Source organism: Podarcis tiliguerta (assembly GCF_965153285.1).
Source record: "Podarcis tiliguerta genome assembly, chromosome: 8".
Classification (NCBI taxonomy): domain Eukaryota; kingdom Metazoa; phylum Chordata; class Lepidosauria; order Squamata; family Lacertidae; genus Podarcis; species Podarcis tiliguerta.
Window position 1 is genome coordinate 33,904,446 of NC_139541.1, and position 1,060,389 is coordinate 34,964,834.

At 43.0% G+C, this 1,060,389-nt stretch overlaps 4 protein-coding genes and 8 long non-coding RNA genes across 17 annotated transcripts; 8 read left to right on the forward strand and 4 right to left on the reverse strand.

Annotated features, from left to right (window-relative positions):
* Nucleotides 1-22,432: 22,432 nt before the first annotated feature.
* On the reverse strand, nucleotides 22,433-26,281 carry LOC310684048. Its single transcript, XR_014514674.1, has 2 exons — nucleotides 26,141-26,281; nucleotides 22,433-22,565 (listed from the first exon to the last, which is right to left on the reverse strand). It is a non-coding gene; the product is annotated as an uncharacterized lncRNA (long non-coding RNA).
* Nucleotides 22,579-39,131, forward strand: KCNG4 (potassium voltage-gated channel modifier subfamily G member 4). Of its 2 annotated transcripts, none has more exons than XM_083454466.1 (3): nucleotides 22,579-22,965; nucleotides 25,879-26,677; nucleotides 36,352-39,131. In XM_083454466.1, exons 2-3 carry the CDS (start codon nucleotides 25,934-25,936, stop codon nucleotides 37,132-37,134), a joined length of 1,527 nt encoding a protein of 508 aa, XP_083310592.1. In that variant the 5' UTR covers nucleotides 22,579-22,965; nucleotides 25,879-25,933; the 3' UTR covers nucleotides 37,135-39,131. The 2 variants fall into 2 exon arrangements, with proteins under 2 accessions (XP_083310592.1, XP_083310593.1); XM_083454467.1 differs by having other exon boundaries at nucleotides 25,883-26,677.
* Nucleotides 39,132-65,834: 26,703 nt separating this feature from the next.
* On the forward strand, nucleotides 65,835-70,848 carry HSBP1 (heat shock factor binding protein 1). Its single transcript, XM_083451996.1, has 4 exons — nucleotides 65,835-66,010; nucleotides 67,284-67,350; nucleotides 68,429-68,545; nucleotides 70,340-70,848. The coding sequence occupies exons 1-4, from the start codon at nucleotides 65,966-65,968 to the stop codon at nucleotides 70,348-70,350; spliced, it is 240 nt and encodes a 79-aa protein (XP_083308122.1). The 5' UTR covers nucleotides 65,835-65,965; the 3' UTR covers nucleotides 70,351-70,848.
* Nucleotides 70,849-76,977: 6,129 nt separating this feature from the next.
* Nucleotides 76,978-78,203, reverse strand: LOC310682786. Its single transcript, XR_014514155.1, has 2 exons — nucleotides 77,840-78,203; nucleotides 76,978-77,377 (listed from the first exon to the last, which is right to left on the reverse strand). It is a non-coding gene; the product is annotated as an uncharacterized lncRNA (long non-coding RNA).
* A 40-nt stretch (nucleotides 78,204-78,243) lies between these two features.
* LOC310682780 lies at nucleotides 78,244-96,968 on the forward strand. 4 transcript variants are annotated; one of them, XR_014514141.1, is made up of 3 exons: nucleotides 78,244-78,423; nucleotides 85,575-86,303; nucleotides 96,656-96,968. It is a non-coding gene; the product is annotated as an uncharacterized lncRNA (long non-coding RNA). The 4 variants fall into 4 exon arrangements; XR_014514142.1 differs by lacking the exon at nucleotides 96,656-96,968 and adding an exon at nucleotides 93,851-93,872; XR_014514143.1 differs by lacking the exon at nucleotides 96,656-96,968 and adding an exon at nucleotides 87,318-87,465.
* Nucleotides 96,969-125,786: 28,818 nt separating this feature from the next.
* Nucleotides 125,787-142,187, forward strand: MLYCD (malonyl-CoA decarboxylase). The gene is made up of 5 exons (XM_083451910.1): nucleotides 125,787-126,543; nucleotides 134,585-134,697; nucleotides 134,861-135,017; nucleotides 136,251-136,400; nucleotides 140,763-142,187. The coding sequence occupies exons 1-5, from the start codon at nucleotides 125,953-125,955 to the stop codon at nucleotides 141,294-141,296; spliced, it is 1,545 nt and encodes a 514-aa protein (XP_083308036.1). The 5' UTR covers nucleotides 125,787-125,952; the 3' UTR covers nucleotides 141,297-142,187.
* A 25,674-nt stretch (nucleotides 142,188-167,861) lies between these two features.
* LOC310683427 lies at nucleotides 167,862-170,014 on the reverse strand. Its single transcript, XR_014514415.1, has 2 exons — nucleotides 169,916-170,014; nucleotides 167,862-168,154 (listed from the first exon to the last, which is right to left on the reverse strand). It is a non-coding gene; the product is annotated as an uncharacterized lncRNA (long non-coding RNA).
* Nucleotides 170,015-171,826: 1,812 nt separating this feature from the next.
* Nucleotides 171,827-180,541, forward strand: LOC310682798. The gene is made up of 2 exons (XR_014514171.1): nucleotides 171,827-171,983; nucleotides 180,251-180,541. It is a non-coding gene; the product is annotated as an uncharacterized lncRNA (long non-coding RNA).
* Nucleotides 180,542-292,210: 111,669 nt separating this feature from the next.
* Nucleotides 292,211-964,083, reverse strand: CDH13 (cadherin 13). Of its 2 annotated transcripts, none has more exons than XM_083451872.1 (14): nucleotides 963,853-964,083; nucleotides 765,667-765,778; nucleotides 675,775-675,983; nucleotides 643,910-644,026; nucleotides 599,637-599,789; nucleotides 547,217-547,361; nucleotides 472,030-472,208; nucleotides 393,062-393,202; nucleotides 361,867-362,049; nucleotides 359,877-360,130; nucleotides 329,199-329,341; nucleotides 309,119-309,349; nucleotides 306,803-307,018; nucleotides 292,211-294,903 (listed from the first exon to the last, which is right to left on the reverse strand). In XM_083451872.1, the coding sequence occupies exons 1-14, from the start codon at nucleotides 963,952-963,954 to the stop codon at nucleotides 294,896-294,898; spliced, it is 2,193 nt and encodes a 730-aa protein (XP_083307998.1). In that variant the 5' UTR covers nucleotides 963,955-964,083; the 3' UTR covers nucleotides 292,211-294,895. The 2 variants fall into 2 exon arrangements, with proteins under 2 accessions (XP_083307998.1, XP_083307999.1); XM_083451873.1 differs by lacking the exon at nucleotides 963,853-964,083 and adding an exon at nucleotides 894,307-894,742.
* On the forward strand, nucleotides 462,338-470,381 carry LOC310682805. The gene is made up of 3 exons (XR_014514180.1): nucleotides 462,338-462,464; nucleotides 467,394-467,482; nucleotides 470,245-470,381. It is a non-coding gene; the product is annotated as an uncharacterized lncRNA (long non-coding RNA).
* LOC310682808 lies at nucleotides 653,912-656,421 on the forward strand. The gene is made up of 3 exons (XR_014514183.1): nucleotides 653,912-653,973; nucleotides 654,951-655,013; nucleotides 656,303-656,421. It is a non-coding gene; the product is annotated as an uncharacterized lncRNA (long non-coding RNA).
* Nucleotides 835,542-851,967, forward strand: LOC310682813. Its single transcript, XR_014514188.1, has 2 exons — nucleotides 835,542-850,439; nucleotides 851,041-851,967. It is a non-coding gene; the product is annotated as an uncharacterized lncRNA (long non-coding RNA).
* Nucleotides 964,084-1,060,389: the final 96,306 nt, after the last annotated feature.

Sequence of the window (1,060,389 nt, forward strand, 5' to 3'; positions counted from 1 at the left end):
TCTCCTAGGGACACGGCACGTGCGGCACCCATTACAGCTCAGACCGTCTGCTGTAGAGTGGCTGAGGTGTCATGGCGCGCCGTATCCCTATGGGCGTCCCTATTGGCATGGCGGCAATCCACTCAGGGGAGGTTTTGTCATCCCCCCCTCAGGGATGACACCCAGGGCGGACCACCACACACCCCTTTCTCCACCACTGTACAGGACACACACTGACTGGCAGCAGCTCTCCAGGGTTTCAGACACAAGTATCCACCAGCCAGGGATTGAACCCAGGTCCTTCTGAATGCAAAACTGAGCTACACTTAATTTAAAATGAACACAAGAAGCTGGAATGAAGCTCCAATGATGTAGAAAGCTATCTTGTAGACCATAGGTCTATCTAGCCACCAGTGGTGTCTACTCATCAGCTGTCCAACTTCTTTAGCAAGAATAGCAGGGATTGAGCCATGCATATTCCAGCTGTGGGACTCTTTTACTCTGATTTCACAGCTTGGCTCACAGGCAGTCTTGACCAGGTGATCCTATGTGCAGGAAGCTGCAGAGTGGCCAGATCTGGAGATGGTACAGCCACTTGAAGGAGAAGGGTGTGTTGTGATTCATAATATATACATTCCCCTTGGAGTGATGGTGGGGATTTAAGAAGGGATGAATATGTCTATTTTGGTTTCTCAATTTTTCTCATTTTTTCTCACAGAGAAATGGTTTCCCCTCCTCTCTCATAACAAAAGAATTCATGGGCATCCAGTGAAGCTGAATTTTGGAAAATTCAGGACAGATAAACGAAAGGACTTCTTCACGCAGTGCATAGTTAAACTGCTGAACTCACTTCCACAGGAGGAGCGATGGCCACCAACATGGATGGCTTTAAAAGAGAACTGGACAAACTCATGGAGGAGAGGGCAATCAATGACTACTAGCCATGATGGCTTTGTTCTGTCTCCACAGTCAGAGGCAGGAATGCTTCTGCAAACAAACCACTGGAGACCACATTAGGGGAGAGTGCTCTTGTTCTTTAATCCTGCTTGCTGCTTTCCCACAGGCATCTTGTGAGAACAGGATGCTAGACAAGACCTTGGCCTGATCCAGAAAAGGCTCTTCTTACATTCCCCTATTATTTACATTTTGCATATGCAGCTTTCCTAACATACAATTTTGCAAGCGATCTGCCCATTTTCATTATTTTTGCACATTATTTTTGTCAGTATATACACACTTTCCTTTAATACATGCATTTGTATACCCTTTTTCTTTTTGGAAAGGGCACCGCAAAATCTTGGAGAACAGAGAATTTTGAAGGCTATTACTTTTTCAGGGTTAGATGTTGCACCCACACCCCTAGCTGGGGGTCATTTGAGGAACTGGCCTTGCTGTTGTCAAAGCATTTGCCTCTGAGCATATGGGAATTAAGGATATTCATTATTAAACAGCTCTGCGTCGTTCTAAGTGCATTAGATCCCAGCACAAAAAGACAAAGCATGATCATTGGTGACAAACAGTTACCTTCTGGGGAAAGTTCAAATTTTAAAATACAGAGTACCTGGTGGTTTTGGGGAGCCCACCTTTTGCAAAGGAGTCTCCATCTCAGCACAATTGGATTGACACTTCCTGTTTCCAGTGGAATGAAGCTGATGATCAACAATGACAGCTAGAAGGTGCTTGCTCTATAGAAAGTAGACCTCCTCCCTTCAATATGTATTATAGCCTTGCCATAAACACTGCCACTTTCAAATGGGAAGTGGGGCTGTGGGTGAGTCTATTATCTTTAATCAATTTGTTAGACTTTTAGTAAAGGTAAAGGGACCCCTGACCATTAGGTCCAGTCGTGTCCGACTCTGGGGTTGTGGCACTCATCTCGCTTTATTGGCCAAGGGAGTCGGTGTTCAGCTTCCGGGTCATGTGGCCAGCATGACTTTGGTGAACCAGAGGAGCGCACGGAAACACCATTTACCTTTCCGCTGGAGCGGTACCTATTTATCTACTTGCACGTTGATGTGCTTTTGAACTGCTAGGTTGGCAGGAGCAGGGACCGAGCAACGGGAGCTCACCCCGTCACAGGGATTCAAACCGCCAACCTTCTGATCGGCAAGTCCTAGGCTCTGTGTGGGACACAGGTGGCTCTGTGGGTTAAACCACAGGCTTTTAGACCACCCTTCAGTTCCCAGACTTCATAGGGAAGAGGCACTGGTTGTTGAGCCACACTGGGAATTGTAGCCTTATGACATGAACAGTGGTCTCCTAACAACTGATCATCCTTAAATTGCACTTCCCAGAATTCTACAAGGGAAGCCAAGGCAGTTCAAAGTGGTATGATCATGCTTTAAATGTAAAGTGCAGATAGGGTCTCTGAGGCATACTGCTCCAGGATGCCCTATCTTTGATCAAAGAGTTTCATATCAGGAATACAAATGTTATTAGAGCAATAGAGGAGAAAGCCCGAGGCCGCAAAGCAAAGCCTGGCTTACAAATCATGTTATGTAACAAAAGAAATTCCTCTAGACTACAAGCTCCCTAAATGAAGATTGCCCCAGATTTACACCAGTGACGTTGCTGCCTTCAGATCTATGACTGGTATCTTCTTATTGGCAGGAGAGGGGATTGCCAACTGACCAGAAAACGATAGGCCAGGCCTGCTCTACCTTTCACAGCAGTTGGCCCTGCAGAAATGAGCAAGCAAAGTTTTCCATGGCAAAGAGAAAGAAGCATTCACCACCTGTTAACTTCTACAGATGAAGGTGATTTCAGAGACGTAGGAGCGGGGAAAAGTAAAATAGTAAAAATGTTGGCAACTGTTAGGAGACGTTCTCAGTGAGATTGTTTCTGAACAAGCAGGTGTGATGTAGCAGAACTGCCATCTCAAATGGCGACACCTAGTTAATTTGGGGGCATTCAGTGGACCAGAATGTGGTCTAAACCCCCCTTTAAATCCATATCAATGAAAAGGAAAGAACTCACTTGGAAACTCACCTACAGGTAATACCTAACACGAAGGAAATTAGCGCTAATATGCCTGTAACCTCACCAAAATGCTGGAGAGGGTGCACCTCCACAGGCACATACCTCCACATGTGGTGAGAATGCCCCCAAATTCAACTGTTCTGGACAACTGCCATATGAGAAATATGTAAAATAACTAAGCAAATATTAGAAATAACCCAGAATTGGCCCTACTAAACATCTTCCAAGACAATAATGCCCACTCACATCACAAAGAACTCATAACCCACCTACTCTCAGCAACCAGAAACATCATAACCAGACACTGAAGAGACCTGTCAGGAGTAAGCTTGGACCAATGGTACCAAATAGTATGGGAAACAGCACTACTAGAAAAATTAACCAATAAACTGAAACTGTTGTTGTTGTTTAGTCGTTTAGTCATGTCCGACTCTTCCTGACCCCCATGGACCAGAGCACGCCAAGCACTCCTGTCTTCCACTACCTCCTGCAGTTTGGTCAAACTCATGGGGACAAATAGAAGAAGATGCCTTCACCCTGGTATGGCTCCCCTTTATCACATACGCAGTCCAACAAGCCAGTGACAAGAATCTACCAACAGCATACAAATCAATATGGCTAACCTGATCAAAAAACACCCACCCACCCCACTCACACACGAAAACAAAGTTCGCCACAGCACAGCCAATCACAAACAAGCAACCACTCCCTAGGCCAACCCTAACTTCTCTCACCACCAAAGGAACACAAGTGAATAGTAAAGAGAACCCGCACAAGTGAGGCTAACACAAAACCCCACACATACATTAAGTAAAATAGAAGCATCGCTTCCCGACCCCACCCCCACCCACCATGGCTCCCTCCATCTCTTCCCCCTCTTTTCTTCCTAATGTAATCCTAATGTCTCAAGAAGTGAAACTGACCTATGGAAAATGTAAATTGAAAAAAGAGACATTGCGCATACCTTTGTAAACCAAGAAAACTTAAATAAGAAAGGAAGGAAGACAGACAGACAGACAGACTAGCAATAATTAAGGGGTCAGCCAAGGCAGGATTGGCAGTCCTGTGGAAGGGAATATATGCCTAGCGCAAAACGACAGAGATTTTCTTCTTCGTCTGTGTGGGTGGGAACTTGTGACATCACTCCAGACAGATGGGTGTGTGGGCTGCTGCCCTCCATCCTGGTGGGTGTGTAGTAATTTGGAAAAGCCACCCCAGCTGGTGCTGCAACAGCTGTTTGCAACCTTTTCCCTAATCTCCCCTCTCTGAAAGAAAAAAGCAGATTACCTAGCAATGGAATGAACTGGTCCATTAGGGATGGATGCTCTTGCCAAGAATCTCATGTTCAGACCGCACCACCACAACAACAGGTGTTGTAGCGTCTGCTGTCCACACTTCCCAAGCCAGCTTCAGTAAGCCAGGGCTGTAATCTCTCACTGCGTTTCATAATTGTTTATTCTGACAGTTATTCACGTGGGATTAATACAATCCAGAACAGGCATCAACCCAACATGGGAAAGCATGGAGTTCTGTACCTTTGACAAAAAAATTCAACAAAAAGGTTTTTTAAAAAAATAAAAATAAAAAGTCATTCAGATTAATGAGTAGATGGGGTGGGGTTTATTAGCTGTCCTTTTTGTGAACCTGCTGTGATTGTACTATTTATTATTATTATTTTAGACTATCCTTTCAAATCAGGGGTGGGGAACATGTAGCCCTCCAGATGCTGCTAGACTCCAGCTCATCTTGGTCCCAATTTGCATGGCTGGTCATCTGAGAATAGGGGAGCTGTAGTCCAACAATTTTTGCCCAGAAAAATATTTTTTCCCACCCCATTAATATATATAAAATAAAATCTCTCTTTCATACTAGTGGGTTCTAAGCAACCTTGGAGTACATTCCTGGGCATGTCTCCTCAGAGGTAAGTCCCATTAAGTGGAGTGTGGATTATTATTCCCAGATAAGCATAGGATTCCAACCTTTACCTATAAATAGCAGAAATCGTGTGGTCTCAGTTGAAACAATAAATCTCACGGTTCATTTCAAAGGTATGGAAGAAAATCCCAATAAGGTTTGAGAATATATCTCTCAGAGAATATATCTCCAAAACAGCTCAAAGCACTGATCTTTAGCTGCCTTGATTTCAACAGTATATTTACTGAGGTTAGGAATCATCTCACAACTGAGCTATTCATCTAATGTGAAATAAAGATGAGAATAACTCTGAGCATGCGGAGAGTGTGTTTGCTGCCACTGGGTAACCACAGCAGGATGCCAACCCACTAAGCAGTTCTGATGCAAGGCTCACAGCTCAAGACAGAGGTGCTTTTCTGACAAGATTCAGCCCTGCAAATCTTTTAGAAAGTTTGAATAAATGTTGATGATTGGGAAAACAGCGGTTTTCTTTGCCGGATGTGGTGCCAAGTGACCAAAGGAGGTTGCTCCCATCTCATTTATGTAATAATGAGAGGGAACTATATCATGCCTAGATCTGGATTATAAAACCTTCCTGGAAGTGCTGTATTAGCCAATAGCTTCACATCTGGAGTCAGAGATCAGGTGGCTGGGGCAGCTGGGAGGAGTGGGGGCTCATTTAAAATAGATCTGCTGAACAGCTAAGAAGATTATTGGGTTTGATTTGCAAGATTAGAGGCTAGAACATTTTGCTTGCCCTGTTTTTCTTCCCCTGGAGACTTTTTAAGGTTGTCACCTTTCCCTCTCTCCCCGCTCCCCTCCCCCAACCTGTTAGGCTTCATGCTTTTAATTACTGTGATGGAGATTTGTTTACCTTGCACTGTCTGTGTGACCATACATACCTGTTGAATTTATGGGAGTTGTTGAGCAGGATTTTAATGATTTACGGACTCTCCGGGCTGCTGAGGTTTTTTGTGGGGAGGGGTGTATATTCCGCAACATGCCATTGATGCAATAATAAAGCATCAGTGGTAGAGCTATACTGGACAATCAATACATCATTCCACTTTATTAGTAGTTCTGCAATGCTTCCCCAACATTATAGCATTTTTGCTGCCTGGAAGGGCCCTCGTGCCACATGGCACAACCAAAACAGAACACACACAAACACACCAGAACATTTGGGGAATGAAAAGTGACATAACTTCTGCAAGAAGCTATGGCATGAGGACTGATCAGAAACGAAGCAGTATGGTCGCCACAAAACCTTTGCAGGCACAAACAGTACTGAACGCAGGATCACAAATAAATGCCCTAATATCACCACGAGCCCAAATCCACAGGAACACGCAATTACAAGGACATCTGGAGAGGCTGTTTGCGAAGAGTGTTATAAGCCACCAGCCATAAGGGCCCTGTTGTGTCTGAAAGGGAATGGGTATGAACTGAGAGAACACACCAGCAAATAAATAATGTTTCACAGATGCATTTTGCAGTACTGCGAGTCTGTTCCAGAGGATTGGTCAAGATTTCTCAGCACTTCTTAGCCTCAAGAACACCCAAGAGCCTTAAAGTGCCAAAGCTGTAAGGCTGAAAATCTTTTCCTTTACTGCAGAAGCATATTGGGTGTATGTGTGTATGTACACACACACACACACACACACACACAGCAAAAAACACACAGACAGACAAACGAAACAAAAAACGTGGAATTTCCCCATTGGGGTCTCTCTCTCTCTCTCTCTCTCTCTCTCTCTCACACACACACACACACACACAAACACAAACAGAGTGTAAGAGGATTACAGCAAAGCATAGCAACAGCTTCACATTTCATCAAGACAAATGAAAGCAGAGTTGGGGCGGTGGGGCGGGAGCAGAAAAATTAATGGCAATGTGGCGGCTCTGCTAAGAGCCATCTAAAAAAGCAAAGTGTTGACCATAAATGTTTTATGCTGCTGCTAATATGTGGATGCAAAGCATTGCCAGGGGCAGCCATGTGTCCCCATAACAGATGCTCTGCTCACCACTAAGAAAAAGTTACATAAAAGAGAGAGAGAGAGAGAGAGAGAGAGAGAGAGAGAGAGAGAGAGAGAGCCCTGAGCACAGGACAGCAGCAAAAACTTCTTGTGTGTATCAAGCATACAGACATTGGAGCTTTGGCATGGATGGTGGTGCCTGTTAATTGCACTTTTGACCTGCACCAAAAGAACCACATGCCTTATACCAAGTTAGACCCCTTGATCCACCAGGCTCAGCACTGTGGCTCTCCAGGGCTTCACAGGGGAGATTCCAAGCCCTACCTGGAGATGCCAAGAATTGAACCCAAGACCTTCTGCATGCCAAGCAGATGCTCTGCCACTGAGCACTTCCCTTCACTCTAGAAGCAGGCGGATGTATTTCTCAAGTAAGAGCCTTGGGAAATTCCATCAGAACACATGTATCACTTTGGGTATGCCTTAAATGGCTCTTTGGATCTCAGAGTTAACTGGTTGGGATCCCACTCACGGTGACTCCACTCCAGGGAGCAAAGCCCACTGTGGCAGTTTTTAAGGGCTGGGAGCAGACTACAGCAAAGTCCCAGTCCACTCCCAGGCCCCGCCCCCTAGGACTGCCTGGATTGGCCAGAATTGCTGACCAGCGGGAACTTCCAATGCGCCATGCGGCTGGCCCAGGGATTTCCCCAACCACCAGCTGCCTGAATAAACGTTGCTCCCAGAGTCTTGGAGCCTGTTGTGATGGACCACAACTGCTGCCCACCCCTGATTGGGTCAGTGGACATTGTCATGTCATGTGGGGAGCCTGTGGCCCTCCAAATGTTGTTGAACTCCAAATCCCATCATCCCCATCCAACTTAACCAATGGTCAGAAATGATGGGAGTTGTAGTTCAAGTGATCTGGAAGGCACCAGGTTCCCCATTGCTGTTTTATAGCTAATAGCAGAGGGTGGCAAACCTGTGGCACTCCAGACATTTTTGGACTTCAGCTCCCATGAGCCTCAGCCAGCATGGCAATTGGTCAAGGGTGATGGAAGTTGTATTCTTGTCTGCCAAACGTTTGACGGCTTAAGAACAGTGTTCCTGGCAACCCTGAGATCACGGGATGAGAGAATGTTTTTCACTGTTTTCAGAATGTTTTAACTAAAATTGCTTTTAGAATGCTTTGAAAAGGATTGTATTGTTCTTAATGAGTTTGTCACCTTGGACTCGTTTGGGAGGGCAGGGTATTCATTCAATACAACAACAACAACAACTCTGTTTTTTCCCCAAATATAATAATAATAATAATAATAATAATAATAATAATAATGGTGCTAGTAGCAGCAGTAATAGCAACAAAGCAATCATAGTAAGCAGCAGTAATCATCAACATTGTCAGAGAGCAATAAAAGAGAGCAACAATATGTTACATCAGTGTATCACAAACCACCTGAGTGATTCAAGCATCCTACCTACTCCCTTCTCTTTACACAGCCCCATCTCTTATTGATGAGCTACTTGTTCCATGTCTTCCTTAAGCGAAGTTGGCTTAGGTTCCAAATCACCACCGCTGTGTACAGGGAACAGATGGCTGTTCCTAATGCTCCTGCTATATATCTCCTTTAGGTCTACAATAGAAAGTGCCAGTGGTAGGACCCCTGGGGCCTATCAGCCTGATCGGGCAACTGGCATTTCATTGGAAAGGAGGTCAGGCTATTCCAGTGCTGCTGTTTGTCACCTCTATTGAAAGGGAGAAAATGGCCAAGAAATAAAAGTCACCGCCAGCCAGGACAGCAGGAAGGTCTCTGAACTGAAGTTTCAAGTGGGACTTGGGAAAGTTGGGGGAAATTATGCCACCCATGATCTGTGACTTTGATCAGAGGAGAGGAAGTGCTATTGCAAAGGCCAAAGGTGCAATTTGCTTTGCTCCTCTCTCCTATAAAACAGACAGGTAACACCAAGTATTTTGCAATGAGCAACCATTAGCAGACCATACTCTAAGGAAGTGTATGAAAAAGCAGGTTGGCAGATGAAATCAGGCACCATATTGGATTTACCTGTGATTCTTAGATACTGTCTGTCTGTCTGTCTATCTGTATCATCTATCTATCTATCTATCTATCTATCTATCTATCTATCTATCATCTATCATCTATGCCACCCCATAACATAGTTTTCCAGGTGGCTTACAATAAGAAAAACAAAAAGAAAATAAGTCATATAACCATGAGACCAAAAACTATGTAAAGTCAACAGCAACACAACACATAACACTCCACAAAGTATCCTTCCTTCCTTCTATTTGATTATTGATTACCTTTTTAATTACCTAACACATATCAGTCTCCCAAGTCCTTGTCCTACACTCTAACCACTACAATACACCACACTGGCTTTCTTTAAAACCAGTGCTGTAAATTGGGCCCAGTAACAGCCAAGAAACCAATGCTGTCTATTCAAGACTTTGGACTGATTACATTACAGGCAGATACAAAGGCATTCTGTGTCTCTTTCCTACCTATTAATGAAAGGAAGGCTATTGCATTTTAATTATGGATGGCAGAGAATCGTGAGATGCCTGTACTGGAAATGAAGATGAGTTAGGAAGGGTTAGTTTCCTTCATTTTATCAAATGGAACAGTGATCTGTCCAGCGTAGTATGTCTAGAAAGCCAACTTCAATAAATAATGGAGGTTATAATTCAGAGTACTAGAAGTCTGCAGGGGGAGGAAGTACTGTTTTATATTTGTATTTTCATATATTTATATCCTACCTTTCTTGTGTCGTGGAATCTGAGACATGGTTTATTTTATGATCATTTCTTAATTTACATACCACCTAATGCCAATATAGGCTTCTAAGTGGTTTACAAAGTATAGAAACCAATTATGAAGCATTACAAGATACAAACATACGTGATTAAACTATACAGTAAAACAATCCCATTAGGGCAGCACAGCAGCTAAAACAGGAGACTCAGGTTGAGGAAGGGCCAATGAAAACAGGTGAATCATTGAAAGCCAACGGCATGCCAACATAGATGAAGCTTCTCATATTTCAGCAGGGAGCGTATTCCATAACACTGGTGTCACCAGTGGAAAAAACCACCTCTACATCACCACAAGCTGATCATTGGGCTGTGGTAAGACTAACCAGATTCCATTTGTTGATTTCAGTGCCCTTACCAGGAAATGGAGGGGGAAATGGTCTTTCAGGTAACCTGGTTGAGAGTTCTTTCCATGCCATTTCCTGTCCAGGCTTGACCAGATGAACCAGTGATCCCTCTCAGTATAAGGCTACTTTCTATGGCAGTGTTGAGCAATCTGTCTTTCAGGGGAATTTGTTTGCCGTTCTGAATTTCTTATGCTGGAACTCCTGATGAAACTACAAGGAATTTCAGGATCTAGAGTTCTAAAACCACTGGTCTTAAGTGTCAACTGAAACATGTATTAAAAACAAAGTTCTTTTAATTTCACTATTAAAAAACACACCCTCCATCAACACAAATGATTTTCTCAAGTAATCTTTTATCATGGAATCCTGATGCCTCCACAGTTTAAGGGGTGGCAGCAAAAAAACAGATGACTTCTTTTTTTAGGCATCTTAAATTCAGGGGTAATCTTCCAAGTATTAAATATTCATGGTATAAAATATTTAGATGTCCTGCACCGCTCTGCTCTGGAGAGCTTTACTCTTGTTAGTGAAGAAAGAGATCTTCCTTACATGTAGGACCAATTGCATTTTTTATAAACAACAACCCATAGCTGCAACCTCACTTCAGTCTTTGCCACATACAAAGCTGCAATGGGCAGCGTTTCGAATTGGGCTCCTAGAATGAATGAAGGGTTCTCCCTTCTGAAAGCTCATTTTCAGATTAACAAACTGTAGTTTGCTAAGGGTGCTGGGAGTTGTTATGAGGCCCCTCCTCCCCTGCCAGAGCTATAAATCTCTGAGTTTCCTGTAAAAAGGGATTGTTTTTTAAACCACTCTGCAAATTGTAGGGAAATAGGCCTCCTAACAACTCTCAGCACAACACAAACTACAGCTCCCAGAATTCTTTGGGGGGAAGCAATGACTGTTTAAAGTGGTGTGCTACTGTTTTAAATGTATGATGTGAATGTGGCCCTAGTGCTTCTATCTCATTTCGAGCCAGTGTGGTGTAGTGGTTAAGAGCGGTAGACTCGTAATCTGGGGAACCGGGTTCGATTCCCTGCTCCTCCACCTGCAGCTGCTGGGTGACCTTGGGCTAGACACACCTCTCTGAAGTCTCTCAGCCCCACTCACCTCACAGAGTGTTTGTTGTGGGGGAGGAAGGGAAAGGAGAATGTTAGCGCTTTGAGACTCCTTAGGGTAGTGATAAAGTGGGATATCAAATCCAAATCCAAACTCTTATGTTCCTTCCACACTGCACTACCTGCTGTGTTATGCAGCTGTGGGTTATTTACCAATATATTGGCATGTCATGTGCAATTTCATTTACAACAGTGGGCGTGGTGTGACACAACAAATGTCATTGGCCAATTACCCTACCCTTTCTTTACATGTGTGCCTCTGTTTTCCCCTAAAAACAACATGAAGGACTGTATGCTGGTATATCACCCCAATTTTCTTCACTTCAATCCTCCAATTTTCCAGGTTAAGAGGGCTGCAAAAAGATTTTTTTTTCTGGAATCAAATGACATGGAAATGAGCACTAAACATGAACTATGTTTCATTAGTTATCCAGAAGTGGCCTTTACATCATGTGAAAGCCCAGATGTACTGTGGAAATTAATAGTTAGAGAAATGTCAGGGAAATTGAATAAATTGCCATGTTAATGCAGCCTAACTTGTAATTCGCTATAACTTTCTATCAATAGATATAATTATAGCAGAATTGGTTTTGATTTCCCCCTCCTCTTAAGCGGATATTTCCCCCCTTGGTTCTCCTGGTTTTTTATTTGATTCTCCATATTTCTTTTGTTCTGTTTGTTTTGATCCTTTGGCATTTTAACCCCCGAGTTTCTTTTATTGCTTTGCTTTCCTGCCCCCTCCCCAACTAGTCATCTGTTCTTCTTTTCCAGTTCATTTAATTTTCAATTATCGTTTCCATTTTTTTCCTCATTTGAGCTGATGTGCATCTTTCCCCTTCTCATTCATCTTCAAAGTTTACAGAACTGTGAACTCGGTAGAATTACAGTGATCCGAAAAACATTTCAAGGTCATACACCATATCTGTTGTGGTGAGGCATTTGAGGCTTAGCTTTCTTCAGATCTCTAACACATGGATTTCTTGTTGGTTAATGGCAGTAGTGTAGTGGCAAATTCAGAAGTGCAGGGTGCCTTCATGGTAAGCACAGCTATGCCCCCTCATAGCCGTCCCCTCGCAGCCACACCCCCTTCAAAGAGCATATAATAATCCTATAATTATACAATAATAATAATTAGGGATGCCTTGCAATGATCAGTGCCGATCTCCGTGTTCTGCCTTCCAACCAGATCTTCTGCTTTCTGTTCACATACATGGGCAAATGATTTGGAGTGCTCCAATATATTCCTTTTGGAGTGACTTAATTTGTGTTTTCCTTGAAGCTGCATTGTACATAACAGAACTTGCGCACCATTCTCTTGAAACTGAAGCACCAAGTGTTTCTGGTGCTCCTAAAGGTTTAGCTTTGGAGCACAGAGAACAACTCCTTCTCATTGTTGCTCTCATGCACCTTCTCCAGAGTGACGCTAGGAGTCAATCCTCAGTGGTTGACTCACCTCCTTTCACCCTGACTAATTCCAATCAGCACAAAGGGTGAGAATGGCTGAAAAGCTCCCCTTTCATGCTGCTTGGAAAGCTCTGGGCCATGCTGTAGGAGTAATGAGTCTTCAGTTCCCTCACAAACCTGGCCCACTACACCTCTGATTTACAGTGCAATCTTTTGTGTGACTGTGCTTTCTGCTCTCTTGGGACTTCCTGCCAGATAAGTGTATATCCAAGCAGGAACCTGCTGTTGGACTTCAACTCCCATCATCCCCAGCCGGCCGGTAGTCAGGGGTGGTGCGAACTGGAGGCCAGTAACATTTGGAAGGCCACAGGTTCCTCATCCCTAGTATACAGGATCGCAGCCTATGTAACTCACACCTTGAAGTGGATGGTGTTTGCAGGAAGTCTTAAGAACATGCAAACACAAGGAGAACCTGCTATATCAGGCCAATGGCCCATCTGGTCTTGCAGACTATTCCCACATCAGCCAACCAGATGCCTGTGGGAACCCTGCAAGCAGGAACCTGAGTACAACAGTAATCTCCCCTCTTGTAGTTTCCAGTAAATTCAGAAATAATTGTTATAAATTTAAATGCAATACATCTCACTACATTAGGGAACCTCTAAGCAAGTGGCTTGTCTGCCTGCACAATCTGCTGTGCAGGTGCCAATTGTGGATGGGCAGCTTTGAGGTTCTCCTTAGGGGTCTTTGCCTTTAAACTGGACTTGGACCAGTCAACCCTTTAGACAGAGGATACATTGAAAAAGAGGACTGCACTGTGCAAAGCAGGAGATATGGCCACATTAATAATAATACCTTGCCCACCTGGCTGGGTTTCCCCAGCCACTCTGGGCGGCTTTCAACAGAACATTAAAAACAGAATTAAACTTCAAACCTTAAAAACTTCCCTAAATAGGGCTGCCTTCACATGTCTTCTAAAAGTCCACATTTATTCAACAAGGCTCCCAATTCCGAATTTTGCCCATGCTGCTTTCTGATTTGCATTGCTCAGTATCTCATGCACCTGGGCACAAAGGCTGGGGGCAATGAGAGGCAAGCAGGAAAGCCAGCTTTTGTCAAAGGGCAGATTTATGTTTGAAAAAGCTGACAAAGATTAGCTCAAATACCCGTTCTTCAAACCTTGGCATGCCACCTTGTTTTCAACTCTCTGAACTTGATTAAAACATCAACAGCAGCGCTCCAGAGCAAGTGAGGTGAAGAACACTTTTTTTTTTTTGCTCCAAAGCCTCAGAGCTATTAGAAAGATCTTAATTATTAGCCCTGCAGATTTTGACTTTCTCCCTGAAGAAAAACAAATTGGAGTTTTACATTCTTTGTGTGCTTTACCCATTTTGTTGCATATATACCTAATCTCTTAGCAAAAGTGCAGACGACAACAAATTCCTTGTACATCAACTTTCAGAGTCAGCTTATCAAAACTCACCACATTCAAGGTCCACGTATCAGGAGGTTGGGAATGAAAGACAGCAACTGGGAAGATAAGATGGGGAAGCTGGCTTTTCCTTTCCTATGGATGGCTTTATAGCAGTGTGTACAATGGACTCAGGCACCATGAGGACTAGAACCAAGAAACCTTAAGAATGATAAAAGAGAAGTTAGGTACACCACTAGGACAGCTGTTCAGAAAGAAATACATAATCTTCTGGTCAAAAGTTATATTTGGCAAAACTGAGGACATTTTTAACAACAACAACAACAACAACAACAATAATAATAATCACCAACTGATGTGGGGATGTTACCTGAAGAGTTAAAAAATGAGAAATTGAGAAGAATTGACAGATTTGCCTGTTCTGAAGTCTGTGGCAATGAAAAGGAGTTACCTCTCCCCTTTATACCTGCTGTAATCTTGATAATTCTCTTTCTCTCTTTCACTCACACACACATACACACACAGAGATGCTGTATACATTTTTTTAAAGCAACAATACCTCTGGACTAAATGCCAAGCCTGAGTCTCTTACTTCTCTTTCTGTAAAATGGGTCACATGTCTTGGCCTATTTTTCCAACCTTGGGTATATATTTTATTTTGCTTTATTGTACTCCGCACAACTTGCTCTGTGCTCTGTTGTCAAATCATGAAACTAGGGAGGTTCCCCCTCCCCCCTACGGATAGCTCTCTGCAAGAGTCCAATATGTTTGCCTCACTGAGGACAACAAGCGACTGCATCTGTGCATCCATATGATTGTTTAAGCTTCTAGTTTTGTAAGATAATTATGGGACAGAAAAATGAATATCCACATGTAAATTCAAACCCTGAGCATCTGGGGTGAGTGCCCAGTAAGCTGGTGATTGAGGGAGAACTCTGCTCTTCTCAGCTGTGAGATGGCCTGAGATGTAACAATCCCATCAGGGGTATCTGTGTTAATCCATTGCACCAAAAACAACAACAGAGTCTTATTGCTCTTTACAGATAAACACGTTTATTGTGACCATAGCTTTCATGGACTGCAGCGCACTTAATCAGATTCACAAAGTTTTATCCTGAGTTGAAGGTCTATCTACACATGGAGCAAGTGGGGGGGGGGGGGGTGTTGCAAATAGTGAGGCCCCATCTGCCCTATACATTCAAAGCAGCAAAGCAGCTTTCAGCAGGAACTGCAGGCCATTGTGAACTCCTGAGGATTGATAACAGAATAAGGTGGAGGAGATGAACCACTTAATGGGTGCTAGAACTACAGACAACTTGGCTGCAGGTATCATTAAGGTGGGTTCAGAGTAAGAGAAGTGAATTGGATGTAACTAGAGCCCCTACCAGGCAGATAGAGCCAAGCAGATCGATTTTCAAAACAAACATGATATCCTTGAGGAGAGGGGTTCTTTGAAGACAGGCTTCTAAGGCTCTGCTGTTGGTCTAGCTGCCTTCACAAGCTGCTTGCTACTCATAATGAACTCCTAAAAAACAGGCTTCTCAGAAGGGGGCAAAGGGGGAATGCTTTTCAACTGAGCAGGAATGACTGAATCATGAAAGGAGAACCCCCTGAGGATGCCTTCAGATCAAGTCATTTTCTAGGTCAGTTGTGAACTGCATGGGTAACTCTGCCCTAGAGAGTCAGATGGCTTTGGGGTTGAAGCTCAGCCCTGAAGCTCACAGGGCAGCCTTGGGCATAGCTTGGAGACTTAAGAAACTGATTCTCTTTCATAGCTAGAAGGAGAAGTTAAGGATCCAGAGTTTAGAGATCTTTGCTGATGGTGCGAGAGGTTGCGAGAGACTTACCTAGGCTGCAACTTACTGATCTCAGATACAAATCAGGGAACTTGTGGACTGTGAAATCAATGGAGGGACCAGAAAGGTCGATTTGGCTGGCCGTAGTCCATCCTTGCAGGTGCAATGTTTCCTAAATGTGGAATGAATTGTTTTGATTTCTCAGTTGGGAGGAAAGGGAATTAGCCACATCTGTCACCCCAAAGCAAGCAGCTGTAACAGGAGAGTTATTTTCTATGTTAATAGTGCTTCCCTGAGGATTTTTTGGCCAAGAAGAATCAATGGAGATGTGCCTTTTACTTCCTGTACATTCAGGCTCTAGTTTCCAAAGCTTCTGCTGATCTCAGGAACCTTCAGGTCAGTGGCATCACACATGCTTTGCATGCAGAAGGTTCAAAGTTCAGTCCCTGGCATCTCTAGTTTTAAGGAGGAGATAGTAGATAATGATTCATTGGTCTTATGAAACCCCCTCCCTTTAGAGGATAATGTGTATTGCATCACTCCACAATCAAGTGAGCTACCTCTACTGCATTTGGAGGCTGTCCTGCTCATTCTACTGAGTGGGCCCTAGGCATCGCCCCCAAATTCCTTCCCTAATAGCACCACAATGGCCGTTAAAATTGTCAAAATATGATGAGATGTACCGATGTGAAACACAAACCATGCACACTTTCTCAACCTTGAAATCACAGAACCATAAACCCATGTTCTCAGGAACGAGCTCAGGACAACTCAGCTGACCAAAAGCAACAGAATCATTTATCAGCAGCAGCATCACTGTTCTTAGGGCTTATCCAGACTTGTCATTGCCCTGCTACTTTCCCCCAGGAAAACCCAATCTTTAGCATGGAATATTGAAGCAAACATCAATCAGCTTTTCTCCAGACTGACGTTTGCTCCAATTTATCACTAAAGAGTGGATTTTCCAGGGGAAAGCAGTGGAGCAAAACTGCTTGGATACATGTCTAGGTAGCAAGTGGAAGTGTGGGCAGCCCTTATTCTTAAGACCTGGGAATCAGCATCATCACTTGATTTGTTCTGCAGTGGGGCGAAGCAAGGTGGTGAGAGGGTTGGTGCTGGTACCCCTTGTGACTGATGGGGGCAAAAGGCAGAAAGGATCACAGAAGGAGGAAGCAGAGCCAACAAATTCTAGTTTTGTCCCCACCCTCCTCCCTGATGAGTTCTACAAGGGGCAATAATGAGACTAAGGAGAAGGAATTAATTTTTTCAGTGCTCTTTTTTCTAGAAAAATAGGTGCTGGTACTCACAATGAAGTTGTTACAGTAAGTGCCACACTTTTTAACAAAGCAACAACACCAAAAACAAAAGAGGTGCCGGTACTGCGTAGCCTTGAGTACCCCCTAGAAAAAAGGCACTGATTCTTTTTATTTATTAAATTTGTATACTGCCCTATGTCTACAGGTCTCAGAGTGGTTAATCACTGTCACCCCTGGACTTGTTGTAAGGAAGAAGGAAGGAAGGAAAAGGGTTGACTGAAGGCAGCCTGAGTTTGGTGGGGCAGTTCCCCATTCACTTAATGGACCACTAAGGTGAATCCACTTCCCTAAACAAAAACTTTTAAAGGAATACCTTTAGAATTCACACTTCCCTGAATTTTGTGATGCACTTCTTGTTAACCAGGCCTCTCTTTTATTCGTGCTCCTTTCAAACAGATCACCTCTGAATTCTCTAAGGATTAGAATAACTCTTTGCCTGACATTTAATGCATCATAAACACAGAGCTGAATTTGTATAGTAATTGAATTTTACAGTCCAGTATTAGGAGCAAGTAGACAAAAGCAATCTATTTTCCTCCAATAAAAACTCTATGAATGTATTCCCCAGGTAGTGTTTCAGAAGAGTTCATGATATCAGAAATGTGGGAGGAAATAGATGTATAGATCACCCATGTGGGGTGCTTAATAAAAGACTTGGCTGGATCCCTAAATCAGAAGTGCATGGCTAAAGCACACTCTGCAGCAGAGTTTGAAAGTCATAAAAGCAAGCAGCAGTATAGCATGGGAATATAGACTGTTAAACCTTTTAAATATTCCATGTAGTCTGCTAGCAGAGCACCCCATTTTAAAAAAAGAGAGATAGAAATAAAGCCCCAGTCAAAAAAGGGAAAATCCATAAAGTGTTGACTGAGATCTGAGCATCCTCAGTAGCTAGGAAATGCTGATGGAATGTTTGGGAAGGGTTAAGAATTGGGGAGAAGGGGAGTTTGAATGGAGTAGCTGGAATCCTGACCAGGGAAAGCTCCACACTGCAACATTTAGTTGCAAATTCTACAAGTTAATCCCTGCAATCACAGGCTGTGCACACACCGTAAATTTGAAGCACGTCAAAAGCATATTTTCCCTACAAAAGAGAATCCTGGAAACTATAGTTTAGCCCACATGAGTTACGATTCCCAGCACCCTTATAACAAGCTACAGTTCCCAGTATTCTCTCTCTCTCTCTCTCTCTCTCTCTCTCTCTCTCTCTGTGTGTGTGTGTGTAGAGGGAAAATGTGCTTTAAATGTATGGCATGTTGGCAGCCGCAGTGTGCTTTACACTTGGTTTGAAAAGAAGGGGGGGGGGGACCTGTGTCCACGCTAAAGATTTATAGCTCGGAAACATCTCCTGCATCAATGAGCAGGTCAAAGCATATAGAGTGCAAAATCTATACTAATGCTATTAAGAGTAAATGAAAGTTTGGATGTGCATGCTGAGAAGAAGAAAAAGCAGGCAGGCAATGTATACTTGCTATCAACCCTCTTGATGTTTTTCTTATTGACTATGAACAAAACTACTTGGTATTCAAATAGGTGGAGAGGGGAACTTCAAGTGAATGACCTTGGTGATTGTGGTGGCAGTGGGAGGACTATAGAAATTTAGACACCATCTGCACCATACATTTTTTAAAAAATGTATTTTTATTAAAGATTTTCTTGGTTTACAAAAGTATGTGCAATGTCTCTCCCCCCCCCCCATAACATTTTCACAGATCAGTTTAATCTGTTGAGACATTAGGAAGAAGAGGGGGAAAGGGGGGGGGAAGGTGAGTGGGGGTGGGGTCGGGTGGCGATGTTTCTATTATACTTAATATATGTGGGGTTTTATGTCAGCATCGCTTGTGCAGGTTCTCTGCTATTCACTTGTGTTCCTTTGGTGGTGAGAGAGGTTGGGGTTGGCCTATGATGTGGTTGTTCGTTTGTGATTGGCTGTGGTGATCTTTGTTTTCATGTGTGAGTGAGGTGGGTGAGTGTTTTGTATCAGGATAGCCATATTGATTTGTATGCTGTTGGTGGATTTTTGTCATTATCTTGTTGGGCTGTGTATGTGATTAAGGGGAGCCATACCAGGGTAAAGGCGTCTTCTTCTGTTTGTCCCCATGTCAGTTTCAGGTTATTGGTTAATTTTTCTAGTAAAGCTGTTTCCCATACTATTTGGTACCATTGGATTTAAAGCAGTATCATACCATTTTCAATAATCATCACTTTCCCCTGAGAATCCGGGGAACTGTAGCTTGTTAATGGTGCTGAGAGCTGTTAGGAGACCCCATTCTCCTCACAAAGCTACAATTCCCAGAGCTCCCTGGGAAGGGGGACTGTTAAACTGTTCTGGGAATTAAGAAGATAAGAAGAGCCAATGACCCATCTAGCCCAGCATCTGGTTCTCCCAGTGGCCAACCAGATGCCTGTGGGAAACTTGCAAGCAGAATTTGAGCACTTTCCTCTCCTGTGGTTCCTAGTAATGGTATTCAGAAACATTGCTCTTTCCAACTGTGGGGGCAGAATATAGCCATTGTCACTTGCAGCCATTGATAGACTTCTCCTTCATGAATTTTTCTATTCTTCCATCTAGGTTGATCACCATCACTGCCTCCTATGGGAGCAAGTTTCATAGTTTAGCTATGTAGTGCACGAAGAATTGCTTTCTTTTATCTCCCAACATTTCATTGTTTCATTGGATTTCCATGAGTTCTTGTACTATGAGAGAGGGAGAAAAACTTTTTTTCTATTCACTTTTTCCATGCTATGCATAATTTTATAAAGTTCTATCATGCCATCTCTGACTTACATTTTCTCTAAAGTAAAAAGTCCCAAACACTGTTCTGGTATGTGCTTGAAGAATCTCTTCTGCAAAACACTGATGGCCTGGAGGTGACCAAAGAGAAGATTGGATTTGTAACCAAGTCGGGTTTTCTGTCTTGCCTGAGACCATGCCTGCCCCTTAGCCTTCCCAAAATTAATTTCATTCACACTTAGCCTTCTCTGTGATGACACAAGGTTGAAAAATGTCTCTGCTTGCAACCGAGAGCGGGGAAACCAATTACACATGCATTATTGTTAAATCATTTACAAATGTAACTGGTGAGGATGTTGGTTAGGTGCTGGGCATGAGAGAGAGTGTTGTGTTTGATAAATAATGTCTCTTTATGAAATTATGCAACTGTTTTTGCCTAAGGGGCACAAGCCCAAAGGAATGTTAAGTGTGCAGATTGCACAACATCCCTTTCAGGAGGATTCCTGTTTCAAAGGAAATCAAATTACTATTGAGCCATATCACATAATCAGACAGGCAAATGTAGATATGATACAGCCTATGTGCTGGCTATTTTGAAACATGGTATAATGTAGTGTCTAGAGTCTGGGGATTGCCAACAGGCTGAACTCAAACACACAAATATATATTTTGCTGGAAGCCATCCAGAGTGACTGGGGCAACCCAGTCAGATTGGCATCATCATCATCATCATCATCATCATCATTAATGTCTCCTTTTCTAATTACAATCAAATTGTATCTCTCCAGCCCTCACCAAATTAGAGTCCTTGTGTGTGTGTTCAATAGTTTGTAGCCACCAGTCATCATTGCTCATAAACCTAACCATCTTCTAGGTGTTACTGGCTATTATTGAAAAGAAGGGACAATCTTGCACAATTTAGTCATCTCGGCTGTACACTGATGATGTGAACAACTGCTTGTGTGAGCAGTTTTTCCTCTCTAGTTGATTCTGACTAACCATTAGGAAAAAAACTTTCTGATGATAAGAGCTGTTTGATAGTGGAATTGACTACCTCAGAAGCTGGTGGGTTCTCCATCACTGGAGGTTTTTAAACAGAAGTTGGATGTCAGGAATTATTTAGCTGTGATTCCTCAATTGTAGGGCTTTGGATCAGATGACCTTTGAGGGTCCCTTCCCATTCTATGATTCTATGTATGCTAGCTTGAATTCCATGGTGAAAGAAAGACAGGATATAAATGTAACTAAATAACTCAAAAGTCCCAGTATGCAAGGAACCTGGATCATACTAGACCAAGGATAGGGAACCATGATCAGCCCAAGGGCCTCAAACTCTTCCAGGCAACCTTCCAGGGGCCACATGCCAGTGTTGGGCGAGGCCAGAGACAAAAGTAGGTGGCACAATGGATGAAAAAGTGACCTTTATACAGTAGGCTAGTTTCTGCGTGCGCACACACACGGACCCTCCATTCATGCAAACAAGAAACACTATCACAGTTCAAGAACAGTCCAGTCGGGCAAAAACTCTTGAGGTTGAAAGCAGATGCAGTGAGGGAGTGTAGTCTGGGAAGAGTCCTGAGGGCCAGATGGAGCACCCCGGAGGGCCACATGTAATCTCTGAGCCTGAGATTCCCTACCAATGCACTGGAATGTGACAGAAAGCTGGGAGAGTGGGAAGGATTGTTGGCAGCTAGTGCGTGTGTATACACAAAATACACTGTAAGGCTATGCCCGGTTGCCATAGGCGACAAGGAATTCCTTAAAGGCAATTGGGCCGACTGTTGCAGGAAGGATGGAGCATTCTGTCCCTCTTCTGCACCTGGCATGGAAACAAAGAAGGCAGCCAGATGGGGGAAGTCCTCTCCACCATATCCAGAACACCAAGCTGTTGCAGAAGCAGCAGATAACACCATCATTCCTCTGCCAGACTCCAGCAGGCTAGTAATTTTTGTGGGAGGTCAAATATATATACAGTATGATCGTGTCTTCCACAGGGGTTCTGTTCTGGGGGTGGTGCGAATACGCAAAAATGTGTTTCTGCACCAGGAAAACCCAACACATTAGAGCTACCCACCTTGCGTACAGTTAATTTGTGAGATTTCAACCAGCCAGCTTTCAACCAAACAAGTTTGGAATTACACAAGTTCATTGCATACATACTATGTGCGATTCATATTAATATTCTAAATCATCCATTGGCTCTGTGTGTATACAAGAGTCTTGATGTAAATGCAGAGTCAGGAACAGCTGTTCTGCAACCCCCTACAAGCTCCATCACTCATGGAGATGTCCCAAACCTTTTGTCAGCAGGTTATTACATAAGGGGAAGGAGCCTTCTTCCCCATAGTGAGATGACTGGCTGGATCCATCACCCTGGCACACACCCACACACCCCAAACCACTATCACAACAGCAAACTTACCCTGTGCACATGCCCTATTAAATCTTATGTGGAATAGTAAAGTGCTTTTTTAGAAGCCTGGAACTTTCAGAACTCAACACCTGAAAGGAAGCTGCTTCTGGGGTTTGTGGGGAAACACCCTGAAACAATTCAATTGCTGCCTCCAAAGTCAAAAAACAGGGAGAGAATAAAAACACTGGCAAGTGTTATGGAGAACTGTCTTTGTCAGCATCAATTTATTATTGAGCATTTGTTGGGTCTCTCTGCTTCCACTCCAGCCTGCTGCTGAATTGCTGGTATGCCCTGCAGTCTGCTCTAAGGATGAAGGGCTGGAGGATGCTGGAAAGAGAGAACAAGGGAGAGATTATGTCTAAGCCCTTCCCTCTTCCCTCCCTCCTCCTTCTGTCAGGAGGACCACACTGACAGCCCTCCAGGGAGGAAAAGCGGAGAGAGGGAGAATACAGACTTTGTCTCTCTTTTCAGTTGCCCAAGAAGATTCAGGGATGCCTTCCAAGTCTTTGAAAGGGTCTTTGAGTGAGGGAGTCAGTCTATAAAGGAGAGAGATAATATCAAGAAGCAGATGCTGGCCAAGAGCAATTTTATTACATCCATGGAACCAGGGCAACAAATGTGCTTTGATGCTTCTCCATCACCCAGGAATGGCAACAATTCCTCGCAATGTGTTCTGCTCTTGCTGCTGGGGAGACAGTTGACCCGGACACAGCCCGTGTTTAGCGCAGTAAGTAACTTTGCGAAACTTCGTTCTGGAATGCTGTCAGCTTGCGCCGGGATGGATGGCAAGCCGGAGGCAGAGAGGAATAAGACTGGAGGGGTTTTGTGCTTACTCCCCATCAGCTCCAAACCTCTACAAAGGGGTTTGCTTCTCAGCATTGTATGTGTAATTGGTTTCGTGCGATGTCTCCTTGAAGGGGAGGGGGGACGTGTGTGTATTTAGCAATAATGAGACGGAATTCCAGCGGCAGGCGGTGTCTGTGAAAAGGAGAGGATGAACACCAACGCCAGCCCCACAGTCTGCAACATGGGGATATTGATATTTAGTCTACCTTACAGGGCTGTTGTAAAGGTTATAAGATAATTTGTGTGAAGAAATCTAATGCATACATCGTTGCTGTTTCAGCTTATGGTGGGGGGGACATATGCTAACTTTCAGCTTCCTCCTATGCTTTTCATGATTCACAGCAGCTCACCAACTGTAAAACTTCAGGCTTCTCTGATTTTCTATTTGCTTTTGTTGCATCCATGGTAAAATGTGGAAAGGGCATGTTGTAGCTCAGTGACAGAGCATCTGCTTTGCATGCAGAAGGTCCCATGTTCAATCTTTGGCATCTCCAAGTAGAGCTGCAGTGGGGACCTTCTGGACTGAAATCCTGGAAAGCAGCTGCCAGTCAGTGTCAACAGTACTGAGCTAGATGGACAAATGGTCTGACCCAGTATAGAGGAAGCTTCTGGACTCCCTGTGAATGTGAAATGGAACCAGTCTGTGGATGCTCAAGAGAATCCTGTTAGACACTTGTCAAACCCTTGAGAAGTTATTCACTTATATGTTATTGCCGTTTCTGCTTCTCTCTCTTTTGGGGGTGTGCAGATGTGTATAACTTTAAAACATCATCAACAGAAGAGCAACATTTAGAACTTCCAGCTAAGATGGACAGCCTTTGTAAGCACTGCCGCCTGTTCTCTTAGGACAGACAAACTGCCATCATGTTAATTAATCCCTGAGAGTATCCTAGGTACCGCTGTACTACCTAGAAGGATTTCTTGCTGAAATGCCATCATTCAATGAAGTTGATTTGCAGCAGATTCAGGGCAGGCAAAAATAAATCCTGCCCATATAAACATGATTAACTTATGGAATAGGGATCTAGTGAGGTGGGGGAGGGGAAGTGCTTAGATTTATTTTATTTTATTAGGATTAGACAAACTCAGGATGAGTTGGTCAGCCAAAAGCTTTTGGGCTTGATAGTTAAATAGAACTTTCACATCCAGAGGCACCGTGTCTCTGAATGCGAAAGGATGAGGACAAGCCAAAGAAGAAGACATCACCTGCATGTCCTGCTGGAGGCATCTGACTGGTCTCTGCTGGAAAGTACAGGATTGTAAAGTTGGAAGGGACCTCAGGGGTCATTTATTCCAACCCCTTGCAATACAGGAATCACAACTAAAGAATTCCTGGCAGATGGCCTTCCAGGCAGATGGAAGGAGAGTCCACCACCTTCTAAGGTAGTCTGTTCCATTGTCAAATAGCTCATACCATCAAAAAGGTCGTCCTAATGTTTAATCAGACTCTCCTTTCTTGTAATTTGAACCCTTTGGTTCGGGTCCTTCCCTCTAGAGCAGCAGAAGACAAGCTTGCTCCATCTTCCATGGGACAACCCTTCAGATGTTTGAAGATGGCTATCATATCACCTGTCAGCCTTCTCTCCTCCAGGTTAAACATCCCCAGCTTCCTCAGACATTCCTCATAAGCCTCGGTTTCCAGACCCTTTGCCATCTTGGTTCTCCTCCACTGCACACATTCCAGCTTGTCTATATCCTGGACCCAGGCAAGACTTTGGGCTTGATCCCAGCAGGGCACTGCAACACTTCTGTTCGCACTACAGGAGTGGCTTCTCCACCAGGGTGTTATTGAGGAGGACTTCAATATATAAGCAGATTTGAAGGTTATACATCAAGTTTTCCCAGGAATGAGCTTTGATTGAATCCAGTGGCTACCCCTCTTTTTTATAAAAAAAAATTAGAATGTGTCAGCAGAAACAGCTAAGGTGTGCCATAAACAAAGGGTGTGGGACCTTTTTCAGCCTGAGGGATGCATTCCCTGCATTCTGAAGGTAGCTTCTGGGCAACCTCCCAAGGGCTACATGCCAGTGGTGGGTGGAGCCAAAGGCAAAAGTGGGTGGAGCAATGGATGTGAAATTTACCTCAGTGCAGAAGGCTAGTTTCTGGACACACCCACATATCCCTCTCTATCCTCCGTCCAGGCAAGTAAGAAGAATTGCCAGAGGACACACTCTAGCCAGACAAAAGCACTTGAAGCTGTAAAGCCAGGCTAGTGAGAGGGTATGGCTCATGTGTGGTCTGTGGAGAGTCCCGAGGGCCTGATAGAGAGGCCCAGCAGGGCCTGAGATCCCCAATCCCTCCTTGTAAATAAAGGGGTATTTTGTTGTTGGATTTTATTTGTTTGCAAACTGTCCTGGCATTTCTTGTTGAAAAGAAAGCTGGTATTAACATTCCAACAACAACAACTGGTTAGGAGAGACAGATGCTTTTGCTCATGAAGCACTTAGCCAAACTGTGGAACTGACTTCAACAGGAGGAAAAGATGGCCACCAGCTAGGGTAGTTTTAACAGAAGATTGGACAAATTGGGGCTGCTAGTACAATAGCTATGTTGTGCTTCTGTTGTCGGAGGCAGTATGCCTCTGAATATACGTTGCTGGAAATCATAGGAGTGGATAGTGATCTTGTGCTTGGGTCCTGTTTATAAGTTGTTCACAGAAACCTGGGTGAACAGGATGCTGGACTAGATGGGCTATTAGCCTGATCCAGCAGGGCTCTTCTTATGTTATTGTGTTCCTCATCTCACAATGGTCATGATCATGTCTCTGTTTTCCCTCCCATTTCCACCTCCCTAGCCAGCTTGGCTCTGATGCTGCTTCTGTGCTGGAGCTCCAGTGACAACCCTCAGAGATGCCTATTCTCTCTGGAGGCAGTGACCACGACTACAGCTACAATTCCTGCACTTCCTTGAACCACCTGTTTCCCATCTCAGTGGTCGAGACTCCCCCCGCCAAAGGGGTCCACTACCAACGGGCCCAGAGGATATACCACCCAGATCGGCTCGGGACAGTCGATCTGAAGAGGGAGATCATGGTCAACGTTGGCGGCATCAAGTACCTGTTGCCCTGGAGCACCTTGGACGAGTTTCCCGCATCCCGGCTGAGCAAGCTGAAGTTCTGCAGCAGCTACGAAGAGATAATCCAGCTGTGTGATGACTACGATGAAGACACGCAAGAGTTTTTCTTCGACCGGAACCCCAACGTTTTTGGGGTGATTGTCAGCTTCCTCGCGGCAGGGAAACTGATGCTCCTCAGCGACACCTGTGCCTTGTCCTTCCAGGAGGAGCTGAAGTATTGGGGGATTGAGGAGTCCAACTTGGAGAACTGCTGCTTCCGGAAGCTCTTCCAGAAGGCTGAGGAGCTGGCCGAGATGCGCAGAGAGGAGGAGATGCAGATGAGCAAAGTGACGGCCTGCGTCCTGGAAGAGGAGACCAAATATGGCCAGTTTATGAGCAAGCTGAGGGACATGGTGGAAAACCCCCGGTCGGGCCTCCCGGGGAAAATCTTTGCTTGCCTCTCCATCCTCTTTGTGGCCACCACAGCGATAAGCCTTTGTGTCAGCACCATGCCAGACTTAAGGGAAGAAGAAGACAGGGTGAGTAAGCCCCTGTTTTGTATGTATGCTCTCCTTCCACTGTCACAGGCAGATGCTGGGAGTTCTTAAGTTTCCTAAGTGGGGAAAGTGTCGTTCCATGCAGAAGGATCATAGCTCAGTGGTAGAGTATCGGCTTTGCGCGCAGTTTCAATTCTTTCCATTTCCAGGTATGGCAGGGAGAGGGCCCTTCTTGGAACCACAAGAGCTGCTTCTGGCCAGTGTAGGCAGTACTGAGCTATATGGACCAAAGACGGTTGCTGTGTTCCTACCACCCTGCTTGTGGGCAATGCATAGAACTCCCTCCCACAGAAGGGAATGATGCCCACCAAGTCAGATGGCTTTTAAAGAGGACTGGATAAATTAATGGAGGAATGAAGCTACCAATGGCCACTAGCCTCTATTATGTCTCCATGGTCAGAGGGAGTAATGCTTCTGAGTGCCGGTTGCTGGAAACCACAAGATGAGAGTGTGCTCTTGTGTTCAGGTCCTGCTTGCGGGTTTCCTGCAGGTATCTGTCTGGCCACAGTGAGAGCAGGATGCTGGACTAGAAGGGCCTTTGGCCTGATCTAGCAGGGCCCTTCTTCTGTTCCTATTACCATAAACATCACCAGTTATATTACATCTGCAGACCTATGTTACATCATGATATTCTGCAGCCAACACTGCATGCCTGCGTTTGGACTAATTCACTCATGCATTTTCCTCTCTTTTGCTTTTGAGTATTGTACCCTTATTGCCTATGCACACAGGTTCAACTGTCCCCATGTATGTATAATGCTATGTCTAATGAATATGCATATGGATGGGGAGGGGCATTGTGATAGCATGCTCCACTTGCATATAGCTACATATAAGGGGGTAGGGGATTTCTCTAGGTGATTGGGTTCCCTGCTTCTTTTTTCACTGAGTCACCTTGGGCCACTCACAAACTCTCACTCTAACCTGCCTTAAAGGGTTGTGAGAAGGTGCGATATAAATACAAAACCAAGAAAATGAACAAACACAGGTCTCTTGGTCCTGGGTCAACACGCTAGCCACTGCACCAGGCTGGTTCTCTGCTAATTTTATGGGTTTGTTGTGGTAAAGTACTTCTTGGGAAAGTGTCCTATCTGTCAAGAGTGGTTCCTAAGTGTGGAAGTGTGTGTGTGTAGGCAGAATTATGCCCAGCATGAAGACAAATCTAGTTTTTCTAGGGGGTGGGGGAATGAAAATGTGAAACGAGAGAGTAACACTTTTGCATATTCTAACTGGCTGGTTGGGAAGGAAATCATTCCTGCCTCTGCTAAACACCTTTTCACAGACACCATTTGAATTGTACAGGAACACAGAATAGAACTACCAAACCTATAAACCACTCCTTGGAGAACAAATCTATTTGCACACAACAGTGCCTCTGAGTATGTATAGGGTGCCCTTTCATCACCAATGAATCCGTCAAGCCACTGAGATTGGGCAAGATTCCTTAGACAGGGCTTGTGGATGCCTTAAGCAATTATTGGTTTTGCATTTGATTGTTTGTTTGCAAATAAATGTTAAATGGAAAGGAAGCCAGTCCATTCACTACTGGCTATATTGCCAATTTTTTTTTTTTTTAGAAAACAATCTCGAAAAAATGTATGTTCTTTGTATTAAAAGGAAAGAAAAAGGCTACAGTTGACCGCCGTTCCCTCCAACTGTATTTATTGTTACATTGATTCTTTTAAAGCCACTAGTATTCACTAATATTTTCTGCAAAAAAGTATTTTTAAAATAAAAAAACCCCTAAGAAAAGCCAATTAAAGTTTTGGCAAAATCTTTCTTTCTTTCTTTCTTTCTTTCTTTCTTTCTTTCTTTCTTTCTTTCTTTCTTACAGAGCAGCACATGTTTACTCAGACGTAAGTCCCTTTCTGTTCAGTTAGGGTTGCCAGGCCCAGACATAGCCAGCAATTGGCTGTTGGAAACAACTTTGGGCAAAACTAAAAAAAAAAAAGCTCAACAACAACTTTGCCCCCCTCCCCCAAAACAAAAGCTCAACAACTTTGCCCACAATATGGCAACCCTAGTTCAATGCACCTACTCCCAAGAAAGCATATTTAGGAATGCAACCTTTGCCTTTTAAAGTGCCAGAATATTCTTTGTAGTTCAATCAGTGTTGTTTTTCAGTTTGATCCAAAGCACATTTGCTGAGAAGTTAGTATTATGGAGGCTTTTTGGGAGGCTGAGCAAGGAATGCCCACAAGGTTCTCTAAACATACCTATGTGGTGCAGTGGTTTCGTTTTGGCACACAAACCTCCACCATGGAGAATCTGTGAAAATCCAGCAGTTGTTGGGCTCCAGCTCCTATCAGCTGGCAACCAGCATGTCCAAGGGGCAGGGATGATGAGAGTTGTAGTCCAACAACAACTGGAAGGCCATTAGTTTGCTATCCTCACTGTTTCCTAACAGAGAATCTGGTCTCTCTCTTTATCACTTGAGTATTTTGAAATAGACTTTAGTGGTAGTAACAGCAGCAGAGGAGTAGAAGTAATAATAATAAGAATTCTGACCCTCACCATCTGCCTTTAAGGTACCTGGAGAGAGCAATCTTATGAGATACACTGAAGTCATCATTGATGCATGAATACATTGGTTCAATGTGTATCAAAATAACCACATTGACACCACCACCACTACCACCAAAACAGTGTTTATACAGATGTGCACATAAAGATATCTACACCTTCTTCCTACAAGGCATGCAAAATAATATCTGTGTCAAATGCACACAAAATTGGTGATAAAGAGAGAGAAGAAAATGAGCTGCCACCTATGCGTGATCACAGTATTGCTGCATCATGTGAATTAATGCAGAATAGTTAATATCCCACTCCCATTGCGCCAACCTGTACTTAAAACCACAGACAAGCAAATCAGAATCACCTTCCTTAAGGTAGCCAGCTGATCACAAACACTCCCCAACCCCACAAAAGCACAAGACCAGGGCTGTTTAAGAGCAGCCTAAGATGCAACTTTTGGGAAATTTCATGACGCAGAGAAAAGCAACATCACTTCCTAATGTCCTCAGAACAAATAATGGTTGAAGGCAGAGCTGTAGCAGCTGGTTCATAAGCACCTTGGAAGCTGCCTTACACCACTGTTCCCTCTAGCACAGAAGGCCCACACTGACTGGCAGTGACTCTCTAGGGTTTACAGATAGGGAACTCTCCTAGCTCTAGCGGGAGATGCTGCTGGGGATTGAACCCGGAACCTCCTGCATGCAAAGCAGATGCTCAACCACTGAGCTAAGGTTCAAAAGCTAGAAACTGTACTTCACAAAGAACTCTAGGAAGCTGGCTTAAAAACATCCTGCTTCCTTTTGCCAGCTTTCTGTCGCTTTGTGTGTTTGAATTGGAGAATCATAAAAGAACCTCAAGGTCATCGTCTCTCCCTTACTGATGCAGGGAATCTCTTGCTACAACAATCCTGCTGGATGGCCTTCCAGCCTCTGATTAAAAAACCGCAAATGAAGGAGAGTCCATCACCTTTTGAGACAGTTTATTCCACTGTCAAATAGCTCATACTGTCAGGAAGTCCTCCCCCTCTAAAGCTGGAGTGGGGAACATTTTTCAGCACTGCAGTTGCATTTCTTTGTGGGCAACCTTTGAGGAGAGCCTCTGCAACCTGCAGAGGAGAGCCAAGGCAAAAAGTGGGTAGCCCCACTCCTGGCATGTGGCCCCTGGCAGGCTGCTCAGAAGGAAATGCGGCCCTTAGGATGTAAAATGCTGAGCTTCGGTGAACCGGAGGTCTGACTCAGTAAAGCAACTAATCGTGAACTCAATGAGGCTGAAATCTGTGCACTGCTCTAAAGATGAATTATAACACCAAAGAGGCACAGAAATCCTTTGCAAAGCTTTTTCCTAGCATATGATTCAGATCAGCTAGATGCCTAGCTAGCTTGTGACATCCTAAGGACAAATGAGGCATGTCAGTTTATGGCCAATGTATGCTGTTTTGTAACCCATGTCGGAACAGCCCAAAAGGTGGAAAGCCTCGTGGAACTCAGGCAGACTACTCGTCCGAAGTAAACATGTGTAGGATATCTGCCCATTGTGGTGGGGCTTAGGGATGACTGTGTAAGCAAAAACGAAATAAAGGAGAACACAGCTTCACTGTATATGTCATTAATTTACTTCTCCCCGTTTTTACTATGCATCATGCGGTACAACCAGTACAACTGTTTCCACATTTTAGCGCACTGTGGGAGGCGTGAAACAGAAAAAGGCTGCTTGATTGCCTGACAAGTCATTCAAAGGGATGCTGGATGCAACTGCACCAATGGCCTGCAATGGAGTTTGGCATCTCTCAGTGAAAACTGTGGACCAGAGGCAGGGAAGGCTGGTTTTCAAAGAACTGGGTGACAATTCTCTGTCTGTTACTTGCAATGGTATATCTCTGAATAGCAGAGGCTGGGAAACAACCTAGTGAAGTGGTTTTCAACCAGTGTGATGTGGCACCCTGGGGTGCTTTGAATGGTGGTCAGGGGTGCCATGGGCAACATTGGTCTCTGTCCCTCTTTCCTTTCCTCCCTCCTCTGATGCCCTCTTGCATCTCTGCTTACTAAAAGCTTGCATAGCTGTTCATTGCAGCAGCCTTGGCTACAAGCTCCCCAGGCATTGGGTGTCTCTGGGGCTAGCCAGGGGGTGCTTTCCAGGCCCTTGTGCAGCAGCATGAGGCAGCGTGTCTTTGGGTTGGGGGGGGCAGCTCAGAGACCTGGGATGGCAGCAGCAGCTGCCCAGAGGACACCCAAGGAGAGGGACAAGGAGAGGAGGCTGAGGAAATACTCCACAAGGGAGGGTGTTCGAAAAGGGATGAGAGGCTGCCAGCTCTGCAGGCAAGGGGTGACATAACCACAGGGGTTCTGCAGAATGACTGTAGCTGGTCAAGGGAGCCGGGGACCCAAAAGGTTGAAAACCTCTGACCTAGGGAGTGGCTTTTGCCTTCATGTTCTGCTGATGGGCTTATGCAAATTATGTGGTTGCCAGCTGCAGGAAGGACAGTGCTGGACTAGATGGGCTTCTGCTCTGATCTAGCAGGGCTCTTCTTATATTCTTACATGAATTAAGTTCAGTGGTAAGAGCTAAGAAAATGGCTTCACTTGTGCCAGACCTCCGTAGAGCATCAAGATGGAACTTATTTCAAATGTCAGGCCTTAAACCCAGAATGTGTCAAATGAGATGTTAATACACTTCACTTTAGGGCTGTGAACTGATTGTTTGTGTGATTCTGTGATTATTTTTTTTTTAAAAAAGCTGGTTAATCATATGGTGACTAAGCAATCAAATTTCCATGCTGCATAACAACTTGCACCATCAGATTAAGTTTGCACAGAAGCACAAGTTTCATTGGGTGTGCAGCTTTTCTTTTCAGACTGAGGGAGGGAAGACCCAGAGCTCCTGAACCTAAATCCCCACCACCCACTATTCAGTCTTTTAATTCTCTCCTCACAAAAAAAATAGGTTGTAATAAGGCTGTTTTTCAATGCAAACACATATGTCTTGGGTCTGATTTTTTTCTGGGGTGGTGGTGGGAGGCTTTAAAACTGAGCAAGCCGTCTACAACCCGTCTTCTGCTGTGGAAGTTGCAAATAACTTTCTTTTACAAAAGGGAAAAGTGCAAACAAGCACCCAGGATATTTGTGCAGTGCTATGGGTCAATTTGTTGAGCAGGTCAGAATCTCTTTAATCCAGGGGCTTTAGCACTGTGCTTTGCCTCTCCCCCAGCATTCCCACCCACGCATAATATTTCTGGGTTGTTATCCCAAATGCACAGGGTAATTTAAAAATGAGAGAGAAGAGGAATGATTCTTCATCATCATCACCATCACCACCGTAGCAAAATCATCAGAAACAGCACATTACTTTTAAGATCGAAACACTTATCTTTGATTGTTTGCATTGAGACCATAGTTGGATTAACCATAGTACACATAAGTTTCCCTTAATGGGGCAACTAACAAACAAGGGAGAGGGGGAAATAGCACAGAGGAAATGGTTTAGCACCATCCCTTTGGAGTACATCCCAAATGAAACAACCAAAGACCCCATTTCACTGCTTATTGGGAGTTGAAATTTGCCATAGCAAGGTTTTAAGAACATAAGAAGAGTCCCACAGGATCAGACCAAAGACCCATCTAGTCCAGCATCATAGTCTCACAGTGGCCAACCAGATGCCTTAATGGGAAGGACCTGTTATTATGTTCCTAAACTGCTTTATCGCAAGTCAGTCCATCTAGATCACTATTATCTACATTGACTGACAGTGGCTCTCCAGCATGCCTTTACTTTGGTGCATTTAAATGTTCTTCCATCAGTAGTGCTGGAGGGGAGGTTCCAAAAAATATCCTCTTGTCAATGTAAATGCCTCTGTGAATCTGGAGAGGTAGAATCAATATATCTGGTTCTTATGTACTGTTCCTTTTATTGCCACGTACGTAAGATTTTTCTGAATCCCTTTTGCGGGAGTCCCAGGATGATTGGATGCATTTTATGCCTTTTGGCTCCTTTCAGTTCAGAAAGCTTCCTCTCTTCCAGGGTGACTAAATATTGTGATGCTGCAATGGGGACTAATTTAAGCAAACTTTTAATTGTGCTTTCTATGTCTGGCATTTTATACCATGACAGAGTTACTAATGGTTTTATTGTTATGGTTTCTCTATTTTATTCTGTTTGAGGAATGGTTGAGGGAATTGGATCTTTAGGTGGGATTGGTGTAGGTCTCAGCCTCTGGAGCAGGAGAAAATAAGTTTTCTCCATCCTCCATGTGATAGCCCCTTAGATATTTGAAGATGGCTATCAAATCTCCTCTCAGTCTCCTCTTTAACAGGCTAAACATACCCAATGCTTTCAACCGTTCCTCATAAGGCTTGATTTCCATACCCTTGATCATTTTGGTTGCCCTTCTCTGCACACATTCCAGCTTGTACATGAGGATGAGACCATAAAATGAATGGAAGGTCTATTTTGCCTCTCTACTATCTTTGGTCACAGATGGTTAAACCATCCAGTCTCATCCTGCTCCTGTAATCACCATTTAGTAACATATTGGCTGGTACCATGCCAATTCTCCATCAGCCATTATTTTTTTTGGATCTTAGCATGTGCTGCTATTACAAAACCTGTGAAATTCTGGAAGAGCCTTCCAAAACAGTCTTGGTGACGGGGGTTGGGGAGGAAGATACTTGTTAAGTTTCAAAACCAAACCCTTTCTTCCCTGCTGACAAATGGCATTTGTTTTATGTTCAGAGGGTAGTTATCAAGGTCAGGAACACATCTGCATTGAGACTGCTGAGCTGACTACTGTATTGCTCAGGGATTGCATTCCAGGTGAGCATCATTGGGTGCTTGCTGTCAGTGATGTGTAGCACTGCTGACCGTCTCATTGCAGAACCTTGAGCTGAAGTTTCATCCTACTGTTTCTCCAAGGATCTCAGGACAGTGCACACAGTCCTTTGGACTTTAGCCAACAGTCCTGTAAGGTGGACTTGTTACTAGTCTTAGAGAGACATTGACTGGTCCATGATCATCTAGCAGGTGTCCTGGTAACGTGGGGATTTGAAGCCAAGTCTATCTGGTCATAGTCAAGCATGCTAGTTGCTGCACAACATGTATCTTTGAAATATCTGCCCTTCTGGCCTTACCTATTTACTCATATCTCTATCACTGAAGAGTGCTCAGAATATTGTTTTTCCTTAAGTGCATCATATATATATATATATATATATATATATATATATATATATAGGCTAGTACCACTTCAAATTCATAGCCACATATTCTTTGGAGGAGGCAGTTGTATAATAGTGCTATGCTGAAATCTGTAACACCCCTTTCTCAGAGGTTTTCATCTATAAAAGAGGCTTCCATTTGTCTGCCTCATTCTCTTAAGTTTCTTTAGAACCTCAAGATGGGCAAGGGTGGTATGTGTGAGTGTGTTTTCTTTTATCCCATTTCTACCCATTTCCCCAGTGCTCTGCACCCTCCCCAGCTTCCCACACGTCCTGATCTGAAAAATCCCTGTGAAAGGAGCTCCTTTACGATGCCTTCTTGTGGGCTTTGATTGAAAGTGAAGGAACCAGGGAAGGTTGCAGAGCAAAAAACCCTGGTGCAATGATTTGTAGAACAAGAGAGAGAGGACGCTCACAGGCACCACCTGACCACCTCAAAAGTAAGGTCAGTGCACATATACACAAACATGAATGCACACACACACACAAAGAGAACCCCTCCCTATCCTTGAGAATTTCACCAAAATGTTCTCTCCCCATTGATAATTTCCAAATGCAATTTCTTTTCTCATTAACTTGATGGAGACCAGTGCGGGGGGGGGGGGGCTGCAGGAGACATTTTTGGCACAGCGCTGTTGAATAACCTTTGCTGTTAAATGGTATGACTGAACAATACCTTCTCAGTGATCCATAAGGAAATGTTAGAATTCTCTCTGAGCATATCCAGATTCATTATTCAATGAAGAGGAGGGATTCAGGGTTGCCCACAAAAGCCTTTGTGGTTAAATGATATTGGCTTACGACCACATATTCAAAGGCCAAAGTGACCTATTGGAGGTACTTAATTTTTTCCATTTCTGTTCTCAAGTTCTCACCTTGGACAGTTTGATTTAACTAGAGCCTGGGCTTAAATATTCAAACAAAAGCAGCAATGCAGGAAAAGTGACTCAGCAATCCTCATGGCAGCAATGCAGTCAGGGGATTTGAACAGCTCTCGCTTGTAAGAGGGTTGAGGACAAGGCAGATACAAAATGCCTAAATGGTAGAAGGTTCCTCCCCCGCCCACCTTTCTTCTAGGCAAGGAATTTTCACAAGCCACCTCTTGTTAAAAGCTGGATTCAATGGGTTTGCAACTTCACCCAATTAGCTGGTCAGTTACAAACATTGGTTAGTCACAAAGTGCCTTCCATAAATCATTCAGCCACTTGCACCTTTTGAAAATTATTTCTGTATTACGTGCATGCATCACAACTTCATTGCCTTAAAGACAAGGGCCACATCAGCATCCACAACTAATAGAAAGAAAACATCCAATATATATCAACAAAAAGGGCTGTCAGATTGTGGGTTGTATGAGCAATGGTGGCTACTGAGACTCATAGGAAGTGGCAGGGATCACAGCACATGGGAAGCTGCTGAACTGGTGGCCTAATAAATCTATAATAAATAATAACAAGGTAAAATAGGTTGTTCCTATATCCCTTTTATATGCAGGCATTTTCCCAGAAGGAGAGTCATGTAAAGATCCAAATGTAGCAGATGGCTGGTAGGAGGGTGAGTCATGAGATCAAGAGATGTTTATTATCTACTCTGAGTCTTGGGAGCCCTGGGAATTGGGGAGCCCTAGGAACTGACATTATATACACATTCCCCTCTAATATAATGTATTTTTGCACACATTGTTGTGTTGAAGAACTGTGCCATAAAATTCAGAGAAGTGTGAATTTCAAAGGATATCTATGTTTTCTGGGTTGCACATTGGTTCAAGAAATGTGAATGAGATAGCTTCTCATTAAAATGCAAACAAAACTTCTCCCTCATCACTAGGACTGGGTACATTACAGCCTTTGTTGTATTTTTCTGATTTTTTTTTTTTAACGGAGAGAGACGTCCATTCATTCTGACCTCTTTCTTGTCCCCTTCCGTATGCAGGGCGAATGTTCCCAAAAGTGCTATTACATCTTCATCATTGAGACCATCTGCGTGGCTTGGTTCTCCCTGGAGTTCTGCCTCCGATTCATCCAGGCCAAGAGCAAATGTCAGTTTTTCAAAGGTCCTCTGAACATCATCGACTTCTTGGCCATCTCCCCATATTATGCATCCCTCATTGTGCTGGATGACGAGCCCACTCAGAAAGACAGCAGGCCGAGCGGGAGCTCGTACCTCGAGAAGGTGGGCTTGGTGCTACGGGTCTTACGTGCCTTGAGGATACTGTATGTCATGCGCCTTGCTAGGCACTCTTTGGGATTGCAGACTTTGGGCCTCACCGTCCGGAGGAGCGCAAGAGAGTTTGGCCTGCTCTTGCTCTTCCTGTGTGTAGCCGTCACCCTATTTTCTCCCCTGGTCTACCTTGCAGAGAATGAATCTGGGAAGATCCTGGAGTTTACCAGCATCCCTGCCTCTTACTGGTGGGCTATCATCTCCATGACAACAGTGGGCTATGGGGACATGGTACCCAGGAGCGTCCCGGGCCAGATGGTTGCCCTAAGCAGCATCCTGAGTGGGATACTCATTATGGCTTTCCCAGCCACCTCCATATTCCACACATTCTCCCACTCCTACTCCGAGCTGAGGAGGGAGCATGAGCGGCTACAGTCCCGAATCATGAGGCTAAAGAACGCCAACACTTCTGGTGAGAGTGACACACTGAACGAGAGTGAAAGCTTCACTACGGATGCAACTGGCTCACCCATCAAGTACATCTACAAAGGATAATGAACATCCTGCTGCAAAATAATAATAATAATCTGTGTACTGTAATGCACAAAGCAAAGCAGTTAGCCCAAGGCTTGCAATTCGCCATTTTCAAATGCAATTGCTTCTGCAAAAGTCTGCCCGGGTGAAGCTTAAAGCACATTGCTGAGAACAGTAACAAACAATGCTCAGGCAGTGCCAGCAATAGCAGGGAGGGTCTGGGGTACTAAAAGTGCTGATCATGTTAGGAGCCCCACGTAGGAGTCTGGCTTACAGGCTGAGCGAGACATACACCAAGCTGTGGCCCTAGACTAGATCAGAGGTGGGAAACCCTTTTTCAGCCCAAGGGCCATGTTGCTTCATAGGAGACCTCTTGGAGGCCACATGCCAGGGGTTGGCGGGGCCAGGGCAAAAAGTGGGTGGAGACAGAGACAAAGGTGAACAGGGCCAGGTGCAATAGTGGACGGAACAACAGTTGTGTGACTTTTTGCCTCTGTACAATAGGCTGTGTTCCAATCATGCAAAAGCCAAAGGTTTCTACATGTGCACATCTATACCAGGAGAAACTAGAGGCTTTATCAAAGTTAAAGGGCATAATTTGGCCAGGTAAAAGCACTTCAGGGGTGTGTGGAGCAGGGTTGGTGTGGAGTGTGTGAGGGACAGAGAGGGGAGCATTTTGAGAGCCAGATAGAGAAGTATCCCCTACCCCTAGGATAGGTGGTGATGCATCTTTTCACCAGGTATAAACATGAGACAACTAACCCATCATGAAGGCTAGCTGAGCAAGACGGCACTCTTCATGAAAGGCTTCCTTACATTAAGGGAGAACGATAATGAGCAAACCAAATGAACAAGACCCTGGAATGCCTTGAAAGACTTTTTGGATATTGACTTTTGACCTTTCCCTGCAAACCAGAGATTGTGTTTCATGTTTAAAATGAGTGCACAGCATCACACAGATCTCACCTTCCCAAAAATAAGTTTGCACATTATCAGAGTTTCCAGTCTCAAGAGTTGCAAAGTCCAGTAATCAAGGCAAGTGGAAACATCATGCCAACCAAATAGACATGGAGGAAAAGACACTCCATTGCTAGGTTAGCACACGAGGTACCATTTGCATCGCAGGATAGGCAGCCCACAGAGCAATAAAGGTAAGCTATCCTGACCCACTTTGCTGGGAGTAAGCCCCATTTAACGGAATGGGACTTACTCCTGAGTGGACACATGCAGGTTAGCACTGTAAAGAGACTGAACACATGCAGTTAGAACTGGAGTGGTGAACATAGCCCAGAAGCCACATTCTCTGGTGGGCAGCCATCTGGGGGCCACATGCCATAGGTGGGTGGGGCCAGGTGCAAAAGAAAGCATAAGCATAAATGGAAATTTTGACTTGGTATAGCAGGCTAGTTTTTACACACACATGTGCACCCCTCCGTCCAGGCAATTGGGAAGCATGTTCAGAATTCAAGGATACATTCTGGCTAGGCAAACACACTCAAGGAGAGTGCAAAACAGGGGCTGTAGGGAGTTGTTGTTAGGGAGGAGTGTTTGACCTGGGAAGAATACCAAGGGCTAGACAGAGTGGGGTGGTGCAATTGACTCCCAGGCCTGAGATTTCCCATCCATGAGTCCGAGAGAGGTTACATAAGAATGCAAGACAGATCCTGTTGGATCATACCAAAGGCCTATCCAGTCTTGCATTCTGTTACTCAGTGTGGACCACCAGAGAAGCCCAGAAGCCATCTCCTTTTCCTGCTCTCACACCCCAATTGTTCTTTGGTGGCATACTAACTGGAGAGTCTATCACAGCTAACACCCCCTGATTGATAGCTTAGTCTCCAATAATTTGTCCAATTGCCCATAAATTAATGGCATACCATGTGAAGAAGTCCTTTCTTGATCCTGTCCTGAACCTGCTGCCAATCAACATCATTGGCTGAACCAAATTCCATTTTTTATGAAAGGCCAGTGCTTCCATTAGGCAGAATGAGGCGGCCACCTGAAGCAGCTGATTTTGGCTGTCATGGAAGGGCAGCAAATGATTAGTTGTTTCATTTGTTTTATTAGTGCCAGGAAAGGGAGAGGAGCTTGTAGGATTTCCTGCCTCAAATGCCAAAATAACTTGGCTAGCCTTGGGTATTATGCGCCTTGACTTAATGTCTTGATCCAGTCCTGGGGAGAGGGAGAAAAATTTACACTGCACCAGGCACCAATTTGTTAATTTTACCAGCAGTCACTTTGGTTAAGAGGGCTTTACACAGAACTTATATCCAAGAGCAAGATCAGGCACCAATCATACGATGATGCCTGCCTTACTGCAAGTCAAATCATTGTTCCATCTAGTCCAGTCATGTCTTCATTGATAGAGGCATCCCTACCATTAGGCTGAAGGGGGTAGCTGCTCAGGTGGCATAAATGTTGAAGGATAGAGTTGTGTGCTACATGTCTTGCACTGCAGTTCACAGCAAGCCTACTGCTGTGGTGGGTGCTGTCCAATCCTCAGTGCTGAAATAGGATTCAGCTACCAGTCTAGTTGGCTTTGTAACATTGACTTCAGCCTTGGAGGACTGCTTTCTTGCCATTCATCTCAGATGGCAAAATGTATTGGGTCAGCCCTGGCTCTGACTGGCAGAGGATTTCCAAGGTCAGCCCAGCTTCCTACAATCCTTTAACTAAGCGGTAGTCAACCTTTTTATACCAACCGCCCACTAATGCGTCTTTCTTGATGGTAAAATTTCTTTACCACCCACCAGTGCTCGATGGAAGGAGGATTCAGCTTGTGCCATAGAACCCCCTACGGCCCACCTAGAATCCTGAAACACCCACTAGTGGGTAGTAGGGACCAGGTTGACAACCCCTGCTTTAACTAATGATACTAGAGACTGAAGCTGAATGCAAAGCTTGTGTTCTACAGCTCTTGTGTCATCTACAAAGCCCCAGAAAGCCCAGGAGGAGAAGGCAGGAAATCTTTACAGCAGGTATAGGGATACCCGTGGCCCTGGGAAAGTGGTCACAGTTCAAGGGCAAATATCTTGACTTATATACAGAAGGTCCCAGGTTTAGTCCCTGGCATCTTCAAGTAGGGCTAGGGGAGACCTCTAAGCCTGAAATCCTCTGCCACTCAGTGTAGACAAAACTGAGCTAAGATGGGCCATTGGACTGACTTGGGATATGGCAACTTCCTAGGTATATTTTTGTAGGCAGATATTGTTGAACGCCAACTCTCACTCACCCCAGCCAGCATGGCCAATGGGCATGCATGTTGTTGCCCAACAGCCCCTGGAGGACCACAGGCTCCCATTTCTGGCTTTACAGTTCCTCAGCTCTTGACTCTGATAGTTGGCAGTTGACATCTCAGTTGATTCCAGTTCCATTGTTGATGGCGCAAGAGTCCTGCCCAAGCCCAATGAAGGGCATGCGTGCAGCAGGAGCATTTGGCGGATGGCACCCTAAGCCCTCCGCCAACTTTCACATCATGTTGATTAAATGAGTGACAAACTACAAAAAGGCCCCCATTTTGGGAGAGACAGAAAGGGGCAGCCGTGGGACACTTTTGCTTATTCCAGCTGTACAGGCTCTTTGTAGTTGCCTCTGACTTTCCAATGCCCTTTACAGCCATCCGTGACATCAAAGCACTGGAACAGGTTCACATAGAACTTATATATCTTGGCCATTTATAAAATGCTGAGCACTGAACATATCAAAGAGCTCTCGGTGATGCATTTCTGCATCCTTGAAGCCAAAGGCACAAAACACCCATATGCGGAAGCTTTTAAACCTCCTGCAGTCAACTGATCTGTATCTGTACAAGGACTGCACCACAAATGACTTGCTTAGCACTCGGGTTTAAGGAAGAAAATAATAGAGAGCGCTTTGACATGCAGCCTGCCCTCCGTAAACTTTTCACACTAGCAAACAATTTTTCTTACATATAATTTGTTGAGATAATGAAGAAAGAATTTTAAAAAGAAATGTCTTGTTTATCTGAACTGTGATAACATCTTGCATTGTAAAGGAAGTATTTTGTAAAGGAAATAAATGTCCCAGATGAAGGCTTTTCAATAATATTAACATTTCGTACCATGCTTTCAATTGTTTGAAGTGTTCCACCTGCATTTTCTTCTTAGAATCTTTGCAGCAACTCCATAACAGAGGTTTGGGGAAACTGATGCCCTCCAGATGTTACTGGACTCCAACTCCCATCAGCCTCTGCCAGTATGGCTAATGGCCAGAGATGATGGGAGTTCTAGTACAACGATTTCTGGAGAGGCACAGGTTTCCCAGCTCTGCTGTAAAAGTAAGTGTCGCCATACTGCAGACGGGGGGAATAAGGCAGAGAGTGACTTATCTAAGACCTCTTCCCTGGGAAATGATGCATCTTGTCTCCAAAGCACACTCATGTACAGTGCGTGAACATCAAGGTGGTAGGCAGCACACAGCCTGCCATTTCACATGTTGTTTGAATCTCTTCTTTCTTTTCTTTTTTGATAACAGATTGTTGAGCCATTTTGTTTTTCTGGCATATCTTTAATCAAAAGAACAAACAGCCTCTTGGCTTTTAAGCTAGCAAAGAGAGCAGGCTACCGCAGAGGAAATGAACACAGCGGCTTCAGCAATGAGTAAGGGTGTGGGGGTTTCAGCCAGTCTCCTTGGCATGGAAACAGGAGTGTTACACAAGTGGGTCTCTATTTTCATCTGTGATGTGTTGGAGGCTGTTGACTCGCTCATAGTAATGCAGTCCCATCTCATGATGAAGAAGATACTCACTCTCCAAATGCTTTCCCCCCTGCAATCCAGCCTTCTTCTTCTGTCAGCTGAGAAGCACTGGGGGAAATAATGGTGAGTGGATCGTAGGAGGCTGTGAAGGCCACCAACTTGGATAGCTTTGAAAAAGGATTAGATGAATTAATGGAGAAGAAGGCTATCAATGGCTACTAGCCATAATGACTATGCTCTGCCTTTCACAGTTGGGAGGCAGTAATGCTTCTGAATACTACTTGCTGGAAATCACAGGAGGGGAGAGTGCTCTTGTGCTCAAGTCCTGCTTGTGAGTTTCCCACAGGCATCCTGTTGGCCACTTTAAGAACAGGATGCTGGAGGAGATGGGACACTGCCCTGATCCAGCTGGGCTCTTCTTAGGTTCTTATCACTTACTGAAAATGTGCAGCAGTTACGTAAATTAAAGAAAATGTGCAAGTTAATTGCACACATCCAATCAATATGGCATTTAGTTTGCCCCTATTTATCATGACCAACAAGAAATAAGCATGAATGGTGTCAGAAGGAAAATATCTCAATGGGGCTAAAGCATTGTATTAGAGTTTCTGGCTTCTTTTCAATATGTTGATTCCATCAGCCTCCATTTGGTGAGTTCAGACTGTGCTCTGGTGCTTCTTTTCTTAGATTCCCTCTTTCATGCTGTTTCCCCTTTCTTCTTCCAGAAAGAAGCAATATGTTGAAAGGAACATTTAGTTCTTCTTGTGTAATTTAATTCTGCCTGGTACAGGCAGTTATCGTTGGCAGATATTGGATCGGCCAAGTACCACTGCTCACATAATTTCATGACCATATTTAATTAAAAGAGCAGTTTAGGTGCCTGGCAAGCAGCCTCACTTAGCTTAAAGGCACTTTTTGTTGCATCAACTTCAGGGATGCTTTCCCCATATTTTTTAAGCCAATGAAGTTCTCCCAAAAGTCTCTACAACATCTTAAATTGGAGAGTGGGAACAGAGTTGACTTAAACAACTTTGATCCTGCATGCCTCAAAGTCTACCTTATCTCCTGGGCTTGGCCTGAAAGCACTGACAAAATGCCAATGCAATGTAGCGGTTGGAAACCTCTGGCCTGAGGGTGTAAATAGACCTAATCTGGCCCATAATGTCATTTCCTCCAAATCACACCCACCTGCTGCGCATTTGATGTAATATATGATGCCAAGTGCAATGCAGGTAAAGACGCAACTCCCTGTCCAAAAGTAGGGTTTTCAGGTGCTGTTGACCAGTTGATTGGCAGTGTCTGGTTTTTGCCTGTGCAGTTTGATTTTAACTGTATGGGTAATGGTAACAGGACTGATTGGTGGTGGCAGGGCTGATCGGTAGCAGGGCTGATCAGCTGTTCAGTGACACTTGCAAACCCTGCTTTTGGAAGGGAGCCATCATTTGCTGATTGCACCTGCACATTCCTTAGCCTTTGCCTGCCACTCCTGCACCATCTCAGTCTGAGGGAGTGGCTCTTAGATCATCCTCAGTCTCTGTGGATGAGTCCCCTGTGGCTTCTCCTGCTCTACAACCACAGAGGAACACACATATGCAGAACTGGCTACAGGCTCTTTAAAGGCAGCAGTCCCAGGGTGTACAGCCAATAGGTATGGTCAATATCTCAGGCAGCAGGAACCACTGGGAGCTGACCATGGTTTTGATTTGCCTATTCTTGCCTTAAGAGACTCTTGTAACTGCTACCACTTCCCCAGCGAAGTCCCAGGACAACATGATACTCAATTCAATAAAGCTTTGCTTTAGCCCTGTGCAGTTGCTATATTCAATGTGTGTGGTGGGGGGGCATCATCTGACTGTGCTCCCCACCCCTTTGTAATGTCCAGTATCTGCAAATTGGTTGTCCAGTAGCACCTTAAAGGTAAATGGACCCCTGACCATTAGGTCCAGTCGCAGACGACTCTGGGGTTGCGGCGCTCATCTCGCTTTATTGGCCGAGGGAGCCAGCGTACAGCTTCCGGGTCATGTGGCCAGCATGACTAAGCCGCTTCTGGTGAACCAGAGCAGCGCACGGAAACGCCGTTTACCTTCCCGCTTGAGCGGTACCTATTTATCTACTTGCACTTTGACGTGCTTTCGAACTGCTAGGTTGGCAGGAGCAGGGACTGAGCAATGGGAGCTCACCCTGTCGTGGGGATTCGAACCACCAACCTTCTGATCGGCAAGCCCTAGGCTCTGTGGTTTAACCCACGTCCCTTAGCACCTTAGAGACCAACTAAGTTGGTTCTGGGTATAAGCTTTTGTGTGCATGCACATTTCTTCAGATACACCCAGAACAAACTTAGTTGGTCTCTATGGTGCTACTGGACAATTTTTTCATTTATTTTGACTGCGTCAGACCAACACCGCTACCTACCTGAATGCAAATTGATTATAATATCAATATAGGAGTGGAACCTAATGGTGTCCGTTCCAATAAATGAAGAGTGGAATTGCATAATCTATTTACCACAGATCTTGCGGTGCACAAATCTTACAATTTCTACCTACACATGTTAGAAGCAGTGTAGACATCTTTCGTGCTTGAACATTGAGGACACTGAAGAGCTCTCATTGATTATTTTATAACATCTGCTCAGACCTTGGAACTAATTATTTGACCCAACTCTCTACAAAGATTCTTTAATAGTAGGCAAATCTATGGCCAACTGAATACAATCGATGCAGAGACTCTAGTATGGATAAATTATGATACCTACTTCACAAGTATAAGTATTGAAATTAAAAGGATGACAGCTAATTTCAGAGCTAGATAAGGTGCAGTTGATAGGAAATTACTGCAGACTAGAGGAGATTGAGTGAAGAGGAGGAGGTGCGAGACTGAATGAAACGTCCTTGATGACAGAGTAAAAAACTTTTGACTGCATTTCTGAACAGGATTGTTATCCCGTGACTAATGTAGCAAAATCCAGCCTCTTGAAAGGCGCAGCGAAGCATTGCCAAGTTGTAAAACTGGCCAATATATAGTGCTGGATTGAGCTACCTCATTTAAAGTTGGGGAAGAAAGAACGAAAGGTAAATCAGCTTTAAATTGTCTCCCAAAGGAACCAGAGCATCACCCGGGCTTGCTATTAAGCGTACCTGCCTTGAATCATGGAGGTTTCAGAGCAATAGCATTTTTACAGTAGCAGCTATCAGGCTGGTAATGTGCTACTAGTGCTGTATACCCTATGGTATCTATTTTATTCTGTATCCCCCCCCCAAAAAAAAATCTAGAGCCCTGTGGCTGCATTTGCATATAATTTGTTGCATTCTCCCCAACCTGCCTCTCCTCATTATATTTTGCTCTTCCCTAGTGCAAACAGCATAGAGGAACCAGTATCTAGATCACAAATTGTAGCTTGTTCCTCCCTAACAAGCCACAGTCAATGAGAAATTACTAGCCACAATGACTATGTTTTACCTCCTCTGTTGGAGGCAGAAAGCCAGCTGCTGGGAAAAACAAGCAACTTACACTCAGGTCCTTTGTTCCTACATAAGCCTCAAAATGCAAAGTCTATCTTCAGGTGGTTAGTTTACTGTTTACTATGATAGTTTACTAGACCTGCCAAGATAGGTTGCTTAGCAGAATGTGGGGGAAGCCTGTGGCTTGGTGGCAGAGCATCTGCTTTGCATGCAGAAGGTCCCAGGTTTAATCTCCAGCATCTCCAGGTAGGGCTAGGAAAGACTCCCTCTCTGAAACCATGGAGAACAGCTGCCAGTAAGTGTAGGCAACACTGAGCTAGATGGATCAGCAATCTGACTCAGAATAGGGCAGCTCCTTATGTTCATAAATGCAGTATTAAATTTTTATTTATTTATTTTTATTCATATTGAATTTGCATATCACCCTTCATCTGAAGATCACAGAGCAGTTTGCAACATAAAAATACAAAATGAGAACACAAAATACACAACTATGTCCTGTACAATAGATGAGATACTGTGTTTTTTTTCAGTAGGGGGAAATATCTCTTTGAAAGCAGGAAAATTAAACAAAACCATATCCTGCAACACTCCTAGCGAAGTGGGTCAGGAGGAAATTCATGCACGCTGCTGCCAATCTAAGCCTCAGGAGAAGGAAAGGGGAAGGTCAGAATTTAATCCCCCAAATTCCTGAGTTTTAAAGTAGCCTGAAATCCAAGATAATGAAATCAACTGAGCTTTTGATTTTTATCTCGGTATTTTATATTTCCCTGATGGTAAACTGTTTGCCTTTGTTCTGACTCAAAAGTTCAGTTAGTGCAGCCTGGCAGAACCTGACTGGGATGAAATTATTGTGTAGGAATTCCCATGGCCTGATCCAGCTTTCCCCAACCTGGCGCCCTCCAGATACAAATCTCAAAAGGAAATCCCCCCTGCCTTAAAGGATAGGTGTAATATCTTACTGCCACAAAAGTGCTGTGTACACACAAGAATGCTTTGAATTAATACCATGAAAATATTGCTACATGCTGCCCCAAACTCTGAGCAGCGAGGGACTCCAGAGGTTCCACCTGCTTGCTCAGAGTTTGATTTTCTTGGAATGGAGGTCAGCAGAGACTGTGCTCTCTTTAGGATATGTGGTTTTTATTTATACCGATATATAATCTGAACACAGAATGGAGGGGCTCACAGCATTAACAGGCTGAAAGATCATGCTTCTCCGTGAGCCACAACCTTGGACCCAGCACAGAGCAATGCATGTCTGTGTCCTGCTCCACATAAGAACATAATAGGAGCCTACTGGATAAGGCCAATGGCCCATCGACTCCAGCATTCTGTTCTTGAAGTAGCCAAGGAGACGCATGTGGGAACCTCATAAGCAGGACCTGAGCACAAGAGCCCTCTCCCCTCTTGTGGTTTCAGACAACTGGCATTCAGAAGCATTTCTTCCTCCAACTGTGGAGGCAGAGCATGTCGGTCATTGCTGGTAGCCACTGATAGTCCTCTCCTCCATGAAGTTGTCTAATTCTCTCTTTAAGCCAACCCAGTTGGTGGCCATCATTGCCTCCTGTGGGAGAGAGTTCCATAGTTTTAACTATGCACTGCATGAAGAAGTATCTGTCCTGAATCTTCCAACATTGGATGTCCACGAGTTCTCAGCTTGTTTTCTACTCAGCTCACAACAACTAAGTTCCTATTGTTCTCACCATGTGGCTGTTAGGTGAGGGAGGAAGGCCCATCCATTTGTCCGGAGGGCAACATCAGTTAGTTGTAGGCTCTTGCAGCCTGGCCCGTTCTTTTAGGATACTGATGAAGGCACTTAAGAATTCCCCATCAGCTTTCAATCCCTATTGGGTATAGGATCTCAAGAATTGGAAGGGACTCAGGGAATCATCCAGAGTGACCTCCCCCCACCCCCCAACCAAGGAGCTTGACACTGGCTGCGCTGTTGAAAACTGACTTGCCTTCTGAATATATCTTACCCTATGCCTATCCTCCCCATTCAACATCTATAAAAACATGGATGAAATCTGCCCTTCCAATGGTACATCTGCAATATGAAAATGATATTTACTTAGTGGGGGGCACCTGAGCAGGACTGTGAAATTGAGGATCTTTCCCATTTAGCTAGATTGCAAAACCAAGACTTTACTGATTTTTTTTTTTCCTTTTTCCTTTTACTATTTCTCTCTTAATGAGAAGCAAAGAACAGTGTCCTACTTTTTTGTGCAGATTATGCCGATTTTAATCTTCCAATCATCTGAAAAACTGAATCAGTGCATTCCTAATAACAGCACATAAGCTAATCTCTATGGAAAGCATAGTCATTCAGCCAGGAACAAAACAAACAAACAAAAAACATTTTCCAGGTTGTATAGCAAGGGTTTAAAACCAATATTAAATTCTTGCTGCTGTTCTCTTCTCCAATCTATTGGTGTGCAATCAACTTTTTGATGTACATTTCTATATTGTGGCTGTACCATTGCAAGGGCCTCCATTCACCTAACCACAAGACAGCTACTATTCTTATGCCACAATGACAAATTTAGATTTTTCAAGGTTTTCCATTACTGGGTTTATGAAATCCTGGCAGAGTTTAGGTAGTTTTATCCAAATACAAGCTGGGCCCATGGGTAAATCCCAAATGGAGAAGTAGGAGCTAATTTGTTTTTCTAGATAAAATGAGATACTCTGTACATTTCTGAGAAGTTTTTTCAGTCTTGATTTTTCAGAACATAGGTGGGAGATTTAATACTCTAAGACTGCTTGGTATATGGCATGCATTCCAGCTGCTTCCTGCAGCTGTTAATCTAACATTTACTAGCATTCTTCACTGGTAGTTATCCATGTAACAACACCCCTGGTGATTGTAAATAGTGATTTTTTTTTTTTATGGAGGAAGGTGGAAATGCAAACTACTTTTGTTGTTCTTCCAAGGAACAATAGTTTGCCTCCAACTGGCAGTGTGAGCCAACAATCATGACTCTTCAGTAAGGCTCTTAATGGATATGGTTGCTTTGGGCCTGGGCCTTGCAGGCAACCCTAGCTCAGGAGTAGCATCTGCATCTAAATCAGACATTGTATGTGAGCGAAGGACAAAAGCAGTGCCCTTGTAAATGCAGACTAGGAAGATTGGGCAGAGCCAGTTTCTATAACATGTGGGACTCGGACCTGGGAGACCAGGCTTGAAATCCACACTCAGCCATGGAACTCACTGGGTGGCCTTAGGCCAGTCACTGCCTCTCAGCCTAACCTACCCACAGGGTTGTTGGGAGGACAAATAGGGGAGGAGGAAAACTATGTACGCTGCCTTGAGTTCATTGGAGGAAAGGTGGGGTATAAATGCAGTTAAATAAATGAGGGTAAGGCCAGCAAAGATTCTCTCTCCCCCCCCCCCCCCAGTTGATGATGTTTTTGGTCTCAAAATGTTCAGGATATGGGCCATCCCAGCAGTTTAAGCTCCATGGCATAGCATCCTCACTTCCTTCTGCAAGCACATTCAGCTGCCACCTATACTCAACATCTGTACGATATGTCGTTCCGAAGCGCCATACTTTCCCACTGAGACCAAAAGGCCTTCACAGTGGTGTTGAGTGGGGATGCAATTCCCCAGGGAGGATAGGTTTGTGAGTTAATTTTTGACTTACACGCAATCTTGATCTTCCCTCCGTAAATTGTTCCTGCAATGTCAGAACCCCTACAGTAGGGGTAGTTTCACTTCTGTAGGGCAGGGCAGGGTCTTCCCAATGTCTTTGCCCTCCCTCTTCCTGTGCAGCCGCCTCCATGCCTTTGTGGGTTTTGGACAACTTGCCTGTCAGGGATGGGGCTCAATTTACATTTTAACATTAATCTAAATTACGGTTCCTGAAGCAATACACAAAAGGAAGCACGGCTATCCTTGGAAATTTCTCACTTCTCCAAACTTAGCAATGCAGTTCTCCAACCAAAAAATGAAGAAGGAGAAGGAGAAGGAGAAGACGACTTTATTAGGGGAGACTAGGAACAAAAACACACATATAAGTGAAATTAATATAGCAAAGATGAATTATGGGGGAGGGGGGAAACGCTTGCAAAAATGCACATATTAAGAGAAATGCACAAGTTCACCTTTTCTCTAAACTAAATGTCCCAAATACTGTAATCTTTTCTCATAGGGGAGTTGCTCCACCCCCTTGATAATTTTGGCCACTATTTTCTGAATCTAAGCTGGTTATGGTTTGTTGGTTTGTTGGTTCGTTGCAGCACAGCTTTACCATTTGGCTTTTATTATTTTTAAATACAACAAATACATATTTTGAATGCCACAAATAAATACCTTTTTATTTGCAAGTTCTTTCAAGGAAACATTATTGAAGAGGGCCCACATTGACAACAGTAGCAAGGGGGAGGGGCAGAATTAGCTATTCGCCTCCACACACAAAGACAAATTATTTCTTATAATTAAATGCATTCAGCTTTGTCTGTCAGGAGCAACGGAAATGCCAACGAATCCTTTCAGAGCTCTTCAAGGAAGGGGAAAAAACCCGCTGCTCCTGTGAATTTAAAGTACTGGAATGATTCATGTATTCTATTTTTATCACTCATATCAGATGAAATACTTACCCCAGATTCTTCCAGTGGGCACCTGCAATTAGCAAATGAGCAAGAAAAGTTTAGGACTTTTTCTGTTATTGAAAAGCAGGATTATTTCAAGCAAAATGACCGTGACATTCTGTATTCTCAAGGACTGGACGAGAATAGCATTTTTTAAAATAAAAAGATTAAGAGTTTATGTAAGGATAGGAAGACGGGTAATTGCATCATAACTCGGTGCAATAATTTATTTCTACTGGTAAGGGTTGTGGGTGATGTGTAAGAATATTTTCGTAGTAAAGATCCGTGTCTGCCATAAAAACACCTTCAGGAAATGGCCTACACTAGAGTATCACTCAGATCAGTGTTAGTACGAGTTTGGCAATTTCATTTTTGCCTTTCATTGATGATCAAAATAATGTTAGAAAGATCCATAGAAACAGAATGAGTGAAATGACTGAGATTCTAAAGAAAGGGCTAGTTTACTACAGACTACCTTTAAAGTGATGTCCTTCACCTTGTAATTCTTCTTACTTTGACATATTATTTTCTCACTTTGTCCCCAGAACCTCCTGGAGTTGTTTTGGTCACTACGGAACAGCATTTAGAATTGCAACTTGGGTGCTTAATTAATATGCAGCAGAGTATGGAACTCACAACTCCCAGCAACAGAAAGAAAAAATCCGCAAAGGAGAACAAGATTATGTTATACAGAGCTATATATTCTTACTCATATCTCTATTTCAATAATGTTTAAATGCAGGTGTGGGTCTACTCCTGAACAATTCCAGGAAAACATGAGCAACGTCAGTTCCTGGAAATCTGAAGCAACATGGAAATCAAGGGCATTCAGCATCTCTCAGGATTGAGGCCCTTACATGTGCCAAATGTGGAGGCTAAGGGCACTCAGCTAATTAATGAGATAAGGTTGAATCTTCTTAGCTTTATCAGTCAGGGCTTAATAACATCATTGTATCCTCCACATTGTGGGATATGGGTCTTTTCTCATGGTGTGACTTATTAACCCCAAATGCAAGGACTGCAAAAAAAGAGGGGGAGAGAGGGAGACCGGGGGTGTTTAGTCCACATACTCATCAATCACCACAGCTTATCATCTGTTTAATCATCTAATTAACACAGAACTGCAGGTTTCAATAGTATATAGTATATACTTCCCACAAACATTGCTGGGAAGGTTAGTGCCAATTTTAAAAGACTTCATTGCACCTTAGAAAGAATACATGTGTTCATCTGAAACAGAGATGGGGAAACTGTGGCCCTCCAGATGTCACAGAACTACAACCCATCATCTCCAATCATTGTCTGTGCTGGCTGGAGCTGATAACTTTAGTAACACCTGGAAGGCACCTGTTTGGAGAAGGCTGCTTTGTGCCATTGTTTCCTACAATCCATTTCCTGACATAGTGGTAGCCAATGAAGTGCCCTCTAGACATTGGGCTCATCCAGACTGCCACTTGTCCTGCCACTTTCCACCAGGAAAACCCAATATTTACAGTTGGATTGGAGCAAATGTCAATTGGCTTTTCCACAGATGGATGTTTGAGCCAATTCAGCACTTTCCTGGGGAAAGCGGTGGGGCAAACAGAAAACCACGTGGACCTGTGCCAAGAAAGCACAGGATAAGTGCAAAACTGTTCAGACCCATGCATTCTAGGCCTGGGACAAGTGGAACTGTGGATGAGCCCATTGTTGGACTACAAATACCATCAGCCCTGATCATTGGCTGGGGCTGATAGAAGCTGGAGTTTGATGACATCTGGAGAGACGAAGGTTCCCCATTGCTTACCTAAAATATAAAGCAAAACCATAGTAGGAGCTTCTTTCACCTGCCCTCCATGTATTCACCCAATGTAGTCCTGTCTTTTCACTTGCAACACACCCACCCCATATGTCCTCCCAACAGCCTTGTGATCTTGAACTGTGGATGATTCAGAGTCAGAATTCTAGGCTTACACATTGCCCAGGAATCCTGATCATTGTCTGCTTTAAGCTTGCAGGATAAAATTTCCACTCATTACTCTAGTTGGGGAGGTGGAGAGAGAGAAAGAGAGGGGAGGGGGGAGAGGGAGAGCAGAAGCTTTTAATTAAACCTGCCAAATTGTGACTTTCTTGCAACTTCAATGAGATGCCCTCTGGAAAGGAAATAATTAATCAGGAAAGGCTCTCAGCTTTAAAAAGTTATGCCCTGCTATCACACTGGTCTGTATCATATAACAGATTTATGTAGTGACTTATTTGTATGGTATTGTAGCAAAGTCTTTCCTCTCTCCCTGCCCCCTTTCTTAGATTTCCTAGCTGGGAAATGGGGGGCCAAGGTACATTTCTGCCACATTATTGTTACTCAAAACAACAGCAGGATATGGGGCAGCATATTGGCTGAGTTATGAATCACGAAGAACCAGAGACTGCTCAAATTTCATCTCTGCCATGCATTCCCTTCCACAAGCCCCTTGCTCTCAGCCTCAGTTGTGTCCACCTCCCATCTGAAATATGGGAGTAATAGCACACTTATAAAATTGTAAGGATTACAACCAGATAATGCAGAGGAAGTGCTTTGTATACTAGAAATAGCCATACAAATGCTAATAATTATTATGATGATTTAGAGGAAAAATATTAGATCAGAGAATGTAAGCTCCCTGGGGCCAGAAGCAAAAGTGGTGAAGCAATGAATGCAAATTTTATTTTTGTACAGAGGCCTAGTTTCAACACACACTAATCTCTATCCACCATCCAGGGAAGATGAGCAATGGCACATCCATCACATTGAAAATTCATATTGATTTTTAATTGTATTTATTTTGCTCCTTTTATTTCTTGTTTTACATTTTATTGCATTACTACTATGCAATTAGAACTACTGCAACAGGTGGTAAAATCATTAAGTGCTCCACCAAGACCCTCAGCAATGTTCAAGTGGGAGGTGAGGGGTGGGGGGAAGGTTTGGGAACCAATGGTCTCGAGGGCACCAGGTTAGGGAAGGCTGCTTTGAGGGATCAGCAATTGATAGCTCCATTAGTTCCTCCTTACTCTTTCCAACACCCACCCCAACACACTACCTAGCAGTAATCTGTCTTTGGCAATTTTGGATTGCCACTGAAGACTAAACCGCAAGCCCAGAAAATTCTTTTCCTTGAGTTTGTAAGGAACTTTTTGGTAATTTGCCCTTTCCTGTTAATGAAGTTTGAAAAGCAATTATCGCATCAAACAGAATGCTAGCAAATGAGCTTTGTGCCTGATGCTCCTATAGCATTTGATCAATGCCTCCTGATCCTTTGCATAGCACGGCACAGATGGCACCTAGAAAATCTCCCTGCAGGCTGAATATCCAATGGAAATAACAGCAAAACTTTTTCAGCTGTCTCTAAGTTTCCCCTTTGGACCAAACTGAAGCTTTGTGACTTTAACAGTAATGATTCCATGGAGATTTATGCTTGAACAAATTCATAGTTCATAGAATACTCTGAAATTCTGGGGTTCAAAAACTTATCAGTACCTCCATATGGAGATCAGTAAAGGTGAGATCATTTTCCTAATGTCAGATGAACACAAAGCTGCTCAGAATAGAATCATAGAGAAATGTAGAGTTGGGAGGACCAAGAGTCATCTAGTCCAACCCCTGCAATGCAAGAATAGGCCCACTGAATTAATTAGGCCCTGCTAGGTTGGCAGGAGCAGGGACCAAGCAACAGGAACTCACCCCGTTGCGGGGATTCGAATCACCGACCAAGTCCTAGGCACTGTGGTTTAACCCACAGTGCCACCCACGTCCTCACCTAAGCTTCTCTTAAAAACACCCCGCATGACATATAATTCTTATTATTCAAAAAGTGAACTCCTATTCACATGGAGGAAGCCTAAAAGGCCATTCATTGTTAATAACTCGTTCTCGAATTGCCCACCTTAAAAATCAAATTGCCCCCCTGTGGGGATGTGCCCCACATTGGGAATCATGGGTTTAAAGCAAGGAAGAGCAAGAGATGGACTGGGAATCTGGAGGTCCCAAACCCTATTGTTTTAACCCATGCAAACCCCTCTTCTAAAAGCAGAGTTGCATTCAAACTTCCAACACTGGTCCACCTGACCGCCAGGTGGTGGGAGGGGACAGACAGGTGACAGTGGCAGTGGCATTTGGGCCTTCAAATTTCAGCGGCACCCTGTGTGATGCCAACATTTGCCCCCCACCTCTCGTCTTCTGTTCTAAGTCATTGTTGCGGTGCCTCCTGCAGCACCTTTTCCATTCAGCGCCCAGTGCAGGCGAACTGGTCTCGCTCCCCTAAATCTGCCTCTATTCTAGTTTTGCCTCCGCTGTCCTCCTTGCTGAGCTCTACAAGGGCAAGACTGAGACTGAGGAGGAGGAGGTGAAAACTGATAGGCAGGGCTACCCTCTGGACAGGCTGTAAGCAAGAAGGCAAGGCAAATGAGTGCTGGCAAAATGCAGACTCAGGTTGGAGGGGCAGTGCCCCATTTGCCCTAATGTTCCAGTCTCCATGTTTTATCCTGTTCGCTCCCTCCCCCATCATTGCTGAAATCCAAACCTCCCCAATTTTTGCAGCCTCTGTCAATAGAGTAGAGTGGACATTTTGCCTCAGCACAGCAATTCTAGGCTCGGCTGACCTTGAGAGTCTTCAGAATGGCTGAGGGAAGAACTCGCAGTAGGTCTCACAGCAGGAACGCAAGAATTAAATCCCCTTACAAATTCTGAGCACATGTGAGAGATTTTACAAGAGCTAATTGCTGTCGGGAGAGAAAGGGGACAACATGTTCGGGCCTCAGAATTACTTCGACACATTCAGGAAGCCAAAGTTGCATTATTTTATACCCTGCGGGTTTCAGAGCAAGAAAAAACTGAGGTCCTATGTTTAAAAAAGAAAACAAAAAGTGTGATGCAATCTGTAGGATCCACTCATTTGCACCTTTTTTGTTATCAGAAATCTAATTTTCAAAACAGCTGCTATTTTCAAAACCACCATCAGCACCATAAAATCTCTTAACCCCAGAGTGGGACATTCATTTACACAAAGCTGACAAATATGTCAAAGACCAGGCTCCTGTGAGGAAGTTTAGCATTGTGAGTCCTGTCTTTGCAGGCTGATTCCTCCTGTTACATAAGACAACCTTGGCCCATCTAGTCCAACCTCCTGTTTCCACAGGGTGGAATTTAACTAGATTTTACTCAAAGTAGGCCCACTTAAATTAATGAACACAACTAAGTTAGGCCCATTAGTTTCAGTAGCTCTACTCTGAGTAAAACGTGGTTGAATGCCACCCATGGTGGCTAACCAGATGCCTATGGGAAGCCCTAAAGCTGGAGCACAATAGCCCTCTCTCCACCTGCGATTCCCAGTAACTAGTATTCAGAAACATATTGCCTCTGACAGTGGAGGTAGAACCTAGTCACTGTGGCTAGTAGTCACTGATAGCCTCATCCTGTGTTGATTTGTCTAATCATCTTTTAAAGCCATTCAAGCTAGAGGCCATCAATATGCCTTGTGCAAGAGAATTCCATAGTTTAAACATGTGCCATGTGGAGACGTCCTTCCTTTAGTCTGTCCTGAATCTCTTCAAATGCTTTGGATTATCCCATGGATTCTATATTATGAGAGCGGCAGGACACCTTCTGTCTATCCACTTTCTCCATATATTTCACCTGCTTCAAGAAGATTGACAAAAGATGTTGTGACACCTCCAGGACTAGATGATGACTGTCAGTTGAATGAAGGTCAATGTTATTAAACAGTTTAAAAATAAAAAAGAAAGAAATATCAAAGGGGGACTGCAGCGTGAAATTGCAGCACTAGAATTTATTGATAACTTTCTCCTGTTCATTTAGGAATAATTGGGACCATGGTTTTTATCATGTCCTCCTACCGTGTTAAATTATCAGAGCAAAGCCAGGAAGATTTTGTTATCCCTCATTGCCAATGTAGCAAACGGTCATTGTGCTCATCACTGCGCTCATACCAAGGATGGGAGGCTCCAAGTCCCATCAGCCCCAGATGGCATGGCGAATGGTCAGGAATGATGTGAGTTGTTAAAAAAAATAAGAATCTGAAGGCTATATATGTTTAGGCTTTGCATCTCATGCCATTTCCCCCAATGGCTGCACTTTCCCCCATCTAGGATGCAACTACAGCACCCCTTAAAGATGGCTTCTAGTGAATGACAGAACAGCCTTCCAGAGGCAGCCTGTTCCACTGGTAAACAGCTCTGGCTGTTGGAAAGTTCCCCAATGGTTTACTGAAATCAGGATCCCTATCATTTCCAGTCCTATTAGTTCCACTCCTCCTCTCCGGAGCAAGAGAGAACAAGCTTGCTCCATATTCTGTGTGGCAGACTTTCAGTGATCCCTTAATCTTCTATTTTCCATAATCTGCCCCTGTATGCTGCCATTTTGGACATCAGAGCCCTGACACTGGTAGGGCCAGGAGAACAGAGACTGTGGCAGCAACAGAGAAGGAGACGCTGTCATCACATCTCCCTTTCTAAGACCAGGAATCTCTCTTTGCCAGGGGCCACAGCAGGGATGATGAACCTCTCCTTCTGTAGGTAGCCTTGCAGGGACCAAAGGTCAGTGGTAGGAGCAATGGGTGTGACTCTTACCTTTGTATGGTAGGCTACCTTCCAGCCATGTACAAGTCAATGGTCAAACACACACATTTATCTAGCCAGGCAGTCAAGAAGCATTATCACAGCTCAAGGACACATTCTGGCCAGGTAAAAGCCCTTACGCAGGGATAGTAAGGTCTGGGGAGAGTCCTGAGAGCCACAAAGAAAAGTCTGGATGGCCACCTTTAGCCCCCAGGTATGAGGTTACCCATCCCTGAGCCTAGAATTGCTGGCCTGTGATTCACAGTCAAATACCTTTCCTGCCTTTAATTAGTCTGCATTTATATCTGAAATCCCCCTTGATATTATTACGCATGCTGAAAGCTTGCATCGCTCCCATCACTTTTAATGACACATTGTAAGTAACCTTCCCATGGATATCACAATGCATGGATGTAGAGAGGAGACGATAATAAATCGAGTATAATTTCATCGTTCATTAGCATTGTTATGCTAACAAGCCCTATCGGAAAAATAGATCAGCTTCAGTTTCCAAGAACATAACTTGAAAATTAATGATGGGGAAGAAGTTCACGTTCATTTGCATCATCCTTCTTGTCATCCATCTGTCTCAAGAGACAATGGAGTGTGCCTCTGGGGGTGAGTCAAACTGTTGGAGAATTACAGTGCCTGCTGTGGCTGCAGAGACTCATAACTCATAACTGCTGCCTTCTGTGTTGTTTTTGCTGCATTTAGCAGCACCAAGGTGACCTCTCAGGGCACAAGCCAGGGCAATGTGTATGGAGGTCCTGGGCCTTGCTGAGAGGGACCCCCCCCAAAGGAAAGCCGAGCAATGCATTTGGCACCAGCTTAGCTGCAAAAGTTGCCGGAAGGAGGCGCACAAGGAGCCATCCAACCATCTTAGGGACTGCACTCCAGATTTGTGGAGGCTTTACTCCTTAGCCTTTCCTTCTCCCAAAGTTGTCCTGCAAGGCAGTGGAAGTTTAGGATCAGAGATTTCCTCCTTCTAGATGTTCCCAGGTTGATGAGCCCCATCTGCCCCTCATTTCCCTCTGCAGCATGTGCATTAACTGCCTTCTTGACCGTTTGACCTACTATTGATTACTGCTGGAGGCTGTCTTCGCATGTAGGGGACTTTAGAGAGTGCAGTTGACTGCTGAATGGGACACAGTTGTGGGCAGACTGAGAAACCGCCACCCACTCTAGCAAACCTAGACTGGGAGACAAGGGTGACACCAGCAGTATCCAGGATCCTTCCTCTTTGCAAGACTTTTGTGAGTCAGCTAAGAGTTTGATTACTCCTTGGGTGAGAGCCAAGTTGGGTGGGTGGAGTCCTGAGTGAGAGCCAGGAGGCTGAGAGGGGAGGATGCGTCAGAATGTAAATGAATGTAAATGATATTGGCTTATATTTATTACTACCTTTGTATGAATATAGCAGTTTTATATCTGTGTACATTGGTAGTTGTTTACGTTGTCGGTTGTTGCAATGGTTTTCTATATACTGCTTAGATATGTATTTTTAAAATATACTAAGTGGTATAGAAATTGTGTTCGTAAATAAATAAATAAGATGGGGAAAATGAGAGACATAGAGAAACTGAAATTGACAGATTCACCCATCCCTACTGAAAAGCAACTGGAAAGCTTGAAGTATTTGTAGGATTTGAAGAAAAAACAGGAGTAGTGTTTCTTCCCCCCCCCCCCGACATCACCATTATTTTGGCCTTAGTCTTGTATCTCATCTCCTACTCCTGAGCTTTTCATTTCAGTGCTATGTGATTCATGAAAAGGCTGAGTTCAGCTTGTTGTTTCCCCTTCTCCTCTGTGCCTGTTGATTTCTAATTATATTCTTTCCGTTAATGTTATTCCGACAACTTCATTTATATTTGAAAGCCCTCAAGGAACATCCCTCCTCCCTTCTAGGCTTATGGATGGGTTCTACTTGCTTTCTCCTTAATACTTTCCACCCTTGACTACCCACATCGTAATTGATGTATTAAAAATTCATTTTCATGCTTCCAAGAAGTTTTGGATTCCTTTGATTTGAGTTGCCGAGACGAAACAAAGAAAATGGTGAGTGTCATCTTCAAATGCCTTCCCAGGGTTTGATGGCACGTCCTGCAAATATTTCAGAACCTGAAATATTTGCAAGTGCCACTTCCAAATATCTCCACTGCCACAAGCTTTGTGCACCTTCAGACACCTTGACCATTCTCAGCTTTTTCATGATAGAATAGGAGATCACTTCAGGTGGTGAGTATCAACAGAAATGGAGCTAAAATGTGGCCACTGGGATATGGAGAGGCACTGGGACAACCTGAAGTGGCAAAAACCTGAAGTGGCAAAAACCAAAACCAAAACAAACCACCACCAAGACAGAGGAAGCTGGCTTACTCTGAGTCAGACCATTAGTTCATGTAGCTCAGTATTGTCCACATTGACTAGAAGCAGGTCTTCAGGGTTTCAGATGAGGGACATTCCCAGCCCTAACTAGAGATGTTGTGATTTGAGCTGGGGAACTTCTGCACACAAAACAGATGCCCCACAACAGCTTAATGAGGACTGAACAAACCATGGAATTCTGGGAGAGGAGAATGGAATGAGCTGTTGGATAAGAGCATGAACAGACACTGGAATTGTTTCTTGCAGGGCCCACTGTATATCTTATTTTTAAACAACTTTTAGCCTGCTCTTTGGCCAAAAAGGGTTCTTAAAGTGGCTTACAGATCAATAAACAAAGGACAGTACCTGCCCTCAGGTTTACAATCTAAAGACATGGCACAAAAGGGAAATGGATTTGGAGGGAGGAGGACAAATTTGGGGACAAGTTCTTAGTTACAGGTTCTTCTTTTAACCAGCCAGGATGGAAAATTTCAAGGACAGGTGCAAAAAAACTGGTAGTCTCTCAACTGAGCCCCTCGTCTTCTGCAGCTTGCATGTGACATGAAATACAGGGAAGAACAAAATCATTCCATACACTTATGAACAAAATCTTCACCTCTTGGATGAAGAATCAAAGTAGGAAGTTGAGACAGAGCATGGAAGAGAAATCAGCCAGCAGTCAAGGGGGTGACCAACCTTTTCAGCCCTACAGGCAAATTTGGATATCTAAGTGAGTATTGTGTGTGCCACCCCCTCTGGTCACTTATCTCCCACTACCTCAGATCAGCCGCCATAACATGAGACACTAAGAGAGAAAACGTGTGTGCGCACACACACACAGCCCCAGCCCCATTCAGCTTTCCCAAGAGATCTGGGCAAAAGTCAGATCCAGCTGAATTTATCTGAGTCATGAAAAGCACATAGAGCTGAAAGTGGGAAAGAAAGAGCACCACTCTTCCAACATTCTCCTTCAATTCTATGTACTATTCAAGGAAGAAAAACATAACCACATTTACCACCTCATGACCAAGGGGGAAGGGAGTGGAAGAGGTTAGAGTCTTTTAAGGCTCCCAGGGATGACTTCTAAGGCACCACTGAACCCACCGGCACAATGTTGGGAATCAGGGCTTCTAGGGAAGGAATGACCTTGCAGAACTTTTTCCTCCGGTTCCAATCTCCTTGCGCACCAATGCGCCTCCCTGGAGAGTTTCTTATGTAAAACACAGTTTCACAGCAGGATTCTTGTTTTAAAGAAACCTTCTGAATTGCTAGATCTTACTCTTATGCGGGAATCATAAACGGCAGCTTACAGACTCTGCAGTTTAGTTGCTACACAAGACACGCAGCACCAACTACACAAAGCACAGATAAATTACGTGCCAGTGGCATCTAGCAGATCTAAAAGTAATCACCAAAATGCTGCTTCTCTTGCACAAAATGCAGTAATGTAATTTCCCTTTTGAGATGCTAGTATTGAACAAACTGTCCGGCTTTAGAGCTGTGCAGCATGACACTTAATAGAAATATTTCTCTGGCAATAAGAGCATTCCAATTAGCATCCCTTAAAACAGGCTTCCTCAACCTCGGCCCTCCAGATGTTTTGAGACTACAATTCCCATCATCCCTGACCACTGGTCCTGCTAGCTAGGGATCATGGGAGTTGTAGGCCAAAAACATCTGGAGGGCCGAGGTTGAGGAAGCCTGCCTTAGAACAAGAGAGCTGATGGGTGGTGACTTGCAACACTGCAGGTTGCAGGTTTTTATGGTTTGGGGAAAATGGATCTGTGGGCCAAACACAAATCTGTGCTAGGCCCAATTTGGCTTGTGGGCCAAAGATTCCCCAACCTTGCGGTCCATGGGAAGCGCTGAAGTGGGAAATCGTTCTGTGGTGGTGGTGGGGAAGAAAAAGTGTGGTAGGTAGGGAGAGAGATAGACGCAGAGTGAACCATGCAATCCTGCAAACTCAACCCACTAACATCTCTGCCCGCCTCCCACATGCAGTGCTTGCCAGATTACCCTCAAGATAACTGCATTTTGAAAGAATGTGCACTTTGTGGTGGTGTGCAAATCCATTTTCTGTTTAGAGTGATTAAAGCAGTCCTCTAGACACAGAATGAATCCTGTTGGGTCACAATAACATAAGAAGAGCCCTGCTGGATCATGGTCAAGAGCCCATCTAGTCCAGCGTTCTGTTCTCATAGTGGTCAGTCAGATAGCCCAATAGGAAGCCTGAAAACAGGTCCACAGATCAACAGCGCTCTCCCCACTTGTGATTCCCAGCAGCTGGTATTCAGACACATATGACAGGGAAGGCAAAACATAGCCATTGAGGATAGTAGTCCTTGCCCCCACCCCTACCTCCCGCATATGATCACTGGTGGAAATGATATTGACGGTACAAAATAAATATATGCATATATGCTGCTGCTGCTTTTTATCTCTCTCTGTTTTTCCTTCAGGGTGCCTTTGGGCATCAGGAGATGGCAAACTCCCAGGTGCCCATCTGAGGACAGCTGCTACTGCAGCAGCAGCAGCAAAAACGTATAGAAAACTAACTGAAGTGATAAAGCAGAGAATGCGGCATTGCTCAAATGTCATGTCAACCCAGGTTAATTCCATCTGGGACAGGGTTTTAAGAGCTCAGGAACAGGGTAACATTCAGCTGATGATCCCCCCCCCCCAAGCTCAACACTATCCTAAATTACATCAACGGATGCTCTGCTTTTCTCAGAGACCTTCTTAGATGAATACAGAGCAAACCTGGACAGCATTTAGGTTTGTGAATGTCAGTATTAGCCAAGGTTCTTGTATATCCTTTTGCCCACCTTCAGCATAATGGTGATAATGATGATGCTTACAATCTACATTGCATTTTCAGGTGTTCCAAGCACACACCTCATCTGCTTATAAGCCTTATACATGGGAGTAAAGTGGTACCTCGGGTTAGGAACTTAATTTGTTCCGGAGGTCCGTTCTTAACCTGAAACTGTTCTTAACCTGAAGCACCACTTTAGCTAATGGGGCCTCCCGCTGCCGCAGCACGATTTCTGTTCTCATCCTGAAGCAAAGTTCTTAACCTGAGGTACTATTTCCAGGTTAGTGGAGTCTGTAACCTGAAGTTTATGTAACCTGAAGCGTATGTAACCCAAGGTACCACTGTAATCAACATTGTGCCCTCCAGATGTTGGACTCCTTAGTACCTGTAGTACCTCGGGTTAAGAACTTTGCTTCAGGGTGAGAACAGAAATCGTGCTCTTGCGGTGCGGCAGCAGCAGGAGGCCCCATTAGCTAAAGTGGTGCTTCAGGTTAAGAACAGTTTCAGGTTAAGAACGGACCTCTGGAACGAATTAAGTACTTAACCTGAGGTGCCACTGTAATATATGGCAGATGGGGGGCTGAGAGAGAAGCTTGCTTAAGCCTACTTACAGCGGATATGAGATCTGAACCAGGAGTTACCTTATTTGTCGCTCATCCTTTTGGTTTGGACTGTGCTGCACCAGCAACCCTGTCCTCATTGACGAGTACTTTGGTGAAGTATTATATACAGTATGCTGTAACTGGTCCCTTGGGGGCATCCCCTGGAGTATGACACCTCCTCAAAAATATTCATCTGGCTTCTGCACATTTCTTCTTCAGCACACATCAAGTCAAAATTTGCCTTATTTCTAGAGCATTCTAGGGATGTTATTTTTTCCCCTGTTTCCCTTTTGTGGATTGTGCCAGCTCTCTGGGTTTCAGTATGACTTTGGGGATTTGATTGTTAATGGTTTATAAGTGGGGCCTGCAACAAAAAGCTGCAATGTGCAGTGCTCCACTTCAGTGTGCCAGCCTGTCTGCTGGCCAGCCAGCCCCCCTGCCAAGATACTCCATTCCATTTCCCCTCTCCTGTGATTTCCACTGCCAGTCAGCATTCTGTGCCTAACGAGCATGTTTTCAGATCCCCTCTGCAAAGTTTTTTCTCCAATTTCTTTTTTAACCTGTGCTATACTAGGGGTTCCCACAAACACACTGATAACTTTCTTTTGTGCAAGGAGAGTGGGCTGTTTTGGCTACAAAAGGGTCCACACTCACAGAATGAGTTAGCCATATAGGAATCTGGATTTGTAGGCCACATTGAATTGTGTCCTGTGCACACTTAAGCAGATAAGGCACATTATAAGAAAGATGACAAAGGTGGTGATGTTTCTAGAATAGATAGTAGCCAAATTGAGTTCTGACTACTATTTTGCTACTCCTCCACATGCAAGAAATATAACTCCACTGACAGACCCTCCAAGTGTCCCTATTTTCCAGGGACATCCCTGATTTAGAAAAGCTGTCACAGTTTCTGATTTGATCCTGGAATGTCCCACTTTTCCTTAGGATGTCCCTATTTTCATTGGAGAAATATTGGACGGTATGCATTGATTATAGTGGGTGTAAATCTAGACTACTCGCATCTCTGTAGTGAATGCTAACTTTGGACAGTTGTTTCTCCAGCCCGTTATTGCAGGGATGCAATTAAGTGAAGACAAAAGATTATAGGTTAATGTGAAGAATAGGTTTGTTGAGCACAACAGCATCCCCAAAGCAGCAAACTGTATTAAGAAAGATCAATAGAATGCAAGTGGCAATTAAGTTTTAACTAAAAGGATATAAAGTAGGAGAGACAAAGGGGCTTAGTAAGCAAACCAATGAAAGAGGCTGCTTTGATGAGCTATGGAAAAACGTGCACAGCCTCCAACAAATGTGTGGTAGTCTTAGTTGGCAATTGACTACATGATATCAGCGGATGAGTTCAAAGGAATCAATGGCCTCAGCAGATTGCCTTCCAAAGCAATTGCAACACAACTTTTTTTTTAATGCAGGTAGAAGTTCTTCTATTAAAAACAGAAACTCTTTAATCAGCTGGCGTCTTTGAATTAGAAATAATAAAACATAACACTGAAGGAAAGTTCCTACTGCACATTAATCACATATATTGTTTTCAGTGCCCAACCTCTGCATAACCTTACTCAGATAATCTTTCACCGCAGAATCTACTGTTTGTACAGATGGCTTCCCCTTTTGATTCCAGATTACCTGCACAGCATGGAAGTCTATGCTCAAAGCATCAAAATAAGCAGCAGGATTATGTTTCCAAACTTTCATGTGCTGCGGTCAAATAAAAATGGACTGACAATGCTTCTTTGACTAACCAAGCGTGGAAAAGATTCCCCAAGGAAAATAAATCTAAAACAGATTCATTGTCAGAGATGTTTAAACAGAGGCTGGGTGGCTACCACTGAGGGATGTCATAGCAGCTGATTAACATTATCAGCATGGGATTGGACTAGATGATCTCAGATGTACCTCCCATATCTATAATTCTAGTTTCAATCAAATTAATTGATTGCTCTGCATATCCATCTAGGACAGTGCTTGCTTGCTTTTAGATGGTCACATACTTCTGCCACCTGGTGCCATCTGTGTAAGGATGAAGGGGGAGCACCCATTCTAAGCAGCACCAGGATGGCATCAAGGCAATCTCCTGCAACAATGGCATACACCAAGGACAGGGATCCCGTAGCCCTCCAAATGCTGTTGCACTGCTCGCATCATCCTCTGACCTTTGGCCATGCTGGCTGGAGCTGATGGGAGTTGCAGTCCGACAACATCTGGAGGGTCACAGGTTCTGCATCTGTGACATACAATCTAATAGAGAAGGCAAAAAATAAAATGATGGTGGAAACGATAAAAGAAAAACAATCTCAATCGACTGGAAAGTTATACCCAGCATTTGAGTTATGGGTGGAAATCTACAGGAGCTGGCTGAAAATTATAGCACAGGTACTCCAAGGGTGGGGGTGAGGTGGGGGTCTGCTCTCCTCTGTTCCCATCTCTCAATTAACCTCCATCTCCAGATACCACTCCATGACTTCATGAGGAGGTACCCTTAGGTCTCAGGTTTGGGTCCTGAAATCTCGCAGTCTGGGGTGGAATCTACACACATTAAAAACATTGTGAAAATGCTGTTGTTGTTTTTTTAAAAAAATCGTTTTGAAAAATGCATCGGATTTGCTATAGCTCACATTCACCATCTAGTGTCACAATTGTATATTGCACTTTACAACACATTCAAAATGTTTTATTTGCAGCTGGGATACTTCTAATTTGGCAACCCTGCTTTACAGACATTTCTCTGTCTGATGGTGTCCACTATTTCAAGGGCTTTCTGGTCCAAATCTAGCTTAAAGTTAGATGATTGCATTTCTATTTAAAATATATTTTATTTCTCTAGCAATTGTAGAACTTATTTTAAAATCTGCATCTATAAATATAAATTAGTATGTGCAAATGTTATGCAAATCAATGTCCTTTTGGGTGGCAGGTGATGTGCAAGTGGCTACCCTATCACTTCTGAGTTTACACCTGCCTGCTCCTGATACCTTCAATACACCCATGACTCCATTTCCCACAGTGCTCATCTCCTAGCTCTTGGTCCCACAGAGATAGCGAAAAGAGTAGAGTCACACATTGCTGGAGTCCCTTTGATCGTTTCTGATCTCAAATCTAAAGACTTCTAAAGATTCCTAATGCAAAGGATACAGAAGGTAGGTCAACAAAGAAACGAAAGGTCTAGAGCGGTGCGACCTTTCGCGTGTTTCTTATTTTGAATTTAGACTGTGAGTGCCCTAAATGTTCCTTCCTCTGTAAACCAGAGAGACTACATTCCCCACAATCCTATTCGCCCCCTATGAGGCCACTCCGCTGGATTGTTAAAAACACTCCATTTCCCATAAGGCTCTGCCCCTTTCCCCGCTCCTATTTATGAAAGGTTTTCTTTTTAATCCAGCTTCTTGACCAGAACGGGTTCCAAAACGCAATTTTAAAATAATAATTAAGCACAACCACATACAAGAAAATAATTTATATTAACAAAACACACGCACACAAAACTGTCAGGGCGTCCAACGGGGCGAACTACGAGTCCCACAATGCATTGCAATCTCTCGACCTCGTCCTGTCCGTTTTATCTCGCGAGGCCTGGGGCAGGGAATCCGGATTCGGAGCAGCGAGAGAGGGCGGAGAAATCTCGTAGGCGAGGCCGGAAGCGCCTTCTGGAGTCGGGCCTGGAGAGGGGAAAGAGGCTGGACACGGAGAGGACCGACATGGCCGAGACGGACCCCAAGACTGTGCAAGACCTCACCGCCGTGGTGAGGTGGCAAGAAAAGCAGCCGCGGGGAATGCCGGGGCGGGCGGGAAAGGATTTCGGTTGCTATGGAGACCGAATGGGGCCACTCAAGTGGGGGAGTGTGTTGCCATGGAGAAGAGAGAAGCGGGGCCTAGCTAGCAGTGGGGGTTGCCATGGAGACGAGGGCAGGAGTGGTCAGGGCGGGTCTGATTGCCATGGAAACCGAGGGGGCTCTGCTTGTTACAGAGATTGGGGGTCGGGTGGGGCCTCTATGGATATTGGGGGCGGGGGCTACTCTGTGCGGTTTATTTTAATGACTACTCCAGAGAGAGAAATGTATATGTGATGGATATTATATAATGTATATATTGTGTATTTTTGTAATCTGCCCCAAGACACACACACATTCTGCCTCCCCCCTTTTCTTATATGTACACTATGTACATAACAAATTTATTTACATCCTGCCTTTCAGAACACAGATCCTCCCCAGGCAGTTTGAAAATAACAAAGATTCACTAATACTAATATTTAGAATACAACAATCCATTAGGGTACTTCCTACAGTGTAGTTGGTAGGGGCAGATGCTGAGGGACAGGGAGCCAATGTAGGATTCTGGAGGGCAGGGCTGTGTGTGTGCTGCATGCCCTACCCCTTGGCTTGCTAAGTTGGTGCTCTGCCCTCATACCAGTGTTGGCAATTCTATCCTGTCACCAGTGTTAAAGTTGGATTCAGCTGCAGTCCAGTCACCTTTTGTATGTGGTGTGGCGGGGAGTCACTGTCTTGGCCACCTCAGGCTACAAAATGTTGAATTGGGCCCGGAGCAGTATGGAAACATATTTCAGGGTGCATTTTGTATCCTTATTCATTGGGATCCCACCCTAGCAAGAGAAATTGAAACATCCATATATCATATTTTATCAGTGGTGATGCTCCTATGCAATTTTATATTTGTTGGATTGACAAGCCCCCCCCCCCCCCCCCCCGCTGCCGCCACGCTTAATAATTTGCTATTTACCAGCCTGGCAGTTTCCACGAGAAGAGATATTTTCACATAACTAAGCCTTCAGAACTTCATTTAATGCTTCATAGCTCAAGTATGCTTGGGACCTTTGTCAGAACCCAGAGTTCACTTTCAGAAGTTGTGATGAAAACATTTCACATGCAGAGCTTAGTATTGGCTAAAACGCCTCCTTTGGGTTAAATACTGCACCTGGGGGCCAAGAAATTAAAATCCTGTGGCCCCAGATAATTCCTGTTTAAAGCAAAACTCTACTTTTTTCTCTCTCCTCAGGTGCAGACACTGCTGCAGCAAATGCAGGACAAGTTTCAAACCATGTCTGACCAGATTATTGGCCGGAATATCCTTTGGGTTTTCCATCTTTTAAACAGAGCTCTTTGTGTGATGTAATAATAATAAAATAATTTATTATTTATACCCCGCCCATCTGGCTGAGTTTCCCCAGCCACTCTGTGATGTACAGAATGGATGAATTCTATAAATCCCCCAAATGACTTGGTTCCTCCAAAGGCTGTATATTTAAAGCGGTATCATACCACTTTCAACAGTCATGGCTTCTCCCAATTAATCCTAGGAACTGTTGCTTGTTAAAAGTGCTGAGAAATATTCGGAGACACCATCTCTCCTCAACAGAGCTATATTTTCCCGAGTTCCCTGGGAAGAGTGAGTGATGGTTAAAACATTATGTGATGGAGCCTAACTTTTGAGGACAAAGGAAGGGAAGGTAGAGGGCTGTTATATACCAGATATTATATTATTTCTCCCGCAGCACAGGATTGTCTTTTCTGGCAGGATTGCAGGAAGTGAATGATGATTTCTTAGCATATAGCTACTAGCCATAACAACTTGATGAGTACTGGTCATCTGGGAGCAACTGTAGAGAGGCCTCATGTCCTGCTTGTGTTACCGTGTTCTAAAGCTGTTAGCACTTCAGTAGGTGCTGAGCAGTTCTTACTTTTATATACTGCTTGATTGTAAAAAAGCAGTTTACAAAGAGAATAAAACAATAAAATCTATTTAAAACATTCACGAATTTTTTTTTTTAAAAAAAAATACCAAGCAATAAACTAAAAATGCACCACATTTTAAATATCTGGGCAGGCATATCTAAACAAAGACATTTTTAGCAGGGACCAAAAAGAGTACTGTGAAGGCGTCTGCCTGATCTCAATAAGCAAGACTTCCAAGCATAGGTGCTGCCACACTAAAATACCAATTTCTTACAAGTGTAGGATGTGTTATATGTGGGCTTTGTAACAGTGCCAGTTCCACCTAACATTGAAATCTTCATTATTGATTTTTATAATGAGGCCCAATTTACTTAGTTATAAAAACATCAGGGTCTAGGCTTTCTGAGGGTCAGGTGGTGTCTCTTCACTTTTGCATTTCTCTAGTCTGTTTTCTTTAACTCTGTTCACTTGATGACATGAGCTGCCGTATTGACGACCTGGAGAAGAACATCGCAGATCTCATGACACAAGCTGGAGTGGAGGAGCTGGAAGGCGAGAACAAGGCACCTGCTACCAAAACATCAAGTGAGAATCATGTTCAAATGAGTTCAGAACATGTTAAGCAGGGCTACATATTGGGAACTGAAACTATCTTTTTGGACTGTGGGAGCGGGCAGGCGAAGCAGAGTGGCTTTCAGCTGGTGGATTGGGAACCCAGATGAAGGGGATAAGATGGGTTGCACCATTACCACAATCTTACATTGCTTTGCTTTGTTCTTCTGGTAAGAGAGAGGGGAAATACCTGCTAAAATGGGTAGGGAACCCATGAACCTCCAGATGTTGCTGGACTCCCAACTCTCATTGTCCCTGATAATTGGCCATGATGCTGGGGTTGAGTTGGCACCCAACAGCATCTGGTGAGTTACTAATTCGCCACCCCTTTACCAGAAAGAACTAAAAGTAGTCCTGTATTTGAATTGGGTCTGAAATTATCAAAGAGTGCTAGGCTTGGACTGTGTTTTCAAAGGTTGGAACATTTTGCCCCTCTGTTTAGAACAGGAGCTGATTCACACACCAGATGCATACAGTGCTAGAGCTAAATAGGCCTTGGCTTGCTAAACATCTGGATGGGTGCCATGCCCCAGTTTTCTAGAGTGTCTTAAGTTTAATAGAATAATACTTCCTGGAGTATTATTGGCAGTAGGTTGTAAATAGAAGAAATAAATGGATGGCACTTCTTGCCACCAGGTGTAGCTGTGGCTGCGTGGAGAAGAGTCTTGTTGATAGAAACAGCTGATAGTAACAGTAGTCACTTGTGCGCAATACAGCCTATAGAACTATATCTCTTTGAATACCAGCTGGCAGGATACAGCTGTCCCCTCATGCCCTGCTTGCAAGCTACAGAGAAATCACACTGGCCAGTGTTGGGCCTGGCTTAGTGGTCCAGCAAGCTAGTTAATAAGGTTCTTAAACAAGTGGAACCTACCACAAACTGTTGCAGTGTGGAGGGCTCCTGTTCAGTGTGACAGACACCCATGGCCACCTCCAGGATATTCCATTACATTTCTCTCCCTGATTTTCTCCCCTCACCACCTACAAAATCAGCTGACATTCCATGACCACTGAGTATACTTAGTCCTTTTTGGGCTGTTTTGGAAGCCTCTCCTTCCTTCCATATTTCCCCCCTCCCCCAAGGTTTTCTTGAGAATTCCCCCCCCCCCCCCCCCCGCCTCTGGATTATTTTGGCTGGCTCTGTTTTGGCTACACAAGAATAATCCACATTCAGAAAATGTGTTCACTGCTAGCATCTAACCACACTTCCTTTCAGATTTAACACTGCCTGCCTCCCTCCCATGTTAAGGGCTGCATGTTCAGAACATTTGCTTGCTTGCTTGTTTATAGTGTTTATATCCTGCTTTTTATATCCCAGTTGCTGGGAATTGCAGGCAGGGAGAGTTGTCTTGCTCTCAGGTGCTGTTTGCGGGTTTCCCATTGGGGCATCTGGTTGGCCACTGGGAGAACAGAATGTAGGAGCACATGGGATTTGGGCTTGCTTCAGTAGACAGACTCTCCTTGTGTTCTTTCCTTCAATAACCCCAAGGTCACATATGTAGTTCTGCCTCTTGTTTGTTTTCATAACAGCCCTAAGAGATAGGATGGGTTGGGAGGAAGTGACTGGGACAAGGTCAAGGACTAGCAACTTCATAGCTGAGTAGTGTTTTTGAACCTTGGTCCTAATCTTGGACTCTACTTGCTACATTATTTTTTCAGTTAAAAGTATTTTTAGATGCAGACTTTGTTAACACTGCTTATGAACATTGGTAGTTTTCTCTGCTAGCATTCTTGTTAATAAATGTGTCTTTTTAATCCCCTCAACAGCTTGCCAGTAATCTACGATGGGTGCTGGAAGGAAGCGGTTTTTACAAGCCTACAGGGATTTGAAGACAGCCTTTTTGTTTTCTTTCCTTTTTTTCAACTGCTAATATGTAAACGCATTTTTCTACTGCTGTAGAACTTGCATTCTTAATGTACCTTGTATAGCTAGATTTGGAACAATTTCTATTCTGGTTTCTTGTGTATTTGTGGGTTTCACACAGTTTTTCAAAGTAACATGTTCTATAAACTTCAGTTGTTTAAGCAGAATTTGATGGCATTGCAGAATTTGATAAGAATTGAATTGAAAATACTAACATTATGAGTGGGCTTTTGTGAGGTCGCACTTTTAAAAAGAAAAAGAAAACATTTTTACTTGTGGCCTTTTTGTAATTATTTTCAATGATGTGGCTAAAGACTAGTCCTTTCCATCAGCCTGCACAACAAATTTGTCATGTGTTTGTAAGGTACTTTTGTGGACTAGAGTACAAGAATGAAAACATTGTGTTCTAAAATCTGTCATTGTGCCAGTATGTTGCCCTGTTAGTAATGGATTTAATACAACAAGCAATCTGCTCTGGGGGATTTAGGCTGCATGAACCATAACTCTTCTTTTTAGTTTTCTTATTATCAGTCAGTGTTCTTCATGATACCAGCTTGTGGTTTTGGGCAAATGATATATTAAGGTCATATTTCAGTAAGCTGCAGGCAGTGCTGTCCTGGGAATGGGCTTCTGCATTTGGGAGATATCCCTTTAGAAAGCTAGTTTATTCCCAGGTATGGAGATTACCTGTTTAAACCTATTATTAACTTGGGGGTGGATGGTTCTGCATTCCTCATAAAATAAAAGGGAAGTATTACTGGGACATCCCAGCAGCTCATCCTGGGCTCCCTTCTTTTTTAAGTGGGATGCTGGATGTGAAGATCATCCCAAAACCAATGTGAATCAGTGAAGGTCCTGTGCTTCATGGGCCTACCTGGGTCTTGGCTTGGTGACTGAAAAATAACCCCGCCTGCTTCAGGATCATATCCTTTCCTGCACCTTCAATCACTACCCCCTCTTTTCCATGTGTCTTGTGCCCTCCAAGGGATTTCCACCAGTCAGTTTTAATAATCACTGGTCAAGGATCTTGCTATTGATTGATCTTATATCCCAGCAGAGTGCAGCAAAGGAGACAGGGCCTATTACTGCAGGTAGGTGCTCTAGCACAAGATAGCCGCAACCCCAATCCAGCACGCTACAAAGCAAATGTCATTTGCACCAGGATAAACGTAAATTCAAATATAACATTTGCTTATGCTAGAGATTGGGAAGCTCTGGCCTTACCACATACTTGCATTGTTCCTGACCATTGGTCATGCTGGCTGGAGTTCCCAACAACAGCTGGAAGACTAGAACTCTTAAACAGTGTAATCCTATACATATTTATTCAGAAGAAAATCCCACTGTTCAGTGGGGCTTGCTACTAAACAAGTGTATTAGGAATGCAGCCTAAGAATCCACTACACTTTGCGTCAACATACTTATACAGTATAGCCTCAGAGTTCCCTGGGAAGAGATTGATTGATAAATCATGCTGGGAATTGTAGCTCTGGGAGGGGAAAAGGGATCTCATAACAACTGGAACACCATGATCCCCAGGATTCTTTGGGGGGATTCCTGACTGTTTAAAGTGGCATGATACTGCTTTAAACATACCATGCAGATGGGGCATATGATAAGCTCCCATGCATGTTTGCTTTGAATCTTAGCTGCTGATAGCACAGAGAGGACCTGTCCCATGACAGGCCAGGTTATATGTCAATTGCTCTTGCTGGTTAGCCCCTCCATTTAACTGGCCTGCTTGTGAAAAGACTCAGCAAGCCTGATGTGAACCAGGTGAGATTCCATCTACGTAGTTGTAACTGAAAGAGCCACATATTGGTCCGTAAGAGGTCTTTATCCTCTCAATGTAATAGCTATAGGGGGCTCTAGAAGACATTGGGAACCTTCTCATTTATATATTTTCCCAGCAGTAGAACCACTCTAGGAGTTTAACATTTCCTTAGGAGTTGAACATTTGTTAATAATAATAATAATATATAATAAAAATTTATTATTTATACCCCACCCATCTGGCTGGGCTCCAAGAAATAAAGAGAGGAAGATAGGATTTTGGGGGCTGACTAGCTGGGGATTTTGGGGGGTGACTAGTTGTAATAACTCCCCACCTTGTCGAAAACATGCAAGATACTTCTCCACCCCTCAGCATCTGTCATTCACCATCTGTTTGTGCCACTCGTAAAACATCTCATGTCTGTTGTGGTGATAACGTGGACACTGTTAATACTCAAGGTGCCAAGGAAGTCCTCTTAAGCTGTATTAAGAAAGCAAAGGGAGATAGGAGAAAATGCATTGTGTACCACCAGCCTTAGACTTTCCAGTCCTGTTAGAACTGTCTAATAAAATGCTGAAATTGCTCTAAAATAAGGCTAGATTTGTGTGTAGGACATGCACTCTGCGGATCTTGTGTCTTTAGTGATGACATTTGGTTGGAAGTCTCCACAGTGAATAATTATTCTGCCATGGGGTCTGGGGTGGCCAGGGGGGATCTGGTCATCCAGTGTGGGCTGCAGGATCCTGGACAAGATAGGCCCTTTGTCTGATCCAGCTAGGCTCCTGCATTATATTATTAGCTATAATAGCTAAATGGAAACTCCATGCTTAGAGGCCCTATACCTCTTAACCTGTTGCTGGCGGGCAAACAGTGGGGAAAGGCTGTTGCTTTGTCATTCTGATTCTGAGCACTCCAGGAGCATCTTGCTGGCCATTGTTGACCAGAATGCTGAGCCAGATAAGCCTTTGGTCTGAGAAAAGGGATTGATTACTCTTACATGCTTATGTGAGGCAGGTATGCTGTGACAGTGCCCCAGTTCACAAATAGCATTAAACCAGCTTTATGTGAGCACACTGATTTCTGGAGAGGAGATTGTGGCCACATTGCTCCTCCAGTGGTACTGTGAGCTAAATCAGGGTTTGGCTTAGTGTGCTGTCCAAAGTTAGGCCCATGGTTTGTATCACTGGAGAAAAACCATAAACTGTAACCCTTGTTTGCTCTTGGTTTGCCTGAAGGATTCCATACCCATTAGCAGATGGCATGGTGGGGCAACTGTGTTCACCTAACCTCCTGACAGTTGAGCCTCTGATGGTTACCAGGAACTAGAGAAGGAACGGTGAGGAAGTATGGAATTTCATGCAGTGCAAACACATCAGCAGGAGTGCCAGATTGATTCTTTCAATGTGTTTGCACTTCGATGACCTCCCTCCACCTCCCCAGGAAGCAGATGTGACTGTCGGGTTAGGTGAACACCACTATCACTACACTGCCTGCTACTGACGACATCTCACATCACCCCAAATCTTTTAACATGCTGGCTGGGAATGATGGGACTTTGAGTCCAACAGCATCTGTAGGGGCACAGGTTCCTCATTCCTTAGCTAAAGCAGGGCAGAGTGGGGTGGAAAAAGCTAGAATGGGAATTCTGATCACAGATCTCTTGTATTAAGTGCCATTTGCCCCTGAGATTACAAGTAATAATAATAATATTATAATAATATATTATTTACACCCCGCCAATCTGGCTGGGTTTCCCCAGCCTCTCTGGGCGGTTTCCAGCAGAATATTAAAATACAATTGTTCAACAAATGTTAAAAGCTTCCCTAAACAGAGCTGCCTTCAGATGTCTTCTAAAAGTCTGATAGTTTTTTATTTCTTTGACATCTGATGGGAGGGCGTTCCACAAGGCGGGTGCCACTACTGAGAAGGCCCTCTGCCTGGTTCCCTGTAACTTTGTTTCTCGCAGTGAGGGAACCGCCAGAAGGCCCTCGGCGCTGGACTTCAGTGTCCGGGCAGAACGATGGGGGTGGAGACGCTCCTTCAGGTATACTGGGCCAAGGCCGTTTAGGGCTTTAAAGGTCAGCACCAACACTTTGAATTGTGCCTGGAAACATCAAGTTTGCAATTGATGTTTCTTTTGCAGTTCATCAGTTGAAGTAAAAAAAGCAATAGCACAGAGCTGATGGTAATCAGCCTACACCAAAAACAATGTACTCCACGATTACAGTCAGCCCTGATTCACACACACAAACACACCACTTGATCTCTGATTACTCAGCGCTCCATGGCACCTAGCTGGGTGCACCAGCTCTTTGCAATGAAAACCCACTGAGCTACAACTGAATCTGAGTAATTTGGACTTCTCAAGTGGAGTTGTTTTTGTTTTATTTATATCCCACTTTTCTTTCAAGGAGCTCGAGTTAGTGTGCTTTGCTTTCTCCCTCCCTGTTTTATGCTCACAAGAACCATGGGAGGTTAAGCTTAAGAATCTGGCTCACCAAATGAGCTGCATGGTTGAGTGAGAATTTGAACCCTGGCATCCCTGGTCTTAGTCCAAGACTCTAGCCACTACACCACACTGGCAGCTTTTATTTTAACATTCCTATGTTGAAAAGCAACCACAACTGGGGAGGAGAGGGTCATCTAAACCCTCAATTTGGAAAGCATTGATTGATTTAAATTTGTTTGCTTTTTAATTGCACTCAAATTCCCTTGGCATTGTTCTTCCATGACTGGTTGCCATCCTTTCTTATTAGCAAATTTGTATGCTACACTAAGAGTAGGACCTTTAGTGTGGCAGCACCAGTTCCTGGAATGTGTTTCTAATGTATAGGCGGAAGCCTTTATGACTGACATTTAGGCACCTGCTTAAAACTCACCTGCTCACCCAAGTAATCCCTGATGGGTGATCCAGCTCTGTTGACATATTAACCTGATCTACCCTTTGTGATCTCCAAGTAGGGCTTGGAGAGATCCTTGCCTGAAATCCTGGAGGACCACTGTGAGTCAGTATAGACAATACCAAGCCAGGTGTTTCAGTAGTCTGACTTGGGCTGAGGCTGTTTCCTATCTTCCTATGACAGTTCTGGTTCCTGGCACAAAGGGACATCTGTTTTCCTCTCCTTGGAGTTTGGCCATAGCTGATTTTATGTTTCTCATCCTCTAGAAGCATAAATCCAGATTGCAGTTTCATGGCAGATACTGCCCTCTAGTGCACAATGTCCCTGTTTCTTGTTTTTAATAAAAAAAACAGAGTCTGTTCCAATTATTTATCTTGTTGCCTTCTTACACTGAAGCTTTGATGTTACCACTTTAATGGGCCACATGTGGATTTGAAATGTGATCATTAAACTAGGCAGTGTGTTTACCATTAAGGAAGTGAACAGGGCTCAACAAATCCTTCTGTACGCCACCGTTTGAACCTCTGCTTTGCTCCGAAGGGGCTCGAGGCTTGCTGTGATCTCTCTCTCTCTGTGGCTCTTTTGAAATTAAATCATGTGAAAGATGAAGGACAGGGGAAGAAGAGTACTGAAAAGGAAGCAGCTGCCATATCTGGGCTGTGATTCAAACGAGGCAACAGCAGACATCCAGGACGAGATTATAACCCTACCTCTTAGATGTTTCCTGCAGCAACCATGAGTGGGCCTTGCACGGTTGTGATGAAACCCTCCCTCCAGGCAAAATGAGAAAGGCCTCTGTGCAAAGCTTCTCAAGGAGCAGCGGAGGGGCTACTAGCCTCTGAACTTGAAACAATTTGCCTGAACTCTGAGCAGAGCCAACCCAACCATTAGGCAGAGCGAGGCAGCTGCCAAAGGCAGCAGATACTGGGGATGGGCAGCAGGGTAAGGCGTAGGAGAACAGCGCTGTGTGTGCTACATAGCCTACCCTGTGTCCTTTAAGCTAGTCCACTGATTTCAGCAAATGAATTGAGGTGATAACAAGGCTTTTGAGTTTCTTGTGACAGGTTAACATAACAAGCAAGTCAAAGAGTGAGGGGAGAAATCAAACATAGGTTGGTTGCTTCTTTCCTCTTTTTTTTAATGAGGTCCCTGCTTTCACCCTAACAATGTAAATGGTAACGTGTTTACAAGAGAGGTTATACTGGACCTCGGCAAGCCACAGATCTCGTTAAAACTATGACTTATCAGACATAAGCATCACTGAGTTCAGTTGAGCTGGCTCACAGTAGGCATAGGATAGCAGTTACACAGATCTTAATACCTTTCATATAATTACACACACAAACACACACACAAACACTGCTGCTGCTCTTTGTGGGGGTGATAATGGGTCATGGATCATTTGTCACAAGAAAAGGGGCCCATCAATTATCCCGGAGCTCTAGCAGATGAAAAAGGCTCAGAGCTGCATTGTCTCCTACCTCCCCTCTCCACTAAGCCATGCATACAATAGGAGGCGGAAGAGGAGCACACAGCCATTGCCTTTAAATTGGCCCTTTTTCTTCAGTGCCAATGCTCCAGGTCAGATTTCTTCCATATGATGTTGGGCTACACCTCCCATAATATCTTGCCATTAGCTATGCTGCCTGGGGCTGATGGGTGTTGTAGTTTCACAAAACATGGAGAGCCACGAGTAGAGTGAGGTTGCTTTTGTTTAGGCTATAAACAATTGCCTGGATTTCAGCACTGGACAGCTCCTCCTTGGCCAAAATACCTTTGCTTCCAGAGCAAAACTCCCTTAACATTTTATCGCTAGTTATCCATAAATCATATATGCGGCCTGGTTGATAAAAGGCACTGGAGACTCTTTAGTTGTTATCTGTTTATCTGGCATCCCATCCTGAATTCTGATATGTACATTTCTGCTTCCCCATGAGTCAAGCGTGAACATATTTCTTGCTCTAAATGATTTGGGAATTTGGACATTAAGCTCTACTCCCAGTGGTGGCTTCTTTTCAGGCTGGCGAAGAGAACTACAAAGTACTTAACAGACCCCCCTGGGGAACTAAAGGCACCATGAGGAAGTATGCTTCTCTGCATTATGCTCCATGGGGTTCATTTAGTGCTCAGTAATGATAGTGCGCAATTATGTCTCTTCCACTCTCTTCCTTTCCAGTTTGTGGTCTGTGTTGTCATAAAAAAGCTAGTCCAAGGATACTCAGATTATAATGGCATGGAGAGGTGGATTCTGTTGTCTGCATAAAATTCTGTGGAGGAAACAAATTTGCACTCAAACTCTTTGTTGTTGTTGTTTTGCTTTGCTTTGGGGCTGTTGTTGTTTTGCATAAATTGTTATAGCAGCTTATAGAAGCAGAATGAACTCTGCAAAGTGGCAAAACAATAATAATGGGATGTGAACCTCCTTTTAGTAGGAAAAGTCAGGAAGGTGTACATCAACTTAGCTTATGCTTTCAGCTTCTAATAAGCCCACCAAAGGACAGAAAATACTGTTGTGGCAGCCAATTTTCCAGCGGTAACTTAATTTTTTGGGTGTCATTAGTCCCATGGAAACAACTTCATAGGGCTGAGCAGAACAATGAGGCCATGGAAGTGGATCTTGAAGTGGGGCCCAATGGTTTGAGAGATATCGATCTGTACACCAGGGAGGGACTGAGCCAGTTGTCAAATAAAGGTACCATCAGACATCCTGAGAACTGAGGAGCAGCTACCTGACTTGTCTTTGGCACTGCCTCTCATCATAGAAGTGCACCACACCTCTGAGGAGGTTCTGAGGTTGGATCAGACAGTGAACCAAATTTATCAACTTTGCCTTCATCTCCAAGGATGCAGTGCTTGGCTGCGCCAGCATGAGCAAGTCCAGCCTACTTGCAGGAGCACTTGTTTGCTTGCACTCTTTCAAGGCTCCCCACTCTTCAAAGGGGGAACTCATGGGGCATGTCAAATGCTGAGACAATGTCTTACACTAATGTCTTACACTAGCCATGTATCCTAGAGCTCTGCTATGAACTTCTGAATTGTGTACCCTGTAGTCTGATCTACATCTGGGCATTGTAATGGATTCTGGAATAAACACCTTGGCAACAATTACGCTGTAAGTCAATGATCTTCAAATAGGAGCCAGGACACAGGATACCCTGAGGGAAGGCAGAACAGGCCATAGAGCTCTAGGATAAAGATAGGGAGCCTCCAGACAGTGGGCCAATCTGGCCTGGCACGGATCCTGATCCGTAGCTGTTTTCCCACAATCACATCTACCCACCCCATATCTGACATCATATGTGACATGGGGCAGGTAAGGATGTGGTGATACAGGAATGATCAGGAGCTTAAAAAGAACTTGTGATTGTTCCATTGTGAGAGGGAATCACTAGAGTAGGCTGCATCAGTATCTAAAACTGGGATAACCAATGCTGTGCCCTCCAGACATTGTTGAACCCCTAGCTCTCATCATTCCTGATCATTGGCCATGGTAGCTGAAGCTGATAGGAGTTGGAGTCCCACAACATCTAGATCTAAAGAGGCCACCAATCTACTCTTTAAAAATTGTGTTTGCTTTAGTAACCATGAATGCCATTGGATGAAGGTGAAATATATATGTAGCAAATGAAACCTCATCTAATTTGTCATCTTCTAGTTTATGTGACACCCTCCAGATGTTGGACTACAGCTCCCATCTGCCCCAGCCAACATGAGAACTGTAGTTCAACAGCATCTGGAAGGCACAACATTGGTAACCCCCATTCCAACTCCCATCAGTCCCAGTTAGCTAAGATGAGCTGTCCAGGGCTGATGAGAGTGCTACTCTGAAATATCTGGAGTGCACCAGGTTGAGGAAGACTGTAGTAAATATGTATCCAGCCAGTTTAAAAGCAGGCAGGATAAAATCAGAAGTGAGATTATTAACAAAGATGTAGTCGAGAGAGTCCAGTGCTGAAAATTCCGAAAACCTTTTATAAGAAGAGGACAAAAGGGAATCTGAGAGAAAGCTAACATTAGTCCTAACTTCCCATAAATTTGTACCAGTCAGTTGGACATGGGGGAGTGTGTTTGTGTTTAAAACAGTTGTTAGACTGACAATTGACAATGAGAGCAGAAGTGGGGGAAGAATGGATGTTTTTGTGATGTTCTCTAGAGCTTGCTGCAACTGAGAGAATTGAATCAAGGAAACTGAAACAGTCGGAGTCTTAGATTAGGAGGCATGAGCAGCACATATCTCCCAGAATTACAGGCAAAATCTGCTGCTGTTAGAATGCAGCTTTCATTGGTGCAGAAACTGGATTAACTTGGCATTCTGATGGGGAGGATAGAGGAGGACAAACTCAAGGTGGTGTATGTACATGGTTCTCCTTATCCTCATTTTGTCAGTGTCAGATCCATACAGAAAAACGCAGTTTCTGTGACACTTCCCACCACTTTTCTACATTGCCGCTTTCCTAATAGTGGGGAAGGCCTCATCCATAAAATAACTTTAAACAAGGCAGCTCGCTGGTAATTAAAGTGGTAACAGATATGATGGAGAACACTGGGGAGAGCCGGCTGGACGGTCTCTTTGGGGTATTTCATACGCTTTTTTCCAGAACAACATTTCCCTCTCATTTCGGAGAGCTAATTATACATGTGCTGCACACTAAGTGGAAGGCAAAATTAATTGGAAGAACAAAGGCAATTTGTTGCGGATTGGACCACGGCCACCAGCGTTCTTTTCCCTGGCAGGAGAATACGACTCCACTCAAAATGATCTGTACTGAATGGGTATTCAGAGTCTGGTTTCTGCAGACAGTCCAGGGTGGGGGGGCAACCTCCTGGACTGCTGCTGCCACCCAGTGTAGACAATACTGAGCTAGATGGGCCAATGGGTCTTCCTCCTCTTTCTGGTCCATTTGGGGCTGCCAAATCATGCTGGATCCTGAAGGGGCTGAGGAGTTCATAGCAATTCCCTTTTGTTTCCTCTCTGTTCTATGTTGTTGTTTAGTCGTTCAGTCGTGTCCGACTCATAGAAACATAGAATAGAATCATAGAATCATAGAGTTGGAAGAGACCACAAGGGCCATCGAGTCCAACCCCCTGCCAAGCAGGAAACACCATCAGAGCACTCCTGACATATGGTTGTCAAGCCTCTGCTTAAAGACCTCCAAAGAAGGAGACTCCACCACACTCCTTGGCAGCAAATTCCACTGTCTCTTTGTGACCCCATGGACCAGAGCACGCCAGGCACTCCTGTCTTCCACTGCCTCCCGCAGTTTGGTCAAACTCATGCTGGTAGCTTCGAGAACACTGTCTAACCATCTCGTCCTCTGTCGTCCCCTTCTCCTTGTGCTCTCCATCTTTCCCAACATCAGGGTCTTTTCCAGGGAGTCCTCTCTTCTCATGAGGTGGCCAAAGTATTGGAGCCTCAGCTTCACGATCTGTCCTTCCAGTGAGCACTCAGGGCTTTGGATAGGTTTGTTCTTCTTGCAGTCCATGGGACTCTCAAGAGTCTCCTTCAGCACCAGAACTCAAAAGCATCAATTCTTCGGCGATCAGCCTTCTTTATGGTCCAGCTCTCACTTCCATACATCACTACTGGGAAAACCATAGCTTTTACTATACGGACCTTTGTTGGCAAGGTGATGTCTCTACTTTTTAAGATGTTGTCTAGGTTTGTCATTGCTTTTCTCCCAAGAAGCAGGCGTCTTTTAATTTCGTGGCTGCTGTCACCCTCTGTTCTCTAGCTTCATCCAAACAAGATTCTCTTGCTCTTGTACTCCCATTCCCTTTTTCAGTCCTTAGATCCAAAATCCTGTCTCAATCTGGGACAACCATTGTGGCCTTCTGCCCTTTTTGCAACTATGATATGGGCCATAATGTTTCCCTTGCCTAGTCTTCACCTCAGCATTCACCCTCTGGCACACCCATGCTTATGATTTGTTCAGGTGCAAGAAGGATACCATCTTACTTATTTAATGTATTTATAGCCCACTTTTTTCTCCAAGGAGCTCCAAGTGGCAGACATGGTTCTACCCCTCCTCATTTAATCCCCACAAGACACCTGTGAGGTAGGTTAGGCTGAAAGGCACAGTGACTGGCCTAAGGTCACCCAGTGAGCTTCATGGATGAGTGGGGATTTGAACCCTGATCTCCTGGGCACTGGGACGCGGGTGGCGCTGTGGGTAAAAGCCTCAGCGTCTAGGGCTTGCCGATCGAAAGGTCGGCGGTTCGAATCCCCGCGGCGGGGTGCGCTCCCATTGTTCGGTCCCAGCGCCTGCCAACCTAGCAGTTCGAAAGCACCCCCGGGTGCAAGTAGATAAATAGGGACCGCTTACCAGCGGGAAGGTAAATGGCATTCCGTGTGCTGTGCTGGCTCGCCAGAGCAGCTTTGTCACGCTGGCCACGTGACCCGGAAGTGTCTTCGGACAGCGCTGGCCCCCGGCCTTTTGAGTGAGATGGGCGCACAACCCTAGAGTCTGTCAAGACTGGCCCATACGGGCAGGGGTACCTTTACCTTTACTTTACCTCCTGGGCACTAGTTCAACGCTTTACCCACTAGAGCATGCTGGCTCTGAAACAAGAGATCATATGACAATCATGAGTAGCTGCTTCCTGCCCTCACAGAAGGCAAACAAATGCCTCTCAGAAGGAGGAATGAGTTAGAGAGAAAAGGATAAGATGGGAAAGCATGAGAAGAAAAGGGAGTTAAACAATTGACCTAGGAATAGGACAAAACTGAAGTCCAAGAGGCTGTTGATAGGGAAAAGCAGCAGAGTCTTTAATAATTTCTGAAGTAAGATGAAAAAGAATGGCTGGATCAATAGCTACTAACCTGTGGAAGGGAGTTAGATCCAGAGGGCAAGAGGAGGGCTAAGCTTCACTGAGGAAAGAATGGAGGGAGAAATGAGCATCAAAGGAAATCAAAAGAAAGTGGGAGGGATGCTACAATTATAAGGAGAGGGACGCAATCATGAAAGAAATGATTATTAGGGAAATGTAGTCAAGGAAAGGATTGAAAATAATTTAAATGTTAATTTAAAACCTTTTTTTAAAAAGAGGGGGAGACTGTGAATAGCATCTGCAATGGGAGAATTGGGAAGGTACCATGGGCACTGACAGGTTTTACTTTACACTGGCAGTGGCGGTATTTCCCCCAAACTGCATGGTGGTAGGTAAAAAATATATATGATGCAGCAAAGGTGTTTGTGCCTGCCTGCCTCTCTTCACCTGGGAAGTTTCCTCCTGAGAATCCTCGTTTTTAATGGGACTGTATCCTACAGCTGATGGCAACTGGCTCTTTCAGTCTTTATAACGGGAGAAGAACCTGCAGTCCTTGTTTTCGTTCTTGGACTTGGGGAGTTATTCCTGCCTGCTTGGCTGAATTCTCATCCCTACTAGAAACTGAAAGGTCTCTGTCCCATCCTCCACTGAATCCACCAGTCCTTCCTCTCTCCCACAGCAAATTGCATAGCTTTGAGATGCCAGAGTTGATACATCTCCATTCATCTCCAGCACCATGATCAAACCTCAGGAGGCCAATTCTCAGATTCCAGCTCCCCAACAGATTATATCCTCTTTTGCATTTTGCCACAAAGGAGAAGGAGATTTAAAGGATGGTGTCTGTGCATGTGAGAGGGATCCTCCTATGAATGCCATGACCTGTGAAGTTTTTGTTTTTAACCCTCTATCTGCAAAACTTAATGATGTGACAGTGGGGGACGGGACGGACAACAGCAAGAGCAAGAGTCAACATGGTTAGGTCGTGGGTATATTGTTAATAAACAGAGCTGAGCTAAATGCCCTGCAAAGAAAATTTTAGCATACAGCAAAGGTGAAGGTGACATTTGTTGATTTTAAGCAAACTTGCATGCCTCCATTCAGCAGAGGGCAGGGCTGAAACCAACGGATAGGGATAAATACACTTTGTGGTTCCTTGCAAAACACACACATACTCTCTCCTTCTCTCTCTCTCATCTATCTATCATCTATCTATCTATCTATCTATCTATCATCTATCTATCTCTATCTCTTCTGAATGAGGCATCCATGGAACTAGCTCTCACCACGTGAGTTTAGAATCCAAAGCCATTCTTGTAAATATGAAGAAGATGCAGGTAAAGAACATTTTCTCCCTTTTATCAGTGGGACCTTTGTGTGTTTTATTAACCTTTTTAAAGCAATGTTGCTGTCACGAGAATGAGACAGAATAGCTGGTGGTGGCACTGGATAGTTCCAGCTTCCAAGCTTTAAACTCTGCTATAACTTCAATTAAAGCAAAGGAACCCAAGAGCACTTTGGTACATCGGGAGAGGGGCTGTGAAAGGGTGTAAGGCTGGTAGCAAACTTAACACCAGTGGCAACAGAACTCCTACAAGTTGCCACAGCTTGTGCCAACATCATACATTTTTCTTCATTGGAAGCCTTGCCCTGGAACCAATCAGAGTGAAGGCAGTGGTGCCCACTCTTCCTCTGGAGTAGAGATGGAGAACCTGTGGTCTTCCAGATGATGTTGGATTCCAGATCCTATCAGCCCTGGTTGTCATGACTACTAGTCAGGGATGATGGTAGCTGTAGTCCAGCAACATCTGAAAGGTGAGAAGTTAGCCACACCACTGCATTGTGGTAGTGGTTTTTTGCTGCAACAGCTGTCTGAAAACCAAGCCTTATGAGGAACGCTTGAAGGCATTGAGTGTGCTTAGCCTGTTAAAGAGGAGACTGAGAGGAGATTTGATAGTCATCTTTAAATATCTCAAGGGCTGTCACATGGAAGATGGAGCAAGCTTGTTTTCTCCTGCTCTGGAAGGTAGGACTCGAACCATGGCTTCAAGTTACAAGAAAGGAGATTCCCACTAAACATCAGGAATAACTTCCTGATGGTAAGAGCTGTTCAACAGTGGAAGAGACTCCCTCAGGAGATTGTGGACTCTCCTTCATTAGAGATTTTCAAGCAGAGATATCCTTCCAAATCTACAGTTCTATTATTCTATCTGCACTGGGACCATCCCACTTTCTGTTATTATCAAGTCTATTCTGCTGTGCGCTAAGGCTTTTGATGACTTTGGAATCTGCCCTAGATACAGAAGATTCCTTTTTAAGAGTCGGGGGTTGCCTGCAAGCATTTGGAGTCCCATTGAGGTGTGGCTTATTTTTGCTTCTTCTAATAAACGATATAAGACAGTGGGAACCTTTCAGAGCTGTTGCTAAATCTCCTTGAGCTCACTCCAAAATATACAGCACCCTCCATTTTCTGCTTCCTAAAAAGAACAAGCCTTAAATATGCACAAACAAGATCCATTTTAAAACATGGGGAACCTTTGCCATAAGAGACTGGCGATAACAGGATGTAGGAAAAAATGCCCACATGCTTTCCCACTAGGTGGAGCTGTAGTCATTCCTGAGACACAGCAAAGGGTCTTGCAAAAAGCACCTGCGCTGCCTTAAACAGCGAAAGGAGGCAGCGGGGGTGGGGGGGACTTTTCTCTGTCGTAAATAATACATTTGCAGTACTCACATCAACAAAACTTACACACAGGGACATGCTCTTCAAGTAAAGGCTCAAATCTCTGCCATAATCAAAAGGATATTGAATAGTACATTATGCAGCTTAAAATAGATCCAGAGACCACTTTGCAGTGGTTAGGGTAACAATTGCTCATCTGCAAAGGAACATTTTACTGAGGACGTAAATACCATCTTCCAGCAAGGACTGATGGGGATCCTGTTGGGAAAATGTTGTGATTTAGCTCCTGTCTGATTCTAGTAATTCGCTTAGACGTTGCTGAATGTTACCTGCCTATCTCCAAAAATGTAGCAGGGAGTAGAGCATGATCCAGGACCCCAGGAAGGGTGTGAGGTGGGTGGACTTTACAATGGGGCTATAAAAAGGCCCATTTGCATGGCAAGTAAAGGAGGAATCAATCCTTTAGAGCAGGGTTTCCCCAAACCTGGGTCTCCAGCTGTTTTCGGACTACAATTCCCATCATTCTTCACCACTGATCCTGCTAGCTAGGGATGATGGGAGGTGTAGTCCGAAGAAACAGCTGGAGACCCAAGTTTGGGAAGCCCTTATTCAGAGGCAGGACTGCAGGCCATTGGAAGGTTATGCTCAGAGATAGAGACTGGGCCAAAGGACACCTAGTGAGTGTCATAGCTTGGCATGGGTTTGAACCCAGGTCTTTCCACTCCAAGTGCCTAATATTCAACAGCCAAACACCATCCTTGCCTCAAGCTTGGCCTGGATTTATACTGAATACATTTCTCACCATGACTGCATACAGCACCCTCAGTCTCCATGGCTCTGAGTGGGATATAAAAGGGAGAGAGAGAAAGATGGAGGTTACAGGTGATTGTATTTTAGTGTTTTGTTGGAAGCCGCCCAGAGTGGCTGGGGAAACCCAGCCAGATGGGCAGGGTATAAATAATAAATTATTATTATTATTATTATTATTATTATTATTATTATTATTATTATTACAGCATTGGCCCATCACCAGGAAGAACCAGGTACAGATCTCGCTGCTGTGTATCTCACTGGACCAGTTACCACCTGAGCCTATCCTACCTCACAGGGGTGTTTTAGGGAGGTTGCAATAAAGAGACGCGAGGAGAACCATCGCAGGAGATGCAAGAGGAGCAAGATGCAAGTGGGACTGCTTGTCTCACAGGGCCAGTTTGAGGAGGGAGAGGGTGGTCCAAGGGCTTTCTGTCGCGGGAAAGAGTTCCTGGTGGCAGAGAGCAGAAACCGAAGAATTGAAGGAGCCTTTTGAAAAAGCAATAAACGATGCTGCGATGGGCAGCAAGGTGGCACTGGAGGGCAACACAAAAGCTTCACTCTAGACAGAAACTCATCCACACCAGAAAGGGCTTTTTTTGTTTTGAAAACGAAAGTGGGGAAAATTTTCCCATCTTCAGCACCATAGGTGGGAGAGCGCATACTGTTCTCGTAATCCGCAATAGCAAAAAATGCAGGCTTACTTGGAAGCCCGTCTGCAATAGAATAGAAGGATAAGCCCCCAAAACTGGGCAAGTTCAAGTCCTGCCCCACCTCTTCCTTCTTGTGGTTCCTTAACTTTAAACCGGACATGGACAGGACAACTCTTCAAGTAAAGGATTCCTTCAAACAGAGGACTGTCTTCTATAAAGTAGGATCCTTGGCCACTCTACTTTTGAGCACCTTTTTTGAGAAGAGAGGTCTGCCCAGTTCAGGTAGCGGCATGGTGAGTCTCTTGCATTCCTTCTTGTGTCTTGTTCAGTATAGCTCTTCTTGATCCAAGCATAAGAAGATAAGGGCAGCTTGCTGTATCAGGCCGATGTCCCATCTAGTCTAGCATTCTGTGGCCAACCACATGTCTGTAGGAAGCACTCAAGCAGGAGATGAACTCAGCAGCACTCGGCCCACCTGTGATTCCCACCAACTGGTATTCAGAGGCATTTGTCTAAATGTTGTCTCTGTTTAGACCCAAATGAATGGAGTTCAGTCTCCTGCTGAGCTGCAGTTCCTTTGACTCTGGAACTTCCCTATATAGGGACACGTTCTTACACAAAAGGGGCTCATAGCAGCAGATAGTACTCAAAGTGAAAGAGAGGAGTACCTGAGAAGCAAAATAGGGAGCTCACAAGTAAGTTAATAACCTTCACTGTAATATTACCTTTTTTAAAAAAAAGAAAAGAAAAGAGGTTTTAATTTCCAGACCTCCACCTGAGATGCTACTTAGGAAGGCGGAAAAATTAAAAACCCAGCAGGCTCTGATGGCACTTTTCCCCAAAGTGGGAGCCAATTAGTTATCATCAATTAAATAAAATTAAAGAAAAGAGATCTGCTCGAGAAGGAGAATGAAAAATGAAATGACCTTCTGGAAACAAGGGAATTGGGGGGGGGAGGGGAGAGCGCCACCAAGGAAGAAAGAGAAAAATAAAAGGCATTTTTAAAACTGAGTCAAAATTTACACCTGGTAGAACAAATCAACTGTTGACCATGGAGCCATTATAAACTGATTTGAACCCCCACGCCCCCGTTTTTCACCAACACTTTGGTGTCTTACCCTCCTGGTTTGGATACTGTCACAATCTCTGCTCCTGGGTGTGATGGTAGTGGGATGGTGAGATAGTGAGAACAGCCACTGATATCGGGGAGGAAAGAGGATCGTAACTGCAGTCAAGTCAGCTGCTCGAAGGAAGAACTGTGTGGCAGGAGCCACCCTGTCTTTGTGTCTTTTTTAGATTGTGAGCCTCAAGGCAGGAACCATATTAGAGCATTTTTTTGGCTAAAGGGTGAAGCCTACATGCCCTTAATAAAGATGGTGGTGATGATAACAACCTGAATAATGGCACTGAACAAGCACAGAGAAGAAACGTTTGTGGTCATTCTGTATTAAAAGTCATCCACTCTTGACACTTCTTGCAGTGTGTAAAAGTGGAGCATTTTGAGATGAGCAGAGGTAAATTCTTCATCAGCAAAGAACAGAGTCACTTGAGGCTTTGTAGGGGGGGCATATCTGACGTGGTGGAGGGGTAGAGGTTTTCCGACATCTTAGTTTAATTTGAGGAGGAGTAAAATTTGCCCCATTATTCCACACCAGCAGAGAGCAATGGCATGTTCCTAGGACGTGCTGTTATATAGGAGCGAACTCCTAGGGGCCAAGGGGTCTTTGTCCCCCCCCCCAATAAAATATTTAAGGGGGCCACCCCTTCCCAAGTTGATGGGCATTGCCATTCAAATGGTGTGTGTGCACTGCGTCAGGTGATCGATATTGCGGGGCGGGGCTTACCTGCCCACCCGCCCCAATATTTTACTCAAGTTGGTAGCCCGTGCTGTTAAATATATGTTTTAAACATGGGCTGCCTGTCTGACTCACCAGTGGGACATCAGTGGCTGATGCAGCATTTGACCCTGTGCTATGTACGTTGGAAGTTCCAAGGCCACAGTTAAGTTGGCTTCACACTGCAGTCAAAGATCTCACCGTGAATAATGCTCTTTCAAATAATACATCTATATTGATTAAAAAAAAACCCTTTAAAATTCTTTAGAAAGGTGGGAAGCAGATAAATTTGTTTTTGCAAATCTTATACACGTGAGCTGGTTAATGTCACAACTGTGTCACCTGCAGCATCCTCCAGGCTAATTGCCTGATGTTTTTCTTCTGTAATGAAGATATTCCCCCCCCCCCCCGAATATTTAGGATGGATCCATTCAAATTTATTTGTTAATGGGGAAAAATAATAATATGCAGCAATTCTGGCATTTCATTAGAAGGGCTGGGAAATAAACAGTAGGACTCACTGAAGTGAAGAGTGTATGCAAAGAGCCATCACCAGCTTCGCTGATCTTTGGGTTTAATTAATAATAAGCTGCTTCGTTCCGATTCATCATAGCCAGACAGCTTTACAAAATATGCACTTCTGCGGGATCCGAATTCTTTCAGAATGCATTCATTAAACAGATAGCTGGGTTCGTTACACTCTGTTTGATAGATGAAGCATAATGCACAGTAACAGATTAAATATTATACTTCCTAACCTGTTTTGCATCTAGCTGCTGCTCCTGCAAGATCTTGGCAATGTAACAAAGAAAACCATAGGAAGGATTTATTTAATATATTGCATGGTCTGCTAGGAACTGTCAGGGAAGGGACCATCATCACCCTGTGATACAGCGCAGCCTTTGCAAGCTGACGGGTTGAATCCAGGCAGCAACGGGAATAACCAATACTGGGTCAGTTGGGCAGATCATCTCACCTGGTATTAAGGCACCTTCCTATATCCTTATGGGAAAACCCCACAGATGGAAGGTTTCTTATTAGGTGTGTACTCTCACATTCAGTGGCGTAGCGTGGGGGGTGCAGGGGGGGCCGGCCGCACCGGGCGCAACATCGGGGGGGGGGCGTGCTCGCACTCGCAGCTCTCTGCCCCTACCTGGCTCACTTACTCTCTCTCACTGCAGTGCTGGCTGTGCGAATCCGATCCGAGCTGCCGGGTCACCGCCCACTGTGGAGGGGAGGGTGCCAGGTGTGCGGTGCAGTGCGGAGAGAGAGCAAGCGACTATCTGGGGGAGGGACAGTGCAGCGGGGGAGGGTGCAAATTACTTGCCTTGCCCCGGGTTAGGGGGCGCAAATTACTTGCCTTGCCCCGGGTGCTGACAACCCACGCTACGCCACTGCTCACATTTCCTCCAAGAGGCTCGATGGCTACATCTGCACCCTCCCCATTTTATCCTCACAACACCTCTGTTATGCTGAAAGATGGCCAAGTGTCCTAAGTCACCCAGGGAACTTCATAACTGAGGGGAGATCAGAACCCAACACGCTAACCGCTATCCTACCCTGCACAGGGGTCATTCATTTCAGTTGTGGTACTTAGCCTGTGAAACAGTGTAGGGCTAGAACAATATGTGCATATTCGCACAATACATAGTAATGAAATTTTGATTAACTATAGGGAAAAAGAGGTAAACTAAGGCTTAGCAGAGAACTACAGCCTTCCTGGTCAAATGAAAGTTACGGACTCTGGAAATAGACTGAGTTCTTAAGGAATTCTCTCTTAAGGTGAGCCTCTGAGGTAGCCACTTTAGATAGGCAGTCACGCTAAATGACTGAGCAATCCAGTTTGGATGGTTTCTTAATTTGTGCCAAGACTAGATTGTGAAAAGGGTTGTGCTTTTGAGTCTGGCACTGGAGGACTCCCAGATTCCAACCCCCCCCCCCCTGCTGGGATTCTTGGAAAAGCAGAAAGCTAGGAAGAATTGATATTGCATACGATGACTGCAATCTAAATTAGAAATGTAGCAATAGAAATGCAAAGACAAAAGATTAAGAAGAAATCTTCTTGCAAGTGTGTGTATGTGTGTCTGTTCCAGCAATAAAATAAAATAAAATATGTCAGAAACCACTGCTAACTGATCCAATTTCCATCATATACAAAATGTTAAGCAAATCTGGCATTTCAAGGTAGGGCTGGGAAAGACGTCTTTCTCTTTGAAGCTCTGGAGAAACATTGCTAGATGGACTGATGGGCTGACTTGGTGCAGGCTGCTTCCTATTTTCCCCTCCATTAAGCAATGTTTTCGTGCAAGTCATATGGGTCTTGGAATTACCAAGTTAATTTCCCACAATTCCTTAGATTGAGGTCATGTGTCAAGGGCATTGTGGGAAATTAACATGGCAGCTTCCTGGAAGCGCTGCTGACCTGGCCCACGTACGCTGTGAGGGGCAAGCACATCACAGGTGCATGAACGGGTCGGGGGTGGAGGTCTACTGATGTGGGGCAGAAACCTCAAACCTGGAGCTTCACTGTCATGACACAGAGAAGCAGCTTTCAAGGGATGCAACCCACTTGTTGCTGTGTAAACCTTTTGTAGTCATCCGGAAGCTTTTTCCATCTGCTCCCCTTCCTTGGACAAAGCAAAGCCGCCTGACCTATGACAGGAAGGGAGATTGGTTTTTGCAGCTTTGACAAAAACATAATCAGCCGTGTGAAATCCGATGTGTTAGCTTGGCCAAAAGCAGGTTGTTGCATGTCAGGCAACTGACTACCTTTGGCTGAATTGCCAAGGGGGAAGATCCTATAAAAAATATGGTCACACAAGCGGGAATGGGAAGTGTACATCTTGAGAATATTTGTTGCTTAAGAGCAGAGATCTGTGATACAGGAGTTTTAAAAGGAGAGAAAACCCCCCCCATAGATATATTAAGCATTGGCTAGAATCTTTGGTCACACATTAATTGAATATGAATGTATTTGGGAAGTGGCATTGCAGGCACCCACCTTGGTGTGTTCAGTATAATGTCTGGTTCATACTGAATATACCACTTCGCAGAGGCTGCACATTTCAAATAGCTCTGCTGACCAGGTTCTGGGCTGGCTTTGGGTGAATTCAAGCAAAGGGAACATCTTGTTAGTTTCCCTATTATAAAGCTAGTCTTGCTGTCCCATTTTCTAATCTTCCTTTCACACCACAGTACCTGTTGTATCATGGAACTGTGGCTTTTTGACCAACATAGCTGCATGCTGCACACCTGTGGGTGTGGTGTGACAGAGCAACAAATTTCATCGGACCATATCGCTACTCCTTGCCCTTTCCACACATGTGTGCTTCTTTTCTACCCATGATAACTGCAGGAAAGAACTCTATGCCACCCCCAAATTTGTCTCTTTATGCTCACAGTTTTCCAGGCCAAGTGGGCTACAAACAGATTCCCCCCCCCCCAGCAGTAATCCAACTGCCATCAGTCCCAGCCAGCATGGCCAATGGGCAGGGCTGATGGGAGTTGCCAGCCAACATCTGGAAGGGCTGCAGGTTCCCTCTGGTAGCAGCCAGCGCTTGGAAAGACATGCAGGGTCAAATAGCATGTGATGCAAATCTTACTGTTTGTCAGTGAGTGCATGGTTTTTATTTTGGAAATAGTGCATTGGGGAGCAGTTGCAGAGTGGACCCAGCATGGGAAGCAGGGAAGGCAATTTAACCCTTTGCCCCCTGCTCTGGTGCCAGTCCAGAACACTTCCTCCTCCATGCCCGATGTTTGCATGGAGAGGAAAGCTCCCATGTGCTCCAGTCACAACTGTGGCTTTGCAGCAGAGGCCTGTGATTCAGACCTCTTATAATGCGGAGAAAAGCTGACGATAAACTTTCAACCTTTGCTGAAGGAGGAGCAGTGTTTGTGTGTTATCTAGCCAAAGGGAAACACTTGTAAGCTCATCCCAAGAAGTTACAAGAAAGGAATTTAAGACTGAAACAGCCAGAGAGGGGAAGGAACTCCATAATTTATTGATAAGAATTAAGCCTCTCAGGAAAAACAACAACAAAGCAATTACTGTCCCCCTGAGTTCAGGAAAGGGGAGGAGGAATCAGAAATTCAGGAGGAGAGATCCTTTTAACATTTCTGTAAGAAGGAAAGCCCTGAGCATGCACGAGTGTGCACTTGTGTGTGTTCAGCCAACCCTCTTTGGAAGCCTTAAGCCTCTCCTGTTAATCACAGGACTTTTCCTCTCTGCTTCTTAACCGGCATTTTCAGGATGGAACATCTTACCGAACAGCTTGAAGCCTGGCTTGGGAGGAAAGCTGGGCGGCATTTCCGCCAGAGGGAGAAATCAACAGATTTGCTGGATGCTCATCGCTGGCACCAACATGAACTCGGCACTGGCTCCATAGCCAGCAGAGGAGTCACGCTTATGTTTTGTCTTGTTGCAAAATATGCTCTGATGCCCAGAAGCCAAAACAGGAGGCAGCGGGGCTAGAAGCACCAGAGCAGGGGTGGAGAACATTTCTCAGCCTGGGGCCCATATCCCCGTCTGGGGCACAAGCCAGTGGTGGGTGGGGCCACAGGGAAAAGTGGACGGAGCATCAAGTGCAAATGTTACCTTTGTATGGTAGGATCATTTCAATACACACTCACACACCCTTCTGTATCCTGCAGCCAGAAAACTCACTGAGTGACGTTGGGCCAGTCAGTGTGCCGTTCAGCCTAATCTACCTTACAAGGTTGCTGTGGGGATGAAATGCAGAGGTAGAAAGATGGGAAAAGATAAAGTCCCTACCAGAGAAGAATGGCAAATTAAACTGTTGGACTATGCTGAAAGGGCAAAATTGACTGGAAAGACGAAAACTTCAAAAAAGAATGGGGGAATGGGGGGAAAATATAATTTATCTTGGAGACCACTGTAAGCAGATGAAAACCTTAGCAGGATTGCAATAACACTTGAAATGTAACAAGTACTATGGAGATAACGGGGTTATTAAAAAAATGGATTACTGAAAAAGATGCCGTAGAAAAAGGTTTATCAACAGAACCCATGGAGGAGAAGGTGGGAAGTCCAGAGATCCGGAGGAATCTTTTAATTGTGGATGTGTGTTCTGGGATTATTATAATTTTATATTTGTAAAACCAAATAAAAATTATGAAAAAAAGAAAGAAAATAAATGCAGAGATAGGAAACCATGTATGCCACCTCGAGCTCCTTGGAGGAAAAGGTGGGGCATGAATGTAATAAATATGTAAATAAACACAGCTGGAACTGCATATGCAATAGGGGGAGGTGGAAATATGGTAGAAATTGTAGGGAGAATGGGGAAGAGCCGTAGCTTAACTGGGAGAGAATTTGTTTTGCATGTAAGATGCTCCCATGTTCAATCCCTGGGATCTCCAGGTAGGATGAGCAGAGACTCCTTTCTGAAAGCCTGGAAGGCCACTACCAGTTAGTTTAGGCAAGACAGAGCTAGATGGACAAACAGTTTGACTTGCTTGAGCAGCTCCCTAGACTCCTCGACTGCAGCTGGGTGACACCATGCACCCTCACCAATCAAGTTTCTGATGGACATGTGTCTGATGAACATGTGAGTAGCCCAATGGATGGGCTGGGTGGGTGTTTGAATAAGTGGCTGCTTTCAGTTTCACCAGATCCCAGAGATCATGATTAGGCAGGTTGGTGGCTGAGGGAAGCAGTAACTGCACAGTTAATTCATCTCCCCAAGATAATGAATATATATATATATATATATATATATATATATATATGCACACCTTAAGAAAGAGACTCTGAATTGAGAGATGGCTGGCATTTTACTTCACCCACCTCTTCACACAATGGTCTATGATGTGAGCTGGGCTTCTAAAATGCACTTTACACATTGGCAAGATGTCCTAGTGCCATGTGCAATGGGATGCTAACATTTTTTTGTTTTCTAAAGGACTAGAAGGGAGGTGAGCCCTTAGGGAGACTGACTATTTTGAGGCTTTGCTTTGTCTCCCCAGATTATCCAGATTATCCAGTGAGAACAAATACGGAAGCTCTGTTCAAGCAGGCAAGCATCAGGCTTATTCCTAAGTGCCACTCTGAGAAATACTTCCAGAGGGCTGTTCATCCCATGGGACAAGAATTTCTCTCTCCCCCCCCCCCCCGAATCTAATTCGTAAGCGGGGTACACATCATACATTTGAAGCACATTTAATGTACATGACTTCCCCTCCCCACAAAGAATCCAGGAATTGTAGTTTCTTAAGTATGCTGGGAATCGTAGCACTGTGAGTGATGAACTATAGTTCCCAGGACCATCTGGGGGAAGTCGTCCGCTTTAAATATATGTGCACAGAGCCTAGTTATAGTCTGTCACCAGGACATGTAAATGTAAAGGCTGGAGTTCACTCTTGAGAAAGTCAGATGTGCCATCGGTGTGAAATCAGTAGGAATGTTTAACTGCGCGAAGAATTTCCTTTGGCTCTAATGGGGTAGAAGGGTGCTTAGCTTTCTTCAGACTGCCTCCAAAAAGATTAAGAAGAGGGAGAGTGAATCAGAGGAGTCATATACACTGAGGTGGCTAAAAGGTCATTTTAAACAGGGACCTAGTCTGGCAAAAGGTTTGCCATACTTAGGACTGCAGTCAGATGTACATTTTCCTGGAGGCAAGCACCACTGAACATGGTGGAAATGACTTTTGAGTAAATGTGTATTGGGAGTGGGCAACCTCTTTGTGTGCAGTGTCAGGAGAATCTGTCAATTTCAGCTTCTCTCAGTTTCTGATTCCTCCAGCCATAAGTTCAGTTCTAAACATTTACACACCAGTTCCTTATTATTTTTCTTTTTTATATATAAAAAAATGGCCTTATGAAAATCCATCAGCATTTTAGTGCAAATTTCTCCTAATACACATTTTTTTGTATATCCAAATTAACCTACTATGCACATTTTTTGCAAAGGAATTTTCTCTCATAGAATGCATTTTTGTATGTCAGTTTCAGTATTACAGTACATGCATTTTCAGGCAGATTTCACTCTGATATTTGCATTTGCTTGGCTGGAGAACAGCATTTTAAAATGGGAGGAAGTGTAAATTTCAAAGGATCACTTTGCCTCAATTCACATGTTGTTTCAGAATTCTTAGGTTTGCCTTTAAATGCTGCTGAATTAAATTTCTCCCCATCCATAGTAGCTCATAAAAGCTACTCCCAGTTTTAAAGCTCCTCTCCCCAGTTATAAAGATTTGTTTATATTCTTTTCCTCAAGGAGCTCAAGGTGACATACATGTCTGTCTGTCTGTCTGTCTGTCTGTCTGTCTGTCTCCCTCTCCCTTCCTCCCTCTCTCATGCACACATACACACAAAATACACACTCATTTTCTCTCCCATGTGACACTTTTTAAAAGAAAGAAAACTGGATCATCCTTGTTCATAAAAATATAGAACACACAAATGATCCGGTAATGATAAAGTGCTACAGTACCAAATTAATACTATGAACTTTAAGCCTATAATAACATTGTATCCATGTATTAATGAAATATGACTATAAATTGTTGAGCAGGGGGAAATTGCATTTTAAACTCATACAACATTCCTGTGAGGCAGGTTAGGCAAGGAGAGACTGGTGTGTTGAGATTTACTGAGATTATTCAGCACAGTTTTTAATGTACATATTTCCACATCATCATCTCTCTTTCTCCTTCTCCTCCCCCCCCCATCCAAAAAAAACATGATTTTCAAGGTCTTGGCAATCTCCTCAAAGATTAAATAATAATAATAAAAGAGATGTATTTTGTAAGATCAGATTAATGTTGCATTAGATCCAACTGTGCCAAGTGTAATATTTTCCTCACTTTTTCTTTTCATGGGAAATTACGAAATACATGGATTTCATTTATTTACTTATCTCGGCACTCATTTAATTTTGTAATTCAAATGGAAAAATATATCCCTGGGCCCAGAGGCTCAGATGAGTTAACAGGAAAAGGTGACCTGCAGATGTCAACAATGTAAATTGCAGCGCAGGGCTTGGATGTGACTCCCTGTAATCCATATAAATTACTGCTTGTGAAATGTAAAGAAGTTAATATGCCAAAATTGGCAGAGAGGAATAGACTTGTTTTCAGCAGTATGCGGTGAAAATAATAAAGTAACAAGTTTCTACCATCTCTTCACAATAGCACCTGAAGCTGATACAGTGGTACTTCGGTTTACAAACCTAATCCATTCCGGAAGTCCGTTCTTAAACTGAAACTGTTCTTAAACCGAGGTGCACTTTCCCTAATGAGGCCTCCCACCACTGGTGGCCTTCCACCATTCGGATTCTGTTCTTAGACTGAGGTAAAGTTCTCAAACCGGGACAGAGTTTGTAAACTGAATCATTCTAAAACCAGACTGTTCTTAAACCGAGGTACCACTGTATAAGCGTTGATGGCCTTATGCTTTGAAGCTGTCCATAAACGTGGTCAATAAAACAAAACAAGGCCACTACCACTCCATTTTATCCTCACAACAACTCTGTGACGTAGCTTAGTCTGAGTGAGAGAAAGTGACAGGCCCAAGTGAGTTTTATGGCACAGTGGGGATTTGAACCTGGGTTTCCCATGTCCTAGTCCAACACACTGACTATCAACTACAACATTGAGCCTGTGACAAATTGCAATTCTTTGTTTCAGTCTCCTTTTGCAATCCCTTGTTCAAGGAAGGCCACTTAAAGATTAGTTACAGAGCCTCTTGGAAGGCTGAAATGTCCCTCTCCCTACTCCTCAGATTCTGGATACTGGCCATTTCTGGTGACAGATTTGTGACCACTTATTCTTTCCCTTGCAGATACTGGTCTGTTTGCCCTACACAGTGTGCAAAAGGGTATTGCAGGCAGATGACAGCATGTATCCCATTGGAAGATGAGCAGATCAGCAAACCTCTGATGTTGTGGATGGCATTCCTGATGGAGGAAAGATGCTACCAGAGGGAAATGTCAAGCGCTGTGATTCCTAAACTTTTGGGGGGCCACAACCCCTTGGTTCCATAAACTCATCCCCAGTTCCCTCCCCACAATCCTATACATAACATTATTCAGAATATCGGTTTGCACAACCCACTAAGGAAGATTATAACGCAATAAAATTCAAAACACTAACAATGAATTGCACATTTATTAAAAATCCATTTAAAACTATGTAATTTAATTAATTCAACAGAACTGATGAACTGGATCCAGTGATGCCAGCTTTGCAAAATCTGGTGATTGTTTACATCTCCAGTGCCCCCTGCCTCCTCCCTTGCTTCTTAGTGCCCCCCAGGTAATCCTACTGCTTCCCAGGGGGCAGAACCACCCACTTAGGAAACCACAGCTGTACAGAGTACTTCTGCACCATATGCAGCCATACACCAATAACTCAGTCCAACAACCCTAGAACGAAAAGTGATATTTCTGCTTTATCAGTTTTCACCCTGTTTTTAAGTACGACGTGGTGACTTGTCGTCTAGCATTATACATTCAATTACCATATTTGTTATACCTATGGCCTTAATAACTCCAGGAAGCGAAGGGAAAAGATCCATATTGAAACAATTAAAGCATGCAAGCTCATTACGCGGGACCTTAAGCCACCGCCGATCAATACTTTTGACAGGTGAGCGATTGCCGTCATGATTGAAACACCTCAACATCAGGGGAATTGGCGACCAGGGCAGAGAGCAGGCCTCAGTGTCCTGGAACCTTCTTTGGCCTGTGTTATCTTCATATTTCGTTCACTCTTGCTTGCAAATCATAATAAGGGTGGTAAACTTTTTGCAGGTGCCCGTGGGGAATAATTCACAAGACAAATACGTTCCTAGAGGCTGAGTGAACAGCATTTTGTTCGCCTTATTACAGTCTCTAGCAGAGGCCTGACATATTTTAAATCCCCACCTAGGCAATTCCTCAACACTGGAACAGCGAGTTACATTTCATTTTCTGCTGAGTGTCCCTTATTATTTAGCATGGGAAGGAATGTAACAATGCATTAATTTGCACGGCTCCCTCCCCAACCCCCCGCTGTGCAGAAAAGCCAAAGATGTTCAAGTAAATACTTTTCACCCTTTCATTCCTTTTGCTGATGAAGCTAGCTTTAAAAAAATAATCCATTTGCACAAAATGTTCCAAGTTTACCCACCATGGTGCATCTGTGCTGTGAAAACTACACCTGCTGAGTTTCTGCCTATCACATGGTTTATTAAACTCTTCATCCCTGGATTGATATGGCCAGTGCTTTTTTCCTGGGGTTACACAGGGGTATGCATACCCCTAAACATTTTGTGAATCTAAGTTTGGCCTCATTGAGGGGTAGTATTTCAATATGATTAGGGAAATGAGAGTACCCCTAAACATTTTTTTAAAGAAAAAAAGCACTGGGTATGACCAGTTCTGGATACTGCAGTTTGAGAAGGTTATCAACAAGCTTCAATTACTCCCAAACAGAGTGACAATGATGGCGAGGACCCTGGAGACCAAATCTTATGAGAAGATGTTGAAGAAATTGAATATGCTTAGCCTGGGCAATGGATTATTAAGAATTCTGCTACATAAATGACAGAATAACATTTGTGCCCTGCTGTTCCAAAGCAGGGGCGGCCAACGTGGTGCCCTCCAGATTGTTGGTCTGCAGCCTCCCATCAGCTTGGAGCCATTGGCCATTGCAACTGGGGCTGATGGGAGTTGGGAGTCCAACAATCTGGTGGGCATAACATTGACTTTCCCAGCTCCAATAGGCCAGGGAAGGAGTGTGGCTTAGGGAGAGTCCCGAGGATCAGAGAGAGGAAAGGGAGCAAAAATAAGGTGACATGCCAAATTTTGACATCCCAACCCCACTGCTTCCAAACCCACCTTCTGATGGAATGTGTCCTCCACAAAGATTACTCCTGAAGACGTGTGGCTCTCAATAGAAGAAAAAGGTCCATCCTCTCATGAGCTATACAATTTCAATGAGATTCAGAACAGAAGAATGAAAGCAGAAAGCATCTTGTGGAGGTGGACCCATTTATTTTTTAATCCAAAACTATTCCCCCCTCTCCCAAAAGGATTGACAGCTTGCCATCACCTTTCTCCTTGGTCACATCCTGATATTGATCCCCTTGGTTCTGAGGAGCCTACAGAGGTCCACAAGGAAAGTATTTGATGGAATTGTACATGTTCGTTTCAGCTCAAGACAAGACCAGGGAAATGATGTGACAGAAAGCTTGAGATGAAAGCGGAGAGGAGAGGAAATGTAAGAGGAATTCAGACTTCTGAAGGCTCCAAAGAGATATGGATTTCAATTTGATGTTCAGCTGATGGTTTAGCTCTGCTCCTAATTTTAGACTCAACAATCGCTCCCATCGCTCCTTCACTCTATCTTATCTTCTTTAATCAAGAATTTCTATGTATGTATCACTCTAGAGAGTTGAGCAGTGGTGGGGGAATTCACCACATTTCCCCACAGCTCCTGGCTTTATGGTAATGCAAGCATATGTCTCTATAATTTATTCACTAAGCATGGGATTGGAGTGAGTGGGAGGGCAGGAAAAGGAAGATAAGAAGGTCAAGGCAATTCAAGGTGATGGTTGTAGGTAACATGTGATTTGGATAGTCTGGTGAGAGAAGGAAAAATCGAAAGGCAACATGTTGTAGTGGATAGAGTGTCAGACACTAGGGGTTGGGAAGTGAAGGTTAAAATCCCCACACAGTCATAAACCTCAGCAGATGATCTTTGGCTATTCAGTGCATCTTCAGTATATGAGGAAAGCTGTATAAGGAAGTTGTCAGATGCAGCTCTGTGGGGAGGGAATTACACAACTTAGGGCCCTCTCCTGGGCCATTGCCACCTAAGCTTTTGAGGGACGAGGGACTACCAAGAGGTTCCCCCCTGCTAACCTTAACACCCACAAATGTCAGTAGACAAGAAGGAAGCCTTTCAGATATTTGGGCCCTATTTTGATTAGGGCAGGCATGGGCAAACTTGGCCCTCCAGATGTTTTGGGACTACAATTTCCATCATCCTTGACTACTGGTCCTGCTAGCTAGGGATGATGGGAGTTGTAGTTCCAAAACATCTGGAGGGCTGAGTTTGGCCATGCCTGGATTAGGGCTTTAAACCTGAGCATGACAACTTTGAATTGCGCCCATGAATGAACAGGCAATCAATGTAGCTGTTTTAAAACAGAGGTTACATGAGATCTAAATGAAACCCTAGTCAATAACCTGACCTCTGCATTTTGGATCAGCTGAAGATTCCAAGTTGTCTTTGAAGGCATCCCCATGTGGAATGCAATGCAATAAGCCCATCTGGAAGTTACCAAAGCATGAACTACCATGGCCAAGTCATGGGTATTGTGAGGGTAAAAGTGAGAGCTGGGGTAGAGGAGAAAGCTTTGTATGCCACCTTGCTTTCTGCGGAAGAAGTTGGCATATAAATGTAATAAATAACTTGAAATGTCTCAGTGGGTGCCTGGCCTATGAGCTTCAGTGACTGTTCTGCTTGCAAGCCTGCCATCAGTTTTGCTTCATTTAATCACAGATGTGTGGGGTGGGTTTTTTTTTATATGGGTCATTGTGCGTGGAGGGGTTTAAGCCTCTCTTGCTGCAATCACCCCACCAACAATAACTATGATACACACATTTATAAAGCAATCAGAGAAAGGAAACCCAAAGATGTGATTGCAAGTGCTACATATACTTGGAACCTTCAGCACCTTTAATTCTGCACTGGATTTATGCATTAATGTTTACCGTTGTGCTGCATTTATAGACAGCCGCTTTTAGTTTGAGATGTGATTTTCATGTGGTTCTGTTATTCACCTATTTATTTATTGGCTGTCTGGTTTTCCTTCTATCTTTTTGATTGTATTGTTTTTCCCCTTCACAAGCTGCTTTGACGGCTTCTAACAGAAAAGCGAGATAAACAACAGCAACAATAAAGAACAACTTAGCCTGGGATGCAAACTAATATGTCAACTAACCATTCAGAAAATGCCATGTATTTATTTCTGCTTATAGGATGCTTGTCATTAACTTAGCATCTAGCAGTGACCGGGACACTAACTCAGACACTACAGTCAGGGAAGAGATGTGGCTCACTGGTAGAGCACTTGCTTTGCATGCAAAAGATCCCAGGTTTAATCTGCATACAACTGGGATAGAGACTCCTGTCTGAAACCTTCTGCCAGACTGTATGGATCAGGGGTAGCAAAACCTTTTCAGCTCAAGGGTTACATTTCCATCTGACTAACCTTCTGGTGCCACATGGCAGTGTTGGGTGGGGCAAGAGGCAAGCATATTTGGTGCAATTTTCCATTTGTACAGTAAGCTAATTTCCACACACACACACGTTTCTCCATCCAGACAAGCAAGAGCTATTATCAAGGGCACATTCCAAGTAGGCAAAAAAAGTCTGGGTGCACAGCAGGGCCAGTAAGGGATGTGGGCTTCGGAGAGTCCCAAAGGCCAGATAGAAAGTCCCGGAGGGCCACATTCAGTCCCTTGGGGGTGAAGTCACCCACCCCTTGTTTTGACAGGAGTAAACAAGATGGATCTGTGGTTTGACATCAGTGTTCCAGTACCACTGTCATCAGTTCACTTCCAACCCTGGGAGCAAGTGCCTTGCTAGGAGCTGTCCTTGGTGCTGAAACCTGCCTAGCTGTTCCATGCCCCTTCATCCTTTCCTTGCGGGCTTACTGGAGGCACTATGGGAACTTGAATACAGTGGTACCTCGGGTTAAGTACTTAATTCGTCTGGAGGTCCGTTCTTAACCTGAAACTGTTCTTAACCTGAAGAACCACTTTAGCTAACGGGGCCTCCCGCTGCTGCTGCGCCGCCGGAGCACGATTTTTGTTCTCATCCTGAAGCAAAGTTCTTAACCTGAGGTCTTATTTCTGGGTTAGCGGAGTCTGTAACCTGAAACGTATGTAACCTGAAGTGTCTGTAACCCGAGGTACCACTGTACCAAACTGGATGGTGCTTTAAGTTGACCAGCAGAGGTCTTCTTAAATTTACACACACACACACACACACACTCTGCCTGATTCTCAAAATGACAGATGGTCCTCCAGTACCAACAGTAGGGTTTCCTTAAGCTATTGCTCATAAATACTGTTTGTGTGAACTAGGAGGCTGAGACCAGCCCAACACCTTTGCTGCAATCAGCAAGTGTGTGCAATGGGGGATGACTCCCTGAGGAATAATGGCAGGGCCAGCATCTGCCACCTGAGCCCACTGACGCGCTTTACCTAATGATAGGGCTAGCCCTGCAATGAGGCATCTCAAGATTGTGTGTTGCGCGCATGTGTGTGTGTGCGTGCGAGCATGCTAGGCTGTGAAATATTAGCTTACTCACCATCCTCCAAACACTGCCTGCCCCAAGCAGCAGTTATTGCACATGACCACAAAGTGAATCAAGGAGCAAAGCGGCTCAGGTTACCAGCCCTGGCCTTATTACATCTCCCAGATGAAAAGGACTCTGCTGAAGTAAAACCAGTGTCATCTGTATTGAATTTTCCTGAACCAATCTGCCTCAGGTCTGTAAGATTTGTTATTGATTTGGTAGAAGGGCCTTTATCTCTCTCTCCCAATTTATTTATTATTATTATTATTTAAAATAGCAAAACCATTTCTTTTGCTACTCTGAAAGAATGCATAAAGGAAATCCTTTTGACCCCCACTGTGTGGAATTATCCTCCTCAGATACTATAATAGCAACTGCATGCCAGCTCACTCCAGGGGAGATCAAATGGAACCACGTATTGGATAGGTATATAGAAAATTGCCCTTTAAGGCCAGGGGGAAATAGGAAAATATAGGCTGAGCATGTAGTTCTAGCTCTTACAAAAAGCAGAGGGTAAGACAATAACCCTATTTCTGGACTGGACCATGGTAGGAGATGGGGGGGGGTCATATGAATGCATATTATTTTAGGCTGAAAAGTCAGCAATCAACCACATTCAATGGACATAGAAAACTTGATGCCATAGGTAAGGATTCTTGCCTGACAGTGGGCTCCCTTTGAAGTAGGGATGGATGAAACCCTCAAGTTCAGTTTCCCATTTCCCCAGTCTTAAATTCAGTTCTCTATGTTTCCATGCTTGTGATTTTTTAAAAAGTCCTCATTAAAACTCATCAGCATTTTAGTGCTAATTTTTGGGTCACGCTCACTAATATATGTATTTTTATGCATACTTTACCCTAGCATATGTATTTTTGGACATATTACTTCACAGGATAACTACACTCAGAGAAGGGGGCATTTTGAAGGCTGTGTTCTGTTTTGTGTATTGTTTTAGAAGGTGTGAATTAGCTAGACTTGCCTTCAAATGCACACTGAGTCAAACTTCTCCTCCATTCTTAGGCGGTAGCAATGAGGAGGAAGTGTTGACAGAGTTACTTAAATGATGCAGACAGAGTCCAGAAAGAAAAGTCTGATAACACTTTACTGAGCAAACTGAACGAAACCAGTGTATAATTTGAGAAAAAAGGAACAGAGAGGTTTTGTCTTTCAGTTCAGACTTTATACAAAGCAGAATGATAGCCAACTAAAACATACAAAGTAAAAACTCCCTCAGAACTACACAACCAATCAGACCATGTTCTCCCTCACTAAGGATCATGCTACACTGCCTGGTTGCTAAGCAACACCACCACCACACCCTCTTCATTACTTGAAGTACTGATAACAGAATTAACTCTTAAGCTACACACTGAATGATCTTTGCTGCTACATTTCAAGCTGGAAGAGGGGTGACAGTATGGAGGGTGGGTTGCCCAAGGTTTCTCTAAAACCTGGAGCTAATGCTGAGCACAAGCCTCAGGCCCGAGTTGATTGCCTGAGGGGCAAGGCAGCATGGGAAAAAGGGGACTGAATGGCCTTAAACCCCTCTACAAGGTTTAGCTTAGACGAATGTCATAACCTTCGTAAAATGCCAAATAAAGCTGTGATATTATACCCCACGAACGGTGCCTGCCTCATCCTTGCCAATCGCGACCTCTGAGTATAATCTGTGCTTTTGAAAGCAGGTTTGCAGCAAAGGAGTAATTTTAGCTTTTAGGAATGGTCATTTTCTTTTCAGGCAATAAAAAAGGCTTTTTGTGTTGCCCATTAGCATTCCCAGGGAGTTCCTCTCTCCAAAGTCTCTGGCTTAGAGAAGTTAAGGGAACAGCAGCTTATCTCCCCCAATTCTACTGACACTTGGGTTTTTCATAAAGCTGTGTAAACGTCACTTCAGTTCTTTCCCCCTTAAAAAAAAAGGAAAGAAATGAAAAGTCTAGATGTTGAAGAGAGAAGTCTGCAGTCGCTTCGTTTAAACACACATCTCTTCTTATCTATAAAAGCAAAGGACAATTGCCCTTTGCCAGTAAGCAAACATACGCTCCTTTGCTTTCAGAAATAAGATTCCAGAATCTGGACGTTCTCTTGGGGCACAGGGAACAGATGATAAGAAAATTGCAATTCTGAAGACAGCCTCCCCCCTATTTCTGTTCATGCATGGATGTTCTTGTGAACCCCACATGCATAATTTTGAATACAGGTAGCTCACAACTTAAACAGGGGTTATGTTCCTGGTCATCACACATATAAGTAAAATGACGTAAAGCCAGAACACTCCCCATAAAAAGGAAAAAAACAACAACCCAAAACCTAGAAAACTAGGGGGGAAACCTAGAAAACTAGGGGAAAAAAATCTGTAGTCTGAAGCTCTGCCAACTACCTCCTCCACACAACAAACCCCTGTTGTCTCTCCAAACCCTCCACAAATCTTTCTGGCCTCCTCCGATCACCTTTTCTTCCACAACCAAACACTGTCATGAAGGAGTTACCTGTATGCATACATGCAAGGGCCACATTCCCTTCCAGGGGCCACATACCAGTGGTATGCAGGGCCAGACTCAAAAGTGGGTGGAGCAGGGATTGTGAATTTTCCCTTTGTACAGCAAGCTAGTGTCTATGCAAGCTAGTGTGTCACTGAAGGACTAGGGGAAAGCATGGATCCAAAGGATGCAACCAGAGGCACCACCTTGCGAGGGAGATGGGGGCGGGGCAGATAATGACATGCACATGACATCAGGACTTTGGGAGGAGCCAGGCAGCAGAGGCCGAACATAGCAGCAGCATGGCTTCACTGGCCAGCAGCTCCTCCTCTTTGTCACTCGGCTTCTTCTTCCTCCTGCTGCTGCTGTTACTGGCTGGGGGCTCCTTTCCTTACGCGGCAGGAGGAGGAGGAGGCACCAGTCATTGAAGCCATGCTGCACTCAGCTCCACAATCAGCCTCCTGTTCCTCCTTCTGCCACAGCCACTGGCCAGGAGCTGCTTCCCCCTCCATGGCAGCAGCAGGAGAAAGAGCCCAAAGCTGTGCTACACTTGGCTTCATGCTTGGCCCCTGATGCGGGGGCTCCCCCAAATTATTGGGGCCCCCTAAAGAGCTGGGCCCCTAGGAGTTGGCACTTATGAATGCAATGCATTCACATTCCTTCGATATCCCCATACTGGAGATTAAGCTACACCAAGGAGTTGGGTGGCATCTTACTGTTATAGACTAGTGTCCATTTCATCAGATGCATCATGGAGTGTAATCCTAATTTGGCATATGTATAGATGTGTGTAGGGGAGGTGTACACACACACACACACACACACACACACAAGGTTTGCATGTGAACTGTAGAGTGTGACAACAGTTTTACATGTTTGTAAATGAAATGCAAACAGCATTGTCCATGACAATTCAATTAGCGCTTAAAATGTTTGCAAAGTAAACAGTCACCCTTCTTCACAACAGTGGTGATAACTTAATAATTAGTATTGCTGAATAGTTTATCTGCTGTGGTGTGACAGGAAACCTTTTGTGGTGGCACCCAGCTGTGGTGGGACAAATTACTTTGCTCATCTTAAGGTGAACAACAACATCCTGTTAGGCTGAAATGTTTTCCTACTGGCTTCTGGATATTGCCATTTCTGAGGTCAGATTTGTGATACCATTCACTGAGACTGGCCTGTTCATCCTGTGTAGAATGTAGAGAGGCATAGTGAAAACCCCTCTTGAAATTACATCAACACAACTTGCTGTCCATAGATGCTGGGTATGCATGCTTGCTTTGCAAATGGACAACACATTGGGGCACCAGGCGGATTTGAGTGAAACATACAGGAGACCACCCAAGAAAGAGGTCACAGCTCACTCTTGCAATACAGCACAGTTCAGCTAGTGATATGTACACAGTGCAAAAGCAAAACACACAGCTGCATGGGGTTTTGAAGTTGACTCTAATTAATGCACACCAGCAACATTTACAGGGGGGAATCGGTAATTTTGTAGTGCAAGTACAATAACTACTAACCCAGCCAACAACCCTGGTATTTATACACGAGCAATTGATTCATGCAATCAAAGCACCCTTTGATGGATTTCAGTGCCCCGTGAAGAAGGGTAATCATTTTCAAGTGGTAACTGCAGCAATTAATTGGGAAGATGAAGATCTCAGTCCATTTCACTGGAAACAGATGAATGAGGGCAACCATCAGAAGAGAGCAGTGATGGCTTTTGAGTGCACTTTAATCCTTAATATCATGAGATCATGGGGGGTCTGTGTGTGTGTGTGTGTGTGTATGTGTAACCTGTCTGCAAATATCTACATACCACTTTCCGTCTGGAAGTCACTTGGTTTGTGCATTTCTTAGTGCTCTGTTTCAAGTAATTGGTTATGCAGCTAAAAGAAAATAAGAATTCTTCTTAGGTTAATAATAATAATAAGAAGAAGAAGAAGAAGAAGAAGAAGTCCAGAATAAGAACATTTTTGGGTCTAGAATGGGAACTTCCTTGGGTTCAGAGTAGGAACCTTCTTGGGTCTAGAGTCAGAACATTCTTATGTCTAGAGTATGATAATAAGAAGTTATGTTGTTATCTGTTCTTAGTTGTGCTGGATCAGACCAAAGGTCCATTTAGACCAACATCCTCTTTTCTACAGTGATCAGCCAATTGCTCCCAAGAGGCCAACAAACAGAGCTTGAAGTCAACCATTCTAACCTGCTGATGCTGATTAACTCAATGGAGCTTCCTTCTTGGTAGACAGGTATAGGACTGAGTTCAACTAGTACCATCATGGAGAACTTTCATTTTGATGTTCTGCAGACTCCAGAGTGCTTGACTCTGCAACATTATTTTAACAGTGTTAAAAGACAATTTAGGACTGGGAAGAGAAAATAAAAAACTTCAGGAACACAGGGGACAGTTCATCAGTCAAATCAAATCTGATTCTTCAGAGCTGCTTCTTCAAAAAATTATTAGGCCACATGAAGCAAGTCCAAAAGAGTGACGTGCAATGGGAAATCATTAAGAAAATAGAATGAGAAATGGGTAATATCCTAAGAGACATCAGTAGATGAGAAGTCAGAGAAAAGTTGCATTCATTCAGCAGCACTGAGGTTTAACATTCACACAAACGCATCATTCTTGACCCCCATCCAAAAACTGGAATTGTTTTATTAATCTGCTTTACTTTTAGAAACAGATAAGCAAGCAATGATTCTGGATCTTACTTCATCTTACTCATGTGTCCCAATTACATCAAGGTATGTACTTTGAATCTACTGGGGAATTATCTATTCTTTGACATCCCGCTGTGGCCATTACTGTCAAGGTTTGCAGGAAGTATGTACAAATGATGCTACTGTACAATTGATTTAAGCTTTGGCGGCAAAGACAAATGGAGCGACAGCAAATTAATTTTAAGCACAGTTCAGAAGTAGTTTTTTTGCTACTGTTGTCGGGCAGGGGGAATAAAATTGAATTGTCAAGGCAGTGTCCATATAACCAGATCCCTCCTTTTCTAGTGAGGATTTGTTAAAGGTGACCTTCAGCATGTGGTCTTGTTTATGTTTGTGGCTTAGCTGGTGGCGTCATGGTAAGGCTTCTTCCATAATAGGATACTACTTTTCAAAAAATGTACTGACACAATGACATGGGACATATTCAGCAGCAATCCTGCTCTTGACACAGCACAGCCGTTCATTCCACCATATAGCCACTCAACCTTCATTCTCAAGATTGCTAGTTTCGCCATGTGAGATGTCATTAAAAATAATAACCGGAAGCAGGTGGTGGTGCTCACCTGACCTCCCGACAGCTGTTGCTACTGTTTACTGGAGAGGAGAGGGGGAGGTGGTGGGGAGGTCAGTGTGGTGCAAACACACAGGCAGGAGCACTAAGTTGACGTCAGTGGTGCACTTGCACCACACTGACTCCCCCATTGCTTTATTTCTCCTTGTCGTGAACACGCCAGCCCAAAGCCAAGACATACTGCCTGAAACAGAAAGCAGTCAGATGCAGAGAGAGCAGAGAGGCTAGTATACTTCTCAGACAGTTGAAACAGGGGGGTTGTCAACCCCTCCTCTTTTGGCAGCTGGCAGGAATGCAGCTTATCTACTTCGGCAGAGTGGGCTGCAGAGCAGCCAGCTCCCGCAAGAAGCACAGTCATGCCCGGCACAAAGGAGAGTAAGCAGTTCCTCAAAGGAAGAGGAGGCAACTAACACCATTAGTCCCAAAACTAGGTGAATAGGGAAAGCCCTAGAAAGAAAACAAGCCCTAAAACATAAGGGTCAGAAGTTCAGGATATTCTGCAGCAAACGGAAGCACTCTTCAGAAGGGTCAGCTTGACTGTGATGAATGGATGTTCCAATAGAGTGGTCAGAGACTAATTGCTACTTGCAATAAATCTACCAGTTAATTACGTCTTGTGTGCTGTTATCAAGCCGGCTGATGGCCCATGCCTGACACTCCCCCTCTTCTTCCTAGTAATCAGCAGTGATAGGAGGTCATGTGCACATTGCTGCTCCACCATACTGTCCACTACTGCTAATAGACATGTTATCAGTGAACATAGCATCTTGTAGAGTGACATAGCTCAGTGGCAGCACATGCACACTGTCTAGTCACTCTGTTGGGTTAAGATGAGCCAGCTGAAACAGGTCAATGGCCCATCTAGTGCATCACCTTGTTCTCACGGTGGCTGATCAGATGCCTGTGGGAAGCCTGCAAGAGCACTCTGCCCATCTGCAATTCCCAGCAATTGGTGTTGCTAATAGCAAGGGACCCTTGTCTGGTAGTTGAGTACATACTTTGCGTGCAGAAGGTCCCAGGTCCTTGGCACCTCCTGTTAAAAGGTTCCAGCAGTAACTGAAGGGAAAGACCTAAGGGATGGACCTATGTGTGCAACAGAAGGGACTCATATTTCTCTGGATTCTATGATGCAAGTCTCCAACAAAAAACTGTACAAAAATGTGCACATAAGGGGAAAGGGTACATAAAAGGGTAAATATTTGCAAAAACAAGATATACAAATGTACTATATTAGGGGAAACTGTTTGCCAAAATGTACTATACTAGGCAAAATCACAAACAAAAATAGGCATACTGTACTAGGAGAAATTGCACACTAAAAAAACTGATGAACCTTCATAATGACTCCAAATAAAATTCTCAAACATGGGCAAACTATCCCTTGCTCTTTGCCTCATAAAGTCAAGGAGGGAATTGCCCACTTCATGAACCAGAGTCCAAGGAGACAGAAGGAATGGCTGGAGTTATACCTCATAGGCTTTTTTTAATACACAAATTTGCTTTCCAACAACATCTGGAGGACACCACATTGGGTATCCCTGCGCTAAACATTGCATAACACCAGCCCAAATCCAGCAGCATGAAAAGCAGAAATAGAAATCTAATTTCTATTAGTGCATCACCAATGTTGGTGAAAGCAGCAAGGTACGTCTTCTGAACTGTATCTTCGATGCCTTCCTGTCTTTATTTCTCCGCTCTCCTTGTTGACTGGCGATAGCAAGGCACCTCCATCTTTGGAGCCTTTTTCAAGACACTGGCATGAAGCCTCCCTTTCTTCAGCTATCCATGTTCTCTGCCATCTCTTGACCTTGCTTCAATTATCAGCTCCTGTCTCCAGAGAGATCCATAACCGCAAATCGATCAGCAGGAAACAGAGGTTAACGAGAAGGTTTTTTTGCTACCAGACTCCACTGTTACTTCTCTTATCATTTGAGTTCAGGACAAAGGGCTGCTTGCTCTTGGCTTGTGTGATGAGACACACTGCTTTCATCTGAAGCAGTTGTAGGCTTAGGCACAGCTCACCTGCTTATCTTATAATTTGCATCTTATCTTCCTTCATGGATCTCTAGGGTGGCCCTTGCAGCTCAACCACCCAATGGTTATTTAATGCTATTTTGGGGGGAGAGGGATTTGTTTATATTCCAATTTCTCCTCCAAAAATGTCTTCAATGTGACTTCTTTTGGAGTGGCAATACCTGCTCAGAGTGCATTTACGTAAATTGTCAGGAGTTTGATGTGGGGTAGGCCGTATGCCAAGACTTTTCTAATTCCTGGATACAGGAAGTGTTGAAATCTAAGCAAGGATTCAAATTCCTGGGATAGCCAGGCTAGCTTCTTGGTGAGGTGATGGTCTGAGTATGGGTCATTAAGATAACAAAAGAAGTGGCTCTGTGCCAGAGGAGAGATAGGTTGGTCCACCTCCCCTCCCTCAGTTCACTGGTAGTTAGAAAGACAAAGGCCAGTGCTGAGAGTTGTGTGTGTGTAAGGTGTAAGGTAGAAGGTAGAAGCAAGGCACACTTACATCACAGCAGCCCTCTTACCCCACCCCGGGCTCCAGCATCCCATGCTATGCTACTGATGCTTTTGAATATCAGTTGCTGGAAACCATGGGATGGGAGGGGGCTCTTGTGCTTGGGCTCTGCTTGTGGGTTCTTCACAGGCATCTGTTTGACTATTGTGAAAGCAGGATGCTGGACTAGATGGCCAATGGACTGATCCAGCAGGCTCGTTTTAGGTTTTTAGGAACAGAATTTTCAAGAAAACAAAGGAGTCAAAAGACAAAGGGCTTAATAAAATGGGGTCTCCTGCTTTAGACCCAGCAGTTATTGACTACCAGTTTTGTAACCAAGCATTTTCTCCTTTCTGTGCACCAAAAAGGACAGAAAACTCTCTCTCTCTCTCTCTCTGCCGCATAATTGCAAATTGTTTTCTTTATACTTGTAGATCTATTTAGGGCAAAAAATAGATGGTGCTCACGAGTGTTTTTACAATCTTTCTTTTCACAGCCCGTCGACAAAACATCCAAGGAAAACAACTTTGAGCCCTTCTATAGTTCTCAGATATTTTAAAATTAATTCTGTTGGGAAAGGGATGTAGGACAATGAAAGAGGAGGATGTAACTTGGCAAGTTTTCTTTAAATATTTCCCCCCCTCTTCCTTTCTGGCAGGTTATTTGCCGTTTTATTACCCAAACCAAATGTAATCATGGATTTTGTATTCACTTCCCCACCTTAATGTTTCCATTCATTATGCCTCCTTTTTGTAGCTAGTACGTTATCTTCTGGAGAAAATTATAACCCTCTTGGTCTGAGATGAACACATTTTGCTTTAAATTGAGTTCAGAGTGGTTTTAGCACCAGATATGGCATTTACTGCAAATTTACAGCAATCCAGAGGGGGAAAGCTTTTAACTCACTTGATTTCCACTTCTCCATCCCAATGGAGGAAATTTTTTAAAAAACACAAAAACCCCCATTTGGTATCTAATTTCCCTTACAATGAAAGCAAAGTCTCTGAACCATTGCTTCAGAATGAGAAAATTCTTTCCCCAACAAAGGAAAAACCCTTTTGCAGATCATGGGTGTGTTGGACTGCCCCTTAAAAACATTATACATTCATTTCCACAGAGAACAGGAATGTTTCCACACTGGTCACTTATGGTGGAATAGTCACATTCTGTTTACATGCTTTTTACAGGGCATCTGCATGATGTCATTAAGAAAGCACCCCCTTAATTTTTCTTTCTTCAGTTTTTGGGTTTTCTTATTTCATACCTCAACAAAACCCTAAAACTTAATATAATAGCTGTACATTTTCACCAGCTGCAGATGATCCATCCCTTTGCTGTTCTGATGGGTTATATCCATTATAGACGGCTCAGCCATATTCTGGGTTTGTATCAGTTATTTCCTTCTCTATGGTCTCCCTCTCTCTCACCTCTCTAGGAATATGAGTTTGTCTTTTTCATCTTCTCTCCCTCCAAGTCCTCTTCCTTTTTAAAAAAAATATTTTAGAAGGTAGTAACTGATTATTTCTAAACTACTCCTTGAACATTTTTTTGCAGGGTTGAGTAGAGTGGGATACACTGACTAGAGCTAATGGGAGTTGAATTTCCACCAGTTTTTATTGATAAACTACTGGTGTTTTACTGAAGTTTTGGTAGTGTTATGTTTTTATGCCAACCGTTATTATATATTTTGTGAAAGTGTGGTTTATAAAATTTGAAAAATAAAATTACATCTAGAAGACACCGTGTTGCCTATTGCTGCTCCATATAATAGTAGGGTTGTCTAAACCACAGAGCCTAGGGCTTGCCGATCGGAAGGTCAGCAGTTCGAATCCCTGTGAGGGGGTGAGCTGCCGTTGTTCGGTCCCAGCTCCTGCCCACCTAGCAGTTCAAAAGCACATCAAGTGCAAGTAGATAAATAGGTACCGCTCCAGCAGGAAGGTAAACAGTGTTCCGTGTGCTGCTCTGGTTTGCCAGAAGCGGTTTAGTCATGCTGGCCACATGACCTGGAAGCTGTCTGAGGACAAACGCCAGCTCCCTCAGCCTATAGAGCGAGATGAGCGTGCAACGCCAGAGTCATCTGCAACTGGACCTAATGGCACTGGCGGAGGAAGAGGTGTGCGGGGGGAGCGCACTGCCCCCGGTAGCACAATCCCGGCGGGGTGGCATTTTGGCTGCCCCCCCGCCCACGCTGGGCACCATGCCCCTATGGGCGGCGTGCCACGCCCCAGGACGCATGCCACACCCTACGGGCAATGCATCTCGCCCCGGGATGTGCACCAGCCCCCCCTGCTCTCCGACCCCCCCTGTGCCGGAGCATGAAGCTCCACCACTACCTAATGGTCAGGGGTACCTTTACCTTTACCTATCCATAATTTAGCATAATCAGAGTAGTCCCACTGGAATTAATACACATTACTAACTTATGTTTATTAACTTCAGTCAAACTTAGTTGGACACACACTCATACGTATACCTGTATATATGCATACATATATCTATTCTTATGACTGTGGACGAGAGAAGAGAGCCCAGCGGGGAACAGAATGAACATCTTTGTCACTCACCTTACAGATTCATTTCCATTCTATGTTGTACTAGATCTTGCTTTGTTCTGTTCCTTAAGCACAAGTGACAGACGATATTAAATTCGTAAATTACATGGATTTCATCCCTGTCATGGGCAAATTAGCTGATGGGCTTTGCTACCTTGAGGCTTCTTGATGGTTTTCAGTGCTGCGTGTTCCAAAGAGTTCACATTCCGTTGCTTCACTGCCCCGGTGTTGTCCTTTCACTTCTTGTAGACAGGCTGAAAGGTCTATCTGTTAGCTTTTGCCATGTTGCTGGAACAAGAACACAAAGAAGTAAGGAACTTGTTTCCAGTGTACAACCTGACAGGCATCCCAGAGGCTCAGTCGCAGTGAGATGAAGGTTCTCAGTGACATGGTAAACCAGCGCCTGAGCTGAGCCCCTCTAGGCTGTAGGTAAAGACCCATGCTACTGAATGTTGTCACATGAAAAAACAAAAACCTGCGTCTACATAGAAAGCTACTATGGATGAAGCTAAGCTTTCTCCCAGAGACCTTGTTGAACAGGAAAAGAGATTTTCATTTTGATTTTCATTTTTTTGTATATAGAAGCATTCACTCATGTGTAAGAGCTGTTTGACAGTGGAGCAGACTACCTTGGAAGGTGATGGACTCTCCTTCACTGGCAATTTTTATACAGAGGTTGGATGGCCATCAGTCATGGATTCTTCAGCTGTGATTTCTGCATTTCAGGGGGTTGGACTCAATGACCCTCTGGGCCCCTTACAATTCTACAATTCTGGAATGATCCTGCCAGTAGAGGTGTGTTTGTGAATAGTGGACTTCAGCTAACAGGGCTACTCCAGACCAAGACATGTATCCTCAGCATACATTTAAAGCACCATGATGCCTCTTTAAGTAGCCATGGCCCCACACAGGAAATTCTGGGAGCAGTTCTTTGTTGAGGGCGCTGAGAGTTGTTAGGAGACCCCCATTCCCCTCACAGAGCTACAATTCTCAGAGTTCCCTGGGAAGAGGGATTGCCTGTTAAATCCCTTTGGGAACTGTAATTCTGTGAGAGGAATACTTTGGCCACATCATGAGAAGAGAAGACTCTCTGGAAAAGACCCTAATGTTGGGAAAGACTGAGGGCGCAAGGAGAAGGGGACGACAGTGGATGAGATGGTTGGACAGTGTTCTCGAACCTACTAACGTGAGTTTGACCAAACTGTGGGAGGCAGTGGAAGACAGGAGTGCCTGGCGTGCTCTGGTCCATGGGGTCACGAAGAGTCGGACACGACTAAACAACTAAACAACAACAACGATTCTCAGCATCATAAACTACAGTTCCCAGTATTATTTGAGTGAAGCCATGATTGTTTAAAGTAGTATCATAACACTTTAAATGTATGCTGTAAATGTGGCCTTGTTCTGAAGCAAATCAGCCATCTGTCCCATTAGCTGAAATCCACTATTCATAAATACACACACTCCACAACTCAGTTGCTTTTTCTTCAGCTGCAGATCTCTGATACACACTCCTAAAGAACCTGAAAGCTTCTACTCTATACAAAGCAATCTAGTCATTCCCAATAGTGTACACTGTTTGCAAACCATCTCCCCTCTTTCACACTGCTATGGTTTTCTCCAGATCCACAGATCTCTTCCCCTTTAATTGAATTGTTGCAGCAGAATCCCTAGGAAGTCATTGGCATCATCATGCTTCACTGATCCAATTACACTTGCAAGCTAATAGGGTTTACCCCCCATCCCCAAGCACCCACACAATTATAACTCTAACCAGCGGTGGAAAGAGACCAGGAGTTTCTCCTGGGGTTCGTGCTACAGATAGCCCAAAGTACCCCCAGTGTGGGGTAATTTAGATAATTGCTGAAAGAAAGATGATGGGGCAGTCTGGAGCATATTTCAGTTCGGAGGGCAGGGATTTACAAATGACAGAGGGTCTGACAAATTTATACACTAGTGTGTCACATATTGAGCAAAATTAGAGTTTTGCAGAAATCCAGGCAATAAGCTGTTACCATCACACTAGGAAGATGCCTTCTGTTTCATGCACAATCTTGGTGTTATGGATTCCTTTCTTAGGTATGTTGCAGGTTAATAGCCCATAATGCAACACACTCCATGCAAGGCTGCCCTTGGGTCTGGTCTGAAACTGTTAGCTACTGCAAAATGCTGCAGCTAGGCTCATGATGGGAACAGGCCAATGCCAGCACATGACACCGGAGTTTAAAGACCCAAACTGGGTTCCCATCTGCTACTGGGTCAGGTTCAAGGCTATTGTACTAGTGTACAAAGCTACGAACAACCTAGGCTCAAGGAATTTTAGAGGCTGCTTTATGCCACAAGTGCTCTCTGGGAGAGCATCATTAGCAGCTTGCTGTGGACCAGAAGCACAACTAATGTCAGTGAGGAGTCTTGTCACCAGTGGAGCAGACCCAATTTTATGGAACTCACACCCAATTGAAATCAGGCAGGTGCCTATGAAAAGCATGCAAGCAGGACCTGAGCACAACAGCATTCTCCCCTCCTGTGGTTTCCAGCAACCAGAATTCAGAAGCATCACTGCCTCTGGCAGTGGATATACAGCATTGCCCTTGTGGCAAGAAGCCGCTGACAGCCTTGTCCCCCGTGCATTTGTCTAACCTGAAGCTATCCATGGTAGCATGGCCAATGGTCAGAGAAGATGGGAGCTGTGGCATTGGGAGAGTCATAGGTTCCCATTGTTAATCTGTCACAAACAGCAGTAAAACTTGAAAGCCTCGTTATCACCTCATTCACTGGCCAGAGAAAGGAGAATACACCGGTTGTGCTCTGGCAGATGGCAGAGGAAGGAGAGTGAGTCAATGGTTGAAAGCACTTTGGGGTTGTGGAGCCTCTTTCCAAGGAATCTGACATCAGGTGTTGGTTCTGCTGCTGTATCCAAGTGCCTGGCATTTGCCTCCAGTTATGTCCTACTTGCGTGCTTGAATCTATTTATTTATAGGGACTAATACGTGTCCTTCTACAAGTTTGCATCACAGCTTACAAAGAACAGAAATTGCAATAAAAACTGCTTAAAACCAGATTAAAACATTAAGACATTACAACTTTAAAGAACTGGGGAAGGGGAGGCAATTAGCATAGATAAAGCAGATACAAAGCAGCATAAAAACCATCAGCAAATCTGATTTAAAAGCCTGGGAAAATAAAAGGGCCTTTGCCTGGTGCAGAAATGCCATCTGAGCCTTATTGTAAAAGCTGATGTTGCAAAAACATCAGCAGAGGACTGTTAGGATGCCATGCTGAACCATGGGCTATCATTGCATGCAGTACTGTTTCCATTCTGCTGTACATCGTCTTCTGCTAAGACCAACATTATCATCATCATCACCACCACCACCAGTGTTATTATATTTACTACCTGCCCTTCACCCTGAGGTCTTACTATCTGCAGTGGTGAAATGTTGTGATTTATGTAATTCACCACGCAACTTGCGTAAGCTATGTGAGTTACGTTGTCACTACATTATTCCACCCCGTTGTGTTTCATTGCAAAGGAAACACAATACAAAGTGGCAGGGGGTTGAAACATAACCAATTTCATAGCGCTTGCATTCCTTGAAGAGTATATTTTTAGGAGCCATCTTGTTTTAAACTGTTTTTAAGATTGGGCTTTAATGTTGTAACCTGCCCTGGGACCTTGCATTGAAGGGCGGGTAATTATTATTAACAACAACAACAACAATACTGAAAGCAACAGCAGCAGTGAGGACCAATTTTATTTGCTGAATTGATTTCCATTCTGCACATGGGATGAATGGGCAAACCGGCAATTTCTGCTCCTGTTTCTTTTCATCAGAATTCTCTGACACCCCAATATCCCTAGTAAAAAGGTACTAGTAAAGTAAAAAGGTACTAGTACTATAAAAAGGTACTAGTACCTAGTAAAAAGGTACATTAGGTCCAGTCGCGGACGACTCTGGGGTTGCGCGGTCATCTCGCTCTATAAGCCGAGGGAGCCAGTGTTTGTCCGCAGACAGCTTCTGGATCATGTGGCCAGCATGACTAAGCCGCTTCTGGCAAACCAGAGCAGCACATGGAAATGCCGTTTACCTTCCTGCCGGAGCCGTACCTATTTATCTACTTGCACTTTGATGTGCTTTCAAACTGCTAGGTGGACAGGAGCTGGGACCGAACAATGGGAGCTCACACTGTCGCAGGGATTTGAACCGCCGACCTTCTGATTGGCAAGCCCTAGGCTCTGTGGTTTAGACCACAGCACCACCCGAGTCCCTAATATCCCTAGTAGTTAGATGTAAAACAAAACAGGGGTTAAGAAAACTCAAATGCAAATGTTTCCAATATGCTCCTTACAAATATACCAGGGGTAGAGGGGAGGGTAGAAACAACAGCCTCAGGTTTGCTGTTACTCACCCGTCACAATAATAAACCAAGGGTTGCCAAAACACCCAAACCAATTCTATAGGTCTCCTATGAGGAAACTGAACTGCCCAAAGTCGGCAAGGAAAGCTATTCCCACCTGTCACCTGTACTTGTCTGCAAAGGAAGATGATGTTAAAGGCAATGGAGCTAGTCAACGGATGGCAGTCCAGCTTCCAGATGTTGAGGGATTAACAACCAGAGGGATAAACTGTGCCCTTTTGCAGCTCCCACAACACCTGGCTGACTAGCAAAGCCAGAAGGTAAAGTTCAAAGGCCTGGCATCTTGTACCTTTTAAGTAACTTTAATCCAGGTCTTTTGTACCTTTGAAGTACGCATATTTTGGTATGCATCCATTCCTCCCCAGAAGCTAACATATGTCATCTTATATTCCCAACGAGGACTTTAATTAAGCTGTCATCTTTTCCGGAGCCACCGTTAACAGTTATTCGTCCAGCTCTTCATTAGATCTGGATTCCGTTTTCATTAGCTCGCGCCGGCTGTTGACTTTATTCTCTGACCCATCACGGTACAAAGAAGGGCAGAGATATGACAACTCACTCAGAAACCCCAACACAACTAACAGTTTTCTCGTGACAGATGCCAAAACGGACTTGTCAGAAACTAACTTCGTGGCTTCAGCTGTATTAAATGCTGCATTCATTTGCTTGGATGATGAACGTTTGCTTCCACTCTGGGCTTTCAAACAAAGCACGGTTTATGCTATGGTTTTACTTTGTAAACTCGACAGCTTTGGAAAATCCAACACGGGTACACACACAAGCAGACAGTATATAATATAAAACAGTTGCATATATTCCTTACCCCTGTTGTAAAGAGGTGGGAAGAGCTGGAAGCTTTATACAAGAGTAGAGTTACTCAAGAATCACCAGAACAGCTGTGGCTTGGTGGGGCCCGCTCTACCATGAGGCAGCAGCCTCAGGTGGCAGGTGCTATAGGGCAGGGAGTGGCATTGCTGTGTGTACTTTGTGGGGTTCCTCATACTCCATGAAATAGATTTTAGTGTTGAGGAGAGAAGAGGCAGGCAAAAAGCTCAGGTGGCATTGAGCAGTGTGCTCCTTGGGGGCCAGGTCTGCTGCCCCTCCTTGCTGTTCCCTGCCTGCCGCCTGAGGCAACTACCTCACTGAGTCTCATGAGTGGGCCTACCCAGGCCAGATGCTTGCTGAAGCAACATTGGAGCCCTGCCCTGCTGCCAACCTTGCATTCAGCCGGTGCTCCTGTGCCTAGTGCTCGCTTCATATGTTTTAGACTTTATTAGCACATATTTCCACCCTTTGGCACATCTTCCTGTCTCAGGCACAGCTCACCTCCAGGGCAATATCTCTGGCAAGTTGTTAAGTGTCAGGGAAAATTAGCTCTCATTGTCTTGAAGCCTTCCAAGTGAAAGATCTACTACTTCAAACTTCAGCTCCCACGATGTAGCCGGGATGAACATCGACACTAATCAAATATTTAAAAACCTAAATTGACGTTGGCTGGCGAGAGGGGAACAACAAAGCAGGCTGACTTGATTAAAACATTTTGCTTCAAATGGGAAATGCGGGCTTTGCATTTTTAAAAAGTTTCTTCTAAGACCAGATTTGCATAATTAAGCGAAGGCTCTCCAGACGGCCTCCGAAGCATCCCCTCCCCCTCTGGGATGACAAGGCTGTTGTTCTGGGGGGGAAAAGAAAAAGAAAGAAATGCTCCGTTCTGTTCCAAAGTACACAGAAGTTGCCATTCCCTCAGTACCTGCTGTTTCTGAGATGAGTGGTAGCCGTTTGAATATTCAGGTGACCAAAAGGAGAGAAAGAATTGGATGCCATTTCTACTTCCCGCTATGCTTCCAGGAAGCTTTAATTACAGGAGTAATTGAAAGAAAAGCTGGAAACAAAACCAGCTTAATTTGAGGCATGAATGTGAGCCCATTTAAAACATCTTAATTGATGGAACAATTAAAAGGCAAGCAAACAGAATAAGCTTTAAAAAGGATGAGGCGGGAGGTGAAAAAGGCAAACCCACAGGAATGGGAAACAGACGGCTGACACAGAGCGGACGTAAATCGAATGCAAAGTGCTTCCAAGAGTTCTCGCATTTCCAGGGAAAACAGTAGAAGATGCATACGGTTATTTCAGATCCCCAATTCTACAAAAAGTGGGAAGCTCCAGGTATAGGGATCAGAGCTGGTCCCACCATTATATCCTACACAATATCATAGCAGCCACCCACCTGGACAGCTTTGAGAGAGGATTAGATATATTCATGGAGGAGAAAGCTACCAATGGCTACAAGCTCTGAATGCCAGTTTCTGAGAACCACAGCTAGGGAGAAGGCCGTCATGCTATGGGAAGCCCTGATTGCAGGCTTCCCAGAGGGGCAACTGGCTGGCCACTGTGAGAACAGGATTCAGGACTGGGTGACCCTTTGGTCTGACCCTGAAGGGCTCTTTTTATGTCCTTGTTAGGAAGAGTAAGGTGGAAACTTCAGGTGGCCATGGTTGTGGGTGGAGACAACAGTGAGATGGCTGGAGTGCAAAGCTGTGGGTCCACCCTAGTCTGTTCTGCACCACTCTAAACTTGACTGCAGGGTGTCAAGATACTGGGCTTATGCATTTGGTTCAGTAAGACACTTAGGCTTCTGGGTAACAGTTGAGATTAAAAGAAAGCAGACCCCCCCTCCTTTCTAGTTGCAAGCACTCATAATTACTTGTATCTGGTAATCTTGTACCGGGCCTTCAAGGTCCAGATGGCCAGTCCATTAATTGGGGAAACATTATTCAGCTCCAGTCACAAGAAAACCGTAGACTCTCAGTTCTGGAATTACAGCTTCAACATCTTCTGATTGGCTGAGAAGAGTTGAGCTGGTTGCTATGCAAAAGGCCATAAGTCATCTACCGCACACCGCAGACCTGGCTAGCAGGTGGGTGTTCCCTTCTCATTCCTCCATGTGCATCTCTCTTGAAGTGGCATGCTCGGTGGAAGATGACCATCCCAGATAAGACCGTGCCACTCTTAAGTCAAGAGCATATGATGGCAACGCTCCCCTGCCAGAACCCCCCCCCCCCCAAACTACAACACTGTAGTTTGTTAAGCTACAACAGTAGTGGAAGCTCCCAATCTCCTCATAGCCATCCTAGAAAAGGGGGCAGGGAAGGGTAGCCTGAGGTATATAGCAGCTCATCCCTACAATACTAAACTATGGTTTAATCTTTTATGTGCTGTGTATGCAGTAACTAACATAAGCAAAAAATAAAAAAAATTGTCCAGCAGCATCTTAGAGACCAACTAAGTTTGTTCTGGGTATAAGCTTTCGTGTGCATGCACACTTCTTCAGATACACACACGAAAGCTTATACCCAGAACAAACTTAGTTGGTCTCTAAGGTGCAACTGGACAATTTTTTAATTTTATTTTGAACCAACATGACTACCTACCTGAATCTAGTAACATAAGCAAAACGACACGTAAAGGTCTTGATGAATGTACAGTCTCCTCTATTCTATTGCACGGAGCAAGTTTTTGCTGACTGCTGCCACCCCAGGAAACATCTAGGAGTTTTAGGAGGTTGGGGTGAATTTTCACAAGGAAATGACTGCTATTAAGGTTTATTTTCCTCAAGCATGGGCTGTAAAATAAGGGAAAGCTACAGATCACTTGCTAAATAAGTAAGAGTGGTGACTTTGTTTTAAGAAAGGCAAGGAGGGGAAATGGTCTGATATGTTATTACCATACAATTCTGCTATTGGGTGTGTGTGTGTGCAAGTTTAGCTGAGGATTCCATAAGAGTTGTTTGTCTTTTAATAGTGAATAGAATCTGTATTAAGACAGACTGGGGAAGTCCTGGATCTCTTTACATTTTGCAGCATCTTAGCTGGATTGTAATAATAATAATAATAAAATTAATAATAATAATAATAATAATAATAATAATAATAATAATAATCGTTAGAATATAAAATAACTATCAGAATACTAGAAAACATCCAGCCATATTATTTCTTCTATATGCAACATACATAACAAGTATGCTTTTTTCTGTATGTACTATTTTTTTCCAGTATTAAAAACAAGCAGATGGGCAGATAGGATGACAGGAAAAGGGGGAGAACCATGTATGCCATCTTGAATCCCTTGAAGAAAAAGGTGGGATATAAAAATGCAATAAATAGATGCAATACAGTATATAAGCCTTGATAAGTGCTTGGAACCCCAGAGTCTCTCACTGCTTGGAGATTGGGGTGGATTGTATCAATACTTAGCACCTAACTGGCTTCCTTGGTTCAGAAAAGGTCCCCGCTGTCACAATTCCCAGTGGCAGATTTCTGTGTCACTCAGAAGCAAGCCCAGCTGAATTCCATTGGGAACTGTGGACCCTTGAATTCTGTGATTTGGCTCAGCATGTTGCCAATAGTTTCTGAAAGAGCAACTGCAACCTCCTCTCCCTTGATATCCATCTGCAAAACAGGCAGCTGTTTGAGAAGCACATCAAATGAGCCTATTAGTATTAATTGTGGCGCTTACCTAGCTCACAAGCATTTCTGCATATTTAAATCATCTTTATAAAACACTTTGCCATCCCGGATGAAAGGGAGGAGCAGAGAGCAGTACGTCTGCCCGACAATTCCATTTGTTTGACTCGCTCAGAGATGTCTTCATGAATCCACGCGCAGAAACAAAGGAGAAATGGTGTCGGAGAACAAAAGCCTTTGATTATTGAGAATGAAGCAGAAGAGCAATTAGGTGTTTTTTTGAAAGAAAAAAAAAGATTCTTTAATTGCTTGAGCCTCTAACACAGCCTCCGTTTGTCTTCCTTTGTAATAATAATGTTGTCTTATTTTTGAATACCCATGGGCACAGAGGAGGGGAAAAACCCAAACTAGTTTCAGTTTAGAAATGTACAGTTGCTTGAAGACAATAGATGCCTGGGTTGCATTTAGCCCCAGGCGAATCCATCAATTTCAGTTTCTCAGTTTCTCCCAGTTTCAAGTTCAGTTCTCCACATTCCCACATCAGTTGATAATGATGACAATCATTCAATTTATCACCCACCCTTCAGCCTAAAGACCCAGGGCGGATCACAACACTGAAACGCAATATTAAAAACAGTTTAAAGACAACTTACAATTATATAATTCTCATGAAAATACATCAGCATTGCAGTGCAGATTTATCCTAAGACTTACTTTTTCCCAATATAAAAGCAGCTTCCATTAATATCACACATTTTTGCATATTATTTTCATTGATACATATGAATTTTCATGCAAGCTTTATGCACATATGACTTGGCTGGAGAACTGCACTTGTTAAAATTCTCAGAAGGGAATGTTTCTAAGGATGGTGCATCCCTGTTTGTATACTGTTTCTGAAAATGCAAGTTAGGTAGGCTCACCTTCAAAGTGCTTTTGTGTGGCTAGAAATGTGTCCTTCAACTGTGATAATACCTCTTGCTTGCTGGGAAGGATGGAGAGATAGTTGGAGTGTGTGCTTAGAAACCTGTGGCTTTTGCACAACAGGAATGCAGCCTGTCATACAAAGGTATGAGTCACATCCATTGCTCTGTCCACTTTTGCATCTGGCTTCACCCAACATGGGCATGTGGTCCCCAAAATGTTGACAATGAAAGGACGTGGCCCTCAAAAGGCTCTCCCTTCTTGTTCTAATTCATAGCTCAATCTCTCAGCTTTTACACTACACCTATACCTGTCCCTTCTCCAACAGACCAAATCTCAGTGGTTTAAGAACTCCTGGTCTACAACCGTAAGTTTCTCCCAAATGCCAGCATCTGATCAAATTGCTCTCCAAAACAAAACAAACAAACAAACAAACCCATCTGTGTTGGGATGCTTTCGTTGTGTGCCTTACAGAACTCTTCCAAGTGGCCTAATTTAGTTATAGCCATTCAATTTCAAGGAGTCAAGAGGAAGGAAAGATTGCTCCCAAAAGGTTGAAATTAAGGTCATTGGTAGACAATGTAACAGCCTCCGTCCTGAAACCGATTACTTCTTGTCAGGTGTTTTGTAATAAAGGACTTTGATTTCCAAGGGGCTCCAGGTCATTTATCCTCTGAGAAGGCTAACGTTCAGGCAGAACTTCACCCGCATTGTATCGAGCTGTTAATTTAACCGCTCTGCTGTTATGTTCAGAGGCAGGGAAATTGCAGATGACTGTGCCAAATTACAGAAGTATTCTGAAATCTGACTCCTGTGACCTGTGTTCCAGTGGAAATTAATTTGGTCCAGAATCTGCAAACAGAACTTTAACCTTTGGAAAGTTGGAGAACCTTTGGAAGGGGAAGTGGGAAAGAGAGAGGGAAATGTCATCCAGCAATCAAACACTGAATGCCATCAAGCTTTCCACCCATCCACCTCAGACCTTTCAAGATTGTAATTCTGCAGCTGGGTAGACCCAGGTTCAAATGCTTGACCAGCAACTGCAATAGCCCTGGAATGTGCAGCCCCTTTCATGCATCCAGACCAGCTATGCTTGCTTTCGTTGAGCACATTTTCAAGTCACAAAATTAGCCCCGTGTATACTTTTGGCAGACTGCTTCCAGGGTGACGGTGAGTTTTGTTCTGTGTCAAAGTTTCCTAATACAGGGCTGTCAACAAAGTTGCCAACTGACCTGGAACAAAAACCAGCCTGAAATGCTCCTGTGCTCAGAAGCTATCTGGGGAACAATTATGTGGCAGAAGCTGGGCAGTATCACTAGTTCTGCTTCTGGATTTGGTCTCAGGGGATGAGTGCTTCAGAGGAGGGGCTGTTCTTTATTTAGGGCCATGATCATTATGTTCTACCTCCACAGTCAGAGGTGGTGAATGCCAATTGCTGGGAATCACAGGTGGGTAGAGTTGTTGTGTTCAGGTCCTGCTTTGGGTTTCCCATAGACATCTCGTTGGCCACTGTGGGGATGCTGAACTCAATGGGCCAATGTCCTGATCCAGCGTGCCTCTTCTTATATTCTTAAGGGCAGGACCGCCAGACTCACCACTGACATTGGCTACAGATTTAAGAACATGTGCTTGAGATTGCTTTCCCCTCCTACCTCTCATTCCTTGCCTCTTATCTTCTTAGATTGTGAACCTAAGGGCAGGAAGTGTCTAGGAGCTTATATCTTTCTGCAAGCTGCCCATTACCATCTGATAATAGCCCTCCTCAAGTGTTTGCTGTAAACCTGTCATGGCCCATAAATCCAGCACCAATTCAAAGAGGCAGGCCAAGTTCAGGGTCCTGAGCTGATTGCTGGAGATCAGGAGAACACAGTGCCTAAGTCTGCCAGATGGAAGCCCCCAGAAGAACATCCCAGACCACCATTGCTTGTTCTCACAGTGGCCAAGGTTATAAACTAAAGGAAGAAGAAAAAGCAGCCAATTGGCTTAGCCTTCCGAGGCCAAGTGTGCCCAGATGTCCCCTCCCCTCTGCACGAACCTGTCCGTCGGAAACCTGCAAGCAGGACCTGAGGATTCTTGCTTCCTGCATTTTCTAGGAACTGATATTCAGGAACATTACTGCACCTGACTTTGGAGGCCCTGGCACAGCCATCATGGCTAGTAGCCACTGATAGCCTTATCTTCCATGAAGGTAGTATTATTTTAATGCCATACAAGGTGGTGACCATCACAATCTCTTGATGGCAGCAAATTCCATAGTTTACTTACATGCTGCATGAAGAAGTGTTTTATTTGGATCCCCTGGTGTTAAGTGAAAGGGAGAAAAAATGTTCTCTAGCCACTTTCTCCATGCCATGCATAGTTTTACAAACTTCTGTCACGACACTTCTAACTCTCCTTTTCTGCAAACGAAAAAGTCTTTGATAAATTTCAAAGCTAGTTCAATGCAACCCTATTGAGGAAGCATTGCCCTCGCTCAGAATCAGGTTTGTTCATTCTTAGTGATGTTGCTCCACAGCCAGATCCAGGTCTGTGTGATGACATCCTCTTTGCAGTTTTATTTTCAGTTCCTTACCTAATGTCCTCTTGGAATGGACTTCATCTTTATTTCCACAGTTGCTGCACAAGGTCTTCTTGCACAGAGATGCTGATCTTTCTTTTATATAACAGCTTCCTAGGAAGGCACTTGATTGGGAAAGTCTGTTCTGTAGTTTCGGAATATAGGAGCTGCTTTCCAAATTTCCTAGGGAGGCACTAAATTGGGAAAGCCTCTTTTGTAGTTTCAGAATATTGTCTTGTATTTTCTAGATCTATATTCTTTTTGAAGTTGAGGGCTAGGGATAGAATTAGGCGGTTCCACGCCCCCGCCCCACCTTTGCCACTCTCAACATGGCAGAGATCTCCTTGCTGAGGCAAGTTCCGCCACACTCAGGACGAATTACATGTTTCCCCCGCCCCTAGTCTGTTGCTATTGGCCGCGACAAGACATGGCGACCTCAGTAGTCCAATCCCCTTCTTTGTTTTTCTTCCGCCCCCTGAGAGTGCTTAGAGGAAGGCCTCCCGCCCCATTGACTCGCCCGAGTGTATACCGAATTTGGGATTCCGACAAACGAGGGAAAAGGTTCGCTGGGCTTTATAATGCGCCGCGCGGGGCCGTGCGTGGCATCGGCGCAGCACCAGCTGTTCCGCCACCTCGTTCTCCGCTCTTCCGGCGGGCCGCGGCCTAGCGCCGTCGCCATGGCAACCGCAGCCTTCCCAGGCCCGACGGCCATGGAAGAAGCTCTGAGCCGCGCGGTCCCGCCGCTGCCGCCTTACGAGACCCGGGAGAAAGTGGCGGCGCCAGCCGGGGCTGCCCTGGAGCAGCGCAGCGCGGAGTTCATGCGCTACTACCGCGCCCTGGAGAGCGGCAGGCCGAGGGCCGAGCTGCTGAGCCGCCTGGCCCGCGACTTCGGCGTCGAGCACGGCCGGGTGGCCGAAGTGAGCGGGAAAGTGGCCCGGCTGCTCCAGCAGCAACAGCAGCAACAGGAGGCGGCTGGGGAGAAAGGGGAGCACGAACCCGGCGCCCTCCTGCAGGCCGAGGACCGGCTCCGCCACTACCTCACGCCGCGCTACCGGGGCCTCTTCCAGCACCTCGGCAGGCAGGAGGGCGGCCTCCGCTTCCTGGTGGAGCTCCGCAGGGACCTGCTCGAAGCCCTGGCTGCCAGGGAGGCCGAAGGGCCGCATGTCAGGGTGAGCCCCGGGAGGGTTTCTCTTTCCTTACATTCAGATATGTGTGTGTAACTCAGAGGAGACCAGTGGAAAACTCAGGGACGCAATTTCGCCGTATCTATTAATTTCAGTGTGTCTACTCTTGAATAAGGCTTAGTTGGTTGAAGCCCATATTTCGTACCGCCTACTGTTACAAATCTCGTAAGCGGCTTACAATGTATTCATTAATTGCTTTATTTACATCCCGCCTTTCTCCCAGTGCAAGACCCAAGGCGCCTCCCAGTATTAATTTTAAACGGATTAAGTTAAAGCTATTTTTATTTAAAACAACAGCAACACGCATATATCAGTAATATGTGGTCTGAAGTGAGGTTTGTTTGCATGTACGGTAATGGGAAAGGTAAACATCCTCCACAGCTCCAACTCTTCTCCTTTAAAAACAGCCTTGCAGGCAGAAATTCATTGACGTTTATCGTAATTATTATTATTAAAATGGCATATATCACTTTTATATTCTTGCACCCATAGTTCTTCAGTGTTTTAACTTTGGGGGTTGTATTATTTTTGAATATGTGTCTTATTTTTATTTAAATTGCTTCATAAACTTGTTTATTATAAGCCAAAGAACTTTAAGCTATTGGGGTGGCGAATGTATACAACAGCCCTGTGAGGCTGATAAGGCTGTCTTAATTTTTTAAAGTCATCTCAACCAGAAGCCATCAACATAATCTTGTGTCAAAGCCATAAGTTAGTGATAAATTGTGTGAAGGACTGTGTCTCATCTGTGCTACTTTAAGTCAGTCTTTTTGGGCAACCCCAAATTTTAGTGCTGTAGAGGTAAAAACAGTATTCAGTTGAACAGCATAACTTTGAGGTAGGAGGTGAAGAAATCAATGGTGCAAAGGGAGACGTTCTTGACAGCTTACATCTCCAGTCAGTTTTTCCTCTGACTGAAGACTCAGTGTAGTCCAAATCTGCAAATCTTTCTAGATTGCACATTCCCCAGTTTTTTATAGCTCTCTTTCTGTGCTGCTGCAATCTGATACACTGAAATTAAGCAGGTGATGACCTTCCTGGAACTTCATGCCAAGAACATCGCCTGGTTTGCTTTTGTGGCAGGCTGCTGTTAAAAGTATGGAAGTGAGGCCTGCAGGAAGAGTGAACAGCCTGACAAGCTTTGGAAATGTCATGAAGCCTACCAGTTTGATCTGACCCACTCTTTACTTCATTGCCCTGGGAGTGTTTGCTCTCCATTTGAGTGAAGTTTAGAATCCATGATGTGATTGCATTTTATTCTGCTTGGGTGTTGTTGCTTTTAACTAGATCTGATGGGGCATTCTATAGATGCAGATAAATGCTGGTAGTGAAGAGAAGGCTCCCCGTGACAGAAGTTCCCTTCCCAAAATGTTAAAGTTGATGAAGCCAGCATCAGGGTCAAAAGGCTCATCCCCACTGTCCCCTTCATCCCATAAGGCTTCAGCACCTGAAGAGGACTATTACTACAACTTATCCTACCACAAAATATAAACTATGTTCTATTTCACACTTCTCAAACTCTTCAGTCCTACCTCAATGCCTACTCCTGCACTGAAACCTTGTGGGGAGACTACATGAGTACATCAGCCTGCCACAGAAGTTCCCTTCCCAACATATAGGGGAAATTTTTTTAAAAATTCAGGAGGGTGAAAATTTGACACATATTTGTTTCTTATATGTATGGGATGTTAGACCAGGGTGAGATGGGGTAAATGGGGGCAGGCTCATTCATGCAATACGTGGGAGGGGGTGTGTGGAATGGTCACACAGCTATGTGTGTACAATGTCTGATACTCGTATACAGCAGTGGCAGACACGCTTACTAGGGCAAAGTTTGTGTGTCAGTGCCAAAGTTCTGTTTTCAGCTGCTTCAGATCAGCACATGATGTGCTAATAATATTCTTGGCTTTGGCAGCGAATGCTGAACGAAACGCAAGAGGTGCAATCCAACTATTTCTGCAATAGCCTTGATGTTAGGCAAGATACATGACATATACTCTAGATTTTAAGAAGTTTGACCAGAGAGTCTGTTGAGAAAAAATGTTTTCATAATACCTGCTGCATATTGTACAGCTCATACTTGTAAGAAACAAGCTGTTTATAATTACAAGTATTATATATCTAGTTCAGAGTGTAGGAATAATGGTTAGAACCCAATCCTTCTTCCTTCTTCACTGGTTTGTTCCAGCAGTGTCCTTTGGCAGTGGTAGGCTGGCAGCGAATCCTGATCCCCAGCCCCCTGGACAGAGACATTGAATAACACTACTGTTTAGTTCTATTATTGTACAGATGCTGCTGCTTTCTAAAAGCTTTCTGCTTCTACCCAGAAATTGGTACCCTTTTCCTGGACCTATATTTTTTGGTTGCAGCTCCTCTCAGCTAACTAGTAGCCTTTCTAAAAGATGGCAGCATCAAGGGTTAAATATTTTCCCCCATCCACATAGATACAGTTTAGCAGGGACAAACAGAATGTTCCCAAAACGTCATTTTAAAATGACACACTGTGCTCTAGTTATATGTGGTTTTATATCTGGTTAATTCAGCACTACAAATTGGAAGCTCCAGAAGCCTTATCCTATAAACCTGCTTTAGTAACTTCAGTCTAAATAGCTTCCTGTAGAGTAGCAGTTCTGCCACATGTGTCAGGAGAACAGTTAATCCTTGTTGAAGATCCTGCTTTTGAGCCATCAAATGGCGTTTTAACATATCTTGTTGAGCTTCTTACACGCCCAAGCACTGATCAAGTGAGTCCTCTTGTGCTGCATTAGTATGCTGCAGCCAGGACAGGCAAAAAATACTAGTGTAGTAGAGTCAGTGACTGCTGAGGTGGCCTATTGTGAGTTCTGGAATTTTCATACATAATCCCAGGAGCTGCTACAGCATCTTGTAGGATGAGGCCATCACCAGCAATAGTTTCCACACGTTCACAGCATTTATTTATTCTCTCCCTTAATGGCACTACTTCTATCCAATGCATGACTGAGTATATTGCAGTCATAAATAAGATTGTTTGGTCATCAAGATACAAGTGCTGTTGGAATATGACTGAATTATATGTTTTTAGACGTGATTTGTAGTCCTCATCTTGCTGGTCTTGCTAGTGTGACCGAGGCTGAGGTCATTGGAGCCCTACTACTCATGATGAACAAATTGTCCTCGGCAGCAGTAGAACTGTAGCCTGTTCCTATAGCTCGGAGCATATAAGTAAAAATGTTGAATGTTGCATTATGTGAACAATGAATAGTGGAGTTTATATCGAGAGAGAATGCACATCCCTCAAAATATGGATAGATTTGTATTCAAGGATAGTATTCTAAGGTTAAACAGTCACCAGGATCAAGAGCAATGGCCCAGAGAAAATGACTCTACTCCTTAGTGACTAGTTGCTAAGAAACAGTAAATGTCTTCCTGCTGAATTTGTGGAAGATGATAGATTCTTGTGACCTAGGTACAGCGCTTCTATTCAGGCATATCTACCAGCAAAAGTTCAACTGTACATTTTATGGTAAAAAGAATTTCCCTGAGAGTATAAAAAATGTCCTTTGGTAGCATGGAAGACCATCTATTTTTAAGCGCCAAGGAGATTTTGCTTTTCTTTCAAGGCATGATGTGCCCCAGAGCTCCTCTTTAAGTCTCATCGCCTATAAAGTTTTACACATCTCCGTAGTCAAAACAATAGTAAACCATGTGGACAGCGCAATAATATTGTTTCTAAAAATGGTCTTGACACCAGTATCTGACTAAGCAGTCAGACCTTTGCAAGTGAAACAAGGATTGTAGAAATTCTAGCTCAATATTTAAATAAGGCAAACAGTCAAGAGGAGATTTTGCTGTTATATATATTTCAATGAGGACAATAACTTTCAAAGTGTCCTTTGCAAGGAGCTAACAGCTTGAGATTCTGATTTTATAAATTGCTCGTTTAGGTTTACATGCATCATGGCAACCCTTGTGTGCTATTACATATCCATTATAGAAGCGGACAATTATTTATTTATTTAGATGATTTATATACTGCTCGATATTTCAAAGACATCTCAGAGTGGTTTACATAATAACAACATCAGAAACAAACACAGAAACTACAATAAAAATCAACATTTTAAAGCAGCACAAAACATATGGAGACCATATTGCCACTAGTAGATCCAAAATACAGAAATATAACAGAAGCAAGCAGCCCTGTACCAAATATAGAAGTTTGCATGTACTCTCAGTTCTTCTGCTGTTATCTGCCTATACTACAGGAACATCCAGATCCACAGCTGCAACTTCACTAGTAATCTTCAAACGTTAATTTAGAGAAAAGGTAGTTAACTCCAAGTAACTCAAATTAATGACAACCTGCATTACAATATTCTGAGTTTTTCTTAATGGAAGTTAGAACTGCTTTAATTTTTATGCATTAAGTCAATGGTTCACAACTGATTGTTTCTCCATTACCCCATCATCCCCAACCTAAATTGGGAAGGAGGGCTACCCTTTTGTTCTAATGAAGCTTCCTTGTGCATGGTTTTAGGAGTTGGCAAATGATATTATATTGTCGCACATTAAAAACATGACCCTCATATGCAGAAGGCTGTCTTCATATGACTGCGCAAGAATCACTTGCGTTGGTCCAGGATTAGGTAACCCAGAAAATATTAAATTGTGTATTAGGAAGTAGAAGCAGCATAATTTTCTGCCTCATATGTGATGCTGTAGAAATTCTATCTGGATTAATGTCTTGCCATCTGAGCTAGACTTCTTGCGAAGGACAAGAATGTTAATTCTGGAGGCATTAGGTTTTCAGTTTCTCTTACTGATTTGGAGTTAGTAGACTCAGAACAGTAACAGGTTCTTCCTGATCATTATGAGTTTGTTTTGTCTACAGCAGACACGCTGCTGAAGCTTTTCTGCTTTCTGTGGAATATTTTGGGGATTGTTGCCTTGACTTGGCAAAGAGAACACTTCTGTTGCATACATGGACTCTCTTGCTCCTAGATGCTCTTCCTTTCCCCCTTTAGCTATCTGCCTTGCACTAAGGCACAGCTGCTACATTGTACTTCTTCTCTTTGGCACCAACGTGTCATATTTCTGGTAGCTTACGATTGGAACTGTTCTCTTTGCTGATGGCATCCAATTAGGAGAAAGAACAGTTCTAACTGACTACCCCCAACAGATATAACTATTATCTCTCCTCTTTTTCAAGTCTTCTGGCCAATCAGAATGGTAGGAGGGCAAAGCAAACAATTTGGGGGAGGGGGAGGGAAATGAAGCAGAAATTTGACTGTTGCCATTATAATTTGTAATTTGGCCTGGATGTAATTAAAAAGCTTGGTGGATGCTCTGATAGGATTCTGAGGGCACCACCATTGGGACTGTGATGTTAAATTTATTTGATATTTATGACACTCAGAACATAATTTGCATACAGAAAGGAAAGCACCAAACTTGATATTGCCAATTCTGAAAAGAGAGAGTTAATAGACATAATTAAAGGAAGTACAGTGGTACCTCGGGTTACAAACGCTTCAGGTTACAGACTCCGCTAACCCGGAAGTAGCACCTCGGGTTAAGAACTTTGCTTCAGGATGAGAACAGAAATCGCATGGCGACGGCACGGCTGCAGCGGGAGGCCCCATTAGCTGAGTGGTACCTCAGGTTAAGAACAGTTTCAGGTTAAGAACGGACCTCCAGAACGAATTAACTTCTTAACCCGAGGTCCCACTGTATCTGTCTTAATGTGGAACAGAGTAGTTAATTTAAGTTTAAACAAAATGTGTGTATCTGTGAATGAAGCGTTTAGAGCTAGGATATAAGATTGACTTTTGTTGCTCTGGTGTCTTTCGGGAGACAATAATTAATTTAACTTAATGCCATCGATGGATTACTGTAGAATGAAGTATGTCTATGGTGTATACTACTCAGAGCTAGTATACTAATCCAGTAGCGAATATAGTGTATAAAAGGATAATCTGTTGTTTTTGATAGAAAAGCTTTCATTTTGGGGTTTTGGAAGTAATTACCTTGGTCAAGTGAAAACTCTCTGATGTATTCCTTTAAGTACTTCATTTTTTATTCTTGTAAGAGCATTATGGCAGATGTCTGTGCTTTGCTGAGATTGTTCTGAGATCTCAGTTCATGAAACTGTGCTGTGCATTTTTCAATAAATCATCAGGTAGGTGAGGATGTCCTGAGTATTTTGTAGCGGCAAACTACCTCATCACCCTAATGTCTCCTGCTGGTTGAATTGTTATTTTCTGTAAAATGTCCCTCTATATTTATTTGCTTAAACTGAGGTCTGTGGCAGAGGAATCTAAACAGTATTTTTATGGATCACCCCCTTCAACAATTTGCAGACACTTAACAAATACACCCTCATACATGGTTTCAGAGAATGTTAAACATTTGCTCTGTATTATAGCAATATTACCATTCAAAAAAGAAGGAATTGCTAGCTGTAAAATATTTCAAGAATGATTGTTAGCTGTTCTCTATTCATTACAAGCCTCAGGTCAGTCTCCACTATTTTGTGTTTATTTTAAAATTACTTAGTCTGTTCCCCAACCCCATCCCCAGTAAACTTGTTTTTAAGCATATACTTCATACAACAATGCAGTGTTGGGAATGAAACTCTAGGGGATTATTTGGAAAGCCAGTAACTGACTGCACTAGAAAATGCTCCCAAGGTCATTCTGAGTCTAGCCATAAATTGCAGCAAATTCAACTACTAAGACAGGCAGGAGAGCTTTTTTTACTATTCTTCCCAAGAGGTTGAGTTGCCTTGATGCTAAACCCTCAGCAGCTGATGTCCCTTTGGAGCAATGATGCTCCAGCTGACATTGCAAGGGGTGATAACTTGTGGCAGCTGTCACTTACTACACTGTTCATTGGTGGGTGCCTTTATTTCTATAAACAGACACTTTTGTATGGGTTTTTAAATGTTTTATTCAGTTTACATTCTGCACACCAGTTGAAAAACATCTTACTATGCCAGAGGACTTGCAAGGATGTCTGCCAAGGTCCCTCATGGTTTGACATGATTTCATCAGTGTGAACAGGGCCACAGCTGCAGGGTATCTTCATCTCCTTTCCAACAACCTCCTAGTCCACAAATGTGTGGCAGTAGGAGGCATAGTTTTGCCTGATCCTCCATGCATTGGCCTTAAACAGTACAGCAGAGCTCATAATCGGCCATTGGCTAGGATGGGCTAGCAGACAGGTTACTTAAGCTGCACTTGATAAATACTACTGCAGGGATCAAGCATAGCTTCTTGCTTTATTTATACATACATAAATAATTTTTTTAAAAAAACAAATATAACTCCTTGCCTCTTTTTTCTGTTTTTGGAAAGGCTGTTATCTAAAGTTAACACATAAGCTGGTGATTGCATCACATTTAATTATATTTCTTCTATCATGTCCTTCTGCCAGAATTCTCCAGGAAGTATATATAGAGTAGGCTGTGAAAGACCATTAAATTTAATTCAGTTGGGAAAAAGTGATTGCCAAAACATGCAAGCAGTGTTCCTGTCATCTGAAGTGAGGTGGGTAGTGACCAGAGAAAGGACCTGCTCAATTATAACACTCAATTTAGGGAACCGCCCTCCAGCTTCCAGCAAAGCTTGCATGGCACCCCCAATTTCAGGCACCAGGCAAAGACCTCTCTGTTCTTAAATCTTGAGCTTTGGCCCCCTTTAATCTGTTACTTTAAAAATCTGTTGGTTATTGTTGTTGGATTTTTAAAATATTGACGTGTGGCTTTACTGAACTCTTTTCTGCATAGAAATGCTTCAGCATAATAATGAAATACTTATTTGAGTGAAGACTAGTCATTATAATTTATATTGAATATAATAGAAGACTAAGACTCTAGTCCTGTAGGCATTTACCTGGGAGCAAATCTCATTGAACTCAGTGGGGGTTTCATTTTGAATAGATGCCAATAGTTTAGTGCTGAAAGCAATCCTCTTACATGAAACTATGTTGTTATGCTGCTTCTACTGCTGAATTGATCAAATGGTTTCCCCCCTCTTATTTTTAGGAAATGAATGGAGTGTTAAAGAACATGCTGTCAGAATGGTTTTCCACAGGATTCCTAAATTTAGAACGAGTTACATGGCAGTCGCCTTGTGAGATTCTTCAAAAGATTAGCGAGTAAGTGCCAAGAATTGCTGGTGGCTTCTTTTTTAAAAGTTCAGGAAGTCATGTACACATGCAGATTCAAGGTTGCATGACAAAATAAATCTAGGGGAGAGAGCAGACCTTTGTGAATGTCTTCTCTCTGTGTTAAAATGTAATTGTTATTTTTTTTCCCCAGTAGTGAAGCTGTACATCCTGTTAGAAACTGGATGGACATGAAACGCCGTGTTGGATCTTACAGAAGGTGCTATTACTTTGCCCACTGTGCAATACCTGGTGAGCCGTTGGTTGTTCTGCATGTTGCACTTACAGATGAGATATCTAGCAGCATCCAGGTATAGTTGCTTGACTTAATTTGTGAAAAAATTTGTTGCACGTTAATCATCAGGCCTTGAGCATGTGACCATGGAACCCTTCCAAGCAGATTCTTGGAAATAAAGTACCTGAAGCAGTATTTTCTAAGTGAAAACTTATGATTGAAACAAATGTCTTAATATAAAATTTCAAGTAATTCCATGAAAAATTTGCTTTTGTGAGCATGTTAAGTAGCTCATTTGTCTATACTAATCTCTGTTAATCATTTGTGGTCAAGAAGAAGAAAAATATATAATTAATAATAATTGTTCATGAAGCTTCCATGCTTAGTCGTCTAGAGGGAATTGTTGCTCTCTATTGATGACTAAGGAAGTGATTAGCCTGTCTTAATACTATTTCTTAGATGTCTCTTATTCCTTTGTTTACAAATATTTTTGAAAGTCGTCAAACAGAGCAGCAAGTGCTTTTATGCATGTTATCTTTAGAAGTAAGATTTTCTTGTGAAATTTCTTGGAACTGTCCATAGAGATAATAACTAGAATTAAGGAAGATTCATAGTTACATGTGGTGTCCAGATCATCTGAACCAGAATTACAAAAGCAAGCTTAATGTAGATTTGCAAACTGATTTGAATTAAGGTTTATTTGTTAAAGCATTTTATATACTTCTCTTTGTCCTGTTGGGTTTCAGAACAGTGTATGAAGTCTGAATTGACAAACCATAGTTGAGGCTGTTGCTCTGCCTTCTGGAAGCCGCTTGAACACAAGGTTGAGAGGGCTGAGTAGTAGCAAAACACAAACAAACAAGCAGCTCTGAACTATGGTTAGTGCAAGCAGTGGTTTGGTGGGATGTTCAAATTCAGCCAGTGTAGCAGAGAATTAAATAGTTGTCATTTTAGCCCTGTAAAGTGTTAGGCATTAGGCTATGCTCATACTTTACAGCAATATTACACTCTGTTGATGAAAATAGGAGACTTAAGCAAACTTTGGCCACTGTCCTGAGACTTTCTTTAGGCAAACAGAAGGGCTTGCACATGCCCAGTTGAGCACTGACATTTTCCTATTATCAAGCCCTAATGCTGCACCATGAGCTGCTTGTTAAACTCTCAACATGACAGCTGAGTATGCAAAGCAAGTCTTCTGGGTCACAGGATTTTGGCTTATGTAGGATTCAGTGGGTTATAGAATGTGAAATTGTTGAATTTTGATGGTGATTGCAGTTACTAATGTTACTTATGGTTAATTTTTCTCTAGGCCATAGTGAAGGAGATTCCCCCCTTAGAAGTTGAGGATCTGAACAAAATCACTACTGCAATTTTCTATTCAATCAGCTTGACTCAGCAGGGCCTGCAGGGTGTGGAGCTGGGGACGTACCTCATCAAGCGAGTTGTTAAGGAACTGCAGGTATGTGTGAAAAATTGCCATCTGGTTATAGCACTAGAATCTAATTTGTATTTGCAGTGGTACCTCTGGTCGCAAATGGGATCCATTCTGGATACCCACTCGCAACATGAAAAGAGCGCAACCTGAAGCACTGTATCTGCGCAGGTGCACGGTGCGATTTGGTGCTTGTGCACATGCGCGAGCAGGGAAACCTGGAAGTAACCCTTTCCAGTATTTCCGGGTCGCCATAGGACGTAACCTGAAATAACATAACATGAAACAAACGTAACATGAGGTATGACTGTATCTTCATTTCTTCTGGTGCACTTGTACTTGAAATGCAGTGTATAGGAACACAGGAAACTTCCTTATGCAGAGTCAAATCATTGATCCACCTTGCTCAGTATTATCTGCATAGAATGGCAGCAAACTTCCAAGGTTCCAGGAATAAATCCTTTGCAGCCTCACCTAGAAATACCAGGGATTGAACCTTGCATGCAAATTATGTGCTCGACCACTGACCACCCTTCACCAAAGGTAGTGGTGGGGACACTCTGGAATGCAAGCCAGGGACCACAAGCCACTGGACCTCAAAAGTTTGGCCCACCAGGTTGTTTGGGAGTAAACCATGCCCACCTCTTCAAAGAGCCCTGTTGGAAATTCGCAAGGAAACTTTAAAGTATGCCCCAAATTAGCAGTGTGTAGTGTTCACCCTACTTTTCCAGACTTCCTGATAATGAGATTCCTGTGTTCAGAAACTGCTTAGGTCAAATTCACATATTGGAAGAGCCAGAGTGTGATTTTCCCTTCATCAAGTGTGTGAAATGAGGCATTCTGAAAGAGCCCCAACATGGTAGGATTGTGAAGATCATCTCCTGGAAAACATTTTTATTATGATAAAGTAACATTTGTTAACTTGCTACCAAGGTGTCCTGTCACAAAGAATCATTTATGCCATATCTAATGAATGTGAAAATCTTACTATAATACTTCCACCTCACCTGTTAACTTAGGTTTCTGGAAATTACCACTCCTACTGGGTTTGGGATTGTTCACTTGGGTTAAAGTCCACGGTTTTTTTTGTGTGAGCACTGTATGTTTTAAACTTAGTTTAAGGCAGATGCTTTGGAATTTGTCTTAAGAGTGCAGCCTACTCATTTAAATACCAAACTAAATTACTTGGTACTGCTCCATTTGCTGGGGTTCATTCCCATAGATACTAATGTGTTGTAATACATTTCTCATGGCTGGATGTGAAATATCCTTTGGGGAATAAACAATGCAGGGAAAATAAGATATATCATTATTTGCTTTGTTTTCTCTCATCTATTTGATTAATTCCAAATCACTTAATTTCAAGCTTCTGTAACTTTTAATTTCCCAAGAAAAAGAGCATGTTAAATTATTGCCATCATGGCTGTGTCGGAATGTGAAGTGACATACTTTGAAGTTTGAACTGGAGTGGTGGAAATTTTAACCATTTGAACCCTGAGATGTTTGTGAACTTCAGTAACTGTGGGTTAGTTTAAGAGGAGAAACAATAATAGCTGGGGCAGTTCCGTCACTAAAAGGACATGAGTGCAAATAGAATTGTGTGTAAAACAAATCAAAGCAAAACACTTTTCTAAATTAATTTTTGTATTTGGGCAGGGACTCTGACAAAGTAGTGTAAAACTGTGTAGAGCTCTCTTACCATCAGCAAACAGACTGATATTACAGTACTTTAGCTCAGTAAGAGTTAAGCAAGGGACAAGTGTCTTACCAAGGAATGGGGACTTTTGACCTTCTTCAGTTACTATTGTTTCTTAAGGCAGCTCATCCCTTTATTTGATATCTGCATATGTGGGTACATGGCAGGAAACCCACACCAAGCTGTCTTAGACAGCAGAAAATAATGTAACTTGAAAGTTTAACACTTTACACAAAATCACAGCCTAAGTATTTTTAAAATGTAATGTTAGAAAAAAGAAAACTCGCTAGTCAAGTTATTTTGTAGAAAGCTGGAGGAAAGTAAGTACAGAAAAAGGAAACATGTTTCTTTGCTTGTGGTTAATTTGCAGCACGTAAACAGTCCCTAGAGATATGATCAATATGAAATATTTAATCATTTTCCTGCAGCCTTTGATGTGCCCCAGGTTAACCACAATGGGCATCTATCTAAGTTGCAAAAGGAACAGGGTTACCTAAGATGCTGCACTTTTTTAAAAACTAGGCCATTCTCCAGTAAAAATTATTCAGTCCTTTATCCATGTTTGCCTTCACTTTAACCCAGTGTGACACTTCTGTCTGTAAATGCCACTGTAGCCTCAGAAACTGCATCTCAGCTGCCACTCTTCATAAAGGTAGCTGCAAACATCACCTATTAACATGTCATGCTACTAGATCACAAACAGTGCCCAGGATTGGGAGCGTGCAGTCATTCTAGTAAATATTTTTGTGTGTGACAGCAGGCCACAGATTTTGATTTCTGTTTCCTTTCCCAGGTATCAGTAGGAATTAGCTTTAAAACTTTGCAATGCATCTGATAAAGTGGGTTCTATCGGATAAAAGCTTATGCTGCAATAAACTTTAGGCTGTAAGCGTGTCATAAGACTATATGCGTTAAATCTTTGCAAAGTGCAAGATAGGACCAACAAACCAAGCTTATTTTAAGGAGGAGTTATTCTGTCTGGTGAGGCTGTTGGCAAGGACTGCTTTAATCTGTTATAGTCAGGATAAAGATGGTGGCATTGCTTTCTTTTTCCCCTTGCCTTGGCTAATGCAGTTCATTGTTGTTTTAGATGAGTCACTGATAATAGAAAGGAATCTGCAACCTTCTACAGAAGCAGCAACAAAATAAACCCAGCATCTACTTCTTAATGGAGTGTGGGTTTCTGACAAGGAAATAAACATTAACGGATCTCTACTAGCAACCCTGGAAAGTAGCACATCAATTTAGCAGCAGCATAAATGGCCATGCTTTACTGCATCTATTTATTATTTTCTTCAGGAACTGGCCACATAAGATAAGCTTCTAAACTCAGCCATTCATCAGATATGAGATACTACAAAAACTAGGTCGTTTTGCCAATTTGTCTTGTTATTTTTTAAAATAAAAGAAGCACATGATTGCTTTTCTTATCCCTCCCCCCATTCCAAATAGACTCTGCCTTAATAAATTATGCTGAGGTTTACTCTTTTTTGTTTGTAAACAAAAGAAATGCTATTAAAAAACACATCAAGTTCTACATACAGGAGAGTGCTGTTGCACTTACATCCTGCTTGTGGGCTTCCTATAGCCACTGTGGAGGCAAAATGCTGAACTGGTCTGACCCAACAGTGCTCTTGCAGTCCTAGAATCATAGAATTGTACAGTTGATCCAGAGCTTTCCCATTTCACCCGTGTGGACTATGCTCAAATAAATACTCTGTTCAGGTTAGGGGCACCTGAATTTTTAGCTACAAGCTTTGTTGTTATGGAAATAAGAATGCCTTACTTCCTTGTCCAGGCTCTTTATTCTAAAAGAGTCTCTTAACTCCTATCTCTAATTCAAGTCTCTTAACTCCTACCTCTAACTACCAGTCACATGGTATATGTTAAACTCAGAGTTTGTTTATTTAACTCTTATTTTGTGTGAGATAGACAGAGGGGAGGGGGGCATATTGCTGCTGTGCCCTCAAATTGAAGATTCCTTTTCAGGGTGACTGCTACTCTGAATTCCCCACAGTTAATCTTAGTCTGATGAATGGATACATTCTTTCTCTGCAGAGGATGGTGTGTTTGGGGGTATACTGTTGTAGCTGTCCTGTTGCTAAACAGATTTAAATTGTGGATAAGATAAATATTTTTGTTCACCAAGCAATTTGGCATCATCTGAGTTTTTCAAGAGCCTAAGAAGTGGTTGCTTATCTCACATACTTGGAGCGGCATCTAACAGTTGTTAGAGAATGGCTGATCAAACCTTTATAGTATGGAAACTACCCTGCTGGGAGCTTAATTTACTACCTCAGTCTTGGGATCTTGAGAACTTAATATGTTGGGCAGAGGATATTTATTTCATTAGACAGAAATGAGAGATGAGGGATTTGTATCTTAAATGTTTTCCCACCTCGGTAGGTATGTTTTCCAACTGTGTTCTGAAATGGTTCTAAAAGGATATTAAACTCACATAACCAGCATGCTCTTGACTTAAGGTCCCATTCTGCTCATTTATGAAGGTGATCTGGTCTGTTTCCTTTGCTGATTCTAAGAATTGATTTGGCCAGTTTCTGGGAAAACATAGTATGTGTTCTTGCTATTAGACTCCTTATCCTACTGAGATAATAATAATAATAATAATAATAATAATAATAATAATAATAATAATAATAGATTGCTTTTCATTATAAACTGAAAAACTGCAGGTGGAATTTCCTCAGATCAAAGCCTTCTCTACTCTGTCTCCCATTCCGGGATTCACCAAGTGGTTCCTGGGCCTTCTTTCTTCACAGTCCAAGGAGACGGGCAGATGCGATCCTTTCACAGATCCTGAATATCAAGAAATATCTGAGATCACAGGAGACCCTGCTGTTGAAATTCTAAAGCGCCTCTTAGCAAACAATGAATGGGTGAGGTCGGAAAGACTGGTCCGAGCTTTACAGCAGCCACTTATGAGACTGTGTGCCTGGTATCTGTATGGAGAGAAGCACCGTGGCTATGCCCTTAATCCTGTGGCAAACTTCCATCTTCAGAACGGTGCAGTGTTATGGCGTTTGAACTGGATGGCCGACACAAGCCCCCGTGGCATCACTGCCTCTTGCGGAATGATGGTCAACTATCACTATTTTTTGGAGGACACTATGAGTAACAGTGCTGCATATCTTGGAACTAAACAGATTAAAGCCTCAGAGCAGGTTCTATCCTTAGTAACTCAGTTTCAGCAGAACAGCAAACTTTAAATAAATGAGGCAGCTTAAAAACAACAAATGCCTGTTTAATTAAATGAGAGTCATGTGGTGTTTGTATATAAAAAGAGGGAATGTTGCTGATAAAACAAGCAGACACTGTCCCTAATCTCATCAAGGATTCAGTATTGAACTGCCAGGCCATTCTTGTTGCATTGACATGCTTTGCCAGAGAGGAAGAGCACATTTATGTTCTGGATGATGCTTCCTGCAAACTGAAAGAGCTGGGTAAACTATACTTAGTGAAATGGCAAGCCAGTGGTGACTCCTATGAACTGTGTGTTGTCCCTCGCCTTGCTCACCAAATCAATAGCCTTGTTTAATCCACATCTTCAAAAGAGTCGCTGAACACCTGAGTGCTCTGACACATTAAAGGGAGAGGGAGATCAATACCAGAGTTACTAGATAAAAGGGACAAGTAAGGAAAGACTTTTTGTCCAAGTGCACAAACAAAACAGCATCTCATAGCACTACTCCAATAAGATGTTTGTTTTACACACCCTTCCCTTCTGTTCTATGCTAAACTCTTTGATCAGGCCATCCATGTTGGCATGGCACAGAATGCCACCACTTGAGTTATAGCTTTGCTAGGTCGGAGCGTGGAAACACCTTGGTGTGGGTTTGTTTGTTTGTGTATTTTGGCTCATCTACTCAAGTGCTCTCCAGATAACAAGTATATGGAATGAAGTGTCTGCAGCTTTGCAGTAACTAGTTATGATTTCAGAAGTGAAATCAAGAGTTCGAATATCGAAGAGAGAAAAGTAAGTTGTAATGTGTTTTATGATGTTTACAGACTTGTTTTGAATATAAATGATATTTTTTAACTTGCAGAATTATTTATTTATCTGAAATGTTCTACATTAAAATAAGATTTTGCCATGAAAACAGGCCCTCTCTGTTTTTCATGTGGTGCAACTACTTTAGCTAAGTCTTTAACATAAGTTGATTCTGTTGTATGGATCCTTGCTACCCTGCAGTTTAGAAGACGTGAAGGTGATGGAGAAAGGGAGAGCCTGGAATCTGCGTCTCAGAACATGAAGCTTTCATTTTAAAATGGGCATGTTATATTTGGAAATGTGTGGCCTTTGATTTAGCTGACATACAAACCAGCTTCTGAAATTCTGCCTCAGCTGAACGATTTTTCAGGTCATGCTGGGCCTCCATATTTCCCATGACATCTAGGCCTCAGACACCCTTTCTTTACTGCAGTCTTTTTAATGGTGCACACATGCCTTGTGCTTAGGTGTGCGCTTTCCCCAGTTCTGGGCAGTCACCTTACCTTCACTTTTCAAGCCACTGCCTTCTCACTCACTTTAGACACACAAAGGCCTGGGTTACACATAATGCTGAGCTTACTGTGTATTGAACTATGGTTTTTTAAACCATGTTTTGTTTGATCATCTGAAGCCATGGTTTATTGTTGGCTCACAAACATTGGTTTGCTTTAACCCAAGCTTGGTGCTGTGAATGAAAACAACACCCTTAACCATGGTTTGCTAGCCACACCAAACACTTGCCAGGCTATGAAAGGATGAGGCAAGAATAGCTATGAAGCAAACCAGACTTTGGAGAAAAAAACTATAGTTTGATTTGGAGGTGGGGGGATACGCAACTCATAGTTTATTAAACGGTAGTTGCCATGGCTTAACTTAATGTATATATATGCACAGATCCTTCTCTTTGCCAAGTGTGCTTTCTCGCTTTCTTGACTGCACTTTTTGCTCATTGTTCTCTTGCTGAAATTCACTTTGAGTAGTTAGTATGTTCTTAGTGACACAAAGCTGTTCAGACTGATTTTCCCCACTTGTGAGTTCTAGGTCCAAACCACAGGACACACATGTTCATAAAGCTGGTGGTGATCCCCAGGGCTCATCTAGTTGCAACACCTTGGGCAAACTCCCCCCCCCCCCAGTTGTTTTCGGCAATCACGCCAGTACTTCAACTTGGGCCAGTTGCTGCTTGTCGCTGATAATAGTTTCAACCCCTTTATGCCCCTTTGCTTTATTTGGGGAGAAGGCCAATGAGGTCTTCTAGTCTCTGAGCAGTTTGACCTTAACTTCCATTATCATTGACATGCCACAATAGATAAATGCCTGCCGAATGAATCTCCAAGGCAAGTGGCTAACCTGTGGCCCTTCAGATGGCAACTCCCACCATCCCAGATCACTGACCATGTTGATTGGGAATGTTTTAGCCCCCTGCTCTAAGAGAATGCAAATACAACCTGGGAGGAAAAAGTCTCCTTGTGGAGTGCTGCTCTTCGGGGCTCTGCTCTTTTCTATTCTGCTTGTCTCCCTGCTCTTTCTATTCACCACTTCAATTAAGTCACCATGACATGCCTACTGAGAATGCTCAGGATTAACAGATGTATTTTGTAGGCTCCCCCCCTAAAATCTTTTTTGTTCCTCTTGGAACCTTGCGCTTCCCCAAGTCTTCTGACACCTACCTCATATGCATGGATAATGGCATTTTGGTTGCATAACAATCCACACTTGGAGAATTGAGTTGGATATTGGTATATATTCTAGGTCAGTTGCCTCATTCTTTTGTGTGTTGATAAAAACAGCTGCTCTTAAGAACCTTCCAGTGAGCATCTCAATGGAATGATAAGAAGAGGAGGAGTTCGGACTTGATATCCCGCCTTTCACTCCCCTTAAGGACTCTAAAAGCATCTAATAATTTCCTTTCCCTTCCTCCCCCACAATAAACACTCTGTGAGGTGAGTGGGGCTGAGAGACTTCAGAGAAGTGTGACTAGCCCAAGGTCACCCAGCAGCTGCATGTGGAGGAGCAGGGAAGTGAACCCGGTTCACCAGATTACGAGTCCACCACTCTTAACCACTACACCATGCTGGCTCCCTCAAAGAGTTTGCATTCTGTATATATCACCCATAGCACAAAGTCAGTTTTACCCAGCATCAGGCCTGACAGTGGCAGGGAACCTTTGCTATAAACCGTCTTTCTTTTTCTCCAAAAGTATATAATTGCAATCCAGAGCTATGTCACATAGCTAGCAGGCATGCAGCATTCCATCAACAAATCAAAAGAAACTATCCAGATACCAGTTAAAAACCTTACCAGCAGCTCCTGATGGAGAATGAAAGTGTATCTGGGGAGAATTGTTAAAGGGAAATTAAGTGAGTCCCTTTGCTCAACTTGGAGAGTAATTTTGAAGGCTATGCCAGAAGACAGTATTTTAAGTGCCAACATAGCACTTTGTCAGCACCTGAAAGTCTTGTCTCTCAACCACTGGATAAAAAGAAAATAATGCAAAGTTTTGGAACAGAACTGTAGCTCTCCCTCCCCCATCCTTGTTTTTAAACTCAATTTTTTGAGTATTCAAAGATCTTTATTGAAACTTAACATATATACATAATAACCAAAATTCCTAATGATTCCCTCACATAAAATATAATATGTAAATTACAACAGCTACATAATTTTACACTTAATTATAAAACCCACCACCCACCCTCTACTTCCCTTCACAGCAATTCAACTTCTTTATATTTCTTTATACCTTTTCCCCTTGAATTCTATAATAAATTATTTTTTTGTTAAATTCTGATTTTTCCTTCTTTATTGGTTTTGTTATTGCTTACATTTTTTATTCTAAGCCTATTAGCATGTCGTTTTTAGAACAATATTTTGACATGTAATCTTTGAAATACTTCCACTCCATTCTTAACTTTTGATTTGATTGGTATCTTATAATTTAGGTTAATTTTGCCAATTCTATATACTCACTTAATATGCAAATCTCAGGACACACCAACAAAGGAAGAGTGGACTTGTTTTTAAACTCCTTGATCAGAAGTGTTGGAAGCAATGGAAGACCTGAAGCTTTTAATACATAGGGCTGTTGACCAGTTAAAGAACTTAGTTGTCTGAATGCCTGCCTCTTGACTTGAATAAAATTGTAGAGCCTCAATATAATTGCCTTTTTGACAAAAGGAAATAAGTGGTAAACATTACTACAGTACGAATCATTTGAAGGAAGGGGGCCGCAGATAACTTTCTTTTCATTTTTCTGTCACAAACTATTATCAAGAGAGCACAACAGTGTAATTCCTTCATGCTGGCATCAATGGACAGGGGTAGGAATAGCTACTTAGCCAGCATGTGTATCTGTTTCCTTCGATATCATGATTCTTTTGGTTAAAATATTTGCAGTGGGTAACAGCTACCGTAAATGACCCCTGCCGAGCCTTTAGATCTTGCTTCCTACTGTCCTTGTAATCACCAATGGAGCTGCTTCATTGCACTTCACTGTTGTAGAATAGTTACTTGACAAAATCAACATACTCTCTCTGGGCCCTATTAAATATGTCTTTGCAGTGGATGGTTGCTGAATTTAATTCCTCGCAAACTTTGTAAAATGCAGGTTGCTGTGTTTCTGCTGGGTTGTCTACATGTGTAGAGATTGTCTGGTGGTTGAATTTATTCATTTAAAATGTTTATAACCCACCCTTCGTTGTAAGTGAAACCAAAGTGGAAAAACTAGTGCAGCAACATCTGGAGGGCAGAATTTTCTGACCATTGGTCTTACTGGCTGAGGCTGATGGGACTTGGAAGTCCAGCAACATCTTGAGGGGCACAGCTTCCCCCACCCTGGCGTAGAATATTTGCTTCCAGTGTTACGTATGCTATATAATTGCCATGGAGGTAAATTCCTTGTCTTTAAAGCTCAGTTTAACAGTTGCTTTACAGCTTTTTGATTCGTTACAAAGTGCTCAGGCTGCAAATAGATGGATTTTTACAAGATCAATACTTGTATTTGAAAAGGTTTTTTAAAAATCTATTGAGCTTCAAATGAAATTATAGGCTTTACAAGCCAAAGTTCTCAGCTACGTTTTCTCCAACATGAATGCAAACTAAATCTGTAATTGTTTGACTGACGTAGTCTTCTATCCAAGAACTGACCTATCTGAAACCTGCTTAGTTTTAATAATGTAAGTCCATTCTCTGGACCCACTTATAGAATTCTGCAACACCAAATTCCTTACCTATCATTGTTTCAATTCTCATATTCTAAGGCAATTGGGGGGGGGGGGATGAGCCATGTATCAAATTAACCTCTCACTGTGTGTGTACTTATGTGGAGAACCAGGTGTTGATGAAGTACAACTTACATCTGCCCCAGCAACCCTGGCCAATAGCCAGGGATGTTGGGAGTTGTAGTTCAGCAACATCTGGAGGACCAGAAGTTCCCCACACCTAAGATTCTTCAAAATCGCAGAGAACAGCCTTCTCTACACTGGATACCTGATATCCTTCATAAAATTTGGAGATACCAGGATCAAAGTTTGAGCTTTCTACAGACAAAGCATTTACTTTACCACTGAGATATCCATTGCTTGTTAACTAACTAAAAGTAGTTAAAGAAGGGATTTTACAAACTGGTGATGACAAACTAAACATTGAATGAAGCATTCACTGTGTTTGGGTGCTCTAATCCCCCAGGTGAATAGAGTGCAGGAGCTCTGCCCGCCCTCATTTCCCTCCCCAACCTTAGGGCAATAGTCTTCAGCTTGGAGAGTATTGTACTTACATAGGTTCCCCAACTGATTTCAAACCTTGGAAGAGCAGAATTCTAAATTTGGTAGAGAGCCTCTATGAGTAAAATGGGCTCCCTGCTTCAGAAGTTATTCCTCTAATTTATGGAGGGGGATAAAGATGGTGACAGTGGATGGGTGAAACTGGTACACTCATCCCTGCTCTCCCTCATCCCATGAGAGATAGGATTGCCTCAACAGGCCTATTGTCTCTGAACCCCCTACTGCACCTTTACAAGAGAATCCTATAAGAAGGGTACTGCTGGATCATGCCAAAGGGCCCTCTAGTCCAGCTTTCTTTCTCACAGTGGACAACCAGAAGACAGTGGGAAGCCCACAAACAGAATTTGAGTGAATCACTACTCTCCACCTCCCAGTTTCCAGCAACTGGTTGTTTATCCATGTTAAATCACTGTAAGAGTCATGCTGGATCATGTCAAACACTTCTTCATTGAGCATTCTGTTATCGCAGTGGCCAACTGGTTGCCTGTGGGATGTCCATCAACAGGATATGAGCAGATCAGTCCACTCACATTTCCTTAGCAACTGGTATTCAGAAGCATGACTAGTAACCATTGATAGCCTTAGCCTCCAATGGTTAAAAAAAATTCCTCTTAAAGTCTCATGGTTGCAAAATTCTGTAGTTTATGAGCTGTGTAAAATAGGAGGTGTTCCCCCGCCTCCGTCCACAAATAGTCTGTCCCGATTCATTATCTGCACCTCCCAAGGTTGCATATGGCTGTAACATTTACATGCTGGCCTTGTAACTGTCGCTGTCAAAATAATGTTTTTAGATGGGTGTCCCTAAAATGCTGCTGCTCATCCAGGAGTAAAATTACATCGGACGTGGCTGTAGGACATGACACATCTGTCTGTAAATGTGCACCTTTCTTTGTTCGCTCTCTTTTTTTCTTCCCCACGCTGGTCCCATGGCCTTCCTGCCAAGGTATAACAACGCTCTTTAGCTTTCAAGGTGAATTGTAGCACTGTTTGCAAAGAGCTGTGAACAAAGAGCTTTTATTCGTGGTGCAAAAATTTCTCAGGTTTGAGAGGTTGTTCTGCTTGAAGTAAAACACTCCTCCCCACCTTGAAAGCCAGGGTATACTCTATTTTTTAAAGTCGCATTATGGGCTTATAAAGTATTCCTTCTGATGCCTGGGCTAAGCTTGAGTTTGTGAAAGGTGAGCTTCCAGTGTAAAGAAAATGGAAAAGCAGCTTGTAAATTGAATATTTGTCAATCACGACCCCAAACCAGCATAAAAGTGAGGTTTAGCTCAACTGGGTAGAAATGAATAGTGCACCTGTATCTTACAGGAATCTTCTGCCCTTCTTCTGCCAGCTTTGCCCTCCAATCCTTCTCTTCCCCCCTCCCCCTGACTTTTTTTTTTTTTTGCCAGCCTTCTGTTGTTTTGTGCTTTGGAAAGAATTCCCACTCTAGGTTAGCTCAGCTCTCTAGGTTAGCAGCAGTTCTCTTCTTTGTACTAGAAAGGTACACGTAAATAAATTCCAGCAAAGCAAAAGATGAGGAGCTGGCTTTACAAGAGAATTATAGGCTAGGAACATAGGCAGCTGCTTTGTACAGAGTCAAACAATTTGCCCATCTAGCTCAGCATTGCTATAAAGACCGGCAGCAGCTCTCATGAGTTTCAGACAGAAGTATCTCCCTGTCCAGCCTGGAGATGCTGCGTCTTGAACCTGGTACCTTCTGAATGTGTAGCAGATGCTCTGTCACTGAGCATCCCTCATGCAAACCACTTTTCAATCTTGCATAAAGTGTTAAACACACCACTGGTTTACAGAAGCCTGGCCTGTTCCCCACCATACATGGCCTTCCAACTGGGTCACAAAGTATATTGACTCGAGTTAGCACAAATGGTGTGTGTCTTGCCACTGTATCTCCACTATAAGCTATGGACTTGTATAGGCTACACACTTTGCTGTCTGTTCTCCAACCCCAATGCACCTACAGACTTCTTCCTTCGACCAGTAGTCAGCTAGATTGCTCACCTCATCTGTTTTTCTGATAATTGGTGCCAGGTGTTTCCAACAGAAAATTATTTGTCAGAGGATATGATGCTGTATTAATATTTCTCCCCTGGCTAAGCCAAATGCTTTATGCAATCTTTATCTCTTATCCTCCCGTCAGTCCTGTGTGTGTACTCAAGATCACATAAGCAGCAAATCTTTGCTCCTTAGCACTCTCCTCTATCATGTATTGCATTGAGATTTGTGTAAAGCAGCCTTTCCCAATGTCTGAACCTATAGCGTGAATAAAATGTGTGTGCGCTATGTATTGGTGCAGAAACATGGAGCAATTTTACTTTTAACTGCTGCCAAGGTATGACTTGGGACCTTCATATGCCCCTGACTTACTTTGGTTCTACAGATGCCTGCCAACTTTTCACAATGCATTTTGAACCTGGGCTTAACCTAGTAATCTTCCCACTGTCAATGTTCAGAGCTGGAGCTTAGAGAGAAAAATAGAGAAATATGCAGTTGAGCTGGCAGGGAGGGAGGGAGGGAGAGAGTGCCCTTTTATGCCTTATTGAGCATCCATAACCATCTGCCACTCACTGAGCATTAGGTGGGAGATCCTACAGAAGATTCTGCTTTAGCATCCCTCACTCCACTGTCCACACCCAAGAAACGGAGACAGGATCTTCAACACCAGCAGTGGGCAGAATTCATGCTTGTGGAAGCTACTTGACCAGCCAGAGTTAGGGTACAGGGGAGCGATGTGGGTGGGGCCATATATGCAAAGATGGCTCAGGGGGTGGACTTAACAGGGATGGGAAGGGCACCTGTGGCCCTCCAGATGTTGGACCACAACTTCAAGCATCCTCAGTCATTGGCTATAATGAGTAGAACTGATGGGAGCTGGGAGTCCAAAAACAGCTGGAGGATCAAGATTCCCCATTCCAGGACGCCTTTGGTCTGATCCAGCAGAGCTCTGCTTATGTTCTTATCAAGCTGGCTAGGTATTGCATCTGTGCAACCCAGGCTGATAGTCCTACTCACAGAAATGAGAACTGCTGTTCTGCTTGTGTTCACTTATGTGGTGGAACTCCTCTCTTTTCTCCAGACCTGGGCACACCCTCGAAATCTGCTTCAGAAGGTTGGTAGAGCAGATTTTAGGAGTGCACAGGGAAAGGAGGATGAAATCTCATTGGTCTTGCACAGTGTTGGATACAAACCCATCATCTATGCATGCAGTAGCAAAATAGCTTTGGGACTGTTCCCCCTGAAGTTGGTGCCAGTCCTTTTTTCCTAAAAAAAATGTTTAGGGGCATACTCATTTCCCTACTCATATTGAAACACTGCCCCTCAATGAGGCCAAACTTAGATTCACAAAATGTTTAGGGGTATGCGTACCCCTGCATCCCCTCAGAAAAAAAGCACTGGTTCATCTTTATTGCCTTTCTGAAAGTTTGAGTTGTCAAGATTACTGGACATGTTTGAACTGTCAAGTCTAGCACAAAAGATACTCAGTCCTCTGGGAGCATATGAAGAATTTAGCACAGATTAATTCTCTGCTAAGGAATCCACCCCCTTGTGGTTTAATCCTGGTAAGTAGCAATCTCCTGATTATTGGGGATTAGTCTGGAAAAGCTAAATGAACCTTTTACAGCAAGTTGCTTTTGGAGAGAGAAAATTAAACAGAACCATCTTTCTCTCACCACCCCATTGCCTAATTACCCAAAAGGGAAATGTGGTGGAAATTTTTTAAAGAGTGGGAAAACTCATTACCTTCCTGCAATCAGCATCTAAAAATATACTTAAGTGGACATGATGAACTAATGTGATCTTTAAAACACAAGGAAAAGGGGTTTTGTATCTTTTAACAGGAAAATGAACTTTTCTCCTGCTGTTTCCACAGAGGCTATGGGTGCTGTTCTACTCAAAGCAGACCCATTGAAATTCATAGGCACGATTCACTTAGGCTCATTAATTTCAGTGGGTCTACTCGTGAATAGAACTTGTTTGCAGACAGCCCAATGGGATGCATCCAGAGATGTATCCATTAAATTGGACCCACTAGAATTAACAGACATGATGGGCCCATTCATTTCAGTAGCTCTGCTCTGAGTATGCTCCCCAGCAAATACAATTTGGATACCTGGAGTGGATTAAGGCCCACACTGATCCATTGGGGTGGTGCATATCAATTGGGTGTTGCCAAAGTGTAAAATGGATGGGATGTCAAAAGCTTTTGACACCACAGGATCACAGCACACGACAAAATTCCCCATGAAAAGGCTGGGCGGGCACCCACAAATTTTGGTGCCAGGGCCATGTGGACTGCATGGCACCCATGGCCCTGGGCACCCACAGACACAGGGCCAAGCTGGTTGGCACTCCTGCGTACATCTGAGTAGACATGTATAGGACTGCTATGAGGTTGCAGTCAGAAGCATGTGTATTGAGGCGTAAACCTCATTGCACTAAGGTTGTGTAAACATTAAAAACACATCACTTTCCCCCAAAGAATCCAGGGGAGCGTAGGTTATTAAAGACAACGGGAACTAGAGCTCCAAGAGGGGTCAACTACAGTTCCCATGATTCTTCTGGGAGATGCCACATGCTTTAAATGTATGGTGTGGACCTCAGTGGTGGTCCCTCTCTGTGTAAGTCTTCCTTGGCTTGCAAGTCACTGTGTTTCAAAAACAATTTCAGGGATATTTCCTGGTCTACTGGGGGGGGGGGGGAGCTATTTATTCCACTGTTGAAGGGGGGGCAGGATTTCCCCAAATTGTGTTACTCATAGAACCTAAGATGTTTTTTTTCATGCAAACCTTATAAATGGAAGTCTGCTGGCACTTCAGAAACCTGGTCATTTTATTGCAGATTTACATAGCGATTTATATGTAAATCTGCTTTGCCAAAAGCTGCTCTGTTTAGGGCACAGACAAAGAAGAGGACGCAAACCGAGGCCATTTGCATTTTGCTCAGGGTCGGCCCAACTGGAGCATTTCTGCAGAACTTATTTGCTAGGCTGCTGCAAAACATTATCTCTCCTCGGCTGAAAGTTTCACTTCAGCGTCCCCGAAAATTAGCGGAAAACATTTCCATTCTCTTCTATAAAGGCCGGTAATTCCCTTTTCCTCTCCCTACCCACAAAACAACAATCCTGAAAAACACACACACACACAAATTCCCGCTGGGAAGGCTGAGCTGGGAAATAGCTTGGCATCTTATTATTTATTACGACTTAAGTTTCCACCCCATTTACTAACCTAACCAAGGTTTCTGAATTCTAATAAGACAATAATAAGATTCAATTTAAAGTTTCATAGGATGAGAACAGATGTAGTTTAGTGACTACTGCCAAGGCCACTAGCTTAGATACCTTTAAAAAGAGAATCAGATGAGTTGGTGGAGCATAGATCCACATGGACTCACAGAGAGAAGCTTGCTATTCCCTGGGTCTTTTTGCTCTCATAGACCAGTTGGGAAGCATTTATCTCTGGACATTAATGCAGGTAAAGAACTGGATCAGAGGGGAACAAACCCCATGGAATACTGATTAAAAGCAGGTTGGATTGCAAAATGCTACTGAAATACAAGAAAACTGAGCATATGAAAACTCAGTGTCAGGAACTGAGCCTTGCAGTAACAGAAAAGAAGTTAAAATCTAGGAAATTGTTGCCCGGGGTTTAAACTAAGTGAGATCAACACCGGAAGCCTCAATTCCTGCCACCAGATGGGTTAATTACTTCTCAAGCGTACTTGGAGAGTAACATGGCCCTACACTGGAAATGGTGGAGTGTAAGGATGTTTTAATGTGTCCCAGTCTCAATGGCTCCCCGTCTCTGGCAGTGCAGTAAAGACCCTTATCTCCAATATGAAAATAAATAAGGTTCCTGGAGAAGATATAAAGAACATAGATTGGTGGACACCCATCCTGGCAGCCTTATTTACTGCCATAAATAGTACAGGAAAATTGCATCCTTGTTGAAAAATGAGCATCATATTTCCGATTTTTAAGAAGAGGGACAGGAACAACCCTCATAGCCATCAACCAATTAGTGTGCTAGATATTTCCTCCAAGCTTTATCTCGGCCTCTTCTACAAAAACTATTAGACTGGTTGCAAACTAACCACATCATTTATGAAGAACAAGCAGGGTTCAGAGGAGGATATGACACTATTGATCAATGCTTTACTCTGAGCCACACTGTAAGGAAATACACTAAGAATTGCAAGAATAATCTATATGTAGCCTTTCATGATCTTTCCGCTGCTTTTGATTCTATAAATTGAAGCAGACTGTGGGAGAAATGATCAAGATCCAACACAGACCGCAAACTTTTGCTATTGATTCAAGGACTATATAGCAATACGGAAATGAGGGTCAGAGTTGGTCTAAATGGAGGTATGATTGAAGCCTTTAAAACATCAAGAGGAGTGAAACAAGGATGTAAAATTGGCTCCCTCCCCTTTTAACTTTTATATTAAGGACTTGGTGCTCCAATTGGCTTCAGCAAACTCTTCTTTCCCAGTAATCAGGGATAGAAAGATATTTATTTTGATGTATGAAGATGATCTGGCCAGCATGACCAATGATCAGGGATGATGGGGTTTGTAATTCAGCAACATCTGAAGGGCCACAAATCCCCCAGTCCTGATCTAGTGCGTATTATTCCCTCCCCCCCCCCCAGGTAGCTTTTGTCACTTAGAAAATTCCTTACCATGGCTGAAAATAACTCAGCTCCTTAGATCCTTTTCAGGGTTACCAGAGACAGTAGAATTCCATCAGGAGTGTTTAAGCACGGGAGAATATCAATAAAGCACATTGTTATCACAAAACTATTAGTAATTTAACTCAGAGCTACGAATGAATGATTCACATTGCTAAGTGCCGAGAGACACCCTGTGCCACGTGATTGCTGATAAACAAGGTGGAAGTGTGCAAGAAAAAGAAAGCCCAAGCCATTTCTTAGCTCTCATCAGGCAGTTTCACATATAAAAAAGAGACAGAATTGGCTAGATTTTTCTCAGATTATCAGCTTTTAGGTCAACTTTGTATAATGCAGTTGCTTCTCAGCTGCTTCACTAAAACAAGATCTTTCACACTTGTTTCACAGCCCATTGTGTGGGTGACATTTACATTCCTATTCTATCTATGACTGAATGCCCTTCACATGCCATTTGACTACAGATTTCCAGGGACCTGCCTACAAAACCTAGCCACAGTTAACCTGCTCTTGGTAGGCTTTTTCTTCATAGTACAACCAAATATCGGCAATTCGGGGCTGAAAACTTCTCTCCACAATGTCACAGTGCAACACAGGAGGTTTTCGTACACCAAGTAAGACCATTGATCCAGAGAGTTTAGTGTGGTTGGCACTGACTGGCAGCATCTCTCCAGGGTTTCAGGTAGGAGTCCTTCCCAGACCTACTAGGAGATGCTAGACATTGAACCCGGGACTGTTTGCATGAAATCCAGGTCCACTGTCACTGAGCTATAGCCCTTCCCTGGTGAGGACACATTGGAAGGCACTATAGGTGGCAGGAGTCAGAAATTAAGTTACCAGCAAGCACTTGAAATAAGGATTCAGGCTGGGAGCCAAAGAGCTGCTTGGAAAACGCTTCTTGAGCTGCCTTTAACATAAGGAGAGCCCTGCTGGACCAGGCCAATGGCACATCTAGTCTAGCATCCTGTTCTTGCAGTAGCCAAACAAATGCCTATGGCAAATGAGAAAGCAGGACCTGAGCACAAGAGCCCTCTCCCCTCCTGTGCTTTCCAGCAACTGGCATTCAGAAACATGACTGTCTCCAACCAGAGAGATAGAGCACAGCCATCATGCCTGGTAGCCAGGGGTATAGCCAGGGGGGAGCAGGGAGGGGCAGCTGCCCCCCATCAATAAAAATACATAGCAAACTGAGGTTCTTAACAGGATGATCCCCTTGCCAGAGTCCCATAGTAAACATTGACACACATCCAGAAGACATGTGCACGCTATCAGCAGACTAGCAGAGTCAGCAGAAGCAAGATTGTGCAGGAATTGTGGCATCAAGCATTTATTATTTACAGAAAAGAAAACAAAAGAAACAAGGTGTGCTGCATGAGCGCGTTCTCACACATCCTCTCTGTCTGGAGAGGGAGAGAACAAAGAGCGAAAGTTCATCAGCCTGACTTCCACTTACACACAAAACAGTGATAAGGAATGGAAACATCTGATCACGTGACTCTCTGCAATACAGTGGTACCTCTGGTTGCGAACCGGATCCATTCCGGAGGCCCGTTTGCAACATGAAAAGAGTGCAACCTGCAGCTGCGTGTCTGTGCACGCGTGGGTTGCAATTCACCACTTCTGCGCATGCGCGCCACATCATTTTGCATGCATGCGCGAGTGGCGAAACCCGGAAGTAACCCTTTCTGGTACTTCCGGGGTGCCGTGGGACGTAACCTGAAAGAATGTAACATGAAGCGGACGTAACATGAGGTATGACTGTAGTGGCAGTGAAAATACCGACAGTTCTGCCCTCCCCCAACAAAAGGCTCTCCCCCCCACAAAAAATTCTGGCTACGCTCAAGCTGGTAGCCACTGATAGCATTCCCCCCCCCCCCATGAATTTGCCCTGTCCTCTTTTAAAGGCATCCAGGTTGGTGGCCCATAGAAGTCCTTCCTTTTATTCATCCTGAATTTTCCAACATGCAGCTTCGTTGGATGTCCATGAGTTCCAGTGTTATGAGAGAGGGAGGAAAACCTGTCTCTATCCACTCTCTCCATGCCACGCATAATCTTATAAATGTCTGTTATGCTGCTTCTTGCTCACCTTTTCTCTAAATGAAGGGGTCCCACACGCTGCACATCTTCAAAGAGGGCATTTGTTTGCTCCGACCCAAACCATCATTCTCGGTCCGGAACTCAAAATTATTTGGCTAGAAAACATTCTGAAAAGTAATGAACATTTACTGAGTCACAGGGTTTCCTTTTGTCAAATAAAAGGGTAGAGGGAATACTGCCAAATACACACGCTTATAGAAAAGTCTTGGCAGGTTCCTGGCTAGGAACCAAGGCAGGTGCAAAGGGAAGAGTTTCAACGAATAATGCAATTCTAGATCCCTTTGGTGCTTCGGGGTTTCTTTATTATTATTTTTTAAAATCAAATCCTATTAATAGGCAGGTCAGATTTACTTATTAAGGAATCACTATACAATTTTTTCTTTCAAAGTGAGATTTTCTTGCTGAAGACTTGTAGTTGTTTGACAAAAATGCAGGTTTGTCTTGACATTGCAGATGTATTCGAAACACTTTAGCAGGTGTTGACCACACTGCAATATGCTGTTGAGGCGTTATTATGGCAGCTTTTAGTCTCTTATAATACCTGTAATTTTCTGCTGTGGACACTAAAGTATTAAATTGCCCCTGAATCTGCTTCACTTTAGATAATTATTTTATATAGCACTTTACATATTCAATTATTCCAACATAATGCTTTGAAGTGCCATTCCCCTCCTCAGGAAATTAGCTGCTGCAGGTTATGATTCCTAGGAGACTTCTCCTAAGCAAGTTAGGTATTTGTGGTTATTTTTTGCCCCTTTTGTGTTGATTCCTGACACAGCCATTATTTGATCGAGGTGTTTTGGCCTTGATACGTTCTTCCTCCCTCCTGATGAAACTATTCCGATGCCATTCCATACCTCAGAGAGCACCGTAGGGTTTGTGTTGTTAGCCACATTTTCATCTCTCTCTTTTAAAATGGCACAATCAGTTCATCTATTATATCTGACAGTCATTTTATACAAAACCAGCTCCATGCAATTCAGTAATATAAAATTGAATAAATAAAAGCAGTTTAAATCCGGAAAAATAATAATCAGCCAACAGCACAAAACGGCATAAAATCCTCTTCCAGTACGATGAGACCAAGTTCTGCCCACTCTACTAAAAGAGGTGCTCTGTCGTAGGAGACAACTTAACTACCCAAGGCCTGAGTGAACTAAAAGGTCTTAGCTTTGCATGTAAAAATTAACAATGTTGGGTGTACCTCCCTGGGAAGAGCATCCCACAGACAGGGGGCCACCACTGAAAAGGTCTTTTTCTTCTGTGGACACCTCCCTCAGGTAGGACACAAGAAAAAGACCCTCTGATGAAGACCACAGGTTCATATGGGGAATCCTTGAGGTAGTGCAGTGTGGAGCCATATGGGGGTATTGTATACTGGCTAAAATGATGACAATTTTTTCCAGTTCTTGGAAAAGACAAAAGTGCCTGAAAATAAAAAGGATTTCCACCTTTGAAATCCCAGTAATGTCAGGGAAAATCTGGATGTATGGCAGCCCTACACTAGCATCCTCTTTACACCATGGCTAACCAGATACCTTTGGGAAGCTTCCAAACAGGACCTGAGTGCAAGAGCGCTCACCGCACATGTGATTCCAAGCAACGGATATTGAGAGGCATGCAACCTCTGACAGCATGGTAGAACCAAGCCACCATGTCTAGTAGCCACTGAAAGCCTCGTTGTCTATCAATTTCTCTAATCCTCCTTTAGAGCCATCCAAGTTGTGGCCACCATTACATCTTGTGGGAGCAGGATTCCATAGCTATATGAAGAAGTCCTTTCCTTCCCAAAGCCTCTTCCGAGTATACCCAGAAGCTTGAGAGTTGCATTTTCATTTAGTTAATAAAAGTTAACTAAAAGAACACCTGAAATGTACAGAATGCAGCAGAAGTGTGGATGCAAAACATAAATAACGAAGGGGAATTTGCAAAGTCCTTATTTCCCTCTTATCGCTGATTTTGTTTTCATACTTTCACACCGATCAGCATATGTTTGCGGTTTCTCTCCCCCCGTCCCCAACATCCTTCCTAGATTCCTTTCGTTTGTGTTTTAATTTGTACCTGCATGTAGAAAACTGGTTTCCACCACCTGTTCCTGTTTTGTTTTCTCAGTGGGGGGACATAATTCTTCTTAATCTACTTAAAGGATTTAAATGGTGCATTAACATTATCCCTTCAGGCTCATGACGCTATGCCATCGTGGAATGTATAAAATATAAGGCAATTTAATGCAGCCATCTTTGGCTCTCTGGCCACCAACAAACTCTTAAGGCAGGAGAGTAAATGAAGGTCATCAACTTGCACTACCTAAATCTGGTTTTCATAGTCTCTTATTTCTTGTTCAAGTCTCATCTTTTGGGGGGGGGGGAGTTTACTATAGAAACATAGGAAATTGCCTTAAGCCGAGTCTGCCCATTGGTCGATCTAGCTGACTGGCATCAACTCTGCAGCATTTCAGACAGCAGAACCCTACCTGGGAATGATGCAGATTGAACCTTCTGTATACAAAGCAGATGCTTTATCACTGAGCTACGACCCTCTCATTATTCATCTTTGGTACAATTTACCTTTAGCAAGGTTGCTTTCATTCCCTAGGGCAGCACCTCTGGCCCATGAACCGGATTAGGTCTGCCAAGCCTTGCTTTAACTGTTTTAATGGACCAAGACCCTGCAATGACCATCTGTGGGTCTTTTTTGTGAGAGATCCAGAAGGAGGCAAAACAAGGGTGGACCTTTTCTGAGGTGGCTCCCCACTTATAGAATGCTCTCCCCAGGGAGGCTCGCCTGGTGCCAAAAACTCTTCTCCCAGGCCTTTGGCTAATTAAAGGCCTGTTTCACCTTTTTGGCCTAGCCATTGTACGCCCACCTGCCCTGCACCTGAGGTAATATATGATGGATCCAGCTCCTCTCCCCTGCCATAGGGCTTACAAGAATCTCAAGGTTATGCTTCAAAGAGAGTCTATACTAAGTTCCTCCCATCAACTCTTGACCTCACTAGCATAGGTCTGTGGGAACAAAAGTGGTAAGAAATTCGGACAGGGGGATGGAAGACAAGTTATATGATGAGAAGTTGAAGGAACTGTGTATGTTTAGCCTGGAGACTGATAAGATGGGGAGCATGATGGCACTTTTCAAGGATGAGCAGAGGGCAAAATTTTGTTTTCTGCTGCTTCAGAAGGGGAGGAATCAGACTAGTGCTGCATTCACAAAACAGCTTATTCCGTTTCTCCCAAGTTTCTTTAATTGTTAGTTTCTTCATTATAATCAAGCTTTCACATGACATGAAAGCCACTTTCGGAGAACTAATAGAACATAGTGCATGCTTGTGTTATTTCATTCCCCACAAAATACCTTTTGCAGCCCCCTTAAGTGAGAGAATTGCAAGACAAAATTTGGGGCAGTATCCCAACATAGTTTCCCCCTGCTGTTTTCATGGAGTAATCACAGGGGAACAGTAGCATGCATGTGTGTAGGGGCACAGTCTAATGATGTGCATTGTTGTGTCACACCAGAGCCAGTGTTGTGAATGAAATTTAGTGTAAGATGCCAGTGCATTGGTTAAAAAGCCACAGTTCCATAGCCCAACAGGTGCTGCAGTGTGAAAAGAACATTAGAAAATGGCACAGAAGTGCTAGCATTATAATCAGGAAAACTAATGAAATATTGTCTATGTCTGAATGCAAATGGGCTTAAGTGACTGGTGGGCAAATTTTGGCTGAACATTAAGGGAAGCATCTTGACAATATGAGTAGTTTGAAAATGGAACCAATTACCTGGAAGGGTAGTAAAAATGGAGAGCCAGCATTTGGGGATGTTGCCACTGGGGATTTCTGGCATCAAGCCAGGGCGGTGAACAAGGTAGTCATTTGGCCCCGGCATTCTGTTCCTCACTTGTGGTTATCTTGCATGTGTATTGGAACAGTTGCTTTGAGATATTACTGGACCATGTTTTGGAACCAGCTGTGTAACATTACCAAACCAAATATTTCGAGCAGTGTTCTAGTACCAAGCGAGGTTTCCATTTCTTGTGGGTTGTATCCAGTACTAGTCATACGCAGGCTCATTGAAATTAATGGACATGATTAACTTAGGTCCATCAATTTCAGTGGGTCTGTTCTGAGTCAAACCTAGCTGGCAACAAATTGCAGAATATCCAGAGCTTGATGGAAGCTCACGGACCTCACCAACCGCAAGATTCCAACCAAAGGCATTTTGGCTACAAAGCTATTCTTATTATTACAATTAATCTATTAATCATATTCAAAACCACCATCTGTTTGTCCCCACAAGGACACTAGCTGACATGTTCTGCACCAGCTGCAGCCTCCAGACCAACTCCAACTCTTTCATCCTCAATGTAGTGAATGCATAGCCCAATAAAGAATGTTTCCCACCTGTTTTTGCATCCAGTAATGGACACTGCAGTGTCATAGAGTTCACCTTGACCTCAAGAACTCCAGAAGGCCTTTTTTTGCTGGCTTTTTCACCACCTCTGGCTTCTGCCCATATTTGTGGTGTGTTTCTGAAACCCACAACAGCAGTTAGGAAATTGAGGGTGGGAGTCACAGCAGTGTTCACTTAACATAACATCTCTTTACTCTGCAGAGCAAAGAGACTCATGGAGACTTAATCTGAATCAGGTGTATTGGAAAGTGTTAAATAAATGACTCATCATAAATTAGTGCCCAACTTAAAAAACAAGAGTGCCATCTCATTGTTTTCAACAGCTGCACTCATAAGCTCAGAGTACTTTGCTGATCCTTTCTAATTGGATTACAGGGGATTAGTCTCCCCTAAATTTGGAGGGCAGAGAAGAGGAAGTTGGTAAATGCCTGGCAAGAGTGGCTGTCTGTCTCTCTCCATTCAGCGAAGTTGTCTGTTTCTCTCTAGAGATTGACCAAGGCCCTGTGGCTCAGGAAACTTGTTCCACATAAATTGCCATTCTGGACAACCATTTAATCACTGGGATGTAGTCTAAAGGAATCAGGATGAACTCTCAAGCATCCTTGCTGGTCCTGGAGACAACCCAGAGCACAGAATTTACCACACAATGATCCACGGGGCTACTGCTCTCCAGTCTCAAGTTTAGTGCCACTCCACATCCACACACCCACTCCCTGGTCACCAGCATCAGACACAGAGCCAGGAACCCAGCTTGATGCTACAGCCTCTGACTCAGTGCCTTGCTTGCTGCTAGACTCTGAGTTCACAATACCATTTGGGCTTCCTTCCTCTTTCATCCTCCATGTAGTGAATGCATACCCCCAATCTGTCCTTATTTCAGATTTTTCCCATTTCCACTGACCTTTCCATTACTTATTTACCTTCTCAATTTCCAGCAGGCTTCACAGTGTGGCTCCGTGATTATTAAATGCATTCCTTAATCTAGTTCTCTCTCTGAATAAATAACTTGGTTCCACCTAAGCTTTATTGTTTCTCGCCCCTTTTAACTTCATGACATTTCTTCATCACTTAAAAGTTGCCTTTAAAAAAACACAAAATGAAAACTGTAACCTTTTCTTCCTGGACCGTTGCTAATAATGCTCTGCCTTCTTAATCATTACATGACTCCTTTCCATTCTTTCATATGCATTGCTCCGCCATTTAAAAGCTCAAAGCCGCATTCTGCATCTTGGCCATTTCCTCCTCATCACATTGCTATATGGGCACATACCAATGCAGACATAGCTCTTCTCTCTTGCCTAAGCAGCAGTTTCTATGTATTTCACTTGGTGATTATAATTTTCATTGGATAGCCCTTGTAGTGAGCATGTGGTTGGGCAGAGCTAGGGATGGAAGAAGGCAGCGTTTTCTGTCCTCCAAAGTCACCGTGAAGAGTCAGCAGAAGAATGCAGTGGGATAAGGAATTGAATACTCCATATAGGGCTTGCAAATATCTGCACATATAAATGAATTAAATTATGCACCAATCAGGGCAAGGGTAACCACTTTCAAGATCCATTGACTCATGAAAGCAGCAAACACATGTCTCTGATTCAAATAAAATAGAGCTTCATACTGTTCCAGTTTTGCCTAGATCATGGCCAAAAGAAGGCAGAAGATTTCTTTGGAAATGTCATAAGGCATTGTTTTCTGTTCCGCCCTGTATTTGTCACATGCAGCACTGTTTCCATTCCACTGCCATTCATTTTCCACCCAAAGGAATGCTTTTTGTCTCACTTTCTGTTGTGGCAAAATTATGAAATCCATGCAATTAACTCTGCAAACTACATGGTTATGTTATTTCATCCCGTTCATTTTAATGCAAAGGAAACACAATACAAAGTTTAACCCATTACATATTGTTCTGCAGACTGAAAATAAATACTCTCTGTCTTTTTCACTGCATCCATTTAATAATAATATTAACAATTTTATGATTTATACCCTGCCCATTGTTCCAGACACGGAACAAAGAAGCAAAGCTTTCCATTTGCATGGAAGCTCACTGCGCAACAGATTGTCCAATCAGTTGTGCAACAAAATTGCACTGAGGCAAAACGTTTTGCCAGCGGAACATGCTGCTAACTGACTTTAACATACTGCTACCTCTGATGCAGCCCATTGAAACGAATGGACCTAAGTTATTCTTGTCCATTTCGATGGGTCTGCTCTGAGTCAAACTTAGTGAGAGTAAAGCACAACCCTCAGGATCCAAACATGCCATACACTTAGCTTAACAACTGTGTGCTTTCAATGCTCCTTTTTTCATAAGCTTTCCTCCCCCCCCCCCCTCTCTCTCTGTGTGTGTCTGTGTGTGTGTGTTATCTTTCAACAGATAAAATTAGACAATTCTTGCTTTCCACCTCCCTTTTTGCAGGCTACATTTCTTCCTTTATAACTCATCCCTGGAGAAAGGTTCATGACTGAAAAATCATTGCTAACTTCATTTTCCGTCTTCAGCGCACATTTCTTTCCCAGGGCAATAATAAGGAGTAATGGCCAACACATCTTGCAGGGCCTGCAGAAGGCAGCAAAATGCCTTTTGGTGTTTTCTTATTTGTTGCCATATTTAACTTATTTTAAGGATGCTAATTTGTCTTCCCGGCTTAGCTGTTTGTCTTCCATTTAGTGATCCTTTCCAGGCTCTCTGTGATGTGTTCAGAATGAAGTTGGCTTCTCCCCCAACCCGCCCCCCGCCCACACACAACAGAGAAATTAAAAGTGGAAAGCTGTGACTCCAGCTCTTCTCTTTGAAATGGCTTGTTCAGCCAAACTGCATCTATATTTTTACTTCTGCAAAAACCCCACTGACTTAGGCTGCAGTTCTATACCCACTTCCTTGAGAGTCATAGGACTTTGAGTAAAGATGTAGAAGATGGTGCTATCAGAGAAACAGAAAGCTGCCTTATATTGAGCCAGACCACTGGCACATCTAACCAAGTATTGTCTATTCCAATAGCCTTCCTCAGTCCAGTGCCTTCCTCGTGTTTCTGGAGTACAATGTCCATCACCTCCAGCCAGCATTGGCAATGTTTAGGGATGATGGGAATTGTAGCCCAAGACATTGGGAAATGCTGCAGCTCAGTGATACAGCATCGGTTTTGCATGCAGAAGGCCCCAGGTTCAATTTCCTAGTCTCTCCAAGTGGGGGTAAGAACTTTCACTTCCCAAACCCTGGAGATCTGCTGCCAGTCAGTGTAAGCAATACTGAGCTAGGTGGACCAATGATCTGACTTGGTACAAGGAAGCTTCCTATTAGCATCTTATTCCATCTGGAGGGTAGAAGGTTAGGGGGAGGCTGGTCTACATTGTGTGGCAGCACCTCTCCTGTGCTGCCTTTGCCACTTCTATATTGAGATGCCTGGTTTTGCATGTCAGCCTGTGTTCCTCTACAGAGCTAGGGCCCTGGTGATGGGCCCTGCTGCTCTGGTTCCTGTGCACTGACCTCACCATTCTCTGTCACCCCGTGAGTACTTCCTACACCAACCTCTCCAAATCCCCAGCTTGAACCTGTGTATCCCAGTCCTAGCTACATCCTTCACTGGGACCCGCTTCCTCTTCCCCGTTGTCCTGCCAGTTCATGACAACAACATCGTGTAGGAACTCTTTAACAAGGCAACCTTTAGCCAAAAGAACAAAACAGTCTCCTGGCTTTTAAATCAGTGGAGTGGAGAATGACTCATTACGGAGCAATTTGGGGGGCAGGAATGGCATACTGTAAGCAGAGAAGAGTTTTCCACCATGTGCTATGGTAGAGGGGGTGAATTGCCACTTGGTGTATGAATGAGAACTTTATAATAATGCTCTATGTCTTTATTTAGAGCATTTGTACCCTGCTCCTCAGCTCAAAAGGCTCCCAGAGTGGCTTACATAAAATCAAAACAGGACAGTCTTTAATAGCAAGCTTACAATCTAAAACAAAATCAAAAACCAAACAAAAAACCCACAAGGTAAAAGGAACAGGGAGGGAAGAGGAAAATAAAACACAAACTCAGCCATCAGTTTCTAAACAGTTGTCCCTATATTAATTAGCTGGCACAATTCAGGGGCAGGAGGTGCCTGATGGAGCTGGGCCTCCAGCAAAGCTGACAAAACAAGACTTCTGCTTCCCATCTCTCCCACAGAGGCAATCTGATGGAATGGCTGCCCTCAGGTGAGAGAGGAGGGAGAGGAGGCCTGAGGGAGCTGGCCTGCCACAGCTGAGCTGATAAGAGTCCTATGATGCCTCCTGCATCCAGCAGTGATCTGGGCATAGAGGTGGAGGCTGTAGGGGCACCCGATGGAGAGCCAGGTCAGGGCTCAGAACTGACTGAAGAAGATGGAGAGACCTTTGCACCTGAGGCAGGAGGACAAGTGTTGGGAATTCCATTCCTCCTGTGCTGCAGATGTGTGGGATTGTTACATGTCACATGTCTGTGTTTACATTCCTGATTGTTGGAGTCTTGTGAGAGGAAATTGAGATATGCTGTTCCGTTCTGTATAGCTATTGCTTTTGCAGTTCTCTCTCCGAGGAAGAAGGACAGAGAGAGAAGCCATGTTATGATACATTTGATTTTGTGCGCAATAAATTAGGCTTAGATGTTACACCTCAAGGCTTAGCTTCTGTTTGAACTCAGCTTGTCGTGTGCTCATGTCCTTGGATATGAGTCACATCAGCGTGTTAGGACACCGGAGTGATGACTCCCAGGTGATGCTACATTGGGGGGGAGGCACCGGCCTCAGTGTTTTCACCCAGCAACAAGAAATCCCAGAGGATTCACCCAGACCACAAGGGCATCTTTCCATGAGCCAAAGCCAGACTCCTGAGGTAATGGGAAGTGGAGTTCAAACCACCTAGGGAGCAGCAGGTTGGGGAAGGCTGCTCCTAACCTTAAATTGCACTGTGTCTAGGAAGGTTAGCCTTGGAACTGTCTAGAAAAGTTCTCTCCATCATGCTTGACGCGTGATGGTCTATTCCCAAATGGACACGACCACTTCGCGACACACTCTTTTCAAGATAAGAGTATTGGCAAGGGAGAATGCTGCCCATCTTTACACAGCCTGCCAGCGGGGGCAGGGGATATTTCATTCTCCAAGTGAAAAGGAAACAGAATTGGCAGGGAGATAAAAGCTACTCAGTGTTCTTCAGAGTCTGTTTTGGAAACCCTGGAGAGTCAATAACAAGCGGGCATTAAAATATTTGTTTAAAATAATTTTGTTGGTGTCCCTTTAGATTTAAACAGGAAGCATCACCTGTCACTCTGTGGAGTTTCTGCGCCCTCTCTGTCAGGTGGTGGAGAATATACAGCTGCCTGCTTGACAGAGGTAATGAATTCTGAGACAGGTGGTGTTTCTTGATTATGCGGCATTATAATTGTAGACCTTTTCTTGCGACGTCCTTGACAGTTCACTTTTATATCGGGAATGGCATGCAGATTAACTGATGTTGGGCTAGGGGGGAGGTTGCACCTCTTCTAACAAAAAGTTGAATAAAATTGCTAACTGGAAAGCAAGAGAGCTGAGGAAATGGTGGCTAGAGTGGGAAAATGCAAGGAATCTTTTTACAGACATCTGGTAGTGTGCCAAATGCCAGCCATAAGAGGGCTTCTACTTGTGCAAAGTCACAACTGGTGGCACCCACTGTCTGCACTGACTTTCAGCAGCAAGAGTAGCTCCATGGGTTGAATCTCTAGAAGATGTTGAACTAAAGCTCCTACCATCCCTTATCATTGACCCAACTGACTAGGGTTTATGGGAGTTGGAGTTCGCAGCATTATACTGTGTTGCCTTCCCCTGTCCTGCAGCATCCCAGGGAGCAAAATCATGGGAGGATTATTTCCAGCTACCCCACCCCTAGTCCTTGGAAGCCCTATAAGAAGTTGCTGCAGAAGAGGGACTATTTCTAGAGCCAAGATGAAACTGTAAAGCTCCCTTGTTTTTGCCGTTGGCCACTGGATGTTCCCTATGTAACCTTGTTATATTTATATTACTGATTATTTTTTTTTTGTATTTGCTATTGTGTTGTTTTGCTATGTTATTATGAAATTGTTTTTGCACTGTTTCCTTTTTTTATGCTTTATTGTGCTTAAACATCAATAAAAGAAAACCATACATTTACGTCACCTGTTATACGAAATACAAAGCTAAAAAAATAAATAAATTCCTATGTTCTGACTGTACATTTTCTTTAAGCACATCTAACTTCCCATCATCTCCATATTTCATTTGATATTTACAAACTTATTGCATAAACCTATCCATTCAATTTATAATAAAATATTATTTCTCCTGAGTCACTGTTTTTTACTTAGTACAGCTACAGAAGTTATTCAAAGGCAGCGACCGAGTTCATACTGCAAGAGTTATTCTTAAGATATATTTTGAAAACTTCCCATTTTACAATGAATGTTTGTTTTGATTTATCTTTCATTTTTTCGGATAATTGGGCTAGTTGTGCATATTCAATCAATTTTTGTAACCATTCTGATCCAGAAGGGATTTTATCACTTTTCCAATTAGACGCTATTAGGATTCTTGCTGTGAAAGTGGCATACAGAAAAATTTCTCTTACATTCCTCAGAATGTCTGGTCCTGTAATTCTGAGTAGGAAAGCTTCTGGTTGTTGTTGTTGTTTTTTAAGAAAGACACCCTGAACATTTTTTAAAGTTCTGAATAAATACAATCCCAGAAAATCCTATTTTTTTTACATAGCCACCACATATGAAACATTGTACCTATTTGTTCTCCACATCTCCAACAAGTACTAGATATATTTTTATACATTTTTGAAAGCTTCCATGGGGTCAAATACCAAAGGTATTGCATTTTTTGAAAGTTTTTCCTCAGAGTCTATCATGCCGTAAATTTCCAGTTTACTTCCCGTAATTTCCCCCACTCTTTCAGTTCTATATTATAGCCCAAATCCTGGGCCTGCACTGTTTCCTTTTGAAATGGCTTTGTTTTCTTTCTTGTAAGCTGCTTTGAGCATGATTTCTTTTTTTGGTGGAAAAGCGGCATACAAATAAAATGAATGAATGAATGAAATGCCAAGGTTTTGACTCACATTCAGAGGCTGAAGACATGTGATTTGTGCAGAATGGTCTCATGTTCAGTCTCCAGGTTCAGGTTGGAGGGAGCCCTGGGCAGGCTGCCCACCTCCACCTGCAATCAATCTGCTGAGCATCAGGTTGAGCTTTGCATCATACCCACCCACCATAAGCTTATCAGACAACACTGGAATAGGAAGTGGTGCTCAGCTCAGCAGCAAGAGGTGCAGAAGTGAAGTGCCTGCCGTCCCCTGCTCCATCTCTAGATGAACTCTGAATGCCTTTAGGCTGGGAACCAGAGGCATTCTGCAGTAATAAGGATGCTGGCTGCCAAGCAAACAAACAAAACTAATATTTTGCTCTAATAAAATGCTTTTACGTGATGGCAGCCGTGCATCAGGCCTTCCCAGTGTTTTCTGTTTAGGACATTTTAATGCATGCAATGGCTTTAGGGGGTAGGGGTGGAGAGGCAGTTCTTCAAGAAGCTCAGATTTTATTTAAAAGTTAAATGCTTTTGATAAAGAGCACCACGTCTCCTGAATGAACACCACTGACATCCCATGGGGGTTGTGCAGGACAATTTCTCCATAGATTGTTTGCAAAGGCAACTTGCATGCTGAATAATTCACAAAGTGCAAACACATTAAAAAAAAACAACCCCAAAAAACCACCCCCGCCCCTAATTTTGGATTCTCTTCCATGCAATAGTTTTGCTGAGTTCTTTCTATTTATACATTGACAGCTGTACTCTGCAAAGTGAATACTGTTTATAATTAATAATGTATGATCATTATGATGCTCTGTACGTCTTTTATTGCTTAAATGCGTCTCCATGCAGCTTTCGATCATCTATTTCTTCCTTCCTTCCTCCTCTTATTCTTTGGGAAGAATTCAGCATATGTTTTCCTGTATTGATGTGGAGATCCGCTTGCTGGGTTTAAAATTGTAAACAACGAATAGCGGCTTTTTTTGGAGGGCAAAGCATATTTTGTTTTCTCTTAAGTTCTCTTAAGTTCTGATGAACTTTCTTTCCAATCACTGGTGGAAGAGGGAAAAAAGCAAATCTTAAGACTGTAATCCTAAATACTATAGTCCAGGGCTGTCCAGTTATCAAGAGACTGGGATCTACTCCCACTATAAAAAAAACTGGCAGTGATCTACCCATTGCATTAGATTGACCAAACTTGTTGAGCTTTTTTTAGGGAGCCAAAGTTTTGTGTGGGTTTTTTTTTGGGGGGGGGGATAGCTGAGGGTTCAAAGTTTGACCAGGATCGGCCACGGACATCCCACGATCGACCAGTAGATCACAATTGACCTGCTGGACAGCCCTGCTATAGTCAAATGAAATCGCAGGCAGGATTTGAGATAAAAGCAGCGGAAGAAAAATCATAAAATAATGGTGATGGAGACACTTTTTGTAATAACTAAAGATATAATACAGTAGAAAAGGTTCGAGTAAAAACACTGTGGAGGTGGGGGTGAGAAGTCAATTTATGAAACAACATAATTTTTTGATATGGAGATCATTGTGAAATGGTTTGTCAAATTTAATAAAAAATATATATATTGAAAAAAGAAAAAGACTGCAATCCTAGGCATACCGTACTTCCTGGAGAGTAACATCATGGAACTGAGTGCAATTTATTTCTAAGTAAAGTAATGCATATGTTCAGCTTATGCAACTCATATCTTCTTTTTTTAAAAGAAGCATGGCTCCATCTTTGAGTAGGTTTACCTCTCATGGTCCACCTCCCTGGGCTTTTTTCCTTTGCACAGTACTGTATGCTAGTTTCTGCACACAGTCCTCTCTCTCCTCCTTTCAGGCAAGCAAGATTCACTCTCAGGGTTCAAGGACACAAACACTTAATGAGGCTTCCAAGTTGGAACCACAGGAAGTTGACTTATTGATCCATCTAACTCAGACCATCCAACTAGCTCAGGGACTGGCAATGGTTCTCCAGGATTTTGGGTGCAGAGTCTCTCCCATCTCTACATGGAGATGCTGGGGATTGAACTTCAGACCTTCTCCGTGCGAAGCAGGTGTTCTACCACAGAGCTACAGCCCTTCCTCGCTGAGGGATGCAGCCTGGGGAGAAGGTGTGCAGCTGAGGTGAATTTGGGGCCTGGTGAAAGCCTTGAGCATCAGATGCAGAGGACCTCATTGGGCCAGTGCACCTGACGTTCTCCATCCCTACTGTATGGTGTCGATTTCCCACTGGGAAGCATCTGATAGCAGCATGCAGCACCCTTAAGCAGCTGCACAGCACCTTGGAATTGACACCCATAGCCATGCTGACATCTGACATGTAGCCTCCATCTCAGGATGCAGGAAGTGACAAGCTGACATTTAAAAATGTCCCGCAATGCATTTTAGCAACAGGAATTCAGAAGCATGCCACCTCCAATGATGCAGGGCATGGCACAAGTGACATGGGAGACATTTCCCCCCCTCTCATGATACTGGAACTCAGGATCATCCAGTGAAGCTGGAAATTGGAAGATTTGAGATCTGTGGAACTCACTTCCACAAGATGTGGTGAAGGTCACCAACTTGGGTGGCTTTTGAAGAGGATTAGACAAATTCATGGAGGATAAGGCTATGAATAGCTACTAGGCTTCTGAATACTAGTTGCTGGAATTATAAGTGGCGAGAGCACTGTTGTACTCAGGTTCTGTTCACAGGCTTCCCATTGGGGCAACTAGTTGGCCACCATGAGAACAGGACATAGGACTAGATGGGCCTTTGCTTGGTTTTGGCAGGGCTCCTCTTGAATTTCTCACTTCTCCAGATTGTGATACCTGTTATGTATTCAGTGGTCTCTGTTTGCCTGAGCTTGAGTCTGGACTAAGGATTCTGAGCCCCTGTGTTCTGATTCGATACATCACAGAACAATTCAGGATTTGGGCCTCTGCCATTGGCCCTTAAATTCTGAGTTATGATTCGCAGCTTGGGAGTTTAGATAGCCAATCACGTTGGGAGTGGGAGTGGCCCAGGCCTTCAGAAATGTATATAAGCAGTTGCTTTTCCCCTGTTGTCTAGTTCTGTAAGTTCAATAAAGGTTCTTGCTGTTATCATTGCGTCTTGCCTCATGGGAACCCACCTATACTTCAATACCTTTCATATTTTCCTGTAATTTCTGTCTTTCTCACTAAGATGGAGTGAAGAACAGCTACCATTAACATTTCATCAACCCTCCCAAGTGGACATGCTAAGGACATTTAAAAAATCCTCAGGCACCAATTGCATCTTGGAACCGGCATAATATTCTGACAGATGTGAATTGTTGTGAGCAGATTGCTCTTTGAAACAACAGTTCCAAGAAACAAACTCTCTAATACTGTAAAACTGTCTGGGAAAACACGCCAAGCTTTTCCGAACAGTGTTACCAAGTTTAACACATCCTGAAGTGGCTTATTAGTGGCCCCATTCAACCTTTTATATTTCCCAATAACAAGCCAACGTCTTCATCTTATCACATGGTGCGACAATTGACTGAGTCTAGGTAATGGAGCTGCCTGCGGGCTGCACAGTCTTATAGATTTTAATGACTCGTTAGGTACTTATTCACTTTTAACTTAAACAACTTGGCCATTTTGTAGAGAACGAACCTTTAAAACAGAATTAATGCTTTAAAAAAAAATGTAATTGAACCGCATAAGAGGCATTCCGCCAGTGGAATTCCATGTCTAAACCAGCAACTTTAATCTGGTTACCCCATTATTTGTTCTTTCCTCACTTTGCCCTGCCTACACCTCTTGCAACTTTATCTACAGCTTAATGACCTTCTCAGGCTTCAAGGTTTATGTCAGTGGAATCTCTCTCTCTCTTTCTCTCTTTCTTTCTCTCCCCCCCCCCCCAGAAAACAACAACAACATATTTTGCTTTTTAATAAACATCCATGGACCTCAGTTTGATCATAGAAACTGACAGCTGCTTCTCTCCCTCTCTCCATCCACTTTTGGGCTGTACAGTGGTACCTCGGGTTAAGAACTTAATTTGTTCTGGAGGCCCATTCTTAACCTGAAACTGTTCTTAACCTGAGGTACCACTTTAGCTAATGGGGCCGTCTGCTGCCACTGCGCTGCCGCTGTGCAATTTCTGTTCTCATCCTGAAGCAAAGTTCTTAACCCAAGGTACTATTTCTGGGTTAGCAGAGTCTGTAAGCTGAAGTGTCTGTAACCCGAGGTAGCACTGCAAATATTTTCCTTCTTGTTATCTGACCCGTGAGACCCAGAAGAATGCTCAAAACAAATTCATTTGAATTTCAGCTAGGTTGTGCCACCAATCAATCGCATTTTTAAAAAATTTTTATGGCTAAGGTAGTACAAAATGTGGGGTTGTGGTGGCGGCAAAAAACTACAAAGTACGGTATGTCACTCCTCCCTTCCCCCCCCCCTTTCCCATGGCACCCAACTTGTGCTGGCACCCATGACATTTTATAAAGGTATGAGTACAGGCACTTGATATTCTTATTAACCCCCCCCCCCATGTATAATATATCTTGTGCTTTGATTCACAGGACCCCTAATGTAAAACTAATAGTTGTTTTTTAAAAAGCAAAATAGAGCATCAAAACCACCAACAATCACAAAGCCCATAAAGCTCAGGCCAGAAATCAATCAATGTTTCTTTTGTTGCCCAGGCAACAAAAAGAACTCAATTGACAGCATAACAAGGCAGGGCTGGCGCTAGTGGAATGCATCACTGGGCACTTGCTGAGGCCAAAGCTCTGCAAAGGGCCTACTGCTGGCCTTGCCTTGGAATGAACCCCGTTGTGAGACTTGGGCTGTACGCCCTGCCTCCAATTAAATATCTTTCTCTGTTCCGTAAAATGCCAAATGATTACGAGGAGTGGCTGATGCAATGGTGAGCTCCGAAATTAAATTTAGACACCATCAAAGCGGCTCGGAGAAGATTTGCTCATTTGTTGCCTATCCGAGTGATGTTTGCAGTACGTGAAAGGCAAAAAAACACACACAAAAACCCAATTTCATTTTGGGAGCATCGTCTCCACTTAGCAAACACTTTATTAAGGAGACACATGCAAATAAGGGATCTTATACCATCTCTTTAACATAGCAACGACCAGCCTCTATTTTAATCTAACATCTGACTGTCAATTCTAATTACTAAGACGCGTTAAGGGTTGGCAAAGAGATTGAGAGCAACTCCCATGAGTAACTTGACTCGAGTTAACCCAGAACGGATGATAATCATTGTCTATCTCTATGTGGTCTTGACGCCACATTACAGGATGAGAACCGTAGAAACAAGAGAAAGAGACTTTATTAAACCAAACTGTTATGGACGTCTTCTAATGTATAGTAAACATCTTTACAAGGACGTTCCCCTTCCCTGTAGAAATTAATGCTTTATTATGGCAGTTTAGCAAATTTTCTCTTTATTGGCCAGGCTGTTCTTAGGAACATCTCAGTTTCTTTATTCCTACCCGTTTATGAGAGAGCTGCAGCTATAAACATCACCGGCTGAATACAAAGCTGGAAATTTCTTGATATTTCCAAGTTATTTTTTTATGATTCATGTACTGCTGTAATTTGGATGCTAATTTACCATTTACTGTTCAATTTGGCTTTGATTGAGTACAACCTTTCTCTTCCTGCTTCCAAGGGATCAGTGAGATCAGAGTATTGCTAGAGATGTAGGTATATGTTGCAATTCATTTTTTATATTTTAAGGGGAACAACGTGTTATATTTTTGGCTTTGGGGTATGTGTGAGAGAGAGAGCAAGAGAGATCCAGAGTGTGGCGGGGGAAATTATATGGTGGGAGTATGAAAAGCACAATCTTTATATAACACAATTCTTTGTATCATACATCTTTGGAATGAATACGTGTGCATCTCTATCAATTTTTGTTTATGCTGAATTAAGAATATCAAATCCATTATGGAGTGCAACTGAGTGAAGAACATCTGTGTGCAAACACAAAACATCTGCATTATAACCTTTCCTTCCTGGGGATGTATTTCATTGGAGACCAATGGTTGTGGGTATTGGGTACGTTTTGCCCCATCATAGTAGATGGGAGAGTGCTGTTCTGCTCTGGTCCTGATTGTGGGCCTCCCATGGGCATTTGGTTGGCCACTGTGAGATCAGGATGTTGCACCAGACGTATCACTGACCTGATCCAGCAGGACTATTCTTATGTATACTATTACTGTCTCTATGAATGAATGACTCCTCCCCTCGCAAAGTTATTTGCTGGGGAACCTCCCCCCCCCCCCAGATATTCCAATATCTTCAACAAGGAACATACTTTGCTCACTCCATATTGCATCTCAGATTGTAACCCCTTTACTTTTTCCCACGGTACTTAATGAGAGCCATTGAGAACTAAGATGGCTCATTTATGTCAGGGATGAGGAACCTTCAGCCCACCCAGATGTTAGTGGGCTCCAACACCCATCAGCCCCAATCAGCATGGCCAATGTTAGGGGATTATGGGAGTGGTAGTCCAATACTATCTGGAGGGCCACATTCCATGTCCTTGCTGTAAGCCCTTGATGGGGATTGAGGTTGAATTCACACCACACATTTAAAGCACACGAGTTCCCCCAAAGAATCATGGGAACTGTAGTTTGTTATGGGTGCTGGGAAGTGTAGCTCTGGGGAGTAAACTACAGTTCCCATGATTCCTGGGGGGGGGGGGAGTTGTGCTTTATATGTATGGTGTATACTCAGCCTAAGTCTCATTGAAGCAAGTCTTCTCGGTGGGGCTTATGACTGAGGAGATGTGCTTAGGAATACACTACAATAAGTCTTCATTTTATGTGTGGGTTTGATTCCAAGGGTTACACATATATGTGAAATGCCTTCATAGTCAAACCTTTGGAGATGCCCCACAGGTAGCAGGTGGCGGGGATAGTGAGGTGGAATCTACACACATATTTAAAAAACACTGTGAAAATGCTTTTTTAAAAAACGTTTTGAAAAATACATTGAATTTTGAATAGCTCACCATCGCCATCAAGTGTCACATTTGTATATTGCACTCTACAGCACATTTAAAATGTTTTATTTGCAGCTGTGTAGTTGAGTCCCTTCCTGCCAACCTAGCAGTTCGAAAACACGTCAAAGTGCAAGTAGATAAATAGGTACCGTTCCGGCGGGAAGGTAAATGTCATTTCCGTGCACTGCTCTGGTTCGCCATAAGCGGCTTAGTCATGCTGGCCACATGACCTGGAAGCTGTACGCCGGCTCCCTCGACCAATAAAGCGAGATGATCGCCGCAACCCCAGAGTCGTCCGCGACTGGACCTAATGGTCAGGGGTCCCTTTACCTTTACCTAGCTGAGTCCCTAGAGCAGGGGTCAGCAAACTTTTTCCACTGTACCTCAGACTATATTTTGAAAAAAATACCCCCCGACCCTTCTCCACAGCACCAGATGAGCCCTGGTGGCTGCTTACCTGTGCTTTGCTAGTGGCAGTGGCTGGCGGTGGCTGGCTGGCTGGCTGGCAGCGGGACAATGAGCGGTGTGATAGGGCTGGCTCCGGAGAGGGGCTGCTTAAAATGGTGCTCAGCCAACCGCGGCTCAACAAAGCCCAGCCCCCTTCCTCCTCTAGGCAGGGTGGGGAGAAGCCAGGAGGAGGGAGGGAGGAGGTGCTGCTGCCGTGGTGTGTGTGTGTGGGGGGGGGGAATGGTGCAACCCAAACAATCAGAATCCCCACACCGATCCACGCAGCAATTCCTGGACCATCCGTGGGCCGGATCCCGAAGGCAATTGGGCCAGATCCAGTCCCCAGCCCGTAGTTTGTCGACCCATGCCCTATAGCATCCTCAGCACTCCTCAAACTGGTGCACCAAGTGGGCCTTGTCCAGTAAGCAAGGCAGAGAGTTTAAAAGCTCTTTTTGTGTTGAGTAGCCCAAGTGGAACTGGAATGAAAAGAGGTTTTAAGCTGTCCGTCTTGCTTGGGACTTGAATTGTGCAATGTCAACCAGCCTGCCTTCGACTGCATGTGGTTGAAATCGCACGAGTTAGAATGAGGGATTACTGTATAAATGTATATATATCGCTCCATGATGGACTCTGCTTCTGGGACATGCTACAGCAGGGGTAGCCAATGCAGTGGCCTACAGAGGTTGCTGGAGGTTGCTCCTACCACATTAAGGCATAATTTCACCACATACCACCTCATGATTTGGGGTTTGTACAGAACAGATGCACAACCCCTTGCAAATGCACAGGAGCTGGTAGCCGACTGAACGTGGTGCCTTCCTGTTACGGCAAACTCTTTTCCAGCCTGAGAGAATGAAATGTTGGGGCCATTTTGGAACTGACCAGCAGATGTCTCTGTTTGATACAGAGACACATAATCCAGTCTTATGTCCTTCCCCCAGCTGCATTCTGTCCCCGACTGAAGTTTTCGCAAGGATGTTTTATATTTCATTTTGGACTTTACTGCCAATGCTAGACAAGGCTTCCCCCACCTGCAACCCTCAACCATGAAACGTCATTAGGAAATTATTGTGATGAGGAAGGCATTCATTCATATAGGAATGAGTGTTTTTCTGTGTAACGGGAGGAGGACATGGCCTGAGATAAAATTAACAGACTATTCCCAGGCATAATGACGAGCTATTTGTTGTGCTGTTTGCAGAGAGACATTAGGAGCCCAACTGGAACACTGTTTTGAAAATGAATTTGTTAACAAACAAGGTTTTATTGTTGTAATTATTAACATTATAATCCCATCCGTCCTCCAAAGTGTTTGGGGTGACATAGACTGCCCTCCCACCTTTTATTCACAGCACACAAAATCCAGCCCAAGAATGTTTTCAGTTCTAGAGCTGAAATGTGTATAGAAATAATAAAAAGACCTCTACACACATGCAGTGTTTCTAGTAACCATGACCACTGAACAATGGCATTCGAGAACAGGGATCACCAAAGCTTTTTGGAGTTTTGAGAAAGTGTCATAGGCTGCAGCCCTAGAATGGCTGATGTGGGGCTGTGGCATAACACAAAATGGCTGCCAGGCAAGCCAAGCCAGTAGAAACAGGAACTGAGCACGAATAACATGTGTTGTGGGTTTGTTTGTTTTTTAAGGGAGGGATAGCCCCCTCCTCATATCTTGCCATCATGCCTAAATAAATTCCAAGTAGCTGTGGCAAGTGGATAGGAACCTTATACAACCACATTAGCCCAAGATTCCGCCTTGGTAGGTTGGGTAATGAATGCTTATAGTTCCCAGCACTGCTGTTTTGTCAAGCCTTTCTCAAGTTTTCACACAAAGAGCACCTTCCAAATTGGATTTGACACAGCAGAATAAACATCATCAACTTCAAACTAGGCCCTTGTTGCAACATGGTAAAATGTTGATGGAGATGGGAATTTGTGTGAGCATCTTTGTATCTTTTGCCTTCTCAGAAAAATAGTTGAAATCATTTTAGCACTACAGTGGTACCTCGGGTTACAGTCGCTTCAGGTTACAGACTCTGCTACCCCAGAAATAGTACCTCAGGTTAAGAACTTTGCTTCAGGATGAGAACAGAAATCGTGCAGTGGCGGGATGGTGGCAGTGGGAGGCCCCATTGGCTAAAGTGGTGCTTCCGGTTAAGAACATTTTCAGGTTAATAACGGACCTCCAGAATGAAGTAAGTTCTTAACCCGAGGTACCACTGTACTTCTCTTTATGATCCCAGTCCAGAGTACAGTGGACGCTCGGGTTGCAAATGTGATCCATGCGGGAAGCTCATTTGCAACCCACAGCGCTGCATGTGTGCACGTGCAGGTTGCGATTCAGTGTTTCCGTGCATGTGCAAAGCGTGACTTAGCACCTCTGCGCATACGCAAGCGCTGAAACCCAGAAGTAACCCGTTCCGGTACTTCCAGGTTCGGCACAGTGTGCAACCTGAAATCATGCAACCCGAAGCGTCTGTAACCCGTAGTATGACTGTACTTTCTTATCTGTAATTTTTACCTCTGCAGGGAATTATTATTATTATTATTATTATTTAAATTTGCATATTACCCTTCATCCAAATATCACAGGGCAGTTCACAACAGAAAAATACAAAATGGGACACAAAATACATAATAAAACAAAAACAACCCACAAATGCATTTAAAAGGCCATAGAATGTTAATCAGCCAAAGGCCTGGTTATAGAGAAACATTTTCCCTGGTGCCTAAAGATATGTAATGACGGCACCAGTCAAGCTTCTCTGGGGAGGGCATATAATAAAAGGGGAGCCACCACAGAAAAAGCCCATTAACTTACCACTCTCCGGACCTCTTGTGAAGGAGGAACACAAGAAGGGCCTCAGATAATGATTGCAGGGTCTGGGTCAGTTCGTATGGGGAGAGACAGTACTTGAGATATTGTGGTCCTGAGCTGTTTAAGGCTTTATAGGTCAAAACCAGCATTCCTGGAAATTAATTGACAGCCAGTACAGTTGGGCCAGGATCATAGCTGTCAACTTTTCCCTTTTCTTCAGAGGAATCCTATTTGGAATAAGGGAATTTCCCTTTTAAAAAAGGAAAACATTGACAGCTATGGCCAGGTGTAATATGCTCAAACCGTCTTGCCCCAGTAAGCAACCTGGCTGCCAAATTCTGCACCTTCTGAAGGTTCTGAACCTCTACAGAGGCAGCCCTACGTGTAATGCAGTGTAGTCATCTAACCTAGAGGTTACCAGAGCATAGACAACAAAAGTTCAACTATCCCTGTCCAGATAGGGGCATAGATGGGACACCTGCTGAAGCTGATGGAAGGCATTCTATGCCACTGGGGCCACCTGAACCTCAAGTGACAGCATATGATCCAAAGGCGCCCCCAAACTATGTACCCACTCACATCAAGAGCAGGCCACCTCCTATCCATCTGTGTAGTCTAGGGAACCACCCACTAACCGTGCCTCAGTCGTAACTGGATTGAGCTTCAGCTTGTTGGCTTTCATCCAGTCCATTACCAAAGCAAGACAGCAGTTCAGCACTTCCACTGTCTCACCTGCAGATGGAAAGGAGAAGTAGAACTCTGTGTCCTCAGCATATTGCTGGCAACATCTTCCAAATGGAAGATATTGGCTGCATCTTTTCAAAGTGTTGCAGTAATGCTTTTATATAAGGATTTGGGGGTCCCCCCCTACCCTGAAGCCCCCAGCTATAAATACTTTAGCTTCTTATTTTTGATAATGGGCACCTCACACCCACCCTCATTCCAACACATTTTTTGATAGATTTCTGATCCTGACTCAGTAGTTTGGGGGAAAATGTTTACCTTTGACAGTGAAGTTTTAAATGAGAGTTAATCACACTAAAGAGCTTCTTTCGTCAGACAAATTATATATTTACATACAATTCTCTAATTGCTTACAGTATGTTGCTTTCCAAATATAGCACCTGCTAGCAAGAGATGCTGTTAATTTAGATATAACTAGATAAGCAACAGAGTTTTGCATTGTAAAACCTCCCCCCCCCACATACACACTCAAGTATTTTATAAGGAAAATTCATTAATTTTACTGTAAGGCAGAGAGGGATTAAAAGAACAAGTTATTTGATTTGACAGGAATATATTTAAAGGAGGGAAATGTCTCTTAAGACATTTTATTGACTTGTAGATTGGGGATAGTAGGGTGCTCACAACAATGCTACCTGAGGTGCAAGCCTTTAGAAAAAGCTGAGCTGAAAAGCTTCCTGCAACTTCACTACCATATTTTCAGCCTATGGGATTGGAAGAGGCACTCTGCCATTATTTGGGGTGGGAGGACAATGCAGTTGGGTTATTCCCTTTCCCTGCTGATGCTGGGCACTATTTTGTGAGCCTCATATTTTTAAACTAAGTTTAACTAAGTTCCTTCCAAAACATTGCTTCCCTTTACTGCCTCCATCCTGAAATGTCTCTGAAGCCAATCCCTCCTGGTCGGGAAAGGATCAGAAAGAACTATAAGGATGGCACACAAGGGCAAGAGGCGGAGTAACTGTTGACAGCATCAAAAACACACAAACAGCCACTGGCAGCTATAAATGTGTTGTTGGTGTTGGTGGTCTTGGTGCAGTTTCAGGGAATTCTTCCCTGCCTCCCAAACTTAAAGTGAACTCAGCGGGTCTTACTTCTGAGTAAACACGTATAGCAAGTGTGGGGAACCTTTTTCAGAAAGGGGGCCACATTGCCTTCTGAGGGCCACATGATGGTGGTGGGCAGGTCCAAATGGAAAAGTAGGCAGAGCAACAAATGTGAATTTTACCTTTACAGTAGGATAGTTCTATGCACACTCGCAGACTCTTCTCTGTCCTCCATTCAGACACTCAGGGAGTGCTATCAGAGTTAAAGAACACATTCCAGCCAAGCCAAAACACCAAGAAGGGTGCAAGGCAGGGCCATTGAGGGATGTTGCTCTGATAAGAGTCCTGAGGGCCAGATGGAAAGGCCACATCCATCCCCGCAAGACCCAACGTTCCCCATTGCACAGAAATGCACAGAAATGCACTGTGAAAACCTAAGACGTGGGCTTTGCTGATACCCAGAGGAGGATGACATTGGCACCAGGTGGGCATGTTTGAGGAAATCACTATCCATGGGCTTGGGAAGTGATCAAGGGGAATATAATTGCACTAGGGATGAGGCAAGAGGTGGAAGGTGGGGACAGGGATCACGATGCCTCTCCTTGCACCCTAGAGCTGAATAAGGACAGAAGAGGAGTCTGCTGCATCCAGCCAGTGGTCCATCTAGTCCAGCATCCTGTACTCACAGTGAGCACACAAGTGCCTGTGTTAAACCCACAAGCAGGACCCAAGCACAAGAGCCCTCTCCCTCTCCTGCAGTTTCCAGCAACTGGTATTCAGAAGCCTTACAGCAGAGCAGAGCCATCATGGCTAGTAGCCACCGATAGCCTTATCCTCCATGAATTTGTCTATTCCTCTTTTAAAGCCATCCAAGTTGGTGGCCATCACTGCCTCATGTAAAGGGTGAGTTCCATAGTTTAACTAAGCACTGCACAAAGAAGTCCTTTCTTTCATCTTCCAACATTCAGTTTCATTAGACGCCCACAAGTTTTAGTGTTTATGAGAGAGGTCCATGCAATGGAATCGAGTCCCACCAGCACAACCTTCCTTCCACCAATTTTTACAAACTATGGCTCCAATTCTTACCCACTTCTTTCCATTTTTAGCAGTACCCAGCCATTGCCCATTGGAGCTGAAGTTTGAAGAGCAAGTAGAGGTTGAAATAACAGGAGAAAAAGCATCTCTGCATTCATTTATTTCTTTTTCTAAAAAATAAAAAAAAATCCAGTTTGGGCAAGCCGCCTTAAGAGGATTGGAAAACACAGATGTAGCCAACACCAAAGGCTACCCAGCAAAGGATGGGAAGAAAGCAAAGCAGACCAAAGGCAAATGACTTAAATGCTGCTGAGATGAATTGCTGAAGCGAAAAAAATACATGTCAAGGCAATTATGGTTAACAGGGACTCAGAATGATCATGTTATGGTTGGGAACTCCACCAGATTGCTTGGCAAGGGGGGTGTTGGTTTTGAAGTATATAATTTGAGAGGTGTTCTCCAAAGGCTCTGATAAACTCGCCAGTGCCTTACATTATCTACGAGCAGACAGGTGCCCCTTGAAGTCTACTGAGCTGCCAGACGGACATCTCTGCCAGGTTGTCACAGTCCTTCTGGGGAAACAATGATTCTCAGATGGTCCTTGGAACATGCTTTTCTTAGCTGTTCTTTTGTGACTGAGAAGCAAAAACATCTGTCTGGCCATTGTGTGAAATGATTGCTTATAATCTGCCCCTGGCTTCTAGTTTGGACTAAAGGGAATGGCCTCTAATGCTTTCCCTGGCATGGTTCCATCTGCAACCACATACAACCATGAGCACAGATCACCTTATTCACCTAATTCATGCCATGGAGATATAGATATAGGCAGATATAGGCAGTGTTTTTTTTCTGGGGGTATGCAGGGGGTATTCATACCCCTAAACTTTTGTGAATCTTTGTACTTTTGTCCATTTACTGTATTTATTTTTCCTGATTTGAACTATAAAATGGTGATTTTTCTGAGTCAAAATGAGAGTACCCCTAAACATGGATATAAAAAGCACTGTATAGATATAGATATAGATATAGATGATATAGATATATATTCCACATGTAGTTGTGAAAAATAAAATGAAAGTGTCCTACCATATTATATGTCGTGGCATATCATCCAGCCTTGTTGTTTCAAAGCGTGTTTTGGATTCACTTTTCAACATATAGGATTGCTGATTAAATTCCTATTCCACCTTTCATTCCAAAAGAGCCCAGGGCAGAATACACCAAAATGGGTAAAACTATGGTTTGTAGCCAGTGTTCATCCTATTCAGAGTAGACCTACTGAAATTAATGGACATAACCTTTCAATTTCAGTGGGTCTGTTCTCCGCTGGAGACAGCTGAATGCATTTAAGAAAATCTAAAAGCAATGCTTTCTAGCTACTGAGAGTGGCTGTAAAAAGTAAAAAGAGAAAGAAAACAGCTCTCAAATCATTTCATAAAATGTGTTGTTGTGCAATTCCAAAGGGGAGCTGTGTTTCTGTCTACAAAAATAGTGCAAGGAAGATGCGTTCAAAAATTGGCTTCACAAAGTCGACATAGTTACAGCAGAATGCACTTTATGCTACCGAGGGTATTTGGTTAAACAGGAGAGGAGAGAAGCCGCAAGAAGCCATGCAGAAAGCAGAAAGCATAACAAATGAGAAACCAACAACAAAAGGATGCAACAAATCTCATCTTTTCTTTTTTAACTGAAAAAGATTTGTCCCCAGAAATTCCAGTGATAATAGCTGAAGTTCTGTAGGTTTACCACGGCATTTCTCACCATTAAATGGTGCAAGTCAAGGGTGGACAAACAAAATGCTTCCAAGAAATTGCAAGCAAGAAAAGAAATAAAATTCCTATGGATGAACAAAAGCAACTAGCATAGCAGAAAACATTTTGGGACCAAAATAACCAGAACATGTGAGTAAGGACTCGGATGGTATGCAGATGTGGTTCCCCTATCCCAGTTGGATCTGTTGCCACCAACAAGGGACACAGGGAAATTGTCCCAATAACTGTGTGACTGTTATGAGTGACAGAGAGGGAATTAAGCATGGCTTGCTTCATTTTCACAATGACAATGACAAGACAAGTGAGGCAATTGCGACACAGATTTCCAACATTCTACAGGAGAATGCTATCAACATTAACACCGTGTCATCTTATGTGCTGACAATGCCTCTGTAAATGTTGCAAAACACAGGTCAGTGTATCTTATATTGAAGCAGCTGAATAACCATCAGGATGCAAATGCCATGTAATTTACAGTTGCCTCAAACATGGGATGCAGGGCTGGTCCAAGACATATGGCCACTTAGGCAAAACAAAAAATGGTGTCCCCTTGCTATGGACACCTCCTCCTCGCTGCCATTGCCTGAAGTGACTGGAGGCAGCCCAGCGAAGCCCCGGTGTGCTGGAGGTGGCAGGGGAGAAAAAAGGAGAAGAGTAAGTAGCGGCAGTGACAGCCCCACTCTTCTGAGGTGGCAACAGAGGTGGATTTAGGGGAGCACCATTGGCATAGGGCACCAGGCCAAGAGGGCGCCTTCTTGCCTGCTTCCCAATGCCTAGTTAGCACTTGCCCAGCTTGGGGAAGGAGACAGGAGGGATCTAGGACTATGCCAGAGCCTCACACCTCCTCCCCAAAGCCCAGCACCTCACTTAGCCGGCTTCAGAAAGGCATCACAAGGCTGGTGGTGTGTGTCAAATTTTGGTCCCACACAGGACGTCATATTACCAAGGTGTGCCACTGGTGGCGATTGCAGGCAACAAGAGACCCTCTCAGCTGTTCTCAGCCTGCTGCCTGAAGCAACTGCTCCACAGAGGCTAATGGATGGGTCAGACATGGTGGGATGAAGACTTTGAATTTTGATGTAGAAGCACTTGCCCTCAGAGTATACAGTGATTTTCCCCTCTTCTGCCAAGAAGATAGAATCTTTTACGTCCTTTTTGCTTTCTCAATTTATAGAAATGGAATGCCCTCAGAGTATACAGTGATTTTCCCCTCTTCTGGCAAGAAGATAGAATCTTTAAGTCCTTTTTGCTTTCTCAGTTTGTAGAAATGGAATACAAACATGTGATTTGGCACGTACCAACAAGGTATTTGTCACTTCTACCCACTGTTGAATGCCTATCACACTTTTGGCCAGCATGGATGGCATCCTTCTTTTCAGTGATGGAAGAAGAATGTGCAAAGAAGAATGTGTGGGGAGCATTCAGTGAGGGAAAACACAAATCTCTCCCTCCTTGTTGAGTTTGCTTTCAGCACAATCTGAGAGACGTTCAGGATGCTGTGAAGAAACTGGATTGTAACAAATGTCAGCTGCACAGAATGTGATGATGCCACAGAAGGTGAGAAGACAAATTCTATGGAAGATCATTTGGGGCAATTGCTTCCTATCTGACAGCAAAAAAATCTGGGAGACAGGAAGCAAGATATTGACAGGTTGCTTTGAATACCTGGAGAAATAATATGATGCTGAGACATCCCTTAAAAAAACCAAAACAAATATTAGTGCTCTGAAATGGGTTGATTTAGAGACTCTTGCTAGAGGGATAGACGTTGACAAGCACTGTATGGCCAGATGGGTACATGAAGGGGCTGAGGCTCACAGAGCTTTCCTGTAAAATTTTCTAGCGAATTCCATGAGTTTACTTCCTTTGTCTGCCTTGGCAGGAGGAAGCTGTAACACCACATAATTCCTTCCTGCCTGGGCAGCCTCCTCTTTCTTCATCATGCCTCCAAGGTGACCACATGTGCTTGTCTGAGCTGTGCAGCTTTGTACTTTTGTACTTTTGTAATTTAGATAGTAGCTACAAACCTGCCTTCATTTTGCTGCTGTAATTGCTACTTCAAGACCTAGATTATGTAAGTAAATACTACTATTACTTCTTCACAAAACAGAATGTGTGTGGTGTTTTTGAGGAGGAGAAAAGGGAAAATCCAGTCTGCCTTAAAGCATCCTGGATTATTGTTTCTAGAAGGTTCAATCAACCTTGTCCTAGCTTCCAAGTTTAAGCTGGATGATACTCTGCTGATCTCACTAGCGTGAGCAAGGAAAGATAATAACTAAATTACATATTCTCTCCTAGTGTCTAAATCCATTCCTACAAAAGGAAGATATTTTCTCAAAGGAGCCAAATATAGATCAGAGATGGGTGGAGATTTTCAGACAAATGTCAAAGGGTAGTGGCAACCAAGTGAAGAAAATGGTGTCTTTCACATTTTCTATTCTGTATCTAATGCCTACCATAAGAGAGTTTTCAGTTTGATGGCAGTACTATGGACCAAGGACATAAAGCAGCTGAGTGATAGGAGTTGTGAAGGCCAAACCGTAGGTGCAAGTAAACATTAACATGACTGGTGCAGAATTTCTTGAAAATAAAATAAAATAATAATAATAATAATAATAATAATTTTGGCTTCTTAAAAAAGAACCTGGATCTGCTGAAAATGGAAAGAGGCCAGCTCAAATAATATGTTAAAAGAAGGGAAAGACAGCACAGCTTTAAGGTGAAAATAATATGTTAAATTTAAAGCATTTCAGTACGCAAGTGTCATGCCCATCAGTCCTAGCTGCAGTGAGGGAGAATACAACGAGCCGAGAAGGCTGACAGAAATGGCCTCAGAGAGTGAGGCCACATTTACACCACATTTTAAAGCATGATGATACAACTTTAAATAGCCATGGCTTCCCCATAGCTGTCAAGTGTCCCTTATTTGAAGGGACAGTCCCTTATTCCAGTGCCATGTCCCGCTGCTGTCCCTTATTGATGGATGTCCCTTAAATGATGTCCCTTAAATTTCAAAGGAAGCAGTTCCTCTCCCTCCCTCCCTGCCGGCCAGGGAGGAGGGAGGCTCCAACTGTGTTGCTTGGCTGTGTTGCTCACCCAATAAGAAGCCTAAGAACGACTGGGGGGGTGGAGCTTGCATGCCATGTGTGTGGCTAGTTAATGCAAGCTGAGGGGTTTTTTGAATGCTGGACGCCATTTTGTTGCACGTGCTGCTGCAAACTTTGCAGTGCAAAGCCAGGCCGGGGAGCCATCTTAAGTTGAGGCTGCATAGGCCTTGTGGTGCATGTGATTTAGATTCTATTCAGTTGAACCTCTGGTTACAAAGTTGGTTGGACAGTGTTCTCGAAGGTACCAGCATGAGTTTGACCAGACTACAGGAGGACAAGAAGACTGGAGTGCCTGGAACAGGTGAGGCTGCAGGTCCCTTATTTTGGCTGCTGGCCCCTTATTTTCAAGGCTGCTGGCCCCTTATTTTCAAATCTGTAAGTTGACAGCTATGGGCTTCCCACAAAGAATCATGGGAGCTGTAGATTGTAAAGGGTGCAGGCAGTTGTTAGGAGACTCCCTGTTTCCATCCTAGAGCTACAATTAGCAGAGTAGTTTAATCAACCCATCTTCATGGGGAACTCTAGAACTGTAGCTCTGTGAAGGGAATGGGAGTCTCCTAAAGACTCTCTGCACGCTTAACAAACTAGGGCTCACAGAATTATTGGAGGGAAGAAGCCATGGCTGTTTAAAGTAGTTTCACAGTGTTTTAAATGTATGGTGTAAATATGGCCTGAGTGGTTTTCTGAGGAAATCTGCCACTCTCCCTGGGATTTATTGTTTAAAGATAAATCGAAGGGGTCAGACTCACTCTGTGAATTGTAAGCAGCATTTTCAGGAGTAAAGCAACATGCAGAAATTCATTCTCGGTTGGGGAAAAAATATCCAGGCATTTCCTCAGCCGGAGTTGGCATCCGTGGCTGTAAGTAGGAAGGAAACCAGGTGGGATGTTGGTGGGGCCCATTGACTCGAATAGACTACCCTCCACAGCTTTCTGTGCGTTGCCAACAGGCAGCATACCTCTGCCATTGTATAATTCAGAGTTTCTATAATTCAATAAATGCAGGCTGCATCTGCCATTTCCACAAGTGGTAGTTACCACGAGGAGCAATCAGCATGCCCCTTTCAACATCTCCATAAACAGCATAAGGACTTCGGATGCAAACTGATTCAAAGGTACACCCACACCCCCCTCACTTTTCAGATTAAGTTCCCTTATTATTACTGTTCCACCTCTCCCCCTGCCCACAAAGAGCTGAAATGGAAAAGGTCTAGACACGGCAACAGGAAAAATCAGAAGAATGTAGGACAAGGTGCATTTGCACGTCAGAAGAGATTTAAGGAGTTGCGGTTATTATTCTCTTAGAAAAGAAGGTAGTCACAAGAGGGCTGGATAAAATAGTTAAATAAATAAATATATGCATGCCCTGTGAGAAGTCTTATTAATTCTGATCAATAATATGAGGATCAGAGGCTTTAAATCGCTAGCTGTCGGGTGTGTTTCTGTGTGTGCTGAAGAAATTCAAATTAAAGCTGAGCTGCAGTAGGGAAGAGGTCTTTTTTATTAACAGTCTTGTGCACCTAGAAAGTGTCCCGTTTCTCTTTCGAGTGCTTGTTAAAGGAGGGAGGTTACTTCAAGGGTGTGTGTGTGTGTGTGTGTGTGCGCGCGCATATGTATTCACAAGGGTATCCCCAGTGCCAGGGCAACCGAGTTTTTGTTTTTTGTTTTTTTGGCTGCACAGCAACAACCAATCTGCCACAATAAACTTGCAGAGAACAAGGAGTATCAGGCTGCGTGTTTCAGCTTTGTTGGCTCTCCGTGATGATGTCATTATTATCACATGGCGAAAAATAGTTGGATATGTACCTCCATGATAGGATTTTAAAAGCATTGTTGGTATCCGTCTGTCTTGGGAGACAATGGAGGAGTGTGCCTTTGCGGGTCAAGTCAAATCATTGGAAGGTTACAATGCCTACTTTGGCTATAGAGACCAATATGGGAGAGAGATGTTTTGTTGCAGCTGGGGCAGATGAAAGTTGTGCTACTGCAGGTGCACCAAGGTGTTTCTTCTCTCTGCACTCTTCCCAGTGGTCATTCATCCTCTGGGCACTGCTGTGAATACACAACCTGACTGTCTCCAAGCACTGTAGTCATCTGCACGGGATTCCAACATGGCTGGGTTGATGTTGCCAGCCTTCATGTCTTGTTTGCATGCATGAAAAAACAGATGCCTTTGGACGTGGCTCAAGTTTACTCTCCCCATGCGTGACTCTTAACAACTACTTTTCCAAGGCATACTGCCTCCGACAGTGGAGAAAGTACATAGCCGTTATAGTTAGTAGCCACTGATAGCCAAATTCATGTAGGGTAAGGCTAGTAGATAGCTATGAGTTCAGCTTCACGCTCAAAATAGCCTTGTGGAATGACTCCATTGTGATTGCACCACTTCAAAGTTCGCTTGCATATTACAGGTATAAGCCCTTCTTTTTTTCAATAGAGCACAGTAAGAGCCTCTCCAACCAGGGAACTAATTACCTAAAGGAGTTGTCACAGGTGTAGTGGTCTGAGGTTACAGGGTGTTGAAAACATGGGTTCCTGTCTCTAGCATCCTAGAGCCACCCAATCGGCATGAAATTGGAGCTTTTTAGCCACTTAGGTCTTCTCACCCTTTGTGTTGCTTGGAGCCAATCAGAGTGGAGGGAGGTGAGTCAGCCACTGAAGAGCGGCTCCTGAGGTCACTCTGCAGAAGGTGTGTGGAAGAATACCCAGGAAGAGCTGTTCTGTATGCTCCAAAGTTAAGAATTTAGCAACACTGAAAGGACAAGATGCTTCACTTTCAAGAACATGGTGTGCAAGTTTTATTTTATGTAGAATGGAACAATTTAAGTGCAGAGAAAATAGTAGATTTAGCTGAAGGTAGCACAAACCGATCTGCAATTATTGTTGCAATGCATCTTATTATTATTAAATTGTATAATCTTAGAAGGATGTGTGTATGTGACTAAAATGAAGGGATTTGTCATTGCCCTACTGAGAGTGATGGTCTCATTGCGGCTGAAAGTCTTCAAGGTGAGGCTATTAGTTGGAGATGCTCTAGATCACCAAAGACTCCCTCCAATTCTCTGATTCTACTTGGAAAGTAGCGCGAACTCTGATGAGCTAGTTCTAACCCAGTGCGAACTCTGATGAGCTAGTTTTCCATATGTAGGGAGTCCTATTTATTTCAGGGGGTCCTATTTACCATATGTATTTATAAGAGAGCATTTTAGCGTGCAATCCCACGAGAGGTGGAGGCTGGCTTATTAGGACAAATGGGGTTTTGCCCCATCAAACTCAGTGTGCCCTCAGTCAGCTTCCACCAGCCTTCCTTCTTACGTATAACCAGTTCAGTGGCAGCACTGCCTGTCAGCTTCCTCCTCTTCTTTATTCTCAGTGTTCCCTTGCAGGACTCAGAAGATAGGAGGAGGCCTAAACTAGAATTTGATGGCTGCACGTGCCATTGGCTCTTGGGTTCCACCTACAGTTGGTCTCCCTGCTTTCTGTTTATATGGTCAGCAGCTGCTGCCACCCAACAGCTATATGAAAGGGTGCAATCCCGAGAGGGTTGCATCCCATGGTTATTTTAAAATTTGTTGATTGGCTATGTGAACATAAAAGGGTACTTCCTTGACTGAGAGTTGCTTGTTTATCTCATCCTTGGTTTCTCCTTATGTTCCCTAAGGGACTGCTTGTCTTATTCTGACAAATGCCTGGTCTCTGAAGTTACACCCTTTCCCGATAGTAGACACAAAGGGCAGGCTGCAATTACTGAAGCTGGAAATGCTTTCTGCACGTAATTGGAAGCAATCTTTAAAAATTATGCTTTGACGTATTTCAGGACAGATCTAATATTGAAAGGAGATGTCAGTGTCAGGTCTACTGGTCTGGGCCTCAGCCCTGGCTCAAATGAAAGCCCTTGTATTCTCCGTTGCATGGCGAAAAACTACCTTTTCTCTCCTCACCGCTCCCTCCTGATTAGCCCATGTTGCAGCTGGTCTTTTCTGAGCTTCCGCCGGCTCCCCGAGCTAGCTCAGAGCTTAGCTACCTAAGGAGCTTGGCAGCCAATTAAGTGCTTAAAGCGGAGCAAAGCCAGTCCCGGGACTTGCCGAGAAGGACAGAATCCTGCCGTGCCAAGGGTCTAGCTGTTGAGCCTCCATTTTATCTTAAGAGAGCCAACTTTCAGTCTTGGAAAAGGAGGTAATGAGGGGCTGCAGCTATTACCCTTTCTCACCTGGAGCTGTGTGCAGCATAGAGGAAACTGGAGAGAAACCTCTCATCTGTGATGATAAAGGGCTGCCCAACACCTGACATTGCAAGTTCGAAACCGAAATATGTTTTTTGCTCTTGCTTTTTTACTGGTCAGGCTTATCATGGTGGACTGACCCACCAACATCCCACCTGCACACAATAGTTTCCACAGTCCATTCTATCATTTTGGCATCCCTAAAGTCTGCTGGGATTTCCTTTCTCTCCCAGATTTTTTTAGATGAGCTTGTGAAGTTGTTGTGTAAGTTCAGTTCCGCCCACTTTGAAGACTTTGGCAGGTTTCCCATCAGGTCCAGTGGCTTTGTTGTCTTTCATTTGGTTAACAGCTATACACAACTCTCCCGTATTTGGAGATACCACAAGCTCATCTCTAATTTGTTTTTTGCGGAATTTGTGAGAGGACCTCAGCAGCTACGGGGGAGTTGCAGTTAAGGAGATCCTGGTAATGTTCTTTCCAGCACAATGCAATAGCTTCTTTATCTTTTAGAAGTGTGGTACCATCTGTGTAGAGGGCATATGCCATGATTTATTGGTCCATAGATGGTCTTTGTGGCTTTAAAGAAACTCTGTGCATTATGAGTGTCGGCTAAGTGCTGGATCTCTTGAGCTTTTTTTAATCCACCAGGTGTTCTTTAGTTCTTTGGTTCTTCTTTGAACCTCAGCCTTAGCCTGAGTTTTTTTCTTAGTGCTGCAGTTTCTATCTCTTTGCCAGATCTGAAAGGCCGGGAGCTGTAGTATGTTAATGGTTCCGAGATTTGTTAGAAGTACTCTAGGAAGAGAAATGGATTGATGAACGACACTGGGATTTGTAGCTCAGGGAAGGGGATTGTTGAAATACTGTATATAAGCAAAGCTTTGGGGCCTTCCATAGTCATCTGGTCAACCACTGTGGGAACAGAATGCTGGGCAAGATGTCCATTGGCCTGATCCAGCAGGGCTCGTCTTATTCTTGTAATAAATGTAACCTGCCACTAAAATTAGGAGTGGCAAGATAGACTTAGGAAATGGCTGATAATCAGCGTGATGTGTCAGGCAGTGGTATAGCATTGGGGGGCATGGGGGCAGTTGCTCTAGGCACAGAATTGTTAGCGGCACAAAATTTCAACAACCTGTGCTGCCTCACTACAGCTGCGTGCTTCCATCGCTGGGCTCCATTGAAAATGGCTTCTCCATGTGAACCAGGAAGTGACCTCTCCAGACAATGGAATGACTCCCCCCCCCCCCCGCTCTCTGCGGCTGTGATCTTCTGGGTGATGTGGACACCATTAGGCAGTTGAATGCACATGCATACTTTGTCTGGTTCCCTCCCTCTCAGTGCAGCCCCGGGAGCTGGCAACCCATGCTATGCCATTGTTGTCAGGGCAGAGCTGTGTATGATTTGGATTCTTCTCTGGACTGTTATCTGACCTTCCCACAAAAGGCTGCCAGTGGTCATTCCTTCGTTACCTTCCAGCTCTTAATTGAACAAAGACTTGTTTGTTCTCTGGGGTGGATTTGACTATCTCCAAGGTTAATGGCTGTAACGGATATTACATCCTTCGAGGGCTGTATATCTGATGGATAATGCTAATAACACACAGCTTCATTTGTTTTTGATAATAATGCTGGTATTTTGCACTTTGCAAATGCAAAGAACTCGTCACCTGCATGCTAGCTCAGCAAGTTTTCAAGGGCGACAGCTTCCCACTTTGCTCACTTCAACTCTTACCCTTTTGTGTGCTTGTGTATGTGTGTGTGTGTCCTTGGGATGTTTCCCCCACCCACCCACCTCTCAGCATCCTGGGCAGGAAGAGCCACTGAGGCAGCATCGGCAGTTAAGGCACGCCACCCGTTTGGAGTTTCCGCATGAATTTGTATTTCTTCATTTGCCTATTGCTTTTCCAACTCACTGAATTGGCAACAGGCATTTCACTCTCTTGTCGTTGGCAATTCAAGGGACAGCCAGGCAGAATGTTTCTCTTTCCCAGTAACAGCCCAGGCAGTAGTAATAAACCTCATTGCTTAGATGAAAAGGGAGCTCGCATACTTTATTTGTTCTCTGTCAATCTGATACCGGGATTTCCCTTGGGGAATTAAGGAGGCAGTCAAATTTGCATCACAAGGTGCTTGTCTAGAAACACAGTTCCGTTTACTCAATTCTTCTGGTAGATCAGGAATGCATTAAGCGACCCTGTTATAATAATGATAGGTCTCCCTCAGAGGAAGTCTTTCAGCCAGACGGTCTCAAACTGTGTTATATAGTGTATATGCATCTATAGAATTATTTGCAAGAAAAGAGGAGGGTTACATCTCTCCATGTTTAACTGAGGACCAGAGACATGTGAGCCCCATCCTCTTTCCCCACAATGAAATTGTGCTTGAACACTTGAAAATTGTCTAGAGGATTTTTGAGTGTTCGATATGAACACTCGGAAAACACAATTTGGCCACAGATTTCCTTTCCCCGTTCCAAAAAATAGTCCTAACTTTGGAGAAGCAGGGTGTCTATCTATCATCTATCTATCATCTGTCTATCTATCTATCTATCTATCTATCTATCTATCTATCTATATCTATCTATCATCTGTCATCTATCTCATTATTATGGTCGATGACAGATAATCACAAAGAAACCTTATACAAATAAATGAAACAATACTAAACAAAATCAGAGAACTATAGCAATGAAATTACTAATTGCTGCATTGTATTATAGAACACAAAGCATCGAAAACAAAATTGTAACTTTGTTGACATTAATCCATGGTGAGTTTTACATGCAGCAGCACAAGATTTAGCCCCCCAGAGAGTTATGGGAAGGGGCGAGTAATAAGTGGTGGAGGGGTCTCATCACTTGCTTGTACATGTTTCTGTAGCACCATATGTGTGCATGGACTTTGTAAAATTATGAAAGGAAATGTTCCAGTTATACTCCTATCTTTCCAATATATCTGAACTTCCCCACAGCTCCACTTCATTCACATATCATTACCATTAGCTTACAAAGAACGCTGACATATATTTGCTGGTACACCTCAATTACACTTATTCACTCTAACTGCCATGAGATACCACTTTAAGGAAACTTTAAAGTGGTTTTCTCTTAAACTAATAGAAACTGAATATCTCTTTTCTTTACCGAAAAATACTTTGCCATTTATCTTCTCCTAGCTCCTCAACAGTCATTTTCTCAGTTACATATTGGCAAACGGTTCTTCACAAATTGAGCTGTAGTTCTGATAAAGGTGTCCAAACCTATGACATCCGCCTAATGCCTTGCTTCCTAACCCCTTGGTGCATCTGTATTAATTATGGATGGCCGCAGTGGTGACCAGTGGTGAGAGAGTGCCACTTCATTTGAATTGAGAAATAGGGGCTCGATGCCAGTAACTGCCTGATCTGCATGCATCTGTCCCCGTAGCGAATCAGGGAACTGCAACTGGTATCTTCTTACTTGAAGAAGAATCCAGACTGACTCTACCCATCCATATTGGCCAGTGGAGCCTTCTGGGCAGGAAGACTCCCTGTTTCAGCTGAGCCATGTTTGAGTAACAAGGTATGTCTGAACTCTAGTGTGATCTGGCTTGCTTGTCAGTCCTGACTGCTGGCTTGTTCTTTGACCCTGCTTCCTAGTTTGCCTCTGGTCCTGATGTGCTTTTTGGTTCTAACTTCTCACTTGTTCTTTGATCCTGCCTTCTGCCTTGTCCTGTGGTCCTGCCTTGCTCATTAGTTTGACTGGCTTGATTCATGGTTTATTTCAGACCGCCTCCCCAAAAGGTTGCAAGCCTTTGTATGCTTGTGCACAACTTTGGAAGTAAGAATCAACAGTGAGGACCCCCTAGAAACAGCAAGTAAAGAGGGCCTGTGCAGCTCCACTGTGACATGTGGGTGGAGAAAAGGGTGGGGATAATGAGAAAAGTAGAGCAACTGGATGGATAGGATACCTCACGTTTCCAGGATCACCCCCTTGAAAGATCTGAGTAAAGTGTGGCTATGAGGACCCAGAATTCTGGACTGAACTTGTGGCGGTAGTATACTTTACCAGATGTACAGTGGACTGGAATTCTGGAAGTATCCAAGGTCTGGCAATTCCAGCTTGACCCTCTCTGCCTAACTAAATCACTCTTAGGCAGGCATAGGCAAACTTGGCCCTCCAGAAGTTTTGGGACTACAATTCCCATCATCCCTGACCACTGGTCCTTTTAGCTAGGGATGATGGGAGTTGTAGTCCCAAAACATCTGGAGGGCTGAGTTTGCCTATGCCTGCTCTTAGGCATCTGTTATACCCTTAGGGGCTCTCACATGTGGTCAGGAGAGGACAGAGTGGAAGTTGCTGGAGCTCTGCTTGGATTGTGGCTGTCACCTTTCCCTCAAAATGCCCTGTTTTTGGAAGTGCTCTAGGGGAATAATTGGTAGCCATTACAAAAAAAGAAAAGAAAAAAAGATGGCCCCACTGGTTGGACCCTGGTATTAAATATAGGTGCCGATTCCTGGTTAAATAGTAAGCTGCTTTTTAAGCTGGAGCAATTAATCACCACATTTTAAGAACAACTGCTTTCTTGAAACATAATGAATGAAGATACAAGAAAGACAGTGTGTACATGCACACATGCTTCTTTTGAGAATCAAGCCCTCTGGGGAGTTTGGATAAATGTCTAGTTTCCCAGGGAATATAAACGAGCCTGGTTTTAGAAAGCTAGCCAAAGGGGATCCAAGCCTAGAGACACAGGAATTGAGCTTGAATCTGTCTTACTATTGCAACAAGGTTATGATACATTTTGCTTCCGGGCAACCACAGGTGAATAAACCTGAAAAATGGCTTAGTCTTTGACTGTAGGTGGTGAGAGAGGGAAATGCTGTTCATGAAGAATAATGATCCGGGTCAAAGTTGCCTTTATGTCTCTAATTTGCTCCGAGTCGTGGCCTTCTGTGCCCCCAACCACCACCACAAAAAGAGAAAGAAAGAAAGATCTACACTGGTAATATTTCTTACATGTCAGCTCTGCCCCCCCTGGGTTAATGCATTCCACAGTCTTGTTGTTTACTTCTCATTAAGCTAAATGTTTTATGCAAATCAGCTGACATAAAGCCAGACGACCAATCTAGAAAGGCTGTAATTCCATCTGATGAGTTCATTCAAATGAAATCTGTACTTAATTTCCATAATTATGCTCCCCTATTCTCATAATGTGAACTGATTGCTACAAAAACACAAAATAACTCAAATGCATTTAGATTTAAAATATGAAAATGATAAGTCCCTTTGGGCACGAGAGTTATGTTTTACAAACAGTTTCTCGGTTTTCTTGCTCCTTCTTTCATCCCCCGCCCCTTGCCTAATAATATTTCTTCATTGAAGGCTGTTTTAGATTTGAATAAAATGGACTTTTGATACACTTTTGTCTTGGCTGAATAAGTAATGTGTGTGTGTTGCAGAACCATGTAGGAACATGTGCAATTATATTAATGGGTTATGTTGCGTCGTTTGGAGATTACTATCTGTGTAGCCATAAGCTTAAACCAAGAACAAACTGAGTGGGCTACAACTGACAAGTCCTAAGTAGTTTCTTAATTAGAAAATCAACCCAATTAAGCCACCACTGTATCGGTCAAAGCACATAAGAGAATTAATGCAGCTGCTTCTGGCTGGACTCTAAAAAACCCAGCAAAGATTACGGTTTCTATGGCTGTTTCTAGGAACCTTCAGTGATGTTTTGCTCAGCTTGCCACAGCTTTCCCTAATGTGCTCTGAGAAGAAGGATATTAAAGCCTGGTTCTTCCTTCCCTTAATGAGTTGGTAGCTCTTGTACACTAAGAAGGAAGTTATTTCTTAATCCTTTCAATATTCTCAAAATAGTACCCAGGTGTTAGTTTGTGTGTGAAACTTGTGATGTTTCTAAGGATTCACCCCACCCCACTCCCAGAATTGCATACTTCAAAAGTAAGCACATGAGAAGAGCCTGCAGTAGTATCATGTTCTTGCCAGTGGCCAAAGGGGGCCATGGAAGCTCAATTCTTGGAAAAAATTTTTGGGCAGGCAAAGGTGTACAACTCATACCTGCTAAACACTTGACCAGCATTGTTCTGTGCTAGCTGTAGTTTAAGGACAGTCTTCAAGAGTCGTCTTACACTGCAATAAACTAGCATGAATGACAATGGCTAGGCCTTTCATTGTCCAATAGTAGAACTGAAGCTGATAGAAGGCACTTGAGGCCACATCTTCTACATAGGATTGCAGGAGTGGTGCTGGGTACCAAATTGATCCCAATTCATTGCTGATTTTGCCATGATCCAGCAGGCTCCAGGATCCAACTATGGAGCCACAGCACAGCCATTACAGCTGGTAGCCACTGAGATGCTCCCTTCCATGAATTTGTCTATCATCTTTTAAAGCCATCCAAGTTGGGGCTATCAGTGCCTCTGTGGGAACAAGTTTGATTGTTGAACTATGTGCTGCATGAAGAAGTACATTCTTTCCTGTCTTGAATCTTCCAACATTTAGTTTCCTCAGATGTCTACAAGTTTTATTGTTATGAGAGGAGAAAATCTTTATTCACTTTCTCCATGCCATGCAAAATGTTATGAACTTCCATCATGTCATCTCTTAAAGAGCTCATCCATACTTCCTTTTGTGCTGTGTTTCTAGGGACAGCTCTGGGCTTTAAGGCTCACTATCCAAGTTAGTTACCGGTAGTTAGTTTGTTGCCCCAGCAAACAAACAGTTTTACTACTGAATCAGAGCAAATGCCAATCAAGTTTTCTGCAGATTGCTGTTTGCTCCGATTCAGCTGTAAAATGTGTTTCCCTGGGGAAAGCTCTTGGGCAGGCATGGCCAAACTTGGCCCTCCAGCTGTTTGGAGACTACATTTCCCATCACCCCAGACCACTGTTCCTGTTAGCTAGGGATGATGGGAGTTGTAGTCCCAAAACAGCTGGAGGGCCACGTTTGGCCATTCCTGCTCTAGGACAAACAACAACAACAACAGCAACAACAACAACAACTTGATCCTTGGAAAACATGGTGCAAAAGGAAGGCAGCCCTTACCTGCCTATTCTCTAAACTGAAAAATCTCACAAAGTCTCAAATAGGTGGAATCAGAGCCAATGACAGTTAGGACCACCTTCTGACCACCTTTTGTCCTAATGGGCCAGCCTCCACTGCTTAGAAGGTCCATAGGAACAACAACTACAACATAAGGCTTAATGTGACACCCCAAGAGGGTATAAATGTGGATGCTGGGCAAGAATCCTTATGCAGAACATTTCATAGCCATGGGCCACCACCTCCCATGTTACTTCAGAACACTGATGCGTACAAGATCATTGGCCCTGCTGCTTTCATAGTGACTAGTTATTCTAGATGAACGGATTCTCTCTAATTCAATTAGATTAATTCACCGAAAGTGCCTAAGCTCAAATGTTCACTTCCGAGCTCACTGAAAGGCAGAGATTTGTAAGGTTGCTCATGGCCATACGGATTATTAACTTTGCATGCTCCAATCAGAGCTTAACAGAAAATATTGTCCTGTAACCCATATCCTGTTAATTTTTACAGCTGAGAGAAGCTCCTTTAAGAAAGCGAATCGCTCTTGAACGCAACTTAGAAACAATCAAGCTCCGTTGGAGTTATGTCTCGCAGCGGTAGGGGAGAGAGCTAATGAAACCAATTGGCAAGTGATGTCATTTGTTCTGAAAAGTGAGGGTCATTGCAGATTTCTTCATCTGTTGGAGTGAATGACCCGATTTTAGAAAAGACGAGACCTCTCTTAGAAACAGCATCCTATATTTGCATAACGGGCTTTTTCCCCCACTCTGCTTACGTTGTTTTAAAGTAGTTCAGATGTGAGTTAGTTATTCTAATCCATCTCCTTTTCTAAAGTGGCAAAACACAACAATTACTGAATGGGAAAGAAAAGGGCTAATTCTCAGCAGCTCGAATGTTTATAAATGCCAAGCCTCTCTGGCCTCACCATTGGATTGGGATCAGAAACAAATGGAGTAATTTCCCCACAAATAGGGAAATAAACCATAGGGGGTTGTATCCAATGCTAGTCCTACTCAGAGTAGGAACAATGAAAATAATAGTTATGGCTAACATAGGTCCATCTGTTTCCATGGGTCTCTTCTGAGAAGAATTTAGTTGAAAAAAGTCATATGGGTTTTAGCCAACTAAGTCCTACTCAGAGTAAAATGAATCTAAGTTGGCCAGTGGATCTACTCTGAGTAGGACCAGCATTGGATACCACCCTCTGCTTGTCTCTGGCCCTTTATTGAATTTGGTCAGAAACCTTTACTTTCACATTGTAGTAGCCCTAGGGAAAACTACTTCTTCTAGGGGGTTACTGGGGCCTTGAAGTCTAGTGCTGGAGAGGAGAAAGTGGCCCTTGATGCGTAGAACGGGTAAGCGATCTGTGGCCCAATGTAGCCTTCAGGAGCAGAATGTTAAAATGGCACCCTGCGAAAAGCCAAATTTTGACATCCCCCAAATGGATCTTCTCAGTTATGAATCTTCTCAATTTTGCACCTCCTTGGCTCAGAACTCTGTGAGGGGCAACCACCTGCACTGCCCTAAATTCAGCACTGTAGGTCTCCACCTAACTTTATGTAGCCCTCTAAGCCTGCAAGCAAGCAGTCTTTGAGTCATGTCAGGCCCTAAACAACCTCAGACCCTGTATCCTCCACTGAGGACCTAGACCTCTCAATGATGGAAGATGTAGAGGAGCTTATCACTCTTATGAAACATCTCTTATCACACAACTGAAGTCTCACATTTGCCAAGACTGAACTCTCCCTCCCTATCGCTCTGGCCTGTTCAAAAAGGGGTGGTGGTGGGGTGAATGTTAGACGAGCTTTAATAATAATAATAAAAACAGAAGGAAAGCACATGTTAGGGCTACAGGACCTGACCTCAGTTTGACTTTGGCTTTGCTTTCCGGTCTCCTCTTGCTACCATTTGGCAGTAGTGGGTATGGACCTAAGCCTGCAGTTGACTCCATTGGGAAATCAGCCTATCCTAAGCTTACAGACTAATGGCTAACACAACACTCTGGCAAGCATGGTCTGTTTCTGCCAGGAAACCCATTTGGTAGAGAGAGGGAGGGAAGGGCAGAAAGAGTGAAAAGGCATGGCTCTGCCCACTGCTGGCTTTGACCCTGTGCACAGCTAACATGCAACTTCTGAGACATTATCCCCCAAAGGGAAGGTAAAAAAAGGTAAAGGAACCCCAGACGGTTAAGCCCAGTCAAAGGTGACTATGGGGTCATCTCGCTTTCAGGCCGAGGGAGCTGCTGTTTGTCCGCAGACAGCTTTCTGGGTCATGTGGCCAGCATGACTAAACTGCTTCTGGTGCAACGGGACACCACGACGAGTGCCAGAGTACACAGAAACCGTTTATCCTCCCACCACGGAAGTACCTATTTATCTGCTTGCACTGGCATGCTTTCAAACTGCTAGGTTGGCAGGAACTGGGACAGAGCAATGATACTCACCCTGTTGTGGGGATTCAAACCGCCGACCTTCTGATCTACAAGCCCAAGAGGCTCAGTGCTTTAGACCACAGCGCCACCTAAGGGAATGCAGCCTTCCACAGAAAAATGGTTGCCAACACTGCAACAATTACATTCTCCTGCCTTATATTATGCAAGCAAATATTTACAACAGACAACAGGCAGTGCTTACTCACAGAGTGCATAAAATTTGCTCCTGCCATTCGTTACTTACCTTGGTGGCTGTGTCCTACCTCTGCTGTCAGAGAGGTGGTCAGTGGCATTTGCTAGGGACTGTAAGTGGGGAGAGAGGGCTCTTGAGCTCAGGTCCTGTTTGTAAGCTTCCTATGTGCATCTGATTAGCCACTATGGGAACAAGGTGCTAGACTAGATGGGTCATTGGCCTGATCCAGCAGGCTTGCCTTACATCCTCCTGTTCTTGGCTTTGAATTCTGTGCAGAATAAATGAATACTAAACATACCTAGGTGATAAAGAGCCTGTGATAGTAGAAAGGACAGGGTTCGCACAGTGATCTTTTGGTATAAGAATAGCGTTGTTACAAGCCGTGTCCACATTTTCATCTGTTAAATGGTGATGGGTCAGCCTGCCAGCCCTGCTCTTTCAAGATGCAGCTGCTTTCTCCGCTAGCCTGTTTTAGTGAAACCAAAGGACAATCCTTTGCTGAGATTACCAAGAGCAGTTTTATTTTTAAAAAGCAAGTATCTTCCTTTCATCTTCAGAAATGTGACAAGGCCAACACCATAAGCTGGAATGGCTTGAGCAGCTGACCTGAAAAGCTGCTTATTTTCCAGTTTAAGACACCTAAAGTCCATTCAGTAGCTTTGCTGTCATTTGTCTCCAAGCGCGCTTTCACTCCCCCGGATTCTGAGATTACACTTTCTCTGGCTACGGTAAGTGCCTTAAATACAACATCACACGTGCACTATCAAACATACAAATTGCAAATCTCCTCTCCTCCTCAACCTATTAATTTTCTGTCATTAATTTTCTATCATTCCCTCCGCCCTTGCCGCTGCCACCACACACCCATTTGTATCAAATGCCATGTCTGTAGAGAATTCATAAAATATAGATCAAAAGATTGAGAGTACAGCTTTGTTTTTTTACGTTTTCAAATGCATTATTTTATCATGAATAAATAAACAAAGAGGAAACATATATCAGAAAGTTTGCTTTCATTCCATAATGCTTGGAAAGGGAAATAAAATAGAATTTCCATATTGCCACATTTGCACCATACATTTAAAGCTCTATTATGCTACTTTAAATAGGCATGGCTTCCCCAAAATAATTTGGAGCTTTAGATTGCTAGAGGTGACAGAACTAAAATTCCCAGAGTTCTCTTTGAGAAGGATTGATAGCTAAACTGTTCTGAAGACTGTAAGAGGAATAGGGGTCTCCTAACAATTCTCAGCACCCTTAGCAAACTACAGCTCCCAGAATTCTTTGTGGGAAGCCGTGGCTGTTTAAAATGGTGTCATAGTGCTTTAAATATATGGTGGGATGGTGGCCCTGTGTGAAATGGCAGAGTGTTTTGTCAGTTCTGAACTTCCAGTGAATAGCACAAGGTGCTGTATCATCTCCCAAGTGCGGGGGGGTGGGGGGGGGAGCAAGCTCCTCTTAGATTATTTCTTCTTCCAGCTCTGAGAAGAATCATTGGATGTATTAAAACTCCAGGTCATTATTTCATCTGTCCTGATCAGTAGCCAGAAATATTCTACTTTTATTATTATTATTTGAATGGGTGTCAAGTTTCACACAGTGCAACATCCTGAGCGGATATTAACATATGAATGTTTTGCCACTGTGTCTGGAATGGGACTTGGTGCATAATGAGGCAGAAAAGGTTGTTCCTTCCTAATAAAGACATTTTAGCCTGTTAGGGAGAATTCATTACATAGAGGAATGCTGTAATATTGAGAGAAGAATTGCCTTTATTGTACACGTTTCCAGATGAGGAGACAAGGCTGCATTTAAAGGACATTCTCAGTCTTTGGTGGTACAAGAGTCATTTTCTTTTAAAGGTCAGGGTTCAGCCCTGCTCAAACCCGGTAAAAGGGATTCCTTGGAGGAGGATCAGCATCCTCCAGCAAAATTCTTGCACTGCCAGTGACCCTGAGGAATTCACTGTTGCTGCAAACCTCCAGCAGTCCAGCTGCTGGACCAGTGGTCTTCACACCAGTTGCCTCCTGTCCTCTACCTTCATCTCCAGAGGAGACAGCAACTGACACTGGAGCTCCAGGGCTGGTGACAATGTCTAGTTGCATAAATCTACTTTTTGTCAGGAGTGCGTGCAGGAGCCAGGCCCTGTGACCAGTAGGGCTTCGCAGGACTGGGGCCTTCCTAAGTTTGTTCTGGAGAGGCAAGGCACAGGTGAGGCCACTTGGTAACTCACTGCACCTGGTGGCAAGAGCCAGGAAGGGATATAAGGTCAGCATTTCCCTTCGGCTCTTTGCCACAGCAACACGTTTCCTGCCTTGCTGTGTTTGGCTTCTTGCTTCTCGACCCTCATAACCTTGACTTTGTGACTCCCTGCTTCCCGACCCTCGAACCCCTGGTTTCTGGACTCTCGTTCCTGCTCCCATCCCGCCATCTTGCCCCCGGTCCCGACGTTCTCAGCTGGGACTTTGATTGCCCATACACCGGACTGTGACACTTTTCCTGCAGGACTACTCAGAAATATTCACATGCAGGCATCTGCCTGGGACGGAACCTGGCTGAGAACCAGGAAGGGGTTGAGCCTCCAGCTCCCAACACCTCATCTTGAGCCAGACCACTGCTGAAGCAACAGCTCCACTGGGGCTTCCTGAGAGACTCCTGTACATATACATATACATATCTGTATATGCAGGTAAAGGTAAAAAAAGACCACTGGACATTTAAGTCCAGTCAAAGGCGACTGTGGGGTGCGGTGATCATCTGGCTTTCAGGCTGAAGGAGCTGGTGATGTTCTGCATACAGCTTTCCGAGCCATGTGGCCAGCATGAATAAACCGCTTCTGGCGTAACGGAACACTGTGACAGAAACCAGAGAGCACAGAAATGCCATTTACCTTCCCACCGCAGAGGTACCTATTTATCTACTTCCACTGGCATGCTTTCGAACTGCTAGGTTGGCAGGAATCCCTGTTGCGGGGGTTCGAACTGCTGACCTTCTGATCAGCAAGTCCAAGAGGCTCAGCAGTTTAGACCACAGCACCACCCACGTTCCATGTATATGTAATTTCCCTCCAGAACTGGGAAAATGGGCACCCCTCCACCCGAACAATTGCATGTGCCTGGTCAGGATTTTGATGGTAATGCTCAAGCTGAAGGAATACTTAACAGAAAGCATAAGCTTTGGGGAAACTACATATCATCCAGGCCTGGAGTCAGCATGTGGCAACAGCAGGCAATGCTTGGGGACCCTGCATGCTGTCAGGTCCCATCATACTGCTCCATGCCCTAGCACTGAGCTGTCATTGGTACCATCCTCACGCAACCCGCCAATGGCCAGCATCAAAGCATGACATTTGCCACTCCTTATAGTAAAATAGGGAAAAAGAAAGACAGCCCACGTGTCTGCTGTGCTACAACGCAAGCTTCCCTGGGGGCTTAAGGAAGGCCCACTCACTTAAGAGAGAGTCCACCGTGGGCCCTATGTAATGAGTTGGCTCTGATATAATCCATCTATATTACAGACTTGAAAATGCAAGTTAATTCGGCCTGTACCGGAATCAAAAGCTTGGGGTTCTGTAGAAGCTGTTGGACTCTTAATTCCCAGCTAGCATGATTAGTAGTCAAGGACAATAGCACCTGGGGTCCAACAACATCTGGTGGGCTACAGATTCTCCATCCCTGGCCTATGCATTTGTTTTATCTTGGGTTGCTAAACCTCCAAGCCTGATTTGAAGTCCCCAGGTTTACCTGCCCCCATCCAGGTGGCACCGTGGCAGATGGAGGGCTTGAATCTCCAGGTGAGTGAGAGTGCCTTTAATAATAATAAAATAACTGAGGTGACATAACAAGCATCGACTGTCTCTGTTTATTTTCTGAGCTATTACTCAAGGATTGTAGGCCTGCCTGGTTTATTACCCTCCTTCGGTGGTCCTCAATCTAGAGCTGAACCACCCCCATCTGTGAGTCATCTGTTCTACAATGCCCTTAATCCTAACACACTGTGTTACCCATTTTCAGAAATGGACATGCACAATAGCTCTGCTAATGGGGGTGGATAGGAACGAATGAATTTCCGAAGTGGCCTAAAACAGCGCAGAAATGAAAAATGTATTTTCCTCTCTGTAATACTTCTCAGTGTGATGACAGACTTGGCCTCCACACTATTGTGCTGGGATTTCACACATGCCGATCATACTCATCTCTCCACATGAGCTCATTACTGGAATGGCAGAAGAACTATAGAATTTAATCTCCAGCCTCACAGAGATAAACCCCACTCTTTGTCTGCATCTGCCTCCAGGTGAATGGTTATTTAATTTTTTAAAATATGGTGGGGAGGGCAGAGGTGAGGTGGGTGGCATGAAAGGGTGTCAGAAATGACTGCTGCAGCTGGTTCACATTGGTGTGTTTAGGGGTGCCTCCTCATTGTTCCGCCCCCCCCCCCCATCGCTTTGATGGGTCCTCTATGGGAGAAGCATTATGAGTTTGACATTGTGGAGTCTGAGTCTCGAAAGCTGATGCCTCTGCAAGAGAGGGGTAATAAAGGGGGATAATAATCACAGGCCAAAAGGCTGCATGATGACAGATAGAGCGCACACATGCTGCGCTGTGGCACATCTCTCCACAGGCAGGTTCTCTCAGACCCCAAGAACTTTGCTATGCTGCGACTGAGATTTGAAAGACACTTTGCATGGTGACATGCTAATAATTTTAAAAAGAGAATGCAATGCAATGCAATATTGCATCTGACATGAAAATGTCTGTTCCTTGTCCTTGGGACGATAGATGCCAATTAGATCTGAACAAGGTAAAAAGCTTGGAGTCACCTATATCATTATGAGGTTTGTTCACATGTTTCGCTGAACTCAGAGGTCCAAGTCGTCTCAACACACCTACAGTTGTTTACGTGAAAGAGTGTTCACTTGCTAATCTGTTCAGTTCAGCTGTTGTGCACACAGGTAAACAGGCTGTACACTTATTGAACATTACATGTAAATAACTATGCATGCAAAGCTCAGCTATATGTGTACACAAGTACCCAAATTGTACACTCATGGAATGTAATAATGTGCTCCCCTAGGTGCTCCTAGTTTCTCTGGTGGTGACAAGTTACTAGGGTAACCTTTGCGTAATTTAGAAATGTAGAAAAAGATAAGCAGCATTCCTGTAAGGATTTTTTCTTTCATAGCACCAGAACTCATGGACATGAAATGAAGGTCAGGTCAGAGAAAGGAATGTACTTATGCACATGGCACATAGTTTAACTATGGAACTCGCTCCCACAGGAGGTAGTAACGGCCACCAACTTGGGTGGTTTTAAAAGATTATTAGGCAAATCCATGGATGATAAGACTATCAATGGCTAATAGTCCTGATGGCCATGCACTGCGTACATAGAGGCAGTAATGCTTTTGAATACCAGTTGCTGGAAACCATATGAGGGGAGAGGGCTCTGGTGCTTGGATCCTGCTTGGATGTTTCCCACAGACATCTGGTTGACCACTATGAGAACAGAATGCTGGGCTAGATGGGCCATTGGCCTGATCCAGCAGAACTGCTATAGGTTCCTATGGCAGCTCACCCCCTACCCCTAGTTACTGGCTAACTCCAGATAGAAACTCTTGTCTTTCTCTCTTCGAAATCTCAGCTGAAGTGGTGCCACCTTCTTCAAACTCTGACAGGTATCTCACTCCAAAACATCTCCAAAGCAGAGAGAGATTGAGAGAAATAGAGAGATAGAGAGAGGGTAGATGGATGGATGTGTGGAAGCCTGATAAATTGTTTTTTTATATATAACAGAAGAAGTGAAAGCCTGGTCTATTGTTCTCACTGAGGAACACTGTTTAAGGAAACCCTGTCTTTTCAGAGACAAGGAAGCTCTGTTCCAGCCTCACATCACCCTGTAAGAAAACCAGAAGAAGAATTTGACACAGTGGGGTTCAGAGAGCATGGCACCTTTCACATCCCATATCTGCTTCAGGCTTTGATTTGCAAGCAACAGAATTTCAAAAGAGTTTTTGTCAACTTCCAATTTCCAGCCATTTCTTTGCGTTTGAATGTGAGGCCCAAGAGACAAATGGATATTTATAGTATGAATACTTTTGTTGAAAAAATTAGTTTGCATTGCTTCTCTCTCTCTCTCTCTCTCTCTCTCTCTCTCTCTCTCTCTCACACACACACACACACACACACCCCCACACCCACACCCCCACACCCACACACCCACACCCATTCTATTTTGCTGCCTGAGGAAAAATGGAAAGGTGCCATCCTGTTAAGGTAAAGGTAAAAGTACCCCTGCCCGTACGGGCCAGTCTTGACAGACTCTAGGGTTGTGCGCCCATCTCACTCAAAGAGGCCAGGGGCCAGCGCTGTCCGAAGACACTTCCGGGTCACGTGGCCAGCGTGACATCGCTGCTCTGGCGAGCCAGAGCCGCACACGGAAACGCTGTTTACCTTCCCGCTAGTAAGCGGTCCCTATTTATCTACTTGCACCCGAGAGTGCTTTCGAACTGCTAGGTTGGCAGGCGCTGGGACCGAACAATGGGAGCGCACCCTGCCGCGGGGATTCGAACCGCCGACCTTTCGATAGGCAAGCCCTAGGCGCTGAGGCTTTAACCCACAGCGCCACCCGCGTCCCTGCCACCCTGTTACCCCACCACTAAACCAAACCCCACCTCCCTTACCTGGGCTGTACAGTGGTGTCCATGAAGCACCAGTTGTGGGTTCTGGCCAATCTTGTGAAATTTCAGTGAGAGGGAAGCCATCGCCACTGTCACCCAAGGCGGATGGAGTGCCCATGTACTCCATCTGCACTGCCTCTTTGGGTTCTGCCACCCGAGGTGGCTGCCTCAGCCCACTTTATGGGTGGGCCGGCCCTGTACACACAGAGAGCAAAATGAACTCAGCCCCCATCTGCACTATACAATTCAAGCAGTATCAGCCATGGCTTCCCCCAAAGAATTCTGGGAACTATGGTTTGTTAAGGGTGCTAAGAGTTGCTAGGAGAGCCCTGTTCCCCTCAGAGCTACAGTCAGAATGGCTTAACAATCAACCCCTCTTACAGCGAACTCTGGAAATGGTTCAGAGTAGTATGATGCTACTTTAAATATGGGGCATCAGATGATGATGATGATGATGATGATAATAATAATAATAATAATAATAATAATACCCTGCCTACCTATCTGGCTGGGTTGCCCCAGCCAATCTGGGTGGTTTCCAACACACACAAAAACATAATAAAATGCCAAACATTAAGAATTTCTGGATACAGGGCTTACTTCTTAGAGACATAAGGCTAAAATCCTATGCACAGGTGCTAGATAGGGACCTCCATTAAGGCAAGTTTAGCTCTCACTTCCACATAACTTGATGATAGCATGGAAATGAGCACCAAACTTGTGCTGTAATCTGTTTCCAGAAATAGCTGAAATATAGTGTAGAAATCACTGAAGAGGGAAACATTAGGAAAACAGAAGAAATTGCCACATGAATGCTGCCTATGTGACCTTTTCTGTCTTTTCATTTCTATGGCTAGCTAGTTCTTCAAAGAAGAAAACGGGAAAGACCAAAAAGATCTTATATGCATATGGTGTGGGACACCTGCAAATTCAGTGGTAGTCTTGAACATAGCATATCTCTGTGTTCATCTCAGAGTCATTTTATAGATTGCACTGTGCTTTTCCTACATCAAAGGTGGGATACCTCTCTTCCCCCAGGTGAGATGACGTTGGACTCTAACACCCATCAGTCCCATCCAGCATGACTTATGGTCAGGAATCATAGGAGTTGTAGTCCATCTTGAGGGCCACAGGTCTCCCACCCTTGTCCTACATTGGAAAAGAGAAGAGCTGTAACTATGTAAGTGGTAGAATAGCAGGCCTAGCATGTGGAAGGTTCAATCCCCAGTATCTCCAGGTGTGTCTGGGGGGAGACTTTTCATCTGAAATCCAGTGAAATTGCAACCAGCTCACAATGGGCTCATTCCCTATAAAGGCAATTTCCTATCTCCCTAGGAAAGAATCATTAGGTTGAATAATGTATTGCACTGGGTGGATGCACTTCAGGGATCAAGATACCAGAGGAAGCCACATCTCCCTAGCAAAACCGTCAAGCAAATACAAACAGTTCTCAGAGATGTGAGGGTAAAATATTCTTTTTTCTGCTGAAATAATTTTAATTGTCAGCCTCATCTGTCATGTGAGACACCATGTAAAATTTGCCTGTTGCTTTAATAAGGGAGAGAGCTAAATGTGATCGCTCTTTCCCTCTTTTGCTTCCTATAATTGCCCCTGTTTGTTTTTTAGCTGCACTTTGCTTTTGATATTTATTACAAAACAAAGCAAAACCCAAAGCTTGATGAAAACGAAATCCATCAAAGTGGTTGTTCCAAAAAGCAGCACAACAGCTCGTAAGCATCACTTGGGTGCATCTGCCTGACACCACTCAGGGCCAAACCAGCTCATGATGGAGGCTTGATTTAAATGGCCATCTGCCCCAGTCAAGTGGAACAAGGTGTTTGTGTGTGTATGGTTCATTTGTAGAACAGTAAAAAGACCCTGGACCGGCCTCCAGTTGACCCAGAAACCAATCAAAGCTGGGCGGAGCGTCATCCAATCAGGAGAGAGCAGGATGTTAGAAGTTAGAACCTGACATTTAAGATAGGAGTTGACTGCCTGTGAGAGCTCAGATAGGGCTTGTCTGTCAGTAAGAGTTAGTGCTTGGAATGTGGCTAGATAGGGATGAACTCAGAGCCTAGGAAGAGCTGAAATATGGGTTACCTAAGCAGGGCAATTCTGTTTCCCTGGGGGGAAAGCAGGCAATCTAGAAGGGGCTGGGAGTATTTTTGTAGTTTAATGCCAATAGCCATTCTAGGAGGAATTGGTTTAATTAGGAACATGCTAAAGTGTGAATTTTGAGAACATTCTTAATTATCTTTGTAAAGAGTGCTTCTCTGAAACCAAGTGTGGTGCCTTTTCAGAGTAACCAGTAAGATATAAACTTCATCAAGTGTATATATATATATAAATCTAGTTTTATTTTAAAGGTTCCTCATTTGAATTGGCTGGATATTATCAACCGTGAATCTATTGAAAGTGATTGGGCATTAAAACAAATATTTGTCGTTCATGTTGAATTGACTCTTTAGAATGGTGACCATTCAGAAATGGAACATTTATCACTTGCATGCAAAATTTAAGGCTATTACATTACTAGTCTCTTTTGCTTGGCTCACCATAATTAGTTAATTACAAGAATTGACCATGGCGTCAAAACTAATTTCATAATTAGCATCTGCTGAATTGGCGACCCTCAGTATATTGCAGAGCTGCAGCTTACACTGGGGGTTTAAGGTGATGCCCTGCAGAGAGTGATAGGCCTTAATACCCAGTAATGCTCACCATTGGACATGTTGCCTAAGACTTATATCTCACAACATCTGAAGGGCACCACATTGACCACTTCTGGTTTATACCATTAAACTATCATAAGAATCCTAGCATGTGATACATTATTTTTTTTTGCTCTAAGATCAGGCTTATAGAACAGAAACAAATAATAGCATTAATATTCCATCGTATGAATGGATATGTGTGCACCACATCATAAATAAGGAAAATCTGAAGCCCTTTGAGCTATTTGTAGATAATTGTTATGTTATAAAGCCATAGCTTGGTTCAAGATGGATTTCTTCAATATCATCTTGCACATGTCAATACCGTTAATTTTGGGAATATCAAGGAGACTCATATTTTCATTACTGAAAACAGTCTTGGCCTATTCTTTCCCCAATCCGGTTTTATGTTACCATCTCCAAAAGCATTGATTTCACATGATATATGTTAACCGTGATATTTTCGCTCAACAGCTTCCCACTGTTAATCGATAGCTAAAATCAAGGTCATAGCTTCCCAGGTACCCTCCAAGTTCACCTAGAAGTCAAGGAATTTGTATTTTGTGCATGCATAACATATTCATTTTTGATGTGTGCTTTTAGCCATGATTTGAGGAAGGGGGTGTCATTGCCTTCCCCCACCAATTCTTCTTCTTTTTTTTAAATGTAAAGCCCATAAATGATTTATGCTTAGACCAAGTCATTTCCTATCAAGGTCAAAACTCATCTTGCAGGGGAAGCTGAAATGCAGAGGCCCTTGTAGGAAAGCAACACTGGGTATGGCAATGTCAGGAATTCAAAAAACAAAACAAAATTTTGTTATTGCGAAAGATTGCAAGAGAGAGAGATTGAAATTTTGGTTAAGGGTGCTGAGATCCCCTGGGCAGAGGGATAAACCACTCTTGAAACTGTAGCTCAGGCATGGGAAATAGGGGTCTCCAAGCAACTATCAGCATCTTTAATAAACAACAACAGCTTCTAAAATTATTCAGGGGAAGCTATGACTGTTAAAGTAGTATAATAGTACTTAAAATGCATGGTGTGAAGGTGGCCTAAGTCCTAACCAGTGTAGACCCACTGAAATTAATGGGTCTACATTAGGTATGTGCATGCATTTCCATGGGTCCACTTCGAGTAGAACTAACATCAGAGACAACCCATTATTATCCTCAAGAGTTGACTCCTTGAAAATGATGGGTCATACACCTTGAAAATGATGGGTCATACCAACTGGTTTCAATAGGTCAGCTCTGAGTGTGACACTTAGTCTGCCATAGTGTGAGCAAAACAGGCTTCTGCTTGTGCAAGGGGAATTCCTCTCTCCCCCCCCCCCCAAACCCTCAAAACCTGATCCAGAAGGTTGAGGAACCATCTGGGGCAGACATAGGGGGCTGCCGGGGGGTGGGTGGGAATGGAAAGCTCCATTGTAGGAAAGAAGTCTGCTCATGCAGTGTTGACTATGACCTGTTATATTTATTAATGCCACACAATGCTTGTACGTGGACCCTTGAAGTGTTTCATAGGCAACACAGACCACCCACAGCCATATGAGCCTACTTGGCAGCTGAGATAGCAGTTGGAGACTATTCTCAGGTGTCCTCACCTGTGAAGTTTAGGTGGGTAACTACTGGGGAGAATATAACCTGTCCTTAGACCTTGATGTTCTATTTACCTGAAGAATGAATGAATGCAGACCCGATGAACTTTCTGCTCACTGAAAAGCTTGGCTTGCAGATGGTAGTAAAGCTACCATCCAGGACAGACTTTCCCCATATGAACATGCAATCATAATATCAGGCCCTTCTTTATGCACCTCTTCCATGAGAGGTGCAGAGGGCAGCAACACAAGAAAGGGTGTTTTCTGTGGTGGCACCCCATTTGTGGAACGCTGTTCCCAGGGAGGCCCACCTGGTGCCTTCATTACATATCTTTAGGCACAAGGCAAAAACATTCCTCTTCTCCCAGGTCTTTGGCTAATTAGAAAATCTATGGCCTTTTAAACTGTGTAGTGTGTGTTACTGTTTTTGTTATTATGGTATGTGTTTTTGTGTTTTTATATTGTAAACTGCCCTGTGATATTTGAATGAAGAGTGGTATGAAAATTTAATTTGATGATGATGATATCACGAACAGTTCCACATGAAACAGAAGCAGATCTGAAGGAGCTGAATTAATCTGCTAAATGTCTCTGTTTGGCCTGGTCCCCTTGTGGCAATTGTGCTTCCAACAAGGAAGAGTTCAGAAGTTTTGAGCATAATTGACAGATGCCAGAACCCAGAGAACAAGCTCACCTTCAGCTTGTGGGTGGGCTGCAAGCAAATGTCAGTGGTGGAAAAAATGTTTCTATAATGCTCCAGGAGAGGAGAAGTTCCCTGACTCCTGAGAAGATGCTGCTTATCCTTAGCAGATAAAAATTATTTGCTGAGATCTTGTGTGCAAAATTATATCTCTTACAAAGAAGTGTGACTAAAGCACTGATCAAGGTAGATATAGGAAGATATACTGAATCAGACTATTGGTCCATCTAGCTCAGTATTGTCTACACTGATTGACAGCAGCTCTCCAGAGGTTCAAACAGGAGTCTCTCCCAGCCCTTCCTGGAGATTCCAGGAATTGAATTTAGGACCTTTTGCATGCAAAGCAGATGCTTTACCACTGAGCTAAGGGCCTTTTCTGGAATGCATTTGACAGTTCTGTTACCACCAGGCCTTACCTTTCTGGATCAAACAGTTGTCAGCGTGTGTCAGATTTTCATCAGCACAAGATGATCTCCACCCCAAGCCAACAATGGTGGATCAATCTAAACTCTACTTTCTGTCAATTGTAGAGAGTTTGTAGAAAAGGATTATCTGTGGTGCTGTATAATAGAGTTAATGTTCAAGGCTCAAACTAGACAAGATAGCAACAGTTCCATGTGTTTGATAGTGTAATCACTAGCTGTGTATATATACCTGCTCAGAAATAAGACACACTGCATTTAGTGGGACCTACCTCCTGAGAAGCGTTATAGGATTATATTAATTTACAAGAACTTGGGAGCAGAATACCTTAAGGTTTGCCTGACCCCTTACATCCCTGAGGTCTTTGGTGGAGTCACTGTTAGTGGTCCCCCATGGTTCAGACACGGAGCTCACATCTACAAAGGGTTCAGTATTATGGACATAATTCTGTGGAATTCATTTCCAGCTGAGATCAGACATTGAACTTCCATCTTCTGCTGAAGACCTTTTTATTTCAGCAGGCATTTTTAGGAAGCTCTCTGATTTTACAGCTCATGTTAACTGGTTTTCTCTTTATTATACCTTTTGCAATCTTACTGTAGACTGCTTCAAAACCAAGGTGTTAAGTAGCATATAAATAGTTGAAATAAATAAATAACTAGGGCTCAACCATGTAGAAAGATAGGGGTCTGTTTAAAATTTAAGTGGGTGGGTGGGTGGGTACCTCCATCTTATTAATGGTTTCAGAACATCTTAATTATAACACAACAATTGGAAATATGAACACTTGGGTGGTCAGCTCCTTGTGTGGCCATTTTGGCACAGTGATTAGAGGTTAAATGAGGATACTCTTATATAATCCATCAAAGTGATCTTTTAAGAAAATGAAGTGTAGGATCCTTTCAGAAAGAGATCTTGGCATTTCTGCGTGGCAGAAATATAAGACAAATAAGCATTTTTCTGTCAGGAAATCATTGAAAATGATACCCAATGTAAGTTCCTCTATAAATGGTATAAGGTAAGGTGAAGGACCCCTGGACAGTTAAGTCGACTATGGGGTGTGGCGCTCATCGCTCTTCAGGCCAAGGGAGCCGTTTGTCGACAGACAGATTTTTGGGTCATGTGGCCAGCATTACTTAACTGCTTCTGGCACAACAGAACACTGTGATGGAAGCCAGAGCACATGGAAACACCGTTTACCTTCCTGCCGCAGCAGTACCTATTTATCTACTTGCACTGACATGCTTTCGAACAGCTAGGTTGGCAGAAGCTGGGACAGAGCAATGGAAGCCCAGCCTGTTGTGCTGATTCGAACCGCCAACCTTCTGATCAGCAAGCCCAAGAGGCTCAGTGGTTTAGACCACAGCACCACCTGTGTCCCATAAATGGTATATGATACCCTGAAAAATGAATAGACTATATAGTATAAATAAGTGGATATGATGGGTGCAGATGCATACCATGTGCCATGAAGTTGCCACAAAGTTCAAAGTTGCTGGGGTCTGTGATAGCAAATGTTTGCTATCACTATGTCAGGTTTGACCCACAGAACCCGCAGTTGTGATGGCAGGGTGGCAGAGGGGTCAAAGACCCATTACTACTTCTGCAGCAGGCTCCTTGCAAGTTCCCTACCTCCAGCATCCTATAACTGCCCAATCAACATGAAAAAAGGAGCTTTTTAAGCACTGGGTGGGGGTCCTAGTTCAGTTGCTCAGCACTCCCTAGTTGATACTTGACCTGAGTCCTCACAGAGGTCCTCACAACCAAAGTGGGTTGTTCAGAGCAATGGTTTGACTCTGTTTGTGGCAGTTTCATTTGTTCATAATAAGAAAATAATGAAAGTGTGAAAAATTTGTACTTGGAAGAATGTACTTGCAGCATTGCTTCTTTTTCTTAAGATTTCCTCGCTCAGCAGATATTGAACAAAAACATAGTAATTGGGAAATAGATCTAAAGAGAACAGTGCAATTTGAAGGATTTAAAATGAGATTTTTTATTTTTATTTTTTTAAACGATATTTTCCTGCACTGTGTTACAAAGCATCAGAGTGGGTTAAATAATAAAAGGGTGGAGTTTTTCCTTCTCTTCTTCTTGCTTCTCATGTCTGCCAAAAGTCAGAAACAGCTTGGGGACTCAGTTCTCCTGACCCACCATTAAGGGGTCTATTATGATTGCATCTTTTGCAAAGTATGGAAAAATAATGGACATTATTCTGCCTTAGCACCACTTAAAAAGATATAAACCACTAGGGGGTTAATAGCATTGGAGAAAATCTTGCCTAGTGCAAGCTTTATTTTCTCTGCCTGTCTCTTATTGTGTGGTTTGGGATAGAGCAATGGCAATATCTAGTTAAAAGAAATTTTCAAGAATTTAATGAGCTTTGGCTGCACTTCCTAGTTTGTGTCAGGAAGTGTCCTTGACAAACTTGCTGGTGCAAGCAGGTAGTGCCTGGGGTGTGTGCAGGTGGGAAAACACTACAGAAAACTGTAATATAAATGACCGCACCTGAGAGTAGGTGAGAAAGTGTAATCTAACTGTGGGATAGAACAGCTTCTCTATCAAATTCATATTGCTTTCAAGCCAACATAAAGCCTGACCAATTTGGGTGTTGGGATGTACAAATCTATCAATTTCTCATTTCTTCCAGCCTTAAGTTTAGTTCATCACATTTCTACATCAATTTGTCTGTTGAAGGTGCTGAGAGTTGTTAGGAGACCCATATTCCCATCACAGAGCTACAATTCCCAGAATCCCTGGGAATAGAGTTTGATGGTTAAGTCACTTTGGGAACTGAATCTCCATGTGGAGAACAGAAGCAGAAGAAGAAGAGGAGGAGGAGTTTGGATTTGATATCCCGCTTTATCACTACCCAAAGGAGTCTCAAAGTGGCCAACAATCTCCTTTTTCTTCCTCCCCCACAACAAACACTCTGGGAGGTGAGTGAGGCTGAGAGACTTCAGAGAAGTGTGACTAGCCCAAGGTCACCCAGCAGCTGCATGTGGAGGAGCGGGGAATCGAACCCTGTTCACCAGATTACAAGTGTACCGCTCTTAACCATTACACCACACTGGCTCACAGGGGTTTCCTAACAACTCTTGGCACCCTCAACAAAGCTCAGGATTTGCAGGATTCTATTGCGGGGTTTGGGGGTGGGAGCCATGAAAATTAAAGTGGTGTAGTTGGGTTTTAAATATATGATGCAGCTATGGTTGGAACTTTCTGCTCTGAGGCTACATCACCAAACTTTAAATGTATGATGCAGATGTAGCCTCAGAGTGGAAATTTTCAGGTACATCACCAGGCAAAGCCTGACTCTTGAAGGGAGCCTGAGCAGATCTACCGAGGGAAGCAGCAACATGTTGCCTCCAACTTTTACAGGAATGAATTATGAGGACAAGCTGGAGGAGGGGAAAACTTTAACCTTAGCGGGAAAAAAGGAATAAGCAGATCTAATTAAAGGGCTCAAACTCTATAATGGTAGAGCGAATGTCAGCATTATTCATAACTCTTTGCAGGGAAAAAATTGACAAAAGAGCACAAATGGAATTCAAATTAAAATAAAGACACAAGGGAGCATCCTCCTCTGTCTAAAAGTAATAAGTGTTTTGGAACGAACTACCTGGCAGGGTTTTGGAGGTGAAGACACCAAGGGCATATCCAAGAAGCTCCTAGTTTCAGCACTGTTGAAACACGCTATTAATATGGATGAGCTCTTAGTACGCAGAGGAGCTCAACCTGCACTGCAAATGCCGACAGATGCTTGGTTCCTTACAGCAAAAGGACACAACCTGGAAAGCCGGATTGAGAAGGGACCAAAGTCCTTCAACTGGGCTAAGGCCTCTTTTGCCTGACTTTGGCACTTCTGTTGTGATCTCCATGACGGCATCACTGATTGCGGTTCTCCAACACGCCATGGTCTGGCCGGAGGAGGAAGAGGGCTTCTCTGTTTCTGCATTTGGAAACATCTTCCAAGCCCTTCTGCAGGGTTCCTGAAAAATTTAGCAGCCTAGCAAAAGAAACGTTAGCTCCCCATGCTCACAAAATAGCTGAAAATAAATAATTCACTACAATTTGTTCATAAAACATATTTGGTGGAGGGGGTGTGTGGAGAGAAGGGAATGACTTTTTTTTTTGGATGCTGAATGATGGTTTCAGCTAATCAGCTTCTGCCTTCTGCTGGCTTCCCATGACACTCCATCACACACATCCTGGTGGATCATCAGTCCCCATGGAAGCGTAGGTGGCACTTGGACTGTCACTTCTGATGAATGCCTCTTGCATCTTTACATTGTTCTCCTGCTAGCCCTGACCCAAGACATTTTGCTCTGGCTACTAGGCTCCAAGATGCAGCTGAACTTCACAGAATGTCAACTGGTCTGTTTGTTTATTCATTTAACTTATTAGTTGCTTATCACCCAAGGGGACTCCACATAACTGGTACATTGTAAAAAATACATATGCATAAATTCCTGCATTGCCGGGGGATGGACTAGATGACTCTCATGGTCATTTCCAATTCTACAATTCTTTGTTTTATGAATCCTTTACCATAGAAAAAAAAGGGGATCATATACCACATTTACATTCCATGCAATATACTGGGAAAACATTCCTAGTACGCAGAGAATAAAACAATACTTCCACCCACTAACTAGCAGATAGAAATAAAATCCCACATTGACCCCCTTCCTAGCCCAAAATCTATAAGTTCCCCTGTAAAAAAAGTTGAACAGCAGCTACTGTAAATCAGTGGTGGGTGAGAAGGATTTCCATGTATAGTCCTGGGGGTGTGGCTGGCATGCACAGCCCTATGGGTCGTTCTGATGCTATAATATTTCCTCTTCAGGCACAACTTCTGAACAGGGCTTTAATAATACTCTTTTCTGGAAAACTCTGGATTCCGAGCATCCTGCTGGAGGAGGAAATGGCTATTTATAAGGAACATGAAATGCTGAGAAATGGACTAGGTCTCGTTCTCTGTTATATACAATCCCTCATATTTTATTCCTGGGTGGTACCCTACAGAAATCATAGCTAAAGAGCCAATTTATCTTCAAGCCTCTCACATTACTTCACTCAGAACGGATTATAAATCTCAAATCAAGCCCAGCTGGTTGTACAAATGATATATTTCTTTCATTACTGACCTTTTATTGCCTCTCTCTGGCATGGACACACAACTTTTTTATTATTAGTAGTATGAGAGAGAAGGTTTTCCACAGCATTGCATTAATGTGCACTGTGGACTTCTGCTTACTCTACAGAATAGGCAAGGGTGCTTTTGGATGGCATCCTGTCTTCCACAAAGAATTGCAGGTCCTGAAGCTGTCACACAGAACAGATAGCCAGTACTCTAGGCAGAGGAGTGCACAAGTTCATGCCCTATGTTCTAGTAAGACTGTCTCAAGTTTCAAGGTGCTATGAGCAAAGTGCCTTTGGGAGGGGCTGTAGCTCAGTGGTACAGCATTGGCTTTGCATGCAGAAGGTCCCAGGTTCGATCCCTGGCATCTCCAAGTAAGTGCTTGGGGAAAAAAAACCCTGCTTGAAATGCCGGAGGGCCTCTGCTAGTCGGTGAAGATAATACTGAGCTAGATGGACCTATGGGCTGATGCAGTATTTTCTTGCTAAATCATTCTGGGAGTAGATAGCCCTAAGAGTGGCAACAGAAAAAGAATTCTTCCATTTATGCCCTGTTATTTTCTATAATGGAACTTAATGTGGTGTGCATATTATTTCTAGGCGATTACCCATCTAGGCACCAACCAAGCCCAGAACTGATGAGAAGTGCCAGCAAATCCATGTGCCTTTGCAAGTTCCAACAAACAGCTGATTGACAATATGTTTGCAAAGTACAGTTTGATTTTCAAACCGTGTGGACAAAGAGAAGCACTTCTGCTGACACTATGGTGACATCAGATGATTGACAGCTAGTTAGGGATCCGGGATCATGTTTGATTGAGCTCATGTTTAAAGGTGAACTTATTCAATTAGCACTTTCTAAAACAATGTATGAATTGAAATGTAGCCACCATTCTACAATTTGCGATGCTCCGAATTTTGAAAAGCGGTATCGCCAGCCAATTAACTTGTACAAAACTGCATATACTGGAGTTAAGCATGCATAAGAATGCATACGTTTAAGAAAATAGCAAAAATCATTCCATTAGGGGAAATTGCTTTGCAAAAATGAGTACGTTAGGCAAAATTGCACAGGTATATAAGGAGAAATCTGCTGATGAATTTTCATGAGGACTGGTTTTTTATTATTGCAAACCAATGTAGAAATATGGAGAACTGAACTTAAGAATTGGGGGTGGGGATGAGAAACTGAGAGAAGCTGAAATTGGCAGATTCACCCACCCCTACAGCTGGCCAGAAGCACTCACCTGTCAAAATAGCCCATGGGGTTTGAAGGGATCAAATCATCCAACCCACCAGTTGGGAACTGATCCTTATCCCTGGATTATTTTTTTTAAAAAAGTTAAAATATAACTCCTCTTTTAATATTTTAATGTTCCATTATTTTAATGTTGTATTTTACTTTTGCTTTTAAGCTGTAATCATTCATCTTGTTTTTATTATTGCTTGTAAGCCGCTCTGAGCCTGGCCTTGGCTGGGGAGGGCGGGGTATAAATAAAAAATTATTATTATTATTATTATTATTATTATTATTATTATTATTATAGCACATAAAGCCAAATGCAAACTCAAATGCAAGTTAAAATAGCAGCAGCAGCAGCAGCAGCACATAGCTGTTAAAGTGGCAGGACCCTCCCAGGGAAATCAACCACTATCTTCCACCAGAGAATAGATTAAATTCCCAAATGAGGGTGGGCGGAGAGAGAGAACTTCAAGGGTCATTGGATTTTGCTCAGTCTCATTATACCACCTGGAGAGTCCTCAGACTTTTCCTGGTGGCTATGGGAGAAATATTGAGAGATGCCAACTTGATCCTCTCTCTGCTTCTATGTTTGTCCTGGAAAAAAATTCCTCAAAACAAACACGCGGAACCCACTATGTTGGAGAGTGACAAATCTCTCGCCTTCACCCGCAGGGACCAAATGCGACTTACAACTGCTGAGTGAATAATTAGTTGTAATTAGCACTAGAAATTGATGCCTTTGGAGATAGTCTGCCAACTTTTTAAGCACTTTAATACTAATGGCTTTCCCCCCCTAGGAATAAATCTTTACAGGCGGAAGCAAGCACAAATTGATTTTTAAAGAGCCTGTCCAATGTGGAATTTATCTTTCAAAAACGTTAGGTATTTTTTTTTTTGAAAAAAAACAATTACCTTCTTTACCTTTACAGCGTGGTAATGCATTTTCAATCGGCTCGTTTTTCTTCAAAATATATTTTTCTGTCAATGTGGGTCCATTTCTTTTGGAAAAATATGTCTACAGGTGGCACATACATCTGTAGAAGGTGTTGGGATAAAATATGACATGTAATAAAGTCTTTTTAGTTCCTAAGTCATTTGTTGCATGTGAGAAAATGTCCTATGTTGGTGATAATGGGATCTTAATGCCATTTTGAAGCTCTTGTACAAAGGCGGCATCTGTTTTCATACGATGCTAAAATTTATTGGCAAAACCCAGTCTGCAAACCTAGTTTAGGTGAATGGAAGCCCAGTGTGTGAATGAAATATATGCATTACACACTTAAACACATGGACAGAATCTGAGTGCAATTGTAGGGGGGAATCAGTTTGGTTCAACTTTGGCAATCTCTTGCAGGGAACTTGACCATGATTTCTATCTTCCAAAGGCCTACTAAAATTGCAGTGCTTTTTAAAACTATGACTCCATCGAAGCAATATTTTCAGATCCTGTGCTGAATAAAGATCTTTTGGGAATGAATGGATTTCATTCTCTTTGAAATAATCTCCCCCAAAAGAGAGAGATGTGGTTCTCTTCCTTTTGTGTTCCAGTGATGAGTTGTATTTTCCATCTCCTGTTTCCATCAAACTAACAGCTGTTTGTCAATTACACACGGTTAATAATGCTGCATTTGCTGGTGTTTCTTAAATAACTACAATGCAGACTTCCTAATTAGCTGGAGTAATTAGACTGTCATTAATACTATGCTGCATTTTTCCTCTTCGGCTTTTTGAAAAGCTGAGGCAGCCTTTCGTTTAGGGAATCAAAATGGGAGCAAGCAGCTGCATTTCCAATGAGCAGTATTCTGCCTCCATTTTGTGTCTCCCCTCATGGACACCTTGACTCAGAGCCATTGTGGCGCAGTGGTTAGAGTGTTGGACTCTAACCACTAGGACCTAGGAAGACCAGGGTTCAAATCCTAACTTGGCTATGAAGTTCACTGTATGACCTTGGACCAGTCATTGCCTCTCAGCCTAACCAACCTCACAGGATTGTTAGAGAGATTAAATAAGGAGTGATGAACCTTGTATGCCACCTTGAACTCCTTGGAGAAAAAGATGGGATATACAGAAATAAGTAAATACATGCATACATACACGCATACTCTGCAATCTGGGCTCTCTCTGACCAAGGAAAGCTGCTTATAAGTGTCAGTTACTGTATGTGATACCCCTTGATAGTAGAGTGAAGCTATTTAATGTATTGTTTTGCCTTTTTTTCAAATGGGTCATCAATCTGTTCATACCCTCCAACATTCCTCAGATGAAAAGAGGTACATTTCCCACTGTCCCCAAACTGACCCTCCTCAACCCCCCCATTTTTGCCCCTGTCCCCCCACAGAGCATTCCTATCAGAAGAAGGGCAAGTGCCACTACCACTTCACCAAGGGGATACAGCACAAACCCCCTCCACCATCCTGAGAAAATCCCCTAATCCCTATTCTAGTCTATTCTGTTCTTTGGTATACAGTTGTACCTTGGAAGTTGGACGGAATCCGTTCTGGAAGTCTGCTTGACTTCCAAAACGTTTGGAAACCAAAGTGCGGCTTCTGTTTGGCTGCAGTAAGCTCCTGCAGCCAATCAGAAGCTGCAGAAGCCCTGTTTGGCTTCCAAAAATAGTTCGCAAACTGGAACAGTCACTTCCAGGTTTGCGGCGTTTGGGAGCCAAAACATTTGACTTGCAGGGCATTTGGGATTCAAGGTAGGGCTATATTTACAAAAAGAAAAACATACACCAATAAATAAATTTTAGAATTTTAGACACGGATGCACAAAACATCTTTTTAATTGAAAAAGCATGACTCTGTGCACTCTGCTCCTGATTTATTCCACCCAGGGTGGCCCTGGCTTTTGCCTGCCCCTCAGACACAGCACATCACACAAGGCTGGGCCTCAGTGGCAGCAGCCTGTCCTCCTCCTTGTCCGCCCTCCAGCAGCCGCTATGAGCTGCCCAAGGAAGGAAGCCAGCAGCAACGACCCTAGAGAGGCCCTGGAGAAGCAACAGAGATGCTCCCTCACTACTGCTGCTTGGGACAATTGCTGGCTCATCTTCCTCTCTCAGCTCAGCATGATAGCAGTGGCGTCAGCTCAAGATCCTATGGACTCCAGGGAGGTTGAAGCTGAAGCCCTCCTTTTCTCTGGAGAGTGCTTGTCCAGGAAGCACACCCATCAGACGGGCAGAAGGGGAACTCCATGCCTGCTTTGCTTCTCAGTAGCATTGCCAGCTCAGGAGCACCCCAGACACTGTGATTTCAGGGCCCAAACCTGAGACCTAGGGGCAGTCCCTGGTGATGTCATAGGGGAAGGACACGGTGATGTCACAGGGGCAGCCCCCAGCAATGTCATTAAGCATGATGCATTGAGAATCAACCACAGTTGCTGAGAGCGTGTCATTCAAATAAAAAGTCTCAGGGTCTAATAAATGAGCATATATGCCACTGGTTGGAAATTAAGATAGGAACCTTAGCTAAAGGTGGCGTTCCCAGGTCCAGCTGAAGCAAGAGGGTCATTCCGTCTCACCTGCATAGTGAGGGAAGGCCATCTCAACCAGCTGGAGAGGAAAGCCCTCCCCTTGCCACCTAGTGATAGGAAGGCAAACCTGGGTACTTTAGGTTGGCCCAGAGGAGTCTGGAAACCCCACTTTGCAGGGGGCAGCTCATGGGAGACCAATGGAGGCTGTCAGGGCTGGGCAAAGGAATATCTCCATGAAATCCAATCCTTCCTACCATCCTGGCAAATAGTGGGGATGGTTTGCTTATGATGACATCAGTTTCTGTGGACTCCAACCCATTTTTTACACCGGCTCTGGCTTATGTTGTCTTCCCCTTCTGCTATGCATCTCCTGTCTCTCGATGCTGCTCAGCACACCTCAGCCATGTTTTGTGGGATTTAATATTTCCCTACATATTTGATGCATCCAAGTTGTTTATCAGACAAACAGACAAATTAAACTTTATCAGGCTCTGAAATGCCAAGACCTTTTGTGTTCTCCCGGCATGCGTAGAGAGGATAAAAATTGCGGCAGCTAGGAGAGCAAGGAGCCTTGCAAAATATATAGCTTTGATTAATACTTTCAATCCAGTCCCAGATTAAATATATTGAAAACATTTAATAATAACCTTTCCACCTCCCTTGGTGAGATGTGCTTAGCATTTGATTCGTCTCTGCGTCTGGAGGTTAAGACGCCTAGCTTTCTGAAGGTTATGCATTGTGCCTGGCTGGGCCTCTCTAGGCTCTTGCAGGCAGCAGTCTTTATTTCCGCTGATGAGGGGTTGAGAAATGTGCTTGCGGGTCTTGGTAGCAAAGCATTTTTAGCAGCAAAGCCAGTTATTACTCAGCGGGCCAGAAAGTGAATTGGTAAACATGGCTACAGGTTTCAGCAAAGCAATCCTTTTAGTTGGTCAAGGGAATATGACTTAAGAACATCGACTGGGAGCTTGCTCTGACAGCATGCAACATTTTTTTTTGGCACAGTTAAGCCACAGCGAAGAAGCTGCCTTAAGAAACTGGCCCATCTAACTCAATGTCGTCTCCACTGGCTGGCAGCAGCTCTCCAGGATTGCAGGCAGTGGTCTCTCCAATACTTACTTAGAGATGACAGGGATCAAACCTGGGACGATCTTCAGGCAAGGCAAGATGCTTTGCTGCCAATCCTCTTCACTCCTTCCAAGTCACATCCTCCCGTGTCACTTATGAGAGGACTGTTGTGTCCTCAGAACGATGGAGCAGCCACGGTGCTCACTGTACACAACCACTGCTTTTGCCGCTCTTCACAAACACAACAAGTCTCACTAGAATGAAGCTCATGGACTACTTCTGGCCTGTGGACCACAGTTTTGGAGCTGCTGCACTAGAGACATTCTCTGTAAAATGGGAGAAAGGACACTCACAACACTCCTTTGAAAAGCAAAGTGAGCACAAAGAAGCTTGCACCCCATCCCTTGAGAGTTTCATCTACATTTCTCTGTCCTTTTCCATAATTCTCCAACAAAATTTCTTCTCATTAGTTGTGGGGGAATGGTTGGGAAAAAATGCGGAAGCAGCTTTCAGTACAGGCCCCGTACGACACAGAGAGAACTAAACCCTCCGGGTACTCCAGAGGGTTCTGTGTTTGGTCAAGTCTGATCACACAAAGTTTCTGAAAGATATTTCTTTGAGACTGTTCCTCTCCTTGATTTCCTCCAGAGGGAAAGTGCACAATATACCTAGATAAATAAGTAAAACTGTAATAGCAGTTATGTGGGGAGGGAAGGTGGGGAGTGACACGCATTGACTTCTCTTTGCTGTCATCTGTCAGGGATTGGGTTTAGGGAGAATTTAAAATGCTTGAAGTCGCAGCGGTTGAATGTCTCTGCGAGAGAGAACTCCTTACAGTGACTGGCTCATATGTCAGTTTATAAGTCAGAGCATGAATCCTTTTTTTAAAATCCCATGTAATATTTTTTTTCAGCTGCAAAGGATTTGGGGATCTTATCAATGGAGAAAGAATATGGTGAAGGTTTCTTTTGCCTCAGTTTAAATATAAAAGCGTCCTGCTTTAGTTAGACTTATCTGGTACTTTAAATAAAATTTAAGGCACAGGAATTAAAGAATCACTGAGCTGTGGAGCCAGACTGATCCGTAAAAGGAATCGGCCTGCTGTTCAATACTAAATACTCTTAGATGCTCTGTATTTAGATGTGGACTTATAGAGTCCAAATCATGCTCTTAAGATTTGTTTGAGAAAGGAAAAGCTTGTTGGCATGGATGTTATTCTAAAGTCACAGCTGAATGCTATATGGCATAGGTCCAGGCTATCTGAAGGACTGTGTTCTCCTATATAAACCTGCCCAGGCTCTGAGATCTTCAGACATCAATTAACTGTTGTGGAAAGATGTATTCTTAATTGCCTGCAATGGTCTGGTGGAATAGAAAAGTTTTCAGTGGGTGTTTAAAATGTTGAGACAGACAGCACCTGCTGAACCTCTATTGGCAGAGTATCCCACCATACTAGGCTGATGACACTATACACTTTATTTCTTGTTAGCAAATGAGCCTCACCAACAGCAGACCCTCCAAGTGACCCAATTTACAGGGACAGTCCTGGATTTACAGAAGTCATCCCAGTTTCTGATTTCATTCCAGAATTTCCAGCTTTTCCTCAGGACGTCTCCATTTTCGATGGCAAAACGTTGGATGGTATGGCGTTATAAGACCCCCTGAGCCAAGGAGATAAGTAACTATACAACCTTTAGAAGACATCTGAAGGCAGCCCTGTATAGGGAAGTTTTTAATGTTTTATTATGTTTTTATATATGTTGGAAGCCACTCAGAGTGGCTGGAGCAACCCAGTCAGATGGGCAGGGTATTGTTGTTGCTGCTGCCATTGCCATTGCCGTTGTTGTTTTTGTTGTTATTGAATAGGATGTCCCTATTTTCATTGGAGAAATGTTGGAGGGTATGCAACAGATGATCTTGGTGAGCTGCCTGGGATATGAGGTTCAGGTGATACTTACGGTACCCTGGCCCTAAGCTGTTCGCTGTTCCAGTGAGGGAGAAAGAGTGTGTGTGTGTGTGTGTGTCTGTATATATATATAATATCACTCTGCCTAATAATCTTCAGGACACCCTGGTTGATTCTTTGAATGGGAAGCCACTTGCTTTGATCTCATCTGATCGTTTCTTGTCCATCTGCTTTTTAAAAATCTACCGTATATTGTACTTTTCAAGTTAAATCAGTAACTGCCTTGGATATCCATTATTGATAATATTGTACTAGTAGTAATACTGCTGCTGCTGCTACTACTACTACTACTGCTACAGAAAGTGAAAGTGGTTGTGTTGATCTACAAGAAAAATGAAATCCCAAATCCATATTATGGCAATACCTTTATTTTGTGACACTTTGGTTGGTCTAAGAAGTTTAATAAAGACTTTAAAATTATACAGCATGTTTCTGATTTCTGGGGCAAAAGTCAGAAGGTCCCATGGAATCCAGGGGATTACGCTGGGTGATGCTGTAACTGCAACTCCAGACTGTTTCGTGTTTGTTTTTTTAAGGAAGAAAATCTTCTCCTGGACTCCAGTCTTTACTTACAAATTGCTTGCTGTGTTCTGCAGAAGCGCAGAGGAGTTTATTATGTGTTCTGAAGCAAAGTCCCTTGGGCAGAACAACCTCTTCAAGCAAAATTGTCAAGGGAGTGGAATCTACACTTCGGTAGCCTGGAGGCTGTTATTAACATACTTCAATAAAGCTTCATTTAAGGATGTAAAACTGCTGAGTTTTGCATTCATGAAAATGAGGGTCTGGAACAGCATCACTCCTAAGCAGAAGTAAGTCGCACTGCCTTCAGCTGAGATTACTCTGAAGTAAGTGTGCCTTGGTTGCACTATTAGGCTGCAACCCCAAACATACTGTCTAGGGAGTAAGTTCCTTTCAGGGGTGCCAACTTGAATTAAATATGGGATGGGTAAGCCCTGCCCCACATAATCAATCACAAGATGCAGCACACACATATAATTTGAATGGCAATGCCCATCAACTGGGGGGGGGGGGCTGACCCCTTCAAATAGTTTACTGGGAGAGGGCAAAGGGACCTTGGCCCCTAGGAGTTGGCTCCTACGGCTCTGTTTAACTGAGTTGGACTTCCTCCTGAGTAAACATGCATGGGATTGCACAGCTATTTATCCAGGCACTTCATCAAGAAATTAAATTACCGTTCCATGCTTTCCAGTCTTCTTTTTCTAGTGAGGAAGATAGATAGTTAGAAAATCATGATTAATTCATAAATGAATGCTAACTACAGAATGTGCAGGTTAAAGGTGCAGATTTTGCTAATGATTTAACGAACTTAAGACACAGGTTTGCTTTTCTTCTTCTTCCCACTTGCCTTATATGCATGCTTTAAACCACTTTCTGGCTGGGTATCAACTATAGGCGTAGGGACTTCAGCAGATACTCCTGTAGGGCCATAACTCTCTAGAGTTGTGTCTGTGTCATACTTGGGGGTCCTTAGGGAGTTCTGACCCCTGGCACCACCTGCAGCAGGGTTGGGGAACCTCCAGCCACCAGGGGGTCCAATTTGACCAGTGAGGCCATTTCCCCCCAGCCATGCCCAACTCATCATCATCATCTTCATCATCATGTGCCACCCATCTGACTGTGTTGCCTCAGCCACTCTGAGTGGCTTCCAGCAAAATATAAAAACACCAAAAACCTCTAACTTCAGGGCTGCTTTCAAATGTCTTCTAAAAGTCACATAGTTGTTTATCTGTTTGACATCGGATGGGAGGATTACCCAGAAGGCCCTCAGAGCTGGACTTCAGCATCAAGGCTGAATGATGGGGATGGAGACGCTCCTTCAGGTAGGATGCCAGGCGATGGGTTGAGTCGGGTAGGGCTCCACCCATTTCCTGTGGGGGGCTGCTGGGCAGGCAGATTCCTGCAGAGAGCAGGAAAAAGCCCTTGCCTTCAAGGAACACATAGGTGAAACAGACTCCTCCTCTTTGTGGCTCAACTAGTGCCTGACCTGGATGACGACTGGTGCTGGGTTTGTATTAGACATAATACAAATGGGGAAAGTGTTAGGGAAAGAACAAGAGAATTCAGGCATCTATTCATCACAACTGCACAAATGCTTCAGGACTGGTGAGATGGCCACTGAATAAGACAGTTCAGGAAGGGGAAAATGACAGGTTAGTTACAGCCAAGCTCATGGTGTGGGCCTTACAGTCTCACTTCTCCCTCTCATGCAGCCAGATTTTAGGTCCCTGTCACAGATCTATAGCAGTGAAATCTCTTCATTGTGAGTGGTGATGAATGTAGCCCACATGCACATATCTTAGGGAATCATGTGAAACACTGCTTGCCGTTTTGATGCTGATGAAGCTGAGATTTCCTGATGTTGATACTTGCTGGTATGACAGTTGGGTATTCCCAGTAGGGATGGGCAAAACACTCTGTTTCAGTTTATCTCACTTTTTCATTTCTCCAATCTTTAGCTCAGTTCTCTACATTTCCACATCGGTTTGTGTTTCTTTTTTTAAAATAAAAGCCCTCATGAAAATTCATCAGCATTTTAGTGCAAATTTCTCCTAATATGAACCTCGCCGTGTGTAATTTTGCCCAATCTACACATTTTGGAAAAGCAATCTTCCTTAATGCATGATGCATTATTTTATGCCATTTTTCACTAATGTATGTATTTATATGCATACATTTATATGCATTTTTGCACTGGGCTGCAGTGTGAATTTCAAAGGAGAGTTGCGTTTCAGTTTGCATAGTGTGATTAGGTAGGTTCACCTTTAAATCTAAACTGAATCAAAAGTTCTCCCCATCCCTAATTTCTTCAGCCAAAACAAACACATTTTTTTTTTTATTCTGAAAAGAGCACAGAAGAGGCCATGACAGTAAATGAACAAAGCAGGCAGATTTGAACTTTCAGCAGCATGTTCTTGGGGCTAGGATGGTTTGGGCAGTGATCCTTGGCATGGGAACGTTACAAGCATGTCCCTCTTTTCTTCTCTGCAATTTTGGAATGTCTGCTGTCTCGCTCCACCTTCTCCAGCTGTGCTTTCAAATGACCACTGTGGATTCTCTGGGAGCTTATTTTTATCCCTCCATTTGCTGAAGGTCCTGGAAAAGCTGCAACAAAAGAAAACACATAGAGGGATAATTCTACCTTTACCTCCTGTGGAAGGAAGGCGAACTAATTAATGACTTCCCTTCAACTGGCAGTGCACAGAATAGTAATTTGGGTCCTAGCGAGCCACGGATGTGGGGGATTTATTGTCGATTCACAGGATTGTGAATGCCAGCACTGCAATTCTCTACGTCTTAACTTACAACTGGGATCAATACTGCACTCACAGTTTCCCCTTGTATATTTTATTTATGGAACACATATATTGAAACTTTGAAGAAGAAGAAAAAGAGAGAGGAGAGGATTTATTGTCACCCCCACGTTTGATTTAAACCCTCTAGTTTGTTGTTTACTGAAACAAAAACCAATATTGTGGGTAAGAATAGATTCCAGGTGTGCGTTTGTGCAAAGAAGGCTCTGTTTTCATTTTGGAGGAAGAATGATAGGCCCAGTCATTGGGGATGGGAGACCATTGTCCTGAGCAGTGGTCCTGGAGGAATGGTGTTGATAGTTGGCATGTTTAGTTGGGTCACGTAGAATTGGGTCACTAAGAGTGAACTCAGGTGGTTGAGTGCCTCTGCATTTGCACTTTGGAAATGAAATGGGCCTAATGAAAACTAAAGGAATGGTTTCTACATGTGTATATGTCTACAGTGCTCTAGAACTACATGTGTTTTTGAGTTTAAAAGGATATTTTTAAAAAAATCAAAATTGATAAGAACTTGCAAGCTTTCAGAATGCAGAAGAGAAGGGGTATCTTGGCTATGTTTCTCCTTTTCCAAAATGTATGCTAGCCACACTAACTTGTGATCAGCTAAACGTGCACACTAGCCTGTGCAGAAACCTCCATCTTTTCTGTCTCTCATTGCCCTACCTCTTGACTGACCATTTTCCCTCTCCATGTCAATTAAACTAAATTAGGCCAAGAGCTACAGATTAACACTCCTTGGTCCTGCTTACACTAGGGGCTTGCCTAAGGCAAGCAAGTGAACCCGTGACATTGTTCAGCTAACACTCTAGGCTCCAATCCACACTATGTATTTAAAGTAGTCTTTAACAGCCTTGACATCCCCCAAAGAATCCTGGGAACTGTAGTTAGCCACTCTAGTTTCTTAAGAGTGCTGAGAGTTGTTTGGAGACCTTATTCCCCTTGCAAAGCTATGATTTCCAAAGGTCCCTGGTAAGCCATCTTGGGAACTGTAGCCCGGTGAGGGATCTTCTAACAACACTCAGCACTCTTCAGAAACTAGAGTCCCCAGGATTCTTTGGGGGAAACCAGGAATGTTTGAAGTGGCATTAAAGGGCTTTAAATGTATAGTGCAGATGGGGACATTGGTCACTAAAGCACACAATTGCTTCCAGGGGTGGTGGTCTTGCTCTAGTGTAGTAAAAGCATGCAACAGCAATAGGCCCATATGCTAGCTGCTCTGGACGAGATGACAGGTTTTGGAGCTTCTTAAAAAGGTAAAAAAAGGCAAGAAAAACCCGGTGATCCTGTTACCTGGAAAGATACAGTTATCTATCGATCTGTCTATCTATCTATCTATCTATCTATCTATCTATCTATCTATCTATCATCTATCTATCTATCTATCATCTATCTATCTATCATCTATCTATATCTATCTATCTATCTATCTATATCTATCTATCTATCTATCTATCTATCTATCTATCTATCTATCATCTATCTATCTATATCTATCTATCATCTATCTATCTAGCTATCTATCTATCTAGCTATCTATCATCTATCTATCGTCTATCTATATCTATCTATCTATCTATCTATCTATCTATCTATCTATCTATCTATCATCTATCTATCTATCTATATCTATCTATCATCTATCATCTATCTATCTAATCTATCATCTATCTATCATCTATCTATATCTATCTATCTATCATCTATCTATCTATCTATCTATCTATCTATCTATCTATCTATCATCTCTATCATCTATCTATCTATCTATCATCTATCTATCTATCTATCATCTATCTATCTATCTATCTATCTATAATCTATCTATCTATCTATCTATCATCTATCTATCTGTATCTATCTATTGCTTCCTTCCTCGCAAAGGAGACCAGGGCAACAAATACATCAGACTTAAAATGATGCACTAAAAATAAAATAACAATACAGCTAACAACTTGTGAAAACAATTGCATTGTCTCTCCAGTAATAATTTCAATGTTGCCGGAAATAGAGACTTTCTGCCTGGGCAAACAGTTTTGTTGTTTGTCTGTTTTTTAAATAATCCTTCCTGAAAATTAATATAGAGGGAGACAAGCAGACCTCACCAGGGAGTGCATTCCACAGATGGGAAATCACCATTTAAAAGGCTCTGTCACTGGTCATTGCCAAGTGGGCAGCCCCCAGGGGCAGCCCCACCACCAGAGCCTCCCCTGCCAATTGTGGGGCCAGGGAGGGTTGAATGTTGTGTTCCTTTCTGCATGGATTTTTAAGGATCCCCTGCTTTCGGAATCTGCCTGGAAATGGGATAGGATGGACTAAATCCCATTCCATGTAGAACTGGGGTGGACTGGACTTTTATGGATCTGTCTGTACATAGTTCCAAGGCAGCAGTGTTTTTATATCAGTGTTGCCCCAGAATGATATGAGTTTTCGGCAGTGGGTTCCTTCCCTGGATAAGTGCTTTCCCCCTATGATTGACCCCGTTTTGTCACTTTGATAAACTGTGTAGCCTCCGACTCCCAACATAAATTTATATATTTGTGCATTCGGTGGGATGCAAGTACTAGACTGTGTATTTTATTTTATTTATTTATTTGCAAATATCCTCACATGGTGAAATGATAACTGTGCTTATTTTAACAGGTGAGTAAACCAGATAAAGCACACTTATTTTAAATTGTAACATTCTGAACCTGACCAATTTGAACAGAAAAATGGGGGTGGGTGTGCTTAGTTTGGAGAATTAACTGTAGGAATATGAATGTTCCCTTATCCCTGCCCCTGATCTGCTACCTGATGTGCATAAATTTAGAAGGTGACACTTATCACTTCATTTCCTTGACAAGAAAACATCCATGTTCATAGAAGGAACCCTTCTATGGAAAAAAAAAGGAAAGAGCCAGCAGTCCTAGGATCTCATTGAGAAGACAACCCAGACATGGAAGGTCATTTGTCCATGCCACACCCCCTATTTCCTTGAAAGTATGGGTTGTATCCGATATCACATCTCCATTTGCACTATACATTTAAACAGTACCATGCCCCTTTAAATTGTCATGGATTTCCCCCAAAGAATCCCAGGAACTGTAGTTTGGAAAGGTGCTGAGAGCTGTTGGGGAACCCCTGTTCCTCACTCAGAGATAACAGTCCTCAGACTGGGTAGAGGGACTGAGTACAGTTAAACTGTACTGAGAGGTATAGGTGTGGTTGGGGAGTTAAGCAATGCGAGCAGGGGCATTGATGTTTTTGAATTATGGTGCTGAAGGAGACTTTTGAGAGTCCCATGGACTGCAAGAAGATCACAGCTCTCCATTCTTAAGGAAATCAGCCCTGAGTGCTCACTGGAAGGACAGATCCTGAAGCTGAGGCTCCAATACTTTGGCCACCTCGTGAGAAAAGAAGACTCCCTGGAAAAGACCCTGATGTTGGAAAAGATTGAGGGCACAAGGAGAAGGGGACGACAGAGGATGAGATGGTTGGTCAGTGTTCTCAAAGCTACCAACAGGAGTTTGACCAAACTGCAGGAGGCAGTGGAAGACAGGAGTGCCTGGCGTGCTCTGGTCCATGGGGTCACAAAGAGTCGGACACGACTAAACGACTAAACAACAACAAAGCAGGGGCACAGCCCCTAGTATACATGGGTATTATTTTGAGGCAGTGCTGAAAATCTGTTTCTTTGGATGTCACACCATTCTCAAGGTAGGATTTTACACAGTCAGTTAGCTAGGTGGATTGTAACAGTTTTCCACTTGATAAAACTGTACCCATCACCTCCCCCCCTGCTCAGTGTTATCTAAGATAGGCCATTTTCAGTCTCTGAAGTTAGGTGATGAACTGACACAATCTGTGATTGTCAGACTGTGATAAGATTCAAAGAAATTGCCATGTGATTATTGCAGTTTATCCCATGGAAAACCAAGTTTGATCGCATTGGCTGATCATGTGAATTTTGTTCTCTAAGCGTCTCTCTGCCTTTGCCCCTTCTTTTCATCCACAACGCTGTCTTTTCACCAGTTGTTAGAAATGTAGAGTTGTTGAGCTGCATGGCCATCTACTCTGGACCCTGACTCAGTGTGTGATATTTGTAATGGCAGCTAGGGGTGGAGGAGGAATTAAAGTCAGTTCACATTTAAAAGCAAACCTACCTAATCTGCACTTTCTGAAACAATTTGCAAAGCAACCCTCAGCTATTGTTTGAAATTTGCCCTTTCCCAAACTTTGCAGTATGACAGCCTTTTGAGTATTTGAAGATGACTAAATCTTCCCTTCTCCAGGACAGGATCTGTTGATTGCAGATACCAATTAAGGAGTATACCAATTAATGGATGACATTTCCATTAATTGTATGGGGTGTTAGGGGAGGGGTAGTACCTCTGGTAGGGGACACATCCTGCTCCTTCTGGGGTAGTTTGACCATCTTTTTGTCCCCACTCTACACTCAGCTCTCAGGAGTCAAGAAGGTGGGTTCTGTAGGTGCTGTAGAGGGAAGTGAGAGGCAGTTGGGGCTCGTCAACCTGGGAAGGTAGCCCATGTTGAAGGAAAACTCTAATCCTAAACCTCTGCTGCTTTGTGGGATATCTTTGGAAGAACGTAAGGCTAAGGAGTAAACCCTACACAAATCCAGAGTGGTGTGCCGAATATGGTTGGGTGACGCCTTATATGCCACCTTCTGGCAACCCCTGCACCAAGATGGCGTCGAACATATTTCTCTGCTTTTTTTTTTTTTTTGGACCAAGAGGAGGGCCTTGTCATCTGGGCAGCCCAGGACCTCCATACATGGCCCATGTTTGTGCCTTGAAGAGGTCACTTGGTTGCTGATAATGCAGTGGTTTGACTTCACCCCTAGAGACACACTCCATATTTTCCCAAGACTCAGATGCCAGTAACAACAACAACCATATAAACAGCCATTACCTATCATGGAAATGGAACCTCCAATTCCAGAAGGAGTATATTTCTGAATTTGCAGAAAAAGAGGATAAAATAAAGAATCTGGATGGCTAATATTGGGTTTATCATGGCTGTGCTGGCTGGAGCTCATGAGAGTTGCATTGCAAACAAACTGAAGTCTCCTTCTTTGGAGGTCTTTAAGCAGAGGCTTGACAACCATATGTCAGGAGTGCTCTGATGGTGTTTCCTGCTTGGCAGGGGGTTGGACTCGATGGCCCTTGTGGTCTCTTCCAACTCTATGATTCTATGATTCTATGAAGGGCACCAGGTTGGATAAGACTGGACTGGATGGAATTTGCTCCGATGTGATAGGCTCTCCTTATTTTTTTATGATGGTTTTACATATTTTTCCCTACTGACTTGATAGACACAGAGATCATGGCATTTGTGTATTGACTTTTACTAAATGCCTGTGAAACCTTGGCGCACTGAAAAAATAATCAGCTATGGCATATGCTGTTATACTCAGTTCCCTCTCCCCACCAAGCTATATAATTAATATCCACTTTTACTTTCCAGAACACTTGCTTTAACAGTGATAAACACTTAATCAGTGTCAACTTTTCAATTTCCTTAATCCTTGAATATCCTTATATCTCATCCATACCCCCCACAGGAAACTAAAGAATCTTCCACTCCCCTTAACACACAACACACCAGTTTATCGGGTTTTTCAGAGTATCAGTTTAATGGTTACCTTAGAAAAGGAAATATAATGATGGAAGCCTGGCTGTACGGTTGATATATTGCAAGGAGGTTTCGCCCGTGAATTCCAAATAGGAGTAACATTTTTTCAAATATGTATTGTCAAAGCCATTTTCTCTCCAATAACACTGCACATAAAATTTTTACAAGTGTAATGGCTATTTTACTTGCAGTTAAAAAGTGCATACAATTGCAATATATCAGCTGTTGTTAAAATGACACCAGGGAATATATATGGTGTATTTTTACTCATCATATTTCAGATTTCTTTACTGTCAGTGTTTCCCGGTTAAAAAACAGACTATTAGTAAGGGATGATGGCAGAGGGAGGGAGGGAGTGCCAATAATATATTCTGGGGATTTTTGTTTTCCAGCTGATGAATGCCGGCCTGTAGATAGATGTTTTGCATACAGAGCATCTGGAAGCTACATCTGGGCTTTATATACCCATGAAGCCATGAAGTTTACTGGGTGACCTTGGGACAGTTACTGCCTCTCAGCTGAACCTACCTCACGGGGTTGTTGTGGGGATTAAATGAGGTAGGGAGAGCCATATACTCCACCTTGAGCTCAAGGTGGGTTATAAATGCAGTAAATAAATAAGTAAACCTTAATATGTTTGCCAGAACAATCCAATGGAGGTCATAAGAGGAACCTGCTGCATCAAGCCAGTGGACTGTGTTCATAGTGGTCAACCAAATGCCTCAGTTGGAAGCCCACCAACAGGACCTGAGAAGAACCACACTCTCTCCTCCTGCAGTTTCCATCAACAGTGGAGGTAGAACATAGCTATCAGGTCAGGTAGGAGAGTAAGTTAGTTGCACAGGAACAGCCACCTTTCCTAAGGTGAGGATGGCTAACTCTTGGTCCAAGGGCCTGCTGTGGTTCTCCCAAAAAGCTTTTGGGGACAGATAGTGCATTGTTAAACTATGGAACGCTCTCCCACAGGAGGCAGTGATGGCCACCACCTTCAATGGCTTTAAAAGAGGATTGGACAAATTCATGGAGAAGGCTTTTGATGGCTGTTAACCACAATGGCTATGCTCTGCCTCTACAGCTAAAGCCAATAATTCTTCCGATTACCAATTGAGGGAAATGTTGGTAGGGGAATGCATTGTTAATCTCAGGTCATGGACAGGTTTCCCACTGGCATCTAATTGGCCACTTGGCCAGTGTAGGAATAGGATGGATGACTAAGTGGGTCATTGGCCTGGTCCAGCAGTTTCTTCTGATGTTCTGGTGATTTTTCTGAATGCACTGATCTTGGTGGTGGTGACAAAAAGGGAGGCTGGAATTAAAATGACACTGCACTGGGATGAGTAGAGATATTTAAACTACTTCTGCCCAGCCCAGTGCCCTGGAAGAGTTGCAATTTACCCCATACTCCTGCTTCTCAGATCAGTCATTTGATAAATGGGGATGGGGGGATATCATCTCCACCTCAGCAGATGAGGAGCAGGTGATGCTTGTGGACTGTCCCCCCACTAAGTCCCACTTAGAGTAGATCCACTGACATGAATGAACCCAAGTTAGCCATGTCCTTGAGCAGAAGTTAATTCCAATGGGTCTACTCTGAAAACAAGATGGCTCAGTTGGTTAGAGTGTGGTGCTGATAATGCCAAGGTTGTAGGTTCGATCCCTGTGTGGGACATCTGCATATTCCTGCATTGCAGGGGGTTGGACTAGATGATCCTCAGGGTCCCTTCCAATTCTATGATCCTATGACTGGTATTCAACTAAGTCCTACACAGAGAAAAAACATTGAAATGAATAAACCTGTTAGCCATCTCCATTAACTTCAATGGGTCTACTTTGAGTAGGACTTTAGTTGGTTGCAGCACCATGTGTGCATGCAGAGGTGTGGACCAGCAGCTTTGTCATGGAAATATGCATTTTGTAGCCCGAGGAGAGTCAATAGTAGAGAATGGAAGTCAATACACCAATAAGGATTTTAAAATTTATTTTTAAAATGTCATTAAATAGGAATGAGTCTCCGTCTCCTTTGAGCAGCCTTTATGTTAAGGGGAATGTTGTTGGCAGTCATTATCTAATGTCTTAATACTAATTTCTCTTTCTGAAGAGTGAATAGCATGATTTGTGATCTGCATAAATGATGCATATCAAGCAATATATGTATTTTTTATTATAGCATATTTGGTCTACTGGGCAGGTAAGAGTGGGGATAGCAATAGGCAGTAGACTCTGCTTTTAGTCTTATTATGGTATGGTTGACTATGATATACTGAACTGTTTCATACAGTTTAAATTGTTTTAAATGCTTCTTTGTGGGAAATTATATTTTGAATGGCAGCTAATAAATATTGTTATTTACAACCCCTAACTCCGAGTGTTGAGAGACTCTGGGGTACCAAGCACTTCTCCAGGGTTCAGCATCCTTGGAATGAAGGTCAGTGGAGACTGTGGTGTCATTAGTATATATGGGTTTGGGGTTTTTTATACCTACAACCTGAGCAGAGAATGCACCCACATACATCTTGCTTCCCCTTTAAGTTTCTGGGGGAGCACCAAAGTCCAGCATGGAACAAACATGTCCCTCTGTTGATATCTTTTGACAGATCACCCTAGTGGATGTAGGTAGCAATGGGCTAAGAGAGGAGGATTGGAAGGAGTTGCAAGCAAACCCATGGCTTCCATTACCGAGATATAAAAATACCATTATCTCCATGCATCCCACGTCCAAGCAGTGAGATGTTTCAAAGATGCAATGCAAGGTTCAATTTCCTTTGAAAGGAGGTCACTGGAGGCATATGACGATTGATTGATTCATTCATTATAGTAGGTTTATCTACATATATATACCGACTGAGCATAAGCAAATGTTGCTGGACTCCCAGCTCCCTTCCACCCTACGCATCAGGGGCACCTATAACATTGGCGCGCACCGTGCGACACTGTAATTACATCGCAGTGTGAGGTCATTATGTCATGTCACACCGTAATTAGGTTGTGGTGCAGGTACTCTGGCACAGCTGCAGCAACTGAATTGAGGACTGTGCCTCCACTCTGGGGCCTTGTGGAGGAGGCGCAGGATCCAGTCTACTCACCACAGCTGTAACTGGAGCGCTCTGTCCGCTGCCTCTGTGTGCTGCCTGCTGTAGCCTCCAGGTGCTACCCTCCACCTCCATGACTGGGGTCTGCATCTCCGCAGAGGCGAAGAAGCATGGAGGTGATGTGTGGCAGGTGGCAGTGTGCAGAGGTGACTGCGGAGGCTGCAGTGGTGGGTGGGGGCAGAGGCAGGAGGCTGGGCACCCACAGAAAAAATTATGTGGGTGGCTGGGTACCCACGACCCCCTGGGGTTGGCATGCCTGCTACCCAGGTTGGCCAATAACTAAGGATGATGTATAATCTGTCCAACATCATCTAGAAGGTGAAATGCTCCCCATCCCTAGTTCACAGCATTAAAACTCCATTAGGCTTCCCCATTAGGCTTCCTGGAAGGGAAACTTTGGCACTTTCACACTTTTTGAAAGTTTTTCACAAAACTAAAACTTGCATCAGACTAAAACTCGAAAGAGCTGAAATTTTTCTGAAGAGAAATGACGCCACTTTCACCTGTTGAAGAATTTCACACCCTCCACCCAGAGAATATATTTTGCAAAATGTCCCCTACCAACTGGTTAAGCATTTCAATGTAGAAGACACAAAATTCCCAAGGTACAATGATGCTAATTTTGAAATCCTTAAGATGGAAGGTTCAGAATTATCAGCACCCAAGCAAAACTTCACTCTCTGGCTCTTGGGAGTTGGGTACAGAGAAAACAACAGCCAGTTTAGTTTTTGTGAGAACCTTCAGGCGACATAGAAAATTGGAAAGGGGGTGGGGAAGCATGTTAAAGTCAGGAAGGGATTTAATATTATGTTATCTATCACTGGAAGCCAAAGCTGGGGATGAGCAGGACATTTGCGCAAGGGAATCTGTGCAGCAGAAATGTTGTATCGCAAGCAGAAAATAGCCAGATCAAATCCAGGAGCAGATTCCGGCTGGGATGAAGTAAACACATACTTTTGATTGAATACATGTCCATCGGGAGAGTGGGGCTGGGGATGCTTTGGGACAGGAGGCAGAGCTGTGCAAAGAGCGTGGATAAATTAGAATGGTCATCTGGTCTGAACAGAAGATACTATGAGCCAGAACTCAAAGAAAGGTGCAACTTCACTTTTGCAGCCCCCCCCATTGGTGGATTGGGTCCATCGGAACTGGTGGAGCAGGAGGTAGGAGGACGGATAGTCACAAGCTTTTTTACTGCTTCATAGAGTGGTTTAATAATCCCTCTTCACAGGGAACTCTGGGAATTATAGTTCTGGGTCCCCCTAACAACTCTCAGCACCCTTAACAGACTTCAGCTCCCATAATTATTTGGAAGAAGTCATGACTGTTTAAAGTGGCATCATAGTGCTTTAAATGTATGGTGTGAATGTGGCCTAAAATGTAGACTTGGGATGCTTAAGGCTGTAATGTTGATACACCAATACAGTAGGCAGCAGTTGGCACTGCATAACTTTCATGGCTATCTTTTAACACCCTTGGGGTGGTATGAGGATGGAAATAGGGGCACCAAACAGATGCTCAGTCGATAAGTTTTGTCTGTTTGTCTGTGCCAGGCTGTATTCGCCTTCCCCTTCTACCTTTGATGTCTGCAAGCATCCCGGTCTCTTGCCAACATCTGGAGTCGAAAGTCTAAGATTCTGCCTTAATCTTGTTCTGCATCGCTCTTGACAAGCAGCATCTGATTGATTGCCAGGGAGTTGGCCCAGAGAGACTTGGATTGATAGTCCAGCTGCTATAATGTTATATTGCTGTCTAGCGGGCTGGGTGACTGCTTGGCACATCTTTCTGACTCTCTGTGCCACCTGAAATATATAGATTGGAACTCTGAAACTTGCAAGGGAAGGCTAATTTTCCATTTCACCTTGACCAGGTCCCTTTTGAGCACTAAAATATGCATTTTGAGAGAAGCATTTCGGCGACTTAAGAGCCAGCCCTGCACAAGAGACTGTGCTCTAGCTTACCTCACTTAAAATGTGTGCTGCTTTTTCAGGGGAAGGGGATTCTGATATGTCTCCAGCATATGGTGGCCATTTAATGCATCCCCCAAAAATATAGGACAAAAAGACTGCATAGATTTGCATGTGCTAATTTATATATACAGATGCAAATTAGGAAATAGTTGCTATAATTTAAATAAAAAATAAAATAGTGGGGAAGACTGTGGCCAAGTAATCTCAATCTACTGCTCATGGTTGATGGACAAGGTCCCTCTTAAATTCTTTATCTTTCAACTAGACTTGGACTTAGACTGGAGAGAGGACACCTTCAAATAGAGGAGCTTCCTCTGTAAAGCAGAACATAGGATCACACTGTTCCAGCAGCCATCTTCATCAGCGATGATTGTTTTGCTAAGCCAGGGATGGGGAAACTGGAGTTTTCCAGATGTGCCTGGACTACAACTCCCCATCACCCTAAACCATTCCCATGCAGGTTGAGCTGATGGCGTTGGATTTCCACAAGTCCCCCATTCCTATGTTAGCTTTTCTCTCCCTTATATGCTCCTATTATCCAAAAGCATTGCACTCCACGCTGGCATGAAGTTATTTGTTATTCAGCACCATTATCCTGTATGGTCACCCTCAATTTCTGTACTTTACAGGAAATGTCTGCACCTTTTAAAGAATAATAGCCCCCTTTGGAATGCTGATTTAGAGAGTAGAACATAATAAAAACACCACTGGATCAGTACCAAGGTCTACCTTGCTCAGCATTCTGTCCCCACAGTGGCCAAACAATGCCTATGAGAGGACAGGCATGGATGCAGGATGAGAGCTTTACAGTTCTCTGCTGCAGCTGGAATTCAGTGACATACCTCCTCTGATACTGGAATTAATATATTGCCACCACCACTAGTAGTCATTGACAGCCTTAACCTCCATCTCCTGTAAAGCCATTCAGGTTGATTGTCCTCAATACATCTTCCAGTAGCAAATTCCACAAGAATTATGCACTGTGTCAATCAGCTCTTCCTTTTTTCTAGCCTGAATCTTGCACCATTCAGTTTCATTGAATGACTCCAGGTCTGAGTATTATGAGAGAGGAAAAATGTCTTCCTATTCCTTGCCTAATAAGGAATGGTTGAGGGAGTTGAGTATGTTTAGCTGAAAGAAGAGAAGACTGAGATACAACAGCCATCTTCAGATACCATAAAGGGCTGTCACATGGAAGGTGGAGCAAGCTTGTTTTTCTGCTGCTGCTGCTGCAGCAACAGCAGCATCAGGTAGAACTCAAATTAATGGATTCAAATGACAAGATAGGAGAATCTGACCAAGCAGTAAAAGCTGTTCTAGTCCAATCCCCTGCAATGCAGTAATCACAGCTAAAAAAAAACCCTGACAGATGACCATCCTATATCTGGTAAAGCACTTCCAAGGAAGGAGACCTTCTAAGGTAGTCCATTCCACTGTTGAACAGTTCTTACTGTTCATAGTTTTTGGGTATCATCTCCTTCCTTGTCTTTTGAATCCATTGATTGGATGGAACTGAACACACGTGATGCAGAAAACTTACACACAGGGGAGTTGGAGTGAGTGTGGATGGAGCATTGAGTGCAATACTGGTGAGTACAACCCAATGTTTCCTGCTCATATTGGCATTCCCTGGCATTGCATCTGGGCTTCCATTTCTCCACAAAATCTCTCTATCACCGTCAGCTTTTTGACTGTATGCTTCTTGCCTCACCAGAGGAACATGAAGGGCCAGCCCAACATATTTAGCTGCTCGAGGCACCACACATACCTTTCAATATTATTTGTTGCATGCATACCATCCAACATTCCACATGAAAATAGGGACATTCTATTCTACTCCAGCTGAATCTTACATCAGGACTGTGGGCACACAAAGCTCTGTTCTTCTGCACTTCACTACTGCTGCTACCCACACCCCAGTTTGTGACACCTGAGGCAGCTACCTCATTCTGCCCAATGGTAGGACTGGCTCTGGGAACATGGGCATCGTGTGACCAAAGGAAAGAGGTCCCTTATCTTTATGCCCCCTTTCAGGTAAAGATGGGGAATATTTTTTCAACCTGCTGACCAGATTGTCTTCCGATACAACTTTTCAAGGACCACATGATACTTGTGGGTGGAGTCAAGGGCAAGAGTGGGCGAAGCAAAAAATGCACATGTCAGCGTTTCAGTAGTGGAGTCTAATTTCTACGCACAAAAGCTCCTCTACCAAGGCCAACAAGAGGGCACATTCCAGCCACACAAAAACCCTCAAGCAGTGTATGAAGTGGGGCTGGTGAGAGGAGCTTCCTGGAGAGAGTGCATGTGGCGGAGGAGGTGTGTGGTTTTTGGAAGACGCCAAGGACCAGATGGAGAAGCCTGGAGGGCTCCCCCAAGCCTGACCTTCCCACCTCTGCTTTTGGACCTTGAGCATCATTGAGTATCTCCTTACATGAGCTAAATATCGAGGCAAAACTGGCCTTGCATTTCTGTCTTCAACTTTGCAAAAAGAAAGAAAGAAAAAAACATATGCAGGCAAAGAAAGACTTTTTAAAACATCCTGCTGAGCAACTAATGGCAATAATGACAGAGTGAATATCCAGAGCAGCTTCTTTTCTTTCTGCTCGCAGCCGATTTCTCCAAGCGTCTCCGCGATTACTTTCTCACCCCTTCGAGAACGGCGGCTACAGCACATTACCATCCTCCTATGATTAGCCAGTGCAGAAAGGAAAGGAGATGAAGAAGGCCTAATTCCCTTGGAGGACAGCGTTTAGTGGCTGTCTGGTCGGAGATATCATGTAATTGCTGCATTGCGAGGAGATTAGCAGGGGGGGAAATTGATTCGAGTGAGGTGAAGTTTCACTCAGCTATCAGTCACCAGATGGGTTCCAGTTTCTTTTATTATTTTTAAAAATTTTAAATGCTAGTCACAGAAGGCAAGGGCTAGAAGAAACTCAGGCTGAGCTCCATCCACAGTCTTTTACAGTGCAACCTGGGGTTGCAATACGAACAGGAAGAACATGAAGATGTATACCAGGTCTGACTCCTCATCCATTTGGTACACTGTTATGATTGATAGACAGTCCTCCAGGGGTTGCAGAAGATGTCTTCCCCATTAAATGCTATCTGATTCTAAGATGTTCTGCATGGAAGGTGTGTTCTCTGCCTTTGAGCTGTGGGTGCAAACAGACCTGGGAGCTGCTTTATATCTGGTGAGATGATCTGTCCATTTCCCCCAGGATTAAGAATATCAGGATAAGACCCAGCTAGGTCAGCATCTTGTTTTCACCATGGCCAACTATGAGAAGCCCACAAGCAGAATCTGAGCCCTGCTTTTGACACCTTTATATTTTTTGCCAGGCATTGTAAAACTGAATGAACACAAGTGAACTGTGCATAAATTGCAAGTTCCCTGTATAGAAAATGCATTTCTGCTCCCCAAATCAAAGAAATGCACCACAAAGAAGAATGTACTGATGTCTCCCTAGGGAGATCACCACAGGAGATCATCTGTAGGCCAGTGAAGCTTCTGAGAAGATTCCCAAGTGACAGAAACTAGCTAAACCTAAAATATGATGGAAGGGTTTAGAAGGTGCTCAGTAACCAAAAATAAGAACAAGGAAGAGGAAGTTGGAGAAAGGTTGGATGCCTTTAATCATTAGAAAGCTGCTATGGAAGAATTAGATTGATTGACTGATGCTTTTTAAATATAATTTGACCATTTACCACTTGGGTGGAATACAAAGTTCATTTAAAACAACCATTGTATAAGGTAACAAACCTAAAATAATAAATAACCCACACTAATCTTAAAACAATAATGAGACTTGTTCACATGTTCCATTGTGTCCAGGTACAAGCTGCCTCTACACATGTGCAAGTGTTTGTGTGAAGGAGTGTGCACTTATTGATTTGTGCAACTGTTGTGAACATGGATACTCAGACTCTAACCTGTGTTTCACCAGTACAGTGGTACCTCGGGTTACATATGCTTCAGGTTACATATGCTTCAAATTACAGCCTCCGCTAACCCAGAAATAGTACCTCGGGTTAAGAACTTTGCTTCAGGATGAGAACAGAAATCGTGCTCCAGCAGCGCGGCAGCAGCGGGAGGCCCCATTAGCTAAAGTGGTGCTTCAGGTTAAGAACAGTTTCAGGTTAATAACGGACCTCCAGAACGAATTAAGTTCTTAACCCGAGGTACCACTGTATTCAGCATACCCAGTGCCGAATTTATGTATAAGCTAAACAAGCTATAGCTTAGGGCCCCAATCTCTTGCCCCCCCAAAAAAAAATAAAAGGAAAAAACTGGATGTACATTTCCAGAATATAAGATGAAATAAAATAAAACCTACATATAGCAACAGTGTTTTGTGTTGCGTAGGCTCGTATGATGTAAGTAATGGGCCCTGCCTGCTAGCCTGCTCCCTAAAATATCACTGGTTTGCCCTTTTCTATACATAGGGTGCCTACATTCTGCATGGACTTGGCATTTTGCATTACTGTGATAAAATACATATTTTGTTATGTGCAAATGGCTTGAGATACTTATTAGGTCCATAAATTACCATAAAGCATATATTAAAGAACAACAAAACAACAACAACAACCAGCGAGAATTTGTTGTTGACAAAGGACAGCTGGACATATAAAGGGCCCCATTACCTTCAGTAGCTTAGGGCCTCATCAAACCTAAATCCGGCCCTGAGCATAGCACATGAAGAAGTCTACATTGCTGTTCTTTTAGACACCTTATTCTGAAGCTGTTAACAGCTATTTATGTCACCACTAACAGCTTGAACTTGGACCTGAAATGTACTAGAAAACACAGAGCAGAAGGTGCCATTTTAGGCTCATAACAGCTTTGTGAGGCAGGATAGGTTGAAATGTGGTGGTTGACAAGCAATAATTTGAACCCGAGTCTAAGTTCCTCTCATTTCCATTATACCTTGTTCTCTTTCAGCCACTATGGTTTTCCCAAACCCTTGTCTCTCACAGAGTGAGATGTGACTGGAAAAGGTGGACATTAAGTGCAATGCAACCCTTTTAGAACCTCACCTGCCAATTTAGTGCCATAGCGACAAAGTTAAGTTTTGGGCGGTTAAAATTACACAGTGTGAACTTTTAATTTAACTGATCTCAGCTGCTGCTGAGTGGCCTCGACTAAATAGGCAGTTTTGCTTGGCATATTTGAGTATTTTTAGAAACTTGAGCGGTGAAAAGTATATGGTAGCAAGACACTTCCCCTGTTGGAAAGAGAGAAAGAAGAGCACATATAGGGTTGATGGGGGATTGAACTCAAATGTACTCTATGTCAAGGGCTGTAGCCTGAGACAGGAGTAGAAATAGTTGATCGTCTAATCTTCTGCCTATGACTGCTGTGGACAGTGCAGGAGCTCATAACGACAGCCCCCGGAACCATACCACAAAGGAGAGTAAAAAATGCAGGCAGCCATGGAATCTCCCCCAGAAGAAAATTATGAAATAATTTCTATTACAGAGAAAGGGACAGGGAGAGATTGAGATTTTTCAGTTTAGGGATAACAGACTTGCATGCTCAGAAGCACAACACAGCAATAATGATAATTCGGCACTGGGTATGCTGAATACAGTGGTACCTCGGGTTAAGAACTTAATTCGTTCTGGAGGTCCGTTATTAACCTGAAACTGTTCTTAACCTGAAGTACCACTTTAGCTAATGGGGCCTCCCGCTGCTGCCGCGCTGCTGGAGCACGATTTCTGTTCTCATCCTGAAGCAAAGTTCTTAACCCGAGGTACTATTTCTGGGTTAGCGGAGGCTGTAATTTGAAGCATATGTAACCCGAAGCATATGTAACCCGAGGTACCACTGTACTGGTAGAAACAGGGGGTGCTCTTGTGCTTGAGGGTTTCGTACAGCCATCTGTGAAAGGAACAAACTTCCAAATGTGAATGCCAAACTTGAAAGTTAAAAGTTCTGTTCAGCCAATAGTTTTGATCCACCTGGAAAATCAGCTCTGCTGAAGATGCCACCTTTTCTTAGGAAAACAGACAAGAAAGGCAGTTGTGGGGACTGGGAAGTAAACTTTGGTTGTTTCCAGGGCTGCGGTGCATGTAATGAGGAGGGTTCCATTGGTGTGGAATGGCTTGGCTCAGATAATGTTTTGGCAGGTGGGGGACCCACTGAAGCATGCAGGAACTGTGTCAGCTTTGATAAAGCTAGCCAATCATTATGCGCCAGCCTGAAATATCAGTGCTGTCAGAGTCATTCCGGAATCACCAGCGAGCCCCTCGTTTATGAATAGGGAACTATATTTTATGTTGCATGCGGTAATTGCAAGATGGACTGAGCTAAAACAGGTGGGGAGAGGGGAGAGGCTACTCTGTAGTGTGATTAATGCAGTCTTTATCACCTTGCAATGTAGAAGAATTGTTTAGAGGCACAAACAGACTGCATGGCTGCTTCCCAGCAAGTAGTGTTACATTTAGGGCTAGCAAAACTTGGGGATACAATATATCCTATATACCAACATTGGGGAATCTCTAGCCTGAAGGTCTGATTAGGTCCATCAAGCCTCCACAATTGGCCCATGGCATGATTTGGCTTAAGCCATGCCAACCTGCACATCACCTGATGCCATGTTGTTGGGGGGGGTATTATTGTTTTATGTTTTGGTTTAACTATTTACTTGTGTTTTATCTTGTATTTTATTTTGTGAATCACTCAGAGATCTTTCGATGAAGGTTGGTATAGAACTTAAATAAATAAATAATAATTGGGGGTGGGGCAGGTAATGCAGCAATGCTGGATTTGGCTATATCTGTTTCCCTACCTCTGATGTATACCTATATTAAACTCATTATCTGAGTCTGTATCCTTATGTAGGTGAAACAGCACCAACCATACAAAAGATGGAGGCATCAGCAGGTTGGGAGGAATTGCAAGCTCTGTAGACAAACATCTGAAGGAAAAACCCTGAAGGGAGCAGGGGAAGAAGGTGGTCAAAAGAGACCCCTGAGGGTTGAACATTCTCAGTGGAATGGAATGGAGTATTCTCGAGGAGGACATAGCTGGCTGGTTGGCACCCTGAATAGGTTACAAACTCCCCCCCCCCCCCAAAGAACAATGCCACACCAGTAAACAGTAGCAGACAGCTGCTCTGGTGTTTGTTGCAGGGAAGCCTGGCTATGAAAATACTAATGCATTGCTCATGCAAGGTTGGCACCATGGCCTATTTTTTACCCTTTAAACTTGGGCACTTGCTGTACAAGTAGGAATCTGATTTCTTTTCCCTGGGAGTTCTGCAAGCAGGATGAGAAAAGGAGGGGAAGGGTGGAAGGCCTTGCTAGGATGCCGATCACTAGCAGGAACAGCCAGGACAGGACACTGAAGGCCAGTCAAATTCACCAGCATGCACCCTCCACTTATGACAATTGTGTCTGTTGCCCTAATGGTGCAGCTAGTCCTGGCCATCAGAAACTTTTTGCACAAGCCAAATCCCATTTCTGCCAGTGCTGCTTGAAATAAAAAGCAAAGCTGACTCTGTCTGCTGAGATTAAGCCGGCTGTGACAAAAGCGAGGAAGAGGCATCACTTCAGAGGTGCTGTTATTTAGCTCCTGAAACCATTCTCAGGCAGCCTGCAAAGATGGGTGACTTTGGTTACACTCCATTGCATTTTCTAATGCTTCTTATGTGTCTAACCATGTCTGATGGACTGCTGGCATTTGGAAAGGTCAGTGGGGGCAATAAACAAAGTGAGCAACAGTTTGGAGTCTGAAAGCAACTCAAGTCTCTGGAAATAACCTCCCCTCTCTACACTTTCCCCAACCAATACCCTTTGGCACTAAGGGCATGACCACCAGATCTGCAATGAGGGCTGGGGACTCCCAACTGTGTAAGCTGGCCCCTTCCAATCAAAGCCAATCTCGCCACCTTGTTGTGATAAAAACCCAGCAACTTGTTTTGTATGCAGTTGTTCTTTTCTTCTCAGTACTAACGATTGGGGTGGGGTGGGGGAGAGAGTGTGTGTGTGTCAGATCAGTCCTGATTTTAATGCAACACTATCTAAGGCTGCAATCCTAGCCCCACTCACCTGGAAGTTGTTGTCATCAGTCTGTCTCAAGAGACAATAGAGGGCACCTTGCGATGTGAAGTCAAACCACTGGAGAATCACAGTGCCTCCTGTGGCTGCAGAGGCTGGTAACATCATAACAGCCGCTTCCCGTGTTTTTGCTGAACTACCAGCACTGAAATTATCTCTCTGGGGTGCAAGCCTGGGCAGTGTGCAGTGGCGTAGCGTAGGGGGTGCAGGGGGGGCCGGCCGCACCGGGCGCAACATCGGGGGGGGGGGTGCTCGCAATCGCAGCTCTCTGCCCCTACCTGGCTCACTCACCCTCTCTCACTGCAGTGCTGGCTGTGCAAATCCGATCGGAGCCGCCGGGTCGCCGCCTACTGTGGAGGGGAGGGTGCCAGGCATGCGGTGCGGTGCGGAGAGAGAGCGAGGGACTATCTGGGGGAGGGACAGTGCAGCGGGGGGCGCAAATTACTTGCCTTGCCCCGGGTTAGGGGGCGCAAATTACTTGCCTTGCCCCGGGTGCTGACAACCCACTCAACGCCACTGGCAGTGTGTATGGTGCTCCTCAGCTGTCCAGACATACCTCCGTCTCAGCCTCACCGATGTGGTCCAAAGGAAAGCAGAGCAAGACATTTGGAACCAGCTTGGCTGCAGGAGTTGCCGGAAGGAGGCATATAATATGCCACCAAACCTCAGAGAATCAAGTTGGGATTTGTGTAGGGTTTACTCCTTGACCTTTCTTCTTCTGAAGAGGTCCTGCAAGGCAGTGGGTACAGATTTTTCCTCAAGGTTTACTCCCAAAGCTTTGATCATGAATGAGTATAGCCGCTAATCAGCGGAGGTTTAGGATCAGAGTTTTCCCTCTCCTAGTTGGCTTACCATCTCAGGTTGATGAGCCCCATCAGATGCTGAGATGTGGTTAACTGAACTTGACACTGGAAAAAAGAAAAAAGAAAAATGGAGATAAATTGAAATTGATAGATTTGTCCATCCTTACTCATTGCATTGCATGTATGCATTAATACCCATTAATAATTAGTTACATAATGATGGAGGAATTGTTGGCATTTTCCTGCCACAGTTGTTTGTACAAGATTACTCTCATTGTTTTTCATGTGCACCATTTTTAACAACCATTATGTCAATGCATACTCTTCTTTTTAAACCCAGGCACAAAATGTATATAAGTATAAATGGCAAAACACATACACAGTGAAGACAGGTGTGAATGGTGGTTACCTGCAGGTGGTTAAATGCCTGGAGTTCCCTGAATTAAACATGGAAGCAGTGATGAGGAAAGAATTACTCTACCGCTCTGGTGTTTGTTGCAGGGAGACCTAGCTATGAGAAGGCAAATGCCTTGTTCACCCCGGTTGACACCATGGCATATCCGTTTATACCTGGGCACTTGCTGTACAAGTTGGAATCTGATTTCTTTTTCAACAGACTGATTCCGTTTAGACAACAGGTTATCCTTAGGGTCTGTAAAACTCGAGTCTTTCTACATAAAGATGCTTTAGTGTCATTTGATGAGAACATAAGAAGAGCCTGGCTGTTGGCTCATCTAGTCCAGCATGTTTTCACAGTGGCCAACCAGGTGTCTTTGGGAAGTCCACAAGCAGGACCTCAATGCACACCAACACTTGTGATTCCCAGCAACCAGTATTCAAAGGCATAAAGGTAAAGGGACCCCTGACCATTAGGTCCAGTCGTGACCGACTCTGGGGTTGCGGCGCTCATCTTGCTTTATTGGCCAAGGGAGCCGGCGTACAGCTTCTGGGTCATGTGGCCAGCATGACTAAGCTGCTTCTGGCGAACCAGAGCAGCGCACGGAAACGCCGTTTACCTTCCCACCGGAGGGGTTCCTATTTATCTACTTGCACTTTGACGTGCTTTTGAACTACTAGGTTGGCAGGAGCTGGGACCGAGCAATGGGAGCTCACCCCGTCACAGGGATTCGAACCGCCGACCTTCTGATTGGCAAGTCCTAGGCTCTGTGGTTTAACCCACAGCACCACCTGTGTCCCAGGCATACTGCGTCAAAGGCATACTGCTTCTAATTGTGGAGGTACAGCATAGCCATCATTGCTGGTAGCTACGAATTTGTCCAGTCCTCTTTTAAAGCCACCCAAGTTGGGGGCCATCACTGCCTCCTGTGGGAGTGAGTTTCACTGTTTAAATGCACAGTGTGTGGAGAATCAGTTCCTTTTTGTCTGTCCAGAATCTTCCAGTGCTCAGCTTGCTGTGGGCTTAAAGACACCCTTGAGGTGCCCATGTCCACAGTGGCCGACGAGTGGGCTTCTTCTTCTTCTTTTCATTTCGTGAAAACTTGTTTTACACAAAACCACCTTGTATATGACATGAACAATTTGAGTTTGAGCATCAAAAAGCTTGTCCCCAAAGAGGACACATACAGAATCATTCTCCCTTCTTCCCAGGCAAAGGCACATGGTCTGGCTCCATGTCATGGATTTTCTTTCACTGGGGTGATCATTAGTGAGTGCATGAGCGGTTGTTTCTTCTGCTGTGCAGTCATTGAATGTCTACTAACCTGCATTTTGGGGGGTTATGTGTATGTCTTCTCTTATTCTGCCATCAGGGTAAGTTTGAATGGGGAGCCAACCCACATTTTATATGCAGAATGGGGTGGCACATCAAAGGGAAACAATTCTGGATTCTGCCATTTCAGATTTTAGGTGGGGAATTGTAACAACGTGTCCATGGCCCAGGAATCAGCTTTGCCTGCTAAACAGCAGCCTGAGGAGGGAGAAGGTAAAGTCACACCACCTGCAGCTAATCAGCCTTCAAGGACACAGAGCAGAAGCCACTGATGAGAACCAGCTGGCTTCAGCCTTCTTCAGCAGAGCTTCCAGCAGCTGTGAAGATTCTGGTAGCAATGTTTGTAGTTCCTGGCCCTACCTTGTTGCTTCCTGCTCTTCTTGGCCCTTGGCCCCATGATCATTGGATTCCCTGACTCCTGGACTGTCTGAGCACATAGATTGCAGTTCGCCCAACCCTAGGACTGGACCTTACTTCAGATGCTCACTCTGCCTCCAGGTAAGTACACCTCAGAGACTCTTCTGGTTGACTGGCATCCCACTCTTTACTGAGCTCTGCACATTGTTGCTCAGCCATGAGACTACGATGCAATGTAGGGAGAGAGGCTGCTCTCTTAATTTATCTCTAAAATATATTCCCTGCCCTTCAATGCCCAATTCCCGGGGCAGCTTTTACACCATGTAAAATGTAATGCATGTATTACCCCAGAGTAGCCAAACTGAGGGACTCGGAGTGGATCTCTGCAACTGAGTTATAGATCCCACTGCTAATCAATCAGAAGACCTAATTTCAGCCAAATGGATTGGTTAAACTATACAGTGGTACCTCAGGTTACATACACTTCAGGTTACAGACTCTGTTAACCCAGAAATAGTGCTTCAGGTTAATAACTTTGCTTCAGGATGAGAACAGAAATCGTGCTCCGGCGGTGCGGCAGCAGTGGGAGGCCCCATTAGCTAAAGTGGTGCTTCAGGTTAAGAACGGTTTCAGGTTAAGTACGGACCTCCAGAAAGAATTAAGTACTTAACCTGAGGAACCACTGTGCTAAACACAGCTAAGCTTTGGAACTTGCTTCCTCAGGTGGCAGTGATGGCCACTGATTAAGAGAGAACTAGGCCTCTCAGGCTTTGGAACATCTTGTGAGGAAAGTGTCCTAAGAGTGATTGCTTTCAATTATTCCACTTAGCAAGTCCTCTATTGCCCCTCCATCCCTCACCCTGAGATTGCTATGCAGACATAGATCTCTTATTTATAATTATAGCTACCAGCAATTACTTTGATAACTATGGATTAATTAAGGGAAAAACACAACCCTATACTATTAAGCGTTAACAGATAAAGCAGCTGCAATTCCTTCCACTTCCTTGTTTGCCTTGTCAAATTGGCCCATTAAATCTTTGTATGCTGCACCTATAATTGCGAAGCTCCAATTATCATACCTTTAGCTAAAAGAGGCGATAAGGGGTTTTTTTGCTGAACGCAATAAGAGATAAAAGGAGAAGGTTGCCTTAGAATAACTTTTCCAAAAAGTGATCAACACCAAATGTATAATTCTGATAAGAGCCCCAAGCAGATGACTTTAAAATTTCTCTGATTATCTCCAAGTGAACAGCGCTTAAGGATGGAAAGGGGGGGAAATAGTTTCTTGGCGGAGATGTCAAAATGGGATGAGGCCCTCATCCTTTTTCCTGTGCCTCCCCCCAGCCTACCCCAGCAAGCTCGTAGGAACCTGTGTCGATAGGCCACCTATCCAAGGCCAGAGATGAGAAGGAAATAGCCTTCCTGAACTACAATTTTCTTGAAGGTTATCTAGAAAAGTGTGATCATTTTTAGAACTACTTAAGCCTACCCATTGGCGCTGACCTTAAAAATTCTCATTTTCTATTTGGAACTGCCTTTCAGAGAGCAATTAACTAGGGGAAAGAGCCTTTCAGTATCCAACAGCTGAGGCAATTACATACATTCAAAAATACTATCATCTGTGAAATACCTAAAAGAAATTTACTTCAGACATACATGCACACACATTGATAGGCAACAGAGCTAAGACAAGGCTGTTCCTGCTCTGTAGGGAGGGTGAGTTTGCCAAACACATCCATTTCCTGGAGGAGCCTCTGGCTAGTGTCTCTCAAGGGGTGGGGGCTTGGGGGATCATGAGGAGTCAAGACCCCAATGTAAAGGGGCATCTGGCAAGCTAGCTCCACCCCAATTTGTCCTTTGTTCATCCTTGCAGTGTCATCCATCTCTCCTTTTAAAAAGTAGACTTTTCTAGTTGCACTTTTGGGACTGAGTAGGTATTTCTTTTGGCCTCTGGGACTACTCTTTTTGTCTTACTCCACACTGTTGGGTGATCTTCATTGACCTTTATATGGTTTTGGGGTGGGGTTTTTTTGTATAACTATCTGGTTTGTTTGGCATTTTGTGTGTGGACAGGTAAAAGGTATTTTAAGCCCTAAATGGCTTGTGTCCCAAGCATCTGAAAGACTGCCTGCTTCTGTACAGACTCTCTCTGGTGCCAAGATTGGTAGAGGGGGTCCTCTTGGTAGTTCCTCCATCCTCGGAGAATCATGTGAATGTATTTTTGGATGAACTGAGTCATGGGGTGGGCAGAGAGCTTGTGTGAATTCAGCAGAGCTTAGTTTGTTTTTGGTTGTTAGTTTGTTAATATTTTGTGGATTATGAATGCTGTAATGCTTTGTGAATTTTATAATGACTTTTCTTGTGGTTGTGCTGTTTAAAGTTGTCTTATAATAGTGTTTTATAGAAGGTGGTTGTTTTATTGATAATATGTTAATTATTTTATATAATTTATGTTGCAAGTGTTATATTTTACTATATTGCTACGTATTGTATGTCAGCAACTTTATGACTTGTGAGTGAGAAGCAGCAGAGAAATATAATAAATGAAATGGAATAAATCAGGTAGTGATTCCGGCCTGGGAGAGGGCATTCTCAGTGGCAGCCCTTAAATTTTGGGACTCCCGCTGCACTGAGGTTCATCTGGCACCTTCCTTATACAGCTTTGGGTGAATGCTGAAGCCACACTGCCTTTTCCCCCAACATGTTGAGGCCAAAAACTGGGATGCACATCTTCCCATCCATGCTCCCATCTTGTAGCACCCTGCTTGTGGTTAACGCTTAGCTGGAATGAAATATTCAACGCAGCAATAGAGAAATTAAAATAATAATTTATTTGTCAGACAAATAAATGATTGGCACAGTGGTATATTTACCAAAAGCTCTGCACCCCCCAGCCCTGGTGACCAGCACTTATATTCCCTCAGCCCAGCCTCCTTACTCCTCCTTTGGCTGCCTCTGTCCAATCAGCCTGGTTGAAATTCCTATTGGCTGTCTGATAGAACCAATCATAAAAGATACACCCATTTCCTATTACCTTTTATGGGAGACAAAGAGCTATATTTCCTTCTATCATATATCTTACATTTGCCTCGACAAGGCATCTTAATTACCAGATTACCCTTTGCTCTTTGCTCTTCTGGCAACAGGGGCAAATGGCTAAAACAGATGGCTCATGGTTTTAAATTTTGTCATATAAACAGAGGTCTTGGGTTCACCTTCTCACACACCATCAATGAAATAAGAATCTAACATAAGAATCTAACATTTCTTACTTTCTAGATCTTTTGCATAATTACACTAACGTCAACACATTTCATATATAACACAGATAGATTTTTAGAAGAAACGAATTTCGTAAAAAACAGTTTCCAAAGGTAAAAAACAGTTTCCAAAGCAACCTAAAAGCAACCTCAGAGCAGTCTCTTTTCCCAACCAGCTGCTGTTTTTAGCTCTTTGCCCTTTAACCTTCTCAGGATACCTTAAACCTTGGGAAGATGCCTGATGGAAGGCACTATTTACCAACTCTAATTAGTGTTTTTGCAGCTTGGATTGTATTCTGTAATTTGTATGACCTTTGCTCCCAGCTTTTGCTCCTTTTTACAACTTTGAGGTACATAAGTCAATGAGGGGCCCTGTTCAGGAAAATAAAACAAAAAGTTCTCAGCCAGCTGGTTTCTGCCTGGCCTGGAGCAAGCATCTGGAGCAAGCATCTACAAATATATTTTTAAGCTTATTTTAAAATACAAATCTTGATCAGATGCCTCAATCTGAGTCACCTGCCTTTGCAAGAGGTTACAATTTTACACATTTTGGGGCTCCACAATCTCACATGTTTTGCGCCCCCCCCCCCGGATGCCCTGATTTAGTTGAGGCAGTTGAGTGATATGCAACTCTTTACCTTGACTTTTGACACTTGAGGTGAATGTTTTTAGGATCCACCTTACTTTTGTGATTGGAAGTTGTTTTAAAGTGTTTTTAATATGTGTTTTAAAGTTGTAACCTGCCTTGGGATCTTAATGGATAAGCACCCTGAGGCATTAAGGGTTAAGTTATCTTCCACAGCTTTTGGCTTTTCTTGGTTCTTGTGGGTGCCCTTTAGGCCAGTCATGTGCACCTTCATGAATGCTGAACAGGTGGCCATGTTGGGTTTGCATGCCCAAGGCTCAATTTGCTAGGAGGGAAAGTGTGGGAGTCACAGAATGCAGATTGTGGAACCCCCTGCTCTAGGTGTTTTGAACTACAACTCCCATTATCTCTGACTATTGGCCACGCTGGTTGAGAGTTGATGGACGTTGGAGTCCAGCACCCTCTGGGTTGAATCCCTTTAGGGGAGACTATGCCTAAATTGTCCTTGGCACAGGAATCTACTCTCACTCTTGTTAAGCACCATCTATATGTATGACACTACACCATTAATAATACAACATATATGGGAAACTCACAACTTATGTGGGGGTTCTGGGGATCGTGTCTAAAGCCGAAGTTGTGTATAGTCAAAACGCATTAGGTTTAATGGTTGGTGGGATTGTCTTTTTTCCTGGATGTCTGCCCCCTGTCTGTCTATTTCTATCTGTCTGTCTGTCTGTCTGTCTAATGCCAAGCATGTAAAGCTGAATGTGCAGAAGTTAAATGTGTGTAATTTGCAGGCTTACTGTATAACCCCAGCACATCATGTAACTTCATGAGGGAGATTGGATAGGAGCAGTGGAAATAATATTGTCTTTGCATTTTGTTGGTATTGGAGGCAGGGAGTTTTGTGCTACCCTTTGGTCTTGATTGGTTCACCAGCAATGGGAAGAGTGATGTAATGTGGAGCCCTTGGAATCCTCATTGAATTCCAGCTTGTTGTGGCTTCATCAGATAGTACAAATGAATGAGCTAAAACCAAATCTAAGTTTGCTTTGCAACATGTCAGGTATTTGAAATATCAAACTTTTGATTTTTAAGGGATTCTTTATTTTTAAAATTAAAAATCCATAAATTTTGTTGTGTCTGTGTGAGGCTATCCAATTTCATATCTTTTTGAACACTGGACAGCCTTTGTTTTTAATTAACATATGCTTGTTAATTCTCACCCCCCCACCACCACTTTACAAAAATCCACATTTCAACTGAAACATGAAGTGGCCATAATGTGATTTGGCCAAACAAGTGTGTCATATACAAAGAAAGAAGTGTTGCCACACACATACATACCACTTCTCAAATCCTGTAGTGCAAAACACTGCCAAGGCTTTTGAAACTGTGGAATTCAATTTGTGGAGGGGTATAAAGGTGACATATTGTGTGCAGGGCCAGTAATTTTGAGAAATACATAAAAAGAGGGAAAGGGCACTGTTAAGAACAGGAGAGATAAAAGCCTGGCTGTTCTGAAGCAGAACTTGCTGCCCTTAGTGAAAGGGGCTGGGTTGGTGGGAGGGTGAATTAAAAACTCTATCAACCTGCCCTCTAAGCAAGGAAGCAGGAAGAAACATCAAAGCAACAATTGTTCCCTGAGAACCCAAGAGGGTTTTGTCCATCTCTGGAGCTGTTCCTGGGCAAAAGAATAAAAAGAAATAAAGGCAAGCAAGCATTTGTGGTATAATTGATACATCAACCGCTCCCCTGCCCCCTGCAAAGGTCATTAGTGTTCAGATTGGAGCCTTTGTCTCTCTGTATTCTTAGCATCCCTGCGTTGCCCACACTGCATCTGGGTTTCTAATTGCTTTTAGAGCTAGCTGGAAGGGATGCTGCATGCAAAGTGAGAGAAGACAGGCAAATGTGGCTAGTTTGGCAGACCTCAAGAAAGGATGGGATCAGTCTTACTGTACTGTACACACTGCAAGTCAGTTTCACCAGAGAAAGAGGGAATAAAAAGCAGTCAAAAGAAAGTGGAGAGAGGGGTGGGGTGGGGCTTCTTGTAGGGATACACGCTTGTGTTGCAGAACAGCTGACTGGTTTATTAAAGCTGAGGCAGTTTGCAGTATGGGAGGAATAGAGTGTCCTGCTTGCCACACCAATTGTTCCAGGTTGATTAGGGCAGCCATGATTTTGAGAGTCCTGAGTGGCAAGAAGGCCCATGTTAAGGGACATGACTAAGTTAGGCTCGTTAATTTGAGTGGGTCTATGCTGAGGAGGAAAACCCCACTCTGCAGTCATTCAAGTTTTTGAAAAGAAGCTCCCTTCCTGCCCTGTTTCCTTCAGAAGCTGCTGTTGGGTCATCATACCATCTAGCACAGCATCCTCTACACTGCAGCTTTCCAGGGTTTCAGGAAGGAGTATTTCCCAGCCCTGCCTGGGCACTAAAACAGGGCACAATTGAACTCGTGAGATGTTCCCTGGTGTCCACAAGGCATCTTAGCTCCCCCACCTTCTCACTGCCCATTGGTCATTAGGGAGTCAGGGTTGCTGGCTTTTCACCTATGGAAAGTACATAGAGCTGAAGAACAAAGTTGGAAAGGTGACAGTCTTGCCCACTTGCTCTTCCATCTGCTTTTTGAAGACTTGGATGAATTATTTCACTTGGATCCTTTGGGGAAACAAAGGGTATGTGTGGGCACACTTATTTTCTCTTTTTTCTGTCTCTTGAAGGTGGGAGAGAGAAGAGACCAGTGGTGTTAGGCCCATGGCACTTTAGAAAGATGCTCATATCCTCTACATTATAGCTGAATCTACGGTTGAATCTATGAAGCTTTAGCTGAAGGGTGAGATGTTAAGGAAGACTTCTTCACACAACAACTGTTCACAGTCATCACTTCAAGTGAACTCCTATGATCACAAAGCATTCTAACTTTGGGCAGGATGGGAAGGGTCAGTCATAGAATACTGAAAGCCAGTGCAGCTGTCCACTATCTGATACTGAAGATCATTTGTAGCTGGAATGCCCAGAGATAGGAGGATCTGTGAATTTCCAGGGAGCTAAGGAGATGGGGAGCTTCAGAAACGGGGGTGGAAGCTTGAAGAGACAAATGGATGAAGGTGACAGGAAAGGAACAGGGAGGTGCTTAAATATAAATACTTAGACATAAATAGAACAAATATTCATTTTAATTGGGGCCTAGGATTTGGAGGGGGCTGTGCATTTGGAAGGAATGAGTTCATATGCACAGTTCTAAGTTCCAAATACTTACCAGTGAAACATTTCACTGCACGTTCCTGGTAGATAACAGGGGGGGGGAAATCCACTCCTGGTCCCATCCCCACTGCTGGAGCTGTCATTTGGCCTTCCTCATGTGAGTAGCTTGGCATATGATAATGAGGGTTAATGAGGACAAATCTTCTTTTCAGCAAGAAAGCAGTTGCATAGTCTACTTTAATAAATCAGAAAATAATAATAAAAAAACCACACCAGTAGTCTTCCTTCTTCATGACAGCCACAGCAAAAAAAAGAAGGGGGAAAAGAGCTGTCATACCAACTACCCCTTGCTCCCTTAGCATACATGAATCTGCCTACTTTAACTTTTATGTGCACATAACTTGCTGGCCATGTGTTTATAGAATTATAGTGCTGGAAGGGACCCCAAGTGCCATGTGCACAAAGGTTGGTTCACTCATAGTTGCATTGCATCATGGGATTTGTGAGTACAGTTCCCAGTTCTGCTTCTACATGCTGCCTCATCAAGGCTGCGATGCTATGCACAGCTTACTTGAGAGCTACTTGGAAGCAAGCTCCATGAATCTCAAGTTGGGACTCACTTCTGAGTAAACTATATTGGATCAGATTGCATGTGCCCTATAGCCAAGGCCACATCCAATTCAATACAAGACATGTCCATAGAAAAGTAAGCAAAGAAACTTTCTCTCAACCTTAAGAAACCTTAAGAACTTTGAGTCCACCATTAAATGGCACCCACTTTGATCTTTAATATGGGTCACAGCTTTCCAAAACAAGATCCTCACCTTTGCAACTTTTTGTTAAAATGGACAATTCCGTGACACTGACATGGCCAAGATGAGGCAAAACAAACCACTGTTGTTGTTTTTTTATGAAGTTACTTTAGACTGGTATCTGAAGCGCAAATAAAAACCCACAGAAGGAATTCAGTCCTCTAACACTGAAGCATTTTAAATGCTTTTTTAAAAAAGGTATGCAAGATCCCAAGATAAAGGTATAAATACTATTAACTTGTATCTCATAACAGTTCATTGCATATTTAATCTGCTGCTCAGTGATGCATCTCACCACATTTTACAGTTCTCTGGTTTTGGAAAGGAGAAGTAGAAGTCTGCTTTTCCATACAAGCAGCTTTCCCACATTTCTTTTGAATACACAATGCCTTATTATTTGCCCACATACTCTCAGGCACCCCTAAAAATGATGAGCACTCTTTAGAACAAAAGTAAATTGTTTCCAGACTGAAATGTAACTCCTTTAGTTGGGGCTGCTGCTGGAGTGGAAAGGAGGACCATTCCAGGTCCTGAGAGTGGAGATCCATCTACCACATAGGGGCAGAACTCCAAAGAACCCATCAACCCCATGCCTGGGTCTGGACTCTGCCTAGGCCACTCTGCAGCATTTATTTAACAAATAGGCACTGCCATTATTTGACACATTATTTATGGTGAAAGTATTGTTGGTTTGTTCATTTAAATGTTGTATTTACAGTTGTGGATTGAATCATAAAGGTTTTTTTATCATTACACACACACACACACAAACACACACACAAACACACACACACACACACACACACACACACACACACACACACGTGTGTGTCAATTGGCTTACCCTTGCCAGGATGTCTGTGCTATCAGCAGGTGGTTGTTGCTTTTGAATAGCAACTGTGATCATCACGGCTTGGACTTTCCTGCATTTCCTTTCTTTCTCACTTCAATGTTTATAACTCTCTGCCCTCCAAATTATGTCTAGATATACTTGCAATTTGGGTTAGCACTTCATGCATCTAATGAAGTGGGTTGTAGTCCCCGAGAGCTCATTTGTTAATCTCGAAGGGGTCACAAAACTCTCTACTATATTGTGACAGATTAGCTCATCTATACTTCTGGGATACATTTACAAAGTCATTTTAATTTTATTTGGCCATGTTAATTCCCGCAAACCACACCATCAACTGCATGGATGGTATAAATCTATAGAGGAAGGGCCATCACTCAGTGGTACAAGGTTACAGGGTCAGTCCCTGGTATCGCCAGGTAGTGCTGGGAAGGTCTCAGTTTCCCAAACCCTGGAGAACCACTGGCAGTCCATGCAGACAATACTGAGCTGATTGGACCAGTGGACTGACTTGGTATAAGACAGCTTCCCATGTCCCTGTTCATCCCCAGTATTCTCACCCAGTTAGAAATGGCGAAGTGGATGGATGGTGGGGCTCGCTCTCTCCAGAACAACTGACGAATGACAGCTAATTTCCTGCCTTTCCAAAACTTCAACTCACCCAACATATTCCAGATAATTGTGATATGATTCTGACTCATGCATATAACTTAACATGGGAAGGGATGGTAGATCATCCTTTCAATCTCTTCCCACTGCAAATGAGGTCTAATGACAAGGGCACCTGGTAGATTCAGAATCATTTAGAAAGCCTGTTTATTTTCTTGGTAGCCCTAGTTGGCTTCCTCTCCTTGACAGAAACAGTGCTGGCACATCCAAGGGGAAGGAGATGTAGCTGTGTGCATGTGGGAGAGGAAAGGTTTGCAGGATAAATAAATGGCTAGTCTCTGCTTGTGCAAGCTGACTGGCAGAAGGTATGCTTGTATCTTGCTCATCCTTGACAGCAACTTCATCCTTGGCTCCTGCGAAGAAGCTGCTCTCTTGATGTATTAAATTTTGATGACCCTTTAATCATTTCAAATTAATGAGAAATGGGTTCAGGAGGAAGGAAGATCCATCATGTCAGCATGGGTACCCTGCTCTCTCCTGCAACGTGAATTCAACATGACTCCCTTGTGGTGAAAGGAGGGATTTGGAATGCTTGCAGAAAGCTTTGATTTCCCTGCAGAACCCTTGCAAGTTAGGCTCTTTCATAAGGGAACAGTCACCCTTCACTACCCACAAAATATACAGGTGGGCTTTGGGTTGTTTTCCTTTTTCTAAAGGAGCAGATTTAATGCAAGGCACGATTCTGCGGATTGCAGAGGTTCAGTTCTGTTGTTGCAGAGGGAATGTGTTAAGCACACCACTGTGCTTCGCTGTTTCAACTTGGGTGTCCCTCTTTCTAAAGGGGATAAAATTCCAGTGAGGGTGGGTGTGCATTGTATCACAAAGTGCGATTCTCCCAAGTGCATAGATTAACCTTTATTTCAGGGCTGGCCCAATACATTGTACTGCAAGAGGGAGACAAGAAGATACCTAACCACCTTTATTCTGTGTTCTGAAGCCAACAGGACTTACTGTTGAATCTTGTATCATCATCTACCACACCTGAGGGCCGAAGACAAGCTGAGAGTTGCAGAACAGGCTGTGTAATACACATGGCTCTGCTCTTCAATGCTTCACTGCTGTGTCTATTCACATAATCTTCTCCCTGAGGAAGCAGGGTAGGACTGGTTCTGCTTTTGGGGTTGTTATTATGGCATAGGGCACATAATAATAATAATAATAATAATAATAATAATAATAATAATAATTTATTATTTATACCCCGCCCATCTGGCTGAGTTTCCCCAGCCACTCTGGGTGGCTCCCAATCAAATGTTAAAAACAGTACAGCATTAAATATTAAAACCTTCCCTAAACAGGCTATTAATGCCATAATAACTGGCGATCAAGCTGTTGGACGTGCTCCAGCCACTCCACATAGGAATGTACAGGGCCTGTCAAACACATTTTGCTGAGGTAAACCAGAAAAAACACTCAGGAATTCTGGGAACGGTTGTTTGTTAAAGGTGTTGGGTTACAGCATGGATCGGGAATATCCAGCCGCCTTGAGTCCCATCAGGAAAAATGGTGGGATATAAATAAGTAAGTAAAAATAAGGCTCAAGGACCAAATGCAGCCCTCTAGGCCTCTCTGGCTGGGCTCACGCCACACCCACTCTCCAGTCCTTCTTTGCATCCTCCTTTGGATGCAGAGAAGGTACTGTGGTGGCGGGAGAGTGTTTATTATGCCCTCTTCCTTGTACCCCCCCCCCCCAAAAAACACACCACCTCTTTCCATTGCACTGACACCCCCCCTCCCCATGCTTTTGCACTATGGCTACCTAGTTGGAGACTAGTTGGAGTTGCTCTCTTGCAAATCTGGGAGCGTGCCCATCAGGAGACAGCTGCACACACACACTGCAGTACTTGAGTGGGACTCTGTAGGTTAGCACTTTCACAAAGGTACAGAAAGGAAGGGAAAGTAAGACACTGAAATGTGGCAAAGCAGCAGGGATGAAATGGAGAAGGAAAATGTCCCTGTCTCAATCCCTGGCATCTCCAGGTAGGGCTGGGGAAGATTCCCTGCCTGACACCTTGGAGAGCCACTGCCAGTCAGTGTAGACAATACTGAGCTAGATGGAGCAATGGACTGACTCCGTATAAGGCAGCATCCTACTTTCCTCTGCCAGCTGGCAGTTGGTCTCTCATTGCAGCTGCATCCTGCACTGGCATTATTTCCTTTTCTTCCTCTATACTTTTCTTCTTGGCTTATTTCACATGAAAGCCAAGATCTACCTCCATCACCATGAGATCTAGAAACTTGCTAAAAAAGGAATGCTGGTTGGCTTTGGATTTGAACATGAGGCCCAGAGATGCACTAGATTTTTTAGGGTGTGTTTTCATTTCGGTAACTTCACCTTCCTCTGTGCTGCAGCTCAGACTAAATTAGAACTACAAGAAGCAGCTAATCTTTTGCATTATTTATTGCAGCCTTCAGCACAGGAGAGCCAGGAGGTTCAGGTGTTTGCATTAAGTTGCCATTTATAGCTCTCCCAAGTTGTTCTGCTGCCATCAGATAACAAGGTAACCATTTTTCATATATATATATTTTTAAGTTTTTGCTCCGACTGAATAACAAGACTTCTCTGTTGATTAAGGCAGTGGCCCCTGATGGTGCTCACATCCACCGCTGGTGAATGCAGGCAAGCTTCATGCCTTTTTAGTTCAACACAGAGATCTACAGAAACAGGCAGAATAATGACACTATGAATATGCAAATCCTTGTTGCCGACTTCATTGCCACAGATGTTGTTGCTATGCATCTGGGGTCCGTCCACGATTCATTCATCTTGCACATGTTTCCACTCAAGCAGCTACTTAGAGTATTTTTTGCCTGACAGCGAATGGCTGATTGTTCAGTCTTAATCATATTTTCTGAAGTTTACTCCACAAACATCTGTGTACAGTCATTACAGAGCTGGCACCAGCTCTGAGTCACACTAATTTCCTCTCCTTCTCTCCCTCTCTCTCTCTCTTTCTCTCTCTCTAACATGGAACACTGTCTTGGCTTCCGTTGATGAGAATGCAAAAAAAGAAGGGTGGGGCAGAAAAAACCAAACTGTGTTGACAAGCTCAAAGGGCTTCACATGACCAAGTTTTGACAAGGATTTTGTGGCCAAACCCATTTATAAAACACGTACAGCTGGGAGGGAAGGTAGGGGTAGGTGTTTGAATTCCATGCAAAACAAAAACAAAAACCCCACAGTTTCATAACATTGGAAGCTATACTAAGAATGCAAAATGAGCCCTGCTGGATCAGGGCAATAGCCTATCTAGTCCAGCATCCAGTGGCCAACCAGATGCATAATTGGGCTTCAAGCGCAAGAGCCCTCGCCCCTCCTGTGGTTTCCAGCAACTGGTGTTCAGAAGCATTGCTGGTTCCAACTGTGGAAGCAGAGCGTAGCCATCAAAGCTAGTAGCCCTTGATAGCTTTCTCCTCTATGAATTTGTCCAATTGTTTTTTAAAGTCACCCAAGTTGGTGGCCTCCTGTGGGAGTAAGTCCCATAGTTTAACTACGCACTGCATGAAGTCCTGAGTTTTCCAACGTTCAACTTCATTCGTTGTCTACAACTTCTAGTGTCGGGAGAGAGGGAGAAAAGCTTTTCTCTATCAACTCTCTCCTTTACTCTGAACTAAAAAAATCCCAAATGCTGCATCCTTTCTACATAGGGAAGCCACTCCATCCCCTTGATCATTTGGGTTGCCCTTTTCTGAACCCTTTGCAACTCTACAATATGCGTTTTGAGATGAGGTGGCCAGAAATATACATAATATTCCAAATTGTGTTGCACTATATATTGTGATAGCAGAAGTTTTATTTTCAGTTTCTTTCCTATTGAGTCAAATCACTTGTCCATCTAGTACAGCACTTTCTACACTGATAGGTAGTGGCTTTCCAAGGTTTCAGGCAGGGGGCATTCCCAGGCCTACCTGAAGATTGAGCCTGGGACCTTCTGAATGCAAATCAGATTGGAAGTTTTCTTGTTGAACATGGGAAGCTGGCTTATACCAACTCAGAACATCATTCCATTGCGCCCACCCTTGCTCTTAAGCACTGTATAAATCTGAAATATTAAGTAGCAAGAGAGGGATGGGGACAGATGAGAGTCAGACAAAGAGAGTTGGAAAGATTTACGATAAGGACTAGGGGTTTGAAGAGAGCGCAAAAGCCAGTAGGGGTGAGTGCAGAGACTTGGAGAGGTGAAATGATTTGCGGGGATGAGGGCATAAATTATTTCAGCTGTCTAATAGCTTTCCTAATAATGCCAATGCAGTTTCACTGGGATTACTTATGGGAGCAAGTGCTTTTTAGTGAAAATAATGGAGTCGCTCACAAATGACTTTGCAGCCAGCCCCTGAATATTAGCTTGGATTTGATGCGGCCTGACTTTGACATTGTTTTATGGAAATGACCTTCTCCAGCAGTTCATATACTGACTTGTTATTGTTTTAATGTGCTTGCAAATGGCATCAACAGCCTTTCAAAGAGTTTTCTGTAGTCACCTACCTGTATGATGGGAGGTGTTGACATGTGTGCTGGTATACAGAAGATCCTATACTCAGGCACCATAGAACCAGACTGGGGTAACCAACGTGGTGAGCTGGGGAAGAGCTGCAGCTCAGCTTTGTATGCAGAAGGTTCCAGGTTCAATCCCCAGCATCTCCAAGGAAGGCCCCTTCTTTGAAACCCTGCCACTCAGTGCAGACAATGGTGAGCTGGATGGACCAATGGTTTGAGTATCATGTAGCTCCTTAAGTTCAGATGCTAGACTCTAGATGTTGTTAGACTACAACTGCTGTCATATCAGAGCATTGGCTGTGCTGGCTGGGCCTGATGGGAGTTGAAGCCCAAGAGCATCTAAAAGTACACCACATAGAGTAAGCATTGACGCTGGCTGCCAATTGGTGATTGGACTGAGTTCCTTTGGGAGGGAAGGTAGGTTATAATCAACAATCCATTTTTGCAGGGAACTCTGGGAATTGTCACTCTGTGAGGGGAATAGGGGCCTCCTAACAAATCTCAGCACCCTTAGCAAACTACAGCTCCCATAATTTTTTGGGGGGAAACTATGATTACTTGAAGCAGTATGGTGTGGATGTGGCCAAAGTGAAATAAGTGATTTACAACAAAAACAAATGGAATAATAAAATGAACAACAATTCTTGCACACCCCCCGTTAACTATCTGTGCAGTGTTAGCACTCAAGTCAAGAGCGACCTGGGTTACAGTTCCCTATTGTGCTGTCAATACAGAGGCAGGGTGACCTAGTTTAAATGGGAAATTGGGTGTATTGAACACCACAAGAACAGGTTTTTGCTTGCTGGCCCAACATAATCCTCTGCAGTTCTACAGTTCTCTGCTTTGTGACAATCTGCTTTTTTATGTTCTGCTTCCTGTGTTTTTAATGTGTTGCTAACCCACAGAGGGGAAAAAGGACTTTCCTCTTATCCTGCGACTAGCATTTTGAGCGACCTCATCAAAAGCTTCTTGAAAACCTCACAGTTGCTCTATTGACTGGTTTGTCCTTGTCCGTTTTGGTACACTCTGTTCTGCAAAGCCCTCAGAGTGGACCGGGGTGGGTCTTTTTCTTCTTCTTTTCCTTTACAGCTATAAAATAGGTGGGATGCCATCACTCATTAAATTTGGGCTTTGTGAATGACACTTGCCATTTTCTGAAGAAGATGGAGGAAATGGCGCTTTTCAGCTTCCACAAAGCTGCTCACATTTAAACTTCTGCAGTTTTGAGCTTCAGAATGAATATTCCTGCTTCCAACGAGATCTGTGCCTTTGTAAATGCCTTGGTAGGATTTGAAAAAAAGAAAGATAAAGGTTCTCTTGGAGCCTCTTCTTGAAAATCAAATCTACCCCAAATCCAGGGCTTTCAGTATTTTTCTTCCTGAACTGAGAAATGTTGAGCATGCAGATAAAGAAAACTTATTTTTCTTACTGTCACCCATGTGATGTCTTCTGCATTGAAATCTTCAGTGGAATGACAAGCAAATGCCTGCCTTCCTTCATCAATTGATGGAATGTAGAGTTGGGAAATTGCTGTAATGAGGTACTTCATGGCAGGCTGTTTCCGGACAAGCTAACAAGAATGTTGAACTCCACAGACGACTTTTTCAAAACAGATTCCAAGAGTTCATATCCATGGCCTACTGGAACATAGCCTCCTGGAACATGTGCTGTTTTTGCACATTGGAAGGATGGAGAAAGCATTCAATCAGGTTCAAATTCAATAAAATTTGGTAGACAAAAAAATCCTAGATGGCCATCACTGCCACCAGTTATTTAAGCAAGTATCCCCCTTGTTGAAATCCCAGAAAGATGATTTGGATGCAAAAATACAAAATTACAAAGATTTCAGTGAAGATATATGTGCAATGCCCTGGAAAGGTTCAAAGCAATCTCAACAGTTTGACTTTGATAAAGAAAAAAACTGATTCATTTAACCTTACTTAGTCCCCTGACTTCTATAAGGGTGACTGTACTCAGATTATTGTTTTGTATTCTCCCCCCCCCCACAGCAAATGTTCCCCAAATTTTGGCCAAAACCCTCCCCTCCCCAAGCCAATCTATTCTCCATCTTTGATTAAGCAGTCCGGCCTTTGCTCCAGTGAATTGTCATAACAGGCTTCCTTCTACCATAGTTCCTTTTAGATGCCAGTTAATCTGATGGAATGGTGGGCTGTAAATTTAAGAAAGAAAACAAAAGGAACACATTGGGGGGGTAGGAGTAGTATTGCAGCAGAAGCAGGCTTCCTCACCCCTAACTTAAGCACATTCACTAGAACATGTAAAAAGTGTGTTTCCTGGTATATGTCTGGAAAGCATTCTGTGCAAGTGAAGAACATAAAATAAGGTTGGATCAGTCCCATCTTAGTCCAGCATCCTGTTCTCACAACCAACCAGATTCTAATGGAAAGCCTACAAGCAGGACCTGAGTGCAACAGTGCTCCCTGTTCCTGCTTGTTACTCCAGCAACTGGTATTCAGAGGCATTCTACCTCTGTCAGTGGAAATAGAACATCTTAACCAATATGCCTGGTAAGGGCATTATGATCAGCTAATGGAACCCAGTTAGTTTTGCCACAGCATGATGATTATGGGACTGTGGTAACCCAGAGGTGGGCTTTTTAAGTGGTAGAGTCCATATTGTGGAATGCTTTCCCTGCTGTAATGTGAGAGTCCCTGACAGTGTTGACATTATCCTGGCTCCTGAAGACCAACCTCTTGAGGCAAACATTCCTCTTTAGTGGTGATTTTATTATTTTGATTGTTATGCCTTTTGTTTCCTTGCTTTATTGTATATTATAATTAAGGGTGCTTTGTTGGCCTAATGGAATTGCTATTGTATATTTTAATTATGTATTGATTTCATCATTGTAAACTGCTTGTAAGCCATGGTGGCATATAACCAGTATGTAAATTATATAAGGTTGTTCACTGGGTCAAGATAGTTTGAGCAAATAACACCAATCCTGGCTCAACTGCACTAGCTTCTAATCAGTTTCTGGGACCAGTTCAGTGTGTTGGTTGACCTACAAAGCTTTAAATGGCTCAGGACCGTAATATCTCAAGAACAGCCTCTCCCCCTTGAATCAGCCTGGGCCCTGTGACCATAATCTGAGACCCTTCTTTGTGTCTGCCCCCTCCATGAGAGGATCAGTGTGCATCCCTAATTTGAACCTCCTGAAACTTGTGAACCAAAACACATCATCCCTTTAATAAAATACAATTGTGAACTGATGTGGAGATGTAGGGAACTGAATGCAAGACTGGCAAACTGAGAAACTCAGACATACCAAAGATGACAGATTTGCCCACCCTTAGCTGCAACCTAAAGCCACAGAGCCTAGTGCAATTCGCTAAGGAAGCAGAGTGATGGCAGCACAGGAGAAAAGCCACTGGTGGCCCCAGTTGAGTTGAGCCCTCCCCCTCAGTGCCTGACACACAAGGTAACTCATTTCCATGCATTTTGTTTTACCCATAGGAGAATCTGACAAGGGTCATTGGGTCATGCAAATCTAAACGTTCCCCTTGATGCACTCTGCACCCTTATTTGGGGGCACATGCTTTGTTTTTTCTTGTTTTCCACCATCCATTCAAACATAAGGGATGCCTTTTATACTGTTCTCTTTATCGTTTGACTCGGCTCCAAGAGAAACAGAGCTGATTGAGATATTCTGCTCAGAGCATCTGGTCTTTATGACTAGTTTGGGATTTCTGAGTAGCATGCTGAGAGCTACTTTGCAGCTACCAAGCACTAGAACAGCATTTGGCCGTTCTGCTTTCAGTCCTGTCCCACCACGGGCTTTGAATGGGACTCTGTATGTGGCAGTGGATACGGGGTGCAAAGGTGCCCTTTATGCCATGTTGCTGCTCAAATCACTGCCACCGCTGCTCTGAAGCCAGCTGTGATTCTCTGCACCAGCTGCTGAGTCCTGGAAGGCACTTTAGCATGCTCTGTCAGCCCTTGCCTTCTGCAATGAAATGTCCCTTGAGCTGTAAGCATTCCTTCTAGTTACAAGAGATTCCCGAGACTTTGGTGAGTCCATCGCCTGGTGTAATCCAAAGAAAAAAGACTGGCAGGAGGGTACAGACCAAAGGAATGCCTTCTTCACTAGGATGGCCACTTAATGCATCACCAAAGAAAGAGAAAATGCATCACTGCCCCATAAATGGACATAAATGGACACAGATGTGCAAAACATCAAAACAAATTAGAAATGTATAAGGTGGGGGGTTATGCCTAGCTGCAGTTGTGGAAATGGCTGTTTTAATTTAACTAGAAATACAATACACCTCCCCGTCATAGTGAATACTGTGTCCAGATGGCCTGTGTAGATAGGGAGGCACATTTCTCTCCTTCTCTCATAATATGAAAATTCGGGGTCATCCAATGAAAGATTCAGGACAAAGAGAAGGAAGTACTTCTTCATAGAGCATAGTTCAGCTATTGAACTTGTTCTCACAAGGTGTACTGATGAGCAATAACTTGAGTGGCTTTAAAAGAGGATTAGACAAATTCACAGAGGATAAGGCTTTCAATGGCTACTAGCCCTGATGGCTATGTTCTAGTCTGGCTGTCGGAGGTGGTATATCTGTTTATATTTTAATGGAACATTTGTATACCTAACACCCTGCAGTTTTGGAACACTTGTTGCGTAAGATGCCTCTTGTTATTGACTTAGTTTTCTACGTTATTGCACTGCTTTCCTATATTATAAATTAAGCAGTACATAAATGGTCTAAATAAAGAAAATAAGAGGTCTAGCCTGGAAATTCCAATGCTGAAAACAGAAAAGACCCTGAAACATCTGGTGAGGAAAATGGGCCAGTGCCAGAAGGTGGCAAACGCTTTGTTTTCTCAGAGAGTACCTCTGCAGTGCCCTTTCAATTCTGCATGCTCTTGCAAATGCACACAAAGAGGAAACATGTTCCCCGTGGAACAGAAGAGCTCGCTGTGTGTTAATCAATCAGTCACAGATACAAAATCCACTTTGCTGGGGCTGAGAATCAGCCAGCCAATTTGGTATAATAAGAACTAATCCAAGTCTCTCCCACACCTGAGCCCTCATTGCAGTGTGGTTTGGGAGAGCTGGGTTAATGGTTTTTGATAAGTAGGATGTTAGAAGGCCCCCATTGTCCGTTGTTGGTGTTGACTTAAGTAGGCTTTAATTGGTTTTGGGAGGATGGGGGGGGGGGAGGCGTAGTAACAGAAATATGGGGTAAATAGAAATGATTGTTTATCAAGGAGTTGGAGTATTCCAAAAATCAAACCTTGTTTAAGGAATTTCTAGCAGTTCTAATGACAACATTCAAAGACCTAAAGTGCCAGGGAGATAGCCCATTTCAGTGCTGGAAGTTGGGGCTGCCAAGGAGATATGTTTGCATGTGACTTTATTGTCAGAGAGAAGGCAGGGCAGAGTATGGAGGGGCTTTCACCTATGGGTTATGTGTGGTTCTTCCTACTGCCGTCAAAAGTTCCTCCAGATTGTATTATGTGTGGTGCTCCATAGCAACTACTAATTCCAGCTATTGACCTTTGGAGCCACAATAGCTAGTGACCTATGCCAGAGGCAGTATGCCTCTGAATACCAGTTGCTAGGAATCACTGGTGGGGAGAGTACTATTGCACTCAGGTTCTGTCTGCAGATTCCCCATGTGCATCTTGTTGGCCACTGTGAGAATAGGATGTTGAACTATATGGGCCTTTGGTCTATTCCAAGAGGGCTCCTTTTAGTGTCAGATATCAACATACCTTCTTAAGTGAGTTGTACTCACTATTTCTCCAGACTCAATGTATTCATTCTATCATGCATTCATTGGGCATAATAGAAGGTGCAGAAACTTATACATGTGGATAGAGAGAAGTCTTTCTCCCTCTCTCAAAATATTGAAACCCAATGGGGTCATTCAGTGAAGTTGGAAGTTTCAGGACCTCCAGATGTTGCTGCACAACAGCTGCCATTGGCCATCAGTCTGGGGCTGATGGGAGATGAGTCAAGCAACATTTGTGAGGCATATTGGTTATCCCTGGGCTACAATAAGTAGCAGTGGCTCTCCAGAATCTCAGACAGGGAGCCTTTCCTAGCCATAGCTGGAGATGTGAGGAATTGAACATAGGACCATCTCCAGATGCTCTGTCACTGAGCAATCGTCATTTCACTTGAGCTGTGGTCATTACATATTCCCACCCATGCCCACTGCAATATAGCCCATACTTCTCTGCTGCTTATGCCAGCAGCTCTTGTCTAGCCTCTTGGATAACCGATCCTAATTTTAACTGCCCATTAGTATTCTGCTAATAAAATTGACTTTTCCTTCAAAGGCAGGATGATGTTAATTTGCTAATGGTGGTGTTGCCAATCTCCTCCAATTTGCATTCATGGGCTGCCATTCAAAATCTGGGCTGTTTGCAAAGTTCGGCTCACTTTTAAAGAAAATCCTTTAAAACCGGACTGATCAGTCCTGAAATATGTTAATTCTGTGCTTTTAAGGAGGAAGGAAAGTGCAGTGAATGTGAGTGGTATTTATTTTATTTTCATTGAATAATAAAGAATGATGTTTCAGACATTATTATTCTGGAAGCCCTGTCGTTTGCCACATCAAGTGAAACATCAGTTTCCAGGGCTCCAGCTGAGTTTCTGAGTAGCTCTGCCAGCTCCTTTCCCCAACCCAGTCCTTCACAGGGCTAACAGATGTGTCGCCTGCAGGGCTGAGCCATTGGGTCCAAGGTTGGATCTGCTTCCAGGAAATTAACATTACTTAGCCTTTCTCAGTGAAATCCCATCACTTATGTTCTTGCAGTAATATGTCTTGTGGACTCCATTCTCTCTGACCACATTCCCTGGTGTCGCATCTCGCATATGATGTTGGTTGCAGGATCTGTTGCATGAGATTACAAAAAGGGAGGGAGGTAGGAAATAGGAACATTATGAGCTCAGTTAATACTGCAAAGGAGCCCAATCCTCTTACTCTGTTGGTCAATGTCACATGGATAAGAAGGCGAAATCAGAATGTGATGCAGAAGCGGCTGATATCGAGGCCATTCAAATCACATCTCAAAACAGCTGAAGGTTCTGCTGGGTCCAGATAAGCTTCAGAAAGCATCCTAGCTTTGAGGCATTTGTTTGAACAACCTGGCTGAGCTAGATTCCCATGAACGTCTTGGGAGAGGGATTTCCTTGCAAGATCCCCAGTTTGACTCAATCCAGTCTCAAAACACCAACAGAAAGTGTTTGGCAGTTGTGTTACCAGTTAGAGCCTTTAAAAAAGTAACTGCAAAAAAATATTCTCTTCATCCATTAATTTTCCTTTTTAATGAAAATAATAATTGTATTTTCAAATATTTTTTCACATTAAAATATTTTAGAGTAAATGTACATAGCATAACAGATGTGGTCAGTTGGAAAAAATGAATGGAATAAAATAAATAGGGAACAAAATCTACAACGCAGATCATAAAATCAGTCTCATACACCTTCACTGCTTAGTTTAGTGATGAATATAGGAAATAGCTGTATCATATAAAACCTAAAATGGAGTTGGATTACAGGATTCAGAAGATCAGAGGTGAGGCAGTGCTGCTTCCACTGTCAAGGGTTAATGCTGATGTCTTTTCCATCCCTATCTGGAGATGTTGAAGACCAAACTTAGGACCTTCTACATGCGAAGCAGGTGCTCTACCAATGATATATAGATTCTCCCATTTTATCATGCAAGTTCCCTGGGGCAGGATCATGGCTACATAGGAAGCTGCTGTATTGATTATTGAACCATCTAGAACACTTGGAGTATCTAGAACAATCTGCTCTGTCCAACTGCAGGTAGAGGGAGCCAGATCTCCCCAAGTCCGGCTACCCTGTTACCCTTTAAATGAAAATGTCAGGCACAAAGTTTGGATATTTGACATGCAAAGCAGGTGCATTATGATGGGCCCTCCACATGCATTGAGAAGAAACGCCTGCCTCTTTGGTGCCACCTGCACATGAAATATACATGACATTTCCATTCATTCATAATTTCATTTGCAAAGCATTTCTCTCCTTAGCAGGTGCTCTTAGAAGTAAATGCTTCCATTAGTTGCAGAGAAATATCAGCCAGTGTGTGTACCCTCCTTGAATTGACAATGTCATGATAATGGAATGAAAAAGGAAAGGGTTATTGATGGAGCCTGTGTTTTGTTTAATAATAAGCAATTATTTATTAGCAACCCCAACCCTCCTTTAAATACACAAAGGGTGGTGGCTAGGGATGGATGAATTTATCAATTTCATTGTCTGATCTGCCCCCCCCCCCCGCCCCAGTCCTGAATTCATTTCTCCACATTTGCACTTTGGTTTGTGATTCATTTTTAAAGTCCTCATGAAAATTCATCAGCATTTTTGTGTGAATTGCTCCTAATATACATGATTTTGTATGCCATGTTGCCTAATAAGCAGATGTTTTCAAAGCGTTGTTTCCCCTAATATTTATATTCTCCCTAATAGAATGCCTTTCTGTTTGTTATTTTTAACAAATATATTCACTTTTGTGCACACTTCACATTAGTGCATTGCTTTTTTGTACACATCACTTTGCAACTGCATTGCCAGATTTGGAGAAGTACCACATTTGAACGATGGCTATGCTTTGGTTTACATAATGTTTTTGAGAGTGCAAATTTGTTGCATTTGCCTTTCAGTGTGAACTGAATTGAATCCCCCCCCCCAACCCCTAGTTCGATCGCAGAACAATCTCCCTCTCTCTCTCTCTCTCTCTCTCTCTCTCTCGTGGATTTAAGTGCTCAAATTCAAAAGCAGACATTCATGTTTAAGAAGTAGACACTCAAAATGTATCTGGCACATGCCACTGTGGTTGCTGTTTTGCTAGTTTTCACCAAATGGCTACTAAAACCATGTTGCAAAACTGTTGCTCATCCCCCTTCGCCTTTTCCATACTTTACTCATTTTCTTCCATTCCCCTAAGCTGTGAACACACTGCTTTTCAAGCAAAGTTCCTCTGATGCTTTAAAAGTGACTCTTTAATTAATTGATTGATTAATTAAATAAAATAAACTCAGTAGTACAGAATCAATATGCCCAGAGGGGAGCTCCTCACATAGATTATACACTCCAGGAATTTACTTCTGTAGGAAAGGGCCATAGCTCAGTGGAGGAGAATCTGCTTTGCATGTAGAAGTTCTGAGATTCAATCCACAGCATCTCCAGGTAGCACTGGGAATGTCCTGGATCTGAATCTCTGGAAAGCCTCTGCCAATGAGTGTAAACAACACTGAGCTAGATCAACCAACGGTCCGATTCCACTTCCTACGGTCACCCCATCCTACTATGAGAATATGCTACCATAGTCACAGGACAGAAACCCCATAGCAGAGATGGGGGGACCTGTGGCTCTCCAGATGTTGTTGTACATCTATTGGCCCCAATCAGCACAGCCAATGATAAGGTATGATGGGAGATAACTTCCAATAACACCTGAAGGGACCCATTCCTTCCCTATATCTTGGGTTGAGTGGTGGTGGTGTTGTTTCTGTTTTATTGCTTTCCCTTCACCATAAGGTTCCAGGGTAGGTTACAACAATGCAAAAACACACTATTAAAACCTGTTATAACTATTTATAACCTGAATGATAGGGTGGGTTAGAGGGTTAGCCAAATGCATGGAAAATAAAGCTATCAAAAGCTGCTAACCATAATGACTGCGTTCTTTCATCCACCATGGGAGGCAGCTTTTGTCCTCAGGTTCTGCTTGCGAGTTTCCTTCAGGCATCTGGTTGGCCACTGAGAGCAGGATGCTAGACAAGATGGACTTTGGGCCTGATCCAACAGGACCTTTCTTATATTTTTATGCTTTTGATATGCAGCAACAAGAGCTGCTTTAAATGGGGCTGCACAACAGATCTGTATAAAAGGAATTACCATATTGGCAGTTTTCTTTTTGATCCCTTTCCTACCACGGTTTGCAACAAATTGGCAACAAGGTCTCCAGTTCAGTATGGATGAATATTCAACAGGGGAAAGTTAAGGGCATCATCAATATGCAAAGTCAAATCTCTGTAGGCTTCGGTACGGACACTCTTGGGCTTTATAGAAATTCACTGGAACCATTAACCTTTAGGGAATCTATGCCAAAGCGAAAACATTTTGATTAAAAATAAATTAATCAGCTATTAACTGAATTACATTTCTGGTGGTAAAAGTCCAAGGGAGATCATGTGTCAAGCGAAGAGTTTAATTGTATTCAGATGCTCTTGACGGTGTATTGCCGATGAGCACATCCTGGGACTTCTCCGTTGAGAAGTGACTACGCTGATGCCAGAGTTGGTGGCCTTTTGCCTTTTTCTGTGTGCCACAAATTTGACAGTATTTATTAATGACTGCAAGGTTTTCTTCGCACCCTTCAGCCAACAAGGCTCACAGGGTAACTTATGGATAGCCAATAAAAGCAGTAGCAAATCATTCAAAGGGTAATGAGTGAAGGTGATCTTTATATAGGCTGTTTAAAGAGATGGCAAGGATGACATTTCACCCCAGTCATGTCTTCTCCTCCTCACAAACTACTGATTTTTTTGGGGGGGGGCAGGGAGGGGTGGGTAGACTAAGTTGCAGCTGGCAAAACAGCATCAGGGAGGTGGTGATTAGTGCTGGCTGGTGCTCATTAGGACTCACAGGGCAGAAGACAGGGAGCCCAAAGAGTAAGTGGAGCCAGAGCCAATGGCAGGCAGAGCTAATTCTTGCTCTTAACCTCCTCCTTTCTGAGTTCTACAAGGGCAGCACTGAGATGGAGGAAGGAGGAGGAAGCTGACAGTCAGTGCAACTGCTGGACTGGTTGAAAGGAAGATGGCAGACAAGTGGGGGCTGTATGAAGGCTGGCAGAGGAGCAGTGCCCCATTCACCCTAGTGGACTAGCTTTCAGTAGCTATGGTCCTTTAACTTTCATCCTCCGCATCCTTTGGCTATGCTGGGGCTGATGAAACACCTGGAGGACCACAGGCTAACTCTCCCTACGCTAGACAATAACAGGGTGAGGAAGCACATCAGATAATATCTGGCATGCCAAGATTGTAGCTTCAGTGCCACCATTCTTCCAGCCACTTCCTCACTTTGGGGGAAGGGGCTGTATCTCAGTGGTAGAGCATCTGCTTTGCATGCAGAAGAATCCATGTTCAATCTCCAACGACTCCAGGTAGGGCTGGGAGAGAATGATGGTTCCCAAATATTTTTGGGCCACTTCCTGCTTGGTTCCATAAACTCATCCCCTGTGCCCCCTACCCTAGAAAAAGCATTATTCAGAATAGTAGTTTTCATGACCCACCAGGGAAGATAATAACACAACAAAATTCAAAATGGTAGCAATTAATTGAACATTTATTCGAAATCCAATTAGAACTTGTTAGTTTAATTAATTCAACAAAACTGATGAACTTGATCCAGTGGTATCAGCTTTGCAAAGTCTGATTGTCATTTACATGTCTAATGCCCCCTGCCACCCTCTTGCCACTTAATGCCCCCCCCCCAGGTAACCCCACTGCCCCCAGGGGGTGGTACAACCCACTTTGAGAAACACTACAGCAGGTAATACTAAGCTAGATGGACCAATGGTCTAACTCGGTGTAAGGCAGTGTCGTACATTTCTATGCCATAAAAAACAGCAGGAGAATGAATACCATGCGTGCAAATCATATTATAGGGCTATCCAGCCACTGTGCTATTTTAAAACTGGATATGTTGTAGTGAAAGTAGATGGAGGTGAGCAGGAAAGCATTAGGTTCTTCCCAACCAATCATGTTAAAATTACTTAGTTTAAACTTTCCTTGAGTGTGTGCTCCTTGCCAAAGATCACACCCATGGCATGTTCTCTGTCATTTTGAAGCGGAATAGACTGCCAGATATAAAATTCTAATTTAGACTCTTAATTATCTGCCCTCAGGTAGGCTCACAGTTCATCGCAGGCCAAGAAACATCTGCAGGGATTGCATGATTCCCTCCTCCCCTTCCACACTGATATTTCATTAAACAAATTTATTCAATTGGAGAGTTTAAACTGCAGGCACTGCTTTGTGAGCAAATCCAGCACTGGGTTTCTGGCCTGTTTTCATAAAGATGGTCGCTGTAGCAAACCAGCTGGAGCAGGAAGTAGGTGCTTCTTCCTATCAAGGAAACTAGAGTCTCCATTGTTGGATCCAAGAGCATCCCTAAGTTAAAGACCTGCTCCTTCCAGGCGAGTTCAACGCCACGCAGAACAGGCTATCTTCCAACCTCTTGGGTCTGTGAATTTCAAACACATCATATTTGGATTGGCTAAGACATGGCCTAAGCTCAGGTGAAGGCTTCTGCCTGGCTGGAATCTCACACCCTAGTGAGACTCTGGATGCTTGGTTTGCACCACAACAGAGTTCAACACTGGGTGCCCCCCAAAGAGAGGGGTTGGGTGCTTCCAGACCCTGTCAGAGCGACATTCCATCAGCAAGGGCTGAGTGGAATCAACAACTGATCTTTGCCCTGCTGTCATGACAACCCTGCTTATTTGCTGAAGTCAATAAAAAAATGACCTGATTTTCTCCCAACTCTGGTATTCTGTTCAGTCGTTTCACCTCTTTCATGGGCCATATAATGTGCCTGCCTAGGCAATAACCATCCAGTGAGACAATAAGCAAAACATTAAAACAACCTGTGGGCTGTTACAGTGCTTCAAAGAAAAGACATAGTGGCCCATGCTGAAACCCTAAACTGTGGTTAATCTTAACTATTTGTTTAAACATGTCAGCTTCACAACTCATGATTTGAATCAGTAACGTTGGATATGGTCTCATGCACTAGATAGGGTCTGATGATAGGGTCTTCACTTTCAACCAGCCATTTAACAAAAACAGTTTTAAGGTTTGCTATTGTGTGTGTTTGTGTGTGTGTGTGTGTGTGTAAACACACACACACACACACACACACACCCTCCTGGCAACATTTGTCATGGTCTGACTCCATTTATAAAATTTCTATTTTGCAGGCTTCAGTTCATTACATTTTGCGAATAACTATTGTTCACCTCAGCCATCCAGAAAAAAACAATTAAAGCAGCAGGTTGTCAGGCTCCACAATTGCAAACTAGCCAGCTATTGCACATCTTTGAGTGGGGCAGGGGTTTGTATCTCAGGCTTTGTCACTGCAATTACAGTTTGAGTTATGGAGGCAGCAGCTGGCCAAACATTTTATTTCTTCTTCATCTTTCTGAAACCCATCATATTTTCCCCCAGATTCCAATCAGAGTTGAGATGACAATAGATTTTTTAAAGGGGGTGTGGTGGTGGGGGGTTGTAATATGTCTTGCCAGTGTCAGTCAAAAAACTTTTTTTCAATCAAGATTTGCTGGGGAAGAAGTTGGCTCACAATGAGGTGGGCTCCTATTCTGAGACATGCCTTTGTAGATCAGCAGTTGGAATTGATTGTGTGAATAGATATAGATATATGATATAGATATATGATATGATATACAAGAGAGAGGTTTACGCAGCTAAATCATATTATGCAGAAGAAGTAATTGAAAGAATGTGGTGAGAGATTTTCTATTTTGAGCTAAGTGATAGTGGTGGACCATGTTAGATTATTTGTGTTTTAATACTTGGCCTGGATCTCCTCAGAAAATCCTTGGGTGCCAGCTTAGAAAACAGACCTAGAACCAGAATTTTGTGGAGAAGGGGCTTGTCCAAGCAGGTAGCCAAACCAAGAACTACTGCCCAGTCACCCTGAAACGCTTCCTTTATAGGGTGCCGGTGAGAGGCTGGAGATAATGAAAACTGGGAAGCTCTGAGTGAACTCCAAGGTAGAACTGGGAAAGAGTGATTCCTGATAAAGCTGGATGACTGCAAGTTCCCAAACTTCCCTTGTGGTCAGCACTGTGTGGAGACAGAGGTTCATGTTTGGACATCAAGCTAAACCAGGGACACCCCCCAGGTGTTGCTGGATTGCACCTGCCATCATCCCTGACTACTGACAATTCCAGCTGGGGATATTGGGAAGTGGAGTCCAGCAACATCTGTAGGGCCACAGGTTCCTATCGCTGTGCTAAACCATATTTTAGTGTGTTGAGAGCAAACTACAGAGAGCCTTCAGCTCACAAATTTCCCATCACCCCTCTATTGGTGTGGTCTCAATGAAATCAGAAGATTTCACTACTTAGCTCAACCCTGAAATGTGGCTAATATTTAGGGACCATCTGCACTGTACAATTAAAGCAGTATCATACCACTTCAAACAATAATGGGTTTCCCCAAAGAATCCTGGGAAATGTTGTTTGTTAAGTGTGCTGAGAGTAGTTAGGAGATCCCCTTTTCTCATCACAGAGCTACAATACCCAGAACAGCTTAACACTCAGTCTCTCTTGTCAGAGAATCTTTGTGAAGTAAAACTTTTACCTTAGATTTTGGCGGGAGACCTTCTTTTCAGACCACCCCATAGGCATTCCCTTGTAGATCTTAAGGCGGTGCTGAGAATTTCCAAACAACTTCTCTCGAATTTTTGTTATTTATTGGAACATACTATATTTTCTACGGCATTAATGCTTTCCCACCTGCTTCATCAAAATGTCACTGCTGATTAAGCTCCCCTCCACAAATCAGAAATTGATGTGAATTACATGTTCTGTGCCTGTCCTTACAATAACAAGCAAGTTCATCCCTTGCTGGGAAGAAGATCTTGCAGCATCAAGGAATGCATAGATGTCTCTCCTTTTTAATTCTGTTATTACCAGGAGAGGAAATGCTTTTCATGCTGAATTTAGCAATCAAAGCATTATCAAGCCGGAATCATTTATTGCGATTTTTGTGTGTGTCAACCTTAATGCCCAGACATGCCAATTTTGCATGGGATTATCCTTGACAGTTTGACCTAAAATGTATTACAGAGGTCTGTTGTTGCTTTCGTTCTTTTGAAAGCCAATTCTGTAGCCTGTGGAGGCAGGGTGGGGAGCGGAGGATAGTATCTGCTCTCTGATTTTGTAAACAGAAGAGAATGTGACCCTCAGACTGAAGAAAGTCTTCCCCGCTCTAGGCCTACGTGAAAACTCTGGACATGTAGTTGCCCCAGTGAACCAGTGTCGTCCCCCCCCCCCCAGCCATAGCGAACACCTCACTGATGTGGTAGTAACAATTCTAAGCATCCACTCAAACACACCAACCTGCCAGTAATCATGCAGCAACGCACCAATTAATTACCATCCCTTTGCTAAGTGATTTGTCAATGGTGTTTTAATAAAGTGTGATCTCATGGTAGCTGTTGTCTCCTTGAAGACACTGGTGTTGATTGCAACTTCAAGGCTCTCTCACTGAACAAAGTTGTTCCACAAAGTAATTTTAGTCTGGGTTGGTTTTACGTTAGTCAAAAAGCAGGCCAGCAGCTGGCTTTGATCTTTCTCAAGTGGTGACAAACTGTGGCGGCTTAAGGTAGAAAACCAAGATGCTTTATGGTATTAAATTACGGATTTAGAAGAGTTGGGGCAAGAATCTGTGTTTAGCTTGTGGGAAATAATGGGACCTTTTTGTGTGTGCAGAAGTGCTTCTGCAGCTGTTGAACTGACAGAACGATTTCTGCCCTGATCCAGCAAGGCGGATTGATGTGTGGAAAAGTCTTCTTTGTGGTACTAAGAGCCCACTGAATGGCTGCGCAGGGAGAACCTATGGACATTTAGACCACACTCACACCATACATTCGAAGCACTGTAAAACCACTTTAAACAGTCACAGTTTCCTTCAAAGAATTCTCTGTGCTGTAGTTTGTTAAGGGTGAAAAGAGTTCCCTGGGAAGAGGGCTTGACTGTTAAAGTACTCTGGAATTGTGAGGAAAAGATGGGTCTCTTAACAACTCCCTTTTGTTGTGCAAGTCCTCCCAATCAAGTGTAATAGTGAAACTTGAATTTGCTGGTATGGGATTGAGTACCACTCAAAAATAGTAAATAGAAACAATCTGGAAGCTCTCTTACCAACACAGAGAGGGTGGGGGCGGGGGCGGGGGCGGAGAGAGAGGTGGTGCTGTGATTAAAGGGTTGGACCAGGAAACTGACGACTAAGGTTCAAATCCCTACTCAGCTATGATGCTCACCTTGGACCAGTCACCATCTCTCTCCCTAGCCGACTCAAAGGATGTGAGGCTAAATAGGTGGGTTATTTATTTATTTGGACCTTTAAACCTCAGTTAAACATATGGCCGGGAGCGGGGAAGCAGAAAACATATTCAGACTGCCTGAGCAGCTGCTTCTCCTTGCTAGCAGACCTTTCCCCACAACCTTTGGCAGCCCTGGGTCACTATGGGTGAACCCAATCTATCCCAGGGTGATCCGGGACTGCCTCAACCCAAAGTGTCCAAATTCCAGGTCAACCCAAATCAGCTTGTTTTGGTGCAGGATGTGGGATTTGGCCAGATCTGGTAGTCAGCATTAGCACACACAAGCACATCGCGCGAGGGAGAGAGGAATGCATCATATTTATAGCAAACCTCATTGGAAGTCTTTGTAAAAATGGACTGAACTAAGGATGCTACCAGTCTCTAGACTGAATAGCTCGTCCAGAAGTCAAGGGTTTGGCACAAAGCACCTAGAGTTCTTTTCCCCACCCACCTCTTCTTTTGTTCCAGGACACACATATGGAAGGTTTGTGAAAACAAGTGGCTTGAAGGCAAAGCATTACCTTAATGATGAACAGCTTATTTAGGAACCAAGACATTATCTGGATCCACATTCATGTTGTTCGTGTTGGGCTTTGCCGTTTCTAACGCGCTGGAATCGTACTCCATTACCCATTCTGTTGGTTAATTTATGAAGTGTGAGGAATAAAAGCTGGTTAAAAAATAAATTTACTTTGGAGATACTTAATCTTCTCCCTCTACCACCACACGCACACACAATGCTTGCTGTAATTAACATATTAATCTGCAACAAACGCTGAAAGTTTCCTCCTAATCATCCTTCCATATATTATGTTTGACATATCTGTTATATTTCACTGCCTCGTCCCTCTGCTCGTGGAAGGATGAAAACATGCAATGAAATCTGACACATTAATAATACAAAGTGTACGACTTTTTAAAAAAGAGAGAGCTGGCAGCTTTATTAAAAGGTTCCCTCTCTCTTTGGGAAGAATGTGATTTGCATGTACTAAAAGACCCTTTTGCTAAATGCTTGGGGAAACACAAGGAAACCAAATTAAAAATGGGAAATTATGCCACACTTTGGGCTATTTTAGCCCAAGTTAGGCAAAACAAGTTCTTCTGCACGTTGAATCGACTCTTTGTGGGATAGAAAGAGCCCTGTAATCATTAAGCTACTTATACTTTGAATATAAATTAATAAAATCAAGTCTTTGCATGCTTAAATTGTCCTCACTGGAATACTAGCCAAACCCATAAACAACTGTTTTGCAGCAGTCTCAGTGACTGGAATGCAACTGAGCCAATTTACTTGGAAGCTGAATTCTGGACAAACTGGACTTTACCATGATGAATGTTATTGTTAAGAGCACATGCCTGCTTAGCTGAAGCAAGCTTAGATTCGAAAGCTTATTTTGGTGGGAAGCAGGTTCTGTTTAACATCTGGACATCTGAAAATACCTCTTTCTTGCCTGCATCCTGGATGGAGAGAAGTCTTTGTGTGGGTGTTGGGACCTGTGCCTGGAATCTCATCTCTCTCTCCACCCCTGTTTGCTTCTGGCTCCACCCCCTTTTTTCTTTTGCCTGACCCACCACTTGCATGGAGCTTCTGCTGCTGTCAGCCTTTCATGCATTTCATGAATTTGTGAGGATGTGTGTGTGTGTGTGTGTTTCAAATCCATCTGTATTGTTTGATCAAGGTCAATGCTGCTGTATTCTAGCAGTGGGTTCAGCACTCTTCTGTGAGCACTGGAGCCTGTGAAGAACAAATAACTCCCCCCCTCCCCTACCCAGACTCATTTCCACAGTTAGTATTCAAGTAGAGAGTTGGCTAGGGCGAGCAGATGATGTCCAGGCTTAGAGGGATTATAATTAAAAGAGAACAAAGGGAGAGAGAACAAAGGTGGAGTAAGACCTGATGTGTCAAGGAGCTGGAGGAAGTTGGATCAGTTGTCTTAAATCATCAGCGATGGTGTTAGATCATGCCAGGCTTGAACTGCCTCACTTTTTCCTCTTTCGTTTTGAAGAAAAGTTTGCCAGAGGGATTTTTCCTTTCTCTGTCTCTCTCTGCTAAAGGCAAATGCTTATAAAGATGGTATCCTCTGTTCTCCCACTCCTTCCATTTGGAGCCCATCTGACTCATGGACAGAGTAACATGAGGGGAGAGAGTCTGTAGTGGTGGAGCCACCAGTTCAAAAGCCCTGCTGAGCTGGCCAGGGTGGAGATTTTTGTGAATTTTTCTAGAAGCAATCAGGAGTGTTAGAGTCAACAAGCCACATTTGTTGTGGCTTGTGAGTTGCTGGTCAAAACACACAGAGAGCGAATGTACAGTTAAACTTGTAGTCTGAGAAGCATAGAGACTTGTGCTTTCATATGCGACATGCCCTCTCAACAGCTACCAGTCTCAGAGTTCCTTGTGCACAGGGAAGAAAGATGGTGAGAGGACCAAAGCCTCATTAACATCAGAATCATTGATCCCAGGAATAGTGCGAGGCAGTGCTACTACTAGGAATTATAGGTCCAAAATATATGAGAGCAAATCTCCCTCTCTCTCTCTCTCTCTCTCTCTCTCTCTCACGCGCACACGCACACACACGTTTGGGTGCATCATTTCAGCAAATCTTGGTAGTGAGGGGGAAATGATAGCAGGTAAAGTACCATGGACAGCACCTTTGTTGGAGAATGGAGGACACGTTTATGGATGCAACCGGCAAACAGTTTGTTGGCTAACCTAACTATGCTTTCAGCTGGTCAGGCAGATGGACCTTAAGCTATTATTGCCTGCCTACCCAAACCGACAGTTCAGAAGTTAGACTTCAAAGCAAGCCTCTGAGAACTTGGGACCGTTAACCATACTCTTTCCACTTCAGCAAGATTGTTTAATTTAGAGGTATGGTTTATTTTTAAACAAGTGGAATGGGGTAGAAAGAAGCGTGTTCCCCCAACTGTGTTGTATTTCAATTTATTCCCTGGAAGCTTTCTCTTTGAAGGTTTAATCTAGCTATTTTCAAAAGGATTGCATCAAACCTGTTTGCTTACAGATCCCGGTACGTTTACACCAACAGTTCTTCCTCACCCCCTAGAACACCCTCATTTATTTTGTTCTCCCTTTCTTACCCGAGGAGCGCCAACTAATTAGGTTTTTTTTTTTTAGGCAAATTAATCTTGAAGTAACACTAGGAGGTGAGAAGTTAATTTTCTCTCATTCCCTGTTTCTTTATGACTATCGAATTATTCATGAGCATTTTATGAGGGCCTTTTTTCCAGCACTTCATCTCAGCAGTTTGGAAGGAGGGGTGGTTCTGGAAGGGGGGAGTAAAAGAGGTCAAAGGCTTTGCAAACTTGATAGATTCTGGGCTGAATTATGATACTCACACTTTTATTTGAAGTGATAAGTTGTGAGAAGGTGGCCACATTTGCCTGGATAATCTTTTCTCTGAATGCCTTCAGAGAAAGAGGTTTCTGAAATGTGATAAATCTTACAATATGTTAAGTATCAGAACTGGGTAAATTTTAATGGGCTTAGCTTTCGTCTTCATTCAGATCCAGCCACAAGCCACCAGTCACCAATGCTGGCGTATTGTTATGATTATGTAGCAATTATTTCTACGGTTCCTTCAGAGTTCTTAGAACTTTGCAATTCCTAGGGTAAGGGTGTGAAATTGGATTAGGCCACTGTGCTTGATGCCAGGCATAGGATGGGAGGGCATGGCTTGGCCAAAACAGTGTCATGGGCCAAATGGGGAGGCCTAATGAGGGTCAAAGATCCCCCACCTCTGTCTTACAGTATTCCCCTCTTCTTTTGCATTTGCAATTGCAGAAAAATAGATCCATCAACTCCTTGTCAAATCTTACCTTGACTTCCAAGTTTATAAAAGTTACTGCTGAGTCTGTGGCTCAGGACAAAATTGTTCTTTTGTCGTGCCGTTAGTTTTCGTCGCTTATAGCACATTTGGATCTTGTTTAATTTTCTTTATTCACATGCCCCTATAATAAGGCATAATCTCATGTCCTCATGTCCAGAGCCCCATATCTGCACACAACCTCATATGAAGCACTCCCAGCAGAGAGGAGCAGGGCAGGTGCAAATCTACAGGGAGGGCGTTCTATGACTAGAGTGCCACCATGTCACCACGAAACAGGTCACATCCACTGGTGAGACTGTGGATTGGGCCTCCCCCTTCAGATCTTATGGCATAAGTCAGCAGGTATTGGAAGGAAGCTTCTTTAAGAGATTGGGCCTCAAACCAAAATGAAACCACCTGATTCTTATCTTCCCAACTACTGTGCAGATTGGAACTCAATTATTCCATTGGCAGTACCCAAACATCATGCAGTTCTTGGCTGCAAAAAAGTAACATGGTGTGCTTAAAATATGTATTTGGAGAGAAAATACAGTTTTAAATATGCTTTGAAATGTATTTTTCCCCCTGTGGATTTTCTTTTAATTGCAGATCTATGCAATGGGACTTATGGGGAACCGACACAAACCAGAAATACACTGAATGTGTCCATTTCTGCTTTTAAGTCCCTGCTGGGAACTTTGTAATTGGGGGTGATAATTTCATCTCTGTGAAGACTAGCTTTCTTTCTTGTTACTTCATCCTGGAGCTGATTCAGTGATTTCTCCCTTTCCCCATTTCATTTCTGAATTGAAGATTCATGGAGAATACCTAAGAGGAGTTATGCGCATCTAATTAGCCATTTGTCAAAGTTCTAGAAGCCGGTTTGTTTGAACGCACCTCATGGAAAAGAAATAGACATGAATACATCCTTCTTAAGTGATGTTTCATGTCTCTTCAGAGGAGTTTGCAGGAAAAGGAGCACTGGAAGCCATCCCAATCTAGGATGTTCTAAACCAAGTGTTTAGAAATGCTAAATCAAACTTGACAGTTGGGAGGCCGCCTGTCACAGCTTCAAAGAAATATGTGTCTATCAAACTGACTGAGGGAGGCCTAAATGCATCCATTTCCCTTCCATTTCCCCTCCAATGACTGACAGGATCGCATCCAAGACCTGTGAAGTTAGCAGGTCATCATGATGAATATACTTGTTAAGAGCGCATGTCTGTTTAGCTAAAGCAAGCTGAGAAGGCTTATTTAGGAAGGAAGTGGGTTCTTTTTAATATCTGAACATCTCAGCATTCTCTCTGTTGTCTGATCTTTACAGGCTGCGTTTTCATCTCAGTTGTTGTTTGCTTGCTGTCTGGCTAGACCTTAGTTTTGTATCACATCCCAATGATTTCTTAGGAACAAACTCTGCATGCTGTTAAGTGTGCCTCTTTAACTTAGGGGCCCTATAGGATTTCCAGTTTGGCCCTTGAAACCACATCCAGTCACAGGATCCTTTCTAAAGGCTTCCCTGTGCATGCCAAAGAATCCTACAAAAACACACTCTTAGGCTGTAAACTCTTTGCTTCATCAGCCTTTTTTCCTATCAGGGTGGAGCTGTGATCCCAGCCCCTAAGTGTACTTCATTGCACAGGAAATTCCCAAAGGTTAACATGGTTCAGAATTCTGGCAGGGCACCAAAACAACAACAAAGGGATTGAGAAATGGGCAGATTCTTTTAACTCAGAGCAACATAACTTACCATAGAGACTTTTGCATGGAAGTCAACTGAAAAGATGGACTAAAAAGCAAGTTTAAAAACTCAGGGTGTCTGTCAGAAGGAAAGAATGGCCATCACAGAGGGAGAGTGACATGTCCACTTTGCAGACTTTGCTTGGCCTCTTTCCATTTACAGGGAACCTTCTGATAAACAGGCGATTAGATCCTTAATCAGAATAGCTGATCAATTGGGCTAGAAGTGTTTGTGGGAAAAGAAAACATCAGGGAAAAGACAGTAAGAGCTGTGTCATCGCAACAAGGCTTATCTGCTCTGCATTCCCCCCACCAAATGATGTGCATTCAACCAGTTTTATTACCACTGCCGCCTCATGTCAAAATCAAAGCTACATTGCTTTTTTCTCTTCTTTTTTTCAGAAAAAAAGGGACAGCAGTTGTTGTGGTGAAGTGTAATTTCCTGATGGTTTCTTAAGAGATTTTGCCTTGAATTTATAGGTATTTTAGAAGAGAGAATTGGTGTATCTTCTCTCTTTGCGTGTTCTTGAAACCACAAGCTGTGCACAGCATGCTATCAATTAATTTAAACTAACTTTCCATCTGCTCTGACAAGTGCAAGGTTTTGACTGAAAGACAGTATGATGGAGTGACATGAAATACGCTAATAGCAAACACTAATGTAATGCGCAAGGCACTCTTCTGTGGAAAATGGAATAATCACAGTGCGGCTTCTTCTCCACCCCCCACCCTCCAGTTTTTATTCCATGTTAAAGGCTCACTTTGGTGAAAAATGCTTATTGTTCTCAAATATTTTCCCCATCAACCCAGGAGTCTTCAAGGCTTCTGCAACAGAGATAAAGATTTAAATTTTACATAGTCTTGTAATTTTAAGAATCGGATGCGTCAGATCAATTCCTTTTTAATTACCGCTTTAATCAAGCTTTATGTTATGGAATTATTCCATTAGTTTTCTGCCATTAAAGTAAAACCAAGTGAGCGCTGGCTGTGCTTAGAAACTTGAAAGCTTGCATTTTCATTGTCGGTTTGATAGCGGCGCAAGTTGGGTTTCTTTCTTTCTTTTTTTTCTTTCCCCGATCGTGTGACAAAAGTAGCAACAGCCATAGTGAAATTAAAACAAGCAAGGCTTCTCTGGAACATGCACTGGAAATGACAGCAGCTATATGATAGCTGCATTCATTTTAGAAAGGCTTTGTCACTGAAGGTGTATTCCACTTTCAAGACATTATTTTGGTTCTCTCTCTCTCTCTTTCTCTCTCTCTCTCACTCTCTCTCTCTCTCACACACACACCTGCCACTGAAGAAGTGTGCATGCACACGAAAGCTCATACCAATAACAAACTTAGTTGGTCTCTAAGGTGCTACTGGAATGAATTTTTTTATTTTGTTTCGACTACGGCAGACCAACATGGCTACCTACCTGTAACCTGCCACTGTATTAGTCTGCACTCATATGCACTTAAGAATAAGCCCCATTGAACTCTGTGTGATTTAGAATGACAGAATTATAGAGTTGGGAGGGACCTCGAGGGTCATCTAGTCCAAACTCCTGCAATGCAGGTATCTTTTTGCCCAACATGGGGCTCAAACCCATGACCTTGAGATTAAAAGTCTCATACTCAAGGTAAGCATGCATAGCATTGAGCTGTACATCACTGCAGCTATTATATTTCAATATTCATTTATAAAATAGAGTGGTTTACAATGGTGGTAGATAAACCATACAATAAAAAAAATAAAATTTTAAAATCGGAGATCAGCTATTATAGAATTGTCACAATTTCTAATTTGTCTAGGGAAACAAAGGAAGTGGGTTGGTACCTTAACTCACTGATGATGATGATGATGATAATGATAATGATAATGATAATGATAATGATAATTTATACCCCGCCCTCCCCAGCCAAGGCCAGGCTCAGGGCGGCTAACAAGCAATAATGAAAACAAGCTGAATGAATACAAAGCCAAAGGCCAGAGTTGAGAGTTGGAGATACGATAGCTAGAAGCTAGAAGCTGGGAACAACAGAGAGTCAGAGTAATGTTTTATTTCTGTTTGAATCCAAGGCTGGGGCTATTGGGGGTGGGGAGCGGGGAGCGGGAAGCAAGGCCCCCTTGAGGTGTTAATGCTGCTCAGGTTGTATATATGTGTAAGTAAACCATATGTCCTAAAGACACTACAGTCTCCACTGTGCCCCATCCCAAAGGAAACATGAATGCTGGGTAAGCACCCAGAACCCCTCACTGCTCTCTCACTGCTTTGAGATTGTGGTGGGGTACAACAGTTGTTAAATTCCTTTATAGCTATTATCTTTTATATGCCTTTAGCTTTCTGCATTTTAACTATGTTTGTTTTACTTTTTGTGAGCCATTTTGAGCCTCTGTTTCAGGGAAAAGATGAGATATATAATTAAACAAAATAATAGTAGCAGCAGCAGCAGCAGGAGCAGCAACAGTAACAGTGGCCCTCCATCCCTGGAGATTTTTTATTTCCCCAGTATTAGAATTCTTGTTCTTTCTGCTTTGTTTTCGTGACTTTTCAGTTTATGACTTCTGGTTTATTATCCTGTATGTATTTGGTCCTTTTTATTGCAAGCAACTTTGGAGGTTTTTCTCAGCCGCATAGCGGGGCATAAATTTTAAAGAGTCATAATAATAATGAGGATGATCATTCTTACTATTGTAGCAGCTTGTCAGTTGCCTCTGCCACATTTATGGCGCACCTATTTATCCACTTTGGCAGACAGCAAGAAATTACACCCACCCACGACCACCAGCATTGCTGCACAGGATACGTTATTAAATGCTGAGCTTTGATTCATCAGGGTGCTTGTTCTCTCTGATTTTTTTTTTAAATATAATCTTTCTTTTATGGCCCAAAGGAAAGCAAGAGAATCTCTTCTAGTCTCTGAGATGCCAGGATAGATTGGGTGTGCTCCCTACTGCAATTCAAAATTCATGCCCTGAAAAGCAAACCTTCCTACTGTGATAACAGGCGCATTACAAAAGCCTGCAGCAGCTGTGATAGTCTTGCAAACCGCTAAATAATAAAACACTGCTTTAGTGTAATGTGAAGTCCTTTGGGCCATGGAGACTCCTTCCTTGCTATAATTAGAGGGCCCCTCTGTAAGTTACAGAGCAGAGGCAACAAGCTGGAGGAGAGATTTTGAGTTTTCATCCAGCTCCCGGCAGTGAAGGAAAGCACATCATCTTAGCACAGCAGCAAGAGCAATGGCCCTTGTCTCCTGTCCCTAGAAGAGGCATCTTTTAAAAAACCAAAAGCTCTGAACTGTCTTGGCAGAGGATAGGTAACACCCCCCCCCAAAAAAAAAAATCAAAACCACAATTGCAAGCAAAAACTGAGGGAGAGACTATATAACCTAATCCCATCCCATTTCACCATCATTTTCCTGCAGATTTTCTTTTTTAAGAGTACAGTCATACCTCGGTTTTCAAACAGCCTCATTCTGGAATGTTTTGGCTCCCGAATGATCGAAACCCGGAAGTGACTGTTCTGGTTTTTAAACATTCTTTTGGAAGCCAAACATCTGATGGGGCTTCTGCTGCTTCCAATTAGAAGCCACACTTTGGCTTTGGAAGTTGAACCGACTTCCAGAATGGATTCCGTTTGACTTCCAAGGTATGACTGTACATGAAAAGTCTGCACTCCAATTGCATACCTTTCAGTGCATTCATTTGCAAAATGTGAAAATGCATCACTCCCCCCAAAAGAACAAATTCCAGAGAAGTGCATAATTCAAATGGGAGTTGTGTTCTAACTCTAAGTAAGTCCAGGAGTGTTGAATCAGGCCAGTCTTCTGTGAGAAATATAACAAATTGCTTCCTCATCCCTGTGAAGAAGGCACATTGGTGAATTTACACAGGAATATGAAAAGATCCCTTGTATTAAGTGAGAGCTTTGTTCACAGTGACTGACAATGGCTCTCCGGTCCTCCAGCCCTAACCTGGAGATGTTGGGGATAGAAATTGAGACCTTCTGCATGCAAAGATGATGTTCTATCACTGAGCTACGGTCCTTCTCCGAAGCATCCTTCCACCCAACAAACACACACTCTTTCCAAGAAAGGATACTTATAGGAACATAGGGAGTCACCTTATACAAAGTTAGGCTATTGGTCCATCTTGCTCAGTATTGTCTACATAGATTGGTAGTGGCTCCTCATGTTTTCAGGCAGGGGGATTCCCCTTCCTACTGGGGAATATGGGGATTGCACCAGTGGCCTCCTGCTTTATCATTGAGCCCTTCCCCAAGGCGGGAAGCCATTGGGGAAGCCATTCTACTGTTTGTTAAGAGACCTTTCCTGAAGTATGTTCCTTCTGGGTTGCAAATCCATGCTTGCTTTCTGAGCTAATCTGCTGCTGCTTGTTTTTTTGACCCTGTTTTGAAAGGTTGAAACTGGTGGGAAAGCAACTATCACGTACAGGGAACCTTCGTGCCACAATAGCCCACTGCTGGGTATTGGCTTTTGGTCTTTATGGTCATTTGTTTTTTCTGGGTGCGACCTCTGTAAGCAACTTTGTGTACAGAAATGCAACCTTCTGATCTATGGTTGCATGCTGCTCTTGGCCTAATGTCATGTGATCCGTGGATCAATGCATTGGCTCAACACAGCTGCCTGCATTTTTGTACTCTCCATCACAATGAACTTTGGGAGTGAAAAGGCAGTGACTCAGTAGAACAGGCATAGGCAAACTCGGCTCTCCATATGTTTTGGGACTACAATTCTCACCGTCCCTGGGTCCTGCTAGCTAGGCATCATGGGAGTTGTAGGCCAAAAACATCTGGAGGGCCGAATTTGCCTATGTGTGCAGTAGAACATCTGCAAAAAGTTTCAATCCCTGGATCTCCAAGGTAGGTCTGAGAAAGATTCCCTGCCTCATTCCATTATCTATGCCTGCAGAGCATGCTGTCACATTGGACACAATGGGAATGCCATTCCTGCCTTTCATGGGGGTAGGTTTGCCTCACTCCCCTCTGAAAGGAAATGTGAAGTTGCCTCCTCCTCTAGGGGTGGCCTTGAGGCCATGTGTCTCTTAGAGTCAACCAGACGGTTGGACCAGCCTACTATTTAATGATACTCCATCCCCTCTTCTCCCTCTGTTTCACTTTGCAGCAGTCAGTCTCTCTCCCTCTATAGTGTGAGTTTCAGCTAAGCACCTTTATTGGGGGGGGGCATTGTGGGAGTGAAAGGTGCTCTTTCCAGATTTTGATACCAGAAATTGATATTTGAGAGGGTTCCCTTTGGGCCTGGCATGCACATCATGGTGAATGTTGGTCAATTGGGCCAGAATGCACACAGTTTGGGCTTCCATTAACCAAGTCTTACTTAGCAAGGAGGGAGACTTTCTTCCCCATCCTTGGCTGTGGAACATAGAATCTGCTAGCCCTGGGGAGAGGAAGCATTCCATTACACATAAGTATTGATTTCCCCTGTTTGCACCTAGTTCTTTAGTTAGTCTGGTAGTCTTCTTTTGGGATGTGGGTGTAACATGTCCTATCACTTAAGCATTGCAGCTTCTAGAGACTTTGGGTCATAACTTTGCTGTTCAGCTCAGAACATTCATGAGAGAGAGATGCATACAAATGGCGTAGGTGAATATTGGGTTGAATAACAAAAGAAAGAATGGCATAGAAATGACAAGCCAAAATGTCTTCCATTCAGCATTAGTCTAAATCTATAAGAAAAACAGTCATTTGAATTACTCATCAGTGTCAAGTGGGAATCTGGCTGAGTAGCTATGTGCTTTCTCCAATCTAGAATTTTGCTTTGGCACCCACAGGAAGTTCCGTTGGCATTGTTTTGCTTTGATCTTTCAGCTTTGCAAATGCTGAACAAAAATGTACATTAATATATGCACACGAGCAAGATATGAACAGGCTCCCAAGGCACTCCGGCAATTTCTCCATTTGTGACTGCTATTGAAAATGGCATTTGCCCTGCTAATCAGCACAATTTTTTGATTAGCTTAATAACGGTTATATTAAAGTTGTGCTTTTAACAAAAATTCTGTTTAAAGAACAAAATTATTTAATGCCAGGGCTGTTTCTACATGTGCCTTCCTCTCAATGCAGATGATTTTGCACATGATGTGCCTTAACTCTTAATAAATATTGCACTTAATTCAGTGTAAATAAGACAAAAAAATCAAATGTTGTCTTTTTCATGCAACAGCAAAGTTTTTAAAGGTTCTCAATATCTGGGTGAAATAAAAACAATAGTGAGCTAAATGAAATATTTGCATGCTTTTGCTGTTCCATTGGCTTCAGAGAATCCCATTTTTTATATGCTCAATCTAGCAAATTAAGGGCTAAATGGGATTTGCTGAGTGGTGGGTCAACATGTTGTTGCAATCAGATTCATTAGTGCCAAGAAAAACAGTTTCCTCTTCCAACCTTATTCCATAGGCTTACAACTGAATCTTCATTCAACTTCATTTACCTGAGCTTGCATCTGTTTAAGGTCAACGTCTGTACCACATTGAAAAATGGCACTGTTTGATTAGAAGCTTCATGGATCTGTGTGGGCTAGCTTGCTTTAACAAGCCTTCTTACATTCCTGAATGAATACCTAATCACAACCTTTTTCCAAAACTAAGAAATGACATTAATGGGATTGGTGCCTGTTTTTGTAAAATTGAGTTGCCAATGAGGCAAAAAAAGACACAGATTCATCCATAACCCATGTTTCATTCCACATTCCCTATGGTTTCAAAACATCTTGATCACATGCAACATTTGGGGAATAAGGGCCTTCCACCTTCTGAGTGATGCAACATTGGCCAGAGATGGACCATGTTGATAGGTTTACATCGGCTATAGATAGAACTGTGTTTACCCTTATGCTAAATATGCAGCAAGAGAGAGACAAAAAGAAAAAATTCTTAGATTGCTGCACTATAATAGGATCTCCAACTCCCTGTTTTCTGGCACCGTTCAATCCCCCCAGTCTCTCAAAAGTTGGGATACTCAGGTTTGCATCTAAATGCTACTTAGAGTAGATCTATATCCAATATTTTCAGTGTGCCAGCTCTGGGTATGACTGACACTGAATACATGCTTCTGTAGACAATGTGCAATGACTTTTTCAGGATTGCAGTCTGTCCCTTATGTGTTGTCAAAGCATTTTCCCCACACAATGTATAAAACCCAACTTATGCTGACCTGCATTGGTCCAAGTCATGGTTTTTTAATGCACTCTGGTGCACGACTGGAGCTCCTATGAACATGGCTCAGGTGTCTTAATAGAGAGGCCACCTTCCCAACTCAAAGGGCTAAGAAGGCTGAACTGTACCCCTCCCCACTGGACTGAACAGGGAAATCATTGCAGATGGTGTAGCAACATCTGTGTATTGTTTGGCCATTGTAAATATTTGGAGTGGGGGAGCGTGTTTCTTTTAAAAAGGGCCAACATCTGGTCTTAAAGTGAATGTACAATCATGGTTGGTACAACAAAGAAGCTTGAGAGAGTGGTTTCCTTTCAAGGCACACTTGCTAGTTGGTGTAAGAGTATGAAAAACTAAATGTGCGGTTGGATTTCTTTAATGATTCATAAAAAGCTACCGTAGGAACAGAGGTATGACATAGAAGGTAACGCTTAAACATACAGCATGGTGTGTAAGTTTTTGTTCAAATCCAACCCAAAATATACAGCTGCGACATTCTCTTGCATAAGAAAGCTCTGCAATTCAAACTTTAAATAAGCAACTTTATTAAAAGAGTCTAAGACACTTACCTTACCCCTAGTTACTGTCAAATTCTATTAAAAGCCACAGTCTGTCAATTTAATATACTTCTTTCTCTTTTTTGCTGATATTTCCTTTGTTATAAAAAAAATTTGGTGTGAGCTTTGTGGATCATTTACAATTTATTAACAAGATGGACGTCTTGGTACAATTAGAACTTTGCCATTTCCTTACATGCTCACCAAATAATACTCCCCCCCCCTTAAAAAAAGGATTCATATTCATACATAATGAACACCCTTTATTCCTACAGTTTGCAAACAAGTGTGGTTATTTTGCACGGACCAAAAGAAAGAGGGGGAAAAGAGGGAGTTTTCATTGTTAGTTTTCATTTAAACTGTGTGTGTACCTGTGTATGTATGTATATATACTATATTCAAAACAAATTTTATATATATGTATATATTTATATAACAACTTTCCCCCCACCCCACTAGGTGTGCTCAAGTGTCACTTTAATGAGAGCTAGCTTCCAAAGGCATTGAGAGAACTGGTTATTAATAGGCTGTTGAGGAACTTTTTTTAAAAAAGGGCCACCAATGGGAGATCTTGATAGGTGTTCTCATATGCATGAGTTTGAATGACACTACAGACTCCCCCACCCCTAAAGCTCATGACCGCCTGGTGTCCAACCACTGAATTCTCAAGTGTTTTCATTGTAAATTATCTGAAGGAGAAAATGCTAGATGATGGCATCAGTTTTTTGCCTATAGCAAAGTCAAAGGGCACACCTTCCGATCTCTTATTTATAATTGACACACAGGCTGTGTTCAGTTGTAATGATAAGCCAGCATCGAGATTGAACATTCCTGCATTGCTGAGAGGAAGAAGCAAATCCATAAGCCTTGGCAGCCCATTACTTCTGAACCTGGGATTGTGGACCCCCCCCCCAACAGCCATGATCACTAGCTAACATTTAAGCCATGGTTTGCTGTTGGTTGATGGATTGTAGATTGTTAGGGAGCAACAAACTATAATCCCTTGTTTGGATGGTGTGAGAAATCAAGCCTTCCTGATTTGTTCATCCTGCTTGCTCCAGGGGCAATTGGGCAATGTGTGCCAGTATGTTGCTTGTTCCAAATAAGCAGGGTGTGGGTGTGTGGCCTCTTGTCATGTACAAACATGGAGATTTCATTCTCATTGAGATGGAGAACCTGTGTGTGGGCAATACTACTTCACACTGGTTGTTTTTTTTTTTTGGGGGGGGGGTGTTTCACATGATGGAATGGTACTCAATGCAGGGAATATTCTCACATCCAAAAACAATCCATGGCAAGGAGGAAAGGCTGGGCTAGAACTCTTTCTCCCTGTTGTGTTATTATTCTATATGGAATATATTATTCCATCATGTGAACCTACCATCTGAAATGGGACAGTTACAAGAGCTTGGCTACCTCACTAAAGGAGTTTTCAGTGTTGGCACTCTGCCTGTGGAACTCCCTTCCAGCTGAAATTGGGTCATCCCCACTCTACCTATGTTCAGGCACAAATTTAAAACCCATCTGTTTGTTCAGGCCTTTGAGGAGGTGTTAAGGAGATATCATTTGATTCTCTATCAAAATGTCATTGATGTTTTATTATTTGTTTTTTAAACAGGTGCTTTCTTTTAATAATTTTTTGCCCCGTGCTCTCTTTGGGAAGGAGCCGGATATAAAATAGATTTTTATAAAACCAGAAATATCTAAATAGATGATCCATCAGCAAGAGCTACTTTCTTTTCCCTAGAACACGGTTAAGTGTTACTTTTCCCTCACCTTCCACAGCAAGCTGAAAGAGTAAAATATTCTTGGATGTGAACAGGAAGGATGAATTAACAAAAGGTATCTTACCTTTTGGAGAATGGTACCAGACTTCTTTTCTTAAGGAAGTGCCACCAAAGTGGTCATTTCTCATGGTACCACCACAATTTGTTCTCTTTTGGTCGTGCTTCAGAGTAGACCCACTGTGACCAGTGGAACTCAAGTAACTCAGGTGCTTTGATTCAACATGTCTACTCTGAGTATGACTAATATTGGATCTCCCCTTCTATAAGCAGCTTACACAGCGTGTTGAGCTATTATCGGTATGTTGATCTGTTACCGAGCCTTTGTGCTGCTCTGCTCCATTGACCGTGAGCCTAAGGCGAATGCCATACAAAAGCTAACCCTATTGTATATCTCTTCTCTCTATATAAATATATATACATATACATACACTCATACATATACAAATACTAACCCACAGACAATTTTTTTTTTAAAACAGTTGAATAGCAACAAGTCAACAGAGAGAGGGGGGAGGTGGAGTCCTTCTGTAATTCTGCTCCCAGAAGATCAGATTTATGTGGTGTTTTTATTTTTATTTTGTAACTGTTCGGCGAGCAACTACATCAACCGTCCGTCTTCTTGGGCGAGGAACCCATTGGTAAAGTCAGACCGAGGCAGGAGGTTTTTTGTCAGAAACTTATCGTGCAGCTGGGAGGACAGACAGAGTGAAGTTGCAAAGTGCCACATCTGGCACGACTGAGGCTTAGGAGTGAAGGAATTGTAAGAGTCAAAGGTGATCTTCTGACTGGGATGGCATATCCTTTGCTTGCTTGTCACCATGGCAACTCAATAATGTCAGCTTCAGGTGTCAGCCAGGAGTTCTTACAGACCTAAGCGATGGGCAAATAATGTGTGGTTATTAGCAAGCAGGTGACAATTATATATATATATATATATATATATATATATATATATATCCCTTTTAATCTGAAGGTTTTGCTGACTTGATTGCTTGCACATGATTAAGCAAGGCACATTAAATTACCCATGTTCAGAAGCAATTATTTATGACAATTTGCAGCTGGAGGATAAAAGTTCAAAATGTTACATTGGTCAATTGCAGCCCTTGAGTAATATATCTTCAGAAATCCAGTCTAGGAAGCTGAGATGCAAAATGAGAAACAAAGCGGAGGGAGGGGGAGACATTCAGGAAATTGCAAGAGGATCCATAATGCATCAATGGATTTCTGTGTGCTATTAATGTTTACAAGGCATCAAGAACAGAAAGGGAAGGTGCTATTAATGGTCTTTGAGAGAGCGTTCTTGAGCCCAGATGCTACCACCTAGAAGAGTCTACCCCTACCAGCTTTAATTAAAACAGTGGTGGGACATGGAGAAATGCCTTCCAAAATGTTTAACGTCCGTTCAGAGTAATATAGGAACAAGTCTTCCTTGACTACAGTCATTTAATACTATCATAATACCAGAATTTGGGATCATCCATTGAAACAGAATGTTGGAAGATTTAGGATAGATAAAGGAAAGCATCTCTCCACATATCACATGCTTAAACTATGAAATTCACTCCTGCAGGTGATCAGCTTTAAAAATGGATTAGACAAATTCCTGGAAGAGGAGGCTGCCAGTGGTTCTATCCATAATGGAGATGTTCTACCATGAACACCAGCTTCTGGGCATCACACGTGGGGAGAGTTCCTGTTGCGCTTGGGTCCTGCTTGCAGGCTTCCCACAGAGGCATCTGTTTTGGTCAGATCCAGCGGGGCTTTTCTTCTTTTATTAAGACTGGTAAGTTCCTTATGTTCTTATATAAACTCACCCTTGAGTACATATTCAAGATCATTTAATATAGAGTTAACACAGCTTTAACTATCTGGGCATACTCATAATCACAGTAATAACTGCATGGATTTGTTTCATATGCTTAATGCATTTTTATGAGTGAAATGGAGATTTTAATCTGAGCTAGTTACTCCAAGAGTGAGCGGTTGAGCCCTCCCGCCCTTTTGGCTCTCGGAGGGGGAGTGATCATAAGACCATTATGTAGTAGGTCCACATTTCAATTTAGCAAGCTGCCATGCTTATGGGGCTACAGCTCTGTGCCTGAGCAAAGGGTTGCAAGGCAGAAAGAGAGATGATACCAATCACAGTGAGCTAGAAAGGGAAATGATCTGATTTGATATAAGGTAGGGGTGGGGGAAACCTGCAGCCCTCCAGAAGATGCAGGACTCACCATCCCTGAATGTTGGCCATGCAGGCTGATGGGAATTGGAGTTCAAGAACACCTGAAGGCTCAAAACCTTCTCATCTCTTATGCAATGCATGTCTATCTTGTTTTGTGGGACATTGTCTCTAAGACCATGACCAAGCACACAACCACTTTGGGAACAAATAGACTGCCAGTAGAAAGAAATTGTATCGGGTAACCCCAAGAAATGGTGGCTAATTTTCCAGATTAATGGAGATTGTGAGAATATACCGTATTTTTCCGTGTATAAGACAATATTTTTTCCTTAGAAATAAAAGGCAAAAATTGTGGGTCCTCTTATACATGGATAGTGGGCAGGAGGGATTGGTGGCAGCAGTGGCCAACTAGATGCCTTAATGTGAAGTCTAAAGACAGAACCTGAGCAGAAGAGCACTCTCCTCACCTGTGGCTTCCAGCAGCTGGCATTGATAAGCAATACTGCCAATGACTGTGGAGGCAGAGCACAGCCATGAAATCAGCCATCCATGAATTCGTTTAATTCTCTTTTAAAGCCATTCAGGTTGGCTCTAGTAATATACAGTCATTTGGCTGATAAGAATAGATGTTTAAGTTTGCTAGCTGATCACTCAGTTTCTTCAGGGGGGAGAAGCCCAATTACCCTCTCTCCAGATATTTATTGAATTAATCTTCAGATGATTAAAAACATGCACTTTCAGCATAAGGTTCAATAAAACCTGACTGCTACTGAACAGGGAGATGGGAAGCTGATCAGAATCAAAGCGCTAACAAGACAGTCAACAGTGTTCAGGTTGCTGATTTACCCACATTCCCTCCCACATTTCCAGTCAGGAAATTCATGACTGCTTTTTTAAATGCCAGAGTGCTTTCTTCTATACCAGCAATGGAGAACCTCAGGCCCAATCTGGCCTTTGGGACTCTCCTCAGGACACTCCCCCTCCCAAACCCTGCCTGTGTGTCTTTTGGCTAATTGGAATGTGCCCTTGAACTGTGATAATTTTTCTTTACCTGGGAAAGGGATGTTTGAATATGTGTAGCAACAAGCCTCCTGTGCAAATATAATTGAGAATTCCAGTTGCTGGAAACTGCAGGAGGGGAGAAGGCTCTTGTGCTCATGTCCTGCTTGTAAGTTTCCCACAGGTCTCAGGTTGGCCACTGTGAGAAGAGGATGTGGCACTCGATGGGCCACTTGCCTGATGCAGCAGGCTCTTACTATGTTCTTGTGAAGGAAAAGGCAGCGATTTGGGGGCTAGCCACCTCAGTGGCGAGTCAAGGAGGGAAAGGGTTAGCTGAAGAAAAGGAGAGGCTATACACTTGGTGATATAGTGATTAATGGGGGAAGGAAGACTGCTTAAACAAGTAGATCTTAGAAGGACTATGAGGATATGAAAGGCGCTAAACTCCTCTGAGTGAAGAGCTCCCTAGGTATTTTCTGACAGCAAGAGAATCCTTAGGACTTTGAAGATCCTTGAGATCCATAGTCGGAGCTCTCACATATATCTAGAGTTGGCAATGTCACCAGTGGCTAATCATGAAAATGCTACTCTGTAGAAACAATATTACACAATCAGGGAATGTAACTGAAGGTGGGAAGTTGAAAGAAAAGAAAGCACCACGTGGCCTTGGCAGCAAATAAAAAATCAGCTGGTGTAGCTTTAATTTGGAATGCTTAAAGTCTTCCAACACTGCTGCAGTTTGGAATATCACACACTGAATACTGAATCCCATGGAAGACAAGGAGATAAATTGGGTTAGATAAAAAATTGATAAACTTGAGCAGACTGAAATTGTGATTTTCTGTGGCCTCCCTGCCAGCAGAGCAGCAGCCAAAATTTGTCAAGTAAATTATCTTCTGTGAATTATTGGCTGGTTTTAGCTATAGACTGTTTTAAAACAATTCAGAAAATGACTCGGCAGTCATCCGCCTGACATTAATAAACCGCCCAGAAAAGAAACACAGTCTATTACAAACCAGTAATTTAGCTCTGTCAAAACCAGGGAATATTAAACATTTCCCCCCTCTCCTCCTCAAGATACACCACATAAGGCATCAAGGTTTAATCTTCTCAAGTGCTGCTTTCACTTCTGAGGAAAAGCTGATAAAAAACAACAACTGGATCACATAGTAGGAATATTTCCGAATGATCAAGTATTTATGCCTTATGGATACACTTATCTTTCACATTTATTCATCATCTCTTTTCCTCTTTATGTGGATATGTATGCATAGAATACATATTTCCTATACGTATTTATTTCTTGTGTGAAATCATCCACAAGTTCCTGGCTTCATCCATTCATTTCAATGGAGTGTAAATATATAGGATCAGCAAGCTGAACGTGGCTGCTAAGAAACTTCTTGTGCAGGGGTACCAATGCAGTGCCCTCCAGAAGCTATTAGGCTCCAAGTCCCATCAGCCCTAGTCAGTGTGTGACCCATGTGGCGATGCCATTTGCAATCTGACACCTGGAGACTGTCAGGTTGGGGGAGGCTGCTTTGCTCCATTAACTGTTCCCCCAAATTCTGCTCACTTGAGACTCAAATAGATTTAAATCATCCAATTAATGAAATGTTTAATGGTTTATGTCTTCTGGATTTGTAGACTGGAGGGGGAAATGAGACTATATTGCATCTTAGGTCTTCTGGTTCATTGCTGAAATGGGAAAGAGTGGCATCATCATAAGTAGGGGGCGGGTGGATGCAGAGGACTCACAAGGGGGTGAAGTCTTACCAGGAATTGTCACTTCAACTGGAAGGCTTGAGGAAATTAATAGGTAGTTAAATACAAGGATATCTTTGAGGTTTATTTGCAATCAGAGTCCTGGCATCTGTGTGATGCGCCATTTCCCAGCACACCTGAGGCCTTTCACACTTAGTTTGACAAATTAATTTCAATGCAGACTCCACAAAACTCATTTAGTCTCTTCACATCGAGTTCAGTCTTTGCCTCCTCACTTTCCGGCAGGGTAATGGAGTGTTTTACTTATCGCTGCCAAAGTCAAACTTTGCAGTTTGCAGACCTGGCTAGACCCCAAGGCAACTTGGAAAAGGGAGAGCACTAAAGGTTGCTTAGACTGACTTCAAAATGACTGAACAATTCTTTGCTCCTATAGCTCATTTCAAAGTGCTCGTATCTATTCAAAAATGGACAGGAAATGTGGGGCACCAACTTTTGCTTATGGTAGAACTATGTGCAAATGGGCTCTTGAAATCCTCTGCTCTATTTCTAGAGTCTGGAAGGAACATTTCACCCAATTTCTCTAGGGGGCAAGATAGATTTCTAAAGGTATTCACTATTATCTGTGGCTTATCTTTTTCCATGCTGGCTGGGGCTTGCAGAAGTTGTGTTTCCAAAAATCTGAATGGCACCAGGTTGAGGAAGAATAGCTAACATGTGACCCATAAGCTGCTGCTGGACCCCATTATCCCTGACTGTTGGCCATGCCAGCAGAAGCTGATGGGTGTTGGTGTTCAACAGGGCTGGCATTTTGCCACTTGAGGCAAAATGCCACCTCGCTGTGACCTGTCACCACCACCAGTGGAGAAGTGGCACCGTTACTGGCATTGATTTCCAGTGAAATCTCACCAAAGTCTCATGAAATCTGGCACACTCCATGAGATCTCATGGAACTCCAGTGAAATCTCCTGAGATGTCACCAGAAAGCAGCACCGACCCCAGCACCTCTTCTCCATCAGAGGTGGTGGGGCAGGCAGGGTGCCCATGAGGTGGTTGCTTCACCCTGCCCCAATGGGCGGACTGGGCCTGATGGTCAATGAGATATTGGGGGGGGGGGCACAGCTTAGCTGTCCCATGCACCTGTAATGGCTGTGTGAACTCTGGGTACACCCTTTCTGTGGGTGTCCTGATTGCACATAATCCCAGCATGTGAGCTGGAGTTCACAAACTGGGAACTCTTTACAGTCAATGATGAATGACATTCTTGCAATTAATTGCTTGCAATTAATTGCTGTACCCATGAGTAATGTGCAGCATACTGCGCAGAGGAACCACCAATGCAGTTTGAAGCCACTCTTGTACAGCAACTGGTCTATGTTAAAAGTCCAGTGAAGCTCACCATACAAATCTTCTTCCTAGAGAAGTCCTCCCAGCACCAACATAACATTGCCCTTGTTTTAATGCCAGTAAAAGATTTTGTTTTTGTTTTTGTTTCTCTGGGAATTTGAAAGTGTTAATAATGTGATATTCCACTGCTAAAATAAGTTGTTTTAAATAATGTTTATGTATTTTTTAACATTTACTTTGGTCATTAATTGCTTTTGGGCTTTTTTTGTAGGAACTGATAAACACACTGAACAAGCCTAGATGACCTGCAGAGACCTAGGTTTGCCTACCCAGAAATTCCAGAGCACATTTTGATCCTGAGGGCCAGTGTGGTGTAGTGGTGAGTGTTTTACTTGGACCTGGGATACCAGGGTTCAAATGCCCATTTGGCCATGAAGCTCACTGGGTGGCCTTGGGCCAGTCACTATCTCTTAGCCTAAGTTACTTCACAGGGTTGTTATGAGAATAAAATGGGGAGGAGGAGGACTATGCCTTAAGCTCTTGGGGGGAAGGAGGGAGGATATAAATGCAATAAAACAAACAAACAAAAATAGGCTCTGTATCCAATGTTAGATCTACTCAGGGTAGACCCACTGAAATTAATGGACATGACTAAGGGCAGATCCACACCATACATTTAAAGCACACCCAACTCACATTTAAAGCACACAACTTCCCCTTAAGAATACTGGGAACAGCAGTTTCTTCCTCACAGAACTACATCTCCCAGGATTCTTTGGGGAAAAGTTAGCTTGAAATCTGTGTTTACCTACAAGAGAACCTTACCCCATATATGCCCATTCAACCATTGCAATCGGCAGAACCGGAACTGCTACGGGTGGCATACAAAATTGTACCTGTTCCACATTTATACACACTCTTTTAATATGGCAGCAGCTATACTTTGAAACTTCCTGCCTATTGAGATCAGTCAGGCGCTTTCACTGTACTCTTTTTTTGGAGCCTGCTAAAACTCTTCTTTTTTTTTTTTAGACAAGCCTACCCAGGTGCTTAGAAAGTTGATGTGAGTTTCCATCTGTTTCTAGTCTATTGTTATTTAACTCTTCAAAAGACTTCAATTATTACTGTCAATTCTTTTCATTGATAATTTATTTATGAAATAAATAAATATGCAGTGGATGTGCTTTAAATGTATGGTGCAGCTCTGGCTTAACTTAAGTCCATTAAGTTTGATGGATCTATTCTGAGTAGAACTCAGTTGTGGAATACTAGCTTTCTCCCTTCACATAGTTGATGCAGCTGGAATCCATCCCATCTACTGCTAGGGGCAGTCACTGCATATGCTGTTCCGAGATTATTTGCCATCCTGCAGTTTTTCAGAGCAGTTAAACTCATTCAATGCCCCCCAACCCAAATAAAATAAAAACCTCAACCACATATCATTCCACTGACTTCCTGAACATATCCGAAGCTTAGATAATAATTGCTTCATTTAAATGATAATACCAAGATGTTTTGTTCTGGCAAGAGATTCACAGAGGGCTCATAGTCGTACTGAATGGCTCACACATTGTGCTATCTATCCTCCATTCCAGATTGTCAAACGTATGCACGAAGGCACAAAATTTGGCGTGGGAAGCAAAATCCTCACTTGACAGAGGGATTTACCTCCCAGGCAGAAGTGGCTCATAAAGTATAAGCACCAAGAGCGAAGCCAAGCAAGTAAGCAGGTTTTTTCCCTCTTCCTCTTTCTGGATGTGCGAGCAAAAATTAAGCCCATAATTTTGCCACCAGTGATGGGGATATTTCATCTGCTCAATACACATTAAGGGTCTCTCATGTTTTTCTTTTCTTTTTTACAGCACCGTAATCTTTGATTATTCTGATAAATATTTGGACTATGGGAGAGCTTGTGGCAGTTCTAAAATGAGCCACCTCCATGTGTGGAATCGGGGAGAAAGAAAGAAAGAAATGTTTGGCAATGTAGCAAAGTGGTGAAATGTGGGTAAGAAATCCAAAAGCAATAACATAAAATAATCCTTGGGCTGCAATTCTAACCTCACCTACCTTAGAGTAAGCACCATTCAATTCAATGGGACTTATTTCTGAGTAGATGTGGTTAGATGGCTCTTTGACCTGATTTCTCTGTTACTTTCTGCAGAGACTAACAGTGGCATCGAATGACCAACTTAAGTCCATTAATTTCAAAGGGTCTATTCTGAGTAGAATTTAGTTGGATATACAGTGGTACCTCAGGTTAAGTACTTACCGTATTTTTCACACCATAGGGCGCACCGGACCATAGGGCGCACCCAGTTTTTAGGGGGGGAAATCAAGAAAAAAAATATATTCCCCCCCCAGCCCCAAAGAGCAGCGTACAGGCTGCGCACAACCTCTCCCTGCTGGAGGGGTTGCGCGCGACTATGGAGGAAGCCAAGGCAGAGAGCGGGATGGATCCCGCTCACTGTTTTGGCTTCCCCTTTAGCCCCGTGCAGCCTCTCCTTGCCGGGAGACGCTGCGCAGGGCTTTCCTGGCTTTACTGGGAGGTGGGGGGATTCCCTCACCTCTCCCAAAAGCCCGCAGAAGCCGTGCAACCCCTTTAAAGAGATTGTGGCTTCTCCTGGCTTTCCTGGGAGGTGGAGGAATTCCCTCACCTCTCGCAAAAGCCCATTTTAGCCCCGCCCGCGCTCTCCCGACTGGAGAGGTGACGCGCAGCTATAGAGGCTCCTGCCATAGCCGCATGTCACCTCTCCAGCCGGGAGAGGGTCGCGGGGCTATAGCGTCTTCGCTCCATAGGACGCACACACATTTCCCCTTCATTTTTGAAGGCGAAAAAGTGCGTCCTATAGAGCGAAAAATACGGTAATTCGTTCTGGAGGTCCGTTCTTAACCTGAAACTGTTCTTAACCTGAAGCACCACTTTAGCTAATGGGGCCTCCCACTGCCACTGCACAATTTCTGTTCTCATCTTGAAGCAAAGTTCTTAACCCGAGGTACTATTTCTGGGTTAGCAGAGTCTGTAACCTGAAGTGTACATAACCCGAGGTACCACTGTAATCCTAAATTGTTAAACCTGTGGAAATACTGCAGAAAGCTGCTTTCATCTGTAGCCATTATTGTTGTACAGTGGTACATCGGGTTACATACACTTCAGGTTACATATGCTTCAGGTTACACACTCTGCTAACCCAGAAATAGTGCTTCAGGATAAGAACAGAAATTGGGCTCCGGCGGCCCCATTACCTAAAGTGGTGCTTCAGGTTAAGAACGGACTTCCAGAATGAATTAAGTACTTAACCCAAGGTACCACTATATCAGGTTGACAAGAGATTAACTGGCATCAAACTGTGTTCATGTGAACACACAACATTTCAAGGCAGGGTGGGTCAGGGGTGCACACACAAGACCTGCCCCCAGTTCCTGTACACCCATGCCCCCATGCATGCAGGCCTTATCCTATGTTGTTAACAGAAGGCCTGCAGTTGTTGTTGTACTTATGTTCAATTGTACACGAGTAGAAATCTCCGCATGACCAGCAGAGTCCCCCACTGAACAGAGAGTTCTGCTCACATTCAAGCAGATCAACTTCAGTAGGTCAGGGGTGAGAAGGCATGGCTAATGCACACTTGGAATATTGCAGCTTTAATGCACTGTCCGTTGTGTGTCTAGATTAAGGTTACCAGATTTTTTTCAATGAATCCGGGGACACTTTTCAACTTCAATGGATTTTGTATGGGGACTGATCTGATAACCTTAGTCTAGATCTGTGGTTCCCAAAGTGGGTGTTCTGCCTCTTGGGGTGCAGTGGGGGTACTAAGAAGTAAGAGGGGAGCAGTGAAGGTGTAAAGACTATCAGACTCATATCACTGGATCAAGTTCATCAATTTTGTTGAATTCATTGCTTTACTTGGATTTTGAATAATTGTGAAATAAATTGTTACTATTTTGACTTTGTGGGTGTTCTTATCTTCCCTAGTGGGTTGTGCAAACTGCTATTATGACTGATGCTTTTTATAGGGTAGGGTGAGAGGAGGGCACTTGGAACCGAGAGGGTCGTAGCCTGAAAAAAAATTATGTAAGTCTGGGAATGGGGGTGGGGAGAGAAATCTATGCCTTCTGGTTGTTGTGGAACTTAATAACTCTCATTATTCTCAAGACTTGCTCATGCTGGATAGGGCTGATAGGAGTTCAGGGCCACAGGCTCCCCACCACTGCTTTATATACACTGTAGTCTAAAACTGTTATTTTTCTATTTTTCGCCCTATAAGACGCACTTTTCCCCCTCCAAAAATGAAGGGGAAATGTGTGTGCGTCTTATGGGGCGAATGCAGGCTCCTTGGGTTCAGCGATAGCAACGCAAAGCCTCCGGAGGCTTCGCGTTGCTTCCGCTGGAGCCAGGAGAGTCTGCTCTTTGAGGCTGGCGGTGGGGAAAGCAGCGCTTCCCCCTTCGCCAGCCCCAGAGGATGGGGGGCAGCAGGATGGCGCGCGACGCCTTCCCGCTACTCCCCAACCCGGCTTCGAGGCTGGCGGGGGGGGGGAAGCAGCGCTTCCCCCTTCGCCAGCCCCAGAGGATGGGGGGCAGCAGGATGGCGCGCGACACCATCCCGCTACTCCCCAACCCGGCTTCGAGGCTGGCGGGGGGGAAAGCAGCGCTTCCTCCTTCGCCAGCCCCAATGGATGGGGGGCAGCAGGATGGCGCGCGACGCCTTCCCGCTACTCCCCAACCCGGCTTCGAGGCTGGCGGGGGGGGAAAGCAGCGCTTCCCCCTTCGCCAGCCCCAGAGGATGGGGGGCAGCAGGATGGCGCGCGACGCCTTCCCGCTACTCCCCAACCCGGCTTCGAGGCTGGCGGGGGGGAAAGCAGCGCTTCCTCCTTCGCCAGCCCCAGAGGATGGGGGGCAGCGGGGAGACGCGCAACGCCTTCCTGCTACTCTCTGACCCCGCTTTGAGGCTGGCGGGGGGGAAAGCAGCGCTTCCCCCTTCGCCAGCCCCAGAGGATGGGGGGCAGCAGGATGGCGCACGACACCATCCCGCTACTCTCCAACCCTCCTGTGGGCTTTTGCGGGAGATGGGGGAATTCCCCCACCTCCCGCAAAAGCAGGCAAAAGCCGTGCGCTCTTTAAAGGGGCTCCGCGGCTTCTGCTGGCTTTTCTAGGAGGTGGGGGAATTCCCCCACCTCTTAGAAAAGCCCGCAGGAGCCGCGCACCCTTTGAAGAGTGCATCCCTCTTGGGGGCTTTTCCCCGAGGAGGGAGAAGGGACTGACTGGCCGTTTCAGTCCCTTTTCCCTCCTGGTCGAAAAGCCCGTAGGAGTCGCGCACGGCTCCTGTGGGCTTTTGCGGGAGGTGGGGGAATTCCGCCACCTCCCCCAAAAGCAGGGAGGAGGTCTTGGAGTAGCGCACAGGCTGCGTGCAGCCTGTCCGCTGCTCCCAGAGCTGCGGGGGGGGGGGGAATCATATTTTTTTCCTTGATTTCCCCCCCTGAAAACTAGGTGCGTCCTATGGGCCGGTGCGTCCAATAGGGCGAAAAATACGGTAATCTGCTTTATGCCTTCTCTGAATGAGCATCATTCATTTCCCTGTTGCTTGACTTAGAGCCGAGTCGGCATCTCTGAAATTAAGAGCTGTCATCCATCAGAGGCAGGCCTAGAGTCAACACACAGCACCCTTTGAAGCCACTGCATCCTAGCAAGGCTCCTCAGAACTGTTGCCTCTGCTGAGCATAAGGCAGCTAGAAGCTAACTTCCCAGAGAGTGACACTGTGGCAGGTGTAGGATGTGAAACACATAGCACAAGTACAACATGCTTTGTACCAGCCAGGAGAAAACTTCCTGTTGCCTCCTGAGCTGGGACAAACTTCATTTGCATGTGACTAGATGTGGGCATGGCCTAATCTGGGCAAGAGGGGCATACCTCCTTCTTTTGCTCCTCTTCTCCATTTTGCTTTTCTACATGTGAGCAGAATTAACTGCCTGTTCGCAGTCACTTGGGACTAACTCCCTTATGGGATAGTTCCACATAGTAACCTAAGTCTGCCTTCAGGGATCCAGTTGTGAACTGATGATACCGTGCGTAAACTACTTTTATAGTGACTTTAATAAGATTGACCTGTCTACTCTTTTTAAGAGGGATAAGAAGGGATCTTATCAGGAATATTATATAGTGAAGCTCAGACGACCTGCAACAAGCTAACCACTGTGCAAATTTAAAAAGGGGGAATGTATGGAACTCTGCTAAGATATAGAATATAACATATCCTCTCCTGCCTCTCTAAACATCCCCACAGCAGGTGCCCTGCAGTATTCTGGGAAAATGGCAACCCATGGCTGGCTGCTACTTCAGCTAGATAGGATCATGGCTGGATGACGAGGGTGGGGCGGGGTGGGATACTGATGAAAGAGGTCCCACTCCGAATGAACTTCCCCCTGCTTCTTCATCCCCATCAGTGGCATGAACACATCAATCAATAGAACCAGGTTAAGTGTGAACTAACTCTACTGTTAGACATTGTCGGGAAACTTACAATATAAACTGAAGAGTGAAATGAAGAAGAGGACCATGCTGAGGTGAAGGGTCGAAGACGCGCTGCAGTCCATTTTGTATTTTGTGCAGGAACACACTTGGATTTTCAGTTCTGTATTGTTAATAAGAGGCGGTTTCCCCGAGTCGGTCACCAAGATGGGGATGTTGTAGTTCGCCTTCTTCAAGTTTTGTGGCAGGATGAGCTGGGCATGGGTGTCTGAAATGAAAGAGGAAACAACAATTAGGGAACATTAAAAGAAGCTTAGACGTCTTGTAAATATGTCTTTCTCTGCCCAGGTTCTTCCTGGTTTAAAAGATGATTGAATTCCTACCATAATCTGCATGTATAGCATTGTTTTACTGCTTTTTATAAATGTTGTATCTGTTTTCATACTGCCTTATTGTTTCTATGAATGTTGCATATACCGTTTTGATCTTTTAAAGCATTAAGAAGTTTAACGAATTTGTCTATCTATTTGAAAGAATTTCTAGAGAAATCCACAAATATCAAATTCCTGAAGCATTACCTCCATCACCCATTCTTAGGTAAAGAAAGGAAGAAAAATAAGTTTTGAAACCAGTGTAGCAAAGGCAGTTCCTGAACTGCTGCAAATAATGTAACTCAAAACATAAATAAAATTCTGAACATAATTTAAATTGTGAATAAAACTCGGTTCCAGAGACTAATAGGCACATCAAAAATCACACAAGAATTACTCTCTATGAAACATAGTAGAAAGATAACAGATGCTGCTATTATTATTAATGCTACTACAGCAAATATAAACAGCTAGGATTCCACCAAGCCGCGTAAAGAGATGGCAGAATTACATCATTAATTTTCTTATTCACACGCAAAATCAAACCATTCTGATCCAAAATTATTCCTCTTTTGACTTCACTTAGCCAGTGTGATTTTATGTGTCAACATTTCAACTAAAGCCATATCCCAACCCTTTTTATATTAACGTTTTTTCATAGCTCCTACCATGGGTAACCATTAATTCTGCTTCCATGATGACCTAATGTAGCAACACTTCTCAAGTTTGTATTGCTATCTGAGAAAATGTTTAACAAAGCTAAACAACATTCTGGCTCTGTATGTTGATAGATCTCAAACCATTACTAAAGCTCAGTGAAGGCCAGAATGTGTCTATTTGCAATCATAATTGAGCAGGTAGAAAGGCATTTGCTGCATCACACTTCTCCCCACACCTCCAATTTCATGAGAATAGAAGCCCACCAGGTGTGCTAGTCATTGCATTGCATGGGGTGGCTGTAATGCACTGAGCTGGTTAGGACTCCCTGAGTGTTCATTTTCTACTAAGGAAGTGGCAAAATTTCCCACACACTGTAACAGAAGATAATTCAACGCACTTCAGAGGCGCAGCAAAACTTAAGGACTCCCTCAGCAGAAATCTGTCAGCCTCTTGACTTCCTTTGTGTCACTGAATTTTTGGACAGTTTTATAACAGTCTGAGTCAACCTCAGAGCCTATCAGGGAGACTTTGGCCAGGATTTGTGTATTGTGGCCAAAGGCAATGCTTTCTACAATAGCATCAGAAAATTCTTACTGCTTGGCCATTTCCCACTACCAAGATTGGACAGTTGGACTGTCTTCAGGTTGTATTTCAGCACATTGGTCCCACTTTCAAATGAGCTTCAGGTGCTTTGTTGCTTTTCAAACAAAACAGAGGCACTTGAATGAAGCGGGAAGCTGCACATCTGCCACACCATACAAATAACACAAATTGCTCCCCACAAAAAATCCTGGGAAATGTAGATTTAATGGTACTGGGAAATGTAGCTCTGGCGGAAATGGTATGCTTCAACCATGCAAAAATTGTGCTTTACATATATGGGGTGTATGTGTGATCAAAGCTTTTTTGTGAGGTGGAGGCAGACTTGGAAGCAAAACACAAATCCCAGAAGGAAGAAGAGGAAAATATGAAGAAAATGCTTAGTAGCAAAGTTTAATGCTGTTTGGTACTACTGGTATTGCTAGCTAGGGATGATGGGGGAGGTAGTCCAAAAACAGCTGGAGATCCAAGTTTGGGAAACTTGGTATAATATATTGAATTGGAATCTCAGACATAAATACTGAGAAATTTTTAAGGATGACCAGTTTTATATATAACAGTTGATTACAGATAAGAAAGTAACCTTAGATATAATGGAAATATCGGACAGAATGGTTGAGAAATTTAACAAAGATCCATTTTGTGGATAACAGTTGGGGATGGATAAAAGGTGTGGGGAGAAGAGAGAACTTAAAAGATTGAATAATGGAAGGGAGTACTATTTCTAATATACTTACTGTTGATTCTTGTGATTTTCCATACTTTATCTTGTCCAGACTGCTTGCTCAACTCAAATTTAAATGGTTCAGCATTAGGATGAATATCCTTGTCTAAGGCTCCAAAGATGACCTTCACATCTTTCGCATCTTCACAGACAGATGAAACCGCTTGATAAAGAGAGGGGGCGTTGTCGTTAACATCTTCCAAAGTAATCTGCAGTGTCCCTGTCCCTGTTGCAGGAGGGCTACCTATGGAAAAAGTAGCAGAGTTTTGTGAATTGGACATTTATGTACACTGTACAGTGGTATCTTAGTTTACGAACTTAATCCGTTCCGGAAGTCCGTTCTTAAACCAAAGCATTCTTAAACCAAGGTGTGCTTCCCATAGCAGCGGGGGACTCAATTTACAAATGGAACATACTCAACAGGAAGTGAAACATGTTCGTATTCCAAAGACAAGTTCACAAACCAAAACACCTACTTCCGGGTTTGCACCATTCTTAATCCAAGTTATTCATAAACTACGCTGTCCTTAAACCAAGGTACCACTGTATTGCATTATCAAGACATCCATCAGCCAATGCTATACATTTTAATGCTGTGTTTCCTTCTGGTGAGCATTGGCCCTTCTAAATGCAGGCACTATTTTCATCCCCACTGCATTCTATCATTGGCAACAACAACAGCAACAACAACAACAACAACAACAACAACAATAATAATAATAATAATATTCCATCAATAAATCAGTAAATATAAGAGAAATGAAAAAAGCCATATTGTGGGTAAGCATTACACAGAGCATTAATAGTGCAATCTTACGCATGTTTGCTCAAACTGTGAAGTCAATGGGGTTTAATCACAGGTAAGCATGCAGTTAAGGGCAATTTCAAACTAAAAGTAATTCCATAATTCCTGGAACTGACCTTAGATTAGCCTTGCTTGGAGGCTGGGTTTGTGGTTAGGTACCTTACCAACAGCTTTTTGAAAACCAAAGTACACTGTGTCACCTGGATCATCTCTAACTATATGCGTGTTGACATTCTCAAAGAATGCTGATAGCTTAGTGAGGCAGGACTTGCCCTTGCAGAAGCCATGCTGACTCAGCTTCAATACGGCTTATTCTTCTATATGCTTGGTTATTTTATCGTTAACAGTATTTCCCACTAGTTTTCCAGGGACAGACATTTCTGGGACAGAAATGCCCTTGCTGCTGACATCTTGCTCTCTCCCAGTCTTTTTCTTCACTCTCCCTCCCAGGGAACCTGCATCAGACACACCAACAGGTGCCTTAAAAAAAATGCTGGTGATAGTACATTCCTGTTTTCTCCAGTGCGAGGCTATCTGCCCCACCCAGCTCTTTATTGGAGTGGAACTTGAATCTTTCAGAGGGCCTAGGATGCGACTGTCTTGGTAGCTGTTGACATCCACCTACACCCACAGCAAGATTGTTTCTTCTCAGTTTTGTTTAGAGAGGCAAGGACAGCAGCAAAACAGTGGAGAAATAGCTCCTTCTATTGAAGTGTGTGTGTGTGGGGGGGGGGGGGGGAGAGAGAGAGAGAGAGAGAGAGAGAGAGAGAGAACAGGTTTCATGCAACTGACAGCCAATGCACTTTACACCTATGCTGGAAGTAAGCAGACACAGAGGTTGAGAGGGTAGTTTATACACCATGTGGCCAGTGCAATCTGTCACTCAGTGTCTGAAACAGATCCCCTGGAGGTACTGTGAGAACCATATAGACACTTGTCTTCTGGGAGCAGAAGTAAGACCAGCACCTCATTCTACTTAGGCCAACAAAGGGCTGACAGGTGTTAATAACTTTCCATCAGTTTCCAAAGTTGATCCAAGGGCCTTATATAAAGGTGAAAAGTGTGATTTCTCATTACTACTCACTTTTGCCACACACACGCTCTTTCAAAACAACTGTTTTCAGAAGTAAACACATGCACTTGCATGTATCTTCTGTGTGCTCTTGGAATATTTCCTCCACTTCAATAAAAATAATACAAATTGCAAAGCATTCACACAGTATTGGGGGTGGGGAGCAAGTGCGACGGGCTGTGGGCTCCTTTGTGCAGCAGACTGGAAGTGTAGATGGGGAGGGCAAGCACAGGCAGTCCTTTCAGTTTCATCTTATAACTGTCTCCATGCAGTCCATGGTTCACATAATTCTTTCCCCATGTGATACATAGGTACATATGTCAATGGAGAATGAAATGACTTCTCTGTGCCACCACCAAGACAAAACATTCTCAGACAGTAAGGGATCCTCACATCTCTCAGCTACAAATTACCATAAAATCCAGAAGGCACAGACACAGTTCTGGGGTACTATTAGTGCACTGTTTGTGCATTGAATCCATCAAACATGCTGCTGGCTTGCTCTGCTCTGAGAGCCAGTGTGGTGTAGTGGTTAAGAGTGGTGGACTCATAATCTGGGGAACTGGGTTCGCCCCTCCGCTCCTCCACATGCAGCTGCTGGGTGACCTTGGGCTAGACACACTTCTCTGAAGTCTCTCAGCCTCATTCACCTCACAGAGTGTTTGTTGTGGGGGAGGAAGGGAAAGCAGAATGTTAGCCGCTTTGAGACTCCTTTGGGTAGTGATAAAGCAGGATATCAGATCCAAACTGCTGTTCTTCTTCTCTTAAACAGTGGTTACTGTTGTTCTTTGGGACTGGGAGGGTCAAAGTACAGAGACCAACAGTAGTTTGGTCCAGTGCTAATAGTGGACAGAGCCACCTGCTGATTGGTTGTAAGTATGAAGGCAGGCAGGTGGGGTCTGGATGAGGGAGCTGGATGAGGAGAACAACACAATGTCCGCCGCATCTGAATGCCCCCTAAGTCACAAAGTCCCAAGAACCCTGCTGGAGAAACAGACATGCCTACGAAATGGCTCCTGACAAGTTTGGCAGGAAAGGGGGGAAATAATGCTTGCTTTCTTTAGATCTCAAGAAATCACTAACTGTAATAAAATATTAGTTGTTAGGATGATAAATTATCCCAAGGATGACACCTCATCTGTTACAGATACATACATGCATAACAAAGGCAGAATTGTCAGAATTCAAGACTCTCTTTTTCTCTCTCATCACAAGGAGTAAAGGGTTGAATTCCTTTTAATGAAAAAGAAATTATTTCTCCCCCTTAGTGCTGGACTAATTGAATTTTCAAAAAGGCTCCTATACACCCCCCCTTTTTGTTCTTGATATATTATTAAGCCACGTCAGAGGAGAATGGATGAAAAAACAGGCATTTGAATATTTGAAATATGATCATAAAAGACAGTCTTTCATGCACTTAATTAAAACACTATCTTTAATTCAGTGTATATTATTTCCACTGGGCTGATACTATTTTCTGCTATGCCCTCTTTTTTATCTTATATTAACAAAATGTTGCATTCTTTTTTAAAAAATTAGAACCCAATAGCATTACAAATCTGGCCCTGTTTCTCCATCTGCAGATACCATTTTCATTTGCTCTATCTTGTTTACATGTCATCTTCACCCCCTAAATGTTTTAAGGATCCCTCGGCTAATATGTACAATACAAGGAGCAGAAAATTGCCTCTTGTGTGCTCTGGTGACTTATCATCCATGTGTATTATTTATAACCAATTACATGAAATACACCAGAATTCCAAAAGGAAAACAAGCAAATGTCAAGGTCATAAACTGTAACTGGTTAGCAACTTTGCAGCAAGAAATACATCAAAAGACAAGCTAGAGATAAATAGACACATCCAGGGCTGAATTAACTACTAAGTTAACTATACTATAGTCTCATTATTCGTTCTATTGCAGTTATAAAAGTGTATTTAGGAACTACCTAAATAGCTTTTCTATAGCTATTCGCCTGGCCTTCAATTTGAATTAGCCTGAACTTCTATTCCCTTTCCCTTTTCTTTTCTATGAAGAAACCCTTCTGGGACCTCACATTTAAACTCTTCCCTGGTCTCCTTGCTGGCCCTAGTAGGACCAACCTGGCCAGTTAGCCCTGGTGATCATTTGATGTTTACGGATTGGGGTTTCCCCCCCAAAAAAATGACCCCTGAATTTTTGAATTTTATTGACATTGATGCTGCATTTATGTTGCATTTTATGCTGTTTTTATGCTGTTTTTAAGTCACATTTTAATCAATGTTTTATATTTGATGTTAGCTGCCCTGAGCCCAGTTTTTGAACCGGGAAGGGTGGAGTATAAATAAAAAAAATTTAATAATAATAATAATACTAATAAAGATATGTTAAATATATAATGTACAGTATATGAGACAGTTGGAACAAGTCAACAAAGAGAAGGAATTATCAAGAGTAAGTTTGACATTTTCGTAAGGATGACAGAATGTTTTTGTAATAACAGTACTTAGGACTATCAGCCAATTAAAAAAAAGTCTTAATCAACTAACCAATTAAATCTGCATAAATTGGCATCTTTAAAGAAAAGTTGTTTGAAATGTGTGGGGCATGCTTACTCCACTGGGGCTGGATTAACAGTGCAATCCTATACATAACTACTCAGAAGTAAGGATGCAGATGCATTTGCCATCTAACTTGCAGTTCCTGAAACAGGATGTGAACTGAAATGCAGATATCCTTTGAAATGCAGACTTCTTGGAATTTTTCACTGCAGTTTGCCAACCAAAAGAGGCTGCATTAAAGTTTATGTGTTTGAAACAGGGATGGTGCAAGGTTTCAAAATATGTGTGTGTGTTGGGGGGGGGGCGGGAAGTGTGCAGAAAAAATTATACATGAGCAATATATTTGGCGAAATGGCTTGCAAAAATGCATATATTAGGGAATGTGGGTACAAAATTGTGCATATGAGGACACATGTGCATTTTCATGCATATGAATTTTCAATATCTTTTTCGTGCAAACTGATACAGAAATGCACTTTAGATTGCAAAAACGAGCAATTACTCAGAAGTAAGTCATACTGAGTTCATGGCACTTGCTTCCAACTAAGTGTGTACAGGATTGCAGCCTAAGCTGTTTGCATTTAGGTCCTCTGAAATCAATATTTACACCGATTAACTTAAGTCCCATTGATTTCAGTGGCACTTGGAGTGCAGTTAAGTTAGTCCGACTCCAGCCCATTTTATTTTTATATGGTGAACACATGTCACAGAAAACAGAATCTAAAAAAAAATGCTTTCCCCATGTGAAAGGGAACACCTCTTTTAAGATGTCATCTGCAGTATTTTAAGTACTTAAATTAAAAATATATTGTTATTTAATCAGCTCCTTGAATTATTAGGGTCACCTTTTTAATTAATCAAAATGTTTCTTAGCACTTAAATGCTGCACCCCACCACCAATATGTATATATGTGTGTATTTTGTACAATGCTACAATGTTGTTGAATGCTATAAATGTTCCACGTAAATAATAAACAAATTTCCAGTCATTTATATCCCACTTTCAATCCGGGGGGGGGGGGGAATCTAGCAAAAGTTAGCAGGATGCTAACAAAAGTAAAGTAAATTTTTGACACCAACAAACAGGAAATATAACACTTCAATAAAATACCAACCTTCTTGAGTGTTTTTGCCTGCCTGGAATGTGCCCCTGAACTCTTAACAATGCCTCTTGCTTGCTTGGATACAGGATAGATACAGGATGAGAGTGTATGTAGAAACTAGCCTACCATACAAAGCTAAAGTGTCGCATCCATTCCTTTGCCCACTTTTGCCTCTTGCTCCACCCACCACTGGTCTCTGGCCCTCAGAAGGTCAATTGTGGCTCACCAACTTGGAGAATGACCAGAGATGCTTCTACAGATGATCTTGGGGTCCTTATCCTAGACAGCTATTTTGAGAAATTCTGCTCAACACAGTAGCAAACTAGCTTCACAATAGGTCCATTTACATGTTAAACTGAACACAAGTACAAGTGGTCTTGACACAGGTACAAGTGTTCTTGTGAAAGGATGCGCACTTGCCGATTTGTGCAGTTCACCTGCTGTGCGCTAGTACAGTGGATTTACGTTCATTGGAAGTCACATGAATAAGTGTACAAACATACAGCTCACAGACTGTATACTCACTGAATGGAATGTGTGACACACACACGTACCCCCGGTGTGAAATGGTGTGTAGTGACTGATTTCTCCAGCTTATCTACTGTGTACACAGACTGTACACACTGAATGTTGCATTTGAATTACTGTATGAGCGTACAGCTCAACTATTTAGGCTCATTCACATGTTATGATAATCACAGGTATAAGCAGTCTCTAAAGAGGTACAGGTGTTTGCGTGAAAGAGAGTGCAACTATTGTGTACATGGGTACACAGACTACACTTGTTGAACGATACATTTGACTGACTTTACTCAACAGCTCAACTGTTCGTGTTCATGGTTACACAGGCTGAACACTCATTGAATGCAATGTGCAGACACCCCTTTTGTGTACACAGGTTGTACATGTGTAGAATGTAATCTGTGGTCATAGGACAACCAAGAAACAAAATGCTAAAATGACAGTAAAAATGTGTGCAATTAATAAGAACACAGTAGAGTCAAAAGCAGCCATTTGTGAATACGGAGAGACAGTATTATTAATGAGATTGAATATTTTTGATTAGATCAGGGGGTAGCTTCAAACCGCTAGTTCTTTGTGTCTGGCAATACCATAGAACATTTATCTAAATCCCTTTTCTATGAGAATTTCTTATCAGTGGCAATTAGGAGAAAGGAACTTTAAAGGAACTTTAATCAGAATTTCTAAATTATTCTGGAAGCCCTTCTTAGAGACAAACTTATTGTCATCTCACAGAAGGGGGAAAAGAAAGAAAGAACCATGCTAATGAATTGTATTAACAGAACACTTCTTAAAGCTGTGGTATAGCTGGAAGTGAACATAATCTTAAGAAGTATAAGCGGCTGATCTCACTCTCACAAAATTGCTAGTAATGCGGGGGGGGGGGTGTGTGTGGAGGGAACAGTAAGCAAGTCTAAGGTGACAATTATCTTCTCTGGAAAGCTTGCAGACATTTTGCAAAGGACAGGGTAGATGGAGTGCACAGATGGGAGGTTATTTTTTTCTGGAAACTATCCAGGGCCCACATGCCAGTGATGGTTGGGGCCAGTGGCTAAAGTGGGTAGACATCAGAGGTGGATTTAGGGCAGGGAGACTGGTTCCCCAACACTGGGCACTGAGCTGAGGAGGGTGGCATGCCACAGGGTGTCATAATTATGGCATTGTGCACATACAGAACAGAAGGTGAGAAGTGGGGGGTGGGGACTGAATTTTGGGCTCACACAGAGTGCCGCTGAAATTTGAAAGACCAGAGTCTACGCTTGCTGACATTTAGACAAACAAAAAGCATTTTCAGAGTTCAAGGACTTTGCAGGCCAGGCAGGAACACTTAAGAATGATCTGAAACAAGGGTGGTGATGAGTGCAGCTCCAGTGGATGCGTGGCCTGGAGAGAGCCCAGAGGGCCAGATAGAGACACATGGAGGTCCATGTTCGGCCTTCAGGTCTGAGGTTCCCAAGATGCCTTGTCAGTACTAGTGCCAAGCTATTTTGCACCCTAGGCAATGCTAACTATTTGAATCCCCAATGTTTTTCTAACTTCAGTTTTCAAAAACAGATGTCTCATAGAAATGATAAAGTTCTTCAAATGTAACATATTATCAGGAATTTATAATATGTAACAAAAATTAATCTGTATAAAGCTGTACCCCTCAAAGGTCAGTACTGCACCCCTCTGAGGTTTCCGCCCAAGGCGGCTGCCTAGCCAGCCTAATGAGAGCAACGTCCCTGTGTAGGGTCACAGGGTTTGGCCTGAAGGTACACAAGGCCACCACATTGTTAAAGCTAAGCATGTCTTCTTATGGCCTGGATAGGTGACTTCCTGGAGACCACATCTATGTCACTTTCTTTTCCAAGATGGAACAAAGACATGCTATAATTATAAGATAATGAAGAAGTATAATAACATCACTCACAACTTTATTTGGGGGTGGTTTTGTTCCAACCCAATGAAGGAGGAAGTCTCATGTTGCTTTCTTCCAACAGTGGGAGGGCATTTGCTCTTCACCATGTGGCCTGTTTTGGCTATCTGGCTTGGGGTAGAAGGTTAGACCCTCTTCTGACTCATCCTCCTTCTTTGTAGTGGCATCTTGCTCTCCTACCCTTGTGTAGTGGGGGTCATCCAGATGCCATTCACAGTTAAGTAGGAATTTGTGGGTTGGCTTTTGATAAATTCTATTGGCTTTTGATAAATTCTATTTTCATCCCACCCATATTCAAAAACTGTTGTGCTTCAGTGCAGTTCCAGATTACTTTCACATTGTGAACTGCTCTGCCCCCATTCTGAAACCTCACACTATCCCTGATTCAAACCCATCAGCTTTAATGAAGTCCCCAGAAGTCAGCTATTGGCTTGACAAGTCATTCCATCCTCTTCCCTCTGAAACAATTGCATTGGAAAAATCACATGCAACACCCATTGTACAGAACTCCAATTAAAATTCTCAGATTCAGGAAGCACTTTTGTGCATGTTGGTTGGGGGGACAAAAGTTGCCCAAAATCTATACACTTTTCTTCGTCTTTCTTTCCAATGCTTTCAATGCTTTATATTTCAACCCAGTTCATGTAGGCAGCTCTTTCATAGGAGACAGTGGAATTTATTCCGAATTCACTGCTATGTATCAAAGAGCACAATTTAGGCCTGTGATGACCTTAGTGACCTTGAGCTTAGACTTGGATTTTCCTACCCCGGTGCTCTCATTTCAGCCTTTTCCTTGCCTTTGCTTTTAAGGGATGTGGTGACTGCTACACTCTGTGGGCTGCTTTGTGTATGTATTTAATATCGTTGTGAAAAGAAAGAGAAAGAAGTGCTTCAGAAAATACCCAAAGATGGTTCCGAACTTGATATGTGGCCATCCAACCAAATCCCTAGGTGGATCGAAAAGATGGCACTCCTCTTTTTTAAAAAAATGCTTTTATTAAAAACAACATGCTGTATAGTTGGGGCAGGGAGGAATCTAAATGCTTGCATAAAAGGACTAGAAAGTTGAAATGGTGGGGAAGGGAGTTGCAAACTATCTATATGCAGAAATGTGTCCCTTTGCAAGGTCACACTCGTTTATCAGGTTTATTAACCTAGAATAAAGAAAAGCAATGACAAACTTAAACAGCATCTTAAAAAGCAGAGACATCACCTTGCCGACAAAGGTCCGTATAAGTTAAAGCTATGGTTTTCCCAGTAGTGATGTATGGAAGTGAGAGCTGGACCATAAAGAAGGCTGATTGCTGAAGAATTGATGCTTTTGAATTATGGTGCTGGAAGAGACTCTTGAGAGTCCCATGGACTGCAAGAAGGAAATCAGCCCTGAGTGCTCACTAAAAGGACACATCCTGAAGCTGAGGCTCCAATACTTTGGTCACCTCATGAGAAGAGAAGACTTCCTGGAAAAGCCCCTGATGTTGTGAAAGATTGAGGGCATAAGAAGAAGGGGACGACAGAGGACGTGATGGTTGGACAGTATTCTCGAAGCTACCAACATGAGTTTGACAAAACTGCAGGAGGCAGTGGAAGACAAGAGTGCCTGCCGTGCTCTGGTCCATGGGGTCACGAAGAGTCAGACATGACTAAATGACTAAACAACAACAAAACCTAGAATAAATATATGCCCACAATTCTGGATTAAAAGAATAGAGTTGTGTGCAAAATGTTAGATCTTTACCATCTTCTGCTTTGTATGTCAGCTGTCTATTGTTGGTGAACATTTCTCTAGATCAACATTTCTGGTGAACCTGATGTGGCGAACCTGTGGCCCTCCAGACTAAAAGTCCCTTCATCCCTGAGCCTTGACTGGAGCTGATGAAAGTTGGAGTTCAACAACATCTGCAGGGCCACAGTTCTCCACCTCTGCTATAGACACTTGAGGGTATTTCTTGGTTCAAATCCAGGGGTGGTTCACCTGTGGATTTGTTGGATCTAGTTGTTGTTGGACTCTGGCTCTCTTCATCTCTGACCATTGGCCATGCTGGCTGGGGCCTATAGGAGTTGGAGTCTACTAACATATGGAGGGCTACAGCTTCCCATCACCTGAACCAGGCACTGAAGCCAGCCAAAGCATGGGTAGACAAACTAAGGCCTGGGGGCTGGATCTGGCCCAACTGCTTTCTAAACCTGGCCCGCAGACAGTCTGGGAATCAGCGTGTTTTTACATGAGTAGAATGTGTCCTTTTATTTAAAATGCATCTCTGGGTTATTTGTGGGGCATAGGAATTCGTTCTTTTTCTCTCTCCAAAATATAGTCCGGCCTCCCACAAGGTCTGAGGGACAGTGGACGGCCCCTCTGCTGAAAAATTTTGCTGACCCCTGATACAAAGGAACTGATCGGCTATGAGTACAAGACAAACAAATAGGGAGCTCTGTTGTTCAACACAGAAGAATGAACTCATGTGACTCATGGCCACAGCATGTGGTGAAATAATTAGACCAATCATGGAGGACAGGTCTGCCAATAGTTATTATGCACACACCAGCTAAGAGTGGCCTTGCAGACACTGCTGGGCTACAACTTCCCTAATACCAGATGACTGATCATGCTAACTAAGGCTGAGGTGAGATAGAGTTCAGCAACATCAAGAGCACACCAGGTTATACACCCCTGATTTAATTAGTGGTCTTATTGTATTGTTATGCAGTATTCTTTCCCCCCTGTTGCCTATATTTTTAAAGTAAAATGAAGAGGAAAGAGGAGAGGGAAGAAATTGGTGGTACTGCTGCTCTGGAAGATCTTAACAACCACAGGCATGAACATCACCACAAGACAATGAGCCAACTTTTAACAGACGCGCAAGTGTTAATCAGTCCTCGGTCTTCCAATCTTCTTGACTTGTCCGCCTTACTAGTTGATTTCACTTCATGTGATCCTGTTAATATCTCTGCACTTGACTTAAAATCAATCATTTCTGTGCATCTTCAGCTGATACAAAATGCTCCAATTTAAATGCATTCCTCTCACTTTTGGAAAGAAGCAGATCCATAATGCAGAGCTGAATCTCAGTGTCTCCCCAGCCCACTCCATCCTCCCTAACATATATTTCACTCAACAATTCATAAAAAAACAAACTGCCCTTTAAAACTACAATCACTCATATATTTCAATAATGTGTTCAGTTTCTACATTTGAGTAATTGTACTTCAAAAAGCAAAGCTCTTATCAAATAGCTACTAACGTGCGCCATCCATCTTAAGACCAGTTTGCTGCAAATTAATTTTTCTCTTTCCCCAAACCTGCAGTTCATAGTGACTAATTTCAATGATATTTTCTCTGCAATTCATATTTTGCTAAAACTTAAAATGACAAGTAAAGGCTGAGCATTCCATTTATTTTCCCTCTTCAATTAATAGAGCAATTAAAATAAAGGGTGTAAATGCAGCTTAATTGGGTTGCCATGGCCACTAATTGCCTGATTTCTTTCCAAATAGTGTGTTTTAGGTGGAATCAATCTGCAGTAATTTAATTTCAGGCATCATGATGTATATAAACAGGTTACGGCAGATGGAAAGACAACTCCTAACTGAATTATTAGGCAGCACTTTTTAGTTATTTTGCTTGCATCTTCCTCATATCACCTGTCATTTTCTCTGCATCAAACATGGAGACTGGAAATGAAGATTCACAGAGCTCCAGGAGGGTAATTAAGCTCACCTCTATTTGTTTATCTGCGGCATAGATAGATAGATAGATAGATAGATTAGATAGCATTATCTTCTTAGCTGATCTCTGATCATCCAGAAGGTAAGTTGAAGAAGCCAATTCATGTTCTCCTTTGTAGGCATGAGAGAGTGGGCTTCCATGTCAGTTTAAATAGCCCCCCCCCCCACGCAAGTCCACGGCATACACCAATGTGAGGAACTTTTTCAGTCTGAGGGCCATATTCTCTTCTGAACAACATTCTGGGGGCCACATGCCACTAGTGGGTGGGCCAGAGGTAGAAGTGACAGAGCAAAATTGTACAGAAGGCTGATTTCTACGCACACTCACATAGCCCTCTATGCCCCTCCATCCCGACAAGCAAGGGGCAGTATCAGAATTCAAGGGAACATTTCAGCCTGGCAAATGCATGTGAGAAGGGTGTAAGGTGGGGCTGGTGAGAGGTGTGGCCTAGGGAGAGTTCTGAGAGCCAGATGTGGAGTCCTGGATGGCCACATTTGGCCTCCAAGCCTGAGGCTCTCTAACCCTGTCATAAACCAAATAGCCCCCAATACTGTGGTCAATGGGAAAGTGTGTGCCTGTGTATTCTCTACTAATGGAGATTTAGACAAGCCCACAAATGTTATTAGCCTGCTGGCAGGGCAGGGACAGAAAGCAATGCCCTTCCAACAGTAGCCCTCTGTACTTTTCTAATGCATGTTTTCTTCACACCCACCTGCACAGAATTCCTAGTCGCCTATGGCTACCATAGGCACTTAAATGCAAACCTGCTTTAGTTTGCAGCCACACTCTGCACCTATGTAATCCTAAAAGAGAAGGGTTGTAGCTCAGTGGTGCAGCATGTGCTTTGCATGCAGAAGGTCCCTGGTCTCAGGCATCCCCAGGTAGGACTGGGAGAGTCCCTTATAATAATAATAATAATTTATTATTTGTACCCTGCCCATCTGGCTGGGTTTCCCCAGCCACTCTCGGCGGCTTCCAACAAAGATGAAAAATACACTAAAATGTCACATATTAAAAACTTCCCTGAACAGTGCTGCCTTCAGATGTCTTTTGAATGTCAGGTAGTTGTTAATGCTTTGACATCTGATGGGAGGGCATTCCACAGGGCGGGCGCCACTACCAAGAAGGCCCTCTACCTGGTTCCCTGTAACTTGGCCTCTCGCAGTGAGGGAACCACCAGAAGGCCCTCGGAGCTGGACCTCAGTGTCCGGGCAGAACGATGGGGGTGAGCCCCTGGAGAGATGTTGCTGTGGATGATAACAGAGCTGGATAGACCAGTAGTCCAACGCTCGGTACAAGGCAGATTCCCATGTTCCTATTCTCCCAGCCCACGTTGGTAAATTGGGAAATTTGAGCAACTTTTCTCTTCTTTAAACAAGCCTTCAGTTGATTTATCATATGAGTTCTAGTCAATTCGTCTTATCAGTGACATTTGCATATATTTGCAAATGGGTAAGCATACTTCTGGAATAAGATGCATAGCATCTTTGTTTGCGGATGATGCATGCGTGTGTCACAGCAAGCATCATCTTGGAAGAGGCATTCCATCCTGTGTGACAGAAAGTGGGGGTGGATGGGGAGAGAATACCTGCAGTGTGACAAATAACTTGCAAAAAAGAAATAAATATAAATCTGCTGCCTGGTAACTTCAAACACATTTTAAGTAAATTAAAAGCCTTTAACTGATAAAAAGCTCCAGCAGTGTGAAATTTGAAATCTTATTTAAGTTCAAAGCAGTATCTTAAAAAAATAAATACAAAAAAGTAACAAGGGTCATAGCTCAGTGGTAGAACATCTGCTCTGCATGCATAAGGTCCTTAGAACCCCCAGGTAGGGCTGGAAAACTAACCCCTACCTGAAATTGTGGAGGGCTGTTCCCAGTCAGTGTGCAGACAACACTAGATGAATCAATGACTTAACTCAATATTAGGCAGAATCCTATATTCCTCTGATATTTTGCTTATCTATCATCTATCTATCTATCTATCTATCTATCATCTATCTATCTATTATCTATCTATCTATCTATCTATCTATCTATCTATCTATCTATCATCTATCTATGTATCATCTATCACCTGCAGTTGTGCTCAGGCTGCAATCTTATGGTTCCCCGGAGGACATGCCTGGGTCAATAGGATCTTGTCCTTCATAGATGGAGTAGTTTGTCCCCCTTGCATCTGTGGTGTCCCTGCTCCACTTTCAGTGCACTGATGATGGAGAGGACAAAATGAGGCATGTCTGGGGCACACCAAGGCAGATCAGTGGAGGTTTTTGATTTGCTAGTTCCAAACATGCCACCAGAATTGGGGGGGGGGGGAGAGAAGTATGGCAATTTTGGAGGGAGGGGGAAATCATAAAATCATCTTGGGGACTGAAAAAAGAAAGAAAGACCACCACTGCCTTCACCTTGGTGATGGCCACTAACTTGGATGACTTTAACAGAAGATTAGACAAATTCATGAGGGATAAGGCCATCAGTGGCTATGAGCCACGATGACTAGGGACTCAGCTACACTTGTTGATTATATCATTATAAGTGTGTTATAAACATGTGACACCAGATGGCGCTATAGAGAAGTGATATGTCATGCATAGAAATTTTCATTAAGAGCTTTTATTGCTTTTTTCTATAGCATTTTTAAAAATCTGTATAGATCCAGCTTAGGTTCTACTTCCTCTGTTGGCAGCCGTATGCCTCTGAATACCAGTTGCCGGAAGCCATAGGAGAGGAAAGTGCTCTTGTGCTCAGATCCTGCTTGCAAGTTTCGCACAGGCATCTGGTTGGACACTGTGAAAACAGGATGCTGGACTAGATGGGCCAATGGCCCCATCCAACTAGGCTCTTTTTTTTGTTCAATACCTCCCCATCTTTGTATTTCTCTACCTGTCTAAACCGTATTGGCCTGAATATAAGCCACACTTTTTCTCCAAATTCCAACCATGAAAAGTGAAAGTGTGGCTTAAATTCACGACCTTACAAAAATTGGCTTTTACGATATCGCTGCTGAAACAGACGTATGGTAAAACGGAATGGGTGTGAGTGCCTGCAGAATTTTAAGGGAGCAGCTTATATTTGGGTATTGCCTTTTTCTCTCTCCCCTCCTTGAATTTTAAAGGTGTGGTTTATATTCGGGCTAATATAGTAATCTCCAAAGCACAATATATGTAAGTATATCTAAGGCTGTCCATAGCAACCATGGATTTCCTTTGATGTTTTCTGCTGCTACAGCTCCCACCAACAAGGAAGCAAATCACTTTTAAGCACACTTGAATATGTATTCAAATTTGTTTTCTCTCAGTAGCCAGAAACGTCTAATGCTTTCTGAGTGTTGCCTTTGGCTGTTCCATTTTCAATCCACTCCCAGATTAAACATGGTTTGATCCACTTTAATGTGCTAACTCTGCTTCGTGGAAGTTCCTTCAGAATTTAATTTCTCCCTTAATAGATTAGAGCTTCTGTGTCCACATAAGCCTTTAATAAAAAAAGGGGGAGATAAGAGTACATACACTACAGATAGTGCCTTGACCTTTACAGAAAGCAAGAGACTACAAAGCAAATTAGGACATTCATTGAGGAGAGGGTTATAAAAGGGAGATCCCATCCACAGAAAAGGTCACATTTTATTATCTATGAAATTAAATACTGTGCTCCATCAACTATTCAATAGCAAAGATTTTTCCAATAAGAGTTTAAGGAAGCAAGTCTGTGCACACTTACCCAGGAGTAAGTCCCAATAGACTCAGTGGAGCTCAGTTCTGGCAACATAAGAAGAGCCTGCCGCACAAGGACCAACAAGATACTTCTGGGAAGTCCACAAGCAGGATATGAAGATAACAGCCCTCTTCCACTCACATTCCGCAACAACTAGCTTAGTGTACACTTAGTCTACACTTGCTTACATAACATTGTGTTTGCCCCTTTACTTTACTTAGTTTGAAGCAATCGTTTTGGAGCACCACATAATCTGTCTTTGTTTTCATCACCCAGAACTGATTGGTATCCCCAGCAAACTTAGCCATCTCCCTGCTCATCTCTTGATTCCAAATGTTCTATGAGTGAGCTGAAAGTTCCTCCCAGTTGACTTATTTCCAGGATTTTTTGCATTTCATGATTAATAAGGTTGCATTTCAGCTGACTGAAGATATTTAGTTAATACAAATAATAATGCTCTCTCTCTCTCTCTCGTCACTATCCAAGTAGATAGTTCCACCAGCACAAGACATTTTACCTGCACAATGAACTTCTCTACCCTCTCTTCTCATGCTCCATATATCTTCTCTGGAGGGTTGGAGGAACCACTGGTACAGGTTGACATGTCACACGGTCAGAGGTTAGAGTGGGAAAGTTCCATTGTGCAGCTAAAACTTTTTGCACTAGGGAAATTATTTAGCTGCATACAGCCTGATAATAATAATGATGATGACGATTATGATGAAACAACACAACTAACTGCAATTTTAGACTCTCCTTGAGGCGACACCTATGGGACTGATTTTGGGAGAGTGGCTGTGGAGGTTGTCATTATGACCTCTTGCCCTTCAAATTTTACCACTATACCACTGCCTAGCAGGACTCACAGTCAGGGAGCTTTCTTAGTTCCACTATCTGAAACTCTTTCTTCGCTGAATTTGAACTCAGGGCATTCCGCATGCTGAAAATGGGCTCTGCCATTAAGTCAGGGGTCCTCCCCAGAGGGGATGGGTCTATCTGTTAGTTTCAGTTTCTCTCAGTTTCTCACTGCTCCTAGCTTAAGTTCAGTTCTCGAAATTTCCACATTGATTTAGAAAAAGAAAGCTCTTCTTGAAAATTCAGCAGCTTCCTGCTAAATACACAAGTTTGTATGTCATGTTGACTAACACAATGCATTTCTATGCACACATTACCCTAGTATGTGCATTTTTGCACACAATACTTTGCTGGAGAACTGCACTGAAAAATTTGGAGAAGCAAGGATTTCAAAGGGTGGCTGTGTTTTAGTTTGCATGTTGTTTCAGAAAGTCTGAATTAGGTAGGTTCATGCTTAAATGTGACCTGGATCTAATCTCCCTCCCATCCCAACTTCCTAGTAATATTAAAGGGACAAAAAAACCCCAAAACAACACCGGTATGTTAGCACTGACATTTATAGATGTCACTGCTCTCCCAGAGAGAGCAAAGTATTTCCATTTGATACTCTTTCAGTTAATTTAACCTTCTCTGAAAGATCTAGGAATCATTTCATACTTGCTTTGGATTATCCAAGCGCCAGCCTACATGCATTACGTAGCTCATTGGGAACATAATAATCTTGAGAAAATTAAGCATTAGTGTTGGTTGGCTAGGGAAATTATAGAGGAATAATTTCATTGCATTTGTGCCTTAAGTTTGGTCACAGAATGACAGAGATCAACAATATTCCTTCAAGGAACCAAACCCAGTGGAGGGAATTGACCTAAGCTGATGCTAAAGCGCACCATCACAAATCTTGAGCTAGTCACTTAGTGAACCCTGAACATAACCATCAGCTTGCAGCTGGTTTCCGTGAACTGTAGGTTAAGCTACCCTGCTATTAATAGTCAATATGGCACTAGCTGCAGCTTGAGCTCAAGCAGCTGAACATTGGATCATCCATTCATCACAGTGTTTAAGTTACTGACTTGCACACAGTCAGTAAAACTGTGGAAATGTGTGGTCCTTCAAGTTCTCTGTGAAGGAGAACAGTGAAGGCACTGATGTGCAATTCTCAGAAGCCAAAAGGGCTCTGGATGGAATTGTGGATTTAATTGTACACATAACAGGAGGCCTGCTAGATGGGACCAAAGACCTACTTTGGTTTGGCTCCCCCCCCCCCAAAAAAAGAAAAAAAAACCCACATGGCACTACATGTACTTACTTAGATGTATCAAAGTGAGGCATTATAAAAGCAGATTAACAGTATACACTCAGCGGCAAGGAAAGAGTCAGATGTAGCCCAGGAGCCCTTACAAGGTGAAGGATGGGCAGCTATAACGCTGGTCCAGGGGCAAGGTCTACAAGTCCCAGATTAGTAACCTGAGTTTCAGGGCTGCACAGAATCTCTGCAGTTGTTCCAGCAAGTTCCCCAGCCTACCTGACAAGCTTTTAAGCAGTGGCAGAGAATGTCCACCTACTCATGAGAATTCATTGGAACTCCTGGACTAAAGTTGAGCGCTATGTCTAGAGGGATGCATCTCCTTTGAAGGCTGCCTTTCTGCTGTAGTTGAGAGGTGGGGAACATTAGACCTGTGGCCAAATGCAGCTCACCACATCTGTCCGGCTCCCAGAACCCAACCCAGGACTCTAGCACTGCTCTACATACTCCTTGAGTATCTTTGCCCAGCTATGATTGAGTCCTTGAACTCTGATAATGCCTCTTGCTAGTCAGCAAGGAGGACAGAGACAGGTGTGTGGGCTAGAGCATGGGCAGAAATTAGTAAAGGTAAAGGTACCCCTGCCCGTACGGGCCAGTCGTGTCTGACTCTGGGGTTGTGCGCCCATCTCACTTAAGAGGCCGGGGGCCAGCGCTGTCTGGAGACACTTCCGGGTCACGTGGCCAGCGTGATGAAGTTGCTCTGGCGAGCCAGCACCAGTGCAGCAAACGGAAACGCCATTTACCTTCCCGCTATAAAGCGGTACCTATTTATCTACTTGCACTTAGGGGTGCTTTCGAACTGCTAGGTGGGCAGGAGCTGGGATGGGAAGACGGGAGCTCACCCCGCCACGGGGATTCGAACCACCGACCATGCGATCGGCAAGTCCTAGGCACTGAGGTTTTACCCACAGCGCCACCCGCGTCCCTTCCAAACTAGCCCACTCTAAAAGGTTAACACTGGCATTTCCAACACCATCCACTTTTGCTCCGTGCCCTACCCACAGGTGGCATGTGGCTGCTGGCAGGTCATCCAGAAGTGAAAGCAGCCTTGGGTCTGAACAGGGTTCCCCCTCCCTGCTGCAGTCATTGCTCCAAGTGTATGAACATTCATCTCCTCCTAATACCAGCTTCCTACACATTGCTTTGCAAACAGCAACTTATGGTTCTAATCACATTACAGCTAACACAAACACTCGACAAAAGATGCATTATCCAAAACCAACAAATGTGGAATGCGGAATAATTTCAATAGCATTTTTTTTTTTTTTAAATGTCTCCCACAGAAATGGCTCTGCGAGAGACGTACATTTATGAATATCCGAGTAAATCACCATGGCAAAGGGGACCTTCTTCCTGCTCTCCGTTTTGCATTTTAAAGCCATATTCTTGTCAAAACCTTGCAAATGTTCCCTTGTACTGACTCGTGCAATATGAAAAAGATGGTAAAATTACCCTCTTAAAAAGAGCATTTCACAATTCATCGCTGCAGCTAAAAAACCAGCTGCATCCCCGAGAAGTGTTAAGCATATTAGCTTTTCTAACATTACACACAAAGCCCTTATTTATTTTGTGCCTTTCAGCTGTTCAGGAAAAGGCAGCATCTCTCCCTCCCATCTCAGGCTTTAATGTGCGACAAAAGTAACTTGCAATGAGTTTTCATAAAATCCTTCCAATTTAGATTATGTGCGACAGAAGGAACCTTAATCCACAAAATATGTTTAAAATATTGCATTTTAACAAGGGGTTTTTAATTGTCTTTTCAATGCAATTGCTATTATACGTTAAATGGGATAGTCTCTGGTGTGTCAAGCTAGTTATTGGAACTGTGGTGCTAGGGGCTTGAAATCATTTCTTTTTTTTTGGGGGGGGGGCAAAATTAAATCTGTTAATGCTAATATATCCAACCTCCTGAGGACTGGTCTGTAGACCTTTATTTTCTTCAAGAAATACATCCTCACAATGGGGATGCTCCTTTCTAACAGAGTCAAAGCTGAAAAGCAATCTCTCAAATGACAATCTTTTTGAGAACATTTCTGAGATTTTTCTTTTGCTGGATCCACTGGAAAAAGAAGACGGCCACTTTGCAAATGTATAATAGATGGATGAATGAAGGCAAGAGGCATTGGCTGCTTGTTTGTGAATGGATGTGCATGAATGGATATGGAAACATGGGAAACTATCTCATACCAAATCAGACTGTTAGTCCATCTAGCTCAGTATTGTTCACAGCAGGGGTGGGGGGCCTTGGACCTCCTAGATGTTGCTGAACTACAACTCCCATCAGCCCCAGCAAGCGTAGTCAATGACCACCAATGATGCTTTTGTTGAGCTGCTGCAGTCATCTAGTTTGAAAGCTTCCCAGTGGGACATCTAGTTGGCCACTGTGAGAACAGGATGCTAGACTAGATGGGCCACTGGCCTGATTCAACAGAGCTGTTCTTAATGATTCTTCAGGAAACTGTGACATACAATGAATGGGATGAAAAGCATGTCAACCAACCACTTTCTTCTTTCATCAATTGCCATTACTCACCATTATCTATTGCCAGTAAGTGTGCAGTGTACACATTGTTGATAACAAATGGCGATTCACGATCAAGGACACCCCTGGTGCGAATTGTACCATTCGTAGGGTCAATTTCCAACCATTCAGCTGGATCTTTGTTAATGGAGTACCTAGGGGGGAGGAAAAAAACCCAATAATCAGCTGTGAATTGAGTTCAATTAATACAAAACTTACCTTGAGCACAGGCACCATGGGGCTCAATTTAGAGGCTTCACACTTTGAATTGCAGTTCCCAGTTTCACAAAGCAAGGAGGAAAAAAATGCATACCATTCCAGCTGTTTATCAGATACCTTTCTGAAATGTGCAATCACCACTGGCCATATAAGAATTTGAGTTTACAAGAAAATGACACAGGCAACCCCCATAACCTAGCCATTAAGCAAGGCAGAAATTAAAGATCAGTCAATGGACACTTAATGAGGGATGTGATGTGGCAAACAAGTCACAAGAATGAAGTCAAGTAAGGGTCAGTTCAGACACAAATTGTGATCTTGTATGACATGTGGACAATCCATCTATCCATCAAACAGACATCTATTGTCTAGAATGGGGAAGTTATACATATCAAGGGCTGGGAGCATTAATGATGGACGTGTGCCACATGACACTTGTACTGTTTGCATTAAAGGGCATCTGTGCCCCTTGTTACCTGCCATTTTTGACATTGTTTTGTATAATTTCACACACTTGTCTGTCTCTCATTGTCATCATAACTTGCTGATTTCCATAATGTGGAAGACTAACTGCTGAGAGGTCTGTGTTGATTTGGTAACTGGTTGGGATGGAAAGATGGTCTGTAGCAAGAAAATACTTCTTTTAGGCTCTGCTTGAGTACAGTGGGGTCACTGGAAGCTGCATTACACTGTGTCAGACCATTGGTCCATCTACACCAGGGTTTCCCAAACTTGGGTCTCCAGGTGTTTTTGGACTACAACTCCCATCGTTTCTAGCTAGCAGGACCAGTGATCAAGGATGATGGGAATTGTAGTCCAAAGACAGATGGAGACCCAAGTTTAGGAAACCCTGATCTACACTGAATGGCAACAGCTCTCCAAGGTTCTAGGCTAGGGTTTCTCTACTTGAAGATGCTGGGAAGTGATGTGGGACTTTCTGGATGCAAAGTAGATGCTCTCCCACTGAGCTATGGCCATTCCTGGAGCCTTTGGTCCACGAAGAAAATTCCAACCAGTTACTAAATTGATGCAAACGTGAAGCAGCTATTGACTGAATGAAAGTTGGGTGGTTTGTAATATGCATGTAGTCAACAGGTGGAATTGTTAATCCTTTCCTCAGAGATTCCTCCTCCACTACACAACCACAGCCATACACTTTGCATTCACTGTGTTCCTAACATCAGCCTTAAATGTCCAAATTTTGATCTTTCTGTATTAAACTAAAGAAATCAAACCACTGGCTCAATATGACAGATACAATCTGGAGTCCCTACTTGTCATCCCAGGAGAAAGTTTATCTTTCTGGAATAAGTTGGCATCTTCCAGATATTTTTTTTTTATATACATATATAAAAAGTAATACCAAAATGATTATGTGTGTGTTAGTGTGTGCACATAGACACATAAACACAAGACATAAAAATACCATGTTAAGTTGCATACGCACCATGAATTAGGGGTAGGGGGCTGGATCCTGATGCCTGCCTCTCCCCATGGGACACATTGACAGGTTGCCAGGGCCATCCAATTGTCAGTCACATGACATCAATCAGGTGAAGCATTTCCCTTTACAGACCAGCTGGATTTCAAACCTTATGGGCAAAGGCAGCCAGGCTCTGTAGGAAAGAAGTCCCTTTGCCTACATAATTTGATTTCTTCAAGCTATGCAGGCAAAGGAAGCTTTGTCCTTCGCAGCTGTTTCCCTTTGCAGGGAAATCAAGCTGAATTCAAGGGGAAATGTTCCTCTGCAGACCAGCTTGAACTCAAGCTGAAAGAGCCCTGCAGCTAATCTAAGGCTAAAATAAATGCGTTGCAATTTGTTTATTTACAAACATTCACAAACTGTATATACATTCACAAACTGTACTCTCATTTTTAAAAACAAAACAAAACAAAACAAAAACAATGTGGTGTATAAGACACCCACTCTGGGAACTGTGGCTGTGTGGGGGAATAGGGATCACCTAACAAGAGCAGTGTGGTGTAGTAGTTAGAGTGCCTGAAAGTGAACTGGCAGACTTGGGTTTGTATCCCCATACACTTATGAAACTCATTGGGACAGTCATTGCCCCCAGCCTAACCTACTTTGCAGGGCTGTTGTGGGAATGAACTGAGATGGGGACAACCATGTATGCCACCTTGAGCTCTTTGGAAGAAAGGCAGGATATATTCATTTATTTTGTAAAATTCATACACTGCTTGATTTTTTTAAAAAAAACACACAAAATGGTGAACCTTACTCACAGATGGCATAAGCAAATAAATACACTTTTCAGCACCTGTATTTCAAGTAATCTTTGGAAGAAATCATGATTGTTCAAAGCAGAGTAACAGCGTTTTTAATGTAGGGTGCAGACCGGGTCTAACCTGGGCCTCAACATCAATGCAATTGGAACATTATAGGCACAATATTTATGTTTGATTGGAACATTATAGGCACAATATTTATGTTTGAACAAAGGCACAGTAGCAACCCTAACCTCTATAGCAACCCTACCCAGTCTGTTAACATCTCATTGCTACAAATGAGGCTGTCGTTATTGGCATCCCAGGAACAAGTTGGCCCCATTGGGAAAGGGCAAAGAACACGACAGATGCAACCGCTAATGAATAGTGAATGATGCAGTCCATCAACTCTGCCTATACTTCTGGGTTAATAACCATTTAAAGAGTTTATCTCCCATGAAAATGAGTTATTAGAATAATAACAATGCTCTTAATTAATGCATACTATTCCTTTGTTCCTTATAAAAATAAAACAAGAGATAGAGCTGAAATGAGAAAGAAAGAAATCAAAACAGAAAAAGGCTAGGTGAATCAAGTCCCAGGCAGAAAAGGCTCAATTAACCCTAAAACAATTTGATTAAAAAAAATAAAAATCAGCACCTCAAGTTTATGACATTTGAGGAACAAGAGGTTCTAACAGATCACAATACATTTCCCAACTGTTCCGCAAAGGATTGCACTTCAAAGCTGAAGCACGTAAGGCACAATTTGACAGAGCATATTGTTGTTATTATATTTAAAAAATAAATAAATACCAGAAATATTACCTATTGTAAGTGAATAATGCGGCTTAACTAAGACAATTGTTCTTTGTTGGTTTATTTTTTATAAATGTAAATCAGAGTTCCGCTAGTGAAACAATGCGGAGAGAAGGGCTCATGGTAGAGAAAATCACATAAAATAATGAAACTGGGACTAAAACAACAATTCCCACCCCCCAGACATGCAGATGCCCCAGTTCACATTCCTGTGTTTCATAATGTACATATTCAGCTTCCACGGACAGCAACAGAATACCCTGCAGGGCTTACATGTAACAGGCAGCAACTTGGGGGGCAAGAACTACATGAAACTCTTGCTCAGCATAGCAGGAGACAAACAACACAAGGCCACTTTTGGGGGGGGAGGGGAGTCAGGATGCCCTTTGGGGGGTTTCCAGGAGTGGGTCCTCAAATAGGGGTGGTTGGGTGATTAAACCTGTCAACTTCTTAGTTTCTTTCTGAGTTTCTCATTACCAACCATAGGTTCAGTTCTTGACATTTCCACAAGTTTGGGACTCCCTTTTTAAACAACAAAAAAGGCCTCATGAGAATTCATCAGTGTGATTTTCCCCCTACTTAGCACATTTTGCATGCAATTTTGCCCAATATACTCATTTTTTGCAAAGCGCTTCTACCTAATCCAATCCATTTTTGCATGTTGCTTTCATTAATATATGCATCTTTATATAAGATTTGTGCTAGCCTACAAATCTTTTTTTACACATATTTTGTCTGGAGAATGGCATTGCAAAATTCAGGGAAGTATGAATTTTAAAGGGTGGCTGTATTTTGGTTCTCATAAAATTCAAGCTGAGCTGAATTGCCCCTTCCTCTGGGCAAGTTATGCTGCTTTCAGGACCGCCTCTTGTGACTTATTTTGTACAGAGATCCAGATGCCTGCCTACAAAATTCACACTTAATATGTGAAGCGGAAAAAATGAACATGCATGTACAGCGTGGCTTTCCACTCACGAAGTATAGCTTTAAAAAGAGCCCTGCTGTATCAGACCAATGTCTCATGATCCAGCATCCCGGATGTCTCTTGGAAGCATAAAAGCAGGACCTGGGTGCCTTCACACTCTCTCCACTTGTGATTCCCAGCACTGGTACTCAGAGGCATATTGCCTCTGACAGTGGATGTAGAACATAAACAAGCTTGCTGGATCAGGCCAATGCCCCATCTAGTCCAGCATCTTGTTTGCACAGTGTCAGCCAGATTCCTGTGGGAAGCCTGCAAACCAAGCAAGAGCACAACAGCCCTCTGCCCAACTTTGATTCCCAACAACTGGTATCTGAGTCACAATGCATCTAACAGTGAAGGTAGAACCTATAGCCATCATGGCTAGTAGCTCCTACTCTGGCTGGTACATTTGCACTGCACTGACCTCCCTTTCCTCCTCACCTGTAGAGCTGCCTGCCTGCCAGGAAACTAGGGTAGTGGCCTTGCCCCATCAAGCAAGCTGCTTCTGATGTATACTTTGCAATGTGCTTTCCGCTCTCAGATATAGAACGTATAATGAGAAACAGCCCTTGACCTCAGTCCCTTGTCCATAAAACACCAATAACATGTTTCCACCCGAGGGGGTTTCTGCAAATGCTAGCAAAAAGCCCTGTGAACAGTAAACGTGTTGCATTAATGCTGCATAATAATTTCAGTACCCCAGGAAAAGGGGGAGAGCAGTGTACATATTCCCCTCTTCCTTGCTGTTGATGGAAAGGTACCTCTTTTATTGTAATATAGTTGCTCACACTATCACCACCGACTTCTGTACCACCTGTCACTGCTATCTTGTTTAATCTTCTTTGTGTGATTGAACAGGGGCTCTGTCAATCTCTTGCGGTTTCTTATTAAACTTTAAGACACCTTTATGCAACAACAAAGAATAAAAGTTCTTAATCAAGAGTAGGCAGGATGCATTTCAGGTGGTTATTTACAACTGGTGTCTCAGAGTAGAATTATTGCTTTTTGAAGAAAATAGCCTTAAAAATATGAACAGTTTTTATTTAAATTCTATTGACAGGAATATTTATAGACCTCAAACTCATATCTAGATCTAGAAAGGTGGTGTACAATGAAATAATTAAAATATCATAACATTCGGGAGGAAAACATAAAGTGCACAACAAATGACTGGCATTGAATAAAAAAAACAATTCTCTAAAAATGCTAGGCTAAAGAGATAAATTTTCTGCAGGTGATGAACTACCAGGATGGTCGGGACCTGCTTGATTTCAATAGGAACAGTCATCCAAATGAGTGGTCCCACCATGCTATAAGCCCTGGCTCACCAAATGAGCATGAAATATTTGTGGGGCAATAAAGAGGGCTTCTCCAGATGATCACAGTGATCTGCTTATTAAGTTTGTTAAGTTTCTATATTCCTTGCACTGCAAGAAAACCTGGTAAAAGAAATCGCAACCAGAGTGAAAGTACAATAATAAAAAATCACAGAAAAATATTAAAAACGTAAGCCAGAATACAGTATCTTAAAAGGGATCATCCTCATCAGAACCACTAGTGCCAACTTATGATGAACATAAATACAGGGCAAACAGCCAATCATTGGTGCTGCCCAGATGGATGGACGTAATATATATTATCATCCAAATGAAGTCCTGGCTCAAAATTTCATAGCTGCACTATTCTTGGTATGAGCATGTTTGTGAAGGTTTAAGATACAGTTCTGGGTATGTCTTGTGTTTCATCAGATGCTGCTTGCGCCCCAATAATAACAACTAGCTTTGCTCATTACAAGTCAGAAATAAATCATCATGGCAACCAAAGCAATTTCTGCTTGCTGGCAGAGGATGCAAACTGTTTAAAAGGCCATATCCACAAGGCTGTTTGCCATCTACACCTCATGGCAGTTGCTGAGACCTTGGTCATATGGGCAGATGATGCTTTGCTCCAAGCAGGAACAATAAGAACACCGAAATCTAATCAGTACCATCACATGTGCCAGCGACATAGACTAGGAATGTTCAGAGCCAGCAGCAGTGTAGTCATAAAGAGGTTTGTGGGAAGGAGGATAGGTGTCTTGGCTCATGCTCCTATGACATGCTGGCCGAAGACAGCAGATCTGGGAAGCTGCCAATAAATGGGAAGGAGTGGTCTTAGCGCTTGGAGTCAACATAGAACGATAGCAAAAATGAAGCTTAAATGAGTTCCACCAGCAACACAACAGGGCAGGTGCCAAATCAGTGCTGATAAACCATGGGGCATGGCCACAACTTCCTGCTGAGAACATTATTTGATTCCTATAGTCAGTCAGTCAGGAAAACCTTCCAGTAATATATTTGGAAGTGTTTGCTTATAGAATGTGACAATTTTCAAAAAATCAACAATAACTTTGCTGGACCAAAGGTTCATTAGTGGCCAGTCAGATTTTCCTATCCTTTCTTCACATGACTCCATCAGAATGTAAGAGTCCTTCTGGATCAGGCCAATGACCAGCATCCTGTCCTCACAGTGGCCAAACTGTGGGAAACCAAGAAGCAGGACTTGAGCATAAGAGCATGCTCCCCTCCTGTGGTTTCCAGAGACTGGTATCTGGAAACTTTACTGCTTCTGACTGTGGAGACAGAGCACTGCCATCATGGCTAGTCACCATCAATAGCTTTCAAAGCTATCCAAGTTGGTGGCCCTCATTGCCTTTTGTGGGAGCAAGTTCCATAGTTAAACTATGCAGTGCATGATTTTTTAAAAAAGCACACGATCCATGGAGTAATCATGTCTCCCAATATTTTGAAATCACTTAGAAGTTGCTTCTTCACAATTCCTTCTGAGTTTTTCCACTTCATTTACTGATATAATTCAGCATCAACAGTAGTAGCAGTAACATTAGCTTCTTGAGCAGGGTGGGTAGATTATTGACTGCAAGATAGCAACACTCAAATCTATAAAGACAGTGTTTAATCCAATTCTGCCTTGCGGTTTCTTGAACAGATCCAATGACTTACATGTGATCTTCTACCATGTGTTCCTTATTCATTATGTTTACTGCTAGACAGAGGATGTGTTGAGTCAATAAAGGTGACACAATACAAAATTTTTAGTTTCGGTAGACAAAACATGGGAGCTGCTGATAAGGCATGCATTATAACTTTGTTATCTTGAAGCCCACTGCTACTAAACAATTCCATGTAAAAGCAGTAAAATATAAGGAGGGGCCTTTGCAAATGTTGCCTTTCAGAAGTGTTGCCTGCAATGTCATCCTGTTGCTATTTTTAGAAAGACACATCAAATCAAGGAAATAAAGGGACTACACAGCTACTTTCCCTTGCGCCCCTCCCCTTCCTGCTTTATATCAAAGCCAGATATTTGTAGTCTTTTCTTTTTGTGTGTATCCAATTCAACAAGCTCAGCATAACAGGCCATCATTCAAATGTGAGTGTTTGGACAGACATTAGTAGCTGAGCACTGTGCTGCCTTTAGAGTCTGCCATGCGCCTGTTTTGATGATCAAAGACCCCATGGGCAGAAAAAAGAATTAAAGGTGGTGGCCACAGAACATGCTGAGGTTTAGTGCAACTTGTTTAGTCCTGCACAAATGTTCCATATTTCCTTTGTCCCATTCTGTGAATGAACACACAGAGAAAGAGCTGTGGTGTTGTCAGAACTATCCAATTGCACATTATGCACTCTGGCCGCATACTGCAAACATATTGGGGGGTGGTCAGGGAAGGATAATTTATACTCATCTGCTGCTTGAAAAATTTCACTAAACACTTAACCTCCACCCCCCCCATTGTTGTAAAGGGGGGGGCTGCTACTGATTTTGCCCTGGGGGGCTTGGATCGGGCAGTGATGACAGTCAGGTGCCAAGAGGTGGCTTCTTGTCCCTCGGCCCCCCTCCCTCCTACTCTTTTCCTCTCTCCCTCTCCTACACTTTCACTCTCACATGCACACACACAAACAGCACACAAACTCACAGGCTGGCATGCACAGGGCACCCCCTTGACTGGAACCCTCACATCCAGGGGATCTGCTTGGCTGGGAACTGAGGGGCACAGGGAAAATTCACAAGTTTCCAGCCAGACCAAAGCTCCCTCTCACACATACCCTCTTGCCTTGTGCCTTGGCGTTCAATACGGCTCGGCTTAGCACTGCTTCCAGGTTAGGGAGAGAGGGAGATAAATCAATCAACGGTTCTTTGGGAAAAGGCCACTGAGATGAAGGCACGCTGGCTGCTTTCCCTCAAAACCAACCAACCAACCAAAATTAGCAAAAAAAACAAACACCCACTTTCAACAGGGGTTACCATATGTTTCGGTTTCCCTGGACATTTACAACGGGAATTGAAAATTCTACCCAGACACCATTTCCGGGTGACAAATCCCAGTGATGTCCAGGATTTTCCAGACATATGGCAGCTCTCGCTTACAACATATCTAAAAACATAAAAGCATCAATCCTTAAAAACCTCCCTAAACAGGGCCAACTTCGGATGTCTTCTAAAGGTCAAATAGTTCTTTCCTTGACAACTGGAGGGAGGGTGTTCTATCAAGAAGGCCCTCTGCCTGGTTCCCTGCAACCCCACTTCTTGCAAGGAGGGAACCAGAAGGCCCTCGGAGCTAGACCTCAGTGTCTGGGCAGAACGATGGGGGTGGGGACGCCCATTTAGGTATACTGGGCCAAGGCCGTTTAGGGCTTTAAATGTCAGCACCAATGCTTTGAATTGTGCTCGGAAATGTACTGGGAGCCAGTGAAGATCCTTTAGGACCAGTGTTAAATGGTCTCGGTGGCCGCTCCCAGTCACCAGTCTAGCTGCCGCATTCTGGATTAGTTGTAGTTTCTGAGCCACCTTCAAAGGTAGTCTCATGTAGAGCACATTGCAGTAGTCCAAGCAGGAGATAACCAGGGCATGCACCACTCTGGCGAGATAGTCTGCGGTAGGGTCTCAGCCTGTGTACCAGATGGAGCTGGTAAATAGCTGCCCTGGACACAGAATTGACCTGTGCCTCCATGGACAGCTGTGAATCCAAAATGACTTCCAGGCTGCGCACCTGGTCCTTTAGGGGCACAGTTACCCCATTCAGGACCAAGGAGTTCCCCCACACCCACCCACACCCTGTCCCCCAAGAACAGTACTTCTGTCTTGTCAACATTCAACCTCAATCTGTTAGTTACCATTCAGTATGAGTAGATGAATGAATATCTTAATATTTTGTGGGGCAGCTTCAGCCACAGTCTGATCACCTTCTTCCTCACCATTTGATTTCCAACCACCGTTAATGTCTGATTTATCATCTTTAGATTTTGCCACATTGGGAATATCCCTTTGATTTATGTACCCCAAACAGCTGGACAGCAAAGTTCAGAATCCAAAGTGCTAGTGACCTCCAAAACCTTTTGCTTGTTTTCTTTTTCTTTTAACGAGAATATAATAAATAATGAAAACCAGTTCTTTAAATCAGGGCCAAGTGCACCAATAAATGAAACTACACATTCGTGCTTCAGAAAGAAAAATGAAGGGTCCCTGAATTCTTAGCTTTGCTCTGTTTGCCCTCCACCTAATCTTCTGCCCGCATTTGGCTGTTCAAATGGGAAACCATAACCAGCTGGCTAGTTTTTTCCATTAAATATTTGATGATACAAAATGCAGAAGTCTGCATGTGTTAGCAAAGCCATGATAATATGCGAAATGTGCAGCGGGCCATAAAAACACTTCCTGGAGTGCAGAGAGATTTCAAAAGATACCAAATGAGTTTTTTTCCTTCCATCTCTCTCTCTCCCTCTGGATTTTGTGCTAAAACCTGGTATATAATAAAGAAGAATAAAGAATAGGATTTAAATTCCCCTTTCGGGCAACAATTTGGGCTGCTAACCTTTGAACCAGACACTGTAGCTCTGCCTGCAACACAAGTGTGCTGTGAACATTCAACTGGAGGGGCTCAGCTAGGCCAATTGCACAGTTTAAGAACATAATAAGAGCAAATAAGGGCAAAAAGTTCAATCTAGTCTATCATCCTGTTCTCACTGTGGCCAACCAGATGCTTATGGGAAGTTCACAAACAGGACCTGAATACAATAGCACTCTCTCCAGTTGCAATCCCCAGAATCTGGCCTTGAGAAATGTACTGCCTCTGATAGTGGAGGGAGAAACATAGTCATCATGGCTTGTGGCCATTGATAGCTTTATCTTCTATGAAATTGTCTAATCCAAAGTTGATGGCCATTATGATAGTGAATCAGCACTGCATGAAGAAGTACTGTCCTTAGCCTGACCTGAATCTTCCAATATTGGGTGGCCCCATAAAACATCTTATTTGTGTTTTCTCCTCACCATGCATAATATTACGCACCTTGGAATTTTAAAGTTGAAATCCAATTGAATTGTGCATAACGCCCTCCCCCATAAAAATCCAACTGGCTCATCCTTACTCACACATTTACTCTTTTCTGATTAGCTATAGTGAACAGCATGCCATTTTGTCCAACGAATATTTTTTTCCATTTCCCCCAATTTTTGGCTTTTGAATAAAAGGATAATAGGCAATTGAAGAGTAAACCGATACAGCAGGTGGTGTGGAACTGTCTGTAATGTGTAATAGGGAGTGTGGGATGTGTGTCTGGCAGTGATACTTGGTATTAAAACTGGAGTGGTGTCCCCATTTTAATCAGTAAAATACTGGAGGGCCAGGAATATATTATTCTGATTCCTCCTCCTCCTCAAGTTTTCACTTATTCCCGGTCTCGACTTTCTTCTGCCACTCTCCATCCCTCCCAGCTCTGCCCTGTTGCACTTTGGATGTTATGTGAATTCAAACAAAGAATGAGCAATCATCAGCCAACTTTCACTGAATCACAGAATCCTCTGGAGCAGGAGAAAACAAGCTTGCTCCATCCTCCATGTGACAGTCAATTAGATGTTTGAAGATGGCTATCATAGCTCCTCTCAGTCTCCTCTTTACCAGGCAAAACATAAGGCTTCCACATAAGGCTTGGTTTCCAGACCCTTTATCATCTTGATCGCTCTCATCCAAAGCACACCCCTAACCTGCAAGCACACACAAAAGCAGCCTGTTTCTCCTCTGCTAACTGCAACCCCTTCCTGCTGAACCAAGCCCATTAAATAGTTAATGATAACTGATTAAGTAAGTTGCAGACTTCTCTGTGGCACAATGGATCAGTGCATCTGGCTGTTTACCATAAGCTTGCAGGTTCAAGCCCACACAGAGACAGGTGTGAGCAGGACTGCAGAGGGTTGGACGAGGTGACCTCAGGATCCTTTCCAATTCTACAGTTCTATGATTCCTCTGCACACATTCCAGGTTGCCAATACCCTTCTTAAATTGTGGTGCCCAGAACCGGACGCAGGACTCTAAGTGTGGACTGACCAAGGCAGAACAGAGTGCTACTATTACTTCCCTTGAGTGGGACACTAGAGTTCTTTAGACACAGCCTACAATAAAACTAGCTTTTTTTGCTCCTCATCACACTGTTGACTCATGTTAAGCTTGTGGTCTACTAAGATCCTCAGACCCTTTTCACATATACTAAAGCAATCCAGGTGACCCTCATTTATACTTGTGCAGCTCGTTTTCCCTGCCCAAGTGTAGAACCTGACATTTGTCCCTGTTGAAATTCATTTTTAATTTCAATTGCAGAATCAGATTTTGTGTTGACAAGTTGCAGGATTTTGCTCTCCGCCCCCTCTCCTTTTTCTTACTCCATTTTTATCACAATCATCACCACCACCATCCATAGGAGTTAACGCCTAGGGGCCGATGTCCTTTCATCCCCCCAATAAAATACTTGAGGGAGGGGATTGCCATTCAAATGTGTGTGTCACATCCTGTGATTGATTATGCAGGGCAGGACTTGCCTGACCCCCCCCCCATTTTTTTATATTCAACTTGGCACCCCTGTCATCATCACCATCATAAAGTCTCAACCAAGGTGGGCTACATTTTAAAAAAGATAAAAAATATAGTCGCATGACCCCGCTCTAATATAGCATACTGTATAAGACCTACATTTCAACAAGTCAGATGGTATATAGCGGGACACTCAACAATAGCAGCTCAACACTCAAAGGAGAAGTGGTGCATCTTCAGTGACCAACTAAAACTGCAAAGAAAAAGGGCTTGCTACATCTCTAGAGCAGGGGTAGGCAACCTAAGGCCCGTGGGCCGGATGCAGCCCAATCGCCTTCTAAATCCAGCCCCCGGACAGTCCGGGAATCAGCGTGTTTTTACATGAGTAGAATGTGTCCTTTTATTTAAAATGCATCTCTGGGTTATTTGTGGGGCACAGGAATTCGTTCATTTATTTTTTCCAAAATATAGTCTGGCCCACCATATGGTCTGAGGGACAGTGGAGCGGCCTATGGCTGAAAAAGGTTGCTGACCCCTGCTCTAGAGAGTCCCATTGGTTTGGTGTCCATTACAGACAGGGTCCCATCACCAGAAGCCTGCCTTCACCCTGTCTGCATGCATTATATAAATGAGGAATATGCTCCAAGAGGCCACTCGTATTTTTATTGTAGGAAAGAGTGTTATCATTAGACAGACCTCAGACAAACACAGTTTTGACCTTTGAGGGCTACAGTTTTATTTGTGCTTTGAACTTATAGCAATAGAATGAAGACTTCCGAAGTCCATGCTGCCACAAGGAGAACCTCTCTTCATACTACAACAAAAACTCCTGGATAACGTGTCCAACTGTTGCCATAAGAATCCTGATAACTGTTGCCATAAGAATCCTCCTCACACTTCCAGCATCAGTGGCAAGTGGTGAGCACAGTTTCTCGAAGCTTAAACTTATAAAGACTTGCATATGCTCAACAATGTTGCAAAAGAGACTAGTTGGCTTGGCAACTACATCAGTGGAACGTGTCAAAGCATCAGCTCTTGAGCTGAAGGAGCTGGTGACAGAATTTGCAAAGGAAAAGGCATGCAAAGTGAGATTTTGATGTGCCTGAAACTGAAACTTTTGAGAAATGTCGACAACACAATTCACAAGGTTATTCAAAATGATTTGTGTGCTAAAACATTTTCTTTTGTATTTGAGAAAGAGAATCAAAGATGGATGTATTACTTGTTCTTTCAATTTAAAATAAATTTGGTAGTTTCAAGTTTTGTGCTTTTCATTTTTCCCACAAGACATTTGTTTTTTAAAATTTAAGTTAGCTTTTTTTTGGGGGGGGGGTTGCAAGTAGTTATCCTGGCAGCAACAATGATTTTAGGTCTATGAGTTTCGGAGTGGGGCAATCCTTCCAGAGTTTGAAAAGCTTGCCTGTTTTTAAAATTCAGAAGTACTACTTCATTCCAGTCTGAACAACTCAAGCACCAGGTTGAAAACGTAGTAGAGGAAAATTTTATTCTCTCCAAATTTATGTTGAACCTCTGTATGAGTTCAGTGCAGAATATGCAATGTACAAGAAAACTACATCATGGTTAATAGATGGGTTCCTAGACTCTGCTCAAATACTTCCCGTGAAGGGGAATACCCCACCTGGAGAAGCAATCTGTTCTACTGCTCAGCAGCTTGTACCGTTAGAAAGTTTATCCTAAAGTTTAGATGTAATCTGCTTACCTGCATTTTCCACCCATCTGTTCTAGGCATCTTGAGCAACAGAGGGTAAATCTGATCCATCTTCTACATTACAGCCTTTGAAGACAGCTTATTGCAACTCCTAAAGCCTTCTCAACAGGAATGTCGGTTCTGTGAAGCTTAGCTTCTTTAACAATAATTCCAGTTATTAACTAACTTTTACTAACTGCTTATAAGAAACCAAACTCTGATTTTGCACACTATGAAGAAAAGGAAGAATGAGCAGGAAAACCTAGTTATTTTACTTTTTCATAATACTCAGTGGGAGTTACAGAGTTATTCCCTCTTGCTGTGTCACTCCCAAACGATTCCTCTAAAACAGTGGTTCCCAATTAGCTAAGTAATGCAGACCCCCTGTTTTTCAAACACCGAGCCATGGACCTCCTACTTTTGAAATTTTGGATATTTCTATGGTAGTTTTTGTTTTGCAAATGGTGCTACTGGGTGGATTATGCAGACCCCCTAAGGTCTGTGGACCACTAATTGGGAAACACTGCCCTGAAAGGAACCAAACACAGTTTCGACACAACTACCACATGTCCTCTTAATGTTGTCTTCTCCAGGCTAAACACTGAGCTCTTTCTACTGTTCCTCACTAGTTGCATATAAAGATATTAGAGCAGGCCACGTAGCTTTTTGTAGTCAGTTGGCAATCCTGGGTAAGGTTGAGGATTATTTCTGCAAATACATCCTATTATTTCTGACACCACTCCTCATCTCTGGAAAGCCATACCTGAAATTCACTTCTGATTTATCATATATGTAAGCCTGGAGATTTAGCAAACTAACCTTAATAATCATTTTCTGGAATGATTTTAAACAGAGGGAATTTAAAAAAGATCAGGCAATTGGCAAGTTCTTTGCCACTGGATGATAGAATCTGGAAAAATGTCCAAGTAATTAATTACATTTGGAAAAAATTGAAAGGGATGAGGCGGGAAAATGAATCTAAAACCTGCAGAATTGTTGCAACGAGAGCTTTAAAATGGAATGTAAATATTCCCTCATCAAATTAAAGCCATAAAGTGGTGATCATAGGGCTGTTAAATACAATTTGAAATTAAATGAAAAGATTTTCTTCATCTGTCTACTCCTGAAACCCCTTCCAAATACTTCTAGCTATCAAGTTGTATTATTATTATTATTATTATTATTATTATTATTATTATTATTATCCCTATGGATGAAAATGTGTGGCTGTGAAGAATCATAAAGAATCATAGAAGTTGGAATATTTTGAAAAACATATCTATATACAGTGATCACACTTGGGAATGTAATTCAGAAAAATGAGGGGCTGTTTTATGAAGCAGTCTGTGCCCATGTGCATTAAAAGATATGCTTATTCCATCCTAGAAACCAAGAATCCCATTATCCCACAACTCATGGAGAAGAGGGAACATACAGAATCATACCCCTCAACCATCTACTCCAACATTATATGTGTGTCTACCAAGGGTCAGTCCCAAGATCCCTTGAACTGTGGATCAAACCTATGACCTTCTGCACGCAAACAGTGGCTCCATTATTAGGCCACAGATTCTCCAAAAGACGGTATGAAATTGCCTTGGACTGTAAGATCATTTGTCTGTGTGGCCTGCTTGTGATGCAGCATCTTTTCCTTCCACCCACAATAGCCTATTTCATGCAAATAAAATCTTCTCCCATTGAATGATGGTCCCACCACAAAATAATACTAATTCCTAGCCTGGGATCCCGTGGTGGGCAAGGAGGACTCCTGTGGGAGATTTTAAAGCTCCACCTGGATTGTATTGCTGATTTTAATTATTGCCATGCCTGCCAAAGTTACCAAAATCTACTTCTGGTATTGCTGAAAACTGCAAATGGGGAGAGCACTCCTGTTTGTGGGCTTCCCCTAAGCATCTGGTTGGGCTGCACTTGGGCTGCATTCAGACAGCCATTTATTCCATTCCCCTAACATTCCCTTAACTGTTAATTTCCACATTACATTTGAGCTTTCACATGTCATGAAGGTCACTTTTGGGAATGTTATCACAATGGAAAAAAAAGTTTGCAACCCACTTAACCTGAAAATCATGAGAGATAAAATGATGAAAACTGGGGCAGTGTATCAACATATAGTTATTTCTTGCTGTTTCATGGGGGGATGGGGGGGGGGGGAGCAGAGATGTAGCCCAGTGGTGTTCATTGTTGTGTCACACCATGCCCACTGTTGTGAATTAAATTTAGCTGGAACATGTTGGAATATCAGTCAAAAAGCCACAGTTTCAAAACACCACAGGCGCCGCAGTGTGAAAGCAACATTAGAAAATGAGATATAAGTGCTTGATTATGATCAAGAAAACTAATTCAGTATTCCCCACATCTGAATGCACCCTTAAAGAACAGCACTACATTCACACACCACTTTTAAAGCACCATGACACCATTTCAAACAGTCATGGCTTCCCCAAAAGAATTCAGGGGACTGTAGTTTTGGATGTTGAGAGTTGTTTGGGGGGGTAGTGCTGAATTAAACCATGTGGAAACCCTCAGGCAGTTGAAATCTCAGGGAGGCCCCAGTGTGTGGACTCTAGTGGGATAACATTGATCTGAGAAAGCTTGATTGATTCAAGATCAAATCAATATTATTTTGATCCATTGTCGTGGGGCCCCCAAAGGCATGGGGCCCATAGGCTGGTGCCTACTCTGTCTATTTGATAATCTGGCACTGCTGGGAGGGGGTTATTCTCCTCCCAGATCTACAATTCCCATAGTTCCCTGTGAAGAGAGATTGATTATTAAATCACTCTAAGAACTGTAACTTGGTGGGGGAAAACAGGAGTCTCCCAATGAGTGTCACCACCCTTAACTAACCACAGTTTCCATAATTTTGAAGTGACACCATAGTACTTTAATTGCATGGTGTGAATGTGGTGCAGGATGCTGTTCAGGCCCTTGGCCTGACCCAGCAAGGCTCCTCTCATGTTTTTAAATGTACTCCCACCATGGAGATTTTGCTTGCTAACAGACAAGGGGGACTTTCAGCCCACTGTTCTTATACACGCTTAGCTTGTTCCTGTTCCCAGTATAATCAGCATTACTAGTGCTACAGTAATCCACAGCATCTCCCTGCCTTGTTAGTTGCCACGCAGTCTTCAAAGACGGAGAGGCCGGCAGATGAAACGTCTGAAGTGCCTGGACAAAATAAGCCTATTAACTGGCACAGTTCTCAGAGAGAGTGGCTTTTTTCCACCTCAGGAGGCAGCACGGGGGCGAGTAAGGGGAAGGCATCAAAAAGTAGCTCACTCCTGTGAAGCGAAATTCCCATTTAGATCAACAATGTTGCAAGAGGTCAGCAGTTCTTGCTGCCAGAGATCAGATTAGGACTGGTGTGAAAATACTTTCATAGCCATTGAGCTCTCTGGCTGAAATTCAGTTTAAAACACAGGAACATAGGAATCTGCCTTCTACTGAATTGGACCATCACTCTATCTTTCTCAGTATTGTCTACACTGATGCTCCACAGGGTTTCACACATTACCTGGAGATGCTAGGAGCTGAAGCTGGGACCTTCTGCATGCAAAGCAAATGCTCTACCAGTGAGCTGTGGCCCTTCTCCATAAAGATAAAAAACTGAGTGAGGGAGTTGAAGAGCCCATGAACTGTTCACACCTGGACAGAAGGCTGAGCAACGGAAAGATGCAGAGTATCATTATTTAAATTACAGTAGTATGTATGTGTGGAAACACAATAAACACACATCAGCATATGCAATTTTTATGCAAAACTAGTCGCTCTGCCACCCTTTTTAAAGAGATACATCTCTGGCTTTAGGTGATAAGTAAGTAGCTACCCTAAAGGGATTTGCAATCTAGAAAACAACATAAGGGAGGCAACAGAAAAGGAAAAAAATATGGAGGCAAGGGTAAACGAAGAGAATGTGTGATTATTGGAGCTACATCTTCTTTGGATTCATTACAGTACAATGTAAGGGTTGCAGTCAACCCTTAGCTGTCATAAGCTGTCAACTTTCCCCCTTTCTTGCAAGGAATCTTATTCAGAATAAGGGAATGTCCCTTTAAAAAGGGGAAACGTTGACAGCTATGCACAAGACTGTGCCAAAGGCTTTGCAGAAAGCCATCCAATATCCTGCCTCCCCTCTTCCATCAAATAAAAACACATGCAAGAAAAGGAGAAGGGAGGTGGTGGTTCCCCTTGCCAAGGACGGCCCCAGAAGGGAGAGTTTTCATGTTCACTTTGACAAGTTGCAGTTTCATGCAGAAGAGCAATGGGTAGCTGAGAGCTAAACATGATTAACTTGGATAAGGCAGAAAGCACATCTACTGTTTGAAGATAAAGGATGCCTGAAGTATCAGCAGTGATTGGTGCTTGATTACAAACAGGTGCAAGGGGGGCCTGGTATTTTAGTAGACTGAAGTGGGCAGAACAACCATCAAAGCCCCAGATACTATAAGCTGATTGCTGGATGAGTTAAGTGAGGTGTAGCTAACTGGAGTGTTTGAGTGTTCTAACTAACAGGTGCCTTCGCAGATGTGTCCCCTACTGCCGTGGGGTTTGGGCTCGCCATGCAGTCATTCAGTGTTAAATGAACACTGGAAGATCCAGCAGTAAGAGATTCCCCCTACTGCACATGCATGGGCATTTACATTTGTGGAGACTGCTAACCCATGTTTCTTCCATTTAACAGATACTGTGAAAATCAGACAATTTGTGCACTCAATGACAAAGGTTGGGGGGGGGGGGAGAATTAATTGACTTCACATTTTCATGCAATCCTGCCCAATTTGCAAACTGAAACACAACTGTGCTTCAGAACTTGGACCTTACTGAATTTTGTGATGCAGTTCTTTGACTGAAAAGCAGTCTCAGAAAACACATATATGAGTAAATAGAATGTACAAAACAACATTATATTAGAAGAAAGTGCTTTGGGAAATGTGTACATTAGGAGAAATTTGCATGCAAATGAATCTTAGATATTTTCTGCAGACTTTTTTAAAAGTAAAGAAAAACAACAAATCGATGTGGAAATGTGAGGCAAACTGAACTTAAGGTTGTGGTGGGAAGATGAATGGAGAAAAACTAAGTTTGACAGAGTCATTCATCCCTAAGCCTGCATACAGTGTTAAAAGCATTATATCGAGAGCAGGGCTTACTCACAATGAGGCAAACAGGAGCGTTATGTTGCACACTAGCAATAAGAGAAAGCTGGGTTTGGTTTTGTGTATGCTTATATTTAAAAGGCCCTTTAAAAAAACAAAAAACCCTCTTTCCAAATTTGCTGAAGGCAGTGTCAGGCTCTTAACAGCCTGCAAAGACATGCTTGAGAGAGTACCTTGTCTCTCTAATTTGCTCTTCTTAAAAGAAGCAGGAATGGAGGGGGGAGGGGTGGTGATGGGGAAACATTGCCATGATTCATCTGGCCTGGAGGAATGAATTAAAACCTCATACGTGACAAAGAACTGAGAAGGAACAGATAACTGAGTTATCCCACAGGACATGTGACACTCCAATGATGCTATGAGACTGAGAAACTGATCAGCATGCTTTATTGTGAGTTATCTATACATATAAGCCGGTTCCCTGCATTCTAACACACTCTAGAGCAGCTTGGGGGCCGCTTTCCCTTCCGGGGGGGGGGGGGCACATGGCAGTGGTGGGTGGGGCAACAGATGCTACTTGTATCCTTGACAATCCAGCCCAGTGAAAGAAAGAGGTTGCTACACCCACTTACCATCCATGGAAGCAAACAGTGGAGGTTGGCACATCAGGGCAAATGGGGGACTGCTCCACCAATCTCATTCTGAGCCAGCGCTCCCTATTCCTCTCCCAGAGCTACAATTCTGAGTGGCTTATCAATCAATCCCTCTTCCTAGGAAACTCTGGGCAGTGTAGCTCTCTGGGGAAAATAGAGGCCTCCTAACAACTCTCAGCACCCTTAACCTATTACATCTCCCAGAACTCTTTTTTGTGGAGAAGCCAAGTGGTATAGTAGCACTTTAAATGTGCACTACAATTGTAGCCAAAGGCTTGCAGGAAAAATGCAGTGTCATTTGGTTGTCTGAATTCCACGGAGAGATCTGCTTGCATCTTGCCTTAGCGGGGAGAGGAGGAGACTTGCTTATTTTCATTTTCATTTCATTTCGCTTTATTCTTTTGCTCTCAAGAGAACACCGGATTATGTTTTAGGCATTTCATGTATCACACATCAAGTTGAGTTTCTTACACTTGTTATTACACACTGTGCGAAAACACTTTGGGTACTTTATTTATTTATTTATTCTCTCTCACTGCCAAGGGAAGATGAAATGCTGCTGCTGTTTGGGAGCTAAGCTGAAGAAAAAGAAGGCAACCGGAAAGGAAAAACAACGATGAAGACGTACAATGCCACTGACAGTTCTGCTGGTGGAGATTATGCCCCTTCCCTTCTGCCTGCTGTGCTGAAGCCCCACTGGGACTTTGACTGGCAAGCTACATGGAAGGGAATATGGCTGAGCGATGGAGCATCTACTTCACTTGCCAAAGGTCCCAGGTTCAATCCCTGGCATCTCCAGGTAAGGCTGATGCCTTGGAGGTGATTGTAGGCAATGGTGAGCTAGATGGCTCCATGGCCTGACTCTTCTTCACACAATACATGGATTAAGGGTGGTGGCCATTGTCTAATCCTCTTTCAAAGCCATTCAAGTCAAAGTCATGGCGGAGAGGGCTTTCGACATCTAGTAGCTACAAGGACTATGCTGTGCTTCCACGCTTGGAGGCAGTAATGTTTATGAATACCAGTTGCTAGAAACTGCAGGAGGGGAGAGAGCTCTTGTGTTTGGGTCATAGCTGCTGGTTTCCCAGGGCGGCCCAGGTGAGAACAGGATGGTGAACTAGCAGCATCATTCCCATCATGGCTTTCTGTGGTCCAGGGGTAGGGAAACTGTTGTCCTCCAGATGTTGTTGAACTCCAAACCCCATTGGCTCCAACCAGAATGCATTTGCATAATCAGCCTCTGTTGCAGTGTGATTCCCTCTGGATCTATTTGTAGGACAGCACTGCAGTGCCATCAGCCTGCTGCCTGCAGCTCCGACTGAAGGAGTGGCAAAGCTTTTCAGCTAAATGCAAGCAAATGGAGCCCCCTCACCTTCTTCCATAGTGACGATGATTCACTTCTCTCCCCAAATTGACAGATTTTGTCTTACCCCAGAAAATAACACAGATATTCTATAGGCCATATACTTCAGACTAACTATTTCTTTTTTGCCAGTCTGTTATGTGTCATTTTAATGGCCACCCAAGACATGTATGTGCCATATTACAGAGTGGTGTAGTGGTTAGAGTGCTGGGATGGGACTCAGCCGTCAGTCTCACCTGGAGCCATTCACTGTCACTGAGTATAACCTACATAACATTGGGGTGGGGATGAGAACAGGAGGTTTACCCATTGAAATAATTGAACCAAGTTGCACATGTTCATTGGAGCAGGAACCGGCAAGCCACTCCAGTATCCCTGCCAAGAAAACTCCATGGGACAAGAGTGCCTGGTGTGCTCTGGTCCATGGGGTCATGAAGAGTCGGACACGACTAAACGACTAAACAACAACACTCATGTTCATTAACTCTGAGTATGACTAGCATTGACTACTAACCAATGTCTGCCTCTTTGAAATCACTGGAGGAAATGAAATCAAATAAATAAATATTATGCCTATGTCATATTTTTTAATTATTTTAAACACCAAATTATTTGATGGGTGAATTGTTTCATTGATTGTTCTGTAAAACTGCTTTGTGACCTTCTGTGGTAAAAGTGGTCTGTGAATACTGGAAATATTAAATAAATACATAAATGGTCTCCGCTGGCAAACAATTAGCTTGGCTACATGATTAAGATTGGGTTTATCATTTCTCCAAAGTTATGGCTTCTCTCAAGAGATGAAACCTGCGTTCTGCTCCTTACACTGGATTTCCATATGTAATGATCAAGCTTTACATTATGGGCACACGACCTACTGCTGGTTATAAGCTCTGAAGAACTTCAGTTCATGGGTGACTTATGGTCTCTCTGCTGCCTAACAAAGTGCATAATTTCACTTACACTCAGAAGCTATTTTACAGAAATTGGACCTCTTATTACAAAGTTAATAGAAAAAACACTAGTTGAACTCCATGAGGTATTTTTCCTATTACTGTAATATTACAGAAAGCTATTGGGTGAAAAATGAGTGCTCATATGTTCCAACCATTTCCTAAACGAACCTAAGTGCAATTCTAATAGCAAATGCTGCATGAGGTTATTGAAAGAAAAATGGTAGGGAGGAGGGTGGGTATTTTTGTGGTTTTTTGAAAGGGTGTCTCATTTTACTGGAGGCAGTCTTGTCATAAAATGCCATCTCATTGGGCAATTATAGAGGCAGGGCTCTGGGAAAAATTGCTAGTGCTACTGAAAGGCTCTGGGCTTTCTTAAGGATTTTTCGTGTGTTTGCCTGAACCATAAGAGCAGCAGGGACAAAGGTGTTCTGAGAGTGGATGAACAGAGGGAGGTTGTTTTGCAGGACACTCAGGGACAACAGCCACTTCAACGTGTGGCAAGAGCTGCACAGTCTTAGCTAATATACGTTTAGTCCAGTCTTTTAACTTCCTTTTGCATAATTTTGTAGAATCTGCAGCAACAGGAGCCCTCACACAGGACCCAAGCACAACAGCACTCTCCCCTCCTGTAGTTTCTACCAACAGGTATTCAGAAGCAATCACTGCCTCTGACCATGGAGGCACAACATAGCCATTGTGGCCAGAAGTTGTTGATTGCCTTCTTCTCCCTGAATTTGTCTGATTCTCTTGTAAAGCCATCCAAGTTGGTGGCCATCACTGCCTCCTGTGAGCGAGGGCAGACTCTGGTCTTTCAGATTTCAGTGGTGCCCTGCTCAGTTCAGGACATCATAGCTGTGATGCCCTGAAGCGCCCCCTGGGCTAGGTGCCCAGCTCAGCGGAACCAGTTGCAGTGCCCTAAATCCAACTCCGCTGTGAGAGCAAGTTCATTAAGGTAACTATGTGCTGTGTGAATAAGTACTTCCTTTTATCTGTTCCGAGTCTTCCAACATTCAGCTAAAAAGATGAAAATTCTCAGACTACTGAGGAGGTGGAAGCGAGGCTATTAATTTAGGCCTATAGATTTATTATATTTTCTGTCTACACAAGGAAAGAAATTGTCTGACTTAAGAGCCTGGAGGCAAGCTTTTCAAACTCTGGAAGGCATTTTTAGCAATGAATGAGTGCCTAGCTGCATACATGCAGACACTTTTGGCTCAAGACTCTCTAGGTGTAGGTGTGTGTGTGTGTGTGTGTGTGTGGTGCTTTTTGAAACGAGATTGCTGAGTAATCCAACAGCAAGCTTATTGGTCCATGCCTACAATAAAGAGAGTGAAAAATTAATCCCCACGCCATTACAGCAAGGAATGATAGTTCTCAGCTCCCATCACGTTTTGACAGAGAGTGCTCAGCTCTGCTTGATGAAGCCAGCAGCAGAGTATGAAATACATTTCTAGAATTAGTTTCATGACTCATAGCTTATGCTTTCATTGCTCACAGAGGGCTGGTGATTGGCAGCATAAGTAGGGACAACAGAAGTAAGTTACTTCTTGCTCTGCTTAGTTTCTGCAATGCTTGGGAGTTGGGTTGAAGAGCCACTTCGCAAACAGAACTTCAGCAGATCAGTGTCCCCTGTAAATGGTTTTAGGCAGACTCCATCTCTTTACATACATAAATTAAATATCCAGATCTGATTTGTTTTCACTTTTCCAAGAAGCTTTCCCTTGGCATTTCTCGCATCTTGCAGCTGATAATTGCCGGCTGTGCTACATCAAATCATAGATGTGAAATGATCAAGTTATGCTGAGTTATTGTTAGTGCTGATTTTAGTAGGGTTTTCCTCTCTCCCCACCCACTCTCTAAATGAAAATGGTTTTAAAATGATGGTATAAATGCTGTTCCTCTTTTGGTGTATATTTTGAAAACTGAATCAGTAAAAAATTGCTCTGGAACATTGATCCAGGAATTTGTTCAATGAACGTAGAATAAATTTGGAAGGGTTCCTCAATGTGAGCATCTCCTCACACAACTATACCAAAGAGACCACCTCAAGCAGCTTCATGGCTTTTCTCCAGCTCACCAGCCATGAAATAGCATTACTTTTCTCCAGTGGATGAAGTAGACTTTTGCCAAATAAAACTCAAGTCATAGAAGGATTTTTAGTTTCCACATAACTTTCTCCTTTTTGCTACCATGGATAAATGTAGCTACTCATTTCTCACCTGGAATCTCTTTAAGAAGTTATCTAGAATCATATCTAGGTGGAGATCCTCAGGCATGGGACCAAATCTAGCCCTCAGAATACTACAGAGGCCATATCTTGCAATGCTCCTGCTTTACATCCTGTAAGTTTTTGCTGAGTCCCTGAACTATGGCAATGCTTTTTGCATGTCTGGATGAAGAAAAGAGAGGTATGTGTAGAAACCATCTAGAAATTGGCTCAGGGCCAGGGATGTGGGGGTTCAGGAGAATGCCAAGAACAGTGAATGGGAGAGGGGGGGCTGATCTGTCTGGCAAGCTGATATGTTTGTGCAGATGGAACATTTGTAACAGTATGATGTGTTATATATATATATATATATATATATATATATATATATATATAATCACATACCCATATTTTCAGATAATATGTGTGCCAATTAAATATAGCTATTTAATCAATTAGACATGCTGCAAAACCATAATCAACCATGCTCCCGCCTTTGCAAGAGAAAGATCAACTCACATCATTTCCCGAGAATGAAAGTTGCAGTAATATATTTACATAAATAATTAAAACTCCAGAAGCACAGTAGGTAATAAAAATATATTGCCACAATAAAATATGAAAGCAGAGAGCATTGCTTTAATTAAAAATTACCACTACAGTGCAGTAAACAACTTATTTATACTTAGTGTGAAGCCTTAACTCTTGGAAGGCTCTGGACTTGTTGAGCCCATGGTGGAAAGAAATACCTTGAAGGATCTTTCCATAAAGACATATTTCTGAAGCTGGTAAATATGTTTAATTAAGATCTACTGTTAATAATGGATTTCTGAGAATGAGGTTCTTCTTTTAATTTCCCATGGTAGGGAACATTATTAAATTTGGCCTTTAACATGTCTTTCACACATACACACACACACACATGTTCTGATTAACAATTCTGAGATGGGGAAGAGGCACTCAAAATTAAACTCTTAAATCTGTTATAAAACTGACAGGAATCCCTGATTAAGAAATCAAAGTTCGGAATTGTGATTTGGAATCTATTAATCATTAGCTTGGCTTAACTGTTGCATAATAAATGGTTTGGGGTCCTACTTCCCCAGACTTCTAAGAAAAATGACACAATAAATAGAAAACTTAACTTGTGGTTAACTTAACAGTAGAGATGGGGCTGCGTCTAATGACCAACATTCAGCTATACCATATAAAGATTTGTCATCAATGCTACCAGCTGCAGCTAAGACAGGTAACAGCAAGAAAATAGAAAATTTAGGATGGAAAAGCATTCAAAGAATGGGAAACTTTAATATGGCAATATCCTGTAACTGAAAGATGGACAAAGCAAGGACTAGCAAAATTAAAAACGTAAAAAGAAACCCAGTAGGGATGGTGATGTCCTCTGCCCAGCGATATTTCTTCCTCCAAACTAGGGAGAGTTTAATTTTAATTTCACCCAAGCCAATGTTCCCGAGTGTTTGAGTACACTATTTTTCTTGCATTCTGAACATTGCACATATCAGGCTAGCTTATGTTGCTCATTACCAGGAGTCTGGAGAATCTCCTGGTTATTCACCAAGCAACCTGAAGATGCTCACTTTGCATTAAATAGCTGTGCAGCTCAGGAATAATGCTTTCCAGGAACATTTTCACCCACAACAGCTAAATAAGTATACAAGCACAAGTTTCCATTAGGCCTCTGTTAATAACAGGGAATATTATACAGACAACTGCTGGTTTTCAGATTTCAGCCGTCAGTTGTGAAAAGCTAATCCAGTGATAGCAGTCAGAGGACTGGACCAAATCAGTCCATGTGATCCACACACCCCCGGGTCTCATTTTCCAAGTGTTCAGTTTGCACCATTTTCCAAGTCTTGCGCAATTAGGCTGTGTGTGTGTGACTCTATCAACTTCAGTTTCCCCCAGTGACTCATTGTTCTTGCTTTAAGTTCAGTTTGCACCATTTTTCATATCAGTTCACAAATTCATCCCCTCAAAAAAAGGGGGGGGGGAATCACATTTACCAGTGTGATGTGATGCTTCGAATGCTGGATTTTGACCTGAGAGAAGGTTTGAATCCCCACTCTGCCATGAAGCTTCATGAGGTCGTTGTGAGGATAAAACGGGGAGGGGGAAACCATGTACACCTACTTGAGCTCCTTGCAGGAAAAGGTAGTATCAAAATGAAATAAATAAATAAATAAATAAATAAATAAATCTTTTAATATTCAATTTACATAATGCATTTCCATGCATTATTTCCACCAATGTGTGCATTCTTGTGCACATTTCCCCCTAATGCATGCTGTTTGGGACACAGTTTTGGTGGTGGGTTGGGTTTGGAGAAGTGCATTGCAAAATTTTAAATAATGCAAATTTAGAAGGGCAGCTATGTTTGGTTTCACATATTGGTCTGGGAACTGTTAGTTAGATTTTCATTTTCATTTACTTAACAAAAATTATATACCACTTCATTGTAAGAAAATCTCTAAGCGGCTTACACGATTATATAATAAAACATTTTAAAAAATCCCAATAAAAACAGATATTTAAAAGCATTCAAAAGGTGATTAAAATCAACATTAGCTGAAATATCCCTCAGTACAATGTTGTACTGACATTAGCTGAAATATCCCTCAGTACAATGTTGGGACGCGGGTGGCGCTGTGGGTAAAAGCCTCAGCGCCTAGGGCTTGCCGATCGAAAGGTTGGCGGTTCAAATCCCCGCGGCGGGGTGCACTCCCGTTGTTCGGTCCCAGCGCCTGCCAACCTAGCAGTTCGAAAGCACTCCCGGGTGCAAGTAGATAAATAGGGACCGCTTACTAGCGGGAAGGTAAACGGTGTTTCCGTGTGCAGCGATGTCACGCTGGCCACGTGACCCGGAAGTGTCTCCGGACAGCGCTGGCCCCCGGCCTCTTGAGTGAGATGAGCGCACAACCCTAGAGTCTGTCAAGACTGGCCCGTACAGGCAGGGGTACCTTTACCTTTACCTTTTTACAATGTTATGATCTTGTGAAGCCACGCAGTTTTCTCAGCCTCTTCCATATTTCTGCTGGTTCCCCCACCTTCCAAACCCTCCTCTGTTAACATCCTTGTTCATGTGGAATCTTTGCCTTGCCCCCAACCCCATGGCTTTGCTTTTCATATTGTTATTGCTGCTCTTTTTGAGATGTTCAGCCTGAGGAAAGCAAAGCTTTCCTAGGGGGAACAGAGAGAAAGATCCTGCGGCTTGGCAGTGCAAGCGACAGTCTAAGCGATGTCATGAGCTCTGGGAGCCTCTTCCGTTTAGGATTGTGACTGGTGGTAAATGGCCAAGGGGATGTCTGCCCTTCTGTCTGGCTAGGTTATGCTATTTGCAAAGCAAACGAGCGCCCCGATGAGCCATTAATACCAGCTGTGATTTGCATTTGCAACATAATCATTATAGGAATTGCCAAAATATCGCTGGGCCTGGTTGAGGGGGGAGGGGAGGGGAGCAGTGGAGGGATCTGGTATTCAAGGCAGATTGAGGATAATAGCAGCCCACAGTCTGTCTCACACCTTTGGCCTCTGGAGAGAGCATCCCTTCCACTGTGAAAGATCAAACACTGCAAATAATTAATGAGCCTGTTCTTGTCAAAATAGCTCCCTTGGAAATAGTTACACCTGTCAATAACTTGAGCGCCATATTTGTAATAAAAAAGGCCAACCCACATCAGGGAATACAGGACTTCTTCAATACAAGCTAGGTTTTAAGTGATGCACCTGGGAGGTAGCTGGCGGTGGTGATGATAGTCATATATTGATGCTCTGACACATAATAGAAATTCCTCAGCACTTGTCCATCCATCAGCAGCCACCCCTGAGAACAGCAAATGACACCAGGAATCCCTGGAGCAAAGACTAAAACAAAATGAAGTGGGTAAACCTGAATTTAATAAATAAATTTCCCCCAAATAATAAACAGGGGAGATGACACCTGTTAAGGGCAGAGCTCATAGTAATTTCTGACACTGGTGCATGAAATATTCATACTCTGCTTTAACTAGGTGTTTTAACGACATGGGGAATTGAACCCTCTAATTATCTACCCTAACTTTTCTCACCTAACATTGCAATTTGCAACGCTCGTATCTGCTTAAATTCTCCTTTGCATTGTTTCCACTTCTGCTTCACTCAAGCCACATGCACCCAAATGACTCCACTGCTTGTTTGTATACACCACGAGTGCACTGATCAGCAGAAATGTTTTCTTAGCAGAATGAGTTATGTGCTTCTGGGCTGAGCCAACTCTCTGCTCTCTGAGCCAGCCCCTTTCAGAGCTTGACTGCTCTTGGGGTAACAGGCCATCTAAGACTCAAATGCCTACAAGATGAGAATGCAGAACTCCATCTTCCATCCTGTGCCCTCTGGAGTGAACCTACCTAATATGCACTTCATAAAGTGATACATGAAGTGAAGTTCAGCCATCCTTCAAAATTTGCACTTCTCGGGATTTTGGAATGCACTTCTCCAACCAAAACATGTATACAAAAATATGTATATTAGGAGAAAGTGTGCATAAAGTTACACATATCTGTTAATATAGCATACAAAATTAGGAACAATAGCTCTGTGAAGAGTGTTGCTAGATTTGGGTACAGAATGTGTGCACTCAGGACAATGTGCAATAATTAGAAACAGAAAGAAACCAAAATGGGCAGCTTTATCCATCCATCCCTAGCTTGAGATTTTGCTAAGCACAGGAGTTAGTACTGATTCCTCCAGAACAGAAACAGATGGGCAGAAAGAATGTAGCAGCTGTGCATGCTGCCAACTGGAGCCACCCTCATGACATGCACCAATGCTGGAGGAATGCAACAGCTATGGTCTCCTGTTACAAATATAAACTCTATAAAATGTGAGAGAGTAAGTCCCCACTTCACATATGACTGCTCCTATATCACTCCCAGGGACATGTAAGAGGTTCCACCCAGGATTGGTCTTCTTGTCATGTATGCATAGCAAATAAGTGCTGTTGACCCTGTTAAGGAGTTCTGTGGCTTGTGTGTCATGCAAACAATCAAGGAATACCAGGCATGCAGAAGGACATCTCTGGTCTATTTTCAAGAATAATAGAGAGGTGGGTGGAAACAGATATGTGGAAGGGCTGAGAAAAGGTAGGGCCCAACAGATATGCCCAAGGCTGAGAGAAGGTAGGGATTTTGCAGTGTCAAAGATATAGTTCTGCAGGATTGCTCTAAAGTGGGTCCAGAAATGTTAAGGCAGAGACAGGATTTCAGAGATGGAAGAATGCTCAAAGAAAAGGAAGCACCAGTCAGGAAGAAAGAAGAGCCCCCAAACAGGTAAGTTAGGCAAAAGTCCAAGCTCCTTGCTTCTGGGGCTTCTGGAAAGCATAAGCCACCCCAATTTGCAATTTGCACTTGCTGCAAAAGATAATTCTAGCTGATATCGGTGAAAGACACAACCCCTTTGAGGAAACTTTGCAGGCTGTTTCCTCTTGCACTAAAAGCAATGGTGAAGGCCACACCTGTGCAAGCAGAGACTCCAAAAGTACACTGGCAAATGCATGGGGCTGTGGATTGGAGTGGCAATCATCTTCAAAGGTCCACACATACATCCATGCATTACATGTCATTAACAATGATGCCAGTTGCAGACAGTTTGGATGTCAGCTGGCTATCACAGGATTTGCTGTTTCTATATTCCCAAGCCATCCCTACTCCAAACAGTCAGTCAATTTTAGAGTGAAAAACCTATAGTTTCTCTCTCCACAGGGATGTGCAAAAGTGCCGGTAGATGAGAATAATCTGATATATTTGCACATACTGTGGCCGCAGGAGGTTCAGAACAGGAAACCACATTCATATGTCACAAAATAGTATTGTAATTGATTCTCTATCCTTTAAACATGAGACAATGGCAGCATTTAATAGTCCACACACTTCCTTGGAGACAGGGACTACGTGTGTGATATTATCAGAGACATCATTCTGTAAAATTGATCCTGGGTGGTCTTTCCCCCTTCTAAAAGTAGGTGCTTTGTTTAATGTCAATGCTTCAACTGAAGGACATTTATTTCCCAGTAGCACTGGGAAATTGGGGCAAATAGCTATCATTTTACCAGTGAGTGTGAGAACTAAATATGAATATCATTCGGCCTATTAAATAAAGGAGGCATTCCCCCACCCCACCCTGTTACCTGCCTTAACTATTTTGTCCAACATTATTTTACAGAATAAATTACACATTCACATAATTTAAAGCAAGAGAACTTGAACAGGTTTCCCAACTTTTATATGTTTCTTTGTGACCCTGAAGCATAGGAGCATCAAGGTCCCAGTACACTTTCTGAAAATCAAGATCCAGATTTTCAAATTGGTCTTTTCAACGTGAACTTTATCCAATTTTCAGTCTTTGTTTCTAAATTATTTGACAGTGCTCAAATCAGGACATGTGTTAGGACAGGCATCCCAGCAATCAATCAATCAATCAATCAATCAAATATAAAAGCCATATGGTTGTTAATCTGAAATATTTGCAAACCTCAATATTAGCATTTCATTTTTTAAAAAATATCAAGTTCATGAGAAATTACTGGGATTCAGAAATATTCTACTCACCTTATAGTCTGATGTTGCAAGGTGTCTGGATCTGTGGCATTGACCGTTAACACAACACTGCCAGTGGGGATGTTTTCTTGTTTGGTGATAGTCATTGGGTCTGGGTGGAAAACAGGGGCTTCATTGACATCCAGAACCGTGATCTGAACAGTTGCTGTGGAACTGGTGTCATACGCTATGTCTGGAACTAATGGATCTTCATTTTCTACTTTGATCAGGAGTGTGTGGAAAGCTGAAATCTCACAGTCCAAAGGCTGAAAAGCAAGAACATAAGAACATAAAAAGAGCCCTGATGGATCAGGCCAAATGCCATCCTAGTCCAACACCCTGTTCTCACAGTGCCCAGCCAAATAGAATGTATCAACCAGGTTTAATAGTCACTGATAGCTTTATAGTCCATAAATTTGCCTAATCTTATCCATATTGGTGGCCTTTGCTACCTCTTGTGGGAGCGAATTCCATACCTTTACTGTACACTGTCGTATATTGGGTTAAACCATTGCTGGTCTCTCATCAGTGGTAAACAGGAAATGTTGCCTCTTTTTCAAACAGATTTCTCCCTCTCTGTGCAACCATGAGGTCTAGAAACTTGCAGGCACTTCTTTCAATGTTTCCTGTTCTGGATTGATCCTATGTATGAATGCAGAAAGAGTCCTGGTGGATGTGGCCTATCTAGTTTGGCATTCTAGTCTCACAGTGGCCAGCTAGATGCTTATGGGAAGCACACAAGCAGTACCTGAGCACAACAGCTCTCTACCCTCCTGCAGTCCACAACAAGTGGTATTCAGAAGTACACTGCATCCAACAGTCAGGGTACAATATAGCCACCAGCGCTGGTAGCCATGCTGCACATACCACAGCCTGTGTTGACTTATGTTGATGCTCACAACACAAGGTCCTTCAGACCAACAAGTTACTTGCGGCTCCTGAATCCTCCTCTGGTAAGTCAAAGAAGGCCCAGAAGAAATCCAGGTTTGCTTCTCATAGGTAAAGGTAAAGGGACCCTGACCATTAGGTCCAGTCATGACTGACTCTGGGGTTGCGGCGCTCATCTTGCTTTATTGGCCGAGGGAGCCGGCGTACAGCTTCCAGGTCATGTGGCCAGTATGACTAAGCCACTTCTGGCGAACCAGAGCAGCGCACGGAAACGCCGTTTACCTTCCCGCTGGAGTGGTACTCATTTATCTATTTGCACTTTGACGTGCTTTTGAACTGCTAGGTTGGCAGGAGCAGAGACTGAGCAACAGGAACTCACCCCATCACAGGGATTCGAACCGCCGACCTGATCGGCAAGTCCTAGGCTCTGTGGTTTAACCCAAAGTGCCACCCACGTCCCTTTTGCTTCTCATAGTTAAAGATAAATTTAAAGGAAAGGTAGGCAGCTTGCAGACTACGAGCCAATTGTGGCCCGTAGCCAATCACTAGTTCTGTCTTCCTTCTATGTGATTCTGTACTTTTGTTTTTTTTAAAAAAATATCCAGCCAAATTGCTCAAATCCCTCTTCAAGAGGGAGACACAACTGTCTGAAACACACAGTCTAAACTTCCCACACAATCTAAACTTCCCACATTTCTCACAGCAATCAATCACTCCCCTCAGAAAATTCCTGCTGGGTACTTCATGGCTAGCTTAGCAAGCAGCATCGTATCATTAGAAATGAACAATGGCAGAGGTGGTGAACCTTTTTCAGCCCCAGTCTGAACAGCAGACTAGTTTCTACACTCACCCTCTATTCTCCAAACAAGGGTCAGGGGCAAATTCCAGCCAAGCAAAAACATTCAGGGTGTGAAACATGACCACTGAGGGATGTGGCCTGCGGAGATTTCTGATAGGGAGCTCTGGAGGGCCACAGCTGATTCATACGCCTAAGCTTCCCCACCTCTGACAACAGAAACCTCTGAAAATTTAAAGCATTTCCGAAAAGGGGCAACATAAGACATTATGGCCATTCTTTAGATGTCTAAGAGGCACAGCTAATCCTTCTGCTCACCTTGACAACTGACAGCATCCCTTCATTGTTCTTGGGGTTCGTATGGATTTCAAAGCTCTGTCCTGGGTTGCCATTGATGATGGTATAAACCGCTCTCCATGCTCCTGTTGCCGGGTCATCCCGATCCTCCACAGTCAGATTGACAATCACGCCCGTGCTGCCTTCCTTCACCGTAGCTTGGAACTCAAAATTAATAAAGAAAGCCATAAATGTTACTACCATCAAACAAATGACCACAGTCGGCACAACAAATTTGTTTAAGGTGTTATTAATTATTCACCACAACCAAAGGGAAAATGTAATCCTTGAGTGAAACTGAAATTTTACAGGCCATAAATAATGCAGTCAGAGAGCGTGCAGTATAAGAAACGGTATTACAATTTCTCTGCTCTGATTCTTGAAAGATTAAAGATAAAGAACCACATGATTGTTGAGACAGGCTTTGAAAACTCTCCAGAATAATAAAAAAGATGAAATCTTTTGTTAACTCCTCTTAATATAAAGAGATTCAATATACAATACATAAAGGTGCTTTGGAATACAATGCTTAGAGGAGGAAATGCATTAAGAATGCTTTTAAGAGCAGAGTGCTTTAAAGGTGATTTTTACCCATCTTGATTATTTTCCCTCTCTACTTGAACCATAATATTTCATTGTCCTTTCCAGTCTGTATGGACGACGGTGTTCTTTGTAATAAAATAACTGGAGGATCTCCCAAAGCTTATTCCCCAAGCTATCCAGTTCCCCTTTAAGTGTTCTTTCCATTTAAAATTTTCCGCAGAGCTGGAGGAAACCTTGATGGTGACAGCATTATAACCATTTACAGCCTAGGTGGAAAGACTTTTACATGGTCCAAGTCAACTTTGAAGTAGCCCAGCATGGAGTCAACTTGACCTGGTTTTGTTCAATGCCTGTTGCTTATGGACAAAGAGCAAAGGTGCAAAGAGAATCCAAAGTGGTGATGAGCAGGTGGCAACATCCTAATTTTAATGAAGCTTCCTCGACTACTACCCAGGATGGCTAGGTTCCACCTGCACTGTTGGAGCCAGTGTGCCTCTAAGTACCAGTTGCTGGGAATCACAAGAGAAGAGAGTGCTGTTGCACTCGGGACCTGCTTGTTGGCTTTCCATAGCCGTCTGTCTGGCCACTGAGAAAGCAGGAAAGCAGGATAGTGAACTAGATGGGCCTATGGGCTGAACCAGCAGGATTCTTCTTATGTTCTTCTACCTGTTGCTAGGAACCACAAGTTGGAAGAGTGTTGTTCCACTCAGATCCTGCTTATGGGCTTCCCATAGGTTGGCTGCTGTGAGAACAGGATACTGAGCTAGAAGGGTGTTTGGTCTGATCCAGCTGGGCACTTCTTATGTTCTAATTAGCCAGTGCCAACTACCCAAACATTTTGCTGCATTCCTTTTTGGGTAGGTAACAACACTGCTCAAAGAAGCCATGCTATTTTCTCTCTTATCCATCTCTTTGCGCTCATGCATGTGTCTCTGGAGCTCAAACCCATAGAGAGCAGCCCCTTCAAATTATTGGCAAAGGGATTTCAGCCCCTAGGAGATGGCTCCTGTGGGTGGCAGTATTGCTTCTGAATACCACTTCTTGGAGAGTGTGCTCTTGTTCTCAGGTCCCTACTTGCAGGTTTCCCACAGGCATCTGGTTGGCCACTGTGAGAACAGGAGGCCGGACAAGGTGGGCCATTGATCCAATTGATCAGGCACATCTTATATTCTTTTAGTGCAGTGCAAAAAAATTATGTTGCATTTTCCCATCAATTAATGGGAAAAGAAACAGCACCTAAATTTATCAAAGTGTGTAGAGGGAACTCACTGAAATTCCCATGAATAGGGTGCAGGTTTTTTTTTTTTTTTAATGTGCTTAGCTTTTAAGAAGGCCAAGTGGTGTTTGCGAGTGTCCTTCCTTTCTTCAAATCATTTTACCAGTGGTTTGAACTTTGCAGCTTCCACAGATTTCTGCACTTTAGTTTAAGCCCAGGGTAAGGTGTCAGGAGGTAGCTCCTCCCATCAGGTTTTTTTTTTAAGATCAGGAATAGCAGATAAACAGGAGAAATTTCAGGGTGTTGGGGAAATGTTTACTGGGCAAGAAAACACATACACTACCCTTGGACACCTCACAAAAATAACAGAAGCTCAAAATGCTGCATCCCCACAATAAAGGAATTCTCAAATACCCTGAGAATGAGCCCCCCCCCCCCAAATGCAAGCTGATTTTATAGGGGGGGGGGACCAAAGTTTTGAAAAACTAGAGGACAGATTTCAGCACACAGAGTAAGAGAAATACCCACATGGGAGCATTAGATCATACATCACTAACACTGAAAATAACATGAACATAGCAACCCCCATTAAAGTTGGAAAAAATAGTTAGACTGGGAGAAGTTGTGCTGGTAGCCAAACCTCCAGTGACTGTTAGATATGATTAGATTATGCATTAATTGATTTTCTTCGTCTTTAATATCTACACATCCCTGAAGCACCACAGTCAATTGAGAACAAAATAGATGAGTCCAGATGTGTATTTAAGCTGTTGCCATCAGCATCCATCTAAAAACCATCACTTAGTAATGGCATACCTTGGGCCAAATCCCCAATTGGTTTAAACTGGGTCAGCAGATTTATACTTGTTCACATGCCAGCTGAGACATTCTCCCTGGCAAGTTTCACCTCCTAAAAAGATTTATTCATCTCATTGCAAGCAACTGGCCGCAAGCAGAAACTTCAAATCCTCAAGTGCAACTTAGCATTGATTTACATGTCCAGATCTACACCTTGAGAACATGGATGAAAAAGACCTCTACTGAGATAGACATGTGCTGAAATTGCCACATGGCTTATCTGTTTACCACCATTTGCATCCCACTTTTCTCCATGTAATGGGAGCCAAGGAATATTGTGTCACACAAATGACACACCTCAGCCTGCAGAGCCCTGTTGGATCAGGCCAAAGCCCATGTAAGTTTAGCATCCTGCTCTCACAGTGGCTAACCAGGTGTCTGAAAGGGAAGCCCACAAGCCCGACCTGAACTCAGCAGCATTCTCCCCACTCGTGATCCCAAGCAACTGGTATATGGAGGCTTACTGCCTTTGACACTGCAGGTAGAACATAGCCAGCATGGCTAGTAGTCTTGTCCTCCACTAATTTGTCTAACTCCCCCTTTTGAAGCCATTCAGCTTGGAGGCCATCACTACAGTATGTGGTAGCAAACTCTATAGTATCACCCCACTCACTCTCAATTGATAGTTTCTGTGTGTGTTTATAAAGGGAGATCTGATCACAGATCTCCTACCATCACAGCTTATTTGCTCCTAAATTTAATATGCCACTGCTCATTTCAGTCACTACAGAATTCAGCAGGAAATAGGCAGGTGAGGTTGTTCCACACAGCTCCAGGTGGGACCTCTCAGTCAGCTGAAAAGCCAAACTGTTTGAAAATGACCTACTCAATCACCCATGCACATAAAGACTTCTTGTAATGGTATAGTCGCTTTGTATCCCATACAAATGTTGGGCAAAGTGCTCAGTAGGAGAATCAGTAACTAGACTCTGTGGCTTTGCCAAAGGTACAGATTTCTGTCACAGACTGTGGTGCCAACGCGGTTTGAATTAAAGAGCCTTGGAGAGCAGCAAATGTAACGAAAGAGAAAACATGGTCTGGATTGATGAGCATCAAACCCAATGAGTCATTAGGATTCCACCCGTTGGGAGCACCAGTTGAGAATAACCAAATTAAAAGTGCAAGTCGCTTTGCATTAATCTGGGAATCGTTCCTTGGCTGAAGGTGCTTGGTGCATCCTATCTCTGTGTTTGTTTTCCCTCGTAGAGCTCACAAATGATGAAAAATGACAGGAGATGCATCAGCTCCAGAAGAGAATGGCTAGAGAGCCAAGAAATGTCATTCCCTCCTCTGAGATTTGCCTCCAAGAAAAGAAACATTTGTTTGAAACTGGATCAGAGGATGTACTCTGGGAACACAGGAAGTTGCCTTTTACAGAGTCAGGCCATTGGTCCATCTAGCTGAGTATTGCCTACACTGACTGGCAGCAGCTCTACAGGGTTTCAGGCAGGAGTCTCTCCCAGCCGTCGCTGGAAGTACTGGGGACTGAAACTGGGACTTTCTTGCACACAAAGCAGATGCTCTACCACTGAGCTACTGTATAATGCAGTGTCAAGCAGCTTCAAGCATGTTTTACTGTTACTATGTGCTACAGCTTATTGCTTGTTTTGCTCAGTTTAATGTGCTCCCAACATGTCAACAATATATATATTATTAAAGCAACGTGGACACAGCTTGGACTGTTTGTGCCACAGCCTGTTTGTTGTTCAGGCATTATAGAAGAAATGTACAGATCCCCCCCCCTTCATTGCCACCCAAATATCATGGGTTCACTTAAGCCACATTCACACCATTGTGATAGCACTTTAAACCATCATGCCTTCCCTCAGATAATTCTGGAAGCTGTAGTTTGTTAAGGGTACTGAGAGTTGTTAGATTACTCCTGTTCCCCTCACAGAACTACAATTCCCAGAGTTCTCTGTGAAGAAGGATTGACCGTTAAACCACTCTGAGAACAGTAGCTCTATGAGGGGAATAGGGGCATTTAAGAGACTCTCAGCATCCTTAACAAACTACAGCTCACAGGATTCCTTAGAACAAGCCTTGACAGTGGTTTCATTGTGCTTTAAATGGACGGTGTGAATGTGACCTTCGTCTCTTAAATGGCGTAAATGTTTCAGAGAAACCACACAGGCCAAGGGCAGCTGATGCATCAAGAACTGTGAGTAAAGCGCTTTCTGATGGATGCTGCCATTTTATTCCTTCACAATGACTTGGAGCACCATTACAGGGATTGGGGAGAAGTTAAAATGGCTGCTGGTCCCAACCAGTGCCAGAGACAGGGGGACCAGTCATCAACCAATGACAGCTCCAGCCTCTATGAATGCAGCAAAATGAGATGGCAGGTGGGGCCAGCCTATAGCATTTTGCTGCCTGAGGCAAAGTAGAGCTCTCCTATTCCTCCTATAGAAATGAACTGGAATGTCAGTTGTATTGTACTGAAACACTGGCAATGGAACAGAACATAATGGGAGCTGTAGTTCCAAAAACACATCCTGAGGGCACCAGGTTAGCAAAGGCTGCTGTAGAGATAGACCCTCGAGTCTCTTTTCCCTTTCCATTCTGCCCCGTGAAGATTCCTGTGAAACTTGAAGATGGCCTGGTTGACCCAAACCCATGACAGGGTCTTTTCGGCGGTAGTTCCTCAGTTGCAGAATGCCCTCCCTTGTGAGTTGTGCCTGTTTTCATCATTTTTAACTATCAGCAGGAATTAAAAAAAACATTTCTGTTTGCCCAGACATTTATTGGCTGAAGAATACTGTTCCTGAAAGCACCAAGATCACTGGATAGAAGAATATTTTAATTCCAAGTGCTTTTAGAATGTTTTTAAACTGAAAATGCATTTAGATGTTTTTAATTGCATTTGTTGTTAGAATGTCCTTGTTTTTGTTTTTAAATTGTGTATCTGTTTGCTGCTCAGAGCTTCTTGGGGAGGAAGTACAGGGTATAAATTCAATAAATAAATGCTACCGTGATCTCTCTCTCTCTCTCTCTCTCTCTCTCGTGTGTGTGTGTGTGTGTGTGTGTACACTTTTGGTCTGCTTTGTATTCCTCAGGGCAGATTTATACTGCTCAAAATGTACTGCTGTCTTTCACTGCTCAAGAACACCTGAGCCTTCCATTGCTCTCCCTGGGCCTTGGAGAACCTGAGTGCTTTCCTTCAAATGAGGGGGTGGGTGCCACTAAAGTGGAGGCTTCAATTTTGTTGCTATTTTCAACAATATTTATTATTCCATGCTCCCAGGCACAAGCAAGCGCAGCTCTTTGACATTAATGGAAGCTGCTCTTATGCAAGGGAAAGCAAATGCCCCTCCCCTCCAGCTTTTAAATGTTTGCAGTTCTTTCTAGTGCTCGGCATTTATGGACAGAGTGTTTCTTTAATCTTTTGAGCTGTTGCAAAGTTGACATACTTGGCTGAGCTATTGATGCTTACTTGCTAATATAAATAAGGGCATGGAAAAACATGCGGCTTTCCATTAGGGGGGATTTAAGGTGAGTCACGGTATGCATAACCAGGTTCCCTCTCCAGCACCTGCTTTGGTCTCAGGCCACTTTGGGGATGCAGAGGAAAGTCCCAAGCCAGCTTGAATGCCTCTGCATCACCAAACAAATGTCAAGGCTCATGAGCAACAGAGGCTCAGAATCATACAGAATTTTGCTGTTGCACATATGCAGAAGTTTAGTCATGAATCCAGAAGTGCAAGGTCCTTCCAAGATAGTCACAGCCCTTTAGGATTATGCAACCTTCTAAAATTATACAATCATCTTATATTTATCCAGTAAAAATGCCTTGCAATGATCAAGGCAGGTGTCCATGTGCTGCCTTTCAGCTAGATCTCTCCCCCCCTTCCTGTGCACGTACACGGGCAAATGTTTGGGAGTGCTTCAATATCTTTTTTGAGAATGACTTAAGTTGTGTTTTTTCTTAAAGTTCCATTGTACATAATACAACTTGGACTCCATTCTCTTGAAACTCAAGCACTGAAGTCTTTTCAGTGTTCCTAAATGCTTAGTTTGGGATCATACAGCACAACTTCTTCTTCCCACACACTGTCTCCAGAGTGACCCAAGGATCCAATCCTTAGTGGTTGGCTCACCTCATTTCACTTATCTCAGAGACCATAAAGCTCAAATTTCAAGCATATTGGGTGGTTCTACTAGGAACAATGGATTCTGGGACTTTGCTGCAGAAATGGTAATGGGTCTTTGATACTCCACCAACCCCGGACCACTACACCTCTGCACATATGAGGGCACAACTAACTAACAGAAACATTGATGCATTATAGAGAAGGGGGAGGTATTCAGTACCTTTCACATTTAAAGGTGAACCTAGCTAATATGCACTTTCAAAAAAAGGGAGAGATGAAGTAGGAGTTATTGGTGTCTGAATGGTATTGAATGGCTTTTTAAAGAGTTGTCTCTTGCGGGGGGGGCATTTGGGCTCCAGTTCCTGTAACAAAATGACGGGCCAGCACAGTCCAAAACCCCAAAATATAATTCCCCAGCCCAAAGATCTAAGGAACGGCTAGGGCCATACTATTGAGAGCTCTCATTGTGGGGTTTGGCTGGACCTAGACACATAAAAGAAGTGTTTCAGTTTAAAGCATTGTAAATTTTTACATGGAAAACAGGTAGAGAAAAATAGGACTCTACTTCGCCATCTGGTGGCACAATGTTATATCGCACACACAATGCATGTAAGTCGCTTTTTCTTTACCAATCTAGCTGAGTCCTTTGTTTCTAGGCCAGCACAAGGCACCTCCACCAATGGGTGGGGCTTGTGTAAAAAGTCTCCAGGTGATTTAGGTAATGTGTTGTCTAGGTTTTAGATGGTTCATGGCCACCACAGAGAAGCTTAAGTTCTTTGGGGCACTCTTCATGCAATGGGTATTAGCATATTGGCTTTGAAATTGCTACCTGTGGCTGTCTAGTTGTTGCTAGACTACAACTCCCATCATCCTTGACCACTCAGCTGCCTGGGGCTGATGGGAGTTGGAGTCCAACAACATCTGGAAAGCCACACGTTAGCAACTAGAGTACCTGTCTAAGAATATCCATCTTGCACATTGCATTCACGTGAACTGGGGGAAGGAGAATGGATGCATATTGTCTCCAATATGTATGTATGCAAATGCAGTTGTCAAGCTTTCCCCTTGTGAGGTAGCACCGCTGAGAAGTGGCCATCTTGAGATGACTTCTTTCCATCTCAGATTGAAAACAGACTTAGAGAAGAACTTCTAGCCACAGCTATTAACCACGATGGCTATATGCTCTGTCTCCACAGTCAGAAGCAGTAATGATTCTGAATACCAGTGGCTGGAAACCATAGGAAGGGAGAGTGCTGTTTTGCTTAGGTCCTGCTTGCTGGTTTCCCACAGGCTCCTGGTTGGCCACAGTGAGAACAGGATGCTGAACTAGATGGGCCATTGGCCTGATCCAGCAAGATCTTATATTTTTATGTTTTCGAACAATAAGGCTTAGATCATATTTGAAGTGAGCATATTGAGCCACTGAGTTTCATATTTTCAGGTAACATCACTTGTGATGGGGAAAGGTCACTAGTTGGATTTATGCCTGTCATTCAGCTGCTAAGCGTGTTGTAAAGGTAAATGGACCCCTGACCATTAGGTCCAGTCGTGACCGACTCTAGAGTTGCGGCGCTCATCTCACTTTATTGGCCAAGGGAGCTAGCGTACAGCTTCCGGTCATGTGGCCAGCGTGACTAAGCCACTTCTGGCAAACCACGGAAACACCGTTTTCCTTCCCAGCAGAGCAGTACCTATTTATCTACTTGCACTTTGATGTGCTTTCGAACTGCTAGGTTGGCAGGAGCTGGGACCGAACAACGGGAGCTCACCCCATCGCGGGGATTTGAACCACCGATCTTCTGATCGGCAAGTCCTAGGCTCTGCAGTTTAACCCACAGTGCCACCCATGTCGTACCACTGCTTTAAAAACAGTGACAGCCCGACCTGTTTTGCATGCTGGAAGGTGTATAACACTGTTCCCGCTGTTGAACAAAAACATTCCCACCTCTTTCCGTGAAAATGGATAACCCACAATTAAACAGATCACTGTCTTCATGCAAACAAGCCTCGTCTACCTCCCCATTGGAATCACAGTCACAACATCTCACAAACAAAACTCCACCATCATGGTCCTGCGACACTTTGGGTTTCTCAGCGAACCTCAGTCATGACATCCTGATTAATACTAGTGTAGGTTCTCTGAACTCAGCCGTGCCCCTGATTCTTCAAAGCTCAGCTCCTGCCAGGATAATTAGCCTCCTGATTATTCTGAGTAACTGGAGGGGTCAAAGGTTAGCGAGCATCACGAAGCATGTTTAATTCAATCAATTTAGCTAGCAATGCAGTTCAAGAAATATATGCAGGCACTGCTGCCATCAAATTTAAGGCGATCTGCTCAAAATTCCCGAGCTGCGGTGGATGAGCATTTTAGCTTAATTTCTAATTTAATATTCAACCGGGGTATTCTGCTTAATTACTTGTGATGCTTTCACTCAGGAGCTCAAGGACTTGGGCGGGTGGGGGTGGGGGAGAGAAGGAGGAGAGTTGTTTCATGCTGGGAGACAGAAATAAAAATAAAATAAAAATTAATCTGCTTAATGGCAAAGTTGTATTCCATGCCCCTTAGCGATACGTCCTGGAAACATCTCTTTTGAGCAATGAAACCACACAAACACACACACACACACACCACCTAATGCCTCCCTTCTTCCACTGGTTTGAAAAAGGCTCTACGTCAGTGGAGTCAGAGGACCTACCCACTCCTTTTATCCCTGGTGGCCTCCCTGCCTGGCCTCTTGACACACAGTGGGTTGAAGATGAAAGGGAGCACAGAGACCTGGCATTCTATTTTCAACACAGCCTCCAACCTTAACACACACACACATCCCAGGCACAGGCACACAATCCTTTCTAAGCCTGCAGTCACAGGGCAGTTTATTCCATTTCCCTTACATTTCCATAACTTTTAATTTCCACATTATATTTGAGGTTTCTCACAATGAAACAAACCATATCTGGAAAACTAATGGAACCACTCATTTTGTGTTACTTGATTCAAAATAAATAAAACAATTTGCAGCCCCCTTAACCTGGAAAATTGTGGGAGTAAAGTGAAGAAATTTGGGGTTGGACATCAGCACGCACTTATTTCCTGCAATCTCCAGGAAAGGGGGGGCGGGTCACAAGGGAACAGAAGCATCCATTTGTGGAGAGGGTAGGGAAGCAGTAACAATGTCTAATGATATTCATTGTTGTGCCGCACAACACTCACTGGTGTGAATGAAATCAAGTATGATTGATGCCACAGTTCCATAACACAATGGGTACTGCAGTGCGAAAAAAATGTTAGCAAATGGGACAGAAGTGTTAGCATTATAGTCAGAAAGGCTAAATAATATATTCCCCATGTCTGAATGCATCATTGGGGGTGCATGTTTCAACCGCAAGCTTATTTATTTGAAACATTTCTATCACACCTTTCTGTCCTTAAATGTGTACTATACCCCAAGATGGCTGACAACTTTCTCTTATAAAAGAAGTGATGAGGAAACACACACAGGAAGCTGTCTTATAGTAACTCAGTATTGTCTACACTGTTAAGGGTGCTGAGAGTTGTTAGGAGACAAAACTACAGTTTCCAAAGTTCCCTGGGGAGAGGCATTGATAGTTAAACCACTCTGGGAACTGTAGCTCTGGGAGGGAAATGGGGATATCCTAACAACTTCTGTCTTGCTACAGGAGACTATATTCTAGTCATGCAAAAGTCAGGGGTGTCTATATGAAACCCATGCCTCTCCCATAGCACTAGAAATTATGGGAACAGAAGTTTGGGAAGTCCAGGGCAGATGGAAGAAAATACTGTAGAAATTCATGTAGTATGGAGTTAAACTCTGGAATTCTCTCTGGCACGTGACGGGCAGGAGTCAGATATAGTCGGGTCAATTCCCATGCCTAAGCCAATACCACTCACATTCTGTAACCAGTAAAGTTGTGGCCTAAATTTGCCCAATAACCATTAACCTAATATCCATGTCATTGTGTCTTATCCATCAATGTGTCAGGTGGCTATGGGGTCTTGACATGCAATTCTCCCTGGATGACTTTAAAAGTGGATTGGACAAATTCATGGAGCAAAAGGGTATCTATGGCTACTAACCAAGATTGGTGCAAGTCTTTTTTTGTGGGAAATTGCAGTTAAACCTAATTGTGTTTGAATGCTAGTTAGTACATAAAGTTGTTAAGACCAGAGAGTTCTGATCCTAGACTCAGCTACATCATGCTCCCTCAACTCCATGAGGGAGGATGTGAATCCGTGTCTGAATGCAACCTTGGAGAACACTGCCACATTCACACCATACTTTTAAAGTGCTAAGATACCACTTTAGACTATCACATTGCTATTCAAATGGTGTGCGTGCACCGTCTTGTGATTGATTATGGGAGGTGGGGCTTACCTACCCCACCAATATTTTATTCAAGTTGACACCCTTGGTCCGTATTCCCTTCACAGAATTCCAATTTGTGGAGTAGATTAACAATCAATCCCTCTTCACGGGAAAGGATTATAACCGTAGTTCTGTGGGGTTTTCTAACAACTCTCAGCACCCTTAACAAACTATAGATCCCCAAATTCTTTGGGAAAAGCCATGATTATAATGGAATTATACTGCTTTAAATGTATGGTGTGAATGTGGCCTCATTATCATGATTGATTGCTGATGTGGGGCCAGTTTCAATTGTCTCTACAACTTGCAGCAGACAGTCCCTTGTATGATGCCCACACCACCTCGTTGTGGAAGCATGAGCTGGCTCTTAGGTATTATGGAATTCGGTTTGTTGAATAATATTGCATAGTTCCAGCACTGGTGCACACTAAGACCAACAGATTGATTTGACAGAAGGTATCACTCTATCTTCTAATCCAATTCTCTTGCTCAGCACAGCAACAACTGTCTCTATTAAAAGGCCGATGTTACGGGATGAGATTGATTGATTCTGTACATTTTCATAGTATGAGCTGCATTACAGGTGCTAATGATGCTATTATATAATCATTTTTTTAAACACACACACACAAAACCCCACTGTGTTCTCTAAAAGCTGGCACTACACACCATTTTTCTTTGCCATATTAAAATGAATGAGCCAATGTACAATTTTTTTTCCGTGTCAAAGCATAATCTAAATTCATAAGCTATTTCTCATGTATCTTAAATCCATGCGTCTATCCCAATTTCTTTCTTCCTCTTGCATCTTTTTTTTTTTATTTAAAGAAACTAATGGGGGAAATACTGTCTTCCATTTATCATTTTTGGGATATAACCAAGAAGGATGCAGTAGTTCGTTCACTTTAAATTAATAACCTCAGCACCATTTACACTCCCATCACTTCAATCCTGTTCAGCAAAAACAAAGCACTGGAATAGGTTCCCTACCCCCTGTTGCTGTTGATCCAACTGGAAAACCCTCCTCCCATCTCAGAATTGACAAGGTGAACAGAAACCCTTGGGATTCCAGTTTATACATTTTCATTCAGATCTCTTCCTAAAAGGAAAGGGAGTTCATGATGGCTGGTAGTTTGTTAAGAGGGAGCTAGTAAAAACACAACTTCAGGCAATACCAATGAGACGGAAACATGGAAGGTGCCTAAAGAAGCCAGGGTGGCTATCTAAAGAACTTTTAACTGAGTTAAGACTTAAAAAGGATGTGTACAAAAAATGGAAAAGGGGGGAAACCACCAAAGAGGAATTCAAACAAATAGCCAGCACATGTAGACACAAAGTCAGAAAAGCGAAAGCACAGAATGAACTCAGGCTTGCTAGAGAGGTTAAAAGCAACAAAAAAGGCTTTTATGGGTATGTTCGTAGCAAAAGGAAGAACAAAGAAACAGTGGGGTCACTCAGAGGAGAAGATGGTGAAATGCAAACAGGGAACACAGAAAGGGCTGAACTCCTCAAAGCCTTCTTTGCCTCAGTCTTCTCTGATAAAGAAAACAATGACCGACCTGAAAAATTTGGAGCAAATGATTCAGCAGAGGAAACACAGCCCAGAATAACTAAGGAGATAGTACAAGAATACTTGGCTAGTTTAGATGTATTTAAGTCTCCAGGGCCAGATGAACTGCATCCAAGAGTATTAAAAGAACTGGCAGATGTGATCTCAGAACCACTGGCGGTCATCTTTGAGAATTCCTGGAGAACAGGCGAAGTCCCGGCAGACTGGAGGAGGGCAAATGTTGTCCCTATTTTCAAAAAGGGGAAAAGAGAGGACCCAAATAATTACCACCCAGTCAGTCTGACATCAATACCAGGGAAGATTCTGAAGCAGATCATTAAGCAAACAGTCTGTGAGCACCTAGAAAGGAATGCTGTGATCACCAATAGTCAGCATGGATTTCTGAAAATAAGTCATGTCAGACTAACCTGATCTCGTTTTTTGACAGAATTACAAGCCTGGTAGATGAAGGGAACGCAGTGGATGTAGCCTACCTTGATTTCAGCAAGGCATTTGACAAGGTGCCCCATGATATTCTTGAAAAGAAGCTGGTAAAATGCAGTCTTGACTATGCTACCACTCAGTGGATTTGTAACTGGCTGACTGACCGAACCCAAAGGGTGCTCATCAATGGTTCCTCTTCATCCTGGAGAAGAGTGACTAGTGGGGTGCCACAGGGTTCTGTCTTGGGCCCGGTCTTATTCAACATCTTTATCAACGACTTGGATGATGGACTCAAGGGCATCCTGATCAAATTTGCAGATGACACCAAACTGGGAGGGGTGGCTAAGACCCCAGAGGACAGGATCACACTTCAAAACGACCTTGACAGATTAGAGAACTGGGCAAAAACAAACAAGATGAATTTTAACAGGGAGAAATGTAAAGTATTGCACTTGGGCAAAAAAAAATGAGAGGCACAAATACAAGATGGGTGACACCTGGCTTGAGAGCAGTACATGTGAAAAGGATCTAGGAGTCTTGGTTGACCACAAACTTGACATGAGCCAACTGTGTGATGCGGCAGCTAAAAAAGCCAATGCAATTCTGGGCTGCATCAATAGGAGTATAGCATCTAGATCAAGGGAAGTAATAGTGCCACTGTATTCTGCTCTGGTCAGACCTCACCTGGAGTACTGTGTCCAGTTCTGGGCACCACAGTTCAAGAAGGACACTGACAAACTGGAACGTGTCCAGAGGAGGGCAACCAAAATGGTCAAAGGCCTGGAAACGATGCCTTATGAGGAACGGCTAAGGGAGCTGGGCATGTTTAGCCTGGAGAAGAGGAGGTTAAGGGGTGATATGATAGCCATGTTCAAATATATAAAAGGATGTCACATAGAGGAGGGAGAAAGGTTGTTTTCTGCTGCTCCAGAGAAGCGGACACGGAGCAATGGATCCAAACTACAAGAAAGAAGATTCCACCGAAACATTAAGAAGAACTTCCTGACAGTAAGAGCTGTTTGACAGTGGAATTTGCTGCCAAGGAGTGTGGTGGAGTCTCCTTCTTTGGAGGTCTTTAAGCAGAGGCTTGACAACCATATGTCAGGAGTGCTCTGATGGTGTTTCCTGCTTGGCAGGGGGTTGGACTCGATGGCCCTTGTGGTCTCTTCCAACTATGATTCTATGATTCTTTCAGACAAGCACTGTTGATGCTTGGGATACACTGTTGAATCTTGAGATGCTTTGCACATTGCTCTTTTCCATTAGGAACATTTTATGTGTTTTTAAAAATAATTGTAATGTTTTATCTGCTTCATAATTTTATTTTCTATTGTTGCTATAGGTTCTGGCACCTTACAGTGAAGGACGGATAAGAAGCAAACACATAAGCTTTTGTTTCACAGCCTATTGGCCAAGCTGCTACCAATGCTGCCCCCCCTTTTTTAAAAAAAGGCTGTGTCTGTCATAATGCTTGGCTTAATCATTGCAGATGTGTCACAGTAAACAAGCAGTGCATACAAGAAGGTGGGAAGGAACAAAGCAATGCATTGGCTCCATGCTGCCTCTGCAGACAGGGCGGAGTAGTGCCCCCCAGATCTTGAAAGTCCATTGGGAGCTACCCTTGGGGATCTTACGTTTTCACACTGAACATTTTTGACCTGTATTTATCTGCAGAAGGGGTGTATGTGGATATGAAATGCTGGAATCTGCTTAGGGCAAAATTAGACTTGACCTGTTCTTTTGCCTCTTCCTCCTGCTCAGTGGCTAAGACTTTCACCCTGGGTGGCCTGAATAATTTCTTTTCCTTCTGCCAGACAACCCTGCTGCAAGATGCACCAGGTGGCAGCACTGGGGAAAAGACCACCCTGATAATGAATAACTTAAAATGTGCACGTGGGAGGCTGGCCTCCAATTACATAGGTCAGATGACCCTGCCTGTTTTTTTATGTTTGATTATTGTGCTTTTCTGTTGGATGTGAACAGGCATTGTTGAAGAAGAGAACAACACAGGCTAGATGGATACACTTGAAGGAGGCATGTTGACATGTCTTTCATACAGCGCTGCTAATGCACTGAATGTCTCGTCTTCAATTAGCCACTTGATCCTGTGCTGAACAGGAGAAAGGAAATGAAACACTCACTTACTAGCACATGCTGAACTCTTGGCCAACTCCTTGTTTGACAGATATTTTTGTGCTTTTTAATGGTCAGCTGGAGGAGAGAGGTTGTGCCCATGCTGCTTTTCCTGGTATGGTTCTCCAACGATAGGAAAAGTGGAATTTCTCCTGCATGTCAAGGGCACGGGAGTTTCTTCCCAAAAGAGTGTTGAGAAGTGCATTTTGAATAAGAATTTTCATGCTGTGCTAATAAGCCGTCCATAGTTGTTCAAAGACAGTATCAGATACTTTCTGGAATGTAGTATTGGAATCTACGTATTTAATATCTATTCAAAGCATCCACACAAATCATATTCCAGCTCTCCCACTTCATGTGGTGTATGTCTGTTGCCTGGATCCATACTTAGGCCCCACATCTGCACTAGACATTTAAAGCAATATTATACCACTTTCAATAGTCAAGGCTTCCCGCAAAGAATCACAGGAACTCTTGTTTGCTAAGGATGCTGAGAGTTGTCAGGAGATCCCCTATTCCTTTCACAGAGCTACAATTCTCAGAGTGGTTTAATGGTCAATCTTTCTTCACGGGGAACTCTGAGAATTGTAGCTCTGTGAGGGGAGAACGTGTTCTCATTTGGCCTGAGTCTGTCACTAAATGTTTCATCTCCACAACAGAGTACAATTCCAGCTGGTATTCTGAGAAACGTTGGCAGGCAGCCTGTGTAAACAAGACATAAAGGAATTTGTTTCCCAAGTGGATACAAGGTGGGGAAAAATATCTTCCAGGGCAAAGAAGCCCCCTAGGTGAATGTTTACCGTTGATAGGAACTCTATGGATGCACTGGCCACATCTATGGTTTTAATCATAAGACTAAAAGAGGATATAGTCCCTAGGGGCTGTCATATATTACACTAGAGGAGGTGACGGAGCTCTGTGACAGCATATCTTGTTTCTTTCACTGTTTGCAAAAATGGAACGGAAGAATTGTGTATGTGGCAAAGAGAGAGAATGGAATTTGGAGCACATAAAGGGAAGTTAACTCACACTTTTCTTTTCTCCTTCCCAAAGCAGTGGTGGGGGAATGAAGGTGAAAAAGAAGCTTCTGTCTCCCTTTTATTCGGGGGGGGGGGCGGGGGGACGGACTCAAAGCAGCAGCAGGGTGAGCATGGGAAAGCTTGCAAAGCCCACACCATGCTGATCCATGTGGGGTAGCTTCAAAGAGCAGTGTTGAGAGGGAGAAGCAGTTTCCATTGAATGGAAACCATGTCCACCTCCTAGAGGAAGGTATCAATTAAGTAAGTAAGTAAGTAAGTAAGTAAGTAAGTAAGTAAGTAAGTAAGTAAATTCATACACTGCCCTTTAGCCAAAGATTAAAGGGAAGTTCACAACACAAAGGAGATGCTAAATAAACAAAATACATACGAAAACAAAAAATAAGCAATAGTCCCCCTCCCACAAACAGATTTAAAAGGCCACAGAATATTTACTCAGCCAAAGGTCTCGTTATAGAGAAACAATTTCACATGGCACTTAAAGTTATGTAACTGCTGGGTAGACCATTCCATAAATGGGGAGAAAAGACACATCCTCGTGTCTCCGTCCTCTGGGCCTCTCATGGAGAAGCACACAAAGGGCATCAGATGATGATTGCTGCGTCTGGGTTGGTTCATATGGGGAGAGTTGGTCCTTAGGGCATAATCCTACTATGTATTAGCTGATGGTAGGATTTCTAGATCCTGAGTTTTCAGGGCCCAAACATGAGATCTAGGGGTAGTTCCCAGTAATTCTGCCGGGGCACATCCTCCTATGGCATCATCTAAGTTCTTCCTCTGTGTTCCCTCCCACCACTAAGCCCCAGATCGTAGGTTCCTCACTGCTGCTGTACACCATGAATTGAATCTCCATGTGCAGGGACTGTTTTCCCATAGCAATGCCAGTCGCTATGGAGCAACAGTAGGGAGGAAAACTTGAGGAACAGGGATGCTTCTTCTGAGGGCTCTTCTTAAGTTGTGTGTTTGTTGCAAAGATACAGGCATTTTGTTGACTTATTTTGCTATTTTATTCAGGAACAATGATTGAGCATTGATCCGTAGCACCTGCTTGACTTGCAGAAGTAGCAAAGCAGGTTCTTTTTGTGCTTTACAGGTAAAGAGGCCCCGGGATCCTTTTTAATTGGAGGTTAAACTGTGTGCTGCACCCCAGATATTTCTAAGCAGTCCTGGTGGTAGTCTGACAGAGGGGCTTATAGGAGGCAGAGAGGCCATTAAACAAGAAGGCAATGAGAGTTCAAGGTGCCCAAAGGATCCTGAGCCTTACTTACTTACAATTTCAGTTATTATTTAAGGCAGGGACCTTGAGAAGGTCAAAACTGCTAAGTGAGGAAAATATGTCCTTTCCTATGTGTTCTAATACATATTTTCCCCTCCAGCTGTGAGCTTTAATATTGAATCAATTAGTCAGATGCTTCAAGGTTTGTGGCTTCAAGGTTTGTGGCTACATAGAAACCAGCAAGAAAAACCCAGCAGAAAACAACATAATTCAACTGGCACATTAATGGTTGTATGTATCCAACCAACTCCTACTTGGTGTAGACCCGTTGGAATTAATAGAATTAAGTTAGCCATGTCCTTTAATTTCAGGGGTTCTCCTTATGGGTATTACTAACTTTAGACACAATTCATTGGGCTGTACCCAAAGCTCTCTGTCACCTGGCACCAGGCTCTTAGTGGATGGGTGAGTTTTAAAGTTGTGCAATGAAGGAACCCAATGCAATAGCTGTACAAGCAGTAACTCATTGTGCAACAGACTGAGCAAGCTATTGGACAACAAAGATACCAGCAACCTGCTTATGCATTCTCTTGAGCAACAATGTCCTAGTGGTGCAAAACACTTCAGACAAGTCTGCTGCTAAGTTACTTGGTCCTGCATTGAATATGACCCTAAAGTTGCATTCCTATACTCTTTACTTGGGAGTAGTGATAAACACATCCAACAATTCTGGCTCCTTTCAGTTTCTCATTTCTCCAGTCACTTCACCCCGTTTTCAAATAGCCTGAAAATCACAGACATTTTCATTTTGCCTAATACATGCATTCTTGTACAGAATTTTGCGTAATATATGAACTTTTGCAGGCAATTTCCTCCTGAAAGTGTGTGTTTTAGATGTTACAAGCAGCCTTGTGCCCACCTTTGCTCAGAAATTCTAAGCAACAAACAAACACACAAATCAGTAGCTCAGTCAGCAGAGTTGTTTTTGTTGTTGTTTAGTCGTGTCCGACTCTTTGTGACCCCATGGACCAGAGCACGCCAGGCACTCCTGTCTTCCACTGCCTCCCGTAGTTTGGTCAAACTCATGCTGGTAGCTTCGAGAACACTGTCCAACCATCTCATCCTCTGTCATCCTTTTCTCCTTGTGCCCTCAATCTTTCCCAGCATCAGGGTCTTTCCCGGGGAGTCTTCTCTTCTCATGAGGTAGCCAAAGTATTGGAGCCTCAGCTTCAGGATCTGTCCTTCCAGTGAGCACTCAGGGCGGATTTCCTTAAGAATGGATAGGTTTGATCTTCTTGCAGTCCATGGGACTCTCAAGAGTCTCCTGAATAGCTCAAAGAAGCTATGAGCTATGCAGTGCAGGGCCACCCAAGATGGAAATGTCATAGTGGAGAGTTTTGACCAAATGTGATCCACCTGGAGCAGGAACCGGCAAGCCACTCCAGTATCCCTGCCACGAAAACTCCATGGACAAAGACAACAGGCATATAAAAGTTGGCAGAGTACGATACTCTTAATATCAGGGTCATAGGTTTGAGCCCCATATTGGGAACTTTCCTGCACTGCAGGGGGTTGGCCTAGATGACTCTCATGGTCCCTTCCAGCTCTACAATTCTATGAAAATCAGTGAAGTTTTGAAAGTTTCATTATGTCATCTTCCCTCAAAAGGGTGTCCACTTGTATCCAAACAAACAGGAAAATCTATTCTGTGATCTCAGGAACCATCATGCAAAAATATGGTTATACTCATTGCAGCTTTAAAAGGTTCAGCCCATCATCTTTATTCAAAATGGCATCCAATTTTATCCCAACAGAAACAAAAACCTGCTCCTTGATCTCAGAAACCACCATGCAAAATACTGGTTATGATCTCTTAAGAGGTGTTCAAACACATAGAACAAAGACAATTTCCAGAATATATCGTAGATTTTCTCCAATACACACATTTTTCAATGCATTCTTTGGTTGAAGAATTGCATTGCGAAACCAGAGAAGTGCAAATTTCAAAGGAGAGAAGTATTTTAGCTGGCATATTGATTGAGGAGGTGCAGTAGGTTTCTGTTAAAATGAGAGCTGAATGTCTTTCTTCCTCACCTATGGTTACCACATGGAAATTTACTTACTAGATCACTTTGGAGATTTCTTATGGGGATTGTCAGGCTTCCCCAATTACTTATTTTTAACAGAGGAGGTGGTGGCAAAGTTTTTTTGGGGGGAGTTTCAAACATCTCATAATGCTCGCAGTGACTTAAGACTCACATTCCAGAGAGGCATGCGAGTTTTCATAACAAACTCAGTATTTTTCTAACGTATCTCATGCTTTTATTTTTGTGAGTTTGTTACCAACTGTGAAAAGCAGAGGGGCTCTGAGGAAGCACAGATGGATTCATTGATCGATGAAGCCAGTCTGCAGATTGATGATGTGTGAGTTTTGGGCTTCAAACAGGAGTATCCAACATGCACCTAGCAAAAGGAGGAGAGGTGGCTTGTGAACAAATCCATCTTGTTTGATCACATCCATGGCTACGCTGAAAGAAGCGGCACCTTCTGTGGAAAGGCAAGTGTTGATGTGAAAGGGAAGAGCGCAGCAGTGAAATTTAAGTTGGTGAAAGCAATCAAGTTGTTCCTGGGAGCAAATTTAAGGTGATAACACCGGACAGCAATAGAAGAAGAGAAAGATCAAAGGTATCTCTGGGCCAGCAAGGCAGCAGGTTGTAATTATTATATTTTTGGGGTGAGGCCAGTTGCAAGTAACGGAGAGAAAGAAGTAGGAGAGAGTGAGTCAAAAGTAAGCTGCAGGCAGCTTAGGTAATAGGACTAAATTGCACATTTCAGAGGGGTTCTGAAAAATTAGAGACTTACAACATATGGAAAGATTCAGGGAGCTATCAGGAGCTCAGAGAATTTTACAATTTTCCCAGGGACACTAGTTTATGGAATGGCAAGTGAAAGAAAACTTTAATCCCAGGAAGATCTCATTGCATTCAGATGGATTCATGATAACACCAGTTTGCTCCCCTCACTACAAAAAGCAAGTTATATTTTTAACGGTTGTAGAAGGTGAAAACACTCAGCACAAAAACGGTTTTCAGGCTAGAGAGGATCTACATGGCCTTTCTAGTGGATAAGGAAGAATCTTGTTATTCTTCAATCTGCACCTCGAAGCGCAGAGTTCAGTTTGCTGTCAAAACAGAGCACTGGTGGAGAGGAAGTGAAGATTGCCAGAGGCTGACAGCAAGAAATCCTTGTTGGAGATATCTCCCATATGTAACATCCAAATTATCTTCCACTGGCAGTAGGGATGGACAGTTCAGCCTACTACCAGTCTGTAACCATATATATATATATATATATATATATATTCTATGCATATATATATATATATATATATATATGCATAGAAATCTGTATTTAATATGTATCTGCATACAATTAATTATAACAAAACAGTAGCCACCGAAAGGCTTAGATTAAAACAAAAGAAGGAAAAGAGGATGGGTAGGGAAGAGAAGAAAGCAAACCAAAGCAGCACCTCTGAATGTTAAATAGTACTTCTTCTCATCACAAAATGTGTATTTAAATATATATTTTATATCTCAATGTGCACATTTCAAAACCTATTTTATCCTAAAATAGGCAAGTTTTGCCACCCCTCCTCAAAATTTGACGAAGTGTGAAATTTAGGGATGGAGGAACCTGTAATTTTTTCCCCTCTCTCATTTTGTTCTGTTCTTAAGTTCCATTCTTCATGTTTCTGCATTTGTTTATGTTATGTTATTTATCTTTTTATCCACATGAAAATTTATCAACATTTTATTGTGCATATGTCCTGTGCATCTTATTTTATTTCCCCTAATATATGCATTTGATGCCCACTTTCTCACACATTTTTTTTAATGCATTGTTTGCTTGGAGAACTGCATCACCACATTTGAAAATGTGTGAATTTCAAAGGTTAGCTGCACTTCAGTTTGCACATTGTTTTGAAAAAAATGTGAATTACTTAGGTTGGCATTGGGAGGTGAATTGAATTTCTTCCCTCTCCCTCTCCCAAAAATCTAAATAAGAATTGTGTTCCAGCTCACAAATTAGGCTGGGAGATGGTGTTCAAGCCAGTTCACAGAAATCAAATTACTCAACAATAGTGGTTATCAGGTAGTGCAGACCTTCCCTTGAGAATCATGGGTGACACTGAACTGATGTAAGCTGTGAACAGAAATCCCAGCCACGGCCTCATTAGATGGTCACATCCCCCCCCCAAATATGTGGGGTGATAATACTGGCCTACCCTACAGGACTGTTCTAAAATGACTGTGGTTATTTATGCAAGGTGCTTTAAGCATGATGTCCCTAGGTAAAGGTAAAGGGACCCCTGACCATCAGGTCCAGTCGTGACCGACTCTGGGATTGCGGCGCTCATCTCGCTTTAATAGCCAAGGGAGCCGGCGTACAGCTTCCGGGTCATGTGGCCAGCATGACCACGCCTCTTCTGGCGAACCAGAGTAGCGCACGGAAACGCCGTTTACCTTCCCACCGGAGCGGTACCTATTCATTTACTTGCACTTTGATGTGCTTTCGAACTGCTAGATTGGCAGGAGCAGAGACTGAGCAACGGGAGCTCACCCCATCGTGGGATTCGAACCACCGACCTTCTGATCGGCAAGTCCTAGGCTCTGTGGTTTAACCCACAGTGCCACCCGCATCCCTAAACACATGCAAAAGCCTGTTGCTGTTAATATATAAACTATCACTTCATTATATATTTAGTGCTATGCACTGTACAAAGCTGTTCCTCCTTGCCTCCCAGTAGCATATGGCTGGGTACTGTGGAAAAAGCATTTGTGCCAACAAATAAATATTAAGTGGTTGTCAGACAGTGAGCTTGAGATACAGCTACCCTTTAAGCAAGTGAGCCAGTGAGCATCTGGGCTGGAAAGCAAAACAAGGCAGGGAAGCAAGCCAAAAGTGGAACAGACGAGACTCCAGATAACTCACTTGGCCTGGACTATTTTGCTCGAAAGGAACTTCGGTTGCCAAGAACGTTGCATGATGCAAATCTAGACATCTGCTTCCCTGCGACTTCCTCACTAGGTCGGGGAGAAGGCAAGCTCTCAAGATTTCCCCTTGTGCTCTAAGTCAGTAGAGCTACATATGAAGCTGCCCTCAACTGAGTCAGACCATGAGTTCATCTAGCCAGACATCATCTACTTCGATTGACAGCAGCTCTCCAAGGTCTTGACGAGCAGAAGTCTGTCCTAGTAACTAAGATCCCTTAAGAAGGGTCAGGGATGGCATCTGAGACCTTCTGCATGAAAAGCACGTGCTTTACCCATAAGCAGCAGACTCTCCTAGTTTTTATGGAAATATTCCTGGAATGGATACATGGCTGCTGACTGGGCTTTTTGGAAAAGAGCAACCAAAATGATCAAGGGGATGGAACAACTAAGTAAGAGATGACATGGTAGAAGGGCATAAAACTATGCATGACATGGGAAAAATGGGTAGAAAAGTTTCTCTTCTTCTTTCATAATACTAGGACTTCATGCAATAAAGCAGAATTTTGAAAAACTGAGGAGAAACAAAACCATCTCATCCAGTTACAACCTGAAAGGAAGTAGTTCTTCGCACAGTACATAGTTAAACTATTTAACTCATTCCCACAAGAGGCAGTGGTGGCCACCAGCTTGGATAGCTTTAAAAGAGGATTAAATATGTTCATGGAGGACAGGGAAACATCCCAAGGGCCAGATGCCAATGGGAATGGCCAGAGGAGTAAGTGGGTGAAGTAGGTTAGTTTCTACACAAATCCTTTCTTTCTTCCATCCAGGCAGGCAAGATACATAATCAGACTTCAAGTATACATTGCAGCCATGCAAAAACACTCAAGGGGGAGTTAGGCAGCACTGATGAAGCGTGTGGTCTGGGGAGTGTCCCGAGGGTTGTATAAAGAGAACTAGAGGGTCACCTTCAACCCCGAGGCTTGTTCCCTATTCACAAGGGAGGGGAAAGGTTATATTATTCAAGTAATTATGGGACAGTGAAATGTTCACCAAACCAGTTGAACTGATTAAATCAGCTCTGAACACCACTGAAAGAAGCCCTTCTAAATGCTACATTAGATGATAGATAAATATAGACACTGTGCGTGTGTATTTCAGAAGCATAATGGTATGTCTTGTGTGTACAGGGAATAGTTAATCCTGGACCCTCCCTCAATTCCCATGCACTCATCCAGAGGTCTGACCAGAGCCTGCACATGTAGAACTTGTACCTATTTGTTGATCTCCAGAACAAAGTGGCCCAAGGGATGGAATTGTGTTTCTCCACTATGAACTCATCCTCGGCACATAATTTTCCCACCTGCCTCTTTTGAGATCAGAAATGTTGGGAGGCAAATGCTATTTGGGAGTTGTATTTTGTGTTTTAGATGTTGCACAGATTAGAGTGCTGGGGTGGGGGGAGCTTTCTGAGAGTAGTTGGGATTGCAACAGGCTTAGAGGGAAGGATGTTAACAGTAGTAGCAAGCATGCTTTTATCGCCATGGGTTAGATGCTGACCTGAGCACAGCCAAAGGTCTTGGAAAAGCCACAGGCTCAGGTGGAGGTTCATACATTATTTTTTTTTAAAAAAAGAACCTGTTTTTGTTCACCACCTTGATCAAAGGGGAGCGAGGCAGGTGGTGGGTCAGAACATGAATCAAGTATCTGAATCATGCTAAGCTGATTATTTGAGATGATTAAACAAGGGGGAAAATTTGAAGGTTATGAAAGCAAACCTTTTGAAGGAATGTATGGAAATAGTTGGAGGTAATTGTGTGAAAATTGAGAAAACACAATTCACAAAGAAGAATCAGTTTTCTTGTGGGGGCGGTGGATAGGGCCAGAGAACTCCAAAGGACCTTTTGAGTGCTGTGGCCAATTTTGCACTCTTTGAATGCTCCTTCCTGATCATTACAACTTCTTCATGTTTTTACAAGGGTTTGCTGCTTTCTATTGTAAAAGGCAGGTGCCCTGTCACTGAAATGTGTTTATCGGGAGATTACAGAGACAACGGCATTCATTTGGTGACCTTGGCAGAGAGTGGAACAAAAGCATTGCAGCCAACCCTTGCCAGGGAAAGAGATAAACGCAAAACACTGTTATGCTGCATATCCAGGTCTAATTATGTGATAAGTGGAAGGATGTGGTGGCAAACGGACGCTACTCCCCCTTTTGCAATAAGGTGTTCTTGAGAAAGGCATAAGAGGATATCTGAGGAAATCAAATTAATATGCAGGCAGTGTATATCTGAAGATGTTAAAGTGGGCTAGGAGAGCCCTTTTCATATCCTATTGTTAACATTCATTTTCTTTCTTCTTCTGAAGAGAATGTATTGGCACTCTATTTTGTTATTTTAAAATGAGTAGTAATCTTGTTTCTCTCCTTTGAGGACAAGTTTCTCCTCCTCTAAAGGTGACTGTCAATCATTCAACTGGATACTTTAGATGCTAAGGATTCACCCTCCCCATACATATTCAGGATTGAGTTCATAGGTGGAGCCAGAGGTGGGATGATGGGGGGGGGGGGAGCACTCACCAAACAAGTAGCTTGCCCCACCCCCACTCCTGGATTCCCGCGGCTGCTTGAAAGAAAGGCACTTTTCTTTCCGTGTAAACATTAAGTGAATCATAAGGTGGAAATGAAAGCAAGTTTGCATTGCTAACATGAAATCAATAGGAAATGTCAGCTCTGGTTTTGAGAGGACTCTGGGCAAGGGGCCATGGGCAAGGGGCTCACTGATGATCCCCTCTCCTCCACCAGTGAATCTTGGCAGCATTCCATGGCAGTAGCAGTGCCAGCAGTGGCAGGGTTCTTAGCATCACCACATGGATCGTTTAAACCTCCAGCCGCATCCTGGAGTGATACTAATTTGGGGGCATTGTGGAGAAATTAAATTTGTGCATGGCAGAAGGAAATTGCTTGAAGGAGGCCCCAGAAAATACATCAACGGTGAGGCCCTGGGCTCCTGGAAGCTTCTCAAGGAGGTAAGGTGCTGGCTCCAGACTTCTCAATAGGAATTGGCTTGAATAAATGTGTAGGAGGGGTTAATGGAAAATCATAGAATAGGAGAGTTGGAAGGTAATCCAGTTGATTTCTTTAGCAGGAATCACAGCTAAAGAATCTCTGACAGATGGCAATCCAACTTCTGCATTAAAAAAAACACCCTCCATTGAGGGGGAGTTCATCGCCTTTTGAGGTAGTCCATTCCAATGTCAAACAGCTCTTACCATCAGAAAGTCAGTTTAGTTGGAATCTCCTTTCTTGTCATTTGAATCCAATGGTTCAGGACCAAGTTTGCTCTATCTTCCATGCAACAGGCCATTAGAAATTTGAATGTGACTATCATAAGTCCCCTTTCAGCTATCCATAGATGGTGGAAAAACTTGTTTGGTCCACTTTTCTCAGCAGACCAACCCACTCTGACATTCCAGAACTTGCTTGTGGATTGGAAAGCAGCCTTCAATCAGACCACACAATTCTCCAGGGTTTGCAATGCAGTTTTGGAGTACAAAAAATGTGCACAAAAATGCAGGTTGTACAGGGCATGCATGGAAAAATATGTATTTTAAAATTTTGGTTTAGAATGTGAAGCACATTTATACAAAATGTGTACAATTTAAATGCAGATTTTTTGTTACACCCCTTCAAAAAAAAATCCACACAAAACAGGATAGGAGAGATCTATGACTGAGCACCAGTGAGACGTTTTGTTCATTCTGTGCACTATTCCCCTTCTCCCTGCTTTTCCTCTTGCTGCCACAACTAAGGTATGTGCAAATAATCCTCAACTTCCATAATGCCTCTTGTCCCCACAAGAACTACACAGGTGAAAACAGCAGTAAGAATCCCAGCCATTTCCCATTCTTCCCATATTTATTTGCACAACAGCAGCCTACATACAGCACTATTTCACAAGCAGCTTCTTTGACTTTAATTCTGCTCATTCAAAAGGTGGCCTGGCAATCAACAGATTAAGCTGCTCATATTTTGGGCAGTTTTTCTACCACAGTTTGCTAACTGCAAAGGTTAGGACTCATCTACAATTCTGCTTGTCCCACACCTAGACAGCATAGGTCTGAGCAGTTTTGCCATTGCCCCACTGCTTCCCCCCTGAAAACCCACTCTTTAGTGCTAAATTGGAACTAAAGGCAATTCACAGAAAACCTGATTGCTTTTTCTTCTCATTCAGCTCTAAAGTTCTGGTTTCCCTTGGGGAAAGTGGAGGGGCAAACAGAGGTCTAGATAAGCCCTAAGTGTCCTCTTCTCATGTGTGAAGAAGAGAAGGAAGTGCCAAGGCCAAGGTTTACCAGTGTTTGCACATTATGGCAAACCATCATTTGGACCAAGCCTGTGAGTACAACAAAATATAGCATGAGCAAGAGTGAAATATTTTGCCGCTCCCCCCAGAAAATAAATCAATTTTACTAAACATCACATTATTAAATGAACAGAATGTGACTATTGATCACTGCCTTTTCAATTGCAATTCAAGCTATTATGCAAATGAGCAGGTCCACTAAATATTTAGGCGTTCATATTTAACCAAATAGATGTGGATGATAATTAAGCCTGAGGGGATGGTGGTGGAAGCTTCTGTTTCAAATAATATACATTAAGTCAGCTTGTTTGTTTGTTTTTAAAACATCCCGTCCTCTGAGAAATGCATGCATACTTATGGAGGGGGGCATTGTTAATTCCACTTCGGATGCGAACTTCCTTATGGCATCCTGTCATTAATAGCTGTCAATGTGAGTAATAGACATTTTGTATGTGCAGCTAATTAGGCACTTTGTAAATGGATTCTGGCTACAGCACATGTGCCTCTGCAGTTATGACCCAGGCTTCCGGGTGAAAGGAAACCAATTAATTACGGGACCGTATGTGGGTGCATTTGTCACATGAGGCAGCGTGAACAATTTTGAAGTGCATATCAAACTAGCAGAAAGGTTGCAGTCCAGAGTAGAAGTAGTTCTGCTTGTCCTGTGAAGTTGGAGGCGATGGCCACCAACTTGAATCGCTTTAAAGGAGGACAAAGCTGTGAAAGATAAGGCTAACCCTCATGGCCATGCTTTGCCTCTACAATTGGAGCCAGCAATGCTAAACTGGCAAGTCCCTCGTGTAGTGTTTCAATATGTGCTATAAAGACAGGAAAAACACAGTAATCTGCCTCATACTGAGTCAGACCATTGGTGCATGTAACTCATACACTGATTGGCAGCAGCTCTCCTGTGTTTCAGATAGGAGTCTCTCCAATCCCAACCTCGAGATTTGGGGAATTGAACCTAGAACCTTTTGCATGCATACCACTCAATGACACTTTCCCCAGATATCATTCCCTCTGCTGGAGATAACAATTAAAACTTCAAGACCAGGGCAAAACTGAACAGTGTCTGGGTCATATATATGAGCTATATGTATAGATCAGTATGGCAACTGGAGAAATTGCTGGAAATCCTCATTCATGTTACATCTGTCTTCACATATAGACTGACAGTCTTCTTTCATTGTTGATAAAGGGCACAGAAGGTGCTGACATAAGAAACAGGGGAAATCAGAAGAAGCTGTGCAGGTTTTACAAATATCTTTAGACAAAAGACACAGGGAAGTTCTCCTATTCATGCTTCATTTAGATGGATGAGAGTGCACAAATCAGTGCCGCCACGAGAGACTTGAGAGTACTTCAAAATTCCTTTGCTCACATTCAGAAGAAAGTGCAAGCCTGGAATAATGTATTGCCCAGAGTTTTCTGAGCTAGCTGCATCCCTGGTGTAGCTTAATTGACTTTCATTGGGACAATCTTGGTCTCCATTCATTCAGAATTGACAAATGGACCTTGAGAACAGATATACTCTAAGCTACCCAAAGCAACTCCCAGAATGAATGAAAAATAGAAGCCAAAGCTACTTTCAGCCAGAAATTATTCTGTCAGTCGATAACATAGGCCATTTAAAAAAGAAAGAAAGAACCGTTGAAATATATATTGGGAGAAAAGTAAAGAAAGGTGTTTGTGTGTGTGTGTATGCCTGCATTCACATGACAGTTTATTCCATGGGTAGGCAAACTAAGGCCTGGGGGCCAATTCTGGGCCAATCGCCTTCTAAATCCAACCCACGGATGGTCCAGGAATGAGCATGTTTTTACATGAGTAGAATGTGTGCTTTTATTTAAAATGCATCTCTGGGTTATTTGTGGGGCATAGGAATTTGTTCATTCCCCCTCCCCCAAATATAGTCCAGCCCCACACAAGGTCTGAGGGACAGCGGACCGGCCCACGGCTGAAAAAGTTTGCTGACCCCTGGTTTATTCCATTTCCCTGATATTTCCCTGTTAATTCCCACATTATAATTGAGCCTTCACATGATGCAAATACCACCTTTGGAAAATGAATGGACCATAACACATGTTTAACACACATTTCTGTGCTATTTGGTTCCAGGAAAAAAACAACAACACAGTAAAGTGTCAAAACTTGGAGCATCATGTCAGCATGCAGGCCTTTCCTTTTGTTTTCATGGAGGAACAGAAACATGCATGTGCATAAAGTTTGGGGAGTAGCCATGTTGTCCAGTGACTATGCACACTGGTGTGAAGGAAACTTTGTGTGACATGCCAGTAGATCAGTGAAAAAGCCAAAGTTCCATAACTGTTCCACTGATACACATAAGTACAACTGTCATACACTTCAGGGGACTTCCACCTGATCAGGAACTCAGAAGTTGTTTTACTGGGAAACATTTCCGCATTTAATGATCTCCCAACCACTGAAACCCTCCTGCATTTCCCCATGTTGTCCAGGAACACTGTTTGCAAACAGTTGTTATAGTTTAATGGGAATTTTATCCAGTTGGTGTTTTTGTGGGGAGGCCATTTTAAGTGTAGCCACACTGCTTAAATTCTTGGTTTTGATTCAATATTTGGGGGCTGCATCCAGCTAAATTTGACTCTTTGAGTAGAGCCACTGAAATTAATGGATTTAAGTTTATGGGCCCATTAATTTCAATGGGTCTGCTCTGATTAGGACTTAGTTGGCTGCAATTTTAAGATCACTAATAAATGAGGGGGTTGGGAAATATGTATGCTGCATCCCAGTGCATATTGCAAAGAAAATGTAAGGAGAGGAAGAAGCCCCACATGTAGCTGTAAAATGCGCTAAAATTCAAGGGTCTTATTTCATAGCAGCTGTAATTACAATCTAAAAGGTTATGCCTCTGTTTCTTTAGTTAATGAGTCTAATTTTCTTTTAAAGGCTATTTTGAGTCTTTCATTCTTTTCTCACTCCTCCTACTCCAGCTGAAGAGAGTAGCCACACCTGCAGGCGGATTCAATTAATAGTCGAAACTGCATACACTTTACCAGTATAATTTACATTTCTTTTTGCTAATTAATTCATTGACTAACGCTAAATGTAGTGCCACACTAATCGGCACTGTGTGTTAAGTACTACCTGGTTATAATAGTCAACGTACCTGGAGGCGACATAGGCTTATTCATGTGTATATTGAGGTCTAGATCCAAAGAGTCTCACAACCAGTCTCACAACTGGTTCAAAAGTGGTTTGGGACTTCTGTTTCTGGGACAACAGGTCCATTTGCCTTCTATCCAACTGTTTTTGAAATGGAGAGGAATTTTGGTAGGGCAATAGAGGTGCCTGCTGTGGATGACCTTGGGCTCTGAAATTTCAGTGGCACCCCCTGTACGATGCCAAAATTCAGCACCCCCTGCCTTTCATGCTCTATTCTAAATCATTGTGATGTCCCCTGTAGTGCCCACGAGGCTCCACACAGTTTGAATGGAACCACTGCTGGTCTCCTAAATCTGCTTGAGGTGTCTGCATTCTAATGAAGCTCAAAAATCCCTTTGGACACTAGCAATTGTAAGATCATAAGAACATAAGAAAAGCCGCACAACTGGATCAGACAAAAGACAATGATTCATATAAAAGTTCCATGTCACAGCTTTTGGTTCAAATGGTAGTAAACTCCAGGTGAAAAGGGATATACTCATGTGAAATAATCCCAGTCAGCCCCAGGAAGATGAGAAACTGGAGACAGAATCTGGCATTGATTTGCATCATTGCCAATTAATGGGATGGTTTTTCTTTTCTTTTTTGGAGAGTATTATTTAAAATGACCATACACCAGCACAAACCTTTTGCTTCCTACTATTTCAATCCTTTCTCTACACCACACACAATTCAACACAAACAATGTACCATGTTTGGATTTCAGTAGGGTGAAACGGCAAATATACTTTATTTGAGAAAGACTCTCTGCAAAGTTTTAAAGGCCTGTTCTTGGAAATACTCAACGTTAAACTGACACACTCTTAAACAAACACAACCTCCCCAAGCATATTTTAAAAGCATTTGCTGTGTGCCATGGTGAAACCATCCACAACCTCCCTGCAGAAACCTCCACACAGGCCTGAAGCACAGAGGGTGCACATCAACTTCTATTAGATCCAATCAGGTTGAGAAGAGCCCTGCTGGATCAGGCCAATGGCCCATCCACTCCAACATCCTGTTCTCACAGTGGCCAGCCAGATGCCTGTAGGAAACCCACAAGCAGGATGCAAGCGCAAGAACACTCTCTTCTCCTGCGTTTCCAGGAACTTGTGTGATTGAACAAGCAACGCTCAACTTTTTGCATCTTAAAGTAAATGTTTACCTCTTTCCTGGTGAATTCCGGTGCATGGTCATTTTTGTCATCAACAACAATGGTTGCTGTGGCAGTGCCAGTTAGCCCAACATCCATGCCCCCCATGTCTTTTGCTTCTATGATGAGCTCATATTTCGGATTCTCCATTGTCTGCAGAGGTGAAAAAAGAATAATACATTACCCAGTGTGCAATGCATTGATTTCATTTTAGAAATATCCATTATGGCATCAGAGGCACCCTTAGGTAAAACTGATCTGCAGGATGTTTTTCTACTAAAAGAAAGAAGGCAACAGGCTTATTACAAAAGCCAGGGGAACCTGACAAATACATGTGCTGAGAATTTTACCTAACTATCTATGCCAGTCTTCACTAACCTTGTAACTTTCAGATATGTTGAAGTGCCCCAACCTGGTGCTTGCCATCCTTGACTATTGGTCACCCTAGCTGGGGCTGATGGGAGCCATAGCCCAAAACATCTCTTCCAGCCTTCTCCAACCTTGTGCCCTCCAGATGTTTTGGACTACAATTCTGACAGACTCTGATCAGCTGTAATCCAAAGCATTTGGAGGGCATCAGTACTCAGACTAGCAAGCATGTCAACTCTTATTTTTGTCTGAAAAGCATGTAAAATGGTGGAAAATAAGAACAGTATGTTCCTAGCAGCTCTAATTCCGGAGTTGTTCTGCCTCCTGCCATAACTGTTCCAGTTCACTCATTCACTCATTCTCTTTAACAGTGTCTTTTGAAGAGAAGTCTCTTGTTCCTTTGCTTCCTCTTATTTCAATCCTACCTCCACACGAGGAGAGGGGCATAGCCACGCCCAGTGTATTTCAAGTGACCTGCTCTATTTCAGGCTCTACCAGGAACAGAGATTAACTGTATGGAAATGGTATTAAAACTTATTAAAGGTGACATTTCCTTGATTTGTGTGGCTGTCTTGCATGGGCCCATCTGCTGGGAAACCTCAAGGGCCACATCGCTGATGGGGAATGCAGATGGGAAGGAGCAGGTGGTGGTCATCTTCTTTTAAAGTCATGAGCTACTTCACTCATGCATTCTCAAAACCTATTATTCTGTGATTCACAACAGTGATATAGGAGAAAGACTTTAAAAGGACAGGAAGACATTTAGCCTTTGAAAAAGAGAGACAAATGACTCCACTTTAGAACAAATTTCCAACTGAACACATTTGGGAAAAGGCTGGGAAAGAGTGCTTTAACAATCAATCCTTCTTCACAGGGAACTCTGGGAATTGTAGCTCTGGGAGAGGAATAAGGGTTTCCTAACAACTCTCAGCACCCTTGACCAACTACAGCTCCCAGAATTCTTTGGGAGAAGCTACAGCTGTTGCTTTAAATCTATGGAGTGAGTGTGGCCACAGAAAGAATCATTATAAAGTTAATTCACTTCTTTCCCTCTGCTTTTCGGAGACACAGAGCACTGCGCTATATCCACTGAGCATATGTGTATGTGAACCACTGGGAACTGTGTGTGCTTCCTGTTTAGGAGCTGAGTCTGGTATTCAACTAAGCTTCCCTGACAGCAGACCTATTGAAATGAACAAACATGAGTAAGCTAGATATTTTTTATTTCAATGGGTTTATTCTGAGTAGAATTTAGTTAAGTACCAATCTGAGTTCTGAAACTGTCTCCTGCTTCATCCAAATGCCATTTTAATTGCACCCACAGCAACTAATTATCAGCTGTGTAGATGCTCTACTCCATTCACTCAAACAACAACCTGAGCTTTCATCATTTGCTTGTTTGCCTATTATTCTTATATAGCTTTGTAGTGGGTGAAAATCTTATGGGATGGGATAACGAAACTCTTCCCTTTATTATTCCAAAAGGTAATGTGGATCCATCACAGCTTTATCCATATTTGCCGAAAATGTGCTTTTTCAGCATCAGTAAGGCATGAGGGGACCAGTCAGCTAAGAATGGTGATAGTTGACTGCTCTTCAAAAGCAACAGAGATGGAGTTGGACGGGAGAGGGGACCACATGTTGGTAAGAGGAATGCAAGAGGGAAATACAGAGAGAATGCTGATGAAAAGTTGCGTATGACACACACAGGGTGGGGAAGAGGAGAGAGAGACTGAGCAACTTGTTCTTTGGAGAGAAGCTGGTGACAATTATTGAGTGGCAATGATGAGCTCCTGTAGAGTCCCACCACGTCCAATAATCAAAAGACGAGCTGACATGATGTAGCATCCTCAGAGATGAGTGCCTATCAAATTCTAGGACCCAATTATACATTCTTTCTGCAGTCCAAACTCCTATAGCCATCGCACACACCACAAAGCAAGAAAGTGTTCAGAAAACGCTGAATATTCCAATTAAGGTGGTTTTTATCTCCTCCAACAGATCCGTTACAAATCTAACAAGGCTTATAGTGCAATCTTACTCATGCTTACTCAGAAGTAAATAGCACTTTGTCATTGCTTCCTAGTAAGTGTGCATAGGACTGGAGACTTTGATTGCATTGCTAGACGCTCCCCATTTCCCTGAAAAGTGAAAAGTCCAGGGGCAGCCATATAGGTCTTAAGCTGCGTACACAATAAACACTGAAAGCACAGTGAAAACACAGGACTTCCCCCGAAGGATCCTGGTTGCTGGGCAAGGGTTTATGTCTTTTCATGGTCATTATTTTAATTACCCCTGGTTTTAAACAGAATTGCTTTTGTCATCACTTTGAGGTTGATTATTGTAAAAAGCAGCTGATGATATGTCATCTGATAATGTTTTATGTTTAATGCCATCACCGGGATCTGCCCTTTATGTCATCACTGGGGGCTGCCCCAGGTCTCAGGTTTGGGCCCTGAAATCTCAGGGTCTGGGATGCTCCAGACCTTGCAACCCTAGTGATATACAAACAATACATGTTTATTAGAAGTTGTAGAAGCAGCCATTGCCAGTTCATTTAAGTCCCAACTCAAAGCGCTCATGTTAGTGTCTAAAGCCATAAATGACTCAGGCCCCAAATTCCTGAAAGACCACCTCCATCCCTACAGACCCCTCGGGCATTAGGACTAGTGGAGGGAACCCTATGGTTGTTCCACTGCCCTCATAGCTGGGTGGGATGACCCAGGGGAGGAAATTCTCTGTGGCAGCTCCTAAGTTGTAGAACTCCCCGCCCACAGAGGTGTGTCTGCATACCCCTTAACCATGCCATTTTAAAGGAGACATCCTGGAATTACAGAAGCCATCCCAGCTTCTGATAGCATCTCCGAATGTCCCATTTTTGGGTCCAGCACTCCAGCTGGTTCATGCCAGAGTGCTGGACCAAAAGACACTCAGGTTTGTGTTTCATACTCTGGTATGAATGGGCTGGCTCCCATGAGAGCTCGCAACCAAAAAATGAATGTCCTGATTTTGATCAGCAGGATGTTGGAGGATATGTTTCTGGCATCTTCATTATACAGCTTTTGGCAGATGCTGAAGATGTATCTCTTACCCTGGCTTTTGCCACCTGAGATGTAGAATGTGAGGACCCACCTTATTTCCATGATTGCAAGTTGCTTTAAACTGCTTTTGACATTGTGCTTTAATTGTTATAACCAGCCCTGGGACTTTATGGTGAAGGGTGGGATGATAACAATGATGTCCTGCCGAGCAACTGATTGCTGGTGTCTGCAAGCCCTACATTCTTTGCCCCACATGGTTTAAAATCAAGAAAATGAGCAGTTTGCAAAGGGACAGGTGCCTGCAAATGCTGCTTATGACAATGAGCCATGTCTTGGGATGCCCTATATGGCATCAGATGCAAAGCAGGTAAGTATGGCATGGGGGAAATGACCTCAAGGGCCAAATTTTAACACCACCTGGGCCTGATTAAGTCCATGGGCTGGAGGTACCCCACCAGTGTTTTCAATAATTACTCACATATTCTACTATGCATGAGGTTCTGTCCCTGAAGTCAATTTACTGTATTTTCCGCCCTATAGGATGCACTTTTTCCCCACCAAAAATGAAGGGGAAAGCTGTGTGCGTCCTATGGGGCGAATGCAGGCTTCAGGAAGCTATCAGCAAGCCTGGGGAGCCCATGGGAGTTCCCGCAGGGCTCCCTAGGTTGCGGATAGCAGCCTGCTGCCCGGAGTGCTGGGCGAGCGCCCCGCACTTCGGGCACATATCCGCAGCCTGCCTCCCGGAGCACTGGGCGCTCTGAAGCAGAACGCCCTGTGCTTTGGGCAGATATCCGCAGCCTAGGGAGCCCTGCAGGAGTTCGGGCAGATATCCTTTTCTCCTCTAAAAACTACGGTAGGTGCGTTTTTAAAAGCTCAGGCTTCCCCCGCGGCTGGGGGGGGGGGATAATTTTTTCCCCTTTATTCCCCCCCCCCAAAAAAATTAGGTGTGTCCTATGGGCCGGTGCGTCCTATAGGGAGAAAAATACAGTAATTCCTTTGCAATGATTAATTATCTCCCCCCCCCCCCCCCGTTCTCTGTCTTTCACGGTCTGTTCCGAATATTGGGAGTTTAGGGCTGCTGGTATTCCATATAATATCTGGCTGTATTCAGTGCTAATCTCAGGGTTGTGAGTTTGAGCCCCACATTGGGCAAAAGATTTAGGCATTGCATAGTCCAGGGTTGGACTAGATGGTATCTTCAACTCTACAGTTCCAAAATACTATGATTCTATTTGCACATGCCGAAACACTGCCACCTTTTGAAATTTACACTCCACAGGTTTTTGGTAATGCAGTTCTCTAGCCAAGTACTCCGTACAAAAATGCATATATTTGAGTGAAGTGTGGAAATATTAATAAAAACAAACGAAGATGTATAGTGGGGAGTGTATATTATGTGTATATTATAGAAACCTGAATACAAATTGCATATAGTAGGAGAAATCAACGGTAAAATGCTGGTGAATTTTCAAGAGATTTCCCACACCCCCAATATTTTTTAAAAAAACAAATGTGCAAACTGATATTGAAATGTAGTGAACTAAATGTTTAAGACTGGGAAGAATGAGAAACCAAAATTGACCAATTCTGACATTCTTAACCCACCATAACTTATAGCCATCCATGTCCTCCATTAATTTTGGTTAACTTACAAGGAGGTAGCATAGATAGCACCAGAAGGCGTACTGCACACTCCGCAGAGTAGCTTTCCAACCATTCAAATGCAGCCACAGAGACTCCAAAATTGCCAGAGTCAGAACTTTTGTAGAGCAAGAGAAAAAATCAACGAGAAATGGTGTAATTCACCTCTTTTTTAACTTCATTCTCTTTGGCAGACCACAAATTTTGCAAACCTTAGTCATTTTGCAGCAGGCTAAATGACTAAAGTGCAAATTTATGGGATAATGAAGGGGTTCCCTGCTGTAATTATATCAATTCTCCCAACATCTAGCTACAGTTGATAAATGAGACACCATAGGAACAATGATTTAATGCCCACCCATTAAGATCATTATACCTCTTTTTAGCTTTGACTAGGCTCTGTTTAAAGTGGGCACTTTTCCATGAAGCAAGAGACGTTGTTACAGATCCAATCAGGTTTGATTATGTGATGACATCACTGGTGGCAAAAATAAGTCAATCCTGTGTAAGAATAATGCCCATTCAGTAAATATTGCCCTCTGAATTGGCTTAATTATCCCTCATCAAAGTCATAATACAGTATGGCCAAATCTCTTTGCCTTTGGGAATAAGATCTTCTTTAGCTGCTGCTTCAGTGCCTATTTGTCTTTCAATTGGGGTTGCGGAGAATCCCTATACTGACACAGAAAAGTTAATTGGGTGGCATGATAGACTTTCAGGCCTCCACCCCCCCCCCCAAAGAATTTGGTTGGGGAAATGTTCACTTCAAGAACGTTTTGAAAGCCTGCTCTCCAAAATGACCTAGGTTGCTCACAGATGGAATCTGATGTCCTGGTACACCAATAGCTTAATGAATACCTGAGAGGTATAGCAAGGGAGACAACATAGCTGATTGTACTATCCTGATTCTATAGGAATATGCATTAATGATTCAGATACAGTCAGCTACAATAAGCAGAATCTATAGGGACCAGAGAATCCACTATATTCAGAATTTCCAAATGCAAGAGGTAGAAATGAAAGGGTGTGGAAAAAAATATTTGAAAAGCATTTCAAAAAGTTCCTTTCAGAAATCAATCACAGCTGTCATATCTCTGAAACCATTTACAGCAGCAAGGGGGGGGACCACCCACAGTGTTAATAATAATCTTGTCCACCTCCACACAACTGTATTATTGCCCTTACTGAATATTAAGAAGTCTTTCATCTAGTCCATCTATGAATATCACCAACAATGAGAATTAAAACTCCCCCCTAAACCAAGCAATCCGTCATTCTTTCCCTTGCCCCCACCACACCAAGCACCAAGCTGAAATCTAGAGAGTTTTCTCTGTGGGTGAAGCTATGCAATCTCTAAGAATGCTGTGGTTTCATGACATTTCTGAGGCTTTAAAAGCAAAAGAAATTTGTTTCAGCCAAGGAAAGATGAATAGCCCTAAACTCCCAATATTCGGAACAGACCATGAAAGACAGAGCAGAGGGGAAAAAAATTAATTAATCATTGCAAAGGAAGTAAATTGGCTTCTAGGACAGAACCTCATGCATACTACAATATGTGAGTTATTATTGAAAACACTGGTGGGGTACCTTCAGCCCATGGACTTAATCAGGCCCAGCAGGTGTTAAAATTTGGCCCTTGAGGCCATTTCCCCCACACCATACCTACCTGCTCTGCATCTGATGCAGCAAAATCAACAATTAGCAAAAACAGTAGTAGTATCCAAGGCCAAGGCCCAGCTCCATAACAAGGGATCATGCAAGAGGCAAGATCAGGGCAGTCTGAGGTTATGTTCAAGTTGATCACTGGGCAGACAAGGGTACAGACAAGAGACAGCCCCAGGGGAGTCCATTATCAGATTCACAATAACCAAGAGGCCAAACTCATCAAAACACAGTGCTGGTACAAATGCATTGCTCCAGCAATTCTTCCAGCCTAGTACTGGGTTGGAGCTGCTGAAAGCACACCTTAAATGAAGCTGACTCCTATCAGTTGTCTTCACCCAGAGGTCTCCTCAAGAGGAGGATCTTACTCCCCAATTTTGGCTCCTGGTGAGTCCTTGCCTGTAGACAGGCACATTTCCTGATGGGGCAGGTTTCTGTCTGGCATTCAAGATGACTCAATACTCATTCAGTTCCAATATGAGAGGCCGAATTCACCCGTGTTGTTGATGGCCATTCCTCAGCTTCATCTAAGGATCCTGGCTCCTAACACCAGTATTGAGCCAGATACAGGACTTGGCAGAATGCTAGGGCTTCCAGGTGGTGCTGGCTAAGATATGACAGACAGCCACCTCACAATGTTACAAGTTCTACCCAGCACCTACTAAATTTATAAATAAGTTATAGAGTGCCCTAAGAAGTGGTGGTGGTGGTGAAATGCTCTCTCATAGAGGAAAACAAGCTTTGAGAAACTGGATGGGAGTTTTTGGTGTAGTAGTAGTTCAAACATAATGCAGGGATGCTCATTGTGGTGCCTTCCAGATGTCATTGCACTACAACTCCCTTCTACACCAGCCAGCATTGCCAAAGGCTGAAGATAATGAGCACTCACACTTTACATTGTGGGTGCCCTTTGCGGGATTGCACATGGTGCTTCAGTTCCCAGGGAGCTTACTGGCAAACAGGGTCTGGCTTGCCTCTCAATGTTAATTTCTGAAGGTTCACGCCCAGCCTCAGTAATCAAGTTTCTGGCTGGGAGGTGGGGCCAGCCCCATTTATAAATAGAGGTGGAGCCGACAATAGCCAGGCAGTCGGCTCTGGAGATTCACCCTCCCTTAGTTTAATGTTTTCTTGTTTGCAGGTTAACTTTTTCTTCCTGTTTAGCGGGTGCTGTTATGGTCTTTGACTGGTTGCTGTTGAAGGACCGGGAAGATATTTTCTTGCATTGGCAGGTTTTGTCTTCCCCATAGCAATTCATCACAACTTTAGCGGTTATGGCCTTGGGTGGAATCCTTTAGTTTTTTCTTCCCTATGGTGTGTGTGTGTGTGTGTGTGTGTGTGTGAAGTGGTGACTCAGCCCCCCCCCCCCGCCGGTGGCAATTCCAGAGTCCCCCTCTTTAAGGGGTTATATATATGGGGGTCACTGGCCATACACTGAAAGGTCATTAGTGAACTGAAAGGTCATGCGTGCAGGGATATGTACTTGTCTGCCTGCTACATTTACGTCTCGCAGAGCACCCCCATATCCCATTTACCCTGATGAGCCCCAGTTTCCCCTGGCTGGGGGGCTGGGAGGCTGGGGACCAAGGCCTAAGCCAAGGTCTTCCTACATTTGGAAGTTTAATAAAGTTGTGGCATAATATTAATTCCATATAACGTTGTCAGAGTCTTTATTCCTTCCTTATGATCCCTGGGGGCTTGGGCTGTTGCCGCCTGGTCACGCAATGGGACTTACACTGCACAACATATGAATGGCACAATGTTGGTTATCCCACATCTAATGATTAGACTTGTTGCAGTTCTTCTTTCACATAAACTATGCAAATATGCAAGATAATGTACACTTGCAGGAAATAACAGCTGATGTTTATTTAAAACAACGGGATCATCCATCACTCCCCACCACCCCAAATCCACCTGCTATTAGTACCTATTCAATTTACCTGAAATAAAATAATCATATAGAGCAGCCAATGCAAACAAGTGTTATAACCCTGACAAATGAGGAATTGGAATTGAAGGAATGCAGCTATTCAGATTATCATAATATTAACATTTACTCTAAAGTGCCCATTGTGTTTGCAGGGCAAAGAGGAAATACAAGACCAGCTGCGCTTTCAGAGCGTGAATTATGGTTTGTCACAAACAAAACCTCACAATAACATTATTGTAACTCTCTTTTTAATTCCCCATTTTCCAATTATGATGCTTCAAAGGAAGTTCTACCATTTAATCAAAGCAATGTGGTATTTCTACTATGATGAAAACCAGTGTCTATTTACTGTCTGCAGGAGAAGCGTAATTTGAATGTAAGAATTGGATAGAATGGGAAAGACAAAAATTGTCCTTCTGAGTACATTTGCCTGCCTACCGCCAATTCACTTGATTCACTTGCTTGTACATCATGCCCCATAAAGGATGCTTAAAATAATCCCAGCTATCTTGTGCAAGCATGCAGAGGCTCTGGAGCCAAACTCCGGTGCACCTCATTGATTTCAGTGGGGAGGAGAAGATCCAGATGTGTGGAAGCACCTATAGAAGTATATGTGGGGAGGGACCATTTTTCACTCAGAAAGCATGTTTTTTATGCAGGTCTCAGGCTCATTCCTGCCTAGTTGTTCTCAAATCATTTATGTTCACAGTTTGTCACCTGACCCTATTCCAGAGCCCAGATCACCTCTGTCTGGCTTGAATTTGGCCCTGAATCAATTGGGGAGGGGCAGGGAGTAATGATTAATTAGGGTTTCTTAAACCTAAATTAAGCATAACATTGGGAAGGAATGGCAGAAGGAGATACTATGTCTCTCGCCTCCCCTGACCACACAGCAGAGAGCAAAAGGGTGAATCCTCTTGAGACCTGTTTCTCCAGTACATTTCTGATGGGGAACATGCTGGCACAGTAAACCCCAGCATTTGATCCCCTGCTCACCAGCTTGTCAGTGGAGGGTTCAACCCTGCTCCAATTATGTGTTCCCTAGTAGCCAAAGCACCTTCTTCCTGCCCGGCGCTGGCACCATCCCCAGATTGCTCTTGGATGCCCAACCTGACTTGGGGTGATCCAAGGCTTTCTTTACCCAACTTGTCCAAAGTCTGCATCCCTCCCAAACTGGCCTAGTTCAGTTTGGGATTCAGGCTTTTGCCAAATCCACTGCACAGGCCCACTTGCTGGGGGTAGTATAGAGGAGAAGGGCGATTGCTTTCAACTTCTGTTCTTGGGTCTCCCTAGAAGCATCTGGTTGGCTGCTGCAGGGAAGAGGATGCTAGACTAGATAGGCCATTAGTCTAATGCTACGAAGTCTCTACCTATAGGAGCTCCACACATACAGGTTCTTCAGATGAGGACACATTTGTACAACGCTTTGAACTTTGGTCATGACAGCCACTGTCATGACCAAAGCACCAGACAAGGTGGGATAGTTTGTAAATCCTCCTCAAACATACTTTTCAAACTGGTGTCCTTTGGAGCAAATTCAATATTTGACCCAGATACAGCTTTACTCCATAATGAGTTTTTCTCTCTCCCTTTGCCCCTCCCCAAGTCTAACATTGCAAATAATGTGCGTTTATCACTGCGATCAGCAATGCCTGGATATTGGCTGCTCTCCATACCATTTAGGCAGGTGATTTGTCTCCTATAATCTGCAAAGAATTCTGATCAGCTGCCGCTATGTGTGGAAATAAACCTCAAAGCGCTGCAATTCAGCTCTATGAGCTCAGGTAGATTTTATTTTTATTTAGAAAGGGGGGGAAAATACACCTCAATATGCCTTCAGTTCAAAATGAAATCTGTGGGTCTGGATTTGAGAATGTGACATTAAACCACACATACAACTTCCCTGCATAAAGGTGCAAATTAAAGTTTTCCTTAAGTGTGTCATTTATGATTCGCTAGAAAAATATCTTCCACCAGGGTAATAAAAGATAACATGTTTTATGACAGCTCCCTTACGCCAAATTGAACATAATCTCTTATTAAGAGAATCAAAATGAACCTTACTCGGTTAACATTGGTGGGGAGGGGGAAGCGGGAACTGCAGAGACACCACATTGCTACAAATTAGGTGCACCAAAGGCCACATCCCCCTCAATACACCTCCTTATTCCCCCACAAGAAAGTAATGTGATAAAGGTCAAGGTGGAAAATGTATTCCTCTGTCTAATCTGCTTTGCAAATTAGTGCCGATGGTCAGAATGTCCAAGAGAACTCAATTACTGGAGTTTCCTGTCAAGCCTACCTCAACTGGTTGAAATCATAGAGGTTAGTTTGGAAATTAGTGCTGCGAGGTACAAAACATCTCACAATTCCAATTTTACATCTTTGGCATGATGTTAATGTTCTTAAATATTAAAGGGAAAGTGGTGTGCTATTTCACATCTCTCACTTTCCCCACCCATACTGGCACAAAGCAGGTGTTAGATGCAGTGAAAAACAGGGCAAGTTTCAATAGCTGGTCAACCCCTGCCTTATTAATGCAGCTGCATTCAGTCTAAATATGGGGGGGGGGGGGAGAGAGAGAGAGTGGAACCTTCCCACAATGTCTTGACAGAAGGTCTGCAAAAGGGAACCTTCATGTTAAGCAGCTTCACATACATAGACTCAGAATATAAAAGAGCCTGCTGGATCAGGCCAGTGACAATCTAGTCTAGCATTCTGTTCTCACAGTGGCCACCCCAATGCCTGTGGAAAACCCGGAAACAGGACCCAAGCACAAGAGCAGTGGGAATTCAGAAGCATATAATTCAGAAGAGTATAACCATTATGGTTAGTAGCCATCAATAGCCTTCTCCTCCATGAATCTGTCCAATCCTCTTTTAAAGCCATCAAAGTCAGTGGCCATCATTGCCTCCTGCTGGAGTGATTTCCAACTGTGCACCATGTGAAGAAGTGTCTCCTTTTATCTGCCCTGAATTCTCCAAAACTCAGCATCTTTGGAAGTCCACAAGTTCCAGTATTATGAGAAAAGGAGGAAAACTATTCTCTATCCACTTTCTCCATGCTTTGCATATTTGTACACACTTCTATCATGAAACCTTTCTTCATAGGAGAGTCTCTCCATCCCCTTGACCATGTTGGTTGCTCTTTTTGAACTTTTCAAACTGTACAATTTGCTTTTTGGGGTGAAGTGGCCAGAAATGTATTGTGTGTGCATTAGAGGAGATCATCAGAACTTCCTTAGATCTGGGTCTGCTCAGTACTTGGATGGGTTACCTGCTTGGCAACCCCACCTGTGCCATTCATAATTGCATCACACCTTAACTCGCACCAGTGAAAACTGGCAAGGATCTAAACGAAAGTAATGAGAAATCATAAATAACGCATACACAACCCAGCAGATCCTTCCGCATAGCTAAGGCCTATTTGAAACATCAGTGATTTACAGTTTGGTGTCTGATAATTTAATCAAAGCAGGGTATCTAATATTAGTTGTAATCAGTATTTTTATTATCCCTTTATGTGTGGCCCCACCTTGCCTCCTTTTCCTCCTCCTCTTCCTCTGCTTCCTTTTTTTTAACAAAATGGAAAGCTTATCTTAGTTTAGTGTTCTATTGCCAGCAGTAATTCCAGGTAGCTTTCAAAAACTAAGCACCCTGCAGAGAGTGTAATGAATCAACACATGAGATCAGCCTTGCCTAGTGCCTGCATTGTTGTGCCTGTAGGGTAGTTCCTGAGGAATATAAATTCATCTGATTCTAAATGATCAGAGGAAAGATCACATAAATTGGATTTCAATTATATCATTGATGTTTTACCCCCGATATAAAAGAAGATGCCTACCTTGCAATGGGCAGGTAAAATTATCATCTCTATAGGAATATGTCTCCCACACACACTGATGAGAACATCAGTTTAATTTTCCATATCTATCTTTACTGGGGGGGGGGGGTGCACCCCTGTTTGCTCATCTCGACAACCCACCTCATTTCCCCCATGTCAATCAGAGCTTCCCTTTCCTGACCCATGCAACTAAGTTTACTTTTTCATCTTTCCAAACCTACTTCTGAAGCCACTTCTTGCTCCTCTGCAGCCCTGCTTTTCACCCATTTTCACCTTCCACACAGTTATGAAACCAGCATCCCTTCCTATTCTGCAGACCCTTCCATGCCCACATTTCGAGCCTCATGCTACCTGCTTTTTTGCAACCCATTTTTCACATTTTCACCTTCAGCCTGCTTTCCCAACCCCACTTTCTGTTGCATACAGATCATGCCCATTTCTGTCCCTTCTCTTCTCCTATTCTACAGCCTCCTTTGCACACACTTTGCTCTCACCTTCAACTTATTTTACCCACTTTCTCCTTTTTTTCAGCTCTCCTTTGCACATAGACAATTCACATTTTCATGCCTCCTCTTCTCTCCTGTACTTCAGCCCCCTTTGCACACACACCCGGTGATTATGTGTGATACTGTATCTTTAGGATGAATATAATCTTATGAGGAAGCCTTAAGTTGCCTTGTTCAGTTAAGGAAGGTTAAGTTCAGTTGACAGATGTGCATATATGGGTGTTTGCTTGTTAATAAAAATCTGTTCTAACTCACTACATTTAATCTAAAACTTAATGTTGAAGACAATGATAGCAAGAGTGAAATACATTGTGTGAAGGTACTATGGGATATCTGAAGGCTCCACAAACATTAACTATTTCACATAAGGAAGCTAAGGAATAGAAGAGGAAGAATTTTGAGTACAGCAAGAATGAAATGCTCTATCACTGAGCTACAGCCCTTCCATAGAAAACAGAGGAACATAGCAAGGTGCCTTATAAAGAGTCAGCCTGTGAGTTGTATCCAATAGTCAGAATAATCCCTTTGAAATTACAGGTGATGATGAACACAGGTCCATTAATTTCAATGTGTCTGCTATGAGTAACAGTTAGTTCAATACCACCCAATTGCTCCATCTAACTCAGTATTGTCTACACTGTCTGGCAGGGGCTCTCCAGGATTCCAGATGGGTGAAAATGGACCAAATATATTCCTCCCCTATTCCTAACTCACACACCCCTAACACACCAGATATTAATTTTTGGTGCCTTTTTTTTTTTTTTTTACAGTGCACACACTGATTTGATATCTTCCTTGAAGGCCAAAAGCATTTCATGTGGATATACCTTCTTATAAGGTGCAGATGAAAGGATGGAGCTAAAGACACAAGTTGAAGACTTCAAAAACTGTGAGAGCCATGGAAGGAGCAAGATGAGAACTATGGGCAGGCAAAGGAACACAAGCAAGAAGAAAGACTCCCTAAAGGGAAATGGAATAGAGGGATGCCAGTTCACTGAAGGAAGGAGAGCAAGTTGGTAGATAAGTAGGTCTGTGACGAGGCAGGATATCTTGCAGGGTCTGTAAGAACTTCATTTACTGACAACTCTTTGTAGATTAAAAGAAAGTCAATTGACAAGGAAGTTGCAAGGAGTTAGAAAAACATGGCCGACTGCTAAATAGGGAAATCCCTGGAAGATTAGAGGGAATAAACTTTTATTTTTTCTGAGCCTTCACATGCAAAGACTGGACTTAACAATGGTTATCTCATAAAATGGCACCAGGAAGCACCTGAAATATGCTGCCTTAGTCTACAAAGCTGCAATTGGCTTCTTTTTAAATGTACATGAAGTAGAACATGCTGGGAATCTGTGTCCCTGGCAGACACAGTATGTAGCCCATGAGAGTGGTGAAATAGCTGGAACAGGGCACCAGGTGTTGGGCAAAAGTCAGGTCAAATCTTTATTGACTGCAGCAGACAGGCAGAGTTGGAATGGCAGTAGGGCAAGGATCAATATCTTCAAATATAGCTTTGTATGCTATGAGATCTGTGGTGGACACATTCATGTCATGCTACCCAGCCATTGATCATATTTTATATGTAAAAAGGTAAAGGTACCCCTGCCCGTACGGGCCAGTCTTGACAGACTCTAGGGTTGTGCGCCCATCTCACTCAAGAGGCCGGGGGCCAGCGCTGTCCGGAGACACTTCCGGGTCACGTGGCCAGCGTGACATCACTGCTCTGGCGAGCCAGAGCCGCACACGGAAACGCCGTTTACCTTCCCGCTAGTAAGCGGTCCCTATTTATCTACTTGCACCCGGGAGTGCTTTCAAACTGCTAGGTTGGCAGGCGCTGGGACCGAACGACGGGAGCGCACCCTGCCACGGGGATTCAAACCGCCGACCTTTCGATCGGCAAGCCCTAGGCGCTGAGGCTTTTACCCACAGCGCCACCCGCGTCCCTTATTTTATATGTAGCTTGTCCCTAAAATCAGCCTCCATACCTGGAATGCTGAAAATAAAATTCAGCTGCCAATGTGGTTGGATAAATATATAGATGAGGGGCACCATTTTGCCTTTTCCTGTGGACAGCAAGATATTTTAGATTGGCCCCGAACTTGGTTGGAACTACTTAAAGCATACTGGCAGGAGAAGTTATAATTCCTTAAGAACTTTTTTTTGCTCCCTAATGAGATTTGAATGCAATTAATATTGAGCACCAAAAACTAGGATATTAAATTATCATGACAATTCAAGATTATCTTTTCTTTTAATGGCACAAAAACTAATGTGGGAAACACAAAGCAAGCTGCGTCATTTCTCTACCCAGCCCTTCCACAACAGAGCTGTGCGGGTGTGTCCTTTAGCTGCAAATTTCATCTTTTCAATGGGGATTAAAAGCAGGACCTATTAGACAAAATGTTAATTTTATTTGCTCAAACTGTATCAAGAGACAAAGAAGAAAGGGGAGGGGAAGAAAGATAAACTCGCTTAAACTTAAAATGGCATTCCATATTGAAGCAGCTTGAAGGCCCCGCTATCTAGGTCACTTCAAGAAAAGCAAGCTTCTGGAGCAAAACATAATTGCTGAGTTTACATGCTAAACTTTAGCTCAAAGAAAAGAGGCACTGGGAGGCATTTGGTGAAACAATTAGTTTAATCAATACACCGAGAGCACTGCAGAAAATGAGTGCCTTTCATGGAATGTTCACCACACCATTCAGTCCTGCTTATCAATGTCAGAATATAATTATTGGTGAGAATACGTATGTATTGAAACAAAACTATGGGGCACAAATCAAAGTGAAGCCAAGGGGTTCAGTGATGGGGAGTCAGCTTTGAAGGCCTTTGAGAGTTCTTTTTACTGTACCTTCTTTCTTTGTGCACACAGATATTTTCTGCACCAAACTCACAGGAAAAGAGGAATCAGCCTTATATCTAGTCAGACCATTAGTCTATGCAACTTGGTACCATCTACACAGTGGCTTTCCATGGTTTTAGACAGGGTGTCTTTCTCAGTTCTGCCAAGAGATGCTGGGGGCTGAATCTGGGGCCTTCTGCATCCAAACAAATGCTGTATACCCGTGAGCTATGGTCCTTCCCTGTCACTCCATTAGTCAAACTAACTTAAGGTTTGGGTTCAAAACGTAATGCCGGCAATGACTATAAGAGCCATAGCCAGACAGAACTATGTGTAACACGCAGGTAAAAAGGTAAAGGGACCCATGACAATTAGGTCCAGTCATGACCGACTCTGGGATTGCAGCGCTCATCTCGCTTTATTGGCTGAGGGAGCCGGTGTACAGCTTCCGGGTCATGTGGCCAGCATGACTAAGCTGCTTCTGGCGAACCAGAGCAGCGCACAGAAACGCCGCTTTCCTCCCCGCCAGAGCGGTACCTATTTATCTACTTGCACTTGACGTGCTTTCGAACTACTAGGTTGGCAGGAGCTGGGACCGAGCAACAGGAGCTCACCCCGTCGCGGGGATTCGAACTGCCGACCTTCTGATGGGCAAGTCCTAGGCTCTGTGGTTTAACCCACAGTGCCACCCGTGTCTAGGGATGAACAAATGTATATGTCGGTTTCTCTCAGATTCTCATTTTTCCAATCTTCAGTTCAGTTGCTCCACTTTTCCACACCAGCTGTCTCTCTCTTTCAAAGTACTCATTAAAATCCTTCAGTATTTTAGGGCAAATTTCTTTTTTATATGCAATTTTATCTACTATACACATTTTTGCAAACAACTTCTCCTGATGCAATGTATTATTTTATGTTGTTTTCACTAATATATGCATGCATGTGCATACGTCACTCCCAGTATGTGCATCTTTGTACACATTACATGAGTGGAGAACTGCACTGCAAAATTCAGAGAAGTATGAATTTTGTGTTTTGGTTTACATATTGTTTTGGGAAGTGCAAACCAGCTTAGTTCCTCTTTAAATGTGAATTTCTCCCCAACTGCTACATACAGGTTGCCCTTGGCATCCTAAGCTAGCCTGCTGCCTTCACTGTGGAGGACAATGTCTCATCTTCAGTAGAAGCTGGACGAGGTTGGCTTCTGCTTATGTCTAGAAAGGGTGCCGTGTTGTGGGCTGGCCCTGTTTCCTGGGCTTCCTTCTTTCTTTCAAGTTCATTCTTCAATGGTCAAGAAACCACTTTGGAGCCTACAAGTTTGAATCTCCCCGGTTATAGACTTTTCCCTAGTAAGCCGCCATAAAGGCTCCTGCTGTACCATCTGCTCAAGGATACGAGTGCAATTAGAAGCTGAAAATATGATGCTTTGATGTGGCTCTCTGGGCTATTAATATTATTATTTCTTTATTTTTGTTATCCAGTGGCTTTCATCTTCTGATCTCCAAGCCTGTTGAGAAAATTAATTAATTGAACTGGGCAGCATCCTGCAGCACAGATCAATGTGATTATACCCATTTAATAGATTAATTGAGGAGTTAGTTAGTTGGAGTCTAGATGAGATATACCATCTGCTTAGGGTGGCATGGGAAATTGTTTGGAGAGAGTGAAATCTGCCCAAAAATCTGGGATCCAGAATGCCCAGTGTTTGCATTCCATCAGTGCCTATTGAATTAGCCAAAGCTCCTCTCAATTTTCTGCACGTGATCACTAAATTTCTTTGGGTATCACACTCCTGTCTGTTTTGCTTTCATATAAGGCCCATGTTTAGCAAAGATGCTGCAAGTTATATGGGTATTAAAACATAATTTCCTGAGCAAATTCTGCACATATTTCAGGGGGGAAAGGACCAATATGCTACCCTCTCTCTTGAGCTGGTAGAAGCTCCCAACTGCTGTCAGCCACGTGGGTTAAGTAGATAATTCTCCATGAGCAAGGATCCATTTAATTTCTTTGCTCAGTCACAGGAGTGTGGAAGCAGAGCTACAGCCCTGCAGGGAGCTAGTCAGTTTGCATATACGGAAATGCTACAAGATGAAGCTGGAAGGAGAAAGCTAGTTGTATATACTCAGTCTGTTGATCTGGCTAAGGACTACCATCCCTTTTGGGTTCAGAATGTCTGCAATGCTCTCTTCTGCACCATTTAATTGTTGTGCCTATCATTTATTTCCAAACTGTAAATCTGACAAAAAAAATTGTTACTGCAAGACACCATGGGGGGAAGCAGACTTTTGGCTGGTGAGATCTATTTAAAGTTTTATTTGGAACTGTGAGTACAAGATACAAAATAAGCCCTCTTCAGACATTCTTCTTTCAACCTCCATCCCCTCTGACATGACCCATGGCCTGGGGACTGAGAATTGTGTGGTGGAGAACACAGACTAAGATCAGGTTTTGCCTTCATCCTTGGAGAAAGAACCACTATGATGTTCTTCAGGACCTTCCCAGCCAGAGGGTACAGTCCTGTCATTCTCCTCTGATTCAAATGAGTGTCTTACTGCCCTTGTCTCCCCATCCATATATATGCAGGAGACTGCAAAGACTGCAAAATATGGTGAAGGTCCTTTAATAGCTAGCCTGCTCCTCTGGAGAGGTCAAGATTACTATAATACAAATCCAGTCACCACATCTTAAGCTTCAATTGGATCTAAGATCATGGAGACACAATCAGGCAAATAAAAGCATAGAACAGCCCAGCTGGATCAGGCCAAGGGCTCATTCAGTTCAGCATCCCTGTTCTCAGAGTGGCCAACCAGGTGCCTAGGTGAAACCTGCAACCAGGACCTGATTGTGATAGTAATATCCCCACTTAGGATTCCTAGCAACTAGCATACAGAGTTCTTCTGGCAGTGGCGGTGGCAACTAGTCACTTATCCTAGTGATTTAGATCTAGCAACAGTAGGGAAAATGATGGCTCTGGTTAGCTAATACAAATGGAGAACTAAACAGCTCTTTTCACAGTTTTGCATGCAAGTCAATGGTTTAAGTCAGTCACCGAGTGATGCATGATGGTTTGTGAAAGCAGCCATAAAACTTGTAACAATGACAAGCATATTGAGTGCAGAGGGCCACCATGCATTCTTGAAAGAAGGAGAAATAAATGTGTGTCAAGCCTTCCAAGGCCTAAGAAAAGAACTCTATTATTCATGGCCTTGTAAGTAACGTATACATTTCAATTCTTCATAAAGAAAACTTAATGGCCGTGGATTATTTGCCTCATTGGTCATGGTACTAGAAAATAATACAATGGAAAGCATTGGTTATAAAACATTCCTGTATTTAAATTTGCAAGTCAGTGATGCATTTACATCAATGTCAGAGGAATCCTCACTGAAAATGTAAAGGGCAGTGGATCTATATATGATGAGCATTGCCGGCAAATGGCAGATTCCGTGTTGCTGTCTCAGTTTTAGCCTGCCTAGCTTATCATTCCATTGCACCTCTGATATCTGTTGGTGACAATGAACAAGCCACAGTGTCAATGTACTTGATTGTGGGAGGGCGATGGAGTACAGAGGGCATGCTGAGAAGCTTCCAAGAAGCCTTTTAGATACAGATTTTCCCCTAGTCTGCATCTATACTTGGACCTTATTTAGATTTTTTTTAAAAAAGATGTTTTGTTTGATTGTTAGTGACTTTGCCACCTTGGGCTCCTTTGGAATACAGGGTGGGATAATAAATAAATAAATAACCCAGGTCTTTATGTTTTTCCAGGTGGTGGTGGTGGTTGAGAACAGTAATGTGAGTAAATTCTATTCATAAAAGTTTATTTAAAAATATGCACGGAATAGAGAAAGTAGCTAGAGGAATGTTTTTCTCCCTCTCTCATAACACTAGAACTTGTGGGCATTCAATGAAGCTGAATGTTGGAAGATTAAGGACAGATAAAAGAGAGGACTTATTCATGCAGTGACCAGTGAAACTATGAAGGTAAAGGTAAAGGTACCCCTGCCTGTATGGGCCAGTCGTGTCCGACTCTGTGGTTGCACACCCATCTCGCTTAAGAGGCTGGGGGCCAGCGCTGTCCGAAGACACTTCTGGGTCACGTGGCCAGCGTGACAAGCTGCATCTGGCGAGCCAGCGCACCACACGGAAATGCTGTTTACCTTCCCGCTAGTAAGCGGTCCCTATTTATCTACTTGCACCCAAGGGTGCTTTCGAACTGCTAGGTTGGCTGGCGCTGGGACCGAGCAGCGGGAGCGCACCCCGCCGCGGGGATTCGAACCGCTGACCTGATGATCGGCAAGTCCTAGGCACTGAGGTTTTACCTACAGCGCCACCCGCGTCCCCCAGTCAAACTATAGAGGCAGTGATATCCACCAATTTGGAGGGCTTTAAAAGAGGGTTAGGGATGCGGGTGGCACTGTGGGTTAAACCACAGTGCTAGGACTTGCCAATCAGAAGGTTGGAGGTTCGAATCCCCACGACGCGGTGAGCTCCCGTTGCTCGGTCCCTGCTCCTGCCAACCTAGCAGTTTGAAAGCACATCAAAGTGCAAGTAGATAAATAGGTACTGCACCGGCGGGAAGGTAAACAGATTCAAACCAAGTTTAAGAGGTTTACAAGAATAAAAGATCAGGGAGAAGGTGATGTGAAATGACTTTTTTTCCGCCTGAACCCAAGAAAGCTGCTGACAATCAGGGTAGACAATATTGGGTTCGATAGGGTCAATCATATAATAATGCAGAAAATAAATGGAAGTCTGTCTGTTCTGTTTCATTCAAATGCAAAGGTATGCTGATTTAATTGACGAATTGATTGGTTGGTGGAATCTCATAGAATTAATCAAACAAGGTTTCTTTAATTGGGTGACAGAACCAGTGTGGCACAAGGGTCCAAGCTTGATTTCCTTGCTGTTCAGTATTCTGGACATCAGTGTGGGTGACAAAGAGAATCAGAATTTGATTTACAGGATCCCCAGTCAAACGCATGACTACTCAGAAGCAGGGTTGGGTGGATCAGTTGATTCCCAGTCTATGTTAGTTTCACATATGCTCATTAATAAGAATGTCCTGTCATTTCCACATTAAAATGTGATACATCACATGCAACTCTGTTTTTATTCTGCTGCACTCCATTTTCAGCCCCCAAACCACTTTGTCTCACTTTCTGTTGTGGTGAAATTATGTAACTTTATGTCACTTATTATTTAAGTTGAGTAAATTACATTGTAATTACATTGCCCTACTCCGTTCATTTCAATGCAAAGGAAAGCTTAACCAATTACATATCATCTGGAAACTGAAAGCAACAAACAGTGAATACCAAGCATATGCACTGGACTGAATGCTATTCTGGACATGGAATGTATATACAGTGGTACCTCAGGTTAAGTACTTAATTCGTTCCGGAGGTCCGTTCTTAACCTGAAACTGTTCTTAACCTGAAGCACCACTTTAGCTAATGGGGCCTCCTGCTGCCGCTGCGCCGCCAAAGCGCAATTTCTGTTCTCATACTGAAGCAAAGTTCTTATCCTGAAGCACTATTTCTGGGTTAGCGGAGTCTTTAACCAGAAGCGTATGTAACCTGAGGTACCACTGTACACAAACACTTTCAGTTTCCACTCCCATTTCCATTTTTGTCAAAATTCTCTGATAACCTGTAAGAACATAATAAGAACCTTCTGGATCAGGCCAGTGGCCCATCTAGTCAACCATCTTGTTCTCACAATGACCAACCAGCAAGCAGGACCTAAGCACAAGAGCTTCCCATGGTTTTCCCTTCCCATGGTTTTCAGCAACATTACTGCTTCCAGCTGTGGACACAGCATAGGCATCACGGCTGGTAGTTACCTCCCCACCAGGAGGTGCAGATCAGGTTTGCACTGGAAATTCCCAGAAATAAGAGATGAATAGCATCTCTACATAGAAGCACATCCCACTGAGTTCACTGGGACTACCCTCCAAGTAAGTGTGCAAAGCATGTGAATCTTTGGACAGTACTGATATGCTTGTTCCCCTCTCCCCTGGCTCTATCAACCAGATCTAGATCCAAACTCCAAACATTTTCTGAATGTGCTTGCAATTGATACATTGGCATCTGAATTACACAGCTGTAGTCAGGTACTGTATTCCAGCTATTGGGTGCAATTCAGCATCTACCAGGAGTGGGCATGCTTCTGCAAGCCCAATTCTTGACAGTGGCCCTGGAAGATTTCCTGCCTTTCTGCCATAGCATGGCACTTAACTGACTTCCTTGGGATACACGCATCTTTCTTGTGGGCTCTATGGCTTTCTGATTTACCTAAAAAGGGAGCAAAGGGATAGTTTGAATGGTCAATTCATTCCACTATGTCATCAACTGAAAAACTCCATCAAAATGCAACCACTTCCTGTTTGTCTTTGCCATTAGGTGGCAATATAGTAACAAGTTTTGACTTGTAATGGACACCCCTGGCGGGCTTTACTTGCTCAGCACACTCTGCTAACGGAATCATTAAAACGTTTTCTTTAATTTCCAGGATACAAGAGAATGATGTTGAGCAGTAGATTTTCTACATATAATCTCACAGCACTAAATCATACAACTGCTATGTTTTACTGCTCAAAATCACTTTTCTGATTAGTTTAACTTCAGCCCAACTGGCAGTGTTGGCAAATTTCGGATCATTAATAATTTGTAAGTTCAATATACACTGTCTAAAGAGCTAATCTCCAAGAAATAAAAGGAACAAAGGCAGAGGCTTATTATGCTGATACGATGACTTTAAATTCTATTGGAGTTAGTACAGAAGAGCACCCGCAACACGAAGGCAAATGAAAATGACAACTGGAGAGATTTGTTATGCTGCTAAAGAATATAATTTTTCTCCCTCCCCCATCCTAAGCCAGCTCTTCCAACTTAGTCTGATTAAAAGAAAAGAGTATAGTGGCTGTTGGTGTGAGGAAAACACCTAATATTTTTGTTCAGAAGGGCACGATGAAAACATGTATCTTTAGCACTGCAACTCCCATCAGCCCCACACAGCATGGCCAAAGGTCATGGAAGATGGGAGCAGTAATCCAGCAACATACAGTGGTACCTCGGGTTAAGAACTTAATGCCTAGGTCTGCTCTTAACCTGAAACTGTTCTTAACCTGAGGTACCACTTTAGCTAATGGGGCCTCCTGCTGCTGCCACGCCGCCGGAGCACAATTTCTGTTGTCATCCTGAAGCAAAGTTCTTAACCCGAGATAAAATTTCTGGGTTAGCGGAGTCTGTAACCTGAAGCGTCTGTAACCTGAAGCGTCTGTAACCTGAGGTACTACTGTACATTTAACCTGCCAATAACTGTGTCCTTGCAAATTAGAGATGAGCAAGACGTGGATGATCACTAGCTTATTACAATGCAATACTAACAGAAGTCATCAGTCCTTTTGAATTAGGGTTGCCATATTTCAAAATGTAAAAACCAGAGCACCCCGAAAGTTGTTGAGATATTTTTAGGAAGACTGCAAAAACGTCAAAGAGCCCACAATTTTCCGATTGACGCTGCCTTTCAGAAATTCTTTAATTCAATAGAGTTTACTCCAGGTAAGCAAGGAACCTGCTGAACCAGACCAGTGTCCCATCTAGTCCAGCATCCTATTCTCACAGTGGCCAACCAGAAACCCACAAGCGGGATGCAAGCAGAAGAGTACTCTCCCCTCTTATTGTTTACATCCACTGGTTTTAAGAAGCATTACTGCATCCAACTGTAAAGGTAAAGCATAGCCATCATGGTAAGCTTAATTCGTAAGAAAGCCATTGACTGCTTTCTCCTCTATAGTTTCAGGATCAAATCATTTCATAGAGAGACAAAAGAAACATGACATTCTCCTAGTAATATTTGGTAAGAGAACTGAAGCGTTCTTACAAGCACAGTCTTGTTTTTGCTTATGAAATGTTGGAGGGAGTGGAAGCCAAATTTTGATACTGAAAGGGCCATCAGCCAAATTTTCACTATTAAAATTTGTTTCCAACTGATGGCTATTCTGGCATACCCATCACCAAAGCTTGGTCAGTCTAGCCAAGCCACTCAGAAATGCTGCCCAGGGTCAAAAAAGGATGGTAGAAGCAGCTTTGTTCAGCAAAAATGACAAACAACATCTCTGGAGAATATAACACCATAAAACCCTGGTTAATATATTTTCACTAATAACCAAGTGACCCTGCCTCATGGATTTATGCCATTTAAGAAAATGACAAGCACATATTTGCTGTTCTTTCAAGATTTAAGGGCATCGTAGAAGTGACATTCAAGATCTGGATAAAGCAATAAGGGTTTAGCCTTCCACGCTCATTCTTGAAGATAAGTCGACTCTCCTTTTCCACAACGTGTGTGTTTGTGTGCATGCAGTTCTTTAAAATGAATTAATATTTTCAAAGGCCAAAATTGCAGCATAATTTTTCATTTTGACAGCTCCTGAAATGCAGATAGATTTTGCATCAGATACTGGGCTTATTTATTTATTTCCTGCCCACACACCCCCATCTCCCACTCTCTTCGTCCTGCTTTGTTCTGCTTTTGCACTATTGTATGATCTGAGCTCTTCTACCCCCAAATGACCCTGTAATAAGATAAGAATTGGGGGGGGGGGGGGAGAGAGAAAGAAAAGAAAAGAAAAGAAAAGAGATGAAACAGATTTCAACAAAGCTCTTTGGTTTGGACATTCTGACAGATATGCTAATAGCCAAAAGTAGACAGGGATTTGCTATGTAGATATATGGCTGTGTTGGTGGTGGGGAGATTCATCAAGACTCATCCTGAATGCCAAAGGCCTCACTTTTTCAGGCATGAGTTGCAATTGCACTGCAACTATAAATAGCAAATGAATTTTGAAAATCTTCTCTAGAACCCTGCTCCCAAAAATGTTTACTTCAAAATTAATTACACTTAGAATGTGGGCAGAAAATAACCCTCCTACTGCTAACTAAATTATTTTAAACATGGCTTTTTCAGTCAGAACTCATCAGAATTCAGTTCCTGCACCTCTCAAGTGGGCACCATTGCCAATCTAAGAGCATGAGGGAGGTACTAATGGTGAATTCTGGCACCTCTTTTTCTAGAAAAATAGCACTGAATGTGATTTAAACAGGGTAGGGCTGCCCTGAAATCTATAGGTTTGCATGACCACCAGGTGGCAAGGGGAGGTCTTGAATCTCCAGGTGGACAAAAGTGCTGAAGAAGAAGAAGAAGAAGAAGAAGAAGAAGAAGAAGAAGAAGAAGACGACGACTGTGCATGCATCTTGCAAAATTCAGCCTGGACAGAGCAGATTGCAAATTATTGCATAGACTGGGGCATCTGCCATACAACTGTCTTGGGTACTCCACTCCGGATTTCTGTAGGGTTTACTCCTTAGCCTTTTCTTCTCCCAAAGATATCCCGCAAGGCAGGAAAGGTTTAGGATCAGTTTTTCTTCTCCTTAGATGGGGTACCTTCCCATAGGCAGTATTGCTGGGAATCACAGGTAGCCAGAGTGCCATTGTGCTCATGTCCAGCTTGCAGACTCCCCACCAGGAGCTGGCTGGCCACTGTGAGAACTCAGGCTTTTAAAGCAATCTGTTCTCTTCACAGCACTAGAAGCATATTTTACATTTCTTGGTACTAGCATGAAAGCTTTGGAAGGCAATCACAGAAGGCAATCTCCAGATCTTGTTGGACTCCAGTTCATATCAGCCACGTACAGCATGACCAGAGGTTAGGGTGGTTGAGAGATGTAGTTCAGCAACAACTGGAGAGCACCACATTGGCCACCTGTGATATTGATGTCCAAGCAATCAGGCAACTGGGGAAAAAACCCCTGCCTCTTGTTCCTTCATTGTCAAGCCCTGAAGGATGCCAAGTCCTCTCTCATCTTCAGTGTCACTATATCAGGTCATTCATCTGACCGCTGGATGCGAAACCGGCTGATCCTCAAATAAAGAACTGTCAGGAGGAGGAGAATCCAACCAAATACATACTTTTCAATTTTCAATTTTATGTTTCCCCCCAACTTCTGCTTAGAAGAATGACAGAAGGGGGGAAGAGGTTAGATCGGCTTGGGATTATTTTTATGTTCTGTGGGCCTGCTGGAGCAAAGGCATCCCAGGTTTCTGGTTAAAAGTGCAGCCAGAGACAAAGTAAAAGCACATTTCAAAACCCTTCCGTGAGAGCAGCAATTTCTAACAGAAATTCAGGCACAAGAAAAAAAAGGCTTTTGCAATGTTTTTCTTTATAAGAAACAGGCAGGCCAGTTCCAGGGTTGAGGGGGCCCTGGAAAAGCTGCCCTCAACAGATCCCCACTTTGTCTAGTGACCTCCTTGCTTATTTGGGAATGCCTAGTAACAAAGGAGAACCCAACAAAGATTCAACAAACAAAAGCAAGAAAATAAGAGTGCCACTCCCTATGTTGTTCTGGACACCACAGCACCTTAATTTCTCCCTTCCTTTCCTTTCTTCCTACATGGAAGGGCAGCACTATGGGGAAGAGGGAGTAGCTGCAGTCCGCATAGGAGGTCCCAGATTCAATCCTGAGCACATCCAGGAATACATAGAAAGCCCCAGTCTCAAAGCCTGAAGAGCCACTGCCAGTCAGTGTGATGGCAATGCTGAGCTAGATGGACCAATGCCAGCTTCCTATGCTCCTATTCAATGCAGCACCAGGAAGAAAAAGAAGCAAAAGGTGTTGAGGAAACAATGCAGGTGACACTTCTTCTCTGTTGCTGACTTGCACTGCAGCCTCTGCTCTCTCTCCACATCTAAGTTGCAATGGTGGTGGTCAGTGGCGTAGCGTGGGTTGTCAGCACCCGGGGCAAGGCAAGTAATTTGCGCCCCCCCCCTGCTGCACTGTCCCTCCCCCAGATAGTCCCTTGCTCTCTTTCCGCACCGCACCGCACGCCTGGCACCCTCCCCTCCACAGTGGGTGGCGACCCGGCGGCTCGGATCGGATTCGCACAGCAAGCACTGCAGTGAGAGAGAGTGAGTGAGCCAGGTAGGGGCAGAGAGCTGCGAGTGCGAGCGCGCCCCCCCAGATGTTGCGCCCGGCCCCCCTGAACCCCCCACGCTACACCACTGCATAGAGCCAGCCAGTGCATTGCCATCCTGGCTAGTAGTTGTCAATAGCCCTCTCCTCCATGGATTTGCCCAGCCTTTCTCAACCTGTGGGTTCCCAGATGTTGTTGAACTACAACTCCCATCACCCCTAGCTAGCGAGGCCAGTGCTCAGGGATGATGGGAGTTGTAGTCCAACAACATCCGGGGGGAGGGCCCACAGGTTGAGAACCGCTGGATTTGTCTAATCATGGGCGCGGCTTCCCCTAAATCAAGTCAACCAATAAAAGTACTTAACTAAAACTGTAGAAAGATTTTGGCAGATATTTCCGAGTGCTTGGGGTCAAAGGAAAATAATACAAAAGAACCGTTGTTGAGACATTGCTTTCTGAATCTGCTAGAGGACAGTGGCAGGTAAATGTCCTGCCCCACCCTCCAAAATAACCACAAATCCTGGCTGCACCCATGATTCTAATCCTCTTCTAAAGCCATCCGGGCTTAAACATAAGGAAGAACTTTCTGACTATAAGAGACGATAAACAGCAGGAGGAACTTCTCCAGGAGGTAGCTGTGGACTCTCTCCTCCGTTGGAGATTGTTAAGCAGAGGTTAGATGGCCACCTGCCACGGGTGCTTTAGTTGCATTTCCTGCATTGCAGGGGGTTGGACTGGATGACCCTCGGGTCCCTTCCGACTCTACAATTCAATGATTCCATGTAGGAGCACAGGACAGAATTTTGTGGCCCCGAAGGTGATGTCCAGGGTGACAAGGAGGTCTCGCCCTGGGGAGGTGAAGGGCTCCTGGAAAAACCCTTGGCTGGAGCCAGGGGTGCCAACTTGAATAAAATATTGGGGGGGGGGGGACACAGGTAAGCCTCACCTCAGTTAATTGATCACATGATGGGACACACCAACACCATTTGAATGACAAGGGCCATCAACTTTGGGGGAACCCAGCCCACCCCAAAAAGTATTTGGCTCCTCTGGGTGAAGCAGGGGAGAGTTTGAAGTCACAACAAGTGCCAAGGCAAGCCCCATCTCAGAAGGAGAAACCACTGTCTCTCTTTCTCTGGCCTGACTGAGCTGTGATGCAAAGACCCAGAAATGCCAAGAGCCCAGGCAAAAGGAAGGGTGTGTGTGTTTGTGTGTGTGTGTGTGTGTGTACACAGAGGCTTGGAAAAGAGAGTCCCAGAGACAGAAGACCCCCTTCCCGCCCCTCCATCGCCCTCCAGCCCTCCAGAGGAGGGGGACGGGACTGCGTGAGAGTCAGAGCTAAGCCAGTGTGGAAAACTTCCAGGATTTTCCGAATGCAGTGGAGGCTGCCTGTTGCGCTCTGGCTACTGTAGAATTGGGTCTGGTCTATTAAAACAGTTTATGAAAGGTCCCTTGCAGGCAAGCTTGCAGCAGGAGCTCCCGTCTAAGCCAAGGGGAGAGATGGGTGTGTTTGAGTGTGTGTGTGTGTGTGTGTGTGTGTGTGTTGCCCTTAAAGGGAAAACGCGCAGTTTCATTCCCCCTCCTGAATCCAACCCGCAAATATCAGCATGCATCAGGCTGCTTCTCCCGATTCCCCGTTTACTGAGCCGCCTTCCTGACCCGTCGAGCAAAGTTTGCTTGGAGGCGAGACGACGTCCGCCTTGCTGGCGGGGAGGTGAGACGACGTTGCGTTGAAGCAAGCACTTCGCCCGCCTTCCCCCTTCTCACTTTCCTTCTCGCAAAAACAAGCTTGGTTTTTGAACGGGGAAACGTCCCGAATAAACTTCAGTTGCCCGACCTGGGATCGCTCAGTCAGTAGAGCTATCCCAGGCAACGGCGCCTCCTCCTTTCCCCGGTCCCGGGGCGGCCCCAGCGCAGCGCCCGCTGCATCCCTAACCAGCGTCTCTGGTCTGCCTGCTTAAAGTCTGCCCTGGGTTGCGGGAGGCCCTCCACCCTCCTAGCCACCCTCCCCGCCCCGCGCCCCTTCATAGGCACGGCTCGTTCGGCCGCGCCGCCCCACACGCGTCCCGCCCTGCCCGCCCCGTCGAGGCGCACGCTCTCGCCCGCCGCCGGCTCCATGGACGGCGGCGGCGCTTACCGCTGCCGCGCCAACCGGCACCTGGAGGGCGGCCAGTCGGCGCTGCCGGGCTCGCTGCTCTTCGCAGCCGGCCTGCTGGGCAACGTGTTGGCGCTGGGAATCCTGTGGCAGCACCAACTCCGCGCGCGGCTGCAGCGCGCCCGCGGCTGGGGGCGCCCAAGGGCGTCCGCCTTCTACCTCCTTCCCTCTGGACTTGCGCCCCCCCAAATGTTGCGCCCGGTGCGGCTCGCACCCCTGGCACCCCCCACGCTACGCCACTGGTGGTGGTTTGGTACTCTGGACAGGAGGGAGAGCAATGGAGGAGCTTTGTGGTCTGTACTGTGCTGGATGCAAGAAATGGATGCATCTGTCCAGTTCTGATTTCTCTCACCTTTCTAGTCTCAAGTCAAAATCATGGAGTGAAATGCTTGGATATATTTACAGTGAAATAACCTAATATGCCCATAATCAGATCCACAGCAGAATAGAACAGTGTGTGAATGCTGACATCAATTTCACAAGTGCTTCCCAGACTCAACTGTCAATGAAATACTTTTGTGCAATTTTGTAAATGTATATTAACTCATTTTTTTTTATTTGCAAGCATTGAGTGTTTTGTCTTTTCAACATAGCTCAGCCAAATGGTGCAGGCTTCCATATATCCAGCATACAAAACATTTAGTGTCTGACTTGCCCTACACATTTCTCTGGGCACATACAAACACATACATGCATACCCATGTATAGCTACTACTTCGGGCAGCAATAGGACAGCACTTAGTAAAAAAACACACAAGCAATTTGCACAGGAAGCATTGGCATAGAATCACTCCATATGTCAGCCCACAAAAAAGGTAAAGAAAACAGTAGCAAATCATATAGAAAGCAAGCACATACAAGTGTGGGGGCATATGCTGGAAGATGTAAACATACAAATATTTATATGTATTTTATTAAGCTTAGAAGAGATGTGCAATGTGTCTGCAAAAATCCAAACATTTCTCCCAAAGCTTTCCATATGCAGAAAACATCAGGGTGGGGAGAGAGAAAAGGGAGACCTTTGTTGTTGTTGTTGTTCTATAACATGAGTAGGCAAAGCAAGGCTCATGGGCCTGATGAAGCCCAATTGCCTTCTGGATCCGGCCCGTGGATGGTCTGGGTAAGGCCGCAAGGATCGCCAGCATGCACACGTTCTTTCCCTCTCCCTCACATGGCGGTGGCGCCGGCACTTCCTCCCTCCCTCCTCCTGGCTTCTCCTTGCCCTGCCTAGAGGAGGAAGGGGGTTGGGCTTTGTTGGTGCCAGCAGCAGCAGCAGCAGCAGCACACAAGCAGCCGCCATTTTAAGCAGCCCCTCTCCGGAGCCCTTTCGTGTGCCGCTCATCATCCCTCTGCCACCACCGCCGCCAGTCCCTGCCGCTTGCAAGACACAGGTAAGCAGCCACCGGGGCTCATGCTGCTCTTGCATCATTCCCCCCCCCCCCCAAATATAGTCCAGCCCACCACAAGTTCTGAGGGACAGTGGACCGGCCCCCTGCTGAAAAAGTTTGCTGACCCCTGTTCTATAATAATAATAATAATAATAATAATAATAATAATAATAATAATAATAATTTATTTCTACACCGTCCTTCCCGGTTCAGAAAACTGGGCTCAGGGCGGCTAACAACCAATTTAAAACACTTAATTGGAATACAACATAGAAGCTGCATAAAATACAGTATAAAAACATGAATAACAATAGAATTCAAAGTTCAAAAATCAATTTGAGGAAAATCCATCCAATAAACATTAGATAGTCACCAGGGCTAGCTGGCTGAATTAGTCCTACTTGGGCCAGCGAGGAGGCCAGGGGAGAATTAGCTGTGGGGTCCCAGAGTGGGTAATCTTCATAAAAGGGAAGGGGGAGGGAAGAGAAGGGGAATAATAGATCAGACTGAATTCAAATTAAAGGCCAGGCGGAATACAAGTTAGATCCTGTAGGGCCCTAGTCTCATGGGACAGAGCATTCCACCAGGTCGGAGCCATCACTGAAAAGGCCCTGACCCTGGTGGAGGATAGTCTGACTTCCTTAGGGCCCAGGACCTCTAAACTATTGTCATTCATGGACCTCAAGGTCCTTTGGGCAGCATACCAGGAGAGGCGGTCCCATAAATACGAGGGCCCTAAGCCACAAAGGGCTTTAAAGGTCAAAATCAGCACCTTGAACCTGAACCGGGAGCCAGTGCAACTGGTAAAGCACTGGGTGAATATGCTCCCACGGCAGGGACCCTGTGAGGAGCCTCGCTGCAGCATTCTGCACCCGCTGGAGTTTCTGGGACAGTTTCAAGGGCAGCCCAGCATAGAGTGAATTACAGTAGTCAAGCCTGGAGGTGACCGTCACATGGATCACTGTGCCCAGATCATGGCGGGATAGGTAAGGGACCAACTGCTTAATGCGGCAAAGATGGAAAAATGTCACCTTAGCTGTTGCTGTAACCTGCGCCTCCATGGAAAGGGAGGCATCAAGGATTACACCCAAACTCTTAGCGGAAGGCACTGGCACTAATTGGGCCCCTGCAAGAGAAGGGAGTTGGTCCCTCATCCCCATGCCATCCCGACCCAGCCAGAGGACCTCTTTCTTCGAACCAAATTAGACAGACTGCACAGTACTTCAAATTCAATGTTGCTATTTTCCAAAGCACCAAAGTGAAGTCTGAACGGAATATTTCAGCCTGTGCACACTTCTAATGAATAGTACTTGGAGAAACCTTACAAAGAGCTAAAGCACACAGCACAAGCAGCTGCAGAAGGAGGGTCTGTTGCCCTATAGGTCCAGTCTTATGCAGCTTATCACAAGTCAAACTCTGCTGTCATTCCCAATTCTCCAAAACCAGTAATAAAATATCTGCATGCATGGATCATACATATTGGGGAGGACATTAGTGCAGTGACAACTTTTGCTCTGGACATGTTTATTTTTCTCTCTCTCCTGTCTGCCAGATCCTGAGCTATGCTTGCAAAATATATTTGCTTGTCAATGGAAACTATCTAGCTCTGCAATAGTTGCACTTAATTAAAATCATTTTGGATTCAAATTAGCCACCAAATCACACAACATGCGGCTGCTAAATGGCAATTACAATTTAATTTTATTAATTTTGTTGATCCTCATCCACCACAATCTCATTTGTTTCATCTAATTCCAATAAAGTATACAAAGACCGCTGACCTGAAATTGCAGTAGGGTTGGATTTTTTTAAATATATGTATATATACACACACACACACACACACATACAATACTTTCTTCTATGGAGGAACAGGAACGGGGGTCCTCTATGCATCCAGTCATTCTCAGCATGACTTATTTATGAGAAAACTAACACCATATGGGCTCTAAGTGTGTATTCCATAATGGGATTGGACACTGGCCTATTTGTCTGTGCTGTGGCGGTAGACATGGGGGACATGAGAGGAATGCAAACACCTGGCTGCAGGTACCAAAATAATGGAGCTTCGCCTGGGAAAGTGGAATATTTTTCATCAAACAGATCATTACAGAAAGATGCATTTCTCTACAGAGGCTTAAAGGTACTACAGTGAAAATATAATAATAGAATATATCATTTTGTACCAGGGTTGGCTCATCAAGAAACATCATGATGCAAATATAAGTGCTGGATTGCTCCCTGCCTGAAATAAAAGGGAGATTTCCCCATGAGCATAAACATAAAGGGAAAGGCATGGAGATCTCTCTCACTTGAGGTACTTCCAGATGACCAGCTTATTGAGCATTTAACCTGAATTGTTTTGCAGAAAGATTAGCTGACATTAGCTATTTAATGGGCATTTGTTCTGATTTGTTTGCAGGGAGGCTAGGTGACACTGTGTCAAAGCAAATGTTATTCTACAATTTCTGGTGCATTTCCCTGTCACTTATTGCAAAAGATCTGGTCTTTGGGGAGAAGTATTGGACAAGATCTCCCAAACAACTGTGAATCTGCAAAGTTAATTTGATTGTACCCCACCTCAAAACTGAGACAGTATGGAAGTGCTATCACTTGTGTACACACACCCTGCCTAGAAGGATCTGGGATTAATATTCATTTGCTTTGCTGAATTTTAAGTTATGCTCCTCAATCTTGCCTTTCACAACAAAGTGTGTGTGTGAGAGAGAGAGATGAATAACAAAACGGGATAGGGAAGAGACCAGAAATGCTTTCTAGGTCCATAAATGAGATCACACATGGACACACATGCACACACATATGTTAGGCAAAAGCCATTCAACCATTAAGCTGAGTTGCAAGAGAGGAGGGCTACTGAAACCTCCATATATATACATATATTACACTCCTTATCCAAAATGACAATAAAAAGGAACCAGCAAATTCATGCCTAAACTGAAAAGCCTTGCAAAACACAGTGGGTTGTATTCCTCTAAACTTCTACTCTGACCCATTGAAATTAATGACCAAGACCAACTTAGGACCATTAAGTTTGATGTGTCTACTCTAAGTAAACATTAGTTGAATGCAACCCATCTGAGATCTGCCCCTGGACAGTGGAATAGCATTTATGTTGTTGTGGGACAGGTGGCCACTGTCTGCCTTTTCCAGAAACCATTTGTTCCAACAGGCTTTCCCAAATGGATAAACAGGTCTTTATCATAAGTGTTCATTTGTTAGTGTTTTAGTTTTGTTTTAAATGTATTTGTTGATTTTGTTTAACTGTTTTTAATTATCTCATATATAATGGCAGTTTAGAAGGCAACGAATAAATCATTGTTGTTAATAATAATATTTTTTAAAAGCTATTAGCTAAATGAAAGCCTTAAAAAAAAAAAATTATCCCTTTATCCGATAGCCATAACAGTAGAAATTATGTGCTGATCACATAGAAATCACACAAAAAGCTTCCCTTGTGTCTGGAGAAATGGTCAATATTTTGGCCATTAAATTTTAAAAGTACGCAGCTGTGTGCAGAGAAGGTGCAAAGTTTAAGGTCCAGCACAGTTGGGAATGAGACCCCTTGCTGCAGGAGCTTGTTAGATTACAAAGAAAGTCACCAATTAAGACCCAAAGCAGAGTGTCAACAACATGATCTTAAGAGTCTTCCTCCATTCAAAATGCCTGGGGCCTCCAAAGTTGCAACCCTGAGTGACCTGATGAAGTATCTCCTGTTTTCTCTCTCAGGAAGATTAGTAGAGCACTGCAAGAGTGGTGGTGGGGATTCCTCCTCTCCCCTACCTGGTCAGTGAAATAGGTCAAGATTTGAATAGAAACACTGCAGAAATAATTTTAAAAGAAATAGGTGGAAAGGAGAATCTGCTTTAATTTTCGTCTATTTATTACTGTATTTGCATACCACACAATTTTTCCTCTGAGGTTTTCAAAATGGTACACATGGCTCTTTCCCTTTCCATATTATTCTCACAACAACCCTGTGAGGAAGGTTAGCCTGAAAGCTGGTGAGCAGCTGAAGGCCACCCTAGTCAGGGTCACTCAGTCAACTTCTTGGCCAAGTGGGGAATTGGACATTGCTCTCTGAGGTCGTAATCAACACTCTAACCACTACACCACACTGGCTCTGCTTCTGACTACTACAAATGTACATTTCCTGCAACCTGAAATTTAGAAGATTTTTCCCCAGGCCAGACTCCCACCATTTTGTATTTTCTTAACATCTGATAAGATTGGTTCAGTGGACAAGATTGGATTTTCGCAAGGCACAGCTGTAGAACTACAAGAAAAGCTATCGGACCCAGGAGAATTAATCGGTACTCAACGCAATCAAATTACAGGTCAATGTGGATGAGCCCTTACTTTCCTTCCCACAAAAGGTGTGGTGGGATGGAGAGGGTTTTGTTGTGCAAGAGCTCAAAATCCCCTTTAATTGTGCATCCAGAATTTGCCAATATATGATTTAATCATGCCCACAAAATAGCAGCAGCAGTCTGGAAATGGCTCAGAACTGTGCACATTTTATGTTGCTGTATCCTTAGAATCTCTGAATGACTAGCCAGCTGAGCTGAACAGCCATATCTTCTTCTTTTTCCTTATTAAAAAATAAACAAATGATCCTGACCAAAGCTGTATTTACAGTGCAGACATACTTGTAAAGTCAAGATGGTCCCTTGGCATATGCTGCACTCAGTTGTCCTCTCTGTTAATGTAAGGCATACTCAAGAGTACACACTTTGGCTTATTTACTGCTTCACAAGTACCTCTAAATTGCCCAGAGTGACTGGCCACTTGTTTGTTTGCTCCGATCATGTGAATGGAAGGGAAATACAAAACACTGGAGACCAAACCTAGTGGTGAAATGAATGGGTTTTTTTAAAGTGTTTCTTTTAAACAAATAAGGGACTGCATTTTTTGTAATGTCTGCAGGTGTGTTATAAATAATTGTAGAGGTTTTACATGGATTCATTTGAAAGCATAATAGGTTGTATCCAAGTAATTTCTACTCAGAGAAAACCAATTGAAAATAATAGATCAAGACAGGAGTGCCTGGCATGCTCTGGTCCATGGGGTCGCGAAGAGTTGGACACGACTAAACAACAGACCAAGAATCATCATGTCCATTAATTTCAATGGATAGCATTAGCATTGGAAATATCATCCATTGTACTTATGTTTCCATATGTGTTGCAAGTCTTTTGGAGACTTAAGGAAACAAGTTCTAAGTGGCAAGTCTAGTAAATCATCAGTCTGGCACAGCAATCCTAACCTTGCCCCAGGGGATGACTGGAAGGGTAAAGCCACAGCTGGAGCCCTGATTGGCAGAGAGTGGGTGTGGTTTTTCCTGGTCCCACCCCCTTGGCACTAGATCCAGGCATAATGGGGCCCCACACTGAGATCTAGATGTGCTTTGTTACCTCTTTGGTTTTGTTGCCACAGTTGCCACTACGCCGTTTTAAGGGGTCATCCACTGGCAACTGCCAATGTTAACCTTATTTTAGTATATCCCCCCCCCTTCCATTCAGGGTGGTGTTGCATAGCTCTCCCTCACCTTGTTCAATCCCCACAGCAACCCTGTGAGGTAAGTTAGGCTGAGAGAGTATGACTGGCACAAAGTCACTTTCCACTCCAGCGAAGGCTCGCCATTTCCACAACAAAGATCTCCCCCTATCAACACTACTGCTCTCCATCAATGGAGGCTGGTGCAGAGGGGCCCAGAAATTATCCCGCTCCCCACAACTAGCAATATCAAAGTGTGGGTAGGATCACAGTCTAACATATACACAAAAGTGGGGAAGCAAATACAGATGTAAAGGGAAAGGAGTTCAGTGTGAAAACTGGTTTTTAACAGTTTTGGTGAAATTGACAGCCTATCGAAAATTGGAACCTGAGAAGAATAAAACTTTGGAAGTATAATGGCTGGTAAAAGGCTTTAGACATAGATAATCTCTGAAGATCTACTAATGAACATGATTTTTCTAATTAAATTTGAAATATTATGATCTTTACATTAATGCCTGGAATTAAGGGCTTAAATGCTCTCATTCATTTTGCGTTATGAATTACTTATGGTTGGCGTTGATATTTAGCATTTTTTTTAAAGTAGAAGACACAAATGGCTACATCACATGCAACGCTATGTTAAAGTCACTTGGTAGGATACTGCTCTGATGGGGAAACGTTTGGCACCAGCAGGAGATTCTGCAAGAGAATGCATAGTAAAGTGCTGGTAACTTTGTGACACAATAGATCACGCCATGTGTTGCCCTACTATTTTCCTCCAGCACAACGACAGCACTAGATCACTCTCTTGTACAACGTTAATACTTACCCTTACGCTATCAGGCAAAGAATGTCAGGTACAGACCAAGAGATGTATTTATTAAATCCAGCACATGTCGGATAAGTGACTATTCCTTAGATGCATGGATAGTAAACTCCAAGTCCCAAGCCCGCCATGCTGGGGTTTATACAGGGTGGAGTTCTCCCTCCATGCAGCTCCAGTGGAGCCTGGGGCTTATTAGGAAGGCCACCAGTGGGTGGTGCCAGAGCCAATGTCTAGCAGAGCCAAAACCAAAAATAGGGGGAGCCAACAAATTCTGCTTTTCTTGCTATCCTTCTCGCTGTTGAGTTCTATGAAAGCAACACTAAGACAGAGGAGGAGGTGGCTGACAGACAGTGCCACTCTTTGGACTGATTGCAAGTAAGGGGGTAGGCAGATGAGGGCTGGCTTAAGGCAGAATGAGGTTGGTGGGGCTCTGCCCCACTTGCCCTAATGAACCAGCCTCCATAGCCCAGCTCAGAACAGCTCTACCAGCCTCCGCCCAGAGTGATGCTAATTTCATTCCACCAGCACAGAGATCCCCCATTCCACCTGCTCAAAGTGCAAGCAGGTAAGGCTAGTGCCGTTTAGGATCACGGTCTCAGGACATAGGAACAACATTCCTGCAGGATGAAAAAGTAAAGAAAGGCAACTATCCTTTCTGCATGATGATTGTAAAACAAAACAACAAAATCACATGTGTACAATCAAGTCAAGTATATATATATATCCATGTATGCATGAAAGAGCAGTTCTGGGTGGTCATTTATCTGTCAGAAAGTAAACCCTTCTGACCTAAGAGTGTCCATCAGTCCATGTTGTTGTTGTTGTTGTTTAGTCATTTAGTCATGCCCGACTCTTCGTGACCCCATGGACCAGAGCACGCCAGGCACTCCTGTCTTCCACTGCCTCCCGTAGTTTGGTCAAACTCATGCTGGTAGCTTCGAGAACACTGTCCAACCATCTCATCCTCTGTCGTCCCCTTCTCCTTGTGCCCTCAATCTTTCCCAACATCAGGGTCTTTTCCAGTGAGTCTTCTCTTCTCATGAGGTGGCCAAAGTATTGGAGCCTCAGCTTCACAATCTGTCCTTCCAGTGAGCACTCAGGGCTGATTTCCTTAAGAATGGATAGGTTTGATCTTCTTGCAGTCCATGGGACTCTCAAGAGTCTCCTCCAGCACCATAATTCAAAAGCATCAATTCTTTGGTGATCAGCCTTCTTTATGGTCCAGCTCTCACTTCCATACATCACTACTGGGAAAACCATAGCTTTAACTATACGGACCTTTGTTGGCAAGGTGATGTCTCTGCTTTTTAAGATGCTGTCTAGTCCATATGTTATGCTAAACATGGGTGCTAATCATTGTGCGCTCATATTATCATCATATATCCCTGTGAGGATTTTGTCATGTCCAAAGTGACCCTTGGCATATTAAAAAAAAAACAACCCACAAAAAATGTACTCTCTAAACTTCACGCACTTATCTTTTCCTCCATTTGGAAGACATGCCGCTGTGTATTTCAGTCGCAAATCTCTATTATGGTCCTCTGAATATGTATAGGCACAGCGGGCAGCTTTCCGCGGGCTGCAGCTATCTCTGAGAAATAGGTGGAAAGCATAATGCGCTGTTTTTTGGTGGTTTTTTTCAGGGAGAATTTCAATGCCACCACAAGCAATTTACTTATTTATTTATTTCTGCCACCTAGGAAATATTCAGAATGAAACTGCCTTGTTTAGAAGAATTGGGGTGTGGAGGGAGGGGAGGAAAAGAGGGGGGAAATGAAAGCAAGAAAGCAAAGAAAGAAAGAAAAAAGATACTAATTTGTAAAACAGGTTTTAATTCCTGTCAAGGAGCTGTTCAATTAAGTTGGCTACATCAGAGAATAGCATTTGCTGATAGAAGTAGCAAGAAAAATCAGTACCAAGCAATATTCACATTTTACAAAAGTAGATTACATGTTTTCACCAGTGGAAAACAAATGACTTTGTTTGCTGACCTAAAAGAAAATCCATTGCATGTCAGGTCACTTTTCAGACAAATAGTTTTTTTTTTGTTGTTCTCATAATTTTTGGGTGACGATTGGGGAGGAGCCCCAGTTCAATGTCAGAGCACCCATGTCATCATTCTGCCCTGTTTAGGGAAGTTTTTAATGTGTGACATTTTAATGTATTTCAATCTTTGTTGGAAGCTGCCAAGAGTGGCCGGGGGAACCCAGCCAGATGGGTGAGGTACAAATAATAAATTATTATTATTATTATTATTATTATTATTATTATTATGCTTTTGATCTTTGTTTTTCCAGGCATTTGGGCAGCATCAATGATTGAAATGTTTTACTCTGGCTATGTATATAATATGCTGATATATTTTCTACTGTATTATTGAATTTTATAGTTGTAAATCAGGACTGCCTGTTGTGGGGAGCAATTCAGAATTGCAATCAACTAACTAATTAAACTATGCATGTATGTTGACATTTTAAAAAAAGGGGGGGCTTATCATCACAGGATGACATCCATATTCCCTATCAATGCACACATTCATCTTCTCTGTTGGATTTCTGTCCACAGTTCACTTGGGTACACTTGGAGCAGATACACTGTAAAAGTCTTACATCTATGATTTTCAAAGTCATTGCAATGAGAGCATATTATGTCATTTCTGCAATATACTTGAGTGCTGGAGATGCCACTCATTACATTGTCCAGTGGATGACTCATGCTGACCAAATGTTTTCAATTATGGACAGCTTTGGGACTGTCTCCACCATCCTCGGGACATAGGAAACTGCCAGGTCAGAGCATTGAACCATTCGTTATTGAACTATCTCTATTGTCTACACTGGCTAGAAGTGGCTTCCCAGCTTTCAGACAGAAGACTTACCTGGCCCTACCTGGAGATGCCAAGAACAGAACTTCAGACCTTTTGCACACTGATATTGCCTAGCTACATTTATTTAATTTTCTTACATTTAGATGCCACCTTTCTTCTCTCATGAAAGACAAGGTACATCTGGTTCCCAGATAGTCACCCATTCATTCAAGCACTGACCAGAAATGTCATTAAAGGTGGTGCCATCTCTCTGGGGCTTGAGAAGAAATTCATTTGGTTCGCATTGTCATATGAATTTATTAATTTATAAAATTCACACCTTGTGAATCTATTCAAGAGCCCTGCTTTGAAAAGCACACTTCTCCAAATGTTGTGGTGCCGTTTTTCCACCACATAGAAAAAAAATGGTGAAAAAGGCATGTGAAAAGGTATGTATTCATAAAAACAATGTACAAAAAGGGCATTGCACTAGGGGGAAATGTTTGGAAAAATGCAGGTGACTAGGCAAAACGATGCAGGAAAAAATGCATGTTTTAAGAGACATGGAGGATGAGTTTGAATTTTCATGTAGACTTTTTAAAAACACAAATGCATGTGGAAATTGAAAAATTGAAAACTGAAGAAGTAAAATAGGGAATTGGTCAACATGCTCCTGCAAGCGCATCCCCACCAATGCCCCTGGGCACACTGTCCCTGTACTGAGCAAGGAACATCTGTGGGGGACAGCTTCTACTCAGCTACTCAGATGAAGTATAAGGCTGTAAATAGCTACTAACCCTAATCTATATGCTTCACCTCCACAATTGGAGGTGCTATAAGTCTGGATACCAGTTGCTGGAAACAACAGGAGGGGAGAGGGATGCTGTACTCAGGTCTTACTTGCAGGTTTCCCATTGGAGCATCTGGTTGGTCGCTGTGAGAACAGGATGCTGGAGTAGAGGGGCCTTTGGACTGACCTGGCAGGACTGATCTCATGTTCACACAATCAGGGATCCTGATCACATGTGGTGTTCTACTCATGTTCAAACTGAAAGGGACATGATCCATCAATGACACTGGGGTTAGGGCTTGCATTTGTGTCCCTGCCCACACTTCAATCACTCATGTGTTGAGATGAACACCTGAGGAAACAGAGAGACACTGAAACAAACAGATTCATCCAGCTCTAAGTCAGATGCTGCTAAAACTGCCTGGGTGGGGCAGTGCTCTCACTCTCCATTGCTTTGAACCACCAGCTTTTTTCACTACCTTCGATCACCATCATCATCATCCAGAAGCTCTTCAAATCACACTGTGTTTCCCCCTCGCTGTGCAGAGAAGGTACAGTAGGTGGGTCAAATTTAGTTTAATGACAGGTCTTGAAAAAGGGACTCCAGACAGGTAATTTATGTTTTCCAATGGTGATGCTTTAAAAGGGCTTACTGGTAGTAGCTAAAAAGACAACCTAGTATGGTTTTCCCAGTAGTGATGTATGGAAGTGAGAGCTGGACCATAAAGAGGGTTTATCGCCGAAGAATTGATGCTTTTGAATTATGGTCTGGAGGAGACTCTTGAGAGTCCCATGGACTGCAAGAAGATCAAACCTCTCCATTCTGAAGGAAATCAGCCCTGAGTGCTCACTGGAAAGACAGATTGTGAAGCTGCGGCTCCAATACTTTGGCCACCTCATGAGAAGAGAAGAAGACTCCCTGGAAAAGACCCTGATGTTGGGAAAGATGGAGGGCACAAGGAGAAGGGGACGGCAGAGGACGAGATGGTTGGATAGTGTTCTCGAAGCTACCAGCATGAGTTTGACCAAATTGCGGGAGGCAGTGGAAGACAGAAGTGCCTAGGGTGCTCTGGTCCATGGGGTCACCAAGAGTCGGAAACAACTAAATGACTAAACAACAACAACAGTATGGTACAAAACGACAAACTTTATTTATTTAATAATCAAGGCATCTGGGCACCTAATGATGCTTCTAACGCCATTAGGTAAGCCATGTTTTTGGTGCCATGGTGAAGCAAGGAATTTCACAAAATGCCTTGGGACACTAAGCAGATGTGGGATGGAAAACAGCTGCATTCTCCACTGAATGTCCCCTTAAACGAGGCAAAGTTATATGTTAATGGAGAAATAGCAATATGTAGAAGAAGCTACTGAGATAAAGAAACCCATGAAGAAGCAATTTATCCATGCAAAAGGTTATCAGACAGAAGCATTAGTTTTACATTGTTTATAGTTGTCACAGAGTGCACTTCCAATATAGAAGGAACTTCAAAAAGAGTTTCAGAATAAGTTCTCAAGACATGGGCAAACTTTTATGCCTGCTTCTTCAGGCATTTGATTTCAAACCACTTAGGAGCTTAAAATTGCTTCATATAAGATCACAAGATCCTGCTGGACTAAGCCACTTATCCATCTAGTCTAGCATCCTGTTCTCATATTGGCTGACCAGTTGCCTATGGTAAAACCGAGCACAAGAGCACTCTTCCCTCCTGTAGTTTCCAGCAACTGGTATTCAGAAGCAACTGTAGAAGCAGAGCAGAGCCACTGAGACTAGCACTTGTTGATAGCCTTGCTGTCCATGAATTTGTCCGATCTTCTTTTAAAGCCATTCACATAGGTGAATATAGACCAGAGTCACTGATCTGGTGCTTCCCAGATACTTTGGATTACAGCTCCCATCTTCTCCAGCAGGAATGGCTACTGGCCACTGATGATGGGAGTTGATGTTCACAACAAATGGAGGGCACTGCGTTGGCTTCCCCTGCTATAGACTATAGTTCTGGCCTACCACCAATCACCAGCTCATATTGCTGGTAACACAGGAATACTGTCTCCGATATGCTGTCTGCTCGAAAGCAGGATCCCTGCATTGTGTTTGTGCGCAGTGTAATCTTGCAGTCCTTTGGGAGGCACGCAACCTCTGATTTCAATCACACCGTGTGGGCAGATGGAACCTATTCATATGGTGCCCAGAAGACAAGGTCCTCCTGTTTGATAGCACATTGCATCTGATTCATTACATGGGTCACTCCATTGCAAGATGTTTTCCCGTGTATAACCCAGACCAGTGATGACAATGCCCTTCTCTGTAAGAAAAGCATTAGAAACCCCCCTCGCTCCCTGCCATCACCACCCTGAGTGGCAAGAGCAGTTTAAACAGATCTTGATTAATATGCAGTTCAATCCGTTCTGATTTGTGAACACGGGGCTTGGCCTCATTTGGAGTTTGGAGAGTCGGAGGCTGAATCTCTTGCACGCCTCCCGCTTCAAAAAAGTGGCACAAAAGCGTGGAGCGCTCCTGAAGGAACCAAAGCAGAAATACACTATTCCCTTTGATGTGCCAGCTTATGTCTGTTTCCCCCCCCCCCCTTTTACTGCATTTAAAAATTCCATTTCATTACGTTCATAAAAGCCGAATCTATCACGCTCCCAAGTCTAACAGCTGTGTTGCATGGAGATATTGATACCCAGAGGCAAAACTCTTTCATGGGGTGTCTCGTGGGATCAGAGAAAGAGAGAAAAAGAAAAGGGGGTGTGGGGAGAGACTTCCAAATGTTTAAACTAAACAGCAGCGGGGACGACAAATAAATATTTGAAGCATGCAGGCACACATTCCAACATTTCACTTTCTATTTCTAAATGAAGTGGTGCATTAAATACAAAAAAGATATATGTGCATGTATATAGGCTTTGCTGAAATCCAGAAGTCCACAGTACTCAAAGTAAAACTCATTATATTTAACAGGAACATAATGAACTGTTAAAGCAAGCAACTCAAATCCAGCAACACTTGCATAAGAGTGAGGCATGGTTCGATTTAATATTTATTGCATTTTCTGCCTTTAAGCTAAAAATAATAGCGCCTGCTGATCCCCTGTGTGTTGCGAACTGCCAGATGTCATTTAGCTGTGGTCGCTCCCAATTTGGTTTCTGAAACAGGTCATCAAGTTTTCATTAGGCCAGCATCTCTGCATATTTCTTGAATGGATGGTTTAGCTTTTCTTTTATGGACTCATTGGACCAGTCCATGATCTCCAAGGTCCTCAAGCTGAACCTCTGCTGCACCAGTGAAGGATTTATGAGTGACAAACACTCCCTGGCTGCTCTTTGAGCCAGCCTTTCAATTTGCCAAATGTGCAGATTGTCAGATTCTACAACAGCTTCCCTGGGAAGCTATTCTCCAGTGACTCCTATAAATATTAGTTCAGCTTTGATTACTGCAATGTATTTTGCATGGGGCTGCCCTTGAAAACAAGAATAATCCTGATCTGGTTTAGCATATGGCAAAACAAGACCCTTAGCAGCAGCTGACTAGCAGGGTACACCTATCTTGCCTGTGCTGGAAAAAATGGGTTCCAAGTTACTTCCAGGCACAATTCAACAAGCTGGCTTGGGTTTATGAAGCCCTGTGGAGCTTAGAACCTGGCTAACGACAGGTCTACCTGTTTCCATTTGAAAATGTCTGATTGCCCTTGGTTCCTGTTCTAAAACAGGACGGCATATGCTATTACTTGTAAGCAATGAAATGTTCCTTATTAAGGCAGAATAATACAAAATTTAAGTATGGCCTCAGCAGGAGGGAATGAGTTATCCCAGCCTCAGAGCTCTCACAAGGCAATGAGTTTGCTAGGATGGGCTTGGTCTAGGAACAAAGGCAAAGATTCATGAGTCCAGGGGCAGTTGAAAGAAGTTCAAGACTGCGCAGGACCTGAAAAGTTGTTCTAACAAGAATTCCACACCCACCTATCCAGCTTTAAAGCAGAGATGGATACACTCATTAGAACCTCATTCACGAGTGAGCACCTAATCTTTAAACGTGCATTGAATATAGGCAGGGGCAACTTGTCTCTTCTCCTGGGATAGAAACTAATCCTGGGAGAGAATGATGGAGATGCTTATCCGCCCCGAATTCTGCTCAGGCTGTGGCTCAGAGCTCTCCTCAGATTCCAGCCACTCTCTCTCTCCCTTGGGAGGGGGCTGGATGTTCTATCTCTGGCTTTAATATGAAAGTGGGAAGAGGAAAGGGCTTCTATCTGTTCCAGTCTCCTTCCTGCAGCTTCTGCCATCTCTGAGCTAAGTCCCAACAGCACCAAGGGAGCCGTAAAACTGAGAGGGAGTTTTCATAAATGGCTACAGGTGTGTCTTTTTTCCTTAGCACAACCAGGCAGGTTCATAGATGTTTCTTTAAACTATTGCATTGCCATTACTACAGTTTGCTTACATAGCCTGGGATCAATTAAAGAAGAGCAAGATGTCAGAAGGTTGGTATACCAGTCAGAAGGTTGAAAGTGTACCAATTTATTTGTTTGTTAATTGAACCATTAAGCATCTGTAGCCCTCCTTCAAGAGGTAAATTAAACATCAGCAGATATCCCCACAGAGGGAAAATGTGGAGATCTAACTCAAAGCATATGCACTTAGATGTCTTAGATGAAGATTTTATTGGTTTTCTCTTCATTGATGCACATTCAGACCAATTTCCAATACTTCCATGAACCGAAGCTAAGTATGTTGCATATAAATTGGTATCCCTTGTTTTTATAAGGTATGGAAAGGGAGGCAGGAGAATAACAATATTCATTTACCTAGAAAATGGCAACCAGAGAGAAGGGGGCCTTCTTGGTAGTGGTCCTCCTGGCACGGAATGCACTCCCCAAAGAGGTTTTCCCGGGGCCTATTTCAATGTATTTTTAGTACCAGGAGAAGACCTATTTGTGCCCTCCAGGCTTTTGATTCTGATTTTAGTCTCCGGACATTTCCAGGCTGCCACTATTTTCCAATGGGATTCATTCACACACCAGCAAATTTGGAGCTCTTGCATAATATACCTGCTTCCCCAGTCACACTTTTTGCAATAAGCTATGTGACAGGGAAATGCACTGCAAAGTGTGGGACAATGTTTGATGCCATGTCATCTAACTTCCTGTAAAGAAAACAGAACCCATGCACAATAAATGGCTTACATTATCTAACCTCCCTGCAAACAAATCATGACGAATGGTAAATAAGTAGGTTATCTGGAAGTGTCTCTGTTTAATTTGATGGAGATTTGTTTATTTGGGGCTTAAGTTTTTGTAAGATTGAGCCAGTGCTTTTTCTCCCATGTTATTGGCTGCATTACTTTGAACTGCATGTTCAGCATTGTCTAGAGTTCAGGTGGGGAACCTTTTTCACCCCAAAGACCAAGCTCCTTTCCTGACAAATCTTCCAGGGGCTGTATGTCAGTGGGGGATAGTGGCAGAAGCAGAAGTGGGCAAACCAAGGAATGTTAAATATATCTCTGTGACTACTCTAATACTTGCTCCCTACCTTGCTAGGCTCTCTCCACCTTGCTGGGGAAAGCAGAGTCCTGGCTCCAGCCACAAAGCTGAGGTTGCGGAAGAAGCCAGAAGAGAACATATTCACTGTGAGCCCTTCAAGACCTGCTTCTCAAGATGTCTCCAGACTCTTGTCATAGGGTATTCTTTAGGGTTTTTTGTTGGTGGTCAAGATTTAATTTGGGAGATGTTAATTTTGCTATTATTGATATTGATCTTTTGTATCTTTATTTTTAGATCTTATTAGGACTTATGTGGGGATGGTTTATTGTTGTGTACTTTTTGATATGTTTTTATTTATTGCTTATGACTATTTTGGTTATATTTTTGCAGTTATGTAGATCTTTCCATGTTGCATGCAAAGCCTTGAGTATGGTTTTAACTATGGGAATGTGGCATACAAATTAAGAATGGTGATGACAGACACATTCACATACCCCTCTCCATCCAGGCTAGTGAGAAGCATCATCAGATTTCAGTGGCACATCCCAGCCATGCAAAAACACTCAGTGAGTGTACAAAGCAAGGCCATGATCTGGGAGGAGTGTGTGTGGTGTAGGGAGAATTTCAAGAACCAGAAAGATAGACTTGGGAGGTTCCCCCCACCCCCATCTAGAAGCTCATCACATGAGGTCACCAACTGATAAAAGCAACATAGTAATAACTGCAGGTTAGTATTAAGACACATTTTCCCCTTCTTTTATCCATGTACTCCTTTGAAATCCCTCCTTGAACTACCTGTTCTTGATACTGCGCCAATCCCATTCACATTTTAGCAGGCACACTCAAGTTTGTTGCAAGAAAAGATAGGAAAGGAGCGTGTGGAGGTCGGCCAACCCCCCCAGCTAAATTCAAAGGAAGGTTAAAGGACGCCACAAAGGCAGCAAGTGACCAAGCGGTTCAAAGCGAGGACGGTAGTGAAGTTCCAAGTCACAGACGGGGCAATGGAAAATGAGAACAACGTCCCTGCCCACTGAGTCCCAGGAAGAAAGCAAAGAGGAGGTCAACGCCAGAGATGAGAAGATGTAGAAGGGGGAAGGAGGGAGAGAGAGAGATGAGAGGTAAGACATTTTCGGAGAAGTCCCTCGGGGAGTCTCTGAAGCCTAATGCCCCATTCCAAATCAGATTCAGTCAAACCGCTTAGAGGAATTGTTGAACAGAATGGAAGGGTTGTGACTACTTGATCCTCAGAAACTGTGGTTATTTTAAAGGCAGCTGCAAATATGTGGTTATCCAGCAAATAGGAGGATAATGGCGTATGTGCAAGTCAGAATTCATTTTTAGCTTTCTAACATCCCCAGTATGAATTTTGTCTGTACATCCTCTGCTTTCCCCAAATTCTGAACGTAGTCTTCCAAACCAAACCTTGTGGGAGGTAGGACATTCTTTCATTGGTGTGGAATCTAGGCTGGAAAAGTATGACGTTCTCGGTCGCCAGCTGAGTGCAAGACCACAGATGTTTGACATGAGGTGCATATCAAGCTGGAGTTAAACTTTAGCCTAAATCACACATTACTCATTTTGGTGTTGAAGTAGGAGTGGTGTGCACTTTTAATCTTGCCCTTGATGTGACATCTCCTTCATCATCCGTGTGTTGAATCTGGCTGTCTCCTAAGGAACCCTAGCTAGCAATGGGTAAATCTGTCAGTTTCAGTTTATCTCAGATTGTGATTTCCCCTAGTCTTAAATTCAGTTTTCCACTTTAATGAATGAAGAGTGAATATGTATTTCAGTGCATATTTCCCCCCCAAAATATAGCCATTTTTGAATTTTTCCCTATTGTGATGCATTGTTGTATGCTGTTTTTCATGAACGTATTCCCTTAATTTGTAGTGAACATAACCCCCGTGGTTAGAAGATCTAGTGGGAAGGACTGTAGCTCAGCGAAAGAGCAACTGCTTTGCATGCAGATGAGGTTCAATCTCTGGCTTCTCCTGGTAGGGCTGAGAGGGACTTTCTTCCTGAAACCCTTGGTCTGACTCCATATGAGAGCGCTTCATATGTTCCTGTGACTAAGGCAAAACTGTTCACACTCCCTTTGGTGTTTGTGTTTGTTTGGCCTCTGCCCGGAGATTTTATGTTACATTTATAGCACTGAAATATTTTTGTGGGGTATGCTGTTACATATATGCCCTTTCCATACTGCTGTCATTATAACATTGTTCTTGCAATTGTTGTTTTTTTATATATATATTGCCATTCTCATAATTGTAAGCCACATTATTATTTTTATAATTTAATGGAAAGACAGCATACAAATCAAGCAACAATGAGAAGTTTATGCTGAAGGACAGTGGAGAACATTCTGTGAACCAGCCATAGGACCTCTTCACTCTCTAATAAAGCAAGCATTTAATGGAAAGAAGAACATATTTTTGGTGTGCTTAGTTTTTTCTTAACTCCCAAATAATTTATATTTAATGAATGATTGTACAGGCTTCCAGTTTATCATTTAGACTTGTCCCCAGGCCCCCTTCTGAGCATGCAAATACAGCTCATCTACTGTTGCTTTTTGAAAATCACTGTGCACAGGGAGAACATCTTATAATTCCTGTTTAAATCTCCTGACAGGACGGTACATGGATGAGTAGGAAGTCCCTGGCTTGGTCCTTCAGTAAAGAAAGTATGTTTGTCCCAGGATATATATTTAAGAGTATAAAACATCTTAAGGATTGATTACAGGCTCAAGAGAGATCTTCAATTAAAAAAAGACAACAACCCAGACTGAAGCTGAAGTAGCCCTTTTCATGCAAATATCTATGTGGGGTTACCCTTGAAGATGGTCAGGGAGCTGCAGCTGGTACAGCCTCACTGTTATCAAGAAGTGCAAGGAGGGATAATCTAATGGTAGCCTCACTTGAAGCCTCACTGTTATCAAGAAGTGCAAGGAGGGATAATCTAATGGTAGCCAGTGTGATGAGAGTGTCAGACTAGAATCATAGAATCATAGAGTTGGAAGAGACCACAAGGGCCATCGAGTCCAACCCCCTGCCAAGCAGGAAACACCATCAGAGCACTCCTGACATATGGTTGTCAAGCCTCTGCTTAAAGACCTCCAAAGAAGGAGACTCCACCACACTCCTTGGCAGCAAATTCCACTGCCGAACAGCTCTTACTGTCAGGAAGTTCTTCCTAATGTTTAGGTGGAATCTTCTTTCTTGTAGTTTGGATCCATTGCTCCGTGTCCGCTTCTCTAGGACCTGGTAGACCAGGGTTCAAGTCCTTGTTAGGTCATAATGCTCATTGGGTGACCTTGGGACAGTCAGTGATTCCTAGTCTAACTTACCTAACAGGGTTGCAGTGGGGATTAAATGTGGAGGGGGAGAACCATGTACACCACACTGAGTTCCTTGGAGAGGGAAAAAGGCGAGATATAAATGCAATAAATAAATACCACTCTGGTGCTTAAAGCACCGCACTGGTCCTCATTTAAGTTTTTGTTGTAGCATAAACAACCTGGAACATACTATATGTAAAGGAGTGTCTTCCCCAGTGCCTTATAGTGAGGGCTTATCCACATGAACCTTTTGCTCCACCCTTTCCAGGCACAGATCCATGCTTTCAAGCTCTGTGTCTGAGTGCTTCCTTGCCCCCTGCCACTTTCCCCCAAGAAAACCTTCCTGCTACCTGAAGGCATCCTTTATTTGAAGTGCTGTTATAGGTACAGTGTAAAGATAAAGAACCCTGTGGAGGGAGAGCCTTGAAGTTGCCCATCAACAGCAAACTGAGCAGGCATGCAGGTCGCCTGGCCTCAGTTTCCCCTCAATATGCTGAGATGCATTTATATTTAAATTATAGTAATTATTTCTAAATGTGGATCTACGCTTGTAAATTGGCATCTGCACATTTTATGCAAAACCTGAGTTCTCTTTTTCCCTCTCTTTCGCAGCTGTTAAAGGCAAGGATCCTCAGCACAAACTAAATCCTACTAAAACCTTTCTAAATCCTTCTAAAATCATAACAATGCAATGGCTTAAATATTCACACCAATCCAGAGGCTAAATTTGCTACGATTTGAATATGGAATTCCAGTGCTAAGACTCTTAGGCTGTGGACACACCATACATTTAAAGGACAGTTTAACCCCAAAGAATCCTGGGAACTGAACTATAATTCTCAGAACTCTTAACACAGAGAATACTGAACTACAATTCCCATGTTTCTTTAGGGGTGATACAATTGCATGGTATGTTGGATTTGGCCACGGTGATGCATGCCTTAGTTACATCCTGGCTGGACTACTGTAACACTCCGTACGTGCGGATACCCTTGAAAAGCATTCAGAATCAGAAGCTGACACAGTCTGTTATTCCCATATATAGTTTTTTTGTGTTGAAGTGGTGTTTCTGGTGCATTATAGCTTACAAAAGCCCTGCAATGTAGCCCACTATTAATATAGAACAATAGGATTTCAGAGTAGGAAAAGACCCATGGGTGATCTAGCTCAGGGGTCAGCAAGGTTTACCTCGCCTGGGCAGGTTCACTCCTGCGGGAATCGCTCCGTGGGCTGGATCGTGTCTGCATCTGCGCAGACGTAATTTCCAGCACCGCGGAAGCGAGTCCCCACTCCACTGGTTTAGCACAGTGCGGGGGACTTGTTGAGTGGGTGGCTCAGTTCGGGGGCAGCTAGTGAGCCATTTAAATGACCCCCATGGGCTGTTTGTGGCCCATGGGCCACAGGTTGCCAACACCCTGATCTAACTCAAGCCCCTGCAATGCAGGAATCACAATTTAAAAATCCCTGATAGATGACCATCCAACCTGTTTGAAAACCTCCGGCAAAGGAGAGTCCACCACATTCCACAGCAGCCTGTTTCACTCTCAAACAGTTATTACAATCAGATATGTGGTTAGAAGTGGGGTTGTGGCTGGTTCATAGTTCCAGCCAACAATCCTTATTTATCTATAGGGCCCAAAGAAATGAGTTCAAATTACAAGAAAGTCTGCTCAGCAAACCATTAGGAAGAACTTTCTAAAGTTGTGAGCTGTTCAAGTCATAGTTCTCTGCGTTGAAAGAAGGCATCTAATAAATAGTAAAATGATTATAATAAGAATTTCACCACAGCTGATAATGAGATAGATAATGTGGCTTCCAGCTGAGAGATGAACTGCAGTGGAGTGGAAACAGTGATGCATGTGATGCATATAAGGTGGAGCTGAGAATGATGCCTTCTTGCATCCCTACTTCAAATCAAGGGCACTTTTTGAGTGCAGAACTGTCTTAACAGCTTTTCCAGTAAAGGAAAGTAAAGCAGGCCACATGGGCATCCAATCAAGCGGGGAAACGTTGGATGCCATCAATGGGACAGGGTTGGATCAGGCATGCAGGAGGTATGGGAAATATTTCTGTACAAAAACAGCTTTGAGCCAGGGTGTGATTCCAGAGAGGGAGGGAGATAAGAGCACTGCAATCGGGCTGCTGTTCAGAGGCCGTTCTCGATTGAAGCTTGCCAGCCAACTGATCTCAGGGGCAAGCTTCACAAAAACAGAGACAAAAAAAAAGCGTATTAAAATAATGAGAATCAAAAGCAGTGCCAAGCACAGAGCATAAAATGAAGCAAGGGAAAGACAATTACAGAGGCACCTAATGCAGTCAGAGAGTTTGTTCACTGCCTGGGGAAGATTATATTGACAGTGTTTCATGAATCAGGTGAGCCCTCAATCACAGCTCTACCATTTATCTGTAGGTGGTGATGGCATTTCTCACTCATCCCGGCTCTCCCGCACTCTGTCTATAGCAAATGCATACCCTGCTCTTGTGTTATCAAACTCATTATCAGAACCACTGATATATGACCTTTTCTTCCCTCGACAATGGAGAATAATTTGCCAGACAGTCTAACGGCAGCTGGTGTCTGGCAAAGATACTTACAGCAGAGGTGGGGTGGGTGGCGTCAGATCATTTAGGAATTCAGGGAGGAAGTTTTCAAATTTGTTGCACGGTGTCATAGCAACTTTGAAAGGGACACTCACACATCAAAGGCTTCAAGGAAACGCTGAAGGCTACTGAAGTGAGGATGATGGTGGTGATTCATTTATATCAGGGGTGGAATCTGTGTAGGTCTCCATATATTGTTGGACTCCAGCAGCATCTGGAGGGAAGTGGGTTCCCTACCCCCACTTTATATAGGGCTTGTTCTACATAACTACACCGCCACTGCTGCTACACACAAATGTCCGTGTGAAACACTGTACACTTGTTGATTTGTACAGCTCACCAATAGCCCTGGGCAATACTCTGATTCACTGTCTGAAACCAGTATAGCGTTCACATTGTGATACCGGTTTCAGACTTTTTGAGCCATCAGTACATCACGGCTTGCCAGCCGCTGCCAGCTCACTGCACCTCACTCCCTTTTCCCTGCCTGCCTGTGCTGTTGGCGCCGGCCGAGATGCTGTGATGTATTGCCAGCTCAAATTGCCTTTGCTTTCACCTGAGCAAAGAAGCACGATGCAAATGGGACAGGAAGCTAATCAATTAAGTATTGTTTCTGGGCTGCAAGCAGCAGCAACGAGTCCCAATCATATGCGCTGGATTCAAGACATGGGATGAATAAGCAAGCACCACCAATTTCTGCTCCTGTTTTTGCTTTCATCAGAATTCTAAAGCATTCCTAATCAGTAGAGACAATGAAGAGCTCTAATAGGTGATATGAAGGACACCTGACTGAGAACCTGTAGTGTGTCTACCAGTCAGAGTGGATTATACTGGACTAGATGGATAGACATTATGGCCATTTCCTATCTTCTTGTCTCCATGAACCTGTCCATCACAACAACATCAGCTAATATTCAGTATGATTTCCAATAGAAGATCCTTGTCAGGTTCAGCAATACTGCTAACCTCCCCAATAGATTCATATTGTGGAATATGCAGAAACCAGCAAATGCGGGTGTGAATTCTTCACTCAAACACCTTGGAAGAAGGAACATCCCTGTCAATTCACAATAGCCTATCACTCCACAGATCAAAGGGCTGATGTACTGTAAATGGGTTTTTACTGTGATTTAAGAGGAATCTATTAAAAAATGGGCTGACTCCCACATTCTATAAATTAATCTGAAGACTCCTCGGTTGAAAAATGCTGAGATATCTTCCAAACACGTTGTCATACAGATGACAGATGGGTTCTCCTCTTTCGAGGGTGCAACTGCAGCTAAAGGAGAACAGAAGCCAGGACTTGCAAATGTGGAACCAGCTCTTGCATGTTGCAGTGAAATGTCCCTGTGTTGATGGCAGTTTCCTTTGTTCCTATGGACAGCAAGTTCTCATGGCCCTTCCTTTGTTCTGACCCAAATTAAACAACTGGACTTTATTCATCCAGGTTAGCCTTTCCCCTCCTCTTGAGTCTTCTAGGTTCAGCTGTGGCCACAACCACATACAAATGGAAGCCAGTTCATCTTGCCACAGCCTAATGATTACCAGCTTGTGTGCTGCAGAGGTGGGCTTTCGCACTGGTAATGCCAGTGTTATGGAATGCATTCCATGCTGAAATATGAGCTGCCTCTGTATAAGGGTATTTGTCTGGCTTTTGAAGATTACACAGGCATTCCATTGACCTTATGACCCAACTCCCCTGTTTTAATTCTTGTGTCATTTTATTGCCTATTTTAATTTGTGTGTTTTTTATACTTGCAAACTGCTTTGAAGCCTGTTACGGAATTAAGCAGTATATAAATTTGTTAATAAAGGTGATGATAAAGATGGAAGGCGTATTGAAGAATTGTGATCCAGATTGATTGGAATTTGACTATCTGGAAGTTATGGAGACAAGGGGAGCTCTGTTCTTCCATTCAGGAACCCCCACAAGCAAATGAATGAACCCTATATGTGTCCTGGAAACTGGTAATTAGAGGCAGAGCTACCATTTCACTATCATACCCACTGAATATTACTCCCCCAAGAGGCTTAACTTCCGCTTGCTGTTCTGGTGCCCCAAGACATTCATAATTTAAGTTTTTGTTTTGTTTTAAAGAGGTCATTTATGGTTGGCAAACAACCATGGGATGCAGGTTTCCACCTGGTCTTGGTTGGAGAGATTCTTCAGGCTGTTGCCTAGCAACCTGGAAGGACTTCTTTTTCTCTCTTTTAACATGTCCAGAAGCAGCAAATTAGGTCAACCTTGGGGCTATTGCTCTGCAAGGGGGGTAGCCCCCAAAGGAAAATGACGCTCCTTCTTAGAGCTGTATCCAGATTCTGAATTTATTCAAGGGGTTTGGGATCTGAGAGGGAATAGACTAAACCCCTAAAGAAATTACTTGTGATATTATACATGCTTGGTATGGTGTGATTTTTTTTATATAAAAAATAAGCAAACAAAATAAAATACAGAAAAAACTCTCCCCCCCCCCCATTCCAGCTCTTTCCCATGAATTTCTAAGCAAGGGGGGGATGGCAACATTTAAACTACTTGTTAAAGCCCCTTCAAAGTGAGGAGATGTGGGGAGAGTATTAGACTGGGGAACAAATTTGGAAACATGTTTCTTGAGTTTACTGCCCGGAGCAATTTGTAAAGCAATTTTCTACCATGAAGCGGAAAAGTTGCACAAGTCACAAAATAGAAAACACACACAAAAACATGTTGCCAACACTTTCTTTCCTTCCCATTCCCCCCCTGAATTTTTCTGTTTCTTTTTCTTTTTCCTGGCCATTTGTTTTGCTGTTTGCGTTCCACAACCCCACAGCCTGTAGGAGATAATGAATGTATTTTTTTTAAGGCAGAAGAAAAGGCAGATAAATAAAGTATGCAGAAAAGCTTTACAGAGAAAGGTTTGCTATGACAGCACCATTCTTAAAATAATGTGGTTTTATCTGAACATCTGGGACACGCTGAACTAAATGGATGGGATTATTTAACTATAAAACTTGACAAATTGCATCTTTTTGTTGAAATCAAAATGAACACACTGTTCAGCATTTACTCCTCATATTAATCTGTTGTCAATGGTTTCTCTTTACTTTTCTTCAAATGTGTTAAAGCTGTGACCCGTAAATGTCATGTAACAGGCAATCCTATTAGTATTCCCATTTCCCCAATTCATCAGGAATGGTTTTTGTGGCTTGGCATGGTGGGTATATGTGCAGCCACCCTCAGCATACCAGACTGAGTAGTTTCCCACCCCTTGTGGTCAACACTGGATGCTGGGAAATCCCATAAGTTATAGTCAATCAGCATCCAGCATCATAGAATCATAGAACTGTAGCACGGGAAGGGACAATGGGGGGTCATCTAGTCCAACTCCCTTCAATGCAGGGGTCTTTTGCCCAATGTGGGGCTTGAACCCCTGTTCTACCAACTGAGCTATCCTAAGCATTTTCCATTCTGCCCTGTGTCCAACACACACAACACTGTTTCCATTCTGCTGCAGTTCTGCCTAAAAACACACACGATTCATCTCGCTGTCTGCTGTAACTGTAAATTATGTAACTTACACAAGTAACATAATTCATTATGAACACTAAGCAAGTTAAGTGGCCATTACTTTACTCTATCCCAATTCACTTCAATGCAAATTGGGGTAGGGGAAAGCATAATTGATTGGATATTGTTTGCGGACTGAAAGCAACAACAGTGAATACCAATCATATTCACTGTATTGATTTTATCCACCTGTTGGAATTCCCCGACATCCCTACTCAGTGTTGTCCAAAGTGGGATTCCTGCCCTTCCCTGACATTGACAAATTAATGTTTGGTTTGCCTTCTGCTGCTTTTTGGAACAAGGTAGAAGTGGAACGGAAATGGGCAACACATCATTAAGAGCACAAACCATCAGATATTGCTGGGAAGATTCTGCTTGCAGGGATCTCTCTCCCTCCCCTTGAGATATACCAGTGAATTTATTTAAATCTAAACGCTGCTGTTCCCACCATATGGCACTCTCCAAGTAGCTTAAAATAAAACTGCAAATAGATAAGAAAACATTATTCAGTTAAACTCATGAAAATATATATAATTAGCTGTATTCAGAGCCCTGCTCCTATTACTAGCTTAATATCATAAGCCCCATCTTCACCGTACATTTAAGACACTTCAAGCACTCAAGGGTTTCCCCAGAGAATCTTGGGGTGCATAGTTTATGGTTTAGCCATCAATCCCTCTTCCCAGTGAACTCTGGGAAATGTTGCCATCACTAACTCTTGTGGGTGAGAATTCCAGTGTTTAGCTATGTGCTGAAAGAGGCCTGAGTTGGAGAACTGAATTCACTATGTGAGATTCTAGACTGTCCCCACTTTCAGGTGGGATTCCATTGCCAGCAAATTCAGGCTCTGTTGTTATAGTTGATCAGGGGAACTTCTGCAACAAACCCACTCCCCCACCCCCAAATATCAGACATTTTTCCAATAAGGGAAGTGACAGAAAGATGCAATAATGGACAGTGCAGGGCAACATTTGCCTTAACGCAACATATTCTTAGCCTCCCCACAAAGACATCAGAATGAATTAAACAGCCAAAGTGGTCTAATCTCCCTACAAAAAAATTAGGATAAATGTTAAATAAACAGGCTTCCTGGAAGTCCACTCTTGGGCCATCTTCCCCCGTGAAGTTAATTCAAAAACAATTCTTATGGTGCCCATAATCATGTTACTTGGATTGCCATTCTTATTTCCCCCCCATTAACTCTTAATGTTTTTGTCACTGCCCTTCACACACACCTACATTTTTTCCCTTTCTCTTTCTTCAATGCCAGCTGTTTCTCCTTGTTCATTTCAAAGCTACTATCAGATCCCCAACTCTGTCAATATTTGAATAGCATTCATATTTACATGTAAAGCGATTCAATATATTTGCCTGACTTCCCCTCCTTCCTCTCCCTCCTCTCTCTATATGTTGTAACTTAGGGAGGGAGGGGGCCTAGTGCCAATGCCACTTTGCTAATAAAATAGATATACAAAATACCCTAGTATGCTTTTCATAATGCATTGCATGATACCTTTTCCAGATAGTGTCAGTTTTTTTCAGAGGTATTTGATAGTAAAAAGGCTCAAGTATTTATAAAGTTGCCTCTATCATCACTCTGTGCTGCAATATTTACAGTAAATATTGGATCCATTAGGTTTATCTGCCGCAGTATAATATCCAGAAATTTAATTTATCTGTCCTGAAAAGGATTTGAAGAAGAAGGGAGGGGGGACAGGCAGCATTGCTATGAAGATGGAAGCAACCAAGCTTATCTCTTCTCGGCAAACATCATCTACATTCCAAATTTGTATTTCTACATTCATGCTGGCTTCTTGTGTCTGGACTAAGCAGCCAGAAAAAAAATAATATTACACACATCCCTATATTTCCACAAAGATTAAAACAACAACAACCACCCAGAAGTCTTTTGTCTGTCCTCTGGAAGCTAATGACCCCCCCCCCCCCATGAAATGTAAATCCCATTGTGTTTAAATAGGTCTAGATGTTAGCTAGATGTTGCAGATACTGGATCATCTTAAAGGATGGTCCTGGTTGTGGGCGGGCCCACAACACAGTTCCCCCCCTCCATGGCATGGGGGGAGTGATCCCTTTACTCCAGGGTGGCACCACAATCACCCCAGGCCTCTTTTGGCCAATCGCGATTGAGTGGGGTGATTGTGGGGGGTACAAAAGTGGCAGTACGATGTATGCTGAGCACCTGCTTCATGCTGCCAAACACCAGCCCTCCCTCCCTTATATTATATGAAACATAGGAAACACAGGAGGCTGTCTTATACGGAGTCAGACCAGCACAGTATTGTCTACATCAACTGGCAGCAACTCTGGAGAGTTTCAGGCAGGGTCCTTACCCTGGAGGTTGAAGCTGGGGTGTTCCATGTACAAGGCAGATGCTTTACAATCAAGCTATAACCCTTTGCTAAATAGTGCACATGGATAGTCCATGTACATGAACACTAAGACACCATGCAGAGTACATTGTTGCCATCTGTTATATTATATAGACCATAGATGGAGAACCTCTGGCCCTCCAGCCATTGTTGGACTCCAGCTCCCCTTAATCTCAGTAAGCATGGGAGTTGGAGTCGAACCACCTCTGCAGGGCTGCAGATTCTCCATCCCTGATCTGGTCACTACCATATTTTAATTGATAAGAGCAAGAGGACAGGACAAGGTTTCCAACTGCATGTGAGGGAAGCTTCCCCTTAAAGGTTTGGGACATCCTGCTTAACATTCTGCTACTGCTGTGGCTTCTGGCTGAGAGGCAGATGGCCTCGTCTGACAGATCGGGAAGAAGGGAATCCTGCTGATTTAGAAAGCTGTAAATGTTTACTTTGTTTTAAAACAATTATGACCCATCCTAAATTAAGTTGTACACGCTCTCCCTCCTTTGTAACTGCCTTGCTGAAAGCCGGCTTTAATTGAATCTACAGCTTTCCACTCAGATGTAATTGCCCTTTCGGCACTAAGGTGCTTATAGAATTTCTGACAACCACTCCATAAGACAATCACGCTCTGCTCCCTGTGTTATGTCATTTTGAATTAGAAGGATGCTGCTCCTTTGTTGACAGAAAAAGAAAAAGAAAATATTTTAGCAAAATCCTTCACAGACAATTAAACATACATATTAATACAAAGAATTCAGAAAGGTGAAGTGTGCTTCCTGAAAAGTAGCTTCCTTTGTACAGATGAGAATTAAATCTTGACAAGGGGATTCTTATATTTTGAAGGTCATCTCAAAGGAAAAACCTGGCATCAATAGGCTGGGGGGGGGGTCAAGAAAAAACATCTGGAGGCTGTAAAGGCCTGAAATGTTTCATTATGAGGCAACTATTGGTGATATTTCTTTTTGGGAAAGTTATAACCAGTATTTTCTCAATGAGAACCGGCCTCCATCTACAAAGGTCAAATGCAGAAGGTTGAGAGCATCCCTCTGAATCAAAGGGTCCTGCAAATCTAGGGCTGCTCCCTCACCACCACCCTGGTAGTTATACCTTTGTCTAGAAGGCTTCTTAGGGGATGTTTGTTTCAGATGAATGGGTGTTTGTTTCAGATGTCTATTTCTCTAAAAACAGCCACTAGGCTGTCTCTTTTTAATGCTTCTTCTTTGAAATAACTCAACAGGCACAACACCTCCCCATCCCAAGCAAAAATAACACAACTACATCATATTTGCATAGAAAATTAGGAAATGGTCTTATGAGTGCCACAACCCCAGAGTTGCCTGCATCTGGACTTAACTGTCAGGGGTCCTTTACCTTTACCTTTTAATATTGACTACACTGTCCGGTAAATTAATTGAACCTGGTACATTCTACCTCCACAAATTCTAATTTCTACCTCCACTGTCAAAGGCTGTGTGGCCCTGAGCACCAGCTGTTGGGAATCATAGGTGTAGCAAGTACTGCTACACTTGGGTTCTATTTGCCGGCACCTGCTTGGTCACTGTGAAAACTTGATGCTCGATGGGCTATTGGCCCGATGAAGCAGGGATCCTCCTAAGTTCTTATGTTCATTTTGAATGCAGTGCATATGCTCTGCCACTGAGCTGTGACTCTTCCCAAGCAGCATAGTTAAACTACGGCTACCAAACTTAGGCACCAACTTGGCATCTGGTTGGCCACTATGAGAATAGGATGCTGGGCCTTTGACACTCTCCTTATTTTGTTGTGCTTCCCACCTTTAGAAAGGGGTGAGGATAACTAGCTTGTTAGAAGCAGTAAAATCCTGCTTGCAGGCCTCATACTTTACTGGAAACAAAGTATGTTCAGAACTGTCATTTCCTATCGTGGAGCATGGGTGCTAATACTGTTGTCCTGAATTAAACTGGAGGGCAGGGGCAACTTCAGTGCAATGCTCCCTGACAGGAAATGATGCTATTTGCAGACTGGGTGGGGTTTTGTTATTGGTCTTGGAGGGGTTTTTTTGTGGGAGGAAGCATTCAAAAGTAGCATCCCCCAGATTCAGTCTGAAATCCATCCCTATTCTGCAGCAAGTGTTGACCCAAGGGAGGTACTTCCAAATTTCATACCCTTAGGAACATCAGAAGATGTTTTATACCATGTCAGACCGTTGGTCCATCTAGATTCTAGATCAATATGACTGATGATGGCTCAATGACTGGAAGCAATCTCCAGCATTTCAGACAAGCATCTCTTCCAGCCATACCTGATGATTGAACCTGTGGTCTTTTGTGTACAAATTAGGTCTTCTACCATTGAACTTTACCCCCCCCCTCTCTTTGCAAGGTTCTGCAGAACTTGGATTTCAAAAGTGGTCCCTTTTCTCATTCTTTTAAAGATCCTTTCTTTATTCAGACATCTATTTCATATCTGCAGAATCCTGCTTTACTGCAATATTGCACAGGCAAAGACAACATTTGTGGCTAGATGCATGCTTGCATACCATCTGCAACCATCTAAATCCTCTCTGTATTGTTATGGAGGGGGGAAGGATGAGAGCACATTTAGAAATAATTTCTAATTAAAATACTTTCTTGTCAAGAAGAAGAAAATTAAATTTTAGCTCTAGGAGGAAAAGAAAACGAGCCACGTCATGTTTCATTTTCTTCAGTCCACAAGCTGTCACTACAGCTTTCTTTTGAGGAGAAGTTATTTGGAGATGACATAATTAAAATCCTGGAATGGCAGTTTTAAATATACATGACAGTTGTTTATTATACTGATATACAACCAGGCCCAAAGGAAAAGGAAAAAGAACCCCACCTTCTTTCTGGAGTAAACTATGGTACATTCCAGAACACCACTTAAGCAGTCTACACTAGCATGATGTATCTCATCATTTCTAAATGGCTAGTAAAACAGCATCTGGTGGAAATATCTTCTGCTATTAATGTCACTGCCTTAGACCAACTGGAGATCTCTGGCTGAATGAATAACAAATCAGCAAAATGTGCCACAAAGCAAAACCTGGATTCTAAAAAGGAAGATTCCATTGAAGTTCATCCACCATCTTGGTCCTGGAGATGGGAATAAACATTTCCTGAGGCTGACTTTCCCCAGGCAAGGTTCTTGTTTCATACCACAATTCCAATTTCCCATATTCTGTTGCGTGTTGTGTTTAGAAGTGGAAGCACATCCAGCAGGCCACCCCTTTGGAAATCATTTGTATGTATTTTTCCCATGACCTCTGAGTCACTGCTTCAGGAGAAGGAGTACCCAAAGGTCCTGGAGTCTCATGGTGTAGGCTGTGGAGACCCTAAAAATAGATCCTGACACCAATCTAGGAAGTAGTTGCCTAGATCCACTTGAGTCACAGCCCCCTTGCATTGGCACCCTGCGGTCCTGAGAAATATCCATCCATTGATGCTGGTATTTGCATTGTCAAAATGGCATCAATAATCCTCTGAAGTTGTGTCTAGTTTGGCCTAGTATATGTACACTTTCCCTTCAGCATTGTTAAAGTTTTAAACACTTTGCCTGCATGTAAGCCCAATACTTCAAAGTGCTGAAGCAATTGCAAACACTTCTTTTTTTGCTAGTTCCTTCAAAATTCCACAGCTACATTTTAATCAAGATTCCAAAGCTATTTATTTGTTCTTGCTCATAATGGTGAAAAGCACTCAAGTCGGCAAAATCTCGCACGTATTCATGTTTTATAAATGATTCTCCAGCTGATTCAATGTGTTTTGAAGGGGGAGAAAAGTTCTCTGATCCAAGAGAAAAATCAAAAGGAAGCCTTGATTGACATCCTGGAGATTTCCCCAGCACCAGCACCATTCTTTAGGGTATAATTCAACAATTTATATATATCTAGCTCTTTTCAAGGAGATGGCATTTATGTCACAAATGTCTGTCAATATTTCTCTCTGTTTTAATTGCACCAACTTATAACTTTAAAGAACATAATTAGGCACAATGCATCGCTGCCTTATTAGTCATACATAGATTCCTCAAACCAACTTTTATTGAAGCATCAAAGACATGAAACATACATCCCTCGATTGCTGTAAGAATGTGGGATGGATTTAAAGCTTGTCCCAATGACCAGATACATCTGCAATAGACTTGAAGACCACAGCCAGAGGAAGTATGCTTTTGAATACCAGTTGCTGGGAACTCCAAGTGAAGAGAGAAAATTGTTGTACTCAAGTCCTCCTCACAGGGTTCTCAAAAGCATCTGGTTGGCCACTGTGAAAATGGGGCTGGGCTAGATGGGCCATTGCCTGATGCAGGAGAGCAGACAGTACTGAGCTAGCCAATGATGTAAGAGGCCTTGGTGCCAAGTAGGAATGCTCAAGGACTTTGTTCAGTCTGCATCTTTAAGTTAATTTCCTTGAAGAGTAATGTGGAACCTCCAGCTTGTGCAAGTCTGTGCAAGTGCTGAAGATCAGTTGTTTGCAAAATCAAGGTGCCTGACATCATTGTCACATCAGGTGACTGACAAGTGGCCAACCCCACCAACCTGTCAAACTTGGCCCATGGTGGGAGAGATCAATGATCCAGCTCAACTATGCTGGGTAACACATGGATTGGGACACATGCATTTGGGAATAAAATGCATACAAACATGTATTTGGCAAAACAAAATAATTGCAAAAAGTATTATTTATTATTATTTTATTTTAAAAGAATATTGATGTGGACATAGAATTATGAATCAACAGTTGGAAAACTGACAAACTCTTTTTTAGAGTGATCTGCAAGTCTCAACAATAAACCCACACATGCCAACAAAGACAGAGATGAGCTTCATTGGTTTGCTTCAGAGCTCATTGCTGCATCTAGTTTTAGAAATTAGCAGAGCTGCCACACTGGAGAGGGTTTGGATGAGACCAAGGCATCCCTATACCCAACTGTGCATGGTTACACTGGGATCTGCCAGTGTGGTGGTGAAGCTTTCTACCAATATGGAGATCCCAGTTGTCCTGACCTAAATTATGGGTGGGTGGTAGCCAGTTTATACCACTGAAATGGGGAGTTTAAGGGGCTGGGGAAGAATCTGGGTCAGCCAAGGATCAGATGAATGATAAACCATCCAGGTATTCAACTGAAGCCCTTCTGCCATGCCAGCTTGGAGCTAGCACAGCAAAAATACTGTTCTGGTATCTTCCACCCTGGTAGGCATGAGCAATGGGGCTCTGTTTGTGACAGTGGGTTTGGATTGCTCTTAAGCACCATTAAAAAAATTCAAGACATGAAACATTAGAAGTTAACCAAGGGTTCAATTTGAAGTTTTGTGGAAGTCAATAGAAATGACTCTGTAAAGGTATGGTTTGGGGCAGGTTTGGAGTATTTTTATATCTGTTCGTTTCCATGCCCCTTGAAGGAGTTCGGGGTCAGTGGATGTTCACCAGCAGCCTGACTAAACGAAAGAATCAACTGTTTGGAAGTTGTTTTACTTCCAGTCTGTATTCAGGTCAAACAAAAATCTTGAGAGCAGATAAATCCATAATTTCATCCTGCATTTCACCTCAGATGACTTTGTGATAGCATATCGAGTCAGCAGTAGCCAGAATGGTTCGTGTCTCTTCTGAGCACAGTGGGAACCTTTTGAAAAAAAGAAAAACAAGAGCCTAACCTCTCTCCCCTGAAAGACGAGAAAAAAATTAAGCAATGAGGAGGGGGGCACCTCAAAGGAATAAAACTAGATTTTATGCAACATCAAGTGTGCAAAGCTCTCATGAAGCTATACACTTTGCAAAACTGAGTAGTGTAGCATTTATATCGCACTTCAGTGTTCAAACTACTTCACAAACATTATCTCAGTGATCCTTTCAACTGTACTGTAATATGGGCCAGTAGAATATCTATAGAGCAGACAGGGTAATGAACCAAGAACATAGGCGGCTAACCTGTGGCCCTCTAGACATGGCTACTCCCACCAGCTCCAGCCAACATTGCCCATAGACAGGGTGATGTGAAGTGCTGTTCAACAACATCTGGAAAGCTAGATGTTCCTCACCACTGGTCTAGAATCACCAAGTGAGTATGTGACTGAGATGAGAACTGATATGGAATGCTCTCCCCAGAGAGACACACCTGACACCATCCTTGTCTGTCTTTTGTTTAGCCAGGTCTTTGGTTAATTAAACTTGTCTCCTGTGAGGTGTTCATCTTTTAGTGGGTTGGGGTAGGACTTATCCTTATTAAGAAATCGCTGAACGAATATTTGGTGTACTTTGTATCATTCATTTCTTTACAATGTCCTTCAATTGCTTTAATGTGTTTTATTTTATCTTGTCAGACCACTTTGAGAATTTTTGTTGTATAAAGTGATGGATAAATGCAATAAATAACAGCTTTCTGGATGGTGACTTATGCTTTTAGACACTATGCTACACCACCACTCTAAGATACATTTTCTAACAATATATACATCAAACTTAAAGGCTCTGCAATTCTTACATCATCATCTAGCTTCCCAACAACTCTCTAAGACTTCCTGAAGACCATAGTCAGAAGGGGCTTGTACTGTGGTGTCCCACAGCCAAATGTTCAGAAGAACGTAAGAAGAGCATTTCTAGACCAGACCAATAGCCTGTCTAGTCCAGCATCGTATTTCCTACAATGGCAGACCCCCCCCCCAAAAAAAGCCCACAAGCAGGGCACAAAGACATTCACCCTCTTCCCCTGCAAATAGGAATGTAAGAACACAAGGAAAACACTGCTGAATTGGAACAAAGGCCGTTTAGTCCAGCATCCTGTTATAACAGTGGGTAACCAGTTACCTATGGGAAGCAGGACCTGAGTGCAAATAAGCACTCTCACCATTTGTGATTCCCAGCAACTGGCATTCAGGAACATGCTGTCTCCTTCAGTGGATATGGTTAGTAACCATCAATAGCCTTATCCTCCATGGATTTGTCCAATTCTCTTTTATGGTCATCAAAGTTGGTGGTCATCTCATTGTTTAACCATGCACTATATGCAGAATCACTTGTCTGTCCTGAAACTGGTATGCAGAAACATGCTGATTCTGATCCTGGAGGGAGCGTATAGTCATCTTGATCATTAGCGATTGGCAGTCTTGAATGTGGGCACATGAGAGGACTCTACAAATAGCAATTGCTATGTTCCTAATAGAAGTAAATGGCAAAAGATGTTGTGTGAATAATGTGTGTTTCCTCCTTCAGTGCTCTTAAGCATCATGCAAAGTGGTCACTCACCGATCTGCCCCATGGGTGTTCTTAATGCCTGCAGTTCACTGGTGTGGACATCAATTTAAAGCAAACCAACTTAAGTCACCAGTTCCAGACTTAGCACAATGGAGATATCAAGCGCATTATACACTTCCCTGAATTTTGTGATGTTGCTCTGGTTAAGAAAAATGCTCACAAAATGTGTATTTTATGGAAAAATAAATAGAAAAAATGCATATGTTGGGGGAGGAATGTGTGCAAAATGCATACAAAATACCTACTTTAGGGGAAAGCATGTAGAATTTAAATGCAAATGTTTAGTAGTTTGCTTTTTGGTGGGAAAAAAATACAATGAGACATACCCATGATTGAACACATGTGCAACCAGCAAGCTGCTATATCCATCCTCCTAAGTGAATCCACAACACACTTATGGGTCCCATACTGCTGCTGCTTTAAAATGAATGAGGTGGCAATCAGAAGAGCATTTTTTTCAGAATTGTTGGTGTTTTCATCTAATAATGATTTGTCCTAAGCTACTGACTTGAACAACACAGAAGTTTAACGAGATTCCTTCAGAACTCCATGTCTATGCAGTTTTGTAGAGGTGACTTGGTGAGTCACTTTATCCTTGTTTAGGCGGTCTGAGACTCTTCATAGCATAAGGTGAACCAATATGTGAGGCACCATCCAGGATGTTGGCTCATCCTTGGATGCCTTCCCTATAAAGAGTGGTATGAAACAGGGTTGGAGCTGTGTTCTTGCTCCAACACTCTTTGACATATTCTTTGTTGCCCTCCTATGTGTTGAGCTTGACTGAAGACATTGTGTGCATCCATTCAAGGAGTGACAGGGATCTGTTCAACCTGGAACATCTCCATGCCAAGCCAAAAGTATGTTGGGTCCTTATCCAAGAGATGTTGTTTGCAGATGACCCAGCCTTCACAGCACACTCCAAGGAAGCTCTATAGAGACTCACCAGCCATTTTGCCCAAGGCTACATGGAGTTTGGCCGTAACACCAGCCTGAAGAAGACCAACATCCTGGGTCAGAATGCTGTCAGCGCACCACACATCAGCATGCGTGACCACATGCTTGAGGTGGTAGATGATTTCATCCACCTGAGTTCCACCATAACCAGCAACATTTCCATTGATACTGAGCTGGACAAGTGTATTGGCAAGGCAGCTATGGCAATGGCTTGCCTCTTTAAAAGGGTATGGGAGAATGTGATGCTAACAGTCAACACCAAGATGAAGATCTACTAGGCTTGTGCGTTGAGCGTGGTGCTTTATGGTAGTGAGTGGTGGACAACTTACACCCGCCTTTCACATGTGCTGTGTCAGGAAGATTTTGGGTATCACATGACGGACAAAGACTCAAACAAAGATGTGTTCTCCCAAGCTCCTATTCCCAGCATGTTTACATTCCTGTCTCAGCAATGTCTACACTGGTTTGGTGTACAGGGAGCTGGTTTCATGCAACAGATGTCATGGACTGGATAGATGCAGAGGAGTAGTGGGATGCACCAGCCAAAGTGCAACCTATTTACGATTCTGGAAGGCACTTAGGCGATCGTAAAAGAGTTGCACCAAAGTGCCTCTGGGAGGGTGTGCCTGCTATCGTAGGAAGCAGTGGCAGTGGCGGAGGACAAAGCAGGAGGCAAAAAGGTGTGAGCAGGTGGGTGGGCAAATGGTGGCAGTGGCAGGATGATTGTGGGGGAGGGGGAGGAGACGTGGAGGTACACCTGCTAATTAATGAGTATTACATTTATAATATACTTTGGGCACATAGAAAAAAGGTTATCACACATAGAAAACTCACAAGTTCAGTATTCTTGTTGAATTCATTATTCAGATATGTGAAGATAAACACAGAGAGAGCAAGAGAGAGAGAGAGAGAGAGAGACCACTAGGTTAAAGTATATTTTATAAGGGAAGTGTAATTTCCTAGGAGAACTAACTGGTTTTGTGCTTGATACAGATAACATTTATTTGATGGGAAATACATATATGGTAGATTCAGATAATGGTTTTATCGTCATCGTGATCATTTATTGCCTGATAGCCTAGTCATCTCAGCATGAGATAATGGTTTGATCTCCTAAGAGCAACATATTTTAATGGGGTTATCACTGCGTGAACAGATACCTAACAGGAATATTAGAATTTGGCGGCAGCAGCGGGTGTGTGTGTGTGTCCTGATTCCACAACCATTGTTGTGTGGTTTAGATGTTCTATCTAATATATGAGAATTTGGGGGAGAATGGGGGAGATGGCTGTCCTCATCCCTCACTATGGGTCGTGTTTCCCCAGTGTTAGGAACTCATATCTACGCCTTGCCATTGAAGAAAAAGATGTGTTCTGTAGTACACAGTTGCATGTTTGGGGGAGAGTGGGGGGAGGAAGTGTTCAAGGATGACAGACAATTCTGTTAAAAATGGAAATGGGAGCAGAAATTGCTGCTGTTCCTTTATTTGTCCTTTATCCCTTTGTCCAAATAATGCAATCAGTATTCCCCATTGTTTTATACAGTCCCAAAACAATACATAATTGATTACGTCTCCCTGCCCCCAAACACACGTGTGTTGTGTTTCCTTTGCATTGAAATGAATAGGGTGGAATGATGTAATGACATAATTTACATAATTACTTATGGAAATTATGTAAATTATTCAAGACAAACAATGTAGCTTTTTTTTTTGCAGAAGATGGAACAGAGTGGAACAGAAACAGTGTTGCTTGTGACAAATACAGGGAGGGATGAAAAATGATGCCTTCTTTCATCCCTAGCAGAGCACATACTTTGCATTCAAAAGGTCCCAGGTTCAATCTCTGGCATTACAAGGCAGGGCTAGGAGAGACTCCTTCCCTAAACCCCAGAGAGCTGCTGCCAGTCAATATTGACAACACTGGGCTAGGCTCAGTATAAGCTCTCCTACTGTGAGTGCGGATTAAGAAGAAAGGTGAGACACAAGATTTAGCCCTACTGTTTACAAGAAAAAAAATCAGTTCCTGGAGGAAATCACAGTACAAATTACACCTTTCACTTTCCTGGAAAGAAACAACATGTGGGTGGGTGTCATGAAACTGCTCTGTTAGCCAAGTTAACAATTCTTTATTCTTTGAGGACCTGTACATATTGCACCGTCTGAAAAAAGAGGCATTGCTGTGGCAGAAAGGGGTGGAGAAAGAAACACAGAAAGTTCCACAAGTCGGTTCCTTGAACAATTAAGCTGCAATGACTGTCCCTCAGCCTAGCCTTCACTGTGTACAAATAAGATAAGTTCTAGTTAAAACACAGATTTAACAAAATTATCCTCCATCCCTAGGAGGAGACCTGTGGAAAAAGGTTGATATCAATCCCAGAGAAATTATGCTTGGGCTCTGACAGGGATACAAGCAAGAGACAAACAGTAAAGTCATCTGCCATTCAAAGTGTGAATAAACCCTACATGCTGGCCTGTTCTACAAGATGCTTTATTCCACATCCAAAACCATGGGGTGTCCTTGAGATTTAACACTCATTTATGATGCTCCTGATGTGTTATATTGTTCATCTATCAAAGATTGTAATGGAAAAGAAAATGCACTCGTTATTAATGTCAGTCTTCTTTAAAAAAAAAATACAATCTGACTATTAAACTACCTGTTGAAGTATGTGAAAGTGAAAAGGGAATGATAATAACATAATGAAAGGTTTGGAAGAGTTTTGCCAGCTAATATTTATGTAAATTAGGAGTGTTGGCATGAAGATACTTGCAAAGGGATTTTGTTTTGTTTGTGTGTCCCATACTGGATTATGTAGAGATTTTCTGAAGCTCTTACTTCTAGATTTGGGAATACAAACTTGGGGGTCTTGTAATGCCTGCCTTAATCCCAAAGTGAGTATTACAACCTCCCAATTATTATCCAGCTCTTGGATATTAATCTGAACTGGAGAGGAATTCCTTCTGCTCTCCTATCTAGTCAGCCCCTTCCTTCCCTCTCTCCTTCCTTCCTTCATACCTTCCTTCCCTCCTTCCTTCCCTCCTTCCTTCCTTCCCCGTTTCAATGGTACACAACTGCCACCACCAATAAAAGGCATAGCAGACTAAATGTCTTTAGGCTTTGTGCTACCATCAAGCTGAAAAACTGGGGTTTCCATTCCCTTTTTATAGATCCTGGCCTATGGTCATGTTCACATGGCACACTGACGAAGCTTAGCACAAATGCGTGAAAATTCTGGTTCCTGAGGAGGAGAACATAGTTATTTTGTTCCACCCTAGACTTTTTAGGTCAGCACGGAGCAGCAACTAAACCAATATTTGGTTTAGGTTGTCGTACAAACCCAACATAGTACTTAAGCTCTCTCCTTCTTAATCATAATGGGTAGCAAATGTTTGTCCTACATATCTGTGCACACACACCTCTATCCTCCATCCACTCAGGGAAGAGGAATTTATCAGAGTTCTAGAACACATGTTGTCAAGGCAAGAACACTAAAGGGTGTGTGAAGCAAGACCGGTGAGGAGGTGAAAGAAAAGTGTAGTTGGGGAAAGAAGGTGATGTAATGGGTGGCCTAGGGTAAGTAGTTGTGGCCCAGGGGGAGAAGGTGAGGTATGTGGAGATGTGTGACCTTGAGAAAGTCTTGAAAGCATTTAGTCCCTGGGTTTCAACTCCCACTCTTGAACTGTGCCAGATGCAAAGTTCAGAGCTAGTGGTGGTTCACTCAGTTTGTTTGTGCCACATCCCATCTCTCTCTCTCTATGCATTTATCTCCATTTCTTTCTGCCATCCTTTCTCCTCCTTTCTCTTTTTCTCTCCTCTCCTCCCTGCTGCCCCTTACACAGCAAACGGACTAATAATCATCATCATCATCATCATCATCATGCAAACTGGAGATTTTTCCTAAGCAGCATGAGGGGAAAGGGGTTAAGGAGGGGATGCCACAGGTCAGATCCTAAGGCACTTCTAAGCCAAACCACAGTTTAGTGCAGAGGTATGGTGCTCTCTGGATGATGTGGAGACTTAAAATCCAATTTCTCCTAACCATTGGCAATGTTGGCTGGGGAGCTGGAGTCCAAACAGCATACAGCATACTCTGCTGGCTATCCCTGGTTTAATAGGATGAAAACAAGACCCCAGTGAACCTCAGACGTGCACATTCCCTCTATCCTTTATCCAAAGGAAGAGTTCAGATGTTGTCACTTCCATTTCCCACAATGTGGCTTCTCATTTATACCAAACCCTAAACTGTGGTTAATATTAACAGTGGCTTGCTTAAGCATAGCAGCTCCATAAACTTTGGTGGGAAGCCATTTTGACTCATGCAAACCATAGCTAATGCTAACCACAGTTGCTGGTGATTAAACAAAAATGGAAGAGGATGCTTCTGAATTCTTCAAGGCTGTGCCAGAGGAGGAGAAGGGATGGCCGTGAGGAAAGCTCATAAGCCTAAGGTTCACTAGATCTCATATTCATCATGCTAAACCATGGTTTAGAATGACATCCAAACTCTCTTGCTACATGCAACCATATTCAAAGAGAGGACAAAATTATTATTTTGCCTAAGGCAATGAACTAGTCTGAGCCAGCCCTGTTCCTTTCTTCTAACAAATTAATACCAACAGACAGCCTTGAAGTGAAAGTGTATTTTATTTCCTCTACTTTATTTGGAAGGAACTATTTCCTCCCATGAAGGAAGGATTGTGAAGCATGTAACTTGCCTTTCCCCCGAGATTACACCCTTTATGTTTTAGCATCTGAAAGACAAAGCAGATAGCTTCTAAACAGCAGCCCTAAACAGGGTTAGTGTTCTAATTTACAGAGGACAAAACTTTAAGAGAGAAAAGAGTTTGTTGGTAAAAGCAAATGTAAACACAGGTACCTGGGAAGGTAATGCAGAGATCACACCAAAATGCATTCGCTCAAAAGATTAATATCTTTTCATTAAAAAGAGAAGAGAGCAACGGTGGGCTCAAAATTTGCATTTAGATCGAGTAGGTGGCAAGTGTATTGACTGCTTACAAATTCATGTTACCAAAAACAGGGAAAGGAAGGATGCAGAAAAAGATGTCCCTGTCCTCTCACAGATGTAGTGATAGTATGCTGAGGAATTTGTGTGAATTTTATGATGTTCAGTGTCGTTGCCACTTACAGCGCTGGTGTACAACTTCTGCAGGTAATTTGATGTGCTGTCAAATTCAGAGCAAGAAAATAGTCACCAGAAAGGGGTACCTACTTTCTGAATCATGCAGATTTTCCACTGAGGAAAATCTGGAGGGTTCACACAGTGATCCCACCAGCACTGTGACGGGCACTTCAAGGCTATTGCTAATTTTGGCTGTAAGTACAATCACAGACTGGCAAATTCAGGTTGCACAATTATAGTTGATTGGGAGGTCTTCAACAACAAGCCTACTTCCTCAAAAGACTGGACTTCTTGTAATCAGGAAAGTGATGGATAAATGCCCTGCAAAGTGTGGGGTGACACTGCAGGCACCACGAAGGTCAAAGTGGCTGATGGCAACACCCTTAACCTGGATACCCACCATGCATTTGCATTTTGCTGAAGTAGCTTCCCCCATGCTCCCACTTCACAATACCATCTGGTCAGGGTGCCTGGCAGTGGTCCTCAAAAGCAGATGCTGGAGAGCCCTCCAGCAAACAACTAGAAGAGATATCATTGACATAAAAATCTGTTCTCCCAGTTAGTGCTCGTCTAGAGGGGCAGGTAAGATAATGGAATATCTGAGCTCGAGGGTATTTTGCGTCCACTTGAATGCCAGTCTTCCCAAACTTGGTGCCCTCCAGATCTTGCTGGGCTCCGATTCGCATCATCCCCTGGCAGCATGGCCAATGGTGAAGTAGTCCAACAAACATCTTGAATGTTAGGGAAAGCCATTCTAAATGCAAGACTTGCATAATTTCCTATTTACTTCAACTGACCACTTAGAGATCTTCAAAATATTAATTGGTTTATAAATGCTTTTAACCAGATGTCATTTTTAACTTAGCAAATGAAACAAAGCAAACCCACTCACCCACCCAGGGTGGCGGGGACATTTCAACCTTTCACTGTGGATTTACTATTTCTAACCTGCAGGCCTAAACATCACATACTTTTGCAAGAAATGCCTTTGTGCTTAAAATTTGTGAATCACAAAAAGAGGGGGGAGTTTTGCCAATGGAAGTTTGCAGGTATGATTTGCCCCCATCTCTCCTCAATCTTTATTTCTGACACTTTCAAAGATGTTGAGATTTCCCAAGGCATAGGAGAAATGCACATAAAGCTTCACAAAATATATCCTTATGTGCCTTGTTAAAATGAAAATGGATGTTGTTCTGCAATTACTGGAGTGTGCCACAAACTCTGAAGAGCGTGCACTTTTCAAAATAATATTCCAGCAGAAAATCCATAAATAAAACAGAACTTTGATAGGCTGGAGAGAACGCAATGCAGGTCAGGAGCAAACACCTGCAACGAGGTGTGAATTGCAGAAGCGGTAAAAACCACCAACTGCAGAAATCCTACAGTGAAGAACTGGTCTTCCGAAAGTAGTATACAGTCCAGAAGCGGCAACACTGCTCCCACCCTCAAGCAGGGAAAGAATTTTCCACACCCTCCCTCTCATAGGAAAGAAAACTTTCAAAGTCTTTCCCGTGGGAGAAGCTGGGGGAGGCATGAGGAGGTTGAATGGCCAATCAGGAAGTGGTGGGCAGTCAGGCTTTATAAGCCTGCTCCACCCCAAACTCAACTCTTCATCATTGGAGTACCCCACATCTCGCCCTCCCTCCCTTTGAAGTGTGGGCTTCACTTCACCTGCTGTGGGGCTGAATAGGACTTTTGGGGGGAGCATTTGATTGGCCTGAATCCCAGGGACAGTGGGACCACAGTTGGAAGGAAAAAGAGTAAGCAGAGCTCAGAGGCTCCACAGCATGTTCTGGCTGCCCCTCATGTGACCCCCCCCCGCCTCTTGTCACACTGTAGTTTCCAGTGCGATCTGTTGATGGCTTGACAAACAGCATGGCAATGTGTAAGTGTGCATATCTATACAGATATAGATTTATAGAATTGTAGAGTTGAAAGGGGTCCTGAGGATCACCTAGTTGAACCCCCTGCAATGCAGGAATATGCAGCTGCCCCATACGGGGATCAAACTGGCAACCTTGAGCATTATCAGCACCATGCTCTAGTCAACTGAGCTATCCAGACTGATATAGATATAGATACAGTGGTACCTCAGATTGCATACGCTTCAGGTTACAGACGCCGCTAACTCAGAAGTAGTACCTCGGGTTAAGAACTTTGATTCAGGATGAGAACAGAAACCGTGCTCCAGCGGCGCAGCAGCAGCAGGTGGCCCCATTAGCTAAAGTGGTGCTTCAGGTTAAGAACAGTTTCAGGTTAAGAACAGACCTCCGGAACGAATTAAGATCTTAACCTGAGGTACCACTGTATACAATGTTTCACAAAAATGCAGCAAGTATGGTGACTTTGTTCCAGGAAAGACCCTTGGTGCACACAATACTCTTTAGTTTTCAACACCTGGAGAGTTTGAATGAGTTAAATAATAAAACTTCATTTTGTTTCCTTCTTGTTTTCAGGGTGGGGGGGAGGGGAGAAATAATTCAAATAGCAGCCCATCCAAAAGGCCATCTTCTATCTGTTTGTCTACCCATTTAAAAACATTTATGTTCATCACACACACACACACACACAGAGAGAGAGAGAGAGAGAGAGAGAGAGAGAGAGACTTAAACTGTATGTGAAACACTGTTATACTTTAAGGGTTTTTGTTTGTTTTTTTGTTAAGGGGTGGAGTTTCCTTCTCCCTCTTTTGTGTTTTCCTGGCTATTTTAAAACTATCACACACAGAGAGAGAGATTTAACACAATTTAAATACTGCAATATCAAGGTGGTGTACAACAAAAAGTGCAAAACAATAATTAAAAGAACTGGCCAGTCAGAAAAGCTTCAATCAGCTGCATAGGCATGTTGGCATTCAAATATGACTTGAAAAAAGCTTGATAGAAGGTGCTTCTCAAATTGCTGCTGAGAAATAAATCTCAGCGCTGTCTTACAAGAGCTCCTCTTAATAAGTGGAAAACTACTTCTTCTTCTTTTAATAGTAACTTGGTTACAGCTTGTTCAAAACGGAAATCAAAAAGCCCCAGATACGATGCAATCTACATTTCAATATTCTACCTCCAGCACTTATCTCCAGGTTCCTGTTCTGTACAACATGCAAACATGAAAGAACTTGAACTATATTTATATATATAAAGTAGAATTTTGCATCCTTGACAATTTGGCTTAAATTAAGTGGAACACTACCCGTAAGCATCTTCATCTAAGCAATGGCCAAAAATTAATAAAAAGAACATGAAAACATGAATAGCTTTGATCACTGAATGAATGCAGTTACTTTAAAAACTGTTTATAGCTGTGCTTATGCTTGGAGAACAAGAGCACTTGCACTCCCTCAGTTTACACTATTTTTTATCTTTCAGCTCAGCCAGTTTCTTTGATGGAAGCCACAAATAAGAATAATAAAAGCACCACATTTGAGCCATCACAACCACAGATAAAAATCACTAAGGTAAGTTTCATCAGGTTTGGCTTGTATTATAGTGGCTCTGGCATTTATGCTTGATGCAATAATTAACAAATAAATAAATAATCAGCACACAAATCTCTCTATTTGGAATGGGAAGTGACATAGGTCTAAAATCAAAGCCCAAATACCTATTGCCCAGTGCATGACAACTGGGCAAATTAATTCAAAGAAGAGGTGGGGAATGTCTGGCCTTTGGGCCTAATCTGGCCCACTAGACCTCCACATTTGGCCCGTGAGGTCATTTAGGCCAGGCCACACACAGTTGACACCAGAAGACGGAAGACAGTAACCCCACCAGCCTGGGGACCTGGATCCCAGGGACAGGGGACCCATGGTTGGGAGGTAGATGAGTGAGAAGAGCTCAGGGACAGCAGTTCTCAGTGCCATCTGTTGGCAGCCAGGCAAACTACAGCATGACAATTTGTGTGTGTGTGTTACAAACATGCAACAAGTACACTGACTTCATTCCAGGAAACATATCTTGGGTGCACATAGCACCCTTGAGTCTCCACACCGTGCACCCCCCCAAAAGGATTGGAATGAGCTTAATAAAAACCTTCCTTTTCTTTCCTTCTTTTTTTGGGGTGCGGGGTGGGGTGCTACAGTGGTACCTCGGGTTACATACGCTTCAGGTTACATACACTTCAGGTTGCAGACTCCGCTAACCCAGAAATAGTGCTTCAGGTTAAGAACTTTGCTTCAGGATGAGAACAAAAATTGTGCTCCCGCGGCGCGGCAGCAGCGGGAGGCCCCATTAGCTAAAGTTCAGGTTAAGAACAGTTTCAAGTTAAGAACGGACCTCCGGAATGAATTAAGTACTTAACCCGAGGTACCACTGTAATTCAAAACAGTAACAGCCCATCCAAAAAGACACGTTTTATCTAACTATTTGTCTACTCATGTTAAAACTCTCAAGATAAACACACAGTATGTGAAACAGTGTATGTGATATTTTAAGGGTTCCCCTTTTTACAATTCCCACATTCTCCCCACATAGCTTCTATGCTTCTGAATATTTCACATATTGAATCCCAGTTCTTAAGCTGGATCATGTCAATTTCTAAATTTATTTTGTTTTTTGCTCCATAACTTTAAGTAGTATCTTGATTAGAAGTTTATGATAGGTAACAACCTCACCTCCCAATCATTCTGTATTTCTTATTTTCTTTAAGATATTATTTTTATTATTTATGTGTTTGTTTGTTTATTTTTACCCACCCTTCACCCTAAGGTCACGCTGACAAAGAAATGGTGTGTGGGGGGGTATGAGCTATTAAAAGGAAATCACAAGTGGCTCAGTTCTTTCACTGCCGCAATCTCTCCAGTAGTAATACCCGTTCAGTCTTCAAGACATTCTGTCTATGTAAATATAGCATCATTATTTCATGTATCACTAGTGATCTTTACAACACAGCTGAGAAGCTAGTATTGTTCATTCCCTCCTATTGATTTTTCAGTTTTCAAAAAATTGGTTTTATCCTAAGATTGTTTATATTTTAGGGAGGGGGAGAATGTCCAACCTGACTTGAAAAATCATAGACAGTCTGTCGAATGTGGCAGCCAGTTATTATGACTGTACAAATCATAAATTTGTATTCAAACTTATAGGAAATGAATAACATCAGATACCCAGGGAGGGGGAGTGCGCTGCCAGCTACTTACAATTTTATGTATGTAAGTCATTTTCATAACAGAACATAGTAGTTCCAGCTGAACAGGCATGGCCCCTCTTCTTAAATCCTTTCACAGGTTTTGAGTTATACAGATGCCACCCTTGGAAATCTTCCAAGTCATTTGCCTTGCCCTTATTTTGATGGCACACTACATAGCAAATGAGTCCTCACAGTTAGGCTGCAATTCCCTATGCACAGTTACCACCAGGGCTGCATGGAAATGGGTAGCACCAGTTTTGATCTGTACATTTGTCAACAAAATACAAGATCATGTTGTTTTATTTAGCAGCTCACAAACATGTAATTACTGAAGCATTCACATCGCAGAATTAGTGTCCCTAAACTAAGCTACAAAATGGATCACCGATAAACTGTTTTCAGTCGTGATGTTAGCAGGTTTCGCATTTCCTGGCACAGAGATACAATTCTTGGTGGCTTTAATGTCCCTGAACATTCTTCTACAGGTCAGATTTTAGTCTGAAGGAATTTGCAGGAAGGTGGGTGGGCTTTTTCCTGAAATTCAGCAGGGGGGAAGAGAAATGACCCCAATTCCATGTCCGACTGAGGAAGTTTACCCCATCGCAATTCTCAGCGGCAGTCCCATAACAAGAGTGAGAGTCAAGATGCTCCAAATTAAACATGACTTTATTACTAGAGTTTCCAAAACAACAAAGAAATTTTCAACTCTCACCTAATCCTTCCTCAGACCAAGGAGAATTGTGAAACACGACTACCCAGTAAGCCACTGCTTCCTCCTTCTTACCGCAGTATCTTTTCCCTGTCTCACCACCTGTGTCTAGTCCACTGCACCCTTCACCAATTTCTCCTCCTTCCCCCCACTGGCCTCCTTTGGTGTCTTCTTTTTCTCCCTTTCCTTCGGTCGGTGGAATCAGTGTCACTGGTGAGGGGAGCAGCAGAGTGGTCATCATCAGCCAGGGGAGGGGGCATCAGTGGCAGAGCTATCACTTTCCACCTTGTCTCAGCATCATACTGGGCCAGCCCATCACATCTGGGTCCTTTACAATGGCTCAGATTCTCCAAAGGCTGTTCCTTTGTTTTGTTTTTGCACAGAGATCTCGATGCTTAAAAGATTCATGCCCTCCCCTCCCCCTTATGCAAAGGAGGAACCCTCAAAAGAACTGGAGGAATTTACAAAGCTTATCCTGTATGTAAGACCTTTATCTGTTTTATGAAATTCCGTATCAGCAATGTCTTGGTTTGAATGCAGCAAACAAACAGATGGCAGATTAAAGCTCCTAAATCATATTAGTAAATTCTCCGATTTCATCTCTCAGCATTGTTGAACTTTACAGTTGTCAGGCGTAGCAACTTTGACAGGTCTTGAACCAGGAGAAGAGCTGTAGCTCAGGGGCTGAGCATCTGCATTGCATGAAAAAGGTCCCAAGTTCAATCCCCAGCATCTGCAGGCAGGGCTGGGAGAGACTCCTTGTCTTTAACCCTGGAAACTTCCTGCCAGTCAGTACAGGCTGCATGGAGCTAGATGGACTGATGACTAGACAGTCTAAGGCAGCTTCCTATGTTCTAAGAACCTGAAACAAAGGAAGCTGCCTTACACTGAGCTATCAAGTTCAGTATTTTCTCTACTGACCGGCAGAAGTTCTTCAGGGTTTCAGGTAGGGATTTTCCTAGCCCCGCATGGAAATGCCAGGTAATGAACCTGGGACTGTCTGCAGGAAAAACACATGCTTTGCCAATGAGCTACAGCCATTCCCCAAATGAAGCCCTTCCATCTGGATCTTGGCTTCCTAAGATTCTCACAAACATCTTCACTACCAAACTTATCTCACTGTCTGAAGAACACAGCAAAATAAAAATAGTTAGAAAAGTAAACAGACAGATAGGTTTTTGGAAGTCTGGATTGCCACTGAATTCTTTTTCCACTACGTGATATTTTTCCTGAGCTCCTGCTAACAATCATAAACCACCAATGGCAAAACATACTGAAATTTGCAACTTATGAAAGAGAGGGATGGCAGTTCAGACTTCAGAAAACAATAGAGAGTATAAAGATATATTCACTAGTCAAAATCCTGGCTGAATGTTGAAGAGACCTTCAGAAGGTGCTGAAAAGGAAGGACAAAGCTGGGATTCCGTAGCCTCTGCTGGTCATCAAAAAGGCCTTCAACTGTTTAGATATTTCCCTGCCCCATGCTTTCCTAAAGTATTCCAGAGAATATGTTCAATGAATGGCTGGCGGCACAGGCAGGGAAACTTATTTAGCTGAAGGACTGCACTCCCTCTTGGGAAACCTCCTGGGGGGGGGCACATGCCAGTGGTTGGTGGAGCACAATACAGACCAATGGATGCAATTCATAACTTTGAGCTGCATTCTATATAGAAGTCAAAGTTATCTATAAACACAAATCTCCATCCATCCTCCAGGAAGCAAGAGGTATTCTCACAGTTCAATTTCATATTTCAGCCACACAAAAGCGCTCAATGAGACTGTGGATGAGGACTTGTGAAAGGTGTGGCCTAGGGAGAGGGTTGTGGCCTGAACAGAGTCCTGAGGGCCAGAGAGAGGGAGAGTCCTGGAGCACCATATTTTCCCCATGGCAAAGTTCCCCCAACCATGGCCTACTATACTCCATATAAGAATGCAGAGACAGTAGACCTGTGATGGCCAAACTTGGCCCTCCAGCTGTTTTGAGACTACAATTCCCATCATCCCTAGCTAACAGGACCAGTGGTCAGGGATGATGGGAATTGTAGTCCCAAAACAGCTGGAGGGTCAAGTTTGGCTATCACTGCAGTAGACAAACAACCAGTACACCACCTTTACCGCTTTTTGCATATTGCATCTATCCATAAACAACTGACAAAATTGCAACTTACTTCACGGTCCAACAGCACTGGCGACACAACAGTGACAATGTCTCCTTTCTCCGGGTCAATATAGAACATGTTTGGGGATGGCTTGTCCGGGGTCTGCTTAAGGATATTATACCTCAGCAGAGCATTGTCTGTAGCTGGATCATCAGCATCAAAGGCAGTCACACGCATCACAGTACTTCCTGAAAAGAACAAGAATAACACCAATATGAAAACTTCATATTTGGCATGTAGCAATACAGATAATATGAACATAAGAAGAGTGGAGAAGTGGGAAGGAAGTGCTCTTGTGCTCCTGCTTGTGGCCTTCCCAGAGGCATCTGGTTGGCCATTGCGAGTACACCATGATAGATTATATGGGTCATTGGCCTGATCTATCTGGGCTCCTACGTTCTAATGTTCATTGCGTGCCAAGGCCCCATGACCCACAGTTTCCTGGTACCTAAATAAACACATGAACAAGTGGATTTTGCTTTATGGGTTCAAATAGGCCACAACTTTATTGGTTAAAAACGTGAGTGGTTTGGCTTAGGCATTGGGTGAAGCTGGATTATATCCCAACTATATCCCTGTCTGCAGGGAGTCCAACTAAATGTAAACCACCAATAGGGAGAGCCCTATAACTTACATCAAATTGGGACACCCCGAAGGGTCCCTATTGGGGAAGTGGTATGTCTGGGCCTGGGACAGAATCCACACGCACGGATCCCATTAACAGGATTCCCGTACCCAATGCTTAACCTCACAAAGTTGTGACAATTGCTACAAGGTAAGCGAAAACCAAATGGCTGGAGCCAATTTGACAAGTGGAAAAATTCCCTCCCGGTCCCATACATATGGTGGTCAACATTATTCTATAGCAAGGTCATATCTTAGTAAAAATGAAAAAGAAGCTGGGTGGGTGGGAGAGCCGGCAAAGGGCGGTATCCTGGCCATGCCATGGTTTAAATCTACTGCAGAGACACACCCCACTGGCGCTGATTGGTCAACGGGGGCCACCCTCCTGGGCAGGGGTCTGCCTAGTGCTGTCGTCATGGCCAAGCCCAAGCCCCTGTGAGGAGGGCGCGCATCTCAGGCCCCCGCTGGATCACTGGAGGCCCTGAGACCTGGCCGCAATGCCACCCACCCAATAAGCTAAGTGGACTTGCAAGGCAATTTTGGAGCCTTTTTCAGTTGAAGAGCAAGCTACCCCCACCCCACCAACATTTTAAGCAAATACACAACAAAAGAAGCATGGCAATGATATGGGCCCTACATGTCAAAGAGATTACTGTCTATCCATGTGCTTCGTTACAAACTCCAAAACCAACCAAAGATGTGTTCAAAGGATCCCATCTATGTGACAATGGATGCATACAAAGAGGCATTATTGGTGTTCACTCCCTGCAGTGTGTGGTTCAGTTCCAAACAGGACTTAACACCCAAAGTACACTGGTGGAGAACTTCATCCTCAATCAACCAGGGGATGCTGCAAACTCAATTAAAAGTCTTTAATGAATTTTTCCATACCCACCTCATTAGGCATATTGTTCAGCAGCCTAAAGAATCCCCTGCTGTGATCAAGTTGTAATTAAAAGAAGGCAGGGGATTATTAACCCCGGAGGCCTAAGACCGCTCCTTCCTCTCCAAATCTAGCATCCCAATTTACATGAGCTGGTTCTTCTCACTTGCCTTTTCAATCACTTAAACGCCTGCGTCCTAAATACACAGCAAAAACTCCCCAAACCAAGTTCTGACTAGAGATCTGCAAAGAAGGTTTTCCTGGGCTTTCTTGCACCAATCTGATAGGTTCATTGGAATCAAGTGTTCCTTCCTCCTCTCTCCTTAAATCACAGATATGGTGCAAAGAAATGGTTTGCTTAAAAAAGGAAAGAAAGAAGCATTCTTAGGACATCCTAACTCTTAGGATAATTAGGGGCAACAATTTTTGTCCACCTCTTCCTCATTGTACAAGCTCATGAACTGCAAAGAAGCCAATATATTGCTGCTGTTGCTGTTGCTTCCTTGCTCCCTCCCTCCCCCAGGAACATTGTTTTTGTTCAGTGCCACCCACCCCTTCCAGGTTCTTTCTTCTTGTTATAGTGACCTTGAAAAGAAGATTTCTAAGGCTTTGCTTCATTGCCACCTCAGGCACAGTTACACCCTTGAGAAATGTAACTGAGAACTGACAGCAACCAGGGCTTGTACATGAGTGATTAAAAGTCAGGCAGCTCGAAATGAAGAGCAGTGCTTGTGGAGTGCAATTTGATGTGCCACCCCACTTGGTACACACACCCTGCAGCAGTCCCCTAAAACATTGTAGGCCATAGCTTTCACCCCTTTGGTTCGCCACCACTGCAGAAAGAGCAGAAACAATGGATATTTATTTTGAAGTGAGGGCAAAACAACCTTGTTTTACCCACAAAATCCCCTTTTACACTCAGTTCCAAGTAGTGCTGAAATGATTTTGAGTGAGAAAGTCTAATTCAAGTTCCAGAATCATGCCAGTGGTCCCTCTACCTCAACATTTTCAACACTGACTGGCCATGGCTCCCCAGGATTTCAGACAGGGGATCTTTCCTAGAGAGATTGGTCATAATCTACCATGAGGTTCTTCTCTGTTGCAGCAAAATGAATTAGGAGTTGCTCAAGAGCATCATGGTAGATTGGGATACAGCTATGGCTACCACATTGGCTTCACTCCCCTGGCATTTTAGAGGTTGAACTTGGGGAATATCCTATGGTAAAGGCATATATACGTATTTATTCATCCTGTTGTTGCAGGAGAAATAGTAATAATGAATAATAATGATTAGGTCTGTCACATAATTGTGATTCTGCCTGCCACCTAATTCCAGGAATCTTTGTTGATTAGTGAGGTGAGTTTTAGTCAATTAGCCAATCAATTTGTTAATTAAATTTGCATACGAGTGAGACAAACGTTCTGAAACAAGAAATATAGTTTGTTTCTAGAGGAAACACTAATGTGCCATAGCAAGTATCATGTGGGAAGAGGCATCCTCTATAATATGAAAGAGGAGAACCTTTTTAGTAGATCAATGGCATAAACCTAACATGGCTCAGTCATAGAGATCCCAAGAGACTTCAGTTGAGAGGAGAGTGAGTCTTGATATAGTTGGAGTCACCAAGGACAGAGAGAGCAGGCGGCTACGCTAACATTGTACGTGAGTAACATGCCTTCCCTCACCCACACCCTGTAAGAATGAGTGTTGATGTTCACTCATTTGAGGAAAGGCAGGGTCTTGCTTAGGGTCTGTTCAATACACCTTTCTGCCTGGGGAAAAGGAAGAGATCCCTTCACCCACAATTCCAACAGCTAAAGCTACATAGACTCCTAGTTAAATCTTACTTCAGCACTGGTGATGGGACAGCACCCTCTAGCAGGAGGCTGAGAGGCTACAAACAAGCACAAACAACTCTCAACACCTAACTACTGTTATGTGCCCCACAATATCTGCCACCTGAGGCAACTTCCTCATTCTGCCCAGTGGTAGGGTCCAGCTATGGGACCACAGGGGCTTCATGCCCCTTGATGTTTATGCCTTCTTTAAGGGCAATATCTTTCAACCCACCATATCCAGGGGGCTGAAGTTTTATTTAGGGGGTGTAAGACAGACCATGCGGTACACAGTTTTGCTCCTCAGCACCTCACTGATACTGCTGTTTCCCTCCACAAACATATCCCCACCCATCCAAATGATACACATTTTTGAACTAATACTAATGCATTAATTAGTGTGTGTGTGTGTGTGTGTGTGTGTGTGTGTGTGTTCTTCACTATTGTTGCACAAGATTTTTCTGTTGTTTTTTTTTTAAAAGCACTGTGCATTTCTTTAAAAGGTAATAACATGAAGATCAATTGGTTTTGGTCTGTGCTCATGTAGCTGGGTTCATATTTCAAAAGGATCTATAGCTCAGTAATCACCCAAATGTATTAAATTGAAGATGCATACCTCCCTGGCATTACTCCATCATAAAGTTTTATTCTTCATAAAAGATTCATTTCCCAAGACTCATAAACTGACTATTTCTAATTTGGTGTCATTTTATAAATGCTTCCATACTGGGCATCAGTCATAAATGCAGCTGGGTTCTGCGGCCCCAAACAACAGCTTGCAAAATGATTGTGTTAAAACAATATGTCTGTTGCATTGCATACGTGTGTTTGCGCTTGTGTGCATTATATAATCAAACGGTGGAACAAGTTAATTAACATATGTACAATCAGCAGAATTGTCAAAGTTCTTTCACATACTTGCAAACAATGTTTTTGTGCTCACTATTAGGAAAAATTCAGTTTTTCATGCACACTGGCTGTTTTTTTTGTTTTTTTTTGTCATTACTTCAAGCTAGGCATCTGAGGAAGTAGTCCCATTCATTTTGCAAAGTTTCCCATCCAGTTTGTGTTTAAAGCAAATCTTACCTAATTCACACTTTCTGGAAGAAGAAGAATACAGAAACTGAAATACACAAATCTTTCCAAAAAAAATCACTTGTTTGAATTTTGTAGTGCAGTCTAGCGAAGTAATAGGTACCAAAAAAAGACAGATACTAAGGTAAAGTGTCTAAGTGAATGTATATATTCATGAAAATAACATACCAAATGCATTATATTGGGGGTGGCTTTATAAAAATATGCCTATTCAGAGAAGTTTAAACTCAAATGTTGATGAATTCCCCTAAGGAATTCTTTTAAAAAAAATAATAATCCCAAACTGATGTGGAAATGTAGAAAATGGTACTGGAGAGTAGAAAAATGAGGAACTGAGAGAAAACCAACATTGACAGACTTGGCAATGCCTGGTCAATAGAACCAGTGTGGTGAAGTGTATGGACTGTTGAACTATGATATGGAAGACCCAGGTTCAAATCTCCATTCAGTCATGAAGCTCACAAAGTGACCTTGGGCCAGTCACTCACTCTCACCCTAACCTACCTCACAGGGTTGTTCTGAGAATAAAATGGGGAAGGAAAAACCATCTACACAATCTTGAGCTTCCTAGAGGAAAAGATGGTATATAAACGTGATGAATAAATAATAATAAATAAGAGCGAAACCTCCTGGTGAGAGCCCATCCTCTCATGTCAACCTTGTATCTCATGTCACCTTTTGAGCAAGGTAGTTACACATAATGGTTGCCTCTTTCATTTGAAAAGAGGATGTGAGGGAAGCAAGCAAGCCTAGATTATGAAAGGCCTGCCTAATTCATTGTGATCGAAATAAATCAACTTTTTGGAAAGTGGAATGGTGGAGGGTAGATGACTGGCTGCGACGCTCATCATAACTAATTACATGTTTGACTGTCAATTTGTACTTTAAAGAAAAACAAGCCCCGGGGAAGCAAAAACAAATAAAAGAAGAACGATCTATTATGTCTCCAATCAAGTACATTTGAATTGCAGCCTCAAATATTAACTTATGGCTGTTATTAAACTTGGAGGCCTCGCTCAATAGAAGGATGTTTAGCAAGAATTAATGAGTTCAGTCTCTTAGAATAGCTGAGCATTTTGCAGAGTCAAAAATTTCCTAACCTCAGGAACTCTTGTTTTGTCTAATGCATATTTACATGGCTGCCTAATGCAAGTTACTTTAAAGATTCAAGTTGCCCTTTCAGCATTCATCACAGTAAACATCTCACCTGGCTAATATGGAGAGGTCAGGAGAGCCCTGCTTACTAATGGAGCCTCCATACTGACAGCCCAAGAAGTGTACTAGAGATGTTTGATCTCTCTGTGCCCCAGGTGTTCACTCGTTAAATCTGCCCTGTCCCATTTACCCACAAAAATCCACAATTTAGGAGTGTTAAAATATGAACTTCTTTCCCTTTTCAAAATACACATTTCCAAACCTCATTTCTTTCAAAATATGCATATCTAAAAGTAGTTTCTCTCAAAATTATGAATTCTCAAACACATTTCTCTTTTAAAATAAATAAATAAATGAGAAGGATGTCACAGCAGAATTCAAGAGACAACAACGTTCACAAATTGATTGCTCCAGGCAGTGCAGATCAGGTAAGTTTGCATTTGTCCGACCTGGTATCAGACAGTTCCATACGTGCAGATAGATAGATATTCCATATTCTACACTTGCAGGTCACTGTTGTTGTGAAGGAAAAGTCAGTGTAACAAGCTTAACGCTAGTTGGTTGGGATTGTCCTGACATAAATTCCCTGGGGCAGTGGGTGCAAGGACACCCCCCCCCCCGCCCAATGGGTCCATGAGATGAAGACCCATTCTCGCAATCAAGGCTGAGCTTTCGGCAGCTGTCGGACACTGGCCCACCAGCCCCAGTCTACACTCAAATGGTCCCTACCTGCCTGCCTTGCTACTTACAACTAGTCCAGGGGACTGCACTGCCTGACAACCTCCTTGGTCTCAGTGTTGCCCCTTGCAGAATTCAACAGGGAGGAGGATGGGGGGAAACTAGAATTAGTTAGCACTGACTATTCTTGACTGTGCCTTCACCTACTGTTGATCTCCTTGCCTTCCACCTTACTAGTCCCCAAAGCGCACCAGACAGCACTGGGATTGATCGAGAAGCCAGGAATTGAATCAGGAGTCACAAGTTGATGCATGCACAGAACTGTACCAGAACCAGGAAGGCTGTGTCCATTTATTCTCATTATGCTCATGAAGAAGTAGCATCTGCAAGCAAAGATGTTGGTAACAAGCATGCAAGTTCTGTGCCTGTTGTCATCCCTGCTGTGATCCATGAATTGGAGGCTGATTGTCTACTACAGCAAGAAGCCTGCTCTGCTTGTCCATGCAATGTAGAATTTCTACTTTTCACAGGTAACTTCCATAAGTATAGGAAACTCCCTGCTGCCCCCCTTCATGCTCCCACAAGAGGCAGTGATGGCCACAAACTTGGATGGCTTTAAAAGAGGATTGGACAAATGCATGGTGAAGAGAGCTATCTGTGGCTGTGACCCCTGTTGGCCAAGATCTTCATCCACTGTTGGAAGCAGTATGCCTCTGAATACCAGTTGCTGGGAATCACAAGTAGGCAAAGTGCTGGTACCCCCAAGTCCTGCTTTTGGGCTTCTCATAGGCATCTGGTTGGCCATTGTGAGAAGACCCGATGGGCCACTGGCCTGATCCAGAAAGCTCTTGTGTTTTTGTGGAAGCTAAAAATAGTTCTGAATCAGGAAGATGTTCCAAGATGAAGTTCTGCATGTTCACCACATGAGGCAGCCACACGCAAGAGTTTCCAATCCAAGCTCAGGCAAACCCAAGCATCACATACATACAATCTTATATGGATACTATCTCTATCCATGATCTATTTTATGCATATTATACCCTGTCTGTTGCAAAGCGTTCTTCTTCCATGTGAAGTTGAACAGGAGGAACTGACAGATACAGACTTTTGGAACATTGGACATTTTCAGTGTAAAACTCTGTGCAACTGTCACTTTCTCTTTCAGATCAACTACTGGATGAGATTTAAAACACCACAGAAGCACTTGGGGGACGGGAGAGCCACTAAAACCTCCAATATGACAGCAACCAGTCTTATAATTTATTTAATTTTCTACTGGGGGGAAAAAGCAAACTGAGCATCCCCTTCCTCGATTTTCCCTAACCCGCATATTTCAGGTGTAAACAATAGTAGCAAAGTTCATACAAGCAATGAAGTGGAGAGAGACTGAAAGTTGCTAATATTAACATGAAGGAAAAATGTTAACGCAACCATATATTATGGAATGCAGCAGGTACAGTATGCCCTGTAGAGTCTTTGTTCATGTGATGGATAAATGGCCAACCGTCTGTCATCAAAGTATCTCTCTTTTTGCCCCCTAGACACACAACAGTTTTGCATCAGTTATTCAGAAAGTGCAAGCTACATTACATTATACTGTTTTTGCACATTTAAACCTTTTGCTGCTTTCCAATTTCTAGCTATCAATATTCTTGCAGCTATTAAGAAGTAACCAATTAAATGTTTATACAATAACCCTTGATTGTCTCCACTGTATACACCCAACAACGCTATTCCATGAAGGTTTTTTATTCCCACCCAGTATTTTTGTTGTAACTGGATGAGATTTAAAATACAACTGAAGCCCTTGGGGAGCGGGATTGGTGCTAAAACCTCCAGTATGACAGCAATCAGTCAGAAATGACTTATAAAGGCAAGGCAACAGTAGTAAGTGGGAATTACTTTTCCATTGAATGCTCTCATAAAACATCAGCCAAGTGGAGATTTACAGCCAGGTCAGACTTTAGTAATTCCAGCACTTAACCTCTCCTACTCCCTCCACCCTCTCCCCCACCCCAGGGAACTTTATAGGTGTTTGGGTAGGATAAATTATTCATGTGCTAAGGTTACTTGGAAATGAGTTATGTCCACTCTTGTTGGTAGAAATATACCTCGTTGTTGAACGCCAGCATATGTTAAAAAGCATTCATTAAGAGCCTGGTGCTCTTGGAGGGATTGTGAAATATGGCACATCCAGGAATAAGGATGTGAAGGTGCATTGTCGGGAAGGAACCATTTCTGATACTGATGTGCTGCTGTTGAGCTCCCTTATAGAGATGGAACCAAACTACTAAATCCAAAGATAGCTGGAGAGAGGAAGGTAGGGTCAGAAAATGTTATATGTTACGTTCCCCCTATAGCAGAGATGAGGGATAGGGTTATTCATCTCACTGTCCTCTGTGGTGGAATATTACTTACTTACTTACTTACTTACTTACTTACTTATTTACTTGTGTAACTAATTATGCTATCTATATATTATTCTGTTGTCTTTGTCCATGGAGTTTTCTTGGCAGGGATATTGTATTCCTGCTCCAGGTAGATCACATTTAGTCAAAGCTCTCCACTATGACCTGTCCATCTTGGGTGGCCCTGCATGGCATAGCTCATAGCTTCTCTGAGTTATTCAAGCCCCTGCGCCACGACAAGGAAATGATTTCCATGAAGGAAATCAGCCCTGAGTGCTCACTGGAAGGCAGTGGCGTAGCGTGGGGGGTGCAGGGGGAGCCGTCCGCACCGGGCGCAACATCTGGGGGGGGCGCTCGCACTCGCAGTGCTAAAATCCAGGGGTTAGGGGGCGCAAATTACTTGCCTTGCCCCGGGTGCTGACAACCCACGCTACGCCACTGCTGGAAGGACAGGTCCTGAAACTGAGGTTCCAATACTTTGGCCACCTTGTGAGAAGAAAAGACCCCCTGGAAAAGACCCTGATGTTGGGAAAGATTGAGGGCACAAGGAGAAGGGGATGACAGAGGACGAGATGGTTGGACGGTGTTCTCAAAGCTACCAACAGGAGTTTGACCAAACTGTGGGAGGCAGTGGAAGACAGGAGTGCCTGGCATGCTCTGGTCCATGGGGTCATGAAGAGCCAGACATGACTAATCAACAACAACAACATATATTATTCCGCACTATTCATTTCAATGTGAAGAAAATCAGATGGGGCGTCTGGCTTGGCAGCAGTGCATATAAAAAAGATCTAGGGGTAGACCACAAGCTTAACATCAGTCAACTGTCTGAATCAGCAGCAAAAAAATATCCTCATACAATTCTAGGCTAAATCAACAGAAGTATAAAAGGTAAAGGTAAAGGTACCCCTGCCCGTACGGGCCAGTTGTGTCTGACTCTAGGGTTGTGCGCTCATCTCACTTAAGAGGCCGGGAGCCAGCGCTGTCCGAAGGCACTTCCGGGTCACGTGGCCAGCGTGATGAAGCTGCTCTGGCGAGCCAGCACAGCACACGGAAACACTGTTTACCTTCCCGCTATAAAGCGGTACCTATTTATCTACTTGCACTTAGGGGTGTTTTCGAACTGCTAGGTGGGCAGGAGCTGGGACTAAAAGACGGGAGCTCACCCCGCTGCGGGGATTCGAACTGCCGACCATACGATCAGCAAGTCCTAGGCACTGAGGTTTTACCCACAGCGCCACCCGCGTCCCTACTCAACAGAAGTATAGTGACCAGATAAAGGAAAGGAATAGTACCACTCTGTACAGGCTTGGTCAGACCCCACCTGGAGTGCTGTGTTCAGTTCTGGGCACCACAGTTTAAGAAGGATATTGACAAGCTGGAACATGTGCAAAGGGCAACCGAGATGGTAAAAGGGGTGGAAACCAAGCTTTATGAGGAATAATTGAGGGTGTTGGCGATGTTTAGCCAGGAGAAGAGAAAACTGAGAAGTGAGATGATAGCCATCTCCAAATATCTGAAGGGCTGTCACTTGGAAGATGGAGCAGCATCCAATCCAATGGATTTAAAATGCAGGAAGCCCACAACTTGTGCATGCTTTACTTCCACGATCACAATCTTACGCCGGTGGTGGGGGAACAAATAAATGGAGAGCCCTTGCTTTCTTACTGGGCTTTGAGGAGGTGACATGAAGGCTCCAGCAGCATCTCGGAACCCTCACATTGCCTTCCTTACCAGCCTCTGGGAAGGAGGTATGGGTGCTCTGGGGGGTATCCCAGAGGCTAGTAAGGAAGGTGCCACCTTACTTAGCAGGGTCTAGAAGGGTCATAGGAGGTCTCTGGGAAGCTCTTGGGGACCTCTCGTGCCCTTAGTAAGCAGCCCTCTGTCTCACATGAGAGTGATTCCAGGGGTTCCTGGCTGCACAATTTTGCCTTTGTGCACAGACCCCTGAAACTGAACCCTCGGGTTAGTGGCAGACACACTGTACACGAAAGGAGATTCTGATTAGGCAGTAGGAGGAACTTTCTGGTGGCAATAGCTATTTGGCAATGGAATGGACTACCTTGGAAAGTGGTGGCCTCTCCTTCACTTAAGGTTTTGAAAATCAGGGATTCTTTAGCTGCGATTCCTGCACTACAGGGGGTTGGTTTAGAGGACCCCTGGGGTACCTTCCAACTGTACAATTCTATGATTTTGTGAAGCACAGCAAAGGAGCCATCAATTATATATTGTTTGTGGGATAAAGAAGGGGAAAAAAGAGCAGCAGCAAATACTGATTGCATTGGCTGGGTTGAATTCCATTCTGGAGTGAATGGAATGAATAAGCAAACACTGGTAACATCTGTGCCCATTTCTGCATCCTTTGGAATTCTCTTGACATCCCAAGTCGGAAACTATTTCCATCTAGGGGGCTCCTCCAATCCTCACAGACCATTTCAGCAGCTGAGCAGGGCTTGTCCCCCAGTTAATAGTCTTATGTTGCCATGTTGTCAAGTGGCACATTTTGCTTTGCCCTCATGGTTTCAAATCACACCGTGTGGGCAATGGCACAGGGTTTTGCAGGTGCTGCCCATCAAGGGTGCCTGATTTTGGCAGAGCGCCACATCTTTGCCTATCCCTTAAATGTGCATCTTGCATGCATTCTCTTCCTAAAATTCTCATTTTATACACATTCCCCCCATAAAACACACGTTTGTGTATGCTTTACAAACTAACAAACCCAAAACTGCATTACAAAATGGAGTGGGGAGTGTGCAATCCTATTTGTGTATCAGCTTGGGAACTGTAGGCTTGATCCTTAATTATAGGAACTTTGGTTGCAGGGCTGGAAAAGCCCTCAGAGCAAGCCCTTTAAGCTTGCTCTGTCCTTTAGCACCTTCACAGGCTGAGCAGGCAGGATCTGTCTCACGGCTAGATGCTGATCTCTCACCCATCTCCTCCTGGCCTCAGCACTTCACTTGTCAGCTTTCAATCCAAGCCATTTTTATTGTTACCGTATACCATCATAGATGTGCACTTATTGCTGGATTTGCCGTGCCAGTTTCCTCGTTTCCCCCCAAAGCGAGCCGGGATTGCTTGCCATAATTCAAATTTGATTCCAGACGTTTACAGGCTGTTTAAATGCAGATGCGGACTTTATAGTCTAGAACGGCTAAGCACAGAGCTTATGAATAGAAATAAATCCTGCAAGACTTTTGCCTTATCTTGCTTTCCATATCCAAATGTGGGTGAGGGGGGGGGTGGTTCACCCCTCCCCACTATAGCTTCTCTGCTTGCTTTCTTATTCTCTCCTAGCATTTCCCCATGCTACAGAATAGCAGTTAGAGAGTCAGGACAAGGGATGGAGAAAGAATCAGTTCGGTTCTCTTTTTGAAGTGGGGCAACCCAATTTGATGGCAACTAAACTTGCCTGAGGATGGAAGTGCAAGTCCCAGGCATATTATGCACTTCTCCAGATTGTGCAAAGCAGTTTTGGTGCACAGAAACTGAGCACAAAGGGTTGTTATCACATGAGTTGTTGTTATTCAAAATCATCTCAAGGCAATGTACAATAAAAACAGCAAAAAGCAGGGAAAAACACACATCAAAAACCTGCTGGTACATTTAAAACAAAACTTAAACAAGACAGACTAGACACACCTGGCAAAGACTCATTTCTCGATCTGGGAATGCCTGTCAGAACAAAAATGTTTTCAATTGTTTCCAGAAAGTGCAGATAGTGGGCACCTGTCATACCTTGACAGGAATGCTACTCTACAGAACAGAGGCAGCCCAAATTCTGTACTATTCTTCCACCCACGGACCCTCTGTAATATATTAGAGGGAAGAAAATAAACTGAGCAAAATGAAATTGATTAGTTAATTTGCTCTAAATAGATATATGTAAACGTTCTCCACTTCCACTAATTTCGTAAGCCAGGAGCTATCTTAATTAAAGCCAATGGAGAAAAGAAAAATAACAATGTTAAAGAATTACTTTGGAGAAGACTCAGTTTGTATTACAGTGAGATATATTCCTTTCTCTCTCTCCTTGCTGATAACTGCATTACTTGATCAGAGCAACCAGTCTCTTTTCTGTTCCAGCTTTGACAGAAAATGTCACATAGTCTTTATTTGCTACTATAATGGGAACAAAATACACCCCCAACCACGTATGCAACAGTGCCACCCCCAGAATGCTTCTTCACAACATAGCACACAATCAGTTATTCCATTGTATTTTAGCCTTCATCATGTGAGTGGAAGTGGCATGATCATAACAACTATGAGGCAATTGCAAAGCAAAACGCCAACAATTTTTGAAGTTAACTGAGTTGCAAACTACATCCCACCGCATCCCCTGGTAACAATGAACACAAACATTAGTTTCCACTAGATTCTCCTAGATTTCTGGCTTTTATGTCATGTGAAGGATCATATAAAACATGAAAAGTAACAGGCAAGGAAACCTCAGGACAATGGAATAAAGTGTCAATGAAGGCTAACATGCCATATGCTAAGAGCAAATTCAGACTCTTGAGTACCACCAAAACAGCACCATCTGTGTTCAAATGCGAGCTATCAGCAGGCTCAGTGGAACCTCCAAGTTTACAAAAGTAAACAAAAACAAGGAGATAGTTTTTATCACATTCCTCCTGCAAACAAAACCATGCAGAAATTAAGCCAACCACTTTGCAGTTTGATGGTGATGTGATAGTTCAGCTTCTTTATGAACCAAGAGTAGAAGGAAGCTTGCTTGTGGTTACTTTCTATGCAGTTGTGGCTGTGTGTGAAGTTAGGCTTGAAATAAGTTTTTTGTTTAGTTTTGTTTTCAAAAGTTAGAGCATCACCTCCAGACACCAAAGAAATCTCTGTCCCTCTCAGTCAAGAATCACTTTGGCTGCAGTGCTGTATTTTTCACTTCCAGAATAATGTCATGTTCCAGTTTTCTAAAACATGAGGTCATCAGCACTGCCTTTTAATTCCTGGCTCCTAAATCCTGTGCTGAAAAAGACTAATCACTTTCTGTCCGATGCTATTATTTATCATCATCTCTTTCCAACTGCACATCATGCATTATATTTTGGGGGTGATGAATTGATGAACTCTTAAATATTTCATGACTTCATCTCTTCTTCTTTTTTGCACTCTGTGGCTCCTCTTTTGAGTGGCAAGTTTAATTGGCTGCGTGCTAATCCTCTGCTATTAAGTTTGGCATCAAAGCAAAGGATGGCCTTCACACATTTGCTCACATTCTAACTCCAATCTGCATGTGAGCCAATGCTTACAGAACAGCCAATCAAGAGACGTATTCATATGAATTCTATTTTTTTGGGGGGGAGGGGGACAATAACCCTATTCGTACAACACAGGTTTGTAACCGCTCACTGAAATCCTGAATGAATGTAAATGAGGTATTGTTCTACTCTTGTTGATATGTTACACTGAACACAGGTAGAAGCTGTCTTTACACAGGTAAAGGTGAAAGAGTGCCCACTTGTTGATTTGTACTGCTCAAGTATTGTGTACACAGGCACACAGATTGTACACCCATTGAACACTGCATTTTATAGTGTACAACTTAATTACTTGTATGTAATATGTAAACATACATAGCCATGTTCCACCAATAGGAGTAGTATAGCTGGCGGGTAAGTAGGAAAATGAACTTTCTCCACTGTGGCTCCCAGAATGTAGGTCACTCAACCATGAGAGAGGATCAAATGTCTGGTGCAAAGCTGACTCTAGGTCCATCTAAGTACTGTTACCTCTGACTGGCAGTGGCTCTCTAGGGCAGAAATGGGAACATTTTTCAGCCTGAGGGCCACTTAGCTGTCTGAGGACCACATGCTAGATGCCCAGGCACAAACTTGAAAAGTACGAGCCTGTGCCTAGAAAGCACAAAGGGAAATTATTGTGGATGAGCCCTTAGTGAATGTTGATGATTTTTCATTGTCTTGTACTTTGCTAGCAGGTGTTGAGGTCCCATTGCTAGGACAAAAAGATAAAAAGGAAGTACTTCTTAATGTGCTTCATAGAAATTGCTCCCACAGAAGGCACTGATTGCCACCAACTTAGATGGCTTTAAGTGAGGATGAGACAAATTCATGGAGGAGAAGGCTAGCCATGAAGGATATGTTTTGCCTCCAGAGTTGGAGGCAGTGATGCTCCTGAATATCAGTTGCTGGAAACTTACAGGGATGAGAGCGCTCATGTGCCTTGGATCCTGCTTTGGACTTCTCACAGGCATCTCACTGGCCAACATGAGAAGTGGATGTTGGAGTAGATTGGCCATTAGTCTGATCCAGCAGGATTGTCTTTTGTTATTATGTTTGTATGACACTTCCACAGTAGATAGGGTTGAGACATTTTTTGCCAAATTTCCCTCTCTACAGCAGCCCTCCCACCCGCTAAATCTGTGGGGTACTTCTGCTGGATCCAAAGCCTTCTCCAGGTGGAAGGAATGCTCCTGTTTGCACCCCAAAGGGTGAGGAGGGATATGGACAGGGGTCTTGCTTTGCTCCCAACCTCCACATTTTAATTAGAAACTCTGAATGGAGACTATGGTTCCAGTCATACATGTACATTATGTTGGCTGCTGCTGAACATTTGGAGGTTGGGCACACAGGTCTCCTCATTCACCACCGATGATCTTAGAGCATCAGTGCACCACAGTATTGCAATTTATCATTTCATCCTAATATTGATTTCAGAGTCAGCTCTTGTTAAATTGATCCACTAAAGATCTCAAAGCCCAAGCACAACTGATAATTAAGGCTTGACATGACTCTTTTTATATGGGTGAAGTATTATATACTTGTTTATTGATTTCCCCAAAAGTAATCCTCTTCAAATTAATACAAATGATTAAAAACAACATGTTGCCCTTTCCATGTTTTCTTCCTCCTACAGCACTGATTTTTTTCATAGGCAATTCCATTATAGGTGATTAACCTGCATTTTTCTTCTTCCTTTCCTTTCGGCTATCGGACTGTTTTTTAGCGCACCTTCCAACCTTTCAATGTTTGTTACTGCTATTCTGCTTAGGTTGACACCAGTGATAACGGGAGTGCATTAGGTTGCAAACTTGACCCTGCTTACCTGGGAGTAAGCCCCAGTGAATTCAACAGGACTTACTTCTAAGGTAGACATGGTTAGAATCATGCAACTTTGTAAGCCTTCAGTGTATGACAAATAGAAATACGATTTTCTTTATTTAACATTCATTCGATACTAGAATCAGCAAGGGATACCCACATGACCTGAAGGTGCTGCTGTGCAATGCCAGGTCAATGATTCATAAAACCACTGCAATCCATGACTTGATCATGGATGGAGGATTTGACCTGGCATGTGTAACAGAGACTTGGTTGGATGAAGCAGATGGGCCTGTTCTTGCCGCTGCTTGTCCACCAGGTTTCTCTTACGCACAGCAACCCAGGCCTTGTGGGCGGGGAGGGGGGGTTGCAGTGATTTTTAGGAAGTCATTAGCTTGCACCAGGCGTCCTATTGGGAAGACCCAGTTTTCTGAGTGCATGTTCTGGAAGTTGGGCAATAGGGGCAGTACAGGATTCCTTCTGGTGTACCGACCTCCCCGCTGCACCAAGGATTCCCTGCCCGAGCTGCTTCAGGTCGTGGCGGATGTCCTCCTGGAGACACCTAGTTTGGTTGTCCTAGGGGATTTTAATATCCATGCCGACACGACCTTACAAGGGGCCGCTCGGGACTTCGTGGAAAGCATGGCCTCCATGGGGCTGTCCCTGAATAAGTTTGGCCCAACCCATAGCCGCGGACATGCCTTGGACCTGGTGTTTACCTCAATGGATGTTGGTGATCTGACACTAAGTAAAAGCGAAACAAAAGAAGTGCCATGGTCAGATCACTTCCTGGTGCAACTTGACTTCTCCGCGACCCTTCCCCTCTGCAGGGAGGTGGGACCGATTCGGATGGTCCGCCCCCGCCACTTAATGGATCCAAATGGTTTCCAGAGAGTAGTAGGGGATGCTTTATCCCATGTTGATGGCCTTTCAGTTGATTCCCTGGTGGCCCGCTGGAATGTGGAGTTAACCAGGGCTATTGACTGTTTGGCTCCGAAGCGCCCTCTCCGATTGCATGGAGCCCGGACAGCCCCGTGGTTTTCCACGGATCTGAGGGCAATGAAACAATCGTTGAGACGGCTAGAGCGCCGGTGGCGGAGGACCCATTCTGAAGCTGACCGGACACAGGTTAGAGCTCAATGTCGAGCCTACCAAGTGGCAGTAGCGACGGCGAAGAAGACTTTCTTCACCGCCTCTATTGCATCTGCAGAAAACAGCAGCAGGAGACTTTTTCAGGTGGTCCGCAATCTAGCGGAACCACCTGCTACATCGGGGCCCAGTACGGGCCACATGATCTCCTGCAATGATTTTGCAAAGTTTTTTGCAGATAAAGTCGCTCAGATTCGGGAAGAGGTCGATGCCACCGTGGGAGCAGGGCCGGGGCGGGAGAGTGCTAGAGTCCTGTCTAGTCAAATTGCGTGGGATCAATTCCAATCTGTTACCTCCGAGGATGTGGACAGGCTGCTTGGACGAGTGAAACCAACCACCTGTCTCCTTGATCCTTGCCCATCCTGGCTTATAAAAGCTAGCTGGGAAGGGCTGGGCGATGGGCTTCGTGGGGTGGTGAATGCTTCCCTCCGTGAGGGAGTCTTCCCAGACCCGCTGAAAGAGGCGGTTATTAAACCGCTTCTTAAAAAACCATCTTTAGATGCGGCCACGATGGCCAACTATCGCCCAGTCTCAAATCTTCCATTCTTGGGCAAGGTGATTGAGCAAGTGGTGGCTGAACAACTCCAGGCACGCCTGGAAGAAGCGGACCATTTGGATCCCTTCCAGTCGGGATTCAGGCCTCATCACGGGACTGAAACTGCCTTGGTCGCACTGGTTGATGATCTCCGGCGGGCTAGGGACAAAGGTGAGAGCTGTTTCCTAGTTCTGCTGGATCTCTCAGCGGCGTTTGATACCATCGACCATAACATCCTTCTGGACCGTCTTGAGGGGCTGGGAGCTGGGGGTACTGTCATACAGTGGTTCCGCTCCTTCCTCCTGGGCCGTGTTCAGAAAGTTGTGGTGGGGGATGAGTGTTCAGACCCCTGGGCTCTCACTTGTGGGGTGTCTCAGGGTTCTGTCCTCTCCCCCATGCTTTTTAACATCTATATGCAGCCGCTGGGAGAGATCATCAGGAGGTTTGGGCTGGGTGTTCATCAGTATGCGGATGATACCCAGCTCTACCTCTCTTTCAAATCAGAACCAGTGAAGGCGGTGACGGTCCTGTGTGAGTGTCTGGAGGCGGTTGGAGGATGGATGGCGGCAAACAGATTGAGATTGAATCCTGACAAGACAGAAGTACTGTTTCTGGGGGACAGGAGGCGGGCAGGTGTGGAGGATTTCCTGGTCCTGAATGGGGTAACTGTGTCCCTGAAGGACCAGGTGCGCAGCCTGGGAGTCATTTTGGACTCACAGCTGTCCATGGAGGCACAGGTTAAATCCGTGTCCAGGGCAGCTGTGTACCAGCTCCATCTGGTACGTAGGCTGAGACCCTATCTGCCTGCGGACTGCCTTGCCAGAGTGGTGCATGCTCTGGTTATCTCCCGCTTGGACTACTGCAATGCGCTCTACGTGGGGCTACCTTTGAAGGTGACCCGGAAACTACAACTAATCCAGAATGCAGCGGCCAGACTGGTGACTGGGAGCAGCCGCCGAGACCATATAGCACCGGTCTTGAAAGACCTACATTGGCTCCCAGTACGTTTCCGAGCACAATTCAAAGTGTTGGTGCTGACCTTTAAAGCCCTAAACAGCCTCGGTCCAGTATACCTGAAGGAGCGTCTCCACCCCCATCGCTCTACCCGGACACTGAGGTCCAGCACCGAGGGCCTTCTGGCGGTTCCCTCACTGCGAGAAGCCAAGTTACAGGGAACCAGGCAGAGGGCCTTCTCGGTAGTGGTGCCCTCCCTGTGGAACGCCCTCCCACCAGATGTCAAAGAGAACAACAACTACCAGACTTTTAGAAGACATATGAAGGCAGCCCTGTTTAGGGAAGCTTTTAATGTTTGATGTATCACAGTATTTTAATATTCTTTTGGAAGCCGCCCAGAGTGGCTGGGGAAACCCGGCCAGATGGGCGGGGTATAAATAATAAATTATTATTATTATTATTATTATTATTCTTGTGTCTACTCCAGGCTGAGCCTTAAAAAAAAGGGGGGGTATATTCTACAGAATGTCAACAATACAGCCCATATTCACACCATACATTTAAAGCACTATGATACCACTTTAAAGACACATGGCTTCCCTCAAAGAATTCTGGGAGCTGTAGTTTGATAAGGATGGTGAGAGGATCCTCTCACAGAGCTGCAATTCCGAGCATCCAACACTCTGGTCAATACACCACATTGGCTTGCAATGCTTCTCTATGCCAAAAACAACCACACAAAATACTCTCATCTGGTTTTATAAGATATTTCAGATTACAGGATCAAATCCGTAACTGCATAAAGGGATTTCTTCACCCAAAAAACCCTCAGAGTGATTAAAAACAAGAACAACAACAAGTGGATAGAGCTCTTGCTTGGGGCCTTACTCACTTCTGAGATTTATTAGTATCCTTTTCCACTGGCTTATTTGAAATCTTACTCTCTGTGAATTTGAACTTTAAACCTTCAGATTAGTCACCCGAACAGCTGAAAGTCAATGTGCAAGGTTCTCTTTAAGACAACTGCTCAGTTGTTGCTTCTTTCGAGGGCATTAACAATGCTCTTCAGAATTGCAGGAATTGCATTTATAATTCCACTCCCCCCCCCCCCCGCTTAGATCCTATATCTCAAGAGGAGATAGAGAATTCATTACCCTTCAAACTTTCCTCTTGCTTCCTATAGGACTTTTCTTTTTACAGGAGGAGGGGGGGAGGGAATGAGTATACAATAAATAACTTACTGACTTTGATAGACTTTTAAACATTATTATTTTACGTCTGTTTATCCACAAAGAAATGCCAATGACAGTTTGTGATCTAATACTGAGCCACATGATTTATACCTATGGATTATGTGTCAGATTTGAAAAATTATGGTTTAAATCTTTCAGCCCTTGGAAAACCAACTAGGGCACACTCTAGCTATATGAGTCAAAGTCAAATGAAGTTGTTTGTACATTTTAAAGCATTTTCCCTATTATATACTTGGGAGAATCTTCCAAAATTCTTTTTAGCCAAACATCTTCCTGGATTTTGGAGTGCTGGAAGTGTAACTGATCCGGTAGGAATTCCATTGTTCTGGAAACATACAGATATAGATATTATTGCTGCATGCTACCACAATCTCTGAGTGGTAAGAGAATCCAGGGATTCCTGGTGTTTACCCAGGATTCATGTTCCATTTGGAATGAGGCACAGTAGATACTGTGGTGTCTTTATATGGTTTATTTACACATTATCTACAACCTGAGCCTACGATGCAGGGGTTCACAGCATTAACAGCCTAAGAGGGTCTTGCTTCCCCCATAGCTACAGCCCTGGTTTCAAAGAGAAACCAAACTTCGCTCTAATTCTCTCACTTCCTCGCTTGCTGCTTTGCCTCCAGCTTCTAGTTAGTATCGCAGTGGTCAACCTGTGGGATGCCTGTGGGAAACAGGCAAGCAGGACCTGAAAACAACAGCACTCCCCACCCCTCCCTCCCTGTGGCTTCCAGCAAATGGTTTTCAGAAGCATTACTGCTTCCAGCAGTGAAGGCAGAACATAGTCATCATAGTTAGTAGCCATTGATAGCCTCATCATCCAAGGATTTGTCAAATTCTCTTTTAAAGCCATCCTAGTTGGTGGCCATCCCTGCCTCTTGTGGGAACAGGTTCCATAGCTTATCTGTGTGTGACCATGTGTAGAAGGAATATTGTTCATGAAGAATGAAAGAATGACTTGAAGATCCATCTAGTCTTGTGTTTTGCTTTCAGCAGCAGATGGATAATGGATCTGGGATACTCATAAGCAGATCATAAAGGCTATGGACTTCCCCTGTTATATGTCCCCAAGCTGACCTTTAATGTTGTCCTTAAAATCTGACTCCAGCTGGAAATTCTCTATTTTACATGCTCCCTGCATTCTCATCCATGGACCCTTGGTGTTAACAGCACGGAAGAGAAAGTGGGTGAGAGAAACAACCATTAACCATTCTAAGCAATATTCAGTGCAGATTCAGCAACTGCATTGTTCCTGTTATATTGCACTGAAAAGCAATTAGGAATGTGAAGGCGGTGAAACTGATCCTCTTGAAAGCTGCACCATAATTACTAAACGAAATAAAGGAAAGAGAGGAAAATATCATTCTTTCTACTGCCGTTGTGATAACATAAAACAAACAGAATTGCAAAATATTGGCAGATGATATATATGATTGTCACAAAGACTGAAGATTGTTAAGCTAAATTGGAGCAATTTCCCAGATGTGTGGATGTGTGTGTGTGTGTTATCAGAAAGGGATGTGTGTGTTACTGCACACAGGCATCCAAATGCATACCACTAATGCCCATAGCAACCATAGTTAAGACATCTAATAATCTGCGTTGCTGTGATTCAAAGCAGTGGTTTCACAAATGCTTTCCATTTTCAAATCTGCTAACATGGAAATAGATATTTACAGAAAACAAAGGCTGGGATTCACAACTATTTACAGGTTCAGCAAACAAGTTTCATATTGCATTAAGCACAACAAGAACATCAAAATGCATAGTTCCCGCACTTCCCCTTCTTCCTAATGGGAGATATTGTTGATAATTTAAAGAAATATAATTTGCATAATCTCCAAGACATGGCTTAATTTGAGCTGAGATAATATAATGTTTGGTTTGGAAAGCGCAAAAGGGTCATTTCCCCAACTTTTGGCAACAAGATGGGAACCCTTGGGATTATTAAATTTGTATACTGCCCTTCATACAAAGGTAACAGGGTGGTTCACAACATAAAAATACAAAAAGAGACCACAAAATACATTATAAAGACATGAAAAGAATAAACCAATAACCATCTTCCCACAAACACATTTAAAAGGACATAGTATGTTAATCAGCCCAAGGCCTGGTTAAAGAGAATCATTGGCACCCGACATCAAAAGATATGTAGTGAAGGTGCCAGGCGAGCCTCCCTGGGGAGAGCATTCCACAAACAGGGGGCCACCGCAGAAAAGGCCTGTTCTCATGTTGCCATCCTCCAGACCTCTCATGGCGGAGGCACATGAAGAAGGGCCTCTGATTATGATTACAGGGTCTGGGTCAGTTCATATGGGGAGAGGTACTTATTGAGGTATTGCTGTCACAAATTATGCAGTCGAGTTTCCCGCATTTGGGGAAATTGCAGGCATCAGGTAAGCTTGTTATGCCAACTAACTTCAGTGGGTCTGTTATGAATAAGAGTAGCATTGGATATCATCTTTTGCTTGCCTCATGGACTTTGCAGCAAATGGTCACTACTACCACAACTATGTGAGGACTTAAAGACCTGGAGGACTAAACATCAAAGTCACAGAGTCATGCACAGTCATTTGGAAAGACCCTTGCATAAATTATACTCAGGAAAACATAGCTTTCCCTCTAGATATGGAAGACTACAAGGTTGGTGTGCTGGGGCTGGGTGTGTCTCAGGAAGACCTGCCCTTTCAATACATTCTTTCAGCTTGCACCTGTGTCTCCCAAACCTGCTATGGAAGATGGCATCTGCTTCTGCAGCATAAGCTTTTTTGGTATCACTTGGAACTGTCTTCTGTTCCTCTCGTTCTATATATACACTCTACCTACTTGGAGGAGTGCCTGCTTTCTTGTCTAATCCCAAGACTCAGGAAAACACCCATATGAATGACTATGCCCATCCCACTCTTCAAAAAAGGAACTTAGGGGGCATGTGAAGTGTTGGAACAACTTCTGAGCTTGCACCTAGCCATGTATGTTAGAGCTCTGCTGTCCCCCTTGAACCTGTTAATGGTGCTGCATGCAAGGAATACAGGGCAGAATGGAAAACAATGCCTTCTTACACGCCTCTCTTGTGACTATACAATCGGGGTGTGTGGAGAATAATTGGATAAGTCTCAGTGATGAAACAGCCCTTTCAGAAGATCAGGAAGAATGGGTTCTACATTGGTCTGGTGCTGTGTTTTGTGGGTTAATCTGCTTTGTCTGTGCTTCCGAGAGCTTCAGCCCCGGATTCGTGTCACTCAGTCCATAAGTAATAGGTTTATGCTTCTGTAATAGCACAAGTGCAAACTCCTAAGAGGGAAAGATTTATGACCGTGACACTCTTTACCACCTTAAGATGCTGTTTATGCTGGCTGGTTGAAACGTTGAACTAAAAATAGCCAGAGAGGCAACCTGCTTGAAATTTTACATGAAATGTCAGCTGCTGCCACATGAATTGGTTTCCCACCTCCCTCCTTCCCCCTCTTTCCTTCTCTCTCTCACACCTACTACTGAAGACCTAATCACAATCTGAGCCATAACACCAAGTTCCCATAACTGGACCCACAGGCAGCTTGATAAACAAATCAAAAGAGGTTTCCAGGAACTAAAGACATGATTGGGTACTGCAAATCATATCAGCCTACCTCCAGGGGTTGTCTGCCCCACTAGTGTCTCCTTGCTTTTTTATCCATCAGATAGTTTTCTCACAAAGTTTCATGAAGAATAACTGCAAACGGATGTGGAAATGTGGAGAACGAGAAACTGAGAGAAACTGACAGATCCACACATTCTTACTGCTACTTTAAAGACACACCCCCCCCCAAAAGTGGCAGAGATCACCACTCCCACCCTGCTGTTTGCTCTTTTGCACAGAATACCTATGTCATGCTCCAACACAGCATGTCTCCAGAGAGTCTCCTCCAACCATTTTGTGCAAGCAGCAAACTTTACAGGAAATGGTAGGGTTGTTGGCATCTGTCTGTCTTGAGAGACAATGGAGTGTGCCTTCCAATCTCTGAAATTGTTTCAGGATATTCAGGTGAGATTTTTAAACTCAAATTTAAAACTACTTAATTTTATTCAATGGTGGCTACTGAGTCTTTTGTCCATGGAGTTTTCTTGGCAGGGATACTGGAGTGGCTTGCCAGTTCCTGCTCCAGGTGGATCACATTTAATCAAAACTTTCCACTATGACCTGTCCATCTTGAGTGGCCCTGCACAGCATAGCTCATAGCTTCTCTGAGTTATTCAAGCCCCTGCGCCACGACAAGGCAGTGATCCATGAACCTAGACAGCATCTTAAAAAGCAGAGACATGCAGAGAAAAGCAGAGAAAAGCAGACACCTTGCCGACAAAGGTCTGTATAGTTAAAGCTATGGTTTTCTCAGTAATGATGTATGGAAGTGAGAGCTGGACCATAAAGAAGGCTGATCGCCGAAGAATTGCTGCATTTGAATTATGGTGCTGGAGGAGACTCTTGAGAGTCCCATGGACTGCAAGAAGATCAAACCTATCCAATCTTAAGGAAATCAGCCTGAGTGCTCACTGGAAGGACAGATCCTGAAGCTGAGGCTCCAATACTTTGGCCACCTCATGAGAAGAGAAGACTCCCTGGAAAAGACCCTGATGTGGGGAAAGACTGAGGGCACAAGGAGAAGGGGACGACAGAGGACGAGATGGCTGGACAGTGTTCTCAAAGCTACCAGCATGAGTTTGACCAAACTGCGGGAGGCAGTGGAAGACAGGAGTGCCTGGCGTGCTCTGGTCCATGGGGTCACAAAGAGTTGGACATGACTAAACGACTAAACAAAACAAACAAACAAACAAACAAACAGAGTCTTTTATTTGTTTTATGTGTTCAATATGTCTGGATTACCAATGTTTTCTGGATGTCCTCCCCTCCCCCTTATGGTTTTATTGTCTAAATTATGCCAATAAAGGCTTACTGAGTGTGCCTCCGGGAGTGAAGTCAAACCACTGCATCAGCAACGCCAAAGTGACCTCTCTGGGGCGCAACCTCAGCAGTGTGCATGGAGGTTCTGGGCTGCCCAGACAACAAGACCCCCTCTTGACCTTGGTGATGTAGGTCCAAAGAAAGCAGTGTCATACGTTTGGCACCAGCTTTGCTGCAGAAGATGCTAGAAGGAGGCATACAAATTGCCATCCAACCACCCATTCCGGATTTGTGTAAGGTTTACTCCTTAGCCTTTCCTTCTCCCAAAGATATCCCACAAGGCAGCAGAGGTTTAGGATCAGAGTTTTAATTCTCTTAGATGGGCTACCTTTCATTATCTCTGCATTGGGTGACTAAAAAAACACACACCTTACTGTGGCAACAGGAGGGGGTGGTGGGTGTGAAACTACCAAGAGAGAAGCTCCAGAAGTCTATAGGAGTCAGGCTTGGAGAACAGAATGACTGGAAAGCCACATGCACGTTGAATGGACTTAGCTCTGGAGCCACTGAAACTGATCCAAAATGGTTATGCCAATTCTGGAAGCAGAGCTTATTTCCCCTCAGTTAGTTTTTATGGGCCACTTTATCTCATTAAAAAAATAAAATAAAATTGGAATGAATGAACTGAAGCATTGTTGACGTGATCAATCCAGGAGGCATGTGGGCATCACAGAGCACCATGAATCACTGCCCTGAAATGTGCTCCGCAAATGGTTATTGTCTAGAACTACTAGAGTTGCACAAAATGAAAAGGTGGCCACTTCATTAAGAGCACACTTTGGAGTGTAAGGAAGCGAAGAGAGGCAGGAAATGGAAGACTGTGATTATGCATTCACCGGCAGGAAACCATCATGGTATGCATAGAGAGGCAATGCTTCAATCTTTCTTCTACTACTGTGCTAACATCCCTAAAAGCTTTGTGAGTCCATTGTCATAGATTTGCTACTAGGCAGGTGGTTACCATAAGGGATGGGCAAATCTGTCCATTTTAAGTTCATCTCTGTTTCTTGTTCTTTCAATCTTATGTTCAGACCCCTACATTTCTGCATCAGTGTTCAAAAGTCTTCACGAAAAAAAATTCAGCATCTGAATGCAAATCTCTCCTAATAGTCTTTTTTTGCATGCAGTTTGCGCTGTGGGTTAAACCACAGAGCCTAGAGCTTGCTGATCAGAAGGTCGGCAGTTCGAATCCACGTGAAGGGGTGAGTTCACGTTGCTCGGTCCCTGCTCCTGCCAACCTAGCAGTTTGAAAGTGCGTCAAAGTGCAAGTAGATAAAAAGGTACCACTCCAGTGGGAAGGTAAACGGTGTTTCTGTGTGCTGCTCTGGTTCGCCAGAAGTGGCTTAGTCATGCTGGCCACATGACCCGGAAGCTGTACGCTGGCTCCCTCAGCCAGTAAAGTGAGATGAGCGCTGCAACCCAGAGTCGGCCATGACTGGACCTAATGGTCAGGGGTCCCTTTACCTTAACCAAAATGCACTTCTTCTTTTTTGCAAAGCCATTTTCCGAATGTAGCATGCTCTATTCATGTTACATGTGCATTGTTGTATACACTTTATCCCAGTATATGCATTTTTTAAAGCTGCATTATTTGGATTGGGAACTGCATTTCAATATTTGGGGAAGTCACCATTTTGAAGACTTTCTATGTATTGGTTTATGTACTGTGTATTAGGTAGTTTCATCTTTAAAGTCAAACTAAATTTTTTCTCTCTCCCAACCCTGATTGTTCTGTGCCCCACCTCAATTGCTGGTGGTCATGGGTGGGCAAGGAAGCAGGCTGCCAGAGCTGTTTGTATCAGCAATATTGAGCCCCAGTAGTTTCTGCAGTGTGTGATGTACTGGGTCTGCAGAAATCAAGAGGAAAATGCTGAAATGTTCAGGCAAAGCATTGCAACAGCAAACAGGGGTTCTCTTTTGCACCAGGAGGTTAAACGCAAACAAGTTTTCATTAAGACAATAAGTTGATGACTTGAGGGGGAAAGAGAGACTGATGTGCATGAATCGATAAAGAGGATGAAGAGTGTGGCAAAAACAAAGCCAAAGAGAGAGAAAAAAATGATGACATTTCAGAAGCAGAATGAAGCTAAATGTCTAATCAGCCTTATGATGAAAATTGGTCTCTGACTGCTACAATGGCCCCATCTAACACATGCATGAAATAGCTATAATTGAAGGGGAAACCACAAAGAAATTACTTAATAATGTGCTAAGAGTACTTGAGCTGCACTAAAGATGTTAGGGGTCCCTCCCTCAAATGCCTAATTTAATTTGTCTCTCCTTCTCTCTTGAAATGGCAATTCAGTTTCTCATACCAAGGTCTTGATTACCCTGCCCAGGCAGGCTCCTATAAATACCTCATGATGCTCACTCTGTGCCGGAGGAAAACCTGCTTCCTCAAGGTCACTTCTTGCATCCTGGCACTCAGAAAGAAAGGCTGGAGGTATCTCATGAAGAACGCTTCAGATGTCCATTGTGGGAGCCACATGGAATTATGAATTTGACTTATATCGACTCAATACTTAGATCCCTCTTGCCCTGGGTGTGGGGAACCAGTCACCTGTTGTGTCAGTGTCCCCACATGTTAGTGGTGGGCAGGGCTGAAGCCAGCAGTGAGTGGGGCCAGAACCCCCCCCCCAAAAAAAAAGTAGGCAGGGCCTCTGTCTCTATCTCCCAAACCAATACGATGCTATGAGAGAGGCAGATCTCTCTTGCCAGGAGGGTGAATTGATCGCATTCCAAACACATTCAAAATTAGGCTAAGGGGTGCATGCCTCCTTTTGTTCAGTGTTGGCTGTTCTGAGCAGCTGCTCTTTAGGGCCTTAAGAAGGGTTATTTCCCAGGAAAAGAGAAGCATGAGACACACACATATTAAACAGCCTTATGCCAAATCAGGTTACTGATCCATTTAGTCCAGTGTTGTCTAATCTGGATTCAGAAGCAGAGTAGAAGGTAGGACATCTGAGGACTAGGGGAGGCATGCAAACATCTTTGCCTCAGGCTTTGCCACCTTCCAGTCAGACATGTTAAAGATTTCAAATGTGTACCAGTGCTCAGCTCCTTTGAGACAAGAAAAGCAGTTACTTTACTATTTTTTTCTGCTTATTGGTTTGCCAATTCACCTAGATTGTGCTTATAAAAGAAGTGGACTAAATGTGCAAGAAAACACACACCATAACATCTATTCTTCAGTCCATCCAAATATTCAAATAAAGTACATGGTACCACAAATGTGCACCAAATTTGCCCAAGGCCCAAATCAAGCCAAACTGAGAAGGTTGCCCTCAGACTGGGGAAGGTTCTTGGCCTAGAGATATATTACATTATATTTCTCTTTATCAATCTCAGTTCCTTTTCCTTAAAATGGGCACAAGGGCAGGCAATTAGGAGGCCAGGCCATTATAATGGATGGAAGCTGTTTTTCGCAAACTTCAAAAGTGCTACAGAAATGTACTGAGGAGGAGGAGGAAGAGGAATGAATCTGTGCACTGAGTTCAATATTGTGTCATCCTCTTGAGCAAGCCAAGTGGCTTAAAAGGATGCTACAGCAGCAAAGCAATAGCAAAAGGTGCATTTAATCAGCCCTCAAACACTTAGCGTGGCAGGTGGAAAAGAACACCAGTCCTTCACATGTGACAACCGCTGCCGCTTCAGGCAGATCATTCTTTATTCTAGGCATCCTCTCTGGTGGTCGCCTCCTTCCCCTCCTTGCTTCCCTCTAAAGTAAATAAAGGCTTTGGCTTGCTTCAGATGCTGCCACGCATCTCTTGTCACAGCAGTTCTGTCTCTGGTACTTTTGAGCACTTGCTGGAAGGCCTTTTCAATTTGTATCTAACGCAAGATGGGAGATGCTTTGTCCTTGGCCGCAGGTGGATGGAAGGGTATTTTGCAAAAGCAGGCACCTCTCTGTCTCTCTACAGAAAGAAGCTAAATTTCTGGTTCCTTTTTTAAGAAGCAACTTTTGGATGCACAAAAGCCTGCTAGATCAGTCCAGTGGCAAATCTAGTCTAGGATCCTGTTCCCACAACGGCCAGCCCCATGCTTCGGCAACAAACAGGACCTGAATGCAAGAGCTCTCTCCCCTCCTGAGGTTTCCAGCAACCGCTATTCAAAAGCATTACTGCCTCCAATCATAGATGCACCCTAAATCCAGAAGAGGAAAACAGCCTGCTAAAGCATTCTGATCACGGATCCGCATAGTTCCTTTCTCTCCCTAAAAAGAATAAAAATAAAACCACTAATAACTTGCAGAAAAAAGGGGGGGAATCAATATTCTATGGACCCAGAAGTGTGATTGTGTTTAAAAAATGCAACCGTGCTAGAGGCAATGCTTCTAAATTCTCTTAAACTTTGCAGAGAGAATCTCCAAGGGGCAGTCTGAATGCCAAAGGAACAGGGACTGATTTATTGCTGTTGCTGTAAGTTCATACCAAGCCAAAACTCAGTTGATTACAATGAGCTTAAACTAGCATGGCTCTACAGAGGTCCTGTAGAGACTCATTTTAAAAAATTGTAATTGTTAAATTGCAATAAACCCAGTGAGCATTTATGGGCAACTGCTCTGAGTCCTTGGTTTGCATAGTATGTGTCAGAAACTCTGACACCCCCAGGGACGGCAGGATAGTTTATCAAAATGTGTCTATGGTTGTGACATGCGTCTCTAGAGCTTATTCTTGGGTTGCTGTTAAAGACCAGTCCCTCAGCTATTCCAATGAATCCTGACTTCCCCTTATAGCAGGGGTTACCAACCTTTCTGGACTAATGGGGATCTTTGGAATTTTGATGTGTTGTTGTGGGCACCACTCACACAATGGCTGCCATGAAGCTATGGCGCAATACAAAATGGATACCATGAGGTCACAGAATAACTCAAATTAGCTGCTTCACGTCTAAAAATGTAGAAAAAGAGTCAGAGCCACAAAATAGTGTGGGCATGTTTTCCCTCCCCAATCAATGGAAGAAAATGTGCCTCTCTCATCCGTTGCTGTGCTGGCTAACAAAGAAAAGCTCTTTGCATCTTCCTCACTGTTCAAAATGGGAGGAGGAGTGTACAGGTAAATTCATGAAATGTGGGAATGCTTGGTGTAGGAGAGGCTGACCCAGTGAAAACAGAACTGAGAAGGAAGAATAAGCAGTCTTCCACATACGGCAGATTTCTAAGGGGACATTTGCTGAGATGTTTTGTGGGCATGGTGATGCCTTTCTTAAGGCATTTGCTTCCACCATCCTTCCTTTTGGAACCTCCTTTTGTAATGTTACCCAGGTGCCTGTACACCACAAATGTGGGGTGAGATATTTTTACCCATAAGAAAATATGCAGAGCCTGTTGGATCAGGCTAATGGCCCACCTAGTCAAGCATCCTGTTCTCACAGTGGCCAACCAGATGCCCCAATCACTGCCCCCTCCTATGGTTTTCAACAACTTGTATTCAGAAACATGCTGCAGCAGACGAGAAGCCTACAATAAACCTACCAGTAAGTCTGTTGACAGTATTGGTTTGTAGATAATATTCAGAGATACATAGTGCCCCATTTAGCTCCTGACAGACATTTGCCATACAATTTGCCTAATAAAAAAAAACCCAAAGAAACTACCAGAATCTCTGCTTGAACTTAAAAAAATCAAATTATTAAAAATGTTGAAACTGTCTACTATATGAGGGGGAGATCATAAAGCTTCAAAGCTTCAAAAGCAAATGAATGATTATTATTATTAATTCCCCTGATATGTTATGCTTTTTGAAATTTCAGACCAACATTCACAAGTGTTGTTTGACACTCAGATCTTCTACTGACACAAATCAGCATAAAGTCAGCCGATTTATGTATTTCTTAGAAATGCCTCATATAAAAAAGATATGATAGATGCATTAAAAATCATTTAAACAAAAAAAACTGCCTGATATAGATCAGACAGACTCTTTTCATTGAGATCATATAAAAAATAAGAATAATCTGAAAGTTTTTGAATCATACAATTCTCGTGCATTTATGTCCCCGAAGATTTGTGTTTGACCCTTCAGATTTAGCAGACTGATGTGCATCTCAGTAATATGCTATGCTTATTCACAAACAAGTCCCACTGTGTCAATTGGGACTTGCTTTCAGATAAGTAGACATAGGATCAAAACATTATCTCATATCTCAGTGGTAGAACATGTGTTTTACATACTGAAAGTCCCAGGTTTTACCCTGGAATCACCTGGTATGACTGGGAACCCCCCTCCCCCCGGCCTAAAATAATACAGTAGACAATACTGAGTTAGGTGGACCAAACATCTGACTCTATATGAGGCAGGTTCCTAAGTTCCTACACATCTGGTTGGAACCAGTGGGGTAGATGGACCTAGCCAGCAGGAATCTTCTGATGTTCTTACCCTAACTTTACAGAACCTTTGGATGTGTTCACTTGTCTACCATGGACCTTGTCTACATCTCTACTGTGGAATCCTTGTGCATGTTCAAATCTGTCAGGTGGTTAGTCAACTTTATTATTCACAGCCAAATGCCTTACAATGTAGAATTTCCAAAGCAATATAGGAATTAAAGGAGAACCATGTTATGGAAGGGCACAGAACAATTTTAAATAGCCATGTGGGCCATTCTTTAGGGGGTAACAAAGCATGGAATGAAGTTTATAATACATTATAATCCTTGATATGACTAAAACACAGCTATTATTATTTTTTAGCCTCTAGCGCAACTTTATCTACCAAATGTGTTATACACAATTGCTGATCAGCTAGAAGTTTGATCACCACTTCCTGAGGCAGCTGATTTGATTACAACCAAGGAACAGGTGACAAAACCCTGCCCCCTGCCCCGAGCCCCAAATGCAAAGGACAGAACAACAGTGCATAACATGTTCAATCTGATGAGAACCGAATGAACATTTCCAATCTACAACTGAGATCCTAAGGTATCTCACTTCCAGATATTCTGAGGGCACACCGGAGAGCCACTGTGGTGTAGTGGTTAGAATGCTGAACTAGAACCTGTGAGACCAGGGTTCAAATACCCACTCAGCCGTAAAGCTCACTGATGACTTTGAGGCAGCCTCAGCCTAACCTACTTCACGGGGCTGTTGCTGGGATTGAATGACGAGGAGGATAACCATGTACTCCGCCTTGAGCTCTTTGGATAAAAATGGTAAAAATGCATTAAATGAAAAATAAAACAAAATCTGCTGAAACCTAAATTCTGTGAAAGCCTTGTGAAGCTACAACAGTTCAGTATCTCAGATTTAAGAGGCCTTGAATTTATCACGATTTGGGGACAGCAAGTGGGAAAACAAGCATCAACAATGGATACCTCTTATCTTTTTTTTTTTTTTTTTAATATATATTTATTGAAGTTTTCAAATAAAGCATATATTAGATAAGCACAACTTATCATTGTCCATTTAACATCTCTCAATTATTACATGGGACTCCCCCACACCTCCCGCATACACTTACCTCATTATTAAATTTATTTCAAGCAAATTATCATTTAACTCATCTTAATTAATAATCTTAATTTGGTTTAACATATAATTCAGCCTTAAATCTAATTTAATGGTAGACAATTATCTGCACTGGCATCCAATTCAACACTCAGCCAAATTACAATATTTTTGTAAATAAATCTTAAATTCCCTCCAGTCTTCTTCCATCCTTTCTTCTCCCTGGTCTCGAATTCTGCCGGTCATCTCGGCTAATTGCATATAGTCCATCAGTTGCATCTGCCATTCTTCCACAGTGGGTAGCTCCTGAGTTTTCCAATTCTTGGCAATTAGTATTCTTGCTGCTGTTGTTGCGTACATAAAGAATGTTCTGTCCTTTTTTAACACACTCTGGCCTACAATACCCAGGAGAAAGGCCTCTGGTTTCTTAGTAAAGGTGTATTTAAACACCTTTTTTAATTCATTATATATCTTCTCCCAAAAGGCCTTCACTCTAGGGCAGGTCCACCAGAGGTGAAAAAATGTTCCTTCATTTTCCTTACATTTCCAACATTTGCTATCAGACGAATGGTATATTTTAGCCAGTTTAACAGGGGTCATGTACCATCTATACATCATTTTCATCACATTTTCCTTCAACGCATTACATGCAGTGAAGTTCAGCCCAGAGGTCCACAGCCTTTCCCAATCTTCAAACATAATATTATACCCAATGTCCTGCGCCCATTTTATCATTGTTGATTTTACCATTTCGTCATGTGTGTTCCATTTCAGCAGCAAGTTATACATTCTTGAAAGTACCTTAGTCTTAGGTTCTAACAGTTCAGTTTCTAACTTTGACTTTTCCACTTGGAATCCTAGCTTTTTGTCATTTTTAAACACTTCTTTAATCTGAGCATATTGTAACCAGTCTCGCACTTTGTCTCTCATCTTTTCTAAACTCTGCAATTTCCAGTTGTCACCATCCTTTTCTATTATCTCCCAATATTTTGGCCAGTTGGCCTCCATATTGGCTCTTTTCCGAGCCTTAGCCTCCAGGGGTGACAGCCACCTCGGAGTTTTATTCTCCAGTAAGTCTTTATATTTTGTCCAGACATTAAAAACTGATTTTCTGACAATATGGTTCTTGAAGGCCTTATTTATCTTAGCTTTATCATACCATAAATATGCATGCCATCCAAACGCGTTATTAAAACCTTCCAAATCCAAGACATCCGTATCTTCAAGAAGTAACCAATCTTTTAACCAGCAGAAAGCTGCAGCTTCATAATACAACTTTAAATCTGGCAGGGCAAAGCCCCCTCTTTCTTTCGCATCTGTTAATATTTTAAATTTGATTCTGGGCTTTTTGCCCTGCCAGACAAATTTAGAAATATCTTTCTGCCACTTCCGGAAGCACTCTGTCTTGTCTACAATCTGCAGTGTCTGAAACAAAAATAACATTTTTGGCAATACATTCATCTTGATGGCAGCTATTCGGCCCAACAAAGAAAGTTTTAGTCTTGACCAACTATCCAAGTCTCTCTTAATCTCTGACCAACATTTTTCGTAATTATCTTTAAATAAACTCAGGTTTTTTGCTGTTATGTTTACCCCTAGGTATTTAACTTTTTTAACCACATTTAGTTCTGTCTCTTTCTGAAGCTGTTCCAACTCAGTATCTGTCAAGTTTTTCCCCAAAACTTTAGTTTTTTGCTTGTTTAACTTAAATCCTGCCACTCGACCAAAGTTTTGAATCAGTTGTAGTACTCTTTTCAAACTAGACTCCGGCTCCTGTAATGTCAGAACTAGGTCATCTGCAAAAGCTTTAAGTTTATATTGTTTCGCTCCGACCTGAATCCCTTCCACCAACCTGTCCCCCCTAATCATATTCAGGAGCACTTCCAAAACCGAAATAAACAGTAATGGGGAAATCGGGCAGCCTTGTCGTGTACCTTTTTCAATTTTAAACTCTTCTGTAACCACATTGTTAACTATCAGTTTAGCCTTTTGTTCTGAATATATTGCCTCAATCCCGTTCTCAAACCCCCGTCCCACTCCCATTTCTTTTAAATTCCCCTTCATAAATTTCCAAGATATGTTGTCGAAGGCTTTCTCCGCGTCTATAAAAATTAAAACTGCTTTAGTGTTTATGTTTGTTTGTAAAAGTTCCAATATGTCTATGATGTTCCTTGTGTTAGTAAACATATGTCTGCCCGGGAGAAAGCCTGCCTGGTCTTTATGGATTATCTCACTTAAAACTTTCTTAAATCTTCGTGCCAAAACATCTGCAAATATTTTGTAATCCACATTTAAAAGGGAGATGGGACGGTAGTTCTTGAGTTGTGTCTTTTCAGTTTCTGACTTTGGAATCAATGTGATAAATGCTTCTTTCCACGATTCAGGCGCCTTCTTCCCCTCCATTATTTCATTACTGACCTCCAACAAAGGTTGTATCAAATAATCCTTCAATGTCTTATAGTAGTTAGAGGTCAGTCCATCTGGCCCTGGTGATTTGCCCTGTTTCAGACTCTGGATGGCCTGTTCAATCTCTTGTCGTGTTATTTTGCCATTCAAAATTGTTCTATTTTCTTCTGACAGCTTTGCTAATCCATTTCTCTCCAAAAATTGTGTAATCTCTATTTCATCTTGTGGCCCTTGAGTGTATAGCTTTTTAAAATACCTCTGGAAGCACTTTCTAATCTCTCCTGGGTTCTGAATGTTCCTTCCTTCAACCTCTAAGTTTGTTACTGTATTTAATCTTTGTCTCCTTTTCAGCTGCCAGGCTAGCAGTTTCCCACATTTATTTGCCGATTCAAAAGTTTTTTGTTTCATTGTTTTAATCTTCCATTCTATTTCCTGATTTATCAGTTTGGAATATTGTGCCTGATAAAGTTTAATTTCTCTCAGAATCGGTTGGGACTTCGGGTTAGATCTTAACTTCTTCTCCAACTCTTTGATACTTTCCAGAATTTTATCTTTCTTTTCATTTTGCAGTCTTTTCTTTAAAGAATTCTGTTGAATCAGGAACCCTCTCATCACAGCTTTACTTGCATCCCAGATAGTTCTTTTTTCCACCGTAGTGTTCAAGTTAATCTCAAAATAGTCCTTTAAAGTTTTTTGGGCCTTCTTTACAATTCTTTGGTCTCTAAACAGGCCATCATTCATCTTCCATCTAAAGGAGCCGGTTGGGATCAATGTCATATCCATTCTCAAGGCGTTATGGTCGGAGCATGTTTTAGGGCAGATTTTCACCTTCCTCACCTTAGGTGCCAGACTTCTAGTTATCCATATTTGGTCGATTCGTGTCCAAGTCAGTTGAGCTTCAGAAAAGAATGTTCCTTCTCTTCCCAAGGGGTTTCTGACTCTCCAGATGTCAACCCAGTCCATATTGTCAGTCATTTCAAAAAAGGTCTTAGGTAGTCTTCCCTCTTTAGTAATGTTCTGGTTCTGTGACTTATCCATATTTGTTGATACTACCCCGTTCATGTCCCCCATCATGATGACGTTGTTGTAATCCAGATAATCCAGCATGGTCTCGTGCAACTTCTTATAAAAATCCGATTTTCCTTCATTTGGAGCATAAATTCCTAATATCAAAATTTTTTCTCCTTGATACTGTACTTCTATTGCGAGGATTCTTCCACTTTCATCTTTAAAGAGAAATTTTGGTGAAAGGCTCTCTTTTGCATAGATCACCACACCTCTCTTTTTAACTGTATCCGATGATATAAATTCTTGACCAAGCCTTTTATTTATTAACACCTTTCTATGGAGCCTAATCACATGTGTTTCTTGTAAGCATATAATGTCCAATTGTTCCTTTTTTAAAATATGAAAAATTTTAGACCTTTTTTCGGGACTGTTACAGCCATTTATGTTCCAGCTCAAAAGCTGCAGAGACATCCTGGATAGGTCTGGTTATTCTTTCTGGGGTGGTACCTTGTTCTCCGGTCCTTGAGGATCCGAGGGGGCGGGCTCCCCTGGAAGTTCTGGCGCTGGCAATCCAAGTCCTTTGTGGAGGTCTTCTCCGTGTGCTCCCAAAAACTTGTCTCTATCTTCCACTATTTTGATTTTGATCTTTCTCCCTCTGTAGGTAAAGGATAATCCTTGTGGGAACTCCCACCTGAAGATAATTGCGTTGCTTCTCAACAGTCTTGCCAATTCCGTGTAGTTAGATCTAAGGTCCAGCAACTGCTTAGGAATGTCCTTGTAGATTTCAATTCTCTTGCCCAAAATGTCTAGTGACTTTTCGTAGTGCAGGCCCAAAATCTTGTCCCTTTCCTCCTTTGATCTCAGTGTTATCAAACAATCTCTGGGCTTCTCTGTCCTTCTGACTCTGCCAAGCCTGAAAGCAGATACGATTTTGAAGTCTTTTTCCTCTAACTTCCAAAACTTGGCCAATTCCTTAGTTAGAAATTCAATAAAATTATCTTCTTCCACCTCTGGTATTGACCGTATCCTCAAGTTGGTCTCCCTGTTTCGCAGTTCTGTCATCGAAAAGTAAATCTGATGTTCTCCAACTTGTTTGCTGAGTGGTCTTACTTCTTTCTCAAGTTCTTCCAGTCTTTGACTAGTATCTTCAGCCAGTTTACGATTTTCACCTACAGCCTCCTTTAATTCTCCAATAGACTGGGCATTCCGTGCAACTTGTCCAGTCAGCTTATTCAAGCTTTCTGTGTTCTGTTCAATTTTAGCTGTATGCAAATCAGCCTTCTTGTCCAGAGCCTCCAGTTTCTCCAAAATTTTCTCCAAAACAGAGCTACTTGTCCCTGAAGCCATATCTCCCAGGTGCAGCTCCTCTGTCTCTCCCTCCCCTACCTGTATTAGGGAGGCCGCCTCTATGTCTGGAGGCAAAGTGGAAGGCAAGGCCGGCACAGAAGATCTGCGCTGTGAGGCTGCAGATAAAGTTAGAGTTGTTTGTTTAGTCCTTCCTCTTCTCCTTGCGCCACTCATTCCAAAGTTATCTGTAATCCAAGGTCAATCCAAGTTGTTCCCATGAGAAAGCAGAGTCCCAGATACAATAGTCAAACAGAGGCCGGGAAAGGGAAAGTAGGACAAAGTCACTGCTGTAAATCCAAAATCCTCTAGAGGGAGCTTAGTACGTCTTCAGGGAAAAGATCAAATCCAAGTTAAACTTGTAAATTTAAATCCATGTCCATCGCCTCCACAATGTATTATTTTTAGCAGAGTAAAACTTAAAGCAAAACAGTGTTTCTTACAGTGCCTTGACTGCAACAGTTTCAAAGTATCCAGTTCCAACTCAGAATGTTTCAAAACCTGAATTCAATGTATCCAAAGTTGCAAACTGGTGCTCTTCCAGGCAGCTCCAGCACCAGAGATTCTTATTTATTTTGTAATCCACTGGTTCCACAGAAGAAGAGTATCAATGCACTCCCAATATGACCAGCAAAAGTCAATAACTCAAAGTCTTTCACTCAGAAAACTGCTTTAACAGGGTGCCAGCATTTAGTTAACGCATAACTTTTTGTCTCCACTCCTCCTGCTCTTTGCTTAAAGTTCAGTATAGCGGGAGATGGGCTTCCTGCTTATCCTCACTCCGTTTTCAGCCAAATTTCAACTTTTTTTAAAAAAGTTTTAAAAGTTTCAGAAAGTTCTCAAAAAGTTTCAGAAAGTTGACAAAAGTTTCAGAGAGTTTTCAATGTCCAAATTTACTCACGGGTTGTAGTTTCCAAAATTCAGAAAAGTTGCAGGAAGAAAGGACAGCGCTGACCGGCAACAGCAACGCGGCTTCACTTCGCTGTTTGCGCAACGACCCACAGCGCCGCTACCCCCTCCGCGATCCGGAGCCCCTTACGGGGTCCCTTCAACGTTTTGGGGGCTGCTTCTGGCGCCCGCCGGGTCCCGAGACCACAGGCTTCTGCCACCTGTGGTTTTCCTGAATGGGTCTCCGCTTCGCCGTAGCGGACGACCCGTTTACAGCGGAGCTCCCTTCTCCTTACTCGGAGAAGGCAGCCATTACCGGTCGCGCCGCCTCCGGAACTGGATACCTCTTATCTTGATTAGCTTTGCGCTAAAAAAATCCAGTTCCTGGAAGCATGTGGACTGAGAGACAGATGTTTCCTTATTGGGATATTGTAAATCCTTAGTTTATCTTGGCACTTTTGTGCCCATCCACTGAGTCTTGATTGTTCCAATCAGCAAAGCTTAGAGCAGGGGTAGGAATGGATGATTTTGTCACTTTAGTTTTTACTCAGTTTCTCATTTTTACAGTCCTAAATCCAGTTATCCACATTTCTGTAGCAATTTGCATTTAAATAAAAAATAAAAATAAAAAGAGCCTCGGGAGATTTCCTAAACATTTTAGCATGGATTTATTCAGATAAACACATTTCTGTATGAAGTTTTGACCTTCTTTTGCAAGCCATTTCCCCTAATATTATGCACATTTGTATGCCATTTCCATTAATCTAGGCATTTTTATCCACACTATCACCAGTATTTGGGGTTTTGCACACATTGTTTGATTAGAGAACTGTAATGCAAAATTCAGATGTGCAAATTTTGAAGTATGGCTGCTTCAATTTGCGTATTTTTTCATAAAGTGTGAATTCGGTAAGTTCACCTTTAAATGCGAAGTGAATCATTTCACCCCTGCAGCATTCCTAGAAGGGATGCAGTATGAGTTTATGTGGGATACTGGATAGGTTTATTGGGCATCACAGCTGCCCCATGTGAACTCAGGAGAGGTGTTGTTGTTTTTCTTTTTAACTTGGCATCCAACATTGCAAGAGTTTGTTGATGATTCAGGCCACTTATTTTACCTCGGCCCTTCAAACTTGCAGGGCAATTTTAATATCACTGGGGATTATTTATCAGAGGCAATTATTCTATGTTTAGAAATGTAGCAATCTTTAAGATGGTTTGGGGCCAACTAAATAATCACCAAAACTCTGATTGCATATTTCACTCTTTTACAATATTGATCTTTTGAAGTGTGCATATTCAGTGATTATGATTGTGATGCTGCATGTGTTTATGTGTGTGAGAGAAATAAGATGGCCCTCACAGAGAATACCAGTATACATCACAGTATCTTTCTCCAACATAAGAAATAAATAGATAAATAAAATCAAGATTAGAACTCTTTTGGTCCCGGTTAAACCACATTTCAAAGAAGTCAAAGAAATCAAAGAAGTAACTAAGGAAAGGGACCAAATAAATCTATTCGTTTCTGCCTTGAAGTTAATTGCATCAACCTCCAATGGAATCTTTGGAACTGAATGCTGTAGTTGAATAATCTTGGATCAGGGGACTATGAAGTGTCAATCTGCCTGTGACCTTGGAGAGCATCAGCCAGAGGTGATAGCACTGGGCTTTTGGAGGGACCCATTCCTCTGATTCAATAGAAGACAACTTTATATATTATTGGAGAGGGGCAATAGCAAAGTGACAAAGGACATGCTTTACATGAAGAAGGATCCAGATTTACGCTCTGGGCATAGCTGGCAGAGATCCTTGTCTGAAACCCTAGAGTGCTGCTGACAGTGTAACCAATATTGAGCTCAATGGACCAATGGCCTCCCTTGGAACAAGGCAACTCCCTATGTTTCACACAAGGGTAATCAATAGTTCAGTTTTAGAGCACATGTTTTGAATGCAGAAGGATCCAGTTTCCATTCCTGGCATCCCCCAGGAAATAAAATTATAGCAGCTAGGTAAGGATAGGTAAGGATAGCAATCCTTCTTGTCAGCATAGACAGTACTAATTTGGATGCACAAATGCATCCAAAATGTATACGTAAAGCAGATTCTTAGGTTTCCTTTGGGATTCTGCTCCAGGGGAAAAAACTTGACGATTGCCATGTCCTTCCAAACCTTCCTTCTCAGTTTCTTACTGATGCCTTCAGCTTCCCTGTGGCACAACACACTGGAATTCTAAGCACTTATTTGAGGACCAGAAACCATCATGTGATGCATTTTAGAAACATGAATTCAAAGCTCAAGGACTGCTGCTCTTCAGTGTCAATGCTTTCCCTTCTCCAATAGTGGAGAAAATAATGGTCTTGTGAGAAGGCATGATGGAACAATGTCACAATCATTCATGAACAAATTAAAGGAGGTTGGTTTGGCAGTCAGATATGAAGATTCTAAAGCAGCCTCCCTCAACCTGGCAGATGTTGTTGGACAACAGCTGGATTTGGATGGTGGGAGTTGTAGTTCAGTAACATCTGGAGAGGTTGGGGAAGGCTGATTTACATCTATGTGTTACTGCTGCTCAAAAAGGACTATTCCCTGTGAAGAATGGGGGATGCTTAGGAGAGCCTCTCACCACCCTTCCTTTCCCAACTGCTGCAAGCGGAGTCTTATTCTACAGTACTTGCTGCTGCCGCCACCCCTTTTTGGTCACCTACATCACCAGAAACGGGGGACGGGGGGGGGGACGGGGACTGGGAGTATAAGATTAATTGTTAAATTCTGGGATCCTGGACCAGCATGCCTTGTGTCACCAGCCAATCCCTTGAAATTTATGCAGAGGAAAAAACCAGCTCTTCAACCCTCCCTGAGAATAGGGCAAATTCATGGCTTTACCAAACATGATCTTAGACTTCCGGCTGGGTTTAAGCCTACATATGCCTCTGCCCTTGTGCTGTCTGTGCTGCTCTATTCCCATCACCTCTGATATAAGTGTCTGGCTCAGCCTTGACTCTCAGTACGGGAGTGATGACACAGAGATGTTTCATCCCAACCCTTTCCCATTTATGGTTTAACAAGGGGTACATTCTAACAAAAGTATCTTCATAAGCAGCCTTCTTCTGGCTGCTTGAGAGGCGTGTGGGTCATCTGCTGAGCAGCCCAATGAATATATCCCAATCCTTGGTCTGCCTGTCTATCTATCTATCTATCTATCTATCTATCTATCTATCTATCTATCTCTATCTATCTATCTATCTATCTATCTATCTATCATCTGTCATCCAGCTAATCCACTAGTGTTTAGTGGATTGGGAGGGATGGCTAACACCCCAGAGGACAGGATCACACTTCAAAATGACCTTGACAGATTAGAGAACTGGGCCAAAACAAACAAGATGAATTTTAACAGGGAGAAATGTAAAGTATTGCACTTGGGCAAAAAAAATGAGAGGCACAAATACAAGATGGGTGACACCTGGCTTGAGAGCAGTACATGTGAAAAGGATCTAGGAGTCTTGGTTGACCACAAACTTGACATGAGCCAACAGTGTGACGCGGCAGCTAAAAAAGCCAATGCAATTCTGGGCTGCATCAATAGGAGTATAGCATCTAGATCAAGGGAAGTTATAGTGCCACTGTATTCTGCTCTGGTCAGACCTCACCTGGAGTACTGTGTCCAGTTCTGGGCACCACAGTTCAAGAAGGACACTGACAAACTGGAACGTGTCCAGAGGAGGGCAACCAAAATGGTCAAAGGCCTGGAAACGATGCCTTATGAGGTACGGCTAAGGGAGCTGGGCATGTTTAGCCTGGAGAAGAGGAGGTTAAGGGGGGATATGATAGCCATGTTCAAATATATAAAAGGATGTCACATAGAGGAGGGAGAAAGGTTGTTTTCTGCTGCTCCAGAGAAGCGGACACGGAGCAATGGATCCAAACTACAAGAAAGAAGATTCCACCTAAACATTAGGAAGAACTTCCTGACAGTAAGAGCTGTTCGACAGTGGAATTTGCTGCCAAGGAGTGTGGTGGAGTCTCCTTCTTTGGAGGTCTTTAAGCAGAGGCTTGACAACCATATGTCAGGAGTGCTCTGATGGTGTTTCCTGCTTGGCAGGGGGTTGGACTCGATGGCCCTTGTGGTCTCTTCCAACTCTATGATTCTATGATTCTATTCTACTGGGAAACATAGGAACCTGCTTCCTACTGTGTCAGACCACTGATTCATCTAGCTGTTCTCCAGTGTTGCAAACAGGAATTTCCACAGCTTTACCTGGAGATACTAGGGATTGAATGGGGGACTTTTGACATGAAAAAGTTGGCAGGGACAGCATGCCCCATTTCAACGCTTGAGGTGGAATGGGAAGTGCCACTTTGCCCTGCTGTCGTTGCTGCCACCATCTTGTTGCTTCTGAAACACGCCCTGACACATCCACCACTGGCATCAATTGTGAACAAGATTGTGGCCATTTGGGGTGAGATCTCACCCAAATTGGCCACAATCTCGCCCACAGTCATCACCAATGTTAGCTGCACTTCCCCACTGGCAGAGGTGGTGGGACAGCTGGGGCACCCGTGGGCATGCTGCCTTGGGGGGAGGGGGCTTCTGCCGCCTGAAGCAGCGGCCTCACCTGCCTACCAGCTCTGAAGGTTGAGCTCCAGCACTGGATTACAGCCTCTCCCAGTTGTGGGAAAGAGGCCTTCTAGATTCTAAGAAGTCAGATCTAGTTACTTCCCAAAAGAGCTCCTGCAACGGAGAGCTGGGTTCCAAACAAGAGAAAGAAGCCAGAGAAACTAGCACAATGTAAGCCTTTTGTGCTGCTGCTGCCGCCGACATCATTCCTTTTTTTGTCCTCAGCAGATCTTGGAGAGAACAGATACTGTCATGGAGAGGGTGATTTCCATGACAACTGTGAATGATGTAGCTGGCTAGCCAGCAAAAAGGGAGAGCTCTATAGCAATACAGGCTGAAGGCTCTGAGTGGTGTTTTCGTGAATGTATAGCACAAGTTTCAGTTGCAACATCTGAAGATTTGGGAGCAAGGGAGGGTAATGCCAGCAGCAATGACCAAAACTAAAAAAAAAAGACCAAGCTATTGTGAACATGAAAGCCCTAAGAAGCTCAGTGGGCTCTGCTCCCTTGAACTGAGGACACTGACAATAAAATCGGAGAAGAGCAGCAAAGGAGAAAGGTAGTAGTTGCAAAGTGAAGGCCAGGAGCTGTGGAGAGACAGCAGAGCAGGGTGGAACTATCAAATGCAGGTGGGATGGGGAAAACCTGTAAGCTGCAGATCAAAAAGGTGGGAAAGGAAGTGAACAGGAGAGCCTGCTTGCAGCTAAGGGTCAAACCATGTTACGTTAATCACAAAGCTCCAGCTTTAACACAGTTTTTCTCCCAAAGAGCCAGGGTGCCCCTAAATCCAGACAGGAGCCCTAGCATTTGGTGTGTGGGTGTGTTGGGGTTAACCCTTTACCCACTTGCTTTAAGTCCAATCCACATCAGGTCTCCACTCATAAAGTTTGCTTGGCAAAATAGATGGCATCCATTTATTTATTTTTTTGTTTCTTGGCAGTGGAAATCTGGATCAGACACACAGTTAAGAGTTCAAGGGTTATATCCTCTCTAAATTCCACATTAGCATCCAAATCCAGTGATATCTGTTTTTAAAGAAAAACCAACCAAGCAAAAACCCTGCACAGAAGGGTGCAATTGTGTTACTAATGTCGCATGTAGTCTGATCCCAAGGTAAGGAGTGGGGCAGCAAGAAAACTCAGTGAAATTACCTACATACAAACACATGCTAACAACCTTTTCTGTGACTGGCATTTAGAGCCTTTGTGCAAGGATCAAGAGTAGCCACCCCAACCAGCTGTTCCTCAGATGATCTGTCCTACTAGTTCCATCAGCCCCAGCCAGCATGTTGTAGTTCAACACCTTTGGTGGACACCAGACTGGGGAAGGCTGATATACAGAGCTGCAACACCTGGGAGTTCTGAAGTCACTAAGAATAACCATGCACACCTGTTAAAAATAGAGCTGTCAGCAAAGTTCATCCAAGCCAAGCTCAGAAATGAACTACACGTTTTATTTGCAAACTTGCAAACTTTTTGAGTTCACAGCTCCCTTGACCAACTACCTTCTTTCTCTGGCACCCCTGTGGGGTTCAGGAGCCCGGTTATGTCACCCCTTGCCTGAACCGATTCTTTCCACCTCAATCCTATTGCTAGATGGCATCAAGTTTTCCAGCTAATCTGGAAAAATAAACAGTCAAAACCACAGATTTTAACCAGCTCCGCTTTGCACAAAGACCTCAGCAATCATTAATATGCTCCCACACACTTACCCAAACACAAAAAGGGGGTGGGCTCCACAAAACATTTTTCTTCAATAAAAAGCTACCCTGAAAATGTCAGAGTATTTAAAAACCTTGAATAAACAAAAGGGAACAAATTGGATGTGGCTTAATGGAATAACTAATAGCACACTAGTAGTTGACTGGGGGGGGGGGAGCACATACAAAAAACAACAACCCACATTGTAAAGTGAGCTTAAAAAAACAGAAAGAAAGCTAACACGTACCCGTCCCTTGTGAATCATAATTCTCAAACCTTTTTCAGAAACAAACAATAGAATTAGAATATAAACTACCCAATTATTTAGAACTGGCATTCGTATCCACCTGCTTTATTTATTTAGTGGGGGAAAGGCTATTGAGCTCCTGGAGACACATTTTCATCATCCAGTGTAATAAGAAAAACCATCTCCTTTGTCATAAAAACCTTGATGAAACAAATTACTGTTGCAGGGGAGGGGTAGAGGGGAGGAAGAGGATATTAAAAGTTTCTAAACGGTGCTGCTGGTGGAATCATACAAATGCTACATCACATCTGGCATGGATAACTATGGAAAATACAGTGGCGGGGGCAGGTCTGGCCAAAAGAGTAAAGGTAAGTTCACAGATATTTTACAGCCTTCCCAGTGTCCATCAGTAAATCTTCACACACTTTGTTGATTGTTCTTGCTGACACCCTTGTCCTACACCAGGTATTCTCTCAAAGGCAGCCTTCTGGAGGCCGTGGAACAACGTGGGTGGAACAATGGATGAGTTTTACAGACAATAGGCTACATTGCAGCTAGGCATGTCAGATAATTTTTTTCATAAATAGAAACAGGAGTGGAAAATGATGATCACTTATTCGTTCCATATCTGGGACACAAATTGATCCAGTGTGGATGTGATTGGTATTCACTGTCATTGCTTTCAGTTTGCAAATGATACATAATTATTTATATATATATATTCTCTCTCTCTCTCTCTCTCTCTCTCTCTCTCTCTCTCTCACACACACACACACACACACACACTGTGTTCCTTTTGCAAGCAAGTAAGCAGTTAAACTGCTTGCACTTTCTGAACAGGCTGCAAAATCTGTCAGAAAGTGGTTCAGTCTTACTCCTCCATTGTCAGGATAGACCTCCTGGTTCCATCTCTCCCTCCTCTGCTGTCCACAATCTGAACAAGTTTGTTGGATGCTGATCTGACACCCTTACACGCTCTCTTACCTATTTGATGTCCTTATAGGGTTCTCAGCATTTTATCACACTACGATGTTAATCTGCCCTTTGGACATATGAAATTGCTTAATGTCAACAGCAGGGAATTTTTTTATAAGTTTCAAGTTTTTGACACTATTACAAGGGTTTCCTCTTTCTCAATAAAAAAAAAGTGTTGGGAAGGGTTGTCGATCAGTGTTGGAGCATGCAGGAATTCCTGGGTCCAATTCCCAGCAGCATCTCCAGGTATGGGTGGGAATTTCCCCAGAGAGAAATCACAGAGAGCTGCTGCCAATCAGTGCAGGCAATGCTGCTCTAGATGGACCAATAGTCAGACTTGATTCCTATGTTCCTATGATGAACTAATTTTGTTATCAGGGCTTATTAATGAAGGAAGATCACTTAGTCAGCAAAAAATGATGACTGCTATTTTCCTTTAAGACCATAAACACAGGGAATCTTGCTCAGCTTTACTCAGCTGTAAAACATCTTTTAAAGTGATAGAGAGAAATTGTTTGGAAACAGCATGAAATGAAACATCCATTTTCAGTCCTGTGGTTTTCTCAAATGAACTTCAGATACAATTAGGGACCTGATCCTACATACTGGGAAGGAAGGGGGGGGGGGGAAAGCTCACCAACCTTCAGCTACTTTCAATCAGACCCCAAGCAATGCACCTACTTAATCTTCAAACCTACATTTTGCAAAAAGAAAAGCTGAGTGCACTACACTAATAGTTTAAGAGCTAGGTCACCTCCTCACCATTCATTTAAAGAACATTAAAAGTATTTAAAAACCCCTTCCCACACACAAGGAATCCTGGAAACTGGTTTTGTTTAGGGTTCTTAAGAGTTGAACTAAGGGTGAACTACAATTTCCAGGATTTTTCATGGGGAGCCACGCGCTTGAAATGTACCTGAAAAGCATGGTGTGGGCATGAACCTAGACAGTCAGAGAAGTATGATACCTGAGGCCAGATATTTCAGACAGTGATAAACCTATATGACCTTTATACTTGTCCCCTACTCTGCAAAGTGAAGCACTCTCCATTTCAATACATTGAAATAACTTGGAGATTTTAGTGCTATTTATTCGTTTCAGTGCTGAGTCCCACACAGATTCCCACCTGCATCGTGAAAGGCATTCCAATAGATTTAGGAGCCATCAAGGCTTCTCAGTAGTAAAAGCAAGGAATGAAATGTCACTCAGCTTTAGACTTTGATGATAATTTGGATATTGGTGAACTTTGTCTGTTTATAAATCCCTGAAAGACAGACATACTAAATTCCATTAACAACTTGGCAGTTTGAGGTTTCCTTTCAGCCCCGGGGTGGAGGGAGGGAGGGGGTAGGAAGCAAAACATTCATGCATGCTGGAATTAAGTCCACAAATCCCATTTGGCGTTAACAAGTTTTTGTTCGGAGATTTCTACAGGAATCATTTGCAAAGGGAGAAGTTGTGACTCATGCAAGGGGGGTTGTGTGTGTGCTAGCAGGGGGGGGGGGGTATAAGCTTGTTCGCATCAAGGAAAATAAAAAGTACCCTCCCTGTTTCTTAAAAGAATATAAACAAATATTCTCCCCACTTTTGTGCTTCTATCATATCATTTAGATGTATCAAAAAGACCCTAGAGGTTTGCTAAAGCAATGAACTGATATTTAAATTTATGCAGCAACCACCACCACCCACAGCATATGTGAAAAGAAGCCTCGGTGTGAGCACTGCTGCATGTTACGCAGGAGTGCAGAAGGAAATAAATGAAAGTCTTCTGTCTCTGTGTAAACAACAAAGGTGAGACTTGGGCATTCCAGCAAATATCCACTGAGGTGAAAACAGCTGTAGAAACTAACAGCTTTGCCTGACTACACACACATATACATCAAAGGCATCTATCTATATAGAGGTAGATATGGAAATGCCTGCCATATCTCTCGTGTTAGAAGATTAAACTTTATCCCTCCTAGAAAGCCTGAGCAAATCAACATCTATAATTTATCTTCTACAAAGGGGCTTCCTCACGAAACGATCACAGCCAATCAGGGATCACACATTGGCAGTATGCTGTCTTCACACTCTCACACAGCCAGCTAGATTTGGCCATGTGATGAGATTATAAACTCAAATCCAATAGAAGTCACTCAGAATAGGCTCTTAGAAATGCCACCTAGCTAGCCAAAGGAGTAGGGATTGCTTCCAGTCCTTGCGCTAAGTGGGTGAGCATCTCCCCATTTTGCAGGCCCGCCAACAACTGCTGAAGACTGGGAGTGTGTTTCTTTGGAAGAGGAAATTTGCTCAGCCCTACATATTGTGGACCACATAATGCTTTGCAATTAATTCATGACTGCTACTTTCAAAGCCTGCACAGCGTACATTCAAAGTGTCATTAAGGACTTCATTAAAATGTAGCTGTAATGAGCATGATTTGTCACTTCTTTTGAGATGCTTTCCAATTATTTTCCATGCGACTGATTCCCAAAAGAAAACCAGAGTTATTAAGTAGAGCTCTTTGTTTTTGGGGATGGGCTTCCAGAAAATGTCTTTTGAAAATTGAGTCTATGAGAACACCCACGCGACCTGGTTTGGCCCAAGCATCATGAACCAATGGAAACCAAAATTGTCTGAAGGGGACAAAAGCATGGTGGGAGTCAACTATCAAACTCATTCAGAATACAGTTCTTATATAATTAGAGCTAAGTGTAGTATTAGGCTTAGATAAGCATGCACAACCATCTTTATTGGTGACTCTGAAGTAAACTTCAATGGCCCACTGAACAAAATCTGCTTTGCTATCACCCCTATCATATCTGAAAGTGTTCAGATAAGTAAATAGTGGTGCCCATAAGTACAATTGTTGTAGATGTCTATTTATTCTGTTTCAGTTGCGGTTAGCCTGTTTTCTTCAGAATTTCCAAATACCTGAGGTTGATTTCAGGTGGCCATAAATGGCTAAAGTGATGATGGAACAAAGCTCTATATAGCACACTGGTATATAGTCCATGGGTAGGCAAACTAAGGACCGGGGGCTGGATCTGGCCCAATCACCTTCTAAATACGGCCCGCTGATGGTCCAGGAATCAGCGTATTTTTACATGAATAGAATATGCGCTTTTATTTAAAATGCATCTCTGTGTTATTTGTGGGGCACAGGAATTCATTCATTCCCCCCCCAAAAAAAAATATAGTCTGGCCCCCCACAAGGTCTGAGGGACAGTGGACCAGCCTCCGGCTGAAAATGCTTGCTGACCCCGATATAGTCCTTCTCAGCCCATGTACCATATGCCCTTCGGGGTGGGTGGGTGCACATGCCACGAGGAGACAGGACCAGAGGCAAAAATGGATGGAACAACAAATGGAAATGCTGCATTTCTACTGTAGGTGAGTTTCTACACCCACCCCCTCTCTGTCTTCCAGCAAGTAAAGCAAAAACACCATCAGAGTTCAAGGATACATTCTAGACAGGCCAAAAACACTCAAGGAGGGTGCGAAGCAGAGCTGTGAGAAATGTGGCCTCTTAGACAGAGCGTGTGCAGTTGGGGAGGACGTGCATCCTAGAGACAGTGCTGAGGGCCACATTCAGTCCCAGGACCTGAGGTTTCCCACCGTTGGCTGAAAATCAGAGCACTTTTAAGCCAAGAACAGCAGAGGAGGAAAGTGAAGTGAAGTAATAAACCCTGGAGATCTAAAGAGTTCACCAAACCAAAAGACCATTAAAGCCAGAGTTTAAAAACAACCACCACCTAGCTGCCCCACCTCCATTTGGAGTCAACAGTATACAGATTAATGCTATAACTCGGTATAATGTATTCATATGAGGCGTCCATACAGGTGAATGAACAGATGAATAATGGGCCTTTGTGACACAGAGGATGCTTTGCATGGGGAAGGTCCCAGGTTCAATTTTTGGCATCTTAAAAGCTTCTCAGTTAACATGGTGGGGATGGGTAATCTCTGCCTGAGCTACTGCCAGTCAGAGCAAGCCAGACAATATGCTCGGCATGCAATGTTAGGACAGTATTAACTGAGTATATAAATCAAAAGATGAAAAATGAATGGCTTCTATGTTCACTCTCAAGATTTCCAACAAACTTAGGGCTCACCCAGTGGCGTAGCGTGGGTTGTCAGCACCTGGGGCAAGGCAAGTAATTTGCGCCCCCTAACCCGTGGATTTGCGCCCCCTAACCTGTGGATTTGCGCCCCCTAACCCTAACCCCCAGATGTTGCGCCCAGTGCGGCCGGCCCCCCCTGCACCCCCCACGCTACGCCACTGGGCTCACCACTTCTTTTCCCCATTTTATAAGCTAAGCTGTCGAACTATTCTAAAACTATAATGTCTCTCCCTAATTTTGTAATCTCACACTCCCGTTTTTGCTCCCCACCCTGTGTATTGGTATCAGCAAGATCTCACCTTCAGGAGTTTCTCAATATCACTCCTAGGTTTCTCCCTTCTCCTTCTAGCTGGAGAAATAGGTTACAAGAAGATGTTTTAATCATTCTAAACCATTCTTTTAAAAAGGAATTAGCACTTCAAAGCAATGAAAAGCCAGTGGAAGAAATAAAAGAGATCCATTTGTATGGAGTCTGAAAGTTCACATACAATGCGTTTGTGACTGAAAAAGTGGACCATCTGTAGGTCTGTTGGGTTTTTGTTTTTTAAAAAACTGTGTTAAAAGGAAGATACAAAGAAAGAGGAAAAGCTGCTAAATAATAGTGCCTAAAATTCAATTAAAGCAAGAGTTAAAGGAGCATTTAAAACTGGAGTGTTCTACAGATTGGTCATTGGTATATTTCTTTAAAGTGTGCTTTCCCATTCAAAAGGAGTCAGTTGCAATTGTTAGCTATGGGCTCAAGCCTGATTATTCCAAAGCTAATGGACAATGCTGTCTCATTGACCCCTACCTCCCTGTGCCGAGAATCTATTTCAGAAATATATTCACAGCCTCTCAAAGTAGTGGGGGATGGCTAACATTCTCAAAGCTGGGCAATCCTCTGATGTCTGTGTGCCAGGGGTGGTCACATTTGCCACTGCACTTGCCACATATATCTGCAGAAACTGCTCATACACGCTCCCCATGCATGCACCACACATCAACTGACATGCACACTACATAGTGTATATGTAGACAAGCAGAACAGGTCACCCCCCAACATAGCACTAGGCTGAGAGGAGAGAATGAAAGCTCTTGCCTCCATGTACGCTGCTAAAAGAGGACATGGCCTTTTTAATGCTGCCAGATTACAACTCCCATTGTTCCATTTCTCATTCTACAACATCTGGACAGTGACAGGTTGCCTACCCTTAATATGAAATTAATGACTAGTAGAGGGGCACATCTAAGTGACAACTGCCTAATAAAAGTAAGTCCAGTTGAATAAGGTACTCCTTAGTCATTCAACAAAGACTTGTACAGTATATTTAGTACATAAGAACATAAAAGCCTACTAGATCAGGGCAATGGCCCACCTAGTCCAGCATCCTTTTCTCACAGTGGCCAATCAGATGCCTGTGGAAACATGCAAACAGGACCCAAACACAAGAGCACTCTGCCCTCCTGCAGTTTCCAGCAACTGGTATTCTGCAGCATTACTGCCTCCAACCATGGAGCAGTGGTGGAGCTTCATGCTCTGGCACCGGGGGGCAGGCAGGGGTGGGGCTGGTGCATGTCCTGGGGGTGGGGCGGGGGGCAGCCACGATGGCAGCCTGCCGGGGGCAGTGCGCTCCCCCTCACTCCTCTTCCTCCGCCAGTGTAATGGAGGCAGAGTACAGCCATCATGACTAGTAGCCACTGATAGCTTTCTCCTCTGCGAATTTGTCTACTTCTCTTTTAAAGGTATTCAAGTTAACTGGGAGCGAGTTCCAAAGTTTAAGTATGTGCTGCATATTCAGCAATGCATATTCAGGCTTCATTCGATGTTCATATAAGAGGGGAGAAATGCGCTTACAGTGGTACCTTGGGTTAAGAACTGAAATTCGTTCTGGAGGTCTGTTCTTAACCTGAAACTGTTCTTAACCTGAGACACCACTTTAGCTAATGGGGCCTCCCGCTGCCGCTGCCGCCGCGCCACAGCCGTGCAATTTCTATTCTCATCCTGAAGCAAAGTTCTTAACCCTAGATACTACTTCCGGGTTAGCGGAGTCTGTAACCTGAAGCATCTGTAACCCGAGGTACCACTGTATCTGCTTCCTCTTTGCCATGCACAATTTTATAAGCCTCTCTCATGGAATGTCACCTCTTACGTGCCTTTTCTCTCAACTAAAGTCTTAAACACTGCTACATTGTGATCCAAGAATCAAAGCACTGCTTCTGTTTCCAAAATTGAGAATATTACTTTCAGCGGGGGTATATGACGCCAATGATTTAATTTCCCTTTGAACGGTAATTTTGTTTCAGAGCTCCTCCATGAAACACAACAAGCAAAGTAGCAATACCTAGACAATTACAATCCAGGCATTAAATAATTCTACTCCATAAAACACACTCACTCATAACTCTCCCAATATGAGCTCCGCAAAGGGCTTGTTAACAGACATCTCTAGGAAAAGAGTTCCACATCATTGGGACTTTTTTATGTAACTTTAATGTTCAGGGATGAAGCCAGTGAAATATATTCGGTTATGCTTACGTTCCACGTATCATACTCCCGAAGAATTATTGGTTAAGATGAAAAGCCAGGTGTAATATATAGTGGCTACTTGAAATTCTATTTCTGATTTGGGCAAGTACCATTTAATTAATGAAAATTATGTTGACTAATGAAAATAATAATAAATTAATCCTTTGCTTGTCTATACAGTGGTACTTTGGGTTAAGTACTTAATTCATTCTGGAGGTCCGTTCTTAACCTGAAACTGTTCTTAACCTGAAGCACTACTTTAGCTAATGGGGCCTCCTGCTGCTGCTGCTGCGCCACTAGAGCATGATTTCTGTTCTCATCCTGAAGCAAAGTTCTTAACCCGAGGTACTATTTCTGGGTTAGTGGAGTCTGTAACCTGAAGCGTATGTAACCTGAAGCATATGTAACCCAAGGTACCACTGTATCCACATTTGAGTCTCACCATACTACACAGATTTCACAGTCTGCTTGTAGGCTTTCTGGAGGCAACTGGCTGTCCACTGTCAGAAATAGACTGCAAGATTCATTTATATTTTCAGATGAAAGTGGGATAAAATGCAACTTTGAAAGTCAGATCAATATTCTTTATCATCTCTGAAATTTCTCCCAGCAGCAGTCAAACAGTCCCAGATCTACCTTTGCAGGATTCAGGATCAACAGGTTGGGTCGAAAAGTGAAAAGCAAGGTTTTTCAGGCAGTGAATGCCAAACCCCAGTAACTGCATTCACACACTACAATTGTGGGGCCATGGGATGCATGGGACCCTGCCCACACTGTCTAGAAATCTATTAGACTGGAGATACCAACAAGACAACAACAACAAAACCAAAAGTAGTTAACACGGTGCCCTTCAGTTGTTGTTGGGTTCCAACGTCTATCAGTCCCACTCAACATGGTCAGTCATCAAGGAAGATGGAGTTTCTTAAGGGTGCAAGAGTTGTTAGGAGACTACCTATTCCCCTCCCAGAGCTACAATTCTCTGTCCAGTATTCTGTTCTCATAGTGCCCAGCCAGAACCCTATGAGAAGCCTACAAGCAGGTTGTGAGCACAATGGCACCCTCCCTATAATAGTTCTCTTCACATAATTTTGGATTCCACCCTTGTGTTGCTTGATCTCCCTTTCCCATCCCTGCAATGCACACACACAACAAATGCCACTGCCAAAATCTTTAGGCAAACCCAGCATCTTCAATAACTTGGGGGGGGGGGGTTAGATGTGTGTGTGTGTGTGTGCTGTTGTTGCTGCTTTGTCTTTGCTTGCAGAATGCAGCATGAATTATTCTAGCAAGAATTTTGGAGGGAGGATTTAGCTCAAGGATATTCAGCATTTAACAATATAAATATAAATTATATACGGTAAATAGCCATTAGGCCCTTCACTTTTTATTAGGAGAGGAGTTTGAGCGTTCAGCAGTTTATTACTCTGAATAATTCACTCATTCATTTGCAATATGAAAATGTGAAAAGCTGCAATCTGTCTTGAATTGGCCAGTCAGAAAATTTGTAATGGCATTCCTGATATATAAGTGATGAGTTATGGGAAATAATGGACAGGGGTCAGAAATTGGTAGCCTTTGGGAGAAATCTAGCTATCTCTTCCATCATGATTTTTGTTGCCATAAAACAATAAAATTAAATAGTATGTAAAAATCTAGGTAAACCAATTAAAAACACCTAACAACATTTTAAAGCAATGGAACACACCTAAAAACACGTAAAACTGCCACAGCTGATACTTTCAGGGATTGCAAGGAACAGTCTCTCTCAGGCATCAAATGTTTGGGTGAACAATACAGGAATGTTTTAAAGTTCCTCCTGAGAGTTAATAATGATGGAGACATCTCCTACAGGGAGCCACTGCATGGTTTCAGTCTTTTGATCAGGTGCCTCACTAACCCTTGCTCTCCAGTTACATTCCACCACTTCAGACAATTTGAGTTGGACCTTGTCGTCGTCATCATCAGCATCATCATTTCAGTTCATGACTCATCCTTCACCATTATGTTTCAGGGTAGATTGTGGCAATTTTAAACACAATGCTGAAAATGCAATGCTGCCACCCCTTGAATGTCTAAGGGCACTGGGCAGTGAAATGGTCAAGAAGGCTACCTCTGCTAATCTTGACACCCAAGCAAGTCTGTAGGGAAAGAGCTGTCCATCAGATATTTGGAACCCAGGTAGTTTAGGGCTTCAAATGCTAATGTGAGCATCCTGAATTTTGCCTGGAAACCAACAGGTACATCTGAAAAAGGCTTGGTGTGGTGTTTGGGTTCTGAATATTGTTTGAGGAGGAAACTGCAGTTAAATGAGGGCATTCAAACTGAGATAGAAGCACCACCCTTTAGAACTTTGATGAGGCACCTGTGGCCCTCTAAATATTGATCAACTGTCATCACCCCAATGGTTAGGGATTGATGGGAGGTGTAGGGCCACAGATTCCATGCTTCCAAAGACAAAGGCAGAAATCCTAGATATTTTCTTCTCTTCCTTAATTGGTAACCAGCTCTGCTAGCCTTTTCAGGGGAAATTTGATAAGCAACTTTAATCCCTTGTGAGGGATTAACAGTAGATTTTTTTGTTATCACATCCCGAATTCCTCATCACATTTGTCTTCCTTGCTGTGCTTCAGGGGGAGTAACTTTATTCTATTTCACACCGGCTTTAGTCTGCATTCTCGAAAAATCCCCTTTCAACAGCCATGGTGCAGTATTTACACGCTCCAGAGGAGCAGCTGTGTTAGTCAACAGAAATGGGGCAAGGAAATCCATTGCCTTACCTGGGCAATCATTTACATACCAGCCTCCAAACGAGCTCAGGGCATAGTGAGAGCTTTCTGAAACTGGGGGAATCAAGGCATATCAAGAGGGAGCAATAAATGGGAAGTAGAGGCCACTGGAGTGATATAAGTGGGGCTGCATTGCTCTCTGGACTTTCCAATGCTGTGCCTTGCTGCTGGTCACTGAGAGGGTCAGGGGCAAGATGGTGGGGTGCAGAAGTGGAGCCAATCCAAAGCTCACTGCTGCATTGTCCTTCCGCAATGTTTCTGCATGCCAGTTTCTGGAAGCCACAGGAGGACAGAGTGTTCTTGTTCTCAGGTTCTGCTTTCATGTTGCCCACAGGCACTTTGAGAATAGGATGCTGGACTAGATGGGCCCTTGGCCTGATCCAGCAGGCTCTTCTTATGTTCATATATCATAAGCACCAAAGCACTGGCCTTTTCTCCTTCCATTCTGGGCTCTGCTCTTTATTTAGTGATAATATCAGAAATTCAGTTTACCTGAAGGCAGACATGAAGTGAATAATGAACCTAACCTCTGCCTCAGCAAGAGCCCAGGAGTATGTGTGCATAAACACCAAAAGAGTACAGCAGATTTAAAATGCTATTTGACAGGATGCAACCTCTAATTTATATGGGGCCTGAGCATCCCCTGCCTGCTTCCCATTTAGCTTACACACTTAACCATTTTCCTTCCGTTTATCTTTCATTCACGTTATCATCTTGAGTGGCAAACGCATAACAAGTGACCTTCAAAATCCCCGGCAATGCAGAGCAATAACTTTTATGGGGCCAATAATATTAACAGCCTAATTCCAAAAACATAACAGTGTTTGTAATGTCAGAAAGGACAGAGCCTGAACAGTTATCTCTGCTAATTTTTTAAAGGAAAGAAGGAAGACAGACATCCCAATGACAAAATCATTTCAGCATCTGGTAGTATTCAATCTAAGAGCACAGCATCATGGGCTATTATGCTGCCATACTCTCATGTCCATCCTACAGAGTTAGAGCAGCCACTGGCACATCACTTAAATACAATGAAATGCATCAAAAAGAGGATAAACTCTGTATAAGTTTGCATCTGCTAACTGAGATGCACAGATGTGTATTAATGGTGAGTATAAATTAAAAAAGAAATACACTCTACATCACCAGAGTGGGACAGAAGGAAGCCCAGGTGACTGGTATGCCACTTCAGTCTGGATGCTAAAGATTGATAGGCAACTTCAAGGCTTCTGTAGTCCTTCCTCCTTAGGGTACTCTATCTTTAAATCACACCTGATCTAGACACAGATCTTCAAACAGAGGAATGTCCAGCGTAAAGAAGGACACATAGCCATTCGATAGATAGTTGAATATGTATGACTGCCCTGTGTCTTCTAGGAATGGTTGCATAATGGCACATTTTTTTTCTACAGAAAATTGTAAATTGCAGACAGCAAATACAAAAGGAGGAGAAACGATCAGAGCCAAGGCAAGAGTACAGCTTGGTCCATGGTGGCCTATCGCTGTAGAACCAGTCCATTGAAACTCTTGGCACCAGGCACAGCTCATGGCTCATCGGTGACCCACTTTCATTCCTTCATCCCCTTCCCCTTCAGACTATTAAAGTTTGGGAGGGTGGGGATAGAAGTATGAGGGGAAAGAGTCTTGAATATTCAGACTTTTCTTTAAGCTATAATGATGGTGGTGGAGATCAGCTCTGATCAGCAGTTTTAGGCTATATGCAAATTTTGCAAAGTCCCTGGGCAAAGCAAGAGCATCTGATGTCCTCTTTTTTCCTCCTTCCCTGTGTTCCAATGAGGATGAGGAGAACTCCCAGCAGAACTTCGTGACCCAGGTCAGGTCAGTCAATTTAACATTCCATAGCCACACACCCTGTGTGAGGATGTCAAAAATGAAAGCCCACAAGCTATGAATTACCAGGTCTCTATAGGACAATATACAAACAAAACAACCCAATTTTCCCTGTTTTTAATTAATCCCTTTTTATATGTTTTCCAGGCCTTTGGCGTCTGCGATGGAAGCTTAATAATGTGCCAGTAGCATTATCTCCTTTCCCCCTCCTTTACTTCACAAATACACTTTGAGTGATTAAAAATCCTTTAATGAAGACTCTAGGCAGTATCTCCAGTATTTCCACTGCCAAGCATGCAATATTTAATGATTTCACATGCCTATATGGTGATTCCCTTAGTGTCTAGTGCAATAGTAGGTATGGATAACAAAACAATACAAATGTATGGAAATAAGAACTTAATAAGAGACTGCTAGACCAGGCAAATGGCTCCTCTATTCCAGCATCCTGTTCCCACAGTGGCCATCCAGATGTCACTAGCCAGTCATGAGCACAGCAGCTCTCTCCCCTCCTGTAGTTTCCAGTTGTTGCAGTAGAAATAGAAGTAATATCCTGCCTTTGCCCCAAACTGGGACTCAAGGCAGTTTACACAAATTAAAACAACACAAGAAATACAGAAAGCTAAAACCATATAAAAGATAATAGTTAAAAAAGAAATTAAAGTATAACAGAATTTAAAAAGTGTAAAAACAAATCTATTAAAAGCAGATTATACCAACAGTACTGCACTATTAAAAGCCCCTTCCTTAAAAACAATTGGTTTCCAAAAGCCTGCTGGAACAAAGCAGTCTTCACCAGTTGGTGGAAGGACAAGGCTTGTCTAGGAAGGGAATTCCAGAGTCTGGGAGCAGTTGTTGAGAAGGCCCCTTCCTGTGTTTCTACCAAGCATGCCTGTGAGGGTGGCCTCCATCAAAGATCTCAGAGGGCAGACAGGTTCATATGGGTGAACTACCGACTGAAACTCTTTAGTATACAGTATTTAGCTCATGGTTCTTGGTTAGAGAGTGGAGTTTACCTGTTTCATTCACACAGAGAGAGATGCTTGTAGGTAAGAAAGTAATAAAGTTGTTTACTGACTGCAGAAAATACCTAATAGAAAAATGCCCACTTGTAATCTAACTAGTTCTCTCAGAGGATGGTTAAAGATAACTTCCATTTTGAGATCCAAGAGAGAAGTGGGAGGAGGAGGAGGAAGTTCTAAAGAAGATGCAATTTAAGAGGTATCACTCTGAACAACAAGGAAATAGAGATGGAAGCTGAGAGGATAAAGATATGAGGATAGTCTGGGCAAGTGGTTGTCCCTCACTCTGTCTGTCTGAATCCTCTTCTGCAATCTGAGTTGCATCGAGCCTTCCAACAATTCTAAACCCTCTCTGAAGGTTGTACTAATCTTATTTTAATAGGTGGGGATGTCACAGCACTTTGGGGCCACACACAACCTGCAAATGCCCCTGGAAATGACACTGCATCAGCATTATTCCCATGGGACATTCTGGCCCACTTTGGCAAAGGAATGACCTGCCTCTTGGAGTGGTAGCTTAGCTTTGTTCTTTGTGTGTGTGTGTGTGTGTGTGTGTTTAAAGGAAGAATAAAAAGGAAAACCTTTGCCCATCAGAATGCAAGCCCTTCACTTAAAAGTGTGCCATCCCAACGAAGGTCACCAATTCCTCCTCACCACTATCTCAGGGGGCAAATGGCCCTGCAAAGGTAGCAGGGAATGATTCCCCCTCTCTACACAAAGCTGCCCTCATCGCTGGCAACCTTCATGACTTCTTCGCTTCTTGGAACATTTGCAAAGAGGGCTATGTGAGAACTAGATTCAGCTCCAGGGATTGCATGCTGCTATTCTAAGGGGAGAATAAGTAGACTTATGCTCTAGTGCATGAACCTCATAACCCACAGCCCAGATTCAATTCAACAGCACACTTATTTATTAATAATAGCAGTTAGTTATTTATAATATGCACACCACCTCTCTGCCTGAAGGCCCCTACCATTGGCATGCAATAATAAAACAAACAATACAATTAATTAAACAGGAACTTATTAAAATCAAAAGGCATTCAATAAAAAGTGTCACTGTAGGAAAACAACAGCCACGCTTGTTAATCCTGAAGACCTTAAACCAACACACATCCAATACAAGCCACATCATAGCTGGAGGGGGGGAAACCCAGAGAGAGAGAGAGAGAGAGAGAGAGAGAGAGAGAGAGAGAGGCACAAATATGTACTAAGAGCAACGGGAATAAGAACCATCATAAATAAGAAAGGACTGAGCAGTAAAGTAGCTGTCAGAGCTGCAGAGCAAGGGGGCGCAACCAAGATCAGCACTATTATCTTAATCTGTAGCATCCACAGCAGGAGTGGCTAGCCCCTAGTTCAGGGAGTCTGATTTTCTCCTCCCACAAACTCCCAGAGTTTTATGCCCTCCCAAGCACCCTACTGATTTTAGTGATAATGGCAAAAAGGACTGGGCATGAAGTAGACCAATTGCTGGAGCTGCAAATCACTATCCCTTCTGTCACTTGATGAGTGAAGATGAAGAAATAATTCCCTTCACCAGCTGATATGTACAGATTAGTTAAGGAGGTACATTGCATATGTGTGGACGGGGACACAGCCACCACTGACATGGTGCCCCTGGAAGACTGACTGAATTTTTTATTATTACAATTACTACTACTAAATGTATTACCCATGGTTCAGCAGCAGGTCCCAAAGTGGGTTGCAACAATCTAAAATTCAGAATTAAAAAAAAAAGGAATAGGGAATAGGAATAGAAAGGCCAGCATAAGGAAGGTTGAACATTCACCAAAAGCTGAGCAGCGAAGATGCCTGACATACCTTAATTACTACTAAGAATATTCTAACTATTAAGCAACTTCTAAATGTGCATCTCTGTATTTCTCTTACTTGCTTATTTTGCTCACTATGTCACCTTTTGTACATAATAACAAGGCGGTTCAGAAAAACATCAGGAAAACATTACAAATTTCAGAATAAAACAGCGGCTGTGATGGTGGCTGTGGCAGACAGCGAGAAGAAAACAGATGGTATGAATGGCCAACAAAGGTGTACAAAAACAAATACATTTTCAGAAACTGCAGAGATTGGGTTAATGGAGGTGCTTTCCTCAGTTCTCATGGAGAAGGTGCTGCTTTTGAAAAAAAAGGCCCCTTTCTGGTTGTTGCTGAGCATTCTGCAGGTTAGAGCATGAACAGGAAGGCATCAGCTAGGACAATTTTGATTCAGCTCCCATTTAAAGGTGAAATTGTTTTTTCTATAGCAATTTGCTAACCAAAACACAGCTAAAATATGCACTACTCTGAATTTTGCAATGCAGTTCTCCAACTGAGTAACGTGCAAAAAGGTACATAAACTGGGGGCAAATTGTGCATTAAGTACATACATTGGTGACAATAACATACAAAAATGTGGGGAACTGCTTGAAGAAATGTGCATATTGAGCAGAATTGCATACAAAAATGTGGAGAAATTAGTACTAAAATGCTGATGATTTTTTATGAGTGGTTTTAAAGAAAAAGACTTCACAAACTAATATGAGAATGTGGAGAACTGAATTTAAGACTGGAGAAAATCAGAAAGGGAGAGAAATGAAAACTAGCCTCATCCAACAGTCTTAGCAACCAGGCAGGTTGGGTGAACAAGAGGTACTTCTTCAGGTTAGCTGCAATTTTTATGCAAATCCAGGTCCTCTTTTTTGAAGTTACCTTCTCTTTTCTTTGGTGAGAAAGTGTGAATGATGTCCTTGAAACCAAGTTCCTGGGACACCGAATCAAATCATGGTTTGGAGTTATATCTGAGAGTGTGCAGTTATCGCAACAGCAGGTTATCTCATAAATGCCACATTCTGTGCTCAACAGCTAGGATGCTGTCTGTAAACCACCAGATTAAAAGGCAAAGCACTGATAGATTTGGACCCAGGGACAATTAAATGGGAGTGTTTTGGTGGACTTCTGATATTGAACTGGATTTGTTGTTTACATAAGACTGGAGGGCCAGAGGAAAAGTGTGCATTCCAGCTAGAGTAGTGTGATCGTTGGAGTAACACAACACAGCAATCATTTCATTTGTAAATCCACCCTCCCCCTGTAAAAACAGGGTGGACGCAGGACAATTAAAATGCAATTAGAACAATGTGAAACATTGCCGTGATCTTCATGCTATTTTACAGGGTGTGGAAAAGACAAATTAAGGAAGTCCAATTGCAAGCAGAAAATGCTCTGGGCCAAAGCCAGAGAGCAAAGACCGTGAAATGAGCTCATCTGCAGGCACGGCTGGTACAGTTGCAGCCAGACATGCTTACAGCTCAGGCTACTGACTGTCCAAGAGGCAATCCTTGCTGATGTGAGCTACACAGAATGGGAGAAATCAGGATCCTTGATCACATTCCAATAATCTGGACCAGGGATAAGCAACATGGTGCCCTTCATGTATTGCTAGACTCCTCCAGTTCCTGTCATCCCTGGCCTCTGGCCATGCAGGCTGGGGCTGATGGGAGTTGGACTTCACCAGTATCTGGAGGGCACCATGTTGTCTGCAACTGATCAAGGTGATCATTCACATTCTACAATATGTGGAAAACCCCAAGAAGGAAGGGTGTTTCTTCTGAGTGCAATTCCCATCCACCCCAGCTCAGTAACCCTAACCATAAAAGGACCCAGCATTAGCAAGATATATAGAAAGAGCTTGGCCCAGGCACATCCAGACAGGTCCCTGAGGACCCAGAAAAGCTGCCATATTAGTGAATAGGCAAGAAAGACAGGAGTTGATTTGATATATCCATTTTCCTGGTCAGGGGAGATGGCAAGCTAGCCTTCAGTTCAGGTTGCAGTCCTGAAACATGGGATGAAGGAGACACTGAGGTCTGATTTGCTCTCTGTGAACAATCCAAAGCTTTTGCTTTGGAGCCACTCTAGAAAGCCAATGGGGAAGAAAGGTCTGTTGAGAGTGTTAATCTTCTGCCAAGCCTGGATGTATGTATAAAACTTATGTCACAGAAATGTTGTAAGTCTCCAGTGACTTTCATTCCAAGGAAACCAAACCTAAGATACATGCTAGAAGGGCCTTTGTTGAAGCCCCTTCACAGCTTGGAGATTGGTGGGGGTGGATGGGTGATTCCAGATTAAGGTTTTAGCTTTTTTGTCCTCAGTGGATAATGGTCTGTTAGGATGAATGGCCCATGAGAGCGAATGGTGCACTGTCCCACCAACTTCAGCTTGCCCTCAGCCAGCCATCTCCTGCCTGCCTTCTTATCTGCCTCTTCCTCCTTCTCCTTAAGTCTCAAGGTTGTCCCTTGTAGAAATGAGCAGGGAAGAGGAAGATAGCGACAAAACTTGAATAATCTGGCTCTGCCTTTCATTGGCTGAGCCTTCATGTGCTGTTGGCCTCCCTACCTTCTGCCTTACCAGTTCCAATGAGAACCAGCCACCACTGGTAGCTGTAAATGGCTTCGTTCTCTACATTTCAGCACAGGCACCTACAACTGCCAGCAGCTGCCAGTGCAAAAAGCAAGAATGTGTGGTGAAGGAAGAAGGATGGGAAGGAATATATTTTTCAATCATGGTTCCCAGCCCTTTTGGTGGAGGTGGCTTTAAACAGGGAATAAGCAATTTTATGGATTAGAAGTCTATCAATGGCTACTAAGGAGGACTACATGAAGCCTCCAGACTATAAGTAAAGGAACAGCAGTGTGGAAGACTGTCTTTAAGTCAGGCTTGTGTTCTCCCAGGAGGCATTTGGGTGGTCACCATGGGAAACAAGATCCTGGACTAAGATGTTTGATTTGTCTGATGCAGCAAATCTTATTTAACATGTATGCGATGTTACACTGTGTTATTGATAATGAGGAAGTATCTGAAGAATCATTCGCCCAAACAGAGGTCTAACCCCTCTGGGCTTTTGCGGTAACTCAACTTAAAATCAAAACTGCGGTCGTCCACCTAAACCCAAGGGAGTCTAGAATGCAAACGTTGCCTCGAATTGGGAGAGTCACATTGTGATGTTTCTTCCAGGGCTGTTTTTCAAGGCGTTTTTGTTATTTATGAGATTTTCAAGCAGGAAGCCCTAGCTTTATAAAGACCAAGCTATTATAACAAATGAGCTAATTAAATGGATCCAGCAGATTGTCCATAGGGTCTGCTGTTTGCCCTTTCATTGGACATACATTATGTATTATCTACCAAGGTATACATGGGGATAATGCTCTGTCAGACACACCAGTGAGGAGTGTTTTTGTGGGTTCACCAATTTAGATTTTTGAAGGCCAGATAATGCTTAACCGCAGGGAGAGAGGCTGATATTTACAGAGCGGAGAAAACATTAAATCCAATTTGCCAAAGCTTCTTGATTACATTTTTAAACTTTTCTCTCAAATAAAGATGTATTGATTTGCTACATCAAGAAGTAATCTATCATCTATCATGCCAAACATCTCCCAGAAGCTGCAGAAGAGTTGCTGGAGGTCATTTTTTAAAAAAAATACTGTGAATTTTGCAATATTAGGTTTCAAAATTCTGTTGAACAAGCATTCCTTTTAATGCAGACTTTTATGAAAATAAATGCCCTTGTATTATTATTTTAGGAAGAAATCTTCTATGTGCTCACATTTTTGTCCTGCACTCTAGCTGTCTGACAGTTAGATCTCCAAATGGCTTAGACAGCAGTACTCAGAGCTGAGTCAAATTTACATCCTTTTGGAGACCAACAGAATGACCTTATGCGCTGTTGCAGTAGGAAGTGCACTAGTGCACAGACTCGGACACGGGATCTCAAGGATAATGCAATGAAGATTCCAGATACCAAACCCTTTGCTAAAGCAACATCCTTCTTTGAACTATCAAAGATCAAATTCCTCAAGCACCCAAGACCACCACCATACTCCTAGCAAGTACAAAGGATTCTCAATATAAAGTACAGGCAACGACTGATTAACAAGCGTCTGAATGACATGCAATCATACACATGCGCATGGCACCAAATCTGGAAGTGACCTGAAAATGTCACTAAACACGTCACGAAAAGGGTGGAATGTAAGCGGAGCATAATGGGATGAGGTGCACTTATACATGCTCTGTCAATGCATGCAGGGCCCAGGAATGAAACCCACACAGGTAATGGTCGTTGACTGTAATTCCAAACCAGGGGTTTTCTTTCAAACAGGGTAGAAATCACTTTAAACTGCAGTACTCTGTAAAATAAAAATAAAAGAAGAGCAGGAAATCTGCATGGTAGCCAGATTTTCCTTTCTTCCCTTTTTTCGGGGTGACAAAGGTGGAGCAAATCTCTCTATTGATTGATACTGGCAGCTCTTCAGATAGCAGACTTATGTCACCTGCGTCAATAATTTATACGCCGCCCTCTGCTGAACATTCAGCATCAGGCAGCATCAGATGTATTGCTGTCATCTGAAATGACTCTCCATTGTTATAAGACCCTTGTAGCTGGGGCAGTGGGATTTACGTCCGCTTGTGTGGGAAGAAGGCAGGAAAGCCAGGACTTGAAATAATGCAGCTGAGATCATCAGTCTCTAAACCTGACACCTAAAATATATGGTCCATGATTACAAGGTGTGTGTGTGAGAGAGAGAAATTTATGATCTCCTACATGAATGTTAAAGGGCTCAAAAATGAAATAAGCATTGGGCCCAAGGCAAAACAGCGCCACCACTTTAAGGTACCAGCCCCTGAACTACCTATGGAGGCTGTCAGAGAAGAAACAAGGCCGGTGTCTAGAATGGATGATTCACATCTAAAAACAGGAATGGGACTAGGCACCCTACTACTCGGCTCCTGCCATCAGTAATTCTATGTGAATATGGACCCTAATACCCGTCCTATGTACCAAGATGCCATGCAATTTTAGATGGAGTGGAACGTTAGGGGGGGAAGAAGAAGAAGAAGAAGAAGAAGAAGAAGAAGAAGAAGAAGAAGGAGAAGGAGAAGGAGAAGGAGAAGGAGAAGGAGAAGAAGAAGAAGAGGAGGAGGAGGAGGAGGAGTTTGGATTTGATATCCCGCTTTATCACTACCCGAAGGAGTCTCCAAGTGGCTAAGATTCTCCTTTCCCTTCCTCCCCACACAACAAACACTCTGCAAGGTGAGTGGGGCTGAGAGACTTCAGAAAATTATGACTAGCCCAAGGTCACCCAGCAGCTGCATGTGGAGGAGCGGAGACGCGAACCTGGTTCACCAGATTACAAGTCTACCACTACACCACACTGGGAAGAGCACTTGCGCAAAGGATCCTAACTAAAATTCAAACGTTTATATGACTTGACCCATGTGCTAATATTTAATTATCATTTAAATACCCTGATTAAACATACAGCCAGGAGAGGGGCAGGGGAAAGAAAAACTTGCATCTCATTTCCAGCTACCTACTGAAACTGGATTTGCCCCTCTGTATGCCTAATCAACCCCTCTGTTCAGCACATAGGGAAAAGCCACTTGCATCATTCACACTTTGCAATATTGCCCCCATACATACACTGTTGCATGAAAGAGATAATCTGGAAGTGGTAAGTATTATGCAGGCAGGCAAGAGACCCTGCGCCATCCAGCCCAACCCATCACTATCTGTGGTTCTCTGAACCAGACTCATACAGTGCCCAAGTCTCTCCAAATAGGCCCAATTTGGCTTGAGGTTCAAATTTAGTGCACAGGCCTAATACTGTATATATGAGGCTTTTCCAGTCAGAGAGTCTTCACTGCATCTCAGTTTAAAATATTATAAATCATAAAGCATTTGAAATACCACAAGAAAGAGTAGTAATAAACAGCAGTACAAAAAATGCAAGAGCAGAACATGGGAACCTATAGCACATGACAATCCAAAATTCTAATTAAACTGAACAGTTTTGTTCAGCTCCTTAGAACTAGGCCCTGCAGACTTCTCAGCTTCCTTGAACTTTCCATTTAAAGCTCCACATGAAGTCACTTATATAACACAGGCAGAGTGCAGACAGAAAATAAATCCTCATAACATTTTACTGTGGAACTGAATGAAAACAGTGTACAACTTAAGGAGAAAGGAACAGGCCTTTCTCACATCAGACCTTTTACACAGCAGTGAGACATTCAAACAAATATACAGAGGGAAAACTCCCTTAGAACTGCAGGCAATCAGGGCATGTACTACCTCAGCAAACATCATGCCCATTCTGCCTGATTGCTAAGCAACACCTCCTACCTCTTGGTTAGCTGACTTACTGATAACAGAATTGGCCCTTCAGTTACAAACAAAGATCCCTGCTGTTGCACTTCTGACAGAATTAATACATTAATACACCAGCTGGAAAACAAGCATGACTTCCCCAAGACAACAAACTCTGAGTTACGTGTGGGGCAAGCACCCAGCATTGCATGCAAGTGTAGCACATATAGAGTATCTGTTCACATTCCAGTTCATCACCTTGACTCAAAGGCATGTGGCACTATCTACCAATTAGCTGCTTAGATGAATTGATTTTATCTCCTTGACCCTTCCCCTGTTATTTCTAAGCACATACCCCTCCCTTCGGTCCCTCAGAGGCCACACAAATAGATGCTTAAAGAGAGACAATAAAGCCTCTTTCAGCATGCCGCGGCACAAATGAGTTTCTCCCGGCAAAGCATTGCAGAATTATGCTAGCTTGTTGAAGCCCACAATCTTTAGTACCCAGAGGGGATCCTCAATGCTTCCTTAAAAAATTCATTTGTTCTTTAATTAAGGAACATGCTTTTTTCCCTCCCTAATTAACAAACCAACAGTCTAATATAAATAGATCCCCAAACATGGTTGCTTTGATTGTTCCGGGCCTGGGAAATAGGTTGCAAAAGCAGCATTTTAATGCAGAAGCAGCAGTGATGAAAAATGGTTGAGATATTGTTATCTTTTCTGTTCAGGACTCACAACTGCAATTTTGATTAAAGGTAAGGTTAAAGTTTTATTTAGAATTTTTGAGGTGCCAGTATGTTTGTGTGTACTCTGTGTGCGTAGAATCAGTGTTGCATAGTGGTTAGAGTGTCGGTCTAGGGCTTTGGAGACCAGAGTTCAAATCCCTCCTCAGCCATGAAGCTCACTGGGTGCCCTTGAGGCCATTCACCACCTCTCAGCCTAACCGACCTCACATTCGTTGTTGTGAGGGTAAAATGGAGAGGAGGGAGAACCATACATGTCACACTGAGCTCATCAGAAGTTGGGATAAAACATAGTAGTAGTACCACTACTAGCTCTATTCTCGCCCCCTATTTCTGCCATCAGTTTTAGTGCTGCAGTGGTCCTTCTAAGTATTGATGGCTACCACCTGTCATTCCATCTCCCACCCAAAAGATTACCCCCTGAAAATGACCCTATGCAAAGACACAGCTAGGAAAGAACCTCTCTCCATGGTGTGGGTGGGTGTTGTTTTCCATGCAGAGAGGTTTGTTGGCTTGCTAGATAATATCACAAATGCACAAAGAATACAAGAACATAATAAGAGTTCTGCTGGATCAGGCCAAAGGTCCGTCCAGTCCCCACAGCAGACAACCAGATGCCTCTGATAAGCCCCCAAACAGGACCTGTGCACAATAGCACTTTCACCACTTGTGATCCCCACCAACTGGTACTCAGAAGCATACTTCCTCCAACAGCAGCAGGACATTAAAAGCCCCCCCTTTTTAAGGACCACCTGTATCCTGAAGTGGTACATTCCACTCTATTGCCACAAGTATTGTCCAGAGTTACAGATATGTTGGAAGTACAGTAAAAAATGAATGCAGGGCTTAATAATAATAATAATAATAATAATAATAATAATAATAATAATTTATTTCTACCCCACCCATCTGCCTGGGTTTCCCCAACCACTCTGGGCGGCTTTCAACAGAACATTATAAACAGAATAAAATTTCAAACATTAAAAACTTCCCTAAACAGGACTGCCTTCAGATGTCTTCTCTAAGTCAGATAGTTGTTTATTTCCTTGATGTCTGACAGGAGGACATTCCAAAGGGTGGGTGCCACTACCGAGAAGGCCCTCTGACTGGTTCCCTGTAACCTCACTTCTTTCAGTGAGGGAGCCCTTGGCGCTGGACCTCAGTGTTCAGGCTGAACGATGGGGGTGGAGACGCTCCTTCAGGTATACTGGGCCGAGGCCGTTTAGGGCTTTAAAGTTCAGCACCAACACTTTGAATTGTGCTCAGAAACATACTGGGAGCCAATGTAGGTCTTTCAAGACTGGTGTGATATGGTCCTGGCGACCATTCCCAGTCACCAGTCTAGCTGCTGCATTCTGGATTAGTTGTAGTTTCCGGGTCACCTTCAAAGGTAGCCCCACGTAGAGCGCATTGCAGTAACCCAAGTGGGAGATAACTAGAGCATGCACCACTCTGGCGAGACAGTCCACGGGCAGGTTGGGTCTCAGCCTGCGTAGCAGATGGAGCTGGTTGACAGCTGCCCTGGACACAGAATTCTGAATTCAATCACTGCAATGTCCAATTAAAAGGACAATGGAGATAGAAAACCAAGGCATGGATGATTTGCTGCCAGTCAGATGGATCAATGCTCTGATGCTGTATAAGACAGATTAAAATAAGGGGATGATTACATACTTCAGTGGAAGAGCACATCTTTTCACACAGAAGGTCCTGGGTACAGTTCCTGATATCTAAGGATCTAAGAAAGTAGTACTGAGAGTGAGCTCTCACTAAGACTGGGAGAGCTTGTGCCAATCACAGCTGGATGAACCAACATCTCAAAAGAAATATGCCCAACATACAAATAAAGCTAGACAAATGAAAGCTACAAATGAATGAAAAGTGAGAGGCATCTAAATAAACCAGTGTAGCTGCATAAGGAGCTTACAGATGAGTTGAGTTTTAAGAAGGGGTGTATAAAAATGGGAAAACATGAAGGGAGAGTATACATGTCAGTCAACAGCTGTGGGGGAAAGGTCAGGCAGGCCAAAGCTCAGAATGAGGCTTGCAAGAGAGGTTAAAAATAATCAAAAATGTTTATTTGGCTATGTTTGAAGCAAGAGGAAGAACAAGAACATGGTAAATCCTCTGTATGGAGAAGAAGGAGAAATGCTATGTGACATGGAAGATGGAGGATGCTTGGTTGTTTTTTTCTGTTCCAGAGGGTAGGACCTGTACCAACAGCTTTGTAACCAAGTTACACAAAAAGGAGATTCCCACTAAACATTAGGAAGAACTTTCTGATGGTGAGAGCTATTCAACTGTGGAACAGATGCCCTCAGAAGGTGGTGAATTCTCCTTCATTGGAGATGTTTAAGCACAGGTTGGATGTCGTATCATGGATACTTTAGTTGGGATTCCTGCACTGCATAAATTGGAGTGGATGATCCTTGGGGTACCTTCTAATTCTATAATTCTATGATTCTATATCAGGAATAACCATCATGGCGCCCTCCAAATGCTATTGGATTTCAATTCTCACCAGCCCCAACTAATCTGAGCAAAGGTCAGAGATGATGGAAACTGTATCCACAAGATTGTGAAGGCACCATGTTGGCCACCTCCGAACTGCATGAACAAGTTGAATCTAGTGGCAAGTCAAGAACCAGACAAGACTTACTTTGGGGGTTTCCCTTTAGTATCAAAAGTAATTCTTGAGTTCATACCCAAACTGCACAGCAAGTTCACCCCCTCCGGTCTTTAAAAGCAAGCAACATCAAAAGGAGTTTATACTGATTTGTTTCTCACTGTGAAGTATGTAACACACACACACACAAAATTGCTTTTGATGTTGCCCTGAATGTTTTTATTCACAGTTTTAATTTAAGATCATTAGAGCTAGCAATAGTCTAATTGCATGTCTGTAATTTACTTGTAACTATCATTACAAGGTTTTCTCCACTGATCAATCAGGGTGTTGCTTATTTTCACAAAACTCTGTAGGCAGAATGCTATAAATAATACTATTGCTTTGAGTGTTGAACATGTAACATTTAGCATGAAGGTATTTGCAGAAGTAGGTCAGGCAGTGCCAGGGCCAAGTGTGAAGCATCTATTTTGCATGCAGATGGGCCAACGTTCAACCCCCCAGCACCTCCAAGTGGGGTTGGGGGTGTCCCCTGCCTGAAATTTTGAAGAAAATCAGTATTGACTATACTGAGCTAGATGGGCCAATCATTTGAATCAGAATAAGGCAGCTTCCTGTGTTCCGGGTCAATACATTTTGACGCATGCAGTAAACACAAACTCCATTCCACATACAGATATCAACTAGCTCAACATGTGAATCTTACTTCAGCATCAGTGATTGGACAGCATCAAAGCACCTGGGGGTAGCTAACTAGTTTAAGGTGCTCAGGGGAAGCCACATGGTATACTCAACTCATGTTCTCCAGAAAGCTCACAATGGCACCATACCCTCAGTAACTGCTGCCCAAAGCAGCACTCTAACCACTACACCATGCTGGCTCCTGATTTATGTTCATGTTCTGTCCTAAAGCAGAAAACCAGGTATGGAAGTCAATTGTCTGTGCATGTATAGTAAGCATGCAAAGGCCCAGGAGGTGGGAGAAGATCAGTATTGGCTGTAGTGGATTAATAATTACCTTGGGTTTTATTCAAGGACACACTTATGGATGTACTTAGTAAGGAAACAAAATTGTCTGTGAATGGGTTCTTCTGCTAGAAGTGCTTTGTATATGAAAGGGAAGAAAAAAAACACATGTCTATTCTATCTGCTGACTACAGAAAGCTCTTAAGAGAACACCCGTAGTTTCCCTGAGGTTGTTAGAATCACAGGTCATAGCCAAGAAGAGATCCTGCCGTGCTCAGCAAATTGAATGCAATTTTAGTCATTTGAAAGCTTAAGTGGCCCTATTTTTCCCCTGCCTACGCACCAGACACGATCACAGGCAAAACTGAATTGAGCATGCAAACACACACACACACAAACAACACAACAGCAGACCAACTCTCATTATAACCCAGGAGACATAAACATCAAACAATAATTGCTGCAGAATGGACAATGGGGGAAGAATTAACTCTAGCTTTGCCCATTTCCCCAGGTGAACTTTGGTATTGATGACTTTGCCTAATGTCTTTTGATTCCTGCACCTGCTGATAAAGATCTCATTTCTATGCATCTCCACACTAACCTTGATTTTGCTGCTGCTGCTAGTATCAGATTAACTGAAAGAGGGCAGCCTTCTATGCTGCATGTGACTAGAGGTACAGTGCAAGGTGGTCCATTAGGGCCAATGGGCAGTGCCCAGTCTGCCCTCCGCCAGCCCCCCACTGCCTGCCTTATTACTTGCATCCAGTCCAGGGGTGGCAGCACTGCCTGTCAGATTCCTCCTCCTCCTTGGCCTCAGTGTTGACCTTTGTAGAACTCAGCAGAGAGGAAAATGGGGACAAAACTAGAATTGGTTGCTTCTGCCTGTCATTGGCTGTGCCTGTTATTGGCTCCACCTTCACCTGCTGATGGCCTCTCTTCCTTCTGCCTTACCAGTCCAGATGGACACCAGCCACCACTGATGAGGAGGCTGTTTCTGTGAAACCATATTCCATGAATGAGAGCAGCTTACAACCTCCTAGCATGTGGTCATCCATAATGCATGTCCTGCGTTAGACAAGCCCCTTCCCTGTTTCTACATCCAGTTCTGCAAATGATGGTTTTATGATACTAAATGTTCCTCAAGGCTACTGTTCATAATTCCATGCCATGTGCTGTTCTCAATGCCCCTTTGTTCCTGCTAATTCTTTACAGGCACTTTCCATCAGTTCTGCTTTGGGGGTTCCTCAGCTGGAATGCAATATACATGGGTTATTATGGCTTAATGGAAAAACAAGTTGCCAATGTTTCTTTTCTTTTCTAAATGTGATTCAAAAGCAATTTTAACCAGCCACTCTTTTTTTAAACAAAACCACACACACCACATTTTGGGCTTAGGAGGATTTGCTCCAAGCTGCGGATAGAAGTCAAAACATATGAGGAATCACTGGTGCAAACTGACTCAAGCAAATGAAATAGGATCCTAGTGGTGTCTGTTAAGCAATCCTAAGTGAGGGAAGTAGGGAGAAAACAGCAGCTTTCGTCAGCTTTTAAATTTCCAAAAGGCCAGCACGCCTGTTAAGTGTCTGGCTAGCTGTCCCCTCGCTAAGCTCATTTGTAGACAGTGGATGGCTTCTGCTTGTGAATGCAGCCAGTAATTGCCTCTCGCATTCACCTGTGATATGATAACATCCTCACTAGGTCATTATGAATACAGTCCTCCGGCACAACAAAGTGTCCTTCTAGAGAGTTAGCTATCTATAATTTTGTTTCTCCGGTAAAGAAGAAAGGAAATTGGGGGTTTGTCCTTGCTCGTGGACAGAACTCAGAGTTTCTTTAATGGCGCTATTAGTGAAAATGTACGCCTGTGGCAATCGCAAAGAAGTCAGGTTACAATGCAGATCTCATTCACACAAAAGAAATTGCATCAGTTTGCATCAGGAACCACTGAGGGGAGAGCTAGGAATGCTTGGCTCCATCTGAAGCTGTCTTGAATAGCCAACCACCACAGATGCAGTCTGGAGCATCTTCTAGAGCAGTGAAAAATTCTAAGAATGTAAGAAGAGCCTTCAACTTGACTGAAGATGCTGTGTACTTCCATTCAAGGAGTGATGGGGGTCTATTCTACCTGCCATGTTTCCATGGCAAGACAAAAGCCACCTCTTTTAAAGCTACCTAAGTTGGTGACCATTACTACTTCCCCACTCAGTCACAAAGCTCACTGTGGTGACCTTGGATCAGTCACTGTTTTTCAGCCTAACCTATCTCCCAGGTTGTTTTGAGGATAAAACAGAGATGGGGAGAACCGTGTATGCCACCTTTGGCTCATTGACAGAAATACAGGATACACATGTAAAGTATATACGTAAACTAAATCCCACTCAGAATAGACTGACTGAAATTAATGAAACTAAGTTAATCATGCCCATTAACTTCAATAGGTCTACTCTTGAGTAGGACTAGCTTTTACTGCCACCCTTTGCATCCACTGACATTTGCAGGGTACCACACTGGCTTCTCCTGCACCAGAGTATTCATTTAAAAAAAATAATGTAGGTGTCACATTGACTAATGGGAATTTGCTTTGCTTTCCATTGCAGGCTTCAGCAATTTTTATCTTTGCTTAAAAATAAAGTTTAATATCACTCCAGCTTTTATAGTTTCTCCCCTAATTAAGGAACCCAGACATTTGATCACTGGGGACACGGAGTCATTTTGCAGCACAACAAAAGAGCCAGAACATCTGTCCTGCTAAGAAATTTATTTCCTATAAAACCCTCTTGCTATGAAAAATAGAAAGAAAGAAAAAATCAAGGTGGGTGGGAAGAATGGGATTTTTAAATGGCAATGGTTGATCGTCCATAATTATATAGTGATGCCGAGTTGGGAAAAGGTTCAGAGAAGGGGATCCAAAAGGATCAAAAAGATGGAGCAACTCCCCTACAGCAGCTGAGACTTTTTTGCTTAGAGGAAAGGCAAGTACCGTATTTTTCGCTCTATAAGACGCACCAGACCACAAGACGCACCTAGTTTTTGGAGGAGGAAAACAAGAAGAAAAATATTCTGAATCTCAGAAGCCAGAACAGCAAGAGGGATCGCTGCGCAGTGAAAGCAGCAATCCCTCTTGCTGTTCTGACTTCTTTGATAGTTCCACAGCCTGTATTCGCTCCATAAGACGCACACACATTTCCCCTTACTTTTTAGGAGGGAAAAAGGGAGTCTTATAGAGCAAAAAAAAAACGGTAAATGGTGGCTTGGAAGAAGTTTATAGAATCATGTGTGACATGGAGAAAGTGGGTAGAGGAATGTTTCCCTCCCTCTCTCACAAGATTAGAATTAATGGACAAAGAATGAAGTTGAATGTTGGAAGATTAAGGACAAATAAAAGAAAGTACTTCATACAGCACATAGTTGAACTATGGAACTCACTCCCGCAGGAGGCAATGGTGGCCACCAACTTGGGTAGCTTTAAAAGAAAACTGGACAAATCCTTGGATGGTAAGGCTATCAACAGCAACTAGCCATGGAGGTGATACCCCTCTGAAGGTTGACTGGTGCTGACAAAGCCTTCAAATGGACTCACTGCAAGCCCCATTTTGTCCATTTTCAGGCTCAGTTCAGATGTGCACCACATTTGAAAACAGACAGTTTTGTTATCTAAACTGGCCAAAGTCACAGCAGTGTTAGCATTGATGTGCTGAATGCTGCTGTCATTGAGGCCTGATTTCCAAGGAACAATATGGAGTGCACTCTGCATTTGTATCTTTACCTGCCCAGCCATACATTACATCTAGTGTAGGGCAGATGGGAGTGTTTTGGAGAAAACAGGCCTGCAGGCTAAATTAGGAACTCTGCTGGGCCTAATATGGCCAGCAGGCCAGATGTTTCCCATGCCTGACAATAGTAGTTTGGATTCAAAGGCACATTTGTGCTAAAGGAAAACTTCCTAGGGAGAGCAGGTGCCATTTTTTATGTGCCCATTCTTTACCAAAAAATAATATAAAATAAAATTGCTATCCACTATAAAAATCTTAGGCCACTATGTTTGTGACTGATATGCTAACAAAATTTCCAGGAATACTGTGTGCATGTGCGTATATGTATGTGTGTTAGTTGGGAAAGCTTTTGAAGAAGGCACCTCCAACTTACAATCTGAAGTGCTGCAGACTTGTTGTGCTTCCTCAGATTTCTCCCACTTCTACTACATTTGTAGCCAACACCACAATCTCACTGTTTTATGTCCCTCCTTACAGTACAAACTTTTGTCTTGCTTTGCAAGAAGTGCATTAGCAATCTTTGAAAACAATTTCCTGCATCTCTAGGATATTGGCGCACTACCTTACATCAAGCCAGTCCCCAAATAATAATACAGCAGTCATTTTTCATTCAGGAGTGGTCACAGTCTCAGTGGGAGAGCCCAGATGTGTTGCAAAAATGGCAATGAACTAGTTTTACATTTCTATGACTACGTCAGTTTACGACAAACGCACAACGTATCCACCAAATAATTCAAAATCAAATAGTCACACTTTTCAAATGGAGCATCTAGATATTTTTTTTTAAAAAAAAAATCCTGCACAAGAAACCATTCCCAACCATATTTTAAAAAAATTCTAGAATAAGTGAACTCAGGGGACAAAAATGTTTTCATGTGACACTGGCAACAGACACTGGCAGCTCTTTTTAGCATGTTACTGATTGCATTCTATATACTGCCCTTTCCTTTTATTTGTATTATATCTGTTATCCTCCCTCCCATCGTTCCTTGTGCTTAAAGGTAAAGGAACCCCTGACCATTAGGTCCAGTCGCGGACAACTCTGGGGTTGCAACACTCATCTCGTTTTATTGGCCGAGGGAGCCGGCATACAGCTTCCGGGTCATGTGGCCAGCATGACTAAGCTACTTCTGGCGAACCAGAGCAGTGCACGGAAACACAGTTTAAATTAGGGATGGGGGACATCTGGCCCTCCAGGTGTTGTTGTACTCTTAACCCCCATCAACCCCAGTGAGCATGGCCAATGGTCCTGTGACATCTGTGGAGAGTCATTGGTCTAGCAATCTGCAGAGAGCCACAGGTTCACAGTTCCTGTGTCAAATGAGCTCTGTCAATCATGGTCAACCAGAATACACTGAGTTCAAGTGGATAAACATGCATAAAATTTGCAGAGAAACAAAACCTATAAGCAATTGCAGTATGTCTGCAGTTAGTTTACCTGTTGGAGACCCCTCCATGACATGCCCAATGTAAGGTCCTTCCCGGAAGAGAGGCCTGTTGTCATTCTGGTCAATAATGATGATATCTAGAGGGACTGGGCCTTCTATGGTTTTGCCACTGGCATCAGTGATCTCCACCTGGAACTGTATAAGTAAAGGGAAAGAGAAAGTTAACAGGAATCAGATTGTTACTGGGCATCAAAGGAGGAGGAAGATAAAAAGGAAATGTTGACATCAGCATTTTCGCCATAACAAGGCCGCAGGCAAGGTTAGCACTTGGGATGGCTGAGCTCTGTGCTAAAGGCAGGATGGTTGTGAGCATAAGCATTTGAAAGAAAAATGAAAGAGTTCACGCTGAGATCCCCATTGGGCACTTTGCAATTGAATTGCCAAATTTGCTGGAGGAAGCAACGAAAGAAGGAAAAAGGGGGAACACAATTTGATGCTAATGAAGTGAATATTTGCTTAGAATAAGTCTTTTCTTTCCCCTCCTCTCTCTCCTTCAAGCATAATTACACTTAAGGGGAACATACTGAACCACAAAATAAATTGAAAGATAGGTTGTAGTGGAGATGCACAAATAGACTCTTAGGAGGAGGAGGGAATTGTTGCAACTATACTCTGCCTCTATCCAGAGCATTCTGTTCTGTCTCTTGTAATGATTTCAGAAGTCACCACACCAAGTATGGCTCAATCTAACACAGTGGTTCAAGCTCCTAAGCTAGGGATGGGCAGAGTGGAGTCGTACTGTACCTCTGGAACATTTGCAGTAGATCAGCATCACTGGATGATGCCCAATTATTTAATAACAGCAAAAACAACATGACTTTTCCAAGGCAGATCAGGCTGCTGAAATGAAGAAAGTGTGGAGTAATCAGAAGTAGACTTCTGGTGTGAAAGCATTGTTAGTTATAAAACTGAAAACAAATTATGAGTGTGTGCTAAGAGACACCCAGATCTTTAATTCTAATTACCTGTTTTTCACCCTTGGCTCTGGTTGGTAGATCTTGGGGTTCTATTCTAGTACAAAACAAAGTAAATCCAAGGAGCTCACCCACTGCAACAAGGAAAAATCCTGTGGGATTTTGTTTCAACTGAATTTGATGCAGGGCAGATTCCATAAAGAGGACTCTGAAAATGCCTTATTGCCAGTCACAACCCACCCCATCTTTGAAGATGGGGAGTCCCAGAGATGAGTCCTCCACACAGATGTTACCAGTGCTTTTTTTCCTGGGGGTATGCATACCAAGAAACTTTTTGTGAATCTATATACTTTGTCCACTTACTGTACAGTGGTACCTCAGGTTACAGACGCTTTGGGTTAACGCGTTTTCAGGTTACGAACCCGGGAAACCTGGAAGTACCGGAAAGGGTTACTTCCGGGTTTCGCTACTTGCACATGCGCAGAAGCGCTAAATCATGTTTTGCGCATGTGCAGAAGTGCCAAATTGTGTTACGCGCATGCGCAGGCGCAACGCTGCAGGTTACGAACGCTGCGGGTTGTGGACGTGCCTCCATCACAGATTATGTCCGCAACCCGAGCTTCCACTGTATTGATTTTTCGTGATTTGAACTATAAAATGGTGATTTTCTTAAGTCAAAATGTGGGTACCCCTAAACATTTTTTTTGGGGGGGGGGAAAGCACTGGATGTTACATTTCAGGTATATTTATACAGGACAGGAGTGAGGAATGTTTATCTGTCTGAGGCCTACATTGCCACAGTTCAAAGCTTTTGAGGGCGGCATTCCAAAAGTTGGCACATCAAGACACTCACACAACAACACACACACATGGATACACACAAACAAATCCTTACTACACAAAAAATGATGGAATGGCACATGCACACTTAATACAAACATCTACTTACATAATACAAAGATATACTTAATACAGAACCACACATCAAACAGCAATCTCTCTAACCCTGTGTGATAATTTAGCTGTTGTTTCTTTTTAAAGTGCTTCATATTACAGCCTCAAGCCTTACCTCAAGCCTAAATGTCACAGGCAGCATTTTTGCTGTGAAAAGGGTTCTCTCACACACATTGCAATGCTTAATGGCTCTGGGCCCTGTGTCTAGGCTTGGGAAAACAACAATGATTGATAGTCTTCAAAAGGAGCCCCCCCCCCCCCTTAAGCCTAATTGTGGTGGTAGGGGACAAAGAATGAGAAGGGGAGGGTGTAGGTCAGATGGGGAGAACTTGTGGGCTGCATCCAATTCATTGTGTCATGTACTGGCAGAACGGCAGGGAGGAGATGGATTCTGGCGAGAGGTGTAGCCAGGACTGGGGCAAGCAGGGCATAGGGAAGAAAGTACTCACAGGGTAATGGAGGCTGGTGAGGGGATGGAGGTCAGTGCACAGGAACCAGAGCAGCAGGACCCATCGATGGAGCCAGACGGGACCCTGTCTCCACAAACAAGGCAGTCGCTGAGGTGTAGGGAGCAGTGGGAGTGGCACTCTAGGAGGTTGAGGCAGGCAAGGGCCCCAAGCCCAGCTTCCTAGCTGGCCAGGTGGAGCTCGCTAGCTCTGAGAGGAAGCGTGTGATTCCTCAGCTCAGTAGGCTTGGCACAGGTGGGGGTCACAAGCCTCATCGAGCCCAGATGTTGCAATCAGCATGCAAATTACAAAAGGGCAGCAGAGCTGAGGAGCTGTGTCTGCTCAACTGCCCATGTTGATGGGCTTAGACTTTTACTGTATGGGACTGTGCTTTGGGTTTGATTCTATTTTTTTAAAATAATATTTATCAAATGTTTTATAGTTATAAAAAGAAGAAAAGTAGAGAAAAACAATACATAAATTCAACAGACAATACATCAACAATAAAAAAATACAATACAACAAAAAAGAAAACAAAAACATTTAAACACACATCCATGTTTCATATCTATATCTTTCATTAACTTATTTCCTCGACTTCCTCGCACCTCCCTTTTTTGTATTCTAGTTCAAATTAGCTGGTTCAACAAATCCTTTCCCTCTTCTTCAGTTTTTATTCTCTAATTTATCCTAACACGCTTTAACCTTAAATTTTCCACCTTAGCACATTGATAATTAATTTTCATATAATTCTTAATAACACTTCTGCTAAAACCATGTAGCTTCATTCCAATATTCTTCTAACATTCATTAATTTTGCAATATTTCTGTAAATACACTTTAAATTTTTTCCAGTCTTCCTCCATGCTTTGGGTTTGATTCTAGACTGTATCCTCACTGCTGGTCTTCAGACTTGGCTACTTCGATTGACCCTGGATTGCATTTCCTGACCTTTGCGGCACATTAATTGTATTGATTATCCCTCAGACTTGGAACTTTGGATTTGACATACCGATTGCTGCCAGGTAGTCCAGGGGTTCAGGACACATAGGATGACAGTTCCCCATGTCTTATATAGTAGAAGGTCCTCCTCCATATATCCAAGTTCCAAGCCATTTAGGACTTCAGGAATTGGGCTACAGATGGGTGAATCTGTCAGTTCAGTTTCTCATTTTCCTTAAGTTCACATTTCCACATCAGTATGCATTTTTTTAAATCCTTATGAAAAGTCATCAACACTTTGATGTGAATTTCTCACAGTATACATGTTTTGGTATGTATGTTTGCCTAATATGCAACTTTATGCAAAATAATTTCTCCTAATATAATGCATTTGTGTATGTTATGCTCTCTAATATATGCTCAGTTATAAGCGTTTTTTGTTCACTGTCCTTTTCTGGAGAACTAGACTGAAAAATTCAGAGGATAGTGAATTTCAACGGAAAGATGAGTTTCCATTTTCATACTGCTTCAGAAAGTGTGGATTGTATATGTTCTCTTTAAATCCAAATTCCCTAGCCCACTCATACCTAGACTGTACCTGCCACCTTGAATTGATCCCAGATGCACAATGGGAGCCAATGAAATTCTTCTAGTGCGAGTGGTATAACATGATTGGTTCAGATATATGCCCATTAGTGGCTCCCTTTCACCAGGCATCTGGAATTTATGTCTTGCACTTGCTGAGAATTTGATGTAGTTCATGCTATATGCTGCACGACAATCAATCACTCCCTCCAGAAAGGTCTCACTCTTGGCTAATAAACATTCCTGAGAAATCACTGTTCCTCATTGCATCTCCTATTCAAAAAGCACGTTCAAATCCCCCCCCCCCCAACACACCCTTGACCACCTTTCACAGCTACAGCAATCTTTAAAAGCAAGCAAGCAAAGAATTGCTGTATCTGTGGGCTTTGGGGAATATCCTTCTTGTTCTCATGAAGCTATTGTTCAAATAGACTGCTTCTCCTATATATGTGATATGAAGACAAGTATTTGGACAAAAATAGTGGCTCACAGACCTAATCTAGTGGCTCACAGATCAAATCCAAAGCAACCAACAGAGTAGAGAGGTGTAGCTTTGCCACTTCCATCTGCTATCATTATCAGCTCTGCCCTATTCTACACAGAAAGAACTCAAAGCCCCTTTCCTTAGTTGTATCCAGGATTATACTTTAGAAGGTAGAAATTGTCACATGTCTCTTTGCAGCCACAGACTTCAAAACCACTCCACACAACTTAGGCTGCATTCATGCATTCACATGGCAGATTACTCCCACAATTTTCTGTGTTAAATAAATTGAATAAAGTGATGAATTGTGAGGGTGGCACACTCCCCCCCCCCCCGATGCTGTCTTTATGGGGGTGGGGATCATGGGGGAGCAAAAGCAGGCATGTGTGAAAAAGGTGAGGGAGTAGCAATGTTGACCAATGACACTTGCTCTTGTGTTGCCCACGCCCACAGGTGTGAATGAAATTCATTGTGAGAAGGTGGTATTTCTATCAAAAAGCCACAATTCCATGATGCAACAAGGACTGCCATTTGAGAGGAACATTCAGATATGGGACGGAAGCACTTGCATTATAATCAGGAAAACTAATGTAATACTCCCCACATCTGAATGTATCCAGAGTCGCACAAAAGCCTGCAGGGAGGACCTGATTAATGACATGAAAAGCACTGGCCTAGTGGCCTGCAGTGGACTTCCTAATGCGCTCTCACGCACACATGTGCATAGCTGTGTACACACAGAGAGCCAATTAAAACAGTGGGGGAAATACTACATACGGCAGTAGAATATCAGCTTCTGTGATTTCCTGGAAGCAAAAGAGTCTAAAGCACCTTTCATGCATTCACCATACACAGATGTCCCATTGAGTCAAAGTCCTCACCCCCACCCCACTGATGTTGCACAGCTTCTCCAGCCCTGCACATAGAGCATGGCCAGTATGCAGGTGTCCACATTGGGGTTTGGAGATTGTCATAGCTATGTAGTGGCAATACTATTAGGTAGAGTGAGAAAGTCACTCATGGGTTTCTTTTAATAATCCTGGGAATTGTAGTTAGTTAAGGGTGCTGAGAGTAGTTAGGAGACCCATATTCCCCAACCAGAGCTACAATTCCAAGAGTTTCCTGTGAAGAGGCATTTATTGTGAAACCATTCTGAAAATTGTAGCTCTGTGAGGGGAATAGGCGCCCACTAACAATTCTTAGCATCCTTAACAAACCACAACTCCCAGAATTCTTTGGGAGAAGGCATAACACAATTCTGTACAGCCCACTAGAACTATCATATAAAGCAATGTCCCCCCCCCCCCGTGCTACATAGTAATAGGTGAATCTGTCCATTTCTGTTTCCCCTCTGTTTTCCACATTGCCATCAGTTTGCATGTTTTTTAAGGGTCTTCATGAAAATTCATCCATATTTTTGTGTGAATTTCTCCATGAATATGTGCAATTATATGCATACCTTTCCCTTTACATATGGCTGGAAAACAGCACTGTAAATTCTGAAAAGTGTAGATTTTGGTCCATGTATTGTTTCAGAAAGTGCAAATTGGGTAGGTTCACCTTTAAGCATGAACTCAATTGAATTCCTCCCCCATCCTTAATACTACAAAGCCAATACCAACCCCCTAAAATGCAGCTAACAAGTACAAAGAAGGAGAAAAACAAATCTGTGTATTGAGCCACTTAGAAGTGAACTAGTTCCAAACACAAAACTGTATTGAGTTAAGTTATAGGCATCTGACCTGCACTGCAGGATAGGGATTCAATTCAAGGTGAGAGTTACACACACACACACACACACACACACACACACACGTGAAATGAACTGTGTTCGGGTTAAGTGTTCTGGTAGTAAAATATGGGATCAGATAGTCCCTTCCAAAAAATAAATATTGAGCTCTCCAACCTTGCACAGCCAAGCCCCCACACAGACACAATGTACCAGACTGGAATGAGATAATAAGACATTCCTCTTAACAAAGGAATTAGAATTCTGACCTAATTCGCTCCCAGTTGGGTTCACTGTGAACCTATAAATAACTCATAAATATCATGCACACTGAGAAAGGAATGGATTAATTGCATAAACAAATGAGTCGGAACACTTTCAAGACCCCCCGTGGATTATTCCATCTCCTGGGAAGGATGCAGTGGGCTAGGAAGCTCTATTTCCCAAATATTCATTGCCCTGGGTTGCTCTCGCAGATGAGACTGGTAGCCCCTTGCATGAGAGATCCGTTTCTGACCCCAGTAACACTAATTTATTCCTCTTGCTCACCATCTCCCCTAGTGCCCAGTATTCATTTTAAAAATGTAAGAAAAGCATGCCAGATGAGGCCAATGGTCCATCTAGTCCAGCATCCTGTTTCCACAGTGGCCAACCAGATGTCCCAATGGGAAGCCTGCAAAGAGTCAATGTCAACTGGTCCAATTACCTTAACTTAAGACAGGCATCCCCAAACTCAGCCCTCCAGATGTTTTGGGACTACAACTCCCATCATCCCTAGCTAACAGGACCAGTGGTTAGGGGTGATGGGAATTGTAGTCCCAAAACATCTGGAGGGCCGAGTTTGGGGATGCCTGATGTAAGATAAAGTAGCTTCCCATGTCCTGAACAGGGAAGCACAAATCTGCAGATTTCAGAGGGGAATGGTTGTAGCTCACATGCAGAAGCTCTCAGGTTCAACCTTTGGTGTTGCCAGGTAGGGCTGGAAATAATTCCTGCCTGAAACTCTGGAGAGTTGATGCCAGTCAGTGCTTACAATACTGAACTAGATGTACCAATGGTCAAAATGGGAATAAGGAAGTTTCCTATGTTTGTATCAACTGTGTTTCAAGTAATGTACATGTAACAGATTGTGGCTGGATCTAGACACATTAAAAAAGCGTTTCAGGAAAACGTGTTGTAAACCTAATAACGTGTTGTAAACCTAATAATGGGAAATCACATTGCTAAAAGATGGAACTCCACAGCGCCATCTGGTGTCACAGTGTTATAACACATTTAAAACTCATTTTCTTTACTAATGTAGCTGAATCCTGTGCGTGTGTGTGTGTGTGTGTGTGTGTGAGAGAGAGAGAGAGAGAGAGAAAGCTCAGCATTTCATAAATTGGTGCTGTGAGGTGCTTGCACTGAGATTAAAGAGGCTATTAAAAATTTCTCTTCCTTTCCCTCTATTCCATAACACACAAAGGCAGAAGAGACTGAACAAGTGTCTTATTTTTAGATAGAAACCTCTTATTATGCATGTTTTATCTCTTGCATGTTTGACTGGGGAGATATTATTTCCAGCAAATGTTAAGCACTAGGGAGTTATCAAAATGAATACTCCCCCCCCCATGATCACACATTTTATTTGTGTATTTGAATGTGATACCCATATTTCAGAAAGATCTCTGTTCCCCCAGAGCACCAGGCGTTGTCCATTTACAATAAAGTTGTGCCTGGAGAAATTCAAGTATCTGTTACATAGTGATGAATGAGGGCAATATTATAAAGGACATCCCTTACCAGTTTAGACTAATTCATAGAAAATAAAGCCATTGGTGATGACTAGCCATGCTGGCTGTGTACTACCTCCACTATCAGTGGTGAGATCAGCGATGGGATATTGGGAAGTGGTGTATCGGTTGCAGAGCATCTGCTTTGCATCCAGAAAGCTCCAGATTCAGACAGCAGCATCTCCAGCTAAGGTTGGCAGAGACTTTTGCCTGGAGAGCCTCTGCCAGTCAGTGCAGACAAAACTGAGCTGGATGACAATACTGAGCTGACAAGACACATTCCTATTTTCAGACCCATTGCAGAGAACACAAGTGGGGAGAGTGCAGTTGTGGACATCTAATTGCCTGCTATGTGGAGTAAGATTAGATGAACATGACAAATTGTAGAAGAATAGATACAGGGGCTTTGTGGCGGGAAAATTAAAGGGATGGATGGGTCACAGCTTGTTGTTGTCATCTGATAGGCCCTAAAATGTGAGGCTGTTTTTAAATGTTGAAGAGAGATGGCATTTGCTTTTGTTGTTAAAGAAGAACAACATAGGATTCTATTTTTAAAAAAATTAACTTTATTTACGGTATTTATTTTTTTAAAAGCACATTTGGTGAAAGTTTTTAACTTGTTTTAAAAAAAATTCCTCCACTACTGTGCTTTAACAACAAAAACAAAATCCAGAATTCTTCAGTGCTTCATGGGCAACATTTAGGACAGCCTCATTTTTGCAAAGCCCATGGACCTAGAAAAATAAAAATCGATAAAAATGCACAGCTATAATCATTAGAAAAGCTTAAAGAAGGCAGATCGCCGAAGAATTGATGCTTTTGAATTATGGTGCTGGAGGAGACTCTTGAGAGTCCCATGGACTGCAAGAAGATCAAACCTATCCATTCTGAAGGAAATCAGCCCTGAGTGCTCACTGGAAGGACAGATCCTGAAGCTGAAGCTCCAATACTTTGGCCACCTCATGAGAAGAGAAGACTCCCTGGAAAAGACCCTGATGTTGGGAAAGATGGAGGGCACAAGGAGAAGGGGACAACAGAGGACGAGATGGTTGGACAGTGTTCTTGAAGCTACCAGCATGAGTTTGACCAAACTGCGGGAGGCAGTGGAAGACAGGAGTGCCGGGCGTGCTCTGATCCATGGGGTCACGAAGAGTCAGACATGACTAAATGACTAAACAACAACAGCAAAGAAATACTGGAGATAAAGGATGCTTTGTGGAGGCCCTGATCAGACTTGGCACAGGTGTGGGGTGTGTTTTATTGACACCATTTGGCCAATAAAAATTACCTAATTTTGCTGCCTTATATGGCCCACCCATATATTTGATGCATACCCCTACTGTGTGCACACCACTGATATATACTCCCCTCCCCACAACATATGAAAATATGGACATATGGACACAAGAAGGGACCTACTGGACTAGATCTGTTCACTCCAACACTCAGTTCTCTGCAACAGCCAGCCAAATGCTTTTGAGAAGTCGATTAGCAGGTCTTGAGAGCAACAGCACCTTCTTGCTGTTTAACTTGTATAATTCTCTAAACACAGAGCATACCCATTAACAGGCTTCATATCTAAGAACATCATATGGTCCAAATCCATGTGGCTGTTGTCATACATACCACCTGGTTAAGAGTCATAGTTCTTTGGGAATCCCAATTTTTTTAGCATTCATTTTGGCCATTTTCTAGACCTCATGAACAATGGTGAAAGTTAAGATGCATCATTTCTTAGTATAACTAGAAATGAACATAAGAACATGATAAGAGCCTGCTGGATCAGGCCAACGGCATCCTGTTCTCACAGTGGCCACCCAGATGCAAACCCTCAAGCAAAACGGATACTGAAGAGCACTCTCCCCATATGTGATTCCCAGTAACTGTTGTTCAGAGGCATCACTGGCTCTGACTGTGCAGGCAGGGAAGAGTCACCATGGCTAGTATCCTTCAATAACCTCCTCCTCCATGAATTTCTCTAATCCTCTTTTAAAGTCATCTAAACTGGTGGCTATCACTGCATCTTGTGGGAATGAATTCTGTTGTGAATTCTGTCATCTGTTCTGATTCTTCCAACATTCGGCTTCACCAGATATCCACAATATCTAGTGTCATGAGAGAGGGAGTAAAATTTCTCTATTCACTTTCTCGATGCCATGAATGATTTTTGCCATTGTTGCCTCTTATTCATCTTTTCTCTAAAGTGAAAAAAAAAAGTCTCAAACTCTGTAACCTTTATTCATAGGGGAGTTGCTCTATCCTGCTACAGACCTATGAAATATAGTCTCCTAGAGAAATATTCACTGCAAATGTTACAATATGTACCTTTTATGCACTGTGTCTGTTCTGTTTCTTTGGCTTAACTATGCTTTTCCATTAATAAACAAACACAAACACAATTTATTTGCATTCCACAATCTACAGTACAAATGTTTAAGAGATCTTTATATTTATTTCGGGAAGAAAACCCTTCAGGGAGTTTCAAAACCTCAGCGATTTTACAGAATTATGAAAAACTCATTAAAGCAACAAAACATTGAATCAGCTGTAAATGATGGCTCTGGCTTAGCTATTGGTTTTGGAGCTGCTACAAATTCAACTTGCAATCTACAAAATGAAGATTTTTACATAAGGCATTGTAAGTAAAAACGGGTTCCAAATTCATTATCCATATTATTGCTTATCTCTTTTCCATCCCTACCAAGAATGTCTTGATCGCTACTAACAAAAGAAGCAAAGAAGAACTGGAAGAAAAGTCAGCTTATTAAAAACAACAACAACAACAAAACAACACTTTCTTGGGAGCAGTGGCATAACACACACAGAGCAATATATGTAATATATAATTATTTGAGTGTGTATTTCTCTAAACAAAGTTGTTGTGCATAATAGGGCGATATTTGATCCAGTTCCCATCTAAAGAAGAATCTACCAATTTCACACTTTCCAAAACAGTGCGTAAACTGAAACACAGGCGTACTTTGAAATTCACACTTCTATGAATTTTCCAGCCATGTGATATTTGTAAGAAATGCATTTACTAGGGTAATGTGTGCAAAAAAAAAATTGATGTTTTAGTGAAAATAACATACAAATATGTGTTCAAGAAAATACAGATGTTGAGGAAAATATTTGTAAACATTGTGTATATAATGGGAAATGAGAGATAATGAATATGCAAAAGGACTTTGAATATTCAAAGTGATGTGGAAATATGGAGAGCTGAATTTAAGTTTGCAAAAATGAGAAACTGAGGGAAGTAAAAACTGACAGATCCACCCACTGTTGGTAGAGCACAGAGACTCAATGCTTGGACTATCACACAAATTAATATTGGGAGATTAATTGTATGAGTTTTAACTGATTAAGGACAATCCTCTGCATGCTTTCTCAGTAATAAATTGCAATGTGTTCAATAAGGTTTAATCCCTCAAAGAATTCTGGAAGCTGTAGGAAGGTGAGACTTGTTTCCCTCATATAGCTACAATTCCCGTAGTGTAGAGGGATTGAATATTACACCATTCTAGGAACTGTAGCTCTGGGAAGAGAATAGGGTCCTCCTAACAATTCTCAGCACCCGTAACAATCTAGAGCTCCCATAATTCTTTGGGAGGAAGCCATGATGTTTAAAGTGGTGCTTTAAATGCATGGTGTGAATGTGACTCAACTTCTTCAGCCTGGCCATTTGAGTCAGCAATCTAGGAGCTGTACTCCTGGGTCTTAGCTATTTCTCTTAAAGGGGCCATATGCCAGATATTTTGTTGCTAATGCACCCATTACAGCTATAGCTGATATCTCCCAGTTCAACCAGAAACCAGAAACTTGTTCTAAATGGACACATTTAAACTGGGAATGTTGCCAACCCTGTCCCAACACTCAATCTTTGCTGTTATCAAAACAATCATGAAAAGGCTAGAGTATGCCAATTCTAGTTTCTCTCTTTGCCATCTCTGCCTGGAAGTTTGGGTAGCAGACCACCCCCGCTCCCTTTGCTTGTTACTTTTAAATAAATGAGTTTCTACTGATTCAGTCTACAGTCAGCTCTATTGAATTCCCTATTATGTTCAGCTCTTTTGCCAATACAATGCTCAGCGACATATTTTTATAATTCTATCAACAGAACTTATTGTTACCAGGATCTTTAAACAGATTAAGGCAGAATACTAAGTATAGTTAATTTAACTTTTCTCCTTTCCCTTTATAGGGGCAAATTTGAGAATGATGCGGGGTGAGGATAGTATTTTAGCAGTGGGGATTCAGAGCAGGTCGTACATTGATTCCTACAGTTGATTTGATTTTTGATCATGATGAGCCAGGGGGCATGGAGAGAAGTGCATAGATTTCAAGGTGGGTAGCCTTTGCAGATGGTTTCAAAGCAAAGCAGGACAGCTAACAGGCTCCTGTTTTTCTCATTATCTGTTTTCTGTCTCAAAAAAATAATCTAGGAAACACAGGACACCTTTCTGCATTAATTGGCAAAGAAATAATGCTTTTGCCAATGAGCCCCAAATTAGCTGAATGGATGGCTAAGTGGTTGCTGCCTGTGAGATTTCAAGGACTTTTTCACCCCAGAGTTCTCAGAAGGCTCTCAGTGCACGCCTATGTAGTAAAGCATCAAAGGATGTTGTTACTCCCTCCTCCTTTGATCAATGTTCTTCACAAGGGAAAGAGAGAGGGCACATTTGCTTCCAAATGCACTGCTCAGATGAGCAGATCACCTGGAAACGCTCTTCATAATGTATTGACCGTCACAGTATGCCCGCGTGCAGGTTCATGCATTCAGCTTTGGTGACCTGCATTGTAGGGGTGACTGGTGCCCATTGGACTGGCAGAACAATAGGCAGGGAGGCCAACAGTAGGTGGAGCCAGAGACATAGCAAATGAGTTCTAGTTTTGCCTGAGACAATTGTGCTGTGTTCAGAGGGGGAAGTGTGATTGCTAGGCAGCAGACACTGACTCTGACTGTTATGGCTTTAACCTTAGCTACCTCTATGGAACAGGGATGCAGGTGGCGCTGTGGTCTAAACCACTGAGCCTCTTGGGCTTGCCGATCAGAAGGTCAGCAGTTCAAATCCCCGCGACGGGGTGAGCTCCCATTGTTCGGTCCCTGCTCCTGCCAACCTAGCAGTTCGAAAGCATGTCAAAGTGCAAGTAGATAAATAGGTACCACTCTGGCAGGAAGGTAAACAGCATTTCCGTGCTCTGCTCTGTTTCACCAGAAGTGGCTTAGTCATGCTGGCCACATGACCTGGAAACGCCAGCTCCCTTGGCCAGTAAAGCGAGATGAGCACCACAACCCCAGAGTCATCCACGACTGGACTTAATGGTCAGGGGTCCCTTTACTTTACTTTACCTCTATGGAACAATTACCACTTTAAGTGGAGAGTTAGTTCCCCTTCATATCAGCACACAGAAAATGCAGAGTTCAGAATCAGACCCTCCAAGTGTCTGATTCCAGAGACAGTCCCAAACTTACAAAAGCCACCGCAGTTTCTGATTTGATCCCAGAATGTACCCCCTTTGAAAGAGGGGGGACCTTCCTTTATCCACTTTCTCCATGTCATACATAATTTTACACACTTCTATCCTGTGGAGCCTGGTCCACTTATGCATAGTGTTCCCAATAAGAATGCCAAACAATTTTTAAACCCATCCCCTGAAGAAACATCTCTCAAAACCATACACTCTTTCCTGCCCACCCCCATTTTATATTTCTATTTGAACCCAGAAAAACTCCACAAACATTTCTGTCAATCAGATTTGGGCATCACTCTGCCAATCCAGAAACATCTTGCAGTTCTGCAACATCTGGGGGGTATTAACCAGGCTGGTGAAGCCTGAACTAGCAATTTCATTTTCAACACCCACTGAAGTTGGGAAATCCACTAGCAGAAGTCAGTAGCTACATCTTAATCCCCAAGCTTCATAATCAGCCCCATCACATCAACTCTATAACCATTATTTGACAAAGCAGACCAGTTGCATGCAGAAATGCCACTTGGGTAAAAGCCTGATATAAATGAGCACTCATTACAGTTGACAGTAAATAGAGTCACCATCTAGCAGGTAAAATGGTTTGGGAATAAATTCGATATATGTGTGTGTGAATATTTATCATATATACACAACGTACTCTCTTCATTTTTAAAATATATATCTATACTAATATCTATATTCCAAACAGGTGCAGTAGTAACAAATAAAACAGGCAGACTGAGCAAGTCATATTTCAGGGCCATTTGAGTAAAGGAATGTATGTGCATTATATTACTTCCTTGACAAATGCAATAGTTTAGAGCTCTTCAGTACCTCATTTGCAAATAACAAGTGCCTTTTTAGTGATAAAATTAGGCCAGGCTCCTGATAAAAGGTTGGCAGACAGTGCAGGAGGACACTATGAAGGTGGGGAAAAAACCTTACGCATAGCCACCATATGTAGCAGCACAAGTCTTGTGCAAAGGCTGGGAAACAATACTTGGAAATCTTTTTAGTGGTCATGGAATTACCACTATGGTTGGGTGAGTTTGTCAATTCTGGGTTATCTTAAGTTCAGTTCTCCACACTACACTTCCACATCAGTTTGCAATTTTTTAAAAAAGAAATCCTCATGAATTTTCATTAGCACTCTATTTTGAATTTCACCTTAATGTGCCTTTTAGGCTTGGCATGCACAATGGGGTTAACACTGAGTCAGTGGGGTCATAGTGCCGTTGTCAGGTTCACATACCCAACACGCTCATAGCAAGAAGAAAAATTGCTTCTAATCCTTTGCTGCGGGGCCATAAGTGGTGCCTGAAAACATGTCCAGGAGATGGGTGGGAGCTGAACTCTTTCTCATTAGAGAGTTTCCATGCTTGGACAATACATTGATTCAGCTATTCCTGTTTAATCAGATATAATTTGCTTATTGCAGATCCTCTATGTTGTTCTACTTAGAATCAATAGAATCATTTCACCATTCTTTAGTCTTCTTTATGGGTAGGATGGCAAACAGCAACAGCAATAGTGAATACAGATTGTATTCACTATTCACTAGAGTGATTTCAATTCCAGATGTGGGATGAATAAGTGAACTTTGGCAATTTCTGGTTCATTTATTGTTTTATCAGAATTCTGAGTTCCCTACCTTTGATCTGTGGTAACCAACATAAACAACTCAAACAACTATTATTTAAAATGTACCTATTGTATATTCGTCTCTTTGGTATCCAGCAATCACAGATAATTTTGAGATGTTGTGTTAACATTCCTGCAGAAACTACAACCACAGAACTGAACTGGAAGTGCAATGTTTGTGCATGTACAATAAAAACTGTCATGAAATCAGTCACCTCTATTTAGTTCTGCTGCTAGAAAAACATGAGGAAACCTTTACAAATTTCATTAAAGACTACAGATTCATAACTCTTTAAACTGTGACATATTCCTGGTGATCCCATTGCTAGATGATGCTCCTTCAAATGGGATTTGACAGCAGGTAAACTGCACAATGCAAGGAATTAACTTAACAGAGCAAGCTCATTTAAGGCAATAAATGCAACAGCAAGAACAAAACCCATCTAGAGTGGGAAACAGGATCTTCAAGGTGGAAAACCATTCATTGCTCATTGCAACACAACATTTGAAGTCATACAACCAGTGTTCAAAACTCCCATTGCTCTAGGCACATTTTTTGAACAGGAATTTCATTAGTGTGAGCAGTTTCTGAGCTCTGGGTGCAATCCTGTGCCTAAGCTTTCAGAGTAAAACTTCAGAGTGGAAGGAAAGGGGGACCTTTTTCAGCCTCCCCATCTCCAGCTACTCTCTGAAAAATGGAGAAGAGGCCCTCTTAAGAATATTAGGGGGGTGAGCAGGGGAAGGACTTACAGGGGTCAGCAAACTTTTTCAGCAGGGGGCTGGTCCACTGTCCCTCAGACCTTGTGGGGGGCCGGACTATATTTTGGGGGAAAAAGAATGAATTCCTATGCTCCACAAATAACCCAGAGATGCATTTTAAATAAAAGCACACATTCTACTCATGTAAAAACACCAGGCAGGCCCCACAAATAACCCAGAGATGAATTTTAAATAAAAAGACAAATTCTACTCATGTAAAAACACGCTGATTCCCGGACCATCTGTGGGCTGGATTTAGAAGGTGATTGGGCAGGATTCGGCCCCCGGGCCTTAGTTTGCTTACCCATGGACTAGACTATGTGAAAAATGAACATAATATTTTAACTACAGTTCATTCATTTTCAGCTTTGTATTCTTGTTACAAAAAGTGTGCCTAGACATTCCGTTGTTGCGCCCATAACCTAGGTTTAAGGTGCCATTTAGCTCCTAGCTTTCATATCTCAGTTTCTAACACTGCATACAACCTCCCAGCCCTAGATGACTCAGCTATCTCTTATTCAGTTCCACCCAACTGCCTGAGGCCAAGGCAATGAGCTTAGATTTCCTGATGGAGACAAGGAATACACAGCCTTCAGCTCAGTCCTCCCTTGCCTGTATCCAATTCTTAATGCCTTGCCCAAGGCTGAGCAAAAAAGGGCAGAGCAGAGTTCCCTGGAGTGGTTTTGAAGGCTGTACAAATCTTGTCTCCCTCAGGTAATGAAAGTTTCTTCTTTTTTGAGAGTTCCTCCTTCCTTGCTCAATATGGTTTAATTGTTTGCTTTCACTACTCAATTTAATATTGAAAGTTGTGGAACGAAATCATTTCTTCCTCCCCTCTCCAATCAGCCCCTGGAAACAATGATATATGAACATTGCCTTGCTATGGAAGTGTGTATCACTTCATAGCCTCTTGGAGAGGCTTTTAGGTTTAAGTAAGTTACACTTAAGAAGGAAGAAAACAGACAACCCTGTATTCTTTTAAGTTTGCTAAGAACAACAACAATCCTCTCACAACATCTCTCACTTATTCAAAGCCACCCAAAATTTCATTGAATGAAACATTCAGATTGACTTTACTATTTGTCATTTTAAAAAACATATTCCCTGTTCTCTGGAATAGAAATCCTGTTAAGCTATCACAGATGCCCACGATCTGCACTTTCTGAAATGATAGAAGGAATTCTTGGTCCAACTGGCTTCCCTGCCTGGGTAAATGGATATTTCATATGAGTCTCAATTTAGCATTGCGTTACAATTGTTCTACATGTATTTGGTGTTATTTGTGTTTTTAATTGTTTTGATTATACATCACCTTGAGAACACTGTACAGAAGGCAATTAATTAATGCCTGTCTACTACACACACTTTTCAAAGGAAGTTTTCTCAGTGAATTGCTGGCAGTCAAAATTATGGAAACACAGGTGCCTAAAATCTGTTTTAAACATTACTGTAGTAAATAGGGAAGCTTTGGTTCATTAAAAGCTCTATGTGTAGTGAAGTCTCACACTCACAATACAAGTGTAAAGTGAGTGAAACTTCTGAATAACTGAAGTGGTGAATCAGCATCATTAAAGATCTAGGTATACCATAAGGGATTCTGATATCAATCTCTGCCTAAGTTTGTCCAGATCCTGCTTCACTGGCATTTAGTCATAGCTTTGTTTGTACAGATATTACTTACTTAAGGAAGAATATAAGTACCCATGGTTTTTTTCTCTCTCAATGTAGTCTGGATTGTTTTATATAAGTTTGTTTTAATGTATTGTCTGTAATTGTCTTAGTATTCTTTTAAGTCAACTTGGATCTTTTGAAAGATTGCAGGGGAAGTGTGCATTTATATTGTATTATATGCCTTGTGTGCATTTTTGCACCCATCTTCTCTAAAATGCATATCTTAAAAAAACTTCTCCAAAGCATTTTTTCACCATATGGCACATATTTTTTTGTGCAAGCTTTTGTGCACTAAAAGTGCTTTGCCAAATCTGTAGAAGTGTGAAATCCTATCAAGCTTTGTGCTCCAATATGAAAGCCAGTTTGGGGTCATCAAATTGAGTTGGTCTGCTACAAAAAGTAGACTGAACAAACTCTTTATTGATCCCTTCCTGATATTAATTGGGTAGGCAACATTTGGTCAGCTATAATAGCCATTGTAATCTTCCATCTATTGAACATATTAAAAAAAATCACGTGTTGCTTTCAATGCGTCTTTTAAGTACAAAGATAAAATAATTGGCCATAGTGGTGAACTAAGCTCAACATTTACACAAAATGGAAGTGGGGACACAAAGCTAGGTTTTTGAGGCTCTCTGGAGCAACCATGTAATTAGCTTTGAAGAGAGTGAGCATAAGGGAAATTCAGGGTGACAGTTTATTCTCAGGAGGGAGCTGGCAAGAGAACCGAAGAGATAGTATCATTACTCTTCAGTTCATACAATAAAAAGAACAGGATATTTGTTATTACACTCATCCCTGTGGCTGTGAATTTTTGAGGGAAAATTGGCAGAGGTCTCCAAAGCACCCCACCAAAATAAGAGAAGAAAATTGGCCACAGGATCAGAGGTGATTTGAGGTGTGAATGAACACAAAGGCAGGTTGTGAGGAGAAACGTTAACTAGGAAAATAAGTTAACTTGAGGTGAGAAGAGTTCAGATTTGAGTCTGCAGCTCAAGCAACAAGTGAGAGTAAAAAAACCTAGCTGCACGAGATTATAAAGCAGAACTTGTGCAAAGGTTCTGAAGTACTGTCAGGCTGAACTTTCTTGTCCAATGGTTTTTTACTTATCCACAAGATGAGCACGGAAGCTGCCTTACACTGAGTCACACCATTGGTCCTTCTAGCTCAATTTCATTTAGGCTGACTGGCAGTGGCTCTCCTGGATTTCAGACAGGGTTTTCTCCTAGCCCTGGAGATGGAGAGAAACTGAGAAAGGGACCTTCTGCATTCAAAGCAGATGTTCTTCAGCTGAGCTGCAGCCCTTCCCTAGGATGAGTGCTGGGGTGCAAAAGAAAAATACAAGGAGAATTATGTTGTAAAACCAGAGAAGCACAGGTTTTGAAGGCTGGCTGTGCTTTGGAAAGTACGAATCAGGGAAGTTGACTTTTAAATGTGAACTGAATCAAATTTCTTCCTCATCTCTGAATTGCTCTGAATAAGTAACATCTCTGAATGGCTACCATTTTTCATTTGAAGAAGAATTTCGAGGTTCTTCCATACACCAAACACCCGCCTCCCAAAACACAAACAGATTAAGAAAAAAAAGTTTTGATAAGTGTAGTGAAAAATTGTCAGATATTAACAAGCAGAAACATCCAAATAGACTTCAAAATTTCACTTTAGGCCAATTCTGTGGAACTGGGTGCTGAAATTGTGATGTGCACCATGCATTGCACATGACATCATAGGCGTCCAACACACACCAGGCCCCCTGCAAACAAAACCCTCAATTTGAGGGATACATACACACACACTCAATTCCATGAAATATATAAAATAAATAAATATGCCTAGAGATTAAACTTTCCAAAAATCTTGATGCATAATTTATTCACACATATTTTTTCCTCATTCCCATCTCACTCCTTATCTCAGTGAGAAGCAAGCTATTTCCCACTATAAAAATATGAAAAATTAGTGCATATTATATGCATTACTAACATGTTTGTGTGTGTACCGTATATTAGTATGCATTTTACATCCATATACACTCTGTTCCATAAAGTAACCAGCACATGAAAAGATAAAATAATTGATTTTATCAGCAAATATGTTTACAAACTTCAGGAATGTATAAGGCTTGATTCTTTCATTCATATTTTGCATATAATGTTTGAGGTTGGGTTGCATATAATTTTCAAAGTTATTAGTCAGGCTGGTGTTTCATATATTTTTTTAAGACACTGCATGTACAGCTCAGACATGAGTAGGTGCTTGATGCAAGGAATGGACTGATGTGGGCAAAGCTTGATTGGTTTGGAACCGCCAAATTCAGTGTATAAATCCATTTTAAATGGATTCATCCTCCATGAACCTCCTACCAACAAGCACAAAAAACCCTCATTTACCTTATGTAGAATGCAATTAGTAGGTATATCCTGGCTCGCCATTTATTTGACAGCTTTCTCATTTTCTCAAATTTACGTAATTTGACAGGGACCATTATGGACCCGTAACTGGTCTCTTGAAATGACATTCACAAGGTTGGTTCACTTATTAATTGACCCCTAGTAATGGTAATTTAAGAAGCATATTAATCTCATCTGTCAGTTCCAACACATAGCTGATGTATAAAATAATTTGCCTTTTCAAGGAGTCTTGCTAACGAAATGAAGAACTGCATTCCCCTGCCCCTCCAATTAATATGCATATTCTTTCCTTTCCACACTTGAGATTATGGTCGATTATGGTCGAACATGCAGCTGCCCTTTATGGAGTCTCCTAAAAGTCCTTTGCCACTGTCCTTTATGGAGTCTCCTAAAAGTCCATAAACAACAGTCTTGTAGCACCTTTCATAAATCCAGGGTGGTGGTGGGCAACATGAGTCTGTAAATCAGGCATAGGCAAACTCGGCCCTCCAGATGTTTTGGGACTACAGCTCCCATCATCCCTGACCACTGGTCCTGTTAGCTAGGGATGAAGGGAGTTGTAGTCCCAAAACATCTGGAGGGTTGAGTCTGCCTATGCCTGGTGTAAAACATAGAATTGTAAAGTTGGAAGGAGCCCAAGAGTCATCTAGTCCGCTCCCTTGCAATGCAGGGAACACAGCTAAAGAACCCATGGCAGATGGTCATCCTACTTTTGTTTAAAAACCTCAATGAAGGAGAGTTCACCACCTTAGTTGGAATCATCTTCCTTGCCATTTGAATCCATTGGTTTGAGTCCTACTCTCTGGAGCAGCAGGAAACAAGCTTGCTCCATCTTCCATGGGGCAGCCCTTCGGATATTTGAAGATGGCTATCATATCTCATCTCACTCTTTTCCAAGATAAATATATTCAACTCCCTCAACTATTCCTCATAAATCTTGGTTTCCAGACCCTTGATAATCTTTGTTGCCCTCCTCTGCACATGTTCCAGGTCAATATTCTTAAATTGTGGCACCTAGTCACAGTACTCCAGGTGTGATCTGAGGCAGAATAGAGTGGTACTATTACTCCCCTTGACCTCAATACTATACTTCTGTTGATGCAGCCTAGAACAGCATTAGCTTTTTTTGCTTCTGATGCATCACACTGCTGACTCTTATTAAGCTTGTGTTCCACTCGGACCCCTAGATCCTTTTCACATGTACTATTAGCAAGTCAGGCGTCTCCCATCTTATAGTGTTGCAGCTGGTTATTCCTGAATAGCGTAGAACCTTATGTTTGTCCCTATTAAAATTCATATTGTTAGTTTTAGCCCAGTTCTCCCAACTGTTAAGATCATCTTGAATCCCAATTCTGCCTTCTGTGGCATTAGCTACTTTCTACTGACACCAGCAACACTTGCAAAATGTGTGAAGGCATAAAGAAAATCTTTGAACCAACAGTCGGGGAAAACTGCACTGCTGAACACCTTGTCTGGAGAGATGATCACAAGACTGTAGCAAGGAGATGAAGCAATGGGTAGAGCCCTATCAAGAGATCATAAAACATGATCACTGACACAACAGTTGACAGCATCTAGACTCTGCCTGTCTTGGAAGAGCTGGATGTCCTTCCCTTTCTTGATGAGCTGAAGAACATCATCAACTTCCAGGCATGTAGTAAAGCCCCATGATAGGGTGGAATGCCTGTTGGAACCTCTAATGCTCACATTTATGGCCTTCATAAAGGCATTGCCCAACTGTGGATACTGATGTCACAGTTATTTGACTCTAAAATCTAAGCCACTTTTTTTTTTTGGGGGGGGGGAGTGTTTTTCAGGCTGCTGAACAATTCTGGAGGCTTACAAAGGCTTGTCAACAGCACTCTTAGTTCATATTACATATACAGATGAAAGGTTTCTTTAATAGTGGAGGAAATTTAATCCACTCACAATGCGCCAGGAGAGGAGAGGAGTATTATTTTGAGCATGAAATACAATCAGCTTTCCATGCTCAGAAATCTGGCATTTCAAAACTCCTTTGCCCTTCAGAAGCTTTGCTGAAAGTGGGCAACCTCAGTCAAAACAAAGTTAATGTGAGTATTTAAAATAATAATGGTGATCTGAAAATGCCAGTAGAGAATCAAATCAGCACCTGTTTACCCATTATGATGTTTTTGGCTTCCCTCATTAACTGAACCTTTGAGAACAGTTAAAAGTAACTGAAAGCACTGATTTTTGACCTTCTGCGGTGGAATTACTTTCTCCTTGTCTGCAATTGGCCTCCTACTGTCAAAGCCCAGTTTGCCATACAAACAGATTAAGGAGTCTGAGCACTTATTGACGAACTAGGGTCATTTACATAAAAGGTTAACTGCAGCAAAGAGAAGAATGGAAACCTCATAAGGCATGGGCTTAATTCAGTTTTGTGGATTTTAAAGGATCAGACTCCCATCTGCCTACTAACTGGCCTGGGAGAAGGAAAGTGTGCATGTGGAGGGGAGGCAAAAATCAATAAAACTTAACACTGTATGAAGAAATGTTGATGTTTTCAATGGAAGGAAGGAATCTAGCAGGGCTGTTACAACCATTAGGCAAAGTGAGACAACCACTTGAAGAGGCAGACGTGGTGGGTGCAACAGCAGAAGCCCTCAGCTGTTCATTCTGAGTACCCTATCAATTTCCTTCTCTGTTGCCACATAGCTTCTGCTGCCCTCCCCCCTCAATCTGTCATGCTGTCTCTGGTGCGGTGGAGGACTCTATCACCCACACTGAAGTAAGATTCAGCTAAGCATCCAATTGGCTTCTGTATGTGGAATGAAGAGGTGGCGCCATCTCGTTGTTTACCCCAGACAACAAAACATCTCCTCTGGCTTACACACTATACCTGCAGGTCTGCTCACACAATAACCCTGCCCTCAATCAAGATGGTGGCCTAGGTCTGCTACAGCTGCTGCTGTTTTGCCAACCACCCTGCCAAAAATAAAAAGTGGGGGTGATAAGTCATTCCCTGCCATAGTTGTAAGCTTCCACCTCTCTCTCCAAACACTATTTGAACTCCCATTCACTGCACCAAGAGCCCCGCCCCATGCAAAACACTGATGCAAGGAGACAAATTCAGATCAAGGCCACAGTGTGAACAAGAAAGTATAGCCTGCCCCAGCCCCAAGCCATGGCTTCAATTTGAATCTGGGCTCCCATGCTTGTAATTTTGTTTAAAAATAACCCCATAGTTAATGGCACAGCTACGCAGTTAACATACCGTATTTTTCCATGTATAAGACTAGGTTTTTTCCCTTAAAAATAATGTCAAAAATTAGCAGGCATCTTATACATGGATACATCTCCCCCCATTTTCTTAAATATGAGTCCCCCCCCAAAAGAGGGCATTTTATACATGGGAGTGTCTTATAGATGGAAAAATACGGTAATGTGTAGCTTTGCTGAGTCCCAAGAGATCTATCAACCCTAACAAGAGAACATTTAAGTTGATAACACGAAGGATGAGGACTAGTGTAGGATTGCCAATCATTTTTCATTTCCTAATTACATCTAGAGTTTGATATGTTGCATCACAAATAGCTCACTAGTTCTTTTCCTTACTTACTTACAGTTACTGCATGGAGTTTAGCTGCCGCACCCCATGCAAACCTCCTTCACTAGTCATTTTCCATCACTGTCTTCCCAGGGGAAACATATAGCCTATTGAGTGAGGTGGCACTGTGTTTCTGTGTTATAAGCAACCAAAAACAAATTATGCATCTGATAGAAAGCAGCATCTCTTCTAGAATCATTAGTGTCAATCATGTGTATACAAATGTAAAGCAATGTTTGAAGTACATGCCACTCAGAGCATAGTTGTGAGTATGATCTCATATTTATAACTCAGTGGTTCTAAAGTTGCATTCTAAAGTCTGCTTCTAATGTGATATGCCTTTTTATTATTATTTCCCACTGTGGTGCCGTTGATGATTTCTTGAACTTTGACTCTAATTGACAGCCCACCTTGCTTACTCCAAGGGAGAGGGAAGATTGATGTCACGGCTGTTAGAACCTGTCTACTGTGATGTGGTATGCATCATAGTGGAGGCTGGTACATTAGGTGGAATTGGACACTATAACTAGTCCAAAGGGGAGGTCCTGGCTGTCCTCTTCCTACTACTTAGTCTCTGTTTCCCCCTTGTAGAACTCAGCAGGGATGAGATTATGGCTAAACCTAGTTGTCTCCAACTGTTATTGGTTCTGTCTCTGCCTACCTTTGGTCTTCCTGCTTTTTGCCCTCTCAATCTCAACAAGAACTAGCCACCTCAATCATGGAGGTCATATGTTCAAGTCAACAAGTGCCCTTACAACTGAAGCAGAAGTTACCAGAGTAGCATGCGAAGTATGTTTATCCACGTAACAAAAAATCTTGTGTGCTGCTGTGCAGGAAATTCTGACCATTGCCCTATGTGGAAAATTCCCTCAATAAAGATGGGATATAAGTAACATGACCAGCTTTTTGGTGCTTTGAAACTTAGACACTCCATATCTGTAACACAGATTCTCTGTATATGGTAGCATTTACTAATACAGTGGTACCTCAGGTTACATACGCTTCAGGTTACATACGCTTCAGGTTACAGACTCCGCTAACCCAGAAATAGTACCTCGGGGTAAGAACTTTGCTTCAGGATGAGAACAGAAATCGTGCTCCGGTGGCGCGGCGACAGCAGGAGGCCCCACTAGCTAAAGTGGTGCTTCAGGTTAAGAATAGTTTCATGATAAGTATGGACCTCCAGAACGAATTAAGTACTTAACCTGAGGTACCACTGTATCCAACAGCAAGGATCCTTAATAATGTGAAAGGAAAACCTGTGACCACTTATCCCTCAGCCAGAGGATCACAGTAAGGATGAGGAACATTGGGGGGAAAGAAAACCCTGAAATTTTATTTAAACACATTCAATGAGGGTTAAAGCTTAATGACTACAATACTTTGTTTCAGTCAAAATCACTTTACAGAAGAGATTAAGAAGTTTACATAAAACTTCCACTTTAAACCTGTTTCTAATTAAATTGATTCCTCTTATAATGGCTATTTGTTCTGCTAAGCCAGTACAGTGCTACCTCAGGTTAAGTACTTAATTCGTTCCGGAGGTCCGTTCTTAACCTGAAACTGTTCTTAACCTGAAGCACCACTTTAGCTAATGGGGTCTCCTGCTGCTGCCGCGCCACCGGAGCCCGATTTCTGTTCTTATCCTGAAGCAAGGTTCTTAACCTAAAGCACTATTTCTGGGTTAGCAGTGTGTGTAACCTGAAGCGTATGTAACCTGAAGCGTATGTAACCCAAGGTACCACTGTAAAACACTTCCAGCCCTTTTTAGGATGTTTTGCTTCCCCTCTGGGAAATAATCTGGGTTGCCCTGCCTATCAAACCCCTATCCAAGTCCTATCCAGGCTGTAACCAAGCCTTATTGGACATCGCCTTGTCAGGTTCTAACTTACTAATTTTTCGCTTCCTCCTGATTGGTTGACACTCCACCCAGCCCTAATAAACTGCCGGATATCCAGGGGAATAAACCAAGGGAGGTACAACTGAAAAAATTCTCCTCCACCCTAAGAACTCTGTATGCTCCCCAAGCTAAACCTCCCCCTGTCCCAGTACCACCCCAGTCACAATTGTACACCACAGCTACTTTTACTTTTTTACTTCAGGTGACTGGATTTAGCCTTTAGTAGGAAGGAGGTTCTTCTGGTCTCTACTGATAACTATATTGAGTGTTTGAGCCTAGATGAAGAGATGAAGGAACATCACATTGCCAGTTAACTGTGGAGCTTAGGTAATAATTACGTAGTTGCCAGACTTTCATTGATCTCAGTAGAGATCCTCAGATACATTAAAGGTGAAAAGGCAAATATATATATGAGATTATCACTTCCCTTCCATATTATTAAAGCTCACACTTCTCAGACAAACACTTGCAGGTGATATATAAATATAACAACAACAACAACAGAATATGAGACAATCAAATGTGGGCCTCCTAGCAACTCTTTGTATCCTTAAGCAACTGCAGCTCCCATAATTCTTTGGGGGGAAGCCATGATTGATTTTAATAGCACTTTAGCTATTTAAATGTATGGTATGGATGTGGCCTTATCAGTGTCTCTGGTCCCATGCTGTGGAATATTCTGCCAGCAGTGATTTGATAGGTATCTTCACTGGTAATTTTCAGGTGTCTCTTGAATACCTTTTTATGATAGCTATCTATTCAGTTGTTTAAACCTTTTCTAGATTACCCAGCCATTTTTATGATTATTTTGTGTTTCATTATATTTTCCTATTTTTTGTTTTGTTTTATTCTACTTGCCTATTTTCCTTGATAGAACCTTGACATTTTGTATGAGGCTGTGATCTATAATTTTTATTAAATAAATATGAAAAATCTATTTAATTTTTGTGCAAGTTAGCAGTTTTTTGGGGGATGGAGTGGGAAACTACTCAAAAACAAGAGAAATGTATGTCTGAAGAACATCTGTCTTTCAGTTCATAATTGTTTTGGAAAGCACCAGTTAGGCTGGTTCATATTAAAAAGTTAACCAAACTGAATCCCTACCCAGTCTCTAACCACAGTATATTTATCGTACACTGTCTTGATATTTTATATGGGGGTGGTCTATCAATATGCTGTTTTTTTCAGATGACTACATAAAAAAATGAAGTATGTTTTCTTACATACTCATTTAAGTGTTGTTGTTTTTGAGCTGAGAATTATCGCAGAATTTCAAGTTGTGTGAAAATACAAGAGAGTATTCTGAGTCCATGACAGTCCATGAACTGTCAATAACAGGCATAGGCAAACTTGGCCCTCCAGATGTTTTGGGACTACAACTCCGATCATCCCTAGCTAACAGGACTAGTGGTCAGGAGTGATGGGAGTTGTAGTCCCAAAACATCTGGAGGGCCTAGTTTGCCCATGCCTAGTCAATAACATCAGATCACAGTGAACTGAATAAAAAAAATGAGCCTAGACCAAAGAAGCAGGTGTCCCAAGGATGGAGAACATCATTTCAGACATTTACCACCTCTATTTAAAACCTTACGTATCCTGCTGAAACATTAAAGAGACTTTCTTGTTGGTTTGTGTGTGCATATCCTACAATGATCTATGTGGGGGCAGGGGCAGTGAGGGCGGCATGTAACATTTTGTAAGGAGCCTACAAAAACATGTAAGGAAACATTCTGTTTGCAATCTAATGTTACAGAGGGAAACATGTCACCAGAGGAGGGAAAAATGCTGACTTCTTCATCACTTGTCTATGTAAATAATTATTGTAATCCCCTGCCCCCTTGCCAGAGTCTGATAAGATGGAAACAGGAATCAATACTCCACATCCTGCATGTGTGTGTGTATATATATATATATATATATATATATATATATATATATGGTGCAGATGGCTCCTCAAATTAAAATTGTCTTATTGTGCGATGATTATTGCTATAATAACTATAATCTCTAATGTACCACTTGCTCCTTCTAGGTAATCGACCCTCCTGTTTGTTTAGCTCTCCTGGTCCTTTGGGAATGGTTAATTACAAATGCTATCCATTATCTGACAGTAATAACTACGGCATCCAGTATGATTACCTGATTAATCAAATATGACTGAAAGAGAGACACACTGATGGAATAGCTTCAACACTTTACAAGGTAAACAGGAAAGATGCAAATGTTTGCTCAGTAAACTAAAACCTACCTTGAAGGGGCCACTGCGCACAATGGAAATGCAATGTGGGTCCACCATATTTCAGAGAGAGAGAGAAAGCATTTTTACATGGTACCCCATCATTGTTACATTATATCATTTTACTTGTACCTATTTTCGTGAACTGGGGCACTTCCATATATGCTTTCCATTGTGCCTTCTTTATTATTTGTGCTCACAGTGATTTCAGGGCAGTTATAAGTGATCCCGCATCCAATACTGTTTGTGCTTTCAAAGGTTTCGTGGTGGCCATCCTGCCTTTTTCCTAATCAGTGCATTTCCCATAGTTTTCTGCTAAACCCCTGTAACTTTTCATACCGAAAACATTCTGTTCTTTCTTTTTGTACTGTTTTGTTGCACTACTGCAGAAGAATGCCCTGGGGACAGCAACAATGTCATAACATTGGGGAAGCATCACAGGAAAACTAATATATTGGAATGTTGTGTGGATGGCTCAGTATAAAATCACCACTAATACACTATTATTGCATCAATGACATGATGCAGAATATACACACACAAGCCACAGTCTGGAGGGGCCTTGGCTCACACAACCATAAATGGGAACCATCAGCAACCAATCACATTTTAAAGAAAGCCAGGATAAATCTGCCCTTTTGCAGATTAAAATTCTATGTAAATGATTATAAAAAATCACAGGGCACCCAAATGGTGAATTATCATTAATAACCACAATGCCCTGAGGCAGACCTGAATCAATTTTCTATTCACAGCATGGGTGATCTATTATATGTGATGCATTATATTATAGTGCATTGGAGTGCCTTATAATTACTAATAACACACAATAATTTCAGTGCACAGTCATTGACCCTATATGCAGCCAGCTGCACTTCACAATATAATTTAATAGGATAGAGTAATAATAATAATAAAATTTATTTCCACTCCCATGTTTTCCTTTGACAGATAAGAGAGAGAGACAGAACTATGTTTGCAGTAGACAATAAGATACTCTTACATAATGCGTGTAAGTGGGCTTCTGCCATTTATTGAAATAAATAGACCCCACTTTCATATAAAACATCACAAGGAGGTGTACAACTGAACACAGACAGCACAGTCCAAATCCTTGGCAATTTCCAGTTAGGAGCCCAATTCCATTCTCCCGGACTATGCTGGCAAGTCAATACCAGTTACAGAGAACCAGATCTCAACTCATCACTATCTGGTCAAAACAATGTTTGCCTTAGGCTAATGAAAATAGGTGTGACGTCAACTGCCATAGCTGCTGTAGAAATGTCCTCTAGATTACTCCCATCAGTCTTCTTTGGCCCCCTTATGGGGATTACAGGAAAGTGACTAAAACATAAGAGCTTTGCTGGATTAGGCAAAACACCCAGATGGCCACTATAAGAACAGTATGCTGGATGGGATGGGCGTTTTGCCTGTGGAAGCCTACAAGCAGGGCTAGAGTACAATTGTGCTTTCCCCACTTGCAATCCCCAGCAACTGATATACAAAGGCAATGCCTCCTGTCTGCATAGTTTCTTCCCTCTCACTGCCCAACATTTGGAATTGACTTTCTAGTCCCGCCTCTTACAATGAGACCTCCCCCAAATCTCGTGAGATCTCATTAGAACCTGCTGCTGCCACACAACCTAGGTAGGGGGTGCCTCTGTGGGAGCAGTGTGCCACAGAGGAAGAAGGATGCATAGCACCTGGTGGCAGAGCAGACGGTCCCAGGTTCTCTCCCTGGCATCTCCAAGGGAGATGTCTAAAACCCTGGGGAGCTGCTTAGACAATACTGAGCTAGTTGCACCAAGGGTATGACTCAGTATAAAGAAGCTTCCTATGTTTCTGTGTTGTTCCTACAACCATTTACAATGGAATAGAAGCAGCTATTATCAATAGTCATGTAGCTACAGGAAATTTCTTGAAAACCACTTAGAGGTTTTATTACAATCAAGAGGTTCCTAAATATTGTTTAATAGATAATAAGAAATCATTACTTGTTGATGGTATATAATGCTTTTTTAAACTGAAAGTGTTTTTTTGTAATGTTTTAACTGAAGCTGTTCATAGAATGTATGAATTGTTTTAGAATGCTGCTTTAAAAAAAAGTGAATGTGTTTGCCACCATGGGTTCCTTTGGGATGAAGGGCAGGATATAAAAACAAGAAATAAATATAATCTGTTTTATGCAGTTAAGTGGCATTTCTCTCTCTCTCTCCACCTCCCTCCTTCCCACAAGATTCATGGCATTCGCAAAAAGTGAAATCAGGTTTCCTCTTTCTTTCTTTCTTTCTTTCTTTCTTTCTTTCTTTCTTTCTTTCTTTCTTTTAAAAAGGTGATTTTATTATTTGCTTTCCCCAGCAGACCCACATGTAAAGGGTGGAGCACGCCTGCTGTTGCCCTTTGGTCTCAGTTGAGATAACAAGGATGCCACGCCATTGTCAAAATGTCTTACTTCTCTTTGCTTTGCAAGACGTAAGACGCCTGTTAATGAAGTCTTCTTGTCTGCAAACACCTGGTATCAGCTCACCTCTGCCCTGGGGTCTCATCTCTGGGTCATAAGCTGCTTTTCTTTTGCTACTAAGAAGTGTGACTATGTTAGGCTTGAATGACTATGAATCCCAAGATTCTTTTATTATTAAATCTTTTAAAAAGCCCCTGCTCCCACCCCCACCCCACACTTTCTACAGATGAAGCTGTTGCCCACAGGGCTTAATATACTTGCTGCTCTGAAAAAGAGGCACAACAGTTTGGTCCCAAAGAGATCATAGAATCATAAGTTTGTAGAATTGGAAGGTGTCCTGAAGGCCATCTGGTCCAACCCTGTGCAATGCAGGAATATTTTACTCCACCAAATAATAATAATAATAATAATCCAACTATATCTTACAGGTATGAAGGAATTGGGTACTTCGTTCCAATATGCCACTTGCAACAGCTAGAAAATAAACAGAAAAGGACTTTGCCCTTTGGAAAATAATTCTAACAATGAATCAGCCATAGATGGTCTCAGAATACTGGTTTATATTGTACAGTATAATCTACATCTATTTATGCTTATTATTATATATCCTGATTCTGAATTATTTTAATGAAGAGCAGGTTAGAAATCTTACAAATAAACAAGTTAAACACTGACTGCCAGTGGTTCTTCAAAAACACAAGCAGAGGTGTTTGTAGAGTCTATATTGGACTGGATGACCATCTAACTCTATCATTTTAAGTGGAGATGTACAGAAGTTACCGTAATCTGGGACCTTCTACATGCATAGCATGCCCAGCCACTGAGCTATGGCCATACCCTTTCTCCCATGAAACCACAGATGTTCCCACACCACCCTGATGTTAGACCTGCTCCAGACCCACCCCATCAGAACAAAGTATCATGTGTGATATATACGCTTTCCTTATAGAGCTGCCTGTTCAGAAGTGCTTCTGAAGTCAGTGAAATTTATTCACAAAGCATATCTGAGGCACAAAACAAGTAAAAGTGCTTCTGCAGATGCAAAGTGAATCAAAGGGAACAATTAATTCTTCCAGTATTTGCTGGCAAAAATGTGTAAAACTGGGTCAAATACATGTTGGAAATGTAAAGAAAAGAAAGTACTTTGTACCATATGTGTTGGGAATGTAGAGAAGTGAACAGATTTTGGGAGATGATATGTAATGAATTGGGAAAAAATATATATGTTCAAAATGACATTTGTTAAGAAACCAGAAGATTTTTGCTTGGGATTTTAGGACAAGACTGTTGGGATACTGCCAGGGAGACGAAGTCCATCTTGCCCTCCATGTCGTCTCCGGACGTCCATTGATCTCCCATAGACACGCAGTATCAGCAATTAGCGACACGAGCTCCAGAAATAGCTTGAAAAGGATCCAGAGCTCTTGCACATTCTATCAGCAGATATGCACAGCAAAAGATGCACCCAGGAGAGCATGATTTACAAGTTTATTCAGCGTTGATCAGAACAAAGAAAAACCATGACTGCCTGCTTCAGCGTTTCCGGCAGTGAGAGAGAGAAAACGAAAGCAAAGACACAACAGAAACATCCTGTGAGACAGGAAATACGCAGACTCTGTGACTCAAAGCCTGCTCCCTTTCAAGGTGGAACGGAAATATCCTAACAAAGACCTGCCAAGAAAAACAAAAAACTTATTTATGTGTGCTACAACAGTGGCAAGAGTCTTGTTAGCACAAGGATGGAAGACGAAAGAACAATCCCAACGAAAGAACAATGGCAAGAAAAACTGATGAGTTATGCATGAGAAGGACAACTGTGACTTTAAGGAAGAATGGGAACTATTTACAAATTATTTAAAAAGACAACAAAAGGATTTGGACTCCTTGGCAGGTTTTGAAGAAACATCCACAAATTTATTAGTACAGTGGTATCTCGGGATGCGAACGGGATCCGTTCCAGAGCCCCGTTTGCATCCTGAACAGAACGTAAGATGCGTCTGCGCGTCTGACGTGCACGGGTTGCGTTTCGTCACTTCCGCGCATGCACGTGACGTCATTTTGACCGTCTGCACATGCGCGAATAGCGAAACCCAGAAGTAACACGCTCCGTTACTTCTGGGTCACCGTGGAGCGCAACCCGAAAATACTTATCCTGAAGCGTATTTATCCATAGGTATGACTGTAGAACATATGATAGACAAGGCAATTATATGTACTGTAATGGTTCTAGGGGTTGCTCGTGCGTAAGCCGGTGCAAACACCTGGCTGGATTGCCTGAGGGAACCTTTTCTGTCCGGACAGCCACTCACCCGTGGCTGTCTCAATCGCTGGCAGAATCCGTCAGTGGGCGTTTCTTAAACTTCTTCCAGCAAAGAAGCTCTTTGACGCCTAGTCTCCTCCTACTCTCTCTGCGCGAAAGCCTTCTGCGCAAGGAGGGCGTAGGCAGCGGAGGACCTCTACTCTCTCCGCTGGTCCCCGGCAAGGAGTCATGGGACCGCCTCGCCGCTTCACCCATCTGCCCCCCTTCTCCACTGGTGCTACGCTGATTCTCTTCCCCAGAAGATGGGCTGCCTCTTCCAATCCAGGGACGCTCTCCGGAATCCCTTTGGATTTTGCTCTCTCCCTCCGGCACTGATGGCAGTTCCCTGACATGTACAGTTTTATAACATGCAGAGAATAATATGTATAAACACATCAGAGAGGGGAGCTGAGGGAAGTCTCTGGAGGGTGGGAGAGGGAAAGAGGGGGGAGAAAAATGTAATTTGTTATACTGAATTAGAATTTGATTTGTTAAATTTGCTCAATAAAAATATTTTTATTTTATTTTTTAAAAAATATATCTTCCAGTATTTGCAATAGGGGGAGATATGTCCTCTATTTCTGCTTTTGAAAGTGGTAGTTTTGAAATGGTAGCATTCGACACATAAAGGTAGAATTGCAAAAAAGTAGCCGCATTGTTAGAGAACTTGTGCGTGTGTGTTTTGGTTTTATGGAAGTGATGGGAGGAGACTGCCCAAATGGCCTTGATTTGTTGCTCAGATTCTGAAATTACCATCTTTGAACTTCCCAAACAAATATTTGTAAAGACCACTACACCCTCCCCCCCCCCCTTAGTACTGCCTGTTGGGAAGACTTAATGTCCTCAATGAAAGAATTCAGTTGCTTTCAGGAGGGTGTGTGTCACAATTTGATTTTCTGCTGTATAAGAAAACATTTCATTAAACGTTGTTGAGAAATAGCACATTTACAACTTTATACAATTGGTGTTAAGTGTATCCAACCTCCCTGCAGAGTGTGAAATTCTGGTCCTTTGACCAAGTCACAATTTGCCCATATTGCGACATTTCCTTAACTATTATCATTTAAGAAGAAACTCTTTTCACGAAAGCTGTCTGCAGGGTATTGCCTCTAATCACTGGAACTGAATAGTCACTTTCTGGTGTCTTCAGTAAATTGAGAGATATGATAACTGCAAGACCCTATTATGCCAAGCATAGTATTGTGATTGTATACCTAAAGCAGTTGTGAATCAATTCTCCATTCACAGCAGGTAAGCTATGATGATGACAATTTGTTTAGATCTGTGGGAGGGCTGCATACATTTCATCTTTTGCATCGGCTTCAACTAGAGATAATATAGAACTGATGAGGTACTTAACATGAATACAAATGGTTTGGTCAGTCTTGCATTAAGACTGAATTAGTTTAACTCCTCATTAAACACCACTACCCTTCCATAGCTTTCATTAGCCTTGTTTGCACCTGATGCTAAACCAGGGTTTATTAAATCATGTTGTAATATTATGCATGAAGCCAGCCCAGTGCTTTAACTACAGCTATGGACTATGGTTAAAGTTCACTTATTATACAAGGTTTGTAGCTAGTTTATAAGCTATGGTTAATGTTAACCGTAGTTTAGTATTACATGTGAACCTGGCCCTTCTCCTTAACTGTATTAAGGGAGCCATTGCTGACCCAATCCTACAGAACTGTGTCTAAAAAGCAGTGAAAAATTCAAACTGTTCTCAAAGCTCAGCTGCTGTGCAATGTTATAAACCAAGGCTTAAGTGACTGTCTACCAGACACTTCAGCTTTAACTATGGTTGATTAACATTAACCATGGCTTATCATTATGAGCAAAATAGGTTGTTCTAAACGTAAGGCACATGGCAAATATTTAATGCACATGTTGTTGTAAATAAAAATATGCCCTTTTCCCTTATGGGGTATCCAAGAGCCCATTTAGAGTCCTTACATAGGTTCCCTATTGGTAGGAGAAAATAACAGAGGCCAACCAGAGAATATTGAGAAGCAAAGCAGCTAGTAAGCTTGATCTTTATTGATCTGTTGCAACAGGGTGCTCCCCTCACACGCAGGAGAGGAAGAGGACCCCCAAAATTGCAATGCAAGGGCTTATAAAGATTTCTGAAATTCCCCTCCTGTAGATCAAGATCACCCCCAGAAACATTATGCATACATCACAGAAGGGGTGTAACCTAAGACCACCCCTCAGATACATCCCACCTACATCAGAGAAATTTAAATGTTGTTTTTCTCCTCTCACAGTTTATCTCCTGTCTGGCAAGTTACTTGATTGGATTGCCTGGGGTGCCTGGCCATTCTTTTGTAGTGTTAAAATACTTATTTCCTGGGCCAGGTCACAGGCTCACACCTTATTCAAACAGACATATCTTGTGAGGAAAGAGACAATGGGGAGGCTTTTCCTGTTTAACCTTGCAGAGAAAGGATTTGGTCAGTTTGTCAGTTTAGGAATCAAATCAAAATGGTTCCAGGTTGGTCTTCCTGTGTTGATCTATGTATGTGCAGTTATGAACATTACCATATATCTAATACCATAAAATTCCTACCGCATTGTTCTCACTTTTAGATCTTTATACTCTGTAAAAATTTTCATAATGTTATCGTGTGAAACCTCAAGTTTAAAAACAAGTTGCAGGCTAAGCAACACATTTGAACACCTCTTGATCGGGGTCTTCAAGAAAGATACAGCATTATGAATCTAATAAAACTTGTGTTGAGAGCAATTTCTCTGGGCATTAGCAGTCATGCTCTACCTCCAAGTATGGGAGGACTCAAGTATCACCGTAAGCAACACTCAGGAGGAGAGAGCTGGCACAGTAGTAAATTGTTAAAAACATTTCATTTTATTGCTGCTGTCGGCCAGTTCTTCTCATTGTAAATCAATGAGAGCTTTATTTCTGATTGAGCAGAGAACAGGTTTAGGCATTCATCAATACCGTAACTGAGTAAAACTTTTTTAAAAATTCTACCGCTGACAAAGCACTGAGGGTAGACAAAAGAAACAGTACTTAAAGAGAGAAATTGGGACACTTTCCATGATTAGAAGAACCCGATTCAGCACAGGAGACACAAAAGAGGAAATTGAATAGAGGAAAATGGACAACAGCATTGAAGAGATGGATGAGTAGTTAAATTTTAACTTGAACTTATATACCAGTCCACTACCTGGATGTTGTTTGCCCTATTTACATGTCACGAAAGCAGGCATGGTGTCTGACTTCCACTACAGCCCTATGTGTATTCAGAAGTGAGCCCCATTCAGTTCAAAAGACTTACTCTAAGGCAAATAGGAATAGCATTGCAGCCTTTCTAGTGGGTATCAGATATTCAGAACATAGCCAGTACCACAGTTTAATTTTGAACCCCAACTTGAGAGAAAGTCAAGAAATAAATACTTCAAATAATAACAATAATAACAAGATAAATTGTGGAATTAACCACCACAAGTGTTAGCAAGGGCCCCCAACTCATATGGCTGTAAAATATGACTACTAGGCATGATGGCCATGTTCTCCACCTACTGTCAGAGGAAGCATGCCTCTGAATACCAGTTGCTGAGAATCCCATGTGGGGAGAGGGTGGCTGTGCTCAGGTCCTGCTTATAGGCTCCCAGTAGGCATCCGGTTGGCCACTGTGAGAAGAGAATGATGGATGGTCCATTGGCCTGATCCAGCATGGCGCTTCGTATGTTCTTATGAGATATCGGCAGCCTTTGAACTCATTCTTAAAACTAAGGTTACCACACATTCACACTTACTTAGACATCTGAGGAAGGGTCAAGGATAGTATCTTCCTAGCTGAAGCCTGCAGGTTATATCTTCCCAACAGGATCACTGGCATGCTGCTCCCTGAATACATGAATCTACAGCTCTGATTTGTTACACATATTGCTCCACTGGAGCCAGGCTTTCAATCCGTCTCTCAAGAAACCCCACTTCTCCTTTCCTTTTCTTCTGCATAAAACATGAAGATCAAAGTTTATTTAGTCATTCTCTTTAGTGTCGGAACTGAATTCCCCACCTCATGCCTCGCGTCCCGTGTGCAGGTTCAGCAAGAGCTCAGCATATTAATGAGGTTAACTTACAAAGCTTAATGCTGTTAGCTTTGATATAAAAGGAAGGATTGGACTGGGGCATTTCACGGAGCCCTTCTTCAGTAAGCAATTTCACGTGGCCATAAAAGTTCAATTTCAGTGGAGGGGAAAGGGATACTGTAGATCAGTAGACAAAAGACAATTCAATGGGACAAGCTGAGCAGAGTGGAGAAACCACTGAGAATTACTATTGTGTTATAAGACAAAAGAAACTGGGCTGTGTTCGTCTGATCTGAAATCATGGGGGAGGAAGAGAGAGAGAGAGAAGAGAAAGAGAGAACACTAAGTTTAAGCCCTTCTGTGTCACAGAATATTAAGAGCTGGTGGTAGCTTACCCCTGTGGCAATGGTTTACATCAGAACACAGGAAGCGGCTTTAAGCTGATCCAGATTGTTGGTCCACCTAGCTCAGTATTGTCTACATTGACTGGCTGTAACTGTCCAGATATTACAGAGATATAAGGGGCAGGGACACAGCACACAGGCCTCGGGTTCAATCCCTGGCATCTCCAATCTGGGCTAGGAGAGACCTCTATCTGAAAGTCTGGAAAGCCAGTGCTGACCAGTGTAGACCCTATTGAGCTAGATGGACATGCAACCTGACTCAGTATCAGACAACGTACAATATCCCTATATCAGATATTGAAACTTGGGACATTCTGTAAGCAAAGCACCCTTCCCTTTGCCCCACTAATCTTAAGCCTGGATTGCAAAATGGATTTCCAGAACAACACTGAGTTTGCTCATTGACACCAATATTCCAGGAGACTCTGTTACTCTGATACATCTAACTTGAATTATGCTAGACATTGAAGCTAGATGTATCATGAGGTACTAGTGGTTTGACCCAAAGAAAGGATAATGTGGAAGGGTCATAGCTCTAGGTGCAGCTGGTAAAGATTCCTCTCTGAAACTCTGGAGAATCACTACCAGGTAAAGTAGACAACATTACGTTAGATGCAATATGGGGGTGGGGGAGGGAGGGAGACCAACAGTCTGATTCTATGTAAGACAACCTCATATGTTCCTATGCCTCAACTGCAAAAATAATGGTTCACCTTATATTTATGATGCAAAATGAACATATTTCAACTCTTTTTCTTATATTCTCATGTGCCAGATGTACATCTTCGTATGGTTTAGACCAGGTATTAGGGCCTGCAGACTTCTGGTTAGTTACATATATTAGTAAGCTACCCTTCATATAAATCCCAGGATGAGTAACAACTACTAAAAAGGTAAAGGGACCCGTGACCATTAGGTCCAGTCGTGGCCGACTCTGGGGTTGTGGCGCTCATCTCACTTTATTGGCCAAGGGAGCCGGTGTTTGTCCACAGACAGCTTCCGGGTCATGTGGCCAGCATGACTAAGCCACTTCTGGCGAACCACAGCAGCACACGGAAATGCTGTTTACCTTCCCGCCAGAGCGGTACCTATTTATCTACTTGCACTTTGATGTGCTTTCAAACTGCTAGGTTGGCAGGAGCAGGGACCGAGCAATGGGAGCTCACCCCATCGCGGGGATTCGAACTGCCGACCTTCTGATTGGCAAGTCCTAGGCTCTGTGGTTTAACCCACAGCGCCACCCGCGTCCCAACCACAGTACTAAGACCAACAATAAAATATAATGCAAGGAATCAGTATCTAATAAAACTATTAAAACAATGAGAAATAGCAGTAAATCAATAAAAATACAACTTTATCTTGTATCACCACCCGATATATTTTAGATGGTAGTGGAACGATGTGATGCCTCTCACAATATGAAGGCACAGGTAAACTAACGCAGGGAGAGGAACTATTTCAGATAGCTAGACTCCAAGTTTTCTTTGGTCTTGTGGATTAATTCTAAGACCATGGACTTAGCTCAGAAACAGATCGGGAACTAATTTAGCTGGAGGACAACCCCTGTCATCCCTGGTCATTGGCCATACTGGCTGGGCCTGATGGGTTTTAGGGCAAAGTTTGCTCCCTTCCACATCACTGTCTCTATGAAGAATTGTCAGGGCTTCACTCATCAAAAGCAAACTGATCAATGTAACGGGGAACTGGAGTTAAGGAGCCAATGGCTTGAAAATGGATTCTAGGACATCAATGCTTTAAACAAACAAAAAAGAAATGAAGAAATAAAAAAGATCCTCAGAACTGACTATCAACACAAACACACACCAGGCATTCTGCCAAACAGCTCTTAACACAAGGAAGAATCAACTAATATTTAGCCAATAAATATGCTTCCCTGAAATTCCCATCCATTATTTCTAGCTGTCCTGTCCTTGAGAGCATTGCATCGCGTTGTAGCTGGTGAGCAGGGGGGCAGGGGGACATTATATACTACAGTTTGTCCCAGTAACATCTAGTACTTCAAAACCCGAGAGAAATTATCTCCCCCAATATGTGAAGCCAAATAAAACAATGTATTTTATCATGACATGTATCATGACAGCATAACATTTTCACTCAATGAAAGTTGGGAAACTAACAACAAAACTATCCTTTGTGGACCTGTGTGTCCCAGACTCATTGCGTTACAGAAAGATGGAAATCCAAGTGTTTCACCGTAATGGAACACCCTTATGTAAAAGTATAAAGGGGGGAAACATAAATCATAACAAATTGAAAGCAGGGACATTTTTACCCTTTGAAACCCTTTGAAATTAGACCCAAATTCTTAGAGAAAATAAGAGGGAAGGTAGCAAGGGGGAAAGCATATGGCATTTATTACCCAAAGCCATAATGTTACAGTAACCAATATATTCTGGAAACAGCTGCAAAAACCGAAGAAAAATCCTACGGGGGTTGGTAAAACATGATATTATAAATTACCGTACACCACATAATAGTCATGCTTCTAATAAAAGACTATTATTCTTGGTAGTACTAACTGACAGTTAATTTTCACCAAGAATTTATTAGAGAATTTCCTTACAATTATGTGGGGGGGAAGAATAGTAGTCAAACAATTGGAGAGCAAGAGATAACCATGAGAGTAGAATTCAAGGGAGCACCCCCTACGCAGCATGCTGGTTGATAGCAATTTCCCACCCCGGAACTCATAAATTATTTCCACGTTTTCATTTAGAAATAAGAAATAATGGACTTCATGGCATTTATGGTCTTTGGTGGCAACTTATGTCATCTCCCTGACAGTTACTTCCATATCTTGCATTTTTAAAATGGGCATTAATAAGCTGCCATGCAGGAAACAGGAAGAACCTGAGAAATGTGGATTTCCTTCTTTATTTTTCACCCCAGTCCTGAAGACTTTACAGTACTTAACTTGTAGAAAAATCAAGGTATGGATCTGCCAAGATGGTCTGCCCTCTTTCGTAAGTAGCAAAGGGTTTATCTGTCCATTTCAGTTTCTCAGTCTTAATTTCAGTTTTCTACATGTCAACATCAGTTTGCTCTTTTTTAAAAAAAAATTCTCACGAAAATTCACCACCATTTTGCTACAAATTTCTCGTTATATACACGTCTGTATGCATTTTTGTATATTATACCCATTTTAATTTTTTGCAAAGCAATGTTCCCTACTATAATGCATAATATTTGTTTGTTGTTTTCACCAATATTATGCAGTTTTATGCACACTTTGCCTGAATACACATATTTTTGTACATATTACTTGGTTGAATAACTGCACTGCAAAATTCTGAGAAGTGTGAATACATCAGTGAAGGTATAATTGAAATGCATTATAAGAGGAAATGGCAAATAATAATAATAATAATAATAATAATAATAACAACAACAATAATAATAAAAATACATAAATAAGTTCCTTGCCAGAGCTGCATTTTAAAATGTACTGTATATTCTAGGGGGAGAAGTTGATGAATTTCCAGCCAGACTTAAAATAAAAATAATTTCAAACTGATAATTTATCATAAGATGGGAGGCAGGCAGGTGGAATAGAAACAGAGAGAAACTGAAATCAACAGGTTTTTCCAACTCTAGGCAGAGCAGTCCCTCTATCCAACCCTACCAGCTTCTCTGCATCATCCCAAAAGCATAGACCTCTCCTTTCACCCATTGAAGCTATGGGCAAGTGAATTTGCTGCTTGCAGAGAGCTGTGAAGTTGGGCTAGGGAGGGAACAAGCCAGCCCTGCTGCTGTCATGAGGCCAAACATCGAGCCAAATCTGGGCCTCATTGCTGCACCAGTTCAGTAACCTGCCTCCTCTTCCTCCCCTGCCACCACCATGCAGCAGGGGCAGTTAGGCTTACAGCCCAAGTCATCAGGCTAATGCTGCAAATTAAGACTGCCAAATCTGGACCCACCAAAGTCAACGGGGAACTCAAAAGCAACTTCTCAGAACATGTTATACTGGTTTTAATTAAATGTTGTTGTCCCCTTCTCTCTGTAATAAAGCTCATTACAATAGATTATTGCCCCGCTGTGTGATCATATATAAAGAAACAGCAGTATATCTCACTGGTATATTATGGAAATTAAAATTCCTGATGCTACCATAGTAATTAATTTCCACAGGGAAGCTGGGTTAGTTTAGTAACGAGATTAATGAAAAATGTTGCCCGAGATAACGGCAATTCTGAAAGGGGGAGGGGCACCTCATTTCCCCGCTTCCTCAGAAATGTGCAAAGGTTTGGAAGGAGTGCATGTCCCATAAAGCAAGAACATTGCACCCCACCCCTACCCATATGTGTTGTATAAAACAGTGGATTGAAAAATACTGAATATTAGTTAATTTAATTGTGAACTACAAACACCTTCTTCTCCTGCAAAATTGAAGTCTTTTCAATGACACCAATTTGGGGCACCCAATGTGACGTGGTAGGGCCATTGCTCATGACAAAGTAACTGATATGCATGTAGAAAGTCCCGATTCCTGGCATCTCCAGGTAGAGATGGAAGCGTTCCCTAACCGAAAACCTAAAGACCTATGGCCAGTGAGTGTAGGAAATACTGAATTAAAAGTAAAATAAAATAAAGCAGCAGTCTGTCCCTGAGAGACTTAATATCAGTTGAGTAAAGTACTTATGACCATTAGGAAAACCAAAATTAATGTTGTAATTCGGAGAAGGAGTACTGTGTATCTATCTGTATTTGTTATATAGACCCTTTCAGGGTCCTCCAGGCCTTTGACAACATGAAATTTATGAGTCATTTTTCCAGCTAATGCTAAACCCCATATACTTTTATACCATAGTGAACGTCACAAGTGCTATAAGGTTTTCAATTGTGAAGCATCCATGTCAAGAGTTCCTGATAGCTGAGAGCTTTCAGGTGATGGTCCCAGAGAGTCAGTAAACAAAATCTTGTTTTTCAGTTATTTTTATTGTATAGATTTGTTTTGCTTCAATAAAATCTTTTTAAAAAACTTTTACCATTTATTTTTTTTAAAACTAGATGGAGCCAAGGCCTGACTCAGATAAGGCAGCTTCCTGTGTCTCTATGTTTCATTTCATTTCCTGAAGGAGAATTTGAATGGACATATGAAGCTATTTCCACTGAAACAGATGACTGGCCCGTCTAGCTAATCCATCGTTAACTGCTACACCTGGCAGTGGCTTTTCCAGGGAACTCGGGCAGACACCAGCAACCAGAGATCCTTTTAACTGGAGCTACAGGGTGCATCATACATGCATGAGCTTCATTGGTTCCTTGTTATTTTATCTGTGACCTACATCTGTCCCTTCTAATCAGTGCTAAAAATATTTTTAAAAGCATACACTGCTCAAGTGATATGATAGGGGGAAAGACAAAATGTTTCCCCTCACACCCATAAAGAAGACTTAAGACACTGTAGTCAATGTTTAAAAAGGTTATGTTTATTAAAAAGTAACAAATTAGAGGATCTGCCAAATTACAGATGGGGGCGGGGGGAATTGCTTACATAACAAGGGAAGCATCCTTCACTCCCTAGACATGGAAACTAGCAGACTATGTGTTCCCCAGCCAAGGATGGGGAGAAAACCTCTCTCATTGCTAAGGAGCCACTGTCCAATGTTCAACGTGATGCATAGGCCAGGTCCCAAAGGAACTCCCACTTACCACCTAGTCTCTGGCTCTGAGTGATTGATCACCCCCAGAATGCCCCTGGATTGCAGTAAATTCAGATCTTACATTTCCATACCTGCCCAAACTGAATGTCAATCAGCCAAATAATGCCAACTCAAGAGAATATGTTCTACAGTGTGAAGTAGGCAGAAACAGGAAGTCCCAAGAGCCAACCAGGGAATTCCTACTCAGCCCCCCAAAATACAACTAGCTGAAGCCCACACTATATAGGGGGAAAGTAGGGTGCTGCAAAATGAAATGCAGTATAGAAATTGTTTTTGATAATAATGTGCTGCATGTGTATGCAAACACCCACCCACCACCCACTGTAGTTCATCCAAAAGTTCTGCAAGAGATAAATGATGGCAGCAGCCTGTTTCATTATTCCCATTGATCTATGGTTATTTAAAAGAAAGACATAGTTTAATTCCCTCTGAAAATGGGGAAGTGGAAGACCAGCTAAACAATTTAGATGCCTGTGATCTAATCTCTGTCAAAGGCATGAATCTTGGCTCTGGCTGTGTTCTCACCACTGCCGCATCCTTGAACTGCATATATTCTGTTGACTTTGCCTTGCACAAAGCACATCAACACAATTAATGCACTTTTCCATGTAAAACATTTGCAAAGTTAAATAATGCCAATGGCGGTGGTTAGTAGTACATTCTCCCCCCTTGAAATGCATCTCCTGTCTTCTAAAATAAATTACATTTTGTCTGTATATATGGAACAGAATTAGGTGCGGGGGGCAGTGGTGAGGAAGCAGTCACAGCTTATTTCCATTTTTTACATCTTTGCTAAAATGCATAACATTACCAGAGGACATGAAAAAGTTTTCTCCATCGTCTTCTTTTTTTGCCAACTATGTTGTTGACGGAATGAACATTTCCTTCAGAAGCCTGGCTGCATCCCCACCCCGCCCACCACTTTTGGGGTTGATGTTAATTCCAAGTTTCCTAGGAAATATTCCCTGCTTACCCTGTTAATGGTATTTTTATTATTATTCAGAATTCAACTGATCAATTTCCTAACCTTGCCAACCTGGATTTAGGAGTTAAGTTGCCTCTTAGATTTCAGTTCAGGTAGCTCAGTCAATGAGAGGCTGGGGAAATTACATAGACGCTTGCATCCAGAACTTCAAAGCATGTTCTACACATAGTAAGCACTGTATTGATCAATAGCTACTGCTCAAGAAAAACAATGAGGCCCAGAGGCATGCCCTTGAATTTCTCAATTCTGTTAGTGGCATGTTTTCTCCTAAACTTACTGCATTCCTCCCACACCCTCCCACAATTTTGTAGGGACCCATCATATTTTAATACCCAGATTAATGGTTGTTATTAAAAACATGTTAACTGTGAAAACAATGGCACATCTATCACTGCTCTCCCTTCACCCCCTGAGCATATTGACACATTGTTTAGGCTATTAAGTGGGCACACGTGTTTTTTCTCTCTGCTTAGGTGTTACAGCAATTTACTCCATTGTTCAAAGAAGAGTGCCCAGGAATTAAATGACTGGATAATCAGTTTGCAGAGTGAAGAAGTCTCTGTACAGAACAGATTGCAGTTTAATGTTCTGCTAGTAGTTCCATGCATCAATAAGCTCACCGTGTCACTATGTAAGTTGCCAAGTCTAGCTTCTCAAACATGTGTATTTACAGAAAGAGGGATGCAGGCTCAGCTAGTCACTACTTTCAAACAAACTCCAGGCCAGCTCTGGACAGATATAAACAGGGATCTCCTGTGCAAGGTGTTCTGGCATTCCCCTTTCTGACCTGCAGATCTTGCAGCATGCAAGGCATGGCCACTGCCATACACCTCCCAAGGTATTCCAGCACGGGAGGGAGCAATTCAGATTCCATAAACTGGAATCTGTATTCTGTTGCACCACCTCACTGTATTAGAAAGCATTTTGAGAATGTACATCAGTCACATTAGGAAGGGCTACAGAAGGGACCAGGTTGAATCCCCAGCATCTCCAGGTAGGGCTGGGAGAGAACACTGCCTGGAATTCTGATGAGTTGCCACCAGTCAGTTCACAATATAAAAATTCAAAATACATAATAAAACAAAGACAAATCAATAAACCTCCATCCCACAAACAAATTTAAAAAGCCATTGAATGTTAATCAGATTCAATGGTTGAAGAGAAACATTTTCACCTGGTGACTATATATAATGAAGGTGCCAGGCGAGTCTCACTGAGGAAAGCATTCTGCAAATGGGGAGCCACTGCAGAAAAGGCCAGCCTCTCCATATTAACCTACCTGGACTCTGAGATCATCATGTGAGGCCCTTCATGCAAGAGAGGTCTGGAGGGTGGCAACTGGATCTCAGAGTCCAGGTAGGTTAATATGGAGAGGCTGTTTTTGAGGTATTGCAGTCCTGAGCCATTTAAGGCTTTAGATGTCAAAAACCAGCACTTTGCATTGGATCTGGAAACTAATTGGCAGCCAGTGCAGTCAGGCCAAGATTGGTGTAATATATTCAGATCATCTTGCACTGATGAACAACCTGGCTGCCAGGGCTGTTATAACTTTGTGCCTGAAGCTGAATCTTCGTTGTTACAGTGGTACCTCTGGTTGTGAAAAGGATCCGTTCTGAAGCACTGTTTGCAACATGCGCAGAATGCAACCCACATCTCTGGGTCGCGAATTGCCACTTCTGTGCATACGTGTGACATCATTTTGAGCATCTGTGCATGCGTGAGCAGCGAAACCCTCAAGTAACCCTTTCCAGTACTTCCAGGTCGCCGTGGGATGAAGCAAATGTAACAAGAGGTATGACTGTACTTTGCTTCAGTAAAGATCCCTTTGTGTAACATGTGTGACTTGACAAAACTTTTCAGAGAGAAGGTGGTTTTGCACAAAGATCTGAATATAAACCAATCCTAACATCAGAAATCACAATTTAAGAAACACCCAGGTTACATCCTTAATATGTGTGTTAAAACCACAACTGTGGGGAACTGCTTCTCACTTAATAAACAAGGATGGCAGAACAGGATGCACTGGATTTTAACAATGTTCTTCCACACAGGCCTGTGGGCTGTCTCTGTGGCTTTCCATATAAAGTTGGAGCTCTATTTTCCCTTGAATATAGTTACATTTCAATTTCTGCAACAGTTTGTACAGAAGAGTTGCCAGCTACCATTTAACCTTCTCATTTACCCATTCTCTTTATGTACTCAATCCATTTTCTTCAGTGACTGCTATGTATTTTACTCTGGTTGTTTGCATCCTGTGACAATCATTTTAAGACTCAACCACTGATCTAAATGCATTAGCTCTTAAAGCCATATCCAGGGCTCCCCCCCCCCCTTTTTCTGTCTCGCTTCAGCAAAACCCAGCTTCCTGGTGGAACTCATATGCAGTGGCAAAATAGGGGAGGATACATGTTTTTGTTGGCACAAGTTATGTAATACTGGGAAGAATGGGGAAAAAAATGTGTGCAGTTCACATTTTCATGCAGACCTACCCAATTCACAGTTTTTGGACTAATAAGTAAACTGGAATACCTCTATTCTTTGAAATTCACACATTGAATTATGTGACTCAGTTCCCCAATCAAAACATTTACACAAAATTGAACAGGTTAGCGACAACACTGTATAAAACTACAACATATTGGGGGAAATCGCTTGCAGAAATGCAAATATTCAGCCAAATGATACAAATAAAAGCAAAAAAGACTGCATATTGTGAGAAATTAATACAAAAAGTCACATTTTTTGTGCAGATTTTAAAAAAGAAAAATTTGTTTAACAGATGTGGAAATGGAGCATGGAAATTGAACACTGGCATGCATGGGCTTTCAAGCCTCAGAGGGATATTTCTTTTGCAGGTAGAAAGTAAAATACCTCTTTCGCCTTGCAACAGATGAGAAAACAGCAAGAGGATTTATTATATTACATAACCAAATGTGACAGAGAACATGAAAGCACACCAAGGCCCATTTAATGATGTAGAAAGATCTGATGCATTTTTTGAAGTTAAATGGGACTGGACCTCCTCTGATCTGGATGGTAGCTTTTCAGAAGGAAAAGTGTGCTGTGAGTCTAATACCTTACAATAATAATTTAGGTAGCTGTTTTGCTAAAATCCAGCTTTTGCTTAAATAATCCTTTTTGCCATGCAAAAGTATTCTTCTGTGACATTTACTGGATTACATATTTTGATGCCTGTACATAATATGATTTAACAAGACCCCGCACCACAAAAGTAAGGTACATGACAATCACATGCTGCAAAGTTCTGTGTTCTACAGATGCACATGTGAGGAACTGGGTGTCCTGCCTCCCACCCAAAACACAATACTGGGCATGTCTCAAGGTGATGTATGATGTAAACAGAAAAAAGTGAAACACACAAATATGAAAACTGCAGATAAGTTTAAAACTAGAACAATACAAAATAGACAAGGACCTATTATTTCAGCTGGGAAAGCCTGTTGGAACAAGAATATCTTCTGGAAGTGCAGATAGTAGGTGCCTGTCCAGTTTTGAAAGGGATGCTGTTCCACAGAACAGGAACGGCAACATAGGCAGATATTTGGGGGATTAGACCAAACATCCATCAAGTCCAGCATCCAGCTTAACCCAGTAGACAACCGCTTATATCCAGAAAGCCCACAAGCATGTCACAAAGATAAAAACCATCAACACCCTTATATGTCCCCCAGGGACTGGTGTTCAGAGGTATGTATACTGTTTTCTTTGAACACTACAGTCCCATTTAATTGTTATACGGAATGAACACTCTGCTGGATCAGTGTGCAGGAGATGTATAAAGGCAAATTCTGCCCTAGGGATCATTAGGAAATGAAGTGAAAATGAAAATGAAACTGCTGACATCATAATGCCATTCTATAAATCTATGGAGCAACCACATTGCATATACTGTGCACAGTTTTGGCCAACTCGCCTCATAAAGGATATTGTAGTGTCAGAAAAGTTTCAGAAAATGATAACCCAAATCATCAAGGGGATGGAGTGACTTTCCTTTGAAGAAAGGTTGCAATGGGATGTTTTAGTTTAGAGAAAAGGTAAGAGTAATATAAACGAAGCTGGGTGTTGGAAGATTCAATACAGAAAAAAGAAAGTGCTTCTTCATAGGTAAAGGTAAAGGACCCCTTGATGGTTAAGTCCGGTCAAAGGTAACTATGGGGTGTGGTGCTCATCTCGCTTTCAGGCCAAGGGAGCCTGTGTTTGTCCACAGACAGCTTTCCAGGTCATGTGGCCAGCATGATTAAACTGCTTCTGGCACAGTGGAACAGAGAGCACGGAAATGCTGTTTACTTCTTCATACAGTGCATTCAGCTATGGAACTTGCTCCCACAGGAGACTGTGTCACCAACCTGGATGGCTTTAAAAGAGGACTGCACAAATTCATGGATGATAAGGATGATACCCTCTGCATTATGACTAGTCATGCTTCTGAATACCAGTTGCTGGAAGCCACAGGAGAAGAGAGGGCTCTTGTGCTTGGGTTCTGCTTGAGGCTGTCCTATGCTGGCTTGGATGGGCCATTGACCTGATTCAGCAAGGCTCTTCCTATGTGTTTATATCATTATCAAACCCAAAATACTGGTTCAGAACAATGCCAGAGCTCAGTGACAGAATATATACTTTGCAGGCATGCAAAATGCCTGAAGCTCAGAGAACAGGTTGCTAGACTAGATGGGCCTTTGGTCTGATTCAGCAGGGCTATTCTTACATTCTCTTTTGAAGGCAATAGCGCTCTCCCACTTTGTCCCTCTTAAAACTGGCATGCATTTACTTACCAAAGGGATCCCAAGCTTCTCCTGAAACACACTAATTTGTGGGGCCTATATGACAACAAAATACTCTGATCAGAAGCTTGAGACTTGTCAGCTCTAAAAGCTCCAGAGTCAGAATTAGGCGGTGGGGAGCCAGCCTTTTGGAGCACTCCAGCTTTTAAGGAGATAATAGCAGCAAGTCACAAATCTTTTATGTAGCTGCTTTCAGAGCACAAATACTTTGAAACCAAACACAATCGGAAACTGACACTTTGCAGGCATAAGACGTCGGGGCAAGGTAGGTGGGTGGGGAGAAGTTTGATAATGCCACTCAGCCAGCATCATGAAAATTGGAATCCTGACAAAATTTACCTAGGCAATTCCCCCTTTATGAAAAGGGAAACAAAACAGAGATTATGAAAGGTTTCTTTTTCTTTTTTAAATTTGTCTAAGAAAAATGTTTAACAAGTGCCGGATGTGAAATCAATTGTTAAGAAGCTTTCATTCTCCACGTTTCATTTTATTTCCTTCTCTTGCGGTGACAGGCTGTCTTCCTAGACAAGGATCCCAAGCTTTAGATAGTGACACATAAGAGGAAGCGTTCAGACCAATTAAGCCCACAGCTCCGTCAAAGAAGCAAGAAAGCACCCCTGTTTCTCTGAGAGAGATTAATTGGGATACTGAACATGATTATTAAAATCAGGTTGGGGGGGGAGAATAAAAATCAAATAATGATGGTAGTGGGAGCCTACTTTATGTGACAGATGAATGACACCTAGGAAAGTCTTGGAAAGTAGGAAAACAGGAAGCTGCCTTATACTGAATCAGACCAACAGTCCATCTAGTTCAGTGTTGTTTATACTGACTGACAGCATCTCTCCAGTGTTTCAGACAGGGAGATTTTCCCAGCCTTACCTAGTGATGCTGAGAGTTGAACCTAGGACCTTGTGCATGCAAAACATGTACTCTGCCACTGAGCTATCACATTTTATCATATATTGCAGGGGCCCAGGACTCAGAAAACTCCAACAGCCCTGGCATGTGGTACCCAGAAGTTTGAGCAGACCCTTGGCCTGAAAAAGGTTCACCAGCCATTCCTATGGCTGCTTAAAGACTTTTTATTATTTAGCATCTGTTGCAAGCCACATTGAAAGGATCTCAGTTATAAAGTGACATATAAATATAGGAAATAAGCAAACAAGTAAGTAAAATAAATATTGGTTCCCACACAGACAGATTTGACTTTCACTATGTTTTGGAAAGTACCAGACAAAACTGCTCTTCCAAAGAAGGGATTTTGTTTTCAATATTTTGTACAATATTATGTGGAACAATATTTTGTAGTAATTAAGGGATTTCCTCAACCCCCGCTTAAGCTGAGCACACTCCGTGAAACGAAAACACATTTTCAATTTGGGGAAAATAAAATGACTTTGGAGCCTGATTGTTAGCCATAAATTATCTGTCACAAACATTGGGTGGTTAATGTATTAATAGCCTTCCATCTACAGAATTGGATTTAGTATTCCTGTTTATTGAATTGATTTGCAAGCTGTTTACTCAGACTAGAAGAATAATTTGTGAATGACCAAGTCTGTGAGAGTCTAAATGAAAAGGTGGGAACTAATTCCATTAATTAATCTGTGCTACTTCCTTCCTTCCTTTTCTTTCTCTTTCTTTCTTTCTAAATGCAATTGTCTCTGTTTTTATTCTTAAAAGATAAAACTGCAACATCTACACATTAATTCTCCCTTCCCCAACTTGGTGCCGGCCATGTCTTTTGAATTACAACTCCCATCACCCTTGATACTAGGTCATGCTGGCTGGTCTGATGGGATTTGTAGTCAAATCAAAGTTCTTTGCTCAAGCAAGAACTTCCAAGTTCACATTAAATTTTGTTTTAGGCAGAAGTTAATGGTGACACTACCTAGAAGGCTTCCAGCTCAGCCATTTACTTGAGGTTAATGGCTCCTTGCTCCAGACAAGTGGCAAATCATTCTTCTGCTGGAGAGAAAAAATGTACCGCAGGAAGTTCTCTGTCGCAATTGTAATTTGAATGATCTGGGCCCATTTCTCAAGCCTATTGCATTGAACCAGATGACCCACTTATCACTTCCAGCTTTGCAGAATACCAGGATTCTATTCTGCTGCACTGACAGTTCAGAAAATATTTATATCTTTCCATGGAGAGTCATCTCCTCCTATTTTTCATCTCCATTGTGCTCTTAAAATAATTCATAAGCACCAAACGAAGGAAAGCATTTCTTAAAAAAAAAAGAAACTTTCCCAAGACTTTGCAAGAGACTCAAATACTTTCATGTATCAAGAAAAATCAAAGGGGGGAGAGAACCCTGCTGCTTTCTTGACTTCACAATACATCTTCATTGATTCCAGTTCATTGTTTTTCCAAAGACTGACTAATCAAGTTGAGCATTCTCCTTCTGCAGATCTTCTTGACTGCAGCTTGCTCAACGGGACTCTGGCTGGCCTGCTGAGCACCAGAATTATCACGGGTCACACAGAAAGAGTTGCAGCCCATTAAAAGATGCATTTGCATCTCCTTTCTGGCTCATCTAGCATGCTGCAATATATATTGTTTTATGTGATTTGCAAGGCTTAAGGGCAGGGGGAGACTATTCTAAAGGAAATAAATTGGGGTTATATTTGAAGATGTGCTGTAATCGTTCCAGCATGGGGAATGCTTTGGTTTACTACGAGAGAAGGCTGCCCTTTGATCAACTATTTGGCCATACAGGATTTGACACCTAAAAGGAGTGTTACATGCCTACACTCTTGAATTTGGAGCCCTGAATAACAGGCACCGCTAACTTCCTACTCCCTGTGCCATGAGAATCAAGAGACCCAACCTCTGCAACTATCTGATCTACAGCCTATACAATTTGTTGGTGAGATGAACCATTAAGTTGTAACTTGCCTTCCTACTTTCTGACAATACGTTCTTCCTTTCTTGTCTATTTTCTGGCCCATACAGCCTTGTTATATATGGTCTGATCCTGCTACTACAGGTACTGCAGCCTTGGTTCTACAGGCAGTGCTACTGCCTTTAGAACAGAGGTCAACAAAGTGGCATTTGTGGACACAATGAAACCCTTGATAATGCTCCAATTCCTGTGCATACCACAGAATTCAGAGAAGTTTTGAAGGAGCTGTATTTTGCTTGGTTTGATATTTGGTAAATACCCACAGGTCCTGCTTTCTGAACATAATGTGTACCTAGGAAATTGTTTGTTAGGGGAGTGTTTGCATAACAAGCTGACAATTGCCATTGTTTCCTATATCTCTAATCTGTGATTTGTCCCATCTCTCACCACCCTTCTTGAAATGGCTGCCGTCAACCAGCAGAAGAGAGACAAAAGAAAAATATATATATTTCTGATCTCTCCCTCCCTGCATGGTTTCTATCCTAAAATGTTTGGCACTGACAAGCAAAACACCAATAAGGAGGTGGACAAAGTCCAGCTTTTCGTTTTGACTGATTCTGCAGTGCATATAGTGAGGTTTGGGTACTAATTTCTTTTGTTCTGATAAATGAATTTTTGCATAGTGAGCTCTTGGAAAGCAACAGAAAGGGGACAAATTTCTCCCCAGGCCCTACAAGATTCACATATTCTGGCCAGCCTCATCACTTCACTTGTTTTGAATTTTCTACATCACTATCTACAACACTATGAAGAAGCAGCAAATTGAAGCCAAGAAACATAAAGCATAACTTTTGCAACATCCCATGAAGATAAAGAGCCCCTCCAGGTTACTTGTTTATTGATCATCCATCCTGATTTTCTTGCACAAAGATCACACAGAAGTTGCATTATATCCAGTATTTACTGAGCATGCATCCTGATTTGTTGGCAGGGTGGTTATAGAACAATCAGCATTTGTCCTGCATTCATCCTGATTTGCTTGTAAGGGTTTATAAACCTTCCCATACATTCATCTCACAATTTCTAATGCATTTCCCCATCACTTTCCAAACCACAAAATGTCTTTCTTTCTTTTTCTTTTCTTTTTTAAAAAGTGGATTTATTGTGCTAGGATGACAAAGTTTTTAAAATCCACTTCAAATGCACAAACATAAAGGTCTGGTATGTGACTGAATCACTCAGACAAAATGTGACAGTCTGGAGGCAACCACAAGTTAAAAGGGAGAGAGAGAGAGAGAGAGAGAGAGAGAGAGAGAGAGAGAGAGAGAGAGAACAACATGCACACACACTCACACACAAATACATTGCATGAAGACTTACCTGGTATGTGGCCATTGCTTCTCTGTCCAGAGACCGTGTCACAAGGACCTCTCCTGTGCTCTCAACAATTTTGAAAAATCCCTTTGGCTCCTGGTCCACACCTTTCCCAAAAATCCGAAATTTGGAGCCCTCTGGTCTGTCATTGTCTACCACCTGTATGAGGCAAACACAGTAGTGAGGATACAAGCCAAGGAAGCAGCAAACAGGAATTAGGAACACTTTATCATCTTGTAGCATGCCTATATTATGATTCCTACACCTCACATAGCTACAATTCCCAAAGTAGTTTAACAATCAATCCCTCTTCCTAGGGTAGTATTGGAACTGGAGTTCTGTGAGGGGAACTCACAACTCTCAGCACTCTTAACAAACTGCAGTTCCCAGGATTCTTTGGAGAATCCATGACTTTTTAAAGTGACATGATACTGCTTTAAATGTATAGTGCAGATGGGGCCTCAGGTAAGGCAAGAGACAGGTCTAGGTAACAGCTGGGGTTTATGTTTTCAGCAATGGAGATCAGGACATTGCTTTCCCTGCCTTCCCCCAGAATCCTAGGTGTAACCTGATGCCAACAGAACCTAGCAGACACTAATTCGATGTGCCCCTTCCCTGTTTTTTTTTTTGGGGGGGGGGAGAGTGTGTGTGAGAGAGAGAGCTTTGCCAGTTAAACAATAATAATGACTCTTGCCATGTCTCTTAAAGATGTTCAATTCAATATAAGTTTATTGTTCTAGCCAATGACCACGACAAACCTGCAACAACAGTAGCAATAAAACAATACAGTTCATCTATCCATAATATGAGGCAACATTCATGATGTAAGAAATATTGTTTCCTCTATATATACAATGGTGGTGCTGGCTATTATTATTCATAATATTTCTTACCCACCCATGTGAGGGTAAAAAGGTCTGTGTGCAGCATCCAATGAGGCTACATCATAAAGGTCCCAGGTGTGCCTCTGGGGAGAGGGAATTCTACAGCTGCTACAGATAATGCCTTCTGCTGGAAAACCATCCCCTTAATATCTGAGGGTGGTAGTGCCACTGCCAAGAAGGAAATAGTGTGAAGTGTACAGTTGGGTCAAGCAACGCCACTGGTTCTTACTGGAGAGTTGTTCAATTCACTAAAACAAAGAGGGAATTCTGCACATGGTGTCAGAAGTGAACAGCAAAGCTCTTCCACAGGAGAGATCTGCGATCACTTCAGAGGACAAAGGAGTTTGTTTTCAGGAAGTCCAGGTTCTGACTGCTGCCCACAGCACCCTCTCAACATTTCAAGGCCTCATCTACACTATACATTTAAAGAACTATGATAATGGTTTAAACAGCTATGGTTTCCCCAAAGACTTCTGGGAGCTGAAGTTTTTTTTTAAGGGTACTGAGAATTGTTAAGAGAACACTATTCCTCCTCACAGGAGTATGATTCTTATGAAGAAAGTATGATTGATAAACCATTCTGAGAGCTGTAGCTCTGTGAGGGGAATAGAGATCAATCAAAGCGCTCAGCACCCTTTATATACTACAGTTCACAGAATTATTTGGACGAAGCCATTATTATTATTATTAAAGTGGTATCATAGTGCTTTAAATGTATGAAGTGAATGTGGTCAAAGTGAGTGCTTCAGAAGACAAAGGAGTTTGTTTTCCAGGAAGTCATTCTATTGCTCTGAAGGACAGTCATTCAGACCCCCCTGAAAAGCTTGCTGTTGCCTCTAGTCATTCTCCCTCCAAATTTTGCAAATAAAGTCAACATAAAAAAACCCTCCTAGATATGGTTCAGAACCAAACACCCGCAATGAAAACTAAGCATAAGAGTCAAGATCCAATTATATCTGCCCATCCCTGAGTATCCTTGCACCTGCTCTTTTAAAGTCTGGAATGACGACATTGACAATTACCCAGAAGAAGGTCTTTCTAAGTTGATACTTTGCTTAAAGTTTAATTAGCCACAAGAGGGAGCTACGTACTCCCAAAAATGACAGAAATAAGGACCTCTTCTAATTGAGGTGACATTCATATATAATTCCACATTAAATAGACAGGACTTATCCCAAAGAATTCTGGGAGTTGCAATTTGTTAAAGGTGCTGAGAGGTGTTAGGAGGCCCCCACTCCTCCCAGAAAGTTACAATTCTCAGAATCCTCTGTGAATAGGAAGTGATTGTCAAACTGCTCTGGGAATTGTAACTCCGGGAAGGGAATAGGAGCCTTCTAACAACTCTCAGCACCCTTAATAAACCACAGCTCCCAGAATCCTTTGGGGAAAACCATGCCTATAGAATGTTGACACAATTCAAAATGTGTGCTCCTTTGGTTGAGGTCCCTTCACCCACCCTCAATAAAATATTTGGGGGGGGCACACTACCCCACCCCCAAAGTTGATGGGCATTGCCATTCAAATGGTGTGCGCACACACCATATCATGTGATCAATTATGTGGGACGGGGCTTATCTGCTCCCACAGTGTGTTGGCACTCCTGTTTTGATAACACCGAAGAATGTAGAGTTGTGGGGGGATTGGCAGAAATCAAAATGCCATTTTTTGAGGGTCCAGGTAATAGTAACCAGTGTGGCATAGTGGGTAAGGTGTCAAACTAAGTCCTGAGGGACTAGGGTTCACATTCCTCCTTGCCCATGATTCCCCCTGAGTGACCTTGGACACCAGCTCTCGGAGTAGCCTACCACACAAGGATAGTATAGCAATAGGGAGAGGCATGTATAGCACCTTGAGCTCCTTTTAGGAAAAGCAAGATATAAATGAAATAAATAAGAGAGCAATACCATTCTGGCATCTTTAGAACATTTCATCAAATGGTATCCAATGCTGACCCTACACAAAGTAGACACATTGAAGCTAAAGGACATTAGCTGCAATGGGTCTACTCTGAGTAGGGCTTAGTTGGCCACAGTCCATCCCTGTTTCTTCATCATCATTATCCCAGTGTATCATCATCATCATTTTATTTGCATGCCGCCTTTCCATAGTTAAAACAATGCTCAAGGCGGCTTACAGCATGACAAGATTTACATAATCACCAACTTAATGAAGGTCATAAACAATAAATAAAACACATCAGAAAGTACACAACGAAATGGAAAACAGTTTCCACATAATTCATAAAAGCTAAAAACTAAGAATACAGCATTAATATCAATCACAATCTAAAATGAGATAGATAAAAAATAAAAGCAATTTTAAAAAGAAAACAAAAACGGAGCCCTCTCTGCCCAGCAGCAACAGCAGCAGCAGCAGTACTCCTTTATGGAGCCTGTCAGGCCCCGCCCCAAGCCAGGTGGAGAAAACAAACCCCATTTCTTCCCATAATTCCCATTGCAATGATTCTGTTCCTGCACTCCCTGATTTTCTGCCTTCCAGATGTTTTGGACAAGAATTCCCTTCATCCTGGACCACTGGCCATCTTCTCTGGGAAAGATGGGAATTGTAAGCCAAAATATCTGGAGGGTACCAGTTTACAGGTGGCTGTTCTGTGCCATGATGTGGCATTGTTCCAATGAGACTTACGGGGGTATTCTAAGTTGCCCCCCCCCCCAGCCAAGAGAAGTTACATTGCTTCCACAAAATACACTATGAAAAATCTGGGCAGGGGTTGGTTTTGGCTCCTTGCCCATTTTGCCCTCTCCAACACCCCCTGTGAATAAATGTTCTTGTGAGATTCAGGCCTAATTCAAATCTTCTGAACAGGAAAAGGAGCACTTCTGAAGCAGGAAAAGACTGCATCCCTTGAGGTTTCTCCATAAGGGAAATCAAAGCTAAGGCAAATGGCATTCGAAGGCTGATAAACTCCTACAAGCAGTATAAAACAAATGGGCAACTATACTTAGAAGTCCCTTACACTCAGTGAATTCTGGCCAGAAGAAATTCACCAACACCATTTTTCAACTGGTGTTACCATGTCCCTTCCAGCTAAGCTCATTTCAGCAGTATGATCCCTCAGCTGTTCTGATCTTATCACAGAAGTAAATCACAGAGCGTTTTTCCAAGGAGTGAGAAAGAAATAGATAAGTGGAGCCAGGCGGAGGGAACATCAGCCCACAATATCCCCAGGAGAGGATTTGTGTGTGTGTGTGTAGTTTTATAACCACAACAATTTTGCTTTTGACAATATTATTCCAGCTTAGGAACCACAGAGGTGATGTTACTTAATAACTGTCTATCCCCCCCCCCCCAACTCCAAGTATTCCTGCACATCCTTTAGTCTCAGAGGCAGGTATGTGGTTGCACTCAAAATAATTTTCCATTTCCCAACACAAAAGTACCTGGATTTTAACAGAAACTCTATACCAAGGGTATCCAAGATGGTGTACTCCACATGTGCCCACTATAAGTCCCATCAACCTTAGGCAGTATGGTCAGGGATGATGGGAATTGTAGTTCAGGTACCACATTGATTACCCCTGCTCTACACATTCCAGGCACCCACATCATCTCGTTCAATTGTAAGACTCACAACTCCCTCAAAGAATCCTGGGAGCTATGGTTAGTTAAGGTAAGTAAATTCTCAGCACCCTTAACACACTACAGTTCCCAGACTTCTTTCAGAGAAGTCATGGCTCTTAAAGTGATACAATGCTGTAAGAGTGTTTTAGATGCATGGAGGGGGGTGACCTTAAGTCTACACAGTATAAATTAAAAACAACATTCGCCTACTTGACAGGGTTGGATTATATACTATATATTTATTTGGTCTGGAGATTTCTATCCCTGTTCCCAGTGTATCTGTACCCTCACAAGGCAGCTTACATTTGCAACAGCAAACCATAACAAAAAGTATTATAAATATAATGAGAAATATTGTTGGTTTTGTGTGTGTGTGTGTGTGTGTGTGTGTGTGTGTGTATAAAACAAAGGGTGGCTGGGGAGACCCAGCCAGATGGGTGGGGTACAAATAATAAAATTATCATTGAAATTATTAAATGTATCAACAATCCCAGATGATTAAAAAAAATCAAATAGCACAAAACATCAGTGCTAAAAAGGTGTTAGAAATATCAGCATAAAGAGAGCTCAATAAAATTATCCAAATGCAGATCAAAAGGGGGGGAGCCCTTAAGCACCTTCTAAGAATCAACAGCAAAGGAACAATGTCCATTTCCCTGGGAAGGCACTCCAGCAGTGTGGGGCCAACCCAAAAAGGGTCCTGCCTCCAACCAGACAGCTTCTGTGGCGAGTCAAAGATCAGGACCAAAGAAACTGATCTCAAAGGTATCCTTCGTGTGGGTATTATATAGGTATCCTTCAGATAGCCTGGTCCCCAACAGTTTAGGGACATAAAGGTCAGTTCCAGCACCTTAAATGGGGTCTGGGGAAAAATTGGCAGCCAGTGGTACCACCACAGAAGAAGTGTAATGCAGTCCCAATGCCAACATGCATTTCAGCTGCCACATTCTGCCCTATACGAAGTGTCCAAAACATTACAGTACTCTGGCATGGATGTAACCAAAACATGTAATTCAAAAAGAGATAAATAGATACAGAACAACAATAATCATGTACACCTCCTTTCTCTTGAACATAATTTTTTCAGGAATCCAGCAGTACAGATTATGAATGTGTGTGTGTGTGTGTGTGTGTGTGTGTGTGTGTGTTTGTATTTGCAGTGCACTTTTTTGGTTTTGGTTGTGTGTTTCTTTACTGTAATAAATGTTTCCTTTTTTCTGACAGGCAGAAAAGTTGCACACTAGCAAATAAACAGGCACAATTTAATATAGCAAAGAAAACTAAGTCTGGCTCTTAACTTTTTGCTATATTTCCTTTTGCAGGTTTAATTAGTTTTTTTCCCCATCCTCTATTCGATGTCAAATCCCCAAGGGTCAATTTTAATTGGGAGATGCATGTGACTAGAAATGCTGCTCTAATTTTACTATTTTAAGTGCAGAATAATAATAATAAAATGAATATCTGCTGGGCAATGCAGCTCCTCAAAGCGTTGCTGTGGTTTCCTGCAGGCTTTAGGGCTATATATCCAACAGAGACGGGCCAAGACACATTGATGCCTCAGGCAGAAAATCAAAATGGCGTTCCCACAACGGTAATAAACAAAATAATTGAGAAGATGCTGCTTTTTCACAGCACCCCATAACCGTGGCGGCTGGTAACCACCGAAGCTGGTGGGACAGAACAGATAATGGCAGGCAGAGTCAACTTATTCTGGCTTTCTTCCCATCCTCCTCCCTTGCAAGGAATATAGGAAGCACTTAAACAGTTATCAGACAAAAGCATCAGAGGGCACCTAGGATTTTACATTTCTAGGGGCTGGCATCAAATACCTAGATAGACTTGTCATTTTTCAGTTCTACTTATACCAACAGGGGTGAACAGAAAAGACTCTGGGGAGTTATCTGAATGATAAGTTATTTATGAGTACAGTGGTACTTCGGGTTACAGATGCTTCAGGCTACAGACGCTTCAGGTTACAGACTTCGCTAACCCAGAACTAGTACCTCAGGTTAAGAACTTTGCTTCAGGATGAGAACAGAAATCATGCAGTGGCAGTGGGAGGCCCCATTAGCTAAAGTGGTGCCTCAGGTTAAGAACAGTTTCAGATTAAGAACAGACCTCCAGAATGAATTAAGTTCTTAACCCAAGGTACCACTCTATGACTGAGGAGACACTAGACTGTTGGGCTAAAGCTTTGCATTTTAGGGTGCAGAAATGGTGGCTGAATGAAGACATGCATCACTAATTTATTGCATTTATATCCCATTCTTACGTTTGGGGGATGGACAGGTGGTGTGATGTGCGTGCCTTGAATGCACATAAATGGGGAGTTTCCTGCATTGCAAAACTCAGTGAACAGCACAATTCATAGGAAAACTGCATTCCAGTCTCCATATTAGTTCAGGAAGTAAGTGCAAATTAGGTCAGCTCATTTTTAAATGCAGATTGAACAAAATTCTCCAGCTTCCCTAGAGGTATTTTGAAGTTTACAGCACAGCTGCAGCTAGGCCTTCTTGCAACACATTGTTATTCTTGTTGCAAATGCAGCAGAATTTTCTCCAAGAAGTTCAAAACAGAATATATGGTTCTCCATTCCAACTTTCCCAAAGTTATCTTCATAGCAACCCTGTAAGGCAGGTTAGATTGAGTGAGAGCTTATGATTTTCAGGGGGTTGGACTAGATGACCCGTGGCTCCCTTCCAACTCTAAGATTCTATGATTCTATGAATACCATACTTTTGTCCCTCTGCATTCCCCCTGAGGAAAACCATCCTTTAGTGTTCAATCAAAGCAAATGAGCAATTCAGGTGTTCACCAGATTGAAGTTTGCACCATTTTAGAGATAAGGAGTAGGCTTTCCCTGGGAAAGGAGAGGGGCAAAGGGAAAACTGTTCAGTCCAAGGAGAATGTGGATGAGCCCCAAGAAAGGGATTGGTCAAAATTAATCCAGTGAGTTTCATGCCTGAGTATAGATTGACAATCTGGCCTTCCTGTTCCAAATCTGCATGTGTATCTGTGCTAAGTAATGCTCATTTGGATTTGAATCTGAATACAATCCATCACGGGTGGCGCTGTGGTCTAAATCACTGAGCCTCTTGGGCTTGCCGATCAGAAGGTTGGTGGTTCGAATCCCCGTGACGGGGGAGCTCCCGTTGCTCAGTCTCAGCCCCTGCCAACCTAGCAGTTCGAAAGCACATTAAAGTGCAAGTAGATAAATAGGTACCGCTCTGGCCGGAAGGTAAACGGCGTTTCCGTGTGCTGCACTGGTTCGCCAGAAGCGGCTTAGTCATGCTGGCCACATGATCCAGAAGCTGTACGCTGGCTCCCTCGGCCAGTAAAGCAAGATGAGTGCTGCAACCCCAGAGTCGTCTGCGACTGGACTTAACTGTCAGGGGTCCTTTACCTTTACAATCCAATCCAATTAAAATCAAAACAGTAGCCATATCCACATGTGAATTTTCATTGCCTCATTTGCAGCAATGCTCAATAATCTGCACAGATATCCAAGGCCATGGAGTAGTACTAATCTACACACATGCCAAACACTTTTTTGTTGTTGTTGCTGCACTATTAGGGTTTGCAAAGTTTGTGGTTCAAATAAGTTACATGAAAACCAACATAAAGGTCAATGCCTTTTGCAATGCAAAATTTGTGGGATGCAAATCTCACAAGACCTTCACTATTTGATTTATATTTCACCTTTCCTCCAAGGAGTTCATAGCTGCTTACATGTGCCCCCCCCCATTTTATTCTCACAACAGTGACTGGGCCACGGGTACACAATGAGCTTTATGTCCAAGTGGTGATTTGAACCCTGGTCTCCCAGGTCCTAGTCCAATGCGCTAACCATCCCACTGCACAGCTTGCATGGGTATTTTGGTGGGGAGTTAAACCTGCATTTCTTTAGCATTTATAAACTAGCGAGGATAACAATGCATTTATCTAATCATATAGCTCAAAACCCAAAGGGAAGAAAAAATCAGAAAATCTCTACAACAGACCATAGCATTTTGAAAATATAAGCCTTGGAAAGCTGCTTCTGACATAATGTTAAGACCCAGGTTCAAATCTCAGGTAGGATCGGGCATGTTGTTATCTCTATGCCACATCGTAAATCTACTTTAACAAAATTGTCATGAGGATAAATACACTGAGATGAGGATAAGTCCTTGATGTAGGACAGATGGAGGACAGAAATACTTTGGAGGTATTAACATGCATAACAGTGCCTTATTTTGCCTTCACATTCCTAATCTTGCATCTCCAAGTCAGACAGGTTTGTCGAATAAGGACCACAAAATTAGAAACCTGAAGGATCACAGGTCTGTGTGTGTGTGTGTGTGTGTGTGTGTAAAGGACAGAATTCATCCTCTCCCAATGACTTCACTACGGGCAATCAGGTCCTGACTCCAACTGTTTCCGACAAGATATGATTCCTAATAACATCATCCCACACAAAACTTCATGTGGCATAGTTGGGGTAGGGAGAAAGGTGAGAAGAAAATCCAGAGTACTTGATATAATTTCTCAAATGAATCCCTCATAATTGAAATCTTCTTGGATCTAGCTTATTACATCTAGATGCTTTACTTTTGCAGGGAAACACTTAGCACCCGGTTCCCATATGTAGCTTATAACCCACAGATCTAATTATAGATTTTTCTCAGTTACCAGTTCCCTAGGAAACAAATCCATGGCTCATGTACTGAAGGTCATGGGAGGAAGATTTTCCCCCACCCCCATGTATAAGTAACTTATCTAGAGGTCACAGGTCTGGATGGTGACAAGATAATGACACTACTGTCAAGGACAGACAGCTGGTCCACTGGACCAATTTAACACCTTGAACTTTTAAATCTTGTAAGCCCTTAATACTTTAATTATTAATTAAAACACCTACTTTTTTTCTTGCAATAAAGAGAGGAATCCAATGAGGGTTTTTTTTTGGGGGGGTGCACATTTTTCTGGTTATGAAGTAAGGAACAAGGAGAAACCAATGTGAATATCTAAAAAAACAGGAAGGGATGGCATGCCTGATAGGTTATCGTACGATATTTATTCAGAAATTGTCCCTGCACTTCAGCTTAAAATGGCAGGACAGAAACCGATCCAAGCGTTTTAATCAATAGGCTTTGTGGTTGCTGCTCTTCCAGAATGGGAAAGATGGATAAACAGGTGTGGTGCTTGAAATTTATTCTGCATTGCTCTTAAGGTGATTGCATTGTAACACCAAGAGGCACACAGACAGTCGCCAATGGAAGATTGAATTATAAAACAAGCAGCAGGCAAAATAGGACATGTCTAGAGATGGAATCTGGAACCAAGACAGCACTGACAGGGCAGTTTATTCTGTTTCCCTAACTGGTAATTTATTCATTATATTTGGGCTTTCACGTGTGCAAAAAGCAGGTCTGGAAACCTAGCAGCACATGAGGGAAGTTTAACACTCATTTCCATGTGCAATCGATTCCAGAAATCTTCTGTTTGTAACCCCGTGGACCCAGAAAATGGGGGGAGTAAAGTGATGAAATCTGAAGCAGTTCTTTTCTGCCATTTTTATGGGGAAACAGAAGGATGCAGGTACAGCAGCAATGTTGTCCAAGGATGTTCATGGCTGTATCGTTCCATACCCACTGGGGTGAATGAAATTTAGCATGACATGGTGGTACATCGATTAAAAAAACCTCACAGTTCCACAACACAACAACTACTGCAGTGTGAAAAGAATGTTAGAAAACTAGCAGAAGGATTATAATTACTAGTATTAGAATCAGGAAAACTAACACAATATTACCCTCATCTGAATGCACCCTAAATGTGTGGAAGAGGTGTTGATGTTGGTTCTGATCCTGATATTCACATGTTGACCAGCTCATCTATATAACGTGTGCAAGCTTTACATTAATAGCCTGCCAATATTCAGGGTGCATATGCATACATAGGTTGTGAGTTACAGAATAGATTGATGCATGGAGAGCTTGCTACTATCCTGGCATGTTCCACCAGCTTTCTGTCAGGAACAGCCTATAACCAGATGAGATCTTTGAGGAGTAAAATAACCCTATATCCCGGTTCCAGTACACATAGAGTTTAAAGGGAGTCAGCAGATACAGACCACCACCACCCTAATAACACCACCTGGGAAGATACCCTGCTTGAGGTGGGGGTGGGGGGCAATCCATCTGCCCTTACTGGTGCCACTACCAGTTCCAAACCCTCCAGGATCTCCAAATGGGTCCTATCTCAGAAGCAGAGACAGTGGTAGTGCCGGAGTAGAAGACCAATATCAGAGAAATGGTGCCCGTATTTAACACATCACCTTCCATCCCTTCTCATGAGGAGGAAGCCAGATGACTCCCATGGTCTGTAGATCAGAGCCTTCCTGAGTGTCATGAGCCCAGTGGAGACGTCATGGAAGGGATGGGTGGAGTCTGAGGAGGAGGAGGAAGATATGAGGGAGTTGGAGAGAGAACCATGGGTAGGGTCTGAGAGGGATGAGGGAGTCTTAATTATGCCTGAACTGGAGAAGTCGGCTAGTGGTCCAAAGTGTCAGGAGTTCGGTCCTGAGGAAGGTTCAAGTCGGTTATCATAGAGGTGTCCCACCCCTGTGATATGAGACACCTTTAGTTGGACACCTCCGAAGGACTACTGCCAGTCCCTCCTATCACTCCTGGGGAGGCAGCTGAGAGTAAGTCAGATACTGTGCCAGCACCTCCATGATCAAGGACATGGAGTTGCCAGCGCTGGTGCAAACAAATTTCACAGGCCCAACCCATTTGCAGAGTGCATGTCCAGAAGTGCTTTCCTAGACCAGAGATGCCTGCCATTTGCCACACTAAGGCTTGTGCCCACCCTGCTCTTCAAAAGGAAAAATTGGGGGCATGAAGCTTGTTGAGTCAGCATTTCTACTGGAGCTTAGATATGCAATTCACCTGCTGTGCCTTTAGCTCTTGCCTTACCTATGTATTGCTCTGATTTAAGCTTCAAAGAATTTGACAGAAGCAGAAACCCGAGTTCACATTCTTTATCTGGCTATGAGGACAAGGACACTGACGTTCCAATGAAAAGTTGGCAGCAGAGCCAAGCAGTTCAATTCATTATTTATTTATTCCATTTCTACCCCACCTTTTTCTTCAAGGAGCTTCAAGTGGTGTACATGGTTCTCCCCCTCCTCATTGCATCCCCCAAACAACCCTGTGAGGTGAGAGGCAGCGACTGGCCCATGCTTCATGGCTGGGTAGTAATTTGAACCTTGGCCTCACAGGTCATAGTCTGACACTCTAACCACTACACCACACTGGCTCACCTACACCAAAGTGCTGAAGCAACACCTTATCCCAGAGAAGTTCCTCTGAAACCTTAATCCTTGTCTCACCAGTAAGGCAGAATTTTGAAGCAGTGGTCATGGCAACAATACATGACCCTTATGGATATATGCAGTTGTCAGTGACATTTGAACCCCTGGACCACTGCACTGTCTGCATCCAAGAAAGGAATGGCCATTTTCGATTTGCTGCTGCAAACCTGATTAATATTCACCCAAATGGCATGGTGTCACAAGACCACATTCCTATGTGAAGTGACTTGGTAGCAAAAAGCAAGTTTAAGAGCCCAAATTAGGTCAACTCCGTATCATAAAAATTTCCACCCCTTTATACATCATATCCCTTCTCATTTTCAAATCATTTGTAATATAAATAAATGCTCACTTTTGCTGCTCTAAAACACTATTTAATTCACATCAGAGAGTCGTACTAAATAAACATTTGCTAGCTAAAAAAACATTAAATCAGTAAACTCATTCACATTAAATTGGTTTTAGTGAATATTAAAAGGCACTTTATGTTGATACGATGTTAGAAATATGCTGCCTGGTTTTTAATGCTATTATTTACAATCAGTAATGGGAAGGGTTGTAATACTGAATATTAAGCATGCAAGAAACCGTAAGTCTTTGATGAAGCAAAAGGTGGAGTTCTGTATTTTATCTGTAAGTACATCTAGTTATGAATTCCAGGGCTGGGGAAACTGTGATCCTTCAGATCTTGCCAGAGCCTAGTTCTGGTATATTAAAGCGCTGGAATCATATCATAAGAACCTAAGAGGCTTTCTGCATAAGGCCAAAGGCCCATCCAGTCCAGAATCCTGGCCTCACAGGTGCCTATGGGAAGCCCACAAGCAGGAACCAAGTACAACAGCACTGTCTGCACTTAGCTGGTTCACCATCTACAGACCCTTTCGGACAGAAATAACTTGGTCCTCTACTCCATGCTCTTCCAGGTCGGATTATTTCATTGTGCTCTACATGGGGCTGCCCTTGAAGATGACTTGGAAACTTGAAATGGTCCATAATGCTGTGACCAGATTATTGACTGTAGTTCTCACATTTAAAACACCTGCCTTGGTTGCTGGTTTGTCACCAAGCCCAATTCAAGGTGTTCAAAGCCCTAAAGAACTAAGGCCCCAAATATCTGAAAGACCACTTCATTCCCTTGGGTGTTCCACCAGCCTTAGAAGCTTGGAGGTGGTGTGGCCTGACAGATGGCTTGCTATGTGGCAGTCCCTAGAGAGGTGTGTCTGGCATCTTCGATATACAGCGTTTGATGAATGGTGAACACGCAGCTATTTTGATACCTGGAATTAATATTTTTAGGACCCACTTCATTTTTGTGATTGTAAGTTGTTTCAAACTGTTTTTAATATTGTGCTTTAATGTTGCAACCTATGGGATTTTCATCATCATCCCTGCAGGGATGCTGTCTACCTGTTAACATGCAACATTGGACCCAAACAGTTTGTGGCAAAAGGCAGCGTACATCTATTGTAATCTCTAGATCAAGGAGCGGGGGCATTTTCAGCATGAGCTCGGCAAACCTTCATGAGGTCTGCAGGTCAGGGTTGGGTGTGAGTGATGCTAATGCAAAAGTGAGCAAGGTGCTCTCCTATACGCTAATGTCCTACATACTCATTCATTAGTTATGTCAGGGAATTGAGACAGAACTGGAAATGGGAGTGGAAACTTCCCTTACTACTTACTACTCCCATGTATGGAACAGAAATCCAGGGAATGTGATTAGTATTCACTGTTGCTGTGGCTTTCTGTCCCCCAAAAAACATATATAATTGCTTGCATTTTGCATTTAATGTAAATAAAAAGAAGGCAGAAAATGAACTGCAGTGGAGTGGAAACAGTGCTGCATGTGACAAATGCAGAGTAGAACAGAAAATGATGCCTCTTTTCATCCCTACCATTCCTACAAATGCATTAACACACACACACACACACACACACACACACACACACACACACACTTCCCTTCTTACACATCAACAAACACACACACATTTATTCACAGACTTACAACATTGTCCTAGTATCTACCCTAATTCAATGTCCTACATTTAATTCTCCAAACCTCTGCATCAGTTTGTTGTTGTTGTTAAAACCCCTCAGCATTTTTGAGCCTATTTCTCCTAATATACTCCCTTTTGTATTCAATTTTGCTAGAAATATTTTTTTGTGAACCATTCCCTTTAATATAATGTGTGTGTGGGGGGGTCATTTTCATCAATATATGCACATTCATGCACACTTTACCTAATATATGCATTACTGTGTACATTATTTGGGGAACTGCATCACAAAATTTGGAGAAGTGAACATTTTGAAGGAGAGCTGAGCTTTGGATCACAGGTTGTTTCAGGAAGTGGGTAGGTTCTCATTTAAATCTGAACCACACGGAACTCCTCCCTATCCCTAGCAATCCTTTAAGAGGCTTCTCTCAGAACTTCCTACCACATGGAGTAAATATAGGCAATGTGTTTTCAACTGTTTTCTGCCTCACCCTTCCTCTTTTAAATAAACCTTTTTTTATTTAAACTGGTTCTGAATTAATGAGAACTTCTGAAGCCCTATAATGCCCTAACATGAGGACTTGGAATAATTGCTCACTACAACGGACAGCATTTTCTTGCTCCTAATTCTTCTATGCTCATTTCTCCAGAGATAAAGGCTCAAAATCCACAATAAATCTCAAGATTATTAGCCTCTCTAATGTTATGGCAAAAAACCCTGCTCTTTACTATGGCTCTCCCCCCCCCCCCTTCTTCTTTTTACTTTCACACTTGGGAAAGATCAACATTTTACCTTAATTAAGGCTCCATTCTTTTTTAAACACACATAATACAATGTTCTTCTAGACAATGGGCCTAGTCATTTTTATGGTTCTTGTTCCAAGTGTGAAAACTTTGCCCACCTCTGAGCACTCGCGGGGGCTGAGATCTGCATCTGTTCATGCCTGTGCTGAAGGTGGTAGATCCTTAAAGATTGGACTCAAGTCCAGTCCTCTGGTTCTCCCTCCACCTCTGATCGAGTCAGTTGCACCAATTGGCCAGCTGGCTCCTCAGCTACCAAGTGAAGTTTGCTTTCAGGAGGATGGGTCGAGACTGACTTGGCCAGCTCCCCCTCCACTTCTGAGACATGTAGCAATCCCACAACATCACCTTTGGCAACATTTGACACCACCCCCAGCACTTGCTCTAACTTCCCAAAGCCAGGTAAGCGGAAGGAGGTGTGAGGGCTCTGACAGGGTCGTAGAATCCTCCTGCCGCCTTCCCTATTGCAAAAATTAATATTGCATAGTTTGAAGTGACTGGATGTACCATAGGTGCTGGCTCCCTGGGGCCCTGGGTGCCCAAGCACCCACAAAATTCCCCATGAAGGGGCTGGGCACCCGCAAATTTTGGTGCCAGGGCCATGCTCACTGCATGATACCTATGGCCCCAGGCACCCACGGTCTTGGGGCCAAGCTGGCACTCCTGGGATACATGAAAACTGACTTGGGGGGACATTGTTGGGCCCTTAAGTTTAAAACTTTACTTGGAGAACTTTCTTCAAAACAAAACAGAAACATCAAAGATGCATCCAAATAATTTCATAAGAAAAATGCCAGCCCAAGGCAGCCAAATGGAAGCCACGCCTTGGTTTTTGAACAGTTTCAGAGTCAAACGGACTCCTGGACCGGATTTAGTTTGAGAACCAAGGTACCACTGTATATCAATTATACTTAACATTCCCAAAGCCAAGTTAGCACTTCCCCAGCTTGGGGATCCAGCCAGTGCCTCATGCCTCCTTCCCAAAGCCCATTGCTTCACTTAGCCAGCTTTGGGAAGGGAGTGCGAAGGCTGGGAAGGCTGACTTAATCAGCTTTGGGAAGGGAGTGCGAAGGTACGAAGGCCCCACCTCCATGTGACAAGGCAGTGTACGGCCCATGAGTTCCATGTCAAAGTTCTCTTGCAGCCCACTTGGTAGTTGGACCACATTAGTCTAGGCATGCTAAGAAACAGTGAGGAGCATGTCTGACCTCCTTAATGCCAAGATGACTTCCAAGTGGTCTACAAATGTAAGAAACATACAATTGTTAATATAAAAATTAAAACATGCCATAATTAAAATATGCTTTTATTAATACTACTAATATTAATATCCAGTCTTTCCCCTAATAAAAACAATTCTGTTAAAACATTAAAGCAGAAATGCCCCAATTAAAATGTGCAATAAATCCACACACAAATTGAAACACCAGACCCACATGAATAGACCAAGAGAATGCCTGTGTAAAGAGGGGCATTTTCAAAAGCCGGCAGGATGCCAATAAAGATAGGGCCTCTTATAGAATGATCTCCTTGCTGAAATACAGCAGTGAAAAAATCTGACTCTGCATCATCACAACCAGATGGGAAATGCTAAGGCTAGCCAGGTTCTCTGTGTTGATTTTAATGCCCTTAATGGACTATTAGTCACCAACAAAGGCATCACAAAACAACTGGGTTTTGAACAAATGCCCCAACTGCATCAGTGTGCATGTAGGGAAAATATCCTTCATTGGGGGGCTGCTGCTTTCTCAGTTGGTACAATGAACTATGAAACATTCTGACTAAACTCGTATGAAATACTGGAGCTGGTGAGACTTTATTATTATAGCGAGATATGATAACAATAAATAGGAGGTTTAAAGGGCTGTAAAAAGCTATATATAAAAGAAGCCATAAATCTGCAAAAGTAAAAGAAAGAAAGAAGTAGAAATAAAAGGCTGGAACAAAAGCCCCAGGATAATCCTTTCCTAATCCTCCTCCCATATCTGAGTGTTCGATTTGAATTTTAGAGAGCATGACTGCTTTGCTATGGGCGACTAAGACCGTAAGTTTTTATGTTTAGTGCTTCTTTGCTGAAAATCGACCTCGGAAAAGAAGTGTCCCTCTCTGTTCTTCCTGTTTGTGCAAACTCACTGATCATATAAGCTCTGGATAACCAGGGGAGCTTGCACTTTCTTGCAATGCTCTGTGCAGAAAAAGCATCAAATATTGGAGGAAACAGGTCAGTAAGTAGCAGTCTGTGTGTTTTTCAATCTGCAAAATTCCAAGCCATCCTCTCTTAATTCAGCACTTCATAAAGTAGCAGGACTAGCTCAGGTCTGATCTGAAATCAACCACAATATTCCCATTACTCCCCAGACAGATTTGGAGCAGCCTCAGCCAATCAGGATTTTAGCATAGCATAGTGGGAAGGTATCTATGCCCTGCTGCCAAAAAAGAGAGACATCAAAATTCTGTGCCAAGCTAACCTGCATTACACATAAAATGAAAATGAAATATGTGGTCTGTTGAACCATGACTAATGATTGAGGCTTGACACAAGTGCTGATAAGGGTCTGCCTTTTGTAAAGTGGGTCATTTGACTAGTGAAGCCCTGTTGGGATACAATAGATACCTGATGAGGGTTTACTGTTGGGCGTAACTTGTTTCAGGTCTAATTGAAACAAAAACAAAATCATCACCATCTTTACTTTAAAAATATTCATCCACCCTCACTTTGATAATGTTCTTTCTCTAACTGATGCAAGAGTTCATTAAAAAGCCAATCAACTTTGCTTTGCAACTGCCAAGGGGGACGAAAAGTTTCCTAAAATAATCTTTACGGCGATGGTGGTGCATATACACTTGCGTGTGCACACGCTTAATGCAAACTGCCTCATTAAAAATTAAATGCAAAAATAGAATTCAAAAATAGGAATCTGTTTACTTTTCAAGTCTTTCAGCAGTGGCAACTGATGAGCCATTAATGAGTTCCCCAAATGAGCATCCCTGTGGAATGATGGACTATTTGACTCTAGAAGTCAAGATGTGCTTCAGTGATTTTGACAGAATTCTCGCTACAGTCCTGAAGTCGTTTGGAAAGGCCTTCGCTGGGAGAACTGATAAAGTCTCCTCCTGCTATGGTGGAATGTTAACTTGGCTGAGTTTCTTGCTGCATGCAAGAATCATGGAAAATGAAATAGAAGGTTATTGAAACCAGCCACTAGGGATACAATATTTCTATTCTGCCCTGTATTCATTGCATACCACACAGTTTCCATTTTGCTGCAGTTCAGCTTCTGTCCTGTTTTACCAGTTTCACTGCCTGCTATGGCAAAATTTTGTGTAATTAATTATGTTGTCATTACTTTAGTCTACATCGTTCATTTCAATGTGAAGGAAACACACCACAAATTGTGGGGGGAGCCTTCAAGTACTTATCACTACATCTCATTCGTGGACAGAAAACAACAATGAATATCAATAGCATTTGCTGGGTTGAATTCTTTTCCAAACATGGGATGAATACGTGAACACTGTCAAGTTCCCATTTCGTTTCTGTTTTTCTCTGAATTCTCTGGCAACTCTACTTGCCACTACCTGGAATGTCCTGCCATTGACTTTCTATCATCAAGCATCATGGGCTTTCAAAGGATTTCGTTCATCATAATTGGTTGACAGTACATTCAGCACAGACAAAAGGAAGTGCTTTAAAAAAAAAAAAAATAACTGCATGATTGATTTATGGAATTCACTCCCTCAAGATATGCTGGTGATCATGAGCTGTAATTGATTTAAAAGTGGATTGAACAAATTTGTGGTGGTTTGAGTTATGAATGGCTATATGCCACTTCTGGTATGTCGCTGGATAGCAATTGCTGGGGAGCAACAGCAGGAAGTGGCTATTGCCTTCATGTCTCACTTGTGACTTGCCAGAGGCACCTGACTGCTCCCTGTTGAAAAGAAACCCAAGGTGCTGGAGTAAATAAAGCTTTCACCCAAAGTCGCAAGGCTCTTAGGATATGGAACATCCTAACATATGCGTTGTAGATTGCTGGATGGCACAGGTTAGAGGAGGAGAGGCTAATCTGTGGCCCAATTCATGTTGTATAACTACAATGGCCATCAGCCCCATCCAGTATGGTCAATAGAAAGGGATGAGATGATTGGAGCTGAAGTCCAACAACATTTGGAAAGTCATACATTAGCCATTCCTAAGCTAGTCTTTGGTGCTGGAGGAGACTCTTGAGAGTCCCATGGACTGCAAGAAGATCAAACGCATCCATTCTTAAGGAAATCAGCCCTGAGTGCTCACTGGAAGGACAGATCATGAAGCTGAGGCTCCAATACTTTGGCCACCTCATGAGAAGAGAAGACTCACTGGAAAAGACCCTGATGTTGGGAAAGATGGAGGGCACAAGGAGAAGAGGACGACAGAGGACGAGATGGTTAGACAGTGTTCTCGAAGCTACAAACATGAATCTGACCAAACTGCGGGTGGCAGTGGAAGACAGAAGTGCCTGGCGTGCTCTGGTCCATGGGGTCACGAAGAGTCGGACACGACTGAACGACTAAACAACAACAACAACAAAGCTAGTCTTTATGTGCCTTTGGTGGCTGTTTTCTGTTTGTTTTAGCCTTTTTATGCTGGGTTGGCTGAAAAAAGCAAACCATTCGTATCTGCTCCATCCAGAGTGGTGTCATGGAAGGCACGGCACCACCATGCTTAATGATGAATAGATGCAATTGGCAAAAGGATACGTAATCCAATGGAATCATCAGCATTATCAGAAGTGAAGCCCAGATGCCAAGAGTTGTGTCTCATGTTTGTTTGCACTAGTCTTTTAAAACTAACATCAAAATAAGCCTTTTTATTGATTGGAAAAGTAACTGTCCAAAGTACCCAGTCGATAATAGCATTGACACCTCATTTCTCACCATCACCATAAAAGAAACACAATTCACTTGATTCAAACAATTCAAAAAATGGTCATTTATCCTTATGTCATGAGTGTCCATCAGCATTTTCGATCTGCTAAGTAGCTCATTCCATTGATGCATTATTTATGCATCTTTTCCCAATAAAACACCCTTGGAGTGGGGGTGCTGCTGATGATATTGCATTGAATTTAAGCTCACACACAACAATAAAAAAAATCAATTGGAATCAGGACCAAGTAAAACTGAAGTGTCTTCTGTCAAAGAAGCTGGAGTGTTCATATGCTTTTTGAATTTCATACAGGCAACCCCCCGTTTACACAGGGTTACGTTCTGAGGCTCTGCGTGCACTGGTGAAATCCCGTATAATTGAAGCTCATTGAAAAAGCCTGCAAACAACCCATTCCACATTTTATTGGTGTTTCAGCGACATCTTTATGATGTTTCCAGGTCACTTCTGAGTTCAGCGCAATGCATGCATACATGGTCATACACATATTGAACATGTGTAAGTGAAAGCTGCCTGCATTTTGAAATATGTCATTGGTTTTTTATATGATTAGTGATATAAAATAGTAGGCTGAACAATCAGTATCAAGTCTCAGGTTATTTTTAATGCTTACTTACCAAAAAAGTTGGGTGGCTTTAAAGCTTTCCAGACCAATTGGAAGGGATGGATCTGGGCTCACCACTGTGGAATGTTAGGAATCCTATAGGGTGGGGAATCTTTTTCCGCCTGAGGGACCCACTCCCTCATAGAAAACATTTTTTGGGGGTGGGGGGTGGGTGACACATACCACTAATGGGTGTGGCCAGACACAAACCACTCCTCATCAGAGCCCCATCAGAGTCACCTATCTCTGAATCCACACACCCCCAACATACATATGCACACAGTAGAATTTGACTCCATGCTTCCTATTCAAAAATATTAATTTCAACACTGATCACATTAGTTACATCCATATAAGTGTTGCTGTGGATATATATTTCCTAAACAACCATTCTCTGAAACTTTGGAAACTGAAAATGCCTATCAAAAAGCCCTTTGGATTCCAAGTTCTGCATTAGCGGCCTATATATTAGTGAAGCATTTGATATACAGAAATAATAATGCAGCATAAAATATGCTCTCTATGCTTCATCTTTGGGATCAGGAGGAAGCAGATGAAGGCTCAAAATGAGGCTGAAAGCTTGATGAGCTAAAAAATGCAGTTGCTTTTATATTATTCTGACACCGTAAAAGAGGGAAAAGAAGATATTTAGGTGGCTTCATTTCCCTTCAAATTACATTTTAAATGGCTGGACCCCAAATCCAATCAACCCCAGATGTAATGATCAACACAGAGATAGGATGGGAATTGTACTTGAGTTACATAAGATTTCCCACCCCTGGTTCAAAAGCTACGAAGTGAGTCTCAAGGTCTGCAAGTTTGCTAATAATCAAATTCAAATAATTCACACAATTTAACTTAAAATGAGTAGTGATAATTAATAGGGGTGTGCAGAGCCCCAAAGATTCACATTGTATTTGTGCAATAAGGGGGGGGGGGGGACACGATCTGTTTCTAAGTTGCTTGGTGATCTTTCTGTTTGGATCTGTACTCCCATCTTCAAGCTGCTCTGATGAAAGAGTTTCCCCCATTTGTTAAAACGAGCAATCTAAAATGTCTAGAGCAGTTTCTCCTTCAGGCAAAAGTTTATGTAATTTATAGGCATATGAGCCTCTTCAGAGTGCTAAATTGTAGGTAGTACACCCAGAAGTGCATCTTTAAAATTGATTGAAAACAACAACAAAGGAAAACATGTGAACCTCCACCAAATCAACCCAAATTCACATTGTATTTCAGGGTACAGACAGAGCAAAATGGAACCCTAATACATTCTGGTCCCATGAGGGAGCCCATGTGGCAAGACAGGTCAGCTGCTTCAGGACCAAGGAGAGCTCCAAGTGAGCTACTTGCTCTGGCAGGGATTGGAATTGAATTAAGGCCTTTGCTTCCATTTCATGTCTCCCAGGCTGTGTCCCCTTCTGGAGAACTGGAGTGTCTTAAAGGGCCAACCCTCTGCCCTCGAGACAGGCACCTGCCCTGCATTCCCTGGCTCCTCACTTTGTGCACTTCCTGTGCCACCAGACTGGAGAGGTACTGCAAGAGACATGCAGTTATTCAGGCCATGGAATGGTGTCTGTGAGAGTCCTGGTTGTGGTTCTGTGAACCCTGTACCTGTGGGAGCTTGTTCAGAAGGCTTGTGCCTAGTGCTCTCTTCATCACCACCACCAGGATCAGAGATAGGATACCCAATCTGGCTCCCCACCTTGCAACACTGTAGCCTCTGAGCAGCACCAGCTTCTTCAGAGGATGGGGGAGGGGAGACAACGTGACATCACACAATGTCACGAAGAGCCTATGTGATGAACAGACAACGCTAGTGGGATTTAAAGAGGCTTTGTGAAAGTTAAAGATGTATTGTAAAAAAGAAATAGAACTGAAAGGATAATATTAAATGGCAATATTAAATATAGAGAATGCGTAAAAATTGAAAATATGGATGATTGGTGGAGAAGCTGGTGGAAGTCCAAAAAGTTGAAATTTGTGAAAATTGTTTGAGATGGCGAATTTGTAAAAGGAAAAATTTAATAAAAATTATTATAAAAAACAACAATACAATGTCATGAAGAGCCAGGGGGTAGTGCTGAACATTCTCTAAAAATTGAGGGGGCCCAATCCCCTCCAAAATATATCTGCTTTGGCCCCTAGGAGTTGACATCTGTGCCTTTGAGTCAGTGTCTTGGTCACTCCTGGACTGTAGGACCATAAATCATATGTGAAATATATAAATATATCTCACAAAAAAATACTCTCCATTACACTGGAAAATGGATATAAGAATCAGCCTAATGTAATAGTGTATTTCCTCACACTGCTTTGAAAAATGAGATAATTTCAAGACACACACAACTGTTTACCATAATATTATGCAGCGTTGTTGTTTTTACGCCTAATGGTAAGATTATGTGAAAAGTCTGAGCTATTAAATTATTAAACTTTAAGAAGTGTAACTTTTGTGGATAATGGCTTTGTATTCTACATTTTGAATAATGCAAGCATAGTTCTTCGTTTATGGGAGGGCCTTATTAATATATGATACAGAAAGACAGAGAGATTTGCAGCTAACTAGCTTCACTAGAACTTGGCCTTTCAAGTAACCTGACCCAGAGTTGTTTAGGGCTTTATATATAATGAGCAATACCTTAAAACTGGCTCATGTGCTAATAGGCAGCTAGTACAGATCTTCAGCTCTGTGTGCAGTAAGGAACATGACTCCACACCCTGTCATGACATTTGCACAATCTGAGGCCTCGGAACCACTCTGAAGGGAAGCCCCTCACATGGCACACTATAGTAGTTTAAAATGAGGTTCCTAGTGCATGGATCATGGTGCCGAAGTTATCCTTGAGGCAGGGAAAGGGTGCAGTTGATTCATCAGACAAAGTTGGTGGTAGGTGGTTTTTGCCATGGAGGCAACCTAAACTGCATACTTGCTCCTTCAGAGGGAGTGCAGCCCCATCTATAGGGAGTGCAAAGACTACAGTTCTCATACCTGGGAATCAATTGCCCACATTGTCTCTGATTTAGCAGGGTTTGAAATGGAATGCCTTTCCCCTGAGTAAGCAGGAAGTCAAAGTTAGAGCTGAACTTCAGAGGTCATCTAATCCAACCTCATTTTCAATGCAGGATCAAGAGTGCAGGACCTTGCAAGCACAACAGCCCTGTATTGTTCCCAATAAATGGGATAGTTGGGGTATCTCCACCTCCCTAGTATATATGGAAATGCTAAGACAATGCAATGCAAGTGGCTCCTAAGAATAACATCTCCTGAACTCCACACACCCTTAGGATTTGGAAAATAAGTTCACGGTCATTACAGTGCAGGGGCTGCCTCCTTCGAGAAAGCTATCACCAATGCCTTTGTTTCCATAATTAGTTTGTTAAAGAATAGGATTGGAAACCAAACTAAAATCCACAACACCCACTCGCATATGCCAAGATTCATGAATTCAGAGACACATTAAAACAGATCACAGATTCTTTTATATATAATTCAAGATAATGGCACATTCACTGGCAAACAGACTCTAGGGATAAACACTGGAGTAAATCAAACTTTTCGCTTAATGAAGCAAGCTCCTTTCCCAGGATCATGCTTTGTTGTCTAATTTTCCCTGAAATGTGAATGCTTCCGGCAAATCAAAAGAACAAATGATTTAATGGCATTAGCAACACTGCTTAGTTCATGGTAATGAGACAATAACACATCTTGAACTTTGTATGAAAATTATTCAGTAGGTTTATTAAACTTTATTAAATATTAAAATCATTTCAGGAGTCTGTGTATTCTGGGCAAGATTGATGGTGCTTACTGGAAGATGCAGAGAAATTTCCTAGATTATCAAGGAATGTGGGAAGTTCTGAAGTGTGCAAATTGATATTTAAAGCACTCAAGATCCGTCATAGATAAAAAGAAAAGAAGAAAACAACCCATTTGGCTTATGCCAGAAAAATAGGTTTCCCAGACAGCAAGCCAGAGAACATTATACCTCTAAGCAAGAGATAAAATCATTGTGGATTCTGTTTTCATTTTTTTCCTCCTCTCTTCAGTCATCCCATCATCTATGATTCCCGCAAGTGAAGGAGGTGTGGGCAGAAGAACCACAAAGGGAAGGCACTCCTCCTCACCTATTGCTCCAACTATGACCTTAAAGGTATAACATGAGCCTGTGAATTGCAACCTGACCATCAGTGGATTCACATACTCATTTAAAAACAAGTAGGTGTTTGCAATTATTGATATGGTATCCTAGTTGGCTGAATTATCTAACAGACAGTGTGCCTCGCCCGGATAGGCTTTCTTATTCTCGTCCTTCGGACACAGCAAATGATCCCTTATGCTCACTTCGGTTTGGTCCTGTGTTCAAAGGATGAGGCTGCATTTAGTATGAGGTGCAGAGAGGAAGAATTGACAACATCCCTGCACAACTGCAGAGTTTCTCCTGCAAGTTCTAAAGATCTCTGAAGCCTGGTCTGCAGGAACTCAGAATAGGGCTTTTAGTGTGGATGCCCCTATTCTGCGGAATAGCATTCCTGTTGAGATATGACTGGCACTCACTAGCTGCACTTTCCAGAAACAATTGAAGACACTTTTCTTCTGGCAAGCTTTTCCAGCTGGAAATGGGTAAAAAGACGCATGGTAAATGGGTCTTTACCATGAGTTTCCACTTGGTAGGGTTTTACACTTGTTTTAAATGGATTTGTTGTTTTTGTGTTTTTATCTTGTGTGTGAATTGCCTTCAAGTGGTGGTTTGGAATATGATGAATAAATCAATAGAAATAATTATAATAATATTTTTAAAGCCTTAATTCTAAGACACAACAGGAAACATTTAATTCTTTGTCAGTCCTATACTTACAGTCAATATACCACATCAAGCTCTACACTTACACCCTTAGGGCTCATGCATACTTCCGCTTCACCTGTGCCTAAAAAGTACAGGTCTGAAAGGTTTTCCACTTGTTCCATGCTTTCTAGGCATGGGCTTATCCTGCCACTTTCCCGGGGAAAAATTACAATCTACTGCTGAATCAGAAAAAACCCTTAAACCACAAAAAAGGTAGACATTTATTCTGATTCAGTGGTAAACAATGGGTTTTCCTGGGGGAGGCAGCAGGATGAGCCCTTGGTACAAGGAAGTCTCCTATGTTCCAAACATAAGTTTGCTAATAGGCTTTGATAAACTAGGAGGCAAAGCTTGTTGGCAAGACTATACAGCACATTGTTAGCTATAAGGAAAGAGACCGAGAGGATCATGATGAGATGCATCAAGAAATAGAAGAATGCCTTCTCACTTCCTGTTTTAGATCCCTGGCTGAACTATGCCCAAGCAAAACGTCCCTCCCACAGTGGGAAGCTTGGGTTGAGGACTTCAGAGAGTTTCACTTGGATCAGGTCACCAGTTGTGTGGCACGAACAATTAATGAGGGAGATAAGAGAACTGCCTCTGTTGCCCTGAAGTGTGCTGATGGAAGAAAGCAGGGAAAGGTGAGGGGGAGGGGGGCGGGAGAGAGAGAGCAGGGAAGCCTTTAAAATACTTGCAAAAGCAAAAACACAGAAGTTGGCCCACAGGTCAGTAGTGCTTGGTGCGAGAGAGAGAAAGCACACTCCTTTGATCTGATTGTCACACAATTTAGAAATATAGAAGCAATAGCTAAACCCTGAGTGAGTGTGATTCTATTTTTATCCTCTAGTTATGTTATTGGTTGTACACATATTGCCAAGCCAAATTCAAGGTTGTTAGAAATTTGGACCCAGGACATTGTAAGTAACTACCCAACCACCAAGATCTCTGGGGATCTCTTTTGGTGTTCCCCATGGCTCAGATGCAACAGAAGCTGTGTGTTATTCTGGGCCCAATTCTGTGGAATTCCTTCCTGGCTGAAATTAAACAGCCCCACCTCCACACCTTACGCTTCAGCTGCTTGACAAATACCTTCATGTTCCAGCAGCCATTTTAAGGATGTTTTTCATTTTAATTATTTTAATTGATTTTATTGACTATAGACTGTTTGAAATTTTGTATGCATTCCACTTCGATTAAGCAGTATGTACAATAAACAAACAAATAAACAGATGGTAGGAGAAGATTAGAGAGACACCTCCTCCCCAATTCCCACATATGTATTGCTCTGGCAACGTTACGAATTGGCCCTGAAATTTTGCATGAGGCAAAATTAGGTGTCAACTGCTCACAACAGAACTTGTCCAATGCGCAGTTTCTTACCTATCTGGAAAAGGCCATCCTATGCTAGCAGGAAGCAGGTGACTCCCACAGCAGACAATTTGACTAACAACCTGCAATAATACTTTGTGGCTATCAGTTGGAAGACAGTGGGACTCCTAGCTGAAATACCTTGCTGAGTCCATAGTGAGTGTGACTATACTCCTAGAAGCTCACCAACAGGAACTTGTCAAACAGCTCAATGAAGCTATTGCTTCATCATTGGTCTGGCTCAAACTGAGAACCTATATAGGAGCTGTAAGCTCTGGCACGTCTTAGTTCTCAGTAAGGTTCTGATCCTGGCAGCTGTATCTATATAGTAGCTTCACATAGCCACTCAAGGACTTCACCAATGGTCCTGAAGTTAAAGTAAAGGTCATAATCTCCTCTTCTGTAGCCTTGGGGTGATGAATTGAGGTCTAGCATCCAGCTGGAAGCCTAGGCAATTCACGTGAAGTCCCTAGATACTATGTTTTCAGGGTGTTTTTTTTACAATGGGGTCTGGAGACTCTTCAGGAACAATGGGTCATTGGAGTTGCTGGTTCTGCAGCAGTTTACTGGGGGATTCCAAGGAGCTGATTTGAGGTTCAGGGTCTGGGAATGGCTGGGCCCTGACTCAAAGGCTGAGCCAAGGTTTTTCTAGGTGAAGGTGCCTCAAGGTTGCTTTGGCAGGGTAGTAGTGCCCTCTGTCAAATCAAAATTTCTGCACAGACCTTTCATTGGAATTACACTGCTTGGCAATGCACAGTACCTTGTATGGTACTGTGCATGTGCAATGGTTACTATAACCCTGATGGCTATGTTCTCACTCCACTGTCAGAGGCAAAATGCTTCTGAATAGCACCTGGACGCCACAGGAGGGGAGAGTGCTATGGTGCTCAGATCCATACTGGAGGCTTCCCTTCTCCCATTGTGAGAACTAGGGGTGGGCAAATGTATCAACTTCAGCTTATCTTAGTTTCTCATTTGTCCAGTCTTTGGTTCTTCATATTTTCAGATTAGTTGGTAATTTTTCAAAAAGTCCTCAGGAAAATTCATCAGAATTTTAGTGTGAATTTCTCTGTAAATAACATGCAATTTTTCCTAATATACACATTATTTTGCCAAGCAACTTCCTCTAATATAGTGTTTTAGCCTTTAAATGTATGTGTACACACACACATGCATTCATATACACACTTTACCCTAGTATGCATCTTTTTTTGTACAAATTGCCTGACCAGAGAACCATGCTGAAAAATCTAGAGATGTGTGAATTTCAAAGTATGACTGTATTTTGGTTCACACATTTTCTTGGAAAGTGTGAATTAAATCAGTTTGCCTTTAAATGTGAAATGAGTTGAATCTCTCTTCCACGCTTAGTGGAACAGTGTGCTGGACAAGATGGGCTACTGGCCTGATCCAGCAGGCTGTTCTTTAGGTTCTTTGCACAGGACTTATTGAAGATGAAAATGGTGGATCTGAGGTCATTTGGAAGGCTCATATATTCCATCCCCTTCACACTGCTGCCCCCAAATCAATGAAATCCCCTCCATTTAACTCACTGAGAATGAAGTGGTAAAAGGGGAGGAAGATTTTGGGTCAGTCCTACCAATGAGAGATGAACAAGAATGAAGAAATGAGAAATCAATTCCAAGTGGTCTTTTTCCTTATCTATTCGTGGTCCCCAGACTAGCATTATTAGTGGTTTGGTAGTTGATTTTCTGACAGCACCCTTTCTCTCTCTCTCTCTCTCTCTCTCTCTCTGAATGATTTTACTAGTCCTCTGAGTGAGAAACATCAATAGTTGTGGCTCTATGAACATGTCACAGCAAAAGTATTTGCTATTTACTAGTGGTTTATACTCACATCCTCAGAGGCTTACAAAGCAATGCAACATATCTCACCATTGGCAAAACAACAACTGGGATCTAGCACCAGGTCTGTTGAGGACAGGCAGGTTCAAAGAAGATCATAGAATCAAGTTGAAAGAGAAACTAAGTGTTTGTGCCCTGGGCTGCTGTACCTTTTGAATCAGTCCATGTTGACCTGAGAATCATTGACCATAGTTCAGAGGTAGAGCATCTGCTTTGCATGTAGGAGATTCCAGGTTCAAACATAGACACAGCTGGATTGCTCTCACCACCAGCAAAATCATGAGAGTCACGTAGTTCTACATAGCAATTATCATTGGATCCAGGTCAATGTGTTCCCTGGCTCCCCAAATAACATAACTGTGCCTGGGGTAATAAATGAAATTACTGTATAATGCATCATATCTTTTATATGTGGATTGGTTCAGTGTTACATATATTTTTAAAAAACAAGCTGACATGGGGTTTAGCCCATGAGCTAGTGATATACTCAGCTTTGCTAAAATGATGGTAGCACTTTCCCCTCTTTAATTTACAGTTATCAAAAGCTCCCCATTAATCACTGATGATTAAATAGTGCTAGCAGCACAAAGGCAGGGGAAAGAGCGTCAAACATCTGCCCCTCCTCAAAGTCCCAGCTAATTACATGTGACGGCAAAAGAGATCCATATAAAACACACATTACCTTCTTTGGGAATCATCTGTCTGGCTGCTTTCCTTAACCTTTTCATAATTTATAGCCGGCTCTGCTTTGTGGAACCTCAGCCTACCCTTGCCTTAATAGAAACTGCCACTAAATTAAGTGCTCAACTTCTTGACTGAGAGAAGAGATGCAAGGAAAGGCCTGGAATTCCTACCAGCACCAGTTCAACCCTTCATTGCCTCTGTATGGTTGCTTGTCCATTGACCTGGTCTGCCAAATGATTTCCCCCTCAGGCAAAAACCCTTAGACCAGATATGTTCCCAAGGCTTTAGGTTGTCCATGTTAGTCTCTAACACATCTTTTTGCCACAATGTTCATGGGTTTATGTATGTCTGCAGCAGCCATAGATCTCAGAGGTGGCACTGCTTGGATTGAGGTTAATATCTCAATTGATGTCCTGGACCACCTGTCTTGTGAGCACAATTTTATGCATGCTTATTAAGGACTAAATCTCAGTTCAGAAGGACTATGTGTGCATAGTATTTCAGCTTTAGCCTGCTCCCTGCTCTCCAGAGAGGAATTCTATGTTCTGGATTGGTTAGAAACACAGACTCCGTCCTTTGCTTATATACATGCAGCTGCCTGAACCACTGTGTCTTTGAGGTTCTGGGAGCTGGAAAAGATTAAGAAAAGGGCAACCAACATTATCAAAGGGATCAAGCAACTCCACTATGATAAAAGGTTGCAGCATTTGGGACATTTTAGTTTAGAGAAAAGGCAAAAAGAGGGTGGCATGACAGAAGTTTATAAAATTATGCACGACGTGAAGAAAAGTGGATAGAGAAATGTTTGTATCCTCCCTCATAACACTAGAACTCAGGGACATCATGTTAAACTGAATGTTGGAAGATTCAGAACAGTTGAAACAGTTCTTAACTACAGAATTCGCTCCCAAAGGAGACAGTGATGGCCACCAGCTTGAATGGCTTTAGAAGAGGATTAGACAAATTCATAGAGGAGAAGGCTAGACCAGTGGCTACTATCATGGTGATGTAGCTGGAGTCAGAAATGCTTCTGAATACTAGTTGCTGGAAACTACAGGAGGGAGAAGTGTTCTTGTGCTGGGGTCTTGCTTGATGTTTTTCCACAGGCATCTGGTTGGCTACTGTGATGTTGGACTAGGTGGGCCTCTGGCCTGATCCAGAAGGCTCTTATCATCACACACAAACCGGTGGTCCCCAGCTTCCTACCCACAGCCTCCAACCTGACCTCCATGTCTTTTCAATGGGAAATAGGTATACTGAAAGTAAGCCCCCCTGTCTTCTGTGGGGCTTACTCCCTAGTAAGACTGTTTAGGACTGCAACCTCAAAGTAGTTCTCTTGAGGAATGGCACTGCTAATAGAGATCCAAATCTATTACTTGACACTGAACATTCATGGTGTGCAGATACTTAGGAGGCATTTTCTTTTCTTTCTTTTTTTTAAAAAAGAATCTATTTGTTCACTATGCCACATTGTAGCAAGAGACCCAAGCACATCTACGGGACATTGTACACTTACATCTCTACTTTTTCATTACAAAGAAATCAAGATTTCCTTAAATCCCAAGGCTTAGGTCAACACTCACAGCACAGGAGTTAATCCCTTCATATTATCCTTTGCTAAGTAAGCTCTTGAGCATAGACCAGATTATATATCCAAGGTCATTAGTGAGATTTATTATGAAGATACAGGAAATTAGGTACTGATATTTCAATATTGGGCAGAAAATTTAATTCCGCTGTTGCTATAGAACTAATGTATCTCCCACCAATCTGTCACTGTAGCAACTAGAAAAAGGACATTCCCTCTTAAAAAAAAAAACCAAAAAAAGTTTGCACATGCTTTTTCCTTTTTCCAAAACAACTGCTTAAAAAAGAGGGTGGTATTTATAATTCAGTTTATAATTACTTTGTCAGCATGTGTGAGGTCTCCAGTTTAGCCAACAACAATACTTCTGCAAATGTTTTATGCAAGCAGAACTATTTGCACAAGAATATTTCATCAGGGCTGTGTTCATTTAAAGTAGTCCTATGCCCATTTTTTCCCTTCAGTTTAAGACCATTCACCCCCAGTTAAAGACATGAGAATTTGCATTAAAAAATGATCACAAAGGACAGAAGATTTTGATGACATCCTTGTATCTCTCTGCAGGACAAAGGAAGGTGTCGTGACACCCGGGGCGGGCGTCGCTATGTAGGGTGCATGTGCAGCGCATACAATGCATGCGGCGTACTTAGTGACGCCGAACATGCACTGTATAGCGGTTTGCCGCCGGTGCCGCTTCAGTGCCGTACGGATGGTGCAGGGATCCCTCCACCGCTGCTACAGCTGTTCGTGGCTATAGCATCAATTGAGGGATCCCAGCACCGCCTGTAAGGCACTGGAGCAATGCCAGTGGCAAACCGCTATATAGTGCATGTGTGGCATTGCTATGTACAGCGCATGCGTGCAATGCTGCACATGTGCTGTACTTAACGATTTGCTGCCTGCGCCGGGATCCTTTGCTCACGGCTACCGCCACGAACGGAGGATCCTTCACATGTGCCTGCAGTGGCACAATGGCCTCTCGCGCCACCGCGAGCCCCCATGGGGTGACTTCTTGTCACCCCTGCAGACATGGAATCCGGGGCGTACTGCCCCCCGCCCCCCCAATTGCAACACCACTGTCCGTCTCTGTGTGTGTTACATTTGCCTTAATTTTGAGATGGCAACAGGTGTTTCCAAAGTGTATTTTTGCATGTCAAGGACACCAGAATTTTGTGTTTATGTGCTAAATAAAGCCACAACTTTATTGGTTACAGATGTGAGCGGTATTGGCTTAGGCACTGAACTAGAACTGACTATATTTGACTCCTGCCCGCCATGCAGGTGGTCTAGTAAGGGTCAACCACCTGTCAATGACCAACAACTGCAAACTCCCCCAGGGTTCCTGATGGGGTCGTGGCATGGCCCTAGCCCTTAGCTGGGCTTCGGACAAGATCCACACACCCCAGATCCCTTTTACAGAATACCCTTAAAGAAGAGGGGCAGGTGAAGGCCATCACCTCCCTTCCCATAAACCAGGTTTTTCCAATGCCTAACCGCCAAACCTTACAAAGTTGTGACGATTGCTACGAGGCAGGTGAAAACCATATGACTGGTGTCAATTTGCCAAGTGGGAAAATTCCTACCTGGCCCCCTCAACAGGCGACCAATCGTGGTCCATAGCAAGGCCAAGATGATGAACGCATGAAGATATGGTGGGAGGGTGGGAGATGTGAAGCACGAGTAGGCAAGAAGGTCAAGCCCCCCAGCCATGCAGTTGTTTAAATAGCCCAAGCCATGCCCCCTGGCCAACCAGATTTGTCAGCCAGGGGCCGTGGCTCACAAAGTGTCTTTTTCATTCATTCTCTCAGGTGGACCTTGCTCTGGTGCATTCCTAGGAGCCCATGCTTCCTGAAAACCTCATAATGTCCTTAGCTAGCCTTTACTGTGAGCACAAAATGGCTGCCTACTGTGCTCCTAAGTACCATTCTTTAGGGATTTAAGAAGGATGTGATTTCTGAACTGCAGAGCATTGGACCAGAATGACCCTTTAGGTCCATTCCAACTCTTTGGTTCCAAGGCATAATTTTCCACCCCACATTTGTCACACAGAAGCACCATTCACATTCCACTGAAAATAGTCTTCCACCTACAAAAATACATCATCTCACTCTCTGCTGTGGCAAAATTATGTAACCTGCATATTTCACGTAATTGCAAAAAGCTGCACAAACCGAGCAAGTCACATTGTCAACACACCCAATTCATTTCAACATAAAGGAAATGCAGTGCAAATGGGAAACGTTATCAATTAGGTATCATTTATAGACTGAAAGCAACAACAGTGAATACAGATAATATTGGCTGGATTGATTTCTGCTCCAATCATGAGACAAATTATTTTTTATTTTATTATTAATTCGATTTCTATTCCACAACTTTTCTCCAAAGGAGCTCAGAGCAGCAAACATGTCAATCCTAATACAGTTATAACTTCTAAAACAATTTAAAACAATCTTCTTTTTTAAAGAAAGGTTAAAAACAACTTCTCTCCCCCACTTCTAGGACCACACAGCAATTTCCATACACACACAGTCTGAGATAATCCTGTTTTTACTTGAAGTCCAGTCCCACCCAAATTGCTTTTGAAACTATGGAGAATTTTTGGGGAGGGAGGAATTCAGTTTACAGTATTTGGAGAAAGACAACTGTTCAAGGGGTGGAATCTAAAATTCCAAGCATGCCAGTCTTTGAACACTCCTTTAAAGTAGTCTTTTGAACTGCAGCCACTCTCTGTGATGAAGGCATCAAAGAATCATACAGGCCACATTCACACCATACATTTAAAGCACTATGACACCACTTTAAGAAGCCATGTCTTTCCCCAAAAGAATTCTGGAGGCTGTAGTTTGCTAAGAGTTGATAGGAGATCCCCTATTCCCCTCCTAGAGTTACAGTTCCCAGAGTTCCCTGCAAATAGGGCTTTAATTGTTCAGCCACTCTGGGAACTGCAGAATTCTCTTCAGTGTGGCACCATACTGCTTTACATGTATAGTGTAAATGGTACCACAGCATAGGCACCATCAGGGGGCCCAAGGGCACCCCCAAAATTTTCAAGGAGGGGGTCAGCCCCCTCAAAAATCCATAGTGGCCCTGTGAGTATGCTGCATGACATGCTCACCTTAATTGTGCAGCCCGAACCACATGCCCGTGCCACTTGTGCAAATGGGGGGGAGGAAGGTGGCACATTTGTGCCACAGTTAGAAAAGAACCAATTAATTTTCCATGTCAGCTGGCGCCTAGTAAACAGACTTCACTGGCCCCCCCCCAAAAAAAAAACCCACCCCAAGTATCCCCCAATAGCTAAATGAGAAGAAGGGTCTTTTTCAGTATAATAATAATAATAATAATAATAATAATAATTTATTTTTTATGCCCCACCCATCTGGCTGGGTTTCCCCAGCCACTCTGGGAGGCTTCCAACAGAATATTAAAATATAATAACCTTTTAAACACTAAAAGCTTCCCTAAACAAGTGATGCCAAGTGATGAGTAGCTTTGGCCCATGTGTTGTAATTTCTAGAAACCCCAAACAGGAAAGAGCAAATGCAAATTATTGTAATTTATTACTCTGCCTTTTGAGAGAAGCACGGAGGTATAGAAGCAAGAGTGTCAAATTTTAACTGGTCCAGGGTTCAAAACCCATCTCAGTCACAACAGATTGCATCCAATGTCTGTTCTACTCAGAACAGACCTACTGAAATCAATTAGCCCATTGATCATGCCTGTTAATGTCAATGGGTCTACTCTGAGTAGAACCAGCATTTGATACAAGCCCATGTCTCAGCCTAATCCATCTCATGGTAGCTGAACAGTGATGCATTGCCCAAGGTAATAGCTCTGGTATCTCAACAAACAAAGCCAAAGGTTCTTGGTCCCAGTCCCGGCAGGTCCTGACAGTGTCCCAAACCATGCTAGGGCACAGAGTAAACTGAATATGGTATAGCAACTGAGGGGTCTTTGGTCCCCTCAATATTTGCTGGGAGGGGGCCAGGCCCCCTCAATGTTGAGGGGGTGGAGGAGGTTGAATGTCTGGCTAGTCCTGAACATGAGAGAAGAAGCCGTGCTGCACTTGTCACCTCACTCAGCCTCCTCCCGACAATGTGCATTGCACGTTTGTAATGTCATATATATAACCTGCAATACACACACAACACTGCATTATCCGGAGGCAGCCAAGCGGGGAGCCCAGTGTAGTGCAGCTTCCTCTCTTGCATTTTGAGCCATGCCACGCTGGGCTCTCCATTTGGCTTCCACCTGGCGATGTGATGTGTGCACATTGCATGCATAATGTCACACATGCATGATGGGAGACGCAGTCCAACAACATTTGGAGAAGGGCATTACATTGACTATCCCTATGCTCCAATGATTCCAGCGTCAAGTTGAGACATCCAGCTCCTGACTGACATAACTGTCAGCGTCTGATTCTAACTGCATGTGAAAGAATATAAAAAGAAATTGGCAAAACACAATTCCACCAGGTAAAGCAGATAAAACCACCGTCCTTCCATTCGTCATAGGGTAAATATCTGTCATTCTTCATGAGCGACTGACAAATAAACAATCCCAGTAATTAAAGGGTATGGTGCATCCCATTATTCCATACTTCATCCTACTTGAGGCGGACAAATAAATTGTAACAGTAGCATATGGATGGGGACCAAAAAAATTGCCAGCCCCCAAATATGACATCCCTCTGCTTGTATCAGCAAGAGAATGTGAGGAAATGCATCAATAATACCCGTCAACATTGGTAACCCAGGCCATCTGGACGTCGAGCGGAAGCGCTGCCAAGAGTGTATTAAAATATTTTAATCTCATTGTTTTCCCACAAGAATGCTGCCTCACATGCAGAAGTGTAAGGTCTGCTAAACGGCCAGGCCCATCAACACAGGCTCATGCTTGGTGTCTGATAGCTATTTAATTAAGAGATACTGAGGAAGGGGGTAGTCAGTTACAAGCAATAAGCAGGCTCCCAGGCGGACAGGAGAGGCCGGCAATAATATAAAGGAGGAAATGGATCTCTGCATTGTGTCTTTGTTGTGCTGCCTAATTAGAAGTTTTCTTTTTTAATAATTAAAGAACACAAATGTCCATCTCGCTTACGAAAGTGTTGCCTCTGTGCTTTCAAAAAGGCAGATGCTTAGTTATTCCCATTTACTGTGATTAACGGAGGGTTGGAAAAGTCCCAAAGCAAATGTGACCAGCCAGGAATGATGCAACAAGAATGTTGCTTGTGGTGAACTTGCATTTGGATAAGAAATCAGGCTGTTCTTCAGAATGTTTAGATCAGGCCTGGGGAAACGTGAGGCCCTGATATTGCTGGACTCCCATTCTTGTCAGCTCCAGCCAGCATGGCCAATTGAGATGTGATGGGAGCTGTAGGCAACAACATCTGGGGGGACCACGTTGACCACTCCTGGTGTAAGGAAACGTCTCCTTCATTTTGCCACAGGAAACATGGCAGAACTAAAGAACAGCTTCATGGAGTGAAGACAAACTCAAAGCGTTCAAGTGCAGAGGAGTTATGCAGAAACCAACAGTCCAATATTGCAACATTCAATAAAAAACCACCACCACAATTATTATCGGTGTGGCGATGAAGAGGTGGACCTTTTCTATGGTGGCACCAGTGTTGTAGAATGCACCCTGTTGAATTATATCCTACTTGTTATTCCCCCAACTTTTGAAGTTGCACTTGTTTACATATGTATTCCCTTGATCTTTTGAGCTGCGTGTCCTGTTTTAATTAAAGGTAAAGGTAAAGGTACCCCTGCTATTGTTTTAATTGAATTGTTTTATTGCATACATTAATTGTGTATTTAAATTATGGTTTATATTTTAATAGAATTTGATTTTATACTTGTAAACTGCTTAGATGCCTATTTTGGCATCAAATGGTATTATTAATTTTATTATTATCCCTCAGTTTTAGCTTCTCTCAGTTTTCCAAGTTATTCAGTTCTCCACATTTCTGCAGTAATTTGCATTTCTTTAAAAAATCTCATGAAAATTATTCAGCATTTCTGTGAGCTTCTTCTAGTAAAGACGTTTGTATTTTGTACACATTTCACAAGCAATAGAGTGCATTTCTGTAAACGCTGGTAGGTCAGAGAACTCCATCACGAAATTCAGATAAGTGCAAATTTCAAAGGACAGTTGTGCTTCCATTCTCACATTGTTTCAGAAAGTGCAAAAGTGTCTTTAAATGCAAACCGAATTGAATTTCTCCTCCAGTCCATAGTCTCTAGGCTGCATTATTTAAAGGAAGGAAGGCTATTCCCAAACATTGTATCGTCAGCTGGATTTGATGCAGTGGTTCAGTTCATCAAAACAGTCGTAAATTAGTCCTAGCTAAGTTTGGACATGTTGTATGTTTATTAGTGAGGAAATTGCAAGCACAAATCAAGTTGTACTCATGTAAGATTCAGTCATGCAAGGTATTGCACGCTCTAGCCTCATCTAGCAGAGCACTCAAGCATGTCAGCTTTTAAGGCACAGCTCTCCAGTTTTTAGCAGAAGCACATGCCTTAGGCTTGTGTATCATCCACACACATATGGCTAATGTTGGAAGAAGCTATAGGGATGAGATTCATCAGTAATAAGCATATCCTGGACCCAGGCATCAGAGCATTATAGGTTTGAGCCCAGAGCTGTGCATCAACATGCAAGTCAAAACACCTGAAAACTCAGAAGAGTAGATATGCCAAAGAGTACTTTGTTTTGTTACAGGAACAAAGGAAACTGCCTTCTATCCTGTCAGACTATTTGCCCATTTAGCTATAGGAACATAGGCAGCTATCCACCGTCTCCATGCCATGCGTCATTTTATACACTTCTATCATGTCACCTCTTAAAGTACCTTTTCTGCAAACTAAAAAGCTCCAAATGCTGCATCCTTTCCTCATCAGAAAGCTGCTTAATCATGTTCGTTAATTCTAATGTGTCTACTCTGAGTAATCTGTATACCAACCAGAGGCTTAAGCCACAATTTCAGAGTTCAAACATCTAGCAATATGCAGAAGCAATGTGTTAAGGAAGGCATAGGCAAACTCGATACTCCAGATGTTTTGGGACTACAACTCCCATCATCCCTAGCTAACAGGACCAGTGGTCAGGGATGATGGGAGTTGTATTCCCAAAACATCCGGAGGGCTGACTTTGCCTATGCCTGTGTTAAGGCATGCAAGAGGCTGAAATACCAATGCACAACAATTCTTTTCCATCCAATAAACCATGGTTTGTCAGACTGATATTGATATGTCTGAATTGCCATTAGCCCACTGTGCAATGCATTTCTTCTTACAACACTAGGTAGCTCGACCGTGCAATTTGTATTCATAGTCACGGCGCTAGCAAAGGCAGCTTCGTGTCCAACTCCCTAGAGGAAGAGACCTTCAGCCACTGGCAGCTCAAATCAGTCTCCAGTTACACGAGGACACGGGCCGTAGCTTTCTGTCACATTGCCACATGCTCAGGAACAAGAGATGCTCTGTCTTTATTCCTTGTTGACACAGAAGTGGTTTGTAACTGCATTCCTGCCGGAGGAGCACAGATTGCCAGCAAGTAGCTTTTCCAGACAAGTAACTTCTCTGAAAATGACCGTATGAAGTTATAGCTAATTCATTTTCCCCACTCCAATCTGATGACTATAACTCATTATAGCATTTTATTGATCAGCTCAGCTGTGTACGTCCTTATAGGGAGCAAGCTCAATAACACTCAATATTACATTTTTATTACACCCAAGCTGCTTGGCTCGCCTGCACATTTTTTCTTCTTTGGTTTCTCTGAGATTCTGCCAGTGCAGAAAACAAAACAAAAGCTAATGCCCCCATTCTCAAATTGAAACATACAACACATCACTGTACTAAAGACAAACTTTTGCAGTCTAGTGTTCACTCAATCAGCTGCCTGCAGTCTAAGAACACAAGACAAGGAGGAGAGCCCGACCTGACCAGGCCAAAGACCCATCAAGTTCAGCATCCTGTTCACAAAGTGGTCCACTAGATGTCCATGGGAAGCTTGCAAGCATAACTTGAGCACTAGGTAAAAAGGTAAAGGTACCCCTGCCCGTACGAGCCAGTCTTGACAGACTCTAGGGTTGTGCGCCCATCTCACTCAAAGAGGCCGAGGGCCAGCGCTGTCCAAAGACACTTCCGGGTCACGTGGCCAGCGTTACATCACTTCTCTGGCGAGCCAGAGCCACACACGGAAACTCCATTTACCTTCCCGCCAGTAAGCAGTCCCTATTTATCTACTTGCACCCGGGAGTGCTCTCAAACTGCTAGGTTGGCAGGCGCTGGGACCGAACAACGGGAGTGCACCCCGCCACGGGGATTCGAACCGCCGACCTTTCGATCGGCAAGTCCTAGGTGCTGAGGCTTTTACCCACAGCACCACCTGCGTCCCTTGAGCACTACTACCTCTTAAAACTTGTGATTCCCAGCAATTGGCATTCAGAGTTATACAGCTTCCATAGTTTATCTACTGTGTGAAGAAGTACTTTCTTTTGCCTGTCCAGAATCTTTCAACAATCAGCTACATCGAAGCAGCCCAGAAATGCAAATAAAAGCAAATTAAAGCTGGACTGAATTTGCTATGAAAAAAATTTTGGTTGAAAATTTGAGAGTGCTTTTTCAGGACTTGACTGAACTGTTGGAGAATTTCAGTCTTCCTGATCAAAAAATAATTAGTGGAATGCCCCACTCTACCCCAGTTTCTGCATTTGAGAATAAGATATAGTATAGAACTTTAAAGATGTCCTGTAATAAAATTGTTCTATCTACCTGCCTACAATTTAGCAGGCTCAGTTGAATGTGGAGGGACTGCTGTGCCTGCAAATTTCATTCACTTCTGTAAAAGCAAAAAAATATAGCCATTTGTAGTTCCCCCATTATAGTGAATGGGGAGGCAGAGTTTCATTTTTAACAAATGTAATTTGGTCCCAAATAACAAGTCAAATTGTAAAGAAATGTTGTGGCTCTGAAACAGATTGAGCTGCTTCCCAAAGCTACATTCACAGGTACAGTACAAGTAAACACTTGTGGCCTGGGCACACCATTGATAGTTATTTACTTGTAAAGCAAATTAATAATGATAGATGAATCCCCATTCCTTCCTGATGTCTTTTTATGACAAGTGAATGGAAATAAAGACATGAATGGTAGAAGCAAAAGTCATTTCATTTTGTTTTCCCATTATTTCCTCATAGGAGAGATTTCCTGAAACTGCCAAAAGGCGCAGCATTAGGTTTATTAGGAATGAAGGTTGATACATTCCTAGAAAACTCTACAGGAGGGGGGATCTTCAAGTGTTCTGCATATGGTGAGGAATGAACATTCTCCAATATGAAGCATGAAGCAATGGTTGAGGTCACAACTGGAGTATTAAGTCCATTACTGGGCATTGTGTTAAAAGGCACTGACATACTAGATCAGTGGGGCAACCAGAATGGTGAGGGGTCTGATACCAAGTCCTTTGAGGAATGGTTTGAAGAAATAGGTTTGTTTAGACAAGAAAACAATGAGGACAATAGCAGAACATCTGATTTGTGTGCAGAAGGCCTCAGGTTCAATCCCCAGCATCTCCAAATATGTCTATGGAAGACCACTGCTAGCAACCTTAGTAAGCTACTGCTACTGTAGACCACACCGGGCTTAATAAACCATGAGTCTCACTCAACATAAGGCAGGTTTAACTGTTCAAACACTATCCTAGGCAGGTAAGAAGGACCATAGTTCTGTAGTTAGAGCTTCTGCTTTGCACGCAGAAGCTCTCATGTTCAATCCTCAACATGTCTAGGTAGGGCTGAGAGAGACCCTACCTGAAACTTTGGAGAGCTGCTTCCATTCAGTGCTAGAAGGACAAATGGTCTAACTCAGTATAAGGTAGCTTCCTTTATTCCTATGTTATCCTCAAAATGTAAAGTTTCTGCTCAGGTGGGTAGCCTGCCAAGATGGGTTGCTCAGAAGAATGTGGTGGTGGCCTGTGGTTCAGCAGCACAGCATGTGCTTTGCATGCAGGAGGTTCCAGGTGGGGTTGGGAGAGAGATTCCCTGTCTAATACCCCAGAGCTGCTGCCAGTCAGTGTAGACAATACTGAGCTAGATGGCCCAATGATTTCACTTGGTACAAGGCAGTTCCTCTGTTCTTAAGATTAAGCGGGGACATGGTAGCTGTTTCTCACACGAACTACATTTCAGAAGATGGGGCAGATTTGTCCCCCGTTTCTCCTCCTATCCAGGGAGTGGAAATAGTATAGAAGTAGATTGCAGCTAAGCAGTAGTTGGAATTTTGAACTGTAAGAACTGTTTGACAGTAGCTCCGAATTGTCAAGAGAGGAGATGGGGTTGCCTTTCCTGGAGGTATTTAAACAGAGGCTGACCAGCCATCTGACAGACATAATGCTGTTTCATGTGGCAATGTAGCTCCATTGTTGAACAGAGGGTTTCGTTATATGACCTCCAATATCCCTTCCAACTCTCCAGTTACAAGGTTTTTGTCCTGAGTACACTCAGTCTGAGGAGGACAAATGGCTGGTAGTTTAATTCTTTATTGACAGAGCACACACTTATAGTAGCTCCTAAGGTGCACTGAACACACACAAACACATGTTTCTGTTGACTACACCTCTCCAATCTCTTTCCCTTCCACCAGCCCTGGCTCCTTCCTTGCTGGTGGCACAAATCCCCATAAATTTTTAACCTTCTTCCTCTTGATCAGCCTTGGCCGTCCTGCCTCTATTACGCATTCCTTGTATCCCCAGCAGTCCCTGGCAGTTACATGAAACTTAGAGGATACCCTCACCTCCACCCCACCCCACCCTTTTCATTTGCTTATATAATATGAATTATTTGCATTTGGCAAGTCTGGTTCCTTCAGGAGCAGCGCAACACTCCTTTGGGGAATGCTGCAAGTTACATGCCATCTGGATGGTAAATTCCAAAGTTGTAGAGATTGGCCAGGTCTCCATTGTAATCAGTGCCAAAGCAAAACAAATTAAACATTTATGAAACAGTAACAAAAGAAAACAATTTCCACAATATTAAGTGGAAAATGAAGCAAACGGGCCTGCTAGAAAGGAAAGCAAGTAAAAAAGCTAACACTTCACAAGTGCATATCCCTATCCCAATACCTGCATAACTTCATGTAAGTTCAGCAAACCTGTGGTATCATGCATCCTGGGACTGTTTCATCCCCCACATGGGTTTTCTTTTTCCCCTGCAGAAGATATTCAATACCACTTTGGTATCTGACCAAAGCACTTTTTTAAGGCTCCTTCCAGCCAGAAGACAAACCCTTGCTGCCACCAACTGATTCAGTGGAGCTGTCTTCCACAGTACCCAATCTTCCCACACTCACAGGAGCCAAACATTGCAAAATCAAGTGATGCCTATTTTAAAAGCCAGCTGGTGAGCTTTCCTGGGGAGGTGGGGATTACTAAACTAAAGCTCAATCAACACATAGAAGACTTCAGTTGGATTCAGGTGTTTACAGAGACAAGGTTTGGTATAGCTACCCTGGGATCTCCCCAAGGAACTGCAGGGGATCTGGATTCCCAATTGACTTGGCCTCTTGATGACATCTGGCTAGGCTTCCTCTGAGCCATGGCCTCTCAAAGACCAGGACACTGATAGCATCACACTTTCCCCTCTAACTGCTTTCATTTAAAGCAAAGCACTTCGTCCTGGGTTCTCATACTGTCCATGTTCTCATGAAGACTTCACATCCTGCATGCAGATTAATCTGAGGCATCTGGTTGGCCTCTATGGGAAACAGGATACCAGACAAGAGAGTCTCTTGACCTGACTGAGCAGGGGTCATGGCCTTTTTTATGTACAAAGACAGTTTAAACCAGTGTTTCCCAAACCTGGACTACAATTGGACTACAATTCCCATCATGCCTGACCACTGGTCCTGCTAGCTAGGGATGATGGGAGTTGTAGTCAAGAAACAGCTGGAGACCCAAGTTAGGTAAACCTAGTTTAAACCAATTGCCCAGTGGGACCCACATCAAGAGGAATGTTGGTGAGTATCAGTGTCTGGGGTAGAGCAACAAGGGGGAAGACCTCTTGTCTTCAGCTCTTCTTGGAAAACAATACTTTATGATCTAGCAGGGGGCTTCATATGTTCTTAAAGTCCACCAGCTCTCACAGCAATGTAACATGCATCAGGGTTAAAATCCTACTGAATACAGAAATAACCAAGTCTAAAACTCTTCCCTATTACATTCAGCTATTTAAGTATGGGCAATGTTGCAATGTCACCCTAGCCCGCATCTAATTCAGTTGATCCAACAATAAGTATTGTGATTCAAGGGCTGAGTTTGCCACTTGAAATGTTAAGGGTATTCCAAGCAACCTTTTCCTGAATTTGACAAAAAGGGAGGGGGGGTTGTGGTGGATGAATATAGAGCTGCTGATAAACATCTCATAAGTGCTTTGCCCTTCAAATGTAATGCAACTGTGAAAAAGGTCAAATGAGGCACCTTCCCATATTTACTGCCAGATGTGCGTATATATATATAAAACAATTCCTTCTTACAAATCTGTTAAGTGCTCTAGTGCACACAAGAACTCTGCCCCCACATCTTGAAAACACAAATCATTGCAACCACATATAGGAATTTTAGAGGTAAGTGTGCTAGTGTGGCTTTAGATATGGCAAATGGAACCCATCTCAATTAGTGGAAATTACTTTCTGTACCAAATTAGATGTTCCAATGAAAAAATCTATCCATTCCACAAACAAACACCAGGCTTCTCTCTCCAAAATAAGGCAAGAGTCAATTTATCGCATTCCATTTATTTATTATTCTGTAGACTAACTTTTGCCGATGTTTTACCTTCTCCTTTATTCCAGTTTGATGAAAGAATTTCTAAAATCAATTTTGGTACTGAAACACATGCAGTTAATTGCAGTTTCCCTTCACCTCACCTTTTTTTTTTATCTTCCACATTACTGATGCCCGTATATAAAACACTGCAAAAAAACCATTTTGGTGAGCCCATACCTAGGACTAGATCAATATTCTTTTTGTATGGTGCTTTACTGATGTTCACATGAGCTCCTATGACCAGCAAAACAAAATTCAAAAAGAATTTAACACAACCAGCTAGACAAGCACATGAATAGGGCTTTTTGTAGTTTTAATCATGATGCACAACTACAAGTGGATGATGGTAAGCCAGCACACAAAAGGAATTCAGCATGCATGTAGTTCCATCAATATTGCTTTTTTTGTAGTGGTGGTTTTTGTTTGTTTATTTATTTATTATATTTACATGTTAACACAAGGAATTCCACTGTACTAATTAGACCACTATGGTTTTTGGTGGCTCTCCAGTAACTCACACTGGGATACTTCTTAGTCCTAGATTCCAGAAATTGAGCTTAGGATCTTATGCATGCAAGACATATACCCTACCACTGAACTAGAATCAAAAAAGCAGGGAAAGTAGAAGAAGTTATGAATAAATTGAAGGAAAAAAAATCTGTAGCAAACTATTCTTGCACATGTTCTCCCCGACATTTTGATATAAGTATAATATAGAGGATTCTAATGCACTGATTTCAGTCTGAAAGTAAGACTGGGTCATTCAGTACTTTAAAATTCAGAGATAAATTGGATTGGAGGAATTTCAGAAGCACCACTAATCCAAATACACTTTAAAAAAAAGAAAGATCTACTCAATCACATTGGTGGTGGCCATGGATAACTCTGCAAACGCAAATGGTAACAATCAATTTAGGTTAAGGCCAGCAGATTTTATCACTCACCTTGCCCACGGGCCTTGGGAATGGAGATCTCTGGTTTTCAGGAATTAAGATTGGAGTTGCCACAATGGACCTTCTTTGCCTTACAATTCCAAGGCTGCCTTCTGCCTTAAAGATTTCCTAAAGAAAGAAGGAAAGAATAATGAGATTAATTAGCCCAAGGCTTCTTAGGACAGCATAATTTATTATCCATCTTGCACATATTTTTTACTTCTGAATAAAAGCATCCATGAGCCAGAGTCCTACTAATAGACTTTCTCAACCTTCATTAGCTGTAGAAGTATTGTTAGTTCAAGACACAGGATCAGGCTTCTGATTAATGAAGATCATTATTAAGCTTCTTCAAGTGAAATCTTCAGGATCGGCCTATTTATGAGAATGTCAATAATGACAGAAAATTCATGCTTCACCTTGCATCCCTATAACCACATTGTGTCAAAAAAGCAGTAGTGATTATATTAGCAGCTCTCCATTTCTGCTGAAGGAAGGTATGGGAAGAGAAATGCCAGCATAAGTGACTGAGACTGTCAGCCTGTTTGATCTGATTGCAGAAATGTGTGGGTCACAATTCTGAAGTAAGAGTACAACTGTGCCTGCAGGAACACAGAATGTTGGTGTTGGCTGCATCCTGGATGGGTGTTCATGTATCAGGATGTCTCAAAAGAGGGTGTCTAATGATGTCCCACACTGTATGTTGGAACTTGCCATTACTTTCTGAAGCAAGGGTTGGATTCGATGCTAATTCTACGCAGAATAGATGCACTTCTCCAGTCAAAACAAAATTTATGTGCACATAAATGCATATGTTATGAGAAAGTGTGCATATGAATGCATATGTTAGTGAGAATAACATACAAAAATGCATTATATTAGGTGAAACTGCTTGCAATAATGTGTATATTAGTCAAATATGCATGCAGAAATGTTTTTATTAGCAGAAGTTTGCACCAAAACACTGACAAATTTCTATGAGGTTTATTTCTAAATAATAATCACAAAGTGCTCCAGAAACATGAAGAACTAAATTTATGACTAGAAAAAGAGAAACAGAGAGAAACAACATTGACATATTTGACAACTCCTAGTAATAACCAAGGTCCCAACTCCTAGTAATAATCAGCATTAATAGGTCCCAGCATATCTATTTTAGCCTAGATCCTGGTGCTGGGTTTTAGCCCCCAAATCCAACCTTAGCTGCACCACTGGTCAGGAGAACTGCACAGGCACAATCTTCTCTTGCCATCATATATCACCTTCCATTATTTATGAAAGATTCATGCTAATACTGAATTTGCCTCCATCCTCAGACAGTTGCCTTGGTTCTTTAGCCTTTCATTGTATGGAATATTGAGGATCTTGAGCACTGCAATGCCTTGCCTTTTAATTTCACTCTCTCCAAAGAGGGGTGTGTGTGTGTAAGAGAGAGAGAGAGAGTCCACACACATGCAAAGACACACAGTTGATGTGTCAGGGAAAACTGAAGTCTGTCGAAAAGGCAAAATGTGTGATGCAGCAGAAGTAAGCTTTCAAATCCAGGTTAGAAGACTTACATGAATCAGACTTCTGTATTAAAAACAGTAGGAACAACAACAACATCCACCCTTGTGGATTCCTGGGAGTCAATCCAGGACCACTTACATGTATGCAATACTAATTACCTAAACAAGATTGCAGCACCAGCATAAGTGATGACAAAAATTTACCAAAAATCCCCCTTTTAACAAAAGAAGTCCTTCTGGATACCAAGGACCTGTGTCCCACACAAATCTTATCAAAAGTCAAGGGGCATAGCTCAGTGGAAGAGTACATACATTCAGTTCCTACCACTCCAAATTTGGCAGGGGGAAAAGTCTCAATCAAGAGGACTGAAAAAGGCCCCTCTAATATCTTGGAGAGATGCAGCTCTGGACTAGACAGATTAATGGTTCAATGTATCTTCATACATTTTGCACATACTATAAACACATATCCTTTGACTATCATGCTAATCACATAGCACTTTTCAAAAGAAACATTTTCGCTCCAACATCATAGTATCAAGGTGTTTGATTTCCTACTGAAAATGAGCAATAACTTGTCTGTCATCATGGCTCATGCTCACAGTGACACAGAAATTGTTTTTGTGGACTCCAACTAAATAGATTTAAGGTCCATCTAAAGTGGAATGCTGCTTGGGCATAATGTTTTTCCCCCTTGCTGTAGAATTCTCCATTCTGTTTGTTTCTTTATTTTTTGCTGGGAAAAGTCCCTTTGGGATCCTACCACATTCAAAATTTGAATGAATGACCTGGCCACTTCCTGGTAGCAGACATCATTAGTCTTAGCAAGGAAAACTTCATTAGAAGCCGTCATGGGTATGAGTCAGACAGCTGGGCCGTTGCCTATTTGTCACAATAAGAGTTGGAATCATCATTGGCGTGGCAATCGGTAACCTATTATGGCTGACCAGGAAGCTGTGTTCCATGTTGATTAGCTATATATTAGGTTTGATTGTGTAGATCTGCGGGAGGAACATGGCTCCTTCCCCATAAGTTTATGAAATAGCTGCAAGCAAAAAAAAAAACCCCATTGAAATTGCAAAGTGGAAACTAATATTCATGATGTTAGTTGAAGAGTCTACAGCAGGGCTAGGGAGCTTAATAAATCATTCAAGGCCTCCTCATTTGACCCACAATGCCATTTCAACCAAGCCATGCCCACCTGCTTTACAGCTAACATCATGTGTGGGATGTCAGGGGCTGGCAGAGCCAGGAGCAGGATGAGCCTGGGGGAGCACAGAATGGGGAATAGATGATCCCAGGGAAGGGCCCAGCAGGTTGTGGTGTCCACTGGCAGGAGAAGGAGAATGGGAGACGAGTGATACAGAGGGAGAGAGGCAAGAAACCCTAGAGGACCATTGCCAGTCAGTGCAGACAATATTTGTCATTTCCCCTGCTTCTGGTCACCACAAGGAAGACTAAGATTTGGATAAATTACTTCTGGAGGACTCTTCAGCACCTGCTTCTTCTCTGTACCAACCTGAAAGCTAGATGGACCAGTGCTTCTCTCTCTCTCTCTCTCTCTCTCTCTCTCACACACACACACACACACACACACACACACATTCTATCAGTGCATTTCCAGAGGAGGATTTTGTATTGGATGACTGGGAAATCATTTTGTCTGTGTCGCAATACCTTCCCTGCCTGCCAGGAGTTCACACGGATCCTGTCGGACATAATTAATATCTGTCAAGTGTGCCAAGTACAAATTATCCCAAGCACCACTTGATTGTTATCATAGACTCTATATTGGCAGTTAATACTTTCAAAAATGTTTGCCAAATCATTAAAAATCTTTGTTCTTATTAACAGCCCTCTCAAAGACTCTGCAGTGCTCCGGGCTTCATAACTGAGCAAAAAGAACAGCTGTTCAAATAAATCTCAGATCAATGAATAAAGGTTTTTTTTTAAAAAAAAAAAATCCAGACCTATCTACAGAAATCTTACTCAGGTACATTCACCTCACACTCCCAGCCCTCCTCATACCCACCCCACCCCCCAAGATAAGAAAATGAACTTGATAATTAATTAGATTTGAAAGATTCTGCCCTTTTAGAACTAGTTGAAGGACTCTGGACCATCCTCTAAAACAGGTTTGGGGAAGCTTCAGCCCTCCATATGTTGCTGAATTACAACTCCCAACAGATATAGGAGAAGGCTAGCCATAAAGCAGAGGTGGCTAACCTATCATCCTCCATATGTTAGAATCCAATGTCCACCCATGTCATAAAAGATGGAAAGACAGGATCCAAACAATCTGTTACTTTGATACTCCAGATACTACAACAAGCAATCTGAAGTTGAGACCCAACAGAAATACACAGAAGTCTTGTGGAGACACACAAACACACACATGCAGACCAGACACACAAGTTAGTAAGATGGTCCATCTCCATTCACAGGATGCTTAAGAGAGTGAAATCTCTAATGATTCTTTTTATGGCACAACAATCTTCCACCCTTTTCTGAATGTTCTAAGGTTTTCACATCCAATGATTCTAGTGGTCCAATGGTCACAGAGCAGTAAAACCCAGCTTATTTCTCAGGATTCTGTCATGGAATCTCACCAACCCAAATGTCAACTGGAATCACTCCAGGTCTTTCCATACTTTGGTATAAAATGTAGATCAGGATCTCAGATCTTTCTACCCTTAATCAATGTTTCGTGGGGGCATTCCCTAGTCTAGTTAAAAATGATTCATATCTGTAAGGCAAGCTGAATGAGACTTGAGCATTACACAGCACAGTAAATGATTTACATCTTGTCAGTCTCATGCCATTAGTCATAATGCCATGGCCGCATACATCTCAATAGAATGCAGTTTCAGCTCAAATTCATTAGTTTCCACACAGCTTCATTGTCTGAAGCTCTGGAGAAAGAAATGTGATCAGTCAATCAGTTTCACGCCTCCTATTGCTCTCATATTCTTTCCTTAAACTGTAGATATAGGTTATTTCCCTGAAAAAATATACCGCAACAATTAATTTCCTCACTGGGAATGTTAGCACTGGCTTTCAGATAAATTCTCTTTGCTTCTTGATTCCATATGTCCCAGTGAAGTATCTCCAAGAACCAGAAGTTTAGAGATTATTTAGAAACATTTCTTGGAAATTCTAATAGATTAGACAGTAGGGAGATGGCCACAGGGTATGGTTTGAAAGTGCATGAGGCTGCTCCTTTGATGATGCTAAGCAGGTCTGGGTTTGTGTTTGGTCTGGGACAGTGCTTGAATGGGTGGCCACCTGGGAAGCACATGTATGATGCCTTTGGCTCCATGAATGCTGAAAGGTGGGCTATATAAAATAAATAAATGAAATGAAATGCAGGGTAGTGGTGAGGAGCTCAGGCCAGCAGGACAACTGTAGCCCTCCAGGCCCCTTGGGACTCTTCTCAGGTCGCTCCCCACCTCCTTCGCAGTGTTTTAAAAAATGCAACCTGTTACTTCATTACTAGGGACGTGGGTGGTGCTGTGGGTTAAACCACAGAGCCTAGGACTTGCCGATCAGAAGGTCGGCGGTTTGAATCCCCGTGACGGGGTGAGCTCCCGTTGCTCGGTCCCTGCTCCTGCCAACCTAGCAGTTCAAAAGCAGGTCAAAGTGTAAGTAGATAAATAGGTATCACTCCGGCAGGAAGATAAACGGTGTTTCCATGCGCTGCTCTGCTTCACCAGAAGCAGCTTAGTCATGCTGGCCACATGACCCGGAAGCTGTACACCGGCTCCCTCGGCCAATAAATTGAGATGAGCGCCGCAACCCCAGAGTCGGCCACGACTGGACCTAATGGTCAGGGGTCCCTTTACCTTTACCTTACTGCATTACTATGTAGACAATGAAGTCCTCTAGACCCCATTCACAATAATGGGGGAATCCAATAATTGTTATTGACACCCCTCCTTTAGGCCAACTTTGGGAGACTGTTAACTGACTTCATGGTAAGCTTTATGCTAATGAATTTCATTTGAATATATTTTAACTGAACTCTTCTTCTTCTTCTTCTTCTTCTTCTTCTTGCAATTAATTTCCCAACCTCCACCTTAAAGTCCCAGGTTGGGGTAGAATAATTAAAACACAACATTCATATTCAAATGCAATATTACACAATATTTAAAAACTTTAAAACAAAATTACAAAGTAAGGTGTGTCCTATTGTATGTGTGTGTTTTTGCAAACCACTTTGAGCACACCTGTATATGTGGAGAATGTCATATATAAATAAACTGACTGTGCCTTCCACCCACACACTATATATATATATGTTAAAAAAGTAAATATAAATGTGTGTGCATTGTCCAATATGGATCTCATTCCATTATGAGAATGAAGCACAAAAGCAATTTCTTGTTTCCCTTAAGCAATAGTGCAGCATGTAAAAATTACTTTTAGATATTTTATTGGCTCTGCCATACAGGGCCCTGGTACTCTAGGTCTGTGCTGAAATAAAAATGATCCATCTGGGTCTATTGATGCACTGCTGGCATCTGTGCACAGGGAAGCCACTTTAAACAAATATAATGAGAAGAGAAGTTCATGCACGCAGCGGGTGCACTTTGCAAATTCCTTCTGGTGTTCGATGGATAGCTTGCGACCAGAAATATCCCCATCTCTAAACAAAGGAACACAGCAAGATATAACAAGTGGCATCAACTTGCAGGTTAGACGGGTGAGGTGAAGTGAACGATTGTATCCCTGAAGTCACAGTGGTGTACCCAGCTCCCTACCTTTGGTGAAAAATCAGTTTTAGTACCCTAAAACTCAACCAGTAATAGCAGTGATTTATGCCCCCTGCCCTTCATTTTCTCTCTCACTTATTTGGCAGAGTCTGTTTTTGCACAGTATTATGCCCAGGAATTGACAAAAGGGATGAGACACACGGCTTCTTTGTACAGATGGTGGAAAGGGCAGGGAAGATGGGGTTGGTGCTTTGTCACAACTCTTGTGGCAGAGCACATCCTTTGGCCTCATCAGAGCTCAGGTTCAGTATCCATCCCCCTCAATTAAAAAGATTCCATGTAGTACAGCTGAGAAAGACCTACTTCTGCTTGAGAGACTTTGCTGGTCCAAGCAGACCAATCTGGACTAGATGGACCAATGGGCTGATTTGGCATGAAACAGCCTCATAGAGCCTGTGTCCCATATTTGGGGCAAATATTCCAAACCACTGAGATGGCTGTTTCTGAGCCAGCAAATGAAAAATCTGGCAGCACTGCTAAATAAAAACTCATTCTGATATATGGCTACTTGGCAATTAAGTACTGCTGTATTCAATCGTGTTTGCTCCCTTGTAAGTGTGTTTCAGATTGTGGATTAAATCATTTATTCAAAGAAGGGTCTTCTGAACCAATCCTCTGTGTGTGTGTGTGTGTGTGTGTGTGTTCAAGTAGGATACCATTGCTACTGGTCCTCGTTGCACCCTGGAGTTCGTTTCATCCCAGCCACAAACTTAATGCTGTTTCTTTTAAGCATGCTCACTGCAATGCATACAAATGTCAAATTTTCTGTGAAAGGCTCATTTTGTCAGAGTTCATAGGCATTCTCTGAAAAGGGCCCTGAGTGGAAGAGCTCTTGTTCGAACTCCTCCATGCTGCAGTCTGAATGTCGAGTCGTAAAGGAGGTCTAGTAACCGAGAGAGGATCCTGACCTTCTCTACTTTAGCCACTGGCATCTGCCAAAAACAGCCTTTGAGAAGAGGGTCGTAAGGAATGAATGCTCATCACGGTGCTCCTGTATTCCCACTCTAAGCCAAGCCTGCCAGGGCTGACAGTTGAAGTGGTGGTCCGTGATGAAGACAAAATGCTCACATAGAAGGAGGCCAAGGCCAAACTGCTCGTTTTGAAACAAGCTAAACTCTGAAACAGAATCCAAAGATCTAGGAAATGTAAGTGAATCAATCCACTTCACACTTCACACATTTACTCCTCTATCCAAATTAATTAACGGGCATTAACTGCTTGGTGCTAAGAGCTTAGCAATTCTGCTCGGGGATACAAATAAGGGCAAATGTTGGCAAAGAGATTGGGTGCAACTTTGCATCACGCAGTCTGGATAACATGCTGGCCAGATGCAAAGGCTTGGTCTGAGAAATGGATGCTTCACTGCAGACGTACTCCAACAGGGATGTGCAAAGAAGACTCTTGCTTTTATTTTCCTTGAAGGCTTTATTCACACAGTTTATTCCATTTCCCTGATGTTCGGCTAAGTGTTAATTTCTGCATTACATTTGAACTTCCACATGATGTGGAAGCCACTTCCAGTAAGCTAATGGAAGGTAGTGCATGTTTACTATTCATTTCCACATGATTTGATTCCAGAAAACAATCAATTTCCAGCTCCCTTAACCCAGAAAATGTGGGAGCAAAGTGAAGAAATTTGGGGGTGAATATGCATTTGCTGTTTTCACAGGAGCATTATGCGGGAACAGGAGCACGCATGTGCAGAAAGGGTGGAGGAGGGATGACATTGTCCAATGACATTCATTGTTGTGTCACAGCATGTCCATTAGTGTGGATTAAATTTAGTGTGACATGCCAGTCTATCTGTCAAAAAGCCACAGTTCTATGACGCAACAGGAACTGCAATGTGAAAGGAACCTTAGAAAATGGCACAGAACCACTAGCATTATAATCAGGAAAAATAATGAAATATCTCCCATATTAGAATGCACCCAAATAATCATTTGGCTTTCTTAAATATTTTCTTAGAACATATGCATGAGAAGGATCTTCCAAATGCACTGCAAACTACTCTTTGGGCAATTTTGCAGATCTACAACAAAACTACACTCTTTTCTTTTCTTTTCTTTTCTTTTCTTTTCTTTTCTTTTCTTCTTCTTTTTCTCTCTGATTCAGGTAGGCTGTATTGGACAAACAGACCAAATCCTATGCCAAAGGATAAATGGACATAAATCTGACATCAGGAATCACAAGAGAGAGAAGTCAGTAGGAGAACACTTCAATCTCCCAGGACATTCAATACAGGATCTCAAAGTAGCTGTCTTATTACAAAAGAATTTAAGAAATAGACTTGAAAGAGAAGTTGCTGAATTACAACTTATTACTAAACTGAAAACTATGGTGAGACCTAGTCTGAATAAAGATATTGGATTCTTCTCTCATTACATATGCTAAAGCTATTTTTGGTCATCTGCATACAATCCCTTGCTTTTTCCTGCAGTCATTAACAGTCGTCAACAAGTTTACCATACCCATAGAGTCAATCACCCATCTCCTACTACCCTTCTGAGAAAAACTTCACCCCATCCTCCCACTATATACAGTATAAGGGTCTGGTGACTTCTGCTTCAGTGTATCTGAAGAAGTGTGCATGCACACAAAAGCTTATACCCAGAACAAACTTAGTTGGTCTCTAATGTGCTACTGGACAATTTTTTTTATTTAATTCTTTTCTCAGAATTGGATGCAATTCGCAAGCATGTGAAAACTGTTAGGATTTTTATCCACCCGTGCTGCTCCAGTACATAGCACTATGTTCTTTATATCATGTGAGTGTCTGTGAGACAGGAAGTCTCAATACTGCTGGAACTTTAGTTTCACTTCTGTGTGTGATGCTTTTCTATACTGCTGCTGAGAGAGCACAGACACGCTGATGGATTCTTTGTATATAGACTGTAAAATGAAGTAGTTTAGAGCTACTGACTGTCTCTTTCTTCTGCAATGAGATGCCAGAAGACAAGTGTGCTCCTCTCAGGATGGAGGGGTCGCTTATCACCAGTCTCTCTGGACTGAGGGAGATTTACAGCCAGAAAATGACTGGGAGAGCCTCCCCCGTGTCTTAGGAAGTTGGTGGCCTTCCCAGCATTTTTCCTAACAAAAACTTCACCCTCATCATTCGAGAATGGTCCAACTTAATAGAAGACATGGACCATCTCTCATAAATAGCTAGTGCATGTGAAGCTGCCTTTCAGGGAAGTAATTACCTCCACCCACCCCTGCTCATGAGCAAACCCAAGAATCTCAAGCTTCCTAGGACCAGACTCTGAACACCACTAACCTATGCTATAATGTCATGATGCAACCATGTCATGATGCAAGCTTATGGAAGCCCATTTTGAGCTTGCATCTGCATGGCTTCAGACTCAAAGCAGGGCACTTGCTTAAGAGCCAGTATTGATTTGCTTCATCATCTTTCTCCTCCATACCCACCCACCGCTTTCATTTCTCCACATTGCTCAAAAGGAATCAGTGCTGACAAGTTAATGAACTCCAGCTACAAAACACAAAGATAAGCTCAGGGATGGGTTTAGCACCTGCCGTGTTCTAATCACTTGAGGGCTTGCTTAGGTGAATGTTTCTTGATCGCTACAAGAGGTGGTGAAGGGAGGGAAGAAACCTGGAAAGTCTCCTCTCCATATTACTGTCTGCAAACAGAATGCTTACCACCTCACCAATTGCTGTTTATGGAACCCTATAGACTCCTCCCCTTCATGGTTCCTAACATGGTTCCTAAAAAAACTGATTCCTACCACGTGAGCTTAGAATCCAAAGCCATTCTTCTAAATATGAAGAAGCTGTGAGTAACTGACATTTTTTCTTCATCAATGGAATCTGCGTGTTTTATATTAGTGATGTGTTAACGAGACAGAATGAGACAGTATCTCCAGCTTCCAAGATTGTAACTATGCTAAACAAATTTGTAACCCACGATTTCTTGGATTTAAACATAGACTGCAATGCAGACAGAATTTCTCTAACTTGTGGAGCTTCTTCCTTAAAAAAGAAAAAAAAAGTTATTTTAGGGCAGTTTATGTAACTATGCCATTCTCTAAGTCCTTTTCAAAAAAAAGAAGAAGACTGGTCTTTTGCCATGAGCAATGCTAAGCCCCAGCCTGAGCATCAAATCCCATGTGCCTGCTATGCATTAACATTTCTTACAGTGCTAAAATGCCTAATGGTGTATCATTGAATATATTTCCTGACTCAGAATTCTCTCCTCTACCCTGACTGCATTTTTAAAATGTTCTCTCTCTCTCTCTCTCTGCTATGCACTTGCTCTGCCAAAGAAGGAACAAATGTGAGCAACCAAACTGCTCCATGGAGGATCCTCAGACACAACCTGCTTCTCAAATGGTTGAGAATGTGATATGCAGGCTAAATGTATTTATTTAGACCCAGCTTTTCAACCAAGATTGACTCCCTAAGTGTCTTAGATATAAAATCCATACAAACGTACATTATGAATTTTAGGGAGTAGATTTTTAAGAAATAATAATAAAATGGCATTGATCAACTTCAGCAAAACCCGTAGAGTGCATACATCAGTCACACATAAGAAGGAAAACTGAGCAGGGGGCAGCAAGTAACTAAATCATTGAATGCATTGCTAAGGCTTCAATTGGCCATGACATAGCCTCTCCATAAATAAGCAGGAGTGGCTGGAGGTCTGACATTGACTTCACTTCTATTTACATAGCTGATGTATGGGAGCCATACCTTGTCAAAATGATCATGTTTAGTTTGATCTCTAACAACCTTTCTGTGTTGCGTTAGATGCTGAGAAAGAGCCAGATCCCAAACTTTCCCTTGCCATCCCATCAGAGACGAACCTTTGAGGTATTTCCAATGGGAGGAGATCTCTAAACAGATAGCAGTAAACAGCATGGCTGTTGGGTCCTTATGAACTGGGAGGGGGAGAGAAATGTATATTATGATTAGGAATATGTTGGTGTTTATGTACACAAACACAAGGTGATGTTGCTGTTTCTTCTGACCATGGGCAGTTGGTGACTAAGAGTGTGTTCACATTACTGCCTTAGGCACAGTGGAGCTCCTGTCCATCTCCATGGTGTGTTTCATAGCCCCCCCCCCCCAGTTGTTCCTATCATCAGGGCTTAATTAGTGTCAGATCTGTTTCTGTTGTGAACACACCAGGGGGCACTGATGGGATGGGGATACTGTTAACCTTATGCAAAGGTGTTTACACCTTGGCTAGAAACAAATTAGGAATGGCTTATCATGAACTCCAAGTGGCTGATGCTGTTGAGAGAAAGGACACACCACAGACAGTGATACCTTAGCACAAAATATATGATACATATCCATTTAGGATAATGGTGTGTGAAAATGGATTAAAAGCCCAGCCCTGGAAATTCAGGGAGGGCACAGTAAATGGGAATCTGAATACAGTTTAATATTGTAGGTTCTTCCATTCAGAGGAACCCCAGGGAGCTGCAGATGGGCTCAGAGACTGGCTGCTTTTAAGGATTTGTGAAGGTAAGCAAGATAATGGATTTGGCCTAGTTTGTTCTGAAAGCACAGGCTACAGTCTGGCTGCAAATCTAAGCTCTGCCTGGTTGGAGGTTGCCTGGGTGGGGCATGTGACTTCTTCTGAAACCTTTGAAGTACAAGCTACTATGTACCACTATTATGTACCACATAACCATGCATTGGTAGCAAATAAACTAGGTTCTCCCAGCATAGCACCATGAGCAGTGCTCCGCTGAGAAATGTATTATGACAGCCCCAACTGATATATACATTTCAGAAACATAAGAGGAACAAGAATGATGTTCATGTGACACTTTCCATACTGACCATGCCTATCATTATCCAGCTATCTATTGGCCAAGCTAAACCAATGGACCACTGTATGTATAAAGACCTGCAGCAGATGGGCACATTCATTCCAATCACAGAGATTTAGCATTGTAGTCACCAAAGCTTCCATGCCAGCATCACGGATAAAGGAATCTATGGAAGCTCCTGGTGATAGCAACTGTATCTACCCCTTCCACTGTCTTCTCTGGCTGGCTAGGCCTAGAAAGAGGTCAGAGATACTCTATTCTTCTAATGCTAGTGTAAGACAAGTTTAGCACCATAATACATAGATTTTTTACACCCAGGATAGACAAGGTGGAACTCTCCAGATGACTACAGCTCACAACATCCCCAAACACTGACCATGCCAGATGAGACCTCTAGTCCAACATCGGGAGGGCACCACCATGGTGATCCCTGCTTTACACAGGTAGGTGTGAACAGCATGCATGTACATGAGAGGAATCTGCACATTTTGCTTGCTGAAGAGAGAGCTACCTGGGCAATGATAGGCTCAGGGGACAAAGTTAGTCTAGACGGAGCCAAAAGTGCAAAACATTTGAGTAACTATGAGTTAAAATGTATCGTGCAACTGATACTGGTCCCTCTGTCGGAACTGTGGTCTAGGAAACATGCACAATTTGTAAAGTTGCTTTCAACTTTGAACCTTTCCAAATATAATCACAAGTAAACTGAGCATATAAACAATTGATTTGCAGATGGAGAGAGAGATCTTGGACTGCATAACTCTATGTTTCTCAGCCTGAGTGCTTGCCACATAGCTATTTGCAAAATATTTCCAACAAATGAGCCAGAGGTTATTCGGGCATCCAGATTGCTGGACTGCACAGCTGGCTTGGGGAATGTTTTGCCATGCCCTTTAAAGGAAAGGGAACATCACTCTCCATATTTTCCATCTCTACACCTCTTGCCAAGAGAACAGGGTGGAGTACACATTGGTTCACAGCCCAAAATTCTGTCCGCTGATCTTCATCAAGGAGCTGCTGTGGGAAAGAGGAAAAGCTGGACCATCCCATGCAACTCGCCCATTGGAGTGGCATAAGCAAAACATGAAATGTTTTGCTTTTATGAGTCTGTGTTACTTCATTATTGCAGTGGAAAAGCCAAGATAACAAGAGTTGTTTGTTTGTATTTCATCTGCTTAAAAGGCAGACACTGGATGGTTTGGAACCAGACAACTGTTCAGGGTGTTTCAAGAAAGGAAAGCATGCATCAAAGACCCCTCACAATTAAAAATGGTTGACGTTGGCAGCAGAAACATTCATAATTGAATAGGGCAAAATGCAAATTAGGCAACCCACTGAGCAGATCAGATAGGAAGACTGGCTAGATGGATGGACAGACTTGTTTTTCTGACTTTTATTATGTTTTCAAACTAGGAGGATACATTAGGTGTGATCAGTAGTGGCCAAATTTTATCAGCGACAGTGAGAACAAGGGGATAATTAACCATGCAAAGCTGGAGGGGGCAATCATAGAATCATAGAGTTGGAAGAGACCACAAGGGTCATCGAGTCCAACCCCCTGCCAAGCAGGAAACACCATCAGAGCACTCCTGACATATGGTTGTCAAGCCTCTGCTTAAAGACCTCCAAAGAAGGAGACTCCACCACACTCCTTGGCAGCAAATTCCACTGTCGAACAGCTCTTACTGTCAGGAAGTTCTTCCTAATGTTTAGGTGGAATCTTCTTTCTTGTAGTTTGTATCCATTGCTCCGTGTCCGCTTCTCTGGAGCAGCAGAAAACAACCTTTCTCCCTCCTCTATGTGACATCCTTTTATATATTTGAACATGGCTATCATATCACCCCTTAACCTCCTCTTCTCCAGGCTAAACATGCCCAGCTCCCTTAGCCGATCCTCATAAGGCATTGTTTCCAGGCCTTTGACCATTTTGGTTGCCCTCCTCTGTACACGTTCTAGACCATTTGCTATCTTGTGTATATGCATACTATATACACATTTTATTTTGTATTTTCCTCTGTACTTAAGATTATGTTGCTTTATATGATTTTATTTTTGCTCTTCTTTCAGGTCTGTTGATCATAATAACTGATTGTTAGCTGTTTTGGACTATAACTCTCATCAGTCCCAACCAGCAGGGAAGTTGGGAGTTGCAGTCTTTGAATTAGATCCTTCCTTCCTTCCTTCCTTTTTAACAATGGTGCTCTCTCTGCTATATAGGGCGAGTGTACACTAGAAAATCATATGTATCACTTGATTCACTTGGCATTGCCTGGAACCATTTGCCCATAAAAATATTTGTTGCAGTGACTGCTCTCAACTCACAGCAGCCACCTTCTTCATATTGCTCCTGAGATTGTAAACCTCAGACCTAGAGAGTAAATGTGGCCCTCCGGAGTCCAGACTCTCCCCAGGCCACACTTCCTCCTTCTCAGGTCACACCTTTCACTGGCCCTGCTCCAGTTTCTCTGCCTGGCCAGAAAACAGTAATGATTCCTGTCTCTAGCTTGCCCAGATGGAAACATGTGCATGTAGGAAGCTCTGCCTTGTGCATGGCTCAACTGCAGGCTGCTACTCAGAGATGAAAGTCATGTCTGTTGATGTAGCCACAACTGGCACCCAGGTGCTCATTCATCAATTACTAGCTCGTCAGTCATTGGTGGTTTGTTGGCCAATGAGAAACTATTCTTACTATCGTGTGCTCCATCTCTAGTACCTTTTCCCTTCTCCAAGTAAGACATGATTGGAGAGGTCAAGAAGGGAGTATGCAAGCAATAGATGATGGGACAGCACCTTTTTCCTTGTTGTTGTACCTTTTCTAGGTCCTTCTCCACCTCTACATTTGCTTTACATTGCAGAATGGCGGGAGCATTGGATGGAATTTCCCAAACACCTGAAAGGGAAATTGGCCTCACTCCTCCCAATCCCCATTTCAAAGCAGCAACCGGTAAAACTCAGAGAAGTAAATAGCCCAGGATGGATATCTACAAGGGGAAGCCCCATATATCAGTGGTAGAGCATCTGCCTTGCAGCCCAGATTCAATCTCCAGTACCTCCAGGTAGGGTTGGGGGACAAACTTCTCTGAAATCCTGGAGAGTTGCTGTCACTCAGTGTAGGCAATACTACGCTAGATGAAGCATTGGTCTGACTCAGCATAAGGCAGTTTCCTTTGTTCCAACAATAGCTGAACACCCAGCTTTCTCCCTCTTTATTTAAATGAGATTATTTAGAATTTTGATTCTGTTTTGCTACTGCTGCTCATGTTTTAAGACAAGATCATAGGTAGCTGTAGCATCCCACCCAGATTGGACTCAGTTCTTTTGGTGCACATGCTGTAGAGTGTGTTTCACCCACAAGAAGATGAGTTATGTTGTTGTGGCTCAACAAAAGCAGACGTTTCCCCTGTAGCCTAGTATCCAAGCTGTTGTGTTTGCAATTCAGGGGAACACAGCTGTGATAACTAATCAAGAGTTATCCCTTTGTGCTTATTATGGCCTCTTAATTAGAAAGAGGTTTAAACCAGGAGTGTGCATGGTGACAGAGAGAAGGAGAAGTAGGCCTGTCACTCGTGGGCAGATAATGAATACAGTAAAGACTGAAGTTACTTTGCAGCATCTAGTATTTCTGGTTCATCTCCTAACAGATGAATGTAATAAAAGAGATTCTGTTTTAAAAATTCAGACACTCTGCTTTCCCTTCGCTTTTTTCCACCCCCTTCTGAGTTTCAAAGGCATTTAGATCTTTATATCCGAGGCAGGCCTCCGAAAATATTGGATTCCAAAGAAACACCATCACCAAGCCCTCCTTCATACTGCCACTTCTGTTCTCTATATTACACATTTGAATCAAAAGTTACTCAGACCAAGCTGGCTCATCACATCAGCCATCCTCAAGGGGGCTTCAAATGATATCTTGTCACGACGTACCTTTTCAGGCTTTTCTCAGTGAAATCTCCTGGAATGTAACAAAGACAAGTTTCTTTTTTCTTTGAAGACAGCTTTCCAGCGAGAGGCACGGAGAGCGGCATTGAACAAAGAAGCAAAAAATTGTGCCAGACAGAGGGTGTCACTGAGAGTACGGCAGTTAACAGGGAAAGAAAGATTGAGGATCAGGGCTAAGCAAGGCTCTGTAGCAAAGGTGAGGAAATGTTTTTTCCCCAGATTGCAGCTCCAGAAGGGCAGCCATCTAGGAGCACATGCCAGTCATGGACAGGGCCAGAGGCAAATGTAGGTGGAGGAATTAACGTGAATTTTACTTATGTACAGTGGGCTGGTTTCTACACACACCTCTCTATCCTTCATTCAGACAAGCAGGAGGCATTATCAGAGTTAAAGCAAAGACGTGCAAGGTGTGGGAGGTCAGGAGGGTCAGATTTGACAATAAGGCATTGAAGTTGGCTGTGTGCACCCAGTTCAGGTCATTAAGCAGAGGTTCATAGAATGCTCCATCAAAAGCCAGGCTGCTGCATTCTGTGTTACCTGCAACTTCTGGACCAAACGCAAGCGAACATAGCAGTGAGTTGGATCATAGTATTTGAATTCTTTGTACAGTAGGCTAGTCCCCCCCCCCCCCCAAACACACACACTTCAGTGCTCATTCCATTAAAGCAAGGAGCATTACCAGAGTACAAAGACACATTCCAGCCAGGCAAAAACACTCCAGGAGGGTATGAATCCAGGCCAGTGAAGGACGTGGTCTGCGGAGGGTGGGTGTGGCTAAGGAGGAGGGGCATATATCAAAGCATGGAAGGCTGCATTCAACCTGAGTTTTCCTCCAACCCTGCCCAAAGCAACCTTCCCAAATTTGGGGGAATGTTGTTGGACTACTGCTGCTATTGTCCTTGATCAATGGCCATGATGGCTGGAGATGATTATGGTTGAAGTCCAACAGCATCTAGCCAACGTTGTGTTAGGCTGTTCTGGAGGGACAGGAGAGATGGTTCAATTCACATGCAGGCTAAATTTAGAGGGAGAATGTAGGAAAGAATACAGCAACCCTTGTGAGGTCCTTTGTAGTTTGGTGTAGCACAAGTCACATAGGTAGATATTATAATGCAACACCTCACCACCAATCTCTCTTGTTTATGTGGCCATTAGTTCAAAGCCACAGACAAGCAATTTATTGGGTATGAAAAATGTCACCTATGGCACCCTAATTTGCATCTGAAAATTGATTTTTGTCACATTGGGATTTTAGGACAACCTCTTTTGGCAGCCAACACCGCCACAGAGCATAATAAAAATAATTATGTGGCCACAAAAGCATGTTAGGCTCACTGTAAATTTTAAGTCTCTAAAGGACGGAGCTCGACCAGGCATTATTGATGGGAGCTGTGGAAGAGTTACCTGGAGTAATCTTTCTTGATGATTTAACATTGACAGCAAAACTTTAGAAGTCTAACTTGCAACTGCCAGGAATGTGCAAGCCAATGTTAACAGTCTTTCATTGAGTTTAGTCAAATTCACCAGGTTCTTTCTCAGCAATGCTTACACCATGCATCTCTATAGCATCCGAGGGATGGGAGATAAATTCTATTCCCTCTGCATTTAAAGCTAAACTCACACAACTCACACTTTCTGAACTAATACATAATTGGAAACAGAGCCATCCTTCAAAATATGCACTTCTCTGAATTTTGCAATGCAGTCTTCCATCCAACTATTGTGAGATATATATACACACACATGTGAAAAGAAAAAGGAAAAAAAATGCATTGTATTAGGGGGAAATGCTTTGTGAAAATGTGCATATAAGACAAATAACACAGGTATTGTTGTAGGTCATTTGGAGTTACTTTTTGTAAAAAAGAAGAAGAAATAAATAAAAATCTAGTTAAATTAATTATTGAATGGTATATTAGGGGAAATTTGCTGATAAATTTCCATGAGGACTTAAAGCGAAAAACATCACAAACTGATGTAGAAATGTAAAGAACTGAAGATTGGAAAAATAAGAAACAGAGAGGATCCAGAATTAACAGATTTGCCAATCCTAATTAACATCCACTGTATGATTATTATTATTTTAAATAGCTCTTTGCAAAAGCAACCAAATGGTACCTAGGAACAGATGCCATTTTTCCTATGTGATCTTCCTGGGCTGCCTATTGCTGTTCTTTTTTCACTTTCCTGCTTGCTGCAGTTGTAACCAGAAAGGCCCGATGATATTAAGCAAAATATCTGTCTTGAACATGGCAAGACAAAACAACCACTGAAACATGACAGTCCCAAAAGCTCCTTTGCAGTCTGGAATAAAAACAAACGAGTTCCTGCACATGATTAAAACTTAAATCCATTTCTAGTCATAATATTGGACACTAATTAGTGTTTCCGTGGAGCTAAACAAAGACCCACTGTCCAAAAGAGGATTTCTAAGGCCCCAGAGACCAGTGGGTCTTACAAATCCTTCTTTTCAGTCACTTGTCTAGCTCTGTGTAAGCAGAAATTCAGAAAAGCAATAGATGAAATTATAAACAATCTAATATAGTATAAGAACATTATGAACCGTGCAAGTTCCAGGGTTGTTGTTTCATCTTTTTTTAGTTCGCCGTGTTTCCAGTGGATCCCCCTCCTTGAATAAAGTCTCCTCCTCCTCTTTGCCACTGTTGCTGCTGCCTATTCAGTTGCCTTCCTCACTGGACCCAATCCACACCTGCTCCCAAAAGGGCCAATTTCAAGGAGAGCAAAGGCAGCTGCTGCTCCCCCTGTCATTGTTTGGTCACTGGGTGAAGACAGATGAGCAGATAACATCAGCATGGAGGAGCATGTCAAGGAGGCTTTAGTGATTGGTAGTAGGCCCCATGTCAGGGACTGGCAGAGCTCTGGCAAAAGTGTGCTGCAGGCAAGGGAGGTGCAGACTAGGAGAGGGAGTCAGTGCTTTGGGGGGGGGGGGTTCTGTGCCACCTCAGAGGCAGAGCCTGGGCAAGAGGAGGGGTTGGAGCTATCAGGGATGGAAGGGGGCACAGGACACAACAGAGGAGGAGGAAAAGGCTCATCAGGGCAGGATTGGGAGAATGCCCTCCATTCCCTGCCCTGGTGTCTCCTAGAACCAGGAGAAGCTTGAAGTGGGAAGAGCAGTGATGACTTCCGCAGAGAAATTTCCAGTTGCATGAGCACAACCCGTCAGGGGAGGGTACATAAGTTGGTGGAGGAGTGTGGCCGCCCATGCTGCCACACCTTCTCCGTAGGGCACCAACCTGGGAACAGTTGCCCAGGCACTAGAATATGTGTGCCCGTGTATTGGGAGCCCTGTAGGAGCTGCCGTAAGTGCTTGCTTTGACAATAAAGTAATAATTATCTGTTGTATGCATTCTTTGGCTGGAAGCATGCAGGACATCCCAACAGGGTGAATGGAGCCTGATGATGCTGACCTATCATGTCTGACACTGCTGACCTCAACACCAGCCTTGATCACATCTCTGTCTAGAGGGGATGGAATTCAAATGGGCCTTAGAAAGCATTGCAAATAACAAGGCCAGTGGAAGTGATGGTATTCCAGCTGAACTATTTAAAATTTTAAAAGATGATGCTGTTAAGGTGCTACACTCGATATGCCAGCAAGTTTGGAAAACTCAGCAGTGGCCAGAAGATTGGAGAAGGTCAGTCTACATCCCAATCCCAAAGAAGGGCAGTGCTAAAGAATGCTCCAACTACCGCACAATTGCACTCATTTCACACGCTAGCAAGGTTATGCTTAAAATTCTTCAAGGAAGGCTCAAGCAGTATGTGGACCGAGAACTCCCAGAAGTGCAAGCTGGATTTAGAAGAGGCAGGGGAACCAGAGACCAAATTGCAAACATGCGCTGGATTATGGAGAAAGCTAGAGAGTTCCAGAAAGACATCTACTTCTGCTTCATTGACTATGCAAAAGCCTTTGACTGTGTCGACCACAGCAAACTATGGCAAGTTCTTAAAGAAATGGGAGTGCCGGATCACCTCATCTGTCTCCTGAGAAATCTCTATGTGGGACAAGAAGTTACAGTTAGAACTGGATATGGAACAACTGATTGGTTCAAAATTGGGAAAGGAGTACGACAAGGCTGTATTTTGTCTCCCTGCTTATTTAACTTATATGCAGAATTCATCATGCGAAAGGCTGGGCTGGATGAATCCCTGGCCGGAATTAAGATTGCTGGAAGAAATATCAACAACCTCAGATATGCAGATGACACAACCTTGATGGCAGAAAGTGAGGAGGAATTAAAAAACCTTTTATTGAGGGTGAAAGAGGAGAGCGCAAAATATGGTCTGAAGCTCAACATCAAAAAAAACGAAGATCATGGCCACTGGTCCCATCACCTCCTGGCAAATAGAAGGGGAGGAAATGGAGGCAGTGAGAGATTTTACTTTCTTGGGCTCCATGATCACTGCAGATGGTGACAGCAGCCACGAAATTAAGAGACGCCTGCTTCTTGGGAGGAAAGCAATGGCAAACCTAGACAGCATCTTAAAAAGTAGAGACGTCACCTTGCCAACAAAGGTCCGTATAGTAAAAGCTATGGTTTTCCCAGTAGTGATGTATGGAAGTGAGAGCTGGACCATAAAGAAGGCTGATCGCCGAAGAATTGACGCCTTTGAATTATGGTGCTGGAGGAGACTTTTGAGAGTCCCATGGACTGCAAGAAGATCAAACGCATCCATTCTTAAGGAAATAAGCCCTGAGTGCTCACTGGAAGGACAGATTGTGAAGCTGAGGCTCCAATACTTTGGCCACCTCATGAGAAAGAAGACTCACTGGAAAAGACCCTGATGTTGGGAAAGATGGAGGGCACAAGGAGAAGGGGACGACAGAGGACGAGGTGGTTAGACAGTGTTCTCGAAGCTACAAATATGAATCTGACCAAACTGCGGGTGGCAGTGGAAGACAGAAGTGCCTGGCGTGCTCTGGTCCATGGGGTCACGAACAGTTGGACACGACTGAACGACTAAACAACAACAACAACAGAGAGCTCTCCAAAGGTAAATGGAATTGCTGAGCTAGAGATTGGTAATTATTGCATAGGCCTTAGCAAGTGCCAGAGCAGGCACAGGCAAACTTGACCCTCCAGATGTTTTGAGACTACAATTCCCATCATCCCTGACCGCAGGTCCTGTTAGCTAGGGATGATGGGGGTTGTAGTCCCAAAACATCTCGAGGGCCGAGTTTGCCTATGCCTGTGCCAGAGGGTGGTGACTCCTGACACCAGTCCTTATTACATGTCTTTTTTGAACTCTAAGGAGGGAAATGAATTGTTTTTCCTGCTTCTGATAGCTCTCCAAAAGTGAATGTAGCTCTTGAGCCATTTTCAAATTCAGCTAAGGGGAGTTTGCACATCACCAGTCTCAGCAGGGAGCTAATTTGGACTCCACTTCACACAGCACATGTTCCACAAACATACAACAGCAGTCACACATGGAGGTAGCTAGACAGACATTGGCCATATTGATTCCAACCACATAGCATGTCCTAAACCAGGCCTTTAGCTGATTAACATCCAATACCCTTTTAAATGAGTTTGTGGGAGGAGAGGGGGGATTATTGGTTTGTTTTTGTTTTTTTGTTATGCGTTTTGAGGTATTTATCTTGTATTTTTATATTGTGGACTACCCTGAGATCTGTGGGTGACGGGTGGTATACAAATTTAATAAATAGTATAGTAATAGCAGCCAACTTGGTGCCAACCAAACTACAATTCCTATCATCTCAGACCACATGGTTAAACCATGGAACTCACTCCAATATGATGCACTGATGGCCACCAACTTGGGTGGCTTTAAAAGAAGACTGGATCAATTCATGGGGGAGAAAGCTATCAATGGTCACTAGCCACAATGCCTCTGTAGTGGTGCCTCCACAGTCAGAGGCAGTGATGCTTCTGATTATCAGCTGCTGGAAATTGCAGGAAGTGAGTGTGATATTGTGCTTGGGCCCTGCTTGTGGTTTCCCGCTAGCTGGCCACTGTGAGAACAGGATGCTAGTCTAGGTGGGAAACTGCCCTGATCTAGCACACACTTTTTATGTTCTTATTACCATAGGCCATGCTGGCTAGGGCTCATAACATCTGAAGGGCACATTATTAACTACCCCAGATGCACACATCCACACACATGCACGCAGCAAGCAACATGCACACACAGCAGCAACACAGAGATAAATACTGTTGGAGAAAAAATACTGTCACATTGTGTTGTAGATGAAAGAAAAAGAGACAGAGAGGAAGTCACCTTAGGTCATGTCAATTACTCCAGCAAACCTTCTTGGATGGCTGTACATACTGTTTACACTGCTTATAATACTCTGAACTTTCTTTCCTATTCACCCCCATGAAGCTCCCAGCTAGATTTGACCTCAAGAAAGTCCTGGCACATGTCTGAGAGCTATTTTCTGCAAGTTTTATACGAATGAGAAACAAATACTGTTGCTGATTCACCTCAGAAATGCTCTCTCCCCCTCCACTCTTCCCCCATGCTGCATATCGCTTTATGTGGAACATAGCTGTCAGATCCTATCCCACCCCCTGTGGCAGCTTAATATGGCATAAAACAGTTGGAGAACTCACAGATTCCACCGCCCAGGGGCTCCAGAGTGGCTCAGAGCTTCCCACATCACTGTGGTTATGCCTTGGGGGTTATAGCTGAACACAGCTGTGATCCAGAAACCAAAACCTGACCAAGCAAGTTGAATAGCAGGTGAGGAAGAAAGCTCAAGTGTATGTTTGTTTTTTAAGCCCCATCTCCTCAAAGTTCATTAGAAAGAGGGATGAGTTGTTAAACCATTCTGGGAATTGGATTCAGGTCACTGACGTCAGCAGAGACAACCATTCAAATAATAACTGTCTACTTGCACAGTTCGGCTTTGTATACCCCTCCCCACCTACACCACCATCTGATTAGGAAAGGCAATGGTTGAGAGGGTTCTTCCCTATGTTCTACTGTCACACATTAAAAAAAGGAGGAAACTGCCTTAAATTGAATCGGACCATTGGGCCATCTAGCTCAGCACTACATTAAATGGTAGTGGCTCTCCAGGGTTTCAGATAAGTGTTTTTGCAAACCATACCAGGAGATGTCAGAGGTTGAACCTAAGACCTTCTGCATGCAAACCAGATGCTATACCACTGAGCTACAGGGCTCTTTCCCAAGGCAGCTAGCAGTTTTGCTTAGTGAACCATCTCACCATCTACCACTGACCTAGACTGCAGGTCTTGTGCAGCAATCTTGACCCTGTCATAGCCTGTTTCAGAGTTCAGCCACTTCTATAAATTCTGATTTCATAAAATAAATAGATGATAAACATGATTTTTCCTCTACAGTTCAGAGAATGGACCCAACAATTCTAGAATGTGCTGCCAGCAGAATTTGGCAGAAATTTTGAATGATTTCCCTCATTTCCACCACCTCCATAGTTGCTTAATTTATTTTTGGCTGCTATTTTGTTAATGTTGTTAATATTGTTTTATAGCTTATAAATGCTGTGTTGATTTGTTAACCATATAACATGACATTTGCCTTTAATTGTGATGTTTAGCTTATTTTTAGTTGCTGCTTTGTCAACTGTTTTATAGATTGTAATTGCTTCACTGATGATTTGTTAATTATTCTATATGACATGTGATATAGTTTTGATGTTCTGTGATGCTCTATCATGCTATTCTTATTTATTGTTTGTAAGCCACATTGGAATTCATTTGAATAAAAAGCAGCATAGAAATATAATCAAATATTTTCTCCTACTAAACATTATGGTTCATTTGGAATAAGCCTTGGATTCTGTGCTTGTAGTTGCTGAAGAAAATAACTTGGCAAAAATTAATTCTCTCTCTCTCTCTCTCTCTCTCTCTCTCTCTCTCTCAAATAAATTCACAGATTTTATTTGCTGTGCTGTATTTTGCCTTCTTTTGGATTCATACCATAAGATCCTAGCATGATACAGTTCTCCAAGGTGCTTAAAAAGGATTGTGTGTTTGCATCACCAATCAAACTGAGCTTGGATGTTTTACTTCATTGCAGCAGAAGCGTTTTAAACAATGGTTCCTAATCACCACGGAGAACAGCTGAATATTTAATAGGGCTTGTCATACAATGCATGACTGATTGGTGCCTAGTTGTGTCATGACCTGAGAATCAAGAGAGTGCTGGGACTCCATTAGTTGCTGTTTTGCAAACGCTGGAACCAAATTATGTAGGTGACCGTCTAAACAGCCAAGTTTGGTTCTCCAATATTTTAAAACTTGGCTGGTCAAGGGTTGTTGTTGTTTTAAATAGGTTTTGAAAAATCTCATATTGGCAGCATTTTGTATTTTGCATCAACTACTGCTGTTTCATTCCCACAAAAATGTTCAAGCCTAGTTTTGAAAGGGAATGGGCACATTTTCTGCAGAACAATTTGGAATACAAGTCATTGAAAGAGGGTAAAAAACAAACAAAAGGAGGGGGGGTGTCATCTTTCTTTCTTTCTTTCTTTCTTTCTTTCTTTCTTTCTTTCTTTCAGATATACCATGCCAGAGGGACAAAAGTTTCCAGCCTAATAACCTTCCAAGTTTTGTTTCAGTTTTGCATCTAGGAGACTTTTTATGCTGGATCCCCCCCCCCCCAATAAGATGGGAAGGGAAATCTGTTGCCCACTATTTAGAAGTTGCTGGACTAAAGCTCCCATCATGCCTGACCATTGGCTGTATTACCCATACCTGAGAGGAGCTGGCTGACAACATCTGGAGTGAGGGCCACAAATTCCCTATCCCTGATGCAAGCCTCCCCCAGCAGTGTAATCTACCAGAATCTATAATTAACCCAAACTGGACAGTGTAATTCCACCCACATGTGTCTTGATCATACTTATTAAAGATGATAAAAAGTTCTCCCAGCTGTGTGGCTCTTTTGAAAGCATGTGCACAAACATGCACGCACATCTACAGGCAGCAAAATCAACCCACATAAAGAAAGCTAAGACATTTGGAAGAGCTTTTCCTCTTGTGTTTTCCCTGTTGGCCTTTCAGCAGTTCCCAATGACTCCTGCTTATAGGTATCATAGGGTGACAAAACTGTTTGTTAGAACAGCTCTCTCAGCCAGGTGTTGTCCAGATGGGATCCCATGAAATGATCCTATGGTATGATTCTATGCTGCATAACTTGAATTCCCATCAACCCCAGTCCTCATGACCCATGGTCGGGGGTGATGGGAATTGGTGTCAAATTACCTTGGGAGGGAGCCAGGTTGGGATAGGTGTGCTAGAGTGTGGTTGCTAATTTGAAGCACAAAGCTGCCTTAGAAAGCAGAGGTGCTAGCCGTGGTGGCCGGTGCCCACTGGGACAGGTAGGGCAGAAGGCAGGGAGATCAACAATAGGTGGAGCCAGAGACAATAAAAGGCAGAGCCATCACCTGACTATATGTAAGTAAAAAGGCATGCATGCTAGCTGGGGGCAGACTGAAGTTGGTGGATCAGTGCTCCATTCACTGTTATTGACAAGTCTTCATTGAGAATCAAGCTATTCTCATTTCATTGTCCTGCAAAATGCACCAATATATATAGATCTCTCTCATTCATAGATATAGACATAGACATAGACATAGACATAGATTAGATTCTAGCTCAGTTTGTTGTTATCAAGTATTATTCATCACACAGTGTGTTCACTGCATTTGAAGATTGGTTTATTAATTGAAAAACACATTTCAGGATGATTATGAGTTGGTGTAAGTGTTGCAATTAAGTCTTTTCTCAAAGCACTCAGGATGGAGAAGAAAGGAGCTATTAATCTTGACCCCTTGACAAGGAGCACTTACGTAGAACTGGCAGAAAGCATGTCCATCACCAACAGATTACAGGAACATATGAGGCACTAATCAATCAAAAAAACATGCTCCTATAAATACAGCCCTGTTGAGCAAAAGATGCAAATAAGTTGAGCCAAGCATCCCATAAGTGGTATCATTATGAATGTGGAAATGCAACAGTTATGGGGTTGCCAGGTGCATGCCCAGGGCAAAGTGGCTGCTTTTCATGCAGTCCCCAGCATCTCCCGATTAGGGCTGCAGATCGAGGACTGTAGAGGTGCTGCCAGTCATGGGAATATCAGAAGCTTCTTCCTACTGAATCAGACCTTCGGTTCATCTAGCTCAGGCATAGGCAAACTCCGGCCCTCCAGATGTTTGGGACTACAACTCCCATGATCTCTAGATAACAGGACCAGTGGTCGTGGATGATGGGAATTGTAGTCCCAAACATCTGGAGGGCTGGAATTAGCCTATGCCTGATCTAGCTCAATGCTGCCCATAATGACTGGCAGCAGCTTTACAGCATATCAAAGAGGGGTATTTTCCATTCCTATCTGAGGATTGAACCAGGGACCTGCTGTATGCAAGACAGATGCTCTATCGGTGAGCCATGGCACAGTTTGTGTCAACAATGCTGCACTGGATGGACCAATCAATGGATTGTCTCAGTATAAAGCAGCTTCCTATGTTCCTAAGGACACTGTGGACTTGTCAATACTGCCACTTGTCCCATGCCTAGAAAGCATGGCTCTGATAATTTCCCCCCTTGCCCTTCTCCTTTCTCAGGGAAAACCTGCTCTTTTGTGCTAAATTGGAACAATTGTCAATTCGGAGAAAACCCAAATTTCTGTTTGCTTCAGCTGAGCCCTTAGTACTCCCTTTAGACCCCACCCCTCACCAGCCCCACCTTTCACATTTGCCTGGCTGGAAAATGACTGTGAACTCTGAAAACAACTCTTGCTTACCTAGATGGAGGTCAGAGAGGAGTATTGTGGTATTCAACGCTAGTCCTACTCAGAGTAGACTCACTGAATTTAAGTTCATTAATGTCAGTGATTAATCCCATCCAATGTGTTGCTGCCAGTCTACTGTACACAGGTAAAAAAAAAAAATCTATTGCTCCGTTCACTGCTAGCATGCAGCCACTGGAAGGTTTTCCAGAAAGAAGTGTGGCCCTCAGGTTGAAAAGAGTTTTGTATCCCTGCTGTATTCTCTCACTGTTCAAAAAACACTAAGCAACATTGCCCCAATTATATATTGACAGAGGGATACGTTTCAGCTTTCTAGATGCAACTGAGGTAGCTCTCTAGTTGCATAAGCCTAATTGTTGATTAAATATATTTCCCTCCTTCCTTAGAGGTGATGATTTATTCGCCCAAGGTTGTGACTCAGAACAAACTGGAGCTTTCAAAGTGGAGCTCAGTGAGAGCCAAATATGGTAAAGCTATGCTGATGAGAAAAAACCCATGCTAGGGTGCTGTGTCTCCACTGCCCCAATAAATTACACAGCTCAGCGTTTGGACTGCTTCATAAGGGAAAACATTATACAAAAGCACGAAGGCTAAATGGAATAATAGCAAATTGTGTGTTGAGGTTTGATTTATCATGAGGTTTGATTATTGTGAAGTTTACATTTGTTGTACGCAGAGTGGAAATCATGAGAGTGTGGTGTGTTGGTTAGAAGTTTGCAGTTGTTGTTTGGGCTGTGATTTGTAAGACCTGGATCTGCATTGGTTTCATGCAGATATTTAAACAGGATTTGCCACACTTTTTAGCCTGAAAGGCTTCTGGAGCAGCTTGTAAAGATCAGCAGTAAAACAGCCCCTGACCTCAGGCTTACAATCTTACAAGAAATGGCACACAAGGAAAAAGTGAGGAAGAGGGAAGAAGGATGAAGGGGGAGGAAGGTCTGGCACCAGTTCATTAAAGTTACAGTTTAATAAGCAGCTGAGATGGAAACAGTTCAGGTAGGTGGCCTCTAGGAGTCAGTTCAGGAGAGACCAAGGCAGATGGTCACTCAGATGGGACAGCCCTGCTTCCCTTCTCTCCTCTGTTCTGATGGAATGGCAATCCCCTACAAGGGAGGACAAGCCCTGCTTCCTTCCTATAGTTAGATCAGTTATGAAGTCTCTCTCTCTCTCTCAAGCATGGTTGCTGTTGGGGTAAAACAGGGATGATACCTACTGGCAGAGAGTTACACAGGGCTGGGCCAGCCACACTAAAGTCCCTAGGAGTCCCTAGGAAAGGCCAACCAAATCTTAGGGGTGTGGAAAACCAGCAGAAGTGCTCCATCAGAGGATCTCAGTGATCTAGGTGGAGCATAAGGAACTAGGTGGTCCTTGAGGTTCTTTGGGGCCAGTTGTTTAGGGCCTTGAGAATTAACACAAGAACCTACAACCTGGCTGGGCGTTAACTGGCAACCTGTGAACAACTCTCAGCAGAGGGGTAGCTTGATGACAGCCATATACTCCTGTGAGTGGTCTGGCCACTGCACACCACTTTTACAGTCTGCCAAGATGCTCAAGAGTCAAGCATTATATTTACCATGGCAATATAACAGCTCCGGATCCTGATCCGATACAAGACCCACATAAAGCACATTACATCAGTAGTGGCTGATCTGTAGTAGATTCACACACTGCAAATTTAAAGATGGAATTGCACTGCTCATGTGCTTAACTCTGCACCCAATTGTGTCCATGGCTTCCAAATTATCTGCCATGCAAACAATTGTCAGGATCAAGTCCACTTAGCTTCAACCAAAAAACCCTGCATCATGTGCCTCAGGACCATTTGATGTGTTGTTCTCCAGAGCAAAGTTTCCCCCAGATGGCAGCCCACGTATTAAGAGACCGTTGAGCCATCAGTCATTCCCAGATATGTCAGGTTTCCCGCAAATAGGGCAATTTAACAACAGGATTTCACAGGTGTCAGCTACAGCATTCCAAACAGGAGCAAGAGTCACAGTCAGTGGGGAAAGGTTTTTAAGCGTACTTACGCTCTCGTTAAATGAGGTTCCACTGCATCTGCAGATTGAAACGCTAAACAGCAAACCAGCATATGCCTATTCTTAACCCTACACAATTTTACTAACAAGCTAAGGTTCCAAGCAGAGCTATTCTTAGCCAAGATTCATCTTGCCCACAGATGGAGACGTGGCACTGTTTGCCGGCTGACATGTTCTTGCTACAAAGCATAAATAAAATCAGCCAAGCTTCTTGTAAAATCACACCGGATTGAAGTTTGAGAGGCTGGGAACAGACCATATCGAGAATGTGTGTCTGGCAAAGCTTTTAGCCTAGAGAGAAAACACTCCGTGGATGTACAAGCTAGAGTGCCAGCAAGTGGAGACATCTGTCTTAAAATTAGGGGAATTTTTTCTGTCATGTCCCCCCCTCCAACCAATCTCCATCAGTTAATGAGAAAATGAATTGCATTTGAAAATGATCACATGGGAGATAACATTTGGGTGAAATTCTCATGGGTAGGGTGCAGGATTTCTGCCATACTTTCCTTAAAAGACCATAGATTGTTTAATCGGTGCAAGGGCCTGGTTATAGAGAAACATTTTTGCCTGATGCCTAGACTTCATTTGTCTTCCACTAGAAAACTCAAATCAGTGGATCATAGAAAGCAAAATTAATCATAATGCTTGCAATACAATAAAAGCACCAACAATAGCAATAGTGACAGCATCAGCAATAATAAAAACAGTAGCAATAAGAAATCAGAAGTTAGAGCAGATAGCAAACTTAGCAGCAAACTCAGTAGCAGCAAAACAAAAACAAACAAACACCCCCAAAAACCCAACTACAAACCCCTACATTGGTTTGGCCTCACTCAAAGGCCCCCTTTTTAAGTCGGGAAATGAGCCATATAGGCCTCTCTGAGGAGAACCTTTGAGTGCATTGGCACCACAACTGAAAAGACCCTGTTCCTTGAGCCCACCCACTATACCTTAATAGATAAGAGGGCCTTAGATGTCAAATGGAGACATACTCTAGGCAGAAAACTGAAAACAATATTATGGCAATGGTTTTATATGTACTTAAATATGAATCTCCGGATAGACACATAAAACTGGGCCATTAGAGTAAATGGGGTACTGCCTCACCAACCTCAGTTTCCCTTCAGCCAGCCCCCACCTGCCTGCCATCTTTCTTACATTCATTCCTGGAGGTGGCACTGCCTGTAAGCTTCCTCCTCCTTAGTCTCAGTTTTCAGCAGGGATGAGGATGAGGACAAAACTATAAATATTTGGCACTGTCTCTCTCATTGGCTGTAGCTTCATCTACTGTTGAGCTCTCTGCTTTCCATCCCACCAGTCCCAATGGGGATATACCACTGCATATAACATGGCCAGAGGCAGTAGGCTTTTGTATACCAGTTAATAGAAACCGCAGGAGATAAGAGTGTCCTTGGACTCGGGTGTTGCTTGTGGGTTTTCCCACAAGCATCTGTTGGGCCACTGTAAGAAAAGGATGCTAGGCTAGATGGGCCATTGGCCTGATCAAACATGGCACTTCTTATTAATGTGTGAAACAGAACATGTGAAATTGCCATGCACTGGAAAGAGTGATCCATTCATTCCAACCCCTGTATAGCCTCAAAGGAGGTTCACACATAACAAAAGAGAAAACACACATCTGTCCACACAATCTGCACGAGACACTCTACAGATCAAAGTTGAGATCAAAACACATTGGGCAGAGAAAATAATTTGAAAAGTTGCCTTAGCCTTCTCTTCCCAGCCAACATTTCTCTTAAACGGAAGATTTAAGTCAAACTACCAAGTCTGTGGGAAATGTGATGAAACTGCTGCCTGCCTGATGAGCTAAATAGTGGAGAGAGACAATGGATCAGTCATCCTTTATAACCTCCTCATTATGGCTTCTTTGTCGTCCTAAATTATAGGTCTGTAAAAAAAGGTACCTGGCGTAATTGTCTTGTAAGTCATTGTCGTGACTGCCTCTTTGCTAAATGCCATGGTGCAGAAATGAAGGCTATCTCAGATATTCCTTTGTTATGTGGTTGCATGTGCTGTAAACATTTCGATCAGTTTGCAAAAGGACCTCGATTCTCTGCTACCTCCTTCATTGTATGCCAAGGCTGGATTTAGATTGAAATTGCAAAATATGAAAGGAGTTGGATATGAAAGGACATAAGAAGAGCCCGGCTGGATCAGACCAAAGGTTAATCTATTCCAGAACCCTGTTTCCTGACATGGGCAACCAGCTGCCTCTGGAAAGAGCAGCAGGACATGATGACAATGACCCTTCCCTACTCTTGTTCCCCAGCAACAAGCAACAAGGTCTCTATAGCCATCATGACTAGTAGCCAGGGATTGTCTATTTCTTTTTTCTTTTTTAAAAGCCATCTAGGTCAATGACTATCACAGCATCTCAAGGAAGCAAATGGCATGGCTTGAGTATATATTCTTTGAAGAAGTAGTTCCTTTTGTCTGTCCTGAAAGGGATAAACTGGAAGCAACACAAGAATGGAATATTCCCAAATGACATACCCGCTGGGGCAATTCAATGCATTCAGTCAGACCACTTTAGAGTAGTTAAGTATGGAGTATAGACCTGGATTGATGCCTTTGACAAGATTCATGACTACGTAGTTCAGAAAAATGCATGTGATCTAGCAATTATGGTTGTTTTTTGCAGGATGGGTTACAACGTATAAAAACACAATTAGTAAAAAAATGAAAAAAACAGCCTCTCAAATCAGTGAAGCATTCAACACATTACAGGGCAGACACCAAAATTGATTATTTGATTTTCAAGGGTCAGCTGCTCCTATAACACTTCTGAGTTCGTACTGCTTGGATGCAATATGAACTATACTGTTTTCCTTTCAAATGTTCTTTCACAATGCAGAGCATAAAATATTATTAATAGTCTTTGGAAAATAACATCAAGCTAAAGTGACTATTCTCTGTTAAAATGGCTAAAGGACATCCCCATTTAACTGCTAGTCCCGAGTAATCTGCCCTAGCGGCAGGAAAACTTTTGATTTACATTTGTTTTAGTCTTACCTTTAAAGAACCTTGTTTCTCTTTTCTGTCGACAAGCAATACTTCTGCTGTATCTTCAGCCTGAGCTGACCGGGCATGAATGAATAAGGCTCTGCCAGTGTCCGATAAATTTCTCAGTGCAACTAAAACCCCATTTGGTTCCACCTTGAAGCCTGGGTTTGAAACTTCAAAGTTCAATTTGTGATTTCCTTGACAATCATCAAATACCACTAGAGAGAGGCAAAAGGGGAAAAAAGAGATAGAAACAAGAGCATAAGTGTCCATTAAATATCTATTATTATTATTATTATTATTATTATTAATCCTTCCACTCATATCTCAAGGCTATATACAGAATGTAATAAAACAGCAAAGAAACAGTTCAAAACTACACAAAAAATAAAAGCAGATAAATTTAAAACAATAGGAACATAAGGATATAAGGAGATCCTGCTGGAGATCTGCAAAAGGCTCCTTCAGTCCACATTCTGTTCTCACAGTGACCTGTGGGAACTCTCAAGCAGGACCCCTGCACAATATCACCCGGGCAGAGACCTGTTCGCAGGGAGAGCTTGTTAGAACCAAAATGACTTCATTTGTTTCTGGGAAGCACAGCTATCTCAACAGGACAGCTATTCCACAGAAAAGGGGCAGCCACACTTAAAAGCCCTGCTCCAGGTTAATTCGTAGCAGCATTCTTGAAGGAGAGGTTTTTAATGCACTGCAGTGACCTAATGGGTATACAATACTTGGTTGGTTTATTGTACCTGGTGTCAGTGAGCAAAGGGGGGGGGCAGGGCCAAATTCTGAGGGAACTTTTGGCACTGAAATCCAATCTGAATTCACAAAGTTTATTTGTATCTGTCAAAAGGGCTATGGCGGCGAGGGCTTAAGTTCTGAGCACTGGGGTAGATATGTTTTAACAGCTTCCCAGTTATTCATGCAGGATCGCTGTGGGAGTTAAAGTGCCTGTGGACTTTTTTCATGATCCAAAGAACTCTTTGCACAAAAGGATAGAATTTTCTGGAAATCTCAATGTCAAGTTTATCCACACAGATTTCTTCTAATTTCCACCTTGCTCCTTAATTTCAGTGAGAAGCAAGTTCCCCAACAGCACTCATTTTGCTAAATAATATCAATTCCTGCATTGCTATACATGCCACATTATATACATCATTTGATAAACTTCTATCCTCATGCTCACCACCACCTATAGCCGTCTTTATTTCCCTAAATGAAAAAAACAACAACCCAGATTTCATTCACTTTTCTTTGCACCATGGTTGGTTCTATACCTTTTTCCAGGACTACAATATCCTTTTGGAGAGATGGGGCAATCTCATATAGGGTGAGTACATTTCAGACTTTACAGAGAACAATCTGCTATCTGAAAAAGTCCTATATTTGAAGCGTGGTCAAGTGCAAGTCTGGTTTAAAGATAAAGGATCCTAAGAATTGAGTATAGGGGCCTTGAAATTACCCATCAACAGTTGGCACCTAAATGGTAGAATGAGTAGGCTCAGTATTTATATTTAAATTATAATATTTTTTTCTCAAGTTGCATCTATTAGCATATGTAAAATGTATGCAAATTTATGCCCTTGTTTGTCCTCTGTTTGAGTGATGCATAGGTGGTCACCCTAATGGTTTACAGGATTCCTAAATGAGCCCTCTTGACACTCTAGGACAAAAATACTAGGTATCTTTCACACAGTGAAGTCCAAAGAAGTGAACTATTTTCTAGTATTTGTCTAGAGTGAAATTTATTCACCAAAATATAATCAAAAGCAGAGTTAAACAAACTTGAAATATAAGCATCTACTTTGGGAGCAGTTACCCCAGGTTTATAATGTGAGAAACAGCAGGCAAGAACAAAATGTTTTCAGTTAATAATGATATAGTAATCATCCCGGGCTTGGCCTGGGCATCTAAAATCCTTAAGGCTAACAACACAGTGCTGGGTAATAATTTTGTTTCATATTAAGAACCAATTCTGTTTGTTTGATGGAAATTACTGTAGGATGATTGGTTTGACTATCAAAGCGCCTCCCTGAATATATGAATTTCCACACTTCAACAGTGCCATAATTGTTATTGTGTAGACCACTGTAATTATGTTCAGCATGGGCTTTTTCTTATGGAAAGCTTTTCATATTTATGGAATTGAGATCCATCTCTAATAGGCTGCTGATCTGTGAAGCTCTCTGTTTCATTAGATGCAAATGCACCATATATATTTTTAATGCAGAAGTTATGAGCTCAGGGCATTTATTGAAATAAAAGAACAAGACCCGCTTCCTGCTAAACCAGCCATTCCTCAACCTGGTGCCCTCTAGATCATGGGAACTCCAACTTCCATCAGCCCCAACAGGAATTGTCAGGGATGATGGGAGATGTGATACAAAAACTTCTGGAGGGTACCATATTAGCCACTCCTGGCAGAGAGAAAGAAAGACAGAGAGAGTAACAGAGAAAGACCCCTACATGCATTGGTTCTGTGGAGTAATTCAGCTTTCAGTTTGGGGACACCATTCATATGCCCCTTGACAGACTGAAAGATTGGCAGCAGCATAGAAGTTATGTAGCAGTCATGCAATTGGAGTGTTATGCACAAGTACTTTTCTGGAATAATAAGAACCAATCTTTTGCTCCCCTTGCTGTTTTTGCCTAGATTGAGAAGGAAGACTTTCCATGAGGCTTTCAAACAGCCATCAGCATCCTCTCCCATCAGCGATGGGAGTCTGTATCACCAGCAATCATTTAAATGTCAAAATAGCAACAATACACACATTTAAGTAAGACAATGCAATTAATTCCTTTTTTGTAATTTGACAAGCCTTAACAATGGCATGCTGGAAATGTAATGCCCGTGAGGGAAATTCGCTATTCGGGGAGATAAGGAGATATTGATTAGATAAAGTGGGATTTGCTATTTCTCCACACCTTGTAATTCAGTGTCTTTTTTTATTGAACTGATATTATTCTGGAAAAAAATCAATAATGCAAATAAAAAATATAAATGGACACCCATTATATACATATATATACACACACACACAGTGCAGAGGACCAATTTACCATTCAGGGTGATGCAGAGGCAGCAAAGCACAGCTTCCTGGGGAAAAAATACTTCTCAGTTCTGCCACTAGAGAGAAATATTTGGCCTCCTGGCCCAACGCTGCGCCAAGATCCTATACTAGTACAGCAGAGGCCCTGGGCACCGTTACATTGGTGTATAGTGAAAATGTCTGTGCACCTTTGACATATCATGCCAGTGAGCTGCTGCTGGCTCCCAGCTTCAGCCCACATATCTGAAGCTACTTTGCTTCAGTTAACAACTATAGAATTTTACTTGTATTATTTCATTGCTGTTGCATAAGGAAAATGCATGCCTGAGACCTAGAAACTGTAAGTATAACATTTTAAAATTACATTGCATTAGTTGAAAAAGCGGTAAAAGGGGGTCAGCTGCTTCACACAGCTGAATGGAATAAATAAGGTTCAATAGCCTATTTATATGCTTCATGAACCTGCCTAATGATGGGACTCAATACTCTACTACTGGGGCTATCTGTGTGCTAAGCCTACGTTTTGAATCCAGGCACCTAGCCATTTTCCCTTTGTTGTTAACCCACATACATGGGTCTTTAGAAGATTAAATATAATTAATATATCATCTTACCAATTCCCATCATTATCCCCAATGAAAATACATATTTTTAAAAATCTACCAGTCATATCCAGATGACTCGATCTATCTGTTTAGTTAATTTATATACCATGTCATATTTCAGTCAAAACCTCTAAGTGAGATTATAAATCCCAATGGAAAGGAAATAATGTAAGGGCTACAATGCACAGTTCATCTTCAGAACCAATGTTTTTTTCTCCCTACAATTACTAATCATGATAATTCCACATTTTAAGTAATACAGTTCAAGTAATACAATTAAATAAATGCCTATAAAACAATGCACTAAGTAAAACAACTATGAATCACAAAAACCACAATCCCAAAAACAAAATCGCTCAACCATTTCAACACCCATCATATCACTCCACCCACTCATTTTTCACTTCCATAAAACACTCTGATGTGTATATATTCAAACTTTTATTTCTGTGCAAAGTTATTTATTTATTGATATCTTCTGTATGGCTCTTCTGATACCCCTAGTCATGCTGCCTCTGCCAAGTTAACATCTTTATTATGTTTAATATGCCGTATGGCTCAGAATAGGCTCCAAAACTCAGCATGAGGAGAACAGAGTCTGTGCCAAGCATCTTCCAATGAAAAACAAGCTATATTTCATTCATCCTGTTGCTCCTTTACCAGTCTGTTGGCATTATGTTCAGCGTCAGGTCCTTCAAGAAACTTTTTATATCTGTATTCTACAGTGTGTGTGTGTGTGTGTGTGGTGTGTTTTTGTCTGCCAGTTGACATTATGTGTACTACAAATTTAATCACAGCTCTCCCATGGAGCTGAAAAACCTCAAAAGAAAAGGGAATTCTAAGTCTTCCCACGTCTGACCCAAATAATCATTAAAAAACAAAACAAAACATGACAAAAGCAGCAACAACATACAGATACATTGAAATAAAATACAGGTCAATTCTCCGGGACCAGAGAGCTGATACGCAAACATTGTAGTTTGTATTCTGATCATTGTTCAGAAATTCATGGAAAGGACTTGAAATATGGGCTACTGTCAGCCATGAGCTAAGGATGCGGTGGTCAGAAACTTTGTCTGACATACTGCAAAGTTTAGGTTTCACCACCCTGAATCTTCTTTAGAGCTTCCAATGAATATTCAAGCAAGCAAGCAAAAATAAAACCTTAACATTCTCAAAGACTCTATGTCCCTGACAGTTAGAACACTTTAACACTGATTTGTGTTTGTAGCAGTGGATATTTGCCCTTTGATTCAACTCCCTAAGGATTAAGGCTGTGGTGCACTGCAAACTTGGGGAAGGGGTGTAGCTCAGCAGTAGAAAACATGGTTTGTAGGCAGAAGCACTAGCTTAAATCCCTAGACTCTCCCCTAAGTGCTGGGAAGGCCTCCTATATCCCATCAATCTCATGGCAGCTGCCAGGCATTGTGAATGATATCGGCCGATATCAGAGGTGCCACCTTCTCTGGAGGAATGAGGGGGCCCATGTGCAACTCTGTGAAATGTCCTGATGTCATGTGGGGTGTCCTCTGAACATTGAGGGGCTCTGGCCCCTTTAAAAAAGGGGGTCCTCCACAAGACCCTAGCAGCCAGCGCCCTTGGCCAGGCCTAGATGGTACAATTTTATTCCAAATTTATGGATATTAATTCCACTTTATTTTGAAAGTCTTACTTCCAATTATGCTGGATACGCTACAAAAGCAGAAGCAACTGGTTCATAGCAAACAAACTGGAGCCCATCATCTCATCTGCTTCTTCTTCATTATTTATATATTTTACATCTACCTTCCCTTAAAAGAAATTTAAAACTAGATCAGCAGAAGGAACCAGAACCTCACAGTCTAGCACCTGTAGCCTACCACCAAAATGTAAGGACAGGCATACCTGGACAACAGCTGCAAACCACACTGCAGAAAACTATAGCTTTTTGTAGCTTTCAATATGCTTCCCAAGCTTTCTGGGAACAAAAGTCAGCTGGGTTTTGTTTGGCAGATAATTTACACTAGGGCAGGCATTGGGTTTCTTTTTAAATCCTCTCCCATAAACTTTGGTCTGCAGTTTAAGTCACTGTCAAGGTCACCGTATTAGAGAGCTAATTAATGTGCATCATTCGATTACTCAACCCTTGAGGAATATTTTCACATTACATTCAATGAGTGTGAAATCTGTGTTCACAAATAGTTGAGCCATACACTCATATGAGCCATACACTCATATGGTTATTTACATATAATGTTCAGTGAGTGTCATCTCTGCAGAGTAAAGCAGTTGAAGCAGTCAAGTAGGCAAAGATGGGGTAAGGTGATCTCAGAAGTAAACTGGTCCCAAGCTGTTAGGGGGGCCTACACCATGTTTCTCCATAAAACATGAAACCCTGATTGTGCAAGGTTCCAGATCATGTGTTATTTGTAGGCTCTCTTTCTTCAAACATCAATGCTTAATGCACAGATATTGGAGGATGATAGTGGGTAGGCACATGATGCTGGATGCAAGACCAATTATATGGCCCTGCGTCCCGTTATGTAAATCGGGAAGGGGGCTTTCAACATCTTTCATACCCCTCTGCAAAACTCATTTTCCCCTGAAGCTTTGAACTTAACCGCATAGACCTCATCCAAAAATGAACCTAAGGTAGTACTCAATGTCCTTAGAGGCAAGGGAGATCTTCTGTTTTCTTGCATCCATGCCTGGTAAATCATCATTCTTGCCTGTGTGTCTTTGTGCAACTAGTGATACAACTATGGATCATCACCATATACATTGACAGGAGGTATGGCAGGGGGTGTTGGTTCAATTTGCATTTTAATACAATACCTAATTCACACATTCTGCATCAACAGTGAACTGCAATGCAACTAGCCTTCAAAATCAACACTTCTACAGTAGTTGTGGTAAAATTTTCCATTTTTTAAATCATTCAATAAGGAGTCATGTTAGGCAAAAAATATGCACAGAACTGCAAACTTTTGTGAAAATAATATGCAAAATACATTATATATAGGGAAATGGCTTGTAAAAATGTGTACATTGGACACAATTGCACACAAAATGTATATATTTATAGAACGCACATTAACATGCTGACTAATTTTGATGCAAACTAGTGGGGTGATCTGAAATTAAGACTGGAAAATAAGAAGATGAAATTGACTAATCCATTCATGTGCAATTGAGAGTGCTGCCATTAGTGATGCTTCACAGTGGCATCATGTGGGTGAAATAATTTCTCCTCGCTCTCCCTGAAGAACTGCTTATGCCTGACTCTGCCATTACTACTCAAACCAGCCAGAGAAACATTAGCTGGCACTCGGTGGGAAGCATTCTTTAAAAATTGCACGAAATGAATGGGAACACTATTTATTCCAAAGGGTAAGAGATTTATCTTAAGAAGCATCACCCAAAATGAAAGCCTTTGTCTCTCACCACCTGCGGCGTAAGCGATACCAGAGCATTATTTCCAAAGTGCTTGCTTGTTTTGGCGATAGTACATGATTCATCGTTTATGTAGCAAAGCAAAATGAAAGTGAGTAATAATCGGAGCCTGGTCTGCAATATTTTCCTTCTCTTTCAAAACAGGAGGAGGAAAAATAAAGATATTTAAAGACCTGTGACAACAGAAGCCCTGAGTAGATAAACCTGCATTTTCACAGCTCTGCAGAAACTTAAAGTGTACCGAATTGGGAGAAGCACACAAATAAATGTCTTAGTAAATACAAAGGAATGGTACATTTCTCTAGTTCTGATCATAAGCGTTCCTCTCTTTCAATTTGGTCCCATTTTCCCTTCTCCCCAGCTTTCTTATGTGTCCCTTCTTTATTTGTTTCAGGTACAATATGTCTGAGCTGAACTTTTAGCTTGGCAGGGTGTTATGTACTGAGTTGAATAGGATCCAAAATGCAGCAATCTGATTGGTCCTAGAAAAACAGGATTCAGAATGAGGCAGTCTGATTGGTCCTAGAACAATGCAGCAGTATGATTGGTCTGCAGGAGCCACCCAATCCAGCTCCAGATGGAAGTGAATCCACAACATGATTGGCCTACAGGAGAATTCCGGAATTAGCCAATCACATGCAGCCCATTGTGTAAATAATGTATATAAAGCAGATACTTTGGGGAAACTTTCATTCCTCCTCACCATTATGAGCTGAATAAAGAGCATGAAATCCACTCTCGACTCTGAGCATATTTCACGGGGGCACCCAAAATGGGGTGGAGGATTGTTACAGTAGGCAAAATGTTATAGGTTTCAGAGGGTCGTATTGATGTAGGTGAACAATGGAAATAAGAACATAAGAAGAGCCTTATGTTGGATCAGGCTGGTGGCCCCTTTAGTCCAGCACCCAGTTCTCACTGTGGCCAACCAGATACCTGTGGGAAACCCTCAAGCAGAACCTGAACACAAGAACACTCTCCACTCCTGTGGTTTCCAGCACCTGGAGGCTGGATAATTTAGTTGGCAGAGCATGAGACTCTTAATCCCAGGGTTGTGGGTTCAAGGCCCAAGTTGAGTCAAAGATTCTTGAATTTCAGGGGGTAGACCAGATGGTGGTCCCTTGCAGCTCTACAATTCCATGGTTCTAAGCAACCACTGCTTTCAACTGTGGAAGCAGAGCATAGCCAGAATGACTAATAGCTATTGACAGGCTTCTCCATAGTTTGTTACTCTCTCTGTCTCTCTCTTTCAAAAGTCTTATTCTTGCTGGTGGTGTCAACACTCCACATAGCAGTCACTGGTAATTGATTTATTTAGGCAATTTTTACACCACTTCATATTTCAGAGAAAATGTCCAAGCTTCCTAAAATATCACAAATTAAATACAACCCCCCCAAAAAAAATACAGTTAAACATTCCACATTTTAGAGCAGACCAGATAGCACTTAGTTAATGAATTCTCTTAAACATCAATATAGTCTGAAACAGTTAGCATATGGTGACCATGGTAACCACTAGTGGATCCAAAATATAGCAGAGAGCACCCAAGGAAATATAAAGTGAAATATTTGTGGGTAGCAGCAGCACTCTAACTTCTGTTGCTATCTCCTCAACTTAAGTTCACACTAAAAGTTGGGGGCAAAAATTGCATACGCCCGAACCCTAACATTTCCCCATAGGGGAGTTGCTGCAAGCCATTGGAACCTCTTTTCTGAACCTTTGCTAGCCCTACAATATCCTTTTTGGGGATGCATGGATGGAATGATGGATACAAAAGAAAAAGAAAAGGTAGCATATGAATCTATTACATACATAAAACAACTTTAAAATGATAATTTTATAAAAATAATACTAGCATAATTAGGGACTGTTTGTTTTGTTTTTGTTCTTGTTTATATTGTGTAACTTGTGTTTTTATTTTGTTATTTTATTTTATTTTTGAATTTATATGCTGTGAACTGCCCTGAGATCTTTGGATGAAGGGTGGTATGCAAAATAAATAAATAAATAAATACTCTCTATATGTAATGACATTGACAAAATTGAATACACATTAAAATCCATTTCAAAATATATATTTTTTTTGTTGCAGCATATCATAACAAATAATTATACCTTCTGAAAATATGTTCATATTGGTGCTCTGCATTCTTGATCTACCACTGAAGAAGACTTGTTAGTTGGAATGTATCAGACTTTAGGAAATATTTGTTTCAAAAAATTGCACGTGTTCTTTCATTTTAATTGGTGTGTGTGTGAACTATTTGGTATGATTTGTGAATTCTCTGCCATGAGAACTAGCTTTCTTCAGTATTGATGCCCCACACATTGGGATCCACTAGTCTTGAAGGTGTGGGAGAGATCCACACCCACCCTTAATCAACTAAAAATGGCCAGTAACTGACCACCCTGATTTATAACCTGCTGAAGCCCAGGACTTTCTTGAGAATGCTCATCAAAACAGAGCTGCTAGCTTTTTCAGGAAGGGGTGTTCCGTGCATTGCAACAAACTACATTTGATTCCATCAGGGCTGAGCCTAATAGCTACAAAGTGACATAACTTATCTTTTAACATTGACTCTTAGTCTCAGACAAGTGCAGCTGTTGAGAACAATTTCATTAAAACTGTGCCATGTTGTCTTGCCTTTCACAGCCATTCCCAACATGGCTTCTATTCACATCAAACATTGCCTTTGATACTCACACTCACACAAAGAACCGCTTCTGTTTATCCAGCAAAAGAGCCATCAGGGGGCCAAGGGAACCTCACCAGTCAGCACCATCAAAAAGAAATTGACTCCCCCCCCCCCATCCTATACCCAATACACAATGGCCAGGTAGTTTTTCCTTACCAACAATCACCATATTCACTCGTCGAGTTCACATTCTCAATGTTCTCATAGAAAGGAGGAAGAATTCTTTCCAATCCTTTAGAATGGAACTACAAGATGTGCCTGTAAACATGCCCTGTTGTGGGGAGGAAGTTGGTTTTTCCTACCAAAGGACATCCTTGTCTGCACTATATTTTGATTGGGTAAACATATTGATTTATTGTTTGCAGATCCTCCAGTTTGTTATATTTTAAATGAATATAACATTCCCCCCAACCAAGCTTCATTTACTGAGTCTTCTTTATGGGTATGTTGGCAATGACACCCATGAGATATAAAGCCCATCTGATTCTGAGTCAGGGCATAACAACAGCTCATCTAGAAGGAACAGTGCCACTAGAAGTTAAAATCAGACTACATGTGAGCCCAGAGATGCCTCCAGAATGCAGTAGTAATAGGAACAGCATAGGAAGTGCCTTATACTGAGTCCATCACCATTGGTCCATCTAGCTCAGTGTTGTCTACACGGACTGGCAGTGGCTCTCCAGGGTTTCAGATAGGAGCCCTATATGGAGATGCCAGGAATTGAATCAGGGAATTTCTGCACACAATGCTGATCCTCTGTCACTGACCTACAACCCTTACTCAATGGAGGAACTCATAGCAACATAGAAAGGTGTCTTATACCACGTAAGACCATTGGTTCCTCTAGCTTAGTATTGTCTCCTTTGATTGGCAGAGGCTCTTGGGGGTTTCAAAAGGGACTGACTGGAAATGCTACACATTGGTTCAGGGAATGACAAGGCGAAGCCCTCCCCCTCCCATTGGCAAATGTCCCAGTGGTATCATAAAGCGTCCAATGAGACCAGTTTTCACTCTGCACTTCTTGCCTCTTCTAGGTGAAAGAGGCCCAATGGGGAAACTTAGCTTGAGGGACCACTGAAGCTAGAGCCCACATTTCATGACGAGTCCTTCAAAGCTGTGCCTCTGACCTCATTGAGGACCCAGACTTAGCCCCCCCACTTATCAGAGACAACTGCTTGACTAATAGCTTCTTATTCTTCTGGATTAGAAAAATCTTAATGATTATCATGCAAAGGAAGCTTACAGAGATAAGATACTAATCAGTCTGACTTGGCTTGTCATTGCTCATGGTTATAAACCTATTATAAAGAATGAATTGCTGGAACAGAACTCTCCCCCTTCCTACTCCTCCGCCCTTCACCAGCTTCTCTTCTTTCCCTAAAGCACTAGTCTCTTACAGCATTAGTAAGTGATGGTGTTGCTACATACTGTTGCCTTGCTCCATCTGGGTTGCACTTTGCTACTAGCTAAAGATATGATAGTGACCTCCACACAGTAAATAAGGACCTGCAAGCAGTTTCTTTTTGAGAAGGGATGTTTAATTGATGCATATCTGCGTCCTCAAAGCAACTCTGTTGGCCTTTTAGGCTGGGATTTATTCAAGACACAGTTTAACAATTACCTTTCCTCCTGCCCATTGGATGGAGAATAACTTAACATGGCAGATAAACAAGGAGTAACTTTGAGAGAAATCACAAGATTGTTGGGTGAGTGATGAGTCTGTGTTAAGTCTCTGGGAGACTGTGTTGCAAGGAGTGGTAAAGGACCAAGGCAAATGTTCGGTACAAGGTGGGGTGTGGGCAATGGTGGACCTAAATTTTGGGGGCCCTGAAGCTTGAACTGTTATGGGGCCTCCTTCAATGGGGTTGTTTACAACAACCTTTATAGCATCTGTGCTACTGACTCTCAAACTCTGAGATTGTTGAAATACAGACAACAAAAATTAATCAATTTGAGTTGTGTGACTCTAATTGGGTCTATTAGACCAAAAATGTTTAAGCAGTGTGGACTAAAGTTAATTCTGGGGCCCAACCAAGATTAGGCACCCTGAAACCTAAACTGCAATAGTTTTATAATATATCTGCCCTGGTGGCAGGATGTGGGTGGGTGGGTATGTGGGTGGGTGAGAGAGAGAGAGAGAGAGAGAGAGAGAAAGGTAGAAGGCAGATTTACCGAGCTGGGGAATGGGCAGAGTGAAAGTTTTGGCCTCTGTGATGGGTCAGCATTTCCTAAGTCAAGGTAGAGACTGGGAGATGTTTAGTTTTATTGGGAATTGCAGAGATGCTAAAATAGGGTCAGAGCATTTGTATCAGAAAGGGAGATTTTCACAACTGGTTTAATCCCAATAACTGTCCCATCAACAGATGAACCACGTGAGCGTTTTGGAAGAGAAGAGTGATGTCCATGTTGTAGCAACCATAGGACTGGGCTGAAATACCCCCAACTATATGCCCCAATTTACAGGCAACAAACAGCCTTCTACCCTGCACCCTTTCAAACATGTTTTTTTTTTTTTTTGCAGGGGGGAGGGAATGCAGACAAGAACAAAATGTTTGACCTATTTATCAGGACATCACTTGCCCTTCCTACTTGGGGCCACACACAAACACATCTACTTACAACACAGAAGATATGAGAATTGGGGTAGGATCCACCACACATCCATGTATCCCATCTCTGGGTAGGCTTCAGGAATCATCACGTAGCCAATGCAAAATGATGGCAATGTGCTGTCACAAAGCCATGTCAAGAAGCAAAACCAGGATCCAAGTGTTGCACCAGCAGCACGGTAGCAACACTGATGCTACTCAGGCTTTGCACAAAGGTTTGGAGACCCCAAAGCTTTGTTGCAGCCCATCTCTTGTGAAAAATCAGATGCTTTTCACTTTTCAGCTAAAGGCAGGTGGGTCAGGCTCAAAAAGAACCAAAGAACCCCTAAAATAATCCAAGGGAGGGAAGAGCAGACTTCATTCCAGTTCCTGGGGGTGGGGGAAATCATTGCTGCTCAGTCTACAAAGAGCTGAATTTACCAGAAAGGTTCTTGCTCCATGACAACGGCCATGTAAACATCCACTCTCAATGTGTCATGTACCGCATCTGTTTTTTTACATCCTTGCTTCAATTAAGGATTCCAATTCAGTGTGTGCATACACACGCATACACACACTAACTGTTTATTATTCTACACAATAGTGAAGCATCAATTATCCACGGGAACATTTTAACCTTTTGTTAAAAATAACTGACAGTGGCTAATCTGAGGTTTTAAAAGATAATTTGGATGTGCTGTTAGGCTTTCTCCAACAGCTTTGAGAAGCGAGATCATGGTGGGATGCAGTCGCAGTGGCTGGTTTCTTTGCTTGTATAATTTGACAAACATGGAAAAACAGCACACAACAAAGAATTTGTTTGTTTGTCCACAGCATCTGGTTTTCAAGAGTATATGGCCTCTGACCGTGCAGGGTCCAATTTAGCTATTGTGACTAAGGGTTGCTGACAAACCTTTTCTATGAGCCCTGTTGTATGAGACAAAAACAACACACAGTGTCCAACCACATGCCTCTGGGAAGGCCAGAAACAGGGCATGCAGACAATAGTCCTCTCCCATGGTTCCTCAGCAACAGGTACTTGAAGATCTACTGCCTCTGAACTTTCCACACAGACATCACAGCATCCTTTTTAAAGGCATCCAAGCCAAATCTGCATCTCCTGCTAGGAAATTCCATAAGGCACGGTGGAATGCTGCGCAGATTTACTCAGAAGCATCCTAATTAACTGGGATTAGGACTGCATCCTTAATTTCACATGGCCATAGCTATATCAAGGCTCCCTTGCACCTTTGGTAAGGAGTTGTATTACTGCCACTCCACCCCCCACCCACCATTCCTTGTGCCCTTGGCAAAGGGGTGTATCAGTGCTTCCAAAGCTGGGAGAGACCATGTACCAGAAACTCAAATAGGTTGCTTTTGGTCACCTTTTATGCTTCACCAGTGACTTCTTCCATGGCCATCGGAGTCAATCTGCGCTGCATCCCCTCTTCCTCCTCAATTGGCTCACCTGTCTGCCTTTCTGTCTCCCTCCCTCCCACCACTCACTGCCTTCTCTGCTAGCCACTCCTGATGGAGTGGAAAGGTGTAGGTTTTACACCCCATTAGGCTTGCACCCTTAGCGAGGGAGCAACCTGCCCAACCCCTAGGTACACCCCTGCACACAGTGTGACCTTTTTTCCCTTTTGTAGGCCCCAAAGAGTCTGACAATCAGTCTTACTGAAATGCTCAGGATGCGCTTTCCAATTTGCTTTGGGAAGTTGGGTAAAAAAACCTCAAGCGAACAAACCTGACACAGCACTTTTGTTAATTTGTCAGAGGCAGATGAAAGATAGCCCAACTCCACTCAGTCCCAGCTAGGGATCTTCCTCCATTGTGTATCTCAAAATGTTGTACATGCCCATCGGCAAAATGTTCTCTGACATCCTCCTAAGATTAGTTTTCCAGTTACCTAACGACGGTTCAATTTAATTGCCAAAAAAATTCTCCTAGAGGGGGGAAAAAGGCAACAAGCAATCTATAATTTTGCATAAATGCCTTATGGCCAATTCCAATTTGTGTTTAAATAAACCAGAAATGGCATCCTGCTGGCCTAGCCTCATTAGCACATTGCCTATAGAGCAATAGCCATGCAATATTAATACATGCTGCGTGGCTCCCCTTTGACAAGACTGTATCTTGCAACTATTTAAAAAGAAAACACATGTTGATAACCAGCAATCAAGACCTCTGTTTTTGAACCTCATTATAAGGGCTGAATTAAGGGTAGATTTGGGTGCTATGATTGAACCATTTATTAGTTCCACATCATGCAGAAGAGGGGAGTTGGGACCAGACATAGTTTTAACTATTGCTGCCTGAGTATGGATGGGTTATAAACAAGATAGGGTTTAAACAAATCCAAAACATACTCAACTACCTCTCTCTCTCTCTCTACCTTGCATATACACACACCAGATCCCTGCAACTTCTGTGTTTCATAGTGTGAAATACTGTTTAGTCAACTTGATACTGTCATTATGTAGAACATAAAAGGCCTTTTGACTTCCCATGTTTGCTCCTTGCATACTAAAAGCACATCACATTCCCCAAGGGCACCTCAGGGAATCAGAGACTTTTTTCAAATGTTACTTCTCCTGTACATATTGCAGCTTTACCCAAAGCTTAGAAGAAAATAATTATGCAAAACTCAATGTTGCACCAAACATCTAACACTTCATTAAAGCTACACTTTATTTCTTGTCGAATTGGATTTGCCAAGTGAAACTTTAAAAAAACAAAAACAACACAAAACCTTCCTTAATAGAAATAGTTTCGCCACCCACAATTTGTAGTGCTGATATTCCAGAAACCTAAGCAACATTCTGATATTGTTTCCACAGTTACATGAACAAGTCATCCTAAATACATTTGTTAGTAAACAGCAGGCCTGGGTGAATAATTTATAACCATTCAGTTAGTTAATTTGGTTTTACTTTTTCTTCCAATAACAAGCTGACTGTTCGTTCATGAGGTTTTTCTTTTCTATTTAAGAGGCATCAGTTTGCTTTCAATTATTTATGAATGTCTGTCAATGTTTTCTTTTTTCTCTTTTTAACAGTTGTGTTTCAAAATATTCACAATACAACACTTTTGCTCTGTCGACAGCCTTGGTTACAATTTCCCCTGTTTGATGACGTGAGAATCCACTGTCCTGGCCACTGCTTAGCAGAAAGAAAGAGATGTCTTAGCACAGCCAAGTCACTAGCATTAAGGCTCCCTTTTGAACCTGTAAAACGGGAACAATCCTGTTCTACCTCACAATTCTTTTTGAACTCTAAGCAACTCAGAGGTGTCAGGAGAAAAGAGAGAGCAGAGAATCCTGCACAGAACAAGGAACTCATCTGGTTCACCACCACCCATGGAGTAAATCTGAGGATGAAACAGGAGGAAATCATGCATGGTGTAAGGATGAGAAGATTTCCTTCAGTGCATGATCTGCTGCTTCTGAACTCCATGTTATTCATCAGAATTTCCAATGTGAATGCTGGAATTTTGGCTTGTACAGTTTGCTGCTGCTTTCAGTAGCTTTCATTCATTTGCATCCTCTCCATCAATAAAATACATCACACACACAAACACCACAATCTTGATTTCAGATATGATTTCATGAAGATGCTGTGTGTGTGTGTTTACTGATGTGCAAATGGACATTGGTAAATATGAGTGATGTGCCAAAAAAATCATGTTTTTCTTTTCTTCAACAAGAAGAAAAGTACCGCCTTTTTTGCTCTATAAGACGCACCAGACCACAAGATGCACCTAGTTTTTAGAGGAGGAAAACAAGAAAAAAAATATTCTGAATCCCAGAAGCCAGAACAGCAAGAGGGATCGCTGTGCAGTGAAAGCAGCAATCCCTCTTGCTGTTCTGGCTTCTGGGATAACTGCGCAGCCTGCATTCGCTCCATAAGATGAACACATATTTCCCCTTACTTTTTAGTAGGGAAAAAGTGAGTTATAGAGCAAAAAATACGGTAATTAACAAGAAAGAAATTACAACTGGTAATTGTCATAGGTGAAAGAAAATTTGAGTGAAATTCTGGTTGGTTTTTGTTGTTGCATGCACAGGAAGGGATGGAAGTAAAGGAAAATTTTCCTCCTCTAAAGTTGACCTAAAGTTTCTAACTGCAGAAAAACAAGGAAAGAAAGAGTGTAAGAGCAAAAGATAAGGATAGGTGGCTGGAGTAATCTCAGGCTTTCTATGGACTCCACCTGAGAAGCAATATTCAATAATGGCCAGGTGAGAACATGGAGGAATGAGGTTAAACAGCTTATACCCTGCAAATCCATTCTCACTCATTTAACTGGACTCCTATGGAGCACCCTATACACTAAGCCTGTCACAGCCTTGAAGTGGGAAAAGGAAAAGAGTCCCGAAATAAATACCATCACCAGACATGAAAGCTGCAAGATTATGTATGATGCAAAGCATGTTTATTTCTGGAATTAAGGCTTTGTAACAGTCATTGTGCTGCTGAAGAGCATGAAGACAAATGCTGTCAGAGCAGCATTAGTATAATCTGCCAATTTAACTAAAGCTACATCAAGGCTACTGCTGCTTCACAAAACATAGCTATTTGCAAGGAGGAACAGAGGCGATTGCATGCATTAGCTGGTTCATAACTCCCATCTGCACCTGGCTGCTGCTAGTTTGATATATGACAAAAGCTTTTAGCAGCGAATTCATATGGAGTCTCCCTTCCATTGGTTCATTGATGTTTAGTATGATTCCCCACCCAAAAAAACCCCCTGAAACTCTTTCGACACTCCTAGCATTTGCATGGACTATCCCATGGGTTAGATTCTTTCAAGTGAAGCTTTTTACACTCTCCGAGCAATGATGCTGGAGTCAACAGCAGAAGTGGATCAACTTTATTGCTCAAACCAATGTTTCAGTACTCTTCCACTCATGGGTGGAAGAAGCCCATCCAGAACAGCCCATCCAGAACAGAAGCAGCTATAGAGTGGATCCTGAGGATGGGTGCCCTGAATAAATTCTCATTCAGAGTTTGGGAATGGGACAAATTTCCAGATTTGTCTAACTCTGTACAATGCTGAGGAAAGATAATCTGGAACATGGGGGGACCTGCCCAACATAGCGGTTGTTGTTGGTTTTTTATCACAGAGAACAAGAAAAGAGAATTAAAGCACAAAGCTGGAAATCTGTGCAATTGCTGAAAATTGATTTCTCCTACCCTCCAAGGCTCTTGTGCTTTGTGCTGCCTTCTGAAGAGCAGAAACTACATGCCTCATGCTAAGTCAAGTTCTCTGGGTCCCATACCACTTCCACAAATCCTTTCTAGCCAATTAATGTTCTATTCAGAGATTCCAAAAGGCAATATACGAAGGGGAACTTTTGCTCTTACAAATTAATGTTCCTTTCATTTTGTGCTGCATTTGTGTGTGTGTTTTCTTGCTTCTTTTGTGCTTGGAAGTGCATGAATTATTACAGGGATGTGGGAAACCATCATTTGTAGTATTTACAGGATTTTCTGTTGACAACATGTTCAGCTATTTAAAAAGATCCAAACGTATCTGGGAGCAAGCACCACTGAAGTCAGTAGATCTTACTGCTCAGTAGACATGGCTAGGATAATGCTGTAAACAGCTTAATAGAACAGGAAAATAATTGTACCCGTTATTTAGACATTTTATGATTTATTTATTTTTTTAAAAATAGTCTTTACAGTAGGGGTAGGTAACATAGTATCCTCCAATGGCTGTGGGACTCCAACTCCCATCAGCCTCAGACACCATGACCAAGAGCCAGGGCTGGCGGCATGATATGGTCTATTCATTTATGGTTTTTAACCCAAAAGCCTTCAATGATGGGAGTTGTAGTCCAACAATATCTAGAAAGCATCATGTTGGCTTATCCTGTTCCACAGTTGCGGAGAATCCATGAAATGTCTTTCTCAGTTATTTCAAGTAAAATTATGACAACTGTATTTTGTGCTTGTAGGCATCTCTGCAGAGCCTCATGTATGCAGAAATCATGTGTGTGTGTGTGTGTGTGTGTGTGAGAGAGAGAGAGAGAGAGAGAGAGAGAGAGAGAACACTAAGCCCGTTCCTTCCCATTTTCCCCCATTGCTTCACTGCACCAGGTTAGAGCAATCCCCCAATCCCATGGATTTAATCCACAAATATTATTTCTGTTGACAGGGCATTTGCATATCCCTTAAAACATTACACTGTCATGGTGTCTGCCGGCAAAGGGACACCACCACCACCTTCTCATATCATGTCATTCCTGTCTTCTTCTTTTTAAAAACAACAACCTGAGCTTGCTTCTGTGCTTTCAAGCAACTGTTGGAGACACAGGAATTAGTCAGGCCATAGGAACCTAGGAAACTGACATATAACCAATCAGACCATTGGTCCATCTTGCTCAGTATTGTTGACACTGATGGCATGATCTCCCCATTCCACAGCTGTGTTTTGGTTCACATGTTGCTTCAGGAAGTGCAGATTTGTTAGATTCACATTAAAATCTGAGCTGAACCAAATTTCTCTCCAACTCTCTGCCATCATCCTCCATGGGGGAATCCAAGCTCAGGCCCACCATGGTGTGGACTGATATTATGGCATTACTGCCATACGTTTGGGGCTGGCATGCCAACCCCCAAGCAGAGCCAGACAACCCCAAGATCCTTTATAGGATTCCCTTTAAGGGGTGTAGGGAGTTCACTTCCACTTATCCCTGCTATCAACCCAGCTCAGTGCCCTCAGCACCTGCTAAAACTGTTGCTATGAAATGGTAGGGCATAATGATTGGGAGGAGGAAAATGACTTGATTCACTAAGCTTGTCTCAAATGCAAGTAAATTTCCTCCCCATTCCTGTTAGGTGGCTAATGTTCATCCATAGCAAGAAAGACGGGGGAGTGGAGTGAGGCACAACCATGCAAGGAGGAAGCTACCTCACCTCTCTCTCTGCCCCCCAACAGGCATAGGAAGAATCTGCTGGTAAGGGAGGATGTTGGGGAGCTGCCTTACACATTCCCCTCCCCCCACCATTGCCTTAACAAGATTTGTTGATCTTTACATAGGTGCAACATCTAACTCTGCACAGTGTTCCGCAGGGGTACCATCTGGGGTGTAGCCTCCCATATTTTCAAGGAGGGGCCTGAGTCACCCACAAAAATCCATGGTGATCCTCAAAAGGATGTGCCATGGCAAAGCTTCTTCACACTGGCACATCCCTTTCACGATCACCACAGGGAAGGCACCCTAGTAATCTCAACGGACCTCACGGAGGGGAGGGGGTGGCCTTGCCGAGGTGGCCTCAGCCTCATGGCATTGAACAAAAGGTAAGGTGTCTGGCAGTGGGGGGGGGGGTGGGCCGAGTCGGCCTGGCTGAGTTGGGGGCGGTGGCACATGTGTGACATCATGCAAATGCAACCCCCCTCCCAATTTCAGGAGGCAACTCGGTACATCTGATGTTTTAACAGAGTCCCCTTTTGACATGTGGAGGTCCACTGGTATGATCAAAAAGAGCTTGTAGCATCTTGCAATTTCCAAAAAAACAATTCCCATGCTCACTGAACAGTTAACACTCTTTGAAAGAGAGAGAAATTGCAGCAAAAGAGATCTTCCCATGAGTTGTTTGTCAGATAAACTGGCAATCACAGCTATTCCTTGTCACAGGCTATGAAACACAGATCAATTAAGACAATGCATGTCTGCATGTCTGCCTAAACATGATTCAGAGCATGTATTTTGGTTATCAGTGACCAAAGTGACAGCCTGCTCTAGTTACGGCCAGCTAAAGCTGACAAGTCTCTTCACTTAGATTCTCACATGGTTTTCAGTGGAATAAATTAAAGGGGAACTAGTTGGAAGCTCTTTGTGGTTTTATTTTTTTAAAAAAATGTGAATGTAGGTTTCTTCAACTTCGAAGTAAGATGAGGTAGAGATTTAAACAGCCACTCACAGAGCGGCTACAGATTTGACTATTATTATTATTTTACAGAGCTGGGCCCTACACACATCTCATCCCTGACAGACTTACAAATTATATTATTATTATTATTATTATTATTATTATTATTATTATTAACCAAGTGGAAAACTCTTAGGAATCTAAGTTTGGTCACAAACTAAAACAGATTCCCCAAATCTCCACTCAACTACAGAAACTGCAACAATAATAAAAAAATATTTTACAAAAATGTTTAGTGTCATTTGACAGCTGAATTACACAATCAGTCAAGAAAACCAAAGAACTACAACTCCCCACTCTGGATATATCTTCACCCTTGTAATAATAGTAAAAGAAATCCCACACAGCAATCAAAGATATTTCTATAAATATAAAGTACCGTATATAAAAAATGATTATCATGAAACCCATATATAAACCATACATACTAGAATTCCACTTTCTGATGTATTTGTAAAGACAAAGTTTCAGAACTCTCCAATAACAGTGTCCATATATTTCATGCCTGTTGCCAGTCATAATGTTGTAGCTTTACAGTGAGGGCTATACACCACACCCTTCTATACCAAGATTTTAAAGTAGCCCCTTTGAAGCCTTTCCAGAAGTTGCTCATGACCCTATGTGCTGCCACCAGAATAAATCCATTTAAAGGTTTGTCAGTCAAGTCCTGATTTTAATTTGTAAATGGGCCCAGTAGTGCCAACTCTGAGGTCTTCACAACTTGCTGGTGTGTGATTTTGCCAATTTCCTCAATTATCTGATCCCAGAATGTTGATACTTCCAGGCATGACCACCACATAAGGCTATCAAATTGCTCCTATCATTGCAGCCTCAACAACATAATGCCAAAATATTTCTATAAAAATATGAAAATTTAACTTTAGTAGGATACCATATTCCCCCTTTTTCACAACGAAAACAAAAATAATTACAATAAATGCAATAAATTAAAATAAGCAGATAAAAGCAATTTTTAGCAACTTTGTGCCCTCCAATTGTTTTGGACTATAGTTCCCACCACCCCTGATCATTTTCCATGCAGGATGGGGCTGATAAAAATTGCAGTCTAAAACATTTTAGTCTCTCTGAAAGAAAGAACCCACTTGCAATGGACGTAATTGGTTATATTGATGAACTCCTTCCACAATCATGAAATCCTCCTAAAGTTCAACCAAAATATATTTTCCTGTATTTTAAGCCATTAGATCTAATCCTTGGGCAGTAGGGAACAAGTTTTACCCCCTTTCAGATGACTGAAGAATTCATTCCATGTCTTCCATTGGTCTAAGCTAAATTTACTCAATTGCTTCAATGCTTCCTCAATTCAGATCGTCTTCTTGCCCTCCTCTGAATCCATTCTGTGTGCCCTAATACCATTCTGAAAGTGAACACTGGCAGTACATGTTTGGTATGAAGATGGTTGCAGGTTCAATCCCCAGCATCTCAAGGTAGGGATTGGAAGAGATTCATGTCAGCATAGACAGTACTGAGGTAGGTTCATTTCTTCCTATTTATTGACACAATGCTTAGCCAAACTATGGCTTAGTCCCAAGCAATGTTCCAGCAGGATGACTAGAGAAGTGGCCATGATCTTCACTGTGGGAGCCCACACCTTTGCTTGTTCATAGCAAGCCATGGTTGGGGCTCAGGGTATGTGCAAATTGGGCCAGAGAATGATAAGGAATAGCTGAGAGTGACTGGTTCCAGCTAAGTATGAGGACTGCTGAGGTTTGAAGATGTATGAATCCCCTGGGCTTTTCCTCTGGGTGCATGTATCAAAACACTTTGACAGACATTTCAACACCAAGATCTCTTAGAAGAAACTGTTCAAGGCCTTCCTCTAAGATGTGGAGCAGTCCAAAGTAAAGGGAAAGTGCTGGAGACTAGAAAGCTATGCAACTGAATGTATTACTCTAGTAGAGATCCAACTGGTGCAGCATAAAGTGGAACCATTATGGTACTTCCTGTGACCTGGCAACTGTGGTTGACTTGGAAACAATGGCTCCAAGCCTATTTACATACATGTCCAAGCTCTCTGCATCTTTTTCAAGCATATCCCACTAGAGCCTTCCCAAATATTTATTTGGAAGGAAGGGGGTCTTTGAGAGAAATGACTGCAGACAAAAACATGCCATAGAGTTGCGATATGGGTTTTATTTATTTCCCCCCTTGTACATTTGCTATTTTGAAATTCAGATGATTTGCATATCAGACCATTGAGGCAATAAAACCAAGGACATTAGAGCTCACAGCAATATTGTTTCACTGTGTTAATTAGCAGGCACTTGGGGGAAATGGATGGCAACAGTCTTCTCCCCATATATAATTTTATCAACAAAGTTATGGATAAGCCAGAAGAGGAGAAGGGGGGAGTTCCTGAGCAGATTCCTGAAACAGCCCCATAAATCCTGCTAATTAATGGCAACTGAAAGGAACAAATGACTTTCGCTGATTTCAATCTCAGATTATATAGAAAGGTGAACAACACAACATGTTGCCACATTTGTCACCACAATCTAACTAAGGGTAGCATAAAGAATCAGCAAACTCAAGAGAGAAACTATCAGGTACTATCAGTCCAACCCAGTGTCTGGGAGAATTTTATTAGAAAGGGAAACAGGAGTGGGAATTCCACTGGGTCACATTCCACTGAGGTTATGGATGGAAAAGATGCAAGTGAATATGAGCTGCTTCTTTTAGTCCTCAAATGTTACATATTTGTTATTTTCTTCATTGCTTGGATGTCTTTCTTCCACTGAAATGCATTGATATTAATGACATCATTAACTAAGTACATTTTGGGCATAGCAGATAGCAAAATGAATAACATAGATTTTAGCAAAACTGCCACAGAATGGAAATGAGCCCGTGATGGGACAGAAATCACTGCCTCCTCACATTCCTCTCTGCTACCTAGTCTTTTTTTAAACAAGAGATGCTAGACATCAAGTTGGAGACATTCTGCATGTCTGTGGCCACTACCTGGAAAAGTTTTATTGCCCAGGGCAGCTTTTCCCAATACCTGGAGACCTTTTATCGCCTAGGGCAGCCTTCCCCAAACCTAGTAGTCTCCAGGTGTTGTTAGACTGCAACTCCTTTCAGCCCTGGGTCAACACTACCAATTCTCAAGGGTGATGGGAATTGTAGTTCAAAACATATGGAGGGAATTGGGTTGGAAAGGTTGCTCAAAGGGAATAAACTGACTTTTCCCAATCTCATGCCTTCTAGACATTTTGGACTACAATTCCCATAAGCCCCATCCTGCATGACCAACATCTGGAGGGTACGAGGTTGGAAAAGGATGACCTAGAGAGATGGCATAGCCTGTAGCCCTGATGTTTTATAGCACAAACCTAGTGTGCACAGAATGGTTTGGGCTCCAGCAAATCCCAGCATGTGGTTTCAAACATTCATGAGCTAGAAAATAGGAATTCCTTCCACAGCTGTTCTTTTACACTCCAGTTTTCAACCTGAATGCCCTTAAGTGTTCCTATGTCCCCATGGCTCTAGACCAGCTCCAAAAAACCCACTGCACTTATGTCAGATCTTCTACATCAGGGGAATTGTCAGCATGAAAAAGAAAACAAACTCTGGTAATGTAGACATTTACATACGAAAACCCCAAAATAACAGCACTTAGGAATGTTTGCCCAGATCCCACACTAGGAATAGGAGAGAAATTTGTTTGCACTTCTAAAATCAGGGATGGGGAAAATGGATTCAGCCAGAGGGTTAGGGGCTGCCCACCTGCCAATCACATGGTGGCATATGATTTAAACTGCAGACTGCGGCTACAACAGAAGACTTAACATTTGTTAAGTGTGCTCTAGAGTCATACTTTCCTGACTGAATTCAGAACTTTTTGAATTTGATACTTTCTGTTGCCACATTGAAAACAACACATACCATTTTAAGGGAAATTTGCATGCAAAATACAAATATTAGTCAATATTGTGAGCAAATGATTATTAATATATATTTATTTATACCCCACCTGACAGAAATGAAAGTGACTTATGCATGGGGGGAATAGGAACAGCTAAAAAAAAACAGTGGGGAAATCCATTAAAAACAATTAAACTTTTATAGAATTATAACCACACACACACAGAGAGAGAAATAAATTTAAATATATAATTACAATACAAACAGCACAGCACAGCACCAGCCCTTTCATTAAAAACAGTCAGTTCCCAAAAACCTTTTGCAAGAAGCCTGTTGCTGGCAGGACAAGGAAGGAGCCAGTCATATAGCTGGAAGAGATGAGAAACTGAAAGGAAGTGACGGATCACCCACCCCATCCCATAAACTCCCGAGAGAGAAATGTCCCAGCAAATTGTACGTTCATAATGTGGCCACGCTTGCCTTCCTGCCTCTTCGCTAATGCATGTGCATTAATGGGTTGCAACTGTTTCCCCAGGGAGAGGACACCTGGGCATTCCATTTCAGGAAGTGTCTTCGCTAGCGCTTTAGTTTTTACACCATTTTCAGGAAGAGAAAGGCTCTTCTCTGGCCTTTTTTATTGACTACAAAACAGCCGGATAGTTTCAGAGTAATAGCAGCCATTAGGAAGGAGAATAGGAAATAAAATAAACTTTTATTGCGTAAGTAAAAGCTTTGAGTCCAGTCTCCATGCAGACGGCCCTCTTCTTCTTTAAACTGATCGAGGATGCAGAGCTAAGCCTCCCCTCTATGGCCTATGGCTTTTTAAAAGCCACAGATCAAGTTATTTTAAATTGATCCCTGCAAGCCCACTTCCACCCCCTGCACTCAAGCACAATTTTGAGAGCTCCAAGCAAACACTCCACCTTCCCCAAGTCTTTGAGCCTTGGCATGTGCTTTGACAAACAAACAGCAGAAACAACTCTGCACTGCAGAGAGAAATAAGATTTTTTAAACAGACGAAAGTTTAGCAGTACATTATGTTCTGCCTACGGCAATTATCCCATAAAAGATATTGCTGTAGGAAAGTGTAAAATGTCATCCAGAACTTGAAAATGAGGTGGGGCAGGGGGAGCAGGTACCAAACACGCATAAACAATCTGGTAAGCACTATTGTCCACCTTTCTTTCCCTGTCTCCAACCCCAGGAACCTCTTCTTATTTTTAGTGCTGATGCTTAAAGTTTTAAGAGCATTGATCAGAGCAAGTTGCTGCCAAACACAGAAGAGAATGCTGAGGAACATAAAAAGTACAATTTCTAGTCACTTTTTTCTTTCTTTTTCTTTTAGTCGAGAAAAGCTGCTTATTAGCTTTGGAAAATTGGGGCCTTGGAGACCGACTCACCTTTCAAAGAAAGCTATAAACAGATAATGGGCCTGTTTCAGTTCCCATTTAATCAACCAGACTTTGCCTCCCCCCCCCCCCCACATTGCCTTTACGATTAAGCCCTACATCAGATTCTCCAACAAATGTTCAATCCCCTTCAGGACACTAACCAATATGTGCAGGCGACAACCAATAGTTTTATATAAAAATTTGCATTTGGCTAACGATAGAAGGAGATGGGGGGGGGGGCTGCACTGCATCTTTCTTTCTCCCCATCTACCTTTGTGCACAGTTGCAAGCACATTTACCCAGTTTGAAGCTGACACAGAATTTCTGTAAAACCAAATCATCAGTGAGGCCAGAGTCATTACATAAGAGTGCGGCTTGATCACAAAATAGCTAAGAACCAGTTAATGGGGAACCTAATGCTGACTGTTAAGGGTGAAAAACAACTTAACAAGGAGGGCTCTGATAGCTGCAGTGAAAATGAGTTGAGCAAGTTGCATTTCAAGGATTGTGACTGGATGAAGAGATGGGGAAGAAATGGGATGGCAGATATGTTTTCCCCCATCTTTCTCCTGTACAGAGGGTGTCATAATGGAAAGCTCCTATGGACTCTTCTGTCCTGTAGTTCATTACTGAATAAAGTCTGACCAATTAGGAATTTGGTGTGAGCCTCCATCTTGAACCCCTGTGGGAAATTTCTCCCATAAAGCCTTCAGGGATGACACTTAAAACAAGACTAAAACTCTAACAAGTGGATATTCGTGGGAAGACTATCTCCTTCTCTGCATACCCTCTCAGATGATGAGATTGGCAGAGAGTGCCTTCTTGGTAGCTTCTCCACCCTCAAAGGCTTAGGAGCAGTTGCCCAGGAGAAGTACATTTTCTGTGGTGGCCCCTAAGCTGTGGAACTCCTCACAGAGGTGCATCTGATACCTTCATTATACACCTTCTGGCAAATCCTGAAGGACAGACGATGGCGGTTTTACTCAGCAGTACATCACTGGTGAAACCTCTACCTTCTGAGTCCCTCTGCCTCCAACACCCAGCTTGCAGCTTGTTTCTCCCTTGGCGCTGGTAGCAGAGGGACTCAGAAGGTGATGGTTTCACCAGTGATATACAGTTGAGTGAAACTGTCAACGCAGCCTGCACCTCATACCAGTCCTGGGCGATATATTGATATATATTGCCGAGTCTTAGCGTCCAGCTGTTAACCAAAAGGTCGGTGGCTTAAGCCCACCCAGGGATGACTGTGGGAAGAATTCCTGCATTGCATAGGGTTGGAATAGATGACCCCCAAGATCCCTTCTAGCTCTACAGTTCTATGAATCATCTATTTATCCAGCTGGAAAAGCCTATTGGAACAAAAATGTCTTCAGTTGTTTCTGGGAATTGCAGATAGGGGGCACCTGCCATATTTCAACAGGAATGCTATTCCACAGAATAGGGGCAGCCACACTAAGATCCCTGCTCCAAGTTACTACAGAGCAGGATTCTGAGATCTTTTGAAGTTACAGGAGAAACCTCCACAGACCTCAGAAATCTGGTGGGTGTATAAGGGATAAGGTGGTCTCTCAAGTAACCTGGTCTTGAGCTTTTTTAGGGACTTAGAGGTTAGTACCAGCACTTTGGTAGCCAGTGCAAATCACACAAGCATTACACCTCCAGGCAGTTGCAAAAATAAACAAGGGCATTTGAACTAGCCACTGGTAGCAGTAGATGGGAACCTAAAAGCAACTAGGGCATTGCAGAAGACAAGAGGTCTTTTGGATGTTCATTTGGCCCACCTTCCCATCCCCTTGAGTGTTTTTTTGCTACCTGGAACAACAATTATATTTCTATCCTCCCCTTCCTCCCCATATAGTAAAAACAATTAAAACCAAAACACATTAAAAACAATTACAAAGAATTATGAGCACCTAAAAACATTTAAATGTGTCCTTGGACTCTGATAACACTTCTTGCTTGGCTGCAGGGAGGATAGAGAGTGATGTCTGCTTGTCTGTAGAAACAAATCTATTGTACCAAGGAAAAATAAACATTCACGGTTCCACTCACTTTTCCCTGCGGTTCTACTTTCCATGAGCATGTGGCCCCTAGAAGGGAATCCAGCCCTCATACAGAGAAGGGTTCACCACCCCAATTTTGTACTGTTTCAAATATCTCTTTCCCCTCATTTTGTATAATAAGTCTTTCACTTTCACTGGTTAAATTGGATGGGGACAAAAAACCCCAAGAAACAGTCTTTGACTCTCTGCTTTGTGCTCTCATAAAATTGCTTGCAATGTAGAAAGAAGAAATAGCTATTTGTTTGCCCTAATCTTTTGTTTCATCCAGTTAATAAATGTTCCTTATACTTAGGGAGACCAATCCCAGTTCCACACCCTGTAAGGGGCATAGTTTTGGAATGCTAGTATTCTTTTTCCTGGCAATAGCATTGCTGGTAAAACAACAACATGTTTGCAAAATGGAAAAGAATGAATAAAGCTTTCCAGGTTTTTAAAAAATATTTATATAAAAATGAGTGCATGTGGGGTGGGGTGTCACACTATTATACAATGCTGGGAAATGGTCTCCAAAGAGCACTTTATATCAATAGAAAAACAAACATCTTTTGTGCAGTAAATATCTGGAAGGGAATCAAATAATACCCACACAAAAACTTTTTGTTTTTTTGCAAATTACTGTGAACACACATTAAACAAAATAAGAGATATAAAAAAAAGGAAGTTGGGTTACAATTGATTTGCATACACATGGACATGCTCACTATAGTGTGCATTTTATTTTTTATGCCACTCCAGCAGAAAGTGTAATCACACTTCTGTACAGAATCTCAAGGTTGTTTAAAGCAGACTCCTGTGCTAGGTTCATGCACATATATTGTATGGCTCGTTTTATTCAACCCAACCTAATATGAATTCCTATTGACAAATTACCACTTTACTGTATACTGCTTTAGTCAGAACGCACCTGGAGTACTGTGTCCAATCCAGTGCACCACAGTTTAAGAAGGGTATGGACAAGCTGGAACATGTGCAGAGGAGGGCGATCAAGGGTCTGGAAACCCAGCCTGATAAAGAACAGTTGAAGGAATTGCATATGTGATCCTCAAAACTATAGTGGGTTAGTTTCACTGCAATTTACATAGAGAATTGGCAAGGGACTACCCTTAACCTCAAGCTGGGTTTTGTTAGGCCCATCACAACTTTTAGGTAATGCACTAGAAAGGAGGAACACTAAATTTGGCACAATGAATGCACATGTAAAGTCACTACCAACCAGCAAGTTAATGGTGGCTCTGTCCAGTTGTGTGGAGAGCTTGAGGCTTACAGAGATAGCACCTAGTGTCTGGTGAAAGAAATCAGGACAAAGAAGAAAGCAAATAAGCAAAAGACATTGGACAGCTCCAGGGGATTTTACTAGTTGTCCCAACCTAGGACAGTTACAGGAAAATGTTGTCTCAGCAGGGAGGCAGAACCAACTGAAGCCTTTTGGCAGATCTCAGGTGTGGCAGGCTTTGGAAGAACTGGAAGAACTGGATACTTTGCAAATATCTGACTTTTGCAATGCAGGGTAGATAGCAATGCTGCAACAAACTCACATTTTGAGTCAGTGGTATAGCCTACAAAACGGTACAGATAGTCCTTCCCCTGAGGAAGCAGCCCAACCTCATTCTCACCAGAGTTCTTTCCTGCATCCTACAAAGCCCTTGGGTCATTGGTAATGACACCTCCTTAGTGCAATCCCCTCTTCTCCTGTATGAAAATGGTTATCTGGTTTATTTTGAAGAAATGTCTCCAGGTTAGAGACACATTTAAAGCACCAACTTTCCGACGGTAATAGCATGTAAATAATTACATTACATAAAAGCAATATTTGGTTTCATTTGTCTGGGATAAAATGTTCCCCTTTGTATCATTATTCTTATTTTCATAATATAGTGGCGGAATGTGAATGCCAATGTTTTCCCTGCCTTTGTTCCCCACCTTGTTCCAAAGAGTAAGTTTGTCTCTCCCCCGCCTTGTTCCAACTCTGTGCAACCCTGAAGCTATTTCACTTGTCACAACTAGTTAATGTGGGGTAAATGACAATACCCTTTACTTTTTAACTTCTGACACTCAGCTGAACTTGTTTTGATAGGAAAAAAACAGGTAGAAATATGATCTGAGGAAAGAAATGGGGGAAAATAGCTATAAGGCATAAGAAATAAGAATTGCTTTTGAGCCTGTGATAAAATTATTTCAAAGTGCCAGGTAAATTGAACAAGTGGCCTTTTACTACAGTGTAGTCTGTGACATGACAACAAATTTCAGTCATCGGTGTCATAGCAGAAGACCACTTACTTCATAGAGATAACTTCATAGGGCATCATCTACCAGCACAGCCTGATTCATGTTTGCTCAGAATGCAGCCCAGCTTGCTCCTAGGCAAGTGGATCCAGCATTCAAGAAGGCAGTTACTGCATGTAGAGGGAAATGAGGGACAGATGGGACTCGTTAACCTGGGAAGGTAGCCCATCAAGCAGAAGCAAAACTCTCATTCTAAACCTACGCTGTCTTGTGGATACACTCATTCATGAGAAAGGCTTCAGGAGTAAACCCTGAGGAAAAATCAGTACCCCTGGAGGAACACTCCATTGTCTCTCGAGACAGACAGGTGGCAACATTTGTTGATTACATTAGTAAGGATGGGGAATCTGTGGCTCTCCAGATACCACTGACCTGCAGTCTCTCTGAACATTGACCATGTTGGCAGGAACAGCAGTAGTTTTCCCATTCTTTTGTTACTGCAAAATTCAGGTGGTTCTTGGCCAACAACAAGACCAACTTGAGTCTGCCCATAGGAAGTGCCACACATTCTTGCTAGCTGTTGTGTGTCATTTGTTAAGTATAATTGTTTAATTCACAGTGAAATGCCTGTGTATTGGAATTATATTTTATTTCTAAGAAGCTGAGCCTGTGCTGAACAGCACAAAATATTCCATGGAATTATTTTTGATGTTCTTGTTCTGTTTCGAAGAAAGATCTGCAAGTAAAGTTTTTGAATGGTATCTAATGGGTCTGGGCAATGTTTCATTCCTAAAGGAGTAAGTTTTTAATGCATCCAGTCACTTTCATCTGTGCAGTATTAATATCTGCAATATCACTGACAGACACAAGGATCTTTCTTGCCCTGGAAAATCAGGTTGCGAAGTCTTCTGATTGCTTGCTTTGCATAAAAAGCCTCCAAGCAATCTTGAGCATTTTGTTGGCCAAGTTCCAACTATTGCATCCATTCACACCTTTTACTTAAGAGGTGTTCAAAAGCAATTAAGCAAGAGCAATCAATATCAGAAAAAGAGAGCAATTAGATCATGAAGACAAACATAGTCGGACAGTGACTAGAAAGAAACTCTGATTTAATCCCTTTCCCCAAAGCTCAGTGAAGGAAGGTCAAATCCGAAGAACATGTAAGCCTGTCCCCTGTTCTTCTCTTATTCCACAAAAACTTATATATGCCATAATTACAATTTGTATTCAAAGGTGCTGTAAACTCTTTTGTTACTTCCAACCAGGATAGTCATCTTGGTACTCTTTGGTTGGCTCATTTACCTGGGACAAGGGAGAGATGAATTCAGAACACCTGGTCTTTGTAAGAGTTGCCTTTCAGCCCAGTGGACTCTGAATCACCCCTTGAATGCATACACGGATTCCAGATTGAAGAAGTCAATCAGTTGTTAATGCCCCAAGGTTCCTGAGCCACTCTTGAAAATATTTATTGATGTATGAGTGAATCTCAGTGAGTTTGGCAATGGTTTACTGGTGAGCTTATTCATGCAAGCATTTGAAATTTTGCAAGACAAAGAAACAGTGAGAAAATAAAGTGCACTGAATGGTTTATGCTCTTAGTAACCACTGGGAAGGTTCCAGGGAACACTGCTGAGAATGGGTATAGACATCATCTAGGCAGAGTCCATTCAGTGAACTCCTCTAATGTTTCTTGACAAAGTCATTTAGATGCTGCCTTCAGGGAGGCAACGAAGAATGAGAGAGAGCTTTCTCCAGGAAGTGTCCTGAATCATGAGCCACCATGACTCAGTGTTCTCGTTCTCTCTCACACACACACATATGCGCACAAAACCGTATCTACCATGCCCTATAAGCTTATTTTCATGCTTCCATGCATGCAAAATTGGTGAGCTCATGAGACAGAGAGTTCATTGTATATCAAACTGTGCACTCACTGTGAACAGCTGATAGGATTGCCCAATGCCTGGGATAGTCTTGGGCAGCTTGGGAACTGGATTTTTCCTACTTTACTGGCCCATTGCCAATAAAGTGTCCTCCCAGACACTTTCTATTTCCAGCCTTTCAGTTTCTAAGGTCCCAGAAGTCCTGACCAACTACATTTTGCACAGATCTTTGCACTGGGCATGACCTGCATATAAGGTCTAGAGGCCTAAGGAAGGCCACCTGACAGCCTTCAAATTCCTTGTCTTTCTTCATGTTGTGTTGCTGTTGTTGCTTGCTTTATTGCCCACCTATTTTTTCTCCAAGGAGCTTGAGGTGGTGAACAATCAAGGTGTTTTGTGCAATCAGGCCCCTGATTCTTGTGACTCCTGAGCACACAGAGGGAATGTATACCACACGCATAGATACTTTTCAGACCTTCACATGAATAGATGGAGGTCAGAAGCAAATACAGCAGGCACCAATTCAAATCACCCACGTATTCACTGAATGTGTAAAAAGACATTAGGGTCACATTCACACAATTCATTTAAAACACTATGATACCACTTTAAACTGCCATAGCTTCCTCCAAAGATTTCTGGGAGCTGTAGTTTGTTCAGAGTGCTGAGAGTTGTTAGGGGACTTCCTAATCCCCTCCCAGAGCTTCAGTTTCCAAAAAGGTTTGACAATCAATCCCCCTTCATGGGAGAGGTAGTGAGGGGTATAGGGGTCTCCTAGCAACTCTCAGCACTTTAAACAAACTACAGCTTCCATAATTGCTCTTTAAAGTGGTATCATAGCACTTTCAATGTAAGGTGTGAGTGTGCCCTAGGTGTCCTCTGTTTTGCAACTGGAAGAAGATTCCAATCTACATCCTTTCCCCTTGAACCAATATTTCACTCTCCCCTGTTTCCACAGTTCCCGTATTTTGTTGATTACTCTCAATTTGATTACTCTCTCCCACCTGCAACACTGAATGCTTTAATTTCTCCACCATTTCAGTGCCTCCAGAGCACCACTTCTTTCCATTCATCAAAAGCTGGTTTTGTACCATTTAATTCAGTTAAGTGTTTTTGGGCTAGAAGGCGTCGTCGTACAAAATAAACTTTATGTTAAACTTAATTACATGGTGAATTATTTTGGAAGGGGCATGTCAATTTGGCAAGGTCTGGATGGGAGTGTTATGTAAAACAAGATTTATGCTGGAGAGCTTGCAAATTAAAGGCCTCTACTCTACAATCCACTCAAGCCAGGCTCACATCAACACACATTTAAAGGAAAAGAAAGACAAATGTGTGCCTTGTAGCTGAATCCATTACTTCTTCCTTATTCACTAGAGTTGCCCCCTATGGAGACGTTCAGTCTGTGGGGTTCCTCTAGCTCTGAAGGAAGTGAATTAAGTTTTGATAAAGTCTAGTGAAATTTCCAGTGGGGATGGTCTTCACCACATCCCTACTATAAATGCAGAGATATATATTTTTTGTACTTGACTCAAAGTGCTACCAGCAATATGGCCAGCACATATGGATGAACGGAACAACCTTCATGGAACAGTTGTTTCTATGTGGCTGATCACCAAGCCAAATTGTGCAAAGGTTGAACTTAGTTTCCAACGTTTTATTGCAATGCAGATAAGTTTCTTTCACACAGTTTGTCTCCATATTACCATCAAGCATTGCAGGCAGGCATGGTTAAACAAAAACAAAAACAAACAAACAAAAAACAAAACAGCACCTGTAGTGCTGAAAAGACTAGGGATGGGCAGATTTGTCAATTTCTGTTTCTCTCCATTTCTCTTTTTACCTATCTTAACCTAGTTTTCCACACTTCCACATTTGTTTGCTAAAGTCCTCATGGACATTCATCAGCATTTTCGTATGAATTTCTCCTAATATGCACATGTCTGTATGCATTCCGGTTTTTTGTGTGTTTTTTGTAATATACACATTTTGAAAAACAAGACAAGGAATGTGGAACATTTCAGAACTTGATCCAGTAGAAAGAGTAAAGCAATGTTTGAATTACAATAGATAGGCAGGTGAGATGAGCCCCAGCCCTTCAGTGATTGTTGTTAGGATTTTGGGACAGGACACAAGTGGGCATCAGGATTTGTAGCTAGTGCAGAGATGGGAAACTGGGAAACTAGATGCTGCTTTACACCAGCTCCCATGAGTCCCACCCAGCAAAGCTAATGGGCAGGGATGATGGGAGTTGTAGTCCAACCACATCAACATGGCTACAGGTTCCCCACCCCTGGTGTAAACAATACCAAGTTACACCAAGTCAGCCCACTGATCCATTTAACTCCATTTAACTGTATTATCTACATAGGGAGAATCCTATGTTGGTAAAATATGGGTTAGGTCATAGCTCAGCACACAGAAGATCTCAAGTTCAATCCATGGCATCTCCTGCCAGAAGTCCTAGAGGGACACTGTCAGTCAATGCAGATAATGTGCAGATGGACCATTGGTCTAGCTTGGTATAAAGCCACTTCCTATGCTCCTTGTCATAGACTATACAAAGAAGGATTACATTTGCTGGTCCCAACACTATGTTCAGTCCAACTCCTGAAAAACATACAAAAACTCTACATGGAGCCTACAGCTGCTTGTACAGGCACGTAGGCATAGCAATGAACACGGTAGGGGAGAGGAGGGACCAGCAATCCCACTCCTCCCCATGTGCCTGTTCATTAACCTTGGTAATGTCAGCACAATCCTTGTGAGCAGCCGTCCCAACCTAAGCAGTTTCCAGCAGCCTGTCTCTCTTCCTCCCAAGGTAGCCATCTTGTGAGAAGCAACTGCGAGTTGCAGAAAAGTGCTGGCTTCTTCGTATGCAACCCCCCTTCAGAGAAAATGTAATTTTCTCAGACACTGTGCCATGCCACCCCATATGTCATTGTCTTTTACACAAGAGTTGCCTGGCTGGAAATGAAAAATGGGCAAAGCTCCCAGTGTGTGAATGTGTGTATGCCTGAATGTGTGTGCGCCTCTCTCTTTTCTCTGCCGTCTGCAATCCTTGGAATTCTCAAGGCGTTTATTTGTCAAAAGCAGCGAAGCAGTGGAATTTCTGCAGCACGTTCCTTCCATGAGAGCCACAGAGTTCAAAGACAGCTGCAGCGTGCAAAATAATAAAGACGAAATGAACAAAACAGGCTTTTGAGGGACAGCCTTGCAGGACTGTCTTGGGAAAGAGGAAGCTGCCTTATAAGAGCACTGGTCCACCTAGTCTAGGATGGACATGCAAGTTGAGTATTGCCCCTCCATACACCAACCCTCTCCAGAGATTCAGATGAGTGTCCCCCCACCCTTGGTATTATTATTCTTTTTATTCTTTTTATTATAATTATTATATTTGTATCCTGCCTTTCTCCCATTTGGGGATTCAAGATAGTGTAAAACATTTAGAAAACAACATTTTTAGAATACAGATTAATACAACAAACTAGTTAAAAACAATAGTGATAATGCATTTAAAACCAGCAATTAAAAAAAGTTTGCCCTGGCAGCAATCCAATGATCAGCATCATCGGCCCCTTAGTTTTCAAAAGCTTTCTGCCAGAGGAAGTATAACAAAGATAGAGTCAGCCTATATTCTCTTGGGAGGAAATTCCACTGTATGAGAGCAGCCACAAAAAAAGGTACACTGGGACCTGTCACATGTAAAAGAAAATGTTCTACAATTGAACTGTGGACCTTCCCAAGCTGTCTTATACAGTCAGCTCATTGGTCTATCCACTCTGGTTTGTCTCCACTTACCGAAAGTAGTTTTCTTGGGTTTCAGGCAGGAGTCTTTGACAACTTTACCTGAAGCTGATGGAACTAAAGATGGGGCCTTCTACATCTGCTCCAGGACTGAGTTTTACCCAAGCTGTGATAGTGCCATCTTGTTGCCAGATGTTGGTGGTACACACCCAGCTCCTTCAGGACTCCACAGAGCACCCACCCCAAGGTGGGTGAGCAAGGCATTCTATTTGAGGTGGTCCAGAAGAGTACCTATGCCACCATCACTTTTCCATAGTGGCTAGAAACCCTCTTCTGAAATTAAACTTTAAGGTGTCTCTTTCAACTCTCAACTAAATTTAAAGGATAATTTCTAGGCACTGTGGAAAAGCAGCAATGGTGCAGGCACTCTCCTGGGCCACCTCACCCAGAATGCTTCATTCTGAGGAAGGACCCCCACCATCCTCAGAGCAACCCAGAGAGACCAATGGTGCTCTTGTCATGCTGCCTTCAGCAAAGTCCTTTTAAAGTAAGCAGGACAGAAAGCAAGAGGAGGAAGAGGAATGACATCTCCTGCCAGCCCTAGAAGTAGCCAAGGTTCCTCATCTCACCCGCATGAGTCTTCACCCCCCCACACACCTCACATGCCAAAGAATAATGCCTGTTATGGTCTAGAGAAGGCTTCCTCAAACTCGGACCCATGATCCCTAGCTAGCAGGACCAGTGGTCAGGGATGATGGGAATTGTAGTCTCAGAACATCTGGAAGGCCAAGGTTGAGGAAGCCTGGTCTAGAGTGAGAATAGACAGCAGGCATAAAGTACATTATAGATAGTGGCGTTAAGAAATCACCCAGTTGTAACCATGGGAGCAGCTGCATTAAAAAAATAATAATAATGGTGATTCAATGTATCTTCATCAATTAAATGTTCAACGGTTCAAACATACAACCTCCATAAGCAGAGACAAATTGCATTCATAAATCAAGATGACAATGTAATTTGAGCCTCAAGACGATAATGCAACTCCACAGCCCTCTCATTCCAGGTCAAGCTTAACTGACCTCTGTAAATTTTGAAAAGAAGGGGTGGGGTCATCACAAGTTCCATTCTGAAAGAAGTGCTTTTGTCTGGATGAAAACTATTGGGGAAGACAACTATTTCAAGACAATTCTGATCTGATACTCCCATCAACATTAACTCAAGTACTAAATGAAATTAAGAACTGAGCAATATGAATTCAAATGTAGGAAGGGCAGTAAGATCTTCAGACCATTGACCAATGGTCATTAACTTTTTCAGCCTCCAAGTATATGTCCCTTTGCAACCATAAGAGCTCACATGGTCCACTTTCATTGGATCCAGAAGGTATGATAAAGGTGAAGATGATGCCTTCAGAAGCAGCTTCTGTACCTAGAATCAGTAAGGGCCCCACCCTCCCAAGCCAGGTGGAAATAGGCCCGCAAAGCAGGGAGCTGGTCTCATGGGATTCACAGATAATATGGTCTCATGTACCTCTAGATGTTGCCAGTTCCCATTAACCCAAGCCATCATGGCTAATGGTCAGGGATTATGTAAACTGCAACCTAACAGTCTATGGAGGTTGCCCTTCCATTTTGGATATAAAGTCTTTTTTGGCTTGGTGTCTGCAATTCTTGTTTATTGCATCAAAACTTAAGAGTTAAGGACAACGACACAGAAAAATCTCCAGGAACAATATCTTTACCATAAACTAGACATAGGTGACTGCATTATGAAAAGTAATGGCAAAATACTTTCACAATTAGTATACTGAAAGTTACCATTGCTTCAAAAATGCTCTCATAGATGGATTTGGATTCATGCAAATGAACTGGATTGTTTCTTCACTGTCCTTGAAAGACTCACAATTTCTCTAGGTTGTCATCACCAACATTTGCCTGTTAGCATGCCATGTTGAAAACACACACACACACACACACACTTAATCAAATTTATCATTTTGATCATGTTTTATAGACAGCTGGGTGCATAAAGATTTTTATGGTGAGCTTTTAAAAAGGAGGATGGGGCAAAATTAATTTTATACTCTCCTGGATTAATGGTTTAGTACATGTTTTAGCATTACTTTCTAGCTTTGTGATCCCTCTGTAAAAAGAAAAAGACGCTGACCACTAATGAATGGTAATTTTAATGTCTCTGTTTTGTGCTGGAATATTTATTAACTGATTTAAATTCTGATACTTTTACATTTGGGAAGGCAAGAAAATAACAAACACATTTCATCTAAGTACAATCGCACAACATTCTCTTTTACCACCTAAAATGCTACAAGCCCCATCACCGCTCTGTTTGCACTTAGTTCTGAAAATATTGCTGTTGTGCTTTTACCTACAAAGGTAGATAACTCCTGGTTTGCAACAACATTTACTTATTTCCCTTTCCTTTCTTACTCTCCCAATCTGACTTCAACAAGCCTTCAGGAAGCTTGCAAATAATCAAATGAAAAAATACAATGCAGTAACTCACAGAGAAAACATCCTAACGGCATCCACTGTTTGTGCCATATATACAACTTTAAGCTGAATGGGTTGCAGGGAAGGGGGAGAAACATGTTTGCTTCACCTTCACATTTTAATACAAATCCTTACCACTGCTCCCAGCACTACCATCTCATTCACACATCGAGACTACTCAGCTCTTGTTGTTCTGTGTGGAAATTGCAGCATTTCAAAGAAAGGTACCTTAAACGTCCTGGGATTTCTACATCCTAAATTCTGAACCCCTAAATTTTGCTTCCAGGACCAGAGGGCTTTCTGTGGCACCTTCCCTGTGGAACACCCTCCCATCAGATATCAAGGAGATAAAGAACTACACCATTTGTAGAATACATCTGAAGGCAGCCCTGTACAGTGGTACCTCGGGTTACAAATGCTTCAGGTTACAAACACTTCGGGTTACAAGCTCCACTAACCTGGAAGTAGTACCTTGGGTTGTGAACTTTGCCCCCGGATGAGAATGAAAATCACGCTGCAGCGGCGCAGCGGCAGCAGGAGCCCCCATTAGTGAAAGCACACCTCAGGTTAAGAATGGTTTCGGGTTAAGAACGGACCTCCGGAACGAATTAAGTTCGTAACCTGAGGTCCCACTGTATTGGAACGTTTTTTATGTTTGACATTTTATTATTTTTTATACTTCGCTGGAAGCCACCCAGAGTAGCTGAGGAAACCAAGCCAGATGAGTGGGGTATAAATAAAATAATAATATCAATTACAATAAAAATACCCTATCAGATAAATAAGATCTATTTTTGAATAACCATTAATATGTCAGGTGTTCTGACAGTGCAATTTCCCATACTTTCTCTAGCCACTCCTCCTGAGAAGGAGGTGATTTGGCCTTCCAATGGGCAGCCAATGTCAATCTGCCTGCTGCAAGAAGCATGAGCATAAGAGATTTATGCATGATAGATGAGTTGATCCCACACTCCAAGGATAGGAGTGCCAAAGCTGGGTCTGGGGAAAGATTTCTCACCCTGGTTTAAAATTATTGTATTGAAAAAAAGCTGCTGTTTCAGAACACAACAGGACTGCAACATGGAAAGAACGGTAGAAAACAGGGTAGAAGTGCTCGCATTATAATCAGGAGAGTTAGACAAGACAAGACAGAAGTACTGTTTTGGGGGGGGGAGGAGGTGGGCAGGTGTGGGAGGACTCCCTGGTCCTGAACGGGGTAACTGTGGCCCTGAAGGACCAGGTGCACAGCCTGGGAATCAGTTTGGAGTCACAGCTGTCTATGGAGGCGCAGGTCAATACTGTGTCCAGGGCAGCTGTTTATCAGCTCCATCTGGTACGCAGGCTGAGACCCTACCTGCCCACATACTGTCTCACCAGAGTGGTGCATGCTGTAGTTATCTCTTGCTTGGACTACTGCAATGTGCTCTATGTGGGGCTACCTTTGAAGGTGACCCAGAAACTACAACTATTCCAGAATGTGGCAGCTAGACTGGTGATTGGGAGCGGCCGCCGAGACCACATAACACCGGTTTCTGAGCATGAGTCAAAGTGTTGGTGCTGACCTTTAAAGCCCTAAATGGCCTCGGTCCAGTATACCTGAAGGAGCGTCTCCACCCCCATCGTTCTGCCTGGACACTGAGGTCCAGCACCGAGGGCCTTCTGGTGGTTTCCTCGCTGCAAGAAGACAAGTTACAGGAAACCAAGCAGAGGGCCTTCTTGGTAGTGGCACCCTCCCAGTGGAACACCCTCCCACCAGATGTCAAGGAAATAAACAACTATCTGACTTTTAGAAGACATCTGAAGGCAGCCCTGTTTGGGGAAGCTTTTAATGTTTAATATATTATTGTATTTTAATATTTTGTTGGGTGCTGCTCAGAGTGGCTGGGGAAACCCAGCCAGATGGGCGAGGTATAAATAAATTATTATTATTATTATTATTATTATTATTATTAATGCAATATGCCCCGCATTTGAATGCACCCAATGTCAGACAGGCTAACATACACACAGACAAGCCCACCAATTGTGTGTGTGTGTGTGTTTTCCTTTGCAAAGCATGTGTTCTGTCCCTGATCTCCTCCCCATCTCAAAGGCAGTTAACAAAGCGGTACGGCCAGGGACACAGCAATGAAACTCAGCTACTCCATGGAGCTCCTATACTTTAAACCAATTTATGAAGTCATGGAAAGAACATATTTTACTACAGATTGCTGTGAATTGGGAATGCATTGAGAGAGTGAGCTATTAAAAAACACTAGCTGAGATGCTGTCAGGCTGAGAGCCGGCATGCTCTTAAGCTTAATTAGGAAGAACTGAAAGTAGCATTTCTTATTTGCTTAGCAAAGCAGGCTTTTTCCAGAAAAGGGGGGGGGGGGGTTAAATGCAGCTGTTGGCAGATGCTTTACTGCAAGATTATTTACCCTATACATTTGTGACACACAACTGAACAAATCTTTTTTGACATCCCTTGAAATAAGAGCCTGCTATTTATTGTGGAGTTTTTTTATATATCTCCCACTAATAGAAATCACTAGCAGGTATGACAGAACTTCAAGTGCGCTTTCAAAGCAAGCATCCCCACCAAGGATCTTTTCGCCAAATTACACATTTCTCCAGCATGTCTGGTGTATCCAAGCATCATTTGTTTAAAATGGACTCACAGGCTTCCAAATTATCATATGAAATGGGGGGGGGGGGACTTGTATTAAAGTTGTCTAACATTGATAGAAGTCTGCATTGGGGAAGATTGTTAACACAGAACCCATTAGTGCAGGCTCAGGGAATAATTTCTAAGTGCCCAGTCATGAGGGAGAGCACTACAGTTCCTTTGTGGGACTCACTAAGGCAAATTAAGATAGTTGGTGACCAAAGAATTGTGATGATATGACAGGACTCCAAGGCAGAATTAACTTTTATACACTTCTCCACCCTTCCATTAGGTCTTGTAGCTTTGCTTTGCAGTCTCATATTTTGCCCAGCAGACTTTGAAAACTTCTTTAGTAGACTTTTTCAGGGAAAAAAAAAGATTCCAGTACTCAACATAAATTTGTTACAGTAAGTGCCACACTTTTAACTTTTTTTGGGGGGGGGGAGTGCCATACTGCATAGCATTGAGTACCCCCCATAAAAAAGAGAGTGGCTCTTTATATATATCTAGGGCCATCAACATATTGCTATCCTCTAGCAGTGTTAGTGGTTGGAAAGGATATGATATTTTAAATGGAAATTTGAGCGATAGAATATGCAAAGAGTGCCAGGATCAATCCCCAGGCACACTGGACTAGGAAGACCCCTCACTGAAATCCTGAAGATTTATTCCCTGAGTGGTTTACAAAACAGAATCAAAACAAACAGCACTAAACAAGAAACAGAAATGAATGATAAAACTTCCTTCTTAGCAGGGATAGACTAAAGCAATGTTCAACTCAAAGTCAAAACCGTACCATAACAGTGAGAGACGAAGGTTTATTTAAAAAGCCTGTTAGCTGAAAAGCCCTGGGCAAAACCACCATAAAGACAGCAAGAGGTGACCTCTCTGGATGGACTATTGCACTGCTAGGGAGCCACCCCCATGACTATCCTGGCTTGGTACCTGAGGCAAAGGTGAGAGGGAAGCTAGATCCCCCAGGAAAGGGAGATAGCAGGGAGCAGTTGAGGCAGTCCAGAAGTGTAGGGTCTTGAGGAAAAGCAGAGATTAAGCACAATGAGGCAGTCCAAAAAGGTTGTGACGCAAAACTGAGTCAAAGTAGGCAGGATTCCAAAAGGAACGTGTTAGCAGGAGCCAAAAGGTCAGTCAGGGTAGGAGCAGATCGAAGCAGCTAGTCTGGTCCAGCCGCTTGCAAATGACAGCTTATGGAGCCTAGTCACCCAGACCCTGTCCAGCCCCAGTTGCCACTGGTTAGCTCACCCATCCAGGTTCCTTGGTTCTAAAGAACCATTTGCTTCTTAGGTACCCTTTACTCCTGGGGAGTCTAGTCTTTGAGGGCTTGAGGCACCAGCTCCATCACTGGGTAGCTGCACTTGCCCCTTCTGATGTTGATATTCCCAGGGGCTGAGAGGGAGTTTGGTCTTGCCCGCTGGTTCCACAGATGAATATGCTTTCACATGACAGTCACAGGTCCCTCCAGGCCTCTGCTGCCAGTGGGCCAGCCACCACTGCTACTAGAATGCTGCATGGGTGGCACTGAAGTCGCCTGCCCCCTTATAAGGCCTTCAGACTTCAGGCTGTTCATTGGACCTTGGGGTCTTCATTTCAATCAGGTCAAATGATTGGCCATTCTGGATCAGGTCAAATGAGGGCATCTACCCACCTCTCTTCACTCAATGAGGGCTCATGCTTTATCGTTGACTGAACAACTCCTAAGTGCACTATTGGCCCAGTACCTACCCATGAGCTATCTGGGTTTTGTTGACAGCTCCTTGAGTTCTCCATACCTTCAGAAACAATTGGCACTCCTCCATAATAGGTATTGTGAGTGTTCAGTCTGTACATGACAGCATGCTGCAAGATCTGTGAAACTTATGGAATAATCAAAAAATGCTAATAAATCAAAGAGTATTCCATAGTTAAAATGGAATTACCATCCTCTTGAGTATGCTCACATGCAAGCAAAATTGATTTCTTTCACTTCGACATCTGCGTGCAGCATGCAAGGGCGAAAAATCTCATTATCTGCATTGTTGTTGTTTTTAAGAGCTGAAATCCCAATACCTTGGAAAATTTAATCTTCTCGAGAATAGCAAAACAAGCCTGTGAAATACTGTCCATTCCTCATGCATTGCTACACTCAGGTTGCAATCACCCACCCGAGGGAGGGAAAACCCTTTTCAGACCGTGAGGTGCATGCCCATCTGGACAACTTTCTGGGGGCCACATGCCAATGGTGTGTGGGGCAACAGTAGATTTCTGGATATATATATATATTACAGTAGGCTCATTTCAACACACACTCACACATCTTCATCCATTTTCTAACCAGCAAACAAGGAACATACTGGAGTTCAAGGGAAAATTCCAGCCAGGCAAAAAACAATTCAGGGGGTCCAGTGAAGGGTGTGGCCTGGAGACAGTTCTGAGGGCCTGGAGGATGAGATCCTGAGGTTTCCCACCACTGCATAAATCCCATGAGACTCTTCATCAACGTTATTTGTCAACGTTCATGAGGGTAGGTGGAGGGTTATGCACCTCAAATCACTGAAGTTGTCCTAACCAGAGTAACCCTACTGAAGTTAATGAATATGGGTCTTCTCTGAGAATAACTAAAGAGGGTGCAACCCCGAATACAGAGCACGGAGATACACCTCCCCCAACTGTCCCAAAAGTTTGAGGAATGATAATAATACAACACTTCTCACTGAAGGAGGGAAACAAGATTTCTTCTATCAAAAACAGATAGCTTGATCTTGTCCTCCAAAATGGATTCAGCAAATGAGTCAAATCCACACACACTGGGCTGTTCAGTTCTTGCTTGAGTAAATGCTATCAAGGTTCCATGTTTCCTCAAAGAAGATCCCCCTCCCAGAAGAAAGAAATACAATCTCATATACTATTGAACTGCATACAAATAATACCTATTCTGTCCCAGAGGATTTATCTCCAAGAAAATCTCTGAACTGTGAACAGACAGGCATCTCAGAGAAAATGAGATATAACCAATACCAAACATTTAATCTGTATCCGACTTTTCCCCCCACAGTATAAACCCAGCATCTGGTGTTGACCAAAAAAACACACAAACCCCTCCAGGAATTGGACTTGGAACCCAAACAAAACATAATTCAATGTTTCAGCAAATGGACAGGGGTTTGTTTGTTTTTAAAAAGAAATCAATACAATGCTGGAGGGGGGGGTAAGGCACCAAAATTAGCTTTCTAATTGACCATGGAGAATATCCTTGCAACAGACTTCCAGACCGTTTGATGGAAAAAGTTTTAACAGGCTTCTCGTAAGTTTACAAATTCTTCTTCAAACACAGCATAATTTCAATGTGCTCTCAAATGATTTGCAAGTGAATGACACTCTTTTAAAAAAATAGTTCTGCTAGCAAATACTGTGAGCCTTTGCAAAAGGAAGAGAGGAATACAGAATGTCTTGATCCTTTATTTATACTGAGGCTTGCTTCTTTCTGCTTTATGTTCTTGATATTTAAGAAAATTTCATGGAATGTTTCTGATATCCTACTTTTTGCAAGCAACTGTGGAAGATTATACAGATTGATGATTTCTCCATAGGTCACATCCTATTGATTTGGACAGGGCAAATGTAAAGGAAAAGGACCACTGGGCAGTTAAGTCCAGTTGAATTTGACTATGGGGTGCCACACCCATCTCTGCTTTTAGGCCAAGGGAGCTGCCATTTGTCTGCAGACAGCTTTTCCAGGTCATGTGGTCAGCATGACTAAACTGCTTCTGGCACAACAGAACACTGTGATGAGTGCCGGAGCTCATGGAAACACTGTTTACCTTCCCACTGCAGCAGTACCTATTTATCTACTTGCTCTGGTATGCTTTTTAACTGCTAGGTTGGCAGGAGCTGGGACAAAGCAACAGGAACTCACCCTGTCACATGGATTCAAACTGCTGAACTTACAATCAGCAAGCCCAAGAGGCTCAGTGGTTTAGACAACAGCACCACCTGCATCCCCCTATTTGGACAATATCTAGATGCTTTCATCAGAACGGGGACTTGGTGAAACATATGAACACTCACAAATTTAGGGCAGGGCAGGGGCACACAAGCACATACAAACCCAAACCCAATATTCTTGCATGTGTAGTACCCAGTGGCGTAGCGTGGGGGGTGCAGGTGGGGACGGCTGCACCGGGCACAACATCTGGGGGTTAGGGGGCACAAATCCACGGGTTAGGGGGTGCAAATCCACGGATTAGGGGGCGCAAATTACTTGCCTTGCCCCGGGTGCTGACAACCCACCCTACACCACTGGTAGTACCCCCTCACATCCTGATCTTCTCTGTACAATACACAGAAGGTCTGAAGGGGGAGTGACAAATATGGGGATGTTGGGGTTGTGACCCTGTCCTGTCCACACTAAGTGTTCAAGGAAATGCCTAAGCACTCCTGTTTTCTTAAACCAATTTGACTTCAGAAGTCTCCCAACTTCTCCTTCCCACCCAGACCCCCAGATCTTAGCCTCCTTCCCTTTAATCAAGACTTACCCAGCTGGGGCAGCAGTGGTAGTTCTGATTGAACTGCAGTTAGAGAGAAGAGGGGAGATTTGATCTCTGCCTCTCTTCCCTTTCCAACATACAGGTAGAGTACCAGAAATAAAGTCCTGCACAGCCCATGGGGAATGCAGTTTTTCCCAGGGGCTCCTATCATTGCAGGTGGTGGACAAGCCAAGAGTTCTAAAATATGAGCCAGGGAGGAAGTGATGGGGCTTGCAAAACTTACCTCACCTTGGGGTATTGTAAGTCCTGAAACTCAAAGCCAGCCTGAGCCCAAAAAAAATCAAAGGGATCTCTAGTATACTGAATGTATTTTGGAATGAGGACGATATCTAGTAGGTACTCACTTCATTTCAACAGTCCATAGTTATGCACATTCTATAATTATTCTTAATTCCTCAGTTAGTTTGCACAACTCATCATCATCCCCCCCCAGCCAGCTTACCAAATAAATGGTATAATCATAAATCAATAATTTATTTTCTCTGAAGAAAAGTAGCTTAGATAGAATCAATCATGGGGAGAGTTCAGTATCATTAATTTCCCATGCTGATCAGCAATACTTAGTCTGAAAATCAAACCTTTTTGGATTACTGAGGCATCCCTAAATAAGAAGCTTGGTACTGAAGACAGCAAACAAATTGTAGGGGGGTAAAGTGTAGCTTACTATGTTGCACACAAAAGGTCTCCACCTCATTCACTGGCATCTATAGGAATGGTTAGGAAACAATCTTTGTAATCCTGTAAAGCTGCTAGTGGTCAGTCCTGAGAAGAGTAACCAACATCTAGAGAAGAGTAAGCAACCTGGTGTCCTCCAAAAGTTATTAGGCTCCACGTACCATCAGCTCCTGTCAGAATGGTCTATGGTTTTGGATATGGGAGTTAGTGCCCAATAACTTCTTAAGGACACCACACTGGCAATCTTGGTTTAGACAATACCAAGGCAGATGGAGCAGTGATCTGACTCAGTATAATATGTTCCAAGAATTTCTCTTCGCATATCCCATAGGAACGTACAAGGTTGCCTTATCTGCCAATGTATTGCCTACACTGAATGGCAGTGACTCTCCCAGTTCTCCTACCTGGTTATGCCAGGGATAGATCCTGGGGCAGGGAAGATAGTGTAACATACCCCTGGAGTTCTTCCTGAGTCCAGCCTTTTCAGTCAGAACATGTGTTTACTGTTATCTGGTCTAACATGCAGACAACTGGAACTTGCTCTTTGTTGCAATGTGAGACAATATCTGGGAACCCATGGCAGAGAATGCTGCCAATACTGGAATGTTTCCATCATTTGCAAAAGTAATAAGGATCACAGCTTAAAAGTAGGACACTGCTACTGAATAGACTAGAGCCGGGATAGGCAATGTGGTTACCCTGTAGATGTTGTAGGACTACAGTGCCATTATCCTTGACCATTGGCCATGGTGGCTGGGGCCCGATGGGAGTAGTAGCCCAGCAACAACTATATTGGCTATTCTCGCCCTTCAGAGTAAACTGGAGTATGAGCAATTGACGTCATTAGTGGGTTCTCCAGAAGAAACAATGTCTCTCCATGAGCCTCCCAGTATTTGAGGAGCTTTCCCCATGGAAAGCGAAATATCCATTGTTGGTCAATATAATATGACTTTCTTGAGGATCAGATAAATGTGTTGTGTGATATTATATAATTGCTTAATAAACTGGGATAACAGCTGGTGCTCATGTCATTTTGGCAACCAGTCAATTTGTTATCTCTGGAAATTTTCCCAGTGGTGATTATGAACATAACATATGTGCTGACAAGGACAGTGATACATTCCCCATGATATTTAGTTGTGGTGGTTTTGTAGCACAGTTGTCCTCAAGGTAGCAAGCATTCAGAGCTTGTTTTTTTAAAAGCTGAAGTTGAGCTGATTAAGCATTCAGGGGGTTCTGAAAACCTTTGGATGGCGATGCACAGTTCACCATGCAAAGATGTTCAACAATGTTCAAAGGTACTTGTGTTAATTCACAAAGCCTGAAACAACCTGGACCCAAAGTACCTGAAGGACTGTCTGATCCCTTATGTTCCACCTCAATCACTGAGATCCTCTGATCTGGAACTTTTGGCATTTCCCCACGTCCCTGAAGTTTGGTTGAACTCTATCAGGGACCGAGTCTTCAGAATGGCAGGCCCTGCCCTGTGTAATTCCCTACCAGTAGAGGTTTGGTAGGAATTGCCCCTGCCTTCCTTTAGACATCATCTGAAAACTATATTGTTTAGACAGGCCTTTGAAGGTCCCACTCCAAGCCTGCCTTGTAGTGTGGCAACTTCGCTTTGCAGCACAGGAGCTCCCAGAGTGGTGGGGGAGGCAGGATTACATCGCCCTGCTGTGCTCTTGTGAGATGCTGCAGGAGGGGTATCACCCCACAGGATCTTGTAAGAGGGGAGGGGCTAAAGGATTTAAAAGGCCCCAGCCACAAGGTTTGGGGGCCTACTGTTTAATCCATACTGCCAACACTGTCTTCCAGTCTTGGTTGCATCCACCACATGCACAAGCAATAGAAATGTGCCTGCTTGGGCAATGTGATTTTTCTTTCTAACCAACCAACCAGTGCTTACTGACTTTTTATTGATGTTCTAAATTATGCTTTTACTGCTGCTTTTACTTATCTTAAATATATATATATCATTTGTATGTTATATACACGCCTTACTATGCTTTTATGCATGTGGAGATTATAAATATGTCAGTAAATAGATAAATACATTAAAGATAGTCAAATAAATATAAGACACATCAAGACCATATTGTTGTATATAGATTCAAACAAGGAAACATACTTTAGACATCACTTAAAGAAATTGCATTTCCATTTCAAAGTAGCTTTACGCTAAGAACTCCAGGTTCAATTCCTAACATCTTCTGTTACAAAAGAATCACAGCATTATGAAAGATCCAACACTATCCTACACCCTGGAGAGCCACAGCTAAGTGGTAGCCCCCCCCCCCCAAAGCTGGTGCCTTCCAATGTTTTGAATCCCAGCTCCCAACAGCCCGAGGGAGATTGGCCAATGCTCACTGATGATGAGAGCTGGAGTCCAACAGCATTTGGAGGGCACCAAGGTAGGAAAACTCAGGAAGATAATTTTGAGTGATATGGACAAATGGCGAGACTTGGTATCGGGCAGCTTCCTTGGGCAGCCCCCTGATTTTGGATACTGGAGTTTACTGTCCAAACGATTGAAGTCTCTCCATCTTATCTTTCGGTCACCCAAGTCTGTATTTTTTTATTTTTTTTGTGGTACTTCTGATCCTTTTAAATGCTGCTTAGCTGCTGTATAGGATAGGCAGTCTCCAATAACTAAGATCAGAACAGACCCTTCTGCATTTTGCATACTGATCTTCTGCAATATCCTTCTATCAGTCAACATAAGCTCACAGAAGGATGTCAGCTGGACCATGTGGCCCCATGTGGGAAATCTCCTGGTTCTCAGAAACTGGTATTGTATAACAGCAACATTTGAAAGAGATGCTGGTCCATTGATTTAGCCTACAAAGAACAAGATCACACACCTCGGGGGTGCCACTAGGGGCGCATTGGAAGATGGCCAACAATAACATCTCTCCGACCCACACGACGTAATTAAAAGGCTGTGATGGGAGTAAGCAGCCTCCCCCCCAAGTGAGTGGGGGAGACTGCCCTTGCCTGCTGTGCCCTATACCACCCCCGAACTTGAGGGGGTGGGGGCACTAGGCAGAAAGCCCTTGGCTCTCCTGGACGCTGTCTCTGATTTGCGCCTCTAGCTGCAGCAACTTCAAAAGAAACAATTAGGAGGAAGCTAATGCACATATTTCAAGGAAGAATGGGGAGTAAAGACTGCTAATTGAAGAGATCTCTGATAAAGAAGATGGGTCAGATAAACAGGAATATATCATGAGAAGACACACCAAGGCTCGGTATGTCGGCAACAGGACTGGATGGGGGGGGACTTTCCTTTCTTTTCTCTATGTGATTAACCAAGAATCCCCCCCCCACAAGTCAGAAATGCTGCTTAAATGACCTAAGCTGATGATTTAAGATAATTTTCTAACCAAAAGCATGTTTTAAGGAGATCGTGGAAAGTATGAGAGCTTTGGGATGATGCAGTAAAAAACAGCGTCGCCATTTTGGCAAAGACTTATGTCTGGGAGGAGGAATGGATCTGCTTTCATATTGCGGGCGAGCCTCTTCAGAGGACTAAAAGAAGGCGACAGATTTGCGAAGATTAATGATGGAAAGAGTGCTTTTATTTATGGAAGTGATGATATATGGAAACCATCTCAATATGGTGATTGGATGAACGGAAAAATTCACACAGGATTATAACTGGTGTTTACTTGCTTAAGGAGATTATCAGAAGAGATCACAAAGAAAAAAGAAAAATATATGAATAAGATGAGACGTGGGAACAGTAAGATAGGACTGGATAGAAATATGAACATTATTTGGACAGATTTGTGGATATTAACGCAGCAGTAAGAAGATGTTTGGAATCCCCTTCGGAACTTGAAATATGGGTACCCCCAACAAAAAAATTAAAATTAGGCTTTGTAATTCGGAATTTATGTGATGTGATTTGATTTGAGTGGTCGGTTAATAAAAATTATTTTTTTAAAAAAAAAATCACACAACACCTCAAGACATCTTGTTCCATTTCAGAATGTATCATAATGGGATTCAGATTAAACTTAGTGGCTTTGCAGGTTTCCCTCCATCTATGTGAGTTGCATTCAATGGCAGTCCTACTATAAGTAGAACCATTAAAATGAATGATATGCCTCACGTAGGTCCATTAATTTCAGTAGATCTATTCTGAGTAAAATTTAGTTGGTGACTCCCAAACCAAGTTCTGGTTAGCTGGGACTTTAGTACTCCAAGCTGTAGGTGTAAGATGTTTACTAAATCTGGATGGTAATTTCTGCAAAACTATCACAGCTGGCTGGGAAGGTTAGCTGCCAGAATTCTTCTCTCTTGTATACCTCCCCTACCATTTATTTGGGAGATTACTTTTAATTTCCAAGGCTCTCTTGCCATCATAAGAGTGAGCTTCTAGACTATTCCAGCTGGAGGGACCCGTCCACTGCTCTAAAGACCCTTATGGGGATATGGAGTAGAAGAGCCTATAACTGGGGATTCCTTACCCAACACTACAGACTGCTAGGCCACTCCCTCCCAGGGTGGGCTGTTTATTGCTTCACCTCCTGCAGTCTTCTTTCCAGTCTCCACGAATCTTTGTTCAGCCTTTCATTCTTACCTCCATTCACCAGTTCTAAGCTGACTAAAGTCATTTGGGATTTAGCTACAGACTTAAATATTTTATCAAGCCTTAGCTAGTCATCCAATCATCTGTTTTATGGATGGTCCTTGTCAGTTTTGACTGGGAGCCCTGGAACTGGGCTTCTGGATCCACCTTAACTCTTTGCAGCTGTGAGGACTCCAGATTATGCCTCAGCTGCATTTCGAAACTAGCCTGTGAGGCCCTCAAGAAGTTGCTGAATCCCGAAGTGTTGTTGTTTCTCCCCTTATTCTAGCTCAAGCAACCTTGGCTGACATTTTCTCTTCCAGGGACCACAATCCCATTTCTAACACCCTATTTTCAAGTGGTTCAGGAGTCCTGGCACATACCTTCAGTTGGGTTTCCTTTGAATGAAGGTAACTGGTAACTAAAGGCATTTCTGTGAAATGCTGTTTCATTTACACACATGGTGTTCATGACATGGAAGGTTCACAGCATTAACACTCCAGCAGATGCCCCATTAGGTTTCCAGGGAAATCCACAATGCCATGGCATTGGATTCATTATAGAGAAACAGCCAACAATTTGTGCCTCCTTCAGACCCAGTTTCAAGACTATTATTCTCTTTCATTCCCTGATACCTTGATAGCATCATATCTTGCTAGTGATGAGAAGAGAGATAAATGTCCTCTTCCAGAAGGCTGTGCAGCTCTTTAGTTTCTGTGGCAACATATCACCTGTACTTTGTCAGCTTTTTAGTTACACAAATTCCCTTTGACCCAATGAATGAAAAGGAATCTGCCAAACTAAGACTGTCCATTCTGCCTGACCTCTTTAGCAGTCTCTTTTTTATATACCACAGTCACATGGCTGGAGAGAGAGATCAAACTCCAAACCCTAATTTCTTTTTATCCCAACCTCATTACAGCATCTCCCCATCATAATAAGACTCTTAAGTGGGTATCTTAATCAGGTATCTAAGGCATATAAACAACATATAAACACTTCCCTGAGAGTAAGCCCATTCAGTAGAGTTGGACTTATTTCAGAGTAAATGCTCATTGGCTTGCACTGCACCTTTGGATTCCTCACCGATGTCTGAAGTAGACATACTGAAATTAATGGGCTTGAGTTATGCATGCCCATTAATTTCAGTGGATCTACTCTGAGTATGACAAACACTGGATACAACCATTTGTTTCTTGTCTTGCTAGGACAATGGATAGAGTGAGCAGTTGTCCTTATTCTTCTTTCTCTTAAGCATTTTGAAGTTTTCAGTCAAGACCTTGACTTTTGTTCATTCAGCAGAACCTGCCTTGTCCTTTCAGCTTTTCTTACTAAGGTTTGCTTTCTTATAACATCATCCCCATAGTCATGGTGAAGCTTTCCTCTGGTTTCAAAGGATTTATTTTCTATAATGAATTTGATCCTTTGTGCTCTAGCTTGAAAAACATATTTACTTGGAATTTTAAAAAGGAAAGCAAATAACTTGTGATTCTAATTAAACACCAAGAGGAAAATTTCAAGCAAGCACTGTCCTACTCTGCTTTTTTTCTTTCTTTTCTTCCTCCAGGCAACAAATCCATTCTTCAGTCTTTTTCTTTCTAAGCAGACACTTCATTGAATCTGCTATACTGTGCCAAAGTTTTAATAGAAGGCACTGGTGAAATTGTTGCCTTTTAACATGTGGCAACTCAGCCAGCTAATCCCCTAAATCCATGGCTGACAAGTCTAATTTCTGCATCAGAACAAAGACAAAAAAGGTCATCTGCCCTGGGTTTTTACAGGATTTTTTTGCCCATATGAGGAAGAAAGGGGCAAGATATAAAGAGGTGAATTAACCAGGGCCTAGTAATTTCAGTGTATCCCATTGGAAATGAATGGAAACTGCAAAGATTCACTGATTTCTCCCATGTCTCAAATGGAAATCAGTCCAGGTAATATGAGAAGTATTTACTGTTGTTGTTGTTTTCAGTCTGCAAACAAAACTCGGTTGGTGGTGGTCTCTTCCTCCCCCATTTGCACTGTTTCCTTTGCATTGAAATGAATGGCCTTTTCACTAAAATAAAGGGTGTGCGAAATGAATGCAATAACAGCATAATTAGTTAGGCAAGTGATTTTGTAAAATTTTACTACAGTGGACAGTGAGACAAATAACATAGTGTTTGTCGAAAGGTGAACTGCAGCAGAATGGAAACAGTGTTGCATGCAACAAACATGTCTTGGAATGGAAACCAGTGTCTTTGTCCTTCCTTACTAGGGCCACCACCCTATTTATTATTGTACACAAGAAGCTGACATTAAACAAGCTGGAGTCAGTGTCAAGTACATCTCTCTCTTATAGCACAACAACTTGTGGACATCCAATGAAGCTGAATGTTGGAAGATTCAGGACAGATAAAATGAAACCACTACTCTACACAGTCATAGTTAAACTATGGACCTTGCTCCCACAGAAGCAGTAATGGCCACCAACTTTGATGGTGTCAGAAGAGGATTAGACAGATTAATCAAGGAGTGGGCTACTGACAGCTACTAGCCATGATGGCTATGCTCTGCCTCAATGGTCAGCGGCAGCAATGCTTATGACTATGTGCTGGAAACTGCAGGAGGGGAGAGGATTCTTTCACTCAAGTTCTGCTTGTAGGTTTCCCACAGGCATCTGGTTGGCCACTGTGAGAACAGGATGCTGGACTAGATGGGTCACTTGGCTCTTCTTGTGTTCTTAGATCCAAACTCAATTCAAAAGTGGGGCTACTGCTGGCTGAGTTGGCCTCAGCCTAGCAGAAGGAAAGCAAGTTTTTCATATAGTGTTTGAGTCACACCACCCGTTTTGCTGGCTTACATTACATCAGTTTGCCTAGACCCTTCTCTCTGGTCCTGAGCAAGTCTGCCACGCCCCTTTTTCAGGGCTTATGCTGTTTTAAGATCTATTGGGCTCTGCTCAGCATGCTGGGTCTTGGCTAAGACAGGATGTGGAGCTACATCAACATTTCCCAACTGTGTCTGGAACCTCTTGGCTCAGCCAGAGTTCCTCTGGATCCTAACCCAGCTCATCCTGACAGGTCTTGGATTAGGATTGCTCCCTTATTTCTAAGAATTAATTTTAATGTTCTGGCTTATTACATTTTGCATGGCCTTGGTGCTTTCTTTTGTTTCAGGCTGTTATGTGACCACTTTTGGTGAAGAGTAGGATGGAAGTATCTCACTGGATGAATGCAAAAATATGCAGTTGAGCAGAAAGGAGGCAACATGTCATTTCAGTGTTTAATCACCCCACTGAGAAAAAGCAGCTATTGCTTCTTAGCTTCCTACACTTGTGTCCATCGGCAGTTGCTGAACAAGGGGTAACTAGAATTTGCACTGAGGTACAAGGGAAAAAATGAGTGGACACTAGCACTGCAAATAGCCAGAGCTGCTTAGCTAGAAGCTAAGCTGACTCAGCCATTTATCTCAAAATTACCTGTAGACCATACATAGCTGAATAGGTTATTCTCTTTGTTTCCAGCTTTCTCCCCCTCTCTCGTTTTAGAGATTCCAAGAAAGGAGGCACGGTTTTTCAAACTCAGAGTGAAATAGAGTGTCGACCGGCATGTTGTACCATAATCCCCTATTCATCACTGAAAAGCTATACAGAAGGATATCTCATGCAGCAGCAGTAGCCAGATACTGTGCATTAAGATAAAGTGAAATTGCCGCAAAGAGTTTCTGTGTTGCTACATTGTATGGGAGGGGAAGGGAGAGGAGGCAAGGACTTGTCATTGCCTGTGCTGAGATACTAAGCGTATTATTCTCTACCCTAATGACAGTAATGAATTAAACACTGGTTAAGGAATGAATGCAAAGGGCAAAGGGATTCTGGAAGACTAGCAGAGGAGAGGGAGAGAAGGGGGGGGGACACTTCATTGCAAAATGGTCAAACCAAACTGCATATTGAAACTCTGGACCATCATGCTTATACTGCCTTATATAGGCCATAAACTTTTAAAGAGTTTTGGATAAATTCATGGATGCTAAGTCAATCAATGGCTACTGTGCAACAGAGCTGGCCAGGCAGGACATGCCATCAACATAACAGCACCCCATAAATGCAGCATCTCTTGACTATTTCCCATAGGATAACCTGGCAGTGATAGAACCATATAGAAGAAAGGTAACAGGCCCATTTAGGGACTACACTGTGGAAGAAGTGAATCCCTAGTGACTCCAGCAACCCTTCTTAACAGTGTCCTCGTTTGCGATAGAGAATTTGGTGCACCTGCTTAGAATGTAACTAACAAATGGCCTTTCTTTAAACAAGGGGGGGGGCATAGCTCAGCAGCAGAACTTCTATTTTCCATGCAGAAAGCCCCAGCTTCAGTTTCTGGCATCCCCAGGTAAAGTTAGGTATGTCCTCTACCTGAAATCCCAGCGAGCTGCTGACAGTCAGTGAAGAAAATACTGAGCTGGATGGGCCAATTGTCTAATTCAAAATTAGGCAGCTTCCTATCTTCCCATGTTCCCATTGGGAATAGATATGTAACGAATGAGTTCCCTCATTTTTTAACATTGCTTTCAAGTTCCCTTTACAATGAAGCAAATGTCAGTTACGTATATTACACAATTGCATAACTTATGTAAAGGTAAAGGGTAAAGAGACCCCTGACCATTAGATCCAGTCGCAGACGATTCTGGGGTTGTGGTGCTTATTTCGCTTTATTGGCCGAGGGAGCCGGCGTACAGCTTCCAAGTCATGTGGCCAGCATGACTAAGCTGCTTCTGGCAAACCAGAGCAGTGCACGGAAATGCCGTTTACCTTCCTGCTGGAGCGGTACCTATTTTTCTACTTGCACTTTGACGTGCTTTCGAACTGCTAGGTTGGCAGGAGCTGGGACCGAGCAATGGGAGCTCATCCTGTGGCAGGGATTCGAACCGCCGACCTTCTGATCAGTAAGCCCTATGCTCTGTGGTTTGGACCACAGTGCCACCCGCATCCCATAACTTATGTAACATGCACACAATAAACCAAACTGCAGTACAATTTAAACAGCACCAATTATGCCAAATACAGATCACATTGGAAATCACTGCCTTCTTACATCCCTGCTTCTGACCCAATACTTATTTGTAAGAATATATTCAGTGTGCAAAGCATCACCCAGTACCATGCATCCTATGCTGTGAAGCTATTAAAATAGTACAAAGGTATCTTCAAGGCCAGGTGATGGTGACCCTTCTCTCACATCCACTTGCAGAAATGGATAATGTCCTGCCAAAGAACTCCCAGAGGCAGCATGTAATGCGTGCAAATAGATGCAAGATTTACGACAGATTGGAAATCGTCTAAGTTGTTGGGGGTTTTTTTCCCCATTTGCGTCACTGCAGAGAACCCATCTATTCCCCCTCCTTCTGAAATCCATTTGGATATGATTGAAAGTCATTTCTGCAAATTTCGATTCATGAGCATGAAAAGCACAACACACACAACCCTTCTTGACCTTTGTTGGAAATAATATTTGGGGAGCAAAGAAATGGTGCCCATTGTTATTTATTAAAGGGGAAGCATGGCCATGCATTTACATCCTCTCTTGTGGCTCAAGAGAAGGGAAAATGTGCAACTACTTCATATTGGTCTTTTCTACTATGCTTTTTAGTACACTACTTACGTAAGTCCCAGAAACTGCTATTTCCCCTCACAACTTTCCTATCTTCTAAAATGACTCTGGGTTGTACATTCACAGGGGGATCATTGGTCCATTGAGGTTAATACTGTCAACACTGACTTGCAGCATCTATCCAGGTTTTCAAGCAACCTTCTCCTAGCCTACCTTGAAATGCTGGGGATTAAGAAGGCTTATTTATTTCATGATATATTTATTTCAACCATGAGTAGACTGCTGAATTGCAGTTGTCTCTAAGTGGCGTACAGGAGATCTAATACAGTAAGAGTAAAAAATGAATTTAAAACGTAACATCAGAATTCAATTAAAAAGCCTGCTGGAATAATATTTTAAAAGTCTTTGGTAAGCACCAGAAGTCCAACAGGAAGTGAGCCTGTCTGACCTCATCTTGAAGAGAGTTCCACAAAATCGGACCCACACTATGGAAAGCAGGGCTCCTTGTGGAAATGAGCTACCTATCTGAGCCCTAGGGGGACCACCAACAGTGACTCACCCAAAGAATTCATTTATTGAGGAAAGTAGGTTACCCAACGCTGACCTATAACTTCAATGCCCTCCACTGCTGTTCATGTATGGGGCGAAGTGTTTATAAAAGGAACAGGATTCCATGCAGGGTGATTAATTGTGGGAGAAGCTTGCTTGCATACCAAAGGCTCCATGTTACAGGCTCACCTGTGCTTTGTGAAGCCAGAGCAGCAACACCCCACCACCTTTGCCAATCTGCAAGCGATTAACATAATGGTTCAGGGTGATGGCTCATCTACTGCAACCTCTGATTTTCACAGTGGCCAACCAGGGGCCTCTGGGAAACCTGGAAGCAGGACACCCGCCAAGGAGCACTCTGTTCCTGTAGTTTCCAGCAAGTGGTGTTCAGAAGCACTACTGCTTCTGACTGTCGAGATAGAGCATAGTCATCCTGGCTAGCAGCCACTACTGGCAATTAGCAAGCACAGCTCCACTCTTGCCCTCCCATATATTTACACTCACATAGAGTGGAACAGGAGTGCCAGTGACTATGGGTGCCCAGGGCCGTGGGTGCCATGCAGTGTGCATGGCCCTGGCACCAAAAATTGTGGGTGCCCAGCCCCTTCATGGGGAATTTTGTGGGTGCTCAGGAACCCAGGGCCCCAGGGAGTTGACACCTATGGAGTAGAACATCTAAATGAGAGGCTGGCATCTGTCTGCCTTGGGAGACAATGGAAGAGTGCACCTTTGGGGGTGAAGTTAAATCATTGGAGAGTTACAGCTGTGGCTGTAGAGAGAGAGATATGTTGTATGGGATATGTATGGGAGAGATACATTTTGTTGCAGCTGAGGGAGATGAAGGCATCCAGTTGTGCTGATACAGGCATGAAAGAGCAGTTTAATCAAACATTTCTACTGTGCATTGTGCCTCACAGTAGATAGTACCACCATCAAAAAGGCAAACTTATGATATCAACATCCACAATTATGAGGCTTTAAAATAAATATGGTGAACAAAAAGCTATAATTAAGCTGTTAAAAGCGCCATAAGAAATCATTCCGGAATGAAAACCTTGGTATCATAAGATCTCAGCGTGAGACGGCGATGAAAACATCCTTGGCAGCATGGCTTTGCTATTAATGAATCTTCCACAATCACGTTTATCAAAGGCCTTTAATCAGATATTTTAAAATATATTTTTAGGGATCTGATTCCCGGCACTGCAAAAGCAAGCACACATTTCTGTTGTATTTAATTTCAGCATTTGTAGATAAAACAAAAAGATAGGGGGAAATGTGTGACTACACATTGAATAAAACACACCTTTTCATCTTATCTGTGCTGGTTAAAATATGGGGCAATAAAATATAGAAGGGGTGCGGAGAAAGAGCCATCTTGCCAATATTTCCTCCAAGCTGTGTTTAATTTGGATACTTGGAATTGAATCTTGTGGGCAGACATTTGCAAAGTGTCAGTGCATAAATATAATGAAGTGGTGTGAGCTTTGCAGAGGACATCAGATAGGCTTGGTCAAAAAGACCCTGAAAAGGCAGCTGGAATTGAAAGACAGAATATGTCTCAAGCAATCCATTTCAAAATAAATAAATGGAAACACACACATTACAGAACAAGAGCAATAGTTCATATGCTAATGATCCTGTTAAAAATTGTTTTGCTTTCAAGGGGATTTTGCATCAGCACTAAATGAATAAAGATTGGTGGCTTGATGGCTCTATTTTTATTTTAGCAGAGCCTCCAGCACAGCTGTGATCCACCAGCACTACAAGATCGTATGCTTAATTTAAAAAATAAAAAATAAATATACTCACAGACAAGTGTAAAAGTTTTGGACTGCGACTCTTGTCACAGAAGGCAGAGCTAGCAGCAGAGATGCAGTCTCGGTTCCTATGTGAGACTCAGTTGGAGGATGACTGCTACCGTAACATTTGGGCTGTGCTGTTATCTAATTCTCTAGCCTGAACCCTGCCTGGAGCTGTCCAGGGTATCAGAAGCCTTGCCTTGACTCCATGCTGCTGAGTTCATCACTCAAACAGAACAATTCATTGCTGAGTTCATTGGTCAAACAGAACAGTTAGGAGGTAAGAATACATCCCTAAATTTTGTTGCAGGTCCCACTTGTATATAGAAGGATTAATGTGGCTTGATGGGTGTATATCATTTTCCTTTGGGGGAAAACCTGCAGCTCAACTGAAAAGCCCACAAACTACTTCTCTTGCCACAGGTCATGTGCTTAATCCCAGGCCCAGGGAAGCTTAATTCTAAGACCTTAAACCTGAACTATTTGTTCATTTTGTCCAGTACTGCCTGTCTTCTCCAAGATATCATACAGAGTTCTTTCCCATCATTGGTACCCTTTAACCGAACATGCTGAACCTGGTGGTAGAACATCTGCTTTACCTGCAGACAGCCTCAAGTTCATTCCTCAGCATCTCGAGGTGTGGCTGGGAGAGAACTGCAACCAGGATGCTGGACTAGAAACCCTGGAAAGCAGCTGTCACTCACTGTAGACAATACTGGATGGAAAAATGGTATGATTCAGCTTCTTATGTGCTGAAGGGTTTGAACCCAAGACCATTGGCAGGAAAATAATAGGCTCTGCCACTGTGCTATAGTGCCTATGGCAGTCATCTGCAGGTCATCATGGTCCTGGTGCCAATGGCGACCATGATTTTACAAATGCAACAAGATACAGGTACGAGATGGAAAGTATGTTAAAACAGCCACCCAGCATAGCATGCAACTGCTTCCTGAAAGTGCAAAGACAGCCTGGACAGCTCACTTGTACAAAACAGTGGAGTGTAAATCAACCCACAGACACCTGTGAAGGACTCAGGAGCAGAAGCTATGTGGTTCACACCATACATTTAAAGCACTATGATACCATTTGAAGCAGTCATGGCTTTCTCCCCCCCCCCAAAAAAGAAGGCTGTAGTTTGCTAAGGGTGCTGAGAGTTGTTAGGAGAGGTATGATTCCTGGAGGTCCCTGTGGAGAGGGATGGACTGTTAGACCATTCTGGCAAATGTAGCTCTATGAGTGGCATAACAATGGGCAAGTGACTCTTTAAAATGGGATCATAGCACTTTAAATGTATGGTATTAATGTGACCTGAAACACACTGGATTTTTCTTGCTATCAAAAGCCACAATAAGATAATATACTCTGAATCTCGATATTATAAACATCACTTAATCACAGACATCAGCGAGTGACTGCCTGAGGGCTCACTGTGATCCCTTCAGCCCCCTGTCCCTCCCCCTAGCTACCAATTTATGGCTCAGTTCCAGCTTTGGAAGAGAAAAGCGTGTGTGGGGAAGGGGGCCAAGAGAAGAGAACTAGCTATTGAGCCCTTTTCTTTATAGCTACCATAATAGTGTGCATTAGTTTTGCTTTCTTTCATTGTTTGTTTTTTTGGGTCAAGTCTCATTTTTAAAGAGCACATTCACTTTGTTATCCATTTGTTTGTGTTCTTTTCTCCTTTTTCTTCCTTTCTTAACCTAACTGTTGCTTTTCCTGCAACCTGTGCCTCCTGGTAACTGGCAAATATTTACTCACAGTTCAGGGCAGTGAGGATTCTGCTTCACTCTGAGCTTTGGAGTGAACTTACCCCTTTCAACTCTCTCAGACCCATGGAGAACAAGATGGCTGTCCCCATGTTCCTATGGAGGCAATGTCCATGGGTAGTGGGAAAGGGGGCAGCAGCAACAGAAAGGGGGGGGGGGTGTCTCAGTGGTGTCCACACACATACTCTTCCAATAGCCTCAGTTTAGTCCAATCTTTAGTGTGATTTTTCTACTAATATACACAGCCTTGTATGCACTTTAGCCTACACATTTTTTGCAAAGCAATTTCTTCCAATGCAATGCATTTTTGTGTCCTACTTTAACTCATATATCCATTGTTATTCACAATTTATCCTTGTATATGTTGTTTGTTTGTTTTTTGTACATGTTGCTTGGCTGGACAACTGCACTACAAAATATGGAGAAATGTGGATTCCAAAGGATTGTGGTTCTTCCATTGTTTCAGAAGGGGACAGTTAGGAAGGTTCTCCTTTAAGTGCAAAATGAGACAAGTTTTCCACCCAATCTCTAGCTGCTACATGGCAAGCCAGGAGGTATTTCCTAGATCAATATGTGTGGGCAGATATCTTGCATCCCCCCTTAGGACATACCTGCAAATGAGAGTTTGTCACCACTGAGTTTCATTCCTAGGCACATTTCTGAACCCCATTTTAATTTGGCAATATACCAAAAAAACACACACAAAAGTAATATATGAAGTCCATATTCCATTGCCTGGGGCAGCTGACAAAGCCATTGTTAAGCATGACAGTCAACAATTAGCCCACTCAAGATTTACACACCAATTAAACAACAGCCAGTTATAATTGGTACTTCCACTGCTATACCAATTAGATTTAATTAAATCACAATAAATTCATGCCTGATTTATTACATAACCTATTGCATCTCTTTTCTTGTATTTTGATAATTACTACTTCTTCATTTGTCCCAGTATTTCCATTTTGAATGTTCACAATGGTACTCATATCTCCTAGATATTTAAGGTAGCTTTTACCTTATTTTTTTAATTAAAAAAAATTTAAAAGGGGGGTGGTGGAGGAAAAGGGTTCCTTGGAGTACCTTATAATTGTCAGTTTACTAATTCCTCCCTGGCCCAAAAAACTAATGATTGTTGCCCACTCCTACAGCCCAATACAAGTTGATGAATTTCTCTTCCTGCCCTCCCACATCATTGGAAGAAAAAAAAATCCAACAAAGGAGGTGTATTTGCACAGTCCTAATGAGCTTCTGTTCACACAATACACCCAGGGATATTAACACAAAAGCTGATGTCTCATCCTAGATAGCTTCCTTCCTCTTCTTTGAAACACAACAGTTTTTTTTCTACATGGAAGTACAAGGATGTAGAAGGAAAATCTATACCTCCCAGAATAGTGCAGAGTTTCAGAATGGATGGGAAGGCTTGAAGTTCAGGAAAATCCATTGATAGATTATACCTGGTCAATGTAGTCAAGTCCCCCTCATTGAGCTCATTATTTTGCTCCCATAGATTTATTTAATTTTCTGAGGATCAAGTACTGGATATTAAAAGAGTTGGGTGCTGAAATGGCTGTGTGGAGTGATCTGCGATGTGGAAATCACATACCATGCCCAAGTTAATTTCTGGATTAAAAAAAAAATGTGATTTGAACATCACAATGGGCTCTTGCTTTATTTTTAATAACCATGAATGAATGATTCCATGAATGAATACCATCCTAATAACCTCAGATGTGTTGGGGAGTGGGGTGGGGAGAGGACAACACAATGATTTCTTCAGGCCCTGTTTGTGAAATAAGAACATAAGAAGAGTACTGTTGGATTAGGCCAAAAGCCCATCTAGTCCAGCATCTTTTTATCACAGTGGCCCAACAGATTCCTGTGGGAAACCCACAAACATTTCTGTTTCTATGCAGAAACCTATGGAAAACCCATAAGCATGACCTGAGTGAAAATGTGCTGTTCCCACTTGTGATTTGCATCAACGGGTATTCAGGGTAAGACTTCCTCAAACAGTAGAGGTAGAACACAGCCACCATAGCTAGCAACCATTGCTAACCGTGTCCTTCAATTAGATTTTTTCCACAGGCATTTAGTTGCCACGGTGGGAACAAGGATACTGGACTTGATGGACCTTTGGTCTGATCCAGCAGGGCTCATCTCATGTTTTTAGAGGACTACATTTACTTAATTATTCAGTTCCAGCCATAAGAGTTGGCACTCACACAAATTTTTGCCACATCCTCCGTATAGAAAAATGACAGCCTGTATTACATAGAAAAGTTATGGGGCACAGTGCAAGCAATGGAGCATGCCTGTCTCTGATCTTCATTTCCTTGTCACCACTTTCTCACCATTCTGCCTGGTTACATGCTCACTGTCTGATCGAACGAATGCTGTAATGCAGCCCTGATGCCTGCTCATGTTTAATTGGTGTAAAATTCCTGGGTATCTCAATAGATATGAGCTATGACTTTTATGGGAAATATGGAAAATGCCAGTCACCACAACACACGTGACACACTCAAATATGGTGGAAGACACTGTCCCACTGCCTGTCCCCAATGGAAGCGAAAGCAGTAAAGAGACTCAATATGGAGGCCAACTGGCCAAAATATTGGGAGATCTTAGAACAGGATGGCGACAATTTGAAACTACAGAGCTTTGATAAATTAAAAAGCAAAGTCCGAGACTGGCTTCATTATTATCAAATAATGGAGGCATTTAAAATAGATAGAAAAATCGGCTTCCAGGTGGAAAAATCAAAATTGGAAACAGAATTGTTAGAACCCAAAACAAAAAATATTGTCTAGAATGTATAATTTGCTGCTGAAATGGAACACACAGGATGAGGAAGTGAAATCGGCTATGATTAAATGGGCACAAGATATTGGCCATAATATAATGTTTGCTGACTGGGAAAGGTTGTGGACCACTGGAATGAAGTTTACGGCATGTAATGCCTTAAGAGAGAATATAATGAAAATGATTTACAGATGGTACATGACACCAGTCAAGCTTGCAAAAATGTATCATATGCCTGATAACAAATGTTGGAAATGTAAAGAAGCTGAAGGTACTTTCTTTCACCTTTGGTGGACGTGCCCAAGGATTAAGGTCTTCTGGGAAATGATTTATAACGAACTGAAAAAAATATTTAAATACACATTTAAAAAGACCCCAGAAGCCTTTCTCCTGGGTATGGTAAACCAACAGGTTCAGGTCAAGGATAGAACTTTTTTTATGTACGCTACAACAGCAGCAAGAATACTCATCGCACAACATTGGAAGACGCAAGATCTACCCACGCTGGAAGAATGGCAAATGAAGCTCATTGACTATATGGAACTGGCAGAAATGACTGGCAGAATCAGAGACCAGGGAGAAGAGACGGTGAAGGAAGACTGGAGGAAATTTAAAGACTATTTACAGAAACATTATAAAATTATGAACGTTTGAGGATATCAGATTGAATGTAAAAGAATGTTATTATGAAAATGAAAATGATAAAGAAAGTATATTTAGTAAGACATAGGGAAAGGTAAGGATTATTAAGACAATAACTTTAATCTGAACCAAAGAAACGTCAGAGGGAAAGAGTTTACTATCAGAATATAAGACCTAGAATACAGAGTGGGAAGGCATGGGGAAGTCGCAGACCTAAGTTAATGCTGAAGAACACAAGGACACAATATTGGTTTTTAATTTTTTTATTTTTACCTTTTTCATCTTTTTCTTTTTGTCTTTGTATAATGTATGTATTGTCTTTTTTTCTTTTTTCTTCTCTTTGATGTGTTTTTTGATTTGTATTTTTTGTTTTTTGAATGTGGAAAATAAAATATCATTTAAAAAAAAAAAGACACTGTCCCACTGCCAGTGCTGAAATACGATACCACCTGGAGGTACATGAAATGGGGATGAGAGAAAGAGGTACCAACTTGTTCTCTACTTCAGATGGTAAAACGTCTTGAGTTGGTTTTATCTGCCACAATCTTACCCTCCTTTCATGCATGAATCTTCCCAAGATATCAAATGTTTGTTTAGGAGTAGTTATTCAGGAATTTGAAAGGCACATTTCTCAGTGTTTGCTTTGTGGCATTCAATAAATTTGGGGGGGGGGGGGCCTTTTGGTAGTGATTCCTTGTGTTGTTTTGAGGATTTCTGTAAAAGACTCTGCAAACACACACACAGAGGTCAATATCCACTGTGTATAGAGGCAACTTTAAGCTCAAATTTGTCCAGCGGCATGTTTTAACCTCAGTTAAACAGCTTGCAATTGTTATATAAGGGCATTTCACAAGCATGCTGTGTCAAAGTTAATTAGCAAGTGTTTGCAAGTGCTTGTTTTTATTACTCTCCTCTGCTATGCCTTAGATTAGTCAAGCCAAATGAGGAGCAGGGAGCTTCCTGTAAATGAGATGTTTGGAATAAATAATCAGAGTGGCATTGTTTAGTCTCTATCTTTTTCGCATTTAGCTATGATTAAGGAAACTACTTTTTCTAACTGACATCATTTGGGGGGGTTGGGGAAACATGAGCATTAAATTTTCATCTGGCCTATTGCTAAGTCAATGGCCAAGTTCATACATCATGCTAAATCACAGTTTAGTGTGATGTACATGAGCCACAGAAAGTCTCATATTGCCACCTCCCCTATTTTTACTATTGCTGTTAGCTGTGAGTCAGTATGCTTTCTGGCATGACAAACTATGATCAAGACATTATTGGCCTGCTTAAAATGAGCCAAATCCATTAGAGAGGAGAGTGTGTAAGCCCAAGACTCACTGAAGCCTGTTCTTACATTGCTAAACCATGGTTTAGTGTTATACGTGGACAAGGCTAATGGAACATAATTAGAATAAGAAACCACCCAACTGTTACTCAACACCTACAACATGCAAAAGTACTTTATGTAAATGCATAAAGAATGGAGGTGGAGAATGACTCTGTGAGTAAGGTTTAGTTGACTCAAACAGAGGTAGATACTAGCATTTACCAATATAATACTGAACATACAATTTTCATTCTCAGTTGCACAGCAAATCTCTTTTCTCCATTTAAACACATATGGATGCATCTTTGAGTGCACAAACAGCAGCTGGAAAAGTGTAAGCTGAAGCCATAGATGGAGAAGGGGGCTCACTCACACTTCTCATACCTTTTTCTTTAAGAGAAATATTTAGGAAGCCATGTCCACACAACCCTAAACTCTACATTAGTGATATCTTGCTGTTGCCATAGTTCTTGGTGTATTCATGTTATGCATATTTGCTTGTGGTCACAATGCATCATGGTTGTTGTACTCTTAATCCTGCATAAAACAATCTGCATTTTATCATGCACAAGGGGCACCAGGTTGCCCCCAAGATTGAGGGGGCCCAGCGCACATTGTCATGTCTTTTGGAGGAGACAGCTGCTGAAGCTGTGATGCCCGTCGCACACCACATGTAACATCTTGCGCACACGGTGCATGCAGGGCTCCTTCAACATTGAGGGGCCCCCGGCTCCCTTTCTACAAACACTCTATAGAGTTTGGTGCACCTGATCATGCATGATATCACTAGGCCATATAAAATGGGTGGAATAACATTCAGAACAACTATATTCACAGTAAAGAAATACTTGAACAGAAAAGAAAATTCAAACATCACCAGTAGTGACATAGACAGAAAAATGCTAGACTGTGGGTTTAAAAAACTCCCACATAAAAATACAACTTACATTGTTGCTCTCTCTCTCTCTCTGTTTTGAAATGTCATGGTACTCTAATCATTTTAGCATTAGCTTCAACTAGATACATAAGAATCACACTGTCTTGGTGGGGGCGGAGGGAGAAAGAAAGATGGATAAGAACGTTCTGGGAGACTTTGATTTTATACCCCATGACTTGACTTCCAATGTCAGCAGTTCTGCCCTATATATTTTTTAAAAAATAAAGCCACACATTACAAAGGAAAAGGGACTTGCTGAAATTCTTGACTTCTGTTTTGCTGACCTTGAACTAGTTAACTTTTAGAGTTACAATAAGGCCTGGCAGTACAGCCATCACATGTCTAATAATAATTCATAATAATAAAGAGAAACACTTTGACATGCAGCTTAGAAAACTGTTGTAAACTTGAAGCTAAGATGAAAGAGGGGCCGTGTTCTGCTACTCAATTTGCAAGCAAAAGGATAGAGGGTAGTTCTTTGATTAGAACAGGAAAATGAGCAGCACCAGCTAAGCATGCCGTGTGTCACCCATGCCAAATTCTAATTTATTGAAGAGTCTGTATGTAGCTTGTCAAAGGAAAACAAGTCAAGCTGTTCTGGTTAAAAATAAAAAGAGGGACCAAAAATATGCACATATTAAATACCACAAGTGACTCTTGTTCGCATTTCAAAACTGGAGCAGAGACAATCAACAATGTCCCATATCTAAAGCTGAACTAAAAGGCCAGTTATTGTGCAACACCCAGGTGATTCCTTCAAAGGAGATCTTGCATCTTTACATGGAGAGAAACCACACGGACCAAGGGATGTGGATGGCTCTGATTTTCCACCACAAGAAGACTTGGATCATTGCCCAGGGAAGTTTTAATCATAAGCATCCACCCACACATGAAAGGAAGTGGCCACAAACATACTCTCTCTCTTCTCTGGAGGGAAATCCTACAAGACTGTAGTCAGGAGATCACAGTGAAGGAATGAAAAGGACAAAGAACTGACCATCTGTCAGCTGAAATCTAAAAATCACGTTAGAAGGTAATCAGCAGTACCAGAGCAAGGGTGTGGCTGACAAATAGTCAGAGATTCTTTGACCGCAGCCAACTTCTCCCAAGAACCCAGGAAAATCTGAATCACACTGTTTCTCCTACAGTAGACCAGCAGTTATAAAAGCGGGGAAGAACACAGCACAAGACTTCCTTTCTCTTTCATAGGTCACAAGGCTGCATAAATAAAGGCTGTGTTTTACACAAAAACAAGAGCCATCGATCCATCGAGTCCACTCCCAAATGGTAGTATCCCTCCAAAGTCTTGTGCAGCGTTCTTTCCCAGCCTCCAAACTGAAGATCCTTTTATCTGCAGATGTCGGACATTAAATCTTTAACACCCTGCACTTTCAATGCCCTACACACCAGGAATGAGGAACCTGTAGCCTTCCAGATGTTGTTAGATTCCCCACCAATGCTGCCACGTGGATTTTGAGCATCCCTGTGCCATGCTAAAACCAAGACTACTCTAAGAAGAAAAAATCATTTCTTGTTAGCTGCTTCACCGTGCCAGAATGGGTTGACTGGCCAAGAACAACTTCCAGCAATTACACCATTAATAGAGTAATATAACACAACGTGTGCTCACTCTCTTTTTAAAAGGTCACCACGTTATTAACAGGATTTGGTGCGTTGTAACCACAGGATATTTATTCAAGTTAAGACCGTGCATATCATTGTAATTGGCCAACATTAAAGAGCCCAGCAGTTAATTTTGTGGTCTCTCTCTCTCTCTCTCTCTTGCTTCTGAAAAAGCCCAGTTGCTGTAGCCATTCAAGCAACCTGCTGACAGCACCTCGACAGCTCATAAATGTATCTTATGGCTGAATCACAGGTTATCCTTTAAGTGAGGAAAACACATATAATCCACTCCTCTCCCTCCATTGAGCCCGGAAAGAAAAGAGTGAGGGAGACCTTATTGATGGTGCCAATATCCTCTGAGGTTCTAACCTTGGGGAAGTGGAGCATGAGAAGACATATTTCCTGGTGCTCCCCAGATTATGGTGTTCTCTCCCATCTGAGGTGCAACTGGCCCCATCACTGTATGCTTTCATTAATGGACCAAGAAACACCTTTTTGCCAAGGCCTTTGGAGGTGGATAAATGCTCTGGAGATTTGACTGCCTAATTTGGATGTACTGCAACAATCTTGTATTATAGTAAAGTTTTAAATCATGTTTTAATTGATATTTTAAGAGTACTGAAGAATCCTTTGAGGGAACATCAAGGAGTAGGATTTTTAAAATGTAATTGTAATCATCATTATTTGTGATATTTGGCTCTTCCCTTGATGCTAACACTGTTTCCACAAAGTTTAATTTGAAGTTTTATTAGTTTTGGAACTCTCACAAAAAATAGGGGATCCATTAAAGACACAATGCAAAATAAGGGTTATATGGCAATAATAAAACCAGGTAATAAAAGCAATGAGTTAGAAAAACATGGAGATGAAAGCCAGGAAAACAAAGCAAAACCTTTTTTTATCTGTAGAAACCCAGTCAAAACATGAAGTCTGTAAACTAGAACATCTGTCTTCCTAGTGCCTGATGAGTGTCCCAAACTAGTCCCAACAATTCCCCAAGTTCCTACTCAGCTGGAATCAGATGGAAATTCTAATCTTTCTTGCAATTGCCAGTTCAAATGCTACCTACATTTGTCAGCAGGAAAGGTGTGGAATAACCAAGCTCAATCCTCATAAGCGTGAAGGATGGATGTTTCTTATAGGCCTAAGTGTCAGTACTGAGAAAATGTCAGCCACTGAGTGGGAACCACAAGTCAGAGTTTAGAGCTGGGAGTTTGAACCAAGCTCAGAGTAAGTAAAGGCTACCATTGTCCAGGCAAAGTCTCAGCCTGAACATGAAGTTTGGATTGTCCTTGGGGAGAAGCTATGGCCAGCCTAGATGGGTGAAGAACTAGTCCCCATGTGCTATTTTGTGACTTTTTAATTTTTCCTTCTTCAGGGAGCTGACAGCTCCCTTAAAAAACAAACATTTTAAAAACAGCCAACACTATATTTGGAGCTTGGAAACCTGAAAGGCCACCTCCAGCCTTATGAACCTGCCCACAATATTTAGAGAGAGTCCCGATGTGTCAGACAGGACCTTCTTGGTGAGGGCACCTAAGCTGCAGAACTCTCTGTTGCGGAGACACTCTACTGTATATCCAGAACACTTTATTGTCTAGGAGGATGCTCCAAGTTGCACATACACTGGATCTCTGCGTGGAGCACTGTACACAAAGTTGTGCTTTCCCAGTGCTAGATCCAGCAGCTTCTGACAAGTTCCCCTCATTCAGCTAGGATGGCCTGGTTCCTTGCCCACCTCCCATGCTACATATAAAAGGTAAAAAGGTAAAGGACCTCTGGATGGTTAAGTCCAGTCAAAGGCGACCATGGGGTGCAGCACTCATTTGCTTTTCAGGCTAAGGGAGCTGGCATTTGTTCACAGACAGCTTTCTGGGTCATGTGGCCAGCATAACTAAACCACTTCTGGTGCAAGGAGGACCATGACGGAAGCCAGAGCACACAGAAATGCCATATATATATATATATATATATATATATATATATATATATATGCCGTATATATGCCGTATATATATACCGTATATATGCCATATGTATAGATGCTACACAGCAGGAGAGGAAGACTTTACTGCCTGGGAGCGACAAGCTTCAGACTTTAAAACTATTTAAAAGTCATCCAAATTGACAACGAGCATTGCCTCCTGTAGGAGCAAGTTCCACAGTAACTATGCATTGTCTGTCTGGAATCTTTCAGCATTCAGCATCACTGGATGATCTTTAGCTTGGTGGTGAGTAATTTTGTGCAGTATCAGTCTAGGGCACATTCTTTGTGGGGGGAAAGTCACACAAAAAAGCTCACATGTTCCATATGAATGGGTAAACAAATGCTGAGAAAAGGCATTAAAATTAGAATTAATCACAAAGGTTTTGAGCCATGACATCTGCCTAGATCAGTGCATAGGAATCATTTTAATTGTCTATCCTATTATGATAATCCCAGTACCTCCTGAGGACATTTTTCACCCTGACAAATTTATCATGGTTTTTTAAAATATATATACAGAAATTGATTTTTATTTATCTTATGAAGCAAGGAAAAAAGAAAACCCTTATGGTTCACTCCTTATATTTAATCTCTTCCCCTCTCCCTCCCCCACGAAATATAAATAATGAGGAGGTGGAGAGCAGGAGAGCAATTAAGCTGCAAGGAATCATTTCTAGAGCAGCGAGAGATAATAAATACCATTACACCAACTTGAGTAAGGCATACCTCTAATTTCTCTGCTGAGTAAGTAATAATGAGAATATATCTATAGGTCACCTGACAATTTTATGCATATTGCTAGCTCTTAACACCCTGGAATATTATTACCATCCTAAAGGCATTACAATGCGTGTTTGGGGGCAAAGTGATGCATCTGAGGAAGAGCCATATCTTGGTGAGAGAATACCTGCCCTGCATGGAGAAGGCCCTAGGTGCAATTCCTGACATCTCCAGGTAGGGCTGGGAAAGACACGTCTGAATTCTGGAGATCTGCAGCCAGTCAATGTAGAAAATATTGTTCTAAATGGACCAACGGTCTGACTCAGTCTAAGGCAGCTTCCTATGTTCTGTCTTTCTCTTGCATCTTGGAAATTGTGAGAACTACAGGGTGATCCTAATGGCCGGAGGTGACATAATAAATGTTTATAAAATTATGTGCAGCATGGAGAAAGTGGATAGAGAAATGTTTTTTCTCCATCTCTCATAACAGTAGAACTTGTGGACCTTCAATGAAGCAGAATGTTGGGAGAGTAAGGTCAGAGAAAGAGAAAGAATTTATTCATGAAGTGTGGAGGCACCTGAGGGAGAAGAGGACATTGAACCAGGTTCAGACTGGTGGGACAGGGAGGAATCATCAGCAAAGAGTGAGGGTGAAAAGGAGACAGTTGAGGTAGCCCCAGGTGCTGACAGAGAAGGAAGCAGGGGCTGTGTCTCCTGCTATGCAATGCAGCCCTGATTCGTGTCCTTCCCCTCCCCCACTCTCAGCACAGGAATGAAGGGCCGAGAAAAGAACAATTAAGAAGAACAATTAAGCTGAGTCACAGGAGGGAGGTATAAATATGGGGAAAGAGTGGCCAGAACTTTAGCTTCTGCAACTTACTTGCTTATCTGATGGATGTGCCATGTGCTGACTCCTTGGTTACTGAGCAATAAAGTTAATTACTACAAGCGGTGTGCCTGGTTCTGCTTACAGTGTCAGACAACAGATGGAAGGGCTTTTTTTGGCAATCTGACAGAGTGTATAGTGAAATTTTGGAGCTCACTCTCATGATAGCCAGTGTTGGCCACTAATTTGCATGGTTTTAAAAGAAGATTAGACAAAAGAAGATTGCTCCTTTTCTCCAAACCAAGCGATCAGCATTATTAGACAAATCATTAACATTTCAAGAGTCTCTGAATGTGAGCAAGTTTCCGAGTGTGGTAGGCAATAGTGTCCTACAAAAATAAACACAAATATTCTGGTATGGTGGCCATAATGTCTGTGTTTGATTCTAGTTCAATTCCATACTCAGCTATAAAACTCAGTAAGTGGACTTGGGCAAATCAGGTAGAAGCATCCTGCATAGTGTTATGTTCAGAGTCAGAGGAAGAAGAGTTGGCCAAATGCAGGGTTTCTTTGCTGTGCCTCCAGATAGAGAATTGTAGCCTACAGTAATCTTGTAGCCCTGAGCTTGAAGAACCTGAGCATGGACCTTCACAGATGTTGTCCTATGAGCCTTGCTCCCCAGAGGCATCATTTGTGTGCTACCATATTTGGTATGAGGTCATACCAGGCAACAAAGCAATATTATTCAGCACAAGTCTCAATTCTTATCCTTAGGAGACTCCTCTTTCTACAGTCTTTCACTGAAGAAAGCTATAACTAACTTGTCCAGTTGATTTCAATGAGACCTAAATTCAATGGATTTCCTCTGGATCCAACCCAATGTTGTGTTTCATGTCACATCTAACAATGACCATGTTTGCCAACATGGCAGTAGTGGCATGTTTTGGACCAGAGCATAATGCTAACCTGTTAGCCCAGGTTGTGACAATGGCTAAGTTAGCCATTGTTTCTCACAATGAACACTAATTTTTCATTGCTGCTGGTCCTAGAAGGAGACAATTAATCTTCTAAAACTCCACAGAGCTTTCTTATAATTTACCATTGCTTAGGTGTTTCACCTGCTGCTGCCATTAACACGAAATGCATAAATAGTTTATTCAAATGCCTGTTGTTTTACAAAACTGTTTCCCCTCTAACAGAATTCAGCAACTTGTTTATTTGTCATGCTATAATTTAGTCTCTTGGGATTTCCAGAGAACATAAAAGTATGCATTTTTTTCTCTTCCTGCCAGTTCCAGTGGAAGATGATTGAAAAATAACTCATTGAAAAAGATTCTTCTTATCTTATGCGCCCTTAGCATTCAATATCCTTTTTACTTTATTTTGTTGTTGTTTGGAGGGGGGGAGCACCACTGCTCATTGGTTTCATGTTTTGAGGCCACACAATATCCATGCAACCAGGAAAAGACTTGATCGTTTAATTACAGTTGAATGCAACCTTAACATAAAGATAGGTTTACACTGAAACATTAATAAGTCTCCTTCCTGCCAGCTCCCAACTGTATGTTTAATTAGGGTGTTTTTTTTTAATCTTTTACTAATTAAACATAAGCTGCACTCCTGAACTACTTCAATCGGGGTTGTCCTGATTCAGAACCCCCAGATCAAGCTGACAGTGCATAGCCCTACTTTTGACCCTTGTGTATCCCATAGAAACAGATGGTCTCTATAAGTATACAGTGGTACTTCTGGTTCCGAACGTAATATGTTCTAGAGGTCCATTCTTAACCTGAAACCGTTCTTAACCTGAGGTACCACTTTAGCTAATGGGGCCTCCCATTGCTGCTGTGCTGCCACCGTGCGATTTCTGTTCTCATCCTGGGGCAAAGTTCTTAACCCAAGGTACTACTTCCAGGTTAGCGGAGTCTGTAACCCAAAGTGTTTGTGAACCGAGGTACCACTGTACATGCATATACTATAGATTGCACCTCTTTCTGAGGATGAACATTTTGAAATGCATGCAATTTGGGCAGAATTCAACCTAGATTTATGACAGGGCACTTCAGCCCATTGAAATCAATAGGTTTAAGCACACTTAACTCTGGACTGGATTGTGACCTTTAACTTTTAATTGAACAATAAATATCCACCTTCTGAGATCTTTTTTATAAACCCCATCTTCTTGTCATTCAGGAAATGTCTCATTCAAATTGTGTTTTTTATGGCAGGTATAAAGATATAAAAATTATTTCCATATAAAAGCCATTTGTTTACAACTTTGTCTTACTGCTCTCTCTTGCTCTCTCTCTCTCTCTCTCTCTGTGTGTGTGTGTGTGTGTGAGAGAGAGAGAGAGAATCAGAGAGAGAGAGAGGGAGGGAGAGAATAATTCAACTTGATTGGCCTCTTATGTTTTGACAGTTCTTAAGAGCCTGATCCTCTGGGTGTCCAGAAAGGAGTGCTATACTCTTAGCATTTGTACTGGTGCAAACTAATACACAGCATAATATAGCCCTACTTTCTATATACTCAGAATACCCTGTGTACATTTTCTGTGATCTTTGCAACAATGCTGGATAACCTTGTAATCTTGCCTCCCTATTTTATACCAACCCCCCCCCCAAAAGTAGAAGACTTTGGCTCACATAAAGCTACTCAGTCAATTTATAGGGGAGCTGCAATTTGAACCAAGCTTGGAGCTCATGCCCTTCACTGCATTCTGCATCACACCAGCTCTCTAGGTCACAAACCTAAGTTGTTCAGCAGCCTGAAGACAACTAATATAGGTGTGACATGTATTATCTAATGATTTCCAAAAACTAAAACCAACTAAGACAGAGTTGACTATTTGAAATTAATGAACCTAAGTTAGCCCCGTACATTGATGTCAATGTATTTACTCTGAATAGAGGAACATTTTGAGGTTTGCATAGGAAGAGTCCCAGAATCTTTGGGTAGGGCTAAAAAAGACTCATGGCTCAAACCAGGAGACCAGTGCAGAACAGCTTCCCCCAATTTGATGCCTTCAATATGACTATAATTTCCTTCAGCCTCAGTCAGCATGGTTAATGATCATGTTTTATGGGAACTGTAGTCCTACACTCGAGTAGGACACTGGCAGAGACACATGCCCGACTGGCATGTTCTTTCCCTCCTGGTCTTTTGTTCGGGAGCTTCAAAAGCTTTCTTCTGCACGAACATCACAGTGACCAATGCCAACAGACACCAGCACACTTAGGGATCCACAGAGTCTGTGCAGTTCACGTGACAGACCTCAGCAACTCAGCATTTTGGCTAATCTACTTTATTTACATATAAAGACACATGGAGCACTGCAACATGACTCCCTCTCTCTCTAGCATCAGACAGCAAAAAGAAAGAACAAAGGACAATAGTCCCACTTCATGGAACACAGTAACACAAACATCCTGTCTCCGTCACTTCCCACTTTGTGGAGTCAAAACATGCACCGTCATGTGATAGACAAAAATCCCATGACTGCAATCATGGAGCAGGAATTCTAACAGCCTCACCATGCTACCCACTACTGTGGCTATGCTATACTTCCACTGTCGGAGTGGACTACCAGTTCCTAGAAATCACAAGTGAGGAGAGTGCTGTTGCACTCAAGTCCTGCTTGCAGGCTTCCCAGGGGCATCTGACTAACCACTTTGGAAACAGAATGTTTGACTAGATGAGCCTTTGTCATGATCCAGCATGGTTCTAGTTAAGTTAATGTGCATTTTATTAGTATTCTATATTAATTAGTTGCTTTCTTTGCCACAGGAACTCAAAGTGACTGACAATAAGCAAATGCATGCATACATTAAAAGGAGAATTTTTTAAAAAACCCCGCAAACCTATTGTATTGTATTCCATTATATAGCATGTACATGTATCAAGTACCCCAATGACTGCTCACTCGACTGTTGTCTTTATTTCTTATGGGTAAAGGTATCTCCAGAGATAGCTGTACATCTATGCATTTCTTATGCATTCACAGCTGAGCTTCTGAAGAGTCTAAAATTGTGCCATATAATGTGGTGTCTCCAACTAATTTAAACTTGGAGTAGACCCCTTGAAGTTAATGAACCTATGTCTGCCACACAGGTCAACTTTGAGTGGGACTAGCAATGTACACATCCCCATACATTTATATCTACCATGCCAAAAAGAGGGCCTTTGCATAGCTGGCTTTGAAAGATTGGATCAATCCATTGGGAATAAGGCTATCAGTGACAATCAACTATCCACTGCATGACCTTTCAGATATTCAGAAGCAGCTATCTTGTCTTCCCTTCTCTTCTCTGGGCTAAAAATAACCATCTCTCTCTAGGATTCCTCACAGGACTCAGTTTCCAGAACCACACCAACCTAGATGTTCTCCTATGGACATGTAACAGTTTGCCAATGTCCTCCTTAAAATATGGCATCAAGAACTCAACACAGTATTCAAAATATTGCTTAACTACTGCAGAATAGAATGGCTAGTTGTTGTGATCCGGACACTGTCATGAATGGTGAGGCACCCTAGTCTTGTCCTTCAAAGGGGCATCAAAAAGCATCCTTGTTACCTGATAAATGAGAAAGAGGATACTGATAAGGTCATTAAAAAAGGTTTTTTTTTAACCTAACAGTGCTAGTCAATTTGAGTTATATCCGAAAATATTACCTAACTGTAATTTTGATTAATATTGGATGTGCCAACTGGGCATAGGAAACAAAGGGTGGGGGAAAGAGTTTGGCTTTGCCCCTTCTTTCACTAAGAGTTTCTTCTGAAAACATAATTAATGTAAGGTTTTCTCATTGCACCGAGAAACTGACATACCTCCTAATTGTGAGCAGTTGGCCATTGATTTAGGCTATTAGATGAACAGCTGTCTGGCATCACCCAACCAAAGCTGAGACATATTTCAAAAAAGTGTGATTTGTAAACTAGGCTGGTCCCTGGCATGGCTCCAGGAACAGATCTAATCTCAAATCGAGCTCAGTTGCTGCAGTTCAATCACCTCCATTCACAACCAAGAGGTTAATGGAGCATGTTGTCTTCATCACATCACCTTTATTTATGTGCAAGTTACATTGGAAAGGCGTGTTTGGCATTAAAAAAAGAAAACAGTAACAGATGATGCTGACACACTTGCTTTATATTTTGATTCCCCCAACCTCTGAACAATTATGAAACCTGATGAGAAAATGAAAAACCTTTCCTTTTTATTTATGCTAGCGCTCTCTCATTTGGGAGCAACTGATGCTGCAAAAATTCTTTGCATCCACTATTTCCATGAATGTGCCTTGAGTAAATGATGCTTGACAAAACAATTTTATGCCAAAAGATGTCAGGAAGTCAAACTTTGCAGTTTGTATTACCACCCCCACTCCTGTCCAGGATCTCTGTTCTAAAGTTCTTGAGCTCACAGTGGTATAATTTGCTCCTCCCCCTCAAAAAGAAAAGTCACTGAGGTTCACCAATCAGACATGGTGAGCAGCATGAATTATTCACTGTATCCTATAAGATGTGCACCGCGATAAGCAACATGTTCAAGTACCTATATATACACTAGGGCTGTGCATCTTATTCTGCTGAATCTCAAACTGAATTGGGCCAATTCAAGTCAACCTTGACCAGTAGGATGGAAGGCAGAGGAGGTCAACAGTAGATGGAACCAGAGTCAAGGACAGGCAAAACCACTTATTTCTAGCTTTGCCCCCATCCTCTTTGCAAAGTTCTACAATGGCAATGCTGAGAATAAGGAGGAGGAAACTCTCAATGGGTTGTAAGTAAGAAGGCCAGCAAAACTGATGGTCTTGGTTCAGTGACACCAGTTTTTCAAAGTCTGATAATCATTTACATCTCCAGCACCCCCCTGCCAGTCTCCTGCCTCTTATCATCCCCTAGGTAATTCATTGCCTCACAGGAGGCAGTATTGCTCACCTTGGGAACCACAGAACTAGGTTCAAAGATAGCCAATAAGAGGGGAGCAAACAAGCAACATAAATTATATGTTTATAAATTCATTTCTAACATAATTGTATCTCTGCATTTCTCATACTAATGTGCAGCCTGGAACTTCACTATCCACCAGACAGACAGTCACTGCCATTCAACAAAAGCCATTCTCATGTAGAAGAAAGTAAGATTAGAAAATGTGTGTCACATCAAATGGGTGGAAAGCTATCAAACTTTCCTAGCTTTATCAAAGTGCTGCTGTAACCAGTGGCAGACTTTGGGCTTTAAAATTTCAGCAGCCCCTAGTGCAATGCCCAAACCTCTCACTTTCTGTTCTAAGTCATGATTGCAGTGTCTGTCCCCTTTGGCTCCCTCTTGACTTGGTGCCCAGTGCAGGCAAAGCGGTTGCACTCCCCTAAATCTGCCTCTGGTGTAACTTCCCCCAATATCAAATGTGGTTTGACACATGGATGTTAGCTGCAGCTAGGATTTCAATAGCCTGCAATGGAAAACCTTCAAGTTCATAAGTTTATTGTTCTAGCCAAAGGCCATGACAATCTTGTATTAGGCAATGGTATTAATAAAATAATACAGAACATACATTCATAATATAAAAATCCATAATATAAAAAACTTTGCCAAATTCCTGAGCATTAAAACACAGTTTCCCTTGTGCTTCTCTGACAGCTCCAATTCTAATATTTTTTTGCCTTTTAAAAATCCAATTTGTCAACATTCAAGATGTAAGAGAGAGACGTTACCAGAGACACAAACAAACTCTTTATTATGATTATTAATCTAGATTTTTCAAGATAACCTACAAAAGAGAACAAATATAAAACAGATCAAAAACATCAGAAACAAAAGCAATTATGGGTTGACTGGGTTGCCCAGAGAGCCATGTTTTAGACATTTTCCAAAAAAAAAAAAAAAAAATGCCCAGGATTTTAATTGATTTTATATGTAGTTTGTTTTTGTTTTTGTTTTTTACTTTTACTGTTGCTACATCAACAAACTCAAATACAGCTTGATTTCATATTAAATCTCTGATTCACCACAACAATTTATAGAGACATCTTCTGATTATTGAAGGGGCCCAGCCCCCTAAAAAACATATTTGGAGGACCGAAATTGCCTTGGCCCCTAGGAGTCAGTGCCTAAGGTGTGAAATATGAATGACTTGATTTATATTGGTGTGTCACTATTTCTTTCTCTTATTTTAGTTTGTTTGCTTTGTATGATATAATGCTCTGTTATTGCACTTTTGAGTTGTTAATAATGTTAATAAATGCATTTTCAAAAGTGGTTTGCCACATGCAAAACACGCGAGACAAACAGACACCCAAGTCTCTCTTGCATATGTGGGCACTCTAGCATAGGTGGAGCTCATTCTGTGGATTTTCTTTTTTTAAATCCTGGCAGCAGAAATAATGAAATGCAAATATTAGCGTCTCCGCCTGGCTCCCACTTGGACTCAGCCCTGGCACTGTAGTTCAGCCACCAATTAATTCCCTCACACACCGTTCAGCATAATAGCCTTGCTCTGATCTGAAATGTCTTTTAAAAGTTAAAATTAAAAGTATATGCATAAAGATCAAAGCCTCTTTCAGAATTCATTTCCCCCCTCAGGCCCTATTAAAAAGCTGACACGGATGGCTGGAAAGAGGCAACTGTTTTGGCCACCTGGCAGCTCTCAACTGTGCTCTTTGCAAGCTTTGATCATGTGTAAAAAGAAGAAGAAGAAGAAGCATCACAAATTGTGCAATGCGGTGGTGGGCTCAGAAAGACATGCTGTGAAGATGTTTGCAAGCACAAACCTCTCCTATATGCAATGAGGTTTCAAATTCATACCCCCTACACACACGTCTTTTACATCCTTTAATGAAGGGTGGTTTAAAGTGCACAAAATGCACACAAGGGCAGGGATGCGAAAGAAATTCAGCTTGGTTCACAATACAGTGTGGACCAACATAATCCACACTCTCTGAAATATTACCTGAAGTCCTATCAGTGTTGGCATTCTGACATCTCCTGATGACACACTTGCTTAGGCACACATTCCCCAGAACACAACTTCTGACTTTATTGTTTTAACTGTTTTTAAAACTGTTGTAATTGCCTTTCTTTTAATGGCTCATTTCATTGTATATTTTAATTAAGGTTGTTTTAGTTCCCAATGGAATTGTTATTCTGTATTTTAATTATGTATTGATTTGCTAGTTGTAAACCACATATATAAGTGTGTATAAATTAATATACTGGCATATAAGTGGTGTATAAATTAATAAAGACCAGCTGAATAAGAGCTGTCCTTTGAAACTCACACTTCTTAGAATGGTGCCATGCAACACTGTACATCATTCACACCAAACATTTAAAGCACTGTGATAGCACTTTAAACAGTCATGGCTTCCTCTCCAAAAACCCTAGGAGCTCTAATTTGTTAAGAGCTGTTGGGAGACTCCTATAGTGACTTACACACAATCAAAGCAAGACAGTCCATACCAACAGGCTTACAGTCCAAGCAAACAAACAAACCAAGAGAAAAGGGGCAGGGAGGCAAGAGGAAAATCAAAATCAAAACTCCATAGTTGTCCCTATAATGATCAGTTGGCACAGTTCAGGGACAGGAGGCCCCTGATGAAGCTAGGCTTCCAGCAAAGGACATTAAGCCCTGTTTCCTACATCTCACACAGAGGCAGTCTAATGGAATGGCTGTCCCCAGGTGACAATTAGCACAATCTCATGCAGTAACCAAAACATGATCTCCTGCAAAAAAATCCAGGTTGTGCCTTTTTACAGGACACTTGGTGCCAGGGGTGCTGACTTTGGCCCCAGGTTATGGGTGCTCAGTGGCGCCTGTGATGTAACGTGGTGTTGTGATGTCATGATGTCATGATGCTTTAGGTTTCTACCAGAAGTCGCATTCGGAGGCCTGGTAGAACTTCCGACGTGGTCTGGGAGGTACTGTCGGAGCCTCGCATAGTGGGTGCTAATCACCCACAACTTTTTTTTTTGGGGGGGGGCGGGTGCCCTGGCACCCAGAGTTCCCTAGACCTGGTGCCTATGCTTGGCATGTATGGGAGTGAGCTTTGCTTCCCAGCTCTCCCACTGCTGGAACAGCTGCTCACAGAGTCACAATTCTCCAGAGTAGTTTAACAGTCAGTCTCTATTGACATGGAACTCTGGGAGCTGCTGCTGTGTGAGGGGAACAGTACCCCTAAGAAACTATAGCTTTTATATTTATTTTGGAGGAAGCCATAACTGTTTCCTCATAGTTCTTTAAATGTATGGTGTGGATGTGGCCATTCTGCAACCAAGTAAGATTTCAAAAAATATGTATACATTCATGAAAATATAATGCATTACATTAGGGAAAACACAAAGAGTGTGTTGGAAGAAACATGCACTAAAATGGTATGAAATTGTGCATGAAAGCCTGGCCTAGAAGAGCTGAATTCAAATCACTTTTTCCCCAAGATATTAAATCCTGCCTGCCCCCCCCCCCCCAATCTATGGCATGTTATGAGAACATCAAAAGAATCCTGGGAATCATTGTATTCAAAACACTGGGAAGAAGCGCTTTGAATACAAACTGCTCTCTTTGGAAAGAAAAAAAAGAATGCTCCTTTTTTAAAAAAACGAGCATTTTTTCTTTTCTTTCCATAGAAACTTGCAGAGTCCTTTGAGCAGCATTTCCCAAGCATCCCTGTCAGGGCAGGTAGAGGGCAGGTGGACATGGCTTAGCTGAAATAAAAGATGCTGAAAAGTCATTTGCCTCCATCTCCTATGGCTTTAAAGGAGGATTTGATAGATTCATGGAGGAAAAAGACTATCAATTGCTTCTAACCATGATGACTATGCTCTGTCTCCAGAGTCAGAGGCAGCAATGGTTTTGAGTACCAATTGTTGGAAACTGCAAAAGGGGAGAGTGCTCTTTTGCTCAGACTCTGTTTGCAGGTTTCCTACAAGCATCTTGTTGGCCATCTTGAGAACAGGATGCTGGAGTAGATGGACCACTGGACTGATGCAGCAGGCTCATCTTAGGTTCTTATGAAATGGCCTAGCGAGCCAAATGGGGAGGACTGGCAGGTCAGATATGGGCTGTGGGCGAGAGGTTTCCAACTCCTGGTCTAGCACAATCCTGTTTCTCTGCTGTGCCCAACCAGATGTAGGGCATCCACATTTCCAATGAAGAGGAAATGTCCCACCAAAAAGGGAGTCACACATTTGTGTAGCACTTGCATGAGCTAATTTATATGCATAGATACAAATTTCAAAATAACCTGAGGGGCTTTGCTTGCCTTCATCATAACTTGCTCAAAATTTCCATGGGAACCACAGGAATATGCCTTATACAGAGTCAGACTATCTGGGTGATTATTGACTGGCTTTGGATCTCCAGGGTTTCAGGCAGGGAGTCTCTTCTATCCCTATCTAGAGATACTGGGGACTGAACCTGTGACCTTCCACATGCAAAGCAAATGTTCTTACCACTGAGCTATGGCTCTTCTGGCTTTAAAAGGACCAAGATACACAGCTAGGAGCAGAGTACCATCCAGCTCAGGCGACAGTGCTTAAGTGAAGCAAGGGATGGAGAAGCTATGGATGGAGAACCTTCAGGCTGTAGCTCACTACAGCTCCCCTCATCACTCACCATTGGCTATGTTGGTTGGGAATGATGGACGCTGGAGTCCTACCACATCTGGAGGGTCACAGATGTTCCCCAATGCTGCATTTCCAAAGCTGACCTTTAGGAATGTCGGAAAGAGGTTGAAAGCAGGTGCTGTTTGCACAGAAGGAATGAGCTATGCCTTTCTCTTATGTATGTTTTTCATGCACTAATAGGAAAGCATTAAGGAATATGCTTTTGTATTCCGGCATGTTGTGTTGTGTTTACAAAATCTGCACCCCCTACGATGAGTTGCTCTAGTACTGGATGCTCTTCAGAGGACCCTGCTGTTAGGCTCAACAAAAGTGCAACTTTCATCAAAGAACGCAGCAGAGACACCTTAAAGCACCCGTGATTAATCAGTTAATAAATCCCACACAGTGGAAGTAAATTAAGCTAACAGCACCAGGGCAGAATGAATGGGGTTGGGAAGGAAATTCTTCATTAAAATCCAGCAGACGCAAGAACCTGCCGATGGACAGACAACTACCCACCCCGATCTGAAGGATTGCACACCCAGAAAATGCAATCCATCACGTAAGTGACAGAAGAGGTCAGCCATTAATTAACATCCAAATTAAAGCTTTTCAAGTAAGGGTCACAACTGCCTTTGTTTTGACATTTAAATCATTGGCAATGCTCTTCCTGGCTTTGCATTCACGGCACGCCATCCCAATGCTTTTTGTTAATTGCCTTCATTTTTCATGTATACCATTTCATTTATTGTCATTTTTTTTAAAAAGGACCCTCCCCCCCCCCTCCGCAAAAGCCACAACTCGTGTATGTTAAAAGTAAAACATGATTAATGCAACATGATTATTTTTATGCATGTAGCAGGGTTGCTTGGTGATGTTCTATCATCCCCGCATGAACAACGACTGCCACTGCTAGAAATTTGCCAACCCAGGTGGTTATTGAAGCTAAAGAGCTGCGTGCAGCCACGAGTATCATGATGACGGAGTCAATGGAAATTTCCCATAGGTGGCATCTAGTGAGAGAACAGGGTCAATTACCTTTTGAAACCCTTTAATATGAACAATGAGCAGCATCTTGTGTGGGTGGAAATCCACAATTTAGGGGCTGCCACGGAGAATTCCTTTCGCCTCTGAACCTCTGAGAGAGGTGGAACTTCCATAAGTGTCCCGTCTGCTGACCTTAAGACTCGTGAGTGTCTGTAGTCTGCTGTACACTGCCTTGTTACTTTATACAAGTTGGTGGTATATATATATATTTATGAATAAGGTGAGCAGGATGCAAACACCATAATTCTGCAGTAAACTAGATGAAGAAGGGTGTCATTTGCCACATAAATATGTCAGCAGTGGCTAAATATCTAGAGGATGGCTTCAAAGATTATAGCAATGAAACATTTACCAGTGTCTCTGGGACCCAGGAAGATCTAAGATGAAGTCATGCTGATTTCCTTAGAAACACTGGAAGCTGGGGGGTGGGGCAGAACATTTTAGCTACCTTTTCGTAGGTTAGTCAAAAGCTAAAGTGAAGGAAAAAAAATGAGAGAGGAAAGCAACAATGAGAAATTAGGTGCACCGACAGAAATGTTTCTACTGCTGCTACCCTGAGTTTGCCTGCTGTGTTCCATTTTTACTTGTCATCTGAAATTCTCTTGAGCTCTCAGGCATATTTCTTTTGCTTTTGGGGGGCGGTGGATGAAACATGCTCAGAAACTTTAGTAGAAAATTGTGTTCTTGTTTCAAGTTGACCTGAGTCGTTTATTGTGTCTCTGTGTTTGCATAATGACACACACACGCACACACACACACAGACTTACTCAAGTCAACTCAAACCAAGAAGACAATTTTTCACACTCAGAACCAGAGGTTGAGGGCCCACATGTTTCAAATTCCCCACACTTATGAGGAATCATGCAAAGGATCAGGATGCAATGATTCATTCTGTTAAAATATTTTAAAGATTGTTATCATTGTTATTATAACAGTCCGGCTCATAATACAAAGATGATCTGCTTCTGAAGTCAGTGTTAGAAAGACTCTAGAAGCATTGACGTGTATGTATAAGCAAGAAGATATCATGCCCAGAGGAAGGGCAAGATATAAATTCTGTAAACCAAACAATCAGTAAGTAAGTATTGAGGCAGAGCAGGGGAAGGCATAACTGAGTCTTGGAGAAGCCTCTTTTCCTACCAGGGTCTGATTCTTCCAATCCTAGTATCCATCAGGAAAAGACACTTTTCTAGGGCTGGAGTACACCACATCACATCCCTTAACAGTCTTGACTTGAGCGGGACATTGCAGAATAACAAAAGCCACCCTGGCTTCTGATTGGAATGTCCCATTTCGACTCATGCAGCACATGAACTATGGAACTTGCTCCAACTGCAGGCAGTGATAGCCACCAATTTGGAGGGTTTTTAAAGGTGAGACAAAATCATGGAGGAGGAGGAGGTTATCAACAGCTGTGGGCCATAATGCTGAGACTTTTCTTTCATGTTCAGAGGCAGTAATGCTTCTGAATACCAACTGCTGGAAAATTCAGCAGCATTTTTGTGCTCAGGTCCTGCTTATAGGTTTTCCAGAGGTATCTGGACAGCCACTGTGAGAACAGAATGCTGAACTATTTGGACCACTGGGTTGATCCAGCACGCTCTCCCTACATTCTCATGATGCCTTCTCCTTCATAGATTAATAGGCAAAACATTCATCTCCCCACCCTGTTTCAAACTTCTTTATTGCACTTTGTTTTATATCTCACTACAAGGCATTTTAAAAGGTTGTTGAATGTGGGAAGCAAACTTCTTTATTGCTTCAGCCTGCATGCAAATAATAAAGAGAGAGAGAGAGGCCTCTTCACTTCTGCCTCTTTCTTTCCCCTCGTAACTTTCATGAATAATGAACACAAGGGCATTTACAACTAAGTAGTAAATACATAAGAAGGAAGTAAAAAAAAAAAAAAAAAAAGCCCCGTTCTTAATTACTGACGGAAACAGTGGTAATGGTATGTGTGGCATGTTTCTGTTTAAATTAAAAATATCAAGGGGATTTGCAGAGCATGGGGAGGGGGAGATAGATGTTTCCCTACAACAAAATATGACTGTTCTTTTCAATCTTCAGCTGAGAATTAAAAGTACTCTGTTTATTGAAGACTACAAAAGCAATCACCGTTAGACTTGCTTTGCATATTTGCTCTATTAATTTACATACTCATGGTGGGCTGCACATGCAGATGCAACGACTAAATTACACTGTTCTTGAGTAATGGCAACATTAAAAAAAGTGCTCAGCCTAGTCAAACAGACAATAAAAAATATTGATGAGTCGGCTGGAAAGCCTCTGGTTTAGGGGCACTTCTTCCGCACTGATCCATCTTGGGGTTTGATTATACCCTCTTGCCCTTATCTCTTATCTCATTCTGCTAAGCAATCCCCTCAAGTAGAACACTGCTATCAGCCTACACTGAAAATATGTGGATCAAATTCCCAGAGCTTCAAAGATTTTGAGGAGAGGCTAATATAATTGAACTGTTATTTTCTCAACCTTCCAGCTGCACACATGCCTCTCCTAATTGGGTGAGGAATGGGTGGCCCCAGCTGAGCCCAGTAGATGTTCGGACCAAAGGGAATTGGCTACTCCTGGTAGGGACTCTGGGACACTTGCTATGAAAGACACATCAACCTTGGATCTGCAGGTTGGATCTCCATACCACTGACTTAAGACACATTTAAAGCACATACATTCTGATCAGCCATGGCATCCCTCCAATAATTATGCGAGCTGTAGTTTATAAAGGATGCTGAGACTTGTTAGGATATTCTCCTTGAAGAGCTTTAATTCCCAAAGTTCCCACTGAAGAGGGACTGGTTGTTAAACCATCATGGGAACTGGAGCTCTGGGAAGGGAACAGGGATCTCCTAACAACTCTCAGCACCCTTAACATACTACAGACCCCAGAATTCTTTGGGGAGCACTTTTTAAAGTGCTTTCAGAGTGTGGCATGAATGTGGCCCCAGGCAAATCACTCTCTCCAGGTGGCCTCATGCATCCAATGCACCTACTGTACTAATGCAGGGTAGCAGTGGGCTGACTTCACCCAGAGTGTGGCATAGTGGATTGCCTTGATGCCCCTTGTGTCTAATGAGAATGCAGGCTTTAATCCATCATGACTGAGACCTAGAACTTCTGATCTAATTAAATTGTCTAGAAGTGTAGGGCCAACATTCCACTGAAGTGGAATATGATATATCATACCAATTTGGTGTCTCTGATGAGTAGAACTGCCTAATTTCTTAGATCATTGAGAGATGATGATGATGATTATAGTTATATACATATAATTTTATTATATTTATGGTTTCCCCAGCCACCGGGGCAGCTTACATCATATATAAAACCACAATAAAGCATCAAACATTAAGAAACAGAATATCCTATTCAGGCAACAAACAAACCAAAAAATCAATAGAAACCAATAATAACAACAAGATAACAAGCAGCAGCCTTGCTTTATCTTTCCTTGACTTAATATTAAAAACGGTGTCTTAATTATTATGCCCGTTTCACACCAGTGCAATTTGCTGGTTATCACAGAAGCAGCAATTGGATATGGCTGAAACAGCTTTTCCTTTCTATAGGATCAAACACAGAGAAAAGAAAAAACCAACAAGACATTTGAATCAGACACCCTCCAACTGCACATCACTTTGAGGTGGCCAATGGCAAAAGGCAAAAAAATGAGGCTGTTTCCTCCTGTTTGATTTGAGACCACTAAGCCCCCTTGGGAACTATGGCCAAAATGCTCATTCAAATTAACAACCAGTTCTGTTTCTCTCCCTCCATCTTTTCCTCCCGCCCCCATCAGTTTCTGAGGAAATTTTAATTTAACTACTGATAAGATTTCTTACCCACCCTTCACCATGAGCTTCCAGGACTGGTTACAGCAATACAACCATACAATTAAAGAAGGGGAGGCAGGAGGAGGAACAGGAGGAAAAGTAAAATAGTGTAGGTATAGAATGCTCATTTAAAAAAAAATATCCCAAGCAGAAACAACATGGCATATATTAACCAAAAGAGAAGAGGAAGTGCTACAAGAATACCTTAAGTGCCAACAATCATGGTGAAAATGTACATCTTCAGTGTATGATGGAAATTCACACTGTAGCATATCCTTGCCTTGTTTCCATAATTTCAAAAGCATGGCAGAACTAAGGGAAACATTCCAGTGAATTTATCAACACTTACCTTCGTACCTTCGAGTAGTATTAAATATGGTGGAGTGTGCCTTTATTAGCTTGGCATTAAGATTTGCATGACCAAAAATATTCTCGGGTAGTCATATTAAGCCCTAGAGCCTATTGAGCACGGGGTGGGGTGGTGTATTAGAACACAAGAACTGCCTTATACCAAGCTGGACCATTTGTTCATCTGGCTCATTACTGACTATCCTGACCAGCAGCTGTTCTCCAGAGTTTTTAGGCAGGAGTCATCCCGGTCCCTACATAGAGATGCTAGGGATTGTATCTGGGTTCTCTATACAAAGCATGTGCAGTGTCACTGAGCCACAGCCCTTTTGAATGATGTTCAAAAATCAAGCATATGTGCCCTTAAAAAGAAAGGATCCTCGGGGATATGATGTTAGAGCATGTTCTTCTAGAACAACATGTGCACTATCCTTGAAACAAGCACAGTAAAACACAGGCAGAATCCTTTTACACACACAACCTAGAAGGATCGAATATCCACGAGAGCCTCTTGAACATCAAAACAAGATGTCCAATAGTAATGACGACTAGACAGCTAAAGCTCCCTTTTGTTCAAAGGAAGTGGACTTCAAATCACTGAGAGTATTTTGACTCACTTAAATTTTTTACAGGGAGAATTATTTGGGAGCCAGTGTGGTGTAGTGGTTAAGAGCGATAGACTTGTAATCTGGGGAACCGGTTTGCGTCTCCGCTCCTCCACATGCAGCTGCTGGGTGACCTTGGGCTGGTCACACTTCTCTAAAGTCTCTCAGCCTCACTCGCCTCACAGAGTGTTTGTTGTGGGGGAGGAAGGGAAAGGAGAATGTTAGCCGCTTTGAGACTCCTTTGGGTAGTGATAAAGTGGGATATCAAATCCAAACTCTTCTTCTTCTTCTTCTTCTTCTTCTTCTTCTTCTTCTTCTTCTTCTTCTTCTTCGGAATTCAAAATTCCCTACAATATGCAGATCCAGTATCACTGAGAGCATGCATTGCTGAGATATGTCTATATCACACTAACTGGGAAACATGGAAGAGTTGCATTGTTTCTTCTGTCCAAGGATGGCACATATAAAAAACAGGCAGAGAACAAGTCAGGTCATTCCCCAGCAAACTGTTATGAATGCACAAGGTTTGCTTCGCACACCTTGAGAATGGTGGTCATCAGGCATCTATTTATTTATTACAGTGATTTGTATGCCACTTAATCACAGTTGTCTCTAAGCAGTGCACAGGAGACTAAAAAAAGCAATTCTAAAAATAGTTAAAAATGAATTAAAACAATAAGAACAGAATTCAATTAAAAGCCTGTTGAAGGATAAAGAAGTGATCAGTAAGTGCCAAAAGTTCAACAGGGAAAGGGCCTTTCTGATTTCAAGTGGCACAATAATGAACACCTGACCCTCTGTGGATACAAGCCATGCAACCCAGCCATGGGGGACCACTAACAGGGACTTCCTCAAAGACCCTACTGACCAAGCAGGGATATAATGGATCAGGCAGTCCCTGAGGTTTCCTGGACCCAAGTTATGAAGGGATTTGTTAATTAATATAAGAACCTTGAACCTGGCCTGGTAGGGTATGGGAATCCAATGCAAGCTTTTCACACTGGAGTTCCATGCTGGTGATAGTCTGTTCCCATCAAAAATCTAGCTGCAGCATTTTGCACCGGCAGGAGTCTCTGGACAACAACAACAAAAAACTTATTTTTTTTTATACCCTGCCCATCCAGCTGGGTTTGCCCAGTCACTCTGGGCAGCTCAAGGGTAGCCCCACACAGCATGCATTGCAGTAATTGAGTCTTTAGCCTAGCATGAATCATGGTGGCCAGACAATCTCTGTCCAAAAATGGCCATAGCTGGTATAGCAGCTGTAGCTGGTAAAAGGCATCCCTAGTCACTGAGGCTACCTGAGCCACCAATATTGGTGCAGGAGCACCCACAAACTCTGAATCTGTTCTTTCAGAGAGAGTGCAATTTTATCTAGCACAGGCAACTGGCCCATCTTCTGCACATTGGAACCATCAACCCACAGCATCTCCATCTTCTCAGCATTCAAGCTTAGCTTCCTGGATCCACCCAGGCATTAGGAACCATTAACTTTTGTCACCACAGAGACAAGTGAAAAAAACTCTTCCAAACCACGTATCAAGAGTCTTTTGCAGTTGAGGCTTTCTGTAGTTCCTCTATGAGAAATCCCACCAAAACTATATTTGGACAACCTTGACTCAAATCCAAGACATTTGTGGATGCAACACTTCATCCATCAGTCATGAAACCTCCAGAAATATGAATGGCAACACCACTACATGTTCTCCAGTTCCCCCTTAGTACCTTGATCAAACAACTCAAGTGCAGAAAGCACAGTTAAAACTTTATGGACCATTTAGCCTTGTGCTATCTGCTTGCCAAGCACACAAAGCCTCTTCCCATCAGTGCCAGCACTTTAATGCAACACCTGTCTACTGGAAATGGAATTTGGCCATGCAGCTCATTCATACTCCCAGCTAGCAATAGCAGTTGGTCACCAGAGGTTCAAATGCAGAGGATAAGAAAATGTCTGGAAAGGTTTGAGTAGCACATTCTGGGGTTAAACACATAGCAGGAACATCTTGTGGACAAGTTGCAAGACACACACTCAATTGCAACTTAAGGTTCTCTATCATAGTCACTCGTTATCAGCACAAAACCAACAAATTAATTCAAGAACCAAATAATTCAGGAGAAAGGGTACAGTGATTATTCCCAGTGTCCACATCAATATTCAAGCCAACCATTAATTAATGGACAGGAACTACTCAACACAGAGCCATAATACAAAGAAAAGTCTGTATTAATACGGGCTTAGAAAAAGCCTCTCCCGCTTTCAAAATAATAATAATAAAATAAATAGAAGTAATCACACTCCTGTAGGAACAACAGAGGGGAGCCTGTCACAAGGACAATGAATTTTCTGATATATTCCAAAAATGATAGGAACACACAGGCTGTGGTTAATACAATTTGTGTGCGTGTGCAGAAATGACATATGAAAATAAGCTTCCTTACAATTCAGAATCGGCTGGTCCGCCATGAATGCAGACGGGTGTTCAATATGAAAAACCTTTTGTTGGAATCCAGGGATGCATTCTAAATCTTCCGTGAACACATGCAGCAGCACCTGAGAAAACAAAGGGGAAAATGACTTTTCATATCTGCTTGTTCACCGCTCATGCTGGCTTCTGCAAATGATAGCAGGTTTGGATTTAACTTTCCACGAGATTAAAAATGCTCCCTTACATCACACCTTCCCTTTAAGTTTGCTAGTTACTTTAAAAAAATTCCCTTTAAGTTTGCTAGTTCTTGCCTTGAGGGTGTACTGCGGGGCTTTCATGCAAACTGTAAGAGGAAGTGACATAAATACATTTCCCATGCAGTCAATCTAATGCAGTTAACAAAGCACATCAAACAGGTATTTCAGGACACTCATCTTTGGCGTGTGTGTGTGTATGTCCTATTGGGTTGCCCATTGATTTCAGTGTTTGAGTGCCAGTAATCTCCCAGGACATGAAAGTTCAGTGTGTGTGGAAGCAGTCTCTGAGAAGCAAGCTGTTAAATGTCTTTGAAATGTTAACATCTGTGGGCACTGGGGGGAAGAAAGGCAATGAGGAGTCCATGGGACTAATTGTACATGGTGCAAATCTGTTAATTAAGGCCCAAAGTAGCCATTATCGGGGACATTATGGGCTGCTACCTACCAACCATGACACCATTGAGCTTACAATTTCCTTTCCCACAAGCAGCCACCAATGTTGCAAACGGGGAACAGGGAGTTTAATGGTAGAGGACATATTTTGCCTGCAAGAGTTCCCAGGCTCAGTCCCTGGCAGGAGAGGGAAAGATTCTTGTCCAAAACTCTGTATGTTTGAGAGCCACTGCCAATCAGTTGGCATGTTTGATTGATTTATTTTTGTTTATTTTGATCCAACATGGCAACCTGAGATAGTTTTAACTGGAGCTCCCATGAGTCAACCCTGGGACCACCAGCATGCAAAGGATGAATAAGATGATGTAAGCAATATCTGTAATATGGAGCAATACTTCAATGGAGACATTGCTTTCCCTGTCAGGCAATTGGGAAGCAAAATATATTGCACTGCACAGCATAGGAAGGGTAGGAACATTTTCAACACAGTGGTACTCTTGAATAATGCATCACAGCAAAAACACTAAACACTGAGCCTCTATCCTATGGGGTACTTTGGAGAACGACTACTCTAGCCCTGAAGACAACAAAGTTTTCAGCTGGACACAGCTTCATTGTTCAGTCTTTTGGAGGAAGATGAAAACATAGCCTGCAGGAGGCGGGAGGAACACTACTTCCCATCTTCAGCATAAGCCACAATTTGCCCAGTTTTGGCTATCATTCAAAAGATGTTTACCTGGAGGAAGACTTGAAATGAAATGTTTGCAGCATGCTGGAAGGTGAATCTGAAGGTGAAAGTTAAGTACAGTTTGTGTCAGTGTTTGTATGAGATCACTGATCTGCCTTGTCACTGTATGAGCGCTTGGCCAAGGAAAGGGAGGAGAAAGGCAAAAAGAAAGGAATTTGTCAAAGTCCACTTCCAAAGTGATTCCTCTGAGTGCAGCTGAAATCTCATAAGGCTATTTTCCTGGGTAATCTTAAATAAAGAACAAGCTTGCGATGATGGAAAACTAGAGACAAAACAAGCCAAACACATACTGCCCAATATTTTGAAAGGTTCAGTGGAGCACGCACATGGCTCTGAAAAACCATCAGGAAGCCAAGAGCTTGGGTGATGAACCTGTGACTCTCCATATGCTGTTGGACTACAACTCCCATTGTTCTTGACTACTGACCATGCTGTCTGGGACAATGACTGCTGGAGCATCACAGGTTACTCATTCTTGGCCTAGAGGTGTCAGCACCTTAGAGCCGCCCAATCAGCTTGAAAGTGGAGCTTTTAAGCAACTGAGAAGTATTTTTCTATGTGCTCTTTGGAGCCAATCAATATTCAAGGAGGTGAGTAATACAGGTGAGGAAGAGTCATTCTACATGCTGGAAAGCTAAGCATTAACACTGAAAACACAAGGTGTTTCAGTTTCAAGAGAATGGTTTGCAAGTTCTGTTATGTACAATAGAACTTCAAGGAAAACTGAAATAAGTTACACTGAAAGAACATATTGGAGCACACTAAATCATTTGCCTACATTAACAGAAAATAGATATATCTAGTTGAAAAGCAGTTCACGGAGGTCTGCATTGATCTTTGCAATGCACCACAAATTATTATTATTGTATAATTATATAGAACCTTTTAATGAGGGTGATAGAGGAGAGCACAAAATATGGTCTGAAGCTCAACATAATAAAAACTAAGATTATGGCCACTGGTCCCATCACCTCCTGGCAAATAGAAGGGGAAGAAATGGAGGCAGTGAGAGATTTTACTTTCTTGGGCTCCATGATCACTGCAGATGGTGACAGCAGCCAAGTAAAAGATGCCTGCTTTTTAAGAGAAAAGCAATGACAAACCTAGGCAGCATCTTAAAAAGCAGAGACATCACCTTGCCGACAAAGGTCCTTATAGTTAAAGCTATGGTTTTCCCAGTAGTGATGTATGGAAGTGAGAGCTGAACTATAAAAGAAGGCTGATCGCCGAAGAATTGATGCTTTTGAATCATGGTTCTGGAGGAGACTCTTGAGAGTCCCATGGACTGCAAGAAGATCAAACCTATCCATTCTTAAGGAAATCAGCCCTGAGTGCTCACTGGAAGGACAGATTGTGAAGCTGAGGCTCTAATACTTTGGCCACAACATGACAAGAGAAGACTCTCTGGAAAAGACTCTAATGTTGGGAAAGACTGAGGGCACAAGGAGAAGGGGACAACAGAGGATGAGATGGTTGGACAGTGTCCTCAAAGCTACCAACATGAGTTTCACCAAGCTGTAGGAGGCAGTGGAAGACAGGAGTGCCTGGCGTGCTCTGGTCCATGGGGTCATGAAGAGTTGGGCATGACTAAACGACTAAACAACAACAAGTATAATCTTAGAAGGTAGTGTAATCTTAGAAGGATGTGTGGCTGCGAGGAACCACGGTTTTGAGACAGAGTGACTGTCATGAAGGAGCCCTGAACTTCTGAATTTGCCACTACCCTACTGCATACAACCCAATAACTTATTTGGTTGGTGTTGTGGGTGCTTTTTAACACACCTGGCATTTGAACTCCATTCCTCTCACTTAAATGTATCTCAGCCGGTAGCCTGAGAGCTTGACGCCAAGACAAGTTGGCAGAGCTCAGGCAGAGCAGATGGATATATTCCGCATCCTAAATGGTGTGCAACAACTTTGACCTTTTGTTCAAGTGATAAACTAGAAGATTGGAAGGAGCCAGGAGTGGGATAGAATGAACAAGCCATGGTCCACCCTACAGTGCTCAGACAGTAGCTCACCTTATTCTCTGGGTATGAATGGAGAAATTTGATTCAGTTCACATGTAAAGGCAAACTTACAATACTGCATATGCAATTTCTGAAACAATGCACCAACTGAAATGCTGTAATCACTCAAATTCACTCTTCCCAGAGTTTTGCTATGCAGTTTGCAAGCCCCCTAAATTTTTTTCCCCAAATCCTAAGGTAAAGAACATTAGGTTGTGCATTATAATTTGGGAAATCATTTTGTGTATATTCAAAATTGCATTAAAAATGTGTACATTTGGAGAAATTCAACAACAGTGGTACCTCGGGTTAAGACCTTAATTTATTCTGGAGGTCCGTACTTAAGCTTAATCTGTTCTTAACCTGAGGTACCACTTTAGCTAATGGGGCCTCCCACTGCAGCCGCGCTGCTGCTGCGTGATTTCTGTTCTCATCCTGAAGCAAAGTTCTTAACCTGAGGTACTATTTCTGGGTTAGCGTAGACCGCAACCTGAAGTGTCTGTAACCCAAGGTACCACTGTACAATGCTGATGAATCTTCATGGGAATATTTTTTAAAATAAATAAATAAATAAATCATAAGCTGATGTGGAAATATGGAGCACTGGACTTAAGTTTGAGAGGGACAGAGAAGCCAAAATTCTTACATCCTTATACATACAATCATATCAATATTGCTTTTCTCAGTCTGTCTTATCAATGGAATCTTGAGCTGGAGATGGTAAAGGGACAGAAAACTAAAGCATCTGGAGAGAAATGAAAACCTCTTATCCAAACCTCTCAGCAAAGAAACAGATAGGTGTTATTGGCTTACTGTGGAGATCAAACTAAAGAAATGAGTACCCTGAATGGCTTCAGAAATTATCCTGCAAGGGATGTGTGTGAGATCATCTTAGTGACCCAAAGTGCCCTGCTTTCTCCTGGGAATAATTACAAGATGCTGGCCCAGCCCTCTTGCAAAACGAGATCATTCTAGCCGCACAATTTCCATCACATTCTTCTCTCCTAGATGTTTGGCAAGGTGCCAAATTCACCTGCACCCAGAAGGTTTTTAATTAATTATCTTTTAAAAGCACAGGCCTGCTTCTGCGTTCCTTACCCACATACACCGTGAAAAATTCCTTTATTGAAATTAAATGGCTGTCTTGTCTGCTAAAGGTCTTTGCTTTGAAAAATTCACAGTCCCCAGAACAGAATAAATACAAACTGAGAAAAGAACCTACCATGAAAACATTGAAGGGGGTAAGGACACATACTCTGTTTAACCTACAGCATTCATTTCATTAACAAAGTACAGTTGAGGGTGTTAACAACACTCCTGCTGCAAACGGTTTATCAATCAGAGGAAAAGTCTTGTGCCTCCAATACTGGCTAGCACCCAATCTGAGCCTCTTCAAAATTTATCCAAGTTGGAGACCATCTCTATGTCTTGCAATGCTAGATCCAGGGCAGATATTAAAAAGTACTTCTTCACACAGCACACAAGTAAATGATGGAACTCATTCCCATAGGAAGCAATAAGGATCACCAATATGGGTGGCTTTAAAAGAGGATTGAAGAAATACATGTAGGACAAAGTTATCAATCGCTATGCTCTGCTTCCATGGTCGGAGGCAGTAATGCTTCTGAATACCAGTTGCTAGGAAAATACAGGAGTGCTCAAATCTTGCTTGCAGGTTTCTCACAGACAGATAGTTGGCTACTGTGAGAACAGGATGCTGGACTTCATAGAATCATAGACTTGTGGACCCAAAGGGTCATTTAGCCCAACCCCTGCAATGCAGGGGTCTCAACACGCAATTTCCCCATCCAATTTGAAACCAGGCCAGACCCTGTTTAGCTTTGCAAATGTGCTAGCCATTTTATTGCTGCCCCAGCTCTTCTTAAGCTTTTAAGTGAAGAAATAATTCGCCATAACTCGCAACTGTTGATCTAATGGTGGCAAAGATTCAGGAAGTGAGACTTCCTTCTATCACAGGATAATCATGTTGCAAAACATGCTGCAATTGTTGAACTTCTTCTGATCCTGCAAGTATTAAGTAGGGACAGAGTTTTACTCAAAAAAGCTAGCAATTCCCGTCCATCAAAAAATCAGTTTATGGACTCATTTCTCCTCCTCTCTTTTCTTTCTTTATTCCTTTCTTTTCCCCTCCAGAGGCATTCCAGAGAGTTTCTTAACAGCAGGGAGATAGCCTCTGAAACAAGCTGCTGCACAGAACATAAAATTAATTTCCAACTAGCTGGTCTCAATGTCATCAAAATAGATTGGGCAATTTCAGGTTTAGAAATCATTTTCTCAACTTGTTCCACTGTAACTCTTCTCCATTATTTATCACCTTCAGGGGCATTAGATCATAAAGCCATAAGCTCCAGACTGCTAATTTCATTTCGAAAGCTGAAAGTGTCTCAGCACATCCGGGTGGCAATTAGATGGCCGCCCATAACTTAAGCACCAGTTCAGCCCTCAAAATCATCTTAAGCGGGGCTCCAGTGGTGCACCCAGCCATCTGCCAGCATGAAATTTTGGCCGGAATTATTAATCCAACACAGGGCTCATTGTGCGAAGAAACTGTTCAAAAACCCCAAACACCTGAGCACAGTCAATGGAGAAAGTTATGTAACATTCTGTCCACAATGCCAGGAATGTAGAAAATGCCATATCCTGAGATAGGTCATCGGCCCAGCTAACCAACCAGTAGTGTCTTGTTGCCCATTGGGACTCATGATGCAGAAAGCAGAGAGGCCAAAAGTAGGTGGAGCCAGGAAGCCAATGATAGGCAGTGCAAACTAATTCTAGCTTTGTCCCCATCCTCCTTCCTGTTGAGTTTTCCAAACGCAACATTAAGAAGGCGGAAGCTGACCAGCAGTGCCTGACCCCCTATTGGTTGTATGTAAGAAGGTAGGCCTGTGGGGACTTGCTGAGGGTGAACTGGAGCTTGGTGGGGCAGTGCCCCATTGACCTAAACAGAACAGCCTCCACTGTAGACAAACATTGTCTTCTCCATGGTTGGGGAGCCAGTTGAAGCCTGAGGGCTACCTTGCTGTACAGTCATACATCGGGTTGAGAACGTGATCCATGCAGAAGGCACGTTTGCAACCCGCAGCATTCGCAGCCTGAAGCACTGCGTCTGCGCATGCTCATGACACAATTTGGTGCTTCTGCGCATGCACACGACATCATTTTGCGCTTCTGTGCATGCGCCGAAACTCAGAAGTAACCCGTTCTGGTACTTCTGGGTTCAGTGTGGTCCGCAACCCGAAAACGCACAACCCACAGCATTCATAACCCAAGGTATGACTGTATGTCCTGAGCACACAAGGAGGGCAAATGGCCAGCAGTTTTAATTCTTTACTGACAAAGCATGAACTTCCTGAGGTGCACTAAGCATGCACACACACGCTTCTGGTGGCTTGGTACTGTAGCTGGTGCCCCTCCCTGGGCTTGCACTCTGAGGTAGACTGCTGGAGTAATGGTGGAATCATTCCCACACACAAATTTAAGTACCTTTGTCTGACAATGAGAGTGCAAGCAACTTGCGACTTCTCTTGCTGTGCCTTCCTCTTCAAGGCTCTTCTGGTCCTGGGGGACAGTGTGGGAGAGGATGGAGGGGATTCGGCCAGCTCTCTCCCTTCAGGCACCGTCTCCCCCTCCACTTCTGCCATGCCGTGTCTTTCCTTCCCCGCCTCCAATTGCTCACAGCCCTCCCTATCCTCCAGTTCTGGCTCCTGCCACATGGGAGTCACAAAACCCCATAAATTGCTACCCACTTCCCATGGATCCACCTCTGGCCCTGGTACCTCTTCCGCCCGCTCCTCAGAGCTCTGCCAGTCCCTGACATCATCTCAGCAGCCTTCTGGGGCTACATTCAAGTGGTGGTCAAGTCCAGATGCAAAACTGGATAATGAACGTGAGTTTTACTTTGCAGTTTCTTCACACTCACACATCCTTCCCTGTCATGGAAATAGATGGATTCGTCCCTCCTCCCCCACATGATTGGCAACCCCGGGGGGACATGCTCAGAAGTCATAGATCTGCTTTGCTGCAACTGCTGTCCCACCTCCCCACATTATTTATGCCAGTTTTGATGGACAGCTGTTGAGTGATAAAGCATCAAAGGTCTGGCCATGGCAGGCTACGAAAGCTGCAGTGATCATATTTTACCAGTCAACAGTTCCATGCAATGCTGTGTGTGCATTGAGTTGTGGTGGGCCGTTGGATTTGTGTGCATAGAATTTAATCCTCTTCCACATTTCCTTTCTTTTTTAAAGAGAGAGAGAGAGAGAGGAAAAATACACCCAACAACCCAGTGATAATTCAAGAAAGTTCTCTTCATAACCTCTACGGTGTTGCTTCCACATCAGATAGTGAATTGAAGTCATTTTTGTGAGAAATGCTATTAAGATTTGGCAGCAAGATCCTTCTGAGATGACAAATATTCCTTTAAAGGGCCTTTCCTTTCCTTTTTACAGCCAGGCTCTGTCCTAAGAGTGAAAGTCACACTTGGAACACTGAAAGGTGGGTTATGAAAATGCAAATTATGGGAACTTTATTGGCTCATATGAATTCCAAGCTCTCTTCCCACTAAAAAGGTATGGCAGCAATAGGCTTCCATTAAGTGGAATTGGAACATGACAATCTCTTTAGACGAGCCATATAGCGCCAGGGAAAATTTTATAAGAAAAAGGACTCATAAAAGAAATGATGTGTTTATTATAATCTTGTTTTATCACACACAGGATAGTCAAAGACAGGAAAACCTGACAGTGGACCATTAAGAAGGTGATTTAGCGACAGACAGATATGCTTGAGGAGCCATCTAAAACTTAAGGCAGTTATAAGAAGCACATTGTGAGGATCACACTTTTAAGCAGGTGTCTGCACTACGTGTGCAAAATTCCCCAAAGAGCTCCATCTGGAACTCAAGACCCATTATGACAGATTTGTGGGACATTTGTCCTGCCATTTTGGATTTTGGATAGATCTGCTTCAACTGACAGTGCCTTTGCTACAGGGAATTTCATTTGCAGGCACTTCAATGCTTTTGTTTGCCTATTTAGCTGACTGCACCATTGGTTTTGTAGTGATAAGACTACATAGCCAGTTAGTAGCTCTTATTTCCTATGTATGAAATGGGAACACACATATCTATTATTTATTTTATTTAAAATAATTTTAAATAAGCTGCTCACACAAATATAATAGCAGTGTACATAAAACAAAAAAGTCAATGTGAAATTTACACCAAAAACAATGCAGTTAGAATAACACAGCACAGCAGCAGAAGACGTCCAGGTATACTGCCTGAGAAACATTCATCACATTTCAGCAACTGAAATAACATTCTTCTGTGCACTGTTCTGCAGTATTAACATCCAGGGGCGTACCATTAGTTTATATACCATGCATTCATGACTTGATAAAATAACCCTGAAACCACATATGTCCAAGGTATCTCACTGAAATCAAAGCCATTGTATTAGATAGACATTACTAACTTTAGATCATACCAGCGGGTCTTTCAAAATCTGCTGAGGAATTTAAAAAAATCATACCCAACAATCTTTGAAAATAACTGTGATGGCTCAGAAGTTAATTTGCGCTCCATCACAAAACGTTTAGATGAAAATTACCGGTATTACCTTTCTGGAAATCTATGCATAATGAAGAGAATACTGTAGGCATCTATTACCATTAAAAACTTATTTGAATTGACAAAAAATAGACTAAAGTACTAATGGACATCTGAAGGGTTTTAATTGTTTAATATTACCCTGCCTAACTGGAAGAGAGAAAGTGGAATTTATCCAACCATTCATTATGCATATCACATTTACAATACACGCGCGCGCACACACTTTTTATGAGGCTTATCTAACTACTCTCTTTGGATTTTATGGCACAAAGGGACATTAACAGTTTTTTTATCCCCTTTCCTATAATTGCAGTCTTGTAGGGTACCCAGGAAGTTCATTTCCCAGCACCAAAGCATCAAGTTTCCCACCTACAAAATTTTTCACAAAGTAGCTGGTATAGAGACTCAACTAAGACTTAATTTTACAGCCTTTAACATTTTGCTTCAGCAAAAAAAGGGAAATGCATCAAAACAGACATATTTTCATAAAATTTGCATGTGCAGGTTTATATGTATAGAAGGACATTTGGAAATGATACCTGAAAATTAAATAGAAATTCAGTCCATATCTCCATAGTGGGAAAGTGTCCCTGCACTGATCTCCTTTTCAGAAGTGAACTATCGGTATGCAACTTTAAGCCCCCTCCCATCTGCACTCTGATACTCCCTTCTTTCTAAACCAGATTTGGACTACACATCCTTCAAATAGCTGATGCCATCAGACAACTGTCCCTTACGGCAACCTTTCAAGTTAGAGGGCTACCCTACTAGGACGCCCTATTCTTGGCTGCTGTCACTAAGGCTGAAGATCAGGTCAGTGTCTTTTGCAATGCAAGGAACATGGCTTAGCCATAGCCCTGCACTCTTCACCCACAGGTTTGTTTTTTTTAAATGAGATGCAGCCCTTTACATGACGTCACCCAAAAATTCTCTATTCTCCTCTTTGTTGTGGGCAGAGCAGGACTGTAACCATTGGAGAAACTTTGGGAATCTACTTCCCATGTGGATTCTCTAAGGCTGATACTTCCAGGTTCCAGACCTTTAATTTGTGCTACATAGAAGAGTATGCTGGCATTATTCTAGACAATGACTCACTAAGATTGATGTTTGTGTGTGTGTTTGGAGCTGCCTCCCATCACCCAATTTTCTGGCTAAATCAGTGCAAATATACTGGAGTAACTCACAACACCAAGGCCCTTCGGAGCAAAGGAAGATGCCTTATACTGTTAAAACTGGTAGTTAGCCCAGTTGGTTAGAGTTTGGTGCTGATAACGTCAAGATTGTGAGTTCAATCCCCATACTGTTCACCTGCAAATTCCTGCATTTTAGGGATTGGACTAGATGAACTTCAGAGTACCCCTCCAACTCTATAATTCTATGATTCTATGGCTGGCAGTTGCTTTCCAGGGTTTCAGGCTGGGATCTCTCCCAACCCTACCTGGAGACCTCAGGGATTCAACCTGGGACCTTTGGCAAGCAAAACAGATGCACTGCCACAGAGCTACAGCTCTTCCTCACTTTTAAATATTATTAAATTAAATTTGGTTTTATTAATATTTGCATACTATTAAGTATCATTACCATCATCCTCATCCCCTCGCCCCAGCTCTTCTTCAGAAAGAACCTGGGAAGTCATTCTGCACAACAGCTGAACATTTTGTGTGTACATTATAATAAAGCAAAAGCTCTAATGCTTACTATATCCTAGTGGCAACTATGACATTGCATCAGGAATGACCTTTTTGCAGGAGCAAAACCCATTAGAAGTAGAAGCAAACCATTAAAGATAAACACTTAATAGGCAAACCAAAAAAGTGGGAGAAAGAGAACTATACCTGCCATAAATTAATTAGTTCACAAATATGCAACCAAGACCTTGGTCCATAACCCTTTGTTGTAATTACTTGCCTTTTCTAAAAAATAAAATAAAAGTAAGAAGCACCAGCAGAACACATTTATTTTTTTTATGTACAAAGGAGCTACTGTTGACCTCAAATGCATTAAGAGTCCCGAAGAAAGTTTTTGAATGTGAAAAATTGAAATCTTGCTCTGTTAGAGTCAACACTCTAATGGAAAAAATAGTTTAGATTATCCTCCATTGCTTCACACAGGGATAAAGACCAGAGAATGACTGACATAGCTGGAAGATTGGGGGGGTGCATCTTTCTCTAGCATAGGGGAACAGATTGCATTAAAAGCACTATTAACATGTGGTGGGATAAATTCATTTTTAGCAGTGACTTCAATGAAAACTCACCCTCCTCCTGGAGCAACATGAATCACCACCCTATCAGAGAATTGACTTTGGCTCTTCCACACATCAGTAGTGTGGCAAAACTACATATGCATATGGAATTTCTATGTACCGGCTGGGGGGGGGGGGGGGGAATCAGGATTAGAAAAAAAAATTCTGTAAATTGTTTTGGTGCTTCAGAGGTTTAATCTGAAATCAAGCTAGATAGAAACTTGCTGGTTTCTCTGGTATCTTCTCTCTTAGATGCCAGCTTATGGTATGGATGTATTTCAGGTTACATCCATGAACAGCTGGCAGGTCCCCACATCCTTACAGGGCTCACCTATTACTGCCCCCCCCCCTTTAAAAAATACTGTACTGATACTGTACATTGAACAGTACCAGGAGACTAGGTTTAGATGCCATCCCCCTATCCCGCTAATGTAGTATCACTCTGGAGCAATGTGGGAAATAAAGTTATAGCACCAGTACCTGGCATAACTTAGAGCACATCAGAGTCTGCAAACATAGAAGGACCTCCAGAAGGAACCTCTTAAAACTGAATCCAGCTGTGACCCAGGCTGTGTGCCACAAACATCTCCATGTCTGTTTTTGCTTTTGCTTTTTGTTAGTTTGTTGTTGTTGTTTTTTAAAAAAGTTTGATCAGGTCCAATGGTGCATACTCCCATGTAAGAGTTCATAGGATTCTATACAGTGGTACCTCAGGTTAAGAACTTAATTCGTTCTGGAGGTCTATTCTTAACCTGAAACTGTTCTTAACCTGAAGCACCACTTTAGCTAATGGGGCCTCCTGCTGCTGCCACGCCGCCGGAGCACAATTTCTCTTCTCATCCTGAAGCAAAGTTCTTAACCTGAGGCACTATTTCTGGGTTAGCAGAGTCTGTAACCTGAAGCGTATGTAACCCGAGGTACCACTGTATACACAGTAAGACAAATAACCATATATATAAGGAAATGTGTGGACAGTATATGATTTCCCAAACAAATAAGAGGAAGGCAGACATACCTGATCATCAACAGATCCTGGTCCAACTTGTACTTTTTGGAAAAGCATCCAAAACATAAAAGTATTTTACCTTCCAAAACACCTTATGTGTCAGGGCTGGAGTGAAGTTAACTCTTTATTCAAGGAAACAATCCACAGCTCTGGCCTCATGGCCCCAGCAACTCTTCCCAGTGCCCACTGCAACTCCTCCTCTCCAAGGTCTTTCTCATGCAGTCTCAGGCTGTGTGTGCACACAGCCCCCCTCTGCTCTGCCTGTTTCATTTCACCGTGTGATGTAGGAGACCGGGGGTGAGGGGAGCCAGTTGCAAGGAGGAGAGGGAGACTTCTTCCACAGTCTTCTTCCATAGTCAGTCTCTCTGCCACCTGGCTCCACTTCTGCCCAACCCTTGGTTTTTCCTCAGAGTCTGAACGGTGCTCTGCCACAGCCTCTTCCTGATCACTAAACCCTGTCCCCTCTTCTGCTTCTGACACCTCCTCCCCCCAGTCTTCTCCCTCTGACCACTCATTGTCATCCCACCACCAATTCCCTGGCTCTGAATCTTCTTCCCTAGGGAGTCCTCAGCTGGTGCCTCCCACCATCCAACCATACATTATATGCGTGTTGAAATGCTCCCAAAGCAGCAAAAGTGTTCCTAATGATCCATAAACTCTTAGCATACATTCTGCTGGAATTATGCTACCTTCTATAAATATATATTTGCTAGGGACAAAAACTGTTATTTTTTTTTTTCTTTCTCTCCACAAATGTATTTACTGCCAAATAAACTACTTCTCGAGGAAGAAACAGCCACCACTTAAAAGTGTCACCTGATATATATCTGTTATGGGAAACCAACAACCCATGACTCTTTTTCAGCTTTTTATTCCACTTGTCTTACTGTTCTGTGATACCTGTTACACCTGTGTAACTCAGGATGGTGTGAAGGAAATGTAAAAATGTGAACTGCAACTCCCTTCAGGCCCAGACAGAATGGCCAGTGGTCAGGGATGATGGGAGCTGAAGTCCAGAGACATCTGGAGAGCCTCCAATTCCTCATCCCTGATAAAGCCCTAAACTGAAGGGTGCTCTACAATATCACTAACCTAAGGCTTGCAAGGAGAAGCTGTAGGCCTTTAGGTGTGGCTGAATGACAGTGCCCATCATCCTTGACCATTGACCATACTGGCTGTTGCTGGTGGGGGTTGGAGTTCAACAAAATACAGAGGACCACAGCATTGTCACCCCTGCTCTGGTCGGATAAAGCTTGAATCTAACAAGCTCAGTGTCCACATATAACAGAATGAGAAACACCTGAATGAGATAAAGAAAAAGGCAACCAAAAATGATCAAGGGGGTGACTCCCCTATGAGGAAAGGTTGCAGAATTTGGAACTTTTTGGTTTAGAGAAGAGGCAAGTAAGAGGTGACATGATTGAAGTTTATAAAATTATTCATGGCATGGAGAAAGCAGATGGAGAAAAGTTTGTCTAGCTCTCTCCTAACACTAGGATTCATGGACATCCAATGAAGATGAATGTTGGTAGATTCAGGCCAGATAAAAATAAATAAAAGCATTTCTTCATACAACTATGGAACTTGCTCCTACAAGAGAAAAGATGGCCACCAACTTGCATGGCTTTAAAAGAAGATTTTACAAACATGGCTGTCAATGGCTGAAGGCTATCAATGGCTACTAGCGATGCTGCTCATGTTCTACTTCCGTGGTCAGAGGCAGAAATGGTTCTGAAAACCATTTGTTGGGAACTACAGGAGGGGAGAGTGCTCTTGTGGGTGTCCTAAAGGCATCTGGTTGGCCACTGAGAGAATGGGATGCTGGGCTAGATGGCCCATTGACTTGATCCAGCAGGCTCTTCTTACATTTTTGAGTATCTAACATACTAATTCAGGTTTCTGGGGGGTTGAGGGAGGGAAGAGTCTTAGTCTAGTTCCCTTCCCCCCCTGTATACATGGTGATGGTGGGACCAACTCCTGTAAGACAGCCTTTGGTGTTACGTAGACTACAGGGATAGTGCAAGCACAGCTATTATTTTTATTGTGCGGAAGTGAAAAATTTCTTAGCCAGTACAGTGGTACATCAGGTTATATACGCTTCAGGTTATATATGCTTCAGGTTACAGACTCCGCAAACCCAGAAATAGTGCTTCAGCGTAAGAACTTTGCTTCAGGATGAGAACAGAAATTGTGCTCTGGTGGCACGGCAGCAGCAGCAGGCCCCATTAGCTAAAGTGGTGCTTCAGGTTAAGAACAGTTTCAGGTTAAGAATGGACCTCTGGAACGAATTAAGTACTTAACCTGAGGTTCCACTGTAAATAGGTAGATTTGACACATTTAAAGCTGTACCACAGAGAAAATCTACTCATCTTCACTTGTAAACAAGAACAAATAGCAATGTGTGAGAAACATACTGACATCCAGTAATTTCAATCACACATAGCAATTTAAAATTACTGAAGCACTCTTTTCATTTTTGTCCCTCCAACCGTGCTCAGCCCAGAAATTGTTTGAGGAGGGGAGCTGTGATGGCTGGGCATGAAATAATTTGGTTTTTTTTCCAAGGGCCTCCTTTCCGCCTCCCTTTAACAAAAAGCTTCCATTTGAAAGTGGAAGGAGGTTGGTTTTGTGCCACACTCTGCAATTTTGAATTATTTAAAACACACATTTGCTCCATCAGTGCTTCCCACTTCCTGAAGCAGGAAGCTACTTTTAATTGCTAGCATCAATATAAAAAAACAACTATGTTGAATTCCTAACCTCAATAAAAAGGCCACAGATTGAAACAGAACCTCAAACACCAGGGATTGCAGTCAGTGCCCAGGCTACAGAAGGTGTTTGTGGCCAAATGGCTCTGAATGCAATCCATCCTCTTGATGCTGGGGGGAGGACCGTAGACCATGCAGGTTGTCTCGGGTCCAATCCCCAGCATCTCTAGGTAGGGCTGGGGAAAGCTGCTGACTAAACCCCAGATCTAATGTGTACAAGAACTCATTCACGGTAGGTCTTGCCCCATGGATCAGTCCCTGCCTCTAATCTGTACAAGATCTAATGTGTACAAGAACTCATTCACGGTAGGTCTTGCCCCATGGATCAGTCCCTGCCTCCCCACAGCTGCCTGTGTCTTTTCCTCCCCAGGGATTTCCCCCCTACATCGCAGTGGGAACTTCCTGATATTTCAGGGTTACGTATCCCATCACCCTTAAGAATTGGAGATGCTGGATGAGACTGATGGCAGTGAGGGCCAGATGTTTCAGATTCCAATTCCTATCAGCCTCAGCCAACATGTACAGTGATCAGGATTGATGGGAGTTGGCGTCTAAAACATCTGGAGGGCACCATGTGAGGGGATGCCTCCGGATGTTACTGGACAGCTTTCAGTGTTCCTGAACACTGGCTGTGCTAGGTGGGGCTGATGACGGAGTCAGACAACACCTGGAGGGCCAGAAGTTCCTAATATCTGGTCTATATCATTCTTAAAGTGCAGTGCCCCAAACTGACTGGAGTATTCCAGATGAGGAGTAACTAGCATAACACAAAGTGGCACAGAAACAATGGTTCTATTCATGCAGCCTTAAGCCGCTTTAAGGCAGAATCATTTAAGGGAGCAGTAGAATTTCGTACAGCTGGAGGGGGGGGGGTAGATTTTCATGACTTTTGCATACACCAAAGTCAAAAAAGTCACTTGTAGGGTACAGTAAATTGAAACAATAGTGTCTTGTTCTTACTGCTCTGCCTTCCCATCAAGGGCTGTAAAAAGTCCCCCTGTTCCAATTTCAATTATGGGAAAAAAATATTCACATCTGAGATGCGCTGTACAAAGCCATCCTTTATCCAGAGTTAATTGTGCTCACTGCAGTCACTCCCCCAGGATGAAGGTCTTAGAGTTTTCAGTTGTTGTAAATCCCTTTTCCTTTCTTTCTTTCTCTCCAAAATATATCATTTGATTCAGAAACAAAAGTACGGACATGGCTTATCATTCAAAAACATGTGTCTTGGGTTTGGGAAAGATTCCTCTTTTGTCTCTTCCCCACAGTCACGCGTGCCACGCTTGCCGAGTGCAATTTGAGTCGCAAGACATCGCTGGAATAACTGAGCTTAAGCAAAGCTTTGCATTATTACAATCAAAGAAAGTGCAAAGAACCTCAATTAGACCAAGGGACTGACCGAAATTAAAACCAGGAAAGCATTAGCCTATTATGATGAACACAGCAGGCGCACCTCGTGAAATAAAGGGTTTAAAATGAATGGCAGCAAGGCCACTAAGTGCCCACAAGCTGCTCAGACACAGGCTCCTTTTGTCCTCATGGCTATTGTGACAGGGGACAGAAGACTCAGAGAATATGCAAGTTTCTGACAATAACTCTACAAGGCAACTCACCCTGTAATGCAAGTGTGGGGGACTTTTTCAGTCTGGGGTTGCATTCTTAGGGCAACCCATGGGGGCGCCACTTGCTGGGGGGGCAGGGTCACAGGCAAATTTGGGGCAACAAATGCAAATTTGATCTCTGTACCATGGGCCAGTTTCTACACACACTGACACATCCAGACAAACAAGTCATTATCCCTTAAAGCAAATTTCAAAGGGGATTTGGAGGTCCTGCACATGAGTGTGAGTTTCAAAGGAAGATAAGAATAGTTTTTGGGACTAGTGAATTTCTCAGGGGCAGTTTCTAAATCTAGGTAGGCACTGGTTTCATGTATTCATTGTTTCTTCCATGATGGAACTCAAGGCAGCAAGAACAGGGTTCTCACATGGGGACTCCCAGGCCTGCTTAGCTTTGCCAAGGTTATTGCCTCATGTGCCTTCATCCCATGCCCTCGGTCCTATGACTTAGATTCCTTTCCAGAGCTTCACTGAAGATCAATAGGTCTCATACTGATTGCCAATAAATCTTAATCAAGAGGTGACAGCTTATTCACTGCCATTTAAACCAAAACAAGAGGAGAATTAATTTGTTTCTTTCTTTGCCAAATATTAATAGGCAAATAGTGGAGGCACATAGTGGATTTTGTCATCTGCAGATGGTCCTTGAATTGGAGATACGCAAGACAGGGAATCAATCAGCTTTTTGCTGATGGAGAAAACTGCAAAGAAAAGAGCATGACCAGCAAGAGTATCTCTTAACACCAAGTTGGATCACCTATATTGCCAAATTGCTACAAAAGCTTTCAGGCTGAGCTTCTTTACCATTCTAAGCATAGGAACAGAGGTGCCATTTATACCACCATCCATCTAGCTCCATAGTATCAACAAAGACTGGAAGCAGCTCTTCATGTCTAATACACATGAAGAGCCTGGATGGGGATTGAACCCAGGATCTTTCATATGTACAGTTGTTGCTCTGTCAGGATCACTGAGATACAGCCCTTCTCTTCAAAGAAGGCAGTCATGCCCCTGTGCTTGTTTGCTTCTGCCCTGCCCAGCCTTCACCTTATTCTCCACCACTCTAGCTTTGTAGGAGCTGCCCTTGACATTCTTATTGTCTAAGAAGAAACATTTAATAGGCAGCTGCACCAGAGCTTCCTCAAGGCACTTTTTATGTAGCCATGGTGAATACCTACTTTGAACATTGTGAAACATGAGGCTGTTGCAAAGTTTTCTTCTTTGGAGTTTGGCAGTCTGGCTTCTTGGAAATGAACAGAGGGGCCTTAAAAAATAGCTGGCAGGTCAGGTGAATACAAAACTAAAAAATAAAAATCTGCCTCTCCTGCTGAGGACTTACCTTGTAAAGATTTTAAGACAAAGCTGTAAATTGCAATAATCCAACCCTCTTTTGCTGTCCAGAAAGGACTATTATTTTTTATTTTTGGTTAATGAAATGGTAAATCACAGATCTGGTAGCTATGTTGTAAGGGAGGTGCTTTTCAAGACTCAAAGCTATAATTTCATCGGGTTTAGCTTAACTCTTGGTGGTAGTAGATGGGGAAGATGGCAGACTGATAGAGCTTAAAGAAAAAATTACAGCTTCCCAGTGGTTCACACATTTCTGTTGCAGAAATGTGAAAGTACATTGTTCCAAGTTTCCCACCCCAAATGTGTGAAGGAGAACAGCAGCAGAAGATGGTCGGTTTTATGCAGATTAATAATGTGATGACTGGTTTCGAAAACCATGTGTGCAACCCCTGGAGAGCTAGTGAGAGCTATCAGGAAAGCTTGCAGCAAACACATTCCTGTGCAAAATGCCTGATGCTGGCAAAGCTTCTACAAACTGTTCTTTCCCCAAAATTTTGGCCTCAGCCAGAAGCAAAGAGTGGTGTAGTGGAGGGAAACAAAGAAACAATGAGAATAACATGTAAGGGGAAGGAACAGAGAATGAATGGTGGTGCAAAGAACAACAGGTGGGAGAGGTGGCTTGCTCTTTGAACACTGTTTGGCCCTTTCATTCTTCACTTGGGTCAGGGGAAAAATTCAATTAATTTTGCATTTGTAGGTGAACCTACCTAATTTGCAATTTCTATAACAACATGCAAAATGAGATACAGCCATCCTTTGAAATTTACCCTTCTCCGAATTTTGCAATGTGACTCTCCACCCAAGCAACATGTACAAAAATTGCATACATTAGGAGCAAAGTGTGCATGCAAATTGTGCATTTGTTAAAACAACATACAGAAATGCATTATACTAGGGAGAACTGTTCTGTTCAGAAATTGCCTATGCTCACTTATTTGTCCCATGCCTGGAATGGAAATCAATCCAGTGGAATACAATTGGTATTAACTGTTGTTTTTGGTCTGCAGATGTAATTCACTGCAAGGTGGTTTTGTTTTGTTTTACCTTATTTGCATTATGTTTCCTTTGCACTGAACTGAATGGGGTAGAATAACATAATAATAATGTAACATACATAATTAATTAATTATGCAATTTAGGCAACTAATTATGGGACGCGGGTGGCACTGTGGGTAAAAGCCTCAGCGCCTAGGGCTTGCCAATCGAAAGGTCGCGGTTCGAATCCCCGCGGTGGGGTGTGCTCCCATTGCTCGGTCCCAGCGCCTGCCAACCTAGCAGTTCGAAAGCACCCCCGGGTGCAAGTAGATAAATAGGGACCGCTTACTGGCGGGAAGGTAAATGGTGTTTCCGTGTTGCTGCTCGCCAGATGCAGCTTTGTCACGCTGGCCACGTGACCCGGAAGTGTCTCTGGACAGCGCTGGCCCCCGGCCTCTTGAGTGAGATGGGCGCACAACCCTAGAGTCTGTCAAGACTGGCCCGTACGGGCCGGGGTACCTTTACCTTTTTTAATTGCATAAATTGCACAAGTTATGTAATTTCACCACGGCAGGCAGTGAGATGAGAAACTCTGCTTTTGATGGCAAATGAATCATAGAATCAAAGAATTGTAGAGTTGGGAGGGACCTTGAGGGCCATCTAGAGCAAACCTCTGCAATGAAGGAACCTCAGCTAGATCATACATGACAGATGGCCAGCCAACTTCTGCTTAGAAACCTCCAAGAGTCCACCACCTCTTGCTGTCAGACAGTTATTCCTGATGTTTATTCAGAATCTACTTTCTTGTAACTTGAATTCATTGATTCAGGTCCTAGCTTCCAGAGCTAGAGAAAACAACCTTCCTCCAGAAACATGTAACAAGCAAAGGGTAGATCAGGAAATGATGCACAACTTGTGCATGCTGCCATTTCTGCATATAGGCAAATCACTCTCCAAAAGAGCTGGAAATTATTATATCTGTTAGAATATTAGTCAGGTTTCAATAGCTGAAATGCAAACCACATAGAATACTGATAGAATCAATGTCGACTAAGTTCTTCCTTTTCATGTCTGTGCTTTGCTTACAAGTGCCAAGGGAAAACTATGTCAGGGAGAAAATTTCTCCAGACTGAATAATTGAGATCAGTCTCATCTTCTAAGGAGGGACCACGAAATAAACAGTCAACCCAATAACCCTGAGGTAGCTCAGCAGTAAAACACTAAGGGAGGGAGAAAAAGAAACTAATTTTCAGAGAGGATCAGGAAGTAAATGAAGAGCAAAGGTTCAGAAAGGAAAGCACATGTTTTCCAAGGGGAAACCATGAAGCAGAGCACAGAGCCTCCATCATTCACTTTTTGTCATTGGGAATAAAGCAATGTCCCCCTTCCTGTCATACACAAACGTTTTGCCAGTAACAGAACAGAATGTTCTGGGACCTGGATCTCCACTAATCAAAGCACAATAATAGTGCAGAGCTAAACTATGGAATTCATTCCTGCAAGATGTGGTGGTAGCAACCAATTTGGATGGCTTCAACAGAGGATCTATGGGGGATAAGTGGCTATGAGATTTGATGGCTATGTTTGCCTCCAGTATTGGAGGTGGTGTGTCTCTGATTTCCAGTTGGTTTGGTGGGCTTTTAATGGGTGACTGGTTGACCACTTTGGGAACAGGATCCCTGACTCAATGGGCCTTTGATCTGATCCAGCAGTGCTCTCCTTATGTTCTTGTGACCTCCAGTAGACTCCAGTTGCACTCTGTTTCACCGTTATCCACTGGAAGAAGGATGGGGATAACTATAAGCAAGCAAAATTTTAGACCTTTCTCTTTCTCTTGCTTCCATTCCAGAAGGTACATAGCTCAAGGGCTGAGCATCTGCTTGACATGCAGAAGTTCAAGCCCTGTCATCTCCAGAAAGGGGCAGAAAACATTGGACAACTGCTGCCAGTCAGTGTAGACGGAGCTGAGCTAGAAAAACCATAGAGCTTGACTCAGAATAAAAGCAGCTTCCTATTTTGCATAATTCTAACCTCTTAGTTAGCAGGGTTAGGAAAACATCTCACCATATCCTACTTTCTGTAGGCTTCAGAAGTTGTGTGTCGTTGGACACCCCATCGTTCTCTGCCGCAGTTCATTTTCTGTGCTCTCCCCCTCCCAATTGAACTAATGATCTCTCTGGCTTTTTCAGCCAGGTTCCCTGCTGCTCTTTTTCTCCCCTTCCTACTGTAACTCTAAACACCATAAGTAAGGCCAAGCTGATGACACTGCAAATTGAGGGATGGAGCCCTGAAACTGAAAATAGCCTACAATTTTCTTCCTGATTTGATGCATTGGTTCATGCTCTTCTGTATTTCCACCTCTTTAAAAAACAGCAATTCTGTAATAGCTGCCGTTTTTTGGTGAATGGCACTCTATGAGGTAGTATCATTTTAGTCTGGCATTATAGCAGACTAAAATGATGGGCACCACAAACCAAAATGCAAACCCTCTCCAGGAAGGAAGTTATTGATTAGAGATTTCTACTGCATCTGTACTTTCCACCCCCTCCTCTGTCCATAGCCACATCTTGTTGGGGGACGACACAATGGAAACATCCAGGAGTCAGCCTGGCACCATTCATCTCGCACAGATCTGTGCTGGCAGGTTGTGCTTTAAGGGTACGATCTAAATGGTGCATCCTTGGCTTTTAAAGACTTCGCTTCTGAATGAACTGGTTGGACTTGTCATGAGGCACAATTACACAGCTGTTGAAAGCACTACTTAGCTCTTCAAGCGATGGTTTTTAAAAGGGCATTGGGCAATTCTGTTGAAGCTAGGCATATTGATGGCTTTTGAAAGTCAGCAAGCTAGTTTGGGCCAAACTTCACATAGTGAACCTGATCTGTGGTCAGTGTATTCTGGTACTTCATTTACAGCTTGTGTCACAATTGTGATGAAGGGGTGGGGATGGACCCTGTGCTTCATCCATGTCTGTGATCAATAATCAATTTATCAATGAACCAAATTGGTGTGGTCAATGACCAGTATTCAAAAAGGAACTTTGTGCAAACATATGGAAAGGTACCAAATGAAACAAAGTAGAGAACCATGGCAATAAAATGACTAAGAACTGTATAATACTATAGAACACTGGGCACAGAAAACAAAATTATATTTTTTCTCAAATGAATACTTGGTGAGTGCTACATGCAGCAGCACAACATTTAGCCCCCTGGAAGAGATTGTTGTTTTTTGATCAGGAGAGAGAGAGAGAGAGAGAGAGAGAGAGAGAGAGAGAGAGAGAGAGAACATGCATCTGATCACCTGATTAGTGTAAAGGGGCCAATACATAAATCTTACACATATCACAATATATTAAGCAATATATCATAATTGCTTAATCTACTATGGTGATCAAAATCATCCGCCCTTGCCCCAACTACCCAAAGCTGCATTTTTAATGCAGTTTTTCCTAATATGTGCATTTTTTACAGAACAATTTCCCTTAATATAATGTGTGCTTGTATGTTATTTTCACTAGTACACACATTTATATGCACATTTTATCTGGAACCTAAATCACATTTCCCCCCAGAATTAGTCTGTAGGGGGGAATGTCATGTCCCACATATTTGCTTGGGGGTGGACTTGCTTCTGGGAAGACATGGCTAGGGTAGTAGTCTCTCTTCTTCTTTTTAAGGCTTGCAGCCTTCATTTGTTAAATTGTGGGGGAAATAGAAACACTTGTATCCATTTTAATAGATTAAATTATTAAATAATCCTCAAATAACCATTCATAAGATAAAGGAAAAAACACTTTTCACAATTGATCCAGAAAAGGAGAATGATTAATGTTAGGCCAACAACAAGCAGCAAATTGCCATTCAGTAGAGCACACTGGAGTCCATAATTATATATGAACTAGTAATCAACAAAAATTGAATCTACGATTTAGTCCTTTGCGTCTATTTTGTGTCACTTCTCATAAGTTGCATCTGGTCAAATATTCTCTGCCCTCCCTCTATGCAGTTTGGATGCAAGCTGCAATTATCTGGAATGAGACAATGCTCTTTTATTAAAGTAGCTTTTTACCGAAATTAAATGCTTTTAATTGACAATTACAGTACATCTTCAGCAACTTGCTCCAAGCAAGTTGGCATTGAACAATCTCAGACAAGGAAGCCACTTTGCAATTTATGTTTATGAGCCCCATTACAAATGTTCTGTCAGGGGTGCCTACACGATGCCACAGATCTCATGATGCACATAGGACATGCTTTTAGCCCTGGCAGAACATCTGCAAAGGATTGTAGGAGGATGTCTGGAACTGCACATCAGACTTTGCCATCTCTCTAAAATCCACTCTACACACCTCTAAACTCCCTGCTTAAGCTAAGGCCAATAACCCCATGCTCCAGTGATAATGAAGATGATGTATTGGGTGGAGGGGCGGGGGTAGGAACTGCAGGCACCTGAGGAAGTGGCTATGCTTAGACCAATAGAGAGGGGAACACTTATAAAACCTGTGAGCTTTCTTGACTGTAATTTTAAAAAGCCTGCACCCCACCAATGAGAATTTCAAACACAAACAGAGAGAGAGAGAGAGAGAGAGAGAGAGGGAATGAATGCCCTTTAGGAACAAAATAAGCTGCCTAATACTGGGTGAGACTATTGCTCCATCCAGCTTAGTACTGCCTGCACTGACTAAGAGAGACTTCTACAATACAAAGCAGATGCTCCACCACTAAGCTACGTTTCTCTGACAATTTTCAAAGGAATTTTCCCAATTAACTGATAGACAACTGTGATGATGGTTTTGGGGAAACACAGACAAAAGAATGACACAGCACCGCTGGGCAATAGACTTCTAGGGTCTCAGCTAGAGAACAGTCTTCTCCATCATTTTCCACCTGACCTACCATATATTTGTTCACTTTGCATTTGGACTCCACTTAAGATATTACAACCAAGTTTCGCATGATCATTCCGGAGATTCAGAAGCAGGTTTTTGCGTGTGTTTGCATACAGCTGGGTGTCATTTTGAATCAAGGTGGTACACTGAACTTTTCAAAACGACACTGATGTTTCTTAGAATTCAAGCATGAGGCTCTTTCAGATATATAGGCCATGGGTTGAACATAGGACCTTAATTGTGCAACACATTTGCACTATCACTGAGTTGTGGCCAATTTTGCAACTTGGTTGGATTACATAACAAACAGGAACCTTGCTTTTGGGAAGCTCGTAAGGGCAAACCTTACATGCAATTGGCTTTTTAAGGTGGCAGGCATGATTTGGTGATCTTGATTGGGCCCTGATCTGACCTGGACCAATCTGGGCACCAACCCAACCCAAGGGCCTGAGACCAATTGATTACTTTCCACAGCCCCTAAGTTAAAAATAGCATTTTAAACTCTAATTAAACATGCAGTTGGTAAATGAGAGAGAGGAAAGCAGATGATAGAAGCAGAGACTCTGCCTCCACTGTTCTCTACCCCACTGTCCTCACGGCCAGACCATTCCCCCACCCTTTGACACCCACAGACAGACCCTGTCAGACCCAGGGCAATCTGGGGCTGCCTCAACCTACACTGGATAATTGGCCCAATTCAGTTTGGACCTGGAATTTGTTTGGATTGGGTGCACAGCCCTAATAAGCACCCGTTGCTTTCATTATGGGATTTAATTTCATACACGAAGGAAAAGGTTTATACATTTCTACCCCCATGGGCATATATGTATATGGATTCTCTATGCTGCTCTTTGTTGAAAGTTAGAAGAGGGCAGGAGGATTAATGAGCTTAAAGGATCAAGTACAGGAAGCTTTGGGGGTTGAATATTAATGCATTGTATGATTTCAGAGGTGAAGTGCCATAGAATGAATCGTAAGCCTGAGCTGAACTGGCTTTTGCTTAAAAGGTTATTTGGTTTACATTATCTTTTGCATAGAAGAAGCACACTTATTATGGACAGTCAAGGGTAAGGATGTGTTTAGTTTGCAAGCTCACAACTTATCCATAGCTAAACACTTTGAGCTGGGAGTTTGCTTCCAGGCTGTGTGATCTGTTAGATGTGTCTAGTCCAGGAGGAAAAGGTGTCTCAACTTGGACAGTCAATTCAAAACTAGGTTTACTTACAGGCAAAGTTCTCTCAAGCCTAGCTCAGATGTCAATTCAGGGGCCTTTAAAATCCCACCTCACATGAATGGTGGCTTTCTTTTAAAAAGTTTTTTATTTGTAAAAAAATAAATAAATAAATTTTAATTGTGTAGAACAAAAGCTGCAGCATAGAAAGGTGGAGTTATAAATCTTAAACTAGAAACAAAAATGTATGCTGCCTGTTTCTGAAACTGACATATTTTCTGTGTCAAGACTTTCATCTTCTCCTGGGCATTTGATGGGAAATGGTCTAGGTGTGTGAAGACTTTATCACCCTTGGGTGCTGAAAAAAACCTGTTTCCCACCCTTTGGAATCTGGTGTTGACTTATGGATTGATTTGTTAAATTTAGGCCATAGCTCAGTGGTAGGGCACCTGCTTTGCATGCAGGCGGTCCCAAGTTCAATCTCTGGCATGTCCAGGTAGGGATAGAGAGACCCTGCCTGAAACCCCAGAGAGGCACTGCTGTGCTGCGTATGCAATACTAATTAAGAGGGGCCAATGGCCTGACTCAATATAAGGCAGTTTCCTATGCTCCTGTGTTCATTTTTTAATAACTGTGTATGTCTTTAAAACTTAATGTAAGTCACCTAAAGGCCACCCTGTGTTCAGCATCAAACTAATTTAATAATAATAATAATAATGCCTCATAATTATAATTTTATAATTGCTATAGGCCATGATGGCTAAGTCTTACCTCTACTGTTGAAACAGCATCCTCTGAAAAGCAGTTGCTGAGGAACACAGGTCAGGAGGGCACTATTGCACTCAGGCCCTGCTTGTGGGATTTCCATAGTTGGCCACAGAGAGAGCAGGATGCTGAACCAGGTGGGCCTTTGGCCTGATCCAGCAGGCTCTCTGCTTTTCCATGCAGGAGTGCACAAGAAGAAATAGTACTTCTGCCTAGGCTCAAAGGGAAATCCTTGCCTCCAACCATGTTTCTCCAAAGGAGATTTCCCCATCTTTTATTTTCCTCTTATGTCTTCCTGTGTGGAGCTTGTTTCATTTACAAATCCAGCCATTACTGATTTGAAGAGGATGGAGGAGCTTTGCAAAGCTTCTCTTTCCCTCTCCCATTCCCACTCTCTCAACCAAGGTGTAAAACCTAGTCAGCTATTGGAAAATCCACCTGATAGTATCCTAGACCAATGGTTGCATCAGTGCAGTCATAGCAGGCAGCCTTGGAAGCAGGTTGTACAAATGTCAATCCATTGAATACATTACTAAAACCCTGTGCACTAAGCTGCTATACACTCTGTACCATGAGCAGCAAGGGAAGGAAATATCTCTATTATCCTTGTTGCTGCTTTTCTTCTTCCTCAAGACTGTACCTTCCTGCCCTTGTCTTCCTCCAAGTGCCCTGGCAGAGCCCATGCCTGGAACGCATCAGGCACTTTGCCCTTTGATGTCGCTCCATTAATTTGAAGGAAGCGGCGCCAGATCCATACGGCCTCATTCTCCTCCTTTCCTTATTGTCATGCAGTACTATAGTGCACCCTACATTGATGTGCCTGGCAGGAGACAGCTATATTAGCAGTAAGATATGCAGGCTGGTGCCAGACTCAAGAATGCTGGCAGCAAAAGTCTCATACGAAAGGGGCAGGCAGGGCTTGGGAAACAAGGGAATAATTTAATGCAAATGTTCCGCACTGCTCCCCAGGCACAGAGATTAGGTATGTCAAAAAACTTTAAGTGCTCCTTCTGGTTAATAATATGGAGAACTAATTATTACTTACTGTACATAAGGTTTTCTGAAATGGCTGTGTTAGTCATTTTCACCCCTCCCGCCTCCCTCCCGGAAAAGCTCCCTTAAGCACAGCCTGCAAAAAGTATATTTCGCCAGAGTGCTCTGTAGTTCTTTCCCTGCAAAAGTGGGATGCTAATTGTAAAGTTATGACTTTAACTGTGAGTGCCATTCACTTAACTTATTTTTACTCCCTGGTAGACTAGCTAATGGGCTTGTGTTTGAAAGCAGAGAGGGAGAGAACACATTTTGCCAATGCAGTTAAGCATACAGTAAGCTTGTATGAGAGGCTAAGCAAAATCAAAATGCACTCCTAATTTCTGGAATGATACTCTTAAAAGCATTTTTTTTACAGGATCTGCCCACCATCACCTTCAAAGCAGTCTTCTGTAACTGAATAGAGATGGAGATAGAGACAAATTGGGAAGATTCAGAACAAATAAAAGAAAGTACTTTTTAACATGGTGTGTAGTTGAAACCCACTCCCACTATGAAACCCACTCCCTCAGGACTCTGAGATGGCCATCAACTTGGATGGCTTTGAAAAAGGATTGCATAAATTCATGGACGAGGAGGATATAAATGGCTACTAGCCATGGTGGTTTGCTCTGCCCCCATAGTTGCAGACAGTAATGCTTCTGAATACCAGTTGCTGGGAGCCGCAGGAGAGGAGTGCTCTTGCGTCACGTTTTGCTTGAGGATTTCCAACAAGCATCTGGTTGGCCACTGTGAGAACAGAATGCTGAACTAGATGGGTCATTGGCCTGATCCAGTAGGGCTTGTCTTCTGTGCTTAAATCTGATAATGTCTCTAAAGTAATTTTGAAACAGATTTTCAGTTGCATTGTTCTTCATCTCACACCTATCTTAGATTTCACATCCTTATTTCATCCGAGGAGGTACCTGAATTTATAAGCCTTTCCTAATTTAAGCCTGAGGTCATAATAGAGTCAGAGTCACAAGAGAGGGAATGATTTGCTGGATGGAAAACACAAGCTCTTATTATTCACCAAGAGGCAAGAACATTTTTTTGGAGTGGGAAACATGGCCAGTTATCCCTTAATCTGAGTCTTGCTTAGAAAACCATAGTAATTACTTCCATAATCAAGTTTCCTAACAAGACAGAAACTTTTCCTCTCACTTTCCCTTCCATAAAGTCAATTTGCAAACCATGGGGGGGCTGGCTGACTACTAGAATTTCTCAGACTGTGAGACTGAAGACAAACAAATCTGCCGACGGAGACAGTATGTTATTAGAATCAAGATTATGATTAATTAGTCACTTATTCTGAGTGATTTACCCTGTTCCTTTCTCCACTGGTGTTGCCATAGCCTGCTGAGGACATCAGGTGTGTGGTTGCATTATGCATACTAAATAGGAAATTGAAACAATAGGTTGCTAAAAAGCTGCCAGTGCATTGGAATATAATGGCTCATAAACTGAAAGCAATGGAACTTGAGTTTCCATCAAATGCCTAATAATGTCAGACAGGCTCATTCTGAAGGAAGTTACAAACTTGGGAAAGGGAACCTCAGACTTCAGAATCTGCAGCCTGAAGACACCAATTCTCAAGCTACAGGACCACACAAGCCTTGCTGGAAACCTTCACAGAAGTGGAAGGCCACAAAGTAGATGAAGATGAACTCCCAGTTTTAAGAATAGGGGTGATGGTTTCTTAATTTGAAATGTTTAGGAAAGCACTACTGTAAAGATATGTTCTGCATTCATTTTCAATGTTGTACAGAAGCAGTGAGTTTAGAAGGCATATCTGCTCAACCTCTACTGCAGGGGTGTGTAACCTGTGGGCCTACAGGTATTGTTGAGCTCCAGCTCCCATCATCCCTGACTATTGGCCATGATGGCTTGGGGTGATGGGAGCTGGAGTCCAACACAGCAGGAGCTATTTGGAATTGTTGGCTCATTGATATTAACTTTAGTGCTGCAGATCCAACTGTTTTTGGAAGAGATGGGAACTGGATTCACTCCCCTTATAAGCTGAACAAGGGATTTAGCCAAAATGGCTACAGCTAGAAATGTTGAAGTTGACAGCACCATTGGCTTGAGGCTGCAGATTTAATTTATATCTAGGAATTGTGTGTGTTAACCCCTTTTGAGGAATAGGGTTGGGGGTCCTGATTTTGGAAGGGATTAGGTCCAATATTCCCCAAGCAGAAGCTGCCTTACAGGCTAGGGATGGAGAATTTCCACTATTAGGCATTTGAACATGCCACAGAGTGCATGCAGAGTAGACCACACAGATGGAAACACTGAAGAGACACAAAAATATCTTTGCATGGTTTAATAACAAAACCCATCCATCCACCAGGGGGCAGAGTAAGGTACATAAAGGTAAAGGGACCCCTGACCATTAGGTCCAGTCATGACCGACTCTGAGGTTGCGGCGCTCATCTCACTTTATTGGCTGAGGGAGCCGGTGTACAGCTTCTGGATCGTGTGGCCAGCATGACTAAGCTGCTTCTGGCGAACCAGAGCAGTGCACGGAAACGCCGTTTACCTTCCCGCCAGAGCGGTACCTATTTATCTACTTGCACTTTGACGTGCTTTTGAATTGCTAGGTTGGCAGGAGCAGGGACCAAGCAATGGGAGCTCACCCTGTCATGGGGATTCGAACCGCCGACCTTCTGATTGGCAAGTCCTAGAGGACAGTGTCCCATCCACGTCCCTTAGTAAGGTACATACAGCACATTATATACCATTCACAATTGCTGACACAGCTAATTACAGTGACTTATCGGCACCTGCTACATAGCTATAAAAACTAGGTCAGGATATGCATCCTGGCTTTTAAAGTGGTACACACCCTGTGGAACAATAATGAACCCTAACATTTAAACAAACTATTCCACATCCACTCAGAAGTTGTTTGCTTCAGCACCCATCATCCCTGACCATAAGCCATGCTGGCTGGAGCTAATGGGAGCTGGAGTTCAAACATCTGGAGGGCCGTGGGTTCCCCATCCCTGGTTTAAGTAATGGTGATAAGAGCCAGATGTGCAAATGTATTGTCTTATTTGAAAGGGATAAATCACACTTGCAAAATTGTACATCAAAGTTGAGGAATAATCTACAAATACAATAAAATATGAGCTGTTTGGAATTCATTCCCCTGCAGTAGTATTTCAAAGGTTGCTATTTTCAGTTCTGCAAGTGGTGTCAGTGAGCTGGGATTGCCCTGAAGGAGTGAGAAGAAGCTTATTGCTGGCATAGCTGGCTCGCTGACACAACATGAGGAATTTCCTTCCGTCACCCTGTACCCTCAAGTATGCAAAAGTGATTCGATTGTTGCTGTGAAAGCTGTTTAACCTTGAAAATAACAATTGAGGGACCTGAATTTGTGGAAGCCACAATGAATAAGCAACAATGTATTTAATCCATTTCTTTTCTTTCTTTCTTTTAAAAAAAGTAAGAGTAATCATTTTATATGATTCGGCACAAAGTCAACCAAGAAGATAATCAAAGCACAGGGATAAAACACTGTCCTCTAACTTATGATGACTCACATGCTTCTGTTCTTTTAAACTGGGGAACAGCAGCATTTTCAACCCAAGACCCGCTTTCCCTTCTAGGCAGTCTTCTGTGGGTCACCTTCAGGTGGTGGGCATGGCCAGAGGCAAAAGTGGTGGGGCAGTTAAAGTAAATATTACTTTTGTACCGGACGTTAGTTATTCCACACGCCTCTCTGGCCTGCATTTAGGCCAGCAAGCAAGTGGCATGATCAGAGTTCACATCACAGTCCACTCTGTTCAGGTATTCACATACTGCATTCAATGATTGAACAATCTGTGTACATGAAGCTGAACTGAGCTCTCATACAGTTATTCAAATGTAACAATCAAACAAGTGCACAGTCTGTATATATCTGTGTGCACAACAGCTGAACTATACAACTCCACAAGTGGACATTCTTTCACCTTGGCCAAATGTACTCCATATGAGCACTAGATATCACTTTTTACAATCATGCCCGCCTCGCCCCCTGAATCCTGGGAGCTGAAGTATGTTAAAGGTGCTGAGATTTGTAAGGACACTCCCTGCACCTCTCCCAGAGCTCCATTTCCCAGAATTGTTTTGTGAGATATGCCAGCCTCATATAGCCAACAAACTTAACTCTAACTAATGCATGACGGGGTTAAGACCATAGAATAAGCTGTCATGCCAGGCTTAGCTAGGTCACACCCCCTTATTTTGAGAGGAGAGGTTACTAAACTCTTTTTTCTCTCACTTGCACCATGTGAACCCTTCCAGTAAGGATGATCCAAGCTTAGACTGTATGACTTTAGCAAGCCATTTTTAGGGAAGTTTTTAATGTGTGACATTTTAATGTATTTTTAATCTTTGTTGGAAGCCACCCAGAATGGCTCAGGAAACCCAGCCAGATGGGTGGGGTACAAATAAATTATTATTATTATTATTACTATTATTATTATTAGACAAATAATTTAGAAACATTTGCCATTGTGAGACTAAGTTAAACTGCTCATCTTTTCTTGCTGCTGTGTGGAAAAGCACATGAATTGGACCTTTGAAGGGTTCGTAAGTAAACCATTTTTAACCTGCCAAATGTATGGTCTCTTTCTATGCTAAGGGAAAAGGGGAGCTTTGGAAGAAACCTAGAATGGGATATTTTAAAAGTCTAACAGCCTATATTTCCATGCTTTCCTTTGCTGCATGACTTTTCATTTTAAATCTCTGGTGGGCTCTCTCACCAAAGAGTACTTGCCCCAAACATGGATACAGGCATCCAAGGAATTCTCCTTCTTTTACTGTATATATTTATTTTTTCCCTTTTAGCCAAATATTAAAACCCACAGATTTAGCAACCAATCTCTTTTCACAGAGTAGTAATGTTATTCAGTGACATACTTTGTTGTGTAACACCACACCCACTGGTGTGAATGAAATTTATCACAAGATGCTAGTTTATCTGTCAAAAAGCCACAGTTCCAAAACACTACAGGTAGTGCAGTGTGAAAGTAACACTGTTAGAAAACAGGAGAGAAGTGCTAGTATGATAATCAGGAAAACTGAGGCAATATCCCAAGGTCATCCAGTGAGCTTCATGGATTAATATGGATTTGAACCTGGGTCTCCCTGATCTCAGGTAAACACTCTAACTCTAGACTACATTGTCTCCCAGATCCATTTATCAGATGGTAATTCAGCTTGCAGAATAGAAATATATTGTCTGGAGAATAGTACATTGTGGTGTGAAGTGTAAAAGGACAATTAGTTGGTTTTGTTCCCAAACGAAGCTCAGCAGTCCATTGCCACACTGGCAACCCTTCTGCACCCCAGACTGGCATCTAAATGAGATCTAAACAATCAGACAACTAATCTGTCTGATTTAGAGTGAATTTTTTACATCCACTAATTATGGTTCTGCATCACCATTTAAGTCTTGGGAAATATGAGAAGATGCTGCCCATCAGCACAGACAATGCTGCTAATTTTGCTCTGTTTGGGGGGTCTTGGGCTCATAAGCAATTGGATTGTTGCATGTCACAGACGTACGGCCGATATGAATAAAGCTTGTTTACAGCACACGGCTTCAGGCCAGCCAGCCGCTACCTCGGCAAAACAATAGCATAATGAGCGGCTGGATTTGGAGCCGGATTGCGTTTAGAGACTTGTGGATTTAAGCATTGTCAACACTCCTAGGCATTTGCACACAGTGAAGAAATTCAAGAGAAGGTTGTTGTTGCCAGTTCATCAACTTCTAGACACAGGAAAGCCAAAACAGGAAACAGACATTGATGCAATAGCTGAAATGCAGAGTCTGGATATGGGAAAACACAAGAACTAAGATGAAAGTTGAGGGATGTTGCTAAATTGCACCCCTCCCCCATGTGGACCCTATCACATTGAGCCCCCCCCTCAAACTAATTGTTGAAAAGCCTGGGGGCCTTCTTTTAGACACTAATGTCCTCAGACTCAGAGGACAAATGTGGCCCTCTGGGCCTTTCTATTTTGCCCTCAAGGGTCTCCCCGGGCCATACCCTTCCCTGGCCCTGCTCTGCACACTCCTTTCATGCTTTACCATGGCTGGAATTTGCGTGAGAACTTTAATAATGCATTTTGCTTGGATGGATGGATGGATGGATGGATGGATGGATGTTTGGTACGCATTTGTGTAAAGGCTGAGGATACAGAAACCTCTGGCTTTGTGCACTGGATTTTCTCCGACTTTATAGAGACAAGCGTCACATCAATTGTTCCACCTGCATCAGTTGCTCCACTCAAAATTCCTTGGAGGAAGGGGAGGGAAATCAGGGTATAAATAGGATTCCTAATTGAAATATATTGTATTCCAATTCCCTCATCCCTGCTTGCGGTGCAGGAGATCTATTACTGAATCACCTTAGGTTGAAAAGCTCTCTTTTCCCCAAATAATTTTTTTAAAAAAGAAAATATCAGATTTTGAAGCTGGAAACATCTCCTTCAGTTACTAAGCAACCCAAAGGGACCAATAGCTCTTCCAACATGCACCTGAAGAACTAGAGCACTAGCTGCAGCCAAAGTGACCAGTTGCAAAATACCCATTTCCAGTTATGTAGGAACATAGCTCATACTCTTTGGGTTTTAGCATGTGAGTCAGACTCTTTGGTCCATCTAGCTCAGTACTGTCTGAACTGACTGGTAGCAGCTCTCCAGGGTTTCAGGCAATTGTCTTTCCCAGCCCTACCTAAAGATGTTAGGGAACTGGACCTTGGGACTTCCTGCAAGCAAGGCAGATGTTCTACCACTGAACTATGGTCTTCCTTCTTACGCATATTGCAAATATCTCCTAGGAACTAGGGTTCACATGCTTCCTCTTGACTCCACCCAGCACACAGCAAAGCAAAACTGTGACATGAAGTAGAGTTTGGGAGAAACCCTCTCTTCAAAATCAAGATTCTTAGATGAGCTTGCAGGCAGACTCAGAAACAGAGACCTTCCGCTCAGAGTTAAAAATCCACAAAGCAGATCTGTTCCTGCTGAGCCAGTGCAGTTAAATAACCTAATCTCCAGAGGTTGTGGCCACCTAGGAAATGAAGAGGAAAGCATATTGCATAATACTCTTTGGGTTTACAGTGGGGCAACACAGGTCTGAGAAGATTTGGTGGGTTAAGAAGAGGAAGGATAGTTCAAATTTGAGGTTGCATTCAAGCTTTCGTTGTTGACATATAAAGCCCTGGACAGCTTGGGACCAGGACTGGAGAACCACCTTCTCCTTCATAGACTCAGTCAATCTCTATGATACTCAGAAGTGGCCCTGCCAGATGTACCATGGCCATCTCCATATTGTATCATCACAGAAGCAGGGCCTTCTCTGTTGTCGCATTGTCCGTCTGGGACACTCTGGGACACCTACTCTCACATACCCTCCAACTGGGATGTGTGGAAAATTGGGACACATGTCTTCCAGGGCATGACTCCTGCATGAGTCATGTGACCCATGCAAGACCGCAGCCACAAAAGCACATGAGAGCACAGCACCCAAAATGTGTGTTTTGGGGCACCACAAAAGTTTGGGGGGGGGGAACAAAATCGCTGTGCCCAAAATGGCCAGCATGCTTTCTCACACAAAAAAGAAGGGGGATGAGAGGATATGCTCTCAGGCAACTGCATTTGACTTTAAGCATCTATTCAAACATCTGTCTAGATAAGATTTCCATGACACAAGTGTATCCAAAGCAAGATCATAAAAGCAAAAATGAATACAACTGAAAGTCACCAGCAGCAAACTATCTCAGTAAAATAGAAATCACAGCAGCACCAAAATTTCATCAATTTGAAAACTCCAGGGCACCGTTGGAACCCAAAGCCCCTCACTGTGAGTTTGTTGCACAAGACCACCTAATCAACTATAATTGTGCACTCTGAATTTGCTGCTGTCAGGGGTTCAGGAGCAGAGTCACAGGAGAGGGAGGAAGTGGAGAGCGAGGGGGAAGAGTCCGAAGGAAATGTCAGCGAGGACAGCAGTCCGAGGTCTCTGAGTCTCTCCAGTGACTCGGAAGATTCACAGAAAGGGGCCCCCATAGTCAGGGCAAGGGGAGTGCCCAGGGGGGCACCTCGGGAAGAAGGGGCCAGAGGGGACTCAGAGAGTAGCAGCTGGAAATCCGGACCAGCGTCCCCCCCAGAGCGCAGTAGGGGGGAGGAGTCCCAGGCATCGGGATCAGGGGGCGCGCGGGCAGCGGGAGAACGTGAGGTAGGAGGGACCACACCCTCGTCAGGGAGCGAGGAAACGGTCATCAGGAAAGTTAAACGCGCGCGCGCGCCAAGTTCAAATGTACAGGAGGGCGGCAAGGTGAGCAGCCCGGGTAGGGAGCCAGGTCCTAAAGCCCGCCGAAGAGAGGGGGAGGAGTCAGAGGGGTCAACGTCTGCCTCAGAAGAGTCCAGGAGGGAGGAGACCCCAGGGGGTAGTAGGACCCAGAGGAAGAGAGAGAGAAGGAAGAGGTGGAGTAAGGCTAGAGTCTTAAACTGGTGTACAGGGGGCGGAGATTCAGATGGAGCTTCGCCGGTCTAGAGTCCAGACGTAGAGCTGGGACGCTGAGGCTTTGAAATGGAAACTATTCTTCAATAAAGACTTTGATACTTTACTACCGGCTAGCGTTGGTCCTTTGTGAGCTGGGACCCGGAGCCAGCTCTGACAGTAAGCTCCATCTCCACAAGTTTTGGCACCAAGAACCTCGCCGCGTGAGTCGACGCAGCGAGGGAAGAAGAGGGGTGCTTCCAGAGCTCACAAAACTCAGGCAAGATGACTACGGAAGAGCAACTAACAGCCCTGCAAGAAGCTGTGACACAACTCAGCACAGAGGTACTTGCATCCAGGAAAAGAGAGGAGGAAATGGTTAACGCCTGCCAGGATCTCCAAGTCAGGTTGGACGTGCTTTCTAAACAGGGGCAACCGGGAGCCAAAGGAGAGGGCATTGGCTTGGGGAGAAGGGGAGGCAGCCTTGTATCTCATTTTGACGGGAGTCTACAGCAGTACCCCAACTTCAGAGCAGACCTGCTGTTTGCGCTGGATCTGCTAGACAAAGACTTTAGAGATGAAAGAGAGAAAGTGGGGTTTATCTTGTCCCATTTGCATGGGGAGGCCAAAACGTGGCTGAGGAATTTATGGAGAGATAATGATCCGGCGCTCCAAGATGCGAAGGCTTTCATTAAAGCAATGGATTCGTGTTTTTTATCAAAGATAGACATCGACATTGCCAGGAGGGACATACATGGACTTAAACAGGGCAAAGCCAGCGTGAGGCAGTACCATGCACGCTTTTTCGGACTAGTTCATGCACTGGGATGGCAAAAAGATTCTGAGCCAGTGAGAGACCTCTTTTGGGAAGGCTTGAATGCAGAGGTAAAAGCAGAGATTGGAAGAGGGGAGAGACCAAGGAGCACCCAGCAAGTAGTCCAGAGGGCTCTGGAAATCGGGGTGCATCTGGAGGAACGTCCTTGCAACAGGGAAGAAGGACGTTGGGGAAGGGCACCAGCCAGAGCACCTCCCTTCTCCCCCAGAGAAGCAGCGCGTGCGCACTCCACACCCTCGCAGGGAGGGGGAGAAGAACCGATGGAGATCGGAGGTGCCAGGGCTCAGTCAGCTACCAGAGCCCTAACACCGGGAGCAGCCAAAACGAAGCCTCCTAGAGGGAACAGGAAGTGCTACATCTGCGACAGTGCTCAACACATGGCGAAAGAGTGTCCCCAGAGGCTCCACAAGCACACTGCAGCCTCGGCAACAGTCACAGACGCAACTCAATTGAAAACACAGCAACAGTTAAACGACGGAGTCTGGCTGGAGGAAGAGGCACTGGGGTCCAGCCAGACAAGTCAATGAAGCAATCCCCAGCACTTTTGCAACCCACAGACCCCCTCCCACCCAAACCAGTGGTGCAGCTTACAGCGTCTCTCCAACTGCCCAATGGACACACTCTGGAGGTGCCGATCACCATTGACTCCGGCAGTAACGCTGACTTTATAGGACTGGAATTCATTCAGCAGCACAATATACCACTGCTACCAGCCACGCTGCCCCTGAACGTTGTCACGGTGGATGGCAGAGACTTGTTAGGGGGGCAGGTGGTGCAACAAACGCAACCAATGGTGATGCGGATTGGAAATCACCAAGAAGTCATCAGCTTCAATGTCACCCACCTGTCGGACACGCCGGTAGTCTTGGGCATGAGTTGGCTGCACAGGCACAGCCCAGCATTGGCGTGGTACCAGCGCCAACTGACCTTCGGCTCCTCCTATTGCGCGGAACATTGCATCCTTCCTAGCCCGGAAGAAGGAGGGGACGACCCGCAGCTACAATTAGGCACGCTGCAAGCAGTGCCACGCAAGTACGCAGCGTTTTTGGAGGTTTTCTGCGAGAAAGAAGCGGATAAGCTGCCTCCCCACAGGCCCTATGACTGCAAGATTGACCTCCTGCCAGGAGCGACGCTGCCAGCCGGGAAACTGTATTCCATGTCTGAGGACGAGCTGCAAGAGCTCAGGGAGTTCATAGACCTCAACTTGAAGCGCGGTTTCATCCGGGAGTCGAAGGCAGCGGGGGGCAGCCCTGTATTCTTTGTGAAGAAAAAGGACACGCCCCAAAAGAGGCTTGTAGTTGATTTCAGGCTCTTAAATTCCAAGACCAAGCCCACGGCCTTTCCCATGCCCAAAATAGATGACCTGCTTGCAACGGTGAGGAAAGGACGCGTTTTTACAAAATTGGATCTGCGAGGGGCGTACAACCTGATTCGCATACGGGAAGGAGCCGAGTGGAAGACTGCCATGTTCACGCCCCTGGGCACATATGAATACAGAGTTATGCCCTTCGGTTTACAAAATGGCGCTCACTGTTTTCAAGCCTTCATGCATCACGTCCTGGCGGGTCTCCTCTACAAGAAATGCGTCTGCTTCTTGGACGACATCCTGATATTCTCAGAATCTGAGGAGACCCACGAAGGAGACGTCAAGGAAGTTCTGCAGAGACTGCAGGAGCATCGGCTGTACGCCAAGCTGGAGAAGTGCCAGTTCGACAGGAAGGAGGTGGATTTCCTGGGCTACAAGCTGTCGGACAAGGGGCTCGCCATGGACAGCGCAAAGGTTCGCGCAGTGTTGGACTGGAAGAGCCCGCGCAATAGGAAGGAGGTCCAGCGGTTTGTGGGGTTCGCCAACTTTTACCGCAAGTTCATCAAGGGGTTCGCGATGCAGACGGCGGCCATTACCGACACGCTCAGCTCCAAGAAGAAGAAGTTCATCTGGACGGAGCAAGCGGAGCAGTCCTTCCAGAACCTTAAGCGTCTCTTCTCGTCCGAAGGGCAGCTACTGCATGTGAATCCCAGCAAACCGATGAGGGTTGAAACAGACGCCTCAGACAGAGCCGTGGGCGCCGTACTGTTGCAGAAGGACCCGCATGGGGACTGGAGACCGTGTGCCTTCTACTCTAGGAAGCTCAGCAAGTCGGAGCAGAACTACACCATCTGGGACAGGGAGTTGCTGGCCATTCATGCAGCATTCAAGGCGTGGCGGCACTTCCTCGTCGGGGCCAAACACACAGTGCAGGTTCGCACGGATCATAAGAACCTGGAGTACTGGCGCACGGCAAGGTTCCTGAACCAGCGGCACATCAGATGGGCGGAATTCTTTGCGGATTTCGACTTCAGGATAGAATACATCCCAGGCGATAACAACATCATGGCGGATGCACTGTCCAGAAAACCGCAATACCTCGAAGAGGCGGCACCAGCAGCGGCCAAACACATTTTCGCTCCGAAAGCGTGGGCGTGCGCTTCAGCAACCGTGGACCTGGAGGCGGTCCGTCGAGCACTGCAGGAGGACCCCTTCGCACGAGCCAAGATGGAGGAGGTGCACAAGGGCACGGTGAAGGACGACGAGTTCCAAGTACGGGACGGATTGCTCATCCGCAGAGGAGCACTCTATGTACCGGGAGACGACCTCCGTGCGAAAGTACTGCAGCAGTTGCACGACGCACCCACCGCCGGGCACTTTGGCAAGGAGAAGACGGCAGAACTAGTTGCCAGAGATTTTTGGTGGCCCAAGATGCGGGGGGAAGTCGCGGAGTACGTCTCGAGGTGCGACACCTGCCAAAGGGCCAAGTCAGTGCACAAACCTCCGGCGGGACTGCTCGAACCGCTGCAGACCCCGAGCGAACCGTGGGAGAGGGTGGCCCTGGACTTTGTCACGGATTTACCCAGCTCAAGGGGTAAAACGGCAGTGCTAGTGGTGCTGGACATGTTCACTAAAATGGCCCACTTCATTCCATGCGCGAAGGTGGCCACGGCAGAACAGACCGCCAAACTGTTCATAGACCACGTCTTCAGGGTGCACGGTCTGCCACGGTCTATCTTGTCCGACAGGGGGCGCCAGTTCATTTCGAACTTCTGGCAGAAGCTGATGGGTTTCCTGAACGTCAAGATCAACCTAGCGTCGGCGAGACACCCGCAGACCAACGGCCAAGCGGAGCGCGTCAACGCCATCATGCAGCAGTACCTGAGATGCTATGCAAATCAGCAGCCGACAACCTGGGTGGACTACCTGCCGCTCGCTGAGTTCGCCTACAACAACACGAAGCACGTGTCCACGGGGGTGACACCGTTCTTCGCCAACAACGGGAGGCACCCCAGAACCTTCCCGGGATTAGAGAGACTGGGGGAGGGAGAGCCGCAGGCAGCGGAAGTCTTGGTGGCAGAATTGCAGGAGGTTCACGAACAGCTTAGGAGGCAGTTAGAGCTTGCAAAGCACGCATACAAACTGCAGGCTGACAAGCACAGAAGGGTTGGGGAGGACATAAAGGTGGGAGACTGGGTGTGGTTAGCGGCCCACGCAGTGCCGACCAGATCACTAGCTAAGAAGAAACTAGGACATAAGCAGCTAGGACCTTACCAAGTTGAAGCACGGATCAATCCGGTGGCTTTCCGGTTGACACTTCCGGAGGGATCCAGAATGCACCCAGTATTCCATAGGTCGGTGCTCACGCCCTACAAAGCACCTCACCGATTTCAGGCGCAGGACACGGCACCAGACCCATATGGGGCGACCCCCCCAAGGAGGGAGTCGCCAAGAAGGGAACCCATCAACCAGGTCACAGAGATTTTAGACTCGAGATGGGGGGAAGAGGGAGTAGAATACTTTCTCGCCAGTGAAGGTACCCCGGCCAGCGCCAACCGTTGGGTGCCGGACTATGCCCTGAACGAGCCTCTTCTCAAGGAGGAGTTTCATGCCTTGTTCCCACACAGGCCCATGCTAGCCGAGTATTTCGACGACTGGCTTTTCACACCCACGCTTTCAACCAGCACCTTCCAGGGGTTCACCTCGGACGAGGAGCCAGCAACGGAAACACGTTCCCCGGAGGGCTCGCCCTCGGGGTTTGCTTCAGACCGCTCGTTTTGGTGGGACGATCGAGGAGAGGAGCGGTGGAGCAGGAGGTGGCTGAGGGGTCCTTGGCAGGCAAAGGACCCAGAGGAGATCGAGGGTGAGATGGACATGCTGGGGGATGACGTTGGGTTCGAGCATGGCGGCACGGAGATGGAAGCAGAGGAGATCGAGGTCGGCGAAGACAAGGAGGACGGGCCGGACTTATCCGGATGGATGCACGCCACGGGGGACGAACTGTATCCGCCATTCACCCCCATAACGACGGAGCACCCAGCACCCCCGCCGGAGGAGGGGGAGGGGGGAACGGGGGGCTTCGAGGGGGGGATGGATGTCAGGGGTTCAGGAGCAGAGTCACAGGAGAGGGAGGAAGTGGAGAGCGAGGGGGAAGAGTCCGAAGGAAATGTCAGCGAGGACAGCAGTCCGAGGTCTCTGAGTCTCTCCAGTGACTCGGAAGATTCACAGAAAGGGGCCCCCATAGTCAGGGCAAGGGGAGTGCCCAGGGGGGCACCTCGGGAAGAAGGGGCCAGAGGGGACTCAGAGAGTAGCAGCTGGAAATCCGGACCAGCGTCCCCCCCAGAGCGCAGTAGGGGGGAGGAGTCCCAGGCATCGGGATCAGGGGGCGCGCGGGCAGCGGGAGAACATGAGGTAGGAGGGACCACACCCTCGTCAGGGAGCGAGGAAACGGTCATCAGGAAAGTTAAACGCGCGCGCGCGCCAAGTTCAAATGTACAGGAGGGCGGCAAGGTGAGCAGCCCGGGTAGGGAGCCAGGTCCTAAAGCCCGCCGAAGAGAGGGGGAGGAGTCAGAGGGGTCAACGTCTGCCTCAGAAGAGTCCAGGAGGGAGGAGACCCCAGGGGGTAGTAGGACCCAGAGGAAGAGAGAGAGAAGGAAGAGGTGGAGTAAGGCTAGAGTCTTAAACTGGTGTACAGGGGGCGGAGATTCAGATGGAGCTTCGCCGGTCTAGAGTCCAGACGTAGAGCTGGGACGCTGAGGCTTTGAAATGGAAACTATTCTTCAATAAAGACTTTGATACTTTACTACCGGCTAGCGTTGGTCCTTGGTGAGCTGGGACCCGGAGCCAGCTCTGACAGCTGCTCTATCGTTGAATTCTTCCTTTAAATACTGACAGTCTGGAAGTTTCCTTTACACACATACACACAGTAAATGCACATTATATGTGAGCTAGACCTGTGCCTCAAATCAGGCAGTCAGTGGAAATTGAGAGACACAGAATACCTGTAGAACTTCCTCATTACCAGACCTACTCTTTCTTCTCAGGCAAAGAAAAAATCCACATGTTTTAAACCAGCTTCAGCTCATAGAGAGCCCCAGGCACAGCTCCACAAAATAAAGAGTACACGGTGAGAAGCTGTGCAGTCCTTGTAACAGTTGCAAACCAGCAGGATTCGGCATACTTAAGTGCAAGCAACAGAGCGGTCAAAGTATTGTATCTCAAAACTCATTCCCCCTTTTTTCCACTGCCCCTACCTCCTGCAGCTCTGCAGGTTAGGATTTCTGTCCTCTGCTGCTTGAAAAGAAACAGCAAAGCCTCTGGCTAAACAGACCCTGTGCAATAGGCACCATCTTTCATTGTCTGTTGACTGAAGAGTAGTGAAAAAAAGAGAGTCAGGATTTTTGCTATTCCCACTCCTTACTGAAAAGGCAGTTGATTGCTTCCAAAGCAGTATTTGAAAATGATTAAAGCCATCCTATTGCTAGTAGCCCCTTCCCTCCATAAACAATCAGCGTTCTCTGTACTCTGTAATTTATACTATGCAAGCACAGACATTGGCCTGGTTTGCATAAAATGCTAACCCATGCTTTGTTTAAGAAACCGTGAGTCAACCATGTATTATGCCTTCATGATTGATTCCTCCAAAGTCTGAGTTGTTTTCTAACTCATCTTAACATATGTTGGTGAGCATCTGGGCTGGCAAAACAGACCATGGTTAAGAATGGGTGCGCAGTTCACACGTAGCACCAAGCTTTCAGACAAAACAAAATAAAATTCATAAGCCAACAACAAACCATGGCTTTGGATTGTGGCTTGTTGGCACTAACCAAACCACAGTTAAGCTACTGGTTTGCAGTCATGCATAAGTCTAAATCAAGGTTTAATAAACCATCCTTTAATAAACCAAAATTTAGTGATATGTGTGAATCAGCCCACTGAATTTAAACAATATTGTTGTACTACAGGAGGAAAATAGATAAAGTATGTGATTTCCATACAAAGTTGCTTGTGCAATAGTGCACACAAAAATATGTGTACTAGGGGATGTGTGAATGAAAAATACCGATGAATTTTCATGAGGATTTTTTAAAAGTCAAAGTTGGTACAGAGCTGTGGTGAACTGAAGACTGGGGGCGGGGGGACGGAAACCGAGAGAAATTGAAATTGACAGATAGAAATACTGGAGGAAATTATTTGCTTTGCTTTTCTCATCCCGACACACATGGCCTTTCTTACAGATCCAAATGCAGTTCCTAGTCAGATTATGCTCATCTATAGATTTTGCAGTGCTTTTTCAGTGGGGGAAAAGTGCTCACAAAATTTTACATAAAAGATGCATATAAAATAGGTATTTTACTGGTGAATACATTGAAAAGTGAGAGTTTGCAGTGAGAGACTTCAGACTAACTTTTGCTTACCTTGCTGCTCTTCTTTGGAGAGCTTGGAATGTCTTTCAGTATAATTTAGTTTCTTGTTTTCTTAGTTTCCCATTTTTTCTAGTTTTAAATTTTGTTCTTCACATTTCTACATTAATTTGTGATATATATTTTTTTTAAAAAGGTCCTCATGAAATGCATCTGAATTTCTCCCAAAATACACATTTTTGTAGGTCATGTTGCCCAATATATATGTTTGCAAAGCAGTTTCCTCTAATGTAATGGATTTTGTATGTTATTTTCACTAATATAAGCATTTTTAACCATTCTTTCCCCATTAATAAAGACCAAAGAAAAGAAGAAAATAAAAAGGGGAGGATCCATGATTTTTACATAACATAAAATTGGCACAACAGATGATACAATATAATGCACTGATAATGCAGCTAAAAGTATCAAGTCCAATAGATGTCAAAAAGCCTAAGATATATTGACATATAGTCAGGTATTTTAAGTACATTAATGAAGGGGGTAGCTTTAAACCAGGCTTCCTCCAACTCAGCCCTCCAGATGTTTTGAGACTATAATTCCCATCATCCCTGACCACTGGTCCTGCTAGCTAGGGATCATGGGAGTTGTAGACCAAAAACTTCTGGAGGGCCGAGTTGGAGGAAGCCTGCTTTAGACAGTGTCCCACATCCCATTCTTCTCTTCTCCATATGTGTCTGTATGTGCATATTGCCCTAGCTAGTATATGCTTTTTTGTACACCTTACTTGCCTGGAGAACTGCACTGCAAAAATGGCAGAAGCATGAATTTGGAAGCATTTGCACTGTTCCAGTTCTCATATTGCTTCCAAAAGTGAAAAGTAGGTAGATTTGCCTTTAAATGTAAACTGAATCACATTCCTCTCCCACCCCTGCTGCAGAGTTTCTTCATTAAGCCACTGGTGTAAGTAAAACGCAGAATCCAACCCTGAAGTTTGCTTCTTGATTGCCATTTCTTTCCATTGCTGAGCTTCCTTGTGACTTCTAAATGACCACCATGTGTTCACTTTGATTGACAAAATTTGAATGGAAAGCTAACAAAAGGGAGAACGGCAGATACCCCCACGTCCCTGTTACGGAGCAGGAATGACAATGAAGGGAAGAGATGGAGTAGACGTATGCTGGTTGCCTTCCGCCCCCTTCTCGCTGCACGAACCCAGAGGTGAAATTGCTGGAAGAAGACTAACTGCTCTACACGTCGATGTGAAGGAAATAAATTGTAATGAGACGCCTATATTGCACACTCTTGGCAGCTAAAATGCATGTATCTGACTCTCAAATTAGCAGTGTTAGTTCCCTAGCATTGCCAAACCTCTTGATTTGTCTCTTGGTGCTTGGAATTAACAGAGAACCTCTCCAATTGAGAAAGGGGAGAAAGCTGTTTTTAAACAATGTTCATGTTGTAACTGGAGCCATCCCTACTCAGAGCCAGTGATAATACTAATATCTCTTACTTAAAGGCAGCTATTTGGAAAGGAAAAGAAGAATAAAGCAGAGAGGGAAGATTTAGGAGGAGGTTTATCTATTGTTTTTATTGCCCTTGAAGAAGCACATAGGAAAACACTAGGCAATGCCAATTAGGAAGAAATAGAGAATGCAGTTCTCAAAGCGATTCATTCAGGGTAGGACTCACAAAGGGATGTACCACACATTATGAGGTGCTTATATTCTCTGTGCAAGTATAGCATGATGCCTGTATTTGGGTTGTCATGATTATCTGATTATCAACTTGGATGGTTTTAAAAGTGGATTGGACAAATTCAAAGAGGTTAAGCCTGCCAGGGGCTACAAGGCATGAGGGACAGTGTTATATCTCCACTGCTGGTGATAATATTCTTCTGAATGCTAGGGCTGTACACTGAGCCAAAACAGGACAATTTGGAGGAATTCAAAGTTGGGTTGAGACACGGTTCACAATGCAAGGTCAAGAGCATTCTGGGTCTGTCAGGGAGTGATGCATCAGGCAGGCAGGAAAGATAGATAAGCAGGTGGCGAAACCCATGAAATTACTAAGTGTTACCTGAGTTTTGGCTGCATCTTCCCAGGAAAAGGTTGGAGCCCAGTGCTGGCTGACTGTACTACCTGACTGACCTCACAGAATCAATGCCTCTGCTCAACAGCTATTGAGTGGAAGCATCAATCCTGCAGGGTGCAGTAACTGCTTTGTAAGCAGGTTTCTGGTAGGAAAGCTACTTAACAAAGCAGCACTGCACAGGATCACTGCCACAACAGTGCATATGAGCTATGGCCACAACAACAGCTTATGAAATGCTCTGTGGTAAAGCTCAACTCAAGTTTGGCAACAAGGGCATATTGGATTCTAGAATTTTGCCCTATAGAAATAAGGCAATCTTCTTTCTTGCAGGCCCCAACAGAAATGGGAGGGGGGAGGACAGCTTTTGAAAAATCACAGCCATTAAATACAAAGTGAGGAAAGAACCAAGTACACAAGGCAGATCAATATGGAGAATCAGAGCACACAAACACCTTTTCACAGAACATGTTTAGACAGAACGTGCAACAAAGAATGGACTGCTGAGATGTTTCTCATTTAGGAGTTGTAAAAGGTGGAATTGATAAGCCCCATCTCCCTTTCTTTCCTTTGTATGACTTGTCTCATCCTGTTGATCATCTTACTACCACTGAACATCTTAACATTGAAAACTTCACCACTTACCTATTCAGTCTTTACATACAACTCTTTAAGGTAGGTCACTGCTACTATTCCCATATAGCAGACAGGGATATGAGGCTGAGTGACATAAGAAACATGGGAAGCAATTGGGTCAGGCTATTTGTTCACCTAGGCTAGTACAGTATTACCTATTCTGACTGACGGTGATTGCCAGTCAGTGTAGGTAATACTGAGGTAGATGGATCAATTATTTCAGTCCATATATCAGCCACTTCCTGTATTAAAGAGTTGGCAAGGGACACCCAATGAAGTCAGTTACAAATACATCTTCACTCCCTCAGTATACAGCTGAAGAATTAGCTACCTTTCTGTTCATTCTATGCAATTCTGGAGCCTATTTGTTCCCAAGTTGAAACAAGCAGATGCTGGCTCAGTGAGAAATAAATAAATATGGGATAAAATGGGATGGGGAATATAAGTCCCAAAGAATTGCTGACTTCCCCTTTAGCTGGTTATCTATCTGAGCAAAAACAAGCTTCCAGACACATCAGTTCAGCAGTTCATACATGCTGGCTCAGATGGTATGCATAGCCAAGAGGCGTGCAACCGTGCAGCTAATTTCTCTGCAAAGAAGTACTTTGCTTTCTGGTGACCTGCACAGTCCGATGTAATGGATTGTTGACTGTTCTGTTTAGCAGACTGGGAAACCTTCTTGTTTAAAAGAGAAATATCATCTAGAAAAACCCAGATCCAGGGGCTCAAGTTAAGCACAGACAAGTCACCCTGCTGATGTGGGCCCCTAATGGTGTGTGTGTGTGAACAATGCAGTTTGTATTGATTGCTGCTGGCCCAGAGACAGTGATCTACTGGTAAAAGCCTTATGCCTTCAGATACTAATTCTCTGGGCACAGGCAAGACATGAACTTTTTGTTTGAGTAAAGCAGGTGAGATTTAATCAGAAAGGGAGACTGTGGTGTATTGACAGAAGCATTCTTTCCAAACCATTTTACAAAATGGAAGAAGAAGAAGAAGAAGAAGAAGAAGAAGAAGAAGAAGAAGAAGAAATAACAGAGGAACAAGCGCAAAGGAATTCTACTGGGAAGGGAGGGAGGGAGGGAGGGAGAGAGGGTAGGTTCCCACCAGATGGTTTCATAGCATCTCTATCCCCCAGTTTCCTTCTGAGGAGAGAACATACATAAGATGAGCCCTGCTGGATGAAGCCAAAGAACAATCTAGTCCAACGGTTCCCAAACCTTTTCAGGCCACGATCCCCTTGGTCCCATAAACACATCTGCTGTGCCCCATTCCCTACTCTGTAAAAAGCATTATTCAAAATAACAGTTTACACAATCCACTAAGGAAGATAACAACACAATAAAATTCAGAACAGCAACAATTAATTGCACAGTCATTCAAAAATACAATTAAAACTACTTAGTTTAATTCATTCAGCAAAACTGATGAACTTGGTTAAAATTTGGAAGTCATTTTCATTTTCAGCACCCCCCTGCTGACCCCTTGCCTCTTAGAATCCTCTAGGTAATCCCACCACCACTTTGGTATTCACTGATCTAGTCCCCCATCCTGTTCTCACAGTGGCCAACCAATTGTGTATGGAAACCACAAAAGCAACAGCACTCTCCCCACCTGTGAATCAATGGTTTTCAGAGGTATACCGAAGGTAGAATATAACCACCTTGGATTGTAGGTGGTAGCCTTTTCTTTCTTTAAATTGTCTAATCCTTTTCCAAAGCTATCCAAGTTGGTGGCTATCACTTGCTCTTGTAAAAGCATGGAAGCAGGGCCTTTTCTGTGGTAGCCCCTACCCTCTGGAATGCCCTACTCCTTCTGTTATTCAGGAGGCATGGACGTTGGCTGCTTCCATCATTTGCTTGCTTTGACTTTTGCTGACCACTTTCACTGGGCCCTTCTGCCCTATCTCTGATTTTGTAATTCTGTCTTCATAGGATCATAGCAAGCTGCTTTATATTGAGTCATACCACTGGTTCATCTAACCCAGTACTGTCTACACGGACTAGCAGTGGCTCTCCAGGATTTCAGGCATCTCCTATCTGGAGATGCTGGGGAATGAATCTGGGACCTTCTGCTTGCAAAACCAGATGCTCTACCACTGAGCTATGGCCCTTCATTGTTGTTTTAGTTAAGGCTGTACAGCATATTTGGTTGAAGTTTGAGCCAAATTGGGCATATTCAGAAGGTTCTGGGCAACGATTGACTCAGATTGAAACAGCCCTAGATGTCTACAGGTCAGGTTGGATGGCCCAAAGTATCAAGCAGGAAGATGGGGCAAGTGTGAACAGGAAGAACAAAACATGAAAAGGAGGGATCTATCCTGCAGCTGCATCTTTGCTTTGAATAAAACTAAGTTAGATACAAGACAATCTGGTCAATGGACTCTCATTCACATCACTTGGCAACCCAGGTGTGTCTGGGGAGATGCAGATAAATAACTGCATGTTCGACAATGGAGGCAGGTGCCATTCACTCAGAATTTGCATGCCACTCTTCATCAGTCATTAATTTTGCCAGTGTCCAAATGCCTATGACAATTTTGACATCCCTTAAGCTAGTTCCAAGCCTGCCGCCACTTAAAGGGCATTTCACATCCTGCCATCCGATCACATTTCCTGACTTGATGGCATGGGGAAGAGAAGAAACCATCTGTCTATGTCTTTTTTAGCATGACCTCATTTGCATTTCATTAATAAATTAATATTATATTGGGACCTCTGGCAATCCAGTTCCGTTTTCCCCAGTCAAGCAATATACAAAGCTAAAATGTTAGGAAATCACTTCGGGCCTGAGTGAAACAGAGGTCGTTTCTTAAGTCAACTGAATCCGGTAACCAAAAAAAAAAAAAAAAAAAGGGTGTAGGAAGAACTGTCACTTGCTGCCAAAGGAACCAAAACAGGTCACCTGATTCTTCACAAGATTACATCACCTGCCGTGTTCTATTTCTCCCAGAATTACAGGGATAATTACTCAGATTGCATTATGAAAGAACTTCTTCCCTTTCACTGTAACAACGGAAAATGAAGCAGGATCTTTTAATCACTTCTTTCAGGTTGTGATAACCCATGTTCATTTTTATTATATGGCACTTCAAAATGGTTACATTATATTAATTTCCTTGTGGAGGGAGAAGCTTATTGCAGAAAGATATGCAATAGAACCTTTCTTTAAAAAGAAAGAAAGAAAAGCACTTCTCTTTAATATTGAATTAGTGGAATGTCACTGTTTCAAGAGACGAAACTTTCAGTTCAGTACCGTCTCACTACAACCAGGCAAGGAGACCACAGGCTTTACCCTCATTTTGAACTATTTGATGGCGACAAATGGAGAATGAAAGCAATATTTTCATATACATGAGATAAATTTGGAAGAACGGGGTGGGGGGGATGACAAAACAATTCATTTGGCTTCACAGCAAGAGACCTTTAAAGCAATCAGGAAATATAAGACAGGTTTTCAAATGAGAAATTTTGGGTGATCTTGAGGGGGCTACAATTACTGATGGAGGTGGGATGTGGTCCACTGACCACAGGTTAGCCACCCCTAATTTACAGGATCCTGGAGAGAAGGTTTCGTGCCACAAGGAGGGGCCGTAGCACCTGCTTTTCATGCAGAAGGCCTCAGGTTTGATCCCTGGGGTCTCCAAGCAGGGGTTGGGAAAAGGTTCCCTGTCTGAAATCTTGGACAGCTGCTACAGGTCAGTGTCAAGACATCTGAGACAGATGGTCCACTGGTCCGACTTGTCACAAAGCAACCCTCTGTGTTGATCTGCCCCAGGGTTTCATCCAACTCCAGTCCTGGCCATGCCAGGAGAAAAAATAGCAACTCAAGTCCTACAGCCCAGCAAGAAGGTGACTTACAGACCCTAATTCAGCCCCTAATCAGAATCACTACCTGAGCACCCTTTACAATCACAAGATGTGGAAGAATTTTAGGCATGCAAACCTATATCTCTCACAGCAACTTACAATGTGACAGAGGAATGGCTTGGTTCAGAATATGAATAAGGAAGAACTTTCCAGACCTCAGGATACCCATCTGCTATGATTCTACGTACTCATGTTCCAACCCAGAACCTCATGGGTGCTCTGATCCTATGAATACCCCTCTCAATACATCACATCTGCATCTCACATTTGAACAGTTATTGCTTTACCCAAAGAATCCTGAGAACTGCAGTTTGTTAAGGGTGCTGAGAGCTGTTGGCAAGCCCCTGTTCCCTCACAGACCTACAATTCCCAGAGCTCCCTGGAAAGAGGGACTGCTTGCTGAATCACTCAGGGGCAATGTAGCTCTGTGACTGGAACAGGGGTCTCCTATTGACACTCAGCATCCTTAACCCACTACAGTTCCCGAGATTCTTTGTGGGAAGCTATGGCGGTCAAAGTGGTACAATACTGCTTTGAATGTAAGGCATGAGGTCTCAGTTTTGTGCAACCGTAACGGCTCCCACTCTGCTGCAGAAGCCAAGCAAATGAAAGCGAGAGTGCAGGGAGCAAAGCAGATGATGGGATTTAACTAGGGAAGGTCCCTTCATTCAGCCTAAGCATATGTATGCAGAGATATTAGAATTAACCAAGAGCAAATGCTTTTGGCAGCGGTGTGATAATTCTGCCATTGTGCTTGTAAAGGGCCTTTCAAAAGTACGGGATTTGTTAAGGGACTCTATGGGCTCTGACAAAAAAGTACCAAAACAGACTAATTTTTTTTCCTTAAAAAAAAAAGGAGCTGGGGTGGAATTCCATTAACTTTCTGGATGGTGTTTGAAATTACTTTAAAATTGAACATCCTACTGGGGTCTGGAGGACTGGATGGTGGCGGCTGCGGGATATAGCAGTACTAGTAGGTACCTGCTGTCACTTTGAAACACCACCTGTGCCACACTGATAAACCCTGAAGAAGTGGATGCTGCTCCTTGTATGTCTCTCTTTGCTGCTGTCGCAGCCTAACTGATAAGGTCTTTAGTGGGTATTTGGTGGTTGTTTTCTCAAGTTGTGCTCCCGCCATGTTTACAGGTTTCTCTCCCCCTGCCCTTCCCCAATCTTTACAAGGCAGGCAAAAAATCCAAAGGAGCCACTTCACCAAAATGCAAACTTGTACCCAAGCATCTCTTTTGCATAAGCCTTTTAAAAAATTCAAGGAGCGGGTGGCGCTGTGGGTAAAAGCCTCAGCGCCTAGGGTTTGCCGATCGAAAGGTCGGCGGTTCGAATCCCCGTGGCGGGGTGCGCTCCCGTCGTTCGGTCCCAGCGCCTGCCAACCTAGCAGTTCGAAAGCACTCCCAGGTGCAAGTAGATAAATAGGGACCGCTTACTAGCAGGAAGGTAAACGGCGTTTCTGTGTGCGGCTCTGGCTCGCCAGAGCAGCGATGTCACGCTGGCCACGTGACCCGGAAGTGTCTTCGGACAGTGCTGGCCCCCGGCCTCTTGAGTGAGATTGGCGCACAACCCTAGAGTCTGTCAAGACTGGCCCGTACGGGCAGGGGTACCTTTACCTTTACCTTAAAAAAATTCCCCATCCCTGCTCCAGGACCGCATTAATGCAATGGGACATTTGCAGTGAATTATTCAAAGAGAGAAGTCTCATTGCAGAAGGGAGCAGTTGGGAGAGTTTATGGACTTACTTAGTCATGATGTGACAGAGCTTTCCACAGCCACTCTGCTGCTGAATATTTCACTGTTGTCTGACTCTGACATGGATGATGAGAACAGGAACTGGAAGGGTGTTTGTGTGTTTGATAGCTCCCACCCAGCCTTCCGTGTTGTCTAGCAACCCACTTATCCAGGCTCACTTTGGCTTGTTGCTGGTATCACCTGCTGCAAACAATGCCCGCCTCCATAGGATGGAGGAGGTGGGGAAGACTGGGAATAGTGGTCTTTATCAGGCTGACTGGCTAACAAGAGACATACCACATTATTAAAGATGCTGCTAGCCACTTTAGCAGGTTTTTCCTGCCATGTATTTTAATGACTGATGTTTATATTTTAATGTTTGTCAAACTGCTGTTTTTGTAAACCACTTAGAAGCCTATTTTGGCATGGAACAGTATATAAATGAATAAATAACAATAATTTGCTTGAGTGAAAGTACATCCCTCTACACACTGAGGGTGGGGGGTGGGGCGACCCTGCTTTACCAGAGTCCCTGATCTTGCATGCACATGTACACACACATCTGTAAATTATTTCTTCATATTGCAAAACAGTATTATTATTTTTTACCAATACACTGGCATGTTACCCACATTCTCACTCACACAAGTGGGCAAATGTCATTGGATCACCACTCCCTCACCCTTTTTACACATGCGTTACTTTGTTCCCCCATTATTCCCCCACCCATGAAAACAGCAGGAAAGAACTGCATGCTGGTGTACCACCCCAAATTTTGTCGCTTTTCTAGTTTTCTGAGTTAATGGAGTTGCAAACGGGTTTTTCTCAGAAGCAATTAACACGCAAATGAGCACCTCACTTCCACTGGGTTTCCAGAAGTGACTTTCCTTGTTATGTAAAAGCTCGACTATAACATGGAAAGTAACGGTTAGGGTAATGTCAGGGAAATGGAATAGTCTGTTGTATGAATGCTGCCTAGATATATTTGCATTATGATGTGGACTAAGCTGGATTTTTTTCATCCATCCATAGCTGCCATCACTTTCTAAAAAAAGAAAAGAGCATCAGCATTAAAGGGTGGAGCAAGGTCAGCTACAGAGCCAAGACAAGGAACCCCATAAGCATTAGCAATGTCCTCCTTATGAACAGAAGATAATGACTTTCTAAAACAATTGACTCCACTTCTGTCCAAGCCCTTCAGAACCTCAGCTCGGCTCAGCATCAGTTTAGGTAGGAGACATCCCACAGCTCAGCAGCCTGACAGGCTCCAAAGCAATCTGCTAAGGAATTATCTAATCTTTTCAGATAGCAAGCATTTGTCCTCTTTGTTTGCCTCACTTCATCCTATTTTAGACTGGTATCTTCCTGCCACAAGTCCAATACTTTATTTTCTCAAGAGTTCCTTATCAAGCAATTTTTCTTTCTAAGTGTGAAGGGCCAATTGGAAGCCAAGGAAGATGGCTGCTTCCAAACACAACCTCTCCATCTAACCAAGAAAGGCAGATGGAAAGAAGAATCAGCAACTACAGAAGTGGATATATGTCAAGTCCACTAAACTAAAGCAAGTATCTGCTTCTGTGACACTATATGGTGTTTGTGTGTGGTGCTGGGGTGCATGTGGAAACTTTAGTCACATTTACACCATACATTTAATGCACTCTTTTGCCTCTTTAAACAGATGTGGATTCTCCCAAAGATTTCTGGGAACTGCAGTTTGCTAAGGGCAAGGTGGAACATCCTGTTTTGCTGCTTGAGGTGAAACGGGAAGTGCCACTTTGCTCTGCCACGGCTCCAACTCCCACCTATCTGCTCCTGCCACCATCTACTCTACCACCACCATGCACCTGCCACCAGAGGCAGAGGAAGGGGGGTCGGTGGGGGGCAGTCAGACCAGGTGTCACCACTGAGGGGGGTAACAAAATGTGGGCAGCACTCACAATGGAGCCTGCAGCTCGCCCGAGCCACGCGTCTCTCCTGGGAGTGACGAGGTGGCTTGGGCACCTGCAGGCTCTGCGCTGCCCCAAAACAGTCTGCCTGCCATCTACCCCTCAGCTGTAGGGCGGCTGAGTGGGAGAAGGCAGGCAGACTCCTCAGAGGCCCCATGGAGTGTCCTGACCCAGCTGGCCCCACCCCTACAGGTGGCTGGCACTGCCCCTGGGCGCAGAGCAATCACGCCACCCCAGGTGCCTGATCAGCTTGCTCCGCCACTGCCTGCCACATCCACTGCTGGCAGAGAAGCAGTACCACCATCAGCGCTGATTGGGGGCAAGATCGCACTGATGTCAGGTGGGATCTCACCCAAAATGGATGCAATCTTGACCAAAATTGGTGCTGATGGAGGCACTGCTTCTCAGCTATTGGTGGAGGTGGTGGGGCAGGTGACGCACCTATGGGCCTAGGGGGTTTCTGCACTTTTTCTGCTTCCAAAAAAGTCACTGGGCGACCTAGGCGCAGTTGCTTCAATCTCAGCCTATCTCAGTGGGTTGTTCTGGGGTTATGATGGGAGGGAACCATGTACAGTGGTACCTCGGGTTAAGTACTTAATTCGTTCCGGAGGTCTGTACTTAACCTGAAGCACCACTTTAGCTAATGGGGCCTCCTGCTGCTGCCACGCCCCCGGAGCACAATTTCTGTTCTCATCCTGAAGCAAAGTTCTTAACCTGAAGCACTATTTCTAGGTTAGCGGAGTCTGTAACCTGAAGTGTATGTAACCTGAAGCGTATGTAACCCGAGATACCACTGTACACCCCTTTGAGCTCCTTGAATGGAAGGTGGAATTTAAATGTAAAAATAAAGAACATAGGTTCATTTTCCTGGGAAAATAGTAACCAGCTTAAAACATGTACAGCACGTAGAGCTCATCCACGCTTACCTTTTCTCTTCACTTTCTATGCACAGGTCTGAGCTTTCTAGGTCTGTGTCCAAGCATTATTATTTTGTCCCAGCGCTTTCCCTGGGAAAACCAATGTTTTACCACTGAATCGGAGCAATCCGTGGAAAACCTAACTTCCGTTTGCTCTGATTCAGGAGTATGTGGATGAGCCCTAAGATTCCTATTGAATTCTATCTGTAGTTCCTGGATCCCCACTACTTCAACTTAAACATGCCAGAAGTAAACTTTGAAATTTACTCCTGCTTGAGGATTGTGCCACCAGAACACCATATGAATCACTCTAAGAAGACTAACAATCTTAGTCATTATCCACACAGGATACAGAACCATCTACAGCATCTCAAAATAACTCAAGCCCCCCTACAACTCTGCTTCAGCCCATTACATCCATTATTCTCTGAAATGTCACCCTGATGTATATAATGGGAGGGGGATATTTTTAAGCTGGAGGAATGCAAGCGAAGGCCTTATTACTGCAGCAATTGCATGATGCGCATTTTGGATAATTGCAGATGCACAGCTGGCCAGCTGTTTGCACAATTGCCCTGTTTATGCACTCAATCCTGATTGCCACTTGGCATCAAGCTTTGTTGTGGTTCTGTGAATGCTAATAAGGAGGAGGAATGAGCCTGTTGTTACTGATAGGCTTCATTTGCCACTCTGCAGTTTCACAGTCCAGACCATCAAAGCCCATATCTCCTTCCTTGAGACCCAAGGAGACTCTTCTGTCACTAGATTCTCATAATTGGCCCAAAGAATCATTGGAGGATCAGGAGAGCTCTGTAGAAATAGTCCTACCATTTGAAACCTAGAAGAAGCCAATGGCTGCAGAGGAAGGCACTAGTCCCTTAATTGGCCAGATGTAACATTTTGGGAAGAGGTAGGCATTATTACCCCATAGGGTACTGCTAGGGCACTGCTGAGACAATTTTTATGTTCTACCTCAGCTGACACCCAACCACCAAGTCCCTCTCCATGGTGCTGATTCAAACTTGTTTTGCCTTTTTGTCTCCTTGGAAACAGTGACCCACCCCCTTGCTTGGGCTAGCCCCATGGATTATGAAAAGGGGTGAGTGCTTGGAAACCACATAGGCCGAGCTGAAATTCTCCTGGGAATGCAAATGTAACAAAACGGTTTACCAGTATTTTGTGGACTCCTAAAGCATAATAACTTACTTTGTAGAATTAAGGTTGTATCCAGTGCTCTGTGTGCATAGTTTTACTGGCACAATGGAACTTTCATTTCATCTCACCCCCCTCCTGCATGACCCCCATATATGATCTAGAGGGTCCCCTAACCCTCCAGAGCTGATTTTGAGGGTATGATGGGGGGTTGGAGGGGACAAAAAGTAACCTCCACTGAGCTTATGGAAGTCCATTGTGCCAGAGGACCTGCAGTGCTGGATTCAGCCCTAGTGCTTCCACTCAGATACCAACAGATTAGTGTTGCAATTGGTTTCCAGATATGATCATTACATAGGTGTGTCTCATATGGGGGACCAAGATTACACCCACTAGTCTCACCAACATGGTAAAGGCATATCACTATCTGTGTAATTGAGGAGCCTGAAATTCAGATCTGTACATCATTTATGATGCCTCTTGACCCCATCAGCTTCAAGCCCAACTCTGCTAGGCTCAAATGATTGTGTGAAACAGCTCTCGAAAGCTGGCATTCTTATATTTTCACATGCTAATAGAGTCAGAACAGAAAGTTCAGCATTAACATTAATCCATGTAACACCTTGACGAATCTCCATTTACTCTTCTCTGAAAATCTTATACAAACAAATATCACTTTCAAGACACCACTCTAGGGGATTAGCTATGTGTTGTGGTGGCTTTCTAAAAAGACAGTCAAGATTAGCATGCCTCTAATTCTTCTCACTGCCAGTTATGCGTGCCAAGTGACCTTTGCTATGTGCATCTGGAGAATACAGCTAAAGGGAAAGGAAACAAAGTCTAGTTTGCAGTGTTCTAAAATCACAAAACAACTTTACAACCCAGAAAAATGTGAGGGAAAGAAATCTATTAATTTCACACATGTGATTTGGCAGCAGAAAGTAAACTATTTTAAATGGGGTTTGATCTTCACATTGAATGTTACTTTTTCTAGGGAGCTGGCAAACACTTATGAAACCTATTTAGCTCAGTGGCAGAGCATCTTCTTTGCAACCAGAAGGTCCCAAGTTCAATTCTCGGTACCTCCAGGTAGCTCTTCAAATGTCCCTTGTCTGAAATCCTCAATAGTGTTATAATGATTGGTGGTAGTCAATCCAATCTGTAATGACTACAGTGGTACCTTGGGTTACAGATGCTTCAGGTTACAGACTCCGCTAACCCAGAAATAGTACCTCAGGTTAAGAACTTTGCTTCAGGATGAGAACAGAAATTGCATGGTGGCAGTGCAGCGATGGTGGGACACCCCATTAGCTAAAGTGGTACCTAAGGTTAAGAACAGTTTCAGGTTAAGAACGGACCTCCAGAACAAATTAAATTCTTAACCCGAGGTACCACTGTAATATATAGAAACACTGCAAATTTGATTGTTCATTGTGGCTACATGAACACAATACATTTAAAGCAGCATTAGACTGCTTTAAACACCTGTGGCTTCTCCCAAAGCATCCTGGGAACTGTACTTAGTTAAGGGTGTTCAGAGACACCTGCTCCACTCACAGAGGTGCAAATCGCAGAGTTTCCTGGGAGGAGAAATAGATAGTTAAATTACTCTGGGAATCCTTTCAAACTACAGTTCCCAGGATGCTTTGGGGGAAGCCATCACTGTTAGAGTGGTACAATAGTGCTATAAATGTGAAGTGTGGATGCAGCCCGTGTGGTGTTCTTCACACTACTGCAAACCACCAGCAAGATACAGATGAGTTGATAGTAGATGGTGGGTAGTCAAGCCAGCACAGTGGTCTCCAGATGTTGCTGGATTGCATCTCCTATTGGCCTCAACCAGTATGGACAATGATCAGTATGCTTCTGAATATCAGTCGCTGGAAATGGCAAGAGAGGACAGCACTCTTGTGCTCAGGTCCTGCTTGTGGGTTTTCCCAGAGGCACCTGGTTGGCTACTATGAGAACAGGATGCTGGACTAGGTGGGCCTTTGGAGAGAGCCAGTGTGGTGTAGTGGTTAAGAGCAGTGAACTCGTAATCTGGTGAACCGGGTTCATGTCTCCACTCCTCCACATGCAGCTACTGGCTGACCTTGGGCTAGTCACACTTCTCTGAAGTCTCTCAGCCCCACTCACCTCACAGAGTGTTTGTTGTGGAGGAGGAAGGGAAAGGAGAATGTTAGTCGCTTTGAGACTCCTTCGGGTAGTGATAAAGAGGCATATCAAATCCAAACTCTTCTTTTTCTTCTAATTCAGCAGGCTCTTCTTATATTTTCAGGGTGGGAGTTGTCCAGTGTCTGGAGAGTACTATATTGGCTACCCCTGTAGTAGCCGATCCACATGGCAAAAGTTCTTCATGTGATGCATTCCCTAGATCAATTTTTGTTTGGATTGGGCTTCAGCAAGATACCTCCAGTTTGCCAGTCTTGGGGTGCCCTCCAAACAGGGGTTTTAATGGCCTCTTTGATCTGGTTAATATGACTGATTTATTTATGCTATCATTGTTCTCTTATCTGCCTATCAAATATGAGAGCAAATGGGACCAAACCAATGCAGAGATGGAGAGCCGCAATTCAGCACCCACTGAAGAGGCTATTTATAAAATTGCATCAGTTAATCTACAGCCCTTCTATCTACTTCTGTTCTGAATGATTCCATAAGTAAAAAAGGGGCCTACAATAGGCGATAATTGAATGGGATATTTCGAAAAGGAAGGTTTGACACGCCAGAGAGCCCATTTGCTTCCTCATACATAATAATGAAGCAAATTGCAAAGCTCTGGTTAAGCACAGCGCTAGAGGTTCTGGAAAAGAGAGAGAGAGAGAGAGAGAGAGAGAGAGAGAGAGAGAGAAGGAAGAATTTGCTCTGCTAAATTTTCACCGGAAGGTGTGTGTGTGGGGAGACTGCTATGTCCATTATCTCTTGGCACTTTATTCAAGATAAGAGGGAATGGGGGTCTAACTTGCATAGAAGTCTCATGCCCTTAGAGATGGATGCTGTTAACTCCAGCTCCAGGTGAAATGCATGTAACTCCTTTTGCAACTGTTCTCTATGCCTCTTACAAGGCCATCTTCCTCAGCAGTTAGTGCACCATTTTCTGGAACTCTTATCTTGGGTGCTATAGTTACAAGACTCTGGCAATGTAGTCACAGCAGTGAATGACAGGTTAGACTGGATGAACTCAAGATTGAGATGGTGGCGATGATTCTGCACTGCTTTATCCACGCACTTCGAAAATGGTGATGTATATCCACAAGACACAGGGGTGAGCCCTAGGTTCCCAGTGTTGAAACTCTCAGCTTGGAAATGGTTCAAAATTGGAGAGAGAGAGAGAGAAGGAGAGAAATTTGTGGGTGCAGATCTGGAGGCTTTTTTGAAGGATGAGATCATTCCCAGTATGGGGAGCAGGTGGGAGGGTGGGCTTACTAGGTTTCTAGCAGAGACTCCCTACCATAAAGATGCTGTTCCCTTTTAATAACCAAAAGAAATCTGATAAAAGCTGAGCTGCCATCCACTTTGTATTAAGTCACGACTCTGATAGTTCTTGCTTGGCATTACGACAACACTATGAAGTAGGACAGGCTAAGAGATGGGATTGCATTCAGCTAAGTCTTACTCAGAGCAGTCCCACTGAAATCAATTAACCTAAGCTAGCCACATCCATTAACTTCAATAGGTCAGCTCTATGTAGGACTAGCATTGGATATGACCTAGAGTTATTTTCCCATGATAACTCAATGGGCTTCATGGCTAGGCAGATTTTCAGATCTTCCGAGATCAACTTGAATAATGCCCACTCTGTGGCTCACTGGGGCATATGGGTTTGGCTTCCACCACTGGAATCAATGGAAAATGTATCCTTGCACAGTCATGCCCACCTGAAACTCTACATCAGGATGCATGCGTTCCACAACCTGTTCTCAAAGACATTCAAACGCATAATAATAATAATAATAATAAATTTTATTTATATCCCGCCCTCCCCAGCTGAAGCCGGGCTCAGGGCGGCTAACAACAGTAAAACAGCACAAACAACACTTTAAAATCATTCATTATAAAAATTAATTAATTCAAGCCACTGGCAACCATTGGGCCAGAGCTCTGCGAAGATTGCCAATGGAGGGAGTCAGGCTGTGCCCTGGCCAAAGGCCTGGTGGAACAGTTCTGTCTTGCAGGCCCTGCGGAAAGATGTTAAGTCCCGTAGGGCCCTGGTCTCTTGTGACAGAGTGTTCCACCAGATCGGAGCCGCGGCCGAAAAAGCCCTGGCTCTAGTTGAGGCCAGCCTAACTTCTCTGTGGCCTGGGACCTTCAAGATGTTTTTATTTGAAGACCGTAAGTTTCTCTGTGGGGCATACCAGGAGAGGCGGTCCCATAGGTACGAGGGTCCTAGGCCGTATAGGGCTTTAAAGGTTAAAACCAGCACCTTAAACCTGATCCTGTACTCCACCGGGAGCCAGTGCAGCTGGTATAGCACCGGGTGAATGTGATCTCGCAGCGAAGACCCCGTAAGGAGTCTCGCTGCAGCATTCTGCACCCGCTGGAGTTTCTGGGTCAGTCTCAAGGGCATCCCCACGTAGAGCGAGTTACAATAATCCAGTCTGGAGGTGACCGTCGCGTGGATCACAGTGGCTAGGTCAGGGCGAGAGAGGTAAGGAGCCAACTGCTTAGCTTGGCGGAGATGGAAAAATGCCGCCTTTGTTGTAGCTGCAATCTGCGCCTCCATTGAAAGGGAGGTGTCGAAGATTACACCCAAACTCTTAACGGACGGTGCTGGCACTAATTGCACCCCCGCAAGAGATGGGAGTTGCCCCCTCAATCCCATATCGTCCCGTCCCAGCCACAGGACCTCTGTCTTCGAAGGATTTAACTTCAACCGGCTCCCACGTAGCCATCCAGCCACAGCTTCCAGACATCTGGTCAGTGTGTCTGGGGCCGAGTCAGGATGGCCATCCATCAACAGATAGAGTTGGGTGTCATCAGCATACTGATGGCAACCCAGCCCAAAACTCCGGACAAGCTGGGCGAGGGGGCGCATAAAGATTGCAAAGCCGCCAAACACAGAACCCTCCCATTGAAATTCACCTCCCCAGTTTAAAATTAGCTTGATAGATGCCACCTGCCTTGTGTCCTTCCTTGGTAATAAAAGCCACACTGAGAGAAAAGTTACTCCACCTTTTAGTAAGTCTTCATTTGAAAGCATGAAATATACATGTATATATGAATTATCCATGGAGAGAGAGAGAGAGAGAGTTTAATAACTCTCCTAGCAGATTTCCAATTTTCTGATGCCAGCATGAACAATAGGTGTAAATGGGTCCTTCCTATTATTATTTACTGTCACTTTATATGCTTTGATTTTCAGCGGTAAAATTTGTAAAGGAGGGGAGCTGTAAATCAACTGAGGAAAAAATAAATATCTAAATATCTAATTTAAAGTTTTGTGGGTTTTTCACATTTGACAGCTCTCTTTTTAAAAAGAAAGAAAAATTGTTATGGACAGCAGCTACTTCTTATTATATTGCATTCTGCCCATTGACTGTCTGTAATTATGATTCCTTTGCACTGAAAGAAAGAAAGAGGAGAGAGAGAACCATATGTAACTGTCACTTACAATTTATTACAATTTGTCCCAAAATTAAGTCAATCAATTTATTTTTAATGGACTCCTTACAAGAATTTCTAAGTACATTCCTTAGACTTATTGTAGTACACTAACACTTCCTTCTAGCCCGTGATGGATAGTTTCCATTTTGAAATATGGCATTTGTTATAATATAGCTTGAATTACTTTTCTTCCTGGAGCATGTGTTATTCAGAGTTACCATTATGTGGTCGGAAATTGTACATTATGTTGCTCCTTTATCTCCTGTTATAGCTCACGTTACAGTTAGCATTCATTCAGGTGACATTATGTGAAAACGGCAAGGGGGATGGGGCAAGAAACCTCCTGATTTTGTAGTTAAGAACAATCCTATTTGCTAAATTTATTCAAGTAGTTGGGTTAATCAGCAAAATGGAAAGCCAAGATGAGACAGCTGGAATGGGCTTTATAATTGAGTGGAACAGATTTCACAAATAGACACATTTGCCAAACACACATGCAAGCACACACACCTGACTTATGACAAAGTATTTATAGGCAAATTGTCATAATCCTAGTTTATTATACATTTGCAGCCATGCAAAAGCTTTTTGCTTAAGTCTGTGTGTGGGGGGGGAGATATATATTTTATATATATATGCATGTATGTATGTATGTATATCTTCCTGGCAGCACTGGTCAACAACTTGATTTAAAGCAGCTGGCTTTCAGCTGCCCACAATGCTCTGTCCCAGTGCATTGTGGGCAATTTAAAATGGTGGATCCCAAGTTGACATAGTAAGACCAGGCCCTGCAGAGATTGAAGGTTAGGTGAGCCTAGAGGCTAGGAGTGAGCAACTATTGGCCCTCCAGGTGTTGCTGAACTACATTTCCCAGCAAGCCCAGCCAGTGTGTTAATGGTCAGGGAGTTGTACTCCAGCAACATCTGGAGGACCACAGGTTCATCACTCCTGGCCTAGACCAAACATCAGCACCTGTGGACCCTGTAGAGGCATGAGGACACCAGCAGCTGTCCTGGTTTTTCAGGTTATGGTACCAGACTCAAGTTGTATCATCTCTGCCACCACGCCAGTGCTATTTGTCCTCATCAACACAACAGCAGTGCACAAGGCCTTTCTCATCCTGAGCATTTTGCTAGTGATACCTAACAGTGGAATCCTATGCATGTCTACTCAGAAGTAAGTCCCACTGAATTCCATCTGTATGGTTCAGGTAAATATGTATAGTATAGGATTGCAACACTAATAAATTTTGAAGGAGTAGGGAACCCTACTCTCCAATAAACCAGGTAGTTGTGTGCTAGATATATTAATTCAGATTTCAATTAGCATGCTGAATACTGTTGCCTCCCGGCAACAGCAAAGTACCACACATATAAATATAGACAAATGAGCACTAATATGAAAGTTACAAATTAGAATATTATTTATCATGTAAGTGCTCCTTCTTCAAAGATGAGTCCAAGCTGGCATATAAGGGGCGATCTTATTTTATACTGACAACAAACTTGTGAGGTTGATTAGACTGAGAGATAGTGAACGGCTCAACATCCCTCAGGGAGCTTCAGTGTTGAGCACTCGCTTGGTCTCAAATCCTTTCCTTTATACCACATTGGCTCTTGCATATCAGTTGATGTGAGCAAGACAATCAAACATGGTATACAGTAAGCCCGCAACTTACACACGTTTAACTTGTGCACATTCAGCTTTATGTGCTTGGCAAAACAATGTAAACAAAATAAAATAGGGGCAGGTTGGAAAGTGGGTGGGTTTCTGGGAAAAAAGTATTTGGCAATCCCACCCAGCTTTGTACCCAATATATTCTGACTATACAGTGGTACCTCAGGTTACATACGCTTCAGGTTACATACGCTTCAGGTTACAGACTCCGCTAACCCAGAAATAGTTCTTCAGGTTAAGAACTTTGCTTTAGGATGAGAACAGAAATTGTGCTCCGGCGGCACGGCAGCAGCAGGAGGCCCCATTAGCTAAAGTGGTGCTTCAGGTTAAGAACAGTTTCAGGTTAAGTATGGACCTCCAGAACAAATTAAGTACTTAACCCGAGGTACCACTATACATGATTTTGGCCTTAGGCCTGGAATGTAAGCCCTGTGTAAGTTGTGAGCTTACTGAACATGTATACTGGGGAAAGGGCCTTAGGTCAGTAGTGCAACATGTGTATTACATGCAGAAGGTCACAGTTTAAATCCCTGGTATCTCCAGGTAGGGCTGGGAATATCCCTTGTTTGAAATCTTGGGCAGTCACTATGAGTCCATGTCAACAGTCTTGAGCTGGATGGACTAATGGCCTCAGGATAAGGCCAGTGTGTTGAAGTGGTTAGAGTGTCGGACTAGGATCTCAGAGACCAGGGTTCAAATCTCCACTCAGCCATGAAGCTCACTGGGTGACTTTGGGCCAGCCACTGCCTCTCGGCCTAACTTACCTCACAGGGTTGTTGTGAGGATTAAATAGGGGGTGGAACAATGTACACCACCTTGAGTTCACGGGAGAAAAGGTGAGGCATAAATGCAATAAATAAATAAGGCAGCTTCCTGTGTTCCTTTCAAATCACACAAAGCAGCTCAGTGGAGACATACAGAGATGAGAGATTTTTTACATCAACTGGTAATAAGTTTTCTTCTCTTGCTTCTTAAGACAGATGCCTACTTGGCAGAGTATTCTTTCATTAGTTGCAATCCCCTTTGAAATGCAAATGGACACTTAATTAGATTTGTATTTCTGAAGAGAAAGAAGCATATTTTTTGTTTGTGTTCAGCAACGCAAGTCAAGTACCCTTTTAAAAAACAAACAAACAAACAAACAAAAAGTACTTTTTAAAATAAGCAAACAAGGTAACAGAAGATGTTTTTGTAGATATTCAGATAAATATGTCCCTCCCCTCCAGTGATTGTCAGCTTGCTTGTAGCTATGCACACACATACACACAAAAACCCCTTCCCAGAATTTTTGGAGCCCTGGACTCCAACTACCCATCGTCATGGGGAGAGGTCCTGAATACCAGGACAGGATGTTCTCAGACCCAGCCTTTGACAGCCCTGGCCTTGTAAGAACTAGAAACTAGAGAAGCCTCAGCACTAGTCTTCGACTTGCAGTGTCGGAAAAGCTAGTTGCCCACAGGCTGGTTGCTTTTTTAACGCCTGTTTATTGCACCAAGTAAGTAGGTAGACATACCTCTCTCTTATTTGTGAGTGGGCTACAATCTTTTTGCACATTCTGCCCGAGTCCAGTATTAAGAGGGAGTGACAGTTAATTTGAACCTTCAGGTACCAGTTGCTGGCAGCAAGGTCAAGCAACCAAGTATGGTGGTTGCCTTCATGCCCTGCTGCTGGTCCTCAAGGAGGTGCTGCACAAAGCCAGATGGAAGAAGGATGTTGGACTAGGTGGACCTCTAGTCAGATGCCATAGGATTCTTCTTATGTTCATATGAAATGCATATAATAATCATTCTTTGCAGGTTCATGGGAGAAAAGTGTGTGTTATCTTTCCTATATAGTATCTACCAATGCACCTACAATCTTAGAAGTACTGATTTGGAAATTGCCCTTCAGGGCTAGAAATGGCTCTAAAAGCACCTTAAACAGATACTGTAGCTTAATCACAAATTTTCTTGCTGCACTTATCAGCCAGGACTGCTAAAAAAATAAGCAACATGTTTTAGCAGTGAAAAATCTGTCTAGGCACTTGATAAAAGAGTAACCTGGGAAACACATTAAGAGCACTTATTTTTGCAGGCCATGTAATTCCCCCTCTAAACTATTCTTTTGGAATACTTTTCCTACATTATATTGCAAACATTAGATTCTGAAAGGTACCTCATTTAGGGCTGAATATATTTGTTTAAAGGGGAGGGGCGGGAAATGTTTTAAAATTGATTCATATGAGCAAGTCTTTGTGTCTGAAAAATCCAGATTTCTCTGTGTAAGTGACAAAGAAGTCAAGTGTATTTTTTCAACCTGTATTTCACCAAATGGATTTTTCTTTTAAAGAAACCTCTTGAAAGTTGAGGTCTAATGATATGGAAAGTAGATGATGGAAAAGAAGGAGAAAAATAAGGTTAATGCACATCCTCAATGGTGACCGGTATATAGCTGCACAAAAGGAAGCTCATACTCCATCATTCTCCAAAATGGGGCCTTTATACCCCTGCTTTGTAGGGAGCAATCTATTGACTATGACAAGCTTGAGGGGCAAGCAGTAAAAGAGGTTTTCAAGGTGGCACCTAATTTGGAAAGAAGTTAGACTCCACCACAGTAGAAAGGAATAGAAATAGATGGATCAGTCTACTGATGGAAGCTGCCCAGAGTGGCTGGGGAAACCCAACTAGATAGGCAGGGTATAAATAATAATAATAATAAATTATTATTACTACTACCAGCCCATGTCAGTTTCAAATCAGTTCATTTCTTAGGCCATTCTGTCCCATTTCTGCATTGACCTGTACTAAATGTGTATTTTAAAACAAATCTACCACATATCTTGGAATGTAGTTTGTCCGTGATCCCACCCATATATATGTTCTAAGAAATGTCTGAAGAAAGCACCTGTGAGTCAGAGTTAAGCCCTGGAGGCTAAACCTTGCCAAGATCTGATGGGGGGGGGGGGAGCTTTCCCCTTTGATATTTGGATATAGCAAAATCTTACCATTTAGAAAATGAAATTCCTTGTCAAAATCTTACAGCATGTGGCGTGACTAACCCACAAAAAAAGCAACAGACTACGGTAGACACACCTTATTACTGACTTTAAAACTAGACCTATAAATGTTGCTTTTTGAGGGGTGTGTGGATCTATCTATCTATCTATATCCATCTTTCAATGTCTACATTTTATCCTGGAGTGCTTTATGAGAAGAACCATGATCTGTTCTTTGGGTTCATGCTTAAAGTTTCAAATTACTTAACTGACAATCTAGCTTTAAAATTATCTAATTAAAGGCATTATCTTCTTTCCTCAGATGGATTCTTACTTCTGCAGCAGAGAAAGAGACTTCCCGACAGTCCCTGTCAGACCTACTTAGACACGGATGTTCTGAGCGTCTATCTCTGCTTCACCTGTCAAGCTCATGGACTGCCTCCCCACTGCTGCCACCCCGCCCCATCACTACCACAGTATTTTAATATTCAGAACCCATTCAATGCACATTTTCAAGAGAGGATGCCAGTGACATCTAATTAAGTGAGACAGATCATGCCTTTTACAAGATTTTTTGGGGTAATAAACTGAAAACACAGATGTAGGCATCTCTACTTTAAGCCGGATGCTTAAAGTACCGCTCAGATATACGTGATTAGTGAGAAAGGGATTGCAGCAAATTGATATTGCAAAGATGAAGCATTATGCCAGTAAAACAATCATAAGCAGCACAAAAAAAGGAGAAAGGAATATATATGCTTGGGGAGGGGAGTCATTTCAGAGGCTTTACATAATAACACACATTATCTTCTAATATACCGGTACTTTGTAGCAGTTAGTTTACTAGAAGCCTAGAGACTGTTGATGGACCTCTGGTATTCCGCACAGAGGCAATAGACCAGGGAAAACATGTTTTCCAGCTGGAGGACCACATTGCCTTCTGGGCAGCCTTCCAGGGGCCACATGCCAGTGGTGGGCAGGGCCAGAGGCAGTAGGCTAGCTTCTACACACATTCACACACCCCTTTCTTTCTCCTATCCAGATGAACAAGAGGCATTATCAGGGCTCATGGGCATATTCCAGCCAGGCAGAAGCACCCAAGGAGGTTTTAAGGCAGGGCTTGTAAGTGAGACCTGGGCAGACTCCCAAGGGCCAGATGAAGAGGCTTGTGGGGCTTCATTTGAGCCCTGCCCCTAAGGTTCCCCAACCCTGCTTTCACATAACTAGCCAGCATCCCTGTTTAAAATATACAGATAGACACTTTCTCTATTAGGTCCCATAGAGGTTTTTTTCTTGATGAAACACAGTTGAGGTACTGCGCATTTGTTGCCCTCTGCTTGCCAGGCTGCTGTGCTTGGGATATTATTTGCTTAAAAATCCACTCCCTTGCAGTCGGTCTGGAATGATTGGCATTCTTAGGATCAGATTAGGAGGAAGACGTGCTGATGGACAGTAGCTTGGATGGCTTTAAAAGGAGATTAGACAAATGCAAGGAGGAAGAGTCTATCAATGGCTGCTAGTCATGACAGTGACATAGAATATTATTGCTCAGTTGTTGGGAAAGTTCATAGATAAGTGGTAGCTCTAATTTAAAACCATTTCTCCTGATTCAATAACAGAACATTGGAAGAGCCCTGCTGGATCAGAGTAAAGACCCATCTAGTCCAGCATTGTATTCTTAAAGTAGCCAGTCAGATGCCTATGGGAAACCAACAAGCAGGGACTGAGTAGAAGGGCATTCTCCCCACTCAAAACTACCAGCAACTGATTTCTACCAAGTATACTGCCTCTGAGACTGGAAGCAGTTTACAGACATAATGACTAGTAGCTATTGATAGTCCTACCTTCCATGTGTTGCACTCAATTCTAGTCCCATGCAGAGTAAACACGTTGAAATAAATGGACCAAAGTTGCCCATTAATGTCAATGGGTTTCCTCTGGGTAGGACTAACATTGAATGCAACTCCATGGCTTTGTATAATCCTACTTTTAAAACCATCACCACATCTTGTGATAATCAATTCCATTTGCCCATGTCCACAGACAAATGGCTCCTCAAATGAAAAGACAGTGTTATACAGCAAAAGCTATGCATTAGGACTTCACTATGTCACACACTTGCCTGGGAGTAAGCTCCACTGAATGCACTGGGTCTTTCTTCTATGGAAACCTGGATTTCAGGCTGAAGCTGCTGGATTTTGCAAGTGATGTTAAACACTTTAGTCAGAGTGCAGTGTGCAGTTCCATGAGCCAATCAGCCTCTGTGTTCGCTGCTCAGACAAGTATTGTTTTAAAATGAATTTTGCCTTTTGGGTCTGCAGAGCATGACTAAATGCTGGACTACTGCAAGCATGCCAAAGAGACATCGCTTCCCTCCCCACCCCATTCTAAAATAAAGTGACTCCATTACGATGACCTCAGGAAAAGCAGTTTCTATGCCATGCTTGGTTGGTGGGCTTTTCCCCTTGAAAATGATGGTGGCTGAGTGGAATGCTGTTATCTTTTGTACTTGCTAATCTCCCTGCAAATAAACATCTTGAGGTTCCTTGTTTTTCCATCCACTTAATCCTTCTAAAGTCTAATATCACCATACGAGTGGAGCAGAGAGGGAAAGAGAGAGAGATGGAGATGAAAATGAGTGCTGGCTCTACTATAGCTTGGTGAGAGGGCATACAGCAGCATTGGCTTGGGTGGTTTCCAAATAGGAAAGGCACAAGAGACAAAGAGAGCAGATGTGTTGGTTTGATTAGGGATTTGAGAGTTCAATTTGCTTTATAGTTATGTGGATTTGCTCTGCCCAGCATTCCACTCCCTCTGAATTCTGCTTTGATTCTGGTTTCCTGGCTATATAAAAGTCTCAAAAGTTCACACAGGATTTTTTGCAAAATGTGTGTTAGCCTAATAAAGATATTGCCCTAATTGTGGGTTTTAGAATTGTTCCAAAATATAATTTCACAGCTCCAAAATTTAAGGCTCCTGCTCCTTCGTTTATTTTGTCTATTTCCCCTTCCCTCCTGCTGTTGACATCCACATTGATACAACATTGCAATCAAATGAGTTAACCTGATGACATCATATGAACGGTATGATTTTGTCTCAATCATAAAAAACATAAGAAGAGCCTCCTGGATCATACCCTCTAGTCCAGCATCCTGTTCTCACAGTGGTCACCCAAATGCCTGCAGGAAACCCTAAGCAAGACCCAACCACAAGAGCACACTTGCCTCCTGGGGTCTCCAGCAGCTGTTATTATTTTGGCAATGCTTTACTGTTGTTCTCCTATGCATTGGTGAAACATCATACAAAGAAAATCTGCTTGCAACCTTTGTTTAAGTAGAAAAGTGTGAAACAGCAATGTAAAGTGTATGAGAACAAAAGACAATCAACACAACATTCAACAAAATCTATTGGAGTGTTAATGCAGTGAGCCCTGCCATCCTATGCTCAGGTTGTATAGATGTGTAAATAAACCCATATACTCTAAAGGCATCAAAGCTCTGAAGTTCCCCACTTGTACATTTACATGTCTATTTTGTGACTTTATACGACATGTATGTAATTGTAAAACAAAATAAAATATTACTTTTAAAAAGGAAATGTAGGTCTACACCTTCTCTCTTAAGTCTCATAGAGCTGTACAAGTAGCATGGAAGGGGAAAAATACGTGTGTGTGTTTTCTTAATGATACACATTTGAGTTACTGTGCATTTTCTGCCTTCCATTTGCCAGGCATTTTTGCTTGGGATTTTGTTTTGAAGAATCCACTCTGATCTACTCCGTTGTACCCCACATCTTTTTAATTTCTTGACACTTGGTGTTCATAACCCTCTTTTGTAGGGCATACATGATAACGGAAGAGCTTTAGAGAGTGCCAGCACATAGGACAGATTATATCAAAGCACAATGATCAAGTGTTCCATTCTCCTGAGTCCACATTCAGAAGAGCAAAAGGAGCTTTAAGATTGTAGCCTCTTCATCTGATCCCTGGAGAGGAATGAATGAAGGTCACTTGCTGTTTCTTTTTCTTTCTTTTAGTATAAGAGAACCATCAAATCTATTCATTCATTCAAATCTTTCTGTCCATCTCTCTCTCTTGCAACTGATCATCGAGATTTCCCCTATTGCAGTTCTCTCCCCCACCTGCACAAAGCTGCAACACCACCCCTGTCACTCTCTCCTACCATTTGTGGTGGGCATCTCTGCTCTTTGATTCTAGATTTCAAGGGTACCCTGCAGGAGAAAATTAATTGCAGAGGTTGCCATGGCTACTCTCGCTTCTTGGGGAAATCGGGGGAAGCACGTTCATTCAGGTAGTAGGTTATTAAAAATGTGTTACTCAAAATTTGATGAAATGTTGGGCACTTCATTAGCCTTGTCACTAAAGGCTAGAGATGAGCCAAGAACATGGCAACAGTGTTTGTTTATTTCTATTTTTTCACTTGTCAGCCAAAGCCCAAGTTCTTCCTCCACTGAGTCTAAACAGCATTACATCACCATATGTTTATTGGTATGTCACTTTCCCACAAGCTTGTTCCCAAGAAGGCTCACAACACATGCAATAAAACATAAATATGAACATTTGACACAAATAAATCATAATATCAATAAATGCAAAATCCATAGAATATTGATGAAACCAATACAAGTCAACTAACCACATTCAGGAGAGACAAAGGAAAAAGTGCTTTTTTCACACAACACACAGTTGGTAGAGCATGTGACTCAATCTCAGGATCGTGGGTTTGAGCCCCACACTGGACAAAAGATTCCTGCATTGGAGGGATAGGATGAGATGACCCTCGTGGTCCCTTCCAGCTCTATAACTTTATGATTCTGATTCTGGGGTTCACTCCCACAAGAGGCAGTGATGCTCCACATCCCACCTCCATCCACCACTGGCGGGGGGCTAACTCTGCCTAATGGTAGGGCCAGCCCCAATATGTTCCACTTGCAGCATCCATTTTACAAATTTTCATTTTTGAACTAGAGCTCATCAGGAGCAGAACACAAGGCAGAATGAACCTACAGAATGGAAGTTGGCAACATTTTTGAGCCTGTGGGCACGTTTGTAACCTGGGGGACACCTTGCAGGCCCTACACATACTCTGAAGTCAAAAGCACACCACAACATTTTGCAATGGCTATGGTGAAGGGGAGGGCATTCTCTCTGCCTTAGAATGGAATGAGATACTATTACCTTGAAAACAAGGAGGCTCTCCTCTCCAAAACAGTGCTGCCTTAATTGTACATTAAGTAAATGCCATGATTTCATCTCAGGTAGAGAATCGAAGCTCTAATGGACCATTTTAATTTCCAAGGACCTATTGTGGAGGTCTCCTGAGATCAGCTGCTCTTGGAATGCTGCCTTAAAGGTTTCATTTTATTTTTATTACACAAGGAGCCTTCTTGGCAGAATGTCATCCGTGGTGTCACCTTGTTATTGTTACACCTCTGAGGGTCTCCTGAAAAATGGGGGGGGGGGAGTTGCATGCAAGCAAGACACAGAGGGGTCCAGGAAGACAAAGTGCTGCCCTGGCAGAATTTAAAAGGCGGGAGGGACTGGTGGGGCAGGAATTAGGAATCCCAACAGTAAGTAGTTCCAGAGGCAATGATAGGCATAGCCAATAACTTCTCATGTTGTCCTTGTCTACAAAGGCAATGTGAGACTAAGGAGGAGGAAGAGGAGAGGAGGAAGCTGTCAGGCAATGTTACCACCCCCTGGACTGGATGCAAGTAAACAGGTGGAAAGGCAGGTGCTGGCTGAGATCAGACTAGGGTCGATCAGGCACTCTGCTGCATCTTGGCGGTGGAAGTTTTGGGGTCAGCTATACAGAGCAGCAGTAGTGGTGAGTGGATAGGTATGCTTGCCTTATTTGGTGGCTGGCATTGCAGCCAGGCCCTGTGCCCTGCCATTGCCTCCTCGTGCTGTCAGTGCTGGGTGGGACCTCACTCAAGGGGTGAGCCTCGCCAACCAATCAGTGCCAACAAGGATGCAGGCACTGGGAATTTAAACTCCAGCACAGTGGGGAGGCTGTCCTCTATACAGAGCAGCAACAGTGGTGGTGAGTGGATAGGTAGTACCAGCAACAGGAACACTGCCCCTACAGACTACCAGAATTCCTCCAAGGAGTCTTCTCAACATGCTCATCTGCATGTACTTAGAAACTCCAGATCTTTGCATGAATTATTGGATGGTTAAGGGGAATAAGGCAGGGCACACATAACCTAATGGAGAAGACGGCTATTGGTGACTGTAAGCCACCAAAGCTGTGCTCTGCCTCCACAACAGAAATGCCTCTGAATACCAATTGCTGGAAGCCACAGGAGAGGAGCGTGCTCTTCTGCTAGAATCCTGCTTGCATGTTTCCCACAGGGAACTGGCTGGCCCTTGTGGGAACAGGCTGCTGGACTAGATGGGCCATTGGTCTAATCCAACAGGCTTTTTTATGTTCTTAAGACCCATCCAATTCATCTGATGTAAATGGATTTAACTGATTTCAGTAATTAATACTCCACTGTACATTGTTTTAAGCAATTTTAATATCGTCTTACTATACTGTTCTAACCCACACTGGGACCTTATGCGAAGAAATCATTTTCGTTAAATTAAATACACAGTCTGTGCCCTCATGCATTTAACAGAATGCTGAAACATAACAAAATCAGGCAGGGGAAATTCTGCCCTGGGAGTGGGTATTAAACATGGCTTTCTGGGCTTCTTGATTTGGCCCTTGGGACTGTCTCCCAGGCCACCCCATCCATGAGTGCTCTTACCCAACTGGGGGAGAAAAGGAATCTGATTCATACCAAGTCAAACTACTGGTCTATCTAGCTAAGTATTGTCTTCATTGGCATGTGCTCTCCAAGGCTTCAGGTGTGAGGGGTCTCTCCCAGCCCTTCCTGGAAATGCTGGGGATTGAACCTGGGACCTTTTGCATGCAAGGCAGATGCCCTGCCACTGAACTGCAGCCTTGTCTCTTGAGCAGTGCCCTTGAGCTGTAATTGAGGCTCTTGTTTTAGCTTTCACTTCTGGAAATATAATGGGATATAGTGCAAGTTTAGAGCTCATTTCTGTGTTATTTGCTTCCAGAATTTTTTATTTTTTATTTTTTTATTTTTGCAAATAACAGAGAAGTAAGTGTGAAACTTGTGCTATATTCCACAGTATTTATGGAAGTGGATTTTTCATTGCGCATGAAAGTGCAACTGTAATGCGGAAATTAACAGAAATATCAGAAAACAGAATATACTGCTTCATAAATACAGGCATAGTGACAGAAGATGGTGTGATTTAGGGATAAGAAAACTGTGGCCTTCCTGACCTTGTGACCTTGTTGGACTACAATTCCCACCATTTCTGGCTATTGACCATGATGGCTGGGAACTTTTGGCAGCTGGAGTCGAACAACATCTGAATGGCCACCGTTTTCACTATCCCATGTCTATTCTCTCTGTGGATCTAGCAGTGGAAACATTGAACTCTAGAAAGGTGATGGGTTGCCTCCAACATATGTCTTACTCAGAGTAGACCTACTGCACTCAATGGACATACCCGGTTTAGGTCCACGCGTTCGCATGGGCCTGCTTTGAAAATGATTAACAGAAAGAAATACGAGCCTATTCATTTCTGGATGCAATGGGCAGTCCATTGAGACTGTCTCTGTTGCACTGTCGAGCCACACTGTTCTATGACAGATCACTGTGGTGTGAAATGCACTTTCAAGCAGTGGAAAAGTAGTGTTGTGTGAGCTAATTGGGGAAATGGGGAATGGATAACATTATATATATATATTTTGCTTAGTGAGGTAGTCAGGTTCCAAGGCTTATCAGACACTGACAAGAAAGCCATACTGAACATTGTTGGGAGGGGGAAGGGTGTGTGAAGTTGAGCTGCATCCTTTGATGAATGAAATAATAATCTCACTACATATGCATTTCCCTGTGAAAGGCCCACAGGGTATGTAGTTGGTGGAAGGGAGCTTGAGGGAAGTGTCAAGATCATTGCTTTTTTCTGGGAGTACCTTACACAGTACTGACACTCCCCAAATACACACATGTTAAAAGTGTGGCACTTAGTGTAACAACTTCATGGTGAGTACTGGCATCTTTTTTTCTAAAAATAATAAAAGCACTCATTAAGACGAGTGTCAATATGAGAGCCAGCATGGAGTAATGCTTAGGGATTGGGACTCTGACCTGGGAGACCAGTTTTTGAATCCCCACTCAGCCATAAAACTCAGTGTAGGTGACCTTGGACTCGTCCTTGCCTCTCAGCCTAACCTACCTCACAGGGTTGCCATGAAGATTAAATGGGGAGAGTAGACCAATGCACACGAGTTCATTGGAAGGAAAGGCTGTATATGAGTGTAATAAATAATTAAAAATAAATGAGTGCTCAAGAGAAATACTACCATGTTATAGGATGCAACAGGATAGCCAATATGGTGCTCTCTCCCCCAGTCAGCATGGCCAAAGGCCATGGATAATAAGAGTTGAAGCAGCTTCATTCAATGACCCTGGCTTCCATGACTGCTGCCCTTGCTCTAGAGACCCTCATCTCTCCCTGAACTTTACAACAATGATAGAATCAAGTCACGTACATCCCGGCTCCCCAAACCTTGTTGTTTCATCCCAGTGAAACTATTCTATTCCACTATCTTTTCAGGTAAAGTGTTTCATGATATGTCAGTTACAAAAGATACTATTGCAAGCAAGATTCATTCTTTGAGTTTATTGCAGAGAGATAAAGAACATTGATTGAAATGGCAAGAGAAGATGGGCTATGAATGTTGAATCGTTTTTTGATTAATAAAACAATAATCTGTATCCTTTGGGCCTTCCAAGTGAAGGGAAGAATTCTGTTACCTCCTCCCTCAGTTCCATCGGATTCTCCCTTTTAAATGGTTGGGCATTGGCTCTGCATGGGAAATTGATTGACCTCTGGTTACCTGCGCTAATCTTAGTATGGCTGTATGGGAAGGTCCACTTGTCTGGCACAGTAGGCTATAACCGGGGATAACATGTATCATTTTTGTCAACACAAAGAGAGCTAGAACCCTTTTTTAAAAACAAACAAACAAACAACAAGTTAAACTCTAGATTGAACAATTGTGATTTGGACTTTTTAGGGCCTGAGGAGGAGACTGAGGAGAAGGGGTGTGGCTGGGGAGGGGATGTGGCCTGTGGCAAGTCCTGAAGGCCCCATAGAGAGTCCTGACATTCAGCTCCCAAGCCTGAGGTTCCACATTCCTCTTCTAACCAGCTTTGAAAATTGGGTTTCTAGTGTGGCCAGAGCACATACTAAAGCCACAGATCAACCCACTAGAATCATAGGACAGTAGGCAGCTGCCATTGGACCAGACTCAAGTTTATCTCTTCCACGAGAACTAGGCTATTAACCAGTGAATTTTCTCAAAGGAATTTTCCATACGTCTCAGACTGAGATGCATGGTCACCCACTACTACATTCATGTAAATTCAGGTGGGAAAAAATAAGAGTTTGATGCATTTCAAAATACAGATTCATATATTCCAATGCAGGTACTTAATTATACCACAGAGATTTTTTATTTTTTTTTAAAGAACTCAATAGGTAATGTTATGCTGGAGCCTGCCCTGAGCGCCCCATTGATCCATGCAAAGTTTATAGGAGTAACTCTCATTAGTGCTAATTGAATTTACACACTAGGTCTCATTAACATTAATAAGAACTGGCCCACTCACAACATGAGAGCAACCCCCCCCCCCGATGAAATGAAGAGTGAGTCAGGTCATTTTTTTTTATTTGTGTGTGTGTGTGTTAGAGAGAGAGAGATGGAGATGTGGGGGTGGGCAGGGGAATTTTTTTAACACATGAGATCGATGCTATTACCAGAGACTTGTGGAAAGCAGCAGGAGGGAAAGCCCAGAGACTTGATTTTCAATGACACACCCACAGATTCTTCCTATCAAGGCTGTCGACTGGGGTTAGGCTGTGGGTGTCTGAGAGCAGGCAATCAATGGGGCTCATAATTAAGCAATGAACTCAAAGAATGTGCCAGCAAGCAGCTTGCTTTCAGCAAAAGAAATCTGAAACATGTATTTTAAAAAATCTTCTCCAAGTCAGGAAAACAATCAATCAAATGGGCTTTGTTCTAAACACAAATGCAACAGTCTTAATGCTTGATTAGGTTGTCTAAGAGGATTATATTTGTGCATTTCATATAACTTCTCGCCTGGCACCGACTACAGTTAATGTATATAATTGTTGTTTTGCAAGCATCGTGTTAAAAAAAATGGGGGGAAAGTGCATCACCCACAGATAAGTATAGAATTTCTATTGTGGGGCAGCCAGGCACAGCAGGCACTGTGGAATATAATCCAATTTTATCCCTTTCCTCGGGGATCAGTTATCTTTATTATTATGGCTTTATAAACAAACTACAGCATAAGTTTTCCCTAAGAGTTAAGCTTTCCTGTCAGATGGCTCTCTGCTTTTAATTCCCCCTATCACAAAATGCCATTTAAACCCTTTTGGAAAGGGAGAGCGAGTCAGCACTGTGTGCTTCTCTCTGTTGGGCTCCAGAGCCGCCCCCCCCCCCCCCGCTCACCCACTTCTCCCAATATGCTTAAATGTCAGAAATTGTGTGCTGTCAAATGCAAGTGCATCTGACACTGTAAAACTTTCTTCAGAAGTTTCATTTTTCCTTTAAGAATATACTTCGATCACACCCGCACTATGCATTTAAACCACATTCAACATGCTTTCAAAGAACGTGGCTTCACTCGAATTGTATGTGAATCAGAAATAAGGTCACCCAATTGAACATCACAAATGGGAGGGTGGTCTGGACCCCTGTCTCCTCCATAAAACCATCTCTTCTCCCTTATAGGAAGCCCTCCTCAAGGTCATCCTCTGCTGGCACAGGGCCCCAGTCAGGTTGGTAAAATTGAATCCCTCCCTGCCCCTTTTATGTTGGAAGGGTTGTGGGAAATTTGGTTCATTTATTCATGTTTGGCGGGAATGCCCCAATGTCAAAAACATTCGGAACAGAGTATTCCTCATTATATCCACTATTAGAAGCCAACCCCTTTCTCCAAATCCTGCCTTAGCCCTACTGTCTTTGGACATATAGACTTGGGCTCCACCCTGCACCACATAGAACTAGTAGGCTTCTTACTAACCACAGCATGATTAGCAATAGCTCAACAATAGAAGAACCAGACTGAAATACATATGGGGAAATAATATATAGGATACAACAATGTATGAGTGTCTCACCAGAGGCAGGAGGGCAATTAAAGGAATAACGAAATACCTTCCAAGGAATGTGGACCCCTCTTTAACTGTGTTAACGACCTAGATTAAGACCTTGTTATACCAACAGCTCAATATTCTCAGTGGAGATGTTACATTAAGTAATATGTTTGAAGACCGAATGTGTAAGTTTATGTCCAAAGTCAGTGGATAGAGCAAATACCACTAGATGTACTGCTGGGTGATTGTTTAATGGTCCTTGTATTTGTATTTGTATAAAAACCAATAAAATTTGGTTGGTTTTTTTTTTAAAAAAAAAGGGAAAAAAGAATGTAGCTTCACCTAAGGAATCCTGGAAACAGCAGTTTCCCCTCCACAGAACTGCAATTCACAGTACCCTTAAACTGCAGTTCCCAAGGTTCTTTGGGGAAAATCTTGTGCTTTAAATGACTGGTGTGGACATGACTTGGTTCTGAGTGTTGCCAAATTCATCTTGCTTGTGGACCAGTTTGCATAAACAAGGAGCTCATCCCTGCTCCGTATAATGATCAACTTATGATAACACTGTCAAATGTGTGTACAAGTGATTCCTGCATTGTAGAGGGTTGGATTATAGATGGCATCTTAAGTTCCTTCCAACTTGGCAGCTGAATGATTAAGTCTTGCAATCCCTCCGCCTTTTGTCATGAGCAAAGGCCCACTTCGTGGAATCCTGGCCTATTAGATGCTTATGGCACTGGATCCAGAGGTACAGAAGAGTGTCATTTTTAAATAGCTGTGCACTCTTGCAGTGGCAGTAAGCAACTCTGAGTCAAAGCAACAGGGGCATTGCAATACATCATAGTGTACGCAGGCACATGTATCTATTAATCATCTGATCGAACGTGCCCTAAACATCTTGCTCAGCCTGATGTAATGTCAGGGATAACCTTTCAGTGGCGGGGGAGGGGTGGCAATGGAGTTGTGTTTGCAGAGAGCTCTGTTGGTTGCTTAAGTGCCATGCAAGTGCCTCTCACACACAGACTAATCATAGGATGAATACCTAGAGAATTGTACGTATCATTATACTGTTCACTTAGGTGAGCTGCAGGCAGTGGCGTTTTGTCAGAAACAAACACAGTTTGAACAAAGGGGCCTGGTGGTGATTTTATTCCGTGTCTGATTCTGCTTGTTGTTGGGAATGTCTATGATCATTTTGTTTCCCAGAATGCATGCTTTTCATGCAAAAGATGGAGTTTCAAACCAGAGCTATTTTTCTAGAAAAAATAGGTGCAGGAACACACAATGAACATCTCCCTTGTTCATGGTGGCCACCTGAGAGGTGCCGAAACTGAGTTACAGCAAGTTCAGGCTGGGGAGGAAAAAAACCACCATAGTTCAAACAGTGGGAACTTGCAAGGGCTAGAAGAGATCCCTGCCTGGAGCCCGAGAGTGTCATTGCCACTCAGTGTCCACAATACTAAGTTAAATAAGCCAATGGATTGACTTTCCATAAGGCTCTTCCTATGATCCTAACTGAAACTTATGTTCTGGTCCACAAGCAATTACAGGAATGTTGAATCTGGGCACTCCACTGCAAAAGGCAGACCGGACAGATTCCTCCTCCATCCCTAGAAGTAAAATCCATTTTATTGCAACAGAAGTCTTATCTCCTATCATGGGTCGTAGATCAGCCATAGACCATCTGCTTTACATGCAAAAGGTCCTAGGTTCAATACCCAGAACATCTAAGAAGGGCTGGGAATGTCCCCTATCTGAAACTCTGGAGAGCTGCTGCTGCCAGTCAGTGTTGACAATACTGCAATAGTTGGACCAGCAATCTCAGTTGGTATAAGGCAGCTTTCTATGAGCTGTCTTAGGTTTGCCTGTTCCATCATCTGCTCTAAGGCTGACTCAAGGCATCCTTGCTTGTGTAAAACAAACACATACAGGCATATGCTTCATGTTTGTGTTTTACTGGAAGGCACAATAAAAGTAAATGATGAAATAGTATGCAGGCATAAGGCACACCAGGGACTGGGGTGAGAGAGTTCACAGAGACCATCATTGCCCCTTGAGTTTCAAAAAACCTGGTTCGGCTGCCAAGTCAAGTGCAGAAACAGCAAAGTCACACTCCTTGTTATGCCGATAAGGAATAGAGAGCATTACACCTGCCTGATATTCCCGCAAGCCATCGTTTGAGCAACAAAAGCAATTACACCAGCAATGACTTTAATGCCTTGTCTGGCGAACACACACAAAATATAGCGAGGCCTGCAAGATAGTCCACTGGAGGGAAGAAGGGAAGCAGTAAGCTGGTGAAAACCAAAGCAATATTAGCTGAATTACTGTGAGGACTGCCCAGATGAATGTGCTTCTTATGGGCTCTCTGAAAACAGTGGTTTTATTTTATTTTTTAAGTACAGGGAGAGGAAAACATCACTGGATATCTGTACCAAAGCAGAGGGATAGAAATATATCAAAAATGTTTGATGACCAAAATTCAGGAGTACCATATAAAGAGGTGTAAACAGTGCTGTAAGCTGAATCCAGACAGGTAACAGCAAGGAACTGGAAAAACTGAAGATAGAAGAACATTTCAAGAACAGAAATTTTAAGATGGCAATATGCCGTAATGGAAAGACAGGCAAAGCAAGTGCAAGCAATAAGAGAAACAAACAAAGGAGATTATTTTGCAGAGCATGGGTTCATTCTGTGGTCGGGGACTCATGAAACTAGGACCTCATCACCAACTTCACAAGAACTTTCCTGGAAAGACTTGAAATGAAACAATGCATTGTTCTTCACATACTCCTTACATATTATGGAAATGAGAATAATGACAGAAAATGTAGTACTGCTGTTGGTATTGTATACCAAACCAATCAAACAAAATATGTCTTCTATGTATTGGGATTTATTTTCATGTTATGCATTGTTATAATAGGGATGAGGAAAGAGTTGTCACCATGAGGGAAACTTTCCCTCATGAGAAACCTGGGCAGGCACATATGCTGAGTGGTGTGTAGTCAAAAGTGGATAGAGCAATGGATGTGAGTCTTACCAGTCATGCAAAAAGCAGGGATTTCCACACATCCCTCTCTATCTTCTGGCCAGCAAGAAAGAGACATTGTCACAGTTCATGGACACAATCAACCTAGGCAAAAGGACTCAAAGAAGGTACCAAGCTCGGCCTCTGAGAGGTGTGGCCTGGAGATGGGAGATGCCCAGGAGAATCACAGGGTCACATTGAGAGGCATGGAGGACCACATTAAATCTGTACAGAGTTCACCACCTCTGGTTTAGGAGAGCCTTGGTGAATAAAAGGATGAGTGCAAAATTTGCCCAGAAAATAATCTGCCAATTTTATCAAAGCACTTCCAGCTTCCTGCAAACCCCCCCCCCCCAACACAATGTTTCAGCTTAGGTGCAATCCTCTGAGTTTGCTTCCATGGGGGGGGGGGGGAATGGAGGAAAGTCTATAGTTGCTCAGTACTTGCTGTCGTCTACTACTGTAATGCCTTGAGTTGCTGCCAAAAGGTAGCTCATGAGAGCTGTTAAAGAAAATCCATTCCTTTTATGAGCAAGTCACCAATGAGGAACTGGAGAGCAGTAAAGGCCCTGGAGCCCAATACAATCACACTGGAAATCATTGTTATTATTTATTAAATTTATATACTACCCTTCATGCGAAGGTCTTAGGGTGGTTCACAAGATTAAAAAGTTGAGATGGGTCTAGTCCTAACTCAGTTGGTAAAACTGTGACTACCCTGTACCACTCCAGACTATGGGTTGGGCTTCCTGAGGAGAAAATGCATAGAGAAAGGTTTTCTTCCCGGCCTTGTAACTCTAGAACCCTTGGACTTCCAAGGAAGCTGAATGTTGGAAGATTCAGCATAGGCAAAAGAATACCAGTTGCTAGGAATCGCAAGTGGGGAGAACACTGTTGCACTTAGCACCTTCCTATGGGATTGTTGAAGAAATCTGGATGACCTTGGAGAGAAGAGGATGCTGGACTAGATGGGCTATTGGCCTTATGGACTTGAATGCTCCACCATACAAATACCTACATGTCAGGGATGTCAGGGATGTCAGGGATGTCAGGGATCAGTATTCTAGCCTTGCCTTCTTCCTGACACATGAGTTCTCTATGTTTGTTTTCTATTTTTCTATGGAGGAGCACTCCATTGTTTAAGTCTCCACCTCTGCTCTGAAGTTCAAGTACAGGTCCACCACTTCACTGGAAGATAGCCTACATGGAGCTGTACTTAAAGGAGGACAGAAAGGGAAGAGACTTGTCCTGTTACCCCTTTGCTATGAAGAGCCAACAAGACATGGACAAAAACGACCAATTACCACCATACATAGAGCCACAAAGTACAGGTACAACAAAATACTAAACTTGCCCAATCAGAGAGACGTGTATCATGTCAACTTCAATTCCCACCACTGCAAAAGAGATGCTGCTGTCAATGTATTTTTGCAGCAAAAATTAATGTATCCTGACAGCAGGTCACTCATCTGGAAAATCTCACCTTGCAGAATTCAAGAATCTCTTTGTCTTTCTTTATCTCTGTCCCCTCAGTTGCACCAAGTATTATCCTTCCATCTATCTACAGGCCGGTGTTAGTATAAATGGTCTCTCAGGTTTTTGCCCATCAAGTTCACAAAGTTAAGTACCTTTCCTTTCACTTTAGTTAATTTACAGATGAAACTTCCTAGGGGGGAGAGAGAGATGGAAAGGACACATTTATCCTTAGGACTTCACTGGGCAAGTGTGTCTAGGTAGGGCTCTTCTGTCAGGGATGGTCAGGTTTTATGGCTTCAGGGCCCTGACAGTGTCATTTTAAATGGGCAGCAACACAAAACAAATATCTTCCATCCATGCTTAAAGCACCAAGATCACCACAAACCATCCGTCTTTCAAGGTATGGGGAGCAAGAGCTGAAATTAAACCCATCACAGCTAGATTACCCAAAATTCTGGTTTCTTTTAGCTCAAGTACCTCTATTCTTCCCCCCCCAAGATTTTAGTTCTAAGCAAAGTTTCTCTAATGGCTCAAAATTCAGTTTCATCCCTAATTAATCTTCAGCCTTAAGCAGCTACTCCAAAGGTCACTGCTATTAACTCTAAAGTATGTGATCCTTCGCTAGAGTTCACTCAAAATGTGTGTGCATATGGATTGGGTGTGGAGAGATACTGGGCACTAGATTTTAGATGGAATGGACAGAGGCCTCTTGGTCTCCTGGACTGCGATCAGGCTAGATCAGGGCCCATCCCATACAGAAATGGATCCATGGTGATGAGAGTCAGAATACGGAACCATTAGGGTGGGACTAAATTTGGGCTAGCCCACCTCATTGTAAATTATTGAAGAATGTGGGCAGATGAGAGGAGAAAACATCTGGAAGGACTGTTCTTTGCAGGCATACCACAAAAGAGAATAAGGCCCTAGATATTTCTGAACATATTGGTAGCAGTTTCTAGGGATGCTGTGAGAAACAAAGACCACATTGCCCATGGTTCAAAGTAACTTTGGGTGCTGCTGCAAACAGAGAGGTCCTTGCTCACCATACAAAGAGTGTTACAAGACTTAAGATCTCTAGGTCTTAGCTTAGAAATATCCAATAAAAAAACTGCCCTTTGCAAAGAATTTAAGAAGCATTATACACATTGATGATGCCATTACTGGGATGCTAAGTTATGTGGGAGCCTCTACAAGCAGAGGAGGTAACCTCTTCAGACTCTGCCCTCTACTTCGTGGAGAATGATGGAAATAGTGATGTGGTGGGAACCTGGCTTAGCACACTCATACCCACGCACCTTGCTCACAGCTAGCCTTTACACACAGCCAGCACATCTGAACAGCATTATTTTCTGGCCCCAGCCTGGAGTGTCATCTTGAGGCTCAACAATGGAGCAGATTTTGATTGTTTCTCATCACCCTATTTCGTTATCTATACCAAATTTAGCTTGAGATTAAGGATGGGCAACTCCATCAATTTTGCTTTCTCTCATTTTCTGATTTGAGCTTCCAAAGCAATCTGCACCCAGGACAATTTATCAGCATTTTAGGGCAATTTTTCTCCTCATAAACACATTTTTGCATTTAGTCTGGACTAATATACACTCTCTTTTCTTTTTCTTTTTTTTTTAAAAAAGGCAATTTGCCCATACATAATGCATTGCTCTACGCTATTTTCACAGATAGATGCATCTTTATGAACTTTCACCCAATATGTGCATTTTTTGTACACATTGCATGGTTAGAAAGCTGCATCACAAAATTCAAACAAATGCAAATTTTGAAAAATCGCTGTGTTTCAGTTCGCCTATTAGTTCAGGAAGTACAAATTGAGTAGTTTCTCATTAAAATGCAAATAAAATAAAATAAAATGAAAATTTCTGTCCCATCCCTACTTGGCATAAAAACTTTGTACCCCCTGCAAAACACACACTCTATTTTGAACACCAGCAAATTAATTATTTGTACAATATGCACCCACTTAGAAAATAACAGCTTTCTCTCTCTCTTTCTAAAATGTACTTGAAAGTTTACCAGCAGCTGCTCTAATTTGGCAGATTCCTTTAAAACCTCCACCAGCTCCCATTAGAGGCAACTAATGGAATATTATCCATCATCACTGAGATCCCATACTTTTCTCCCTGCCATCTCATACTCACTCTCCTCTCTTTTTGCTCTCCATCAGCAAGTTCACACTCTGAATAAATCCAGAGCTGCTGGAAAAACAGCCAAAGTGCACTTTGGAGTGACTGGTGCTATGATAAACAACCTGCCAATCCTCAACATACTAATGAATGACATCCCAAACAGTTTGCATCATCTTGTGGGAAATGAGATACCAATGCACATCATCCATTTGTTTGCATTGCATGAGCATGCCTCCTCTTCACCTTTCTCAGCGATGGGTGAGCAGACTTGTGCTTGTCCCAAAAATGCACAACCCCACCATCACCCACAGCACAAATGCTTCTTCTTCATCTACACCATTATTTTAGCTGCAGGCCGGTCCACTGTCCCTCAGACCTTGTGGCAGGCTGGAGAAGCGGCACCAGGGGAGACAGCTTGAAGAAGAGGCATGGGGGGCAAGTAGTCCTCCTCCCCACCCCCCAGCCTCAGCCACTGCACTTACCTTCTCAGGGGCTGCAGCCACTGCCCCCACTGCCGCTTCTTGTGGGTAGGCAGAGAGAACTCATCCGCTCTGCTCTCTGGCCCATGGGAGCACTAGGGTGGCGGGGGGGGGGAGAGAGATGAGCGGCATGAAAGGGCTGGCTCCGGATAGGGGCTGCTTAAAATGGCGCTCAGCCAGGTGAGCCCAACCCCCTTCCTCCTCTAGGCAGGTCAGGGAGAAGCCAGGAGGAGGGATGGAGGAGGCACTGCCGTGGTGTGTGTGAGGGGCAGATGGAATGGCACAGGAAAAAAGAATGGTGCTTCCCAAAAGAAACAGAATCCCCACGCCGATCAACAGACAGTCTGCGAGCCAGATCCTGAAGGCAATTGGGCCTGATTTGGCCCACGGTCCTTAGTTTGCTGACCCCTGATCTACACATATGGCTGATTTAGGAAAGGGTGGTGATTTACACGCATTGGAGAACCTGCATGTGAGGTGGGTAGGAGACCTTGAATGGGACAGATTTCCCCCTTGCTTAGAACTCTATGTGAGTAGAGATCTTTTGCATACAGATGGTGGCTGCAGTGGGTGTGGCTAGCCAGTGTTGCCTCACAACTAGGGATGGGAGAAGATTTGATTCAGTTCTCATTTGAAGGTGAACCTATAAAAGCCATGCTTTTTGAAATATTGCACCAGCCCAATGCAAACATTGCTCAAAATGTGCACTTCTCTGAAACTTGCAAAGTGTGTCTCCAGCAAAGTCATGAGTATAAAAATGCATACACCAGAGCAAGGTGTGCACTGAAATGCATTATATTATGGGAAATTGCTTTTCAGGAATGTGTGTGTGTGTTGGGCAAAAATCACATGCGACCATGTATATATTTGCACAAAGAAATTTGCACTAAAATGTTGGCAACTTTTCATGAGAACTTTCTTTAGAAAAGCAAAGTGATATGAGCATATAGAGAAGTTGGGCTGCATCAATAGGAGTATAGCATCTAGATCAAGGGAAGTTATAGTGCCACTGTATTCTGCTCTGGTCAGACCTCACCTGGAGTACTGTGTCCAGTTCTGGGCACCACAGTTCAAGAAGGACACTGACAAACTAGAACGTGTACAGAGGAGGGCAACCAAAATGGTCAAAGGCCTGGAAACGATGCCTTATGAGGATCGGCTAAGGGAGCTGGGCATGTTTAGCCTGGAGAAGAGGAGGTTAAGGGGGGATATGATAGCCATGTTCAAATATATAAAAGGATGTCACATAGAGGAGGGAGAAAGGTTGTTTTCTGCTGCTCCAGAGAAGCGGACACGGAGCAATGGATCCAAACTACAAGAAAGAAGATTCCACCTAAACATTAGGAAGAACTTCCTGACAGTAAGAGCTGTTCGACAGTGGAATTTGCTGCCAAGGAGTGTGGTGGAGTCTCCTTCTTTGGAGGTCTTTAAGCAGAGGCTTGACAACCATATGTCAGGAGTGCTCTGATGGTGTTTCCTGCTTGGCAGGGGGTTGGACTCGATGACCCTTGTGGTCTCTTCCAACTCTATGATTCTATGATTCTATGATTCTAAGTGACCTTATGACTCTAGAGTGCTAAGAGTTCTTTGCATACTTTTTCTTGTTCCTTACAATAGTTCTGTAAGGTAGTGGATCTGTTGGTTCACACGGAAACCACACAAATTGCAGTTAGGATTGATCCAAAAAATAGCTTGTAGAGGCTGGACTTAAACTTACAGTCCCACCTTGGTCACTAAATTACAGGATAACAAAAATAGAGAAGATAGCATTCACATTTGCCTAGAAGCCCCAAACAAGTAATGGCTGGTGGTCATTGGGACTGGTGGGGTGGGGTGCTAGGAGACCAACTTTGAGTGGAGCCAGAACCAGGGACAAACAGAGCTGCTACAAAAGTCAATACTGAGATCTTAGAAGGAGGAAGTTGGGAGCCAGTGCTGCCCCTTGGACAGCTGGTAAATAAGAAAGAAAGGGGCTAGCTGAGGGCAGCTTGAGATTGGCAAGGCAGTGCCCCATTTGCCCCAATGGACCAGCCTTTGCTGTTCCCTTTTGTGATGGGGGCAGGCGCTGTTCAGATTCAGTTGTGAGGGAATGGCCTGCAGTGCACGTGCTCAAACAGCCCTCTTTAATTAGCACTCCTCCTTCCCTGGGACTGCCCAATTGGAGCCTCCTAAGCAGCATCTGGGGCTGGACACTGGTGAGCCCTCGCTCAAATCAAGTCCTTCAAAGACTTCAAACTCTTTCAAGATCAAAGCATTTCGGTAGAGAGTGCCTTACGGGGCCCGGAAGATACGAGGAGTGGGAGGGAAACAATTAATTAATTCCATCTTATTGTCCCTCTAATTAAATCAAGAGCAGAGAATGTCAGGTCCCCAGCTCAGAATTACCGCATACTCTAACTCTTCCCTACATCTCTATAAGATGCAGTCCCAGAATTAATGAGCACATAAATTAAAGGAGGAGGGGAAGCGCTCACACAGAAAAGGCAATATACCCGGCCCTGAGCCAAAAAAAGAGAAAAAGGAATGAAGGCACCCAAGGTATACATATCTGTATGCACACACACACACACACACACACACAGAGAGAGAGAGAGAGAGAGAGAGAGAGAGAGAGAGAGAGAGAGAGAGATGGTTTGGGGAACACACAGCCATCCAAATGTTGTTGGGTTCCAACTCCCATCAGTCCCAGTCAGCAAGGCCAATGGTCAGAGTTGATAGGACTTGTCATTCAAAGGCATTTGGAGGGTCAAATGTTTCCCAGTTGTGTCTTAGACACAGCCCAATCTTTCATTACAAAGCAGCACTTTTTATACAGGACGAATTTACACTCTCCTTTAACTTTTATTTGTATTATTGGATGAAAGATCATAAATGACGCAATCTTGATTTTTACCATTGCCACTTGGCAACTCCCCTGCCACCACTCCTTCCTCACATTACACTTGAAGACTTGGGTTTCTTCTTTTTATTTTTCCTTTTGCTTTTTCCCCCCTTTTCCTTTTTGCATTTCTGTACATCTCCAGTGGCTTATTTGGTGAGGGATTGTCTTTGTTGAGCTTTTTCCTTTACTTGTCTCATATTTAGCCTTTAAATTATTCATTGCATAATCCTTTAGCAAGTTTCACGCATTTTCATACACTTGTTCGGCTCGCTTGAAACACATCCTGACTGGTTCCTCTCAGTGCTCTGTGTTGAAAATTAATCTGCCACTAATAAAACATTTAAAAGGTGTCGTCTAGCACGGACTGGGATGGAACAACCGTCTCATGAATAAATACATACACTTTTTTTTTTTACAAGGCATGCCTGCCTCCAAAAAATGATTTAATAAGCACATCATTTTTGAAAGCTGTACACATTCAGAGCTCCCAATAGTTTTTGCATTGACCCTTTGTTATGATAAAACAAACAGGTGATGGTGAATGTAAATGCAATGCAGAACCTGAGTGCAAAAGCATTTCCCCCATTTGTAATTTATCAGCAACTGGTATTCAGAGGCTTTCTGCCTCCAGCAATGGAGGCAGAGCACAGCCATAATGTCCAGTAGCCACTGATCTATTCCACCAGTTTCTTCTCACAGTGGCCAGCCAGATGCCTGAAGAGACTTAGTGCAACTGTGCTCTCCCCCTCTGCAATTCACACCATTTCGTGTACCTATACACCAATCCTTCATCTCTTGCACTTAAAACATTTTTCCTACCCTCTAAAAAAAATCCATATGCTGACTTTCCTCACTTACCTTTCGAGAGAGAAAATGTGCTTCCTCCTACCTTTTGACTAACTGCTGATTTTACAATTTAATCTCAGTCGCCTCCTGGCATCCATTTGTTAAGTACTTGTTAAGGTGCCAAAACAAGCAATGCCCTTGCACATTTGGCTTTTTGATCTTGCTACCACAAAATTGGCCATCTATCAGGACTGACTGAATGCTTGCCACCGGGGGTGAATGGATCTGCCCATGCAAGATAGTAAATTTGTGGTCACTCAGCAGACCTAATTTTACTTGCCACAGATGGAAAATAAAGGTGAAGGAGAATTACTGTAGGTGAGGCTAAATCACTGCTTTCAGCTTGTTCTCTTCTCATGAAATGTATGAGGCTAAAAAGGGATGTCTTCATCAGTTTCAGACACTGATTGCTACGGCTGGGGAAAAGAAAACCTCTGGATTTGTATTGATATGTACCAGTGGCAGATGGTGTCCACTGAAACTGGCAGGGGGGAAGGCAGGGAGACCAACAGCAGGTGGCACTAGAGCCAATGACAGGCAGAGCCAGCTGATTCTGGATTAGCCCCCATCCTCCTCCCTGCTGAGTTCTACAAGGGCAATACAAAGAAGAAGGGGGAGGAGGAAGCTAACAGACAGTGTCACTCTCTGGACTTATTGTAAGTGGGAAGGCAAGCAGGTGAGAGCTGGTGAGGCCAGTGAGGTTGGTGGAGCGGTGCACCATTTTCTTAAATGGATTTATTTTAATTTAATTTCTAGCTTGTTCCGAGCAAAGTGTTAACTAATAGCCTTACAAATAAGTCCACTTCCTGACTTGCATTTATACCCCACCTTTTGACCACCGCACCCCAAAAGCCGATATAGGACACAAACTTTGGACAAAGATTATATTAATGTAAAACACAACTCTGAGTATATGTAAAACAACAACAGCAGCAACAACAACAGCCAGGTTAATTAAATAGGAATATGCAATATGATCACATCTTACACACATTCAACTTGTGTGATTTTGATCATACCTGGTTGAAGGTTGGCTGGTTGAGATTCAGCAAGCAAGGCAGGAGAGCTTCAAAGCTTTTTTCCTGCTGGGTTTTCCAGACACAAAAAGAGCTTTTAAGCACTGTCAGGGAACTGCCATCAGTGCCAGAGGGAGAGAGCAAAATCCAGAGGGATTCTGGAGAGGGTCCCGGGATTGGGAGAGGCAGCCCATCTTCTGGGGAAGAGAATCAGCGTAGCACCAGTGGAGAAGGGGGGCAGATTGGGGAAGCGGCGAGGCGGTCCCATGACTCCTTGCCGGGGACCAACGGGGAGAGTAGAGGTCCTCTGCTGCCTACGTCCTCCTTGTGCAGAAGGCTTTTGTGCAGAGAGACTAGGAGACGACTAGGCGTCAAAGAGCTTCTTTGCTGGAAGAAGTTTAAGAAACGCCCACTGACGGATTCTGCCAGCGATTGAGACAGCCACGGGTGAGTGGCTGTCCGGACAGAAAAGGTTCACTCAGGCGATCCAGCCAGGTGTTTGCACCGGCTTACGCATGAGCAACCCCTAGAAACATTACAAGCACTCAGTCTTGCTTGGTGGGCAAGACCTGCTCAGCACACAAGCTCCAGAAGGCTAGCCATACTTGCACGGGGGCAGTTTGAGTATACATGTTTTTGCAAATATGTGGAACCCTTGGAACGAACCCCCCACATAAGATGCAACTGTATTGCTGCTGGAGTAGGGAAGTTCCCTATGTTATGAGGGATCACGTTCCTCCCTACACCTGAGCACATTTGCAGGCATGTCTTCAAAGAAAGGGACTGGAAGGGATCCTTCTTCCTTGCTCTGAACACCTTGCGTATAAGAGCTCGACAAGTACACCATTGCCCTGCCACCTCAGCATCCCACCACAAGCATGCATGCCAAAAAGCACCCTCCATGATTCCTGCAAAGCGTGGAGTGACCAAGCGTGTCATTAACCCAATTACACCTCATTTGGCTATCTCACCCCTCTTAACCTGTCTTTCCCAACCAGACTAACAGGCAATTAAACCAAAACAAACTACGACACTCCTGAAACAAGACTCCCAGCAGTATGAAGTAGGCAAAAAAGGAGAGTCCAGACAGTGACGGACCCTGAGGCCTCAAATTTCAGTAGCGCCCTGTGAATCACCAAATTTGGCACCCTCACCTTCCATTCCACATCATAGTTGCAGTGCCCTGGAGGCTCTGTGCCCAGTGTGACCAAACTAGTTGTGCTCCCCTGAGAACATTTAGGGGCTCCCCTCAAAATTCCTACTCATTCTCTAAAGAGGGGACTAACAAAGCCCATGTTGCCTTGAGATGGGAGACACTACAAAGAAAGGACCACACCATTTGGAGGAGATGCAAGCTTATAAAACCAGGTTGTCTCCTCTCCCGACTAGTGGCCACACCAGCTCCTCCCCTGGGCAAAACCAACTGAGCCTTCTTGGAAAGGGAAGCTGGGGTGTGGCAAATTCTCTGGGTGGGACAGGCGTTCTCAAAGGAGCTCAAGATGGTGTGCACGGTTCTCCCCCCCCCCCCTTCTAATCCCCACAGTAAACCCTGTGAGGCAGATTAGGCTGAGAGGCAGTGGCTGGCCCAATGTAACCCAGTGAGCTTTATAGCCAAGTGAAGATTTGAACCTTGGTTCTCAAGGTCCTAATTCCCACACTGTAACCACTCCACCACACTGTAACACAGAAACAAGATGCTGACACGTGCTGGGGAAAACCCAACGTTACGCACAGAAGTGAAATGCAACCTCTATTTAGAATTAATCAGGTCCAAGGGCCAATATGCCATTCTTGTCCTCCAGTTTCTTAACATAAAACAAACATTAAGTGCATTAAATGTGAAATTAATGTTGCTTATTTTTTTCCCTCTCCGAACATATTCCTTCCATCATCCGTCACCCACATGAAATATTGTCACTTCAAAGTATGTAGCGCAAAACATTTAAATCAATGTATGGGTAGAGTGCTGGGGCTTTTGTGTACACACACAGTCACACGTCTGTCTCTCTCTCTCTCTATGTATATATATATATATACATGTCATTTCACAGTAATTCAAACTGGGAGAGAGAGTAAAGGAGCGTTTCTCGTTAAGCATGCCTGAGATAAATCAGAAACAGCATCTGTGGAGCCATGGATCTCCTTTCACTGTGACAAATATATTTAGATGCATGGTGTGCTTGGATTAGAAAGCCAGGAGGGAGACTTTTTAATCATTGTTGGGAGGAAACATCAAAAGGAAAGGATCCTACACCCCCAAATTGGCTTTCTTTGGGCACAGGCTTTCAAAGCCAGCCTCTTCTCACCGTGTCCCAAAGCCGAAACAAGACAGAGTCACAGTTCACAGCCTGCCTTTCCACAGCACCACTTATAGCAATACAAAAGCAACTTGATTTGTGTGTCAAGCAGGGTAAACCTTAATCCATCTTCCAAGTCAGACATTGCTTCTCGCTTGCAAAAGGGCTGCTGCCCTAACACAGACTGAATGCAAAAGAGACAATTTGAATTAAGCCGTGTGGCAGAGAAAATGATAAGGCGACTAGCCATGGTAGCTATGCTCTCCTTTGGCAGTAAGAGGAAGCCATACCCTGCAACATTCCTCAGATGAAAATAGGGACATTTATCACTCCCCTGCAATGGAGCCCCCATTTTTGTGTCCCCCACAGAGCACTTCCTATTAGAAGAAGAGTGAGTGCCACTAACACTTCACCAATGGGACACACACCTGCCACCATCCTGAGAAAACCTCGATTTGATTTGATTCTTTAGTAGATTCACAAAATGAAAAACACACACCAACAAATAAATTTTAGAAAGGGGAAAAATTAGATGCAGACACGCAAAGCATTTAAAAAACAACAACCAAGACTCCTTGAGCTCCATTCCTCCTTTCTTCCTGCCCAGGGCAACCATGTCCCTTGCCTAGCGCTCAGAGCCAGCAGCCTTTCCTCCTCCACACCTGCTCTCCACCAGCCACTATGAGCTGCCCAAGGGAGGAGGCTGGCAGTGGTGGCCATGGAGGAGCAACAGGATGTCTCCTCACAGCCACTACTGCTGCCTCTGCCATCGATCGGGAGAAGCGCCGGGTCACCCGCCTCCCCAAGCTTGGTGGCACTGGAGCTGGCAGGGAAAATAGGGACATTCCAGGATCAAATCATAATTCCAGGACTGTCCCTGGAAAACTGGGGAAATTGGAGGGTGTGGCGGAAGCATAGGTTGCTGGGAATCACAAGTAGGGAGAGTATTGCTTGTAGGTCAGACCTCACCTGGAGTACTGTGTCCAGTTCTGGGCACCACAGTTCAAGAAGGACGCTGACAAACTGGAACGTGTCCAGAGGAGGGCAACCAAAATGGTCAAAGGCCTGGAAACGATGCCTTATGAGGAACGGCTAAGGGAGCTGGGCATGTTTAGCCTGGAGAAGAGGAGGTTAAGGGGTGATATGATAGCCATGTTCAAATATATAAAAGGATGTCACATAGAGGAGGGAGAAAGGTTTTTTTCTGCTGCTCCAGAGAAGTGGACATGGAGCAATGGATCCAAACAAAAAAGAAGATTCCACCTAAACATTAGGAAGAACTTTCTGACAGTAAGAGCTGTTTGACAGTGGAATTTGCTGCCAAGGAGTGTGGTGGAGTCTCCTTCTTTGGAGGTCTTTAAGCAGAGGCTTGACAACCATATGTCAGGAGTGCTCTGATGGTGTTTCCTGCTTGGCAGGCGGTTGGACACGATGGCCCTTGTGGTCTCTTCCAACTCTATGATTCTATGATTCTATGATTCTATGATTCCTGCTTGTAGGCTTTTCACCAGCCACTGTGAGAACAGAACGCTGAACCATATGAGGCATTGGCCTGATCCACCAGACCTTTCCTACATTCTCATGCAGAATGGGTGACAGAAAGGTTTTAACAATATAAGTTTAATATGCATAAAATGTTCTGTTTGAATGCATTGTATTTAAAATGCTTTGCAGAGCAGTTTGCATTAGGCACAAGGGGTTTGTCTCTAGTAAATGTGACAAGGAGAGTGCTTAAGGCTAATTGATGACTCATCTTTGGAAACCTGAACATATCTTTCTCAGCATGAGGTGAAATTTGAGAATGCAGCATCTTGATGGAGGCAGGAGCAATAGCAGTAGAAGCTGAGCTCCACAATGGTGATCAAGCAAGATGTTTGCACAGGATCTCTCTTTCTCTGGGATCAGAGAGAGGAAAGTTCTTGGGCTGAATAAAGGACTAAAATGAAGATGAGAGTGCATTGTCAGTTTGTTAAAGAGTAATGTGTTTGTTAAAGAGTAATTTTATAATGTTTATTTGTAACTATTTTATGAGTGTTTCCAGTAAAGCTCTGAAACTCATGCTTGTGGTGAGGAACATTCATTTCTACTCCGCAGAAGTTCCAGATCAGAGATTTTTTTGCAGCAACAAAAATATATCTCAAAAATATTTATTCCGTATAGTTAAAGCTATGGTTTTCCCAGTAGTGATGTATGGAAGTGAGAGTTGGACCATAAAGAAGGCTGATCGCTGAAGAATTGATGCTTTTGAATTATGGTGCTGGAGGAGACTCTTGAGAGTCCCATGGACTGCAAGAAGATCAAACCTGTCCATTCTTAAGGAAATCAGCCCTGAGTGCTCACTGGAAGGACAGATCCTGAAGCTGAGGCTTCAATACTTAGGCCACCTCATGAGAAGAGAAGACTCCCTGGAGAAGACGCTGATGTTGGGAAAGATGGAGGGCACAAGGAGAAGGGGATGGCAGAGGACAAGATGGTTGGATAGTGTTCTCGAAGCTACCAGCATGAGTTTGACCAAACTGCGGGAGGCAGTGGAAGACAGGAGTGCCTGGAGTGCTCTGGTCCATGGGGTCATGAAGAGTCGGACACGACTAAATGACTAAACAACAACAATGGTGTGTTGTGCCCTTTGAGACTGATGTGGCAGAAATTAAGGAGTTCAGCAGTAGGTGGAGCCGGAGACCCAATGCCAGGCAGACCGTACTAATTCTAGTATTGTCCCCATCCTCTTTTCTGGTGAGTTATACAAGGGCAACACCTTAGACCAAGGGGGATGAAGCTAATAGGGCAGTGCTTCCACGCCCTGGAGTAAATAAGCAGGAGAGCAGGTGAGGGCTGGCTGAGGGCAGGTTAAGGTTGATGGGGCAGCGACCCATTTGCCCTAGTGGAACAGCCCTCACCACCGCCAGAGAAATTCTGAACTTCTTTTGGGAGGAAGGAAACTTGGGAAATCAATAGATAAATAAATGTTCAAGATCTGACAGGTGATAATAAGACCATGTCAGATTTAGCAGTGGAAGATCCCTGAGGAACATTCCATCACCACTGGTGAAGATTTTAAGAGCATTCAGGTGTGGGGATTATTGTGTTATTTTTCCTGCTTAAAATGCTTCTGCCCTATATGCTAATCTTGCATTACCTTTTGTGTTTAGGATCTGTGGCTTTTTAAATCAAAATCTAGTCATGTCACACTGAATTGCATTTACACCATTGGACATCAGCAGATGTCATCACACACACCACCACCCTTTATGCCAGTGGTTCCCAAATTTTTCCATGCCATGGCTCCCTTGGTTCCATAAACCCATCCCCAGTGCCCCCTACCCTATGCTATTAAAAAGCATTATTCAGAATGGTGGTTTGCAAGACACACCAAGATAGTAACACAATAAAATTCAAGGCAGTAGCAATTAATTGCACATTTATTCAAAATCCAATTAAAACTATTTAGTTTAATTAAGTAACTCAACCAAATTAGTGAACTTGATCCAGTGATGCTAGAGTTTCAAAAGCTGACAGTCATTTATACCTCCAGTGCAGCCGCCCCCTAGCCATTCCCTTGACTCTTAGTGCACCACCCCCTGCCCCAGTAATCCCACTGTTCCCCAGGGGGTGGTACCACTCTATCAGGGAACCACTGCTTTGCGTGCACACTTCTGTTCCCTCGTGATTTACCCATGAAAATGGCAGGAAAGAGCTGTGTGTTGGGATACCACCCCAAATTTCATCCTCTGCTCCAGTTGATTTTATTTTGTTTCATTTGATGCAAGCAATTAACCTTGAAATGAGTGCTAAACTTCTGCTAGATTCCACCAGATTCCCAGAACTGGGTTTTATGCCATGTGAAATATCACATAAAATGTGGAGATTATCTTGTAAAGAAATGTCAGGAAAGTGGAATAAAGTGCTGTCTGAATGCAGACATGAAGTCAGAATTATAATGATGGGGCTGAATCACAGCTGGTGCAGGAAGGGAACACACACAATACCCTATATTGCACCAGGCCATGCCCACATCAGTTTAACACCAGTCCCAGACCTGGCACAAGGACTTTCCCTCCCATGGTTTCTTCCCATCACACAAGGACTGGATCAGCCTCATATCACCTCGTGCCATTTAGTTCTTTAATTCAGTCGGAAAATATATCCAAATCCTTTGCAAGTTCAATAAGCAAAATATGGTCTTAACTCAGTTGTTCAGCTTTTTCCTAGAAGTTATTTATATCTCACTTCAACATTAATAGAGCAATAAAACATAGTGTGCACCTTTGGAATGTAATGTGCTGCTTGTATTTTTAAAATAAAATAAAATAAAACTATTAAAAAAAAAACAAAAAAAACCGTGGTGTGATCCACACACTGATTTTCAGGAAGGGGACATAGGTGTGAATCAAATCAATTGCAAATCAGAGGAAATTATTTGATTTGGAGTAGGGGGAAGGGGTGCTAAGCCAGCACAAAATTAATTCAGGCTGCAATACTATAGTCCAGAGACAGGGAACCTTTTTCAGCCCGAGTGCCGCATTCCATTGTGGGCAGCCTTCCAGGGCCACAGGCCAGTGGTGGGCGGGGCCAGAGGCAAAAAGGAGTAGAGCAACAAATGTGTAAATTCTACCATTGTACAGTAGGCTAGTTTTTACACACATTCCTCTCTAACCAACATCCAGGGCACCAAGAGAGATTGAGAAATTTCAAGGACACATACCACTCCAAGCAAAAACATTTGTAGGAAAAAGCAGGGGTAGTGAGTGTGTGGTCTGGAAAAAGTTCTGAGGGCCAGAGGGAGAGGACTGAAGGGCCACAGTTGCTTGCCACCCACGCTATATCTGCTAACCTGGGATAAAAACCCATTGAATTAAATCTGAATAGACATGCATGGGATAGTGTCGTTGGCTCTGGGATTCTGAAGAGAGCCTTCTTGATCCTTGGGGTTTGCTATTAATATTCTTTTGTTCAGCCACTTAATATATTAGTAGATGTCTCATCATAGAATTGTAGGGTTGGAAGGGACTTCAAGGGGCATCTAGTCTAACCCCCTGAAATTCAGGAATCACAGCTAAAGCATCCCCGTAGATGGCCATGCAACCTTTCCTTAAAAACCTCCAGTGAAGGAGAGTTCATCAGCTTCCGATGATGTCCATTTCACTGTGGAGCTGATATCAATCTGTTTATTTGAAACTCTTCACGTAAAGAGACATACTGACTGTCATATTTCAGTAAGAACATAATACTTCCAGGAAAATTAACACCACCATCAATGGATAAAATCTTGTTTAGTTTAGATCTCAGGTACTAAACAGCTGTTGCCAGAAATGGCAGCCAGATGTTCCACGATGATACACAACATTATGCTCAGTTTTAAAGAAGTTTTTCCTCCCTCCAAAACTGCATTCTAATAGCGGGATGATGCCTCTTTTAAACCAATGATTTATTAAAGCAAAAGCTATTAAGTGCCTTTTACTTTTCACACTCTGGGACCCTCCAGAACATGCTATTATGCACATCAGCAAACATAGGAAAATGTCTGTAACAGTCTGAGAACTCCTTGCTAGCTGATATGCCAATTGTTAGACAGTCATCTGCCCTTTTCCCTTGGAAAACAGTTTCCCGCACACCTGTACATTTTAACATAGGTAGAGACATGACTGTTCACTACCTGTATTTTTTTTTTCTAAAAAAGAGGGTATTCTAATCAGTTCTTGTTGTTCTGGTCTACTTTTCCTCCTAGTCAGCATGTACAAAGACTGCTATAGAGACATCTCATCTTTCATTCTCATGGAATCAGTGCCTTGAATTTCAATGGAAAGGATGATAAAATGTATCAAAATACCTCGCTGTGTTTCATTCAGGCCCACTTAGGCCCTTGGGTTTCCCGTAATCATTTCAAAACACTGAAGCATTTGCTATTTAAAATGAAGCCATATACCCCGATGGCAAGTCATAAACCACTCATTTTAAGCCACTTGAGCTGCCCAATTAAAGCTGCTGAGCATTGCACTGCAGCTGATGTGGCAGCAACTCAAAGCTTTTGCCCGTAGAGACCTATATTAAGTGTAAAAGTGCTGAACAGGAATGACAAAAGTTAAGGTGCAGGAACATGTGTGAAGGGGTCCCCCCCCGCATTTTCATTTTTTAACTAGAGTTCCCAGGGTTCTTTGGGGAAAGTTATGAGCTTTTAAAGTGGTATGATACTGCTTTGAATGCACAGTGCAGATGGGACCATATTTCTAGAGAGGCATTGTAGGTTACTGTTTTACTCTTATTCATTTGTTTGGTTTCAATGCTTCTTGGGAGCCAGCTTGGTGCAGTGGTTAAGAGCAGTGGACTCATAATGTGGTGAACCGGGTTCGCGTCCCCGCTCCTCCACATGCAGCTGCTGGGTGACCTTGGGCTAGTCACACTTCTCTGAAGTCTCTCAGCTCCACTCACCTCACAGAGTGTTTGTTGTGGGGGAGGAAGTGGGAAAGAGATTGTTAGCCACTTTGAGACTCTTTAAGGGGAGTGAAAGGCGGGGTATCAAATCCAAACTCCTCCTCCTCCTCTATTGTAAGTCGTAAAAAGTGTGAGTCACTTTTCATGGGAAAAGAGGCAAATAAATGTTAATGTTGTAGTTGTTGTTAATTAACCACCCTTCACCCAGGGTGGGTCACAAGAATTTAAAATACTATATAAAAACAGTTGTTAAAAAATCACAATAATAGTGTGGCTCCTACAATGTGTCATATGTCAAAGACCAAGACCAAGAGGTTTGTCTTCCAGCATATGGTGAAAACTGTAGAGTGAAGGTGCCAGTTGCATCTCTGTGAGGAGGGCAACTGTCACAGAGCATGCCCTTTCCCAGGCCACCAGGAGTGCCAGCTTGGCCCTGAAACCGTGGATGCCTGGGACTGTGGGTGCCATGTAGCGTGCGTGGCCCTGGAGCTGAAATTTGTGGGTGTTTGGCCCCTTCATGGGAAAATTTGTGGGTGCTTAGGCACCTGGGGCTCCAGGAAGCCAGCACCTATGCAAGCCACACACCCTGAGTTCCTGAGAGCAGTGGAACTACCAAGAGAACCTCCTCTGTGGATCTCAGCACCTGACATAATAGTAATATGCCACTGCACTGAGTACTGTATCACTGAGCAACACACACAGCTTTTGGTGGAGAGTCAACCAGGAGCCGTAGTTATAAATAGCAAAAATGGCCATCTCATCCTCAACTGACTTAACATTATGATGTCTGGAAGGGCTTCCCAAATGACCTACATCGATTTAGGACAACTGGGGACCTGGAGGCATTCACAACTGTGGTGTGCACCCTTGCGTGGCGATGCTCATCTGACTAATCATGCTGGAGGTAATGGCATCTTAGTGTAGGTTTAAATTGAGTAATATTACCATTAATAACAGTGCTTAATTAAGACATCTATAATGTTTTTTAATGAGAAAAAATCGAAAGTCCTTCTGGATTTTTTCCAGTCAAATTAATATTGAGGACTTTAGACATTATTACAAGTGGCATTACAGGAATTAAAATTAGGTTTAAATTAAGAGGTGTCACTTTGCTTTTTTAAAAAAAAAAATATTAAAAATAAACCCAGAGCTTTTTGGAGCTATATTAAGTACTTACGCTCTTAAGTCAGGGAAATTACCTAATACAATTTGCAAGGTGTATCACTATAAAGGGGTATCATTATAGAGTACTGTGAGGAGAGAGGCTCAGTCACATCTCCCAGGAAAGGTTCCAGAAAGATCTGTAAGCAAGGTGAGCTTTGCAAGTGTCCTCTGACCAGTATACAACCAAGGCAAGTATGAGCCAGTCATCTGGTGATGTCCTCACATCCTGTGGAGAGCAGACGTATATTTCAAACACATCCAACCCACACTAAAATCACATGACACCCCTCTAAGAATCCTAGGAACTATCATTTCTCCTTCACAGAGCTATAATTCTCAGCACCCTTAAAAAACAAGCGTCTCTATTATTCTTTGGGGGAAATCATATCTTTTAAAGGTGGGTCAGATATACTTTTAATCTATGGAGTGTTTTAAATCTATGGAGTGTATTTTGGGTCATTAAAGCAGATTTTGGAGTACAGAATGGGAAGCTAAGCTCCATTCCTGCTGCTGCTAGTTGTGACACTTCCAGAAAAGGACAAAACTCAGCTTTTCCTGGTTTCTCTTTTTTCCAACCTTTAAGTGCAGCTCACTACATTTCCACATGAGATAGTGATTGTTATAAACTTCTTTTTTAAAAATAACCACCACAACCCTACAAGCTCCTACAAAAATGAAACTGCTGTAAATTTGTTTACAGTTCCTGGCCTGGATGACATGCTTAGCTAAACTGTCGCTTAGCATTCTGCAGCACAGTAGCAGAACTCAGTGGGGAGCACATTCTTCTCTCTGGAAGCCCCCCCTCTCATGCATTCATGGCTTGGCTTACCATGGGGGGGGGCAGGACTGAATCCGGCCAGTGGTCCAGATCCCTACACTCCCATGGGATTGTCTTTAACTGCTTTTAATATTGTGTTAGGGTGAAGAAAGGGTAAGAAATGGTGGTGATATGTAACAACTTGAAAGGGGCTCACCTTTGCAAATGATTTGCAAGTGGTTTTAATTTTAAAAAAAATAAAAACAGACTTCATCATTATGACAGTCATGCGTTTACCTGCCTCTAGGTACGGCAATTGGGGCAGTTTGGGGTAAATGGCCTGCCAGACTGAAGTGGGCCCATCCCTGGATTAGCATTATGTGCAAAATGGGTCTATGCTAGCTCACAGGTCACTGTGTAACTATTGGGGTAGAACAGCACATGATGCAGGTCTCTGCCTCCCTGCTCCTCCCCTTCTTCTTCTTCTTCTTCTTCTTCTTCTTCTTCTTCTTCTTCTTTGGCAAATGCATCAACGAAAGGGGGAATGGAAACAAGAGGTGGCAGAAAACTACTCAGAAACCACTGCAAAAGCCAAAAAATGGCATTTGAAATCCTTAATGTTCAGGCCCAACTGCTGCCTCTTACCCCATTGTCAGAAAAATTTATTCTGAAATCAATTAATTTCCTTTTGCATTTTCTCTTGCACGGACAAGACACCATTTCCAGTACATTCTCGGAATAATGAACCTAGGGTTTAAGAGCTGTAAGCTGAAGTAAATCAAGCACAAGGAAAGGATTTGAATACCATCTACTCCCACTTTATTTTACATTTGTTAATGTGCCAGTCATCAATACATTCCCCGTTTATTGAGCAAGAACAAAATGTTAATATTAAAGCTTCCCTTACAGGTGATGACATTCCGCTAACTGCTATTCCCCAAACACACTGGAGATATATCTTTGCTGTCTCGAGACAGCAGTGACGCACCTTGTACAGGAGGCTAGGAGAGAGTAGAAATAAACCTTGGCATTAAGAAAAATGAACGCTGTAAAAAAAATAATAAAGCACATGGGGATTGACTTTCCTCCCCTTCATAATTCAGGTGAGTTGTATGATTGGATCTTTACAAAGACACCCATTTATACTTCTGCACTAGGCTATGGACATATGAAGCTGCTCTCTGTTGAGGGGTGCGGAATTTATGGCCCTCTAGATGACACTGGACTCCAACTCCCACCAGTCCTAGCCAGCACAGAGCTGATTAGAGCTGGAGTCAAGCAACATCTGCAGAGTAGCTGGTTCACTCTTCCTGATCTAGTTAGTATTGTCTAATCTGGCTGGCAGCAGCTATCCTGATTATCAGGTGGAACCTATTCCCAGAGTCCTGGAGATGCCAGCAACTGAACATGGGATCTCTGCATGTAGAGCTTTTGCCTTACCAATCAGGTATGTGCCTTCCATTAAACCCGCCTTACTATTGACTTGCTAACATTGCAATCATTTTTTTAAAAAAAAGTTACAATACTTTTACATTTATATTACACCTTTTCTCCAAGGAGATCAAGGTTGTGTACAATGCAACAACCCTGTGAGGTAGGTTGGACTGAAAGACAGTGACTGATCCAAGGCCACCCAGTGAGCTTCATGGCCAAGCAGGAATTTAAATCCCACTATCACCGGCCCTAGTCCAACACTCTGGTCACTACACTTCACTGACTCATAAACAGTGTCTACTCTAATATAAGTCCTATTGAATCCAATAGGGTTTATTTCCAGGTAAGTAGTGTCAGGAATGCAGTCTAAGCCAGGCTATTTGTCCATTTAGTCTTGAACTATTTCCTCCAAGGAACCGCTTTCTGGAGCTACAGGCAGGGTTCATCCCTCTCTCCAATTCCAGAAGCACCAGGGAGTGAAGCTGTGGGTGCTTTTCATTAAGCCTGAGGTGGGGAATCTTCAGCTCATGGACTGCTTTTTTCTGGCCAGGATGGAGAGATGTAAAGAGATACAGACACTTTTGGCTTCTGTGTGCTGTTGCCTACAGTCCAAAGGGAGGAGTCATCCATTCAGGAGAGAGTAAAGAAAGTACTTCTCCATAGTATTGGAGAAACAAGGACTGGACAAATTGGTGGTCTATCAAAGGCTACTAGCCATGATCACTATGTGCCTTAATAGCTGGAGGCAGTAAATGCTTCTGAATACTAGTTGCAGGAGAGGAGAGTGCTCTTTTGCTCTGGTTCTTTTGGGGAATTTCCCACAGGCCTCTGGTTGGCCACTGTGAGAACAGGATGCTTTACCAGATGGACCACTGACCTGATTCAACAAGCTCTTCTTATGTTTTTATATTTCTTACATTATTCTCCATTGTCTCACCCACTTTGCTTCAGGTCCCTCCAACCACTGGAATGTTCCTCCTCCTGTCCCACCATAAAAGAACAGGAGGAGAGATTTTAACTAGTTCTTACTAGTCCCCGGCTCATTTTCTCAGCTACAGCTGTATACTACCTTTTTGTAAAACTCAAAAACAAGTACTACTATGAATCATTTTGTATGGATTAGGTTCCATCTAATCAAATCATATCAAGGATTTAAGTGACCTCCCCGCCTCACACTTCTTAGTGCCTAGAGGTTCACTCTTTTAAAGCACTCATCCTCTCACTAAAATAAAATAAAAATAAAGCATTATTGCATTCCAGGTTCCAATGCATCCTATTTTTAGCTTATATAGCTGAACATTGCAAGCCACCACCCTTGGAACAGACATTCAGAACATCATTGAGCTGGCATGCTTTGGGAGGTTTCACTGCCATGTTATGAGAAACAGACGTCCTAGTACATTCCCAAAACATTACACAGCCAGTCTGAAAATATCCTATGCTGCACCAAGCAACCCCTCTGGAAAAGTAATAATAATATTGTTTGTTTGTTTGAGTCTTGGAGGTAAAGGAAAAAAGAAAGCAACAAAACGCTTGGTGTTTTCAAAGCAGCCGGCACCACATGGAAGCAGATCATCTTGTTTTGAAGAAAGTGTGTTTATACAGTGCAATGGTTGGGATTAAAATGCTCAAAAACAAGATTGCTATATTGAGAGTAAACTATTTGGTGTGAAGCTCCACCTTTCATCATCATTTTGTCTTTAGAATAGGGAGACAGAATATAATCAATGTGATCCAAACTGGGGCACTCCACTGTGGAGGTGGGAGAAACCTGATTCAGATCACATTTAAACTGAATTTACCCAATTGGCACAGTGTGCAAACAGAAACACAGCCATCCTTCAAAGTTTGCAATTCTCTGAATTTTGCACAACAGTTCTCTAGGAAATGCATATCTTACTGAAAATAATATCCCAATGAAATAGCTGTGGTGGTGTGAAATCCAAAAGTAGGAAGTTTCAGACAAGTTTTCTAGAGGCTGCCTCCTGAACCACTTTGGATTAGAACCAAACTTTTCACCCAGTTTAAGCCCAATTAGAATTTAATCCACTTCAGCATGGAGGAATTCTTACTTTACTGGATCATACCAATGCTGTGGCTGTTAGTGCTGATTGGGACTGGTAGGAAAGACAGGGAGATGAACATTGGCCAGAGCCAATGACAATTGGAGTCAACTGAAGTTGGGGCAGGGTCCCATTTGCCCATGTAGAACAGCCTCCACTGTACCAAAACCTCATGAAGTACAGCTTACAAAGTATACTGTCAACCAGATGCCTCTGGAAAACCCTCAGGAGGACTGAGCAATAATAGACCCTGTGCTTGTTTTGTTAGCTGCCACTGGTGAATCTCCATCTCATTTCTGTTCTTCATTTTTGTTTGTATACTTTTGCCTTTTGGGGATGCATATTCAAATGTTTAATGCAAGTTGTTAGGAGTTGTTCTTCTTTAAGATTCAGCTGCCTCCCCAGGGCCTTGAGAACTTAAATCTGAGTTTTGCCTCTAGTGCATACAGTTATAAAACGCATATATATATATATATATATATATATATATATATATACTCTAAAGAGCTGTGCACCACCAGCCTTTTCACACACTGAGGCTGCTGAGGTCTATTTCGATGTGCCAGCATCCTGTAGGGCAACTGTGTTGTTGCTTTTTTCTCCTCCCCTCCTAACCCAAAAAACAAAACATTGTCTTGGCTTTTAAAACAAAGCAAGACAGGCCGTTCTAGAGGAAAGGAATGCAGCATGCAGCCAGCAAGGATGAACCTTCCAGCAAAGATGTAATATCAATGGAAGGTGTGGGGTCTGCATAAAGATAAGAGCTGCTTCGAGAATTTGATCTTTGCTATTCTGATTTGACCCAACTCCCAGGTGCTTGGTTTGGACTATAGTGATCCATCAGATTTCACACTTCTCTACATATTATGACATAGTTCACAACTCACAAAAACATATTCAACATGCATTGAAATAATGTGTATTTTGAAACTTTTTTAAAAAAAGAGAAATACATTAACAGTATGCATTTAAAATGGACAGTAAGAGCTGTTCGACAGTGGAATTTGCTGCCAAGGAGTGTGGTGGAGTCTCCTTCTTTGGAGGTCTTTAAGCAGAGGCTTGACAACCATATGTCAGGAGTGCTCTGATGGTGTTTCCTGCTTGGCAGGGGGTTGGACTCGATGGCCCTTGTGGTCTCTTCCAACTCTATGATTCTATGATTCTATGGATTCAACATGACTGCTTTGAAACTACAAGTGGTTTGTTTGCTTGACTTTGCAGGCATTAGAAAATGGATCCAGCTGGCGTACCCCAAGATCTGACTGGTCTCCCCCAAGGCTCAAGGTCTACTATAACACATAGGTCAATTGAAGCTGCTCTATATCTTCTCACTGAAGATAACATCCAAGATCGCATCTTCCCCTGGTGCGTGTGACTTTCCAGATATTGCTGAACTACAACTCCCATCATCTTTGACCATCGACCATGCAGGTTCTGGTTGCTGGGAGTCACATAGCCTCCAACATTCATCAGATGAAAATAGGGCCATTCCATTCTACATTAGTATCACTGCCAGAATAGGTGGGTAGGTTCATTCATGTTAATATTTTTATCTAAGTTTTTCATGATAGACAACCACCCTAAAGTCCAGCTAGCTCCAGCACTCACTCCAAACCCCCATGATATCCTTGCCCACCACACCCCTCAAACTTTAGACCTCCACAGACCTGTCTGCACCCCACCAGCTACACTCTTCCCCACCCCCCAGAGCCTGCTCCTGCCCAGGGTCTCCTCCAGCTACAGCCTTCTCTTTAGACCTGACCTCATTCACTTTCTCCTTGTTTTTATATGGTGTGGCTGGGGGCCCACCAGGCCAGAGAGTCACTGTGTCCCATGGCGGAACTAGTGGTGGTGACAGAAGTGGCTCCATTGCATTACCCCTTCCTCCTTCTCCTCTTCCCACTACTGCTGCTACTCCATTGGCCAGCTGGTCAGTTGGCCTGCGTGGCTCCCTCCCTTGGACCTGGCATAATTCTTCCCTCTTCCCTTCACCCCACCTTCTCCAGCTCCCAGGAGTGGCAGCCAAGGGGGTGGCAAAGAAGGAGGTCTCAGCCAGCGATTCTTCCTTCCCTTCGCTTCCCCCAATGTGAAGTCATTTGTTGGTGTGCCTCAACAAAGATGGGAATTCAGGACTCTGCATGAGAAAGTGAGAAGCCATGATGGCTTAAGGGTTTTCGTGATGGTCCTGGCATTTTCTGGGCAGACTATGGAGTCAGAGTTCAGCAACATGTGGAGGACCACAGGTTAGCCACTCCTGCCATAGAGTGCTGAACCAATGTTCCCAGGATGTTCAAAATCCTTCTAGAATGTGGGACCCCTTCGCTGAGAAGCTATGTGCCAATGTGATGATATGGGTGGTTATGCCAGAAAACATGCAGCAGCATAATAGGATACACTTAACAAGGGATGCTATGCTTTGGGCATCTGTTTCCCCCTTAGTAGGTGGGTGGGTGTGTTCATCATTCCAAACAAAAACTGAAACTGGTTAGGTTTTCTGATGGCTCTGATATGAAGCTTTCATTACAACACACTTCTGCATATTGCTGTAAAATCCCCAGTTCTGAGGATGTTATGTTACTCTGTGGAGGAGTGTAAATGTCATGAAATGTGACTCCTAAGCTTGTGCATGCACCCATGCGTGCGCGCACACACACACAATGCACAAATGTAGTTCAGCAGCACATGCTAATCACAATGCGCCCCCAGCAGCATCTCTGATCTTGGGCTCCAACAAGATAGATTTTTCTGGATACACTGCTTTATATATTTCTAGTGAACCCAATATAATTGCTATATTTGCATTTTAGAGACAAAAAATCTTCACCTACTTTTTCCATGTGATATATATATATATATATATATATATATATATATTCTTAAAAGGGACTGTGTGAGTTTTTAGGGTCCCCCCCCCACTTTTAGTTTGGGGGCTGGATTGCTATTGACCGTGGGTGCAGGAGGAAGAAGGAGGGCCTCAAATGAACATTCTGACGCTGGGTCTCTCGGGAGTTTTAAAAGGTGGCTGTCAAGAGGGGATGAGAATAAAAGATCTAACAGTAAACCAAGAAGTACAGGAATTCCAAAGGGAGTTAAGTTCCATTGCAACTCTATTTGGCTCTGGTACATGGTCAGCTTACTCATGATTTCTGTAGGCTGGAAGGGAACGCCCTGCATAGAAAGACACCGAGTCAAGAGGAAAGAACTTAATGTACTTTCATTATTTTTAGGTTCTAAGAGGGATATAAATGCTTAAATACAACTATGTCAGTTGAAAAATTGGCAAGATGCAGAAACGATCTTGTAGCAGCTGATTTTTTTTATTATTATTATTTTGTATTATGCAGGAAAGGGATGTAAGGACAGGGGAGAAATCCATTCAATTTGCCTTGTAATGGGAAACTACCTAATTCACAATTGCCAGACCAATACACAACTCAAAATTTTGCCCCACAAACAAAAAATGGTGTACAAAAATAATAATAATCCTGTGGTAGAGGTACATGTGCACAAATTACACACCCACCCACACAGATACACATAATGCATAACGATTAGGGGAGAATGCTTGCAAAAATGCATATATTAGAAGGAATGCATACAAACATGCATGTTGTGAACTGCTGAAGAAAAGGGGTGAACTGAGCTTAGGAAAGTAAAAGTCAGAAACTGACATTGATGAATTTGGTCATCCCTAGATCGATGATCAAACTGCAAACAATGTCAAAATCAAAAAATACACCATCGGGCATATCTGCATCACAGTCTCAAACTACTCTAGCATAATTCCATTTCTACAGTGAAACCAAGAAATGTTGTTCCAAGAAGCGTAAGTGGGGGATTCCCTAACATAATTCTTAGGATTTCATCACTACAGTTCCCACAAGAGACCCTTCCAACCCTTATGATTCTATGAAATGGCTGCTCTCTTGTTGTTCAACCCCACATGCTGACCAACTGCATATTAGTGTAGCTAAACAATATTTCAATATTCCTTGGCAATATTACAAGAGATTGAATATATTTGAACTCATCTGTGTCCTCGCTCCTTTACTGGCACTTAGACTCCAGCAGCGCTAGATGAATCATGCAAGTCACAAGTAAATATTGCAGAAACCCGTGGTGATGCTGCAACAGTAAATTAATTGTTCATAAGTCACAGGATTTGATGGTAATGGCTTATTTAAGGCAGCCCTGTGTTGGACAAAACTCACAAGCCCGAGGAAGGAAAAGAAAGACCATGAAGTTTCAACAAACAAGGCATTTTGCTGTTCAATTTGTCTGGGTAGTTCATGGTCGTTGTATGCATACTGGAAGCCCATGCAATGAATTTCAATTTATTTTACCTGGTATAAGGATGGAAGAGAATTTCATTCCATGCACCTTTTTATTTTATTTTTTTAAGTGAGCCAACCAAATTCACACCTTTCGGACTAATCCATGGTCCTTCAGATTTCACACTTGTCTGAATTTTGTGACACATGCCTTGGCTCAAAAAATGTAGCAAAAGGTGTAAAACTATTTTAGAATAAAAGGTTCTCTCTGGCATCGGACATGCTAAAAGCTGAATAATTGAAGTGAATGGAAAAAAATTAATTCCAATGGGTCTACTCCAAGTCAAACTTACTTGGATGCAACTAAATATATTTAGAAATGGATAAAATATTTTGTGATTAAATGTGTGCTCAAACATGGATCTTGATGTGTACTTCAAACAAAATCACAAATTAATGGGGGAAGACAGGATGGAATAGACTTGCTAATGAGCACACGTGAAATAGATAATAGATTTTAAAATGGTCACGAGTGAAATTGACATGCACTTATCCATTCATCTGTGGAGCAGTTTTCCTGATTCTAAACATAGCTCTTTGTACTCTATTCTTATTTATTTAAAACTTTTATACCCCACCATCCCCCAGCATATCTCAATATAGCTAACAAAGAACAAGTTAACAGTTTAGAACATTATTAAATACTAAAATAATAACAAGACCTAACACAGCACAGCAACAATAAAAAAATATTCAAAATCCACAGACAGTTAAAACCAGAGAGCTCTTTAAACGAACCCTTTAAAATCAAAATGTCTTCTTAAAAATTAGGAAGTCATTAAAGAAGGGTTGTAAACCAGATTCCACTGAAAGGGAGTTTCAAAGCTGAGGTGCAACCACCAAGGTCTTCTTCCTTGTCCCAACACAAAATATTTCCAGGAACATTCCCACACACCTAGGAGTACTTCCAAAGATGATGTCAACAGGCAGCCAGGTAAGGTAAAGGACCCCTGGACAGTTAAGTCCAATCAAAGTTGACTATGGTGTGCAGTGCTCCTTTTGCTTCAGGCTGAGGGAGTCAGCATTTGTCCACAGACAGCTTTCCAGGTCATGTGGACTGCATGACTAAACCACTTCTGGTACAATGGAACACTGTGATGAGTGCCAGAGCACACGGAAATGCTGTTTACCTTCCTGCCACAGCGGTACCTATTTATCTACTTGCACTGGTGTGCTTTCAGACTGCTAGGTTGGCAGAAGCTGGGGCAGAGCATCGGGAGCTCACCACTGTCAAGCAGATTTGAACCACCGACCTTCTGATCAGCAAGCCCAAGAGGCTCAGTCGTTTAGACCACAGTACCACCCATGTCCAGGTCAGCAAACCTGTATGGGAGAAGGCAGTCCTTCAGATATTCCAGGATATGGTCTGAAGGCAAATGAGATCACCACCTTGCTGAAGCTTAAGTATGTCTTGCTCTGGTCAGTGTCTGATGACCAACCTGCCTGGGAATCACATCTGTGTCACCTTGGGTTCCATGGTGGAAGATGGACGGAATACAGATCCAAGAAAATGAATGAATGAATGAATGAATGAATGAATAAATAAATAAATACTCAAGTGCTAAACCACAGTCATCACCAGCATTTTCAATTGTGGCCAGAACCAAAGTGGAATCCATTTTATTTGGTACAACAAGGGATTCGTCTTCAAGGATTGATTCAAGGGAAGAGTGATCCCACTGTCTTCACCCTGTCATCAACATGCCTTGACTGGTGGGCAATATCACCATTAGAGCAGGATAGCAAGATAGTTACCCTGGCAATAGGGAAGTGTCCTTCCATTCCAATTTAGTGCAAAATGTTGATGGAAAGGAGGCTTTGAGATTACCCTCCATGATATTGCTGCCATGTAACCAAATTTAACTGGCAATGTCATGATCTGATTGCTCTTCCAAAAACCACAGGAGGTGAGAGTCCTCAGGTCCTACTTGCAGGTTTCCCACAGGCATTTGGCTGGCCACTGTGTGAACAGGATGTTGGACTAGATGGACCACTGGCCTGGTCCAGCAGGCTCTTGTTAGGTTCTTATGTTTACAGGGATGGTTAATCCCTCTAGAAGTTGTTGTACTCCATCAGCTCCATCTTGCGCACAGGCAGTATTCCCCAAACATGAGACTGATACTATACCTGCCCTACAAAACATGGTCCTCACCTGTTGCGTCTACTGTATGCATCACTGACAGCCAGCTCCTCCTGGATTCTAATGGTTGTGAGCTAATGGCAGATCTACTCAGAGTAGACCCATTGACAGTATTGGATGTGACTAAAGTGGAATCTGCTCTGAATAGAATACAACCTCAACATCTGTCCACCATCAAACCATGATACAACCTCCTTCTTCTCCTTCCTCCACTCTCCAAAAACCATGACAGACCCATCTTTTCTTTGCTCCTACAAATGATTACACTATTATTACCATTACCCACTTAAGTGACAGCATCTGCAGCAAAGGCTAAGACAAATGCTGGCTGCTTCACAGAGTGGCTATGCGGCAGCCTCCCAATGAACCTCAACTCTGCAGCTGGTTAGGTGAGAGGGCACTACAGAAAACTGCCAACAGATGGACAAGCAGCTTCAAAAGTCTGGCAAGCAGGCAGCTGCAGTGCAAAATAATTCTCATCAGTCTCTTACTGATCTCCCTTGGCTTCCATCTACTCTACATCTTCAGTCCTACAGTTAACCAGGAGAGATATATTCTTACCTTGCTTTTCCCCCTCAAGGCCTAGTTATTTCCCAACAGCTACAGCAAGGATGAATCCCGCAATTCTAAGTGCTAAAACAGTAATGTATTGTCATGAATGTTCATGTGAAGACCAATTACATCTCTGCTGACCAGGCATAGAAAAATATAGTATGTGATTATGATTCTGCAGGCAACCTTTGTTGACTTTAAGAAAACAATTCTGCATGATGTTTTTAGTTTTAAAACATGCATTGAGAACCTTCACAGAATCATAGAATTGCATAGCCAGAAATAACGAGGGTCATTTAGTCCAACCCTCTGAAATGCAGGAATCTTTCATCCAATGTAGGGCTCAAACCTGCAACCCTGAGGTTAACAGCCTCATGCTCTATCAACTGAGCTATTCCATCCCTCTTCAGGTCAAGGGCCACATTCCATTCTGGACAACCTTCCAAGAGCTGCATGTCAGTGGTGGATGGAGCCAGAAGCTCACAGGGGTAAAGCAAAGAACATAAATTCTACCTTTGACACTGGGCTAGTTCCTATGCATACACCAGCAGAATTCACCTGGTAAAAACTACCACTACTACAACCAGAAAACCCAATCTGGAGAGGCCCCATGTGCTTATCCTGGATGCTCCAATCACCTCAGGAAGGTTTCATGGATCAAAAGTCTTAAGGTTTCCCTCACGTATCATGTAATCCAAAACCCTTTCCCTTAAAGAAAGATATCGTAACACTATAAGACGTGTGCTCATGCCTTTATTTAGAACTCAGAGGGTTAAACATTCCTCTTCATACATCAGCTACTGCAAGATGATATTTTTCTGCCTCTAAGCAGCAAGTCAACAGCAACAAAAAGTAGACCGAACTGATTTTTTAAAAACTTTCATTCTTCAATTTGTTTTGCACTTTTCAATATATTCAATTTTTATCTACTTGCTCAGACTCCTCTGTCAGCACATGAGAAGGGATACTAAGTTCAGCAGCTACATCAGCAAGAAACCAGCACCATATATCACTGCGTTGATACGGCTGGCTTTTCAGCATCTTAAAAAACTCTCCATGGCGCAAATATTACAGAGATACAGAAAAGCTAAACGCAAGGTCCAGCCGTGACTGGAGCCAGGGTTTAAGAGTTTAGCAGCACAAGGACTTCTCAGCCATAATGCAACAGATTTGGACAAGAAAGAAGGGTCAAGTCTATGAAACCCCGGAAGCCTGTGCAGTGATTGAGACAAAGAAAATACTAAAATTCAAAATCTTAAATCTTAACAGCCACTCTCTATATTGTTACACACCACCTCAATCTCAGAGTATTGAGAGACTCCAGAGGTGTCAAGAACTTTCGCAGGTTCTGTTTCCTTGGAAGGAAGATTAGTGGAGACTGTGGTGCCATTAGGATACAGGGTTCTATTTGCACATATATACAACATGAGCATAAGATGGAGGGGCTCACAACATTAACACCAACAGATCTTGTTTCTATTAGTTATAGCTTTGGATCTGGCACAGAACAAGCATGTCTCTGTGTCTCCAACTTCCAGCCTGTTTCCAGATGAGCTCTCTCACACACACTCTGGCTATTGTTCTTCTACCTAGCAGCTAGGTCAGGGGGGTGGAAGATAGGCCCACCTGGAGGGCACCATCACACAGCTGTAGCTTCTGAAACCTAGCTGATTTTTTGGGATGCTGATGAGGGCACTTAAGTGGCCAGCTACAGTTACAAAGAAACTTGTCTGACCAGTTTGGCAACTTCTTCCATTAGATTCTAACCCGCCCTAGGCTCAGGATCCCCCCCTCTAAAAAAAAAAAAAAAAGGAAAACAAGAATTGAAAGCAACTCATGGCATCATCCAGAATGACCGCCCCCCACCTAAAAAACCTATCATGAACCTAAGATCTCTTCTCACAAAGGTAAAAGTAAAGGACCCCTGGATGGTTAAGTGCAGTGGAGTTTGACTTTGGGGTATGGTGCTCATTTACACTTTCAGGCCAATGGAGCTGGCGTTTGGCTGCAGACAGCTTTTCCAGATCATGTGGCCAGCATGACTAAACTGCTTATGGTGCAACGGAAACACTGTGACAAGTGCCAGAGCGCTTGGAAACGTCATTTACCTTCCCACTGCAGTGGTACCTATTTAACTACTTGCATTGGTGTGCTTTCAAATTCCTAGGCTGGCAGAAGCTGGGACAGAGCAACGGGAGCTCACCACCGTCGTGCAGATTCGAACCGCTGACCTTCTGATCAGAGACAGTATGCCTCAGTATAACAGAATCATGAGGTGGTGGGGGGATTGTGGTTGCACTCAGGTTCCATGAGACCTGTTAGTCACTGTGAGAACACAGTGCTGAACTAGTTGGACCCTTGGTCTGATCCAGAAGGGTTCTTCTTATGCTCTTAACAACAAAATATAGAATAATTTGTTTTCTTTTCACGACATCCCAAACTGGCTTTAATGTCACCCTACCTAGCATTAGGGCCATCCATCTAACATCGGGTGAACTTAGGAGGGGGCACCTCTATCATTTCTCATAGGGAAGGGCAGTAGCTCAGTGGTAGGACATCATTGCATACAGAAGATCCCAGGTTCAATCCACAACATCCTCACACAGGATTCAGTATGTCTTCTGTCGGAAAATCCTGAAGAGTCACTGCCAATCTGTGCAGACTGTACTGATCTAGACAGGCCAATGGTCTGCCTCATTATAAGGCAGCTTCCTCTCTCCCTGTGTTGACTTCAGCATTGCAGACGACTACCATGAGAGAGGGATGGTTGAAGCAGATGTTCAGTTTGTCACACAGGAGTGAATGTGGGACAGCTGCTTAACATGATGCCCAAATATCTGAAGTACATTGCAAGCTCCCACTTCCTCTTAGGAAATTCTAAGAGGCGACAGTCAGCATTATAGCAAAAGAAAATCTAATCTCCCACATCTTCCTGTTGCTACTGCCACAGCCTCTTATTATTAGTATTATTGTTAAGCTGGGAAATGATGTCAGTAGCAGTTTCCCATGGCATGTTGTTTATTTTAAAACAGCTGGCTGTTAATCCAGTAGTGACAATTTGTCATTGATTAACTTCCAGATAATAATTCGGATTGGCTGAAATCCAGACTAAAATACTTCCTTTGGGTAAAAAGAAGAATTCCAAAACACGAACATCATAGAATTGTAGAGTCTGGAGGGAACACCAAGGGCCATCTAGTCCAGCCCCTTGCAATGCAGGAATGACAGCTAAAGAATACCTGACATGCAACCTGTGTTTAAAAACCTCCAGTGAAGAAGAATCCACCACAAAAGAACCCTGCAACAGAGTGATGCTTAGGCAGGATTTGCAAACCACATCAGTTTCTCATGTGTTCATTGTTAGTTCATAAGTTCAGTTTGGCTCATTTCCACATTAATCGGCATTTTTAAAAAATCTACAAAAATAATTTGTAATTAAATATGCATTCTTGAAATGCATTTCCTCTTAAATTTATTTTGATACGGATATTTTATTTTATTTTATTTTTGAGCCAAAAACTGTCTGAATACTTGGGAAGTGAAGCAACAGCAGCAACAGCTGGTTAAGGCTGCAATGCTGTACACATTTCCCCAGGAGCAAGTGCCATTAACCTCAGTGGTTCTTCCTTCTGAGTAGACATCCAGTTCTTCACTGCACATTAGTCCAAGAGAACAGATGCATTGGATTTCTTCAAAGAACTAGTTCCTCATGAAGCACCCCTGGTTGTACATTTGCATCAGTGACATATTGCTGCTACATTTGATTGTGATGAGAGAGAGCTTTCACTGCGTTCTCAGGTCACAGTTCCTTAGCTGTGCACTGCTGAAGATGCAGCTGTATACAAACACAGAGAAATATTTCAAAGGATATCTTTGTAACATTGTGGGAGAATCAATATTCTTTCCATACAAAATGCTACAGCAAACGTGTTATGAGCTGACTACCTAGTTCCAACAAAAGGTGTCAGCAATTGATACAAGGAATTCAAAATATGTGTTTCTCTTCCCACTTTCCTCCCTGACCACAACAATAAAATGTTTTCAGGGAGCAGGACATGGGTTTGAGTGGAAGAGAGGCCAACATATTGAAAGCTAGCCACTATTGGAGTTTCTGCATGTGTGAATGCAAATGTGTGGGGACAAATAATCACATTATCTGTATGGTATAAAGAAAGAAAATGTACCGGCTATTGCAGCAGGGAAAGGCCAAATAACTGTCTGAATGGGTTGCTTGAGAAAGTTGAATAAATGACCATTCAGGGGAAGTGTCTCCTGTAGCTCAGTTTTCCAGCTGTTTTATAAACACTAAGACCCAGGCAAGCATTACAGTGGTACCTCAGTTTAAGTACTTAATTCGTTCCAGAGGTCGGTTCTTAACCTGAAACTGTTCTTAACCTGAAGCACCACTTTAGCTAATGGGGCCTCCTGCTGCTGCCGCGCCGCCAGAGCACGATTTCTGTTCTCATCCTGAAGCAAATTTCTTAACCTGAGGTAATATTTCTGGGTTAGCGGAGTCTGTAACTTGAAGCATATGTAACCTGGAGCGTATGTAACCCGAGGTACCACTATATTATGCTGGCCTCCAACTGGTGGGTTGGGACCCACCACTGGGCCATGGTGGCTTTTAATAGCAACATTACTCTCATTATATGGTTAAAAAGAAAACAAAAAGAAAAGAATGTGGTCATTGTGAAGGATTTGGACTGTTTAAACAGAACTAAAAAGTCCAATACATAGTTTGTTTGGACTTTAAGGGGTTAATTTGCTTCCTGTTATTGAACCCTGCCTGTCTCATAAACAAACTGGAAGGGGTTGTGTTACAAATTAGGGAAGTTTGTTGCAAGTCAGTCATTTCTGCTGTAGGATCAGGACAAGTGTATTTTATTTTGAGGTTTGAAATGTTTGTAGATTGAGTTTTGAGAGACCACTTAGCCTAAGGGTATATATAGTGAAAGGCAGATCAAGGTGGGTCTCAGAATACAAATGAACACACACAGTGCTAGAGGGCATAAGGTGAGCAGCATTAACACAAGATTCTATGTAAGACTTCAGCAGTTGGGAACCCATTTAGCTAAGGTGTAGCCAGGTGAGTTTCTGCTATTCTGTTCTGTACACTTTGCTTATTTGGGGGAATGTTTTGTGTAAATGTAACCATTCAGATGTTAAAATCTCCCCCTCCCCAAGAACAACCTGTTAGTAAACACTTAATCTTGATTCATCAAATCTTTGTGGTTTCTATGATTATATTCAACCTACATCCAAGAGTCAAAGCCAACACCACCAAGAGGTGTTGTCAAGGAGACACAAGAGAGTTTGGGGCTGTTTGGTGGAAGGTGGCCTGGAAAAAAAATACATATCTCACCTAATGGCAGTGGAGCACTAATGGGGAGGGAAGGCAGGCAGGCAGGCAGACAGACAGACAGACAGACAGACAGACCGCACTCTGTTTGTCAAATTCTACTTTCTGAAATAGTCCAGGGTTCAGTTGGCAAATGATGACAGTTCCCAACTTCATGTTTGTGTTAAAAGATGGGTCTGAATAAGCTGAAAACTATTGCAATAAAACAAAGGTGGCCCTCCAGAAGTGGTTGGGCTCTGTTAGCCCTCGCCAGGATGGCCAATGGTCAGGGATGACGGGACTTGTAGTTTATTGACACCTGGAAGGCTGGAGGTTCCTCCATCAATTCATTAGAATGGATGAAGAGGAAGATATCAAACTCCTTCAACATACTGTTCTCTTTCATGAAAAAAAAGAATTGACTGAGCAGTCTACAGACTTCCGTTTGCAAGCAAGTAAACCCTTGTCTCCCCTTTTTATATATAAAAAGGGCATTTGAAGAAAAGCACAGCCTGTCATAATCCAATGCTCGTAAGAGCCTAGTTTGCACAATAGGTGACCTATTTCCACCAACTCCCTCTGTCTCTTTGCAGAAGTCTAGTAACACTTGCCAACCACAGGAACCAAGAGAAAGTTGGTATTCAGGACACCAGTCGTGTCCGCTGTAGGTTAATGAGGTGCTTCCTATGCACAAGGCACAATTTATGGAGTTCAAAGCATCACCAGCCAGTTCAAATCAGTTCATCAATTATGGTCCGTGCTTTAGAGAGACAGAAATACCACCTGGTCTAAACACCATATCCAGCTGTCAAGTACCTCAGGGATATAAATGCCAGCCTTGACAACCATTTCCCATTCACATTGTGATTCCACTTTCGGCTCAGCCTGACTTTTTATCCACAGCTTTCTCTTTTCTTCTCCCTTTCCAAAGCCCACTTGCAGCCCAATTTCAAGAGAGAAAATGATATGTTGCCTACAATAGGAACAACGTCAAATTGTTCAAATTGTGTGTCTGGCAGCAAAGTACACACACTCATAGGCATTCAGTTCATGTAGAGCTGGGAAAGATGATAGCCTAGAGAGGTGCTGCCAGTCAGCAGAGGCCAGTGAGAGCTGGGCCTCTGGCTGAGCTGCAAGGTTTCTACTTGCTGTCGTAACAGGTCTGCTCACCTCATTTCCGGTACCACAACTCCCATCAGCCCAGACCATTGGCCATGGAAGCTGGGGTTTATGAGAGCCCAACACCTTCTGGGTGGTCACTGGTTCTGTATGTCTGGACAAGGACTTGCTATTTATTAGCTTATTTGCTTTATATAGATACCACATTTCTCACAGTACAGGACCCAAGGTGGCTCAAAGCATAAATGAAAACTGATACAACTAAAAGCACACAATAGTAGTAATAATAATAATAATAATAATAATAATAATAATAATAATGCAATTAAATAAATGATCCTATTAAAAACAGCACTGAAAATTCTTAAAACCATTTCAAAGCACACACAAGTTCAACAACCACCCACAGGAAACCCTGTCAGAACAGGCTGTTGGAGGCCAAAGGTTTGCTAGAAGAAGAAGAAGTCATTGCCTGCTGGTAATAGGAAAGCAGGGTGGAGACAGCCTAGTCTCCCATGGAAGGGAGTTCCACAATCTGAGGACAGCCATTGAAACATTGTCTCTCTGGTCATCACCAAAGGTGTCTGTGGAGCAGATGGGACTGAGAGAAAGACCTTCCCCCCAAAAAGCAAAACCCAGGCAGGCTCATATAGAGAAATACAGTCCTTTAGAAAGCCTGGATTCAAGCTGTGTAGGGTTTTCCAAGTCATAACCAACACTTTGAATTGTGCCTGGAAACTGACCAATAACCAGCAGAGCTATTGTGACAAGGAGTTCCTGTTCTCCCAGTAACCAGCAACTTGGCCATTGTGTCTTGGCCCCACTGAAGTCTCTGAGCACTTTCCAAAGGTAGTCATGTAGAGTGTGTTACTGTAATCCAAATGGGATGTAAACAAGGCATGAATAGGATCACACGTAAGACTTAATTGTTTTTCATATTGTATTTTTCCATTGTTGTAAGCCACCCTGGGACCTCATGGTGAAAGGTGGGTAGGAAATCAGGAGGAGGAGGAGGAGATGATTCTGCAGAGCCTGGAGTAGGTGCTAAATTTGGGGAAAATGCTGATATGTTTATTAATGCTAGCAAAATTTAAATGCATCCCCACCATGACACAGACATAAAGATATTGATTTACCAAGGGTATGGATAAGAAAATAAGGACTCCACTTATTCAATTGGAGCAGGGGCCATCTCATCCAAGGAAACAACTCCAATTTTGCAAGAATGCTAGATTTCCATCCAAATCCTATTGTGTTTATTATACTTCAAGTTTAGACTGGGCATGCTAACCCTTTTATCTTCTTCAGAGCAGGATGCCTTCAACTTCCATGACTCTTAAGTATTATTTGTATTTACCTCAATTCTAAGGGATGCTAATTCTACGGTTTTCTGACTGTCCTGGGCCTCCAAGGGATAGAAGAAGAAGAACAGGGCCCATCTCTAGGGAAATTAGTAAAATAAGCCTTACAAGGCAGGAGTGAGTAAGCACTTAGAAGCTGCAAACCTGCCTGCCTAGATGCCTCAAGGCCAAAGCATCCAGAGCTTCAAACGGGCTTGGCAAAGCTGTTTTCCAGAGCTTCACTCTCCCCTGGGAAGCAGTTACAGGCACTGGGAGAGAGAAAAAATGAGGCGATTGCATTTCAGAAGTTTGTCATTATACTGGGAGAATGAGAATCGAAAGTCTCCTAAAGCAGCAGCAAAATGACTGCAGTTCAGGAGTTCAGAGGGCGAACATTCAACAATGGCAGGATGATGACTGCATTGCAGTGTTGGTATTGCACTCAAAAAAGTTTCAATAAAATAATATTAAAATATGGCAATCCCATGAAGCAGCAAATAGGGAAGGTTGGCTTTCAAAACCCAGATTTGACTGAGGCCACGTTCACACCATACTGATAATGAGTTGGGGGGACATCTGGGTGGAATTCTGGCTCCCCTTCCAGAACCTGCAATCCTATATAGAATGCATAAGGGAAAGCTTACCAAAACACTTCCTTTGTCAAGGTAATGGCTTTGGCTGGCTAGTTAAGGACTGTGGTTTACAAGTCCAAAGAGGCTCCCATAGAAACAAATGGGTGGGCCTTTCCTTATCTCCGCATCAGGCTGGTCTGGAGGAGAACAATATCCAGAGTTATATGTATGCATGAGTTGGAATATAGAGACACAAAGACTGTTTGCTTTGTGCTGGACTTTGGGACACCCCCCCCCCCACACACACACCTTTGGAAACGAATGGAGAAGCAAGATCTGTTGGGGTGTTAATGCTGGGAGCCCCTCCAACCTATGCTCAGATTGTATATATGGCCCATGCCTGAGACTTCAGAGAGCTACTGCCAGTCAGAGTAGGCAATGCTGGGTTAGACTGACAAATAGCCTGACCAGGTTTAAGAATGTAAAGTCAGCCTCCTTGATTAGGTCAGTAGCCCATCTGGTCCAGCATCCTTTTCTCACAGTAGCCACTGGAAGCTTCCTACATCCTGTGTTTAAAGCCGGTTTCTACGGTCACACATTCACAAAGCCCCACATTTAAACCAATTCCCCTCTCTCCTTATCAGGAAGTTTGTTCTTCAAAGCAGGCACACATCCAACAGTTGTGTAAACATCCCCTGACAGCCCTAATTTAATACTCCAGCCTTCTTTGACCCATTAGTATTCCTCAGCAGTGCTATTTCTTATGGTATTCCTAGAAGCTATAGCAATGAAGGAATGCTTACAAGGCTAAAAGGAGATCCCAAAGTCTTACTGGGTTGTATACACAAGGCCTTTGCAGCTTCTCTGACTTGCCGGGAGTTGCACTGGTGTTTTTGCAAGATGAGATTCCGCTTTTACACTTCGCCCCAGTGGAAATGGCAGCAGAGAAGGTCAGGCAAAAGCTGCCAACTCATAATAAAGCTGTTTGATCCAAATCCTGGCCTAACAGAAAGCTATATGCACATCCAACACAGACCAAAACAAAAACAAAAAACCTGTCGTGGTGGGGAGCCTGCAGCCAAATGGGCTTGTTCCATCAGTGGAAAATAAGCAACATATGAGTGGGAAAAAGTCCCGACAGCTTTGGAAGCTGTAAAGAGGGACCGGGTGGGTTAATGCTTCAGAACACATACTGTATGCTGTGTAGAGTTGAGCCTGGTACGGGTATTCCAGAATTCATAGAGGGAACTTGGTGCTATGTTTAATAAATGAAGGATTCATAGGACAACAGGGGGAAATACAAATAAAAAAACCATTTCATTCAGCTGGCAATTTCGCATTAATTGCCTCTGCTTCTGTTAATTACAGGGGTGAGCAAAAGCTGCAGTGCAAACCAGTAGTGGCTCCGGCTAACATTCATTTGAAGTTTAAGGCATGCAATTGCACAACTGCAGCTATGCTACCAGAGGTGATGGCTGCTTAATGAATCTACAGCAGACTTCTCTAACCTGGAACCCTCCAGGAGTTGTAGGGCTGCAACTCCTATCATCCCCAGTTAGGCAATACAGACTGGAGCTGATGTAAGCAGTAGTCCAAAACTTTTCAATGGCATCAGATTGGGGAAGGCTTATCTAGCAGTTTAATTTGGTGTCAGAGAGCCTCTGACCCTCCAAAGCTACTGGACTGCAACTCCCATCATCCCTGATAATTGACCACGTTGCTGGGGCTGATGGGAATTAAAGTCCAAGAACATCTGGTGAGCTAGAGGTCTCTCACCCCTATTTTAATTTGTTGGCATCTGTCCGTTTCCAGAGACAATGGAGTGTGCCTCCAGGGGTGAAGTCAAACCTCTGTGTTAGCAGCACATAAGTGACCTCCCCAGGGAGTAAGTCTGGGCAGCCCCTCTCAGCCTCGTTGATGTGGTCCAAAGGAAAGCAAAGCAACCTGTTTGGCACCAGCTTGGCTGTTTTTGTTAAGTTGTGGGTGAACATATCAGACGACACAGCGATTCTTCAAACAGCTCTTGTTTATTCACAGGCCAGGACAGAACTGAACTGAAGGGTTCAGTCAGCCTGCTTATATAGAGCTCCAGTACAACGTAACTGTAACAATTTTCTAAAATTATCCAATCACTGAACGTCACTTTCAATCCCTTATTTGCATAACTATCTACAGTATCCCCCTGCTGGCCCAGGGTGAGAACTTCAGTACGTAACAGTTTTAAGTCATGCCATTCAATTTCAAGGGTGCACTTTTCATTTTGATCTTCAGCGGAGGCCCTGCTTCCAATTCCCTTCAGTGTCTAAAGGTAAGTCAATTTTGATCAGAAGCAGGGCCGTTTCTGTTGTGGCACACCGGAGATCTCAAAATAACACACCAAAGTGCCTCTGCATGCCTTGCGGAGGGGTAGGAAGCAGCTTCAGTCTTCCAGCAATGGAGACAAATGAAGGCCTGGACAGGTGGGGTGGGTGTCACATGCATTGCACATTGCATGTGTGGCATCACACAAACGCAACAGCATCCGCCCCCCAAATTTTGGATGCAGCTTGGAACCTCTGCTTCCAGGTCTAGCCTGCCTCTGCCCACCAGGCATTGGTTCCTTTTGGGCAGGAAGAAATACTAAGGAATCTATCCCAACTCCCTTTCTACAAGTATTAGCACATCATAGGATCCACCTAGAGGGAACTGTGGAAGCTCTGCACCACTCCAGTAACATTAATTGGTACCTAGGTACAAGTACCTCAAGCCATGATTCATCATGTCAGCAAAGACCATTGACAACAATATCAGGAATGTAAAATATATGTCCTCACCATCCATCTCCCTACCTTTGTATGTGCTAGCAACACATGCTCAGAATGTGCTTTCAAAATCTGATCTATGTTTTCATAGTGCAGACCATGATCACAACCACACATTGCATGCATGTTACCATCTGCAATGATAAGCCTAACTGTCCACCATGTTCCCCATGAAAGCACACAGAAGTACGTTAAAGTTTAAGCACTGTACTGCACATATAAATTATTTTTGTGGCATCCTATGCACAACTGACTTAACAGTATATCATCTTGTGCACCCATTTGACTTTTCTTTCCTCCAGATCCAGAAACAGCATTTCAAACCTGCTGCCTGCTCAAGATGCTTCTCCATAATAGCAAAGGACAATGTTTATTTTTTGCTTTCACATTGGAAATGGAAAGCAACAACTACGTACAGAGTCCATAGTCAGAAAGGTCATTTGCCAAGGTTCTTGTTTTCATTCCTTGGGGAAAAAAACAAAATTAAAGGACATTTCTGTATCAATTATTCATTTCCACCCCACCACAGGAAAACCTATCTCACTGAAAACGATTAATGATCAAGTACTGCACTAGACTGGTATGAACAAGTTGAGTGAGTAACTCAGAGTTCAACCCTTAAAGTTATTTTGACATGACTTCTGTATAGAATGTGATTCTTTCTCCCCCCCCCCCCAATCTTTCCCTCTTTTACAGCTGTGACCCATCCCTCTGTTTGAATCTTATCAATGGTTTTCATGCTGTGCAGGGAGCCCTCTTCTGGAGAAATATGAAAAAGTTGGTGGTTTCTGTGTTTTCTATAATTCACTATGTATTTAAAAAATAAGCTTTCCGAGTAGATCATGTGTATGAGACTTTTTCCTTTGCAATTACAGCTCAAGTTATTGTTTCCAACTTTTTCAGCCATGAGCCAGTCCACCGTCCCTCAGACCATGTGGTGGGCCCGACTGTATTTAGAAAAAAATAATGAACAAATTCCTATGCCCCACAAATAACTCAGACATGCATTTTAAATAAAAGCACACATTCTAATCATGTAAAAACACCAGGCAGGCCCCACAAATAACCCAGAGATGCATTTTAAATAAAAGGACACATTCTACTCTTGTAAAAACACACTGATTCCTGGACCAATCGTGGGCCGGATTGAGAAGGCGATTGGGCCGCATCCAGCCCCTGGGCCTTAGGTTGCCTGCCACTGTCATAGAGCTCCATAAGGCACACATTAGCTAAACAATTATGCCTATTATTTCTAGCCCATCTTAGCAAATGAGCACTCCATGCCCAACTTCATCATGTGGGGGGAAAATTGCTATAAAGCATGAAGCCAATGGCTGGATAAAGTGAACTTTTATAAAGAGTAGGACCTGGACACCCCACTTCCAGTGTCAATTCTAAACAACCTCAACAGTCTGTATACCTTTCTCCCTCCCTTTAGAAATCAGCAGAGATGTATGTAGGACCTTTCATTCCACTCCTTCCAGGCATAGCTCCATGCTTAAAAGCTCCGTGTTCAAGTGGAATTTTTTTTTCCCCCCTGCAAAAACTGCCCCTTAGCATTAAACCAGAGCAAAGATCAAGTTCTCAGTGGATTGCCATTTGCTCTGATTGAGCTTTAAAGAGTGTGTTTTCATGGGGAAAGCTCTGGTGCAAATAAAAAAGGGGGGTTGCTAAGACACAAATCTTTAGAGTGCAGACCATGCCTGGAAAGAGCGGTGGAAAGGTAAGGGTGGATAAGCCCAAAGTTCATTTGGTCTCAAATTTTAAAACAAATGAACAGATCCCAGACTTCAGAAACGTCTACGCAGAGCAGAATGTAAGTATCAATACGTTTGCACACATGCACTGCCAGTTATGTGCAATGCAGTTTGAGTACAAAAAAGAAGTATATTTCAGGGACAAAACGTATTGCAAAGAAAGTGCTTACAAACACGTGCATTTTAAATGTGAATGTTTCAGCAGTTTAAAAGAATTCACAGAAAATGGGGCACAGTGAATTTAGCATTAAAGGTATGTGAAAATGAATTAGACTGGTCTGTCTTCAAATATACCTTTCTGAAGAAACCAGAGGCCTTTCTCCTGGGCATGGTTGGCCAATTGGTGTTAAAGAAGGATAGAACTTTCTTTGTGTATGCAACAACAGCAGCAAGAATACTTATCGAGAAGTATTGGAAGACACAAGAGTTACGCACCCGGGAAGAATGGCAGATGAAGCTGATAGACTACATGGAACTGGCGGAAATGACTGGCAGAATCCGAGACCAGGGAGAGGAGTCGGTGGAAGAAATTGTTCAAAAAGCAATAAATATTATTTTTTTAAAAAAATAGACTGGTCTGTCTATTTCTGTAAATAGAGAAGTGGCCAGCCATAGCCATCTAGCCTACCACTTGATATTGGCTTTTGCATGCTCTCCATTGTGACACTTCTCTGTTCCATTGGTACTGGGAAGATGGCATGAATTTCTGTACACTGATCATACTGCAGAAAGATGTGCAGGCTCTATGTGTATCAAAACTACACCATTTTGCATGTTTCATGAAGTCACAGAAGAGACTGGAGTGGCTCCAGCATGCACAGAACGCTGCCTGCAGTTGAGAGTCCTCCTCTGTGTTAGGGTGTGCAATCCATAGTAAATACCAATGGGACATAAGAGCTTAATGGAGTGCTACACACACACACACCGCTCTTTGTTATAACAGGCACCAGGCATAGCTATGGGCCCATTTATGTAACATAGGGAAATTGCTTTAGGGCAGGAGTGTCCTTCCAGATGTTGCTAGGTTACAACCCCATCATCCCTCACAATGTGGCCACGCTGGCTGAGACTGATGGGGGTTGGAGTTCCACACCCTATCCTCATTTTAGAAACTTACATGTGCTGGTTCCCACCAGTGATGATCTGGTCATGTGCTGATGTACTATTGAAGCAATGAACGTAAGCAGGTACCCTCTTGGCGTCAATAAGGATCAGGCAGACTCAGCAAATGGAGAATTAGAAGGTGAAGTTTATTGCCAGGCAGTAAGGACCCAGTTTGGAATCTCTTCCAAAAGGAACTGGGACCCCGATTGACAGAAATCCAGAGGTCTTTATACCTGAGCAGATCACAGCAAATCATAGATCATGAGACAACCATGAGGCAGTCACAATATCGCCAGCGAAATTAGCCAACTAGCAAGCTTCTTGCCATGCTTCCAGCTCCTGGTCAAGCACAGTGTTCTAGTTCTGCTTTCTGTTGCTTGCAGTGACGCTCTGTCTAACCTCTCCCCTAGTTATGACAGGACAAGGAGTTTGGAGATTTTTGTGGTTTTGCTCTTCCTGTTCTGTGGATTAATTTAGCCTGTATCTGAGGGGATTTTGTACCAGAATCTCTGATTCACGACTTCCCCTTGTCCAGGGTACACGGATGTTTGTAGGGGAAAGGTAGGCTCCTAATTTTGCTGTTTCAAGCAGTATGCAGTTAGATAAGGCACAGCTTCCCTTTGATTCAAAATGGATTATAAAATACTGTAAGCCCTGATTATGTGTGAGTATATATGAATATATTGATTACTGATAACTGATTATATGGATAGCATAGGGGTAGCCCTTCTTCCTTGCCTCACTATGGCCAACTTGTGGGAACCAAGATGTACTTTTTCTTTCCATGCATCAGTGGAAATGTATGTAGGAGGAATTCCACATCTTCCTTTTGGAAAGATGTACACATTCCAGATGTGGCCATAACTCCCTGCTCCTGACACTATTCCAAAAGCACAGAAAGGGAATTACAGCTCAGTTCCACACACCCTGTCAGCTATTATTACTATGATATGTAAGAAGACTCTTGAACACGTCTGAGCCTCAAATGTCCCCCAGAACAGCAGAGGACTGTCTTATAAAGTTCTGTTGGGAGTGCATGATCTTTGTGTCCCCCCCCCTTTTTAAAAAAATCATTTTCACCTACTGAGTAATTTATGCATGTTTAGATTGTTGATGGGCCTACAACACACTGCTCAGAAGGTACTTTCTCTCCCTAATCACCATGACCCAAACTTAGATCGTTAACTCAAACCTGAATTATACTCTTCCCTGGAAGGCATTACAGCAACAGATTTGCATCGCTTATAAATCAGTTGATCAAGATCAATGTTGCCCATTTCCACTTGCCGGATATCAAGGAATAATGAGTTGTAGCTGCTGCTGAGGAAGAGAAAAATATCACTGCGCCTATGAGCCTTGCCAGATGGCTGCATGCAGGTAACTTTTCCCATTTTGTACCATTTAGTTCTGCTGCTGCACGGAAGCTATCCAAGTCAAGCAATCCATCTGAGTAGCCCCTTTAACAGCAGCCTTTTCCTCATCATCTCACCAGCTGTCGCAAGGCTTCTCATCAATGCCTCTTTCTCCCAATATTTCCACCACAAAAGTGTGGTATTTCAATGAGAATCATTGCTTTCCCAAAGAAGAAGAAGAGTGAATCACCTGGGTCTGTCACCAGGGTGGAGCACTTTGTACATACCCAGAGTTAATCTTTTCTTCATTTGCTTTGCTCCATGTGTTTTGACATTGAGTTCTGGCACTGAAGCAGCTTCTGAGGACAGGCCCTATCAACTGATACCATCTGATCTTTAACAAAGGACATGTTAGACATGATAGAATGTGGGCCATCTTTTGTATGAGTCATGACATACAGGTGAGAAGGAGAAGACTGACTTTCACACATTCCAGCCATGCTGATAAAAGAGAACTTGTTAGAGCAGAAAACTAGCATTTGAACATACCAGCATGTGACTAGAAACAGGTCAGCTTCTGCAGGTTTGTTGTCCCCCCCCCCCCAAAAAAAAGCAATGCTACACATGTGTGTCTTGAATGCCCTTCTGCTAAAGAGCTCAGGCTTGCATTTGCAAATCACAACATCCCTGTAAAGTCTGCTAAGCTGAGACATAGTCATTTGTCCAAGGGCATCTGAATAGCTTGACAGAGGAGCAGGTTTTGGGATAGATAGACAGACAGACAGACAGACAGACAGACAGACAGACAGACAGACACAGACAGACAGACAGTCCCTGATTCCTTGCAAGGAGGGCACAATCATTTGGATTTGAGTCACAACATTTAACTCATCATCCTATTTTCTACCAGCCTTTACTCTTTTCCTTTTCTCCACCTGCCTCCTTCCTCTTCTCCTTTTATATTTCACCTTTTATTTCTCCTTGACCTCAGGAAGTCTATCTCTGTGTGCCCAACTACAGAAACCTTAAAAGGAAAATCTTCCAAATCATAGTGTGCTGCTACAAACAAAGGGCAGGAGAGACAGCAAGGTGCATCGCACAAGAGGACTGCAGTGCAGATAACTCAAGCAAGTAAGCCAAGTCACACATCTGACACCTTATTTTGTCACCAGTAGCAACAAATACCACAACCCTCTCACACTCCAAAGTGTATGTATATATTTGCTAGTTGCAACCAGTTAAACCACTGACCAGTTGTTTTGGTTTTCTCTTCACATCCTGTCCGATCCATTTTTATTACATGCACACAGTTCCCCCTCTTCCACACAGCACTTGCACAGATTTCAAATGACCTCAGCACATCCAGTTGCCATGTAAATTGCACCCATGCCACAGCTCCCTAGATTTTGTTGCTTCAAGACCACTTCAATACATTTCAGTTAGTGAACCATGGCTTTCACATGGCCAACCATAGTTGATTCTCACTTGACACTGAAGAGCAGTAATCAGCTTTAATCAAGCTGTATTAGGAGACAAGAGCCATAACTCTTGCTGCCCTAACACCAGTGTACACAACTAGGAGCCAGATTCACACAACATTGGGACTCTGTAGTAAAGCTAACATTTTTGGTGGAGCTACTGGTAATGGGAGTTACTGCAGCATTGGCCAATATCCCAGCTCACTATATGCTAGAAAACTTTCAAAGAATGAGTTAATTCAATAAATGGAAGGTCTTGTCCTTAAATCACTACCCAAGCAATCACCAAGCCCAACAACACCAATTTGTAGTGCCCCCGCTCTAAGTTATGAGCACGCATGTGACACTACCCTGCTGTGGTTGAACAGAGGGAACTGACTTATTACTTGTTTCTGTACTCTACAAGTATCTTCACAGTTTTGTCTCTAAAATACACATGGAGGTCCCATTTTTCCAGGTTCAATAGAAAAAAAATACAGTAAGAGGAGAGAGAAATAGTTGCAACTTATATACCATAAATAGAGATTGCTGTCGAAGTGCTGAGGGGCCATATAGCTCAGCGCTGGAGAACATGTTCTGCATGCAAAGGGTCCTAAATCCCATCCCTGGCAACTCCAGCTAAAATGGCCAGGTAGCAGTTGCTAGGACTGACCTCTGCCTGAGACCCTGGAGAGCTGCTGCCAGTCAGAGCAGACAGCAGTGGCTTGTACAGACAAACATTGTGACCCAGTAGAAGGCAACCAGATTTATGATGTTTTAGGAACTTAAGAAATTGCCTTACAAAGTCAAAGCATAGCTCAGCATTTTCTACCCTGGCTGGCAGCAGCTCCCCAGGTTTCCTGGCAGGAGTCCTTCCCAGTCCTATCTGGAGGTTCAAGACCATTGAGGATTGGACCTGGGACCTTCTGCCTGCAGAGTAGATGTTCTACCAGCGAGCTACAGCTGTTCCTCTCATTTGGAAGACATCGTGCACATTAAGTTGCTCTCGCCCGAGGCATTGGTCTCCTATGCACCCTCAAGGGTTAAAAGCAAAAAAACCGAGTCGAGTCTCCAAGCCAATAGGGAATTAACTTTTATCACCATGGAGTACCATCCCAGGGATCCAAGAGACAGAGACTTGTAGCTGAATAAGAGATTAAGCTCCCTAAGACAAGCGAGAGGAGAGGGGGGATGAACAAGGGGATGGAGGAGCATCACACCGAATGACAACAAAGGAGCCTTAAACATCACACGCTGCTTCCCAAAATGAAATCCGTATCATATTCACAGAGGGGAAGGCAAGGGAGGAGTGCAGAAGTTGGAGAGCAGCTAGTTCCTCGGCTATTGACTGACAGCAACAGCAGGGCTCCACAGCCTCTTGGCTTTTTAAAGGCTGGGTGTCTATGTCCTTTTTTTTTTTTTTTACCTTTTTGCAAGGGGGGGGGGATCTTTTACAGTTGAGAAGAGGGCGGGAGGTAAGGCTGCCGAGCTGCTCATTAATACTCGATTTTACAAATTCACCAAAGCGGTAGGGCAGAGAAGGAGAGGCAGGGGAAAGCCCTTATTCTTCCACATTTTTATTTTAAAAAAATCTTAATCATGTTCCCCCCCCCCTTCCTCTTTTCTTTTTAACGAGTGTGGAGAGTAAGGAATGTAACGATCTTGTCCTAGCAGAAGCCATAGGAAGGAGAAGCAAAAAAAAAATCAAAGTTGAAGCATTGAAGGTGATAGAATATCTTGTTGCTGGCACCACGGAACCAGCAATCCGTACTCTCTTTCATGTGAAGGAAATACAATTTGCATGCACACACACGTATTATGTCGCTAATTTCCTGTCACTGGAAAGCACACAGAGGCATTTTTCACATCGGAGAATCGCTTCTCACATCCACACTTCATCGTGCGTATCTGTGTGTTTTTCAAGTCGGCATGCGATCGTTGAGAAATCAAGACACTTCCAGATAGCCAAATGCAAAACATTCCCCCCGAAAAAAACCCCCAGAAAGAAACACAGATAGATACACACAAGCACATAACCCCTAAGATCAGATCAAAGCATCAAATTCCTTACCTGGGACAGGAGGAAAGCCAGGGTAAGTTGAGCCTTGTGCTGCATTTTGCTAGCCTAGAAGGTACTGGAGGCTTTTTCATTCATGCACTCAACTGCACTGAGCATATTTTCACTGTGGAACAGCCTTTGAGGAGAGAGAGAGGAGAGGGAGAGGGAGAGAGACTGCCTTGAGAGCCAGCCAACTTCCCAAATAGATCAGCAGCAGCATCACCAAAGCATTGGATAAAGGCTGATGACCAGAACCAATAGCTTTACAAGGATGATTTCTTCACAAATCATCCTCATTTTTGCATAACACATATCGGGAGCGCACCCCTCGCAAGCAAACACACACACACACACACACACGAGAGAGAGAGAGAGAGAGAGAGAGAGAGAGAGAGAGAGAGAGAGAGCGCACCCCAAGAAAGCTCTCACTTCGGTGTGTACAAGTAACAGCTTAAGAAATCACTTCTTCTTTTATGGATTTCTGGAAAGAGGTAATTCTTCCCCTCACCGTTGAAGGAAACGATTTGCACGATAGGGGAGAATAGCTCCTCAGACCCTGCGTGCCAAAAGAAAGACCTTCTTTATTAAAATGTTAATCAAGGGTGTTTTATTTTCAATAAATCAAAGGAATGACCACCACAGCCTTCAGTTACTCCCAGGCTTGAAAAGACTGACAGAACAGGGCTCTTTCAGGGGCACCAGAAATCCTGATTGCATTTGCTGTTTCCCCCTCCATCTCGCAAATCACAAGGAGGACAGATCAATTCTACTTGACGAAAAAATCCATCATGGGGCAATAGATTTTATTAACTGCTCAGGTTACAGTGGGGCTTTGGCTTTCAAACTCACTGAGCAGTCATCCAGGGGTAAAGTTCTCAAAAGTCCATGTCCTTCCAAAGCAGAAACTTTTTTCCTTGCAGGAAAAAAAACAAACCACATGCAGTGTTTAAACATTGCATGATGGAGTGCTCACTGCACTCTGCATGCATTGCCTCCATCATGCTAACAACAACCCTGAGAGGTAGGCTCCTCTCACCACCATATTGCAGGGCAGGAATGAGGCAGAAAAAATGTGAACTATCCAACATGCTCACTAATGAGAAGGGAGTTGCCACCACACCTTTAAGAAGACTCAAGACTCAATTTAAAATGGGGAAAGGTTACATTTATTGAAATATAACTACAGGAATGAGGAGGATCCACATAAACAAGCAACTAGACTGAACAAATCAACTGAATCAAAATAGCTTGAGGAGGGCAGTTCCTTATAGGAGGAGAAATCCTTTCTCTTCTTGCTCCTGGACATATAATCAGAAGGCACCTGTGTTCCAGTAGGAAGAATTGAAATGACCTCTTCCTCCTTGTTAACAGGGGCATGGGCTGTGAATCAAACAAGCACACCATGGCCCCACGAATTCAGTGTTCTCCCTGGCACACATGCCCAGACCACAGGGCACCTCCAATCTCCCACAAAGCAATGCAGCATAAGGCAACCAAAGAGTACACCTACCCACAATGCCTCAGGAATTTAACAGAAATTTATCCTGAGTCAATTAGGGGCTTCCCCCAAAACTCCTACTCAGACCCTTTTACAGGTGTCTAGCACAGCTCACACTCTAAAAGGGAGGAAGGGAGGATGCCATAAAGAAGAGGAGGGAGAGTTTGGGGAGGAATTGACTGATAAATTCATCCATCTTGGCTGGGAATCGGTCTGAACCCAACAATAGACCACCACTAGCTCTTCCCAAGGGCTAAATGAACTTGGCTCTTTTTGGGTGATTGGGGGTACGGCAATTTGCTCCCACCCTAGAGTGGAAGTGGTATTGACAAGGCGTTGATGATCCACGATTCAAGCATTCTTGTAAAAGTTTTAAATTTATTTTCACAAAGCCCCACCCATCCACTGAATTGTGGCCACGACAGTGAGTGAGGTTCAACCCTTTCCCCTTACCTCCCCTGCCCATTCAATATGCTATTTCATACCTCAATCGTAACCAAGTTTACTTTGAAGAACGCTGTATTTAATGCAATGGGGCTTAATCACAGGAAAGCAGGGTTAGGACTGCTGCTTTATTTGGGACTTGGGGTGGGTGAATCTGTCAATTTCAGTTTCTCATTTTTCCTACCTTAATTTTAAATTTAATTCTTCACATTTCTGTAGCATTTTTTTTAAGTATCATGAAAGTTTGTTAGCATTTTAGTGTGGGTTTATTTGAATATACACATTTCTACAAGCAATTTCCCCTAATACAATGCACTTTTGTATGTTCTTTTCACAGGTGTATGCATTTTTATATGCACTTTCCCTCTAATGTATGCATTTTTGTATTAATTGCTTTTGCCTGGAAAACTGCAATATAGAAGTCAGAGAAGTGCAAATTTTGAAGGATAATTGGGCTTTAGTTTAAAATCAGCTGAATTAGGTACTTTCTCATTAAAATCCAGCCAAATCCAATTTCTCCCCCCTTCTTAGTCAGGAGTTTTTGAATCTGCCACCCTGAGGCATCTTTACTTAGAAGCAAGTTCCCAAGTTCCCATGTTGACTTGCTCCACTACATTGTACCAACCACATAATGGCTGTGTCATAATCACAGGCAGGCAAGCTCCAGCAATAAAAATATGCCCTTCCAATCAGATGATAGGCCCTCAAATATTTTGTAGCTTTCCTTCCAAAACCACTGGGAGCACCTGCTATGAAAAGCCCCATGAGCTGCCTTGGAGTAGTTGGGTGAAACTGTAAGGCACATCTCTCCACACTAGGGACAAGCAACCCTTTTCAGCCTTCTCATCTGGGCAACCTATCAGGGAGACATGTGCAGGGTGGGCGGGGCCAGAGACAAAAGTGGGTGGAACAATGAATGTATTTTTATTTATTTTTTAACATTAAGCCTGTTTCTACACACACTTCTCTCCATCATGGGAAGGATGATGCATGGTCAGAGTTCAAGGACACTTTCCAGGCAGGCAAAGCACAAAGCAGGGACAGTAAGAGCTGGTGAGAGTGCTGATGGACAGAGAGAGAGGCCCAAAGAGGTGCAAAGCACCATGCTCTGCCCTCAGATGTGGACTCTCATATCCCTCCCATACAATATGCTCTCAGGAGCTTCTGGTGCAGGAGCCAAGAACCCACAGCTGCCCTGTATGGCAGTGCGATGGGCACACAAAATGCAGAGTCTACCCAAGCAATAAGCTAAGCATTTCTATGTCCTGGGGTGACTCCACCCACCAAGCTGGCAACTGGCTCTCTTCACCAGGAAGAGCTATAAAGGTTTCCCATTCAAGACAAGCCTTCCTTTGTTCTCTGGTTTTGACCTCACAGTCTCCAGTCAACAGCTGCCCACAGTCTGACTGACAGGTGCAGCACATCTCAGAACCCTTTCCTTTTAATATATGGGCCCACGCGCTGTCATGAGCATCATAAAAAGAAGCATTTTGTTAACAGAAGAGGCAGAGATGCACCTGGGTGTAGTTGGCAGGAGCAGCTGATGTGCAAGACCAGAACAGCTGCAAGTGTTTGGACTTCAGGAATGTCCAGTCAGTGTAACTGCAATTGATAAGTCAGTGGTGTTTGTTTGTTAATTATTTGCTCCCTTTTGTGAATTACTTCCCATAAGATAATATTGAAGTGGTTTCACAGTAAAAACACTATAAAAAAATAATTCCACATAAGACAAACAGTCCAAATACACTCTGAGAGAAAGGAGGTGAGTCAGCCACTGAGGATTAGTTCCTGGGGTCACTCTGGAGAAGGTGCTCAGGAAGAAAACCGACGGGTTCTTCTCAATGCTCTAAAGGTAAGCATTTAGGAACACTGAAAGCAGTTCAGTGTGCTTCAGTTTCAAGAGAATGGAGTGTAAGTTCTATTAAGTGCAATGGAAATCCAAGGAAAAATACAACTTTAAGTCATTCTGAAATATGGAGTACTCCAAATCATTTGCCAATGTACATGCACAGAATATTGATTTTGCTGAAAGGCAACACATGCAGATCTGCAGCGATCATAGTGATGCATCCCTAATAAGAAATATTATTGTATAATTGTAATATTGTTGTATAATCTTAGAAGGTAGTGTATTGTTAGCAGGGCATTACTGTGAGGGGCCGTTGCTGTGATTACCATGAAGGGACCCTGATCTTCTGAATTTGCCACAACACAACTTGTCAGGAGTGGGGAACCTCAGGTCAGGGGACAAATGTCACCCTCCAGGTCTCTCTAGCTGGCCTTTGGAAAAAAAGTTTTGTTTTACAAGCAGTTTGTAAGCTGGAGAAAGTAGGGATAAGAGCACCATGGGGGCTGCCTCCAGTTTTGGATCCAACATTGCAGCCAGGAAAGATACAGAACGCATTTTGAGTGTCATGTTTTGAACCCTTCCACAGGAGGCTCAGGTTGTGTATATAACTGTAAATAAAACATACATCAGAAAGATACCAGTCTCCATTTGCCTCATTCCATAGGAAACACAAACCCTGGGTAACCCCTGGAATCTCAGCATGGCTGTGGAGATTGGGGGGGGGGGGCTATAACAATATCAAGAAAGACATGCACGATATTGTCACTTTCATTGCAACTTTGATTCCATTTGTTGCATTATAAGGTTTTGGGATAAAATCAGATAGAAGTGAACATTAGGCTATGCTGATGAGAATATTGTCCATGCAAGCAGACCCAACAACATTCAGAAATGGAGTCCAATGGTTTCCTGAGCTATCTGATCTTGGCCTTCAGCAGTATATCTGTTACTTCAAAGCTGTTGATGATAAACGAAGCCTTCACTAAGGAGATGCCAGAGGCTGATTCTACTGACCCTTTCCAGGGACTGGAAATTGCTTCCACATGTCACTCATAGGGCAGGATACCTCAAGGAAACTTAATTTAATGACACAACACTTTATCCTCAGAGGCTCTTCTGATTAATTATGCTTTCCACAGCAATCAGATTTCCCAAATACCTAGAAATTGTGAATTACGTGTGGAGCAAATTAAGTAATTTGCCTCTCATTTCAGGGTTTTCTAATTCCATAAAATTCCTGGGGACTTTAACAGGGGGGAAAAAAACAATTTAATAAAAATATACATCAAAAGAGAAAGAGAAGAGTTGCCATAGCCAATTTTCATGACTGTAAGGAGTTTGGGAAATTAATAGGCATAATATCAGGGGAAATAATAAACTTTGAAAGAGAAAATGGTTACCAAAAAGATTGTTTTTTTCCTCATAAAGGACTTATTAGACATGCCACCAAGATCATGTTTAGGATTGCAATCACTGCCAATTGCCTCAAGTTACACTTTGAGGCAAATCTGGAAGCTGTGCCCAGGTGGAAAATCTGGAAAAGGGGAAATAGGAGGCAAACTTATACTGAATAGCTTCCATTTAGCTCAGTACTGTCTATATTTACCAGCAAAGGCTCTACAGGATTTCAGACATGGAACGTTCCCAACAGTGTTTGAAACTCCAATTGTTCTAGGCGCATTTTGCGACAGGGAATTTCATTAGCGCGAGCAGTTTCTGAGCTTTGGGCGCAATACTGCACCTAAGATTTCAGAGTAAAACTGCAGAGTGGAAGGAAAAGAGGACCTTTTTCTGCCTCCCCATCTCCAGCTACTCTCTGAAGACTGGAGAAGAGACTCTCTTAAGAATATTAGGGGGGTGAGCAGGGGAAGGACTAGACCATGTGAAAAATGAACATAATATTTTAGCTGCAGTTCATTCATTTTCAGCTTTGTATTCTTGTTATAAAAATATGTGCCTTGACATTCCATTGTTGCGCCTACAACCTAGGTTTAAGGTGCCATTTAGCTCCTAGCTTTCATATCTCAGTTTCTAACAAACCTACCTGAAGACACTGAGGAATGAACCTTCTGTGTGCAAAGGAGATGTCCGAATTATTTCAGTCAAAAGTAAAATAGCAACATTTGGTCACCATATCTCTATATTGTTGCAGAAGTTGGTGTACCATGAGAGCAGATGCTCTTGCTTGGAGGAAACTTCCAAGTTATTTTCAGGGAAGCAAAAGAGAACTTTGGTAAATTCATTAGATGAGCCTGGCAAATCATGCCAATGCCCCATCTAGTCCAGCAGTCTGTTCTGAAAGTGGCTGATCAATCCTGTGAGAAACCAGCAAGCAGAACTTGAGCTCAGCAGCATCCTACCCTTCTGCAATTCCCAGCAACTGGTATTCAGAGGCATGATTCCGCTTACAGTGGAGGCAGAACATAGCTATTGTGGCTAACAGCCACTGGTAGCCTTGCCCTCCATGAAGTTTTCAAACCCTCTTTTAAAGCCATTCAAGTTAGTGGCAATCACCAAACGCCAAACTAATTCTAGTTTTGTTCCCATCCCCCTCCTCGCTGCTGAATTCTACAAGGGCAACACTAGGGTTGCCATATTCCGGGGATCAAAAACACAGACACCACCACCTTCAGGACACCCCCCCCCCATTCTGAATATCCCACGTTTGCACCCTCCCTGCTGCTAACTCCTTCCTCACCCACCTGCTTCCCCCTCACGATGGGAGGCTGAGTGGCCCCAGGAAGGTCACCAAGGCCAGGCAACTGCCATGACTGGTGCAGGGCCTATAGCTGTTAAGTTGCGGGCGAACATATCAGACAACACAGCAATTCTTCCAAAGCAGCTCTTTATTGAAGCTGGAACAGAACTAACTGAGGAGCTCAGTCAGCCTGCTTATATAGAGCTCCAGAACAATGTAACTGTTGCCATTTTCTAAAATTATCCAATCACTGAATGTCACTTTTCGATCCTTCATTTGCATACAAACTATCCAATCACTGAACGTCACTTTTCGATCCTTCATTTGCATAACTATATACAGTATCCCCCTGCTGGCCCAGGGTGAGAACTTCAGTACATAACAATAGCAGCCCCAGGAAGGGCATGCAAGGCCTGGTGGTGGCCAGGAACAACACCTAGCACGGCAGGCTGCTCCAGGTTACCCAATGCCTGCTTCCTGTTCTGGGGCACAGTGCCTTCTCAGCATGCCACACAAAAAACAACAACCACCACCACCACAACAACCACAACCCAAACCTGGACATTTAATCCAAAATGAAAACAAAATGCCCAGAGGCACCTCAAAACTGGATGTGTCTGGGAAATCCCAGACATATGGCAACCCTAGGCAACACTGAGACTGAGGAGGAGGAGGAAACTGACTGACAGTTCCATGCCCTGGACAAGTTGTAAGTAAGAAGGCAGGTAGGTGGAAGCTGGCTGAGGTCATACTGGGATTGATGGGGCAGTCAGGGCCACATATGCCCCAAAGGAACAGCTTCCACTGGGCCTGAAAGGGAATGGATGCCTCTTAGTCAGGGAAGAAAACAGAAATTGAAAGACACATTTCAGCGTCTGCTTCTGTCTTCTGTTCAGATCAGAACTTAGCTATTCTCCATACATCTGATTACTTTGAATGTTCCAAGGCAGTCTGGCAGTCTAAAGGCATCAAAACATACTTTTAAAATAAGTATTTTGAGAGAATATGCTCATTTGAAATATGCATTATACTACTAAATAATAAAGAGTGTACTTTGTATTTTGAGAAGTGTTATTTCTGAAGCAGAAGATGCAAAAAATAAATAAATGGAATTGCAGGTAAAATGTGTGAAATCGGCATAGATCAGAAACAGAGATTTACCCATTCCCCTTAAAGAAAATATTATTACAATTATCATTATTGGAAGCAGCAGCAGCCAACATTATAAGGAACTTGTAAGATTGCATATTCCTTTTCTAAGCCAGCCCAACAAATGGTCTCATTTTGTTTTTTGGTTTATAAGAGGCTGAGTTTGCAGACCCACACAGACTGAGTATTCTTATTTGTTTCATTTTTCTTGTTTGAATTAGCAAAAAAAGGAAATAAAAAACCCCATGCACATCAAAACTGGCCCCGTTCAAATCAATAAGTGGTTATATGTGTCAGAAGCAAGTGTCCAAGTCAAAAACCCCACTGCGAAACCCCTCACGTCAGTTATTTTGAGAGCACGTTATTGACATTTCTCCCTGAGTAGCTAGTCTAAGGCATGCCATTAATAATTTCAAATCAGCCAAGTATGCAGATTTCACCAAGGCAAGCATTTATTTGTGGATAAAACCTATTAGAAACACCATTAACCTTAGCCATTAAAATAATCCTTCAGGAATGGATGGATGCTAGACAACGTCACCTAAACTCCTGGGTCAGCTCCATTCTTTTCACCAACGTCAAGATATCCTAAGATTTGGGAAGCAGGGAACTATCAGATCATCTGTTGGTGTTTGCCCTTCCACCACTGATTATTCATGGGGAAAGAAAACTTCATCGAACATTTGAGTTTTGTTCTTTATGGTTTTTGTTTTGAAGGACATTCCTAAATTCTTGGCTCTGTGCCTAGCTCAAGACATAAGTGCTTCTTTCTTTCTTATCTTCATCATGATTCTGTGTATGATGCGGTCATGTGGCCTGTGGCCTACAAGAGACTCAGAGGACTCAGGAGTTGATCAGCTATCTTACAGACACATTGCATAAGGTGAATTAATGAGGCATCAAACGTGGTCCAGGGACATAAAAGGGGAAAACATCTGTATGAGCAGGTCCATCTGAAGACATTTTGGATGACAAGATGGCACTCCTCCCCATACAGCCACAGCTTGACCTAGAAGTTGAATCTTAGGCTACATTCAATGGCAGTTTAAGCCATTTGCCTGATGTTTCCCTGTGAATTTATGCATTATATTTCGGCTTTCACATCACATAAAAGCCACTTCCAGAAAACTAATGGAATATAGTGCACGCTTAGCACTCATTTCTGTGTTATTTGATTCCAGAAAAAATCCATTTGCAGCCCCCTTAAATGAAGAAAATTGTGGGAGTAAAGTGATGAAATTTGGGTGCTATACTAGCATACACTTTTTTCCTGCTCTTCTCATGGGCGAGCCATGGGAAACAGAAGCATATAGGTGCAGTAACGGTAGCACAAACATTGTCCAATCATGTTCATTGTTGTGTCACACCATGTCCACCGGTGTGAATGAAATTTAGAGCAATATATTGGTCAAAAATGGCACAGTCCCCAATTCAACAGATACTGAAGTGTTAACGGAAGGTTAGACAATGTGGCAGAAGTGCTAGCAACTGGCACCTGAGACAGTCACTTCACTTTGCCTAATGTTAGGGCGAGTCCTGTGTGTGAGGCAGTGGGGAGTTTCGATTGTGGGAGGCTTGTCTGGGGAGTGGTCGGTGAATCAGTTGGTCCTACATTTGTATACTGCTCTGTGCAAAACACAGTGAGACACTTAACCAAGGTTCTCTAAAGCAAGCTTTGCACTTCATCACCATACAATTTCCAGCAGCTTTAAAACAAGTTTCATATATGCACACATCGTTTTTTAAAGAAAGGAACTACTAGCTGAGTTTCCTATAACTCCAAAGGGAGAAACAATCTTCCTTCAGAGAATGATGAGACATAACTTAGAGCTAGACCAAAGAAGGAAATTCAATTACCCTGGAATGACAGGCAAGACAACTTAATTCCTCCCTGGGGAATATTTGCTATAGTTGTGTTGTACAAGAAACCATTGAGTAATCCACAGAATAATTTATATTTTTCCCCATGCTACAAGGAGTTGCCCATGTGTATTTTGGTATGACACTTAAAAACAAAAAAAAAGTATGGCTGATCCAATACATCACACTCCCTCCACAAATGTCACAACTTTGGGGCAGGGGTCATGGGGGAGGAAACCTTCCAAAATTCTGGGAGTAGTAGATATTTTCAGGTTGGGAACAAAGTCAGGTGAATGTGCATTTGTACTTACAATTTTAAATATGAAGTGGTCAATTGGGAGGGAGGGATTTTTATGTTTAGAAAGTAAACCCACAGCTCGGAGGTGTCCAGAAGTGCAGCTACCATTAAGCAGAGTGTGGCAACTACTTTGGGGGCAATGCTGGGTGCTATAGCCCCCTAGCTGCTTCTCCTGACCCCCCATAGCCACTCCAATCTGTTGTGGGGCACAGCTGTATGTGCCAGACCCTTCTTATCCTTTGCTTCTGGAAACCCTTCTCATTGCTCAAAGGGAGCCAGACCAGGAGGTCTCTACTGAAGAGAACTTCAGCAGCAAATCTCCTCTTTCCCAGGAAATTGTCAGAGGTCTAAGAGAGTTGGCTGAGTTCTAAAAGGACAGTTTTCCAAATTAGCTCTGCTGTGAGCTGGGACCTCAAGCATTAAAACGTTGAGGTACGGTACCCTGAGCCAAATGCATGCAGCTGAGCCCACTGGCCCAATGAGAAGCCAATTCCTCCAGCAATGATGGGAGCAGAGAAAGTCCAGCAAATAAGCTCTGCCATGCCATTAACTCCTTCCTAAAATTGTTTGTCCAACTTCCTCCTTCAGTACCAGCGATTCTTTCCCTCACTCCTCACTAAGGAAGGCAGGACTTTCCCCATCAAAGGTCACAGTAGAGCATTGCTGATAGAGGATTTCCTTTACCCAGTCCCTAGGTCCAAGATGACAAGGGGGCATGAAAAGGAGTTGTGGATTTATTTGTTTATAAAAATACACACACACACACACACACACACACACACAGTTACTTCATTTTAAAAAAGCAAGCCAGAACAGTATACAACAATAGTACTTAAATGCATACAATAAAAAAATTAAAAAGTTGAAATCAAACTTCAGTTAATTATAGTAGATAGTTATGTTCTTAATTGCTTGCATAGGCATGGTAAAATAGAAGTGTTTTTAGCAAGCATTTCAAAGTTGGATTTAGTATAGCAAAAAGGTCAGGAATGTGACTTGTTGCTGTTAATCTATTTTACTTATAACCTGCATTTCTCCCATTGTAGGAGTCAAAGCAGCTCACAGCATAAACAAAAACACAACATAAATATAACTATTGTTGAAACCCAATAAAATAAGTAATCCTATTAAACCAGCACTGGGAACACTTAAAGTAATTTAAAAGTGTGCGCACACACAAGTGCAACACCTACATTCAGAAGAGCTTGCCACAACAGCCATTTAGTGGCCAAAGGCCTGTTGCAGCAAAAAAAATCTTTGTTTACCAACAAAAGGAAAGCAGAGTGCAGGGTAGTTTGGCCTCCCAAGAACTGGAGTTCCATAGCTATGCCCCCCTTCAAATGTTTTACTCAGCTTCCAAAGGTGGGGAAGGTACTAATCATCCTGCAGTCTGGAACCAATTTCCTATCTCTGTCTGAGATCAGACTGGCTTTTCTTTTTTGCACCACTTTCTTACTGGAGTTTGTATCATCCTTTGTGCTACAAAACACACCAGGAGATTTGCAGCTCACCTGCTGGGGAGCTGCTTAGATTTTTAAGATAACATCAATAAAATTACAGCCCAGATTTAGGCTTATGGAGGCTATGGAGAAGTGAGATCCCCAAATACAATGCATTAGATGAGCAGAAGGAAAGAGAACATTACAATACTGATCAAAGACACAATAAGGCAGCCCCCATATGATGGATCAGAATGATACAAAAGCAGTGCAGACAACCATTTGCAGGAAGAAAAGCAAGAACAAAGACTGATGCTTTCAAATCCATGAGTAGAGGGGAGACCATGAGAAGAGACTGCTGAGTACTTCACCCCATATGGGCACCATTGGGATTACTGGGCCAAACTACACATGAGCTTAATTGCATGATCTGATATGTGGGTCAGATAACACCTAAAGGAAAGTGTGAGTAGTCTTCAGACCAGTGGGGTGAGGAGGGAGAGTTCAAGTCTCCTACCCTACCCCAGTTACTGTCAAAACAGAAACTACCTATATGCTATTTGATTTTAAAGGAAAACTCTTCTGGTGACACTCAGGGCCGATCCTGCCATTGGGCAAAGTAAGGAATCTGCCTGAGGTAGCAGGGAGTGAGATGTTGGAAGACAGAGTTCTCTCTATGTTGGCTGAGTTGTGATAGACCTTCTCCTGCTGAACTTCAGGCACTTGGGAAAGACTTTCCTATTTCAACAGCCATTTGTAAGGCAGCTTCTGTTTCTGGGATACATTTTAATTGTTCTCATTCCTTAGGTGTTTTACACATTTTAGGTACACTACATTGAAATTCGGAATATTACGGCCGCAAGAGTTCTAATAGCACAAAGATGGAAGACTGAAGAAACCTCAGCTAAAGAATCATGGAAAGAAAAGTTGATGGACTATGCAGAACTGGCAAAACTGACATATAAGTTACAGGACAAGGATAACTGTGACTTTAAAGATGAATGGGAACCCTTTACAAAGTATTTGAAGACGCAACAAAGCGAAATGGACTCCTTGGCTGGCTTTGAATAAACATTCACAAACTCTTTATTGATAATAATCAGCTAAATAGTTTGAGGATCTATACAACTTTGTAACATGCAGAAAACAGCATTCTCAGAGAAACCAAAGACTGGAACTGAGGGAAGCCGGGGGGGGGGGGAGGGGAGTAGGTTTTGTGTGGGAGGGTGGGGGGAGAGAGGAAAAATGGGGGAGAGGAATAAGGATGATATGTTTTTGGATAATATGTTTTGTTTTAATTTTGAATAAAAAAATTAAAAAAGAAAGAAGAAAAGAAATTCAGAATATGCAGCAGTATATACATACTTGAAATAATACATCATATAAAACAGTTAGAACAATGGTGTATTTTGAAAGAGGAAAGTGAAATGGTTAGTCTTCTTCTCCAGCCTCCCAGGTGTTCTGGGGGCTAATGCTGGTCTTGTAAAGCTGCCTTGTATCTATCAAGACATTGTTTTGTCTGACCCAGAACCTTCTACATTGGGGGGTGGGGGCATCCATCAACATTTTTGGGGTCATGGCCTGGTGTGGAACTCTGAGTAAGTGTTGTGGTTTCTGATCACAAATTGACTGCTGTGGGGCATGGAGAATGATTCAGGTATTGATGGGAGAAAAAATAAATTCTGATCTACTTGATCAGATTACAAGCATCTAGCTACTATGTCTCCACTATGCCTAGGGGAGAAGAACCTCATGTGCCACTCTTAGCCACTCTTAGCTCCTTGGAGGAAGGAGAACATAATAAATAGGTAATAAATAGGTTATAAAAGGCTTTCAATAAGACTTGCAGGATTTCTCTGTGTGCACTGCTGAAAACAGCTGCATTATAAATATCTGTGCAATCCCCAGGAGAAACATGAAATATCCATGAAGCTGCTTTGCATAAATTGCAAGGTTCCATTTACTAGGAAAGGGAAGCAAGGGGTGCCATTAGATGAGTGCTTTACTGTGGGGTTGGTGCTTCTCATTCATTCCAGTTCATCTGCAGCATCCACATAATGTCAATGTCATCAAAATGGCAGCATGCGTTTCCCCCCTTCCAGATATATGCCCCATCTGCACTATAAAAGCAGTATTACACTACTGTAAACAAGCATGGCTTCCCCCCCTAGAATCCTACAAGCTGTAATTGTTAAGGGTGCTGAGAATTGTTAGACCCCCATCCCCCTCACAAGACTACAATTCCTGGAGTTCCCTGGGAAAAAAGGCTCGACCACCCTGGAAAATGTAGCTCCATGAGGGGAATCGGGGCCACCTAACAACTTTCAGCACTCCTAACAAATTACAGCTCCCAGAACTGTTTGAGGGAAGCCATGGCTGCTAAAGTGCTTTGAATTTAAGGTCTGGGTGTGGTGTGTTAGAAAGCTCTGTCTGCAGTGTTTTTGCTCTAGTACTGTGTCTGGAATGTTTGATGGCCACCACAGCAAAAAGTCACTGCAGAACTTACACCTGCAGTGAAGGTAGCACAGCAGTGCCACATCATTGTTAGAGGGTCAGCGTGCATCTCCCCTGTGCCCAAAGAGATGTTATTAATGCCTCTTTCCTCTGAACTCAAAGGTCACTCCTTTGCTCTCGATCAGCAGACAAGTGAGCCTGGCCTATATACTATAATGAGGTGATCTATGATAAAAATAAAAGGGGGGGGGAGGGGGAGAGAATCACCATGGCCCAATGAAATAAGGAAGCAAGTTTTTGTTACATGGGGAACTTCACCCACTTGAAGATACTCACTTGAAAATGGCTCAAGAGACTAACACTATTGATTCATGGAGGATGAGGCTATCAATGACTATTTAGCCATGATAGCTTTGCCTCCATGTTTGGAGGCAGTAATACCTCTGAATTCCAGTTTCTGGAAGCCGCAGGAGGGATAAGTGCTCTTGTGCTCAGGTCCTGATTGCAGGCTTCCCACGGACAACTGGGTGGCCACTGTGAGAACAGGATGCTGGAGTAGGTGGGCCATTGACCTGACACAGCAGGGCTCTTCTTATGTTCTTATGTAGGGACTCTGGATGTTGTCCAACTAAGCCATACTCAGTAGACACACTGAGTATAAACAAACAGACTATTACTAAACTGGAGGTCTGTGTTAGAAGACATTTCAAAGTCTGATTTCCTTCCTTGCTTTGACCTTTTCCTACAGATCTCTTTCTTTGTGACAGAATGGCCAAGGCAGGGTTGGGGGCTAGAGATTAAATATCTTTGATGTCCTAAAGCCAAGCTGCATTTCTTGTTACACACAACTGCCACTGAAAGTAAGTCCCATATAGCCCAGAGGCAGAGCACATACTTTGCACACAGAAGGTCCCAAGTTCAACCCCTCGCATCTCCAGGTAGGACTGGGGGAAATCCCTCTCTGAAATCCCGGAGAGCTTACTGCCACTCAATGTCAACAATACTGAGCTAGATGGACCGACTATCTGACTCCATGTAAAGCATGAATAAACAAATGCACACAATTCTACACAATTCCCACTTCCTGAAACAAGATGTGGACTGAAACCCAGCCATAATTTGACATTCACACTTCGCCAAATTCATAATCTGTATGGAAATGCAGATGTTAGAGAAAGTGTTCATAAAAGTATGCATTGTAATGAAAAACAAAAATGCATTCTATTAGGATTAAATTACTTGTATAAAGTGTATTGCAAGCAAAAATATGATTAGGAGAAAAGCACACTAAACATTTGATAACTTTCTTGTGGTGACTTAAAAAGAAGCAATCTTTATACTGATGTGGCAATATGGAGAACTGAACTCATGATTTGAAAAATGATAAATTGAGAGAAACCAAGACTGATAGTTTGGACAAGCCCCAACTGCCATGCTATTGACTTCAAAGTGGACCCACCTGTAAACTGAGAAACACAGACATAACAAGCCTCCCACAGTCAGGAGACTATTTCGGCAGGGAAAGAAGGGAATGTCTTAGCTCCTCTGGTGAGCTCTTGGCTTCTTCTTCTGTGCTCCCTGGAGCATCCTTCAGCATCCAGAAAGAGATGCTGTTACAGTGCTTTATTTAGTACAGTGGTACCTCGCAAGACGAATGCCTCGGAAGACGAAAAACTCAAGACGAAAGAGTTTTTCGTTTTCTGAGTTGCTTCGCAACAGATTTCCCTATGGGCTTGCTTCGCAAGACGAAACGTCTTGCGCTTTTTTTTTTTAAACCGCCAATGCATTCCTATGGGAAACCGTCAATACACATTGGTGCTTCGCAAGACGAAAAAACTCGTAGAACGAAAAAACTCGCAGAACGAATTAATTTTGTCTTGCGAGGCACCACTGTACATGGAAAGGAACAATAGCTGAGCACAGAGGAATAGATACAAGATACCATTTTGTTCTGGCCCGGCGTTCTTCTGGTTTTGAGCACTGCTTCTAATTCTGCCTTTCCCCACTCTCACAGTTATACACCAACAACCAAAACAGGCTTTAACATACTCATTAAATGTGGTCAATGTCTTCCTTAGAAAGCCAGACAATGGGTGTCTACTTACCCAATTTATGTTAGAGTAGAAGGAATGGGGGTACTATGCCCTGTAGTGTGGGAAGGCAAGGCCCAACCAGGCTGAAAGACAAGGCAAGGAGGGACAAGGTTCAGCCTGGAAGCAAGGGTTCAAGCTGTGCTCTGCAGAACACAGAGCTCTGAAGTTGCTCCAGCTGAAAGTGACCTGACAGATGGCGCTGTGAACTACAGCATGACAACAGCATGATAACTGCTGGGCTATCACCACAGCATGGGTAGGTGAGGTGGAGGAGGGAAATGAAGGTTTAAAGAAGGGCAGAGGAATAGCCAGGGCAGCCCCTATGAACTCTTCTGATTTGATGCCCCTGCCAGTCTCACACCCATGCAGCCATTTTGGATCAGCAGAGTTGGAGAGTAAAGACATCATTCTACCTAGTCAACTCTTCTGGCACAAACACATACTTCTTGCACAGTCCTCTATTGATTTATACACCTTTGTTCAAAGTACAACCTGTCCCTACAAAACCCAGTTCCTAAAAATGAATGTTTGATGTTTTAATGAACTGATATTGTTATGTGATGTTTACCCCCACATGTTATCATGAGCTGTTGGTTCTTTAAATATCCTCATAAATAATTAAGTTTCTGCTTGACCACAAGGATGGCATTATACTCATCACCATCTGTTAGAGTAAATTTACCTCACAGGGTAGTTGTTAGAATAAACATGGAAATTGCTGCATATGCTTTTGAGGTAAGGCCAAACTAAACAGGTATAAGTAAAAAAAAAAAAAAAAGGCAATTGTTCCCCAGTTTCCATAATTATTTTCATAAACAATACTATTTTTCCAAAATGTCTGACAGTACCCATAATCTCCAAACTTCCTTGTCAAAACTTGCTTGTATTAAGAGTATATATAGTCCCAGAATTATTTTTATCTCCAGAGATGTGACCATAAGCTTTGCTCCACAAAAGTGCATTAGATGCTTGCCTGCAGATAAACCACCTAATTAATCTCTTCAAATAGGTTTTTTTTTCTATTTATAAAAAAAATTGGCTTCCCTCCATCACATTTCCTGTCCCATTTTCTCGGTTTCCAGATATACCTGTGTTCAATATTCTCTCTCTCTCTCTCCAACTTACACTACTTTAAAAATAAAATGCAAACAAACACACAAAAACTGGGACAAACAAGTAAATGCAAACCTACCTTAAGAGGAAGCAAAGCTTTCACCTTGTTTACCTCCTTGATCCATTTCTTGATCCAAATGTCTTCCACCCACTTCTCAATGCCATGTGTGGCTGGAAATGAATGTCCTTTTCCTGTGCACATCACACACAGTGACTTTGGAAATTAACCTTTTGTGTGGTGCGCTGCTCACATTTGCATAATATTTACATCAGCCACTTCACCTTTGTCCACTGATTTATCAATGTGCTCATTGGATTCATGCATATCACTCCAGAGGACTTGCACTCTGCATAGGCAGGCTTCATTTGAGAAGAAACCCTTCTAGAGCAAAGGTCCCAGAGGACCTCAGAACAGGTGTTGCTGGGTTTGGTGATTGGAATGAGTGTTCTTACAGCAGCTGAGGAAGGAAAAAGTTAAGAGTGTATCAGCATTGTGGATTCATCCACAATAGCACAGAATGGTACACAGGATGGAACAGACAGGTGACTGAAAGCATAGTCCATTCCTCAAACACAGGCGCCCCTCCCAGAGTTATATTGCGTGTTGAGGTCCCCAGGGCCACCCCAAATAACTCACACATCACACAGAAATTTTGTTTAAGGTTTCTGGCATAATTTTGGCCACAACTTTATTAAAATACAAAAATGTGAGTGGTTGCTTAGGCATTGGTTGCAACTATCTGCCCCCCAGTGGGGGACAGACTGATTTTCCGCACACATGCAAAAGTCAGAAAAGGGGAATACAATTGGGGGTAGCAACGGAGCAGGGAACCTGCCCTCAGCCCTCCCCAAATGCAACCAGGGGCTCTTGCGTGGCCCTAGCCCCTTGACAGGGTTTGGACAAAAGCAATAGTAAGCCCCTGTATTCCTGTAATGAAATCCCGTGCAGCAGCAGCATTAGAGGGCCAGGCACAGCCAATCCATGCCTCTCAACCAACCAAACCATAAACCAATGCCTAACTGCAACCTTACAAGTTGTGACAATTTGCTACGCAGTAGGCAAAAAACCAAATGCCCCCAGCCAATCAGCCAGATGGACAAAATTCCTACCGGGCCCTTGCCCCAAGAGCAGATGACCCCATGACAGGCATAGCAAGGTCAAAGCGAACAACCCTAAATATAGGGAGTGGGGACAGGCAATCTGATGCACTGGGCGAAAAGAGGAAGCTCTACGCCTCGGTGCAGGGAGTTTTAGCATTTCTGGCTGTCAATCAACAAATGGCAACATTAACTTCATCCCAACAACAAGGGAAGCCCAATCACAACAGTGGCCAACGATCAATTAGCCCGCCCCACAACTTTGGAATGTCCTATCGGTCCCCCACCGCAACATGTGCTCTCCGTGAAGGAGAATACGCTTTATCATAAACACACTCATACAATCTGGGAGGCCTTCACAGAGGCTTGAGTTTGCCTATCTTTAGCACTGTAGCCCCAGCACTAACACTCATACTCATACCAGTACTAAAAAAGGTAAAGGTAAAGGACCCCTGACAGTTAAGTCCAGTCGCAGACGACTCTGGTGTTGCAGCTCTCACAGGCTGAGAGAGCTGGCATTTGTCCGTAGACAGTTTTTCTGGGTCATGTGGCCAGCATGACTAAGCCACTTCTGGCGAAACCAGAGCAGTGCACAGAAATGCTGTTTACCTTCCCGCCTGAGCGGTACCCATTTATCTACTTGCACTTTTGGGTGTGCTTTCGAACTGCTAGGTTGGCAAGAGCAGAGACCGAGCAAGTGAGCTCACCCCACCATGGGGATTCGAACTGCTGACCTTCTGATCGGCAATCCAAGAGGCTCAGTGGTTTAGACCACAGTGCCACCTGCATCCCAGGTTATACTAATACTAATAGCAACAAAAATTATAATAAATGTTAATGTTGTTGACCTAGCCCACAACATGATTGCAATCCTTATCTCATTTAAGAACACAAAGTACTTGCCTGTTACAAATGTGATAAAAAGCACCTTCCATAATGCATAATTGTCCTTGGGAGGTCAATCAGCAGGGAACAGAGCCAAGCAGCATTTTCATTTGAGGAACAGTTTTTTTAAAAAGGCTGTGCAAAGGATTTCCTTTGGGAACCGTTTCAGCCTACCAGATTTATGCTGCGTGCGAGTGGGATGTTTCCATCGTCTCTTGAAATCAGAAGTGCAGTGGACCCTGTGCCATAAGCCCAGTCTGTATTTCAGAGATATTCTCTGGCAAGGAAGCACACAGCATCACCAGAGACAGGCCAGACAATGAAATATAATTGGTCCTCCCAACATTACCTTAGGATAAGTCCCAGCAAGTCCTCTCTCTCTTCTCTAAAAGTGGTTTTTATTTTAACTAATATATAATTTCCTGTAACATGCAGATTTTGGGGGGTTTGGAGAAGTGCACCACAAGTTTGGAGCCTTGTGAATTTTGAAGGATAGCTGTGTTTCACTTTGCGTAAGGTATTATTCATTCTGTGCTAGTCCTAAACTTTTTTTTATAAGAGCAGCCCCCTCTGAATGCTACAGTGAGTTTGGGGGGAATGAGATACACGGCAGCTGTGTAATGTGGACTCCAGAGCTTGCTAAGCAGCTTGGAAACCACCTCTACCTCTTGGGATAATCCATCAAGGGGTGAGACACAAATATGCCCCCATCCCAAAGTTTCTTTGGATAGAATTAGCATCAGCAGTGGAGTGCCAAAGTGATTATGATTATGATGAGTTTGTGGCAGCATAATGAGTGGTAAAATATTCACTGGTATTCATCAGTAAATTTCTGAAGGCCCCCAAAATTCACTCACCCTGACCTTGGCTAAATATGTGTTGGGGAGCCACTTGCTGTAATGGCACAAGCATTAATGTTACACCAGGCTGTATTTTTGGAGGCAGTATTTCCCAAAATAGCAGTTGCTAGGGAACCCTGATGGGAGATGGCAATTGCCTTCATGCCCTGTTTGTGGATTTCCTGGAAGCTTCTGATTGGCCACTATGGGAAGCAGCATGCTGGATGATAGATTCAATTGGTGAATTTTGTGCTCACTTAAATTGTGATCTGTACTAATAACCGAGGAAGAGCCTGCTGGGTCAGGCCAATGGCCCATCTAGTCTAGCATCCTGTTCTGACAGTGGCGAACCATATGCTTGTGAGAAACCCATAAGAAAGACCTGAGCACAAGAGAATGCTGCCCTTCTGTTGTTTCCAGAAACTGGAAGGATACTGCCTCTGACTGTGGAAGTGAAGTACAGCCATCAGGGCTAGCAGCCATTGATAGCCTTGTCCTCTAGGAATTTGTCCAGCCCTCATTGAAAGACATCCAACTTGGTGGCCACCACTGCCTCCTCTGGGAGCAAGTTCCATTGTTTAACTATGCACAGCATGAATAAGTCCTTTCTTTTATCTGCCCCAAATCTTTTAACATTCCACTTCATTGGATGTTCAAGAGTCCTAGGACTCAGCTACATTAGTCAAATAAACAGTGTTTTGAATGCATTATGAACATGCAGCACCAGATGGTGCTGTAGAGCACAAAACTTTTCTATGCCGTTTTACATGGCATTTTTTTCTTTCATTACGATTGAATTTATGACTTATTAATAACATGTTTTTCCCTGCGTGTAGATCCACTCATAGATTATGGAGGAGGGGAAGATACTTTTTTCTATCCACTTTCTCCAAATGAACTTTTATCTTAAATGAACTGAGTTATTTTTCTAGTGTAATATTGCAGTGATATGATACTTCTCTATGTAATTATTGCACTGCTATATTTAGACGTTTTTTATGTGAACCACTTCAAGCACAGATGTGTTTGTGAAAAATGTGATATATAAATAAACTGGCTATGGCTATGAAACTGGGGAGACCCATTTTCTCACCGCCTTAGCTTCAACTTTCATTTGACATCTCACATTCACTGGTGTGATATCAATCTGAAAACATTAAATAAACCCCAAAATAATCTGCTTTTAGTAAAACTGCCGATTGGGTATTTAATTGTTTAAATTGTTTTAATTTAGCTCATCTGATTTTCTGAGGTGGGTTATATAGTGTATATATCTTTAGTGTAGGCTGTTGGTTTAGTTTTATAATTGAAATGAGTCCTTAGAAAAGGGCTGTGTGTGCAAGGATAGCCAGTTCCAATATTTTTTCAGAAGAGGAGTCATGAAATCAGTTTATAGACAGACCCTCCTTGCTTTTGCAAGTGATAGTAAGGCTTGCAAGTTTGTTATTTGGCAAATAAGCATAGAGGAAATAAGAGAGTGAAGAAAACAACCAAGCAGAGGTTGTTTTACTTTTTCATGATGGGGTTCCTACTTTGTGCTTGTAAGTTAAATAGATAAGATGCATCAAAAACTGTACACAATACTCTAAATGCAGTTGCAGCATCAATTTGTACAACGGTATTGCGATATTGGCAGCTTTATTTTCAATTCCTTTCCTAATGATCCCTCGAATGAAATTCATGCTTTTCACAGCTGCCACACACTGGGTCAGCATCTTCATCAAGTTATCCACTAGAAGCATAAGGCTCACTCCTTGTCAGTCACCATCTATTCAAACCCTGTGAGAATTTATGTGAAATTAAGGATATTTTTTATCCCAAACACACATCACTTTACACTTCTTCACATTTGCCAATTTACTTCCCATTTACACCATTTGTAGAGGTTATTTTGGAGTTCTTCCTGATCCCTTTTTTGTTTTAATAACCCTGAACACTTTAGTATCATCAGCAAACTTGATCACCTCAGTGCTAACACCAGGTTAAAAAGCAGAGGTCACAGTACTCCTTGGGGGACTCAGCTTCTACATCTTTTCATCCATAGAGCTGTCCGTTTATTCCTGCTCTCTGCTTCCTGCTGCTCAACCAATTGCTGAGCCACAAGAGGACTCCTCTTAGAAGTTTTAACAGTCATGAAAAACAGTACAAAGAAAGCACCTGCATAATATGAATAAGGAGGGGGGGGGAGAGAGAGAGAGCTGTATCTGTTGTGGAGGGTGAGGTGATTTTTTAAAAAAATCAATCCTTCTGTCAGACTGAGAATATCCCCTCACTCACCAAGTTTAAAATATTCCACCATTTCTTTCAGCAGCTCACATATATGTGAAACAAAGCTTCAACAATAAATAAAATTGTAACACAATAATATACTATCTGAGAGAAACTAAAACAACATCATGAGGCAATAAAGAGGCAAGAATGACAGTTGGCCTTTCTAACTGAATTTAACTGAACACCTGAAGGGAGGGGCCAATTCTAGAGCATAACACAAAAGCCCCCACCCACCAGTTGCCAGACAGTCTACTAATCAAATTAGGCCCCAGTGTTTTTCTTACAGTATCTACTATATATTTCGAAAAATGTCTGTTTGTTATGCATTTGGACACCTCTTAAGATATTGTAAACAAACCTTTTGGGGAGCTTCTTAGAATTCCAGAGCAACGTTATGTATGAGGCTACTAGATGTCTGTCTGTCTATGGGAAGCTTCCAGCTGAATAGGAAATTATAAATTTAATGAATGATAATTACCTCTCTCTTTATATAAATAAAAATGTAATATCTGGTATCTGCAGTACTTTCAGCAGGTCATCTGCCATGATAGCGTGGCAAAGACTAAGCCTTTCTGTACCCTCTATATCCAACAACCTGCCATTTTGGCTCAAAAAATGACCCATTGATTTTGCTGCTATAGCCCATCATTCCTTACTGTATGAGCAACTCATTGGCACATCTTTTTACTTCTTCCAATTTAGCCTTGTTCCATATCAGTAACACATTTGACTTGGGCCCATAACAGCACTCTGAAATTCAAGTTCTGTCTTCATCTGTTGAACATGTCTTGATTTGTACACAGTGTTAGTCATTACAAGGATGTCTAGTGTGCGTTTGGTGAAAATGTTCAACACAGAGTGACTGTTTAAGCAACAGTGACATGCACGTTAGCATATGCTTAAGAAGCTACATCAGCTAGGCAGCCACAGAGTCCTATTCTTCATAATGATTGATTTTTTTCTTGGTGGCGATGAATTGAGCAAGTTTAAGCAGGTGATTTCCCTTTAGAACAAAGATCTTAATGGCAAATCAAAAATGAAACAAGCCTCAGAAGACATACTGGGGATGGGAAAGGAATGGCCAAAGATATATTGAGGTATTTAACTGAGCAATGAATATTAAAGAGGAAAAAAACTGCCCCCCTTTACAAAAAAGTATTTAATTTAATTTATTACACTTATATACCACCTTTCCCCCCTATGGAGCTCAACATGGGGTTCTCCTCCCCCATTTTATCTTCACAACAACCCTGTGAAGTAAGTTAGACTGAGAGACAGTGAGTGGCCCAAGGTTAGCTTTGTGACTTGAACCATTATGCCCAAAATGCTTTGCCTTTTCAGAAGAAGCTCTGCAGCACTGGAGGTGCGTCCATTAAGGCAAATGGGAACTGCCTGCCATCAGTCAACTTCATGCCAGAGAGCAAAGCTGATTTGAGCACTGGAAAAGGTGGAGGGTCTGGTGTCAGTGCTGGGTTCTGCACCAAGAGTCCTAGCAGTTGTCCAAAGTGGTCACATGCTGATGCTAAGCAAGCTTATTGCTGTGGTTTGGTTTGGTTTTTAAATGCCCCCCAATGCAAGCTGAATTCTGAAATCTGGCGGCAAGGGTTGAATGCTACCACATCACCACAAGCTGGGGCTGCCACGTCCCAGTTTTCCCTTTCTCTTCTGCAGGAACCACCTGACCTCAGTATGTGAACCAAAGAACCATTCCAGAGCTCCACACCATGTCACGGTATATAATTTTCTCAGTAATTATTCCCAAACAACAGAATGATAGAGATAGTTGGTGAGTTAGTTTCCACATCAGGGACTTAATAATAGTTTATTTAGTGTCACGCCCTCCCACATCATTAGGGTTATGAGGTAGCAATTCAGGAAAGCAGCAGTTAAAGCCCAGGCATTAAATTTTAATGGTGCTTAATTACGGCACTATCACTTTGGGGGAGCTATGGATAGCTAGAATTACAGGCAATTGCCTCTGGAATTAAAGCAGGATTATAAAAGACAATTTTATACCAATGGATTCCAGGTTTTTTTTGGGGGGGGGTTAATACATCCATAAAGTATGCTTGGCACCCTGTTGCAGGTTTCTTAGTCAAAAGATTTGTTGCTCAAAACATGCCTAACACCAACATGCTTGTAAACACACACCCGATGAACTTAAAACACATTTCAATATACTATATGTATGACCCTAAAAGCGCCTCGAGTTTTAAAGCACTGGCCCATTAACTTTAACAGCACTCTCCCACACACTCTTACATCAGTTTAATTAGGGTATTCTATAAGTAAACATTATGTGGGCAGCAGCGGACAAACAATGAGCATTAAGGGAGCTGAGCAAATAGATAAGCTTTCCAATCTTGCGAAGGTCCATTAATGTTGCCACCATGCACATACAGTAAAGAGGCATAAACCTGAAATGAGGGGAGGAGGGTGAGGAGATTCTGTAATATTTAAGAGCTTTTCATGTTCATTACTGGAGAGAACGGTGAGTGCATTTGCATGTACTTGTGGCTTTCATTTTCCAAAGACGAAAAGGGAGGGGCTGGGGAAGGGAGGAGAAGAAAGGGAAAATCCTGCTTAGTTTGTTTAAATATATGAATGGTTCTTACTCTGCTCTTCAGTTGAAAAGGGTTCCCAGAGCAGTGTACAGTGATAATAAATAAGACAATGCTTGGCATCAAGCTTTGAAGACATGGCACAAAAGGAAAAGGGGCTGAGAGGGAGAAGGGGGAAACATAACCAAGGTACTACTTCTTAGTTTTAAAGTGTGCTTTCTAGCAGGAAATGGTGAAGCAAGCTGCCTGCAGTTGCTTCCTCTTTGGTTTCTGAACGAGATAGGGTTGTTCTCTACTTGTCACAATGTTCTTCCTGGGAGGCAGAGGGTGAAGCCTCCTAGTGGCTCATCATCTGCTGGCTGTACTTCTCTTCAGCGTTGCTGCCCCAGGACTCTCATGTTGTAGGTAGAACAATCTGTATAAATAAGATTGGCTACATAAAAGAAAATGAGGGCTGGGCATACTCAGTGCTTGTTTGGTGGTGAGGTGGAACACTGGGTGGGGGCGAGAGGAGTGGAGGAGTGTGCTGGAAAAGGTGATGGCTGATTTGCTGGAAATCTGAACAGGATCACTGCACAGCAACATTTTGTTGAAGGTGTCACTTGTTTAGTTATCTTGGAAAGTTGACTTTCAGATGGGTAGCTATGTTAGTCTGTTGCAGAAAAAAAGTGTTTGAGAGAGTGAGCGTGAAGATGAAGAGTCTTGCGATAGATCCTGTACTCTGACTTCATACGAATCCAAGACGGTGATGCAGCACTACAGATTCTCCAATGGGGCCTGCGTGATGACATTATTACATTTTTATTATATATAGAGAGAAAGATGTTGTGATAAAAACTTTTCATTATTCTCCTCCAATTAATGAGAAAAGAAATTGCATGTTGTGGAGTGTGAGGTTTGGAACTGCCTTTTCAAACTGGCAGAAAATGTTGGGGTGAAATTTTCATGGGTATGGTGGGATGATTCCACAAAGACATCCTGCCAATAACAGGAAAGACAATTGTTGTATTCTCTCAGCCCCAGTAGCACAACTGCCCTCCTCTTCTGTCCTGCACTGCTCCCCTGCCCTTTCCAGGTAAGAGGCAGGGATGCTGCCGCCAGGAGGATGGAGCCATGGCAATGCCCACCCATGCCAACTGCATTCAGAAGAAACAACATCCAAAATTATCAAAGTAGAGAGAACAAATTTGGTGAAACCTCAAGTTGATGGAGAAATTTGATTCAGTTCACATTTAAAGGCAAACTTACTGAAGTTTCACTTTCCAAAACAATATGCAAACCAAAAGACAACCACCCTTCACAGTGTGCACCTCTCCAAATTTTGCAGCTCTAAATTTTGCAGCCAAGTAATGTGTATGCATGCATTTTTGTTAGGTGTACATAAAAATGTATGCATGAATGAAATTAACATGCCCATATCTTTGGAGAATTGATGTGCATAAATGTGTACATTAGGCAAAAGTGCATACAAAAAATGTGTATATTAGGAGGAATCTGCACTAAACTTTTCATTAGCTTATTTATTTTTTAAAATGCAAACTGATTTGAAAATGTGGAGAACTGAATTTATGGTTGGAAAAATGAGAAACTGAAATTGGCAGATTCACCCATTCCTTTTAAGAAAAACAACACCTCATGTGTGGGGTGCATGTTTTGTGTTGTGCTTGCCTTACTCTCCAGGTGACCAATATATGTTTGTGAATGTTGTTTCTTTCAATCTGCAAATCATCTCTCCATTGTTTGTACTCTGTAGCCTTTCTTGGTATCCATAATTCTTGGGGGGAAACCATGAGAACCTCAGCTAGGGTTCCCTGTAATAATAGGGGGATGGGGAGAGTGTCTTCTGTACACATGGCATTTATATAAAAATAAATAAATGAAGTCTATTTCCTTTAAAGGAATTAGTGTGGAGAGATTTAAAAGATAAATGGTAGAACTTCCCTTGAACACAAAATGCACAAGCACACCAATCTCAGGTGCTTGGTTTCCCTGTCTTCCCGTGCTTCCATCAAAGCTCAGAGGGTTACTTCTTCCATGGGGAGTTTTCAATTTGGGAAGCACAGGTAGACAGAGAAATATTTAATAGAAAGAGTAATACATACCACCCATGGCCATCCATGCAAGGAGATGCTAAGCTCAACCCCACACTGACCAAAGCTTTGAAGAAATTATCAAGTGCTGCAATGATGAGGTTGAAAAATGTAAGGTTCTTTCAAAGAGGATGAAAGCTTTCAAGAAACTGGGTGAGAAATTTCATTTGTAATAACAGAAATGTTATATTGATTGCACCCAACTTCCATTATCCTCCAACAAAGAGTCTTGCCTTTGAGCATGTGCTCTCAAAGCTCTGAAACAAACAACAGACTGGTATGAGCCATGATGTCTGTTCCTGATTGTTAATCATGTTGGCTCCAGACTGTCAGCTAAAGAGCAATAGCTTCAGTTCCAAACAGGGAACAACATGCCAAAGAACTGCCATTAATATTTTAAATGTTGTGGGGTGTGAAGTTTGGAGATGCCATTTCAAACCAGCAGCCTTTAAACTGAGAAGCAATGATCCTCAAAGCATGTTCTCATTGAAAACCCTATTAAATTCTATGGGTTTTGAATGGAGGAGCTGGTCAGAGTATTCTGTGGGGTTTATCCAACTAAGCCAGCCTTTCTCAACCTGGTGCCCACCAGATGTTTTGAACTAAAACTGTCAGCAGCCCCAAGCAATTTGGCCATCATAGAAGACAACATAGAAAGTGGTAGTCCAAAATATCTGGAGGGCATTAGGTTGGTGAAGACACACTCAGTCCACTGATATCAATGCACATGCCTAACTTAAGTCTTTGCTTTGGATATGGCTTAGTTGCATGCAGCCTTGTGTGAATTTGATTTCAGTATGTGATATTCAACAATTGTTTAAGTAATGGTATGTCCAGTGGTCTTAGTATCTGATAGTTACTGGGCTAATTGATGGCTTGTGAAATTTGATATTGACCACCTGCTTATTTTGCTCTTGGTGACATTGCAGCCTTGGATTTGTAGTGCTCAAAAGTGTATAAATATCACATGCATTTCATTATATGTCACCTTGAATATGACAAAGCCTTGATGAGATTGCAGACTGCTGAATGCAGCAAAAAGAGTTAAAATAAAAATAATGCAAAACAATGATGATTGTGGTGGTTCCAAAGAGTTAACATGTTGCAAAGTTATTCCTATACCAGTTTTTGTGCTGTTTAAAAACCTCTAAGAGGTTTACATAAAAATACAGCAAAAACAATAAAAACACAACATAAACGAAAAAGAGAAGAAAGCACAACTGCATACGAGAAATAAAACTGAGCAGTGTAGAAGAAAGGGGGTGGGAAATGAAGAGTAAGAATCCATTTATTTAAGAGGCATTTAAATAGCATTACTATCTGTACCTCACCAGTTACACAAGGGACGGCAATCCAGAGGGTGAGTGTTAAAACAGAGAAGGCCCACAGCAGGTCTTAAAGATCATTCTGGTCAGTACTGAGGAAGGTTATCTTCTAGGTATCCTAGTCCAAGCTGAGGACTTTGAAAATATTCTTCATATTATCCACCATCCAAAATTTCTATACACCCAATGTTTATTGATGCCACCATGAAATCAATGAATACTTGAGGAAAACTTCCAAGATGAAAAAATTCTTGCATTCTTCAAAGCATGGTAGATTTGGATTTGGTCATGCTGGGATGACTTAATATTTTTAAGGGTGGTGGCCAGGAAGAGGAAATTTTGTTGAGAAGCTTAGTCATTTACACCCTTTTCTCAAAAATTGGCTGTATTCCTTTATAAGATTTGTAATGCTAACAGGTAGAGCTAGTATCGCTGATATTTAGCTTTATACTGAGAGTATGACCATCACTGGCTACAACCCACTGAGTCTACTCTTAGTAAAAGTTGGCTACAATCCTGTATATACTATTTACCCCCTTAGGAAGCCCGAGGAACAAAGCTAGGTTCCATTACCCTATCAGTGTCAACATGAAATTAGGATTGCTCACTCCCCAATCTGCCCCTATTAATTAATAATTGAATTTATGTGCCACCCTTCCTCTCCAAGGAGTACATGTATCACACTGTGTGATTTAAATAATGAGTCCCATCAATAGAAGCCTCTGTGCAAGGACTTCTGTTTGTGCAACAGGGCTTTCTCCTCTCTTCCTCCTCCTCCTTGTGTCTTTTCTGAAATTGGTTGGGGAGGGAGCTGGAAGAAACCCTGGGACAGTGGGAAGGAGATTGGGGAATCACACCATTTCACAAACCAAAATACTTGTCTTGACAGAATAATTGCCTCAACATGACATTCAATGTCTCCTATTCAACTGTGCTGTCATTTAGTTGCATCATCACAGTAGCAGCTGCCTCAGTTATTGATCCATCTAGCTCAGTATTGTCTGCACTGAGTGGAAGTTGTTCTCCAGGGTTTCAGGTGGGGGGTCTCTCTCATCCTTACCTGGAGATACCCAAAGACCTTCTAAATGCAGAGCAGCTGCTCTACCGCTGAGCCACTATCATTCTTCAATCCATTTTGAGAAGTTCTTTTGGCATTCTGCTGGATCGGACAGCACTGCTGGATCCAACCAAAGGTCCATCTAGCCCAGAATCCTGCTTCCAATGGTGACAGATGCCTCCTGGAAGCCTGCAGTACAGAATGTTTGCTGTTACTTGGAAGGAAGTCTTGTTTCTGAGAAGAGGCCCATCTGTTCTTAGGGACACACATTCTGCTCTGCCTGCCAGGCAAGTCCAAGAAATCAGAATTGTGTTTTGTGCTATTCAGTAGGTTTTCAAGAATCTTCACAATTTTATTTTATTTTTTCCATGTCGTCTTGGACAGTACTTTCCTTCCAGCTTTATATACTAAGGCCATTCCAATTATATGTCAAAGAAAGCTGAAAATATGCAAACATTTGCATATATTTGCTTAGTAGATAATCCTCCTCCAGCTGGATTTGTTGCAATACACACTTCTCCCAAGGGAAATGCCTGAGGGCTTGATTTGTTAGAAAATTTAGGACTGCCCCACCACACCTGATATCCTTTCATGGCCCGATAACGTGCACATCAGATGGCCAAATGTTAAATTCATCTGAAGAAGTGACTGCCAAGTTAATTGAGCTGGTTCCCTTAATGAGGTAGGGCATCGATCAGATTATTCCTGACATTTATGTCTTAGAGACATCCTGACATTCAAGTCTAGTGAAAAGAAGGGTAGTTTTACAGAAGTGTCTGTGTAAATCTCCCGTTGCCACAATTCAGTATGCGATTACATTAAAATCCCATTGGAAGCAGCTTGTGCACTGGCCGTGATCGTATAGTGGTTAGTACTCTGCGTTGTGGAAGCAGCTTGTGCACTGAGGACTACATCCGACTCCATCAGAAGGTGTTGGACTCCATCTCTGACAGCATGGACAATGGAAGTAGTGGCCCAGTGACCTGCTTTGGATTGAGTATGCAAGCACCTCTTTTCATCATCAATGGCTGGGTGCACTGCAGTATAAGCTATGCTCCCAATGTGCTATTGAGCCAAAGTCAGCAATGGAATAATTCAGTGTACCTCCTTTCTCAGCTCCTTGGCTGAATGGAATTTCATGTATATGAATTTCTACATTGATTTTGCAGGTGCTTCACAGACAGAAGACTGATTCAGGCATTATGATTAATGTGCTCAAATATCTCATGGAGAAAGCAGTGGAGCCGCAGGGGTTCCCATCACGAGGAAGCTTCTTCTAAGTACATTCAGCCAGATGCACAAAGAACACCCCCTACAGATTTTCCCACTCAGAATGGGGAGCAGGGTTATTTGAATACAAAAACAGTAATAATTCCTGAATGCACCTCGCAATAAAAGCCACATTCCTATACAGATACATTTTTTTTATTTCTAGTACTGTATTTGCATTCATCAACCCAGTTTCCATGCACTGTAGATTTGATCTGTTTGCAGTGTAGACTCTTTGTAGATACTCTTGCACTACTACAATTCCCAGCAGCCTCAGAAACATTGTGGGGCAGGGGTATTAAAATGAGCTAAAGTTGTGAAAAAACTGTCTCACCTCTTATACAGTGGTACCTCAGGTTACATACGCTTCAGGTTACATACGCTTCAGGTTACAGACTCCGCTAACCCAGAAATATTACCTCGGGTTAAGAACTTTGCTTCAGGATAAGAACAGAAATTGTGCTCTAGTGGCGCGCTGGCAGCAGGAGGCCCCATTAGCTAAAGTGGTGCTTCAGGTTAAGAACAGTTTCAGGTTAAGAACGGACCTCCGGAATGAATTAAATACTTAACCTGAGGTACCACTGTATAGCCAATCGATCACTGTGCTCTGCAGGTGGGAGGCCTCCTGCAGAAATCATCTTATCAGGAGGTTTATTCCACATGCTGTAGGAAGTGGGTATTTAGTGTTGTAGCACCTGCTCTTTAGAATGGCCTCCCCTTGAATATTAGGCAGGCACCGTCTCTGTTGTCTTTTCAACACCTGCTGAAGTCTTCCGCCTTCTAAGCTGAGATATTTCCTAGTCCGCATCTTTGTTGAAATAAATTATTGTTAAAGAGGTGTGTTTAAGGTGTTTGTAAAATTGTCTTATCACTTGTTTGTTTCTCTGGGCTCCTATGCGAGGAAGGGTGGGACACAAATTTAATGAATAAATAATAACATTAAATAAATACAGGAATGGAGCAGTGAAAACAGTTTGCTGCTCAAAGAGCTTTATTTTTCTGCACAAAATTCAGTGCAGAACACTGGTGCAAACACAGGCCACATTCATATCACAGATTTGAAGCTCTGCAATAGTACTTTAAACAGTCCTGGCTTCCCCCAAAGAATTCTGGGAACTTCAGTTTGCTTAGGGTGCTTAGAGCAGTTAATGGTTCCCTATTCCCCTCACAGAGCTCCAATTCCCAATGTTCTCTGTGAATAGGGATTGATTATTAAAGCACATTGGAAACAGTGATCTCAACAACTCTCAGCACTCTTAGCAAACTTCAGTTCCCAGTAATCTTTGGGGGAAGCTAGGACTGTGTACAGTGTTATGATACAGTTTAAGATATACAGTGTTGATGGGGCTCCTTATTTACCATCACCCCTTGCCTAATCAAGATTGACCGCTTTTGGGGGGAAATCTCTCTCTCTCTCTGGTGCCAGACTTGTTTGCAATATCTCAGTGATCCATTTTCAATATTAAGACTCTGTATAGAAACACACGAAAAAGCCAAGAGAGAGGCCACATCTGTGCCACACATTTAAAGCACTATTACACTACTTAAACTGTATCTTTTTCTGTGGCAGTAATTGTACTACAACACCCCCCCCCCCGCAGCCATTTTGTGTGTCATGACATGTTCCACAGCATCCATTTTGTGACTGGCGCCCATCGTACTTTCACACAATTCCAAATTGGGCAAAAAATGTTGGTGACCCCTGCAATAAAAGACAGAAATGCTACAATTCCTCCAGGAAATGTGGAACTCACTAGCTTTAGTTCTGGTCCAGTTATAGAAAAACTCATAACCATATTGAATATGACCAATATGCCACAGCCTGCAATCTACCTTCCATAAAGCTGGAATCATTAGTTTCTAACCATGTGCTCCTGCACGACTGAGTGTTTTTACTGCTTCTTCAATGTCCTCTGCCCCAGTGTACTGCTGCTGTCAGAGTAATCACAAAGTTAAATGGTGCAAGCCAATAGCTGTTTGCCTAGAGGTAGGGAATCATCATTATCTTCCTCCCCCCGCCCCGCTTTCATTCAGCTGACTGAGTCAAAGCCAGGACATCCTCCCTCACTTCACAAATAGCAGAAGTCTAATTATAGGTTGCTTCAAAATGGATCTCAGATAGTTTCAGGGGGATGACAAAATATTTGGTTTCTGCAAATTAACGAGCATGAGCACACACACTTCCCTTTGTATGTCAATTAGAAGCATATGGAGCCCAGCTTGCAAAACAACATAACTATAAAGGAATGGGAGGGTAGCACCGTTTTGCCTTCTCTCCTAGACAATTAGCTAAATATAGTGCTTGATTTGATTTTGCAGTGCTCCCCACACAGATTGTTTGAACACCTGTAACCCGGGCTGGTATTTGGAAAGCCACAGATATAGTGCCTTACCTGAGAAGTTATGTCTCACAAGACTGGTAAATATTTACAACCGCCTGTATTGTTATTTATTTATTTTGGTTTTTTGTTTTGTTTTGAGTTCATTTCTAGTTTACCAAACAGAAGTAAGGAGGCAGAGAGAGAGAGAGAGAGAGAGAGAAATAAATACACCAGTGTTACCTTAGTCTTTAGAGAAAGAGAGAGCAAACTTTTCCATTGGCAGACTCCCAAAAGCATATTTTTTAAAAAAATTACATTTACCGGTAGTTTTATTTTTAAGGGGAAAGATATGTGTCTATGTAAGTAACTGGATACACTCTTTTTTAAAAAACCACTACTGAAAACTGCTGGATCTATGCTTGCCTGCCTCATGTGGTAAGCCATGGAACTGCAAGTGCCAACTTCTCAGACTGTTCAGGCCCCAGACTCAGGTTGGTAATTGGATGTTCCTGGAGAGAATGAGCACTTCCTGTTCCAGACAGACTAACAAGTGTTCCTAAACTTTTATTCTGGGTTATTTGTTGGTCCTGGCTTCAGGTTTGTCTTTAAATTTAGAGTTGCTCTTCAGTCCTGTCTCCTTTTCAGTCCCACAGTTCAGGTATTTGTGGCCTTTTTTTAGTGGAACCTCTAAGTTCTGTTTTTAACTGTATAGGGTGTTTAAAAAAGTTAAATTGTTTGTTTGTTATACTTGGTTTTAGTGTTTTATTGCAAGCCACTTGGGGGCATATTTGTAAAGAAAGCAACTGCAGTAATCATCATCAGGAAGGTAGGAATGGGACAGGGTTAGGCTACTCAGTTCATTCCTACTCCTAATATACAGCTGTGTGATTTGTTTGATGGTCTGTTTTAGTATGCATTGCTTTGTGATTTGGCTAGTGGTGTGTGTGTTTATTTGTACCCAGCCCTGGTACTTGCACTGATCAAATATGGGTTACCATTTATTCGTTTCTTGGATAGTCCATTTTTCAGACTTGACCCTCTCAAGATGGCTCCTTACAAGAGCCCTCAAAACAGGGGTGCCATTCTATTCACTCACTCTGTATTCTCTGTGCCTCATCTTGCATCTGCCTTGCACAGATATTCAGGTTATCTCCCTGGCATGTGTGCTAATGTTCCCTTTAACGTGCCGAGAAGCTCCCCACAGCTAATGTTAGCAGCTCTTTGAGCATTATTTATAAGGGGAAGGAATAACCAGGTAGAAAGGGTGCTGTATTTGAAGTTCATCTCTAGTAGACTTTCATTGGATCTCATCACGTCTTTGCTGTTTTGCTCTCACCCTCTTTTTACCAAACATCTCCCTCAGCATATATATTCTGAAGGGTTTTTATCAGAAGCTCTATAGACAAAACTCAAAGGCTGATACATAATGTTCTTTCCCCTGCAAAATAAATACAGTGGTACCTCGGGTTAAGTACTTAATTCATTCCAGAGGTCCATTCTTAACCTGAAACCGTTCTTAACCTGAGGTATCACTTTAGCTAATGGGGCCTTGCATTGCCGCCACACCGCCACTGCACAATTTCTGTTCTCATCCTGAGGTAAAGTTCTTAACCCAAGGTACTACTTCTGGGTTAGCGGAGTCTGTAATCCAAAGTGTTTGTAACCCGAGGTACCACTGTATAGGCTTCTATCCGATGTGGAGAGTTATGATGAGTGATAAGGAGTGGCATTTCTAGCCTGGCTTATCTGGTAAATATGAAATTGTCTTATACCACCAAATCAGACTATGCCAGGACCCATTGACATGACCCATCTAAAGCACTTATAATACCACTCTAAACAGTCATGGATTCCCCTAAAGAACAGCTGTAGTTTTTAAGGGTGCTGAGAGTCATCAGAAGACCCTCATTCCCATCTGTCTTCCTAGAGACCTTTAGGAATTGTAGCTCCATGAGGGGAATAAGGGACTCTTAATAATTCTCAGTAAGCCAGTAAAATAACACTTCTGAAGCAGATGCAGATGCACCTGACCCCATCTGCCCAGACTAGGGATATAGAAAGCACCATTTTCCATTCTGCTCTGTGTGTACTATGTGCAACGCTGTTTCCATGCCACTGCAGCTAATATTCCACCAAAAGCTACATTATTGTTTCCTGCTGTCCACAATTCGCACAACTGATTATGTAAATTATGCCATTATGTTTTTCTACGCTATTCATTTCAATGCAAAGGAACCAGAATGCATATGGGTAGAGGGCAGGCAATCAGCTACACATCAATTGTGGACTGAAAGGAACAGTGAACACATATTGCCTTCAGTGGCTTGATTTCCATTCCAGGCATGGGAGAAATAAGTGAACACCAGCACTTTCTGCTCCTACTTCTGTTCTTTTGCTGGAATTCTTCAACATCCTCAGCCCAAACCAATGTGGGGATCAGGGCAGTAGTTCATTCTCTCTATGCTTTGCCTAATTCTCAATCTCTGGTCATTATTAATAAGAGGTGGGTTATTCCACTAGGTCTAACCAATCAGATGCCTCACTCACTCACCTCCAGAGTAACTTGTTGTTCCCAATGAGTTCCATACTTTATCTCTTCTTAATTTTGTTATTTCTGGTAGCCAAAGATATATTGTCTCAGAAATGAAAGAGGCATATTTATTTATTCATTTTGGAGTATTTCTATCATGCCTACTAAGCAAAGTTCTTGAGGTGGGTCACAATATATTTGTTGTTGTTGTTGTTTAGTCGTTCAGTCGTGTCCGACTCTTCGTGACCCCATGGACCAGAGCACGCCAGGCACTCCTGTCTTCCACTGCCACCCGCAGTTTGGTCAGGTTCATGTTTGTAGCTTCGAGAACACTGTCTACAATATATTTAAAACACAATAAAACACACAGTGATACAATAGTCACTATAGCAAGGGAAAGGTATATTTCAGTCCCACCGTCTCCAGCAAATGTCATTCTGCAGCTGAATCTCCTGGCTGTGGAAGCAGTTAGATATTAGTCCCACGCAGGCCAGGACATTCTCATTGGGTGTCTACTGCTGCCTCTTACAGTCCCTGGCCCTGGTGGCATATGTAGGAGGTGCTGGGTTGAGCAAAGATAATAATATTGTGGGATAATAATCAACAGGACAATTATTTTCAGTCCAATGAATCCTCCATAATGATCATTTATATTCACCACAATAATATCCAGTGCAATATATTGCAGCAAAGAGTTCCACAGTTTGTGTGAAGTGGTTCTTCCTTCAGCTTGTCTTAAACATATTGTAGTTTTTTAATTAGAAGGTTTTCAGTTTTTAATTGCATGGTTTTCACATTTCAAAAGTGAGTAATACCTCACCCTCATATTCTTTCTCCATAATTATAAATGAACCGTAATCTATTGCTAGTTTCTGAAGGCTCCCAACTCTGTTCATTCGTTATCACATTCTCATTTAAGCATTGTGAAGGTTTCCCACCCCCAACCACCCTTTTCTTCCAGACTGAGTCAGAAATAAAAATTCCTTCTCTCTTTGTTGTACCATGAAATCTTCCCTTTCTAATGAGTATATGAACCAGTCATTTCTCTCTTAATAGGCCACTTACTGAATTTGATGGAGGAGATAATTAAATGTGACAGATCTTCGCATACATCTATCTTAACACTAGCACTCCAAGATTATAAAAGCCATAACATCCACACTGATGAAACACAAGAGAATATGAGCAATGCATGTTGCAATGTATCTGAAAGCAACTGCACAAGTGTGAAGGCAAACACAGCTAATACACGTTGTCAGTCTTTAAACTGTTGATAGGCCAAAGGCAGTAGCGAAGCAAATAGAAATCTTAGAACTGTGGGGTGGAAAGTAACTTGCCTCCAACTTTGCATGATAAGAATTCTGCCAACAACTAGCAGTCTCTGCTGCTCTTAAAGAAAGCAAATTGTTTTCTTAAAACCTATGGGAAAAGTACAGGTTATTCTTGTCATTAAGAGTTTCGTTGTTTTTGCTCTGTGTGCTTTTGCCCTTTCCTCTCCCATGCCACCTCTCAGTACCTCTAGGAAAGAAATGGTGGGGGCGGCCCTCTTGGTCTACTGGGCGCTGCACAAATGCACACGGCATAATTCAGAGTGATGGCCTTTGATTTCCACTTCAGCCATTGGGTTAAGTTGATTTGACACACACACCCATTCCCAATGTACATCTTTATTTCCTCCCTTGTTCCTGGGTGTGGGTCTTCTTCCCTGGCGGGGATGGGAGTGCCAGTTTGTGGTTCAAATCAGGTGCCAAAATGTATTGGGTTGGCCCTGCTGCTAGGCTTTCTGTGAGTCAGCTGAAACTGCCTTGCACTTAGATCATTGGGTCTATCTAGCCCAGGACTGACTGGCAGGGGCTCTCCAAGACATCAGGTTGGAGTAGGGTGGCAACCAAATGTATGGGAATAACAGGAAAAAGCTGTGGTCTGTCTCTAAGCTTGGCTGAGACCTGACAGTAACAGGACCAAAGAGAGAATCTGCTTTCTGCTTGTCACAAGAGCTCTTCCTGCGGCGGCGGCGGCAGCTGCTGCCACTGCCGCTGCTGCTACAACAACAACAACAACTTACTACTAATAATAATAATAATTTATTATTTGTACCCCATCAATCTGACTGGGTTGCCCCAGCCACTCTGGGTGGCTTCCACATATATAAAAACATAGATCTAACCTTCAGATGTCTTCTAAAGGTTATATAGTTTCTCATCTCCTTGACATCTGATGGGTGGGCATTCCACAGGGTGGGTGCCATTATTGGTATAAGGTCCTCTGCCTGGTTCCCTGTAGCTTCACTTCTCTCAGTGAGGGAACTGCCAGAAGGCCCTCAGTGCTGGATCTCAGTGTCCGGGCTGAACAATGGGGGTGGAGATGCTCCTTCAGGTACATGTGGCCAGAAAAGAGAGACAGAGCTTGATCAGGACCTTGGACAGATCACTGCTTCTTCAGGCTGTAAAGACTTCTGAAAGCTGATAAAGGTTGGCTGGTCTGGAAATACTGTTGGTTGGCTCCACAGATCTGGGAAGGCCTGAGGTCTTAAATGCCATTGCCTTATTTAGAAGTAATTGACTGTTTTGATGAGTCTATCTAAACCATATCTTCTGATCTGGAAGAACCCAGAAGGGGGATAGATCCTTGAGAAGTGGTAGCAGTGAAGCGATTGGACAGAACACCACCCACTGACATGCCAGGAATCAACATCTGCACATTCTCCATAGTGCTACTAGGGTTCGCCTCATCCTAGTGAACCTCTTATCTCTCAGGGTTCCAACATCTGGAGACCTGGCAATTCTAACACTGAAGCCCTAAAGACATTTGTAATTAATCTGGAGACAAAAATCCAGATAAATTATAGGGCATTTTACTGATGTCCAGTTAATTAATCATTGCTAAACAGGATTAATTATAAATCCACCCAGGGGGTTGTTTTGCAATGTTGTTCTCCATCCAGAGCCCACAGAACAGGATAGGCTAAATCCTGAAATTAATAAGGGCACATCTGCCAGGGACTGTTTAGGGACAGAAGGGTAGCTGTGAAGACTATTTGAAGGATTATTACTCTTGTACAAAAGCAGAGATGAGCACTGTATTAGATTTCCAACTCTGGAGGTATTTTGCAGGTTAGGCAACAATTCAAAATATGCAGAAAGGAATTATGCAGCTTCTGGTTTTGATCCAAATAAAAACTTTTTGTTGTAATCTTGGGGTAGCTTTATTTGCCCAGCTGCATTCCTTGCATTTATATGAAGTCTGTCTTAAAGGTGGGGACAATCTCAATTATGTATAAATGGGTGTGTGTGTGCACGCCTGCGTTGAAGTCATGCAAATTGATGCTTCTATAAAGTCTGTTTGATGAAATAATCAAGTTTATTGTTTGGAGGTGCAAGCACACCTGTAGGCTTTTTTTTTTTGTTTTGTTTCTACAAGTCCCCAAAGAATTGAGAGGAAAGTGCTAAGAGATGTGTGATTGGTGTGTTCTCTTTGTGAGAATTGCTACTAGCTTTCAATATATATTTAGATTGTTGTTTGCCAGTGGGTATGTGTGGAAAATACACAGGCTTTTTTGCAGGGTGGGGGGAGATCAAAACCCTTGAAATAAAATGGAAATTAGAGGCTGAGAGATGAACCAGCATAGAAAGCATTGGGGACAGTGTGAGTGGATAGGCTTCCTTACCAGATAACAGGAGAATATTAGATTATAAGAAAAGCCCAGCTGGGTCAGGACAAAGGCTCATCTAGTCCAGCATACTGCTCTGACCACATCTTTTTCTCATAGTGGCCAGCCAGGTGCCTTTGAGAAGCCCTTAAGCAAGACCTGTATATTGTGCAATGTAGATTTTTGAGGCAATATTTTTGAATAATTGTGGGTTCCAGACGAGGTACTGGCTGGCAAACCAACACCCATGGGTGCCATGTTGGTGACCCTAGCTCTACCCAGAGAGCTTTGCCTGGTCTCTGTTCTGTCTTTGCAACAAAAGGCAAAGACAGTTGTTGTTGTTGTTGTTGTTGTTGTTGTTGTTGTTTTTAAACCAGATCTTTTAACTTAATCTGTTGCACTAAGGATTTGTTTCATGCAGCTTTTACAGATCTGCTCTTTTTACCTTAATTTTGTGCATTCAGGGTTCTTGTTTTTCTAGTGGTGTTTAATATTCTGTGCTGCTCATATGATGCCTTTGAAGGACAGGGTATAAATGGAATCAATAAATAAAATGGGCACAGCTGTAACCTAGGACCTCTAGGCAATCTATAGAGTGGTCTATCTGTCCCTCCTCTCCCCGCCCACTCACCCAGAGTCATGACACCAGAGTCCAGCAGCAATCAAGAATTGGGGTCAGAGGCTGCAGTGCAGAAACCAGGAGATATGCTCATTGAAATGTACACAAATGTTTGTGCAGTTATGGGAGGGGGGGAAACAACCCATACACTGAAGCAGAAACAGGCTGAACTGAAATTCAGATTGTGGGGAGGAGAATGAGAGAAAACAAAATTGCCTTCCTACCTTTAGTTTTCCTAAATAGGAAACATGGGGAATTGCCTGAGTCAGATCACTGGTGCATCTACAGGCAGCTGCTCCCCAGGGTTTCAAGTCTCTCCCAGCCATACCTGGAGAAGTTGGGAATTGAACCTGGGACCTTCTGTATGCAAAGGAGATGCTCTGCCAAGAAGCCAAAGCCCGATAAGTTCTGCTTGTTGATGACCAGCTACCTGACTTGCTTGGGCTGTGATTTCCATGTTGATTGCCAATGCATACCTTGGTTTTAGCAGCTCAAGTGCCAGCTTCTTAGCGAGGTGTAAATCAGGGACAAGGATCAATAAATAGAATGGAATAATACCAGCAGGCGACTAGAATCAAGCCAGCAAGAGCTTACAATTCTAATTTTCCACTGTTTCATATTCATGCCCTTTTAATTTAAAGGGATATTGGGAAGAATGGAGGGAGGGAGTTGAGCAAATACCAAGCTGTTGGGGGGGGGGGGGAGCAGAAAGCTGTTTCCTTCATCAAGATGTTTGTTTGTTTCATCCTACCCCTTCCTTCCCCCCCAGAATACTGATAAGAGAAATCTAATGTGTTGTTATAAAAGAAACCAAGCAGTCTGTTCTTCCCTTGCAGAATACATTGCTTAAATTCTCCGTGCAAATTTGCCTCCTGTTCCCAAAATGCAGCTTGGCGTTTAGTGGGGAAAATGAATCTTAAATATTTTGAAAGTCTAATTCAGCATCACACTAAGATCTGGAATTGGGAGCCGACACCTTAGTAAAACTTTCAGGAGATGGGGGCAGCATACTTGCCTTTGCTTTAAGGGGTCTCAGTAGAGACAGTTGGTTGCAGGAATTATACCTTACCCTAAGCTTTCAGGAGAGGGGGCTGCTGGGCTGGGCTGCTTTCTGATGCCCTGCAGTGCCACCACTGGTGAGGGACAGAGGGTGGAAATGTAGCTACCAGATCAACATGATTCAGATAATACAGCAAGGAAGTGGAATGCCATCTGGTTCTATAAAGTTTTCAGCTGTGTCATGGTTCCCTAGTTTCAGAAATTTAGCTCAGCTGGTTACAGCAGTGTGTTTGTAGCACCAAGGTTGCAGGTTTGATCCCCGTATGAAACAGCTGCATATTCCTGCATTGCAGTGGGTTGGAGTAGATGATCCTCAGGATCCCTTCCAACTCTATTATTCTATTCATTTATTTTCAGATTTCTATGCGAACCTTCCTCCAAAGGAGCTCATGGAGGCCTACCTGGTTTGCCACCTCCTTACAACAACCATATGAGATAGATTAGACTGAGAGACTGTGAACAGCCCCAGATGTGTGTTTCATCTTGGGGATTTGAACCCTTGTCTCCCAGGTCCAAGTCCGGCACTTTACTATACCACACTGGCTTTGTCAACTGATTGCCTTATGGCTTCTTGGTATGATAAGCAGATAAAAACGTTTTTTAAAAAATCACATGGCTGTCCACAACAGAGCTGAATTCACCTTGAAATTCAGCATATTGAGGACTTCCATAATATTCCTCTTGTCATTCTCCCTCTAAGTAGATGATGGACGCTCCCACAAGTTTTTGATGATTGTAATTGCTAAGACAGCACATGCCCCGTTTGCGATCCTTCCTGCTGGAATACTTCTCCTTATGCTCCCGCTGGCTCCATTAAGAGTCTGCTTTAGATCTACAGCTATTGGCCTCTTCCTTCAATCTGCTTTCCTTTCTGGCTTTTGTTTTTAATGGTGTGACTCCCTCTGAGCCTTTAAAATGAATTAGTGTTGGAGTGCAGTGATTGATTTTTATTCCTGTCATCAATTTAGATGAACAGAGTGACCTCCTCAAGAGCATGTTCCCTCATTCTTCCTCCTCCTCCTCCTCCTCCATACCCCCTCCCTTGTTTCTAGCTTTTCTTGTTCCAAAGAGACTCTTAAAGAGATACTTCTAAGGCTAGATGCTAGGCTTGAGAAAAGTGGAAAGATGCAAGAGCCCCTCAGATCAAACAGAAAATTGCACATGCTAAAGAACTGGATTCGAGCTACCACAGGATGCCAGTATCTCTCAGGGAGAGCCAGACAGAGAGCACTGCATCTTTTCATATTTATATCTACAAAGTTATAGTAGAAAGCAAAACCGGATGGTATTTTGAACTTTAGGTAGAATTGGAGGGTTTTGTGGATTAAATGTGAGCTCCAGAATGTTATGTCTGCTCAGTGGGTTCACTTAACATAGATGAAACAGGATATACCACCCACCCAATTTCTTGGAGGCTCTTTTCAAACTGTGCTTGGTGTTCTGTCCTTCTTTACTGGTTTGTCTTGGGGGAGAAAATGGCAGGCTTCACCATGTGAGCCAAGTTCAGTGTTTTAGTTCTAATATATAATGTAGTCAGCTTAGGACCAGGTTGCTTGGGAGACTGCTGTGACCCTTATATACTCAATATAGGTGAAGCTCTGACTTCATCTTTGGAGAAGACCCTCCAAACGTCCTGACTGGAGGACACAGCCCTGTCACCCCCCTCTGATTTAGAGGAGGAGTACCCATGTCTTCCCAGTCCTGCTGGAGCCAAATACTGAAAAATAAAAGGAAGGTCCTTATTATGTGTAGGTTGGGCTTGCTGCACTATGGTCCAGTCAATGTATTTGGCTGTTCAGATGAATGTAGATGCAGAGAAAACAGATCCTATAGCTGCCTCAGCAGGACCATATGAGCTCTCCATGGTACTGAATGTGTAATGGACTCCTTAAAAAGAAGATAAAGGACCCCTGACAGTTAAGTCCAGTCGCGAACGACTCGGGTTGTGGCTCTCATCTTGCTTTACTGGCCGAGGCAGCCAACGTTCGTCCGCAGACAGTTTTTCTGGGTCATATGGCCAGCATGACTAAGCTGCTTCTGATGAAACCAGAGCAGCGCATGGAAACACCATTTACCTTCCTGCTGGAGCAGTACCTATTTATCTACTTGCACTTTGACGTGCTTTCGAACTACTAGGTTGGCAGGAGCTGGGATCGAGCAGCAGGAGCTCACCCCGTCGTGGAGATTCGAACGGCCGACCTTCTGATCGGCAAGCCCTAGGCTCAGTGGTTTAGACCACAGTACCACTTGTGTCCCTAATGGATTCCTTATGCAGGGCCTATCCACACTTACTCTTGTCCTGCTGCTCTTCCCTGGGGGAAACCACTTTTTAGTGCTCAGTCAGAATCAGAACAAACAGCAATTTGGTTCTCTGATTGCTGTTTGTTCCAATTTAAAGCTAAAGAGTGGGTTTTTCCTGGGAAACTTGCAGTACAACAGGAAAACAGCTCAGACTTGTGCTTTCTAGGCATGGGACAAGGGGAAATGTGGATGAGCTCTCTGTCTGCATTCACATGGCAGCTTATTCCATTTCCCTGACATTTCCCTAACTCTTAATTTCTGCATTATGTATTATATTTGAGGTTTTACAGGAGTTATATTTGAGTTTTTACATAAAATCTGCTGCCAGAAAACATAGTGTGCAAGTTTTGTGCTCATTTCCATGTTATCTGATTCCAGAAAAAAAATCTGTTTGCAGCCCCCTTAACCCAGTGGTAGAGGGATGGAATTTGGGGTGGTATACATACAGTTCTTTCCTGCTGTTTTCATGGGGAAATCATGGAGGAACAGAAGCACAAAGTGTGAATTAAATTTAGCATGCTATGCCAGCAATATTGGTCAAAAAATGGCAGTACTTAGGCAACATCTCCACTGTACCATCTTTGCAAGATCTATACCTGACTCCTGACTCAACAGTTACCTAAAGCCTAGCATTGACAGTGATACCTTTTGCTGGTTTAATCTTGGAACTGCTGTTTTGGCAACTCTTCCTTCAGCTTTCACAGATGAAATGAATGTGCAGTTGTCTCTCTGCACAAATGCTGTGAACAGATCCTCCACAAAGCCCAGGGACCTTCACTGCCTCCATCCACTAGGTGACCTCACTCCTTCCAAAATCTGTCAGGACTGGTTCTAAGCCGTTTCCCATCCAGACTGTCTCCAATGCTTGCTATCCCAAGACAGTTGCCTAAGGCAATGCTTTGTAACAGAAGCAGAAACGAAAATGCTGCACATGCCTTTGAAGAATAGGAGTGAAGGAAGAAAGGATTGGAAGCACTTCTGTAACTCACAAGCAGCCCAAGAGCTATTTGATTTTCACTGGACACCATGGTTACATTTCAAGCCAACCTTAAAATGCAGACACTATACATTTTTCAAATTTCAGATGCACCCAAAAACTTAGACAACTCTTCTTGTTTGCAAATGTGTCTGTAGCAGCTTTCATTCTCCCTGCAATAATGTAGCAAATATATATGTGCATCCACACATACATATACATGGATGATGGAATCTCCTCTGCTCTTATGTATTAAGAAGAGGGTTTGAATGAAATCGGTGCTTTTTGTTTTGCTTTTGAATTCAGGCATCAACTTTTCCTACGTTCCCCCCGAGAAGGGCAGCTGTTACTGGGTATTAATAAAAACCTGGATTGTTCAGAAGGACATTGCATAGGAGAGAAAGGTGGGTTTGCCTGGCTGCTTCCTACTACATCACAAGGGATTTCAGCTGATAAAATGTTAATATGTTAAGTAATCAGAGCCAACATAGGGCTGCTGAAACTTAAGCCTTTGTACAAATTTTTGTTGTACGGCAGCTTCAGGAAGCCTAGTGCCAGAAATTTTTAGTAAACCAGATAGGGGAACGTCAGTGTCTTGACTCTATGTCCATTATAGAGATCTGTTCTCCTATCCTCTTTCTTTCCACTTTCTCCTCTCTGCTGCCTTCATCTGTGTAGGTTGCGTTCTTTTGGTACCCAAATTTCTGTACTTGGATGAAGAGCATTTGCAGAGTCTTGCTGAATCAGATCAAAAGCCCATCTAGTCCAGCATCCTTTTCTCAGTGGCCAACAGATGTCCCACTGTCCCAATAGCACGTTCTCACTTGTGATCCTGGCAACTAGTATTCAGAGGCATACTGCCACCAACAGTATAGCAAAACTCTGAGACTGGTGCAAAAGGTGCACACAATTCATTGGTTTGTATGGTTCTACAAACTGGCTGGTGAAGTGGTTTGCTAGGATGAACCAGGAAGTCTCAGGAAAAGTCACTCAGTGCTACGAGTGCCATAAGCAGCATTGTATAAATGCATGGGGTTGTAACCAACTAACTTATAAGAAAACCTGTCATAGAACCACAGACTTGTAGAGTTGGAAGGGACACTGAGGGTCATCTAGTCCAACCCCTGCAATGCAGGAATCTCAACTAAAACCCAGGAAGGTATGGAACTGGGGATTCTTCAGAGGGTGGGCACAGTTTGCTTGGGTCTGCCCCGGGGGGGGGGGGGTTAAACTGAGGCTGGCCTAGTGCTCCTCCTTGTTTTTTTCAGATTTCCTACTCCTTTTTTATATGCTGCTTCTTTCATGCTAAGACCTTGCTATGGACATTGTCAGGAGGACAGGAGTTTTCTCTTGTGGCAAACTGGCAACTGCCACTTATTTTTCACCTACCTCATAGCAATCGTCGCAACTTTGTGAGGTTAGGCATAGGTAAGCCTATGGGAAGTCTGGGAAGTCTGACTGACTTCCCAGACAGACCAGGGAGATATTGATAGGCGACATTTTCCCAAGTGTGGGTAAATGCACACCCCCTCCTCCTGCTTCTTCCCTAGCAGGGAAAGGAAGACAGACAGAAACATCTCTTTTACATTCTTTTATTTCTGTCTACAGCACTAGAGAAAAACATGACCATTCAGTCCAATTCTTCTAGCAAGTCTGACAAACTTCCTGTACAAATGCAAACGGAAGGTTTCAAATTACACTCCTCACAGAGCCTTTTTCAGCCTGTGAACTTCCGGGAAAATTCCTTCCCACAGATAGCCGCATCATGTGATGCCAACAATCTGGGTGTCGGCAGCTGCGATGCTTTCACATACTGACATGGAGGGGAGGTTTTAGCCTCTGCCTGCCCCTCTTGGTTAAGGGTACAGTGGTACCTTGGGTTAAGAACTTAATTTGTTCTGGAGATCCGTTCTTAACCTGAAACTGTTCTTAACCTGAGGTACCACTTTAGCTAATGGGGTGTCCCTCCTGCTGCCGCCACGCTGCAATTTTTGTTCTGATTAAGTCCCTTTGGAATGGCCAAAATTCACCCAATATCATTATCACTGAGACTAAAATGGCAGTATTTTCAATTCTTCTTGAGAGATAATGGACAAAAGCATGGTTTGGAAAATATGATTACAGAAGTGGATATATATTTTTGCAGTGACATAGTATTCTGTGCATTTGTTTCTGCTATATATATATTTGCTAAACTTCTAAATAACTTGCAAAACATTTGGAGTGTTCTTGTTTATTAAAATGGGAGGAAAATGATATTATCTTCAGCTGCAATCCCATATGCTTTTTTTCTTGGGAATAAGTCCCATTGGAAATAAAAACCCCACAGCGGGTTTTCTTTCTAAGTAAAGGGGAGCAAGAATAGGCTGCAAGTTGTACATTCACGGGGAGCACCGCTTAGTCCTTCAGGAGAAGGTTCTCCTTGTCAGAAGAGGTGCCAGGAGAAACAAATTGCTTGTGGAACCAGGAACACATTTGCAAAACCTGATGAAGGCAAAGATGCTGCAGTTTTAGATTGCAAAGCAGAACAGTGCTAAGAGACTCTTGAAATAGGAACCGCCAGCATGAGGAAATTGGGTGTGGGGCAGTGTGCCATAGAGAAATGCAGGAATAAAACAAACAACACACACACACAACACTGTGGAGATATAATTCTAACAGGCAGCAAGCAAATTAGGTGCATGAATATTCATGAGTTCCAAATCAGCAACACTTAAAATTAATACAAAATAGGCCCCACAAATGAGGATTTCATGAGAAACACATGACTAAATCAGGAGTTGCCAAAGGGAGAATAAGTTCTTGCCAGACATGACTATTTCCATGCATGCCTGCCTCCCCTCCCAGTCTGAGCATGCTCACAACAGCCCTGAAAGGTAAACGAGAAACTAGGACTAAAAGAGTTAAGGCCTTGCAAAATCCAAGGCTACGCAACTCATAACACCAGACCTAAAGCATGTTTACTGGCTCCCAGTACGTTTCTGAGCATAATTCAGAGTGTTGATGTTGACCTTTAAAGTCCTAAATGGACTTGGTCCTGTCTTCACCCACATTGTTCAGCCCGGACACTGAGGTCCAGCTCCGAGGACCTTATTTTGAAGTTCAAAATAATGTTGTGGAGTGCAGATTCATTGAGCCTCCTTGCTGTCAAGCAGCTCTTGGTGAATGAAAGCAAGATTAGCTATGATAAACCTGGAAGTAATCAATAAGCCAAGGACAGAGAACCTCTGACCCTTCTGATTTCCCATCAGCCCCATACCCAGGCAGCATTGCCATGGTCAGGGATGATGGGAGTTGTAGGCCAATGACATCTGGAGGGAAACAGCCCATCCCTGTAATAAGCAAAGCACTTATACTCTGCTCTTCCCCTGGAATCGGGCATTTGCAGACCTGCTTCCCCTATTTTATCTAAATTATTATTATTATTATTTTACATTTGGCTGGTTGCTTCTCCCAACCCCTCCAATTCATTTCACCATAAAACTCACTCCTAATGGTAGATTATTTACATTCTCTAGGAAGTCAGAAGCTGCTTTTAGTGAGAATGGCCATTGCTTAGCAGTAGAACATGTGTCACATACAGAAAGTCCAAGGGTCAAGGACTGGAAGGGGGGAACTCTTGAGAGCCATCGCAAGTCAGCATAGATCAACCTTCCCCAATGTGTTGCTGGACTCACATCCCCTTCAAGCATGGCCAATGGTCAGAGAGTTGTAGACCATCAGCACCTAGCAGACACCAGCTTGGGGAAGGCTGTTGTAGACAGTACTGACCAAGCTGGACCAGTGGTCTGTTTTGGTATTAAAGCAACTTCTGCGCTCTCTCCTCACAGTAGAGGAACAATAGCTGTTTAGTAAAGAATATGAAAAGTTAGAATATGAACAGCTAGAACACTGTGAGAAGCCAAGAATAGTCTGTACCACTAAATGTTTTAGATATAGGATAGCATGGTGTAGTCAGGAGCAGTCTAGGCTTTGTTGGGATTGAGGATTTACTTGTACTCCTGGCACTGGGATAGCTCTGTAGGGATAATCCTGTCTGGTGCTCTCTCTGACTCCCAGAAGTCTTTGTCCTTCTGAGAGATAGTTTTACAGAACTTAAGCCTGCCTTCTGGTTGGTTTATGGGTTACACATGAGGTTCACCATGTGGGTGAAGATAAAGTTTATCACAGCATGTCAAGAGGAAAAAAAGACAATTCTCTCAAACGAATGTGCTAATTCCCTAGTTAGTGTCGCTCCGTAGGTGTATGCTAGTATATCATCTTTCTATCTTCTGTTTGTAGAGCACACATATGCCAACAGATTTTGGTAGAGAGACAAACACAAGCTTAGACAAATCCTGCTTTAATTGGCGATGCTTGAGGTGACAGTCTTTTTTCCCTTTTTCATTCACAGCTAGTCACCAACATGACAGTGTTTGAAGCGCTCTGCAAAGTGACACAGTTTCTATCTCCCTGTGTCCCTTAGATCACTCCCTAATCCTGTTGACCATTGCTATTACAAAAAAAAGAAGAAAAAGACAAGAGGTTTTGCTTAATTGTCAGTCACGTTTAAATGTCATCTGTTCAGTTTCTGGGGCGCATTCTCTAGCAATGGACACAGCAATCTAGTGAGCACATGCCAAACAGATGGTGTGGAGTCAGTCCTGTTGAAAATAGCGGAGACAGCCTCTTTGCATAGTTCTTTTGAACAAAAAAGATTTTTTTCCCTCAATGAAGCAAACACCAGATGCAATTTGTTTGCAAGGGAATTTAGCTCATATTAGTGATAAAAGGCAGACACTAGTCATGAAGAGCAAAGCTTGCAGCTGAAATAAAGAAGGCACTCTCTACAAATTGTCCATCAATTGCAACCCAATCTGGAGAATTAAGTTCTCTTCCTCAAATGAAAGGGACTCTCATGAACTAGTTTGTGATTGTCTGCTGAAACAGGTTTTCTCTCAACACATCCAAGTACTGTCATATCTATACTGGAGTGGGGAACCTCGGGCCCAGAGCAGCTGAATGTGGTACTCCAAAACCCTCTCTCCAACACTAAGGAATCTATCCAAGTCACACCCTTCACTGACCCTGACCTACACCTCTGAGTGCTTTTCCTTGCTTGTAATGTTTCCTTGATAATGCCTTTTCCCTTTCTGGATGGGGGATGCAGAAGGAGTGCAGGTGTGTTTCCGTCTGAACTTTGTATGTTTGAAAAATAGCCTACAAAGGTAAAAGACACAGCCATTACTCTACCCAATGTTTTCTCTGCCCCCCAGCCACCTACCACTGGAATGCACCCCTGGGTGATATGATTGCATCATCTCATTTATTAAATCATAACTTACTGTTATATGTGAATCTTGCCCACAAACCACCATCCAAAGCCATGGTTTATTAACTTTGGGTGATTTTTTTTTAAGCAAACTATGGTTTGTTATGTATCAATCTAGCACACATCCTAAACCATGGTTTGTTTGACCACACCAATTCAGATGCTAGCCATATTACAAAGGGACGAGGCAAGAACAGATGGAAAAACAAACTTTAGAGAAACAAGAGTTGTCTGTGAGACAACTCATGATTAATTCATGGCATTATGTGTGAACCAGGCCATTGACACCATAACCCTCTACCTCTGATGAAATGACTTTTTCAAATTTTTGAAGACCATGTATACTAGGTTTAATAATGGGGACATAACAAGGATAGTGGTGCGTTTATGACAACTCCTTTAAGATGCTTAACAATAATGCCTCTGGATAATCTTGCTTCCAGCCTAATGCATGTATTTCTTTTCTTGGAGTTTGCCATTACACCATTGAACCACCCAAGGGAAGAATCAGAATCTCCATCCTTAAATGCCACAAAATGTGCATTAATGCACAATTGCTCAATGAAAGAAAGAAGATAGAGAGGTAAACAGTCTCCTTCCTCTAACTTCTGTAATTTTGTGATTAGCATGTAAGGTCAGCTACACCAAACAGATGGCAATTATTTACACTACATTTTACGGATTCAGTGACATTCCCAGCTACGAGTAAAGGGCCTTTTTGAGTTATGTCATGCCATTTCAAAAGTGTAGGTTGTGACTGTTTTCAGATGCACAACTCTGAAAGAAACCAGCCTCAAAGGGTAAAAGCAAGCTTCTTTTAACTTGGGGGTGTGAAAACATTGCCTGCCTGCCACCCTGCCCCAGATCATGTTGGAATTCAACTCCCATAATTCCAGGCTATTGGCAGTGCTTGCTGAGGTTTATGGGAACTGGAGTCCAACCATATTTGGAGGGCCACAGCTTCCCCATCTCTGCTTTAGCAGGCTCAGATCAGTGTAGCAGAAACCAAAATCCTCACTGTGGAGCTTCAGAGTTTTGATTCTCTTCTTCTATCCAACTACTACAGACTTATGAGATTTATCATGTTTATTTAAAAATAGCAAACATTTTCAATTATTCCTACATTGTTTGGAGAGCATGATTTACCTAGCACAATAAAAAAATTGCATTCTTCTTCAGTACAGCTGCAAAATGTCAACTTGTAAATGATGTCTCCCTCAGTGGTACATCAGAACACTCCCATTTGTATATATTTTTTTTTTCATTTTCATTTTTATTTTTGTTTAATTCACAGACGATTTGACTTTTCTACTATGCATGAATGGCTAAATTCATTTCACTTGTTGAGAGAGAGAAATTTTAATAATTAGAATTTAAAATAGGTTGGCTTTTCTCTCAGTGACCACATCCATTTCCTTTTTCTTTTGCAATTTGTTTCAGACATTCTGTTTTAAGATCACTTTTCCCTCCCAACAATTTTATATCAGTCTGATTGTGTTTTACATAAATGCAAACAGCTGGAAACAGCACCATACATTTATTTGCATAGCATTTATCACAAACACTAAGTTTCACACACACTTAAATGGATGGCTACGGATTACCTTAGGGTTCAGAAGATGTGGCGCTGTATCCAATGTTCTCCATCCTGGGAATCATAAGCAGGGAGAGTGCTTTTGCACTCAGGCTCTGCTTGCAGACTTTCCATAGAAATCTGACTGGCCTCTGTGAGAACAGGATGCTAGACCAAATGAGTCACTGATCTGATCCAGCAGGGCTCTTCTGTTAACCACAGCCACTAATGTAGCAGAGAATTAAGAAGTGCAGGGTCCTTTCAAGATACTCACAACCATTCCCCTCACAACAACACTCCTCATAGCCACACCCCCTTCTAAGATTCTACAAATTTCTAAGGTGATGAAATAATATTAATTATAATTATACAGTAATGTATTGAAACAATCAATGTGGAGTGCCATATGTTGCCTTTCAGCTAGATCTACTCCACTATTTTCTGTGGATGTACATGAGCAAATGATTTGGAGTGCTCCAGTATCTTCTTTCTGAATGACTTAAGTTGTGTTTTCCTTGAAGTTCCATTGTATGTAACAGAACTTGCACACTATTCTCTTGAAACAGAAGTGCCTTGCATTTTCCGCATTCCTAAATGCTAGCTTTGAAGCATACAGAACAACTCCTCAATGTTCTTTCAATACCTTCTCCAGCGTGACCCTAGGAGCCAATCCTCAGTGCCTGACTCACCTCCTTTCACTCTGATTATTTCCAATCAGCACAAAGAGTGAAAAGACCAAAAAGCTCCCTGTTCATACTGACTGGGTGAGTGTTGCACAAATAGTAATAGGTCTTCAATCCCCTATGACCCGGGACCACTACACCTCTGACCACAGCCTGTTCTTTATATTATTTAGGGGAAAGGGATATCCATAAAATGTGTGTGCGCAGATATAGAAAGATAGCTAGATCAATGTGCAGTGTATAGTTGAGTACTGTTTCTTCCTACAAGAGACAGCCATCATGCATAAATCACTAGGAAACAGAAAGCATATGCCCAGCCTTATGGTAGCACCCTCTGCATCAGAATGAATACATTAACTCTTTTAGTAAATGACGGCTGGCATAGATAGGAATGTTTAAGTTTTTCATCGTGTCTTGCCTCTTCAAAAGAGCTTGATAAACATTAGCCAATCAATAATTTCGTTAATAAATGATATATATTAAAGTAGTGAAGAGAACATTGGCACCACCGGGTAGGATGTTTTCATCTGCCTTCTCAAACTAAGCAGCTTGATAGCTTCCAGTGTTGGTGGAAACCATGTAATTATGTGAAGAGTTCAAACTCCCCTATAATATTATATTTCATTTCTCTCAATCGCAAATGGTAATAAATGCTAACGTTGAAAAATGAAGAACTTCAGTTGAATTGTGAACGGAGATTTCTCTCCTGAGCACATACTAGGTGGGGATGGATATAGCCTCCAAGAGGAATTCAGTAGTTCAGCTGGAATTATTTTAAGGCATCTTGGCGCTTCCTTCTCTTAGGATGTTTTGGACAGTAACACCAATTGGCCACAATCAGGAGGGCCAATGGTCAGGGATGATTTAATTTCATAATTCTATGGTAGTCTAGCATCCTATTCTCACTGAGGCCAACCAGATGCTTGCAGGAAGTCCTCAAGCTTGACATAAGTGCAGCATCTCTCTGTCCATCTGACAGTGCCTCTGACTGTGGAGGAAGCGCATAGCCATCATGACTAGTAGCCACTGATAGAGCCTTAACTTACATGAATTTCCCCATGAATTTTAAGGCCCTCCAAGTTAGTAACCATCACTGCCTCCTGTGGGAGTGAGCTCCATAGTTTAACTATGTGCTGTCTCTTTCTTCTGTCTCTTCTGAGTCATCCAATTTTCAACTTATTTGGATGCCTATGAGTTCCAGTGTTCTGAGAGAGAGAGAAAACTTTTCTCTATTCCCTTGGCAGCAATCAGCATCAAAGTTGTGTTCTTTAAGGGAGGCTTTAAGAAATACCATATTTTTCTGTGTATAACATGCCCCCATGTATAATACGACTCCTATTTTTGGGGACCCCACATTAAGGAAATGGGGGGAGATTGCCCAGAGTTGTTGAACTTTGGGGGGCGGGTTGCCAACAATCACTCACCCACCTGACTGCTGCTGCCAATCACACACTTTGCCTAAGCCACCAGTCGTCTGCACACTCATCACCAGCAGCCAACAATCACCTGCCCAATTGTCACAGCAGCAGCCAATCATCAGCAGACCTTGCCGCAGCTACCAATCACCCGCCCAATCGCCGCTGGCAATCTCCTGCTCATGGCTGCCACCAATCTCCCATCCTCCCTCAGCACTATCCATGTATAAGATGACCCACAATTTAAAACATTTTTTATAAGGGAAAAAAATCGTCTTATACACAGAAAAACATGGAACACCCCCCCCCCTTCCTGGAAGGTATTTATTGTCCCAAAAATCTAAATGGCTGAGCATTCCACATAACTCTAATTAATATGCACATTAGGGAAGGGGAAATGACAGGCCCTTGTGGCTGCGTTTCCAAAGAAACAACAAGGGTCGTTTCAGCGGGCCAATCATATTCTGCATAAGCTCCCTTTGTTAATTGTTGGTTACTGCGAGTGGAGTGATAAAAGCATCTTTAATAAGCAGTGCCCTTTCGTCTTGGACTAATTAAGGACAAAACTCATAGAACAGGCAAATGGTTACATTAGCACATCTTTTTTAAAATAAATAAATAAATAAATATGGATGATTTTTCAAAAAATACATTTCTAGGAAGTCCACTTCTGTTTTCGTCTACCAAAGTACACATTGTTGCTGTCCCCAATAATTATGATCAGGGAGTGAACATTCCACTGATTAGAGCTGGCCTAATGTGATTACCTGCCAAATTATTGACAAAAGGAAACAGCACATTGACAAAGCCTTGATTTACAATTCCAGAAGTGGCTGCCAGCATCACTTCCAATCCTTGTAAAGTTGTTACCTGAGTACCTAGCATCTGCTAACATCAGTCCATTTCAATGCAACCTATATTATTATTATTATTATTATTATTATTATTATTATTATTATTATACCTTTCACTATCTACAACAATTTAGAATTCAGAATTGAAAACAATTAAAATGGAAGACAGGAGCAGGGTGGGCCCTGAAAACACACTTCTCAGCAGCCAAGGGTTAGGGTAAAGAGGATCACCCAGGAAGGCTGCAGCATGCAGATTTCCAGAGAGATTATTTGTAGAATGAAAGAAAGGACATGTACAAAAATGCCCGTATACTTTGAAAGTTAGGTGAACACAAACATCCTCAGAGGACTTACAGGAAAGCTCAACAGAGGGTGTCATGGGGCTTTCAAGTGTGAGCACCCAGGAGACCTGGCTTTTGCAGACCACCAGAGATTTGTAGAATAAATGAAAGGGCACTCACACAAATCCTCAGACACTTTGAAAGTAAGGTGAGCACAAGCACACACACACACACACACACACACACACACACAGCTCCACCCAGGAGAATTCCACCAACATTTTCTCTCTCTCTTGATAATTTCCCCATGCAACTTCTTTTTTCATTACTTGACAAAGCTCCAATGAAAAATGTAGAAAATTTCAGTATAATGCTAGAATGCTTTCCTCCTTCTCAAAGCCTTCCACAACATTAAAAACAGAAAGGAAAATACATCATCATTTGGCTCTTATCAATTGGGTTTTCCTACAAAGAGGAAAATATTTCTAGCATCACTGAATTACAATAGAAGTTTGTTAGAAGTTTAGGTGTTGCTTAAGCCCTGACATAAAAAGATGGGAACCTGCATGGATGATTCATAGTTGTTTTGGGGGTGGGGTGGACAGGCCATTTTAATGTTCTTTCCTTGGCAATCAGTCTACTTTGATGCTTAGGGAGAAAATAATAGTTTTCATTTCTGTTTAAAAATAGCATGTTCTTGGTCTAAGACAAGATGGTAAGCATGTAAAAACGATTTCGTATTTAAGGATCATTTTAAACGTATGGAAATCATGCCTGCAGGCTATTTAAAGACTGGGGTAAAAAAGAAAGGAAAGCTACTTGGTGCTGATAATGAAAAATGATATGCTTCACTCTGCTTTAGAAACTTAACAACTCCTCAAAGGACTTTATTTCAATAGATAAGTGCCCATTTCTGATTCTGACTGGAAAAATAGCACTGCGGGGTCTCGGAAAGAAAGAAATGGGGGGGGTGAATACATGAGGAGGTTCCATTTTTAAATTGCTGGCTAAACCCCTGGATTCTAGTGACACGCTGGCCAAGCCCCAGGCTTCAGCTTCACTATGTAGGGTGTGTGTGTGTGTGGGGGGGGAGAATCTAATCCCTGCTGGTGGAAGGACCGTAGCTCAGCGGCAGAGCATCCACATTGCTTGCAGAAGCTCCCAGGTTTAATTTGCAGCATCTCTAGGTAGGATTGGGGATGGAGGAAAAAAACCTCTTTCCTGAAACCCTGAATAGCCACAGCCAGTCAGGGTAGACAACACTGACCTGGATGGACCAGTGGTCAAGTCTGATATATAGGTGCCTCCCTATGTTCCTAAGAAATTGTCCTTTGAGGCTGTGGCTCAGTGGTAGAGTGTCAGCACCGCATGCAGATGTTCCCAGGTTTGATTCCTGGCACCTCCAGGTAGGGCAGGTAATTTTCCATATCTGAAACCCCGAAGAGGAGCTGCTGTTGACAATGATGAGCCCGATGAAACAGTAGTCTGCCTTGGTATATAATAGCTTCCTATGTTCGTATTTCAAGCTTTTCTTCAGAGCCATAAGGACTATAAACTTACTTTACATTTAGGTGTACTCAATGGTAGAGCATGCATTGTGCATGCAAGAGGACTTGGGTTCAATCCTCAGCATCTCTAGGTAGGGTTAGGAATCTCCCCTTCCTGAAAACTGGGAGATCCATTCCTAATCAGTGCTGACAACACTGAGCTAGACGGAGTCTAACTTGGTATGAGGCAGTTTCCTATTTCCAGTAGTGGGGCTTAAAGGAGTGGAGCAATCACAGATACGTCTGCAAACCCATCACTCACACCAGCCAGAGCAGAAGGGGAATGCCAGATCCCATTCCCCTCCATAAGCTACAATTTTTTCCAGGGGGTACTCAAGGGTATATAGTACCGGCACCTCTTTTTGTTGTTGTTAAAAAGTGTGGCACTTACTGTAGCAACTTCATGGTGAGAACCGGCACCTCTTTTTCTAGAAAAAAAGGCACTTGCTACAATCAATCCCTCTTAATGGTGAACTCTGAGAATTATAGCTCTGTGAAGGGGAATAGGGGTTTACTAACAACTCTCAGCACCCTAAATAAACTAAAGCCCTCAGAATCCTTTGATGGAAGCCATGATTGTTAAAAGTTCTTTCATTCCACTTTAAATGCATGGTGTGAATGTGACTACCTCTCACAATGCATGGGACCATTATTAACTCAACTGTTGATTGTTTTGAACAGCGATTCCATTTTTTGCTGGTCTCCTCAAAAAAACACTAAGTTACGATGACAAGGAGACAGATTCATGACATGCCAACAAAGCTCACACACAAATAGTTCTCTCCTACTTGACAGATTAACAAACCTTAGGTTATAAACAAGCTGGCCTGGTGCCTTTTCCATCTCGCTAATAGTAATACCTCTCAGGAGCATCGTTAACAATTATAACAATGTGGGTTTGGAGACGAGATCAGGTCAACACTAATGAAAATGAACGCAACCCTTTCTGACTGTGGTGTGGCGAGAGCTAATTAATCCTATTCTTAGAACCCTGCATTAGGGAGAACAATGAGGTGCATTATAACGGAAAGATCCCTCAAACAGCCAAGGGGATTTATCATCGCAGGCAGCCCACCTGGCAAAACCTGACTCATCCATCAACGTCCATGTATTTTTTTCCAGATTTATCTGTCTAAACATATGCTCCCCTCTCTACTTACTGTCATGTAAATAAGGGTCAGTTGGGTTACCACTGTGGTTGCATCATAGCTTGGCTATGGACCAGTGGGTAGCCAAAGCAAATCACTTAATCTTGGAACACCATTTTTTTTTCCATGATATTAAAAATGGACACCATTTTCTATGGATGGGGTTGAAGAAGAACATATCAAATCTGAAACTCATGAATCCCTTTAGAACTTTATTAGCTTCTTTTCAATCTTCTCAGACTGAGCCCCAGACCGGAAGAGGAACCTCCAATTATTTAACAGCTTTATTAGTAGTTTTAGTTTTAAAAAATAAAATCTCCCCCCACAAAAAGGGAATGAATCTCTCCACCTGCATATCACAAATTTTGGACCCCAAATGCATCCACCCTATTTCTTCTTTCACCCACCTGTTTCCCTCTAGGATTTAATCAGAGTTAAATATATTCCCAGGGACACCCTCCTTAAGAAGGGCCACACCCAGTCTCTTTCAAGGTGATGGGCATATCTTCCTCCCACAATGAGGCACCGCACACTCCCTGGACCAACTCAGTCAATCTTCTTCTACTAGATTTTATCACCCATGTTGGGCAGGGATCAAGAGGGCACATTGTTGGCCTCACCACCAAAAGTGTCCTATTCACATCCTTGGGCTGTAACAACTCAAACTGATCCCACAAGGTGTAATTCACAGATGCTCCAGGGACCTCCAGTAGTGATCCAATTGTGGCATTGAGTTCATCACAAAATCGGGTGACATCAGGACCAAGCCTGGCAGGGGCTGAACTCTTGTGCCATCCCTCATAGCCAAAATAATGTGCATCTCATTATTTTTTAATCCTTCCTTTTATGGGACCTCCTCTGTTCTTCTATGGATTTGCTATCTCTATATTTCTTAAGCTTAATTATCTAATTTTTAATTTTTAGTTCCTGATGGCACATGAGAGCATCTTCAATATACCCCAAGGATTTTATTACTGTTTTAATGTGCATTTTTATTTCTTTGCAGCTATTGCTTTTTAAAAAGATTGTTTTATGCTATCACCGGATTTATTATAATTCTGCTTTTCAGGTTGCTAACCACTTCTGGAGGTTCTTTATCAGTAGAGTGTGGTAAAAGAAAAGAAAAAGTGAATCTCTAACCTTTTGCAATAAAATAAAATGTTTTTTTACTGATATAGGGATCTAATAACTTTTTCTATTTCCCTACACTACATTTTCATCACATATAGAAAACATTTGCTCTAAAAGACACAAAAAATACCTATGCTTGTCCACAAAGGGAGCCACTGAATTAGACTCAAAGGGACACATCGATCCAACTAAGTTCTGCTCAAAGTTGACCTATTCACATTAATAACATTGCGTTAACCATGTCCATTAGATTCCATGGGTCTCCTCTGAGTAGAATGACATTGGATACAAACCAAAAATTGATTTCTGCGCAGCTTGTTCCAGGACTTGCCAACTTATCTACTGTATCGAGAGTACCTTCAAGAAACACAGATTCCCAGCAAGAATTCCAATATTGCAGAATTCTTGCCCCTACCCAGTAGAGGATTGACAAGAGTATTATGTGCAAGCAGCCATGTAGGTATCCCCGCATCACCTCCCCATGAAATTCCACTAGCCTTATTGAAACCCTATTTGTTCTGCTTAGATTCTTTGGACGTTACTCCCCAGCACAGTTCCTCCCAGTTTTGCTGTGGGAGAAAATTGGTGGCAACTCTAGCTGGTCATTAAAGTATATTGAACAAGTTCTCTAACTCATTAAGTTGGGTAAGAATCAAATGCAGATCCCACTTACATTATGATATCCTTATGCAGCCTTTTAGTGGCAGGTGAGACAGGGGTTCCCTTTGTAGTTTTCCTTTCTGTCTTTTCCTGAATATAACACACTGGCTTTTCATGTAAATATGTATTTATTTATATTTGATGACACCTATCTCAAACCACTTCTCCAAGGAGCTTAAGGAGGTATACACCCACATTAATCTCTGCAACAACCCTGTGAGATAGGCTAACCTAAGAGACATGCCCAAGGTCACCCAGTAAGCTTCATGGGCAAGTGGGGATTTGAACTCTAGTCTCCTAGATCCTAGTCCAGCACTCTAACCACCACATGCTACTTATTCCTTGCACTTCCTTATTCCCCAAACACATGGCATTTCAAAAGGATTGCATAAATATTCCTGCATTAGTTCTCATTAGCATAGCACTGGGATGCATCAGAGCTCTTATACAGACATTATTGTGGTGAAGAAGTAAAAGTAGTGGGGCTAGATATATAGTGAGTAATTATAAATGGGGGGGCCCTCAAAAATTCAGGCCCCCACTTAAAAAAAATAAAAATCCAGGGCTCATTTTGAGACAAGCTAAACCCAATGACTGGGCCGATATTGGAAATGACTGACAATGACCTCCTCCTGCCACCTTCCTGCCCACTTCACAAACAAAACGTTTACAAGTGCAACTGGTGGAAATGTATTGAGAACAGCAAAGGAGGGAGGAAAATAAAAGGAACATCAGGGGCGGGGGAAGTCAGCTTTTATATTTGTATTAAGTTGGTCATCATTTGTTAAAAATTGTGGAAAATTAATAAAAAAAATAACTGGTGATGATTGGGGAAATGATCAGAAATGCCACTTCCTGCTAGAGATGTTTCAGAAAGGGTAATTTCCCATGATCTACCAGAAGTGACATGCCAAAATGTGCTCAGAGGTGCCATTTTTACCACAGCTGCTGTGATGGAGGGCAGAACAATCCAAGCTATTGAGATGACCCCTGATCCCCTTCTTGTTTCTCAGCCTGCAGCATGGGTGACAGTGAGTGACTTCGCATATCTGTAATTACTTGGTTTTCAATTACTGAGTTTTGCAGGCATTCATTTTGAATATTCACACACACAAAACTCCCTCTAATGCGTTTCTGAATATTCAAAGGGAATGCTTGCAAAAATCCAATAGCCTTTGAGCTGAACAAGCGGGTGACTCTGCATCCCTAACTGGGACCCTTGGAAAGTGGCAAAATAATCATCTATAAACCTTTTGAAACTCCCACTTGAACTGGGAGAGGGGAAGGGGAGTTGAGCGTTAATTCATAAGGGCAGTTTAAAAGGCATCACATCAATTTATCTTTGTCAGGAGTTCAAGCTGACAAAAAAAGTTACCTTAAAATAATTTACACTATCCATCATAAAAAGGCTCATCAAAAGGAAGATACAGATTTAGCACTGAACCATAAACTCCCAAGGACTTTTGGACAATGAAGAATGAGCAGCCAAACTGCTATTTGGAGGGCTATGTCCTCACGAGACTTGGGGGGTCCTTTTCAGCCTGAAGGCCACATGCAGATGTCAGTAGTGGGTGGGGCCACTGGCAAAAGTGGGCAGAGAAATAGATGTGACTCTTACATTCATCCAGCAGGCTAAATCTACAGCTTCCTTTGTCGAATAGGCTACATTGTCCAGTAGGCTACACCTACAGCCACCTTACTCCAGTAGGCTACATTTATAGTGATCTTTGTCCAGTGGCCCATCTAGTCCAGCATCCTGTTCTCTTAGTGGCCAACCAATGCCACTACGGGAAGCTTGCAAGCAGGAGATGCTTGGAACAACAAGTGTTGCTGCACTCAACTGGTATTCTGAGACATGCTGCCTCTGACAGTTAGTGACCAACCAGCTTGGGAAAGCCCACAACCAGGACATGAGGGTGATACCAAGCTAGGGGTCGTGTCTAATTCATGCTAGGGGTCTTCTCTAATTCACAGATTTCAGATTATAAAATATTAAAGCAGTAAACCTTTTGACCCTCTCCAACTCAGGCCATGTTCTCGCCCCTGAATGCAGGGTGGGGCAAATCCACCATGGGAGAAACCAAAGGAGTAAGCTATCATCTGTCCCTTCCCTCCTCCATTGCTAGCGTTTCTGGTCTAACATGTTGAATTGAATTAACAACGGGATTTTGAATGCTGCTTCAGCTGCCAGGGTGCTGACCGTGAGAGAGTCCAATATTTCACTCCAAATCCCAGTTGATGGATGGTTTGTTCCTCGTCTTTTCTTTTTTAAAAAAAAGAAAGATCTTTTATAGCATCTGTTCAACACATCTACAAAACCTTTTCACTTTTCAATCCTGGAGGGTTAATCCATCCTGCTGCTTGCTGAATGCAAAAATAATAAAATAAAATAAAAATAGGGAGAAGAGGAGGAAGGGAAACGACATATCATCTGAAGCTGGGCAGCTTCACAGGCTGACATGGACTTCAGAGTTTCTTTAATGAGAACGAGGAGATGACACGACCAATATATTAATGACACAATAAGTTACTCACTAGCTTGCCTGACTCGCAAACCGGTCTCTTGAGATCCAAGCCGAGAAGCATTCCCTTTGAAGAGGTAAGGCCAAGTTAACGCACTGGTGTGGCGATGAATATTTCATAGCTCATAAGAGTTACCTCCCTTTCTCTCCCTGCAGATATGAACTGACATAGTAAGCAAGAGGCAAAGCACAGAGAGAATCTGAAGGTTTCTTGCACTCGTGTGTATTTCATTTCTTCCTTTAAAAAGAAATCAAGAAGTTAATTGATCTCAGTCTGTAATAAGTAACAGAGCAATGCATGGAGAATTTAAGAGAAAGAGATGTAAATGTATCAAAAAATTGAAGGGTTTTTTTTTGAAAATCCTAAGGCACTATAGATTCAAAGCAGTATCATGTCCTTTCAAACTGTCATGGCTTCCCCCAAAGCATCCTGGGATCTGTAGTCTGCTAAAGGTGCTGAGAGTTGTTAGAAGACCCCTGTTGATGGTTAAACTGCTCTGTGAGGTCCATCTAGCTCAGTATTGTCCTCACTTACTGGCAGCGCTGCTCTGGGATTTCAGGCCAGGGTCTCTCCCAGACATACCTAGAGATGCCAGAGATTTAACCTTAGGCCTTCTGTATGCCAGGCAGATGGTCATAGCTGTCAAGCGTCCCTTATTTGGCAGCACAGTCCCTTATCCCAGCGCTGTGCCCCGCTGCTGTCCCTTATTGATGATGTCCCTTAAATTTCCGGGGTTTCAAAGGAAGCAGCTCCTCTCCCTCCCTCCCTGCTGGCCAGGGTGGAGAGAGGTTCCAACAGTGTTGCTTGGCTGCGTTGCTCACCCAATAAGAAATCTAAGAACAGCTGGGGGGTGGAGCTTGCATGCCTTGTGCTGATCAAATTGGCTGTGTTGCCTGGGGACTCGCCTTTGCTCAGCGCTTCTCAGCGGAGAGGTGACAGTGGTTTTCCTTGAGGCTTCAGGCTTTGTTTGGCTGCTGGCTAGGCTTTCTGCCTTTGGCTCGGAGGGGCTCAGAAGTTGAACATACCTGTGCCTGGAAAATCCCTTATTTTGGCTGCTGATCCCTTATTTTTGCGGCTGCTGGTCCCTTTTTTTTCAAATCTGTAAGTTGACAGCTATGCAGATGGTCTACTGCTGAGCTATGGCCTTGGGTTAAAAATCCAGTGTGGCATAGTTGTTACTGTGTCAGACTAGGACCTGGGAGACCAGGGTTCAAATCCCCACTTGGCCATGAAGCTCACTGTGTGACCCTGGACCAGTCACTGCCTCTCAGCCTAACCTTACCTCACAGAGTGATGATAAGATGGGGATGAGATGTGTGTATACCACCTTGAGTTCTTTGGAGAAAAATGGAAATGAAGGAATGAATGAAATGTACTTAAATTTTGCTGGAAGAAAAGCAAAGCCTGCTTCTTCATGAAAATTCTCCTGGGGCAGCCCCATTGAAGTGAACAGAAGATACACAGAAGACATTCATGTTGACTTGCACTCAAGGAAAACTTAACCTGAGATTTGCAACTGAATCTTTTTTTTTGGGGGGGGGGCAGACCTTGCAGCTCATGTGAGGAAGGCATGCTTCATTTGCCATTAATTTTTTCCCCATATCAAGAGAACAATCGGAGAATGTTCCTCATTTCTCCTACCATCCTCAACTCTGCTTTTGTCACACTCTGTAAAAATAAGTTAACCAGAAATATTATTTTTGTCTAAGCCTAAATTTCAAAGCATCTCTTGTCATCTGGCAGGCAGCTTCACACATTGTCTCTTTGGAGACATCTGTGCAGCAGAACACCATGGAGCAACTAAATCCAGAAGCTGGCCTGGGGATGGGTGGAAGAGGCCTTTTGTTTGTGCCATCAGGGAAAGCTTCCTAACAGAGAGAAAATTATTAGATGCTGGATTTGCCTCCTGGGTACAGGGGAAATTGTCCTCACTGGCAAGGGGAGAGAAAACATACAGTAGGAAATGTTTTTTAAAAATGAAAATAAGGTAAATGGATACTGAAAATACAGAAAACAGTATATAGGGTATAAATGACTACCTGTTGTCTGCAAACCTTGCTGTCCAATGACCTTCCTTCTGTGATGTCACAGAATGTTCACAATTAGCATAAGACCAGAGAAGTTTAGCTACTCAGTATTAGCCATAGTCATAACTGTTGTGAAGACGGAAGAGATTTGGATGGGCTGGGAAGACAGCTGCACCCAAAGCAGATCTCTCTCTCTTTAATAATTTTGATTTTATTATACATTACAATTGTTTTATTTATTTGTCCCCTCCTCCTTTATATTATATTGATTTTACGTAAGGCACCTTGTGTACTGTTTCTAAAAGGGCCTGATATAAATCTACCAAATAACAATTAATAAATAGTCAATGAAGCCTAAGGGCATAAAATATGCGGCCTGTTGGTGAAAAGGCTTTTTAGGATATGTCTTTCCAAGGGAAGGAAACTCCAGGGAAGAAGAGGCACACCATCACTGATTGGCTGGGAAGCGTGTCCCATGAAAGTTCTTTCTTGTCTGCTTTCAATACCGTAATCACAAGCAGCAAAGAGTTCCAACTTCCTGCTGAATGCTTCTTTGTTTGGTAGAAGTATAACCTTCAACAAAATGGAGTCTTCCTCTTCAGGGTTCCAACCAGCCGGCCCTGTCTCATTCTGTGATGCTCCAATCCATCCTCCTGCTCCAGTTTTACATTTCATTTCTCTTACTTATTCCATGGCTACTGGGTATGCTCAGTCCTCACTGAGTTGATTTTGGGGTTCCTTCTTTATTTAAAGATTTTCCTTTCTTCTGCAAACCTTTCCAGCACCAGGCCCTTGGAGAGCTTGTTTGAGGCCTAGGATAAGTGCTTTGTTAGATTAAAGTTATAAACACAAACAAAATAAGCAGTGTGTCCTGCGTGGGGCCCTTCAACCAGCTTAGCCTCTGAGGTTCAGAGCAAGCGTACCAACCTGCTCTCCCCATATCCTGCATGGACTTGGATGACACCATTCTGGCTGCACAAGGATCCACCAGTTTGGCTACATAAAGGATCCACCCTCAGAGAAGTCAACACTTATAAACTGGTGTCAAGAAGTCTAGTCTCAGGGTTTTGGTGTCTGGATCCAACACCTCAAGGTGCAGAGAATCTGCTGAGCAATCCTGTTCCTCCTCTAAGGCTCCAGGTGCGGGCAGGGCTGAATACTGACATGCAGTGGGCAAGCTGAATTTCCAAGGAATCCCACAACTGCCCTCCCCAGCTGATTAGGAACATGGGAAGCATCCCTAGTTTCCAGTTTCAAGGGAACAGACTCCCACACGAGGTGGTGGATTCTCCTTCCTTGGGAGTTTTTTAAGTAAGGTTGCTATATTTCTAAAAGTGAAAAAAAGCACTGCAGACATGGGTTGCCATGCGTCCAGATTTTCCCGGACATTTTGCCGATTTCTGCCTGGAAACTGCTTCCGACTGTGGTATTCTGGATATGTCCTGGAAATTCCAGATGTATGGCAGCCCTATTTTAAGCAGAGGTTGGATGGTCATCTGTCATGGATGCTTAAGTTGAGATTCTTGCATTGCAGGAACTTGGACTAGATGACCCTTAGTGTCACTTCCAACTCTACACTTATACAATTCTTTGATTCTATGCTGTGTCAGACACTTTGGTCTATCTAGTTCGGTGCTATCTACACAGACTGGTAGCAACGCCCCAGGGTTCCAAGCAGGGGACAATTCTACCTGGCAAAGCTAAAGATTGGCTCTTAAGACAGGGATGGGGAAGCTTTTTCAGCTTGTGAAACCCATTTCCTCATTGGGAAACTTCCAGGGGCCACATGCCAGTAGATGAAGCATTCCAGCTATGGAAAAGACAGATGTTTCTAAGCACACAAACTCACACATATTTATCCAGGCAAGAATCACAGTTCACAAGATAGACAAAATAGTATTTTTAGAGGGGCTTGGAGTAGGGCTGGTGATGAACACAGTGTGAGTTGGGGAGCATACTGAGGGCCAGGCAGAGAGGTCTAAAGAGCTGCATTCTGGCCCCAGCATTGGGGTCCCCCACCATTATCTATACTGGCTGGCCCCAGTTTTTCAAGTTCCAGACAAGATGTTTCTCAGCTGTATCTGGAGATTCAGGGAACTGCATCTGGGACCATCTGTATGCAACACATATACTTCACCATTAAGCTACACCTCTTCTCCACTCCACACACACACCCCCTGGCCCCACCAAGACAGCCCAGTATTTTCAAGTCCAAAGTTGGCAACCCACATTGTGATGGATGCACCTACACTGACACTGCAGAACGATGGAGGCAATGACCTAATTTGCTTGTGCATGTTCCAGCTGATTGTGCACGCCAATCACACTGTCTCATCACCCATTATTCATCTAGGTATTCATTTGCGTACATTACAGCCTGACCTGCATCCAAGTAGCCATAATGATGTGTACAGTTTATGTGCATATTTCTGCATAAGCAGGTGTGTGTTGCAGGGTGGGTGCGGGAAAGAGAAAACATCCTAGATAGCAATTTGGTTTGGATGAAGCTTTTGTACTTCTCTTTGTTTCATTCCCCTCCCCCCGCCCCACGGCACTTTAAAGTTCCTTTTTGATTGACAGTTATTCAAGGGCTGCTTCTCAGAGCTATGCTTGCATTTTTGAACGCTAAAAGAAAAAAAAATTACAAAGTCTACGGTATCTTGCAAGACCCCGTGTTGTCTGTCACATTTGCTTTCATTTTATTCAATCATGTACCTGTCACTTTTGCTGAAACATGACTCCCATTCTTTATGCGCTGTTTTTCCACTTCTTAAGCACCTCCATCATCTCTTGAAAATTAGCCTTCCTTAAAACACAAGCTGCTTCCCCCCCACTCTCTAAACCAGCCTTTATACACACACCAGCAATCAACAGCAGGAGCAAATTTTGCCACTGCTGCAACCAATTGTGTTTGGAAAGTATCAAAGCGAACCATCACACAAATTGCAGGTGGGGATGAAGTCAAAGGGAGCTCTTTAAGTGCTCCTGAGTGCCAAAGATCAGGTGCTCTCTTTGCACCAAGAGAAGTGGGTGTTAAGAAATCAATTCTAGTATTGGGACTGTCGACTGATTGCAGGATGAAAACTCTGGTTAAAGGCCATTCAAACTCCATCCTTGAAATTTAACTTCTGCTGCTTTCTAATGGAAATGGGATACTGATAGAGGGCTGGAGCAAATCTTTGGCCTTGGCCAGAGGAAAGGGGGCTGTGCATGTGGTCCTTTTCTTCTACTGCTTCTGCTTCTTCCCTAACCATAGAATTTCTTTCCTCTTGGCCTGCCTCTTTGACTTTTATATTCAGCAGTCCAGCCTCACACATTCCCTGCCTCCATTGTCTTGCTTAGAGTAGGCCCTAACTCAGGGGTGATGAACCTCAGTGCCTTGAGAACCTCCCTAGGCTACAACCTGTCCTCAGGCCACAGTCCCTTTCTCAGGCCACAGTCTTCATAGGCATGCCCTCCTTGAGTCATTTTGCCTGGCTGGAATTTTCCCTTGAACTGGGATCATGCTGCTTACTTCCTCAGACAGCAAGATGTGTGTGCATGTGCAGATATGTGGAAGCCTTGGACTTTTGAGTGGCTCCCAGGAATGAGCCACCTGGCTGCTCTGCCTCCATGGTGGGGGCTGACCTTCACTCCACAACAAGCCTCCCACTTTCTCCCATAACAGTCATGGCCCCTATTCCTGCATCTGTGGATGAGGGTGTTCCATCCACCCAAACCGGATGCAACTGAGTCATGCCTAGGGGGTGTGCTTTCACTTCTCCAGAGAGCCAGTGTGGTGTAGTGGTTAAGAGCGGTGGACTCGTAATCTGGTGAACCGGGTTCGCGCCTCCGCTCCTCCACATGCAGCTGCTGGGTGACCTCGGGCTAGTCACACTTCTTTGAAGTCTCTCAGCCCCACTCACCTCACAGAGTGTTTGTTGTGGGGGAGGAAGGGAAAGGAGAATGTTAGCCGCTTTGAGACTCCTTCGGGTAGTGATAAAGCAGGATATCAAATCCAAACTCCTCCTCTTCTTCTTCTTCTAGCATTGCCTCGCCAATGTTAAAAGAGGACACCGATTTGCATAAAATTTGCATGTGCTAATGAGTATGCAGTAAATGCACATTTGGAAAAGATTACAGTCTAAATAAAAATGCAATGCATCTCATCCAATAACGGAGAAAGCTGTGACCTAGCCCTGTGTGTTCCTGCTGAGTCTGCCACTATGGGGATAGGAGCCCCTCCCCCAGCTCCTCAGCTGTTTATGCATTGTGTGAAGAAAGGAACCACAGATTAGCCACAACATAAATACATTGGTCTCATTAGGGTTGAGTTTGTTCAATTGCATTAAATACATAGCCCTGTTTCTGAACAATCTAAAAGAATTGTGCTTCTCCATTCCCTCAGCCCTCATTGGCCAGAATTGGTTCTTAGTAAACAACTCAGAAGAACCTCAGGCCTGGGGTTAAAATGCCTCTCCCACCCTGGCCAAAATTCTCAGTCTGGCCCTCAACATCTTCATTATTTACTTATTAAATTTATATTCTACCCCGCCCCCGCCCCCGCCGCCTCCTCAGGAGCTCAGGGTGGCAACACAGTATTGAAACAATGCAGTAAAAAAATAAAATAACTTATCTAAATGATGTAAAAAGTAGTTGGGGTAGTGCAAGTGCCATTGTCTAGCTGGAACACATTCTCTGAGAGAGCCTCTTCCCTTCCTTGGTGAAGAATAGAGAAGGATGTGTGGATGTGGGCAGAAACTAGCCTACTGTAGAAAGGTAAAAATTGCTGCCATTGCCCTGCTCACTTTTGCCTCTTGCCTGGCCAACTGCTGGCATGTGCCCTCTGGAAATTTACCCAGAAAAGAATGTGGCTCCCAGGCCCTTAACTGCAACGCTGCTTACTTATTTTTATTTTATTTTATATTAATATTCATCAAGACCCATGAAGTTATTTGGGCACCTGCAGCACACACATACAAATTCCAAAAGTGCTTCTACCCCTCCCTATTAAAATGCAATAACATTACACAACCAACTACTGCCTTGATCTTTCATGACACCCCAAATAAGCTGAAAATGCACACAGATTTTCATGCAGGTTATAGAATCTGGCATTGAAATGGGGAGAACTGGAGACTGGAAAAGGGACAAACTGGGAGAGAGTTGACAGTTTTGTCTGACCCTAGCAGAATATCTGTGAGGGGGATACCAACCCCCAACCACCTCCACTATCCCTACGGCCCTGAGATACTGAGAATATGAAAGAAACCCTAAAAGACCTTCCATATTCCTCATTATGAATGGTAGGTGAAGTTTAAGAGGACCACGTATTTGCACTAATCAAGCCTCTTACACAGGGGCACGGAAAATAATCATTTGCTACCAAACTATCCTGAAATTTTATATCTGCATATATCTCAAGAGGTTCAAACTATGTACTTAGTAGTTTGAGCTCAACCATAATTATATCCTTATTATCTTCATAAGATTTACTTATCCCATTATCAACTCCCTCCTCCATTGGAGGTCAGCCGTGTATCCTTTTTATTGCCCATTTAATCCTTCTACCCACCAACTCCTTTCTGATTGATTCACTTATCATGCTTCTTAGCAGACGAACGCTTTTAACATTTAAAAATAACCACGTCCCTTGTCTCTTTATTCTGTCCAAAGCAACGTCACCCCTCCTTTCTGGAGTTCAAGTTCTTTACTCACTGAGTTGGCAAAATAAAAATGGGTCAGCATTCTTTTTAAGTTTATTTGTTATCCATGCATTGGTAACTCCCCCAGTTAGTGTGATGGCAGTGTGGTGCAGTGGTTATAGTGTCAGACATAGACCTTAGGAGACCAGAGTTCAAATCTCCACTCAGCTACAAAGCTCACCTTGGTGACCTTGGACCAGTGACCTTGGTGACCTTGGACCAGTCACTGCCTCTCAGCCTAACCAACATCAAAGGGTTGTTGTGCATATTAAATGGGGGTGGGGGAACCATGTCTCCACCTTAAGCTCCTTGGAGAGATAAGGTGGGATATAAATGCAACAAATAAATTGTTGCAATGCCTTCTATATGGGATACCCTTTAGGTTGGGCATGAGGTGGCAGATGGAGCAGAATGCAATGGCTAGGATGCTTATAGAGACAAAGTACCACCAGCACATGACACAATACTTTGTGGGACTTGCTATGGCTGAAATTTTGCTGCCAAGTAAGTTCAAGGTTGTGGTACTAACATATACAGGTAAACTCCATACATCTCAGAACCAGGTTATTTGAGGTCCTGCCTTATCCCTTATACCCAGTAGATTGTTGCAGTCTGTGGAGGACTTACTCCTGCAAACCCCATAGATCTCAGCAGTGCTTTTCTTTTCTAGAAAAATAGGTACTGGTACTCACCATGAAGTTGTTACAGTAAGTGACGCACCTTTTAACAGCAGCAACAACAACAACAAAAAAGAGGGGCAGGTACTGCATACCCTTAAGTACCCCCTGAAAAACAGCGCTGGATCTCAGAAGCCTGCTCCACAGTTACTTAGAGCAGGACAATATGGGAATTGCTGACTCCTTGCACAATCTTATGCATGTCCACTCAGAAGGAAGCACAGTTGAATTAAATAGAGCATACTCCAAGGTTATATGATTGCAGCCTGCATAAGGTGAGGAGTGAATATTTTACTCACATTGTATCCAGAAGTTACAGCAAACAAGTCTCCATCCACTGGCAGTAAAATAAAGATTAAGAGGTTCCAGATGGCTTTAAACAGGCAATTACTTGGTTTCATTGCAAAGGGATCATGCAATCTTTGGATTAGCAAAGATGCAGGTTGTATAATCTCCCTTTTGGAGAGATCTGGTTCTTTTCCACAATTTGCTGAGTTGAGAGCCAAGTCGCATGGCTCCTTTTCTGCTTGTTCCAGGAAGCAGGAAGAGAGAAAAAGACTGAAAAGGGTGGGTTGCCAAGAGAGGTTGTCAAGAGAACCTGCAAAGCCACACCCACTCTGGTAACTTGAGCTCAAGGCTCAGGTTAACCCTTTCATGCACACAAATGTTAGTCAGTAATTGTATGATAGTTTTGGACTTGTTGATAGATCAACATTCAGTAAGGATTCTGTTATATCACTCAATGGTTCTAGGAACCAAACTCAACTCAAAACTGATGATAGGGAAAGTACTCCTTACTCAGTGCCTTTTAAAAGATGGAGAGGGGATTGTGCTGCACCTACTGTGCAGAAAAAGTGAAGGGTAGAAATGTCTGAACATGCACAAAAACATGAAAGCATAATCTGTCCATTTTCCTTATACACAGAGGTAGTTTGTAGTTAAGTGATTCATTATGCCTTGCTTTTAATTATTATTATTTTTAATCTTCACACCGATGGCAAGTGAGAACAGTCTCAGCCTAATAAATAGTGAGAGACTATGCCAACAGCTGTTATTATCCAGCATGGGATCTCAGGGGCATTCCTATAAAATCTATTTCCTCTTAAATAGATTTGCTTGGCATCTGTTACTGATGGTGACACCCCACTTAAGACATCTGTCCCCAATATTTGACTTGAGCAAGTGCCTAATAAAAGACCAAAGCAAACTGTGGCATGCAATCAACTCTAGCAAATGGTGGTAACTATGGAAAATGATTAACACACAACTGTAACAATTGATGGAGTAATTGCATCCCAGCTATGGGAGCAATTTTTAATAAGGGGTTACACTGGATGAAAATTATACTGATAGTGTCAGAAGCCACACCTTACCTAATGACCACTGCTGGCTATTTTATTTTTCAATAAGGATACATAACCAGACGTTATCTTTTTGTGTTGATTGATGTTTGGTGGTTGAGATGCTGTTTGTAACCTTGTAATGCACCTGTTTGGAAGAGCAATTATTGCCTTTTGTTCCATGACTGCTGATAATCTGCTACTCAGCCCATTCTGAGTGGAAGAGGGAAATGAACACAGCCTGGATAAGTGTGAAATTGCATCAGGTCTACAGAGATGAGTGTTCTGAAGTCTAAGATCTATTCCATTCTCTGTTTTCTTCTTTTACTTAGGAGGGTTTGCTTAAATGAGTGTTTAGTGACATCCTCTGTAAGCCATTCCAGTGATGAAGGACCTCCAGGACCTTGCCAGAAGCTTGAAGGTAAGAAACAGCTGGGCAATTGCTCCCAGACTGTAAATTACTGTTGGGATGGAGCTGATCCAATTCCTGAATCCAAACCTGTATGTGTGTACTTTAATCCAGGTGCCTAAAGTGTTTTATGGGGAGAGGAACGCTGGAGGGAGTACATAACATATGAAGAGCCTGATAGATAAGGCCAATGACCCATCTAGTCCAACATCTTGTTGTAACCAGAAGTCTATATACTACTCATAACAGCAACAACAATATGAAAAGTGTTTCTTATTATGTGCAGATCAGTTCCTGGGTGTCAGTTCCTTGAAACAATATAACTCAATGGTATTTTGCATGCAGAAGGTCCCAGCTTCAACCCTGGTATTTCCAGCCAGAGGATTATAGGCAGCAAGATTGGGAAAAACCTCTGCTTGGGATCTCCTTGGAGCTAATGGTCCGTCCAGAACAAATCAGCTTCCTGTGCCTTAGGGTTAGGCCATGGGCAGTAGTCTGGAGTTAGCCAGGAGTCATGGGGCCCAAGAACAGGCAGGGCCAAGCAACCTGTCAGAATAAGAAAACAAGTAAGGAATAAGGACTGTAGGGCAAGACCACACCCAAGTACAGCCACGTTTTCAGGGACACACAGAAACTCATGGAAACTGTAAGAGAGAGGTGACCAGAGGCCTGGAAGACATCAACAAGATTTGAAGATTTGCTCATAAGAAGTTGATGCAAGCTTGACAGATGATTCCTAGTGTCTCTTGAATATCACTGCCCACACTGTGGGAGTATCTCATGAAGCAAAGCTCAACTGCAGCATGGAGCCCTGTTATACTCCTTCCTGCCCAGAAGGATCCATTGTCCAGCCTGGGTGGGTGCAGCCAGCCTAGGGCCTCTACTTCACTGAGAAGATGTTGCCTGCACTTCAGTAGTTTATCCACATGGAGCAGCTTCATGAAGATCTAGCAGTTTCCGATGATATGTTCACAGGTGAGAGTCCTGGCTGTGTCTGTTCAGTGGAATGGTTTGCAAGGTCCTCCCAATATGATGAACACACTCTTTCTCCCTCCTACAACCCAAACTATCACAGATTTCTTTTAATTCTTTCCACCTATTACCAAGTAACGAAGTTCCCTACAGCTAGGCAGGTGATCTCATTCTGATGCACCTTTGCAATGACTCGTGACATGAATTCCACCTCCAGGTCGAAGGCGCCAAGCCTGCCACCTGCAACAGTCTTCAAAGTGTTTAAGCATCCCAGCAGAAAGCTAATATTTGAAATTTGCAAAATGCAAATCCAAGTAAAGCCCAAGTCAATCAGAAGTGATGGGGGGGGGGGACACACACCACTCTGTTTTGGTCCAAATGCATGCTTTAAAAGGTCACAGCTGGTGCAATTATCCTTGCTAGGCTTTGCGTGTGCTCAGCTGTGTGCTTAGAACTGCCAAGAGCAGAAATACAGTCAGAATTCTTAAATATAAGTGTGACTATAAAGAATAAGAAAATAAAACTGAGTTAGTTAAATCAGAGAAAAGATGAGATGGGAAAGGGGGAGTGGCTGCCCAAAATAAGGGGGATAAACTGCATCTCTGCATATGTTATTGGGCTACAGCTCCCATCATCCTTGACTTTTGGCCATGCCGGTTGGGGCTGATGGGAGCTGGAGGTTAGCAGCACCCAGAGTTAGCTGTCTCTGCCCTATCATATTTCCAACATCACCAGCAGGAAAACATAGGGTTATATCCAGACTAAATTAGTTGAACTTTGTTCCTGCTGAAACAAATGGGACTCAAGTTAAGTCATGGCTACTCTGTCCCATTAATTTCAATAGGGCCCAATTGGCTTATTCTGGATCTAACACTGGAGGTGGCCAGATAGAAAAAGAGGGCAGAGTGCTCATGCACCTTTGAGAATTGTGCAAAAGAAGGAAGCCACCTCTTCTTCAGCACAACTATTAAATAGGGAACCTGGGGCCATCCCAATGTTGTTGGGCTCCGTCTCCCATCAGTTCCAGCCAGCGTGACCAATGATCAGGGATAAAAAGAGCATCTGGAGGGACATAGGTTCCCCAGTCTCTGCACTGAAGGCACAACTGTCCTCATCATTTTCACCAAGTCATCAAAGAAACACTTCATTGAAAAATGTGTTGGAAGGCATTATGAAACCCTGTCTGGGACTTTCAAACATGTGAGTAAGCTAACACAGCACAGTTGGGGATTATGTCAGTAGTAGAGCCTATGGTTTGTATGCAGAAGATCCTGGGTTCCATCTCTGGTGTGATGAGATTGGACTTTGAGAGACGTTTCTCTAGAGTAAAGCCTGAAGTTTCCATACAAGAACATTTCTGTCAAAATGCCTAATGGTAGGGCTGGTCGTGCGTCTTGCCCTGCACAGTCTTATGAGAGTTGTTGTAACTCCATCAATTGTTCCTGGTTAGTTGGTGGCTGATCACAACCAGAATCATTTGATAGTGTGGTATAATGGTCTAGAACCTGGGAGACCAGGGTTCAAATCCCCACTCATAAAGCTCATTGGGTGATGCTGGGCCAGTCACAGGATTGCTGTGAGGATAAAACTGGAAGGGGGGGGAGCCTTGTTCACAGTCTTGAACTCTCTGGAGGAAAAGTGGGATAACAATGTAGTAATAAATGAATAAATAAAAAAACCACATTGCATAGCCTGCTGTTTTGATTGTCCTGGTGTACTGATTCACAGTGTCTACACATACACACTAAATCCTCTTTTAGTGGAGCCACTCTCCTTAAGAGGAAGCCCAGCCCACTGTGTCAAATGAGCTCTGAAATATTGTGCAGCTTATCCCCAGAAGATCCAGGGATGACCGTGTACACTTGCTGGGATGAGAGGAATGCCGCTGCTTATAATTCAGCATCTCATTCATTTGAGGCTTTAGGTAAAGCCTGTCTCTGCAAAGTGCCATCTGCAAAATCACTGAGGAGGTTTCCTGCCCCAAATGCAGCAAATTGCTGCTGGGAATAAATGTGCGAGCAGATTTGCTCCGGGACAACTTGCAGCATCAGGGACGGAATCTGATATGGCCATAGCTATGAATGTACTGAATGTGCCACAAAGCTGCACACTCTTCAGATGTGGCACCATCGCAACCTGAGCTCCAGATAGGTTGCACAAGATTCAGTGTCTATATGGGTGCTTCCTTTTCAGAGCTGTTTCAGTGCTATGGAGAGAAATATGGTTCATGTTGGTGGTGGTGATGTTTTAATTATGGAAATGAAAGGCTTGAAATGTATATTGTAAACAGTGGATCATATTGTTTGGATAATAACAATGACTATTTTCTGTGGGCTCCCCACAAAAAATAGTAAAAGCACAACACAACATCACAAACTGAAAACTTCCCTGAACATAGCTGCCTTCAGATGTCTTTTAAAAATCACATAGCTGCTTTTCTGATTGACATCTGCTGGGAGGGCATTCCACAGGGCAGACACAACTACCAAAAAGGCCCTCTGCCTGGTTCCCTGTAACCTGACCACTCAATGCTGCGGCCAGATTGCTGATGGGAGTATCTGGTTGACAACATGGGATATCATTGTTAAAGCATCTGTATTGTCTGTCTATCTACTACCAAATCAGGATCAACGTCCTTGTATAAATGTACAATGCCCGGGAAAACTTAGGTTCGGGGAAGCTCAGGGACTGCCTGGACACAAAAGTTGTTGAGGTAGCTTTTTCCTTTTTTTGCCCCAAGTTTGCCCCCCAAAATTGAGGTTTTGAGCTTTTTCTTTAGGAAAACCACCCAGACGTTATTTCTGACAGGCGAATCCTGGCTATCATAGCTGTCAACGTTTCCCTTTTTTAAAGGGCAATTCCCTTATTCCGAATAGGATTCCTTGCAAGAAAAGGGAAACGTTGACAGCTATGCCGGCTATGTCCAAGAAATTCCAGGTGTATGGCAGCCTTAATGTAACAATAAATCCCTCTTTTCACTGAACTCCGGAAATTGTAGCTCTGTGGGGGGGAGGAGAGGTGCCCCCTACCAACTCTCAGACCCTTAGCAAGCTACAGCTCCCAGAATTCTTTGGGGGAAGTCGTGACAGTTTCAAGTGGTATCATAGTGCTCTGAACATATAGTGTGGATGTGGCCTTTATTCACCGTCGTCTTAGATGCAACACATAAGCGACAGCTTTGGATCCCAGCTGGGTTCCTATAATAATATCAATTCTCACCCACACTTCCACGCCAGGTTCCAAATTCAACAGGGAGAAATCTTAAATCCTGCCTCATTGCCTCCTTGTTGGAATTACCTTACCCTCCAGCCTGCCAACAGAATCAAAGCCCACATTTTCTCATTTTTCTCTGACATGACAGCAGCTACATATCTGTCCCCCTCCCACACTTTGCAGCATAATGTCATTTTAATACAAAGTCAATCCAGAAACAGTTCATATGAAGGGACTAGTTCTCAGGCTGAAAAGAGAGGATGAATCTCTCTCTCTCTCTCTCTCTCTCTCTCTCTCTCTCTCTTTCTCTCTTTCTCTCTGTGTGTGTGTGTGTGTCTTTCTCACACAGAGAGTATTATTTTTCGTATTTCAGTATTAACAGACTTATATTGGGGTTGAAGCTATGTGATTCGTTGCAATGGCAGATACCTTTATTTCAGCCCCAGGTATTTCCTGTAATCACCTCAGTGGTCCCCCAGTATCACCTCATTGCATGTGGAAGTTTCTAATTAAAGTTAGAAGCTCGGGGCCACAACAGGCATGATGTTATAAGGTCTCTGGCATGGCTGTTTGGTTTCTAAATATAGCAGCTGCAGAGAGGGAGGGCTTGCAGCACCAGGACCAGAACCAGGGAAAGACATGCTCAGGCCCAGCTGCCATTTTGAGGCCCTCCAGGCCTGTCTATTTGGCCCTTGAGACCTTCCCCAAACCATGCCCTTCATAGCTCTACTCTATGCCATCCTCAAATACTTTTGTCTGTCTGAATATGGCATTGAACTGTGAAAATCCTCTTGTGTGACTGGATGTAGGGTGCATGTGTGTGCATGTGTGCGTGTGTGCATGTGCGTGTGTGCGCGTGTGTGCGCGCGCGCTGTGTATAAACATGTGAGTTATGTCATGGCTGGGCATACTCTGCACACCCCTGTCATGTGCCCCCTGAAATAATTTGCATGAAAAATTGTAGTTCTTGGCAAGGTTTTCTTCTTAAGTGTGCAGTTGAACAAAAAATACGGAATTTGTGGGGGAGGGTGCACCATTGGAAAGCCGATAACGTACAATTTGACAAACAGGAGCAGGGGGTTTAGGTGCGTTAAGCGAAAGTGCTTTTTAAGCACTGAAATGACAGGCAGTGTCAGAGACAGCATGTTCACAAATTAGATAAAGGTAGATTGCTCTCAGTTTCCAAACTGAAAGCAAACTGCCAACACCATATTGAAACACTTCTTATTGTCTGAAACCTCCTCCAATTCAACTTCATCTTCAGGCAGGTGAAACTTCGTCGCATCCTTATAAATAAAAAGCCTTAAAACGTTCTCTCTTGTTTGTGTGTGTGCCTGTCAGTTACTGAATGAAGGCAAACACATAAATGAATGTTTGGTGTATAATAGACTAGGAGCCTCATACCCAGCGTTGCTTGGGAATTCCAAGAAACCAAAAAAATCAATGCAGTTTTGTAAAGTTCTGTCTGCCATCTTGATTCAATATGGTATTCAATGGTATCCAAACATAGATGAAAACCTGCTTCTTGATCTCAGGGACCATCATGAAAAATTTGATTACGAAGTTTTAAAAGCTATCCAAATGCATTGTGAACAGACAAAACTACCTTTTCAAAATATAGACTAGCAAGGAGTGCCTTGTATTGCCCAGGAATTTGTAGAAACCATAAAATATTGTGATTTTTAAACAGATACTGTAACTTGTGAATTTGAACCTCCCCCCCCCACACACACTGAAAACTGCGTGAAGTCGTGCCAATATAACATTTTGGTTCACCATCTTGATTCAAAATGGAACCCATGCCCAAATGTAAATGAAAGTTGTCACCCCTATCTCAGGAAGCCTCATGTTGAGTTTTGGGATGATATCTCAAGAGGATTTTGAAGTTATGCCAAATAAGTGGATAAGGTTACACCAAAGTCAGGTTTCAGTCTGTCATCTTGATCCAAAATCGTGCCCAGCACCCAAACATGGTTGAAGACCCCCACCTTGGGAACCTTTGTGCCAAGTTCAGCAATGATGATGATTTATTTATCAAAATTGTATACCGCCCTATACTTGTAGATCTCAAGGCAGTCCACAACATAAAATTACAATATAAAAAAAACACAAAATACATAATAAAAATATGAATGAAAACAAACCAACAATCCCCCCCTTTCCACAACACATTTAAAAGGGCTCCAGAGGTCAATCCACCAAAGGCCTGGTTAAGGAGTCTTTCCTGGTGCCTAAAGGTGTGTGATGAAGGTGCCAGCCGAACCTCCCTGGAGAGAGCATTCCACAAGCAGGGAGCCGCTGAAGAAAAGGCCCGTTCTTGTGTTGCCACCCGTCAAACATCTCGTGGAGCAGACAAATGAAGAAGGGCCTCAGAGACTGATCTCAGCATCCAGGTAGGTTCATATGGAGAGAGTTGGTCCTTGCTTATTTGAGAGGTGGCCAGACTTATGCCAAAAAGAATGGAGAAGTCATGCCAAAGTCAGGCTTCAGTCTGCTATCTTGATTCAAAATGGCAGCCAGCAGCCAGACACCTACAACCTGCCACCCCTAGCTCAGGAACTCTCATTAAGTTTGGTGACCATATCTTGAGGGGTGGCCAAATCTTTGGAGAACAGATGGATGGGCAGACAAACCATTTTCCAAAATATATAGTAGATAAGAATTACTGGCTCCTGTGAAGGAACTGCCACTGATACAGAGCATAAGCAAGGAGCAAAACACACTTTGTGTTTATTCATCTTTTTAAAAAAAGTTTGTGGTGTCCTACAGGGAATTTGTATAATTAGGGGAGATTGCTTCAAAATACCTGAAAAATGTGTCCTTCACCCCTGCTCTAGAGTAACATAACAGGTCGTATTAGTGTAAGTCCTACTCAGAGCAGACCCTTTGGGATTAACGGGCATGAATAACTTTGCTTCACTCATTTCAACGTGTCTACTCTAAGCATAGCTTAGTTGGATACAACCCACTATTTTTATCCACATGCAAATTTAAGTCACTGGTTAACCAATTAATTGAGTACAGCTTGTGTGATTAATCAATACAGATTTCTTTTAGTTGACTGACAGCCCTATTAATTTTCTCTCTCTCTTGTTTCTACAAACACCTTGATCATAAACACATCCATTGATGGATGTCCCGCTGGCTTTAATGGCCCTTTCATTATCAGGAAGGGTGTTTAAGATTACAGTCTACAGCAGCAGTGTTAGCCTTCTTGGGGAATACAGTTTCAGCCAATAACTAGAGAGAGGAGCTGACTTTCAATGAATGCTTTGCCCTGGAGGACAGCCAGTTCCACCTATTTATAGCCCACAATTTAAGTTCGCATCAGTTTTCCACCCACCCACCCAAACAGATGGTCCACTTGTGTGGGCCAACTTCTTGACCTGGCACACCGTTGCTGTAATCCTCAGGCAGAGGGTTGTAAAAACAAAATCCCTCAACACCTTTCCCCCTCTTTAGTTGCATATTATCTACTTTATTTGAGGGGGAGAGATGTGTAAAAGTGGAGACTTCCAAAACTTTGGGAGTAAAACATTTTGGGTTGTTGCCAATGCTAGTTCTATGTGGAGTAGACCTATTGAAACTAAAGGACATCACTGAGGTCCATTCATTTCAATGAGTCTACTCTGCGTAGGACTTGGTTGAATCCAGCCTTATGAGTCAGAGAGCCAGTTTGATGCAGAGTTCAGAGGAGGGCCTGAGAGACCAGGGTTCAGATCCCTAATCAGCTATGAAGCTCCCTGGGTGTGACCTTGGGACACTCCCAGTCTCTCCTCCTAAACCTACCTCACAAGGTTATTGTGCAAATAAAATGGGGAGATGGAGGAGAATCACAAGCACCACTTGAATTCATTGGAAGAAAGGTGATGAATAACATTTGTTTATATAGCACCAGCAATTTACACAGCTCTGTACACAATTAAAATAAGAAATTCTACTCTGAAGGGTATACAGTCTAAATCAAAGAATATAAACACTGTGATAAAAATGAATAGTTTAACAAGTACAGTACAATTCACAAGCCATTACATTGGGTTGTAATAAAGCCAGCTGGGTGTAATAAATGTTGGGAAACATTTTTGGCTTGTTACCCCTGCAGGCCAACTTTGACAGGTAGGTGGGACAACCTGCCTGTTAATATGGACTCTGATGACTGACAGGTGGGTTGCCTTGTCCAGCTGTCCACTTCGCTTGTGCATCACTTCCCAAGCACCCAATATGCAGCTGGTTGTCAGGAGACTGGGAACCACAGCACAAGGGTCTTTGCTCAGGGCTTTGATCATCCAGCAGGTGGTGAGTTCAGCTGTGCTTTCTGCACAGGTAACTTAATGCACAACTGATCCAGCTGTATCCTTACCTGATTCACACCTGCTTCCCAGGTCTGGGGCAAGTGGGGTGAATTAGGAAAATGCCTTCACAGGCCAAAATGGAGGAAGTTTGGACCATAGTCCACCACCTCACCCCTCCCAACAAGCAACAGCAACCCACCTGCCAGGAAGCTAGAGCAGCTCCATCTCCACCCACTGAGCTGCTCCTGTGGCAGAGCTAAGATATTAACCATGTTTTCTTTCTGATTCACAGTGTGGCTACACTTGCAGTGTACTAGTTTACTGATTGATTGATTGATTGATTGATTGATTTCATTTATATCCCACCTTTTTCTCCAAGGAGCTCAAGGCGGTATCTGTTGTCCCCTCCTCCCTCCTCATTTAATCCCCATAACACCCCTCTGATGTTGGTTAGGCTAAGAGGCAGTGACTGGCCCAAGGTCATCCAGCGAGCTTCATGGCCACGTAGGGATTTGAACTCTGGTTTCTCAGGTTCTAGTTCAACATTCAACCAATACACCACAGTGTCTCTTCAGTTCCAAAGTCTAGGAATAAATGTGTCTGAGGGAGGCAGTAAAAAGAGATAAACAGGCAAGATCCTAGCATAGAAACATATCGACTGACCACTGGCAGGTCTGTTCTGCCCATTGTCCCTCTACCTTCTCATAGCTGCTCTGAAACAAAACAGCCCCAGCTATTCATGATTCACCCGAGATGATCTGCAATTCCTTTCAGATAATGGTTGTTGCTTTTCTGCAGCACTGTGTGTTTTTTTTGTTTTTGAAAAAGAAATAGCGTAAGCATCAAAACTCTCTGATCTGTGGAAGTTGCTGAAAGCTTAGGCCGCCAATTTTGTAAAATCAATATGTTATCAAGCAAAATTATGCGTCACAATCCATAGCACATATGAGTGTGGCAACTTCCCCCCCCCTCCCAAAAAGGAAAAAAAAGAAATCAAATTAAAAAGATAATCTTTTCTAGAGGGTGAGGGAAGGGGAAATCTATATCCCATCTGATGGAGCAGACAAAATGCTTGACATAAAGAGAGAACTAAGATTTGTTTGGCATGCAGGGACACAGCAGGACCATCACATTTATTAACATCATTATCGCAATCAATAGGGATATCTTTATTGATATTTGCCCTTATCCAGATCACCCCTTTTTCTGTATTCCAAACTAGACAGGGGAAGCACATCCCCATGCTTGGCTCCAGATTTTGTGGGGTCTGGGCAACTGCCCTCAATGGATTTCCAGCTCTCAGCAACATCCCCACTCTGAAACTGAGACCACTTGGTCACTCCACGTTTTTCTCACTCATGGTAATTCAGAGGCAGAGGACTTGTGGCTCATTGTTTAATATCAGGAGTGGGAAACTTGTTGCTCTCCAAAAGTTGTTAGATTTTCATCATTTATAATGCAGAGCCAGTGTGGTGTAGTGGTTAAGAGCGGTAGTCACGTAATCTGGGGAACTGGGTTCGCGTCTCCGCTCCTCCACATGCAGCTGCTGGGTGACCTTGGGCCAGTCACACTTCTCTGAAGTCTCTCAGCCCCACTCACCTCACAGAGTGTTTGTTGTGGGGGAGGAAGGGAAAGGAGAATGTTAGCCGCTTTGAGACTCCTGAAGGGGAGTGAAAGGCGGGATATCAAATCCAAACTCCTCCATCATTTATCACCATTACCCATGTTTTCCAGGGCTGATGAGAGTTGGAGTCCATCAGCATTTGCCCCCTGCAGAAGGAGTTCAAAGTAGCTCCCTCTCAGCACCCACTGGATGATGGGCATTGAGAGAAGCTCCTTTCAAGTTGTCACTCAATGTCATAATGACATAAAGTTGGCCCATGAGGGGTGGGGAAGGTGAGGATCTGGGCCACTGGCCTCATTCAGTTTCCCACCCCTGATGTAGTTTACCTGCGTGAACAACTCCTTCTTTCTGATGTTGTGGATTTCCCAACATTTGCATTCACTGTCACTGGATAAGAGTGCAGACTGTCTCATATAGGATCATCCTCATCCTGGGAAAACAGGTTTGTGGTTTTGGGAATATTCCTTGACTCAGATTATTTGCTCCTGGATGTCCAAGTAGCAGGTGTAGCCAGGAAAGTGTTTATCTTGTTGAAGATGGTGCAACAGTGCTGCTTTTCTCATGAGTGCAGACCTAGCCACAACTACACATGTCCTGTCAAGCACCACTCAGTCATAATAAACATTTAATTAATACTCTAGTTGATATCCACGTGGCCTATTACTGGTGGAGCTGTTTTATCCCCGTACTGCAGATGACTGAGGCAGATGTTTGAGGCTTGCCAAAGTGAGTTCATAGCAGAGACAAGACTCACACCAGGGACTTCCCTATTCACAATTCAGCCTCTACACCCTTTGCTAATCTCATTTATTCCTATTGCAATTCATTCCACAGCCTTCTCTCACGTTAAGCTATGGGGAAGAAATTCAGTTCAGTTTGCACACAAAGGTCATTTGCACTTCCCAAAACAATACCTGACTTGAAAACCAGGCAGCCTCTAGAATTCACACTTCTCCAAATTTTGCAATGCCCTATTTGCAGCCAAGTAACGCGTACACAAATATATGTGCTATGGTAAAGTGCACATAAAAATCCATGTATCGGTGAAATTAACAGACATGGAAAATTGCTTGCAGAAATGTGTTTATTAAGCAAAACTGCAGACCAAAATACACATCTTATGAAATGTTCACCAAAATGCTGATGAATTTCCAGGAGGACTTAAAAAAAAATATCACAAACTTATATGGAAATGTTGAGAACTGAAATGAAGATTTAAAAAATGAGAACATGACAGAGAGAGATGAAATTGATAGATTTTCCATTCCCTTCTCATGCTGCCTAAATTAATTAGAGTCGCTGATAGCTCACAATGTGCATGTTGTGTTCCCAGTGATGCACATCTGTGTCAATGTCGCACCTGTGAGTTGAACCAGAAGCCCGTCTCTGGAGAACAAGGGAAGTATAAATAGCCAGAGCCCCCCAAGTGGTGTGAGGGAGGGGAGAGAAAGGTTGGCCGAAGGCTGTTGTCAAACGGTGTCCTGGGATTTGGGGATGCCTGTTTCGAACTGAATGGCTAAGCCATTGCCTCTGGCCAGAAGTGCATTCTGCACAGGACAGTTGTGATGTTGAAAAAAGCAAAGGCACAAAGCCCCAATCCTTACATTCCTGGAAACTTTTCAAGCTACTCATTGAGGAGTTTGAGAGCAGGGCTTAAGGAGGAAAAGTTAAGGAGTCACAAGGAATGGTTCTGAGCACAAATTCTTTCACGTGGGCTCATTTCATTGCACAGAATTGCCGAGCAATTATTCCTTTGGGGTGAATAGAGATTTACAGGGGATGTGCACCTGACTGTATGCTTATTCATAAGATGTGGAAAGTAGGCAGGCGTGCCAACCTGACTGTCCTTACGGGAGGCAATCCTGTCAATCTCAGGGAATGGCTGAACTTCAGACAGAATCGTAACAGGAGGCAACAATTTAGTTTATTGTAAGGGGGATTATTTTCAGACACTTTACGAGATGGAGCTGCAAAAATTTGATTAATACATCCTCCACCAGCTTTTGAAATTTCATTCCCTTTGGGCAACGGCGGAGCATATGCCTGTGCTGCCCAGGGCGAGTGCGCTCCCAAGGGGAGGGGCGTGGCATGGAAAGTGCCCTCCCAGGCACAGGATAGCCACTTGGGTGCCCAGAGTGGTGCACACACCCTGCAGCCAGGGGCAGAGAGAGCCACCCATAGGGGTGGGGCAGGCAGCTCATGGGGGCAGAACAAGCTGCCCATGGTGGACATTTGGCACGCCGCCTGCCCACGACTCCCAGGCTTCCCCCAAGCTGTCAAAATGAAGGGGGAAGGGGGGAATGCTGCCGGCAAAGCAGTTCTGCTCCCCCCTTACCCTGACAGCTCAAGGTAGGCTTGTGAGTTGTGGGTGGGTGGCACACCAAATGTCACCCCCCTCAGTGAGGGCACCCAGTGTGGTCTGCCCCCACCGCCCCCCTTCCTATGCCCCTTCCTTTGAGGCATCTAAGGGCTGACATTTGGCTTTTGTATACCTTCCAATTATTTCACAGGAGCAAAGAGGGACATCCTTGTAAGTTATACAAAATATTGAAGAGTACAGAGCCAGCACTACCAGTACAGTGAGGCAGCTGCACAAGCTTCCCATCTTTACCTTCCAAGCTCTCCATGGTCTTTGTGCACTTATCTTTCTCCTCTTATGGGGGGATAGGAGAGACATTCATTTAAAGGTCGACCTCCATAATTCACACTCTCCAAAACAATATGCAATCCTGAACACAGTTATCCTTCAGAATACTTCTACAAATTTGCCAGTGTAGTTCTTCAGCCAAGTAGTGTGCATACGAGGACAAATGTGCATAGAATGCATATATTTATGAAAATAGCATGCAAAAATGCATTACATATGGGGAAATTGCTTTGCAAAAATGTGTGTGTTAATCAAAATTGCATACCAAAAAAAAAGTCTACCGGTATATTAGGAGAAAGTTGCACTAAAATGCTGGTGAATTTTCATGAGGGCTTTTATTAAGTCAAAGTGGAAATGTGGAGAACTGAATTGAAGATTGGAAACAGAGAAACTGAAATTAATAGATTTGTACATCCCTGCCAGTGGCCATTCCTCATTGGGCTTCACCATTCTCAGCTGTCCAAAAGACTGTGGGACCATAAAATACTTACATGCTTCCTTCCTTACTGCTCTGTATGTTTAGCACAATCTTCCAGAACACTTGTATGGAATCACATCACTCCCTTCCTACCTATCCCTCATCAAAGACCATATTTTCTATGAAGCCTTTGCAACAACCCACTGCCCATTCCTATCAAAGTGGGGAGCCTCAGACCCAGGGGTCAAATTCAGCCCTCCAAGTCTATCTACATCCAACCCTCAGGACTTTCCTTAGGCCACATTCTGTACATTCCTTGTCTGTTGTTATGTGTCTGGAATGTGTATTTGAACTGTGATAATGTCCCTTGCTTGCCTGGGTGGAGGTGCGGAGAAGACTGAATTTTCTTTGGCTGGCATGTAGCCTATTGTGCAAAGGCAAGAGTCTTCTCCATTGATCTACCCACTTTTGCTTCCGGTCCTGTCTACCACTCACATGTGGCCCTTGGAAAGTTGAATACAATGGAATGTGGCCCTTTGGCTGAAAAGTGTCCCCCACCCTTATGTCTGTTTTTCCATTATAAGTTCCTGGGAGTGGGGACATAAGTTCCATGAGCACAGGTAACACTATATCAATAAGTTATTTAATAACAACAGCAACTTCATTATCTATAAGGCTATTAGGTTCATATATTTATATATGTGGACCTGCGTTCAGTGTATCTCTCTCCCGTTGTCGGATTTGGTTGCTTGTCATGTCGCCCAGGCAAAATGCAAGTAATCAAAGCGGCAGAAGAAATATAATGTTCTGGGGGTTTGTTGTGGCCCATCACACAGCAGGCACTGCCGTGAAGGCCTAAATTTGCAACCAGAATTTATTGTCTGCCGGCTTGCTGCTAAAGGCAGAAGTGCACACACCAATTGATGCTTTAAATGCAATGAAATTTCAGCATAAATCCGTTTACCTCTGCTTCCTGGCTACAGATTCGGTATCGGCTCTGCATTTAACATCAGTAAGCATCACATCAGTCATACCATCACCTTCCTTCACACTGACAATTGACTGCCTTTTGCAGAAGTTTTGTATGTTGCAGCGGTCGTGTGTCCTGCCCCGCTCACCCCCTGCTTCCTGGAATGAGATGCAAATTGTCGGATGCTATTGTCTGGCCTAGGTAGGGAAGGATTTAATGTGCTTGGTCAGTGCAATGTTGGAAATTTTACATTCATTTCCTTATTGCTGGAGGGCCTGCATCTGAATAGCAATGATGTCCCTTGATCTTAATATGTTGCTGCTCTGTATGAAGCACGGCTAGCTTTAAAAATAGAAAGGTAGAAGGTATTAAGAAACAGGCTTCTATCCCTTCCTTTATTATGGGGGTGTGGAAACCCTGCAGGCCCCTCTATCCACTCCTTTCTCACTAGGCCAAGGATGGGGCCCTCCAGATGTTTTTGGTCTCCAACTCCCATCAGTCCCATCCATCAAGGATGATGGAAGTTGTAGTCCAGCAATATCTGAAGATTCACCGGATGCCCATCCCTGCATCAGGCAATGTCCCGTTTTGCTTATGCTCTGTACCTTCCTTGAGTGCTTTTTTTGTGCCTGGTTTGTGTTCTTGAGTTGTGATCGTGCCTCTTGCTTGCCTGGAAGGGTGTGTGGGTGTGGGTGTACACACACACACACACACACACACACACATGTAAACTGTGCAGAACTGATGATGTTCCAAGTGTTATATCATATTCCTTCCACATTTGTCATAAATGGATCTTTTAGTATGGCAGAGCCCAGGACTTTAGCACCTGCTAAAAACCATTTTTGTTTAGACAGGCCTATTCACACATGTAGAATGCTGACATGTGTTTAAATCTTCTAGCTTATTGTTGATTTTAATTATTTTTATGGCTTAAATAATTGTTTTTACTCACTTTTACTGTCACTTTTTTATTCTTTTGGTAACACACGTGATGTTTTTTTTAATATATAAAAAAACAATTGTGTTATACAAATTTTGCGAAATATGTAAATAAACTACTGCATTTTCTATGGCTGAAGCCTACCACACAGCCCTTAAACCTTACCCATGAGAAGGTTCCTCATGAACAGATGTGTTCCACAAACCGGGATGGAGGAGGATGTTCCTCATTCCACTTAGTAATAACCACATACGGCCCGGCAGAGGACAAAATTACAGTAATAGGCTGCTGTACTGGCATTCAGAATGTGCCATCAGTACTGATCTGAGTCAGATGAAGCAAACTATTCAGAGCGGACCAAATGATAAGCACACAAACTGAGACAGGTTAAGAATGATGTGATCAGAGCATGTGACAGCGGTTCTTGGCCAAAGTGGATTCATTCAATATTGAAAATAGGGACTATCCCAATATATGAGGCTGTGCCAGAAGCCGTAGCCTCCTCCTCACTGTCTATGCTGTCCATTCACTCTCCCTCCGAGTCCAATTAATAAATGCACCCTGATCCTTTCTGTGAGTTTTCTACTTTTCCTCTTCTTGCTCCAAAAGGTGGCAACATTGGTGTGACCCACCTTATATCAAGTTACAAACTTGAGACCCATGGGTGTGTCAAAATCCACACACATCAAAGATGAGAAGCAGTTTGTTTCACCGCAGCAACTCCAGCTTGGAGAAGCAAGGTTTGTAAAACTGTTGTAAAACTGCTGTGAACTGCCCTGTGATCTTTGGGTAGAGATTTAATAAATAAATTTACTACATGTGAGAAATGTAAGAAATAAATTGAACAAAGTTAATAAACAACAACAACAACAATGTTGTTGTTGTTTTACTTTGAGCACCTGTACATCTACATATGGTTGAATCTTGACAGCGGTGTTAGATCAGTTGCATTTGACACCCCTTCTTGTTCACTATTACTCTTGTTTGGCAATGAGAGCCAGTGTAGTGTCATGGACAGGACAATGGTGTGGTGAGGTATGTGGCAGCACCACAACTTTGATAAGGGGTCATAGCTCAAGGCTTTACATGCAGAAGGCTTCAAAGTCAATCTCTGGCATTTCCAGTTGGAAGGATCTCATTCATATCTGTATCTGTATCATCTATATCTATATCATCTCTATCATCTCTATCTCTATCTCTATCTCTATCTCTATCTCTATCTCTATCTATCTCTATCATCTATGAATGACATCTGCCTCAGGTCCTAGAGAACTGCTGCTGCTATTAAGGCCTCCCCTCCCCTATACCCCTGTTCCTCTCACTAAACCTCTCTGAGAAATGTAACACTGTTACAGGGTTCTCCTGACAACTCTCAGTACTCATAACAATCTGTCGCTCTCATGATTCCTTGTGGAAAGGTATGACTCTTTAAAGAAGCAGGAGTCATTTTTCAGCCGGAACTCACCGGAACTCAGCTCCAGCCCCTCTCTCTCTTTTTTTTTAATATTTATTAAGTTTTACATAAACAATAAAAACAACATAAACAACAAACAAAACAGAAAAAAGTACACAGACATAAAACACAAAAACAACAATAATAAAAACCCTTTTTATCTTCATAAATGCCTTGCATTTACTTGTTTCTGCGACTTCCCCAAACCTCCCTGCTCTGTATTCCAAATCAAATATTCTGTCTGCAAATTCTTTCCCTCTATCATAATTTAATTTTCTAATCATCTTAAATACATATCCCATAGTTATATTTCCTTCAATCTAAATTTTGGGTCTTTTTCTATTCACTTTTCTTACTAATAACCGTTCACCGTCAATCCGATATCTTCAAACATTCATTATCTTATAATATTTCTGTAAATAGTCTTTAAATTTCCTCCAGTCTTCCTTCACCGTCTCTTCTCCCTGGTCTCTAATCCTGCCAGTCATTTCTGCTGATTCCATGTAGTCGATGACTTTCGTCTGCCATTCTTCCAGAGTGGGTAACTCTTCTGTCTTCCAATACTGTGCGATGAGTATTCTTGCTGCTGCTGTAGCATACATAAAAAAGGTCCTATCCTTCTTATGCACCTGTTGGCCAACCATACCCAGGAGAAAGGCTTCTGGCTTCTTAGGAAATGTGTATTTAAACACTTTTTTCAACTCATTATAAATCGTCTCCCAGAATGCCTTAATCTTTGGGCACGTCCACCAAAGGTGAAAGAATGTACCTTCAACTTCTTTACATTTCCAACATTTATTATCGGGCAAATGATAAATTTTTGCGAGCTTGACTGGTGTCATGTACCACCTATATATCATTTTCATAATATTCTCTCTTAGGGCATTAGATGCCGTGAATTTTATACCAGTGGTCCATAACCGTTCCCAGTCAGCAAACATTATGTTATGACCCAAATCTTGTGCCCATTTAATCATCACTGATTTCACTTCCTCATCCTGTGTGTTCCATTTTAACAGCAGGTTATACATTCTTGACAAAATCTTAGTTTTGGGTTCTAACAGTTCTGTCTCCAGTTTTGATTTTTCCACCTGGAAGCCAATTTTTCTGTCCATTTTAAATGCCTCCATTATTTGATGATAATGAAGCCAATCTCGAACTTTACTTTTTAATTTATCAAAACTCTGTAGTTTCAATTTGTCTCCGTCTTGTTCTAAAATCTCCCAATATTTTGGCCAGTTGGCCTCCATATTAAGCTTTTTTAGTGCTTTTGCTTCCATTGGGGACAACCACCTTGGAGTCTTGGTTTCAAGCAAATCTTTATACCTCATCCAAACTTTGAACAATGCATTCCTAACAATGTGAATTTTAAACATTCTATGCACTTTAACCTTGTCATACCATAGATATGCATGCCAACCAAAAACATTATTAAATCCTTCTAAATCCAACATGTCAGTGTTTTCAAGAAGTAGCCATTCTTTTAGCCAGCAAAAGGCTGCCGCCTCATAATAAAGTTTCAAATCTGGCAGGGCAAAGCCCCCTCTTTCCTTTGCATCGGTCAGAGCTCCAGCCCCTCTCAGGTGGGTGCCATTGCCATTATAAGAGGCATTCATGGTGAGTTCTGGCACCTCTTTTCCCAGAAAAATAGCACTGCAAAGCAGTATTATTCTGCTTTAAATGTATAGTGCAGATGGGGGCCTAAGCAAGTCTTCAGTTGCATCCTATGTACCAGTATATATGCAAATATAAACGTTTATTATTTCTATTTCCATTGCCCTTTCCTTTAGAACAATGGCAGCACACCTGTAAAGAAGTCGCAGGGAACCAAACTTTTGAAAAAGATTTTATTGAAGTAAATCAAACAAATAAATAAATACAATAAAGATCATAGAAGTATGAAAAGCAGTGCAGAATATCCGAGAGAAACTTAATATTAGGTTGGTAACTTACTTCAGACTATTAGGAAAGCCAAATTTCACATTCTGCTGTGGCGAGAGAGAGAGTCCTGCGTGACTGTATTTGCTGCTTATTAAGATGAAATCACACCAAACCATATAATTTTTCAGTGTCCGCCAAGCGTTTGGCAACACATAATTTGTGGCTTATTTTTCCAGCTAATGTTAAACTCCACATGTCTCAAATCCTGTAAGATTTTCCATTTGGGGTTCTGACAGCTGACAGCACCCATGTCAAGAGTTCTTGAGGTCTGAAACCTTTCAATTGCTCGCCCCGTAGATTTAAGAAAACAAGGCTGGTGAAGTTGGAATGGGATGTGTGGAAAAGGTTGCATTTATTCAAATGTAACAATATAAAGGATCTGCAAGCAATAAATGTAAATGTAATTCGGCGGATCAAAATATATTCTGGGAAGGGAAGCTTCCTAAACAGATAGGGATCAACTCCTGCCCAGTCCTGGCCACATTTACTGTTTACTGGCTCATCCTGTGGCTCATCAGCAAAGGGTTGGAAGGAATTACTTCTCCTTGCTATGAGAACCTTGGGTATGTAAATTTGGCAAGAGTGCCCTCACCCCACCAGTTCAGCATTCACCACAGCCTTAAGGGCTCCCCAAATGCCTCCAAAGTGAAGCAGGTGTAAGGTGACCAAAGAGTGCCCTTAACCCAATAATGCCTCAGATATATAATCCCCCAAATCATAAAATTCTCTTTCCTGCCCAAACTAGCCCAAACTAACAGCCAATTAAACCAATTTTAAAAAAAACTCTAGCATAGGCCTCCCAACAGTATGGAATAGGTAAAAAAGGAGTGTCCCAAGACCAATCAGGAGTCCCCCCCCCTCCAAAAAAAAAAAAGCCTAATCAGCCCATATTGCATAGGGAGGAAGGGAAGGTGCTGAAAAGGGGAAAGTGGAGAGTTTGGGGAGGTGTCAGCTTATAAAACCTGGCTTCTTCCCCAAACAGATTGGCTCCACTCCCCATGGGGTTGATCCTTAACTCCTCCTAGGGACAAACCATCCAGAGTCTTCTTCCAGGGTGGGGGGAGTTAGGGTGTGGCAAATACTCCCCCACTCAAATGTTGACCTCACATACTTGGTAGGCTTGCCTCTTTATACGCACAGTCGCAGACCCCAATCCAAAGCATTGCTCCCCTTTCCTTTTAGAGGAACAAATGACATTCTGTCTAACAACTGGAAGCGCCGTCCGCCCTCCAGACGAGGATCTATGGGCGTATTGTGGATGCGGCGTAAAAGCTTGACATCTCCGAAAGGGGAGTCCTACAGCTGCTTTATACAGTGTAGTAAAAGTGTTCCTTGGAAATTGTTTGTTGAATAACTGTGGAGCCTGCTGTAGATCATTTTTATGGACGGTAAGGAAGATGTCATCCGAACGGCTACGCCTGGCGGGGGACGGTGCCTGGGCAAGCGGTTTGGCCGCAAACATGTTTTTGTGCATTAACCCATAAAGAGTTTCAGAGGCCATTACATATAAACAAAAAAATAATCCCACAGAGACTTCTTTGGACAGTTTGAAATGTTTATAATCAGCCTCTAATATTATATGGGCCAATGACACATAATTCTCTGAGTGTTAGGTGGTTCCTTCTGCTTTTATCTCTCTTTCTGTGTGTGGATTTTTTTTTAATTCCATTTATTGGTCGTTTGGTGTGAAATATTGGTTTCTACTAGCAGTTCAGCTGAATGGGATGGAGGCGCAGAGGCTTGAGACCTTCCGAGTTCAGAATTATACTGCTGCCCCATAAATATGGCTGGGGATATTTCTTTGCTTTTTCCTTTTATGTGGGCCACAAATTGTGCGCCATTAGGTGCGAGGGACTGGCTTTATGGGCAAAAATCAGATCCCTCTCATCTCTTCCATGTGACAGGTCAGGAAGGGGTCAAACCTCTGTCTGTGTTGCTGCACAGGGAGCTTGCACAAGCAACAGCCATTAAGAGAGATGGAACAAAGCAACAAGCAAGATGCATCATGTGAACCTGGGCAATGTTCAGGAGCGAGAGCAACACAGTCAAGCTTCTTAACCACATTTTCTGAAATCGGGCCAAGTTTGTTTGAATCACAGAACCCCATTGCAATTGATGCACAACTTGCACTTTTAGAACGGAAAGTTGTTTTTGGTGCTACAGTTCCACAGGGTTATTGACACGTTTCAAAAGATTCCAAGGACAACCATGAAGATAATGACAGGTCTAGAAGATGAGTTATGTGGGGCAAAAACTGAATGAATTGGATTAGGCAAAAGAAGATTAAGGGAAGATACGTTGACAGTTTTTAAATATTACAGACACTCGGGGCGGGGGAGCCATAAAGAAGAAGAAAATCTGTTTGTTGCATCTGCTGAAATTGTTGCTGGATGACAAGCTACGAATATGGTGAGAAACACGGATCATATGTTAAAACCTAGGCCAATAGCAAGGAATGATGGGAGTTGCATTCCCATAATATAGGAAGGAATACAGCTTCCTCACCCATGCCTAGGTATTCAAGTATGAAGCAAGCAGCCTAAAGTCATGGAGGTATTTCAGAGGGAATGAGATCAAGTCACAATCACAGCATACACTGAAAACACATCAGTATCACTTCTACAGACACGACTTCCCCTCAAGCGTTCCTGGGGACTATAGTTTACCTCTTGCAGAGCTACAGTTCTTAGCACCCTTAACAAACTACTGTTCCCATGATTCTTTAAGGGGAGCCATGTGCTTTAAAGGTATTGGTTGGATTTGACCTCAGGGTATATTATGAATAATTGTCCCTAGAAGAAGAGATGATAAAGCAGATGTAGCTAACCTTTCACCCTCCCCATCATGTACCCCCAGCATTGGAAAGCCAGATGAGAAGTGCCCCCCACCCCTGTCCTGACAGCTACTGAGTATTTAGGAATGCAGGCCAAACTGGAGCCATTGTGTTAATTAGTTGACTTGCGGGAACATTCTTTAAAATTAAATCCCAGGCTCAGAGGGCAGCAAGTTTCACAGATGCGATAGTACCCAGGGACATTTAACCCTTCCCTCCTCCAGCTGCGACCCCAACAGAAATCGCCTCCCACAATTTAGCAAAAGAAAAAATGCTCCTATTTGGCACCACAGGGAGGGAGTAATTTCCATCAGAATCACAGCTTGCTTAAGTACTGGGAGAGTTTGGATGCTTAAGTTATGTAGCCAAGCCAGAGTCAGGAAAAGAAAAACTATGCATCTGTATTTGATTAGAATTTGTTCAGAGCTTCCACACGGGATAACAACAGTATCTATGTCAGTACAGTGGTACCTTGGGTTAAGTACTTAATTCGTTCCGGAGGTGCATTCTTAACCTGAAACTGTTCTTAACCTGAAGCACCACTTTAGCTAATGGGGCCTCCCGCTGCTGCCGCACCGCCGGAGCACAATTTCTGTTCTCATCCTGAAGCAAAGTTCTTAACCCGAGGTACTATTTTTGGGTTAGTGAAGTCTGTAACCTGAAGCGTATGTAACCTGAAGTGTATGTAACCCAAGGTACTACTGTATAGCATCTTTAAAAGAAAAGAAAAAAGTTGGGGATTCCTTGTTCTTTGCATTTGCTAAGTAAGGTGTTGCATAATAACGGCTTCCCAAACATTATCAATCAACAAGTTTTTTTTTTAGAAAGGTGCTTGGGAGACTTCCAATTACATGCTGTACATGACTTTGCCGCTGTACACAATTGCTTTAGAAGGTCTTTATGCAGGAATCCAGGGTCATTAGGTTCAAAACGATGAAGCAGCAGAGTTTTATGACTTGCCCGCAGTCTAAGGTGGAGATGTTCCTGGCAGTAATCAGCAACTGGGTTCCGGAATTCCTGCACTGTTAGACATCCCCCACCAAAGGTGGAAACACAAACCAATCTATCCATGCCACTTCCAAAAGTACTGGCAATACTTTGGACATATTGGACAAAGCCTTGCAATGCCGTTTCTTCTGCTGCTGCTATTTCTAATCACCACAACCACCATCATAATCATCCCATCCTTCACACTAAGGTCCCAGGGTGGGTTACAACAATCTGAGTACAATATTATAAACAGTCTAAACCAGCTTGCAGTCAGAAAACTTAAGGTGCATCTGAAAAATATACGTCTGAAGAGTCAAAAGAGATGCACCTTTGGCATTCATCAGAAACTGTATAATGAAGGTGCCAGATTCACTTCTGTGGGGAGGCAGTTCTGCAACTGAGTGGTTGCCACAGAGAATGCCCTTGCCCAGGTCACCACTACTCTGAGCTTCTGAGGGCAGTGGAACAACCAAGAGGACCCTCTCTGGCAATCTCAGCACCCAAGACTGTCTGTAGGGAAGGAAGCAGTCTTTCAGGTACAGTCACACCTTGGTTTGTGAATGCCTTGCGAGTCAAACGTTTTGGCTTCTGAACGCTGCAACCCCGGAAGTGAGTGTTCTGGTTTGTGAACAATCTTGGGAACCTGACGCGGCTTCCTGCAGCCAATCAGAAGCCACGCCTTGGTTTTCAAACATTTGGGAAGTCGAACGGACTTTTGGAACAGATTCCGTTCGACTTCCGAGGTGCCACCGTATTTGGGGGCCTGAGTCATTTAGGGCTTTAAACACTAATGTTTAAACAGTGCTACCAGCATACCACTTGCCTTCTCTTCTAACAACAGCACCAGCTAGTATAGTCTCTTCTGCAGCTTGAGGCTCAGCTGGGGGGAAGCGCATGCCTTCTGTAGCAATAGGGCATAGTGATGACAGCCGTGGGCACCATTTTAAAAGAAAGGCTCATAAATAAAACACACAGCTGCGGCACATGCATTTTGCATGGCTCACTGACCACATGGGATTCTGAACTCTCTCTTTTTGGCTTCAACTGCTGAAAACACCTTTAGATACAACCTGCCCATCAACAAATGGCTCAGGAAGGAAACTCAGTGGCAGATGGACTGGAAAGTATTTTGGTGGGCCTTTTTTGTTTTTTGTTTGTCCTACTGCCCCTCTTTAACAGTCAGGCATGCTCTGCACCAGCAGGATAGAAAACAGCCCCTCTTTATACATTTCACATATCAGTTTATTTATTGAATTTATACTTCAGCTTTCCTTTGCAAAGAAGCCCTCTGGTGATGTCAGCTGACAATCATAGGGTCTCAAGTGGTTGGTATTGGTGAAGGTGCTCTTTTAGGTACTTGAGTCCCAAGACATTTAGGGTTTTAGATCATAACTGTCAACTTTTCCCTTTTCTTGCGAGGAATCCTATTCGGAATAAGGGAATTTCCCTTAAAAAAAAAGAAAAAGTTTACAGCTATGTTTTAGATGCTAGTATTAACACCTTGAAATGGACCTAGTAGCTCACTGGCAGCCAGTCCAGGGCTTTCAGGATGCGTGGCACATGGTCCCACTGGGCTGCCCCACTTACTAAACTAGCAGCCACATTCTGCACTAGCTGCAGCTTCTTGAACTGTCTTCAAGGGCAGCCCCACATAGAGTGAATTATAGTAGTCAAATGTGATGATGATGGTGGTGATTTAACATCTGAGTTTACCTGTTGCAGAAATGACATATTTCCATCCATGAGTGACATTTTTTTGTAAGCTGCCTCTGTTCTATGGTTTAGTTTGTGTTCCTAAAGATCTTGCTTAGGTGTCACCTGCATGGCATCTCTCTGGTGCTTAGGAATGGGCAGATTTGTCAATTTCACTATCTCTTGGTTTCTCATTCTTTCCCCGGTCCAAATTCATATTGCCACATTCATATTTGCATTTCCCCCCATCTAATATATCCTAATAGAAAGCTAACCCCTTAAAGTTTCCAGGCTAAACAGTCCAACATACAGTGGAACCTCTACCTGCGATCATAATCCATTCTGGAGGTCCGTCCAGAGATAAAAATGGGTCGCTGGGAGAGGTGCCATTGTGCGCAGGTGGCGATTGCCCACTTCTGCGCATGCACAAATGGCAATTGCCGCTTCTGCGCATGCGCGAATGGCGGCAAACCTGCCAGTTACTTCCGGGTTTGCTGCGGACGTTGGGCGAAATGGAAGCAGATGGAAGAAGAGGTTTGACTGTATTGCAATGGTTGACTATTAAGCAGATTTGAAGCCCTAGACATGCCCTCCAAAAGCCATCAGTACAGGTTTGGAAAAGGGGGTTAAGCCCTCAGAGAGGACCCTTTCTCGCACACATAAGAAGATCCTGCTGGATCATGCCAATGCCCCACCTAGCTCAGAATCCTGTTCTTACAGTGGCCATCCAGATGCCTGTAGGAAATCCACAAGCAGGATTCAAGCACGAGAGAGCTATCACCTCCTGTGGTTTCCAGCAACTCGTATTCAGAAACATTACTGCCTTCAGCAATGGAGGTGGAGCCTAGCCATCATGGCTTGGTAGCCCCTGGCAGACTTGTTCCCCAGGAATTTGTCCAATCCTCTCTTAAAGCCATACAAGAGGCATGCTCAGTGGCTACAGAATGAGGTGTAAGGTGAGCTGGTGAGAAGGAAAACTTGGAATGTGCACAACAAAGCAATCTGCACAGTTGCATTTTGTTCCGGGTCTCATTTGTACGAGCTTATTTCCTACACATGCACAAAGCTGCCCCCCCCCATCTCATCACAAATGTGGCCAGCTGTTCTGCCTTTTTTTGATATGTGGGGTTTTAGTGGCTTAGCTGCAAGTGGGCGGACAGCTCCTCTTGATTCACTGTTCTCCAGTGCGACTGAAGCATTATATCAATGAACAGCTCAGCTAGGGTCAATCTTTCTCTCTTCCTTCAGAAACCTACTCAGTCCAGCGCAAAGGCTATCCTTCAAATTCACATCCCCAAGTATTAGATATTAAAGGTTTTTGAAGTGCCATATATGTGGCAGGTAAATGCTTTAAAGTAAATAATACACTTATTAATTTTGTTGAAACAGAAGAACGGTTAGAATATGTGGAATGTCAATTTCATTCATTTGTGAAAGCAATTTCAGAGTTCCCTGGGGAAAGGGTTAGATTGTTAAAGCACTCTGGAAACTGAAGGTCTCTGAGAGCCCACAGTACCCTCAACACAATTCAGTTCCCAGGATCTGGCAGGGCAAGAGAGGCAGGAGAACCAGGATTGTTTAAAGTAGTATGAAACTGCTTTAAATGCATAGTACAAATGGGGTCGTGTCAAGAACATGTTGTGGAACACACCTGTTTTCAAAACCTAGCCCAGAGGACCCTTCAATATGTCCTTGAATCCCTGCAAACAAACCAACAAGAACAACCACCCCCCCCCCCCTTAGGCTTTGAAAAATGGTTTGAGACTGGGGAGGAAACTTATTAGAATCATCTTGCTTGCTCTCAGACACAGCCTGAGAGGGTTAAAAATGTGGAGGAATGAATAACAAAAACTGCAGCTTGAGACCAAAAGAGATTTGGGATCAAGGCCACATTCTGTGCTTCTTGGCTGAGCAAGCAGGTTTGAAGCCAGGTTCCCGCAGTTGTGCTTAACCCACTATACCACACTGCTACACAATAAGGAATAAATGACATCGGTTATGTTTCACAGGGCTGAGAAGCTCTGGAATGAGAAAGCACATATTAAAAATGACGGACATCATGCGGGTGTGTGTGTGTGTGGATCTAAGAAGCATCTGCCAACCCTAGGGTTAAACGGATGTAAAACTGGAGAAATTGTTGGTGTCATTTCTGTCACAGCAGGCAGCCTGTCTAATATATTGTATCCCATAAGCTATAATATCCGAGTACAATGGGATCAGTTAAGATAAGTGCATCGGGAAAAGTTAATGTTTCTCTGCTCGCAATTGCTGTAGGATGTTGTGTTGTTACTATTGTGCAACATGCAAGGCATATCAAAAGACCCGGGCTGTGGGAAACCTTTTCCCACTAATGGCATTCTTTCTGTTGCTGTCACAAAGGCATAATTACCATAAACACTCGTGCTATGCACCCTGTTTTACAAAAGAGGGGTAAAGGGTGATTTTCCTTGCCACTGCTGTTTTGGATTTTTCAGCCAGCATACTCCTGAAAAGTGCATATTTAACAAGTAGGCAATGTCCTGGTGAATCAGCTGCACACTTTTCATATGCATTACAGCCTTCTTGGAGTAAACTGCAGACAAATGGATACTTTACTAAAGCAGCAGAGCTTGCCAAAACCTCGGCAGCTCAGAGCAGCCAAGAGACTGAAGGGATGTATCCTGTTCAACCGATAAACAAATCAACAAACAAAGCCATTGTACACATGCCAATGGGAAATTGGTTTACGGGGAATGTAAGCAGAGATGCTTTGTCCTGTTAGTTATTAATTTCTCACTGTCTTTGCAGTCATTCTCTTTCCTTTTCCCCATTTATTATTCACTTTTCGGCTGGTTTTTTTTCTTCTTGTTCTTTACCAGGCATAAATTGCTTAACAGCTGGGCTATAAACAAGGACAGCTCTAGATCTGAACAGTCCTGAAGCATTTCTGTGCCAGCAGGCCCTATCGAGCAGTAGGTGGAAGTCACTATTTTAATTTCCCAGAATGCTGTGGGGTAATGCTACATCTGGGGCATTGTGGGAAATGCAGTTGGCGGCTCTTATTCCACATTTGCACCATACATTTAAAGGAATATCATGCCACTTTAAATGGTCATAGCTTCCCTCAAAGAATTCAAGGAACTGCATTAAGGGTGCTAAGAGCTGTTACGAGACTTCTATTCACCCCACAGAGCCAAAATCCCCACAATTAACCACTGTCCCCAGAGAACACTGGGAACTTTAGTTCCTTGCCCAGAAGTTAGCAAAGCGGCTCCTCCCCATCCTGTGAGCTGCTTCTGACTGCTTCAGAAACATGTATTGGGAAGTTGTTTCCAAATCCTGATCCTAATAAGATTAAATAAGCAAACAAGCCATGTGTACACACACCTCTTCTGGGTCAGGTGATGCCTGTTCTGTATTGTATTGGTGATTCTCCATGACATGCATGCCAGGACTACCATCTGCCTATGCTTTCTGCTTCCCTTCCACATCTCACCTCCACTTCACTGCCTCACAGACTGTTTGACTTTGGATGTGAGACGTTGGTACTTTGTCACTGACAGAATTTGCCTCATGTATGTTGAGAGGGATTTCATGGCTGCCTGATCCCCTAGGCCTATTTGGGAGACACCCCTGGCTCAGTGGTAGAGCATCCTTGCTGCATGCTGAAGTCCCCATGTTCAGTTCCCAGTATTTCCAGCCCTACATTTCAAGTCTCGTGTCTGGAATCCTGCCACTGAGCCTGCTGCTGGCATACACTGCCCCTGACATTCCACACATGCTTCCGTCCCCATTTCTTCCTTCCTTATCTGTTCCCCGCCTCTTTTCTGATGCTTCCCATCCACTTTTCCTCACCTGCAATCTCTGCTCTCTGAATTCACCACAGGTGATGCTCTTTCCCCTTATTCCTGCTTTCCTCGATGTCTCACTCCTGTCTCTTGTTACTTTCCCTGCTCGATTTCCCTGTTTCTTCCTGGCTCTCTGCTTCTTCCTCCCCTTCTGTTTCATGCTCAGTCTCACATTAGTGCCCCCTTCCTGTCCTCTGTTCCACTCAATCAATCTCTCCTTCATGCCTGACTCTCAAACTGCATTCACCCACCATACCTTCTCTCTCTCTCTCTCTCTCTCTCTCTCTCTCTCTCTCTGTCTCATAGGCTTCCATTCATCCTCACTCTCTCTGCTGCCACCTCTTTCCCTCGCTCCTCCTTTCCTGCATGTCGTTTCCTCAGCTCCTGCTTCCCCTTCTCTTTCTCAGCGTGTCTCCCACTCGGCTTTATCCTCTCTTGGGTTGAGCAGTTCTGCATCCTCAGCACACTTTGCTTGCAATGTCACTCCTAGTCCAGCTGGCACATCTTCCTTTTGGACAACCAGTGCCTTGGTGCATTGGAGAGGGACCTCCCTGACCTCTCCCTATTTCTTACTGCCTTTCATTATTTTTATTTCCATGGTGTTTACATCCCATGTATACAAGCAATGACTAATGCTGTTTTCTTATGATGTTTTAGTGTTAGATACCGCCCCAGTCTCTGAGCAGTGAGAGACTCCAGGTGTTCCAAGCACTTTTCCGGGGTTTGGTTTCCTTAGAATTTAGGTCTGTGGAGACTGTGGTGTCTTTAGGATATGTGGTTTTGTTTACACACACATATATAACCTGAGCATAAAAATGGAGAGGCTCACAGCATTAGCACCCCAAAAGATATTGCTTCTCCATTAGTCACAGCTTTGGATCCAACACAGAGTGAAAACATCTTTCTCTCTCTCTGCAGCTTTTAGCATTGAGCTTTTCAGCACTCTCACACACAATGGGTTGGGCTATTGTTCTCCTATATGGCAGGAAAAAGTCCACCCATTAGCCTGGAGAGCACCATAGTTTTGTTGTAGCTCATGCAATGTAGCTTATTCCTTGGTAGGCTGATGTTTACCGTAAGTGGCCAGCCAAAGCCATTATCTTAACAAAAGAAATGGTTTGGCAGCTTCTGCAGCCTCTTCCACTGGATTCAAACTTATATTGGACACTGGATCACAGTCCTGGAAGAGATCCACAGATATCATCCAGACTGACCCCCTCCCCATAAAAATATTCTCTTTTTTATATAGTAATATTCAACCACATTTTCAGTTATTGCATTTTTGCTTAAATTTATCAGTCACCTCCTGATACCTTTGATTTATAAATACCACAGATACATAAGCAGGGAGGCTCACTTATATGCCAGCCGTGTCTATACTTTTAAAGAGTGAATATTCGCGTTGGAGACTTTCTAATCCTAAGCCGTATTGACAAGAGCATGATTGCATGAACAATTTAACATGCGTACAGTACATAGAACAACACTGCTCATTATGTATCCGGGCTGGCAATAACCATTCTATGAATAATTCATGTTGCGCACTGAATTGCGCTGGCACTTGGAGCAATTTGGCAATGTATTCGGGGCTGGAGACCCAGGAAGCGGCGTAAGCAAAGAAATTCCTCGCTTTGCCTATGTGAGAGCAAAAGGGCTCTCATGAGATGGAAGGTAAGCATTAGGTAAAGCTTTTAAAGAGAGAGTATGTATTTACTGTGTTCTCGGGACAAGCCAGAAAATAAACTATGCTGTTTGGGAAATGGTAGAGAAGTGTGTTTTTTGAGTAAGGGTGGTATTCACTCTTAGTCCTACTTAGAGTAGATGCATTGAAATTAGACATGTGACTAAGGACCCACCTGCTCTATACATTTAAAGCTGTATCATACCACTTCAAACAACCTTGGCTTCCTCCTAAGAATCCTGGTAATTGCAGTTTGTTAAGGGTGCTGAGAGTTGCTAGGAGACCCCTATTCCACACAGAGAGCTTTGTTGTTGTTTAGTCGTTTTGTCGTGTTCGACTCTTCGTGACCCCATGGACCAGAGCACGCCATGGACCATCTTTCCCAACATCAGGGTCTTTTCCGGGGAGTCTTCTCATGAGGTTGCCAAAGTATTGGAGCCTCAGCTTCAGGATCTGTCCTTCCAGTGAGCACTCAGGGCTGATTTCCTTCAGAATGGATAGGTTTGATCTTCTTGCAGTCCATGGGACTCTCAAAAGTCTCCTCCAGCACCATAATTCAAAAGCATCAATTCTTCGGCGATCAGCCTTCTTTATGGTCCAACTCTCACTTCCATACATCACTACTGGGAAAACCATAGCTTTAACTATACTACAGTCCCCATATTTATGTGGGACACCTAAACCACCCTGATAATTTTAGCTCTGGCAGACAGCTATCTAAGGGGTCACAGGGCAGTCCAGCCCCTCCCTGCCTACCAGCATCTTCTGCCTGAGGCTGCTGCCTCACTCACTCTGCCTAATGGTAGAGCTGGCACTAAATCTCCACTCCCACCTGAAATGAGACTTTCCCAGACCCTCCAAATGTCCCTATTATCCAGGGATTTAGAGAAGCCATCCCAGTTTCTGATTTGACCCCAGAATGTCCCACTTTTCCTTAGAATGCCCCTATTTTCATTGGAGAAATGTTAGAGGGTATCCGAACCTCGAGCCACCTGAAGGCAAGTTTTTTAAAATGTTTAATTATGTTTTTATATATGCTGGAAACTGGCTGGGGCAACACAGTAAGATGTGTGGGTATAAATAGTAAAATTATCATTGTGGAATGGGTCATCCCTATTTTCATCAGAGAAGTGTTGGAGGGTATGCTTTCCTAAGAAGCTGGATGCAATGGTAGAGTCTAGCTTATCCCCAGCTAGTTTGGCTTAAAGCAGTGTTCTTCAGCCTTCAGTCCCCAGATGTTCCTGGGCTAAAACATCCACCATCCCTAGCCATTGGCTAAGCATTCTTGGAATGATGGGAATTGGAGTCCAAAACACAGCTCAAGAGTACCAGGTTAAACAAGGATGCTAGGGATAGGGAATCTGTGGCCCCTCCAGATAACACTGGACTCCAACACCCAACATCCCCAGCCAGCATGGTCAATGATGTTAGGTGATGTGAGTTAAACAACATCTGGAAGGCTAACAATCCCTGCCTCCCCGTCTATGATATTGGATTGCACCAGTATAAAGGCAAATTCAGGAGTCACCCGTACAACAATCAACAATAAAACACTTTGTTAAAAGTAACTACCTGATCCTGCCACTCTGCATCATTTTAAAAAGCTCTGTTTGATGGTAGTGTTTGCATTTGGCAGGGGAAACTGTGTGAAGGACAAATAACATTTTTAATAAATGCAAATACATTAGCTCCCCCCCCCCTGCTCCCCCCCCCCAGTTTGTGATAGATTAGCTTTTACATGCCATTTTAATTTGTAGCAGGATTTTTATCAGCTTTAGACAAAGTCTGATAATCTCTCCTTGTTTAATTAGCGCAATCCTCTTAGGAGAGAAAAATGCACCCACAATTGTAGTTCTGTACATTGTATGACATGTCTGCATTGACAATATTAATGATTCCTTTTCTTGGGGGGGGGGGATGGGATACAGCATGCGGAGCTTGGGAGGCATGTTTTGAGTAAAATCACTATATGTTGTTGTAGATAGAATGAGTCCCAAGACAAGGAAATTAATCTCAACAATTTATATGATTCTATAGTGCAGCACACTTAAGCACGCTTATGAGAGAATAAGCCCCATTTAATACAGAAAGGCTTACTTTTGATCTAACATGCACAGGATTGCACTGTTGAGCAGGGGGGAAGGAGGTGCTGGAATATCTGTTTATTTTAGGCATTTATATTATGGCTTCTCAAAAGGTCTTTTCTTTTTTCGTTTCAGGTTGTTTCCCCCTTTTAAATAAAACACGTTATGCCACTTTTCAGCAATATGGTGCACTCAGTGCAGTTTATAACCCACAGAAATGACAAAATATAGAACGAAAAGATCACATTGCCATCTCACAATGATTCAAATATAACTAAAAGAAAACAGCAACATTCAAGAATCCATTTCTCATATATTATCATGTGATTATATAAAAAAAGTATTGGCTAAGGACAATAAGAAAAAAAATCACCCCATGAATTAGAATAAACCATTTGATGATAAATGACTGAGGCAATATCAGCAATACCGCAATGCGTAAAAAGGGCAGATTATGCAGGAAGATCAATTGAGCAGGTAGGTCACTTTTTGGTTACTTACAACCCTAACTACACTTACTGTTTGAGCTTTCCCATGACATAAAAGCCGCTTCTGGAAAACTAATGGAATAGAGTGCATGTTTAGCACTCATTTGTGTGTTATCTGATTCCATTTGCGGCCCACTTAACCCAGGAAATAATGGGAGTAAAGTCAGGGCTGGCCCGATACATTTTGGCACTTAAGGTGAACCTCAAAATGGTGCCCCTTCCCACCAGAAATGAAGCAGTGAGTGAAGAACTACCTCAGGAACGGGGGGGGGGGGGGGATGAAGATCACACTGGGCAGGTGCAAAGCCCAGGAGACCCTAGAAGGCAGCCCCCATCGTTTTCTCCTTAGAGGTGGGAGGAGACAAGCAGCATCTCCTATTCACCAAGAGGCCACTGTAGAGGCAGAATTTGGGAGGAGGGCTGCCAAGGAGGAAACTGCAAGGAAACTCCAAGAAGGGTGATTCAGCTGCTGCTGCTGCTGCCACTGTGGCAAAGGCAGCAGCAGCAGACAATGCATTCCTTGGAGGCCAGATCCATAGCTGTCAACTTTTTCCTTTTTTAAAGGGAAATTCCTTTATTCCGAATAGGATTCCTCACAAGAAAAGGGAAAGGTTGACAGCTGTGGCCAGATCTACTGTCCCAATATGATCCTATGGCCACCTCATGCAGCGGCGGAGGAAGCCTCTCAGGCATTGTGCCCAGGGGCGGGGTGAACTGCCCATAGGGGTGGGGCACGATGCCCATAGGGACGGAACGGGGGGCTCATGTCATCCCCCGCACCATGTCGTCCCATGCTGTTCCTATGGGCACTGTGCACCATATGGGACAGGGCGTGCAGCAGGGCCTCAGCTGCCTTACAGCTGGGGGGAGGCAACGGGCGAACAGCGCGGAGCCTGTGGGTGCCAAGATGCATGGCTTGTGCACACTGCAGGCCCTGTGGTGACGAGTGCCGCCTGCCATTTTGTCACTCCCCGTCAGGGTGACATCCGGGATGCGCTGCACACCTCCTGCACCCCGCTTCCTACACCACTGGCCTCACCTTGCCTCATGGGTGGGCCAGCCCTGAGTAAAGTGGTGAAATTTAGGGCAAAGATGTTGGCATGCAGTTCTTTCTTGCTGTTTTCATGGAGGAATCATGGGGCGAATAGACACACACGTGTGAATATGCGAAGGAAGCAGCAACATTGTCCGGTGATGTCCACTGATGCGTCACCCCATACCTACTAGTGTGAATGAAATTGCGACTGACATGTCATTATATAAGTCAAAAAACCCACAGTTCCATAATGCAGTGGGTATTACAGTGTGAAACAAATGTTAGAGAACAGGACAGAAGCACAAGCATTATAAATAGTAAAGCTAACACAATCTTCCCCACATCTGAATATACCCTGTGGTGAGATTCATATCCATTCTTTTTGGAGTTTTGTCCAGAAGAGTTGTTAGTGTAGATTTGGCTCAATCTGATTCTTACCTGACCACTCTACAACTGAAATTGATAGATACCCCCTCCATAATGACTAAATATTTGAAAATAGCAATTCAGGGACGTCATCTTTAGACAGTTTTTGTATGCTCTTTCTTTTTGACCTTTAGGGAAAGCAACAGTGCCCTGACATTTATATTGTTTTATGTCAACACAACCACTTTCAAATTAAAACTCCAATCCATGAAGCTTCATCTGACAATCTCTCTTCCCCAACTTGACACATCCTTCCTTAGGGAGTTTCTGTGAAACTGGCCCCTTTATTTTCATGTCTCTTTCTGACTCCCTTTGTCCTTGGCACATCTTTTGGGCGTTTCTACACACACACACACACACACACACACACACACATTTATTTATTCATTCATTCATTCATTTATTCATTCATTCGCAAAATGGGTCCAAATCATGGTTGTGCGTGTTGCAGGTCACTGTCTCTAATTGTTCCCCCACCCAAAAGCCCAGGGAGATTCACAGATTGGAAGCACTGCTCTGCGTTCAATTCATCTAGTGAAGAACAGCTAGGGAAGTTGGAGAATGCCAACAAAAACAAAAGCAGAAATGGGTGGTGTTCACGTATTCACCCCATGTCTGAAATGCAGATTCTTCTTGCGAATATGATTGGTATTAAGTGTTGTTGTTGATTTCAGTCCCGAAACAATATTGTTACAGATCTGAGGTTTGAGGGTGCAAGGGCACCCATAACTGCTTGAGTTAGTGAATGTTAGAAATAAATAAAGGTAGAATTTAGATAATATTTGAGGTATTGAAGGCTAAGTTTATTTTCTAGACCAGAGCCTCACCTGGGATAGAAGTCATTTAGAAGGTGAAAGGGCCTGGAAGCAAGTCATAAACCAGGGGTCAGCAAACTTTTTCAGCAGGTTGCCGGTCTACTGTCCCTCAGACCTTGTGGGGGGCCGGACTATATTTTGGAAAAGAAAAAAAATGAATGAATTCCTATGCCCCACAAATAACCCAGAGATGCATTTTAAATAAAAGGATGCATTCTACTCATGTAAAAACACACTGATTCCCAGACCGTCCACGGGCCAGATTTAGAAGGTGATTGGGCCGGATCTGGCCCCCTGGGCCTTAGTTTGCCTACCTATGTCATAAAGCCATCAGTGAAAACCATCATAAGAGCAAGCAATTCTCTGCTGGTGGACAGAGCAGGGCAGAGAAAGTTTTAGGATTTCAACTTCCGTGATGTAAGAAAACAGGTGAGGAGACAAGAAAAAAGAAACTTACCTAAGAATAAGAAATCAACATAACAATTTTTAAAATAAAAGAATGGAAATAGTTTATTGAATATTTATAGATAAATTATAAACAGATAAAAACATTGGCAGGATTATTGTAATAATCTGCAGCTTTATAAGAGTACGTATTTTAAGAAGATGAATAAATGAGCAAATTAAGTTAATTTGGATATGCAGAAGATATTAAAAGCAAATCTAAGGAACCGCAGAAAGGGGGAAGGAAGTCAAGTTTTGAAATGTCAAAATGATTGTAAAATTCCTGAAATGTATAAACTTGAAAAGTATAAATACAATACAATACAATACAATACAATACAATACAATACAACACATTTCAAACCAGCATTAAAATACCATTTGCCGTGACAGAGCCCCTGTTGTCAACCTCATTTGCACCTAGTTGGCAAAGGACTAGCCTGCTGGCAGAAAGATAACAAGGAGGGAGCTAATCTAATGTCTCTAACCTTGCACGGGCGTTCCACGACATGGGTAACGACAACATAAATTACATAATTTGTGCAATGATTTATATATGGGGCATAATTTTGTTGCAGGAATCAGCAAGACATATAATATAGGTTTCAGCAGAAAGTGAACTGCAGTGGAATGGAAACAAGGCTCATGCAATGAATACAGGGGGAGTGGTGCTTTCTCACATCCCTAACAACAGTACAGCCCATTAGACTGGTGTGTTTTTAAAGTAGACCCAAGGAAATTATTGCAGACCTGTTTCTTGTTCAAGACACTCATCTGCCAAAGCAAAAATACATATTTTTGTTATTGCAATTACAACACTTCAGGAGTAAAATATACTTCCAAGATGTGGATATTTGTGGGACGCCTATTCTTTCTTCCAGTGTGATGTTTTCCTGTTGAACCACCGTTAAAGTAATAGACTGCACTTCCACAAAGCTTCTGCATTTCCCTGATCATTAAACATCTTCTTGATTTGACCTCCCCACCACTCTCCCCTTCAGATATATTATTCTGGCTCTGGAAAAGCACCCGTGCATCATTCAAAGATGTGGTGTTCCGGATATAGACTCCGTGAGGGGAATAGTCACCATTCTCAGCAAAGCAAAGCAAACGAGAGAGATGCTATACATGAACATTCCCCATAGGGAACCTGCTTCTTAATGATGTGTAAGACTGACAGCTGGCTTTTTGGGGGCTGCTTGACACAATGCAGGGAAACGGAAGATGAGTCCTTCTGTTCCGAAACTGCATCTTCAGTGACTTTGCCTCAGATAATGAGGGCAAATCAGTTCCTAAAAATAAAATAAAAAAGGCATCTAGTAGTTATAGAGTCACATCCGAAGGTGAAACCGCACCTTAGATCAGCAGAGTGTGTGCTCCTAAATCCAGGTTGGCCAGGGTGGTGCAACTGTTGGATGAAAATCCAGTTGCCATGATGAGGGTGCCTAACATTTCACATTTCTTTAGGGAAGGGACCACAGGTCAGCTGTAGAACACACCCTTTGCATGCAGAAGGCCCAAGGTACAAACCTCAGATCACTCATTATTTTTCCAGCTGAATAAAATACATGAAGGTGGTACAGAAAACAGTGAGTACGTTAACATAAACTAAACATACTATCCCTCTAGGACTATCCCTGAACATTGGCCATGTTGGCTGGGACTGATGGGATTTGGAGTACTACAACATCCAGAGAGCTGTGGGCTCCCTATCCTTGACTTATAAGGTCCATGAAACTCCACCAAGCCTGGAGTCCAGTCACTGAGAAACTATCCATCGTTTACTGCCCCCCCCCCGCTTATTTGTCATCTGCAACAACCCAGAGGTTAAAGTATATACTTTTTAAAAATCCAACCCCTTAAGTAGCACCTTATTTTCTGCAACACTGAATGATTCAGTTCCTTAAAGCACTGCCAGTATCAATCACAAAGGGCGATTTAGAAGTTTGCTCAGGTAGAAAGCCATAGATCTTGAAAGCCACTGATCACCCTGCCAATGGGGGGAGGGGGAATTTCCCCCACCTGATAATGACTGCCTCCACCACTGCTGTGCAACGGCTGATGGATTGGAGGCAGCAGAATTTCTTTGGGGATGGCTGGAAGTGTTAAGGCACAAGAATGCATTTAACAAGACCCCTTTTTGTCTCATATCCATAGCCGGACAGGAGATCGTCATTAGCTGTGATTGGATTAACCTCAATGAACACAGTGATGAATATCCCCACAGGCTACTTTGGAAAGTGCAGTCACAGTACATCAGCGAAAACTTTAAGAGGGATTGGTAGGTAAAAAGGGCAGTGCTTTTGCTCAACCTCAAGAAACCACTGGTCGGCATCAGTCTGGTTAAGATCCAAACAGAAATGTGCACACCATAAAGGCACATTTTATTTGTTTATTATTTATTTATTTAAGCCCAGTATTATAAAATGCTCTATGCCATATGCAAAAATGCATCATAAAAGCAATAAAACGTTTTTAAAAAGAGAGCACCATAAAAACAAATGGGGTGCTATCTGATTGTTACTGTTTGGGAATCGGATCTAATCACCTATTAGCAGATTCAGAGGTTGAGCAATTGTAGTTGAGGTCTTGCATGACAAACCTGCTTCCCCCAAAGTCTGGGCTTTTTGCTGTAAGGAAAGTGATGGTTAATTGCATTGGAAAGTTTAGGATAGCACTTACTTTGGTGCAATGATGGCTGCATACGTAACATGCATTTGATTTAAACGACATTTAAAGCCACATGATGTCTCCCAAAGAATCCTGTATGCAAAGCAGATGCTTTCTACCTCTGAGATATGACCCTGCTTCTTCCTGCTTCAGTACCTTCTTTGGGCCAGCTTCCACTGAAGATGCCCAAGCATAGCCAACAAAAAAAGGTTCCCTCTTCAGTTGACCTTTCATAATGGTGCAGAGTGCAAAACCATTGAATTTGACACCCAGAGTGCCCAATTCCAAGTCGCAAGACCTTTTCCTCCTCTGCAGACACAAAATCAAATCTCTATCAAAACCCTTCTGCGTACCCACCATATTTTGTTCCTCCTGATCAAAAAGAAGGAGAGAGAAATTCTTATGTCCCCTTTGCTAACAATCTCATTCCTACTTTCTGTATGTGCTTTTTTTTGCCAGTTTAATAGCCATGAGCTTTCACTCTGTATCCCCTTTGATCTTATGTGCAGGTTATTTTGCAGAATTCCACCGGGTAGGTGCTGCCTTTAATCTTTCTCACCGTAGATCAGTAATAACTCTTGTCTGCTTCTCTTTCTTTTCCCTCTGTTGTTCCTTTGCTGAAATTGGTTCCTTTTCCTCCTTTCTTGCATTTTTTTTCCTATGGACGAACTGCTGTAGAAGCCTGTCTTCATTTAATGATCATTCCTATTAGTACCAATGATGGTGGTGGGAACAGAATACTTCTGAATATTTTATCTGATGCATAGACATATTGGACAGAAGGAAATTGTCTATTTTGATATTTGTCTTCGAATCTCAAGTATCAGGTGACTTTGCAGTCTTTCCCAGTAGCAGGGCCCACACCCAAGCCTAGGTTTTAAATTGTTTTCCCAGTCACGTTGCATGTGTATCTCCTCTGCTTGTACAGCCTTTTTGTGGTGTCCTGATAGTGTGGCTAAGCTTACACAGTTGTTGCTGTTTTTTAATGTAGGTGAGGACTGGGCTGATAGGCTTATGAATGGGATAGTGCAAGTTTGAGGTTCAGAACGTAGGTAAGATGGTCTCAGTGGAACTCAGAAACCTTTCCTGCCCTTTGCAGTGTCGTTACTGGTATGAAGAAAGACTAACATTCCCAGAAAATGGACCTGCTCCTTTTTGTATCATCCGTCTTTAATAGTAATAAAAGAATAAAACTTCCTTATTTCATTATCAAAAATCCCAAACTTGATCCCCCTAGTTCAATTGGAAACTTCCGCTGCCAAGGGAAGGGTGGGTGATGTATAACCGAATGTCATCTGCACAGAGAAAAATCTGCCTTTCCACTCCTCCTGTGCTTATACCCAACACTGGTGAGTTATTGCACATTGCATTGACCAAGGACTTGATTGCTGGAGCAAAGAGCTGCAGACAGATGCAGAAGTGAAAAGACACTGGCAGATGATCATCATATAGTATAAAACAGACTTGAGGAACTTATTCCAGCCTGAGAGTTGTTAGGAAACCCCTTTTCCCTTCATGGAGCTACAATTCCCAGAGTTCCCTGGGAACTCTGGGATCTGTAGCTCTCTGAGGGGAATTAGAGGGCCTCAGCACCCTTAGCAAAGTATAGTTCCTAGGATTCTTTGCTAGAGGGCAAGCTATGACCGTTTAAAGTTGGATGCTGCTGCAAAGTGCAGATGTGGTCTTACTGGTGGGAAGGCTATTTCCCACAGGGAAAACATTTCCACACTGCTCTTGACAAACACCACTCTATTGCATCCATGGACGGGCTCCATAAGCCAATTCCAGGTAAAGGTGTGTGATGGACAAGAGTTAGATTTGGAAGGTCCATTGTTAAGATCTTTTTGTACCCTTATTCCTTTCATGCTTCATCCAGCAACCACATTCGGCCACAAAATATTTTGTGGAGTGGCTATAGAGCAGATGCTTTGGGCTTTAATAAAACCAGACATCCTGGATGTCATTTCTGCAGGAATCTATAGGAGGTGAACCTGGAATTTGGCCGGGGAGTTTTCCATTTGACTGAATCCAAAGGTGTTAAATGAATTTCATAACAAGCTTCTATTTAAAGACAAAATGTGCAGTTTACATCGGTAATTACATGAACAGAATTGCCCTCATGTTGACAAATGCTGTGTGTTGTAAATGCCAGATGACAAGTCGGAAGGATGATTCAGAAACCATTCCTTAATTACCTCTGAAGCCACCTGTGAGTTTACCTGGGGGGGTTTCTTTTGCCCTCCAGGACAGCAGCCGTCACAATGACATCAGGGTGAAATATATCAGCTGACAGTCACATTATGGTATATTCTGTTTTATAATTTTCACACTATGGTTTAGCCTTATTATTACTGTCTTTGGCTTCTTCTTCTTCCTCTTGACTTAACAAAACCAATACAACTAAATGGGGTATGGCCACTTCAGCAGCACCTGCAAAACATCTCAGTTAATTTCATTGTACACAGGTTGTACATTGACAATAAAGGTATTATTATTATTATTATTATTATTATTATTATTATTATTATTATTATTATTATTATCATCTTGTTGCAACAGGGACCTTCCATTTTTTTTTGCCAGTTTTCATAAGTCAAAATTAATGGCAGCTCCTCCATCACAGAGGCTGCAGGAAACATCAAGGGTTAAATCCCCATTTCCCACAACAAACACACAGCAAGTGAGCATCAACACACAGGAGTGTGCGTGTGCCAGGGTAGTATACCTCTCTGGGAAACCTGAGGTTTCCGAAACAAGCACATACCAGTGTTAACTTTAAGGATATGTGCATGCCCTAGGGATGAGTGGACATCTGAATTTTGGTTTCTTTCAGTTTCTCATTTTTCCAACCTTACATTCAGTTCTCCACATTTCAACATCAGTTTGCAAATTATTATTTCTTAAACCCTCGTGAAAATTCTCCAGCATCTTAGTATAAATTTCTCCTGGTATACACATTTTTGCATGCTGTTTTGCTTAATAGATATATTTTTGCCTAGCAGTTTCCAGAAACGTAATGCATCTTTGTGCGTTATTTTCACCAATATATGCATTTTCATGAATGCTTAACTATCATAAATGCATTTTTGTATACCTTGCAATGCAGGAAAGTGCATTGCAAAATTCAGAGATGTGCGAATTTTGAAGCATGGCTGCATTTCACTTTGTAAATTATTTTGGAAAGTGTGAATTAGGTAGATGAATGTGAATTGCATCAAACATCTTCCCCATCTCTAGTACACTCGTGTGTGAAATCCACCAGTGTTGCATACTGTCTGCAGAAAATGCCAGTGTTTCCAGTGGATTCATGATGCATGAAGCTGTCCTACATAATAAGATAAGAAGTTAGTTTGCAATGTTATTGATATACCATTTTTTGGCCTTAAAACAGGATAAAATTAAAAGAGAAGTAAATAACTGATCCAACTGCAGGGGAAACAGCCAAGCATAATCAGTGAGGTGGGGAGAGACATTTCTTCATATACAGTGGTACCTCAGGTTAAGTACTTAATTCGTTCCGGAAGTCCGAACTTAACCTGAAACTGTTCTTAACCTGAAGCACCACTTTAGCTAATGGGGCTTCCTGCTGCCGCCATGCCACTGGAGCACGATTTCTGTTCTCATCCTGAAGCAAAGTTCTTAACCTGAAACACTATTTCTGGGTTAGCAGAGTGTGTAACCTGAAGCGTATGTAACCTGAAGCGTATGTAACCTGAAGCGTATGTAACCTGAAGTGTATGTAAGCTGAGGTACCACTGTATCTACATATATATGATAGCATATATATATATAATTATATGGCATGTATGGACAACGGTGAAATGCCACATTTTCTCAGACTTAGGCTGCAGTCATAGAGTACTTTATTCTGTTTTCTTGAGCCCTACCAGGAGATGTTGGGAACTGAGCCTAGGACTGTCTTCAATGCAAAGCAGATACTCTACCACTGAGCTATGGCCCTTCCCTAGAAAAACACAGCAAGCTGCCTTATACTGGGTGATACCACTGGCCCATCTAGCTTAGTGTTGTCCACACTGACTGGCAGCATCTCTCTAAAGTTTCAGGATGGGATGGTTTCCCCTGCCCTACTTGAAGATGCTGGCCACTGAGACTGGGAACACCTGCATGCAAGAAATGGAAAGAGTTTCAAAGGGTGTGGGGTATCTGACTTCCTATTTGAAACAGAAGTGGATAGGTTTGTTTATTTGTTGTCTTGTTTCTTGTAAACTTGAACTGGCCCAATTCCTCCCGCCTTGCTGTTAACTGTGCCCACCAATTAGGATGAGCGTCACTGGGCCATTTAAAATGTGCTCCATTATTATTTATAAGAATAACAAATGGTGTTATTGACACCAAAACCTTCCACTAAAGCATCGCAGATGCTGCGCGATGTGTGTCTCTCCGAGTGGCATAATGGTTTAACGACACTGGAGATGAGTCTGTGTTGCTTGTAAAAAGTCCATAATTACTGCGCCGCGCATTTATTAATAATAAAAATCATTGTGGGTAACCATTTGGCTGAACTGCCGTGAGCAATGGAACATTCTCAGCAGGTAATCCTGTCCCAGGCAGCGATACTCTAATTAACTTTTGTCATGTGCTTGGTTGAGTCGAGCAACGCAAATGATCTAGGGCTGCCTATAGATTTATCATGCACAACCTGAAAAATGGCTCGTGCGGCAGTACCAATGCATGATAATGATGTATTTAGTAAACACATTTCTACCAGAGCTCCTTTTCCATAGAAGAATATACAGCAGCCGCTTGAAAGCTTCATTCATTCGTGGATGAATAGATTTCTACCATATGGTCCCTTTATCGCTCTTCTTCTTTACCTTGATTCTCATTCTTTCTGAATTCTGCAGCTCAAACCTCCCTGTAGAAATTAACCCTCTCAGCCAAGTATCAGCTACCTGTAGCCAGGGCCATAGGTAGAGAGGTGGGCACCCACCAGGGGGCGCAGGTGAGAGGGGTTGCAAAATCAGCTAAAAATATGTCCATAAATAAAAATGTTGATTATTGCCTCATAAGAAAAGGTTTTAAATAGAGGGTGAATTGAATGGGGTGGGTGGGTTGGAGGAGAGGCAGAAAGAAGAGATATTTTGTCAGTGGCTAGGGGTGCAATCTGGACAGTTCTGCCAGGGGTGCAAGATCACCTAACTATGGCTCTGTCTGTAGCCCTCTGGACATTTATTATTATTATTATTTCTTAAATATCTATACTGCCCTTCACCTGAAATTCAGAGGGCGGTTTACAACACAGAAACACATAATAACAAACAAAAACAATAACCACCCCCTCCCTCAGTTTAAAAGGCCAAATATTATTTAATTAGCCAAAAGCCTGGGAGAAGGAAAGGATTAGCTACAGATTGTGAAAGGACTAAATTTTCTTACCCTTTCTCTGTTTGCCACTTTGCCATAAACAGCAGGTCCTTGGTTTCTGGATCCACACTGTGTTGGGTCCAGATACCTCCTGGACTGCGGGACTGCAGTTTCCATCATGCCAACTATTTGCCATTCTGACTGGGACTGATGGGAACTGGAGTCTGACAACATCTAGAGGGTGCCACCAGTTTGCTCCAGGTGGATGAAGTCACCTTGCCTTTAATGCACATTAATGTAGATACACCCTGCTAGGAGCTGCTGGATCTGTGTGCAGCTGCTCCATGAGGTGAAACACTGAACTGTGAGTAGCAGCCTTGTTAGAGGAGTGCCTTCAGGTCCTGGTAAAGGTAAAGGACCCCTGGATGGTTAAGTCCAGTCAAAGGCAACTATGGGGTGAAGCGTTTATCTTGCTTTTCAGGCCGAGGAAGCTGGCATTTATCCACAGACAGCTTTCTGGGTCATGTGGCCAGCATGACTAAACCACTTCTGCCACAACAGGACACCTTGACGAGTGACAGAGAGCATGGAGACATCACAGTTGTACCTATTTGGGTCCTTGCCCTGGTATGCTTTTGAACTGCCAGTTGGCAGAAGCTGGGACAGAACAATGGGAGCTCATCCCATCACATGGATTCAAACTGCCGACCTTCCGATCGGCAAGCCCAAGAGGCACAGCACCACCCACGTCCCTGGGCCAATGGCCAACCCAGGCTGGCCTTGGCATCCTTCAAGGCAGGAAAAAATATCACACACACAAACATTTATACCCTTTCCTTTGGCCAAAAAGTGGGCAGGGGGGGGGCACAGTTCCCAGAATTCTTTGGGGGAAGCCGGGGTTGTTTAAAGTGGTGTCATAGCACTTTGCATTTATGGTATAAATGTGGCTGTCCTCTCACCTTGAAAAGGGGGCCAAAACAATAAATTCCCCCAATTGTAAAATGTCAGGAAATAGATTTATCTGAGGGAAGTAGGAAGGGTTCCAGCAAGGCCGTCCTCTCCTGTGCCTGACTAGGGAGCCGTTAAACAGAGGGTGGCAACAGATCACCTTTTACAGGGGGATGAGAAATAATTGATGAAATACCTGCACTGAAATACTTAAGGCCCACATGGGGACTAGTGAAACGTGTTGGAATGCAACTTTCCCACCAGCTGCAATTTTGTCTTAAGTTAAAACCCTGTCTACCTAAATCTGAGATTCTCTTCTGGGTGCTTTTTGCTGCCTAAATATTGTCACAGCTGCATTCCAATGTAGAGCAATGAAAATAAAAAAACATATAAAAATCCAAAAGAATGACAGGACTAGTTTGTTTTATCTATTTGTAATACTCCTGTTCTGCCTTTTAAATAATCAGTGAATTATACAGCAATATCATCAAGGCGCAGCTGTGCAGATTAATAGTAAATAGTAATAGTAATAATATATTATAGCTTAGCTGAATCCTCCAACAGACATTGGAGCATCTTCTATTTTAATTGGGCAACGTTTGCTGAGAACCTTTCTATGCTACCAGGTTTATGCAAACAATTAAGAAAGCATCTTCTGCAATATTTAGCTGGTGATCTGTGATTTTTCATATGGCCTAAAATATTAAATACTTATAGCAAAACGTTGAGGCTTCCGCCTTTATAGGCTGCTCTGATAAAAGCAATGCTCTTTCCAAGGCGGCAGTCCTATAGCTTTGGGGATGGAGTGCTCAGAAGAACTTCATTCACTGAAGCTAAGCAATGCTGGTAGTAACATCCAGGTTGAGGCCAGCCTGTGTCCAGCATGATAAATACATGGTTTGAGTTATTAACTACATCCTACTGGAATCCAAGGGATGCGGGTGGTGCTGTGGGTAAAACCTCAGTGCCTAGGACTTGCCGATTGCATGGTCGGCGGTTCGAATCCCCACGGCGGGGTGAGCTCCCGTCTTTCGGTCCCAGCTTCTGCCCACCTAGCAGTTCGAAAGCACCCTTAAGTGCAAGTAGATAAATAGGTACCGCTTTATAGCGGGAACGTAAATGGCGTTTCCGTGTGCTGCGCTGGTGCTGGCTCACCAAAGCAGCTTCGTCATGCTGGCCACATGACCCGGAAGTGTCTCTAGACAGCGCTGGCCCCCGGCCTCTTAAGTGAGATGGGCGCACAACCCTAGAGTTGGACATGACTGGCCCGTATGGGCAGGGGTACCTTTACCTTACTGGAATCCAGATCAAACTTGTCCAAAGTGCTGTTTGATGCTTTCATTTCAACTCATGGAACTCACTCCCACAAAATGGGATGATTGTCACTAATCTTGGTGGCTTTTTACAAAGACATTCAACAAAGTAACGGAGAACAGGGATCGATTGTTATTCAGCACCTCCCTGTTTATAAGCCCCAGGCATTAAAAAAATGGCTCCAAATAGGCATGATAGTCATCCAGACTTGAATCATCCACTTTGATTTCATACTGTACTACATCTCAATCTGCTTTTGAATTGGGATGCTCTGTGGAATCTTCATATTAATATACACAAGCTGTCATCTCATGTCATATTCCAATTTGCAATTCACCATTTAATTCTGAATGAATGAATCATGTTGTGGGTTGTGAATCATGTGCAAATTCCTGAATGCAAAAAAAGAAAAAAGGAAAGAAAAGGCATGTCACATCACACTGTGATCTTCTTTTTAAACCCCGGCTACTTCTTATGATGTATTTTTAAATGATTTCATTAGGTAGAGAGCAGTGTTGTTGCTGTTGCTGAAGTTGTTAAATATATTTTATTTCCCTGACCATCAAGTGTTGTTCCTTGGTGGCAGGAAAATGGTTGCCAACATAAGATTGCTGGGCGTGGTACTAAGTTGTTATACTGATTTATTTTATTTAGCAAAATTTATATAGCACTTGATTGTACTAAAACCTTTGTGGCTTGCAAAAAGGAATAGAGCACTAAAAATATCAGTAAAAGGCAGTTAAAAATAGGTATTTAAAAAACATGCCCTCCCCTTTTCTGCAGTATGAACAATGAGAGCTATTTGATCCTGAGTGAATTGTTTTTTTAAAAAATGAATAAATAAATAAACATCACCAACAAGCAAACAAACAACAGTCCCCTTCATTTATTACATTGAGGACTTGTTTTGTGTGAAATGCTGTCTCTGGCCCATTATCATTATTTAACATCTGTGTAGAGCAGTGGAATACCAAAGCTCTACTCTCTTTTTTGCTAAATATATATCATTGTTTCAAACTTCACTGTTAGCAACAGAAAGCGTGGTAAGCCATCATTACAACTGGGGTGTCTCATCAATCAACTCCATGCGGCTTTTAAGCTGTCTTGCTCTAAATTAAGCTTTGCACTCCATTATGTGACATTTAAAGCCATGTGTGCATTCCTTCCCATCACCACCACCAAAAAAAGACTGCTGAAATGCTTCCTTGTAAACAGTCCTCAGGCAGTGGGTGTCAGGAGTGCATGCAGGAGCCAGGCTCTGTGACCAGTAGGGCTTCACAGGACTGGGGCCTTCATAAGTTTGCTCTGGAGAGGCAAGGAACGGCCGCACAGGTGAGGCTGCTTGGTAACTCACTGCACCTGGTGGCAAGAGCCGGGAAGGGATATAAGGTCAGCATTTCCCTTCAGCTCTTTGCCACAGCAACACATTTCCTGCCTTGCTGTGTTTGGCTCCTTGCTTCCTGATCCTTGGACCTCAGCTACGTGACTCCTTGCTTCTCAACCCTTGGACCCTTGACTTCATGCCTCTTTGCTTCTCAACCCTCAGACCTGCTTCCTGACCCTCAGACCCCTGGCTTCTGAACTCTCATTCCTGCTCTCACCCTGCCATCTTGCCCCTGGTCCCGACGTCCTCAGCTGGGACTTCAATCACCCGTAGACAGGACCATGACAGTGGGCTTGAATCAAGCCAATTGTTATGTATCTTTTTAATAATATGATTGTTGTTGTTATTTCAGATATTTCATAATTCCCAGGCAGTCTTACATAGGGATGAGGCAATTTGTCTCAGGCTGTGATCAATAATGTCAAAGACTGGCTAGCGTCTGAGGAACAGGCTAGTAGGAAGCATGAGTCAGGGGACACCAGAATGGTCCAAATCTGAAAATCAGAAGCTAGAATGGCCAAGCTGGAGCAAAGGCCAGAATGAATGTGAAGATTCAGCCAGAAGGTCAGGTGTCCAATTCTCAAAGCACAAGTCACAAGCTGTTGTTGAATCAGCAAGGCCTCCAGATAGTTTTTGGCCTCTTATACTGTTCCTTGTGAGAGCTGACCCGTGGGCTCAAACTCTAGACCTGGGGTTTGCTTGAGAAACTGAAAATACTATGATTTATAGGCTGCTGAATTTGGTGCTATTCCTATGGTTGGCCGCCAGAGGGCTGAAGCACAAAAATCCAGAGGACCCACAAATGTCATCATCCAAGACCACCCTCCATGCTGCCTGGGACTGATGGAAGTCCAACAACGTCTGGAAGATCACAGGTTTTCCATCAAGTACTGGACTACGTGGAGCCATGAGCTGAGTCAGCATAAGCCAGCTTTCTATATCAGCTCAGCTAGGTACCCATCATTTGCATCTGTAAAGAACGAGGTCTGTTACCATAGGAACAAATGGCTGGGGTTTCCCCACCTCATGTGTCTGGGTACCATATCATCCTAGGATGGAGAAGAATTGACCAAAGGGCTTGTGTAAGGCACAGAGTTGTTGTGGGAGTTGGGTTGACATTACAAGCTGTAGACAGAGGTGTGTTGGCTCTGTGGTAGACACTGGGGCTCCCCTGGAAACCAAGTAGAGAAGCAAGACCTGTTGGGGTGTTAATGCTGGGAAGTCATCCATCCTATGGTCAGGATGTATGGATGTGCAAATAAAACCATATATCCTAAAGAAAACAGTCTCCACTGACCTTCATTCCAAGAAAACTGGAGTCTCTCACCACTCAGAGACTGGGGTAGCATGTAACTATATACAGTGCTACCTCTAGTTATGAACTTAATTCATTCCAGAGATCCATACTTAAGCTGAAACTGTTCTTATCCTGAGGCGCACTTTCACTAATGGGGCCTCCCGCTGCACGTGCACCTCTGGCGTGCGATTTCCGTTCACATCCTGGGGCGAAGTTTGCAACCAGGAGCAGCTACTTCCGGGTTAGCGGAGCTCGTAACCTGAAGTGTTCGTAACCAGAAGCATTCGTAACCAGAGGTACCACTGTACACCCTTTAACCTCCACCGTTCCTCTTTTTGCAAACACTGTGATATATTTTGGATTCAGAGAAGCAGCCTTTTAAAAAGTAAGTGAGATTCTAATATGCACATTCCATCCTTATGCTGCTGCTGCTGCTTGAAGTGTAGTAACGATCTGTGCTGGAACAGAGGGAGTTGGAGGCTGAGATCACAGGCTCAGATCAACTCAACGTCATCTCAGTCTGATCTCATTAAAGGCCATGGCCGAGCCTTTGGCTGAGCTGCGATGCTAAGTTTGCATTACTGACATGTCAATGAATATGAAATGAAAAGCCCGTGATGAATTGCTGCCTGCTGTGATTGTCTAAATGGACAGCTAATTAAATATTTATTGTTTACTGGTTTCAAGCATCGCCTTTCCTCCTCTCCCCCCCCCCTTCATATTGGGACACGATGTAATTGACCGTCCCCACAATGGAGAAGGCAAGAAATAGTTGCTTTTAAAATGATGGCGAAAAGCACAGTGTGAACATGATCTGAGTAATGTGCTTGATTAGTCCCTTCGTGGTCTCAGATAATGGGACTCCAGAAAGTAAAATCAAAAGTTAATCATTTTGTCACATTGTCGCTCAAAGATCCCGATTCAAAGTGTTGGGTGCAGAAGCAGAGTGGGTGAGCAGGGCGCAGAGAGAGCTGGAAATGGCTAGATGTTCACATAAAATGGTAAAAGCCGGTACTCTTTTTCCCGGAACTGCACTGAAAAAGATCCCCTGCTCTGTTGAAGGTTCAGGGGAATCTCAGAAAAAGAATCTTGATTTGATGGCTAGATTACTGCCATGTGTGGTCTGTGGGGCTGCTAAGAAAGTGCAGTTAGTACCAAATGCAACTGCTACTCTAGCAACTGTGACAGGTCTCTGAGGTCACATCTCATTGAGACTGCACATCACCACCAAAATCAGTGTGCTGGTTGTGATAGCCCCGGAAGGCTACTAAGCTAGGTTCAACCTGCTAAGATTCATGTAGAAAGCTCTATATAGCTATGGGCTGAGACCAGCTTGGGACCTCATCCCCTACATACCCAACCAATCACTATGTCGTGCACAACATAGCATGCTGCAGATACTATCCTATCAGGAGGCCCATTCCACATGATTTCAGAAGCATGGTGGCACCAGCCCTTTGGAAGAGAGGCACCAACTGAAGAGGTTCATTTTTCAATATGCTTTCTAAAATATTTATCCCATTTGTTCCATTTTCTAATATTCCTTTCATACTGCAGTCCCTTTTGTGTTATGAAACTGTGGCTTTTTGACTGATATACTGGCATGTCATGCTAAATTTCATTCACACCAGTGGCCACGGTATACCTCTCCAAATTTTGTCATTGTATTCCTGCAATTTTCTGGGTGAAAGGGGCCACAATTGGATCCCCCTCCCCCCGGAATCAAATAACACAGAAATAAGTGCTAAGTGTGTACTATAGCCCATTAGTTTTCCGGAAGTGGCTTTTGCATCGTTTGAAATCTCAAATATAATGCGGAAATGAACAGTCAGGGAAACGTCAGGGAAATGGAATAAACTGCCATGTGAAAGCAGTTACAGAGAAACCGAAATTGACAGATTTGCCCATCACTATCCACGGTAAGTGAAGAGGGTGAGTGTGGTGATGGATCACTGCCCAGCTTTGCCCTTTTGCTGCTAATGAAATATCTTTATTCAACTGACAGAGTAGAATTCAATCAAGCAAAGCCGGAAAGAACGGGTTTGGGGAGGTTAATAATAATAATGCAGAGAGTGGAATTCTTTGAATGCCTCTGGGTATTGCCATTGGCATCCAGGCACATTTTATAATGCCTAAACAAAAAGCAGAAGATAAAGCCAGTCACTGCAATTCCTCAATTAAACTGTAATTTAGAATCTGCACCGTCTCTCCAACAAAAGAGAGGTGGGGGGAACCATGTCTTGCTTATCCAAGTGTAAAACAATATTTAGAGTAACATTTCATTGTTTAATATGCTGGTCTTAAGTTACAGGCATTCACCCACCCCAATTAATTTTGTTCGTTAAATATATGGTTGCACATTGCCCTCAGAGTGTCATAGTCAGGGGGGTACCTAAATCCTTACATTCATAATATCTCTTTTTCTCTTTATTGGTCTTTTGCTGCAAGGAATTTTTGCATTGTTGTACATTGTGGTTTTTCTAGGCATACAGGTGGACATGTACGTTTGGTTACTAAATGCCAGGATTAGCCAGTTTTGGTGCCCACAAATTTTTAATTCATCTTCATTTATTCCCCACATTTATACAGCACTTTTCACCACAGATGGTCACTGTCAGGGAACTGCCATCAGCTCAGAGGCAAGAGATGGAAGGGCAGTTGTGTTATAGGGAGCCTCCAAAAATCTTGTGATGCAGTTCCTCCTCCAGCGAGGAGGAAAGCCCCACCTCCAGTGGAGAAGAGGTGCAGGGACCAGGGGATGCTAGGGAGAGCCTAAACACCGAGTCTGAGCTAACCGGAGGGGCGGGAAGTACGCCCCTGCCAGCGCCCATTCTGCGCAGTAGGCTTCCTGAGTTACTTGACCAATCTCTTTGCAGGAAATAAAGTGAAGCAAGAGTTTGCCTGAATGTTTAAGGTGAAGATAGGAAACCTGTGGCCCTCCAGATGTTTCTGGACTCCCACTTCCATCAACCCCAACCAGCATGGCCAGCGGTCAAGGATGATGGGAGATGTAGTCCACTGGCACCTGGAGGGCCACAGACTCAGCACCTCTGTTGTAAGCAACTGGACTGATTCACATGCAAGATACATTGTGAATAAGATATGCTACCTTCTCCCCAGTTTGAGTCTCAGAAAAGGGGAAGGCAGCTGTTTTTCATTGTGCTGGTTTGAAGAACAGTAGAAATTACAGCTGAGGATATGATTGAGTACACTATTATTCTGAAGGCTCCAGAATAGAGAGTTCTCTCCCCCCCCCTTCTCCCTTTTGCTGTAATAATAGAAATTGGGGTCAGCCAATGAAATCCATTGGCAGAAGATTCAGAACAGACAAAGGAATGGGTTCCTTTGTACAGTGTGCAATTAATTGACCTCACCATCACAACGTGAGTTGGTACCCATCAACACAGACGACTTTAAAAGCAGATTTAGGCTAATTAATGGAGTTGGGCAGGCATATGAATGGGTATTAACAATGATAGCTATAAGGAACCACACATAGTGGCCAGTGAAGTGGGATGTGTGTCAGTGAGTGGGAGATGGGTGCTTTCATTACCTGCTTGCGGATTTCTTGATATTATCTGGCTTGCTACTGGTCTGAAGCAAGACGGGCCTTTAATCTGTTCCAGATACAGTCTCCTTACATTCTTAATCCAGACTCTGATTTTTTTCTGGGCCATGATCCCATCTCCTGAAGATTTCAGACCTCACATGGGACACGCCACCAATTCAAAGAGGGCATTTAGCAGAGGCCAAGAAGGTCAACACAGAAATTAAAGAGAATCTGTGAGAAACCCACTTTTTATTCAAAAGTTCTATCCAGTTTGAATGGAACAAATTCTGCTCAAAAAAACTCCCCGGGCTGACCCGAGAAGCAAAATTATTCCATGCACTTGATCTGCTCAAAGCAGCGAATAACTCAATTCTCTAGTGTAGCGTGGAAATTAATTTAAATGAAGCATACACTGCCATCAAGCCAGCCTTTTTATTATTATTGTTATTTTAAAAGAATGACCTCCAGTCTATAATTTCAGGGTATTGTTTTAGGCTAATTTACTATGCTAGCCATTATGACATCCTCTATCCGTAGCCTTATGAATAATGCTACAGTGTTCCATCAAAATCCCATATATTCTTCAATCCAGCATCCTGCAAGGTAATAATGCATGCCACAGATAATTTTGATTAGATGATCATCAAAAGCTCGCCCCCCCCCCGCACTCAAAATCTAAAAACCTCCATCCCCTGCTCCCAATCCAGCCAAGATTACTGTTCTCACTCAGTTGCTAATAGAAGCATGATTGAACAGCAATTTCCTTCCCATCAGCCCCTCCACAATGGTGACAGTGATCTAGGATGGGAGGACTGGAAAGAGGGTAAGTTGACACTATTATCAGGGTCAGTGATCTTCTCCGTGTCAGTTGTCCTGGGTGGGGGAGGATTTCATCTCCCTTCCATCCCAGATTACTTGATCTAGACAAGATCATTGCACCTGATCCTATTGCCTCCATCAGCAGCACAATCAGGACTACATTCACACCATACATTTAAAACAAATATGATACCACTTTGAACAGCAATGGCTTCCCCCACAGAATTCTGGGAGTTGTTGCATGCTAAGGATGCTGAGTGTTCTTAGCAGACGCCTATTCCCCTCATGGAGCTACAACTGCTAGAGTTCCCTGTGGAGACAGACTGATTGCTAAGCCACTCTGGGAGTTGTAGTTCTGTGGTGAGAATAGGGGGGACTCCTAACAACTCCCAAAGAACCCGTAACAGCCTACAGTTCCCAGGATTCTTCGTGGAAAGCTATGACTGCTAAAGTGACATAAATGTGCTCCACCTGTGATGGAAAGCTGTCTGTGGACAAACGCCAGCTCCCTTGGCCTAAAGCGAAATGAGCACCACACTCCATAGTTGTCTTTGACTGGACCTAACTGTCCAGGGGTCATTTAACTTTACCTTTTACCTAAGAGTGACCACATGTGTGGTGTGAATATGGCTTCTGTCTCAAGCCCATTAACAGTCTCTTAGCCGATCCCAAACTGTATTATTTGAAGAATTCCCCTTTTATCTTCCTCCATTGTTTATCATCAGGAAAATCCCAACACCTCCCATTTTTCTTCTAAGGCACACGAATCAGCCTTGAGTGTCAACTAACTTTTCAATCTCTTGTTAGTGAAGTGGGAGGGAGAAGCAATGCTTCTGAAGGAGGGGTGAAACAGAGTGTCGTTGGCAAATGCCTGACTCTTGCCTGGGACTAGGCTTGTCAAAAATCACCTTCCATCGATTTGGAAATTAAGGAAGAAAAAACCTCAAACATAAGGTTAACATAGTTCAATGACCTTGGCAGGCCTGCGGCATTCCTAAGCCCACAGCTAACTACTCCGAAACCACTGAAGGCTGACCTTTGGAGCATGGCATAGAGAAATATTAATGTTTGTTTCTTGGGGGGGGGGGTATTTTAACAAAAGTTCATAGGTGTGCCAACTCTGATGGGCTGTATGTACAGAGGGAAGATGTAGAAACCTTCTTTTGAAGTCAAAGCTATGTCAAAAGCTCTCAAAGAGAAAGAAAAAGTATACTTGACATTGAAATGTTTTCAGCACTTATGTAGTGTAAAGGTCTCTGGTTACAATGCGTCCGCAATCCAGGAAATGAGCACAAAGTAGGTGCTTGCTCTGCTATCAGGTCTGTGTGCACTTCGAGAATCCGGTGGTGTATGAAGAGGCTTTGCAGGTCCTTAAATTTTTTATTAAGGTGCCAGTCCTTATTAGCACCTGCAAAGACCATCCTGAATATGTATGAACGTCATGTCCTGAAGGATAAGAAATTGAAATGGGATGCCGTCAGGCTTCGCCAAGCCACCTGCCTCCCTAACCCTACAAGCCTACAATACCTGTTCAATCATCCTCTGTTACGGGGGATCCCCTTCTGCAAGGACAACTGTGTACATAGCTGTGGGCTCTCAGTTCTCACCACAGAAGATTCTGAACACCTCCCTGCAAATTGATACTGCATTCTTTTTTTTCCCATTGGTGATACTGATACAGAAAACTCATATAAGGTCCAAGCTGCAAACATCTCTGGTGGTTGGACTAAATGATCCTCTGGCTCCCTTCTACAATTAATTTGATGATTCTATCTAAAAACATTTTTCAAAACAGTCACATACCTTCACAGTCAGTGCTGGAATGAAAGCATATGCTAAGTAAGCTATGGATTAGGCCTTCAGATTACAGTGGTGCCTCGGGTTACATACACTTCAGGTTACATACGTTTCAGGTTACAGACTCTGCTAACCCAGAAATAGTACCTCGGGTTAAGAACTTTGCTTCAGGATGAGAACAGAAATCGTGCTCTGGCGGCACGGCAGCAGCAGGAGGCCCCATTAGCTAAAGTGGTGCTTCAGGTTAAGAACAGTTTCAGGTTAAGAACGGACCTCCGGAATGAATTAAGTACATAACCAGAGGTACCACTGTATTTAGGGTCTCAAAATACAAATAAGGCGGCTGGGGGGGGGGTTATAAAGTTTGACTTCTATAGAACTGGTTCCAAAATTCATCGCTTAGTTAAACTATGGAATTTTCTCCTGCAAAAGTTTAGTGATGGCCACCAACCTGGATGGCTATAAAAGAAAGTTAGACAAATTTGGGGAGGTTGAGGCAATCAATGGTACTAGCCGCATTGGCTATGCTCTACCTCCACTGTTGGAGGCAGGAAACCAGACGCTGGGAATCAGAGGTGGGGAGAGCACTGTCACACTCAGGTCCTGCTTGTGGGGTTCACAAAAGAGGCAACCGGTTGGCCACTGTGCAAACAGGATGCTGAGCTAGATGAGCCTTTGGCCTGATCCAGCAGAATCTTCTTATGTTTAATGATTGTCGTTGTGTAACTACCCTGCAAACAAATCAGAATGAATGCTCAATAAGGACTGGACATAATTCAACCTCTGCAAAAGCTTTGTCAAGCAAATCAAGATGAATGTTCAATGAGCAAGTCATCTGAAAAAGCCCCTTCAGATAGATGGATAGACAGAAAGGTACCGGTACTTGGAGACGTCAGGGATTTAACCTAGCGCCTTCTGCATAAAGTGTATGTGCTCAGCCCCCAAGTTGTGGACCCTCCAAAAAGAAACATTTCCACCCATTTCATACCTGTTGCCAGGTGGAATTTGTACTCATTTTATCCCAGTGGAGGAATGCGTGTGTGTGTTTCAGAGTACATGCAATTGAAAATCATTTGGTGCATAATTCTGTTTATTTGTTTATAGGAATTCAAAGTAGAGCCACAAAAAAGTTAGTTATTCACTTGAGGCTCCAGACAGCTAATGTAAGGGAAATTTTCTAGAAGTAACATCTCAAATTCAGTTAATTCAAACTGAGATTGGGAACTCGACAATATACAAAGCACAATTTCCACCACACTGGTTTCAGATTGCTACTGGTCTCATTGAACCTGGAGGTTATTATTATTTCCTCCCTCCTTCCCCTTTTTACATCTATTAATATTCTCCAAGTGACAGCAAAGTTCGATTCTGAAGAACAGATCCCGGGCAGTTGCAGAAGGTTCATTAGCATGCAAACCAGAGCGAATTCATTAGCCCTGCAACTGATGCTCCGGGAAAGTGGTAAAAGTCTGCACGAGTAAATCAGGCTTTGCTAATGAGCCTGTTAATAAAGCTTTTGTAAGCTTTTTTCTTTTCCTAGGCCAGCGTGACAAACTGCACTGTCGACACCAGACCTCTCGTATGTACCCTTGCCTGGGATGGGGGATGGAGGGGGGCTCTTGCTTTATTCTGCTGCTCCGGGTGGCTTGAGAAGAAAGCAGAGAGCCATGGCTAAGTGGAAAGAGACAAGGGGATTCTACGATATTTCCTCATCAGCAATGAAAAGACTGTGCAGATTCAAAATGCACTGGCTGCATGACAAATGACTCTGTACAAATATGTTCTCTCCATAGGCCGAGAGGGAAAGAACCAGAGCAGTGGAAATTGAAATGCAACAGACAGAATGCCAACACAAAGCCTCTCATCTGCCATGCTTTACCTGAGGAATGAGGGACCCGCAAGTTCTCCAGATGTTGTTGGATTCCAACTCCCATCATCCCCAGCCCAACCATCAGGGATGAGAAGAGTTGGAATCCAACAACATCTGGAGGGCCACAGGTCTACCAGTCTGACTTTACTGGTTTTTGCTTTTAGACAGGCCACAAGCAGGGCTTATCCAATATATTTTGCTGCTTGAGGCCAAGGGCAAGATGGCAGAAAAGTCCAAACGCCGGCAATGCAGGAATCACACCTAGAGAATCCCTGTCAGATGGTTACCCAATCTGTGTTTTAAAACTTCCAATGGAGGGGAGTTCACCACTCTCCAAGAGAGTCCATTCCACTGTCAAACAGCTCTTACTGTCAGTAAGTTCTTCCTAATGTTTAGTAGGAATCTTCTTCTCTCTTGTATTTTGAATTTATTGGTTTAGGTCCCATCTTCTACAACAGCAGAAAACAAGCTTGCTCCATCTACATGTGATTCAAATTCAAATTCAAGAATTCAAATCCTTGTCCCCCAGGTCATAGTCCAGCATTCTTACCACTATACCACATCACCTCTCAGTCTTCTCTTCTCCAGACTAAACATACTCTTCTCCCTCAACCAGAGCCAGTGTGGTGTAGTGGTTAAGAGCGGTGGACTCGTAATCTGGTGAACCGGGTTCGATTCCTTGCTCCTCCACATGCAGCTGCTGGGTGACCTTGGGCTAGTCACACTTCTCTGAAATCTCTCAGCCTCACTCACCTCATGGAGTGTTTGTTGTGGGGGAGGAAGGGAAAAGGAGAATGCTAGCCGCTTTGAGACTCCTTTGGGTAGTGATAAAGCGGGATATCAAATCCAAACTCTTCTTCTCTTCTTCATTCCTCATAAAGCATGGTTCCCATGCCCTTTATCAGCTTTGTTGCTGTTCCCTGCACACATTCTAGCTTGTCAATATCATTCTTAAACTGTGGTGCCAACAACTGAATATGTGGGGCCAGGGGAACAGTGAACATAGGCTGCCATACATCTGGATTTTTCCAGACATTACCGGGATTTCAAAGGCGGAATTGATGTCCAGGGGAGATTTCCAAAAGGCGGTGTTTTGTCCTGGATCTTAGGCAAGTCAACTGAAAAATTGTTTTGGGTTGTTGTTTTTGCTGCTTTTCTTTTTGGTAAAAAAAGAACTTTCGGAGTTTCCTGGTTTTTACTTTTTGAAATATGGCAACCCTATCCTGCCACCCCCTCTGCACTGTACTTAAGAGGCTTTATGTCATGTTCTTTGTCCATACAATGCACCACTGTGTGAGAAAAAGAACTTCTGTCAAATAGGGAAGGGGGAGGGGAAGAGAGAAGGGCAGCCTCTCACAGGGAAGATGGCAACAGAGCCCCCCTCAGTGCTCCAGCCAATGAAGAGAATTAATAGAATTCCTTAATCAAATTTCCCTCCACATGCACTTCAATTTCCCTGTTCTAAAATAAAATTTCCCTCCTGACTCACATTACAGAGACTATTCCATGTTCTAAAAATGCAAAAGAGATGAAAAAAATATCAGGGGCAACTCTCATCACAAGTCAACAACTAAGGCCAGATGCTCAAAATGTTTTTGTAGAAGGTGCCTCTCCATCCATGGTGAGCAGTGCCCAGGTGTGTGTGTGAGAGAGAGAGAGAGAGGGAGAGAGAGGGAGAGAGAGAGAGAGATGGCCATTTAGCATTCCCGGGACGTCCTGAAAATCTGATGTAGCATAATTCTTGAGCATTGTGGGCATTTGAAATGGTTCCTTCCCTCTGCAGGAGTGCCTATTTTAATGTTCCACAATACCCTAGAGGCTCTGTCCCCTTCCAAGCACTGTTTGGATTTGGTGCCTTTTTTTCCGGCATCAGTGTCCACAAGCGCGCAAATGTCTTCACCATTGGCTCAGGAGGATGAGAATGGCTTGCAGGCAATGTGACCCTGGAGGAGGGAACCACCGTTCTTCAAATATCTGCTGCCTGAGATGGCTGCCTCAGTCTGCCTAATGGTAGGGCCAGCTCTGATCAAGGAGGACACCAGACATGCTTTCAAAGTTGATGGGCATGTTGCAAATGGACACAGACACTCGTAGCACATTGTTTACAGCCCAGTAGCTTCCAAGGGATGTAGATCAGGCCCCTTGAGGGAAGAGAAGTTGCATCTGCCCAAATTCCCTCTTGCACAACAGCTGCAGAGTGTCCAGGGCATCTGGCTGGCCTGTTTTAGCAGCGTAAAAGTTAATAAGTGATGAGGATGCCACGCATTGCAGGGGGAATTGATGCCGCATTCATTAATTAATGTGAGAACAACTATATGGGTATTAATGCCAAGCACTGAGAATGAGACTTAGGAAACAACATGTCACTGTTATCGAGGCTGGATTAATCTACTTACAGGCTATGGATATGAGATGAACAAGTTAGATGTTAACCTCTGTACCTATTGGTTCTTTGCAGCAGATAGCAAGGGAAAATGGTGAGCCAACCTATGTAGACATCATGGGTGGCTAACCCATCAGTCCTGGGACCTGATTTGGGCTGCCAATCAATTATTATTTATTAAATTTGTATACTGCACTATATCTGCAGGTCTCTGGGCAGTTCACAGAATAAAATCACAATATAAAAACACAAAATACATAATCAAAATAGTGTTATAGACAGGATCAACCTAAATATTAATAAATTCTAGGATTGTGATTATTTGGGGTGGGAAGGGAGAAATATAAACTGCAAATGAATCCTTGGGTAGCCTGGCCAAGCTAGGTAGGGCTGCCATACATCCAGCTCTGGTTTTTACTTTTTGAAATATGGCAAGTCTAGTTAAGGGAACAATAGAGAGCCATTGAGGGTCATTAAGAAGACAAGATTTTCTGAAGGAAATCAGTCCTGAGTGCTCACTGGAAGGACAGATCCTGAAGCTGAGGCTCCAATACTTTGGTCACCTCATGAGAAGAGAAGACTCCCTGGAAAAGACCCTGATGTTGGGAAAGATGGAGGGCACAAGGAGAAGGGGACGACAGAGGATGAGATGGTTGGACAGTGTTCTTGAAGCTACCAACATGAGTTTGACCAAACTGGGGGAGGCAATGGAAGACAGGAGTGTCTGGTGTGCTCTGATCCATGGGGTCACAAAGAGTTGGACATGAGTAAATGACTAAACAGCAATAAGAAGATAAGATAACTTCTTGTCCAGGTGTGTCCAGAGACTGGGGATTTGGAAGGTTGCCAGGGTAACTGCTCTGGAGGAGGGCAAGGGGTTTCTGAGAAGAAGGTGGAGGAAAAAGGGGTGAGATCAGTTTTTGATGTGTGCTGGCTGCAGGCAACTTATGCTGCTGCCTCTTGGGCTGGATCTAGACGCACCAAAGAAGCGTTTCAGTTCAAAGCCCTTTCTTACAATCTAAAATACATGACACAAAAGGAAAAGGGACCAGGAGTGAGGAGAAAAGGCTCAGGTTCCAGAAGAAGCCTGGCTGTTCATTTGTGCCTGTGAAAAGTGCAGAAACTTTGATTGGGAAGAGGATGCAGCCCTCAAAAGAGAAGCCTCAGCAGCATGTGGTAATTCTGTTCAATGCTTGCAGGAAGGTAGTTCCCTCCCACTTCCCACAAAGTTCAAAAGTGTTCTTACAGAGCGAGAATCGTTCCTTTTCTGAATGGGGTGCCTGACCTCCATTAACATTCCTAGGGCGAGAGAATACATCAAAGAGAGAACAAAGTTTATAATCTGGATTGAGGATTTAGCCGAGGATTAGCACAAAGCGACTTCCTCAAAGCTCAGAAGCAGCAAGACTCCTCAGATGTCAGGGGACGTGACAAGCTATTAATGCCGTAAAGGGTTAACCCCCCCCCCCTTCCCAGATCCAGGACCAACAGATATTTGACTTGTATTCACCCTGCTCCATTTAGCGTGATGGGTTTAAAGCAATAAACCAGCATCTCACCATGCAAATAAGGACTGTGGGTGCTTATGTTAATAAGAAATGTCCTTGCACACCCACCCATGTGGTGCTACATTCCAGCAGATGAAAGTGTCTGATTTGGTTGTCTGCATCTAAATCCCATTGGCAGACATGGTTAGAATGGCTCTTAATGCTATAGCTTCAGTAGATTGGATGGGGTCTTGCATCTTTGTTGTGCAGAATAAATAAGGGAGTATGTGCCTCCACTTCCTCTGTCCAGCTCCTTCATCTTATGCCATGAGGGTCGCAAACCAGTATGCCTCCTAGGGCACCCTCAGAAATTGTGGGTGATGGATTTATGATATTTCTATCCCACCTTTCCTCCAAGGAGCTCAAGGTGGCATACATACTCCCCATTTTATCCTCACAACAACAACCACCTCATGAAGAAGGATAGGCTGAGGGTGAGTGACTGGCCCAAGGTCACTTGGAGCTGAAATGCATTGTTCCAGTGCTGCCATATCTCAACTGAGGACTTATGTCAATGCTAGGGTACCAGTCCAAATGTGGCTGGACTACACTCTCAGCATCCCTGACCTTAGGTCATGGTGGCTGGGGCTGTTGGGAGTTTGAAGGCCAAGAACATCTAACACACACCATAAGGTTCCCCATCTCTGGCTTCTACAGTCTGGCCTTCCAGATTCCTTCAAGGACCAGCTTTGTTACTTTGATGTCTACACACAGACAAACATACTCCCTAACTAACCTGTTGCCTAAGACACCTTACTTGAGTCAGAGGAGAAGACAGAACCACCTCATAACTCCAGATAGCTATCGGTGAGTGCTGGATGGCTAGGTTCAGCAAACGTTAGAATTCAGTTAGCACTTACATGTGGAAATGGGATGTCAGACCCAGTTTGTGTAATAGGTTGTGTAGACCCCACTTCAAAGCCCCTGAAATTAAAATATGTGAAGGCTAATTAAGTCAGGCCCTGCGTGCTGAGCAGGGTGCCAGCTATTCCTAATCCCGTGGAATCAACAAGTGTAAAACAATTGTACAAGTTCATTAACTCAGCCTAATTTCCTTTGAGGTTATGGCCTGGGGATAATGATCCATTAGCACAGCAAAAGGAGCGGGGCAATGAAAGATTAGGAAGGAATTATATGAGGCAATCTGACAGGAGGAAGTTAGGGGTCCGAGAGACATGGCTGATTTGCTGCTGCGAGGCTGTCATGAGGGGAGAAACAGAAACCTCTTGGGATATGATGCACTGAATCCCTCTCCATCTAGTCTTCAGGTTGTATATATGTGTAAATAAACTATATATCACAAAGACACCACGGTGTCTGAGATTGATTTCTTTTCCTCTTCGCTCCCTGCCCTTCTTACCTTGTGTGCTTTTGTGGGTTTTTTGTTGTTGTTTTTAGATTGTAAGGTTGTGGACAAGGACTGACTTGTTTAAGCTGATTGCATGTAAACTGCTTGGGGGGGTGCTTTTTTTGCTGAAGAGCTAGGCACAAATGCTCTAAATAAATACAGTGGTACCTTGGGTTACATACACTTCAGGTTACATACGCTTCAGGTTACATACTCCACTAACCCAGAAATTGTGCTTCAGGTTAAGAACTTTGCTTCAGGATGAGAACAGAAATTGTGTTCCGGTGGCATAGCTAAAGTGGTGCTTCAGGTTAAGAACAGTTTCAGGTTAAGAACGGACCTCCAGAACGAATTAAGTACTTGACCCAAGGTACCACTGTAAATCTTCAAATAAATTAGCTGGTGATCCTGCTTATTATCTCTAGGCTATCACAAAGCTTCACCTGCTCATCCCACAAACCAAATTGTGCTTTTCTTAAAGACAATGGAAAGACTAAGGTGCGTTCTTGATGCTTTCTGCTCAACTTGCAACTCTGCTCATAAACATTAGTGACGCAGAGTTACCACAGGGATGAATTTGACTCAAAAGAGAAGAAGTTCTAGTGTGGACAAGAGAATGCGGCATTTCTCAGATCCGCAGAAATTAGAGCTTCCACCCAGTGCTAAATAATTTTCTTCTGGCTTGCTGTGAAAATTTATAGTGTTCACTAGCCCTCTGCTGCTTCTCATTTTATCCCCGTGGAGACCTGCACTCACAAACACATGTCAGCTGCTGTGGTAGTAAACATATATACGGCACTTATTTAAGCTCCTCTTAAAAGCTTCTCACTGTGCTCAGAAATTATACCTGTGCTTCTTTGCATATCATGGTGGCTGCTCCGTTAGATTTTCCTCTTCCCCTCCCCTCTCTCTTCTGAAGGAGATGTGCACAGTTGTTTCTGTTTAGCTGAGGCAGAACAGGGGTGTTGTTAAAAAGAGGAGAAAAAAACTACTCTCCTTTCTTCAAAGAGGTTCCAAGCACAGGTGCTGAGGCAAGTTAATTGGCAAGAGGGGAAACATTGTAGGTGTGCTGCAGTTATATTGCATAAGATCACGGTCAGCATTCATTGCTGGTGGGATTCCTTCCCTACTCCCATCCCAGAAAATACAAATCTTGATTTTCGAGATTGTGGACCAACAGCAGTCTCTGGTTGAATCAGCAAGGGGCACTAATGAATAAGAATCATAGTAATAAGCTCTTTTCTGATGGTAGCAAGAAAGAAGTCCAGGATCAGCATTCAGGTGTTTGCAAATGTTTGAAAGGCCTTCTTCATGCAGTGCACAGCTAGACTACGGAACTCGCTCCCACAGGAGGCAGTGATGGCACCAACCTAGAACACTTAAAAAGATTAGACAAATTCGTGGAGCGATAGCTACTAGTCATGATGGGTATGTTCTGTATCCATAGCCAGAGGCAGAAATGCTTTGGAATACCCATTGCTGGAGACCAAACCCTGCTGGGGTGTTTCCCTGCTGGCCACTGTGAAAACAGGATGCTGGCCTAAATGGGCCATTGGCCTGACCTAGCAGACTCCTCTTATGTTGTTTTCTGGAGCAACCCAGAATGTCAAATGTATTTATTCATAAGAAAGATTAAAGGCCTGGACAATGGCTCATCTAATCCAACAACCTGTTCTCACAGCAAACAACCAGATTCCTGTGGGAAACCTAGAAGCAGGACCCCATCACAAGGTTTAAAAAGTGACATGCATATTCCAAATGTCCAGATTCTGAAATCTGAACACCAACTTGGAGGGCTTTAAAAGAGGATTAGACTAATTCATGGAGGATAAGGCTATCCATGGCTACTAGCCATGATGGCTATGGCCAGAAGCAGGAATGATTCTGAATACCAGTTGCTGGAAGCCACAGGAGCAGAGAGTCTTGCTGACTGGTTTTCCACAGATATCTGGTTGGCCATTGCTCTGATCCAACAGGGGTGCTCCTAAATCTTGGCTGGTGAACCTCAGCCCCTGCCACAGTTGTTGACAATCCAAAGAAACTATGGAAGCTGCTAAATGTTACATTGGGATGATATTTCCACCTTGACAATGAACGTGGGATTGGACCCATACTGTGACTGTGTGAGGTTTACTGCGGAACACTTTCCGATATCTCCTTACCGCAGATGATCGTAGTTGCCATAACGTTTCAATGGAACTGTAAAGTTAGTGAGGCGTGAAAGCAATCTCCATTCCTTAAGGCAGACCGAATGCCTTTAATCAAGTTTTGCTATTCTAAAAAGTAATGAGCTTAATGCTTTCTCTTGTTTAAGGTGCTTTCACACAACTGAAGACAGCCTCGGATCAGCGCCTGAGCACAATTTCATCGCTGGTGTGTGTTCAGTAACCATGTACGGAATAGGCAGCAATTGCTGCGACTGCAAAATGAATGCGGATGGGTGGCTGTGACACACAACTGTATAAAAATTTTGCAGACCCATATCTATTCATCAATCACCATACTGTTGTTCTTTCTCTTTGCTATGTGTTTGATGACCATCGCTCCCCGCAGGGGCACAGTGGGTTGCATGTTTGTGAGGAAGTGGAGCAAAAAGCCACTTTCTGCTGACATTGCCTGCATTTGCCAGCAGAGAGGAGGAGCACGTCAAGACTATAAAAGCTTTCCTGCCCTTCAGGGGCAGCACATCCCATTTTGCCACTTAAAATGAATTGTGCTGCCCGGACTGCCCTGCTGCTGCTGCTGCTGCTGCTACTGCCACCGCCTGTGCTGCTGCCACCAATTTTTGGCAAGCTCTCGCTGATTTCCAGTGAGATCTCATGCACTCTGCAAAATCTCATGCATCGTTGAAACTGGCATCAATGCGATGGCTGAGGAGGTGGTGGGGTGGACATCTGTGGGGGCACCACCTCAGGGGCTTCCACCAGCAGAGGCAGTGGCTTCATCCCACCTAATGTCTGGCTGGCCCCGCCACCCTCCTTCTCCTCTTTCTGCCTAGAGAGGCCTATGTGGCACCCAACCGGTCCACCCTGTATGCTGTGTGATGTTAGCAGATCATCATGTATGACATCCTGGTGCAGTTAGCAGTGGGTGCTACATAACTGGGTTGATTGCTTTAGTTGACTTTTGATCACTTGTGGTGAGTACCCAGAGGCACTTTTCAGTTGAAAGGGGATTTCAGAGACTTGCACGCATGGCTTTATGACCATGTGGAGCAAGGTATGGACAACATTTGAGGTGAACCTGTGTTGCATACTTTGGGTTATGCAGCTTGGAGGAGGCATGGATTCAGGAAGACCTCCCTCCCTCCTCATCCTAAGGATACACCAGGGAGGAAAGAGTTGGAATTAAGACCAGCTTGACTCTCATCAGAACAACCTTGTCATTATTCCAGGGTCACCCAGTGAGCTTCATATGGCTAGGTACAGATGTTTTATGGGGTGCATAAATGGATTCAAATAAAACAAATCATGTTACATCATCTGAAGGAAATATCTGAGAAATCAAAATGGTGCCTGCTAGCTGTCAAGAGGACCAAAACCACCACCACTCCCGGGAGACTGCCAGCCCCCTCCTGCATTCTGCCACCTGAAAATATGGCAGTAAAATACACAGAGGCCTTTTCAGTGCAGTCCTACCTCATATTCATAGGAAACGGCTTGGTGATGGAATTCAGAACAGTCTGAGACAAAGGCTCCTTCTTGCAAATCCCATCTGGGAAGGAGGGGACTAATAGTTTCTACTCCTGTTGCTTGGGGACGGGCCAGTTTCACAGGCTGCTTGCTGCAGCTAATCATTCAGCTTCAACTCACTATTGTGTAGCAGATTCCACTATGCCCAAGAGAAGGCAGATTCTCTGTGTTTTGCAGGAGAGGCAACAATACGGACACCACAATATTGTATCAGCATATGGGGATGAGATGGTCGGTTTCCCAAGACAATGATTAATGAGATAGGCATGTCTTTTGTTTCTCCTGAGCTGGGCCATTTTTGATTTCAGGAGATCTTCTAGGGAAACGGAATGCCCAGCTCTAAAACAGCTCCCAATAATTCTGCCAAGATCTTGCTGAGTTTGAACATTCTCTGCTGTTTCTCCTAATGAGAGGCCACTGCCCTGGGGTGCTATAAAGGGACGGCATGATTATCGAACAGCTTGTTCCGTGTTTCGTCTTCTGGCTGTTGGCTTACCCTTTGGTGGTTGCTGCAATCAATAGAATTAATATTCCTATGAAATCTTTATGCATTTTTAACACATTTAAGGTTTATTTTTCTGTTTCTACCTTATCCAAAGTTGCTCATGGGGGAAAAAATATGTTAAGCAGGTCTTGAAAAAGTTTGATAAACTTGTGACTGAAGGGCAGCAGGGGAAAAAAATCAAATTAAAGCTAGAGTAACATAATAATTATAATAGCAATAATACCAGCAGAACAAACCAGGAGCATAAAGGTTCCTGTCTCTGTGAATCATATCATGTTATTGCAGAGATTTTATTGAATTGCTCCAGTGGTGATAACTGGAGACCAGATGGTAGGATAGAGAGTGGTCAGAAGAAATTATAAGGCAATAAGCACCGCGATTCTGGAAGCAGAATGAAGCTTTGCCATGTAACCCATGATAACTCTATACAGTTGACTAGAAAGGAGTAGAGAAGATTAATAGAATGGTAAGAAACTGGAGAAGGACTCTGGAGGCTCAAGGTTGTACCCAACTAAGGGTGCATTCAGGCTTCAGAAATATTGCCTTAGTTTTGCTGATTATGATGCTAGTGTTTCTGTCCCACTTCCAAATGTTCCTTTCACACTGTGGCTCCTGTATTATGGAACCTGCATTCTTTACCAATATGCTGGCATGTCACACTAAAATTCAATCACACCAGCAGGTGTGGTGTGACACAACAAATGGCATTGGATCACGCCACTACTCCCCCCCCCCATCCTTTCCACACTTGCATGCTTCTGTTCCCCTCACGATTCCCGCAGGAAAACAGCAGGAAAGAACTGTATGCCAGTATAATGTCCCAAATGTCATCACTTTATTCAATTTTCCAGGTTAAGAAGGGCTGCAAATGGATTTTTTCTGGAAGCAAATAATATGGAAACTAGCACTGCACATACTGTATATGCCCTTAGTTTTCTGAAAATGGCTTTTACGTTGTGTGAAAGCTCGGATATAATGTGGAAATTAAGAGTTAAGGAAACATGGAGGAAATGGAATAAACTGTGGTGCGAATGCTGTCACTGCTCTATTCAGATCAAACCTGTTGAAATCAACTGGCACAACTAACTTATGGCTATTAATCTTAAAGGGTCTACTCTGAGTAGAATGTAGTTGGATGCAGCCCTCAAAATAGAATATAGGTGATTACACATATTATTAGGCTTGTGCTTTCTCCTTTAGCCATACAGTAGTACCTCGGGTTAAGTATTTAATTCGTTCCGGAGGTCCATTCTTAACCTGAAACTGTTCTTAACCTGAAGCACTACTTTAGCTAATGGGGCCTCCCGCTGCTACTGCGCCGCCACTGCACGATTTTTGTTCTTATCCTGAAGCAAAATTCTTAACCCGAGGTACTACTTCTGGGTTAGCAGAGTCTGTAACCTGAAGCGTATGTAACCTGAGGTACCACTGTATCCTTGGAGCATCACTTTTCATCTTTGGCTATGCCTCCTTTTTCAAAACAGGTTTATTACAGTATATCATCATTATATACTTGGCCCTCCAAAGCAAAAAGACTGAATTGTATTCACAGGTAGTCCTATTCAGAATAGACCTGTTGATAATAATGGACATGAATGGGTCTTTACTCAGAGTGCCTACTTTGTATAGTTTTAGTCTTGTTTTAAATGCATTTGTTGTTTTTAACTGTAATTATCTTTAGTGTAAATTGCCTTGAAACTGTTGTTTAAAAGTTGATTAATAAATCAGTGACAATGATAATAGGTGGGGACAGACAAATTGCTGATCAGGGCTGAATTGGGACCAGTGAAATCATGTAAGAGGAGTGGGGCTGACTCAGTATCCAGGAGATCCCAGGCCGGCTGAGCCCTCCCTATCCCTGGAATGCCCAATTTGGGATCCTGTCAGCAGCACTTCCACCTGCATATTTGGTGAGCAAAACAAGCATCTATGCACCAGTGGAGTGACACTGTTTTGGACTGCAGTGTTTGGCTTGACATCACCTTCCTCACAAGGCAGCATTATTCCCAGAGAAAGGGAAGAGTTTCTGAGAAGGCAGGATAATGACCGAAAACGGGAACCATTGTCAGCCTGAGGCCTGCATTCCCTTCTGGATATCCTTCGGAGGGCCACATGATGCTGGTGGGCAGGGCCAGAGGCAAAAACAAAATGAGCAATCGTTGTCAATGCTAACTTTGCATAGTAGGTTAATTGCTACACAGACTCACACACCCTTCTCCATCCTCCTTTCTGACAAGCAAGAAGCATCCTCAGCTTTCAAGGACACATTCCAGCCAGCCAAAGGCATTCAAGGAGGGTGTTAAGCACAGCTGATGAGAGGTGTGGACAATGGAGAGAGTGTGCGGCTGGGGAGAGTCCCAAAGGCCAGTTAGAAAAGCCTGGAGACACACGTTTGGCCACTAGGTCTGAGGTTCCCCACCCCTGACTTTACTGGAAAGCTTCCTCAGTCAACCTGATATAAGTACCTCTTACACTTAAATCCTGAAAACTCTCAGTGCATCACACACCAGCTTTGGGTCATTTTTATTAATGACAACGTTTCGCTGGCCACAATTCTCCCCTCCTCTCTTCCTGCATGCCCTTTTCCTTTTGTGAATGATGTTTTTTCCTTTGTGTCTTTATCAGCGGCAAATAATCACTAAATCTCTTTTGGAGCCAACGGATAAATACTGAGCTATCTGAAGCCTGAATGTGTGTTTGGTGTGCTTGAGACTTCAACAAGTCACAAGAAATTGGCATCTTGGCTACGGGTGGATAAATGTTAGCGTTTTAAATGTTCTCTCTGCCTTTCTTGTTTTAATGCCATATGCCGTTCTTTGTCATCAGCCATTTCTGCGCATTTTAATGCGTTTACAGTGCAACCCAACACATATCTGCTGAGAAATAAGCAGGATTGATTTCAGTGGGGCTTACAATCAAGGGGGCATAGGATTGCACCCTATGCATATACATGCCAAATGCATATCGGGTGGTTGGCAATGTAAGGAGCTTAAACATCGGGAATGCCCGATCCGGTCTTGTAGAGGAATCCACAGGGCACAGCAGCACCGCAGAGTAAACAACTTGCTCCAGCAAAGGTCAAAGGTGGGCTGAAGGCTTTTGAGTCTCTGCCTCAATTCCATATCTCCTAAGCTGCAGTTTCATGGCTCTCAGCACCACAGAGAACTCTGGGTGAGCAACTTGCTCAAGCAAAGATTAGAAGTGGGCCAAACCCTTTAGGGCCTTTGCTCCATCTCTCCTAGGCTGTCATAGACAGGCGACTCTCCACTTACATGGGGTTTACTTCCCAGGTACAGCATGTATACATTAAATCATGTATAGTGGGGAACATCATCTAAAAATCCTGTTTAAAACCCTCTGAAGCTCTGGAAACCCTTTAAAAACCCTTTAAAAAACCAGAAGCACTTAGCAACCATTTCCCCCACTCTTTTCACACCATTTTTGCAGTTTAAATTGAAGTATTTATTTATTTCCCAGTCCCATGTGTACACGCAGCCGCACGTGAGTCGAATGTGCCTGTACGCTTATGGTTCTCAACACCATGGAGAGCTCCACCTGAGCAAATTCCTCCAGCAAAATTTGCTGGAGATTCTCCTAGGTACCATTCCCTTTTTGTAAGAACTACAGTCCTTAAGGGGACAACCCTTTAGCCTACAGACCAGCACTTCATGCCTTGCACTCCCTGCACCATTGGACCTGCAAATTAAGTCAGGATGTGCTTGGGTCTTCTGCCTCAGAAAGAAGCATCTATGAGCATCTCAGCTCCAGCTGTATGTAGTCCAGTGCTGTGGGATCTGCAACCTCTGACTTAGTGTCTTGATTGCTGCTGTACTCTGCAGTCATAAAAAGGAATGACAAAAAGATAATTGAACTCCGTCAACGGAGCATTTTAAGTTTCTGGTGCTCCTAATGTTTGAGCGCTAACTTCAACTCCAGCTCAAAGGGGATCTCTTTCCTGCACTTACCTAGAAGTTCAATTCTGCTCTACACCTGTGGGGTGCCTTTCCCTCTTTGTGCAACACTTACTTGCAAAACTAGCTCAGAAGCTGGAGGTGACTCAAAATAGATGAGTGGATGGATGCCTTTTATTAGCTTCACACACCAGATGTGAGGTTTTGCACTGCATCAGACTTCACACAACTCTTCAAAACAGCTGCGAATTTGGAACAGGACACTTGGCTGACAATCACAAACACAATTACCTGTCCCATCAAACTCAGTGAGTAAAGATGCTTAGGATTTCTACAGACTAGTAGTGTCTAAACTGGGGATAGGAAAAATCTTGTCTTTCCATCCAGAGCCGTGGTGGGGGACCTTCACTCTGTGGGCCTAATTTGGCCCATGAGGCTGTGTTCCTCAAGCCACACCAACCTGCAAATAGAGATATCCGTTTTCTGCTGAAAGTCCTGTGCATTCGATTTCAAACCACATGGTAGAGGAATCAGGGTTCACAGGAGCCACTGATCATTGCAGCCATTAATCAGGTTTTCCCCGCTGTAAGAACAGGATACTGGGTCCAGCAGGCTCTTCTTAGGTTCTTAGCAGATGATCAGCACTTACAAAGCCCTTTGCTTTGACTCACACATTTTAATTTCAAATTAACAAGAGGAGGACCACTCGCCTGTCAAAATGGCCCACAGAGGTTGGTGGCCTACACTAGCCTTCCACTAGCTGGAAAAGGTTCTCTGCACCTGTTTCAGAGGAAGAAGATGTGTGTTTGTGTGTGTGTAGGCACAGAATACCTGACTTCTGTATGGCCGAGACGTGGTTTAGTATACAAACCACATCATCACCTACTTTTGCTTCTGGCTCTATCTACCACTCACATGCAGCCCCCAGTTTGTCTACAAACTCTGAACAGTTGCTCTACACAGCTAACTGCAGTTAACAGGAATGGGAAGGTCCAGGACAAACTTAATAGGGAAGTGGAGGCATTCTGGGACCACTTCAGATAGCCAAAGGTCTTGAGCGAGCACTGAGAAATATTGCTTGTATTTTTTTACTTTCTTGAAATTCTTCACTTTCACCCAAGCAGACACCACTTATTTTCCACTAAAATATCATTTTGGAGAATTGCAGTCCAACATTTTTCACAAATGGCTCTCACTGTGGTCAGTTTATCATCATCCCCTGCCCCCAACAGGGTTCTTGAGCTTTTAACAAAGGTGAGACTGATCAGAAATACAGCGCTAAGGCTGCAGTCCCAGGAGGATGCTGCACGCAACTAATGGGGCTTACTTCTAAGTAAACATGCACAGAATTGCTCTGGAAAGCTGTTGAAGCTGAGACTCAGCCAGCTCTACATCAGGACAGTGATGAATTTCATAAATTAATTGTGGGTTGTGCAATGATTTGTTTGAGAACTGCTTAAGAGGAAGCCTTGATAAGATCTTAACGTACCACAGCCCACCCTGCAAAAACTTCTCCACATTTGCTAGATTCTCATAGGATCTGCTCTTGTCTGACATTTTAAACTCCTTTTTTTTTATTATAACTTCCAAAAGATCAGCTTCTCTCTCTCTCTCTCTTAGCTAACTGGGTGACTCCCTTCTCCTGGATCCAAATATGATATTTACACACCCAAAATGAGCATTCATGCAAGCATAAAAACTGTTGCGAAGAAGAAAGCACCAAAAAGGGGGGGGGGTAAAGAAAAATTGTATATCTTTTTAAGCAGCGGCAGAGAAGGGCAGAGGGGCTGTCTTTGTATGACTTAATAGTGACATCCAGTGGTCAGTAGGGTTACTCAAGATGCATTACTCGATTTTTTAAAAAAAGTGTTCAGTCCACTTTGGCTTGAAGGCAATGTTCAGTATGTATGTCTTATTTGTGAATATTTTCTCCATAAGAATCACTCTCTGCCTCTCTCTCTCTCTCTCTCTCTCTCTCTCTCTGTGTGTGTGTGTGTGTCTTCTGTCTGTCTGCAATCCATTTACTACGTATAACTTTCAGTCCAGCGTTCTGGAACGCAGAGCGTTTGTGCTTGACTATACGCTTGCAAATATTTCTCTCGCCACCATCACTTTCCTTCTTCCTCATGAACATTACGTGAGTGCTGCCTTCTGAGCATTAATCATAATTAAACTGTTCTGAAGTAAATATAGAAATGTATCAAAAACATCTGGCATCAAATCAGAGGCATTTTTTGCATCCAGTACAGATAGTTTGCTAACCAAAAACTGAGAGAGGGAGAAAAGCAGTTTGCATTTCATGTTTAAACTTAACAAGTATATATTACCATAATTATACTTGGGGGGAGGGGAGTTGGAGGGAAAATACATCTTTGTTTAAAATAAAAAAACCCTCCTCCAAGCTGTGAAGTTTAGCAGCAGCACATGAATTCATATGTGCATTGAAACTAACTTTCTGCTGTTCCTTGGGTGTTAACACACCATTCCACTGAAGACACTCCTGGCTTCTCCTAAACAATCTGTGGAAGGAACAGTCGGCAAACCAGCCAACAACCAGGAAAAGGAACAAACTTCTCTTGCCTTTTCCAATAATCTCCTCACTCAGATGTCTCCCCAGAGTTTGGAACTCCTAGTGGAATAGATGCAGTCGGAATTCTGCAATTTTCATTTCATTGTTTTTTTTTTTTTTTAAAAAAAAATGAAATCCAAGGTTGCATCCACAATGTAGACTGAAAGCTCCCTTATACCACTTTAACAGTCATGGAGTATCCTGAGATCTGCAGCTTAAGGAAGCTGACCTCACAGAACCACAATTCCCGGCACCCTTAACAAACTGCACTTCCCAAAATTCTCCTTAACTGTTAGAGAGGTATAAGAGTATTTTAAATTGATGGTGTGGGTGTGTGAATATTATGTTATGGGCCCATGGAGGAGTCCACAATGCATCACCATGGAGAGCTCCCAGTGAGCAACTTGCTCCAGTAAGGGCTGGAAGTGAGCTGGTGCTTTCTGAGCCTTTGCCTCCAGTCCTCCTCTGCCCAGGCACCTTTTTGAGATCTAAAGTCCTTAAAGGGCCAGCCTTCAGGTCTGAAGATGGCCACTTCTCCTGCATTCATGAGAGGTGTGCTCCAAAAACATCTTGAGTGCACCAGATCAGGGAAATATGTTATCGGTTATTCCAGAGTAAATTTGAATACACAAAGTTGTGCCTACTTAGCAGTAACCACCACTCACTGCTTCAAGGCAATCAAGAAAATGGGGGATTCTCACCCTTCCACAATATAAGAACATAAGAACAGCCCTACAGCTGCATCAGGCGAATCTAGCCCAGCATCCTGTTCTCATAGTGACCAACCAGATACCTGTGTGAAGCCCACATGTACTTGTGATTCCTGGTAACTGGCACTCAGTTGACTATCTCTTTCACCATGAAGGTAGAGCATAGCCATAATAGCTAGTAGTCACTGACAGCTGTGTCGTCATTGACTTTGTCTAATCCGCTTTCAAAGTCATCCAAGTTGACTTCTTATTGTGGGAGTAAATTCCATAGTGAATCTATGTGCTGTATGTAGAAGTACTCACTGCGTCTTCTGTGCTGCAAGAAAAGCCAAGAAGGTGGTAATTCTTTGGGTTCTAAAGAGAACATAAGAAGGGCCCTGCTGGATTGGGTCAATGGCCCATCTAGTCCAGCATCTTGTTCTCAGAGTAGCCAACCAGATGCCTATGGGAAGCCTGCAAGGAGGACCTGAGTGTAATAGTCCTTAAGCATTGAAAGGCTGAGAAGAGTTGTGATATGTCTTCCATTTCTCCATCCATTTGCAGTCAATATAATGAAAACCCTTTGAGTGATTTCTTGGGTGGGTGGGGAAAGCAATGAGACAAAATGGGCTAGGTTTACCATAATTTTACTTTCAAAGAATCTATTTGGGAACAACTTTGCTTTTGAACACCTTACAGCCTCCCTAAACATTGAGCCAAATATTCACATCTGAGATCTTGGTGTATCCCAACTGAGAGATGGTGTTAGAAATATGAAGTGTTACCACTAACAATAGGCATACATGCAATTGCTGATTGAACTGCCACTCCTGGTGCGGGTCCTTGACATCAGTAGAGCAGTCAGCAGCTGTCTACTTACATGATGCCGACTGAGGCACCTGAGAATCCACCCGTTTCTTAATGGTTACCAAAAAGATCAGGAGTCTCCTCCTTCCCATCAGCCCATAGCAGTGACCAGCATCTCTTACTAGTTTGAGCTCTTGAATCTATGCACAGATGCCCCATGTGGTGAACTACTGAACTGCAGGTGGCAGCCCTCTTCGTGAAATACCTTCCAGCCCTGAACTGATTCTGCTCACCCAGACAGGAAGGAATATAAATGAAGCTTCCTGTTTCAGTGGAAGCAGCATGGTCTTTCTGAGCTCTGACACGTCCCTGGTTATTATTATTTTCTGATCCTTATTTCTGGTTTGCTTCTTGCTTCTGCCTCAAGGCTCTTTCATTGGTCTTCCTCTTGTTCCACTAGTTTTGCCCCTAGCTTTTCGTTCCTGGCTCCCGACTAAAGATGGAGGAGAAACTCGATTCAGTTTGTATGTAAAGATGAATCTATCAAATCCATACTTTCTGAATCAATATGAGAACCATCAATACAAGAACCATATCACGGACATCCTTTGAAATTTGCACTTATCTGAATTGTGCAATGCAGTTCTCCAACCAAACAATGCAGACATTAGGGGGAAGTCTACATAAAAATGAATGTATTAGTGAAAAACGGCATATTAAAATGCATTATATAGAAAGGAACATAGCTTGCGAAAATGCATATCTTAGTAAAAAATGTGTTTATTAGGAGAAATTCACATTGAAATACTGATGAATTTTCATGAAATTTTAAAGAAAGAAATTCACACATCGCTGCAGAAATGTACAGAACTGAATTTAAGATTGGACAAATGAACTGAAATTGTCAGATCCTTCCATCAGTACACCTGACTCACTTGGGGCTACCGCAAAATGGAGAGCGGCCTGCTTCTGCCCTTTCATAGTGTGGGCCAAGATAAAACAATCTAAATGTTGTACAAAACAACCAGCTCACAGTGGAGAGAAAAAAGCAGAGAAAATAATGGTGCTCTCCCTCTGCTCCTTTCAGAAATCTGCAGTGCAGGTTGTTCCAACTGACGCATGCTGTGACTGTCATTATTTCAAAGCCTCTGCACCAGACTCCTACTAAAATCTCTCTCTCTCTCTCTCTATATATATATATATCCCAAGGATCGGGGGGTGCTTGCAGTTCCAGGGAAGAACAAAAAGTTTCCAAGTGGCAACCCTGGAGCCTAATACTAGATAGCAGGCAGCTCTCTGTAATATTTTATTTAAAAGGGAGCATATCTCCATATTTATATTTAGTTGTTTTTTTATTTCCTTCTGTCTCTTTCTTTTGTAGATGCTAATTGTTCGGAGCACCATCAGATGGTTGGGCAAATTGAAGCTGACAACATCAGCCTGTTCCTTCCATTTAAAATCTCTACAAGACTGTAAGGGACCTTGTCAGCCAAGCAATGCCAGTTCTCCCTAGTGGTAACACCATCTTGCCTCTTACTAACGACTGGCTTTGCAAATGAGTAGATTTCCTTAACACATTCCCTCTTATTAACCAGCAGCAGCTTGGGAACAGTGTCAGAGGAAGATGCCAGAGAGGTTACAGAGCAAAACGGAACTTCCCTCTTGTAACCGTTTTGCTCAAGACAATGTGTGAATATAAATGAATAACCCTTGACATGGGCTGAGTGTATATAAGGGATCAGAGGCCAGTTATCCCACTTTAATGCCTCCAAACATTAAAAAGAAGCTGTTTTGATCCAGCATTATTAATTCAGGTTATAAAGGCCAAGCTATACATACATTATGATGGCGTACAACCATTTAAAAAAAAAAAAAAAGCAGTCAGATTGCATGCTTTGGGCTGTGGCCACAGTGGGGGGAGGGGGAGTCTACCCCTTTTGATCACAATCCAGAGCATTCTTCTCCCCATCTCTCCCACCCCATAGCAGCTATAAACCAGAGAGAGAGAGAGAGAAAAGTATGAGCTGAAATGCCTACATATACAAGTGCCACATAATATTTGTTTCACATTTGTAAGAAATCAAACTTTTAGTTTGGCAGCACACACACCTTGGAACTCCCTGCCTATTGACTATTGACATCAGGCAGGTGCCTTCACTGTACTCTTTTCGGCACCTGCTTTTTAAAAAAAACACACACAAGTTTAGATAAGCCTTTTCAGACACGAAGAATGTTGGTGCGTCTCCCTTATAGATTATAGCTTATTGTTGATTGCGATTATTTCTAAAATGTTTAAAACAGCTATTTTTAACTCTTTTTTACGATAATCTCATTGCTTTATTCTTTTTGTAAACTGGCTTGAGGGTCTTTTTCGCAGGTAAAGAGGAATGTTTTTGCCTGTCGTCTAAAGACAAGTAGCAATAGCACCAGGCAAGTCTCTCTGGGGAGAGCTTTCCACAATTGGGGAGCCACCACAGGAACAGAAAAGGCCCATTCTCTTGTTGTCCCAACTATGTGACAACCCTCCAAACCACCCCTTAAACAGCTCTTTTCCAGGTTTAAAATACCAACCATTCCCCATAGGATTTGGGCTGCAGGTCCTCCATCCCCACACACCCCTCACGCACTTGTCATTATCCTTCTTCAAAGGTGGTGCCCAGAATGGGGCATGCTGTTCCAGGTGAGGAGTGCAGCACAGTATATGGACTTACAACTCTGGGGAGCCAGAATAGTGTATTAAAGCACATCACGTCTGTTATGTACATATGCTTTGCCTTCAGATTCATTCTGGGTACAGTTCCAAGCCTCTGGAAATAATCCCATATACTGTTAATTTATTTTCCATTAGTGTTTGGATGTCGAATATTGAGTGATTCAGCAGTCAAAACCAAGGACTTGCAATGAAATTATATATATATATATATATATATATATATATATATATATATATATTTGCCATGTTAATTTTGCTCGTTTAAGGCTCGCTGACAGCCTCCCATATTTGGTGTCAACAGCAAGAGGAATGCAGTCCCATTATAATCCCGTCACTTCAGTTTTTCAGCTTTTCATTTCTAATAATAATTTAAAAGGAAAGGAAAGAAACAACACTTCCTGATTAGGTGCTAAAACTGTCACAGCTCCCACAACATGTGGGTGAAATCAAAGATATTGGCCATAGTCCAGTGCAGATTTGAGCAGAATGAAGCCCGCTGAAATTAGCAATGCTGACAGTGTTTGTGATTACCTGGTGTGGAATACAAATCTGTCTCGATTACAATATTCGTCACCCTTACTTTTCCAGCATGAATGTAGAATCATGTACCAGTGGAATGTACCAGTTGCTTGGAATCACAAGTGGGAAAAGCGCCGTTGAGTTCAGGTCCTGCTTTTGGGCTTCCCATAGGCATTTGGTTGGCCACTCTGAGAACAAGATGCTGAACTAGATGGGATGCTGGCCTGATCCAGCAGGTCTTACATTCTTAGATTATTATTATTTTATTAACTGCCTTCCACCCCAAGATCCCAGGACAGGTTCCAACATTTTAAAATACAACATTGGAAACAATTTAAGAAACTTACAACAACAAATGCAACCACAAAAATTGACATCTAATAATAAGGTTACAAGAGTTCATACAATTGCTTATATAATGAATGTTTTCTCTCTCACACACAGCCAACTAGTACCCCCTGGCTCTTATGATGATTCTCCATTTTCTAGCAAGGAAAGAATCAGAGATGGGAGCGGGGAGGTTGGAATTCTCTGCTTGCTTACCTGGGAGTAAGTCCAGTTGAACTCAGTTGGAAAAGTTGCAACATTTGGGTGCATGAGGGGTGACATGAGAGAGGTGTGTAAAATGGATGCACGTCTTGGGAAAAGTGGAGAGAGAGGCGTTTTCTCCTGTCATAATAATGCCAACCCTAACCTGGGTAAACGGTGTTTCCGTGCGCTGCTCTGGTTTGCCAGAAGCGGCTTAGTCATGCTGGCCACATGACCCGGAAGCTGTACACTGGCTCCCTCGGCCAATAAAGCGAGATGAGCGCCGCAACCCCAGAGTCGGCCACGACTGGACCTAACAGTCAGGAGTCCCTTTACCTTTTAACCTGGGTTCAGGGACGCGGGTGGTGCTGTGGTCTAAACCCCAGAGCCTAGGGCTTGCCGATCAGGAGGTCAGCAGTTCGAATCCCTGCAACAGGATGAGCTCCCGTTGCTCGGTCCCAGCTCCTGCCCACCTAGCAGTTCAAAAGCACGTCAAAGTGCAAGTAGATAAATAGGTACCGCTCCGGCGGAAAGGCGTTTCCGTGTCATGCTGGACACATAACCCGGAAGCTGTCTGCGGACAAACGCCGGCTCCCTCGGCCTATAGAGCAAGATGAGCGCGCAACCCCAGAGTTATTTGCAACTGGACCTAATGGTCAGGGGTACCTTTACCTTTACCTTTAACCTGGGTTCATTCAATAAAGCTGAATACTGGAAGCTCTGCCAGATGTCTACTTGAGGACACAATGGTTGTGGTAAAGTCAGTTTTCTTCGCCACTGCCACTGCTTCGTGATCAATGTGTTGATGCCTGATTCTAATGCCTAATTGCTACATCAGTACTAGGCTTTTGTCTGCCCCTCTGCCTTCTGCCTCAGTCAGGGTGAGCAATGGGGCAGCAGGTGTGGAGGCGATGATGCCACTCTGTCCTCACCTGCAACAGCCCAGTCAGGGCTTGGATCATTTTGCCAGTTCCTCAGGTTTATATAGGTCCCTGCACAGTTCAAGGCCACCTCTTTCACATTTAAAATTTTTGAACAAACTCAGAGCCATCCAAAGAGTCCGGCTAACCGTTAGCTTAGAACATGCTGTACTTCTTCACAAAAGTCATCTATGCAGCTGTGCCAGAAGCTATGCTGATAGCCACCAGCTTTATTTATTTATTTCTCTCTTTTTTTGAAAATATTTTTTTATTAACAGGCCAATCAGATCACATTAATTCCAAATCACATCAATTCCGAATTACATAGCCAAATTTTTAAATTTTTGTTGGGGGTACCCATATTTCCAGCATCAAACAGGATCCAAATATCTCTCTTGCTGCTGCTTTGATGACATAGTTCTGTCCAAATAATAGTCACAGTTCTGTTCAATCTTCTCTTTGTTATTTTCCTCATCTTCTTGTTGTTATCATATATTCCTTTCTTTGTGATCTCTGATAATTTCCACAAGCGGGTTGAAAACAAACGTTGTTATATCCTGTGTGGCTTTTACATTCGTCCAAGAGCCATATCAAAATAAACAGACATCATTTCAACACTCCATACAAAACAATTCCCACAGTCTGTTCTGTTTTCCACAGACCTGCCGCTCTCATAATTTTTTTTCAGGGGGCTCTGCTAGGCCGAACTCACATTCCAGTCATAGTCCTCCTCCCCCTCCTTCTGCGGACAGATCTGCCATAACAGCCTCTTTTTCTAACTGCGTCACAAAGAACCTTCTTTCTTTTCTCGATGTTCCACAAGCCATATCTTTGATTAGTAATTAATTTCCACACAGTTCTTAGTCCTCCTGCTTGTAATCAGTAATTTGCAACGATTCTTTCTTAGGAGGGAGGGTTATTGGGTACTCACATAAGACAAAAAAAAGAAAAGTCCCCCCCCCCTTTTCAGTATCGCTCCGACATACCGATCCTTTGGTGAGACTTCTTCTTGATTTATTATTGAATCCAGCCCGTTGCTCCACATCACAGAGATCCCTTTAATTAGCAGTCTTTACTCCCGATCTTCACTTGAAATATGTGCATTTGCTTCTTTTCCAATTATATATTTCGAGCTGATGCAAACCAGTGCGCGATCAGAGACAGCGTCCGGGAGAGCCGACCCCACCCAAGGGCTTCGTGCCTAGTGCCCTCACCCCCTTCTTACGAGTCCGGGGGTGAATTATGGACACAGCAGGCAAGGCAGTGCCCCCCATTCCCTTGGGGGGCAAGGGAGGCTGCATACTCCCATATCAGCCTCTTAATTACCTCGTGTGGGTCGGAGAGATGTTATTGTCGGCCATCTTCCAATGCGCCCCTGGTGGCCCCCCAATATTTATTTATTTCTTAACGTTTATTTAATGCTTGGTTGTAAACAAATAAAACAATAAAATATTCTAAAAATTAAAACCAGCAATGAACTAAAAACAAATCAGCATTCTAGATATCTTGGTAAAATGTTTTCAGCAGCTTTTATTTTATTTATTTATTAATAATAATAAAATAAAAGTTTTTAGCAGGCACCAAAAAGAGGTACAGTGAAGGCACCTGTCTGATATCAGTAGCTTTGGCTGAGGTCATAACCATGTCTACTCAGAAGTAAGCATCACTGGTACTTCAGTGGGGCTCCCTCCTAGGTACATAGTGCTAAATTTGTAGCTTTAGGTGTCTTTAAAGGGAGATTAGACATATGAATCAAGGATAGATTCATTTGTGGCAGAATTATACACAGTATTCTAAGTGGGGCTGCATCATCATAGAGTTACATAATAACATTGTGATATTTGCAGTCCCTTTTCTAATCATTCCTAACATAGATCCCCCCCCCCTTTCATTGCATTAGAACACTGATGAGCCACCTTCCTGGTGGGAGATCTCTTTCCCAGCCAGCCACAGGTAGCCACAGCCAGGGAACAAACTAAGAAGAACAATAATTGCTGGGAAACAACTGTGGGAGAGTCCTACTGCTGTCACATGATGAGCCTCCCATGGGCATTGTCTTGGCCATTGCAGAAAGCAGGGTGCTTGGCCAACCTTTGTTCTCATCCAGCAGGGCTCCTTTCATGTTCTTCACCTCCTCAAGGTGGCCGCTCTTCCGTGCTCAAGTACCTAATCTGCAACAGGTTGGCTAGTTCCATTAATAAGATTAATAGCTGGCATGACTCTGTTAGATTAGTGAACAGACAGACGAGTTCAAACCCATGCAATTAGAGTGGGATGCTTGAATCAATTAGGACTATTCCCTGACAGTGAGAGGGGCAGAAGTTCCTGAGTTGTTTGATGTGCTCTTTAATAAAAATTCTCACATCATCGTTCTTCCTTTCTGTACCCCATCAAAAGCTTTCCTGGCCTTTATTATTTCCATCCTTGCAACTACTTTCATATACGCAAGAGAATCTTTTTAACGATGTGACCCGATACAAACATACCCTTCTTTGCTGGTCCATGGGGCTAACTTAGACCGCATTCACCATTTTAGAAGATGAAGAAATGTTCAATGCCTATTTCCCCAAAGTTCTAAAGTGCTCACATAATTGAAACACACACTCATATCTCGCTGCGCTAAAAAGTGCACCGGGGATGTTTATTAAAGTTGCACAGCTTCTAAGGACATTTCATTTGTAGGCTGAAATTAGGTGAAGAGAGGGTAACTGAGAACAATGTTCCAGTAGTTGAATTCAGGGGTAGCAAACCAGTGACCTTCACAGGTAACTATTGGTCCTTCTGGATGGGGTTGATGGGAGTGCAAAAATATCTGGAGGGTCACAGGTTTGCCACTTCCTACATAAATTAATACTGGAATTCACATTGGATTATGGGAGGGTGGATACCCAATCAGGTCTGTCCCCCAAAGCCTAGCTCAGTTTTCCCCCAGAAGTTGGGACCACTTTGTGGCTTTATTTCAAAAATAATTTACCAAGGGAAGGGGGCAGCAAGGAGAACACATGCCAGCTTTGTATGCATGTGCTTCCTTCAGCATCCAAGTGTTGTAGGAAGCAGGGGAAATGTGTTAATGGCTTATGCCATAAACATTAGTGGCAATATCAAACCTTAAGCCTGAAAGTGACAGTTGCTATGCTCTGGGTCACTCTCAGCTAGGGATGAGTGAATTTTGGTTTCTCTCAAAGTTCTTCCAGTCTTAAGCTCAGTTTGCCACATTTCCACATAAGTCAGCAGATGGGCAGAGTTCAGTTCTACTGGAGAATGTAGGGGAGATACAGTCCCCCACAGAGAGCAGAATAAAACCCTCTGATGTGCAGAACTTTCACCTGCAGTGAACGCTCTAGCAAAGCACCCCCCTTTCCCTCCCTCATCCTGCCACAGGTCAACTTTAATAGCTGGGCAGGGCCACCCACCTATCAGTCATCTGACATCATCATGATGTATGGTCAGCTGAGTGGTGCCACCAAACATCTGGTCCAAGTTGGCCCACACAGGAGGAGATAAAAAGGTTCCCCAGCTCTGGTATAAGGTGACAACTCCTTCATGCTTAAGCTCTGCACATTGTATGAATCTCTTCAGTCTATCATTTTTTTTGTTAGCTTGACTGGTAACACTAGGAAAGACAGGGTGCCGTTTTTAGAGTTGCCACTGGTTGTTTTTTGTTTCCTGAACCTACTCCTGAGTCTGACAGTCAGAAATTTAACAAGCAAAGCCTTTTCCTGGCATGGACATAAAGTGATGGGGAAAGTTTCACCTGCTAAATTAGAGAAGTTGTAAAAGATAGAAGAGCAGTGCCAGGAAAGAAAGGAAAAAACCTGGTAACCCTAGCTGATTTAGCAATTTGTCAAGACATCAGCATGATCATTTGAGAGCCTGCATGATGTGGTGCATTCTATTGTAAAAGGATGGGATTGATGCAGGAGCCATGAGAAGAGCCAGGTATGAATCTCCCTTGCTTTAGGGTTGATATTCTTCCAGTTGCATGCAAAATGTTATCATAGTCCTGAGCACACGGTTATTGACAAAATTCAACAGCTTGTGTGTTATAAATTCGTTTGCTGGATAAAATCACAGGACATTAAGACTTGGAAATATGCTGACATTAATTGGGCATTCCACCCAGTGAAATCACCCAGGATCCATTGTAAGTTAGCTGGTAGGTGGTATTCTCATCAACTTCTGGGAATAGAGGAATTGCTTCAAGAAGGAAGAGATCTGCCTTGAATGTTGGTTTCCTTGCCATAGCTCTTAGACATTTAATGACTACGCAAGGGGCAGAAATTCAAGAGCTGTCTATGGAAAAGGACAGCGTCTGGCTGGCAGTCTTGGAATACTTATTATACGAAGGCAAGGACACTGGTGCTCTTTATATCGGCTGAAGTGAGATTTATGACCTTAAAGGATAGAAAACCGACAGTGGGAAAATCTACACACCCACACACCCTGAAGCATTTCTGCTACTTAAAAATCTGTAAGTGATCCAGATAAGTTGGGCACAAAGTAAGGGAAATATAGCCGTGGCTTAAGTTCCATGTATGGGAACCAATTCAGACTAGATTTAATCCACAGCTGAGATCTCGTCTCAAATTCTATTTTTTACAGTATACACCTATGATATTTATTCAACCCCTGACTGACTCCACACTGTCTGACTGCCCCACCCCTTCTAAAAGCAGTGGATTGCTCTGGATGGCTTGACCCAACAGCAATCTGGGACTGTCTCAACCCAACTTGGCTAAAACTTGGTTCAGCCTGAATCAGCCCAGTTTGCTTCAGGCTTTGGCTTGATCCAGCACACAGCCCTAGTTACTATCATGTATACTAGCCCTGAAGACACCTATACTCGAGTGCAATGCTTCCCCCCATGCCATTCCCCAAGCCTGCTCCCTTCAATCTCTTCCATGCATCCTGGAAATCTTGCCAGGTATTATTCAGAACAGAAGGAGAGGCAGGCAGCTTCTGCAAGCCACATTGCAAAAAGGCTTCCAAACAGGCACATACTACGTTTTGCCTCTGTGTGCCTGTTCCTAGCAGGAGAGCACACACACACACACAGCCAGACTGGGGCAGGATTGAACCGTGAGCTCACCAGCAAGTGAGTTTAATATTGGTAACTGCAGGGGGTGGGGCAGGCCCAGGTCAGACTGGAGGGGCATACACAGTCTCAATAACAAACTCCAGTACTGTGTGTCGCTGAATCCCTGCTGGCGGGGAACAGCAGTGGGCTATTGCAATGATTTGCCAATTGTGGGCTCCCTGAATGCACATAAGAAACAGGATGCTGGACTAGATGGACCTTTGTTCTAGTCTTGCAGGGCTGTTTTGTTATTTGTTATTATGCTCTCAGAAGGCTTATTTATTTCATTCTTACCTACATTACGTGCCTGCATCCAAGGCCACAATTATGTTGTTAGGTACACTATCCATAGAGTGGATGACCTGCCGTTCTTTTTGTGCTTTACCATCTTGTTATGCTCAAGTTGACAAGCTTGTTGTTCTTAATTAGCATAGGGACATTGGCAAGATGCTTTCTCCCCATCAACCCCATATTGATCTCTAAAAAGCTTCGCCGTATTTATCCACGCTTTAATTGCAAACCAGCTCTCTACTGTAAACATGCATCTCCAGTTATCACAGTGCATTGATTCTGGCCTAAACTTCTATAGCTCTCTTTACAAACCAATGCATCCAGTGTGATAAATGCTACTTCTTTGCTCTGAATAATACCTGGTAAGATTTCCACAATGCGTGGAAGAGATTGAATGCAGCAGGTTTGGGGAATGATGAGGGGGAGAAGTATTGCAGAAGCAATTGGGCAGAATCCAGTGTTCTCTGTAAGGTTGCAAGCAGAACAGTGAGTTTTAATGTTGTGCAACAGAAGAATCCAGTGTAATGGTTGTGCTACCAGGAACCTCTTGGGCAACAGATTGTGCACAATAAAGTTATGAGCCACTGTCTCTTGCGCAACAACTTTTCCCCACCAGAACAAGTATACCCATAAATATGAAATTCTTTCCATTCTCAAGGGCTGACGTTGATTGAATCTCTCATCACATCCTCCTTCCCCTATTCCTCACACTTTGCTCATATCAGATATCCCTACAACAAATCCCTCTCAAACCCTTCTGAAGTATACAGCTATTTGTGGGAGAGCTGAGGTCACCTAATACAAAGGTGAAGAAATATTTTCAGACCAGAGGTTGGAAGAGACCCCAGAAGGGATCTCTGTGGGGAGCCTCTATGCTTTCCAGCAATGTTCCTGCAGTAGCTGATGGCCAGTAAATGGAAGATGATTTAACGTTTGGATGAGTGAGGCACTGAGTAAACCCTGGGGAACAATCTGTACCCACTGCCTTGTGGGATAGAAGAAGAAAAGGTCAAGGAGTAAACCCTACACAAATCCGGAGTGGAGTCCCTAAGATGGTTGGATGGCGCCTTGTATGCCTCCTTCCAGCAACTCCTGCAGCTAGTGCCAAACATATTGCTCTGCTTTCCTTTGGACCACATCAGCAAGGCCGAGAGGGAGGTCTTGTCATCTGGGCAGCTCAGGACCTCCATACACATTGCCCAGGCTTGAAAAGAAAGAGAGAGAAGTACTAGTGGCAAGGGTGTTTGCATACGGGGGGAGAGGTGTGGGGTGTCATTTTTTTCAAGCCTCCAATTGACTTGGGAAACTATCTGAGATCTTTCTGTTTGGGCAAGTGGGGGAGAGAATGACAATCATTTCTAGGTTAGTTGAAGGTGAGTAGAGGACAGCTTGTCTCTCTCCCTAGTTTTAAAAGAAATAAAGATCACAGGCTATTAAAAGGCTATTTGATTCTCCTCCTGCAGTGATTATTCATATACATGGATGAGGAAATTATATATTTTATTGGAGGCATTTAATTAAAGTGGATTTTTTAACAAGCACTTTCCTCTCAATTATCTGTGTTTTCAACAAAACATTTCCCCCTTAAAACCTTGAATTTAGTTTGAGTAAATAGAAACGATAACATAATTTAAAGAACAATGAGTATATGAGTGCCCACAAATGATCAATGGAACTCACGTGTTTTCTTTTCCCCCTTTTTTGTATGAAGTTAAATGACTCATGAAATGTTGCACGGAACAACTGATAGCTGTAAATGTCGGGCCCTGCCAGCAATCTCCTAAATGCAATATTGATTTTAAAGATTAACAATATTTTCCGAGCTTGTGGATGTCAAAAATTAAGCCAGATGTCCGACTACCCATCTATGCAATCAGAATAAAGCTCCAAATGAACATCCTAGTTGAAATAAATGTCGCTTTTGTGGTGCTCTAATCCTGCTCAAAGCTCTAGGGAGTTTGTTGACTTCAATACCTATCCATAGTCAGCATACAAATAGACCCCAAGTTGGATTAGTGGATTCTGCCCCCACTTTGGGGGGATTGGAATTATTAATTTTCCCATTTATTGTTAGCTCCACACAGAAGCAGTTCCTTCATCACAACCAAATAAGAATATAAAATAAATAACTTGCTCTCTTGATAGCTTCCTGCCATGATTGCCAACCCTTAACTCAACTATTGGGAACCCTTTCCAGACCTAAAACCTCATTTTCTTCTGGGACCCACATGAAAGTGCTGGGCCAGGCCAGAGGCAAAAATGGATAGCACAATTAATGTACATTTTCCCTTTGAGCCGCACTGCTCTCTGTCCTCCATCTAGGTGCAAAATTCCATACAGGCAAAAACCTCAAGTGAGGGGTGTGGCCTTGAGAGAGGGGTGTGTGGCTAAGGAGAAGGTGCAGCCTGGGGGGGTTGCAAGGGCTTAGAGGGCTGCTTTTGGCCCTTAGGCCTATAGTTCCCCACCCCTGCTTAACCAAATTCAGTTAACAGTTTGCTAACCAACTATATTCTCACGGGAGAGAAGGAACACACACAAAGAGCTGGTAACCAGTGGCTGGATTTGTTGGGCACCTACTAAGGGCCACACCCCTGAAGCGAGCCTACTGCACCTGCCTCAGGTGGCAGATGTGCAAGATGTGGCACTCTGTCCACCCCACCGCTTCCATTGCTGAGAGGGGGGCATTCTGGCATGCAACAATGCTTTGAGAAGTGCCTCAGCTCCCGTCAGGTTCCGAGTTCCATGTTGCTGATTGGCTCCTCTGCCCTGGGATTGGCGGGATGCCAATCAGCAGCACCTTGAAGAATGCCCTGGCTCCCACTGAGTTTGGTGAGAGCTGGTGTGTCACAGTGGCAGAAGGGGTGCAGGGCCAGGAGGTAGCAATTCCCATTTTGCCTCAGGTGGTGAAATGAGATGGGCAGCCCCTGATGCAAGCGTTGACAGGGGTGAGGTGATGGAGACAGTGGCAACCACCACCTGCCTTCTGCTCCCTCACTCTGAGTGGGTGTAGTGAGAAAGGGCAAGTGGGTGCTGCCTTGCAGAGGGGAAGAGAAGACCACAGAGAGGGGAGACTTCTGAGGGAAGATTGCCCACAGGCCCCTGGAAACCTGAAGCCAGAATCGCACCCACCCCAGCATGCACAAACCAATAGCATGTGATAGTCTCTACACACAGACAACTATGTAAGTGCAGAGAGCTATATTCGGCAATATCTACCTTTTTCATGAGAGGAGAAGAAAATTGCTCCAATTGGGGTTGTGGGGAAAAACAAAGCAGGCAAAACTCCCCCAAACCATCCAAATGAGGGCTGAGCATACTCACTAGTCGCAGAATGTTGAATGTCTGTTGAGGAACAAAATGGAAAACAAAGGTAGGGGTGGAATGGAATATCCTGGAAGAGGGCACAGCTAGGACAGGCATACCCAACATACTGCAGCATTTTGCTACAGATCCCATTTGTCATGGTGACCAGCAGCTATCGATACACCCATCCAAAAGAGATTTGGCTGTTCCCACTTTATAGTCATCTAAGCCAGCCTTTCCCATCATCTTGGGTCCCCAGATGTTGTTGGACTACACCTCCCATCATCTCTAGCCAGATCATCCCTGGCCAAATGGCCTTGCTGACTAGGGATGATGGGGGCTGTAATTCAGCCACATTTGGGGGACCTTGAGTTTGGAAAGGCTGATCTAAGCCAAAGGCCATCAAGGTTATGTTAACTTGGAAGATTGGAAAACCTCTTCCTCTGCTATTTGTTTGTTTCCTTAGAGTGCCCTTCAAGCCTCTCTTTAATGACAATAAGGCTTTTTATTGAGTTCACCGTCAAGCCCTCCTATCCATCACAGCACTGAAAGGAATAGAAACAATAACAACTTGATTATCTCTTTACGTTTAAACTAATTATACCTTTCTGGCTTTCAGGATCAATCCTGAGATGATGCCCCGCTGCAGATGCCAGCTTGTCAATATTTTATATGTTTAATAATAAATGTAGATATTTATGGCTTTACCAAGCCATAAGTTGCCTTGCGGTACTTTTTAAATTTTGTTTTAAGAGGAGAGGAAAACAGCAAAGAGAAAACAGAAGCTTGGCTAGTCTGAGCCTGGTTGTGTCGGTGAAACGCAGCCAAGCCAAAATGCTCTCCTCACCAAGTTACACTGCCCTATTTATGGCAACAGATGCTGGTCCATTGGGGCAAATGGGGCACTGACCCACAAACCTCAGTCTGTCCTAAGTCAGCCACCATCTGCCTTCTTACTTGTGTCCAGTTCTGGGGTTGGCATCTGCTTTCAGATTCCTCCTCCTTAGTCCTTATGTTATCCTTGTAGAACTCAGCAGAGGGTAGGAAGATGGGGACAAAACTAGAATTACTTGGCTCGGTCTTCTTATTGGCCCTTTGGCTCCACCTACTGTTGGATTCCCTATCTTCTACCCTACCAGTTCCAATGGGCAACAGCCACCACTGAGCAACAGAATGGAGGGAGGGGAGTCAATTTTGGAGGAGGGATTTGAGGGTTCACTACCATCTGGGGCTTTTCCTGCTAGTTGCAAGCTGCCATCTGCCATTATTTCCCCCCAAACTCTACATCCCCCAAGAGCAGGGCTTTTTTTTCAACCGGAACTCAGTTCCAGCATCTCTCAGATGGACGCCATTGTCATTATAAAAGAATGAGGGAGATGTTCATGATGACTTCCAGCACCTCTTTTCCTAGAAAAATAGCACTGCCCAAGAGTAACATAACTTGCTGATGTGGAGATGCTCTGATGAGGGTTTTGGGTAGAGAGATATGGTGGCCACCCAGTGATGGGCACCAGCAGGAATTCTGTGTGATGGGAGCAGGTTCCACCCCACAACATTTCATCTCTGCTGCCCACCCAAGGGCTGAAGTAATCAGCTCCTTTTCATCAGAATAGCAAAGGGTTATGGCAGTGGACACCATTTATTTCTTTTGGGGGAAAGTATTGTGTAGTGGTGAACATCATCTGAGAAGAGTGTCAGAAATAAGCTGTGGACAGCAATCTGACAGGAGCCAAGAGCCATGGAACAAGCCCATAATCAGGACCAGAGGACAAAATGGGAGGTCAGACCAAAGACTATCCAAGGCTACAGGGACACACTAGAGCTTTGGAGAAGCATGTGGTCAAGCAATGCTCAGCTGGAACAGAAAACCCTTTTATGCCTCATCCTTTCCAGGAGGATCCAATAGCCAGCCTAGGTGGGTGGAGTCAGTCCAGGGCTTAAAGGAGATGGTTGCCAACTGCAGTTTATTTGAACACCACACATATTGCTGTGCCTCCTGCCAAAGAGGTATATTCCCTGTTCTTCCCCATATATGAGTGATGCCTCCACCCTAGAGAGTGAGCTATCTGCAGATTTTATAACGCCTGTATCAGGTGCCTGATCAATTGGTGCTTTGCCAGAGAGGATACACCTATGCAGGGTTTGTAATCAATTACTGTAACCAATCAATCAATTAGAACTGTGATTACCCTTTGAAGAAAACAGCTTCGGGCAAAGGGTTTTCGTTCCAACATCTCAGCCTTCCCTTTTGCGTATCTCAAAAGGTGTGTGAGTGATTATGTCATTCAGGAAGTGAATTGGCTGTTTTGTTAGATTCATTATTCCTTTTGCTGGTATTATTTCTGAATTATCCTAGCTTATTCAGACTGGGAGCTTTTAGACAGATAAGTGTCTGCGATCATTTTTCAGCTCATCATCCTATTAGCCGTAATGAGAAAATACTTCTCAACTGGGCGATTACTCTTCCAAAAAGATCCCCGGTGAATGATCCTACAGACATTAATGACTATTATTCACTGCTGCCCTGATGCAGGGAGTGGGAATTAGAGAGACAAACAGCACCCCAAATCCCCAGGCTGCAGGCAAGATCCTAAAGAAGGGGAAGGCATATAGGATGTCCTGAGCACCCGCAGCCCAAAGGGGACAAGTGGCCGGTACTTTAATTCTTTATTGGCACACAGGCTTCTGGCGGCTAAGTAGCGACCATCCCCACTCCAGGCTTGTGCTCTGAGCTGGACTGTTGTAGCAAGAGTGTGACCATGCCTCTACCCAAACTTAAGTACCCTCATTTGAAGGGGCACACACAAGCAGCCTGAGACTTCTCCTACACAGAAGTTGTCATTTCAAGCCCTTCCTGGTCCTGGGGGACAGTGGGGAAGGGAGCAGAGGGGAAGCTGCCACCTGCCCCCAGAACCATCTCTTCCTCTGCTCCTGGCACATCCTGCCTTTCCTCCAACCCTGGCTCCTGCCCAAAGTCCTGCACCTCCTCCCCCATCTTTGACTTCCTAGACTCTTCCCTTTCCTCCTGCCCTGGTTCCTGCCTCGTGGGCGGCACAAAATTCGCTGCCTCCTTCCCCTGTATCAGCCTCTCGCCCTGTGGCTTCCACCACACACTCCTCGGAGCCCTGCCAGTCCCTGACAGGTTGAAATAGCCAAGAGTTCTAAAATAAAATTTCCCTCCCACGATAGTGTTGCACGTTCCCCCCCCCCCACACACACTTTATGTTCTCCAGTCTCCAAACTAGGTCCCTGTCCTCTTATGCTCTAAGCACCATGCAGACTCCAATTTCTTCCCCCTGTTGCAGAGAAAGTGGATGCTGAGAAGTTAGTCTCTCTTCCTCTCACGTAACTAGAGCTCGGATACATCCAACAAAGCTGGTTGTTGGAAGATTCAAAACAGTGCATGGTTAAAAACTATGGAATTTGCTCCCATAAGGAGTAGTGGTGACCACCCTGGATGGCTTTAAAAGAGTATTAGACAGTGCCATGGAGGTTAAGGCTAGGAATGATTTGTGATACTATGTACTGTGTCTGCTGTCAAAGACAGTACAATATACCTCTGAATGCCAGTTGCTGGGAATCACTAGTGGGAAGAGTGTTGCTGCACTCAGGTCCTGCTCACAACCTTCCCAGATGCATCTGGTCTGCCACTGTAAGAACAGGATGCTGGACTAGATGGTGCATTGGCCTGATCCAGCAGTCCTCTCCTTGTACTCTTAAGTTGGATAAATTACTTCTCTTTCTTTTTTCCTCTGGAATGAAAAATAATTTAGTTTCATCCCCAAAATGAAGTTTGTCGAGGGAGCCTTGGCTACCAGCCTGGAACTCACACTCTGCGAAGATTCACGCAAATACAGCTTCACTTGCAAGAACATCCAAAGGCAGAAAAAGCAAGATGCAAACAGAGGCAAGCCAAAATGTGATTTTTTGAATTTGTAGACATATTCAGATTCATTTCCCCCACTGTTTGCCCAGCTGCGAATCTCAATTGATTTTCAGCAAGCTCAAAACACAGGCGTGCAGGTAGCCTACGCTGTAGCATGTAATTTTAAGAATCAGATAAAATTATTTGTAAATGTCTCTTTCCTTTTTTCCTCTTATCACTCTGCTTTCCTTCTTTAAATGCATTCCGCCTGTATCCCCATCGCTTTACCATATTATTTTATTCAAGCTCTTGTTCCAACATCAGAGACCTGCAGCCTTCTGTTGCCTGTGATATGGTGTTTATCATTTTGGTATTCTCTTTATAAAAATAAAAACATAAAAAAATCATTACCAAGTTGTCAGGAACATGGCAACTATCCAAAAATAAATTAAAATAAAAAAATCAAATACTTTTTATTATTATTCCTTTTGTTTTCCACTTCCTATGCTAGCATGTGCAATGAACTCATTTTCACATGATATCTGTGTGGCATCTAATTTGGGTTTCTACAAAAACAGCTGATTTACTATACCGGTCACATTCACTTGTCATTATTAAACCAGATGTGGAGAACCTCTGGCCCTCCAGTTTTTGCTGCATTGCAACTCCTATTATCCACAGCCATTGACCATACCTGCAGGGGCTGATGGGTGGAGTAGTTTAGCAACATCTGGACGGCCAAAGGTTCCCCACACCTGATCTAAACCACAGTCAAACAAAGCTATGGTTTAGCTGTAAACTCACACTGTTGGTTAGGGAAGGGGATAATTCTATTCAGCTTGCATTTAAAGGAGAATATACCTAATTTGCACATTTGGAACAGATCAAAACGCAGCCATCCTTCAAAAGTCACACTTCTCCAAATTCTGCAATGTTCTCCAGCTAAGCAGTCTGAACAGAAAAATGCATACGTTGGGGTAATGTGTGCATACAAATGAATCTATTAGTGAAAATAACATACAAACATTCATTGTGTACAGGAAAATTGCTTTACAAAAAAATAAAAAGGTATATATTACATTTTCTCCCTCTCTCATAATATTACAACCTGGGGCCATCCAATGAAATGAGATGGTGGAAGATTAAGGACAAAAAAAAAGTGCTTCTTCTCACAGTGCATAGTTAAACTATGGGATTTGTTCCCACAAGATGTAATGAAGGCCACCAAAAATGGATGTTTTTAAGAGTATTAGGCAAATCCATAGAGGAGAAGACTATCAGTGGCTTTGAGGCATAACGGTTATGTACTATCTCTCAATACTAGTTGCTTGGATATAGGCCTTTGGTTTGATAAAGCAGGGCTCTTCATATCTACATTATTGTGATGTGCTCCAGTAGATAATGTAGTCCCTGCTTTTGAAGCTGACACAAGTTTCTTCAAGGGCAGCCCTCTGTACAACACTCTGTAATTGTTATATATATCCAATATGCTTCTTGAGAGGGCTCTACAATGTTTTGATGCAACTCTGGCTTGGGCTATCCATTCACAGCATCCCTACCCTTGCCTGCAGACGGAGCTAATACCTCAAGGTCTCCACTTCAGTGTCCAGCGCAGTCAGTTGAAAGAGACTAAATGGCAATTTGATCAAGCCCTAAAATGTGTTCCATTAACTTGGTTCATTGCGACGAGTTTATTGCGTGGAACTAATAGATACCGGTATCCCCCCCCCCCTTTATACATAATACAATGTACTGCATAATAAGATTCCATTTATTATTTCATCAACTCTGTACAGTTTGATTATGGATGACAGACACGAGGAAAAACATTAATCACAAGGCAGTGCTAACAAGAAATCCTGGGCTGTCACTTCTTATCAAAAAAATTCCTTCAAATTATTTAATCTAGGCTTGCCAGGGTTTCTTCTCTTGCCCCCCTCCCTATTCTTTCAAGCACTTGGAAATGTAAAATAAATAAGGCAACCTTGAGCTGAATTTAAGTAATGTTGCCACTTCCCCCCACTTCTCTGCATTGTGCAGAATTAGACAGAATAAAGCAAATGAGAAGCAGGAAGGAGAAAACAATAAAGCCTCATTGTTTTCTAAAGAATGAAATTTAATAACTTTAGAAAGCCGTTTCTCTGGCAGGCTGGGCCTTGTGGTCATTATCCAATAATTTAACATAAAGTGTTCCCGGAAAGACATCTTCATTGAAGGATGGTTTTAAATTGATTCCTCCTCCTTTCTCCTTCTTTTTATTGTTGAAAAACTCAGTAAAAGAATTCTAAAAGATAGGGTTTTCTTTTCTTTCTTTTTTTTATTCCAGATGAACTCCCCACATGTAATACCAAAGTCAGTAATTGTCATTCTAGCATTGCAGATATTGGTTCTGGAAATGTTTATATATTATCAAAATGAGGTTTCGAAATGAGCTACCGTGCCTATAAAAAAGAAAAAGGGGGGAAAGAGGGATAATATTGTTTCATGGAAACTAATTGGAAACTTGTTTTTGACTAAAGTAGTTATTATTTCCATTAAGGCAGGCTGGAAGAACATGAAATTCACCTTTTTATCTTCCTTCCAGCCCTGCTGTCGTAGGTTATTTATTCAAGCTGAAATTAAAACCTGACAAAATCCCGGGGAGGTATTTCATACCAGTAAAAGATTATTCTTCTGGAAAGAAAGTTTTATATGAAATTTCATTATGTTGTTAGAGATGCATTTGTTATATGAAATGGAATGCATAATTCAAAGATATGTGCTTCCCTCTATAGAGGAAGAGCTGTCATGTGATAAGAACGCAATATAACCACACTGGGGTCTCCAACGCTTCCCCCAGTCAAGAGATGAACTGACCTATTAAGGAGATTTCCTTTCATTCATTCATTCACTTATTGTTCTTCTGCTATTGAAGTGCCCCAGAACTTGTCAACATGGAGCCCATGGGCACCAGTATGCCCCCCAGTACCTCCTATAGCACCTGCAAAAGACCTTGATCGATATCTCCTTAAGCCTCCACAATGCATGAAAGACAGTTTGCTCTCCTTGCTCAATTCCTGTTTTCAGGGGCTCAGACTCTTCTACATAGAATACCCTGTCCATCCTTAAATGTGCCCACATTTCATTGGATGCCAGGACTGGATATCCCGCCCACCATCCCTTCTGAAAAGAAGAAAAGTGCTAAGAGTCAGTGTGGCAGAGACTGAGGTGGGTGGTTTTTTATGGGAGGTGGTATGCCCATACCATTTTGTGGCCATGTCCCTTTTTCAAATGAGGCACTCACTTTGTGTTATGCCACACTCCCATGGCATCTGCTTTGTGTTATATATATATATATATATATATATATATATATGAGAGAGAGAGAACAGAAATTTTGTGACTCATGTCCATGACATACCCTAGACTGGGATGGAGAAACTTTCTCAGCTCAAGGTCCACAGCACCACATGGGCAAGGTCCTGCAAGAGGCAATAATGATGATCCTGAAGCAGGGGTGAGGAACCCTCTGCCTCTCATTCTGAATGTGGCTTTCAAAGCCTCTGTCTCCTGCACTTGGGATTTCCTCTACTCTGTGTCATCTCTTCCCAAGCCACCCCCTATCCCTTGGTCACCCATCCAGCCACCTGTCCTTGCTCCATGGTCTGTTGGGTGTTTTTACCTTGATGGAATATGCCATTGAATGGTAAGAATTCTTATTGGGGTTAGAGAAGGCTGGGTTTGGGGATTGTGGTGTAGAAGTTTCTGTATTTTGCATGCACGGATGACGCGTAGCCTACTATACAAAAGGTAAGAGGCACATCCATTGCTCTGTCTATTATTGCTCCACCCACTTTTTCTTCTGTCCTCACCCACTTTCAGCTCCAGCCCCACTCATTATTGGTGCACAGCCCCTGGGAGGGTGCCCATGCGGTAATGTAGCCCCTGAGCTGGAAAAGCTGTAGCTGTCATCAAGGAATGGTCAACAGTGGGCTCACCATCACTGTCAAGCAGGAGTAGCATGATCTGCAGGACCAAGGACAGCAGCAAGGTAACAGCCATGTGGCTTTCATGGGAGCCTTACCCACCTACTCTCTTGTTGTGTGATTACCATTGTGTATGGGGAAGAGTGTGTCAGGGGCTGGGTTGTGGGCTACAGTCTGAGATGAGTCAGGAGCCATGAAACAGGTCAGTGGACAGAACTCAATGGGCATGTCAGGACTGAGGTGCAAGGCAACAGTCAGAAACAAAGACCACATTAGGACTGAAGGATAACCAGGAAGACCTCAGAGCTCTGGAAGACTTTGTTGCTTTGGCTCAGCTGGATGAAAAATCCCTGTATATTCCTTCCTGCCTGGAAAGTCCAGAGTTTGGCCTGAGTGAGCGGACCCATGCTGCCATGTGCAGTTCAATATCTCCTCACACACTGATGCTGCTTTGTAAAGGGAGATGCCTTCGCTTGGTGGTCAAGCATCTGCTTTATATGCAAAAAGTCCCAGATTCAATCGCTGCATTCTCCATGTAGGACTGGGAAAAGCTTGCTTCCTGAAATCCTACTGTAGAAACTGATTGACAGTTAATGGAGACAATGCTGAGCTAAAGGGACCAATGGGCAGACTCAACAGAAGGCAGCTTCCTATGTTCCTGTGTGCATCCTACATGTGAGGCTATTCTGCAA

Excerpts from the sequence above, each read along its gene's own strand:
- KCNG4 (XM_083454466.1), top strand. The coding sequence starts at position 25,934 with ATGCCTATTCTCTCTGGAGGCAGTGACCACGACTACAGCTACAATTCC. Across the intron at positions 26,678-36,351 it reads TAAGGGAAGAAGAAGACAGG|GGCGAATGTTCCCAAAAGTG; the intron begins GTGAGTAAGCCC and ends TTCCGTATGCAG.
- HSBP1 (XM_083451996.1), top strand. The coding sequence starts at position 65,966 with ATGGCCGAGACGGACCCCAAGACTGTGCAAGACCTCACCGCCGTG. Across the intron at positions 66,011-67,283 it reads TGCAAGACCTCACCGCCGTG|GTGCAGACACTGCTGCAGCA; the intron begins GTGAGGTGGCAA and ends CTCTCTCCTCAG. Across the intron at positions 67,351-68,428 it reads TGACCAGATTATTGGCCGGA|TTGATGACATGAGCTGCCGT; the intron begins ATATCCTTTGGG and ends AACTCTGTTCAC.
- MLYCD (XM_083451910.1), top strand. The coding sequence starts at position 125,953 with ATGCGCCGCGCGGGGCCGTGCGTGGCATCGGCGCAGCACCAGCTGTTC. Across the intron at positions 134,698-134,860 it reads ATTCTTCAAAAGATTAGCGA|TAGTGAAGCTGTACATCCTG; the intron begins GTAAGTGCCAAG and ends TTTTTTCCCCAG. Across the intron at positions 135,018-136,250 it reads AGATATCTAGCAGCATCCAG|GCCATAGTGAAGGAGATTCC; the intron begins GTATAGTTGCTT and ends ATTTTTCTCTAG.
- CDH13 (XM_083451872.1), bottom strand. The coding sequence starts at position 963,954 with ATGAAACCAAGTAATTGCCTGTTTAAAGCCATCTGGAACCTCTTAATC. Across the intron at positions 644,027-675,774 it reads AGAAACAAGGTTCTTTAAAG|GAAATCTTTAAGGCAGAAGG; the intron begins GTAAGACTAAAA and ends TTCTTTCTTTAG. Across the intron at positions 307,019-309,118 it reads GAAAATCACAAGAATCAACA|ACACCCATGCCCAGCTCATC; the intron begins GTAAGTATATTA and ends CTTTCATTTCAG.